General features: G+C 42.9%; 5 protein-coding genes, 1 long non-coding RNA gene and 2 pseudogenes across 19 annotated transcripts; 3 read left to right on the plus strand and 5 right to left on the minus strand.

Annotated features, from left to right (window-relative positions):
- Positions 1–95464: 95464 nt before the first annotated feature.
- Positions 95465–503205, minus strand: TIAM1 (TIAM Rac1 associated GEF 1). 9 transcript variants are annotated; one of them, XM_057545314.1, is made up of 30 exons: positions 503063–503205; positions 405799–405851; positions 365787–365954; positions 256482–256559; positions 240261–240438; positions 229477–230453; positions 214150–214597; positions 208351–208523; positions 193342–193566; positions 191263–191448; positions 184760–184906; positions 182325–182399; positions 179690–179860; positions 173532–173636; positions 166180–166261; positions 160527–160613; positions 152101–152325; positions 138451–138554; positions 128762–128941; positions 127388–127456; positions 126951–127076; positions 121428–121536; positions 117750–117929; positions 117535–117653; positions 110975–111083; positions 107205–107263; positions 106186–106288; positions 103643–103730; positions 101508–101680; positions 95465–97923 (listed from the first exon to the last, which is right to left on the minus strand). In XM_057545314.1, the coding sequence occupies exons 6-30, from the start codon at positions 230440–230442 to the stop codon at positions 97454–97456; spliced, it is 4779 nt and encodes a 1592-aa protein (XP_057401297.1). In that variant the 5' UTR covers positions 230443–230453; positions 240261–240438; positions 256482–256559; positions 365787–365954; positions 405799–405851; positions 503063–503205; the 3' UTR covers positions 95465–97453. The 9 variants fall into 9 exon arrangements, with proteins under 9 accessions (XP_057401297.1, XP_057401299.1, XP_028022681.2 ...); XM_057545316.1 differs by lacking the exon at positions 405799–405851; XM_028166880.2 differs by lacking the exon at positions 256482–256559.
- Positions 439495–440362, plus strand: LOC103011649 (actin-related protein 2/3 complex subunit 3-like; annotated as a pseudogene).
- Positions 503206–517552: 14347 nt separating the features above from the next.
- LOC130708077 (small ubiquitin-related modifier 2-like) lies at positions 517553–518410 on the minus strand (annotated as a pseudogene).
- Positions 518300–615084, minus strand: LOC130708084 (uncharacterized). Of its 3 annotated transcripts, none has more exons than XM_057545024.1 (4): positions 614815–615084; positions 602898–603127; positions 592602–592712; positions 518300–518485 (listed from the first exon to the last, which is right to left on the minus strand). In XM_057545024.1, the coding sequence occupies exons 1-3, from the start codon at positions 615078–615080 to the stop codon at positions 592606–592608; spliced, it is 603 nt and encodes a 200-aa protein (XP_057401007.1). In that variant the 5' UTR covers positions 615081–615084; the 3' UTR covers positions 518300–518485; positions 592602–592605. The 3 variants fall into 3 exon arrangements, with proteins under 3 accessions (XP_057401007.1, XP_057401008.1, XP_057401009.1); XM_057545026.1 differs by lacking the exons at positions 518300–518485; positions 602898–603127 and adding exons at positions 527446–527547; positions 528053–528111; XM_057545025.1 differs by lacking the exon at positions 602898–603127.
- An 11-nt stretch (positions 615085–615095) lies between these two features.
- SOD1 (superoxide dismutase 1) lies at positions 615096–622749 on the plus strand. The gene is made up of 5 exons (XM_007183692.3): positions 615096–615269; positions 618398–618491; positions 620199–620268; positions 621095–621212; positions 622330–622749. Exons 1-5 carry the CDS (start codon positions 615198–615200, stop codon positions 622435–622437), a joined length of 462 nt encoding a protein of 153 aa, XP_007183754.1. The 5' UTR covers positions 615096–615197; the 3' UTR covers positions 622438–622749.
- Positions 622750–622854: 105 nt separating this feature from the next.
- On the minus strand, positions 622855–682727 carry SCAF4 (SR-related CTD associated factor 4). Of its 4 annotated transcripts, none has more exons than XM_057545022.1 (20): positions 682236–682727; positions 660509–660592; positions 659567–659611; positions 657878–658039; positions 656583–656718; positions 656117–656256; positions 655311–655481; positions 650722–650927; positions 650259–650367; positions 648287–648451; positions 647676–647761; positions 646810–647000; positions 645774–645874; positions 645210–645323; positions 644202–644358; positions 642204–642361; positions 640668–640833; positions 640492–640578; positions 640144–640335; positions 622855–626261 (listed from the first exon to the last, which is right to left on the minus strand). In XM_057545022.1, exons 1-20 carry the CDS (start codon positions 682263–682265, stop codon positions 625336–625338), a joined length of 3426 nt encoding a protein of 1141 aa, XP_057401005.1. In that variant the 5' UTR covers positions 682266–682727; the 3' UTR covers positions 622855–625335. The 4 variants fall into 4 exon arrangements, with proteins under 4 accessions (XP_057401005.1, XP_057401004.1, XP_057401006.1 ...); XM_057545021.1 differs by having other exon boundaries at positions 650722–650924; positions 655311–655487; XM_057545023.1 differs by having other exon boundaries at positions 640144–640269; positions 655311–655487.
- Positions 682728–808683: 125956 nt separating this feature from the next.
- On the plus strand, positions 808684–917786 carry HUNK (hormonally up-regulated Neu-associated kinase). Its single transcript, XM_028166940.2, has 11 exons — positions 808684–809570; positions 850941–851233; positions 863009–863064; positions 869255–869390; positions 882610–882737; positions 891247–891382; positions 896474–896636; positions 900510–900593; positions 905396–905443; positions 910805–910985; positions 914441–917786. The coding sequence occupies exons 1-11, from the start codon at positions 809310–809312 to the stop codon at positions 915097–915099; spliced, it is 2145 nt and encodes a 714-aa protein (XP_028022741.2). The 5' UTR covers positions 808684–809309; the 3' UTR covers positions 915100–917786.
- Positions 896905–902618, minus strand: LOC130708156 (uncharacterized). Its single transcript, XR_009008258.1, has 3 exons — positions 902425–902618; positions 900717–900983; positions 896905–897227 (listed from the first exon to the last, which is right to left on the minus strand). It is a non-coding gene; the product is annotated as an uncharacterized LOC130708156 (long non-coding RNA).
- Positions 917787–1023806: the final 106020 nt, after the last annotated feature.

A 1023806-nucleotide genomic window follows, 5' to 3' on the forward strand; every position in this document is an offset into this window, starting at 1 on the left:
GAGAGAAGCCGGCGCCACAAAGAAGAGCCCACGTGCCGCAGCAAAAGATCCCCAGGTGCCTCAACGAAGGTCCCGTGTGCTGCAACTAAGACCTGACGCAGCCAAAAAATAAAATAAAATAAATTTAAAATAAATAAAAATATACCAGTCCCTAGGAATAACTTTTTTTAAAAATGGCATGAAACTTTCATGCTTGCTGAACTGATTATTGACCCTGGACAGATGCATATGCCTGCCTATTATAATTTTCTCCCATTCTTCCCTTTGTCTCGAGTGCCCTTTCTTCTTCTTTCCACTAAGTCATCCATAATTTAAGTCCCCTGCCCTAAACATGAGCTCCCCTCTTAAGGATCTACATTTTATCTCAGCTTCAAGTGATGGCTTCCATCTTTAAATTCTTGTGTTCTTATTGGCCATTCCACATTTTCCAAACTGAGTCCTGCAGAAGTGTGCTATGGCAGTGCTTCTCAAACTTTGGCGTGTGTCAGGATCACCTGGAAGGCTTCTTAAACAGAGATTGCTGAGGCCCCCACCAGAATTTCTGAATCAGTAGGTCTGTGGTGCTACAGAATGTGCATCTCTAACAAGATTCAGGTGCTTTGTTTCTTTTTTTTTTAATTGAAGTATAGCTGATTTACAATGTGTTAATTTCTGCTATACAGCAAAGTGACTCAGTTATATGCGTATATACATTCTTTTTTTTTTTTATATTCTTCTCCATTATGGTTTATCCCAGGAGATTGGATATAGTTCCCTGTGCTATACAGTAGGATCTTGTTGTTTATCCATTCTAAATGTAATAAGATCCAGGTGATTTGGATGCTGCTGGTTTAGGGACCACACTTAGAGAACCACCATGGTTCCTATGGTTTTAAATTTTTTGTGTCCGTTGAATCTTCTGGGATGCTTGTGAAAAGGCTTGATTCCAGGACACACACCTTTGTGGTCTGATGCGGTAGGTCTGGGTCACGTCAGTCTTTTTTTTTTTTTAATCAAGACCAGGGTAATTCTGACTCAGCTGGTCCTCCTGTCTGCCCAAGAAGTTTTGTTCTGGAAAATGCAGCAGTCCTCATTTCTGAGGATAGCGGCGATCCCGTTTGGCCCTTGTCACTTAGCATCTTGTGGCCCTTACCTCTGAGTGTTTGGCCTATTGTTCTACTTAGAGTTAGTCTTTTGGGAAAAGTTTCTTTTTATTCTCAGTCTCTAGCACTGTTATTCCCATGGGGGAGAATACTCATATTTTGGATATCACCCAGTTAGAAAAAGATAATTCCTATGAATTATTAATTCCTATGAATTCCTTTGATGCACTGTAAAAGAAAGTATTGAATTGTGAGTGACAGTGGGTGGGAGGGCTCACGCTGGGCTTTGTGAAAAGGCCTCAGGCCATTTTGAATTCCCAGGATTGGCCTCTACTTTCCCCAATGTAGGTAACTGAAAGCCAAGCCTCATTTTCCTCTATTGCTTGAGGTGAGAACTGAATTGTCATATGCCTGTGTTTAAGGCACATTCTGATTTCTAAATTAAAACTAAGCCACTTTGTCCTGTACTTTCAGGTAGTTTCTCATGAATGATTAACTAGTGAATTCAAATGTCACTTTCATTTCAACTTCAAGAATAAAAAAGATTGAGGGCACAGATGAAGTGAGGAAGATGAATTTTTACTTCTGTCTTGACTGATTGCTTAATGTTTCAGCAATGACAATGTGTGTGGGATAAAAGGGAGCTTGGGGCGGTGTTGCATGCATTTTCCCAGTGACTGTATGTACATGGTATAGAGAGATTGCAGTGTGAAGTTCTCTCTATTGCACTGACCAGTCTGGAGAGGTACCCCCATTTCTTAACAGAGAAGCTAGGGGAAGAGGTTAGGAAGTGATCACCTTCAGAAGAAAAATCAGAATTTAAAAAATTGCATATTTAGTTCAAAACAGCGTTTTCCTAAACATATTTGATCACTATTAGCATTTCCCAGGACAGTGTTCCCCAGAACACCCAGTAGAAAATGTTTATATAAATAAATAAATAAATAAATAAATATAAATATATATATATATATATATATATATATATATTTCTGTGTCATAGTAATAGAAATATGCCAGAACTTTCAACCCCTTATTTTAATTATTTTAAAGGAATTATAGAATTATGCACATTCCCTGTTATAAAGGATGATTCTAGAATATTCTGATGCTCCTCTGGACTATCACAGTGTTTTAAAGTTCAAATCCAAAGTAGTTTTAAGAAACTCAGTTAAATAAATATTTATTAATTTTACCCAGAAAAAAAGTTTTTTTTTTTTAAAGAACTGGATTTTATTTTAAGTAAATTCTGAATTTTAAAGTGGAGAGAAGCTTACAGTGCAAACTGAGGGTCAGACAGATGAAGTGACCTGTGTAAATGGAAAATACCTGAATGTTCAATGATAGGAAATATTGGGGGGGGGAAATTGTACAGCTATACAAGGGAATATAACACAAATACTAGAAGAAAGGAAAATTAATGATACAGTGACTTGGAGGAGCGTCCCTTATGCACTGTTGAGTAAAAAAGAAGCGAGTTACAAAGTAATATGTGTTGTATGATATCGATATTGAAAACAAAACAGAAAGCAAAAAGATATGTGAATAAATATCTTTTGATATGTTTGAGCTTAAAAAAAAAACATGGAAGAGTATTCCAAAATGTTGGCACTGGATAGGAAGGGGCAGGAATGAGTTCTTTTCTCTGATTTTTCCTTAATGTCTCTGTGTTGTTTGCTTGGGGGCACTGACTCTATATTGCTTTTGTAGATAAATGGAAAATTCAATAAGATATTTCTTATCAAAAGCACTCAAAAGAGGAAGTCCTCAAAGTGTTCCAAAAATTTTTGTTAGAAAAAACTACTGGTCTTTTCCTCTCCTTTAAGTGAGCCGTAGTGACCTGTCAACTGTGAAAAAGAAGAGAACTTGGGAAGTTCTTGAGCGCACTTGCTTTGTCCTCAGGTACTGAACTCTCTTCCCTGTGATGCTGTTGAAATGATTAACCTGCATTAAGAAGGAGGGACTTTAAAGCAAAGGTGAACTTCACTGCTGCCTAAATTATATTTTTAAAAATTGGGGCTTCCCTGGTGGCGCAATGGTTGAGAATCTGCCTGCCAATGCAGGGGACATGGGTTCGAGCCCTGGTCCGGGAAGATCCCACATGCCGCGGAGCAACTGGGCCCGTGAGCCACAACTACTGAGCCTGCGCGTCTGGAGCCTGTGCTCCGCAACAAGAGAGGCCGCGATAGTGAGAGGCCCACGCACCGCGATGAAGAGTGGCCCCCGCTTGCCGCCACTAGAGAAAGCCCTCGCACAGAAACGAAGACCCAACACAGCCAAAAATAAATATTAAATAAATAAATGAAAATTGCTTGAAGGGTTCTGAATATTGAAATTAGAAATGTCCAATCAAAAGATCTCCTATTTTGTCAATTTCATCATGTAACCTATTCACAGTGAGAATTACTGTGAATCCCAGGAGGAACCCAAAGCAGCGCCCCGCATATTGTCCTTGGTCTCTAGAGGTTTATCATGAAGATGAAGGGAAAAGTCTAAATACATATAAAAATTAGAGAATGTAATGAGACAAAAAAATCTCTCTGTGCAGTGCCCACTTTCAGCGCTGTAGACATTCAAATAATGAACAAATAAATAAAGGCTGCCAGATTTCAATAAATGCTACAATGAACATTTTTGCATAACTAAAAATAAAATATAAAATAAAATAAAAATTCAAGTCTCTGCAAAATACCATGATTACTTCAAGGAAAATAATTCGTTTAAAAAAAACAGAATATAAAGGAATTGGAATTTTTTTTGTTGAAATTGTGCTAGAGGACAACATATGCCCTTTACCCTCCTCCTTGAATTAATTGTGATTATGAAAGTGGCTGCAAAGGTGTTTGAGCCTTTGATATTATTTAAATATTTTCTCAGTTTCTTCTTCTACGGGCTCTGAAGGGGGCCACTTTTATAAATCTACAAATGAGACTGCTGCTCCAAATATCTGTTAAAGAAATGTAATGATTTTTCCCTGGCAATGTTTGCATCTTCATTGGAGCTCTCAGAAATCAACTCAAGAGCTCTGTAGGCTTGCCTTCTTTTCTGGGCAGCCTTCCAGCCAGGGAAGGTATCGAAACATTTTGTGCTTAGCCCTTCGGACATTAGCGGTCTCCCTGCTGAGGCTACCTAGCACTAAACTGCTTCCTGAATCTTGTGACTACCTAGAGCACCATTATTATTTTTTCTTAATATTTATTGGAGTATAGTGATTTACAATGTTGTGTTAATTTCAGGTGTACAACAAACTGAATCAGTTATACATATACATATATCCACTCCTTTTTAGATTCTTTTCCCATTTAGGCCATTATAGAGTATTGAGTAGACTGCCCTGTGCTATACAGCAGGTTCTTACTAGTTTTCTATTTTATATATAGTAGTGTGTATATGTCAATCACAATCTCCCAATTTATCACGCCCCCCAACCCCCAGTAATCATAAATTTGTTTTCTACTCTGTAACTCTTTCTGTTTTGTAGATAAGTTCATTTTTACCCTTTTTTTTTTTAGATTCCACATATAAGCGATATCATATGATATTTGTCTTTGTCTGACTTACTTCACTCAGTATCACAATCTCTAGGTCCATCCATGTTGCTGCAGATGGCATTATTTCGTTCTTTTTTATGGCTGAGTAATAGTCCATTGTATATATGTACCACATCTTCTTTACCTATTCCTCCATTGATGGACATTTAGGTTGCTTCTATGTCATGGCTATTGTAAATAGTGTAGAGCACCATTATTATTAACAATAGGTACTCATACGGTCTTCTCCATTTGCAAAGTGCTTTATAATGCACTTATTACTTATTAGATGTTAATGCCTAATTACAGGACACCTTTGCCAAGCCTTAGAAGGGTTGTCTGGGTATGCTTGGCTCTGGGGTGGGGTGCCCAGCACCTTTCCTCCCTACTGGGCTGAATGAATGTGGCCTCACTGGTATCAGTTCATCAGCCCAGTATACCACCAGCCCCTTGTGTATCTGTGCCCTGAGGATAGGAACCTGGAGAGCAAACCAGGTAAATCCTGACCTGATCCTGGGCCGTATTCAATCCTTTGGTTCCAGGTTATCATTTCTGCTATGAAGATTGGGTACTTATTACTTTTCTCAGCAGCAAGGACCACCTCCTTCCTTCCCTTAGATCTGACAAACGTTTCTAGTTTCAGTCACTAGGAAATAATTCTCCTAGGAAAGACATATGGATAGTTTAAAGCATATTTTTAATAATATAGTGGAGGTACTTATCATACTGTAATGTACATTGTGTCAGTGAATATATGTCTTTTTTTAAATGGTGCCTTTTTTTCCTAAACAAAAACCATTTTTCTTGTCTTATTATCTATTGGCATGGCTTGTCAGAACTTCATAATCCAGCTGAGCAATTGAGTAAGCAAAATATTCCTCTAAGTTTCCAAAGCATTCTAAAGAAGTTTAGAAATACAGTCTGAGTTTCTGTTCGATTATGAAAGAGAAACAATTAGAAACTGGATGGCTTTACAGAAATTGAGATACAGACTCAAGGAACAAATGTATGGATACCAGGGGGGAAAGGGGTGGGGTGGGAGGAATTGGGAGACCAGGATTGACACATATACATTATTGATACTATGTATAAAATAGACAACTGATAGGAACATACTGTATAGCACAGGGAACTCTACCTAATGCACTGTGGCAACCTAAATGGGAAGGAAGTCCAAAAGGGAGGGGATATCTGTATGTGTATGGCTGATTCATTTTGTTGTACAATGGAGGCTAATACAACATTGTAAAGCAACCATACTCCAATAAAAATTAATTTTTTAAAAAAGAAGGAAACTGGATGGCTTTAGGTTTTGATGAACCCCAGGACTGTGAGGGTCCCTGATGGAGTCTGGGACCTCGTAGTCTAAGGCCGAAGTCAGAATATTGGCTGCACATAATGGTGTTATTGATTAGCCTTCCGTATCTGGACTGGTTAGGAACTGATGAAAGATATTGCTGCTCTGACCGTCTGTAATTGTCTCATGGTTAGTGAGGGATGCTCCAGTTCTGGATCTCTTCCCTGTGGAGTTGCCTGCACACCTCCCTTCACGCACTTCATTGTTGGGGTAAATGTGGACATTGAGGCCTTTCCTCCTTTTCCTGGGACCTAACCCTCTTGCTGTCCTCTACTGTCTTCCTATTCTTGCCCAAACGGCCACAGCCCAGTGGAACTGGAGTGTCTGCTGCATGTGGCTGTGAAAGGGATGGGAGGAGCTGACCTCAGTGTCTTTCTCATTGGTTTCAATTCTGGAAGAACTAGAACACACACAGAAGTGAAGTGAAGTGTTTTTTCTCTATAAGATGGGGTTGACCGTGGAACAGTTATGTGTTCCTAGCATTATATTTCATTATGCATTGTAATTGATTCCCTCTCTTGTGTAAGAGTGATATCTGCGTTTATTTTACAACTCCTTGTGAAAAGGGAGGCACATCCAAAAAAGGATATTAGTTTCACATCTGAAAACCATCCCTATTTTGAAGAAATTTTAAGATCTGAGGAAGCAGGACCTTGATTCTCATTAAGCGAGTTTATTTCAAGATGTTCTCCCACTCCCTTGATGCTAGGGAACAGGTATTTGACCAAAGCTAAGTCTACCATGTTCCTACCTTGGACTTTGACTCTGGGGCAGTGGTACAAAGAAGCAGGGAGGCATTCTCGAATTCGTCTTGGAGTGGTGGCAGTGGTTTCCACTATCTAGTGGCAGTGAGGTTAGCAGTGGTGCTGTAATAATGGGGCCAAAATAGGGTCCTACATAGAGTTCCATTGTCATGATTTTGCCTGTGGTTCTGGTCTCCATTTATTTTGCCCACTTTCTGTGCTTGATTGGTTAGCTTTGCCTGAACCCTGTGATTTACTCCACATCCGTTGGATAAATTGCTTTTTGCCTTCAGGTAATCAGAGTTGGTTTCCATTATATGGCACCTAAAACCCTGAACAGTGCTCTTGTTCTGGGGCCCAGGACATTGATGACAAAGGTTAGTAGAATCTATTTGGCCCAGTAGCTCTTTTTAATAATAAAAGAAAGTTTTCTTTGAATTTAGGAGTGAGTTTTTGTGTCAGCGAACATATATATTCTGAATTGTCTCTGCCGTACAGAGACCTTTAGCCACTGTGTTTCTATTATTTTAATGCTTTATGCTCTTAGTGGCTAACTGCACATTCCATACAAATGCTGATGGTACAAACTTCTTCTAAATTCTTCTTGAGGTAGGCTCTGCTAATTTCTTTTGTAGATAACACTGCTGCAATCGCCTGTGAATTCATGCTGTGATGAGAGAAATTCTATAAATATTCTTGGCTTCAGGAGGGAAAATAATAACTTCTAGGAGAGAGTTATCCAAAGAATATCTTCACCATTACCTAGGAGATGTATTCTTTGATTTGTCTTGTCCCCAAATGTTTACACAGATTCAACAGTTAAAAACCATTTGTGTTGTTTCCTTACAAATTTGCTGTTTGCTTCATGCATATTTACAGATGGATTATATTTCCTTGTCATTTTGGGGAACTATTTTCATAGTGCTAACTTCACATGACAGATTTCTCACTTAGTGAATGGATATTATTTTGGTCTATGTGACCCAAATTTCTGGATTGGTCTTTAGGGACAGGTAGCGTGTCTATTGTATCTCATTTATGTATGTTGAATTCTTTACGTACTGCATAGTGATGTGTGCATGCAAATGCTTATTTAAATTAATATTATCATATTAAAATGTATCAAAATATCCAGAATTATGTTATGAATTAACATACATATGCAGCATGAAGTGAAAAAGTAAACTTTCTGAATAAGTAAAACATTTATTCAACCACTGTTTATGATGGCATCTTACAAGGTACAAGGCCCTTTGAGGAGAGCAGAGGCTGATGTGGATTCTGCCCTTGAGGGATTATCTATTTAATGAAGGAAAGTCACAGTTTCACTGGGAAGTTTATACTCTAACGGTAATTGTGTGTTGGTAGTCAGCCACAAGTATGAACTCCTTCTTGGTTTACGTGTTCCTGACAAATCTTTGGAAGTAAGCATTTGGAGATGGAAAGTTCATATCCTTTAAAGGCTTTAGTCTCTAGTACAAAAGTCCCCGATATCTCTAAACTAATATTCTAAGGCCAACTTCTATTTTCGTAGTTATTCTTAATAGGATAAGAGTAAGATTTTGAAACTCTGAGGCCTGAAAGAGAATAAAAATAGAGAGGAGATCAGAGCAGTTTCGACCTGGAATGAAGCACAGATTAGCTGGCTCAATCCCTTTGGTTTACCAGGAGTCCAAAGAAGTTCAACTTTTAGATCATTTGTATGTGAGAAATGACTAAGGCAACTCCCTTGATCTTTTTTTTTCCTTCTTCCATCTCCTCTCCCCACCTTATTTGATTCTTCTGGAGTACCAAAGAGACCTCCTGGGAGTGTTTTCATTTTGAGAAGAAGACAGAGATGCCAGTGCTAATTTGGAGACATCTACCATAGTTTTAGGAAGTGAATGGGAACCCAGACTACCCCTTTGTACTGATGCAGCCTCCTTGTCTATGGTCTTATTAATGATTACAGAGCAGTGTTGACAAATTTGCTCTGCAAAGCATCAGAATAAATGTTCTAGGCTTTGTGCCCCCTTTGGTCTCTGCTGAGCTACTCTGCTCTGCCACTGTAGTGTGAAAACAGCTATAGACAATACAAATGAGTGTGGCATCGTTCCATTCAACTATGTTTATAGAAACTGAAACTTGAGTTTCATGTAATTTTCACATGTCATGAAATATTTTTCTTTTAATTCTTTTCAATCATTTGAAAACAAAAATCATGCTTAGCTCACAGGTTGTATCAGTTCAAAAACAGGCAGCACTCAGATTTGGCTGGTGGCCCACATTTTGCCTATCCCTGTTGTAGGAAATCCTTATGGAATGTTCCTTATATGCATCCTGATGAATCTAATCTAGTTAGATTTGGTGCTCAAAGAAAATCAGCATAAGGTGGACATAATTGCCTCAACCCTAGTTAGGATCCCAGAATCTTAGGAATTATTTTCCTTATCTCTCTATATTTTGAAATGATCAGATGGTGGCCCAGAGAGATAAAATAACTACTCAGTGTGACCTGGGCAACCTCTCAGTGTCAATTGTCAACCTCTCTCTTCTATGCTTATTCAGATACCCAGTTCTGCTGGACTGTGCCCCATATATATTTCTTTATTTTTAAAAAAATTCTTTATTTTCCTTTCTCCTCATCTTTGGGATTCTCCTTGGGTGATGTCTGGCAACACTTAGGGAAGGCAGATGCCTGTTTGTCTACTGACCTCCTCAATCATCAAGGAAGCTTCCCAGGGGAGAATTGTGGATGAAGCTCCATATAAAGAGGTGAGGTAGTTGTTGGGAGGGCTTCAAACTGCTGAGTCATTGCTGTGTCATGATTTACAAGTTGCCATTTCTGTTCCAAGGTGTGTGAGTTTACATACAATTTATAACATCAAATTCAGGGATACATTTGCCAATAGCTTTATACAGCGTGGATCAAAGTAAAGGACAGAAGCCTAGAGACTGAGAAGAAAAATGAGATTAACATTTCATCACGGCCCCAGATTTTAGCCATACATCAAAGATGTTTGTTCTGTTGGCTTGTTTTAAGAACATGCTTAAATGGGTTACTGTATGTAATTTATTTCTCAGAGTAAGGATTTTCAATGTTGATAAACTAGAGACATTATGAGAAAACCAATTTTTTTTTTTTTGGTATTCATCCTGAGATAAAAAATTCACAGGTAAATTTAAATGTGTAGGACAAATAGTTTCTCTTTTACTAGGACTCTTTGCTATCTCATTTTTGGTTGAGATTCCCAGGTAATAAGTCTCAACTATTCCCACATTCCAAAGTGAGAAACTGGGCCTCCTAATCAGGACTTGCAAAGGAGGTAGTCAAAATCCTGTTTTGTGACTCTTAGCTGGCCGCCTACCCCAGGCTATGAAAGAGATCATGGCATATGGGAGAAGAGCCTGGAGCTTGGAGAGATGATTTATTTGGGAAAAGTTGGGACTTTGAGTTTCACGTTTCACCCAAGTTTCATATTCCTCTCCCTTGATCTCTCACCTCCCAACATTAAAGGGATTCTTCTTTCTCAAGTCGAGAGACAGGGCTTCAAGGTGGTCACGTGCAGAGCCTGAGCTGTAAATCCTGTAGTTTATAACATATGCCTACAAAAAAGTCTCCAAGGGTGAGAGGCTGGCTGACCTAGCCTGTGGCAGCAGAGGACAGGGTTGTGTTTGGGAGGTGATGTGCTGTCTCTGATCATGGTCAGAAGTTCCTGTCACCTGGGGCCAGATGAAGGCCACCTGTGAAAGCACCAGCTTAGAGTTGTTTTAAATCCTGCCCCAAGGGCTTCTGGGGGAAGCAAGAAAGTGTCAACAAGAAGGGGTTGGAGATGCCACTAGATGCCAAGGCTGACAGAGGCATCCTAAACTATTAGCAAGAGGGTAAATTGACCCTCATCAAGGCAACTGCAGGTGAGAGATCCCCGACATGGACATGTTGTCTAAAGAACACACAAAGCATTCTACAACAGAATCAGCTTTAAACACCAGCTAGAACCAAAGCTAGATTACATCAGTGCCAATTAAGTGGTTTCTTTCCTCTTCTCCTTCCTTGGCTCCTGTCCTGGAGGGGTTAGAAGCCATAGCTGAGAGGGTGGGATATTCAAGGCTGAGACCCTTTCTCCCTTCACTTTTTTTTTTTAATTGAAGTATAGTTGATTTACCGTGTTGTGCCAGTTTCAGGTGTACAGCAAAGTGATTCAGTTATACATACAGTTGTATATATACAGTATATATATGTAATATATATTATATATATATTCTTTTTAAGGTTCTTTTCCATTACAGGTTATTACAAGGTATTAAATACAGTTCCCTGTGCTATACAGTAAGTCCTTGCTGTTTATCTATTTTATATATAGTAGTGTGTATCTCCCTTCCCTTTCAAATGAGCTTAAGTCCTAGCTCTTGCCTATCCACAACACACCCAGAGCTGTTGTTGCACAAACTTGTAAGAAAAACTTCCTAGGAAAAAACATAAATCCGTTAAAATAATGCTAGAAGAAAACACTTAAAATAAGCAAGTAAAAACTACTGACATGAATGCAACTTCTGATTTTATTGTTCTACTTTGCCTCACCAAAGTGTAAGAAAGATTTTCTGGGTGGTGAGGAACATTGAAGATAGTGCTAGGAAGGGTTTGGGTGAGAAGAAATCATGATGGGAAAATTCTAAATGTGAATATTTTAGTAATAAGGAGTGAAAAAAATTACTTAGAAGACCAAGTATGGGATTATGGCCATTGAAAAAAGAAAACAAATTCTACTCAAGGGAACGAGAAGCACCCTGGAGACAAATGAGGGAGTGGGTAGGCTAGGTAAACTTATTTCATGGTTAATTTTTTTTTTAGTTTATTTATTTTTGACTGTGTTGGGTATTCATTGCTGTGCGCGGGCTTTCTCTAGTTGCGGCGAGCGAGGGCTACTCTTCGTTGTGGTGTGCAGGCTTCTCATTGCAGTGGCTTCTCTTGTTGTGGAGCACGGGCTCTAGGCACGTGGGCTCAGTAGTTGTGGCTCGTGGGCTCTAGAGCACAGGCTCAGTAGTTGTGGCACATGGGCTTAGTTGCTCCATGGCATGTGGGATCTTCCTGGACCAGGGCTTGAACCTGTATTGGCAGGCGGATTCTTAACCACTGTGCCACCAGGGAAGCCCTCATGGTTAATTTTTAATTATTTGGATTCAAAATTTGACTTTTAAAAGGAGGAATAATATGCAATGTGTTAAAAATGAGGGGAAAAAACTTTAAAGTTGGTGGTGCAGGAGATTGAAACGGAGTTTCCTATACATTTTTAGTAATTTTTAGAATAAAAAACTGAGCATCTATAATGTGACCTCAGATAATGTTTGATTATAATGAATAAGCAAATCCAACCCAATATAAAAAATTTAGTTTATAATTAAAATTTAGCCTATAATTTCAATGGTCTTCTTTGCTATATGTTTCCTTGAACTCCTCAGAAGGAATAATACTAAGCAGTTGAATATTATCTCTTGATTTTCCTGAATATGAATTGTTTCTTTCAAGACCTGTTTGCATCTCCCTCAGTTAACTGGATTATTCTGAATTTTATAGAGCACACATCAATTACCTGTAACGTGGGTTGGCAAACTTCTTCTATAAGGGCCAGATAGTATGTGCTTTAGGCTTTGTGGGTCATTGGGTCTCTGCTGCAACTATTGAATTCTGCCTTGTACCCCAAAAGCAGCCACAGACACTATGTAAATGAACGAGCATTGCTGGGTACCATTTATACTTTATTTAAGCACACTAAACATACATTTCATGTAATTTTCATGTGTCATGAAATAGTTTCTTCTTTTGATATTTTTTCAACCATTTAAAAAGGTAAAAGCCGTTCTTAGTTTGCTGGTTGTACAAAAACAGGTAGCGGGCTGGATTTGGCCCATGTGCTGTCGTTTGCAGAGCTCCGACTTGGAAACAAAAAGGGAAAAAAAATGAGTGAGTTTTTGCCATGAAACTGCTTTAAAAATTATTTTTTTGTCCCTGAAGGTTCAAGAGAGAGAATTTTTTTACATGGCTACGATAGTAATAATAACAGCTAATACTTCTATAGCAGTTTCTACGTGCCTGATGCTTTTTGAAGTACTTACCTCTATTTACTCACTTCATATTTAACTCATTACCTTATTATAAGAACTATTAAATAATTTGCCCCAATTCTCAGTGTTAGTGAAAATCGTAGGGTCAAGATGCAAACCCAAATGGTCTCATTCCAGCATGGGTGCACTTAACTACAAAGCTAGTTTCTCACTTATGAGAGTCACATGCCCGGTGAAGCCTGCCATGTTGTTTTTGTGCTTGAGTGTTCTTCACCAGGTCTAGACAATTTAGCAGGGTGCTCTCATTTAGAACCTGTCTTCGAGGTGGTCTCGGAAGTCAGAGGGATGGAAAAATGCTGAGCAATCTTTTATTTCAAGTCAATACATATTTTTAAAAAATTCTTGAATAACATAATTTTAACAGGCAAACTGATCATCACAGGAAGGCTTCCAAAAAATTTTTTTAATGAGAGTGAAGAAAGAAAGCTTTATTGATTGATTAGTTGATTGATATTAAAGATAGGGCAGGCTTCAAGGTTTGTATGTGTATTATTTGAACTAACAATAAGAAATTCTGTTGAAGTGGGTCCACTGGGGACTTGGTGAGTCTGACTGTCCTTGGGGACAATCTAATTTGCAAGTCACTAAGTAATCAAAACAGGGACTATAGACCATAAGGAGAAAATTGGTCATCAAAGACCCCAAGTCTGTGAAAATCTTCTCAGATATGTGGCCAATTGTAATCAGTCTCTGAAACAAGTTACATCTTATGTATATGTGTGGGTGTCTGTTGGGGGAGGACCACACTTCATTTGTGTGGGGACAACAAGATGTACCCTACAAAAGGCTGTGTTCTGCTGAATTCTAGCTGTACCACTTTTGCATTGATTAACATTTGGCAAATTCCTTTCCCTCTCTAGCATACAATTACTTCTCTGAAAAAAAAATAAGGATGATAATATTACTAAATTAACAGGTTTTTTGGAAAGAGTAAATGCAATAATGTATGTGCATTGCAAACTATTAGAGAACCATACATATATTCATCTTTTTTAATAAAGCCAATGGAAGAAGACAAATTCAAGCTGTACATTTTGGTTTAAATGTAAAGGAACTCTATTGCTGCCTGCATCAGCAAATTAAGATAAGACATTTGCTTTTTTTTTTTTTTTTTCCAACAAGAGCTATTCTATTGTAGGCAGTTTCTGAGATATGTGAAAATACAGAGTTGGTGTCACTTTAGAAATATCTTAGGGGATAGATTTTTGAAAATATTTGTTTTACATTCCTTTTAATGAGAAACATTTTCCCAGTTTTGGTCTGAACTTTTTATGTTTTAAAAGAAACTCAACTAAAGTTTCTAACTCTAACTAAACAACTCTAACTAATACAACTCTAACTAAAGTTAGAAATGTGTGTGATGGCCTCTTAAGGGAGGAGGCATGCTATTTGATAAAAATCTCAACACTTTTGGTTGTTCGTAGCTAGGGTTAGCATTCAAGAATAAATTGATGTTTCATCCTTCTGTTTTGTGTCATTTAAAACTGCCAATGTTATTCTTTCCAAGGTTAACCTTTATTGTTTTTAGCCCACTCTGCTATCATCCAAAATTAAATTACTGGCTTTCTTCAAAATTATCTTATCTTTAATCAGATAAAATTTGCCTTCTTTGTGGTTTCAAGATGAATAGGGTGTACGTGGGCTTTGTGTTGATTGGAAGCGTAGCTGGCAGCAAGGATCTTGCTGGGTGATTTCTGTTACATGTAAACACATGCAGAACAGAAAGAGAAACATGATACACATCCGTATGTCTTAGCTAAGACTACCATAACAAAATACCAGAGGCTGGATGGTTTAAACACCAGAGAGATTTCTCGTAGTTCTGGAGGCTGTGAAGTCTAAGATCAAGGTGCCAGCCGATTTGGTTCCTGGTTAGGGCTCTCCTGATGGCTTGTAGATAGGTGCCTTCTCATTGTGTCTTCACGTGGGGGAAGGAGGGAGAGAGAGAGGGAGAGAGAGAGAGATGGGGAGAGATGGCGGGGTGGGGGAGAGAGAGGGGAGAAGGGGAGGAGAGGGGGAGAAGGGGGAAGGGAGAGAGAGGGGAGAAGGGGAGGAGAGGGGGAGAAGGGGGGAGGGGGAGAGAGGGGGAGAGAATGAGAGAGAGAGGGAGGGAGAGACAGGGAGAGAGAAAGAGAGAGGGAGAGGGAGAGAGAGAGAGAGGGAGAGAGGGAAAGAAGGAGGGAGAGAGAGAGAGAGAGGGAGGGAGAGAGAATGAGAGGGGGAGGGAGAGAGGGAGAGAGAATGAGAGGGAGAGAGAGGGAGGGAGATAGAGGGAGAGAGAGGCACTAATCCCATCATGGGGCCTCCACCCTCATTATCTAATTACTTCCAAAGTCCCAACCTCTTAATACCATCACATTGGGGGTTAGGGCTTCAACATACGCATTTTAGGGGGAGCATGAATCAGTCCATAGCAATGTAGAGACCGCTTCTCTGCAGCAAGTCCTCAAATGGGGTTGTTCTTGCTTGCTTTGGAGACAAAACATAATTAATTATTCCAAAGCTAGCCAAACAGTCACTACAAATTGAACTATTGTGGAGGAACTAAATAGAAATTCATCCATGACTTTTGAAAACAAGCAAAGTGGTCATAGGACTCCCCCTGGTACAAGGATGATTCGGGGAAGGAATTGCTTGTGAATGCTTGTAAAATCTCATTTCGATACATTTGAGAGAAATGGAAGTAGCTCTGTTACATTCCAATGATATTTAAATGGAACGTATTAGAGCACAGAGGTGGTGTTATTTACTTGATTTCGTTTATCTAAATAAAACAGGCATTCTGTTTCTATGTCCTGGTTTTGCTATTTCTTCCTTTTTTTCAATAGAAAAGGAAATCTTTTTCATCTCCTTTCCTCTGTACCATATTGAGGTACCTGCCTTGGAGATATTCTATCCCTGACCCCTAGTTCTGGCAATTTCCTCACTCTCATTCCTTTTCAACCTTCTTTACTCCTCTGGGTCTCTAATATAACAATACTGTAACAGTAGAAAGCACTAATTCTGAACCATCACAGTGTTTTCATTAAACAGATCAACTGCTATGTGGACAGGGACTTGTGAACACATCTGTTCTACAGGATTTTTCATTTAATATAATTTTCTGAAACCGCATCAGCAAAGTACTACTATGATAAACTGTCCCCGAAGACATGGATGTAGTTTTGCTAATCACAACTCTAAATTAAAATGCTATATAATCCTGGGATTCTACTTGTATTTATTTGCTGCCTTCTGTATATGAAGGTCAGCTCTGAGCTAGTGTTATGTAGTTGTGGATTTCATGTTTTTTCCTTGCCTAGTCCTGGAGCTGGGCCTTTGTGGAGTTGCTCGGATCCCTTGGATCATTTGGCACACAGCGGTAAGGCTTCCGGCCTTGGTTAGGAGGAAAATTTGTGGAAGAACATGCTTCTTTATGCCAAATTAACTATTAACTGCTTCTTCAAAAATTGTACCCACTTTAACCTCATTTGATAAAGTTATGATGGAGTTTATAAGATCCAAGAGCATGAATAATATTGCTCTATAGTTTACCATTGGTTGGCTTGATTGAAGAGGTTAACATTATTCCTTGAATAATACTCCTTATTTCTTTTCCAAAGTCTTAGAAAGGGCATCTGAGACCAAAGACACAATACAACTGTCTCTCTGACCCTGAATTTCAGATAAGTGAGATCCAAAAGGGATTGTGAGTATGGCAGCCCATACTGTGGACTATAATGCAGTTACCAAGGAGTGAGTTAGAGCTATGTGTCTTAATCTGTAGAGCTGTTAATGATGTATTAAGTGGATAAAAGCAAGTTATAAGTGACAATAATAATAATTATTATAGCCAGTCTTTATTGATAAGTTACTGTTGTTCAGTCATTGTGCTAAATGTTTTAATTACATCATCCCACTAAATTCTTCCAACAATATGGGGTAAACATTATTATTAATCTGACCTTTATATAAATGACATGAGGCATGGAGAAATTAGGTGAAGTTGCCTAAAATCACACAGATGATAAGGCCTCCAGAGTTCACCTGCATTATCGCCTCATACATATGCATGAAAACAATGATATGATACTAAAGATTTTATGAAAAGCAATGGTCTCACCTCTACCCCTTTCTAACCAGCAGTTCTACTCCCCAAAGAAAAGCCCTTGTAATCATTTTTGTTTTAGTTGTTTAACTTCACAACTCCAGATAATTATTTGATATAAAAAAAATTAGGTGCCCCTTATTGATTTATTTCATGATGATAAAGGATTAGTTCACTCATACCATGTGATTCCCTCCTTCCCTTCCTCTCATTGTTTTTTTTTTATGTTATTATCATTCTACTTCTGTTGGTCGTCGTTGTAACTTTCTTTTTTTAATGCTAAAGTTAATCTTTTTTTTTTTTTTTTTTTTGGCTGCATTGTGCCTTCATTGCCCAGTGCAGGCTTTCTCTAGTTGCAGCGAGCAGGTGCTACTCTTTGTTGTGGTGCACGGGCCTCTCATTGCATTGGCTTCTCTTGCTGTGGAGCACGGGCTCTATGCACGCGGGCTTCAGTAGTTGTGGAGTTGTGGTGAGTGGGCTCAGTAGTTGTGGCGCGTGGGCTCAGTAGTTGTGGCACATGGGCTTAGTTCCTCCACAGTATGTGGGATCTTCCCGGACCAGGGCTTGAACCCATGTGCCCTGTAGACAGATTCTATTGGCAGGCAGATTCTTAACAACTGCGCCACCAGGGAAGTCCCGTTGCAACTTTAAATAACAGTGTAGTGCTTTGTTTTTTTTCATTTCCTAAATTTTATCACAACTCCCTCCCTCTATATTCTCTATATTAACACCCCTAACTTTCCCCTTCTTGTTCCCTCCTCTCCTCTCTCACCATAGCCAGGATCTTTAACATTCATGTGGTTCTGCAAATATCATCAAGAGTTCTGCGGTTGTCTTGCAGTTGATGTGGAAAGTTGAAAACCGCTAGCTGGAGTTTACATAGCTGTGAGGGTGGGTTATTCTTGGATCATGTAGGAACTAGATTGCATTTCCTTCTCTTCAGGCCCAGTATCTCCAGCCTTGAGTGGAGGTAGGTGGGTGACCAAGGTACAGGGCCCAATGAATGCTGTTGTTCTGAGTAAAGACCATTCGTGAATCCCCTATTTTCAGCCCATTTCTCACTCCTGTTCCCTCTGAGCCCTGATCTGCAGTCTCCTGTATTCCAAAGAGCTGATCTTCTCCAATTTTCAATGCAGTCCTTCACGGACTTAGTGCTATTAAAAACTCTACTGAAATCTGTAAATATTTTATCTGCTTCTACTAATATTTTATTTGTTCACATTTTAATTACTTTAATGGATAAAAAAGTGTGGTTAAGACAGCTTAGATCATAGTCTCCCAGAGGGAAGTTCAGATGTCCTTTTTCCCTATGATTTATGAGCCCAGCGCGGCCTGTTTTAACACTTTGGAGAGTCAGTTCCTCGGGGTCCTTTCGATCTTTGAAGAAGCCTCCTAGGAGAGTTGACAACCACACGTCTAAGATTGCTGATCTTGGCAACCATTAAATTAAAAGCTAGAGTATTCCCTTAAGATAGCGACACGTCTCTTCAGAGCACTGCCAGGTGAAGGGAATCTGGCTCTGTATAGGAAGTCTGTGAAGTGAGAGCTTGGGAGTCACTAAGCATCAGTTCTGACCTTGGACCAGACTCCATTTAACCCATGTCATGCACTGGGAAGTGGGAGGATGTCACACCAGGAAGAGACTCCTCGGGTCTTTTGCCAGTTTAACTCTCAAAAATAGACAGGGTGTCTGAAACATTTCTGTAGGGCTCTGGGGAAGGAGGCTTGAGAGCTCAGCTGTCCTAAAGTGGACAGTTGTAGTCATGGGAAGGGATTTAATCTGGCCAGGGAGATGTTTCTCTTCCTGTTCCTCCACTCCTACTTGCAAATAATGCTCTATTATGATTCAGGGATGTTCGGTCATAATTTTCCTGATATCAGCTAGCCTTGAATAAACCTGACTGAATGAATTTACTTTCTATTTAGAAAGATTTTCCAAAAGTTTCCTAATATATAGGAACTCTTTCTTCCCTGCAGGGGAGAAACTGACAATGATTCTCTCCAAACAGACCTTTAGGGTATAATGGTGGTTTATCTACTAGTTTATTTATCTAGACAACATATAGAAACCTGTCACAAACAAACAAAACCAAACAAAGAAACACACAAACAACAGAGAGACTTGAAAACAGAGCACACGTGACATGCTGTGACCATGCAGAGCTCTGGTCTCCTGTGAGGAGTCTCAGCCCTGGGCGCAGCAGGGGAAGGACTCTTGCTGAGCTCATGGAGGAGGGCCAGCTGCCATCTTGGGGAGCTGGGAACCCTCCAGAAAGACAGACAAATATGCCAGGGCCGGTCCTCATTAGAAACCTCAGCTAAGGAGAGTTTATTACACCTCACAATCTGACCCTGTGCTCAGTTATTGCTTGAAATACACACCTGGAACATCCATCCATGGAACTTTCCAGAAGCGGCATTCATGCACCAACATATCTTCTTGTTTTCCCTCCCCATTTTCTCTCTTCTTAGGTCGCAGTCCTTCAGGGGTGTTTTGGAACATACTCTCCAGTCACTAAAAATCTAGTGACAGGAGGAGGGGAAAAAAAGCAAAAATCTCTTATCTTTTAATCTTAGGTTTTAGCATCATCTAATTAAAAGACCCCTGGCTTTTAAAAACCATTTCTCCCATGTTCAAGGTCTAAAGTCCTTTTCTTAGGCTCCTCAGAGTAGATAGCTGCCCTAATCTCAGTGAACACTCAAAGGAGAGCTTATGAGCTTTAACTCAAATTCAGTCCTCCTGATTCCACTTCTTAATAAGACCAGCCTGGCACTTCCCAAAGCAATAATATTCTGACCTGGCTGCATATCAAAATGACTTGTGGTATTAAAAAAAAAAAAAAAAAAAACAGAATATAACCGACACCCAGACCTACTGTATCAGAATCTCCAGCCTATGGGGCCCAGGAATCTGCATACTCTCAAACTCCCCAAATGATTCTGAAGTAGTTTTCCTAGGGAGGTGTGTGCAGGTCACTGTCTTAATATATATAAATCCCCAGTAGCAATCTGCTTATAAAGCCTTCCAAAACCTGGATACAATTTGATGAGCTTTTGAATTTTATTTACTCTAAGCATGAGGACTGGCTTCATAATTTGCAGCACCTAGTAGAAAATGAACATATGGGGCTCCTTGTTTAAAAAATTATTATGACTTTCAAGATGGGGACAGCAGAGCACCAAACAAGTACAGGGCCTGGTACTACTATGCAGGCGGTAAGCCTATGAACCCAGCCTTGCTCAGCATCTATCAGCTGGTGGTGATTATAGGGCACAGGAAGGCTGGGTTTAACAAGGTTTGATCAGTAGGGAATTTCGAAGGTAAAGATGATTTATCCATGGGTCCTTTCTCAGAAAATAGCTCCCTGCGTGAGACAGGAACGTGGTTGGCCAAATCAGGCTGCCATGTAGAGCTGGGTAGGTCTGCTCTGCGTAGGTTGAGAGAGCTTTAGTCTGTGTGATGTCACCCCCTTGTGTACGCAGTGCACGACCTGCACAACTACATGCAGTGAACCTGAGTAAAGATAAATGCCAATCGGAAACTTGTGGACCATAGCTGGGAAAAAATGCATGCACATCTCTGGTCAAGGTCTAGATTTATTGATTATTTAAATGAGTCCTTATTTATTTGCCACTGTACTAGATAATTAACTTAAGACTTCATTGAAAATGATTACTTCCCCTTTGAACTTGCTATTTTAAAATCTGACTAGATGTCTAACAGAAGCCTGGAAATTATGGGAATAGAGGCATTAAGATGGAGACAAGATCTCCAATTTCTTTAGGAAATTTTTGGAATCGAAGGAAGAGTCAGCCTAATGCTCAAGGTGTTTTGGAAAAGATTTCTCTGCGAATAATAACAATTAACCTTCACAGGATACTTTCAGGGTGTTTTTCTCAGACACCAGTTTATTTAATTTTATCTGTATACTACTTTGTCATTCTTTCCTTTTGGTAGATGAACAAATCGAGGCTCAAAGAGGTCAGAGTTTTTGTTTTTTTTAATTTTATTGAAGTATAGTTGATTTACAATATTGTGTTAATTTCTGCTGTACAGCAAAGTGACTCAGTTATACACATATTTTTTTTTATATCCTTTTCCATTATGGTTTATCAGAGGATATTGAACATAGTTCCCTGTGCTATACAGTAGGACCTTGTTGTTTATCCATCCTATGTATAATAGTTTGCATCTGCTAATCCTAAACTCCCAGTATTTCCCTCTCCTACCCCTTCTCCCCCTTGGCAACCACAAGATTATTCTCTGTGAGACTGTTTCTGTTTCATAGATATGTTCATTTGTGTCACGGTTTAGATTTCACATATAGGGGATACCACATGGTATCTGTCTTTATCTTTCTGACTTCCTTTGCTTAGTATGAGAATCTCTTGGTCCATCCATGTTGCTGAAAATGGCATTATTTCATTCTTTTTAATGGCTGAGTAATATTCCATTGTATATACCACATCTTTTTTATCCAGTCATCTGTTGATGGACATTTAGGTCATTTCCATGTCTTGGCTATTGTAAGTAGTGTTGCTATGAACATAGGGGTGGGTGTATCTTTTCAAATTATAGTTTTGTCTGGGTATATGTCCAGGAGTAAAGAGGTCAGAGTTTAAGCAGAGTTGGGATAGGACCTGAGACCCTCTGATACCAGATCCCACCTTTTTTCTCTTCAGAGATTCTAGGTTTCTCCTCAGCAGGGGCAGTTATCCAGTCCACCTTAAAACATCAGATGAATCATAAGGAAATAGGACAGGATCTCAGGAGAAAATTTCTTGCCATAAAAAGAGTTTCTTTAGATCCTATCCAGAATGGTAGATCTCAATTTTTGCCAACTAATTTATCCTTATTTATGAGCTTCCTGGCATAATCTCTCAGATTATATACAATTGTATCAGGGTCTTAGTCCATGTAGGCTGCTATAACAAAATACCATAGACCATGTGACTTAAACAACAGACACCTATTTCTACCAGTTCTGAAGGCTAGAAGTCCAAGATCAAGGTGCTGGCAGATATGGTGTCTAGTGAGAGCTGTTTTCCTGGTTTGCAGATGACCATCTTCTCATTGTGTGCTCACATGGCCTTTGCTCAGTGTATGTGTTCGAAGAGAGAGATTTCTCTGTCCTCTTCTGCTTTATAAGGGCATTATCCCATCATGAAGGCCCCACCCTCATGACCTCATCTAAACCTAATTACCTCCCAATCACCCCACCTTCAAATACATCATATCAAGAGTTAGGGCTTCAACATATGAATTTTGGAGGGATACAAAACATTCAGCCCATAACACTCAATTCATTCCTCTAATTCCAAAATTGCCTTATCTGCATCATTTTTGCTTACATTTACCAAGTCTTACTCTATACCAGATGTTTTTCTTAAGTACTTCATACACACGAGTCATTTACTCTCCATGACGATGCTATGAAGTATTGACCATTATTATCCCTTTTGTATGGATGAGAACACTGAGGCAAACAGATTAAGTGACTTGCCCAAAGTCATACAGCTTGTAAGGGGTTGGACCAAGATTGATACGGAGGCAGCTAAGTTTTTTGTTTTGTTTTGTTTTGTTTTTAATTTATTTATTCATTTATTTATTTTTGGCTGTGTTGGGTCTTCGTTTCCATGCGAGGGCTTTCTGTAGTTGCGGCGAGCGGGGGCCACTCTTCATCGTGGTGCGCGGGCCTCTCACTATCGCAGCCTCTCTTGTTGCGGAGCACAGGCTCCAGACGGGCAGGCTCAGTAGTTGTGGCTCACGGGCCCAGTTGCTCCGCAGCATGTGGGATCTTCCCAGACCAGGGCTCGAACCCGTGTCCCCTGCATCAGCAGGCAGATTCCCAACCACTGCGCCACCAGGGAAGCCCCAGCTAAGTTTTAAAAACATATATATTAAGGAAAAGAATCTAAAAAAGAGTGGATCTATGTATATGTATAACTGATTCACTTTGCTGTACACCTGAAACTAACACAACATTGTAAAGCAACTATACTCCAATAAAAGTTTTTTTAATTTAAAAAATAAATAAATAAAAGCATATATATTAATACTATTTCTGGAATCATAGCTGATAAAGACAGTCTTTTAGACAGTCTTTTTAGTTCAGATTTTAATTTTAAAGGACAGAAAGTGGTGATTTTCAACATTGGCTGCTCAGAATTATCTTGGTAGTTTAAAAAAATGCCTATGCTTGGGTCTTACCTCAGATTAAATCAGAATCTCTGGTGTCTTAACCCTCATTGTTTAAAGTATGGAATTTAAATAATTAGAATAGCTACTGGATTAATTGGAGGTCTGCACACCTGACATTTCATGTCCCGCCTCATCCCCTTTAATAGTACCTGGCCTGGTCATACAGTCATACGTAAGAAGAATATAAAAATCATCTGGAGGTACGTGCACTTCATTTCCTGGATCCTTCTAAGCTAGTGCATCTCTAACCTGAATATATATACATATACATACAGATCACCTGGGTATTTCATTAAAATTCAGATTCTGATTAAGGAGATGTGGGAGGGACCTGGGATTCTACATTGCCTAGATGATTCTAATACTGTTGGAATCCATAGCAAACTTCTAACCAATTTTTGCTTTTCTACTCCTAGTTCTTGATTTCTGTGTTCCATCAATTCTCCTTTTTCCCCCTTAGTTCGAATCCACACATTAACTTCCATTCTCCATCTATTCTGTTTCTTGTTGAATATGTTTAGATTTGCTATCCACACAATATTTTCATAGCACATACATTAGAGTATAATCCTCTGTTTCTAGCACTTCACCAGGCATATTAGTCACCTCAGCTTATGGGCATCTTGGATACTGTTTAACTCCCGGCCAAGCCTGCTTTCAATCAAACCTCTCTAGTATGGGAGAAGGATGGCCCAGCCATAGTAAATGAACATACAGATATACTTCTTCAGGCTGGTGATAAGATTTTTGTATCTTCATCAATGTTATCGACCCCGGCTGCACATTTGAAAATCAACTGAGGAGCTTTTAAAAATGACTGATGCCCAAGAACCACCACTAGAGAGTCTGAAACAACTGGTCTGAGGTGGGGGCCTGGGTGTTGGTTATTTTTAACAAGCTGTCCAGGCAATTCTACTGTACACTTAGGGTTGATAATCACTGATCTATGCAAAGGCTTATGAAATTACTGAATGTTTTGGCTTATTGACAATGTATCAGTCAGCTATTGCTGTGTAACAGACAACCACAAAAATCCCTCAATAATAAGCCTTGTCTATTCATGCATCTCTGAGGGAGACTGGGCAGCCCTGATGATTCCAACATGATTGGCTGGGCGTGGCTTCAGACCATGGGTTTGGCTTATCTTGGGTTCATGTGACTCTCATTCTTTTGGGACCAGCAGGCTACCTGGGGCATGTTCTTTTCATGGCAATGATAGGAGGAAAGTGAGTGGAAACATGTAATGTCTCTTAAGGCCTAGGCTCGGTACATCACACTTTCACTTCTTCCCATGTTCCACAAGCCAAGTAAGTCACAGGGCCAAGCCCAACATCAACAGGTCTACGATTTAATGGTACTTTTAGGCTGCTTTCCTTGGCCATGGCTCTCACTGGGGATATTTTGAGCAGAGGTACAACTGAGAATTACTATCTCATGCTACAATTCCCTCCCAGACTTAAAAGACTCCAGGAAGGTAATTATTATTTCCTCCATCTAGTGACCCTTGTAATTTAAAAATAATCCCCCATATCACCATCATTCTACAGCCATGTATTCACCCTCCTTTTTTAAAGGAACATTTATGTTAATTCTCTGTTGGTGTTGTGCAAAGCCATACTGAATCCTGAAGCAAAAGGAAAAAACAGTAACACTAATTCTGTTTTTATTTAACTTATGATATTTCGTTTATCATGAACTTTTTGTATTAATTTTCATTTTTTAAAGTATTGCATTAAAATGTTATTTATTTTGATTCTGGAGTTTTGGGCTCCCTCTTAGTTCTGGCCCTGCTCTTCCTAAATATATGTCTAGATGAATTGTGACCTTCAGGGATCTGGCCTTGATCCCTCCTCCAAAGGATGTCACTGGGTGTACCCAAGAGCTTTCTTTCTATCCCAGGTCTTTCCATAAACTGCTTTTTTAGAACAAAACTCTGAGGTCTTTTCATTTGCTGAGTCAATATGCCCATGTGATGCAGCCTCTATATCTGTGTTGAAATTAGACAGAATACCCTCCCTCATTCACTGCCAGGCTGACCTCCAGAAGTTCTGGTGTGAGCCTGCCCCTGTCTCCCAGCAGTGTTTGAACTCCAGGATCTGGAGAACTCAGCAGTCAGGTGAAAGACTTCTTCATATGTTCCCTCCACAGGGCACTGGGGCATATGGTAGGTACAAATTAAACACAGTAGCAACCTGGATATCTAATTATTCCCTGAGGCAAATATGTAAATCAAGCATGCTGATAACTCTGTGTTATGTACTTAAACACTTTACTATTAATTTTAGGAAATATACATGGAGAAAAAGGCATCATTTTAGTAACCCTTAGAAAGGTGACTCTGGGATAAATAAAGCCATGTGGTATAATGACACAACGTGGATTTCGGAGTCAGAAAGTCAAGAGTTTGTATCTTGGATCAATCAGATAGCAGATGTGTGACTTTGAGAAAATTTCTTAATCTCTCTGAATCTCAATTTAGTAAGGATAACGGTCTTTCTCTTTGAGGTAGAGGGATATATTTATAGCTCATGGCATATAACAGAGCTTAAGAAATGACAGGTAAGAGGTACCTGAGTTTCTGACCTAGAAAAAAATGTCATTGATTTAAGCATCAGAGCTTTTAAAACGTGTAACCCTTTATATAGAAATTCTTAAAAATTTACTGCACATTCAATTTCCTTCTTACCTAGAATAGGCTGAGTTGACTTTATCTCAATGCACCAAGGCCAGTAATAGGCACAGCTGTTCCTGGGCTCTGATGAAATGCAGAAGTGCCTCAGGACCTATTGATTCATGAAGGCCAGTTTGTCCTTGTGTACATCGTTTAAGATGTCAGTGTGCTTATCTGCTTTTTTTACGCTCTTTGGTTTTTTTCCATTGCTGTCACAAGTTTGCTGTCACTTGTCCTTGCTACCCTGCTTGCCTCTTTTTATTTGTGAGTCCTGACTTGTGGTAGGTTTATAAACCAGATGGCTAGCTTAATAAACATTGTGGGCACATAAAAAGTATTCCTAGTCTATGAGTAAGGACCAAGGGAATCCCGTGTGTGTAGTGAATGTACTTTGTGGCATCTATTTTACAATGAGTTTGCTTCTTGGCTAAGTCCTCAACAGACAAAGTTGTCAGGTATCTGGATTTTGGAGGAGTGAGGTGGATAACATTTTGTATTTTTTTGAATGAAGTGAAGGGCTTAAATATTTTCTCAGTGAGGAGAATGTTTGCTTCATGAGAGCTAGGACTCTATTTTGTGTGACTTGATGTCTTTCACAACACCCAGCATATTCAGTATTCATAATAGTTGCTAAATAAATAGTTGCTGCATTTAATTGGATTCCATATAATATCCTTGGTTAGAAAAAAGTAAATGCCCCCAAATCACATTAACAGAGGGTTAATTTTAAAAAACGTAAATGTTTGAAGGGGACTTGCTTCTCCTTCTGAAAAATTTTAAAATGGTTTAAGAGAAACTCTGTTTATGAAATGGCATTTAAGGATGCAGAGATGCCATCTCTTAGCCAAGGGGCTCAGTTTGCCACTGACTGTATTATTATTATTTTTTTTTTTTCAAACACAAGAGGCTGTTTATCCTAGGGACAAGGTGATTACCTCCCTAACCACTTACTTAGACCACCACTGCACTTTTTTTTTTTTTTTTTAATTTATTTATATTTTTTTTATTTTTGGCTGTGTTGGGTCTTCGTTTCTGTGCGAGGGCTTTCTCTAGTTGCGGCGAGCGGGGGCCACTCTTCATCGCGGTGCGCGGGCCTTTCACTGTCGCGGCCTCTCTTGTTGCGGAGCACAGGCTCCAGACGCGCAAGCTCAGTAGTTGTGGCTCACGGGCCCAGTTGCTCCGCGGCATGTGGGATCTTCCCAGACAAGGGCTCGAACCCGTGTCCCCTGCATTGGCAGGCAGACTCTTAACCACTGCGCCACCAGGGAAGCCCTACTGACTGTATTATTGATGTGGAAATGCCCCAGACCCAGGAAATTTTAAGAGACAGCAACAGGTAGCTCAAATATCCTGGCATTAAATTACCTCCTATCTGTATAGGTAAGGGTGAGTAAAAGTGAAGTGAGCTGTTGAGTTAGCTTGGAGTTCAGGTGAAGTTCTATGACTACGTATACATCTAGTATACTCTTACTCCTAGAAAAGATACATGGCTATGAATGTTCCCAAATGGAGACTACTTAAATGTCCACCAAAGGTGGAATGAATAATCATGCTATATTCATGCAATGGAATGCTATTTAGTTATGAATGTTGCCTATGACATGACTGACTTTCAAAATAAAATACTGAAGAATCACAGTAGCGGATATTCGTCATGCTTACATTTATAACAGACAGGCATATGGAACCCCTTTATATGTTCTAACCTAGAAGTTACTCAAGGCACATAGTAGGTACTAAAGAGTTACTGGCTTTCTGTAAGTCATTTTCAAGCTTTCTGGTCAACCTCCTACCTCCCTACATTAAAGAGTAATTTAGAGTTGACCATGCAGCTATCATAAAACACTGCCTACATTTTTTACTTGTATTTTTTAAAATAAATTTATTTATTTATTTTTGGTTGCATTGGGTCTTCATTGCTGCGTGCGGGTTTTCTCTAGTTGTGGTGAGGGGGCCCTACTCTTTGTTGCAGTGCACGGGCTTCTTATTGTGGTGGCTTCTCTTGTTGCAGAGCACGGGCTCTAGGTGTGCGGGCTTCAGTAGTTGTGGCACATGGGCTCAGTAGTTGTGGCTCGCGGGCTCTAGAGCACAGGCTCAGTAGTTGTGGCGGACAAGCCCAGTTGCTCCGCAGCATGTGGGATCTTCCCGGACCACAGCTCGAACCCATGTCCCCTGCATTGGCAGGCAGATTCCTAACCACTGCACCACCAGGGAAGCCTTTTATACAAATCAAAATTGTATAAAAAATACAAATAACACTTGTATTTTATCTTTGATATCTACTCAGAAGATATGGAAAATGTCCTTTAAATTAATTTTTCCAGCCTGTGGGTCATGAGCAACGTGATTACATTACAATCATTTTCTGCTCATTGCCATTAATTATTTTTCCTTTTTTGATAGCTGTCGTGGCTCTGTTGCTCTTTTTCCTCTCCAGGCAGTGGAGTTGTACTGAAATATATTTATTAGTTGTCACACATATATCTTGCAGGTTGCTTATTCCTGTTTCCACTTCCATTCTGATTAAATTCAACATGAACTTTGGCCTTGGGTATAAAGAGAAGAAAATTTAGCAGTGTTCCTTGAATTTATGAGACTGAGACATAATTTATTGTGATTAGAGATAGGACACCACTCTGGAGAGCAGGACTGATGAAAGAAGACCTTTGCCTCTGATGTTGGCAATCACATGGGATTCACAGCCAGGAGTTGGCCTGGCTTCCTCTAAAGAGGCTGCATAATGTTCCTTGGACTCTGGAGGTTCTACTAATGTAGCATCTGCTCTTGGAGCTTTGAGACAAGAAGAAGAGAATCTACATTGCTTATCATCAATCACCAGTCTAGTGACCAAACTAAATGCTGAACAGTTTGCTTCATTCAAACTGAACACAGTGAACAGCTTTTATTAAACCTGTTTTAGAGATAAGGAAGCAGAAGCTCAGGGACGCTAAATAGCATGGCCAAGACCACACAGCTGTAAGTAAAGAAGAACAGTGGGGATTGGAACCCACAACTGTGATTTCAAAGCACGAGTTATTTCTCTGCATATACCAAGAAGCCTAAAGAAGAGAAATGTGTTAATGAATTATAGTTTGGAAAAAGGGCAGTGGTCCATCTGGCGAAAATGTATCAGCAGTAAGGGGGATCTCACAGCCAACCAGCAAGGTTATGAGATTTTCTTCAGCGTGTCTCAGAAACTACAGTCAGGATGGAGAAAGCAGATGATCCAACTGCTCAAGATTTGGGGTCTGCATCATAGGTGTGGCTGAAGTTTGCAAGGTGAGAAATCTGAGACAGAAATGAGGACATGATGTGTGCACACTGAGTCCCAAGCTGTGTGCAGAAGGGAGCCGGGACAGACTGGAACAGTGGGGAAGGGTCTGCAGTCTGAAGAATGGTGACTTGATAGGAGTGGGGAGACAGGGAAAAGAATATCAGAAATACTCAAGGGAAGAAATAGATGATGTTGTTAAAGAGGCCAGTTTCAGAGTTGGGTATGGTTCAGACAGGGCCCAAAACAAATATTATTCCCCAACAAACTGCTCCACTCCTGTGGATCGGTCTAATGAGATAAGCTGCCATGGTTATCTGTACTTAAACAGGAGCCTCTTTCCAGACAAAGCAAAGGTATTTGAAAGATAAAGGAGGCTTTAGTGATAGAATGGCAGGCTCTATAAATAGATGCTAAGGATTGTGAAAGCTAGATTTCTGGGTTAGGACAGCCCTCAGTACTTCCTTCAAACCTTACTACACAAGCAAGGTCTGATCTGCACCAGCTCTGCCTGAAGCTCATCCCTTGAATGGGTTTCATAAAAGGGTAATAGTCCCCAGTTTGGGATACTCTTACACAGCCAACAGCTTCTGAGCACTCTTTCCTGCTTTTCTCTCCAACCTCACTCTGTGCTACCAACCTGGGCTCAGTCGGTTCCTAGACATGGCTTTCTTGCTGAAAGACTTCGCACTTGCCAAGAAGTCTCCTCTGTCTGGAAACCTCTTCCATCAACTTTTCAGGAGGCAGCTCCTTTTCATGGTTCAGGTCTCTGCCTAAACATCACCACCTTAAGAAACCATACCCAACCACCAACCTCAAACACATCCTGCACCGGCCAAGCTACAGGGCTTATCCCAGTGTGTAATTATTGTGTTTGTTACCTTCTGTTTCCCCTACAGGAAGGGAAGCCCCATGCAAACAGGGGTAATGCTGGTGCATCCTCAACGTCTAGCATGCTGCCTCAGTACAGAATCGGGACCAGGTAAATGATGTTTGACTAAACGAATGAGTGATCAAGAGGTAAGCATCTCAGAGGGGCAGCAGAGGGATGGAGGAGAAAAGGAAGTGGTTTCATCAGCTGCCATTTATTTCTTTCACAATGTACCTTTCAACTCTTCCCCGTTTGTCAATTCTAATCAAATTTCCCACTCTGAAAAACTTGTATGGAAAGAGACAGAGGAAATTTATGATTTTCTTTGGGGTCCTCTGCACCCCAAGGATGGTCCTTGGTCCTACACAGCCCACAGCCCAACTCTGGCAGTATGAATATGGTTATATGCTGAATTGCAGCCCCCCAAATTCATGAGTTGAAGCCCTAACACACAGTACCTCAGAATGTTACTATATTTGGAGACAGGGCCTTAAAAGAAGTATTCAAAAATTATGTTCACCGCAGCTGTTAAGGTGGGCCCTAATCCAATCTGCCTAGTGTCCTTATAAGAAGAGCAAATTTGGACACAGAGAGAGACATCAGGGATGTCCATGAACAGAGGAAAGACCACACGAGGACACAGTGAGAGGAGGGCTGCTGCAAACCAAAGGGAGAGAACTCAAAAGAAGCCAAATCTGCCGACACCTTGATCTTGGGCTTCCAGCCTCTAGTACAGTGCAAGAACCAATTTTTGCCATTTAAGCCACTCAGTCTGTGGAGTTTTGTTATGGCAGCCTGAGAAGACTAATACAAACATAAATATAATAGTCTCATCACATCATGAATAACTTTAATAGACTACAGCAAGTTGCACTGAGCTGACCTCATGGTACAGGGAAACACTGTGCTGGGTGGAAAATACACAGGCTGTGCAATCACATCCCAACTGCACCACTTGTCACCTCAGGACATTTGCCTAACCTCTCTCTGAGTCCATATCCTCTTCTACAAAATGGCACTAGTGGAAGGATTACATGGGATAAGGTTTATATTACTTGTCATAGATCTTCTTTTTTTTAATTGAGGGGGTGACATGCAATTTTATTTTTTTAATTTATTTTTATTTTATATTGGAGTATAGTTGATTTACAACATTGTGTTAGTTTCAGGTGTACAGCAAAGTGATTCAGTTACACGTATACATGTATCCATTTCTCAGGTTCTTTTGCCATATAGGTTATTACAGAGTATTGCATAGGGTTCCCTGTGCTATACAGTAGTTCCTTGTTGGTTATCTATGCTATATGTGGTAGTGTGTGAATGTTAATCCCAAGCTCCTATTTTATCCTTCCCCCCAACTTTTCCCCATTGGTAACTAAAAGTTTGTTTTTGAAGTCCATGAGTCTGTTTCTTTTTGTTTCTTTTTTTTTCTTTGGCTGCGTTGGGTCTTCATTGCTGTGCACAGGCTTTCTCTAGTCATGGAGAGTGGGAGCTACTCTTCGTTGCAGTATGTGGGCTTCTCCTTGCGGTGGCTTCCCTTGCCATGGAGCATGGGCTCTAGGCACGTGGGCTTCAGTAGTTGTGGCACGCAGGCTCAGTAGTTGTGGCTTGCGGGCTCTAGAGCACAGGCTCAGTAGTTGTGGCACACAGCTTAGTTGCTCTGCAGCATGTGGGATCTTCCTGGACCAGGGATCGAACCTGTGTCCCCTGCATTAGCAGGCAGATTCTTATCCACTGTGCCACTGGGGAAAGTCCCATGAGTCTGTTTCTGTTTTGTAAATAAGTTCATTTGTATCATTATTTTAGATTCCACATGTAAGTGATATATGATATTTGTCACTCTGACTTATGTCACTTAGTATGATAATCTCTTAGTCCATGCATCTTGCTGCAAATGGCATTATTTTATTCTTTTTATGGCTGAGTAATATTCCATTGTATATATATGTACCACATTCTCTTTATTCATTCATCAGTTGATGGACTTTGAAGTTGCTTCCATGTCTTGGCTATTGTAAATAGTGCTCCAATGAACATTTGGGGTGCATGTATCTTTTCAAATTATGGTTTTCTCTGGATATATGCCCAAGAATGGGATTGCTAGATCATATGGTAGTTCTATTTTTAGTTTCATAAGGAACCTCCATACTGTTCTCCATAGTGCTGTATCAATTTACATTCCCACCAACAGTGCAAGAGGGTTCCCTTTTCCCCACACCCTCTCCAGCATTTGTTGTTTGTAGATTTTTGATGAGGTCCATTCTAACAAGTGTGAGGGGATACTTCATTGTAGTTTTGATTTGCATTTCTCTAATAATTAGTGACATTGAGCATTTTTCATGTGCTTTTTGGCCCCCTGTATGTCTTCTTTGGAGAAATGTCTATTTAGATCTTCTGCCCATTTTTTGATTGGATTGTTTGTTTTTCTGATATTGAGCTGCATGAGCTGTTTGCATATTTTGGAGAGTAATCCCTTGTCAGTGGCTTCTATTGCAAATATTTTCTCACATTGTGTAGGTTGTCTTTTTGTTTTGTTTATGGTTTCCTTTGCTGTGCAAAAGCTTTTAAGCTTAACTAGGTCCCATTTGTATATTTTTGTTTTTATTATCATTACCCTAGGAGGTGGATCCAAAAAGATATTGCAGCAATTTATGTCAAAGAGTGTTCTGCCTATGTTTTCCTCTAAGAGTTTATAGCATCTGGTCTTACATTTAGGTCTTTAATCCATCTTGAGTTTATTTTTGTGTATGGTTTTAGAGAATGTTCTAATTACATTCTTTTACATGTGGCGCTCCAGTTTTTCCAGCATCACTTACTGAAGAGACTGTCTTTTCTCCATTGTATATTCTTGCCTCCTTTGTTGTAGATTAATTGACCACAGGTGTGTGGGTTTATTTCTGGGCTTTCTATCCTGTTCCATTAAGCTATATTTCTGTTTTTGTGCCAGTAGCATACTGGTTTTTTTTTGTTTTTTTTTTTGGTGTTGTTTGTTTTGGCCACACCACGCAGCTTGCAGGATCTTAATTCCCCAACCAGGGATTGAACCCAGGCCCTGTCAGTGACAGCACCAAGTCCTAATCGCTGGACCACCAGGGAATTCCCATTACCATACTGTTTTGATGACTCTAGCTTTGTACTATAGTCTTCAGCCAGGGAGCCTGATTCCTCCAGCAACATTTTTCTTTCTCATGATTGCTTTGGCTATTTGGGGGTCTTTTGTGTTTCCATACAAATTGTTCCTGATCTTAGAGGAAATGCTTTCAGCTTTTCACTGTTGAGTATGATGTTAGCTGTGGGTTTGTCATATATTGACTTTATTATGTTGAGGTAGGTTCCCTCTATGCCCACTTTCTGGAGAGCTTTTATCATAAATGGGTGTTGAATTTTTGACAAAACCTTTTTTCTGCATCAATTGAGATGATCATATGGTTTTTATTCTTCAATTTGTTAATGTGGTGTATCACACTGATTGATTTGCAGATATTGAAAAATCCTTGCATCCTGGGATAAATCCCACTTGACCATGGTGTGTGATCTTTTAATGTCTTGTTGGATTCAGTTTGCTAGTATTTTGTTGAGGGTTTTTGCATCTATGTTCATCAGTGATACTGGCCTGTAATTTTCTTTTTTTATGGTATCTTTGTCTGGTTTTGGTATCAGGGTGTTGGTGGCCTCATAGTGTTATGGTCAGAAAAGATGCTTGATATGATTTCAATTTCCTTAAATTTACCGAGGCTTGCTCTGTGGCCAAGCATGTACTCTCTCCTGGAGAATGTTCCTTGTGCACTTGAGAAGAATGTGTATTTTTCCTTGTGCACTTGAGAAGAATGTGTATTCTGCTTCTTTTGGAATGTTCTATAAATATCAATTAAATTCATCTGGTCTAATGTCATTTAAGGTCTGTGTTTCCTTATTGATTTTCTGTCTGGATGATCTGTCCATTGATGTAAATGGGGTGTTAAAGTCCCCCACTATTATTCTGTTACTGCTGATTTCTCCTTTTATGGCTGTTAGCGTTTGCCTTATATATTGAGGTGTTCCTATCCTGGGTGCATATATATTTACAATGTTATAATATCTTCTTTGGATTGATCCCTTGATCATTATGTAGTGTCCTTCTTTGTCTCTTGTAACAGTCTTTATTTTAAAATCTATTTTGTCTGATATTAGTATTGCTACACCAGCTTTCTTTGATTTCCATTTGCATGGAATATCTTTTTCCATACCCTCACTTTCAGTCTCTATGTGTCCCTAGATCTGAAGTGGGTCCTTTGTAGACAGCATATATATGGGTCTTGTTTCTGTATCCATTCAGCCAGTCTATATTTTTGGGTTGGAGCATTTAATCCATTTACATATAAGGTCATTATCAATATGTATGTTCTTATTGCCATTTTGTTAATTGTTTTGGATTTCTTTTTGTAGTTCTTTTTTCTTCCCTTCCTCTTTTGTTCTCTTCTCTTGTGATTTGATGACTGTCTTTAGTGTTGTGTTTGGATTGCTTTTTCTTTTTTGTGTGTGTATCTATTATAGATTTTCAGTTCGCAGTTACCATGAGGTTTTGATATAGCAGTCTGTATATGTACAATATTAAGTCGCTGGTCTCTTAATTTCAAATGTATTTCCAATATCCTGCATTTGTGCTCTCCTATTCTCATGATTGCTAGTTTTGATATCATTTTTTTTTTTGTGAATGATTTCCTACCTTTACTGTATGTTTGCCTTTACTGATGAACTTTCCCATTCATAATTTTCTTGTTTAGTTGTGGCCTTTTCTTTTCCACCTAGAGAAGTTCCTTTAGGATTTGTTGTAAAGCTGGTCTGGTGGTGCTAAATTCTCTTGGCTTTTGCTTGTCTGTAAAGCTTTTGAATTCTCCATCAAATCTGAATGAGAGCCTTGCTGGGTAGAGTACTCTTGGTTGTAGGTTCTTCCCTTTCATCATTTTAAACATATAGTGACACTCCCTTCTGGCCTGCAGGGTTTCTGCTCAAAAATCAGCTGATAACCTTATAGGGATTCCCTTTTATGTTATTTGTTGCTTTTCCCTTGTTGCTTTTAATATTTTTTTTGTCTTTAATTTTTGTCAATTTGATTAATATATGTCTCAGCATATACCTCCTTGGGTTTATCCTGTATGGGACTCTGCACTTCCTTGACTTGAGTCAGTGTTTCCTTTCTCATGTTAGGGAATTTTTCAGCTATTATCTCTTCAAATATTTTCTCAGGGCCTTTCTCTCTCTCTCTTCTCCTTCTGGGACCCCTATAATGTGAATGTTCATGCATTTAACATTGCCCACAGAGGTCTCTTAAATTGTCCTCATTTCCTTTCATTCTTTATTCTGTTCCATGGCATGATTTCCACCAATCTGTCTTCCAGCTCACTTATTCATTCTTCTGTCTCATTTATTCTATTAATTCCTTCTAGTGTATTTTTTCATTTCAGTTATTGTATTGTTTATATCTGTTTGTTTGTTCTTTAAATCTAGCTCTTTGTTAAACATATCTTGTATCTACTCGGTCTGTGCCTCCATTCTTTTTCCAAGATCTATCATTACTCTGGATCCTTTTTCAGGCAGATTGCCTATCTCCACTTTATTTAGCTGTGCTTCTGGAGTTTGAAACATATTTCTCTTCCATCTCATTTTGTCTTTCTGTGTTTGTGGTGTCCATTCTGCCAGCTGCAGGATCATATTCCCACTTGCTTCTGGTGCCTGCCTCCTGGTGGGTGAGGTTGGTCCTGGGGCTTGTGCAGGTTTCCTGGGGGGAGGGACTGATGCCTGCCCACTGGTGGGTGGAGCTGGGTCTTGTCCCTCTGGTGGGCAGGCCATGTCAAGGGTGTGTGTGGAGGCAGCTGTGGGCTCAGGATGACTTTAGGCGGCCTGTCTGCTGATGGGTGGTGCTGTGTTCTCACCCTGTTGGTTGTTTAGCCTGAGGTGTCCCAGCACCAGAGCCTATGGGCTGTTGGGTGGGGCCCAATCTTGGTACCAAAACTGTGACTTCCAGAAGAGCTCACACCAATGAATAGTCCCTGGGGCCTCTGCCACCAGTATCCTTGCCCCAACAGTGAGCCACATCTGACCCCCACCTCCCCAGGAGAGCCTCCAAGACCCTCAGGTAGGTCTGGCCCAGGCTCTTATGGAGTCACTGCTTTGTCCTGGGTCCCAGTGCAGGTGAAACTTTGTGTGCACTCTCCAAGAGTGGAGTCTTTGTTTCCCCCAGTCCTGTGACGCTTCTCCACTCAAGCCCCACTGGCCTTCAAAACCAAATACTCTGGGGGCTCCTCCTCCCAATGCCAGACCCTCAGGCTAGGGAGCCTGATATGGGGCTCAGAACTCTCACTCCTGTGGAAGAACCTCTGCCATATAATTACTTTCTAGTTTGTGGGTCACCCACCTAGTGAGCATGGGATTTGATTATATCACGAAAGCACCAAAGCACCCCTCCTACCATCTCGTTGTGGCTTCTTCTTTGTCTATGGATGTAGAATGTCTTTTTTGGTAGGTTCCAGTCTTTTTTTTTTTTTTTTTTTTTTTTTTAAAACAATGGTTGTTCTACAGTTAGTTGTTACTTTAGTGTTTTCGTGAGAGGAGGTGAACTCAAGTCCTTATACTCCTCTATCTTGTCTCTTCCCCACTTGTCATAGATCTTGAAGCTTGCTGCTCAACGAAAAGGTAAACTCTCTCCCCTCCTCTTCCCGTCCAACTCAGTTACACTGGAGCAGTAAGGCCTCTGTTCCAAAACACAAAACAGGTCAGTAAACACTGTTGAGTGAAATAAATTCACATAAGTCTCAGTGTGTGCATAAATGTGTCGGTGAGTGTCCCTAAGGATGGCACAGCAAGGCTGTTCTTTGGGCTGAGCCTACTCTTATGATTGGCACCCATTCTGATGACCAGGTTTCTGCTATAATAGTAGTTTGATTGTCTGAGTAACACTCCAGGACATGGGTGACCATGGTGGCAGGAATATTTGGCCAAGAAAGCCAGAATTTGATGGGGTGTGTTCACCAGTTTCCCAATTGCTGAATAGGACCAAAATCAGATTATAGACCATGTGAGGAGTCTACCTGAACTCTTGAGGAGAAGGGTCATTTGGGGCTCCCTGGTTTTCACCAGGTCTGTAAGAGACCTCCATCTAAAGATATTCATGTTTTCTGTGCAGATATCTCCTAAATGGTTACTTCTAGGGAAATGTGAAATTCTGAAGAAGAGACCCCATGAAGCCCCTTGGTTTGTGTCAAGCTGCCAGTTGTCAAGGTGGTCAGTTAAGACAACGAACCAAATTAAAAGTAACAACCAGACCCTTATTCACTTACTGCATAAGTAAAGCTAAGAGGTAAAGGAAAAGAATGGTGCTGGTTCCTCTTTGTTCCATTTTGCCCCTCAGGGGAGGGAAGAGGCTAAGTGCTAGGAGTTGAAAAGTAGAATCAGAGTGTGAAGTGGAGAAGATCCTTTTAGTCAAGCCCCCCCCCACCCCCAGTGAGGAAAGTCTTGGTGGAGGTGCCTGAAAAATGTCTCAGTTAAGTCTCCAGATAAGGAGACTCCCAACTGGAGGTGTCTGGGCTGGGAATGCAGATAAATATAGATATATGAATGAGCTTGGACGGTGGGATGGAGATGGAGGGAGGAGTCAGAGAGGCCTGAGTCCTTGACTGCAACTCCCTTCAGGGACCTCAGTGCACCGACTGTGCACTGAGGCTGGTGTGGACACAGCAGCCTCCCCTGTAGAACCTGCTAGGAAAAGCTTTGCAATTGCCTGTGGTCAGACTTGAAGGATCACAGGTAGGATTTTGGCCAGCATACACTGAGGAAAGAGGCAACAGGCATCCATACTAAAAACCACCCTCTCACCAAAAAAATATTAAACCATGCAGGCTACACAGGGACACTCCTATATAAAAATACCCCTCCAAGACCACAGTAGATAATTGTTTCTCCTAAACACATAGAGGAAGAGAAATATAAGTAAAATGAAGAAGCAGAGAAACCACCCCCAATTAAAATATCAAGAGAAGAAGTCCCCTGAAAGAACAATGAAACAGACTTCTTCAGTCTAATAGACACAGAGTTCAAAAAGTAGATAATAATAAAATTACAGAAGGAATTAAAAGCTATCAACAAAAATGCAGATAACTATACAAAGGAACTAGAAACTATAAGGAGGATCCTAGAAAAATGAGAAAACTCATTTGCAGGGACGAAAGCTGGACTAAATGCTATGAATAGCAGATGAATAATGCAGAAGAATGAATAAGTGATCTGGAAGATAGAATAATGGAAATCACCCAATTAGAACAGCATACAGAAACTAAAAAAAATAATAATAAAGAAAGAAATATAATAGAGCTTTGGGATAATACAAAGCATGCCAATCTATGCATAATAGGGTCCAAGAAGGAGAAGAAAGAGAAAAGGGGATTGAAAATGTATTTGAAGAAATTATGGCTGAAAACTTCCCAAACCTAAAGAAGGAAATAGATATCCAGGTACAGGAAGCACAGAGGGTCCCAAACAAGATAAACCCAAACCTAAACTAAGACGTTATAATTAAAATGGCAAAAGTTAAAGTGAGGATTCTAAAGGAAGCAAGAGAAAAAGAGTTAATTATAAGGGAACCCCATAAGGCTACCAGTTGATTTCTCCAAAGAAACACTGCAGGCCAGAAGGGAGTGGCAAGGTATATTCAAAGTCCTGAAAGGGAAGAATCTGCAACCTAGGATACTCTACACAGCAAGATTATCATTTATCATTTAATAGAAAGAGAGATAAAGAATTTCTCAGACAAGCAAAAACTAAAAGAATACAGCAATACTAAACCTATCCTAAAGGAATTATTGAAAGATCTCCTCTAAATAGAAAAGAAGTAAGAAGCTATAGGACAGAGAAAATCACAATTGGAAAGTAAATCATTTAAATAAACCAGTACACAGATTTTTAAAATAATAATAAAAAATTCTGTGAAAGTGATAATAACAATGAACAGCAAAATCATGAACATGAAGATGTAAAAGAGGACATCAAAATCATAAGATGTTGGGGAGGAGAGTAAGAAAATGTACACTTTTTTTTCTAGAATGTGTTTGAACCTATATGACTACCAATCTAAAGCAAATAGATACAGAAAGAGATTAACCTACTTGAAAAACAGGGCAACCACAAATCAAAAACATACAGTAGATTCACAAAAATCAAAAAGAAGATAACATAAGCATAATACAAAAGAAAATCATCAAACCACAAAGGGAAAAACAAAAAGAAAAAGAAAGGGACAAAGAAGAAATACAAAATCAATGGGAAAACAAAGTTTAAAATGACAATAAATATATATCTATCAATGGACTAAATGCTCCAATCAAAAGATACAGAATGGCAGATTGGATTAAAATATATATATATATATATATATATATATATATATATATATATATATATATATATATATACACAAGAGCCTACAATAAGCTGCCTACAAGAGACATACTTTAGGTCAAAGGACACACATAGATTGAAAGTGAGGGGATGAAAACATGACAAGAAAGCAGGGTTTGCAATACTCATATTGGACAAAACAGACTTTAAAACAAATGTTATAGAAAGATAAAGAAGAACACTATATAATAATAAAAAGAGCAATACAAGGAGAGGATTTTACACTCATCAACATATATGCACCCAATATAAGAGCACCCAAACACATAAAATGAATACTAACAGACCTAAAAGGAGAAATTGACAAGAATACAATAATAATAGATGACTTTAACACCCCACTCACATCAACACATAGATCTTTGAGACAGAAAATCAATGAGGCAACGGAGATCCTAAATGATACAATAGAACTGTTAGATTTAATTGATATTTTCAGGACATTACATCCAAAAAAAAAACCCAGAATACACATTCTTTTCAAGTGCACGTGAAACATTCCCTAGGATTGACCACATACTAGGGCACAAAACAAACCTCAACAAATTTAAGAATATACAAATTATTTCAAGCAAATCTTCTGACCACAACAGCATGAAACTAGAAATCAACCACAGAAAAAGAAAGAAGAAAACAATTACACAGAGACTAAACAACATGCTACTAAAAAAACAATGGGTCAAGGAGGAAATCAAAGAAGAAATATACAAATTCCTTGAGGCAAATGACAACGAAAACACAACCATACAAAATCTATGGGATGCAGCAAAAGCATTTATTGAAGTTCATAGCAATACAGGCCTTCTTTATGAAACAAGAAAAATCTCAAACAACCTAATCCACCACCTAAAACAGTTAGAAAAAGAAGAACAAACAAAACCTAAAGTCAGCAGAAGGAGGGAGACAATAAAGATTAGAGAGAAAATAGAGATTTTAAAAACAAAACTAGAAAAATCAATAAAACCAAGAGCTGATTGAAAGGGTAAACAAAACTGACAAACCTCTGGCCAGGCTCACCAGGAAGAAAAGAGAGAAGACCCAAATAAATGAAGTAAGAAATGAAAAAGGAGAAATCACAACTGATACCACAGAAATACAAAAAAACATAAGAGAAAACTATGAACAATTATATGCCAACAAATTTGACAACCTAGAAGAAAAGGACAACTTTCTGGAAACATACAGCCAACAAAAACTGAATCAAGAAGAAATAGATAACTTGAACAGGTCGATCACTAGAAGTGAAATAGAATCTGTAGTAAAAAAAAATTTTTTTTAACTCCCTACAAACAAAAGTCCAGGACCAGATGGCATCAAACGTGAATTCTACCAAACATACAAAGAAGAACTTATACCAAGCCTTCTCAAACTCATTCAAAAGATTGAAGAAGAAGGAACACTCCCAAAGACATTCTATGACGTCACCATCACCCTGATACCAAAACCAGACAAAGACACTACCAAAAAAGAAAATTACAGGGCACTATCTTTGATAAATATAGATGTAAAAATTATCAACAAAATATTAGCAAACCGAATCCAACAGCACATAAAAAAGGTCATATACAACAGGAGAACCTTCAAGATGGCGGAGAAGTAAGACGCAGAGATCACCTTCCTCCCCAGAAATACAACAAAAATACATCTACGTGTGGAACAACTCCTACAGAACACCTACTGACTTCCCAAAAGGTAAGAAACTCCCCACATAACTGGGTAGGGCAAAAAAAAGAGAAAAAACAGAGACAAAAGAATAGGGACGGGACCTGCACCTCTGGGAAGGAGCTATGAAGGAGGAAAAGTTTTGACACACTAGGAAGCCCATTCACTGGCAGAGACGGGGGGTGGGTGGCGGGGGGGGAAGCATTGGAGCCAGGGAGGAGAGCGCAGCAACAGGGGTGCAGAGGGCAAAGTGGACAGATTCCTGCACAGAGGATCAGAGCCAACCAGCACTCACCAGCCTCAGAGGCTTGTCTGCTCACCAGCCGGGGTGGGTGGGGACAGGGAGCTGAGGCTCGGGCTTTGGAGTTCGGATCCCAGGGAGAGGACTGGGGTTGGCTGCGTGAACACAGCCTGAAGGGGGCTAGTGCACCACAGCTGGCCGGGAGGGAGTCCGGGAAAGAGTCTGGACCTGCCTAAGAGTCAAGAGACCATTATTTCAGGGTGCACGAGGAGAGAGGATTCAGAGCACTGCCTAAATGAGCTTCAGAGACGGGCATGAGCCGCGGCTATCAGTGCAGACACCAGAGACTGGCATGAAACTCTAAGGGTGCAACTGCAGCCACCAAGAAGCCTGTGTGCAAGCACAGGTCACTATCCACACCTCCCCTCCCGGGAGCCTGTGCATCCCACCACTGCCACGGTCCTGTGATCCAGGGGCAACTTCCCCGGGAGAACACACAGCGCGCCTCAGGGTGTTGCAACATCACGCCGGTCTCTGCTGCTGCAGGCTCGGCCCACATTCCATACCCAACCCTCCCCCCAGCCTGAGTGATCCAGAACCCCCTAATCAGTGGCTCCTTTAACCCCCTCCTGTCTGGGTGAAGAACAGACGCCAGAGGGTAACCTACATGCAGAGGCAGGGCCAAATCCAAAGCTGAACCCCAGGAGCTGTGCAAACAAAGAAGAGAAAGGGAAAATTCTCTGTGCAGCCTCAGGAGCAGTGGATTAAATCTCCACAATCAACTTGATGTACCCGACCTCTGTAGAATACCTGAATAGACAATGAGTCATCCCAAAATGGAGGCAGTGGACATTGGGAACAACTGTAGACTTGGGGAATGCTGTATGCGACTGACTAGTTTCTGATTTTTATGTTTATCTTAGTATAGTTTTTAGCGCTTGTTATCATTGGTGGATTTGTTTACTGGTTTGGTTGCTGTCTTCCTTTCTTTTTTTATTACATTTGTAAAACTTTTTATTTTAATAATTTAAAATTTTTTTTTATTTTAATTATTTTATTTTATTTTGTTTTTTCTTTCTTTTTTTTCTCCCTTTTCTTCTGAGACGTGTGGCTGACAGCATCTTGGTGCTCCGGCCAGGTGTCAGGCCTGAGCCTCTGAGGTGGGAGACCCGAGTTGAGGACATGGACCACCAGAGACCTCCCGGCCCCATGTAATATCAATCAGCAAGAGCTCTCCCAGAGATCTCCTTCTCAACACTAAGACCCAGCTCCACTCAATGACCAGCAAGCTCCAGTGCTGGACACCCCATGCCAAACAACTAGGAAGACAGGAACAAAACCCCACCCATTAGCAGAGAGGCTGCCTAAAATCATAGTAAGTTCACAGACACCCCAAAACACACCACCAGACACGGTCCTGCCCACCAGAAAGACAAGATCCAGCCTCATCCACCAGAACACAGGCACCAGTCCCCTCCACCAGGAAGCCTACACAACCTATTGAACCAACCTTAGCCACTGGGGGCAGACACCAAAAACAACGGGAACTACGAGCCTGCAGCCTGCGAAAAGGAGACCTCAAACGCAGTAAGTTAAGCAAAATGAGAAGACAGAGAAATATGCAGCAGATGAAGGAGCAAGGTAAAAACCCACCAGACCAAACAAATGAAGAGGAAATAGGCAGTCTACACAAAAAAGAATTCAGAGTAATGATAGTAAAGATGATCTAAAATCTTGGAAATAGAATGGAGAAAATACAAGAAAATTTAAACAAGGACCTAGAAGAATGAAAGAGCAAATAAACAATGATGAACAACACAATAAATGAAATTTAAAATTCTCTAGAAGGAATCAATAGCAGAATAACTGAGGCGGAAGAACGGATACATGACCTGGAAGATAAAATAGGGGAAATAACTACTGCAGAGCAGAATAGGGAAAAAAGAAAGAAAAGAATTAAGGACGGTCTCAGGACCTCTGGGACAACATTAAATGCAACAACATTTGAATTATAAGGGTCCCAGAAGAAGAGAAAAAGAAAGGGACTGAGAAAATATTTGAAGAGATAATAGTTGAAAACTTCCCTAATATGGGAAAGGAAATAGTCAGTCAAGTCCAGGAAGCACAGAGAGTTCCATACAGGATAAATCCAAGGAGAAACACACCAAGACACATATTAATCAAACTATCAAAAATTAAATACAAAGAAAAAATATTAAAAGCAGCAAGGGAAAAGCAACAATTAACATACACAGGAATCCCCATAAGGTTAACAGCTGACCTTTCAGGAGAAACTCTGCAAGCCAGAAGGGAATGGCAGGACATAGTTAAAGTGATGAAAGGGAAAATCCTACAACCAAGATTACTCTACCCAGCAAGATCTCATTCAGATTCAATGGAGAAATTAAAACCTTTACAAACAAGCAAAAGCTAAGAGAATTCAGCACACCAAACCAGATTTACAACAAATGCTAAAGGAACTTCTCTAGGCAGGAAACACAAGAGAAGAAAAAGATCTACAATAACAAACCCAAAACAATTAAAAAGGTAATAGGAACATACATATCTATAATTACCTTAAATGTAAATGGATTAAATGCTCCCACCAAAAGACATAGACTGGCTGAATGGATACAAAAACAAGACCCATATATATGCTGTCTACAAGAGACCCACTTCAGACCTAGAGACACATACAGACTGAAAGTGAGGGGATAGAAAAAGATATTCCATGCAAATGGAAATCAAAAGAAAGCTGAAGTAGCAATTCTCATATCAGACAAAATAGACTTTAAAATAAAAACTATTACAAGAGAAAAAGGACACTACATAATGATCAAGAGATCAATCCAAGAAGATACAATTGTAAATATTTATGCATCCAACATAGGAGCAACTCAATACATAAGGCAAATGCTAACAACCATAAAAGGGGAAATCAACAGTAACACAATCATAGTAGGGGACTTTAATACCCCACTTTCACCAATGGACAGATCATCCAAAATGAAAATCAATAAGGAAACACAAGCTTTAAATGATACATTAAACAATATGGACTTATTTGACATTTATAGGACATTCCATCCAAAAACAACAGAATACACTTTCGTCTCAAGTGCTCATGGAACATTCTACAGGATAGATCATATTTTGGGTCACAAATCAAGCCTTGGTAAACTTAAGAAAATTGAAATTGTATCAAGTATCTTTTCCAACCACAACGCTATGAGACTTGATATCAATTACAGGAAAAAAAACTGTACAAAATACAAACACATGTAGGCTAAACAATACACTACTAAATAATCAAGAGATGACTGAAGAAATCAAAGAGGAAATCAAAAAATACCTAGAAACAAATGACAATGAAATACAATGACCCAAAACCTATGGGCTGCAGCAAAAGCAGTTTTAAGAGGGAAGTTTATAGCAATACAATCCTACCTCAAGAAACAAGACAAATCTCAAATAAACAACCTAACCTTACACCTAAAGCAATTAGAGGAAGAACAAAAAAAACCCAAAGTTGACAAAAGGAAAGAAATCATAAAAATCAGATAAGAAATAAATGAAAAAGAAATGAAACAATAGCAGAGATCAATAGAACTAAAAGCTGGTTCTTTGAGAAGATAAACAAAATTGATAAACCATTAGCCATACTCACTCATCAAGATAAAAAAAGGGACAAGACTCAAATCAACAGAATTAGAAATGAAAAAGGAGAAGTAACAACTGATACTGCATAAATACAAAGGGTCATGAGAGAATACTACAAGCAATTATATGCCAATAAAATGGACAACCTGGAAGAAATGGAAAAATTCTTAGAAAAGCACAACCTTCCGAGACTGAACCAGGAAGAAATAGAAAATATAAACAGACCGATCCCAAGCACTGAAATTGAAACTGTGATTAAAAATCTTCCAACAAACAAAAGCCCAGGACCAGATGGCTTCACAGGCAAATTCTATCAAACATTTAGAGAAGAGCTAACACCTATCCTTCTCAAACTTTTCCAAAATATAGCAGAGGGAGGAACACTCCCAAACTCATTCTACGAGGCCACATCACCTTGATACCAAAATCAGACAAAGATGTCACACAAAAAAAGAGAACTACGGGCCAATATCACTGATGAATATAGATGCAAAAATTCTCAACAAAATACTAGCAAACAGAATCCAACAGCACATTAAAAGGATCATACACCATGATCAAGTGGGGTTTATCCCAGGAATGCAAGGATTCTTCAATATATGCAAATCAATCAATGTGATACACCATATTAACAAATTGAAGGAGAAAAACAATATGATAATCTCAATAGATGCAGAAAAATCTTTTGACATAATTCAACACCCATTTAGGATAAAAACCCTCCAGAAAGTAGGCATAGAGAGAACTTCTCAACATAATAAAGGCCATATATGACAAACCCACAGCCAACATTGTTCTTAATGGTGAAACACTGAAACCATTTCCACTAAGATCAGGAACAAGACAAGGTTGCCCACTCTCACCACTATTATTCAACATAGTTTTGGAAGTTTTGGCCACAGCAATCAGAGAAGAAAAAGAAATAAGAGGAATCCAAATCAGAAAAGAAGAAGTAAAGCTGTCACTGTTTGCAGATGATGTGATCCTATACATAAAGAATCCTAAAGATGCTACCAGAAAACTACTAGAGCTAATCAATGAATTTGGAAAAGTAGCAGGATACAAAATTAACGCACAGAAATCTCTTGCATTCCTATACACTAATGATGAAAAATCTGAAAGCAAAATTAAGGAAACACTCTCATTTACCACTGCAACAAAAAGAATAAAATACCTAGGAATAAACCTACCTAAGGAGACAAAAGACCTGTATGCAGAAAACTATAACACACTGATGAAAGAAATTAAAGATGATACAAACAGATGGAGAGATATACCATGTTATTGGATTGGAAGAATCAACATTGTGAAAATGACTATACTACCCAAAGCAATCTACAGATTAAGTGCAATCCCTATCAAACTACCAATGACATTTTTCACAGAACTAGAATAAAAAAATTCACAATTTGTATGGAAACACAAAAGACCCCGAATAGCCAAAGCAATCTTGAGAACGAAAAATGGAGCTGGACGAATCCAGCTCCCCAGCTTCAGACTATACTACAAAGCTACAGTAATCAAGACAGTATGGTACTGGCACAAATACAGAAATATAGATCAATGGAACAGGATAGAAAGCCCAGAGATAAATCCACGCACCTATGGTCACCTTATCTTTGATAAAGAAGGCAAGAATATACAATGGAGAAAAGACATCCTCTTCAATAAGTGGTGCTGGGAAAACTGGACAGCTACATGTAAAAGAATGAAATTAGAACACTCCCTAACACCATACACAAAAATAAACTCAAAATGGATTAAAGACCTAAAGGTAAGGCCAGACACTATAAAACTCTTAGAGGAAAACATAGGGAGAACACTCTATGACATAAATCACAGCAAGATCCTTTCTGAGCCACCTCCTAGAGTAATGGAAATAAAAACAAAAATAAACAAATGGGACTTAATTAAACTTAAAATCTTTTGCACAGCAAAGGAAACCATCAACAAGATGAAAAGACAGCCCTCAAAGTGGGAGAAAATATTTGCAAACGAAGCAAGTGACAAAGGATTAATCTCCAAAATATACAAGCAGCTCATGCAGCTCAATATCAAAACAACAAACAACCCAATCCAAAAATGGGCAGAAGACCTAAACAGACATTTCTCCAAAGAAGATACACTATTTCCCAAGAAACACATGAAAAGATGTTCAACATCACCTATTATTAATGAGGTATCACCTCACACCAGTCAGAATGGCCATAATCAAAAAATCTATAAACAGTAACTGCTGGAGAGGGTGTGGAGAACAGGGAACCCTCTTGCACTATTGGTGGGAATGTAAATTGATACAGTCACTATGAAGAACAGTATGGAAGTCCCTTAAGAAACTAAAAATAGAACTACCAGCAGTCCCACTACTGGGCATATACCCTGAGAAAACCATAATTCAAAAAGAGTCATGTACCACAATGTTCATTGGAGCACCATTTACAATAGCCAGGATATGGAAGCAACCTAAGTGTCCATGAACAAATGAATGGATAAAGAAGATGTGGCACATATATACAATGGAATATTACTCAGCCGTAAAAAGAAATGAAATACAGTTATTTGTAGTGAGGTGGATGGACCTAGAGTCTGTCATTCAGAGTGAGGTAAGTCAGAAAGAGAAAAACAAATACTGTATGCTAACAAGTATATATGGAATCTAAAAAAAATAAAAATGGTTCTGAAGAACCTAGGGGCAGGACAGGAATAAAGACGCATACGTAGAGAATGGACTTGAGGACATGGGGAAGGGGAAGCATAAGCTGGGATGAAGTGAGAGAGTGGCATTGACATATATACTACCAAATGTAAAATAGGTAACTGTGGGAAGCAGCCGCATAGTACAGGGAGGTCAGCTCCCTGCTTTGTGACCACCTAGAGGGGAGGGATAGGGATGGTGGGAGGGAGACGCAAGAGCGAGGGGATATGGGGATATATGTATACATATAGCTGATTCACTTTGTTATACAGCAGAAACTAACACACCATTGTAAAGCAATTATACTCCAATAAAGAAAACAAAAAAAAAGATCATATACCTCACCAAGTTGGATTCATCCCAGGGTCTCAAGGATTGTTCACCATACACAAAATCAATTTGATACACCACATCAACAAAAGAAAAGACAATTACATGATCATCTCAATGATGCAGAAAAAACATTTGATAAAATTCACATCAATTTTATCAATCTGATAAAATTCAACATCCATTCATGATAAAAACCCTGTGTGTACAGAGGGAACATCTCAACATAATAAAAGCTATTTATAGAACCCATATCCAATATAATATTCAACCGTGAAAAGCTGAAAGACTTCCCGCTAAAATCTGGAACAAGGATGCCCACTCTCACCACTTCTCTTCAACATAGTATTGGAAGTCCTAGCTACAGCAATCAGATAAGAAAAAGAAATAAAATGTATTGAAATTGGCAGGGAAGAGGTAAAATTGTCATTATATGCAGATGACATGATATTATATATAGAAAACCCTAAAGATTCCCTAAAAACTACTAGAACTGATAAACAAATTCAGCAAGGTAGCAGGATACAAGATTAACATACAGAAATTGGTTGCATTTCTTTACACTAACAATGAAATATCAGAAAGGGAATATAAACAAAAACTCTTTTAAAAATTGCATCCAAAAAAAATAAAATACTTAGGAATAAACCTCACCAAGGAGCTGAAAGACTTATATGCTGAGAACTACAAAACATTAATAAAGGAAACTGAAGACAATTCAAAGAAATGGAAAGATATCCCATGCTCTTAGATTACAAGAAATAATATTGTTAAAATGGCCATACTACCCAAAGCAATTTATAGATTTAATGCAATCCCTATCAAATTACCCATGACATTTTTCATAGAACTAGAACAAATAATCCTAAAATTATAATGAACCCTTAAAAGACCCAGAATTGCCAAAGCAATCCTGAGGAAAAAGAACAAAGCAGGAGGCATAACCCTCCCAGACTTCGGGCAATACTACCAAGCTACAGTAATAAAAACAGCATAGTATTGGCACAAAAACAGACATATGGATCAATGGAACAGAATACAGAGCCCAGAAATAAACCCACACACCTATGGACAATTAACCTTCAACAAAAGAGGGAAGAATATACATGGGAAAAAGACAGTCTCTTCAGCAAGTGATGTTGGGAAAGTTAGATAGCCACATGTAAATCAATGAAGTTAGAACATACCCTCACACCATACACAAAAATAAACTCAAAATGGCTTAAAGACTTAAATATAAGACTCCATAAAACTCCTAGAAGAGAACATAGGCAAAATATTCTCTGACATAAATTGTACCAATGTTTTCTTAGGTCTGTCTCCTAAGGCAATAGAAATAAACAAATGGGACCTAATCAAACTTACAAGCTTTTGCACAGCAAAGGAAACCATAAACAAAATGAAAAGACAACATATGGAGTGGGAGAAAATATTTGCAAATGATGCAACTGACACGGGCTTAATTTCCAAAATATACAAACAGCTCATACAATTCAATAACAAAGAAACAAACAACCCAATCAAAGAATGAGCAGAAGACCTAAATATTTATATATTTCTCCACAGAAGACAAACAGGTGGCCAATAGGCACATGAAAAAAATGCTCATCATCACTAATTATTAGAGAAATGCAAATGAAAACTACAGCGAAGTACCACGTCACATCAGTCAGAATGGCCATCATTAAAAAGTCTACAAATAATAAATGCTGGAGAGGGTATGGAGAAAGCAGAACCCTCTTACACTGTCAGTGGGAATGTAAATTGATGGACCCACTATGGAAACCAGTATGGAGTTTCCTCAAAAAAACTAAAAATAGAATTGCCATATGATCTAGCAATCCCACTCCCGGCATATACCCCAAAAAACTATAATTCAAAAAGGTACATGCGGGACTTCCCTGGGGCACAGTGGTTAAGAATCTGCCTGCCGGGCTTCCCTGGTGGTGCAGTGGTTAAGAATCCGCCTGCCAATGCAGGGGACAAGGGTTCGACCCCTGGTCCGGGAAGATCCCACATGCCACGGAGCAACTCAGTCCGAGCACCACAGCTACTGAGCCTGAGCTCTAGAGCCCACAAGCCACAACTATTGAAGCCCGCACGCCTAGAGCCCGTGCTCTGCAACAACAGAAGCCACCACAATGAGAAGCCCTCGCACCTCAACAAAGAGTAGCCCCCACTCGCCACAAGTAGAGAAAGCCCCCATGCAGCAACGAAGACCCAACACAGCCAAAAATAAATAAACTTTAAAAAAAAAAAAAAGAATCTGCCTGCCAATGCACAGGACATGGGTCCGAGCTCTGGTCTGGGAAGGTCCCACATGCCATGGAGCAGCTAAGCCCATGCACCAAAACTACTGAGCGTGTGCTCTAGAGCCCGCGTGCCTAGAGCCCATGCTCTGCAACAAGAGAAGCCACCACAATGAGAAGCCCGCGCACCACAACAAAGAGTAGCCCCCGCTCGCCACAACTAGAGAAAGCCCGCGTGCAGCAATGTAGACCCAATGCAGCCAAAAATAATAAATAAATAAATAAATTTATAATAATAAAAAAAAGTAAATGCACTCCTATGTTTGTAGCAGCACTATTTACAATAGCCAAGACATGGAAACAACCTAAATGTCCATCAACAGATGAATGGATAAAGAAGTTGTGGTATATATATATATATATATATATATATATATATATATATACAAAATGGAATATTACTCAGCCTTTAAAAAGAATGAAATAATGCCATCTGCAGAAACATGGATGGACCTAGAGATTATCATACTAAGTGAAGTAATTTAGAAAGAGAAAGACAGATACCGTATAATATGACTTATATGTGGAATCTAAAATACGACACAAATGAACATGTCTATGAAAAAGAATCAGACTCACAGACATAGGGAACAGACTTGTGGTTGCCAAGGGGGATAGGGGGGCGGGGGAGGAATGGATTGGGAGTTTGGGGTTAGCAGATGCAAACTATTATACATAGGATGCATAAACAACAAGGTCCTGCTGTAGAGCACAGGGAACAATATTCAATATCCTCTGATAAACCATAATGGAAAAAGTATATATATATATATATAACTGGGTCACTTTGCTGTACAGCAGAAATTAACACAACATTTGTAAATCAACTATACTTCAATAAAAATTTTTTTAAAAAAAGAAATTTTGGTCTAGAGGGAAATAGGTTGCTTTGGTGGGGACTTGTAGTGTGTATAGACCTGTGTGGTTCCACTGTGAGATGTAACAAGAGGATGAAGCCAGGTAAGGTGGCCAGTGACCGCAAAACCCATTGATGTCACCCAGACCCTCCCTTCACCTGGGATGTGGCTTTACCACTATGCCCGCTTCTAAAGGTCAGTACCGGTATCATCTGTGCGTGTGTGTGTGTGTGTGATTGCAAAACATCTGATTAAATACATTGAACAAGGGAGCAAGCATACATAGTTTGTGGGACTCAACAAGTGTTAAAGTTGGTACTCAGTAATGGTATTTGTCTGCTCAGGCTGCCATAATAAAATATCATAGACTGGGTGGTTTAAACAACAGAAATTCATTTCTCACAATTTTGGAGGTCGGGAAGTCCAAGATCAAGGTGCTGGCAAGGTAGGTTTCATTTGGAGGCCCTCTTCTCTTGGCTTGTAGGTGGTCGTCTTTTTGCTGTGTTCTCACATGGCACAGAGAAAAAGAGACAGAGCTATGGTCTCTCTTCCTTTCTTATAAGGACACTAATCCTATCAAAATTAGGATCCCATCCTTATGACACACTTAACCTTAATTACCTCCTAAAGGCCCTATCTCCAAATACAGTTACATTGGGGGTTAGGGCTTCAACATATCAATGTGGCAGGGGACACAACTTAGTCCATACAATAATATTTATAATAGCTCCTCTTTCTCAAATCTCAAAATGATTTTTCATGTTTAACTTGAGCACTGCTAACACTAAAAATCTCCCTGCTCAGCTGGAGCTGAGCCAACCAAGAAACAATGGCAAGCTACTTTCAGAAATACCCTCACATGCTTGGGGTGATTATGCTGAGCCTGAGCCCCTGAAAACTTAGATCTTACCTACTCTAAAAAATGCTTCTTGGGCTTCCCTGGTGGCGCAGTGGTTGAGAATCTGCCTGCCAATGCAGGGGACACGGGTTCGAGCCCTGGTCTGGGAAGATCCCACATGTCGCGGAGCAACTAGGCCCGTGAGCCACAATTACTGAGCCTGCGCGTCTGGAGCCTGTGCTCCGCAACAAGAGAGGCCGCGATAGTGAGAGGCCCGCGCACCGCGATGAAGAGTGGCCCCACTTGCCGCAACTAGAGAAAGCCCTCGCACAGAAACGAAGACCCAACACAGCCATAAATAAATAAATAAACAAATAAATAATTTTTTTAAAAATGCTTCTTTTTGCAAAGGAAATACAATCTTTCCAGAGTTTTTATGGATTTTCTGGTGGGCTATATAACCACAAAACTACCCCTCACAGTGAGATTAAATTCTCACTCTACTTCATCAAGGATGCAAACCTTATTGAAAGTACAGTGACCATGCAGGGCTCGAACAAATGCCACATATTTCAACAGGTTCTCCCTTCACCCTGAAAGTAACTAATGCAGGGCTTGTAGCCACCATTGACCTTTTTTGCTCAAGGTAAGGTCTTGGTGAATCTGGAAAACTGCCAGGCCACTGCCCTTCTGTACTCAGGGCTTACGTCATCATTCCAAAAGCACTTACCTTAAAGGATCTGAGCGCTTCCATTTAATGAAATATTTACAAACATCAAGCTCTCCTGGTTCTTGAACCCAGCTCAATGCAGCAAAGCTTTATCTTCCTTGGGAGTTAGAACAGAGTCAGTGCCTAGGTGTTCCTTGACCATACAGCTTTGTCCACTTTCTGGAAAATGTATGTCCTTCTAGTGCTTAAAATGCCACAGTTTACTTCATTCTTCCTGAAAGGTGACTTAAACATCCATAAGGAGCTGTCAGGAGAGAGTAAACTAGTCCCATTTAGAAAAATAATAATGGATTTCGTAGGAGAAACTCAGGAATGAATGAATTAGGCTGAAAAAAAACAATAAAAATAGAAGACTCTAGCTTGGTGGGTAAAATTTCTCTATTTCTATGTCATTAACTATCATACTATGAATAATTTTACCTGTTAAATATAGATCACCTAGCTGGCGCTTTACTATACCCTACATAAAGAGGTGGTTTTTTCATAGGTGAGGACTTTGGTGTTGGAAATTCGTTAAATATTACCTAATGAAATTGTTCATTGATTCAAATTACTGAAATTATCAGAAAATCAAATAAAATATGTTCAAGTCCACTTTCTTAAAAACTTATAAAAGGTTACTAACAAAGTAATTTTTAAATTTCTATCAGTGTTTTTTCCAGATGCCATTCATCCTGAAATTAATGGAAAAAATCATCTTTCAGTCTACAAGTACAGGAATTACTTTCCACAGGTAATTTCATATTTCTAAATATCACTTCATTTTAATCTTTGGCAACCTATAAATTTGATGTCTGGAGTTCTTCCCTGATACTTCAACTGAGCCCACATTACCACTGGTAGGTGGTACAGGACTTACTTTTACATTTATAGCCTTAAGTTGTTGAAGGTTATTTGGCAGATGGAAAGAGAGAGAAAGAGTCTTTTAAATAACCCTGAGGGACTTCCCTGGTGGCACAGTGGATAAGACACTGTGCTCCCAATGCAGGGGGCCTGGGTTCGATCCCCGGTCAGGGAACTAGATCCCACATGCGTGCTGCAACTAAGAGTTCTCATGCCACAACAAATGAGCCCACATGCCACAACTAAGGAGCCCGCCTTCTGCAACTAAGACCTGGTGCAACCAAATTAATTAATTAAATATTTTTAAAATCCCTGGGACAAACTTAAATAACTAAGATCACCTTAAATCTTCAAGTTTACAAAATATGAAAATCCATAAGACATTAAAAAAAAAAACACAAAAATATGAATAAAATAAAATTAAATAAATAAATAATCCTGAGCATCTAAAGTGGACCAGGTATGAGCAGTCTTTACCCAAGTGTAATGAGTAAACCACTCAGATAAGCAGAAACATGATTTCACTCATTTCTCTTTAACTGAATCATCTAGGCTCTTGAGAGCTCATTTCTCTTCGGCAGTTGAAACACCTAATCTTGCCACTCAAAGTAAACTCCATCACTGCCATTTTTAAATGTAGCAATTTAAGATTTAAAGTCTGTCATCACAAGCCTTTTCCTCAGCCCCTTTCTCCCTGGCAGTGGTTTAGAATAGTGGGTGGTTTACATTGTGCCTGTGTCAGTTGGAAGAGGCAACTATAGACAGCATCCACAGCTGACTTCCTCCGACCCAACTCCAAGTCTCTAGGTCCATTAGCTCTGTCCTAGAATGCCCCTGCCCACCTTGGGTAGAGCCAGGGGGCAGACAAAAAAAGGCATTAGGCAACTCTCAGTGGCTTTTTCCTGCTCCACACACACAGGGAGCTCTAGACTCTGAGGCTCTCTCAGCTCATCCCCTGGGCACCACAGCTGGCTAGCTCAGATGCCACGTTGGACATTCTTGGGATATGAGAAAGAAAATACAGTGAATAAGGCTGGAGAGAGGCATCTCCAACACCTACCAGCATCCAAATCATATATACTTTCTCTCTGAATCTCCTCTTCACACCAGCTGGGTGAACTTTTATCTACTCCTTTTATTGAAATATAATTTACATATAGTACAACATAGAGTGTGTACAGTTTGATTAGTTTTAACATATGCATGCACCTGTGTAACGTGTATACTTGTCAACATATAGAATATTCTATCACCCAGAAATTCTTATGCCCTTCCCAGTCAATCCCCACCCCCAGGCAGGCACTCATGATTTCTATCATCAAAGATTAGTTTTGTGTGTTCTAGAATTTCATGGAACTGAAATCATGCAGTACATACTCTTTGGGGTCTGGCTTCATTTACTCAGCATCATGTTTTTGAGATTCATTCATGTTGTTTTGTGTGTCAGTAGTTTGTTCCATTTTATTGTATTTTATGAATATTGTGCCATTTGTTAATCCAGCTACCAAATGAACATTTGGGTTATTTTCAGGGTGGGTTTTTTGTTGTTGTTGTTATTACGAATAAAGCTGCTATGAACTTTCACATACAAGTCTTTTTTGGACATATATTTTCATTTCTCCTGGGGAAATATCCACCCGTAAAATTGCTGGGTCATGGGGTAGATGTATGCATCACTTAATTAGAAACTGCCAAATTAACTCAAAATTTTTTAATTAAAAATTAACCTGAAATGGATTAAATACTTAAATGTAAGACCTGAAATCATAAAACTCCTAGAAAAAAAGCTTCTTGACATCAGTCTTGGCAATGATTTATATGGTTATGACATTCAGAGTACAAGCAACAAAAGCAAAAATAAGCAAGTAGGACTACATCAAACTAAAAAGCTTCTACATAGCAAAAGAAACAATCAAAAAATGAAGCGGCAACCTACAGAATGGGAGAAAATATACAAACCACACATTTGATAAGATGTTAATATCCAAAATATGTCAGAAATACATACAACTCAATAGCAGAAAAATAAATAATCCAATTAGAAAATGGGCAAAGGACTTGGACAGACATTTTTCCAAAGAAAATATTCAAATGGCCAACAGGTATATGAAATGGTACTCAGCATCATTAATCAGGGAAATCAAAACCAGAATGAGATATCACCTCATACCTATTAGAATTGTTATTATCAAAAATATAAGAAATAACAAGTGCTGGGGAGGATGTGGAGAAAAGAGAACACTTGTGCACTGTTGGTGGGATTGTAAACTGGTATGGGCCACTATGGAAAACAGTACGGAGGGTCCTCAAAAAACTGAAAAATAGTAAATTTTTTTTATAGAAACACCATATGATCCATCATTTCCTCTTCTGGGTATATATCCAAAGGAAATGAAATCACTATCTCAGAGAGATAAATGCACCCTCACTTTATTGCAGCATTATTTACAATAGCCAATTGAAACAACCTAAGTGTCCATCAATGGATGAATGAATGAAGAAAATTTGATATACATATACAATGGAATATGACTCGGCCATAATAAAAGAAGGAAGTCTTGCCATTTGTGACACTATGGATGAACTTCAAGGGTATTATGCTAAGTGAAATAAGTCAGACAGAGGAAGACAAATAATGTATGATTTCACTCTTATGTGGAATCTAGAAAAACCAAACTCATAGAAACAGAAGAGACTGGTGGTTGCCGGGTGGTGGGGGGGGAAATGAGTGAAGGTGGTGGAAGATAAATTCTAGGTTTGTAAAGTTCAGCATGGCGACTATAGTTAACAACACAGCACTGTATATTTGAAAGTTGCTAAGAGAGTAGATTTAAAAGTTCTTATCACACACACAAAAAACTGTAACTATGTGAGGTGATAGATGTGTTAACATTATTATGGTAATCATTTTGCAATATAGACATATCAAATCATTACACTGTACATCTTAAACTTATACAAAGGTACGTGTCAATTATATCTCAGTGACGCTAGGAAGGGAAAGCAACTGCCAAACAATTTTCCAAGTACTTATCCATGTACTTATGCTTTTTGGAGGGAATACTGCTCTTGGTCATCTCACATCTCCCCCTTTTCTATTGTTTATGATATAAACTCTACGTTCTCTGTCCTCCAGGCAATGGCTACTTTAAAGCCTCACATACTTTTCTCTATTAAGATGTCTGGGCATTACAAACCTATAATGCTGTGGCTTTCAGACTATGGACTCTACCAATAATTTTTAAAGCCTGTGTTAGAACTAAAAGCCAAGAATTTGACTGTTCACATTGTGTTCTTTTGGGTCCCTCCTTTACTGACAGCTTACAGTTTGTGGATTAGTTTAAATGATAAAAGAACTTCATTGTCAAAAGGAGTAAAAAGAAGAAAAAACACACGGGATCATATTTTTAAAAGTTATCTAGTAATTTGGGGCATTCGACAATGCCCAATAAACCTGCCAAACTAGTTTATTCCAATGGTTTGATAACAGCCAATGGCCAGCAGAGGAGAAACAAGTTGACTTTGGCTAGGGACATTTTATTTACCACTCCTGTGGTATCTAAACAAGGACATAAGAGAATGAATTCATCTTTTACTTGAGAGCTATCAATATCAGTGTATTTCTATAGCCTGATGTTAGGAGAAGCCCTGAATATTGTTTATATATATGTATGTTGTGTATATATATATATATATATATATATATATATATACACACACACACACACATAAACATACATATATATATGTGTGTATATATATATATAGCCTCTGTCTATAAATTATAAGTTACAGAGCTATTAGGGTTTTATTTTATTAGGGTTTTATATGAACAACAAAATATTCTTTTAAAACATTTTGGTGGTCTATATACTAGTCAGATACAGAAGTTCCCAAAGATGTATGCCTTCCAATATTCATGCCCTTGTGCAGTGCTTGCCCCTTGAATCTATGCTAGGCCCAACTTGCTTAATAAGCACTAGAATACAGTGGTGGCGACACTATGCCAGTTCTGGGTCTAAGCTTTAAGAAGGCCTAGAACCTCTGCTTTTTGCTATTAGAAGCCCTGAGAATTCATGTAAGAAATACAGCTATCCTACTGGAAGATGATCCAGAGATGACACAAAGAGAGAGGGAGGCCATGGAGAAGAGCCCAGAAGTCTAGTTGACAGTGAGAACTGAGGCCCCAGATATATGACCAGAGTCAAGCCAGACAAGCTGAGCCACCAGACCAGTGAGTGAAGAAGCCATCTGGAATGGTCCAGCTCCAGCAGACATCACATGGAGAGAGGTGAGCTGTCCCCACTGTGTCCTTTCTAAATTCCTGACTCTCAGAACAGCAAGCAAATAAAATGGTTGCTATTTGAAGCCACCAAGCTTAGCAAGTGGTTAGCTATGTAGTGATAGATATGGTCTCATGGGGAGTTCCTAATAATCAGTTGACTGAGGAAGAAAACTTTTAGGCCTGATTTATAGATGGTTCTGCAGGATATGCTGGCATTACCCCAAAATAGACAACTGTAGCACTACAGTCCCACTCTGGAGTGGCCCTAAAGGGCAACAGTGAAGTAAAATCCTCCCAGTAGACAGAATTTCAAGCAAGTACAGATGGCCAGACAGAGAGATCTACATTGACTCACAGGCAGTAAGCTTATGGACAAAGACTTAGAAGGAACACATGATTAGGGGAAAAAAAGTAATGATAAAATAGGTCTTGGGAAGAGGTATATGGATTGAGCTCTCTGAATGGGCCCAGTGTGAAGATGTTTGGATTTTATGTGAATGTTCATTAAAGAGCCACCTGAACAGAGGAAGATAATCAGGGATACAAGATGACCTATTCTGTAGATGTCTATGTGGCTCTTTTCCAAGACACCCCAGCCCTTGCCCAAAAGCCTCTTTAACCAAATGGCCATGGTGACAGGGATGGAGATTATGCATGGGGTGAGTAACACTGGTCTGACCCAGCCACTGCTGACTGTTTAATCTGCCGGCAGCAGAGCCCAACACTGAATCTCTGATACAGAATCATTCCCTGGGACAACCATCCAGTCATCCAAAGGCATCATGGAAGGGGCAGTGCTCTGTTCTCACTGAAAGAGATACTTGCTCTACATACGAATTTGCCTTTTCTGCCCACAATGCTTCTGCCAAAAATCCATATTTATAGACCCAGAGAATGCCTCATTAATTATCATAGTAGGGCTTCCCTGGTGGTGCAGTGGTTGAGAATCTGCCTGCCAATGCAGGGGACACGGGTTCGAGCCCTGGTCTGGGAAGATCCCACATGCCGCGGAGCAACTAAGCCCGTGAGCCACAATTACTGAGCCTGCGCGTCTGGAGCCTGTGCTCTGCAACAAGAGAGGCCGCAATAGTGAGAGGCCCGCGCACCGCGATGAAGAGTGGCCCCCGCTCGCCGCAACTAGAGAAAGCCCTCGCAGAGAAAGGAAGACCCAACACAGCCATAAATAAATAAATAAATAAATAAATAAATAAATAAATAAATAAATAAGATGTCTTATTTAAAAAAAAAAAATTATCATAGTATTCCACAGAGCCTCGTTATCAACTTGGGAATTATATCACATCCAACAAAGTGTGACAAGAAGCTGATGTATATGGAAGTCACTAGTCACTCCTGATCCGCCACTGGTCTGGTAGAACAACTGAACGGCCTTTAGGTAACTCAGTTATGGCACCAGCTGGGGGAAAAGCTTGATGAGCGTGAAGTTATAACTGGCTGTATCATTGTTAAATAACTAACAACGAAAGCAAGTTTGGGTCATCCTGCCAGGCAAGAACCATGACCAGCCAGAATGGGCAGAGGAAGAAGGAAATTGTAAAAACGAGGTAGGCCCACCTGAGTAGTTATAGAAACAAGAACCGCAGTAATTTTGAGCATTGCTCTTCTTACTTCGGTATGAATATTTGTGCATATTATTAACCAATTATTTTTCTTTTCTTCCCCCTCTCCCGTCACCCTAATATCTATCATCAGACATTTCAATAGTTGGTTAGCCTTTTATCTCAGTATTTAAGTTACAGGATATCAAAGGACGAGCATGATGCAGCTTGAAAAGGAATAACATCACCTGGAGATGGATTAAGTGACCACTGAGACTTTGTATCTTTGGGGGGAAATAGGGGTAGCATGTTTTAGGTTGTTTGAGGGATCGTTGCATCATGTTAGAAAGTTAGTTAAATATGGGTTAAGAGGGTGTGTATTGATGCCAAGTTGATAAGGAGTGGAATGTGCTGCCTTTATACTATGTCAATTTATCTACCAGCTTTAAGAGAACCTGAATCCCCTCCCAGGAAATGTAAGATTTGGAAGACAAAGTGAACAGTATCCATTATTCTTTGAAGATCACCATAGTTAGATGCAATAAAGGATAGAGGCAGAAGTGCTGGCAGGTTCCAGCTTCTATCCTTGCTCTTCCCTCCTCTGTATCCAACTCTTCTTAACTGCCAGCCCTGATGACTGTGATGGTGAATGTTACGTGTCACCCCAGAGGGTGTTTTTTTTTGGATGTGATTAACATTTAAATCGGTGAACACTGGGTAAAGCAGATTGCCTTCTAGAATGTGGGTGGGCCTCATCCAAACAGTTGAAGGCCTGAACAGAACAAAAAGACTGGCCTTCTGCAGCAAGAGGCAGTTCTCCAGCAGACTGTCTTAGGACCGGGACTGCACTATCAGCTCTCCTGCGTCACAAGCCTGCTGGCACACACTTCCCAGTCTCCATAATCAGGTGACCCAATTCCCTATAATAAACCTTTCTATATATACACATATACATATATACGTATACATACATGTACATACGTAAATATTGTATATATTATATATGTATATATAATAAATCTATATATAAATACAAATATATATATATGTATTTACTCCTGCATTGGTTCTGTTTCTTTGGAGAACCCTGACTGATACACTGACCCACTGACCGACAGCCAGGTGCAGAGGTGACAGCCTTCCTTAGACTCCTCCACCAGGCCCCCTTCCCAGGCAACGTCCCTGCCGTCTCATATTCCTTGTGAGCCTTGCACTGGTCCACTTGTGCTAGCGCTTCAGAAGGCCTGGTTAATGATGTTTCTCTAATCCTCCAACTCCTCTTTTTAAACCCTTGCCTCTCCAGCTTCTTCCATAATTGTGTAAGGCCTTATTCCTATAATAAATCTTATTCCATAAAACATATAATGACTCTACTTTCCTTATTTTACCATGAATGATACAATATAATGCAAAAGAAAATGTGCTAACATTCTCAGCAGAGACAGAGAGGCATTAATACTGTTAAACAGTTCTCATTTCTTGTCTCATTTGCTCATTCATTCATTCCTTCATTCATTTAGGAAATCTTCAATACAGGCCAGGTGCTGTTCTATGAGAGCAGACTTGAAATACACAGAGGGCTGTGATGTGGAGCTCCTCAGGATCTAGAACTCTGGCTATCGAGGGAAAACTGCCAAGAGAAGCTTTCTGTTCAATACAGAGAACTTCCTGACAATTAAAGCTGCCTATAAATGGAACTGACTCTCCATTCTAAGGTAGTGAGGGTCTAGTTATCACAGAAACTAACTAGCAATTTACTTAGCCAGGGATGCTTCAGAAGATATTAGCACATCAATCAGCAGTGTTTACATTTTCACCAGATTTACTTTCAAATTTTATATTCTATGATTCCATTATAATATATTATATACCATTTGTAAGATTCTATATGCTGTCCATATTCTGAGGTGACTATGAGATATAATAGGATTACGATAGGCTCAGAATAATACCACGGGGGAAAAGAACTAGTGTTTATTGCATACTCTATATACTCAGGCAATTTTCATTGGTTATTTCATAATCCTCCAAAAACTCCAAGAGATAAGCTTTTTATCCCCACTGTGTGGATAAATACACTGAGATTCAGCAAGCTATAGTGACTTGCCAAACCTCTCAGTTCCCAAGCAGAAGAGATGATTGAAATCTGTCTGCCCCCAGAGTCCATGTTTTTTCTTTCATGCTATACAAGCTTCAGCATTAGTATGTGGAAATTAATAAGATTATCAATTATAAACAAAGGCATCATTTTCAGGTATATTCTTAATGAATGAAAATTTTTATATCTTAGAACACATATTATTCAATGTATTAAACTAGTAACACGGCATCATTTATTGAATGTTTTGTATGTTCTGATCACTCCAAAGTCCTTTACCCTCTTATTTAATCCTCACAGTAACCCTGCAGATGAAGTTATTATTTAGCCCCTTTTTACAGATGAGAACAATGAAAATCAGAGAGTCTGAGAAACGTGTCCAAAGTCAATCAGCTACCAGGAAGAGGCAAGGCTGGATTTCAAATTCTATTCTGATGTTGAAGGCCATTCTCCATGTTCTGGGTTCCCTGGGTTAATTTCTCCCATGGGTTGGAGCCAATGGGTAAATTTTGTTTACTGTATTTTCCAAGATGACTTGTTCCTCCTCCTACATGTTCCAAAATTATTTCCTTCACCCCCTAGATGCCTCCCTAAACAGCTCCTTATTTCTTTGCCAATTTCTACTTTCAGCCTCATTTAAATATTTGCAAGACTCACCCCATCAAGGCATTTCAATATGAGGAATTGGTTGAACAAATAAAAAGAAACCTTTTAGAATACTTAAATTGCAATGAATGACACAACTACAATTCAGTGCAATTTAGGTGTTCTAATACGTTTCTTTTACTTTGCCCAACCAAGCACTTATAACTAGATGATTTTGCTTCTAGGTATGATTCAAATCCACAGAAGATTTCGTTTTGCCTTTAAACTATAGCTGACGATTGCTATCTGAGATGTTTAAGACAACCAGGTATATAAATAGCTTCATCTACAGTTAAGGGGAAAATGATTGTATCTTTGTAGTACGGACCTTGGGATAGACACAGCCTAGTCTGCTATTCGCACCACTTACCAACATCAGCTCCAAAGCAGGAAAATAAAATGGAAGAGAACTGCTTTTCAGCTCATTACAGGGAAAGGAAAACTACATTAGTACATATGAGTCATATAAAAAGAGAAACATACACACAAACACACAGAGAAGGAAGCTAACATTTATTAAGGGCTCAATATATACCAAGAGCTTCACACATCTTACAAAATCCCTATGAAATATTATTTCCTATTCCTAATTTCCTAATTTCATATTATAAAGGAAAGAAGTCACTCCCCCCCAAAAAAAACAAACTCAACTTGATAAATCCTTCCACCTCAAAAGTCCAGGATTTTCTCAATAATACATTAACTCTGTGTACAAACTTCTCTTAGAAACTCGGAACTTGTTATACAAGATGTCATTTACCTTTTTGTGCTTCAGAATGAAAATAAAGTCATGAGTCAGAGTCATTGCAGCCTCTTCTGATCGTCCCTTTGCTCTAGTGTTTATTACCCAGTTTATAAGCACCCTCATGTTTAAGCCTTGACAAATTTGAAAGTGAATAGACAAAACTGTCCTCCCATTTGAAACATTAGAGAACTTCTAGCTGTCTCGAGATGATAGCTGTCATTGCTGGCAACCCAAAGCTCATCTCACTGATTTGGGGAACAATTCCTTGCCTTTTCTCCTCCCTCGGGATAGAGATCATCTAGGGCTGATGGTTTTGAAAAAGCCGTTTATCATTCAAGGTGCCCTTCCTTCCTCTGACCAAGGGGAGATAAACCAGGTTTATGGGGCCAGGTTTTCCCCATTCCTACCCAAGATTCAGATTTTGTGCAGAGAGATTCAAAGAGAGAAAACAACTGGAAAACAATTGGATTCATCCCAAAGATGCCCCACAGACACTACCCATCATTTCTCCAACTCTCTCCAGGTTCTTGTCCTGCTTATGGCTTATTTATTCATACTTTCCTTCAGTTCTATGGGCATCTCATATCCTTTCGATACATTTCTCTATTTCCCCTTTATTAGGTACAATGAGTTTCTGTCACCAGCAACCTAAGTCCCTGGAATGATAAACCATAATATGTCCAAGCCTTGACATATTATGTGGGGGCACAGTCACACATTTCTCATGTCACTGCTAACACTGGGCTCCACAGGTCCTTCTCTCCTGGATGTCTGTGACTCCTTTCACATGTGTTTGCAGGATGTGCTCTTCCCTTATCAATTTGCCATCATCAGCTAATCCCATCTAAAATGGTCATGACTCACAATATCTCAAATTGTATCATCTACTAGAAGAGATTTTAATTCAGTAGGAAACCCAAGAAAACTAGAAAATGTTGCAGACACAGAAAAGTGAGATTCTAACAGTGGGATCACACGTACACTAAGTAAAATAAAGTAAAATATCTACAGTAGATTGTTCTATAAAATTCTGTTCTAGCACAATCTATAACAATTACTGGGACTTCCCTGGTGGTCCAGTGGTAAAGAATCCACCTACCAAAACTAACACACCATTGTAAAGCAATTATACTCCAATAAAGATGTTAAAAAATAATAATAAATAAATAAAAATGAATCCACCTACCAATGCAGGGGACACGGGTTCCATCCCTGCTCGGGGAACTAAGATCCCACATGCCACAGGGCAACTAAGTCTGTGCGCCACAGCTACTGAGCTCACGCACCTCAATGAGACAGCCCAGGTGTCACAAACTACAGAACCCATGCACCCTGGAGCCTGTGTGCCACAACTAGAGAGAAGCCCATGCCGCAATGAAGAGCCCGTGCACCACAACGTAAGATCCCACGTGCCTCAGTGAAGATCTCACATACTGCAATTAAGACCCGACCCAGCCAAATTAATTAATTAATTAATTAATTTTTTAAAAAATAGTTTAAAAAAAATTACTGTTCTGTCATCTGAACAGTGTCATCCAGGACCTCTGCCCCAGAATATCTCCATGGTTTATGAAATCTCGCACTTAGGGAATCTCTCTGTGTAGATTCTTAATTAACCAGTTACTGAATATTTTACCTAAGACCACTTAAGAATCTCTCTGTGTAGATTCTTAATTAACCAGTTACTGAATATTGTACCTAAGACCATGACAATTTATACTCAGTCACTTCCACACTCAGATTTATTGGGGTTTAAATCAAATTTTTAAAAAGAAAAATCTAATATTAAAAATATATACATCATCTACCCTCTCACTACTAGGAGCAGGTGTTACTGCAGACTATTCAGAGAGTAAATTCCTGAGACCTGAGTCCATCTGCATTACCTCCTGCTGCTGTTTTTTGTCTTTGCTCGCTAATGGTGAAATCATAGTAAACTACCGCAATCCTCACCACCTCGCAGGGTTTTTTTTTTTCCCAAATAGTTGGTTTTTATTTGTTAAAAGATATCTTACATTCCAGAATATTCTTTTGCAATTGCCTTATCAACTCATGAATACAAATGAGGCCACATTTTTCCCCAGATGTTTCATTATTCAATTAATATCTGTCCATTTAATCTGCAGGTGAATAAAGGGCCAGAGACAGCTGTATTTCTTCAGGGGCTTCCAATTAAAAAGGATTAAGAGGGCTTCCCTGGTGGCGCAGTGGTTGAGAATCTGCCTGCCAATGCAGGGGACATGGGTTCGATCCCTGGTCTGGGGAGATCCCACATGCCGCGGAGCAACTGGGCACGTGAGCCACAATTACTGAGCCTGCACATCTGGAGCCTGTGCTCCGCAACAAGAGAGGCCCGCGTACCGCGATGAAGAGTGGCCCCTACTTGCCACAACTAGAGAGAAAGCCCTCTCAAAGAAACGAAGACCCAACACAGCCATAAATAAATAAATAAATAAAATGTAAAAAAAACAAAAGGATTAAGAGCATATCCATGTCCTAAGCTTCCCCGATTTCTCAGCATAATCATTTTTTTTACTCCATCTTAAGTACTTCAGCTCTAGAACTATCCTATAAATAGTCATATTTTCAGAAAGACTCAAATCAGACAAGAAGAATTGCACTTGCAGAGTCAGGTCAAAATAGCTTAGGATCAGGACCCGAAACACTACAGATTCTCACGTTTCTGCCTGTGAGCACACACATCCCCCTCTCTGCTCAGTTATACTTTTCCATCCTTTGAGCACAGGTCATTCCCTTCCTCTATGAAAGGTTCTGTGACCCACCGACCTCCTGATACATCCCCCCGCTGGGGTCCATTCATCCTCTGAAATTCCAGGAGTCTCTTGAGGGACTTAGCATAGCTGGCCATACACACTCTGACCTCTACGGGGCGCCCAAGTCTCCTCTCCTCCCATTTAGGCCCTGGTAAGGTCCAAGGATGTAAGATCCTTAACGTCTTACAGAAAAACCCAAATGAACTTTTTGGCCAACTCGTAATAAAGCACGGAGGCACAGCTGGGTCACAGAGCTGATTAGGGCACAGGAGGGAGATGTTTTGCTGGAGGAATAAAAATGAGGTGAATGGATTGCTTTTAAAATCCCGTGTTTGCGGGGGAGCTAGTAAGCGTCCTGTGCAATCTTGACCTGCCTCTAGTCTTTGTCCATATTTATAAGACACAGGGAGCTCTTGGGCATGTTCATTCCAGAGGCTCAGGGGGAAATCCTGTTTCCTTGCCTTTCCCGGCTCCTAGAAAGGTGGTCTGCATTTGTTGACTCATGGGCCCTTCCTCCATCTTCAAAGGCAGCAGAAAAGCATCATCAAACCTCTCTGACTCTGATATTCCTGCTTCCCTCTCATGAGGACGTTTGTGATTGCACTTAGGGGCCACCTGAGTAATCCGAGATAATCTTCCCATCACAGAGTCCTCAACGTAATCACATCTACAAAGCCGCTCATGCCATGTAAGGTTACCTAGTCACAGGTTTCAGGGATTCAGACGTAGATATTTCGGGAGACCATTATTCTACTTACCAGCCTCACCCCCCCGCACACACACACACACGCACACACACACACACACACACACGAGTGGCTACGTAGCCATGTCAGACATTTGTGAAGGACCCCAGTGCTGAGATGGAGGGTTTTTAGAGTATTTAGCATTTCCCCCACTCTAGAGGCAATGAGAGAGCAAAGGAAAGCCAGCACTACCCCCAGCTTCCAGGGAAGAATAGGAAGAGTGGATCTGTCTTCACTTCAGAGCAGCAGCTCTCAGCAATGGCCAGCCTCCTCATGGCCTCTTACACTAGGATTACACCTGCAAAGTTTATTGCCACCTGAAAGTGATGAATCAAATCATTATCTATATGTGATAGAAGTTTATGTGAACTCTTTTGTAAAGAAAATAATGACTCTCCCATTTAATCTTTTGGGCAAATATGAATGAATGTACATACAAGGGATTACTTAAAATTGAGTGCACTCATGTTTATTTTATTAAGATCAGCATCCTGAATCCCACTCAGAAAGCTACTGCCCCCATGATTCCTTAGGGCATTAGCCCCAAAGATGAAGAAGTATTGGGACTCCTCCCCAGAAAAACTACTCTCTATGATCTTGTTTGAAACAAAATAAAGGGATAGAGGAGAACAAAGGAGGCAAGAAGAACAGAGGAGAGGAGAGGCTAGGAGAGAAGAGAAAGATAATAGAGTAACGTTTCCTTGGCAGGGTGCCCTAGGAAACAAACGGGCAAAATTTGCAGCCTGTTTACTTGGGGAGTGCAATGCATTGGAAGCCAGAGTGAGGGGGAAAGGATAGTAGAGTAGAAAACATAGCAAATAGAAGGTGGACCCTTACCCATAAAGTATATTCTGCCCACTCTCATGGACTGTCTCCAGATGCTGCCTGGAAACTGGGACCCAAGAACCAAATGGGGGAGGGAAGGAGAACAATTCATCTGCAGGCTCATTCCTGTCTCCTGCCTCTTGTTGGTCCAAGTTCACCCAAGTTGTGTGACCTGGCCCCTCTGAGCAGCCACTAGGGAGCCAGTTCTCACACCCTAGTTATGGCCCTTCATCTCAGTTCTGAAGTGGTAGACTCAGAACAGAGTAGTGCCCTGTGAGTCTGGTCTTGGCCAGCTCCAAATCCAAAACGACTGACCCTCTGTCTCTAGCGCCACCTTTGCAGGACAGACTGGGGTAGGGGCTTGGAACCTCAAACCTTCCTGGCCTAACTCTTTAGTGACTGCATTCAGGGCCTCAGCAAACTATTTAAGACAACTCTTCCCCAGGAAAACTAGGCTGTACCTCCATCTTGTCCCTTCTTGGCCACAGGCCGTCTCTGCATCCCTTGAGCTCTGGACCTGCCCTGGCTCTTGCTTCCATGAGCACAATGGCAGTCACAAGAGCCATACTGCATAGCCGCGGCCGAGGTGAGCCAGGGGCTTCGAGGCCAGCTGGCAGCTACCCAGAGAGCCCTTACCACAGAGGAAGTTGTAGTCTGAGACATATTGAAAAGAAAAAATATAGATATAACACAAGGGAATCTGAAGCTTAGCAAATCAGAAAGACATGTAAAATCGGACTTGATACAAACTCTAAATACATGATAATTTTTACATAATACCAAATTATGATGTGGAGACTTGAGCACTTTGGGATTTCAGTGGAAGGAAAAATCCCTCAAGACCAAGGACTAGGAACGGCATCAGAAAAGAAACAGTTCTCAGGCTGAGCCATGAAGGAGAGATTATAATAATAACAACCAGCATTCTGATATCCCATGAATGCGCCAGGCGCCATCCTAGCCTCTTACTATAAAATATTCCATTTAATCTACCACTGTGTCCAGGGGAGATAATCATTGTTACCTTATTACACAAGTAAGGAAGCTGACACACAGTTAGTGAAGGGCATTCAAAGTAGCAGAAAGAGCCGAATCCTATGGGAGAGTAGAGGGATCATTAAGGAGAAAAGAAAAAGATTTTTTTAAGAGGTAGGTAACTCCCAGACCCAGGAGGGTGTTCAGAGCCAGGCTGTAGAGTTGGGCTGTTATTTGGTAGCTTTGAGGCGAGCAGGGAGAGGGTTATCCGCTGAGGAATGACATATGTACACGTTTCCACAAGATAATCCTGCAATGGTAATGAGAAGGGAGGCGGAGACAACAGAGAGACAGATTATGAGACTTCTGTAGTCCATGTGGAAGGGGCACTGGCGGGTTTGATAACTTGAACTTAGGCAGCAAGATGGTGGGAAGAGTAAACCACAGCCCTGAGTTTCTTCAGGGAACACAGCACAGACGGTGCTACTGAAGGGAACCTAATTCCTCGTTCACCCATCTGAGCTGTCTGTGCACACACAGGACCATGCAAAGCTCTCAGAATGGGACCCCACTCACCCAAACGCTGCAGACAAGTGTGAGGCTTTCCATCCACTGTGATGAAGGGGCTGATTCCCAGTGATGGAGGGTGCGTGAGAGATCAGGGTCAGCCCCACCTTGTTATCCACCTTCCTTTCTAGTCGCAGAGTAACATCGCTTGGCACTTCGATTTTTAAGGAGTGCCTAGAGCTTTCCAGGTGCTCTTGCTAATTACCACAGAACCCCTGGGAGCTGGGAGAACTAGCGAGGGTGATGATGCCAAAGTCAGTGCAGGTGGGCCAAGCACTAAGTGGCTGAATGAAAATAAAATGCACGTGACCTGCTCCCCAGCAATGTGGCCTTACATCCCCTGGTGTAAACACGTGAGCTGTGAATTACCTTTCATTCGGTGAAATGAGCAGTTCTCAGGAAATGGTGACCAGCCAGAGATGGGAGAAAATTAAATTTACTATAAATGAAACATGCAACTCTACATGCAGCAGATTTATGAGCTTTGTGTCCTTACAGGGACCTAAGTTTCCCTGGAGACACTGACGAGGTTATCATACATGGTTTCTCATTGTCTGCCTGTAAGGGATAGTATAAGGCAATTGTCTGTCTTTCAAAGCAATGGGTGATTGGATGAGGATCCTGAGAGCCATCTTGGGACCACAGAGGGACATGGGGCTGAGATCAACCAGCACAGAAAAGAGAGGAGCTGGGATGAGAGAGAACTAGGTCAAGCCCTGAGACAACCTTGCAGCCCCTGTATCCAGCTTATCTACCCTTGAGCTTTCCAGTTAAGTGAGGTAAACATGTCCTTTTTTCATTAGTTTGAGTTGATTAACTTTCTTTCACTTACAACTAACAAATTCTGGGCTCAAAACACCCTGGACCCCAAGAACATAGATGATAACTGATAAGTTTTCATGAGAACACTCTGAAAGCCAATATTCATTTGACTAATAATGCCTATCATTTTGTGGTTTTAAAATTAGACCAAGAAAAAGTGAGAGAACAAATCAAAACCTTCATTTTACTTGTGGTACAGTTTTCTATGACTTCACCCCAGTTCTGACTATTAAGGCACTGAGTTATCCCATCTTTCTGGCTCGAAGTCAGTGATTAAATTGGACTCCTATCAGCATCTCTAAACCCTTCTTCTGGCCTTCAGGGAAATGCTGTACAAAATAATTGATTTGTTGACATGAAAGAGAGCAGAATGTACTGAACATGAGGTTAACTAGGTAAGGACATTGCCTCATGTCCTGCTGGAAACAGTGGCCAATTCACATTCCTCTTCCCTGGAGGCAGCATCTGTAAAGGCTGCAGGCACAGGTATTAATGATATTTGAGATTTACATAGCACTTTATTGCTTATAAATGCTTTTTCATCTACTTTCTCATTCCATATCCCCAGTAGTAGGCTGGGACAGAATGATACCCTGCCTTGTTACAGATGAGGAAACTGAGGCTCAGAAAAGTCAAAAGACCAAACAGCTCTTGTTCCAAAACAGGACTCAGTCCATTAAAACACGACTGGTGAATCCGACAGTTGCCTTTTTTGCCTCAATAGGAGAACAGTGAAGCTTTGCCTCTACTCAGCTAGCTCCCAAGTGGATGGAAAAAGGCCTGGGTAGCCTTCCCCTTTTTTAATGCAGTTGACTACAGGTGTGGATGACAAGGGAAACAGGCTAGGGTATGATTCCAGAGCCGGGAAAGCCCTCTGTCCCCGACTCCCACCATCCCAGAAACTGGATCAAGAGAGCTTTTGATTTCATAATTAGAGATTAACTTTTGTAAAAACTGGGTAACTGGGTAACACCAGGCAGTAACTCGTGATGACCATGAAAGACCCTCACAGCCTCCTTCCCCCCCACCTCCACACAGACTCCCCTGCAGCCCCCTGCCTCACTCCTCCATTACCTCCTCCCACCTGCCCCCAGTTAAAACCTTCCTACGAGCAGATTTGCATGAGTGAGGAAGGGAATAGCAACTGCAGGACCCCGGGGATTTGAAGTGTCTGAGCTATGGGTGAGGGTTGGCGAAAAGAAGGAATGAGTCGGGTACCCCGTACTGCACGGGCCGCCATCTAGCCACTATCTTATTTAATGCTGACTCAGCTTCTTAATGGAAGGCACCCCTCCCTCACTTTGTAATTGAGGGAATCCAAGCCCTTAGATAAGGTAAAATAAATTACCCAAAGCCACACAACCAGGTTCAAAACCAGGTCTAACTGCAGAGCCCATGTTCAATCTGCTAGACCGTGGTGCCCCCAAACACACACCCAGCTCCCTCACCTCACCCCAGGAACTGGGGAAAGGGTCAAGAGAGTTCCCAAATATAAATGTCCCTTCTTCACATTTGCTTCCTCCAGTCAGAAACTCAGTGATCGATTTGTATCCATTTCCAATCGCCCCAAAGCCAGAATCTCTAAATTATGATCCTTCAAGAAATGAACTCCAGTCGGTCCTTTCTGTTTGGTTGGGAGCACTGTTAAATCTAACCCAATTCAAAGGAAAGGACAGAATACATTAAATGTTACACCAGAAAGCAGCATGAAAAGGGTTATCTCTGGAAGAAATTAGTGTGTTTCAGCAACATGCTTAGAGCTTTTGCATGTGCCTTGTCAGATGTACTTGCCTTTTTAATTGAAGCACCTGTGTTCAGTCGCTTCCTCCAAAGCCTCAGGCTTTCAAGTGGAGTCATAAATCTTACATGGGTAACATCCGTTAGATGGAGGTCAGCCCACGGGCACTGCAGAGCCTCCTAGGTAAGATGCCAAGAAAGAACACCATTTGCTTTCCAGACAGGTTTGTGAAGCCTGGCTTGAGGAGGAGAGGTTGACACTTTCAAGTTAATGAAGAATGTTGTGATAACCAATGTTCTGGAGCCGTCTGTAATGATGTCCCAAGTTCGAGTACAGCGCCATTGAATAACAGGGCTCTCTGAGTGGCACAGGAGGTCACAGAAGCACACTTAGAGATTGAAGAGCCGCAAAATGGCATTTCAGCCTCATCCTAGGGGTGAAACCGGCAAAGGGAAAGGGGCTCTGAGCTGAGGGGCAAGTAGGAGTAAGGGTGGAAGGGGAAGGATCTTTCCTAAAGGGCACTGGTGAAAAGCAAGAAAGAACTCAGCATTGCAGAAGCCACTTGCCCAGAGACCACTGAAAACTGATCTGCAGCTCATAATCTTGTTTATGTAGATTTTTTTTAATTTGCGCTGTAAAATATTTCCATCACACAGAATAGAATGGCACACTGAATACCTGGGGACCAATCACCGGGTTGATCAAATCCTAACCATCTTCCATGCTTGTTCCTCATCTTTTTTTAAGAGACAAGTCATCAGGTTGAAGCCCCCTCACCCTCTCCCTCCTTTCTCTCCTTCCCCAGAAATAACCAATATTCTGAACGGTGATGGTCATTCCCATGCATGCTTTCAACTGTTATTACATGTAAATATAGTATTGCTTTGTTTTCAAACTCTATTTACAGCATTGCCATTGCTATTTCCCTAAACTTTAGGTTTCTGAGATTTATCCACTTTTCACTGCTGTATTCTATTGGATAATAGACAAATATGTATTTATTCACTCATTTCTGGACAGTTAGATTGCTTTATTACTTTTTTTTTTTACAAATGATGTTGCAGTAAACATTCTTATACACTTATCTTTCCATGTGTCCATTGTGTAAAGTTTCTAGGGAATATTCCCAGAAGCAGGGCTGATATTTAGCATGTTTTTAGTAAGAAACATACACCCACTGGGTACAGGAAGCCTCCATTCTGATTGGAGAAGGTGCAAATCCTTATTGGTGGGTGCCTTGCCCTCTGGGATGTTAAGTATGTCAAATATCATCCATGTTTAGAAGTGGAATGGCTGAGTTGAGGAGTACAGAATCTTTAAATTTGCTAAATAGTGACAAATTTCTCTCAAGTTACTAGTGACAGAGTCCTACCGGTCATGACTGGTAACTCCCATTTTCCAGATCCTTGTCCACACGTGGTATTATCTGTCTTTATTTTCTGCTCAACTGATGGTGCAAAATATTATCTCACTGTGGAATTAATTTGCGTATCCCTCATTCCTAGTGAGGTTGAACATCCTTCATGTTGACTAGACATATAGCTATCACATTTTGTGAATCACCAATTTGAAATGTTGTCCATTTTTTGAGTTTTTCCTCTTATTGATTTGTAAATCACACATAATAATCCTTCATCAGATACATATAATATATATTATGTAGTATAATACATGTATTATAATCATATACAATATACTCTACATGTATAATTACTTTTTCCGTCTTGTTGCGTGGTTTTCAGCCTATAATACCCAAGCTCTTCTTCACCCCGGCCATGACTGTTCTTGCTCTCTGAAGGGGTATCAGCAAAACAGCCACCATGGGAGACCCAAAAGTGTGACCTCTGACCTCTGAAACACATTCCTGCAGCAGCCTCCTCTTGGATTATTTGTTTAGAATTTACTAATATGTTAAGCTTACCTTTCAACTTGATGGTGAATACTATGAGGGCAGGAACTGGGGCCCAGGACAGTGTTTTTCACAGAAAAGAATACCCCTCACTCTTGTTGATGGGTCATAAGTAGGAAGGAAGAAGCTGATCTCCTAAAAAGCATAGTTAAAAGTTGGCCGGAATAATCATTATTGTGGTGATAGCTGTCACTTATTAAACACAAACATACAAATTTAAATAATTTACTCTTCTCAACAATCCCACGAAGCAGATGTTCTTTCTATCCGATTTTTTGAGATGAGAAAATGATGACAAAAAGAATTTTTAAAGCTTGCCCACCTAGATTGTAAATGGAAGAATTGGCACTGAAATCCAGGAAGTTGGGCTCCAAAGGTCTGCTCTTGTTCATTCATTTTATTGGTTCACCTTCCTTTTTCCCACTCCTGTCCAAATAAAGTCTTAGAGTACTGGCAAAAGGGTTTCCAGAACTAAGAGAAAAATAAACACAGATATTGTAATTACTGCTGGCCTGGGACCCGTAACTTCTCACTCCAGCTTTGCTTCTTTATGGTTTTCTCCAAAGTCCCTGTTTCTGGCAGGGCAGCAAGCCTGGGGAAGCTGTAGGTTCTAGGCATTGCTGGCCTGGTGCTGTTATCCCTTGGGATTCAGAGAGGAAAGAATGATGAAATGTTTCTCATAGATAGATAGATAGATGACTGGTGATCGATAGATAGATATTAGATAGATATGCTATAATAAGTATATATTATATTGATTTTATATAAAGTTACCTTTTTTTAGTTGGTTTAAGTGTTAGGGCTCTTGAATTTTATGTAATATGGTACATTCAACCAGTAAGCTCTCAAGGGCAAGAATTGTGCCTTTCTTCTCTTTCATGTTCTACCTTAATAAGTGTTTCACAGATGAGTAAATGTACTTTGATTCATCTGAAGTAATTCACATACCTTGGTCTCCTTCAGAGCAGATTCAATTCCACTTTTGTACAGGGCCATTTGGTCAACATGGATTCTCCAATCCTACAGGCATAAGAGCATATAGGAGCAAGTAAAAAAAAAAAAAAAAACCAATTCCCTTCTTTCCTCTACCTTTTGAAGTTGTATTTTTTATTTTAATAGTTTTGTTGCTGCCCTATTTCAGGTGGGAGAGTCCTATATATAGTTTGCAATAAGATTATGAGGAAATATGTATAGAGCACTTCAGGATAAAAGGTTCTAAATAAATGTAAATTATTTTATGTGTTCACAGAAAAAAAATTGTAATTACTGATTGTTATCTCTTTACTGTAATGTGAGACAGTTGCTTGGTGTGATGGTTAAGTTTATGTATCAATCTCACTGGGCTAAGGGATGTCCAGATACAGCTGGTAAAACATTATTTCTGGGTGCAAGTGTGTTTCTAGAAGAGATTTGAATTGGTGAACTGAGTAAAGAAGATGGTCCTCCCCAATGTAGGTGGGCATAGTCTAATCCTCTGAGGGCCTGAATAGAACAAAAAGGCAAAGGAAGGGCAAATTCACCCTCTCTGCTTGAGCTGGACATCCGTCTTCTCCTGCCCTCAGACATCAGTGCTCCTGGTTCTCCGGTCTTTTGACTTGAACCAAATTATGCCACCAGCTTTACCGGGTCTCCAGCTTGAAAACAACATATTATGTGACTTCTCACCTTCCATAATTGTGTGGGAAATATATATATATTTATAATTATATAATATTATATATATATATATATATATATATATATATATAAAATTCCCATTAGTTCCATTTCTCTGAAGAACCCTAATACAATTGGGATAGTAAATCAGAGTCAGATCATGGTGCCTCAGAAATTAAGACAGTAGGAATCCTAAAATTGCATTTGAAAGATCTAGCAGATGACATAATTCCACATGTACATTTGTGACTGGGACAGCTGAAACCTGGCAGAGTAAGAGACTGGCTCAAGGTCACACAAGCAAAGGAAAATTCGGTTGAGACCCATCTGGTGGGCCGGCTCCTCTCACTGGTTTAAACAGCCTGTGTGGGAAGGAAAAGCAGGGATAATATTGACTACAACAGTGGAAGCTTGTCTCCCTCCTAAACCCTCGTCCCCAGGATATTTCAGGTCTTTAAAAACTATGGAGTCCAAGACACAAGGACCAAGTCCATTGAAGGTCTCACCAACCAAGTTGGGAATGCAGCACCTCTGCAGACAGGCAACATTTCTTTGGAGCTCTAGGTCACCTCACACTTAAATGATTAATTTTCCTCACGTCAAGGTAATTTAAAATAGAGGACATTTGTATTTGCGACACACCTTTCCCACCTCCCAACATACACGCACACACTGGTTCCCTTATTTCTTGCGCTCCAAAGTTCTTTTTATTTTAATATTTAATCAAATTTTTCTAATTGATAAAATCTGATTTTGATTGTTAAAACTCCCAACTGAAACCTTAAGTGGATACCTCTCTTGAATAACACAGGTGGAGATATGGAAGAGAAAAGAAGATAAAAACCGGGGTGAAAAAACTAAAAAAGAAATATTTTTTTCTAAAATAATTTATTCGTGATCAGTTTAAAAAAAAAAAGCCTAAATTTCCTGTGAATTGCTTAACAAAACAACTTCTGGAAAGCTAAACTCCAGGCAGAAAATGAGTTTTACCTATCAAATGTCAGAATCTCAGGCTTCCCTGATTTGACAATGGATTTTTCTAAACAACTCCCACCGTTGCCCTCTCTGGGGCCAGGATAGTGAAAAAAAGGAACACTGAACCTCAGCTACATGGCTGTTCAGCTGTTTACACACAAAAATGAAAGCTAGTAAAGGGGAAGGTTAAACGTCTTTGTCATTTGGTCCATTTACTCGGAGAGTTTGCCATGAGGCGGTACTGTACTCAGTAGGAAAGAGGTTCAGGCAATGGGATGAGAAGAAATATCACTCTCCTGCGATCACGTCTGATGCTGACTGATTAAAATAATGGGAGAGGGATTAAAAAAGGGTGGATGGAGGAAGGGAAGGAGGAAAGAAGAGACAAAGAGAGAGAGAGAGAATGAGAGTAAAAGGATAGTTTTTGGTCAGAGCAATATTCTTGAGTTTGCCGTGGACCATAAAAATATTCATAGTGAAAGAGCGACCTCTTCTGGTCACATGAAGGAAATTCAAGAACTTCTCTCTCAATGAAGTTCAAACTTCAAAGGTGGGTGAATTACTATTGATACATTGAAAAAGAACTGCATTCAAAGTTTAATAAATCTGCCATTGCGCACTAAAATAAACCCCATAAACTAGCAAATTCAACTCAGAGTCAGTGCCGGAGGATGACGTTTCAACAAATCCAGTGAGAAAGCAGACGTAGATATGACCTTGCTCACAACCCACCCTTCTTCAGAGTGATCTTCTCCCCCTGTTAAATTATGCAAAGCCAAGTCAAATTGATCCTCTTACGATAAAGGAACTTTTCCAAAATATAATTCAGGAGTAAAGACTACACTTACTGCTCCAAAGTAACAGAAGTGGCAGAATATCTGAGCTCTCCATGAGGTCACGATGGCTCACTTGGGCTCCATTTGGAGCCAGTTAGACTTACATTTGAAAGCTGGGTTATATAAATAGGTAACTTTGAGCCAAGGCTTAACAGTCTGTTTTCCCAACTGTAAAATGGGCAGAGTAACACACCTATCCAGGGTTTGTTCTGACGACTCCATGAGAGAGTTTGTGAAGCACTAGGCAGGTAGGAAAAGCTTGGCAAGGCTGGACCCCTTACTGGGAGGGTGGGTGTCACTGAGTACAATACAGCTATAATTAATTCAATTGTGCAGCCAACATTTGTGTATTAGCTCTTCTGTTTTTACATTTCGTCTTTTAAAACACTGAAGATAAACATTTCTTTTATTGTGGTAGAGTATAGAGCCCCATATGGAAGACAAGGAAGTCGATGTAGGACGTGGGAACTAAATAAGTAAATTGGTTATTTTTTCAAATTTCAAGAGATGGACTCAGTAATGGATTGGATGACAGAGACGTGACTAGCTCTCCAGCTTCATCAGTCCAATTGCAGGTGGTACCATCTACTGAGAGGAAACATAATGGAGGAAGACAAAGTGAGGGTGGAAATAATCAATTCAGTTTGAAGAATAGCCTGAGGGACTTGTAAGTCGATAGCTCAAAAAGTTTCCAGATTGTCAGGCTCAGTGAGTGCCACCAACCATCACCTGGGGTCCTTGTGTGTGGCCCCCAGGAGCTGTTCTAACTCACCATCACCAGCTGATTCTCATCTCCAATCCTTGTTCCTCAGAAGCCTGAGTCGTTGTCTCCCATCCATGAACAAGGCACCCCAGCTAAACCCCACTTAACCCAGTTACCGTGTTGTGGGAAACCCACGTCACCACTCGGGGCCTCAGTTCCTCACCTGTAAAGAAGTTAGAAAAGATGACCTCCAAGGGTCCTTCTTAGTCCACTCAGCTCTGGTTCCAAAGAGGAATACACGGCACTTCATTGATCTATCACCAGGGGGCACCAGATGTTACCAAGTCCAAGCTGGTACTGCTTGCCACACAACAGGCCAATAAATCGAGAGAGACGAGTTGCTGGGGCAAGGAATAGAGACTTTATTCGGAAAGCCAGCTAACCGAGAAGATGGTGGACTAGTGTCCCCAAGAACCGTCTTTTCCGAGTTAGAATTCAGACTCTTTTATACTAAACGGAGAGAAGGTAAAGTCCTGGTTCTGGTCAGCCTCCAGAGGACATGTGTTAATTTCTTATTTCCTGCAGCCACTCACAGGTGGATCTGGTCAGGGTGTTTGCTGTGAGCTAAACAAAGGTATTTTAGCTTAATGCTCATTACCTGGGAGGCAGGGCTCCCAGAGATGGGCCATTATGTATAATTAAAGCTTATAGGCAACTTCCCTTTCGTGATTAACTTGTAGCAAAAGCAAGCGAATACAAAGGTTAAAGTAAAAGGAACAGACCCAATATGGAGTTAGATTCGTTCTTCCCTATTACACGGAGAGCTGCCCTCACGCGGGGCTGCAGCGGAAGGGCCCTCATCCAGCCAGAGGACCCACAGGATGCTGAGGTAAAATGAGATTTGGAACACAATCCTTCCACACCCTGATTACTCAGTCAAAGCCATAGATGTGAAAAACATTGCTCAATAAACAGCACTAGCAGCCAACTTTCTATTATCTTTATATCTTTATCACTTTATTAAGGTGAAAAGTACTGTCCAGCTCTTCCCTGCCAGAGTTTGAGTCAGACATATGAATTTTCAAGGTAAATTAGATCCAGTAATTTTCAATCCACTTATATAACAGACAAGGAAAAAGGGACTAGGTTTCTTGTCTGTGGTTGACGTAGACCCGTAGCTCAAGGCTCTGCTGATACATCAGAATCACCAGGATGCTCTTAAATTTACTGATGATCAGATCCCAACCCAGAGCAGCAGCAACCCCTTCCGAGGCCACAGCTCTCCCTTCAGCTGAAAGGCGAACTTGGGACAGATTCCAGCTCCCTTGCTCTCCTCCCCCCACCTCACTCCCTCGACCTCACAGTCTCGTTGCTAAATCAAGTTCAGCTCCTCCCTGCGTCAATGGTGCAGAAGAAAAACTTGAGGCCATCTGGTAGGTCTCCAGCAGGGGGCAGTGGTGTACACGTGGGACTTTCAAAGCTGCTTTGGTAAAGAGCTTTTAACGTGGCGGTTAATGCGGATTTAGTCCTATTATCATCCTTATTAACCAGATAAACCCATAAAGGAAATACCATTGGAGGGTTTTAGAGGCCAGAACGTTCCGTCTGTTCTTTTTCAAAGAAGCAGGAACAGCGTCCTGATTCCTATAATTCTAGCATTGTTATTACCACCAATCAATGAATTTCTGGCTGGAATTTGCCAGTCTGTCCCTCTTAGTGGGAGTCTAATCCTGGTCATTAACACTTAACAGAGAAGCTGCTATGGTGCAAGTCACAATTTCTTTGAGCCTTCTTTTCTCACCTCTAATTTAGCAACAAAGATATCTGCCCAATTCATCTCACAGGATTTTGTGAGGGTCAGACCGAATAACATATAACAAGGGGCTTTGAAGTCTATAAAAGGGATGCAAATGCCAGATGAAACTACTTTAGAGGTGAAGGTCACTTCACAATTTTTCATTTACAATTAGCCAAAAACATAAACAATCCAAACATCCAAAATTATCAAATTTGAGAGCCTCATTTTTGCAAGTATTTGAGGGTGCATATGGTGTATCCACTCAAAAGAAATCTTTATAACCACTAAAAGGGACTGATATATACACACTACTATATATAAAATAGATAACTAATAAGGACCTACTGTATGGCACAGGCAAATCTATTCAATACTCTGTAATGACCTATACGGGAATAGAATCTAAAAAAGGGTGAATATATGTGTATGTATAATGGACTCACTTTGCTGTACAGCAGAAACTAATACAACATGGTAAATCAACTATACTCCAATTTTTAAAAAGTATATTAGAAGGAAGCTTAGTGACACTATTAACGATGCACGGTAAGTGAAAAAAAAAAATCAGACCACAGTATAATAAGGTCCAATATGACTCCCTTTAAATATGCATGTATTTATATCTGTATATTAGCTAGATATACATATACATATAAAAATGGCAGTGGGGAGATGGAAGGTGATACCCAAAATGGTAGCAATGGTTATGTCTGGGCAACTAGATCCATTGCATGTGCCTTCTTGTGTCATTTTTCAGACTAAAGAATAAGAAGTAGGCTAATGGGACAGCTAAGTGAGTTTCCCCCCATTTAAATTTATTATTAATTTATAGTAGTATAAATAAACTGCATAAATTTGAACTTACATTCATTTAGTACTTTTAAACATAAACACAAAAAAGAATGATGCAAGTGAATGTACTTCAATAAGTGCAAGAGATTTTATATTTCACACCCTTGAAAATCCTCATGTTGCATTTTGCTTCCCCATTCTTACTTCAGATATCGATCTCCTTTGCAGGAAGTGCTGGGGAAGGAAGAGAAAACGGCCTTCCGTGAATGAAGTGTCATATAGACTGCGTGTGTCAGGGGCATTTATTTCATGCATTCATTTTGCCAGATTGTGAGCTCCTTGGGGCAGGAATTATGCTTATCCATATTATGTCCCCAATCTCTTGTATATAATAGGTGCTCAATAAATGCTAGTTAGATGTATGGTTTTTCAAATTACCAAGGTAAATTAAATCCAATAATTTTCAATCCAATTACAAGATAACAAGAAAAGGATTAGGTTTCTTGCCTGTGGTTGATACAGACCTGTAGTTCGGGGCTCTACTGATGCACTAGAATCACCTGGGTGCTTCTAAATACACCAAAGTCAGTGCACGTAGCTCTATTCTTTTTAACTGCCGGTAAAATTCTTTAGCATGAATTGTTAATTTAACTTCTGTCTCTCTCTCTCTTTCTCTGTCTCTCTCTCTGTGTCATCTATCTATTTATTTGCTTCTACTATAAATCCTATAATACTTGTACATGCCTCTCTGCTTAAGTGATAATATTAAACATTTATTTTCTAAAGTAAAGGTTAATGTAAAGAAACAAATTAGAAATAGGTTAGGGTCAATTAACTTATGACAAAACAGCCGAGAATACACAATGGGGAAAGGACAGTCTCTTCAATTAATGATGTTGGGAAAACTGGACAGCCACATGCAAAACAGTAAAACTGGACCACTATATTGTACCATACACAAAAATTAACTCAAGGTGAATTAAAGACTTGAATGTTAGGTCTGAAACCATAAAAATCCTAGAAGAAAACACAGGAGACAATGATTTTTTTGGATTTGACACCAAAAGCAAAGGCTACAAAAGCAAAAATAAACAAGTGGGACCACATCAAAGTGAAAAGCTTCTTCACAGCAAAGGGTAACCATCAATAAAATGAAAAGACAGCCTATGGGATGGCAGAAAATATTTGCAAATTATATATCTGATATGCAGTTAATATCCACAATATGTAAAGAACTCATACAACTCAATAGCAAAAAAAAAAAATCTGATTAAAAAATGGGCAGAGGATCTGAATAGACATTTTTCCAAGGAAGACATACATACAGATGGCCAAGAGGTACATGAAAAGGTGCTCAACATCACTAATCATCAGGGAAATGCAAATCAAAACCACACTGATATATCCCCTCACACCTGTTAGAATGGCTATTATCAGAAAGACAAGAGAAAACAAGTGTTGGCAACGATGCGGATAAAAGGGAAACCTTGTGCACTCTCAGTAGTAATGTAAATTAGTACGACCACTATAGAAAACAAAAACAATATAGAGGTTCCTCAAGAAATTAAAAACAGAATTACCATGTGATCCAGCAATCCCCCTTCTGGGTATTTATCTGAAGGATAAATTTTTTTGGATTTGACACCAAAAGCAAAGGCTACAAAAGCAAAAATAAACAAGTGGGACCACATCAAAGTGAAAAGATAACTCGAAAACACATATGAACCCCCCATATTCATTATAGCATTATTTACAATAGCTAAGATATGGAAGCAACCTAAGTGTCCAACAATAGATGAATGGATAAAGAAGATGTGGTATATACATATACAATGAAATATTACTCAACTTTATAAAAAAGAATGAATTTTGCCATTTGCGCCAACATGGATAGACTTGGAGAGAATTATGCTAAGTCAGAAAGAGAAAGACAAATAGTGTATGACCTCACTTATATGTGGAATCTAAAAAGCAAACAAACAAACAAACTCATGGATCCCAGAAAACAGCTTGGTGGTTACCAGAGGAAGAGTGGCGAATTGAACGAAATGGGTGAAGGGGTTAAAAAGTACAAACTCCCATCTATAAAACAAATAAGTCATGGGGATGTCATGTACAGCATGGGGACTATAGTTAATAATAGTGTATTATATATTTGACAGCTGCTAAGAGAATAAATCTTAAAAGTTTTCATCTCACACACACACACAAATTGTAACTATGTGCAGTGGACGTTAACTGGACTTATTGTGGTGAGCATTTTACAGTATATACAAATTTGGAATCACTACGTTTTATATCTGAAACTAATATAATGCAGCATGTCAATTACATCTAATATTTAAGAGGTCCAAAAATACTGTATCTTGGAACCAAAGGAATTGAGTTGCTATCAACACAAATGGAAAAAATGTTTTTGTTGTTGTTGTTACCAGCATTTATTAAATATTTATGAGCCAAGCTCTTGCAAAAGAAAGAGAGAGACAGAGAGAAAGAGAGGGGAAGGAAGGAGGGAAGGAAGGAAGGGAGGGAGGGAGAGAGGGAGGGAAGGAGGGACCGAGAGACAGAGAGAGAAAGAAACAAAGAAAGGAAGGAAGGAAGAAGGAAAGAAAGGGAGGAGGAAGAAAGAGAGACAGAGAGAGAAAGAAAGAAAAAAGGAGAGAAAGAAAGAGGTTAGATATTATTACCTATAGAATTAGTCCATAATAGGAATATAATAGTTAATGTTGGGCTCACTCTTTTATTTTTGCAACTGGATTAATCTTGGGGTCGTAGGAGTCCAGTGAATGATACTTTTCAATTCTCTTTGCCTAAAGGTAACCTACCTGGGTTCAACATTTTTTGATCTGGCTTTGAGGGTCTTCCAATTCTGCATGTCTCCTCTGCTCTTTGGCTTTTAGGAAGTTCTCCCTGGGGATACAGGTGGGTCGTCCTTTTTTTTTTTTTTTTATAGTAAACACAGAAACAGAATCCCAAAAGTCAGATTCTGTGCTTCTTCATTTACTAATCTATCCCACCTTGCTATGGAGTTTAAATGACCGAACTGCTTGGCTCCAGACTTTTCTATCACCAATGTCCTCCCTCCTGGTGTATTTTTTCTAACTGTGGACACCTCAGAATTTAAAGGATTTCCTTTTGGCTACCAAATTGCACTTACTAATCAATGTACTTAATTTTATAAGTATTTATCACAGATAGGGAAATATATCCATCATTCTGATCAGCATGAGTGTACAAGGGTGATGGCACTGAGTTACTATGAGTCCAGTTCAAAGTGAAGAAACGTAATATGTGAGTTCATCTCAGATCCTTTTTGAAGGTTCATGTATCATTTCATTAAGCTTTTCCAAAGACTGAAAAAAAGCTCTGGGACTCTCTACTACTCATATAAAGCGAATAAAAGTGGGGATTTTACATAGCCTAGCATTTAAAAAAAATACACTGATGCACTGATCCCAACCCAGAGATTGTGATTCTCCTGGTCTGAGGTGAGTCCTGGCATCAGTATATTTTCTTTTTTTTTTTTGAATTTTTGAATTTTACTTTATTTTTTTATACAGCAGGTTCTTATTAGTTATCCACTTTATACATATTAGTGTATATCTGTCCATCCCAATCTCCCAGTATATTTTCAAAGCTGCCTGGGGTTGAGTACCACAGATGGCTAAGATTTCCTGATTACATTTCTCCTGTTGCCACCAGAAGATGTCCGCGTGCACGCTGAGCTATCATGTGCTTCCTCTCTGGAGGAAGGGCTGGCCTCTTCCAGGACTACAAGCCCGGAGACGCGGAGCAGCAGTGGGAGGCAGCCGGAAGGATGGGGGCGGAGCCTTCCACTCACCTGGTCCCCTCACTGTCTGTCTGTGCATCACTCCCTGCTGCTCCTTCGGAAAGACCCAGGGATTCTCCACGTGTCCCTCCTCTTCAGAGCTGCCACATCCCAAGCTCAGTTACCTGATATTAGCAGTGAGGATGCTGAGTCGGTATCACTGGAATGATTCCCCACTTTATTGCTGTCCCAAAAAGTAAACCAGCATTTTTTTTTATTTCAGTTGAAATTTCATTGAAGAAACAGGAAATAAAAATAACAAATATGGCAAGTTAAGAATCATGTATCACTTATAGGTGGAATTTTAAAAAATGATACAAATGAACTTATTTACAAAACAGAAATAGACTCAAAGACATAGAAGACAAATTTGTGGTTACCAAAGGTGATGGGCAGGGAGATAAATTAGGATTATGGGATTAACATATACACACTACTATATATAAAACAGGTAAACAACAAGGACCTACTGTATAGCACAGGGAACTCTACTCAATATCTTGAAATAACCTGTAATGGAAAAGAATCTGAAAAAGAATATATATATATATATATATATATATATATATATATATATATATATATATATATATAACTGAATCACTTTGCTGTACACCTGAAACTAACTAACACAACATTGTAAATTAACTATACTTCAATTTTTAAAATTGGGAAATGGAAAAAAAATCATGAAACTTCCATTTTAAACCCCAGTCAAGGTTCTGTTTTGACATTTTCGTAGATCCTAATCTTTCCTTTAGCCCGTCTGTGACTCCATCTGAAACAATCCTGGGGAATCTCCTCTAGCTCTTGTTCTGGGGAGCTAACCTTAACTGCACTTTATTTTTTTATTTTTTTCAAATTGTGTACCATGGTTCATTATATCAATTTTTAAAAACGTTTTATTAGAGTATTCTTGATTTACAATGTTGTGTTAGTTTCAGGTGTTGACTGCACTTTAAACAGGTCAAACTCTCCACACTTTATGCACCTGCCAGGACTGATGGAAACTCTAGGTCCTTTAGAACTGGGTTCCTAATGTGTAGTCTCCATCTAAGAAAGGATGGTGAAGAAGGTTCTTCAGAATCGGTTCCCTGTGTGGCTTTAGGATGACCTCTCTTGACCTTGGGGAGGTCACTCTCACCTTTCTCCAAAGTCCCCACGGCACTGATCCCTGAAAGCGCCAGCCTTTTGCTGGCGCTTGAAACCCTCTCCCAGGTTCTCCATTTGGTTGCTAGGATCGGCCGGGCACACATGCGGCTCAGCATCTGTACCCATCCCTTCCCACTACAGCATCAGCTCCATGAGGTTAAGGATTTGGTTGTGTGCTTCCTTGGCTCCTCCAGCACACAGAACAGTGCCTGGGCCTTCACACACAGAGCAGGTGCTCACAAGTGATCCAGCAATCCCACTCCCGGGCACATATCTGGAAAAGACAAAAACTCTAATTCAAAAAGACACATGCACCCCAGTGTTCATAGCAGCACTATTTACAGTAGTCAAGACATGGAAGCAACCTAAATGTCCATTGACAGAGGAATGGATAAAGAAGATGTGAGATATATATATATATGGCTGAGTAATATTCCATTATATATATATATATATATATATATATATATATATATAATGGAATATTACTCAGCTATAAAAAAGAATGAAATATCGCCATTTGCAGCAACATGGATGGATCTAGAGATTATCATACTAAGTGAAGTAAGTCAGGTAGAGAAAGACAAATGTTATATGATATCACTTATATGTGGAATCTAAAAAATAATACAAATGTATCTTTACAAAACAGAAACAGACTCACAGACTTAGGAAACAAACTATGGTTGCCAAAGGGGAAAGGGAGGAGGGAGGGATAAATTAGGAGTTTGGGATTAGCAGATCCACACTACTATAGATAAAATAGATAAACAACAAGGACCTACTATATAGCACAGGGAACTATATTCAATATCTTGTAATAACTATAATGGAAAATAATCTGAAAAAATATATATATATGTGAAACAAAATCACTTTGCTGTACTCCTGAAACTAACACAATATTTTAAATCCACTATACTTCAATTTCAAAAACATCAATACATATTTGTTGAATAAATGAATTACTTGTCTGAGGCAAGCAGTGGAGTCTGGTCCCATGAGTCACTTGTAGCCTTGATGGTGGGTGTCATCCCTTCACTTGGGCAGCCTAAGACCCATCAACCAATGGATAGACAAACTTGGAGTTATTCATGCAATAAAATCTAGCAACAAATGTACAGAATGTACTACTAGGACACACAGACGAATCTTACCAATTTCCGTTGAGTGAAGGAAACCAGCCAAAAGAGAGTGCACGCTATCTGCTCCCATTTATGTGAAGTTCAAAGGCAAGCAGAACTAATCAATTATGATGATCTTAGTAGTTAGTGTTTCTATAACAAAAGACCAGAGACTGGGTGGCTTAAACAATAGAAACTTATTTCTCACAGTTCTGGGGGCTAAGCCCAAGATCAAGGTGCCAGCAGATTCAGTGTCTGGTGAAGGCCCCCTTCCCTGTTTGCAGAATGCCACATTCTTGCTATGTCTTCACGTGGTGGAAATGATCTCTTCCATGTCATTTATAAGGGCACTAATCCCATTCATGAGGGCTCTGCCCTCATGACCTGATCATCTCCAGAGGCCCCACCTCCTAATACCATCCCAATGGGACTGGGACTTCAATATATGATTGGGGCTGGGGGGCAGGAGGACACAAACATTTAGTCCCCAGCAATGACAGAAGTCGTAATAGTGGTGACCCAAGGAAGAGGGTGGGTTTTGACTGGAAGAGATACAGGGAACTTTATGGGGTGCAGGATATGTTCTATATCTTGCTCTGAGTAGTGGTAACATGGGGTAAACATACAAAAATCAAAGGTATTCATTTATATTGTGCACTTTGTATATCTGGTCTACCTCAATTTTTTTAAAAATTATTTATTTATTTACTTTTGGCTGCATTGGGTCTTCGTTGGGTTGCGCGGGCTTCTCATTGCAGTGGCTTCTCTTGTTGCAGAGCACGGGCTCTAGGCTCGAGGGCTTTAGAAGTTGTGGCTCTCGGGCTCTAGAGCACAGGCTCAGTTGTGGCACACGGGCTTAGTTGCTCTCCGGCATGTGGGATCTTCCCAGACCAGGGCTCGAACCCATGTCCCCCGCATTGGCAGGCAGATTCTTAACCACTGTGCCACCAGGGAAGCCCTACCTCAATTTTAAAATTCACTTTTAAAAACATCCCTCTCCCTCTCAGAAACGCCCTGTAAGTTTGTGTCTCTTATCTAGTTCTCAGTTAATTAATAAAGCAGAACTGTTTGTCATTCTGAAGCCTAACAAAGGACCTGGCCTTTTCCAGCCTGACACAACAGCTTTCTTTCTACCTCCCTAAGGGAATTTTATTTTTATAATGTCAAGATTTCTCACACATAATGTCCACTAAGGTACAGTAGGGACATGTCCTTGAAGAAAGTCATTACCATTTATTTACTTATGCAAACAAGATCCAGGGCAGAGGGCACCCCCTCTTCAGCCCCACCACACAGTAGTGGCAGCCATGTGGTCCACTTCCAGGATTAGAGATATTGCTGGAGGGTGTAGGTCTTCAGAAGACAGCTCTCCATAAATAAAAACCAAACCAACTTCTTCAGGTTATTAAGAAAAATGAGCAGAAGAAAATAAGTCAATTGCAATTTTTAAAACAAATATCAATTAAAAAATAATAATTTCAAGAACCATCAACTGATTGAAGATTTTGAAAAAAAAATGATGGGGAAAGGAAGTATCAGTAAAACTATGGTAGGATTCCCAAATGTGTTTCTTATAAAAATTGAGTCAATGATGTGATCTTAACAGAGAAATTGCATGTGCCCTGGATAAGATTTAGTAAGAAAAAGAAGGGGAAAAAAAAAGAAAAATCGTTTGTGGAATTCTATGCATATTTGTGTTTTAGATTTCTTTATATATTTAGAGTCATCTGAGTAACATAAAAATCAAGCAGAAAACAAGATTTTAGTAAATTTTTCCTATACTAGCTAAGACAGCTTGTGCAATGGATTTTCATTCTTTTCTGATGTTAAAATCGGGGTGCATCAGACTCAGTCATCCAACTATGAATTATTGAGTACTATGGTAAGTGACATAGGACACATCCACTAATTGCTATTTTGATCAAAGCTTCCAAGTTTGTTTTAAAAATCATGTACATAAATTAAATGCACTTGCAAGGCAGCTTTTCCATTTCTTTTAAGTTCTATATAAAAACTTTCTTATTCTAATCATTTATATCACTGTTCAGTCTAGATTTACTTTTGCATATTTAATGGGGTGATGAATAATTTTACAAGTGAATACAAATCCCTAATAAGAATATTTTCCAGATGTTTCCCAACAAAGACCATTTTTCACTTGAAGGTTCCAAAGCAAACTTGGTAACATGTTATTATCTCAATGATAAATTGAGATGTCCATGAGGTTGACTGAGGTCCTGGGTAGGGGGTGGGAGGAAGTAGAAAGTGACCATTAATTGAGTCACATGATAAAGTAGGTATTGTTAACCCACATCTGAGGAGAGGAAACAGACTCAGAAGGGTTTGGTGCCTTGCCCAGGATCACACAGCTGGTAGACAAAATGTCAGGGTTCAGCACACAGGCATCCCATGCCAAAGCCCATCACTTTCCATCCATTCAGCTTCCCTGATGCCCAATGGACAGTGGAAAGTGAGAAAGTGTGGACTGCCCTCTAAAATAATCCCAATTTCTCAGGCAATAGTTTTCAATTTTTTCTCAGAAGCTCCCAGAAATACTTTTTTAAAACTATGTACCCTCTCTCGTTAACATCTAAATGCTTTCCATTATTAATTTAAATCATTTCAAAGGATGTCATTTCTGGCTATGGTAGATTGTTGCAGTAATGGTCCCTAATGAGTCACACCTCCCTGGATCCATGCCTTTAGGCAGTTCTTTCCCAACCTGCCTCTGGGTTTGGTGACGTGACTTGCTTTAGCCAATGGGACATAAGCAAACTTGAGTTAGGGAGAGGCTTAAAAATGGCATGTGCATTGGGGCTTGGTCCCCATGCTCTTTGGAACCCTGAGGCCACCATGTGTTATAGACTGAATGTTTGTGTTCCCCCCAGAATTTGTATGTTGAAGTCCTAACACCCAATGTGATGGTATTAGGAGGTGGGGCCTTTGAGAGGAGATAGGGTTTAGATTAGTTCATGAGGTTGGGACACTTATGAGGGGATTAGTGCCCTTAATAGAAGACAGATCTCTGTGTCTAGATAGAGATAGATACATAGATCTCTCTCCACACATGCTTGGAGGAAAGGCCATGTGAGGACACAGAGAGAAGGTAGCTGTCTACAAGCCAGGGCATGGGCTGTCATCAGGAATTCAATCTGCTGGGAACTTGATGTTGTATTTCCAGACTCCATAACTGTGAGAAGTGAATGTCTGTTGTTTAAGCCACCCAGTCTATGATGTTTGTTACAGCAGCCCTAGCTGAATAAGACACTATGTAAAGAAGCCTATGCTAGCCACTGGTGGAAGAGAGGCCACACAGAACAGAAACAAGCTATCTCATCTGAGGATCCCTAGACCCAGCAAGCTTCCAACTGACAGACATGAATGAGGCCATAGGATGTGAGACCATCCAGCCCCAGCTGAGCTGAGCCACCAGCTGACCTCAGAGTTCGACCAACCCAGTCAAGACCAGAACTGCCCGCTGACCCACAGAATCATGAACATCAGAAATATTTGTTGTATGAAGCCACTAAACTTTAGGGTGATTTGATTACATAGCAACTGATTCACTCATGTACTGTAAAATTTGATGTTTTAAAACAAAACTATTATGTCACTTTTAATGTATGTAACATAATCTAAATACTATGACAATTTATGCCCATCATCCATTTAAAATATATATTTAAAAACTCAAAAATTTCACATCATTTCTTTTTCCTTTGAATTCAGTTTTTGAATCCCCTATTACCTTAACATACTACTTTACGATAAAAATATCTACATAAGTTTATTTGTTAAAAGTTTTGGCATTTTCCATGACCATAAACCTCCAACTATTAAAAAATCACTTTTGGACTGAGTTAGGATTATAATTATTATTGGTACATAATTGATCAATATGAAAATATAAATTAAAAATTATTAAATGTAAAAGGTAAAATTTCACTGAAGATGATATCTTCATGGCACAGAAATGTTTGGGTTTTTTCCCCAAGTAGTTCATGTATCCATGAATGGCTCTTACTTTTAGCTAGATACAGATAGAGTTTGGCATCGATTGTGTTTCTACTTTTCATTTTTATAGACACAAGCACAGAGAAACCTTGTTGGGGAGTGAAAGGAGTTACATTACGGTGGTGCCCCTCGATTCCTTGACCTCTTGAATTATATATCAAAAATAAGAGATATCATCAACAATTATTTTGATTTCTCACCTGACAACTTAAGTCCTCTTTCAAAGTGACTGAAAGCAAATTTGAAACCACCTGACTTATAAAAGGATTAGCATCCTGGTCAGTAGTCATTTACTTTCTCAACATGCTATTTTTCTGTGTCTATTTGTTTGATGTCCCAGAGGTTTCCTCCCCCTATGTGTGATGTGGGAAAGATGAGAGGTGTCTTTCTTTTATAAAGTGGTAGAAATAAGACTGTGAAAGAGGAGGGAGAGAAGTTACACGTCCATCACAGGCACATTCCTACTAGGTGGATGAATTTTAGGAGAGAATATTTGGGTGTGGATTCTCCTTAAACTATTGGCTCCCTTGAACCCCCTGGAAAGTCACATTTTGGTTCAAGGAAATCAATGCTCTGTTGCATCTATTCATCTTTCTCTCTCTCGTGGTGAGAAACTCCCCGAGACTCGAATGGCTTATCGAAAATCATTGTCCTTTTCACTGTTCTACAAAAAGCTTTCTTTTCCCATAATGGCTTTGAATAAGACATCATGATTTGTTGCAAGTGAACAAAAATTTCATCCAATCACCCATGCCTACCTTGATTTTCCATTCATTCCCCACACTAAGTAATCCTATTCTTGGAGTTGTAACCACTTTCCCATCTGCTAGATTTTATTAATGAGTTGTTAGATTGTGGTCCACTTGAACCAGAGCTTGATCCTGTGGCATCTCTGTTTCAACAATTAAGTCTTATTTAAATCTAAAAAAAAAAAGGTCTATAAATACTTACTTCTTTCAAAATGTCATTTCCTTTATTAGTATATGCTGGGAAGAATGGATTGCCCAAGCATGTCTGTGATATAAAATTGATTTTATCTCTACTATAAAAGCTCAACTTTCATTTAAATCTGGAGGCAAAACAAGACGCAGCATGAATGGGGTGAAGGATATTTAAATTCCCTGGAGTTTAGAAAGGGAGAATGCTTTGATGTTCAACTCGAATCACCATAAATACCCTATAGACCAATGGCCGAACATTCCAGTACAACTGAATGTGGACTGGGAAGGAGGACGGAACAGAGAGGAGGCCCAGCTCACCAAGCATACCCAGCCCCAGAATCTAAATACAAGCTCAGGTGAAAAAGCTAGTTTCCCTCAGCAAAGCCACAGGCATTTCTTTGACAAAGTAAAGACACTAGATAGGAAATAGGATCTTGACCACTCACCAGAAGCCAAACAGGAGTATGGCAGCCTACAATTTAGAAATGTACATCAAAATCTTTAAAACGCATGTAAATGCACCCAAAGCTATTTCTATGACTGTACTCTAAGGACGTAACTGGACCCCTGCACAAAGAGTAGGCAACATGGATGCTCATGGAATTTTTTTATAATGATAAAAACTAGAATTCTTACTGTCCATCAGCAGGGAATTGGATATATAAATTATGGTAAATCACAGTCTATCCATTAACATGGATTACTATGGAGTTATGACTTAAGAGTGATATAGGTCTATGTATAATGTCATAGGAAAATGTCTACAATTTGTATCATAAAAGCTAAAAATCAGGTTAATAAAATAGTATGAATTAATAAAATAGTATGAACCCATTGTGTGTGTGTGTTTGCACACATGCATGTATTCAAGAAACCAGTTGGGAGGACACAAGCCAAAATGTTAACATCTTGATTGAAAGTGAAGGTGTAATAAATAACCAACCATTATTGTCTAAAGCTCAAGGTAATGATACCAGGCAGAAAACACCAGCACAGAGCAGAGCACAACAGAATACAGGACGTTCTAAGAGGAAGACACCAAAATCAGAAATGAAGGAGCTCTTGGGAACAAGCCCAGGAAACCCCAAATGGCTCTCAGAAAAAGAGATTAAGCCCTGAAGCCAAACAGGATAGAGCTGGGGCTCAGAAAGATGACAGCAACTCGGTTAGGGTCCCACTGGCTAAAAAACCCAACTTTGGTTTGGTCTGGGTGTGGAGCATATTGAAACAATAAGGAAAATAGGGGTTATGTTCTATAGTGTTTCCTGATTTTTAAAATATTAAGGATCCTGCATTTAGGTTTTTAAAAAAAAGTGTGTCATGCCTCCCCTATCTGAGAGTAATTGACTATACAGATAATGCGATGTGAATATGTGGATTATAATCCGAAATCACTGGACAACAGCAGAGGACCTACAGCCCAGCAGTTAGAAAGCACCAGCCCACAGTTAAGAGTCTGCTGTTAAAAGCAGTGATGTGAGGACTTGTCTATCCATCACTTTACACTGAGCACATGGTGGAGGTAGTGGCCATGGGTGATGGTGACATTGCCTTACTTCAACAGGGTAACTTATAGGCTAAAAGTTGCTTCATACTGTAGAAGCGGTGGAAGAGACCAGAATAAACCATTACAGATGAGTGATATTTAGTATATAAGGCGTTCTATTGATATTAGCGGGAGAGGGTTTTAACAGGGAGGACAGTATAAATAAAGTGATCCAGGGTTTTGTTCTGTTTCAGTCAATCGAAGCTGGTAACTTACCAACAGCATCCATACTCATGTGGGGTTTACAGAACTCTGCACATTCATGATTTGTGTTTTGAATATTCTTTGTTCTTCCTTCAAACATTGGCATCTTTTAGAGAAGGCTGTGGAGAAGGCAACACTGTAATTCTGATCTCATATGCTTTATAAATAAGTGGCTGAATATTTTGAGTATTTGTTTTTTATTTTTCTCCCTGTATTTTCATTTCTCCCTCTTCCCTACCTGCCCAATACTTACCTCTAAGAAGGGACTGTCATGGGGATTCCCTACTCCGGGAGAGGCTTGTAGCAAGATGAAAAGCAGAAATTGCCTGTAAGACTCGGGTAAAAATTGGGTATCAACAAAAAGTCTGAGAAAAAAGTAAGGGCTAGTCTACACTGCTCCCCACACTCTCATCCAACCCACCCACACACAGAAAGGCATATCCACTGCCTGGGGATGCAGGCAGGAGAGGGAGGTCTGAGGGGTGGAAGGGGCAAGATTGGGAAAGGAATCCTGGTAACATACCAGCAGGGGGACACAGCACGCAACGGACCTGGTTGCAGAGGGGAGAAACCTGAGCTGGGCAAAAGGAAACACTGGAGAGCACACCAGCCAACTTGACAGAGCCTGTGGACATAGACCAGGACAATGGTCGTGGCTAGAGCTCCCTCGGTCGATGAATGGACCCCAAGACTGGAGGGGGGACGCCACCCTTATTACCTCCAAATCTTGACAACCAGGGAGAGAAAGGTGAACCGAGGGCATGTTTTGCCTGCCTGGTGGGATGCGAACCCAAAAGAGAAATTAAGTTCAGGTAAAAAGGAATGGCTATTTCTGTATACTTGACTTCAAGCCCTCAATTTTTCCACACTGACAGATTCAGAAACTGGACAGGAAGGCAGCCCAAACTGCCTAATTCTCACTTATACCGAGTGCAAAGTGTTGGAATAATTTCATCAGGTGTCCTTCAGTTATCTCCCCAAAGAAATACAACGGGTACAGGAAGAAATCTTTTTGTATCTTAAAATGTATATATTGGTACAGCAGAGACTGAATATACTTTAAAAGGTATGTGCTCCAGATCACCGCTCAACATCAAAACGTTTAGAGACTGCCAAACCAACACTTCTCAAACTTGAACATGCATATGTATCACCTGGGTATCTTGTTAAAATGCGGGTTCCGCTTTAGTAGGTCTGGGTGCATTCCTAACAAGCTCCTAGGATCTGATGCTGATATTCTTCCAGGAACCGCTCACCTGTGGCCGTGAGAGGAACTCTTTTACTTTAGGGAAGGCAGGAAGAGAAAACCTGTTCACCTGGAGGGGAGGGGTGGGTGGGGTCAACTTTGATGGGGAAGGTTCGTAAGGGACTGGGCAGGAGTAAGATCTGGGGCTCTGAAAGGGAAAGGTGAGGCAGCCCAAAACCACATTTACTTCTTCTGTGAGGCTGTGGAAGACTCAGGCAGCAAGACCCCCAGGGACAGAATGTGGAGGCAGATCTTGCGTTCAAGAGCTCACCCCCCCCCCCAGGTCAGTCTAAGCTCTGCACTTCACCCCAATTCTTCCCCTGGCACCCCTCTCCCTGCTCGCACCAGGAGGGGGCAGGATACTGGAAAAGAGTGCTCAGCATGGGTACAGATCCGTATCTGTGCTATTTCGTATTCTCCATCATCAGCAGACCAAGATGTCGAGGAACTGTAATGTCTTTTGGTCGCTGTTGTTAAAACTTCAAGCTCTACTGACAAATACGTCACTCATATGTGGACTCTAATTTTTAAAAAATGATATAAATGAACTTATTTACAAAACAGAGACAGACTCAAAGATTCTGAAAACAAACTCATGGTTACCAAAGGGGAAACGTGGGGGGAGGAATAAATTAGGAGCTTGGGATTAACATACACACGCTACTATATAAAAAAATAGATAACCAACAAGGACCTACTGTATAGCACAGGAAACTCTACTCAGTATTCTGTAATAACCTATATGGGAAAAGAATCTTAAAAAGAATGAATATACGTATATGTACAACTGAATCACTTTGCTGTACACCTGAAACTAACACAACATTGTAAATCAACTATGCTCCAATAAAATTTAAAACAAAAAAAGCTTCAAGCTCTACCGATAGCAAACGATAAACACCATTATCATCTCATTTATATGTGGAATCTAAAAAACAAACAAAAAACCACAACTAAACCAAGCTCATGGATATAGAGAACTGACCGGTGGTTGCCTGAGGTGGGGCGGGGGTATGGGCAAAAAAGGTGAAGGACATCAAAAGGTACAAACTTCCTGTTACAAAATAAGTCATGGGGATGTAATACACAGCATGGGGGCTATAGCTCATAACACTATATTGCATATTTGAAAGTAGCTTCTTAGGAGAGTGGATCTTGAAGGTTCTCATCACAGAAAAATATTTTTTATAACTATGGATGATGATGGATGTTAACTAGACTTATTGTGGTGATAGTTTTGCAATATATACATTATGTTTAGTATCTGAAACTATCAGTTATATATCAATTATACCTCAATTAAAAAAATAAAAAAAACTTCAAGCTCCACCAAATCAGCTTTCCCTTGATGGTCATGATATTTGTCGAAAAGAAAGGCAGCCTTAGGTATCTTCTCCCACATATTCAACAGTTCATATCCATCCCTCCCACCCAAAAAGGCACAGGACTGTCCACTTTTCAGTATTTTTTATTGTCTGACAGGCATTTACAACGTTCCATTCATAGACCTAAAAACATAAAAATAGACCTTCTTTCAGCTTATAAAAGAAATATATAAGAACTTTTGACATAGACACATCATGACCTTATGTACAAGAGACAATGGCACCCTCTCCAAGCACCAGACTTTCCAGCATTTTCAGACAAACCCGTTGCACTGGGAGTGGTAAATGGGGCTATTAGAAGCCTCTGCTTCAGTTTTCCACCCAGACACAATCGAACTGGAGATGAAATGGAACAATGCAGTGATACGAAGGGTATAGAAATCATTCTAAAGCTCTTTAAGAAAATCAGAAGATATAGCAAAAATTTAATAGAATAAAACTCTCAAAAGATCAAGCTCAAAGCCCTGGAAACCCGAAAGGGGAGGGATACAGGGTGGGAAAGCAGGTAAAAGCAAGCAGGGGCACAAGAGCATGATGTTCTGAACTCTCTATTGTCTGGAAATATAAAGTCATAACTGATTTTTATAAAATATAATTCCTAAAGCTACTATAAAATTCAGGTCTTTAAAGTACCTACTGATGTGTCAAACATCAAATAGATATTTTCCCCAAAAAGAAAGTTTTCATATTATTTAAACCTTTCTTAGGAAGTGGACATCGTGAAACGGGAAAAAAAAAAGCTATAAACCTTTTCTAAAAAAAAAAAAAATTGAAAGTGCTTTAACTTGTTTTTGTTCTTCCTATTTGGAAATCTGTTTAGAACATTACTTTTTTTAGCATGTTTACCCTGTTTTGTTGGCATGAAGAAGGTGTTAAACCCAAGACATGTTTTTGAATAGGTGGTTTTGTTAAACGGTTTGGTTATGGACTGTCAGGGAAGGAGTAGGTAATCTATGGATGAAGATGCAACTAGAAAACCAATGATCACCATGGCAACCCCATGAGGAGTCGTCTCCCCTCCCCCGCCATGTGCAACAGACACACACATTGCCCATCCCGGTGTCATGTTTAATCCAACCAAGCTCCCATCTCAAATAGAGATTCAAACATTTAAATTAAAAAAACAAACAAACAAACAAAAAACAAAAAAAACAAAGCTGCTTCTTGGGAAAAAAGTTTCTCCTAAGCATCTTGTTGGCCTTTCATATATAAATATAAAATCACCACGCCTCACTCTCTCTGTAAAAGGTAAAATCCTCATTTTTTAAACTCAGAGTTACACTAACACTGTGTAAAAGTCTCATCTGTTTGTGCCCCCCGCATCTCAGGTAAAATACAAAAAATAGTGTTTTTTTTTTTTCAAGTGATAAATTTGGATCTCTTTCCAAGGAGTTTGGCATCTTTATAATTCTATGCAAAACTAGAACCTCCGAACACCGACATCGAGTAAGACCAGCGATAGACCTAAACAGAAGAGGAAAAGAAAAAAAGAAAAAAAAAAGGCTCATGGAAACATAAATCTCCACCCTCTCCTCACACATTCTTAAAATACACAGATATTCTCAGACGTTTAAGAGGGAAAGGAGTAAGAACACTGCAAGCTGTACAGTTGCTTTGTCTCCCCAACTAGGAGATGGCTCCTGGACTGATTTCAGATAGAATCTTTTATTATTTTTTCGTGTGCTACCCTTTAAACTAATCTGTTGTACATACTTCAACTCCTGGGGTAATTTGCTTTCCAGTGCTATAGAATTTTTTTTTTTTTAATTCTTTAGGCCCTGATTAATTGAGAATAAATAAAAGCCCTTGGTAATATAGAGAGATAGGACTCAAGCTGATTTGGGATTCTTGAACAATTCTTTCCGATGTTGTTAGAAACGATATAGTTGGGTGGCTACTTGGCTTCGGAACAAAGTCAGCTGCCAAAACCGTGTGTGCAAGAGTGCGACGTAAAGGGAGCATTCTCCCCCTCGAGAGTCCGGGAGGGGGGGTGGAGTAGGGGCGGGGCGGGAGACGTATCTACAAGGACTGTCTCTACCGGGGAATGTTGAGAGTCAGATCTCAGTGTTCAGCTTCCTGGAGGGGGCAAAGTCTTCACGCCTAACCCAGATAACCTCCTCGCTCGTGCTCTCCGGGCCTCCGTTGATGCCCGACAGGGCGGCTTGCTTCTTGAGCTGCGTCATGCGGGACGCGTGACTATGCAGGGGCTTCTGGCCTCCCTCCCGCTGACTGATGCAGGCGGCCTGAAGCCGCTCCCGCAGGTCTCTGTCCGCGGTGGCGCCCTTCGCGGACTCACAGAACTCATCATCGTCACTGAGGATGTCCGTCTCCTTGATGTCATCCTGCTCCTCGTACCGAGCAAGGTCAAACTGTTCCTCTACCCAGCGGTCAGTGTCCCCGCCACCGGGGGGCTGCTGGGACTCCTTCTCCGGGCTGCTGGCGGAGATGGCATCAGAGTCAATGGTAAACCTGTTTCGGGCCAGTCGCCGCCTCCTCCTCCCAAGAGACTTGCTTGGGGCGGACACTGCGCACACACACAAAAATATAAAAATAAAACGCCCACATGCTTTACGTGCGATGAAAATCCAGAAAGCAAATACAAGAAAAGGAAAGTAAAGACTACACGATATGCATTCAGGACCTGGATGTCGTTTGGGGCTTAAAGTCCGGATTTTACCAGTCTGTCTTGGGGTCGTTACCTTGCACAAGTGTGTGGACTTGGAGGATGTTACCGCCATCGATGTAAGGGCAAGGAGGGGGGGCAGCTGGGGGCAGCATATGGGTGGGTTGTAGGTTATGGGGGAAAGGGGATTCAACTCCCTCTGAAATAATCAGTTTCTCTACCCTGTGCACCTGGGAGACAGGGAGTGCAGCTTCTTGCTGCTGTCGAGTGCACAACTGATGTTGGGATTAATTAGTGCCCTCAGTTCCGACCATGGCCCATGTCACAGTGCTCTGGGAATCTCCCGGGGCTGTCCTAGAGTCATTTAGTTGGACTAAATCTCTAGTAAGGATGGAGCAGGCCTCTAGAGTTTCATTGTCTTTGCAGAAATCACCATGATATATCAAGCAGGGAAAAACACTGGTCCAAGTTATATTGCTTTCTAGAAAACTGAATGTAACATTTCTTGAGGATCTGCAGGTACCTTAAGGGCACAGCACTGTTTTTGGAGAAGCTACAGAAAGAGTGGGTCTCAGAGATATTAAGTCCTCTTTCTGACAAAGCCCCATGTGAACTTGAGGCTAAAGCAAATGTGAGCCTTAGCCCCTCCTGTCTCTGTTCTGTGTATCCCCAATTTCTCTTCTACAAAGCAATTAAACTACCAGTGCCGGAGTGGAAAGAGAAATAAATAATACAACACCCAAGCAGCTGATTAACAAAGTGCTAGATAAAGTGACTAAGAGTTAAGAAAAACAAATCTTTGAATTCATTCTTTCACCCTACTGCCCTCTAGGAAGCCAGTATTATTAAAAACAAACAAAAGACACCACCCAATCAAGCAAACAATCACACACACACAAACACACACACACAAGACACATGGAAACGTTGCCACTTCTCGCTCGATACTGAAATGTACCATGGGCTTTCCAGTGGAAGGGAGGAGCCTAGACACCACTTAGGAGCTACTTTCCTGAAATCTAAGCCTGAAAAACCATTAAACTGCTTCAGTGCTGCTAGAAGTAAGGTGACTATTCATAATTACCGCCAAGTGCAGCCTTGGCTTCAAATACAGCAGGTACAAGGTCAGTGAGCTGGACAGTGGTCTAAATTGGCTCCCGCTCTGACCATCCTCTGTCTCAGACCCCTGTGCTTCCATCATCATTCCTGAGTGTTCTATCACCTTAAAGCATGGAGTAAACAGACGCCACTCTCACTCAAGGAGGGGAATGAAAATCATTTCCAGGAAAAATGGAAAAAAGAAAGAATTAAAAAAAAACAAACAATACTACTACTACTATCACTCCACTGGAAAGAAGCAGAAATTACTGTTCAGTTTTATCTCAGTACCACCAGCGTGGAGCCTGGCTCTCTCCAATCACTCTATTAGAATTACCTCAATTCCAAATTGGGATATTGGAAATATTTGTCAATGATGTGCAGGTTTAAGTATTTAGGAGTAAAGTATGCTAATGTCTGTATTCTAGAAATGTGTCAAAAGTAAGACGAGTTGATGGATGACAGATGAATAAATATGTGACAATGAAAATATAAAAAATATTACAGACAGTAGGTATGAATGTATACAATTCTTTCATTTGTTCTATATGCCTGAAAATTTTCATAAGAAAACGTTGGAAAAACAAAAAAAATGTGTAGTTAGGTTACTGGCAGACATAAAGTGCTTTTAGACTAAGGGAGACTGGCTATTTGCCTTTACTGAGCAAAAAGAGAAATAAACTAGCTGGGTATTCATGACAATGCATAATGAAGCATAAGAATAACCCAGCCAGCCTTACGGGGTTCCAGGAGACAATCTTTGATTCGAGTATTTCCACTGTTCACTATTAAGACTGATTAGCTAGTGCTGTGCTGACCCACTCCAACACCATTTTTAAATCATCTAATTTGAAGATTCTGACGATAGTGAGGCGCTTCAAAAGCAGAGTGATAAAAGACTTTCCTTCAGCCAAAAATGAGCCATCAAGCAAAAACTCTTCCCATCAGCCAAAGCCAACAGGCTCTGACATCAAGGCTCTCTCTCTTGATATTCAAGATGATGGGGTAGGTTGTAGCAACTTTGTTTTCTTCCCAGAGGGATCTCAGCAGGAGAACTTCTGAGTGTCCTACAGACTAAAAATGCTTAGTTTCAAAGTGAATGCAGCTCTGACTTTAGGTTCATCGATTAACAACAGAAACCTGACCAATGACAGGTGGGGTTTCCTGAGGTTGGGACACATATTCCCAATCCTAATTAAATATATGTGGCAAGTAAAAGGAACAAATGAGACAATTCCAAGGTGAAATTCTCTGCTGTGAGCTCGAAAGGGATGAGAAAGCTTTTTATATGAGGACTCCTTGAGAAATTGTGGATAGGGAAGTATGCATGACACTGGTGAGCCCAGAAGAGTACTGGGGGTTCACCATACCAGGTTTTCAGTAAACACTTATCAACTGATTGGAGAATAGATATAAGATAACTAGCCCCTTAACATTAGTTAAATTAAAGTACTTAAAGACTATAATACACTCTGTCAGGGTTATGTCTATGAAAACCTTCAACCATTCACAGTACCATACCTGCCTCTTCAACACAATTGAGAACAGGCAGAAAATTCTTTAGAACAGAGATCAGAAGCCTTTCTGGCAAATGCAAAGGAAGCCTCTTTTATTGGAATCTTCCCTGAAAAATTCTGGACTGCCTCTTAAAGGAGTGATAAAAATTGTTAATGTCTTGATGTCATTAATACCTAAGAGTTATGAAACTATCTTTCTTCCTAGATAGACTTTAATGCCATTTATAGGTAGTAGTATTGATCTTTACTGCTTCAAGGTGGTAGAATAAGCCCTAAAAGAATATTTACCCTGGGACCACTTGAACTCCAGATTCCTCTTTTCTAATAGCAGCTAAAGGCTTCCCCAAATGAACACGGAAGCTAAAAATAGAGTTGCAGGCCCAAGGTGAGGGTAAAATCTGATGGGTCATCTGGTCTACCAAACATGGACTCCTTACTGAGAACAGGCATGGCTCTGTTTCTCAAGAAAAAAGCCACCATGTTCTCAGAATGGTGGGCTGTGACTTTGCTGAGACATCACACACTGCTTTTTGCTGGACAAAGCTGGCTGTCATGCAAAGCAGCAACTCTCATTCGGCAAGCGGGCTAAGACAGCCCCTCCAGAAAGAGAATGCACTCACTTCCCAGCTTGGCAAATGAGAGGGGAGCTCACCAGCCAGAAGGAGGAGGGCAGCGAAGGGAAAGCTTGAGGGAGGGCAAGAGGCTTAAACCAAGGGAGGGAGGCAAAGGCCGGGAACCTCACACCAGGGAAGAATGTACTCCAGCGTTAGCCCCCGCAAGGCCACGTCTTAAGTCTTTCTCAATGAGGACGTCAGTTCTACAGTGGAGTGGGGATGACAGGGATCTTGAACGTCTGAATCCCCACAGTACCTGCCCTGCTCATGGCTGGCCTGGCCCCTTTCAGCGCACACAATCGTTTTCCTCCAAAAGGGACATATTGCTGGGACGAGGGAAGGCTTTCGGTCTTCAGGAGCTGTCTTCTGTGCTTATCACGCAGGATGGAATGCACAGCCTTCAAGAAATCCTTTCTGCTCTCTGGGGAGCTATGAAAAGAAGATTTACACCTGTTAGGGAAACAGCACTTAACACATGATGGAACTTCTGATGTTATCAGGTGCAGCCAAACAAATATCCCTGAGGACCAAAGGTTAAAGACTGAGGCCACGACTCCAATTTCACTGCGAGCAGCAGTGTTTTCATCGCTGGAGATAAAGAACACGTATTCCTTTCCCTTTATGCTTTGTGATTCATCTCCTGCAGCCAATTTGGGACCGAGCAGCCCATAAATGAATAGATTGATGGAGAGATGGATTTTGCACCACAAAGTTGCCAGATTCTGCTCTTGGTACTTAAGGCAGAGCCTTTCATTCTAAAATGTTTTACAGACAAAGGAACCACAAGATTCTTGCTGCTCTGCAGCGCACTTGGAAACTGATGTCCCAACATCCTTAGTTTCCTCTGAGTTGGATATCATTGCCTGTTAAATATCAACACCTTCCAGGACACACTTCAACATGTAAATATTAAAGTTACATTGTTAAGAACTGGAAAATCTTCCCAACTTCCAATTTGTACGATAAAAAAAGTGCTTCTTAGGTCAGTTATTTTTCTTGTTAAGTTCTTCATAGTTTTACCCAAGCCAAGTTTTAGCTGGCATTCCTTATTAACAGTGAATATGGCATCTCTATGGGCGGGCTCACTGGACCCTGTGGATTTATCAACAAAGTCGCAAGCAGATGAGCCTAAAATAGACGGTAAAGATGGTGCTAAACCACATGTAGATTATCTGAAAAAAATTTCAATTCTAGTTCCAACAGCTTCCTGGGATCTGGATTTATTGATCCCTGTCACCCAACACCCAACAAAGAGGCAATGCAGAAACACAAAACATGGGCTTTGAAGTCAAACCCACTGAGTTTGAACTCAGTATTCATTTGCTATAAGGTTTTAGCAAAGTACCCTCTGTGAGCCTCGGCGCCCCATTTGTCAAATGGAATAACAGTACCTCAGTCTGACTAAGTGAAGTAATGCATGTCAGGTGTTCAGCATAGTTCATGCTTGGTAAATGTGCCTTCTTACTGTATCAGCAGCCACGTTACAAAACATTACTAACAACCATGAAATATTGATTCCGTTGACTTTTTATTGTGTGTGTGGGCAACCCATAGTATACTACCCACGGTGTGGGGTATTGGGTAAGTACTGAATAAACTACTAAGCACCTATGATAAAATTAAAGCATCATGGAGTACAGATCATACTTAAAGCCAAAGTATCAGAATGCTGGCTGTTGGCACCATCCAGCCTGGTGTCTTTAGGCCAAAAATAAGAGAGAGAGAGAGAATTGGCTGCACTTGAGAAACGTACAATTCTCAAATTCTTAATGACAGAGCCCAAAAAGGAGGAAGAAGAGGAGGAGGAGCGGGGAATGGTGAGAGGAGGGAAAGAAGAAGAAGAAGTAAGTGGAAGCCCACATCGTTAAGTTCAGCTTCCACTCCAGATCCGTAGGGGAACCTGAGTCACTTGAGCCAGCCTCCCTAGGTTGAAGTTTCCCTACACGATGAGGAATCCCAGCAAGACTGCACACACCCTCACCTGCTCCCAGGTGACTCTCCATCTGCTGCACCTCAGAGATGTTACAGTACAAATGATGCGCCCAAACACCAAAACAAAACATGACACAACCATGTCCTTCTAACCCACCAAATGTACATATAGGAAGAAAGCCCTCGTTTGAAGGTCGAATATATACGTGAAAATTCCGATTTCTTTTTAGAAAGATATTAACCAGGTTACTGTCTACATTCTGATAAAATTAGTTTAGTTCATCCAATTACTGTTACTTGATAAGTGTTAAATACTTTCTCAAGTGCACAAGAAAAAGGATGCAGCTTCTAGGGATGCACAAGCTGGTCTGCAGAAGCCAGAGGGGTTGGGGACACCAAGCACAGTTACATCCCTTCCCTCTGGGCGGCACCTCCCACACGTCACGGCTCCGGGCTCACCTGCAGCACAGGTGGAAGACCCTCTCCGGCCTCCCTTCAGACTCCGATTTTACGTGGACAATTTCACACACAGCATTTGCTTCTGTGTCTAGAGAAATTAAAACAAGGATGAATGAGAGTATGTTTCAAAGAGATTTATCTGCATTTTTACAAAAGCATTTCCCATGCTTTGGTGTAGGATTAAATAGAGCAGAGCCACATAAGACCAAAGAAACTTCATTCCTATCCTGTGATCTCAAGAGACAAGATGATTGAGAACTTAATGGGCGTGAAGAAAAAGAATGCCTGGAAAATTACCAGTTGCTAAAATCTCCTTCTGGATGGTCTAAAAGGACAATCAGTCAATCATATTGATGGAAAAACTGACCCTTTTAGCTGCACAGCCCTTTTGGCTGAACTATTTTAATTAAGTGATTAGTTGTTTTGGCAACAGTTGGACTAGACAGAGCCCAAGATTCCAGTGCTGATTTCATCAGGCCAGTGATATAAAGAGGCAGGCCCTTGCCATCTGCAGCACAGCCTTCCCCCTGAGCAACTGGGACTAGTGCCCTGGACAAGCTTGTCCTGGGAACGAATGGGGCTCGTCTTTCTCAGCCTGCCCACAGCAGCCAACCCGAAGGAAGCCAGAATGGTACACTGAGAAAGTGAGAAACAGTTATATTTAGAAATAACTTCTAAGTCTTTCAGTGCCTGAATATCACATTATTTTGCCACGTTATTCATTTATTAGTGTTTATGAAAGAAACAATTCACGGCAGACCTCAAGACTGCACATTGTAAAGTCTCTCATCCTTACCTAATGGTTCAAAACCCTAGTTACAAACCCTCATCGTGCCCACATTATTTAACCAACCAGGACCCATATGCAGAGAGTTTCACAGGTTTTCCCAAACGAAGACGAAATCTAGAAATTTCCATCTTCTGATTCTCATATCCACTGGAATTTATTTCATAACAAGAGATGTGTTGGCTAGTCTTTGTCAGTCCATTAAAATAAACTTTTATCTTGATTTTAAACTTGATTTGAATGAAAAACCGAGGGTGGGAACGGAATATCATCTTCACAAAGATGGCTTTGTTTTCCAAACTTAAATTCTTCATGTATTTAAGTCCTCAATGAAGGCAAAATTCCTGGCTGAGGAGCCTTTGCGGTTTGTTATAAGCATACGCTGTCCTATTTATAAACCAGGCACAAGGAAACATATGAACTAGATAATCCACAATCTAAGATTGCAAAGTAAGACAATGCTAGTGTTTAAGTGCCCAAACCTCAAAATATTATTATAGCTGTTTGTAGACCTGTGATTTACAGGGGCCTGAAAATTCATGTGTAAATCAATTTTACAAATCAAATCAAAGCTAAAAAGGCACGAGGGTCCTCTGGGCCAGAAGATTGGACAGAAACCTTCTTAAGGCAAATAATCATCCCCAATACATTTGCCAGATGTGGTTTCTGCATTTGAGTTTTCCTCCTGCAATGCAAAACAACTGAGAAGGAAGTGGCATCTAGTTTAACTTGGGTGGGTAACTGGAGGTTTCCCAAATACTGCAGAAGGTTCTTCCTCATGACACTGGACTAGGGAAGAGTTGGTTCTATAAGGATTAGAGCCAATTTTATGGCTCATGGAGGTGACAAGTGAAAACGGGGAGAAAATGAGTGACACCAACCGGACATGAAGAACTTAACGCTCATTCCAGATGCCAGAAACACAAAAGAGAAATACAGATCCACTGTGCACCTGCAGAGGTCCACTTCCACGGCCCCTCTTACAACCAGAAAGCTGTACCTGCTGTCCAAATGGGACGGGAATAGGTGTGCCCCAAGAGTTTCCACTTGACCCCAAAGCTGCTCCTTCTCAGGTGTGCCCGGGAGAACCATTGCTGATTGCTCCTCCCTAAAACAGCCTCAAATTAAGCCCTGGATGGGGCCTCCAAGTCATAGCAATATTGCTATTCTTAGTCAACACCGTTCTGACATTCACTTCTCTTCTCATGCGCTAAAGCATCAACTAATCATCTTAGCAAGTACATTCAACACTACCTAACAACTTGCCTCACAGCTACTTGGGTCACAGAAAAATAACTGACATTTCATGCTGATAAAAAGATAAAGATTTGTAATGCTTCAGGAAGAAAGAATGTATTCAATGGCTTTTTTTGTGCTTTGGGTGGTCTTTTTCGGTCTCCCAGTTAAAAGGCAAGTTGAGTTATTTACATGGGCTTTGTCTGCTCATGGTCACAAAGATTCTTCCCAGAAGTACAAGACTCATTGCTACTTCGATGTGAGTCACTGTAATATTATTAATATATATAACAGAATGAATAGAATTCCTTGGAACAATATTAAAGGCACTACCTCCATTCACTTAGTTCATTCATTTAATAAACAGCTGGGTAAATAAGAGGCAATGGAGAGACTGAGGGAAAGGAGACTTAAGCACAGAAGAAAAAAGATGGTAGGGTGGTTAGAACCAAGAGCGTGGATTCAGAAAAACAATTCATACATACACAGAAATATGTACCCAACATGTTTCAGAGTTTACCTGCACTTGCCAAAGCTCGAACCTGCAAAGCTTCGGTAGGAATCATGTGTCGAAATCGGAAGGGGTCCCAGTCCTCGTAAATTGAAAGTCTGTGAGATCCTACCTGCAGGAAGAGAAGGAACTAGGTGCATGAGAACTCTGTGCTGAGCCCGGACCAGACCCGCACACACTTTCTAAACCAGTGATGCTGCAGATATAGAGAACAGACTTGTGGTTGCCAAGGGGGAGGGGTATGGGGGAGGGAAGGACTGCGAATTTGGGGTTAGCAGATGTAAACTATTATATAGAGAATGGAGAAACAACAAGGTCCTATTGTAGAGCACAGGGAACTCTATTCAATATCCTGTGATAAACCATAATGGAATAGAATATAACAAAAGGAATGTCTACATGTGTGTAACTGAGTCACTTTGCTGTACAGCAGAGACTGGCACAATACTATAAATCAACTATACTTCAATAAAATAATAAAATTTTAAAAATATGTCATTAAAACTAAAACTTTTTTAAAAATTTAAAAAACAAATCAATTGTTTTAATTTTCAAAAAAAACCCCAACAAGAACAACAACAAAGCAGTGATGCTGGAACCCCGGGTCACTCCCCCATGTGCACTTTTATTCACCCAGCAGCAAGCCAGAGGCCATGTGTCAAATCTGCTGAGGGTGCGCAAATAAGCTTGCTAACCAAAGTCAGGCAAAAGAGAGGCAAAGGAAGAAAGAGAAAAGGGATCCCAAAACAAGCACAGAGGGGCAGGAGGAACAGGGAATGGATGAAAATGGTATTAGGAAGGTAGGTTCTGGCCATGGTAGGCCCAATAGCTATTTACTTTCATGCTCTAAACGTGAGTCTGCCTGCAGGAAGGCAGGATGGGCAATTTCCTTAAGTCCTCAGCAACACTTAAAAAAAATTATAAAACACTCATGCCTGACAAAGGTGCAGAATTACAATTACGCAGATGCAACTGAGAAACAGTAAGGGAGATACTTTGAAACTATGGGGTGAAATAAGAAGTCTTACAAGTTTCCTCTTCTGTTTGGAACCATCTTTATACACAAGGACCACAGCAGTTTTGAAGACTGGAAAAACATAAAACGAAGGCAGTTACGGCACATAAGGGGTTGGGTTTTCCCCTTCACTGCAATAACTCGTGGTAACAAACACTACCGTTATGAAGAGGACAGACAGTTCCCATGAATCAGCCCCCATTCCACCCTCCACTCACTCAGCGCATCTGAGAGACGCAAAAACCTGTTAAGACAAAAGTTTCCAGGTCCCAGATAAACAGAGAAAGCCTAAAGAGATGGAAATAAACCCTCCTGCCCCACTGGAAACTTCTGGGTAAAATATATTTTCACTATGGTATCAATTCAAGCTTAAAACTTCAGCTTATACACATTTAACAAAAATGTACTAGTTCAGCAGCTGAAGAAACAATACAAACATCAATAATAATAACGTTTAAGGTAATTTATATTTATGCAAATTAAGCTAATACTACACACACGCAGAGTGTTCCTAATTCAGGAAATGTAATTCATCTTTTTTGACCTCAATAAATAAAAATTAGTTTATGAAGTAGAATGCAATTCTAGTTTTTCCAAACAGGATGAATCACAATAAACTATTTAGAAGCAGGGAGTATGTAGTTTTATTCTTATATTCTTTGGGGGTGGGGGAAGATACAATGGAGTTATGCATAATCTTCCATAGAATTCCTTAAACAATGCCAAGCACGTTCAGCACTCAGCGATTCTGACTCCCCCTGGAGAGGAAAGAAGAATTGGTGTCCAGAACGACAAGAAGGGTGACCCCAGTCCATCCTTGGCTCCCTGCATCAGGGTCTCCATCTCCCTTCACACCCTGACCCCCAGGCAGAGCAGGGACCCCGTTAGTCACATGGCAGCTGGAGGGGGCACACCTGGTGTACCAGACACACAATTACAGGGAATTCTCAGGGACAGGCACCCCCCCCCCCCAGGCTCCCAGGCCCTCTGCAGACTAACCCAACGTGTCTGGTTCATTCTTTATCCTACTTAGTTAGGATGGGTCAGGCTCCCTTTGTGTAAGACCGCAGGAAAAGAAGGTTTTGGGTACAAAGAAGCAGACCCCAGCCACTGGGTCTGAGCTGTCACAGCACCTGACTTCATAAAAATCCCAGAGGACAGACTGAGAGGTTCCCACTGACCCCAGGAGGCCACACCACCCGAGGCGGCCCTCTGTCCTTACCATGAAGCCTTCAGAAATCAGCGTCCAGGACAGCAGGTCCCTTTCAAATGGAGGGAGCTCCACTGCAGGAGAGGGGGAGGTTGCCAGTGAACTTGGTCTCAGAAGACCCAGCACCTCACTGGGACCAGAGCTCAATAAGGTTGTTGCCGTGACTCTAAGAAGGCGACTGGTCTGCCTCGGTTTACCTGGACCATCTAGGATCACAGCGGTAGGGCCAGAGTGGCCCTCAGTCTGGGCTACAAGCATTTCCGCCTTGATCCCTCCCTGATCCGCAGCCGACTGTCACTCAGTTGACTCCAAGTGCTGCCCATCCCTTCAGACACGGCCTTGATGTCCAAACCTCCTGGCTGCCCTGACCAGCCTAAAACACTCTCTCGATATCCCCAAAGGTGAACATCTAACACCCTTTAAGGCCGAAACCTAAACAAACTATTTCTTTTCTTCTTTTAAAGGTGGTGATCGTCAGCCCTGAGTACAAACTAGCCGTCCTGGGAGTAAAACATCAAGGTGCTGGGTGGGCAGCCGGTCAACTTTGTTTTCGGAAGAAAGCAGCACTATTTCCTGAGATCAGAGCAACGGAAACAAGACAACCACGGTTTAACCCCAAAGCTGCCTGTTCAATGGTAATTAAGTTACTTCCCTCACAGCGACTCTTCCTTGTTTCAAAACACATTTCTAAGGCTCTGTTAGTTCTGCTTGCTACTTAAAAATCACACCGAAACTGCCAAACATGTCACCTTTTAAGGACTGGGAATCCATAAATAACCTCATTACGATGACGACAGCCTGCCTGGAGTCACACACACACATTGCCCCCCAAACCTCAAAACTGGCATTTTCCTGAACCCTTTCTATCACAGGTTGGCAAACTAGGGCCCGCCTGTTTCCGCACAACCCGCCAATACTAGTGCCCATTTGTTTACATGCTGTCTACGGCTGCGTCTGGCTACTTACGGCCTCTTGGTCTGTGAAGCCTAAAATATTTACTATGTGGCCTTTTATAGAATACGTTTGCCAACCTCCTACTTTGTCCCAGTCAAAGGATTTTCTTATTCTAAATCTGTTTATTTCTAACTATAGGAAATATGTAAAATTCAGGAGACAGGCATGAAAAATCCCCATGTTGAACTCTGGAATGGTTCATCAATAGCCCAGCATCAGAAAGAGGGAGAGAGATGGTTTGCATCATTTCCTTCAGAATCCTACATCCCATAAATGACCTACTCAGAAGCATCAGAAAGCTCCCAGACCTCTCCAAGAAGAAATTGCCGTATAAGAAATGCAACTGTTAATGATGGGAAAAACAAAACAAAGCAAAACAAATAGTATCCCTCCCCCTGCCAAAAATACCCACTACTATCAAAAACCACCAGTATGTCAAAATACCCCTCTGTATATCATATTTATTCACGTTTTTCCTTCACATTTATATGCTCCTTTATTATTTTTAATGAAATGGCATCAACAGCTACAGTGGCTCTGTGGAATCTTTAGGAATATCACTAAGGTTTTCAATGAAAGCTGAGTCATCTAATCAGGAAGTCCAATAAATCTTTGTATTAAATCCTCTGATTTTAATATCACTAGGATGTTCCATTTGGGAATGCACTGTTCACATCGTAAAAGAAAACAAGCGTTCAGTTAAAGAAGCAGTAAGCAGCAATACCCTCCCTCTTCTGCCCCCAGAAAGATAAGGTAAGGAAGGAGAACGGAAATACTAGACTTCCTTTATACTATGTTCCTGCCCATGCATCTTCTAGTGGGAGGCTAGGAAAAGACACAACCTAAAACAAAAGCATGAACACTGATCACTGATCATGACTGATCGTTTTATACCCAGGAATAACACTGCATGCCGTACAAGCATTTACACACAACAATGAGCCATATTTCCTGAATATGTACAGTGCCCAGTGGACTAACCCATAGTTTTTCTCACTCAAAAAGCATTTTACAACACAACCACATGAGATTTCTAATTGCAGCAACTGCATCCATCTGAACTGGCTTATTGGAAAATTAATCATTCACAAACATCACTACTTTCGCTGGTATTAGCCACGATGTGATTGAGAAGCACCTCGTAACTGATCAAGGCACCCAGTGATGCCACAACAGGTGAGGTGAGAATCATGCCCTGACTCCTGGCATCACACAGAGCCACACAGAGTTGGGAAGAGAATAAAAGGACTGGGGAGCTCAGAAACAGAGACAGTTTTTTGTCTTGATTTTTCACTTGATTTTTCCTTGGTTTATTATTAACTCATTACTTTGAAAAGATATTCAGAGCAGCAGCTTAAAAAAAATCTTTTCCTGCCCATATGTCTATACCTGGGGGAGACCTGAACAGTCATTCCCTCCCTCTTGGCCACATCCGTCATACTTAGCTGGAAGGTTTAATTTAGTATCTGTGACATGTTGGTGGCCATAGCAGGAAGACAATGCAGATAACTGTAATTAACTATATTTTAATAAATTGTGTCTTGGAAAAGAAATGTTAACTTACTGCGAAAAATAAGCCAGCCTCCCTCTTCCCCTCCAAACCTTCTCGTGACACATACCAAAAGCTGCCAATTCGGGCTCCTTTTTCCACTTTCCCAGCGAGGCCGGCGGGTTTGGCCAGATCACAGTGGTATGCAAAAGCAGGTCCCCCATGCTCAGATCTGCAACCTGCAATCCAGGGCAAAACTTACTGGGCGATGTTAAAAACACTCAGATATTCATGACATTTTAAAATTCGACAGGCTGGTGTCAATTCAACTTCAAGAAAATAATGTCTCTAAATAATGTCTCTCATTTGGTCAACATTTTTTCCCTTATCCTGTTTGCCTATCAGAATTTCAAGAATAAGGTGGCCAAAAGGTACAAATCGGGCCTCTGGAATTCACACGCAGTAAACCTGTCAAAATTGATGAACAAAATTGGAGAGGGTTTGTGTTCAAATGGAGAGTTATCTAAGGAGAACAAATGGCTGTCAACAACAAATTTCCAGCCCAGGAAACTGCGGACGTTGCCACCTGTGAGTTTAAATCCCTTTGGAGCCAGGGTCTTCTGGGAAGCAGTGGAATCAATTATATCTTCTTCTTCCGACTCATTTTAAGGAAGATTTCATTTCACTTTAGAGGAGGGAAAAGAAGCCAACTGAGGAGTTGGGAGATTGTTCTTTAAGCTCGTGCAAATGTGAGCTCTGGGATCTGTAGAAACCATGAGGTCTAGTGTTGCGTCCTCGAAGGTCAAATGCTAAACCATCTCAGAGGGACAGGTTCCTCTTCTCCTTGTAGAGACACGATGATCCTGAGATTCCACTGGTGTCTACACCTCACAATAGTCATGTGTGCCTTTTTCACTGGAGTCCTTGGCCCACTTCCAAGTCTATCAAAATCCCATCCTCCCACCCACTCAGCATCCTAATCACAGGCGAAAGGATCATCTGGTCTCTCAATGTGCTCCCTGTGCAAACGTGTCAGACCACAAGGCTTTGCAGAAATCAGAGTCCCCGGTCCATCCCACTGGGAAACACCGTAAACTGTTAGGAGGGTCTCCCTCTAGTACGCCTCCCCCACCAGCCTCTCACTTCTGCTCTGCGTCCACAGAAACCAAGCCCGAGAGGCCTTCTTCCTCAAAGCAGCAATTTGAATATTTGAAAACTTGATGTTGAGCTTCAAGGACAAATGGCTCTGGGTTTTTTTTGTTTTTTGTTTTTTTTTGCTGCTGCTTTTGATCTGACTGGGTTTCTAGATACAACAGCTGCCGAGCAGCCCTCCACGGAGCACGGTGCCACTTGACGCTGCCCTTCTCAAGCCACCAGGCCAGGCCACAGCGCTGGGGATGGGGCTGCAGCAGGACAGGGCACAGTGGTGTTGCTGCCACGGTGATGACTGGGGTCAGTATAATAATGAATAATTACTCTAATTATTATTGAGCAATATTGTTAGTAGTACCGTCCGTGGTTAAAAACATTGAGCGATTGTATTACTTTGTGCGTATTAAGGAACTAGTCAACCACACACCCAGGCGAGCATCCACTAAGGGAACTATATTGTCTCCACTACCCACGCCCCACACACCACAGCGGAGTGGTTATATACGTAAGTCAGATTCCTTGGTGCCATTCTGGTCCACAGCCTTAGAAGGGAATGTCTTTAAAAGTGATTAAATGCCATATGATCCAACAATCCCACTCCTGGGCATATATCCAGACAAAACTGTAATTGAAAAAGATACATGCAACCCTATGTTCATTGCAGTGTTATTTACTGATGTAATAGCCAGGACATAGAAACAACCTAAATGTCCATCAACAGATGAATGGATAAAGAAGATGTGGTACATATATACAATGGAGTACTACTCAGCCATAAAAAAGGAACAAAACAATGTCATTTGCAGTAGCATGGATGGAACTAGAGATTATCATACTAACTAAAATAAGTCAGAAAGAGAAAGACAAATACCATATGATACCACCTATATGTGGAATCTAAGATATGACACAAATTAACTTATCTATGAAACAGAAACAGACTCACAGACATGGAGAACAGACTTATAGTTGCCAAGGGGAGTGGGGGAATGGAGTGGGAGTTTGGGGTTAGCAGATGCAAATTAGGATATATAGGATGGATAAACAGCAAGGTCCTACTGTATAGCACAGGGAACTATATCCAATATCCTGTGATAAGCCATAATGGAAAAGAATATTTAAAAAGAATGTATGTGTATAACTGATTCCCTTTGCTGTATAGCAGAAATTAACACAACATTGTAAATCGACTATACTTCAATTTAAAAAAAGTGATTAAAGATCACTGGAGTAGATCATTGCCCAAACTCTACTTCCTCCCTCTATGTATCTGCACCTTCCACCATGTGATTTTCTAGTACTTCCCACTAGACTAGGCTAAGCCCCGAAGTCTTTGGGCTTGGCCATATGGGTTGGGCCGTGGACTTGGTATCAAAAGTTTCCACCAGCCCTCATAAGCTTCCGCCTTCCAGCCATGGAAAGGACATGCTCAAGACAATCACTGCTGCTTCAGCCTGGATCCTAGGACGAAGAGACAAGGCACACTCTGAGACCTAAGCTCTGAAGCTCAGCAAGACAAGCCAAAGCCCAGCTGACCCACACCCTGTGAGTGAAATACAAGTATTTGCTGTCGTGAACACTAAGATTTTTAGTTCTTTGTTACCTGGTAAAAACAGGCTGATACAGTCCCAATGCACATGGTTCCTCTCTCTTGACAAGTTTCCACGCTGTAAATGTAATAAGGGGGTCAGAGCTGCTCCCTCTGGCCAACAGCCTCTCCCCTGGCCTTCCACTGGTCCCCTTCCGAACAGCCTATCAAAACTCTGAGACTGAGTTCCGCTACAAGGCCTCTACCCCAGCGAGGACTGGGATGCCTTCCTGAGTCAGGTTTTCCGAGCCCTTCTTTTAAGGGGAAATGCCCTCCTTGGCCCTTTTCTTCCTCTGACCTAAGCAAAAGGGATGCTTGCTCTGTGTGGTCCAGCCCAACTCCCTAGAGTTTAACATGGGGTAGGGACTGAAGGTCCAGCTTCATCATAAACTGTTTCTTTGTCCTCTGTGGCTATCTGTCTTCAGGGACCTCCTGGGGACAGTTGGCTGGTGATAGCATCAGGTACTCTGTGTCCCTGGAATGTTACCATTTCAGTATCGACCTACCATTCTCAGGAGATACTGATAAATATTCCCATTCCTGTTTACCAACTGTTCACAGTACCAGTCTAGGTTTCTTTCTGGATATTGCCATTAAAAGGTTACTCGATCAGGAATCACCTTTGTGAAAATCAGGCCATAACTTGTAAATCTCTGCCTCTATAGGCTGTTTCCATGGCTGTTCCAATATACTGCTTGCTGTAAGTACTGTTGCAGAATTATAACTGATATTGGCACAGAGCATCCTATTTCCCCAGGACCATTCTCCCTGTGGTTTTATTTCCGTGGAATCAAGACCACTCTATCCTTTCCAGTTAGAAGACCATTCTCTTCTATCAAGAAAAAAAGAGATCAAGTAGATTTGAGTCATTTTCTTTGAATAATCAATTTGTCTTTGGCTATGATACCTTTGGCCCCTTTTAGGGGCCTATTTCTTTCTTATTCTTCCTGTAGTGCTAAGACATAATCTTTCAGTGCTCTCTCTGGCATCTTCTCCAAGCCTTCATTTTTCTGGTCTTCAGACATCCTAATACTGATATAGGACCTTCCTACCCTGTAATACTGGTATATGGTCAAATGTCCCTTCTTCCATCTTTTGCACATTTTTTTTTTTCCTAACAAAATGTCTGCTCACAAGAGACTGCTGTGTATAGCACTGTATCTCTTTGTTCCTTGCTAGAAAGATTTCTTACTTGGTTGACAGAATCTTATTTTAGAGGACAGGCAGTCTCACCAAAGCCTTTATCCCCTTTTGTAGTCTCTGACTTTTGAATCATATTCATCTTTTTTTCTCAAGTCTTTGCAATCTGCTATCCATATCACCTTCTAGTCTTTAGCATAATGGTCCTTTGCTCTCATTAAAATTCAGAAATCAATTCAGAATATAATGAAAAATATAATGAAATACACTGAAATTGTTCATTTCCAAGACCCAATAAAATTCACTCCTGTCAAAATGAAATAAACTAAAACAGGATGGAAGAAGCCTTATGATCTAAAATGTCTGCAGTATTATTCATAGTCATCAATAAATGAAGCCAAGAGAACTGCCTGACAATAGGAATTAAGTAAATCATTGTTCAATCACACAATAAATATTCTACAATAATTTCAAGGATTCTTTTGAATCATTTAAAATAACATGAAAATTAAAATAATTCTTTGTTCAATATAAAAAAATTCAAGGTACAAAATAACTTCCCAAATATTCAAGAATATATAAGGAACTATATTTAATATTCAAGTATATAATATACATAAGTTTTTAAAAATTAAAATGAACACCAAAACATCAAGAGGTTTTGCGTTTTGAGATCATAGATCATTTTTCTCCTTGCCTTTCCCTGAGGTTTGCCCTTTTCTTTAATAAACATAGTATGTTTTCCTTACTATAATAGTTTTACAAGAAAATGGGAACTAAATCAAGAGTAGCAGTGTCCATCCTTTCTACACTCTGAAAGATTAAATTATCTGCCCGGTAGACTGAGAACATTCTCATGCTCTGCTTGAAATATCATGTAGAAAAAATAAATTGTATTTCAGTGGAAAACTATGCACATCCTCCTGGGCTATCAGAGTCCAACCCTGTATCTATGTGCCTTTGAACTCCTTTGCCACTCTTTGTAAGGTGTAGGTAACAGATAAATGTATAAATTCTCTCCAGTCTGGTAGAGACTTCCTCGTGCTGTAGAGAAACCAATTTGTCTCCGTTCACAAATCATCCTGACATTTCTTCACTTCCTACATATACCTGTGCTATTTTGACTGTCTGGTTCCCTCACATCATCTGAGTAAAATAAATTCCTTCATATGTGTTCACTTGTACATCTCTATGAGATATCATCAATTTACCGTTTTCTGAAAAATCTTTTAATAGTCCAAAACCTTGTTTTGTTTCACTGAGGACATAAATGTGAATCCAGATAATAACCCTTTATACCTCTGAAGATAAGGCTGTTTTCAGGTCTAGACTAAACAACCAAGCCTTACCCCCATTCTCTCCCCCCCGCCCGCCCCACTGCCTTTCCCCCTTTCCAATCACAGCAAGAGAGTTTTTCTTCACAGTTCCCTCCCAGCTTGTCTCCTTTTTTGAGGCAGAAAGCAAAACGAGGACAATATTCCAATCAAATCATGAGGTACAGAGGCATTGATAATATCATTACATATCATATCTGTAATGATATATTGATTCATTTTAGTATTATCAGCATTTTTATTCACATAAGCTCTTCTCAATAACTCAGGCACAACTTAGAGTTCATGCTATGTTTTTCTCAAGTATATCTGTTCCTGTGACTATTTCTTCTAAGTAGATTTTCAGGCAGACTTAAAAAAAAAAGATTCATAGTCATTTGAAACTTTCATTCACTCAGCAAGTATTTACTGAGTACCTACTACATGCCGGTTATTATTCTAATCTCTGGGGATATAGCCTCCGCCTTCATTGGTGTTTAGAGAAACAGTCCAAGTTGCGTTCATGGAAATTCACTCTCACACTTAACACAGAACACAACCAGAGATCCCGAGGGTGAAGGGGTGGAATCAGGACATGTTTCCTATATTAAGAAATAATTCAACTGAGAAAGAAAATTCACAATGTAGCCTTGCGTAAAGGATAAAAGTTCCACCAACATGGGAATGTAAACTGGTGCAGCCACTATGGAAAACAGTACGGAGGTTCCTTAAAAAACTAAAAATAGAACTACCATATGATCCAGCAGTCCCACTCCTGGGCATATATCTGGAGAAAACTCTAAGTTGAAAAGATACATGCACCCCAATGTTCACTGCAGCACTATTTACAATAGCCAAGACATGGAAGTAACCTAAATATCCATTGACAGATGAATGGATAAAGAAGATGTGGTATATATACACAATGGAATATTACTTAGCCATAAAAAAAGAATGAAATAATGCTATTTGCAGCAACATGGATGGACCTAGAGGTTATCACAGTAAGTGAAGTAAGTCAGACAGAGAAAGACAAATATCGTATGGTATCACTTATATATAGAATCTAAAAAATGATACAAATGAACTGATTTACAGAACAGAAACAGACTCAGAGACATAGAAAACAAACTTATGGTTACCAGAGGGAAAGTAGGGGGGAGAGAGATAAATTAGGAGTTTGGGATTAGCAGATACAAACTACTCATATTTAAAATAGATAAAACGACAAGGTCTTCCTGTATAGCACAGGGAACTACATTCAATGTCCTGTAATAAACTACAATGGAAAAGAATCCGAAAAAGAAGCTGAATTACTTTGCTGTACACCAGAAACTAACACAACACTGTAAATTAATTATACTTTAATTTAAAAAAAGGTTTCACCAACAAAAACACTATCCTTGTAACTATTTTACTTACAAATAGCACCTTAAAAAGAAACAAACCAACCCAGCTCTGTGGATAGGTGTGCTGGCAAGAAGGGGGGGTCCTTACCTCTTTTTTCTCACCAGTCTGTTCAGCAATCAGCTGGTCAAACACAGCCCCAAATTCTTCATGGATTTTCTGCATTTCATTGATATGACTTGCAACCTTATTCATAGTCTTGATGGCCACTGGAAGAAAAGAGGTCATGAAATAAATGAAAAGGCTGTTTCAAGACTCTCATGGCGACACGAGCAAGGAGCAGATCTCAGGGGCCCGTGACTCACAATCCAGGTGGTAGTGTTCCTCGCTCTCCGCATCCGTCAGAGCGAAAAGCTCCTTCAGCAGAAGCGGGTACTTGAGGATCCTCTGGATGGGCTTGATGAGGTAAGACTCCAGAGTGGACGAGTGCTGCTGCTTCGGGTTCTGGGCATCCAGGAACGCCTTGAACGCTGCGTCCATCTTGGCTGGAAGAGTTTAAATACAGGTTGTCTGGGCAGGATGTCCAAATGACTCCCTTCTCACAATTTCACTAATTCCAAGGTGCCTTTTTACAGGATTGAGAGTACAGTGAGTTGTCAGAGGTGGGAAAGAGGGCTCAGAGGGACAACTGGAAGGGCCTGTCCATCAGATTTATTTGTTTATTTGAGGGGCGGCCCAGTGAGTTAAGGGATAGCAGAGTTTGTAAATCTTATACACATGGATTTTCAGGGGCTGCTGTTTATTGTCCTTGAATTAAGAATGTCTTCTTATTCTGATACTTTGACATCTGAGGCCTTACGGACCCTGGGGAAACTGCCCATCTCAGAGCTGGCCAATTCCTAGATAGTAAAGGACCCACCTGGAAGCATGCCTTTCACATGCAAGCCAACCAATCCAGAGCCACCTGCCTCCTTCCCTCTTCTATTAGGCTTTTATACTCTAGGCCACTATTTCCCCTGCCCTGATCACCCCAGAGCCAGGTACCAGACAACTCAGGACAGCCCCTCCACCCCAGAGCCTGCTGAGATTGTTCAAATTACCCAATCCTAAACCTGTTTACCCTGCCTCACCCATTCCTTCCTGCAGAAACCACAATAAAGGGTCCTGCCCATGTCTTCCCCCTCACTCATTCTGTCTCCTGGTGGGCTCTGGTGCTTCCCCTCATGGCCCTGCATGGCATAACACTCCCCCTTCTCTTGGGAACCATGAATAACAAACTATCTTTCTGATGGCAATTGTCTCCTGATCTGTTGGCCTCACCATATGTGAATAATATGAAAGCCTACGTTTTAAAACACTCCTTACGCCAGTTTTTCTAATCTTTCAAGCATTTCCTTGCTGGTAGAACCTCTTTTGAGAAAAGGCAGGAAAATAAAAAGCAGCAGCAGCGCCTTGCAGCTCTGGTAAGTGGAGCAAGGCTGATCCCCTGCAGTGAACGCCTTTTAAGATCTGTTCTATGTTAATTCAGTGCTACCAGCTATTAGGATTTATTTCAGAGGGAAACATACATCTGACCTAAGGTAACTCAGGCAGCACTTTCCTCACCAGCTGGGCTTTTATCTGTGTCCCAGCTGGGCTGAAAAGCAGTCCTGGGGAGTTGTGGGTCCCCAGACAATTACAAAAGGTACCTGCCAGTGGATAATTAGGAAGACACGACTTATGCCTTCCAGGTGCAAAGAAATGGCGGAGAGAGAGGCTGAAGTGAGGGCAAAGAATGGGAAGAAGAAAGGACAATATATCAAAGTGACTAACTGTAGGCATATATTTCTTAAGCTTCTGATAAAAATATATTTCCATCTCCAGTGATTAGGAATGTGAGCTAAGAACAGAAGATGTTGTAAAAGGACACCATGAAACTGTAAAATGATTCTTCTCACTATCTTTATTCAATTAAGATAAACAGCAATCATGTGGGGAAGGCCTGGTAAAGACTACAATCTTTTCATTTTGTTTAAGCCCCATTAAGAGGAATCAGACTCCATGGGTCCAGCCACCAAATCCTTGAAGAGAAAGAAGACTGGGAATGAGATGGCTGAGGAGGAGCCCATGGCCTCGGAAGTGAGCCCAGGTCCAGAGCTCATGCACGAGGAGGCTGCAGCTTCCGTGGACATCCCGAGTCTTGGTCCATGTCCACAAGGGGCCTAGGAATTCCCCTTAAAGTCCTCACGTCCAAAAACACGACCATGTGCGTTTAACCCATCAAGTGTATTTCACATCAGGGCAAAAGAGGGCATGGTTCTCAGCTCTCTGAGCGGTAAGGAGCGTCACTCCCATGCAACCTAGATGGGAATCTGTCAAGAATCATAGGCTTTTTGTCCTCAAAGAGTTCTCTTCATCCTCTTGGCACATTTGGCCATTAGAAAAATGTAAGTCACACCTAATGTTTTAAGGGATGGTTTTGAAGGATTTTCTAATATTTTTCAGGTGCAAAAAATAATGGCTTTGAATTTTAAAAATCTATAGGGGCAGAATTTAATCTAATCAAATGATTAAAAAGAACACAATGGCTTTAAGAACTCTCATGAGTATATAATTTTACCCTAGAGCAAAGTGCTCTAAAACTGTTATGTTAAAAACTCTCATAACATAGCATTCAGTTAAAGTTTAAAAAGATGCACACACACAGAACTATATGACCAATTCAGCATGTGTAAAACCACAGACTAGGCCATACAGCGGGACAATTTCCTTGTCCTACAGCAGGACAAGGAAATTCCCAGGTTCCCTTTAAATTTTTTGTGCTGAAGTAGAACTCTTTTGCCTAGACTATGACTATCATTAAGTATGTCATTATCTGGGGCAGGATCTTTTGTTGTCCAGAGACCCATGTTGTATTAATGTTTACTATAATACGTTTTGAATTAAATCAAGCTAGTTCTCTTTGGCAACAAACGTAAATATAAGTAACTTACAAATTCAGCAGCTGTTTACATGGCAGCCACAGTAAAGTGTTAAAGAAGAGCAGGCTGATTTCCAGAGATTCTTTGAAATCGAACTTTCTATTGGTTCTACTGTTTACCAAGGACATGTTTCTCTAATCCTTTAACCTATGAACAGCCACACGCAGAACTATGGAAGCGAAACAACTTTCTGGAGACTCTCAGAACACCCCATCGTCTTCCTAGAACACTTAGAAACACCAGCTTGCCAATCTAAAAATTCTCCTCTTTTCCATGCAAAATATAATTACAGCTGGAGTGATTTTTGTAAATAATTGAAACAATTTTAGTAGTGATGGTGGTGACCATTATCACACACCTGAGAACAAAAATAGGTGAGGGAAAAATGAAATGCCACAGAAAGGTGTATGAAGTGTGGTAGGTTATAACAAAATTAATGAAAAATAGAAATAAAGCAGGGGAATTCTAAACTCCCTACGTTTCTGCATAATTGCAAAATGACTCATCAATTCTGGCCCCAAAGAACTGAGTCAAAACGTTCACGGTAAGAAAATTGACAAAACTGTGAATTCAAGATATATTGCATTTCATTTCTCAGTACAGTCGGTCCCCCGTATCTACAGGTTCTATCCACAGGTTCTGCATTGTGAATTCAACTCACCAGGGACAGGATATATCTGGAAACAAAAATTCCAGAAAGTTCCAAAAAGCAAAACTTGAATTCGCTGCACTGACAGCTATTTACATGGCACTTATATTTTATTAGGTATTATAAGTAATCTAGAGATGATTTAAAGTATACAGGAGGATGTGCATAGGTTATAAGCACACGCTACGCATTTTATGGAACGGACTTGAGCATCCTCGAATTTCGGTATCCATGGCGGGGGGTAGGGTCCTGGAACCAATCCCCCCCAGATACCAAGGAACAACTGTACCCTTATTTGTGGCCTGTTGGAACATCTATCTGGCACAACAATGACTCTTAGATTTCTGTCCAGAAGCCCCCAACCACAGTTGGCCACATAGATGTGAACTGACAACGAACAGGCCCACCTGCTACCCAGTCCTCGCAGGCCTTACCTTTCACCAGGACTTTGGGGACCTTCGTGTGGCTGGCACAGAAGGCACTGTAGAGCTTGAAGCGGTCAGCATAATACAGAAAGGATCCCCCCAGAGAGAACAGCACTTTCTGGATTTAACGAGAAACAATGCAGTTAGCTTACGGTCCTCCTCATCTGGAAATATCAGCAGGATACAGCAGGGAGCTCGCATCTGCCTGACTCTCCCCACAAATCAGCATCACTCACACCTGTCACAGCCTGTCTCAGCTCACTGATGGCCTATCAGAAAGTGTGTGGGCTTACATATTTGTGTAATAGATGCTGGATTTGGCTTTCTCGGTAATTACAGTCAAGATGTCACTGGTTTTCCAGGCTTGTGTCTTTCAGTGACCTATCTGGGATGTTTGAATGTTAACGAGAAAGTAGATATGGCATTTTGGAAAAGACAGAAATCTCCTGAATTCTCTCATTAGTTCCTGTTGGGAGGTAGAAGTGACAAACCAAATAAAGGCAGGAAACGCATAAATCTCCCAAAATAGAAAACACATTTCCCTAATCACTAACTCCACCCTCTCCAATGCCATGCTCTCTTCTAGCAGAAATAGATAAGAACATAAGAAATAGACTCAACTACAGGAATTAGTACTGTCTCCCAGGCCATACCCTCTGCCCCAACAGGATCAAACCTAGGTGGAGGCTTTCCCTATTAGGAATTTAATATGCCTGAGGTGGGATACTTTTTATCCTACACATTGTATATAAATATATGTAACAGGCTTCAGAAAAGTATCTTCTATAAGGTTTCACAATGATCTAGTCTAGTTCAGAAAGAGGTATTGCTTATTTAAGTTTAGAATTTAAAACGTACGTTCAAAGCAAAAAAATAAGCTATACATACACATACATCCCTGTATCTCCTCCCTCTTGCGTCTCCCTCCCACCCTTCCTATCCCACCCCTCTAGGTGGTCACAAAGCACCGAGCTGATCTCCCTGTGCTATGCGGCTGCTTCCCACTAGCTATCGATTTTACATTTGGTAGTGTATATATGTCCATGCCACTCTCTCACTTCGTCCCGGCTTACCCTTCCCCCTCCCCGTGTCCTCAAGTCCATTCTCTACGTCTGCGTCTTTATTCCTGTCCTGCCCCTAGGTTCTTCAGAACCACTTTTTTTTTTAGACTCCATATATATGTGCTTTGGATTTGAGTGATAAATTGGGTTCCACAAAGTGTACTTTATTGAATGAACAATGCAGAGAAATCTGATAGACTATTAAAAAAAAAAAGGTTTATTATGAACCACACATAACTGGTAATTAGAGGCCTAAATTCTTTTCCTACATGTTGTACTTTTCCTCCTTTACTTTTCAAGCCCCATCCCTCCCCAAACCTCACCCCCTTGACTGAGCGGGTTTCGGGAGGGGCAGTCTGACTCTGTAGGTATAGTCATCCTTTGAGCCATATTCAACAATCAAATGAGAAAAACTATATAAGAAAAAGCTCTAATTGTAACGTCTTACTTTAGCCATATCAAGTCACTCATTTGTTTAACTTTATATTTACTAGGCACATACCATACAGCAAACACAGATAGAACATTAAGGTATTCATTTGTTTTTCCAGCCTTAAAAAATGATCTCAGAGCACAAAGTGTGCACAAACATGAGGGGTTTCTACACAAAGACTGCATTTCCCCCGTGTTTCTCTTCTGCAGAACTTCACAGAGCCTCTCATTGGCTGATGGACATTGCAAACTTCCAAGGGGAAATTTTATCAAAACTTATTTGACCTCAGAACCAATTTTTTTTTCCTAATACTGTCTTAGGCAACACAATTTGAATATTTTAACAAGTTTTTATATTTTTGGCAAATATATAATCAGGATTTAAATGAAGCAGCAATGGCGGAAACCAACAGCAACAGGTTTAAGAGTGAAAACTGACTGTCTCAGAAGCCAACTCAGAAGTGCCAGAGAACAGCCCCAGGGCCAAGAATACTGAACGTGCACCAGTTGTCACGTCTTACAGATGGAATGGAGAGGGTCAGATTAGGCACTAAATTAGTGAAATGAAGGTCGGGGAAGAAGGTTCCACTTAAATGGAAATTACAACAGTGACTGCTTAGAGTGAACTTGGTAAAAGGATCACGCACCAACCCCTCCCTAGAATAACTCTGCTCATAACACAGTTATGTTCATATCACAGTTCTGATAACTAAACTCTCCTGAAGTGATCAACTGACTCTAAACGCAAAGAACTGGACCCAGAAGAGCAAAAGCCTGCTACATGAATATAATGAATGTTAGATATTTTAGATTAAAACCAAATGTTTTCGGGTCTGTCCCCATTTTTATTATGTTCCACATTAAGCAACTTTTTGATTAACTGACAAACTACTGGCCCTTATCATGGTGTTCTAATATCCTATTACTTAATTTATCAATGAACCAAACTGTACTTCAAATGGATAGTATGACCAACTACCCTGAAGAGAAGAAAAATGAACTAACACAAGCAATTTCTGAACACACAAAAAATGAACTATATGCAGTAGTTACGGTTAAAGGGATATTATGCCTGCAACTTACTCTTAAATGGTTCAGGGAAAACAATTATATTCTGTATACAGAGACACACACACACATCCATAAAGGAAATAGGTAGGGAGAGAAAGGATAAAGCAAATGTGTTAACATTTGGAAGAAGGCTGGGAGAAGGCTATCTGGGAATTCTTTATACTATCCTTGCAATCTTTCTGTAAGTCTGAAATTACATCCAAATAAAAATAGAGAACTATACATGAATATACGTCCATATGCCTATGTGTATGAATGTGTGTGTGCATTCTAAATGACTCCTGTTGCAGAGAGGGACTGTAAAGAGATGACACAAAAAAATATATCAAAGGGGTAGTCTTCATCTCATCCTACAAACCTGTATACATACTAACATCACACAGCCAGGTTTCTGCAAGTGTTAGAAGAGAGTCAAAGTGTATGGGGGCCCCCACCTATATGGACAACTGAACCCAAGTTCAACACAAGTGCAAAAGCAATTCAGTGGAAAAGGATCGAAGGATAGTCATTTCAAAAAATAGTGCTAGAAACATTAAATATTCTTATGCAAAAAAATTGACTTTGATTCACACCAGATCAGAGACCTAAATATAAATCCCCAAATTATGAAACTTTTAGGAGAAACCATAGGAGAAAATCTTTACGACCCTGGTTTAGGCAAAGATTTCATAGATAAGACAGCAAAAGTACGACCCAAAAGAGAAAAAATTTGAAAACTTGGATTTCATTAAAAAATAAAAACTTCTCAGGGGAGGGATAAATTAGGAGGTTGGGATTAACATATACATACTACCATATATAAAATATATAACCAACAAGGACCTACTGTATAGCACAGGGAACTATACTCAATATTTTGTAATAACCTATAAGGGAAAAGACTCTGAAAAAGAATAGTCGTATACGTATGTATGTGTGTAACTGAATCACTCTGCTATACACCTGAAACTAACATAACATTGTAAATCAACTATACTCAATTTAAAAAAAAAGAAATCAACTTAAAAAAAAACAACTTCTGCTCTTTGGGAGATACTGTATGACAAGAAGAAAATATTTACAAATCATATATCGGTAAAGGGCTCATACACAAAATTTCCAAAGAACTCTCAAAACTCAATGATAAGAAAACAATCCAATATAATAAATGGGCAAATGATTTGAAAAGACACTTCACCAAAGAGGATATACTGAAAGCAAATTAGCACATAGAAAGATACTAATAGTCACGTCATTAGAGAAACTAAAATTAAAGCCACAATGAAGTGCCACCACCTCCCTGCTAAAATGGCTAAACTTAAAAAGAGTGACCCGACCTGGTTGTAAGAATGAGGAGGAGCAGCTGGTGGGACTGTACACTGGAACCGGTTTGGAAAATAGTTCCACTGTTTCTTAAAAAGTTAAACATACACTTACCATATGACCTAACCATTCCGTTCCTAGGTATTTACCCAAGAGAAATGGAAGCATATATTCATACTAAAACTTGTACATAAATGTTCACAGCAGCTTTATGTGTAATCACCAAAAACTGGAAAAAACCCAAATGCCCAAGAAAGGGGAAAGGATCACAAAGTGCGGTACATCCACACAATGGAATACTACTCAGCAATAAAAAAGTAACAATTACGGGTATATGTAACAACAGGGATGGAACTCAATATAACTACACAGTAAAAGATACCACATAAAAAAGCGTATATGCTATATGCTTCCATTTATATAAAATTCCAGAATGCAAACTAATCTGTAGTAACAGAAAGCAGACATAGTTGCCTGTGGCTAAGAGGCGGCCGTAAGAGGAAGGAGAGAGGAATCACAAAAGGGAAGGAAAAACAATTAGGGGTGATATTATGTTCATTATCCTGATTGAAGTGATGGTTTCACAGGTGTACACGTATGTCAAAATTCATCAAACTGTACACTTTAAATATATGTAGTGTACTGTATATCAATTATACCTCAATTAATCTGTTTTTTAAAAGTCCATGAGGGTGACATGTAAGCCAACACCATTGTGCATGAATCAATGAGCCTTTGTCAATCAGAAACACAGCACAGGAAATTTCTGTAATAAGGGAAAGCCAACCAAGGAGAAGGAGACAAGCTGTCAGCATCCTCACTGAGGTACTAGTCATAAATCCTCATTCAGGCTACAAGGACATGGCTTCCCTGGTGGTGTAGCGGTTAAGAATCCACCTGCCAATGCAGGGGACACGGGTTCGAGCCCTGGTCTGGGAAGATCCCACATACCACGGAGCAACTAAGCCCGTGCACCACAACTACTGAGCCTGCACACTAGAGCCCGGGAGCCACTACTGAGCCAGCACACCACAACTACTGAAGCCCGCGTGCCTAGAGCCTGTGCTCCACAACAAGAGAAGCCACTGCAATGAGAAGCCTGTGCACCGCAATGAAGAGTAGCCCCCGCTCGCCGCAACTAGAGAAAGCCCACGTGTAGCAACAAAGACCCAACGCAGCCAAAAATAAAATAAATTAAAAAAAAAAAAAAAAAAAAAAAGCCTACAAGGACACTGTGTGCTGGAAGATTGTCTTCCTCCTAGATAATTGATAAGCACTTCCATTAACCAGTTTCCCAGAACAAGATAAGTTAATTTGTTTATTGGAAAACCAAGAGTGCTAGTCTAATTTGCTAATAGCAAGTGCTAAAGGCCCCTACGTAAACAGAACAAAAGGTAGGTACATCTTCCAAAGTAGAAGTCAGCAGATACACCAGTTTAATGCAAGTCCATGGTACTGGTTCTACCTCAGCCAGAAAAGCAAGATGCGGTCCGTTCCTCTCTCAGACTCCCTTTAGGAAAGGACTCCACTGGCAGTTCAGTGAAGACTCAAGACCACGGCAACAATGCCTCCTGCGATGTGTTATTAGGAGATTCGACTTGACCTATAGGATAGCCCACCCTTGACATTAAGAGGCAGCTTTACACTATTTGAGGATGAGACTTACCTTAAATTGATCAACTTTCTCAAGCTTTTCCAGATCAGGTACCAATCTCACTCCATCTTCTAGAGTTTTAAGGAATTCTACTTGAAACTCTACCATTTCAGTTAAATTTCCAAAGAGCACATCAAGCTGGAAAATGCAAAAGAATTTCATCAACCCCATATTTCATTAGTGCGCAGAACCTTTATTTGCTTCTGATTTCAAAGTTTTTCTACCCACACTTATAATTATGGTAATGCTCCCACCACCAGAAGGTGGGGCAGCTCCCTCCTTCCTCTCCAAGTGCACACCAAGAGCTCTGCAGGCAATAATTTGACCTATTTATTACAATTACATGAATTCAAAATGCTCTCAGTACTGTGTGTACTCCCCAGTCCTTCCTCTTCACCAAGTCAAGCTATAGTGTGACCCTCACAAAGTTCAGACAATTGCCACCATACCTCATCTTGGGTGAGAAAAGTTTCTTTCTGAAGAGGTTTTAGGTATCTCTCCATGAGACAGTTTAAGTCCTAAGGGTTGAAAGAATATGGGATTAGCACTTCTAAAAGTCTATAAAGAATCTAAAGAAAAAAAAAATTATGTCCCAAATGCTAACATTTCAGTCTTTAGGTCACTGAGGTCCACTGAGGCAGAAGTGAGCCAACCTTTCCTCAAAATATTTCAGACTTTGCAGGCCATATGGTCTCTGTCGCAACTATTTAACTCTGCTGCTGTAGCAGGAAAGCGGCATAAATAATACATAAGTGAATGTGTGTGGCTGTGTTCCAATAAAACTTTATTTGTAAAAACAGGCAGAGAGCTGGATTTGGCCCAAGGACCATAACTTGCTGACCTCTGACTTTAGTTCCATGTGTGGAACTAAACATGGAACTAAACATAAGTAAATTATACAGTTGGAGTATATCATTATACAATTATCATAATTAGATGAATTATATAGTTATAGGAATATATTATAAATTATATAGTGTTGAAATAACTTTCTAGGCCCAAGATGGAGCCATTTCTGCCTGGGGTGTCGTGTCAGCAAACTTAAATTTAGATCATTTTTGTGTCCCTGTCAATACACCAGAACGTAGTATATCCACTCAGCCAATTTCCAAACGCCAGGCCAACTCTGGGCCTTCTCACCCCAACCAAGGTTGACTACGTGGCCCCAGCCAATCAAGTATTGTCTATTTGTCTCTTCCTTGTTCTTTATTCTTTACCCTATGACAGTTTTTTGCCTTCTGTCCCATTTTGCAGTTCTACAAAAGGAGATTGTCCACTTCATGAATACAATTTTAAATAAAGTTTTTATCGCTTTTAAATTGTCTTCTTTAATCACTTTTAAACAATAGTTGTATGTATTATAAATTATATAGGAACAAATGATACAGTTTCAGGAATATAACTAAATGTCAGAACAAATGATAACACAAAACAGTCCTGATATCCTGCGACCTAGACTCAAAGTAGATTGTGAAGATACTACTACTTGAATTTGTCAAAAACGAATTCAATTTTGGTATGAGCTCAACAACATATTTAGAAAGGTCAGAAGGTTCACTTAACATTCACCATCATCTCCTTTCTGAGTCAATCAATCAGTTATTTATATCAAGGAAGTGCTATAAGAATAGATATGCTTCCCTAAAACACAAAAGGAGATCGTAACATTCAGAATCAAGGCCAAATTCCATAGGAGAGACCAAGATACTCTTCAAGACCGTGATCTGGCTTTGCCGTTAGTCAACATCAGTATAAACACAGAGCCTGCATCCTTCCGAAGGGCGGGAGGAAGGATGCAGGAAGGAGGGCAGGAGAAGACGTACTTTCACATAGGTGCGCTCCGTCTCCAGGAGCTCACAGATGACCTTGCGCAGCTTATCGGCGTCCGTGAGCTGTCTCATGGTGGCCAGCTGAGGCCCGGCAGAGTCCTGGGGGGACGGGCTCGGGTCAGAGGGGTTCATCTCGTGCAGACTGCGGCAAAACGCGGCCACCTGTTCCGTGCTCTTCAGAGCACAGTTGAAAAGGCAAGACAGACGAAGTTATCCCTCACTACAGAGACTTGTCTGACATCTGTCCCTCCTAAAGATATTCTTCCTGGTTAATGAACTGCCACACATGAATCACATCTCTCGTTTCCCCAAATTGCTCCACACATCTGAGAGCTCGCTGAATGCTCAAAACAACCATAATAACAACTGCTGACATATACTGAGTGATCACTGCATGCCAGGCACTGGTCTGATTCATTTAATCCTCCCACTTGGTAAGTGAGGGCTATTATCATTCCTATTTTACAGTTGAGACAACAGAGGCCCAGAGAGGTTAAGTAACTCAACCAAGATTGCACAGCTCGGATCTGAACCAGGCAGCATAGCTCAAAGCCTGTGTTCTTAACCACTCTGCAAGAAGCTCTCCAATGAGGAGAGGAAGATACGGACAAGTGCATTTCACCCAAAATACAAGGGTAATTTATTATCAGACTCTCTGTTCAGTGCACTATACATATTTACTTTGCAAAGCTGGAAGATGATTTTATAAGCAAAGAGTCTTCTGTCTCTATTAAAAATTGACACGGAGGCAACTCTCTAGATAACAACAGATACATATATATATATATATATATATATATATATATATATATATATATATATATATACTTTTTTTTTAAGTTTCTGCCTCTCCAGCTTCTCCAAGGCAGAAAGATTCCACCACCACCAGCACCCACCACCTCCCCCCTCCTCCAACTAAAACTAAGGGGCATTGGCTCCTGAAAAAGACCTCAATAGGAGAGCTCAATCCCCACCCAATCTCTGTCCAAGATGATTCAGGTGGAAGTTTGGGAATCTAGAATTCTAAAATTCCAACTTTTCAAGTTATGCAAAACAGTTCTTCAAAGCAAGCGTTGAAGATGGACCACTGAAAATCCTGTGGAATCAGTAATCCCCCACCTTGGCTGCATGTAGGAATTACCTGGGGAGTTTTTAAACCTCCCAATGCCTAGTGCACCATCCAGATCAATTCGATCAGAATCTCTAGGATGGGATGTGCAAGTGTTAGTATTTTTTTAAAGCTCTCTATGGTATTACTCCAAAGGCTATTTTGTAGCACAACATCTAGTTTATTAGTTTATTAGTATTTGTTCTAATGTACCACTCTACAAATGTCTCATGCGTATCTCCTTGAAAGTAGTGGCTGCCTTCTTGGACTGCTCTTCCCTGTTTCTATTGTCCAATTCACCCCTAGGCACAAAGTATTTCCAATATAGACCTGTGCAGATAAAGAATTACTTTCAGGAGTGAGTAGGTGGGTATCCCACCTACTCACTCTTGAAAGTGAACATCCTGAGAAGACCATCCTTCCAAACACAGCTGTTGGTGCAAAGAGCTGAAGGTCAAGGCTGGCATTTTGTGGTAGGCAGAGGAACCAAACCAAGTATATCCCATGGGGGCAATTCTTAAACACAGAGGAAGGCAGCTAACATTAGCATGCCTTCTCCTCATTAGCAAATTGCCTTTCCCTCATTAGCAAATCGCCTTTCCCTCATTAGCATAGCCCAAAGGGAAGGAAGCCCGGAATCAAGACAGGACAAGGACACGGGAAATCAGAACTTAACAAGGATGCATTAGCAGCAATGTCATGACAGGAAAGAGCAGAGCCAGGACCCAAATCCACATAATTACTGATCCAATTTACTTATGGTTACACAGCTTATTTACTGCTAGCAAAGATCCTGCTCTTATATGCCGGGATGTATTAGTTACCTGTCAGTGGCACTGTTAAATGTTCCCTATGGAATCAGTGTGTCAGACACTGAATATCCCCACAAAGAACTCTCCCTTTGGTGACTGATGAAAAACTCACCAAAATGGGCTGAACTGTACAGCATGTGACTTACATCCCAATAAGGCTGTTAAAAAAGAAAAACTACGTTTTTTAATCACAGCCTGTTTCAGTAGAAATAAACTAAACAGTTTGATTTAGTTACGTTAGGGTTTTACAAACTCAATGTCATCATTAAATATAAACAGTTAAATATGGCTTTGTCCTAATAATTAAAAAGGAACAAGTAGGTCCATTTTAACAAAAATGTCCACACGCCTTTTAGATGATCTCATGATAACTGTAAAAGGCAACTGCATTATAACATAGACATCATGGAAGGGGGGTTGTGCCTCACCAAATGAAAATCCCATGGAAAGACAGTGGTAACAGCTGACAGCTTAAGTGCCCTGCCCTCCAGCTAATCCCAAACTCTCCTCTGTCACTTTGATTTGTCACTCGTCAAAACAACAAATGTATAACTGGCACCTTCGCTTACACAATGCTTTTCTAAATGTCCCAACAATAACCACAGCTGCCTGTCTTTACATGCAAATTAATAACATAGCTATTACTCATGATACCTAAATCCATCCCCGTATTCCCATCAGAGACACAGGAGACCTTTCTGCAGTTTTATCATTTAGACAAGTTGCCATGAGAACTCCAATGTCCTCACAGATTACACCAAGGATGTCCCACACTTTAAGAAAAGGCAAGTTATGACCTTGGGACTTTGATATATCAAAGGCAGGAAATTCAAAAGACATTTCCCTTTGTGCTCCCAATTTGCACCACGCTGACTTGTTGCCATTCTCAGCAATATCTAGCTCGAATAATGAAAGGCATGACATGGAGTTTCAGGGTTTTCGTTCCCTCCGTTTCACCATAAATACTCTGAGGTTTCCATTTTTAAGAGTGTGAGTAGGGTTCCTGACTTTGCCTATGTCAAGTCCACCACCTCTAAGGTTCAGTATTCTGAGTTTTAAGCAGGCCCATCGGGAAAGCTCAGGTTAGTGGGATGTGGGCCAGGGCTCTAGTGCTCTACACCTAGCCGTCTCCTACCCAACCTCACGTCTAACAGGCAGGTTCCCCACCTTCTTCCTGGCACACTTCTCCTGAGCCAAGTCCTGGGTTATATTAGGAAACACCTTTAGCATCCCAGGGGATACCTGAAAATATCCTTGAGTCCTCTTCTGAGAGTTCAGAGCTTTAGGCATCCCTTCCTTATAAGACAGAGTCTTCCTAAGCTAAGACAGATTTATCGGGGGGCGGGGGGGGGGGAAACGGTTTCTCCACTGGCAAGCCCGTTCTCTGATTCAAGTTATAAACTCTCAGGTTTATCAAGGAACTGGGTCAATATGGACATAACCTTTTTACTGTCAATTCCATGTTATCTAAATAAATAATAAATAAATTTAATAAAATAAACAAAAAAAGACACAGAATAACAAGTTATATTGTATATATTGTCAAGGGGTGTTATTTATAAGGCTCTTAATGAAATTTTTGCTTGGAAACAACTTCAAAGGATAGCATCAAGTTTGAGAATTTTGTGTTACTAAAATATTACCCCCCCAAAAATAAAACGCTAGTCGTCTTTAGAATACCTCTAACCTAGAGATTTTACATGTTGTGGCCCAGTTTTTAAGTCCCCCTGCCCCCATACTGTGGCCAAACTTATTTGCATCAAAACCTATTAGGACCTGGGGTGGAGGGGTGGGGGATGAACTGGGTGATTGGAATTGACATACATACACTATTGATACTATGTATAAAATCGATAACTAATGAGAACCTACTGTATAGGTCAGGGAACTCTACTCAGTGCTCTGTGGTGACCTAAATGGGAAGGAAATCCAAAAAAGAGGGGATATATGTATTCGTATAGCTGATTCACTTTGCTGTACAGTAGAAACTAGCACAATATTGTAAAGCAACCATGCTCCAATAAAAATTAATTTTAAAAAACCTATTAGGACCTTCTCCATGTAGCCTGGCCAGGATACAGGATGTAGAAGGAGTTGAGTGCAGTGCTTTCCTCACTCTATCCCTGAGTGACATGGCATCTTGGTCATTTACACATCAAGCACTGTAGCCCAGAAACAGAGCTGCCTTGAGAGGTCCTCAACATAACTCCTAAAAGCCAAGTTTCCTAGAACTGGTACAAGTAGCAAAGGATTGCTGGAAAGAAGAAGACAGACACAGTTTCTCCAAGTCCAAACCTCTCCCCGTTTGAGGACTGCCATCAGTCACCCTGGAAACGAAAAGCACTTATGGGCATTTCAGAGCTGCCAGTTAAAACTGTTAAAGGGTGGCAGAGCTGCTCTACTGTCAGGATGAAGAGTTACCCACCCAACGTTCAGAAATGAACATGACAATTGAAGGAGGAAACGGGCTAGTTTACTGAGGTCTGCATGAAGTTCAATGTTTATAATATCACTTTCTTCCTGTGGAAGATGAAAAGAAAGTACAAAAAGAGGGGGGTAGGCTTTCAAGTACACACTATCAACCCAAGCTACCCAGCTGTTAAAGCTCTTCCTGTTATGCAACCACCAAAGGCAATTTCTATCTCGGGATGAGTTCAGAGTTCTAAAACTGTCCTTTGAGTCTGACCGATTTAACACTTCCCACAGATTTAAAAGGGGCCAGAGTGGCCTGAAATCTTATAGCCTTTATTTAAGCTTTTTTGGGAAACAAACACCAAAGTAACATATTCCATAATTTCAGAGACCCTCATATACAATGATAACCCCTATAGTTCTCTGGCATCTTTTTGGTCTCCTTTTGAACAAACTTTGAAGAAGAAACATTCAATAAGGATAAGGGCTTACTTGAGTAAATCAGGTGTACTCACCGTCCAAGTTCAATTTCATTAAGTGACACGAAGTCTAATAGTCAATAGACTCTGATATTAATATTTAACTATTAAAAGGTTTAACTTGATTTTAAATTATTCCTCCCCCTTAACCCACTAAAAAATTTTCTTATTAAAGAGGCAACAATTACCGTAGGAATTGGCATACACAATATAGGTCAGTTGACATTAAATCATTAATACATTCCCTGGGCCAACACTTGTAAATCCACCTGCTTCTCAAGTAAGCAGAAATAGAGTCAAAAGCACTTAAAACTTTATAGGAGGCAAGTTGAACATCCTTCTTCCAGAAATGCTTGCTGAATACTTAGGCTACCTGATCGGAGGTGGAGATGGGGAGACTTATCACACATTTAACACAAACATGTTCAAAATCTCAACACCCAAAAGAAAGAGGGAAACATTCAAATGACATTTAATTTTAAAAATAATAATAACAACCCAACTTTCTGTCATTTAGAAATGAAAAAACAGATACGTGTAAAGATTCTTGGCAAACTCGACTTCACTCCAACTACTGATGACCCCCACTCCCATGTTAAAATGTATATTCTCTATCAACAAGGGGATCTAACGGGCAGAAGCCTGCAGTATGGGGACATGGGACAAGCATGTCACCATCATTTGAACTGGGAAACAAATCAGCTAGAAAGTCGTAACATAAACAAAGGCTAGCAAGATAGAATTCAAACAGTGCTCACCAGGTGAAGCGTCCGATATACAGAATCACCGGACTTGCCACTGTTTTCAATCCTGGGCTTGCGCTTTATTTTCCACAAAGCAGACATCATCGGGAATGTATTCTCATGATAATTCTACCTCCTGACACGTTCCACAAAGAAACAGAAGTTTCTTAAAATACTCGGAGAGCACCGAATGCCTTCTGGCTCCTGAGAGAGCATCCTCCCATCCACACAGCCCATGCCGGCTGTGCCGTGAAGACCTACGGCTGCATCTCTACAGAGCGAGGACAGAGAGAGTGCGACCCGACAGCAGCCCCCTCTGCCCGTCAGTGCCCTCTGGGAGGGTGTCAAAGGCCAACCGATAGACCAGAATTTATGCTTTGATTTCACCTGGCTAAACAGCAGAAGTTCCAGAAAGGGAGAGCCAAGAGGCAAGAAAACAATGCAAAAAAAAAAAAAAAAAAAAACGCCTCCCGGGATGTGAGCGTCTCTACCCTGCAGACTGAGATCAGCTGATTGGCCTGCATCCTGCACTGCACAGGAATATTAAACCCGCCCGGCTCAAACTTTGAAGACACCCCTCACAGAGTTGAGAGCAGACACTAAAAACCAAAACATTTTTTTAACAGTTCATATTTTCACAATGTCCCCCAAATGCTTTGTTACAAAACCAAACATTTCCAAGACAATAACAATTTGGACTGAAAAGAAAAAAGAAGGCTTTCCAATTGGAAATGCTCTGAAAATGATTCTCATACATTGGCTAAGTGGAAAACAAAATCACAGCTGCCAGGGGGTCTGGAATGCATGATAGGACTGCCCGGAGCTAATTAGCATTCATTTCCAGAGACAAGAGTTTTCAATTAGAAGCAGGGAAACAAGTGGGGGGGGGTGGTGAGGAGGTCCTTTGAGGTTGTCACCCACAGTCATAAGAGGAAGGAGGCGGCTTACAAAGAGAAAGGCCGCCAGACTGTCCCTGCGGTGTGAAAGTCCCACGCCCCAACCCCGTGGATGTGACAGTCCCGTGTCACCACCGGCTCAGCAACAAACTCACAATTACCTACTTGCTCAAACCCCGAAGACCACGTGCCGCAAAAACAGCCATCTAAAAGAAATTTGTAACAACACATAAAACTCCAACATGCATTCTCTTTATCCCGCCCACTGTTTCACAAAATGATTCATTTAGGAAGAGCAGCAAAAATATTAAACAAATAAACAAAATCGACAGCCCTCACGTATTCAGCCAGAATAAAAAATGATTTCCTGTTTTATTTCATTTATTCATTTGTTTGTTTATCTGTTTATCTAGTTTTTACATTGTACACCCAGCCTGGTGCATTCAAATTAAGGCTAAATCATCCTTCCACTTTTAGGCAGCTTACTTAAATATGAATGTTTGGTTTATCCTCAAGAAAAATGACACACTGAGATAGGAGCTGCACCAAAAAATATTGATCCTTAATCAAGAAACTTAAGATATACACTGGCTCTTACTTTAAATCATGAAAAAAGACACGAAGCTTAAGCATTAGAAAAATATTTAAGCGGCTAATGAGTATACAGTTGCCTCTTAAACAACTTGGGGGTTAGAGGTGCCGAATATCCTTGCAGTCAAAAATCCACGTATAACTTATACTCCCCCCTACCCTCATATACGTAGTTCTTCCGTATCCACGTGGTTCGTCCGCATCCACGGTTCCGTATCCGTAGATTCAACCCACTGCAGATCGGTAGTACTATTTACTATTGGAAGAAAATCCACATATAAGTGGACCCTCGCAATTCAACCGCGTGTTGTTCAAGGTTCAACTGTGTATCTAAACTGGCTTATACTATCACTAATTAATTACTTCCTTCCTTTTTTGAAACCTGGTATTTAATACCAGACCTTAACAATCTGGCCAGAAGGTCGTTTTAGCAAAGCAGTTAACAACAGAGAGCCTCGTTTTGTCATCTCAGAGCTGTGTGACCTTCAGTAAGTTGCTTAACCTCTCTGTTCCAATATTGTCATCTATAAAATAGGGGGAATAACAGTATCTATCTCTCAGTGGTATTGTGAGAATGAGATAGGTTAATATGGAACAGCACCCAATATATACAAGACACTAAGTATTAGCTCTCATTTATTGCTAATAATGAAATCATTCAAATAAATAAGATAAAATCTGAATCAAACCGACACCAGGAGTATTTTCAGGTACAGAATCACACAGTGCTCCCTACATCCAATCTATAAAAAAAGGACTGTGAACCTATGGTGTCAATGAGTCCACTTTATGATCTTCAAAAATAACTCAGATCATTACCCAAACTTGTCAATAACTTCCAAGAAATTCTCCTTTATGAGAGCCTACCATGCATTTCTACAGTGAAATCCAGGAACCGCATCGCCTGCTCCTATACTTGACCCTGGCTGTTGCAGGCACGTTTCAGAGTCTTGTTCTCAGGAGAAAGAGCCATGAAATCATAGAGGCACCTGGGATCAGTCAACAAAACCCTGGGGCCTCTTCCTTCCTCTCTGCTGCCAGAACTGAATATTATAGAGGACCCTGTTTGGGACTTCATGACTCACTATATTTAAAATGGCAACAATCTCTCAAAATCCACAAAGGGAGGGGAACACTGGGCTATTATAGTGAGGTAAAAATGATCCAAGTTAAAAAGTATTCAGAAATAAATGTCTTAGATACAGGAAAAATAACTGTACTCCCAGATCAAATTAGAAACTGAGAATTAACATTTTTAGTTTAATAATAGAACAATTTAATAAATAGCCTTCAAAATATCTTACCTCACACGGAAATATCTGTTTCTCTTGAGGGCCACTCACCCTCCCCCACCCTCCCCCAAAAAGTAGGTAAAAGGCCACAAAAATAAAAAGTAACTTTAAACAGCTTTTGTTTGTTTTTTTGCCTTTAAATGAAACATGCATGTTTCCGTTTACTGGCTTTTTAATTAATAACCAACAACATAAAGCCTTTCAGTCTGCAGATATTAAATTTATAAACATTAAAATTACTTTAAAATATTAAATTTTATACTGTGCTCAACTTAAGACACTGAGAATGATGATCCTATGATGGCAAAAGAGAAACATATGGATAAAAGCAATGCTGAAGATAGTCTAACATATGCACTCAAGAAAGTCCTACAAAGATATATAAAGACAAAAAGAGACAGAGAAGTATACACAGAGCAATGTAGGTTTTTGAAATAATCATTCGGATTTGAAGAGTATAGTTCCATTATCAATATCAGTTATATTTTTGACCCAGCCAATCATCCAATTACTGGACAAAGGCAAGAATCACCTGATATTGCAGATGAGAAAAACAAAGGTATAATTTAAAGTTACATGATTTGCTCAGGTTAAGTGGCTGGTCAATGTCAAGCAAAAGAATAGGAGACAGACAGGGGGACCAACATAAATATGTCAACAACATTCTGAAAACAAAAGACGAATAAATATGGACATAATCACATTTCACTGTTTTTACTGGGGAGGGGGTCTTTCAGATATAGGTAACAGAGTTTTCAAATTGTTATACTCTGGAGACCGTGATGAGAAGAGGTTACTGACACATAGAACTCTTTAGGAAGTGGAATAAAAGCATGAGGAATTATGGAAAACAAATTCACAGTTGCCCCAAAGAGTCAGGATAAGAGCTTTGTCACAGTGCTCAACCAGGTGACGATCACTGTATTTGGATTAACAAAAACATTGTTTCTTTCCCTTTAATGTAAAAGATGCTCACCTTTCACAAGAGCTAAACAGAGATAATGCAAAGGGAGTTTGTTATAGAAACCATGAGTAGCAAGAAAGTATAACTGACCCAATTGTACACATTTTAGATGCTGTTTCATCATACATATATGGAAGCATAAGAAGGAAACAGGATGAAATGAGACTTTAATTCATTAAGAGTGAGCTCTGCCCTATATTCTCACATATGGGTTTGTCCTCAAGGCTATAATTTGGATTTCATATCCTATCTAGTGACATCTCAGAAGTAAAAACACTTTGGTCCTGTGGAGGGGCCTTCTAACCACATACAGCTGCAGAGGTGACGTGTCAGCTGTGATTCTTTGGTGGTTCAAGACATGGGATGTGCAAATGGAAATCTCTCACCTTGCTGCTGTGATCAGTCTCATCTGAGGATTCCAAGTCTGGCCCCTCGGTCTCCTCCGGAGCAGTCTCAACGCTACTGCCCTGCTGGCTGCAGAGGCTGTGCCCTGCAAGATGAAGTCAGAAGAACACATGGGTCAGCACATATAGTCATTGCTATAAGCCATGCCAGTGCAAGGGAGTATGGGGTCAAGCTCATGACGTGCACATATATTGTCAGACACTCCAAGTATGTGCTCCATGATCTTGGTTCAATAAATGTTAGTTTTTGTTGTTTTTATTGTTACCACTATTATTATTATTTTATAACATAGTATATTTTTAATTATTTATAATACATATTTTATAATATACAATAATTGCTGTGGACTGAATATTTATGTCCCCCCTCAATTTCATACGCTGAAGCCCTAATCCCTAATGGGACTGTATGTGGAGATGAGGCTTTTGGGAGCTAAGTAGGTTGAGATGAGGTCTTGAGGATGGGCCTCCACCAGAGCTCCCCTCCCCTCATGCAAGGACACAGAGAAAATGCAGCTGTCTGCAAGCCAGAAGACAGCCCTCAGCAGGAACCCTGATCTTGAACTTCCCAGCCTCCAAAACTGTGAGAAATAAATTTATCTGTTGTTTAAGCCACCCAGTCTGTGGTATTCTGTCACAGCAGCCCCAGCTGACTAAGACAATAATTTACTATCCATCTATCTATGAAATCAAATTTAAATAAAATTAAATTATTTGATTGATTTATAATCAAATTAATTGCTGGATCAATTACTTCATTGCTAAAATAACTGAAAAACCCATTCTGAGAAGAACATTAAAAAAAATAATAACTTTCATATAGATTACCTGGCAAACTTCAAACATCTTATAACACCCACTCTTCCCACCATATTCTATGCAAAAGTGCAGGCAACTTTCTTTCCTATTTTACCAAGTCCCTACTACAGTGGTTGGCTATGGTAGCCCCCTGCACTGGGGAAGAGAACATTAAGATCTCTTTCCTCTGGGGGGATTCTCAAATTTAAAGAGCATCTGAACTGCCTGGGGGTTCATGTTATGCAGATTCAGATTCAATAGGTATATGGTTGGACCTACGATTCTGCATTTCTTACAAGCTCCAAGATGTTATCAATCAAGAGGTCCATGGACCACACTTGGAATAACAAGTCTCTAGTATATTTACAAACCTCTAGCTAGTCTGATAAGACAGTGGTTTGATGACCATTATCTTAGAATATGCCAGGCACTGGGTCAGGGACTACAGCACCATCACTCTAAGCCGATGAGAGAGAAGGGAAGAAGGAGGAGAAGAAGAGAAGGGAAGAAAGAGAAGAAAAGAGAAGAGAGAAGGAGCCACTTTCTGACTCCTTGGATGAAAGCGTCAGTCTGCAAAGAGGCTGCCTTATTCCAATGACACGGTTACAGTCACAAGCTGTTTAGCATGACTTTCTGATCAAATTCTAGGTTGCTTGGGAAACTAAGGAAAGAAGCCAATCCCTGAGCAAACCTCGCTCCAAGGCTGCGTCCTGTGGTCCCCTTCCCTTCCTCCGGAATGAAGCACCAATGAAGCGAATGCCTACCTTGTATGGTCTGTAAGTTTCTGTCTGAACCCCGCCGCCTCCCCGCACCTAGTCGAAAAGAAGTGCAAGAAAATCGTAGAGCCAGAACTCTACGATTTTCTTGCACTTCTTTTAATTACTTCCTCACTCAATAACATGGTGGGAGCCATCAAAGAAAGCTGCTCACTTAACTTGGTGGACATCAACAATGTCACACCATCACGACCAGAGGAAAAAAGAGTGACTGAATACTTTAAATGGGGGCAATGACCTAGATGCTGGGGCTAGAAAGAAGGGGAAGATCTGAACAGCGTTAAGCTCTGAGATGGCAGGAGCCATGCTCCCTCAGCGCTAAGCAGGGTGGCGAGGCTGTACACAAGGTCACCTTCACGCTGTAATCTGCATAATGGCGACCCCCAGATGGAACAGCCAAATACTGTGACCCTACATATCTCCACTGTATATCATAATGCCTGGGGTCTAGCGGTTGCTCACAAAATAGTGGAAAAAGGAATGAAAGGGTTTTCATTGTTAACAATATCGTGGGCCAGGTATCCTAAAAAGGAAGCAAAAAAACACTTAGAAATTCTAAGTATCAATAAAATAGAACAAAATTCTTTTTATATTTTTTTCATTATTATTATTTTTTTGGCCGCGCCGTGCAGCATGCGGATAGTTCCCTGACCAGGGATTGAACCCGTGCCCCCTACAGTGGAAGCAGAGAGTCTTAACCACTGGACCACCAGGGAAGTCTCCCCACATCCTTTTTAAACATAAAGCTGAGCTCCAAGAAATGCCCAGAGCCCAAAATGAAGAAGACAAAGGAAGCAGGAGGGGTGGGCCAGTCCCAAAGCCATGGCAGTGCTGAGTAATCCATCAGTCTCCAAACTCCAAACCCTAGAGAGGGAACCTGCTGGTGTCAGGAAGGGAAAACGTTTAGGAGGAAAACTGTACACATGGCAGGTACAAAGGGCACCAGACCCCTGGGCTCCTGGGTTCTAAGTACCTTGAGCGCTCCCCAGCCACTGTGACAATCAAACACGCACCCCTACAGAGCCCAACAGCAGAACCATCCCAGCTTGGGAACCGCAGCCCTGGAGCCTTTGGTGTCAACTGTGAAGCCGTGAGACAGAAAACAACTGTTGGGTCAGTACAAACTGGAGAGTCAGAATCGAATCTCCCACATTCATATGGTTCCTTTGATAAGGCTACACTTTTACCCCAAAAAGACTCAAAAAGATTTTTTTTCAAAAGTACTCACTGGCAAAAGAGAAAAAAAAAAAAGATGGAAAAAGGAAGCTGATTTAACTCTGCCTATACTCTGGGATGAGTGGGGATGGAGGAAGAAGGGTTCCTTCTTGGAGATGAAAACCACAGGCTGGCTGCACGGGTGTCTGAGATTCAAATTTACACTATGTCCTACATTCTGGAGACTCCGACGTCTTAGTCTGCTCGGGCTGCTGTAACTAGGACCGCAGACTGGATCGCTTAAACAACAGACATTTATTTCTCTCAGTTCTGGAGGCTGGAAGTCAAAGATCAAGGTGCCAGCAGACTCTTTCCTTGGTGAGGCCCTTTCCCTGGCTTGCAGACGGCCGCCACCTCACTGGGCACCCACGTGACCGCTCTCTGTGTGTGCAAGGAGAGAGGGGGTGAACCCTGGCCCCTCTTCCTCTTCTTACAAGGACCCTAATCCAGCTCGTAACTTCATCTAAACTTAATTACCTCCCTACGGCCCCCAACTCCTAATAACCCCTCACATCAGGGGTTAGGACTTCAATACAGGAATTCAGTCCGTGATCCTCAAGATGAAAAATTGTCATGAAGTTGTTCTAAATTTGTATTCCAAGGGCATCTGGCAGAAGCCAAAACAAGTCTGCTCTAGAGGGATTCATCCTTAATGACGGGATCATATTAATGGTCAGACATACGCTGGGTCAAACAAGAACCTATAATCCATTATTATAAACACAGGAGAACCAAGTCCCCACGAGGGAGAAGCAACAGCCTCAACAAGCAGCAGAATCAGACTCCCGAGGAATAATACCGCAATTATCAGATAGAGACTGTCAAAACGAGTACGCTTTAAAAAAAAGGGGGTGGGGGACAAGAAAAGAGAGACTTTCAAAAAAGACCAGGTAAATTAGTAAATTTTTTAGAAATGAGAACTATACTCACTGAAATTAAACACTCAATGGATAAGAATAAGAGTTGAAGAAAGAAGCTAGGATGGCCTATCTGAAGACATTATCTCACTACAGCACAGAAATTCTCAAATGCTCAAACTCTCAACACAGAATTGTATTTCAAGCTAAAATAGTATTCAAGAAGAAAAATATAATAAAAATCATTTGACAGAGTGAGAAAGTTTACTAATACAGAACCTCGCTGAAGAAAAAATTCTCTAAATGATGTACTTTGGGTGGGAAAATATATACACACACACACACACGTATAATCTAGTATACAAGGTTACCAGAGAGATAAATAGCTGATATTCACACAGGCAAGTTGTAGTGTATAAAACAACACTCCACACACATCCAAAAAGGCATTTGGAGGTACAAAATACAAGATGAAACTAAAGCAATGGTGGGTGATTGTATTTAAACCATTTCATGGTCCTTTTATGCTTCAAGTGCGAAGTAAAAAGAATTTGGTCCTTGTTTTGTTAGAAATCATGTTAAAATTTTAAGGGCAACCACTAAAAGAATAAAATTAGACTGTATAAGTTGAAAGGGGAAAGTGGAGTTTAGAAATTCAGCCAAAAGAGAGTACAGGAAAGGGCAGGAAGAACAAACAAGATCAAGACAGCAAAACACTATGATAGAAATGAGACAAAATACATGGATCTTCTAAATAAATGTAATGTAGACTAAACTCAATATTTAAACTTCATGTTTAGATAAAACCCAAAATAATGTCATACAAAGCCCCACCTATATGCTTATAGGCAAGAAATAGACCTAAACAAAAAGACACAGAAGATTGAAAGTATAGGGATGGAAAATATATTAGGCAAACGTAAAGAACGCTCTCCAAATGCCAGACAAAATAGATTTAGTCAGACTATAGAAGATGTAAACATCAAGAATTATTATGCTTGACCCATGAATTTTAAACCCTATTCACAAGGATTAGCAGTTTATGCAAACAGCCCACATATGAGGCCATAATACAAATCTCAACAAATGCCAAAGAATCTGAATTCAGACAGACCACACTGGCAGCATTATTTTTGGAACTAAATTTGTTATGAAAGAGCAAAAGGCTAGTAATACCAAAGACAGTTTTAGAGAAGAAAAACAAGACTGGGATACTTTCCCTACCAGATATCAAAATGTATTTAAAGTTACAATAATATAAGGCAGTGCAGAATTAGCAAGAAGACAGGCTAACAGAACAGAGAGTCCCAGAAACAGCCCCACCCGTGTATGGAAGTGTGATGTACAGCAGATGTGTCACTGCAGATCCAGGGAAAAAGAATGGAACATTTGATAATGTGGCTAGGACAGCAGATTACCCACATGGGAAAATAAAAAGCTGAACCCTAACTCACATCATTCACAAGAATCAGTACCAGGGAGGTATAAACCAGAAAGTGAACAGTCCAAACTATAAATCTTTCAGAAGGAAATACAGAAGAAAATGTCTGTTGCCCAGGGGAGAGAGAAGGATTTCTGAAACAAGATACAAAAAGCAGAAATCCTGTAAGATAGAAAATCAGATTTTACTAAAATTAAAAACTTTTCTTTGTCAAAAGGCACCATAAAGGCAATAAGATTTATTATAGACTGAGAAAAGTTATCTTCAACACATATAACTGGCAAAAAATATTAATATCTAGAATATAAAAGAAGTCCTATGAATCAGTAACTGTGGGTCTATCTGATTCTAAAGTATATATTCGTTTTTTACTGTTAGCTATGCTTCTGCCCTTAACTGAAGATAAAAATTAATAAAATAGGAGAGAAAGAGAAAAGGAAATGCAGTTGTGGTAGACAATTGGCAAAGATGGCAGTGATGATTCCTCCCATCCCTTTAAGCACGGATCTTTGTGTCAATGTCCCCACCCCATGAATTTGGGTTGGCCTTGTTTGTGACTTGTTTTGGCCAACAGAATGTGACGTAAGTGGTGATATATGAATTCTGAGCTAAGGCTTCAAGTGGCTTTGCAGGTTCTTGTCTGGTCCCCCAGGAACCCTGGACCCACCATACAATGAAACCTCCAAGCTAGCTTCTTGAGGATGAGAGACCTCAAGGAAGGAGGGGTCCAGCCAAACAATCACCAAATATGTGAGTAAGGCCATCTTAAACCAGCCCCAGTCAAGCCCAGATGATAAAGCCACAAGAGTGACTGAGGCAAGGAGAGCAGAACAACCGTCCAGCTGAGCCCGGCCCAAACTGCTGAGCACAGTGAGCAAATTAAATGGTTGTTTTGGGTGGTTTGTTACCTAGCAGTAGATAGCCAACACGTGGTTAGGGGGAACTTAGTCATCCAAGAGAGCCAGAGGGGCAGGAATTGACAGTGGTGCCCATCAAGAATGCTGAAGAGAAGACACTGGCATAGCAGGAACAGGGAATCCAAACCAGGAAAAAGTCCTGTTTTTGCTCCCACACTTCAAGGCCTTCTCTGAACACTTCCCAGCTGAAGAGGCTTATAGAACACCATTGTCGAGTTTCTATGCAACCCCATACACACACAGATTTGCGACTTCCTACTCTTCCTTTACCACAAGAGACCTTCCTCTAAGAGCAGACCCTGAAGGGATTATTCCCTTTGTCGTGGAGGTAGCTGTCCCCATTCAATTACCAGTACACATGCAGACATCTCCAGAAAGCTGAAGACAATGCTGAGAGCTGGTTGAGGAAGTAATCAGAGCAGGGAACTGCCTGTCCCACTTCACTCTATGCCCAGCACTTAGCACATCACCATCTGGCATAAAAGAGGCATCAGCAACACGTGGCAGCACAGAGAGGAAGCAGGGCCAAAACTAAAGAGACAAAGGATGAGCAGGGGTATACAGTGGAGAATTATTCAGCCATAAAAAGGAAGGAAAACTACTCTTTGCAAAAACATGGATGGACCCTGAGGGCATCATGCTAAGTGAAATAAGTCAGACAGAGAGAAGCAAATACTGTATGATCTCACTCATGCGTGGAATCTAAAACAAAACCAAACAAAAAAACCCTCACAGATACAGAAAACAGATTGGGGGCTGTCAGAGGTAGGGGGCTGGGGGGCAGGTGGGTGAAATAGGTCAAAAGGTATAAATTTACAGCTATAATACATAAGTCATGGGGATGTCATGTACAGCATGACGACTATAGTTAATAATACTATACTGTATATTTGAGAGTTGCTAAGAAAGTAGATCTCAAAAGTTCTCATCACAAGAAAAACAAATTGTAACTATGTATGGTGATGGGTGTTAACTAGGCATTGTGGTGATCCTTTTGCAATGTATACAAATATCAAATCATGATGTTGTACACCTGAAACTAATATAATGTTATTCTACCCCAATTAAAAAAAAAAAAAAAGATGAACAGCGGGTGGGCAGTCTCAGAGAATGAGGAGGCAGGCACAGGGCAGGGCTGAGGCCCAGCAGGACAGGACCCATAGGCTATCTCAAAAGCTGCCATAAATAACATTCATTGTTGTGAACAGGTGTGATCATTTCTCTGCTTCTTCAAATTATTTTCACATCATAATGTGATTGTTTTGTGACGGAGGAAACCTTTGCTGCTAGCACGTCCCACTCACCGTTAGCCGGATAGACAACAATGAGGTTAGGAGCAGTACAAACACATGAATGTAAGCTTACATTCTGATTTATCTTTGATTTACTTGGATGAGACGCATTCACTAAGGCTCCATTTAAGCCCATGAGGGTCTTAAATTTAATGGAGGAAGGAAAAAAATCTTTGCCTTATGAGATACATTAACAATGTAAGTTAAACTAGCAGATTCTCCCATTCAAACATTTCCAAAGAGTAACCAATCATAACTAATTATTGAGTGAAGAAAATGAGGGGAAGGGAGCAAGAAAAGGTTTAGACACGGCCAATAAAGACATTTAGCTGGAATCCAGTCATTAAGCAATGATTTTGCTTTTCAGCCATTTTACTGTCCTATAAGAATAAGAATTCCATAGACACTCATAACATATAAGATCAGCATAAACACTTGCCCCTCCCCCAAGCTAAGAAAACAAAACCAAAACAATTATAAAGGAAAAAAAAAACTGGGGAGAGCTAAATATACACTATTAAAAAAGAGAAAAAAAAGGAGAAACTACAATTTTAACTTGGGAGACAAATAATAACTTCTTTCCAACCTAATTTCACAAAACCCCAGTGTCTGTTTCTCTACAGAGAACATTTTTTTAATCCAAAAAAAACTGTAGATATAGTCCTTCCCAATCCTATCAGCTTGTTGTGAAACTCAAATAATATATAATCCACTAACGTTCTTTAAAATTATACAAATGGAGGCTCTTATCTCTGAAACGACATTTTTTTCCACACACAGGACTCAAAGGGTGTCATTCATCAAATCCAGCTGGAAATCAGGCCTAGGCGTTAGGGTTTCCCTAGCAGGGCCCACAGAAGCGGGCCATGTGCTGTGTGACAATAAGCATCGCACACAGTTTACAAAACGCACATGGCTCCAAATTTTATCGACAAACAACTAGAAGGCCATGTGCTACTGGTATCTGTGAGACTTCAGTGAATCTGGAGAATGGGACCATATCTGTTTGTAGGAAGGTAATTCTGTGCAGTTCCTCTTTCTCGGCTGCCCCTCCTGCCGTCTGGTTGTCTTCTGTTTGCAGAATGGAGCACCAGACAATCTGCATGGAACATCAGCCCCAAATAGAACCTTGCATTTCACAGGCACTGCAGGGAAGCAAGCACTGCCTGGCAAATCAAAGGCTGTTGAGTGCTTAACGACTCCTCCTCGCTCTGACCAAGATGCCTTGGCTCTCCTGGCTGTCACAGAAGCCTTTCCTGTTACAGCAAAGGGTGCTTAATCTACTTCCTGCAGGAGGGCTATCTGTGCTCACTGCGGCTTGCGATCTTTCACTCAGCATCAGACAGAGTAAGATCAAGGGGGCTGACTCTCCAAACCCAAGGCTGGCCCTAATTGTCTTTAACAGGTAGAGGCCAGTGCTAAAGTCAAATGAATGTGAGCCTTAAGGACAGAACTTAAAGTGAGAGAGACAAACAGACATTTTGAAGCCTTGGAAAGATACCATGGATGCCCCTTGAATTATGATTCTTATAACTTGCATAAAATTGGGGGCTTTTGTTTTTCTGAAACTTATTTTTAAAATAATTTTAGATCTAGATTTGCTTTCCTATATTGACGTTCATTGTAATAGTTCCCTAACTGGGGAGTGTAGGTATATACATTCTAATCAACCAGGCCAGTTCTTTCAACTGGAGACTTTGTCCCTGTGGGGACATTTAGCAATGTCTGAAGATTATTTTTGACACAACTTGGGGGGAGGGGGTTAAAAACGACTAGCTGAGAGTTGTTTGTAGGAATACTGCTAACGTGAAGGCACAGGACAGCCTCCCACAACAAAGAATTATCTGGCCCCAAATGTCAGTAGCACCAGATGAGATCAGTATTCAAAATAAATCACACAGGAACATTACAGAGGCTTTTTGGAAAGCTCACAGAAACAGAGTTTTGCAACTTCCTATGCCAGCTTCCCCTTCACTTCAGGCTCTTCCTAAAATAATAGCCACTGAAGGAACTAGCTTTTTGCCTGGTCCCCCTTCCCCCTTTCTCTTACCAGTCTGTACCTAAACAACTGTTGAAAAAAAAAAGAAAGAAAAAAGATGAAGAATAGCCCCAGGAAGATTTCAACAAGGACACGTGGATGGCCAATGGCCAAGAATGGAAACTGAGTCTTAGAGAGAATACTTAGGATGGAATCTATTCTCCAGTCCCTGGTTTTCCAAGCCAACAAGGCAATCCAGTCACCATGTGTCCCTCCTATACTGAGGAAGAGGAGGATAAAGAAGATCACCTACCAGGTTGTCATTACAAAAATCCCAATGAAGCAGACCACAGAATGTTATCCACAAACACCCCGGTAGATGGTCTGCATGGGACCATAAGATTCCAATCATCTTACCATTCCACCCAGATGAAAAAAAGAGGATCAATAATCAAGAATAGTCGGTGACCTAAGGGAGTAGCCTCCAATCTTAGCTGCACGTTAGAATCACCTAAGGATTTTTAAGCAATCATCCAACACGTGCAAACCCAGCCCAGACCTCAGACCAAGGGAATCATGATCTCTGAAAAGGGGCTCAGGGGTCTCAGCCTTCTAGACTGCAGAATCTACTGCTTTCTACCTGGGGAAGGAAACTACCTTAAGTATTCTTCATAAACTTAGTTATCAGACAATCCACCCGGTGCAGACTGAAGTGGAAGACAGGACAGTGAGGAGATCAAAACCGAGCAGCCTCTGGTTACAAGCTAGAGAACCTCCCCATCCCCACAAGAGACTGTGCTTTGAATGCATAACATTTGAGTACCTCTTAGAACATATTCTAAACACTTCACTTTCATCACTCAGTCATTCCTCACCACAACCTCATTTGACAGTGGTGTGGTAGGATCCCCATTTTATGCACAAGGACACGAGGCACAGAGAGATCAAGTGTAATCTGTTCAAAGTCATGAATCTAATAAACATAAAAATAGGACTCATTCCCAAGGAACCTGGTTCCAGAGCCCACTCTTAGGCACTAGGTAGTGATATTTCTACCTCGAGGAAACAAACCTCTCCATAAAAAAGGCTTCAGAAATAATCCAGCCCTGAAAGCTAATCACATATTTCAATCAGAATTCTCAGGGCAGGATCAAGGCCAAGTCTGCATACTTGGACTTGTAAAATGGGGCAATCCACAGGCCCAGCCTCCTACAGACGGGCACCAGCCAGGGTGCCTGTGGACACGGCCAGGCCCTCCATCAAGGCTGCCTTACATCCACTATGACCACCCTAAGATGGTCCCTGCATCAAACCTCAACTCCGTCACTCAGGAGGGCTTCTTATTTTTAGTTACTGCTATATTTAGATGAAGGCTATAGTCTAGCCTGCCCATTGTACACATTTTCTCAGTTGTTTTCTATTGTCACTGCAGCTGTCTGTGCGCACTGCTTTATAAACTCTGCCTCATTATGGAACCGTCTTTCAGGTTATTTTATCCTGTTTACTTGCCCCCTCTTTTATCTTGCACTGTTAAATAGGGACTAGGAAATGGCAGCAACCAGAAGGCAGACACGCTGAGACGCAGGTGGGGAGCCTGAGTGACTGCTTGCCTCTATGCCACTACCGAGAGCATTTGAGAATTCTTCTGGAACTTAGTAATGTTGAAACCAACTTAGAAACTGTCCAGAAAACCCACACTGTGACTTTGCTTTCATGCTGTATTCTTGAACCAACTTGATTACCTAACTTGACCAAGCGCACTTGGTTGTGAAGGATTTTTGATCCCTACAAGATATTAAAAGGTGAAGCAATTAAAAAACAAAGGACTACACTAAAATGTTAAGTATCAGGACAGAATCATGTCATAGTCATCATTATAACTTTCAACATCCAGATTAATGTCCGGCACAGAGCAAATACTTAAGAAATGTCAGTTCCAAGTTATGATCTGGAAACAAATAACTAAATCTTCTACGGATGATTCCAAAATAAAAGTTTTAATGTGGTTTAAACAACAGTAGGTTCAGTGGATGTAGCATGCAGATTACAAAGGTGTCTGGTCTGAAGGAGGATGTTAAGGTCAGCTGCTGACAGGATAGGGCTACATATAGAAAATATACTCAAATATTCCCAAAACAGACACCTATGTACAAACACATTTTTAAATTAAAAAAAATTTTTAATAAAAGGCCTTAAAACTTGGCAAACTGTGTGCACGTGCAAACGCACGCACACACACACAAATCTTTTTTCAAAAGAAAGAAATCTATCAAAACTATGATTGTGTTTAAAGGAACAAATCATGAGCAATTTCAATCACACTTTATATCAGGGGTCTGTAAAAGGCCAGATAGCAAATATTTTCAGCCTTGCAGACCATGAGTCCCAGTCATAACTACTCAACTCTGCCATTGCAATGGGAAAGCAGCCAGAGACAAAACATCAGTGAATGGGTGTGACTGTGTTCTAATAAAACTTTATTCACAAAAACAGGCCATAGTCTGGATTTGGCCAGTGGGTCTTAGTTTGCCAACACCTACTTTATATCCATAACCCACAGGAAGGGCTCAGACAGGAAAAAAAATCCAAAAAAGGTTGAGTACACACTGTTGTTTGTAGTATGTACATCCAGACCTTAGAAAGTCCTTTCAATAACCTAATCTAACACAACACGCCTTACTCAGTCATTTTACAGAAACCACTGTGAACGGAGTTTTACGGGATTGAGCCTGCCATCTTGTGGTCACATAAAAGAACAACCTTCATGGTATCCATTCCCTATCATTAAGGGTACACAGCTCCCTGTTTAGATAAAGACAAATACCATATGATATCACTTACATGTGGAATCTAAAATATGACACAAATGGACCTATCTGTGAAACAGAAACAAAATCAGGGACATACAGAACAGACTGGTGGTTGCCAAGGGGAAGGGAGGCAGGGGAGGAATGGAGTGGGAGTTTGGGGTTAGCAGATGTAAGCTATTATATATAGAATGGATAAACAACAAGGTTCTATATTCAGTATCCTGTGATAAACCATAAGAGGAAAGAATATGAAGAAGAATGTATATATATATATGTATAACTGAGTCACTTTGCTGTACAGCAGTAATTAACACAACATTGTAATTCAACTATACTTCAATAAAAAAATTAAAAAAAAATTTTTTTAAAGGGTACACAGCTCCCTGGGGTCCTTTTCTAAAGATGTGATTGGCGTGTGGGTACTGCAATGACAAAATGAGTCAGAAGTCAACAGTAACTAAGTGTGATTGATTCTCTCGAGCCTCAACTTGTCAAATTCTCCTAGGGGACCACCCAATAAAAGGATGAATTGTCACAAGGCTTCCGCTTGTGATTTATTCTTACCAAGCCAAGCTTCAGAAGGGACTTTGAAAAACAAGAATACTCAGAGTACCTACACTCAGAAGTGGAAAATGAAGACTTTTTTTAACCCGAGTTTTAAAGAGAAAATAAATCCCAAACCCTAGCTTATCAAATCAACCCCAACTTTAGAACCAGGTCATAGTGAGGTAAATGATAGCCGTATCTGTTCCCCTGTGGCCTTGCTCCCTGATTCTCCCGCTGAACAAGAATGGGCGCCTGTGTAGCAAGGTGAAGAAAACCTAAGTCTCGTACCAGGAAACAAACTCAGGAGAAAGACGCAAGCAAGTAGGAAGAGTAACACAGGAGCAGGGCCCATGTGAAAGATGTCTTTGCAGGGTCCTGGGGAGCTTGGTGGGGTGCCAGGAAGGCTTCCCAGGGCAGCTGTTCCTTTCTGAATGAGTATAAGGTTGCCAGAGGGAGCGGGAAGAAACGTGTAAACAGGAGAAGTGGCAGATGGGGCGGGGCAGGGCAGGGGGTTCCACCGATGGGCTCTTGTCCAGACTCTAGGTCACAAGGCCCCAAGAGAAAAGTTGACCAGACACCAGTTCTGGGCATATTTCCGCTCTGGGCATCTCATCCCACATCCTCCTCTTCCACAGAAGGCAACGCAGGGCTGGGTGATTTGGGGGATGGCGTCATGGAAGGCAGGGAGCCCCAGCATCTTAAGTGAGTCCTGGCACTTCTGTGTCTCCAACTCTCTGTCCACAGCCAAGAGACAGTGGCCCCTACCCGTTTATCTTTCTCCCAAATGACAAGCAACAGCAGCATGACAAAGCTTTCCATTGCAGCCAAACAGTAGTTCCACCAGCACAAAAGTTCCTGGCCCCTTTGAAATTTCGACAGGAAGCTCAGTAATCTGCTCATCTTACTCACACATCTTAGATGACCTGCCAGATGCAGGAAATCCACAGAAATACGCAAGCCGCATGGGCAGCCTCCGAGGGCCAGCCCGGTGCACAGCCATACCTGTGTTGCTGGTGAGAAAGGCGAGAGGGTTCTCGCTGAGGTCGGCGGGGCCGTCCAGCCGGAGAGGCGGGCTCCCCAGCAGCTCTGCTCCTCCCTCCAGCTCGGGGTAGGTCCTCACCAGGAGGCCCAGGGACAGCTGCGCGAGGAAATCTTTGAGCACAGAGGCATTCAGGGTGCCCGCGGCACGACTATTGATCTCAAGAATCTCATCTCCCGCTTTCAGGCCTGCCAACGCGAGATGGAAAATGTTTAATGTCACACACGCATAAAAGCAGCTGCAGCATCAAATCAGATCACAGCATCTTAGACGCCCTGTTTCGAAAGGGCACACCGAGCTCTCCTGTTATAGGTGTTGCTGCAAACAGGCTGTAGTGCGCAAAAGGGAATCATCGGGTGATCACGTGGGCTTTGGTTTGGGAGGGTTCTAGACTGGGATGTCACAGTATGCCTATCCTGTCCTGAATACACCAGCTAAACAAATTTATTCCTTCTTGAGTCTATGTGCTCTAAGCATCTGCCAATTGCTCCTCGCAAATGCTAATTCTGGCTATCGTCCTAGCATTTTGAGGGGAAAAGATGGAAAGGTTCTCTGACTGCAGCAACTTCTATGCCTTCTTATGCTACGGTGGACACGTATGCACAGTCAGCTAAAGTCTGTGAATCATTTCTACGGAACCAAAATGCAGGCATCGCCTCGGCTACAACCACTGAAGGTCATCTTATTCCAAACACACTGAGAGATGATAATTTACGGAACCAAATGCAATCATATTTTCCCCTCCCCCACCTTTTATTTGAAACTGCATCAGGACCTTGGGGTGAATGGCCTTTTGAAGGTCCCCCAAAGGTTCTGCTACTTTTGCAAAGCATGCTGGGGAGTTGCCGAAGCTTGGGACCCAGAGGAGCGGCTGTGAACCAGCCCAGCCTAGGAGAACAAGAACTTGGGACTGACCCGGGGCAGGTCCACCTGACATTAAAAGAACATTCCAGCAGTTTGAGAAAGGGAGAGATTAGGGAAGAACAGGAGAGGAAATAAGGTTTCCCTTCAGTTAAGAAGAAGAAAGGAGTCTGATTCTTATTTTCTAGACTAATGTGGAAAAACAAACTTGAAAAAGGGAGTGACTGAAGGGCAGAGACAAAGGATGAACTGCCAAACACAAAGCCACAGAGTCCCTCAGGCACCCGCAGTTCTCACTCTGATCCCACAGAAAAATAATTCCGCAGAGAAGTTCTCACTTCCCAACTTCACCGGGTCACACCTATCGGCCAGCTTTACTCAGGGTTCCAAAATACTTGAAATCAATTTTCTATCATAAAATACTCCAAGAAACATCGCAGGTGAGGAGGCAATGGGAGAGAAATGAGAAGGTTTTCCTCCACGTCAGAGGCAGAATTCTAGGAGACTAACCATTCCATTTTTTTAGGTGAAAGATTTTGGCATCACAGCATTTGAATTGAAAACACAAAATTTCCACATGTGAAAGGCAATTATTGGTTTTTAAGTGTTCTCCTGGAGACAATTCTTTTGGTTAGATATTAGAGGAGGTAAAATAAGGAGAAAAAGAAGAAACAACTTAACAACTAAAAACATCTGCAAGTTTTTTGTTTTTTTAAAAGAATTTATAGGTTTGCGGGAATTCCCTGGCGGTCCAGTGGTTAGGACTCTGGACTCTCACTGCCTAGGGCCCGGGTTCAATCCCTGGTCAGGGAACTAAGATCCCTCAAGCCACTCGGCCAAAAACTAAATAAATAAAAATAAAATAATTTATAAAAAAAGAATTTCTAGGTTGCTGTGACTGGTTGAATAACAATGTGTAGTGGGTTGAAGGGTGGACCCTAAAAAGATATGTCCATGTCCCAAAACCTGGGAATGTGAGCTTATTTGGAAACAGGATCTTTGCAGCTATAATTCAGTAAAAGATCTTGAGATAAAATCATGCTGGATTATCTGATGGGTCCTAAACCCACTGAAAAGTGTCCTTGTAACAGACACACAAAAGAGAGACAGAGAGAAGAGGAGAAAGTTATGTGAAGACGGAGGATGAGATTGGAGCACTGCTGCCACACCTGGAGCCTCCAGATGAAAGAAGAAGCAAGAAAGGATTCTCCCCTAGAGCCTCCCAGGGACCACAGCCCTGCACACACCTTGGTTTCAGACTCTGTCCTCTAGAACTGTGGGAGAATACAGTTCTGGTTTTTTTTTTTTTTTTAACATCTTTATTGGAGTATAATTGCTTTGCAATGGTGTGTTAGTTTCTGCTTTATAACAAAGTGAATCAGCTATATGTATACATATATCCCCATATCCCCTCCCTCTTGCACCTCCCTCCCACCCTCCCTATCCCACCCCTCTAGGTGGTCACAAAGCACCAAGCTGATCTCCCTGTGCTATGCGGCTGCTTCCCGCTAGCAATCTATTTTACATTTGGTAGTGTATATATGTCCATGCCACTCTTTCACTTTATCCCAGCTTACCCTTCCCCCTCCCTGTGTCCTCAAGTCCATTCTCTACGTCTGCATCTTTACGCCTGTCCTGCCCCTAGGTTCTTCAGAGCCATTTTGTTTTTGTTTTTGTTCTTTTAGATTCCATATATATGTGTTAGCATATGGTATGTGTTTTTCTCTTTCTGACTTACTTCACTCTGTATGACAGACTCTAGGTCCATCTACCTCACTACAAATAACTTAATTTCCTTTCTTTTTATGGCTGAGTAATATATCATTGTATACATGTGCCACATCTTCTTTATCCATTCATCTGTCAATGGACACTTAGGTTGCTTCCATGTCCTGGCTATTGTAAATAAAGCTGCAATGAACATTGTGGTACATGACTCTTTTTGAATTATGGTTTTCTCAGGGCATATGCCCAGTAGTGAGATTGCTGGGTCGTAGGGTAGTTCTATTTTTAGTTTTTGAAGGAACCTCCATACTGTTCTCCATAGTGGCTGTATCAATTTACATTCCCACCAACAGTACAAGAGGGTTCCCTTTTCTCCACACCCTCTCCAACATTTACTGTCTGTAGATTTTTTGATGGCCATTCTGACTGGTGTGAGGTGATACCTCATTGTAGTTTTGATTTGCATTTCTCTAATGATTAGTGATGTTGAGCATCCTTTCATGTGTTTGTTGGCAATCTGTATATCTTCTCTGGAGAAATGTCTATTTAGGTCTTCTGCTCATTTTTGGATTGGGTTGTTTTTTTTTTTTTTTTTTTTGATATTGATCTGCATGAGCTGCTTGTATATTTTGGAGATTAATCCTTTGTCAGTTGCTTCATTTGCAAATATTTTCTCCCATTCTGAGGGTTGTCTTTTGGTCGTTTATGGTTTCCTTTGCTGTGCAAAAGCTTTTAAGTTTCATTAAGTCCCATTTGTTTATTTTTGTTTTTATTTCCATTTCTCTAGGAGGTGGATCAAAAAGGATCCTGCTGTGATGTATGTCATAGAGTGTTCTGCCTATGTTTTCCTCTAAGAGTTTTATAGTGTCTGGCCTTACATTTAGGTCTTTAATCCATTTTGAGTTTATTTTTGTGTATGGTGTTAGGGAGTGTTCTAATTTCATTCTTTGACATGTAGCTGTCCAGTTTTCCCAGCACCACTTATTGAAGAGGCTGTCTTTTCTCCATTGTATATACTTGCCTCCTTTATCAAAGATAAGGTGACCATATGTGCATGGGTTTATCTCTGGGCTTTCTATCCTGTTCCATTGATCTATATTTCTGTTTTTGTGCCAGTACCATACTGTCTTGTTTACTGTAGCTTTGTAGTAGAGTCTGAAGTCTGGGAGCCTGATTCCTCCAGCTCCGTTTTTCTTTCTCAAGATTGCTTTGGCCATTCGGGGTCTTTTGTGTTTCCATACAAATTGTGAAATTTTTTGTTCTAGTTCTGTGAAAAATGCCAGTGGTAGTTTGATAGGGATTGCACTGAATCTGTAGTTTGCTTTGGGTAGTATAGTCATTTTCACAATGTTGATTCTTCCAATCCAAGAACATGGTATATCTCTCCATCTGTTTGTATCATCTTTCATTTCTTTCATCAGTGTCTTATAGTTTTCTGCATACAGATCTTTTGTCTCCTTAGGTAGGTTTATTCCTAGGTATTTTATTCTTCTTGTTGCAGTGGTAAATGGGAATATTTCCTTAATTTCCCTTTCAGATTTTTCATCATTAGTGTATAGGAATGCAAGAGATTTCTGTGCATTAATTTTATATCCTGCTACTTTACCAAATTCATTGATTAGCTCTAGTAGTTTTCTGGTAGCATCTTTAGGATTCTCTATGTATAGTATCATGTCATCTGCAAACAGTGACAGCTTTACTTCTTCTTTTCCGATTTGGATTCCTTTTATTTCTTTTTCTTCTCTGATTGCTGTGGCTAAAACTTCCAAAACTACGTTGAATAACAGTGGTGAGAGTGGATAACCTTGTCTTCTTCCTGATCTTAGAGGAAATGGTTTCAGTTTTTCACCATTGAGAATGATGCTGGCTGTGGGTTTGTCATGTACGGCCTTTATTATGTAAGTTCCCTCTATGCCTACTTTCTGGAGAGTTTTTATCCTAAATGGGTGTTGAATTTTGTCAAAAGCTTTGTCTGAATCTACTGAGATGATCATATGGTTTTTCTCCTTCAATTTGTTAATATGGTGTATCACATTGACTGATTTGCGTATATTGAAGAATCCCTGCATTCCTGGGATAAACCCCACTTGATCATGGTGTATGATCCTTTTAATGTGCTGTTGGATTCTGTTTGCTAGTATTTTGTTGAGGATTTTTGCATCTATGTTCATCAATGATATTGGCCTGTAGTTTTCTTTCTTTGTGACATCTTTGTCTGGTTTTGGTGTCAGGGTGATGGTGGCCTCGTAGAATGAGTTGGGGTGTGTTCCTCCCTCTGTTATATTTTGGAAGAGTTTGAGAAGGATAGGTGTTAGCTCTTCTCTAAATGTTTGATAGAATTCGCCTATGAAGCCATCTGGTCCTGGGCTTTTGTTTGTTGGAAGATTTTTAATCACAGTCTCAATTTCAGTGCTTATGATTGGTCTGTTTATATATTCTATTTCTTCCTGGTTCAGTCTTGGAAGGTTGTGCTTTTCTAAGAATGTGTCCATTTCTTCCAGGTTGTCCATTTTACTGGCATATAGTTGCTTATAGCAGTCTCTCATGATCCTTTGTATTTCTGCAGTGTCAGTTGTTACTTCTTTTTCATTTCTAATTCTATTGATTTGAGTCTTCTCCCTTTTTTTCTTGATGAGTCTGGCTAATGGATTATCAATTTTGTTTATCTTCTCAAAGAACCAGCTTTTAGTTTTATCCAGTTCTGTTTCTTAAGCCACCCAATTTGTGACAGTTTGTTATGGCAACCCTAGGAAACTAATACAGGGCCTACCTGAGTGCGCTAGTCTCAGTTTTAATAAGTGAGAGCAGGGGGCCCAGCAGTGGTGGGCAATGAAGTACCTTGTCAGGGTCCTTCTGTCACAACCCCACTGTGTAACAGCTCTGTGCCTGTGGGCATGTTACTGAATCTCTCCCAGCCTCAGTTTCCTCATATGTAAAGAGGGGCATGGATTGAATGAGATTCAACAAAATAATCCACATAAAACTCTTTGCACAGCACTTGGCATGTGGAAGATATTCAAGACATTAACTCTCATTATTAATATTTGGTAGAACAAAGAGGAAAACTTTTTTTGGAATTTTTGAGCCTACTCAAAAATGATCCCCACCACCCACGGTAGAAGTTGTGAAGCATCTAATCTATCTGTCTAGAAAAATACAGCACAGAGCTTTCTCTGTGTCCTGTGGAGCCATCTGGAAGACACTTAGATGACAGCAAAGAAGATGCCTGATCCCAACCTCAGATGATTCCAAGAGCAGAACAATGGGCCAAACAGGCCCAAGATGAACAGAGATAAGTGTAAACACAGTTTGGCTCCAAAAGTCAGTTCTACAAGTACAGCCAACATGAGATCCAACACAGAGCAAGAGGTAGGCAAGAGAAAGCAGGAATATGGGAATTACCCATCAGCCCATCACAGGCCAAAAGCCCACGATGGCTAAGAAAAATAAATAAAGTGTAGGTTCAATTAATGCAAACAGAATATTCAGATCTAATTAGGCTGCGTGCCACCAGATGCCCCTTGGTTGCACCACATTCTGGTCATTTTAAGAAACACTAAAATCTGGACCATCCTCTAGCAGAACTAGCATCTGGATAGTGTCCAGAGGGCAATGACCAGAGGTGTATTCTACATTCTAATGAATTGTTGAAAGATCTGGAAGTGTCAAATGTGGAAAAGACTTAGCAGTTGTAACATGAAGCACATCATCAACACCAATGGCTGGCTATAAACGAGGAAGCAAAGAGTGAACGGAAGCTGAAGGAGAAGGATGTTTTATAATCAGAGACGTCCACAAAGAGGCCGTATGGTCCACAGGGAGCTCTCCTTATCGGGAAGTCTTCACATAGCGGTTATGTTTAACATCAAATACCTCAAATACCTCTCTCGACACAGCCCTCTGCAGGCCAGATACTGGGAATAGTTTGCCACCCAGGTGGACAAGTGGGCATCACTCTTGCATCTGCAGAGAACAGTGCTATATGGGCAAGGGAGTTGCAGCAGACGACTGTTTGTTTTTATCTAACACCAGTGTTCCTGGATTCAAAGGACTAAAACAGGATGTGACTAAAACCAGGGCAGCGTATTTCCCCACCCCCGCACGCCAACAGGCACACTCGTGCTGAAAGAGATAAAAATCAGATTGGGGTTTAAAGGGGAATAAGCCCCGTCACCTCTGCTCTTAGCTGAGATATGCTTTGAATGCGTCAAACTCTGGCCTCCGGCCTGCCTTTGGCCTCGAAAACATGGAAGGAAAATGAAGGAAAATCCTTGTCCATGGCCGTTAGCAGTAGATAAATTACTTGAACTTTGTTTCCGATTGGGCACACCTTTGCCATCTCTGTGCAGAGCCAAGTCTGTGGGTAGCACTTCTCCGGTGCTGACAGCACAGGGCAAAGTAAGCTGCACAGGGAGTTTGTAAGCCATGAACACCCAGAACTAAGCTGCCCCAGAACATGGGAGGAGGTGGGAAAGGTAGGCAGGCATTCCATCCTCTCCCAGCTGCTCCACCGTCCTCTAGCAGAACAGATACAGGTATCACATCCAAGTGTAACTGACCAAGACATGTTGGACTTTTATATTCAATGGGCATTATTTTGCCACTGCCTGGATGAAGCTAAAAATTCCATAGCAAGAAGAATGAAATGAAGGTGGATTTTAAGCCCTACCTACCTGCCCAATGCATTTACAGTGAGTATGGTGACTTGAGAACGTTCCCCCCAAAAGTCATGTCCACCCAGAACGTGACGTTATTTGGAAATAGGGTCTTTGCAGATGTAATTAAGTCAGGATGAAGTCATACCAGAGTAGGGTGGGTCCTAAATCCAATGCCTGGTGTTCTTATAAGAAGGCCATGTAAAGACAGAGAGACACACAGGAAAGAGGGCCATGTGAGGACAGAGGCAGAAATTAGAGTGATGCAGCTACAAGCCAAGGATGCCATGGGTTACTAGCAGCCAGCAGAATCTAGAAAGAACCGTGAAACAGATTCTTCCTGCAGAGGCTCCAGAAGGAAACAACCCTGCCAATACCTTGATTTCAAACTTCTGGCCTCCTGATGAGAAAACATCAGGAGGCCAGAAGTTTGAAGGGCCTCTGTGTGAGAATACATTCTATTGTTCTGAATCACTCAGTTTGTGGTAATTTGCTACTGCAGCCCTAGGAAACTAACATAGGAAGCAAAAAATCTAGGTTGAAATGATTCTCTCAGAGTAGAAAAAGTATGGAGAGCTGGGGTTCCACAAGTAGCCTAGACAGACAACACTATGAGCCCTTGTAGGGCTGCAGGCAGGGTGTAGCAGAGAAGAGCTCTCTAAGGAGGGCAGGAAGTCAGGATCCTGAACCCCTAGGTTCTCAACTTCTACAAAGATTCCTCTATGAATGGCAGCAACAGAACATGAAGGAGCTTTGCAAGCTCAGGCAAAGGCCAATGTCAGCTTCAACCAGTGCAGACCAAAGCACAGAGGGGTCTTCCCGAATAATTTGCTTCAAGAAGATCCCTGGGACCTCCATTCCATCCCAGATGGTAGGGAAGGACAACCACTTCTGATTAGAAGGGAACTTCCCATCAACCCCATGGAGATGGGCTCAAAATCAGATTTAAAATCCAAGAAGGCAACATTCCTTGCACAATTGAGCTGATGGAAATAATACTCGTATTCCCTGGAAGAGTTTTCGATGAGACAACATTTAAATACTCTTCAGGGGTGAACCTTTGGGCATATCCTTCTCATGCACCAACTAGAGAAACCCAAAAGGGAAATGAAGACAGACAAGTCAAGACAAGACACTTAGTAACTTACCTTTCTTGGAAGCTAAGCCAGTTTCCTTTACACTATTCACGTAGAGCCTTCGAACACCATCTTCTTCCACAGAAGAAAGTGAAAAGCCTAGGAAACAGAGACAGCCAGGTAAGGCTCACACCCTCTGAGTGTTGAGAGAACAATAAGAAGAATCTGCTGTGAACTAGCTATGTTCACTGCTTGGGGTTATAGTTTTTCCTTGTTCATATTGTTCCACAAAGCAGAAAAATGTATGTTTAGATCACTCTAAAAGAAGTCACTGTAAAAATTAATATTACCAGGTACATCTATCTTCATACAACCTACCTATCAACTCAAATGGAAGAAAATGATTTTGTTTTACTCTGCTTGCTAATAAATGCCATAGTTTTGCTTTTTTTTTCACAGTTCCCTCCATGGCACAAAACAGAAACAATCAGCTTATCTCATCTGGGTCCCCTTGACTTTTTTCAGCAAATCTATGTCCTAGGACATGTCAACAGAACAACTGTATGATGTGTGTTCATCCATATATATTGCTGTGTGGACACTGCTTTAATTAGTAAAATTCTGCAAACAGGGAGAAGTAGCAACAAACTTTAGAAATCCTTCTTCATATTGAAACTGATGGACTGCACATTTTCCTAGTGTTTGATCATAAGATTATCTTATACCTGTCTAGGCTTCCAGAGCTCAAAGCCCATTAGTTAATTAATCTTGGGTTTTGCTACATCCTTCGGAAAATAAGGCAGAACAAGGCCCTGAGGTTCTAAGTGCTCCCAATCCTATGGCTACAAGCCTTGGTCACCTCTGTTTCTAGACAGTCTCATGTAAAACTCTTTCTGATCAATCAATGCAATGTCCACAACCAACACCGACTTTCCCTCAGGATAAAATACTTTGGTAGATAATCTTAAAAGGGCAATGGAAATTAATACAATTGTAAAGATATAACATGAATGATTTCAGCTCTGGGAGAAAAATAAGGCTTAGACAAAGGAAAAAACAGTGGTTTCAAAAAATAAGCAGGCAACTAACAACAAAATAGAATAATTAATTAAAAGACTGGGGCCCAGGGATTTACTGAGACTTCTCAGTTCATGTCATAATGAACACATGTTTTTTTTGTATCATTCACAGGACCAGGAAATAGATACCCACACGTAGGCAAAACTGCCAAATGCCATCACCCACTAGGGTAGCGAAACTCCCTCGGATAGGGAACTATACGCGCCCACCCCCTGAGGACTTTCCAAAGCCTTTATTTTATTCTCTTATTTTAAATTCCATTCTTACAGCAACTTCTAACTTTCAGATTACTCTTCAAGAAGTCCCACTGAAATAAAAATAATTTTAGACACGAGCCACTTAAATGACATTAGCCTTAACACAGGCGTATTTATCTGCATCGCAGCAGAGATTTTCTTTTTCTTTTATCTGTTAGAATAGATACAGAATCAAGGACTACATCAGGGAGAGGATGAATAGAATTCATTAAAATACAGGCATTTCCTTTCAAAAATGCTACCATTTTATAAAGTTCTGAGACCAAATTTTTTAATTATATTTTTAATTCAAATTTTATTCTATTAAAAATAAAATGAACACATTGTCAGGAGAGGTGATGTGTTGAGAGCCTACTACAAGTCACCTTAAACCAAAGTCAGTGGAGATGGGTATTCATTTGTTGCCTTCCTTCCTTACCACTAAGGATGTCAAGAGTCCCAAAGAGCAGCCTGCCTTTCAAGATGCCAATTATCTGCACACTGGAGGGAAGGTGGGGATTATCACCATCTCCTACAGTAACAAATATGTACTCATTTGTATTATTTTTTAGATTCCATATGTGATATCATATAGTATTCGTCTTTCTCTGACTTATTTTGCTAAGCTGTGAAATAATATTCTCTAGGCACATCCAGATTGCTACAAATGGCAACATTCCATTCTTTTCTCTGGCTGAATAATATTCCACTGTATCCATGTCCAGGCTACTGTAAATAGTGCTGCTATGAACTTTGGGGTGCATGCATCTTTTTGAATTAAGAGTTTTAGTTTTTTCCGGATATATATCCAGGAGCGGGAGTGCTGGATCATATGGTAGTTCTATTTTTAGTTTCTTTAAGGAACCTCTATACTGTTTTCCATAGAGGCTGCACTAATTTACGTTCCCACCAACAGTGTAGAAAGGTTCCCTTTTCTCCACATCCTCGCCAAAATTTGTTATTTGTAGACTTTTTGATGGCAGCCGCTCAAGTCAGCATATTTTTTTCTTTTAAATAGGATAGCAGCAATGTAATTCCCAGCAGACCAATGTAATACGGTCCAAAATGACTGCCACCAGAAGACAGAGGGAGTTATTCAATATAAACCCAATATATCCACCCATCAGAAGGCTTAAGAGTTACAAAGACCAGGAGGCACCATGAATGGCATATGATCTTGAGAATGAAGGAAGTGATTAAAACTAAGTGAAGAAACGAAGAAGACAGACTCATATGTTGAATAACCAGAAGTTTCCTCATACTGAAATTCATGACCAAAGATAAATCAGGACAACAAAGTAAACAAAATAGAAGTACTCAAAACCAGAGTCCAGGATACAGTGAAAGAGAGAAAGTGAGAAAAGTGCAGACATCTCTGACATAGAGGGGACACAAGACCAAAAGTCTAATAGTCTAACCAGTCCCCAGAGAAGAAGGAATACTCAGTTGCTGAAATGATGCATTCATCCACTTCAAGGCAGCCTAGGGGATCATGCTTAGTCTATTACAAAACTATTTGAACTAACTTCAACAACAAGTCTGAGAGAGTCCTGAGGGCTGAGGTAGAGGGAGGGGCAAGAGAGAGAAATTAGGCAAGTGTTAAATCTTTCCATTTGTTTAGTCAGTGGAATTATTAAGTCATAATTTCCTCCCTAAAGCATTCTACAATAGAAAGCAGCATCTGGTTTATAGTTAGATCTTGTATGTGTGCTGATGTGTGCTAGTAACTTACATATACTGAAATTGATGTATAGCAGGAAGCTGCACTTAGGTGCTAATGTCAGAGAGAGGTGGGCTGAATTTAGAATCCTTGGTAGAGTCTGAGGTCAGAGACAACCAGGTCTTCTTAGGACTCGGGGACTCTTTAGCTACTTGTGGGAACGCCTTCTGCCAACATCGAACTGGGCACTGAGAATAAATGATTTTACCTAAGGTTATTAGCCATGCGTGGCGGCTTTCCAAGGTGAAGTCCAGGAACCACTACAGATAGGCTGCAACTGACAGCGATGTAAGGACAGAAAGCAAGACTACAGCACTGCGAACCTCAGCATCTGACACTGCCACAACCTCTAAGCAAGGGATTTTGTAGTTTACAAAAGCAGGGGTGCTCCATGACAGATCGGAAATGAAAACAAACCCCCCCAAACCCCTGCTTCTTTATGTCAGGTCATGTGAGAAGCACGGCCAACAGTACCCTCTGGGTTGATGTCTGATGCCCTGTAACAGCTTCAGCATGGAAATGTAAACAGGTTCTGTGAGTACTTCAGCCACTTTAATAAAAAAAAAAAAGGATAAAAAATATAGCGGTTCTATGCCCAGTTTCTATTTCTGAGTCCCAAAACCAATCCATCTTTTTTTTTCTTTGGCTGCGCTGCACGGCACATGCGACCTTAATTCCCCAACCAGGGATGGAACCCGCGCCCCCTGCGGTGGAAGGGCAGAGTCTTAACCACTGGACCGCCAGGGAAGTCCCCAAAAGCAGTCCACCTTAGCATTTGATTCCAAGAGCTCTGAAATTCAGCCCTGTCTTGCTTCTTGCTACATTTTCCCCTTACTCAAGAGAAATTAACTAAACCAAAGACAAAAGAGGAACGGATATGGTACATTTCAGTTTGGAGGACCCAGATGCTTATTTGTAGCACTGCTACCAATTACTGCTTTAATTACTGAGGTCATGCTTCCGCTGCATAATAAGCCTTCAGACACATTTATCCCTTGCCATCAAAAATGTCCTCTGGCTTCATGCTGTCTTTAGTTTTAAGGTCAAGAAGTAAACAGCGTGAGGGTGTAACTGCAAGTGGCCAGGGGTTGGAAATTAGGTTCTCTTCATTAGGCCAAAGCACTCCAGTGAGTGCTCTGAGAGGTGAACTCGATGCCTGCGGGAGAGGCTTCGGCAGGGATACTGAAGATGCTGCTGCCCAGTAAAGGGTTTGAAGACTTTCAAATGTTAAAAAGCCTAATAAGTTAATTCAGAGAGAAATACGCAGTAAGCGAGTATATGCAGTGACCTTTATATCTTTCCACCAGGTCTTCTAGTTTTCCTTTTTTCCAGTACATAGTAGGACTACACTCTTCTGCCCACCTACCCATCCCCCCCTCCAGTTACTTGCTTTGACAAGTCAATTGGGAGTGAGCCAGCACCCAAATCACCACCTTCCCTCTTTCCCCTTTGCCAGGAGACAGACAATGTCCCAGGTGGCAGGTGCTGCAGGCCTGGGTCCTAGAGTGAGGACAACATACAGAAAGGGTCCCAGGCAACCCACAGAGGATGCATGGTGAACAGGAGAAAGAATTTCTTTTTTTGGTGACTGTCATTTCCTCAGCTAACCTCGCCCTCCTGACTGATCTAGCCCTGACACAGCATATGGGTTTCCCTATGTATTTCACTCAAGCACCAACTTCACTACTATCCAAGTCATAAAGTGTAATGCTAAGAAGACTAGTCTTAAATCTGTGGAAAGGATTACATACTTAACTACACCAGAATGTAGACAATAGGAAAGCCTTAACAGAGCAAGCCTTACTGCTGTTCTTTGAAAGGCCTACTTATCAGTTTGGCTCCTGGCTGGCATCTGGGAACTTGGATTCTGGGAGGGTTCCCAACACCCTAATGTAGCTCATTGTGTCTAAAATCTGTACAAACAACGTGGTTTGTGCTGAACACCTGCTTTCCTCCTGGGGGGCTGGAATTTTGGTATATGCTGGGCAGAGGGTGCCTACATGACCAGCCTCTCAATAAAAATCCTGGGCACTGAGTCACTAACAAACTTCCTACCAGACAACAGTTCACACGCATTGTCACAGCTTGTTGCTGGGGGAATTATGGACTTCTGTGTGACTGGGGAGGACTCTGGAAGCTGGTACCTGGTTTCTTCGCTCTTCACCCCATGTGCCTCTCCCTTTTACTGATGCTATTTTGTATAGTTTTGCTGTAATAAACCGTGGTCATGAATAAGCTGAGTCCAGTGGGTCCTCTTAGTGAACCAAAAAACCCAGGGGTGGTCTTGGGGACCCTGACTCCCACCAAAATAAGTTCCTTTAACATCATTTGTGAGGGAAAGGAGAATTAATACATATATTTGGGGGATAGAGGTACGAAAGGATAATTTCTTCATTACTAGGGTATATCATAAAATAAAATAATCTCCTCCCAGTGGATTCATTTCTTTTTTATTACAGGCGAACCCCGATGATTAAAGTTACAAAATTTAAAGCTGAAACCTTCATCATACCCAGGGTAAATATCTTTTTCCCCTTATTTTGGCTGCTCGGCAGAGCACAGAAGCCAGATGGGCTATCTGTTTTAAATAGGCCCCAAAGGCATTTTATTGAATTGTAAATAAGTGCATGTTTACACAGGAATTGTTTCAACGTGAAGAACACCAAAGATCAAAGAAAAAGAAACATACCATAATTATCACCGGCTGTATCTGACTTCTCAATCTGGATGTTCTGAGTGACTTTTGGACAAATTTCAATTTCTTTGTACAGCTGAAAATGACAAAGAGAAGCCTAATTAAGACTTCATTAAAAATAACTTAGGAATAGTCATCAATTTGTAAATCTATTTTTTCAGAATTTGAAATCAAATTCTCATCACATCCCAGTATTTTTCTTGAACTGACCCCATTAAGACTCAAACTGGAAACTTAAAACTCACATTCCCAGATTTAGCTCCAGTTCCATTTTCTAAATAAATTCCTTGACATCACTCTGTATGTCTTTTCCCACCCTATATCTATCGCACACCTGAAAAATAATGCTAAAGTAATCGAAAATCTTCAGTACTGGGGAAAAAAATTATTAACATCAAGAAGAGGTTATAAAGATCTTGATATGGGATCCATAGGAATAGGAGAAATCTCTGTGCTTCCATTCTCTTCTGTTCATATACCATTTTGGCTCAAAAAGTGCACAATAGTACAAATACGCAGAGAAAAATTATAGCATTAAAACAGACGACAGATTATATAAATGATAATATTCTCTTTTAGCCATTAGATTATACCAAATTACTGAAAACACTGAAGTACATAAATCAATCACCTCTCTCAGAAACCCAAGAAAACATGGAAAAAAAAATAAGAGTAACTGGCAGTTCACAGAGAAACTTCATTTCAATTAATTTAATTTATACTAGATGTCTGGACCTAGCATCATCATGGACGGTAACTTACGAAGGTTTTACCATGTGTTCTTGCCCCTTACATGCTCTCTATGAGACAAATGTGATCCCCATTTTACAAATGAAGAGAAAAAGGCTACAGAGAAAGTACTTTCCTAAGGTCAAAAGACCAGCCTGGGCAGAGCTGGGATTGGAACCCAGGTCTCACCGGCTCCAGCACTGAAGTTCTCCCCATTACACTATAATGCCTCCCAGACTGTTTCCTGGAGGGACTCAGGGGTACCACACCTTACTTCTTCAGTAAGTAAGCCAAAGGCCACTTCCAAAATTTGATAGAAATTCCAAAACAAATTAACGTGTCAAAGGCTCATATAGAACTTAAAATTTGTCATTTAATTTCAAAATGAAAATCTATTTTGAGCCAAAGTCAATAACAGAAAACTGTCCTTTAGCACTAAAGACAAGTCTCCGTGATTATTTAAACTTGCCCTCATCTTAGTCATTTGTCCAGAAATAATTTTGTTCAGACAAGTATGAAAAAAATGCAGGGTTCTTTCTCTTCACTTTCTTAGGGCAGTTGACAGGTGGGAGAGGAGAGCACAATGCTTAGGATTCAGGAGTCTGGAAGACAGGCTGCTGTAATACTAGAAAGCCAAGGGGTGGGGCAGGGGCTGGGATCACTGACCCAACGGCCTGGATCCTCTAGAACACCCTAACTTAATGCAGCTTCCACCAAATGCATGACTTAATGTTGAGGGCATAATTTCATGTGGTTTTCTTTCTATACTTCAGAAAAAGTTTCAAACCAATGCATTCTGAAGTTAGAAGAAATCAGTTCTATTAGATCTACTGATCTTTAGTTCAGAAAATTACAGTCACCAAAACTATACATACCAAATCTAATCAATTTTATGATTAATTTGTAATGTCATGGAATGCTCAATAAAATGTTATGAAATGTATTCACTTCGACGTATTTTGAAGCTTAGTTTAATTTTTTCCATTTCCTTGAGAGCCAAACTCTCCCCCTAGGTGGCAGTATATCACCGTTTGTTCTAATCATCTGGAAAATTCCAAATGGTTTTCCATAGATCCCATGGGAATTTAGCTTTGTAAATAAGCTTTCCTATTCTTTTATAATATTACCTCCTCTCTTCTTTGTAACTGGTGTGAAAGTCTTTGTGTTTTTTACCAGTTTCAGACAATAACTTAGTATAATATAGACAGGGCCCTTGGCCACGGTCCTTAGGCTGGCTGGACCAAAATTGGGTTTGGTAAAAAGCTCTAAAACATGTAAAATTTCAAGAAGGAGCTGCACGTTAAAATATATTTTCGATGCAATCATAATATCTGAAACCAGAAATTTTGAAATTTTGTAGTTTTAAATGTATCTTTAGCAAAGAAGTATCACACACATTCCATTTATTTATTAAATTTATTTGTTTATTTATTTATTTATGGCTGTGTTGGGTCTTCATTGCTGCACGCAGGCTTTCTCTAGTTGCCGCAAGCGGGGGCTACTCTTTGCTGCGGTGTGCGGGCTTCTCATTGCGGTGGCTTCCCCTGTTGTGGAGCACGGGCTCTAGGCGCGTGGGCTTCAGTAGTTGTGGCTCGCGGGCTCTAGAGCACAGGTGCAGTAGTTGTGGTGCACAGGCTTAGTTGTTCTGTGGCATGTGGGATCTTCCCGGACCGGGGCTCGAACCCGTGTCCCCCTGCATTGGCAGGTGGATTCTTAACCACTGCGCCACCAGGGAAGCCCCCTTTTATTTTTATTAAATCAGTGATGCTGCATGTTTCCCCTCTTTTCAAAAACCAGATTAAACACCACCAGACGTTAAGAAACAATCTGATTACCCTGGCACTTGAATTATCACGGAATCACATTCATTTCTTACCAGGTCTCCTTGGCGTGCCTCGTCCAAGTGACCATCACCCATGGCCTGAACAACAGCTCACTAGCCTCCTGCCTGCTCTCCCAGCTCTTTCCCTAAGGCCCTAAGGTTCATGGGCCACACAGTAGCCGCAGTGAGCCTATTAAGACAGGAGTCAAATAATGCCTTTCCTCTCTTGGGCTTTCCCTTCTCACTTGGGCCCTACAAGCCCTCCTGACCCCTCTGCTGCATCCTCCCTCCTTGTGCATCCAAACCCCTCCCCCACCCCACCTTCCCTCTCCCCACCACTCCCTCACTTACCCTTCTCAAACATGAGTAAACCACCTCTACCATCAACCCCCTCCCCTTGCCAGGCCTTACCCAGCTTTGTTTCCTGAGCCTAGAACACTTTCCTCCAAAATACCTCTATGACTCACTTTCTCACCTCAGTCACCACGCTGTTCAAACATCACATCTAAAGGAGCAGCACGATCGCTTTTAGATGTCTATCTTTCTCTGTCTGTTTGTCCTAACTTTTTCTTTCCCCGCTCTTAACATCCCGGGAAATATTACACATTTACTTGTTTTTGTTAAAAATATTTACATGTTTTTATATCTGTCTCCACAAACTTGAATGTATTTTCCAAGAAGAGTAGAGATTTTCCTGTGTATCTCAGTGCCTAGAACAGCTAGCACGGTGCCTGGCACACAAGAAACGCTAAATAAATATTTGCTGGAAGAATGAATCAATCGATCAATCAGTGTTTCTGCAAACTCTTTACGCCCACCTGTCACTTTAAGAAAAACAGATTTAGGGGCTTCCCTGGTGGCGCAGTGGTTGGGAATCTGCCTGCCAATGCAGGGGACATGGGTTCGAGCCCTGGTCTGGGAGGATCCCACATGCCGCGGAGCAACTAGACCCGTGAGCCACAACTACTGAGCCTGCGCGACTGGAGCCTGTGCTCCGCAACAAGAGAGGCCACGATGGTGAGAGGCCCGCGCACCGCGATGAAGAGTGGCCCCCGCTTGCCACAGCTGGAGAAAGCCCTCGCACAGAAGCGAAGACCCAACACAGCCAAAAATAAATAAATAAATAAATTAATTAATTTAAAAAAAAAAAAAAAAAAGAAAAACAGATTTAATATGGGTTTTCAAAAAACCCAGGGCCTCCATATTCATTAGCATTCTACAGATTGGACCCAATAACCAACTAATCATGAAAAAGTAGCCAAACGGGTATCACTTATATTAGCAAAGCAGATAAGTAGAGAAGTAGAAAACTAACTATTCATGGTCTTTCATGAGCAAAAGAATCCCCAGCCCCACCAAATAAATGCACTAGACTCTCCAAAAAGATCTTTAAGATGTAGTACACACTTTCGCTAATAACTATTGACCTTACTACTCAAGAATACTTGACAAAACAGTAGCAGAGAATGAAATGTTTTGGGACAGTCGTCTGTGAATGAGTCATTTTTCAGGACAGGACTTCAAACACCTGTGAGCTTCGCTAGTCCAGCAAAAATAAAATGGAGGTGGGTTATGGAAACCAATTAGCCATTGGTGGCCTGATACTTGTTCAGTAAGGGACAATAAATCAACTATCTGTAAAATCTCAAAAAGCATCCAAGAACACTGTGTGTTCAGAAACCCCCTGCCCTGGAATGACATTTCATACCAACTTAATGGTCGAAAGCACGGATTGGAAACCATGGACGTATGGATAGAATTCAAGGGGTCTGTGAACTGGGATGGTGAAAAAGCCTGAAATTTTTATATTCACTAACCTGTAACTGAAACTTAGCATTTCCTTCAATTATAAATGAACGGAGGCAACAAACACGGCAATATGAGCAATGCCTGTGACCTTGTCAGAAACAGAAATCACAGTTATTTTTATACCACATTCTAGTTGCTGCCAGTATCTCAAAATACCAGTTATGCGCATCACCACTCCAAAACAGTGGCAGGTGTTAGACCTACGCTGGGTCTTGTTATTTAACGAGCTAATAAGTAAGCACGTATATTATCTATAATTTAAAAAATATTTTTGATAACTATTTCAACACAATTAGGCCATAGGTAATCCTATGTATTCTATATGTTTCATGCAATTGAAAACATTATTCTGATATGGGACTTAGGGGCTTTTACCAGGCTGCCAAAGATATCCTAAGAACAAAAAAGTTTAAAATCTTGGTAAAAACAAGAGGTGCCCGTGAGTAATACTCACTCACAATCTGAACAGTAAAGTGAGTAAGACTATGGCATTTACTTCCTCAGGAATCTCAGAGTTGGAGACTTTCTGTAACAGGGCAAGAAAGAATACCATAATCTCTCCGTATTTTAGATTCTTTTTTTAAATAATTGTAATTATAATATGCATATAGCAGTGTAGATACAGAGTAAGTGTGGTACACCTTAGTCTCCTATACTGGATGAGACCGCACAATGGCCAAGACTTAAGAATAATAAGGGAGTCAATATAATTTCAAAAGGTATGTCTTAAGCATGTACTGTGTGTAAGATACGAAGGACATGGAAGTTGCTTAGGCGTGATCCCTGTCATTTAGGACAGAGAAGATTCATTAACTCTGAAATGCAAAATATACGATCTAATAGCTGTTCCAGTGTTACCAGCAAAGCACTTTCCTTTCTTAAGTAAGAAAAAGGGTTTTCTCTCCTCTACTCACAGAGCACAAAGTCAGGGCTTTCCCCATGCCAGAGAAAAAAATAAATCAGCCACTGTTAAAAGCACCCTCCTCCTGTGTGTTAAACTTAGTGATTTAAGTGATGGTTGAAAATGGTCATTTCGTTCTTCTATTTCGTGACATGATAAGAGTATAATAAAAGCACACCCTCTCTTATATTTCATTATAAACACTTAGAGGGACATGAGGGAAGTTTTTAAGATGATAGAAATGTTCTAAATCAGGGGTCCCCAACCCCTGGGCCACGGAACAGGAGTGGTCCACGGCCTGTTAGGAACCGGGCCGCACAGAAGGAGGTGAGCGGCGGGTGAGCGAGCAAAGCTTCATCTGTATTTGGAGCCGCTCCCCATCACTCGCATGACCGCCTGAGCTCTGCCTCCTGTCAGGTCAGCGGTGGCATTAGATCCTCATAGGAGCTCGAACCCTACTGTGAACTGCATATGTGAGGGATCTAGGATGCACACTCCTTATGAGAATCTAATGCCTGATGATCTGAGGTGGAGCTGAGGCAGTGATGCTAGCGCTGGGGAGTGGCTGCAAATACAGATGATCATTAGCAGAGAGGTTTGACTGCACAGAGACCATAATAAATCAACTGCTTGCAGACTCATATCAACACCCTATCGGTGAGTGGAAAGTGACAATTAAGCTGCATCTTATGGAGTAGACTAGACATAAGCAACACACTTCAGGTGTCACTGTCTCCCATCACCCCCAGATGGGACCATCTAGTTGCAGGAAAATAAGCTCAGGGCTCCCACTGATGCTGTATTATGGTGAGTTGTATAATTACTTCATTATATACTACAATGTAAGAATAATAAAGTGCACAATAAATGTAATGCGCTTGAATCATCCTGAAACCATCCCCCACCCCCCGGTCTGTGGAAAAACTGTCTTCCATGAAACAATTGTCCCTGGTGCCAAAAAGGTTGGGGACCGCAGTTCTAAATTATGACTGTAGTGCTGGAAACACAACTGTCTGTATACATTTGCCAAAACTCATCGAACTGTGTGCTCAAAATTGATGTTTTATTGTGGAGAAAGTAAACCTCAAAAAAAATTGATTAGAAACAAAATTCCCTACTAAACATACTAAATTTTAAATCACGCTTCCCCTTTTCAAAAAAGAGACTATACGGGTTTCAATTTTCAGTTCTGTTTTCTGTGGTGAAAGGCTGTCTGAAGTCATACTGTTATCATTCACAGATCCATGGCAAGAAGCTCGGTGGCCCCCAGAGGAATGACTAAGTGCAGAGAAAGAAGAACAAACTCCAAGTGAAGGGGCCTGGCTCCCAAAATGTTTCTTTCCTGGAACTGAAAAATGTACCCTTTGGCTAACAAAAAAGGAACTTGTCATTATTTTACCATGTTACCATGACAACCATTTACTGAGCATCTACTATGTGAACCATTATCTCTAATCTTTGCAAAATCCTAGAAAGTATTATCACCTCATTTTTTTTTTTGCCAAGACCACATAATTAGTAAGCAACAGAGTCAATATAAAAATCCAGATCCAGTTCAGGACCCAAGTCCCATCATGAAACTCAAACCCACGTAAGTGTGCCCAAGAATCTATATAATAAATACAATTCCAAAAGGCCAGGACACATAATTAGATGGCAGCTTTTTCACCCAACAGGATTTCACCCACCAATTTCAACATGCAGGGAGAAGTCATACAAAATCGGAGTTAGTACTTTTTATCTGACAACAGCCAGCTCACCTTTGAGTCACCCATTTAAAACATAAGACTGTCAAAGCTACAAGGAAAGCTAGGCATAATAACTAAAATTCTATCTGAGAGTCAGTTCTGGATTTCAATTTTTCATGATAGCACAGCATCATTCCCTGCATAAACTAAGGTGGCATTTTCACTCTGCAAAAATATTGTGATACGTAAGGCCATCTCCACAAACTTAAGAGCGCTGAATGAGGCTCATTTATTTTAGAATTTGTTCCACTCCACCAACCACAATTAGCATGAGCACACATATAATTTAAAAATAGTCTCCTACAGCATGTACTTGGACAATAGACATAAACATTACCAGCTCATAAATGTCCTCCTCGGGCTTTGGCACGTAGTGTTGCATTTTGTTTTCTATTAGAAATTTCAGGCGCAGGTAATGAGCAGAATGATCCAGTCTATGTGCCTGGGACCAAAACAAAAAAAAAAGAGGAGAAGAGAAAATGTCTTTCCAATAGTAAATAGACGTAATTAGATTTCCACTGATACATTGTCATCTATTCCTGAGAATAATGGTGATTTGTTACTGAAGGGAGGTATAAAATTTCTATACTTCTTACAAGGTTTACACCCAAAACCCAAACTTTAATTTTCATTGAATATATTAATAATATCCCATGGGTGTCTTATGATCAATGGAAACAAAAAAGTCACATCCTCACTTCTGCCTATCTGATCCATTACGCTCTTTAACACTGGGTTTGCAAGAAAACCTATCAGACCCAAAAGGCCTTTAAACATAATTTCCAACATACATAGGTGATTAGAGAAGAAAAGTGACAAGAAAGGCAAGGAAGGATTTACAGTGACAGAAGAAAGCTGTGCCCAGGCAAACTTATTTTTTTAACCACATGGGGACACTGGGACAGTTGTTCACAGTTCATTTGCAAGTGAGTCGGTGTATAGACAAGGCATTTGGATTTCAGTCTTATTTATATACACCCCGAGTGAGACTCCCTCCGGGGGCAGCGAAGACAGGCATGTGTCCAACTTTGGAAACACAATGAATGACTTGCCCAAAGAAAACAATTCTAAAGCAGTTAAGGATTGAAATTTCCAGGCCTTCTCCACTGGTCAGGATGGGTCAAATGATTTTTTTCTATCTAGGAAGTCATTCGTGAATTAACTTTGTGGAAAAGGCAACAGTGGAAACATGGTTTTATAACTAACATCCTCAATTCACATTCAAGAAGATGCAGAGGAAAAAAGAAAAAAATGCTCTTCAAAAGTTACATGGCAAGATGAAAACGTATTGCTAGAGAGAAAATGTTTCCATCAAGTCTTTTTTTAAAGCATCCTTATCTTTTAGAGATTTATCCTGAAGTACTAGTAGATAAAGATACGATGTCTGGAATCTGCTTCCAAAATCATTCAGAGCAGGGGGTGGGAGTGAGTTAGTAAATGGATGAAACATAATTTGATATTATAGAACCTTGGTGATGGTGACACAGAAGTTTATTACATTATTCCCTACTCTTTGTAAATTTGAAGTTTTTCATAAACATAAAATCTCTTCACACCAAAAGCTCAACTGATGAGAATTATTTCAAAATAAGTGAAGTTAATTTTTCACTGGTTTAATGCTCTTTCTGTTTACCTTCTTCCCCCCGGCCCCAAATTTTAAAGCCAAACTAAGAACATTCTAATAATTATTCCAATAATAGTCATTCAATTACACCTAACAAATTCTGAAGTGTGCCAGATACTGTGTGAGGCAGTCTTCAGGAGTGTGGGAAGGGGCTTGCAGAACATGGAAGTTGGGGAGAGTGGTGACTTTGCCTCGTAATTAAACACACATCCAAGACAGGGATCCTGCATTAGAGAAAAGCACAGTTATGGAAAGTAGAAGTGAGTTTGTTCTAAACGCCTAGCAGAATGATAAAGAAGTTTTCTATAGTGATTCTTGGGAACCTCCAACGTGTATCCTATTCTGAGTAACGTGATAGTCTGAAGCCCACCATCCGAACACAGGCACCATTGAGGCAGCACCTTCCTTGCACCTGGCTTTCGGGTTTTCATTATCGGTACTGAAAACCAAATGCTCAGTGTATGTCAGACCCAGATCATTGATGTCAAATACCCAGGGTGGATGGGTAAGCCAGGGAAGCAAAAGTAGGGAAGTTTCAAAGTGTGCTACCTACTGCTTGTCAAAGGCCGCCGAGACAAACAACAAAATAATAATACTTAGGGTGCTACGATAAGCAAGAAAAGTTTCCCTCACAGAGATAAAAGCTGCAAATGCTTCCCACCGATCTAGATCCCCACTGAAATCTTTAATTAGAAGCAAAATATTTTGGTTCACCATCTGTTTCCAACTGAGGTGGGAGGGAAAGAGAAATGAAACTTCATGGGGTCTTGGTCAACAGGAACAAATCCACCTGGAAACCTTATCGTCATCATTAATCAACACTTTGTAGACACTCCCAATGGGGCTGCCACTTAGACAGTCTTCTGGAAACCAGACCCAAATAGCCACCTCACCTAAGAAGCTTCGGGCTCCTGAAACCTCAGTAAGAAAGAGAGATGTTTGGTGCCACGGGCAGGCACCAAACGTCTTAAGGTGGTCCTGATGGAGACATCATCCCTTAAATGCTCCATGCTGAAAACATTTATACAGATGCACAGAGAACGCCAAACAACGGCCGACACCTTGAAGTGTTAAACAAAGCAAAGAGAACAGAGCAACAGGAATAAGGGTGGTTCTGGCCGTCTGTCCTCCCCTCCACCACTGTATTTTTCAAACTTCCTTAAGTTACAATGTCTTGATAACTTTGAAAAATAAAAATGAGCACATGTAACAAACATAAAAATTATAATGATCTTATTTGTAACCCAAGAGCCCGTGGTTTGGTCAGTAAATAGTTACCTTAAAAATGGGACTTTGGATCAATATACCCATGTGTCTTATCATTTTGGTAAATGTTTCTCAATTATGAGCCCCCATTAGTCATGGCTGGTCTAACATAAAGGGAAAATCCTAATGAATTAACTAAATCAGATCATCAGAACTCTCAAGAATTTCATGCTCCTCCAATATTTACAAGTCAGTATCAAGGCAGGTTGAACAACTTACCACGTTCACAATACATCTATGTGCAAGAAAAATTCCAAATATTAATGAATATTTTTAGGTAGTAATTCTAAAGATTCGGCCTGCTTTACACTTGTAAAATGTTCAATTACAACGCAAGAGAAATTCAGCTGGGAAAACAACTTAAATGGTCCAAATTTGTTTTCCAATGTTCATTTACTTAAGTTACATAGAAAGCATTTGATTCATTTTGAGACAATGCAATCCCAAATCATACCATAAGACAAATGTTATTTGTTTAGTTGGCATGTTTTTAAAATTTTTCATCTTCCTATGACTCCTTCAAAGGATGAAATAACAAAACATAATGTAGGTCTTTTCAATAAATAGTTTGAGTCCATTAAAACAGAGAATAACATGATCTTGAAATCCACCAATGTTTTTCTCTTCCATTTCTCCTCATATTCTTCCATTTCAATCAAACTTCTTCAGGAAACATAAACGCATGCAGCTAGGATATACAGAGATCCACGCATGCGCGCACACACACACGTGCATACACACACACACAAAGTGCTACTGCAGAATTTCCAAAATACTTATCCTCCCCTTCAAGGTGATTTTTATTGTTTTTAATGCCCATGGTTATTAGAATATCCAAAGCCACAGGTCTACAGAGTGAAGCCATGAAATAAATGCCCATGGTCACATGTGAATAATAACAATGAGTATGAATAAATGAATTTCTTTGCAATTATTTTAGTAACTGCAATGATCAGAATATGTCCACAACCCATAGGGCAACACGGTTACCTGCTATATTTAGCAACAATCACTTTCATAACACTCATAACATGAATTGCACATGAAATGTAGATCTTGAAACAGTTACTATACCAGAACTTGACTGGTGCTCGGATGGCAGATGACAAACTGATGTGAAATGATGTGGATCAGACAGAATAGGAAAGAGAATGGCTGAATGCAAGAGACAGAAGAAAAAGATTGATTATTAAATATTAGAGAAAGCACCCATCACCAACGTTGAGAATGACAATAAAGAAATAAAAGACAGACATTCTGACAATCACCGTTGTTTTCAGTCCCTCCTCCAAGAGAAAAAAAAAAATTACTCAACATTAATCAGATCATTAATAACATGTGGCACTGTTTTCCCCATTATCTCTTTCCCTCTGAAGAATAAAATCGGCTCCACTAATTACAATAAAGTGTTTTCCAAAGAAGCAGCAAGCTTTAGAAGGTACCTGGCTCCAAGCACACTATATAATTTATCCTACACAGGTGCTTTTCTGGAGACCATCAATTTCTTAAAGTGCACACAAAATTTTTCTGTTTTTAAACTCAAGAGATGTAAGCTTGTTCCACACCTTATTTTTTTTTTTGTCTTTATTTCTATGTTTTGGGGAAAGAAACCTGAGGATTCAGGAAAAACTGGGTGGGATGACCTTTTCTTGTTAAAGAAAGGGATGTGTGTCGTAATGATGCCATTAAAACCCTGTCAAGTGACAGAAATAAACCCTTTATAGGGGAACTGGTCTAACTCATTATCTAAAGATGGTCTCTAAGTTGCCACGACAGTATTATTCCTCCCTGATTCCCTTAGTTTCTATCAAAGCAAAAGCTTGAAAAGTACCTAAAATCACTATTTTCCCCACTCACTATTCAATTTTCCACCAATCAATGTTTATTGCTAAACTCTGACCTACCCTCTGATACCTGCTGGAGTCTAAAGCCAATGTACACAGGAGGCTCCAAAGCAATGCAACTCCTTGGAAGGACCCTCCAGAGTTTGGCTTATACAAAAAGCCCGGAGTCCTACTTCTGACACCTTCAGCTGCAGTTCTGTGAATACTTCCCACAGCTCTGCAGAATATTAATGGGTCTCTAAAGAATCGTGCTAATCTATAAATAAAAGAATGCAGAAATCCTCAATAGACCAATTTTGTTAAGTAATTAAAATGAAAAATGTGAACAGAAATACCATTATCTTTAAAAAGCTAGAATGCGGGTACATGAAGGAGTCAAAGCATGCAAGAGTGCGTCATTTATTTTTAACACCCATGTGGGAGCTGATTGTAGCTTTGTCCTGAAACAAATGGTCCTTCTACTTTTCCTCCACAGAAGACGATCCAACAGGCTTATCTGAGCCAGAGTGTTCCATTTCTCCTTCATATGAAGCCATATTTTTCCTTTATCAAAGCCCTAGCGATTTATTTTTTTAAGAACAAAAATTGCCGATTGCAGAATTATAGAACTGAGGTAGTGAAAGTTATTCCACATTTATAAACCACTGTGTTGAATGAGGAGGTCCAAAAATATCACTGTATTCATCCAGCTTCTTCTAGGATAAAATGATGACAGAAAAGGTTTCCACTTTCCCATTAGTGGCCTCAGAGAAGACCATTTCACTCCCCTAAGAATATATTCTAGATTCTTCCACCCCTTACGGACCATCCTTCCTGACGACTGACAGTTCTTGTGACCATCCACTTGGCACAAAGGGATACATCTAAGTTTGGAGCAGCCAGATATGGATTCAAAACCTCCTTTGCAAGTGATGATGACTGTGATGTGAACTCAGGCAAGGAACTAAGGCTCTCTGAGCCTTGCTTTCTCCATCTGTACAATGGGGACGTATCGTTCTTGCTCAGACTTGATATGACTACTAAATAAGACTATTAATGCTATTAATTATGTAAAAGAAAAACAGGCATGTTAGGAAAGCTCCTTTCTTTCCTCTTTCCCTTCCCTCACTCAAGGCAATCCAATTCATCCAGCTGTCCTTCAGGGAGAAAAAAAAACAACAACAAGAAACAGGGATTACCTTGAAAAAGATCAAGAAGTTTCTACAGCGTAAGGTAAAAACAGAGGAAGTGAGCTCAATCATTTGTCTCTAAAAAACAAAAGAGGCTAATTGTATGCTCATAGGAAGAGGAATTTCTCATCATGGAGGTCAAATTTATATTTATTATTTCAGTTTTCCCCAACCCTAAAGATGCCCGTGTATGAGTTACTGTCAAAAGAGCAGGTTACAAATAGTGCACATAATATGATGCCAAAATGTTCACTGAGGTGATTTCTGAATTGTAAGTAAGGGTGCCTTAATTTTCTGCTTTGTTCTTTACCTGAATTCTCTAAAACTTGTGCAATGAGCATGTAATATGCGTATCGCAAATCTATCAAGTACACATGTTGAAAGAAGCTACTTAAAAGAATCCCTCTCCTCCCAGCGCTGAAGAATTCACTTCCATTTATTATGCATATTATCACAAAGAAATCCAAAGCTGCTCTGAAATGAAATGGAGATGTTCTTTAAAGTGCCCTCCCCTGCCCTGCTTCTGAGTGTTCATGGATTCCTCCACTGCATTCTGTTCTTCTCAAGAAAACAACCCCAAGTAGCCTCATACCTTGCAGATCAGCTCCAGGGCGTCCCGGGCCGTGTCCCCTGGCCGGACGACTGTCAGGACTGGCTTATTATTTGGCAGACAGAACCAGGACGGAGTGAAATACTCGTGGACCCAAATGTCACAGTCAGGGTTGTGCTGGTGGACGCTGGGTAAGACCATTTCTTTCTCCCTCTACGATAAGAAATAAAGTTAGCAGAGCAGCAAGTTAGTCTCTCAAGATCTTAGATCCCCAGATGGCACACAGGAATTATCCACTCCAGTGAAAAGGGCCCAGGGCAGAAGTGGTGGTAGTGGTGAAGGATAGAGGAGCTCCTCCGAGAAAAGAAGAAATTATAGAGAAGGGAGCTTTCCGGAGGTAGGCAAGATGTCTCAGAAAAGAGACAGACCTCACACCTGACCCACGGCATCCACGGGTGGGCATTGCATGATTGAGTGGGTTTCAAAATTGGAAGAAAGAAAGAAATGCAAAAAAAAAGAAAGAAAGAAAGAAATGGGTTATCCATTCGGTTCGGCTTTATTGCTATGATTTCTTCCACAAACCCATTTAAATTCAGAGCTGAGATTCCTCCAGCAAAGCCTATCTACCATGTGAGCTATATGTTTCAAAGGCAACCACGAGGCTCCAAAGAAATTTTTAAAGAAAACATGATGTTCTAGCATTACCTATTGATAAGCAGCCCCATTTTTGTGCTCACATTTGACATCTGGTGTAACTCTGGGAGAGAGACAGCCTCAATTCCCAGATGAGGCTCAGAGAACTTCAAAGATGAGCTCTCTGGCCTTCTTAGGCTGTTGCCATCACTCCATCCTCTACATCAGGGAGTAGCACCAAGTTTCTAAGGGTGGGAGGAGCCGTGTCCTACGTATACACTCCAGCAGCTGGGTTATATCTAAGCCAGCTAAACAGCTAAAGCTAAAAACACTCCATAGATGGATGAAATATTAGGAGCCTCATCTCTCTGAAATAAGCAGAGAAATCATTCCATTAGATTTTAGCAATGTAAAAATAATACTGATGCTCAAAATGTGGTTTACATCCAGGCCACGGATTGGTAAATACGTATCTACAGATTACTGAAAATTTGGTGCTATCAGCAAATTATAAGAAACAAGTTTCCAAACGAAGGCTGAGAAGTAGTAACATAACAACTTCCATACGTAAAAAGAACAGATCCCAGAATGGGGAAAATATTTTTGTAAAGGCTACTAAACTAAATTCAATTGAGAAGGCAATTTCAGCTCTGCCTTTGAATGGTGTGGCTTTCATAGATAAACTGAACCCCAGGGAAGGAACCGTCAGAACGCAATCAACTTGCCCAAATCCCATTAACTATAATTGGACTCTTCCCAGTCTGTCCCCACATGCCACCTTAAATAACTGCCCTTAGCACTACATCAGCCCAAGTTTTGCATCTAACCTGCTCTTTGAGAACAAGGCATTCCAGCCAAGGAGGAGGATAAAGGGGTATCTTGGAAAAACACAAAAGCGACACAGAAATCCAATGGAACAACTTTTGCAGCTTCCAGGATCTGTGTGCCTGGGGAAGATTAAAAGTGCACTAATAATGGTATGCAAGATGAATTAGCTAACTTCAGAAATGACTACATGAACATCAAAAACATCTATGCTTGGACTGCACATAAGAACAGCAATTTAAGTTCATCAGAAACAGATGCTCAAAGAGAGTGCTATGGATGGGTATTTCCAAGGACAGCAGCCTTTATATCCACGATGACATAATCCAGCAGTAGTTTAGGTATCAAAGGGAGAAAAGGCCTGTCCACGGCCACTCTTATCCCCCCTCCCCCCAAGAGCCAGAACTCCCCTACTACACTCTGATTTTGGAGGCTCAGCTCCATCTAGAACGAGGGGCAAGCCACTGCTTGGCTGCATGGCAACCGAGAGCTGAACTCTTGTCAAACTGATTCTGAGTCCAGGAACCAGAGGATCATACCAAGCCCACATTATCAACACCAGAATCCCCCCACTGCCCCTAGCAAAGAGGCCACTTGTATCATCATTAGGGTCTTTAAAACGAGGAATGTCCATTTATTTAGAGGCTGAAAAAAAGTGGCCTAGAAAAAAAAAAATCAATATTCTTTATGGGCTTTCAATCAGAGCAGTTTGAAAGACCCTTTTAAATCCAAGCACAAGGTTGAATCAAGTCTGGGGATCTTTAATCGAATGCTTGTCTTGGGAGGCAAATGCATTTTTCTTTTAAAGAACAAACTATCAGAACAGTTCTTTGAAATTAATTGAAGCAAAAAAGCAGCATGTGTGGGTAGAGAGGGAGGGCAGTAAGAACTCACCTCTTGAGAAGAAAGCTGTATATGAGAGGAATTAACAATGGCATAGAATATTCTGCTACCCAGTACCCCAATTTCCTCTTATATTCTAGATGGAAACTTCAACATTCAAATGATAATTATTGAAAATGTTATGTCAGCAGGAGAATATTCTTACTGTTATCAAGTTTTCCGTCTCTTCTCAACCTGTTACATAATTTTAAAGGACCGATCATTTCAGTTTTTAATACTGAGTGTACTTAATTTTAGGATCCCAAGAAACCACTGCATTGTGTAATGTTGATGTATTTGTGGTACTTTTAGAAAAGGAACATGTGTTTATTTTTACCTTGCCATCTGGAACAGTGTCATCAAATATTCCCTCTAAAGATTTCTTTACAGCCTCAGTTCCCTCACCGAACACCTGCATACACAAAAGTATCATCTTAAAAAGAAATCTGGGCAAAAGGGCAAATGAAGCATGAGAAGGGGGATGGAAAACAGGCCTGACTATTAGAAAACATTACAGAAGTTTCAGATACTCTTACATCAAATCCTGAAGTAGGTAAAATAATTTACTAGCCAAAAGACAATGCAAAACATCCCTCTATCTATAACAGATCACTTCCCACGTCTTGGACAATTTTTTAAAATTGGCTTTAGATCTGGATAATTCATCTAAATTTAAAGAAAATAAACTTGCAAATGCAATGAACCAGATTCATTCACAGTGAAGAATTTCAGCTACAGCATCACATACCTAATCAGAAACTTATCAATAATAATTAGTTTACTTTTTACCTCAGAACCTGAGAACATATGTTTATAATTATATTACCATAACACCAAGGAAAAGTTTCTTATTTAAAAAATAGAAACTTGTCTATCCTTTGAAATTTAATGAATGCTGCTAACTTAAAGATATGACTAAAATCACATCAGGGTACCAATGCCACTAGGTAGTCAAAACCTAAACACATGGGAAAATTTCATATATTTGCTCTCAACTGATTGTGTACGGTCGGTATAATATACACGGTTAAGAAAAAGTCTTTGCCACAATGCAAATGAGATATTTAGAAACATACAATTTTTATCCATTTCAAAGTACTAAATTAACACGTAACTTTCTATTGGTATACTTACGGCTAAGTAAGAGGTTTTTTTAAACTCTTACTGTAAGAGAGAATAACAAGAATTGTTTGTAAGACATTACATGGTCCTTTGATTGAAAGAAAAAGTTAAAACATTCTCTTGGATTCATTTAAATTCAGGCATATGTTTCAGCAGCAACGGATTGTAACATAAGTGGGCACCCATAAAGTAGAAGCACACAGATGAACTAAGGCTTTTAATAGAAGAGAAATTCAACCCAAACTTCCAGCTGCGAACCCTGACATATATTTACAGTGTTGGTCTGAGTCACCTGCACTGCCAAATGATGCACACAAAATGACACCACCACCTCCTGAAACAAGGGGGGAAATGCTGATTGTTAATGCCACCCTTTTGCAGGTTTAATCAAGAGCCATCAAGTCTCTTGTGCGATTTTTCCGATGAAATATCGACTTTCCTCCAAACAGTTTCTTCTTCGGATTTACACAGAAGCAAAACCCCAGGTAGCAAACTTGACGATGCTCTACTCTCCCCAAAGACCAGAGAACAAACTGCATGACTGTTCAGCCTCTTTGCATTGGCTCATCGGGTCCCCTGCAAGTTCCACCAAGGGTCCAGACACTCCAGGTGGAAACAATGAGTGTGGTGGTCCGCTAAGGACGTAGTACATCAGCTTTCACGATTAATTTATTTTTTAAATGTCAGTTCTTAAGTAAACGAATGGCTGAACTGGTCGAACAAATAATGAGATCTTTTTTACTGAGTCAGTCAATGGACTTCTCACTTTGCCTACAGGCTCAGAGTGAATAGGTCAAATTGGCCATCCTAGTCATGACCTCAAAATGCTCAGTGCCTCTACAGCTCATGGATGGGACATTCTCCTTCTCCTGAAAGACAAATCTCTATGTTCTTCCAGTCCTGAAAATCTGAAGCAGCTCTGGAACCGCTTGTTTTTCAAAGGCAAAGAAGGCAGATGACAATGACAATGGAAAGAGAGTTTCCCAGAAGTAGCTCCAGCAGGAAAGTGGGCTTAGCTAGTAAAAAAGTCAAAGCAACGAGGCCAGAGCATTTGGTTATCAGAGGCCCAAAGAGGCAGCACCCTCAGTGGTGCCACTCACGATGCACTGAGGTAGGTCCCCTTCGAGCCCTGGTACCTGGGTAGTAGAAGGGAGTCACAGCGGTGAGTGAGCGCTCTCGGATTCCTGGCTCCTGATGTAAGTCGGCAGAAGAACTGCCCATTTAATGTCAACCCCCAAAAGTCAAGGGCAAAGAAACAATCAGATTTCCCTGGAGGCTGCCTTTGATCCAGCGCCAGAGGCAGCTTAAAAGACTGCTCAGGTGCCCACTTGGCTTCATCAATGAAGCCCTGCTTTTCTTCTGAAAACTCAGCAAGAAGTACACTTTCAGTACGTCTGTAATTACCCAGGGTTTGGAAAGGTTGCAGGTGGGAGACTGGAGCTTGGTGATAGACTAATAGCAGAGTTCAATGTTATGGGTATACGTTATCTATTTAAAGCATCTAGCACAACTAACTTCTTTGCGTCAGCTAGTTGATGTGATGTTAACACTCGGTATCAATCAAGGAACGACGCACACACATGCACACCCCAAAGTGAGATGTCCGTGGAAGCAATCTACGCTTGCTTTCTCATCCACCCTGGAACCTACCTGATTGATGCTTGGGCGTCCCTGCTTCTTTTTGGAGGTAGTGTCCAGACCCCAAAGAGAAGAAAACCTGCTCCTTCTCTTGCTGGCAGATCTGGACATGGCCTGAGTACGTCTTCTGACTCCAGTTTCACCAGTGCGAGCGGCCACCTGAGGAACGGCAAGAGGGGACATCAACAAGAGATGTGTCAAGACCACTCACCTGTTCCCCAAGCCCCCCTCTAAGTCCCACCCTCCAAAAGCTCCTTCCCCTTCATGCCAGCCAACCCTGACCCCACCATCCAAAGCATTTCATCCATGACTTACACATATAGGGACTCTGAGGGCCCTTCCTAGATTCAAAATATAAACGCAAGGTTGGCAAACTCAATCACTGACTGAAAACATCAGTAAAAATACGTAAAATAGTAATAGAATGTATGCTAGGTTTCCAAGAATTAGATATCCTTCTGGTCACATTCCTGAACTCCAGCATCAAGTTAAACTAACCAAACTTTCTTGAGATTCTCTCCAAATGGTACAGAGTTGTTTCTTCACGCTAACAAAAAATGATGGCTGAGTGTCAGCAAAAATAGTGAAGACAGCACATTTTGGTTCCTGTGATTCCATATTGAATCTAAATTTACCAATCTCTTCTATTTAGTTTTCTCAGAATTACATAAAATCACTTTCCTTATTAGGCAAGTGATAGCTGTCCCCCAATATCAATGTCCCTTCTGCCTTAGTCAGAGAAACCCCAAATACAGCTGATCATCTGGCTGCCCGAAGTGGACTTATTTTCCTTGTAGCAGGGCATGGGCTTGTGATGAAGTTCTGGTCAAGCGGAAGCAGAAGGGTTACACTAAGTCCCCTATATATGCACCTTCAAGTTGCAAACTTTCAAAGATGCGAATGTGCATCTAGTTCCAGCGAGGAACCAGAACCTGAGCCATCAACATCAGGTGTGAGTAAAATTGCAGCCCTCCGTCTCCTATTGCTGACGATCCTTCAGCTCTACCGTCTCCCACCTCCTCTCCCTCCTCCAGTCAGTAACTCTTCTTGCCTGTTCACTCGATGCCAGCCCCTGTATGCCAGCTGTTGCACTGTACTACTATACTTTTCAAGGTACTGTACTGTAAGATTAAAAATGTTTTATTTTTTGTGTTTCTTTTTTATGTATTATTTGTGTGAAAAGTATTATAGGGGCTTCCCTGGTGGCACAGTGGTTGAGAGTCTGCCTGCCAATGCAGGGGACACGGGTTCGAGCCCTGGTCTGGGAGGATCCCACATGCCGCGGAGCAACTGGGCCCATGAGCCACAACTACTGAGCCTGCGTGTCTGGAGCCTGTGCTCCGCAACAAGAGAGGCTGCGACAGTGAGAGGCCCGTGCACCGCGATGAAGTGGCCCCCGCTTGCCACAACTAGAGAAAGCCCTCACACAGAAACGAAGACCCAACACAGCCAAAGATAAATAAATAGATAAATAAAAAATTTAAAAAGTATTATAAACCTATTACTGTACAGTGCTATACAGCCAATCGTATTAGTTGGGTACCTAGGCTAACTTTGTTGGACTTCGAACAAATTGAACTTACGAATGCACTCTTGGGACAGAAGTCGTTTGTACGTAGGGGACTTACTCTATTTGTAATTTCCAGAAATGGTCCTTGAAGGGAGGGGGTTTTCCATTATCCTTCACTTTCCTCCTTCCCCAAAACATGAAAACCACCACTATTAATGTTTTGCTTACATCCTTCCAGACTTTATTTCCAAGCAAATATCTATATAATCTTTTTACAAAAAATGGGAATGTACTAAACGTATTTGGCAATTCTGTCATTTTCACTTAAAATATGGTATGCATCTTTTTATTAAAACAAATTTTAACTTCGGAAAAAAAAATTGTATTTTTTTTAAAAAGAAAGCTAAAAACTCTGTTGAGATATTTGCAAGGTGCCAGCAACCCAGACGAATAGCTCAGTATTGCAGAAGGGAACATGCCAAATCTAAATCTGCCACTGTGATCGCCACTCAGGCATATGCAGGATGTCTATGTGGACGCCATACAGTCTGCCCAGGCAATCCTTCAGGCTTGAACTTTATACTACAGGTTGTAAGCAAAGTCCCAGGAACTTGAGGGCACTTCTGCTAGGAGGTCTCAATAGGCCACCCACGGGCTCTCCTTTCAAAAGAGGGAGCGTCAGGAGGTACAGCGATTGGACTAGAAACTTCCCCGCCTGCTCTTTGTCGCTGGAGGTGTATATCTTGGAACCTACTTGTCATAAATTCCCACACGGTCAACTCCCAATGTGATGGCTGCCAGCTGGCAGCATTCTCAGGGATGAATACTGTTGGCTAACACAGGGGACCCCCCAGCAGTCAGCACGTTGGTTACAAGGCACACCCTTCTGGGGTTTTCAGTATTGACAGGGTAAACACCCTGGAAGCCCCATGGGTAGATTGGCAAAGACCCCCATGTCTATCAAAAACAGGAATCAAAACAGTTTCTCTACGAGGGTATTAGGAAAGTTTTGGTCCCAAACAAAAAAGAAGAGGAGGGAGCTGAGAGGTCTTGTATTTTCTCAGCCTAGCACATAAGAAAACCCAGATCAGGGTATGTGAAAATGTGGTACTCAAGACAATGGTGGGAAAGCGCTCCCAGAAAGAGTTCTAACCCACTATTACACTCAAGGTGTTGTAGGGAACAAAATCAACAAAGGGCACATGTTTATGTTAAATATGTAAACATTTTCTCTTCTCCATTTTCATCACTTTCTAAGCTAAAGTTAAACAAAGGTTGTAAAAGGAATAAATGATAATGTGCTGACATACATAGATGCTCACGTAACTATGTCAATATCAGTTAAGCTTATCATCACAAAATGATGCTAAGAACGTGATAAGTATAAATGGTATTAAAGCTAAAAATTCTAGAAAAAAAATATACATGTGGTCTCATATTTATAAATAGACACATATACACATACATGTAGGCAGATACACACACATACCCAAACACACACACATTTGTCCCTCAGTATCCATGGGGAATTGGTTCCAGGACCCCCGAAGATACCAAAATCCTCCCATGCTCAAGTCCCTTATATAAAATGGCATAGCACTTACATATAACCTACATAACAATCTCCTGTGTACTTTAAATCATCTCTAGATTACTTATAATACCTAATACTATGTAAATCTATGTCAATAGTTGTAAGGACAATGTAAATGTTATGTAAATAGTTGGGCAAATTCAAGTTTTGCTTTTTGGAACTTTTTGTAGTTTATTTTTTTTGAATATTTTCAATCCATGGTTGGTTGAATCCCCAGATGCAGAACCCGTGGAAACAAAGCGTTGACTCTGTGTGTGTGTGTGTGTGTGTGTGTGTGTGTGTGTGTGTGTCATAGCACACATCAATATCTGAACTTCTTGTGTTTGCCTGATTGTTTACCTCTTTATTATCATCTCTCCCACAAGAATTATAGGCTCCAACAGGACAAGAACTCTGGAGTCATTCGCTGCTATAACCCTAATCAGACAGTAACTGACATATGCCAGGCACTCACATTTATTTGTTGACTGAATGAATAAATAAACAAACACTGAAAAGCGGAAGCAGAGATTCTACATACCACAGTCACAACAATTAAACAGTAACTCTTTCGTGTATAATTTTAGAAAAACACAGTCCAGAAGAGAAATGCAAACAACCATAAATACTCTCAGTTACCAGCTGACCAGTTTCGTTTAGTCTGTTTAACAAATGGACTGTTTTATTTAAGGTTCTTATAGTAACTACTCTAAACTGTTGGGGGCCTTGTAAACTGCAAAAGTTACTGCTGCTCCCAAGACAATAATGACTCAAAATGAGCAAAGGGATTTAGAAGAAAAGGGAAAAAAAAGCTGGCAAAAGAACTGCTGGACAAGAGCTGGAGAGTTTCTCAATGATCTTGGCCCAGACAATGCCTCTCTTTGTGGCCGGAACCTGATTACTCTATCATTCTGCTCATCTGTGCAAACAAGAACAATGATAACCTTCTTTCAAAGAGTACAGCGGGGACCCTTCAGTTAATTACTGAAAATCACTGAGCATGATGGGAAGCCCTCCTGGTGAATGGTACTTAAAGTGTAGCTCAAATCTCCTCCTCTAGCCCTGTTGCCCTCACACCTCCTCCTCCCATGCTCCCCACTTAATAGAAGAAAAAAAAAGTCTGGACAAAGGCTAAATTGAAGAATGTTTCAACCCCAAGGAGAAAAAAATTCTCTGGGGTCAAATGACAAGGAGAGAAGGAAAAAATAAGCATCCAATAAATCAGACAGTAAAAATTCCCTGCCCAGGATCTTCTATAGGAGATAGAGCAACAAACAGGAAGAGATACCCAACAGGCTTGCTTAACTTGTTCTGTTGTCTGATTGAAACATCTCATGGAAAAGAGAAGTTTGCAAGGACATATGCACACCCAGAATCATGTCACTGCTGCAGCTAGCAAAAAAAAAAAAAAAAAAAAAAAAGAACAAAGGAACAGAGAGTGGCACATATGGAATTAAATATTCTCCTTCAAAATCACTGACCAAATAAACCTAAAAGAGTTACTAACCCTCCCACCCGCATCATCTGCTGGTCAGATTTTAATAGCCTGCCCATCAAAAGAAAAGTACATGCAAATCACAGATACTGAGATAGAGGAAATTAGAAGGTCTGGAGATAAATTATGGAAGGGTAATTCAGTGGCTTCTACTTCCCCGTCTCTGAGAGGTTAGCTCCAATGGCTTTGAAGAAAGTAATAAAGGCATAGAAGTTTTAGGTAGACAGCAGAATTATTTTCTCCAAAGTCTATCTACCAAGCCCAGGAGGAGGAAAGAGCCTTTTGGATAGCTTGGGATTTAGTATTAATACTGATGCGACATCATGGGTATCATAAGCTTCCTTAATAAAAATGCTCCCTCAATTTACGACATTCTCACAGGGTGGTAAACAAGAATTTTTATCCCAATATTTTTGCAGAACAGGCAAACTGAGATTTCGGATAAGTAACAAAGTGGTGTCCAGGTCTCACAGAAACAGACCGAGAGCCACAAACTGAAAACTGTTTGCCAGATTTATTCATCACAGCACTTTGGTCCACCCCTACTAAAAAACAGGACTTAATAGCTATATGGGGAGGTGGTAGCCACGGAGACCAAGAGCTGAGCTGTAATTAGTAGAACAAATCAGGATGCCAGTTTTAATAACTCCAGAAATTTGTTTGAAGACTTCTTTAAAAATGTAAATCTACCCTAATTATCTGAATGATGACGCTAATCTATTTATAAAGAATACAAACGGCTCTGACTGAATTACAGCTCCGAATTCAATTGAAGGGTACAGCTGACACGGCAAGCCAAGAGCTGCACAGCTAAGGTTCTTCAAGGCGGTTTCTGGAACCTAGGTCTTAACATTTAATTTCACAGCAAATGTGCTAAGGTGCAGTACATTTTAAGTGGGTGTTGATTTGGATGGGCTAAAACCACATTACTCGCAGAGCAATTTTTGAGAAGAAAGGGGCCCAAAGTACATAAAGCTGTTCGCAATTTAGCAAGTACATGAAATTACAGATTGCAAACATACAACTACACAACCTGCCGCTCTGGAGGTCAGATGAAAATTCTCTTCCCCAAGCAACTACATATGTTGGGCTGATAAACACAGGAAGTCATGGCCTTCTTCAAATGCATCAGGTATTTATGGTCACCAAAACCATGGTAAAAAATAAAGTGAAAAGGAAGATTTCCAAAGAGATCTATGTTCAATATATGGTGTACGTGTTTTCACGTGGGCAAGTGAGAGAGAGAAAAAACACATTTATGTATGAGAGAACAAGCTTTCCACTTACCATTTCCATGAGGTAAATATAAAAAATATGTATTGGGGGCTTCCCTGGTGGCGCAGTGGTTGAGAGTCTGCCTGCCAGTGCAGGGGACACGGGTTCGAGCCCTGGTCTGGGAAGATCCCACATGCCGCAGAGCAGCTGGGCCCGTGAGCCACAACTGCTGAGCCTGCGCGTCTGGAGCCTGTGCTCCGCAACAAGAGAGGCCGTGATTGTGAGAGGCCCGCGCACCGCGATGAAGAGTGGCCCCCGCTTGCCGCAACTGGAGAAAGCCCTCGCACAGAAACGAAGACCCAACACAGCCATAAATAAATAAATAAATGAAATTTAAAAAAATATATATGTATTGGGGTTAAAAACATGACACTGCCTAAAAATGACATGAGTTATCCACAAGCACCACATGCAAAGATCTCTTAAGGTAATCCCTTTCATATTTTCTTTGCACAATAATTAAGGGCCCATCAAGAGAGGCTTAAGTAATAAATGTCAGAATAGATTCAAGTGAAGATTTGCATCCATGACCGAGGGAGGACATATCAGAAATCCACACAGAGCAGTAAACTAGAAAACTACTTCAGAGACTCTTGTCAAGTCGGGCTCAGGATTAATAGTCAAGATGAATATTTTTCAAAAATACATTAGCTTCTACTCACCAGCGCATGAAAAGATGATACAGAAAAGATTCCAAGGCGGCCCATTGCCACTTTCGTTGGACGGCTTGCAAAGGCAAGTAGTCTTTTAGGGTTGGGCAGCTCCCCACCTTGGAGGCTGGCTAAATAACAGCGGTAGCGAAACAGGTCCATTTGGAACTGTTCAAGATTCTGCTCCCAAACAAAGATCTACAGTGGTGAAAATATGGGAAAAGAGTGGGGAGAAAAAGGGAAAACAAATGTTAATTTTATCCCACACAAATGTTACAAATTTCTGTTATAAAGGTATTAATTTTAGTCCAAAGGGGTAAATAGCAGGTACCCTAAATTTCTTAGGTAATAGGTCAAGTATTATTGTTTCCACAGCTTACATGCTTTTCTGCAAAGATCTATAGCCACAAATTCAGTATGATAAATAGAAGAGATATCCTGAGTTGCTCTCTTCCCTCCCATCATAGATTTCACATTTGCGGCCATGATAGGTCCATTAGCTCCAGGCTCTGGACCGCAAACCCAAGGCAGAAGACGTGAAAAAATGGAGGATTTCCAGCACTGGAGAATTATATGACTTACCAAGAGGTGGTTTTTCATAGGAAGACAGAGAAGAAGAAAAGCGAGGTGATTTCAAAATCAGAGGCAAATAGGCCAAGAGCTTTTGGGAAGAGGTGGGTGGTAGAGAGTACAGGGTGGGACAGTGGAAAACTAGATGGTGTAGACCCAGACTCTGGAATACATAGTTCCAACCAGAGGATATATCCAAGATATTTCCACATTTTTCAAAATGGCAAAATAATACCTACCTCCTGAGGCTGATGTGATGGTTGAATAAGATAATGCAAGAATAAGAGTGGGACCAGGGTCTGGCATATAGTGAAGGCTCAGAGATGTTAGCTATGATGTGGATATTGATTAATGGTTGATATCTACCTTTTTACTTCAACTTAAAATACAGTGTTAGTGTAAACACATATCCATAGCACTATTCACAACAGTCAAATAATGGAAACAGCCCAAACGTCTATCAACAGATGAATGCGTAAACAAATTGTGGTGTATACATACAATGGAATAATATTCAGCCATAAAAGGAATGAAGTATATACATACTGAAATGTGGATCAATCTCCAAAACATTATGCTAACTGAAAGATGTGAGACACAAAAGGTCACATATTATGCAAGTGCATTTGTATGAAACATCCGAAATTGGTAAATTCATAGAGGCAGAATGCCGGGGCAGAGGGGAACAACAGCTTAAAAGGTATGGGGTTTCCTTTTGAGGTAGATGACAATGTTTTGGAACTAGACAGATGTTGTGGTTACCCAACATTGTAAATGTACTAAATGCCACTGAACTGTATGCTTTAAAGTGGTTAATTTTGTGTTATGTGAATTTTACCTCTGTTTAAAAAAAATACAGTACCGGGTAATAAAGGGAAAGAATAGACAGAGAGAAATATGGAAGATCACATGCTGGTCAATTATTTAAATAGTATTTATTCACATAATTATTTCCCAACATATTAGGCAAAGTTTCCAAGTGTTACTAGGTGGCTATCACTGACTTTAAAACGACTAAATGGAAGGCAAAAATGTCCTCTCTTATCTCACGAAATCTTTTCTTTTCAGCATGAAATATACTTGTGCACATATACAGCAATTATACATATATTTTTAAAACACACTCTACCTTTCCCCTAAATTTAGAAGTCTAAATTTATTGAGGAGTCAGGAACGAATCCCCATCACAGCTAAGCACCAAGTTAACCTGATAACGCGGGGAATGAAATTGCAGACTTTCCAGTTACACAGATCCCCAAGAACAGCAAGCCATTGGTGGGAGCAGGTGGGCTCTGCTATTAGATTTCTGTCTTTCATTCAATTTAATATTGTTCCCTTTAGTTCATAACAATCAACTGTGAACAACAGGTGAGGAAAACTGACAGTCACAATAAAGAATTTAGCAGTCAGGATGACAGGCTGACAGTGAGATAACCGATAATGTTTCTCGATTCCAAGGCAGCAGAAAAACTTTCAAGACCTAAGGATTATGCCCACGTCTAAACACGGAAGAACAATTACCTGATCTAATATAGTTTTCTTCTTCTTTGAATCAGTGACTGAAGACAGCTGCATTTCGCCCATTTTCTTCATCTTTTCGTCCATATCTATCTTCTGTTCCAGTTTTTTGATTTCCGACTTCAGCAGTTGGAGCGTGTCTTCTTTGTGATGGTGTCTTGCGACAGCGGCTGCACAGGCAGAATGGATGGCAGTGATCCAGTTCTCCAGCTCCGTCTGGCTGGTGGTCTGTGATGGGGGAGGTGGGGGCCAAGAAGAAACAGCCACCTCTCAGGTTATCATAGACAAACCAGTGCATTTCCAGACAAGCCATGGCTGGGAGTCAAGGAGGCAGGTCTAGACACCCCATGAGGAAGGCTAACCTTTCTGAACTCCTCCTTCAGAGAACACCTAAAAGAAGTTAGTCTTAGGTCAGACACCAACCCCCCCACCCAACCCCCAGCCCCCAACAGCTGATGGGAATGAGGCCACCATGTCTGCTCACCCAATGTACTTACTGAACTCACTTGTTGCAGTGGACCGAACATTTGTGTCCCCGCCCCCCCCCCCAATTCAAACATTGAAATCATAACCCCCAGTGTGATGGTATTAGGAGGTGGGGCCTTTGGGAGGTAATTAGGTCATGAGGGTGGAGCCTTCATACAGGGGATTAGTGCCCTTCTAAGAAAGAGGCCAAAGAGCTAGCTAGCTCCCTTCTACCATGTGAGGACACAACAAGACAGCCATCTATGAATCACAGAATGGGCCTGACCAGAACCCAACCATGCTTCCACCCTGATCTCAGACTTCCAGCCTCCAGAATGTTTCTAAGCCACCCAGTCTATGGTAGTTTGCACTAAAATACTTGTATATGTGATAATCCTATATAGACAGCTTAGTTTCCAGTTAAGTGGGTTGCTATGAAGCACAGGTCAGTTTCCAGAGAGGACTGGTCAGTTCCATGGTGAGAGTGAGGCCGAGGGATATTATTGGCCAAGGAAGATGCAACAAACCTTCCCCCAGTGAAGCACAGTGACTCCAATCCACTGGTCCCCTGCCAGGACCAAGCAGCCATGACAAAACTAGGGCTGGGAAGGTAGTTCAAGGAGTGAGAAGCAATACCGTCTTAGGGAAGTGTCTAGGCATAGCAACCACTCAGCAGGATCCCAGCCACTAAGAATGACCAGGTCAAAGGGGATTTAAAGACAATGCTGGGTAACACCCACCAATGGGCAGGTAACCTCAAAGTGGGCTTGCTGTGACTCACAGTGTTCTGAAAGGCAGAAGTTGGGGGGATAGCTCATGTGTAACAATGTGCCAATGATTAATTCTTTAGGAACTCAATCAATGAGTATCGCCTCAAACCTAGAGAAGTTCAGTAAATGCTCAGAAGTTAGCTCATCTGAACAAAGGGTCTATTTGGCTACTTCAATATTAAAGTAGCTGACGGCATCATTTTTCATGCACAAAACACTGTTACTTTTTTTTTCCCCCTCTGATGCATCTTCTTAGTTTCCTGACTCATTTGAGCCATGGTTTGCAAACAAAATTCTATTAACAGGACCCCACCCACATGACTGAAATTTAAGTGAAGGCACCACCGCAGGTGTCTATATTATTTCTGAATCTCATCATATTCCACAAAAGAAACTGCATCAAATGTTACAAATGGTGTCTGCCAGCAGAGACACCACACACTGGACAAACCTAGACAATCTGGCAGTTGTTAGGTTTACAACAAAATATTTGCCTGTATCTAAAGAAGACTTCAATAGCTAGACATTCTCCTAAAGAAACAGCAGAAGTACCACCTGATAAAGCAAATGGAATCATTTTGTGAGGACTGAGTGGGAAAAGAAGAAGAGATAAAGACATTGGAAGTCAAAGGTAAACACTTGTAGGTAGAGAAAGTTAGGAAAAAATGCAATGTGTGTATATGAGATTCATCTTTTTTTTTTTTTTCACTACACACCTAGGACTTAATCATCTTATAATTGGAAGCTTATAACTGACTACCTTTATCCATTTCACCCCCCATTCCCCCCTTTAATTCTTTGAGAGTTAAAAACTCCACTTCGGAATTCTTAATATTTAATTTCCTCTTGGAAAGTAACTATGTTACATTTTGTCTTTGTGCATCACTTTAAAGTTATTCAAGAAAAACACAGAGTTTAAGATCCCCCAACATATAAACACCATGCTTCCTCCTGCCTGGTGCAACTAAAACGTTTGCTGTCTCTCCGTGCCTCGGCATCAGTGGGTATTTTGCCAGATGGGGTTATTCACCGCCCCCTTCCCCCCACTTTCTAAAATTTATTAGAGAAGGAATCAGTTCAGATGGGAAAACAATCAAGTAAGGATTCTTTTCTGAAAGAAAAACTTCCAAGAAGAAAATACCAAGTGCTGGTGAAGATATGGGGCAACCAGAGTTCTTATGAGCTGCTGGAGAGCAAACTGGTATAACTGGTTTGGAGAACTATTTGGTACTACCTCCTAAAGTGGAATCTATGCACACCTTGTGACCCCCGAAATGCGCTCGTGGGTATATTCTCAACAGAAATGCATTCCTGTGCTCACCAAAATATATATCCCAAAATGTTCACAGCAGTACAACTTGCAATGGACAAAACTAGAAACTATCCTAACACCTGTCTACAGGAGAATGAATGAATAATGTGTATAATCACACAGGGCCATACTACACAGCAACGAGAATGAAAGACCAGTAACTACCCACTACAATATGGATAAATCTCACACACATGACATTGAGGAAAAGAAGCCAGACACGGAAGAGTATAGACTATAAGACTCTATTTATATAAAGTACAAACACAGGCAAAAGTAACGTACACAGTTAGAAGTGAGAAGAGTTGTTTGATGGGAATTGTGGGGAGAGGGGTAGCATCTGGAAGGAAGCACAGGGAGGTCTCTGGGGTGCCGGCCACATTCTGCTTCTTGATCTGGGCGCTGGTTATGTGAGTGGTATATGTCACGGGTATGCCCAGCTTGTGAAACATCATCAAGATGTGTACTTTTCTGTGTATATGTTATCCTTTAATAGAAAGTTTTAAAAAGCTCCTTCCAAGCTATAGTACCCTAATATTTAAGCATAATTTTTCTATAACTATCTTAAAAAAAGATTACCCTTCAGAGTCTATTTTTCAGGAAAAATTGTCACTGCAAGGTTGTAGTGGACGTTCCCAACAGCATGACCTTTTCCAGCATCACTTCTTTGTCCTCTAAAGTGCCTGGCAGCATCTGATAAACAGCTAGTCCCCTGAGCCAAAATATGCTTTTCCCCTTTGTATGCACAGCTCCATGGAAACAAGGAGCTTTTAGATGTGAAGGGAGCTGGTGTTTTCACCCATGTGAAAAGGATACTGGGGGGTGTTTCAGATGGAATCCATGCAGAGGTAGCATGTCACTAATGAGGAGAGGATGTGTCTCCAATAAAAACAGCTGGTCCATCAGTGCTCAGTGAGAGGTCAGTATCTATTCCCCCAAGACGATCCTCACTCAGCTCTGCCTTCCCTCCCCTCCCCCACCCCCTCCCCAGGGGAAGAAAAGTAAATACCTACAACCCTGACATAATATCTGAGGAACAGTTAGAAAGAGCTTAAAACTCCTGATACAAACTCTGCTAAATACAAGTTACAAACTTAACATTTTCCATAAATATATTCATCTAGAAGGGGTCCAGGGGACGATTTTACAGATGAAGAAACTAAAGCCCGGTAAAATTAGAGATGACACAGTCATTTATTATAAACCCTGATCTCTGTCAATCCTATTCTTTAAAAAAAATTTTTTTTAATATGCTACGCACACCACTCCAGAGCCCCGCCCCCCCCAGCTCTCACCAATTGCTCTAAAAGCCTAGCTGTGGGGGTTTTTTTAGTGTTGCCCACTCCTTTTGAGCTCTCCCTAGGGACACAGAGGGATGGACTTCTCCTGCTCCCTGTGAAGTTAGGTGTGGCTATGTCACCTGGCTGGGGCCAATGAATCTGAGTAGAAGCACCATGTGTTACTAGTAAACAAAAGCCTGATTCACCCTATTCTTGCCCCTTTGCGTACAGTCCTGGAATTGTGGGGCAAGATGGAGCTTCTGTCAGCCTGCGTCCCTAAGCGTCTAGGATGAGAAGAGCTTCATAGCCAATGTCCTACAGACACATGGCCGGAATGAAAAGGTATGTTAAGCCATGGAGATGTGAGGGTTGTTCCTTACTGCAGCATAATCTAACCCATCCTGACTGATACACTAGCAAAGCAAGAGTTCCATTTCAAAATAAGTGATGTTTTTTTAAATAAGAGTCTGTATAATACAGTTATCCTCCAAGAGGAGCCACAAGCTGATAGGTTCTGCAGAACAACAGCTTTTTGGTCTCTTCACTTAATGTAAAGAGAGTTCCTTCTTCCTTCCGCCTGTGAGATTCTCCTCAAACTCAGCCAAGGGCAACACACCCCATTCTCATGTCAGAGAGTTTATGTTTGCCTCCCACTTAAGAGGTGGAAATGAAGGCAACTGATACCAGTTGATGAAGCTAAACATCCTTTGAAAGGTGTAGCTATCCTGGAATTTATTTATTTAAGAGAAAGGAAGATGGTGGTTGCCAGTGGTTAGAGGAAGAGGAAAATGGGGAGTTCGATGGGTACAGAGTTTCAGTTCTACAAGATGGAAAGAGCTCTGGAGATGGATGGTGGTGATGGGCGCACAACAACGTGAATGCACTTAATGCTGCTGAACTGTGCACTTGGACACAGTTAAGATGGTATGTTATGTATATTTTAGCACAACTTAAAAATTTTTAAATAAGATAACATAAAAAGAAGGGGAAAAAAACATACCAAGTCTCATAACCTAGAGAAAGATATTTAGAAAAGTATGACCACAACGTTATGAAAAATTTAGCCATCAGCCTTTTAACCATTAAGCACGCTCAAGCCTCCAACCGCTTTTAAAACCTGTCAGAGGCTGAAGGCAGTTCCATTAGAGAGAATTTTTGCTCCTACTGTCCTGCCTAAATAAAACAGCGGTCTCTGCCATTCTCTACCATTAGGACAAATCAATTTCTAAGAAGGACAATTCACTAAATGAGCTTTTCAGCAGAGTCTGTCCTTTGGCAGCGGCATACACGGGCTACGTGTGACTGAGAGGGTGGACAAAGACTGCGCTGACTGCTGTCAACAGCAGGTTAAGTAGAAACAACTCTTCAAACAGTTCCTAGCCGTTTGCAGGCTTAACACTTCTGAGCTGATCACAGCAGACCACTAACTTGATACAGTGTTCTCCAGTGTGGTCACACCAGGATTTAAACTCTGACATGCTAGAAAAAGCTTTTCAAAGCTGCCAACCTTGCATCACCTTCTCGAACCAGGCAAGTTTAATTACGGATACCAGGTCCACTCCAGCGCCCTCCATCAGAATCCAGTGGTCAAAAAGGCAGGAAGGAGAGACCACCAAGTGGTACCCTCTCAACTTCTTCCACATGCATCACTTTCCACTAAACAAACAGCAGGAGACAGGTAGAGAGAGTGAATTGTGTGCTGCTTCCTTTTTGCCTGCTGGGGATGCTATAAATACTGTATAAAGTTCAGTGAAGGGAATAAGCAAAGTTCTTGCTGACAGAGGAACATAATCAGCAAAAAGTGCATTTTGCCTAAGAGCCCCTTTGAGCGCACAGTTAAGATGAAGCACAGGGCTTCATTATGTATTTAAATAGATCCAGCTTCAATTATCCAACTGAATGGAGGATACTTCGTGATTCCAGATAATCAATGGTTTACGTGAGTGGCAGGAAAAGGGAAATTCATTTTAAACAAGAGAGGTACTAGAGAACATATGCCAGATCTAGGAAAGTAAAATGTCAGATAATTTGAGTTTATAGAAGCACAAGAATAATTGTAAAGTAGGTTGAACTTCTTTTTTCCACTTTAAAAGAACAAAAAGGAGAAGGAATAAAGTTATGCATTAATTTTAAGAGGCTAGGTGGGAATGAAGTTCCTGTGTGAGTTCCCGAAAAGTCTTTTTTCTCATTGGTCCTCTGCTTAACACATTTTAGAGTTTTATTTATACAAGACTTAATTAAACCATCAGTGTTAATACCTATAAAGAGAATGACAGATATGACCCCATAATTGTAATCTGGGGCTCCTCTCATCCACTGGAGAAAGTCATGTAACTGGGCACCACTCCCACCCTTACCTCCCAACCTCTCACCCACCCAAGGTGAACTCTTTCAAGAATAAGAGAGGCTCCAGACTCCAGGAAGCCAGACACAAAAAAAGAAGGAACTGTTTACTGCAAACAAAGGAGTACAGGGAAACCTGACCCACTGAGTGGCCATGGCAAAGCTGAGTAGCCCCCAGAAAAGGCCAACAAATATTATCAACTGGACCCGCTCCACAAAAGGCCTCCCAATCTGTTCATGCTGTCATAGCCCCCAGCAGATGACAATGTGCACTGATGAGATCCAAGCACTTCTTTGGTATCTCATACTTAAATGTGGTCAGACAACTAAGGATCACCAGACATGTGATGAAAGCCTCCAGCATAAAAGGCAGACACCAAAGCACATGGATGAGTTAACACGGTGACTGTTATGCATGAGGCCTAGAGAGAGACAAGATTGAAGCAGGAGGATACAGGGCCAGGGGAGGGCAGGCTCCAGGGGAAAAAAACAGTTCTGATCAACTATTTAATGAATTGGAGATTTAGAAAATATTGTGAAGTAACCAGAAATAAGCAAATTAAGCAGAAAAAAAAAAAAAAGATAATCATTAACTACGGGCAAAAAACAAAATGTTGTTCAAGAAAGGAAATAAAATGATAGTACACTATTTGGCTCAGCAGCTAATGCTATTTATACGGTCATACAGCACGGTGACATCAAAACAGCGTAACAGGGACTACTGATTTAACCCCAGATTTTCATGTAACCATACAGAAGATGAGGAAAGGAGAATGTGTATATAATACAGCTAGATATTCATCTATCATAACAGAACATCAGTAGTTCATGTCTAAGGTCAGTTAAGAAATAGTATTGAGACAGGCTGGGACCTGGGACCCTTTGCTGCAGTACTTGCACCTGGACAAACATCTCCACCAGCAATAGAATACAAAGTAACTAGAAGGGACTAAAAATAACTGCATACAAGTGCACTTGGAGCAAATTATGAACAATACGATACAAAAAGACCACAAACCCAGCTGCCACTTTTGAGGTGTCAGGAGCAAAAGCAGGGTACTGTGCACGATCCCTGCACATAGCACCGCCAAAGGGGTGGGCAAACCACCCCTCCTGCCCGACCCCCCAATCCATCCCCACCCTCACCCCATTTAAGGGTCAAGCTTGCCCCCCTTCAGAGAGTGAGCAAGGGAAACTGTTTCTTGTTTCTCTCCCTCATGTTGCAGCTCAAGTCCCAGTAAAGCCTTGCCAGAACTTCTCATCTGGCCTCTTACCAATTTCTATTGATTAAGGAGTCCAAGAATCCTGGTCAGTAACAGTATAAGCATACTGATGAGAAATGAGAGTAAATGCAAGAAAAAGCAAACAAACAAAACAAAACAACAAAAAACACAACCAGTTAAAATAGTGGAGTACAGTTGCTTAAGGGAGTGAGGATTGGAAGAGAGGGTAAGGAAGCATGGGAAGAGAATTTCACTTTAATTCTTTTAAGGTTAATTGAATTATTTAAAACTATGTGTTCAAAACAGAAACAGACTCACAGACATAGAAAACAAACTCATGGTTATCAAAGGAGAAAGGCAGCAGGGGGCAGGGGGATAAATTAGGAGTTTGGGATTAGCAGATACAAACTATTACATATAAATTAGATGCACAACCAGGTTCTACTGTGTAGCACAGGCAACTATATTCGACATCTTGTAATAAACTATAATGGAAAAGAATCTGAAAAAGAATATATATATATATATAACTGAATCACTTTGCCGTACACCTGAAACAAATACAACATTGTAACTCAACTATACTTCCATTACATACATAAATAAATAAATGAAGCTATCTGTTCATACTGACTTCATTACAAATTTAAAATATTGTAAAAAGGAAGAGGAATACTGTTAGTAACATTATTTGGATGATACCTAACAGTATACAAATTACATGTTAAAATCTAACTCAGCCACAATTATATCTCTGCACTGTACTTTTAACATATGTGGAGAAACCTCTGAACACACTAATAGTAGGGCATGCACTGCGAACAATTACCAGCCCTGTGCATCATTTTGCACTTCAACATCCATACTCTCCCACAATACTCTCCTTAGCGCAGGGCCAATTGGCACCTCATCCTTTGAAAAGGCCCCCCTCTGGTACCGGGAATGGGCAGAGTCCAGGAGGGACCCCATTCACTTTCTCTCCTTCAGGGAGCTCTCTGATCCTCTATCCCAAATGGGGCATTAATAAGATGCCCTAAGGAGCTCTTGAACTTGAGTCTATGGCTCGTGGGTCATATCTGCTATTTCATTCACCAGATGGCATGAGACTGAGCCACCAGAATGGTGCTGACAAGATGATCTGGGTTGAGTCCAATTCTTTACAGAGATTAAAAAATTTGGCCTGGAGTTCCACACATGCCATCGGTGACCCTTCTTCACGACTAACTTATGCCAAAACCAAAGGTAAATATTTCTAAAGTGGCTGGTGAGAGGCAGGGAAATGATCTACAGTGATGAGAAAACAGGACTTCAGCTAGAGACCAAGTCAACACTTAACAAAGAGAATACAGACCAAACATTGTCATATCTGTAGATAACTCTAAGTTAGGAGGGATATAAACATCAGGGAAGATCAAATTAAGATCCTAGATGATATCATTAGAAGGACGAAAACCACAAAGATAAAATTTCAAAGAGGTAAATCTAAGTTCTGCATTTGGACTTTTCAAAAAATCTATTAAAATAAGATGGAGAAGACCTTGATGCTGAGGGTTTGATAGACCACAAGCTGGGTACGAGTCAACCGTTTGTTGTGGTTTCTAATAAATTAAGGAATTGACACTAGCATCATGGAGGAAATGAGAGGAACAGGAACCGAAATGCAGGCGGCACAGGGCGGAACCTGGCAGGGTGTCAGGTTCTGGAACACGATTACAAGGGAGAACCTCAAGGAGAGGAACTGAATCATAGGGAGACTGGCTCGGAAACCTCAAGCAGGGAGACCTAAACAGGAGACATGGCGGAGGGAAATGAGAGCTGTTTTCAAGTATTTAGAAGGTTATGAGAAAGAATAAGCAGGAAAGGCTTACTTTAAACTCTGGGGGAGAATATATGGAAGCAAAGGGAAATGGCAAAAGCCACCGGAAAGAACGTATTATCTCAACATGGCGAAGAACTTTCTAGAACTTGGAGCCAACTAACAAAGTAGATGGTTAAAGAGCTGGGAGCTTCCCAGGAATGGAAGCTGTCCAGCTGTCCAGGCTGACCAGCCGTCGGGGGGCCTTGCAGAGATGGTGCCTACTTACGAGGGAGGCTGGATGTTAATCTACTCAAGTCCAAGATACTAAATCCTTTCTAAAGTCTTTTCTACCAAGTCCACTTGATGCTCCTTGTGAAAGAGGATTTCCAGATTTTTTCCTAATCTGGCTGCCCTTGTCCAGGGCATATGCCAATGACCTTCATCGAGTCTGAAACAAAGAACCAGATGTGGCACTTGAAGATAATTCCCCAGAGCATGATAAAACTCAAAGCCTTAGACTTATCACAGAGAAGCCACACTCAACTTCTGTAAAGATACTTGGGGAACCAGTCTCTTTTTTCTTATAATTAAAATGCTAACTATAACATGTATTGAGCATTTGCTATCAGACACCTGACCTGCATTATCACATCCAATCCCCAACTCAACATAAAGATATAAATACTATTCTTTTTTTAAAAGGGTCTTTTTAAAATATGCATGCTATAAAAATTAGGAGTTTGGGATCAGCAAAAAAAAAAAAAAAAAATATATATATATATATATATATATATATATATATATATATATATATATATATGCATGCTGTAGCCTCATACAAGTGACATTCTTAATGATAAGAAACATTCTATGGAAAGGCAATGACCCCTCAGAGATAATATTTTCTACACTTCTTTAGATATATAATTGCATATGATTTTCTACGCAATCAGGCATCATTCTTACTCTGCCTGCTAACTATGTTCCCAAGGCATTTAATATAGGAATTTAAAACTAATATTAGGATACGTTACCATAGAAGTCACTGAGCTTTTTGGAATTGTATGTAACCTCCTCCCATAATGGATGAAGAGAGGGCTGAGAGGAAACGGTACTTTGTAGGTGATGGGTGCTATATTTCTGGCTTCCAGTTGGAGGGAAGAACGCTAATTAAAATAGTTTAAATGCAGGAGCTATAGCCTCCCTTTGCAGATAGGGTAGCACTTCTTCTATATAAGCTGCTCTAACATTCATGCCCATTCCCACCCCCATCCGGCACACAAAACCCCTTTTCTACTTCTGCTGGTAACATGAAATCTCCTTTCCATGGGCGAATCTGAATAACAGCATCAGATCAGAAGCATATGAGCTCTGGAAACGATGTGTGCACTGAACTGAGCCCTGGGGCTGGAATAACCTACAAATTATTTCCATAATCGTGCTTGATCTCCCTCGCTTTAGCCTCACCCCCTACACACACAGGTTCCTTTCAAATTCAGCCCCTCCAAAGTCATGTGGATTGCAATAAGTAGAAGGTAGAAAACGCCCCATGGATCCCAAAGAGCAGTAATTTCCTCTGAAAAGGTTCATTTTGTGCTCTATCCCACGTAAGTAGCATAACAATTTCACCAACACAAGAGGACACAGAGGTTTTCATGAATAAGGTCCTATGTTGCCACAAAAGAACTGTATTCAATGTGACCTCATCGGTATTCAGATTCTATTAGCAATTTTATGGCCAGGAAAGTCCTTTCAAAAGGAGTTCACGTCATGGGTGTGTAGGTAAAAAAGAGAGTATCCTGAAATCAATGAGATTATCATCTAACCTGTATAATGAGGCAAGAATGGCCAAAATCAAGTTACAGTTTTGAAATATTCCCAATGAGTGGCTTAATTCTAAGAATGAGAAAAAGTCACTTTTTACTGTAATCACTGATTCTTGCCCATGTTCTTCTTAGGGTAAGTAGTGATAGTAATGGGATAAATAATATACTTAGACAATAAGGGGCTTTGGCGAAAGAGAGGCTTGGTTTGAATCCAGCCCCAACACTCAGTAACTGTGACTTGACATCCAATCATTAGCCTTTGTAAGCCTTAGCTTCACAAAAGGGGGTACACAATCCACATCAATTGGTCAAAATATGGATACACAATCCAACTCACTGATTTCTGGAAGAATTAAGTGGATTCACATTGTAAAACACTTTCAAGGCAGTGGTATACAATAAGGGCGCAGTAAAAGATAACTGCTGATATCATAATAATGTTATTGTTAGAGTAGTTAGGCATTTCCTCATTTGCAAGATATCCCATTAATTACTAAAAAGCTATGCTAGATTTGGAAACACAATGGTTTATAAGTTATATAGAAGAATATTTTCAGGAAACAGAGCATGTAGATTTTTTAAATAGGATACACAAAGCACTACCCATTAGGGAGTGCTTGAGAAAGGTAGACTTGAGAAATGAGACTACATTAAAATTTAAAAGTTTTGGTATAACAAAGAATACCTTTAGGAGAGTAGAAGGCTAGTCACCTAGTGGAAAAGGATATCTGCAACGCATATAATCAACAAAGAGATGATATACAAAATATGTAAAAAACTGCTATGAATCATCAAGAGAAGAAAGACAACTAAATGGAAAAATAGGCAGGAGACTGAAATAAAAACTTCACAAAAGATGATATTGAAATGGTCATTAAACCCATAAAAACGTGCTCAACTTCACACTAATAGTTTTAAAAACAAGATCTGACAATAACACGTGTGGACAAGGATGAGGAAGAACTGGAATTCTCCTAGGCTGCTGATGGGAGCATAAATTATTTCAATAATTTTGGAAACTGACAGTAGCTAGCAGACTTGAATGTGTGCATATATCCCATGACCCAGCAATGCCAGTCCTAGGTATGTACCAAAAGAAATGTGGACAAATGTATCCTGAACATAGAGAGAAGAATGAATACTCATAGCAATACTGCTCAGGATCCCTACAAACTGGGGTCAACTCAAATGTACATATGGAAAGGTTGCCATACATCCCAGTTAGCCTAGGACTATTGAAACTTATGCCTATTATCCTGGAGTAATTGTCAATAGTGCTGCTATAACTCTTAAAATTGTCTAGTCTCTAAAGTGTCCTCATGAGTCCATCAGAACAAGGGGAGAATAAGAAGCTCAAAAAGATGATCCTCCATAAAAGCAATAACAACACTGGCAAAAATTGTCAAGATGGACTTTTTCAGAACTCTGGAAATTAAGTCTTGTGACTTAATTGAGGTGCATTTATTGAAAAAAAAAAAAAAAGGCTGAATCTCAGTAACAATATTAAGTATAAGGGTATCTTAATGCACTATTCCCATCATCATCTCTCTATCTCCACATTCATGTGAAAACCAGCAGTCTGACAGCCACTGAAGGGGGCAGAATGGGTTTGGAGCTCCCCCAAAACACCATTCTCAGAAAAGTCATTATCTGACCTGTTTAATACTGCATAAGAAATCCCCATTCACAGGGCTTGTAGCTATTTGACTTGACTCAGAACTCATTCGTGTACACAACCCTTTACTCCAGGCCTGTTTGTAAAAAGCAATCAGTGACAACTGTTTAATATCACAGTTGCCTAAGGTTGTGGTAACAGTTGGGGCAAAAAAGAGTTGACTGAGAAACTTTAGGAAAAGCTGGGGAGTAAGATATCCATAGTCCTCAGAATTTAGAAGGTCACATACATGCACAGAACTGTACACATACTCAGAAAACCCTGAGAAGGCCCTGTGCTCACCCCTCAGGCTGATCTTGAGGCTCTGTGCAAGCAGAGGTGAAGACTACGGCAGAGCTATAAACTAACTGCCTAAGTGTTGAAGAGGTACATACAGAGGTCCTTGGGAAAGAGTAAGAGATTTATTACTTCTGGGCACTTAAGGTAATCTCTCCAATCATTAGAGAATATCAGTAGTGAAATAAAAATTATTCTCTTTTAAAAAGAACCAAATACAAATTCTAAAGTTAAAATGTAGAATAACTGAAGTGAAGAATTCAACAGAGGGGCTCAAGAGCAGATTTGAACTGGCAAAAAAAAAAAAAGAATCAGTGAAATGAAGTAGGTCAACTGAGACTATCCAGTCTAAGGGAACAAAACAAAAAGAGAATACAGAAAGATGAACAGAGTCTCAGAGATCTATGAGACACAATCAAGCATACTAATTTAAACATAACAGGTGTCCCAGAAGGAGAAGAGAGAAGAGACATGAGCAGGAAGACTATGTGAAAAAATAACAGCTGAAAACTTTCCAAATGTGATTCAAACACGTATATACATCAGTACATCCAAGAAACTCAATGAATTCCAGGTATAATAAACTGAAAGAAATCAATATTTAAACATATCATAATCAAACTGTTTAAAGACAAATATAAAATCCCCAAAGTAGCAAGAACAAAGCAACTTATCTATAAAAGGGATCCTCTTAAGATTAACAGGTGATTTCTCATTAGAATCTATGAGGGCCAGATGGCAATACAGTGATATTTTCAAAGTACTGAAATAAGACTGTCAATCAAGAATTCTATATCCAGCAAAACTATCTTCAAAAATGAAGGAGAAATGAAGACATTCCCAGATGAACAAAAGTGTTCTGGCTTAGACAATATAATACACGTTCACTCTATTCAACCAGTAAGCTGCATGTATTCATGTAAGGTTGTAGGGTGCTAGAAACTTCTGTTTCTTGTCCTGGGTGGTGGTTACTTTGTGACACTTCATTGAGCAATAAATTTATGTTTGTGCACTCTTCCTTATGTATGTTTTACATCACAGATCGAAAGAAAGAAAAAATACATGCTTTTTGACTGTTCACAAACAAAATTACTACTTTATATTTCTTACTTTAATTGCCCAAATGGAAATAACTATAGGGGACAAACCCAGAAACATGGTGAAATAACCTATTACTCTCTGCCATGCCTTTATTCCAACTCTCTCTGTGGCATGGAATATCCTCACTGTCAATTTCACTCAGTTCATCCCCACTCTTCCTTTAACATTCACTGTCAAGTTTTACCACATCATAAAGATCAATTCATTCCAATGTCTGTCTCCCATATTATATGTGAACATTTTTAAGTGTAGAAACTGTATCAAAATATCTTCTTGGTATTCTCAATATCACTGTACATAGCACATAGGAAGCATGGAATAAAGTCTTGAGGAATTCCTGTATTATGGGAATAAATGAAGAAAGCCCAACTAACTAACACCACAAAAAGGGTATCACAACTGACCAAACTCAAAGGATTCCCTATAGAAGCAAATGTTAACCCTGAAGTGATAAGCAGGTTAGTATTTTTTAATACAATTAACCGTCAAACTTCAAAAACTTTCAGTACAAAGTTCTGAAAAGATGAGGAAGAGAAACTGGTTGGGTATAGCTAGTCATTTCTGGGATGTCATGATTTTACTTTATGAGTAATATTAGAAGAGAACATATTATGATGAAAAATTTTGACAGTGCAAATCATGTCTAAATTAAGGAATTCATGATCCTTTCTCTAAAGTGCTACACAAATGATATCGAGACTACAGTGAAAAATCCTTCAACCCACACCCCTCCTCGGGCGTCACTGTGGAGGCCTCTGGATGAGTTCAATCATTCCTGGAACTCAGTATAGACATTTATTTTCTCATTCATCGTTTTTGTTCCTATAATGTGCAAAAGATAGAACCCACCACTCAAAGGAAAACAGGCTGAGGTACATGGGCAGGAGACGGAGGTATCTGGTAAGAGATTTGAAATGCTCTGCAAAGGAGGAGCCCAACAAACCTGAAAAAGGAAGGCATCACCCAGGGAATTGCTGAGGCAGAAGACGAAGTCCTTCTTGGGGTGCTCAGGCACGGCCTGCACGATGCTGTTCTCCACCCAGACGGCATGCTTGGGGATGCTATTGTGGTCTATCCCAGACCTGCCATCGCTCTCGTAGAAAAAGAGCGTGCATCCTGAGGAGACAGAATGGGGGTCCGTGTGAGTATCTGGTGCTCATGCAACAAAAAAGTCTGTAGTGGAAACTGTTGCTTGTGCCCTGTTACCAGGAAAGGGCTGGAAATGAGCGTGAAACCTAGGAAGTAAAGAGAATGGGGCCATGCTTGTACTAAGTCTTGGATGGGCTTGGACAGAGACTTTTTTTTTTTTTTTAGTTGATTTACAATGTTGTGTTAAGACTCTTAAATCACAGTTTCGTCATTCATGCCCTCAAGTTCTTTAAGATCTTACTTCCTGTTTTAGAATGTGACAGATATCCTCACAGGCATACGGGGGTCTGGTGGCTCCTCTGGCCAGTGGTGGCTGTAAATTCAGCTCCTCAGGCCTGAACAGCAAGCACCGCTGAGTGAGGACCGGCACCAGTTCTGTCCCACTGGAGTCCCTCCCAATACGTCTCACAGGATATGCAACCAGGGAACACAATTTACTGGGTTTTTTGACTACGCCCTTGGAGAAAACAAAATATAACACTGGCTTTAGGTGCTTTCAGGATAAGAAAAGAAATGACAGACTTTTAGTCTCAGATCTTTTCTTCAAAATGTTTTTCTAGAGATCAGCCATGTCCTTGTCCCTCCTGGAAGAGGAAATGCACGCACACGTATGAAGGCCTGGGGGAGGCCAGAGGCCTGGTCCACACTTAATTATACTGTGAAACTAAATGAGACAGGAGCAATAAAAACCTTTCCTACATTTGTGGCAAGGTGGGTTCAATAGATACCCTCCGTCATGGCCTACACGTGAGGCACACTTTATTAGTAATTACTCACTGAGCACTTGCTCTCAAGTCATCATTTCAGGGGAAACCTGGGCCCAGCTTTCTGACTCTTTAACTTCAACATAAGCCACTTGGTCCGTCTTCAACATCTTCCTTACCACAAGCAAGGGCCACCGTTTATGTGAATCACAAAGACTTCCAAGTACAATCTACTCCCCTGCAATATGAACTTCTGTAAAGCAAATTTGTAACTGACAGCGTAGAACGATGGGGATCAATGGAAAAGTCACATGAGTGCAAAGGCGATTTCTCCTAGCCCGTAATATTTCACAGGAGCATGTAACAGCTGCTGGATGCAGTGTCCCCCAGCACAGCCGCACGCAGCACGCTGGCACGAGAGGCCCACTCGTTTCACAGTGTTTGCCTTGGTACAGCCTGACGGTGAGCTCTGCCTAAAAGTCTACTGCACGGTGTTCCTGAATTTCATGGTTTTATAACTACTGTCCTTGTCTCCATAATTCAGGAGTTTCGATTCTTCCTCTAATCCATTCAAGTTATATTCACTTTTTTTTCTTAAGGTTGTACGTTTTCTGTGATATTTCTTGTTAGAAATTAGGAATGTTATGAGTGTAATTTTAGTAGGGTTTTGTTTTCTATTTTTTTAAGTTTTGGAGTAGTAGGTTGCTTACATATAATTTAATTATATACTTACGGAGTGTTCGGCCCCAACCCTATTTTTCTTATAATTCCTGTTATTTTGAAGATCTCAAGTTTTTACAGGAACATAGAGGTCACACTCGGAATCATCTATACCTCCTCTTTCCATGTCTTAAGCTAACATAGATTCAGAGACACAAAAAGAAAAGAAATGGAAAGGGGAGGCCCTTTTCCTCCAAATCCGAGGTTCCTGAGGTGGGGCAATCTTGCTGAATGAGGAACATTTGGTGAAGTCTGGAGACATTTTTGGTTGTCACAGCTTGGGGGTGGGGAACAGAAGGAGGTGAGTAGCGGACAGAGATGCTGCTAAACATCCTACAAGGCCCAGGACAGGCTTCATGACAAAGAATTATCCAGAAAATGCCAATAGGCCTTCGGTTGAGAAACCCTGCTCTAAATAATCCTTAGGACTAATATTACGCTAATGATGAACAGATCCTTAACAGAAGAAGAGCAACACAGCTTTACCACAGTTTGAGAACAGAGACTGGAGCCTATAGATAATGGATACGGGGCCTCCACACACTGAACATCTTATGTCTTCCCAAATTGCTGTTTTCATAATTTTTCAACTTTGGTTTACAATCGCCCGTGACGGTGGGTGGTTAAAAATCAGCTTGTACTCAATTATCCACATGTTCCAATTTTAAGACTAACGAGAAGCAGCAAATCTGGGAACCACGTGGTCCCTGGTAACAGGTCCATTTACCTTCATCTTCACTTGAACATAATCTGTATGCTTTTCAGTTGTGGATGGAGACGCTCCAGAGATTAATTCTAAATAAAACCTTTTTTTGTAAAATGAATTATTCTCTCAAAAGTGAAAGAATCTTTGGAGAATTTTCTAGCCTATGGTTCCCAGGTACTCTGCTTTTTATTCCTCCATATCCAAGCCCAAGTCAGCAGCAAGCCCTGCCTTTGAGGGGCAAGGACAAGCCCCGAGTTTGTCAATATATAATGGGACCTGTCAGGAGCAAGAAGCAAAGGACTCGGCGGCTCTGTGCTCTGGGCCTGGATCCTGACAGATTGTGTCACTCAGATCTGGGTCACCAAGAAAGTGAAGCCTCCCTCCTCTAATGGGTGTGTGGGCTGAGCACCCACACCTTGCCTTCCTTGATCATTTATTCTCTAAAGGAAGAGCAGAAACAAAACACCCCCGCTTCCAGTCCCAAGTAAAAAGTCACCTAATTATTTTTATTCTACGTCACTAACAGTGTTATTCTCATATTTAGTGTAAGAATCACCTGGGAAGCCTGTTTAAACCACAGATTCCGGGCCTGTCATGGGCTGAATTATATCCCCCCAAGTTCCTATGCCGAAGTCCTAACCCAGGGCCTCCGAATATGGCTGTATTTGGAGATAAGGTCTTTACAGAGGTAATTAAAATTAAACGAGGTCATAAGGGTGGGCCCTAATCCAATATGACTGCTGTCCTTATAAGAAGAGGGGATTTGGACATAGACAGGTACAGAGGGAGGACGTGAAGATACTAGAAGAAGATGGCCATTTGCAAGCCCAGGAGCGAGGCCTCAGAAAACACCAAACCTGATGACACCTTGATCTGAGACTTCTAGGCTCCAGGACTTTGAGAAAATAAAGTTCTTTTGTTTAAGCCACTCAGTCTGTGGTACTTTGTTATAGCAGCTCTAGTACAGGAACTAATACAGCGCCCCACCTCCAAACTGTGAGATTCGGCAGGTATGGATATAACCCAGGAAGCATCTCAGGTGACCGTGACTGCAGGTGGTCTTCTAATCATGTTGTTAAAAACTCAGCATCAGTTAACAAAATGAACAATAAGATGGGCTGCTAAAGGGAACAGAGGTTGCAGCGTCCAGTGGTGTGTGGACATTTAGGGGAGGAGCAGAGAGCAGGGCCCCTCAGACATGACCTGGTAGTGCCTCTAAATTAAGCCAAGGCAGGTCCCGCGTGAGAAAGAACAGTAGCAGTTCTCCAAAATGCTCCCACAGAACGAACATCTGTGTTTCACAAGCAGAACGATGACATCAAATACACTTTTCCCAATTCACAATGGAAAACTAAAAGCAAAGTGTGCTGTGCGTATGTGTAAACGGATAGAATGTGCTCAAATTCAATGTTCCTATTTCACATGTGTGTTCAAAATTTCATATACACTTTATATAGACTATATTATGGTATTTGATTTAGCATAGAAAATAAAATTTAAAGTTTAATATCAGCAATTCCTGTGATTTTCCACAGAAGATACTATGGCTGCCAGAATTCCACATCTATTCAAACTTTGAAACCACTAAGGTAGACTTTCCGAATGAGAAAAGGACATGAGAAAGAACCTGACTCTTCCTAAGACATCCTTGGAAGTGGAGCAACAAGATGAAATAACCCAGCAAGTCTTGAAAACTAGACATGAAGAGAAAGACAGCATCCCACCCTAAACATGCAGCAACATTAGACACACAGGCCCTTGGCAGTAGGGAAAGCTGCCCTGCACCGGCTGTCAAGAGGAAAGACTCCTCTATGGGACAGCTGGTTGTTCCCCAAAACACACAACCCCCTTTCTTCTGCAGTAATAGAAACCCCAGTGCTCAGCTGGGCCCATCCCTGCCTCCCTTGCAGCTAGGCTGGACTCATTTCTGGCCAATGCGAAGGAAGCAGAAGAGATGCAGGCAACTTCCAGGTTGTACCCTCAGCGCAGAGGGATACACCCTCCACTTCCCCCATTTTTCCGCTGGAACCTGGACCCGCTGGTGAGCTATCCTAATCATTCAGACTAACACAATGCTCTAGGGACAGTCAAGCAACGACAAAGGAATTCTGGCTTCTGGATGACTTAAGAGCAAAGAGTCAGCCCATCACTCTTAGACGCTCCACCTCTGCTAGGTGGAAGGGAAATAAAGTTCTGTCTTGCTTGAGGCACTGTCACTGTGGGTCTCAGTGACATGCAGCAAGACCTACAGTCTAATTAACATGCTCCCTTTCTGTTTCACCAGGTACTGAAGCAACAGCTGGCAGCATTAGTAATGGGGCCCACCCAAACCCTGCTTGTCCCTGGGGGGTTTGCACCACTGCACAAGAGCTCTAGGCTGTTCCACGCCTCTAGGATTGGTTGTTCCACACCAGCCTCAGTTGGTGAAATCCGGTATCAGATGGAGTCACGGGTGCACCACACGAGCTGAGCCCAGGCTTCTTCCTCCTGGACCCATCCTTCATGCTTGTTAACCTGTCTAACCTATCCTGCCATGTACTAACCCTGCTTCAAATCCAGCTTGTGTCAAAGATTCTAAGCGGTCTTGAGAAGTGTTTTTCTTTTTAAGACACAGAGCTCACAAATGTGTTACAATTTCTACACTACCAAGAGATATGCAGACGTGCAAAAATGCATATACATACTTCTAAAGTGTGTGTAAAGCGATAATGAATAGCAAGACGTAAAAGTATTATGCTTACTAATGAAAAGAAAGACAATGGTATATAGATATACCATTGTATATAGATATATATACATGTATATAGATATATATCTATATATATACACACACACTCAAATAGTCAAAGTCTGACCATAAAACAGTGACTTTTTCACAAACATAGATGGCTCAGACATTCCATTAAGCACTGGGTTGAACCCTATGAAATTAGCAATATTCCACCATTTTTTTACCCCCAAAATGACAATTTCATAAGATTCAAACCAGTGATTTTTCCCTCCAAAACAGTCACTTCGGGAGGCACATGTTTTGGAATGATTCCAAAAAAATATTCTTTTGGAACTCAAGCCTCTCAAACTGTCAGGAGAACCAGCTGTATATATGAGAAAACTAGACGAGAGGCTTCAATAGCTTAACTGTGAAACAGTAAAGAAAATCAAACATTGGTGGAAAAGGGAAATGGGGAGTGACTAATCAAGGGACATAAAGTTTCAGCTCGATAAAATGATGATGTTCCAGGTGTGCTGTACAACCACGTGCCTTAGTCAACGATACCGTAACGTACACCTAAAACGACGCTAAGAAGGTAGATCTCACGTTAAGTATTCTTACCACCACGACATAAGTTTTGAAATTAGCATGAGATAGAAATCCCATGTAACTGAAGAACATCATTTGCACAGGTGCACCACGGAGCCCAGGCCGTACCCAGCGCTGCAGGAAGGACGCTCCCTCCCTCACCTTTCAGGGACACCCAGTAGTGCTTCCACTTCCTCCGGGTGGCCGACTCCACCTTCTTGTTCTTCTTGTGTACCAGGAAGTTCTTGACTGCCAGGGCTCCGGCCTTACGCACTGTGCCCTGCGCGGCCGTGAGCAGGATGTCCGACTGGCCCGGGGAGCTCAGGGTACCGCTGCTCTGCTCGTCGCTGTGCGCCGAGCCGGCCTCCTCCAGGCTCTCGCTGTTGGTGGTACTCATCTCCAGCTCCCGTCGGAAATTCTCGTACACCCCCTGGCGGGCTGCATCCCCGGTGGAGCTGCTGCCGCTGTCGCTGCCCACAAAGGCGCGGCCGGTGGGGGGTGAGTAGCTGGAGTTGGTGGCATTGGATCGCCTGGACAGGAGGTCCGTGTCGGTGGCGGCCCCTTCGATCCCACTGTCGGCAAACTCGCTACCCTCGCCCGCATTAACATCCTTGGGAGCCAAAAGGGAGAAAAAAAGAAGACATGCATCATGCAGAGAAGTAACCCAGGGGCTCCTGTCGGTCCAGCCAGGGGCTGTGTAGCTGCAGGCAACCCCCACAGGGCACCGCTGCTCCCAACCTCTCCTGGACCAATCACTCCTCAACCCCCTGACCCGCACACACCCAACTTGCCTGCAGGGCAGCTCAGGAAAACCATGAAGCTGCCCCGGTATGAATGCCAACAATTTGGAATGTTCAAGAAACATTTTTTAAAAAGCAAGCAAGATTTCAAAAAACGTATCGATTATCTGACTTAGATAATTAGGTAATTGGCAAATCAGCTATTGAGATGCTCCCACTGCCCTGCTGAGAGCTCAGCGCCCTCACCTTCATCAGCCTGCCTGGAGCTCCAGGAAATTCTGCTGGCTGATTAGTTATCCCAGAGGTAGGGGGTTCCAAGGGATAATGAAGTCTTTACTGATAACTTTCTTTTTTTTTTTTTTTAACAAAGGGCCTACTTAGGAGTCTATACTATTGTCTGGTGACTAAAAAGATAACTAGTGTACCACCTCGCCCACTCACCCAGCCAGGACCCACAGCCCAGGAGCAGGGAAGAGTCCTCAGGCTCCAATCACCTTTGCTTCTCGAAAACAAGCAGCTTCTCGCTCCACATTGAGCTAAAAAAGTCTGTGGGGCTCACAGCTCCAATGCAGGCTCTCCAATTACCTTGCCCTTTCAGAGCTGGGACGCTAGGAGCCCGAAGCAAGCTACTCACCGCCCCTGGGCCAAGTGACAGCTTGGGGCACTGCCAAGATGTGGCGGGTATCAATTCCCAGTTTAAAAACATTTGGAACTTCCAAAGCACTGCCCCTGCTCGCATGTTGAACATTTCCGGGACAGGCAGATCTGTTCTTAAATCAGAATCTTAATTGCTCTGAAGTGCTAAAGGCATTTCCATAAACAATAATTAAATAATGGTAGTCATCAAGGGAGGATAATGACGGCAGTATTGGACAGCACAGCTCGACAGTCTCATGGATAAGAAATTAGACTGGTTTTTCTCAAAGGGAGAGAATCGGAATGTGAGTCTGACATAGGAAGAGATGGCAAAGTAATATGTGGTTTGGGGGCTTAACCACTTGTGAAGCCTTTAGTCTCATAAATAGTTAATTATGGTTTGGAAATGTAAAAACGAACGGGCTATTCCGATTGCCATATAAATCAATGCTTTGCGTTCAAATCTCTGATGAGAGGCAACGGCGGGGTGGACAGAAGGAGCCAAGCCACATAATAATATCATCCTGAACGAGGCCCAAACAGGTGTTGTGCCCATGTCTCCGCACATCTCACCTGGTCAATTCTAAGTTAGGTCCCTCAGAGTTCACTTGTGTCATGAATAGGTCCTAAGTGAGCAACTTAAAATGGGCATAGCCAGACATGAAAACAAGCAAAGGAGACACAGAAAGACAAATACTGTATGACTGACTTCTATGTGGAATGTGAAAATGTAAAACTCACAGAACCAGAGGGTAGAATGGTGGTTGCCAGAGGCTGAGGGCCCAGGGAAATGGGGAGACATTGGTTAAGGTTACAAACTTTTGGTTATTATAATAAGTTCTGGGGATCTGATATACAGCCTGATGACTCTAGTTAATGATACCATGTTGTAGCCTTGAAATTTGCTAGGAAAGTAGATCGTAAGTGTTCTCACCACGAGAGAGAGAGAGAGAGAGAGAGAGAGAGAGAGATAAAGGAAGGAAGGAAGGGACAGAGGAAGGGGTAATTATGTGAGTGATGGATATGTTAATTAACTTGATTTTGGTAATCATTTCACACAATATACATATATTAAATCATCACATTGTACACCTTCAAAAAACACAAAAACACACAACAAGGAGTACAGTGTGCAAAGGGTAGAAATTTGACAGTGGAAAAACCTGGCAAATACCACCTCGGCCAAGAGCTCAAGGTTAACTGGGTGTGTGGTATATGGGAACCCTTTCTACTATCTTTGCAATGTTTATGTAATTCTAAAGCTGTTCTAAAATAAAAAGTTTATTTTAAAAAAAGAAAAGAAAAAACAAGGAGGAGGTAAGAAGGGACATAGTAGCAGGAAGTGGTTAAGTGAGTTTCTAAGGACCAATGACATTTGCAATGGAGTTTAGGTCCCTGGGATGTAGAGGGACTCAAGAGTGTCAAAGAAACCATGGATGCAGCTCAGACGCAGACCCTGTGACTGTTGGTTCTGTCACTTTGCCATCTGCTGTCCTGCCTGTTACCTGCCACCAATGGTCATCAAGGACCCAGATCTGGTAGGTCAAAGTCCTCTATACAAACAGGAGAGTGCTGTTACCAACGCACATTTCTCTCTGGCAAGGACATTTACCATACATACCCCTTTTGATCTAATAAGTAAATTTGGCCATCACTGATTATTCAAGATAACCGTGGGTGGTGGGAGATGCGGAGTTTGTGTGATTCTCACCAACATCTGGATTCATTTTCACATGCCTCAGTCCTTCTCTGGAAGAAGTGACAAAATCAGCTATCAACTCGCCTCAAAAATGAAAAAAGATGAGTTGCCCCTCTGTAAGACAGGTAAAGATCAGCTACACAGGTATCCTCTCTAGGTCATAAGAGAAAGACTTCAGAACAGAAAGGAGAAATTAATTCCAGGCATCTTGTAATTCCTAGAGCTCTGGAACAGGAAGGAACCTTGCAAAACCATCCCCCTGGTGAATGCATGGAGATGCTGAGGCTCAGAAAGCCACAAGTCTGGCAGGTGGTAGATTGGAGGTTGGAGCCCATGCCTCCAACGACCTTTTCCACTCTGACAAGATGGCCCCATGGCTCAGCCGCAGGGAGCACCTGACTGGATCCTGTCTCAATAGTCAACTCCATGCCTTCCCCTCTGTTTTTCAACAGTGCCCCTTCTAGGTTTTCCCAGCACAGCTGAGTGACTGTGCATCTATATGCCTTGACTTTCCCGGCAAAGAGCTCAGACTCAAAAGTGGACGGAAGGAGAAAGAGGAGATGACAAAGAAGATGAGGGAAACAGAGGCAGAGACTGGACAGGCATGTCTCTTAACAGTCTACTACATCCCCACAAACCATGAACTCCTACAGAATGCCTTGATGTCTCTACTGAAACTAAGAGTTAAGGTCTCAATAGACACTCACCTCTTTGTCAGACTTGAACACGTGCTCGTGCCAACTGACACTGCGACCTTGCCATGGCCCAGGCTGCGTGCATTCAACTCTGGGACGACCATTAAACCGAGCAAAGGAGTGATTACCCCAGGTAAGAGGCCTGCTGGCCCCAGCTGAGCTGGCACACTTTGGGAGTGTAACCCGTGGAGAATGCTCCCGATCTGTGATCCAAGCCAGCGCCACCTTGTCTCCACGGCGGTTAAGCAGGCTAAGTGGTGCACAGCCTCCCACTGACATGTGACCCGGCCTGTCCAGAAACAGACGGTGGCTGCCCAGCTCCGGCCTCTATTTGGCCATGAAGCTTGGGTTGTGCCAAATACCCAGAAACCCTTGCTCCAGCATCGTGGGAAATGACGTCCACCCAGCCAGAGGCATTACTCAACACCTGAATGGTCAACGGGACTCCACACCCCCTACACCTTGAGTGTGGGAGACACTCATCTACAGCAGGGCTCCAGATGCCTAAGTGCCACACGAGAATCACACGTTTATAGGTCTCAGAATCTCTAGAACAAACCAAAGACAGGTACACTGATGTAGAGGCACTAGGTTCACACACTGAAAGACCGCTCCAAGGCTGCATCCTAAATGCCCATCCTTCTCAAATGGCAAGATGCATACCACTGTGATACAGTTTCCAATAGCTCAGAAGAAAGACAGCATCATTGCGATGCAAACATTCCCCGTGCATCTTTCCGAAGGGCTCCTCCTCCTACCGACCTCCATCTCAAGGACACTTCACACCTGAGAAACCGGATTCTCCCCACACTTAAAAGCCCCTGTCAACCACCCCATTCTTCCAACAGCAAGAAATCCAGATGGTCAACCCCAGGGAAAATTCCCACGGGAGCCCAGCAGTCTTCACTGCAAATGCAAGGTATGTTCCTTCTTATCTAGTTAGACGTCTTAGCATACGATCAGTCCTAGAACATTTAACCAAATACCGAAATTTAAAGCAAATGTCAGAGGAGATCAAGGGAAATGGTAAGACCCTAGCTAGACAGAGAAATAACTCCCAACATGGTGCATGATTCAGCCAAAGATTTCCTAAAAATAGCTCAAAATAAACTCCCCATGTTAGAACCACTCCACTGAAGAGGCTTCCAATTATAAACAACATTCATGGAATACAGAGGCTCTTAAATCCTGTTCTCCCTGGACAAGTCCTCCCAAGCCAGATTCTTCGAGCACTCACCGATTTCCATTCCATTGGCAGTTTCCCAGCACGAATGCATGCACTTTCCCATTGGACGCACAAGTGGCCAGCTGTTGCCCAAAACGTTCGACAGCTGCCAGGCAAGAGTTTTCTTTGTCATTTTAGCCAGGCAGCAAATGCTTAAATGAGCTCTGGTACTAAAGTGGAGGCAGCAAGAGGTCAATTCAAAGCCTGTTTTCACTGCCTTGAAAACTGGAGGGTCACCCTGCATGAACATAGGCTAAAGACACATTGTGGCAAAGGCTCAAGTTGTTTCCACCGGGGAATTCAGAAAGTCTCTGAGGGACCGGTTTGCTGTGCTAAAGATGTGTGAACACAGTTTTGAAGAGCTAATTAGCCACAAAGTTCAAGGGCCCTGGGACAAGTCAGGGCCCAGGAGGATCAACTGGCAACTTGTAGTTACAAGTCGAATGCAATTAGAAACTGTTATGTTGGTCACTTTGTTTAATTTTCCTGATGAATCCAGCTTTGCTTCAATACACCTGTACAGAGACGGTAAATACAGCAGAGAAGAGTTCACAGAATTCCAATGGGGGGAGGAGATTTTTTTTTTTTTTTTTGGCCATGCCACGAGGCATGCGGGATCTTAATTCCCCAACCAGGGATAGAACCCGCGCCCCCTGCAGTGGAAGTATGGATTCTTAACCACTGGGCCACCAGGAAAGTCCCTGGGGGAGGAGATTTTGACCTGCAGAAGCCTTGAATTAGAACAATTTCTGCCTCATTAAATTCTAAAATATTCCCCCTCTTATCATCATCTTATCATCTTCCTCTTATCCCCCAAATCTAAGGACTCCCTTCCGCCACACATGCACACACATAAGCGCTGTCTTTGGTTTCCAACATTCTCTCCTTGGTACGCTCAGTAGTATACTATACTATACTCTTAGTATACCCTCCCTTGGTAATCTCAATACAGCAAATGTCATGTCTGGGCAAGTTATTTTGAACCAATCCATGCCTCAGTTTCCTCACCTGTATAATGGGAATAGCAACAATATTTACTTTGTAAGACACTTTGTAAGATATGAGATTGAGGTAACACAAGTTTCTAGAATGGTGCCCAGCACACAGTACCTGCACAAGAGTGTTAACTCTTAATTACTGACATGTCCATCCTCAGCCTTACTTAACATCTCAGCCCAAGGAGAGAAGACACTGCCTGACCTCACTTACTAGCTTCCTGCACTAACATGAAAGAATGGGTGTTGCTGAGGAACTTGGGAAAAACAAGGTCTCATGGGAAAAATACACAGGCCCACCAAGGCTGGTGCGAGCCAATGTAATCTCCCTGAATTATTTTCACATTCGCAAAACTGCACAATAAACTAAGAAAATGATGTTTCCTATGCTGTAACTGCTAGGCTCTGCTACTAATAATTGCCATTCTTGATTTACAGAAATATTGCAGTATCCATTTGCCATCACTGTAAGGTTTTTTTCTTTCCTCTCTCTACACAGATAGCCAGTGCCATTTTGAATTTTTGATTCTGAAGTTTGTAAATTGTACCTCTTGGCCTGCCACTCTTAGCCTCTTTACATGTGTCCCAGCTCCCTTTGAGACATTTCTAAAACCCTGTTTCTATTTCCTTCTTCTCTCTTTCCTAAGGCAAAATCTCCATGCCCTTTAAAGTTTCCAGCACTCAGTCCCATCCTCTCTAATGATTCACAACGGAGTGACTCAAAATTTCTCTCAATTACAACTGCTGAAGTTCTTACTGCTGCCCAAAAGGGTCTCAGAAGTAAGTTGGCAAATGCTTGAAATGTTGCTTCAGATAACTCCAGATTGGAGACAGCTCTATGTCTAAGTCAATGAATCACCTCTCTCCTTTCATCTGTTTTTCTATGTGCATGTCTCAAACCCTGTCGTCACCCTTCCCCTCCTCACCACCTCAGGATATGTCACATGCCTAGTCCCTTTTCTTCTTTTCCTAGTGCCACATCCCTGGTTCAGCCACAGACTCTCTGTTCTAACTACCTTCCTCCCATCAATCCATCCTGCGTGCCATGGCTGGGTAAGTCTCCCAGGAGCAAGGTGAGGGCTCCCGAGGCTGTCCATCCAGGCCCTCCACCAACGTCCAGCCTTAGCACTGGACCTTTAGATGCACCCAGCCACCAGTGAAACCGAAGAACTCATGCCGGTGTATGCTCCCAACTTTTCTTGCTTCCAGGAATTCCAGGAATGCTGATCCTTCAAGGTTCAGCTCAAAGTCCCTCTTCCCACGGCTGGAAGCCTTCTCTTTCCCTCCTCCAATCCGCGTGAAGCTTCTCTGCACCATCCCTTCCCCCACCCCCCGCCCCACCCCCCAACTCTGCTCCAGCCGCATTGGCCTCTTTGCTCTTCCTCAAAGGCGCAGGGCACACTCCCACCTTCCAAATCAATGGCCAATTCCCATCTCCCTTCCAAATCCCTACCCAAGTCTGCCCATCCCGAGGGGCGGGGCCCATCCCGAGGGGCGGGGCCCATCCCGAGGGGCGGGGCCCAACCCAACCACCTGATCCGGAATTGCCCCGCATTCCCCACTGCCCGCTCTTCCTCACCTTGCTCTCTTTTTCCCATAGCATGTCATGTACTTGTTATGCTAACTCTTTGCTGCAGACACACCTCCACTTCACCCCAGCTAGCTTCGTGAGCTCAGGGATCTCTTTGATGCATCCCAAGCACCAAGAATAGTGCCTGGCATGGCGTAGGCACTTCCAAAAAAAAAACACACAAACACTGTTGAACAACTTAACTGCTGTTCATCTTCCAACCTCCTCTCCAAACAAGAAAAGCGTTTCTCATGGAACACATTTTAGTTTGATTTAAAGGTCTAGGCATTTCCAGGCTCAACGCACGCTCAACTCCAGTGGAAGTCACAAATGAGCCCCAACTGGAAAGCTTGACTTCGACATCTTCCAGCCATCCGGGTTTATTACGTCTTTTATGGAGACAACCAGAGCTCATTTACACGTTTTTTCTTTCATCTTTTTAAAAGGAGAGAAAGTGAGAAAGACATATTGGTCTGTTTTATGGCCCAAACTAGATATTCTGTCAACAGTAAGTTCAAAGCACACTGGGCCCCAACACAGAGAGAAAAGCTGGTGGGCGTTTCCTAAGTTCTGCCCTGTGGATCCGTGGAGACGCTCCCAGGGCTGCACAGCAGGCTGTCTGGGAGGGCTCCAAGCTCCCGGTCCCGGCCCTTTGTCCTCCTCAGTTATGCTGGGAAACCAGCAATTACACGTTACAGTGGGACACGACTTGCACTGAGGGACACAGAGGCTCCTCTCCTCACGGACTAAACTAAGGATGTGATTTTCAAAGGCTTGGACCTCCCCAACCTGTATTAGCATAAATAAACAGCTCTCCAAGTGAGGACCAGGGGTCCATAAATAATTTCCGGGGGTCCCTAAGGTCCTCCCCTTTACCAACTATCTGTTCGAAGCCAGGTTTTTCTCATATAGTCCAACCAAAACAGCATGTCACAAGAGAGTGAATGCAGAAGCAGATATGAGACTCTAGTGTCTTCTGATAAGCCAGAAACTGTAGAGATTTGCAAAAATACAAAACAATGCCCTTCTTCTGGCTTTTTTTTTTTAATTTTAGAAAATAAAATTTTAAAAATAAAGTTATTTATGTGAACATGTAATGGTTTATTGCTGCTATTTTAAGATGAATTAACAAGTATTTTTTTACATTTCTGTTTCAATTTCTAATGTGATAAATATTTATAGATATAACCCACACGAACAGAAGCCCTTTGGAGTCTGTAACACTTTTTAAGAGTATAAAGGAGTCTGAGAACTGCGGATATAAGCCATCTCTCAGCTACCTACTCACCCTCCCACTCCTCAAAAGAAGATCTTGGCAAAGAAGAGGGATATTCTTGTTGAAATGGACGGGCTGTTTTTCAAAATAAATATCTCATTGCTTAACTTACATGGCAGAAAAAGAAAAATCAAAAGGAAGGTAAAAAAGAAGCATCAAACAGGAGCAGTGAAAGAAGAGAGGTTTTTTTTTTAAGTGGAATTTATATGAAAATATTTTGTTTCACGAAGAATTAACCTAAGGTTCTTCAAATGTATGATACCAAGGGGGAAAGGAGTGGGGTGGGAGGAATTGGGAGATTGGGATTGATACATATACACTATTGATACTACGTATAAAATAGACAACTGAGGGGAACACACTGTATAAAACAGGGAACTCCACTTAATGCACTGTGGTGTCCTAAACAGGAGGGAAATCCAAAAGGGAGGGGATGTCATGTATATGTATGGCTGATTCATTCTGCTGTGCAGTAGAAGCTAACACAACATTGTAAAGCAACTATACTCCAATAAAAATTAATTAAAAAAAAGAATTAACCTGAGGTTCTTAACCAGAAGCTTCTCGATGGACATTGGAGGACCCATGGATCCCCTGAAATGATATGCAAAAGGGTGGTCTCTGTGTGGATCCCAAAAGATCCAAATTTTTCATCTGATTCGCAAAGGAATCTGTGACCAAAGGTTAGGAATCTCTTGGATGCTGATGTCAGTTCTCAGCTCAGGGAACATATTTATCCCTGAACCATTTAAACTAAGTGTAAAACAAAATAAAATTTTAAAAATCAACACAACTTTATAGGAACTCAAGATCTTCTTCTGATCATGCTGCACCCTTTATCTTGCTGAAATCACCAATCCTATTAACTTGCTTATCCAAGCAAGAAAGTCATCAGGGATAGAGCCTTCTAAAGTCATCTTTGGCATTTCTCCAAAAAAGACATACAGATGGCCAACAGGCACATGAAAAGATGCTCAACATCGCTAAATATTAGAGAAATGCAAATCAAAACTGCGATGAGGTACCACCTCACACCAGTCAGAATGACCATCATTAAAAGGTCTACAAGTAACGAATGCTGGAGAGGGTGTGGCGAAAAGGGAACGCTAATACACAGTTGGTGGGAATGTAAGTTGGTGCAGCCACTGTGGAAAACAGTATGAAAGTTCCTCAAAAAACTAAAAATAGAGCTACCATATGATCCAGCAATCCCACTCCTGGGCATATATATGGAGACAAAACTGTAATTCAAAAAGATACATGCACCCCTATGTTCATAGCAGCACTATTCACAATAGCCAAGATATGGAAACAACCTAAATGTCCATCGACAGATGAATGGATAAAGAAGATGTGGTACATATCTACAATGGAATACTACTCAGCCATAAAAGAATAATAATAATGCCATTTGCAGCAACATAGATGGAACTAGAGATTATCATACTAAGTGAAGTAAGTCAGACAAAGACAATATCATACGATATCACTTATATGTGGAATCTAAAATATGACACAAATGAACTTACCTACGAAACAGAAATAGACTCAGATGTAGAGAACAGACTTGTTGCCAAGGGGAAGGTGGGGGGAAGGTGGGGGGAAGGTGGGGGGAAGGTGGGGGGGAGATGGAGTGGGAGCTTGGGCTTAGCAGATGCAAATTATAATTTGCATATAGAATGAATAAACAACAAGGTCCTACTGTATAGCACAGGGAACTATATTCGATATCCTGTGATAAACCGTAATGGAAAAGAACATGAAAAAGAATATATATATATATGTATAACTGAATCAGTTTGCTGTACAGCAGCAGAAGTTAACACAACATTGTAAATCAACTATACTTCAATTAAAAAAATACAAATAAAAAATAAAGTCGCCTTTGGTCATCTCTCTGAGGGACCATGGTTTTGGGCCACGGTAGTGGACAGTTACTCTTTTCTTTTCAGCCCACCACCCTGTTTGGCTTCTGTACCAGAATTGGAGGTTTTGATGTTAAAATCTGAGGGCACGTGAGCTGAAACCTGTTTGAACATGGGGAGCCAGTGTGGTGTGGGTTTGCTTCTGAAGAAAGGACCCTGGTCTGTGGGTCAGAAGACCTGGACTTTAATCCAGTCGTGAGACCCTGTCACCTAATCTCCTTAGGTTGACTTCCTCCCCTGAAAAGTGATGGGTGAGTTGGCAACTCGCAATCAGGCTGAAATGAACCCCCGCAGAGGTGCTCAGGGGCCAGGAGCTCTGTCTTCTGTCGATCCCACTCCATACACCACGGCGTGAAGAGGGTGTCAGAAACCGGACCAGCACACAAACCTAATCACCAGCGCCACATCCCCGCGAGGAGCTCTGAGGGGGCCCCCCCTGCTCCCTCCCAAGGTGGCGGCCCCCTGAGACATCCTCAGCACAGCTGCTCACATTCTTTCATCTCCCAAGTGGATGAATGAAGCCCTCCTCAGGAGTTATGCAGGGCCGCTCCAAGCCAAAGCTTCCCTTTCAAACACAGAACCTGGTTCAAAGACACTCCATCGAATGGCAGTTTCCTCTCTCCACCTCACCCGCTGATAGTCTTAGAAACACAGGAGAGCTGAACTCTACACAATTAAACCAAACTTTACCATCATAACTAATAACCATCATTTACGGAGCATCTAATACATGCAAGATATCGTGCCAGGAGTTTTACATTCATTCCCGTGTGGAACCCTCATTCAAGAGGCACTGAGATCCTTCTAGGTTACACAGCCAACAGGTAACGGGGTTCCAACTTACAAGCTCAGACCTGCTGGACTCCAGAACCTCTTCTTTGCCTGACACCAGGCTGCCCTTTCCTCTGTCCGTCACCCATGGGAACACTGAGAGTAAAAGTTCAGGCCAAAATACCAATGAGGCATTCATTGAATCAAGGGGCAAGCTACTTGGGATTTTACAGAAGTCAGTACAAATAAACTCTGCTTTCAGGACTCTGGGTAAATCCTCCCAACAAATGAGTAGCAGACTGACTCACAAGATAAAACTTTTATGCAGGAGGTACACGACACATACTCAAGTATGCTGAATTGGACAAATATAATTTCTCAGCACTTACTGTGTGGCAGACACATTTTTTGATCATTTTCAAATAAAAAGATGTTGTTCATGTTAGTTCAGATAAAACATATTGTCTCTCAGGCTCAGAGGCCATGACCTTGGCCAAATGCCTGCCAGGAGCTCTTTTCTGGGGAGTAAAACTGCTGACAGGCCTATTACAGATTCAATCACATCACCAGGGCAGATGAGGAGGCTTTAATATCTACGATCCAAACTTGCTGGACAGGGCCCCTGGGTCAGAAACTTTTACCAACAAAAAAAAAAAAGAAAAAAAAGAATTCTTTTCAAGGAAGCCTCCACACCCACTGCCTCTTAAAATACTGTTTGGAACATAGTGGGTTCTCAAGAAATTGCGCTGGACGAACACGCCAAACTTAGACTAGGAAGTGTGGGTGGAGGGATAGTGTTGTGCATAATTCTGGGGTTTGTTTCAAGTCATTAAAGATCCTCACTCAACACGCAAAGTCGATACAAAAATAAGACTTCCGTTCACTTTATACACTCTGCAAAAGCCTTCCATGCATGGAATCCCACTTGGTTCTCCTAATGGCCCTGTCAGAGGCTGGTGTCCCTCACCCTGGTCAGAGAAGGAGCCAGTGATGGAGTGACTTGCCCAAGGTCACCGTTTAGTAAGGAGTGAGCCGGGATGCAAACGTACTTCTTAGGATTCCTAGTCCGTTGCACTTTGCGTTACATTAAGCTACCACAGTGCTTTATGAGACACCACATTGAGATGATCTCACTTTCATATATTAACAATTCTAGAAGGTGACAAGCCAAAGAACGGAAATGTCGTACAACAATTACACATGAGAGCTTTCAGTGATACCAGCTCTGCCCCTCTTCTGGGGGTGGCCATGACTCAAAGGCTCACAGCCCCACCTGTGGGGATTGGGGGGAAGCAGAGGTCCAACTGTCCCCCAGTGTTGCAGACCTGGAGATAGGGAGCCAGAATACCACCTGGCACCCCGTCAAATCTTACACAGAATGTGCGCTAACTTAGCATTGTTCCAGGTAAAAGTGACAGTCACAGGTGAGGTTCCTTTTAACTGCTGAGGGCCAGGAGACCATTTCTTCCAATCAGCTCTGCAATGCCAATCTGGCGATGTCTACAGGACAGAGCCTGCAGTGCCTTTCAGGTGACCCTTTAATAGGGCACCTATCTCACCTGCGTCCCAACCTGTCAAATTGCCAGTGTAGGAAGAGCCCGGCCAGGGTAGGCAGAGGGACCACAGTGGGGTAATTCAGTCGTTTCTATCATTATAATCTCGTTTCAGAAGAGAGATGGATAAAAATTCAAGGAGTGCATCTAGATGCAACATTCACACTCACCTTCTCAAACCTCAGAATCAGCCTTTTTAATAATTTTGCTTCTAACACAAAGTTTGATATAAACACAAAACTACCTTGAGTCCTCCACTCATACAACACTAATAATAATGAAAATTACAACAAATTACAGATTGTCCCTTATGGGTAGCTTCTAAAGTACCAAGCGCTGGCCTTCACATTCCATTTTCTCAGAAACTTTATTATTATTCCCATTTGACAGATGAAGAAATTAAGGCTTCCAGAGACTTAAAAATTGTGCCCAAAGTTACTCAGGTAAGAAGAGGTGGAGCCAGGATACCTGGCTTGGACACCATCAGCAAAACTTGTCCTTCAGTGGATGAATGGGGGGCGGTGGGGGGAGTGTTATATACATACAGTGGAATATTATTCAGCCTTAAAAAGGAAGGAGCTTCTGACACACGCTACAACGTGTGAACCTTGAGGATATCAACCTAAGTGAAATAAGTCTGTCACAAAAAGACAAATACTACATGATTCCACTATTGCAAGGTCTCTAGAGCCAAATTCACTGAGGCAGAAAGTAGAACGGTGGTTGCCAGGGGCCGGGGAAAGGGGGAAACAGAGAACTATTGTTTAATGGGGACAGAATTTCAGTTCTACAAGATGAAAAGAGTTCTGAAGATGAAGGGTACACAACAGTGTGAATGTACTTAATACCCCTCAACCATACACTTAAAAATGTCAAGACGGTAAATGTTATGTGTACTTTTACCACAATTTAAAATATTTTTTAAAAAAGAAGAGGAAAAGGTCAAACACAGACTCCTTTAACCTATATCAACCCAGAGGAATATATAGTAAATTTCAATTATTCTAATACAGAAATCTACAGTGGTTAAAAAAAAAAAAAAAAAAAAAAACAACAACTGTATCCCCAGATGACTTGTATACGGGGATTTAAAATTCCAAAATAAAATTAGAAACCTGAGATTTTGAATACTTAAAAACAAAACAAAACAAAACAAAAAAACTTGCTCTGGGGCAGGAACACAGACAATCTAGTGCCAATTTCCTTTGCCCTCCTCCCCAGGTTCCCCACCATCTGCCCATTATATTTAGACACCCTCCCCAAGACAACTGAGCCTCAAAATAACCCTCGAAATAACTTTGACTTGCACCGAAGCAAGACCAAAAGGTGAGCACCATCGGGCTGCTGGCCAGGTCAGAGCACACCTGCTGTTTTCCAGCTGACCTCAGTGGTATTCGCTGGTCACCCTGGTGGCCAATACACCTTTCAAGGCAAATGGGCCCAATCTGGATTCCGGATCTGAAGTACCACCTGCAAACTACCAACCCATCCTCAACACAAGCCAGGACTCCCAGAACTCCACTACAGGGAACTGCAGGACCAGAAAAGGACGGAGGCATGCAGGATTACTTGACACGTTATTATCTCCACGTTAATTATCATTACTAATTAAGGTAACGGGTCTTCCTTTCGTAAGTAAGACATGTTTTAAATCTTTGAAAAATGTTTTCACACCCACTCTTTCATGCCCTGGACCCCAAAGCAGGTGAGTCGAGCATCTTTACCCCACTGATTCAGAAGAGCAATTAGAAGTCAGGGTTTGCCCGAGGTCAGAAACTAGTTGGCTGCAGCGTAAAACTGGAAGCCACCCATGTTATTCCTTCCGCAACACCTCCCTCCAGAGAGAGGGCTGGCCAGCCTTGCAAGGAACAGGAAATGGAAATGGCTCCTGGTAAGGCAGTCAGCCTGCCAACCTCTGAGAGAAGCTGACAAATGACCAGAGCCCGCCCTGAATCAGAAACATCTCCTCCAACGAGCGGCCGACTAACCTCTTCCCACCTGCGGCACTGAAGAAAGAAGTTCCCAGAGTCCACACCCCACCATCCCCATCTGTCCACGGATAGAACCACGTTAGGAAGGAAGTTCAGAAGAAGGGAGATGCTGTTGAAGACCTGAATTGGAGAGGCAGCTTCCCAACGTGAACTTATCAGCTTTATTCCCACTCTCATCACATCCCCGACACACATCTACGCTTACTCCTTAATCCCCACCCCCTCACCACAGAACTGCAAGAGGGGCGAAGCAGAAGAGCGCTGAATCTCCAGAGAAACGGCATCGGCTGCAGCACCCGCCAGGGGAACATGGTAAAACCCGGCTAAAAGATGGGAATCGTGTAAGAGCAAAATCATGCACTGAAAGTCATGCATCATTTCCAAAATATTGAAACAGATTCCAGTCACTTTACCTGAGTTGTTTTTGCTCTTCTGCCTTGCATGCTGTTGTTGTGGCTCATTTGTGGGTTGGTGGCACCTTCGGAAAGACAGTGAGATTTCCTACAGGGAAGTGTGTTATAATTACTGTACGGAAGAGCCTCTTCGGCAGCAGCCGGTGGCATCTTATGGTTCGCGAGATCAGGAATATCAGACACCAAATTCCGACAGTAGCCTGCAAATTTGCTCCTCCGCCCCCCGTCTGCCGTCACCCCGGAGGTTTTCTGAGGAGCGTACAAGTCCCCCAGTGAATTGGCACGTTGACAGGTACTGAGCTGCCGCGGACTCGCCGGGGCTTCCATCCCCCGAGTCTCCTCGCAGTCTTTCTCTTCGGCAGAACCCAAGATCTCTTCGTTGCTTGTTAAATGTTCTTGGCTCAGATCAGAGAGTGAGAATTCCAGGCTGTCCTCCCGCCAGATGTCTGCAGATTTGGAGCGTTTCTTCTTAAAGCTCGCCGTCTCCGTGAAAGTGGGCCCATTGGATATATAGGGATGCTGCCTCCTGCCTCCCTCCGCCAAGTACGTAGCGTCATGCCCGTAAAGCCTGCTCTCCTCCGAGTCTGGCATGCTCTGCACAGAGGCTGCTGCGAGGACGATGCTGCTGCCTCCGCTGGGACTGACGGAAGAATCCGTGTAAGACACGGGTCTCAAGCCCACATCCACTCGGTCCACCCAGATGGGGCTCCCGAAGTCCTCCAGGGTGCCTTCTTGGGAGAAGGGCTCCAAGCCATTTTCGGCCAGGGACTGGGGGATACTGGGAGTGCTGCTGGATCGGGGGGTCACTTCGGAGGTCCTGTGGATCACCTTCCCCGAGGAGGCGTGCCTGGTCCGCCGCGCCTTGTGCGACAGGCGCAGGGAGCGCGACGTGTGTTTGCGCCCCAGGCTCGCATGCTTTTCTCCATAAAACTCATGCACTACATTTTGACTTTCTGCGTTTCCCATGGTTTTATGGTCTGTAGCAAAGAAAGAAAAAAAGGAGGGAATCATTGAGTCATCCAATGGGTATAGGCAGTTAACAGGAGGAGTTCAGCACACAGGGAGGGCAGCCAGCTTGGCAGATAACAGCGCACCTATATGCACCTGGCAGGTACTTGGACTCTTACGTGGTAGCAGTTGAGAACTAACATCATGTACTGAGATTACTCCTGTGGAGATATGAAATAAGAACATAAATAAGATCATTCGAGAATTACACTTGTCTCTGCCCGGAGGGTAGCTGCCCACCGGGCACGGCACAGGGTTGCTTTCATAGAGCTGGCAACCGTCGTCTTCTTCTACTTAAACTCTACAGGTGTATATTTAAAGCTCTCTGCCTATCCATAAACTAAAAACTCTAAAAAGTACAAAGCAAGGTGTCTGCCAAACGAGTAACTGTTTGAAATTACACATTGCAAAAAACCAAGCAAAACTCATAGGTGCATTGGATAACCTCCCTCTCTCCCAATCGTTTTCTGTTTCATTCTGACTCCATCTACACTTCAAAATCAATCAAAAATGGAAAAGCTCAAGATGTAAGTCCAATCAACTCTTCCTAATAAATCAAAGTCAAGAAGGAAAAGGGTTTTTACCTTAATTCCACAGCATTCTGAAAACCCTGATTGGGAGGTTCGGGTACGGGGTGTGAAGTGGGATAGGGAGAGGGAGATGGGCAAAATGAAATAGGAACCCCACTCCCTGCTTAGCAGCAAACTAATGTGTTTACTTCTGGGAGCAAATCCAACCTGAGAACATTAATCTGGTACAGAGTGCCCTGCAAACAGAAATTCACATGATGAAATCACTAAATATCATTCAGCCTTTTGGGGCTACCCAGGTTAATTCAACTCCTTCCTTAACATTTTTCTAGTCTCTCTCATTGGTCTGAGGACTGTTACCCAGAGTGGAAAATAGAAAAAGAAAAATCCTCAAAGTTTGACAAGTGTGACTCTATTTATAGCCTTATTCTCCTTGCTCAGCAATGAGGTTTCTCTAGACCAGTTAAGTTGTATACACTTAAGATACACACACGGAAATGGCCAGAAAGGAAAGAAGAAAAATAGAGTAGCCGGGCACTTCCCTGAGCTGATTCTTTCAATCATCTACATAGTCGTTCATTCAGAAAATATATCCTGAGCACCTACCACATTCTAGAAGCCAGAGATACAGCAGACAACAAAAGACACACATTTCCCACGCTCATGAAACTTACATTCTAGCCAGGGAAGGGATACAATAAACAAAAAAGGGAAAGGTACCAGAGGAAAGAAAACAGGAACAAATTTATTGTAACCATTACAGTTTGCAACACCCTGAAACATAATATACATTCACATTGATCCAGAACCACTCTATAATCCCACTGTTCAGTCTCAAAGGTTGCTTAAACTCCTATAAGCACATCTTTACTGAAATAAAATTTGTGGCAACAGGAAGGGAAAAACCTCCATTGAATGTTCCGATGAGTTCAGAAGTAATTCATACAGACACCAGATGTGGAGCTATTCCCATACTGGAATATTCCCTACCAGGTTACACATCATATGATTCTGAGAGTGACGTTTCCAAGAAAGAGAATCTTCCTTTTACTAGTAGCAAGCACACTTGAAAGCAATAAGTTCACACCTCCCTGGCTGACATCTTTAAGAAGCCAAGAAAACACACAGAAACTCAACTTGGTGTAGGGAAAATGAAAAGATGCACTGTCCATGCATAACTTGTGTTATCTACATTCCTTAGAATATCATGTACTACATTTTTGCAAGTAAAATAAATAAGCATCTAAAGTAATGCTAAAGGCCATGACCAATTTCTCAGGGTTCTTGATTTTTTTTTTTAAGTGTACATTAAGATACCTGGATGTGTCTATGTATCTATATGTTTTGCCAATAAGTAATTAAAAGCTTAGAACAGGCGTTAGCCACAGTCCCATTTTAAGAATCACATAGATTTAAAGTTAAAAGAAGGAAAGAATGATGGTGACAGAAACTGAGGTATAGAAAGGCAAAACTGTCACCTCAAATGTGCTAGGAGGTACCCTCCTCTACTGTATACATCAAAAGTTTGCAAATATAAATTCACAGGCATATTCTCAACAACAAATTTCTGGTTAGGCTTGTTTCTGCCAACAGAAAACCAATCAAGTTAAAAGCCTCAGGAGAGGTTTCCTAAAGGAAATGGCCCCAACCTTCAAGAATTACAGCACTCCCTGCATTGCTCTGACGGGTCTGTTATATTAATAGCATTTTTAGTAGCAAGATTCTTTTCAGCCAGCCAAGGTAGGAAAGAAGCCATTTTTATCTTTAGAACTAGAGTTTAGAGATGAATGCCAAATCTCTTAAATCCTACCGAGAAGAAATTCTCAGGGGATGATCTAAGCAGAGTCAGCAGGAAGTCTGAAGCAACTCAACTTAGCAGAAAAATGTTTCTAGGGACTGCTGAAACACCCCTTCATTTAAAAGCTCTTCCCAAAAGGTCAGTGAGAACCACGAAGGCCCATGTGGGGGACCCTGAAATAACATAAGCATGAAAAATTTAAATTGCTTATTGCATACAACAGACACAATCTCCTCTTTCAGGGACAACCCCCGTCCCACGGGCAACCCCCAGAACACTGGTGAATTGAAAATCCTAACCCTTTTCACACACAAATGTAAAATGCCAGCTACTTTCAGCATCTTCATTTCTCCCTGCTCTCTCTTACTTAACCCTTATCATTTATTTTTATTACAAACAAAAAACTTGGTTTATATTTTACATTTGCATAGGCTTTGTTTGTTCCTGTGAGTCTGGAAGCAACTTTGGGCAGAAAGTGGCTTTCACTTTTTTTGTAGCCTCTAGAGAGACTACAAGTGTTCTACGCGTGATGAGTCAATAAATGTTCATGCATTTTAGTAACAAAAGCAAAAAGTAGTGATCAGTACTTTACCAACATAATCATCACACAGTCACTAGGTAAGAGGGGAAAGATTAAGGGGGAGGAGAACAGGCTGAAATGCAAAAACTGGGCTAGAAATAGAAAAGCAGAGCGTCAGAATAAAGGTACTCGATTGCAAGCTGGAAAATGTTACCATTTTTTAACTCATTACACTAGTTATTTCCTTATGTAGAATGTTAGTGGCCCCAAACAGCTTGCACTTTCTGGGGGTAGTTAGTGGGAGGGATATTAAGCAGGAAGTAGTACGCAAGACTGTAACATAGGGAACAGTTCTCCGAATTCAAACCTCAAGTCTTACACTTTCTTTCCAATGGTCTAAGATCTGGCTACCTGGCCTGCCCCAGGGCCTTTGCTCATGCTCTTTCCTCTGCCTGAAACCTTCCAGTTTTCAGGAATCTACATCTGGCTCACTCTTTCCAGCTTGTTCCGATCTTGACTCAAATATCACCTTCTCAGAAAGGCCTTTCCTGGCATCCCTATCAAAATGACAACCCTCAGAACTCAACATTTCTTATCCCCCTTCTTTGATTTTTTTCCCCCTCCTTAGCATTTATCATAATTGTAACAAAAAATGTGTTTCACTTACTTACCTTTTTTTTTTTGGAGTATATTTGCTTTACAATGTTGTGTTAGTTTCTGCTGTACAACAAAGTGAGTCAGCTATATGTTTTATATATATATCCCCTCCCTCTTGAGCCTCCCTCCCACCCACCCCCATCCCACCCTTCTAGGTCATCAAAGAGCACCAAGCTGAGCTCCCTGTGCTATACAGCAGCTTCCCACTAGCTATCTATTTTACACATGGTAGTGTATATATGTCAATGCTACTCTCCCAGTTCGTCAAACCCTCCCCTTCCCCTTCTGTGTCCACAAGTCCATTCTCTTCATCTGCGTGTGGTACATATATACAATGGAATATTACTCAGCCATAAAAAAGAATGAAATTGGGTGACTTGCAGTGATGCGGATGAACCTAGAGTCTGTCATACAGAGTGAAGTAAGTCAGAAAGAGGAAAAACAAATATTGTATATTAACACATATATATGGAATCTAGAAAAATGATACTGATGAACCTATCTGCAGGGCAGGAAAAGAGATACTTATCTTCTTTATTCTCTATCCTTCCCCACTAGAAACTAAGCCTCAGGCGTAGGACTGAAAGTTAGCTTGTCTTGTTTATTGCTGTATCCGCAGTGCCTAGAACACTGCCTGAAAGACAGTAGGTGCTCAGTGGAAAAATACTGAATGAATGAATGAATGACAAAATAAACTTGAATCTAGAATGTAAACATTCAAATTCATACAACTACAACAGAAAATAGATGAGAATGTTAGCACAATGTGAACTAGAGAAAACACACATTGGCCTTAAATATGCCAGCTCTTCTACATCAGAGTGCCTAGACAACACACCGGTTTCCAGTCTGTGTGCTGTTCTCTGGGTCCCTTCCACCTGCAGACCAGTACAGGTCCCTCACTCCAGGCCACTGGGTTTGGGATCACCCTGATCCATGAACTGAGTTGAGGGCTTCAGCTTGCCCTGCTTTACTGTACTCCCCAAACTTCAATTACCTGAGCAGCGAATTAAGGTCTTGCTCCTGTCTCATTTCACTTAATCCCCACATTCTTCCTCTTTTGGAGCTATTCCCTCAGAGGTTTAGTTAGGAAAGGGGTTCAGAATCAAGAGGATACCTCTCCTCGTTGTCAGGGTAGACAGTGCAGAACTGCTCAGCCTGAGATGATCCAGAGAAAATGGGGGCAAAGGAGACATACTGACATGATGGGGAGGGGTCATCTGAAAGTAGAAGATGTCAGAAAATCAAAAGATTCTCAGGGCCAGAGACCAAGGACACTAGAGGGAGTGTGACTTTCCCATTCTTCCCAACACCATGATCTTTCTCTTCAAGTGAGGAGTTAAACTTTTCAAGTAATCATAGAAACTTCTTTTAAATCCCATCAAATTAAATACTACTCTATAGCCGATTATGTTAGGTGTGTACCTAGGCTAACTTTGTTGGACTTACAAACAAACTGGACTTACGAATGTGCTCTCAGAACGGAACTCGTTCATATGTAGGGGGCTTACTGTACTCAGTGAAATAGTTAAAAGGTATCTTAAGGAACTTTATCAATAAGTACAGGCAGCACTATGTACAATAGCCAAGACATAGAAGCAGCCTAAATGTCCATTCACAGATGAATGGATAAAGAAGTTGTACCTTTATTTATCTATCTATCTATACACACAAACACACACATACAATATGGAATATTACTCAGCCATAAAAAAGAATGAAATAATGCCACTTGCAGCAACATGAATGGACCTAGAGATTACCATATCATACTAAGTGAAGTAAATCAGACAGAGAAAGACAAATATCATATGATATCGCTTACATGTGGAATCTGAAAAAAAAGACACAAATGAACTTATTTACAAAATAGAAATAGACCCACAGACATAGAAAACAAACTTACAGTTACCAAAAGGGAAAGGGGGGAGGGATAAATTAGGAGTTTTGGATTAACATATACATGCTACTGTATATAAAATAGATAACCAACAAGGACCTACTGTAAAGCACAAGGAACTATACTCAGTATTTTGTCATAACCTATAAAAGAAAAGAATGTGAAAAAGAATAGATATATATATGTATGTATAACTGAATCACTGTGCTGTACACCCAAAACTAACACAACATTGTAAATCAACTATACTTCAATTTAAAAAAAAGAAAAAAAAAAAAGGTACAGTCATTAGAATGGTTCATACATACATCTGGTAGGTGGTCCTTTCTCAGGGACAGCTTTTATAAACTTATTAGCCTACTAAGCCTTATGTGAGAAAATGATATAGAAGTATTCACACACTGAAAAAAATGTCACATTCCTGGCTTTGGTAGTTTACTGCAATTATGTAAGATGCAACCATTAGGGGAAACTAGGTTAAGGGTATACTTATTGTGTACGATTTCTATAATTATTTCAAAATAAAAAGTTAAAGCCTTAACTAACTGGAATATTCTGGTTAAATGAAATTTTTGTTTAAAAGTGAGGATTCTTCAACATGAAATGTTTTTGAATCCTCTTTTTCAACAAATTAGGCAATAAAAAATAAGCATGTATTGAGCATTATCTAGTATAATATTATCAAGAAATACAAAGTAAACACAAAACAATGGTCTATAGTGAGATTAAATAGAGAAGTAGAGTTGATTAACTAGGGATTGGGCTTCCGTCTCTAACACAGTAGTGAACAAAACTGAAATGCTAATATGGGTGCCAGCCAAGATGAAGTAAGACACCACGGCTGATCTTTCTCCCAATGATAAATATTAAAAACTCTGGACCAAAGGAAAAACCAACTACCCGAGGAATTCCAAAGAGTAAGCAAAAGCAGGTGGATTGGGGATGGGAGTCAAAACCGGAAGAAGCCACTCTAACAAGAGTGAGCTTCCCATATTTTTGTTTTTATTACTTTACTCTTCCAGCCTTGCATAGAGGGTGAGCACACAGTCCAGCTGTGGCACAGGCAGCAAAAACTCCTGAGACACACCCTGTCATTCTAGCCAAAGAAACTAAGAATAATGATCCCTGCAAGTCAAAGAGTGAGAGGGATCTCAGAGAAAAAAAGAGCTGGAGGAAACAAATCATCTAATGCTACGTAGATCTACACAAGTCCCAGGCTCACCCCTCAAATGCACATACCTGGGACTGACCCAAAGCAAGACAGCAAAGGCTTTGAGAACTGAATTATGATATAAACCACAGCCCACCTCCCAGTCTAGCTCCCAAGTGGCACCTGTGTGGAATAAATCTACAGCCTCAGAGCAAAGGCTTTGAAAACTGAACTGACATGAGAGCCACCACCCATAGGAGGTCAGACAGAACTTGCCATCTGAACCTAGCCAGGTTGATTACCTGCTAAAAAAGCAAAGAAGAAAATTCAACATTCTCTAGATGATTTTCACAGGACCTAGATTCTCCCAACATAATACTCAAAATGTCCACAATGCATTCCAAAGAACCAGGAAAATCTAACCAGTTCTCAGGGGAAAGGACAGTCAATAGATGCCAACCCCAAGGTGACCCAGAGGTTGGAATTTTCAAACTTTTAAAGCAACTTGTATAACTGTGTTCTCTGAGTTCTCTGAGTAAAGGTAAACACTCTTGAAATAAATGAAAAATGTAATTGCTTGCAACATCTATGCAAGATCACTGTGAACATCAGTTATTATACATGAGTGGAGAAGTAGAACACAAATTAAAAAGAAAGGTAAAACCTGTATGATCCAAGATATAACATGTAAGCTGAATTTTTCGATCATGCCAATGTGAGGTTTTCTTAGTACTGAATGAGAAAACATTCCAGTTAATAGAAAGCCACCCATGGTCAAAGTCTCTGGGCAGAGAGAACAAAGAAAAATACTCCTGTACTAGTTTTAGTCAGAGGGAAAAATGGGAGAGAAAGAAGAAGACACAAGGGAAACGAGAAATAACCTCATCACCTTGAGATCTAAGGAGGTTATAATAATATTTTTATGGTTTAGGATGTCTAATTCCCTAGATGAGACCAGAAGTTCAAGCAGTACTCCAAACAGACAGCAGAATGCCCCACCCTTTAGCTGAAGAACAGGAATGTTCCACCTGATCAAAGCCCAGCCTTGTGGGTCAGCCTGCCAGGGCTTGCCCTGTTCAGGGGTAGATAATCAAAAAGATAATTCTACTATTAGGGTCAAACATCTCTGGAGCAAAACTCTTCTTATTCTCAGCAAGTCAAAACTTACATTTGAGATTCACATACAAGATATTGGCTTTGAGGAGATTAGAAATTTATGAATGTTAACAATATTTTACTTTCTCTCTCTCCCTCTCCCCGCCACCACACACACAGGAAGACGGAGGGGGAGGGAGAGGAAAAAAGAGAGAGAGAGAGAGAGAGAGACAGAAAGAATATATAGACGTATAAAATATTTTTAAGTTACTATCCTAGATAGAGTGATTATGGGCAATTTTAATTTTCAAAATTATACTTTGTTTATTGTATTTTCCAGAGTTACTACACTGAACCTGCAATTCATTTTAAGGAAAGAAAAAAAATAAATAAATGCTTTAAGTCCCTAGGTTTCTTGGATAATTGAAGAGAGTAAGGATGGGGACACCGCACTGACAGCTACAATAAAACAGCACCAAACCCAAACTTAAAACAGATGGCTCCAGAAAATTACCTAAGATAAAGAAAATACTATGGAGCTGGAATTTAATCACTCTTTCTCTATGCTCCAATGGCACTTTGCTCGACCTCCTCACATTGTGTCTGTGGCATGGTTATTTGTACGCTGACACACTTGTCTTGCTTTGTATGTAGACCCCTCGCATTTTATTATAATCTCCCAATGGCAGGGACCATGCCTTACTTGTTATTACACTGGCCATTTAAATAAATTAAAGTTTTCGTACAGCTCTTCTCAATGGGAACGCTCATCACTCAGATTGCCTATAATAAGGGTATTTCAAAAATATAAAATATTGGGCTTCCCTGGTGGCGCAGTGGTTAAGAATCCGCCTGCCAATGCAGGGGACACGAGTTCGAGCCCTGGTCTGGGAAGATCCCACATGCCGCAGAGCAACTGGGCCCGCAAGCCACAATTACTGAGCCTGCGCGTCCGGAGCCTGTGCTCCGCAACAAGAGAGGCCGCGACAGTGAGAGGCCCGCGCACCGCGATGAAGAGTGGCCCCCGCTCGCCACAACTAGAGAAAGCCCTAGCACAGAAACAAAGACCCAACACATCCATAAATAAATAAATAAAATAAAATAAAAATATATATATATATATAAAATATTAGAGCCCATTAGTGGGCGCAAGATGACCCAACTTATGTTCAAGTCAAAAGTTAACTATTAAAGCAAGGTTTCTCTTGCTGGTAAGGGCTTTATGAAATCCAAGCATAAGGCGTCTAATGAGGTATATAAATTATGATTATTAATAATAAAATTTTTCACCCCTTCCCGAGGTATTTAAAAACTTATTAAAATAAACGTAATGATTACCCTTCTATGACTTGAAAACAGACCTCCAAAATTGCAAGAGAAAGGATGAAATGTATTTATTTCAAAGTTAAATTTGAAGCAAAAATCACAGGACAACAGATTGCAAATTTAAAATTAGATTCTAGTGGGAGGGCTTGGTTTCAAGCCTGTTTTTTTCCTACTGGAGGCTGAGCCTGAAGACAGGATAGGGGGGTAGGGGGGAAAGAGCTAAGATTAAACTGAGACAAAGTTCTCAAAGTTTTTGCTAAATCTTTACAAACCCATGAAAAGCGTTTTGCCAAGTCACACACAAATACCCCTAACACAGGAGACTAAACAGGAAAGTTCTGCAACAAATAAAAGATGATCTTTGATTTAGAAAGATTATTATTTTGACTGTATTTATTTTGCTTTTTAAAAGATTATCCAAACTAGAAACAAAATATATCATTGTTTTGAAGTAAGATTTTGAAGCTGGGATTGCCTTTTTTCAAACATAATCCCATCTAAAGATGGCAAAGCTCAGGAATAAATTTAAAAGATCCTGAGGGCAATTCACTGGGGGAAAAAGACAGGTACCTGCTTTTTCTTTTTTCTTTTTTTTTTTTAGTTTTAATGCTAATACTTTTGACTTGTTAGATGGGTGTAACCTTAATCCAAAAAAGTGACTCCAAATTCTTTTTTTCCACAAGCTACATACAACACAGCAATGCCAATTCTGCTAAAATGTATCTGTCTCACCACCTCTGGGGCGTCATCATTAATTCATGGGGATATACACAGGCTCAAATACACATACACAAACTTACCTTACAAGGCAACAGTGGTTCCCAGCCCAACTTGCCCCAAGAGCACTGTGGCATTTAGATATTGAGATTGGAAATGACGTCAGGATGAACAATGACTGAGGCTGGGAAACGTATCAGCACTGGCCCCACGGGGTGGCCATCACAGTCTCACCTGAGTCTATGAGAACGTCCCCAAAACCTGGAGAGGACAGAAGAAGAGAAAGCAAATGGTTAGCCAGAACACAGGAAACAGGAATTTTCCATCGAGCCCATTTACGTAAAGTCTCCAACATCCATTCTGTGTGAAATACCATCCCCCCCAAATTGAACAATGCCACATTTAGCTACAGGTATAAAATAACAGGCATAATCAGATAAATCAATAAGCACAAGCATATTTACATTCACGGTAATAAACAGCCTGACAAACTCAGTTATTTTATCATTTTAACCGTTAATCTCTAAAGATGAAGGTATCGCATAACAGAAACAGGTTACTGGGAAATGGTGTCCACGGTTCCCTCTTAATGTTTAAAAAGTCTCAACAGAGATGAATGAAAGGAAACAAGGGCATCTCAGTTTTTCTCCAAGCAGAGCTATATTTACCAGAGAAGTTGAAGAAAATGCTAAAACACAGTTAAACAAAAGACCAAATTCAGTACATAGACCTTCTCATCATATACATGTTTTCAAAATAAGCTCCACAAACAAGCAGTATTAATGGTCTTTTTTTTCTAAAGCCTGCCTTCTGAGGTGAGACTGCAGATACTAAGACAGGAGAAAGCCTCGAGGGCTTCCTTGGGGTGGCTTCCCTCATTCCTCTCCTACTGACCATTCCTCTGTGGGGCTGCCCACAGTTGGTACCTATTGCTGGTGGCTTCATCAAGGTGGGAACCCGAGGACTTCCCTGGTGGCGCAGTGGTTAAGAATCCGCCTGCCAATGCAGGGGACACGGGTTCGAGCCCTGGACCGGGAAGATCCCACATGCCGCGGAGCAACTAAGCCCACGCACCACAGCTACTGAGCCTGCGCTCTAGAGCCCGCAAGCCACAACTACTGAGCCCGCGTGCCACAACTACTGAGCCCGCGTGCCACAACTACTGAAGTCCGTGCGCCTAGAGCCTGTGCTCTGCAACAAGAGAAGCCACTGCAATGAGAAGCCCGCGCACCGCAACAAAGATCAGCCCCGCTCGCCGCAACTAGAGAAAGTCCACGGTCAGCAAGGAAGACCCAACGCAGCCAAAAAGAAAGAAAGAAATAAAGGTGGGAACCCGAGATGACAAACAGTTTGCACAGGACCACGGAGAAAACTGCCTCCTGGTGTAGAAGGCAGCCACACCAAGACAGTAAATAAATAAATATATACATCCGTAGAGAACAGCACAGTAAGTGAAGTTACAGTTCTATCTTGGAAAACGTGCTATTTCACCGTGAACTTGGTGACTCACGCTTGCCAGGAGAGGGGCAAGAGTTCTCAGCAATACCCCATTCTGACCCTACAATCCATGTCCTTTCCGTAATTCTCCCACTGCTGTCCTGTTCCCTCTCTTTTCCCAGGCATCCTCCTTAAGCTGTTCTCTGCAAAGTTTCACATTTTCAAAGCGGTTCCTGAATTGCTTAGGAACTGGCAGAAATTAATAAGCAACAGCCCATTTATATTGAAATGGACTCATTACAGTGCCAGCTGCCAATAATTTGCAAGGCTGGTTTCTTGCTGGCAAACCGGGCCTGCAGGCGGCTGTCCTCCACCTGCACAACGGAGGCTGATAACGCATTTTTTTATACTTAAAAAAAAAAGTACATATTCTACTACCAGAATTAAAATGCTTCTCTATTATAGTCTTCTAACCCCTGAGCAGAAAAACTACATGGGGAAGAAAGTGAAAGTTACCAGGCATGATTTATAAAACATGCAGGAAAACAAAACTCAGTTTATTTGGTATAATTTTTTTTTTCTGATTTTGGTGGGAAAAAAATTTTTACCTGTGAGCCTGGCTGTGGAACTGACCCCTGATACAGATGGATGAAGAGACACATAGCTGTTCTTTGCAATCAGCAAATATCCTAAGGTTGCAATGTGTCATCAAGCACTCAGTGTGTATCGAGTGCTCACAGTGGGTTAACTCCTCCATGGCCTTGTGAACGTACACCATGGCAACCCAAGGACCACCAGGACTCCAGGTTTTCTTTAAGAGCTGCAAAGAATTCAACTTCAACGGGAGGCAGCTAAGCACCAAACTCGGTGTTGGGAGTTCAAGCCTAGAGTCCCACTACAGGCATCAGGTCAAAACACAGCCTTGCCACTTACTTACAAGGTGATTTGAGGCAAACTCTAAATATCAATTTATCCCTCTACAAATGGGGATAAGAGTTCCTAAGCCATTCTGTTGATACAAGCATTAAATGAGATCATCTATGTTACATAATTAGCTTAGTGCCTACCCCTTGGTCAGTTCTCAATAAATATCAGCGATTATTTCCACTATTATTCGACATTTGTAAACGATAAGGAGGATGCTACAGAAGGACCACTATTATGGGGGCTTCCTTAAAACATGGTACCTAACTCGCTGAAACTGGTCTATCTTCTACGTTGAAACTGGTCGCCTTAAATGTGTTGTGAGACAATAGGGAAATTCATTAATCCAGCTGGAAGATGTGATTGACTCCATTAGCCACAGCTCACGCACACACACAAACCACACTGACAAAATCTGGCAGGACCAGGAGGATGGTCTGCACTACATTAAGATGACCCCTAGTGAAGTGAACAATAAATGTGCCGAGTTTTACAGTCTCACTCAGATTCATCTCAACCCGTATAATCAATTTCTGTGTCAGGTGTCAAATAACCAGTTTTCACAGGGAAGTGTGTGAGCTGGAGGAGGGGAAGGAATTACCAAAACGAATCCCAGTCTTCAAATACCTCAAAAATAGACAAGGTTCAGAAGTCCCATCACTCCAACCCGACAGTCTCATGCGAGATGAAAATATGACAACTGTCAGAAATACGGTGCCCATGGCAGTTAATCCATGGCTTTTCCTACAACGTCTGCCTCACCAGAACTTTCTTTTTCACCTTTAGAAAACAGTCATAAGAGGCATCCTGTCACTTTTAAGTGTTTGCAAGTTCCAGGAATCAAAGTGTATAGAGAAAAGGATATTGTACTTGCCCTCAAAATACCTAAGTTCGTATACCAGGCTCTATTACTTACTAACTTATGTGACCTTGGGTAAGTAAACTACCCATTCTGAAACTTAGCAGGAAAAATAACGATGTGTAATATTATCTACTTTACTTAACACCTACCTGAAAAGGTTGTTATAAGACAGAAATTAGAGAATCAAAACAAAACACTATAAAGGACTAAAAAAGTATGTTAATTCTTATGCTGTTCATCATGATTTAGTGCCCAAAAGTGTTTCATACTACTGAGTTAATGAGAATCAGAAAGTTTCCCCCTTACCCTGAACCTTAAAGTGGGCTGGGAGTAGTAGTGTTAGATCTAAATCCTGAACAAGTCAGAAATCCTTAATATTTCTTATATGCAATAACCACCGGCAGAATTTAGATTTTAGTATTCATATTTAGTCCAAAAATCAGCCTTGGGTGAACAGACAGATGGATGAATCTAGGACACTGGAAATTTTTTAATGGTTCAGAAATTAATGTTAAAGAAAATTCATCAGTCATTTTCTTTACTTGTGATTTTAACCATTATTATATTCAATAAAGGACTCAGGGGACTTTCCTGGTGGCAGAGCGGTTGGGAATCCGCCTGCCAATGCAGGGGAAACGGGTTCAATCCCTGGTCTGGGAAGATTCCACATGCTGCTGAGCAACTAAGTCCGTGCATCACAACTACTGAAGCCCATGCGTCCTAGAGCCTGCGTGCCACAACTACTGAGCCTACGTGCCACAACTACTGAAGCCCACATGCTGCAACTACTGAAGCCCGCACACCTAGAGCCCATGCTCTGCAACAAGAGAAGCCACTGCAACGAGAAGCCCGTGCACCACAACAAAGAGTAGCCCCTGTTCACCACAACTAGCGAAAGCCAGCGCGCAGCAATGAAGACCCAATGCAGCCAAAAAAAAAGAAAAAAAAGGACTCAGGAGTGACTTCCAAAGACACATTATCTAAAATAGAATAGGAGAAATTATTACTGGAAAAATAAAAGGAATCCAAAGGTTAAGACAAAGTGAAGGGGGGCAGAAGCAAGGTAACAATGCAGACCCTATCAATCTACCCAGCTGGCTCAGTTTGACAGCAAGCTTTTGTAACAGCCAACTCAGATAGAGAAAACAGGGCAGTTGTAAAATTCACAACGTCCTAATCAATTGCTCAGAAGAAGGACAAATGTTCTGGGTACTAAGATCAGACAGGAATTTCCACCAGTGGTCCTTTGAGGCCACTGTGATACAACGAGCCACGTTTTTTGAACCACATCCTTTCACATGAGCTCAGTGACAAGTTTCATATGGCTGATTCTTGTCTTCCTAATTGATTAAAGAAAAAAAATCACAGTTCAGGGACAGGAGGTCTGAAGAGGTATGACCCTGCTGAGTGGTAGAGAGGCTGCTTACCCTCCAGGAAGATCTCTTTAAATACTTGCTTGCTCTCCAGAGAGTGTTGGGCTGAGGGGTGGTAAGCACGAGTGAGATGGAGCTCTCTGGCTCGATGCCCACGGGTAGCTGGGTTGTGCTACCAGACGGCCATACCTCACCTGGCATAAAGGGACAGTTCCATCAGGGGTGAGCTTGTCCGGCTTGTGTAAAAACTGAGACTGTGACACGGACTCCTGCACAGAGGAGAGGTACCCACCTTCTCTCTCAGGTAAACCACGTGACCACTGAGGGCCCTGGAGCAGGACCAGCATTCTCCATGAAAGATGATCCCTCAGCACAGATGAATGAGCTAGACAGGGCTTCCAAATTCCTATTCCCTAAAGCATGGATGAAATGGTTTTAGCCCAACCATGTTTTTCAAGGCAAGTAAAAACAGACACCCAAATCAGCCAAACAAAATTCCTGAAAGTTCCCCTATCCAAAGACTGCCCTGATTTTGAGCAATGCGACTTCTTAGCATATCCAAATGCATCCCAAGGTAACTAAGTGAGGAAACGTTCATAGAATCGATATTCTTAAGCTAGCTAAGTTAAGTCAAGAAATTTCTACTAAATTGATAATTTCAACTTTAGAACAGTGACTCTTTGGCAATACTTAACCAACGGGTTCAGCTGGAACAGACATGACTGTATTTCATAGGAGTCAAGTCAGTGCATTTCAAAGTGAAGTAATATATTCTTCCCCCAACTCAGGGAGATCTACCATTTAGGGAATGCTTACTATCTGACTGGCATCATGTAAGTGGCTTTAGACCAAAATACTACTCTTTAGTTTCCCCAGGTTCTTGGTGTTTATTGTCTTGCAACTATACTTGGACACTGACAAATGCCAATGCATACAACTCAACTCCAGCATTGCATCATTCACTACGAAGTGTTTGGAAACCACCAGTCCCAAAGGGCAGTGTTACAGAGCTGGCCATCAAATCTCCCAAACACCCCCCGCCGCTTGGCTCTAAAAAGGGCTCAAAGGAGGCCCCAGCTTAGTGAAATGGATTTAATGGGGTTTTTTTCAGGACAGACCACGAGAATCATGTAATTTTTCAAAATTCTAAGAAGCATCACTCCTACTCAGAAGCCATGAAGCTACTGAACTCTTGAGAATTCCACCCACCATTCCAAGCATAGTGACCATACGATGTGAGAGTTCAGCTCTGGGCTCCCGGATCAATTTCAAGTCTGAGTCACATCGAAAACGCACGCCCATGGCATTGTAAGAGAGAATGGAACAACTGATCTCAAAAGAAAATGGAAATGGAGCTGACTGCAATTAACTTCTGATGCTGAAGTCTGTTGTGGCTTAAGTTAACAGAGTTCCTAGTGAGGGAACTAGGGTATCCAGGTGTCCACAGAGGACAGTGGGAGGGGATGATACTCTGCTGCAGCTGCTTCCATAACTCCTGTGAAACACAAGAGAGTGTATAATCTTTCAACTGCACTTCAGAATAATCTTCTCGAAAATATAACAATGCCTTAGTTTAGAAGAGATTTCAAAACACGATCGCATTACCCAACAGCATCTCTTCCAGACTCGAGTCACCCAGGTGTCCTCCCTTCAGCAGACCTGCTTCCCACCCCCACATCAGCTGCAGGAGCCTCACTGGGCTCAGGAAGAGCCTCATTTCCTGAGACACCACACGGACTGGCTGGGGGCAGCTCCTCTTTCACCGTCAAAGACTGAAGCTCAAGGAAAGGAATTTGGTTCTCATTTCCTCTGGCTATCCAAGGCTGAGGCCGAACCTGGAAGGCAGACAGGGGAGTCTCCATTCTAAAGGACACGGCCTTGGCCTTGTGGGAGCCCTGGAGAGGAAGTGTACCAGAAAAGAAGGGATGCTCAGACCCGCAGCTGCTGCCCGCCTCTAAGACTTGCTCCGGGCTCGCCCATGTGACCCGAAAGTATGAAATTGCAGCTTGCAACTTCCATGATGGTCTCCAGCCCCTGCAACCTGGTCTTTCCCTTCACCTGTTCTCTCATCATGCAGCCAAGAAGGAAGTCCTTCAGCCCAAAATACAGTCAGGATGTCAAGGAGTCCTTTTCCTTCACTGGCAAGCAGAGCAGGACTTGGTCATCCTGGCAATTTCATTCCTTCGCCACCACACGAGGCAGAGCTCCCTGGCCCGGAGCTGCCTTTCCCACTCAGAAAGGGAGGGTCACTCTGTGAGTCAGACAAGAGCTCCCTGGAGTGAGGCCATGCATGCAGGTGGCCGGTGTGGCAACTCTTGCCTGCCAGCAAGGAGGGCTGGGACTGCCTTTGTCATAGAGGATGACAGAGGAGATATCACAAGTCCCTCTGGAAGGGCCACCAGGCTGGGGTGCACTGAATCCACACTGTTGGTCCTTTATGCTCTGAGGCTAAAGGGCCCATCAGAAGGAATCACTCCCCCTGGACACCTGGTACGTCCTCCTTGGTTCTGTTCCCACCACTGTGGTACTTGTGTTGGTGGAAGGTATGTACAAGATGGCAAACTTCTCTAGGAGAAAATGGTTTAAGAGAGAACTGGGTAATCCAGATACCAAGGATGAAGAGGAAGGAAGAAAAGCTAGAAATGTTGTTAAGAAATACAGGTTGAAAAAAAAAAAAAAAAAAAGAAATACAGGTTGCATTGCATGTACCAAAAATTTGAAAAGTTGACCATACATCCATTTGAAAACTTATTACATATCTTCATTGTGTCAATTTAAATTAAATCTTAATCATGTCACAATATACATAAATCAAACCATCATGCTCTATGCCTTACACTTATACAGTGATGTTTGTCAGTTATTTCTCAGTAAAACGGGAAAAAAATCTTAAATTGAAATAGTACGCTATATAGGAATGTATTAGATAGTGAAAAACAAACGACCATTATTTTTTTAAAATATAGATTACTGAACCAATCATTAAGAAAAGCTAGAAATGTTAAGTTTCTACCTACATGTGAATATCTGATTAGCAAGTTGATTTAATAACCACAAGTCAATGAGCAAATATGACAGGTGGAAAACACAGCTGCCCAACTTAAAAAGTGAAGCTGTAATGGGGCCCCATGTAACACCATTGCTAGGGGGACATTAATCTTGATATGTGTTTAGGTGAGAAGATAGGATTTTAATCAAATTTCAGTGCAGCAAAGAATCTTCAAAGTCAAATAAAATAATTTTTACAAAAATTTTAAAGGAATTCCAAGGATTTTCAAAATAGGAGTGATTCTTTACCTGCAAGTCTTCATCTTTTCAAAGAAAAAGACTAAGGCTCAGTCATAAGACAGAGTGACAAAACACTATTTCCCAAGTCAATCCCTGGGTACTTAGCCTAAAATGCTCCTTCACTCTCTCCTCATTTTAAAATGGAAAAACCTTTTAAAATGACTTAAATTTCGCACTTGCAAATCAATTCAAATTGTTTTGAAGTTATATATTTAAGACTACAAGCTCTAACAGGTAAAAGACAATTCCTTATTTCATTGACTCTAAGAAACAGATTTTTCATGTTGAAGGTCTCTGAAGTTGAATATACTATCTCACAATCACAACGGTGTGATAGAAATCGGCACCATTTTCTTTCTTGCTTGGTGGTACATAAAAGAGGGGTGTGTCTTACAATGGTTAGCATGTTATGAAAGAGGGGATATAAAAATAGATTTTTAAACAGTTATGACTATCTAAAAACTGCTTGTGAATTATTTGGGTAAAGCAGAGTGTCGACATAAGAACTTTACTGATTGTTACCAATTCAGTTCAACTCAAACAATATTTATTGAGCACCTACTTTATGTCTGCGATGAGGAAATAGACCGTTTCCTTACGGTGCCCGCAGCCTAAGAAAATGATGGACACTTATCCACTCTGAGACAGGGCTGTAAAAGCTAATCTAGCCTTATTAATAGGGAATGATGGGGGGACAGGGAGGGATAAGTTGGGAATTTGGGATGAACAGATATACATTACTATATATAAAATAAACAACAAGGATCTACTGTATAGTACAGGGAAATATATTCACTATCTTGTAATAACCAATAATGGGAAAGAATCTGAAAAAAATTATACATATATGTATAACTGAATCACTTCGCTATATACCTGAAACACTGTAAATCAACTATACTTCAATTAAAAACTTAATTAATTTTTTAAAAATAGTGGATGATGGGAAAAAACAGACTAATTCTGCCAGGGGAAACTATCAGTCAAATCTGGTCCTGAAGGGTTCATCAGATTTGGCTTGGCTTGTGAGTATGGGAGGAAATGAACAGGGATAAGAGAGAGTTTGTAAAAAAGAAGGGCAGAGCATTCCAGGAAAAGAGCAAAGGCTCTGAGGAATGAAAGCATCAGTCCAACGTTGTAGAGAAGTAAGTGCATGGAAAAGAGCTGGAAGTGATGAGGTCTTTAAAGAGATGGGGTGGGGTTACAGATGCTACACAGGGAAATTAGACATGATTATGTGCGATGGAGTCTGTGACGGGATTTGATTAGGGGAGTTACATGATCGAACATTTTCTCCCCCCAATCCCTCCACATCCCCTGGGGTAACGTGAAAGAGAAGGTGGAGGCTTGTTGCAACCAACCCATCAGGCAGTGCCTGGAGGAGATAAGGTGGCCTTCACTTGGACAGTGAGAGCCTTGGGGTAATAAGCCTCTCCTGTGTCCCACTGTTCCGTCACTCTGTTCTATGAGTGAGCAGGTAGAGTCACCAGAACTTGGTGTCCACACATACACCTGTGAGAAATAAGGAGGAAAGGAGAAAAAGAAGGGAGAGACACCTCTGGCATTTCCAGTTTGGTAACCGACAGAACAGAAGGTGATAATAACACCTTCCACTGTGATGTCAAATGGTGCATCCAATTCAAAAGTCTTATGCCTGAGAGGCCAAAATTCACTGGCAGCAATCCTACTGGAAATTTGGTGTCCATTCCACTCAAGGCCTCAGCACAAAGGAAGGAAGGAAGGAAGGAAAGAAGGTAGAAAAGAAGGAAGGAAGGAAGGAAGAATACCCTCCCAAAATGCTTAGATCAGGAAGGATATCAAAATGGAGATGCAAATATTGGCCAACTGTATAATCAAAGAACTTAACAGCAAAACAAAACAACAACAACAAAAACCACACATCTGATAACCTGTGAGAGGCCACAAGTTAAAAACACTATCTCAACTACACTTTTATTGACTAAGTCAAGACCTGTAATAATAAATGGATTAAATAGCATTGACAATTTAACACAAAAATAAAAGCTTGATGCCTCAGGTTTGGTGCCACAAAGTTAAAATGTAAATCAGCTTTGAGTTCAGCTCCCAAAACTCCCTAGGGCCACAGGAACACCCACTATGCCCCTTACTCACACCTTGGGATGGGGGTAATAAATAAGATCACTGACCGCAAGGCTGATGTTCCAAAGCTGTACCAACCACCACAGTGGAATGCACCTGCAGTGTATAAATAAGTGTGCCTGAGCACCACTTCAAAGAAAGGTAGCAGTTAAGGACAATCACTTCACCTTTCTGTGAGCGGGTGAAATGAGAAGTTGACAGCTGTGCAACACCAGGCAGATTTCAGGCAATGCTCTGAGTTAGTTATGCTCTGCTAGTGACCATGATAGGGACGGTAGGAGTGGGGCACATGGCAATGGGGACAGAGAGATGGCAGGAAAGACATGCACTAACTATGGGGCCACAAGGAACTCGATCTAACCTTCCTGACCGTCCATTCTCTTTAAAATTAAGAGGATGGGGACTTCCCTGGTGGCGCAATGGTTAAGAATCCACCTGCCAATGCAGGGGACACGGGTTTGATCCCTGGTCAGGGAAGATCCACATGCCATGGAGCAACTGGGCCCGTGCGTCACAACTACTGAGCCCGTGCGCCACAACTACTGAAGCCCGCACACCTAGAGCCCGTGCTCCACAACAAGAGAAGCCACCGCAATGAGAAGCCTGCACACCACAACGAAGAGTAGCCCCCGCTCGCCGCAACTAGAGAAAGCCCATGTGCAGCAATGAAGACTCAACACAGCCAAAAATAAATAAATAAAATAAATGTATTAAAAATAAATAAATAAAATAAATGTATTAAAAATAAATAAATAAAATAAAGAGGATGGTCCGGAAATTTCTATGGTCCCTATACTTGAAAAGAACTCCACATTTTTTTAACTTGCTTAAGTCAAAACCTGTAAGTATTATAATGGAAACCACCATGAGAGTCTCTCTGCTGGGCATTCTTTTTACAGTAAACAGGTGATGCGATTAAGGCAAAAAGTGCCACTGAGATTAACCCCAGAAATGCAAGATGGAAAACCAATTCTTACTTTAAAGACTGGTACAAGATCTTTTTGGTTAAATAACAACTAACATTCATCCTAGCCAAGTAACAAATTGGGAGAAAAATAAAAAGCAGCCAAAGTCATTGCACACTGGATTTTTAAAAGCAGAAGGGAAAAAAAAAAAAATCAAACAAAGCACATACGCCCCTCCCTAAAGTCATAAGCGGATAATCAACCTCTTCAACACAAAGACAGTTCCTGGGAGGTTATGGGAACATTTCTGAAACAGTAGTACATCAAAATGCCGGAGCAGAAAAACCGATACACACAGTCACAAAGCAAATCTGTTCCTTGTATGATAGCAACTAGCTTTAAAAGCTTGACATTCATTGCCAAGTAATATCCTTGAGGCCACACACAAGGCGAGCGAAAGACACCAGACCCTGCCTTCTAAGAATTAATGAGGACACTCCTGTCCAGGGCACCAGTGTGCAAATGGTTTTATGGGAATCCCCATTCAATAAAATCGTTCCAAGCATGCTCACCCAAAACAGAATGAGTGTGTGCTGTCACTTATTTAATCAATGTATAAATTACATGTATGGGCTACTGTTCAAATAAATTATGTACATTTTCAATTTCTGTATATGTTTATAATGTGCATAATGTATTTGAACTGAACAGAAATACACAGAAATTTAAATGCATAACAGGGAGAGAAATACAAATTCTGAAATTTCCTTCCCACACCCTAATGAAATCATCTTGCACATATATCCAATATTAAAGACCACTGTTCTAGGACAGAGAAAACCAGTCTGGAAACTAAGAAAAAATAAGGAAAGACAGTTAATGGAAAACTCATAGGAATGCCTCTTTAACTTTACCTACATCTCGGGCTTACTGTGAAGCAACATAACATCACTGTCAAAATCTCCCAGAATCTTCAAGAGGGGAATATCACCATTCAGAAGACCAGGTCGGTAGACACATGCTGAAAACCTTAGGCTGCTCTGAAATTATCTGCTGACAGCACTAGCTCTAGAGGGGCCATTAAATTGTGTTTTTGCAATCAAGGCAGTAATCAATAACCCTTCACCAGTCGTTAATAAAACCATGCCATATGCAGAAAAAGAAAATGATATAAAGAGGAAGGACTCTTTGCAACTTCCTCATCCCCAACCACTGGAAGACAATACAATGACTGGCCAAGAAGCAGTAAGCAAAAACACATTTCCAACCATTGCTGCATTGTTCAGTGTGGGTAATCTCAGACACAGCCAGGATAAGTAGCCAAGAAATTTCAGTTACATAGTCTGGAAGAATAAAGGCTAACAGTAACACAAAGAGAAAAATCATTTAACAAAAGATTTTTGAAAACAATTTTGATCCTCATAGGTGGGAAAAAACGGTTTCCTCTTCTGGAAGAAATCCTCTCTCTCTTTCTCTCTCTCTCCCCCACCCCCCAACTCCCCTCTCTCTCCAGCTTCCAATCCAGGTGACAAAAGGACCTCTCACTAGGGGCCTCCCATCAGCATCCGACCCTGCTAATCTGCCCCCACTCCAAAAAAAAATGCTCCCTCCCCTTGGATTCCATCCATGCCCTTATACTTCTCAACTGCATCTCTCACCCTAACTGTATTTTCTGCCACAGCCTTCTACCTAGCTCTCCAGATGGAGTACTTTTCTCTTTAACAAACTTACTTACTTCCTTCTACACCGTCATCTACCTAAATCTCGGTCTTCAGCACAAATCCCTCTTTCTAAGCTCCTCTGGACACCTCCATATGGCTACCCCACTGATTGCTCAAATTTGACACACCATTCAGGCTCAAAACTTTCCACACTTATGATCCCTCCCAGAAGGCAGCCAGATTTATAAATGCAACAGGGAGTCTGGATGCAGTCAGAGCTAGTCTTCATCTGCCATTCAATGTCCCCGTGACCTTGAGTGAGTCACTTACCATCCCTAGGGACCACTTTCTCCATCTGCAAAATAGGAAATCCCCCTTGTAGATTTGTGCTGGAGATGAAGTGAGGCAGCGTGTGTGAAGACATCCTTCATTGGTATTTAGTTAGGGTTTCATCAATGTTCATTTCTTTCTTTCCATATTCTCCTTCTTCCCCTTTTCTTTCTCCAAGGTCCCTAAAGTATCTTCTATATCTACCCTGTCCCCCATTCTTAATCCTTTTAATGCAAGTCTTCTTGCCTTTAATCCCCATCACTAATATCTATCTTTTCTGCCCAAACCACTCTACGTGTACATCACTGCAAAATCAAACTAACGCACACTCAAGATGCATTCAGTGTCCTTCAAGAATGCCGCCACGTCAACCCCTGCACTGCTAGATGATGTACAAACACCCCTGGCACACCCAGCAGAGACAAGAGCCACAGGACTAAAGGAACAACTTTCAGAAGAGTCAGTTTTACTCAAAGATTTACTCAGAAGGTTAAGGAGAGCAGGGGTGTTGGTGCAGACTGATAATGGAATAAAATTTTAAACGTATGTGATTTTCTAAGATGAAATACCCATCTTCCCCCCAAAATAAAATGGCACATGGAGTGGTTAGAGACTAATTCCCTTTTTATGGAGTGTTTTATTGAAAACTTTTACAAAGCTCTGTTCTTCCAAGATATTCTTCATCACTTTTCTCTTCTGAATCCCCGCAGTTATCAGTTATTTGAATACCTGTCTTAATCCGTCTCCTCTTGTAGGATCACAAGTTCCATGAGAGAAGGGACCACAGCTCATTACTTTTTATCACATGGTTCCATGGCACATGGCCCCTGTATTAGTCAAGGTTCTCCAGAGAAACTAAACCAACAGGATATGGAAGCATCGATGGACGGACGGATGGATGGATAAGTATTTTAAGGCATTGGCTCATGAGATTGTAAGGTCTGGCAAATCCACAATCTGCAGGGCAAACCAGCAGACTGGAGACCCAGGGAAGAGTTGATGTTGCTGTCTTGAGTTCAAAGTCATCTGGAGTAGAATCACTTCCTTCTAGAGGACCTTAGTCTACTTTTAAGGCCTTCAAGTGATTGAATGAGGCCCATTTACATTATGGGGGGATAATCTGCTTTACTCAATGTCTGATTTAAATGCTAAATCACATCTAAAAAATACAGGGAGGGAGGGAGGGAGGGAGGAAGGAAGGACGGACTACCATATGATCCAGCAATCCCACTCCTGGGCATATAGCCGAAGAAAACCATGATTCGAAAAGATACCGTCACCCCAGTGTTCACTGCAGCACTGTTTACAATAACCAAGACATGGAAGCAACCTAAGTGTCCATTGACAGAGGAGTGGATAAAGAAGATGTTGTACATATATACAATGGAATATTACTCAACCATAAAAAAGAATAAAATAATGCCATTTGCAGCAACATGGATGCAACTAGAGACTGTGAGACTGAGTGACGTTAAGTCAGAGAAAGACAAATATCATATGATACCACTTATATGCGGAATCTAAAAAAAAAAAAGGTACAAATGAACTTATTTACAAAACAGAAATAGAGCCACAGATGTAGAAAACAAAACTATGGTTACCGGAGGCAAAGCGGGAGAGGGATAAATTGGGAGATTGGGATTGACATATACACACTACTATACCTAAAATAGATAATTAATAAGGACCTACTGTATAGCACACACAGGGAACTCAACTCTACTCGGTACTCTGTAATGGCTTATATGGGAAAAGAATCTAAAAAAGAGTGAATACATGTATATGTGTAACTAATTCACTTTGCTGTACAGCAGAAAGTAAATCAACCATACTCCAATAAAAATTATATATAAAAAAAAAAAGCACAAGAAGAGTGCCTGACATACGAAAAACAAAACAAAACAGGAAAACCCCACAGCCACCTCTAGACTAGCATTTAACCAAATTACTGGGCACCACAGCCTAGTCAAGTTAACATATAATATTAACCATCCCATGTCCCAGCAGACTTTTTGTCCAGTACCTAGTAATGGCATCAGTATCAGCCAAAGGAACAAAGAGAATAAAATGTATTCCCATACAGAATGTTTACAACTGAATAGCCAGCAGGTGTTCCAGACTGACTACCAGCCCACAAGCCCACCTGACTTGAGCTCTGAAGAAAGCTCTACTGGGGGTGTCCCTGGTCACCCCAGGCTTCAGGGCATGAAGGGGTCACTGAGAGAGTGGCCTGACTTTCATGATGTCATCTTTGCCATATATTTCTAGACAAAAGCATCCCTCCAAGCTTAAGTCTCCTAGTAGCCAACATCATCCAGAGTTGTGGCTCTCTTTTACTTCAACATGAAGAACAGCATCAAAATATATTTGCAGATGGGAAAACACAGGTGCGCCAACCCCCCCCCACTTAATCTGCTCCCCCCCCTCACACACATGAACAAATTATGCATCCTACGTACATAAGCTTCCCTGTGACGACATTTCTGCTCTAGCTTTGGATCTGAAACCACCACCCTCTCCCACCTCGGAGCCAAGATTTCAAGCACACAGCAGGGCGTGGGTAGGGGTGTCCCCAGCAAGTCCTCAATTCCGATGCAGCTGGGCTTAAAATTGACCTTGAAATTGACCCCCAGCAGGGGGGGTGGGGCGGGGTGTCAGGGTGTCAGAGTGATTGCTCACCACCTCCTACACTCTGCTCGTGACTAATGCATCACGCTGGGGAAGCAGTTCCTCCCAGCTAGTTGGAATCAACAAGCCCACATTTAAACCAAACCACCCCTCGGAAGACTTGGGTATCATCAGCACAGCCCTCCCAAGCCCTAAGTGTACCCCTTTCTGAAAATATTCACCTTGACAGAAAACAAGCAGAGAGATTTGGCTTAGGAGTTCTAATTCTGCTTCTCTCCGGGGCAGGGAACTTGAATTTTCAAGGACCGAACCAAAGAACACGCCCAGGAGGGAGGCCATAGGTATTCCTCTTGGAGCACCAGGAAAACTTGTTAACTTGGGACAAATCATTTCATTTCCCTATGGCTGCAGATACTTCCTCAGTACAATTCAGCACTTAGTAAGCACTTTCAAAATGTAGACTAAGGAGCCCAAAGTCGGGTGTGGTATGTAACAGGGAGAAAAAAGGTACTGTGTACATCATCAGGGTAGGGATTTGTTTTTCCAGTAGTGATTTTCCATTCAAAATAGCATCCAGGAGAAGAAGGAGGGGGCCTAATCAAGTGTATTCACTAAATAAAGCTCGGGGATCAAAATAACATCAGCCTTCTGGTTCTGCCGACGCCTCACTCACACAAGCACAGGAAAGCGCGGCCCAAACTAATGTTGGCACCAGGGTGCCGGCTCTAAAGCCACCTGTTTTGTTCTGTTTCTCTCACTCCATCCCCACACTCACAGGAACAGGCTGCCATCTGTGCTGTACCAGCTCGGCGTGGTTCTCCATAAAGGTAAATAAGATCCTGACGTTTTTCATCTAAAAAAAAAAAAAAAATCCCTTCAATTTTGGCTTCCAGACCTCAATCTCGATTCAACTCAACCCAATTCAATTTCAATGTGTGCTGAGAATCTTCTCTGTGGCTGGCTCAGTCCAAGATTCCATGGGGATGCTAAGATAGTGGAAGGCTCAAGGCACCTTAAAGAGTCTTAAGGATCTCGGGGGTGGGGAGGTAAGATGAGACAAGGACCCAAAAAACGCAGTAAAAGACCTAAGAGCAATCAGGTTGTCTACGATGAGCTCAGAGTGCTATGAAAAATGAATACTAAAATTTAGCATTTTAGTATTTTAATGAAAATTTTAATGCTAAAGCACGCTGATGCCGCTACTACTACTTACAATGAAAAAATATGCTCTGAAGAGGGCAAAGGTAAAAACATACATTTGATTACAAGAATATGCACAATAGGACAAGATGGCAGTTTAATTTGACTGTGATTTTTTTAAGCGATGTGTTATGATTACTTAGGGAAAAAATATGATCATTTTGGCACCATTTAACCTATAATCAGAATATTGAAAATCCTTAGAAAAGGAAACATTTCTAATAATGGGGATTAATAATGGGTATTGGAAAATAATTTTGCTATAAAATCATGGTATAGAGGAGAATATTCATTCTAAAACACACACACACACACACACACACACACACACACACACACACACACACACTCCAAAGGCTTTAATAAATAAGAACAGGTCATTTCAAATTTTAGGCTATTTAATTTTGAAATGGATGATTTTTTTCATCCTAAAAGTTACAGAGGATTTCCCCAAAAGAGCCCCATATCAAGAGCCACCATTTTAAGACAGGTAAAAATGATGAAATATGAAATTTTAAAACTCTTGTGCATAAAGTATCTAGATAATAAAGAATACTTAGGGGTTGAAACTCATGTCTCTACTATTTCAAACACTGATTCAAGAAGAAACGAAGTATGTCTGCTTGTCAGGGAGAGCTCTGGGTCACTTTAGTTCTAATTTGAGGATGGACTAGATTTTTTTTTTAATTTTTTAAAATGCATTTTTCTTCCAGTTTTATCAAGATACAATTGACATAGAGCACCGTGTAAGTTCCAGGTGTACAGCAAAATGATTTGACTTACATACATCACGAAATGATCACAGTAAGTTTAGTGACCATCCATCATCTCGTATAGGTACAAAATTAAAGAAATAGAAAAAATGTTTCCTTGTGATGAGAACTCTGAGCATTTACCCTCTTAACAACTTTCCTATATAATGTGCAGCAGAGATAATTATATACATCATGGAGTACATTACTTCCTTAGTACTTATCTTATAACTGGAAATTTGTACCTTTTGATTCCTTCAAGGATGGACTAGATTCTTGATCAGATTCTTGATCAAAGGCACATCCATAAAAGCTCCTCTCCTAAAACTGTGGGTACTGCCTTTTCAGGGCTATTCTAGAGGAACACTAGGAATACGTGCGCTCTCTGTGCTGTCACTGTGCTATGTGTTAAAAGAATGGAACCAGGGGTGAGTGAATCAAGAAAATAAATTAAAATCTCACATCATAAAAAGTCAGGGGATATACTTGAAGATATTATTCCGAGTGAAACAGGACAAATATTGTACTATTCCACTTATATGAGGTACCTAGAATAGTCATTGAGAGAGAAAGTAGCATGGTGGTTGCCAGGGGTTGGGGGAAAGGGGGAGTCAGTGTTTAATGGGTATAGAGTTTCAGGTTGGGAAGAAACAAAAGTTCTGGAGATGGATGGTGGCAATGGTTGCAAAACAATGTGAATATACTTAATGCCATTGAACTGTACACCTAAAAATGGTAAATTTTATGTTACGTATATAATACCACAATTTAAAAAGTAGAGGGTTTATTAAGAACTAACGTTTTCAGAGTGCTTCAAAATTTGCAAAGCATTTCTATATACATTAGATCATTTAATGATCACAGCAACTTGGAGGAGAGGCATATGTATAAACTCTCCCATTTGTTTCTTTCTAAGTGACATGTCTATTGTTGAGTGGGTGGAAGAGTGTACTCATACATGTACTCAATTCTCAACCCCACACTCTCTTCCAACATTTGTACACATTCTGGAGATATACAGGGAATGTTTATAGATACTTTAAGAAACATGCATTCTGTGGTCAGAGTTGGGAATTCCAACTCTTGCAGTCAAGAAATGGATTTCACTTTATTTAACCCAGTGTTTCCCAAACTTTCTTAATTGTGCAACTTTATTTTGCAGAATATCTGTGAACAACCTGTGAGAAAGTGAGTATTTGATGGCTTACTACTGTACGAACTCATCTAATGAAAGGTACTCATTTATATAGATTCAGCCTCCTTGCAGAAGAAAGAGCCAAGTAATCAAGCTGTTTAATTAACTGGCAACTCCAAGTATCAATATCATGACCAGCACTATCCTTATCTGGTAATCTTCCCTCTCCAATTTTCTAGATCTTCACTCATCCAGATCTTTCCATCAACCATAAAAGTACAACACAGACCATGAGAAAGATAATAATGACTAACCTGGCATCATCCTTGGCTCTTAGAATTCTTACTCATTGGACATGGATCAAATCAGATCCATTAACAGGACAGAAAGCCCAGAGATAAACCCACGCACATATGGTCACCTTATCTTTGATAAAGGAGGCAAGCATATACAGTGGAGAGAAGACAGCCTCTTCAATAAGTGGTGCTGGGAAAACTGGACAGCTACATGTAAAAGTATGAAATTAGAACACTCCCTAACACCATACACAAAAATAAACTCAAAATGGATTAAAGACCTAAATGTAAGGCCAGACACTATCAAACTCTTAGAGGAAAACATAGGCAGAACACTCTATGACATAAATCACAGCAAGATCCTTTTTGACCCAGCTCCTAGAGGAATGGAAATAAAAACAAAACAAAAAAAACAAATGGGACCTAATGAAACTTAAAAGCTTTTGCACAGCAAAGGAAACCATAAACAAGACCAAAAGACAACCCTCAGAATGGGAGAAAATATTTGCAAATGAAGCAACTGACAAAGGATTAATCTCCAAAATTTACAAGCAGCTCATGCAGCTCAATAACAAAAAAACAAACAACCCAATCCAAAAATGGGCAGAAGACCTAAACAGACATTTCTCCAAAGAAGATACACAGATTGCCAACAAACACATGAAAGGATGCTCAACATCACTAATCATTAGAGAAATGCAAATCAAAACTACAATGAGATATCATCTCACACCAGTCAGAATGGCCATCATCAAAAAATCTACAGACAATAAATGCTGGAGAGGGTGTGGAGAAAAGGGAACACTCTTGCACTGTTGGTGGGAATGTAAATTGATACAGCCACTATGGAGAACAGTATGGAGGTTCCTTAAAAAACTAAAAATAGAACTACCATATGACCCAGCAATCCCACTACTGGGCATATACCCTGAGAAAACCATAATTCAAAAAGAGTCATGTACCAAAATGTTCATTGCAGTTCTATTTACAATAGCCAGGGCATGGAAGCAACCTAAGTGTCCACTGACAGATGAATGGATAAAGAAGATGTGGCACATATATACAATGGAATATTACTCAGCCATAAAAAGAAACGAAATTGAGTTATTTGTAGTGAGGTGGATGGAGTTAGAGTCTGTCATACAGAGTGAAGTAACTCAGAAAAAGAAAAACAAATACAGTATGCTAACATATATATGGAATCTAAGGGAAAAAAAAACAACAAGGTGATGAAGAACCTAGTGGTAAGACGGTAATAAAGACACAGACCTACTAGAGAATGGACTTGAGGATATGGGGAGGGGGAAGGGTAAGCTGTGACAAAGTGAGAGAGTGGCGTGGACATATATACACTACCAAACGTAAAATAGATAGCTAGTGGGAAGCAGCCACATAGCACAGGGAGATCAGCTCGGTGCTTTGTGACCACCTAGAGGGGTGGGATAGGGAGGGAGGGAGGGAGATGCAAGGCGGAAGAGATATGGGAACATATGTATATGTATAACTGATTCACTTTGTTATAAAGCAGAAACTAACACACCATTGCAAAGCAATTATACTCCAATAAAGATGTTTAAAAAAACCAAAAAACAAAAACAAATCAGATCTATTTAGGGTTCAGGTATATGTGTGTGAGGGGTGGTGTGTATATGCATACATATCTATGTGTATATGTGATTACTGGAATACAAGCTTTAAAAAAATAAAAAGCATAATGGTATACATGCCCCCAAAACCTTTTTTATAAATTCCGGTATAAATGAGTCAGAGAAAGAAACAAATATTTTACTCTGTATTAAACAAACGTATCAGAGGAAGGAAGTGCAGGGTGAAAAGGAATACAGGTTTTACAGGTGATTTTATACAGCAACAATACTTCAATTTGGAGTTTAATGTATCACATTAATGGCTTCTTCCCACTCATTAACACAAAAACATCAACAGCCACGAAATGAAATTTCTAATCATAGGTTTGTTGTTTTTATATTGTGTTTTTAACACAGTGTATCCCCAAACCTTTAAGACATAGCAATGAACTGTTCAAAATTAACCTGTAATATGTTATGCATATTTAATTCTCAGAAGGACCTCGATATCTCCCTCTGGGATGTAATCAAAACTAAATCTTCTCCATGCCTTTCAGAATGAAGGAAAACACAGCCCCGGCTTTCCAGGAGTAAACCTGGCCATGTGACTACCCCACCACCCTCCCCCACTTCCATAATATTTCTGAGAATGCAGTTAACTGCTGACATTGGCCCAGGCTTCAGTGGAGCAAACACTAAGCCTGCCGACTGTTAGTTCTTGTTGAGGCTTGTGCTGTTTGTTTGTTACGTATGTTCAATTTCTAATGGGAGTTTGTCAGCTTCTTTTGTTTGAACTTGACACAATGGGAAAAGCCCTTAAGGGTTAATTAATTAATCTCAAAATGACATCTGAAACAGACAATGAACAGGGCTTGAGCAACTGTGAAAGACACCCAACAGCATCAGCCAAAATAAGGGCTGTTCCCAGACCAGAGTCATCTCAAACTCAGCTGTATTTCATTATGTCACTAGCCATCAAGTGGCCAGGACTAAGAGATTAGTGCCCAGAGAATGGATGGTGGAGCCAGACAGAATTGGGTGGAAATTTTGCTTCTGCTACTTAATACCCAAATCACGGGGAACGTTACTTCACATCACAAAGACTCAGTTTCCTCACTGGTAGAATGGGAATAATATGGGTAAATAGGACAATCCACTGGAAATCACCCAGGCCACTGTCTGAGCCATGGAAGTAATCAATAAATGATATCCTGGAAGACAGACTTCAGACTATACTACAAAGCTACAGTAATCAAAACAGCGTGGTACTGGCATAAAAACAGAAATATGGATCAATGGAATAGAGAGCCCAGAAATAAACCCACAATCTACAGTCAATTAATCTTCAACAAAGGAGGCAAGAATATACAATGGAGAAAAGACAGTCTCTTTGGCAAGTGGTGTTGGGAAAGCTGGACAGCCACATGTAAATCAATGAAGTTAGAACACTCCCTCACACCATACACAAAAATAAACTCAAAATGGCTTAAAGACTTAAACATAAAACATGACACCATAAATTATACCCTGGGGGGGGGCGGGAAATATGCAATCTTTCATTACATCTAAATATTAATTAGTAACCATAATCTCCAGGCTCTTGCACCACAATTAGAAGCTTTCCCCAAAAAGCAAGAAAAATAAAATCAGTGAAATCAGTGCCTGAATTTATGAAATCTTTTTCCTTACTGATTACAGTGAAAACAAAACACATGAAGCCTTCACATGGAGTAGGAAGGCACGGCACATAACAATAGTCACTAGGGGTATCTGGTATCCATCTTCAATGATGAAGCATAAAGATGAGAAGTGACAACCCAAAAGACCATCGCCTTGTAAAATAATACACCCATTCTTTCGCTCTTGTATGCCTTTGCAAGCTTTTTGAAAAGATTATTGCTCTCCAAATTAAAGTCACAGCAAATGCATCTTCTAAATATAAGTAATCATGTTGATTAAAGATAACCAGAGACAAAAATTTCAATATATTGGAAAGAATATTGCCAATGGCAAAACATTATTTATTTTTTGCCCCAGAACTTGTCAGGAATGCACAAAGCAAATCAGACTTACTAAATATAAATAAACTAAAAATAAAGTATAGATATACTATTTAGATTTAAAAGGTCACAGTTTTGAGGGATAAATACCTGCTATCTCATGGTAGGAGGTGCCAATAATAAAATGTGTTGGCTGCTAAATTGACTCAGAAAAGCCAGCACCAAAAATATGACTCATATGTTTGAGTAGAAACCCCCATTTATGGATGGAAGAGACAGAAAGGTCAGATCTGAATTGTAAATTTTAGAGCAGAGTTCCTCTACAGAGTGTGATTATATGACGTGATCACTTTTTGTTATCAAGCGTAAACAACAGCTATTACATCTGAGACACAGTGCTTAGTGCTTAAGGTTGGGAAGAGGTTGAGGTGTCCCATCAACTCTGACCCCATAAGCCCAGGCCTGGAGACGGGAGGCCTGTTCCTACAGGGCCTCAAGAGCTAGATTAATAGAGTGGAATTTAAAACTATACAATAAAAACCCTGGGTTCCATTTCTTATTCTTCTCTAGACTCTTATTATACAACCCTTATAACTATGGAATACAGACAAGGGCATTAAATCAGGACACAGTTAGAACTGAGAAGCATGAAGAGGAAGCTCAGATAGGAATTATCCTCTAGGTAAGTTCATCAAAGTATGCCAGACATATGCAGTTGATCTGCCCCTGCTATCCAGGTGGGATATTAGACTCAGAGAATAAAAAACAGTGTTATTCAACATATAGTTGAGATGTCAAATATCTTGCAAAACTCTCCCTCAGTACTATCCACAGTCAATTTTAAGTAACTTCTGGATTATAGAGTGGCATGGCACTGCCTTCCCAGTTCTTAGCATCAAAATGATTTATAATTGTTAAAACAAAAAAGACCTTTAAAAAAACACTCTTTGGGGAAGAATGACTAAGATAAAGCCAAAAGCAAATGATATAGTGAATACGTATGAAACTCTATCCCAAGGTATGGCTCACCAAAAGCAATAAAATGTAAGACACTTGCTTGGTGGGGTTCCTGAGAGTTTCGGCCTCTATCTGGCTGTGAAAGCTACAGATACGTTCGTATACTCTATTTACTCCTAAAACAAGGAAAAGGTCCTTTTTTCAATTTCCTCAGAAACTCCAAGCCAACCTAAAGGTTTCCTAAGTTGGTACCAGAGGTATGAAAAATAATAAACAGCAACCACAGAAAGAATAGCAGCCTGTGGAGTGAAGAAAACAGAGAGGACGGGAAAAAAGAAAGGAAATCTTGGAAGCTTAGGGTCCAAAAGGAATCAGGTATATACCGATTAAATCCCAATCTTAAGTTTCAAATGCTCTTTGTTTCTGGGAAGCCATCAAGAGAAACTATTTTTAAGAAATCTAGCCTACCAGCCTCAAAACTGGGGGTCCAGTTCAATTCAGTCGAACAGTTACCATGTGTTACAGGTAAGAGTGATGTGCTAAAATGAGAATACGGGAAAGATTTTTTTTTAACGTGGGTGTGGTTACTGAAAATTCAAGACAACAAAAAGATTTTTTCCAGCCCTAGTAAATGTTAATAACAGACTGGAATATTATATCCTTGACATGTTTTGAATTTCAAAATTTACCCAACCCCTGTCTCAGATAAACTATCTTTCATCACACTGGTGTGTGTGTGTGTGTGTGTGTGTGTGTGTGTGTGTTTGTGTGTGTGTGTGTGTGTGTGTGAGAGAGAGAGAGAGAGAGGGAGAGAGAGAGAGAGAAGGGGGCAGAGAAGACATATTTATAAAGTAAATATTATAAATTTTATTTTTTTAAATTATTTACTTTTAAACGTAGTTTTCTTTTTCACTATTAATGTTTCTTCTAACAGACTGATCAGTTGTTGAGAAGGGTTATTTATTTATTTATTTATTTATTTATTTAATTTTTAATTTTTTTGGCCACGTGGCATGCCGGATCTTAGTTCCCGGACCAGGGATCCAACCCAGGCCCCGTGCATTGGGAGCACGGAGTCTTAACCACTGGACCGCCAGGGAAGTCCCAACAGTATACATTTTATATTTTTTTCTTAACCAGTATGTGCCACTGAACGTGTTCACTACGATCATCGTTTCACTAAAATCTTGCTTTAAAAAAAAAAATCTCTCTATAAACAATTTTTAAAAATTAAATTTGGGGCCAAGAATTTTAGTTGATGATGTTGAGAGTGGCAAATCTGAGTAAGTCATATAGAAAAGTAAGTGGTAATGAATGAGCGTTTGGGGCACAGGATTGGGCAGCATGGATGAGGACGGGAAAGACGAGGAAAGGGGACGAAGGAGAGATGAGCACAGACAATTACAAAAAAAAAAAAAAAGTGGTTCTCACCTTTTCCCCTCCCTTCCAGAACCACGGGGTACAGTTAAAAAGTAATCCTCGCAGGTTCCTCTGTGAGCCGCCCTTCCTCCCACCCCAACTCTCCTTGAGAAGATGCCCTTTTATCACCTTGCAAATCTTTTTTTTCTCCACAACCCAGATGTGGAGAAGAAAAGTGATGACAACAGTTTCAAACTTCGGGTTTTTAACATGACTGAACTTCTCCTAAGTCTTTTAATAATTTGTATCAGAATGTGCCTGGAGGCACAGAAGCTCCCCTTCCACACCAGTTACAAATTCTAAACAGGCTTCGTTGGGGTTTTTTTCAGTTGAGGAACAAAACCAATTCTCCCCTAAAACCTTCATTTTTTTTTTTTAACATCTTTATTGGAGTATAATTGCTTTACAATGGTGTGTTAGTTTCTGCTGCATAACAAAGTGAATCAGCTATACATACACATATATCCCCACATCTCCTCCCTCTTGCGTCTCCCTCCCACCCTCCCTATCCCACCCCTCTAGGTGGTCACAAAGCACCGAGCTGATCTCCCTGTGCTATGCGGCTGCTTCCCACTAGCTATCGGTTTTACATTTGGTAGTGTATATATGTCCATGCCACTCTCTCACTTTGTCCCAGCTTACCCTTCCCCCTCCCCGTGTCCTCAAGTCCATTCTCTAGTAGGTCTGCGGCTTTATTCCCATCCTGCCCATAGGTTCTTCATGACCTTTTTTTTTTGATTCCATATATATGTGTTAGCATACTGTATGTGTTTTTCTCTTTCTGACTTACTTCACTCTGTATGACAGTCTCTAGGTCCATCCACCTCACTACAAATAACTCAATTTCGTTTCTTTTTATGGCTGAGTAATATTCCATTGTATATATGTGCCACATCTTCTTTATCCATTCATCTCTTGATGGACACTTAGGTTGCTTCCATGTCCTGGCTATTGTAAATAGAGCTGCAATGAACATTGTGGTACATGACTCTTTTTGAATTATGGTTTTCTCAGGGTATATGCCCAGTAGTGGGATTGCTGGGTCGTATGGTAGTTCTATTTTTAGTTTTTTAAGGAACCTCCATACTGTTCTCCATAGTGGCTGTATCAATTTACATTCCCACCAACAGTGCAAGAGGGTTCACTTTTCTCCACACCCTCTCCAGCATTTATTGTTTGTAGATTTTTTGATGATGGCCATTCTGACCGGTGTGAGATGATATCTCATTGTAGTTTTGATTTGCATTTCTCTAATGATTAGTGATGTTGAGCATCCTTTCATGTGTTTGTTGGCAACCTTAAAATCTTCATTAATATGTCTATAGTATATTGACCCCGAGATAATCTGAAATATACTTTCTTTTAAATTCTATTGAAGTATAGTTGATTTACATTGTTGCATTAATTTCTGCTGTAAGCAGAGTGACTCAGTTATACATATATACATATACATTCTTTTTCATATTCTTTTCCATTATGGTTTACCACAGAATATTGAATGTAGTTCCCTGTGCTATACAGCAGGACCTTGTTATTTATCCATCCTCTACATAATAGTTTGCATCTGCTAACCCCAAACTCCCAATCCATCCTTAACCCTAACCCCATTGGCAATCACAAGTCTATTCTCTATGTCTGTGAGTCTTTCTGTTTTGTAGATAAGTTCATTTGTACCCTTTTTTTAGATTCCATATATAAGCGGTATCATATGATACATGTCTTTCTCTTTCTGACTTACTACAATTAGTATGATAATCTCTAGGTCCATCCACATTGCTGCAAATGGCATTATTTCATTCTTTTTTTTTTTTTTTAAATATTTATTTATTTATTTTTGGCTGTGTTGGGTCTTCGTTTCTGTGCGAGGGCTTTCTCTCCTTGCGGCAAGCGGGGGCCACTCTTCATCGCGGTGCGCGGGCCTCTCACTAACGCGGCCTCTCTTTTTGCGGAGCACAGGCTCCAGACGTGCAGGCTCAGTAGTTGTGGCTCACGGGCCTAGTTGCTCCGCGGCATGTGGGATCTTCCCAGACCAGGGCTCGAACCCGTGTCCCCTGCATTGGCAGGCAGATTCTCAACCACTGCGCCACCAGGGAAGCCCCTATTTCATTCTTTTTAATGACTAATATTCCATTGTATATCTATGTGTATATATATATATATTACCACATCTTCTTTATCCACTCATCTGTCGATGGGCATTTAGATCATTTCCATGTCTTGGCTATTGTGAATAGTGCTGCTATGAACATAGGGGTGCATGTATCTTTTTGAATTATAGTTTTGTCTGGGTATATGCCCAGGAATGGGATTGCTAGATCATCTGGCAACTCTATTTTTAGGTTTTTGAGGAACCTCCCTACTGTTCTCCATAGTGGCTGTACCAATTTACATTCCCACCAACAGTGTAGGAGGGTTCCCTTTTCTCCACACCCTCTCCAGAAGTATGCATTTTTTTAAAAAAACATGAGTTTTTAAAAAACTACAGTGGGGAGGGTATCCACTCACGGGAGTGGCCTGGCACAGGCGTGTCAGAGCCCAAGCAGGATAGGGGTGGCGTCCAGGGTTAATCAGAGTCCTGCCAGAGTGAGGAATGGTGGACAGAAGAGCACAGAGGAGCCCTCCTGAAGGGACCCCCACAGGTCCAATCAGGGAAGACCTGACTTATCAAAATAAATACTACCACTAACAGAGTATAACCATTGACGAAAATAGGAAACTGCGAGTCTATATAGATATAAATAAGTAAACTCAAAGTTTGTTGAGAAATAGGGGATCGACACCATTTCAAAATATCTCTCTATAAAACGTTTACTAATTACAAAGGGGAAAAGAATAACTTCCTAGCAGGGAAGGCTGCCATCTTAACCAAGAGACCAAGGTGAGTGACTGTCATTAGAAATGGGGTGGGTCCACATTGGGAGTTCCCAGGGAAGGCACAGTGGGAAGGACACACCATCACCATTTAGTGTGTCTGCCAATGATGTGGAATGTGGATCTGATCTCGAGAAAGCCTCAAGCAAAGCCGAACTGACGGACATGCAACAAAGTAACTGGCCTGGGCTCTTCAACAGAGTCAAAGTCATGAGCACCAAGATGGGGGAGCTGCTCCTGACGGAAGGCATCTGAAGACACGTGACAACTCAAGGCAACACATGCTGGAACTGGAAACATCTGTTACTTGAAATGGCGCTCAGGACAAATGACAAGAGTGGAAGAGGGTGTGATGAGGAGCCGATGGTACTGTATCAGCTCATTTCATGATTTTGAGCCCTGTAGGGTGGCCGTGTAGTAGAGTGCCCTTGCTTATAGGAAAAAAACACTCATGCCTGGGGGTAAAAGCAATTTACTCCCAAATCACTGAGAGACAACAACATTCTTCATAGGATAGTGCCAACTTTTCCCAAAGTTTGTGACAATTTCAAATTAAAAACAAAAGTTGAAGGCTGATTGTTTATTTATTCTAAGTTACATACACAGGTACAGAACGGTTGTGGATCACTTGTACAAGGAGACATAATTTAGCAAGTGATTTGCTACATTAAATATGAGAATGAATGAAAGGATGTATAAAATTCGCTAGCTTCATCTTAGGAAAAAATCAAACAAAATCCCTTTAGCCACACGTGTTCATGTGCCCTTCTGTCCTCACCAGAATATCTGAACCCTCAGTCAGCAGGCTGGTGTAAACTCAGGGCCCTGGCTCTGTCTTTTCATGCCAAGCCACTCCTACAACTGTTGTTATCACTCTGAGTACACGTTAAGTGCATGGTACACTCAGGAACATCTCCCGCCAGCCAGAACACTGCCAGGAACTAAGGAACCAGACCAAAATAACTGCCGAGTGTTCTGCTTTCAAAGTCCACATTGCCACAGACTCGGAAAGCAACGGTATTAGTCCCAGATCCTCCCCAGACAGCTCTGTGATGCAACCACACTGAGCCTCGGTTTTGTCATCTGGAAAATGGGAAGCTGGCATGATAATCTCTAATGCTGATCAATTCCACCAGCATTTAACAAAGGCCTCCCCAGCCCCGGCCCTGTCCTCGAGGAGCTCCAGTCTAGCAGAGACAGGGGCGTGCGAATAGATGGAATGTGTAATGATCTCATTTCTGAGCACAGATTTGATTCTGTTCAGGAAAGAGACAGCATGAGAAGAGGGGGAAGTTATGGGAAGATGTTGAGTCTCCACTGAACTTTCAGCATAGAAATAAGGGGCTCCCCCAAGTAGAATAAAGGGCTGGGGAGGGAAATTCACCCATGGGAGTCTAGCTACTTCAGATAGTCAGCACTACACAATGGGTTGCTCTGGCGCCCCCTAGCTGTGTGACCTTGGGCAAGTTATGTAACCTCCGCATTTCCTTTCCCATTTGTAAAAGGGAGAGGATAACATTACCCAGCCCGTCCTTGAGATGGTTAAATGCTTTAATGTATTCCACATGCACCTATATAGGTAACATTTAATCTATACTTAATTATTAAATTATTAATATGTGATATGTAATAGTATATATTAATAACATAATATTTAACTATTTTAAATGTTTGAGAATTTGATCTACATTTAATATATTCTAAATGCCTTGGTCTCTGGGAAGGTTTAATGCTTCAATATATTCTACAAAAGACCCTGGCACATAGTAAATACTCAATTAACATTCATTGATATTTATTACGATTGTATGGTTTATGAGGATTATAGCTCGGTGTGGCTCAGAAAGAGGATGCAGTGTGTGTGTGACGAGCGTGGGGTTGCTGCAATTTGTGCAACCAGCCAGGACCAGATTAGCTAGCTTCCAAAGGCTGTAGACCACGAGACGAGGAGTCTGAACTTGACTCTGTCAGTAGTGGGAGTCTCTCTGTTCTAAGTCCTCATTTAGAACCTATTGATTCTCGATTTAACACACTGAGTTATCTGGTGTTTACAGCCAACAGTAAACCAAAGGCAGAGAGTTCAAGGGACCAGTGGCTGATGGGGAGGAGGAAGAAGGGACAGAATACCACACACCAGATGTGACAGGAGGAAATGAAGCAACCATGAGAAGAACAGTGCAATTAGCTCTATGGCCTCACCTTTCTGGGCCTTCCAACCTCAATAACGTCTACTTGACCAAAATCTCAGCTTGAGAGAAAAAGAAAAAACGGACTACAGATTAAATTATGCTCCACATACTCTGTTGAAGATGACTGAGAAAGTATGAAATGTTTTAGATGCTTCCAAAATTATTATTAAAGATGAAAAGCTTTGGAATTTATGGGGGAAAACATCTCTTAGGCGGAAAAAAATCACATGGCTGGAATTCCACACTCCTGGATAGGAAAATCTGGCTGGGGTCCTCCTGAAAGTCAAGGGAGCTGCTGCTCAAACGAGGAAACTCGACGACGTGGCCTTCTAACCCTGAAACTCAGGGCAAGGTGAGGTACAAAGACAGACATCAGGGAATCTCTGAAGTTTTAGCACAGATTCACAGAGGAACCATCTGAAAAACCCAAATCTGATTATAACTAGAATGCATCATGCATGACCAGACATTAATTCTGGATCTTTAAGCAGGTTATAAATACATCATCAGGCAAAAAAGCAAAGTTCCCAGTGCAGCACTTAAAAAAAAAAAAAAATTCCCTTCTTCCCCATTCGTGGGAAGCTCATGAACACCTAAGGTAAAAATAAATCCGGAATTCAGATCAAATAACTAGCTACCAAGTCAATCCCCTGTCAAGGTCTTCCTAATAGACACACCTCACCTTCAGAAACCCTTAAGATTAAGTTTATAACATGAAATTGTGACGTTAAATTTATTCCTTTTTCACCTGGGAAGTGAGGAAATGTAGCTTCCCAGCCCAGTCAAACCGATGAGGGGGCCACGTGCCAGTGTCACGGCCAATGGAATACAAACTCATATAATGTTGGCCACTTCCAGAATCTACCCCTTATACCTCCCCTGAGACCCTCCGGGTGGTGCCTCTTCTCTTCCCTACACATCAAATGCAGAGAAGCCAGAAGCCAAGCAGGTGGAGCAGCTTTGGGTCCCTGAATGACCCTGCGAAGAAAGAGAACCCGCAACAGATTGACAAGGGCAATCGTAAACCTCCGAGTATACGAAGCCACTGAAATTTGGGGTTGTATATTAAAGGGGTCAGCCTATCTAGACGAAAAACTGCCTTGGGTTAAAGAACTTTGGTGAGAATCTTCTGGGTGGTCACAAAGCTACCAGCTCCAAAAAAATTCTTGGAAATTTACCATCATGGAAGTTAACTTAATTTCACAGACTTACAACTGAGACATACTGGATTCCTGAAAACCCAGCCTTACCAGCTACCTTTGAGAAGTAGAAGTTAACCACTCCCACGTGGAAACTCCTAGCGACTGTGTTGTCTCCTAACAATTTAGCGACACCAAAACGACAACGCCAACTAAGATGATCTCATGATCACAGCCAGCAACCCTAAAGGAAGGGTTACCCAACAACGTGGGATGTGAGAAGGAAGGAGGACGATATTCATTGAAAGAAAACCTATTAAAGGCAGTATGGCAAAATGTTTATTTCTATAGCACAGTGTAATCTGTGTTTTTATACACTGACATGTAGCTCGGTGACTGGCATAGCATGATCCCTGTGACAAAGGACTGCATCTCAACCTTTCTTTAGAGAAAGGAGAGTCAACATGTCTTCACAAGTCAGCAACACCTGCATCGGCTTGGCAGGACTCACAATATGTAAATAATGAACCGCCATACGCTGGTGCTGGAACCAAGGAGGAAAACCTGGATTCCCTTGCCCAGTGTCTTCACTGTCAGGAAATGTTTTCCGACACTGCTTTGTTGATGCACAGAGAGGAACAGGGTCAAAAATTGCTCACTCTGGGGAATTAATATCCTCCAAAGGGAGACAGGAGGCCCTGAATTGAGCTGCCAGTTTTCTAAAAAGGGGAAGGACCCCACCTAGGGAACAGCTGATATTACTAAGAAAGTGTTTTCTCTTTAATGACACCACCCAGTGAAAGATAGAAGCTTTAAATATTGAAGTGAAATCACTCCAAAAATGTCCACCAAGATTCCCAGTAACTTGGGATACAGATTTTGGCCCAAACAGCCATGGGAGGTGGTTTATCATTATGTTTGAGTCAACTTAGTAATTTCTTAAAAGACTCATCCTCCCACACCTGGGTCTATGGACAAATTCAGGACGGGTCCATTTCCTCCGTGTTGGAGTGTATCAGCGCACAACGGGCAGTTCTTGGACTGGGGAGACAGGGGCGGGGGGTGGGGGTGGTGGATGGGACACCCTATTTTTGACTCAGCAGTCTAATTATCTCTGTCTACCTCTTCACAGGGAAAGAAAGGATTGAACAGTGACTGAGAAATTAGCCTCGAGGGCCAGGAAGACTATGGGGTGAGTCTCTCAACATCACTGAACTTCAATTTATCATCTGTAAATGGTAAGAAATCAGTTCTAGTGACTGTTCCTAGTAACACCGTACCACCACCATCCCACCCCCAAGTGACCAATGACGATTAAATGTAATAATATGCAAAAGCACATACTTGACTTGGAACGTAAAAGATGGATCAATAAAAGTTATTATTATTAGCACCTATCACTCAGCATGTAATGTCAGAGCCCTTGCAAACAGTAGGAAAACTGAGAAATAAAGAGATTTCAGGGGTTCTAAGAAGACCCCCCTTGTTCACAAAATACATTCCCTACCCAGCTGAATAATAACCAAAAAATCCACTGTTAGATGTTGATTTTTAATTATTTCTCAAGAAACACATACCTTTCAGAGAAGTAAACTTGCGCCTTATCAGTATGAAGCATTCACTGAATCCACAGATAATAAGAGGTCCCTTTTACAAACAACAAACTGAAGCTCAGAGAGGTCAATGATGTTGCCCAAATTCTTAAAAGTAGCTGAGTGGGAATTCCAACGTTGGACCATTGGACGATAGATAGATGGCCTTTTCCTATAGAATTCTGCCAGATACTAGTAACTGCATTCCTTCCTAGGGGAAGGTTTTTATAGCTAGAGAGAGTGAAAGGAAGAAAAGAGAATATGAAAACATTATGTAGATGGAAGGAATGAACGGGGCAGGGCATGTAACAGAAAGGAGTGTCAGGAAGCATTTTAATGAAGGTAGGGCTGCCCGACGAGAGATAGCTCAGCAACCTTCTCAAACTCACATCACACACAACCTTTAAATTATAGCAGCTACTGGAGCAAAAAATAATATTTATATGCATAGAGTACATCCTATATATTATAAGCTACAACGAGCTTTAACTTAAATCTTCTCGCAATACACTAAGAGTGGTAGAGAAGCAAGATTTTCATGCATAAATTATCTCTTCTAAGAATTTGACAACTTCCCTGGTGGTGCAGTGGTTAACAATCCGCCTGCCAATGCAGGGTACAAAGGTTCAAGCCCTGGTCCCGGAAGATCCCACATGTCAGGGAGCAACTAAGCCCGTGCGCCACAACTACTGAGCCTGCGCTCCAGAGCCTACGAGCCACAACTACTGAGCCTGCGTGCCACAACTACTGAAGCCCGCGCGCCTAGAGCCCGTGCTCCGCAACAAGAGACGCCACCGCAATGAGAAGCCTGCACACCGCAACGAAGAGTAGCCCCTGCTCGCCACATCTAGAGAAAGCCCGCACGCAACGAAGACCCAACACAGCCAAAATTAAATAATAAATAAATAAATTTATAAGAATTTGAATACATTGATTTGGGGGAAATATTTGCTTTGAGTATTGTTGATAACTCTGGAAATTCAATAAACTCCTTTCCTTAAAGATTGACACAGTACCTACAAAAAGTACTTCTGAGGGGGAAAAACACCAGGAAAGTCACTTAACTCTCTTTGAGAATTTTTTTTTTTTTTACCACATTTACTTTAATAACAGATCCTGGCACTTGAGTTTTAATGATATTCTGAGTCTTTGTGGAGACTCCCATCTGGGTTCCAAAAATCAACATTTGCAACATTCGTAAGTGAACAGAATGTTGGTTCACAATCCAAAGAGAGGAAAGAGAGATTGTTCTTTTAATGTCATTTATGACGTGCGGGGGCAAAATAATTTATACCAAAAAAATTAGGAGTTAAATAGAGTACATTTTTAAAAAATTGATTAGGCAGATGCTTTTAAAACAAGAACATTACCAGAGTGCTCATCTCCTTGGTAAATGCAGCCCAAATGGACGGATTCTGAGAAGTTCTAAAGGAAGTATAAAATGCCATTCCCCAGGCTTCCCTGGTGGCGCAGTGGTTAAGAATCTGCCTACCAATGCAGGGCACACGGGTTCGAGCCCTGGTCCGGGAAGGTTCCACATGCCGCGGAGCAACTAAGCCCGTGCATCACGACTACTGAGCCTGCGCTCTAGAGCCCGCGAGCCACAACTACTGAGCCTGCGTGCTGCAACTACTGAAGCCCGCGCGCCTAGAGCCTGTGCCTCGTAACAGAGAAGCCACCGCAATGAGAAGCCCGCGCACCGCAACAAACAGTAGCCCCCGCTCGCCGCAACTAGAGAAAGCCCGCGCGCAGCAATGAAGACCCAACACAGCCGTAAATAAATAAATAAATTTATTTTTAAAAAATGCAATTCCCTTACGGTATACAAACAATTCCACCACTACTAGGAATACTGATTAATGCTTATTGAGGATTTATGCTATGCATTCTACATGTGTAAAACTCATAATCTTCCCAATAATCCTGGGAGAAGGAAATTATCATTATCAGGATCATTTTACAGATGAGGAAACTGAGTCTAGGAACATTAAGTCTCTTATCTAAAAGTGCTCAAGTGGTGGCCTGGTGGGGATCACACTGATCTTTACTTAGCTGGAGAGGAGGAAAAAAAGACTGAATATAAAGAAAAATCAGAAGAGCCTTCAAAAGTAGGATTTAAGCTTATTTTCACAACTGTGGATAAGTGATGACTTGGGATAGGCTGTCAAGACATTAAAATGTTAGTGGAACCAGTGGACTCTTGGACCTTTTTTATAAGGAAGAAAAAGGGCCAACACAGTCAAAACAGATCATGAAAAGAAAGCATGAATTTCTTTAAACTGCTCCCACTGCCCTAAATATATACAGTAAAACAAGCAGAGCAGACATCAGGCTTCTCAAACTGGGGCCTATATTTTTCATCTCAACTCAATATATAGACGTATAGCCTGGTTTCTTTTCTATTATGTTCCATTACATTGTTTTGGTAATGTTGGCCCCAAACCACTAACATTATTTAATAAACCCCAAAAGGGTCTCAACCCTCAGTTAAAAATCACTGCCCAGATGGAAATTACAAGTCTCCACATGAAGCTATTTGTATTTCTTTTAAACATTCATGCTTTTAAAGGGCAGGGGTCACATAGCCTTGCTCACTTTAGCAATTCTGCATAGGTCTTGGGAGTTGACGCTAAAACAAAGGTTCTCAGCATAGGATCCCTGGAGAACTTTCAAAGGCCTTTGAACCTTCTGGAATTGGAGACAAAATTATGTGCATAGGCATATCTGCATTTGTAAAAAGAGCACTTCCATGGCTTTTACCAGCTTTTCAAATGAGTGGAACCCACAGAAGTTTTGTGTATGAATGTATTTATCTCATGAGGGTCACCAAACCTGGCAACAAAACCACATAAAGCTTCCCCTATACATAAATAAAATTAACATGCCAGGAGAGCAGGTCATCCCAACCAAGATGGCCATGAAATTATGTCACAAAAGAAAGAGTAGCAATAGAGCAGAATATATATAGCATTCATTCATTTATTCTACAAACTGAGTGCCTACCAAGGAAGATTGACCATATTAAGATTCTGGGTGCTAAATTAGGAGACGGGGTTAAACTAGAGGGTCCCTGATGCCCTTTGTGGTGTCCTAGCGCTACGACACTAGGATTCTGAAATCTGCAGAACTGAAGACTGTCACCTACCTACATTTCCTGTCCAACAGAGAACTGACAGAATGTTAAGCTAATTACTTTCAAAATCATTGCTTCATCACTGCTTATTCCTAATTAAACAGCCAAAATATTTCAAGAAAAGGTTTGCACTGATTTAGACAATCGTGAAGTGCAGCCACCCTCGGATGAAAAGGGGTGTCCGCATTTCACAAAGGGGAGCATTTTATGGGGAGTAAACACCTGAATGTCTATTAAGACAAAAACGTGGGACTTCCCTGGTGGCTCAGTGGTTAAGAATCCACCTGCCAATGCAGGGGACACGGGTTCGAGCCCTGGTCTGGGAAGATCCCACATGCTGCGGAGCAAGTAAGTCCGTGCGCCACAACTAGTGAGTCTGCGCTCTAGAGCCCGTGAGCCACAACTACTGAGCCCGTGAGCCACAACTACTGAGCCCGTGAGCCACAAGTACTGAGCCCACGTGCCACAACTACTGAAGCCCGCGCGCCTAGAGCCCATGCTCCGCAACAAGAGAAACCACCGCAATGAGAAGCCCGCACACCGCAACGAAGAGTAGCCCCCCTCACCGCAACTAGAGAAAGCCTGCATGCAGCAACGAAGACCCAATGCAGCCAAAAATAAATAAATTTATTTAAAAAAACACACACACACAAACGTGGCCTTCTCCTCGCCCTATGGTTGGGGCAGAATCAGCCCTCTCACTGAAAATGAATCAAGACTCTAAGTGGTTCGCTTTTATCAGATCAAAGGTGATAAAATAATTGTGTTTTGGAACTATGATAGCATTCAGCCTGATGGAACATGTGTGCCACGTCCCCAGGCCTGAGGTTTCCTTCCCTGGGGAAGATCCACGTACAATAAAGCAAAGAAAACTCCCTGGCTTCGCTGACCACTTGGACTGCTGGGGGGGTTTGGGAGGGGGGTGGGCAGGGTCACTCACCCAGTTTGGGAAAATGACCCCCGCATGCCTAGCTCAAGCCTCTCTCTTCCCCCTCTCTTTGGGATCTCCCAGGCCCACGGAGAACCCAAGGTCTGACCTGCTCTGGATCATGTGGCAGGTGAGTTTAGAAGGTAATTTTAGTAGGGGGGCCACCTACTATTGTCCAGGGCTAGGTCTGCATAGGTGGGCAAGTCCATCTAACTCTTCCAGGTAAGGATTTCAAGAATCTTACTGTTGCCCTACTTCTAAGCCACAACCTCCAGTCCCACATCTATCAGTAACGAAGCTGACCTTTTGGTCTCCACCTGCTGACTCCTCTGTCTTTCCCAGTTGGTTCAGAACTTGGGCAGGGAGAAGAGCTTCTCAAATCCCACTGGCTCGATCCTCTCCACATTCTGGATTTCAAGTGGGTTGACAGCACTTGAAAGACTGTGCTTGAACAACCCATAGAATGGGAAAAAAATATCTGTAAATCATGTACCTGATAAGGGACAACCCAAATGTCCATCAATTGATGGATGGATAAACAAAATGTGGTATATCCATATACTGACATATTATTCATCAATAAAAAGGAATGAAATTAGGCTACATACTACAACAGGGGCAAACATTATGCTAAATGAGAGAAGCCAGTTACAAAAGACCACATATTATATGATTCCATTTGTTTAAAATATTCAGGATAGAAAAATCTATAGAAAAAAAAATAGAGTAAATTAATGATTTCTTAGAGCTGGAGTGTGGGGGTAAGGGTGGGGAGTGACAATGGGTACATGGGTTTTGGGGGATGGGGGTAATTTAAACACTCTAAAAATTGTGTTGATTATTGCACAATTCTGTGAATATATTAAAAATCAATGAATTAAAAAGAAAAAAAAAAAGACTGTGCTTGATTCAGCTGTTACTTTGTAATTTTAGGACAGACTACCTGTGCCAACTTAATCAGACAACTATATTACATATTCCTATTCTTAAGCAGCTCCCACCCAGCAGAGAAACTAAAACAAGTAACCACTGACCCAGCTCAAGAGAGGATTTCAGAAAAAAGGTATCTTTCTTTAGGTTAATGCCCAGTCACAGAACTAATGGAAGGGCTGCAGGGTGGAGTTAAATAACAATTTGGGCGGTTACAGCTCCCAGGTCTTTGCAGAGAGAGTATTTCATTCTATAATTCAAAGTGAATTTCCAGAATAACAAGTATTCAAGTGTGAATATTTTGATACACCCCCTAAGGCTTTAAGTTCAGGATAAATTATCAGTGGTTAATAGGTGGTCAAGAGACTCAACTCTACAGATATGGAATAACTACCCAAGAACTCAAAACAAATGTTCTAAGTAGATCTTCTATTCCCAACTCTGATTAGCAAGACCTGCCAATTTCATCATGGTACAACCAAGAAAATTTAATACTTGGGAAATAAATCTTTGGGGCTCTGAGACTAGAAGAAAAAAGTTCTGTAGATAAATCTTCTTGACATTATTTTATCATTATCTTGACAATGTTATTAGACAGAAGAAATCTGATTCAGCCTGGATTCTCCTTCAAAACGTTCCCTTTGTGTCTTGACATTACAAGCTGGCCTCCGTGGTTGAACCAAACTTTTTGTGTCTCTACGGCTTCAGTTTCAACTAACGTGGCTTTGTATTGTGTAGGTGGGGTTTTTTTCTGGAGCTCTAATTTCTGCTGCTCTACATGCTAAATGCCCAGATGGCAACATAAGTAAATCATCTTTAGGAAAGGTGAATTGATAAACAATAATAATAATGCACATTCAAAATTAGCTCAATTGGTATACAAGTATCTGTTTGAGTCCCTGTTTTCAATTCTTCGGGGCACATACCTAGGAGTGGAATCGCTGAGTCATATGGTAATTTTATGCTTAACAATTTGAGGAACCATCAAACTCTTTTCCACAGTAGCTGCACCATTTTGCATTTTCAACAGCAATGTACAAGGGTTCCAATTTCTCCACATGTTCATCAACACTTGATATTTTCCTTTTTTTATTATAGCTATTCCAGTGGGTGGGCAGTGATCTCATTGTGGTTTTGATATGCATTTCCCTAATGACTAATGACGCTGAGCATCTTTTCATGTGCTTATTGGTCATATATGTATCTTCTTTGGGGAAATGTCTATTTGTCCATTTTTTAAATTGGGTTGTTTTGTTGTTGTTGTTCTCATTGAGTTCTATGACCAATGTTCATAGCTACACTATTCACAATAGCCAAAAGGTGGAAACATACACGTCCACTGGCAGATGAACGGATAAACAAAATGTAGTATGTATATGTAATGAAATACTATTCAGTCAATGAAAAGAAATGAATTTCTGATACATGCTACGACAGGAATAAACCTTGAAAGCATTATGCTAAGTAAAATAGACCAGTCACAAAAGAACAAGTATTCCACTTATGTGAAGAATTGCCTATCTGGAATAAGCAAATTTGTAGAGACAGAATGTAAAATAGAAGTTGGAAGTGGGGATGTTATTGCTTAATGGGTACAGAGTTTCTGTTTGGGATGACGAAAAGCTCTGGAGAAAGACAGTAGTAAAGGTTGCATAACGTCATGAATATACTTAATTTGGCTGAATTGTTCATTTAAAAATGTTTAAAATGGTAAATCTTTTGTTATATGTATTTTACCACAAAAAAATCAGCTCAATTTTGTTCACTGTATGCTTCCAAATATAATTTGTCAAAAAAAAAATTCACAACATAAAAGAAGGGCAAAGATGGTTGAGTCAGGGGGCCCTGAGGCAGTTGAGAAGAGGAAACAGCATTCAGGTTAGGTGGTATCAAGCTCACAACACTTCCAGCTCTACGCTGATTCATGTGCTATGGTGGGTGAATCCTTCAACCTCTCAAAGCCTCCTTAGTTACAGGATCAAAAAGGGGTTGGGGGGGGTGGGGATTGACCCCAGATGGTTACTGTAGGGATACAGGAAGTCACCTGCCTGAAAAGCCCAATGCAGGGACAGACCTAAGGGGACACTCAGTAAGTTTAGTCGGCCTTCACCTCCCCCTTCCTAAGACTGCAGTCTTCTCCACATGATTTGAGCCCAATCTAGACACTGCCCTCTCCATGCTCTTCTGTGTTTTTGAAATATTTCATGACAGAATTTTAAAACCAAGTAAAAATTGCTCCTTATATAACACACTGATGTAACCAAATTGATGGAATTAAGTGTAGGAAAACATTAACCCTCCCTGACATCTTTCAAAATCCAACTCAGCAGAGAAGGAAAAAAGAAGTCTAGAAGGAAATATGCTACATGTTAATAGTGGGTACCACTGGAAGCAGGCCAAGGGGTAGTTTTGATTGTTCTCTTTTTGCTTGTCTATATATTCCGACTTTTCTATAATGAAGGTGCATGATCATTTTAAAATATTATACACAAAAGAGAAAGAAAAGGCTAGCTTGGAGTTCAACTTCTCTCAAATCTTCCTTGCTTCCTCTTCCCCTCCCCGACCAGAGCCCATCACTCACACTCATGTATTCCATCTGCCTCATCACGATGCAGAGGGCAGTTCTAGCTCACACTTACTGGAGGTGTGCCAGTGCTGGGCACGCCTCTAAGTCCTGACACATGTTAATCCATTGACTATTTGCGATAACTTGATGAGGTGGGTACCATTGTCCCCCATCTTACAGGGGAAGGAACTGAAGCCCCGAGATGACTGTAATTTGCCCACAGTCACTCCAGTGATCTGTGACAGAGCTGGTTCCCCACCCAGACAGTATAGCTCCTGAATCCACACTCGTAGCCTCCACACCCTGCCCTCTCCTAGATGTACTTCTATTGCTGTCACTGCCTTTCCTTTGTCACTACACAATGACATTCCTGTCACCTCTGCCACACTGAGACAGGAGCTGCCCCCGATGAATCTCCACCTGCAATATCCATCCCACACTAGGTTCTCTAGTCCAGCTACTGAACTGGTCACTGTTCAATTGTACGTCCCCAACCAAATGAATTTTTTAAATTACTTGTATATGACACGTACGCCTCTATTTCTATTTCCATGACGGTGGTAAGCAGTCACTGATAATTAGAGCAAAGTGTGGCTCATTGGTCCTCCCACACAGCTCAGGCACGAGCCCCTCAGCCAGGAAGCAGTTAGCCAAATTTTTCTTCAGGAAACAGGAATTCGCTGGTGAAGTTCATGGGAAATTACTAGGTGTACTTCTGACCTTCACAGCCAAAGTTAAGAAACACAGACTAGTCATACAGAAGCCATGAAAAGTGGTGCTATTGACACATTAGGAGAGGAAACAGAAAACAAGGGCCGGATAATCATGTCAATCAATCATTTCACGATGTCCACCTACTGCAGTTAATGGAGCTCCACAGGCAGGAAACTGAGAGAACTGGCTTAGAAATGGTTAAATCCAACAAAGGTTTAGTAGGAGAAAAAAAGAGAAATCTTTTAAAAACCCCAATGTCACTCATTTGACTCCAGCCTAAGAGCAGAGAAATGATGACAACCACAATAAAGCTGACAGTTTGGGGGGGACCGACCATAACTCAGACACGGGAGAAATATATTAATCTTCTTAACAGTTCTAGAAGGAAAATACTTACCCACAATTTATAAATGAAGACTCCAAAACACAGAGAGTTTAAGTGACTTATCCAAGGTCACACAGCTAATAAGTGGTAGAACTATGATTTTTATTCTGTCTGCTGCTCTTAGCCTTTTTTTCTGTCTCTACCTTTTGGATAGCTACCTCAGAATTCTAGGATTCCATCTACAGGGCTCTTGACATGGCCATGAGCAAACATTAGCTATCCAACTTGAAAGTCTGACGTTCATGCAGAAGGCAAAGATGTTTGCTTGTTTTGGTTTCCAAACAACCAAGTGGATTTCTAAGTCATTTCTTTGCAGAAATTATTTATGTATTTAAGGAACATTCCAGTAATGTCCTCACCAACTAGAGCTCCCAGAGCACAAGGAAATCCCACCACATAAGAACAGATGATCTTTCCTTTACTGTTCCACCAAGGTAAACAAACACAGCAACACTACAACAATTAAGGAAAGAACACAAGTATTTTTGACAGTTCAACAGTACTCGTTGACAGCCATGGAAACACACGTTCTGAGGGTGTGCTTTTGGAATTGACCCAGAAGGGCCTTCATCTAAAATAATACACACGTTTATCTTTTACCTGTGGAAATATGGATATCTTTCTACCTTTTAGGTCATAAAGATGGAAAGAAACCAGGAATCAGTGGGCTGGAGGTGTCACATGGAGGAGACATTCAAAGAACCCATACTTCTCAACATTTGTCCATTATATTGTTTATTTCCACATGCAACTCTAAATAAGGCAATATTACATTATAAAATCAATAACATACTTTATATTGGCATTTGGGAATTTTTAAAAATAGAGCTGAAGACTCTGTTTAAAATAAAGAAGTCCAATATATCCAGACAAAACTCTAATCCAAAAAGATACATGCACCCCTATGTTCATAGCAGCACTATTTACAGTAGCCAAGACATGGAAACAACCTAAATGTCCACTGACAGAGGAATGGATAAAGAAGATGTGGTACATATACACAACAGAATATTACTCAGCCATAAAAAGAACGAAATAATGCCATTTGCAGCAACATAGATGGAACTAGAGATTATCATACTAAATGAAGTCAGAAAGAGAAAGACAAATACCATATGATATCACTTATATGTGGGATGTAAAATATGACACAAATGAACCTATCTATAAAACAGAAACAGACTCACAGACATAGAGAAGAGACTGGTGGTTGCCAAGGGGGAGGGGGTTGGGAGGCTGGGGTGAGCAGATGTAAGCTGTTATATATGGAATGGAGAAACAACAAGGGCCTACTGTACAGCACAGAGAACTATATTCAGTATCCTGTGAAAAACTATAATGGAAAAGAATATTTTTAAAAAACGAATGCATGTGTGTGTGTGTATATATATATATATATATATATAACTGAATGACTTTGCTGTACAGCAGAAATTAATACAACATTGTAAACTGACTATATTTCAATTTTAAAACATCAAAATAAAATAAAATAAAATATAGAAGCCCATCTCTCTGCAAACTGTGTATCTCACACCATTCCCGTGTGCTGCCAAAGTTTGCCTTTCACAACAGCCATGCAGCGTCCCCTTGTGGAATGACCCCTGGCTCTGACTGCAGAAGGACTGCGGCCGTGCATATAAACACTCTGATCCTGGCAAGGGCCAGATCCTTCACTTCCCTCCCACAGGTTAGCAGTTGAATTCTCCATTCATCAATGACATGACCATAACATCTTCCCATTTGTATTTTTTTGTTCTGTTCCCTTTTTTAAACCAATGCCCTCATTTATCAGGAATGAACTCAAGCAGCTTCTTCTGGAGAAAGACATGGCTCTCTCCTGCCTTTCTGTTGACCCAACTCACTTGGGAAACTTTCTGGAGAAACAGGGTTAAGGTGAGGGAGACGTCCCAGGTCCCTACATGAGAATTATCCATTACCAACTTGGAAGGCAGCTGACGTTGAAAAAGGAACTCCCTACCTATCGGAATACCAAACCAAAAAGATGGAAAGAGAATCAAACAACCTTATCAGTCAACTCTACCATGCTTCAGTCCACACTATAAGATCCCAGACAATCCATAATAAGCCATAAGGACCCACGAACTAGGAAAACAAGAAGTCCTCTGAAATGATAGAACTGAAAAACTAGGGCCAGTCCCTATAGCCCTCTCCCTGTTGATGTGCATGATAATACACTACCCACCAGGTAATACTTGCCAAGGATTTAAGACGCTAGATGAAAGGCATTCGTGAAATGCAAAATCCCTCTTATTGTGTTGGGCCCAGAGGCTGTCCCTCTAAGTTCTTTGCAGTGGTGATTAAAGCCATCCCCTTCCATCCCTTCCCCACCTTCCATTGATGTGAGGTTTAATTAATGTGCACTTGGGGTTTAAGATCCCTAGATGAAAAGGGGACCAGATGTGAAAGTTATTATTATTCTGTTCAAAGTACACTGGTAAACTAACATCTGTGGACAAGTTTACCACATGCCACTTAAAATGGGCTAACGAGGGTCAGATACCAAAATATTTAGGAAGGGATTTTTGAAAGGCTCGGATATCCTCCAGCTATGTTCAGGCCATCATGAGAAGGTAACACGTATGACAAATGGTTCACTTTTCTTAGAACCAAAACATGATCAGACTGAACCAAAATGGGGTGTGTGGAGTGGAAAAGAGATTCGAACCTGATTACAGACAAGAAAGGGGCTCTCAGAGCAAAAGAAGAGGAGGATTTTTCTGTTCTGAAGGTAAATGAAACATCTGACTGCAGAGAACCCTAAATGATCTTGGAGCATTTCTCGAGCACTCTTGAACTCCTTATGGAACTCATCAGCTACCTACCCTGGCATGATGGAAATCCTTTTCCTCATCAGCTATAAAGAAAGAGATTTGCACCTAGAGAAGTCAAAAACAAACAAACAAACAAACAAAAAACTTACTAATAGAGACCCAATAGCACCAGTGGGATCAGGGCTGCGTGAGCCATAACAAAGTCAAATCACTGCTCAGACATGAGGATTACTGGCCACAGGGGTGAGAAGCAGAAGGTTGCCTGGCTTACTCTCAACACTGCAGGTAGAAGGATCCTATTAAAACCTCAGTCAGATCATGTCTCCCACCCACCATCCTCCAAAGGCCTCCCTCCTACTGCCCCCTCCCCTGACCACACTCACCTCCTGGAGTCTCCCCCTTGCTCTCTCCAGTCAGGTCCCAGTGGCCTCCAACATGCCAGGCCCAACCTCAGCCCCTCTACCTGGATCACTCCCCATCTGTTAACAGAAGATCTCACTCCCTTAACCCCTTGCCATCTTTGTTTCGAAGTCACCCATGCAATCCCCTAACCCCTTTATTTAAAAGTTCAAACTCCCAGCACTTCCTAGCTCCCTTCCTAGCTCCCTGGTTCTCCACCGCAGTGATCACCTTCCAACACACTCCACGTTTTAACTACTTCATCACTGCCTATCTTCCGCCCCCAGAATGTCTACACACGCGTGCAGAGATTTGTCTGCGTCTTGCTCACTCGGGTACCCTCACAACGTGGAAGTGCGCATGGCCCTGAGTGAAGGGCTCCATAAATATTTGTTGAAGACATGAAAGATGACTTCAAACAAGTAAAAGGCAACCTGCAAGGAGAAACGCTGATGTAAACTTCCGGAAAAACCTTTGAACTCACTCAGTTCCATGTTAATGTGCCCTGTGCACATAGCAACCCCTGGCAGAAAGGTAACAGGATCAAGGCAGGATTGGGCCATTTCCGGTCCCCAGACTACAGCACTTTCAAATACTATCAAGCCCAGCTCCTCCCTCACCATGCCCCACGCAGGGAAGACTGGCTCACATGGAATCGACCCAAGGAATCAGTTCATCAAAAACTGCATCCTTAAGGACTTCCCTGGTGGCGCAGTGGTTAAGAATCCGCCTGCTAATGCAGGGGACACGGGTTCGAGCCTGGTCTGGGAAGATCCCACATGCTGTGGAGCAACTAAGCCCATGAGCCACAACTACAGAACTTGCGCTCTAGAGCCCATGAGCCACAACTACTGAGCCCCTGTGCCACAACTACTGAGCCCACACTCCACAACAAGAGAAGCCACCGCAATGAGCCCGCGCACCGCAACGAAGAGTAGCCCCCACTTGCTGCAACTAGAGAAAGCCCACGCGCAGCAACGAAGACCCAACGCAGCCATAATAAATAAATAAATAAATAAATAAATAAATAAATAAATAAATAAATAAAATTAAAAAGAAAAAATCCTGTGCTCTGCCTATTCATCCTTGCCCCCCGCCCCCGCTAGTTTTGCCTTTTTCCAGCATGTCATATGGTTGGAGTCATGCAGCATGTAACTTTCTTAGATTATCTTCTTTCACTTGGTAACATGAATTTAAGTTTCCTCCATGTCTTTTCATGACTTGAAAGATAGTTTTTAGCCTTGAATAATATTCCATTGTCTGGATGTTCCACAGTTTATTTATGCATTCACCTACTGAAGGACATCTTGGTTGCTTCCAAGTTCTGGCAACTATGAATAAAGCTGCTATAGACATCCATGTGCAGGGTTTTTGTGTGGATGCTTGTACGTTTTTAATAGCATCTTAGAGAAAAATGTAAAGCACAACCTTAGTGAGTTGAAGACAAAATAGGCTTCACACTCTCGAAGAAAGTCCCTCTTTCTAAGAATAATTTTGAGAAGTTAAATTTGTCAAAGAAGTCTGGTTTTAGTTTTATACACACATGAATTCATTTCCAACACTATGGTTTTTTCAAGCACTTCAAATGGATTATAAACTCTGAAACATCATACAGGTTTTGAATATTTTCTTTTGTCCCTATTAATAACGTCTCTCTGTGGGGCTTCCTTGTCAATTCCATTACACTTAGTCCATTTTCCCCAACTGGTACCACCAGCTCCTGAGTTCTGTTGCGGGATCCACCATACCTGAAATATCCATCCATGCCTGAATTCCATGAGCCTCTCACTAAGTAAGGCACACAGTAGGTGCTAAAAACAATTGCTAACTGGTAAATGCATCTGAATATTCCACCAAGTATTCAACCAAGATTATGACAAATTTCCAGACAAAGATTCATAGAAGTCCCTGGACACAGGTATAGAAACAAATTAGAAAAGTAAGCATGCATTCAATCAACTATGTCAAAATTCACATACTATTAAGCAAAAACCAGAGAAAGGTGGGCATCTCAAGTCAGAGAGATCCATCTCTTTAGAAAAGAGGAGCTTACCACCTCCAAACACAGACTGCAGGCCCTAAGGCCCTCATGGCTCAAAGGCCTACCAGCCACAGCACCTCTCAGGGGAAACGTGAGCAAAGATGGTATCCAAGAGCCCAAACGTGTAGGACATGAAACACCAGTAGAAACCACTTCTCAACGATTCCTAAAGTCAAAATTCAGTCTCAATTTCTAAAATCAAAATGAATTCCCACGCAACCATACTACTCAGGACCGAAATCCTCGACCGTACCACACCAGCTCTAAAAACTCAAATCGAATCACAAGGCAGTTCAGAAGGCCTTCCATTTTATAAATGTAGACATTTACAAAATGTCTACTCAAGGCTGACATTCTGCAGACAAATTTCCCACATCCTGTATCTACCACATTCAAAGTATTCCTGGGCTTTCACACCCACTCCCATTTGTGAGTTAAAAAAAGGACCAGAGAGGAGGCCAGGTGGATAAACTGACAGGGGTCACCTGAACTAATGCCCCCACTTGCAGGATTTCAATCTGATTTCAAATTGTAGAGATAAGAGGCAGGCAATCCAAGTTTAAATGCCAACTTGATGTGTTCTTGAAAAGATGGAAATATTTAATATTCAGATCTGCTTTTTGCTTTCTTTTAAACCATAAAGTCCCAATGAAAAAGTAATCCATGTATAATGTATCTGATTACTTGGAGAAAGCAAGTATGCACTCCTATGTTCCCTTTATCTAGCAACAAAATGGTGTGTTTCCCCATTTTGGTTAATTTCTCCACTGCTGAAAATTACTTCCAGATCCAATCTCTTCTTTAGTTTCTATTTCCATCCTATATGAAACCCCCTACTCCTGGAATAAAAAAGGAAAGAAAGAAAGAAAGAAAGAAAGGAAGGAAGGAAGGAAGGACGGACGGACGGAAGGAAGGAAGGAAGGAAGGGGGAGAGAGAGAGAGAGAGAGAGAGAGACAGAAAGAAAGAAAGGAAAGAAGGAAAGAAAGAAAGGAAGGAAGGAAGGAAGGAAGGAAGGAAGGAAGGAAGGAAGGAAGAAAGAAAGAAAGAAAGAAAGAAAGAAAGAAAGAAAGAAAAGAAATCACAACCAGAAGATAACACAATATTTTAAATACAACACCAAAAACATAAAATCCAGCTGCAGCATCCAGGTCTAAAACAACATGTTTAAATAAACAACGCAGTAATATCAAGCTAAAAGTTGAGTCTTGATACATAATACCCCTATTACAGGTTTACCATATAGAGAGAAACTTCTGTATGTCACAAGGACCCCAAGGATATAATTTCCTGACCCAAGCAACTGGCTCACCAAATGTCCAAGGGTTAGGAAGAGCTCAAGTCAAGAAAACTTGGGTCTCTTCACTTCTAGCCCAGTGTTCTTCTCATATTTTATTGAATAAACACTAGCAAATAATGATAATCATTTTGTTTCACCACAAATGACTGAGTTTATTTACCTCCCTCACCTAAGTTTTTAAAAAAAATAAAAATGACCATTCGCCAAAAGAGAAAACTCACTGTGCCCTAGCAGGAGATAATTTCTAGCAGTATCAACACTGACAGTGGAACCACCACCAAGGAACTGAGTAATAAAACTCCCATGTTCATATTCATGCTATTTATATGATAATTAAAATCACCCTCCAAGGATCTAAAAAGTCAGTAGGTTAGATCTTTTCATGACTGAATGGTCCATCAGGCATCCACACAAACTAGGTTCCTCTAAATATTGAAAAGAGTGGAGCAGAAACTAAGCGCCCATATTGGTTGTTTGCTGCTGACTCTTAGACAGAAGCACTGAAGATGTACTGACTGTCCCAGCAACACAGGAAAATCAGAATTGGGAAGAACCACAGAGGCCTGGGGGAGTTGGGCGTGCAAACTGCCCACGTGTCTACCTGGACTTAACTGTGCACCGCTGTGTCACCCTTATGGCTCTCTGCCTCACTTTCCTCACCTGTAAAGCTGGAATGATAATAGTTCATTGGGTCATTGGGAAGATTAAATGTGTTAGTCCATGTTAAGCATTTAAAACTGTGCCAGGCAGAGAGCAAATACTTAAAAAACAAGAGAAATTAGTAATGATATTATTATTAATGATTTTCCCAATCATTTCACCATTGAATGACAAATGTCCTGACCCTTCAAATGTACCAAAACTCTAGATGATATCTCTCTTAGTTGGCCCCCTACTAACTTCCCCATGGAATTATCTTTTCTCGCCTTCTACACTATAAGCTCCTTGAGGGCATGTGAGCTGCGCTCACACCTCACTGAATCACCCGAGGACACCTCCAAGGACAGTACCCAGAGCCACCCAATGAGTGACTTGTGGAATGAAAGAATAAATAAACTAACCCCCCTCCCCCCTCGCAATCAGTATGAAGCCTAGTAACTAGATGTCAATCTGTTAACTTGAATACATTATCTCAATTTGGTTTGTAAATGCATTAGAGAAATAAATAGCAACAGTGATTACCCAGAGGCTGGACTAGGAAAAGCTTTCAATCAACCCTTGCGGCTTTTGCCTTTTCCACTTGGATGGAACTCCATGCTTGGTTTGCATGCAGGCAATTGCAGTTACCTCCAGTGTCCCTTCTAAAGCTAAAACCACACACTATTTGATTGTCACAGACTGTCAGCCCTTGATTTTTCTTCCAGGCGTGATTCTGCTCCCTCATGCCCTCCCTGTCTGGGGGTTCTTCATTACCACGCTTCCCATTTCTATCAAAGCCTTCGGTCCCCATTACACAGATTGATGCTGTTGGACCAGCAAAGGGGCCCACTGATAACACGGTCCCCACCGCTCTATCTCAACTCTCCTGGGATTTCAGACACTTTCACCTGCACCTCCAGCAAAGATAACCCAGGCCTCTGGAATGAATTTTTTTTCTAGCTCTGAAAGTAATTATCCGCAGTCCCATCTCTCTCTTCCCCACCCCAGTCCATTCACATTCTCATAATAAAACCGAACTCCACGGAGCATCAATTAGGAGCAGAGGGAAAAGCCTGTGCTTTGCGCTGACTGGCTTCTTCCCAAGCTAAACACACTTATGTAAACCTGACTCCATTGCAGCCCAGCCCGCACACGTACCAGGGCACCCAGCTCTTCCGGAGCTAAGCTTTTGTTTACCCACTGTCAAGTGGGTATTTCCCAGTCAGCCTCTCCTCCCATGGAGACTGGCGGCAACCACCCCTACCCCCTACCCAGGCAACCAAATGTGACATCAAAGGAGCCCCCGGAGTGGCCATCTGTCCCTGCCATGCCAATGTTTATGCAATGTGGGCAGGAGAGGGACAGGACGACCAAAGAATCCAGGGCATCCTGCTGCATCATACCCAAGGCAAGGACACCTCAGGCTGCATGTGCTACAGAGTAAGTGACAACAAAGTCCTCAGTCTGGCCGGAGAGGTTCTTCTTAAAAAGAAGGCTGAAACTATTTAACTTTCCTGAGGGTGTGCAAGGAATGGGCTTGATATGTTTCACCTGTGGGTAGGCATCTAAAAATAAAATCAGCTCCCTAATTTTGCAGTAATTTTGTAATATTTTTCAAATATTACACAACTCACCCCCAAAAAGTCCTAGCTAAACGTGGTATTTCGGGCAATCCTGCCTTTACCAAATTCATGAACGGTGAAGTGCTAAGAGGAATTGGCTAAGGTAGAAAAGGTAGAGATCAGAAACAAACCCAGGAGTCTCAGAATTCTAGAATCCTCACCTAAACACCTCTGTCTATATCTAGAATGGCAGGTCAAGATGTATGAGAGTGGTCATGGATATATAAGTCAGATAAAACCCAGTTCAAATCCAGGGGAACCGCATGGGTGTGAATTTGGTGAAGTCACGTGGGTTCCATAAGCTGGACTTGGGAAGGACAGCACGTCCGAGGTGGTGGTGAGGTTCGATCACAGACTCTGTTGACAGCACCGAGCAGAATCCCAGGCACACAGTAGGTGCTCAAGTACGTGGTCTCTTCTCCTGGGCATCTTCAGTTCTAGCCCAGCCCTCTTTCCAGGACCTCACGATGGGGGCACGCCCAGTTGGCCAAAGAGGAGAGGTCCCTGTGGACGGTGAGGCTGGCCACCAGCTCAAATTCAACACACAAAACTCTACCGAGGGACATCACGGTTATTTTTCAAATGGGGGGAAAAAAAGACACTTGACATGCTTCACCTACTATTTTCATAAAGTTTGTCAAACCACATCCCAAGAAGTGGAAGAGAATCCACATTATTCATCACATAAATCTGCTTAAATTCCCTCAGGGGGAAGACGGCTAGCCACCGTGCTTGAAGCCAAGAGATGATCCATCCACCCTGTGATTCAGCTTGAACAGCTGCAGCGTGAAGACGCGCACACGGGCTTACCCAAAAATGGTCTAACAATTTTTAGATTTGCCGCCTCGCTTATTTCATTTTTTCAATTTTTGTCCCTTGACCTCATGATTTCCCTTCATTCATAGAACCCGGAAACAACCGTGGCATTTCTTTGGACAGCTTGGACCGGGTTTTGATTAATCCCCAAAGAATCAAATCACCAAACGCTTACTGTGTGGTTCTGGGCACCATCGCAGCACTCAAGGATTTACAGTCGGGTTGGGAGGAGAGAAGATAGAAAAGGCAATATCTGACAAATAATACTGGTTCGAGGGGGAAAAAATGACTCTGGGCTGCAACAGGCTGGAAAGGCAGCAAGGAGGAGGTGGGCTTGCGCTGACTCTGAAAGACAGCTGGGGGAAAGTCACTCCAGGAGGAGACCCAGTGGACACCTGCCCAGAGACAGGACTCAGTAAGGCTGTTTGGGGACAGTGCAAAGGTCAGCCGGGTCGTTCAGCCACTCATCAAGCAAGCATTTACAAAACACCCCATGGCAGTCATTATAATCCACGATGAGGCAAATAAACAGAAAAGGATGAGTAGTCCTGCCTTGGAGAGACACACGGAAGCGTTCTGGTTAAGAGCACAGCCCCTGGAGTCAGGCGACCGGGATTCAAATCCCAGCTCCACCCGCTTCTAACGCTGTTACTTGGAACGAGTTACTTAAGCCACAGATGAGAATTCCTGTTTTAAGTTACTTATTAGAAGCATTTCCAGAGAAAACCAGTTTGGGGAGTAGGAGAAGGAAGCCACAGGGGTTCTTTGGAGACAGGACAGGGGAAACCTCAGAGTTGTCCTGAAATACCTGTGCCCTCCTGACGGTCAGCCCTAGCTAAGGACTGCCCCAGGGGTACAAGGATTCCAGTCAAAGGGGAATCAAACCCTGAGGCCAGCTGGCCAACAAAGAGAAGGGGTTGCTGTCTGGTGGGGTGAAAGCATGTGGGGGAAGCTTATATGCACGAAAGATAACATGGATCTGAAAGGATGGGGACAGAGCACAGATGGCATGTGCTCAAGGGGTTAATCGTTTTTATCATTATTGTATTATTATCCTTTATATTATTTTTACCCCTTAAAAAAACCCCAATAACCCAATTATGACAATAGAACGAGAGGTCTCCAGGCTGCCATGTGCAGACAGAGAAAGGCGTGGCTAAACCTGCCAGTCTGGATTCAGGCGGCCAGGAGAACAGGTAAGACAGGAAGAACAGGTCACCAAGACCCGCAAAGCAGGCCTTCAATGCTGGTGGGAAACTACAAACTACAGGGATTAGAATGCAAAAGCGTGCAGCCGTCACAGAAGGAAGTTAAAAACAGAACTACCATATGATCCAGCAATCCCACATCTGGGTATTTACCCAAAAGAAATAAAAGCAGGATCTCAAAAAGATATTAGCACTGTTCATTGCTGCATTATTCACAGTAGCCAAAATGGGGAAACCACCTAAATGTCCATCGATGGAGGAATGAGGGGAAAAAAAGGCAGTATACATGTGTGCACACGTGAGCACATGCACATGCGTGCACGCACACACTCCAGAATATTATTCAGCCTTCAAAAAGAAGGAAATCCTGCCATATGTGACAGCATGGATGAACCCTAAGAACATTATGCTGTGTGAAATAAGCCAGTCACAGAAAGACAAATGTTGCGTGATTCCACTTATATGAGGTATCTAAAATAGTCAAACTCATGAAAGCAAAGGACAGAATGGTGGTTGCCAGGGGCTGGAGGGAGGGGGAAGGGGGAGGTGCTAATCAACAGGTATTAAATTTCAGTTACGCCAGATGGGTAGGTTCTAGAGACTCGCTGTAAGATACTGTACCTATTGCTAATACTGTATTGTACATTTAAAAATCTGATCAGACGGTAGATCGCATGTTGGGTTCTTAATACAGTTTAAAAAAACAATTTTTTTTTTAAATTGCAGGGCTCACGCCTCAGGAAGCATCTGTGATTTACCCTCTCCCATCAAATCGGTAGTCACATCTTTTGTTCAAATCCTGGATCAACTAGCATAGGACCAAAATCTGATACATGGTAAGCAATACAGCATAATGTACCTACTAACAAGGCTTGAGTGGCTTTGTTCATGGGAGGAAGGCAAACTTGAAAAGAGTAAGTACAACTCTGTGTAGTTATAAAGCCCCTTTTGGTCTAAATCATCCTCTCCCAGTGAAGTAGAGGGGGGCTGCTCAGGGCACACGTCACGGTCCCCACGTGGCAGAAGGAACTGAAGAGCACAAGTCCCTTTTTGCTGGGTTTGCCTAGAAGAGCCTCATGCCACACACAGGAAGTAGGAAAGGGGTCTCTGGAGCAGATTTCTTTTCTCCGAGTGCCCGCACATCGCGTTCCTTTACCATTGGATCCTTCCAGCGGGAAGCCCCTTGCCTCTCATGCAATGATGACGTCCCATCTGAGCACAGCAGTGACGCCCACGTGAAATATTCCACTGTAACCACACCCACTTCCCAGTTTAGATGAAGTTTAGATGGAGGCTCACCCTCTCTGTTAAAAGTAACATGATCTCATGTCCAACAGCCCAGAAAAAGCCCGTTCCGATACCAAGCTTCCCCTGCTGCTGTCCAAATCGATTCCTTTTTCCCCTTTTCTGGTGTCATGAGGGCAGGCAAAGGAAAAGCCAGGAAAACAAAGGTAGGAAGGTTACCCTGGAAAGCCTCTAAAATAATAGAATCTGAGAATCAACGGGAGTCTTCTTCCTCATGACTCAAGGCGTAAGGAATCAGTGCACAGGGGTGAAGGGTCACAAGGGGCAGACCCACCGAGCTCACGGTGGCCCTGACTTGGGGTGCACCCCTACCCCCTCCTCATCAAGCCCGAAAGACTGGCCTGTCCATGCGAATGACCCAAGAAGAAAGGGACCCCGCATCAGAAGGTTCCCGGGAAATCAGTTTCAAAGCCTCAGATTCTGACTGGGTAGAATCAGAACCCCTCTTCCCACCGAAACAACAACCACAAATAATGAACCTCCTATTGTCCCGGAACAGGAGGATTCGGGCAGGATCGTAAGACAAGAAGGTCTTCAAAAGCTTGACTCTTCACGTCCCAGCCTTCAGCAAACACCCCACTTACCCCATCCCCAAACAGAAGAGGCTTCTCGAGATCTCCAAACGTGCCATCCGCAGGGGCAGCTCACATTCTAGGTGAGAGGCTAGGATACAGAGCATCACACCCCATGGTACCAACCCTCCTCCTCCTCCTGGCCTTCGGGTCTAGAAAGGTGGGCCTCAGTCCACCGGGGTTCTACCTACAAGAGCAGACACAGGTAAAGAATGGGTTTTGTGCTCATTTTTTATATTCCTCTAGAGGTTGCAAGCTCCTCCTCTGAAACCTTAATGAGATAATACAGGAAAAGTACCTCATATGTTGTAGACACTAAATAAATCAGTTATTTAGTATTCATATTTTAATAGTCAAAGCATTTACCAGGCCCTTATTCCACTAAGGCTTTGTAGAAAGCACTTTGGCCGTGCTTATTTTTGCCCACCCAAATCTCACAATTTATGAAAGTCAGAATTCTCAAACACTATAAAGCGTATGATTCCAAGGTATCACATGAGGCTCTATGATCTAGTCCAAGATCTCACAAATCCATCCCGAACCATTAAAAAATACAGCTTTCCAAAAGTGATGACCTCTCCCCCAAAAGTTTTACCAATGAACGCCATGCTCATACTTTGTGTTCAAGCAAGAGAATCAAAATAAACCGGGGGAAGCGATGCTGTAAAACACTAAGGAAGATTATGGGCCCTCTTGTTCTCCATCCTCATAAAAACACCAGCTAAAACAAACAGCAGCTCCGGTGCTGTTAGTCAGTGCTCGGGGTCACAGCGGACAGGCCAGACCAAGGGTAGTTAGTTAATCAATCTGCTGTCTTGGAAAGTAACTCCATGGCAGAGGCCAATTCACTCCACAAAATGTAAACCAAGACTCACTCCTTGGGCAGAACAGCAAATGATGTTGGCACCATACCATAAAGCCTTTTCCCAGATCACAATCCCTTCCTGTGCCCTGTTCAGCACTTTGCAACACTGGATGCCTAAATAAATCTTAACTAATTATGCCATATATTCCCCAGGATCTTTTTAGTGGAGAAACCCCACGGAGCAAACAGCTAAAGTTTGGTGACTTCAATAATGCTATAATCCTTTGTGCAGGAATATTAACCAGCCGACCTCCTCTGCCCTGTGTTCTTCCTTTCCCTTCTTGGTTATGAGACCAGCCGTAGCATCCAACAATCCACACTTCCCCCCAAAGCACAGAGGAACTGCAAGCTTAGGAAAAATATTCTAGGAAAATGCAGCGGCAATACAAAATCGATACGGTGATCACCAGCCCCGTCTACCTCCCAGTTAAATTCTGGAGTAACTAAACACACTTTGCCTTTAAAGAAGCAACCCCACTAACTTACAAACCAGTTTCTGCCAAGTTTTGAGCTTTGTACCCGTTTCATTTGTACCCTAAAGACAGCAAAAAAAAAAAAAAAAAAAAAAAAAGGAAGGAAGAAAGGAAAGGGAGGGAGGGACGGAGGAAATAAGAACAGAGAAGTGAGACCCTCAAGGAGGTGAGATGAACTGAAGGAAAAAATAACAATGATCCCAGGAAGATAAGATTAAAAGTGGAGGGGAAAAAATATACAGCCAGTTTACCACCAATCAACTAGGATAAGATGAAAATACTGAAAACACGGAAAGTGCCCCTGGTAATTCCATCTCCCCATAATGAAGAAAAAACAAATGATAGAAGCGTTATTGTTTTATTCTGTTGAAATAACCTTGAAGGAAGGCACTGAGCGAACTACGGTATTGGAAAAGGGTAGGAGAGGAAAATACTCAATGTACTACAATTTAATAAGTGTCTACTTTGTGCCAAACCACGAGACAGGTACCTTACATGAAAACTCATAGAGAAATCTCACAGCAGCACCCCCAAAGCAGTTTTCATTATTTCCATCTCACAGTAGGGGAAATGCAGGCTCAGAGAGGTTAGGTAATTTTCCCGGGGCCACTCAGCTAAACGTGACAGAGCAGGAATTCAAACCCAGCTCCTCTGACTCCGAAGTTCTTGTTCTTATACTGCCACATACTCAGAAAGATTTTCTGAGAAAACCAAAATGCCAAGGCTCATGCATTAAATATGAACCAAAATGAAACATTCTTCCTCAGTCATTACAGCAAATTTGCTGTGCCTCAGTACAAAGTTAACCTGTACTGTTAAGCGGGTTGAAAGCACCTCCAATTCACATTAAATTACCAGTAAGTCTTGTGTAAGTTCTAGTTAGATGTTTCTAAAACAATTTCGCAGGGTGTGTCCCAGTGAATATACAAAACCCACCTTACAACAATTTGATCCAACGTGTGTAATACTCAAGAATACAAGGTATGTTTTCATAAAACTAAAAAACATTATGTCAAAAACACATAAAGATAAATATATAATGTCTTCTTCCATACAACTAGTAGACTCAGTTACTTAGTTTTAAAGGATCTTAAAATCTTTTTTGACAGAGTTCCACAAGGCAGAATTTTTTAAATGCATGTAAATTTAAAAGAAGTAGTGTTTGTTTATGCTTCATTTAAAATACAAACAAAACCAAAGTTGGGTCTTTCAAAAGACCAATAAAACTGATAATACTTTAGCAAGGCTGATCAAGAAGAAAAGAGAAAAAAGGCACAAATAACCAATGCCAAAAATGAAAAAGGAAACATTTCTACAGATGCTATAGTCTTTAAAAATATTATGAAAGAATATTATGTGTAACTTTATACCAATAAATTTTTAAATGAAATGGGAAAATTCCCATTTAAAAAAACAAAAACAAAACTAGCTACTAAACCAAGATCGTCTTAACGGTCCTATTTCTGTTGAACAAATTGAACCGGCAATAAATTAAAAAAAAAAAAAAATTCAAATAGCCAGAGCCAAACCAGGTTATTTATGGGAGAGGTAAAGGAACCATAAGAAAAAAAATTGATACAGAAGTTGTAACACCTGCAAGGTCATATAGTAGAATTAACCTAATTTCAAATGTCTGCGTGATGATGTCCCCCAGCAGTCCCACATGACAGTGTCTAGAAACCTTTATGAATAATATATTCCCTTTTCTCCAGCGGAGGATTACTGTTCCATAAAACTCCACCAACAAGGGTCTATTAGTCAGTTTAACCAGAACTATCACCAGATCCATTCTGGTTGTCTTTGCTGTTGAGTGAGTTGCTAAAGGTTCCTTGGGAGGCAGGAGGAATCAACAGCAAGTTCATATCTACCTGCATGTTCTTCTTGAGCCCATAGCAAGCTGGAAAGCAGGGGTCCAGCAGCTTTGACAGCCTGGCCCGTGCAACCTGTTGTTCTTCCCTGGGACATATCTAGACTGGTTGAAAAGTAATTTCATTTTACTTCTGTATCATAAACTTCAGGGAAGCTGAAGGGTGAAAGCAAACTGTGTAAAACTGTGGCCACAGCTGTCCCCTGAGCCCCGAAGTTCAAGTGGAAGGTGGGCTGGGAAAGCCAGGTTCTTCCGTTCTGGTATTAGAAGAATGACAGAATCAGCTACTAACATCCACCTAATCGCACCCACCCCAGAACTGGGAGAAACATTTGTAAAATAAAATTTGGTTTTCTACAAATATAGTGAGATCCACACATTTATTCACCTTCTTTTCTGGCCCTAAAAGTAAGACAATTCTCTAAAAATTCTTACAAAGCATTAGCTTACAAAACACACACACACACACACACACACACAGCTCCCACAGCTCTGTACTAACCTGCTGATCAGATATGAAATAGATGACACAGATAATAGTTAACCCTAAAGCCTCCATCTAACTCCCTCTGCAGTGAGTAAACACCACACATGTCAAAGGAAAGCTCCTGAGGGCCTCGAAATAAAACCTAAAGAATGTTTGCACTTGGCCAAGTTCATCGTTTGCTGAGACATATGAAGTGTCTCTTGCAATCATCCCAATCCCAGTACCACCCTCCACCCAAACTTCCTCTCCCCTTCCCAACCGAAATTGACTTAGGCAATCAATCTAAAGATAAACCAGCTGCCACAGAAAAACTAACATTTCAAAAAAAAAAAAAAAAAAAGATCCACATAAACAGATAACACCTCAATAGCCAGGGAAGCCTTGAAGCTGAACTCACTTAAATCAGACACAAAATTAACGAGAAACCGAGACTTCCGATGGATGCCTCACTCCAGAACTCCCATCCAGGAGCCTGCTGCGTGCCACAGCTTCAGATATTCCTTTGGAAGTTTCTGTCACTTAAATCCCAAGACTTTCACGGGATTCATTTTCAAAGACACTGAGCTGTAATTACTGAACACGCAGCAGGACCTGCGGGGACAGGGCGCATCTTTGGTGGGTAACATGATCCCACAGTCTCCTTCCCGATCCCGGACTCGGTGCGCGGTCCCTGGTTACAGAAGGCAAGTGAAGCGCTTTCGAAGCCCGAACCCCTTTTCCCTGACGCTAAAACTTACATGGGTGGCGTCGCTGGACAGCCCCAGGGCAGCGTGGAGTCGCGGCTCGCCAGCCCCGGGCGGGGGGCTCGGGGCGCACAGGTCCCCGCGCGGCAGCTGTAGAACCCGGGGCTCTCATCACGCCTCTCCTAGCCCAGAGCCACCCTCCGAGGCTGGCCCACACCACCCAACACAAAGAAATTTGCCGGTGAAAAGAAAGGGTTTTTAAATTCAAGCTCACCACTGCTCAGCAAGGCGAACTCGCTGCTCCCGTCTTGCCTCCCATCTCTCAAACTTCCAGCAACAGAAATGAGGAAGCAGCAGCCGTCCCCCGGCTTCTGGCAGTGGGAGTGGGCGTAACTTGTGAAGTTTCGTGCTATGATGAATCTGGTCATTTGGGTGTGTTGGAGAGGGTTTGTGGCTCCTCCCCGCCCACCGTCACCTCTCTCCTCTCCGCCTCCTCCAGTTTAATTCTCCCCTTTGGAACTGGCAACGCCGCAAACTCCCCTGCGCTCAGCTCCTCCCATCCTTCGGGGAAATTAATTCCTAACAGGTTTTAACCATTTTACAGATGAACCTGGTCGCCCTGCAGAAAGCCTAAGTTCTTGTCAAATTATTTTTCGATAGCACATGGCAAGAAAGCAGTGCCCCTTACCGGATTTAAGAGGCTATAAATCTTCAATAACTGCTCCGCACCCCCTCTTCCCCGGCAGGAATGTGGGCGCTTCAGCAAGTGGAGACCTAATTCCTGAACATCTAATTTAAAACAGTGGAGGACAGGGAAAAAAGAAAACAAACAAACAAAAACAAAAACCAAAAAACGCCTTTCAGGGCTTCCCTGGTGGCGCAGTGGTTGAGAATCCACCTGCCGGTGCGGGGCACACAGGTTCGAGCCCTGGTCGGGGAAGATCCCACACCCTGCGAAGCAACTAAGCCCGTGCGCCGCAACTACTGAGCCTGCGCTCTAGAGCCGACGAGCCACAACTACTGAGCCCACGTGCCACAACTACTGAAGCTCACATGCCTAGAGCCCGTGCTCCACAACAAGAGAAGCCACCACAATGCAAAGCCTGCGCACCGCAAAGAGTAGCCCCCGCTCGCCGCAACTAGAGAAAGCCCGCATGCAGCAACGATGACCCAATGCAGCCAGAAACAATAAATAAAATAATAAAATAAATAAATTTATTTTTAAAAAACACCTTTCAGCTGGCTATCTTTCCTTTAAAGCTTATTACAAAATATTTCAGATATACAAAAATATATTTGAAAATAATATAATGAACCATGCAACATAAAAAATTTAAATTACCAATCTTGTTGAAGCCATCTGTAAACACCTCCCTGAAATGCATCCCCCTTTTCCTCCTCTTTGAAATATAACTGCTATAAATTTGATTTCCCATGAGCAATTTTTATATCAGTTTCTAAAAATTCTAAAGGACACATGCTAACAAAGTGCACCCGAAAGCAATCCAATGAGTATCCTTCGGCTGGGCTTGCTCTTTATTTCCCAAACAGAAGTTAAATTAAGTAAAACTTAAAAGGACTACACATTAAATGAAGCCTCAGGTGGCTGGTTAAAGAGAATGAAAGAAATCACAGTATAAGAAAATAGGATATCTGGAATGACAAGCAAGAGGCCTATCTGAAAGAGTTGAAGCATTCATGGATGAAATTGATAGATTAATACAGCACTATCACTTTACAAGGTTAATAGCTGTGTCAAAAGCCAAGGATACTGACCCGCATTGCAAGGGGCTTTTTTCAAACAAACAGCCTACAGAAATAGAAACACAGCATTCATCCTTAAAGAAGTCCTAATTGCTCAAGGGCCTGCCAGAGTTATTACAGGCTGGGAGCAATACTCAGAAAAGGGAACCTTCAAGATAATCATGATAAAAATCAAAATGGTAAAAACCACGATCCGTTCAAAATTGAATAAGAAGTAGATGCCTAGTTCATCTTTATATTCCCAGTACCTTGCAGAGAAGCTAGCATACGTAGAAATTTAATAACTATTTGATAAATGAATGAAGCAAACAAACAAAAGAATGCTCATGAAGACTTCTGAAGGAGCAGAATGAAAAAAGAAGAGAGTGTTTGGATAGAGCAGTGGTCCTTAACAGGAGGTGACTTTGCCCCCAGGGAATATGTAGCAATATCTGGAGACATTCTTGGTTGTCACGACTTGGGGGTGCTATTAGCATCTAATCGGTAAAAGTCAGGGATGCTGCTAGCCATCTTAAAAAGCACAGGAAAGCCTCCTACAGCAAAGAGTTATGTAGCCTAAGATGCCAAAGCTGCTAGTGAGAAACTCTCACATAGAGGTTTCACTATCAACTGTCGATTAATTGACTTATTCCATCTATGACCATCAACATTATAAAGAGACTCTCCTGGGACTTACGAAAATACAGCATAGCATTTCTCCTTCATTTCCACTGTGCAGCATTTGATGGCTGAGGACCATCTATTGTAGGCTCAGAAGAAACTGGGCACTGGGGTCAGAATCAGTAAAGCAGTTTACTGGCTTGGGGCACAGCCTCAGGTCCATGCAGCTCACTAAGCCAACAACTTGTGTTGAATTTGGATGATGATAATCAAGAAGGGGTTGGGAGGAAGAGGATGGAAAGCCAGAGTATCAGCTTTAGAATCACTGCATGGTTGGGGAAGGAGGCATGGTGTGCAAAGTGAAAGAGATGTGAAAGATACACAGGGTCAGGCTTATCCCGGACACACCAGTCATTTCTCTATTGACAGTCATTAGCAGGAGACACTCCATTGAGAACAGGCAGGACATTTAATCTCATTACAGCTTATCGAAAAGCAAGTTACAAATCACTTACAGGAAAAAGAATGCAAGCATCACAAAGTTTACCGGTCAGGGTGAAGGACTTACAAAGTGGAGACATCTTTTCTACAGGTTTTTCTGGTCTCATCATTACCTAAGAAGTATTTCTTTTAACTGGAAGGCCATTTTTTTTTTTTCTTTCTTGAATAAGGAAGCGTTTTGCTGTTGCCGGGGTGAGGGGGGTGGGGGGGGGGGGTGGCCAGGCAGGGGCAGTGGGTTTTTTCATCTTGAATCCCCCTTGAAACCTAACAGATGGTAGGTTCTCAATAAATGCATGTGGGATTAAACCGAAGGAGTACCCCACTTTATTGCTCACCTCTCAGGCCAGGAAATAAAGAGTCCCCTATACTTGCTTCTGGGGGAATCCACAGGGCACCCTGAGTTCAAGAGTCTGAGTGACCTGTGAGCGCATATAAAACCTGCTGGTTTCATTCAGTGGCTGACAGATTGCCAAAGACCTGACACAGGTGAAAGCCCATCAAGATCAGAACCCAAGAGGTCCCCAAGCAGCGGCCACCAGCCTCACAGTGGGACGTCTCTGTGCACCAAAGCGCTTACTCCTATAACAGAAGGAAGAGTGCCAAGCTGTGGGTCCCCTCCAAACACCACTTGACAAATTGGCGTTAAGGAAGACACTTGAGCCCTCCTTAAGTTACCAGCTTCTTAACCTGAGGTTTCTGATGCCACTCATTTTGCTTTTAAAAAGTCATATGAATTTAGGAAAAGAAAAAGCGACCGCAGTTATGAGCCGGACCAAAAGAAATGAACTTAGGCATGAACGTACAGTATTTCTGGTCCAGAGAAATGCAACCAGTAGAGGGCGCACAACTGACTTTTGTTTTTAACAATTACCCACCATCAGGATAAACCTGGGGACGATGTTAAGTGAAACAAGTTACAAAAATAATCACGCACTACCACATATGGGAAAAAAAAAAAAAAAGATTAAAAGCTAGCCTCCTCATTTTATAGGTCTGATTTCAGGTCTTCAAAATATATACTGTTTTCCAAATTTAAACGGCACCATAATAGCATAATTCAACATTTAAGTAGATAAGATAGGCCCCGAACACAGCATGTTTAATTTAAAACTAAAATGTTTTTCTTTTCTTCCTAGGAATGAGCAAAATTAAACTTGCTCCATAATTTATAATGCTCTATTTTACTTTTATTATTTTTAGTTTCATGTTGGGTAAGAAGTTTTTCATATGCTAATGTCCACTGTAAATGTTTTCAAAAGCCTTTACTAAGTGATGGTGCTAGACCAACACCACCATGTCACTAGTCCAAAAATTTGGAATATATTTCCAAAATGTTTATTTTCACTTATATTAAAAGTCATCCAGCATTATTCTTCCTATTTCTGTAGACTCTCAAATTTCCACAATCTGATTCAATCCGCTTAGTATTTCACTATTGAAAGGCTTAGAATTATTTGCAGATATAAAGTTTGTGTCTCCTTCCTTTTGAAAAATATAAATTAAAATGTTTAAAAAAGAAAAAAATAATTTTGAAAAAAACTACAAGCCACGACGCCCTTATATGGTATTTATACTGTAAATGGATATTACACAAGGGCTAGCTCAACAGACATAATTAATTATAATTACTTACTCACTCAATTAATACCTGTTGGGAAACAACATTTGGTATGTGGGGAAGAAAGCCACAAAGGGTTAAACTTCTCTCCTTCCCTTTGTCAGTTGAATTTACACTAAGAAACAAAAAAATTCCAGAGAGTTTATCTTCCCCAAAGACTTTTACTCAGTCTTTAACTTGCTTAGATCTACAATTGCATTGTAGATCTCACTGCATACAGCTATTGCATTAGATCTACAATAGCTGGCTTTTAAAATTCCTTTTAAATTGTGCTCTCAACAACACAAATGCCTTCCTTAAACAAGAAGCTTCTGGATTATCTGTTCAAGGGTCTTCAAAACCAACTTGCTCAGGAATCAAGGCAGCTTAACCCAAAAGCATTACAATCAGCTGAACTGACAAGGTCTGCAAAGTTGTTACCAGTGCCTGCAATGGAGCTTCCCACCACCTTCCCCAGCTTGCATATGGAGCTAGGAAGGAGGGTTCCCAGGAACAAGGTAAGCAGTGCTCACACCAACCTGCCATCACCTGTGTCACCTTGTATCAGCAACAAAGCTGGGGAGAAAGTGCGTTCTCCTCCTCAAGTTAGGTGACGCCCAGAAGGGGTGTTAATTAACACAGTCAAATGAGCTGAATCCAAATAAAAAGACCATTCCCCAGCATAATTACAGATCCAAACACAGATCCCGTTAATCCTATGATGTCACTATGGAAATTGAGAAGCTTATTCATGAATACATTTTGCAGCTGGCTGACAGCTGATTGCCAAAATCAATTTTTTATATTTGAAACTGATTGAAAGTCTAAATATGGATCCATCCCACCCACTCCCGGGCTTGGTGATCTGAGGGTCCGCTCAGGAAACTGACATGTTTGAAAACCCCTGATTCAGCCCTGGGTGAGGCCTTCCTTCTCTCTGAGAGAAAACCAAGGTTCGTCCTTTCAGGCAATGTCTTGATATGCAAAGCCCTCATTAAATCTGATTTGATACAAGAACGTTTTACAACTTTAAACTCTGCACCCACCAAACTTAGAGACTCTTAACATAGTTTTCTCTGTCTGAAAACCGAATGCCTAACCAATAAGCAGAAATATTCCTGAGAAATACAACGTCTGCCAAAAAGAGGCCAAGTAAACTCTAATAGTTTGCTTTTAGAGGCCACCTCCAGAATACACTGCAGTGACTTGAGTGTGTGGCAAGTTCCCTAAAATCTGGAGGCTTCACTTTCCTCAACAATTTAAATGATGGTGTTCAAATTAATCTTCTCTGGCTTCCTAGCTCTATCTTCCAATTATTATGTTTCCATGATTTTAAAATTCCCATTGGCTTTCGCTGCCCCAAATTACATTTCTTTACAGAAGAACTTTTATCTCACATGCCAAGGTCAACAGTTTCAGGACTCAATGGTGGCCCACATACCTATAACTGAACCCACGCTTGTAACTGGAAGGGTGAAGGGGAGAGGGGAGGAAGTGCAACCAGAGGATAAAGGTAACAAAGAAGACAGAGGAAAAAGTCCGTGAACTCTTAGCCCCTACTAGCAATCGCCCATATGGGGCCAGATGCTGTCCTACCCACACACACAGTGAAGCTGTTGGTTCCAAGGGCCCTGTGTGCCTTGCACAAGAGGTACATGTGGTTGCTGGGGGTGAGAGCATCTGGGTTTTCACTGGTGTGGGATCTTTCAGGCACCTCTCTGCTTGGCCACAATAAACACTAATAATTACCATTGGCACTAAGAGTCGGATCACGCTGAATAACGAATGGACAAAGATAAGAAGTTCTAATTTTCAGAACTGCCTTCTTTCCAAAGAACATGTAGCCAGGATAACCTTACCATTCAGTACACTGTAGAGCCTCTTGGAGAAGCCGGGTCAGGGAGCATTCCCACTGGGGAGGCCTCATCTGGTCCAGGTGAGAAACTTAAAGCAAGCCATCCAGCTTCCCCTTCAGTAAAATGGGAAGTTGAAATCGATGCCTTTTGACAATGGGCTGCATAGGTTAACAGGCTCTGTATGGGCACATGCCTAATATTTTCCCTAAACAGTAAAGGGCACTACACAGGCAAAGTCAGTTTTCAATCAGGAAATAAGCAAAGCCTGTATCTCAAGCTATGATAGTGTTTAGAATGTTTTTGATGTTTTTATGTTGATATTACTACAATATTTTGGTAATGGATAAAGTATAGTTGAGACACTAGTTACATGTCAGATAAGAGAGCGGTGGCCCTTCCAAGACCCCAGAGCCACAGAGAGACCTCTTGAGCCCTCCCTATCGAGTCCCTATTGTGGAGAAGCATCAAGTCCCCTCAAGAGTGTCACTTAACAGTGAGCCACGTCAGCCCTTGGCGCTCACCAGGGACAGCTAATAAAATAGTATTTGGTTTTGTTTTTCATGAGTGAGAATACTTTTTACTTTTATTTTATATTAAAATACATCAGTAATTGTCATTTCACGTTTTCTGGACCAGAACATATCCAGGTGAAGCTGGGTGGGAAGGACACACCAAGCACTTGGGTACAATGGTGAAGTGAAAAGGACCGCACCCACAGATGCATTTCTAACACCTGACACCTGACAGAGTTCTCTGCTAGTGACAGGGACATAATCAATTAAAATTAGGGGACTTCTAATGCTGGGAACAGGCTAATGGGAATCCACTTGTCTTGCTTTCCCTTCCAAGCACACAGGCATGAGATTTTACGGTCTCTAGGAGCACAAGGTGCCATTTTCCCCAAACAAAGATCCAACTGCAAAGGTTATTTTCAGTCAGGAAATACAACAAGCCTATATCTCAAAATATTAAATGGCCTGAGGTAAGGCAATAGACACATGGAGGGTCACAGACCCATATACATAAGCGCAGAAAGGGGGGAGGGGATCTTACAAATCACTCATTCATCTGAGGTCAGAGGGTTAAGTGACCCCTGTCAGGTTCACAGAATAAAATGATGGCAGATTCAGCCTAGAAGCCAGATCTACTGAAACAAACCTGCTGTACATTCCACCAACTCAATTATTACCTCCTTTTTAAAAAAATTCCATAAAATAAACATTAAAGACAGTATATGCATATATAATTCTGTCCCAACAGTACAAAAGGCATATATAAATTAAAAATGATATACATTGATCCCATCTGAAACTAATAGCAAACCATAATAACTGGATGCATGAGAAATTCCTTGGCTTAATCCCAAGCAAGCAAACAAGAGGATCAGAGACCTGGGATGGAAGGATACAGTCAAGCTAGGATGGCTGAAGGCAGGCTGATTCACCAGCAGACAGCATCCTCCCAAATGCCTGTGGTAAGCTTGGCAAGACTGTGGGGGAAGCCTGGCAGAGACATGGGACACGTTCATATACGCCCAAGGGGTCATGGGGGCGCCATGGTCAAAGACAAGGACTCCCCCAATTAGGGAAGTCCTACTCTTAGAGTCCCGAGAAGTTAAAATATATCTCTATAGATGCTGCAAAACAGCATCATTTCTCACTTGTACATGAATGTTCACTGCAGAATTATTCACAATAGGTAAAAAGTGAAAACAAACCGGGTGTCCATCAGCAGGTGAATGGATAAACAGAATGTGGTCGGATCCACATAGTGGAATATTACTCAGCCATTAAAAGGATGGAGTTTTGATTCATGCTACAATACAGACAAACCTTGAAAATATTATGCTAAGTGACAAGGTCAGACACAAAAGGACAACTAGTGCATGATCCCACTTATATGAAATATCTAGAATAGGCAAATTCACGGAGAGAAAGAGGAGATTAGAGGTTACCAGACGCTGAGGGGCAGGGGAAATGGAGAGTTATTGCTTAGTGGTTACAGTGTTTCTTGGGGTGATGAAAAAGTTTGGGACGTAGAGAGCGGTGATTGCTGTACGACATTGTGAATGTAATTACTGTCACTGAATTATACACATAAAAATGGTTAAAATGGCAAATTTTATGCTATATATTTTTTACCACAATTTTTTTAATGATTCAAAAAATACATATCATTTTCAACCTACTGGTTCAGGTACAGGTAGCTTTTCAAAATACTGCTGTTAAAAACAAAAGTAATCGAAACTTTAAGCACATTAACCAAGCTTTAAAAGGTGCCTTTCTCCTTGTCACATCACCAAGATCTTAATCCTACACCTAAAAGAGCAAATTTTTCTCGGATTGTAAGTGATAAAATGGGATTGTCTAATCTATAAAATTAAATCTCTTATAAGCATGAAGACAAAACGAGGCACACCTTTGCACATCGAGAGCTTTCCCAGGTGCCAGGTGTCACACCTGTACGGAATGTCATGGATCCACTTCCAGCAACCCATCCCAATCCCAAATGTCAAAGCAGAACATGAAGACAGAGAGGGTGGGATCTAAGTCCAGAACCGAAAGAGGAGGAAATAAATCAAATTCAAATTACCAACTGAAAGTACTAAATGACATACATTTTAACACACCACATTTTACACATTTATCCCATTTAACAGACCTAGACTGGCCAGGAATTCCTTTTCTGGTCACAAGCCTATCACCTAAATTTTTGTAAAGCCTCAGTCCCTCATCTGTAAAATGGGTTATAATAGTATTTCGCTCGTGAGGCTATGCAAGGCTGTCACTGACATTTCCTGAGTACTTTGTGAAAACCATAGGGCTGGGGTCTGCTCATCTATTTTTGTACCTGGTCCTCATGCCAACTCAACAAAGTGCTATGACTGGACCCATTTTACAGATAAAGAGACTGAGACACAGAGGTTAAGTGAGCTGCCCTGCCCGAAGCTACTCAACAAGTAGGAGGCAGGTCTGAAAGTCTAACTTGGTCTCGCTTAGGCTGGAACCCCACCTCTCCAGATCTCATTGCTACAGCTGGCCTGTAGCCTTGTCATCACTGACCTGGGCAGCCTCACATGCATTGCATTTGTTTGTATTATTCTTATCACCTTTAGTGTTCAGACTCTGGGCTCACAGAGTCACAGAGCTGAGTCTGATTCCTGAAGCCTGCACTTACTCACGGGGTACCTCATCTCCCTCCCAAGGCCAAATGTAGCGGGAAAGGAACATATTTCAGGGTTTGTCATGAAGCTCCTAGAAGGTAATCATCACCCTGTCTGAGAAAGATGACCGAACAAAGTATCTAAGATGAGCAAGTTAAACTGGGCAATAGTCAAAGAATATGCATAATACACATGTAGAAAATTTCTAAATACATTCAAAGGGGACTTTCGCATAAGCAAGATCTCCTGCAAGAGGCAAGTTCAAGGTCTGGGTTGAGATAATGAACCATCGGGTGGGTATTTTATACTAACCTATGTGCAATGTTGGTTCACAGCCAAAAGAAATACATCATGAGCAGAATCTTGCTTGAGCTCAACCAGCTCGCACTCTCCCAGACTTCCCGGTAAAGCACAGCAGGTGATTCACAGGATGACACACTGCTCTTGACGTAGGTACCAAGAGTTACGCGTGCCTACTGGTCGGTATAGACGAGGCTCACGCAAGCAGGCTGACTGCTGCTTCACTAGATCACCTGAAACACCACAGCTCAGTCTTCCACTCCCAGCTTCGTGGCTTCTGAGAAAAGGAATTTCTAAGCATCGGGTCACAAGGGTGCCAACCCGCCAAGCTTGAGAATCCTTGCAGGGGGCTGGCTCGGCTTCAACGCATTCACACAACTTGCTCAGGCTTGGGCTTATGACTCAGACTCCTCACTCCTCCCAAAGCCCTGTATCCTGACAGCCTTTGTTGGTTTTTCTGGTCACAGGTGAACTCAGCCCATTAAAGAACAGCTGTAATCCCGTGCACACATAACTTTCCGTTGGCAAAAATTAGTCAGGTCGGCTGGGTGTGAGGTCAGCAGCCTCCTGAAGGAAGACCCCCTACCCCCCCACCAAATATCAAATATAGCTGTTAATGAACTGCCCATTTCCAGTCTCAGAGACACTACTAGCACAGACATGAAGCCTACTGACTCAGTGGACTTCAATAACCAAAAACAGTATTCTTGGCCTTTGGCATCAGCATGGGATTTTGTTTTCATAAGGCCACGGTGCCAGCTCCTGCTATTTGCTCCCATGGGGCCCAGCATTTGTTCTAAATATACATGGACCACAGATCTGAGCTCTTTATTCAAGGTACCTTCTCTGTGAGGTCCTCCCAGCCACTCCCCCAACTGCCTTCCCCCACCTCTCTCCCCCGACACATCTCCTTTCCCACTTCCCTGCTTTATTTTCTCCTCCTTTATACACACACTAAATCTTTTCTTATTTTCCCATTTTCTTATTTATTGTTTCTCTCCCCACCCCCTAGAATGTAAGTTCCACAAGAGCAGGGACTTTTATCTATTTTTCTCTCAACTCTATCTCAAGTACCTAGAAGAGGGCTTGGTACATGGTGGACCCTCAACAAATATCTGTGGACTGAAACTGAATACACCCTCGTGAGGATAACCAAGCATGATCAAGACCACCCAGGCCTGAGATCTCTCCTTAAACCACACAGCAAAGTTCTCTGCCGCTTGCCTTTAGAATCCCACATAGCAAGAAGGGAAATAGTGAACAAGGGGAGAAGTATACATCTATTCCACCAATACACAAATAGCTGGGCTTTGCAACTTGTAACCCTCACTAAGAATTTTCAAGACACCGCGTGCTGAATCTCCAAAATACATAGGGTTGTTAACAAAAAGGGGGAAAGATACCAATAATGCCTCCATATAGTCAACCTCAAGGATCCCACCCTCAATTCACTGGCTCCCATCCTCCCGGACCACTCCCTCTCAGACCCGAACCCAAATACCCCTCCACCTTTTGCTGGCCCTCACAGCCTTGCTTCCTCACGGTCCTCCATGGTCCATCATTAAATTCTCTTTCTTACTTCCTTGCCCCTCTATTACTTGGTCACATCTGTTTGGCAAATATGCCAACGTGGTGAAATCCAACAAAGTGCCTGGTTTGCACCTGCACCCAGACAGTTGACTCTGGCTGAGGGGGAAAAAAAAACAAAAAAACAACCCACTTGTCTTTCTTTAAACCCATGACCACTAATATCAGGTGCCTTTAAATGAAATCAGCCATCTCCCACCAAAGTTCCCAGTCCATTCACACCCACTCATGAATGCACCCCAATGTTCACTGCAGCACTATTTACAATAGCCAGGACATGGAAGTAACCTAAATGTCCGTTGACAGAGGAGTGGATAAAGAAGATGTGGTACATATAAACAATGGAATATTACTCACCCATAAAAAAGAATGAAATAATACCATTTGCAGCAACATGGATGGACCTAGAGACAGTCATACTGAGTGAAGTCAGGTAGAGAAAGACAAATATCATATGATATCATTTACGTGTGGAATCTAAAAAAAAAATGGTACAAATGAACTTATATACAAAGCAGAAATAGACTCACAGACATAGAAAACAAATGTATGGTTACCAAAGGGGAAAGGTGGGAGGAGGGATAAATTGGGAGATTGGGATTGACATATACACACTACTATATATAAAATAGATAACCAATAAGGACCTACTGCATAGTACAGGGAACGCTACTCAATACTCTGTAATGGCCTATATGGGAAAACAATCTAAAAAAAGAGTGGATATATGTATATGTATAGCTGATTCACTTTGCTGTACAGCAGAAACTAACACAACATTGTAAATCAACTATACTCCAATAAAAATAAAAAAATTAAAAAAAACCAAAGTTCCCAGTCCATTCACACCCACTCATGAAGTTCCCATCTACTCTTCTCTTCCCAGACGCCCGATCATTTCTCCCCATCTTGCTTCTCAGCTGATGATTTTTCATCCTACTTCTCCGACAAAATTGAAGCAATCACATAGGACCACCACCACTTCCTAGACTGTCTATCTATATTTACCAACAAGCATCTATCTGCACCCACTCTACCCTGCTGCCTGGGATCTTAGATAACCATCCACATCCTACCTCAAACCAATCCCTCCACCTGTGACCAGACCCTCTGCATCCCCCTCCCTCCACTCAAGGACAATGCTCTAGCAATTTCCCTCTCTCTCCTCTACACCATCAAATTCCCTCACTCTACTGGAGCAATTTCATAGGTATGAAAATATGATTTTTTTTGCCTCTAAATCTAAATCACTTCTCAACACCTCCACTGCTGCCCCTATAGTCTGAGCCGCATCCTCTCCCTGCTGGACCACAGCACAGCCTCCTACAAGTCCCCTTGTTTCTACACATGCCCATCTGCAGTCCATTCTCATCCCAGGAGCCAGAGGGACCCTTTTAATGTGAAAATGAGGCCATATCCCTCACCTGCTCAACCCAGGGGTAAAACCCAAACTCCCAGGAGGGGCCTACAAAGCCTGTCACCTCTTGCCCGGGCCTCATCATTACCTCTCTGACCTCGTCTTCTGCTCCTTCTCCCTTTGCTCACGCTCCTTTAGTCTCTTTGATGTTCCTTGAACTTTCCAGACATGATCCATCTTTCTGGAACATTCCAGATATGCAGTTGGCTAATTCCTTTACATTCTTTAAGTCTTCATTCAAGTGGTACCTTCTTATTATTGTACCCTAACTGGGTACACTTCCCCACCACAGACTGCCCTTCTCCCCAAAGCAGATCTGCTTTCCTTAACACATTATATCATTTAAGTTTAATTAATTAAAATGAAGAATTATTAATGATAGCTAACACAATGAACAAACTACTGTTTACTACTTAATGGTAATTCCCAAAGACAGAGATCTTTGTCTCTTTTGTTCACTGAAGTATTTCAACTACCCAGGACAGTGCCTGGCACACAGTAGGACCAAAAAGACCATTTGTTGGGTGAATAAATAGTATTTCTTTTTTACAACACTAGTTGGTAGAAGGGAGGGACAAAAATATGAAAAATAGAGGAAGAGAAGTTAAGAGACACAGAGAATACAGCAAAAAGGTGCAATATGCCGGAAAAAAGAGGAAAGGGCAAAAGAGATACAGGCTGGAAATGTCCCAAAAAACACAAATTCAAGATTCATAAATGCAAAGATCCAAGAAGTCCTACAAACCCCAAACAGAAGAAATAAAAAGATATTTACACCTTGACATGTCACAGAACCGGAAAAGCCAAAGATAGAGAGAAAAATGGTACAAGCAGTAAGAAGAAGACTAATGCCTGCAAAGCATCCACTGGGTGGCCAGCTGACTTCTCCACAGAACAACAGAAGCCAGAGGATGGTGAACGGGTCCTTCTAAGTGTTCAAAGAGAAGAACTGCCAACTGAGAATTCCATATTGCAGAAATAAAGGCCATTTAAGACAGTAATAAAATCGTAATGTCTTAGGACGTTTAAAATAATAATATAAAAGAAAAATGACATGCCATAACAGTATCCTATAAACCAGCTGGGGGCAAAGAGAGTTAAATTACTCTAATATCCCAGTATTATCTGGGAAGGATAAAAATACCATTTATGTAAGATTTTGTAATCTCAGGTACCTATGGGTAATCTTGGGTCAAAAAGAGGTTTTATTTAAATAGGTCAGACATAAAAGGCAAATAACTAATAATTCTGATTGCCTTCAGGATAAAAATGTATTTATTTAATTTAAAAATAAATAAGAATGAAAGACAAGCCACACTGGGAGACAATCTTTGCAATTCATACAGTCAACAAAAGGATATTTTCCAGAATATGTTAAAACACATACACACACACACACACACACACACACAATATATCAATAAGAAAAAGACCAACTACCAAATAGAAAAATGACAAGTGATTTGAACAGGCAGGCCATAAAAGAGGATAGTCCAAATGGCCAATAAACCTATGAGCAGGAGATTAGCCTTATTGATTATCAGGAAAATGTAAATTAAACCCAGGAAATCCACTGATTACTAGAACAGCTAGAATTAAAGTGAGTGATAATGCCAGGGGTCCCTGAGGACCTGAAACACCAGGAACTCCTTTACACTCTTGGGGAGCATGGAACTGGGTCAACCACCTTTTCTCTATTAAAGATGAAGAATCAGCAATTCCACTCCTAGTGATAAACCCCAAGAAATGCATGCACGTGTGCACTGGGAAAGATGTCCCCAAAAGTTCTTTGCAGCGTTATTCACAGTAGCCAAATGCTAGAACTAACCCAAATTTCACTAGCACTAGAATGGCTACATCAGTTACAGTCTATTCATACAGTGAAACTGTGTACTAATGAAAACAGACAATCAGACCTACACATAACAGAAATGAATCTCATTTTTAAAAAGTGAGGAAATGAAGCGAGACCTAAAATAGTAAATGAAGAATGACTCCACTCATATAAGGTTCAAAAACAAGCGAAACTAAACTACAGTGCTCAGAGAGACATACTTGAGTAATAAGACTGTGAAGAAAAGCAAAAACAGGATTCCATAAAAGTCTAGCCCAGTTGTTATCTTTAGGAGGTGGGAGGAGATTGTGATTGAGGATGGAGGGGAGGTCTTCTGGAGGGCTGACAAGGTCCCATTTCTTGAGCTGGTGATGACCACACCCCCATTAGGCTGTACATTCAAGTGTACTATTCTAGATGTGCGGCAGATTTCACAATTTAAAAAGAGTTAATAAAATCCACATGAAAACTAACTATCTTGGAGAAAAATATTTCTCACCAAATAGTAACCCTCTCCCCAAATAAGAAAGCCTCTTACTTTTAGGCTATAGATATAAAATCCTGTATAAATAGCAGTGCTCCATAAAAATCTCTGAAAAGTTTAATGAGTAAGACAGTTAATGACACATAAGATGACATACTTGTTCTAAAGGGGATACTCAGTGCATCAAGGCATTCTCCTCCAACCATTAAACTAATAGGAGGTCATATGGTTACAGACTCTGGTGAGTCTTCTTTAAGGAATATTGTCACAAAAATAATTGATTAGATGATTGATAGATAGATATGGCATATATATTTATGTACATATATACCCCCACACACACATATATACATACATGTTTATGTATATGGCCAGCATAAGAATATACCTCTTGCATGTAAGAGTGGACTTAGCACCCTCACCCTCTTCCCCACTTCTTCTCTGGAGTCCCTGGACAGCATGAGCTATGGACCCAAGGCTTACAACCCAGGGGCACCAGAAGGGAAGTGAGAAAGGTGCGGTGGTCATCCCCACACTGAGCCCAAAGATTCAAGCCATCCACCCAACAGTGTTTGCCTTTGTCCTCCTGATGAATCATGGATCCATTGACCATGAATATGCTATATTTTTATTTTTAAAGAAAGGTCTATCTATCACCTCTTGGGGCAATGAGCACTCGATCTTTCCTACCTGCACAGTGAGGCAGTTAATTTCTTTAATTTCTGATTAGTATCCAGCCTAGAAACAGGAACATCAAGTTCTCTGATGTCTGTTTTGCCTAGGTGTGGTGATGGGAACCATTCCTTTCCTCCTTTATTTGTTACTATTTTTCTCTGCACACGTCACACCTCCACACTTTCTCCTTCCACCATCCCCAGACACAAAGATGAGCACATGATCCAGGCTGGGATAATCATTAAGCCTCAAGCCCCTGGACACAGTGATTGGTCCAAAGGTGGGTTAACTATATATATTAGCCAATCAGAGAACTTCCTTGGGAATAATTTTTTAAACTGAGGAAGTCAGCCTAGAGCTGCTGGCAGCCATGTCTCTGCTGCATTCAAACTAAACTGAGAAAAATCTAATCTGACTCAGGGAAAAACAGGGATGAAAGACAGAAAGAGAGGCCTGATGTGCTGACTTCCCTAGATCCAACTGTTCCCTAAGTCCAGCTTTATCCTGCTCCTTATAGGGTCCAATATGTTCCCATTTTGACGTTAAACCAGCTTGGGTTTCTAAACCTTGCAACACAAAGGTCTAACTAATAGCGTTGGGATTTCATTTTTCTTTTTCTTTTTCTTTTTTTTATGGTTTTATTGTTGATGTTGCTATTTTACTGGAGTAAGAAGCAAAGATCTGCCCCTGCGATCCCCAGCACACCTCTATACAACATGTTTATGAAAAAATATTTTGTGAGTACCTAAGCTTTCTCTTTTTTTCTTTTTTAACTTTTTATTTTATATTGGAGTACAGTTGACTAACAATGTTGTGTTAGTTTCAGGTGTACAGCAAAGTGATTCAGTTATACATATACATGTATCTATTCTTTTCCAAATTCTTTTCCCATTTAGGTTGTTATATAATTGAGCAGAGTTCCCTGTGCTGTACAGTAGGTCCTTGTTGGTTATCCATTCTAAATGTAGCAGTGTGTACCTATCAATCTCAAACTCCCTAACTGTCCCTCCCCCCAACCCTTCCCCCTGGTAACCATCAGCTCATTCTCTAAGTCTGTGCATCTGTTCCCGTTTTGTAAATAAGTTCGCTTATAAGCGGAATCTAAGCTTTCTCTTTTTATTTCTTTTAAAACTGTACCCTATGTGTGCATTTTCTCCCTAATTTTGTATTTATTTATTTATTTAATCTTTGTTTTTTCTTTTCCAAATGTTGAATGACCACATGGCGAATATCTCAGATTTTTCTCTCTTCTGTAAGAATGGTGATCAGCCCCAAATTAGGAAGTGAAAATGGAGCAGTGGCTAAAGATGCTTCTGCAATATCCGGATTATGATCGTAAGCTCTTCCAAAAGAAACGTCTCTAGTTTTGAGGAAACTCCATGCTTGGGGCAACCAAAGGAAGTGCCTCTGCAACCACATGTAATGGAACGACAGAAAGAAAAAGAAAAAGCCTCTTCCTGTATATTTTCTGAAGCATTTTGCTTAAAAAGAGATCAGTGGTCTTCAATTTCAAGGAAGAAACACTGTGAGGAAAAGCACAGAGCAAAATCGCTCCTTGACAACAGGGGAGAACATTCAGGGCCGCAGGAGTCATTTGCATTGACTTCATACATCTCTCCATTATCTTGATAATAAAGCACATAATTTCAGCATTTTATAAGAAGGTAAAAATGCATTCCTCGTTGCACCAGCCAATTGCTTTCTTAAGTAATTCCATGGTGAGCCTCACAGAACGCCCAGTTCCTAGAGTCGATTAGAGGCCCCAGTACTGCATTGTTTTACATTTCTATGGGCCACAAAAAATTTAAAAGTATCCCAGGTGGAGTAAATTTGTTAAGCAAAGAGCCATGTAAAAGTGAAACTGCTTGTAGAGAGCTCTCTCAGAGCTTAATGAACAGGACTCCATTTCTCAACCTAAAATTATGATCAAATGAGAAGCCCTTCAGAGTTTTCTGCTGAATATCCACTCTGTGGGCCTTGCAACCAGCAACTGGAGTCGAGTACTGGCGAGCAGAGGAATCTATGTTTGAGAGTGGAATAGTGGAACTGGGAAAATGCTAGAACATCAGCCATGGATGGAGAGTAAAACACAGCTCAACATACAGGAACGGTTGGTAAGAGTTCTGTATTCTCTGTAAACAAATCTTGGAGCAGCTGATGCCATGGTGGCCAAAAACCATGGCTGGATGGATCATGGATGGATGGATGGATGGATAAACTAAGAAGAGAATGGTGACAGTTACAACTAAATGGGCGTGTGCTGATGGAGGGGAGAATAAGGAAGACAAGCAGACCACATCAAAATTGTGCAATGGCATAGGCCAGAGTGGGCAGATTTTTTTCTGTGAAGAACAGATAGTAGGGAATTCCCTGGCAGTCCAGCGGTTAGGACTCCTAGCTTTCACTGCCGAGGGTGCAGGTTTGATCCCTGGTCGGGGAACTAAGATCCCACAAGCTGCGTGGCACGGCCAAAAAATAAATAAATAAAAAATAAAAAAGAGCAGATAGAAAATGTTTTAGGCTTTAGGCTTTATGCGTATCATGGGCTTAATTGGGTCTCCCAAAATTCCTATGTTCTAACCCCTAGTACCTCAGAATATGACAGAATATGACTGTATTTGCAGATAGGGTCTTTAAAGAAGTAAGTAAGTTAAAATTAGTTCATATGGGTGGGCCCTAATCCAATAGGATTGGTGTCATTATAAGAAGAGGAGATTAGGACACAAACAATTACAAAGAGAAAACCATGTGAAGACACAGGGAGAAAACAGCCACCTGCAAGCCAAGCAGAGAGGCCTCAGAAAGAACCCTGCCAACACCTTGACCTCACACTTCTAACCTCCAGAACTGTGAGAAAATAAATTTATATTGTTCAAGCCACCCCGTGGGCAGTACTCTGTTATGGCAGCCACGTGGGCAATACAGTCTCTACAGTGACTACTTAATTCGGCCACTGTAATGTAAACGCAACCATAGACAATACGGAAACAGTACAGCTTTGTTCCAATAGAGCTTTCTTTCATTTTGGACACTGAAATTTGAATTTCATATAATTTTCATGTTACAATTTATTATTCTTCTTTTGATTTGTTTCCCCCAACCATAGCACAGGGAGATCAGCTCGGTGCTTTGTGACCACCTAGAGGGGTGGGATGGGGAGGGTGGGAGGGAGGGAGATGCAAGAGGGAAGACATATGGGAACATATGTATATGTATAACTGATTCACTTTGTTATAAAGCAGAAACTAACACACCATTGTAAAGCAATTATACTTCAATAAAGATGTTTAAAAAAAAATGTAAAATGTAAGGGGCTTATAAAAACAGGAAACAAGCAGAATTTTGTCTTCAGACTGTAGTTTGAGGATTTGGGATCCAATCTCCAAACACTCAGGGCAGTGACCAGGAGAGAAGATCTCTCCAGTAGATCCCACACAGTGGGCATGTCTATACTCTGTCCTCTGATACACTTCTTCTGCCTTTATCACACACGGTTCTCCATGGATGTGATTACGTGTCTGTTTCACGCACTGGCTGTAAGTACCTTATGGGCAAGGTCTATGTCTCACATAATCCTTTATCTCAAGCATGTCTCATAGTACCTGGAACATAACAGGTGCTTGATACATATCCCCTGAATCGAATCATACTCCTCGGCACCACAGGATCCTGCTGTCCAAGTGTGATGTGAGGGGCAATCCAGGAATAGCCACCCCAGCTACCAGGCCTCCCACTGTCTGATATCACAGCCATAAATATTATTCCCTTGGGATGCTTGACAAAGGACATAGAAAGTAAACTGCACACATCCTGAAGCTGGATTTTGCCCTTTGTCCAAAGCAACTCTGGTTTGTCACACTAAATAAGACAGGAAGCCAGTTACCTTATTCTTGCCATGGCCCCATAGATGTTACTTAACATATGCAGGTCCCAAATGAATGGAAATATGCCCCTCCATTAGCAGAGGATGAAAAACATGTTGCCCTTGACTCCTGAGTTTGGGGATCAATGTGCAATGGACCCACTGCAGCACCTTCCCTTCCTCTCTCATCCGTCGATCCAGACCATCCCTCAGGAGAAAGTTCAATGTCATCTTCACGATGAGCACTTTGAAGCTGGACCCTATGCACAGGCTTCCTCTACGGTATCTGTATATCTCCCCGGAAGACGGAAGCTATTAAAAAGATGATGCTTAGAGACGATTTTAAATACTTCATTGGATTGGTGTTGGCAGATGCAAACTATTACATTTACAATGGATAAACAACAAGGTCCTACTGTATAGCACAGGGAACTATATTCAATATCCTGTGATAAACTCTAATGGAAAAGAATATAAAAAAAGAATGTGTATATGTATATAACTGAATCACTTTGCTGTACAGCAGAGATTGGCACAATATTGTAAATCAACTATACTTCAATAAAAAATTTAAAATTTTTAAAAAATTAAATACTTCATTGGAAATTTTTAGAAGAAGTGTGCTAGGGATCAAACCTGTGTACAAAAAGAATACAAAGAACCACAGGAGAATCTGTGTGGAAATGACTCAGGACTATTCAGATTTGAATAGATCCTAAAGTCTGGCTCCAGAGCCAGAACTGTAATGCAAGGCAGGAAGGCAGGTAGACAGGTAAGCAAGAAAGAAGAAAAGAGGAGAAGGAGGGAGAAAAGGAGAGATGGGTGGAGGGAAAGAGACCCCAAACTGTATAACTCAAGCTGGTTCAGCATCCACTCCCCACCCACCTTGCCCCTTATAAAGAGACTCAACAGTATTGGGGGTTATAAATACCAGGAACAGCAAAGAGGGCACAAAGAACTTAAAGAGTGTGAGATCACTTTTCTATTTCTAGGTCTGTCAGCAACTGCTAGATTTAAAATCAAGTTGCACTAAGACTTAGTTTCCTAGTCAACAGAATGGAACTAGATGTACCAGGCAGACAGATCAGGATAACATAATACATTTTTTTTTAAATTCACTAGCTACCCATTTTAAATGGTTTTGTATTCTTTTTCTTTGTGGAGAAATCTCCATAGCAACGAAACCTGAATACCTTGGTATTCAAACCAAGCTTACCCGCCCAGTGAATTTGGCAAGAATGGTTTCTTCTTACTAAAGGCACAACGCAATTAAGGGTAGCTAGAAAATTTGACCGACCTCGTGCATCCTTCCTGGAGCTAGGAATAGACAACCAAGAGACATCCTCTTGTTTCTCAACCAAGGTGGCAACATTCCGTTTCTTCACGGTTTAGTAACGAAATCATTCATCATGATTGCTGCTGTAGGTCAGCTCACTGTTCACATTATTTACACACCTGTCCTTGTGTGTTAGTATATTCTGCGTCCTCATGGGCCATTATATGATAATATTTTACTTTAAATGACATCTTACTTCGAATCATATTATCAGTACAACTTTATCGGTCATTTGTCTTCTCTGAACTGCTTCATGGACCACAAATGAAGGCCTAAAGAACAAAACGGACGCTAAGTTCCAAGGATTCAATGTGCTGAACCCCAAAAATAGGCCACCTATAAATAAGGCCACAGGAAGCTTATCTCAGTAATACTAGACACTTCATGCAAAGATTCATATTAAAAGAATTAATTTTGAAATGCTTTCTCTGAATTCAAACTTAGTTATATGCATTATGTTCAAGGAACCTGAACCAACCTGCTGGTAAGTTGACAAAAGAAATCCACCAATTATTTTAACTTCATGAAAGATTTTAAGGGAAAACATTTAAGACTGATATTAATAACTCCTTACTTAGTATCTTCGGCTCCATTTTTAAAAGGCCTTTAATATTTCAAAATAATTAGTTTTAAGCTTTCCAAATAACCTTTCCTAAAAATCCAAGTGAATCGTTTCTGCAATTTATTACTGTTTGTAGTTCAACAAATTATTCACTTGAGCTGAGCCATACACATACCATTTTTAATTAGAGTGTCACAGTGTGCCTTGATTTCAAATCCAAAATATTCTAATCCAAAGTGATTCTGTAGGCTTCCTATTTGCTGCCAGGAGTTTGAAAAAGTAAAAATAGGAACCAAGTTTTCACATCATGAGGCAGCACAGAGCATTTCAGGAAAGCATACAGGCTTCAAATAGATCCATGAAAGCCAGCTATAGGCTGATAAGGTCTTAGATCTGATCATCCCCACTACACTCTTACTTGTAAAGAAAAAAGGACATTAGGCAGACATTGGATAGTATCCTATTACCAGGAGAAAAACCCTGTAAAGCATGAACTTGTAGTCTAAACTCTCCAGTAGCAGGAGAAAAATAAGGCAAAACTGCTAAAATACAAGTATCTCGACTCCTCTATACTATCAAACTGAAGATACTGAATTCACAAGCAAATTTTGAACAAAGCCACAGGGATTGATTCAATCAGCAAAATCCAGAAAATAGGAAACTTGATAGGTCAAAGACTTAAGTCATTTTAATAAAGTAAAGGAAAAAAAAGAGAAAGAGAATAGCAGGGAGCTTATTGATTATATGACACTTAAGACATGTATCCATCAGTGGCAATATATGGGTATAATTTGGATCATGATTCAAAAAGCCATTAAAAAATTATCAGACAGGGGAATAAATCTGAAAACTGACTAGATATTTGATATTATTAACCAGTTACGGTCAGTATGGTTTATATATCTTTTTTGCAACATATACTGATATATTTACAGATGAGATGATACAGTGTCTGGGATTTGCATCAAAATAATCCAGGGCTTCCCTGGTGGCGCAGTGGTTGAGAATCTGCCTGCTAATGCAGGAGACACGGGTTCGAGCCCTGGTCTGGGAGGATCCCACATGCCGCGGAGCGGCTGGGCCCGTGAGCCACAGCTGCTGAGCCTGCGCGTCTGGAGCCTGTGCCCCGCAACGGGAGGGGCCGCGATAGTGAAAGGCCCGCGCACCGCGATGAAGAGCGGTCCCCGCACCGCGATGAAGAGTGGCCCCCACTTGCCGCAACTAGAGAAAGCCCTCGCACGAACCGAAGACCCAGCACAGCCAAAAATAAATAAATAAATAAATAAATAAAATTAAAAAAAAAAAAAAAAAAAATCCAGGATGTGTGTGTGTGTGTGTGTGTATATGTGTGTGTGTTTGTGTGTATGTGTGTGTGTGTTTGTGTGTGGGGATTTTAGATGAAAGCAGATTGGCCATAAATTGCTAATCCTTGAAGCTGGGCAACAGAAGAGTTTGTATGGGGTTCAATATATTATTCTCTTGAGAATGTTCGAAATTGTCAATAAAGAATTGTATGTACAAGAAATACTGTGGTCTGAACGCCCAGAAAATGCCTCTGGGTGGCCTGAGGGTGTGTGTGGCCTACAGGCATATTTTGTTTGGACTGTGGGACTGTTTTTAAAAAATGTTTTTTCCTTTTTGATCCAACATTTAAAAATGAGAAGAAGACTTCAGGATTTCCAACTTCTCTTAAAAAACAGAAAGATCTGGCAACACTGGACCACAGCAACAAGCCCTGGGGTATAGCCTGCCTGCCGCCCCCCTGTCTCCCTGGCACTCACTGACTGACACAGACTCCCTGGTCTGTGATCATTTGAGTTTGGCCCCCAGGTACAGGGCTCTTCAGAGCACTAACACAGCGCCAACACGAGGGCCAGAGTCTCACAGCCCAAACCACCAGAGCTTTGTTTCCTGACCAGTAACCAAAAGTCCCTGACAATAACTTCAAGACAAGTACTTGGAGAGTTTTAGTTTATATTACACAAAGCAGTGATTGGAAACATATGGACAGTCAAGACGGGACAAAAGAAAACTCCGGAGTTCTTTGGTTGATTTGGCTTGGGTGTCCTGGCCAGCTCTGCCAACTTGCCTTATCATTCAGGACACAGGACTGGCTGCTGTCTTGCCCCCCAGGCCCCCAGAATGCAATGGCAGAAAGGAGATGAAAGCTCATTTAGCTCCTTACCTTCCCCCTCATTTTGCAGCTGAGGGTCCAGCCAACGGAGGTTGAGTCATTCACCCAACCATCTTCCAAAGGGTCGTCAGAGGGAAAGGACAGGGGATGAAAATGTAATGTGAGACACACTCCAGAGTTACTGGATGACAATTTGTTCCTGCATGTTTTTAGTCCCTTCAAAATATTTTTCCAGTGTGATACAGAATGGATAAACAACAAAGTCCTACTGTATCGCACAGGGAACTGTATTCAATATCCTGTGATAAACCACAATGGAAAAGAATAGGAAAAAGAATGTGTACATATGTATAACTGAATCACTTTGTTGTACAGCAGAAATTAACACAACATTGTAAATCAACTATACTTCAATAAAAATTTGAAAAGTAAGAAATAAAATATTTTTCCAATGTGACTATGACACAAGTGCAATGTTTCCCTAGGAAAAAAAAAATAGACTTTGAATCTTGAATAGAAGCAAAGGTTGAACCACTTGGGTTCTGGCATGCCTGTTTAACCAACCTACATGGAATAACTGTTCACAAGATCTCCTAGCACCTGACCGACATTCCTCACTTGTATAGTTAGTTGCCTTCCCATCAGGCAACAAAACAAATAAGGTAGGTCCTTCTAACTCCTCAGGTTCTGTGAAGATTCAGATCCCAGGTTTTCTGTAACAGGCTCTCAGATTCATTCACTCCTTGGGCCCAGCTTCACCAAGCTGAGCCAAAGGCAGTTTCCAGGGTCATAGGGTGACTGTCATATTTTCAGATCCAGCCCTCTGTGACCTTGGGTTCTTCCCAAAGTGAGCTTCCCAGTTAACAATAGACTATTCTTGAAATTTGATTAATTCGACTGCAGACATCAAAAGAAAAAAAAATCACAACAACCTGGGGCGTTAACGTACATGAGCTATGACTGTGGTGGACAAATAATCCTCCCGGCTGTCCAATGGGTAGCCCTCATCATCCTCTAGTAATACGTCGTGTGCTGGCATACTTTGTTCACTTTCTCATAACCTCCAGCATACCTGAAGGTAACAACTCTTTTTTTCCCATTGAAAATGTAGGAAAACATCACCTGGTTATGCCATCCAAGATCTAAAGGCACCAAAGCAATCACTGGCTGGGGATTCTTAGCATCTCAGCACCTGGACTTGAGGAAATCCTTCAGGACCAACTGTCAATGGTTCTATTACATTAGTCTGATAAATGCACAGGTTGCAACTCATCCTTTGCTCACCACCGCTGTAAGAGGAAAAAAAGGTTTTAACTGAATCCCTATATGAAACATGGAGGCTTTGGGGATTTAAGGGAGCATCTGTGGCCATCCTCTGCTTGGCCAGAACTTGAGAACCACTGAGAGCTGTGGGAGAACAGCCATGGAAATCAGTCTGGCAAGAGGGCAAAAGTCTAAACTGGGACAGTAGCCACAGAGATGAAGAGAAGGGATGGAGGGAAGAAGGAAAGAGAAGGGGAGGAGAAGGGCTTGAGAAACTAGGTAGCTAGAGACACCACAAACCAAGACGACATAAAGACAGAACCAACCTTTACTTTATTCATATAATAAATATTTCTTGAGCATCTAATGTGTGACATGCACCGTGCAAAACACTGAGGATACAATAGGGAGCAGAATAGAATAAGGAGGGAACAGAGAAAGAGAAGCAAGATGGTGTCAGGATTTTTTCTTTTTCTTTTTTTGAAAGGGAGAAATAGAGATGAGAACGTCGGCTCATTTGGAGAGACGTTACATTTGAGGTGAAGTCTAACGGGCACGGATACCTTGGGCTAATGCACAGAAATGATCAGCTTTAGACGTTCACTACGTAAATATACTTACTACTCCCCTACCTTCTAAAGTAAAAACCCCTCCTTTGGTCCTACAAGCCCCTCTGGTTATTGCCCACCCCTTGCCCCCTGAAAACTACAGTCACAGAAGCAAAAGCTCCCCAGATGCTTTTTCTCTTCTCACTCATGCTTCACCCTAAGCCAAGGTCACCAGACACCACCTGCTGACAGTGGACACTGAAAACTCTTCGCCCTCCTCGATAGCTGTAGAGCACCTGAAACCAACAGCCATGCGCTTCTTCAGGAAAGCCTCTTCATGGTAATTCTGTAGCAATTACAGAAAATTCTGTGTTAGCTTCAGGCTCAATCTGATCAGTGCTCGGCACGGCGAAGAATACCAACACTGGGGAGAATCAATTCTTCCCAAATTACACAGCTAGGCTCAATGGGCACAAATCATACACCAGGCGCTGGTAAGAAGATGGGGATGAATGCCGAGTAGACTGTCAGAAATGTCCACGACAGTGTCTTAAGTTTTCTCTCCAAAGCTGTGACAATTTCTTCTCAAACTTCTCTTAGCTTCCTCTGTACACCGAGGGATACAGAATATTCTCTAAGCATACATCCAGATGCCCATTGGAGCCCTCTCCTCCTCCCACATTGATGGCATCTGGGGAACTTTTATAACCTCACACATACACTCCATTCCACACCCCAGAAGCAAAGAATCTGATACAGCCTCTCAGTTGACCGGAATTCAGAGAGGAAGGAAGGGATGGACAAGAATGGGGGTTGGGGAGGGACGCTCTGTATCTTCAGACTCCCTAGGTCATCCTGATACAGAGTTCTGCGCGTCCCACCATCACGCTACCTCTGGTAAGAAGCCCATCCTGTCAAAGCACTGCTGGGCAGGAAGGAAAACACCAAGTCCTCAACAAGGAGAAAAATTTTCCACAGTAACAGGGGACAATATTTGATTCCTAGAATGTATTTATTCAACTTCTAAGAGCAAAACTACGACTGAACAACTGATAATTTTGGAATATATTTGTAAAAGAAAAACAAATACTCATTATTCCTCTGACCATTAAATTATTTTAAATATATTTAGGCTCCCCTCCCTCCCAAAAAAAGACTAAAACTCTATTTCCAAACATTAAAAACTGCAGTTTGGCCTAGATTTAAGTGGTAAGGAGAAGCAGGAAGAAATTTAGCAAGAAATGCCAGAGAAGGGGCGTAATTTCTGCTCTTTAGAAAATCATGATCTATACTTTATAACCAAGCGTGATAGATGTTTCAGTTTTAGACCTTGAACCAGAATTCTCTATGTTTTCAACACAAGCAATGTGCCCACTTCTGAACTCTTAATTTGAGCTCTTTATTCTTTATACTCTTTACTATTAAATAACATCCTCAGAAACATCCAGTTTGGGGTTGAATTTAACCAGCATTTCAGATAAATAAAATACCAAAAACTCTATGTTTAATAGAAAAAGTGATTTCAAATTACCACCAACATAATAAAAGTCACTAAAATAGCATAATCATCTATGTCCAGGTAATTGAAGTGACTGTGTGAAAAAATGTATAACATTTGTGTATGTATAGGTACATATCTCAATATATTATACACGTGTATGTTCAAATAATAAAGGAAAAGAAAGAATAGAAAAAAAGATCACAGTATGAGCATGATTTATACTGATGTGTAAATAGGCAATTATTTCCGCTTCCTCACATTTTTCTGCTTTTTCAAACTTTCCACCATAATCACTCATATATATAAAAGGAAAAATAAATAACTTTATCACATACATGAAGATTTATGTTTTTACAAAGTGCCTTTATCTCCTTGTCTCAAAAAAGCTGGAGGGCTTCCCTGGTGGCGCAGTGGTTGAGAATCTGCCTGCCAATGCAGGGGACACGGGTTCGAGCCCTGGTCTGGGAAGATCCCATATGCCGCGGAGCAACTGGGCCCGTGAACCACAATTACTGAGCCTGCGCGTCTGGAGCCTGTGCTCCGCAACAAGAGAGGCCACGATAATGAGAGGCCCGCGCAACGCGATGAAGAGTGGCCCCCACTTGCCACAACTAGAGAAAGCCCTCGCACAGAAACGAAGACCCAACACAGCCAAAAATGAATAAATAAATAAATAAATAAATAAATAAATAAACTGGCCACAGCCATCACGATGGAACTGAGATAAACCCTTTAAAAAAAAAAAAAAAAAAAGCTGGATACTAAATATCTCAAGTTTCACACACCCTTTGGCTCCAAATTAACCCATACAATAAAAAAAAGAAAAGAAAAGAAAAACTCAGCTTCATTTCTAAAGTAAATCTGTTTACTAAGACTAAAAAAGAAATGAGAGCCCTTTTGTATCAATATTGCTCTCTATATCCTTCAAGTGTCTTTCAGTTTTATAGCTGAATGTTAATTACCTGTCTCATAAATTGGAATGCCACATCCTTCCCTTTGTTTTTTTTTTAATATAAAATTATTTATTTATTTATTTATTTTTGGCTGCATTGGGTCTTCGTTGCTGTGCGCGGGCTTTCTCTGGTTGCAGCAAGTAGGGGCTACTCTTTGTTGCGGTGCGCGGGCTTCTCATTGTGGTGGCTTCTCTTGTTGAGAAGCACAGGCTCTAGGCCCCGCGGGCTCAGTAGTTGTGCCGCATGGGCTCAGTAGTTACGCCGCACGGGCTATTTGCTCCGTGGCATGTGGGATCTTCCTGGACCAGGGCTTGAACCCATGTCCCCTGCATTGGCAGGTAGATTCTTAACCACTGCGCCACCAGGGAAGTCCCCTCTTTCTTTTTTAAGCTGTCTTGTTCTCTATTTCCTTAACTGTGCTTCCTCCGTAGAGCTAAAACACGCAGCATGCAGGGGCATGCACACTCACGCGTGCCTGCCGACACACGCACATGTGCTCACGCACCAGTCCTCATATATGCATCTAAGTCTCTGACCATAAGAGCGATCACCAAGAAAATGATTCTCCTTAAACCACCAATGCTGGTGTAGCCCAGTAGCCCATGGTATGCAGGGGAACCAAGCCTCCTGCGGCACCCTCTCTATTTCACTTTTTCACGGGAAAGGCCGTACAGTGTTGAAAGCAAACTCCTGATTACGCACAATGATGAAGGCAAACACTGGAGCAGATGCGTGTTTGGCACAAGATCTCCCTAATTGCGTTTTACTTAGGCTACCGTCAAAATTAGTTAGTGTTCCCCCAAACACACATGCAGCAGGAGGAGGACACGATGACTGGAGGGATTTCTGGGTGATGGAGAGGCTGGCTGAAATGTAAAACAGGCCTCAAATAATGCAGGAAGAACATTTTCCATATTCGCAACCCTGAGAGTCGTTCACATAAAAAACAACATAGGTCCAAGTATGTGTCTCACACAGCTACCATCTACATATTACATTTCCATGTGGCCCAATTATACTGCCTAAATGCTGACTAATACCATGATCAAATGGCATTAAAAGTACAGAGGAAATCTAGAACACCACCCATAGCTATAATATCCTGGATGCATGGTAATACAGCCCCATCTAGAAAGCACAAAATTATAGGCCACTCCTTACTCTGTTTCTAAGAGTTAGAAAATTTTTTCTTAGATGGATTTTAAAGATGCCTCTCTGCAATACCCCTCTGCTGGAGAAACCAGACTAAATCTCTATCATTTCTGTATGCTAACCTTTCAAATAGCAGAAGGAAGTGGTCTTCTCTCTTTTTACTGTTTCCACCGCCAAGGTTTCCTATTACTAATTTTGGTTCTGCTCCTCTGACTACTCCACATGTCTCAAAGTGACATGTATACACTGATGTGTATAAAATTGATGACTAATAACAACCTGCAGTATAAAAAAACAAACAAACAAAACAACTAATACTAAACTTTCACTGGGTTATTTGTATGGAAATATGTTAATATAAATGTTTCAGACATTACATGAAATTTCTAAAAATCTTATATGTTCTGGTATAGTGTTATAAGTCATAATTCTAGTTATTACTTTAAAATGTATATCTCAGAAATAACTAAATTTCCTTCTCAATTGCATTATTATGAACTTTCATCAAATCTTTAACCGCAGACATTTTTAAGTCTTTTGTCATTTACAGACAGTTCGGGGTGTACTCTGATGCTTTTGCAAATATGTTCCTATAAAAGGGTTTCATCTTCAAGGAATTCATGGAAAAGACCCTGACAAGTACAGGTTTCTGGTAACTGACTGTACTGCTGAACTGAATGAATAAGCATTTTCAGAACTCTAATGAAAAACTGATAACTCATAAAAGTGCTAACAAAAGATCAAGATGAAAAAAAAATTAATTACATGGGACTGAGTGAACTGATGAGGATGATTATAATTTTTGTGACTTTCTGTTTGAATTAAAAAAAAAAAAAGAAAATGGTAATAGGAACAAACATATTGATAATTACCTTAAATGTGAATGGATTAAATGCTCCAACTAAAAGACACAGGCTTGCTGAATGGATACAAATACAAGACCCATATATATACTGTCTAGAAGAGACCCATTTCAGACCTAGGGACACATACAGACTGAAAGTGAGGGGATAGAAAAAGATATTCCATGCAAATGGAAATCAAAAGAAAGCTGGAGTAGCAATACGCATATCAGACAAAATAGACTTTAAAATAAAGAATGTTACAAGAGACAAGGAAGGACACTACATAATGATCAATGGATCAATCCAAGAAGAAGACATAACAATTATAAATAGATATGTACCCAACATAGAGCACCTCAATACATAAGGCAAATGCTAACAGTTATAAAAGAGGAAATCGACAGTAACACAATAATAGTGGGGGACTTTAACACCTCACTTACACCAATGGACAGATCATCCAGACAGAAAATTAATAAGGAAACACAAGCTTTAAATGACACAGTAGACAAGATAGATTTAATTGATACTTATAGGACATTCCATCCGAAAACAGCAGATTACACTTTCTTCTCAAGTGCACACGGAACATTCTCCAGGATAGATCACATCTTGGGTCACAAATCAAGCCTCAGTAAATTTAAGAAAACTGTAATCACATCAAGCATCTTTTCTGACCACAACGCTATGAGATTAGAAAATCAATCACAGGGGAAAAAAATGTAAAAAACACAAACACATGGAGGCTAAACAATATGTAACTAAATAACCAAGAGATCACTGAAGAAATCAAAGAGGAAATCAAAAAATACCTAGAAACAAATGACAATGAAAACACGATGACCCAAAACCTATGGGATATAGCAAAAGCAGTTCTAAGAGGGAAGTTTATAGCGACACAATCCTACCTCAAGAAACAAGAAAAATCTCAAATAAACAATCTAACCTTACACCTAAAGGAGCTAGAGAAAGAAGAACAAACAAAACCCAAAGTTAGTAGAAGGAAAGAAATCATAAATATCAGAGCAGAAATAAATGAAATAGGAACAAAGAAAACAATAGCAAAGATCAGTAAAACTAAAAGATGGTTCTTTGAGAAGATAAACAAAACTGATAAACCTTCAGCCAGACTCACCAAGAAATAAGAGGAAGAGGACTCAAATCAATAAAATTAGAAATGAAAAAAGGAGAAGTTACAACAGACACCGCAGAAATATAAACCATCATAAGAGACTACTACAAGCAACTCTATGCCAATAAAATGGACAACCTGGAAGAAATGGACAAATTCTTAGAAAGGTCTAACCTTCTAAGACTGAACCAGGAAGAAATAGAAACCATGAACAGACCAATCACAGTAATGAAATTGAAACTGTGATTTAAAATCTTCCAACAAACAAAAGTCCAGGACCAGATGGCTTCATAGGTGAATTCTATCAAACACTTAGAGAAGAGCTAACACTTATCCTTCTCAAACTCTTCCAAAAAATTGCAGAGGAAGGAACACTCCCAAACTCATTCTAAGAGGCCATCATCACCCTGATACCAAAACCAGACAAAGATACTACAAAAAAACAAAATTACAGACCAATATCACTGATGAATATAGATGCAAAAGTCCTCAACAAAATACTAGCAAACAGACTCCAACATCACATTGAAAGGATCACACACCATGATCAAGTGGAATTTATCCCAGGAAGACAAGCATTCTTCAATATACGCAAATCAATCAATGTGATACACCATATTAACAAATTGAAGAATAAAAACCATATGATCATCTCAAGAGATGCAGAAAAGGCTTTTGACAAAATTCAACACCAGTTTATGATAAAAACTCTCCAGAAAGTGAGTACAGAGGGGACCTACCTCAACATAATAAAGGCCATATACAACAAACCCACAGCGAACATCATCCTCAGTGGTGAAAAGCTGAAAGCATTTCCTCTAAGATCAGGAACAAGACAAGGATGTCCACTTTCACTACTTTTATTCAACATAGTTTCAGAAGTCCTAGCAATGGCAGTTAGAGAAGAAAGAGAAATAAAAGGAATCCAAATTGGAAAGGAAGAAGTAAAACTGTCACTGTTTGCAGATGACATGATACTATATGTAGAAAATCCTGAAGATGCTACCAGAAAACTACTAGAGCTCATCAACGAATTCAGTAAAGTTGCAGGATACAAAATTAATACACAGAAATCTCTTGCAATTCTATAACTAACAATGAAAGATCAGAAAGTGAAATTAAGAAAACAATCCCATTTACCAACACATCAAAAAGAATATAATACCTAGGAATAAACCTACCTAGGGAAACAAAAGACCTGTACTCTGAAAACTATAAGACACTGATGAAAGAAACTGAAGATGACAGAAATAGATGGAAAGATATTACACATTCTTGGATTGGAAGAATCAGTATTGTCAAAATGACTATATTACCCAAAGCAATCTACAGATTCAATCCTATCAAATTACCAATGGCATGTTTTACAGAACTAGAACAAAAAGTCTTAAAATTTGTATGGAGACACAAAAGACCCCAAATAGCCACAGCAATCTTGAGGGAAAAAACAGAACTGGAGGAATCAGGCTCCCTGACTTCAGACTATACTACAAAGCTACAGTAATCAAGACAATATGGTACTGGCACAAAAACAGAAATATAGATCAATGGAACAGGATAAAAAGCCCAGACATGAACCCATGAACCGATGGTCAACTAATCTATGACAAAGGAGGCAAGGATATAAAATGGAGAAAAGACAGTCTCTCCAATAAGTGGTGCTGGGAAAACTGGACAGCTCCATGTAAAAGAATGAAATTAGAACGCTCCCTTACACCGTACACAAAAATAAACTCAAAATGGATTAAAGACCTAAATATAAGACAGGACACTATAAAACTCTGAGAGGAAAACATAGGAAGAACACTCTTTGACATAAATCACAGCAAGATCTTTTTTGACCCACCTCCTAATAATGGAAATAAAAACAAAAATAAACAAGTGGGACCTAATGAAACTGAAAAACTTTTGCACAGCAAAGGAAACTATAAACAAGATGAAAAGGCAACCCTCAGAATGGGAGAAAATATTTGCAAATGAATCACTGAACAAAGGATAACCTCCAAAATATATAAACAGCTCCTGCAGTTCAACATTAAAGAAACAAACAACCCAATCCAAAAATGGGCAGAAGATCTAAATAGACATTTCTCCAAAGAAGATATACAGCTGGCCAAGAGGCACATGAAAAGCTGCTCAACATCACTAATTATTAGAGAAATGCAAATCAAAACTACAATGAGGTATCATCTCACACCGGTTAGAATGGGAATCATCAGAAAATCTACAAACAACAAATGCTGGAGAGGGTGTAGATAAAAGAGAACCCTCTTGCACTGTTGGTGGGAATGTAAATTGATACAGCCACTATGGAGAACAGTATGGAGTTTCCAGAACTACCATATGACCCAGCAATCCCACTACTGGGCATATACCCAGAGAAAAACATAACTCAAAAAGACACGTGCACCCCAATGTTCATTGCAGCACTATTTACAATAGCCAGGTCATGGAAGCAACCTAAATGCCCATTGACAGACAAATGGATAAAGAAGATGTGGTACATATATACAATGGAATATTACTCAGCCATAAAAAGGAACGAAATTGGGTCATTTGCAGAGACGTGGGTGGACCTAGAGACTGTCATACAGAATGAAGTAAGTCAGAAAGAAAAACAAATATCGTATATTAACGCATACATGTGGAATCTAGGAAAATAGTATAGATGAACCAGTTTGCAAGGCAGAAACAGAGACACAGAGGTAGAGAACAAATATATGAACACCAAGGGGGGAAAGCATGGGGCGGGGGGTGGGAGGGTGGTGGTGGTGGTGTGATGAATTGGGAGATTGGGATTGACATATATACACTAATATGTATAAAATAGATAACTAATAAGAACCTGCAATTTAAAAATAAAATAAAATAAAATTCAAAAAAAGTAAATAAAAATAAAAACAGTAATATAAAGTGACATTTTTTCATTCAATAACTTAAAAAAAAAGTCAGTTTCACATGAAAAGATGCACACTCAGCATTAGCCATTAAGGGAGGAAAAATCAAAACCACAGTAAGATACCACTTCACACTCATGAGAATGCCTATCGTCAAAAAGATAGATAATCACAAATGTTAGCAAGGATGTAAAGAAGCCTCATATGTCACTGATGGAAATGGAAAATGGTGCAGCTCCTTCGGAAAATAGTCTGGTAGTTCCTAAAATAGTAAACCTAGAGTTACCGTATGACCCAGCAATTTCATTCCTAGGTAAATGATAACATATGTCCACAAAAAATCTTGTACGTGAATGTGTCATACCAGCATTACTTGCAATAGCCAAAGAGTGGAAATAACCCAAGTGTCCATCAACAGATGAATGGATAAATAAAATATATAAATCCATACAATGTGATATTATTTGGCAATAAAAAGAAATGAAGTGCTGATACGTGCCACAACACAGATGAAACTTGAAAACATTATGCTAAGTGAAAGAAGCCAGACACAAAAGACCATACATTGTACGATTCCACTTATACGAGATATCCAGAACAGGCAAATCTGGAGACAAATTAGGTTAATGGTTGCCTGGGGCTGGAGATGGGTGGGGAGGTTTGGGGGCAAATGAGGAGTGACTGGTAATGGTACAGAGCTTCTTTTGTTCTAAAAATGATTGTGGGGATGGCTGTCAAACTCTGTGAATATACTAAACACTATTGAAGTGTACACTTTAAATGGATGAATTGTATGGTATGTAAATTATAGCTCACTAAAGTTGTTTAAAAGAAAAAGTCCATTAGAAGGTAATCAATCCCATTACCAGTCACGATATAAAGAAAAGGAATGTACTTGGTACCATAGTTTTTCTAGTACATTAAAATGGTCAAAATTCTAAAGTTAACATACACAACTTTCATAAAGCAGGCTATACATTTAATTTAATACAACTTGCATTATACCAGATTGGGTAGGACCAGGGGCTTTGGAATCAGAATTAGTTTGAATCCCAACCCCACCACTCAAAAGCTGAATGACCTTTGATGCTCCACTTAACTTCTCCAAGCCACAGTTTACCTACATGTAAAGTAAGGAAAGAAACAGTACCTCTCCCACTGGATTATTATGAAAAATAAATGAAATAACTCATATAAACTGCTAAGCAAGGACCTGGCATAAAGCCGTACTCCAATACTAGCTTTATAAATCCACAAATACACACATACATAAAACTAACAACAAAACCAACAAGTTCTTATATGCAATGTACCAAGCCTTTTGAGAGGACACAGATAATGCAGTCTCCTTCTTCAATTATAATACCAAGCAGACCAATGAAACACTGAGAAGAGATTTGTGCAGGAGACATTTAAACTGGGTAAAGTGGAAATTCCTGAATCAGAGATTAAAACGGGGGAAGGAATGGAACAAAATGGTAAGCATCTCTCACATGCAATGCTTTTGTGAGCACATATGCAAACACCAGAGACCCACATGGCTAGAAGTCTCAGCATTCATCAGTGAATTATGTACCTGTATGCAGAGCCACAAGGAAACATGAAAACCACTGTCTAAAAGCACAGGTGACACAAAGCATGACTATGCAGGCTCACACCCATTTAGTACCAACCTAAGGGTAGGAGGAAATGAACAGCAAAGAGATTAATTATATATTTTGACAAAGTCACAATAGCAAATCAAATACATAAAATCTCCAATCTCAACATTTCTGACCACTAGCTATCAGGCTGCTCTGTATCTCATTAAAGACATAAAAAAATTAATTATCACAAAGCCTAACAACCTCCTGACAGCTCTTTGGTCTCTTTTTTCCCCAAACACAGAATAACTCCAATGACGCTGTTCTCCAAAAAAGTAGCCAGTGAGAGGAATGTAGTATACAGAATGACACAGACTTGAAGTATCTGTGCTCTTTCTTTTTATACTGTATAAAACAAAATCTTTAAAGACTGGCAGTCATTTGATGATATTTAAAATGAGATAATAAAAGTCAAGGTCTTTCCCTATCACTTCACTGGTTAATTCTGCCAAACATTTAAAGAATTAATGCCAACCCATCCCAAACCCTTCCAAAAACTTAAAGAGGAGGAAACACTTCCAAACTCATGAGACCAAAATTACCCTACCAAAGCCAGACAAGGACACTACAAGAAAAGAAAATTACAGGCCAATATCCCTGATGAAATAGATGTAAAAGTCATCAACAAAATACTAGCAAACCAAACTCAATAGTGCATTAAAAGAATCATAAAACATAATCAAGTAGGATTTATGCCTGGATATAAGGACAGTTCAACATAAGCATACATGTGATACACCACATTAACAGAATGAAGGGGAAAAAACATACAATCATCTCAATAGATGCAGGAAAAGCAGTTGACAAAATTCAACATCTTTTCATGATAAAAACTTTCAACAATTTAGGTATAGAAGGATATCTGACAAGCCCACAGCTACCATCATTCTCAATGGTGAAAAACTGAAAGCTTTTCCTCTAAGATAAGGAACAAGACACAGGTGCCCACTCTCAACACTTCTATTCAACATATTACTGGAAATTGCACCCAAAGCAATCAGGTCAGAAAAATAAATAAGAAGTATCCAAATCAGAAGGGAAGAAGTTAAATTGTCTCTGCAGATGAAATGATCTTGTATCAGAAAACCCTAAAGACTCCACCAAAAAAACTGTTAGAACTACACATACAAATATCAGTTGCGTTTCTATACACAAACAATACATATGCAAAAAAGAAATTAAGAAAACAATCCCATTTATAATAGCATCAAAAAGAATAAAATACTTAGGAATAAATTTAACCAGGGAGGTGAAAGATCTACACACTGAAAACTATAAAGCATTGATGAAAGAAACTGAAGAAACAAATAAATGGAAAGATATCCCATGTTCAAAAATTGGTAGAATTAATATTGTTAAAATGTCCCATAACTACTCAAAGTGACCTACAGATTCAGGGCAATCCCTTTCAAAATTCCAGAATTCCAAGCATTTTTTCACAGAAATAGGAAAAGAAAACTAAAATGCATATGGAACCACAAAGGATCCCAAATAACCAAAGCAATCTTACAAACAAAACTGGAGACATTACACTTCCTGATTTTAAAATATTTTACAAAGCTACAGTAATCAAAACAGTATGATATTTGCATTAAAAGCAGACATATAGGGGCTTCCCTGGTGGTGCAGTGGCTGAGAATCTGCCTGCCAATGCAGGGGACACGGGTTCGAGCCCTGGTCTGGGAGGATCCCACATGCCGTGGATCAACTAAGCCCGTGTGCCACAACTACTGAGCCTGCACGTCTGGAGCCTGTGCTCCACAACAAGAGAGGCCGCGATAGTGAGAGGCCCCCGCACGGCAATGAAGAGTGGTCCCCGCTCACCGCAACTAGAGAAAACCCTCGCACAGAAACGAAGACCCAATACAGTCAAAATTAAATTAATTAATTAATTAATTTTTAAAAAAAGCAGACATATAGGCCATTGGAACAAAATAGAGGGCCTAGAAATAAACCAATGCATATGTGGTCAATTAATTTATGACAAAGGAACAAAGAATATACAATGCCTCTTCAATAAATGGTTTGGGGAAAACTGGATATCCACATTCAGAAGAATGAAACTGAATCCTATCTCACACTATATATAAAAATCAACTCAAAATTGATTAACAACTTAAACATAAGACCTGAAACTACAAAACTCATAGAAGAAAACATAGGGAAAAAAACTTCTATACCTTGGTCTGGGCAATGATTTTTTTGGATCTGACACAGCTAAGATAAGAAAAAATAAATAAGTGGGACTACATCAAACTAAAAAGCTTCTTCATAGCAAAGGAAACCATCACCAGAGTGAAAAGATGACCTATGAAGTTTGAGAAAATATTTGCAAATCACTACCAGAGGTTAATATCCAAAATATATAAAAGAATATGTATATATCAAACAACTCAATACCAAAAAAAGAAGATAACTGAATTTCAAAATGAGCAAAGGCCCTGAATAGGTATTTCCCAAAAGAAGACATACATAGGGCCAACATGCATATGAAAAGGGGCTCATCATCACTCATCATCAGAGAAATGGAAATCAAAACCACCATGAGATATCACTTCACACCTGTTAGAATGGCTATTATCAAAAAGAAAAAAGATAACAAGTGTCAGCAAGGATGTAGGGAAAAGGGAACCCTTGCACACCAAGTGGGAATTTGTACAGCCATTAAGGAAAACATCGTGGAGATCCCTCAACAAATTAAAAATAGAATTACCAGACCTCCCTGGTGGCACAGTGGTTAAGAATCCACCTGCTAATGCAGCAGACACAGGTTCAAACCCTGGTCCAGGAAGATCCCACATGCCGCAGAGCAACTAAGCCTCTGTGCCACAACTACTGAGCCTGCACTCTAGAGCCCGTGAGCCACAACTACCAAGCCCTCGTGCCACAACTACTGAAGCCCACTCACCACAACTACTGAAGCCTGCATGCCACAACTACTGAAGCCCGTGCACCTAGAGCCTGAGCTCCACAACAAGAGGAGCCACCACAATAAGAAGCCCACATACCGCAACGAAGAGTAGCCCCTGCTCACCACAACTAGAGAAAGCCTGCATGCAGCAACAAAGACCCAATGCAGCCAAAAATAAAAAATAAATTAAAAAAAAAATAGAACTACCATATGATTCAGCAATCCCACTTCTGGGTATACATCCAAAAGAAATGAAATCTGGATCTTGAATAGATATGTACACTCCCATGTTCACTGCAGCATTATTCAAAATAGGCAAGATATGGAAATATGGAACAACCTAAGTGTCCAACAACAGATGAATGGATAAAGGAAATGAGGTTTTATATATATGTGAATATTATTCAGCCTTGAAAAAGAAGGCAATTTGTCCTTGAAAAGAAAGCAGTCCTGCTATTTGCAACAAATGGAGGAACCTGGAGGACATTATATGCTAAGTTAAATACACCAGACACAGAAAGACAAATACTGCATGAGATCACTTACGTGGAATGTACACGAGTCAAACTCATAAAAGAAGAGAGTAGAATGATGGTTGCCAGGGGCAGAGGGTGGGGAAAATGAGGAGGTGTTGGTCAAAGAGTACAAAGTTTCAGTTATACAGTATGAATAAGATCTGGATATCTAACACACAACAAGGTGACTATAGTTAATAATACTGTACTGTATTTCAATACCGTATTGAAATTTGCTAAGAGAGCAGATCTTAAGTATTCATACCACAAAAAAAGGTAACTATGTTAGGTGACGTGTGGTCATCATTCCACGATGTATATGTACATCATGTTGTACACCTTAAATATAAACAATGCTTATTGGTCAATTATACCTCAATAAATCTGGGGGAAAATAAAAAGTCAAGGTCTTTGTTATAAAAAGCACAGCAAATAAACTTAAATAAAGGCGTATGATTCAAAATAGTGCAAAATAGCGACCCATGTAACATTTTTAGTTTAAGAATTACACTTCTGTGTCTTCAATATGGACAAGTAATCATTTTCACCTTTGTGAACTATTATAGTGTACTGTAATGTCTGAACCATATTTCTCAGTATCATAAATATCTTTAAAAAGTATAAAACACAATCACCTTAATTATAAACTTAGAACACTTAGAATAAAATGTTTTATTTATTCCTAGCGTCTCAATCTAAACATACGGTGATTCTCTAAGTGCCATGGGCCACTGAGCAGTGTGAAGACTTTGCAGAATGATGTTTAGAGAAGACCTATTCTGTGCCTGACCCTGGGCTATATGTAACTCACCAGGAACTCAAAAAATTGGTAAGCGCATCCCGTCCCCACACCTCTTCACACACCCAGTTTTCTCACTCTGCCTTGCAAACAAGTTCCAAATGTGCTTTCACAGACTACCCCAACTGACCCCGGCCTTGCCCGTACTGCACCCCTTCCTAATTCCGGTTGTCCTTCCCACTGGCAGCTCCAGGTATGCCAAGGGAAACAGCAGTTCTTGTGTCCACATTTGGTTGCATGTATCATGTTGTTTGTATGTATCTACATCCTAAAGTTACACACCAACAAGCTGTGTCCATGTAAACAAGGAAGGCATGTGAATTACAAAAAGCAGAGCTCATTACATCATTTGGGGCCTCTGATTTCGTTAATTCCAGCTTAATTTGCTGATATTTTGCACTCTCCAGAATGAAAATCTGGAATGGAAAATGAAAAGATGTTTCCAAGGTTATGCCGCAAATCATCAGAAAGATCTGGGCCAGTGGACAGACAGGTTTCCTGATCTGACAGCTGCTCCTCTATCCGCTGGGACCTGCCGTTCAAAATTATCATCTGCAGTTGAACACCTAAGGAGCGATACAAATTGCTAGAATCTAAGTGGAACATGTGAAGACACTGGCTGGCAGATGGCATATTCTTGTAGCTCACTCTGGGCTGTGCATCCTGTTGTGTTCACAGATGTGTCCCGGGTGTCTAGCACAGCACTGGACACACAGGAATTCTGATTTGAATGAGTGGATCAAACACTTAGGATACTCAGGGAAATACGTAACATCCAAAGGGGCTTTGGAAATAAAAGTAATCAAAGAAACACATCATCAAATAAAAAAAGTGTCAAAGAGGGAAGGTGCCTCATTTTTTAATTAATTTTCTAACTTCCTTGAGTTATTCTAGATTTTATTTTATACTTCAGGACTGTCTGAGTTTGTTTTAAATATAAAAATCAGAGTCAAGAGAAGTCCATCTCGACTGCTCACTTGTGTAGTTGCCTGTGTTTCCTATGGCTCAATTTCTTTACCTGTAAAATGGGGATAATAATTTTATCTACATCACAGAGTTATTATAGGTTAAATAAATTGGAAACTGGTAAGCACTATATAAGTGTTACCTATCAATATAATTAAACACCCATTCATTCATGTATTAGAAAAAAGAGGGGCTTCCCTGGTGGCGCAGTGGGTAAGAATCCGCCTGCCAATGCAGGGGACACGGGTTCAAGCCCTGGTCCGGGAAGATCCCACATGCCGCGGAGCAACTAAGCCCGTGCGCCACAACTACTGAGCCTGCACTCTAGAGCCCGTGAGCCACAACTACTGAGCCCAACTGCCACAACTACTGAAGCCCGTGCGCCTAAAGCCCGTGCTCCGCAACAAGAGAAGCCACCCAACGAGAAGCCCGCGCATCACAACGAAGAGTAGCCCCCGCTCGCCGTAACTAGAGAGAGCCCGTGCACAGCAACCAAGATCCAACTCAGCCAAAAATAAATAAATAAATTAATTAAAAAAAAAAAAAAAGGAAAAAAGATAAGAGGATAGAAGGAAGGGCATAGGCTGGCTGCCAGCAGCATCTAGCTCTGTTTCCACTAAGCCAGGGTTCAGCAAATATGTTCTGCAAAGGGACAGATAGTAAATATTTTAGGCTTTCTGGGCCATACGATTTCTGTCACAGCTACTCAACTCTGCCACCACAGTGTGAAAGCAGCCAGAGGCAATATATGAATGAACGGGCATGGCCGCATTCCAATAAAACTTTATTCATGGACACTGAAATTGAATTTCATATAGTTTTCTTATATCACAAAGTGTTATTCTCCTTATGATTTTTTTCAACCACTTAAAAATATAAAACTCAGTCTTAGCTAAAGGCAGCGCTCCCCAACCTTTTTGGCACCAGGGACTGGTTTCGTGGAAGACAATTTTTCCACGGACCAGGGGTGGGGTGATGGTTTCGGGGTGATTCAAGGGCATTATATTTACTCACACTGTATCTCTATTATTATTACATCAGCTCCCCCTCAGATCATCAGGCATTAGATGCCAGAGGTTGGGGACCCCTGGCTTAAGGGACAAACAAAAGAGGCAGCGGACCAGATTTGGTCTTTGGGTCCTGAGGTGCTTTACCACTGTGCTAAGCACCAGGTATACACACTTTGCCCAACTGCATTTTATATTCATCTGAACTGGTCGGTTCGCTGGATGATCACAATCCCCTGCCTTGGACCCTGACATTTAATCTCTTATTTCTAACCTTCAGAGAGAGAGATTTGACCCAATATTTGATGAACTATCTAACCTACTTAATGAGAACAAGCTTCAATTTATCTATTTTAGCACTGGTGTTCCTCTTTATAAACCAATTCCTAAAGTTCACATTTATAACCATAAACGTCAGGCCTCCACTCTGAGTTTCAGCCTCTTCATTCTGCGCCCCACCATGCACTACGTCCAACATGACAAATTTATTTCATTACATTCAGTAGTCAGGGATATTTCTAGCAGTGGGGGGAGAAAAACAAAAACAAAAACCCTGGAACATATCTCTTTTCTGTACAAGCTTCCTCATCTTAAACAGACATCTGTTTAATCTTATCAGAAATTTTTTTTTAGAGAGCACAAAGACTTTGCAAAGCAAGAGTGAGAGAACACATAAGTGAGCACTCTGGTCTTGGGGGGAAGTCACACTACCCATCCTGAGTACCCACCTCTCTACATATGATATTAATGGACACCATATTTTCCATCTTGATTAAATAACTGGTGATGTAAAAACAAAGCATTACTTATATACACTCGAATCACCAGAACAGGACCTCAGGACTCCAACATTGTTCATTGCTCCACACGTCTCTAAAGTATTTTGAGATCTTCGCTAATAAACACTTCGTAAAACCTTTATATTATTACTACCAAAAATGACAAATGATTCATCAGTATGTATGAGAACTTCACTATCCTACCCTTTAGAAACACCCCTTCCAATTTAAACTTGACCTTGACTTTTACTATTCCTATGTATTGAAATGAGCTCATCTCATGAGAATGCCTTCAAAGCCAGAATTAAGCACATGGGAACATCTACACAATCACAGATGTTGTGAGCATTAAGAATACCATTAGGGAGATTCCAGGAGGTGAATCATTACATTAGTTCAAAAGGAAACGATGATCTCTAGGATCCAAGAGCAAGAGTCAGCTTTTAGGCAAAACTTCATTACTTCATTATGGTTCTTGAAGAGTGAAAAGACCCAAAAAAAACAAAACACAAAAACTTATATAAATGTATATTGCACTGTCTGATCAAGCCTAGAGCTTTCTTTTTTTTTTTTTAATTAATTAATTAATTTATTTATGGCTGTGTTGGGTCTTCGTTTCTGTGCGAGGGCTTTCTCTAGCTGTGGCAAGCAGGGGCCACTCTTCATTGCGGTGCGCGGGCCTCTCACTATCGCGGCCTCTCTCGTTGCGGAGCACAGGCTCCAGACGCGCAGGCTCAGTAATTGTGGCTCACAGGCTTAGTTGCTCCACGGCATGTGGGATCCTCCCAGACCAGGGCTCAAACCCGTGTCCCCTGCATTGGCAGGCAGATTCTCAACCACTGCGCCACCAGGGAAGCCCCAAGCCTAGAGCTTTCTAAATGAACCTATGCCAGAATACAACATCCACCTGATAAAAACAACAACCTTTGAACTGTATGCTGCTGAATTACAACGTATTGAAAAGTGGACGATTCTCACTCTACTTTCACTATGTTAAAAGTGATGGCTAACTTTTCTGAGATCAAAACCAAAGCTCAAAGATTCTTAGTAGCAGAAGACTCTGGGTCCCTTTTTCCAGAATCATCTCTAATAGCAGGGGAGAAGGGCCAGACCTGGGCACTCCCATCAGAGGGCCTCCTCTGCCCCTCCACCAGCCACGCTCTTCCCAGATGACAAGCAGATGCACATGCACACAGGCCAGCCCTACCCCTCTCCAGAACACACCCAGGTACCCTGGCCCTAGTGCAAAGCCCCTCCAAAGACTTTCTTGGTTCTGTCCTACCAAGTGTGGGGTTACAGACTGTGCACTCTTATGCCCCAGGGCAGCCATCTGTGGGGTTTGCAGAGGGCGCTTGTTCATGTAGGTTGTAGTGTCCACAGTCTAAGATGGAGCCGGGGCGGGGGGGGGGGGGGGGGGGATGAGGATGGGCCATGGGCTAGCGGCTGGCTACCACTCACCTCCAGGATCCCTTGTGGTATTTTTCAAGGAGTCTAAGCATTCTAAATCTGAATCCAGTTTAACAGGTCATTACGAAAGTTTATTTAAGGTAGGAGAATAAAACATCTTTTATTTTATAATTTATTAGCTTGATTTACAACTTTTTGTAAATTTATATATTTAGACATAGGTTATATAAGCCTTACTTTGTACTCTTGCCTCAGACCAGCTTTTCTACAAAGAGACAGTGGATATTTAAAACTAAATTGTTTTTAAAAGTTGCTAGGCATATACTCCCATTCCAGAAATCATGAAAAAAATCTTTTTAAGTTGAGTTATGGTTTGTTTGCCTTGTTAAAATGAATAATGAGGGAATTCCCTGGTGGTCCAGTGGTTAGGACTCTGTGCTTTCACTGCCAAAGGCACGGGTTCAATCCCTGGTCGGGGAACCAAGATCCCACATCCCACAAGCTGCAGGGCGTGGCCGAAAAAAAAAAAGAATAATGAGAATGGATAAAGAAGAGGTGGTGTGTGTGTGTGTGTGCATGCACACACACACACACACACACACACACAAACACAATGGAATATTACTCAGCCATAAAAAAGAATGAGATGATGTCATTTGCAACAACATGGACGGACCTAGAGACTGTCATACTAAGTGAAGTAAGTCAGAGAAAGACAAATACCACGTGATATCACTTATATGTGGAATCTAAAATATGACACAAATCTACAAAACAGAAACAGACTCACAGACGTAGAGAACAGATCTGTGGTTGGGAGTTGGGGGGTGTGGCTAGGGGGCGGGGATGGATTGGGAGTTTGGGATTAGCAGATGCAAACTATTTTATATATACATATATATGTATGTATGTTTATATGTATATATATATATATATAACTGAATCACTTTGCTGTCTAACAGAAACTAACACAACATTGCAAATCAACTATACTTCAATAAAATAAATTTTTTAAAAAATTCACAAGAAGCTTATGAATATTCTTTTAAAAAAAAAAAAGAATAATGAAAAGCAACAGGATGCCTGGGTCAACTTATGTCCACTTCTGGGGTTGCTCTTCAGGCACTGCTACTCCATGCGCCCCCATCCCCCCAGCTGCATCCTCCACCTCTCCGTCAGAAGACGTCCAGGAGATAACAAACGCTCCTACAACCCAAGCAGTCACATCAGGCATTATAAAATACACATGCCTCTGATCCCCCAGACTCCACATGAATGATTCCCCTCCACCGGCACTAAGGGTCACGGCTAAAATATATTTGGATTTTTTAAGGGAAGAATTTCAGTACCTCCTTGGAGGTCAGTTGTTCAAGGGACTTCTAAGTTAGCTATTTTGCAAAGCTGACAGTCTTTGTTTGAATGTTGATTACCATAAAACGTCACTTAAGAAGCAGTTTTCATGGAAACAGAACCAGCATTTAGAATGCCCCTAAATCTTTCCTGTATTTACTACTATTATAGGATATAATTACCATATGTCCTACATTTTCCAAGACAGCTCCAATTTCATGTGTTTTATTATATTAAATTAATAGACTTGTACTGAATTTTAAAATTTTTCTTTTTTTACATTTTTCAAATTTATACAATTGAGTACATATTTTTTCATAATCAGAAAAAATAAAACTTCCTTAAATATGTATATAATATAAATATACATATATATTATATCCACACAAAAATCTGCACACAAATGTTTATAGCATCTTTATTCATAATTGCCAAAACCTGGAAGCAACCAAGACATTCTTCGGTCTGTAACTGGATAAACAAACTAGGGTAGGCCATACAACAGAATATTACTCAGCACTAAAAAGAAATGAGCTATCAAACCACAAAAAGACATGGAAGAGCCTTAAATGCGTATTACTAAGTGAAAGAAGACAATCTGAAAAGGCTACATACTGCATGATTCCAATTACATGACATTCTGGAAAAGGCAAAACTGCAGAGATAATAAAAAGATCAGTGGTTGCCAGGGATTAGGGAAGAGGGAGGGATAATCAGGTGGAGCACAGATGATTTTCAGGGCAGTGAAACTCTTCTATAGGATACTATAATGCTGGATACAGATCATTATGCATTTGTCAAAACTCACAGAATGCACAACACAAAGAGTGAACCCTAATGTAACTATGGACTCTGGGTGATAATGACGTGTTGATACAGGTTCACAGATTCTAACAACTGACCCACTCTGTGGGCGGGGGCGGGGGGGTGGTTTGAAGATGAGAGGCTGGGGGTCGGGGCAGGGGGGAGGGGCAAGAGGTGTGCGGGAACTCTGTGTGCTTTCTGCTCAGTTTTGCTGTGAACCCAAAACAACTATAAAAAATAATTCTACTCATTTTTACACACACCACACACACACACACACACACACACACGGGCTAGTCAGAACACATGAGTTGATTCAGGGCTCACATTAATGATGACCCTGCAGCCAGCACTGGGCAACCATTCCCTCCAGGTCCTTGCTGGTAAGTCTTGGTTTCTTCTACAGTGTGGAGCGATCCTAGTGCATACCAACAAGCTACAGACCTTATTTCAAAACTAATAAGACTGAGCCGTCTGGAGACGGCCCTGCTTCTCAAGGGGCTGTTTCTAGTGAAGTAACAAATAGCCCAACACAGATCACCGCTCACCTCCAAAGCGAAGCCACCCGCTGGGGAGAGCGCCTCTGAGGTGATGTGACAGTCAGAAGGGCTTTCACAAGAGCAGCAGAGACAGGCCAGGGTTATCTAAACACAGCAAGTCACCCCATATGCCCAAGAGACAAAGAGGAGAACCTTCACTGTATTTTCTAGGACAGGAGAACTTATTGTCCAACCCAACTGAGAAAACAGATGTGATTACATTTCTCCACATAAATGAACTTACCTAGAGGATAAGAGGGTAGTAAAAGGTGCTAGACATGAGAATAAATATTGACTAACACATCTATCTTGGGGAGGGGACACATGTTCCTTTGGCTGTCAGCTGAAAAATTTTGTTATCTGCATTTGAGAGGTTACCAAAAGAGGTTACCAAAAGGATGCAGGACGCGTGGAATTCATTAACAGCTTTCTATGACAGGATGTCCTAATTAGGAAAACAACACGCCACATGACTACATCAGCAAGCCAGAAAAGAGGGCCTGGGCAGAGTTGGGGGAGCCTTATAAACTGAAAGAAATTAAGACAGTCTAGCCGAGTACAAATAGATGGATTATTCTCCCCGCTAGAGTTAAAATTCATCAGCAATATGCATTTTCCCCCTCAACGGCTGCAAAATTGATTGGGATACAGGCTAATAGAGGTCCCCAAGGTGCTAAACTAAATTAGAGGAAGTCCTATAATTACAGCTAGCAGTTAATTATTATATGATGGGAATTGTAATCAAAGTAACAGATACACTATTATTTTCCATCTTCTCTGCAAAACACATCTAACAAAGTCTCTTTAGAGGAGGAAAGCGGCCAGTTTTGGGGTTCAAGTATGTCGCTTCCTATCTCATGCAAATAAAACCCAAGCAAGAAGCTCCTGCAGGTGATTTGGGCTGTGGCCTCACTCCCTATTCTTCTGCCTTTCTACACAAGCTCTTACAGTTCTTCAACCCATGCCCAATTCCCTCTGCCTGAATGTTCTTTCCCAAGATTTCTACAAGGCTTGTTCCCTCCGTCCGTACAGATCTCAAGATGACACCTCCTCTGAGAAGTACTCCCAGCCACCCCTCCCCCGTCTAAAATAGATACCCCCATCCCTCAGTGCCTATCCTCTTTCATCTCACTTTCGCCACCTGAAACTTGTTTTCTACTGTCTCCCCCTGGAATGTCAGCTCCATGGAAGCAGAGATTCGGTTCATCTCATTTCCACTGTATCTGCTTCAGAGTTGGTCCTTAATAAGTCTGATTAAGCTAAGGGGGGAAAAGTAACCTCTTCTGTCCACTTCACCTAAGGGAACAACATTTTAGCAAGACCAATATGAAGACAAGGCACATAAGAGTCTACGTTGAATTCAGCTAAAGATCTGTGATGCTACATCGAAAAAGTAATGAATGGAAACTAAGATTGCTGAGGTATCTTTTATGCACTAAGCAGTGTGTTTGGCTCTGAAGAGATATTATCTCTTAAAAAAGGACTATCATGCTTTTTTATAAATGTCAGTTTAATATGACAAAAACTGAGGTAGGGAAGTTGGCTTGGCCAAAGCCACAGAGACAGGACCAAGTTCTTACACAGGTCTTTTTTTTTTTTTAACATCTTTATTGGAGTATAATTGCTTTACAATGGTGTGTTAGTTTCTGCTTTATAACAAAGTGAATCAGCTATACATATACATATATCCCCATATCTCCTCCCTCTTGCTTCTCCCTCCCACCCTCCCTATCCCACCCCTCTAGGTGGACACAAAGCACCAAGCTGATCTCCCTGTGCTATGCAGCTGCCTCCCACTAGCTATCTATTTTACATTTCATAGTATATATAAGTCCATGCCACTCTCTCACTTCGTCCCAGCTTACCTTTCCCCCTCCCCGTGTCCTCAAGTCCATTCTCTATGTCTGCATCTTTTTTCCTGTCCTGTCCCTAGGTTCTTCAGAACCATTTTTTTTAAAGATTCCGTATATATGTGTTAGCACACGGTATTTATTTTTCTCTTTCTGACTTACTTCACTCTGTATGACAGACTCTAGGTCCATCCACCTCACTACAAATAACTCAATTTCGTTTCTTTTTATGGCTGAGTAATATTCCATTGTATATATGTGCCACATTTTCTTTATCCATTCATCTGTCGATGGACACTTAGGTTGCTTCCATGTCCTGACTATTGTAAATAGAGCTGCAATGAACATTGTGGTACATGACTCTTTTTGAATTATGGTTTTCTCAGGGTATATGCCCAGTTGTGGGATTGCTGGGTCATATGGTAGTTCTACTTTTAGTTTTTTAAGGAAACTCCATACTGTTCTCCATAGTGGCTGTATCAATTTACATTCCCACCAACAGTGCAAGAGGGTTCCCTTTTCTCCACACCCTCTCCAGCATTTATTGCTTGTAGATTTTTTGATGATAGCCATTCTGACCGGTGTGAGGTGATACCTCATTGTAGTTTTGATTTGCATTTCTCTAATGATTAGTGATGTTGAGCATCCTTTCATGTGTTTGTTGGCAATCTGTATGTCTTCTTTGGAGAAATGTCTTTTTACGTCTTCTGCCCATTTTTGGATTGGGTTGTTTGTTTTTTTGATATTGAGCTGCATGAGCTGCTTGTATATTTTGGAGATTAATCCTTTGTCAATTGCTTCATTTGCAAATATTTTCTCCCATTCTGAAGGTTGTCTTTTCGTCTTGTTTATGGTTGCCTTTGCTGTGCAAAAGGTTTTAAGTTTCATTAGGTCCCATTTGTTCATTTTTGTTTTTATTTCCACTTCTGTACGAGGTGGGTCAAAAAGGATCTTGCTGTGATTTATGTCATAGAGTGTTCTGCCTATGTTTTCTTCTAAGAGTTTTTAGTGTCTGGCGTTACATTTAGGTCTTTAATCCATTTTGAGTTTATTTTTGTGTATGGTGTTAGGGAGTGTTCTAATTTCATTCTTTTACATGTAGCTGTCCAGTTTTCCCAGCACCACTTATTGAAGAGGCTGTCCATTCTCCATTGTATATTCTTGCCTTCTTTATCAAAGATAATGTGACCATGTGTGCGTGGGTTTATCTCTGGGCTTTCTATCCTGTTCCATTGATGTATATTTCTGTTTTTGTGCCAGTACCATACTGTCTTGATTACTGTAGCTTTGTAGTATAGTCTGAAGTCAGGGAGCCTGATTCCTCCAGCTCTGTTTTTCTTTCTCAAGATTGCTTTGGCTATTCGGGGTCTTTTGTGTTTCCATACAAATTGTGAAATTTTTTTATCTAGTTCTGTGAAAAATGCCATTGGTAGTTTGATAGGGATTGCATTGAATCTGTAGATTGCCTTGAGTAGTATAGTCATTTTCACAATGTTGATTCTTCCAATCCAAGAACATGGTATATCTCTCCATCTGTTTGTATCATCTTTAATTTCTTTCAGCAGTGTCTTACAGTTTTCTGCATACAGGTTTTTTGTCTCCTTAGGTAGATTTATTACTAAGTACCTTATTCTTTTTGTTGCACTGGTAAATGGGAGTTACTCAGGTCTTTTTGCACCAGAAAGCACTATTAAGAGGACGTGGAGAAAAGGGAAATCCTCATACACTGTTGATGGGAATGTAAATTGGTGCAACCACCATAGAAAACAGTATGGAGGTTTCTCAAAAAACTAAAAATAAAACTACCACATGACCCAGCAATTCCATTCCTGCGTATATGCCTGAAAAAAACAAAAACACTAATTCAAAAAGATACATGCACCCCAATGTTCAGAGCAGCATTACTTACAGTAGCCAAGATATGGAAGCAACCTAAGTGTCCATCAACAAATAAATGGACTAAGAAGATGTGGTACATATATACAATGGAATATTACTCAGCCCTAAAAAAGAATAAAATCTTGCCATTTGCAACAACATGGGTGGACTTGGAGGGTGTTATGGTAAGTAAAATAAATCAGACAAAGACAAATACTATATGATATCACTTATATGTGGAATCTAAAAAAATACAAACTAGCAAATATAACGAAAAAGAAACAGACACACAGATAGAGAGAACAAGTGGTTACCAGTGGGGAGAGGGAAGGGGGTGAGAGGCAATATAAGCGTAGGGAATTAGGAGGTACAAACTATTATGTATAAAATAAGCTACAAGGATGTACTGTACAACACAGGGAATATAGCTAACATTTTACAATAATTGTAAATGGAGTATAAACTTTAAAAATTGTGAATCAGTATAGTGTACACCTGTAACTTATGTAACATTGTATGTCAACCATACTTCAATAAAAAATAAAAATAATTTTTTAAAGCATTGTTAAGGGTCCATGCTTTCATTTGCTTTTTTGCTTCCTTTCTCTCTTCCCTTTTCCTCCCACTTTTTTTCTTTCTTTTGAAAAAAATAAGAAAAGTAGAGATCAATATATAAACATCTTTATACCTGCCACCTGAAATAAGCATATTACATTTCATCAGATTTGCTTCAGGTTGCCTTTTTTTTCAACCAGAAATTTAAAAATTGCCCAGAAAGTTCATTCTCATTTTCTCTAAAATGAACCAGAAATCATATCACCTATTCTCTTTGTCAAAATTTAGACAAGGAAAGGTTGGCAAGACATCTTGCCACTTGTAAAGCTATAGCTATGTATAAATTAAAAGCATTCCTTAGCATCAGTTTGGAATCATTATTCCTACTCTTCAGAACATCATGTTAACTGCCTGAGTACCTTAAACTCATACTATAGATCTCAACACGGTGTCTCTAAAGTATTACAGTCACATTGACCAAAGCAGCTCTTGGTTTCACAGAATGTCCAACATCCCCTGCCAGCAATGAGACGACAGGACCAAGACCTGATGAAACCTCGTTCAAGTTACAATTTATGACTGTCCTCCATGGCTGGATGCCAACACTTCACGTTCTAAATCTTTTGAGGGAAGTCTGACCCATCAAAGGCAGCTCTGTATAAAACAAAATCTCTCTCTACAGAAAGAAACTCTTTCATTCCACTCCAGAAGTCAGAATGTGAAGATGCCGGGGCTGCTTTCTGGCAGGGAAAGTGAAAGAAATGTAGAAAAAAGGACGGGAGAGGCAGATCAGAAGGGGCAGAGGCAACAGGTTTCAACACTGACAACTGACTGGGAACAAAGGGACAGCAGTCTTTTTCACTGCTAACTTATGGAGTAAATGCACCAGAAAGTTCCTGATAAATATCTAAGCAAGCTACAGCTTGCCTCTGTGCAGATATGCACAGACTCTGAGCCCCTCCCACTGCAGTGGAAGACCAGGCACCAATGTCCCGCCTTCCCTTCCACAACACACATCCCCCCCCCCCCACAATGAGGCAGAATTGGACCTAGGGTCACAGGAAGTGCCCAATCTTTGCAAGCAAATGTCAATCTTCAGGGCAAAGAAAATGTCTTTGTTCTTTAGAACCAGGGTTAAAATTGGGTTGAAATGACGGCATACATTCACTAATTTGAACCCACAAAGGAAGCACCTGTTTTCACGAAGGCCTAGAAATTTTTGAAACAATCTTACTTTTTATGCTGTCCTTCTGAATGAGTAACTATGGAGGAGGTGGGCCTGAGGGAGACCTGGCCGCTTTCCCACACAAGGGTAATGGTTTACGTTACAGACAGAAGTGTGCAGATTCTTTTAAATAAACCACCACATAATTTTAATCCACTAAAAAACGAAAACGAACGTAGCCCTGGGAAGGAGCCCACATCTTTTCTATTCTCCCTTACATCCAAAAACCTAAGCATGTGGCCAGACACATGGGTAAGTGGTGGAAGTGTCATCATCGCTAAATGCTTGCTGAGGCATCCTCAAAGCAACATGCATTGTTGCTGGGTCTGAAGATTACTTGGTGTTCCCTCAGTGAAGGAGAAAAATTATGCCAATTACAATAACCAGGGCCTTGACCATTTGGGGAAATTATTTAGTGTGACATGAAAATATGGAGCTGATCACTTGCCCTGTGTCACTGATGAAGAAAAAAGAAATGTAAACATTGGCATCTCTTGTCACCAAGCTCTGTCTCTTCTCCAACAATTAAAGACACTCTGCCAGAAACTACAAAGAACTAGCAAAGCCAAAGTTAATTCCACAAGATGGAATTGGTTGCTTTCCTCATTAATACTAACTACGTGTGATAAAAAGTACTTTTATTATCATAGACCTTTAACATTTTAGACATGACATTGATACGCCCACATATACGACTCGTCTATAAAGCGATGAAATTATTTTTTATACTGGCTTAGATTAAGTTCTGTCTGTAAAATTTCAACCAGCATATCCTTAGATTCTTTGTACCATTTCAAACTGCAGTGGCTTTAGGCTATATAACAATCTATAAATGCTAAACAAAGAATAAATTAAAGTTTAGGTCAACTAGATTAAATCATTGTATCCAATACATTATTGCTTCCAATCCCAAGGCAAAGAAAGGAAATTGCTTCCTTTGGCAGGCAGAATGACTTGTTTGGATCCACTGGGGGGAAGAAAATATTTCCTTCCATCTAAATCAGCCTGCCTCCAAAAGTTTCTATTTCTCATAACAAAGGTTGCAAAATATGAAAGTTTAAAAAATGTAGGATTTTATGTCTTGAGAATATGCTAAAGCCCAAGAGATGAGTAAACCATAGCAATTAAAAAGAGGTGTTATCTGAAATTGTCCAAACTTAAATTCAATATGACATTTAGGATTATTAAAACCCATTAAGATGTTTAACTTTGATTTCATAAAAGCAAAGTGAGTTACTCCCTGCACAAATAGGAATGTCTTTCCCTGGGTCATCAAAGACTAGATATCTGCTCATAAATGTCTCTCACAAATTTTATTTATTCCCTTAACTCAAATAAAGCTCATTTAACTTTTTCCTTGAAAAAGAGACCTTTTTCAAAGCATGTGGACATTTCATGGATTTTTAATGGCTCTTGATCATGTTCTTGCATACATATACATTCACATACCCTGGTTCTCAAAAGACAAATAAGTCTACCTGTCTGCTACATGGTCTTACTATTATAAGAATTAGAAAATTCTAACTTTTTATAGAATTGGAAAAAAGGTAAGGAAACCACTCTTTTTTGATTTATAAATTAGAGGAGTGACAGCATATACTAAAATATAAGCTCCAGGAGGGCAAGATCTTAGCGAATTTCACTCATATATCCTGAGTGCCTAAAAAGTTCCTTTCAAATAATATAATAATATATTTGATGATACAAAATTCAATGTAATTCAGTGTAAATATGACATAAAATTTGATGAAATAAAGTTCAATGAGACGATATATTAAATAATATATTATTCAATATGTTGTCTGATTAAATCCTCTGAACAACATTATAAGATGGATGCTTTTCTTACCCCATTTTACAGATAAAGAAACTGAGCTTCAAAGAACTAAGTTACCAAGGTGATACAGCTAGTTCGTGGGGAAATGAGACCTTCAGGTCTTTACCCACCTTTCTTCTTCTTCTTGCCATTCTGTCACTGTACCCTTGTCATCCAAAGACTTCAACACACAACAGAAGTTCTTGGCAATAAAACTGGAATCTCTGAACAATCAGTATGAATTTTTTTTAGGTCTAACTTAAGAACTCAAAAAGTAAACAAGTGCATATAGAAAGAAATTCAAATGCATTCATTTCATTCAAAGGCATGCATTAAAATATTTCTTAAATTAAATATTGACTGGTCAAGTATCCAACCACCCCTGGTTTTAATTAGTGTTAGTAACCAACTCTTCATTACCTACAGGCAAACTAGCACTTCTGTACCTTTTCCTCAGTCTACTGTCTAGACCTGAAATTCCAACTGGAAAAAGCTGGAGGCTGAGACAAGGCCAAAAAGGAATGGGCCCTACTTTCTTAACGTAACCGAGAGCCAAACAGGAACAATGGTGAATTGTTCCTTGATTGGGATATGGCGGCCATGCCAATCATTGTCTCCCACCAACTCCGCCTTCTAGAGAGCCTGCCTGGACCTGTCTGGGACCACCCGAAGCACGTATGACCCCTGCATCCCAGCAACAGCTGGGTAGACCAGAGATGGATACATGACTCCTTATAGGCCAAACAGACTCTCACTTAAAAATTTGGAATTGAGACACTGGGAGACCAAGACATTAAAGGAAAGCCTGTGTAGTACTGGACTAGAGCAACATTGTACCAAGTCAAAGCCATTTGGAGCAGTAAACCTGAGAAACCAGATCAAGCAAGGAAGCCAGTCTGCTAGTAGAGGCAAGAGAACAGCAGAGCCTCATAGAGAAAAGCAAAAACTACAGACTACATGGGCCTCTGAAAAATGTGAGACTGGCATCCCTTTCTGATTCTTCTACTACCTTCCTTGACTACCCATGGCATATTCTCATATCTCTTCAGTAACACCATGTTTATATGAGTTTATTTGAGAACGTCTTTCCATTTCATTATAACCAAATGATCCCCAAGACACATTATTTCACCTCCCTGTTACTACCCTATTAGAGAAGGTGATTGAAAACCTTATTCTCCTTAGGTCTCAAGGAAGACAAGGCACCACAGCCTTGAAGAAGTCACAATCACAGACCACTGCAACCTCCCTGAAAAGACCAACCCCAAAAGGCAGCCGTGAGTCAGAAGAATTTTAAATAATTTTCCCAGGTGTTAACAGTTAAGTATACAAGATGAATATACTTTTTCAAAAATCTTTATACTATAGGGAAAAAAACAAACAAGAACTTTCCACTGCTTTTTTGAAGAAGAAAATCAACCAGGCTCTCAAGCCATTTTAATGCTGTTCCAATAGAATCAAAGCCAGCCTGACTCATGATGGTCCCAAGTGACACAATAATCTATCAAGGATTAAGCCTTATGGGTTTCAAATATACATAACGTGCAAACAGATGCCTGGTTAAATATGTAAAGAAGTGAGGCTAGAATAAGGAACAGTCTGGAAATGGCTAGAGGCAGAAGAACAGAGAGCCCTTGTGCTCTAAGCTTGATCCTGGAAGGAAGAGAAACGTCAAAACGTGTATTAGACAGTCCCTACCCTCAAAGAATTCCTAGCCTAGCTGAGAAGACAGGCCCCCCGACAAACAGCTCAGATCCAGGGCAGGTAGTGACAGAGGCTAATTGGAAGTCTCAGCAAAGCGTGATGGGATCGCGGAGGCAGAAGCAATTAATCACATTCAGCCAGGCAGCCGACAGTTAGCCCAACCTCATCCAGGGCTGTCATTTGGAAAGTAAATCCACTCTAACAGTTATCATGAAATTGCATCCATGATCTTTGCATCCCATCAGTCTGTACCTTTTATCTGATTAATCAAAGTCTACCTCTCCTCTTCCAGGGATAACAACATCTGTTTATCATTCCCTCCAAGAGTTCTTAATATGACACAACGACCTTGAATTACCCTTTATCTCTAGAAAATATCCTCCCTCTGTAAGGCAACAAAAATGAAGATAATATCCCCCAAAGAGTTCAAGACCATAAATATAAATGACCAAATGGCTTGGTTTTTATTCCATAAATCGGCTGCTGGAATTCACATTCCATTCAACATTTAGGCAAACAGCGTTAAACTAAAAATCATGTGTCTGCAAAATATTTATTACAGCCTTAGTCAGAGGTTCTCCTGCATATCAAGAAACACTGATCATGAGGGAGGGAGACGCAAGAGGGAAGAGATATGGGGACATATGTATGTGTATAGCTGATTCACTTTGTTATAAAGCAGAAACTAACACACCATTGTAAAGCAATTATACTCCAATAAAGATGTTTTAAAAATAATAAATAAATAAAAAGATAAATAAAATCATCAAAGATTCAGTACAAAAAAAAAAGACGGTAAAATACCTCATTAATAATTTCTATATTGCTTACATGTTGAAATAATAATATTGATACTTTGGTTGTATTAGGTTAAATAAAACATATCAAAATGAAAACAAAACAAAAAAAAGAAACACTGATCGAATTATATACACTAACTCCCAACAACAATAACAACAAAAAACAAGTACATGTAAAAACTGGTGAAATGCCAGTATGATCTGTAGTTTTGTTAATTGTATTGTGCCAATACCAATTTCCTGGTTTTGATAATGCACTATAGTTAAGCAAGATGTCACCACTGGGTGATGGGTACATAGGACCACTCTGTATTATTTTTCAACTTCTTGTGAGTCTACAACTACATAGGTTAAAAAGAAAAGCCATTTATCACATTTATAGCTAGTTTTGCAGGGCTTTGCCCATCTAAGCAGTTCCCTTTTCCTCCTAGATTCTAATACTTTGCTTTAAGCCTCAAAACTTGCAGATACAATGCGGAGAACACACCACCCCAGTCCTGGGAGTGGCAGCCAGCAAGGGGCATTCCCACCGAGTTTACATTCTCTTCGAGGAGTCCAAGAAAGTTAACTTCCTCAGCCTAATCTCGCCATGGACCAGTTCCCTACTGAACTCCTCGCTTTGCTGTGCCACTAATACCCCGTCCCTAGCCCAGTGTCCCCAACACACACTCTCTCTCTCACACACACACACACACACACACAAAACAGAGGGACAATTAAAGATGATTCAGAAAAGCAAAACCAGCAGAATCTCTCACCCACAAAACTCACCTCCTCCCAAGACTTAACCTGAATGAACTTCAACCAGTTTGGCTCTAAAAGTCTAAAGAACTGGCTCCAATGGAATTCAACACACAAGAAGCAGTCTAAGAAACTGTCATCCTAAACTCTTCTCAAAGGTACCCAGACATGCAAGCCCCCCTGGAGATCAGCACCTTAGCAGTTATTTATGTAGTTCATTCTCCACCCCTAGCCCAGCTCAAAGTGTCAGGTAACACAAATTGAGCTCCCTGGCTTAAGACTTACACCATCTTTCAAGAAAATTTTATAGCCTCTGATATTGGCGTTCTTGAGCAGTTTCCAAGACAAAATCCAGGCATCTCTATAATCTATTAGATTTGGGAGAACTTTAGTACTGGGTCTGCAGCGCAATGATTAAGAACAAAGAATTGGATGATGGAGGAATCAAATCCCGGTAGCATCTCCCTGGGTGCGTATACCACCATTTACTACCCAAATAACTTCGGGCAGGTTACTTAAGTTTTCTGTGGCAGTTTCCATCTGGAAAACGGAGATAATGATAGGATTAGGATCCTGCCACACAAGATTCTCATGAGTATTTCAGTAAGTTAATACGTGTCAAGGGTTCAGAACAGTGTCTGCCATATAGCAAGCACCCTTACAGGGTTGTCTACTATTATAATTGTTGTGGTGGTTCCAATAACTTTTTATTGAGCGCCTAGGTCCCAAACTTTATGAATCTAAGATAAAAGAAAGTGCAGCTTTTATTCTGGAAGAATCGTATATTACCAAGTATGGGGACGTAGAAGGATGAGACCATGCGGGTGTCCCCAAGCCCAAAGAAACACCTTTCTTAGCTTCTAGACTGAGTATTGCACTCACAGAACCTGTGAGTCACAGATGGTGAAGGCCTAAGATTGAGAAATCTAAAGGTTTGGATAAACCTCAACAGGGCAGACTTGTGAAAGTCACAGTGGTATGTACCGCCCTGCCCCTCCCTTGTCTACCTTTCACCTTAAAATCAACAAATTCCCCCAAATAGTGCACAGTCTCTCACGAAGCCTGGGCCATCAGACAGGTTTTTCAAGTCCTGCAGATAATTCTATTAAAACATACCAGCCACCCCAATAACACTGAAACTACTGGCCACGCCATTCTTTTTCCTACTTGGCCCTCTTCCACAGAGGATATGTTCATGGTCACCCGCCACCGACATCCCTGGGATGGAGAGAGGGATTCCCAGTAAAGGAAGGCCTTATATGGGGCAGAGTTTTGACCCATACAGACAGGGTTCGCACGAAACAATTCTGAGAAGCAAGGATCTTCGTGGTTTCTGAAATGCTGCCAATCACACAAAAGAAGCCCGATGCATGATTTTCAAGCCAGTTTTGTAAAAAAAAAACGACTCCAAATCCCTAAGTGTGTGAAGCCAAAATTGTAAAGATGCTAAAATCCCTGGAGCTGTTTCATATTATTTATTATGATTCTTCTTGGCACCCCAAAAGTGGACTCACAGAGCTCTTTATTAATTTACACACCATCAATGGGGTTCACAGATGGTAAGACCCACACATGCAGAAGACCAAGAGCCTTGGCCAAAATCCCAACAATGTGTAAATAAATATAGCTCGGAAGGACCCAGAGTGTTATTCAGCCCCAAGCCCTGTTGCTACCACTGGTGCTGAGGCAGGACCAAACGGATACCCGGGGTAAAACTGAAAGTCAATGGCTCGAGCCACCAGGAAGCAGGCTCCAAGTCCAAGGTCAAGATTTTCAATACCGTCCTTCTCAGGTGAGTCACTTGACTCAAATTAATTCTCATAAGGGTTTATAAGGACTCGATGAGTGACAGATCCACCTAATGTGAACAGAGAAGGAATTAAGAGATCTTCTGAAAGCTGCACTTTTGCATTGAAAAGGCTCCTGGCAGTTTTGATGTATCTTCCCCTTATAGAAAGTAAATCCTAACTTAGGGCACAGACATCAGTTCTTTTAAAGACCTAGAGTTTCCACTGAAAGTGAGGATCATTTTAGTAGTGCTAACTGAGCAGATGAGAGCACTAAATAATTACTATCTTACAGTATGCCAAACTTTAACAAAATAATTATAATTTTTAGTAACTGTTAATTTAAAAATTTTTGATAAATCTTTTATGTAATCTTGAGGCTTAGATTTCATATTTTTTTTTAAAGCAAAGGCTTTTCTTCTTTTAACATTTTATTTATTTATTTATTTTAATTTTTGGCTGTGCCCAGTGTTAGTTGCGGCACGTGGGCTCTTCGTTGGAGCACACGGGCTTCTCTCTAGTTGTGGCATGGGCGTTCTCTCTCTCTAGTTGTGGCACACGGGCTCCAAGGTGCGTGGGCTCTGTAGTTGCGGCGTGCAGGCTTAGCTGCCCGGTGGCATGTGGGATCTTAGTTCCCCGACCTGGGATCGAACCCGCGTCCCCTGCATTGGAAGGCGGATTCTTTATCACTGGACCACCAGGGAAGTCCCCAGATTTCATATTTTAATGGTGATATTCAGCTGCAGTATTTGCTTCTACTGAAAACTGATTTTAACATTTGGTACTTAGCCAAAATGTGTATTAGGTGCATTTCCAAGATTATACAGAAAACTTGCAGCACGGTGAACCTAATTGAAGTACAAAGGAAATGTAACTGTGGGTCATGTGAAGGATGCAATTTTTCTGAATTCCCAATAAATAATCTTCAGCTCAGGAAAAAAAAAAAAAAAAGACCTAGAGTTTATTCCAGATCAATCCAGCACATTCAGGATATATTTTTTTTTTTAAGGAATTCCTTTATTTTTATTATTTATTTATTTATTCATTTTTATTTTTGGCTGTGTTGGGTCTTCATTTCTGTGCAAGGGCTTTCTCTAATTGCAGCAAGCGGGGGCCACTCTTCATCGCGGTGCGTGGGCCTCTCACTATCGTGGCCTCTCTTGTTGCGGAGCACAAGCTCCAGACGCACAGGCTCAGTAGTTGTGGCTCACGGGCCTAGTTGCTCCGCGGCATGTGGGATCTTCCCAGACCAGGGCTCGAACCCGTGTCCCCTGCATTGGCAGGCAGATTCTCAACCACTGCACCACCAGGGAAGCCCTCAGGATATTTTTGAAGCATACAGCTACACTGTTTATTATGTGTCTGACTGTTTAGCGTTTTTGTTTATATTTTAGTTATTTTTACATTTGTGTACAAATCTTATATCAAGTATCTGTTATAATCAAAAATAAAAAAAGAAGAAATGAGAGTTTGTCAATTGAAAATTCAGGCCCACTGACATCAAATGGTCATCCTGATATTGAGAAGACAAACCCAGACAGTGAAGGAAGGGAACCACCGAAGCCCTTGAATTATCTTCTTTTATAAAGAAAAGTTCAAATGAGGGACTCTCTTTACTGAGTCAGCTAAAAGGATTCAAAATTACAAAGAGCCAAAACTCAGTTTTGAAACGCTCTTCCTGTTTATAGTGAATAAATTCCCCAAATGCAGAGGAATTAGATTTTAATGAAAGTCTCTACTAGCATGTTCTTGCTCAATCGCATTTTGGCTAAACTAGCTTAACCCTTCCTAGAACTTAGAAATTCTGACACAGTGATCCACCTGATGGGGACCAAGTTACTGACTGCTCTTAAGATACAATCAGCTTTATTTTCCGTCTTATAATCATATCTTAGTTTAGTTCCATTTTGCGGACACTAATGGATTTCACTGTCTGTCTCTTCTACACTTAGGCCAGTGGCTCTCCAGGTGTGGTCCCCAGAACCACAGCAGCAGCAGCTCCTGGGAACTTGTTAAAAATGTAAATTTCTGAGGCCCCACTGGAAACCTACAGAATCAGAAACCCTAGGGGCGGGGCGAGCTTGTGTTTAACAAGGCTTCAGGGTGATTCTGATGCACGCTAAAGTTCCAGCACCACTGCCTCAGGCCATGGAAACCCCATCGTGTGTTACTCAAACATCCCCTAGGCTTCACCAGGGTGGTGGCCCTACAGATGTCTCAAACACATAGCTACTCCACCCACCCATGTCCGTCACCCTCCTTGCAAATGGCAGAAACTCAGACTTTCTCCTTTCTTAGGTCTCTCTGGAAGTCTCAGAATCGGGTTGCCTCTCACAGGCAACCTCCACTCCAGCTCCTGCTCCACATCTCTCTAGAATGACAGAGGTTCCATGGTCCACTGTCAATCTGCACTGACTTCGTGCTACTCAGATCCGAGCACAATGGTCCTCCACCCATGGGCCACCATCACACCCCACCCTGAGCCCCAAGGCCCTTGGGACACTGCTAACCCCCTCCTTCCTGCAATCACACCCCTGCCCCTCTTCTCCATCTCTCTGGGAACCTTGCTGCTGTCTCTGGGCCGTAGGAAACATCTAACCCCCACCAGGCCTCCCTCTTCAGTCGGGGAGCCCAGCTAGCGTCCTTTGGCTGAAAGCTATAAGCCTGGTCCCAGAAGCAAAGAGGGCCAACTAGTGGGGGGGTGAAGAGCTAAGAAGATTTTTTTTTTTAAGCAGGATTTACAAAGGCTGATGATTCCTATGAGAGAAATAGGAGATCCAAGTTTCCTCCAGCACTACACAAGTCAAAGAAATGAGGGGAACATCCTATCCTGGAAATTGACTGAAGCAGAGTCTTTAGGGGAGACAGAAGGCAGCACTGAGGTTGCAGCCGTGAATGTGCGTATGTAAGAGAGACAGAGAGAAAAAGAGAAACAGAGACAGAGACAGCAGTCATAGTGAGTTCCCCCTGTCACTGGCAGGCAGATAAGTTACCCGATGGTCTCCTGTGTCTGATGGTAACTTACACGAAAGCGTGAAAGCAGCAGGAGTGTAAAACATGAAGGTCATCTCATCACTGGGAGATGTTACAAAGATCCCCTGAAAAACTTTAAACCAGGGACAAAAACAAAAACCAGGTAAGTAGCTCACAAAATGACTGTGCCCTGGACACTTAGATGGAGCTGTCCTTCAGTCGAACCTCTCCCTGCCCCGGCAATATCAGTGCTGGCTCCCAATGTTAAAAGCTTCCCCCCCAGCACATAATTCCAAATATCCTCAAGAGGGAAACAGCATCCCACTGAAAACGAAACTCCTGAAATAATCCAAGAGCTAAGAGAAGAGGAACAAGGAGGAGCTGTGGGTTAAATTTAAAATAATAAAAAGCAGCAAATATTAAAAACTAGAGATTTTAAATAAAGGAGGACATCCTAAATTTCTCTGTCTAGATAAGGGTGGATAAAGAAAAAACATTAGCAAAGTTTCTATAAGAAACCAGGGAGGAAATCTTTCAAGCTTTGGGGCCCATTCATTCCGTCAACTCTGCCACATAAAGCGCAAAAGCAGCCGCTGAAATAAACAAATGGGCATGGCCATGTTCCAATAAATTTCATTTACAAAAACAGGTGACAGGTCAGATTTGGCCTGCAGCTTATGGTTTGCCAGCTCCTGGGTATCAATACGTATGTATGGAATGCAGAATTGGGCGGCATTAGAAAATATATTTCATCTGCTCTTTTCAAGAAAGAAGATGATAATCAATATAATAATATTCCTTCCTCAGATAGTCCTGTGTCTAGATGGGAAGATCTCCCCTCATACACTAATTTGTGTCACTCATCTGCACTTCTCATGGTAGACTACATGATTCTCCCTTGCATCAAGTCCCTGTCTTTGTGCCCCTGAGAAAGGGATATTATATAATGGATTATTATCCTGCTTCTTCAAAATAAGCAGATGAAATGTACTGTCTAGAGCTGGCTAGTCCCCTCATCACGTGTGCTTATACTTGACACCAGGTCCAGACCTCAGTTTCAGGGAAGGTGCAGGCAAAGAACATGCAAACAGACAAACAAGGCATCATCTCCCTCCACAGGGTTCCTGCCTCTAAATGAGATGGACACTGAATCCCAAAGTCATGAGCGTGACTTGGCTGGTCCCCCTGCAACACCAGCTGGGGTTACGTCACCTGCCCAAGTTCAACATCTGGAAATCCGCACAATGACCCTGGTGGATGGATGGGAGTGGTGCTCAGGGAGCATTCTTCCAAGTTCATGAGGACTGCAAACAAGACATTGGGCAGATGGCAAAGGCCTAAAGGAAGAGTTATGATTTGGTTCCTCACCCCTGCACTTCATCCCACATCAGCAATCTCTCCAGAGCAAAGCTCCCAGGAGCCCATAGGCTTGGCCACTCTGAAAGCACAAGAGAGAAAATTCCAGAGCCGCAGACAAAAAACTCTGACAAGCCTCAAAAATGGTCAGGATTCATTTGCTTTGTAACATTAGGACACACAATCTGAGAATACCAACGTACAGGCTCCCTTCCTCATATGGATTTCCTTAACAACCAGGGGAGCAGTTGAATGTCCATAAGAAACACATAAATCTACCGCATATGTACACGTTTGGCTCAGATGGTTTGCATCAGACTTAAAAGAGAAGTTGTCCTCTTTCTTCTCAAATCTAACAGTGAAGAATCCCAAAAGACATGAGAAGCTCTCAGAATGAATCAACCACAAACGGGAAACATTTCCTAACAGGACCAATTATAGATGGATGGAGGTGGGGGAAACAGCTCTCTTCCTATGAGTCTGGAGCGCAATCAATAAAATCATCCCAGGTCAGCCGAGGACCCTCCCCCGCCTCCTCCTTGCCTCTTGTCCAACTTGATGACTTCCAGAACTAGGATATAAAAAGTCTCTGCAGCAGGAAGGGATACCAACCGGAACAATATGAGCCTCTGAACGACAGGTGTCTGCGCAGTTGGACCTGGACCACAGAAAAGAGAAATTCTCTCTTCTGTTGCCACCGGTGCAGATGGATGGAATCTGAGGCTCATTTCCTCAGCAGGCAAAAACCCAGGGAAGAGGAACTGGGAAAGGTCACGTCCAAACAAATCTATCAACCAAACTAAGAGAGTCCCGGAATGTGCAGGCGGACATGCACTGCCCACGAGAGGAGAAAGCAAGCCCTGACTTGAAAGAGTCAACTTCTCTGAGGACCCTTCCTGCAAGTGGCCCGGAGAAAGCCCTACATGGTCAGCTGGTCAGACAGGTCCATGAAGGCAGGAAGCCACGAGAAAAGGTGTAGCCCCTGAGAGATGGGGAATGTTCTCTGTGATTCTTCCAGCAATGAGCGACTCCCTCCACCTGTAAAACTAACTCACATGACATTAGCACTTGATACAAAACACATGGGAGAGCCTCAGTTTTACAAGGTCTTCTTACCCTTCAGCCCCCAAAGAAAGAGAATCCCGTTCCATCTAAGATACCTTTATAATGTTCTTAACACAAGGCTGGGAATTTTTAGCAAAGTTAGCAAGAATTTATAGTAATATTCCAGTACTGATTATCTTATTAACAACATCAGGAATAATATTCGTGGCAGTCACCGAAGCACATGTTCCTCCCAGAGATGAAAACTAAGTCACCATTAAGCAAACCCGTTGAGTTAGTGAACAAATTACCTTCTGTAAGCATAGCCACTGAAGATATCCTCTCAAAGTCCACACACCCATGTGTAAAAACTGGAAGCATGTGCCCCTTCTCTCCCTCCGTTTTCTAATCCAGGAATCAAGGACGTGGGTTGATCAATTACTGATGCTAGAAACCAAAGCAACTAAAATGCACCACCTTGCCTGCTCCCGGGTTGCTTTTCTTGGTACCAAGACTCTTCTCTCCTCCATCATATGGTGCGATGATGGGATTGCCACTGCCTCTTCTGGGTATAACATTCTCAGCATCTCCTCCATTTTCTTGATATTGCTTTCCTTTCAAGGGCCCTGTGACTGCATTTTACTGCCTAAGGAAGGGAATTTGGTCCTTTAAGCTCCTGAGTGATTTGGAGAGAATATTGGCCTCTGTTTCTGGCCATGACCCAATAGGATGCTTTCTTCACATCGTCTCTTCCACCCATCTCTTCCGTGTCTGGCTCTCGGCTACCACCCAGGTAAAGCTCATCTCTCACCTAGCTCCTAACAGGCCTCCATCCAGACCTCCACCAGCCAACCGGCCTTCCCAATGGTACCCGAGGGATTTCTCTAAAAGACGGATGGTAGGTGTCATTCTCCCCTCCTGAATGACTCTCCGTGGGTTTTTATTTTCTGCTGGTACAATTCAAACTCCTTAGTGCTACCTTTAAAAAGGCCTCCACAACACAACTCCCACTGAACTTTCCCTTCTCCCTTCCACACAGGCCCTCACAAACCCTACCCACCAGCCCCACAGGACAAGTCCTCCTCCTCCTCCACTGAGCCCTGCTGCCCTGGTGCTGCTCCCCAAGCCCTGCACGCCCTCCCCACACCCTCACCCCCCAACACTTGCTCACCTTCTACTCACCCTGCAGGATCCACCTCAAGGGCTGTGCATCCCACAAAGTGATCTTTAGTCCCTGCTCAGGGCCTCTGCCCCACTGTGCTTACACTCTGACACGGATTAAGGCTTATGTTATAATTATTGATCATCACGTCTATCTTCTCTGGCAAATTATAAACTCCTTGATAGTGATCGTCCCCAGGAGCCCCAGCGCCAACTCTGCTGCTTCACACACAGTAAACAATCAACAGATACAAACCAAAATCGGAAATGAGTAAATGCAACTAAAACACTGGGAAAGAGTAAAGAGTCTAAATGCACCCTCTGCTTCACCTTGGAACCTGATCAGACCCACTGAAAACAGCTGCTTAGAGCAGTAAGGACTTTCATAGCTATCAGCCTGCCCCTGGGATTCATAAAGAGATGTTCTCATTCTATCTGAACCAAGGAGTACTAACCTTCTGTTGTTCTGCGAGGCCTAGATATTTTCCATTAAGCCAAGATAAACTCAGGGATTTATTTAATGCGCATCTCACCACCATCCCTCACTAATGAGGCAGTTAAATTCTACAAGCAGACTTAGCCTGAGAGGGTCTCGCGGCTGGAACTACAGGGATCTTCCGACACTATCAGAACTTGGGAGACTATTTTTGGGTCACCTGGTAGTGGCCTCTGAAGTGAGTCAAAGTAACATTAAATATGACCCAAGCAAAGACCCTGATCTGGAGCTGAATCGCCACAAGTCACAGGAATGAAACACATGGTCTCTAATAGGGATTCTGCCGTAATAGGCAAGATATTCTCCTGCTATCGGGAAGGCAGAGAACAGGAGCATGCATTCCAGAACCTTCGCAGACTGGTCACACCTACAGTCCCCATGGGCACCACAGACACTGCAAACTCTCTCAGCCGCATTCTAACTACACAGTCAGGGAGGCAGAGGATACACTCATGGTGGTTTTCAACAGGGTGACCTGGGATGACAGTCTCACTGAAAAGGAGACACGATGGAACCCACACCGGAAGGTGTGGCGGGCACCCCATGTGGTTACCAGGGGAAAAGGGCTCCAGGCAGAGAGAACAGCCAGGACGGGGGCTTTGAGGCAGGGGTCTGCCTGGTACATCTGAGCCACAGCCAGAGTGAAGGAAGCAAGGGAAGAAAGGTGGAGGGGAGGGAGTAGCTCCTGCCGGACCCTGAAACCACTGTATACACTTTGGTTTTGAGGCTGACGGGCAGGGAGGGTGTCTGAAAAGCACAGGAAGGTTCTGAGCAGTGTGTCTGACCTAAAAGGTGTCCCCTGGCTACTGTCTGGGGACAGATGGCGGAAGGGAAAGGCAAGAGCCGAGGGGCCAAGTCTGGAAAAGGCGCCACAGAATCCACGCATGGACCACACAGCTGCCATCTTGAGTTAGGGTCGACGCACCTGCTACCAACATGGATTTAAGAACATCCAGGGGTGTCCCCCGAAGCACCACGGCAGCCCTGACAAAGGAGAGCTCGTGACTCTGGATGAAAGGGAGATTTCTGCAGCCCTTCAGGCCCTCTCCACGGCAGCTCTCAGCAGAAAGGCGAGCAATGAACTCAGTCCAGCTTTAAACACGGGGAGTTAGAGAGGTCACTCCAAATGAAAAGGAAACCAAGACCGACCTTGTTGTGGGAGCTCCCCTGGAAACATGGAGAACGCGCACACCGCCAGGGAAGAAAGGCAGCCGGCCAGCACCGACGGCTCAGGACTCCGCACGGTACTCGGTCTCAAAGAGCAGCCCTTCAGAGCGAGCTGTGTGGCGAGGCCTCTTAGCACTGGCCCTTCTTTTCCTGCAGCCAAACAAAAGAAAGGGGGGTCAGTGTTACACACTCAGGTGGCTTTGAAGCCCAGCTGTGTCCCAGGCCACCCGTCCCTCCACTGAGTCACAGCCGAAGGTGCAAGCAACGCGCTCTCTGCGTCCCTCCTTCGGTCTCCCCCAGACACGGCTGATACCCCACAGCTTCCCAGCCAGGAACTCTCACCCTGAAACCAGCTCAGCGCTGGCCACGTCCAAGGCCTTGGGCAAGTCACTAAACACCTCTGGCCTCCCCTTCCTCCTCTCTACGATGAGAATTCAGGGAGATCATTCACGAATGCACCCCTTACCTGGATGGTACTCAGGCATGGGGAATTATTCTTGGGATCATTATTGCATGTGCCCATGAATGCATGAGAAATTTATTTCTTGGAAGCGATGTAAAATAACGAAAAGATTCACTGGTACCAGTAAGCAAGAGACGCATCATCATTAAACAACAAAGTGATAAAAACAGGGTGGTGACACATTTTGTATAGTGAGGGGCCATCTTAAACATGTATTTAAAGTAAAGAAGACCCACCTCGGGGCTTCCCTGGTGGCGCAGTGGTTGAGAATCTGCCTGCCAATGCAGGGGACATGGGTTCGAGCCCTGGTCTGGGAAGATCCCACATGCCGCGGAGCAGCTGGGCCCGTGAACCACAATTGCTGAGCCTGCGCGTCTGGAGCCTGTGCTCCGCAACAAGAGAGGCCGCGACAGTGAGAGGCCCGCGCACCGCGATGAAGAGTGGACCCCACTTGCCGCAACTAGAGAAATCCCTCGCACAGAAACGAAGACCCAACACAGCCATAAATAAATAAATAAATAAATAAATTTAAAAAAAAAAAAAAAAGAAGACCCACCTCGAGCAAAATGCCACCTTCCCCAAGAACTTGACCCTTCGTGAACAGATAAACCTCATCAGTACTTGCAAGGGAACTGCTAAGATGAGCACATTTAGACACTGATATGACAGCACTTAAAATACTCCTTCTGGACACGAAGTCAGCAGTAAAATACGTTAGACGCATTTAAAGTTCACACCCTTGGATCCAGTAAATCTGCATCTCGAATTTTTAATCTAGAGATATAATAAAAGATGCAAAGATTTATACATAAGCCCCACAACTAAGAAAATCAAAAAGTGGAAAACTAAATGTTGAACCAGAAGAAACAAGTCTGCTACATCCTTATGAAAAACTACTATGCAATTTTTAAAAGGGTGACTTTAGGAAAAATATCTATCAGGAAAGTTTGAGCTCCCTGAAAAAGTGGTAAATGGATTAGACTGGATTAGAAGCATACACTTGACTTTGTCACATAATAATACATCATAGTACAGAAAACAGGCTTTGAAAGGAAAAAAACTCCTTGGGGCCAAAAGCATGGTCCAGGCCAGTGAGATCAGCCACTCTGCCTATGGACAGACCCAGGGGCCAGAGCCTCCCACTTTCCCGACACCCGCTCTGGACGCTCCAAAAATCTCAAGGAATTGAGTGTGAAAAACAACTATTTCAAGAAGGCTTATTAAGGGATATTTGTGAAAGAATTTTCCAGCATCCTGTATGCAAGTCAACTTGAAGCCTCTGAAGATAAATGAATTCAACATAGGTTCTCAGCAAAGGATGCAAGATTGTCCAAAATGTTGCACCAATTTAGAATTGAAGTGACCACCTGATTTGTTTTGTTGTTGTTACTGTTATTGGTGACGGTGGTTTTAGCCAAATCTGTTCTTCTCAAATCTTTTCTCAACAACATAGCATTGCCTTCAGAACTCAAACTTCTATGTAGTTAGTTAAATGGTGTCCCTGAAAATTCACCTCCACCTGGTTCTGTCCACGTAACTCCATAAAGTGATCTTATTTGGAAACAGGGTAGGGTCTTTGCAGATGTAATGAAGTTAAGATGAGGTCACACTGGATTAGAATGAGCCCTAAAGCCAACGACTGGTGGCATTAAAAGAAGAGGAGACACACAGAGAATAAGGTCATGTGAAGACAGAGGCAGAAATTGGTTGGTGCAGCTACAAGTCGAGGGATGCTAGAGACTGCCGGAAGCCACCAGAAGCCAAGAAGAGGCAAGGAAGGATTCGTTCCTAGAGCCTTCAGAAGAAGCATGACTCTGCCAACACCTAGATTTTGGACTTCTGGACTCCAGAAATATGAGAGAATGAAATTCTGTTGTAAGCCACCAAGTTGGTGGTGATTTGTTAAGACAGCCCTAGTACACTAATACGGTGTACAAGCAGAAGTCCCAAAGACAAGAGAAGATAAACACACAAAGAAGGATTGTTATGGACTGAATGTTTGTGTCCCCCCAAAATTCATATGTTGAAGCCCTAATCCCCAATGTGATGTTATCTGGAGGTGGGCCTTTTGGGGAGGTGATTAGGTCATAAGAGTGGAGTTCTCATGAATGGGATTAGTGCCCTTCTAAGAAGAGACATGAGAGAATCTCTCTCTCTGCTGTCAGAGGACACAACAGAAGATGTCCCTCTACAAGCCAGGAAGATGACTCTCACCCGTGCCTTGATCTTGGACTTCCCAGTCTTCAGAATCGTGAGAAATAAATGTGTGTCGTTTAAGCCACCCAGTCTATGACGCTATTGTTATAGCTGCTCAAGCTAACTAAGACAAGATTACCAGAAGGAAAGTGTGCTAAAGACACACATTACTTTACAGCTCCATCTCAGACCGGGTGTAGGGAGTGGGAGACAGTTAGGAAGAAAAGCTGAAAGACGTAAATAACGTTAAGAGTTTATTAGCAGTTATCTTGTTTCTCAGACCAGTGGTTCCTAAGCATCTGTGTGCATAAGCATTACCCGGCAAGAGCATTAGAATGCAGACTCCTGAGCCCTCCCATCCCAGACCCTGATGCAATCGATGGTATGTTTTTAACAAGTACCTTCATGTTCTGACAAAGCTGGATTCCTGCTCACACTTAGAAAGACTCTGCTGGGGATTCAACAGGTACATATAACAGAAACATCCTCTTTGGAGATGCCCATCTACGTACCTCTCCAGCCTGGTCTCTCAGGTCCCTCTCCAGCAACCCCAGAGCACATGACCCCTTCAGGCCTGAGCTCACACCATCCATGACTGCTGCCAGGAATGTCCTGAACCTCCTTTGCACCCACCTTTGCCTGGCTACTCCTGCACTCATCAGCACAGGCCTGACTGCCTCCAAGAAATCTCCCTGACCATGAACTGACCACTCACTCATTCATTCACCATCTCTCGAGAGCCTACGAAGAACCAATGTTCTTGGTACCCAGAAAGATGAGCTCCACAGAATTGATATTCTTGTAGGTAAAGACACAATAAACACACACGTAGTGGCTAGGAGCTGGACTCTGGAGCCAGACTGCCTGGCCTCGAATCCCGGGACAAGCTCTACCCACCACAGTTGCCAGGATTCAGTGAGTTGATACTTGTAAGAGTGCAATAAAAGATCATTACTACTCAATAAACAAGATTATTTCAGATTCCCATACATACAATAATAAGCAGAGGACCATGATAGAGTAACCTAGTACTCCACCATGGGGTGGACATCATGCGGTATGGGAGGATTATTTAGGGTAGACTTTTTTTATTTTAAAGATTTATTTTTTTGATGTGGACCATTTTTAAAGTCTTTATTGAATTTGTCACAATATTGCTTCTGGTTTTCTTATGTTTTGGTTTTTTGGCCATGAGGCATGTGAGATCTTAGCTCCGTGACCAGGGATCGAATCCACACCCCCTGCATTGGAAGGCGAAGTCTTAACCACTGGACCACCAGGAAGTCCCTAGGGTGGACCTTGAAGGAGCTGTGTCATGAGGCTTGGCCAGTCTCAGGGATCCGACACTTTAGTTTCCAGGTGACAAAATCTCAGATGTCAGAGAGCTGTTATCCAGCATCTCTGCATGCAGCATGGCCCTTGGCAAGGACTTATCTATTCTCATCATAAAGATTTGAGCGAGACAGTCCTTCAAGCAGCTCTTAGAGCAGGGGGGCTGACGGACAGAGGCACAGCAAGAGAAGAAGGACAAGGCAGACACTCCTGATGGCTGTGACCAACCGTGACCAGCCTCAGGTACATCTGATGCCATCCTTTGGGAACCCACAGAAATTCTAAAAGATGCTACAGGTGAATAAGAGTTCCACAGGCCCAGGTAAAAGCAAGGTTGACAACGTTAATTACCAATGCCAATGCAACTGCATGGAATCCACATGCTGGGGAGGCCTGCTGACAATATGAACTCTACGTCTGCAACCATGGGCTACTTCCCTGATTACCGTGTAGGGTACTCCAGGGTGGGGATGCATCTATCTTTGAATGCACACAAACTAGAGCTAGCGGCATATAATAAATGTAGTGCTGGATGAATAAAGGAACGAATCTACAAATGGTCCTGGGTAATAATACATCCAAGCATAACACTATATCTACCTGAAACTAATATAATATTGTAAATCAACTTTATTTCGGTTAAAACACATACACCATGATGGTTAGATTGCCTGGAAATGGTAATGGCTGGATCTTGCATGCCACAACTTTTGATCATCTTGTAGGATCCTAGATATCAAGGTAAGTGATGTTTGATGAAATAGGCCCTAAAGCTATGATGGACTGGTCCATGATCTCACATCTACTTACCAGGCATGACAGGTACTATCCACAAATGGCAGCTCATAGCATCCATTTCCACCTATAAGTTTAGGTCGAGAAAAACTTGATACCCTGCAGCTGCTGGCACCATTTCCTTCCTGCCTGTCTCCCAACTTCTTATGTTTCTATGTCCCAGTGAATCTAAAAGAACTGCCTGATCATTTATTGCTTTAAAAAGTTCTGACGCCTTCAGCACTGACACTTCGAAGGAACCAGCTCCCTCCAGAAGACTGTGGTGCCCTCTAGAAAAGCCTCTAGGGGATATGCCACCTCCACTCCCACTCATGGTGAGTCATAATTAGGAGGGGAATGCTGAGGGTACCCAGAATTAAAGGATGCAAATCTGAGATCTGTAGGATAAAGCTTCTGACCTTTGCTTTAAGATACTTCACAACCCTCCCTGCCTCCATCCTGTAGCTGGTCCCCATGCTGTGGCCACAAGAGGCTCCTTGATGCCCCATCCCTGATGAACACACTGAGTATCTTTACACTTTTGCTCTTGACCTCTGTTCAGAAGTTCCTTCCCCTCCGCACACATGGTGGCTTCCTAAGACATTTTATTCGTCTGTCAAAATCCCAATCAGGCATCATCACTGCTCCTTAAAGATTCCCTTGAATGCTTCGGGGAGATCCACCCATGTTCCAGTACCCACGGTCCAGACTCTGGGACACCCATCAGCATGGGCTGTCTGTCCTATGACAGGGTGAGCTCCTCAAGGACACGAACAGGGTCTCACTTTTTACCACATCATCATCGCCAACAGAGTCACTTAATAGACACTGTTCGGAGGGATGCCCCAGGGTGAGATCTGTGGACAGCAAGCATCCTGAAGATGTGGCCAGTAAGTCAGAGCTCCCCTCACCTCTGCCCATGATACACTTTCAAAGCACACAAAGTTTCTCCATTACAGAAATCAGCACTTTGTGATTAATATCTAGGTAGAAATTCACTTAATGTCCATCTTCCCCACAAGACAGAGAGCTCTTTAGAGCCAAGGGGATGTGTCTGGTATTTACTGCTCTATCTCTCGGCCCCAGCCCTACATCTGGCTCTTGGCATTAGGAGCAATCAAATGGTGATAAACGAACCCCTCACGTGTGAGATCAGTTGACACCTTGGAAAGTTAGACACGAACCTTGCAAACATTATGCTGAGTTAAAGAAGCCAGTCACAAAAGGCCACAAATTTATGATCCCATTTATATGAAACATCCAGAATAGGCAAGTCCATAAAGACAGAAAGTAGATTAGTGATTGTCTAGGGTGGAGTGAGGGGGAGGTCTGGAGGGAAATTGGTAGTGACTGTTGATGGGTATAAGGTCTCTTCTGAAATTGACTGTGGTGATCATTGCACAATCCTGCGAATATGCTAAAAATCACTGGCTTGTCCACTTTACATGGTGAATCACATGGTATATGAATTATATCTCAATAAAGCTGTTCAAAAAAAAGTTATACAAGTTCTGCTGTTCAGGATACTCAAAGATTAAGTCAGCTCAAGAAGGGTAAATGGTATCATCAGGAGAAACCATGGAACTCTTTAGAAGACATATAATTTTTTAATAGACACAGATTTTATTTTATTTAGTATCCTATAACTAGAACTTAAGAGAATGCTTGAAAGCATCTGAATTTCTTATTTTTTTTTATAAATTTATTTATTTAGTTTATTTATTTTTGGCTGTGTTGGGTCTTCGTTGTTGCGCGCGGGCTTTCTCTAGTTGCGGTGAGTGGGGGCTATTCTTCATTGCAGTGTGCGGGCTTCTCATTGCGGTGGCTTCTCTCGTTGTGGAGCACGGCTCTAGGCACGCGGGCTTCAGTAGTTGCGGCACGTGGGCTCAGTAGTTGTGGCTCGTGGGCTCTAGAGCACAGGCTCAGTAGTTGTGGCGCACGGGCTTAGTTGCTCCGCGGCATGTGGGATCTTCCCGGACCAGGGATCGAACCTGTGTCCCCTGCCTTGGCAGGCGGATTCTCAACCACTGTGCCACCAGGGAAGCCCTGAATTTCTTATTTTTAAAGTACTGGAAACTGAGGTGCAGAAGTTCAGTGATGTGTCCAAGGTCTTACATCCAGTCTGTAGTAGCTTAAGGTCCAAATTCAATCACAGTAGCATCATTTACAACAGTCAAAAGATGGAAGCCACCCAAGTATCCATGGACAGGTGACTAGTTAAACAAAATGTGATACATATATTCAAGAGGATATAATTCAGCCTTAGAAAGGAAGGAATGCCTGCCACATGCTACAACATGAATGAAACTTGAGACATTATGCTAAGCAAAAGAAGCCAGACACGAAAGAACAAATACTGTATGATTCCACTTATATGAGGGACCTAGGATAATTGAATCCATAGAAATAGAAAGTAGAATGGTGGTTGCCAGGGGCTGGGGGAGGAAAGAATAGGGAACTGTGGTTTAATGGGTACAGTTTCAGTTTTGCAAGATAGAAAGAGTTCTACACACTGATTACACAACAATGTGAATGTACTCACTACTGACCTGTACACTTCGAAATGGTTAAAATGATGAATTTCGTGTTACGTGTATTTTATCACAATTTACAGTAATTTTTTTCAAAAAAGAGAGAGAGATCCAACCTCAAGTGTCCTAACTCTTATCCTAACCACACTCTGCAGTGTGGCCCTCCCAGACCCAGCAGAATGCTCACATAAAAAGGAGAAGTACGTCCTGCTCTGTCAGACTTCACTGATAGAGAAATGAGAGTCAGTTTCTCCAAGGGACTGCTTCCAAGGAATTTCAAGAATTTTAACAAATCTCAGCAGCACTGATCAGTACACAGATCAATAAAATAGAGGCCACTCCACAGGTCTGAGTGTTCCCACAACAAAGTCCTGCCAGAAGGTAAGTGGGTGGCTGCAAAAGGTAGCCAGTGATGGGGTCGGAGCAGGTCAGACAGCTTTCTCCAGGACAGAGCTTCTCAGACTGAACTGAGCATAGAATCAACCAGGGATCTTGTGAAAATGCAGGCTCTGGTTTGCCTGGGTGAGGCCTGAGAATCTGTATTTCTAACAGGCTCCCAGATGATGCAGGTGCAATGCTGGTCCCAGGAACCACTCTTTGCCACTTCTGAGTGGCCAGGGTAGAGATGAAACTCCACAACACATTCCTCTCCCCAAATGAGAAGCTATCTTCATGGGCTGGAAGCTCCACGGAATCATTCCATCTTGAATGGAACTAAGCACACCATCACAAGCCAATACATTTCAGCTACTTTTAGCTTGAGCTAGAAAACATACATATTCAAATTCTATGGTTTATGAAAATGTAAGTTCGATTTATATTAAAACTGGGTCAGGAGTTGACTTCTTGATTCTGGGGGGCCGGGAGTTGGGGGAACCAACTGTGGTCCATTCTTTAAAGGGAATATTAAATATGACTTAAAACTCAGAAGTTGGTGGAATTTGGTCTAATATCTGATTCACAAACTTGTTCAAGTCCCTTGGCAAAACATACTGGCAAAAGCCACAACACAGACAAAGCCCAAACATTCTGCTCTACATAGAGTCATAGACAACACGGTTTTTTAACCTTGGTCTTCATGAAGTTTTGGTTTTCATGCCAGTTCCTCGTAGAAATTAACAAGGAAGGAAAGTCATCCGCATAGTAACAAGAGGTTTGTAAGGGCTGGAGCCTGCAATCAACAGGACAGGTGTTACAGAGGAAAAGACAAGAGCCAAGAGAAAAGTGAAAATGACAGATAATGTTTTTAGGGTTAGAGGTCACCAATTAAAATTAAAAGTATTAGGGAGGGGAAAAAAAACTTTTTAAAAAGAGAAAGCAAATAATTGGCTCCTTGCCATCAAAAACTATCCCAAAATACTCTACAGAAAATGAGATGTGACCACAGAGAACTTTACAACTTTACACCAAATGAGCTTCTAACTTTCAGGGCAGTCGCTAATACCCGTTCCTATATCCATGTCAACTAATTAGCCCTCTCATTTTATTGCTGTGACAATTACTATGTCCCCAAAATAAGAGAGGATGGTTTACCTATTACTCACAAGATCTATTCAGTGATTCTCTCAAGATTCAAAGCATGTAACTTCCACCTGTCTTTACTTGGTCCCAAGTTGATTTAATTAAAAAAACAAACAAACAAAACTTCACCTAAAGGACACGAATAAACAACTCAAATAAAAACCTCAAGATGTTACAGGAGAAAGAATACAGTGCTCAGTATTAGCCACTGTGCAGTAAGAGAAGATTTTTCATGCTCTCTCCTGGTGGCGCCACTGGTACAATCTTTTTGTGTAAATTGGCAACACGTAAGACTCTTTACAATGTTTAGATTCTTTGACCTAATAAATTCCTCTTCTGAGGATCTATCCTCAAGAAATGATCCAAAATTTAGAAAAAGCACCAGATGGAAATAAAGATATCCCCTGCAGTATTTAGTCACAATAGAATACGAATGAGACATGAACACCGGGGGTTTTGTACTGTCATTGTAGCTAAACAGGAACTACATTTCCCAGAATCCCCTCTCCTGGGCAGTACTGGTTCAGGATAGGCCATGAGGGGAGTTCACCCAGGATTTGAAAGCACAAGTGGAGAAGCAGGTGGGGTCAGGGTGGTGAGCTCCTTATGGTGCGGCAATGGGGACAGTCCCTCCAGCTCCTGAGCCAGACACATGTGCAGCTCCAAGGGCAGGGGCAGGGCGTCTTCTGCAAGTCACCCTGAGTCATCATCCAGGTGGGAGGTCATGAGAGACTTGGGCTTCCATGTGTCCTGGTTCTTCCCGCTCCACCTGCGGCTGTTCTTCCTGACACGTCCAGCCAAACGCAGAGACAGCAGCCTTCCACAGACTTCTTGCAGCTCTCACAAGTGCACGGGGTCAACTTCCCATGAGAAATCCCTCTTCCACACCCCTCACTATGATGGTTAACTTTGTGTGCCTACATGACTAGGCTAAGGGATGCCTAGACAGTTAGTAAAACATTATTTCTGGGTGTGTCTGCAAGGGTGTTTCTGGATGAGATTAGCGTTTAAATCAGTAGACTGAGTAAAAACTGATCACCCTCACTAATGTGGGTGGGCATCGTCCAATTCCCTGAGTAGAACAAAATGGTGAAGGAAGGGTGAATTTGCTCTCTCTGGCCTAGGACATTCACCTCTCCTGCCCTCAGACATTGGCACTCCTGGTTCTCAGGCCTTCATGCTGGGACCAGGACTTAACACCATCACCTCCCCTAGTTCTTAGGCCTTCAGATTCTGATTCAATTACACAACTGGTTTTCTTGGGTCTCCAGCTTGCAGACAGCAGGCAGATCATGAGACTTCTCAGCAATCATAATTGCATGAACCAATTCCTGTAATAAATCTCAACATCTCATAGAGAGAGAGAGAGAGAGAGAGAGAGAGGTAGACTCTATTGGTTTGTTCTGTTTCTCTGGAGAACCCTGACTAATATACTCACCAAACCCTAACTGATACATAAACAATGCATGCAAATGAGATTCAAGTAAACTTCAGTACAGCACTCCACAGAATGTTAAACACTTGTTAAAACAGATATTTACAAAGTATTTAAGGACATTTGCAACACAACCATTTTTCCCATTAAATGAGGAGAAATGTCAAGCTAGAAATTAAATTTATTTATTATACATACTATAAATAATAAACACAAGACAAAGAGAAAAAAAGACTCCATCAAAGTACAACTGAAAGGTAAACAGTTCAATCTAGGTGGAACTAGAAATTAGCTTTTGTTTCTTTCTTCTGGTATTTTGTAATTTTTAAATTTTCTATAAGTTTTCTCTATTTTTTAATAAATTTTATTTATTTATTTATTTATTTTTGGCTGCGTTGGGTCTGTTGCTGCGCGCGGGCTTTCTCTAGTTGCAGCGAGTGGGAGCTACTCTTCGTTGCAGTGTGTGGGCTTCTCATTGGGGTGGCTTCTCTTGTTGCAGAGCATGGGCTCTAGGTGTGCAGGCTTCAGTAGTTGCAGCATGCAGGCTCAGTTGCGGCATGCAGGCCCTAGAGCACATGGGCTTCAGTAGTTGCAGCGCATGGGCTCAGTAGTTGTGGCTCGCAGGCTCTAAAGCTTAGGCTCAGTAGTTGCGGCACACAGGCTTAGTTGCTCCGCGGCATGTGGGATCTTCCCGGACCAGGGCTCAAACCCGTGTCCCCTGCATTGGCAGGCAATTCTTAACCACTGAGCCACCAGGGAAGTCCCTCTATTTTTTTTTTAGAATTAAAATTATTTAAGACTATGTGGAGAAGCTAAAGACCCAAAATAGCCAAAGTCATATTGAATGAGAAGAACAAAGTTGGAGGATTGACACTACCCAATTTCAAGACTTTCTACAAAGTTATGGTAATCAAGACAGTGTGGTATTGGCAAAAGAATACACAAATAGATCAATGGAACAACATAGAGAGCCGAGAAACAGATCTGAATAAATAGAGTGAACTGATCTTTGACAAAGGAGAAAAGGAAATACAACAGAGAAAATATAGTCTTTTCAACAAATGGTGCTGGAACAACTGGACATCCACATGTAAAAAGAAGAATCTAGAAACAGACCTTATGCCCTTTACAAAAGTCAACTCAAAATGGATCACAGACCTAAATGTAAAATGTAAAACTATAAAACTAAAACGTGAAACCATAGAAGATACCATAGAAGAAAACCTAGATGACCTTGGTTCTGGCAATGACTTTTTAGATACAACACCAGAAGCATGATCCATGAAAGAAATAACTGATAACCTGGGTTTCATTAAAATTAAAAACTTCTCCTCTGCAAAAGACAATCACAAGAGAATGAGAAGGCAAGTCACAAACTGGAAGAAAACATTTGCAAAAGACACTTCTGATAAACGACTGTTATCTAAAATATACAAACAACACTTAAAACTCAACAATAAGAGCACAAACAACCCAATTAAAAAATGGGCCAAAGACACCTCACCAAAGAAGATACACGGATGGAAAATCAGGGTATGAAGAGACGCTCCACATCAGATGTGATCAGAGAAATGCAAACCAAAACAACAGTGAGATACCACTACACACCTATTTGAATGGCCAAAATCCAGAACACTGACAGCACCAAATGCTGACAAGCATGTGGAGCAACAGCAACTCTCATTCATTGCTGGTGGGAATGCAAAGTGGTACAGCCGCTTCGGGAGACAATTTGGTGGTTTCTTACAAAATTAAACATACTCTTACCATACAATCCATTAACCGCATTCCTTGGTATTTACCCAAAGGAGTTAAAAACTTACATCCACACAAAAACCTGCACATAGATATCAATAGCACTTTTATTCATAACTGCCAAAACTTAGAAACAACCAAGATGTCTTTCAGCAGGGGAATGGACAAACTGTGGTACATCCAGACAATGGAATATTATTTGATTCTATAAAGAAATGAGTTGGACTTTCCTGGTGGTGCAGTGGTTAAGAATCCACCTGCCAATGCAGGGGACATGGGTTCGATTCCTGGTTTGGGAAGACCCACATGCTGTGTAACAACTAAGCCCGTGCACCACAACTACTGAGCCTGTGCTCTAGAGCCTGTGCTCCACAACAAGAGAAGCCACCACGATGAGAAGCCCGCGCATCACATTGAGAAGTAGTCCCGGCTCGCTGCAACTAGAGAAAGCCCGTGCGCAGCCAAAAAAAATAATAAAATAAAATAAAAACAGAAAGAAAAGAAATGAGCTATCCAGCCACGAAAAGACATGGAGGAACCTTAAATGCTATCACTAAATCAAAGAAGCCAATCTGAGAAGGCTATATACCATATGGTTCCAAATATACAACATTCTGGAAAAGGCAAAACTATGGAGATAGTAAAAGAATCACTGGTTGCCAGGAGCTTGGGGGAGGGAGGCAGGATAATTAGAGGATTTTTAGGGCAGTGAAACTATTCTGTATGATAATTACAATGGTAAATACATGTCATTATAAATTTGTCCAAACCCGTAAAATGTACAAGACCAAGAGTGAACCCTAATATAAACTACATAATGATATATCAGTGTAGGTTCACCAATTGTAACATATGTACCACTCTGGTTGTGAACGTAGATGAAGGGGGAGGGTATGCATGTGTGGAGGCAAGGGGTACATGGGAAATCTCTGTACCCTCTGTTCAATATTTCTATAAACCTAAAACTACTGTAAAAAAATAGTCTATTAAATTTTTTAATTCTTTAAGATTGTAAATAGTAAAAATTAAGTTCTGAATTCTTTACATTTTTCCTCCTTTAATCTCAGCTTAGGTTTTGAATACATCACAAAAACTTCTTTTCTAATTTAGAAAACACTCTGGTTTTTTGTGTACATCCAACAAAATTGCAAACCTGATATTATTTCACTTCATTGCTAAAAACCATTCAGTTATTTTCCAGAAGAGCCAAACTTCTCAGCAGGATCTGGCTACCGATCTCGCCAACTTAGTTCATCTTATGACCCTGATATAAGAATAATAGTAATAAGAACAACATAATGACAATAATAATTGTGATCCCCAGAGGCAACCAAGTCCTTTGACTGCTCTGTACATTGCCCCCCCATTTATTTATTTATTTATTTATTTATTTATTTATTTATTTATTTACTTTTGGCTGCGTTGGGTCTTCGTTTCTGCGTGTGGGCTTTTCTCTAGTTGCGGCGAGCGGGGGCTACTCTTCCTCGTGGTGCATGGGCTTCTCACTGAGGTGGCTTCTCTTGCTGAAGAGCACGGGCTCTAGGTGTGCAGGCTTCAGCAGTTGTGACACATGGGCTCAGTAGCTGTGGCTCGTGGGCTCTACAGCACAGGCTCAGTAGTTGTGGCGCACGGGCTTAGTTGCTCCGCGGCATGTGTGATCTTCCCAGACCAGGGCTTGAACCCATGTCCCCTGCATTGGCAGGCGGATTCTTAACCACTGGGCCACCAGGGAAGTCCGATTGTTCTGTACTTTTGCATATGGTTCTCTTGACTTGAAATACTCTCCTTCTCGCTCTTATTTGTCTGAAGAACAACCACTCACCAATTAAGACTTAACTTGAACTTCATTCATCTGAAGACCTACCTGACTCTCCAAAGGCATCAACTACATCTATCCAATTACTCCCTGATAAACTCAACATGTGTTCAGCAGCTACAACCAGACTGTGTTGAGTCTCTCTCCAGCTGGAGGGCTTGTGAAAATTCACCTTGCTGGGCCACAGCCCCAGAGTGTCCGATTCAGTAGGTCTGGGGGAGGGTCCAGGAATGCAGATTTCTAACAATTTCCCAGATGACGCTGATGCTGCTGGGCTGGGGACCACGTGTGATAAAGGCTGAGCTAGGATTATGAGACCCTTAAACGTGGGGACTATGTTTTATTCATTCTTGCATCTCACAGGCCCAAGAACAGTGCCTGGCGCTTAGCAGGTGTTCAGAATTAGTTCGAAATATCTTTACTTATTTTACTTTTTTAAATAAAGAAAATCCTGATACAGAGAACACACTAGGGGTTACCAGTGGAGACAGGGAAGTGGAAAGGGGCAATATAGGGGTAAGAGAGTAACGGGAACAAACTATCAAGCATTAAATAAGCTACCAGGATATATTGTACAACATGGGGAATATAGTCAATATTTTATAATAACTATAAGTGGAGTATAAGCTTTAAAAATTGTGAATCGCTATATTGTACACCTGTAACTTATATAAATAATAACATACATCAACTATACTTCAATAAAAATATATAAATACAATCCTTTTGCCCACACATGGCTAACCTCACTAACATGCAGTATAACATGATGTGCACTTACATGGAATCTGATGACTATTTTCTTGTTTACACCTTTGTAAAATCTGGAAACCTTAATAAGTATGGGGTAAAAATGTCAAAAATCCAAGATTTTTTTTTCCGCACACTCTTTGTGAAAAGCTCTCCATGTTTTACATAACGATTGTAATTTCTCTGTTGCTCCAGGCAACTGGAAATAAAGCCAGAAACAGGAGGAGATGGACAGAGAATACTTGGCTGCTCTTCTGCTCCCACCTTCTCAGCGATCAAAGCCTAAACCATTTTCCCAAAGCCTAGACCATTTTCCCTTCAGTGTCGTTAATTCTGCCCCTCGTCTTCTACCCGCACAATGATAGGGTGGATTGGCAACGCTAAACCCAGGAGCAGCACCTGGGTCGTCTGACCTTCAAGGCTTATACATTACCTTCCTGGTAACAATGATCATCACCTTCCCAGACACACCATCCAGCCAGTTTGTGAGAAAGTTATAGGAATCCAGACAAGAGAAGAAGCAATTCCACATGTCAAGGCTGGGAAGATGTCCCAACATGCATGATTTGGGAGGGGAAGGCACAGGGAGAAAGATTCTCCAGGGAAACAATGGAAGCAAACACACAAGAGGTGTTAAAATACACAGCATGTCCCAGCAACGGCAAGAGCCCTACGACTGAAACATAACATGTGATGGAGATAGACCTGGAAGAGACTCTGGGGTCTTGAACACCACATCATAAAGATGGGTCTGTAATGTGTATGCAGTAACTCCTGTCAAAGGGGAGTGACAATGATCAGACCTACATGTTGGGGAACAACTCTGGTGGCTGAATGAATGATAAGGAGGCACTGGGGGAGATGTGCTCTGCGTTACTGATACTCAGAGCGATGCCAAGCGAACCTGCAAAGGAAACATGAAACAAACATCAATTTATATATAGGTATGTCTTGATCCAAGAGGGAAGTAAAGGTCTTTTATATTCTCTTTCCATTCTATCACTCACCTCATTTCAAAAATGACTTAAGGCAGGTAAATAAGTAACTGAAGCAATAAGTACCAGAGAAATTGAAAGCCAGACCTCTTCAGAGCAAGGGAGACAGGTAAGTGTTCGGAGATTTGATTCTGACTTTTAAAAGATAAGAAAGCCTTCACTAGGGTGAGTAGTGCCGTTTATAGTTACTGGTATCATGAGGGCCTCTGTAGAAGAGCTCAATTTACCATGCTCTTTAAAAGCCAAAATCTTCCGAAATGCACTTTAATCCCAAATTAACAACATTCGGGTGATTAGACTGAGCAAACCAGGTAGAAGGAGAATGAAGACAAACACATCGGTTATGTCATTGATGATGACAACCTCTGAAAACAGGTCAAGTAATTTGATATCTATTTCAACTGCAATTATGTTTTACAGTCCATACTTTAAGTCCGAAGAGATGACAATCACTACCAAATTTTGGAAACTCAAGGCTTTCTTTAAGAACAATTTCTCAAAACATACGAAGAAGAGGCAGCAAATTAAAAAAAAAAAAAAAAGGAATTGATCCCCTGAGGGCTGAGAAGAGGGATTTTAATTATGCTTTAAGATGAGGATGATAATTGGCTTATATACTGATCTACTGTAACTCCAATCTCATACACAGAAACAACTTAATTATCAAAGATTGTCAGAGAACATGCTACTCCACATATGTGAATTTACTGTGTAACTGAAGCTTAATATTTTTAAATGGTCAAAATTTTTTTTTAATTTCTTAAAATCTATTTTGAAAGAGAAAGAAAACATTGTTAAATATATTACACAACTTCTACATCTAGCCAAGATGAAATAACAGGGACTAGATCTATACACCCAACTGAAACAATTTTTCTTAATTAAAATATAGTTGGTTTACAATGTCGTGTTAGTTTCAGGTGTACAGCACAGTGATTCAGTTATACATATATTTTTTTCAGATTCTTTTCCCTTATAGGTTATTACAAAATACTGAGTATAGTTCCCCGTGCTATAAAGTAGGTCCTTGTTGGTTATCTATTTTATATATAGTAGTGTGTATATGTTCATCCCAACCTCCTAATTTATCACTCCCCCCTGTGTTTCTGCTTTGATAACCATAAATCTGTTTTCTATGTCTGTTAAGTCTATTTCTGTCTTGTAAATAAGTTCATTTGTATCTTTTTTTTTTTAGATTCCACATATAAGCAATATCATATGATATTTGCCTTTGCGTGGGTTACTTCACTTAGTATGATAATCTCTAGGTCCATCCATGTTGCTGCAAATGGCATTATTTCATTCTTTTTTATGGCTGAGTAATATTCCATTATATATATATATATATATATATATATATATATATATATATATATATATATATATATATATATATATACCACATCTTCTTTATCCATTCATCTGTCGATGGACACTTAGGTTACTTCCATGTCTTGGCTATTATAAATGTGCTGCTATGAACGCTGGGGTGCATGTATCTTTTCGAATGATAGTTTTCTCCAGATAAACGCCCAGGAGTGGGATTGCAGAATCATATGAGAACTCTATTTTACCAATTTTTTAAAATGAACAAAATATATGAAACAATGGTTCTCAGACCTTGGACAGCAGGAGCACAGGACACTGACCCCTAACAGACTGGAAATAAAGGAGGCGAATGCTATGACTCCCAGGAGGGGGAACCCAGGAGGAGCCCCGAGGTCTCCCAGAGTGGAGGAGAGGAGCTGAAATAGATTACATGCCAACCTGCCATTTGAAACGACCATGGCAAAGAGATTACTGAACGCAGAACCATTCATTTTCTTGATGACAAATGGTCATCTATTATTATGTTGTGAAGATTGCGAAGACCACGGCTAGGAGCCGGAAAGATTTCTTCTCAACACTTCTGAAGTCTTTAAATTCAGGCGTTCTCTTATAAGGACTTTGGATTTCCTCTCTTCCTAACAGATTGTTACCACCCCTTCCATTCTTCTGATTCCCAAACTCCACAGCACGTGGGGAGAGGAAGAGGCAAGCTCTGTCCCAGACTCACAGTGACCTTCCAGAATGAAGCCAACAGCACTGGTATGGGGCCTGCTGTGGCATCTGGGTTAACAGCTTGACCTCTCGGGTTGAACAGCTTGACCTCTCGGGTTGTCTGCATTCTTCTGGGGAGTAGAGTTCGCCAGATAAGTGACCTCTGGCCTGTCACACAGTAGGCACACAATGAATAACTGCTCAATTCATTAACTAGTGAATGAATAATGTATTATGGTTAAAAGTCTCAGGCAGCATGTATCTACCTTCTTTTCCAATTTCCTAATCTATTCATGTTTAGATCAACCTAAACAGACCAGTTAGACGTCCTTCGGTACCAAGCAGATTAATCCTTCGCTTCCTCACTAAGAGTGATCCCCAAGGTTCACATCAAGAACTTTTGGGCCCACTGCCTATATTGAACCTATTTGTAGAGGAACAATGGAATCCACATTCCACAGCGGCAATTTCAGATTTCAAATGATCTCAACGTCTAAAAGCAACATCAAACTTCATTCAAGTTGGCCTTTGAAATCCTCTTAGTCCTAGAGTTTAAAGCAACAAGGTAACACAAGGTTTAAAAAGACTTCTTTTTTGGACCTAGGAATGTAAAGTTAAAGCTATGTGCCTCTAAGGCCACAGAATGCCTTGTTGAGCAATGTAAACAAAATTGTAATTAACTCATGGAAAATGATCCATCTAACTGTTGTATAAAAAAGGACCAGTGGGAAAAAAGCCCTGAGTCACACACTTCTGCCACCAGCAGCATTATAATGACTTTTATAATGCACTTTATTAAAAAGCATAGTAATAACTTTCATTCACACAGCAATTTACAGATTACGGGATGGAACTGACCAGCAACTCCCATTCACAGTTCAGGAAGCAATTTTATGGTATAAATGAATTTATGTACAAAACAGAAATGGAGTCACAGATGTCGAAAACAAACTTATGATTTACCAGGGGGGAAGGGGGGACAGGGAGAGATAAATTGTGAGTTTGGGATTAACATATAAACACTACTATATATATAATAGATAACTAATAAGGACCTCCTCTATAGCACAGGGAACTCTACTCAGTACTCTGTAATGACCTATATGGAAGAAGAATCTAAAAAAAGAATGGATATATGTATATGTATAACTGATTCACTTTGCTGTAGAACAGAAACTAATACATTATAAATCAACTATACTCCAATAAAAATTCTTTTAAAAAAAAAGGAAGCTATTTAAAAACTAGTCTGGTGTTTCTCAGCCCTTCTTTACCTCATAAACTCCTACGCTGCCATCAAGATCCTTCTCACATGCCACCTCCTCAGTGAAGCCTTCCTTCATATCTATTCTGCCTGCTGTTGTGCCACAGAACTCTATTCCCATCCCTACATCAGAACCTACACTCCACTATGGTGGAAGGTATCCATTTACTGGCCTCTGATGTGTCTAGAACCATCTCTGGCAGATAGCAGCCACTTGATAAATGACCTTTGTCTCAAATGATGAATTAATTTCTTTTATTTTTTTAAAAAAATATTTATTTATTTATTTATTTGGCTGCGCCAGGTCTCAGTTGTGGCTCACCGGCTCCTTAGTTGCGGCACACGGGCTCCTTAGTTGTGGCATGCGAACTCTTAGTTGCGGCATGCATGTGGGATCTAGTTCCCTGACCAGGGATCAAACCCAGGCCCCCTGCACTGGGAGCACGGAGTCTTATCCGCTGTGCCACCAGGGAAGTCCCCTTCATTTCTTTTAAACATAGAAACTTCATCACTTGTAGCTAACTCTAAAATATTTACATTTTTCTCATCTCAATAGAAACCTGTCTTCACTAAAGAAAATTTGGAAAATACATCAAAGTATAAAGAAAACTTTCCTTCACTGTTGAAACTCTAAGCCTTCTAGTCAATTTTTAGTGTAAATATAGCCAAGTTAAGATCATATCATATATACAGTTATTTATCTAATTTATTTTACATAACATGTCCTAAAAATGTCCTCATGTCATTTAAAAAATATTCAAATTAGGTTACATGGATATGCCATCATTTAACCATGTCTTTGGTTTTGGACAGGTAGATTGCTTCCAATAGCTTGGAATAGACATTACGTGGATAGATCTTTGTCCAAATCTCAGGTTGCTTTGTTAATAAAAGATCAACCTTTTGAAAGTGAAGATGCAGACACTTATGAACAGATAAGCTACCCTCATCAGCTACTCTTTACTAACCCCCTTAAGCACCAGACAACAAAAGGGTCCAAGGAGTAACCATGTTACCAAACCACACATACATATTTTGTGTTCTTCTCCAGGAGTTGACACTCTTATGTTGTGTTTCTCAAACAGGGCACTGAAGGGAACTAATAGATCTTTGCACAGATCTACCTTAAGCTTATGTGTTAAGCTGTAAATGCTTTCTCTCCTTTTCTTCCAGATATCCTATTCTCTCTCCCAAGTCCTCGTCTATGTCCTACTTCTTACTCCTGATTCACTGTTCAGAGACCCTCCAAAGATCAAATCAGGGTTTCATAACCCTGGCACTATTGGCGTTGAAGCTGGGTCATTCTTTGTCATGAGGGGTGGAGGGGTTTAGCACATTGTAAGATGTTTAGCAGTATCCCTTGCCTCCACCCACTAGATGCCAGCAGCAAACCCCAGAGTTGTGACAACAAAAAATAACACCAAACAATGCCAAATGTCTTTTGGAAGACAACTTCATCTCCCATTGAGAACTACTAACCTAAATTAATCATTTAGTTATTTGATAATAAAGGCAGGTTTATGGTCAACCAGAGTTGAGAATTAAGTTTCAACTAATATGCTAGCTATGATCAATTGGACATCAATTCACCTGATGTCATATCCACAGAACAATACTACAGCAGTTAGCGATGTCTGCCACGGACTGGGAAAGGGTAGTTTGCCATTTCCATTAACTCAACAGAGGCAACTGGACCGGAGGACGGAGTTGGCACAATGTTGAAGACTAGACTTGGCTGCAAAGAGACCCAATACCATCTTCCCTTGACTCCATAAGCGTAACAGAAACCTTAAGAGCATTCTATTCTTTCAAATGCATCTGACTGGTAACATTCTATGAAATGATCCCTAAAAGAATTTATAGTTGGCCAGTCATTAATATTTTTAAGCTTCCTATACTATCTGAGCACACCGTACGCCATCAAAGGCTGGTAAGAAATAGAGCTGACTTTACCCACAGCCTCAGAAAGCTGGCAGTACTGAATGCTAACCCAGAAACCATAATTTTCATGAAAGGAAATGGAACCACTTGCTTCTATACCATGTAATCTATGTGTAAAAAGAAAGAGAGAGAGGGCTCTCTCCAAAAACCACTGGTTGTCCAAGAATATAATGGCTAATGCAGAACTAACCAGACTGAGAAGGAACAAAACAATGGATTACTTCTGCTTCTGATTATCAGCAAGGTCTTGATTACTCACAATGTAATCTCACACGACTGCTGAACCTCTGTGTACCTCAGCCTCAGTTTCCCACATCTGGTAAAACAACCGCCTCATGTTAGGATGAGGAAACAAGATAATAGCAAAGGCCATGTACAGTAAGTATTCTACCTTGATATTGTTTGGTATCAGTATTATATTCAATCTAGAAAGTATCCACTAGCCTCTGTCATATCTGCCCGTAGCTTAGCAACTGATGGTGTTGAGAAATTAGAAGCCCAAAAAAAGTCTCATTCAAAGCCTCTGTATTCACAATCTAGTTTCTCTTTACAACTGCAATTTGCTCAAACCATATCTCATGCAGATCCAAATGTTTCTTCTCACTCCACCAACTTGGTGGAGTTAAGGAAAATTGATCGTTACGCTACCCCCGTGTCTGCTTTTAGCATAATTCCTGACATAAAATAAACCCAAATCCTTGGTCTTTGTAAAAATCACAGCACAAATGACCAAGTCAGCAGCAGAGACTGTCAGAGTTTTCGTGGTCCCAGATCAGTGATTCTAATTGGAAGAGATTAGAAAAGCCCTTATGTCTTCAATGGGTTTAAAGAGACAAATAAAAGAGACAAACCATCCACTGTAGTTAACTGCTAAGGGAAACAAGCATATTTCCCGTGCTCCCCATTCTGGTCCTCAGCACCCCATTATGTAATGAGGCACCAGAAGGTAATATCCTGGTGTGTTCCTAAAGCAGAAGAGTTGCAGCAAGATGATCGTGGGGCCACTGGGAAGAAGAGATGGTAACACTGACCCTTTAATCAGCTGGTCTGAACAGGTCAACATGTATTTCCAAACCTAGAATATGGGCAGAAAAATGTATTATGATTGTTCAACTTTCCTTTCCACTTTGGAAGGACTTGCTTGCATGTTTTCCACATCAAAAGTCCCAGCACAATAGAATCATGGCATATCAGGACTGGAAAATATTTGGCAATAATTATGTACAGCATTTCTTAAAGCATGGTCCAAGTATCCCCCTACATCAGAATTACATGTGATACTTGTTTAAAATGCAGATTCATGGGTTGGTGTTCCATAAATTCATTCCCTTTTCCTCTGGCCTACATTGCCCAGCCTCCTTTGAAGAGAAATGCGACCATATGACTTGATTCTAGCCAATGGAATGTGAGTGGAAGAGATGTGTCCTCCCTCATACAAGCCTTCAGGCTCTTTCCCCTTCCATGACTTGACTCACAGGAATATGGCGACCATGGAAGGCACATGCTGGAGATGGCAGAGCCATGATATGGAAGGAGCCTAGGTCCTAGCTAATACACAGGGTCCCACCTTAGACATAACAAGTAACAGTCTAGAATCTTGTTAAAGAAAAAAATTATTCTGACACTTGCTACAACAGCAAGGAAGACTTTATTCAAGACTATTGTAATAAGAGTACTGCAATAGAGGAGAGAGATCAGCTCAATTCTGGCACAACAAGTTCAAGTGGGGATTTATAGCCAAGGAGCAGGGTGAGAGGGTCACAGTGGATGTAAAATTACTAAAAGGAAACGTCAAGAGTTAGGGGGATTCTTTCTAAACTTGCCTAACAGGATTCTTGCTAAAGACAGGCCAAGGATTTAGACACCAAAGGAGGGGATGAGGAACTTGATCAGATATCAAGAGTGGTCAGATATCAAGGGTAGGGAATAACTAAGCAGGGTTCTTTGCTAAGACTGGGCTGGGCAGGCCAAAGACAGAACCAGAGGCCAAGGATGAGGCCTAGTTGAAAAGAGGGCCCAGAGGAGCCTGACTAAACTTTGGTCAAGGAGAGAGACTTTTTTCAAGGTAGGGCCTTGGAATTCTCCACTTTAACAACCTCATTAAGATTTAGGAAGGAAAATAAGCCAGAGGAGAGGTACCCTACACCAGACCATACAGGCAAATACTGAAAAGAGCCAGGCCTAGAAGTCTCCAGGGATTGGTCAGGTTTGATCCAGTGTTTCAATGAACTAATAACCAAATACCAAGTTCAAATGTATCTCCATACATATATGTTATCCAGGATTGAAAGCAACTTTTAAAGACCTTGGAGCAATTTAAGCAGAAAGCATCCCTGCCTAAAAAATAGAAAACATGGACTCTCATCTTTCATTTCACAGCTCTAACTCTGAAAAACAAAGGAAAGGAAGGATGGGAAGGAATGGGTTACCAAAAAGCCCAATGTGGGGCATGGCCAAGCCTGTCAGATTCCCCAACTGCCTGTAGTCATTGGGAATAATTAGACACTCTAGTTAGTAATGGGCAAGAAATAATGAACAGACATTTCAGGGCCAGCTCCCCAGACATTATAAAACTATGGGGAGAGAGGGAGGCAACTTTCTCCCACAAGACAATTACCTTAGAGATGCAGAGATGCCCCTATGGCCCAAAACACTTTTTAGAATTGGGTTCAGAGTCTATTGATCCTTAAACAAAGGACCTGGTTATTTGGAAAATGGTTTTAAAAAAATAATCATGCAAGGCGTGAGTGAAATTGCAGCTTGCCCTCCGTCTCCTATTGCTGACGATCCTTCAGCTCTACCACCTCCCACCTCCTCTCCCTCCTCCAGTCAATAACCCCTCTTGCCTGTGCACTCGATGCCAGCCCCTGTATGTCAGCTGTTGTACTATACTACTGTACTTTTCAAGGTACTGTACAGTAAGATTACAAATGTTTTCTTTAAAAAATAATAATAATCATGCAGAGTTGAGTTAATATTCCTTCAGTGCTCTCTCCTGCTTTTAGCCTTTCTTGCCTGGCCTTACAAATCTACTTGTTGAAGCCCTACTTGATCATCAAGCCCTATTTAAATGCCCTCTTGTAAGCAATCTCACTCATCCCACCACCACCGGTGGAATAAAATTCCCAGATCTGGGACTTCCCTGGTGGTCCAGTGGCTAAGACTCCACACTCCCAATGCAGGGGGCCCAGGTTCGATCCCTGGTCAGGGAACTAGATCCCACATGCCGCAACGGCAACAAAGATCCCGCATGCCGCAACTAAAGATCCCACACGCCACAACTAAAGATCCCACATGCCACAACGGCAACAAAGATCCTGCATGCTGCAACTAAGACCCAGCACAGCCAAATGAATAAATAAAAAAAAATTTTTTTTTTAAATCCCCAGACCTGAGACACCTGTGGTCCAAGTTGTGAATCTCTTTCAGCTTTTTAAGTACCATTTCTGACATGCTTATCTGGGACAAAAAGAATTATCTTTTATAGACATGGTTTCTATGACCCTTGAATTATTATGGTCTTCCAAGTCTTCAATCTCAAGCAGACTAACAGTATCCCTACCCTTCTTGCAAATCCCTAAAAACTGGGATTTGGAATTCACTGTAGGCAACGTAAATCTGACCACTTATGTAACATAGAACATCAGACAGAGCTGGCCCCCATGCAAGTCACTTAGAGCATATTTCATAAGAGCGGGATTTCATAGAGTGCAGCCTCCCTACAGCCAAAGAGAAGCCACAGTCTGTAAACTGTTCATCCCTGGACCCTCCTCGGTCTCAAATTAAAATCGCTGGGAGGATAGAAATTGATGAGATTTCATTAAATGAAAAATTTCGTGAAAATCAATTCTAACCTCTTTAGCTCCCAGCGGCAAGACTTGTGTTTATACGAACAGCACTGAAGATAAGCTCTCCCAGGGAAATGACAACAGCAGTTATCAAACAGTTTTCATACACTCTCGAAGTAGAGGCTACACTTTAGAATTTGCACTGGCTTTCCTGTCACTGAAAAGCATGGCGCTGAGTCAGCCAGCTCAGAAAAACAGTGACTGAGGAATACAGCTTCCTGACTTACAAATAATAAATTAATAAAGGCAGGTTTCTGCTAAATTCCTTATTGCATTAAATTTCAAAGGAGGAGTAGAAGTATCTACAATGCCACAATGGTTTTAAAGCATAAGGGATTCGACTAATGAATTTCATGCTTATGCTCTGGGAATTTGCAAGGAAAAAATTCAGAAGAGATGGCTAATTGCTGCAATATTAATTTCATATTTACATTCCCCAAAGGCACTGAAGTGAAATTTGTCAGCTTGAGGAAAAAGAGGCTGGACTATTTATCTATTTATCAGGACCTCGGATAAATAATGATCTAATATCTGAATTAACTGGAGTCTGCCATTAAATATGTAACAATTAAAAAAAAAAATTAGGGCTTCCCTGGTGGCGCAGTGGTTGAGAATCTGCCTGCTAATGCAGGGGACACGGGTTCGAGCCCTGGTCTGGGAAGATCCCACATGCCGCGGAGCGGCTGGGCCCGTGAGCCACAATTGCTGAGCCTGCGCGTCTGGAGCCTGTGCCCCGCGACGGGAGGGGCCGCGATAGAGAAAGGCCCGCGCACCGCGATGAAGAGCGGTCCCCGCACCGCGATGAAGAGTGGCCCCCGCTTGCCGCAACTGGAGAAAGCCCTCGCACGAACCGAAGACCCAACACAGCCAAAAATAAAATAAATAAATAAATAAAATCAAGTAAAACTTTAAAAAAAAAAAAAAATTATGTCAGCAACACTTTCTAAGAATAAGAGGATGCAAACGCAACTACTGCTTCTGCTGTAGACAATTTTATGGTCAGTAAGTAGATAACGTTTCCGTGGGAAATGTCACCTGGCATATGGGATGCAACACCAAATGTCACAGGCTAATGTGAGAAATGGTCTATGGTGATGAGTGAATCTTAACTTTGAGCAAAACACTTAATCCAGGGCCTTAGTTTCTTAATCTGTAACATGAAAGATTTGAATTCATCTTATCACTATGCCCCTGATGGCTTTAACATTCTGTAATGCCATGACAAGCTTTACTCTGCTGTAGTGCAAGTGTCATCTAGAATGTTCTTTAACCACAGTTCTTTTATATTACATTTTGGTTTTGCTGAAGGAGAGGCAGTGCTCGCTTCAAAATACTCCTTCACGTAAGATCAAATTTTGTGGAAAATAATCTGACAAATCAAGGAGATGTTAAGCTTCCCCTTGCCATTCTGGAAGTTGTCTATATTTGCAGTTAAAAGAAACTCAGACCCTTAGCAACTGCCTAGAATTCTGGCTATTGTCACAAACACTTCCCCACCACAGACTACCTGGCAAAGATCTCAGACGCTCAAACTCCTGGCAACATCCAAAAGCCTGTTCTCTTCATAGGAGATCTAGGATAGCCCAAATGCTTGTAAAATCCAAGAATTAACTTAAGACTACCATTCATTGCCTCCTGAGTTGGAATATATCCAATGAATTTATCAGTTAGCCCTCCCTGATACAGGGAAATGAATACAGTCACAGGGAAGAGGGAAACGAAGGGGAGATTGGGGTTGTGTTAGTTGCATTTCTGGTTTGGGTTTTGGGGAGTGTGGTTTGGGGGCATGGGGTGTTGTTTAAACTGAATCTGCCTTTAGCCGAAATTTCTGCAGCTGAAAAGTATAAGCAACCTCTTGTGCTGTTATCTACTGAAGACCAGTATGTGAATTCTGGCTATACCACGCCTCGTGACCCAGACTCCCATTCCAAGGGCAGAGGCAACATGCACCATTCCTTCTGTCCTGTGCTACGATTCACTGACGCTCACTTTTGGAGAGCTCACTGGGCCTCCAATGGAGGCTTACACACTGGTTTTCATGGTGCACAAGGACTGCACGATCAAGGGCAAGTTTCTGGGTATCACTGAGTGAAGACCAGGGAACGATGAGGTATGAATGAGAAAGATGCAGAGAAGGTAAAGGAAACAGAAAAGAAATACAGAGCATCTCCAACATACCAATGGGAGGTAGTCATTCACCACAATCAGGCCATGAGACACAGAAGACTTCCCATTACAATGATAGGCCCCAAGGCGGCAGCCCGGGCACCCTCAGCTAGTCCACAAGGCCTTTTCAATCCAAATGCAATCGGTGTGCTGCACGTCTTCAATGAGAACAAATGCTAAAAACAGAAAACTTGCCAATCTTGCTGTAAAATTAAAGCAAAACAGTTAAGTTCAAAAGGAAGCAATTTATTCAGCATAAAAGCTCATGCTTAAAGAAAAGCAGATTTAGGGACTTCCCTGGTGGCGCAGTGGATAAGACTCCGCACTCCCAATGCAGGGAGCCCGGGTTCAGGGAACTAGATCCCACATGCATGCCACAACTAAGAGTTCGCATGCCACAACTAAGGAGCCTGCCTGCTGCAACTAAGGGGCCCGTGAGCCGCAACTAAGGGGCCCGCCTGCCACAACTAAGACCCAGCGCAACCAAACAAACAAATAAAGAAATTTTTTTAAAAAAAAGAAAGAAAAGTAGATTTAATCAGAAGAAAACAGGGTGGCTGGAGACATTCTTGGAAATTCTGGAGTGGGCTTGAGACCAGTGGTCTTGCTTATTATTAAGAATTTCATGTTAAAACTAAAGATACCAATACTACCTTGAACCTTACGAACCACAATTATTCGGGCTATTTTGGATTCTAAATAGGATAAGAGTAAGAAAGAAAAGCAAGGGGAATAGAAGAAAGAAGAGAAAACGATTGAAAAACGGCAGAGAAAATGGAGAAAGTAGAGAAAGGGGGAAGAATTTTTCCTCACTAAAGTCACTGAAAAATAATTGGAAAAGGAGGAAGAATGTAAGAAGGAGCTCTCTGCGTTAAAAATTGAGCTGTGAGTTCAGAGATAAAGGATGAAGGAAACCAAATGGAAGTAAAAAGACTGTGGCTCAGATGCTTCCCTGCAGCGTCTATAGGAACAGTAGCTGGATGACTGCTGACCTGAGAAATATGGAGATGGGCAGTGACCCAGGATGAGTGCTTGTGCTAGTCAGGGCTCTCTAGAGACACAGGAAGAAGAAAAAAAAAAATATATATATATATATATAGAGAGAGAGAGAGAGAGAAAGAGAGATTCTTTATGAGGAATTGGTTCACACAATTACAAAAGCTGACAAATGCAAGCTCTGCAGTTGGCAAGCTGAAGACCCAAGAGAGCTGAGGGTATAGTTCCCTTCCAAGGCCAAAGGCAGGAAAAAAGACTAATGTCCCAGCTTGATGGTGAAGTCAGGCAGGAGGAATTCTCCCTGTTTGGGGAGAGGGTCAGATTTTTGGTCTATTTAGGTCTTTAGCTGATTGGACCCATGTTACGTGGAGCAATCTGCTTTACTCAGTCGATTTAAAAACATCCTCAGAGAAACACTCAGAAAAACATTTGAACCAAATATCTGGGCACCAGGTAGCCCAGTCAAGTTGATATGTAAGATTAAGCAACACAACACTCAGGCATAACCGGCCCCAACACACGAGAAACACTGGTCACTCTTAAGACATCTACACTGGCCAAGATTCAAGGACAGAATCTAAGTGAGAAGTACAAAGTGGAGAAGCCCCAAACCAGGGGCCAGCTATGGAGGTGTTTTGCAAACACTCACTCTCAACTCCACCTGTGACCTCAGGCTACAACTTCCCTGTGGCTCAGGAATCCACATTCAGAACCGTGACAGCTACCAGAGGCACAGACAACCTCTACAAGACAGGCTGGCAGATACCTAAATTCTGGCATGAGTCCTTTGGGTCAGAGTCCAGCTCTACACAGTTAAGTCTCCTGACTTTCACTCCTGAAGAGCCCTGTGATCAAGGTACTTGATCTCTCCCAGCCTCAGTCTCCCCATCTACAAGAGCACATCCATCAACAGTATCCACCTATTCAGACTGTTCCGAGAGTCAATGAAGCAATGGACGTTAAGGACTTAGTCCAATGCCGGACACAGTAGGTGCTTGAAAAAAATAGTAGCTGTTGTTTTGTTTTCCTTTTTAATAACTGCTAGTTCCCTCCACAAAGTTTCCACAGAAAAATACCAGCTACTTCCACAGAGAACACTTCCTGGCAGGTGTCACAACAAAAGTCCCTTTTCTTTCTTGGGTAGGACTGTGTTTGGCATCGGGGCAATCTGCTATATAAAGCAGCACCAGGAGAGTTCCCTGCCAATTGACCAAGACTAAGCAAAAAATGCCCACACCTTGGCATAATTGGATTAGGCAGAAAAGCAAATATCTGGCAGGCTGTAAAAAAGAAGGAAAGTGCACGGGGCCTGGGGACTCTCGCTGGTCAACCAGTCTGGTATCAGGCAGCAACCACACGCCCGGCCTCTTCCCTCCGTGAAGAATCTACGGGATGGTGGAAGGAGCTACCCGTGGAGGATGCAGCTATAGAAGGCAGGACGCCCTGGCCCATGGGGAGCACAGCTGCCCCTTCGCCCACTGGCTGTTATTAGACAGAGGCAGGACTCAACTCCCTCCCTCCCAGAATATAAAGCCAACTCTATATCCCACCAAAAGAACTGGAATCCTCCCAAACCAGCTCCTTTCAAAGGGGCCCCTCCCACCTTCCCCATCACAAGCAACAGAGCCTCTCTCCTATTCCAGAGAAGCAAGTCCAAGATACTTCTCCAACATGTTTCCTTGGTCCTATATAACCACAGCTTCTACCTCTAGTTCTGCTGTTAAGAAGGGCTGCTTTTTCTCACGGGTGCCCTGCTTCCCACCCAGATCTAAGTTTCCTCAAGGCAGAACCAATGCATCTTGCTTCCCAGGATGTACGAAAGTGCAGAGCACACAGCATGCAACCAAAAGACCCAGCAAAGAGCAGTGTTGACCCACAGAGGGGCCAAGAGGGAGACGATCACCTTTCCCTCTTGGAGAGTCCATCAAAACAGTCCTTGTGGGCCTCAGACATCACTAAAGAGCACCGAATCCATCCAGAAGCCAATTAAGCTAAGAAGCCAAACTGAGAATTTAAGAGGGAAAAAAGTTCACACAAGATGGATAGGGCTGAGGCCCCACAAGCTAAGACATGCCTTGTCATCTGTGTTATACCATGGGGTGATCTGTAGCTCCGAGGTGAACATAAATCAGGCCTCAAGCAGCAGGCACAGCCAGTCAGCTGGGCCACAGGCGTCCTGGCGCTGCCCATCCATCACGCCTGCTGATATCTGGGGTTCCCAACCCCAGGCAGAGCCAGCCAAAGGGACAGGCGGGCTGGGTGATTCAGACTGCCAAACAGACCGCATGCTTGATTTAATAGATCATATTTTTCTCATGCATTTTTAAATTCAGATAATTCACCCGACATTGCTTTAATAAAAAATATATATGTTCTGTGAAGAGGGAACTTGGCCAAGTCTATACATGGTTGAGTAATCCAACTCAAGTGACCTTGATGATTAAAACACGAAGCCAGGGTGGAAAGCACCAGGCGTTAAGTGGGGCTCAGAGAAAGGAGTGATCAAGGGGGCTCGGGGCTGGGGGGCAGGGGGTGAGGTGGAATCTGCTGCAAAAGAATGGAAGAGGGGTGCTGACGACATTCCTGGAGGGACAGACACGCTCTGAACCAACAGGATGAAAACAAAATAGCGAAGCAACCTGCTAATTGGGAAAAGGTTGGACAATTAGGCTAACATCAGACTCTAGAGGAGATGCAATACCAGAGTGTGTGTGTGTGTGTGTGTGTGTGTGTGTGTGTGTGTGTGTGACAGAGACAGAGAGAGATAGAGATGCAAGTCAGTGTTTAGGAAGATAGATTTCAAGGACACTTCAAAGAAAATGGGAGAGGACTTAAAAAGTGAAAGGTGAAACATGAAATAAGGTGAAATAAGTGAAATGAAAATAACAAAGAAAAAGAGGTGTCAATGTTAACACTCACACTGAAAATCTGGTGGCTGGAAGACTAGTGATAACACTAAACAGATACCAGGAAGTTGGAAGAGGGAAAATGGTGAGTTCTGGTTTCAAGGTGAATTTCCCAGATCAGTAAGCCATGCTATGGAGGGCACACCCTCAGATGACTCAAGCATCCTCATCTTTGCACAAGCCCCTCTCCTTGAATGTGGGCGGGACCTGTGACTTGACTTTGACCAATGGAATACAGCAAAGGTGATGAGATGTCACTCCACTGATGACATTTCATTATGTAAGAGTCCACCTTAGCAGGCTGGGCCTTTGAAAAGCAAACTGCCAGGCTGTGAACTGCCTGTGGACGGGGCCGTGTGGCACGAACTGCGGGTGGCCCCTGGGAGCTGAGTGACCTCCAGCTGACAGTCAGTAGAAATCCAGGCCTCTCCAGCCCACAGCTGAAAGGAAATGAATTCTGGTACCACATGAATGAGCATGGAGGCAGTTTCTTCCCTAGACCAGCCTCCAGATGAGAATGCAGCCTGGCCAACACCTTGATTATAGCCTTGTAAGACCCACTCAAGGGCACCCAGACTCCTGACTCACAGGACTGTGAGATCATAAGCATGTGGGGTTTTTTTGTTTTTAATAAATTTATTTATTTATTTATTTTTGGCTGCATTGGGTCTTTGTTGCTGCGCGCGGGCTTTTCTCTAGTTGCGGAGAGCTGGGGCTACTCTTTGTTGTGGTGCACGGGCTTCTCATTGCAGTGGCGTCTCTTGCTGTGGAGCATGGGCTTTAGGCACGCGGGCACCAGTAGTTGTGCCTCGCGGGCTCTAGAGCGCAGGCTCAGTAGTTGTGGCGCGTGGGCTTAGTTGCTCTGCGGCATGTGGAACCTTCCTGGACCAGGGCTTGAACCCGTGTCCCCTGCATTGGCAGGTGGATTCCTAACCACTGCGCCACCAGGGAAGTCCACGTGCGTTGTTTTAAGACCCTAAGTTTGTGGTTATTTGTTGTGAATCCCCCAGAAACTGGAGTGACTGGGCTGAAGCTCAGTAGAGAGGTCACGTGTGGACGTGTGTCCATCACTCGCATCACCGCCTGGACCATATCGTCCCCCCACCCTCCCTGGTCTGTGGAAAAACTGTCTTCCACAAAACTGGTCCCTGGTGCCAAAGAGGTTGGGGACCGCTGCTGTAGATAAAAGCATAGCAGGGCTTCCCTGGTGGCGCAGTGGTTGAGAGTCTGCCTGCCAATGCAGGGGACACGGGTTCGAGCCCTGGCCTGGGAAGATCCCACATGCCGCGGAGCAACTGGGCCCGTGAGCCACAACTACTGAGCCTGCGCGTCTGGAGCCTGTGCTCTGCAACAAGAGAGGCCGCGATAGTGAGAGGCCCGCGCACCGCGATGAAGAGTGGCCCCCACTCGCCGCAACTAGAGAAAGCCCTCGCACAGAAACGAAGACCCAACACAGCCAAAAATAAACAAATAAATAAATAAATTTATTAAAAAAAAAAAAAAAAGCATAGCAGGGCACAAGGTCACTGGGGTGCCATTTTAAAAACATTGCTCAGGACCCTCCTGATGAGAAAGGGCGTTTGGACGAACACTGAAAGCAAGTATGGATATCGGATATCAAGGAAGAACGCGCGGGAAGAGATAATAAGCCAGTGCCAAGCCTTTGAGGAGGGTGCATCCCGGTGTGTGTGAGCAAGGAGGCCGGTGGGCCAGGTCTTTCAGTCTCTGTAGGCCAGTTAATTCTCCACCACCCCCTGCTTCGGGCTGATTCCTTTTTAACTCATGGAAATGTCTTCATTCTACTACTGCTCTTTCATCTGATGACTTTTTCTAGGTTCCACCTTTTCTTATATTTCTTGACATTCCCCACTGAAGTTCTCTCTTGTCCTCATGAGTGAGATTTTGGACTATGATTTTGTTGATCCTCTTTGCCACTTCCTGTCTGACTCTGCTTGTCTGAGTCTTCCTGTCTGACATCTGAGCTGCAGATGAAGCTTCGCTCGCTGGTCCGCCACTCACCTCCTGCTGTGCGGCCCCGTTCCTAACAGGCCCCAGTACCGGTCCATGGCCCGAGTGTTGGGGAGTCCTGATCTATAGCATTTATCTCATACCATTCTACAAGATTTAGTATTTGTTACATTTATTGTTTTTCTGTCTCCCCTACTAGAATGCAAGCTCCACAAAGACAGATTATCGTCTGTATTTTTTGCTGATACATTCCTAGGGTTTAGAACAAGGCATAGCTCATAACAGGTGCTCAGAGACATGACAACTAAATGCAACATCTCATTCGAACTAGATCCTTTCACTTATAAGGACATGATGAGAACAATAGGCAAAATTTGACTGGGGATTGGGGTGGAGGAAAAGAAAATTCTTTGGGGCTATACTCCCAATTTTCTGTGACTGCTTAAAAAATTTTTTTGCATCATTAAAAATTAAAGAAAGAAAATAAAACTCTGACATGCTGGTAATAACCAAAAAAGACCTAAAAAGATACTCATCACTTTATTATAGATATTTATGTATTTCTGGAAAAGGCAATGAAATCAATGGGAGGGGAAAGAGAGAAGGACAGGAACTTTCATTTTTATTGTGCATGGTTTTTACAAAGAGCATATATTACTTACATAATATTTAAATTATAAAATATATGTGGAAAAAAATAAGTTGGTCCCACAGACCATTTCTGGGAGGGAGCAGAAAGACACAGGGATGGTCAGGGAGGAAGACCCTCGTGTTTCTTTCCCAGGGGGCACCACAACTCCCCAGGGACACTGCAGGCTCTCTGCTGGCATGCGGATCGGGGGGGGCGGGCAGGGGACACTGGAAAGGCAGCCTCCCTGCCCACCTGGTGAGGACAAGCTTCCTCCAGCTCGAGTTCCACATGTGCCTGTCACCCAGGGCAAAGGGACCTTGCCAGGAAAACTGGAGAGCATTGGCTAGGCTCGGAAGAGCCTCTTTAAGGTAAGACTTACAAATTAACAAATGTCTCACACTATTTATATTTTTTGTCATTGCAAAGAAGTTTATAATTTACCGAAATTGATCAGCTTTCCATTTCTTTTTAACTTTTTACTATGGAAAGTTGTGTGAGGACATAATCCCCATGGACCCATAATCCAATTCAACTATTCAATCCTGTTTCAACACACACACACACACACACACACACACAGACACACACACACACACACACAGAGTTGGTCCATTCAAATCAACATCTAAACAAAATCCACACACTGCATTTGGTTGATTGAACTCCTTAGTTCCTTTATCAGAGGTTCCCCTTTCCTCCTCTTCTTATTTCCTTTGCATTGTTTGTCTCACGCAGTTTCCCCATTTTCATTAAATGTCTCCTCAAAGCACTCCTCTGTCCCTCCCTTTCTCGGACTCCCCTAATTTCTTCCCTGATCATCCTTTTTGAAAACTTTTTGTTAGCAAGTCCTCTGGCAAGCCTAGGACAGGGACACTTAATGTTCAGGCTCCAGCAAGGAGCTCACGGGAGAGGTAAGAGCCCCCTCCGAGAACTCTGCCAATCACAGCATTAACCGCACAGAAAACAAAAGTGTAAGAAAATTCCCCAGAAACACCCATACAGTCATGGCTCTGCTGGTAACCACAACTTAGGTGAAGCCCTGTCCCTCCTTGGGCCTTAGTTTCTTCAGTGGGAATGGACAAAATGATAATGATGACGTTGACATTCATTGGACATTTATTGCCTAAAGATCCTTCAAGATTTCTTCCAGCCAAGACTGTGATCTTTGGTATCAAACTCACACAATGCATTAGCAAAGGACGACATCCTCCTTGGTTGGGTGAGGGAAAACAGATCGGGAGTGGAGGAGAATATTTCATAAATGACAAAGGGAAAAACTAGGGACAATGGTGACAAAGAAACTGTAACCACGAATGTAGGTTACAAAACAAAACTTCAGTCATCAACATAATCCAAATTTGAACAACATGCTATTGTTTCAAAGTACTTTCTTACACATTAGCAAATTTGATCCACGCTAACGGATAAATGATAAAGGATGGTGTAAAAGGTTAATGGTAGAGTCTTGGGTATGACAGCGTATCACTAGACCAGTGGTTCTCAACCAGGGCAACTTTACTCCACTTCCCCGGGGCCATCTGGCAATGTCTGGAGGCACTTCGGTTGTCACAGGTGGGGCAGGGTACTGGCATCTAGTGGGCAGAGGCCCAGGTTGCTGCTAAACATCCCACAAAGCTCAGGACAGCCCGCACCACAGGGAAGTATCCAGCCCAAAGCGTCGGCAGCTCTGAGGGAGAGAGACTCTGATCGGGGTGAATCTCCTTGTTACCCAAGTGAAACTGTGCTGGGGGCCCGGTGGAGAGAGGAGGGGCTACTAAGGTCTAAAACCACGGTTAGATAGACACCCTGCACCCTACCTGAGCCTCCACGCTGCAGACCATGCCAACACACGAGATTTGATAAGGAGACTGTCTTGGTTTGGTTTGGTTTGGTCACCAAGATAGATCAGAACACATATTTCTGAATCTCAATTATTCCCTCAATGTAGTCACCTTGGAAAACTATTTTTAAGACACTATCCAACTGAAGAACTCACCCTGTGTGGCAGACTTGTCTCTAAATGAGAGCCGTGGCAGCCCCTGATTGAGGTCATGGGCCACTGGTGACCTTGGGAAGGACGGGCGATGAACACAGCAGGTGATGAGGGGGTGGGGAGAGTGTGTGTGGAGGGGCTGCTACTTCATATTCAGTTCTCAGGGAGGCTTGTCTGGGAAGGCGACATTTGAATTTTACCGAAAAAAAAATTAAAACAAGAAAAAGAATTTTTTAAAAAAATTTTACTGAAAGATCAAAGCCATCCAAAAAGAGAAATATTGGCCATTGACGGAAGATATTCCAAAGAATATACCCCAGACTCTAAAAGCTATTTCCAGAAAAGAGGCCCCAAATTTCTGAACAGCAGTGGTCTTCTTCAAATAAGTATACTGCGCAGTGCTGCCTCCCCAGCCTGCCACCCCCAGTACAACTCTTTCACAAGATAAGCTCTGGTGTGACTGTCTTGACCTCAACCCCTTTACAGAGCTACCTTCCCCCAGCAGGCTGGGGCTCAGGAACCCAGCACCAGGTGTGGTGAACGGCACTCCTCCCATCACCAGCACCACCAGCACCCGCATCACCATCACCACCAGCAGCACCACCATCACCCCCATCACCACCAGCACCATCAGCACCACCACCAGCACCCCCATCACCACCACCACCACCACCAGCACCCCCATCACCACCACCACCACCACCAGCACTCCCATCACCACCATCACCAGCACCACCAGCACCCGCATCACCATCACCATCACCAGCACCACCATCACCCCCATCACCACCAGCACCATCAGCACCACCACCACCACCACCACCAGCACCACCAGCACCACCAGCACCCCCATCACCACCAGCACCACCACCACCACCACCACCAGCACTCCCATCACCACCACCACCATCACCACCAGCACCCCCATCACCACCAGCACCACCACCACCCGCATCACCAGCACCCCCATCACCACCAGCACCATCAGCACCACCACCACCACCACCACCACCAGCACCACCACTGCTCTGAGAAGAAGCCTGGATATGGCAGGTCCTGGGCAAGGAATGCTTGAACCAAAGGAGTAGCGAATAAAAGCTCAGGTCTGCCTGGAATGTTCTCTCCTTATCTGAGTCCTTGTGTGTTCTTGTCTCCCAATGCTCGGGGAGCCAAATGCCCGGGCCATAGGGAAACTGAGGCTCAGACTCCAAGCCTGGGACTCCAATCCCTTTCCCTCTTTCTCCTGATGGTGCTTCTTCTTGGATTCATCAACTCTGGCCATCTCAGCAATAAGATCCTCGGGGCCAGATGAGGGGATGGGTCTAGAAAATAAGCCAAGGAGGCTTCTCAGCCTGTTTGAAGCATAAGGCCCAGGCTTACCTGACACCTGGGCAAAAAAGGTCCTCTACTTGGTCTACATCAACTCCCCAGGAAACTACCCTGTGGCCTGAGCTAAAGCCACAGCCTATATTACGGAGTTTCTCTTCTCCTCCCTTCCCTAATCAACAGGGCAGTAGTAGGTGTCTGGTAAAGCATTAGAGGACCCTCTGTCCTAGCCCTTCCTCTAGGAAGTATCTCTCTCTATCACAAAGAAACAAAAAACAAAAAAAAAACACAAGGCAGGTAGCAAGATGCTACAATCTGTGTACAGATTCAGAAGTGCTACTGTAGGAACTAATTCAGACATCACCACGTCCTAAGAGGTCCCCTGCCCACCCAAGCTTAAGCTTCATACTTCAAAGAAAGATTGTGAATTACACATTATGATACCAATTATTTCCGAATGCATTATGAAACAGGAGCTTTGCTAAGCAATTTTATTGTTTTAACTCTTTCCTTCTATCATTTTTAATAATTACACTCTGGTTTTTAGTACATTAAGATGCAATTAAGAAAAAAAAAGTCCTGTATATTTTAACTCTATTTCAACTTTTTTTTTTTACACGAAAAATTCCAAAGACATCCATAATAATGTAGCATACAATATAGACAAAAGACAAAAGGAATAGTTTAGATAAAATTAGCTGAGTTCCATTTAGGAGACAAAAATGCAAGTCTACTTATTTTGAAAACCCTTAGCATGAGACATTCATTGAAAGGATGGAGAATTCTTCATCATACAAAGGCAAAACAAACCACACAGGAGCACACTGGTGGAAGAGAAAGCTTTATACTATCTAAGGAAGAGGGTATAGCAAGTCAGGACTCAAATGCTGAATCTGATTACTAACAGTCAATTATCTGCCTAGTAAAATGTCACCATTATTAAATGTGAACCCACCCATGTTGAATTATATTTCCAGGCAAGTAGAAGGATGATGTCATCTAATGGGTAGAAAAATGAACAAAGAAAAACAAAATTATCTTAATGATTTAAGGCACAATTTGTGAGCCACAGAATTTCACATTCACAGGTACTAAGGCTGAGTGGCATTTCAGTGATGAGAAAATATTTTTGTTTGCTCCATATGCTAAAGCCTTATTCATCTTCTGCTTACCTTCCAGCCCAGAGGTCAGCAAACTTTCTTTTTGTAAATGGCCAAATAGTAAATATTTCAGGCTTTGTTCAGGCCATTGCTCAACTCTGCTATTGTAGCACTAAAGCAACCACCGACAATACGTAAAAAAACAGGTGTAGCTGTGTTCCAATAAAACTTTATTTATAAAAACAGAACCGTGGGCTGTAATTCGCCTACCCCCGTTCTAGCCCACAGCGTGCTAGGAAGGAGGGGTGAGGCCGAGCACACTTAGCACACTCTTGTAAGAAACGGCAGGAATAAGCAAAGAGAGCTGGTAGATCTGAAACTACCCACCAAGACATGGAGCATAGCCCTTCATACCCAAGAGTATTCTTCTAAGACGAAAATCAAGTCTAGATACGTGAGGTAGGAATTAGCTCTCAGCAACCTTTGTTCTCAAGCCACATGTGTTTCTCCCTCACAGAAACAGCTTCTACTTTACCATGTGGCTGGTCTTCTGAACTGGGTGACACCCAGAATATGTCACCTGATGAAAGTTACACTATCATGTATGAAATATTCTTGCCCCCAAATTTGAACCTAAATCTGATCAAGACTTTAGTTTATAGGACATTTTGGGGACAATGAAACACATTAGGACTCCCCTGGTGGTGCAGTGGTTAAGAATCCGCCTGCCAATGCAGGGGACATGGGTTCGATCCCTGGTCCCGGAAGATCCCACATGCCGCAGAGCAGCTAAGCCCGTGCGCCACAACTACTAAGCTCACGCCCCACAACTACTGAAGCCCGCGCGCTCTAGGGCCCGTGTGCCACAACTACTGAGCCCGCGCACCTAAAGCCCATGCTCCACAACAAGAGGAGCCACTGCAATGAGAAGCCCGCGCACGGCAACGAAGACCCAATGCAGCCAAAAATAAATAAAACTTTTTTTAAAACCTTTATTATAAAAAAAAAAACCCACGTTAAATGACAACACCAGAATGTTGGCAACAAAATCTACATTGTGGGGAAACACACAGATCCCGATCCAAGAGATTCAAAATATCCAAAAGATCCAGCTTCTTGACCAAATATATCACAAGACAGAACAAGAGGACTTCCCTGGTGGTCCAGCGGTTAAGACTTCGCGCTCCCAATGCAGGGGGCACGGGTTCAATCCCTGGTCAGGGAAGATCTCGCATGCCCTGTGGCACAGCCAAAACTAAATTTAAGATTTTTTTAAATAAATAAGTTAAAAAATATGCCATTTTTTAAAATTTTTAGAATTTTTTTTAATTAAAAAAAAAAAAGAACAAGAGAGGGACAGGAAACCTGTGTATTAAAAGAGACTTAGGGGCTTCCCTGGTGGCTCAGTGGTTAAGAATCCACCTGCCAATGCAGGGGACACGGGTTCAAGTCCTGGTCCGGGAAGATCTCACATGCCACGGAGCAACTAAGCCCGTGCGCCACAACTACTGAGCCTGAGCTCTAGAGCCCGTGAGCCACAATTACTGCGTCCACGTGCCACAACTACTGAAGCCCATGCGCCTAGAGCCCGTGCTCTGCAACAAGAGAAGCCACCGCAATGAGAAGTCCGCGCACCGCAACAAAGAGTAGCCCCCGCCCGCTGCAACTAGAGAAAGCCCACGTGCAGCAAAGAAGACCCAATGCAGCCAAAAGTAAAAATAAAATAAAATAAACAAAGTTATGAAATAAATAAAAGAGACTTAAGAGACATAGCAACCAAATGCAATGTGTGGACTTGGTTTAAATCCTTTGATTACCCTGAGGTATTTTTAACTAACTGTGAAAAAATATTTCTTAGACAATCAGAAATCAGAACATGAATATTCAGTGATATTAAGAAATGAATTATTGTTCATTTTTTATGTGTGATAATAGTATTCTGTTGATGTTTTAACAAAATGAATCCTTACCTTTTCAGAGTCATATTGAAATATTTACAAGTAAATCTGATTTTCTTTTTAAATCCTCATCCTAAAATTCTTTCTTCAAGAAAATAACTTTGGTTGTTTTGATCCTGTAGAAGTCACTCCTTTTCAAATATACCCATGAATGAGGTGAAAGAATAGGGGGTGAAACTCAACAAACACCAAGGACAGATTTAGGGCTAAATGATAAACAGGTAAATTAAAAAGTTAATGTATTTATATACCCTTGATGGACCTAAAAGGTCCTTCAGAGCATACATACCATGTGGAGGTCAGGCTTCTGATAATGTTAACATCTGGAAAATAGCCATCAACCTGAAAATTAAAAAAAAAAAAGACTTCTAAGTGGTAAACAGCTTTCACAAATCCCATGCACTTTACTTCATGAAAGGAAAAGAAGCACATCATTTATAAACTTGTATCAAACAAGGCATCAGCAAGAGCTAAAAGAGGAAAGAAACAAAGGACTTAGAATTAGACGCAGAAGAACAGGGCAACCCAAGAGTTTATGAAATAAAGACACGGTCCACAGAGAGAAGACCTCCAAGACATCACCCTTATGCATCTTCCCAGAGTGGGAAACACAGGTTCAACCAGGCTCAGAGTCCTGTTAAAGAAAGCAAGAAGGGCAATAAAGACACAGCTTAGGGGCTTCTCTGGTGGTGCAGTGGTTAAGAATCCGCCTGCCAATGCAGGGGACACGGGTTCGAGTCCTGGTCCGAGAAGATCCCACATGCCTCAGAGCAACTAGGCCCGTGAGCCACACAACTACTGAGCCCACGTGCCACAACTATTGAAGCCCGTGTGCCACGACCACTGAAGCCCGCGTGCCTAGAGCCTGTGCTCCACTAGAAGCCACTGCAATGAGAAGCCCGCTCACCGCAACTAGAGAAAGCCTGTGTGCGGTAATGAAGACCCAACACAGCCAAAAATAAATATAAAATAAGTAAATGAATTTTAAAAAAAAGAAAAGACACAGCTTAAAATTATCTTCATTAAGATGGCTACAATTTAAGAAGCTAAATTACTCAATTAAAGGAAGAACAGGTTTTGAGGAAAGGCAGAATTGAGATCAGTGAGTATAAGTGAAGGCAGATTTTGAGCTTGAAACGGAGGCAGAGCTCGACAATGAGAACCAGCCCCCAAGGGAGTGAATGGGGTCCTCATTTGCTGCCCTGAGGTACTAGACCCCTCACAGTGAGCTCCACATCACTCTCGACATTGGGTGAGGTTGGATCAGAGGTCCTTGAGGATCCTGAACAATTCCAAGGTTTTCTGGTGGGTAAAGTTAAAGAAAAAATTATTCCGATGCTTATTAAAATGGTAAGAAAGACTTTTTTTTAGGGCTATTGCAAAATAGGAGATGGGGCTCAACTCTGAATACAGCAAAGACACCTGAGGATTTACAGCAATCAGCGTGAGGCAGTCAGTGGACAGAAAATTACTCAGAGGAGACAGCAGGGTAGGGAGATTCTTATTAAACAAACAAGCAATGGGATTTTTGCTGAAGGTAGCCTAGGGTGATCAGATATCGAGGGTGATCACATATCAAGAGTGGGTGATTCTCTCTGAACTGACTTAGCAGGATTCTTGCTAAAACCGGGCTAGGCAGGCCAAAGACAGGACAGGGGCCAAGGTCCAGATCTAGACGAAACAGGACTCAGAGGAACCTGACTAAAGTCTGCTTAAGGAGAGAGTCTTTGTAATGTTAACTCCACCTTACAAATAGAAATGTCTAGAGGTGGTGTCCAAAGTCACAGAGCAAGTATGAGCTGCTGCCAGCAACAGATCCCAGACTCCCAGATCCAAACTTGGTGACGTCAGTTACCCCCCGCTGCCTCGTAAAACCTTGCACTGCATTAACACTTTTTAATTCCTCAAGTGCTTCCCGACATAATTTCTCTGTTTCCAAAATCCAGAAATGCTCATTTCTAAACATCAAGCTATCATAAGATAGGGGGAAACTACCTTTGAACACAATGCCACATGAGAGATTTATATACAATCCCCTGTAATACTCAAGCAGACTGGTTCATCATCATGAGGTATAATGAAGCCTTTTAAAGTGACCTTATAATAACAGGCATACAAATAAAATAGAAAAAAAAGTAAAAGACTGGATTTAAAAGCATCTGAAAAGAACAGGAAGTTTCCAATCACTAACAGGATTACAAAACTTCCATAGCACAAGCTAAGCAATTTCCCATGATGCCCAATCCCCAGGGAGAGCATTTACAGATGACAGAGGTGCTTCCTGCGCTCTTAAAAGTACCATCTACAGGATAAAAGTTATTTAAGAATCTAAAGGGCGATGTACTAAATATTCTCTGGTTGCCCTTTAGATTACTTCTCATCTTCTTCCACTGGGACCTGTGCCCTGGGAGGCTGACCTCTATGACCTTCCTCAAGCAGGCTCCCTTGCCCTCTGGCCCCTTAGGTACCAGTAGAAGCCAGGAGAGTAGGAGGAGGGGAAGGAAGGAAGGAGCAAGCATCCCCCTGCTTCCTCCCTGCAGGGTCACCTGGGGGTCTCTCCATCACAGGTCACAGTTTCTCTCAGGTGATCCTCTCCCTCTATCCTTACTTCTAGGGGTTAGAGGCTGCCATAGACTATATCCCCTCAAAATTCATACGTTGAAACCTAATCCCCAATGTGATGGTAATAGGAGGTGAGGCCTTTGGGAGTTGATTAGGTCATGAGGGTGGAGAACTCATAAGTGGGATTAGCGCCCTTATGAAAGAGACCCCAGAGAGCTCCCTCCCCACTTCTGTCATGTGACAGTCATCTATAAACCAAGAAGCAGGCCCTCACCAGACACCGAATCCTCCAGTGCCTTGATCTTGGACTTCCCAGCCTCCAGAACTATGAGAAATTTACAGCATTTATTCTATTATAACAGTCTGAATGGACTAAGTCAGAGGGGCTTCCTCCTATCGCCCCAGTGTACCTCACTCCCCCTTTCTGTTTCTCAACCCCATGACACACCTTTATTAAACTTTCTTCTGTCACCTCTTGGTGCCACATACTTTCCTGCCCAGCTTCTGACTGACAGCAATGGAAAAAGAACAGGGGCAGAGAATCAAAATTTTAATTTTCCATATTTACCCTCAATTGGTGGTGGTTGGTAGGGGACCCAATTTTTAAGCTAGATTTCCTGGTATGTGTATGGGGAACGAGATGTGTTCAAGGAGGCCCTGAGGGTAAGGCTTCCCATGAAAATCCAGGATTGATATACGGAACTTTGTATACATGTGCATTTTTCTGAAAAGAGAAATCCAGAAAAAAAAAGGTCAAAAATTTAATTGTATTCTCAAAAGTTAACCCAGAAATGGAGAGCCAGCACTGCAAGAGCAACACAGCACAGGGGACTTCCCTGGTGGCGCAGTGGATAAGAATCTGCCTGCCAATGCAGGGAACACGGGTTCGAGCCCTGGTCCGGGAAGATCCCACATGCCACGGAGCAACTAAGCCCGTGCACCACAGCTACTGAGCCCGCGCTCTAGAGCACGCGAGCCACAACTACTGAGCCCACGTGCCACAACTACTGAAGCCTGCGTGCCTAAAGCCCATGCTCCGCAACAAGAGAAGCCACCGCAATGAGAAGCCCGCGCACCGCAATGAAGAGTAGCCCCCGCTCGCTGCAACTAGAGAAAGCCCGCGCGCAGCAAGGGAGACCCAACGCGGCCAAAAATAAATGAATAAATTTAAAAAAAAAAGAGAAACATAGCCGAAACAGTCACCGTGTGCCCAGGAGAAGAAAAATGACCAGGCTGACAGTGGGGACCCCATGCCAGCTGCAGGAGCGGGAACACAGCCTCCTGCCCTCTCTGAGGGGCTGGGCTGCAGGAGGAACCACGGCCTCCGCTCGGCCCACCACCACCCGCCCCCAGGAGGCAGCTGCGATGGTATGTTCCCGCAAAACACTCATGGCTCATCACTCACGGCTCCCTCTCAACAGTCAAGTGACATTTCGAAAGCTCATCGGCTCAGCAGGTGCTCGGATGCACAAGCAATAGCAAAAACAGTTCCGGGCTAAGGAGAATCTCATCCTGTTGTTCTGAAAAGCTTGGAGCATGGAGGCAAGAGAGAGTGTGGAAGGCAGCAAAGCAGGAGGAGGGAAAGCAGCAGACTAGCAGAGCTGACCAAACAGGAAATGCCCCAGAGCTGCTGGCGGGGGCCCCATCTGGAGGCAGGGGTGATCCCCACTGCGGAGTCAGCCCTTACCTTACAGACACGTGTGTACGTGGCCTGAGCCCAGCTCCGCCCCTCACCTGCTGTGTGACCGAGAATATGTGGATCACTCTCTGTGGGCTACATACAGTTTCCCCCTTTACCATTCAGTACGAACTTCATAGGATCGTTGTGTGGGTCAATGAGAAAATGCCTCTAAGACCCAGTAAATGCCTTCCCAGGTATGTTTTAGGATTCACGTCAGAGCTCTTCTCTACTTCCTTCGCTGTGGGGTGATCTCAGGTACAAACAGAAGCCTACAAAAGACTGATAAAATCAACCTTCCCTGGTGGCGCAGTGGTTAAGAATCCGCCTGCCAGTGCAGGGGACACGGGTTCGGGCCCTGGTCCGGGAAGATCCCACATGCCACGGAGCAACTAAGCCCGTGCACCACAGCTACTGAGCCTGCGCTCTAGGGCCCACGAGCCACAATTGCTGAAGCCTGCGTGCGTATAGCCCGTGCTCTGCAACGAGAAGCCACCGCAATGAGAAGCCCGCGCACCGCAAAGAAGATCCAATGCAGCCGAAAATAAATAAATAAAACAAATAAATTTAAAAAAAAAAATCAACCTCCAGTTCCACACCAGGATGGATGCCAAAAGGGAGCGACGAACCACCGGGGCAAGGGCACCCGAGAGGAACCAGAACCTCCATCCCATACAGAGCCTGTATACGTCCGTCCCCTGTGCCACTGTCCCTTTCCCGGCTATACCAGGGGCCTTAGCTCAGAGGCAGAGCCCGGAGCCAGATGGCCTTAGCTGACACTTGGCCCTGTCACGTACTGCCTGGGTGGCCTTGGGCAAGTTAGATTACCCCACTGACTCAGTTTCCTCATCTATAAATCAGGTACAGTCATAATCATAGTACCTATCCTTTTGTGAGGATTTTAAAAATTCATGTCAACTTCTTAGACTAGTGTCTGGCATACAGTAATAACTCAATAAATGCCGGCCGTGGCACTGCCCTGCACATTTCAGCTAGTCGCCAAGGCCCATCTCATAAGGAGGCAGCTGTGCTCTGAAGAGAGCCACACACTGGCACCACCAGCCCACAAGCCACGTACCACATACATCCTTGATTCTGAGATGTGTTTTGTATTTTAGCGTTCCTAAAATTACAATATACGTGCACATGTCACACAGCGGATTTTCTCATCTGTAAAATGGAGATAATAACAGCATCCAGCTCATGATTCATATATGCAAAATGCTTTGAACAGGGCGTGGCATCAGAAATTGTCCTCTGTGGGCATTACCCTCAGCATTATATTAATGATCTGACCTGCTGTAGGCCTTCCCACCCCAAGGGAACGTGAAAATTCTCCCTCGTTCCTCACTTGATCTGAGGATCACTTGATCCCTGGTACCTGAAGGTGCTGAGAGTGGGGCCCTAGTAAATTCCCAAAGAATGTGCGGAATTTCAGGTAGTTGCTAGATTTTTACCATCCCATCAGCTTCCTAGAACTGGTTACTTACAGGGAGTTGTTTAGAAGTTGCTGAGTTTGGTTCTGGGTTTATTGAGGTTCCTTTTTTTTGCGCCTTGAGTAATGTGCAGCTCACACTGTGGGTTTCCTGGTGACCCCTGGAAAACAACTGGCCTCCCAGTTGTTTAGTTAATCTGAAAGGGCCCCGTGGAAGACGGAGCTTTCGCAGAGGCACGAGAACCAATGGGAAGTGGAGAGATGGCAGCAGGAAGGGCATCCCAGTACAGCTGAAGATCAATGAATGAGCCCAAAATTGAGGCAAGTAAATCAATGGCCTCCACTGCCCATAAAACTGTACTGTTTTCCCTTCCTCTTGCTTCATCATCTTCCCCGCTGCTTAGGAGGCAAGAGGAAGGACAAACAAACAAGGGTACATGCCGTGGAAGGCAAACCCCTAAGATCACAGATGCTGGGGCAGATGACCTGGATTCAGATGGTCCCCAACCATTCGCCGTGTGACCTTGGACCAGTCCACCAACTACTCTGTGCCTCAGTTTCCTCATCTGTAAGATGAGGATGGAAGTAGCTAAGAGGAGAATGAAGTTTACACGAATTAAGAGCACACACGAAGCTCCTGGAAACATGCCAGGCACACAACAAGAGCCTGCAGAGCGCCAGCCACTATCACGCTACGGTACCTGTGCCCCAGGAGCCCTGCGAGGGGAAACGTGGTTCAGTGAAGCTGGGGTACTGGGGCGGGGCGGGGGGGGGGGGTCTTTGCTACTTCCCAGCACCAGTGACATGGGAAGATGACTGGAGACAAATGGAACAGGATGCCAATGGCAGCCACTCCACGTACAAACTGTTACCGGTGTTCTCTGGGCCTCAGCTTCCTCACCAGACACGTGGGGTTTAGCTTCCTCACCTCTCAGGGCTGTCATGAGAAATGAGGGGGGCTTCCCTGGTGGCGCAGTGGTTGAGAATCTGCCTGCCAATGCAGGGCACATGGGTTCGAGCCCTGATCCCGGAAGATCCCACATGCCACGGAGCGACTAGGCCCGTGAGCCACAACTACTGAGCCTGCGCGTCTGGAGCCTGTGCTCCGCAACAAGAGAGGCCGCGACAGTGAGAGGCCCGCGCACCGCGATGAAGAGTGGCCCCCACTTGCCGCAACTAGAGAAAGCCCTCGCACAGAAACGAAGACCCAACACAGCCAAAAATAAAAATAAATTAATTAATTAATTAAAAAAAAAAAGAGACAGCAGGGAACTTGTTCTTAAAAAAAGAAATGAGAACACACTATGTAGGCATCACATAAATGGTACTTCTTGTCATCTCTCCCCCCTCCCTGGAGTGTAAAGAAGGCAGAAAAAGCCAAAACGCTACGGTCAGCATGGCTACTGAGGTTTTCCTACCAAAAAAGCAAGACAGCAGCCCACTTTTCCCAGGCCCGCTCAGGATGCCCATCTTCCAGCACTAAGATGTCAGCCATTTTCCACCAAAGGCCCAGAGATCAGGATTCAGGGTTAGTAAAACCCTGCAGAAAAGGGGGGAAAGCCTAGTTGGAAGTCCTCCTCAGCAAAGACCTCTCACCAAAGGTTACAGGGGCTAATTGACAGCTACATCAGGACACGGAGCCTGAATCATTAGCAAGAAGGGCTAGGGAAGGTCGCTTTTCTATAAACATCTGAAGGATAGAGTGTAGATAAATGTCAAAAACAATGCCAAAAACGACTGCATACTACTTGCTTACACAGCTTTTTCCTTCTTCAGACAAATGATAAAACGCTTCTGCATATAAATCATCTTCAATTAAGACATTTCTGTTGGAAAGCACTTTTGGCAGGACGAACGAAATATTTGCCACTGTTCTCCAACTTGGAGCTTTCAAGGTTGGCACGGCGATTTATTTTTGTTGATTAAACAAAATACAAATGGAAAGGGCCTAAAAATTGATTTGCCAATTAAACTCAATGATTCTTAACAATGAAATGTGCTTTATTAGCTTTGCCAGCGTTATAAAAATGCCTCCTAGCTTTCCTGCTGCTTTCAGGATTTACACCATTGATACGTGTGCTGACAGAAAGATTAAGTAAGGACGGGATGATGCAAAATGTGTCTTCTGTTTTGCTGGAACGGAAGGAGGGGAAACGATTAAGGGCTTGGGCCATTTCAGAGAGAACGTCTGCCCAGCATTCGTAATTCTTGAAAAAATGATTTGGGTTGACTAAGGGGACCGTTGTCACTCATTTTGTGTGTACTTGTTCTTTGGCAAATTACAGATTCACTAATAGAGGCCAATTTGCTGGGATGAAAACAATCACAATTAAGCAAATTCTTCATTTTCTCTTTTCACTTTTCAAAGGGATGAGTGTCCAGATAGGCAGCCAACCAAATGATGGGTGTCAGATGCTTCTGCAAAATGGACCAATGTACAGAGGGGCCCAGAAGCCTACTTTGGTCCAGTGCAAAATTTTTCTGAATTGCAACCATGAAATCCAGACCACAACTGCAATAAATTCACATACAACAGCCATAAACCCAAGCCAGCAGAATGCTGATGCTTCCTGGTGGTCAGAGCATGGATGTAGCAGGCTGCTATGCATTTTTAAACTTGATTGTACATAATTGTTCATCACTGACCCATTCTCCAACCCTCCTGGGCTGGAACATGTTGCTAGGCAACCAATTTTGCTCTATATACTTTCTGAAAGCTAGTGAGGCAACAACAAAGTGTCAACTAAGTGAATACTAACCATTAGAGACAGGTTCAAATAAAAAAAGGATGCCCAGTTTCCTTAAAGCACATCCATCTCATGTTCTTTCCTTATGCAGACACATATTTCCCACGTCTTACAACTCAGCAAATAAGCTCTCTTAGGTTGAATTGGATGGAACTGCCCTTTTGGTAGCTCAATTTGGCAATTCATGCAGTTCAACCTAATAACTTGAAAGAAATTCACACAGACTGTAAAACAGAGGAAACATAATCCTCTGCTAGTATAATCACAGTTGTGCTTTGTATCAGTAACATATCATTTATCTAGTCCACACATTTCTGGAAATTGTTTTTATAAAAGACAGTTGGGGGAGGCAGCCTGCATCATTTTGCAAATGCCTGAATAAGCAGTCACATTTCTTTTTCCATTTTAGGCTATTACACACTGATCTATTTCTTGTACAATAATCCACACATTCCCTGCCTTTTCAAGTGCTTGGAGCCACAGGGAATGGGACTCAATTTATTTTTCCTAATTCGAGATCAGGAACACCAGAGGATGCCCTAAAGATGAAGACAGAGGACATGAACTGCCACGTACAGGAAAGAAGTTCATTTAAGGGGAAAGAGGTGGGAAGGCAGGATGGCTGGTATCAGAGAACAAGATGCTGGTCTGGGAAAGCCAGTGAAATCGAGTGACTCTCCATGTCCAAGGCAGCTGAGAGCACCACAGTCAAGGAGAACTGGGAAAACATAATGGCCCCAAGTCAGCTCGCAGAATACCTCCAGGAAGTTTTAGAATCTCTGTTGGAAGTCCTGAAAAATGACCAGCTTGGGCCATGCATACGAGTAGATGATCAACCTCATTAAGAAATAATTGGTAGGGACTTCCCTGGCGGTCCAGTGGGTTAAGACTCTGCGCTTCCAATGCAGGGGACATGGGTTCAGTCCCTGGTCAGGGAAATAAGATCCCACGTGTCATGTGGCGCAGCAAAGAAAAAAAAAAAAATTGGTAAAAATAATAATAAGGTGAAGGGAGAATTCACAGTGAAGTTTAAGTTTAAATTTCTGCCCATACTGAGCAAGTTTGAATATGTCTGCCATTATGATTTTCTAGCAACCAACATTAATTGTATCTAAAATTACTAAGTTACAACTTATAAACTAGACACATGTAAACTTTACATTGGGTAAATGGCAAACTATCTTAAGAAGACAATAGAAAGGTTATTGCCCATACCCAGATGAGCCCTATTAAAATATAGCCAGGCTTTCTGTTTAGTCTGGATTTGCTTTATTACATGCTTATAATTAAAAAGAAAAAAATAAACAATACAGAAACATATAAATTTAATAGGTGGAAAGTTTTCTCTTCAAGTCATTACTACCCTCATTTTCACTCCCCAGAGGTTAGCGCCCATTTGTTTACTTACTTTTAGCAAAAGTGGCATCCTAGGCATATCCCAGCATCTTGCTTTTTTCCCTCAACATTACAACATAGAAGCTAGTTTTAAGTAGAGTCCTCTGGAGTATTCAATTCACCAGACCATTTGTCCACAGTTTCAAAATAAAGCTTCTCATATAGTAAGAGTCACCCTTCCTCTCTGAGTTGACAACAATTTAAAGACCAGGGCTTCCCTGGTGGCGCAGTGGTTGAGAATCTGCCTGCCAATGCAGGGGACACGGGTTCGAGCCCTGGTCTGGGAAGATCCCACATGCCGCAGAGCAGCTGGGCCCGTGAGCCACAACTACTGAGCCTGCGCGTCTGGAGCCTGTGCTCTGTGACAAGAGAGGCCGCGATAGTGAGAGGCCCATGCAATGCGATGAAGAGCGGCCCCCACTTGCCACAACTAGAGAAAGCCCTCGCACAGAAACGAAGACCCAACACAGCCATAAATAAATAAATAAATTAATAAATAAATAAATAAATTTAAAAAAAAAAAAAATAAAGACCAACAAGGAACAGAGCCAACATTTTATAATAACTATAAATGGAATATAACCTTTAAAAATTGGGAATCATTATGTTGTATACCTGAAACTTACGTAACACTGTACATCAACTACACCTCAGTAAAAAAGAAATAAATAACAATAAAGACCGTCAAAAGCAGTATCAGTTATTCAATGATTCATCTCCCAAAAGCTCCAAGACACACTTCTAGAAGCCCGGGAATAAGGAAAGACATTTTTTTCAAATCGGTAGATCTTTCCCAGGAAGTTCAGCCCAACACAAACGGGGCTCCCAAGACGCAGCTGGTTGCCACCACAAATGGCTGCCTTGAGTTGGAGTCTCAAAGGAGAGACATCTCACAAAAAAAGAGAAAGAGAGAGAAATGAAATCCAGAAACATCGAAGACTGATATCAAGAGGCAACTGCTGGGCTTCCCTGGTGGCGCAGTGGTTGAGAATCCGCCTGCCGATGCAGGGGACACGGGTTCGAGCCCTGGTCTGGGAAGATCCCACATGCCTCGGAGCAGCTGGGCCCGTGAGCCACCACTACTGAGCCTGCGCGTCTGGAGTCTGTGCTCCACAACAAGAGAGGCCGCGATAGTGAGAGGCCAGCGCACTGCGATGAAGAGTGGCCCCCGCTTGCCGCAACTAGAGAAAGCCCTCACACAGAAACGAAAACCCAACACAGCCATAAATAAATAAATAAAAATTTAAAATAAAAAAAAAAAAAAAAAAAAAGAGGCAACTGCTAAATTAAATTCTGAAGCCCAGTGCTACAAACTGGGAGAATGTTATTTCAACAGGGACATTTTGAACCCCCTGCAAAGGAAATTTGGAGCCTGCTGGGAACCAGCAACTATTAAGACAAGGAACAACAAAAACACTTTCATGAGCGTTAGGACTGCCACAGAAAAGCAGAGACTGACAGAACTGTGGTGTGTGCTACATGAATTCCACATTGCCCCAACTCGAGAATTACCAAGTCATATTTCAGGTTGTATTTTCTTTACTTAAGGGAGACAGCTGCAGACTTAAATTCTGAAGCTGACAGTCTTAACCTCAGCTCTACAAACAGACTTTAAGAAAGTCAGTTCCTCTCTCTAGATGTCAGTTTTCTTGTCTATAAAATGAGAAGACTTAACTAAGGGAACTCTAAAATCTTTAATATGACTTATTCCTATAATTCTGTTTGGTTAAACTATGTTTGTGGACGGACTGATGGATGGCTGGATGAACGGATGGATGGCTGGATAGATGGAAGAACGATGGAGGGACGGATGGATGGATAGGTGGGTGGTTGGATGGATGGATGCTAGATGGATAGATGGATGGATGGATAGTTGGATGGATAATAGATGGATAGATGGGTGGATGGATGGATAATAGATGGATGATGAATGGATGAATGGATAATGGAAGATGGATGGATGAATAAATGAATAGATGGAGGGATGGACAGGTGGATGGATAATAGATGGATAGATGGATGGATGGATAGGTGGGTGGATGGATGGATAGGTGGGTGGATGGATGGATGGATAGGTGGATGGATGGATAATAGATGGATGATGAATGGATGGATGGATGGATAATGGAAGATGGATGGATGGATGAATGAATAGATGGAGGGATGGACAGGTGGATGGATAATAGATGGATAGATGGATGGATGGATAGATGGATGGATGATCGATGGATGATGAATGGATAGATGGATGGATAATGGAAGATGGATGGATGGATGAATGGATGGATGGGTGGATGACAGATGGATGAATGAATGGACGGATGATGGATGGATGAATGATGGATGATGAATGGATAGATGATGGACGGATGGGAAGCAGTGGTCTACTGAGTGGGATTGTACAGGCTCATGACCAATTGTTAAAAAGTTTTAAAATACTGTGGGCCAATCGACATCATGTTGGTAGCTTGGAATCAGCCATGATGGGAATATTTACATCATGGAAATCGGCAAACACTACAAATCAGGCCCTCTTATTCACCCCTGAAGTCACTTTACCAAAACATCACTGATGGAATAGAAGGAAGAAGGAAAAGGAGGGGAGAATGGAGACGAAGCGGCAGTATCTATGTGTAAACAGTCCTCCAAGTGGGCTATCCCCCCATTATCTCCATGTGGATACACTTACTTTATTCTTTGCCTGAAACACCGTTACTCAGCTTTGCCTGAATAACCGGAACTTGCCCAAAGCTCAGCTCAAGCATCACCTCTTTTAGGAAAGCCATCCCTGAGGTCTGCCCTTAGTCTGTGTGAGATACCCCCTGCACCCGGCATGCTCCCACCGCATGCTGTAATGACCTCCCTCTGCCCTCTCAGGCAACACCTACAATACAGAGTGGCCACTGTCCGTTTAGCCAGCCCCACTAAGCTCTCAGCTAATTCAGGACAGCACCTACGCATTCTAGCTTCTGGTGCTCAATGCTCAGCACAAACCCAGGCACACAGTCACCACCCAATAAGTACACTTTGAAATAAAGCAACAGTTTTAACTGCAAGGCAGAGCAAAAGTGTTTACTGGTTAAAAGGTTTTAGCCTCAAAGAGCTGCACTTATTCTATCCCAGTCATAATTGCGTAATTGGAGATTTTTCAAGAGTTTAAGCTTTTCAAGTCCACTTTCCCCTAGATTGTGGTTTTCCATTAAATCAGTTAACCTACATTTATCACAAAACAGTGCAGTGTGTCACTGACCCACTTTGTTTCATTTCTTTGCTACTCAATGACATCCACATGTCACTATGAATTGCATTTTTAAATAAAGAATTAAATATATTTGCCCTGGATTTACCCAAGCGAGCTCTGAGAGTATTGGGATTCACCCTCGGGTTCCATTGCCTAATCTATTAAAGTGGCTTCGAGCAACTACTTAAGCTTTCTCATCCTTAGCTATCCAATCCATTAAGTGAAGACAGAAGACTAAAAATAACACAGACCAGAAGCTACCACACTGCCCTGTGCCAGAGTAAAGGCAGGCTCACCAACCCTGACCTCAACAATGCCCAGTATTACTGTGAGTGGAACTACACACAGCTGTCACCATTGGAAAAAAAGAAAATGTCTTCATCTGCTTGGGCTGCCATAACAAAACACCACAGGCTGGGTGACCTAAACAACAGAAATGTATTGTCTCACAGTTCTGGAGGCTGAAAGTCCAAGATCAAGGTGCCGGTAGGGTTGGCTTCTGGGGAGATCTTTCTTCCTTGGCTTATAGTTGGCCACCTTCTCACTGTGTCCTCACATGGCCTTTCCTCTGTGTACACACAGAGAGAGAAGGAGCTCTGGTGTCTCTTCCCCTTCTTATAAGGATGTTATCCTATTGGATTAGGGACCCACACTTTTGATCTCATTTAACCTTAATTATCTTCTTAAAGGCCCTATATCCAAATGCAGTCACGGGGGGGGGGGGGGGGGAGGGGGGGAGGGGGGGAGGGTATAGAGTTTCAACATATGAATTTGGTGAGGGGAACCACAATTCAGTCCATAACGGAAAACTACTGAGCACCTACTGGGTACTAACACCTACTATTCTTCACAAAGGAAAGAATCTTTCTCCACTCTCCTGGAAGGAAAAAACTAGACCTCTGTTCTGGGTTGAATTATGTCCCCCACCCAAATTCATATGTCAAAGTCCTAACCCACAAAAACGTCATAATGTGATCTTATTTGGAAATAGGGTCACTGCAGATGTTATTAGTTAATATAAGGTCATACTGGAGTAGGGTGGCCCCCAATCCAATATGACTAGTGTCTTCATAAAAAGGGGAAATTTGGACATAGATGGGCTCACTGGGAGAACACCATGTGAAGATGAAGGCAGAGATCAGGGTGACAATGCCACAAGCCAAGGAACTCCAATGATTGCTAGCAAACTGCCAAAAGCTGGGGAAAAAAGCATGGAACAGATTCTCCCTCACAGCATTCAGGGGGAAACTTGACCTTGGACTTTCAGCCTCCAGAACTATGAGACAATAAGTTTCTGTTGTTTAAGTGGCCCAGTTTGAGATACTTTGTTGTGGCAGCCCTAGGAAACTAATACAAGCTCTCTTTCAACATGCCCTAACTCACTCCTCCCAGGAAAGAAGAGGACTTCCCTAGTTGGCGGATTGGGAGAAGATACTGAACACATGATGCCTGGTGCCTTCTGGATTCTCTCTTTTGGAGCCAATCACCTTCCGGACTTACCTTTTCCTTCTCTGCCCTGTTCCTGGGGTTGACCAGCCCTACAAGTGGGGAAGGGAGGTGAGCAAGCCCATTTGTCCCTCACCTCTAAGCCTGTTTTCCAACCAGCTTTTTATGTAATAATGCTGATCTTCTGACCCCCGTCTGTCTGAATTCTCTGTTAGATTCATCAACTGGCTCTAAACTCTGGGGTGAGAAGGGGGGCAATAATTATCACCCTTCAAACCTTCACAGTGCCCTTCACATAGCTCCATCACTGAATTCTCACGACACTCCAACACTCTCACATACAAGGGAAGCAGCTGAGACTCATGAAGATTTTGTATCTTGACCATAGTCCCAGGACTACTGGGTGGGGAGCCAGGAGTTCAACCCACATCTTCTGACAGCAAATCCTACATTCTTTCAATGAGAATCACTGTTCTGACTTATTACAGCAAGTCAAGTATTCAACAAGAAGACGAAAAAAGGTAAAAGTCTTTGTTAAAGATCTTAAGAAGAGTAGAAGAGAAAAATCCAGTTAGTTACCATAAAGAGCTAATAAAGGTGATTAGGCCTGGGCTCTTACAAGCCAGATAGTACTTAGACACCTACTAAACTACCCACGAGGAACAGCTTTTCCATGCTGGGGGAAAACTCTGAAAATGTTAAGCTTATTAGTAAGACTGGTTCAAGTACAGTCCTACTTAAGTATCAAGCCAGAACTACTTGGACACAGGCAATGTCTGTTGGCCTGTAGACTCCAATAAGCTGCCACTATTAAAAAAAAATAAAATAACACACTTAGAAAAGAGTTAACACCTATTGTTCTGAAACTATTCCAAAAAATTGCAGAGCAAGGAATACTCCCAAACTCATTCTATGAAGGCACCATCACCCTGATACCAAAACCAGACAAAGATACCACAAAAGAAGAAAATTACAGACCAATATTGCAGATGAACATAGATGCAAGAATCCTCAACAAAATACTAGCAAATGAAATCCAACAATATATTAAAAGGATCATACACCATGATCAAGTGGGATTTATCCCAGGGACGCAAGGATTTTTCAATATCCGCAAATCAATCAGTGTGATACACCACATTAACAAACTGAAGAACAAATACCATATGATCATCTCAATAGATGCAGAAAAAGCTTTTGACAAAATTCAACACTGATTTATGATAAAAAAAAAAAAGAAAAACTCTCCAGAAAGTGGGCATAGAGGGAACATACCTCAACATAATAAAGGTCATATATGACAAACCTACAGCTAACATCATAGTTAACGGTGAAAAGCTGAAAGAATTTCCTCTAAGATCAGGAACAAGACAAGGATGTCCACTCTCACCACTTTTATTCAACATAGTTTTGGAAGTCCTAGCAATGGCAATTAGAGAAGAAAAAGAAATAAAAGGAATCCAAATTGGAAAAGAAGAAGTAAAACCGTCACTGCTTGCAGATGACATGATACTATACGTAGATAATCCTAAAGATGCTACCAGAAAACTACTAGAGTCATCAACAAATTCAGTAAAGTTGCAGGATACAAAATTAATACACAGAAATCTCTTGCAATTCTATAACTAACAATGAAAGATCAGAAAGAGAAATTAAGAAAACAATCCCATTTACCACCCCATCAAAAAGAATAAAATACCTAGGAATAAACCTACCTAAGGAGACAAAAGACGTGTACTCTGAAAACTATAAGACGCTGATGAAAGAAACCGAAGATGACACAAATAGATGGAAAGATATTACACATTCTTGGACTGGAAGAATCAATATTGTCAAAATGACTATACTACCCAAGGCAATCTACAGATTCAATGCAATCTCTATTAAATTACCAATGACATTTTTCACAGAACTAGAACAAAAAAAATTTTAATTTGTATGCAAACACAAAAGACCCCGAAGAGCCAAAGCAATCTTGAGAAAGAAAAGTGGAGCTGGAGGAATCAGGCTCCCTGACTTCAGACTATGCCACAAAGCTACACTAATCAAAACAGCATGGTACTGGCACAAAAACTGACTTATAGATAAATGGAACAGGATAGAAAGCCCAGAAATAAACTCACATACCTATGGTCAATTAATCTATGACAAAGGAGGCAAGAATATACAATGGAGAAAAGACAGCCTCTTCAATAAGTGGTGCTGGGAAAACTGGACAGCTACATGTAAAAGAATGAAGTTAGAACATTCTCTAACACCGTACACAAAAGAAACTCAAAATGGATTAAAGACCTAAATGTAAGACTGGACACTTGAAAATTCTTAGAGGAAAGCACAGGCAGAATACTCTTTGACATAAATCACAGCAATATCTTTCTGCAACCAACTCCTAGAGCAATGAAAATAAAAATAAAAATAAACAAATGGGATCTAATTAAACTTAAAAGTTTTTGCAGAGCAAAGGAAACCATAAACAAAACAAAAAGACAACCCTCAGAATGGGAGAAAATATTTGCAAATGAAGCAACCGACAAGGGGTTCATCTCCAAAATGTACAAACAGCTCATGCAACTCAATATCAAAAAAACAACCCAATCAAAAAAATAGGCAGAAGATCTAAATACACATTTCTCCAAAGAAGACATACAGATAGCCAAAAAGCACATGAAAGAAAAGATGCTCAACATCACTAATTATTAGAGAAATGCAAATCAAAACTACAATGAGGTATCACCTCACACCAGTCAGAATGGCCATCATCAAAATGTCTACAAACAATAAATGCTGGAGAGGGTGTGGAGAAAAGGGAACCTTCCTACCCTATTGGTGGGAATGTAAATTGGTACAATCACTATGGAGAACACCTTAAATAACTAAAAACAGAACTACCATATGATCCAGCAATCCCACTCCTGGGCATATATCTAGAGAAAACCATAATTCAAAAAGAGACATGTACCCCAATGTTCACTGCAGCACTATTTACAATAGCCAAGGCACGGAAGCAACCTAAATGTCCATCGACAGATGAATGGATAGATAAAGAAGGTGTGGTACATATATAGAATGGAATATTACTCAGCCATAAATAAGAATGAAATAATGCCATCTGTAGCAACATGGATGGACCTAAAGATTATCATACTAAGTGAAGTAAGTCAGACAGAGAAGACAAATATCATATGATATCACTTATATGTGGAATCTAAAAAAATGATACAAATGAACTTATTTACAAAGCAGAAATAGACTCACAGACATAGAGAACAAACTTATGGTTACCGAATGGGAAAGGAGGGTGAGGGATTAATTAGGAGTTTGGGATTAACATATACACACTATTATATAAAAAACAGATAATCAACAAGGACCTACTGTATAACAAAGGGAACTCTACTCAATATCCTGTAACAACTTAATGGGAAAAGGATCTCAGAAAAAATGGATAGATGTATATTTATAACTGAGTCACTTTGCTGTACCCCTGAAACTAACACAACATTGTAAATCAACTATACTCCTAAAATAAGTTAATTAATTAATTTAATTAAATAGTGGGAACTGGGCTTCCCTGGTGGCGCAGTGGTTGAGAATCTGCCTGCTAATGCAGGAGGCACGGGTTCGAGCCCTGGTCTGGGAAGATCCCACATGCCACGGAGCAGCTGGGCCCGTGAGCCACAGCTGCTGAGCCTGCGCGTCTGGAGCCTGTGCCCCGCAACGGGAGGGGCCGCGATAGTGAAAGGCCCGCGCACCGCGATGAAGAGCGGTCCCCGCACCGCGATGAAGAGTGGCCCCCACTTGCCGCAACTAGAGAAAGCCCTCGCACGAACCGAAGACCCAGCACAGCCAAAAATAAATAAATAAATAAATAAATAAATAATAAATAAAATTAAAAAAAAAAAAAAAAAAAAATAGTGGGAACTCACAACTTTCCACTATAGACCCATTTTTTTTTAATTCTTTGAGTTTTTATTTCTAGTGCCATCTGTCACATTCCCCTTAATAGTTTTTTTTTAAATTTTGATGATTGGTGCATATTTAGGTATACATAAAACTTTTTCAGATTCTTTTCCATTTTAGGTTATTACAATATATTGAATATAGTTCCCTATACTACACAGTAGGTCCTTGTTGTTTATCTATTTTATATATAGTAGTGTGTATCTGATAATCCCAAACTCCTAATTTACACCTCCCCCTCCTTTCCCCTTTGGGAATCATAAGTTTGTTTTCTATGTCTGTGAGTCTATTTCTGCTTTGTAAATAAGTTCATTTGTATCATTTTTTTAGATTCTACATAAGTGATACCATATGATATTTGTCTTTCTCTGTCTGACTTACTTCACTTAGTATGATAATCTCTAGGTCCACCCATGTTGCTGCAAATGGCATTATTTCATTCTTTTTCGTGGCTGAGTAATATTCCACTATATATATATATGTACCACATCTCTTTTATCCATTCATCTGTCGGTGGACATTTAAGTTGCTTCCATGCACTATAGAGCCATTTTTTTCTCTTCGTCTCTTCTTTCCTCGTACCTGCCAATTGTTTAGACTTGCTGGTGGTGGCTAGTATCATTGTACATCGGGGTTAAAGAGGGGGAGTACTCTGAAATGAATAGCTTCTTAAGAAACCATCCTATGTCCAAACTATAGAACAGAAGTACACTTTTGCTTGTAACTCACTAACTGACCTGACAGAGGCAATGGAATGATCTAGACACACTAAAAATAAAATTTAATCTAGATCTGTACAAACTTCTATTAGAAACATACGTTAAAATACAATCAACAACACAAGAACAGGTGGGAAAGACAGGAACAAATGTGACTCCGTGTCATCTAGAAAACGGAAAGCTCAAGGAGACGACTGTGTCATGTGGCTGTGAAAGAAAAAGGAAAAAACCACATGCCGTAAAAGCTAGGAAGGGATCTACAAAAATGAAGGATCGTGATCAAAGCACAGCTGGAATAATGGGATCAGCTACAGGAAACCCAACTCATTTCAAAGAGGTCTTTGACAGTTTGGAGAACAACCCAGAAAAGGAAGCAGCAAGAATCCTGTGTGGGGCTTCCCTGGTGGCACAGTGGTTAAGAATCCACCTGCCAAGGCAGGAGACACGGGTTCGAACCCTGGTCCAGGAAGACCCCACATGCTGCGGAGCAACTAAGCCCGTGTGCCAAAACTACTGAGCCTGCGCTCTAGAGCCCACGAGCCACAACTACTGAGCCCACGTGCCACAACTACTGAAGCCCATGCACCTATAGCCCGTGCTCCACAACAAGAGAAGCCACTGCAAAAAGAAGCCCACGCACCGCAATGAAGAGTAGCCCCCGCTCGCCGCAACTAGAGAAAGCCCGCTTGTAGCAACGAAGACCCAACGCAGCCATAAATAAATAAATAAATTTATTAAAAAAAGAATCCTGTGTGGTCTAAAAACAAAGCCCAAGGAATGAGAGCTATAGGAAATGGCGAAGTTTAACCTGGAAAGAGAGATAAAGGGAAGACACAGCCACAATCTTCAGATACTTGAGGGCTCTCGGGCCAATTGGTGAAGGCACCGGAAGAGGGGATTTCAGCTCAATATAAATTAAAATTAGAGATGCCCCCCAAAAATGGAAAGAGGCTGCTTTGTGATAGAATTTTGATCTCCAGTAGTATTCAGGGGAAAAGACAGAGGCCCATAGGTCACAGATGTTATAAAAGGGGTTCCTGTATTAAGACAAAAGTGAGTTTGGATGACCACCAATGTTCCTCTCAGCTCAACAATAAAATCCAACCCAATGCTGGAGAGGGTGTGGAGAAAAGGGAACACTCTTGCACTGTTGGTGGGAATGTAAATTGATACAGCCACTATGGAGAACAGTATGGAGGTTCCTTAAAAAACTAAAAATAGAACTACCATACGACCCAGCAATCCCACTACTGGGCATATACCCTGAGAAAACCATAATTCAAAAAGAGTCATGTACCAAAATGTTCATTGCAGCTCTATTTACAATAGCCAGGACATGGAAGCAACCTAAGTGTCCATCATCGGATGAATGGATAAAGAAGATGTGGCACATATATACAATGGAATGTTACTCGGCCATAAAAAGAAACGAAACGGAGGTATTTGTAATGAGGTGGATGGAGTTAGAGTCTGTCATACAGAGTGAAGTAAGTCAGAAAGAGAAAAACAAATACAGTATGCTAACACATATATATGGAATCTAAGGAAAAAAAAGGTCATGAAGAACCTAGTGGCAAGATGGGAATAAAGACACAGACCTACTAAAGAATGGACTTGAGGATATGGGGAGGGGGAGGGGTGAGATGTGACAGGGTGAGAGAGTGGCATGGACATATATACACTACCAAATGTAAAATAGATAGCTAGTGGGAAGCAGCCGCATAGCACAGGGAGATCAGCTCGGTGCTTTGTGACCGCCTGGGGGGGTGGGATGGGGAGGGTGGGAGGGAGGGAGATGCGGGAGGGAGGAGATATGGGAACGTGTGTATATTTGTAGCTGATTCACTTTGTTATAAAGCAGAAACTAACACACCATTGTAAAGCAATTATACTTCAATAAAGATGTTTTTAAAAAAAAAAAAAAAATCCAACCCAGACCCCAAGGTGATGTTGATACCTCTAACCTGAGCCCTAAGCTCTTTGTTTGGGGGACTTCTTGCTAATCACGCACCTTGACTTGCACGCACACCTAAAGATCCAAACTTCTAGTCACCTGGGATGCACCTGGCATGAGAAAATCAAGAAAGGGATTCTTTTTTAGTTCCCTAGGCTGTAGCAATCTGCTTTGTTTCTGTCTGGTAATGGCTTTGCTGGCAGGTGGGAGGAAAGAGCACAGGGCGGGAGCACATAAGCGCAGCAGAAGGGTGAAGCGATGTGCAAGCTGACATTCGGGGACACACCCACCTGCCAGCCTGTGTGCATCTGGCCAAGTTCATTTCAGGCTTGCCAGTCCTTAACCAAACCAGAAGCAGCCCCAGGCAAGGCCACCCTAATGCGGAAAACATCGTGGGAGACCTTGGCAGTGACCCAGAGCAAGGTAAAGACTGTACCAACCATTAAATTATAATAATAATGGATACCATTTATCAAGCTCCTACTGTGTCAGGTTCTGTGCATATATAATCTATAATCATCACTGTCAAACCGGTAGAGAAGCTGTCGTACCAATATTAAAATGACGGTACAAAAGCGCAGAGGCTAAGTGGCCTGCCCAAAGCCATGCCGATAGTTAATAAAGATACGAACCCAGATGTATCTGGCTCCGAGGCCATGGTCCTGGCCTCACACCACATCATGCTGCCTTTCTCATGCTGACTCCTGCCATTAAGTCCTCAGACTCACATTTAGAAAGGAGGCATCTTCTAAACATAAATGAAGATAAGGAGCGGGAGCTCCCTGGCGGTCCAGTGGTTAGGACTCAACTCTTTCCCTGCCATGGCCTGGGTTCAATCCCTGGGCTGGGGAACTAAGATCCCGCAAGCCGCGCAGCACAGTCAAAAAATAAAAAGAAGATAAGCAGACCACAAGCAGTCAGTAAAGCAAATGGTGCCTCGGACCCCACCACCCTGGGGGCAAACACCACCCCTCTCCTCTGTTTAATGAAGTCTGAGGTCTTGAAAAGGCACACACACAACTACACCACATGCTTCCGCCCGAAAGAGTCAGTGTGTAAATGGCAGAGTGGGTTTCATGCCAAGGAGCGGGAGCTGGTTTATTTCAGTCTCAGTGTTAAGACAGCCAGCACCAGGTTGAGGCTGAGAAATGCTCCTTCTAATTAAAACTTTATTTTCAAACACATGTCACACTTGCAACATGGTGAGACTCATTTCTTGCTTTGTGGATGTCTCAGAGTAGAAGCAGCTGCTCTGTGACAGCCTCTTCCATTCATTCTAGGACAACCAGAGGATCCCCAGGGGCAAAGATTCGTGGTGACACCCAGGACAGTGGCAGAGTGGGCGCTTCCAGCACTCAAGAGGGCAGCAAAATCAAGAATGGAGAGAGGCAGTTGTAAATCTAGTCAATACTGCAAGAGTCTGCACATCCTGTCGAGGAGCAGCCCGACAAATCTGCATGGAGAACTAGACACAGTGTCCCTTGTCCCCAGCAGGTTGGAAAGTGGAGTCCAGCCCGGGCACTCCCAAGCAGAAGCGGGGCAGCCTTGGAAAACGGGAGGGAACCAGGGTGTCACAGACCCCTGATCATTGTTGAAAAAGGAGTCAGAAAACCCATTAAGCACACCGCCTATCACTCTCCACGGCCCCATGTACTCCAGCAGGACGCTGCTGGAGTGGGGACTGCGTCTGCTTTAGTTCCTGCTCCACCTAACGGCACACACCCAACAGGTATGAACCCGATACATCAAGACTTCAATACCCGCTTATTGAATTAACACCGTGGAGCAGACATTTTGGGTGGCCTCCAAACCCAGCTGCCTCTGAACAAGGACCTTCCTTGAAGAGCGGCTCTTCTTAACCAATGTGAAAATCAGGGAGACGAACAGAAAGAAAGAATTTGTGGAGATCTGGAGGAGCGGAATTCCGTGAGTTTCAAATCCTTCATCCACCACATCCTACATGGGTAAACCCACTCAAGGCCCAGCTATCAATCAGGCCCCAAAGCCCACAGCACTGTGTGTCCTGAAATTTCATATTCCCACTCACCCCTGTAGGTTGGGGACCCTACAGGCCGTGGAGGACCCTGACCCCAGCCGTGTCATCCTCACGATCCGAGGCCTTCCCAGGTACAGCCAGGTCACGAGCTAGAAAATGATACTCCATTCTTTTACCATGTATGGCGGCCCAGGAACAGAGCCTGCAGGTAACACCGTTTCCACAAGACAGAGAAAAGACCACAAGTGGTCAGGTGGGTTGTATGCCATGAAAGTCTCCCTTGGGATAATAAAGCCACAGAGGAACAGTGAGTTAAGAGCAAGTCTAGGGCACCAAGCCTCCTTCCCACCCCTCCCTCTGTAGCCCACGCATATTCCCACTGGTCCCAGGAAAGCAGCCCCAGGTGTTTCTCAGACCGGTCCATTCTTATCCTCACATCACCTACGGTAGAGACCATGCAGGGATTCAGATACCAAGAGGCTGGTTGTTGAGTGAACATTTTATAAGTCATGGAGGCATTTTCTAGGAGCCTGTAAAATTCAGATGGCAATCTCAAGACAAAGAAGTGGAAGTGTTTAATATCACTGTTGCCTGAGAGTGTGGAAATAGGAGGCAGAGAGAAGCCAAAAGGCTAACTCTGGAACTACAAGTCAAAATTTAGAGATGCGAAGAAAAAAGGGAACGCTTGTGCACTGTATGTGGGAATGTAAATTGGTGCAGCCACTATGGAGAACAGTATGGAGGTTTCTCAAAAAACTAAAAACAGAAATACCATATGACCCAGCAATTCTGCTCCTGGGCATATATCCGAAAAAAACAAAACACTAATTTAAAAAGATATATGCACCCCAATGCTCACAGCAGCATTATTTACAATTGCCAAGATATGGAAGCAACCTAAGTGTCCATCAACAGATGAATGGATAAAGAGGTGTTATATATACAATGGAATACTACTTGGTCATAAAAAAAGAACAAAATTTTGCCATTTGCAGCGACAGGGATGGACTTGGAGGGCATTATGCTAAGTGAAATAAATCAGATGGAGAAAGACAAATACTGTATATCACTTATATGTGGAATCTACAAAATACAACAAACCAGTGAATGAAACAAAAGAGAAACAGACTCACAGATATAGAGAACAAACTACCGGTTACCAGTGGGGAGTGGGGGGCACTACAGGGGTGGGGAAGGAGGAGGTACAAACTACTGGGTGTAAGATAGGCTGAAGGATGTATTGTACAACACAAGGAATACAGCCAACATTTTGTGATAACTGTAAGTGGAAAGTAACCCTTAAAAATTGTAATAAAACTCCCCACTGCTCCCTGGAGGCCAGCTGTGCTACCATCATCCTGCCACTAAGTCAAAGGAGAACCACAGGTGGGTGAAATGACATCCTTCAGGGTCAGGATAACAGGGGCCACGGGAGCAGCCCCAGTGAGATTTACTGAGCGCTTCATTTACGTTTGACACATACTCTGTGTCCTGACTGCTGCTCTGGGCTCAGCGGTGTGTGTGAACCATTCAGCGTTCCATTCGACTGCTCGTCGTGATTGAGCTCAGCAGTCTTGCCAGGCTCACAGTGGAGAAGGGAATGGGCTGGGCCGCCCTTCCTCGTGGGGAGCCCCAAGACCATTAGAGCCCAGCGGTGTTTGTTTGTTTGTTTTTAATCGAACTACAGTTGATTTACAATGTTGTACCAATCTCTGCTGGAGCCCAGTGGTCTTTGATTTGGAGGCGTCTTGGAGAAGCAGCACTTTGTGCGAAGCTGCCTTGCCCACAGCCCACAGGGACGGAATGGGAGTCACGTCACTACTCGGACATCTTCCTGCTGTGTGGCCCCTTTGCCCGATGATTCACTGGGGCCACAGGCATCTTGATCTGGAGGCAAGAAAGGACAGGAAGTGGCCCTGGCTGTGACACGGTGACACAGCCAGGGGCGGGTCTTTCCTTCGATTCTAGGACAGCTGGATCCTGCAGCTTCAAACCAAATGCATGACAGGTATTCAAAGACTGGGAAAGGAGGTGGGCGAAGCTTGTGCCCAACCTTCATGGGTGCTGGCTGCCCATCAGTTTTGTTCCAGGTGGCCATGTACAGCCCCAAGCGATAAATCCTGAGTAGTCAGCCCAGTGGTTCTCAACCCAAGGCGACTTTGACAATGTGTGGAACTGGGGGAGGGGTGCTAGAGCCTCTAGTGGGCAGAGCCTTGCGAGGCATGGGACAGCCCCTCACAACAAAGATGCATCGAGCCTGAAGGTCAATAGTGCCAAGGTTAAGAAACCCTGCTCTAGGGCTTCCCTGGTAGCGCAGTGGTTGAGAATCTGCCTGCCAATGCAGGGGACACGGGTTCGAGCCCTGGTCTGGGAAGATCCCACGTGCCGCGGAGCAACTGGGCCCGTGAGCCACAATTACTGAGCCTGCGCGTCTGGAGCCTATGCTCCGCAACAAGAGAGGCCGCGACAGTGAGAGGCCCGCGCACCGCGATGAAGAGTGGCCCCCACTTGCCGCAACTAGAGAAAGCCCTCGCACAGAAACGAAGACTCAACACAGTCATAAATAAATAAATAAATACATAAAAGAATGTGAATTTCTTTTAAAAAAAAAAAAAAAAAAAGAAACCCTGCTCTAAGCTACCCAGGACATCCTGTTTTCCTTTGCCAGAAGCTAGGGTTTTCAGCCCTACTTCACAGTCCCAGGGGTCGGGGGTTGCGGGTTTGGTCACCGAGATACAAGAGAACATCAGCCAAGAGACATTAACGCTGGCAGCAGCCTGAGCACTGCACGGAGATCGTCACAATGAGTCCTCAAACAACCCTCATCCCCTTTCACAGATGAGGAAACTGAGGCACACAGAGGTCACACACTGCTTAGAGGAGGACTGGGATCCAATCGGTCCGACCCCAGACACTGTATTAACTGGGGGAAAGTATAAAATTATATCTATATTCTGTGTGATCCTCTTTATGTGCTGACCAAAAAAAAAAAAGCAAAAAGGGAAGGAAAGAAAGAAAAGGAGGAAAGAGCGAGGCAGGACATAGAGATGTATGAGGAAAAAGATCGAAACGTTAACAGCAGCTGTTTATAAGTGATGGGATTTGGGCCACTTTTGTTTTCTTCTCTGTACCTTCCTGTATTTCTACATTCTCTCCAACAAAAATGCCTTTTATGGGCAGAAAAGAAACAATAAACAAAACAAAAATTCCCACCAAGACAGTCAAGACGGTCATCAGCACCAGGTACATATCCACCTATAAGGTAATAATAACTGTGCTGATGGAAGAGGGCAGACTCCACTTGGCAGACGTGAGGGGACACCCTGGGTCACTCGGGCCCATCGCAGCCTCGACGGTAACCGGCACTGGGAAGTCATCCCCCAGAGGCTGCGCCTGCAGCACACCTGCAAGGGATCCGCTCCTGAGTAAAGACGCCGCCCTGAGTCCCAGACAGCTTGTCGGCTCCTCATGCATCTCACGGCAGAAAGTGCCCAGGGAGGGAGAGCCGCGGGCGGCCAGGTCACATCCCTCACCATGCTGTCTCCATGCTCAAAGACGGCTTCTAGAAAAATAAGGTTTCCAGACCATTAAAATTTCCTTTCAACAGTTTAATTAACCGGTAGGAGTGAGAGAAAAAGCAGACTTTCTGTACCCAGAGCCTAATGTGAAAGTCTGTTTTAGGAAAAAAAAGGGAAAGAATTCTAAGGGATACGGAAAAGTTTGCTTTTCCTATTTTTTCCCATAGAATTTGTATCTGCATTCTTTTTTTTAATATGATTTTTTTTAATTTTATTTATTTATTTTATTTATTTGTTTTTGGCTGCGTTGGGTCTTCCTTGCTGCGTGCGTGCTTTCTCTAGTTGTGGCGAGCGGGGGATACTCTTTGTTGCGGTGCGTGGGCTTCTCATTGCAGTGGCTTCTCTTGCTGCGGAGCACGGGCTCTAGGCACGCGGGCATCCGTAGTTGTGGCTCACGGGCTCTAGAGTGCAGGCTCAGTAGTTGTGGCGCACGGGCTTCGTTGCTCCGCGGCGTGTGGTAACTTCCCGGACCAGGGCTTGAACCCTTGTCCCCTGCATTGGCAGGCGGATTCTTAACCACTGCGCCACCAGGGAAGCCCGTATCTGCATTATTTTAAAGTCTCTTTCCACCATTAAAAAAAAAAAACTCTACACAATGTACGGATGCTCATTATCTACTGCATCTTTTTTGTTATCCTTCCTGTTAATTAAAAAATAGCTGGGGACTTCCGTGGTGGCGCAGTGGTTAAGAATCCGCCTGCCGGGGCTTCCCTGGTGGCGCAGTGGTTAAGAATCCTCCTGCCAATGCAGGGGACACGGGTTCGAGCCCTGGTCTGGGAAGATCCCACATGCCGCAGAGCAACTAAGCCTGTGCGCTACAACTACTGAGCTTGCACTCTAGAGCCTGCGAGCCACAACTACTGAGCCCACGTGCTGCAACTACTGAAGCCCGTGCGCCTAGAGCCCATGCTCCGCAACAAGAAAAGCCACCGCAATGAGAAGCCCGCTCGCCGCAACTAGAGAAAGCCCGCTTGCAGCAACGAAGACCCAACACAGCCGAAAGAGAGAAAGGAAGGAAGGAAGGCAGGAAGAAAGAAAGAAAGAAAATAATAAATTTAAAAAAAAAAAAAAAAAAAAGAATCTGCCTGCCAATGCAGGGGACACGGGTTCGAGCCCTGGTCCAGGAAGATCCCACATGCCATGGAGCAACTAAGCCCGTGTGCCACAACTACTGAGCCTGCTTGCTGCAACTACTGAAGCCCGTGCGCCTAGAGCCCGTGCTCCGCAACAAGAGAAGCCGCCGCAATGAGAAGCCCGCACACTGCAAGGAAGAGTAGCCCCCGCTCGCCGCAACTAGAGAAAGCCCGCGCGCAGCAACGAAGATCCAACGCAGCCAAAATCTAATTAATTAATTAATTTTAAAAAATAATAATAATAAGCAATCTGTAGTCGCCATCCTAAGAGTCACAGCTGGGTGCCTCCCTCCTTACCAACAGAACACTGACTGTTCAAGGTCACCATTCTCCGACCACAGTGGACTGGAGAATGACCTCCCCCAGCCTGAGTCAGGCCTGACATGAACCCATCAGGAGCATCCTACTCCTCCGTGCCTGTGATTGGGTTAGAGCCTGACACGTGACCAGGCTCTAGCCAACAGAACAAGAAGAGATGTCAGCTGGGCAGCTCTGGGAAGAGTTTGCATCCCCTATGGAAAAAAAAAGCAAGCAGGAGGAAACGCCTATCATTTTTTACCAAGTACTATTACAGGTACTTGCAGTGTTGCACCTCCAGATGCCATCCTCGCCACTGTATAGAAATAAGCCGAGGATCAAGCAAATACACTGAGGATAGCGGAGCGGGAAAATGGAACCACAGAACTCAGTTCTGATGGCAGCACTGCATTGTTGAATTAACCTCGGAATCATCACGTGAGACAGTAACCCCCATGTTGTTTTAAGATACTTTCAGTTGGGTCTTTTGTTTCTAGCAGTCAAAACATCCTCACTGATAGAACCCTATACCAAGGCTCACTACTAAGAGTTTGAGATCCCACCGCCTCAATGCTGAACGAGAATGTGTCAGATGGTGGGGTCCAGATCCCCAGAAAGGCAGTGAGAGGACAGGTGACTAGAACCTTTATAATGACTTCCTGTCAGTTACCAATCTGCTTCCCAACTCTGCCTCCTCTGCACCCTGACTGTAGCTCACTCCAACGGAAGGTTACACAGCTGATATCCTTTAAAACATATTCAAGAGGTAGAAGATGGGTGCTCTAGGGCCACATGAAAAGAGCAATGAAAGCGAGGATGTGAAAGAACGTATGCATTCATCTCTTCTGCTTTAGCAATTCATAGACTACCAGCTGTTAAAAGGTTTCTCCAAATTTAGACTTTAAATAAACTGACTCATGAATCTGTAAGACTTGGGGAAAGGAAAACTTACAAGGCAATCTTTTTAGGAATGGAGGCTGGTGAGAGGCATAAGCAGTATATAATAGTCAGTTCTTTAATCATCTTGTTAAAGATATGAATTTCATGTAAGGCTTTCTATCCTCAGAAAACAGGCATATAACAAATGATAACACCATCTGACTAGATAGAAGATCTCTCTTCTATCTGCCTGCGGTTTATTCTTTAAGAACTATTTTTCCTGAGACTACCTGGGCATTAAAAATAATTGATTTTAAATGTATATATATGAAATGTTAAGTGAAAAAAATCCATGTATCACATTACATATATACTGATTCCAAAAAAAGAGCACATGTGCTCAGTGGGAAGACAAGAAGTGAATTTGGGGAGATAAAGATCCTTAAAGTGTATTTTAATGAAGTTGCCTTTTTAATGAAGTTAAGTAGATAGCTAATATGTGTACATTTTTTAAATGAAGTTGTTTACGTTGTTAATGAATATGTGAACATCCCCAGACATCTGCGACTGTAACTTACCAAAACCACTCAGTGACCTTCTTCCTTTCATTAAGCTCAATCCTGCAAATATCTGAGAGCCAACTACACACCAGGTGCAGTGTAGGTGTATGGAGAATTCAAACAGGTTTAGATATAGTTCTTTCTCGAACATGGGAAGTGAGGGAGAGTGGGAAGGAGGATGAATTTAAACTTTTAAGAATGTGTAATCTGATCAGGAGAGAGGAGTATGAGAGGGGTAAATGCACAAACACAGGGCACACAAACAACCAATGATTAAAAAGAGATATGAAATAATAGAAAGCTTTAAAAGAGGAAAAGATCTTGAGTTGAGAATTTTAAGAAAGGCTTCATGAGAGAGGTGTCACTGGAAATGGCTAAGGATGAAGAATTTGGTAGACAGGCATTTTCAGAGAGTTGGAACAGCTTAAGCAAAAGCAAAGAAACAGAAAACTCCAAGAACTCTGGGAACAGTGCTTAGTATCAAGTTGGGCTGGAATGCAGGATAGGTACAGGCAAACCATGAGTTAACAAACAAAAAACAGACAGAGAGACCTGGTGGGACCTGATGCCAGGCTGAGGCACCTCCCTTGGTCTGACAGGCAAGGGAAGGTTAGGTGAAGTGTGATTTGGCAGTGACACTCTGGAGCTGCGCTTTAGAAAAACGAATCCAGCCGCCGTGGGTGGTAAGGTGTGGTGCTGGAGAAGCGTCGAGTGGAGACCTCTGTGCTAACTCGGGGCACAGCGCGGTGTATAGCCCCAGGGCTGGCAGCGTGGCTGGCACAGAGTGGACAGCTCCACAAATACCCGTTAAACTGAATTAGACTCCTTGTCTGAAGGGATCGGATGGATCTCATTTTTTCTGCACTTCTGCCAGGCTCCTAATGCACATTATGCACTAGATGCAAAGTGTCCCTAGGAGGCTCCTCTTGCCTCCGTCTTCCACTACAAATGATCCAGTCCAAGAAGCAGCGAGATGAAGCCCCAAGAATCAACAGGAACACTCTGCCTTCTCGTTCCCGATAAAGAATACTCTTTGTCCTAGAGCAAACATGAGAAAGGTACAGTTGTCCCTCGGCATCCACGGGAGGACTGGTTCTAGGACCCGCTACAGATACCAGAATCCGCAACGCTCAAGTACCTTGTGTAAAATGGCGTGGTACAGTTAGCCCACCGTATCCGCTGTTCCATGTCTGCGTATTCAACCAACTGCAGATCGAATTGGTTGAATCAGCACATTCAACCTCCATAACCTGTGGATACGGAGGGCTGACTGTATAGAAGATCAGCAAAAACTACAGGAAAGGCCAGAGTGGGGAAGAGCTTCAGGCCCAAGAAAGAACACCTCACGGGCTCAATATGAAATAACATGCTTTATCCTTCTACACTCCTACAAATGAAAAGTCACACTAGATTGGTCCTAAAAATTAACAAAAACATATACCCACATAATCAACATAAAATCAGACTTGGAGAAAAGTGCACTTATAATGTGATTAAAGGTTCTCTGAGTATATGAAAAGATGTCTGTGTTCTTAGGGAGGACACAGTGAAGTACTTCTAAAGCAAAGGGACATGATGCTTCCAATGTACTCTCAAATGGATCGGGGGAAAGAAAAGTTTGTGTGTGTGTGTGTGTATAAATGTGTGTTTAAGTGTACATATGTATATATGGATAAATGTGTGCAGGTGTAAATGTGTGTAGATATATATTTATATACATGGAGAGAGAATTATAAAAGCAAATGGCGCAAAATGCAGATAACTGGTGAATTTGGGTGAAGGGTCTATGAAAAGTTTTTTACACAATTCTTGCAACTTTTCTGTAAGTTTGAAGAAATATCAAAACAAATAGTTGTGAGAATGAGAAAGTTATATATTGGTAAGATCTTTAAAATCCACTGTTGGGGCTTCCCGGGTGGCGCAGTGGTTGAGAATCTGCCTGCTAATGCAGGGGACACGGGTTCGAGCCCTGGTCTGGGAGGATCCCACATGCCGCGGAGCAACTAGGCCCGTGAGCCACAATTACTGAGCCTGCGCGTCTGGAGCCTGTGCTCCGCAACGAGAGGCCACGATAGTGAGAGGCCCGCGCACCGCGATGAAGAGTGGCCCCCGCTTGCCGCAACTAGAGGAAGCCCTCGCACAGAAACGAAGACCCAACACAGCCAAAATAAATAAATAAATAAATAATTAATTAAGATCCACTGTTAAGTGATAAAATGAATAGATCCAGAATAGGATGTATGGAATGCTACCATTTGTGTAAAAGGCAGAGAGGAAAAGAGGGAGGGAGGAGATAAATATATAGATATATAGACACAGACAGATACAGAAATACACACATACGTGTAGTTATTGCTATATACCGGTAATGACATGTAAGAAACTGGAAACATTAGTAGCTTCTCTGTAGGGGGAATAGGGTAGTTGAGGGACAGAGGTAGAAGGGAAGTTTTCATTATAAACTCTCCTACATATTTTTAATTTTGAACTATGTGACTATATTATTACCTATTCAAATACGTAAATAAACAAAATACGATTGCCTTGAAAAAGATGTTAAAGGAAAATAACAGTAAAAGCATATGGTTTGGGGTAGCTCAGACCAGAGAAACATAGAAAATGGAATTAAAGCCACCTGGCAGGGTCCTACCCAGATGTGACCCCATGGGTCGCTGTGCTTGGAGAGCTGCCTGTTTAGAAAGGACTTGTTCCAGACCAGCAGAGCTGGGGGCTTGGAAAATATGTGCTATCAAGTTGCAGCCTAAATTGGACAGAAATTTCCCCTAAAATAAACTATGTAATTTACTTCCAACAGACAATTCCCCATAGCCGTGTTCTCCACAATGATATCGCTCATTCTAAGACGTAATCGTCTGGCGCACGGTCCATCTGTCCTGCATCTGACAGCCACAGCCTGCAAAGCCCTGGTGAACAGCTCTGGGAGCTGGTGCTGGTGGAAACCGATTCCTCAGCAGGATAGGACCAAACAGAAACACCATCCAACTGCCTTGGAGCAGACACCCACCCTTGGAGGTAACGCCTACAAGCCATTCATAGGTTGTGTCACTGAAGGAAAGACATTCTTGAACCTATGCAATATTTTTAAGACTTTCCAAGATGCTCATATAGGATTCCAGTATCCAGCAATTCAGAATGGGGAAATGGAGCTTCTCACCTGTCTAGACTCACCCTCTGTTAAACTTCATGGGGGGTTTCCCTGGTGGCGCAGTGGTTGAGAATCTGCCTGCCAATGCAGGGGACACGGGTTCGAGCCCTGGTCTGGGAAGATCCCACATGCTGCGGAGCAACTGGGCCCGTGAGCCACAATTACTGAGCCTGCGCGTCTGGAGCCTGTGCTCCGCAACAAGAGAGGCCGCGATAGTGAGAGGCCCGCGCACCGCGATGAAGAGTGGCCCCCGCTTGCCGCAACTAGAGAAAGCCCTCGCACAGAAACGAAGACCCAACACAGCCAAAAATTAATTAATTAATTAATTAATTAAAATTAAAAAAAAAAAACAAAAAACTTCATGGGGACGGGGCAAGTTCTCAGACAACAATAGGAAGATAAGACGATACCATGTCTGGGGAAGCCAGAGTGAGAAGGTAGCTTCCAGAAGTCATCTGACTTTCTGGCTGTCAGAACACCAGGCAGGGGACCCTGAGGCACCTCTTTGTCCCTTAAGGAAACCCATGGCTGCTGTCAGATCTCAGATCTCAGCTCCATCACTCAGTCTCTAGTGCTTTGGGGGAGTACTTGGCTGGGCACATCTGTGTGTGTGTTTATGCCTGAAACTGCCACATGAACTGTAATGAGAAATTTAACTGATATTTGCATCTGAACAGGGGTAGGGGGAGAGTAAGAAAGCAGGACATGAGTTGAGTAAAAGAGGATCCTTCTCCCCCAGAACTTGAAGATAATGGACTGAGGAACTCCCAGTCTAGTGGAGGGAAACAAACGTCAATTACAAACATCTTAAGGATGCACTCATCCCATCAGCCTGGAACGCTAGCTACTCCAGCATCCTAAGAAGGCATGTCCACGTGTGGGTGATGTCCATTAACAAAGATGGGCACGTTGTTAATCAACTATGCTCCAATATAAAATAAAAATTAAAAAAAAAAAAGGCAGCGGCAGAAAGGAAAGGCACACAGCACATGGAAAGAGCACCTAGTTATTAGAAACCTGGATTCCAACCCAGCTGTCCCTGAAGGGCTGTATGTGATTGGGCCAGTTACTTATCTTCTGAGACTCAGTTTCCTCATCTATAAAATGGAAAAAACAACACCTACCTTCAGAACTGTCCTAATAATGAAATTTAATTAGCAGTTAAAATTGAAAGTGCCATCGGGGTTGAAACCCGGGCGCCTCCAAGATGCCGGACAAACATTACTGAGCACCTGCTGCATGCCAAGCACTGTGACAGCAGTGAATAAGGCCAACAAATCCCTATTCTTAAGGAGTTTACATTCTAATGGGGAGACCGACAATAAACATGCTTACCACTCTTCCCTCATGGACCCTGACACGAAACTCATTGGAAACATGGCACTGTTGCCTATCAGAAGTCAGTTCAAAGGACCTGCCCCTAGAGACAAAAGATACAGATATTGTGGATGACGCTATCTATTACTTCAAGGCCAATGTCTTCTTCAAAAACTATGAAATTAAGAATGAAGCTGATAGGACCTTGATATATATAACTCTCTACATTTCTGAGTGTCTAAAGAAACTCCAAAAGTGCAATTCTAAAAGCCAAGGCGAGAAAGAAATGTATACACTGGGAATCACTAATTTTCCCATTCCCGGAGAGCCTGGTTTTCCACTTAATGCAATTTACGCCAAACCTGCAAACAAACAGGAAGATGAAGTGATGAGGGCCTACTTACAACAGCTGAGGCAAGAGACTGGACTGAGACTTTGTGAGAAAGTTTTTGACCCTCAGAATGATAAACCCAGCAAGTGGTGGACTTGCTTTGTGAAGAGACAATTCATGAACAAGAGTCTTTCAGGACCTGGACAGTAAAGGGAGCCTTGGGCAGACACTGTCTCCACAGCTGTGGGCAGCATTTACAGCAAGATGTACACAGTTCTTTGCCTTTATTTCGTAAAGTTTTATACAGAGGAGAGAAGAGAGCGTGTCTTTACTTGAAGAGCTCTTTATCAAGAATTTGGGGCTGTGGGGTGGGGAAGAATGAGTTGTTGACGGGTGATTTGAAATTTCTGCAGTATTAAGCTGGTGCTTAATGAGTAATAATATAGAAATTTTCTAACATTTCATGTCAGGAGAAAAAAAAAAAATTGAAAGTGCCTAACACAGAGACTGCCATGTAGCAGACCCTTGGCCAACAAAGCTTTCCTCCCTCATCTGCTTACATCGGACTCAATAAATAAAGCCTCGGTTATGGGTTGAACGTGCCGAAAAGGTATGTTGCAGGCTGAGGCTGGATGACGCGCCTACAAGCCGAGAAGACGAAAGATTGTCGGCAACCACCGGAAGCTGGGCAGAGGCATGGAACAGACTGTCCCAAAGAGCCTCCAGGGAGAACCAACCCTGCTGACACCTCGACTTCGGAATTCTAGCCTCCAGACTATGAGGGAATAAATGTTGCCTTAAGTCACCTAGTTTTGGTACTTTTTTGCGGCAGCCCTAGGAAACTAATACATCCTGCTCCCGCTCTCCCTCTTTGAAGGAAAAATGAAATTCCTGACATGCCTGAGGAAATAGGATACTTTCACAAATATAAATAATAAATAAATCCCAGGAAAGGCGATCTTCAGCGACAAGCCTTTGCAGAAGAAGGAGAAATATGAGAAATACACAGGTGCCTTATTGGTCTCTTTTCTCTTTTGCCTCCTCTTCCTCCCTGCCCCCTTTCTACTGGGAGCATCCACTATTTGGGGTTCTTCATTCTTCCCAGAGGGATGAAGACACAGCTAAAAAACGACCTTCTAATATAGTGCAGAAGGTCAGGACCATGAACCCCACCACTGCAGAGGCAGGTTCACACCCCACACACTTTCCACCTTCCCAGAGATGCTGAAACATGCCCCCCACCCCCACCCAGTAAGACTGGTGACCACTTCTTATTGCAAGGAGCAGAGGTGCCTGGATTTTTTTTGATGTTACAACCTGCTGGCAGCCAACCATAGGTCAACTGGGATGGAAAGAAGACAAAGAAGGGTCAAACCAAAGCAGAAAATCACTTTCTAGATGTCTATGTAGCTAGAAGGAATAGAAGTGATGCTTGGGTCTGACTTTACCCAACCCAAGTTAGCCAAGCCCAACCCCTTCCTTTGGTCTTCCACGTCTACCTGTGCCATGGTCTGAATGTTTGTGTTCCCTCAAACTTCATATGTTGAAATCCTAATGCCTAAGGTGATGGCATTAGGACGTGGGGCCTTTGAGAGGTGTTTAGATCAGAAGGGTGGAGTCCTCAGGAATGGGATTAGTGCCCTTATAAAAGAGACCCCACAGAGCTCCCTCCGCCCTTCCACCATGACAGGACACAGCGAGACGTTGGTAGTCTGCAACCCGGAAGAGGGCCCTCACAGGAACCCGACCCTGCTGGCACCCTGAACCTAGACTTCCAACCTCCAGAACTATGAGAAATAAGAAATCAATGTCTGTTTTTGGTTTTGGTTTTGTTTAATTTTTTTTTTAATTTGTTTATTTTTATTTTTTGGCTGTGTTGGGTCTTCGTTGCTGTACACGGGCTTTCTCTACTTGTGGCAAGCGGGGGCTACTCTTCATTGCGGTGCGCGGACTTCTCATTGCAGTGGCTTCTCTTGTTGCGGAGCATGGGCTCTAGAGCGCGCAGGCTTCAGTAGTTGCGGCACAGGGGCTCAGTAGTGGTGGCTCGTGGGCTCTAGAACGCAGGCTCGGTAGTTGTGGCACACGGGCTTAGTTGCTCTGCGGCATGTGGGATCTTCCCGGACCAGGGCTCGAACCTATGTCCCCTGCATTGGCAGGCGGATTCTCAACCACCGCACCATCATGGAAGTCCCAAATTTCTGCTGTTTTGAAGCCACTCAGTCTCTGGTTATTTCATTATAGCAGCCCAAATGGACTAAGACAAACTGCTATTCTATCAACACCAATGGTATTCTCGCTGGAATCCACAAAATCCATTAAATGGTTTGAACCAGTAACAAAGAAGCCATTTGTTTGGATATGTGGGTCCAACAGGCTGCATGTGTGGTTATCAGCTATCTGATAAGACTCAACCAGAGTGAGACAAGAGTGGTCACGGCTTTGGCCATCGTTTTTATTCTCCTCCCTTCCCGGTTCCACCAGATTTTCCAGCTTTCACCTAGCTATTTTGGGGGCTTGGGGAAATTTCCAGTGTCAAGGAATGTAATTACAGAATTAACGACTCAATAGAGCTGGTTCTAATAAGGTCACCAAACCAGTCCACCAGGTGACATGTCTTAGAGAACAGTGAAGAGAGAAATACCAGACAGGACACTCTGGGATCCACAACCCCTGCCAGGAAGCAATAAGAAGGCATTGATTTCTTCCTCGGCCACCATCACCAGCAACACCTGAATCCGGGGCAGCACCAAGAAGTAGGGCAGAAGACAGAACTAGGGGTAGGATTCTCGCTAGAGAAAAGAGGAAACTGTGACGCTGAGATAATGGATCAGGTGAGAGGAGTTTCTGCTCAATTCAGGAAGCTGCCTTATGATGGTTTTCGCCCAGATCATCTGTCTTCGGTTTCCTGGTTCACCCTGGAGTGCACCCTCTGATGCATTTCCTAGTTTCCCTTTACGCTCGGCTCTTAATTATTCAAGAACTGCTAATCCAGGTGACAGAAATCTCCAACTTCGGCTGCCTGCCATTTCTCTGCTAGGGAGCATCTCCATTTGAGGGAGGGCAAAGGAAATTTAAGGAAAGGCAATCAGTCAAGCAAGGAATCCTCACAAGGAAACCTCATAGCGGAGTTAGGATGATGAATTTGCCTTGGCAGGAACCAATTCAAAATGGAAAACAAAAAAAAAAAAAGGAAACTAAGAGGCAAAGAAAGATCTCAGAGAGGAAATCCCATGAATCTTATAGTCAGAATATTTCATTGCTGGAGATCACCTGGGCTCTCTACTTGCTTTTATAGATAAGAAGACTGGCACTGAGAGTGACCCCAAATCACGAAAACGGTTGCTGTTAACACACCGGTCAGGCCCTCTGTCCCCATCAGGGCACTCTGCACACTGCTCCACCCGCCACGTGAACACGCAGGGATAGGGCACTCTGCACACTGCTCCACCCGCCACGTGAACACGCAGGGATAGGGCACTCTGCACACTGCTCCACCCGCCACGTGAACACGCAGGGATAGGGCACTCTGCACACTGCTCCACCCGCCACGTGAACACGCAGGGATAGGGCACTCTGCACACTGCTCCACCCGCCACGTGAACACGCAGGGATAGGGCACTCTGCACACTGCTCCACCCGCCACGTGAACACGCAGGGATAGGGCACTCTGCACACTGCTCCACCCGCCACGTGAACACGCAGGTACAGCAGGAGGCCTGCTAACGACTCAGGACCAAACCCATGCAAGGTGAGTCTAAAAGACAAAATGAACATCAAAAGAGGCTTTGCTAGCTGCGGTCCACTGTGAGTGCAAGAGTTGGGTCCTGATTATGTGCATTCAGGGAGGGAAGCAATGAGATCAATTACACTGCAAAGTCTAACACTCAGCTCTGAAAGATGGGACAGACCCAATTCCCACCTTCGGCCCAGAGAGACAGCCCCTGTTGCCAGTGTTCACACCTTAAAGGCCTGCCCTCACCCCATCAGCCAGCACCAAGTCTGTTCTGATGAGTCTGAGTAGAGTAAACATACCCTCTGGATGAGCAACTCCACACATCACCCTAAAAGGACCAATCCCAGGCTCTGTGTAAGACACCAAGATTCACTGAGCATGAAGCAAATGTGAAAGGTGACCCAGGGGTCTCTGTGTGGAAGGACTTCTAGCTTAGTCCTTTCTGTATTATTTGAATTTTAGGTATAAGCCTCTTCCTTGTTCCCCACCCCGAGTTTCTAGGCTGTCTCTCCACCTCAGTGGCCTCAGGGCTGAGGACATTGCCAGTACAGACTGGGACATTCTAGCCCAGATGGTGTACAACTTTGGGGAGAGCTTACTCCAGCCCACTCCGTGATAGAACTTATCTGGGCCAAATTGCTAGAGAGCTGATGTTTTCTCAACCATCAAATGTGAGGGCCAAACTATGGCCCCTTCCAACTCTAAAATTCTCAGGATGATTCAATACACTAAATACTCTAGGTATTCCAATGGAGGAGTTGGGATCAGCCCATCCACTTTCCCAGAGCAGATCTCTAATTAATGCGTATCAGGTATCATTTGCAAATGGATAAAAGATTCACTGTCTCCTCTCTTGACCTGGGCCCAATCCAACAGCAAACAAGAGCCTGAATCTTCCAAAGGAAGCGTGACTTCTTTCCAGGTGAGGTATCAGCAAGCTGATGTTGTTGGTCTGTTGCCTGTCTTGACTTGCTATGGGAGTTACAGGTCCCTGCTTGCCTACAAAGGCACTACAGGGCAACCTGGAACTTCAATGAACAGCCCTGTTAGGGGAACTGATCAGCCTGAGATTAGTTGCATTTGCAGGCAAAAGAGGGGCTTGATTTAATCTTCACGGAGATGCAAGGGCACGTCCAGAAGAGTGAGCAAGTCAGCTGACAGCAAAGAATCCACTCCTTTGGGGTAACTCACTCTCCTTTTATACTTTCCAAGGATGGGATGCCACTTTATCAAAGAGAAAGTGTATCTGATGGTGCAAGTTCTCTACCAGAAGCCACCCTGCGAACAAGTCCCATCCCTCCAAGTTCAAAAATGCTGGTTTAAGAAATGAAAGCAATATGGGTGGCTAGGACCTACAGCGTTCCTTCCTCTGTTAGTTTTGAGAAGATGGCAACATGAAAACTTTCAAAGTGAGGAAACATCCTACTTCCTAGTTAGCTCAAAGCAGTGGACCTAAGGCTAGTTCTCTGTGTGAGGGTCTCTGGGTGCAAAAAGGGACTGATGAGTTCCGCAGCGGAGTGGAAATGCAGGAACCCAGTTTGGCTTTCCTATGCTCAGATCCTGAGTCATCCTTTCTGATGTTAAATTGGCCTGCCTTTTTCACAGGGTACTACACTTGCTAATAACTGCTCTTTAGTCTATAAAGGAAATTTTTAGAGGAACCTACCTCTTCTCCCCAGAAGCTCAGAACTTGACTACTGTGGTCTGCTCAGCACAAGAGATATTCCTTTCCTGACACTGATACAGCGTGACAGGAATGATTCCTCTTTTTTTTTTTTTTTTTTTTTGGCCATGCTGCACGGCTTATGGGATCCTAGTTCCTTGACCCTAATCCTAACCCTAATCCTAACCCTAGTTCCCCGACCAGGGATCGAACCCAGGCCCCCCAGCAGTGAAAGCACTGCCTTTCCAGTGAGAGTCCTAACCACTGGACCACCAGGGAATGCCCAGGAATGATTCCTCTTAAAGAAACTATCAAGTACCTTCGAAAAAATTGTATTCGTCTCTGACAGGCCTGTACTGGAGACCTCAGAGGGACCAAAAATACAAAGATATTGTCCCTGCCATAAAGGGACCTAGGACACAGAAGGACTGCATTCGCCTAGAGCAGTATCCATGGTGCGTGCGTAGCTCAGAACAAACCAGGTTCAATCACAACTCACCCACTGCCCAGCTGGGTGACCTCAAGGCCAAGCAAGCTACTTAACCACTCAGGTTCCTTGTCCGTAAACTAGAGATCATGAATCCACCTCACAGGGCTGACATAAGGATTCGATGATATAATTCACGCGAAAAGCTTAGCTATATACAGGAGTTACTATTATCAGCAATGAATAATTAGAATCCAAGAAGACCAAGAAGTATAAATGTTAAAGATAAAGGGCCAAGGAAATTTTTTTTAGGGTGCCAAATGTTTCATTTATTTTTAAAATTTTTATTGCAGTATAGTTGATTTACAACGTTTTATTAGTTTCAGGTATACGGCAAAGTGAATCAGTTATACGTATACATATATATCCACTCTTTTTTTAGATTCTATTCCCATATAGGCCATTACAGAGTATTGAGTAGAGTTCCCTGTGCTATACAGTAGGTCCTTACTAGTTATCTATTTTATATGTAACACTGTGTATATGTCAATCCCAATCTCCCAATTTATCCTTCCCCCCTCTTCACCCCTGGTAACCATAAGTTTGTTTTCTACATCTGTGAAGAAAATTTTAAAACTAGGAGATGTGGCAACTGGATCAGAGCGAAGGAAGACTGAGAAAAAGTTAACTGTGTTCTTAGCCCAAATTAATTGGTGCCATTAAAAAGACTGGAAATTCTTGACCGCAAGAGGACTCCTTCCAACTTGCACCCTGGAGCCAGCAGCATCAGGAGAGCGCCCACTGAGTGTAGACATTGCAGAGAATTGTGAAGAAAAAAAAAAATCAGTGAATCAGTGTTACCTTGGTAGATGCTCCAAACCTCTGAAGTCTTTTGAGCTAGAAAGATCTTTAGAGGTTACTATGCCAGCTTCCTTCCAAAGCTGATGCCCACAATAGGAAACAATTGATTTGTTCAAGATCCCACAGCTAGCTGAAGACAGAGCTCTGCTTACGACCACAAGCACTGATAACTACACAGATGCTTTTCCCCCCCGCCGTCCAACTTTTCCTCACCACAGGCATTCGCCAGCTCCTCTGGCTGGCTCCCCATTCATTTCTCCCTTCCTTTCCTCTGTAACGCTCTCCAAACCCACTCAGTCTCTTTCACACACACAGCAGATGCACAGAAACGTGGGGTGGGTTTTTTTTTGCATCCTTCCATATCATTGTGTGTTTGTGTGTGTGTGTGGTAAACTATACAGAACATTAAATATATCATCTGAACCATTTTTAAGTGTACAGCTCAGCGGTATTATGTTTACCTTGCGGTGTGACCATCACCACCATCCATCTCCACAACTCTTTGCATCTTGTGAAACTGAAACTCTGTACCCATTAAACGATAACTCCCCATCCCCCTCCTCCCAGCCCCTGGCCACCACCCCTCTACTTTCTGTCTCCATGGATGTGAGTCCTCTCAGTACCTCACACAAGTGGGATCATACAGTATTCCTCTTTTTGTGGTTGACTTATCTCACTTAGCATAATGTCCTCAAGGTTCATCCATGTGTCAGAATTTCCTTCCTTTTTTTTTTTTTTTTTTATTTATTTATTTATTTATTTATTTATTTATTTATTGGCTGTATTGGGTCTTCGTTTCTGTGCGAGGGCTTTCTCTAGTTGCGGCAAGTGGGGGCCACTCTTCATCGCGGTGCGCGGGCCTCTCACTATCGCGGCCTCTTCTGTTGCGGAGCACAGGCTCCAGACGCGCAGGCTCAGTAGTTGTGGCTCACGGGCGTAGCTGCTCCGCGGCATGTGGGATCTTCCCAGACCAGGGCTCGAACCCGTGTCCCCTGCATTGGCAGGCAGATTCTCAACCACTGCGCCACCAGAGAAGCCCCCTTCCTTTTTAAAGCTGAGTAATGTCCCATTGCACATATATACCACAGTCTGTTTATCCATTCATCCATCAATGGACACAAGTTGCTTCGACTTTTTTGGCCATTGTGAATTATGCTGCTGTGAACATGGGTGTACAAATAAATACCTCTTCAAGTCCCTGCTTTCAATTCTTTTGGATATATACCCAGAAGGGGAACTGCTGGATCATATGGTAATTCTATTTTTAATTTTGGGGGGAGATATGTGTATCTTTTTAAAATCATTTCACACTTCTCCCTAACTATAATTAATAGAAAAGCCAGTTTTCCTTTTTATTCAACTAATATTTAAAAACACCAGCTCTACGCTAGGTCTTGGGCTAGATAGGAAGGTACAATCAATCATGAGCTAAAGTCATGGTCCCTCATCTTGTTGGGGTTTACAATCCAGTGGGACAGACAGACAGGAATCAGATCACGGACAAATATCTGTTTCATCTGCATAGTGAGTGCCATGCAGGATCTTAGGAGAGTGTGTACCTCCCCCCGGAAAGGCACAAAACAGAAATGTCCAGATAGAAGTGTGTTGTCATCAGAGGCTTGACAAAGCAGAGAATAATGACTGAAAAGACTTAGCAGGGAAGGGCAGGATGGGGGAGTTGGGGGAGAGACAATCAAAAGAATGACTCCGAGGGACTTCCCTGGTGGTCCAGTGGTTAAGACTCCACGCTTCTACTGCAGGGGCACAGGTTTGATCCCTGGTCGGAAAACTAAGATTCCGCATGCCACATGGTGCGGCCAAATTAAAAAAAATAATAATAATAAAAAAAAATTTTTAAAAAAAGACTGAGCTCAAACGAAGAGGGAAGAAACAGACAATAATAAAATTGATGCAGGAAGCAGTGCCTCTAACATCAATCACAACATAAAGCATTTTAGAGTGGCAACACAATGGCAGTAGTGGGGGTGTACTGTGGGTTCAGTCGTGTCCCCAAAATCTGTCCCCCAGATATATGCTGAAGTCCTAACCCAGGAACTCTATTTGGAAATAGAGTCTTTGCAGATGAGTAAATTAAGATGAGGTCACACTGGATTGGGGTGGGCCCTATTCCGATGGCTGGTATCTCGATAAGAAGAGAGAAATTTGGGGAAAGAGACAGACCCAGGGGAAGGACGGGTGAGGATGGAGGCAGAGTCTGGAATGATGCAGCTACAAGCAGAGGAACTCTAAGAATTGCTGAGAGCAACCAGGAGCTAGGAAGAAGCAAGGACGGATTCTTTCCTAGGGCCTCCAGAGGGACCGTGCCTCGGCTAACACCTTGATCTCAGACTTCTAGCCTCCTGAACTGCTAGAATAAGTCTACATGCTGTTTTACGCCACCCAGTTTGAAGGATTTTGTTACTGCAGCCCCAGGAAACTAATACAGGATGGAATGCGGAAAAAGCCCCAGACTGGGATTCTTGTGTATCTTTTTTTGGGGTGTGGAGGGGAGAGAAAGAAAAATAAAGAACTAGACTTTCAGGACTTCCCTGGTGGTCCAGTGGTTAAGCATCCACCTTCCAATGCAGGGGACCAGGGTTCGATCCCTGGTCAGGGAACTAAGATCCCACATGCCGCGGGGTAGCTAAGCCTGCACACCGCAACTAGAGAGAAGCCCCCATGCCACAACGAAGATCCTGCATGCTGAGCATCCCGCGTGCCGCAACTAAAACTCCCAACGCAGCCAAATAAATAAGAACTAGACTTTCATCTCGAAATTCCTAACCAAATAACCACTTCTGATCCAGGCCTGTTGACCTGAATCTCAGTTTCCGAATCTGTTGGGTGCCTGGGTTTCAATATCCCCAGGTGTGCTTTTCCAACTGCCCCAGCAGGGGTAGTTCCAGATTGTTCCTACAGGAGGGCAACAGGGACACTACTGGCATTTGGGGTATGACACACTGCAGAACAGTTAGCAAACTGGGCTAAAGGCTAGTAACTCACCCTGCCCCCTCCAACATAATAAACACACGTACTTCTAGTGGAATCAGAGGCAGAGTTCAGACCCGACCCCAAGATTGATCTTCCCAAGATTTATGTTTGAATACACTGCGCGGATATTTGATGGAGAAGGGGGGGGGGGATGGAGAGCACCCCGCACAATGATTCCTCAGGACCGCCACCAAAGCTTGCCCGCTGAGACAGGGGTCCCGCAGGGAGACTCCCCCACTTGCACATGAGGCAGCCCCCTCCCCGGCATGTACCATGGAGGACGGAATGGGACCCCCAGCCCAGAGGAGCAAAGCCGGTTCTCCCAGAGTCATGCAAAGCCCCCAGGGCCACGTGAGCGCACAGTCGCCGGCCTAACACAGGCACCACCTCCGACCCGCCCGCCCCGCCCCACCGGCACCCGAGCGCTCCAGCGCCGTCACCGCGCCTCCTCTGCCGCTGTCAACACAAACACCCACACCCAGGAAGGAAGCAAAAATAACCTGCGCATCATAGCAATGCCTCATCGCCTTCCACAGGGAAGCTGTGCCTCTCCTATTCCCCTGGAGGACCTGAGAGGGGAGGGGAGGGGGGAGGGGGAGGGGAGGGAGGAGGGGGAGGGGAGGGAGGAGGGGGAGGGGAGGAGGAGGAGGAGGGGAGGAGGAGGGGAGGGGAGGAGGAGGGGTGGAGGAGGAGGAGGGGAGGAGGAGGGGGAGGGGAGGGGGAGGGGAGGGAGGAGGGGGAGGGGAGGGGGAGGGGAGGGGAGGGGGAGGGGAGGGGGAGGGGAGGGGGAGGGGAGGGGAGGGGAGGGGAGGGGTGAGGACGTGAGCGCCAGACCCACCCCTAGTGCTTGGCGCTGTCAGAGGAAGATCATCTTTAAAAGGGATAAACGTCAGATGCTCTTCCCTTGCGTCAGATGCTCTTCCCTTGCGGTGAAGGCGGCACTGCGTGTCCCTCTCCCTTAGGCGGCCGCACTACCTAGGCTGACAGCTCTTGCTACCAGCAAGCCAGTTCCCATGTGCTTCTAAAGCCCGCGTACTTGGAGGATGAGTCAGCCGCTGAATTCGGCCTCCAGGGCCCTCCCCAGGCCACAGGAGGCATGTTTCTTTCTTTCAGGCAGGTATATTAGTGCCCAGGCTGGAAAGAAGTGAAAAGTTGCCCTTCTATATAACCCCAGACCAGAACCAACATCTTACGAGGACGGTCATTAAAGGACCTCCTAATCTGAAAGGTGAAATCCTGGTGCTATGGGTTCAACTGTGTCCCCCAAAAAGATATGCTGAAGTCCTAAGCCTAGCCCCTGTGAATGTGACTGTATTTGTCAGCTAGGGCTGTCATAACAAAGTACCAGAGACTGGGTGGCTTAAATAACAGAAATTTATTTTCTCACAGTTCTGCAAGCGGAAGTCTGAGATCAAGGTGTCAGCAGGGCTGGGTTTTCCTGAGTTCTCTCTCCTCGGCTTGTAGATGGCCACCTTCTCACTGTGTCCTCACGTGGTCTCCCTCTGTGGTCATGCATCCCTCATGCGTGTGTGTCCAAATTTCCTTTTCTCACAAGGACACTAGTCAGATCAGATTAGGGCCCACCATAAGGGCTCATTTTAACTGAATTACCTCTTCAAAGACCCCATCTCTAAATACGGCCACTTCTCACATTCTGTATCACTGCGTGTTAAGGCTTCAATATGTGAAGGTGAGGGACACACACATCCCATTCAGCCCACAACAGTGACCTCATCTGGAAATCATTTACATTTTACAGTTGGGTCATTGCAGCTGTAATCAGTTAAGATGAGGATACACTGGAGTAGACTGGGCCCCTAATCTAATATGACTGGTGTCCTTCCAACAGACGCAAAGATTGGAGTGATGGGCCAACAAGCCAAGGGACACCAAGGATTGTCGGCAACCTTGAATCTAGGAGAGAAGAATGTAACGGATTATCCCCTAGAGCCTTCAGAAGGAACAAGGCCCTGCCTTGGACCTGGACTTTGGACTTGCAGCCTCCAGAACTGTGACAGAATAAATCTGAGTTAAGTCACCCCGTTTGTGGTACTTTGTTAGGGCAACCCTAGGTACTAAGCTTAGGAACCCCAGCTTGAGCAGGTTGCTGGCACTGAAGGTTTGGACCTCTGAAGCCACTTAGCAATAAATAGAAAGCCTCAGGGAATTTCCTAGAGGTCCAGTGGTTAGGACTCCGCTCTTTCATTGCTGAGGGCATGGGTTCAATCCCTGGTTGGGGAACTAAGATCCTGCAAGCCGCATAGCATGCCCCCCCCCAAAAAAATAGAAAGCTTCAGTCAAAATTATTAGCTTTATAAATCAACTATACTTCAATTTAAAGAATTATTAGCTTTAAATAAAATTCAAAAATTTATTTACAATGCAGCAGAGTGATTATCAGCACTGTCTCTATAGCCAGAATATCTACACTTAGATCCCTGCTCTGTCACCAGCCACTTGACCTTGGCCAAGTCGTGCCCTTGGAGCCTCAGTTTTCCTCATCTGTAAAAAGGGGATGATGATGATGATGATGATAATGATAATAATAATATCATCTAGTTCATACTATTATGAAAATCAAATGAAGTAATATTTATAAAGCACTATATGCCTGGTACAGAGTTGAAGCTATTAAAAGTTTTGATCAATCCTAACAAAGAGTTATGTCACCAAAGCATGCTTCGCTCAGTTGTGTGTGACATCCCTAAAACTCTTGGATCAGGCTTCCCTGACCCTGGACTGATCACGTGCAAAGTCAAAATTCACCAAAGTTCCAGGAAAGAGAAGAGCAAAAAGGAAAAATTTAACACTAAAAAAAATATTTCAAAAGTCTTAAAACCTCAAGCTTACATCTGGTTGCTAAGGCAAGGAGAAAATATTTTTAAGAAAATCTAATTTGAGAATCCATGTGGAATTGACGGGCAGCTGGAACTGACTGGCAGAAATAGGCAAGAGACACCATCCTGGCAGGTGGAGACAAAGGAGGGCTGTGAGTTAGGGTCCAATGGTAAACCTAGCCCACAGGTACGTAACACAAAAAATGTCTTACACAACACCTACCTTTATCAGGCGGGATGCACCAAAATTTTTTATTCTACTGCAATTTTTTAATGTTATCACAACAGCCTTGAATGAACCAACAAATGCCTTATAACCCACAGTTGGGAAACCAAAGAAATGACCCTCTGAAAGACTCTTCCTGCTCTTCTTTTCCCAAAATATGTAACGTCAGGGACTAAATTCTGAGGAAAACTCCCAGCGCCTCTTTTCTTTTCAAGGTCTAAGATAATCACAGAGAAAACATGAATGTTCTAGAACAAACTACATAAAATTGGACATTAAAGACTACGCAGGGTTTTGAGAGGGCTGACAGCTCTGTGCGAAAAAGTCAGTAAAGTTAACGTTTACTCTATTTCAACACTATTCTTATCTTCCTGGAAATCAATTTATTTTAATAAACATTTATACACATGTGCCATATATACGTTCCATACATATACATGCACCGTGCACCAGGCACTACTGTAAGCTCGTCACACATACTAGCTCATTTAATCTTCACAATGACCCTGTGAGATAGAGGAACTGTATTATTATGCCCATTTTACAGATGAGGAAACTAAGACCCTGAGAAGTCACTTAACTTTGGGCAAAGTAGCTTCTCAGGGTCTTGGAGCTGGGATTCAAGCCCAAGCAACCTAGTTCCGTGCTCTTCCCCACTAGAACATGCAGCTTAGATTGATCTCTTAGTCAGTTTTCTCACTATTTCAGATGCCCATGTTCATCATTAAGCAGATTTCCTTTTGAGCTTCAATGCTACCATCTTGTAAAATGCAAACTTGTTTTAATCATTTTTAACTGAGACATAATTGAACAGAACAGCATTATATTAGTTTCAGGTGTGCAACATATTAATTCAATGTATGTGTATACTGCAAATGATCCCCACAGTAAGTCTAGCTAACATCCATCACCACAGAGCAAACTCTGAATCACTGCCACACAGCCGCCAAGAGGCTAGGTAACCCACAAACTCTCACCCTCTCAGTAGTAGTCATGCCTTCTATGTTCTTTTGCAGTGGAATCAGACTGTCAAAATAAGCTCCTCAGAAACCAGAACACACCTTTATTGAAAAAGTGACATTCTGAATTTGTTTTAAAGGAGTCTCTTATACAGGAATCATGCCTGCCAGTTGCTATCTTTACATCAAACCAGATCTGCTTGTAAAAACAATGTTCCACGAAATTGAATTATTTGTAGTGAGGTGGATGGACCTAGAGTCTGTCATACAGAGTGGAGCAAGTCAGAAAGAGAAAGACAAATACCGTATGCTAACCCATATATATGGAATCATAAAAGAAAAAAAAAAAGGTCATGAAGAACCTAGGGGCAAGACTGGAATAAAGACGCAGACCTACTAGAAAATGGACTTGAGGACATGGGGAGGGGGAAGGGTAAGCTGGGACAAAGTGAGAGAGTGGCATGGACATATCTACACTACCAAATGTAAAATCGATAGCTAGTGGGAAGCAGCCGCATAGCACAGGGAGATCAGCTCGGTGCTTTGTGACCACCTAGAGGGGTGGGATAGGGAGGGTGGGAGGGAGGGAGACGCAAGAGGAAGGAGATATGGGGATATATGTATATGTATAGCTGATTCACTTTGTTATAAAGCAGAAACTAACACACCATTGTAAGGCAATTATACTCCAATAAAAATGTTAAAAAATAAAAATAAAAAAATAGTCACTCATCCCTTAAAAAAAAAAAAAAGTACCAGCACATTCCCCCAAAGAATTGCAACAGAGGGACATTACTGGGGTGGGGGGCAGGGCGGGGGGAAATGCCCTTGTATCTCAAAAGCTGCTCTGACGGCCCCCTTCTCCCACCCCATCCCCAATTCCTTCCACCTCATGATCTAAGAGTTGAAATTAAGAACAGACTTACCACTGTAGAATCAAACATGTTTGCCCCAAAACATAATGCAAACCCAGGACTAAAGAAGGTAAAAACTATTTTCAACTGAAAAGGCAATTATCCAACCAAACTGGTTGAACAAGAGAATTTGCAGATTCCAGGTTCTTGCTTCTAGGGTTCTAAAGGTGACCTACCAATGTACAGGGTCAGGAATGCAGCGGCCAAAAATGTTAAGTTACAAGGTAGGAAGAAAGTAAAAAATTCAATCTTGATACAACCACAGTCCTCAAATCCTCCAGGATTTGAACTGCAGAGCCCATGCCTGTAGGTCTCGGTGTGGTCCCCGACTGTGCAGCTGAACTGCCCTCTCTCTGCAAAAAACAGGTCTCCTGGAGCCTGAAGCTGGGGGGGACCATAGGACAAAGCCAACTTTGTTCAAGTGGAAAGCCTGTGATCCCCGTCGGGAGAGATGGAAAGCAAGATACAGCCACATTATTTCTTGCTTCCAACCCTCAGTATTTCTATCACATATGTACATGCAGCTTCCCAATCCATTCTGAGATTCTGTCACAGAAGTGCGTGGGAGGGCCTCACCTGGTTTGGCAACTCTTTGCCAACGGGCACTCTTAGCTTTCCATAGATGTGACAGCACTTTTACAGAAACCCAAGATTCCTGTGCCCTCGACCAAATGACTCTCCAAGGGGTCTACACTGGCTCTACAGACACAGTAGAGTTTGTCCTCTGCCTCTGCCCCTTTCTTCACTCTCCACCCACAGGCCGCCCCTCCAAAATCATGACCTGCCATTCCATTCGCTACCCCGCCACAGACACCTCATTTCCCTGGAATGCCTCCAGCTTCTTTTGTCCATCTATGAAAATCCAATCCATCCTTTGAAGGCTAGCTGGAACCCAGCAGCATCACTATCGAAATTCTTGCCCTCCACCCCAGACCCGCTAAATCAGAAAATCTGGGCCAGCAATTCGTGCTTTAACAAGCCCTCTTGTTAAATCAGGTTCTGGTGCCCACTCAAGCTTGGCGCCCAGTGCTATAGCCATAATCAGTACTTTATTCTACCTCTACCCACTTAGATTAGGCACTCCATCTTGTAAGCCCCTCAGAGCCTGGCACCCAATAAACACATGCTTGTTGAATTAACCTAAGAAACCTCTTCTAGAACCAGAAAAGGCAGCGTGAAATCAGCAAGTTTACAGGCTACTACTACACCTCCACCCACCACATACATTCAGGCACATAATGATAGCAACACCCGCTCCCTACAGCATGAAACTGGAATTGGTCAGCATTTCTGGGCAGCAGGTGATTTAAGAAAAAAAATGCAGAGCTCCCAGTCATGGCCATGGTTCAAGGTAAGATTCCTTGGGCAGGTGAAAACATACTCAGGAATGTTGGAAAAGACATGGGTTTGTGTCTCACAGGGGGTCTTCACCGGCTCCAATGGAACCATCCCCATGGGTTCCCAAAGGAAGGGAATTACCTATGTGTGATTAACCCTCAATAATTGGCGTAACGTCCTCTTGCCTCATCAGAGCTATTGATCCCCAGTCCCAACCCTGCAAAACTCAACATGCTGTTGGTGCCCGCACAACTAAGTCCATCCAGGATTTAAAAAAAGAAGAAAAGACGGACAAAATGATATTAGAATAAAACAATGAGAATCAGGACAGTGTAGCAAAAACTTCTTAGAAATATAATAAACTAGTAGGTACTGGGCTCCTGTCTTTCGCCAGGCACTGTGCCAGGGGCTTAAATACTCACAGTGTGTGGGTGAAAGCCATAACTGCTCCCTGCTCCACCACGTGATTTCAGGAGATCTGTGTAAGGAACTTTAAGACAATCCCAATCACATAAAACCACTGGTGGAGAATACTATATTTTTGCTTGCTGTGGAAGGCTAAAAAATGTCCCCCAAGATATTCCCAAACCGTAATCCCCAAAACCTGTAAATATTACCTTACATGGCAAAACATATAATTAAGTTGAGGATCTTAACCAAAATGCAGTCACGGGTATCCTACTAAAATGGAGGCAGAGGGAGATTTCATAGATATGAGAGGAGAAGATACACAGAGGCAAACACGGGAGTGACGTGGCCATAAGCCAAGGAACGCAGGCAGTCATCTGAAGCTGGAACAGGCAGGGTACAGATTCTCCCCTACAGTCTTGGAGGAAGTGTGCCCCTGTCGACAATCTTGATTTCAAGCCAGTGAGACTTATTTTGGACTTCTGGCTTCCAGAACTAGGAGGGAAATTAGCGCTCTTTTAAACCACCAAATTTGTGGCTTAGGAAACTAATACATTCATTAATCAGTTCACTTATTTTTCCCAACAACAATGCATGCTGGCCAGTATTATCCCCATGTTATGGATGAGGAAACTCGGGCTCGGTGGTGTGGGACAGTCACAGGGATGGGACAAAGCCAAGTGCAAACTCCATCTGTCTGATCTTCCCAGCATGCCTTGCAGTGAATCGACATGCGGGTTCCCTGGTCCTCAGGGACAGCCTGGGAAAGTCACCCTCAGAACATTGCCTCTATGAAAAATGCCAAATAAAAGACAAAAGGAAGTTTAGAACACCACCACGGGAGAGAAGGATGTGCTGATCCCATAAACACTATTTTCTATTTAGAAATCAAAGCAATGCCATTAACCCATTCATGGAAGGGTCCAAGTTATGAGGTCATACATGTCACAGACAGGCTGTTCCCAACTCTCCGGGCATCAGGATCTAAAAAAAAGTTATAACTGGTCCTAAGACTCTTTTCACTCCAAAATAAACCCCAGAGCCTTCTATTTGGAATCCAGAAGAGTATTCACAATGTGAATGGCCCTGTAGCATTACTGACAGATAGCTGCTAACATCCCAATGATCTTGGGTTTCCTAAGGAGAAGAGTTTGGGGTGGTAAAAATTATCACTAAATACAGCACCAACCAGATGGGTCTGCACTTTGCTGCAACTCTAATCTAAACCTGCTGATGAAGATAGTTGGTGGTAAACACAGAATATTTCAAACATAGTTTTGTGTAAGCCATGATTACATTCTGAAAAGAAAAAAGAGAAACAAGTGCCAAGGTAGACACTTGGAAGGATAAGCACTAACAATAATACTCTTAAATAATAACAATAATATTGTAAAATACTAACAATAAGCACATGAAAAGATGCTCAACATCACTAATCATTAGGGAAATGCACATCAAAACTACAATGAGGACGAAGTGAGTGGCATGGGCATATATACACTACCAAATGTAAAGTAGATAACTAGTGGGAAGCAGCCACATAGCACAGGGAGATCAGCTCGGTGCTTTGTGACCACCTAGAGGGGTGGGATAGGGAGGGTGGGAGGGAGATGCAAGAGGAAGGAGATATGGGGTTATATGTATACGTATAGCTGATTCACTTTGTTACAAAGCAGAAACTAACACACCATTGTAAAGCAATTACACTCTAATAAAGATGTTAAAAAAGATAAAATAAAATAAAAGAATATATGTGGGATCTAACAAGCAAACAAACAAAAAAAACTACAATGAGATATCAGTTCATACGCATTAGGATGGCCATTATCAAAACAGAAAATAACACATAATGGTGAGGAACAGTGGAGAAATCAGAAGCCTTGTGAATTGCTGGTGGGAATGCAAATTAGTGCAGCTGCTGTGGAAAATAGTACGGCAGTTCCTCAAAAAATTAAACATAGAGGGCTTCCCTGGTGGCGCAGTAGTTAAGAGTCCACCTGCCGATGCAGGGGACACAGGTTCGAGCCCTGGTCTGCGAGGATCCCACATGCCTCGGAGTAACTGAGCCTGTGAGCCACAACTACTGAGCCCACATGCCACAACTGCTGAGGCCCGTGCGCCTAGAGCCCGTGCTCTGCAACAAGAGAAGCCACCAAAATGAGAAGCCCGCGCACCGCAACGAAGAGTAGCCCTCGCTCACCGCAACTAGAGAAAGCCCGCGTGCAGCAACGAAGACCCAACGCAGCCAAAAATAAATAAATAAATAAATTTATTTTTAAAAAAAATTAAACAGAATTATCATGAATGATTCAGCAATTCACTTACGGGTATCCACTCAAAAGAACTGAAAGCAGGGACTCAGACAGATATTTGTACACCCATGTTTATACCAGCATTATTCACATTAGTCAAGATGTGGAAACAAAGTATCTATCATCAGATAAACGGATAAACAAAATGTGCTATGCACATACAATGGAATATTATTTAGCCTTGAAGGAAGGAAATCATGACACATGCTATGACCCAGATGAAAACTTGAGGACATTATGCTAAGTGAAATCAGCCAATCACGAAAGGACAAATACTATATGACTCCACTTATATGAAGTATCTAGAACAGTCAAGCTCGTAGACACAGGAAGTGAAATGGTAGCTGCCAGAGGAGGAGGAATGTGGAGTTATCGTTTAATGGGTATGGAGCTTCAGTTTGGGAAGATGAAAAAGTTCTGGAGATGGATGGTGGTGATGGTTGTACTACAATGTGAATGTATTTAATGTCACTGAAAACACTTGAAAATGGTTAAAATGGTAAATTTTATGTTTTATATAATACCACATTAAAAAAAAAAAAAAGAAGGAAAGAAACCAACACTAGCAATAGCTGTTTAAGAACTATGAGTTTAGGGACATCCCTGGTGGCGCAGTGGTTAAGACTCTGCACTCCCAAGGCAGGGAGCCCAGGGTTCGATCCCTGGTCAGGGAACTAGAGCCCACATGCATGCTGCAACTAACAGTTCGCATGCCACAACTATGGAGCCCTTGAGCCGCAACTAAGGAGCCCTTGAGCCACAACTCAGGAGCCCACCCAGCACAACCAAATAGAAAATTTTTTAAAAAAGAATGAGTTTAATGTATAACTGAATCACTTTGCTGTACACCTGAAACACTGTAAATCAGAGATACTTCAATTTCAAAAAAGAAAAAGAATGATGAGTTTATGGATGAGGCTTTATTTTTCCTTTCTTTTGAGTTTTAAATTTTCACTCATGAAATTTGTCTTTAAAAAAGGTATCAGTGGTATTAAATATCAGAAGAGAAAATCGTGACCATCCTAGGGCAGGCGAACTCATTTAGGACCCACTGCTTCAGGGATTCATGGAATTCCCGTGATAATGACCTTTCCCACTTCTGAAATATGAATTATCACAAAGTGAAAACCCAATTCCCTCTCCGTGTTTATGAAAGCCATTCCTTTCAGACAGCTGAAGCAACAAAGCCAGCCAAAAGCACTTCCCAGCCGTCCAATTGGAGATTTATGTTGCATATAAACATAAAGAAACATTATGTAACATAGGCTGTGGGGCAGGAGAAAGAACTCTGGTCTTGGAATCAGAAGCTGAATTCGAGACCTGCTTCGCCCACCAACTCCCCACACTGGACCAATTAAAAACCCCCCAGGCTTCTGCCACCTTTTCCATGGGTGAAGCAACACCTGCTTCATAATGAGACAATAAATCCTGGAAAGGACCCACACCTTACTAATGTCAGGGGTTTACACACAGCATGAGTGAAAGAACACAGCCCACCACAGAGCAGGTGCTTAATAAACGATGCATGCTTGCTTCCTCTCCTTCCCTAAGTACATGAACTCACACATCAAGTGGCTTTATGCTTGCTTATTATTCCTGAACTTCTTAAGAAGGGATAGATTGCTAGATTTACTCTTAATTACCTCAGCTTTGCCACCTTCTCTGAAAATAAAATCCTCATCCTAAAATTCTTAATGAGGTTGGCTTTCTATTTTATGGTCAGATAACAAGAAATAACAGAAAGTTGGCAAAATACGAAGCTGGAAGTCCTAGTTTCAATTACCCACCCGCAGCCCCCTCCCCCAAAAAAAAAAAAACAGTTTCTACAGTTTTTTATAAAGTTCATATTCTGGAATTTCAGAAAACAGAAGGCTCCAGTACTCACTTCTGTGTGACCTTGGGCAAATTACTTAACCTCTCTGAGCCTTGGTTTTCACATCACAAAGGATGATGTGAAACACACATATGCAACTGAGCCTCTAAGAAGTAAAGGTGAGCAAAAACTCCAGTTGTTAAGAAATAATCATGTCCCTACCATGAAATTACTGAACACACTTATGTTCTAGGGAAGCCATTGTTTCTGAGCCTCGGGCTCAGTAGTGAGTGAAATGGACCACCAGTCCTCTAAAAGGATGCTCTAGCACAAATGGTCTGCAACATTTCAAAGACCCATTTTTTCAACTGACGCAGTCCTTTGCGCACAGTTTTATCCAAATGCGATCATTGGCAGTAACATATCAAAAGTTGAAAATAGTGATAACTAGGAAGTTTATTTCACTTCAACCAATTTAAATAGCAAATTAAGGGAATTCCCTGGCAGTCCAGTGGTTAGGACTTTGAGCTTTCACTACCAAGGGCATGGGTTCAATCCCTGGTTGGGGAACTAAGATCCTGCAAGCTGTGTGGCGCAGCCAAAAAAAATAAAAATTAAAAAAAAATGACAATTTTGTTTCCCCATTCCAGTAACTATACTACCCAGGAGCTCAACGTGACATGCTTTTAAGCTACAACCACAGAATCTATTGTTTAAATTTAGGAGGTCACTATAATTCTTCATCCATCTGTAAAACAAATTTTTAAATTTTAGCACATTCTCAATCATTCTCAGTGGACCATCACCATTCAGGGCTTTAAACAGCTTTGTCCTGGCACCCAACACCATGTTTTTAAACAGCAGTAACTCCACTGCAAAATAAGATTTCTCTTTTCAAATTTTCGCACCTTACCAAAGGTACCAACAAAGAGAAGTAAGTCAAATAAAACATCTAAGTTATATTTATTTTCTCTCTACAATGTTATCAAACAACAGAGTTACAGCACTAAGACATAAAAAGGGTGCCCCAAAACTTTATTAGGTGCAATTTTCACTAAATATAGTTGATGAACTGAATAGTTAAATGCTTTTGCAAAAAAAGTCCCAAATAGTGCAATTAAGACAGTTCTGCAGGAACACAATGCATTTCTATAAGCAGCAGAAACCCCTTCTCAACTGAGGACAAGTCATATGAACCACTCAGGTAAGACTCTTTTAAGGAAGATGTCTAGACCTTGAAAAAGCGGAAAAAGACCATTATTTCAGAGGATGGTGCAATGAAATAACAGGACTCCAGGACAACCCTGCACACAGTCTGTAGAGCTTCTAGGCTAACTGTGTGACTGTGGGCAAATCTCTGAACCTGTCTGCTCATCAATAAAATGGAGATAATAATACATACCCAGCTTCACCTCCAAGCATCCTAACTCCCATTGCTCAGGTGAAACAAACTCAGGGTCAAATTCCATGGCTAGTCAGTGTCAGAGCCAGGACTCAAAAGTCGATTCTGTCTAACTCCAAAGCCCAGTGCTCTCCCCTTGCTACATGGCAACAAGCAACAAGATCTCCCTTCATTTGCTGGTGACGGTTTTGATCCTGAGAGCTCTGAAACAGGAAAATGGAAGATCCAATAGGAAATGAGGAAATATAATCGGAGTTTATTCTCTGCCAAGATTAACAAGCAAATGAGCTAAAGTGTATTGAGTCCACACTCTGCCCAAGTGTTTTATATTCCATCTGTTCATGTAATGCCCCTTCAGGTAATTCATGAGAGCAAAAACTTACACAACACTTAATGTCCGCCTTGCACTATCCTAGGATTTTAGCATATCTGGGAGGAGCCATTTACTCCTCCCAACAATCCTATTTTACAGATGAGCCAACTGAGGCAGAGTCAAGTGACCAGCAGCAAATCACACAGCTCACAGCGATGGGGCAGATTCAAACGCAGGCAACTTGGTCCCAGAGCCGTGCTTTTAACCCCTACACCAGGGACATTTATTATCTCCCATCTTCCATGTGAAGATACAATTTGAGGGGGTGAGACGTAAAATTGCTCACCCAAGTGAACCTAGTCAGCTTGGCCTCATCACCTGGTAACTGCAAACCTGGTCTACCTGACCTCATCACCTGATAACTCTGAAGCTGGTTTAGCAGACCTCACCACCGAGGAGCTTTGAGTCTGGTTTACCTGGCTTCATCACCTGGTGACTGTGAACCTGGTCTACGTGGCTTCGTCACCTGGTGACTGCGAACCTGGTCTACGTGGCCTCGTCACCTGGTAACTGTGAACCTGGTCTACGTGGCTTCGTCACCTGGTGACTGCGAACCTGGTCTATGTGGCCTCATCACCTGGTAACTGTGAACCTGGTCTATGTGGCTTCATCACCTGGTAACTGTGAACCTGGTCTATGTGGCTTCATCACCTGGTAACTGCGAACCTGGTCTATGTGGCCTCATCACCTGGTGACTGTGAACCTGGTCTATGTGGTTTTATCACCTGGTAACTGTGAACCTGGTCTATGTGGCCTCATCACCTGGTAACTGTGAACCTGGTCTATGTGGTTTCATCACCTGGTAACTGTGAACCTGGTCTATGTGGCCTCACCACCTGATAACTGTGAACCTGGTCTATGTGGCTTCATCACCTGGTGACTGTGAACCTGGTCTACGTGGCCTCACCACCTGGTAACTGTGAACCTGGTCTATGTGGCTTCACCACCTGGTGACTGTGAACCTGGTCTATGTGGCCTCATCACCTGGTGACTGTGAACCTGGTCTACGTGGCTTCATCACCTGGTAACTGCGAACCTGGTCTATGTGGCCTCATCACCTGGTGACTGTGACCCTGGTCTACGTGGCCTCATCACCTGGTAACTGCGAACCTGGTTTATGTGGCCTCATCACCTGGTAACTGCGAACCTGGTCTATGTGGCCTCATCACCTGGTAATTGTGACCCTGGTCTACGTGGCCTCACCACCTGGTAACTGTGAACCTGGTCTATGTGGCTTCATCACCTGGTGACTGTGAACCTGGTCTATGTGGTTTCATCACCTGGTAACTGTGAACCTGGTCTATGTGGTTTCATCACCTGGTAACTGTGAACCTGGTCTATGTAGCCTCATCACCTGGTGACTGTGAACCTGGTCTACGTGGCTTCATCACCTGGTGACTGTGAACCTGGTCTACGTGGCTTCATCACCTGGTGACTGTGAACCTGGTCTGCGTGGCCTCATCACCTGGTGACTGTGAACCTGGTCTACATGGCCTCATCACCTGGTGACTGTGAACCTGGTCTATGTGGTTTCATCACCTGGTAACTGTGAACCTGGTCTATGTGGCTTCATCACCTGGTAACTGTGAACCTGGTCTATGTAGCCTCATCACCTGGTGACTGTGAACCTGGTCTACGTGGCTTCATCACCTGGTGACTGTGAACCTGGTCTACGTGGCTTCATCACCTGGTGACTGTGAACCTGGTCTACGTGGCCTCATCACCTGGTGACTGTGAACCTGGTCTATGTGGCCTCATCACCTGGTGACTGTGAACCTGGTCTATGTGGCCTCATCACCTGGTGACTGTGAACCTGGTCTATGTGGCCTCATCACCTGGTGACTGTGAACCTGGTCTACGTGGCTTCATCACTTGGTGACTGCGAACCTGGTCTACGTGGCCTCATCACCTGGTGACTGTGAACCTGGTCTATGTGGCCTCATCACCTGGTAATTGTGACCCTGGTCTACGTGGCCTCATCACCTGGTAAATGTGAACCTGGTCTATGTGGCTTCATCACCTGGTGACTGTGAACCTGGTCTATATGGCCTCATCACCTGGTAATTGTGCCCCTGGTCTACGTGGTCTCATCACCTGGTAAATGTGAACCTGGTCTACGTGGCTTCATCACCTGGTAACTATGAACCTGGTCTACGTGGCTTCATCACCTGGTAACTGTGAACCTGGTCTATGTGGCCTCATCACCTGGTAACTGAACCTGGTCTACGTGGCTTCATCACCTGGTGACTGTGAACCTGGTCTATGTGGCTTCATCACCTGGTAACTGTGAACCTGGTCTATGTGGTTTCATCACCTGGTGACTGTGAACCTGGTCTACGTGGCCTCACCACCTGGTGACTGTGAACCTGGTCTACGTGGCCTCACCACCTGGTAACTGTGAACCTGGTCTATGTGGCTTCACCACCTGGTGACTGTGAACCTAGTCTACGTGGCCTCATCACCTGGTGACTGTGAACCTGGTCTATGTGGCTTCATCACCTGGTGACTGTGAACCTGGTCTACGTGGCCTCATCACCTGGTAACTGTGAACCTGGTCTACGTGGCCTCATCACCTGGTAACTGTGAACCTGGTCTACGTGGCCTCATCACCTGGTGACTGTGAACCTGGTCTACGTGGCCTCATCACCTGGTGACTGCGAACCTGGTCTACGTGGCCTCATCACCTGGTAACTGTGAACCTGGTCTACGTGGCTTCATCACCTGGTGACTGCGAACCTGGTCTACGTGGCCTCGTCACCTGGTAACTGTGAACCTGGTCTATGTGGCCTCATCACCTGGTAACTATGAACCTGGTCTATGTGGTTTCATCACCTGGTGACTGTGAACCTGGTCTACGTGGCCTCACCACCTGGTAACTGTGAACCTGGTCTATGTGGCTTCACCACCTGGTGACTGTGAACCTAGTCTACGTGGCCTCATCACCTGGTGACTGTGAACCTGGTCTATGTGGCCTCATCACCTGGTGACTGTGAACCTGGTCTATGTGGCCTCATCACCTGGTAACTGTGAACCTGGTCTACGTGGCTTCATCAGCTGGTGACTGCGAACCTGGTCTATGTGGATTTATCACCTGGTAACTGTGAACCTGGTCTATGTGGCCTCATCACCTGGTAACTGTGAACCTGGTCTATGTGGCCTCATCACCTGGTAACTGTGAACCTGGTCTACGTGGCTTCATCACCTGGTGACTGTGAACCTGGTCTATGTGGCTTCATCACCTGGTAACTGTGAACCTGGTCTATGTGGTTTCATAACCTGGTAACTGTGAACCTGGTCTATGTGGCCTCACCACCTGATAACTGTGAACCTGGTCTATGTGGCTTCACCACCTGGTGACTGTGAACCTGGTCTATGTGGCCTCATCACCTGGTGACTGTGAACCTGGTCTATGTGGCTTCATCCCCTGGTAACTGTGAACCTGGTCTATGTAGCCTCATCACCTGGTAACTGTGAACCTGGTCTACGTGGCTTCATCACCTGGTGACTGCGAACCTGGTCTACGTGGCCTCGTCACCTGGTGACGGTGAACCTGGTCTAGGTGGCCTCATCACCTGGTAACTGCGAACCTGGTCTATGTGGCTTCATCATCTGGTGACTGTGAACCTGGTCTATGTGGCTTCATCACCTGGTGACGGTGAACCTGGTCTACGTGGCTTCATCACCTGGTAACTGCGAACCTGGTCTACGTGGCTTCATCACCTGGTAACTGTGAACCTGGTCTACGTGGCTTCATCACCTGGTAACTGTGAACCTGGGCTATGTGGCCTCATCACCTGGTAATTGTGACCCTGGTCTATGTGGCTTCATCACCTGGTGACTGTGAACCTGATCTATGTGGCCTCATCACCTGGTGACTGTGAACCTGGTCTATGTGGCTTCATCACCTGGTGACTGTGAACCTGGTCTATGTGGCTTCATCACCTGGTAACTGTGAACCTGTTCTACGTGGCTTCATCACCTGGTGACTGTGAACCTGGTCTACGTGGCCTCATCACCTGGTGACTGTGAAACTGGTCTATGTGGCCTCATCACCTGGTGACTGTGAACCTGGTCTACGTGGCCTCATCACCTGGTGACTGTGAAACTGGTCTATGTGGCCTCATCACCTGGTGACTGTGAACCTGGTCTATGTGGCCTCATCACCTGGTGACTGTGAACCTGGTCTACGTGGCCTCATCACCTGGTGACTGTGAACCTGGTCTACGTGGCCTCATCACCTGGTAACTGTGAACCTGGTCTACGTGGCCTCATCACCTGGTAATTGTGACCCTGGTCTACGTGGCCTCATCACCTGGTAAATGTGAACCTGGTCTATGTGGCCTCATCACCTGGTGACTGTGAACCTGGTCTACGTGGCCTCATCACCTGGTGACTGTGAACCTGGTCTACGTGGCCTCATCACCTGGTGACTGTGAACCTGGTCTACGTGGCCTCATCACCTGGTGACTGTGAACCTGGTCTACGTGGCCTCATCAGCTGGTGACTGCGAACCTGGTCTACGTGGCCTCAGCACCTGGTGACTGTGAACCTGGTCTACGTGGCCTCATCACCTGGTAATTGTGACCCTGGTCTACGTGGCCTCATCACCTGGTAAATGTGAACCTGGTCTATGTGGCCTCATCACCTGGTGACTGTGAACCTGGTCTACGTGGCCTCATCACCTGGTGACTGTGAACCTGGTCTACGTGGCCTCATCACCTGGTGACTGTGAACTTGGTCTATGTGGCCTCATCACCTGGTGACTGCGAACCTGGTCTATGTGGCCTCATCACCTGGTGACTGTGAACCTGGTCTATGTGGCCTCATCACCTGGTGACTGTGAACCTGGTCTACGTGGCTTCATCAGCTGGTGACTGCGAACCTGGTCTATGTGGCTTTATCACCTGGTAACTGTGAACCTGGTCTATGTGGCCTCATCACCTGGTGACTGTGAACCTGGTCTACGTGGCTTCATCAGCTGGTGACTGCGAACCTGGTCTATGTGGCTTTATCACCTGGTAACTGTGAACCTGGTCTACGTGGCCTCATCACCTGGTGACTGCGAACCTGGTCTATGTGGCTTCATCACCTGGTGACTGTGAACCTGGTCTATGTGGCCTCATCACCTGGTGACTGTGAACCTGGTCTATGTGGCCTCATCACCTGGTAACTGTGAACCTGGTCTACGTGGCTTCATCAGCTGGTGACTGCGAACCTGGTCTATGTGGATTTATCACCTGGTAACTGTGAACCTGGTCTATGTGGCCTCATCACCTGGTAACTGTGAACCTGGTCTATGTGGTTTCATCACCTGGTAACTGTGAACCTGGTCTATGTGGCCTCACCACCTGATAACTGTGAACCTGGTCTATGTGGCTTCACCACCTGGTGACTGTGAACCTGGTCTATGTGGCCTCATCACCTGGTGACTGTGAACCTGGTCTATGTGGCTTCATCCCCTGGTAACTGTGAACCTGGTCTATGTAGCCTCATCACCTGGTAACTGTGAACCTGTTCTACGTGGCTTCATCACCTGGTGACTGTGAACCTGGTCTACGTGGCCTCATCACCTGGTGACTGTGAAACTGGTCTATGTGGCCTCATCACCTGGTAACTGCGAACCTGGTCTATGTGGCTTCATCACCTGGTAACTGTGAACCTAGTCTATGTGGCCTCATCACCTGGTGACTGCGAACCTGGTCTACGTGGCCTCGTCACCTGGTGACGGTGAACCTGGTCTACGTGGCCTCATCACCTGGTAACTGCGAACCTGGTCTATGTGGCTTCATCATCTGGTGACTGTGAACCTGGTCTATGTGGCTTCATCACCTGGTAACTGTGAACCTGGTCTATGTGGCTTCATCACCTGGTAATTGCGAACCTGGTCTATGTGGCTTCATCACCTGGTAACTGCGAACCTGGTCTACGTGGCTTCATCACCTGGTAACTGTGAACCTGGTCTACGTGGCTTCATCACCTGGTAACTGTGAACCTGGTCTATGTGGCCTCATCACCTGGTAATTGTGACCCTGGTCTATGTGGCTTCATCACCTGGTAACTGTGAACCTGGTCTACGTGGCTTCATCACCTGGTAACTGTGAACCTGGTCTATGTGGCCTCATCACCTGGTAACTGTGAACCTGGTCTATGTGGCCTCACCACCTGGTAACTGCGAACCTGGTCTATGTGGCTTCATCACCTGGTGACTGTGAACCTGGTCTATGTGGCTTCATCACCTGGTGACTGCGAACCTGGTCTATGTGGCTTCATCACCTGGTAACTGCGAACCTGGTCTACGTGGCTTCATCACCTGGTAACTGTGAACCTGGTCTACGTGGCTTCATCACCTGGTAACTGTGAACCTGGTTTACGTGGCCTCATCACCTGGTAACTGTGAACCTGGTCTATGTGGCTTCATCACCTGGTGACTGTGAACCTGGTCTATGTGGCCTCATCACCTGGTGACTGCGAACCTGGTCTATGTGGCCTCATCACCTGGTAACGGTGAATCTGGTCTATGTGGCTTCATCACCTGGTAACTGTGAACCTGGTCTACGTGGCTTCATCACCTGGTAACTGCGAACCTGGTCTACGTGGCCTCATCACCTGGTAACTGTGACCCTGGTCTACGTGGCTTCATCACCTGGTAACTGTGAACCTGGTTTATGTGGCCTCATCACCTGGTAACTGCGAACCTGGTCTATGTGGCCTCATCACCTGGTAATTGTGACCCTGGTCTACGTGGCTTCATCACCTGGTAAATGTGAACCTGGTCTATGTGGCTTCATCACCTGGTGACTGTGAACCTGGTCTATATGGCCTCATCACATGGAAATTGTGACCCTGGTCTACGTGGCCTCATCACCTGGTAAATGTGAACCTGGTCTACGTGGCTTCATCACCGGGTAACTGTGAACCTGGTCTACGTGGCTTCATCACCGGGTAACTGTGAACCTGGTCTACGTGGCTTCATCACCTGGTAACTGTGAACCTGGTCTATGTGGCCTCATCACCGGGTAACTGTGAACCTGGTCTACGTGGCTTCATCACCTGGTGACTGTGAACCTGGTCTACGTGGCTTCATCACCTGGTAACTGCGAACCTGGTCTATGTGGCCTCATCACCTGGTAACTGTGACCCTGGTCTACGTGGCTTCATCACCTGGTAACTGTGAACCTGGTTTATGTGGCCTCATCACCTGGTAACTGCGAACCTGGTCTATGTGGCCTCATCACCTGGTAATTGTGACCCTGGTCTACGTGGCTTCATCACCTGGTAAATGTGACACTGGTCTATGTGGCTTCATCACCTGGTGACTGTGAACCTGGTCTATATGGCCTCATCACCTGGTAATTGTGACCCTAGTCTACGTGGCCTCATCACCTGGTAAATGTGAACCTGGTCTACGTGGCTTCATCACCTGGTAACTGTGAACCTGGTTTATGTGGCCTCATCACCTGGTAACTGCGAACCTGGTCTATGTGGCCTCATCACCTGGTAATTGTGACCCTGGTCTACGTGGCTTCATCACCTGGTAAATGTGACACTGGTCTATGTGGCTTCATCACCTGGTGACTGTGAACCTGGTCTATATGGCCTCATCACCTGGTAATTGTGACCCTGGTCTACGTGGCCTCATCACCTGGTAAATGTGAACCTGGTCTACGTGGCTTCATCACCTGGTAACTGTGAACCTGGTCTATGTGGCCTCATCACCTGGTAACTGTGAACCTGGTCTACGTGGCCTCGTCACCTGGTAACTGTGAACCTGGTCTACGTGGCTTCATCACCTGGTAACTGTGAACCTGGTCTACGTGGCTTCATCACCTGGTAACTGTGAACCTGGTCTACGTGGCCTCACCACCTGGTAACTGTGAACCTGGTCTATGTGGCTTCATCATCTGGTGACTGTGAACCTGGTCTATGTGGTTTCATCACCTGGTGACTGTGAACCTGGTCTATGTGGCTTCATCACCTGGTAACCGTGAACCTGGTCTATGTGGACTCATCACCTGGTAACTGTGAACCTGGTCTATGTGGTTTCATCACCTGGTAACTGTGAACCTGGTCTACGTGGCTTCATCACCTGGTAACTGTGAACCTGGTCTATGTGGCTTCATCACCTGGTGACTGTGAACCTGGTCTACGTGGTCTCATCACCTGGTCACTGTGAACCTGGTCTATGTTGCTTCATCACCTGGTAACTGCGAACCTGGTCTATGTGGCTTCATCACCTGATAACTGTGAACCTGGTCTACGTGGCCTCATCACTTGGTCACTGCAAACCTGGTCTACCTGACCTCATGACCTGGGCACTTACCACCGTGCTGTGCTTTTAGGCCTGGCTGGCAGAGCTGACGCCCATGCAGCACCACTGGGCCTGAAGGCGGGTGCGTTACCAAACAGAATCAGAAGTGCGTTCTCTCAGCAGCAGACTGAGAAGGGGGAAGGATGGGAAGAAAGTAGAAGCAGTGGAGAGCAGGCAGCACAACCAAATGAGGTCAAAGGCCCAGTCACCTGTTTTGACTGACTCTGTTGAATGCATCCTGCATTGCGGAAACTTCTGGAAACTTCTAGACCAGCTTACGTGTAACTATTTTGTCTGTGGTCAGGGGCTCTATGAGCTGAGTTCATTTAGCAAATTAATGACCTTCTAAACCTTTTAAGTCAATCTAAATAGAGAAAGAACTGTTCACTAGATCACCTGGAGAGGAAGTCCCCCAGGAAGGTCCCATGACTCCCCTTCCTTCTAAGACAATATGACGGTGCTTCTCAACTTTCACACAGACCTCGAGGCCCATATGAGGGCATCCTTCTGGTGAGTTTGGGGTCACATAGATCTTTATGTACTTTCCCTTCATAGCATCTCTGTGGGAATCTCAAAAGCTTGTGGTTTCCGTGTTTCTTGATCTTGATCTTCTGTCAAACTTTTAAGAACTTCCAAAGATGTCCAGGCCACCCACTCGGGACGAGACATCTAAGAAGCAGGCTCCAGCACAGAGAATCCATCTGACACACGCCTGCTCACGTGCGTCACCCCGGCAACAGCTGGACCTAGAAGCTCCCCAAAGCAATACAGACACCCCCCACCAAATTCCTCATACCTCCTGCCTCCGTTAACCCAGCAGCCTGGGTCTCCTGGCCTCGCCTTGAACTGAGACTCATCACACCCACTGGCAAGCATTCGTGCTGACACAGGCATTTTCTAGAAAGCAAGTTTCGGTAGAGACAGGATGGGGGAAACCCAAGTTATTAGAGTCTTCGGGCAGGTTACCTGCCTCTCAACTTTGCAGGAACCTGTGCCATACTTACAATGCCTCGTGGAAAGTTCTAAAAATAAAAGGTCTTGATGACGCTTGGCAGAGGCAATTTAAAGCTACACTTTATGATTTAAATAACAAACAGTTACTGAGTACCCACTAAGGTCAAGACAAAGATGAATAACACATTCAAAGAGCATGCAGTGTACACACTGCTATATTTAAAACAGATAACCAACAAGGACCTACTGTAGAGCACAGGGAACTCCGCTCAGTACTCTGTAATAACCTAAATGGGAAAAGCATTTGAAAAAGAATAGATACATGTATATGTATAACTGAATCATCTGGCTGTACCCCTGAAACTAACACCGCACTGTTAATCAACTATACTCTGGTATAAAATAAAAATTAAAAAAATAAAATAAAAAAATAAAAGCAAAGAGCATGCAGCTCTAGGAAGCAAAAAGCAGGCATTGTTGCCAGTTCCCCCTTTGCCCAGATGGATCTCAGAGCTAACTTTCCCGACTGTAGCCATTTACTCCTGGGCAAGTGTTGACCCTCCCAGAGGGAAGGGAAAGGGCTAAAATCACTCAGGTCAGCCAACTATCCCCACCATGCCCCACCCTGCCACTTATCACAAAACCTGAAGGTCTAGAAAGGATCTCAGAGGTCACCAAGTCCAACCCAAAACTGCAACCTCCGCCACGGCTCCCATCTCCCAGCCTCCACCCTCCTAAGCTCCTAGTGGTCAACAGTCTCCCAATGCTAAGCCCATCACAATCCTTCAGAAAGAAATTCTCCCCCACAAACAGAAACAGAGTGGAAGCTCCGTGTCTGTTCATCCCAACAGTGTGGTGGGCTGTTGTTAATACACGCATGACAGGGTTAATGTATCTGAGATGGGAAGCCTCCAACAGGGATGATTCTAAGCTTCCCAGCACAGAAGGGGGTGGATGAGACCTCAGTATTTAAACACCAACAGTCATTCATTCACAGAAAGAACTAGATTACTAGGGAGAGTAGGGACTGAAGGGGGATGAAGGGAGTGATGATCAATAAAGATATTTCTTCCAGAGTAGGCAGGAATACCAATGCACTAAGGATATCGACTTGTATTTAAAATATTTCTCCAGGGCTTCCCTGGTGGCGCAGTGGTTAAGAATCTGCCTGCCAATGCAGGGGACACGGGTTCGAGCCCTGGTCAGGGAAGATCCCACATGCCGCGGAGCAGCTAAGCCCGTGTGCCACAACTGCTGAGCCTGTGCTCTAGAGCCCACGGGTCACAACTACTGAGCCCGCGTGCTACAACTACTGAAGCCCGCACGCCTAGAGCCCGTGCTCCGCAACAAGAGAAGCCACTCAACGAGAAGCCCGTGCACCGCAACGAAGAGTAGCCCCCGCTCACCGCAACTAGAGAAAGCCCGCACGCAGCCAATGAAGACCCAATGCAGCCAAAAGTAAATAAATAAAATAAATTTATTAAAAAATAATAATAATAAATAAAATATTTCTCCAGGGACTTCCCTGGCAGTCCAGTGGTTAAGACACCACACTTCCACTGCGGGGGGTACAGGTTTGATCCCTGGTCAGGGAATTAAGATCCCACATGCCTCACAGTGTGGCCAAATAAATAAGTAAAATCTACTTAACATACATGTCTTGTAAGATAGATAGATAGATAAATAAATAAATAAATAAAATATTTCTCCAGATAAAAATCCACTTATATTCATTATGTCCTTTTAGGAAACAGGAAGAAATTATGGAAATTAAATCCCTCTTTAACCCTTCAGCCAGGTATTTATTGAGTCCAGTCTCGGTGGAAAGTGGAGTCTTGAACTCTATCCTCAAAGAGTCCTCAGCCCCATTGGATTAGGGAGAGAAAGTGAATGCAGATAAAACAATTAAGAAACAATAATCACTGTAATTATGGTCTGGTTTGAGTTCCAAGGGTAAAATTTCAGACACTGGAGGAGTGTGGTCCAGTCACCAGCTCTTTAATACTTTGACTAAAGCCAGAATCAAGCAGAGGAAGCTGCCAGCAAAACATTCTCTTCTTTATCTCGAAGAATATCTTCTCTATCAGCAAATGGATTTCCTTTCAGGCAGTTTAAGACCTTGTGGGTCAGGGTTACCTGCCCAGTTCAGGCCAGAAGGAAATAAAGGAAACAAATTAGGTCACCCATCCAACAATGCTCCTCTCCCCAAAATAGTTCCTCTCAAATGCAGAGAGCGATAGACATTGCAAAGCTGCTATACAGACGTGTTTATAAACTTGAAGCCTACAACCTCCAACTTACTCACCTTTCCTCCTTCAGTTCCACGGAAAGCCTCTCTCAGGCCCCTTTCTTCTCAGGCGAGCGTCCACAAGAGCCAGTGCAAGATGTTCTCAGGGGGAAGAGTCGACCCTCTGTGGCCCCTGTCAGTTTCCCTCACCTCCATCAAGGACGTCACATCATTTACTGGTCACCATCTTTGCTTAAGTAAGGACCTATCATTGCTTATGTAACCCCCCTGCAAACATTTATTTACTCTCACATGTCGGAAGGCAAGAAGACAATATGGCATCGATACAACCACATCAGGAAACTCAAATGTGAACCTCTGTCCTGCATCAGCTCCGCTGTGCCTGACGTCACCATTTTTCTCCCAGTTCTTATCTAGTGTCAATGCCATCTCCCAGGGCAACCTCATCTGGTAGGGTCTCCTCTGAACTCATATTGAAAAGGTTCTGAGTATGATCTATACTGAGTTCAGGGATAGTTAATATTTATGCAGCTGAAGTTCACTCCCAAGCAAAGGTCTCTATCTACATCTCTGTCTGGGGCCATTTTACAGATAAGGAAGTTGAGGCTGAGAAATGAAGCAACTTGGCCAAGATCGCCCAGAGACCTGAACAGACATCTAACTCCCCAAATCGCTGCTCTTCACCCTCGAGGTAATCCTGTTTCCCATCCTAAGAGTGTAGTTTTTCAAACTGGCAAACAGAAGCTGGCTCAGAGCACTAAAGCATTATGCATGTGATTATGAAGCTCCTAGGAAGCGGCAGGGCCATGAAAGCGGGAGATCTGTAAACCTATAAACTGTCGGGTACCCCAGGGACCGACGGCAGGATCCCTCCTGGCGGACACACACCCAGAAGCAGGGCACCTTCTGAGCCACACTGAGTGGGCAGCTGCTCCCACCAGCTGGTCAGCCACGCTTCCAGTTCCTAGAACCAACCTCCAAGATCCTGGACCCCTGGCCACCCTCGGGGTCCAGAGCCAAAGCAAATGTAAGCAGACGGGCAAATGATTTTAGAGGAACACACCTCTTATCAGTTTACCTTTAAGGCTGAGCCTTATAAACACAGCAGGACTGGCCCTACTCCTGAGTAATAAATGTAGGGGTAAAAAAAATAAACGATTACTACTGACTATCAAGAGCAAGAAACAGAACTTAACAGTTCTGGCTCCAAGTCAATCACAGCGCCACTGACTTACACCCCACAGAGCACACTACCATGGCTAATTTCTCTCCAGATGGCAGCTTGTACTTTTCCAGGCAGAATCTCATCTCCCCAAGCCCTGCCTCACCTTTTCTACAGCTCTTTGTGTTCTCCCAACGTCCTCTGTGTGCAGAGGGCTTTGCAACACCTCCAAATTCACTGCCACCTCCAGATTTAATTAGCAGACTGTTTACTCCCCCTTCACTGTTTGGAATATCTTAAGTAAAACCAGGCCTCCATTGAGCCCATGGGTACTCCACCCTGGGCCTCCTTCCAATCGGCTCCCTGGTGCAACAGTGTTTGCCCAGCTCCAACCCTGGGGTCTGGCTCTTGTCCAAGGCAAGTCTGTGCTGTGAGCCAGCCACTGGGTACCACGTGAGGGCCTTCCAGCCCTGGGGCTGCCTCAGTGAGGGGAGGCTGTGCAGGAGGAAGGGGAGAGGTAGTCAAATAAAAATAAATAAATAAATGAAGTGACACTCGGTTAAGGCAAGCCTTTATTGGTTTTAAAAAAAAAAAAAAAAAGGTGCAGACAGGCCAGCTGAACACGCATTTTTTTAGGACTTCTCCATGTGACCTATACCTTAGAAGAAAAAAAAGCAGGGAGAGAGATGGTGAAAAGAATGGAGAGAGAGGGTTCAGAAGGGGAAAGAGGGCAGATAAGAAGCAAAATGAATGATCTGCTTTTTCTTTTAATGAACCAGAAACTATAGCCATTAACAAACACAAACTGAACATGTTATTTTATGTTCAACAGTACAGGAGTTAAAAATATAAAACAAGATCTCTCCTTGCAAGGATTTTGGCATCCATCAGGAGAAACAAATCAGCAACCAACAGCAAGGGAAATAAACATGAAACCAACAGCAAGCCATGCAAATAGGCATTAAGTTCATTCTTCTACATGCAGTTTAATGATGCAAGGACTAACGAATTATTCTGGCCATGGAGCAGGAGTGGAGATGGCAGAGAAACATCCCTCTAAAACAACTACAGCCAAGCACAATCTTGGATGCCTCACCCGAACAGCCCAACACCGATGGACCATTATGGATACGACAAAGCAATGCGTGAGATCTCATCTTGATACACTGCACCTCCGCTCCTTCACTATGCTACTGCTTTTACACTCATGATTAATTTCTCTTAAACTATTTTAGGATTTGATGACTACTCTTACTTCTTTATTCTTAAGCTTTTAAAAGGAAGTCAAGCAATTAAATATGCAATGCTATTATTATCCACAATAGGTGCTGGTATCCTGTCTACCTGATCATCTAAATTTGCCTAAATTAATTTTGCTGCAGAGAAAATTCCTCTGTCCTTCCAGGGAGCTGGTTATGAAAATTCACTGCTTATAAGTCGCTCTCCCTTCCATTTGTCATCTTCCCCACAGCCTGGCTTCAAACACACTTTGGAGAGCCCATCAGAACTAAGAGATTCCTGAAATAAGAGAGACTTCACCCACTCTAGCAGATGATCCTAGGAAGATAAGAAAACAGCCGTGGTGACCGGGGCTATCCAATAAAAAACATCTTAAATGTTCCAGAAGCTACATTTTTAAAAAGTGAAAAGGTTAAATTAATAACCTATTTTATTCAACCCAGTATATCACCAATATTATTTTAACATATAATAAATTATTATATAATAAATCAATATAAAAATTATTCATGAGATATCTTACATTCTTCTCTTTTCTACTCAGTTTTTGAAATCTGGGCTGCAGTTTATGCTTACAGCACAAACTAATTCAGACCACCCATATGTCTTTTTTTTTTTTTTTATTCAAGTATAGTTAACTTACAATGTTGTGTTCATTTCTTCTGCACAGCAAAGTGACTCAGTTATACATATATATATACATTCTTTTTCATATTCTTTTTCATTATGGTTTGTCACAGAATACTGAATGTAGTTCCCTGTGCTATACAATAGGACCTTGTTGCTTATCCATCCTCTATATAATAGTTTGCATCTGCTAATCTCAAACTCCCATTCCTTCCCTCCCCTACCCCCCTCTCCCTTGGCAACCACAAGTCTATTCTCTGTATCTGTTGTTTTGTAGATATGTTGATTTGTATTGTACTTTAGATTCCACATATAAGTGATATCATACGGTATTTGTCTTTTTCTGAGTTACTCCGCTTAGTATGATAATCTCTAGGTCCATCTTCCATCTATGTTGTTGCAAATGGCATTATTTCATTCTTTTTTATATATATGTACACATCTTCTTCATCCATTCATCTGTCAGTGGACATTTAGGTTGTTTCCATATCTTGGCTATTGTGAATAGTGCTGCTATGAACATAGGGGTGCATGTAACTTTTCGAATTATAGTTTTATCTGAGTATATGCCCAGGAGTGGGATTGCTAGATCATATGGCGACTCTATTTTCAGTTTTTTGAGGAACTCCATACTATTTTCCATTGTGGCTGCTACAATTTACATTCCCAACAACACTGTAGGAGGGTTCCCTTTTCTCCACACCCTCTCCATCATGTGTTATCTGTAGACTTTTTAATGATGTCCCTACTGACCGATGTGAGGTGGTACCTCATTGTAGTTTTGATCTGCATTTCTCTAGCAATTATCGATGTTGAGCATCTTTTCCTGTGCCTGTTGGCCACCTGTGTGTCTTCTTTGGAGAAATCAGACCACCCATATTTCAAGGGCAGTAGTCCCACGTGGCTAGTGTCCACCACAGTGGGCAGCACAGCTACAGATGCTCTATGTGTGGCCAGGAGGCAATGAGGTTAGATAAAGAGTTTCTGAAGTATGAAGGATTCCCAATCTCTCTCTTTTTTAAAAAAATATTTATTTGGCACGCTGGGTCTTAGTTGGGGCACGCAGGATCTCATTTGTGGCATGGGGGATCTTTAGTTGTGGCATGCGGGCTCCAGTTCCCTGAACAGGGATCGAACCCGGGTCCCCTGCATTGGGAACACGGAGTCTTAATCGCTGGACCACCGGGGAAGGCCCAAGGATTCCTGATCTCTTAAGTGTCTAATCACAGGATATGCTGAACTTTTCTTTCACTCAGCGCCCCCCGACCCCAAAGGGGCAAACACAGCCTTCGTTCTGTCAGAAATAGCCACCTAGGATCAGGAGAACCTCGCCAGGGTCCTGAGTTTCAGATCCAAAAACCTAATAATCCTCAATAGAACAGAAAACACAAGATATTTATTGAGCACCTCCTAGGTACAAGAAACCACAGTAGGGGCTGAAACAAAACGTTTCCGAACTCACTATTAACTTCTAAGCCCAACAGGCGGGCCAGGAGGTTTTTTCTTTTGTGGATCATCAGGCCTTATTAAAAAGTCGTTAACTCTCAGTGCCTGCGTTGAGAAAGCAAGCATCTTTAACTACAGGAAACTGAGCCCCCTGAGTTAATAGCCTGCCCTGTTCTAAGTTCCAGGACAAACCAAAGCAACCAAAATCAGCACTTAAGAATCTTAATTTCTGCCTGCCCATCACTGAGTCTTCACTGTCCAAAGAATCCTAAAAAAACAATCACTGCCAGGGTATTTGCACTGCTTGACAGTTCTTCTCAGGGTCCTTCTTGCTCTAAGTTGATGCAGGAAGTTCTTCTTGACCCAATTTTTTTTTATATCACCTAAAAACTGAAGCATATTTAAATTAGCTCTGATTCCTTAAAATTCATGAAAGGTATGGACACCAAGCTTTACAGAGCTTTGTGGAAAGATGGCCCTATTTGAGGCCCTGTGGGGTTGGGAATGAGCTTGTCCCGCCATCGAAAAACCCGGGTCCCCACTCGCCCCAGCCCGTGCAGTGACGGCCGCGGTGCAGTGTGTCACCCAGGCCAGCATCACAGCATCCAAGTATCCGCATGGCCTGTTCCTCAACAGAATGCTGCTGCACAAACAAGTAGGGAGTGGGACTTCCCTGGCGGTCCAGTGGTTAGGACTCCGAGCTTTCACTGCCGAGGGCCCAGGTTCGACCCCTGGTCAGGGAACTAAGAGCCCACAACCTGCATGGTGTGGCCAAACATAAACAAATAAATAAATAAAAATAAAAGTAAAAAAGACCCGGGTCTCTCAGATCCCACAGGAGCTTCGGGATGGCGGCAAGTCTCTGTAATTGTTAAGTCAGCCCGCAGGCTGCTTCTCCACCCAGATCTTTCCTCCTTCCCATCACCATGATCTCACATAGAGCTTAGAGGCTCCCCACACCTCCCGTGGGCACAGAAAAGCCCCCAGACAAGGGTTTTCAGCTGACATCAGAGTCTGAAGTACAGCCCAGGCACGATCCACTGTGTGACACTTGGGAAGACAGTCAATTCATTACTCATTCTTTTCCTAAGAAAGCACCAAACTGAAGGCCTACGAGGTCCCATGCTAGGAATGGGGTTGACCGAGGTCTAGAATGGGCATGCGCTCAAGAACTTCAGGGCCTCAACAGATTAATTGAAGACAGTGCATTATTATGCCAGCCGAGAAGGTCCCAAAAGGCTTCCTAGAGCTGATGGTGCCTGCTTTGAGCCTTAAAAAGTAAGCCAGAAGAGACCAGAAGGAGAGAAATCCAGCTCAGCCAAGAGTTTCTTGAGCTCTTACCAGGGGCCAGGCCCTCTGGAAACATCTATAGGAATTAACTCATCTATTCCTCACAACAGCCCTATGAGGTAGGTACTATTATCATCCCCATTTGACAGATGAGAAAACTGAGGCATGGAGCAAGAAAATAAATTGTTCGAGGTCATTCTGTTAGTAAGTGGCCAAGCAGACAGGACAAACCCAGCCGTCCGGCTCTGGGTTACTGCCCTTCCCTCTACGGCCCAGTGCCGGCACACACAGGAGCAAGTTGTGTTTGTGAATTTCTCAGCAAAGGCTGCAACCTGGATCACCTTGGAGGCCACGAAAGTATCGATAATTTAAGTGCAAGAACCCTTCCATGAAGGGTGCCGTGAGGACAGTGGTGGACCGCTGGAGCCCAGAAGAGCCATCTACGTGCATCAAATTCAGTATCAGCCAGTGCCCTTCAATCCAGACACAGCCACCCTGCTGGCAGCTGCCAATGTGTGTCCACCTCAGGGTTGAAGGGGCAAGGCTGGGGTGAGCAAGATGTGAGGCAGAAGGGACGGCACGGGGGACAGACACCAGGCCAAGAAGCTTGGACTTCATCTGGTAAACAATGGGGACTCTGATGGAGGGACATGATCACACACATTTTAGAGGGACAGCTGAGTCCACGGGGAAAATGCGCCGAGGTGTAAAGATGAGTCGGTGGGGAGGCGGACGCACGGTTCAGGAGAGAGGGGGAGGCGAGTGTATTAGTGTGCTACAGCTTCCAAAACAAAGTACCGCAAACTGGGTGGCTGAAAACGATGGAAGTTTACTGTCGGTTCTGAGGTTAAACGTCCAGAATGAAGGTGTCGGCAGGGCTGCACTCCCTCCAGAGGCTCTAGGAAAGGATCCTTCTCTGTCTCTTCCAGCTTCTCTTCCAGCTTCTGGCGGCTCCCGGCAGCCCACAGCTTGTCGGGACATCACTCTGATTCCTGCTTCCACCGCCACACCCTTCTCCCGTGTGTCTGTGTCTCTGAGTCTGAAACCAGGGGAGTTAGGGCCCACACTACGCTTCCCCCACCATGACCTCCTCTTAACTAATTACATCCGCAACGAAAAGACCTTGTTTCCAAATAAGGACACATTCTGAGGTTCCAGGGGACACGAGTTTGGGAGGGAGGGGGACCATATTCAACCCAATATGTAGGGGCCTGAACAATGGCAGGGGTAGCAGGACTGAGTGGGGAGACGTAGGGAAGATATACAGCAAGATGTCGTAGAGTGAGGATGAGGTGCTATCTCTTGGAAAGTGCAAAATTTATAATATACACCTTTATTTACCTAAACACATAAATCTGCAAGGATTCACAAGAAACCAAGAAAAGTATATAGTTAGCTGAGGGTGTAGAAAGAAGGGAGTAAACAGGGACAGAGTGAGAGCGAGACTTCTTCGCGTACACTTTACTTTATTCTATGGTGTTAGAAACCGCCAGGATTGACGTTGCTGTTAGAGGCGTGCTGCCAGGAAGGGGCACAAGGGAGGCTCTGGGGTCTCAGCATGTTCTGATTCTGGATCTGAATGCTGGCTACATGAATTTATAAAAATTCATCAAGATAGACACTTAAAATAATACACACTTTTCTACACACATGTTACATTTCAATTTTGATATTTTTTTAAAATAAGCATTTACAGATACAAATGTTGGTAAACAGCTTCCTATCTGCTAAATGGAGCTGACATCACCCTGTCTACAGCAAAGCTCTCCTGGCTTGATGATGTCGATAATTCTAGGGGGGATGACACAGAAAGCTGTTGCCATGCAAATCTAATGTCACGGAATTTCACGGAACAAAGTCTACATAACGTGCTTTAAAAATCATCTTTTTTCCCCAAAAGAAATGTGAAGACAATAATGTTTTCATTAGTGCTTTCTTTGTTTCAAAAGAGATTTGGCCCCCATCCTCAAAGGATGAAATTTTAGCTGCAAGCAAGAAGGGTAGGGGAGATGGGGGCCCCTGAAAATATTTTTATGCTTTTCTCACTGAAACAAAACACCAAAAATGGATTTTCCACGAGAAGTGGCGGGAGGAGGGGCAGCTGCCTGAGCTTGGGAGCTGCACACATGGTCCCTGCCAGCTCCAGCCACCTACCAGGCCCTGCGTAATGGAAACACCAGATTTAAACAGGTGTCATAACAGTGAAAGGGCCCTGTAAACGGGAAACGCAGAAGGCCTGGAGGAGCCAGACAGCTGGTGCGGGAGTGAGGGTTACAGCCCTGAGTGGTCCCCAGGCTCCTGGAGTCTGCCGTCCTTCGCCTCACACACACTTAAACATCCATCTGCCTTCACAAGCACACACACATCACCTATACAAAATCTCTGCACAGGAAATCTCTGCCATTCCTAAGTGGTCTTGCCCAAATAAACTACCTCTGACAGAGTGCTCTGAGCTATTGGATTGCGTTAAATGAGAGGAAAAATGAGAGTGGGTTAGGGATTCCACAATGAACAGTCTGCTTGGTAGGTCAGGTCACGTGGACACCCCGGGCTACTCTGAGGAGGGGTATGGAATCAGCCTATCCCAGCCCCCACAACCGCCCAGGTGCTGTCACCGGCTGCTGGACGTGGATTTTGTGGATCCACGAAATCCACATTGCATGGCCTTGCTCGTGTCTATCTCTCTCTGCTTCCCCACTTTCTCATCCATCAAATGGAATGGCAATACCCACCTTGCAAGGATTTCTTTTCTTTTTTTTATATTGGAGTATAGTTGATTGACAATGTTGCGTTAGTTTCAGGTGTACAGCACAGTGATTCAGTTATCCATATACACATATCTATTCTTCTTGAAATTCTTTTCCCGTTTAGGTTATTACAGAATACTGAGTAGAGGGAATTCCCTGGCGGTTCAGTGGCTGGGACTCTGCACTTCTACTGCACGGAGCACGGGTTCGTTCCTTGGTCGGGGAACTAGGATCCCACGTGCCACGCAGTGTAGCAAAAAAAAAAAAAATATGTAGAATATTGAGTAGCGTTCCCTGTGCTATACAGTACGTCCTTGTTAGTAAGGATTTCTTAATGGTGATGTGTGAAGTAGCAAAAAGGCCCAGAACAAAAGAAAAGATCTATCAAAGGTAGCCAGTCTAACGGTCATCGTCCTAAACACCATTTATAAAACTATTACTCGGGGCTTCCCTGGTGGTGCAGTGGTTGAGAATCCGCCTGCCAATGCAGGGGACACGGGTTCGGGCCCTGGTCTGGGAAGATCCCACATGCCACGGAGCAACTGGGCCCATGAGCCACAACTACTGAGCCTGCGCGTCTGGAGCCTGTGCTCCGCAACGGGAGAGGCCGCGATAGTGAGAGGCCCGCACACCACGATGAAGAGTGGCCCCCGCTCGCCACAACTAGAGAAAGCCCTCGCACAGAAATGAAGACCCAACACAACCAAAAATAAATAAATAAATAAATAAATTTATAAAAAAAAAAAAAAAAAAAAACTATTACTCATTTACCTGTAAAAAAGTGACTCCTCATTCTTTGCCCAGAAGAAAGTATAAGATAAAGGGCAGCATTTGCTCTGCAAGTCTCATTAATTCCCCAAAAAAGTTCAATAAGAAAAGTGTAGAAGGGGCTGCAATAAGACACTGAAAATGAAAAGAGGTGGGACGATGGGGATAAAACTGAATTCTCTCCCCGTCCTAGTCTGCCAGGGCTGCCATAACAAAGCACCACAGACTATGTGGCTTAAACAACAGAAATGTGTCTTCTCGCAGCTCTGGAGGCTGGGAAGTCTGAGATCAAGGTGCTGGCAGGTTGGTTTCTCCTGAGGCCTCTCTCCTCATCTTGTAGATGGCCGCCTGCTCGCTGTGGGCTCACCTGGTCCCTCCTCTGTGTTCAGGCATCTCTGGTGTCTGTGAGAGCGTCCAGATTTCCTCTTTTTATAAGGACACCAGTCAGATTGGATTAGGGCCACCCTAATGATCTCATTTTACCTTACTTCTTTATAGGCTCTATTTCCAAATGCAGTTACATTCTGAGGTACTTTGGGGTCAGGGCGTCAGTATATGAATTTGAGGGCATAAAATTAAGCCCATAACACTTCTTTATACCATAATTTGAAATGCTGAATTGGGTGTTCACAGAACTAAAGAACCCATGTGATGGAAACAACTCAAGTGCCCATAAACAGACGACTGGCTTAAGAAGATATGGTGTGTACATATATATACATATATATGTGCAGGCGTGTGTATGTGTGTATAATGGAATACTACTAAGCCATAAAAAAATATGAAATATTGCCATTTGCAGCAACATGCATGGATCTAAGAGAATATTATACTTAGTGAAGTCAGACAGAGAAAGACAAATATTATATGACATCACTTAAATGTGGAATCTAAAAAATAATACAAATTAATCTATATACAAAATAGAAACAGACTCAGACCAAGAAAACAAACTTATGGTTACCAAGGGGAAAGGGAGGGGAGGAGGGATAAACTAGGAGTATGGGATTAACAGATACAAGCTACTATACACAAAATAGACAAACAGCAAGGACCTACTGCATAGCACAGGGAACTACATTCAGTATCTTGTAATAACCTATAATGGAAAATAATCTGAAATATATATATATAAAACTGAGTCGGGGCTTCCCTGGTGGCGCAGTGGTTGAGAATCTGCCTGCCAATGCAGGGGACACGGGTTCGAGCCCTGGTCTGGGAAGATCCCACATGCCACGGAGCAACTAGGCCCGTGAGCCACAACAACTGAGCCTGCGCGTCTGGAGCCTGTGCTCCGCAACAAGAGAGGCCGCGACAGTGAGAGGCCCGCGCACCGCGATGAAGAGTGGCCTCCGCTCGCTGCAACTAGAGAAAGCCCTCGCACAGAAACGAAGACCCAACACAGCCAAAAATAAATTAATTAATTAATTAATTAATTAATTAAAAAAAAAAAACTGAGTCACTTTGCTGTACACCTGGAACTAACACAGCATTGTAAGTTAACTATACGTCAATAAAAAGGCAAAACGAATTGAAAAAAGAAAAGTCTTCATGCTTTTAGTTAAATTGACATCTCCCTACTAAAATATATTACAGAATCTGAAAGAAGAAGAAGAGGAGGAGGAGGAAGAAGAAGAAGGAGAAGAAGAAGAAGGAGAAGGACAAGGGGGAGAAGGAGAAGGAGGAGAAGAAGAAGAAGAAAGATGAGGGGGAGGGGGAGGAGGAGGAGAAGGAGAAGAAGAAAAAGAAGAAGGAGAAGGAGGAGAAGGAGGAGGAGGGGGAGGGGAGGAGGAGAAGGAGAAGAAGAAAAAGAAGAAGAAGGAGAAGGAGGAGAAGGAGGAGGAGGAGGGGGAGGGGAGGAGGAGAAGAAGGAGAAGGAGAAGGAGGAGAAGGAGAAGAAGAAAAAGAAGGAAAAGGAGGAAGAGGAGGAGGAGGGGAAGGGGAGGAGGAGGAGGAGGGGAAGGGGAGGAGGAGGAGAAGGAGAAGGGGGAGGAGGAGGAGAAGAAGAAGGAGAAGGAGGAGAAGGAGGAGGAGAAGAAGGGGGAGGAGAAGGAGAAGAAGAAGAAGAAGAAGAAGGAGAATCCATGTGATACAAGGGACAGATGAAGGAGCAGAGAAGTTTTGCTTGGAAAGAGCTTCTGGAGTGAGATGGGGGGAGGCAAGACAGCCAACCACAAACGGTTATGGGGCAGGGTTGGCTTTGTGCCCCAACAGGACACAGTTGGCATCAACGGGAGGAAGTTTCAGGGAGACAGACCTCCATTCCCTGCAGGGAACAACTTTCTAACAATTCACTGGCTCAACCAAGGACCAGGCTGCCCAGCATCAGCCTCTTCAGACTGCCTTTTGTACCTTCCTTTGGTGTTAACAAAGGCCAGCCTACACATATCTCGTGTCAACCCTACAACGTGGGAGCAGGCACCGCTTGGCATCCCTCCACAAAGGGACAATGGAAGGGCCAGCCTCAGAAAGGGCAAGTGACTCAGCTAATCCAAGTCAGAGCCAGGGCTGGAACCCAGACCCTCTGCTTCTCGATCTTCTGTTCTCCTCTCAGCTCCATAATGACAACTGCAGCAAAGGCTCACGTGACATTCCTCAGCCAGGGTGTCACAGAAAAGATTCTGGAGTTGGGAGGACCTTATCAATCCCTCCAACTCTAAGATCCCAATCTAGAGGCAATCACGGTAGAAGGGCAGGGAATGGTGGGGAAAGACTCCTGAGGGATGATTCTCAACAGTGATGGTCAGCCTCCTTAAAACCAGCCACAACTCAACTATATGACATTCTGGAAAAGGCAAGGCTATGGAGATGGCAAAAAGATCAGTGGTTGCCAGGGGCTGGGGGGAAAGAGAGATGAACAGGCAGAGCACAGAGGATTTTTAAGGCACTGAAACTACGATATGACACTATAATGGTAGTTACATGTCACTATACATTAATCCAAACACACAGAATGTGCACCAACCAACCGCGAGCCCTAATGTAAACTATGGATTCTAGGTAATGATGTGTCAGTGTAGATTCGTTGATTGTAACCAATGCAGCACTCTGGTGAGGGCCGTTGATCATGGGGGAGGCCGTGCATGTGTGGAGACAGGGGATATACGGAAACTCTCTGAACTTCTGGCTCCATTTTGTTATGAACTAAAACTGCTCTATAAACCAAACTCTATTAACAAAAAAACAAACAAAAACAAAAACTAGCCACAACAGGTCACCTACAACCATTTCACCAGCCTGGGCATCAGAACTCTTAATGTTGCATCCCATTCACTTTTTAAACTTTGGGTTCATAAACCCAAAGACATGGACGTTGGAAGCTAGAAAGGCTCTCAGAACAATTCTGCTTCAGCCTCATTCTCTCACAGATGAGGAATCCAAAGAAAGTTCTTCCTTGTTTTATTTATTTTGCCCCAGAGAATGTAAAGGATTTAAGAGATAAGCCAATAACAGTGTTTTCTAAAAGCTTGAAACAATGTTCAAAATCATAAACACAAAAAGTTCAGTCTACCTGAAAAGCAGAGAGAGAGAGAGAGATTCTTTATTATTATGTTAACAGTAACAAAATAAAATTAAATAATTAAGACCCAGTGCAGATTAGGCATGGTGACATCAATATACGCATACATATGAACTGATCAAGACTTTTTTTTTTTTTTGATCAAAACGTTTTAAAGCAGTTTTGAAACAGGAGGGAAGGGGGCAGGGCACAACCTCTGAAAGAATGACATAGCCCGAGGACATGACATAAACTGATTAGAACCAAATGGGTCCAAGATGGCGGACAAGTTGACTTCCACTAGACCTTGAGCCTCAGTACATGCTCATTGTAACACATCAGCAAGCTAAATGACACACCCACAGGCGCCATGACAGTTCCAAGGCCAACCATAAGGATCAAAAAGTGGGCGGTGGCCCAATTCCTGGAAATTCCCACCCCTTCCCGAAATAGCTGGAATCCTTCTCCCACTCATTGGCCTATGAAATTACCCACCCCTATAAAAACTGACAACCCCACACCCTGGTGCCTTTCTCACCTTCTGAGATGGCCCGCGCTCTGTCTGTGGAGTGTGCTTCTCTCTAAATAAATCCACTTCTTACCCATCACTTTGTCTCTCACTGAATTTTTTCTGCAATGGGACATCAAGAACCTGAGCTTCATTAAGTCCTGAAACCAGGTGTGTGATCTCACTTGGAAGACCGTGGGTTTTGGCCCGGTTCGAATCCCAGCCACGTGGGTTCGAGTCCCGGCCGTGTGGGTTCAAGTGCCAATCAGGGTTTTGGCCGGGTTTGAATCCCGGCCACGTGGGGTTTGAGTCCCAGTCTGAGTTTTGGCCGGGTTCGAGTCCTGGCTGCGTGGGTTCAAGTCCCGATCTGAGGTGCACAGTTTCAGTTTGGTAATTCAAATCAAGAGCCATTTTTTAAATGTCATATTTAATACAAATACCACATCCTGAGAATTTAGCCTGAGAAAAACAAGTTTAAAAAAAAAGGAGAAAAGCAAAGTATACATCAAGAACTTCAAAGGAATCTTAAGATAGTGATTAAAAAAAGAAACAACAAAATTCAATTACAGGAGGATGGTTATATAAGTGACCAGCTCACTGGAACATGTGACCATCATAAACAACAAGTATGGACATAACCTGGCTACTTTTATATTTTCTTAATTGATAAAAGTTTAATATCAACTTACTTTATAAAAATCAAAAGAAAATGTCTTGAAACAGATACCATACAATTATTATGTGGTCTCCCTACTGACCTGAAACTACAGAAGGCATTTAAGGAAGGGATGCTATGTCAAAAACAAAGACTAGGGCTTCCCTGGTGGCGCAGTGGTTGAGAATCTGCCTGCCAATGCAGGGGACACGGGTTCGAGCCCTGGTCTGGGAAGATCCCACATGCTGCGGAGCAACTAGGCCCGTGAGCCACAACTACTGAGCCTGCGCGTCTGGAGCCTGTGCTCCGCAACAAGAGAGGCCGCGATAGTGAGAGGCCCGCGCACCGCGATGAAGAGTGGCCCCCACTTGACACAACTAGAGAAAGCCCTCGCACAGAAACAAACACCCAACACAGCCCAAAATAAATAAATAAATAAATAAAAATTAATTAAAAAACAAAGACTAACCCAAGGGATATATGCTACTTTACAAATCTGATTTGCAGAAAAACTAGTTGGTTTGCCTAGTTTTGTTGTGGTTATTGGTTTTGTTTTTTGTTTGTATTTTGCTGATTTCTTTCTTTTTATTTACCAATCTGCAGATACGCTGATGCCCTAGTAAACTTCAGTGGCAACCAGTGAAGCTTGTTATGTTTTACATTATTATGAAATTTTACATATCTGATATGATTCAATGAATTGTAATTACTGTTCTTTTTTCTGAAGTCTTGATTTTTCCCATTAGTTTTTTTTTTAATTTTATTGAAGTACAGTTGATTTACAATGTTGTGTTTAATTTCTACTGTACAGCAAAGTAACTCTCTTATATATTCTTTTTCATATTCTTTTCCATTATGGTTTATCACAGGATACTGAGTACAGTTCCCTGTGCTATACAGTAGGACCCTGTTGTCTGGCCGAGTTTTAAAACTAATCACAAAATCCATTTTCTTAATGGTCCAGACATTTTGCCAATTCTTTCAACTCAACAGAACTTCCAGCAACAAATGTCATCATCGGTTTATCCCCACTAGGAGTTTGCACCTGCGTGTAAGCACAGTTCTTTTTACATTTGTCCACGTGGCTACTTTATAGGAGTTGATGATGCAATGTCCCATGAAAAGAAACAAAATACAAAGCTGTATCTATGCAAGAGTTACAAATATGTAAAAAGGGCAGGAAAAGATAAGAAAGAACAGAGAAAAACCAAAAGCAACGTGTTCCCATAGCAGCAATGTCAGAGAATGGCTCCTTTTAAATGTACTTGATTGTTCTTACAACAAACATACAGCAAATAAAAATACATTTTAAAGAGTAAGCTGATCTGTGCAGCACAAATTTCCTTTAGAAGCTCCTGCTGCCCCCGACTAGCAAAGAGTTTGGCAATGCCAAAGCAGAGGCCTGAACCCTTATCTGATTTCAACCAGCAATTTGAGATTTCACTTTCTCTAGAGCCAGTGGCCTTCATCCCTCCCTCTGTGGTCACATGCAATTAATGCTCTGCTCTCAACACTGCACCCACCCCATGCTACAAGTCATCCATCAAGGGACCACCCTCCATGAAGATCCCCTTTACCATCTGGTCCCTCTGCATATCGTGGGATACTTTCACCTCCCAGCCACAGTGCATTCTCCTGCAGGCACAGGACTCCACCTCCTGCTATTTCTACCAGCCCCCATCCCTCACTTCCACCCTCAGGCTCTTCCATTATTTTCTGCACAGAGAATTTCAGTATCCAGGTATAAATTCCTCCCCCATCCACCTGCAGGCTAGGTCCTGGGCTGCTTAGCCCCGAGCCCCCATGACCCTTAACAAAGTCCAGGTGTGGAATAGCTCACCTCAGAATTAAAGACATATTGGTGCAATGCTCTCGGACTTTTTCTTTGTTTTCTGGTTCCTGTTTATCTGCTGGTTCTAAATTGTGTGCCTGGCTGCTTGCTCACTGCTGTGGACTGAATATTTATATCCTCAAAAAATTAAAAGGTGAAGCCCTAATCCCCAATGTGATGAGGGGGCAATTGGGGGAGGTAATCAGATTTAGATCAGGTCAAGATGGTGGAGCCCCCATGATGAAATATAACGTCCTTATAAAAAGAAGATAAGAGAAGAATTCTATGTGTGTGCATGCAACAAGAAAAGGCCATGTGGGGCTTCCCTGGTGGCGCAGTGGTTGAGAATCTGCCTGCTAATGCAGGAGACACGGGTTCGAGCCCTGGTCTGGGAAGATCCCACATGCCGCGGAGGGGCTGGGCCCGTGAGCCACAGCTGCTGAGCCTGCGCGTCTGGAGCCTGTGCCCCGCAACGGGAGGGGCCGCGATAGTGAAAGGCCCGCGCACCGCGATGAAGAGCGGTCCCCGCACCGCGATGAAGAGTGGCCCCCACTTGCCGCAACTAGAGAAAGCCCTCGCACGAACCGAAGACCCAGCACAGCCAAAAATAAATAAATAAATTAATTAAATAAATAAATTTAAAAAAAAAAAAAAAAAAAAAAAAGAAAAGAAAAGGCCATGTGAAGCCACAACCAGGAAGAGGGCTCTCCCCAAGAACCTGACCATTCAGGTACCCCGATCTCAGGACTTCCAGCCTCCAAAACTGTGAGAAGTAAATGTCTGCTGTTTAATTCACCCAGCCTATGCTGTTTCATTACAGCAACTCGAACTAAGACACCCACCCACCCATCTTCCCCCTCAGAATGCATGCTGCCTAGTTTTCACTCTTGCTATAGCATCAGCTTTATCCTGGCTGAAGACTGCTCACCAGCAACTAAGACACCTTCTTGCCAGTGGGTCCTTGCCAGTGGGTCCTTAGGGAATATGCCTGTCCCTAGTCTCTCCTGCGTACAGCCTTTACCACCTTAGGCTTCTCATCCCTTAGCTGCCACCTTGCAGAGCCCACCGTCTTGGCAAAGACCAGAGCACCATGCATATATCCTGACTGCTGATGTTTTAAGTTGGGGGCAAGTGTATGCTAACCGGTATCGAGCTCCTCCACAGGGGCGTCATGGGCAAAACCAAGATCAATTTGGCTGAGACCCTGCCCTCAAAAAGTCTGCAGTCTAGGGTCAAGCCCATTCTCATGTCCCCTCTGTGGATCCCAGAATCCACAAATCTTCCCAGGAAAACTGGGTAACTGTTCTGTCTTTGGGGCTTCTCTTCAATGTCTATTGCGAGTGTATGATGACCTCTAATCCGCAATACCATAGTAATTGCTTGCCATTTGGTGCCTGAAGATTTAGTGAGATTTCCAGCTGGGCCTCTCCACTTGGTTTCTTTGGGCTAATTGTGAACCTTCCAAGCCACGATTTTTCTTGCCCATAGAGTGCGCTTAGTAGGACCTTTCTTGAAGTGATTGTGAAATCCAAATGACAAACTTTTGAGAAGACTTACCAGGAGAAAAAAAAAAAAAAAGTTTGCAGCCTAGGAAAAGTGTTCACAGAGACACAGACAGACTATGATAACACACCTAAAAGAGCCATTAGGGAATTCCCTGATGGTCCAGTGGTTGGTTAGGACTCAGCACTTTCACTGCAGGGGTCCGAGTTCGATCCCTGGGCAGGGAATTAAGATCCTGCAAGCCATGTGGCACAGCCATAAATAAATAAATAAATAAATAAATAAATAAATAAATAAATAAATAAATAAATAATAAAATAAAAGAGCCATTAAACACTAGAACATCAAGGAAACTGCATAAGGATGTCTGATTTCAACCAGACCTGGAAGAAGGGCAAGCAAAAATGGGAGCAGTCCAGATCTAGACACAATGCATGCAAAAAAATGAGAATAGGATACATCCCAGGGCAAACGGGACTCCTGTTTCACTGGCTCTAAGTATTTGAGAAAGGAGTCCTGAGAGATAAAATGGGAAAGCAGGGCTGGGACCAAAGGACTAGACAGAGTCTTTGAAAGCTTAAAACACAGGGTGACATATCAGAGCTAAGCTTTAGGAAAGTCACATTTCTCAGCAGTAAGTACACACCCATATGACACGTTCTTAAGTGATTTTAACAGGCAGTCTAATGGAGTGGTTGGACATACTTGTGGGTTAAACTGTGTCCGCCAAAAAGATATGTTTAAGCCCTAACCTGTAGTAACTATGACTATGACCTTATTTGGAAATTGGGTCTTTGCAGACATAGTCAAGTTAAGATGAGGTCATATAGGATTAGGATGGGCCCTACATCCAATAATTGGTATCTTAATAGGAGAGAGGAAGAGATTTAGAAACAGACACACAGCCACAAGAGAAGACGGCCATGTGAAGAAGGAGGCTGAGATTGGAGTGATGTCACAAGCCCAGGAATGCCAACGGCCAGCAGAAGCTGAAAAAGGGCAAGAAAAGATTCTACCCTGGAACCTTTGGAGAGAACATGGCCTTGCCAACATCTTGATTTTGAACATCCAGCACTATGAGAGAATAAATGTCTATTGTCTTAGGTTATCCAGTTTGAGGCACCTTTTACTAGCAGCCCCAGCACAAGCATGAATTAAGCTTGACTTGAAAATCATCAGTGCTTTAGGACCTTCAGAGAAGATGGGCTAGTTCATGAACAAGGAAGCAATCCTAGAGAAAAACTGAGGTCATGAGGCACAACTGTGATTGGAACTGTGGATGTAAGACTACTGTCTAAGGGGAAAGGAGTATAAAGAAAGGGATGCAGTCAACCCTCGAAGGTCAACAACTTTCTGATGACCGAGGGTCTGGGTTCAATCCTATCCTGATAGGATCAGTCAACAATGGGGCTAATCCTTCCATTGATATTTAATCACTGGGATTCTTGGCTGCTCCCATGGGCTTTCTCATCTTTGTTCTTTCCAGGGCTGGAATCCACAGTCTTTATTCTTCCCGAAATCCTAACTTTTGAGAAGACACTTCCGTTATTAATCCCCATGTGTAAGTGGATTACAAAAAAAAAAAATGGGGAGATTTTCTACTACTTGCCACCTACCCAAAGATGAATGTGTATTTAACTAATGCAATTTTTCTGATTATACTAGTAACCCCTACTGATTGTAAAGTCTTTCAGTTAGAGAAAATTATGCCTAAGAAAATAAGATTTGCACTTACCTGCAACACTAAAAGACATTCGTTGTTGCTATTTGGCTATATTTACTATTGGTATCTGATGTATTTAAGAGAAATACTTTATAATTAAAGAAAAAAAAACTTTGAAGATGAGTTATTTGGGAATAATCATCCAGACAGACAAAGAAAGTGTAAGGAAAAAACCCACAGAACGTCTGAGAAAAATGGAGAAGGGTGAGCCCAGGTAATCAAAGGCCATTAGCCATTTTAACACTGCTAGAGGTCAGAGAGATTTTATTCAAACTAAAGGAGGAAATTCAAAAACATGACTCTCACAGCATCCTTAAGTTAGCTGTAATACTCAGGGTATTAAACTATCAAACTTGACTCATGTCCTAATTAAGCTGTCCATTTCAGAATTCCACCAAATAACTTTTCCATGATGGAAACCTTAATATTTAAGGTTTTTTCCTTTTTTTCCCAAATTATGGTTTTCTAGCAACCATAACACAGCAACCAAGACCATACCTTATGCCCTTGGTACCAGTCTCCCCAAAGAGCTGTATGTATAGACCTGCACGTATAACCCTTGGCTGTCTTAGCTGTGGCTGGGCCCCAGAATGTTGGAGGAGCTGGGTCCATATGCTGTAATAAAGTCCAGACGTTATACATGGCCAACTGCTAGTTGCCAGCAGGCCTATAAATTCACTTTTCCTAACTTAGATGGAATTCAGAACTGCTGCATCACGGGCTAAAAAGACACAAATTACTGCAATTAAAATTCAGAGGCTATCTGTGAGGAATAATTTTAGCCCTTCTCACTCAAATAAGCTACATTAACTAGTCCTGGTTTAAAGAATAGGCCGTTCCCTTGGACCTCTAAAGACTCCGAGGTCCTCAACTAATCTGCAACACCTACCAAAAAAGTCCATCTGCTTTTGACCCTATTTCCTCCAAGAAAGAGAAGGTCATTTGGGTTCTCTTACTTGAACTGAGCTGAAATCATGCCACAGGTTCCCACAAACCTTTTTCTTTAAGGTAATTTAAATGCTTTGATACAACTGGTGAGCAGTCACTGGACCACAGTTGCAGGCATTCAAGGCATTCGATCCCCAAATTAAAGCAATTAACTGTCAGGGAAGGGAAGGAAAAAATAAGGGAAAAAACCACAGGATTCATTTTCTCAATCAATTTTAAAACAACTAGATTGTTAAACTGTTTAAGTTAAGTGAAAACCATAGTTATGAGGCTTTAATTTTTTAAATGACAATGAAATGTTAAAGTTCCAGTGGCATAACTGTAGAATTGAAGTAATGTCTAATCAGAGGTTTCAAGGTGAGATAATTATTCCAACATTCATAAGACTTTTTCTAAAACCTCACAGTAGCTCTTGCGCTGCACTTGAAACATTTTTTCTAAAAATATTTTTCATGCTCCACAAACTGCTTAAGAAGAGGAACATTATAATTATCAGCCTGCAAATATTTTTCCCTCCCATAACAGGGACCAGAGCAGAATTCAAGGAACAGTTATTAGCAACATCCGGAAGCCTTTAAATAGCTGAACTTAGTCAAGCACTGAGAAGCCCAAAATGCCTGAAATTATTATCCAATTTTTTAGAACTCTGTCTGAAAAAAGAAAGACACTTTATTAATTTAATTCCAGCTAAAATAATAACCAAAGTGTTTAAAATAACCAAAATAATCTGATGCCTCAAGATAGCTAGCTTCCAAATATCTACAAAACATAAGTTCCTTTCCTATGTAAAGAAACTTAAATAGGCGGATCTCTAACAGTATTTGTGTCTTTTGAATGCAGGGTTTCCCAACCTCAGCACCACTGACTATGGACCAGATAATTCTTCGCCTGGGGGACTGCCCCATGCATTGCTGGATGTTAGCAACATACCTGGCCTGTACCAGCTAGATGCCAGGTATCTCCTTGCTTCTAGGCAGATGCTAGGTACTTCTCTAGTAGAACAACCAAAAATATCTCCAGACATTTCCAAATGTTGCCTGGTGAGCAAAATTGGCCCCAGTTAAGAACCCCTGTCCTAACATAACACAATAAAAAATATTTCAACCAACAAAAAAAATTCATCACCCAAAAGTTGATACCCAAAGACAGCTCCCTTTCAAGTTACCTTGGAAATATACCCTTCCGCAGCTGTGGTAAATAAAGTAAATAACTCAGTCATTCACAGTTTTTAAAGTAAACAAAGTATTGCTCTTTTTTTTTTAACGTGAAATCAGAGATTTAAAATATAATGTCTCCAGTGCTTCTTTTCTCAATCTATAACTTAAGTCATGCCAGTATAACTATAGAAAATATGAAACTAGTATAGCCTGGCTATGGAGTGCAAAGTTGACAGTTATTGACAGTCATAACTAAGCAAACATCTTTACTGATCTCCAGCTTTTCAAAAGCAAACAGTATGTAAAGGATTCCATCAGAAAAGTGAAATGATTATCTACAGAATGAAGAAAATGTTTGCAAATCATATATCTGACGAGGAACTTATATCTAGAATACGCAAAGAATCCTCACAATTTAATAGAGACAGAAACCAAATTTTAAAATGAACAAAGGGTCTGAACAGACATTTCTCCAAAGAAAATATACAATTAGCCAATGAGCACATGAAAAGATGCTCAACATTATTATGTACCAGGGAAATGCAAATCAAAACCGAAAGGAGATAGCTCCTATCACCCACTAGGATGACTACAGACAAAAAAACAGGTAATAATAAATGCAAGGATATGGAGAAATTGGAATCTTCATTCACTGCTAGTGGGAATGTAAGATGGTACAGTCACTTTGGAAAACAATCTAGCAGTTCCTCAGAAGTTTAAACATAGAATTACCATATGACCCAGCAATTCCACGCCTAGGTATATACCAAAAAGAATTTAAAACAAGTATTCAAACAAATATTTGTACACTAATGTGTACAGCAGCAACTATTCACAATAGTCAACAGGTGGAAATAACCCAAATGCCCATCAACTGATGAATGAATATAAATAAAATGTGGTATATCCATACAATGAAATATTGTCCATCAATAAAAAGTAATGAAGTACTGACATGTCACAACATGGAAGACCCTTGAAAACATTATGCTGATAGAAGATAGTCACAAAAGACCACATATTATATGATTCCATTTATATGTAATGTCCAGAGTAGGCAAATCTACAGAGACGGAAAATAGATTAGTGGTTACTGGAGGCTGGCGGGATGGGTACGGAAGGGAAGCAAGTGATAACGGATGTGGGTTTCTTTTGGAGTTGATGAAAATGTTCTAAAATTGATTGCAGTGATGGCTGCTAAACTCTGTAAATATACCAAAACCCACTGAATTGTACACTTTAAAGAACTGAATTGCATAGTATGTAAATCATATCTTAATAAAGCCATTATCAAAACAAAAAATAGACAAGGCACAGAAGACTTCGTCATGCTTATCGTGCTTATAGAACACAATCGCACCAAATCTGACATCTGACAGAAGATGTAGGTATAACAGGAAGGGAAGGGGAGAGGAAAGATAGATCAGGATACTGATATTCTCATTTTACAAAGGGGAAGGAGGTAAGAGTCCCTGTCATTGGTTGATGGAACTAAGTTAGTCTATATAAGTAACAAAGATTGAACTATAAATATAATCATCAAAAATCTGGAGAATAAAGAAAATAAGAAGCAATAAGTAAGCTAAATTATCATTCGTCATAACAGGAAGTCAGTAAATAAAAGTGGCATAAACAGATTATCTAGTGATATAAAGACAACCTGTAGAACTAAAAACAAAAATGAACAAAAGTGATTATTTCTGGAGAGTACAGGAGTGGGCGGAATAAAAACAAAATGGGGACAGAACATGTTTTTCATGACAAGCTCATCTATTCTATTAGTTTGTTAATACCACGTGGAATCATTACTTTGCACGTCGTTTTCAGAAACAAATCAAACTTGGCATTTCTTGAGTTGAAGAATCCACGTGAAGTAAGAATATACTTGACGTCAGGAAAAATACTGAAGTGGGTCATCATCACTGAGTGAAACTGTGATTTCAATATTACAGCAAAATTGACTCAAGTGTCATAGCCAAGGACTGCATCCCTAGTTAGGCAGTCTGGAAATGTATGTTAGATCCTTAAGAGAACAAGAAATTCGTACAGAGCCCCTACCCTCTCTGTGGCAGTTAAGAGCGTCATAAGGTCAAAGCTTCACCATGGCAAGAATATTCAAAACTCCTAACAACTTTTGGATCCAAAGACGTTTTCAGTGAAAGAAAGCACATAGGGCATTCTCAGGACACAGCAGGATTTCCCAACTGGGAAAGTATACTACACGGTTACTTAAACATAATCAGGTTTACAATTCTGACGCTTGGAACTCAAGATTCCAGGCAGCCAAACTGGGGCACTTTTGAGAATGTCAGATGGTAGAATTAGTCATGAAGCCAGGCAACAGGCATGACCAGGAGTGACCAGCTTCATGCCTGTTGCCTAGCTTCATGACTAATATAATTCGTAATGCCAAGTTTGATTTGCTTCTGAAAACGACGTGCAAAGTAATGATTCCACGTGGTATTAACAAACTAATAGAATAGATGAGCTTGTCATGAAAAACATGTTCTGTCCCTATTTTGTTTTTATTCCGTCCACTCCTGTACTCTCCAGGGTACCCCAGAGATCTAGGGGCCTTACAGGCATGGAAAGGGACTCCATGGTTATCAGAACCCAGGGGGCTACAGCACGATAAAGAACTTGCCCCCACGTTCCCACTCTCCATGGATATCCTTGTGTGTGTGAGGAGATCAAGGTGCACATTTTGGGGAATTGGTGGTCCAGGGTTAGGACTCCACACTTTCACTGCCGAGGGCCCGGGTTCAATCCCTGGTCATGGAACTAAGATCGCACTAGCCATGCCAAGCAGCCAAAAAAAAAAAAAAAGAACATTTTGCAAAAGAGACCAAAACTAACACATTAGCTCAGTAGTTGGGTCAGGCTCCTGTTAAGTCCAGAAAAACCAAAATGCACATCTGAATGTCATGGCGAGAATAAACCACAGTTCTGAACCTCTAAAACACTGCCCCCAAATCAAGTGGGAACGAGCTAATGAGTTCCTGACTCTCCTAGATGTTGCTGCTCAAAATCTTCTTTTGCCCAGAATGCGGCCAAGCGCTCTCTGCCCTGCGCAGGAGATGCGGTTGGGTCATAAGAGATCTTGTCCCCAGGATCTGAGAAACCCTGGGATGGTCAGGCTTTGGGCTGGAATCTCTCCCGCAAAGACCCAGGGGGCCACCAACGTGGCTGGGGGAAAGGGGAGGCAAAGCAGACCCCCTCCTGAGGGCCCCTCAGATTCAACCTGCAGACCTGAGGCCCACCTTCCCTTCTGAAAAGCAAGCATTGGGTGGAAAACCCCATCCACTCCATTTCTGTGGTCCTGACAGCTCCACAGGGAGGACTCCCAAACCCAGGACTCCCCCTCACCTCCCCTCCCCCAGAGTTGACCTGGTGACTTTCCAGGGCTCATTATCCCCTCCGCAGAGGGCAGAGGAAGCCAGGAGCAGGAACTAGAATGGATCTGTGTTTACGAGGTGAGCATGTCCTGGCCCAGGAGGAGGGCGGTTAGGCAGGCAGAAGAGCAGCCACTGCGAAGGCAGGGTATCCTGTCTCCTCCACGGCCACAGAGAACTGTGTTTGGGGTTTTTAAGGACAAGCAACTGAATCTCCTTCGCCTCATCCCCCATCCACTCCCTGCCCATCCCAAGCCAAGCTTGGTCCCAGGTCCACTGTCTCCCAATCACGTAACTCCTCACACACCTGTACGCTCACCTATATACTCATCCTTTGGTCTTTAATAAAATCCTTCTGTAGAAGCTGGAATTAAATAATGCAGGGGGGTATTGTTTTGTTTTGTTTTTTAACCAAAGACACTTTCCTCCTCCCTTTCATTTCTCCTCCTTCATGAATTCAAAGTGGCCCGAGCCAGAATACACGCACTATTTTCTTGCTTGGCTCCAAAATGCTACATCCAAGTCTCTCTTTATGGAAAGAAACTCTGCGACAGCACCAAGGCTCAAAGGGCCTTGGTCCATTCGGAAACTGAGGATGCGCTCAACTGAAAGCACCTTCCCTCCCACGTGGCTCCTCACTGAATCATCACTCTCCATTCAGCATCCTTTGGATGCACACAATTGATTGGCTCTTATATTGTGCCAGGTGGGTATTTTTTGCCGCTATTTCAGTGAACTGAGACCCCACTTGCAGCCAAATGCAAGGCTCTGAGCTCAGCCTCGGCCCAACGAGGGAAGAATCTCTCTCCACCTAGCAAGAGCTCCAAGGTCTTCTAGAAGAATCTCACACGAGTCCAGGAGGAATCGCTCCATATCCACGGTCTAGGCCTTTATGAATGTCTTAATGAGGTCCCTGGAGACCACAGGAACAGTGAAAGTCTCAAGCTAGAGGGGTGTGGAGGGTGGGAGAAGGGGATGGAAGGGGAAAACCCACCTAACTATTAATATTCTGTACCTTTTACACGAGAGCATTGTTTTATTTTCCAAAAACTCTGTTCCTGGCTGAGTATTGCTTTATTTTTTGAGTGCCTCCTTTATTTAATTAAAAAAAAGAAATTTAAATAAGTGATGTAGTCTACAATGACAATAGTTTTTTTTAAACACAGGAATTATTATATAAAACTAAATATTTAGAGATGAAATGACCTGAAGTTTAGAATTGTGAAAAACAGAAGAATTTGGCTGGGGGCCTTGCAAATCTGTTTCTTCTGGTCCCATAGTTGAGGGGGGGGGGGAAGAAGGGGGACATGGAAACATACACTCTACCCATTTGCTTAATTTAGAAAGGAAAATGAATATGTATATATGCATATATGTATACACACACACACATCCCCAGTGAAACACTGTTTTAGATACAGGAGTCCAAATGACTGGACACAGTGAAAATAAGGCTCTTTCTCATCCACAAGCCTGCACCTAGGGATTCAGGAATTCCACAGGACCCTCTGTACACTGCCCACAGGAACCAAATTCTCTCTCTGCCTTCTCACCCTCAAGCCACCTGTACTCTCAGGCAGAAGCTCCCTGCCATCACTGGCTTCTAGGCAAGGCTTGGACGTGATTCCCACGCTCTTACCTGCATTCCTCATTTGGGAAAGCATAGGCTTGAACTTCGCATCTATTAAAGTGCTGTCTCACAATACGCGTCTCCTTCGGGCAGTAAGTAACCTCCTCGCATCGCGGAAAGGAAAGGAGAGGTGTTACCACGCGCACCTAGCAGGCCCTCTGCAAAGCTTTGGGGAGGAATTCCCGCCCAGGCGTTCCAGAATGCCCGGGGTACCGACCCGCTCGCCAGAACTCCAGGAATTTGGTGGGGAGCATGGGGGAGACAGGCCAGCACCAAGTCTTCTTTCTGGTCTTAGACGGGGAGGAGAAGAGTGGGGAGCTGGGAGAGACAACCGCAGGGGGAAAGGAGAGGAAGTCTTTGTCCTAGCTCTTTGGATGCGCACTAGAGTGCAGTTTAAATTGTCGGCTAATGAGATTTCCTGACCACGTGCTCCCTTTTAAGTCCAGGCCCCCAACTGATTTGATCCCCAGGCAGCAGCAGGGGGCAAAGCTGCCTTCAAGCATCCCTAAGGGCCAGAGAATTCCCAGAACAAGTGCAGGAAGGATCAGAATCATTTCTGCGACTGGAATTTTAAATAAATAGGTTGTCACATTTCTCCACTGGCATCTAGCAATAATGCTACTGACCCGGTAGCTCGTATGAGGCAGCCTCCAATTGGGGTGACTGAGGCAGGCCCAGGGGAGCAGAGGGCATGGGGAACATTCCCTGTGGGCTTCTCTCCCACTGGACAAACTGCAAGTCCCTCGCCTACTTTTTGTTTTTGTTTGCTTGCTTGTTTTGGTCGGTAAAGGCCCCTGGGATCTACGTTCAGTGAGGTGTTACTGGACCCAACTCAATAATTTGCTCCAACAGGCAAAAGGGTGTTGGAACAGGAAGCATTTTTTTCAATATCTTATTCTGTAGCCAAGCCTGAGATGGTCTTTTTCAAACTATTTATTCATCTGATTGTAGGTTACGGAGGGGCTTTTCTTGTTTTCGTTTTTCCTGTCTGAAACTGGCTTCTCTCTTTGCCTGAAGGAAATCAGCAGTGCTGATGGAGCAAAGGAAAAACAAGTCAAAACACATTGACAGCATTTTGAAGGTATTCAGTGAAATCAATTCTCCTACTTTCCCTAGTTAGACGACAACCTCCGCCTAAGGTATATTTCTCTTCTATTCAAAGATAATTACCTAGGAACTTCGGTGTTCACCACTCCAAGACAACCTCCCTGGCGGAGGTTTTTACGGTGGGGTACAAAAGAGCATATTCTAGAAACCAGCGATTTACCAAACTTCTGCTACAAGACACAGCTCAAATTTCACTTCTACCAGGAAGTACTCCCTCCCGGCCTCCAGGTATCTCTTTGTTCAAACCTCCCTCCATCCGGGTATTATTCACTTTGCACAGCGGCCATTGGTTCAGCGCAACCACTTCCCACCTGGACTTGGTTTCCTCCTCCAAACCCAGGCCTGGGTCTCAGCAGAGCCTTAAGAAAGAAGGAAGGAAGAAGAAACTAAAACCTAATGGAAATTCAAATACAAAAGAAAGGAGCTGTAAGCGATTAGATAAGTAGAGTGAAACCTAAGAGCAAGTACAACACGCCCTGTTTGAAGCTGAAAACAACAATCCTTCATGCTTTTTAAAATAAAATAGGAGTTGGGAGAACGGAAAACTGCAGAAAGGGGAAGAGACGCGGGGCCATCCTCTGCAATAGATTCCCTCTAACACGGAAACGTTATTCCAGTGTTTCGTACGTAGCAGTCACTGCGCCAGTTGATTAATATTGTCGTTTAACTCCCACTCCCACAAATGGGAATACTCATCATCCCCACTTTACAGACCCGGAAACTGAGACGCAGGGCGATTAAGTAGCTCGGTCTGGAACAGATCACCCAGCTCGTGATTGACGCTGAGTAGGCACTGGAAGCCGGGTTTTTGACCTCAGCGCCCAAGCTCTCCACTTCTGTTACAGCTCAAACAAAGTGGACGCCAAGTCAGCACGCGTGGGTAACCCGATCCGCTCTGACTGAAGAATGCCCCACAGCTGCTCCGCGGGGCTGAGTGGGTACCACTGAAACGGGCACGGATTGGCCAGCGTCCCCAAGGGCTCGCGCGCGTCCTTCAAGACTTGCCAACACGCAGGAAAAGGCAGACTCGGAATCCACCTGGACTGGCTCGGGGACGAACCCAGAGGATGCCACTGGAAGGGAGGTGAACGTGGCTCAGTCAGCGCCCCGACGGCCGCCAATGCGAGAGGGCCTCTGGGTGTAGGGAGCCTGGGAGCGCCGTGCGCAGCGGGGACTGGGCACGAAGGCGCCGTCTGGGCGTCTATTCCCCGCAGCATCTCTCCAGGAGGCCCGGGGAGGGGGCGTCACCTGACAGCATGCACCAACTTCTCCCAGCTCGGAGGGGGGCTCGCGGCTGCAGCCGGGGGAGCGCAGTACGCAGCTCTCGCCCAATGGCGAGGTCTGTAAACAAAAGCGGGCCCCACGCGGGTCTCCAGCTGGGCGATGAGCGGAGCGGTGCGGCGCAGCAGCATCCGAGCGGCCGAGCCTGCAAGAGAGCTAGGCGGGACCGCGATCCGGCGCGGGGACCCGACGCACAGCCCCCAGGATCCCGCGCCCGGACGAGTCATTGTCTGCGCCCGCGCAGGAGACCGCTTTAAATGTCCCCTCCCAGGTCTGCGGCGGGTCCCCGGCCCTGTGTGCCAACCCCCAGGCTCTCCGCCCCGTGAGTCGGGTCCCGAGCGTGGCACGGATAGCCAAGGTGACCGCCCAGTCAGCGTCGCCGAAAACCCAGGCCTGGAGGTGCCCAAGTCAGGGACGGAGACACACACAGAGAGACACACGCAAGCACACGCACGCCCTCCCCGAAGTTGATAAAAATCAGCCGACAAATACAAAGTGCCGCCGCCGCCGCAGGTCAACGCTGACCTCCTGCTGCCGGGAAGACCGAATGCCAACGCCTGGACACTGTCACTTCCATTCGGCGCCAGGCACCTCACCTGGGCGCCACTGGCTCGTCTCCCTCCTTACTGCTCCCTCGAGCGAAGGATGTCTCCCCTTGCCTCCCCTCGCTAGCTCCCCACCTCCCAAGTGTGGGAACGCGAAAACAATACGAGTAAAGCCCAATCGGGGGGAGCTAGGACCCGCCGGGAGCCCCAATGTGCCGGAGACTGGGGTCAGGACGTGCCCGTCACGGGCAGAGAGGCTCCGGGCGTCCTCACCGCCGACCCTCGGGGCGGCTCTAGCCAGCCGGCCGGCGCTCCCCAGGCTCGCGGTACTCACCCGCGACGTTCGTCCCGGATCTCCGCCAGGGGGCCAGGGACAATGCGGGGCCGCGGGGCTCCGGGGGCTGCGGACACAGAGGCGTTCGCGGCGCTGCAGAGCTGCGCGCCCGACGGCGGCGGCGCTGCTCTGCCCGGCCTCGCTTCGGCCCCTTAGCCGTCTGCCAATGGGAGCTGTCAGGGTGCCTCCGCCAGCCGCCTCGGGGGCGGGTCCGTGGAAGCCCGTGGGAAACCGAGTTCCGATTGGGCCGCCTGACAATCGCTCCGCCTCCGGACAGCCAATCAGAGACGGCGGACACAGGAGCGGGGCGTTCGGAGTTGGGCTGAAGAGTGACAACAGGCGCACGCTGGGTACCCGGGCTGTATCCCCGCCCGCGGCGCGCGGCCGGAGAGGTTCCCCCACCACGCACGCCGGGATTGCCTTCCCACTAGGCTCCGGCGGCGCGGCCTGGAGAGAGCGGGGGAAGGCAGCGGAGGCGCGGCGGCTGGGGAACAGCGAGGAAGCCCCTAACAAAGCAGCTCTGGGAGGGCAGAGCGGCCTCCGCCTCCTCCCGCAATAGGTCCGCGAAGCTGCCTGTCACTGTGCATAGGTGGAGGTGGCCAATGACGTAGAGAGAAGGAGCTCGAGTTGGCGCGCGCGCGCGCGCGCGGCTTGGTATCAGTGGGATTGGTCCGAGGTAAAGGATTTTCCTGCCACCTAAGGCGGAGAGGAAAGAAGAACGGCACGGGGGGAGGGGAAGAGCCAAAAAACGTTGTACCTGCGACACGTGGTCTGGCTTGGGAGGCGTGTGCCTGACTCTAGGGGGAGACAGGAACTTTTGGACGAGAAGAAAAAACCCTAATGTAATCCCTTCCTGTGGATGCTGGGAGGTGTTAGACGCTAACCAAGCTCCAGGTAGGGCACGGTGGCCTTAACAGAATCCTGGAGAGTCCAGGACTCACCGGGTTGACTCACCTTGCCCAGCAAGTACACTTGAAATCACAGGCTCACATTCACCTCCTGAGCAGTATGCGACTCGGGCTAAGTTCACGCAGACCTACCTCCTGGTCTCTTCTGTAAAATCCGGAAACGATGTTTGCCATTTACCTTTGGCGAGATTGTGAGGAAGAGGAAACCCGGACTCCGGCAGTAGAGACGCTAACGAAATCTCTTCCCCACACCCGCCAATGCTCCCTCCTCACCTTAAGAGCTTTGGACACCACCATTAAGAACAAAGGCTGGGGTGAATATTCACTACAACCTGATTCAGTGGACCCAGTCGCCCTGAGGGAGTGGGGAGGCCTGTGCCCCTGGGGTTAGCTGGCTGAAAACAAAAAGAATCCGCAAAAAGAAATGCCTGTGTCCTAGAGCATAAAACTAAACTGGAACACTGAAAGTCATCCTTGACTTCTCTTCCCTCCTCCTTCTCCCATCTTTTCTAGCCTCCTCCTAAATCCATGCCCTCTTCCCGATCCTCTCTCCCCCAACCACATCAAAGGTCTCCCATCTCCTTCCACCCTGGGCCTTGCCTCCTGAAATCTACTCTCCACACTTTCCACTTTGCAAAATCATCCTTCTAAACAGAAAAATCTCATTTTGCTCTCTCACTTCTGGGTCTCTTCCTTTTGCCCAGAGCCCACCCCACTCCCCACCCGACCCTCATACTTTCCCTTCACTTGACTAATTCCCACCCATTCTCCAGATCCTAGCTTAACAGCCAGTGCATCCATGCAGCGGACTTTTGCTGAACTCCAACTTGCAGCATACAGTCTTGTAGACACTGGAAACCTGCCGAATCCATTTAAGGTCATGCAACCATATCTCCTACCCCCAGTGCTTCCACCAACCCCTGTATTAAAGGAGGCTGAAATTGCCAGTTAATTATGGTCTCCTCCACCAGCACAGCACTTCACTGGATCCAGATTCTTAGCTATCTTGCTCTCTGCTGTATCCCAGTGCCTAGCACCGTACTTAGCACATTTGGGGCTCTCAAAAATACTTAATGAATTATAGAGGAGCAAAAAAAGAGGCAAGAGCTCTAAAGATCCGAAAGGTTTCTAAAACATCAGTTTGAGAAGAATGGTTAGGATAGTAGATCTCAGAGTGGTATGTCCACCAAGTCCCATAATGGGTATTGCAAGAATGTTGAGTGACGTTTGAGAGATTTTCCAAAAGACACACTTTCAAAGAAAGACCTCATCTCAGCCAAGACCTTGCCCGAACTTCTCAATGGAGAGTCATTCCTTTGTGAAGCTTTTCATCCCAGGAGAAAGAGCAATTTCTTAACCTATTACAAGCCACCATCTTGGAAGGGGAATATATATGAGAAACACACACACACACACACACACGCCAACACCAAGACTATTGCATGTCAGAGAAAGCAATCTTTGTTTTATTATGCCTCTGATACTTGGGTTTCTCGTACAGCAGCTGAAATTATATTTAAATAATATAATGAGTATCTGTCACTTGTAACTCCCCTCCCCCCCAAAATTATTTCTTCTCTGCCTCACTGAGGTCTACTGCCATCATGGCCCTCCTGTTAAGGAGGTAACATGGCAAGACAGCTTCAGATGAGTCCTCAGAATGGTCATCTGCTTGCCTTGGGCATAGCTCTTTTGGCTCCTAAGAAATCGGAAAAGCGGTGGAGAGGAAGAACCCTGGAGTTACACTGGCTGGTTTGAATCCAAGCTCCACCGCTTTCCAGCTCCAGAGCCTTGTGCAAGTTATTTAATCTTTCATAAGCCTCGATTTTTCATTCTGTAAAACAGCAGTAACACCACCTAATCCACAAGGATGTTGAAGGGATTAAAAAGAAGTCAAGCACAGCACACAGTATGCACTCATACAAGAAGTTAGCTATTGGGCTTAGCTAAGTTAACTAAACTCTCTGACCCACAGTTCCCTCATTTTTAAAATTGGATAATAACATTTCATTAAGTGGTTGAAAACCATGAAGGAGACAGTAGAAGAGAAATGCTTAGCCCTGCCCATAAAGGGGAGATGGATACATAGGAAACCACCATTTGGGGCTTTTTGTCAATTGTTCTCTCCCTCAGCCCCACCTACATCAACACATTAGGACTACTGCCTCTCGGAATCTGCTCAGGGCTGACTATGGGAGGGTTTGTTCCCACAATAATGGTGTCACCACTGAAGTTAATGAAATTAGGCTGACCTAACCTTTGGGTACATTTCTTGCCCTTGAAATCTAAAAAGCTACTACAGGTATCTGTACTGTTTCTTGTCTCTGCTCAGCACAGAATGCTGCTGCTTCACACCGTGGCGAAGAGAACGGGGCGTTTTGATTAAAACACAGACAAATGCCATCTGGTGTCCCATCTCCTGAGGGCACCATTGACATCTCAAAAGAACATAGCATTGGCAATAAAAAAAAAAAAAGTGGAGTTTTAAGGGTAGAATTAAGGGTTTAGGATAAAAGAACCCAAAGAAGTTATATTTCTAGTTCTTGGCCCTAATTTCAACTACAAGTCAACATTTTCTTCCCCATCACTTCCTGAAAGCCTCACTAAATACAGTCATAGCTAAGTCACAGAAAATGGCCTTTCTCACTATCTCCCCATATCTAAACCACAGAGATAAGCCCACACCCTCTCTCCTCTCTAGTCAGCCCTGCGCAGCCTCTGTTTCTACCTCCACCTTCCATTCGAACACATGCTCCCAGAGGGCAGGGCTGTGGTCTTTTTCATTTCCTGCTGTAATCCTGCTGTGGTGTCTAGAACTGAGCCTGGCACAAAGTAATTGCTCAGTAAATATTTACAGAATGAATGAATTAGCCTCTTGTGTTCCCTAAAACGAGGAGTTTGGCACTTATTTTCTTTTCTGTCATTTATTTGTGGATGACCTCTTTTTAAAAGGACGTGAGGCACCTTATTAAAAACACACATACCTCAGGACTTCCCCGGTGGTCCGGTGGTTAAGACTCTGTGCTTCCACTGCAGGAGGCACGGGTTTGATCCCTGGTTGGGAAACTAGGATCCTACATGCCACGTGGCGTGGCAAAAAAAAAATTTTTTTTAAAGATATATTTGTCACAAAAGCACTTACTGGTTGAGTTATCATTTACTTGGGAACCCACCAAGAGAGAGGTGAGTGGTTTTCCAAAGCAGCTATTGTGAGTTTGCGCTGACTCATCCTCAATCTCTTGCCAAGAACCCCCTTCACCTGATAGATTGCCTCAAAGATTAGTAGACAGTTTGAGTTAAAATCTAGAACAAGAAAGTTCTAGTTAGTCATATTTTACTGGCAAGGACCTCTGTTTTGTATCTTCTGAGCTTTTCTCTATCCAATCAGCCAGGTCACGAATGAATACCAAGACCCTGACAATAGGTTCAGAGAAAGTGGAATCTCTGTCTTCTGGTAAGCCATTCTTGGGATGGTTTTCTTTTGAGAGTCACTCCTCTAGAGCTATGAGAAACAGCTGGAAGATGGCTTTAAAACCTAACCTAGGGACTTCCCTGATAGTGCAGTGGTTAAGAATCCGCCTGCCAATGCAGGGGACACAGGTTCGAGCCCTGGTCCGGGAAGATCCCACATGCCATGGAGCAACTAAGCCTGTGTGCCACAACTACTGAGCCCGCATGCCACAACTACTGAAGCCCGCGTGCCTAGAGCCCGTGCTCCGCAACAAGAGAAGCCACCGCAATGAGAAGCCAGTGCACTGCAATGAAGAGTAATGCCGTCTCACCACAACTAAAGAAAGCCCGCACGCAGCAACAAAAACCCAACGCAGCCAAAAATAAATAAGTTAATTAAATAAATTTATTTTTTAAAAAAGGGGAGGGGAGGAAAGAAGGAAGGGAGGGAGGGAAGGAAGAAAACAAAAAGGGGCACAAATTGGGACTTCCCTGGCAGTCCAGTGGTTAAGACTCCGCGCTTCCAGTGCAGGGGGCATGGGTTCGATCCCTGGTCAGGGAACTAAGATCCCACATGCCAGACAGCATGGCCAAAAAATATAAATAAATAAATAAATAAATAATTTTAAAATACACATTGACTCCAAAAAAAATATAACACACACACACACACACAGAAAAAGAGGCACAAATCAATAGGCCAGCGTTTCCATCTGGCCCCTAAGCTGACCCCCCCTCTGCTCCTTCCACCATATTGTTTCCTCCCTCCTTCCCCAGTACCCAGGACCAGCTTCACACAGGCATATGACCTGTGCACCCCCACAGGCTCCTGCACTCAGAAGGGCCCCATACTTGGTTTATTGCTCTGCCAATGCTGCCTTTAAAAATCCTAACTTTTTTTTTTTTTTTTTGGCACGTTGGGTCTTCGTTGCTGCACACAGGCTTTCTCTAGTTACAGCAAGCGGGGGCTACTCTTCGTTGCGGTGCACGGGCTTCTCATTGCGGTGGATTCTCTTGTTGCTCTAGGCCCGTGAGCTTCAGCTGCTGTGGCACGAAGGCTCAGTTGTTGTGGCTCACAGGCTTCAGTAGTTGTGGCACGCGGGCTTCAGTAGTTGTGGCTCACGGGCTCCAGAGCGCAGTCTCAGTAGTTGTGGTGCACGGGTCTAGTTGCTCCACGGCGTGTGGGATCCTCCTGGACCAGGGCTCGAACCCATGTCCCCTGCATTGGCAAGCGAAAAATCCTAATTTTTGAACCACAAGCCTGCAATTTCCCTTTTGCTCTGGGCCCTACAAATTAAGTAGCCTGTCCCTTCTACACTTCTGCCACTCCGGGGTGTCTCACCCTTTGTCCTCCTTGACCCCCAGTTTGTACCTTTCCCACAGCAGGCACTCAGTATAACTAAATTAAGGGGTTGAACATAAATGTAAAGTAGCATTTGTCCTTTATACACCAGAATGGAAGGAGCACAGCCAGGTGTTATGTAGAGAGATGCCCTTGAGAGCTTTTATTTTTATTTATTTATTTATTTTTTTGGAAAATTGAGTTATTTGGGTTTTTTTTGGGTTTTTTTTGTTTTTCTTTTTGTTTTTTTATTTTATTTTATTTTATTTATTTATTTATTTTTGGCTGTGTTGGGTCTTCGTTTCTGTGCGAGGGCTTTCTCTAGTTGCGGCAAGTGGGGGCCACTCTTCATCACGGTGCGCGGGCCTCTCACTGTCGCGGCCTCTCTTGTTGCGGAGCACAGGCTCCAGACGTGCAGGCTCAGTAATTGTGGCTCACGGGCCTAGTTGCTCCGCGGCATGTGGGATCTTCCCGGACCAGGGCTTGAACCCGTGTCCCCTGCATTGGCAGGCAGATTCTCAACCACTGCGCCACCAGGGAAGCCCCCTTGAGAGCTTTTAGATGAGGTGCAGCAATGAACACAGCTTACAAGGGGACACACTTGGATCTTCTCACTAGGGAATTCCAAGAAGGTGAGCCAGGACAGCCCAGGGGCCACGAAAACCCCAGAGGAGGATACACACTCCCGTCCTGTGAGGGTTCATTTTATGTGTCAACTTGATGAGGGCATGGGGGCAGGGGGGGGGGATGTCCAAACATTTGGTCTAGGTGTGTCTGTGAGGGTGTTTCTGGAGGAGGTTAACATTTGAATCAGTAGACTGAGTAAAGCAGATTGCCCTTGTTAATGCGAGGGGGCCTCACTCAGTCAGTCGGAGGCCTGAATAGAACCAGAAGGCTGAGCCCCCTGTGAGTACGAGAGAATTCCTCCTGCCTGATGATGTGAACTGAGACATGAGTCCTTTTTTCTTTTCTGGCCACACCACGCAGCTTGCGGGATCTTAGTTCCCCAACCAGGGATCGAACCTATACCCTCCACAGTGAAATCACAGAGTCCTAACCACTGGATCACCAGGGAATTCCCTGACACATGGGTCTTTTCCTGCCTTCAGACTCAAACTGAAACACCAGTTCTTCTTGGGTCCCAGCCTGCAGGCCTTCAGACTGAAACTGACACCACCAGCTCTCCTGGGTCTCCAGCTTGCCAATTACAGATATTGGGACTTCTCAGCTTCCATAATCACATGAGCCAGTTTCTTATAATAAATCTCTTCATATATCTATATTGATCTATATAAATATAGATATCTCCTATTGGTTTGTTTCTTTGGAGAACCCTAATACCCATTCCAGTAGTGTTCCTTACAACCATTCACCCATTCAGTGTTCATCTATAGCCTGGCTACTCAAAGTGAGGTCCATGGACCAGCAGTAACATCACCGCCCAGTGTCAGAAAGGCAGGGTCTTGGGGAGGCCTTATCCCAGACACACTGAATCTGAATCTACAGCACAATAAATGCTTCAGGTGATTCATCTGCACATAGTGTTGGGAAACACATCAGCCCTCTTGGAAAATGCAAAGTCACCTGGGAGGAATGACAATATTAAAAACAACTTCTTAGTAAAGAGTTTGTTTAACCAAGGCTCTCTTCCCTAAGGACAGATGTTGGGAGTGGGGTGAAAGAGTGTTCAGAAGAGGACTTGGGAAGGCAGGACACTTTCCCAGTCATGACAAGCCTTCAGTTACAGAGAAAAGGCCAAGGGAGCCTCAGTATGCAAACTAGCAGGCCAGACCAAGACAAAGAAAGTCAAGGTCAGAGAGGCCAGGCCAGGCAAATCAGGCCGCATCACAGCCAAGGAACCTAGCACTGCCTCCCCCTTGTAACGTGCTTGGTTGCATTTTATTTTCTGTTTTCACTGAAATGGCAGTTTGTGGAGAAACTCTCCCACTTGGCTGCGAACAGGCTCCGAGCGACAGCAGCACTCTGCAGAATTGGCAGGGACGGAGCTGCGGAATGTTTCAGAAACTTCAGGGCAAGGGGACAAACAAACAACCGGGGTGGGGGGGGGAACCCTCCTCAAAATGAGGAGAAAGAGTTGAGAATCAAAAACAGTTACCAGGGGCTTCCCTGGTGGCGCAGTGGTTGAGAATCTGCCTGCCAATGCAGGGGACACGGGTTCGAGCCCTGGTCCGGGAAGATCCCACATGCCGCGGAGCAGCTGGGCCCGTGAGCCACAATTACTGAGCCTGTGCGTCTGGAGCCTGTGCTCCGCAACAAGAGAGGCCACGATAGTGAGAGGCCCGCGCACCGCGATGAAGAGTGGCCCCCGCTCGCCACAACTAGAGAAAGCCCTAGCACAGAAACGAAGACCCAACACAGCCATAAATAAAAATAATAAAATAAATAATAAATAAAAATTAAAAAAAAAAAACAATTACCAGGACAGAAACAGAATCATGGACATAGAGAACAGACTGGTGGTTGCCAAGAGGGAGGGGGATGAGGGAGGGATGGAGTGGGAGGCTGGAGTTAGCAGATGTAAGCTTTTATATAGAGAACGGATAAACAGCAAGGTCCTACTGTGTAGCACAGGGAACTGTATTCAATACCCTGTGATAAACCATAATGGAAAAGACTATTTTAAAAAAATGTATATATATGTATAACTGAGTCACTTTGCTGTACAGCAGAAATTAACACACCACTGTAAATCAACTATACGCCAATTAAATAAATAAATAAATAAAACAATGACCAGGAATGCATCCACAGGTCTCCAAGTGAAAACCAATCTGATTTTATTTTTTCCACTTCCACCTGCCCCAGCCTGATCTTTAATTCATCTACATGGGAAAGAACAAAAGCTCATCTTAAAACAAACTGTAACTACCGTATGGTGGTGGGTCTCTGGATGATTTACCAGATCGTAGCCTATTGGATTCTCTCTTCACTTAGTTCACAGGTGCTGCTGGCCCAGTGAGGGTGAGGGTGAGGGTGAGGGTGAGGGTGAGGGTGAGGGCCGGGCAGAGCCTTTTCCACTCTTTCCCACGCCTCCAGCACCTGGGCAACATACAGTAAACAGAACATGCCAGAGCACATGTCTGCAGCTCTGCCTGCCTCAGACCACACATTTATTCTCCATTCTACAGAAGCGTCCTCCTCCCTAGTCTCACAGGAGTGTACGGAGAAGCTTGCAACGTGGCCACGCAGCCTCGGCACAACAGTCACTAGGCTTCAAGGGTAGGCACACCAGTGCAGGGGGGCCCCAGAAGTCAACCTCTCCTCTTGGAATAAAGACACACACACACACACACACACACACACACACTGCCTAGAGAGGCAGTAGTTAAAGGCAAAAAGGCTAGTGGTTAAAAGCAAAGATTCTGCCCTAAGCCAAATCTTGCCTCTGTTCCTTCCCAGCTGTGTGACCTTGGACAAGTTACTTAGTGTCTCTGGGCTTAATTGCCCTTGTATTAGTCATCTTGGGCTGCCATAACAGAATACTGTAGACTGGGTAACTTAAACATTTACTTTAATTTAAAATAAATTAAAGACGGACTTCCCTGGCGGTCCAGTGGTTAAGACTTCACCTTCCAGCGCAGGGGGTGTGGGTTCAATCCTTGGTCAGTGAGCTAAGGTCCCATATGCCTCGTGGCCAAAAAAAGAAAACATAAAATAGAAGCAATATTGTAACAAATTCAATAAAGACTTTAAAAATTGTACACATCAAAAATATCTTTAAAAAAAATTAAAGAAATTAATTTTCCTTACAGTTCTGGAGCCTAGAAGTTCAACATCAAGGTGCCGTCAGGGTTGGTTTCTGGTGAGACCTCTCTTGCTGGCTTGCAGATAGCTGCCTTCTCACTGTGACCTCACGTGGCCATTCCTCTGTGTGCACACTGAGAGAGAGCTCTGATGTCTCTTCCTCTTCTTATGAGGACACCAGCCCTATCGGACTGGGCCCCCACCTTTATGACCTCATTTAACCTAAATTATCGGGACTTCCCTGGCAGTCCATGGTTAATACTCCATGCTTGCAATGCAGGGGGCCCGGGTTCGATCCCTGGTCGGGAACTAAGATCCCACATGCTGCAACTAAGCACGTGTGCCGCAACTACTGAGTCCACGTGCCGTAACTAGAGAAGCCCACACGCAGCAATGAAGACCCAGCGCAGCCAAAATAAATAAATTAATTAGTTAATTAATTTAAAAAATAACCTTAATTATCTCCCATAAGGCCTTATCTCCAAATAGTCACATTGGGGGTTAGGGCTTCAACATATGAATTGGGGCAGGGGCGCTGTGGACAGACACAGTTCAGTCCATCACAGCCCTCATCCTTAAAATGAGGCTCAGGATATTGTCCCTCTCACAGGGATGTTATGAGATGAGGTGATACAGGAAAAACTTAGAACAGTACTCAGCCCATGCTGGGGACACTATGGATCCCGGACTGATTGACAAAAGGCTAGACTCTTTTTTGACAAGCTCACTAGGCATCTCTCCCTGGATACCCCAAAAGCCACATGAGCTTAACATGAGCATCATCTCATCGTGTCTACTTCACACCTACCCCAAACAACCACAAACAAGTCCCACTAACCTCTTCTGTTTCCCAGGTCAATTTCTGGCCTTACCATCTAAGGAAGCAGAGCCCAGGCTGGAAAAATGGGAGGCAGCTTGGACTGACCCTACCCCTTCCTCCTCTACTTCCACCTTCTACCCCTCTGTCACACACTCTCTGTTAACTATAGAACAGAGGCCTGGCACTTTTTCACCTGGCACTGAAGTCCCATTCTGCCTTCCTGATTTCCCACAATATTCCTAACATAGACATGGGGTGACCCAGGGCTCCCCGAACAGCACCTTTTCTCTCCTTGGTCCTCTGCCTGGTCTACCTCTTTCCGTCCAAGTTCTCCTCTGTCTGGTGGGCTCCTGCTCACTGTTCAAGGCCAGGCTGGCCGATCACCTCCTTCGAGGGGCTCTCTTCTTCCTCATGGTTACCAATCACCTACGATGTGTGAGGCATTACATTATGCAGTTTCCTTTATTTATTTATTTATGGCTGCGTTGGGTCTTTGTTGCTGCGCGTGGACTTTCTCTAGTTGCGGCGAGCGGGGGCTACTCTTTGTTGCGGTGCGTGGGCTTCTCATTGCAGTGGCTTCTCTTGTTGCAGAGCATAGGCTCTAGGCATGCGGGCTTCAGTAGTTGTGGCATGCGGGCTCAGTAGTTGTGGCTCACAGGCTCTAGAGCGCAGGCTCGGTAGTTGTGGCGCACGGGCTTGGTTGCTCTGCAGCATGTGGGATCTTCCCAGACCAGGGCTCGAACCCATGTCCCCTGCACTGGCAGGTGAATTCTTAACCTCTGTGCCACCAGGGAAGTCCCATTATGCAGTTTCTAATTCAATTTTTCATTTTATATTTACACCAACTTTCCAAAATATGTTCTATAGTTTCCATTTAAACCATAAAGAGACTGAGTAATTTGCCAAGGTCAGAGGGCCACTGCCTCATCCCCCCAGGCTGGATCTCCAGCTGCTTTCCTAGCCCTGGATTGCCCGGCCTCCCAAACAGAACCTGTCACTCCATCTTCAGAGCTGGTGCAGGCAGCCCACGGGTATGACGCTTATCACATTGTATTCCAGGGAAGAGAGGACAGCTGTACCTGCTCCTAGAGGGGACAGCTCCTTCATAATCACGTTCCCATGGCCCAGTCCAGTGTCTGCCCAGAGGCAGAAGACTAGTCAGTTTTGGAGGAATCCAACGTGGGATACAGTGTCTGCAGGAATCCCGAATGGAAGACCTCATGTCCCATCCTGACCTACCGTCCCATCTTCTCAGAGAGTCTGTTGGTCCATTTAGTGTAGCCAGGGATGGTCATCATTACCATACTTTTTGGTGGAGGTAAGGAATGCACACTGATTAGAGACAAGCCCTGATTTAACCAGCATTTAAAACTGCCTGCTCTGTGCTGTGTAACATCCGGGGCTGAAGACAGGGAGAAATGCAAAGGCGGAGAAGCCACAGCTTCCCCAGACTTCCGAGGCGCACAGGGAAAGAGGCAAAGTGGTCAAGCAAGAAATGAATACTGCCGGCCAGTGTGGAAGGGCGGTGCTGAGCCTCTGGCAGGAGCCAGCATCGGGCTTCCACGCTGGGATCCGAGAGTTTCTGTCTGGGCTGCTGCTAAGTCACAACTGTGATGTCTCCAATGGGGTCCGAGAGTCTCGCTTTATAAGTACGTACTGTATTCATTTGCTCAGGCTGCCCTAACAAGGCACTGCAGACTGGCTGGCTTACACAACAGAAATGGATTCTCTCGCTGTTCTGGAGGCTGGAAGTCTGAGATCAAGGTGTGGGCAGGGCTGAGACCTCTCTTTTTGGCTCGCAAGTGGCTGCCCTCTCACTGTGTCCCCACATGGTCTTTCCTCCACGTGCAAGCATCCCTGGTGTTCCCCGCTGTCCTAATCTCCTCTTCTTATAAAGACACCAGTCAGGGGGCTTCCCTGGTGGCGCAGTGGTTGAGAATCTGCCTGCCAATGCAGGGGACACGGGTTCGAGCCCTTGTCTGGGAAGATCCCACATGCTGCGGAGCAACTGGGCCCGTGAGCCACAACTACTGAGCCTGCGCGTATGGAGCCTGTGCTCCGCAACAAGAGAGGCCGCGACAGTGAGAGGCCCGCGCACCGCGATGAAGAGTGGCCCCCGCTCGCCACAACTAGAGAAAGCCCTCGCACAGAAACGAAGACCCAACACAGCCATAAATAAAATAAATAAATAAAATTAAAAAAAAAAAAAAAAGACACCAGTCATATGGGATTAGGCCCCAGGCTAAGGACTCCCTTTTAGGGTAATCACCTCTTTAAAGGCCCTGTCTCCAAATACAGTCCCATTCTGAGGTACTGAGGGTTAGGACTTCAACACAGGAAGTTGGCGGGGGCGGGGGGGGGCACAATTCAGTCCATAGCAAGTATCAGCTCCCCACTACTTCTTTCTTTTTTTTTTGGCCACACCTCGCGACATATGGGATCTTAGTTCCCTGACTAGGGATCAAACCTGTGCCCCTTGCACTGGAAGCGCGGAATCTTAACCACTGGACCGCCAGGGCAGTCCCGCCACCACCTCTTCTAACTGTGAAGAATAAACGCACAACAGCTGAGGATTTGTAATCGGCATCAATACCCTTTCCCCATCGTGTTTGGGTCAGTTTTCTTATCTGAGTAACTCTTTGTTGGATTGAATTGAATTCTTTGGTTGGTTACAAGGGTCACTGAAGAGGTATCTTCTCTCCTCAGAAGGCTTTATTCTCTTCCTTTTGAAAAGGAGGGGGAAAATGTGTTATGGAGACGTCTAAGTGTTTTCTTTTAAAAAGCCTGAGAGTGAAGGACAATAATGATTGTGGAGCTTTAGAATCAAAAAAGTGTAGGAGCCCCAGGGAGGGTGGGGGGAGCACCACATCCAGGGCAGGAGGCAGAGACACCCCAGCTTGGGAAAAGCACCCTTTTCTCACAGTGTTCTGAATATTCTGAATTATTGCATGTCTGTGACTCAGCTCTGTCTATAGGTGCCTTTCAATAGCTGTATTATTCATTCCTCTCAGCATTTACATTTTTTTTTCTTTTTTTCCTTCTAAAACAAGTGTTGCTTTTATCGGCTCAAAACTTGTGGTATGTAGGAAGCAACATCCCAGGCTCTTGGAATCCTTGTTATTGCAAATGATTTTCTTTGATTGATCAAACCCCAGTGTTCTAACATATAAATTGGTAACTGAAAAACATTATAAATTGCAGCTACCCAGGCTTTTTTCCCCATGAATTCATTTATCACACCTATATTATCTGGGGACAGCTGATGGAAATATAAAAGGCTCACAACTATTTTTCCCCTATTCGCTACTCCAAGATAATTCCTGATTGGAAATAAAGAGCTTGGACATTGTTGCAAGTCATTTCTAACAGCCAGCTAATAAAGGACAAAATAATCCCTCCTGGTCAAAAAAAAAAGTGTTTCATGTAATAAACACTAGTTTTTATCCCAAAGAAAAAATGTGTACAAAACAGGACTAACTGGTACTTTGCAGAAGTGGGTCACATGGAAAAAAATATCTGAGCATAAAACAGCTCTGTACCTTGATGGTATCAATATTATTTTAAAAACTAAAGAAGTTTCATAAGTGAATTTTGTTTCTACTTGACTGACCTTCTACATTACTTTCCTATTGCTGCCATAACAAATTACTACAAACTTAGTGAAACAACACAAATGTACTATCTGGAGGTCAGAAGTCTGAAATGGGACTCACGGGGCTAAAATCAGGGTGTGGGCAGGGCTGCATTCCTTTCTCGAGACTCCCGGGGAGAATCTGTTTTCTTCCCTTTTCCAGACTGCTGAGGCTGGCCATATTCCTTGGCTCATGGGTCCCTTCCACCTCTGGCCAATGGCATCGTTCTCATGCTGCGTCACTCTGACACTGCGTCTGTGCTGCCTCCTGCACAGGCTTTTAAGGACCCTTGTGATTATATTGTGCCCACCTGGATAATCCAGGATACTCTCCCCATTTCAAAGTCAGCTGACCAGCAGCCTCATTCCATGTGCAATCTTAGCTCCTCCTTGCCACATAACATAACTTAGTCACAAATTCTAGGGATTAGATAATGGACATCTTTGGAGGCCTTTATTCTTCCTACTACACCCACTTCATGGGAAATAATGAAAATAAGGTGCATTTCAGGAGCCGTGCGTGGTTTGTTTTTTTTTTTTTTTAAACAAGAAGTTTATTTAAACAGCAAGACGCTTGACTTGAAGGGAAAAGTATCTAGGATTCATTTCTTTTAGAGTAATTTATCCCTACTTAAAGAAAGATTGCCCTACATGTAACAGCTACGTACAAAAAAGTTATAAAATTGTCCTTGGTTTTACAATGATAAATGAAGAACATTAAAATTCTCCAATCGAACAAGGTATGCAAGAATTTTTATGTTGTTCTTTTTTTGTTAAACAGTGAGAGCAAAATAACTTACTGGAATATAAAGATAAGAGCTGAATGAGCATGCCACTAATGGAGAAAAGGGGGTATCTTCACAGAACCAGTATTTTTCCCCATTCCGTCTCCATTTGATGTCGATCAAAACATACCATTGGCCGTTTAGTTAAAAAAAAAAAAAGCAATATGCTTGTGCACATACACCAGTTACTTTAGGTACAATAAAGGAATGGGGAAGGGGAAAATGAAAGAATAGAGAAACTATACTGTAGTAGTCAGGATGTGGTGGAACCAAATTGCGGTTTTCTAATTGAGAATGTCTTCTTGGTCCGGAGGAACAGAATTCTGGACTAAAGTAGCAGGTTCCCTTTTGAGCAGACACCTCCTGTGTGCTGCTGGAACACATCAATTGCATCTTCATCCTCCATTTCCAACTGTGCAGGTGTGTTTGTTTCATTGATTGGCTGCCCATCAAATCTGAATCTGATCTGCCTCATTGACAAACCCGGTCGTTCACAATAGGCTTTCATTCGTTTACTAAGTGGTGTATGCCTCTTAATCTTCAACTGCACCACGGACATCCTGCCCCGCCACCTTCAAATTAATACGATCGTTGTTCTCAGTCTTGACTCCTTCCTTGGGCTTTTCGTCAGATGCTGGCGACAGGGATTGCAAACTCACTCAGGTTTGACACTTGAAGGGAGAGGCAGTTTGTTTGTTGAACAGGCATTCCAGAAGGCTCCTCTGCAGATCAAAACCACAGTGAGATATCACCTCACACCTGTCAGAATGGCTATTATCGAAAAGACAACAGTTAACGAATGTTGACAAAGATGTGGAGAAAAGGGACCCCTTGTGCACTGTTGGCTGGAATGTAAATTAGTGCAGCCACTGTGGAAAACAGTATGGAGGTTCCTCAAAAAATTAAAAATAGAACTACTGTATGATCCAGCAATTCCTCCTCTGTGTATTTATCTGAAGAAAATGAAGACACTAACTCAAAAAATATATGCACCCCCATGTTCATTGCAGCATTATTTACAATAGCCAAGACATGGAAACAACTTAAGTGTCCATGGATGGATGAATGGATAAAGAAAATATGGTATAGATATACAATGGAATATTATTCAGCCATTAAAAAAGAATGAAACCTTGCCATTTGGGACAACATGGACGGACCTTGAGGGCATTATGCTAAGTGAAATAAGTCAGAGAAAGACAAATACCGTATAATCTCATCTACATGTAGAATCTAAAACAAAACAAAACACAAACAAAAAACCAAGCTCACAGATATAGAGAACTGAGAACTGATTGATGGTTGACAGGGATGGGGAGTGGGAGGTATCAGTGCAATGGGTAAAGGGGGTCAAAAGGTTCAAACTTGCAGTTATAAAAAAGATAAGTCCTGGGGGTGTAATGTAGAGCATGATGACTATAGTTAATAATACCGTATTGTATATTTGAAAATTGCTAAGAGGGTGGATTTTAAAGTTCTCATCATAAGGAAAAAAATGTTTTGTAACTATGAGTGCTGATGGATGTTTACTGGACTTGTTGCAATCATTTCACAATATATACAAATGTCAAATCATTATGTTGTATACTCTAAACAAGTATAATGTTATACGTCGATTATATCCCCCCCCACAAAAAAAAAAGATTATGCTGGTCTAAAAAAAAAAGAGCTTCCTGCATGGCTCTTACACGTTTCCTTTGTTAGGCCCTGTGTTTTGAATAGGTGTGTGTAAAGGAGGCTCTGTTCAAATTAGATCTCTTGAAGAAAAATCTCTGAGGAAAATGTCTTCATCGAAAATTGCTACTATCCGAGCCCTGGTCTGGGAAGATCCCACATGCCGCGGAGCAACTAGGCCCGTGAGCCACAACTACTGAGCCTGCGCGTCTGGAGCCTGTGCTCCGCAACAAGAGAGGCCGCGATAGTGAGAGGCCCGCGCACCGCGATGAAGAGTGGCCCCCGCTTGCCGCAGCTAGAGAAAGCCCTCGCACAGAAACGAAGACCCAACACAGCCATAAATAAATAAATAAAAGAAAGAAATCATGTTCTCATGTGAAAAATTTGAAAAAAAAAAAATTGCTACTATCTTAGGTTGGTCTTGCTCATTAAAATACACTTACTTGGGACATTGAAAAGAGAGAGAGGGGAGCTAAGGGTCACAGGTCATGTTCCGGGGGGCAGGAGCAGAGTTGGAGCTTAGCCTGCAGGGAGAGCCCTCGGCATCGACGGCGTGTGGGGAGGAGACAGGCTGCACGGGATGGAGGGAGAGGTCTCCCTGCCATGTGGTCTCAGCGAAGGCCTCAGCCCACCCCGTGGGGAGCTCAGAGCGGGGCTGGCCCTTCAGGACAAAGTGCGGTGGGATTGGGGGTTCACTGGATGCCAGCTGCCCTGAGAAAGGGGTGTATCTTGTGGAGGCAACTTTCTGGAGTGAAACCAGTTTCCAAAGAAGGCTCATAGCCGCGAGCTGTCAGTGGACAACCTTCCCAGCAACTGGAGGAGAGAATTCTCCCGTGCTGAACGGGAATTCAGAGTCTACATGAGCTTCTGCTCTCCTGGGCAAGCCACTAACCTCTCAGTGAAGGGGACCACCACCTGTCTGGCCCGGAAAGACCCCCGAGGCCTGTCTGTCCTTCTGCACCTGCTCCGTCTCTGCCCTGGGCTTCTGTGATCTTATCTCTCAAATAAGGGACTTCTTTTGATGTTGAAAAGTGACAACCCTCTCACTGAATCAAGCCCGTAAATCTGGTTTAGTTTGGCGCTCAGTGTTTTAAAATTTTAAGACTTTGTTGCCAATATGCAAACAATTGAGAGACTTCCCCAGAATTCAGGTTTCTGGATTTTTTTTTTTAGAAAGCAGATCTGGCCACACTCAGCCTAAACCCCTTCAAGGCCACAGTCGTCGGACATGTCACAAGCCCACCAATGTGTCAAGATCTTCACCAGGCCTCCAGCCCCTGGGAACACATGCTAGATTTTGAAAAATATTCAGTTATTTAAACGTGGCTTCTAAGTTAATGCTCTTTTGTTTTTAACGTCAACAAATCAGCTAACCTTTTATGAAACCCCAAATGAACAAATCTCTCAATTACACATACTTTGCTAAGTAGTGAATATGATTTTTTTTTTTTTTTTTTTTTTGGCTGCGTTGGGTCTTCGTTGCTGTGCACGGTTTTTCTCTAGTTGCGGCGAGCGGGGGCTATTCTTCGTTGCAGTGCACGGGCTTCTCATTGCAGTGGCTTCTCTTGTTGCAGAGCACGGGCTCTAGGCACGTGGGCTTCAGTAGTTGTGGCACGCGGGCTCAGTAGCTGTGGCTCGCGGGCTCTAGAGTGCAGGCTCAGTAGTTGTGGCGCACGGGCTTAGTTGCTCTGCGGCATGTGGGATCTTCCTGGAGCAGGGCTTGAACCCATGTCCCCTGCATTGGCAGGCAGATTCTTAACAACTGCGCCACCAGGGAAGGTCCGAGAATATGAATTTGAAAGTGAGGAGGAAAGAAATCAAGCCCAATGAAGCATACTCCGTCCAGAACAATCCCCCAGCAAATGGTATCAGTGGATATGAGTAACACTTTGATTTTAAAGAAACCAATGTCAGTGACATTTGTGACATGTTACGGAGTAATTGCATGTTTGTTATGGATCAAAACCCTTAGTGTGAAGCAAGAGTAAGAAATGACATTAAAAATTATTCTTTTGCTAGAGAGCACTCTATCTGCAAAGCCAAGCTACTCAAGGTAAGTGGCAAGTAGGAGTTTTGACGTGTTCCCTGGTGATTTGTGTTGACATGTGACTTATTCTACATCTTAGAGTCATTTTGACTCAGCACATGAGCCACCGTTGGTGCAAAGCCTTCAGCATTACTTGTCTCCACTGTGAGGAGGCCTACCATGAAAACGGTATCGCTGGTAGATGGGAGGGATTGTAAAGAGGCTCTTGGTGGCCTTCACTCTTTCCTCCTTGTTAATGGAACACAGATTTTGCTCAGGTGGAATGCGTCCAACCCTGGCACATCCCTAGGGGACGGATCCTGATTGAGCTAAACATGGCAAGGATATCACATTCCATTTTGATGGACGGTTACATTTCCAGCTTCTCTTGCAGCTATACCGGCCAAGTGTCCTAGTCTCTTCACTGACACTTTAGGAAACCTGCTGGGGTGCTTCTGAAAAAGATAATTTGTTTCCTGGTAAAAAGGGACAAATGTAAGAAGAGGGCTTGCTCGTGGCTCTCTTCCCCTTACTTCCGGAGCTGTGGCAGCCACCTTACAACCATGAGGTGACGACCATTACACGAATGAAAAACCAACCAGGGTGAAATGAAAAATAGAGTCTGAATACTGGATGACACGGATGATCACCTGAGCCATCCCTGTAAATGCCTACTTCCAGCCTTTTTGCTGAGACAGAGGTATATTATCTAGTTCATTAAGTTTATATTTTTATACATTTTAAATTATTTATTTAGATTTTCTATCATGAGCAGCTAAGAATATTCCTAACTGATGAAGAATTTTGGAGAGCAAAATGCATTTAATGTCACAAAAGGTAAGATAATGCCCTATAACTTAGAAAAACACTTTGCCTGTGTTAACAATGAACTTTGTTCTATTATGGGCACCTTTTCAACCCAAATCCTATTGTGCACATACTTCTTGGTTTCTCTGAAGTGTATCAGAGTCTCTGGACTTAATGCTTACCTATGTACCACGTTGAGGACTTCCTTCCCTTCATTTTTTTTTTTTAAAGAACTGCTTTATTTATTTTATTTTTGGCTGCATCAGGTCTTAGTTGCGGAATCATTGCAGTGCTCGGGCTTCTCTCTAGTTGAGGCGCGTGAGCTTAGTTTCTCCGCGGCATGTGGGATCTTAGTTCTCCGACCAGGGATCGAACCCACGTCCCCTGCATTGGAAGGTGGATTCTTAACCACTGGACCACCAGGGAAGTCCCCTTCCCTTCATTTTTAACTTAACGATTGGACAGGGCACTATTCTGGAATTTCTTATAACACGGTAGAGCAGAGAGCACAGTCCCTGATGCCAGAACACAGACCAAGGCTTCATCATTTGTTGTTTCTCATAATCCACGTCTCCCTTTTATTCCCTGTCTTTCCATCCTTTCTTCACCTCCCCCTTAACTCCATCATCAGTTTCTAACACCCCCTGAACCTGCTTCCCTGAAGGTCACCAAGGCCCTTCTAGTCAAATCCCAGGGTCCTTTTTTAAATTTACCTCTATTTTTAAAAAATTTATTTATTTATTTTCGGCTGCGTTGGGTCTTTGTTGCTGCGCGTGGGCTTTCTCTAGTTGCGGCGAGCGGGGGCTACTCTTCGCTGCGGTTCGCGAGCTTCTCATTGCAGTGGCTTCTCTTGTTGTGGAGCACGAGCTCTAGGTGTGTGGGCTCCAGTAGTTGTGGCATGCGGGCTCAGTAGTTGTGGCTCACGGGCTCTAGAGTGCAGGCTCAGTAGTTGTGGCGCACAGGCTTAGTTGCTCCGCAGCATGTGGGATCTTCCCGGACCAGGGCTCGAACCCGTGTCCCCTGCATTGGCAGGTGGCCTCCCAACCACTGAGCCACCAGGGAAGTCCCCCAGTGTCTTAATTCCTCTCCACTCCAGGGTCTAGTTCAGTGCTCACTGTGGGGTCCACTGAAACCCAGCCTCTTGCCTGGCTCCTTCCCCAGAGCCTCACGGCCTCAGAGAGCTAATCAATGCTGAGGGCTTTGGGCATCTCCTCTTCATTAGAAGTGACCAAAAAGCAGTGGACAGACACCTCTCCCTGGCTGGGTGGCCTTGTGTGAGTCATTTAACTTCTCTCAGCTTTAACCGATTAGCCTGTGAACAGCTGCTCCACGTATCCATAAGAGGCATGTTTTGGGGCGCCTGCTCAGTCCACACCCACTCTTCCGAGACCCGCTCCCACCCATGGCCTGGTCAACCATGTGTGTGCTACATGACCCCGATGAACAGATTACTGGACTAGTGGGGGATGCCCAAAGACAGCTGATACATTGGCTGCTCAGTGACCAAATGTGTTCTTTTTTTCTCAAAAACCCAAGCAAAGAGCCCCAGAGAATGGTGGGCATGGGAACTAAAAGGTGCCGACGCCAGGCCGCCACCTCTCCCAGACAGCACAGTGAAGACCAATCAGATACAGGCAGCTGCCGAGGGAAGCAGGAGCACCGAGCAGACAGACAGACTCGAGGACGGGAGGCCATCTCTCCCCGGAGCACCGCATGGCTGGTCTCATCTTAGAGCTCCAGGGCTTCCAGAGTCCCCTGGGTTCAGCTAGCTGTTCTTTGGTTCCAGGAGATGCCCTCGACTCCTTTGAGCCCACCGCCTTTTCATCTGTACTAACTCCTGTGTCTCTCTGATCCTTTCAACTAAAAAGCCTTGACCAGCACAGAGTCTCACAGAAGCGTGATGAAGATAGGTAGCTAGGATACCTGACTTCAGATCAACAGAAGATCTGTCTCCCTTGTGAAACCTCTTCAGTGTTCTATGGGCTCCCAAAAGAGCCCATAAAGTACTTTCTGAGTGGTCATTATGGGTTCAGCCTCGATGGGTTGGGCTTAGGAAAGTGGAGAAAAGGCGGGGATTAGAGCCACACAAAGGCCCTGAGGCAGATGTAAGCAAAGTGTGGGGGAGGGGAGGAGTCATGGGACAGACTGAGAAGGGAGCGTCACCTGAGTTGTCATTTTGGACACACATTCCCTCTTCTAGTACTAGAAACCCTCTTTTTTTTTTTTTAATAAATTTATTTTATTTATTTATTTTTGGCTGCATTGGGTCTTCATTGCTGCGTGCAGGCTTTCTCTAGTTGCGGTGAGCAGGGGCTACTCTTTGTTGCTTGCGTGGGCTTCTCATTGAGGTGGGTTCTAGGTGTACGGGCTCAGTAGTTGTGGCGCACAGGCTTAGTTGCTCCGCGGCATGTGGGATCTTCCTGGACCAGGGCTTGAACCCGTGTCCCCTGCATTGGCAGGAGGATTCTTAACCACTGTGCCACGGATCACAGAGAAGGAGGGGGCAAGGAGTCCAGATGACATAATTTGGACTCCTGAATCCAGCTATACCTGAAGCCATTCCCAACCCTTATACTGCTCAGTTATAAGGAACCAATATATCTCCTTTTCTTTCCTTACAGTGGTTTGATTTAAATTTATATTACTTGCCAAAACAACAACAACAAAAACAAACAAACAAAAAAACACCTTGACAACAATGGAAGTTAAGGGAGAGAGATGGAAACAGGGCTGGACAGGAAGGGTGGTCTTTGATGACTCTGAAAGCCTGCAGGGAAGATTGCCTTGTTATGGTAAGTGGGTCCTTCCTGGTTGTCAGTGAGAGATGCTGTAACCCGCCTTCAGTTCTGATGCTTCCCTTGATGTGCTGAGGGGCACTGCACTGATCCTTTCCTTTAACTGTAAGAAGGTGCTAACAACATTTCATTTCAGATCATTAATGTAATACGTTTAGACAAAAGAGGCTATTAGTCTCGGAAAGGACTGCTTTAAAGACCATCGAAATGTGTCCTCTTTCTGCTTTCTTCTGTGTTCTGTGCTCCTCTCCCTGAATTCCCAGATACAAACTAGAGAATGCAGCAGCGCCTGGAGCAGAGCGGTAACAGCCGGTATTATTTTGACAGCACAGTGCAGGGCTGACCACCCTCCAGCGTGTGCACTTTGCTACAGTACGTGGTACATCCCTTCGCAAGCGCAAAGAGAGCTAAGGAAACGTTAGAGGGCTTTATTCCAGGGATCTTTAAATCTAGGCTGGAGAAAAGATCATATGCCCACGGGTAGAAGACAGAGGGTAAAGGGAAGGCATAAGGAGTAGGATGGAAGAGGCAGAAAGTAGGGAAGCAGGAGGAGATACGGGAGGAGGGAGCCAGCATAGGTGGGAAGAGGAAGCTAAGAAGAGTACAGAGAGGAAGGAGAGGAAAGACCAGGAAATGTTTAGGCCAAGACCCAGCTCCTCCTCTGGGTCCTCCGTAGGCAGGGACAGCTACGTCATTTGTAGGGCCCAGTGCAAAACCCAGGTGCGGAGCTGTAAGCAGATAGGGTAGGGGGTCCCCAGAGAAAGAGAACCAGGCATGGCTTTCTTGACAGAAGAGAAGCTATTTCGTGATGTAAGTCTGGCCACAGTGCTTGCCCTTGAACAGGTCTCAGTAATCAAGGATCTTAAGAGAAGTGAGGGTATGCAGGAATGAAGGGAAAGCTGTCAAGAAACAACAGTTCAGCAATAAAACAGAGTCCTAGTTCCTCCTCAAGAGAGATATGTATAACAATCTGATGCACATCTTTGCGATCTGCAGGAACTAAGGTCCCCACCCAGGTGGAGGAAGGAATGATGATGTTGACCCTCGTGACTTCTATCAATTAAAGCTTGGACTCTGTCAACCTTTGCCCCAATTCTATGCTGAATTCTCCTCTGCTCAAGCCCATTCATGAATGTGCATGTACCCTTAGCTTAAAACTTCCCCAATTTTGCTATTTGGGGAGACACTGATCCCCAGTGTTCTCCTTACTTGCTGCAAGTAATAATAAATCCTTCCTTCTCCAGATCTTTGACTTGGTTGTGTCTATTGGCTTAACACCCACCAAGAGGTGAACCCAGTTTTCGGGTAACAGAGCCCCTTGTTCAGAACTTACTAAGAATTTCAAGATGGTGACCGCAGAACATTAAAGGAATCTTGGGCCCCGTGACTGCACTTGCCATGAAGCTGGCACTGTCTGTGGGGCAAGATGAACTAGATGAGAATTTTCACAGCGTGTTCTGTAAGCCTCAGATGTTCCAGGAACAAGAGATTCCTTCATCTCCTAACTGGGAAGCAGAGCACAGCCCCATTCTTAAAGATCTCCCCCTGCCACACACACGCACATGAACACCTCCAAGAAACCCTGGGAAAAAGAAACTTCTGTGACTTCATTTAAACCAGTGTTTCTCAACTGACCCGTGGTGTGACCACGGAAACATTGTCCCCCTAATACTCCGTGTTAACATCCCACAGAACCCATTTTGCAAAATGCTTGAAGATCTTGAGGTTCCTCGAGATCACCCATAGCAGCCCTTCCTACCCTGAGATTCGAGGCTCAAGAACCCGCTCTGCTTGGCCTTGGGGTGACAGCAACTTCCTTGCACCAGATTGGATGGTGGGGGGAGGGGTGAAGGACGGGGATGGGAGTAGCCCCCAGAGTTTACTGTGGCTGCAAAACCTGTGGGAGGTTTTCCAAGATGAGACATCGACTCCCCTAAACTCCCCTTCACGCAAGCACAAAAAAGCCTTTGTTTTATTCTAAATGTATTCAAAATGTTCCCTCTATTTTAATGCCTAATCTCCCCAGAAATTTTTCAAAGGGAACTTTGATACCACATGTAGGACAGGGACTCCTTGGCTATGGTAAATAAATACAAAGTTTGTAGAAGACTTGCAATCACAGATCATTTTATCCAAAGTGTATCATTGTATTTAGGGAGAAGTCATGCCCAGAACTCCCTGTATTCCAGTTCCTGTGATCAGGAACCCAGGAATTCCTCAAATTTAAAACATTATCCTTGACAAAGATTAGTTAAATTTCAACGTTGTTGAGAAGAACAAGGTTTAATGCAGAAAATAACCCAGGTATTGGTTTTTTTTGTTGTTTGTTTGTTGTTATTGCTGTTGTTGTTTGTTTCTCCATACACAGTAAAGACTGAGGGTTTTGAGCAGAAGCTCAAGGCTGGATCTCATCTGTTCCTCACACCCTTTGTTGCAGTAGACAAGTCACTAAATCATCTTCTCTGTGCCTTTGTTTTGTCATCTGTAAAATGGGAATAATAGCGGTAGTAAAGATTCTTCTAGCAGTACGATAACATGTGAGAAAGCCCTCTAAAATCTAACTGCAGCAGGCTTTGCTAAAGCACCTCTTACTTTCCAATTACAAATGTAAAGAGCCAAATCTCCACAGTGAGGCATGGACAGATGGACAGATTTTTAAATCAGAAGAAAAAAAAAAAGGGTTATCACAATACTTAGCAAGAATTCCCCCCTCAGTGGTCATTTTGCTTGGAGGTTCAAACTATAACCAAATGCGATGAAATATGCGTACTTTGGAGATTCTTAAGCTCCCTTTACATGAATCCTTCTGAAATATACCAAATGGTTCTTAGCGAGGAATCAGTTCAGCAGGGACTCTAGGAGAGCGCTGGTGCCGCCTGCCGGCTTGGAGTGGTATGACAAGTGTGCTCTACAGAGACAAAGGGAGGTAGTCTGGAAGCCCTAAATGGGGAATGTGAGAAACCTGGGCTGGAGCAAAATATTCTGACCTGGAGCCTCGCTGTTCAAATTGTGGTCCCCTGGCCAGCAGCACGGGCATCACCGGGAGCTTGATGGAAATGTAAAATCAGACTGCATTTTAATAAGATCCTCCACCACACACATAGAAAACAAACTTATAGTTACCAAAGGGGAAGGGGGAGGGGTACATTAGGAATTTGGGATTAACATATACACGATACTATATGTAAAACAGATAACCAACAAGGACCTACTGTATAGCACAGGAAACTATACTCAGTATTTTGTAATAACCTATAAGGGAAAAGAATCTGAAAAAAATAGATATATATGTATGTATAACTGAATTACTTTGCTGTACACCTGAAACTAACACAATGTTGTAAATCAACTATAATTCAATTTTAAAAAAACCAAAAAAAACCCAGGGGCTTCCCTGGTGGCACAGTGGTTAAGAATCCGCCTGCCAATGCAGGAGACACTGGTTCGAGCCCTGGTCCAGGAAGATCCCACATGCTGCGGAGCAACTAAGCCCGTGCGCCACTACTGAGCCTGCGCTCTAGAGCCTGCGAGCCACAACTACTGAGCCTGCGTGCCTAGAGCCCGTGCTCTGCAACAAGAGAAGCCACCTCAATGAGGAGCCCGCACAAGGAAGAGCAGCCCCCGCTCGCCACAACTAGAGAAAGCCCGCACACAGCAACAAAGACCCAACGCAGCCAAAAATAAATAAATAAAAAAAATAGGGCTTCCCTGGTGGCGCAGTGGTTGGGGGTCTGCCTGCTAGTGCAGGGGATGCGGGTTCGAGACCTGGTCTGGGAGGATCCCGCATGCCGCGGAGCAACTGGGCCCGTGAGCCACAACTACTGAGCCTGCGCGTCTGGAGCCTGTGCTCCGCAACAGGAGAGGCCACGATAGTGAGAGGCCCGCGCACCGCGATGAAGAGTGGCCCCCGCTTGCCGCAACTAGGGAGGGCCGTAGCGCAGAAACGAAGACCCAACATAGCAATCAATCAATCAATCAATCAATAAAAAATCTTAAAAAAAAAAAAGATAATTTGTTAAAAAAATAAAATAAAATAAAAAAATAAATTTATCAAAAAAAAAAAAAGAAAGAAATGAAGGATGTATCCACCCCTCAACAAATAAAGTATTACATTAAAAAGAAAAAGATCTGGACTTCCCTGGTGGTCCAGTGGCTAAGACTCCATGCTCCCAATGCAGGGGGGCCCGGGTTTGATCCCTGGTCAGGGAACTAGATCCCGCATGGATACCACAACTAAGAGTCCACAAGCTGCAACTAAAAAAGATACTGCATGCCGCAACTAAAGACCCTGTGTGCCGCAACTAAGACCTGGCGTGGAAGGAAGGAAGGAAGAAAGAAAGAAAGAAAGAAAGAAAGAAAGAAAAAGAAAGAAAGAAAGAAGGAAAAGAAAAATCTTCCAAGCAATTTATATGTGCATTGGAGTTCAAGAAACATGTTCTGGAGGATTTAATCTAGTGACTAAAGGTCAAAGGGGAATTCTAAAAGTAGGAAGCTACTTTAAATAAATTTATTTTAAAAACCCAGGTAGGGGCTTCCCTGGTGGTACAGTGGTTGAGAATCTGCCTGCCAATGCGGGGGACACGGGTTTGGGCCCTGGTCTGGGGGGATCCCACATGCCGTGGAGCGACTAGGCCCGTGAGCCACATTTGCTGAGCCTGCGCGTCTGGAGCCTGTGCTCCGCAACAAGAGAGGCCACGATAGTGAGAGGCCCACGCACCGCGATGAAGAGTGGCCCCCACTTGCCGCAACTAGAGAAAGCCCTCGCACAGAAACGAAGACCCAACACAGCCATAAATAAATAAATAAATAAATAAATAAATAAAATAAATTAAAAAAAAAAAAAAAACCCAGGTAGGGATAGCAACTCACAGAAAGCTTAGCACTTCTGCTCTATTTAGTTCAAGTCCTTTGTCACATCAACCAGTAAACTGAGTGCTTTGCCCCACAACTCTGCTTTTCTTAATTTCATTTTCATCATATTTCCTACTTATTCTTTTGAAGGCTTTTTTTTCCTTCCACAGAATTATTTCTACAATTTTATAATAAAATTACCCAGGAAAACAGGATTCCTTCCCATTACGGAAAATTTGTTTTACTATCTTATTTTCTGAATTACTGTCTTAGAGTTCCTTGGTTGCAAGCAACAGAAATGAATTCTGGGAAATATAAGCAAAAAACAAAATGTATTGGGTGGATATGGTGGTAGCTTATAGAATCAAAGAAAAAGCTGAGCAATGAGGTCTTAGAAAGGACAGGAAGCTGGCGCTTCCAGGGCCACACCTTTAGGACACACCCATGCCAAGTGTTTTCAGCCCTGTCTGTGTTGCTGATCAGTATGCAAATTCTCAGGACATAGAATCTGTTTGGCCTCGCTTGGTTCATGCCTGGCCCTTGGAGAAGGAAGGGCAGGGCATCTCAGTTTCAAGACTCATTGAAAGTGTATCTAATGAGGAAGGCTGGGTTCAACGGCTGTTACAGTCAACATCCACCCTGATTGGTCGAGCATGGTAGTACCCATGTCACTCCAGTTTTTATATATTTTGACCATTACCCCTGGAGAGAGTGGGTCCCCAAGGAAAACTGAGGTGATTTAGCTGAAAAAGAAGGAAAGGATAATGGGCAGGCAAAATCAATAGATATTCTCTATACACATCTCTATTGTGAAATAAACATGCACCCACCAAGGTACCGATTGAAGAAGATATTGATAAAGTATTTACTCTAAAACCCATGTATCTGTATCTATTATTCCAAGAGGTATCCAAGAGGTTAAAGTGGGGGGGGGATATTTTTAACCCTTTACGCACACAACTGGAGCATTCAGTGAAATCTTGATGATCTTTGGCTTTTCAAGGCAAATCTACCTTCTACAACATCATCAGATTAAAACAGAAGTTAAACAGTGGAAAGGGCTCCTACCTGCCAAGACTTCTGGCATGCATCACCCCTCTAACATTCTAATGTATTCACGGGAAATGTTATACAAATGGTGGGGGTCTTTTTTTCTTTTTAAAGAAGAGAGAATAAAAATGACTGTGTAGCTATGAAAAATACACTCTGGTACCAGAGCCCCATCACAGTTCTTTCAGAAAACATCTTGGGGGAATAAATAGCTGCAGTCTCATAGCAACATTCAGTTCGACAATGCTCAGAGCTGAAAGACGTTCTTGGGTTAGAAATTTGCCTGCAAAAGGATGCCATCCAGAGTTACCTTTAACTGTGGATAACAGAGTCAGTCCACAGCCAGGGGAAATGGGTCTCAATCAGGTAGTCCTTCTGCTTCCTTGGAATTTTGCAAGAACTGACCGATGTCCTCATAAAGCTAAATGAATGAAACTGTATGTCATAGAGAGGACTCCGTGACATACCCAGTAACCTGACAAAGGCTTCTTAGCGGGAAGAAAACGTTTTCTTTTACGTTCTATGCACTGGTCACACTTTACAAATAGCTTAGAATAATAATAATAATAATAACAGCAGAAAGGAAAAAATGATGCAACCCCCTCCCCACAGATGTATCTCCACAAGCAGTGCTGTTACATTCATTAAGTCTATCTGAAGTCTTATTTCTCTTCTTTAAAATTATTCCATGAGGTTAAATAATCTATTTTTGTACTGTTGGAGGGATCTGGCATCCATGGCCCAAGTAATTAGTAAATGCACATTTCTTTGATCCTCCTGTTTCATTTTTAAAATCCAAGTGGTTTTTGCATTCTATGCCACCATCTATCCTTGTATATTTTAATAAGAAACCAATGTTTTCCAAACTAGTGAATATAACAAAAAGGAAACAGACTCATAGATATGGAGAACAAACTAGTGGTTACCAGTGGGGAGAGGGAAGGGGGAGGGGCAAGGTAGAGGGAGGGGATTGAGAGATACAAACTACTATGTATAAAATAGATAAGCAACAAAGATATACAGTACAATACAGGGCATACAGCCAATATTTTATGATAACTATAAATGGAACATAACCTTTAAAACTAGTGAATTACTATGTTGTACACCTAAAACTTCCATAATATTGTCATACATCAACTATAACTCATTAAAAATAAATAATAAAAATTACGATAGCGTATGATATTACTTGTATGTGGAATCTAAAAATGATACAAATGAACTTATTTACAAAACAAAAATAGACTCACAGACATAGAAAACAGACTTCTGGTTACCAAAGGTAAACCAACTATACTTCAATAAATTTTTTAATTTAAACAGTAAAAATAAATGAATAAATAGTAAAACAATAAAAATAATTTTAAGTACCAAAAAAAAAAAAAAGAAAGAAAGAAAGAAACTAATGTTTTCCGGAAAACTCTGGAGGCACGTTGGCCCTCCAGGAAGTGGGGGCAGGCACAGGCCATGGTCACCTGGCTGAGATGGTCCAGTTTGGAGCAAAGGGACTAGGTTTCCAGCCCTGGAGCCATCATCCAGAAACAAGGTCAAGACCAGGCCAGGAACTTAATTTTACTGCACCTCAGTTTCCCCATTTGGGCAGTTAGGTGGTTTGTGTACACTCTCTAATGCAGCTGAAAAGCCTACCGTTCTGGTCATCTTCACTGTGGACTCCAAGAGTAGAACAGGGAATCCAAAAAAGTGGCCAGAAAGCCACTCAGGAACCTACCATTGAAACTTTCTTTTACAACCCCCATCTCTGGTCCACAGCCTTTGAGGAGCAGGTCCAAGGAACTGAGGTATTGAACTGGAAGCCATAAGTGTAAGAAAAAAAAGGATCCGAGAGTCTATCCTTTAAATACCAAATCCTTGATTGGGCCGCTGTCCATCATCTGTTCTCTCTTTATCTGGAGCGAGCAGCCGTGGTCGGCACCGAGGCACCATCCACAGCGCCTGTCCTCCTCTGACGGGCATTGTCATCACTGAATGATGAGATGGGGGCTTATCGGGAGCTTGGAGGGATAAATGCGATCTTGGGCGACTGAATTAAGATTGGAAAATATCTTGACAGGCTGGAATAATGGATAAAATCTAACGTTTGAAATGTAATCAGGATAAATGGAAAATCTGGCTCACGGGTTCAGAATACCAAGTGCACAGAAATCGCTGATCTTGTGAAAAAAAGGCCTAGATGTTCAGTTTACTACATATCTCAGTCTGTGCCAGCAGGCTCAGCAAGATGACTCGACATCACCATCACCACCTCCCCAACCAAAGCAAACATGGCGTGGAATTTGCTGAATAAAACTAACCCAAGCAAGAGAAGGAAAACGTGCTCTATCCTCCCATCAGGTCATGTCTGTGTCATTAGGAGTGATAGGAAGGAAAACAGACAAGCCCCAGAGAGAAAGACAGACTCCAGCCTGATGAGACGTGGCCTTGCCAGGCAGGAAGACCAGGAAAGAATCCAGAATTTAACCAGGGCTTAAAAAGATGAGGAACGTTAATGCAAAATCCCAACCACCCAAAGCAGGTGATAAAATAAAAAGAGGAGGTTGAGAAAGAATCACATAAGAATGTAAAAGAGTTGATGGAATGAAAATGCCAGATGGCAAGACAATAAGATACCTGGAGATAAAAGGAAAAGCAACCAAGCAGAAAAGGAAGTTCTATAAAGCAGGAATGGAGGCTGTGAGTCAAATTGGGGTGGGGTGAGAATTGGGGAGGGGAGTGATCGAGACCCAGAAGACGGATGTAATCCAGTTACACCAAGGGCATGGGCTCAAGGGTCCCTTGTTTTGATGACCATAAAAAGGGTTCAGTGAATTCTTCCGAAGTTTGAGATTGGCTCAGAATACGTGCAGCCCAGATCCCTGTCTCAGCAAAAGCCTCTGTCTGATGTGCAATATTATTGTCCTTAAGCAGGTAGCCCAATTTTTCTGGGATGATAAAACTACTCCTTTCTGCCTAAGTTTTTTTTTAAAAAATCACTCACTATTTACTAAAGTATAACCTACTTGCAAGACACATGCACATATCTAAATGTAGGGCTTGAAGAATTTTCACAAACTGAGCACAGAACTTTCATCAAGAAACAGAACAGAAGCAGAACAGAAGCCCCGTCACATTCCATTCTCATTACTACCTCTCCCCCAGGGCAACCTCTGTCCTAACTTCTGCTGATAGATTTGTTTTGCACCTGATATAAATGGAATCATGCAGTAAATTCTCTCATGAGAGTCATCCGTACTGTATGTGGTTGTAGATCATTCACCTCATTGCTGGGTAGTATTCCACTGGGTGAACACAGCACACATTACACATTCAGTGTTGATGGACATTTGTGGAGTTTCCAGTTGAGGGCTGTTATGAATAATACTGCACTGAACTTCCGGTTCATGGCTTTTGGCGGGCATATGCATGCATTACTGCTATGTCATAACAAGGGGTAGAATTACTGGGTCACATACACACCCTATAACAATATGATATCACTTATATGTGGAATCTAAAATATGACACAGATGAACTTATCTATGAAACAAAAACAGACTCAGAGAGAGAAAAGACTTGTGGTTACCAAGGGGGAGGGATGGATTGGGAGTTTGGGATTAGCAGATTCAAACTATATATTATATACAGAATGGGTAAACAACAAGGTCCTACTGTATAGCACCGGGAACTATATTCCATACCCTGTGATAAACCAGAATAGAAAGAATATGAAAAATAATGTATATATATGTATAACTGAATCACTTTGCTGTACAGCAGAAATTAACACAACATTGTAAATCAACTATACTTCAATAAAATAAATTTTTAAGAATTTTTTTTAAAAATTAAAAAGGATATCTGAAAACTTCCACTGTCACTCTGGAGAACTGTGTGCAGATCTGGGCAGGATATTTATGAAATAGGCATTCTGAGAAGTTCATCTGAAGAGTAAGCTGCAGGTGACACCCTTAGTGAGACTGTAATAACCATGTCCCGTGAGAGCCACTGAGGAAGTGGGCATTTGGAGATGGAGAAGACACACCCAGGGGGAAGCTGACTTCAGATGTGAGAAGGGCTATAATGTTAGAAGAGCTTCTGGTTGAACCAGGTAGATTGAGCATATGCATTTATCTTTCTTTTTCTCAAAGACCCAATTAAAATGAAAGGGGGGGATTGATTAAGTTGATAACCAATTGGTCTCTTTTTAAAAAAAATAAATTTATTTATTTTTCTATTTTTGGCTGCATTGGGTCTTCGTTGCTGTGCGCAGGCTTTCTCTAGTTGTGGCGAGCGGGGGCTACTCTTCGTTGAGGTGCGTGGGCTTCTCATTGCGGTGGCTTCTCTTGTTGCGGAGCTCCGGCTCTAGGTGCGCGGGCTTCAGTAGTTGTGGCACGTGGGCTTCAGTAGTTGTGGCTCGCGGGCTCTAGAGTGCAGGCTCAGTAGTTGTGGCGCACAGGCTTAGTTGCTCCGAGGCATGTGGGATCTTCCCGGACCAGGGCTCGAACCCGTGTCCCCTGCATTGGCAGGTGGATTCTTAACCGCTGAGCCACCAGGGAAGTCCCACAATTGGTCCAGTGACCAATTTTAGTGACCAAGTTTAGAACTCTAAACTTTCACTGCTGAGGGTGCAGGTTCGATCCCCGGTCAGGGAACTAAGATCCCACCAGACGCAAGGTGTGGCCAAAAATTTTTTTTTAATTTTTAAAAAAACTTTGATGTTTTTAGATTTTTGACAGTTGTATAAGTACCTAGGGAGGTTTTGCTTCTTAAGTCAGAAAATCAAGTCTAGTAGTTTTATACTAGACATGGTCCAAAGGTTAAAGACAATGAGAGATGAGAGAATAGGCAACAGCAGACAAGGTGTATAACAAAATATTTTAAAATGGTAGGTGGATGAAGAAGCTGTGAGAGCTGAGGGGATGCCTGCAGAGGGGAAAGCCAAGGAGAAACCAGCACTGTATTCTACAGAACCTGGAAACGTTTCAGGAGGTCAGGCACAGGAAGAAGAGAAGTAGGAGTGAGACGTGATAGGACAGAAAGAGGGAAAGAAACACTATGGAAAGAGAAGATAAGGAGCAGAGAGACCCTCATGTCCCGGCCCCATTCTACACGAAGGGGTTGGGTGGCCACCAACTCTGCCCAGAGGAGAGTAGAAGCGTGAGGCAAAACTGCAGTAGAGAAGCCCTAGGTCAGAGATGCTAGGGGATAAATGGGGTGGTGGCGGCACCACACTGAAAACAGAGTCTCTCAGTGGAAGCTCACATACCGGATGGTGAGACTCCCAGCCTCCATCCTCCTGCTCAAGCTCTAGGCAAGAACTTGATGAGGTTTTCTGGAGACACAAAAATGCCCCAGAGGAAAAACCCTGTAGATACCAACATTTGGTGCTCTCAATGAACAAACAAAATGACAGGTTCCCTGGCTCTTATTGGTTAAGATATACTCGGTTGCAGGTAAGAGAACCCAGTCAACAGTAACTTAAATAAATATAGTCTTGTTTCTCTAATATAACAACAACAAAACTGGAAGTAGGCGGAAGTTGGCATTAGTTCAGCCAGTTAGCAATGTCAGCGAGTTTTTTTTCTTTTTTACTTTTGTGGTTTTCAATCTTCTTGGTCTTTGGACCCCTTTAGACTCTTAAAAATGACTGAGGGTCTCTGGAACCCTTTAGACTCTTAAAAATGATTGAGGGCACTAAAGTGCTTTTGTTCATATGAGTTATACCTACTGATATTTGCTTTATTAGAAATTAAGATTGAGGGACTTCCTGGTGGCACAGTGGTTAAGAATCCGTCTGCCAGTGCAGGGGACACAGGTTCAATCCCTGGTCCGGGAAGATCCCACATGCCGTGGAGCAACTAAGCCCACAAGCCACAACTACTGAAGCCCGCTCACCTAGAGCCTGTGCTCCGCAACAAGAGAAGCCATCGCAATGAGAAGCCTGAGCACCGCAATGAAGAGTAGCCCCCGCTCGCCACAACTAGAGAAAGCCCGCGCGCAACGAAGACCCAACACAGCCAAAAATAAATAAATAAATAAAATACAAATTTTTTAAATGCTTTAAAAAAAAGAAATTAAGATAGAAAAAATTCAAAAACCCAAGAATACACAATCATGCATTCATTGGCTGTCAGAATGAAAATGACATCACATGTCAGCCAGCCTCTGGAAAACTCCACTGTACACTCATGAGAGAACAAGGACAAAGGAAATAATGTCTTGGTATTAATATTAACACAGTTTGACCCCTGAAAGTTCCTCAGACAACATATCTCAGACAACATTTTGAGAACTACCACCTTGTGTCTTCTGAACCAGCTTCAGGCGTCACATTTAAACTCAGAGCAGGAAGAAGGGAAGAGGTGGGCAAGCCAGCCATATTGTCTTCTTGTCAAGAAAGGAAAAGCTTTCCCAGGAGCTCTTAGCTGACTTCCCTTCACAGCTCCCTGGCCAGAACTATCACAGGATCACAACTAGCTGTTGTCAAAGATGAAAGCAAAGACCAAAACCAAACAGAAGTTTGTTTTGAAGTTTTTGAAGGAAACAGAGACAATTCAGAGAATAGAATAGCAAAAATTTTAAACCCATAATTCATTTCCTCAGAGAAGTACAAGGACCATATCTCATCCCCAGAACAAGAACAATATACTGTTAAAATATTTTATAGCTGAAATAAAAATTTAACCAATGGGTGGGGAGATAAAACTGAGGAAATCACACACACACACACACACACACACACACACACACACAAGACACAGCAAGTAAAATAGAAGAGATAAGATTTTAAAATTTAGAAGATAAGTACATGAGGTGTAACCATCCACATCATATATAAATTGTAGAAAAGAAGAAGTGAGAAAACAGAGAGAAAATTATCATGGAAATAAAAAGAAAATGCTCCAGAATTGAGAGATATGAGTTTCCCAATTCCTGTGTGCCCAGCAAGAAGAGGGAAAAACCCTCAAGATATGTCATTATGGCATTTTAGAATGCTGCAGACAAAGCAAGCTCCCAAAGGAAGAGAGAGAGGGAGAGAGAGACAGAGACAGAGACAGAGAGAGAGAGAGATTTTGAGAGAGAAGTCAATATAAAAAAAGAAAATTGAGAATCACTTTGTATAGTTTGACTACGTATAGATTGCTGTTTTGAAAATAATTTTCCTTCATATTTTTGAAGGTATTGCTTCATTGTCTTCTAGCTTCTGGCATTGCATCCTGATCCTCTCTTTTTTTCTTTTTTGTACGTGACCCCTTTCTCTCTCTCAAAAATCTCTCTCTCTCTCCATATATATATATATATATACACACATATATGTATGTATATATCTCCTATTGGTTCTTTTTGGTTCTGTTTCTCTGGTTGCCATGTAACAAACTGGGTAGGGGATTTCTATTATGACAAGAAAGAAGAGAAGGACAGATACTGGGGGACTATTATGAAAAAGAAGTACTTATAAACTCCAAGAAGAGCAAAAAGGTGTACAAGAAAGGAAACGTAGCCATGGTATTCTACTTGGCTCACCAATGACTGATATTTCATTTAATCATAATAAGTAAACTCTGAAATATTGGTTTAACCAAAAATCATCATATAACTTACAGGAGGGTGAGAGGAAGTAAATGAGGGACAACAGATGGCTTCCAGGTGCTGAATGACCTTGTATATTAGGACCCTGCTATAGACCAAATGTTTGTGTCCCCTCCACAAAATTCATATGTTGAAATCCTAACCCCCAATGTGATGGTATTAGGAGGTGGGGATTTGGGGGAGGTGATTAGGTCATGAGGGTGGAGCCCTCATGAATAAGATTAGAGCCCTTATAGAAGAGACCCAGAGAGCTCCCCTGTCCCTCTTGCCATAGTGAGCTGTCTATGAACCAGGAAGTGGGTCCTCATCAGACACTGAATCTGCTGATGCCTTGATCTTGGACTTCCCAGCTTCCAGAATTTTGAGAGATACATTTCTGTTGTTTGTAAGCCACCCAGTGTGTGCTATTTTGTTATAGCAGCCCTAAGGGTCTAAGATAGACTCAATAGACAAGTTCCAAAGTGCTGAATAAAGAAGTAGCTGTATTGCAGCATTTATTGGTGAAATGATACATCTTGGTGCCAGTGGTGGGAGAAAGGGGAGGGATAGGGTATGGGAGTCTAGGTGAAACAAGATGGTTTATGAGTTGATCATGATTGAAACTGGGTGAGGGATACATGTGGCTTATTATAATGTTCTCCTTACTTTTGAATGTTTGAAAATTTTTATAATAAAATTTGCAAAAATAATAAAATAGTAATGAAGTAGCACTTAATACTGCTTATTAAGTGTCTACCAGAAGAAAGAGCTAAAAGCTTAGAAAGAAATGCTCAGGAACGGGAAAGAATGGAACAGGGAACTGCTGTCTGTGGTATAAACTTTTCTGTAAACAAAATATGTAGTTGTTTTTTTTAAAATAAATTTATTTGTTTATTTATTTTTTGGCTGCGTTGGGTCTTCGTGTGGGCTTTCCCTAGTTGCTGAGAGCGGGGGCTACTCTTTGTCGTGGTGCGTGGACTTCCCATTGCGGTGGCTTCTCTTTGATGCAGAGCATGGGCTCTGGGCACGTGGGCTGCAGTTGTTGCGGCATGCGGGCTCAGTAGTTGTGGCTCGCTGGCTCTAGAGCGCAGGCTCAGTAGTTGTGGCACATGAGCCCAGTTGCTCCGCGGCATGTGGGATCTTCCCAGACCAGGGCTCAAACCCGTGTCCCCTGCATTGGCAGGCGGATTCTCAACCACTGCACTACCAAGGAAGTCCCAAAATACGTAGTTTTTTAAATTATTATTAAAAAATAGTGATGAGGGGAATTCCCTGGCAGTCCAGTGGTTAGGACTTTGCACTTTCACTGCTGAGGGCGTGGGTTCAATCCCCCTGGTCTGAGAACTAATCTCCCACAAGCTGCTCAGCCAAAAATAAATAAATAAATAAAACTAAGCAAAGAATAAGAAGTGGATTAAAAAAAAAAGAAAGAAAGAATAGTGATGAGACTAGAATAACACTGGATGAAAAATATGGAAATCAGACTTTGCCTCGCTATAACAAAGCACTTTCTCACAATGAAAATTGTCCAGAATTATATGGACTGTCTCATAAGATGATTTAAGAAAGACAAGGGACTTCCCTGGTGGCGCAGTGGTTAAGAATCCACCTGCCGGGCTTCCCTGGTGGTGCGGTGGTTGAGAGTCTGCCTGCCAATGCGGGGGACACGGGTTCGAGCCCTGGTCTGGGAGGATCCCACATGCCGCGGAGCAGCTGGGCCCGTGAGCCACAATTGCTGAGCCTGCGCGTCTGGAGCCTGTGCTCCGCAGCGGGAGGGGCCGCGGTGGTGAGGGGCCCGCGCATCACGATGAGGAGTGGCCCCCGCTTGCCGCAGCTGGAGAAGGCCCTCGCACAGAGACGAGGACCCAACACAGCCATAAATAAATAAATAAATAAATTAAAAAAAAAAAAGAAAAGAAAAAAAAAAAAAAGAATCCACCTGCCAATGCAGGGGACACAGGTTCGAGCCCTGGTCCAGGAAGATCCCACATGCCTCGGAGTAACTAAGCCTGTGTGCCACAACTACTGAGCCCGTGCACTACAACTACTGAAGCCCGTGCGCCACAACTACTGAGCCCGTGCACCACAACTACTGAAGCCCGCACACCTAGAGCCCAAGTACTGCAACAAAGAGTAGTCCCCGCTCACCACAACTAGAGAAAGCCCGTGCACAGCAACGAAGACCCAATGCAGCCAAAAAAAAAAAAAAAAAGACAACAGGATCACATGTAAATGATGTTGTCAAAGGTGGTCCTGTGCTGAAGGGAAGTTAGGGGAGGTGACTTCTAAGCAGGGTGGCCAGGTTTAGCAAATAAAAATAGAGGACACCAGTTACATTTGAATTTCAGATAAACAGTAGTTTTTAGTGTATGTCCCACAGTAAGGACGTTATACACTGGGACATAGTTATATTAAGAAGTTTATTTACCATTTATCTGAAATTCAAATTTCACTGTTTGTCTTGCATTTTATCTGGCAACCCTATTTTTAAGACCCCTAACTATTCTAATATGTTATTTTTATATGAGGTGGGGAGGGCTTATCCATGTTCAAATGTGTAAATTCAAAAGAAATTTTAGCATTCCTCTCTTGCTAAACCTAACTGATAGTGGGCCCGTGAGCCCACTTAATGAGGCCAATGAGTGATTAAGATGAAGGACAGGGCAGGTTGGGTAAAATGGCAGCTTGAAGCATAGGGTTCTATCCTCAAAACTCAAAGAGAACTTGAGATTGGGAATTCAGACATCCATCACTGAGTATAATCTGTATTGAGTCCATAATCGTTTATCTTACTTTTTTTTCCTGTTTAATGCAAAGGTAATGCAGAGTTGAAAATAGAAAAACTGGAATTCACGGGAGAATCCCTATGGGCAGGGGTTGTCCTAGGAAGCATGAGAACATGAGGAAAGAGGCTCTGTCGACACTCACGTTCTCCCTGCCCACACTCAGGAATGGAGTGAATTGTATTCAAGTTATGTGTCTTAGGAGCTTTGACTCAGCCAGAGTGAGTCAGAGAGGCCTCCCTGTAGGAGTCAGCATCGAAGATGAATCTGTAGGAGGGTTTCCCACTTGAAGAGGGGAAGAGGAAAGAGCTGGAGGAAAAACGGAGTTACAGACTGGCGGGTATTGAGACCTTGAGAAGATGTTATAATTACAGCACCGGATGAGGGGGATGGAGAAGTGGGGCATGAGTTTGGAGAGGGTGGGATCTTAGGGGCCTTCAAAGAGATTTGGGTTTAGTCCTGTAGGCCCTGGGCTGCTGTTTATAAAGAGGTACATGAAGATGATGCTATCTACCAATCCATTCTCTTTTCAGCTGTTTTCCCAAGGGTGGTCATTTACTCTCAAAAACATGAACACAAAGAACTGGAGGGTGCTAGAGCACCCTCAAAGAAGAATCCCTCAGAATCCAAATCAACCCATGGAATCACTCTTTATGATGAGGAAATGGCCTCAGAGAGAAGTCACAGAACTGGTCAGTGATGGAGTTGGGATCAGAGCCAGAGCTCTTGACTCCTTTTCCAAATTGCCTCCTCAAATAGGGAGGCAGGTTGTACAAATGGGGAGGGGCACATATTCCTTGTTGCATTCCAAGAAGATACATAGTCTAGGGTGTACCAATCTCTATAAAATGCAATGGCAATGGGACCTTCTGGAGTTGAGCAGTGGCCCTGTTCAAGCCATCCCCCAGGCATAATTGTAAGAGCACGGTTTTGAGAGACTGACCCAGGTGGGTGCTGTGGCTGTGACTGTGAAAACATTGGTTTATCCATATGCAGCCTGGTGGCCCATGGGGAGCCCAACCCCCAGATCCTGGGCTCATTAACTCTGCTCCCGGGACTTCATGCCACTAATGAAAGCTCTGAGGGAGAGTCCCATGCCCGTCAGAGGGTTTGTGTGGTTAACGAGCCATCAAGTTTGCCAAAGCATTATCTCCCTGTGGCCCTGCCACCATTTTCCACTCTGTGGCCAACTCCTTTTCCCACTTCTCAACTCAGCCTTGTGGAAACTGAATACAGCAGTCAGCTCCAGGAGCCTCAGGGTTGCCATGGGTTACGTGACTTCAAAACTGAAGATGGAACCAAAACAGGCCCTTAAATATCAGCCCTCAAGTGGGAAGCTAAAAGGAGTGCTCCAGCACCTTAAAAGAAATCAGGTGACGTCATGACAAGGAAAGGATACCGCTGCAGCCATGAGCTGGACGGCTGCTTCCTGGAGCCTCGATGTGTCAACAGCTGCTAAAAATATCCTCTCTACATGGCGCCTGCAAGTCATGGCAAATACTCAGGGACATGAGAGTGAAACGGTAGACCTGTGCTAGCCAACCCGGTCCCTGCTGGCCACGCATGGTCACAAGCACTTGAAATGGGGCTTGTCTGAATCAAGATGGGCTGTAAGGAAATCGGCTATAATGGGTGGGTAGGGGAATAAATGTTGATACCTCACTTCATATATCAAACTTAACTCCTGAAAGATGAAAAAATTAAAAGCAAGGGCAAATATAGAAAACCTAGGTGACCTTCAGATGGCCCCCGAGTGTCTAAGAACATGAACGACAGAAGAAATCAACAAGAAAATGAGACCTTTTAAAAAAAAATTAAAAGCTTTAGCTGTTTTTTGACAAATATTAATTTAAAAAAGGAAAAGAAATTATATTTATGCCAGATACTCTGCTAGGTACTTTCACAAACATTATTTTTTGAAAAATGTATTTTTTTTTAGATATAATTGGGAATTCCCTGGCGGTCCAGTGCTTAGGACTCGGTGACTCCATGCTTTCACTGCTGGGGGCCTGGGTTCGACCCCCGGTGGGGAAACTAAGATCCCGCAAGCTGCGCGGTGTGGCAAAAAAAAAAAGAAAAGAAAAAGATATAATTGACACATAATATTGTGCAGATTTAAGGTAAACAAAGTGTTTATTTGACACATTTATATACTGCAATATTATTACCATCATATGTTAGCTAACACCTCTATCTTGTCACATAATTATTTTGTTTTTGTGCTGGGAATAATTAAGATCCACTCTCTTAGCAACTTGGAAGCTTATAATACAGTATTGTTGGCTCTGATCACTCTGCTGTAGATTAGCTCTTCAGGACTTATTTATCTACTAGTTGCAAGTCTGTGAAAAGCGTTAGCTTTTAAAAAATCATAGATATAAATAAAATTTAAAACCACATAAAAATGGGAAGTTATTTTCCATAAAGATTACATATAATGGGGCTTCCCTGGTGGCGCAGTGGTTGAGAATCTGCCTGCCAATGCGGGGGACACGGGTTCGAGCCCTGGTCTGGGAAGATCCCACATGCCACGGAGCAACTAGGCCCGTGAGCCACAACTACTGAGCCAGCGCGTCTGGAGCCTGTGCTCTGCAACAACAGAGGCCACGATAATGAGAGGCCCACGCACCGCGATGAAGAGTGGCCCCCACTCGCCGCAACTAGAGAAAGCCCTCGCACAGAAACGAAGACCCAACACAGCCAAAAATAAATAAATAAATAAATAAATAAATAATTCCCATTAAAAAAAAAAAGATTACATATAATGTACACCAAAAATTGATAATATGCTAATACCCCAATAATAGAATGAGCAATTCTCAGAAGAAATACAGATGGCTAATAAACATTAAAGTGTTCATTCTCACTAGTAATCAAAGGAAAGCAAATTAAAACCACCATTAAAAATTTTTAAATTAAATTACATTAAGGCAGGCTTCCCTGGTGGCGCAGTGGTTAAGAATCCGCCTGCCAAGGCAGGGGACATGGGTTCGAGCCCTGGTCTGGGAAGATCCCACACGCCGTGAAGCATCTAAGCCTGTATGCCACAACTACTGAGGCCGAGTGCCACAACTACTGAAGCCCGTGCGCCTAGAGCCCATGCTCCGCAACAAGAGAAGCCACTGCAATGAGAAGCCCGCACACTGCAACGAAGAGTAGCCCCCACTCGCCGCAAGTAGAGAAAGCCCGTGCACAGCAACAAAGACCTAACTCAGCCAAAAATAAATAAATAAATGTATTAAAGAAATAAATTACATTAAGGCAAATTTTAAAAACTGTTTACTACAATTCAACAAAGTTTTGTTTTTTGATGGTAATCATTCATAGCTGATGGGAATACAAACATGGAAAATTTTTCTGGAAAGCAGCTTGCAAAATACATCGAGTCTAAAAGATTCTAAGAATGTTCCACTCTTTGACCTGGGAATTCCACTTCTATGGAAATTAACAGACCAATTTATGTGCAAGGATGTCCATATGTTCACCACCCATCATGGCAAAATAACTGAAGCAGCTCAAAATATGCAAATACACTATGGTACAATCATGGAAAAAAAAAAAAAAAAGGATGTACTGTAAGCATGAAATACACCCTGGATTTCAAAGATAGTATGAATAAAGAATGTAAAATGTCACATTAATATTTTTAGATTGATTTCATACAGTAGTCAATATATTGTGTTAAATATTGGGTTGCATAAAATATATTATTATATATTGAGTTAAATAAATTGGGTTTAATAAAAGATATTAAAATTAATCTCACCAGTCTCTATTTACATTTTTTTGTTATTGTTGTTGTTTGTGTTTTTGTTTGTTTGTTTGGTCACGCTGTGCAGCTTGTGGGATCTTAGTTCCCTGACCAGGGATTGCACCCGGGCCCTGGTAGTGAAAGCACCGAGTCTTAACCACTGGACGACCAGGGAATTCCCTCTTTTTACATTTTTAATGTGTCTACTAGAAAAATTAAAATGATTATACATGTATGTTTTGATTCATGCTCACATGTGTGGGTTGCATTACATTTCTATTGGATAGTACTGCTTCAGGGCAGTGGGTAAATCCTTCCAGAGACTTGTCCTCACTGCCTCTCCACCCCAGTTTTTCCCTCCCACTCGTATCTTTCCCTTTCTCTTTCCTTTTCTACATTTTATACTCTTTCAACAAGGGACTACATTTTATACTTTTTCAACAAGCTTACTTCTACTATTAGATGGGAAGAATAATAGCTAACATTTTTTAAAAGGCTCAATAAATGCTGAGCACATTACCTTCATATGTCATATAATGCCCCCCCCAAATATGCTATAAGGTAGGTATCATTACTGGCACAGAGAGGTTAAGCTACATGTCTAAGGTCACACAGCTAGTAAGTAGAGAAACGATTCAAACCCCAGGTAGCCTATATTCCAAGCCCTTCTGTTCTACGTTGCATGAGAGAAATGGGAAATTGGGAAATCTGAATAGAAAGCTCTTTGGAACAATTGATTGTGTTTCCCCATTTGCACTGCCAGCTAGCCCTGGGGGAGATGTTGCTCAAGCTTAAAAGCTTGGTCAGCTTCTACCATGCATCCATCAGTGCTATGGACAACACTGTGTCTTCCCAAAATTTGTATTTGAAGCCCTAACTCCCAATGTGGTGGCATCTGGAGGTGGGGCCTTTGGGAATTGATTAGATTTAGATGAGGTCATGAGAGGGTGGGACCCCATGATGGGATTAGTGTCCTTATAAGAGATACAGGAGAGCTTGTTCTCTCTCTCCCCCATGTGAGCATGCAGCAAGAAGGCAGCTGTCTGCAAGCCAGGAAGAGGGCCCTCACCAAGAATCAAAACAGGATTCCAGCCTCCAGAACTGTGAGAAAATAAGTTTCTGTTGCTAAAGCCCCCCCATCTATGTATTTTGTTATGGCAGCCCTAGAAGACTAAGATGATTGGACTCCTGAGTTGAGTCACTGTACCTGAGATAGCACATCTTGTGAACTTCTTCTTCATTAGGAGCCTATTGAAGAGGCTTTTAGCCTTGGAAGATGTGAACAAGCAGGGAAGAATCAATAAAAGAGGATGTAGAGATTTCCAGTGGAAGAAGACAAAGGAATGACCTAGCTGGGAGGGGACAGGAATGCCGGGCTGAAAACTAGTGAATATAGGGAGTTCCCTGGCGGTCCAGTGGTTAGGACTTGGCATTTTTCACTGCCGTGGCCCCGGGTTCAATCCCTGGTTGGGGAACTAAGATCCCGCAAGCCGCACAGTGCGGCCAAAAAAGTAAATAAATAAATACTGAATAAAAACTGTTGAACAGAAGGAGGTTAGAGCCACATTGCATATGATAAAAGACCTTCAGGTTTTAAGGAAAATATGTAAAGTGAGTGAACAATAAAACAACCAATATAGGGATGGTTGCAAATTGGATTTGTGGAAAGAAAATTTACCTGTTGACATGGCAGGTCTACCACATCCAAGTGTCTGAAGCTGTGGACCCGAACCATGGTGCCTCCACCAGTGGCAAAGCTGGCTGGTTGGTGATTATTAGGAAAAATATTTAAGTACCAAATGTGGCAAAGGATTCATTTTTTATACGTTTTATGGTGGATTGCAATGTTATCCCAATAATGCGTCCCCTCTCCCCACTTGTGCTCTCAGTGTGCTTTAGAGTGAAGAAGAAAGTGTGGGATTAATATTAGTGCCATAGAACATCACTGGAGCTCCCTCATCTGTGCCACAGCCTGTGAACTGGGACCCCAAAGGGAGCACGCTGTTCATGGGAACACATCTGTCCTTAGTTTCTTGGCAGAAATAAAATTTGAGAATAAATGGTTTAAAGGATGACAAAAGAGGATCAAGGAGCATCAAGGGGATCATGGCAGGTCCAGTGATGGTTAGCTGGCCACTAAAGGAGAGAAGTTGATATGCAAAGGGATTTTACTTTAGGGGTTTTGGTATCACAGTGCAATAATGTGGATAGAGTGCCTTGAACCCAGGTAGATTGGAGTTAGATCTCAGAGCCAGCACTTAGAAGCTTATGGCCCAGGGAAGTCTGCGTGAAGTTTTTTCCACATCAACAACCAACTCACTGGCATCAACTGTGCAACCAACAATTCAATTTAATGCTGATACTGTCCGCCTGGAGTTAAAGGGCTGATACCATTTACCTGCGAGCTAAAGGGCTCAGCCCACAGGACTGCCCTCACTTTAGACCCAGCTGCAAATGGGGAGTCCAGGCTACCCACACTTCTGCCTGGCCAACTACAAACTTCGGGTTCCCATGGCCCCCCGCTCCAGATTTGGTAATTTGCTAGATTGACTCACAGAACTCAGGAAAACACTTTACTTATGTTTGCTGGTTTATTGTAAAGGATGCAAGTGAACAGCCAGATGAAGAGGTACTAAGTCAAGAAGGGTCCAAGTGCAGGACGTGTGGAGCTGGAGCGTGTTACCCTCCTGACATGTGGATGCAATCTGGAAGTTCTCCAGATCTTGTGGTTCAAGAGTTTTTATTTTATTATTTTCCTTTATTTTATTTTACTTTGGCCGCGCCGCGCGGCATGTGGGATCTTTAGTTCCCCAACTAAAGATCGAACCCATGCCCCCTGCAGTGGAAGCGCAGAGACTTAACCACTGGACCGCCAGGGAAGTCCCTCAAGAGTTTTTAACAGAGCTCTTCTCTCCCTGGAGAATGGGCGGCTAAAAATTTTACATGATTGGTCTTTCTGGTGACTGCCTTCTCGAAGCTATCTAGAGGCCACAATGGGTCAGTCATTCGAATAAAAAAGAAACTCATATCACTTAGGAAATTCCAAGGGTTTTTGAAGTTCTGTGCCAAGAATGGGGATAAAGACCATATACAATATTTATTATCACACCACGGCTGGGACGTCTCAGTGGCTGGGGCCAGAATCATCTGGAGACTCATCACTCTCATGCCTAGTGTTGATACTGTCTGGGGGACCTCAGCTGGGGCTCTCAGTGGGATACCTCTGTGAGGCCTCTTCATGTGTTTGGGCTTCCTTACAGCATGGCAAGTCCCAAGGGCAAATATCCCAAGAGAGGGAGCCAGGAGGAAACTGTATTGCCTTTTAGAGACATGGAAGTCACATAGTGTCTCTTCTGCCCTTGCCGAGATTCAAGTTCACCTCTTGATGGTAAGAGGGTTAAAGTCTCATCGTAAGAAGAGCATGTGGAATGGGAGACATTATTGAGGTCATCTTTGGAAAACTCTGCCACAACACTTAATTCAAATAGAAGGTAACTCATACGATATGATCCAGCAATCCCACTCTTGGGTATATATCGGAACAAACCTATAATTCAAAGAAATATATGCACCCCTATGTTCATAGCAGCATTATTCACAATAACCAAGACATGAAAACAACCTAAATGCCCATCAACAGATGAATGGTTAAAGAAGATACGGTACATATCTACAATGGAATACTACTCAGCCATAAAAGAATGAAACAATGCCATCTGCAGCAACATGGATGGACCTAGAGATTATCATACTAAGTGAAGTAGGTCAGAAAGAGAAAGACAAATACCATAGGATATCACTTACATGAGGAATCTAGAATATACTCAAATGAACTTATCTATAGAACAGAAACAGATTCATAGACATAGAGAACAGACTTGTGGTTCCCAAGGGGGAGGGGAGGTGGAGGAGGGGTGGAGTGGGAGTTTGGGGTTAGTAGATGAAAACTATTTTTTTTAATTAATTAATTAATTTTTGGCTGCATTGGGTCTTTGTTGCTGGGTGCGGGCTTTCTCTCGTTGCAGCGAGCGGGGCTACTCTTTGCTGCGGTGCACGGTCTTCTCATTACCATGGCTTTTCTTTGTTGTGGAGCATGGGCTCTAGGTGCACAGGCATCAGTAGTTGTGGCACGCGGGCTCAGTAGTTGTGGCGTGCAGGCTTCAGCAGTTGTGGCTCAAGGGCTCTAGAGCGCAGGCTCAGTAGTTGTGGTGCACGGGCTTAGTTGCTCTGCCGCATGTGGGATCTTCCTGGACCAGGGCTCAAACCCACGTCCCCTGCATTGGCAGGAGGATTCTTAACCACTGCGCTATCAGGGAAGTCCCCAAACTGTTATATATAGAATGGATAAACTGTAGAGGGCACAGAACTATATTCAATATCCTGTGGTAAACCATAATGGAAAAAAATATGAAAAACAATGTGTATATATATGTATAACTGAATCACTTTGCTGTACAGCAGAAATTAACACACCATCGTAAGTCAACTATACTTCAATAAAATAAATTTTTTAAAAAATAGAAGGTTACTCAGACTCAGAGGTTCAATGACTCTCTGGTGTACTGAGAAATATATTTGGCCTTTGTCCATAGTTCCTGGCTCAGATTTCATAAATCCCTGGAGTGGCTGCTCACCAGAAAGACTAAGTGATTGGAGGGCTAGGACTTCCAGCCTCACCCACCATCCTGCAGGCAGTGAAGGGGGGCCGGAGATTGAGTGCAATCACAGGCCAGTGACTTCATCAATCAAGTCTACATAATTAAACTTGGATAAAAACTCTGGACATCGACGCTGGGGAAAGCATGCAGGGTGGTGCCCATCTCTGTCTACTGGGAGGGTGGTGCACCCGGACTCCATGGGGACAGAAGTCCCTGTGCTCAGGACCCACCCAGACCTCGCCCTGCGCACCTCTTCATCTGGTTGTTCATTTGTATCCTTTATAATAAAATGGTAACTGTCAACATAGCACTTTCCCGAGGTCGCTGAATCATTCTAATTAATTATCAAACCTGTGGGCACTGTGGGAAGCATTGAATTTGTAACTGGCTCAACAGAAGTGCAGGTGGGTTTATGGCTGGTGTCTGATGAAGTGGGGACACTCTTGTGAAGGACTTTGCTCTTAACTTGTGGCGTCCGCACTCACCCCAGGTAGTTAGTGTCAGAACTGAATTGTATTTTAGGACACCACTTGGTATGGGAGGATTGGTGCTGGAACATGTCAGCTAAGGCCCCAGACATCGTAGACAAGCAGTCCGCAGGCCGCTCTTTCCAAATCCTGACCCAGAGAATCTGCAAGCATAATAAAGTGGCTGTGGTTTTATGTCACTTACTTTGGGTTGGTTTATTTCACAGTCATAGATAAATGGACCCATGTGGTCTACCTTGAGAGTTGTAAGGACCAGAAATAACATAAGGAAATCGCCTCATTTGGGGCCTGACATAAAGCAAATGTCAGAAATGGTAACTCTTTATTTTTTTTAAGATTTATTTATTATTAATTTATTTTATTTATTTTTGGCTGTGTCAGGTCTTAGTTGAGGCCCGTGGGATCTTCGCTGAGGCACGCAGAATCTTCGTTGAGGCACGCGGGATCTTTTGTTGCGGCACGAGGGCTTCTCTCTAGTTCCGGCGTGAGGGCTTCTCTCTAGTTGTGGCGTGCAGGCTCCAGGGTGCGTGGGCTCTGTAGTTGTGGCTCAAGGGCTTAGCTGCCCCGAGGCATGTGGGAACTTAGTTCCCTGACCAGGGATCGAACCCACGTCCCCGGCATTGGAAGGTGGATTCTTTACCACTGGACCACCAGGAAGTCCCGGTAACTCATCATAATTTAAAAAGTGAGAGGATTGTGGGAATTCCCTGGCGGTCCAGTGGTTGGGACTTGGCGCTCTCACTGTCAGGGTCCCAGGTTTGATCCCTCGTCAGGAAACTAAGATCCTGCGGCCAATAAATAAATAAACAAACAAATAAATAAATAGTGAGAGGATTGTAACCAACTAGCTGTATTTTGCCCCATCAGTCTTTACTCCTCTCCCCACTGTCCGCCGCACTTGCAGGAAATCTCAGAGTCAACCCCGTGTAGCAAAGATCCAATCACTCTCTTCCAGCTGGAGGTCATGAGGATGTTTCAGGTGCCCGTGTAGGGTCTAGAGCCAGCACCCTTTCGCAAGGCAAGCCCTTTTGCCAGCCTTTTTCATCTTTTGCCTTTTGGAAGCCGAGGTCCACTTTGATCTGGGGTTGACCCTAAGACTATTCTGCAGGCGCTCTGTGTACCCAGGCTCATCAGAGTCCTGCAAAGTTTGGGCGGGGGCTGGGGGGGCGGTGGGGAGCAGGTGAGGAATTTGCTCAGCCTCTGTTGGGAACGTGAATGGCTTATCTGTGAGCTCCCTCTCCCCTCTGTGTGCCACAGCCAGTGGAATCCCGCCGTGGAATCCTGCCATGGACTCACTTCATTCCTCTCTGTGTTCTGACTTGCCAAGGAGGCAGAACAAAGGTTCTCCACCCACTCTTTGGGGCTATTAGGTAGACAAGGCCCCACCCACTCACTCTATTGCGTGTCTCCTGCCAAGCAGCTCTCCCTCCCTCCCTCCCTCTGACGTTTTTTCTCTTTAAGTTGAATTGTGAAACAGATGCAGTAACAAGGACCTGGATTCCAAGATCAAACAAACCAAAGCAAAGTTCGTAACCATGGAAATGAACCTTTGCATTAGATGATCACTGCCTTCAGATGAATAAAGCCCAGGAGCTTCCTCTGATGTTCATGCTCACAGCCATTGTGGGAAAGTTATCTAGTGTGCCTTATGGCTAGGCAAGTTATGTTAGGGCTGGACTCGGCAGAGGAAAAGCCAGGCACCGCCCCATGTTCTACGATGCACGCTGAAATGCTGAAAGGTATTCTGGACTGGGAATATTGTGCTGCTACACAGTTCAAGTCAATACACTTTCATGTGTGCCCACCAGGGGTCAGCACTTAGTAAGCACTTGCCGTGAGCCATGCACAGTGCTGAACATCTGCACTAAATAATTTTTTTCCTCAAAACAACCACATGGGGTAAATATTCTTATGGTTCCCATTCTATGGATGAGCAAATAGAGGCTTAGGGGGGTTAATATCCAGGGCCACAGAGCCAAAACAAGGCAAAGCTGGGATTTGCACCCAGTCTGTCCAATATGAAAGTCTAGCCACCCAATTACCAGCCTGTACCATATCCTCTGCTATAAATGCCAGGCACTGGCCCTGCTGCCCAGGGTACACAGAAAATAAAACCCATTACACTCCATGGACCTTTACTGAGACCCTATTCCATATGATGGACTGTGTCAGGTGCTATGGAGAATAAAAACTAACTAAGACACAAGAAGATAGCTCATTACATAGTAAAGAAAGGAACAGCAAATCTTTCTTCTCTTTAGATTATTGTATAAAATGTAATGATAATGGGGAGGGGGAAGGGTAAGTTGGGACGAAGTGAGAGAGTGGCATGGACATATATACACTACCAAATGTAAAATAGATAGCTAGTGGGAAGCAGCCGCATAGCACAGGGAGATCAGCTCGGTGCTTTGTGACCACCTAGAGGGGTGGGATAGGGAGGGTGGGAGGGAGGGAGACGCAAGAGGAAGGAGATATGGGGATATATGTATATGTATAGCTGATTCACTTTGTTATAAAGCAGAAACTAACACAACATTGTAAAGCAATTATACTCCAATAAAGATGTTTAAAAAGAAAAAGGAATGATAAATCCCCACGCTCGCCTTCACGGACCTCTCAGGTGGTCAGCTACTAGCATTCGGAACGTCCCCTTAGCATGAAAGTCCACGCCAAAGGACTGCTGAAGGTCAAATTGTGTCCCACAGAAGGCTATGCTGGATCCTGACAAGCATGGAGGGAAGACGATGTGGAGAGACACAGAGAGAAGACGGCCATCTACAAGCGGAGGACAGAGCCAAGGAGCAGCTGCTCCCTCACGGCCCTCAGGAGGAACCAACACTGCTGACATCTTGATTTTGGACTTCTAGCCTCCAGAACTATAGGACAATAAATTTCTGCTGTTTAAGCCACACAATTTATGGTGCTTTGTTATGGTGGCTCTAGCAAATCAACACAGATTTTGGCACGGGTGCCTGTGAATGTGACGTTATTTGGAAATGCAGTCTTTGCCTGTGTAATTCAAATATAAATTAAGGGAATTCCCTGGTGGTCCAGTGATTAGGACTCGTTGCTTTCACTGCCAGGGGCCCAGGTCAGGGAAATAAGATTCCACAAGCTGCAGGCCAAAAAAAAAAAAAAGATGTAAATTAAGATGAGGTCATAATAGAGTGGGGTTGATCCTTAATCCAATATGACTGATGTCCTCATGAGAAGAATAGAAGAAACACAGAGATGGAAACACATAGTAGGAAGACAGTACGGGGCAGTGGGGGCAGAGATTGGAATTAGGTAGCTAAAAGCCTAGGAACGCCAAGGATTTCTGGCAACTACCATAAGCTACAAGAGAGACGTGGAACAGAGTTTCCTTTGAGCCTCCAAGAAGGAATCAACTCTGTCAAACGACACCTTGATTTTGGACTTCTGGCCTCCAGAACTGCAAGAGAATAAATGTTTGTTGTTTGAATCCACCTAGTTTGTGGTACTTTGTTATGGCAGCCCAGTTCACCATGGTTCCTGGTTTTGTGAAAAGAAAGTAATCTTTCCTTAACCTTGTGTTTCCTTCTTCCCGTGTCTCTTCGAGGACCTCCTAACCGCTCACCCAAGCTTTGGTCTTTCCAGCCCTGCTTTGAAGACCTCCCCATCCTTGTCTGCTAAGAGAGTCCCCTCCTGCTCTAGGGCTGCATCTCCTCCGAGTCATTCACACGTACCTCTCTCTGCCTCCCCAGGCCCTGGAAATGCACTCGGCTCTCTGCTCTCGTTGGTTCTCCCTGCACCCCTCTTGATTAATTATACGCAGCAAAAAGATTGACTCTGCCCAAGGGAGGGATGGAGAGGGAGTGGAAGCTGGAGACGTGGGATGAGACCAGACGTTGAGCAGGAAGCAAGTCTCATATGATCTGCTAAGGAGTTTCAGCCTCATAAAAGGGGATGCAGAGCTCCTGAAGGCTTTGAAGCAGGAGAGTTCCTTTGTTTTCACATACTTATTGAATGCTTGCTGTATGCTAGGTACTGTGCTAGATGCAGGAGAAATGTACCAGGCAGGAATGCTTTCCTTCAAGTGACAAAACACCTGACTGGCAGTGACTTAAACCACAAGTACATGTATTGTTCATCTAACAAGGACACTGGTGTCTTCAAGGACCCAGGTTTTTTCAACTGTTCTCATGTTTGTTGCCTCGTGGTCTTGAATGGTGACACCACTGACCAAGACAGGTGTTATGGGCTGAATTGTGTCCCCTCAACATTCATAGGTTGGAGTTCTAACCCCTAGTACCTCAGAATGTGACTGTATATGGAGAAGGAGCCTTTAAAGAGATGATTAAGGTTAAGATGAGGTCATATGTGTGGGCCCTGATCCAACATGACTCGTGTCCTTATAAGAAGAGGAGATTAGGACACAGAGACACACTGAGAAACACCAGGGATGCACGTATACAAAAGAAAGAGCATGTGAGGACACAGCAAGGAGGCCATCTACAAGCCAAGGAGAGAGACTTCAGAAGAAACCAAACCTGCCGACACCTTGATCTTGGACTTTAGCCTCCAGAACTGTGAGAAAATAAGTTTCTGTAGTTGAAGGCACCGAGTCTGTGGCAGCCCCAGCAAACTAATACAATATGGGATACAGGGGAAGAACAGGCTGGGGGTGGGCAGGAGGGAGGAGAGTCAGGTCTCCACACACTGATTCAAGCTGTTCACTCACACCGGGATGCTCTCCTGTCCCCCACCAGCCAGGCTCAGCCAAGTCCCCTCGGGCCCCCCAATCACACCGTATTCTCTTAGAGACCTCAGTCTCCCTGGGACTCGTATTTTAGGGCAGAAGGTTCCCCCCACCCCCCCTAGACCATGAACTGCTTGTTTGGTTTTGAACATTTCACATGGTTGTTTGAAGGGAGAAAGATTTGCTGTTCCTTTTTTTACTACATGATGAATTATCTTCTTGTGTTGTCATCCTTTTTCATTCACCAGGGCACCTGCACATAACACCTCATACAGAATAGAGCCTCAGTAAGGTCTCTGGAGTTTAACAGAATAAAGTGTGAAATGGGGAACCTAGTAAAGTGCAGAAGATATTGTAGGGTCACCAACGGCTCTGTGATAAAATAGAAGGTCAGCCTCTGAGGGAATCCTGAGAGAGCTGGGGTGGCCCACGCTCCTTACCCCTCTGTGCAGGGCATTTATCAGGAGAGTAGGCAAGGGGTGTGCGTGTGTGTGTGTGTGTGTGTGTGTGCCCGCGCGTGTGTGTGTGGGCAATGAGGCTGTCAGCGGGGATGTGGGTGGACAGATGGCCGGCCTGGGGTGGAGGCTGATTTCTCTCCCCCTCCTTCAGGGCCCTTGCAGGTTTCCAGGTATGAGACCGGCTACAATAGGCTGAGAAACACTACGATTTTTTTTTTTAACGACACCAAGTTTAAGCAGTGGGCCTTGAGGAGAAGAAGAAAAATTGGGATTTCAATGCTTATGAGTAAGACGAGAGACGCAGAGATTAGCTAACACCATGGATGATACCTGGATTTAAGAAGGTGTTAAAGGAAAAATTACTCCGATGAGGAGCCACAGGGGAGAGAGATGGCGTTCAACTCCAAGTACAACAAGGACAAAGGGCGGATTTATAGCCAAGGAGCAGGGTGACCAGGCCAGTGCGTGGAAAATTACTGAGAGGAAGCATCAGGGTAGAGGGATCCTTGTTAAACTGACCTAACAGCGTTCTTGCTAAAGGCAGGGCAAGGACTTACACGGGAAAGTTTGGAGATGAGGAGCGTGATCAGATATCAAGGGTGAGGGATTCTCTTTAAAGTGACTTAGTAGAAGCGAAGTAAGTCAGAAAGAGAAAGACAAATACCATATGATATCACTTATATGTGGAATCGAAAATATGGCATAAATGAACTTATCTATGAAACAAAAGCAGACACACATAGACATAGAGAACAGACTGGTGGTTGCCAAGGGGGAGGGATGGAGTGGAAGGCTGGGGTCAACAGATGTAAGCTATATATAGAATGGACAAACAACAAGGTCCTACTGTGCAGCACAGGGAACTATATTCAATATCCTGTGATAAACCATAATGGAAACAAATATTAAAAAAAGAATATATATATGTATGTGTATATATATATGTGTGTGTTTATATATATATAAAACCAAATCACTTTGCTGTACAGCAGAAATTAACACAACATTGTAAATCAACTATACTTCAATTAAACAAATAAATAAAGTTACTTAGTAGGATTCTTGCTAAAACTGAGGGGCTGGGGGGGCCCAAGGTGAATGCCTAGTCGAGAAGAGAGTATCTTGTCAACACAGCCCCACTGAGAAGCACATAAAACACAGGGCGGGAACTGGAGGTCTAAATATGGGTAGAATGCAAATATAAACAGTGTTGTGTAATATCTGTAACTATGTATAATATTTTATACATTATTTATAGATGAAGTTTTATATATACTGTAATATTTGTAACAATTATTTTTCTTTTCTCTAAGTAGATTTGATAGAGGAGAGCTCAGCAGAAACCACATTTAAAATTTCAATCTCTTATTTCCTGAGAAGTTAACATTTTGATGAATACTGATGAAATCTCATGATACCACATCCATGATTTAGACAGTTTCGGCTTAAAATTTTCTGAAAGATTATACAACTATGGTTGTGAAATCAGTCTCATTAATCTTTGATAAACTGTGGCGAAAGAAAGAAGCACTAAAAGGTCAGATTTGGGCAAAGTTTGTCCCAGTTATCCATACAGTCTGGTTCCATTCCTAGAACACTCAATAGTTCAACAATGTGACTTAGGAATACATAGAAAATTGCTGGAACTATGAAGAAAACAGGGGAGTAAATTCCACTAAAGCCAGAAAAGTGGTTCCCCAAGGGGAAGGAGGGGATTCCTCTTGGGAGAGACACATATTGGGTTTCTGGGATTCTCCTGACATTCAGCTTACTGATTGTGGGTAGTTCCAGGAATTTTCGATTTGTAGTTATTTATCAATTAGTACATATTTATATTTTATGCCCTTTTCTGTATGTGTATTATACCACACACTTATTTATTTATTTATTTATTTATTTATTTATGGCTGTGTTGAGTCTTCGTTTCTGTGCGAGGGCTTTCTCCAGTTGCAGCAAGAGGGGACCACTCTTCATCACGGTGCGCGGGCCTCTCACCATCGCAGCCTCTCTTGTTGCGGAGCACAGGCTCCAGACGCGCAGGCTCAGTAATTGTGGCTCACGGGCCCAATTGCTCCGTGGCATGTGGGATCTTCCCAGACCAGGGCTCGAACCCGTGTCCCCTGCATTGGCAGGCAGACTCTCAACCACTGCGCCACCAGGGAAGCCCTATACCACACACTTAAAAGTTTAAAAAAAGTTTATCTTAATTTTCAAGAAAGGAAAAATTAAAGAGGAGGCTTTCAGAAATTACACACCAAAATAATTCTTGAAAAAAAATTCTAGAACAAGTAACTGAGGACGTGGAAAGAAAGTGGTTCTTTTAGAACAAGTTCAGCCCAAAACATCTGAATTTTGTCTTTGTATGGAGTTACTAGACTAGTGGGTCGTAGATTGTAGAAAGCATTCTACAAGATCTTTCATGATACCCTTGTGGACCACACAGAAATGTGGGCTGGACCAAAGAAAGCTTATCTGGAGGATGCTGAGGTTGCCTTGCTGTGGATGCAAATGTTTTGATACTTTCCGGGTAGAGAGGTGAGTTCTATGCAGTGTTATGCCACTAAATGCTTAACAACTGGCTTTCTGAGGGAAAAAGTCCTGATTTGTAGTGTTTGCCAATTTCTGTGGTGTAAATACTCCCACTGTGACTTATTTCAAGTCTGTGTTTGACAACCGACTTGCAAAATTTTTGAAAATGTTGCTGGCCAATCTAAGCTGGCTTCACTACACTGCTGGGTCTATGTCTTCTCTTTTGGATCTAGACAGGTTTGATTAAGATGTAGAAAGCAAAATTACGGTTACTGGGGGGTGGGGAGGTGGGGGGAGGGATAAATTGGGAGACTGGGATTGAAATATACACACTACTATATATAAAATAGATAACTAATAAGGACCTACTACTGTATAGCACAGGGAACTCTTCTCAGTACTCTGTAATGATCTCTAAGAGAAAAGAATCTAAAAAAGAGTGGATATTGGTATATGTATAACTGATATACTTTGCTGTACAGCAGAAAGTAATGCAATATTGTAAATCAACTATACTCTAAAAAAAAAAGAAGAGTCCAATGCAAATGACTCTCTGGAATTGCAAAACCTAGTCATAAAGGCTGTGGAATTTCTGCTCTGATGCTGGAACACTCTCTGGGAACACCTTCTGGGAGCCCTGAGCTGCTATGTAAGAAGTTTGACCACTTGAGAGCGCCATGCTGGAAAGGCCACGTGTAGAATCCCCCAGCTGAATCCAGCCTCCCAGCCATCCCCACTGACATGCCAGATATGTGAGGGAAGCTGTTTTGGACTCTTTGCACAGACTCAGCTACCAAGTGACCCCCATCAGTATCACCCAGCTGAGCCCTACCCAAATGCCTGACTTCCAAAGTCATGAGATTTAATAAAATGCTTGCTTTAAGCCACTAAGTTTTGGGGTAGTTGTTCTGCAGCAATAGATCATTGAAATACTTCCCACACCCATTTCCACGCCTTTCTCGACTTGAGGCTGGACAGTAGGACACTAATTCCAAGCCTCCCTTGCATCTAAGTGGCTACGTGAGAGTTTTGGTCAAGGAGATGTAGGCAGAAACCCCTGAAGAGGTTTTCACTTCTTGAATTAAAAAGGCAAACGCTTAAGAGGAGAAGCCTTTGTGCCATGCCTCATTCTTCCCAGCGGGAATGCGGATATGATGGTTTGAGATTCTGCAGCTATCCTGTGTCAGGAGGACAAAGCTGGACTGTAAAGAGAGTGGGAAAGGAAGAGAGAAGGGCAGAAGTCCTTCATCTGCCTCTGGATCTTTCATTACATGGAAAAAGGAAAATCTTACTTGCTTAAGCCATTGTTTGTGGGGATTTTTGTTATTCACAGCTGGAAGCAATTCCAATGGACATACTTTAAAGAAGCCAATTTGTAGCATGCTGAATGATTAAAACCAAAGAAGCTTAATCAGAGCTGGTTTCATGACTGTGTGATCTGTGTAGTCTTGCAGGGTCTGACACTCAGAAGGGCCCACACTTTGTTTAATGCTCTCTTGTCTCTGTCTTGAAATTCTGAATTTTTGAACAAGAGGCCCTGTATTTTCATTTTGCACTGGACCCCACAAATTACGTAGCCAGTCCTGGTTTTAATGAGTCAGTATGACCCTAAATGAAATTTGTGAATGATCTGTCCTCAAACTTGGCCACGTAGACGAGAACATAGAAGACATTATCAAAGTTGTAAATAGCACAACATTTGATAGATTATCAATTACTTAGATGACAGATTTAATATTTAAAAGGAAATCTAAACTGTCACAAAGCCCAAATCAGGAAGATGACATTTATCAAGAGATAAATGAGAGATAAATGAGAAGCCTGTATTCAGAATTTCTTTTTTAAATCCACAGGTCAGAGCTGTATATCTGGAAGGAACTCTGCTATAGGGACAGGAATCAGGGCTTTGCCACTGCTGCTACTGTGTGTCTTAAGTGAATCACCACGTCTTTGAATCATGATATCTTTATTTGCATGGTAAGGGGTTTAGCTGGGTAACACCGGATTAATCTAATTATTGGGCTTGGTAATCTTTTGCCATATAGTGATATTTAGTAACAGCATTTCATCTGGGAAGGAGCCATGTACACATCTCCCTTAAGCCAGGTGAGTGGGTGAGGATTGGTACCCACTGGCCTCGCACACAGCGTATACCACCCACATACATGTATATATTTATATAATAAATATAAATATTATATGTGTGTTTAATAGTTATAAATGAAATTATCATATATATAGTTATGGATCATTTGATTTTCATCCCATTTTATTGTAGTCACCCAGAATAGACCACATTATCCAATAAGGGTTTGTAAATAATAAACTTCCAATGAGAAAAACTGATGATGTAACATTTTATGAACATTTCCCAAAACAATAAAACAGAATCCAGGTGTCCCAGGCCTGAACCACTGTTATCAAAACAGAACTTGCCTCTTCGTCATACTGCAAGGATTAAATGAGGAGATCCAAGCAAAGTGCCCAGTGAGTTTTTACAATATATTTATTCTTCACCTAGTCATAGCCAAAACTACAAGCTAAACTCCTCTTTGGCACCAAAGATATGAAATTCCAAGGAAACCAAATCAGTTAGAGCTAGATGTTGATGCTGCCCATCTTTGAGGGGAAAAAACATGAAGAAGCCAAAGTGGGAGAGAAGGAAAAGAGCTGCAAACTTTGTTTCCATTTCACCTTAATCTACAGCTGAGGACAAAATGGAATTTTCCCCAAATCAATGAGTCAGCAATCAACTAGGTCACCAAGACAACTGTGAGGTGGTGGTGCCACCTGCTGGTCACAATGCAACAATTCTGTGACAATTGAAGCTGGATTTCTTGGAGGGGCGGTAAGGAGGAAATTAATGATTAATGTTTTCTTTGTATTCTTGTACAACCGATCTTTTCCAGAACTTGTGTGCTCAGCAGGTAGTATTAACAGTGTTCGAAACTGTAACACACAAGGCAAATTCTGAAGCCCACAAATGCCTGATTTTGCACTTACCCATGTGATAACTAGGGAAAATACAGAAACCTTGTTTGCATAAGACAGTGTGGTTGAAAGAAAATGGAGTTAGTCACCTGAGTTCAAGCCAATTCCAGTTCATTGGCTTGCTGGGTGCTGTCAGGTGAATGACTTAACTGCTCTTAGCTTTCCTCTGATATAAAAACTGAACTATTAATAGGGTCTCTGAATGGGGTCTGGCTGGACCCCAGGGTGATGGCGTGTCTTGATAACTTTACAAAGGAAGAAACAGTTTCCAGACCCTCAACTTCCATTTACTGTCTTTTCCAAGGTTGCTCTGCCTGGCAACTAGAGTGGACGCAGCGTCAAGCTGGTTTTCAGTCTCCCTCCCTCTTTACAATCAATCTTCTCCCACTTTACAGAGGAAGCATCCCTGTCACCCACCCTCAGTCTCACTACAGTGCCCCGTCCTTAGGCACATTTTTGGTGTCCCGGGGCACCAAACAAAAGGGAAATGGCAGTTATCTCTGTGGACGCAAGAGAGATGACTGATGACTGAGTCACGAGTCCTGATGAATCAGGTCGTTTCTCATGCATTGTTAAACAAAATTTTGTTAAACAAAATTACAGGAGGACCTAATTGAATTGCCCATTAATACAGCATTAAAATTAAATTTGATGAAAGATGACTAAATGATTTCTGGCATATTATGCTGAAGAAATTTAAAGAATTGAAAGACATGGCTGTAACAAAACTCCTTCCAGACCATCTTCTGATTTATGCGAAGCCGGTTTCTCTGAGCATATATCTTTTTTTTAAAAAAAGTACTAGAGGGAATTTCCTGGCAGTCCAGTGGTTAGGACACTGTGCTTTCACCGTTGTGGGCCCAGGTTCAATCCCTGGTCGGGGAACTAAGATCCTGCAAGCCGGGCCGCACAGCCAAAAAATGAATGAATGAATGAATGAATAAATAAATAAATAAACAAAATTAAAAAAATAAAAAGATTAGATAATTATAGATTTACAGGAGGTTGCAAAGCTAATACAGAGGTCCGACATACCCTTCAACCAGCTTCCCCCAATGGTTAATCTTCTGTAGCTGCAGTACAATATCAAAGCCAGGAAACTGACACTGGTGCAGTGTGTGTGAATAGCTTACTTATACCATTTTATCACATGTGTAGATTCACAGAACCACCACTATAGTCAAAGTATAGAACTATGCCATCACCACAAAAATCTTCCTGGTGCTGCTTCTTTATTCTCACATCCACCCCTCCCCCCCACCATCGCTAACCCCTGGCAACCACTAATTTGTTCTCCGTCTCTGAATATTGCCCTTTCAAGAGTGTTATATAAATGGCATTATACAGTATCTGACTTTTTGAGATTGGCTTTTTTTAGTCATAATGCCCTTGAAATTCATCCAAGTTGTTCCATGAATCAATTTTTTTTATTGCTGAGTAGTTTTCCACAGTAGTTTTCTATATGAAAAGTGGGGATAGAATTGATGCCAAAGCCTGATTCATTCTAGCAGTAAGTAATTTTTGTTACCAACAAGATAAACTCAGTGTCACCAAAAAATCATCCATCTCATTAAGATACATATTTTTAATAAAGTTACTTTTTATGTTTTATAATTGTCAGTATCTTTGTTGTTTTAATTGATTGTATACTACTGATCATTGCAATTGTACAGTAATACAAATTAAAGAAAATTTAAACCTTACAGCCTTATGATCATAGGAAATTGAAAATATTTAAATTTATGCAATTTTGTTGGAGAGAAATGATGGCTGATCAACAAAAGCTCTTCAAACATATATTTGGGTAGAACTCCATAGGGGATGTGGAACAGAAACACAAGTTGAAGGAGGAAAGGAATGATGCAAAATTTCTGACTGTTAAAAGGGTTTGTTCACTAGTTTGTAAATGGATCATGATGGGTATTAAGGTTCCACAATATGCATTTAAAAGTGATCTGAGATTTAAAAAAAAAAAAGTGATCTGAGAGATTTTATTTGTTTGCGGTAAGAACACTTATCATGAGATCGACCCTCTTAACAAACTTTTATGTGTACAACACAGAACAGTTAACCATAAGCACAATGTTGCAGGGCAGGCAGATCTCCAGAATGTATTCATCTTGCATAAGTGGAACTTGATAACTGAAAAAGTGATGTACGAGTTTTATTTGAAAATGTCAATACCTACAGTATCGGCGTAATTACGCCCTTTGCAACAACTTAAACTTAGCATGGAAAATGATTTTTTAAATGTTAAAACTAAAAAGCATATGGGGGAACGCCACTTTTTGAAAATTCTTCCGTGACATATGTGGTGTTCATTCACTACCATTCTTAAGTGATTTTGGCAAAGCGATTTTGAAAATTTATGAGGTAATGAAATGAATGTAACATGAACAGGGTGTCCCTCTTACATAACAGTGTTCCCATAAATGTTCATTGGTATCCTGTTAAGAAATCAATCCACACTAGTCAGGATAATTTCAGTGAGAGTAACCAAAACCTGACTCACACTGGATTAAGCAGAAAAGAGAATTTATTGGCCTAAAACTAAAAGGGTGGGATGGCTGGATCCATATGCTTAGCTGGTAACAGGAATCCATGTCTCTCTAGGTGTTCTGGCTCTACTTTCTTCCCTGATGGTTTCGCTTAGGGGCAGGTTTTCCTCATGGTGGCAAGATGGCTGCAGGTAGCCCTGGACTCCCATCCTCCCAATTAAGCAACCCTGGTGGGAAGAAAACTTCTCTTTCCCAATAGGTCCAGTGAAATGACAGGAACTGAGTTTTACTGGCCTGGCTTGGATCATGTGCCCATCCCTGAGCCAATGACTGTGGCCATAGAAATGGAATGCCTTGATTGGCTAGGTCTGGGTCATGTGCCCATCTCTGAACCTGGGGAATGGGTCAGCCCCACTCAATCCACAGGCAGGGAGAGTGAAGGAGTTGAGGAAGATCAGAATTCTACCAGAAGAGAGAATGGACAAGAGAGGAGCCAGAATGATAGAAGGCTGTTGTATCACCTGTCAGCCAGCAGGAATTCACTGAGTTGTAGGGGTTACAGAAATATAAAAGTCATAGATCTTGTTCATTATTAATGGATGTGCTTTGAACTTACTAATACCAGTAAAATGCTTAGAATAGTGTCTAGTACAAAGCAAGTACAGGTTAACTAGTGTCCTAGGTCAGGTTCCTCAGCAGCAGAGCCTGAGAGGGATTCTTGTTCTAGGATTTACTGGGGGTGTGGCTCTCGGGGGAAGGGGATGAGGGAAGCAGGATGGAGTAGGAAGATAGTGGACTAAGCAAAGGTGTGGTTGTAGCTGGAGACTAACTTCACGTTGATCCCACAGGAAGCTCTGGCACGAGTGGTACCACGGAGCTGGTTCCGCTTAGAGCAGGGGGGCTGGCCTTGTGTCCGCCTGTTCAGGGGGTCACCAGCTGTGGGCTGCGGGGGTGGGCTGAGGGAGCATAGCCTCCCATGCCCTGTGCTCCTGTGCCTGGAGGGCACTTCTCTGGAGAAGGGGTAGCTGTGAACCGTGATCACCACTCACAGCATGACTGACCTAGTCAAGGGAATCCGGGCAGGAGATCAGCAGCATCTGTACAGTTCCCGTCTTTATTTTTACTGAGGGCACAGAAATAAAGATAAATAATGACGAGGTCCTGTATTCCATATAGGAAGTTCATTTCCACTTGGGCAAAACGAAAGGAGAAATAGTTCTCCCACGGAGCACTCCTGACCATCAAGGCAGAGTGGCCTCAGAGGGAGAGAGGTCAGCAGGCCAGTTAGAGGACCCGGAGAAGGTTCTGGGAAAAAAAAAAATGGAACTTGAGCTGTCACTCTAAGGGTAGGGAAAGCTCTGGATGATAGAGAAGAGAGAAAAAAAGATGGGTGATGGGGTCAGTGCTTTCCCGCAGTTTATACTTAATTGGTGGAACTCTGACAGGAGATGGACGGGGGCCAGGGGCGTCCATGCATATGAGAGACTCCAGGGAGTAGAAAGGAGGGTCTCCAGATAGGCAGAGAGGATCATGTAACACAGTCACCCTCAACTTCCTGACAGTGATCCTCTGAGCGGCACATTTGTTAGCACTGTGTCACAGGTGAAGATGTTGAGGCACAGAGAGGTTAAGCTATTGCCCAAAGTTGCACAGCTGGTAAAGTAGTGGAGCCCAGGCCATCTGGCTCTAAAGTTGGCACTCTGATCCTCCATGCTGTACTGCCCACCTTGACGATGGCAGGGGAACTAGAAGAGCATGGCCCAGGCTTGGTGGCCACTGAGTTTTGGGCAGAGGGCGTCAGGGTGAGCTGGAAGGCACAGCCCCACCTGGGAGGGGCAGAGGCACTGCCAAAATCTCAGCTCAGGCTTCTGCAGCCCTGCTCCAGCCTGTGGGATGAAACGCCAGTTGGGCAACTGGGTTGGCATAGTGAGGACCTGAGCGGAGGAGAGGGAGGAGGGAAGGCTGGGAAGACAGGGCTTGGGAAGAAGGAAAAGCCAGGGGCCAGGAATGCAAGAGAACAAAGGGCTTCAGGGGAATGGTCAATCTGGGGACCACAGAGGGAAGCCAGGGGTCCAAGGTAGAGGCCCCACCTGGGAGCCGGGGCGCTGGAGCAAGGCAGGGCCCACTCTGGGGCAGCTCCTGCCCCGAAGACAGGACTTGGCTGCACATCCACTTTGGAAGCATCTGGGGAGGTTTTGTTTTAATTTTTTATGTGTATGTGGTAAAATATCCATTTTATAAAATTTACCATTTTAACAAATTTTTTAAAAAATTTATTTATTTGGCTGTGTCGGGTCTTAGTTGTGGTGCATGGGCTTCTCTCTAGTTGTGGCACACAGGCTTTCTAGTTGTGGCACGTGGGCTCTCTAGTTGTGGCACATGCGGGCTCTAGAGCACACAGGCTTCTTAGTTGCCCCGTGGCATGTGGGATCATAGTTCCCCGACCAGGGATCGAACCCGCGTCCCCTGCATTGGAAGGTGGATTCCTAACCACTGGCCCAACAGGGAAGTTCCTTTTTTTTTTTTTTTATTTTAACAATTTTTAAATGTACAATTTAATGGCATTAAGTACATTCATCTTGTTGTACAACCATCACCACCACCCATCTCTAGAACTTTTCATCATCCTAAACTGAAACTCTATACTCATTAAATGATAACTCCCTGATCACCGGTCCCCTCAGTCCCCAGTAATCTCTGTTTTACTTTCTGTGTCTATGAATTTGCTCATTCTAGGTACCATGTATAAGTGGCCTCAGACAGTTTTTGTCCCTTTGTGACTGGCTCATTTCACTTAGCATAATGCCTTCAAGGCTCATCAATGTTGTAGCATGTAGTGTAAATACCCACATTAAGCTTTTGATTGTTGAGGGATCAACTTTAAAAGATGTCATTTTGAATAAGCACATTGCCCGCTGTGTGACACAGCTATTAGCTAAACAACCAGATAAGGAACTAGGCCTCCCCATCCATGCAGGTCCCCTTTGAGAAAGCCCTGGACAACCTAGGTAACTGACTGCTTCGGTGACCTGCCTCCACGTTCCCAGGCCCTGATTCCTGCTCTAATGCTTCAAATTAATGAACAAGGGACTTGCCTGGTGGCACAGTGGTTAAGAATCCGCCTGCCAATTCAGGGGACACGGGTTCGAGCCCTGGTCCAGGGGGATCCCACATGCTGCGGAGCAACTAAGCCTGTGCGCCACAACTACTGAGCCTGTGCCCTGGAGCCCACGAGCTGCAACTACTGAGCCCACATGCCACAACTACTGAAGCCCTCATGCCTAGAGACCGTGCTCCGCAACAAAGAGAAGCCACTGCAATGATAAGCCCACACACCACAACGAAGAGTAGCCCCCTCACCACAACTAGAGAAAGCCCGTGCGCAGCAACGAAGACCCAACGCAGCCAAAAATAAATAAATAAATAAATAAATAGATTTATTAAAAAAAAAAAAATTAACCAACAATGAGTGAACCTGCAAAACCCTAGACACCTCATCCTCAGACCCCAATAAAGGCAGAGCCCCAGGTCTGCGCTCATGCTCTCTCGCTCTCTCTCAACCCACGAGCTCGCTGCATGGGCGTTGGTGTGCCGTGAACCCTCCAGGATCTGTGAGTAATAAAGTCTGGCTTTGGTCCCAGTGGGGAAGTGTCTGTGGGGCGAGCGCCTGCATGCATTCCTAGCCCAGAGCATTACCATCAGTAGGCTGGGACCGACACAACACAGCATGTATCAAGATTTTATTCCTTTTTAAGGTTGACTAATATTCCATTGTATCGATATATCACCTGTTTTTCTATCCATTCATCTGCTGATTCATCTGCTGATGGACATATGGGTTGTTCCTACCTTCAGCTATTGTGAATAACGTTGCTATGAACACTGGGGTACAAGTATCCGTTTGAGCCCTTGCTTTCAATTCCTTTGGGTACACACCCAGGAGTGGAATTGTCCCCAGTGAATTTAAGGTTCTTGCCTCCTCACGAAAGAATTCGGAGATGAAGTGATAAGTCAGAAGTAGATTTATTTAGAGCCAAACACACTCCACAGACAGAGTGTGGGCCATCTCAGAAGGCGAGATGGCCCCCGAAATATGGCATGGTTAGCTGCTTTTCTTTTTTTTTAAATATTTATTTATTTGGCTGTGCCAGGTCTTAGTTGCATCACACAGGATCTTCGTCGCTGCGTGTGGGATCTTTAGCTGCAGCATGCAGTATCTTTTAGTTGTGGCATGCAGTATCTTTTAGTTGTGGCATGCATGCAGGATCTACTTCCCTGACCAGGGATTGAACCCGGGCCCCTTACATTGGGAGCATGGAGTCTTAACTGCTGGACCACCAGGGAAGTCCTGGTGTGGTTAGGTTTTATGGCCTGGGTAATTTCATAGGCTAATGAGCGGGAGGATTATTCCAACTATTTTGGGGAAGGGGTGGAGATTTCCAAGAATTGGGCCACCACCCGCTTTTTGGCCTTTTATGGTTAGCCTCAGCACTGTCGTGGCGCTGGTGGGTATGTCATTTAGCTAATGTACTAAAATGAGCATATAATGAGGCTCAAGGTCCACTGGAAGTCAAGTCTTCCACCATCTTGGACCTAGATGGTTCTAACTCGTTTTTGTCATGTCCTATGGCTATGTCATTCTTTTAAAGGTTGTGCCCTGCCCCTTCCCCTTGTGTGTCAGAACTGCTGGATCATATGGTAATTCTGTGTTAAACTGTTTTCCACAGGAGCTGCTCCATTATACACCTGCATCAGCAATGCGCAAGGGTTCCAGTTTCTCCACACCCTCAAGGACACTCGCTGTTCCCCGTGGGGAGGTTTTTGAGCTCTCCGGGCCACGCGCACTTCAAGGAGGTGGTGAATTCCTTGCTTAGTTACTCTCTCTCTTTCCCCATCCGATTTTTCCCTCTCCCCTTCTCCTGAGAGCCTCCCCTCATGAAGGTTGCATGAGTGATTTTGGTGTGTAGGCGGAATAAAGCACGACCACAGCTCTTGTTAGTGACACTGGCCCCCAAGGCACAAGTCCACCCCCTACCCCTCACAAACCTATCTCTTCAAGGACACTGACACTGGGAGATTAACACCTTCTCAGGAAATACTGGTGTTTCTTGGTTAGTAAGCGCAGGTGACAACCCACTTTAACCAGATTTGTTGGGGGAAGGAGGGATGCTTCCTAAGACACTAATTGTAGGGGCTTGAAGCATGTGATACAATTACAAGGCTGTGTGGGTTATTCTCCAACTGCCCCTCTAGACCCATCCCCATTCTCTGCCCTTCTCAGCCCCTGTCTGTGCCCTGGGGGCTGACCCTGGTGGATGTATTATTTGAGTTTCCGTCCCCTCTGGCTTCCTGTGGGCTTGGCCAATGAGAGGTATCAAGAAGAGACCAGAGGGAACTCCCTGGCAGTCCAGGGCTTAGGACTCGGTGCTTCCACTACCAGGGCCCAAGTTCGATCCCTGGTCAGGGAACTAAGATCCCGTACGTAAGCCAGGTAGTGCGGCCAAAAAGAGAAAAAAAAAAGAGAGATCAGAGAGCGGGAGGAGATAGAGGCCAGGGTATTTCTTCCCTGTACTTCCTGCCCGCCCCCCCAGCCCCACTTCCTGCAGCAGGTCTGGCTTCTCCTCTCTGGCTCCAACTCTCACAAGGCTCAGTAACACTGTTTCTTTCCCTTGCCTCTACTATTGTTACTGGTCTCTAAGGTTCCTCCACCCCTCTTTGCATCCAATAACCCTGCAGCTACTGGGGAGACCAATGCTTTGTTAACTTCTTTCCAGAATTCCATGTATCTTCAGTTACCTGCTGGGACTCCGACTAGACAGACATCCAGAATTATGACCACGTAAGAAAGCTCTGCCCCTGCGCAAGGGCAGGAAAGGGTCACAGAATGGTGGTATCATTTCTCTGCCTTTTACTACTCATTAATATGCTGTAATATTGTTGATGCCAATAACTTCTGGGAGGGAAAATGGATCCCTGTGGATCTGAGAGGGGGCCCGACTCTGCATGTGCCTACTCCATGCATTCATTCTTCTCTCCATCTGCCAGCACAACACGAGATGGATTCAGAGGAAGATGGTGAGTATGGAGGGGAAATACATTAACATGAGATAAATTCCTCTGATGTTAGGACAAAGGTGGAATCAACCTTTTATTTGTTGCTGAGAGTTCCTGGCTTGGTGTGAAATACTTGTGATCTAGAAAGTTTGGCCAGGCTGATCCCACCATGATATCACAGCAAGCTAAGGAAGTTAAATAAATATATTTAAAGTTAGTAATATATTAAATAAATAAACAAATTTGATTTGTTTAATGCCCATCTGCTCCACATTCTGCTCAGCTGTTGTTGGTAATTTATAAATAGACAATACAGTTCTCCCTACATTTTCCATTCTTCAAAGGATCAAATTTGTTTAAGAGGGTTGATTATGGGGTTTCTCAGCAGCCCCTTCACCCCCTCCCCGGAAGGCTCCATGCAGGATGGCCTCAGGACCCCTCCTCGGGAGGCGCTCCCTGGCCTGTCTGGCAGAAGCTCCTTCCCTGGGGCTTTCTGACTCTGCAGCCCAGAAACTTCAGCTTCTGTAAGGAGGTGTCAGCAAACATCGCATCCTTTGGTTCTGTTGAGAATTCTCCTGGGGCCTTCTTCCAATGCCACTTCTGCTCCCACTTCTAAAGGTACAACTATTGTCCATGCAGAGTTCCAAGGACTATGTCTTGATGACTCTAAGGGAAAGGAATTTTTTCCTCCATCTTTTAGATTCCAGTTTTGTATGTCAAAAAGGAATTATTGCTCTTGATGACAAAGACAACGGAATGAAGTCAATGAAGGGATTAATTGGGATTTTGTTCATTCAGTGGATTTCCTTCGAGGCACTGTGATGGTTAATTTCATGTGTCAGCTTGGCTGTGGTACCAGTTGTTTGGTCAACCACCAGTCTAGATGTTGCTGTGAAAGTATTTTTTTTTAGATGTGATTAATATTTAAATCAGTAGACTTTGAGTAAAATACATTACCCTGCACAAGTGGATGACCCTCAATCAACCAGTTGAAGAGCTTAAGAGAAAAGACCGAGGTCCCCAGAAGAGGAAGGAATTCTGCCTCCAACCTGATTTCAGACTCAAGGCTGCAGCATTAACTCTTCCCTGGGTCTTTAGCCTGCCAGCCTGCCCTGCGTATTTAGGACTTGCCAGCTCCCATAATCAAATGAGCCGATTTCTGGCCGAAAGTTACATGAAGAGATGCTCAACATCGCTAATTATTAGAGAAATGCAAATCAAAACTACAATAAGGTATCACCTCACACTAGTCAGAATAACCATCATCAAAAAGTCTACAAACAACAAATGCTGGAGAGGTTGTGGACATAAGGGAACCCTCCTACACTGCTGGTGGGAATGTAAATTGGTACAGCCACTACGGAGAACAGTATGGAGGTTTCTTAAAAAACTAAAAACAGAGAGGGGGCCTTCAAGATGGCAGAGAGTAAGACGTGGAGATCACCTTCCTCCCCACAAACACATCTACATGTGGAACAACTCCTACCGAACACCTACTGAACGCTGGCAGAAGACCTCAGACTTCCCCAAAGGCAAGAAACTCCCCACGTACCTGGGTAAGGCAAAAGAAAAAAGAAAAAACAGAGACAAAAGAATAGGGACGGGACCTGCACCTCTGGGAGGGAGCTGTGAAGGAGGAAACGTTTCCACACACTAGGAAGCACCTTCACTGGTGGAGACGGGGGGTGGGTGGGGGGAAGATTCAGAGCCACGAAGGAGAGCGCAGCAACAGGGGTGCAGAGGGCAAAGCGGAGAGATTCCCGCACAGAGGATCGGTGCTGACCAGCACTCACCGGCCTGAGAGGCTTGTCTGCTCACCTGCCCGGGTCGGTAGGAGCTGGGAGCTGAGGCTCGGGCTTCGGAGGTCTGACCCCAGGGAGAGGACTGGGGTTGGCTGCGTGAATACAAGGGGCCAGTGCACCACAGCTAGCCGGGAGGGAGTCCAGGAAAAAGTCTGGACCTGCCTAAGAGGCAAGAGACCATTGTTTTGGGGTGCGTGAGGAGAGGGGATTCCTTCCCCATGTGCCCACAGAAGGCAGAGCACCACCTAAACGAGCTCCAAAGACGGGCACGAGCCGCGGCTATCAGCGCAGACCCCAGAGACAGGCATCAAATGCTAAGGCTGCTGCTGCAGCCACCAAGAAGCCTGTGTGCAAGCACAGGTCACTATCCACACCGCGCCTCCCGGGAGCCTGTGCAGCCCGCCACTGCCAGGGTCCCGTGATCCAGGGACAACTTCCCCGTGAGAACACACGGCGCACCTCAGGCTGGTGCAACATCATGCTGCCCTCTGCTGCCGCAGACTCGCCCCTAATCCATACCTCTCCCTCCCCCCGGCCTGAGTGAGCCAGAGCCCCCAAAGCAGCCGTTGCTTTAACCCCCTCCTGTCTGGGCGGGGAACAGATGCCTGAGGGTGACCGACATGCAGAGACGGGACCAAAACCACAGCTGAACCCCGGGAGCTGTGCGAACAAAGAAGAGAAAGGGAAATCTCTCCCAGCAGCCTCAGGAGCAGCAGGTTAAACCTCCACAATCAACTTGATGTACCCTGCGTCTGTGGAATACCTGAATAGACAACGAATCATCCCAAAATTGAGGCAGTGGACTTTGGGAGCAACTGTAGACTTGGGGTTTGCTATCTGTGACTGATTTGTTTCTGATTTTTCTGTTTATCTTAGTATAGTTTTTAGTGCTTGTTATCACTGGTGGATTTGTTTATTGGTTTGGTTGCTCTCTTCTTTTTATTATTATTATTATTTTCTTAAATTTTAATAATTAAAAACATTTTTTTAATGTTTATTTCTTTCTTTTTTTCGCCCTTTTCTTCTGAGCCATGTGGCTGACAGGGCCTTGGTGCTCCAGCCTGGTGTCAGGTCTGAGCCTCTGAGGTGGGAGAGCCGAGCTCAGGACATTGGACCACCAGAGACCTCCCAGCCCCATGTAATATCAATCAGCAAGAGCTCTCCCAGAGATCTCCGTCTCAATGCTAAGACCCAGCTCCACCCAACAGTCAGCAAGCTCCAGTGCTGGACGCCTCATGCCAATCAACTAGCAAGACAGGAAGACAACCCCACCCATTAGCAGAGAGGCTGCCTAAAATCATAATAAGGCCACAGACACCCCAAAACACACCACTGGATGCGGCCCTGCTCACCAGAAAGACAAGATCCAGCCCCACCCACCAGAACACAGGCACCAGTCCCCTCCACCAGAAACCCTACACAGCCACTGAACCAACCTCACCCACTGGGGGCAGATACAAAAAACAACTGGAACTATGAACCTGCAGCCTGCAAAAAGAGGATCCCAAATGCAGTAAGTTAAACAAAATGAGAAGACAGAGAAATATACAGCAGATGAAGGAGCAAGGTAAAAACCCAACAGACCAAACAAATGAAGAGAAAATAGGCAGTCTACCTGAAAAAGAATTCAGAGTAATGGTAGTAAAGATGATCCAAAATCTTGGAAATAGAATGGAGACAATGCAAGAAACGTTTAACAAGGACCTAGAAGAATTAAAGAGCAAACAAACAATGATGAACACCACAATAAATGAAATTAAAAATTTTCTAGAAGGAATCAATAGCAGAATAACTGAGGCAGAAGATGGATAAGTGACCTGGAAGATAAAATAGTGGAAATAACTACTGCAGAGCAGAATAAAGAAAAAAGAATGAAAAAAATTGAGGACAGTCTCAGAGTCTCTGGACAATTAAACGCACCAACATTCGAATTATAGGGGTCCCAGAAGAAGAAGTGAAAAAGAAAGGGTCTGAGAAAATATTTGAAGAGATTATAGTTGAAAACTTCCCTAACATGGGAAAGGAAATAGTCAATCAAGTCCAGGAAGTGCAGAGAGTCCCATACAGGATTAATCCAAGGAGAAACATGCCAAGACGTATATTAATCAAACTATCAAAAATTAAATACAAAGAAAAAATATTAAAAGCAGCAAGGGAAAAGCAACAAATAACATACAAGAGAATCGCCATAAGGTTAACAGCTGATCTTTCAGCAGAAACTCTGCAAGCCAGAAGGGAGTGGCAGGACATATTTAAAGTGATGAAAGGGAATAACCTACAACCAAGATTACTCTACCCAGCAAGGATCTCATTCAGATTCGATGGAGAAATTAAAACCTTTACAGACAAGCAAAAGCTAAGAGAATTCAGCACCTCCAAACCAGCTTTACAACAAATGCTAAAGGAATTTCACTAGGCAGGAAACACAAGAGAAGGAAAAGACCCACAAAAACAAACCCAAAACAATTAATAAAATGGTAATAGGAACATACATATGGATAATTACCTTAAATGTAAATGGATTAAATGCTCCAACTAAAAGACACAGATTGGCTGAATGGATACAAAAACAACACCCATATATATGCTGTCTACAAGAGACCCACTTCAGACCTAGGGACACATACAGACTGAAAGTGACGGGATGGAAAAAGATATCCCATGCAAATGGGAATCAAAAGAAAGCTGGAGTAGCAATTCTCATATCAGACAAAATAGACTTTAAAATAAAGACTATTACAAGAGACAAAGAAGGACACTACATAATGATCAAGGGATCAATCCAAGAAGAAGATATAACAATTGTAAATATTTATGCACCCAACATAGGAGCACCTCAACACATAAGGCAAATGTTAACAGCCATAAAAGGGGAAATTGACAGTAACACAATCATAGTAGGGGATTTTAACATCCCACTTTCACCAATGGACAGATCATCCAAAATGAAAATAAATAAGGAAACACAAGCTTTAAATGACACATTAGATAAGATGGACTTGATATTTATAGGACATTCCATCAAAAACAACAGAATACACCTTCTCAAGTGCTCATGGAACATTCTCCAGGATAGATCATATCTTGGGTCACAAATCAAGCCTTGGTAAGTTTAAGAAAATTGAAATCGTATCAAGTATCTTTTCCGACCATAACGCTATGAGACTAGATATCAATTACAGGAAACAAACTGTAAAAAACACAAACACATGGAGGCTAAACAATACGCTACTAAATAACCAAGAGATCACTGAAGAAATCAAAGAGGAAATCAAAAAATACCTAGATATAAATGACAATGAAAACACTACGACCCAAAACCTATGGGATGCAGCAAAAGCAGTTCTAAGAGGGAAGTTTATAGCAGTACAATCCTACCTCAAGAACCAAGACAAATCTCAAATAAACAACCTAACCTTACATCTGAAGCAATTAGAGAAAGAAGAACAAAAAAAACCCAAAGTTACCAGAAGGAAAGAAATCATAAAGATCAGATCAGAAATAAATGAAAAAGAAATGAAGGAAACAATAGCAAAGATCAATAAAACTAAACGCTGGTTCTTTGAGAAGATAAACAAAATTGATAAAGCATTAGCCAGACTCATCAAGAAAAAAAGGGAGAAGACTCAAATCAACAGAAATAGAAATGAAAAAGGAGAAGTAACAACTGACACAGCAGAAATACAAAGGATCATGAGAGATTACTACAAGCAACTCTATGCCAATAAAATGGACAACCTGGAAGAAATGGACAAATTCTTAGAAAAGCACAACCTTCCGAGACTGAACCAGGAAGAAACAGAAAATATAAACAGACCGATCACAAGTACTGAAATCGAAAAATCAGTGATTAAAAATTAAAAATCTTTAATGATTAAAAATCTTCCAACAAACAAAAGCCCAGGACCAGATGGCTTCACAGGCAAATTCTATCAGACATTTAGAGAAGAGCTAACACCTATCCTTCTCAAAATCTTCCAAGATATAGCAGAGGGAGGAACACTCCCAAACTCATTCTATGAGGCCACCATCACCCTGATACCAAAACCAGACAAAGATGTCACAAAAAAAGAAAACTACAGGCTAATATCACTGATGAACACAGATGCAAAAATCCTTAACAAAATACTAGAGAACAGAATCCAACAGCACCTTAAAAGGATCATACACCATGATCAAGTGGCATTTATCCCAGGAATGCAAGGATTCTTCAATATACGCAAATCAATCAATGTGATACACCATATTAACAAACTGAAGGATAAAAACCATATGATAATCTCAATAGATGCTGAAAAAGCTTCTGACGAAATTCAACACCCATTTATGATAAAAACTCTCCAGAAAGTAGGCATAGAGGGAACCTAACTCAACATAATAAAGGCCATATATGACAAACCCATAGCCAACATCATTCTCAATGGTGAAAAACTGAAACCATTTCCTCTAAGATCAGGAACAAGACAAGGTGGCCCACTCTCACCACTATTATTCAACATAGTTTTGGAAGTTTTAGCCACAGCAATCAGAGAAGAAAAAGAAATAAAAGGAATCCAAATCGGAAAAGAAGAAGTAAAGGTGTCACTGTTTGCAGATGAAATGATACTATACATAGAGAATCCTAAAGATGCTACCAGAAAACTACTAGAGCTAATCAGTGAATTTGGTAAAGTAGCAGGATATAAAATTAATGCACAGAAATCTCTTGCATTCCTATATGTAATGATGAAAAATCTGAAAGAGAAATTAAGGAAACACTCCCATTTACCATTGCAACAAAAAGAATAAAATAGCTAGGAATAAGCCTACCTAAGGAAACAAAAGACCTGTATGCAGAAAACTATAAGACACTGGTGAAAGAAATGAAAGATGATACAAACAGATGGAGAGATATACTATGTTCTTGGATTGGAAGAATCAACATTGTGAAAATGATTATACTACCCAAAGCAATCTACAGATTCAATGCAATCCCTATCAAACTACCAATGGCATTTTTCACAGAACTAGAACAAAAACTTTCACAATTTGTATGGAAACACAAAAGACCCCGAATAGCCAAAGCAATCTTGAGAAAGAAAAACAGAGCTGGAGGAATCAGGCTCCCTGACTTCAGACTATACTACAAAGCTACAGTAATCAAGACAGTATGGTACTGGCACAAATACAGAAATATAGATCAATGGAACAGGATAGAAAGCCCAGAGATAAACCCACGCACACATGGTCATGTTATCTTTGATAAAGAAGGCAAGAATATACAATGGAGAAAGGACAGCCTCTTCAATAAGTGGTGCTGGGAAAACTGGACAGCTACATGTAAAAGAATGAAATTAGAACACTTCCTAACACCATACACAGAAATAAACTCAAAATGGATTAAAGACCTAAATGTAACACCAGACACTAAAAAACTCTTAGAAGAAAACATAGGCAGAACACTCTATGACATAAATCACAGCAAGATCCTTTTTGACCCACCTCATACAGAAATGGAAATAACAACAAAAATGAACAAATGGGACCTAATGAAACTTAAAACCTTTTGCACAGCAAAGGAAACTATAAACAAGACGAAAAGACAGCCTTCAGACTGGGAGAAAATATTTGCAAACGAAGCAATTGACAAAGGATTAATCTACAAAATATACAAGCAGCTCATGCAGCTCAATATCAAAAAAACAAACAACCCAATCCAAAAATGGGCAGAAGACGTAAAAAGACATTTCTCCAAAGAAGACATACAGATTGCCAACAAACACATGAAAGGATGCTCAACATGACTAATCATTAGAGAAATGCAAATCAAAACTACAATGAGGTATCACCTCACACTGGTCAGATTGGCCATCATCAAAAAATCTACAGGGAAGCAGCTGCATAGCAAAGGGAGATCAGCTCTGTGCTTTGTGACCACCTAGAGGGGTGGGATAGGGAGGGTGGGAGGGAGGGAGATGCAAGAGGGAAGAGATATGGGGACATATGTATATGTATAACTGATTCACTTTGTTATAAAGCAGAAACTAACACACCCACTGTAAAGCAATTATACTCCAAAAAAGATGTTAAAAAAATAAATAAATAAAATGTCTTTTAGCATTAAAAAAAAATCTACAAACAATAAATGCTGGAGAGGGTGTGGAGAAAAGGGAACTCTCTTGCACTGTTGGTGGGAATGTAAATTGATACAGCCACTATGGAGGACAGTATGAAGTTTCCTTAAAAAACTAAAAATAGAACTACCATACGACCCAGCAATCCCACTACTGGGCATATACCCTGAGAAAACCATAATTCAAAAAGAGTCATGTACCACAATATTAATTGCAGGTCTATTTACAATAGCCAGGACATGGAAGCAATCTAAGTGTCCTTCGACAGATGAATGGATAAAGAAGATGTGGCACATATATACAGTGGAATATTACTCAGCCATAAAAAGAAATGAAATTGAGTTATTTGTAGTGAGGTGCATGGACCTAGAGTCTGTCATACAGAGTGAAGTAAGTCAGAAAGAGAAAAACAAATTCCGTATGCTAACACATATATATGGAATCTAAAAAAAAAACAAAACAGGTTTTGATGAACCTAGGGGCAGGACAGGAATAAAGATGCAGACGTAGAGAATGGACTTGAGGACACGGGGAGGGGGAAGGGTACGCTGGGACGAAGTGAGAGAGTGGCATGGACATATATACACTATCAAATGTAAAATAGCTAGCTAGTGGGAAGCAGCTACATAGTACAGGGAGATCAGCTTGGTGCTTTGTGACCACCTAGAGGGGTGGGATAGGGAGAGTGGGAGGGAGATGCAAGAGGGAGGGGATGTGGGGATATATGTATAGATAGAGCTGATTCACTTTGTTATACAGCAGAAAGTAACACAACATTGTAAAGCAATTATACTCCAATAAAGATGTTAAAAACAAAGAAACTAGAGTTACCATATGATCCTGCAATCCCACTTCTGGTCATATGTCTGGAGAAAACCATAATTCAAAAAGATACATGCAGTCCAGTGTTCATTGTGACACTATTTACAATAGACAAGACATGGAAGCAACCTAAATATCCACTGACAGATGAATGGATAAAGAAGATGTGGTATATATACACAATGGAATATTACTCTGCCATAAAAAAGAATGAAATAATGTCATTTGGAGCAACATGGATGGACCTAGAGAGTATTGTACTAAATGAAGTAAGCCAGACAGAGAAAGACAAATATCATATGATATCACTTATATGTGAAATCTAAAAGAAAAAGGACTTATTTCAAAACAGAAAGAGACTCGCAGACACTGAAAACAAACTTATGATTACCAAAGGGGAAAGGGGGACAGAGGGAGGGATAAAATAGGAGGTTGGGATTAACATATACACATTACTATACATAAAATAGATAACCGGGACTTCCCTGGTGGTCCAGTGGTTAAGACTCCGTTCTCCCAATGCAGGGGGCCCGGGTTTGATCCCTGGTTAGGGAACTAGATCCTGCATGCTGCAACTAAAGATCCCCATGCCGCAACTACAAAAAGATCCCGCATGCCACAGAGAAGATCCCACGTGCTGCAACTAAGACCCAGCGCAGCCAAATAAATAAACAAATATTTTAAAAAATCGATAACCAACAAGCACCTAGTGTATAACTGTATAGCACAGGGAACTGTACTCAGTATTTTGTAATAACCTATAAGGGAAAAGAATCTGAAAAATATATATCTATATGAATCAACTGTGCTATACACCTGAAACTAACACGATATCGTAAATCAACTATACTTCAATTAAAAAATAATAAACAGAAAAAGTTAAATAAATGTTTAAAAATAACCCCCCAAATAAGCCAATTTCTTAAAGTCAGTCTGTCTTACGTATATCACACACACACACACACACACACACACAGACACACACACACACATAAATACCTACATACCTCATATATACACACATCCTATTGGTTCTATGTCTCTGGAGAACTCTGGCTGATACAGCCATTTTGCAGGATAAAAACAGCAGTCTGCTTTCTCAGGAACTTAGTTTTAAGGGCTATATAAAAGTCTGGAATTTAGTATTGCCAAGATTACTCTCATGCATCTTAAGTTCTCAATTAGGGACCATCTTTACACAGTATGTTAATGAGGGATATATTGGCTGTCCAAAACAGTCCTTTGCCCTGACCCCAGAGATGAGCAAATTGCTGTTTCTGTGTCTTTGTTTTCAACTGAGCATCAGTTAAAGTAATTGCTTGGGTATTCAGGGCCTTATTATAGAAAAAAGAAATATATATTTAAAATAGTAGAATCACATTCACAAGGTGAGATCCTCACACCATGAGAGTTACCTAGAAACTGAGATCTTGTGAAGGAATATTTGATTCAAATCTCCAATCTTCCTCCTACTCTAGGCCATAAACTTATTGATGGGAATAGCAGGCAAAAATCTTCATGATGTAAATTCATATTCTCTCTGTCTCTGTCTCTCTTTCTCTCCTTGCCCCTGTCCCCAATATGCATATATAATTGATTTCATGTGAGTTATATGTAAATGTATGTTGGATGTGACTTTACATTAAGAGCTATGGTCTGGGCTGTTGTCAGATTTACTGAACAAATTTCCTGAGACTACGGTGCACTATTAAAGTGGCCTGATTTTGCATTATAAGCCCTCTTTTTAACTGTCTCCAAAGGAGTCATCAATAATTTCAGTTTGGATAGAAATGTGAAAGAGACCTCTCCAATCTTGACACAAAAATGCCAGCATAGGTAGACCCATGGAAAGTCTGTCTTAAAAACTGCAGACTGGACTCTTACAACCATCAGTCTAAATTCAAATGCTTCCAAAGAATAAAGAAAATGAAACAGTTGACCTCCTGGTGAACAGAAGGCCCATCACCTCATATACTACTGAAAAATCACAAATGGAATCTACTTTTAGCATATAAACAATGTTTATAGAGATGAAAAAGTAATTATGCTTATACTAAAAAATAATATCCTTAATGTTTATTTATTTTCATAACACTGGCAAAAGAGATTGGCCATGATTCCTAGTAGGCATTTAGTTTTTCTGGTATGTACATCTCACGTGAGACATAAAATACACAGACGATACATGGATTCACTGGGAAGACACAGCTTCATTCTCCTTATCTTCTCTCATTTGCGTCTAAAGAAAATTTCAAGTGTAGTTCTGTGCATACCAAGAGATCGGAAAATTCTGATAAATGTCCTGTTATTTTTCTTCTCAGACCTCTTTGTATGAAGCTAAGTTTTCTTTTGTTTTCTTTTTTCTTTTAGTAGTTCTGGAGTTATCATCAGAGGTCTAATTTAACTCTGGTAACGTTTTTATACTAATATGAAACTGTGGTAGCCAGCTTCTAGGATGGACCCTATGATCCTTGCCTCCTGCTGTCCACACCCTTGTGTTGTCCCCTCCTACCCTGGGCCAACCTATGTGATCAACAGAATACTGTGAACATGGTGGTATGTGGCTTCCAAGGCTGGATCATAAAATATACTGCTGCTCTGCTTCGCTCTCCTGGATCACTGGCTCTGAGGGAAGCCAGCCGCCACGTTGTGAGGACACTCGAGCAGCCCCGGGTAGAGGCCCATGTGCAGAGGTCCTGAGGCTGTCCCGCCTTGCAGCCGAGTGAGAGAGTCACCATGCAAGCACACCCTGTAGCTCCGGTCGAGGCCCGGCCTAAGAGGGACCTTAAAGCCAGAACTGCCTCACCAAGCCACTCTGGAAATCTTGAGCCACAGAAATCATGAGAGATAATAAACGACTGTTGCTGTTTTAAGCCATGACATATGAGGTGACTTGTTAGCACTGGGAATGAAAAAATGTGGCCTGCCAACAAAGGATGCCGCAGCTGTCAAGCCACTACAGTAGCCCCAGCAGTGAGCCCTGAGACGATTCAGGATGGAGACAAACGTGCTGCCCGCCGCCAAGCCCTCAGCCACTGTAGCTCCCCCCAGCGGCGCACCTCCGAGGGGACTCGGGATGGGAAAGCACAGGATACTGGTCCTAGAGAGCTGAGGTGCATATCTAAGGAATGATTCCAATGAGCACAGACTCTTGCATTTTCCCGTACATAGAAAAGTGCTCAGTGCTTTAACTTGAGATGTCTGGTTTTCTTTAATTAACAGTAATCTTTTGATGTTCCCACTACCTGGTCTTTGTTGCAGAAACCCCTGTATATCTTGGCTCCTCCCTCACCTCTTCGGACCAGTCCCTCAGAGCTATCCAAGAAGCTGCCTCCCGGGCTTGAAGTCCTGAGAAAGACTGCCAAATAAAACATAATTCTCAACTTTGGGCTTGTGTTGTTTTTTTTTTCAGTTGACAGCAGCAGTACATAAGTAATACAGAGACTTTTATTTTTTCATTTCATTTCATTTCGTTTCATTTCATTTTAATTTATTGCCCCACCAGGCGGCATGAGGAATCTTAGTTCCCCAACCAGGGATCTAACCCGTGCCCCATGCGTTGGGAGAACAGAGTCTTAACCAGTGGACCACCAGGGAAGTCCCCAAGGTTTTACTTTAAAAATCAGTTATATGGTGGCAAAACGAAACTAATCATGCATGATATCCATTTCTGTGGTTTATAATTGCTGTACTTCTTGCACTTTTATTCTTTGGTTGTCTCAGCGCCTGGATACATTTCCGGATATTGAAAACTAAGTACAATTACAAAAATATGTTTCAGTCCAAGATCTGAATCTGGAAATTATAAACATCTGTAGTCTTCGTAGATGATTGGTTTATTAGGAAAGGATGTAACTCAGGAACAGCCAGAGTGTAAGGGGTGGAGGGGCAGAGAGCTGGCAGTGGGAAGGTGCGGGTGGGACACGTGGGTTCCTGTGGATGTACTGCTGAGTGAGGTAGGAAGCCACTAAGGCTGCAGGGCAGAAAAGAGATGCTGTAAATTTAAAAACTGAAAATTAAGTGTCAGTGAGGATGTGGGGACTCAGAGACTCCTGTGCACAGCTGCGGGTGTATAACCAAGTTCATTCAGTCCGGAGGCGAGTGCCTCAGAACACTGAGGAGTTAAGTGTGCGGGTGCCCCATCACATATCAAGTTCATTTTGTACAGCGGCACAGAGGAATATGCATGAGAAGTTACATCCTGGTAGCAAAGTGAATTAGAGTCTTCCGGAGAAGCAGAACCAGTGAGACGTATATGTGTGTTTACAGTAAGAAACTGGCTCACGTGATTATGGAGGCTGACAAGTCTCAAGGTCTGCACTGAGCAAGCTGGGGACCCAGGAGAGCGGATGAGGAAGGTCTAGCCTAAGACCCGGGAGACAAGATGGTGGAGCAGAAGGGCAGGAGCCCCCCCCCCCCACGAAAACATCAAAATCACGACTAACTGCTGAACAACCACGGACCAAAAAGTCACTGGAACCTACCAGAAAAGATATCCTATATCCAAAGACAAAGAAGAAGCCACAGTGAGACGGTAGGAGGGGCACAATCACGATAAAATCAAATACCATACCCGCCAGGTGGGTGACCCACAAACTGGAAAATAATTACACTGCAGAGGTTTTCCCACAGGAGTGAAAGTCCTTATCCCCATGTCAGCCTTCCCAGCCTGGGGTCTGGCATCGGGAGGAGGAGCCCCCAGAGCATTCGGCTTTGAAAGCCAGCCGGGCTTGACTGCAGGAATTCCGCAGGACTGGGGGAAACAGAGACTCCACTCTTGGAGGGTGCACACAAGGTCTCGTGTGCACCAGGGCCCAGGGGAAAAAGCAGTGGTCTCCTAAGAGCCTGGGCCAGACCTACGTGCTGGTATTAGGGGTCTCCTGTGGAGGCAGAGGGTGGCTGTGGCTCAGCATGGGGACAAAAGCCTAAGACCCAGGAGAGCCGGTGTTGTATGTTGCAGGTGAGGGCAGGAGAAGACCGACGCCCCAGCTCAAGCACTCAGGGGGAAGTTCCCCCTTATTCAGCCGTTTTGTTCTGTTCAGGTCTTCAACTGACTGGATGATGCCCACCCACACTAGGGAGGGCGATCTCCTTTACTCAGTTTACCAATTCGAATGTTAATCTCATCCAAAACACCCCACAGACAAACCCAGAATTATGTTTGACTAAATGTCTGGGCACCTTCTGGCCCAGTCAGATTGACAGATAAAATTAACCCTCTGGGCTTCCCTGGTGGCGCAATGGTTAAGAATCCGCCTGCCAATGCAGGGGACACGGGTTCGAGCCCTGGTCCGGGAAGATCCCACATGCCGCGGAGCAACTAAGCCCGTGCGCCACAACTACTGAGCCTGCGCTCTAGAGCCCGCGAGCCACAACTACTGAGCCCATGTGCCACAACTACTGAAGCCCGCGTGCCTAGAGCCCGTGCTCTGCAACAAGAGAAGCCACCGCAATGAGAAGCCCACACACCGCAACGAAGAGTAGCCCCCGCTCGCCACAACTAGAGAAAGCCCACACGCAGCAACAAGGACCCAACGCAGCCAAAAATAAATAAAATAAATAAATTTAAAATATATATATAAATATTTAAAAAAAATTAACCCTCACACAAAGTACTGGCAGTAACCTTGGTGCCCAACCCAAGGGGATTTATAATTGAAGTGTAGTAGACAAAAGTTTAAAGTGTAGTGCTCACCAGTTAAAAGTAATAAAACTGTTTCATATCACAACATGGATAAAACAGAAAATTATGAGTTAACAAGGTAAAAAACAAAACAAAAATACAGCTGCCCCTTTGTACCTGCAGGAGATTGGTTTCAGGACCCTCAGCAGATACTAAAATCCAAGGATGCTCAAATCCCTTATACAAAATGGCGTAGTATTTGCATATAACCTATCCACACCCTCCCGTATACTTTAAATCGTCTTTAGATTACTTATAATACTTAATACAATGTAAACACTATGTAAATAGTTGTAAGTACAATGTAAATGCTAGTTGCTGCCACACAGCAAATTCAAGTTTTGATTTTTGGAATTTTTGTAATTTTCTTTTTTTTTGGAATATTTTTGGTCTATGGTTATTTGAATCCACAGATGCAGAACCTGAGGCTATAGAGGTCTGACTATAATCCTATTTTTATTTGCAACCCTAGAATGAGACCTAAAAAAATCTGCTCCCCCAAACCATGAACTCATTATGATATTCAACCAAAAGAGAAAGTTCCTCCCCAAGAAGAATGCGTTTGTCACCACTGGAGGTAGCTATTGCTCCAACTCCTTACTCTGAAAAATGATCATTGAAGGGAAATAACTGAATAATTATCTTGCCTTCACTTTAGGAACTATATTTCAGGGTGACCAAATAGGCCTGAATGATGAGAAAGGGCTCTGTTTTACAGAAGGATACTGTAACCGAAAGTGGGGTCCAGCTGCTCGCTGCTCAAAAGCCAATAAAGAGGCAAAGTTGGTGGAAAGGAAAGTTTGCTTTATTTTGGATGTCAGCAATGGGGGTGGGGCGGACTCCTGTCCAAAGGCCGACTCCCCCCACAAATGACAATCGGGGGCAAGAGCTTTCACAGACGGAGGGAGAGGGCTCCCTGCAGAAACAGCACAGGCAGCTCTAACAGTCATCTTGAAATTGGTCATCGGTGGTCTGACCAGCGTCATCTTGATTGTTTTAAGTACAGTTAATCTTCAGTTCCAGGGTCGGTTTGTTCCCATTTCCCTGAGGCCAATTCTTGGAATTGTGGCAGCTTACATCATGGCTACAGTCTGGTCATCATGTAGTTAACTTCTCCCGCCTGGCGGGGGTTTCAGTATCTATAAGACAGCTCACAGGATACTGCTCAGAATATCATCTATAGCCCTTGAGAAGGAACTAATGGTCCTTGACTATGCTTAATGACTAAATTATTATTATTTAGTCTTGTTGGACTGTTTTCCTTTGTTTCTGCATTTTCTCACTTCTCTGATTAAACGTATTCTTTGGCTAAAGTTCTTTCACAGACAAAAGGCAGGTTGAGGACACGGGGTGGGGCAAGGACCATAGGGTCCTGTTCTGTTTCAATACCAGCTAATTAATGTGGAAAAATCATAGTATAAAATCACCATTTTGCAAACTCTGATAAAATAATTGATTCAGGCAACATTAATCAATAGATGAGAATACCTTTGGGTGAAAGACTGATGGGGGACAGAGTGTCAAGTGTCATGACAGGGGATACTTGCTGGTTGAAAGAGGGAAACGCAATTCTTCCATGAGGGATCTGGCTCTCATCACCAGAACTCACCAAATCTTAGCATCATTAGTAATGGGGCAACCGGATATTTTGAGCATCCTGGTGTGTTGAAATACAAAGCACAAGACACTGCACTGAAGTATTCTTACTTCAGTATTTAATATTTTTGTTAATATTTTGTTTAACATTTTTGTTAAGTCTGAGCAGGATTTTAGGTCTAAATTCCAGGTGACAGGAAGTAAAGGAGACAGGTTAAATGACCCCATGAGGGAGCAACCAACCAAATCTAAAATGTGGGACATTTTGCAGGAAAACTGATTTGGCTTTCTCAATAAGACACCGGCATTTAACGCAGGAAAAGCAGGGAATTGTCCTACATGAACTCAAACAAACCAACTGTAATAAAGTGGTTTTTTAAGGACAACTGGGAAAATTCGAACATGTGCTGTGTGCAAAATGGTATTAGGGAATTAATTTTCTGATGTGTGACAAAGGAATTATGGTTCTGAAAGGCACTGTCCTCTTTATTTAGGGTTGAGACGCTATGATGTTTGTGATTTACTTTAAAATGCTTCAGGAAATTATATAGAACAAAATAGGAAGCAAAAAAGGGGCAAAATGATCATTGTTGAATCTAAGGGATGGGTTCATTCAGTCATTCTCTGTACTTTTCTGAATATTTGAAAAACTTCATATACAAAAGTTAAAAGGGGTCTGTGGGGCTCCTGGGAAGAAGAAATTCAGAGGTTTTAGGAATCATTTAACATTTGAAAACTCACATCCAAACAGAAATTGATGGGTATAATTCCTACTGATATACTTATCTTTGCATTAAGCCTGTTTCAGAAAGACTGTTCACTCAGTCCAGGAAGACAACATAACTAACAGTTGTTTGAGAGAAATTCAGGGTCATGAAAGCAAACTGGCCAGGCCCTTGGTGCTCAAGAGTGCATCAGACCAGGGACCAGAAGCCTTGGGTTCTAACCCTGGGGCTGCCAAGTGTTATTTCCTCTCACTTGAGCCTGAGTGTTCTTGCTCCAAAACGGGAGCATCTATTCAACTCCACGAACGTTTCTTAACCATGTGCAGTGTTCCAGCACTGGGTTAGGTGCTGCTGGAATGAAGAAAGATCCTATGGAGCTTCTCATTCAGTAGGAAAGACAGAGAGGAAAGGTCAAGCTAGGGAGTTCTCTGGTGGTCTAGTGGTTAGGATTTGGCGCTTTCACTGCCGTGGCCCGGGTTCAGTCCCTGGTCGGGGAATTGAAATCCCGCAGGCCATACGGTGCGGCCAAAATTTTAAAAAACAAAAGGCCAAGCCAGCTAGGCGCCGATCAGACCATGAAGGCGGACAATCAAAGCACAGCAAAGATTACTCAGAATTCAAGCAGATACTACTGGTATTTTGTTATAGCAGCCCAAACAGACTAAGACAGGTGCATAAAATAAAATACATAGGATTGCAAAGGAAACATTGTTGAAACTCTACTTCCAAAATGTACTTCAAATTTGTGATATGTAATATACTTGCTCTTTTGTTAATGCGTTAAATAACAAGCTCTAGTGATGAACTAATTAACTGCTCTGATTTCAAGGGAGTGATGGGTATAAATAATATTCTGCATCAGATGCAATGTGATATGAAATGTCTGGAGTCTCCATGGGTTACATGGCCACTGGTACTGCTTTGGTTTGTTGTCTCATTCATAATTGAAGAGGATGCTCAATTTCAGTTGGAGGTTGGTGAGAATAATGACCTAATTTCTCTCCCAGCTGAGTTTAAGACCCCCTGAATTCTATCCAAGGACCCCTTGAGGACACCAGTTAAGAACTGAGGGACTTCCCTGGCAATCCAGTGGCTAAGACTCCTCTCTTCCAGGGCTTGCATTGCAGGGGGTGTGGGTTCGATCCCTGGTTGGGGAACTAAGATCCCACATGCCCCGTAGCCAAAAACAAAAACAAAAAAAACCTCATGAGTGTGAAGCTATCTTACTTACCCTGAAAATAGGTATAGCACGAATGGCTGTAACTTTAGGATCTTGCTGAGTTCAGGGGAGACTCATTTTCTTTGAAAGGTCCAAGTTTATTAACTGATTCTTTTGGGTGAGTTAGTTTGGGAGCAGGAGATTCACCTAGGCTCCCAGTATCTCCCTACAGTTGAGTTATTAATTGTACAGAGGGAAAAATACCTTTATAGTGGGGAACTATCCCAGACATCATAATGTAAATGACCACCGCAAGTGTCCAACGTTTAAAAATATTAGTAGTAGGACACACTGAGATCACGTCACTCCAGACGCAAAATATGTAACCAGAATAAACTCAGGTAAATAATCAGATAAACCCAAATCGAGGGACCCTGTACACTATTATGTACCTCTTCTCTTCAAAAATGTCCATGTCATGACAAAGAAAGGCTGAGGAACTGTTCCAGATTATAGGAGATTAAAGAAGTTGACAATGAAATGTCTTGCTTAACCCGTGACTGAAGCCCAGCTTGAAAACAAAGGTTTATAAAGGATATTATTGGGACAACTGGTAAAATCCAAACATGGAAAATATATTACACAATAATATTGTATTAATATTAATTTCTTGAATTTGACGATTTTCCTGAGATTATGTAAGAGAATGTCTTTGTTCTTAGGAGATATACCCTGTATTATTTAGGGGCGAAGGGGACATGTTAGACTTAATGGTTCAGCAGAAATAAGTCTCTTTATATATTAGATAGATAAATAGGTACAAATATCGGGTGCATATATACACATATATACATATATATCTATACACAAATATATACATATATTTCTATACACATGTATATACATAAATATATACATATATGGAGGGAGAAAGAGAGAGAGGGTTCATGAGCAAATGAGACAAAAATCTAACAACTGGTGAATCTGGATGAAAGGTATAAAGAAGTTCACTGTCCTATTATTGCAACTTTTTTGTGGGTTTGACTTTTTTCCAAAATACAAAGTTAAAAGCCCACCGTCCAGAGTCAGCTGTTACAAACACTTCAGCTACTTTTTAAAAAAATTTATTTATTTTATTTATTATTTATTTTTGGCTGCATTGGGTCTTCGTTGCTGCACGTGGGCTTTCTCTAGTTGTGGCGAGCAGGGGCTACTCTTCACTGCGGTGCGTGAGCTTCTCATTGCAGTGGCTTCTCTTGTTACAGAGCACGGGCCCTAGGCGAGCGGGCTTCAGTAGTTGCGGCACGCAGGCTCAGTAGTTGTGGCTCGCGGGCTCCAGAGCGCAGGCTCAGTAGTTGTGGCGCACGGGCTTAGTTGCTCCACGGCATGTGGGATCTTCCCGGACCAGGGTTTGAACCCGTGTCCCCTGCATTGGCAGGTGGATTCTTAACCACTGCACCACCAGGGAAGCCCCTCAGCTACTTCTATCTCTGATCAACACCAGAGTCTCTGCTAATTAGCTAATGCACGGTAGAAATTAGTTTTCATCGTGTAGTCATGGCGCTCAGATGTGGGGATTAGCTGGGCTTACTGTGCAGGCCCCCCAGGTTTGAGCAGGGGATAAGAATCCAGCCAGTCCTGTGGCCTGAACTTCTCTGAATGGCACCCGGGGTTTAGGATTCTGAACCACCCACATGTGCAGGTGTTCACTGGAGGCGTCTGTTCCTGCGTCCCGAGACCTGACACCGGAACTGTATCACTGCATCCGCCCTGAGTGAACCTTTCAGAGAGGGAGGGTTTGGAGGCTGAGGCCCTACAGCCCGGACTACATGGAGCTCCAGAAGAGGCATCTAAGGGTTGCTGGGTTGGCTTGCTCATGAGTACATGTGGCAGAATTCAGTCTGAGATGTGGTTTTTTCAAGACCTTCTCTTCCTCCTCATTATTATTATTTTATAGCTTTACTGATATACATATACCTCCCATTTTTAGTCGAGAGGTCCATGAATTTTGTAAATACACAGTCCTGCGACTGCTATATTTGTTTTAGAACTCTTTCATCACCCCTAGAAGTTCCCTCCTGCCTCGTTGCTCTCATCACCGCCCCCCTCTGGACCACAAAGTACTACTGATCTGCTTTCTGTCCCTATGGCTTTGCCTTTTCCAGAATTTCCTCTGAATGGAGTCATCTCAGGATGTAAACTTCTGTGTCTGGCTTCTTTCACTCAGCGTAATGGTTTTGAGATTCACCTCCTGTGCTGTGTGCTGTGGTTTCGATTCAGATTTCCCTAATGATTAGTGATGTCAGGCATCTTTTCACGTGCTCATTGGCCATTTTTATAACTTCTTTGGAGAAACGTCTCTTCAAGTCCTTTGCTCATTTTTTAAGTGCATTGTTTTTAGATGTTGTTGTTGAGTTGCAGGAGTTCTTCATATATTCTGTATATTAATCCCATATAAGATAGATAAATTGCAAATATTTTCTCCCATTCCATAGGTTGCCTTTTCACTCAGTTGATAGTATCCTTTGGTACACAAAAGTTTTAAATTTGGATGTAGTCTTGAGTCTTTTAAAATCTGAAACATTTCCCAGGCCTTTCTTTACCTTTCATGACATTGACATTTTTGGAGAGTACAGGCCCTTATTTTATAGAATGTCCTCAGCTTGGGTCTATATAATTGTCTCCTCATGATTTTGTTCAGCTTGTGCATTTTTGGCAGGAACACAATATCTGTGATGTTGTGGTCTTTTCAGTGCCTCCATCAGGAGGCATGTCACCAGTTTGTCCTGTCATTGGAGATGTTGATTTAAATCTCTTAACTAAGGTGGTGTTCTCTGGTAAGTATGTAACTGATAAGCAATCTGGGGGGACAGCTTTAAGATCGTGTGCATGTTATAAGTATCCTTTTCCCCAACAAAATGTAACCCAGTAGTTTTAGCATCCATTATGATTCGAGCCTGAATCAATGATTATAGCGATGATTTGCTATGATGGGTGAAAAACGGTGACTTGATTTTCTACTTGTATTAGTCCCTCTACATTTATTATGGCATTTTAGTTGGCATTTTACTTTCCCTTATAATGAAAGAAGAGCTTTCTTCACTCTTCCTGTTTATTTGTTCTTCGATATCATTCTGATTCACAGATTCTTTTTTACTCAAGGTGTTATTACATCTATAATCATTTTGGTGAACTTTGTTTTTTGTTTGTTTGTTTTTTGCATGTAACCATATATCTGGATATCACTCTGTATCAGTTCATAGAGTTCTTCCTTGTTGGTTTTTATAGCAATGTGCTACTTCATTGTGTGGACATGCTATAATTTATTCAAACAATTTCTTACATGTGGACATTTAGGTTGTTTTGAATATTCTGAATTACAAATTATGCTGTAATAAATAACCATCACGATTTTTTTTGTGTTGTTAGAGGTAATTGAGGGTAGTACCCAGAAGTGCTATTTCTAGGTCAAAGGGTAAATACTCTGTAATTTTCTTAGCTATTGCTCAATTCCCCTCAGCAGAGGTTGGACCATTTTGTAGTGTCCACTTCCAGCCTCGCCACAGAGTGGTTTGTCAAGATATTGAGTTTCTGCTCTTCTGATGAATGACAGGTGCATTGTCACTTAGGTTTGTCTCATTGTGTGCAGAGAGGTTGCATCCTTCCACCAAATAAGTGGCTCCTAAGACCTTATTTTAGAGAAATGGCTTCCATTCGGGCTCCAGGTGCTTATTCTTTGGCCCCAGCCCCTCTCTCCTCCCTGTCTAGACAGATGAGGTCGGTCAGATTGTAGGAATGGGATCCTCACTACTATCATCATCATCGTCAAACGTGCCCAAACGTGAGAGGGCACTCAGTCCACTGGCACCAAGTGGGCGCATTTACGTGCAGCTGCACAACTTGCACAGCCCTCCCTCTCACTCCCATCTCAACCTCCACAGCAACCTCCTCCAGAGGGTACAGATAACCCTCCCTGCTGAGTGCTGAGGCAAAGGGGTTCGGAGAGACGAAGCATCTCACCCAGCCAGTGAGAGGAGAGTCCAGTCCACAGACCATGAGCATAGCATCCTAGTCCGTGCCTGCAAAGTTAGGGAACTGTCCCCAAGACTACTCTCACTTCTGACACCAGAGGCCAGCCCAAGGTCCCCACAACCACCGCCAAGTTCAGTGACTCACTAGAAGGACCCTCAGAACTCGCTGAAAGCTATTATACTCACAGTTACGCTTTATTACAGCAAAAAGATACAGATGAAAACCAGCCAAGAGAAGAGACAAATAGGGTGGAGCCGGGAGAGGTTCCTACTCAGCGTCCGGGTAAACAAATGTAACTGATCAGAAAGCTATGGGGCCTTCCGGGGACAGACCCCTCCCCCTATGCCCTCTGCTTTAGCTCCTCTCTGAAGCGCCTAGATAACAGTATCTGATGCACATTTCCTGAGTTGTTTTACAGATGCTAAAACCACCACCAAATGGAAAAAGTGAACTACATGATGACCATGATCACATAGCCCCTAGACCTACTGGCGCCTAAGGATTGATAATGTTACCACCACTCACCATCAACCAATCAGAGAACAGTGCATGAGCTGATCACACACCCTGGGACTCCCCTCCCTCACTTTGCCTTTAAAAACACCTCCCTGGGCTTCCCTGGTTGTGCAGTGGGTGGGAATCTGCCTGCCAATGCCGGGGACACGGGTTCGATCCCTGGCCAGGGAAGATTCCCACATGCCGCGGAGCAACTAAGCCCGTGTGCCACAACTACTGAGCCTGCGCTCTAGAGCCCGTGCTCTGCAACAAGAGAAGCCACGACAATGAGAAGCCTGCGCACCACTCGCTGCAACTAGAGAAAGCCCGCGCACAGAACAAAGACCCAACACAGCCAAAAATAAAAACAAATACATAAATAAATTTATTAAAAAAAAACACACCCCCGAGTGCAAGTGTTGTGAGCATTAGCTGCACTGAACTCTTTGTCTGGTGCCTTACAGTAAACGCTGCACTCTCCTTCACCACAACCTGGTGTCAGTAGATTGGCTTTACTGCCCGTGGGCAAGTGGACCTACATTTGGTTCCGTAACACAAAGGCACTCTTATCAGGCAGGAGAGCCTAAGGGCTTAGAGATCACCTCTGGGGAGCTGAGGGCACAGAGCAGAGCTCTCTTTGGGCAAGGGTAAATTCTTTATTACACAATGCCCTTTCCTTGTGATACATTCATACAAGTGAGGGTACCTGCTCATGACCTTGGAGGAAGAGTCCAGCCCCTGCGCCCACGTAACTGGCACGAAGAAGAACCCCACGTGGCTAAACAGCAGGATTGGGAAATGGACAGCAACAGCCAGTCTGCAAGAAAAGTACAGGAGACTCTGGTTATTGAGAATTCACATCCAGTGCTTTTCTCTACTCATCAAATACGGAAGAAAAACATCAGTTTGACCCCACTAGGCTCTTGCGTCAGGCCCAGCTGGCCTCAGTATCATTTCTGATTTGATTGCATCCAGAACCCATAGGTGGTGCCAATTTTCAGTTTGGGCAACAAACAATTTTAAAAGGAAAAAAAAAAAAGGGAATCTGAAAGATTAACAAACCTCTTTCTTCTATCGAGTTACATTTCCCAGTTGAGGTAATGTTACAAAGAAGATTGCCTTGCAATTTGTACAAAAGGGGTAAGTTCACATCTTTATTCACTGTGGGCCTGTTGTTGACACTTGCAAAAATCTTCCAACTGCAAATCAGACAAAGGTCAATTGAGAGGAGGCCACCGAGCCTTACTATTTAGGGATGGGGGAGGGGAGAGGAAAGGAAGACAAATTCAGACCTGAGGGAGCAGGGGATTGGGGGTGGGGTGGCGAGGGGGGCTGGGAGGGAGGAGAAAAAGCTTTTTGGTTCACCTCACAGGCTTTCCCCACACACTGGGCTATCCTGAAGGAGGAGGACAGAGCTTGTTTTCTCTTGAGGGTCCTCCAGCCCACGCAGTGGCCTTCTCAGGATTTCCATTCTCCTCCAGCCTTCCTTGGATAGGATGCCGGGGCCACAGACAGATGTTTTCTTTCTTTTTTCCTTTTTATTTTTTATTTGGCCACGCCTTGTGGCTTACAGGATCTCAGTTCCCTGATCAGGGACTGAACCCAGGCCACGGCAGTGAAAGCCCGGCAACCTAACCACTAGGCCATCAGGGAACTCCCTCAATTATATTCTTTGTCTGGGGCTTCAGCTGACATTCCCAGATGGGGGTCTGTTACAGTCTTCCAAATCTGGAGGTCTGTGGATTCATCCCAGGCACCTGATCTGTTCAACCATCAATTTCATGGCTGACTCTTTCTCTGTGTCCTCAGTGTGAATGTGACTCAGTCAAAATATGACTTCCCGTCACATGGGCCATTCTGGCCGCCCTAAAGGGGATTTCCCAGCATCTTGGGCTTCCACAACTCCAGTTACTTTCCTTCTTTCTCCAGTTTTAAGCATCTGGGAATCTTAGCCAAGCCTAAAATCAGAGGTCCTCATCTATCACCTCAATTAATGAACAAATATTATATACCCGGCTGGTTTCTATGTAAAATGTTTCTAGCACCAGTTCCATTCCATTGTGTGAGGGGAGGGTGTTGGTGGCAATTCAACTCTATTCTGACACTGCCTACTCAGAGATGGCATCATATCCCACAGGTTAAGGGCTCAGTCTCACACGCCTACCCCCTTCCCCAGCTTCAGAAACCAGTCATAAGGCCAGTTCATCACCTGTGCTTCTGACCAACCAGCTACAGTGTCGACTGGAGGTTCCAACAACCCCCCTCCTTGGGTTTGATTAATTTATTAGAGCAGCTCACAGAACTCAGAGAAGCATTTAATTCACTAGATTACTGGTGTATTATAAAAGGGTATGAACAGCCAGATGGAAGAGATTCGTAAGGCAAGGTATGGGGAAGGGGTGTGGAGTTTCCATGCCCTCTCCAGGCATACCATTCTCCCCCCATCTCCAAGTGTTCACCAGCTCAGAAGCTCTCCAAACCCTATCTTTTGGGGGTTTTCTGGAAACTTCATTTCATAGGCATCATTGACTAAGTCATTGGCCATCGGTGACTGATTCAACCTCCAGCCCCTCTCCCCTCCCTGAGGGGGAGGGGGTGGGACCAAAAGGTTCAGCCTCTAATCACGTGGTCAGTTCTTCTGGCAACCAACTCCCACCCTTAGGGGGATCCAAAAGTCATCTCATTAACATAAAAAAGAACCTTCATCCTAGTCACTTAGGAAATTGCAAGGATTTTAGGAGCTCTGTGTCAGAAATGGACGAGGACCAAGTATATATTTAATTACATTACCATACCATGACCCAAATATCCTTTCTTTAGGAAGATGCAGAATTGGGGATCATAAGCATCCCGCATTTTGTTTTGACACAAATTGATTTATTTATCAAATATTTATTGAGGGTTTACTCTGTGCCCAGCGCTATGCTGGCACTGGAGGCTTAATGATGAGAGGACAGGCAAGGTCAAAGTTGAAGAAAGGCACCGCTCTGAGATGGCTTTCAGTTATTTTTCATTATGAAGGGAAACACTTTCTGAGAACTGAAAACTTTATCTCAGTCTTGTCAAAAAATAAACTGAGGTACATTAAATGTTTTAAGAGTTTGAGCGAAAATTAATTTGAGTCGGGCGGCATCCAATCTAGGAAATGGAAAGGGGCTCTGAGGAGCTGTACAAAGTGAAAGACTTTTATAGGCAGAAGGGAGCAGAAACAAGGACGTTACACTAGGCAAAAAAGCCAGGTGGTTATAGCAGCTTACTTTCAAGTCTGTCAGGCAGATTACCTAACTAGTGCTAGGAGTCCAGCGATTCTAGGAATCAGGTGATTCCTGATTGACCGGTTCAAGATTCCATTTCTAGGAGAGCAGAAACTGTAATTAAGTTGTCTTGGTTTGGTGACATGGGGCTTAACATAAGCGACTCCATTTGGGGCCTGTTGTCTTGTTTTTAATGGTCTCAACCAGAGGTGAATCTTACATCTTATAAAATTTATCTTAGTAGTATTTTTAATAGTTAAGCATTTTTAAAATATATAATAAAATATTTCTGGAAAAGATTACAGTACCCGAGCATGGTAAATTCAAATGGCCCAGAAGGGATCACAGGTAAGTCAACCGCTCCTTCCCCCAGAGCTGGTAGGGGAAGTTTAGGCTTCGGGCCTGCAGGGAGACCTCCTAGCCAGCTCTCCTTTCTTCTCAGGCTTATTCTAGATCCTTGGACCCGAGGGCTCTGGCATGCTGGGCAGAGGGGGGGTGGCGGCAGGGGTGAGACAAGTCCCCAATCCTCAAGAAAGGCCTTGGGTTCACATATCCAACCAGCTGTTTGGGGTAGGGATGGAAGTTACTCATTCTCAAATGCTTATGGATGCCAGACACTGATGCAGACATTCGGTTGGGCTACATCACCTTCTTGCAGGTGAAGAGCTGGGAAGGGGTGGCTGGATGAGTGCCTGGTGTGAGAACCAGGGCAAAAAACCTCCCCCCACCCCACTATTGTTTTTCTTTTTTTTTTTTTTATAAATTTATTTATTTTTGGCCGCGTTGGGTCTTTGTTGCTGTGCACGGATTTTCTCTAGTTGCAGCGAGCGGGGGCTACTCTTCGTTGCGGTGTGTAGACTTCTCACTGCCGTGGCTTCTCTTGTTGCGGAGCACGGGCTCTAGGCGCGCGGGCTTCAGTAGTTGTGGCACACGGGCTCAGTAGTTGTGGCTCGTGGGCTCTAGAGCGCAGGCTCAGTAGTTGTGGTGCACGGGCTTAGTTGCTCCGTGGCATGTGGGATCTTCCCGGACCAGAGCTTGAACCCGTGTCCCCTGCATCGGCAGGCGGATTCTTAACCACTGCGCCACCAGGGAAGCCCCACCCCACTATTCTTAACTGCATACTAAACAGCTTCACGTGGGCGGGGGGTAGTGCAAATCTTTTCTTCCTTAGTCACCTACAATGCAAGGGATTTGTAGCCACCACTGATGCCTCTGCATGAACAAAGGATCCCTGAAGGACGTTATACTCTACTTTCCTTCAACAAAAACTGACCTTGCAACACAGGAATCCCAGTGAATTACGAATTTTTCATCTTTAAGCAGTGCTGTGCGCTGCCAGTTCTAGACAAGGAGCCATTTCTGATTTCTAGAAGACTTCTTGCAGCCAGTGGGTTGGAGATGGGGCCTGGCTGTAAAGGACTGAGAGTAGAATTCAGTTACAGGGCCCGCTGTCCTGGGGTTGCCTCTTGTGTTGGAAATTACCTGCTGTGAAATGACGTTAAAAACAACCGCTCTTCACTCTTCACTGTTCCTCCCTTCCCTCCTTCCATTTATTTTTAATTGCGGTAAAATATATACAACATAAATTTTACATTTTTAAATTTAAATTGAAAATTTTTAAATTGTGGTAAAATACACGTAACATAAAATCTACCATCTCAGCCATTTTTAAGTGTACAGTTCAGTGGCATTAAGTACATTCACATTATTGTGTATCCACCACCACCATCCATCTCCAGAACTCTTTCCATCTCACAAAACTGAGACTGTGTACCCACATTAAACAACTTCTCATTCCCTCCTCCCTCCAGTCCCTGGCAACTACCACTCTACTTTCCGTGTCTACGAGTTTGACTATCAAGATACTTCATATAAGTGAAATCAAGCCGTATTTGTCCTTTTGTGTCTCACTCAAAAGCATAGCGTAATGTCCTCAAGGTTCACATGTTGTAGCCTGTGTCAGAATTTCTTTCCTTTTTAGGCTGAATAATATTCCATTGTATTGATAGACCACATTTTGTTTATCTATTGATCTGTCCATGGACATTTGGGTTGTGCCCACATCTTTGCTATTGTGAATTATGCTACTATGAACATGGGTGTACAGATACCTGATCATGTCCTGCTTTCAGTTCTTTTGGGTGTGTACCCAGAAGTGGAGTTACCCTCCTCACTTTTCTTAATTACAAACTAAATGACTCTATGCTGGGAAGAGAAAGTCAGGATGAATGTGCAGTCTGTTGGATGTTTACCACCAGTTTGATAACCCAGCTGAAGCTTTCTCATTTAAAAAAAAGAGAAAAAGGGATTTCACCTTCTCACAGATTTGTATAAACTCCCACCCACTGACATACTTTCAAACATATCTCATTTCTGATATAACTGTCCTCTCTCTCTCCCTCTCTCTCGCCAGAAATTACACCCACCACAGATACCATACTCTTATTAGGTACTTTCCCTACTCACATCAGAGCTGTATCATAGAAAGTTAGCCCTGAGAAGCAAATACCCCTTCACTGTAGGTATGGACTTCCACACAATCTCTTGTCTTAGATTTACGTAAAAGATCAAGTTCCATTTAAGAGAAAGAAGAAAAGATGGTGACCAAAAATGCCTGAAATGGATTAAATAAAAAATAGATCAGCTGCTCAAGAGGGAATAGGAAACAACTAGCAATTCACAGACTTAGAAGGTCAATAAACACAAGGAAGTGTGCTCATTTGCATGAATAATCAAATAAATGGACATTTAAAATGAGATCTTATTTTTCACCTCTCAGACTGGCAGATAAAGAGACCGGTATTATGGAAGTTTGATGAGGCTGTAGGGAAACAAACACTGAGGGTGGGGATGGAAATAACTGCAACCTTTTTGAAGCACAATTTGGCAAAAACAAACCTATGGCTCAGCATTTACGCTTTCAGGAATTTGTATTTCAGAGGCATTTCACAAATCCATAAGAATACCCATACAAGTCCATAAGAAAACATGCAGCCTCTGTTCTAATAGCAAATAAATGAAAACTTCCACGTGTCCATCCAAAGATAAGTTCAAGTCCTAACAATTAGCACCTGTGAATGTGACCTTATTTGGAAATAGGATCTTTCTAGATATAACTAGTTAAGATGAGGTCATACTGGATTAGGGTGGACCCTAAAACAATGACTGGTGTCCTTATAAGAAGAGGAGAGGACACACACACATACACACAGGGAAGAAGGCCATGTGCCCATGGAGGCAGAGGTTGGAGTGATATAGCCACGAGCCAAGGAATGCCTGGAGCTTCCAGAAGCTGGAGGAGGCAAGGAAGACTTCTTCCTTAGAGCCTCTGGAGGGATCAGAACTCTGTTGACACCCTGATTTTGGACATCTGTCCTCCAGAACTGCAGGAGAATACACTTCTGTTATTTTAACCTATCCAGTGAGTTATAATTTGTTATGGCAGCCCTAGGAAAGTAATACAGTAGGGGTTGGCTCAATAAATACTGATACATACACATGACTAGGGATGGGTGTGAGACCCTCAATCTATTCCTTATTATGCTTTGGATTTTGAACTATGTGAATATAGTTCCTTTTATAAAAATAAAATTTAAACAATTAATAAAATATCATTCTACTTCTTTCCCTATAACCTAGTTGTTTGGGTTTTACTTATTGCACTTTAAAGTTACAGTAATGGAGGACAATTATATTGATTTTTTTCATAAAGTTTTGAATTGGAAAGATCTAAGAGATTGCCTAGTGTGGTAGGCAGAATAATGGCCCCCAAAGACGTCCACATCCTAATCTCCAGAACCTGTGAATATATTAGGTTATATGGCAAAGAGGAATTAAGGTCACAGATGGAATTTAGGTTGCTAATCAGCTGACCTTAAAATAAAGAGGTGGGACTTCCCTAGTGGTGCAGTGGTTGAGAATGTGCCTGCCAATGCAGGGGACACGGGTTCAAGCCCTGGTCCGGGAAGATCCCACATGCTGCGGAGCAATTTACCCCGTGCGCCACAATTACAGAACCTGTGCTCCAGAGCCCGCGAGCCACAACTACTGAGCCCATGAGCCACAACTACTGAAGCCCGCATGCCTAGAGCCTTTGCTCCGCAACAAGAGAAGCCATTGCAATGAGAAGCCCGTGCACCGCAACAAAGAGTAGCCCCCGCTCACCACAACTAGAGAAAGACTGCGCGCAGCAATGAAGACCCAACACAGACAAAAATAAATAAATAAATAAATAAATTTATTTATTTTAAAAAATAAAATTAAAAAAAAAGAGATAATTCTGGCTGAGCTGGATCAATGTAATCACAAGGGTGACCTCAATGTAACCACAAGGATCCTTACAAGTGGGAGAAGGAGGCAGAAAAGTCGGCGTCAGAGTGATGTAATGTGAGAAAGACTCAACTGGCCATTGCTGACTATGGCCTTGAAGATGGAGGGAGTGGCCATAAGCCAAAGAATGCAGGCAGCCTCTAGATACTGGAAAAGGCAAAGAAATGGAGTCACCCCAAGAGACTCCAGAAGGGAACACGGATCTGCTAATACCATGGTTTTAGCCCAGTGAGACCCCCATCTGACTTCTGACCTCCACAAACGCAAGAGAATAAATCTGTGTTGTTTTAAAACACTAAGTCTGTGGTAATGTGTTATAGCAGTAACAGGAAACTCATACATCTTGTCAACCCCTCGTTTTGTAGAAGAAACTGAGATACAAGAACGCCAGAGAAAAGAATCAATACTCTACCCCAGGTGTCTTGGTTAATAAGGGTGTTTTCACTATGAAATGTGTACAAGAATAATTAGAGGATAAACTACCTTTCACCTCGTACACATTTTGTCAAAATCAAACTTTCCTGGAACATTTAAAAAATGATTTGCTCTTTGAAAAATTCAGCACATTAACATTTCTGGAACATTTCTCATCTTAAAAGCAAAAATAAACAGTAGGGACATTCCACACTCACTCTCAAACCAACTTATTAAGAACCACTTTTTTAGGACTTGCCTACGGTTCGCCATAGTTTACCATCCTGATTGTAATTCCTCTGCTATTCCCCAAAAAACTCATTTTCCTGGTAAAATAACTGGCTCTCAACAAAACCAAACTGAACAACTTTTCCACCCAGCTGAACTGGTTTGACTTGCCTTCCTGGTAAAACTGGACTAAATTTCTCACTTCAAACCAATGCAGAGTTTTTATTCCAATGCAAATGAAGAGCTTTATGAGAAGAAAAACATACCATGCTGGTTCACACACAACGAATTGCATATGTAACAGGATTGCTATAAATTTAAATAACTGTTCATTGTCAAGAGTAATAAAAAGGTCACTTCTAGAATTAATGTGATTCTGAACCCTGTTATATAAGGCTTTAAAAGGTTAACTCAAAGCACGTTTGTAAGAAAACTGGTAAGGGCAAAAATAGTCTTGATCAAGTGGCATATGAAAGAAAATTATTGTTATTTTGAGTAACAGTAAACCAAACATACCCTAGAGACCTTAGGTATTTAGTGTGTGTTTTGTTTGAATCAAGACACATGGGAGTCTTACAATGTTTAGTTACTTTAATCATGCTTAACATGTAAAATTAGAATAACCAAGTAAGAACAATGATGTCATTTTAGACTTTAAAACAAATTTCATGGTGTGGGTCAAAGACTGCCGGCCTGGAATCCACCCTGGTTCGAGTTGGGGTTTTGCCATTTCTAGGCTGTGATCACCTCCCCAAAGTCTTAATTCTCAGTTTGTAAAATGGGGATATGCCTGGCCTCCTAACAGGTGCTTGTGAGCACAAAGTGGAATAGGAAGTGTGAAAGCAATTCATGGACTTGACTCGTGTCTTGTGTAGGAGGGAGGAGGGAGGAGTCGACAGGAGGTGATAAGGCCTTGGGCACAGATACCCCTACAGTGTAAAACACCGGCCCTCTCTGGCAAAGAAAAAGTAGAGACCTATGACAATACAAGCAGTTTCTAGTTCAAGTTCATAATCCAGTCAGTTCTTTGCACTGGAAATTGCCCTGCTGCTGGTACTAGCCTGACCTTGCCAGTGACCAACGGGCACCTTAATCTACTGCCCTGAACTTTCTGTGGTTTCCTCCTCAGGATGATTTTCTCTCCTTACTTTGTGTACCAGTTAGGATGCTTTAACAGGCAAGTGAAGAAAACCCTTCTCAAAATGGCTTAACCAATCAAGGGGTGCGTTATCTTGCAGAAGAGATCCAGAGAGAGGATGCTTCCAGTTAGTTAACTAATGGGCTGGAAAATGCTATCTTTCGGCTTGACCATCCTCAGCTTGTTTTTACTCACATCATGTTTGCAGGATGGTTGCCCTAGGACATCCAGGAGAAAAAGCCAGACCAATTCTTTTTGTAAATCTTTTTTAAAGAAAGAGAACGTTTCCCAGAAGCCTCCAAATGACTGCCCCCCAACATCTCACTGACCTGAATTGAGTGGGTGTCAGGCTTACCCTTCTACTCCTCACTGACATGCAGAATGGGGTGACCCTGGCTGGTTTAGACAGCCAGCATTTTCTCCAGTCACACAGGTGAGGTTAGACACTGGAACAAAATCAGGGTTCTGCCAGTGTGGAAGCAAGGGAACAGGGCAGTTGGGCAGGCACTCAACAGTGCCTGCTGGAATTGGAAAATAATCTTTATAGTTCACTTCAACTCTGTCTACGGCAATGGCATAGAAGTTGAAAGGGAAGGTCCATTATTACCTTTCTTATCTTAGATATTGAAAAGACATCACAAACTGTGTCCAAAATGAATCTACTGATCTTTTCCAAAGAAAACCTGCTCCATCTACAATCTTCCCAACCATCCTAATTAATAACAACCTCATTCATTGAGTCAAAACCCTGGAATCAGCCTGGACTCCTCTCCTCTTGCACCCAATATTCTAACCATCAGCAAATCCTATTTGTGTTGCCTTCAAATTACATCCAACTTGGGACTTCCCTGGCGGTCCAGTGGTTAAGACTCCATGCTTCCACTGCAGGGGGTGCGGATTCAATCCCTGATTGAGGAACTAAGTTCCTACATGCTGCGTGATGTGGACAAAAAAAAAAAAAAATCCAACTTGGGGCCCAGGAAACAAAGTGTGGCAGGGAGTTGGGGGAGAGGCTCTGCATAAAACCCAGCCACGCTCTGGTACCAAAGACGAGGGGGCATCTGGAGGAGCACCCTTGGCCTAGAACGGGGTCCCCATGATGGGAAGCTGCAGGAGTGACACTTCTCCAGGTGGCTCTGTGGACTACGGATGGGAACAAGAAGCCAGAGCAGAAGAGGAAGGACAAGGCCATATGGGGCCTGCAGCTGACATTCTGGTTTGTGGGCACTTGTGAGCTGCTACTTGGGGCATGCCCAGAAATAACTAAGGACACCGGGGGATGAAGAAAAGGGCTAATTTCCAATAGAGCTGGGGAGGCTTGTGCCAGGAGGAAATGCAAACTGCCTTTATTTTGCGCCTACAGGCTAGTCAGGCGCTTTGGTGCTCTAGGCGGTTAACTCCAAATGTATATACAGGAAGTCCCCTACATACGAACGAGTTCTCTTCTGAGAGCACGTTTCTAAGTCCAGTTTGTTCGTAAGTCCAACAAACCTAGGTTGTTAGCCTAGGTACCCAACTAACACAATTGGCTATATAGTACTGTACTGTAATAGGTTTATAATACTTTTCACAGAAATAATACATAAAAAAACACACACACACACAAAAAGAAAACATTTTTAACCTTACAGTACAGTACCTTGAAAAGTACAGCAGTACAGTACAACAGCTGGCATCCAGGGGCTGGCATCGAGTGAACAGGCAAGAAGAGTTACTGACTGGAGGAGGGCGAGGAGGTGGAGATGGTAGAGCTGAAGGATCCTCAGCAATAGGAGACAGAGGGCTGCAATTTTACTCACACCTGACGTTGATGGAACGCATGTTCGCCTCTTTGAAAGTTCGCAACTTGGTTCGTATGTAGAGGACTTACTGTAATGGGGATAATGTTTTGAAAATATTAAACCACTGTGTTTTGTTTCCCTCTTAAATCACATTCCCTGGCAGTCTTCCATCTCCAAGTCTGAGCCACCAATCTCTTTGTCCCAGGAAAGCAGAGCTTGTTTACTCCTAGAACAAGGAAGTAATTGCTTTGAGTTCCAAAGATGACCTTCTTGAGGCTGTAGCATGGGGTAAACAGGCATCCTGGTCTGCCTACGGCAGTTGCGACTACTCTTGTGGTCCTGGCATTATTATTATTATTAATCCATTTAAGCATCAAAGGTATCCCTTTCTGGACAATAAATTACAGTCATCCCCACCTTAGAAGATAATAGTTTGAAAATCTTTTGTTGAGAGGAAAGGATTTCCTAAGTCCCTTTAGCATCCATTAACAAATCAAGTATCAAGTTTTGCGAAAAGATGATAGGATTTTACTTGAGACCAGGGGTAGCAAGAAATCAGGGTGGAAGGTAGACCAGCGGTTCTTAAAGTGTGGTTAGCACCAGCAGCATCTCCTGGGAACGTGTTAGAAATGCACATTCTCAGGCCCCATCTCAGACCTGCTGAATCAGAAACTCTGGGGATGGGGTTGAGTCATCTGTGCTTTAATAAGCCCTCCAAGGGGTTCTGATGCAGCAAAAGTTTGAGATCCCCTGAGGTGGAGAAACTAAAACACTTTTCCTTCAACATTATGGGAAGGGAGGGAAAAGGAGAGAGCTGTAGAGGAAGCAAGTGGTGTGAGCCACTTGGGTCCTCACTTCCTCTCTCCCTGTGAGTGCTGAGGTAGAAACACCCAGATGAAGTGGAAGATCTTGAGAACTTTAGGAATGCCGGTGGCATTCATACAACAGTGGGTGGAGGAGGAACAAAGTTTTAGGCGAGGGTCCATGGGGACACATTTCAACATGGCGCCAGGGCAGGGCAGTGGGTGTAGAGGCAGCTGTCAGGATAGAAAAGTTGGAGCAGTAAAATGTGGCCTGTGCCTAGCACCTAGAGCCCCTGACGTTCCTGTGGGCCCCCTTGTTGGGATATGAAAAGGCCGAGTTGACTGGGGACCAGCAGAAGACTGGGGGCAATGCAAAAGAAGTGGGGATTTGGTGACAAGATGGCCGTGGTCGGAACCACAGATGATAGTGGTAGGACGAGTCACGCCACAGCTGTCACCGGTCCAGAAGCAGAATGGAACAGCTGCTGTGCAGCAGAAACCAACGGGGATCCTGATGACAACACACAGATAGGCAGTGCCCTCCTCTATTGCTGCCTGACTTCTGCCAACTAGATGCCCGGAGTCCATTCTGGGGTGCAACAGCAGGAAAGGGAGGAAACTCGGCATTTACACATGAGAGAGAAAACTGTCCACTTCCACTATCTGAGGAGGGCAGTCTGGAGAAGAACAGAGGGGCTTGGTAAAATCAACAACCTCCTGTGGAAAGTGTCTAGCATTCATGATAAAATAACCGAGCAATTTTCTTGTAGACTTTGATGAGATTAAGAGCTCCCGTGGGCTGTTAGATTTACTGGCACTGTCTTGTTATGAATCACCTGAATTGCTGACCATCAGGCTGGTGCTGAACAGATAGTGTTTCACCCGACAGGCCCGTCTTGAAGCTAATGTTAACAAAATTATCTAGTAACCTTTACTTCTACCAAAAGTTTCTACCAAAAGGAAATATCTGAACTGGTTTTATTGGATGCCTTGTTCCCCTGCAGCAAGTTTAAAATAAAATTTTATGTGTGCTCATAACGAATTCATATCTGAGAAAGTTGCTTTCACATTTAAAAGAGATTGATTTAACCTAAAGCAGTGGGTTTCAAAGTGTGGTCCTTGGGCCAGCAGCATTAGTATTACCTGAGAACTCGTTAAAATTCAAATTCTCCAGCTACACCTCAGGTCTAATGAATCAGAAACATGGGGAGGAAGCAGACTTCTGGCTATGGTCAAGTGAAATGGTTAGCAAATCCTCTCCCCAGAAAGCAACTGTAAAGCTAAAAAAATTGACAAGAACAACATTTAAGTGCTCTGGAAATTGACCAAAGACGTACGACAATCTGAGAAGTGTTTATGCCTGAAAACTGCTGAACTTTGGATAAGAATAGTGGCTATCCGAGGCATGCTTGCCTAGTACTGCTTCCATCTCCTCCAGCCCAGTGGGAGTGGAGGTCCTGCCAGGGCTGGCCAGGCCGTGAGGACTGGCAGTTATGGTGCTGTGATTAAAGGGGCCTCAGTGGATCGGGTGTAGCGGGTGATGCTCACATCCAGAGACGTTGTTAATGGAAGTGATGACAGCCTTGCCTTTCAAGAAATATTACAGAAAGTCCTTCAGACTGAAGGGAAGTGACACCAGATTGCAATGTGAACACACGGGAAGAAATGAAAAGCACTGGAAATGGTAAATATGTGGGTTAATATAAAAGACTCTATAAATATATTTTTCTTATTTCTTCTCCTGATTTCTTTAAAAGACATAAGATTGTGTAAAGCAATGATCATAACACTCTGTTGTTGGGTTTATACTACATATAAATGTAATACATATAACTGTAATAATATAAAGGTGAGGGGAGAGAATGGAGGTATACTGGAGCCAAGTTTCTATATTTTACCAGAATTAAATTAGTATTAATCACAACTGGATTTTGGTAAGTTAAGGTGTTGCAATCTATAGAGCAACCACTAATAAAATAAATTTTAAAATAGTAAGAAAATTAACAGAGGAAATTAAATGATATTCTAAAAAAAATTTCTAACACAAAGGAAAGCAGTAAAAGAGGAACAGAGAAACAAAGAAGAGACATATAGGAAACAAACAGCAAAACGGCAAAAGCAAATCCAAACATATTATTAATTACATTAAATTTGAATGGTCTACAATCCAATCAAAGAGCAGGGATATTCATATTGGACAAAAAGGGCAAGAGTCAACTATGTGTTGTCTGCAAGAGAACACCTTAGATTCTGAAACATAAATAGGTTGAAAGGAAAAAGAAGGAAAAAGATATGCCATGAAAACAGAAACCATAAGAGAGTTGGAGTAGCTATATGGATATCAGCTAAAATAGATGTTAAGACAAAGAAATATTACTAGAGACAGAGATGTTCCAAAATGATAAAAGAGTCACTATATCAGGAATGTATAACAATTATAAATATATATGCATCTACTACTAGAACCTCAAAAACATGAAAGAAAATGGAGAAAATTAAATGGAAATGTAGACACAAATAATAAATGTGGAGAGGGTGTGGAGAAAGGGAACCCTCCTACACTGTTGGTGGGAATGTAAATTGATACAGCCACTATGGAGAATTGGCATGGAACTTCCTTAAAAACCTAAAAATAGAGTTACCATATGGTCCAGCAATCCCACTCCTGGGCATATATCCAGAGAAAACTCTAATTCAAAAAAGATACATGCACCCCAATGTACATAGCAGTACTATTTACAACAGCCAAGACATGGAAGCAACCTAAATGCTCATTGACAGATGAATGGTAAAGAAGATGTGGTATGTATATATACATAATGGAATACTACTCAGCCATAAAAAATTGAAATAATGCCATTTGCAGCAACATGGATGGACCTAGAGATTATTATACTAAGTGAAGTCAGACAGAGAAAGACAAATATCATATGAATCACTTATATGTGGAATCTAAAAAATGATACAAATGAACTTATTTATAAAACAGAAACAGATTCACAGTCATAGAAAACAAACTTATGGTTTTACCAAAGGGGAAAGGGCCAGGGTTGGGGGGCGCAGGGATAAGTTAGGACTTTGGGATTAGCACATACAAACTACTATATATAAAATAGGTAAACAACGAGGTCCTACTGTACAGCACGGAGAACTGTATTTAATATCTTGTAATAAACTATAATGGAAAAGAATCTGAATCACTTTGTTGTACACCAGAAACACAACATTGTAAGTCAACTATACTTCAGTCATTAAAAAAAGGAAATGTGGACAATACAATAATAGTAGTTGGAGATTTCAATATCCTACTCTCAATTAGTTATAGAAAAACCAGACAGAAAATCAGCAAAGGTACGGAGGACTTAAAAAACACTATCAACCTACGCAACCTAATGGTATATGTAGACTATTTCACCAAACAACTGCATAATCACATTCATTTCAAGAGCAGGTGGAACATTCTCCAGAATAGATCAAGCGCTAGGCCATAAAATAAATCTTAATATATTTAAAAGGAGTGAAATCATACAGAGTCTATTCTTTTAATTCACCGTGGAATTAAATTAGAAATCAACAACATGGGACTTCCCTGGTGGTCCAGTGGTTAAGACTCTGCCCTTCCAGTGCTTGCACTGCAGGGGGTGTGGGTTAGATCCCTGGTCAGGGAACTAAGATCCCACATGCCGTGTGGCATGGCCAAAAAAACCCAAAACAACAACAACAAAAAACACAACAGAAGGAAATTTGGGATATCCTAATATTTGGAAGTTAAGCACTATACTTTAATGCATGAGTGAAAAAAGAAATCATGAGAGCAATTAGAGAATATTTCAAATTATATTAAAATGAAAATGTGACATATCATGTTATGGGTATAGCTAATGCAATGTTTAGAGGGAAATTTATAGTTTTAAATACCCATACTAGAAAAGAAGAAAGATTTCAAATCAATAAACAATGCTGGGCTTCCCTGGTGGCACAGTGGTTGGGAGTCTGCCTGCCAATGCAGGGGACGCGGGTTCGAGCCCTGGTCTAGGAAGATCCCACATGCCGCGGAGCAACTAGGCCCGTGAGCCACAACTACTGAGCCTGCGCGTCTGGAGCCTGTGCTCCGCAACAAGAGAGGCCGCGATAGTGAGAGGCCCGCGCACCGCGATGAAGAGTGGCCCCCACTCGCCGCAACTGGAGAAAGCCCTCGCACAGAAACAAAGACCCAACACAGCCATAAATAAATAAAATTAAAAAAAAAAAAAAAAAGAAATTGAAAATTGTTTTAAAAAAAAAAAAAACAATAAACAATGCTTCCACCTTAAGAAACTAGACAAAAGAAAAGCAAAATAAACCCAAGGCAAGCAGAAGGAAAGACATAATAAAGATTATATTGGAAATCAGTGAAATAGAAAACAGAAGAACAATAAAGAAAATCAATGAAACCAAAAGTTGGTTCTTTGAGGGGAATTCCCTGGAGGTCCAGTGGTTAGGACTCCACCTGAGTTTGATCCCTCGTTGGGGAACTAAGATCCCACAAGCCATAAGGTGTGGCCAAAAAACTAAAACAGAAACAAAAGTTGGTTCTTTGAAAAACATTAACAGAACTGATGACTATTTAGTTAGATTGAGCAAGAAAATAAGAGTAACAAAGAAATAGCCAAAATCAGTAATGAAGGCAGGGATACTACTACCAACCCTATAGAAATTTAAAATTTATAAGAAAATATTATGACCAACTCTATATCAACAAATTACACAATTTAGATGAAGTGGACAAATTCTTTAGAAGACATACATTACCAAAACTGAATCAAGAAGAAATAGAAAATCTAAAATGAATTCTAGTAAGAAACTGAATTAGTAATGAACAATCTTCCCACAAAGAAAAGCCTGAGTATGGATGGCTTCTCAACTCATTCAATGACACCAGTATTATCCTGATATCAAATAAAGACATCACAAGAAAATAACATTACAGATATTAACAAATCAAATTCACAACACATACAAAGGATTATATACTCCGTTCAAATGGGATTTATTACAGGAATGCATGGTTGATTAAACACCTGAAACTCTATCAATGTAATACACTAGATAAATAGAACAAAGGACAAAAACCACATGATCATCTTAATAGATGCAGAAACATCATTTGACAACAGCTAACATCCTTCACGTAAACAAACTAGGAATAGATGGGAATTTCCTCAACCTGGATAAAGGGCATCTACGAAAAACCTACAGCAAATATCACACTTAATGGTAAGAGACTGAATGCTTCCCCTAACTATTGAGAACAACCCAAATATCTCAACTCTCACCACTTCTGGTCAACATTGCACTGGAGGTTCCAGCCAGTGTTATAAGGCCAAAAATGGGAATAGACTTGCATAGACATTTCATCAAAGAAGATATATAAATAGCTAATAAGCACATGAAAAGATGCTCAACATCATTAGTCATTAGGGAAATGCAAAATAAAAGTACAATAAAATACCACTACATACTCACTGGAATGGCTATAATAAAAAAGATAAACAATAGCAAGTGTTGGCAAGGATGTGGAGAAAGTGGAACCTTTCTATTGCTGATGGGAATATAAAATAATGTAACCACTGAAATATCATTTGGCAGGTTTTAAAAAATTGAACAAAAGTTAAAAAGCAAACTAAAGAGAAATGAAGCTGTATGTCCACACAGATGTGTATACCAATGTTCTTGGCAGCATTATTCATAATATTCAAAACCTGTAAATAATCTTGCATTAGTCTGCTAGAGCTTCTGTAACAAAGTGGCTTAAATAACAGAAATTGAATTGTCTCAGTTCTAGAGACTAGAAGTCTGAGATCAAGGTGTCAGCAAGGTTGGTTCCCTCTGAGGCTGTGAGAGAGAATCTGTCCCATGCCTCTCCCCCAGCTTCTTGGGGTTTGCTGGCAATGTTTGGCTTTCCTTGGCTTGTAGAAGCATCACCCTGATCTCTGCCTTCATCTTCACATAGTGTTCTCCTTGTCTGCCTATCTGTGTCCAAATTTCCTTTTTATAAGGATACTAATCATATTGCATAAGGGGTCTACCCTACTCCAGTATGATCTCATGTTAACTAATTTCATTTCCAAAATCCTGTTTCCAAACAAGGTCACATTTCGAGGTGGTTAGGACTTCAACATATGAATTTTGGAGGGGACACAATTCAACAACACAAACATCCACCAACCTGTGACTGGAAAAACAATTTATGGTATATTCGGCAATGGCATACTCTTTTAGACATACGGAACAAACCACCAAAATATGCTACAACATAGATTAAGCTCTAAAATATTATGCTAAGAAGCCAGATGCAAAATCATACACTACATACTGTATGATTCCATTTATAAGAAATGTCCAGATAAAGCAAACTTATAGAGAAAAAAGCAGATCAGTGGTTGACTAGGGCTTGGAGTGGGAGAATGGCTTAAGCAAAAACCAGATGAGGAAATCTCCTATGCTGATGGAAATGTTCTAAAACTGCATTTTGGTAATGGTTGCCAATTACATAAATTTACTAAAAATATCGCTGAAGTGTATACTTACAATGGGTGAATTTTTTTTTTCTAAACAGTGGTTTTTTGTTTGTTTGTTTTAAATTTATTTATTTATTTTTGGCTGTGTTGGGTCTTCGTTTCTGTGCGAGGGCTTTCTCTAGTTGTGGCAAGCGGGGCCACTCTTCATCGTGGTGCGCAGGCCTCTCACTATCGCGGCCTCTCTTGTTGCGGAGCACGGGCTCCAGATGCGCAGGCTCAGTAGTTGTGGCTCACGGGCCTAGTTGCTCCGTGGCATGTGGAATCTTCCCAGGCCAGGGCTCGAACCCGTGTCCCCTGCATTGGCAGGCAGATTCTCAACCACTGCGCCACCAGGGAAGCCCTGGGTGAATTTTTTATAGTACATAAACTATATATTAATAAAGTGCTTTTTTTCTTTTTAAAGAAAAAACTTATGGGGTTGGGGACCAGCAACCTGAGTTTTAACAAGCCTTCCAGCTGATTCTAAGGTATATTAATGTTTGAGAATCACTGCTCTAAAGAGACTGTTTAAACCAGACGAACTTGAGAATATGTCATTGATGCCTAAGTCTCACCAGTTTCCTACCCAGAGTGGTAGAGAATCGTGAAGACAATTATATCCCCTAAAGCGAATGAGTAACTACATTTTCCTTACAAATCTGAATAGCATGTGTGTTGAGTTTGATACAGAGCCTACACTTAGGGGTGACCCTGAGGTTCGCATCTGTGTCCAAAAGGACACTTCCAGCTCAGCCCTTCGAGGTTCCTCAGGCACCCAGATGCACCCTGACCTTACCCATGAACACAATCAAGCTGCTTCCTGCAAAAACTCCTTTTGTGGCTTCTCATCTCGTCAGTTAGAAATTGTTTCGACCTCATGTTACAGAAACCTGGTTATGCTTGTTTAATCAAATGCAAGTTTATTTTCTTCATGGGATGGAAAGTGCCAAGGTAAGCAGCCCATTTCCAGTGAAAACCATTGTTGGTTTCTTATGTATCTTAGAGCAATGTAATATGCATTTACTGTTTAAATATATGCAATTTGAAGATGTGAATATAATTGGGCCCAAGCACACTGTTTTCAAAAATCTCCCAGGTGGTTCTGAGGTGCAGCCAGTGTGGACAAGCACTGTACCTAACCCAGGTGCCTTTGCTTTACAGTTGAGTTCTAGAGAGAATTACCCAAGATGATACAGTGGGCCAGAGTGGGCCTGAGCCCAGGCTGCAACTGCTAAACAGAGAGCGTATGACAGGTTATAGCCAAGATTATTAAATATACAGCTAACTCTCAATTATAGTTTGCAAATTTCTAATCCCAGACTGTTCACTCCTGTTTACTAACAATATAAACTAATTTTTATACTTTTCCCTCTCCAACTTCCAAAAATGCCTCAGATACTTTGTGATTCTGGGATATAATCTTCTCACACTGTTTACTGGTAATAGCTTCCAGTTTTTGGAATTTACTAACATTAAATATATGCAGGTAGGACTAGCTAATACTGCCTTTAACTGTTTTTAATTTGCTTCCTAGTTATTTTGTTTTTATTTTTTGGCTGCACTGCGCAGCATGTAGGATCTTAGTTCCCTTACCAGGCATTGAACCTGCACTCCCTGCGTTGGAAGCGTGCAGTCTTAACCACTGGACCACCAAGGAAGTCCCTGCTTCTTAGTTATTAGCGCATTTATTTCTTAGCATTTAAAAAAGCCTCTCTTGGGACTTCCCTGGTGGCGCAGTGGTTAAGAATCCGCCTGCCAATGCAGGGGACATGGGTTCGATCCCTGGTCTGGGAAGATCCCACATGCCGCGAAGCACCTAAGCCCGTGCGCCACAACTACTGAGCCCGCGTGCTGCTACTGAAGCCTGCGCGCCTGGAGTCTGTGCTCCGCAACAAGGAAGCCACCGCAGTGAGAAGCCACGCACCGCAACGAAGAGTAGCCCCTGCTCACTGCAACTAGAGAAAGCCCGCGCGCAGCAACGAAGACCCAACGCAGCCAAAAATAAAAATAAAAAATAAATAATAAATAAATAAATAAATATTTTAAAAAGCTTCTCTCTTTGTACTTTGCTTCTTTTGTATTTTCCCTAGTTCTGACATTTTCCTACAATTCATATAAAAACATATTTTTCATCAGCAAAGGTCTTGGTGATAATCCCTTTGTGATGTGTGATGTGAAGGAAATTAAAAAACTACTTATTTACTGAGCATGAGGAAGGTGTAAAGGGGGTATCACCTTGGGATTACAGGAGAAAAAAATGATTTGGGGAAAGAGAGAGATGAGATAAAGGAGAAAGGGGAAGAGTGAGTCCTAAGAAAGGAAGGAGAGGAAGAGGAAAAGGATGGAAACGCCAGACCGAATTTCTGGTCTACCTTCTTGCTTACCTCTTAACCACAGAGGTCCCCAAACACTGATTTTCAACCACAGGAATGCCAGAATGACACACGGTAAGCTGCTTAGTCATCTGCACAGGCTGTCTTAGGAGCAAACAAATACTGTTCAAGATCACGTATTTATATTCCTTAACCTTGTTCTAGAAGGAGGGGTAAGATTCTGGGTGGAAGCACTTTCTTGGCTCCACACTCCCTCAGGGGAAATGTGGCCTGAGGAGGAACAGGACAGGGCCCTCTAAAGTGTGGGACTCCCTTGCCCAGGTGTGAGGGCGGGAGTAGGAATAAACCCCAGGGGTCCTCTAATCCTGCATGACACAAGCCCTGGCACTGACCCAGGCTTTGTCTACATATCTCAAAAGAGGAGGGACTCAGGATCCCAGGGCCACTCTGTACATGGGCTGCTTTGTTGGCGAGTGAACTGAAATCTGATTCCAACTTCCTGGAACTTTGAGGCCAAAGAGAAACTTTGGCCTTGGGCAAAGACTCTGTGGCTGGGATTTGCACATTTATGCAACTGCCTGGCACAAGTCAGCTATCTGGGAAATGCTAGTAAGTACAACAAGCACAATTACAAATATGTATACTTTCAAGAGGATGATAAAAAAATGTGGATTGTGTATCTCTGACAGAGGATGCCTTTGAGTCCAAGGGTGTAATTAAGTAAATAAGTAACGGACAGCCAAGACGTGGCTGAATCAGCTTCTGCTTTGTTTCACTCTGGCCTTGAACTAGGTGTCAGTGTTTCGTCATCCTTAGAACTAAATCCTCCCTACCGAGCATTAGAGGGAAACGCAGATTGCGTTGGAGTTCACGGGGAGATGGGGAGGATTTCAATCCCACAAAACAAAAACAGAAATCCCCAGCAGCCAGAGCTCTTCTCCCTTAGGTGTGTCCCTTATTGGCCCCTGTCTGGATCTCCTTGACTCCATGTTTCTTTTCGGGATGCTTTCTCTATCTCCTCTTTTGAGTCAAGTAGGTCCAGCTCTTGCCCTCAACTTGCATACTTCACTGGGCATGAAAAACACCTGCAAGTCAGAGTTTCTCAAAGTGCCAGCATCAGCGCTACCTGGGCATAAGGTAGGAATATAAGTTCCAGGTTTCCACCCCACACTCGCTGAGTCAGAAACGTAGCAACCTGCAGTTTAACGAGTTTTCTGGGTAAGTTCAAAGCATGCTTCCAGGTTAAATTAACCTCACCTCTGAAAACAGTTCACTCATCCTTGTTATTCAGGCAGCCCCGTAGGGAGGGAAGATGAAAACCCTTCTCTTGATGTTCCCCTCCAGCCCCCTGGTTTATCAAACTGTTCTGCCAACAAAAGTATGTGTGTGTGTTGGCGGGGGGAGGGGAATTCTCATTCTAAGCCAAACTGTGGCAGACAAATGAACATCCATCATAAAAAAATGTTTTGAGAGAACATTAGTAAAAGTTTAATTTGCACTCCCCAAAGGTACCCACCCATGGTCTCTTGTACATCTTTCTAGATTTCTGAGCACACAAGTAAATATGTTTATACTTTTAAATAAAAACCCACAGAAGTAGTTTGTACTGTTTGCTCATTTCATGTTTTTGAAGTCTTTTCCTTGAAGGATAAGAAATACTCTGAGGTACGGAGGTATCATAAATTATTCACCCCTTCTACCCTTTTCCTTGACATTTGGGGCAGCAGTCAGACAAAACACAGAGGTATGGAGAAATCAATCAGTTGACATTCTTTGGTATTTTCACGTTTGTGGCCTTGCCAAACAGGAAATATTCGAAAAGAATACACAATTCTGATAACCAAGTAACTCTATACGTTCAGGACTACGAAAATTGCAGGGAAGAAAAGGTGGGACCAGGGACTGAGATGCGTCGACTTTACATACCCTCCGAAACCCAAAACACAAGACAATTAAAAAGTAAAAGCTATCAAAAGCACCCAGCTTGACAGTCCCAACTTCTAAAGAAACAAATGCGACAATATTATGACCAAAGTCAGTTATAACTAACTACATTTCCAGACAAAGGGACTTCAGATCTTCAAGGCGTGCCGCGTATACCTCATTTTCCTTATTTTGTGTACTGCAATCCACGGACTACACCCTTTGGAGGAGAAGAACTCTTTTTCTCCACCGTTCCAGGTTTCTGGGCGTTTTACGGGCGCCGGGCGGAGGGAGCCGACGGCGCGAAAGGCAAGGCGCCACAAGCGGCCCTTTGGCCCCGCCCCCGGTGGTTCCCGGCCACTCGCGTCCCGTGGGGAGCGGGCTGAGAGCGCGGGCGGCGATTGGTTCCAGGCCAGGGTGGGCGGGGCGCGGCGGCCCGGCATATAAAGGTGCCGCGGCTCGGCGCGGCGCTGTGTCCTCTGTTTGCGTCGGCGTTTTGTGTGTTGTTTCTCGCTTCTTGTGTGGCCTTCGCAGTGGACCGGAGCGCGTCCCCGCGAGTCATGGTGACGAAGGCAGTGTGCGTGCTGAAGGGCGACGGCCTGGTGCAGGGTACCATCCACTTCGAGCAAAAGGCAAGGACCGGCGGGGGGAGACCGGCGGCGAGGCCGTGCCCGCACACCTGTGCCCGGGAGCGGCCGGCGGGCCCTCGGGCCGCCCTCGCCACGCCCCTGGCGCGTGGGTCGGCGGGTCGGCGGGTCGGCGTACCCCGGGTCCTCGGCCGTGCGGCGCGCGACCGCGGAGTGCTGAGTCACCGGGCGAGCCGGCAGCGGTGGTGCGTGGCGAGGCCTGGGCGGGAGTGCAGGGAGGGAACACCCGGCGGCCCTGTGGGTGCCGACCACCGCGAGTTTCGGAGGGAGGAGAGGAAGCGTGGGAGGAAAGCCGGTTGCCCCGGCGCCTCCTCGGCGTCCGTAGGCCCGGGCGGAGACCTGAGGTGCTTGAGGACGCTGTGGCCCTTCTTGCGGGCTCAGTTTTTGGGTCCTGAGATACCGCGGATGCTGAGTTGCGCAGTCTGAGGCCTGGCCGGTCCTTGAGACCCGGGGGCGGCGGATGCGGCTGGGCCGTCTGGGTCTCGTAGCATCCGTATCCCTTTGGGACTTCCTTTCCAGCTTGAGCTCTCTAGTTCAGGGGGTCTGCAGACTGCGGCCCGCGGGCCTAATCTGTCCCGAGGCGGTGTTTGTACAGCCCTCGAGCTGAGTGGCTTTTATATATTTATGCTTTTATATGTTTGTGTTTAAAAGGTCGTGAAAACAAGAGTAGGCGATAGTGATCCTTTACAGAAAAGTTTGCTGACCCCTGCTCTAGGTCAGGGTCATCCTTTAAGGGCAAAGAGGACGGCCCTGGTCAGAGCTCCAAAAGCCAGAGATCATCTAACAGCCTCCCTTGTTGGGGGCTTTCCAGAGGAGCGACTTTTAACTCTGGGTGCACAGCAGACTCATTTGGGGAGCTTTTTAAAATACAGATACCAGGGCTCAACTCCGGATCAATTACATCAAAACCTGATGGGGTGCAGTCTGAGTGTTGCTCTTTTTAAAGCTTCTTAACAGTGCACGGAGGATTGAGAATTCCTGTTGGTAGAGGGTAGTGGATGAGGTTTGGAAGTCCAACGGTAGGAGACCTAGAGTATTTCCATTGCATGGAATTGTCACTTCTGTTCATGGAGCATTCGTTTAAACAAATTCCCTGTAAAGTGACTTTGAAATTTCTCTACCGGTGGACCTGTTACTGAGATGGTAGCGGATAAACCTCTGAACAAATCTTGTAAAATAAAGTGTACAGACGTACTCACTGATAATACTGCAAAACACAGGTGTTGTGAGGAAGGTGCTTGTGATAAGACTGTCCCCCCAAATCTTAGTGAGGTTACCAGTGGGTGGAAAATTGTTTATGTTGGCTTGTTAATCATGAGGGAGTATTTAAGATACGAATGAGATTTAGTCGTTAAAGTGGTTTATGGAAATGTGAGAGGGCATGCACAGTAATCTAGGTAAATGTCCCATCTGTGAGATTTAAACGAGAGAGAGTTTATATTTGAGCTTAATTTCTTCCTTTAGGTGGTTTCCAGATTTTCTGGAAAAGCCAGACATTTGACTGAATTTTGCTGTTTTCATTTGCGAGACTTTGTTTTGTCCATCCTCTTTCCTCTCCACTAGAGAACCTAAGAAGCCTCTGAGGGATTCTTTCCCTGTGGCCATTGAGAAAACGGCTCCTGGTGTTGCATTCGGAAGTTAAACTGGTTTTTCCGCCTTCCCTGAGCAGCTTCTATGGCTCCCTTCTTTTAAGTTCCAAACTTCATTTTGGTGGTGCCCTTTGTACCTGATAAAGACCCTTGGATATGCAGGTGTATTAAGTTGACAGTAAACTGTATTTCTTGGCCTATTGAGTGTTTAAAATTTTGGATTAGTTTCCAGTTTTCAAAAATCGGACATTTTCACCTGTAAGTCCAGATTCTTAGCTTCTCTTGAAAAATCTGGAGATCTGCCCATACTGAGCCTTCATTAGTCCAGGGCAACGCTGTGCTGGACCAGTTTACATTCCTCCTGCTTCCCTGACCTGTTTTACTCATTTGACAATAGCCTGGTCCCTGCAGGGCTGTACCCAGGCAGCTTACTGTTGAACTTCTTGTGCTCTATGCATTACCAATTAAGTGGAGGCTTGGAAGAACCTGCCGTGTTTGTCTGTCTGTGCTCTTGATAACGTGGCGTGTTTTGGGGAATAACTTTCACATTTGGGGTTTTCCAAAATTGAAGGTTGTACGTAGAAGAATCATAGTGTATCTATTCTCAAAAAGAAACACAAGAGGCAACGGTTGCCAGGCTACTTCCGTTGAGCAGTGGTATCTAGCCAGTGGAAAGTCCGATCTTCAAGGCTAACACCTCTTGTAACTGTTGGCCTTGGCTTTTTAAAAAACAAAGACACCGTCATGTATTGCTCTATGGTGTGGATGCTGTGTCTATTTCATTTTACTTCCTAAGATCTCTTTGTAGCTGTAGAAATAACTTCTTTGATTTCAATATGTAGCATGCGGTACCATTATCCATCACCACTGCCTGAATTGCAGTGTGTTTTTTTTCACCTGCTCTAGTGTTTTGTTGTCCTTTCTTTTTGGTCTCAGTAGTGGAAAGGTTATCTAGGTTTCAATGCCTGAAAAGACTTGAGAAAGCAGTACTTCTGGTTGGACTAGGGTCAGTCCCCCAGGGGCAGTGAGGCAAGATATCTTCTGGCTGTAAATCAAAAATATCCGTGCTGGAAACTGATAAACACCCCTCTGGTGGAGAGTGGGGAACAGGGATCCTAGGGTAGCAAGTTGGATATTTTTATTCTTTTTAAGGCAAATTTATATGATTGCTAACATAGAAGAGTGCATGAAGAAAGTAGGGTGCTAAAAAGTGTATGATGTGCTAACATTTGGGTTCAAAAGTTTGATTTGTACACATACACTCACTATGCGCAAGTACGACCTATTTGAAGTATTTACATAATAAACAAGAACTTATTCATATTACGTATGAATAGAGTAGTTTAGCAGCTTGCTGGAGGTTCACTGCTAGAAAGTGGCAGACCTGGGATTTGGACACAGATTTTTCGACTCCTGAGTCCATGTTCTTTTCACTTTCCTGTGAGTGGTAAAGATAATTCAACTGTTTTCTTTGTTCAGAAGTATTTGCTGTCTCAAACTTCTTGCACTTTTCTTTGAATAAAGGAAGATGGGACGGTCGTGGTATCGGGATCCATTACAGGATTGACTGAAGGCTGTCATGGATTCCATGTCCATCAATTTGGAGATAATACACAAGGTGGGTGTTGTGCTGGTTTAGTGACTGACAGTTATTTCACCTAGTAAGATAAACTGAGTAGTTACCCCCAAACATTAAAAACTTGCGACAGTTTTTTTAAAAGTCAAGTTAATATGACTACTAAAGTCAATCTCAGGGATAAAAATCGCTTTTGACTCTTCCCTGTGGAATGGAAGGAGAAGAAGTTGATGTTTTGTATCGTGATTATGGGTTGATTATGTAAGAGTCTCAGGTGTGTTTTAAGAAAACAATAGAAAACAACACAGCTTCTTTCTGACCTTCCCCTTTATTCCCAGGTGTTGGTGAGCTGGGGCTTGAGGGCGGGTGTGGCAAGCAGGGTGCATTTATCTGCATAACCCCGCGAGGTAGCTCTTTGCCTCTAGCCTAAGGGCCTTATCGGGGAGGGGCAAGGTACAAACTGATGAGGCGGTGTAAACTGTTTGCGCTTTGGATTGTGCTTCATTTTCTCAAGTTGGGTTTAGAAGCAAGTCAGCAAAAGCTTATGGGTTAAATTGCCGTATTTGAGTAAACTTAGTGTTTAGACTTTTTATGATGAGAACTTAATTCATTTTGCTGGAACGTGTGTGTGTGTTTATTTTATTGGAGTGTAATTGCTTTACAGTGTTGTGTTGGTTTCTGCTGTACAATGAAGTGAATCAGCTATATGTATATATAATATCCCCTCCGTCTTAGAACTTGTTTTTAATGTTCCATAATTTGGTTTCTGTAAATAGTGATTTAATGATCAGATTTGATCCATTTCAATAATTATAAAGTCCCGGGACTTCCCTGGTGGTCCAGTGGGTGAGACTCCATGCTCCCAATGCAGAGGGCCCGGGTTGGATCCCTGGTAGGGGAACTAGATCCCGCATGCATGCTGCAACGAAGAGTCTACATGCCGCAACGAAGACCCGGTGCAGCCAAAATAAATTATTAATCTAAAAAAAATTCCTCAAGTCGTTTTTTTTTGGTTTTACTGCTTCTGCTTTGGGAGGTGATTGCTCTGTGGCTTCGACTTACTGTGCTACTTTCCGTAACCTGCATGTCTTCTCCCTGGGTAGAGGATGGATAAAAGCTGTAAACGGGAAACTTTCTATCAGCTGTTGAATGAAGAACCATGTCATGAAAGAGTCGCCTGCATTGTTGTGGTTGTGTTCTATGTGAATGCTGTTCCCTGGTGCACTGGAGTGCCATTTTTACAGAATACAGTCTGAATGCCCCCGAGTTGTGCCGGGCAGCAGCCCTTGGATTAAGGTGCCGTTTTATATTCTGCATGCACAAAGTAAAGGCCATAAACAGGAGAGCTGCCTGGTAGTATGTTGCTGGGGAGATAAGTTTTTTGTAGTTGAGGTGTGCTGTTGTCGTATGAAGTAGGATCATAATCATGGGATTTTAATAGAAGAACCAGACCATTGAAGATCAGGTCTTGGCCTTCTCATTTTACAGGGCAGTGAAGAAACCAAAGCCCAGAGAAGGGTATTAATTTAACTTTACCAGTGTTACACAGTAGTAGTTAGAATTTGTCTTTACTCCCTGCCCATTTTGTTTAACGTGTTGCTGTCTGTTTTTATTAGCCTAGAAGTCACAGTGTGGGTGAGTACTTTCTCCATTTGAGGTTTTTAGCAATGACCAGTTTCTTTTTAGAACTTATTTTGGAATTTTGATTCATAATTTAGCTACTTTTTTTTGTTTTTGTTTTGTAAACAGGCTGTACCAGTGCAGGTCCTCACTTTAATCCTCTATCCAAAAAACACGGTGGGCCAGAGGATGAAGAGAGGTGAGTGACCTTAACTCTTTTTGAAATAATAGCGACGGCTTTGAGGGAGCAGTATGGGTATACGACTTGCAAACTGCATGCTAAGATAATTGCACCTCTGCTCTTGAGTTTCTTGCCCCCATGTAACCCCTTGCCCCCAAGTGCTGGAATGGCTTACTCCTTGGGCTAAGGAATTGACAAATAGGGACACTTAAAACGATTTGGTTTTGTAGCATTTATTGAATATAGAGCTCATACAAGTGTCAAAGGGAACTAATACAGGAAATGTCATGAATAACAGTACTGTCAACCACTAGCAAAATAAACCATTGTGAAACACTGGAAGGTTTGTAGATAAAAATTTGATATTGAAAATTCAGTGAGACTCCCATTTGTATATGTTTGTTTTCTGAGAGCCTTTCAGGAAAATATTAAATTTAAGGACAAGGATTAATTTATTTTTATATCAGAGGCCCTAGGGGCATAGCTCTCTTAGCCATGCCAGGAATTAACAGGCATAACTCAGTAACTTAGAGTTTACCCTTTGGTCCTTTACCTCTTGAGATTAGAGGTGCACCCCATCCCACCACTCTTCCCAGAGCATTGCTGTATAGATTTGAAGCCTGTGTTTGAAGAGCTGTGTGTCTAGAACATCTAGTTACTTGTTTTTAAACTTACATGTTTTCAAGGTTTTGTCAGTCTGGAAAAGTGGGTTCTATTTGGTATAGACTATATCCACCTCTTAGCCCACCCTTATATATCTGACTCAGTCCATTTTTAATTTAGCTCATGAACGAAAGTTAAATAGAAACCAGTCCTAATCCCTCTAACGCTTTTTCAATGTTAGGCATGTTGGAGACCTGGGCAATGTGAAGGCTGACAAAAATGGTGTGGCCGAAGTGTGTATTGAAGATTGTATAATCTCACTCTCCGGAGACCATTCCATCATTGGCCGCACAATGGTGGTAAGTGTTCATATAATAATAATATGCATAAAATTTCTTCTAACACATGGTCATGTATGTTTTCATGATTTCATGATTATTAGTCCTGGTTTCTAAGGATCCATATAAATTGTACTTTTAGTTCAGATTAGGAAAAGCAATTATTTTATTGGATGATTACAGTGAAGATGAATTAATGATCTAGGTCAGTTAAGAACACTGTTTTGCTAAGATGCGGTAATAAAGTAGATTACATTTGATCATATTAATTAGATCTGTGTTACAGAAACAGGAGTGGTCTTTATCTAGTTTTTAAGTGGCCAGACTTCCTTGCCACTACTGGGTTTCCCCCTTGTAGTTATTAACTAGAGCATCTTAAGTCTGAAATCGGATGGACCTCAATACTAATATTCATTCATGTCGGCAGGTATCATCACTTGCTTAATATGTGGGAAGCAGTTGCCCCAAGTTACGTAGAGCTGCATCTGGTTCATACAGAACACCAGCTAGGATAGGCTCCCTTTTGCCTGCCCCAGAGGACAGTTAACATTCAGTAGACACCTCCTTTTAGTTGACCCTTTTATTCTTAGAATTTTCTTCACCTGTAGTTGTGAAGCAGAAAAATCACGTATCAGTGTTTGATGAGCAAAATTTAAAATACTGCTGCTTGAATACGTCAAGATATTTTTAGGATTACCTCTTATTTATGGCATGATTTATGGCATTTTAGGCATGATTTTGATGTTCTTTTTTGTTATTCACTTTTTTTCCCCCCCAAAGCAATTTATACAATAAAAGAATGACTACTGTAACTAAGATTACTAGAATTTCTCATGTTGGATTCAGCATGTGGCAGCCGTGTAACCTAATTGTATGGGTTTTTTGTATTTCATTTAGAGATAGCACTGCTTACCTAGTGTTTAAGGGTAACTATTTCTTTGCATCATCAAGAAAAAGCTTTGAGTAGTAGTTTCTACTTTTTACTACTAAATATTAGCATACTTTCCTCCTAGTAAAATTATTTTAACATGTTATTTTCTAATATTAAATGGTTCTTAAAAGTCTTTTGGGTATTGTTGAGAAGAGATGGTAATTGCTTGATAGCCCTAAGTTAATGTGTTCTTAAAATTTTTTAAAGGTCCATGAAAAACCAGATGACTTGGGCAGAGGTGGAAATGAAGAAAGTACAAAGACAGGAAACGCTGGAAGTCGTTTGGCCTGTGGTGTAATTGGGATCGCCCAATAAACATTCCCTAGGAGGTGGTCTTGAGTCCTAGTAACTCATATGTTATCTTGCTAGTTGTAGAAATTTAACTAGATAAACATTAAACACCGTAACCTTAAAAGTGTATTTTGTGACTTTTAATTGCTTTAAGTACCTGTAATGAGAACTGATTTATGATCACTTGAAGATTTGTATAAGGCTCATACTCAAAGTGTCTGTTTCAATTTCAATGGTCTCTGTATTTTGCCAAACTTAGTCACATATGGATATTATTTGTCTGAATTTCTTCAGTTCTCACTCAAGCCTGCAATAAACATTCTCTGTGGCACTGTATTTTGAGCCTATTAAAGTATCTAAATTGAAATTCTAAATTAGCTCTGATACTCCTACACAGAGTTTGAACGGAACAGATTTAGTAATATGTTGACAGGTATTAACTATTTCATAGAGCTCTTTTTTGAAAGTGTTTGTTTTAAATGAGATCAAAATGTTTAAAATTTTAGCAACTGGTACATTTAGCTAAGACTAAGCTGAACTTTAATCTCAGACAAATAGGCTATCCTTTGTTAGCTTTAGGGAAATTAAAGTGGTACCCTTATTTTAAAAAGTAGATGTTATGGTTGAAGAGAGCCCCTTGATAACTCAGTGAAATTGTGAATGGCAAGTTAGAGCCTCAGGTAGCTGAGAAGACTTACCTACCTGTCAAATAGCGCATACTCCATTTTTGTAGAACCGTGAACTTTTTATAATAAAAGTAGAGGTTGGCACAATCTGCTTTCAGATAAACTCCTTAAAGAAATCATTATGCCACTGTAAGGTGGAAGCAAAGAAATGTTTGATTGTGGGTTCTGACTGTTTGTTTAAATACAAGAACTGACACACGCAGTTAGTGAATTCAAGTCTTTCTCTTAATGGAAGTATGTACCTGTAAGAGAATGCTTTTAAGTGAAGTGTTAATCTAACTCAGGTTTGACTGTGGGTTATAGTTGTTTATTAATTGAAAATTATGGAATATTACTTCTGATAGAGAAGCCAGATAAGCAACAGTTTTGGTTGGTCATAAATTATATGATGGACTTTATCAAGCGAAGATCACTTAGGAGAGGAAAAGCTAATTTAGAGTAAGAATTTGTCGTGTTTGTTTTCAAAGTTTGAAGTTGGTGATAACAGAATGCTCACAATAATGGTTACAACTACCATCAGGTAGGGGATTTAAAAACAAACACTAACAGATTTCATAATGTACAGTTTTGTTACATAAATGGGATAAGACTCAAATACAGGACTTGCTTGTGTCCTTTAAAGCCTCAAGTGTAATTACTACCACTTGGTACTTTTGGGGTTTTGTCATGTGCAAATAGGGTGACCTTAATACTTTCAATTGGGAATACAGGGCTGCGAGTCCTTGAAATCTGAACACTAATCAATCAGGTGTATATTTATTTCCAAAAGCAGTTTCAGCTGGGACTTTTAAACTTCTCAGTGGGCCAACATAAAACTGAGGATAAATTTTATAACTCAAGTCTGCATATATGAAACTGGATTTTCTCTTACTTTCCAAAGGCAGGGACTCAAGAACATTGCCCTAAATAAATACATTTTCCCCCATCAAAACAAAGGTCTTGCTGCAGAAAACTCAAAACCAAAGTAATAAAGCAGCTTCGCCTGGGGATGAGGGTAAAGAAAAAAAATCTGTTCCGCACACTGAAACTAGGACAGTTTAAAAATAATATGATTTAAGAAGAAAAAAAGCTTCAAGGCCGTAAATACTTGGATTATGTTAACGGTCTTTTCCTTGGCACTAGGTAAGCAGCTTTATGTAACTGCTTTTCTGTACTATTTCAGGTATAGGTTTGATTTGGCTTTGGATGTCTTCATGTAATAGCTCTTGGATAACCTACAACTATTTTTCCTAGTTAACCCAACAATTTTAAGGAAAAGAGAGAAAGTACTTTGTAAGTGGCAAAAAGTTCAGTTTACCTCTGCCCAGCAGGGGACTTTAAAAAATGGTAAAGAAAGGCAACAGGCAAGGCTTGTAGAAACAATAGGTTGCATTTAAGTCCTTAAACAGATAAGACAAAAAGCTTTTAGGTTGCAAATACTAACCTTGATGTTTCTTTCACCTTTTTGAAAAATGTAATGGGATGGTTAAGAAAAACACCCAACCTTCTAAATAAGTAATACCCAGGCAATCAGATAATTTATAGTACAACGGGTAATGCTGGGGTCCAGTTTTTCCCCCCAGCGAAAAAATTTTTTTACAATTATTTAGGGCAACATTTACCACAAAGCCAATGGCAAAAAAAGACCTTGACTGAATTCCAAAACAAGCTTTTCAGTTAACATTAAAACCATTAACCTTTGCCTTATGATTGAAATGCTAAAAATAAAAAATATTACAAATGAAGTGTTTGAGAATAACTACATAAAGATGTCTATTTCCATCAAATATACAAGTCTAATTTAGACTCCAACACAGTATTAACAGCTCAAACTTTGATGGTGAACAATCCTTTTCCACCTTAATGCAGTGTAGGAAGAATAGCACACATTAAAGTTTGTTACGAAAATAGAGTTTATTAAAAACATCCCTATTGTTTTTGAGGAGCTTTCACCGTTACCTTGTCTTAAATTAAAAAAAAAAAATAGAGAGCACTTCTAATTACGATTTGTAAACTTTTTAAAGTCAAAACTTTTAAAAAGTTACAGCAAAAAGGGTAATATTTATTCATATTTTCAGTATTTTTTGTTATTTTGTGGCTATTTTTAAATAGAAGGGAAGCAATCAAATTGCTTACAATTCCCCACCAACTACTGCGGGGCTGTGATATAGCAGGAGCAAGTATAATACAGCATCTGTACACTTCAAGCTCTACACTCCAGGAAGTGTCACTGTCACATGTGGACAAATTCCAGTCTCTAACGAGGAGCCTCGGCTGCTGAGCCAGAATCCTTTTCAGGTTCAACGGATGAGGTAGCCTCGGCAGGTAACTCTTCAGAAGGTTTTACAACTGCAGACTCACACTCCCCCTTATCAAGTTCTGAAACAGTGTCTACGTTTCCCACTTGACTAATGGGAGGTTCAGCGGTTTTGTTACCGCCTGCCCTGTCTGTCACCTCAGGCTTCTCCTTGCCTCGGTTTTCCTCCTTCTCTCTACGAGACTCTCTATCTCTAGAATCTCTCTCTCTGTCCCGATGCCCACTAGAGCGTCTATTCCTCTCTTCCAAGTCTCTGTGCCTGTCCCGGTCAGGGCTCCTTCTTCCCCACTCTCTCCTTTCACGATTACTATTCTCTCTATCATCATTACGGTTCCCATACCGTTCCCGGTCATTTTCCACCCTATTTCCAAAAGATCTTCTTCCAAACCTTTCTTGGTCTCTACCTGAAGTGAACTGCTGCCTGTTATCGTTTCTAAACGGCTGCGGCTGCGTCGGCGGCTGCGGCTGCGATGGCTGCGTCGGCGGCTGTTGCTGCGGCTGCGGTGCCGGCGGCGGCTGCTGCGGCGGCGGCTGCCTTCCGTCTCTGTCCTCGGGACCCCCTGGGCCTGGCCCTGGGCCCCCGAGCCCTGGCACTCCACCGGGCCGGACAAAGGGGCCATGGGGAGGAAAGGGACCTTTCATTCCATGAGGCGGCGGCATCCCAAAGCCCCCGGGGCCTGGTGGCGGACCTCTATGCATCATATGCGGAGGCATGGGACGAGGCGGCATCAGAGGAAAGCGTGGCAGGTGAGGTGGAGGCATTCCTGGCGGGCGCTGGAGTGGGATCAGGCCGGGTCGGGCACCAAGAAGACCAGTGGATGGGGCTTGGAGCCCAATTACAGGGCCAGGTGCAACTCCTTGAGTACCTGCAAGGCAATAAAAATTAAAGTGTAAATAAAATAACATAGAAGACAGCATATTCTGTTTTCAATTATTTCCTGTGGAGCTTGAAGCAAAATGAAATTCAACCCCAAACCTTCAAATCTCATACTGTTTGCCTGTCTACCTAGCAGAAAAATGTGAGGGCCCAGTAACAACCCAGGGCAAGCAGTCCTGGAGCTACATACTATGTATACACATCTACCTAATATAGGTACAGGTCAAAATAAGCTGCAAAAAAGAAATTGTTACATAGCAAATTTTGGAAAGAGTATGTCAGACTCTCCTTGTATAGCCTTGACTAATAGCTGTTTACCACTCGATACTTAAGAAACACATGTGCGCTGAGATAAAAGAACTGAACTAATGAGATAAAGAACTGAACTATTTGACCCAACTGAAGGTTATTTCAGGTGTACTCTTAGAAGAAAACTTCTTACTCTAAGTCTTAATTTGACTTTTTACTAGGAAAAAATGGGATCAATGACCCAGAATATCCAGTGAAGAGGGAGGTTTCTTTGATTCTGTATCATTAAAATGCTTTGTGCAGTTATTATGCAGTAAGCATTACTTTAATGTTTATAAAGATCCATACACAAACGTAGAGTTTATTTTTACAAGTCCCTCTTCAAAGCACGGCATAACGTGTAAACTGCTATGCCGAAATGACTGCTGAACAATGCTGAGTGCTCAGCCAGTCACCTTCTATTCACTTTCCCAAAGGTGGCAAAACTGATAAAGTTAGTGCTGCTGCTGAAAGTGACAATGACTTACTTTATTTCCCATTTCCAGGAGGGTTTGCTTATGCTTTAAGAGTCAAGCAAATTCAACCCATCATTTATAATAACATGGAAAAGGAGGATCTGTGTGGTTCACAACTTAAGTAACAGGTATCATGGTCTCTCTCAATTTATTTCTCTGCAAATATAAACATCACAAGGCAAATACTATGACCAACAAGAGTTATTCTAATAAAGGAAAATGTTCCAGATATTGTCAGACTGTGCCATTTACCCATGTACTGCAGAAATGCCTTTGACCAAGTTGTGGGTTATGACCATCAACTGGCAATGGTGAGAAAAATGCTTGCGTGACACTGACAGAAAACCCACCAGAGAGCAAACCCAATACTTCTTCATCTTTTTGTCCCCAGCATCATATTATTTTATGTTTACAGTTTCAATCACTTCCACTCACTTCAGCAAACATTTAACAAGTCCTATTTGCTCCTAGATTTTCTGCATAAACAATTAATACTAATATGATAGACAAGAATTTCTACTTCAGTTTTTGTTCCTCAGGACATATGGTCCAATACTATTCTGTCAGACTTAGGCACTAAATAGAGTAGACGGGAAAATGTATGTGTATCAGTTTATAACTCTTAACATGAAGACTCACCGCTTTGGTACTTAAAGAGAGTACTTTCTTTTAAATGCTTCAAGAGAAATACATTCAGTGAAAAGGATCTCACAGAGGAGCAACCTTGGACACATGCCTCAGAAATGGGGAAAATAATATCTGCCTCTTGTTGAAATTAAATGGGATAAAGTACATAAGCATGAGCTCAGAGCTTGGCACACAGTTAAGTGCTGAAATTATTATTCTACACATCTATTTTGACAGATGATAAGTATCCTAACACTAAATATTTCACTTTGCAAAAACACAACAGTTTTCTTTTCTGATCATTGAGATCTTACTGGCCTCTCCTGGTCCCCCAATATCCACCACTGTTTAGAGTCAAGCACTCTGGTAACTGGGAAAAAATTATGCTTCCATATGTCAGGCCTAAAGTTGAGAAATGCTAATTACCATAGTGAAAAGCCAGAAATGATGAATTGGATGAACAAGGCAAAGACCCCACAGACTCTTTACACTCTCCTTAGGAAATCCCAGACAATGAACATATTACAGAGCTTATACTATTATCTCAGACTGATATAAAATTCATGGCAAACTAACATTCTTCATATCATTTAGTGAACATATATTGAGTACATACCATACAGGGGACAACAAGGCACCTAAGATATGTCCTTGCTCCCACTTTTTAAAGAAATCTTAGAGCCGCAACATTTGTGGACTTTAACTCAAAACAAGCAACATAAAATGTGCGCACCCATGTACAGCCTCCTTCAATAGAGTCATCATATAGAGAAGCACTTCAACAAATCAAACTTTACTTTCCCACCAGCTTTACTCAAGGATGAAAACGGTAAATGTTTACTGTTAAAGACTTGCTGTGGCACATTCCAGTGCCTAACTATATGCTCAAGGGGCCAAAAGCAAGTTTTTCAATAACACTAGAAAAATGGGGGAGGGGTTCAAAGCATCTTCTTGTAACAAAAGAATTAAGTTCAGATGAACCTTTAAGAGGAAACAGACCTTTGCAGGACAATGGAAAGGTCCTATTCCTGATTTCCCCATAATGATGGCTTCCTCAGCTACCAATCTGACAGCTGCCAAAGGAAGCAAGGCCAACCACAATCTTGTACAGAAGAGAGCAAATGGGCAATGATTCTTTATAAAATATAAACCGATCTCTATCAGCACATCTCTAAGTTTTTTTATAACATGCATCTGAGGGTACATACAGGTTGATTTAACAGGGTTAACTTTTACAGTACCCATATATTTAAAACTCCTACAAAGCACATTTTTTATAAAGAGAAAAACAGCCTAATTCATCTATTCCATATATGTGGATATTTATATTTGGGATTTACTTAAAATATTATTCACTCAAATTCTTTCCCTCTTTTGTAAATAAGCTCATTTCCTTTTAACCCTTTACGGACCAACAAAGTTTACAGATTCCCCCAACAGAATTCCCATGGCTCCAAATTTTGGCCTTCAGACCACAGAAGTGGTAGAATTAGATATTTTTTTCTCATCTGTTGTTTTGCAGTGAACAAAAAAGTACTGCTTTTATAATAAGTTATATTTAATTAAAAAATATATCAGGTGGCATAAGCTCTTGGTAGGCATAAGAGCTGAATTTCATTTTTATTTTTATTAGGAAAGCTGTCATGATGCATATACCAATGGAATACACAGTGAGTTACCCAAGTCTAAAGGACATTCAAAGCAATTATTCATTTTATTTGGAAGTATGACGTGAAATACCTGACAAGTCTTCTAGAGTTACAAACTTAAAAAAATTCATTTACTCATACATATGTTGAACATCTAAGCTTTACATTATTAACACATTTAACGTGCTGGGGATATAAAGATTAAAAATAATAATAATCTTTTCCTTCAAACAGGACATAACCTAGTAGAAACAGACAAATGTCAACTGCTATAGGAGGTGGCACACACTATTATGGTGACAAAGGTGGAACTGACAAAGTCAGTGTGTGTGAACCTGAGCAGGAGTCCCGGCGAATGTCTGAATTGGGTCCCAAAGGAAAGGGAGAACATTCAAGGCCAATGTAAGGAAGGACATTACTGGTTAAAGAGAACAGCGGCTTCTGGAAAAGCCTATTATTATTAGCAAAGTGAAGCAGTAAAGTGTGTTGTTCTGAGAATTGCAACAGAATGTCTTTTGATGAAAATCAAGGAGAGAAAAGCTGAGGTTTATTATTGAAGCAGCTAGAAAGAATCTGTATGAATACAGATTGCTACCAATTACGAAAGAAAAAAATGAGGTTTGTGAGGCTGAACAGTTAGGCCAGGGCAATCCAGGTCTTATATGCCATGAAAAGGAACCTGGACTTTGATCTAGAGTGGTGGGAAAACCATGGAGGAATTTTTAGCAGGGATGATCCTCATGTGCATTTCTGAAAGACCCCTCCAGCAAATAGTATACAGGAAAGCAAGGAGGCAGAGGACACTGAAGAGTAGTTAGGCTCTTATTCCAAGAATCTAGGGAAGAGAGGTGAGAGACAACTGAACGAGGTGCAAGAGACGAAGAACAGGTTTCAGCCCTTTAGTAGGCAGGACCGGCAGAATATAAGAGATGGAGGAACATAGCTCTCTGCTTCGAATGAGTGGGTGGATGAAGGCATCAACTCAATGCAGGAATTTGGAAAGAGAAGCAATTTTTGGAGACAGACAACAAATTTCACATGTTAATACTGAGAGTTGGAGGGGCCTAGGCTACACCTGGTAGAAATGTGCTGAAGTGATTGATTAAATGTACAGAGCTCAGAAGAGCCATGGTGTTAACTTATCCAGAACATGGATGAAACAAAAAAGGGAAGAGTTCAGACCTGGGGAAACTCACACTATAGATAGAAGACTCCACATTTCCTATACAGCAAGATTTTAAGGCAGACGAAAAAAGTGACAGCCCCAAATGTCTCTATTTAAATTCAAGAAGTGTAAGAAATACACTGCAGTTTAAATAACCAAGGCTATTTCCTATGATGAATCAAAAAAATCCACTTTCACAATTAAAAAGTAAAAATCAAGATTAAAGGGGAGGTGCCAGTGCTTTCTACAGCAAAGACGTTGGTAATTATGGGAAATAAAGAACAGGTATGTTAATTAAAGGGGTGGTGAAGGAAGGGAAGGCTGATATCATGACTGGAGACCAGTGTGGGCCATGACATGTCAGGAGAATGTTAGTTGAACACTTTCATGGAGGATGTAAATTTAAGTTGGATCTTTCAAAAAAAAAAAGCAAGGATTTGCTATGTGAGAAACGAAAGGGAGAGCAGGAGGAAGGGCAGAGAGAACACCTGAAAAGGCAAATCAGTAGAAAAGGCGGTTCTTCTACCTCTTCTCCGCCCATCATCTTGTCTTCCATTCTACCACAGCCAACGCCTCTAGAAGTCCTGGACCTTTCATTACAAGTAACTTTATCACTTCCGAATTCTCATTTTCAAGTACCCCACTCTCTGACCCTCTTTCCCAGAACAACCTTCAATCCCACTAGGATCACGTCCCCAATGCCCTTCACGTCTTTACTTTCCTCCTTACCTGTCTCGGAGTCCATGGTTCTCCCTTACCATGTTGCCTGGAAAAACCTCAACACTGGTTTTAAATGCAACTCTTCTACCTAACCTGCACCTGAATATGGCTGGGCACCACCTCCAACATGCTGACTGGTCTCATTTTATTTATAACTACAACCACAAATGCTCCCTTAATCCTGGCCAGCAATTCTAATTTCCCTACTCAATTCACATTCTTATGTTTCTAGATATCTATTTCACATGTTCCTGTTTCTCCTTAATCCTATCTATTCTTAGCTGGTTTTATATAGCTTCTGGGAGGTAAAATTCACATAGCCTACAATTCACCCACATAAAGGGTGTAATTCAATGTTTTTTAAATATATTTAGAGTTGGGCAACCATCGAAATAAATTTTAGAACATTTTCATCACCTCAAAAGAAACCCTGTATCCATTAACCATCATTTCCTGTTTCCCCCCAACTCCACCCCAACCCCCAGGCAACCATACATTTTATTTTCTGTCTCTATGGACTTGCCTATTCTGGACATTTCATAAATGTGGAATCATACAATATGTGACCCTTTGTGACTGGCTTCTTTCACTTAGCGTATCTTTGCAAGGCCCATCCGTATTGTAGCATGTATAAGTACTTCATTTCTTTTCATTATCAAGTATTGTTAAATGGAAATACCACATTTTATTTATCCTAGTTGGTATATTTTAAAAAAAGAGGCATTTAGAAAGGCTTTGTTAATCCACCTACCTACCACCAAATCTACCGATTTACCTGCACCTGTATCCGTACTACTCTGTGAACATCTGTGCCCCACGTTCAAACTCTGAATCCATACCCTCACCTACGTAACAGTATCAACCTAGCAAATATCTCCTCTTTCTTGCAACAAAAATTTCCCCTCTACTGGGTTTTCCAATAATGAACATGCTAGAGTTTTTAGAAATAAACACGGAAGAACTGCCCTCACCTTATATCTCCCTTCAGCTCACCCCCGTTTTACTGTTCCCCTATATAGCACATCTTCTCAGAGAGATGTCCAAAATCATTGTATCCATTTCTTGTATCTCTCATTCTCTCCTGACCCTAATCTATATATACTTACATAGGCTTTCGAACCCGTCACTCCAATAAAACCACATTTCTCAAGGTCATCCAGAAGCCTTCATTTTGATAAATCCCGTTAGCAAGTCTCAGCACTCTTCTTTGGCCCAAAAATGGCATCTGATAGTTGATCTCTCCCTCCTTCCTAGGAACTTTCTTTACTGGGCTTCCAGAATACCTTCCTCTACTTTTGTTTCCTAGCCCTCTAGCTGCACCTTCTCAGTATCCTTTGCTGGATGGAACAGTAGAGGACAGTGGTTAAAAAAGCACAGGTGTTGGAATAAGGGTACCTTGAATTCTAGGTGCTGCCACATGGAGCTGTGACCTTGGGCAGGTCACTTCATCTCTTTATGCCTCTGATTCCCCATCTACAAAGTGGGGATAGCTGTGTTCACTTCAAATAACTGTAAGGCTTAACTGATTGATATATATACAAACTCCTTGGAAGAGTTCCCATCATGTCTTAGTCCTCCGTATCATATTTTCAACTGCTAAATGCTGACGTTTTCCTGGGCTCACCCCTCTCACTACATTCCCTCCCTAGGTAATCTCACAGACTCCGGTGACTGTAAATTATTATTTATATTTGCTGATTACACCAGAATTTACATCTTTAGACTTTATTTACCAGTTGTTTAGCTGTCACCTGCACCTGAATGTCAAAGTTAAAACATCCGACATTTAACTTGACATCCTCATCCTAAACCCACTCCTCTTTGAGATTTGCCCATCTGAAGAATGGCAATTACACTCAACTAAATTGCTCAGGTCAAAACCATAGTCGTTCTTGACTCTGTTCTCTCACATATATAATAAGGCCATTCTGAAGGCTGTATCTTCAAAATAAGTTCAGACTCCAAATGCTTGTTACCTCTGCTGTGTCATCCTAGTGCAAGCTGTTAGCACTCTAATCTACTCCAATGGCATCCCAACCAGTCTCCTCTTTCCACCCTTACCAACTCCTATAGTTTGCTTTCTACAGAACAGCCATCCTTAATCCTTTGAAAACTGGAAACCAGATTTAAAGTGTTTAAATCTGTACTTGCTGTTGTACACTCTGACTGGCCCCTGACGACCAGCTCTGAACTCATCACCTGCGGCTCTTCCTTGTGATCACACTGCTCAACCCTAACAGCCCACTGTAGTCCCTCCGACAAGCCAAGTTTGTTCTCAGTCCAAGCTCCCCTTCTGTTCTCCTCTCTAAACGAGATGTTTTCCCTGTGTCTATATGGCTCTTTCCTCTATTATTTCTCTGTATTACCTCCTTAGAAGCCTTCCTTGGCCATCCTATTTAAGAGTACATCTCACATGACATTCCTCCAATCCTGTTCTCTGCTTTACTCTCTTCATAGGGATAGCTTCATGTGAAATTATTACTTACTAAGTCCCCACTAGAATGTAAGCTCCAGGAAGACAGGCCTTGTCTTGTCATTCAGGGATCTCTAGTACCCAGAAGGGTGCCTGGCACACAGTAGGTACTGGAATAAACACATGTTGAACGTATGAATCAATGAATGGTGGTGGCGTAAGGGATGACTAAACTCATCAACAAGATACCTCTCAGGGGGCAAAAGCATTGGCTACAAGGTCCAGGTCTCTCCCCCAGGGCGGTGAGTCTCTTTCCATTGTAAACCTATGAATATCTGAAATTTTGAGAAAAGCTGCAACGTTCTTTCACAACCTCCTTTTCCGCTCCTAGTCGCAGTTCCACCTTTTCTTGATTCCAAACGAATGAAGGTCACTGTGGCATTGTGCATGGACCTAACTCAAAATTTGTTCATACAAGGAAAAAGATATACCAGCCACTCTTATCTCATCTCTCCCACCAATGCCCTGAGAGCCCCAAGGCATATATATATATATATATATATATATATATATATATATATATATATATATATATATATATATATGTATGTATTTGTTTAATCATTAAAAGTGTTTTTTTTTTAAACTACAAACCTTCAGAAAATTTAAATAACAGTACAACCCATACATGTATTTCCTTCACCTAGATTCACCAGTTAACAACATTTAGGCCCTAATTATTTTGAAAAGACTCCCAGGTGTTTCTTATAGGAGGCACTGTTGGGAGAAGGGGAGAATGGAAAAATGCGGAGCTAGTTTTCAAAGAATGAGAGAGAGCACATTTTAGATTGCATTATACATTACTATACCAAAAATAAATCGTTCTTAGAATGGTAGCAAGAGATTGCTAAAAGAAATTTGAGTTTTCAATAACATATAGCGCAGGCAGACTAAGATGTGTATCTATTTTTAGCATGGGGTACATTACGTTTTGATAAAATCTAATACATGAAAACCATAATTTCAAATGAAGAATCAGAGACCATGTCTCTTTAAAATGACGCCTTGGATTTTCTGCAAAATAACGTACAATAAGGTTTGGTCAATTTCCCTATAGCTCATTTATAGTCGTTTTTTTTAGAATTTGTTTGCATATGAATTGCTATTTTATTGTAACTGGCAAAGTATAACAGCTGTGACTTAGAGTTAAGAGTTGTACTATTAGAGTCAAGAAGTTTGGGATATACTGGTAATCCATCACTGAATGAGATCATCCATAGGAAATTTTATTTTCAATGTTAGCTGGAAAAAATCTTACCTGAAATTCTTCACAGCATTATCTTTGTCTACCAAAAGCAATCTAGAGCCCAGAGTTTCTGCCCCTCCCACCTTCCTCAGGCCCAAAGAGATGTCAGAGATTTAAACTTAAGAGACTCTTTAGGCTGGAGTTCTGCAGCCTAGGAAGTGCAGAGAGAGATGGAGACAATGTGATAAGCAGCTTTCAAGTTTTCGTGCAAGACCTTCTCCATGTTTTGTTTGAAGTGCTTCGCCTTCTGAGAAAATATAGTGTGTATTCATGCATAAATTGATATCCAAGGTAAATATCTGCTGTGGATCGATCACTATTAAAACATTCATTGAACAATGTTATATACAAAGTTGAAGGCACTGTGATGAGTATTTGGGAAACATAGTGGAATAATATAATGCAATATTTAGAGTACCAATTCAAATATTTTAAAGTTTTCAAAGAACACTTTTATAGGATAAACAAACATCTGGTAGACCCCTCTGGGTTATAATTTAATATAACCAATATTATAACAAAGTCTACAATAAGGAAGAATATTAAAATGCAAAAAGTGTTTAAAAAATTAGGTGTTATCATTAAAAAAAACTTTTGAGAATTTTCTTCAGGTTTCCTTTGAATGTTATTCACACTAGTAGTCTGGTGCTCTAATGTTCTAATTTATAGTGTTAAAAATTACTAATTATAAAAGTATCAAAATTCTAGGCAGAAAAATCTAAAGCTAAGTGAAATCACAAGTCAAATATCAATTTTAAAGTACAGTTGACCCTTGAATAACACAGGTTTGAACTGTATGGACCCACTTATACACAGATTTTTTTTTTCCAGTAAATATATACTACACGATCCGTAGTTGGTTGAATCTGCAGATGTGGGACCTCGGATATGGAGGGCCAACTATAAAGTTATGTATGGAGTTTTGACTGCATGGGAGTTGGCGGCCCTCATCACCACGTTGTTCAAGAGTCAAATGGAATTACAGAACTTGATAGTAAAATTATTCATCTTCAAGGCAGTCTTAAGGATCATAGATAGCTACTGCATAAAAGCAAACACGCCTGTTTAATTCACAAACCAATTCTGTCTACATAATTCTTGAAGTGTCCAAATTTTGGAACATCAAATGCCTATCAAGGCCAGGCAAGGATGTATGAAAATCAAGCACGAAGTATACATCATACTACTGCCTAGCAAGTCAGCCTGTAGGCTACCAATCTGTGACTTTTGCTTTAAATATTTGGTAACAAATATTATCAATAAGAAGCAATCTTACACATACCCAATTCTTACTTATAAATTTTACCATCATCTATAGCAGTGTGACAAAACTGGAGAGAATCTCTGTATAATAATAATTAAGGAGTAAATATATCTGGCAAGAGAAGAGACTTTAATTTTCCACAATAGGAATGAATCCGATTTAGCTTACTTTTTCCTTGAAAAGATATTATGGATATGCTGGTACCACAACAGAGATATGTAACACAAACAAACATTTTTTTGTGTATTTTTTTATTGTTTGGAACACCAAAGTAACCCAAATTTCACATTTACAATGAAATTTTAAATAAAAATATGCTGTACATTGTATTAGAGATACATGTTATACAAAAGTTTGGAAAAGTAAACACATACACTTATACAGTAAAGAGAATGTACTGAATTGCTATCACCTTTAATATTCCTTCTCTCCTAAATGGTCAACAACTGTAAACTGTTTCCTTTAGCTTTTATGAAATGACCACTGCTCTAGCTATTTTGAAGTGTGTGTGAGGTACTAAGAACAGATTCCTTTAAAATCAAGTGATAATGAGTTATTATTGTGCATCGAATAGTTTTATGTTTTCAGATTATCAGTTACTAAAATAATCAAAATCTCTAAAAGATGGAGGTAGTTCTCTACAAATCTGGTAGCAAGGGCTACTTCAGCCCAATTCCAGAAACAGGTAGTCAGCACTCCCAAACTAACATCCACACTTAAGTCTGATCATTCAGAAAGTTCTTAACACCAAGCCATCCTTAAAGCACCCCACCACCTCCTTCATAACCAGGGCCTACAACAGAATTTTGGAAGATCTGTTTGTTGAAATGTTTTTTTGGCCCCTCTACTTTAAAAATATTATTGCCACATTTCAGAAATTAGGATCCAAGAGCTCAGTTAAGTCTCAAGGATACATTTAGCTTCCACTGTAAGAAAACAATTTGAGTATCATTAATAGGAAGAATACAGATACCATATTGTGCTATTTAAATGAAATGCCACTATGACTAACACACATTTTCTCAGTAAGCCAACTGATGGAACTTTAATACATGTGAACTTATCTCTTGGTCTAATATATCATGAAATATCTGAGGCAACCATGCCAAGATACATACTTCCTTAAAAAGGCTGCTTCCTCTGCTGACAATTAGAACAGTTTAAAATAAATCACAAGTAAGTAATATAATTTTAGAATTTCCAGTACTCTTCTCTAGGTATGCTAAATATCATCTATGACATTCCTTACCTGTAATAAGCACCCACCATTCACTGAGTGCCTACTCTGTGGCAGGCCCCATGTCAGTTGTTTATATATGTTAGCCCAACTGAATGATCACAACACCCTGGTGTGATATTTCATTCCTTTTCTCACAGTTGAAGAAACAAGTTTAGTATCACCTTCTAGGCTTAAAGTTTTCTGTATAGTGTAACATTGCTTTTTATTATCATAAGAGAAAACATTAGAGCACCAAGAGAAAACTTGAAAGCATCTCAGTTCTAGTATTCTGTTACTTGGTTAACATCAACAATATTCAACCTATTTACTGATCCTTTAGTGCTACAATATTGCATGTAATTACTATATTCCTTTATCAAAATGATGGAATTTTGATTAGCCTTTCGGTTAAATCCTCCTTTATTTGCATATTCACTAAAAAGTCTCATTTCTATAAAAGGTCAAATTCATGGGATATTCTTTTCAAGATTTCTTATTGAAGGAAAATGGAAGGCTCTCTTTCTCATGATTCAACTAAACTACTGCAGTTTAGTTAAAAGTGCCTATTTTAACAAAACAGTTTTCATTTTTATGTTATGTCATATTTTAACCTTTCCAGATCTGGAACAGCCTTCAATTTCTGTATTTTGCTTTAAAAGTTACAAAGATCATCATCAGAGGTGAAGTATAAACAATCCTACACTGAAAACCATCCATCCATCCGCTTACATAATAATGTTCCTCTCTCATGGAGCTTCCATTCTTGGGGGTGGGAGGAGATGGACATCCAAACAGGTATGTTAGATAATGATAAATGCTAAGAAATTTAATTATTTTTCTAGCAGTGACTAGCTTACTAAGTTTATTTTTCATGCTCACCAACTTTTGATTTGTGTTTTATTTTGTTTCACATGTTGGCCGAGAGTTTAAATTATACATTTCAGTAGTGATAAGAAATAAAGGGCAGAGTTTCCAAGACCTAAATGTTAAATAAAAGGCAGGTAATTTATTCTTTTTTTTTTTGGGCTGCACCGTGTGGCTTGTGGGATCTGTTTCCTGACCAGGGACTGAACCCGGGCCACAGCAGTGAAAGCCCAGAATCCTAACCACTAGGCCACCAGGGAACTCCCTGGGTTATTTATTCTTAAAGGTTGTTCGAAAGTAGCGGTTATTAAAGTCTTGGAGATGAAATCTTTTCATTCATTCAGTGAATTTACTAAGACCAGAAAAAAACCACAAATGCATGAAATTCTGTAAACAGTCTCAGATGGCCTAATACCCATGGATACCAGAGTAGGAAACTTCATTTCAAAGAGAATTCACAATCAGGGGCATGCGTGTGGGGTAGAGGAAAGAGGTTGATCAGAAAATTCTACCCAACTTAGATTCTGTGATTCTTGTGTAACCATCTTATTACAAATATGGGGGGGGGGGAGAAGCATAACAAAACTGAGATCCAAAGATATTAAGGTTTCCTGGCTACTAGTTCACTGTTCCCACTGTTCCTTCTACTATGACTTCCATTAGGGCATAGACCTCTTAAGCAACTTTCCTATTAAACAAATCATTTTCCATCATTATGAGGACTACTGCTACATTACTTGTGACAAATTTTAACCCTAAATCCTCTTTTACCATTACCCAGTCTGTGTACTAAAAGAAATAAAAATCAAGTTTATTATCAGCCTAAACTCAGTCTTGGAGAGGGCAGAAGACAGCATGCCATTTAAAAACAAATTGATTTTTATTATAAATGTAGTACATGCAACAAAGTGAAAATTTCCAACAGTACTGAAAGCTGTAGGTGAAAAGTAAAAGTCCTACATCACAAACCAATGTCCCACAGTCCTACATCCCAGAAGTAACCAATACGCTCTTTCCTTAAAAAAACCAAGATTATGAAAGCGAACATTTGCACACACATACCTCTGAAAAATACAATGGGCTCACAGGACTAGAATATTCTAACTCTAAGGATGAATTAACTACCCATTAGGAGAATCAAGTGTTAATTATATTTGGCAATACCACTTCAAATACAACAATTTATTAATTGTTATAGGATGGTCACTATAACAAGTATATGACATATTCACTTATAATTCAAGCAAGCAAGGGTAAGGCCTCTTAAAGATGTAAACAATCTAAACCACACTTCCATGGATCACAGAAGTAGAGTTGTGGGTAAAGAATACAACAGATGAACTCTTGCAGGAGAAAAGTGAGGGGTCAGTGGAAAAAGCATTACCTCAGGCTGTGCAACTGTCACTCAGGTAACAAAGCCATTTTATTGCAATGTATCAAAGATAATTTCTTTGCTAGCCCACAGAGAATGCTACCAAAGTCCAGGGATTTTAAATGTATAAAAATTAATCCAGACAGGAAAAAACCCCACATTGTTAAAGAAATGCTCTCTCTTATAAAGCTGCGATGTCTGGGGTTTTGTTAATCATGGACTATGTACCAACTCCTTTTTATAGAGATTAGTTTAATCACTTTGTTATACCAAATTAAGATGTGCAAATCCAAACTTTTATTCAAGACAGACAAACAAACATGATTTCATTTTTGAGGCTGTCTCTTGAGCATATTCTTGGTAAAGACTAAAGTACACATATTTAAGAGAAAGATCTTCCTCAAAGAAAAATAGCCTCAGAGAACATTTTACCAAAATCAGCATTGTTTATATAAAAAGCCTAACTTGGGCAGGGGAAAGAAAACTAATGATAAAAAACTTAACTTACCAAGAAGTGAAACAGGCTGGGTTACAGGAGGGGTGGGCAGATTCGTGGGTGCAGCAGGTGGCACAGCAGAACCATACATTTTCACACTGTCACCAGACTCGGCGTTTCCTCTAGCCCCAGACACCACTGTTGGAATGGGATTTCCAATAGATAAGTCTTTTGTAGTGTCTTCATTTATACCAGCGATAGTAGCTAAGGAATATAATTACATCAACATGTGAAGCTGAATAAATAATTATCTCCTGGTCAACATTCTTTTGCCATACTATAGGTCCTATTACTGGTCCATTCTCCCTCCTACTCTCAATTCCAAGAGGACAAGTGAACACAAAGGAAAATCATGCTTACAGTTTGGGATGTTTATTGGTGGAGTGTGAGGAGGAGGAATGGATACTGGTGGAGTTATAGGAGGTGGGGGTCCAGGAGGAAGAAAACCTAGAATAAGAAAAATAATGTCAACTGAAGTTGTGTCACTTTATTTCAGGCTCTAAAAAAAGAATGTCTTCTCAAATAACTTAGTGTACCTGGTGGTAAATGCATTGGGTTGAATCCTGGGCGCAAAAATGGTGGAGGAGGTGGAGGAGGAGGAACACCAGGACCAAAGCCTGGAGGGGGGATTCCCAAAGGAGGCGTGAAGGTGGGTGGCTGGAGAGCACCAACCACAGGAGGTCCCGGCTGATGTGGTGGGACCTAGAGAGAAAGAACGGAAAATGAAGCCACATACCTAGCCGCCCTACCACCCACATAGTGTGTGTAGAGACAAAGAAAATACCTTGTTGAAAAAAGAAAAAAGAAATCTCTAAATTGTGCTTATTATGTGAATACACTTATTAGATAACAGGTGGTAATCTGCACCTACCCCTAAACAATAGAAACCACATAGTTTCCCCTTTTTCTATTTGGCTGCACCGCGCGGCATGCGGGATCTTAGTTCCCCGACCAGGGATCAAACCTGTGCCCCCTACAGTGGAAGCACAGAGTCTTAACCACTGGACCATCAAGGAATTCCCAAAAATCACATATTTACTCTCTACTTTATGACAGCAAATTCACACTGTAATTCACCAGCACCTATATTGGTGTTCTGCTAGAATATTAATATATTAAAAAATGTCTCATGGTTAGGTCAATAAGTTTGAGAAATACAACTTTAAAAAAAGCTACCTGGTAATCTGCACAGTGATTAAGATCACAGGTCCTTAGGGTCAAAGTGCCTGGCCCCCCTTTCAAGTCGTTTTGTGACCCTGAGCAAGCTACTTACATTACACTCCCTAGACCTCAGTTTACTCATCTGTAAAATGGAGAAGTGCCAACCTCACATAATTATGGGGATTAAAGAGTCAATAAATATTAAGTGCTAGTGCCTGGCACTTTAATAAATACCCAACATATGTTAGCTATTGTTAAAAAAAAAAAAAAAAGAATAATCAATCTTAAGAAATTAGTCAGGTTTCTTTAAATGAGTGCTGACATTCATTGAATCTTATTTAGAACCTGCACTGGAAGGGCATATCCAAAAGGTCAGCTAAAGAGTGCCAATTTGGGAACTCCATTTATAAAATATCACAGCTAAGTATGTATCAAAGCATGTAATTTTCTCCTAACACTAAGAAAAATAAAGAAGCTAGGCAACCCAGTTTTGTGATAGCTCAGATTTATCTGATTCAGTTTTAATGTGAGAAATTGAGGAAAGAAGGTACTGAAAGAAAAGAAAAATCTAATGGATCATACATAAAAGTATGGGTCAAGTATTTATAATTTTTACCAAAACATTACTTACTTAGCTCTTAACATGTAACAGGAAAATCACATCTCAAGTCAAAAAGGTTATGAGGTAAGACACTGAATAATCTCGACAGATATAAGGCAATATGAAATTTACTCTGGTTTTTAAAAGCATTTATAAATAATAGGTCTGACATACCAACACACAAAAAATTAATATGTACATCTATGCACTCATGTCTTTGACTATGAATCTAGACATACATCTATAGTAAGATTTAGAAAGGTATCTTTCAGACACTTAAAAGTTTAAACAATGCCCCAAATAGTCTTACCTGTGGAGGTGGTACTGTTATAGGTGCAGGAACAGGAATAGGAGGGACAGGCACAGGTAAAGGCTTAGGTATGGGTGATACTGGTTCTGTGTGTGAGGTTTCTGCCCCTCCATTTTGAGCAACTTCATTTTCATGCTTTTTGGGAATTCCCTTCCAATCTATGAGAGTTAAAGAAATTTAACAAAAGCTTACATTTCAGCTTATAACTTTAAACACAGAAATGATTTTTAAAATGCTGATATTAAAATCAGAAAGCAGGACTTCCCTGGTGGCGCAGTGGTTAGGAATCCACCTGCCAATGCAGGGGACACGGGTTTGAGCCCTGGTCTGGGAAGATCCCACGTGCCACGGAGCAACTAAGCCCGTGCGCCACAACTACTGAAGCCCGAGTGCCTAGAGCCCGTGCTCTGCAACAAGAGAAGCCACTGCAATGAGAAGCCCGTGCACCACAACGAAGAGCAGCCCCCGCTCGCCAGAACTAGAGAAAAGCCCGCGCTCAGCAACGAAGACCCAACGCAGCCAAAAATAAATTAAAAAAACAATAAACCCCAAAAAACCAGAGAGCATTCTTATTATTAAAGAAATGCCTATGCTAATCTCATAAACATTAATTATTTAAATTAACAATAGCAAACATGCAAAAAGAATGCTTACTTATGTGCGTTCTAAGCTATATATATATTTATTTAATTCTCATAACCATCTATAAGTACCATCTATAAGGAGGTCCTACTATTATTATTCCCATTTCTCAAGAGGTGAAAACAAAAGACAATTTGCCCAAAGTCACATGCCTAGTAGTGGCAGAGATGGGATTCAACCCAGGCATATTTGGCTCTAAAGTCTCTGTTCTTAACCACAAAAGTGTACTGTTTGGATTAAAGACCCTGGGAGGGAGAAGCAGGATTCTTTTTACCCTGGACCAAAGTCTCCCAGAATGCCTGGCACATAGTAGGTCCTCAATACCTGTCTGCCTGAACAGAAGCCTAGCCCGATCCTTAAGCGAAGGCATTACGCACCAAGGAGGGAGGAGGTGGTGTATGGGGAAAGTCCAGCACTGTTTCACTGCCTTCTGGCTTCTCAAATCATCCCTCCTGATTGAAGTTCTTTAATGCTTTAAGTATTTACTGTACTTTGCCATGCCACCCTGTGCTCCTCTCGTCCTGCTATCTGTCAGTCTTCAGGTCATGCCCCCACAAGCTGCCATTTTTCCCAATGCAATTCCACTATCAACCTGGCATTTTTAATATTCAGCCTACAAATAACTGCACCTCCTTGTCTTACACGTTTACTTTTTTTTTTTTTTTTATTTTATTTATGGCTGTGTTGGGTCTTCGTTTCTGTGCGAGGGCCCTCTCCAGTTGTGGCAAGTGGGGGCCACTCCTCATCGCGGTGCGCGGGCCTCTCACCATCGCGGCCCCTCCCGCTGCGGAGCACAGGCTCCAGACGCGCAGGCTCAGTGATTGTGGCTCACGGGCCCAGCCGCTCCGCGGCATGTGGGATCCTCCCAGACCAGGGCTCGAACCCGTGTCCCCCGCATTGGCAGGCAGATTCTCAACCACTGCGCCACCAGGGAAGCCCCTTACACGTTTACTTTTGATGGCTTCTCTGGACATTTAAACATTTTCAAAGAAATTACTATGAAGCAGTGGATTTTACTAACAATGTTCAGTTTGAGACTCATTTGATCTGTTAGGTTTTTACAGTGAAAAATTCTACCTAAGATCCACTTAATACTATAATTAATCATTAAGCCCACAATCAGTAATTATTTGTGTCTGCATCTCTCCCACTAAATGCAAGTTGCATAAGGGCAAGGACCACATTTGTCTTATTCACTGTTGTTTCCTCAGTTTATTATAATGGAGAGACTGGCACCCACATGGTGGGTATTTGAAAAATCTCAAAAATCAGATCCTAAGGCAAAGAATAAACATTTGTCACAGCACTACCAAGGAAACAGACAAATTTTTTTAAAAAAATTAAATACTGCTTTACCTGGATTAAGTGTATCACTGTCCAACATTCCTCCTTCACAAAAACTCTCCAGTTCTTCAGGCTTGACTTTGTCCCACGGAATATAAGTAACACCAAGTTCTACATCCCAATACTGCTTATAATCTGCCTTTATTCCTTTGTTTAAGGCCCAGGCAATCTATTTCACCATTTGTTAAAATATAAAAAGAAAGGAAGGGAGAAGAATGTCATAAACTGAGAGTTAACTGTTCTCCACGATTCTAATCGCTCAGACTTGGTCAGCAAGGGAGCAATCTGGCCTGGCTATCCCTGGATCTCACTCAAAACTTTATTCGGTGCTAGGAAACTGGTTACCCTACCATCTCACTTTGTTTCTCCTAGGATGGAAATCTGACTGGCAATCACTTCCTTACTCTTCCAACCATCCACCACCCACCAAACCCAGGCAGCATAAAACTTAAGAGAATAGGAAAAAGTTTATCAGGGACAGGCTGAAGTTCCCTGTACAACTCAGCATAAGAAAGTGGGGAGCACTTTTAAAAGTCTTGGGTACCTCGGAATTACTCAACATCAGACAAAATCCTTTTGCGGTGCAATCCAAGGGTAGAACATGGTATTATAACATTAAGGAAACACTGACTCTGGCCCCTCAGAGTAAGAATACCCATGTACCTATATCTTTTCCTCTATCTTCAGTGAGTATTTTTCATAGTTCTAAGATGAGATGGCAAACTTTAAAATTAAAATGTGAAAAATACAAAATTTTCTGTATGACAAAATATTTTACAAAATGACATTACATTTAAAGCGTCAAGTAAATACCTTGATGAACTTACCTACCTTTAAAAAAAAAGACAAAAATTCTACCATGCACCTAACATTTAAAATTTTAACTCTTAGGAGATAACCTCTTTAAAAAAAGATGCATTTGTAATGCCCCAGTGTCCAAAATTACAGTTTTTAAAAAAAATCACATAATATTATATATTAAGTTTTACAAGAAATGAATTATAAACTATAAAACAGTACCTTTATGGATTTCTGGTTCACTTTATAGTTTCCTCGGCTCAGTTTCTGCAGGGCACGGTAAGCATCTTGCCTATGAACCATAACAATATAGGCACAACCTCTGGGAGGAATCATCTGCTCCAAAAGATTTTAATATTATAAAATATAGTAACAACAAAATAAAAAAGCAACAAGATATAATACTAAGTAATCAGTTCCAACAAGCCCAACTCAAACCCCCTGCACCCTCCAGAGCCAGAGTTCTATAACTGGAGATTAAATGAATTTGTTAAATTGGTGGTTCCAGTTTGGTCTCAACTTCCCATTATCGACAAATCTACAGTTCCCCAAGCTTTGTTATATAAAGACTTTTTTAGAAAACCTTTTTAGAAAAAGGTTTTAGATTAAACTTGGTGATCCAAGAAATAGCAGTTAAATGCTAAACGTGAACTCAGAACACCTGAACACTAGCCACATCTTCTACAAACCTGGGCAAATTTTAACTTAGGTTTCAAGTCCTTAATTTCATAAAATAACATTAATCACACCTATCTACTGTCATTAAGTAATTTAATAAATACTCACATTAATTGATTCAATTGGACCAAACTCTTCTAAGAGACTGGCAACATCCTGCTGAGTAGTCCTTTTGTCCAGCTGTCCCACCCAGAGTGTAGTACTACAAACTTAAAATAAAATTATAATCATAAAAATATACACATTCGAAAATGAATAGCACTGTACTTTACATGAAAAAAATCATTAAAGAAGATATGCATGAGTTACATTATGATACCACAAGTTTAAGTAGAAAACCCCATATACATTTTAAAAATTCTACAAAATTGTGGTAGTACTTCCAGAAATGGAACCAGGATAGTGAAAGGTACACCTATGAGTTGGTAAAAAAACTGGTCTTTTTGAAGACACATCTGAAGATTTCATCTATGTAAACTAGAGCCAGAGAAGCAGTATTTTGCCCAAGATCGCCCTTGGCAAGTGAACACAAGAGCTAAGACTTGATCCCAACTATCTTGATCACCAACCAATTTAGTGCTTTTGTTCACAGCATGTAGCTGTTCCTTTCCAACTGTCGAATGTGTATGATTTTTGTTTCATGTTGTGTCCTCGGTAATAAGCCTTGCAGAGTCAGAAGTTTTATACATGCCCTAGTTATACTATAAATTAAGATTTCATTAATAGCTACAGAGTTATATCAAGAATATGTCTAGCACATCTTATTAAACATATTCTAAACACATCATGAAATTCAGGAGATAATGTAAGCTAATACATTCTGTAAATCATAAATCTTTATAAAAGAGGGCACTAGTTATTCTAGGGGGAAAAAAACCCCCACCTTTCCACCATGTGTAGGAGAACTAGTTAATGACTCTATTTCATACATTCGATTCAAGACACACTTCCTCATCGTTAGTTTGGTTCACTCCTCATTGCTGCTTTACAGCTGGCTTAATGTACAAAAGCAAATCCAAGGGTATATGCCAAACCACAAACGAGTAAGACCTGATAAAGTGGTATTTTGCTAATGGTTATAAAATATTTTAAACTCATGACATGAAAAAAAATGCAGGAAATTTGAATATAAATGTTCACTTACCACTAGCAGTTTCTGGTTTGATTTGAGGAAGGCCTTTTTGTCGGCGCTCTCTTTCTTTTTCCCGATCCCTTCTTTCTTGGGATCGAGATCTAGGAGAATGTCGGCGTCTATCTCTGGACCGAGATCGAGAACGTCGATGACGAGACCTTCGAGTTCTAGAACCAGATCGAGATCGTCTCCTTTTTGGTGACCTAATATTTTCAGAACAAGGGAGAATGGATTAACACATGGGATAAAAAAGAAAACGTAAGCCATGTGTTAATCTGAAAAAGAAAAAATACAACTAGGTAATTTAATGTTTGGGTACGTAAGAATTTGACAGCAGGGAATTCATTTTAAAGATTTTTAAGATGCTCAAAGTTAGAAAGCACATATATATTATAAATGAGATAAATAAGGATGCTAACTTATAAAAGTACCTCTCTCATCTCTGATACCTCTGGTACTATATTAAATGACATCTTTATAGTGAAGAAGCTAATGTCATCACCAAGATATACTGACTACTAGTCTCTATCTTCTCAGTAAAGTCTTTTCTGTAGGAATTAAAACATGTAATCTGATTACAGTATTACTTATTCTCTTTCCACTTTTTTGGGTTGATAAATTGGTAAAGGAACTCTGAATACATAAATCTTACGATTCCATGTATATCTGTAAGTAGGCATTAAAGCAACTCAAAGGGGGAAAATGTGGGTTAAGATGACTTAGTTTTTTAAAATTAATACTTCTCCTACCCCCAATCCACACATGCATACAAACATACCAAGTGTTATTAGTCCTGGGCATCTGAAAACAATCCAACTTGATTTTAAATTCTGTCTCCTAAGACATACAGATTTGGATTAACATTTTCTATAAACTACCTGGATGCTGATCTAGATCTTGACTTTCTGTTATCGGACATGTGCCGTTTAACCTCTTGAATACAAGGTTGTTCTACTTCCATTTCCTTTAAAAAGAAAAACAAAACATAAAACCCATCATTAAAAGAGAAAGTGGAAATTATAAATAGAAAAAAACGGGACAAAAGTCTAAAAAATGCTAAATTACAAATCTCTTGCCCTGAAAGTTCTCTTTTGGTTACTTGAGACCAAATTACTAGTTTAATAATGACTGGCCACGAGTGGGAACACTTTAATACGGTTTACAAGATTAGAAGAAATACTGATCTGCTTCTGGAAATTATTTTGTAAAAGTTACATACTGTGTTTACCAACCATCACCTAAAGCAGTGAATTGGGCACTGTTTAAACATTCTATACTTTATCTCAATCCTCACAAACTGTATGGAAATTTGTAGTATTATGTCCACTTTCCAAATGAAAAACTTAGGTCACAGAGAGGGAAAATTTGTGCCCAAAGTAATAGTCTTTCTTCATATTCAAAATGGAAGATAACAAGCCAACAGGCAGCAATCCACTTATAAATCAAGGGAACCATAAAGATCATCAACAATCTGAGAATGAAGTTTTACCTGATGGGCCTTTTGTGTAAGTGGTTCACCTGGTGCCTGAAAGGAAGTCTGGAAAGGCTGCTGCACGGGTGGAGCTGGAGGAATCACGGACTGCGCCATGGGAGGAAACGGAGGTGTAGGAAGAAGGCCAAATCCTGGCATCTGTCCATTAGGAGGAAGTGGAACCTTTTGTTTTTTAAAAAAATTGTATGAGCAGACTTTAAGTAATTAAAAAAAAAAACCTTAGTTACTTTATATAAAACCAAAATATCTTCAATAAATTTTGATCAAGGAAAACCTGACACGCAACCATGACTGACAATTCCTATTGGTACAATCTTTATCCAAAGAATTGTTATATATCCAAGAATACAGGTTAAAAATCCTACAACTCATTTTAAAATTATGACTACATGATCTGGTTTTGTAATTTAAAAACATAACTTCATTTATATGAGGAAGCAATGTGACGGACTGAACTTAAACTCAGAGGTACTCTCTATCGCAAACTCTCTTCAACTTTAAAGGCAATTAAGCTTTGGGGGGAGGAAAAGTGGCTAGAAGCACTGACTTTCAGGTTTATTTTAAACATTTTACTCCATGGGGAGTTTTCAACCAACATGCCTAGGGTTTGAGAACCAGTAATACATAATACTTAGGGTTCGATATTTAGGGTTTCAAATATCATAATAATGAGAGTATTATGCCACAGTGTAACAATTTTCTACATGTGACATTCCAACGCTAATAGAATTAAAAGTATAATTGTAATGTCATTATAGTATCACAAAATATCTTTCTAAATTATTAACTTTCAGTAATTGTTAAACATTAGGAAATAAGTTTATAGGTTTTCTTTGTATTTTAAACAGGCTTACAAAATATTTTTCAAACTTCATTCATCAGCAAGTCATTAAAATCACAATATCAATTTCATATGACCAAATACAGGCACATGTCAGATTCGATTCCAGGCCACTGTAATAAAGCGAATATCGCAATAAAGCAAGTCACATGAATTTTTTGGTTTTCCAGAGCATATAAAAGTTATGTTTACACTATACTGTAGTTTATTAAGTGTGCAATAGCATTATGTCTAAAAAAACCAACATATATACTTTAATTAAAAAACACTTTATTGCTAAAAAATGCTAACAATCATCTGACAACACATTGTTGCCACAAACCTTCAATTTGTAAAAAATGCAGGATCTGTGAAGAACAATAAAACAATGTATGCCTGTAAATAGAATGGACTGAACATGATACAGACAAGAAAATGAATATATTCTAAAGAGATTTCTTAGAACACTTTCTAAAGTAAGTCTATAAAGTAGTATTTCCCAAAGGCTGGTTGTACAACAGAATCGCCACACAACTAAAAATAAATAAATAAATATTCTCTAGATTGACTGTAGCACCAGAAGCCCAGGATTTGTATTTTTTCCTCCTTAACCCCATAATTTAGATGCATGGTCAAGTTTAGAAAACTCTGAATTAGAGGATTTATTAAAATAAACCCAACGAACAAACCTTTATTAACTTCCTTCAATTCTCCAGTATACTGTGCTCCTTTTACTGCAGATTTCAAACTATATTCCTGAATGTTGAAGAGCTGAAAGCCCTCTAAAGCACTGAATCACACAACATTAAAAAAGAAAAAAGGAAAAAAAAAAAAAAAAAAGGTTTCTCACAAGGGAAAGAGCTGTATAACTAAACAGGCCAGTTCCCTGAAATAGAACCACAATCTCTCTCTAAACTATTTAAACAAAAATGCCTATTAAATTATTAGCATGTAATGTTTAGCATCTTTGTTTTAATTAAAGCAAAAAGCAACTCAAATCAGTTACGTGCTCAACAGCTTTTACTGCAGCTATAGTACTATTTAGCCATGCACATAGCTAAGTAACAGCGGTCTGGGAAGTGCAACCCATATGCTCTAATGAATAGATCTTCAGTTATTAAAACTCAGCTATAAGAAAAATGCCTCTACCTGATGGTGCACTGGATCCTGCTGTATTGCCATCATTCGAGGTTGAAACTGATCCATGTTTTGGTGCTGGGTATATGCTGGTTGCTGCATGCCATCTCCAGGAAATCCACTAAAAAAGATGAGTAGTCTTTTTACCCATTCGAAAACACATGAATCTTAGCCACATTTATACTACAGAAACTTAAAGAATGCTGTTCAGGAGTTATTAATAATCAACATTTTACTGAATCATATATTTGCCTATATTAACTTAAATACAGCATTTTTCCCAAAAGTCATTTTTTATTGTAAATCTAACAGGATCTCCTCTCCATTCAGAAGAAAACCCCAAATACCACAACTTAAAAAAAGAATTTTAAACGACTATATGAAAAATGATTTCGTTATTAAGTGTTACTTGCATTATGCCTTATAATGACTACCAAATCTCTATCTGCTGAGGAATCCAACGAAAGCAACTCACAAGGGTGCCTGTGGAGGAGAAGCAGTGGTCGCAGCAACAGAAGGTACAGCAGCAGCAGGTGCAGAGGGCGCAACAGCAGCAGCAGGTGCCGTGGTGGCGGTGGTGGCGGTGGCGGCGGCGGCGGCGGCGGCAGCAGCAGCATCTTCTTTCTTTGCTTCTTCCACAGCTTCCGGCTCATCATCGTAATCAAATCTATCAAGTAGCTTCTGGAATAGGTATGTATGTCAATATTCCATTTTAAAATTCAGACTGTGATTCACTGAACAAAAAACTTTATAAAAACAGATATTCACCACCATCTATAATCCCACAATGCTGTCATGTACAATTTCACCTTCCCACATGCCTCTTAGGACCCTAATTCATACACAATTTTTACACAAATGCCATTTTGAAAAGACACTTTAAAAAATTCTGTTTTTCTTCTCCAATTCTAAGTACAGTGTTTTCTTTTTGACTATTTTCTATATGATTTTATAACTAATTTAGTGATAGAAAGATTTTACTCAAACATTTATTTTCCTAGACTAAAAACTTTTGGAACTTTGCACACGTGAAAATGGGTACACGTTTTCAGTCGGCTTTGTAAAATGTACAAAAAGAAAGACCATCTTATCCAATCATTATAAATGCCTATAGAAAAATGTCCATATGCTGCTTGATCGAGAATATGAAGAAGAAAAAAGAGAATGGCACAGACAGGGCTGCAAAGTCTACCTGTGCACTTGCTTCTTTCTTAAAACTTCACAGCTCACCTTAGATTACCAGAAACTTTCATTAAAAAAAAACAAAAACAAAAAAATCAAAAAAACCAATCAGTGCACTTCACAGGATCACATGTCTAGAAAGAAGAGCCATTTAAAATATGGTTACATTTATTAGAAAAGAAGGAATGAAAGTAACACAACCACTACTGTGTTTTGGTAGATTATACACAATATTTCATCATCAAAAGAAGCATGCAATGTAGATATAGTTTCTTCTTCTTACAGACAAGGAAGGAGACTAAGGCTCGGGTAATTAAGAAACATAACCGAGACTGTACAGTTAATACATGTACAATTAGGCTGTGGACAATGGTCTTTTCTACCTCAAAGCCCTCAGTCTCTGGCATCCAACAAGGCAGTCATTTCTCTCAGGCTGTGCCCTTCCTGCTCATCGATTTCCAACCTCAAATTCCTAAATTTGTGTTGTTCTGTGATAGTTCTGCCTGGAAATTCTGGTTCTACTTTACTGGACAACAGATTTCTAAATTAGGAAAGGAAGTCCCCTTCTTGGACAACACTTCTGTTTCTTTCTTCATAATTCTAGGCCACGTTACTAAAAGTTCTTATTATAACCAAGCGATCTAACATGGCCCAGGCACCTTGCTGCTTTACGCACATTAGCTTACTTAACCCTCATGGCAATAAAAAAATATAGGTACTACCATAGCTCTTTTACATTGGTACACAATGAATACTGTAACTCAACATCAAGACAGAGTCAATGACAGGAGCCAAAATTAAAACTTGGGTCTAAACTGTCTACAAAAAACCCCACAAAGTCTATGATCTTTGCAGTTTATCGCATATAGACACGTTCCTTAAAGTTTTACGATTTATACCTATTGCTTTGGGAGAAGATTTGAAGCAATTAAAAAATTAAACTGAGATCTCTACTATCTAAAAAGACATTTCTGTTGCTTTTTAGGAAACTGAAGATCTATGAAGCAGCCAAAATAGAAAAACTGTTCCCAGTCAGCTGTTTGACTAGCTTAAAATAGACCTTTATAGTCAAAGGAAAAGCACAGAATTCCTTTTTCTAAACTTAATGTAACTAACAAACGTTGGCCAACCCACTTAAGATAAAACACTAGAGGATTAGTTGCAATTCAAATTAACAACAAAATAAGCATGTCAGTAGCACTGCTATTACTCAACATTTCTTTTTTGGAAGTCCTAGCCACCAGAACAGTAAGAAAAGAAGAAGAAACAGGCCTAGATGTTGAATGGGAAAAGTCAAATTTAGTAGCCTAGAAAATCTAAGAGAACAACTAGAAAACTAAGCTTCTAATACCATGATAATTTACAACAGAAAATAAAAATCAGTAGTTCTCCTGTATGGCATCATTAACTAAACAAAAGTGTTATGAAACACTAAACATGAAAAATGAGTAAACATCTGAGAATAAATGACACAAGAAATGTATAAGACATATTAAAAATCTAATACATTGAGATTCTGTATAAGAAATTATCAGTACTTCTTAAATTAACCTATAAATTCATAAAAATTTATGCTAAAGTTCATCTGGTAAAGTATCCTGTGATGATCAATTATATGTGTCAACTTGGCCAGGTTATGGTGCCCAGTTGTTTGGTCAAAGATTAATAAAGATGTTGTTGTGAAGGTATTTTAAAAATGTGATTAACAGGGAATTCCCTGGCGGTCCAATGGTTGGGACCCTGCACTTTCACTGCCATGGGCCCAGGTTCAATCCCTGGTCGGGGATCCCCGCAAGCCACATGTGCGTGGCCAAAAACAAACAAACAAAACAAAACAAAGAAAACACTGGGAATTCCCTGGCAGTCCAGTGGTTAGGACTCCGTGTCCTCAGGGCCCAGGTTCGATCCCTGGTTGGGTACTAAGGTCCCATAAGCTGCATGGTGCAGCAAGGGAAAAGAAACTGACTAACATTTAAATTAGTAGACTATGAATAAAGAAATACACTCCATAATGTGGGTGTGCCTCAACCAATCAAAGGCCTTAAGAGCAAGGACTTAGGTTTAGGTTTCCCAAAGAAGGCATTCTCAAGACAGCAACATGAAAACCTTGCCTTGCAGAATTCAGACTCATGACTGCAGCATTAACTCTTACCTGAATTTCCAGCCTGCCACTCCGACCTACAAATTTCAAATTTGCCAGCCTCAACAACTGTGTGAGCCAATTCCTTAAAGAAAATCCCTCCCTTTCTCCCCTTTGTGTGTCTGTGTGTATAACTGGTTCTGCTTCTCTGGAGAAGCCTAACACATATGCCCAAGAATAGCCAAAGAATGCCTGAAAAAGAGTAAGGGCAGAGAACACATCTAGAAATGAAATACAAGTTGCAAGTGTTTAAACTGTTATGTTGCAGAAATAAACAAAGATATTAGTGGGACAGAACAGTGTCCAGTGACAGACACAGAAACAAATGGGAATTAAACGTATGACAAAAATTGTGAGACTTGGCTATTTCCAAAACATAAAGATTTAACTATCTTGAACCACATTCTAAAATAGGTTCTCGATAGATTGAGACAAACATGAAAAGCAAAAATATAAAACTACTAGAAGAAAGAGAATTTTTAATACAAGTTCAGAGAGTTTTCCTAATCACAACACAACACAGAAGACTAAAAAACAAAACCACAATACATAACAATTTATGTTCACATATGGATGGGAACATACACAAATCTGTTCAAAGCAGAGTGGAACTGATTTCCCTTTTTACTTTAGAACTTTCTGTATTATTTGCATTTTTTTTCCCTAAAAGCATGTATTTCTTTTGTACTCAAAAATTTTATCCAGCCTTCTTTTAATAAGTAGTCATTCATAAATCACTAAGATAGAATAACAAGCAGTAATTACCATATGGATTCTTAATTTGGACTACCAGCAATAAAGTTATTGTATCTTAGAATGTTAGAAAGAATCAAAAATTTTAGAGATGATTAAACTAAAAGATACTTCGTTCTAGGATTTTCAAACTTTTGTGGTTTTTGCACTGCAACTTGTAAAATGAGATGAAATTGTATATAGTCATAAATCCAGTAAATAGACATGACATAAACAGACAAGAGTGGAGTTGTCTGGGCTAACATTTCAACAGGAAGCTCTAAGCTGTGCATATTCAGCACACCTATATCCTTAGTGGCAGCTCCTTAAACATAACGAAGGCCCAACAGAGAAGTTGGGAAGACACTCAACCAAACCAAACCCTCATATTATAGATACGGTAACTAATGTTTTTAACAGCAGAAAAGAGAAAGCAACTTAAATGTCTATCAATAGGGGAATGGTTAAATTGTGATGTGTCCATGTAATGGAATACTCCTAATAAGCACTCAGTAAATGTGTAGATTTACATCTATTTACCTTAACAACAACAAAGAGACAAGAGGATTAAGATCAAAACAAGCAAGTTAGAAACAGTGTGTATGTATATATATGTGTATATATATACTAAAAACACACACATATTTTTATATATGCACACACATATATAATGACTAAAAAAGAAAAGCATATATCCAGGAAATCAATTCTGAAAAGATATACAGCAAAATGTTACAGTAGTTACCTTCACGTATGGGGGTTAATGGTGAATGTTCCCCTGTTTACTTTCCTTTACACTGTTTACTTTTCCTTTATATTGAAAATGTGCAATGAGTATATATTAGATTTTTAACCAGGAATAATAATCAATGTTTTGATGTCGAGGGGGAAAATCCCTCAAATCACAAAACAACAAAATGAACAAGCCAGAGAAGCTAGAGAAGGGGTAACTTCCACATTCCAAGTTGAGTGATGTAAACAATGGGGTGGGTTATGTGAGAGAAGCATACCTTGTCAAATGCAGTTTTTTGTTCAGGTTGGGGGAAAGCAGCTTTTTGTTCAGGTGGTTGTGTAGGAGCTGTCTTTAACTGAGCTGTGATAGCCTGAACCTGAGCCATCACAGCATTGTCAATGGCGGGAGACTGTGGTTTTGGAGGCTGTTGAAAAGTCTGAAGGATCTGCTGAAGCTTAAAGAATGGGAAGACTGATAAACCACATAATAAAGTATAATCACAGTATCAAAAGTTAATTTACTAAAAAAAAACCTTAATGGTGACTCAAAATAGCATAGGCACAGAGTAAACTGGAAAGGAACCAACCTTTTAATAACGGTTAAGTTTATTGTGAATGAATGTTATCAGGGATATAAGATGTGTCACTTAAGTTTAAAAATGTATGCTGATACCCCAACAGTAGAAAATGATGGTCAGAGAAAAGAGAAAATACACTGAATTGTGAACAAGGTAAATATGTTTTCTAAAAAAGTGTAAAAAAAATCATCTCCACCAATCCAAATAATTTTGAAATCAACTGGAAATGCTAGAACTGTGAGCAACAATACCACCGCTCAGCAGTTCCGCAGTTCTCTCCAAAGGGGTACTGCTATTTCTCAGTGTGCTGTTCCCTTGTTTTTCACCTTTCCCACATTTCCCCTATTATCCCTATGTAGTATCCCTTCCCTTCCTAGTAAAGGCCTTTCTAGTTGAAAAGTAGAAATATTTCCGCCCCACAATGTGCTCATTAACTAGGAATGAAAAATAAGAACTGACAACAGTACCTAACTGCAAACAATTTAATCTTTGGATAGGCAGTTTACCTGTTGACCTTGAGTTGTCTGAAACAGTTGGGCCACAGCAGCAAAAGCATCAGAGCTGGGCAACTGTGGTACAGTTGGTATGGAGTTTGTAGTGGCTTGTGAGGGTTCAGAAGAAACTTTAACAGGAGGTGGAGGTGAACCTAATAAAGAAAAGATCATTAAGCCCTCAGTAAACTTTAACTCATAAATATTCCTTTTAATCTCCATTAAGCTTCTTTACTAAAATAATACTCCATTTAGTTTAACATACAGTAAAAAATACAGATTATGGTAATACAGCCTATACTGTAACAAGCACTGAATACTTTTATTAGAAATAAGAATTATGGGAAGAAAACTATACCTTCCAAGATGTAAACTCAAGTTTCCTTCTTATAGAAAACTTCCATCACTATAAATAGACTCCAAACACTTCATGCACAAAAAATTATACCATTTTCTAAGCTCACAGATACACCTGCCATACCTTCATTATTAGTAACATTTTCTGTTACTGGGGCGGCATTACTGGTTCCTGCTGCCATGTCCAAAAGCGGTTGAATAATTTCAATTTTGAATACTCCATTTTTTTGCCAAAGGTTCAGCACACGAACTATTTTACTCTGTTATGTGTGAGAAAACATGAATATACGATAAATATTTGCATAAATAATTTATTATACCTCTTACAAAAAGAGGATGAAAAAAAAAAACACCCCAGGCTAATATTTCCATGCTATATCTGTTTCATAAACAGAAAAAAAATCTATCATCAGAATTACAACCTGGTTAAATTACACTAACTGACCTTTCTTCAGTAGTGCAATCTAGAGTAAGAAACAGAGGGGGGAAAGAAAGAGAAAAGAAATATAACCTAGAGAATCAAAAGAAATGCATTATAATACTTAAAAATGTATCTGAAGTTTCCATTATATTTTACTTATGATTACAAAGAAACAAAAAAACAACCAGTTATCTTAGAGAAGTGAAGAATTTTCCAGGATGACTATAACAGTTAAAATATTTAAGACAATTGTTGGCCTGTAATTGTTAGGTAAATTGTTTTGTGGACTAGTAAACATGAAGGAGATCCAGAGAAAACGTGTTATTCATGGTTGTAACGCTTATTTCTACTCAAGGAATGATCTTCTTTTCTCTTGTATACTTTCCCCCACAAGAGCATTCCTTCAAGAATATAAATACAGAATTCATAACACTCAAATTTATATGCCGTTTATTGTAGTCTCCAGTCTTCATTATTCTGAGTTTACCAGTGCATTTCTCCCACCTATTGGAATGTAGTTTTCTGTCTATAATGTTTTTCTATCTTTTTATAGTACATAGTAAAACCAGCTATAAATGTGAGGAATTAAATACTGTAGTCTGATTGCTAATGAATACCATTTACGCTCTAGCAGCTCTATATGCTGGGGAAAGCCATCAATTATTGGTCCCTTCCTTTTGGAATACGCAACAATCTGAGATAAGCATTGCTCTCCTCTACTTGCAGAATTTCTTTACCATTCAACCACAAGAAATCTTTCCAACAATGTCTTCTTAAAGCAAGATTGTGTTCCTTTTATATTTCAACAATACAACATTCCTGAAAGACTTCCTAAGAAAATAGATATGACTACTATAGAAAAAACTGGGTTTTGTTTCAAGTTTATGATTATCTTTCTAGTAATACAGTAGGCTTTAAATATCTAATATACATTTAAATAGATTTAAGTAGAAACAAAAACAAGAATACAAACTTAATTTAAAAATTATAAACTATACCTTATCTTCAGATGGACAAAGATACAAATATTGGAATGTGGCAGTTATGTTTTTAGAGAATCTTGGCCCAAAAACATCTTTATCAGTTCCAAACTGATGACGAGACTGTCTCACAATTGAGTCGATTACATATAATCCCGGAACCTTGTATTCTGGTTTACACTACAAAGATTAAAGATGTAAATTCAATACAGGAAAAGCAAATCACAATTTGACACCCATTAATCTCACTTTTATGAAACTATGTATCCAAGAATTACTTCTACTTAGAAACTACTTGAATGTTTAGTTCTCACTGGCTAGCTTGTCAAATTTCCCACGGGTCTGTACAGAACTGCCATTCTCTTGATACTTCAGACCCCCAATATTTTACTTTTCTCTGATCCCTCTGTCTCCCCACGCACAACTTCCCCAAATCAACATTACTTTACCAATCCCTAAGCCACCTCCATACAAATCCACTTATTATGGATAAATCTCTGCTGTAATTCATCCTGCTCAAAAAAATAATTTTTACCTTTTAAAATTATCAAGGAGATCATTTTAACAACATATCAATTTCAATTCTATTAAAGTACAGTACCAGAGAAACAAAAACTAAAAGGAGAGGTCATTTTTCGCCTTTCAAATTGACAAGGTAAAATGAATAGACAGACACCTGCACACATTTCTGGTGGTACAACCTTTATGAAAGATGATTTAGCAATAAAAGTAAAGCCCTTATTTGATCCATCAAGTCTATTTCTAGAAATTTATCCTAAGGAAAACAATTAAGATGCCTCTGAATTTTTTCCACAAGGCTAGCCACTGAAGTGAAATGTCTAGTAATAGGGAATTGGCTCAGTAAATCGTGAAAAACAATCATATGTTAGAATACTTTGTAGATGTTTATAATAAACTCCGTGGGAAAAGCAGGTTATCCATCAGCCTATGTCTCCATTTTCCTTTTATAAATGTACATGTACATACTAAAACATGAGTAAATATTCATCATAACTGGGGTGGTGGCATATAGGTAATTTTATTTTTTTTTCCGTTTTATTTACTGGTACTTTGACTTGCTACTATAAAAACCTCTATTGACTATACTTTTTGGTCTGGTGGAGCTCTAACTCCTACCTCTCAGCCAGTATTAAGTGGCCATGGACCAGAGACACTTCCACACACATGTATTAGTGTGTACTACATGGCACAGCTCCAGGTTGGGGGAGAAGACAAGGATGTCTAAGTAAGCCTCTGTTCTCAGTCTTTTACTGAGAAAGACGTGTGCTAATCACACCATGTAACTGTAGAAGTGAAAAACTGTTTAATTATGATGGGAGCAGGGGCAAGCTGGAAAAACTCTACGAAGTGATTTCATTTGAAGTACTCCAAGAGGAGTTACATGTCAAGAGAGTGGAGAGGGCAAAGGGGAGAGGAGGCACATCAGGCTCAAGGAGGAGTCCTGTTCAGCAGAGAAGAGACTGTTGTTGACTCCTACCTCAGAGTAAGTGCTCAATCAACAGTACTGCTATAAATTTTTGTTTTGTTAGGAAAAAACAAAAAAAACCTCTAGTGATTAAAAAGAACTTCTAGTGACAACTTTTCTGTAGAGTGGCTTCAGAAGCAATTATCCAAATTACAATTTACAAAGTAAATTACAAATACTAATCACAACTAAAATGAGGTAATAAATAAATGGATAATTACCTTTTTGATGAACTTCTCTACTATTTGAACTACATGCTTATAAAGCTGAAAAGAATGAAAAGAAAATCATTATCCAGTTTACATACTGATACATTTCCTGTAATTAGAAAATACTTAAAAATCTTGAAATTTGCACAATTTGAATTAATTCCCAAGATAATACTGAAAAAAACATGGGAAATAATCCATAGTCAACCCGTAGTCAACAACTGAAAAAATCTTAACAAATCATAAAGAAACTACAAACTAAAACAGAAAACTACAAAAATTCCCCCAAACACAAGGTCCTTTTCTTAGATTTTTAATCAGTAAATCTTCATAAAGTAGTTTATCAAGGAACTTTATGAGAGGGATAAGAACAGTGGAACTGGAACTAAATAATGCAGTTTTTAAAGAGACTCATTTATTTAAGGTGTGACTGGGTAAGACATTTAATTTCATGAAGTCCAAGGTTTTTAAATAAAAATGAAGCTAATACTCCACTGATTTATGATAAGAATTAAATGAAAACAAAACAAAACAAAAACCCTCTGCCATTCTACTCTCTACTTCAATGAGTTCAACTTTTTTTAGCACCACACACAAAAAAGGCAATTATGTGAGGTGATGGACGTGTCAATTGGCTTAATTGAGGTAATCATTTCACAATGTACACGTGTATCAAATCGTGTTCTGTTACATGATATTACTGAATCTGTCCATTATACCTCAGTAAAGCTAAAAAATATAAAGGGGAAATACTAACAACAAAACAGGTTTTGAAATAATACGTTACAATGTAGATGCACCATACTGTATTATTATGTACTTTCAGCAAAACCTGGTTAGTGTTCTTCGATTCAGGCCTGAACTAATTCACAAGATGAATTCTCACATTTAACAATAACATTTTCAAAATTTCAAAAACATTTTCCAAATTAAATATATTTCTTTTACTCTTACCTTAATAGCTTTAATAGCAGCTTTCGTGATGAGAATCATCTTGGCTCGAGAGATGGGAGGTTTCATATCCATAAGTGAAAAGAGCTTAAAAAACAGAAAAAGAGGAAAAAAATGGTTTAATTACAAGTAAAATTAGAGGTTAATCCTTCAGTTCTACAAATATATTTGTAATATATTAACTAAAAGAATAATAAACTTTTGGAACTAAGTTTAATAATTCGTCTAGCAAAGAAAAACAAGAGCTTTCCTACATACTGGCATCACCACTTCGAAAATACAATGGGAAAAAATCATATTAAAAGTAGCAAAAAAGGGGGAAAAAGGTAAAATATTTATAAAATCTGTAACAGAAAAAATTACAAAACTTTACTGGAGAACTCAAAAATGATTTGAATGGAAACAAACACACCATGTTCCTGTACTGAAAACAGCAATACTGTGACTCAATATTTAATATTTCATTCCAAACCTCATTGAGATTTTGGAGAACTTCAAATAATTCTAACGTTCATTTGGAGAAACACATGTATTACATCAGGCAAGAAATTTAACATGCCATTATAAAGCTTGAATTCACAATTTCTTGATTTAGTCAGGAATAAAAATGACACCATATTTAACAAATCTCACTACAGTAAATCCAACAATCAGGTGCTCACAGGAGACTTAACCACACATGCATACTCCTTCCCCCTAAAGTTTAAATCCAACCAAGATATAATGACAGCCCATAGAGGGTTACAAAGATAAAAGACATTAAGCTTATATCTAGTTTCTTAAATTCTTGTTTTTGTTTTGTTTTAATCATAGACACACACATACTCTTCTAAAAATACATCTTGAAGTAAGTTTCAGGGCTTCCTGAGCATTATCAACCTTATATGAACCATGTTTCCATTTCTTTCTAATTAATGTTGGTATTTCAAGTATGGAACCCCTAAGACATAGACCATCTTTACTAGACCACTACTAAGAGGCTACCCTAAAGAACAAAAGTCTCCTTTCCCAGAATAAATAGCTCTACCTGGCAACATACCTTAAATTCCCTGGCAACAGAATTTTCACAGCTTTTCAAAACTACAGACACAATGGACTACAGACAACGGTAACAGTAATTTTTAGAAAAAGTATGCAATGAAAGATATAATCAATATAAGAACCAGGGCTGGGCTTCCCTGGTGGCACAGTGGTTGAGAATCTGCCTGCCAATGCAGGGGACACGGGTTCGAGCCCTGGTCTGGGAAGATCCCACATGCCGTGGAGCAACTAGGCCCGTGAGCCACAACTACTGAGCCTGCGCGTCTGGAGCCTGTGCTCCGCAACAAGAGAGGCCGCGATAATGAGACGCCTGCGCACCGCGATGAAGAGTGGCCCCCGCTTGCCACAACCAGAGAAAGCCCTCGCACGGAAACGAAGACCCAACACAGCCAAAAATAAATAAATAAATAAATAAAAATTAAAAAAAAAAAAAAAAAAAAAAAAAGGAGGCTGCAAGCCTAGGTCATATCTGTGGAAAAAAAAAAAAAAAAAAAAAAAAAAAGAACCAGGGCTTCCCTGGTGGCGCAGTGGTTGAGAATCTGCCTGCCAATGCAGGGGACATGGGTTCGAGCCCCGGTCTGGGAGGATCCCACATGCCGCGGAGCAGCTGGGCCCGTGAGCCACAATTGCTGAGCCTGCGCGTCTGGAGCCTGTGCTCCGTGACGGGAGAGGCCGCGGTAGTGAGGGGCCCGCGCACCGCGATGAAGAGTGGTCCCCGCTTGCCACAACTGGAGAGAGCCCTCGCACAGAAACGAAGACCCAACACAGCCATAAATAAATAAATTAATTAATAAAAAATATATATATATAAGAACCAGATACATACTCTGCCTAAGCAGAGAAAGGTAGAATTTTTCCATAAATAATACTAAGATACAGAAAATGGGAAAAACACAAAGATATTAACAGAGAAATTCATTTTTTAAAAAGGGATTAAGTAAATAAGGTCATTCTTTATCATTTTATTTACCAACATAATTAAAATTCTCCTTGAGAATAAAGGCTCACTAACTGAAAAACAATTAGAAGGGAGATGGTAATCTTTGAAACTATAAAAACCAATGAGAAAATACGAAATGATTTAAAATATTTCAACTTCAACACAAACTGAAAAATATCAACACTGCATGAAATATACAGCACACATTTTATAAAAGGGCATGATCTGCCCATTTCTAAGTTATAAAAGTTATTAAGACAGTTGTTTATTACCGTGGTCCTATTTCCTTCTCTGGACCTTAAAGCAGAGAAAGGGGATACAAAAAAGTTTACACATGGATCTTAAGAATAAGCAACAGTGGGACTCCCCTGGTGGCACAGTGGTTAAGAATCCGCCTGACAGTGCAGGGGACATGGGTTCAATCCCTGGTCTGGGAAGATCCCACATGCCGCAGAGCAGCTAATAAGCCCGTGCACCACAACTACTGAGCCTGCGAGCCACAACTACTGAGCCCACGTGCCACAACTACTGAAGCCCACGCGCCTAGAGCCTGTGCTCCACAACAAGAGAAGCCACCGCAGTGAGAAGCCCGAGCACCACAACGAAGAGTAGCCCCCGCTCGCCGCAACAAGAAAAAGCCCATGTGCAGCAACAAAGACCCAACACAGCCAAAAAAAAAAAAAGAATAAGCAACAGTGAGAACTACTTCTCTGGCCATTAAAAGCTTAGAGAATCATATTTCAATGAAGCCTAAGCTAGAGCTAATATTCATTTAATGTCCCAAATAGCACTTCTTGATTATTTCCGCAGTAGGGAACTCCCCATATTAAACAAAACAAAACAGACTGAGCACAGAAGACAGACCACTGTTATCTTCTGATGAAACGCTCCACAGTCTATACTTAAATCATAATTTACTTAAAAAAATTAAAATACAGGCTACAGGCAATAGAACAGCAAGAGAGCATTCAAGTGCTACCATCTAAGAGACAGAGGAAGGGTGTTTATTCCACTAAAGAAGGCACAACTCAGGAAAAGAGGAGGGAACCAACACTGAGTGCTTATGTATAAGGAAGAATTACCTTTGGTGGTACATTATCTTATTTAATCATATTAACAATTAACATAGACTGTTACACCTATTTTGAGATGATGCCCAGGGAATGGGTCTGGCCTAGAATTTGTTGATTTTAAAGCTTACAATCCTTAATAGCATAGTCATCTCCTTATACAATGCTGCTTATTGACTAAATACATGCAGAGACCATTAACTATGATGGGGAATACAGACAAAATATCAAGTAGGCATCTGTGCCTGTCTATACGTATATTGTATTGATTCAGGGATAACGATGAGACATACTGAATTTAATTTGGCATGCCTACTGAATATTCAGGTAGAGATTTCAGCAGACTGGAAAATGCATCTTGAACAAAGAAGAGGTCCTGCTAGAAATTGAAAGGTCACAGAATCAAAGCCATGAGGATGAGTAAGACGAGAACAAAGATGATATAATTAACTAGGGTATACCAAGTATTTCAATGTGGTACAGAGAAGGGGGTTGCACAAAGGAACACCAGGAAAATAACAGAAATTAAAGGTATTTGGCAAGGTCAAATACTATAAATTAGTTTTTGTGTATGGAACGACTAGTATATCATCTGCAACAGGGCAAGTGCTCAATAAACATCACTAGGTGCAGTGTTCTCCCTGTTATTACAGGTCTGCATTCAGAATTAATGTAACCTGTCAAAGAAAACAAATGTGTCAAAGCAGCCAGAGAAAACCATGCAATTCTGTTATATAAAATAATAGCAGCAGTAGGACCCAAAAGGTACAAAACCTCCTTAGAAAGCCTTAGTAAGAAAAAAATACTTGTCAGCAACAGATATGAGTTTGTCTTTTTGCTGTCACCAGCTAAATAACTATTAGAAAATACTAAATATGAACACTGTTCTGCTGGGTGCCTGATTTACAAAGTATTCTAAAAATTATGAAGAATCACGCACAATGATCCCTTATATCAATAAAGAACAGTTTCAAAAGAAGATAAGGAAGGAGCATATTTGGCCCATGACACCTGTAGAATTCATAGTGTTTGGGGGTTAGTCAAAGTAACATGATACTCTGCTATTTATTAACAGTATAAACTTTGACAAGTTTAGTTAACCTTTTCTAAATTTCAAGGATTTCTGAAATCTGAAAAAAAGGATTAGTAGTACTCATTTCACCTCATAAGACTGTTAGGATTAAATGAGATAATGTATATAAATCTCTTAGCCTAGTACCTGACATATAAATGGCTCAGTAAATAGAGGTATATAACGCCCTGGGAATCTTGACACACACCTCGAGTTTAATTCTTTGTTATGGCTTACCATAATACCTTTTTTGTATTACATCTACTATTCAAGTGCTAACTGAATTTAGAGAAATTTTCTCTATACTGAAAATACAGTAGTATCAAAGAGTTTTAATGCTGTATAGCACCTTAGTATGTAATCCAGTACTCATACCAAATTCAGAACTGCTTTCACAATACACCTGGCAGGTCCCATATTAGTCCACAGGCTTAATAACTCATAACTAACCTGCCCCAATGGTTACAGCAGTCTTCTTTGTACTGACCCCAAATCTCCCTTCTGATAACCTTCCCTCCCTCTCCTGTTCTAGTTTTGCCTCTGGAGCACAGAACAACAGTGATCTTTCTCATGTGATAAAATAAATATAACTAAGCATGTTTCCCCTTCTCTTATCTTCTTCAACTATTAGCCAAATGATACGATTTCTAGATCCGACTATCCTGGCTAATTCCTTTTAAGTATGATAAACCAAAATAAACAGGGCTCAGATATATTCCTGTAGAATCTAGTGGATTGTCTTTTGTATTAGTTTCCTATTCCTGCAGTAACACATTAGCTTAAAACAACACTTCCAGAAGTCAGAATCTTTAGACTTCCCTGGTGGCATGGTGTTTAAGCATCTGGCCTGCCAATGCAGGGGACATGGGTTCGAGCCTTGGTCCGGGAAGATCCCACATGCCGTGGAGCAACTAAGCCTGTGTGCCAAAACTACTGAAGCCTGCATGCCTAGAGCCCGTGCTCTGCCACAAGAGAAACCACCGCAATGAGAAGCCCGTGCACCGCAAGGAAGAGTAGCCCCCGCTCGCCGCAACTAGAGAAAGCCTGCGCGGAGCAACAAAGACCCAACACAGCCAAAAATAAATAAATAAATAAATAAATAAATTTAAAAATAAATAAAACTGTACCTTGTTTAAAAAAAAGAATCTCACTAGTCTGAAACCAAGGTGTTGGCAGGGCTGCCTTCGTTCTGGGCGCTCTAGGTCAAAATCTATTTCTTGCCTTTTCTAGCCAAAGGGTGCCTAAATTCCTTTGGCTCATAGCTGCTTCTTCCATCTTCAAAGCTGGCAGCATAGCATCTTCTCTCTTCCCTAACCTCTGCTTCCACTGTCAGAGCACTTTCTCTGCCTGACTTTCCTGCCTCTCTCAAGGAAGGACCCTTGGGGTTACACTGGGTTCATCCAGATAATGCAGGATAATTATCTCAACGCAAACCCTTAATCACATCTGCAAAGTCTCTTCTGCCAGGTAAGGAAACATATTCACAGGTTCTAGGATTCAGAACATGGACATCCTGGGGTAGGGAAGATCATTTATTATTTTTTAAAAATAGTGCTTAATTCATTATTAACTCACATTTATAATCAACTGAAACCCTCAGACTGTTTTCACTGGAATCTTTATCAAAACTAGATCTTCATGTTGACTTTATGTTGGTTTCTGACAGTCCTTTCAATCTACTTAGGTAGTCTGGAAATGATTTTCTGTTTTCAATGTAGCAGCTATTCCAATCAGTTTGTAAATTTCATGAACCTACTTTATATGGCATTCCTCCAACACCATGGTTTTTTAAAAACTAAAAAGAACAGGACCTACTTGTAGGATGACCTTATCTGATATTCCTTGGGCCCTGCCAGCCAGCTAAAATTCACTTAACAATACTCTCATCCTATCTATGTATTTTTAAAATTTATTCATGATGAAATCATGACAAATATCTTTCTGAAATATTTGGTTTAGAGTCATCACTAGACAAACAAACTTTACAAAAGAAAAATGTTTAATTTGGCCTGTGAGAATCTGTTCTGGCTCCTAGTGACTAGATATCTCTAGATAGAATCTCTTTCAATGGGATACTTACTCCTACCATCCACCCCCCCTTAAACTTTTAAGTATTTGCTTTCCTTAACTTTCTTTTATAATGAATTATACTGATTATATCTAGTGTTCCTTCCTTTGCTATTATGACCTCCAAGATGACAAATTCTGGCTTAAGCTCCTGGTATTAATCAATTACAAAGTTCAATTTAAGGAAAAAATCTGAATGCTTCCAAAAAGAAATGCATACACTCACAGTAACAGGCTGGTACTCAAATCTCCCTTCTGACAGATGAAGATATCAAAGTGTTCAAGTCTACAGTCTTCTCTCATCTTTCGTTCATTTGACTCATCAAATCTGATACACTGGCTTCAACCAAATCAAGAGTTAAAGCCAACATAACTTAAATGTTTGCTTGTAAAATATATTTTATAAAAGTACACATTAAATTTAACAGAACAAAACTTAGTGGAAAAATCTTTTAAAATCATCATCTCCGCAGAGATGCTTTTTTGTCCATCTAATTATAGCCTGAAGATAGCTCCGTAAAATACTTACTGCTAGAACAATTAGGTAAGGGATAGTTTACAGTCCCTTCTTACCTGGCATTTCATTTTATGCCTTTACCAAAGCTAATACTTTCTTAATACTGGGCATTTAATGTGATGGGGGGGAACAGGTGTGTGGGTGTGTGGGTGTGTGTGGGTGTGTGTGAGAGAGAGAGAGAGAGAGAGAGAGAGAGAGAGAGAGAGAGAGAGAGAGAGGGAGAGAGGGAGAGAGAGATGGGACACGCAGGGAAAGGGGAGCTGCAAGCCAAGCACATGCTAGACAAGTATCATTATGCCACTCTACCTGAAAGCAGAATATTGCATATGAGTTAATCAATAGCACATACAAACAGTAAGAGATAAAATAAAACTGAAAACTGCACAGAGGAGAGTAACTCAATTAACAAAGAGAACCCCAAACTAATTAATAAATATAGAAAAAAAAAAGTTCAGTCTTATCAATAGTCAAAAAGGTATAAATTAAGACAATGAGATACAGTTCTTCAATTATCTAACTGGCATGAGTGTAGATTAGCATGAAGCAAAGAACTAAAAAAGTCTATATCTTTTAAACCAACAATTCCACTTTTAGAAATCTACAATAATCAGATGTTCCCAAATTTCCCAAGATGACTTTTAAAATTAGAAAATAATTCATGTTATTAAAAAGATCTGGTAACCATATATAAAGTTTCCAAACACAAGTGGAAGGGAAAAAAATACTGAAATACTCTAAAATATTAATGGTATTTGGTAGAATACTTTCTTATTTTCTAGCTTAAATTTACCTAATTCACATTAATTTTATTTTTTTGTTTTTATAAACTTTACTTTTAAAGTTTTTTTTATTTTGTTGTGATTTCTCATTCTTTTTTAAAAAATATTTATTTAATTTATTTATTTTCTTTATTTTTTTTGGCTGCTTCGGGTCTTAGTTGCAGCACTTGGGATCTTCGTTGTGGTGCGCAGGCTGAGTTGCCCCACAGCATGTGGGATACTAGTTCCCCGACCGGGGGTCGAACTCGTGTCCCCTGCATTGGAAGGCGGATTCTTTACCACTGGACCACCAGGGAAGTCCCAAAATTTGCATTAATTTTAAAATGAAAAAATTAAAATTCATGGATTAACAATGAAAAACTTTGTGTCTGAGACACAAAAATGCATTTCTCCAACTTGACTGTAAATAAATATACAGAATCATCATTATCAGGTACAACTTGTCCGTGGAGTAAATCGTGTCTTTGAAGTTAAACAGTTATGTTTAAATCAATGCCTTGTAAACCTTTAATACAACTTTTCAAAATTGCTAAAACAAAATTTTAAAAATAAAAATAAAATTTGCCATTTTAAATCTTTATAACTGAAGCCTTTGTGCATATAAAACCCAAATCTGAAAAATTTCTTTCTTTCTTTTTTTTTTTTTAATTATTCATTTATTTATTTATTCTCTTTTGACTGTGTTGGGTCTTCGTTTCTGTGTGAGGGCTTTCTTCAGCTGTGGCAAGTGGGGGCCACTCCTCATCGCGGTGCGCGGGCCTCTCACTATCGCAGCCTCTCCTGTTGCGGAGCACAGGCTCCAGATGCGCAGGCTCAGTAATTGTGGCTCACGGGCCTAGTTGCTCCGCGGCATGTGGGATCTTCCCAGACCAGGGCTCGAACCCGCGTCCCCTGCATTGGCAGGCAGACTCTCAACCACTGCGCCACCAGGGAAGCCCTGAAAAATTTCTTAAATATATTTTTGACATCTGTGCATTAAAGAAAGCATCCCTTTTAATTACTGATATATGATTTACTCCCATGTAAACTGTATTTACTTTCCAGAGAGTCAAATCCTTTGAAACGCAAATAATTAACCAATTTTCCACTTGCTTAGAGGAATGTCTGGAGACAAGACAGGTCTGGCATTAATACAAAATATACCTAACAACAGAGCAAATTTACATGGCTCTTTAAAACAGAGATGAGAAAAAGAAACTGTACTGTTCTCCTGCTCCTACAGAGCGGGGTCTTTAGACTTAAACACTACAAAATAGTTCTATTTATTTCTCCATAAAATTCACTTTTCAGACTTCTGAAGCTTCCAAACCAGATATTTTCACAAACAACAAAGCTGCAAATAATATTCTCAAGTTTAAAGAGTTTAAAAATTTTTTCATACTTCGGTCTACATTTCTTTACCTTACTACACTTTCCCACAAACACATAAACTTTTCTCCTGGTTCCAGAATTTAGAGAAATGCTTTACAAAATACACACATATAAGTTCAAATATATACTGTTAATATTAAATATGAAACCACTTTCAAGTTAACTACTTACATTTCTACATGCTTTACAAAAATAGAATATAGTAATATAGCAAACAGGAGTTTAAACTTCATCACTTTTTAATTATATCACCAGCCCCTAATTCTATTACCATTTGCTGCTGGCAGGACTAATTTTCTAAGTAGTTAATTTCTGAAAACTCACTTGCAACCTTGCTTCAAAGTATGCCCTAATTTATTCTTCACCTAAGACTAACTCCCTTACAATTTCCAAGGGTCTACCCTTCACTCAAACTTTTTACTTTAGAACCAAGGCTGCCTCCCCCGAATCATGGCTTTTAACTCCTTCAGCTCCACTTACTACAACACGTCATTTTTTATTCCTTACCTCCATTTTGATTCACTGAACTGCAATCAATCCTCACCTCCTTCCTTTTCACTTGTTCGAGAAATAGGTCAGGATGTGATTTTAGGAAATGCCAAATATTTTAACCATGCCATTACTCTACTTTACTAACACAGATGCCAGGTTTCAAAATCACTTTTACTATGCCTCACTAAACTTTGTGTCCAACCAAAGTTGGCCATAAAACATTTTTTTTAATAGTAATCTTTTATTTATTTATATTTTTATTTTTGGCTGTGTTGGGTCTTCGTTTCTGTGCGAGGGCTTTCTCTAGTTGTGGCAAGCAGGGGCCACTCTTCATCACGGTGCGCGGGCCTCTTCACTATCGCGGCCTCTTTTGTTGCGGAGCACAGGCTCCAGACGCGCAGGCTCAGTAGTTGTGGCTCACGGGCCTAGTTGCTCCGCGGCACGTGGGATCTTCCCAGACCAGGGTTCGAACCCGTGTCCCCTGCATTAGCAGGCAGATTCTCAACCACTGCGCCACCAGGGAAGCCCCCATAAAACATTTTTATGAATTAAATAGTTCCTTCCAGATGTCAATCAAAGAAATAAAAATTTGTTCCAGGATATAAAATCATCTGATTAGAAGAAAAAAAATTATCTCATATATTATATATTTTATCTATACCTATTTTTCTCCCCACAAAGTTGTAATGACTAGATCTATACAAAAGCATGGGATTAAAACTGAAAATGTTAACATTTATAAAATCCCTAATTTAAAATTTTAATTGTGAGTATAAATTAGTAAATGAAACATAAACACCTAAAAGCATATCTTAAGTTTTAAACATTGACTGTATCTATTGCATTACTGTGGATGACTTAAAAACTCCCAAACTTCATCATTCTTAAACTTTGGCGAATCCTTCCACAAATATACATTACAGTGCCTTGCTACCTTGCTTCAAATATACAAAAGTTGTTTAGAGAGCCCTCTCCCTTCATAAACAATACAGTAGACAAAGATCAGCTGCTCAAAAAACTTCAGAGTAGCCATGTGGGGCTGTGGACTGGGCTCAGGCAGCCTCTTACAGCACTCTGGTCAAATCACACCACCCCTCCAGTTTCCTTACCTCTAAAATGGAAGGAAGGTAAAGGCATATATAAAACACCTAACCGGTATGCTGGCATCTGGTTGGTATTTAATGAGCAAATGCAGGATTCATTTCCTGTCCTTCCCTTGAACTGGCTCCACTGGATTACTTCTTAAAATAGCATGTAAAAACTAAAGATATCCTTTGAACAAACTTAGGATTCAGGATCAACAAAATAACTTCCAGAGCCACTCAGTAGCTAAGAGATATTGTTTTCAACCTGATAGAAAATCAGATCAAGCAACAAAACAATGAAAATGGTGTTAAAACCTGACTTTTTGGTGTTTTTCTTTAAACAGCTTTGAGATATAATTAATATACCATAAAACTTACCCCTTTAAAGTGTACAGTTCAGTAGTTTTTGCTATATTCAGAGTTATACAACCATCAACGCTATTTAATTTCAGAATATTTCATTACACCCCAAAGAAATTCCATACCCATTAGCAGTCACTCCCCATTCCTCCCCCATACCAACACCAATAATCTACTTTCTATCTCTATGGATTTGCCCATTTTGGATTATTTCATATATTTAAAAAACCCCTAACTTTATAAAATATGCTCTTATATTTACTCAGAAATGGTTAAGGCCTTTATAAAGATTTGAACGTATCTCTGAATCCCAAATGTGGCTGTCCTTTCTAAAGTGATATATCATCCAGCAACTCTTAATTACAGTAAACTAGATAATATATGACCATTAAAGTTTAAAAGAGTATTTTGTTTCCTAAAAGCTTAAAAGCAATATTACCATAAATTTCCTTATTATAGGTTTCCTTTAAGCAGGGTATTATAATTCTACATCAGCTAAAACTAAGCTCTGACAAAAGGAGGAATAAAGTGGCATACTCATGGTAAAGTGCATAAAGATATTTAGGGGATACTGCAGAAAAAGATTTACAGACTATAGGGTTAGTCAACTATTGCTCTCCAGAGTAATAACACACCTAGAGAGGGGCAGTGGGAAAAGTCCACCCAGGGGAAGGCAAAAAGTGGGTGAATTGTCTATAAAGACTCTAAATAAAATAATAAAACTGTCTGAGAATTGTTTTATTTATCACCAAATACTAGCAATTCTAAATAATATCAGGGATAAAATATTCCTTCCCCTAAAACATTTTGTTGACTGAGATTCTTGTTTTAAACTATTGCTGTGGTAACTGATAAGTTTTTAATACATAAGCATCAAATCTGTACATTTTTATTATGTATCCTTTAATAAGCAATCTATTCTATGCGGAATTTCATTAGGAAACCTTCCAGTTATATGATCAGTGCATAGAACATGCAGATTCGCTACACCTGTTCATTTGGAGAATGACTACAAAGAGGTTCAGGACAGCCTGCACTCTCCTCAGGGTCAGTTTACATCTCCAATTCTGTAGTTCCTATGTATATGTATTCATTATGTTTAAATGGTACGTTTAAAGTATGATAGCTGTTTGCAATTCTTCTTTCCTGATATATCTTTTTTTCTGGTGTAAATACTTAAAAAACAGCCAGAATTAGTCTTGAACAAAGAAACACAAAGCTTGATGATCCATGAACAAAAATTACGGAGAATGCCATTACACATAATTTCAAAGATGTTCACCAATCTTAATAGAGACTTACATTGAAACTCTGGGTGAAAATATTTTAGTGAAATTTTTTTGACTGAGAGGACATTTGTAAGTCACTAGAATCGATGCCAAAAAAAGACATGGACAGTATTGTGATTTCTAGAATTTACTGTGAAGTGAGCTTTTTCTAAATTTCTGCTAAAGGAAACCTTATGTTTAAGACGTCCCAACTACTGTATATGTGCTGCTTCACATACAACCTTTAGTAATTAGAATTAATGAGAAATGTTTTTTCAGTCACTTACAGGTGAAGATAAAATTGCTAAATCTGACTATAACTGTCTACTGAACTCAAATATTGTGAAAATCAACTGACAATCATTGACAAATATGCAGAAGTTAAGGCTTAAAAAGAAACAGGAATATTATTATTCATTACTGTGACAGAGCAGGATGTAGATAAAATTTTCTACTTTTATCAAAAAAGTATTAATGAAATTTAAAAATATTAATCAATTACTTCTCTTTGTTGTAGTATTTATTTGTAACCGGCATGAAGTTCAAATTTCTTTCCTGGCCAATTTCATGATTATTTCTGAGAATAGTTTTGTTGTAGAAGAGGAATGTGTTAAAAGAAAAAAAAAAGAAGAAAGAAAAAGAAAGTTCTGCTCTGGATGTCAAATATGCTAGGTACACTACTGCTCTACGATCTCTTCCAAGTGACCCACATGGATTTACACCAAAAATCACAATTATCCAAACACCAATTATAACTTTCAAGGGGTACTTGGATGGCCCTCCACTTTTCACTGAGCCCTGCTATCTCCCAACCGCCCCCCAATCCAAAACTTGGCTTCTAATTTTTTTTTTTTTAAAACATCTTTATTGGAGTATAATTGCTTTACAATGGTTAGTTTCTGCTTTATAACAAAGTGAATCAGCTATACATATACATATATCCCCATATCTCCACCTTCTTGCTTCTCCCTCCCACCTTCCCCATCCCACCCCTCTAGGTGGTCACAAAGCACTGAGCTGATCTTCCTGTGCTATGCGGCTGCTTCCCACTAGCTATCTATTTTACATCTGGTAGTGTGTATATGTCCTTGCCACTCTCTCACTTCGTCCCAGCTTACCCTTCCCCCTCCCCGTGTCCTCAAGCCCATTCTCTACGTCTGTATCTTTATTCCTGTCCTGCCCCTAGGCTCTTCATAACCTTTTTTTTTTTTAGACTCCATATATATGCGTTAGCATACGGTATTTATTTTTCTCTTTCTGACTTACTTCACTCTATATGACAGACTCTAGGTCCATCCACCTCACTACAAATAACTCAGTTTCATTTCTTTTTATGGCTGAGTAATATTCCATTGTGTATATGTGCCACATCTTCTTTATCCATTCATCTGTCGATGGACACTTAGGTTGCTTCCATGTCCTGGATATTGTAAACAGAGCTGCAATGAACATTGTGGTACATGACTCTTTTTGAATTATGGTTTTCTCAGGGTATATGCCCAGTAGTGGGGTTGCTGGGTCGTATAGTTCTATTTTTAGTTTTTTAAGGAAGCTCCATACTGTTCTCCATAGTGGCTTGGCTTCTAATTCTTAACTCCAGAGTTTCACTGGATTTCTTGTTGAATTCACTACTAACCTGTACAATGCTTCGTCAGTATTATCAAAGTTTCTATGTATTTATCCATGAATTCACAAGCACCAATAAAGAGCTCTAACTATAACACAATAAAAAGTAATCGACAAACCATGCAAATATTGAAAAGGATCAAGGTGACTGCAGCATAATAAATTACAATACTGTTTGAGCAATCTTCTAGTTCTCAAAAAAAAATCATGACAGTACATTTTAATTACACTTACTATTAACACAGAAATGTAGACATGTCTCTTCAAGATTAAGCTCTCAACAGATCTTGGTAAGGCCTAATACAAATTTAACTATTACCAACTCTACCAGAATTTCAACTGTTAATAGCTAAGCTGCTTATCCTATATACTACCTGATAAGATAGCGTAGCTTGTTTTAGGCTTATTAAATTTGCATGCTGTTGCTCTGAAGTATGCTAAAAAAAAAAAAAAAGATTCCACATATTATCTCAACAAATGTTATCAATAACACTAAAAGTTCATCATTTATGTAACAACCTTTTTCCTATCATGTTATCAAGGTGTATCTGAAATGAATTTTAAATGCAGACAGACAGCTATAGAAAAGTTACCTGTCATACAACTCAGTATCAAAAAAACCAAACCCAAACCAAAAATGGGCAGAAGACTTAAATAGACATTTTTCCAAAGACACACAGATGGCTAACAGGCACACGAAAAGATGCTCAACATCGCTAATTACTAAAGAAATGCAAATCAAAATGACAATGAGGTATCACCTCACATGGGTCGGAATGGCCATCATCAAAGTCTACAAATAATAAATGCTGGAGAGGGTATGGGGAAAAGGGAATCCTCCTACACTGTTGGTGGGAATGTAAATTGGTGCAGCCACTATGGAAAACAGTTCCGAAGTTCCCTAAAAAACTAAATTAGAACTACCACATAATTCAGCAATTCTATTCCGGGGTGTATATCCAGAAAAAACAAAAATTCTAATTCGAAAAGATACATGCACCCCAGCGTTCGACACCAGCACTATCTACAACAGCCAAGACGCGGAAGCAACTTAAGTGCCCATCAACAGATGCATGGATAAAGAAAATGTGGTATATATACACAACTGAATATTACTCAGCCATAAAAACTTACATATTACCATTTGCAGCAACGTGGATGAACCTAGAGAATGTTTAGTGAAATAAGTCAGAGAAAGACAAGTACCATATGATATCACTTATATATGGAATCTAAAAAATAATACAATGGGGGGCTTCCCTGGTGGCACAGTGGTTGAGAATCTGCCTGCTAATGCAGGGGACACGGGTTCAAGCCCTGGTCTGGGAAGATCCCACATGCCGCGGAGCAACTAGGCCCGTGAGCCACAACTACTGAGCCTGCGCGTCTGGAGCCTGTGCTCCGCAACAAGAGAGGCCCGTGCACCGTGATGAAGAGTGGCCCCAGCTTGCCACAACTAAAGAAAGCCCTCGCACAGAAACGAAGACCCAACACAGCCAAAAATAAATAAATTAATTTAAAAAAAATACAATGAATCTATGTACAAAACAGGAACAGACTCCCAGACACAGAAAACAAGCTTATGGTTACCAAAATGGGGGGGGGGGGCGTATGGGATTAACAGATACAAATTACTATATATAAAATAGATAAGCAACAAGGATTTACTGTATAGCACAGAGATACCCAATATCTTGTAATAATATAATAACATATAATGGAATATAATCTGCAAAAAAACCGGAATTACGCTGCACACCTGAAACACAATATTGTTAATCGACTATGCCTCAAAAAAAAAGTTTCCTGTAATGATTAAGTGAATTATATTCACTTGGGCTCCATGTCAGAGGAGAGCAACCTACAATTTGTACCTGGGAAACAAAAAAACACTCCCACAAAAACATACACAAACAGGGACTTCCCTGGTGGCACAGTGGTTAAGATTCTGCCTGCTAATGCAGGGAACACGGGTTCGAGCCCTGGTGCAGGAAGATCCCACATGCCACAGAGCACCTAAGCCCGTGTGCCACAACTACTGAAGCCCGCGCGCCTAGAGCCCGTGTTCCACAACGAGAAGCCCGTGCACAGCAACAAACACCCAACGCAGCCAAAAACAAAACAAAAAAACCCCACAAAACAAACAAAACATACACATACAAAAACCAACTACCATTTTGTCAACTTTTTATTAGGTACTTTTATCTCCTGAATTCTGTTTCACAAGATTTACAAGCCAACTTTTCCATTACTCCAATTTTTCTCTGAATCAGTTCCTTATCGTTATGTCCACACATTTTTCTGAAACAAAATACTAAACAAAATGAGAGACTAGGGAGAGGAATATTTTCAACAAGAACATCAGTGATAAATCCTGCTACAGAAAGCTCTTAAGAGCCAGCTTTATTCCACTCACCATAAAGCCAGACCTCTACTGTTGTCAGAGATTAGCAATTCTCTGAGTCAAGAAAGAGCAGAGGAACAAAACTATAACTTTTAATATCCCAACTCCTGTGATTAACATCATGACATTGTCAAATGAGTCAAGAGAAACCTCCAATTTTACTTCTGTTGCCCTGGTCCTCTACATCTCTTCCACACAGTAAGAACCGTGTTTCAAATCTTTGTCCACTCCTTTAGATAGACCTCTCAAAGAAGAAAGGAATGATCAAAAAGCAACCAGACTGACATTACAGGTTAAAAAAAAATGCTTAACATACAATACTCATCATATGACCTAAATTCTAGAAGACAATCATGCCTAGTAATCAACAGGTAAAATATACAATAGTTCATACAGAACAATTTCCAGTGGGAATAGGAAGAGTGGCAAGCTCCCCAATGAGATGTGGAACTCAATTCTTCCTTTAGAGTAACATGATTCAAGACTGACAGCCCAAGTGAATAAGAGCAGCAATGTCAATTCATGTATTAAAATTACTCATAAAGTTTAATTTGTCTGATTTTAAAGATAAACACAAATATAAAAACACTCATATTTTCTTCCTGCACTTCAAAGTAGCATTATATGCATACCACCTTGATACGGTAGTTCTCACAGAGTAATTCCAGGATCCTGGGGGTTGGGGGCGGCGGTGTGGGGAAGAGGGTGTCTGAGTTCCTTTCAGTGGTCTGTGAGGTAAAAACTGTTTTCATATCAATACTAAGACATTTCTTGCCCTTTTCATTCATTTTCTCACAAGTATACAGCAGTTTTCCAGAGGCTACCTGATGGAAGAGACTGAATGAAAAAGTAGATACAAGAATTCAAGTTTCATTAAATGTAAGTTTAAATGAGATTTGCAAAAATATAAAACCATGTCACTCTTCTCACTAATTTTTTTTGTTTTGGAAATGTTATTTTTCATTAGAAATGTTATTTATGTTAACATGTAATAGGTACATTATTTTTAATAAATGTGTTTCTTGGCTTAAATTTCTGATATGGTAAATATCAAGATATAACCCACAGATACAAAAGCTCTCTGTGGTCCTCAGCTTTTAAGAGTTTAAAGGAGCCAAACTCCAAAGTTTGAGAACAGCTGTCCTAGAGAAACTCTTCCACAAAGAGACATGTTTCAGAAAGTTCATTGCAATGTTTGTCAGTAACAAATGAGAAACAAATGTTCATCAACTGGGGAACCAGATAAATAAAATACGGTCTATTCAAATAACAGCATACTACACAGCAGTTAGAAAGAACTAAATCTTAATATACAGTATTAATAATGTTTAAGCAAAAAAACACTGCAGAATATGTTCAATATACTACTCATGTGTATCAAAATACAGAATATTATATTGTTTAAGGACCACAGAGACTGATATTATACTAAATTCATTTATTGATTGCTTCTGACGCGGGGGGGGGGATAGAGGGGATGGGAGGAAAGAAGGACTTTATAATACTTTATTTTAAAATTAAAAACACATAAAATAATAACAACTCTCGATGCTTGTTATATTCTCTGCACTTTTTTTGTACTTTAAACAACTTAAAATCACGGATGCTGCCAAAAAAGAAAAAAAGTGAGGGAGAGGGAAGAGCTATTCTTTTGGATTTAGAGAAGACTGATTAAAGGCTAAAAATGCAATCTACGGATTTAAAAAATCCTATCTATAACCTTTATCCATTCAACAAACTTATGAACTACCAAACCCTTCGTATTAAGGAGTGTATATAAACATAGTAGAACACAATTAAGTATCACTGATTTTTTTTTACTCATCTTTCCATCTTTTACAACACTTAACACGGTGTCTTGCCATAAAAGTCCTGTCAAAATGTCTTTAATAACCTTGTCTTTTTTATCTTCCTTCCTCTCTTATCACAGATATACTGACCTCTTTTACCTGTGCCTCAGATCTGTCCCCTTCCTCTCATCCACAATTTTGCTCTAAGTTAACTAATCCCTCTAGCTGCTTTAAACTATGCTTTTTTTTTGCACATCCCCTCCCTCAACATGCTTTAACTTCTATGCCCATCTAATAGAGACCAGGGCTTGAACACCACTTACTTAGGTTAAGACTTTATATATACACTATATAAACACACCAAAGGGCTAGCACCAGTGCCTACTGCACTGTTAATTATTCTTCCTTCCCTTCATCCTTGAAGCAACTTTTCCCTGGGAATACCTCACAACCAAAATTCTAAAACAACAACAACAAAAACAAACAAAAAACCCCAACTACTTTACATTTGCTACCTCTTATTTCCTTATCTCTCCCATCACCATTCAACTTTAAACTACAGATTCCGTTACCCTCAAAAAATTTTGTGGCCTTTTTCTTACTTAAGTCTTAACCTGTGACCACTCCCCTGGTATTATATAAAATATTATCTTCAGGCAGCAATTAAGAGGGGACCATCTGTATTCAAATCTCAGCTCTACCATTAACTAGTAGTATGCCCTTGAGAATTATTCAACTTCTTTGAAAATCAGTTTCCTCACCTATAAATGGATGTCTACGCAAGGTTGTAGGAGTATTAACTTAGATATGTATATATAAAGTGACGGACATGCTATATAGATCCTTATTAAATATTAATTCCTTTGTCTCCCCCTCTCAATTTTCTCCAGGGTACATCTGAGAGTAACTCCCTGATGTCTCCTTCTAACTCTTGCTTCCAAGTTTGAGTCTTACATGAGCAACTGCCTGCCAAAAATTTCTACATGACTGTTCCACTCAAACTGTTCAAAATCGAGCATATTTTCCCCTCCACTAAATATACTTTTGATGACTGCCTGTCGTGTTAACAGCATCCCCCCTATCCCAGCACTCAGAATGTGTGGGCAAAAGGTGCTTCTAAACCTACCAGATGTCAAGTCCATGGATTCTTCTGGTCCACATCCTTCCCCTCCTCTCTACTCCCTCTACAGACATGCCAAGTTCAGATTCTACTTGCTTCTCCTACCTCAGTCTCCAACCCACCAAATTTCTCCAAACCTCTGCCTTCTACAATATATACTACAAATCAAGCAGTATTTTGATTATCACTCCACTACTTAAAACCTTCAATTTATCCACGGCCGGGACAAAAAAAATGGAATTCAAACACATTAGAGATGTGAAACTTGTCAGACCCAAAATTATTGATACCTTAATGATTCTTACTTTCCAGTAGTCTCAGGAGTCAAACTACTGTTCCTTATTTCTCACCACTGTAGCCTCTGAATTACTTTTCCTACACCTTCGGAAATCCTGAGACTGACAACTTTCTTCTCCGCCCAAGTCTAAACCCCCTCGGCCATCCCACAGTACTCTACAAGGGCCCCAAAGGAAGCCATTCTATCCCATATTAAAACTACTTGCCTAAGTTTTGTGTCCTCTATTAGTTTAGGCTCCTATGGGACAGAGATCCTCAGTAGTAGTGCCATCGTATTAAGGACACAGCTTTACAGCTAAGCAGGTTCTCAGAAGTTTGTAAAATGAAGATTTGGGAGATTTGAAGTTACAGATTTGAACGAATCAATAACATTTTATGAATGGGGGGAATTAACTGAGAAGCACTACAATCAGGCAGGCACAAGGAGATGGATTTTAAAGTCAGACTATTTTGTCCAGAAAAAAGTGTTTGGGGAAGAAAGTCTGGCAGAAGAGAGTTGGAATTGGTAACATACACCTAACATAATGCAATTTGCAGTGATAAAGGCTAGGAATGGAAATAGAAATTATTTAAAAAGGAAAATGATCAATGATAAGAAAATTCTCACTTTGTACATTTTAAAAGGTTAAAATACCATTTTCCTTTTTCAAGGAGTATCATTCCTAATTTTGGTTTTCAAAGTAAAAACTACTGATGACATTTTTCCAAAATTAACATAAGACACTGCTTAATAATGTGCTTAATGTGAACTTCCATAATGTCTCAATCAGAATTAAATGTCTCAATCAGAATTAAATTCTTCTGATCTTAAGAATACACTAAAAACCCTCCTCTTTGTTCGTTAAAACCATTCAGAAAGTTTTTATCTTGAGAAAGAAATGTACTTATCTTCTAAAAAATAAATTCTCATTCATTCAACAAGTATTTGCCAACCATGTGCTATGCTGGGGGGGAGGAAGCAAAGAACAGAAACTCCCTGCCCTCATGAAGCCAACATTCCAGTGCATTTTGCCTTAAGGAAACAAAGTCAACTTCCAACCCTGAAATCTTTGGGGCACTATCACAAATTCTCTAGCCATCAAAAATCAGAAAATACTATTTCGTCATTTTGAAAATAATCAATACTGAACTTTACAAGACACTGCCCAACTTCTGCAGTTAAGACATGTTATGTATCCATCAGTTGAAGACAAATCCTTTCTAGGATAATTGATAAAGCAATAAACGGTGCTAACTGCAGTGTTAGTGGAGGGTACGATATTATAGCACTGCAAAGTGAAAGTTACTGCACCCTAATTCTGTCACAAGTGAAACTACAAAAATCTCACTGTGAGATGCAGCAAGTTTTTAACGCTATCCCAAGACTTCTAGCACTACACTACTACATCTGACTTCTTCAGTGCTGGGTTTATCTTCAGTATTTGGAAAAGGAAGATAATCCAACTCAACACATGACAATTGTTTCCATTCTGTAACTACATTTTAAATCATCAATGGTCAAGACCTCTCCCTTAAAATCGATTCTGAAAAATAGAAATGTGTGGGCTCTACGCTTCAAAAACAGTACCTGGAATGTTTGGAGATACAACCAGAGAGCTTTAGGGCGGCAGGCAGCTTTGTTCCCGGTTTTGGGAGGTTTTCACATGTAAATGTTCCCAAAGAAGGGAGCCGAGGATTAACTACCGCGAGAAGGGTGCGAGGGTGGGGGACTGGAGGCCAAAGCCAGCATTCTAGCGGTCTAAGGCGGAGCGAATACTCTTCTCTCCCATTCAACTTTTTAGGTGTCACGTTGGGGCCACAGAGCCCATAAGAGAGTTGGGTTCACGACTCGGTAGGATAAGGAGCCCCGTTTATTAAGCCCATTTCCCAAGTGTAGGAATCCCGGGGGAGGGGGATGAACACCCTCTCCAACTCCTCCCCGACCCGGGATCAGAGTCCAGCCGCTGTCGCGCCGCGGCCCAAGCAACAGGAGAGCCGAGGCCGCCGCTCCGTCAGCCCTGCGACCAGCAGATGCTCCGGCTCCCCCCGCCCCCTACGCCCGCCCGCGCTTCTTTCTTAGCCCCTTGCGGGCTCCCGGTACCGCGAAGCCAATAACGAGGCTGGGAGCAGAGAGCGAGAGCGCCCGGACCTGAAAGGGAGCGAAGTTAGAGGCACCGGCGCCGACGCGGGCTGGAGGAGGCCGGAAGGGGGCGAGAGGGGCAGCCCGAGGTCGCCGCCCGGGAGTGGGAGGTGGGGGAGGGGTGTGGGGTCGGCTCCCGCGGCCGCCGCGACCTCCCCGGGCCACAGGCCGCTCCGCGCAGGCCCCGCCGCCCCGGAACCGGGGCAGGAAGCGTCCCCACCCCGACCTAAGCTTTAAACCTCCGGCGGCAGGAGAAACGACGCCCCGACTCCCCGGCAGGCCCGGCACCCTCCTGTTCCAAGCACCCCTCACCTCTTGGTTGAAGGCGTTGACGGCGTCCATGTTCGCGCTGCGGCGGCGGCTGCTCCGGGCCCGCCGGTCACATAGACCTCGCGCCGCGGCGGAGCGGGGCCGGGGAACCGGCCGGGCCTGAGCGGCCGGAGGAGACGATGAGCTGCGGAGCTGCAGGCCGGGCAGGAAGAGGCTGCGGCCGAGGCGGCGGGGCGGGCGGCCGAGGCAGAGGCAGAGGCGGCGGGGTGGCGGGCCCCGTCTCAGTCCCGTTCGGAGAATGAGGAAAAAGAGGCGGCGGCGGCCCTGGGCTCCAACATGTCCGTTTGGTGGTGGCGGCTGCGCTCTGCGTCTCGCTGACACGGCCCCCCGCGCCCTCACGCACTGGCCCACACTGGCCCGACCGGCAAGCGGGCGGGCCTCTCTCTCCCCCTCGCCAGCGGGATGGCGGCAGCTGCCCGAGTCCACGCCGCGCAGGGCACCCTGGGACGGCTCGGGCCTCCCAGCTCTTCCTGTGCCCGGCTCCAGCCCCGCCCCGCCCCGCCCCGCCCACGCTGGCCCCGCCCCGCCCCGCGCGTGCGCGCGCGCCGCCCGCCCAGCTGCTAGCGCGTGACGCTGGGCCACTGAGCGCTTTCCCGCCCGCTGCGGCCGCGGGCCGAGAAGTCTGGCTAGCCCAGAGATTGGGACCCTGAGAGGGGCGCCGGAGAGCGCGGGATCCCAGGGCCAGGAGTCTGGCACGGAGAGGGCCAGTGCACACGCGCGCCCCTGCCCGACACGGCGCTCCCCGGTGCGTTTTTGTGTGCCATTCTGCCCAGGCAGGCCCTGCACCCGTCAGGGCTGGCGGGGTCGGAGCCACTTGCCCTCCGCTGCCTGGAACAAAGGGCTCAGGATTTGACCTCAGCCCCCTGGGCGTGTATTTGCGGGCTCCCGTGCAGGCTCTGCCGATGCAGTCCTGTGTCTGCCCTAATCGTGAGGGTTAAATCTGCCTGAGCTGAAGCCCCGAGAAGGACATGCAGGCACTGGATATCCACGCAGGCCTAAAGGAACCCCTGTGCAGCCTTGTGCCGCGAGAGGAGTGGATTCGCTAAACACTAATATCGATTCCCCAAACCACGTTGTTTCCTTTTAGGTGGAAAGACTGTTCTGATTTACTTCCCTTGCAACCTACTGCCTGCGGGGCACTGTGCTGGGTTCTGGGAATATGGAAATTAAAAGATAATTTTCTTTCCCGCAGGCAGCTCGATTTAGTGGGAGAGGACAGGCAAATGAGCGGGTAATAACTAAAGCATGGTAAGTGTTAGGGCAGAGACTCTGCGGAACAAAGGACAAAGATATTCATCTGACTGGAAGTCCAGGAAAGCTTTTTAGAGGAAGTGGCACCCGATCTATGTCTGGAAGAAGCAGCAAGAGAGGTTGGAGAAGGCACTGTGGCCTGACTGAGCTTGACGAGTACTGTGGCATTACCCAAGGAGGCCTAGCTGGAGCTCAGGGAGTAAGGAGGAGGACTGAGACCAGGTCCTGAAGAGCCTCTGTGTCCTTCCAAGGAGTTTGGATTTTGTCCCCAAGGCAGTGGCAAGCCATTGAAAGCTTTTAAGAGGAGAGTGGTGTCATGCAATATGCTCTTTCACGACTAATGTGTAGAGTAGCAAGAGTGGGGTCAGGGAAAGAATAGCCCTAGCCCTCAGCCCAGGAGATGCTGAGAGCTTAAGGCAATGGAGTAGAGGAGAAACAAGGTCAGATACTTAAGAAGGGGAATGGATGGGTTGGGACAGAACAACTATGAGGTTAAGGAAGAGGGAAGTATCAAGGAGCATGCTCTAGGTATTGGCTTGAGGAAGGACATGGGTGGTGGGTTTATAAGTTAGGGACTATATGGGTAGGAAGGAATGGGTTTGAGTGAAGGCACAGTAATGGTTTAACACTTGTAGATCGTTTACCATGTGCCAGGGTCTATCTGACATGCTATTCTGTGTTATTTCGTTTAATCTTAACGGGCTTCTGTATGACGTGGCTATCGGTAATGCCCCTGTTTTACAGTTGAGGAAGTGAGACCCAATTCAGTTAACTAACATGCCCAAGGCCAGATGATCTCCTTCTGGGGCCTGTGGAGTTTGAGCTGCCCCTGGCGCAAATAAGTGAAGGTGTCTAAGAGGCAGTTGGGTAAACACATGTGGAGTCAGGAGAGATGGCTGAGAGGAGGTGGAAATCTGGGAGTCAGTAGTGCAAAGCATGCTGGGAGGAGCTGAAACTGACAAGGGACACGAGACTGGAAACTCAACTATGTGAGGGGTAAGAAGCTAGAGTGAGAAGAGGCGGAGAAAGAGCATGAGAGAATTGGTCAGCCTGGTCCGGTGCTGAAGGTAGAAGTCAGCAAGGTAAAGGTTAGAAAGTACCTGCTAGCAACTGGGACCTCAGGAGGAACGTTGGCAGGAGTGGAGAGGGCCGAAGCCAAACTGGTGTGCCCTCAAGAAGGGAATGCAGGGACTTCCCTGGTGGCGCAGTGGATAAGACTCCGCACTCCCAATGCAGGGAGCCCAGATTCGATCCCTGGTCAGGGAACTAGATCCCACATGCATGCCACAACTAAGAGTTCTCATGCCACAACTAAGGAGCCCTGGAGCCGCAACTGAGGAGCCCCCTTGCCACAATTAAGACCCAGTGCAGGGACTTCCCTGGTGGCGCAGTGGTTAAGAACCCGCCTGCCAATGCAGGGGACACGGGTTTGATCCCTAGTCTGGGAAGATCCCACATGCCACAGAGCAACTAAGCCTGTGTGCCACAACTACTGAGCCCTCGTGCCACAACTACTGAAGTCTGCATGCCTAGAGCCTGTGCTCTGCAACAAGAGAAGCCACCGCAATGAGAAGCACACCCACTGCAACAAAGAGTAGCCCCCGCTCTCTGCAACTAGAGAAAGCCTGCATGCGGCAACAAAGAACCAACGCGGCCAAAAAAAAAAAGACCCAGTGCAACCAAATAAGTAAATAAATATTTAAAAAAAAGAAAAAGAAGGGCAGGCAGCAGGAGATATTTTACAGCCTTGACTGTGAAGGCAAGTTTGTGAGGGCCCCAGGGAAAAGCTGCAGGATGAAGGAAGAGTGTACTTGTTTCTCTTAGGATGTGAGATGTGTACTCTTAATTATTTGTTGAAGGAACAAAAAGTATTCTTTGGGGGCCCATCTATCATCTACTTCATTTCTCTCCCTTTTTATCTCTCAGCTGAACTACGATTATATTTTTTTAAGCCCATTTTGCTTCTCTCAGAGTAGTCATACATAGGACCACCAACATTGCATTAGAAAATATAGTTCTTGGGGACTTCCCTGGCGGTCCAGTGGTTAAGACTCCGCGCTTCCACTGTAGGGGGCACGGGTTTGATCCTGAGTGCTATGTGGTGTGGCCAATAAAAAAGAAAATATAGTTTTTAGTAGATCTACCCCTTGGCTTTTCTGGATCTCCATTGTCTACCAAATCCTGTCCAAGACCCCCATACCATGTTGCCAGCCTACTGCCAGGGCACAACCCAAGTTTTGTCATTTCCTGGACACGTCTGGGAATTGACACAGCTTGCCTTTTTGCTCTCATGTAAAATCTCTCCCTTCTCCTCCATGTAGGCAGGCCCATTTAGCATCAGGTTGATATTCAGACATTACCTCCTTTCAATCATTAATCACTTTTCAGGCACCTACTTTGTGTCAGGCACTGTGCTGAAAAGCTTCCCCACTCTCCTCCTAGTGAGACTCAACGTCTCCCACCATATGCTTCCATGACCCGGCTATAGCACATCTTACCTTGTCTTGTTATTATCCGAAAAAGTCTGCTGTGCCCTTGCCCTTCCCCTCCCTCTTTCTGTGAACAGTGGCAGATCTTAAAAATGGGACCACAAAGCCTAATGGAATTCCTTCTCCCCCAGCTCATATCTGCAATCTTGTTTCCTCCTGTGAGTCAGGGAAATGGATTTGCCTAAGGAAGTTTGAAGTCTTGAGCTGGGGGGATGGTGGTGAGTTCAGCTTCAGACATTTTGCATTTGGGACTCAATGCATGATAGCTACTGAGCTCTGTAATGGCTGCTGAACTGAGGGAATGATGGCCAGAAGGAGAACATTTCCTGTGCACCATTCTACTGAGATTTGAACGTACAAGGAACAAGATTTGACATCTAATATTTTAGATGTTGTGTTTGAGGTAGATAATTTAGATTTAGGGGGTTCTTTTCTATTTAGAGTTGTTTGGTTTCTATGTTATAGTGTTTGGGAGGTCTTTTAAACAAGTTGTTTGGGGAATATGTGTTGTCGACAAGGCTTTGGGTGCCTTGGCAGCATTTTCTACCATTTTTCTTTTCAGAAGATAGAGGCAGCACCTCTATCTGCTTTGGGACGTCTGGCAACCACTTGCAGAACTACTGCTGGGCTTCCATCTCTGTCTCTCCAGGCACACAAGTCAAATCGTACAATAGGAAATTAGGGGCTAATAACAAAAACTCATGAGATCTGTCCTTTGTGAGCACACCTTGAAGCGGTAGGAATGCAGCCTATTAAAAAGATGGCTGGAGGATCACAAATGCATGTGACAAGAATCAGCAAGACATTTTATCCACTTGCAAACTTGCCTTCTCTCAAAGAACATAGATTTAAACAGATTCTTGTATTCATAATGTGGGTGTGGAAATAGTTCTGAAAAGCCATTCCAAACAAACTTGTTTTCAAAAAGAGTAGATGAAATCAATATTCAGAGGAAAGAAAAGATGGCATTCAGAAAGTAGTATTCTGGTTAATTCTGTGCCCTTCACATGTCAACTCATTCTCTTGAAAGGCATGCTGGCTACAGTCTGCAGGTGTGGAGAATACAGAAAGAAAGCATCTCACTCCTGAAGAGCCCAGAAGAACATTCATAGATAAGAATTCAAGAGAAAACAGATTCTTTCTAATGCGTTACCCCATATACTTTCTGGAGCAAGTATAAACTAATGATACTGTATAAGATTCTTCCTTTCTTCTTGGTCTGCTTTCCTTCTCTGGCCAGCTTCCTCCCCTTCCTGATATTTCACCTGACACCTCTGTGACCCCTGTCCCTCCCCACTTAGAGATCTGAAATCTCTCCTGGTTTACAACCGCATTTCCAACTACCCACTAGAAAATTCCACGTGGACGTCCGTCCCCCTCTGTCCCCAAGGGACCCACCTGATTCCTTTTTGTGTCAATCTCTATCTCCATGCTCTTTATGTTGTTAGTGCCAAAATAGTGGAACAAACTATGAGGAAAACAGGAAGTGGAAGAAGGAAGAGCTCAATGTCAGTTGGGGTGATGGGATTTTAGGGAATTTTCACTTTCTTCTTAATTTTTCAGCACTTTCTAGACTCCGTACAGAAGGCATGTATTACCTTTGTAATCATAAAGAGTAAGCTCCTTACAAAAAGAAATCATCCAGATAAGTGTGTAGCAACCCCAAAGTGTTTTGGATAGACAATCTTAGTTATGATAGTAAACATATGAGCATATGAGTAATGTATTAGTGTTCTCCAGAGAAACAGACCATTAGAATAAATATATATATGTATATATTAAAATATATATTCTCATATATATACCATTAATATATATATATTTTTCTCCATATATATTTTATATAGAGTTGATCCTTGAAAAATACAGGTTTGAACTATGTGGGTCCCCTTATATGCAGATTTTTTTCAGTAAATATATAGTTAGCCCTACATATCCTCAGGTTCTGCATTCACAAATTCAACGAAATGTGGATAGCAAACTTAATACATGATCTACAGTTGGTAGAATCCGTGGATGCAGAACCGGTGAATACAGAGGGCAGACTATGGGACTTGAGCATCCCTAGGTATTGGTATCCACAACAGGTCCTGGAACTAATCCCCCTCAGACACCAAGGGATGACTGTATATGGAGATACATATATACATAAAATCTGCCATCTGCAAGCTAGAGTATCAAGAAAGCTGGTGGGGAACTTCCCTGGTGGCGCAGTGGTTAAGAATCCGCCTGCCAATGCAGGGGACACGGGTTCAAACCCTGGTCCGGGAAGATCCCCCATGCCATGGAGCAACTAAGCCCGTGTGCCACAACTACTGAGCCTGCGTGCCACAACTTCTGAAGCCCGCGTGCCTAGAGCCCGTGCTCCGCAACAAGAGAAGGCACCACAATGAGAAGCCCGTGCACCGCAATGAAGAGTAGCCCCTGCTCGCCGCAACTAGAGAAAGCCCGCGTGCAACAACGAAGACCCAACACAGCCAAAAATAAATAAATTTGTAAAAAAAAAAAAAAAAAAAAAAAAACACAAAACTTAAGGCCCTTAAAAACACAAAATACTATTTTTTTTTAAAAAAAGGAAAGGAAACTGGTGGGCAGTCCTAGGCCACGGCCTGAAAACCAGTGCAAGGGCAGGAGAAGATGCGATGTCCCAGCTCTTGCAGTGAGGCCGGGAAAAAAAAGAGCTAATTCCTCCATTTTCCACCTCTTCTATTCAGACGCTCAGTGGATTGGCTGATGCCCACCTGCATTGGAGAGGGCATTCTATTTTTGTGGTTCCATCAGTTCAGACGCTAATCTCATCCAAAACACCCTCACAGACACACCCAGAAATAACTTATCTCGGTATTTGGTGGCCCAGGCCAGATGACACAGAAAATTAACCATCAAAAGTAACTGCTAAAGGAAAACAGTTTCTCTTAACCATATTCTGTCTTACTTAAGAATAGGGATCTAAGATTCTTTTTCCAAAATTGAAATATTAAAATTGTCTTGACTGAAGTGAAATGTCACCTCTCAGGACTAAACTACCCGAATCTAACATTTGCCCTTTTATTCATTCATTCACAAAATAAAGGCAAACACCTACTATGGACACTGCACTGGGTATTTAGGATATTGCAGTAAGCAAAAACAGATACGTTCCAGGACTACTCTGGTGGTGCAGTGGTTAAGAATCCGCCTGCCAATGCAGGGGACACGGGTTCAATCCCTGGTCTGGGAGGATCCCCCATGCCTCGGAGCAACTAAGCCCGTGCGCCACAACTACTGAGCCTGCTCTGTAGAGCCTGCGTGCCACAACTACTGAGCCTGCAAGCTACAACTACTGAGCCCGTGTGCCACAACTACTGAAGCCTGCGCGCCTAGAGCCCGTGTTCTGCAACAAGAGAAGCCACCACAATGAGAAGCCTGTGCACCGCAACGAAGCGTAGCCCCCGCTCGCCGTGACTAGAGAAAGCCTGTGCACAAACAGATAGATTCCTTCCTCATGGACTACTTCCCCAGAGTCTAATACCTGGCCCTGATGTTGAGCATTTTTTCATATGCATATTGGCCATTTATACATGATCATGTCTTGCGGGAAGACAGTTTTATGTTTTTCTAGCCACTCTGTATGTCTTTTATTTATTTTTCTTGTTTGCACTTAGTCCTCCAGTACAATTTTATTTTATTTTATTTTTCATCTTTATTGGAGTATAATTGCTTTACAATGTTGTGTTAGTTTCTGCTGTACAAAAAAGTGAAACAGCTATATGTACACATATATCCCCATATCCCCTCCCTCTTGAACCTTCCTCCCACCCTCCCTATCCCACCCCTCTAGGCAATTTTAAATGAAAGAAGGGAAGGGTGGACATCTTTATCCTGTGTCTTATCTCAGGGGTAAACATTCTTTCACCATTACATTGTTAGCTGTAGGTTTTTCATAGGTGCCCTGTAACAGGTTGAGGAAGTTCCTTTCTATTAGTTTCTTGAGAGTTTTTAAAAAATCTTTTAAATCATGAGTGGGTGTTATATTTTGTCAGATGCTGTTTCCATGTCTACTGAGAGGCTCGTATGGTTTTTCTATTTTATTCTGTTTTAATGGTGAATTACATTGATTGGTTTTTGAATGTTAAACCAACCTGGCATTCCTGAACACATACCACTGGTCACGGGGTATTACCCTTTTTTATACATTGCTGGATTCAGTCTGTAAATATTCTGTCAAGAATATTAACTTCTATGTTTATGAGTGATATTGGTTTGTAGTTTCTTTTTCTTGTAATGGTTTTGGTGTCCGAATAGTCTGTCCTCATCCAATGCGTTGAGAAGTAGTTCCTTCCTTCTCTATTTTCTGAAAGAGTTTGTATAGAATTGCTATTATTTCTTCCTTAAGATTTTGTTAGAATTCACCAGTGAAACCATCTGGGCCTAAAGTCTTCTTTATGGGAAGGTTTTATATTAATGATTCAATTTAAAAAATTGATATAGGGCTCTTTGGGAGCTCTATTTTTTTGAGCCAGTTTTGATAATTTGTATTTTTTGAGAAATTTGTCTATTTAAAGGTTGGTGATCTATTGGCATAAAGTTTTTCATAATATTCTCTTATTATCCTTTTTATGTCTGTGGTGATATTGCCTCTTTCAGTCCTGATGTTGGTCATTTGAATGTTCTTTTTAGAATTTTCTTGTTCAGTGTAGTTTGAGGTTTACTTATCTTGTTGATCTTTTTGAAGAAAGAGCTTCTTTGGTTTTACTGATTAGCTCTATTGTTTGTGTACTTTCTGGTTCATTGATTTTCACTCTTATCTTTATTATTTTCTTTATTCTGCTAGCTTTGTATTTAATTTGCTCTTCTAGCTTCTTAAAGTGGGAGCTTAGATCACTGATTTGAAACATTTTTTTTTTGTAGTATAAGCATTTAAAACTTTCAGTTTCCCTCTAGGGAATTACCTGGTGGTCCAGTGGTTAAGACACTGTGCTTCCACTGAAGGGGGCATGGGTTTGATCCCTGGTCCCGGAACTAAGATCCTCCATGCCGCACAGCGTGGCCGGAAAAGAAAAAGGAAATTTCCCTCTCAAAATTTTGATGTGTTGAAAAAAAATTTTTTTTGATGTGTTGTGTTTCCATTTCTGTTTAAAGTGTTTGTAATTTCCCTTGTGATTTCTTCTTTTATCCATGAGTTATTTAGAAATGTATTATTTACATATAATACATTTGGGAATACAATACAAAATATTTGGGAATTTTTCAAATATCTTTCTGGTATTGGTTTATAATTTAATTTCATTGTGGTCAGAGGTCATACTTTGTGTAATTTCAGTCCTTTTAAATTTATTGAGACTGAAATCTATTTTGTCTGATATTGATATAGCCACTCTAGCTTTCTTCTAAAAAAATTTTTTTTAATACCATGCAATTTCTTTTTTTTTAATTAATTTATTTTATTTTATTTATTTTTGGCTGTGTTGGGTCTTCATTGCAGTGCGCGGGCTTCTCATTGCAGTGGCTTCTCTTGTTACAGAGCACGGGCTCTAGGTGTGCGGGCTTCAGTAGTTGTGGTGCACGGGCTCAGTAGTTGTGGTGTGTGGGCTCTAGAGCGCAGGCTAAGTAGTTGTAGCGCACGGGCTTTGTTGCTCCGTGGCATGTGGGATCTTCCCGGACCAGGGCGCTAACCCATGTCCCCTGCATTGGCAGGCAGATTCTTAACCACTGCGCCACCAGGGAATCCCTAGCTTTCTTATAATCAGTATTTTCATGATATATATTTTTCACGGTTTTACTTTTAACCTATCTGTGTTCTCTCCAACCCTTGTGCTCAGTTGTCCTATATTTTACTCCTACATATGTCCACAACACATTAGTATTGTTTTTGCTTTAGACAGTCATTTTTCTTTTCTTTTCTTTTCTTTTTTTTTCTTTTTTTTTTTTTTTCTGGCTGTGCCGCGTGGTCTGCGGGATCTTAGTTCCCTGACCAAGGATCAAACCCGGGCCACGGCTGTTAAAGTGCTGAGTCCTAACCACTGGACCACAAGGGAATTCCCAGTCTTTTTTCTTTTAAGGACATTTAAAAAACAAGATAATCCTTTTTATATTTTCCCACATATTTAACATTTCCAGTGCTCTTCATTCATTATATAGATCCAAGTTTCCATCTGGTATTGATTTCTTTCTTCCTGAAAAAGTTCCTTTAATATTTCTTTTAGTGCATGTTTACTATCACTGAAAATCTCTCTGCTTTTGTTTACCTGAAAAAGCCTATATTTCATTTTTATTTTGGATATTTTCAGTGGGTATGGAATACTACATTTACAGGATTTCCCCCCAGCATTGTATGTGTGTTATCTCATTGTTTTCTTCTTTGCATAGTTTCTCATGAGAAGTCTTTGATAATTCTTATATTTGTTCCCCTGTCAGTAATTTGTCTTTTGTCCATTTTCTGAAAATTGTTGTTTCCTATAAATTTTCCAGTTTTCAAATATTTTTTTACAGCAGAAGCGTAGATCTGAACCTTGTTACTACCTCGTCACTAGAAGCTGAAGTCTCCAGAAGCTTTTGATTATTATGTAGTAAAATGTATTAATTTTTTCTTTTATATTTAAATCCTTTTTGTATTCTGGCTAAGAAATCTTTGCCTGTCCCGAGGTCATGAAAATATCTGCCTTGTTTTCTTCTAGAAGCTTTATAGTTTTAAAGCTCGTATTAGGCCTATGGTTCACCTCAAATTAATTTTTGTGTATGTGTGAGATAGGATTCAAGTTTCATTTTTTAAGAAATTGTTCCATCCCCATTTATTGAAAAGCCTTCTCCCCCGCCCCCCCAATGAATTGCATTGGCATTTTTGTGAAAAAATGGCTGCATATGTGTGGGTGTATTTATGACCTAACTTATTATTCTATTCCTTCGGTCACTAATAACACACTGTATTGATTACTATAGTTTACGGTTAAAGTTTTGAAATCAGTAAGTCCTCCAATTTTGTTGTTCTTCAAGATTATCCTGGATATGCTAGTTCTTTTGCATTTCCTTATATATTTTAGCTAAAGCTTGTCAATTTTGGAGAAAAAACAAATTCTATTGGTATTTTGATTGAGATATCTGATTCTCAGGTAATACTGATGGCCATGAATCTCAAGTGGCCCCATTGTGAAATCCAGCAGGCATAGTACATTTCCTTATATAAAAAAAAGGAACTTTTTTACACAGTTCTCCTTACCTCTTATTTACCAGAACTGAGCTATATGCTCATCCCTAAACAAATGAAAAGAAGAATGAGATTCCCTATTTAAAACCCATCCAGATTCATTTTTTAGAGCTAGAATATGGGTGACTTTCTTCATACCAAGAGATCTTTGCTTACTATCCGTACAAATAAATTCTGTTAACAAAGAACAAGTGGGAGGAAGGGCCCTAAAGTATGGCTGTTGAGTGGACAGCAAAGATTGACTGCCATCTAAACAAAAGACGCTCCATGTGTGAGTGTGTGTTGTGTGACTGTACATGCATGCAGAAAATATGGAAGGATATAAACCCAGTTGTTGGCACATGCTACCTCACAGTTGGGAAAGGAGCCCTAATGTGGATATGTGGATGAAGGCAGGAGAGGATGAAAGCAAAAAAAAAAAAAATGTGTCTGAAAAATACATAGATCACATGTATGCATTTATTTAAAATTCTGTACATTTGTGAGTACATAAATCAATCAGAAGATTAAAAAAGCGATTCTAAACCCATCCAAAACAAAGGTCATTTCTGGGGGCAAAATATTAGCAGCATGGCTGAGCACTTGCATTCAAGCAAAAGATAAATAAATGAGGGATGAGTGAATGAACAATATCTGTAAGCAGCCACAATAAATGTTCCATCTAAACAGACAAATAAAAACAAGTCTGTAAGCAGCCAAAATAGATGTCTTATTGTCCACATATTAAGATCATATATGCCACCAACTGGACAATCACTCAGCCCTCACTCCTACTACAATTATCCAACAATTCTAACACCTTGAGTCTTTGATTTTTAAGTCCAAGCACATTAAAGGTAGCAAAATAGGGAAGGAGGCTGCTAGGGATAGGCAAACTGACAGCAATGTGGAGTGGCTGCTGACAGGCTGACAGTGAGGAAGGAGACAGAAAAATCTGTAGAAAGCAGACACAAGAACTCATCAAGGCAAAGCTGTCAGGGCCATTCTTTTTAAAGGAAACTGGTTCTAGTCACCTCCATAACCCCCAGTGACATCCGTTTTACAGCAAGTCACAACAAGGCTGCTGTAATGTCACACCCCAGTTAACAAGGAAACTGAGGGTGTGTGTGCCACATTCTTTAAGAAAGCGAGACAGCATATGATAGAATGGAGGACGACAGCTATGCCTTTTTTGAGAAGGGAACTCAGTTCACTCTGTGACTTTCAAGGCACAGCCTTCAGTTCTCTACTGGATGCACCAGCTGGAGTCTGCAGCCATCTCCAGGCTAACGCTTTTAAAATATTTCCTGCCTCATTTTCAATTAAGGTGCCACATAAGTGGACAATTTGTTATCAGTTACAAAAGTGATGGTGAGGCAAGTCCACGTGTGAACATTTTCAAGGGAAATGTCTGAGAAAGTGTTTCTTAAACTCTTAAACATCCCTCCCCACTTTGAGATGATAAAAGTGGTCAGGTTGCAAAGAGAGAGGAATTGGTGTAAGGAGATTGGTAATGAGAAAGTGGCTGTCTTTCTCCAGCTTCCAACCCACATAATTGGGAAGTGAGATGAGGGGTGGAGGAATACGACACTCCCATTCGGCAAACTTTTGGTTTGGTCATCACCTTTTCATAAATGAAGTTTTGGGACTTCCCTGGTGGCGCAGTGGTTAAGAATCCGCCTGCGGGCTTCCCTGGTGGCGCAGTGGTTGAGAGTCTGCCTGCCAATGCGGGGGACACGGGTTCGAGCCCTGGTCTGGGAAGATCCCACGTGCCGCGGAGCGGCTGGGCCCGTGAGCCACAGTTACTGAGCCTGCGCGTCTGGAGCCTGTGCTCCGCAACAAGAGAGGCCGCGATGGTGAGAGGCCCGCGCACCGCGATGAAGAGTGGCCCCCGCTCGCCGCAACTAGAGAAAGCCCTTGCACAGAAATGAAGACCCAACACAGCCATAAATAAATTTAAAAAAAAAAATAAACTTTAAGAATCTGCCTGCCAATGCAGGGGACACGGGTTCGAGTCCTGGTCCGGGAAGATCCCACATGCTGAGGAGCAAATAAGCCCATTCACCACAACTACTGAACCTGCTCCGTGAGCTCTGAGAAGCCCGTGCACGGCAACGAAGAGTAGCCCCCATTCTCCACAACTAGAGAAAGCCTGCGTGCAGCAATGAAGACCCAACGCAGCCAATAAATAGATAAATAATTTAAAAAATAAAAACACTTGGAGTTTTTTTAAACAAGAATATGTTACAATAAATAAATAAATAAATAAATAAATAAAGTTTTACTGAGACACAACCATGCTGACTGGGTTACGTATTGTCTATATTGTCCATATATTGTGTTTCAAGCTACAACACAGAACTGAGTAGTTATGACACAGATCTGGAGCCCACAAAGCCTAAAATATACTACCCAGCTCTCTTCAAGCAAAGTTTGCTGACTTCTAATCTCATGCTTCATGAGGAAGACTTCAGGGGTCACTGGGAGAGTTTTGAAATGTGTTCTATGGAGGGTGGGAGACAGGTATAAACCACGTCTAAGGCAACTAATGTAGCCCATGGGCTGGGGGTCTGACTCCTAAGGAATCTAGAGGGTAAGATCTTTCCTGGTGGCAGAACCAGGGTTGTGACGCCTGGATCCAGGGTGGGTAGGGGAAGTGACTCTGAGTGTTTCCTGAGGACCACCCAGGATTGAGTGGGAGACGGAAAGCAGTGACGTGGTTCATTTTGGGTCTTATTGGGTAGGCTACCTGGAGACCTTGACAGAAAGAGGCTAGAGTTGACCAGGTATTGCATGCCCAGAGATTAAAGAAGGAATTGCAAGAGACCACACAGAATAGGTACATCCTTCGTGGTCAAAGGAAGAGGGGAAGAAAAGGATCCAGAAAAAACCTCTAAAGAACCCACCAAAACACCCGTGAGAGAGATCCGGCACTAACCATCTGTCAGCCCTGAGACTCAACATGAAGCCACCAGCCAAACGAGAGCTGGTCTAGACCCCTTCTCTCCTCCTTCCCCACTCCTGCTTCACCCTGGTGGCACCAAACGAACAACTGGCAAGTTGGGGAGGACATGAGCAGGGGGAGAGGAGGAGCAGAAGCTTCCAGCCAAAAAGTCAAGGAAGAGTGAGGATTTAATGCTGTCAAGTTGAGTTTTCTGACCTTCTAACTAGTACATTGAAACTGTGACTTAATGTGACTCATTTATTACCTAGAAATGAGTAGAAAAGCTCTAGGGCCTCCTAGGGTTTCATCTAGGCTCATGAGAAGACTAATTTCACTGAGGAGAGGTTGAAGGGGTGAGGGGAAACACAGAACTAAGGTTTTGTTTGTGGCACGATTCATGCTTGTTCAACGTATCGGATATGATAACTAATATTTATGGGGCATTCACATGTGCCAGACGCCATGCCAGGCACTTCTCATGCGTGAGCACATTTAATCCTCCCACCAAGTCTCTACTGTTAAGCCAGCTTTATGGGTAGGGAACCAAGACAAAGGAAAGATAAGCCGTGGTCCACAGTCTCACAATTAGTAAGTGGTAGAGATGAGATTCAACCTCAGGCAGCCTAAAGCCAGCCCGAGCTCCCAATCACTATGTCATGCTGCCTGGTAGCATAGCAACCCAAGAGCTGGTTCTCTAAAGGTTTGTTATTTGCTGAGAGGTTTGTTTGTTATTTGCTAGAACCATAGGGTCATCTGTTTGGTTCTCCTATCAGAGCCTGCCACAGACTCTATTGTATCCCAAATGGCCAGAAACATGTCAGGCCTCATTGGTTTAGCTGGATCACAAGTGCTAAATGGCAGAGTTGCTGATACTACAGCCTGGACCAGCTCTGGACCTTCTTCCTCTCCAAACTGAGGGTTGAGTCACCCATGGAGTCAGTTGGCACGCCCAATGTATTATACCATCTAAAGTCCACACACATGGCACCCGATTCCCAGTGATAGGGCTTGCAAGGTACAACAGCGTACTCTTGGGGAGAGAGCCCTACCTGTCCTCCATGATTGGACCCCTTCCCCCACCTCTTCCTCAAATCCACTACCCCAAATCTGGTGTAGTTTTATGAGACTTAGCTTCCACGCTTTGATGTGAATTGTCTAACCCAGTCATCCTGGGTGTCTGCTACTTCAGCTCCCTAGATTCTGTCAACTTGATGTCCTTTGGACAATTGAGGTTCCTGCAGACCAAACTGTGGCACAGTACCAGAGAAGTAACATAATACTGAAGTAAGATAGTAAAGGTGTACTATCGTCCTTGCCAGGTAAAACAACAAACAAACAAACAAACAAACAAACACCTGCTTCTGGTGTTCTTTGTGTGTTGGGATAGAGAAAACACGCTTTTGGCAAATTCATAGATGCATACCAAGTGCCAGGGTCTCTGTATTTTTGCTTTTGTCAAATGAAGCCTGCTGGAACAGCAGATGTAACTGATTAAGATTATAATAATCTATTGTTACTCTCCAAGACCAATCTGGTTTTCTTCACTGGCCAAACTAGAAAGTTAAATGGGAATGTGGTAGCAATCATCACCTCTGGATCTTCCAGGTCTTTTAATCTCTGAAATTCTCCTAGGGATGTGATATTACTTATGATGTGCTATTTTATGTAGGGAGAGCTCCATCACTTTGCACTTGGCCATTCCTATCATAATGACCCTTATTTCATGGACTAGAGAGCCAAAGTGGAGAATTACTCTGTTGTATGTATCGGTTCCTATACCTTTGTAAGCTGAGGAAATAAATACAGATTTGGGGGCTCTTTGAGCCTAATGAAGACAAACTTAAGTCAAAACTCAATTTATTACCTTACTCCCCATAAATCTTCTCTCTGACTGGTAGAAAACAGTGGTATTCTGCTTCCATAGGAATTAGCATTAGTAACAGACCCAATTTCTAACAATGCTCTGAAGATCTAGGTATTTTCCCTTCTCTAGTACACATTTATTCTGATTAATGATGGTAACTGTTTTGGAGGAAGATCAGAATGAGGATTTTCAATACATATTTGTGATCATATTGTAGCGTTCTTCATCAAGAGTTCCTGACCTTTCCTTCATTCAAGAGGCTCTGGGTTTGTAAACTAATTCAGGTCTAGCATTTGAGAATCTCTATTGAAGTGTCTCAGACCATGCCTCTGTTTATGGGCTCCTTATGATTTTGGTCCTAGAAATTCCACGGTCAATTAACCATGGTGAAAGATCCCTTCCAGGCAGACCATTCAGATTCTATTCTGACCCTGCTTCCTTGGGTCACTTGCTACTGATTCATCTCTGGGGATGGCTGAGGGAAGGAGAGGTGTCCAGTTGACCAAGTCTAGGTCATTTGCCCACACCCTAACTACAAAAGCTCCTGGGGACTGACAAATCTGTTTTTCAGTTTCAATCATAGGTAATCAGAGTTTGCTTTCCACCAGAATTTATAATCTGGGAAAATAAATCCAGATTCTTATCCCAAACATAAGAAGGAGGTTCAGAGGCTACTCAGCCAAAAACAATGACAAATGCCTCCCCTGATCCACTTCATCCCTTTGCTGTCTAACAACTATGAAGTTTAGAAGATTAATCCCAACTCCAAAGGTAGTGCATGCTTTATCCAAGACAAGTGTAATAATGTAATCCCGCTTGCTAGTGATTTGTTCAGAAATGCAGATATTAGCCACTTAGCACAGGGTGTTCCTCTGACCTCAAAGGTTGGTCCAAGAATAGGCATCTGACACATTTAGTCCAGTGAGATGCAAGATGACGTGTTCTGGGGGATTCTGGGGAAAAGTTTCTCATGTTCCAGAGACTGACAGAAAGGAAGACAATAGCATCTTCTGTATGTGATGCCTGCAACCATCTTGATACCAGCCTGAGAATGAAGCTGCCATAGGATGGTGAGCAGAACCAACAGAATCCTAGAAAAACTGAACTGGATCTGCTGGGTTAAACCAACCCTGACGCCTGCTCTACTTCTGGACTTAGAATTATGAAAGCCAATACATTTCCTTATTGTTGAAGCCAGTTTATGCTGGGAATTCTGTTATTCATGATTGAGAGTATCCTAATTGATTCAATATAAAATCTTCTGCATTTATAGCTCCTAATAGCATCCTCCAGAACTGGTATTCCTTTATAATAATCACTACTGTCCTGCAAGATGGGAGTGGCTAGAATCTGGACTAAGATGGCAATATAACATGTGTGAATATTGACATGAAAGGAAATAAATATTGATTAAAGAATGATTGAGGGACTTCCCTGGTGGCACAGAGGTTAAGAATCTGCCTGCCAATGCAGGGGACACAGGTTCGATCCCTGGTCCAGGAAGATCCCACATGCTGGGGAGCAACTAGGCCCGTGGGCCACGACTACTGAGCCTGCGTACCACAACTACTGAAGCCCTCATGCCTAGAGCCCATGCTCCATGACAAAGAGAAGCCACCACAATGAGAAACCCGCGTACCACCCGCTCGCCACAACTAGAGAAAGTCTGCTCTATGCAACAAAGACCCAACGCAGCCAAAAATAAATAAATAAATAAATAAATTTATTACAAAAAAGAAAGATTGAAATGTATAGTTTTATAATGAAAGAAATACACTTTAATTACCAAAAATTTTATGTTGACAACTCAATTCCAAGTAATACAAATAAATGGGCACTATTAAGCATTTAGAAAACACTTATACAAGTAAAATAATAAACCTACTTATGCCTCACTGTACCATGTCCCTCACATTGAGCTACTTTACTATTATGAAGCCTTGGGCAGAGTCCAGGGAATTGGTTTTTAATACGATCTTAGGCAGGTGAATTTGATTCTCTGAATCTTAGATTTCTAGTATGCAAAACAATTGTTGTTAGCGTCAAATTAATTCATATATGTGAAAAATCATTTTAGAGCCCAGGGCAGTGACGAGGCAGGTTTTATTTATTTTTTTATTTAAAAACTTTTTTATTAGAAGTTGTCAGCTAAATTCTAACTTATTTTTCATATATAGAAGCATTTATATTTCTTTTTTTAAATTTTTTTAAAATTTTATTTTATTTTTGGCTGCGTTGGGTCTTCCTTGCTGCGTGTGGGCTTTCTCTAGTTGCGGCGAGCAGGGGCTGCTACTCTTCGCTGCGGTGCGTGGGCTTCTCATTGCGGTGTTTTCTCCCGTTGCAGAGCACTGGCTCTAGGCACGCGGGCTTCAGTAGTTGTGGCTCGTGGGCTCTAGAGCGCAGGCTCAGTAGTTGTGGCACACGGGCTTAGTTGCTCCACGGCATGTGGGATCTTCCCGGACCAGGGCTTGAACCCGTGTCCCCTGCACTGGCAGGCGGATTCTTAACCACTGCACCACCAGGGAAGTCCAAGAGGCAGGTTTTATGTTTGAATTCTGCAAGGCTGAGATGGTCACACTGATCATTCATGAATTTTGGTTCTAGTATAAATGCTACATTTCCTATTTCGGTTGTTGATTTTCACATCCGAAAAAGTAACAGATCTATTGGTGTTTATCTCCCAGTGCTTCACAACTGAGTATTGATATTAACTAACATATTGTGGAAGCGAACAGAAGTAATGAACCCCTTTCCAATGCATAATCACGTTTGAGAGATGCAGGGACTCTGTGCAGTTGAAAGGGAGGGCAGCATTATGATCACAGCTTTCTGAGGTACTTAGAGAGGAGTGCATACCAGCTAGTTACATGGTCTAGCTAGTTAGTTGTGGAAGGAGAATTTTAATTTAGTCTTCCGATAATATTTCTATGAGAGTCTCTCCTAATTTGACTTTCTTGTCTTCCCATCATTACTAGCTTTTTGATGATGGGCAAGTGACAGCCTCTTCATGTCTTAGTTTCCTTATCTGTAAGATGGGGATAATAATGGTTTACGATAGGGTTGTTTTGGGAACTAAATGAGCTAATATTTATAAAGCATTTGGACTAGAGCCTGGAACTTAGTAAGCACTGTGTAAGCATTTGTTAAGTAATAAATAAACATGCTTTTTTTCTTCCCTGTTACTTGCCATCATCACCACCATTAATTGTCACCTTCAAGATTCTCTCCTCAAATACTAGTGTCATTTTGATCTGGTTTGTCTTTGCCTACTATGCATGAAAGAATGTTTTATGTAAAAGCCCGTTATTTGTTACTCTTTGAACAGTGTTTTAGATTGAGGTAGGCATACTATGGGCCAAATCTGGCCCACTGCTTGTTTTTAGAAATAAAGTTTTATTGGAACACAGCTATGCCCATTCATTTGCATATCGCCTATGGCTGCTTTCATCAGTGGCAGAGTCATGTAGTTATAGCAGAGAAGCTATGGCCCGAAAAGCTTAAAACATTTATTATCTGACCCTTTACACAAAACGTTTGCTGACTCCTCTATTTAGATACATCTTTTTTAGAGAAATACTTGGGTTTTAAGGTCTTTAAGAGAGAGGAAATCTCACACTTTTTAGATCAAAAAAGGTAAATATTTCCTTCTTGTTTCTATTGGATTATGAATATAAAACTGTTCACCCACCTTACCTATATCACAAATAAGGGACAGTTATTATTACATCAAGTGCAGATTGTCATTGCCTACCCAATGCCTGCCAAGAAGTTGTGGATTTGGCTCTTCTGTATTTAAGGAGGCTCATTTTCCTCCTCAAAACGTGTCTTATGATCCTTTAGATCAAAGGAGTGATTCATGTCCCCCTGAGATCAGATCAAAGCGGTATGGGGGCCTAGGTCTTGTGCTGTCCCCACCCCCTACCTCACATACACTTCTTGAAACAGAGCAGTTCCCAAGTTTGATCCCGTGTTATAACAGCTAGCTTTCCACTCTTTCGAGATTGCCTGTCACCCTCTTAATCTCAGGTATTCGTCTTCTACATCTGTGCTTATAAGAGATTCAAGGAGAAGAATTGGGATGGATCAGATAAAATTCATTATGACTTCTCCCTTGGGAAAATAGTTTAGGGCCCACGACATATGTTTCCTGCATAAACAGATCCAGTTTATGTGCCTGGAGTGGGGTTATACCGTTGTGCATTTTTAAGGTCCTGATGTTTTACGTTTTAAAATGATCTATTAGTGGCTGCGTGAGAGTTATCTCACATCTGGTTCTTTCAGTGGAATTGCTTTTCATGGATCATTTTTGGCAATTTGTCTTTAAAGCTTCTTAAAATTATCCCAGTATTCTCCTGTAATACCTGCCACTCTAAGAATCTGTCTCCCCTAGACATAACTCCTATCATTCTATAATGCAAGGACATCGCTTCATAAATCTTTAATGTATGTTACTATTCAGATTGACAGATTCTGTACTTATTATCTATGACATTTTCATTGACTTCTCTCACAAAGTGACATTATTGCCATCCCAGTCTGGGTAAGATTTAATACCTGATCTTCCTTCCATCTATTTATCAAAATCATTCATAACTCCCTCTTTTTTTTCCCCTCCCCCTACGCAAAGTATAAATGCAAAGATTTTTCTTTTTATCCTATTTCCTTGGATATTTTTCTCTAATTATTACTTTGGTAAAGAAATATTATCACCTAAAGGACAGCAGCTGTCCCAGTTCTTGTCTGCATTCTGATTTATTGAGATAGTTTATGGGCTTTTTATACAAAATTCCTAAGGAAGTGTCCAAATATATTGCTAATGACAAAGGACCCTTGTTTCATTACGTCCTTATAAACATTATTTATAATATCCTTATTAGAAAAATTATAAATTGTTTCTAAGTTGCTTCTACCTAGAATTGACTACTTATGAAAATTTAAAACTTTAAAGCCTATTTATTAAAAATATTATAATATATATTTAATATCTTTGAAAGCATTGATCTTCAATTTTCAGGACAAATCGATAAACTTGAAATACTAATTTATTTCTTAATCCAAAGGCAGTGGAGACACAGATCTGAATAGACATAGATCTGAACAGTGTCCCTGCCCTCATGGAGATTGCAATTTTAGGTGAGAGTCCGACAAGTTAAAAAAAAATATAACGTGGGAAGTGCTAAGGGAACTACCGTTGTGGGTGTATTGTATGGGTTTTACTGGAGCCCATGTGATGGTGTCATTAGGGAGGACTTCCTGGAAGAGGTGAGCTAGGTCTTAAAGGAAGCACAGGATATCCCTGGGTTGGGAAAGTTCTTCCAGGATGAAGGAACAGGTTGTACAAAGTAAAGTAATTCTGTTTGGATATTATCCAGCAGGTCCATGTGAACATAGAGTTGAGATTATCTAACTATGCTTATAAACATACGTGCTAAGGGAAAAACTAGACTAAACCATAAGGTTAACAGGCTCTCTCTGGGAAATGCAACAAGGTCTAGAGACAGGTTGGGGGTATGGGAAAGGTGTCAAGGACCTTTGACATAAGAAATGACTATAGCTGCAGACAAAAGAAGTTTTGAGTTGGGAACTATATTCAGTATCTTGTAATAACCTATAACGGAAAAGAATCTGAAAAAGAATATATGTGTGTGTGTGTGTATATATATATATGTATAACTGAATCACTTTGCTGTACACCGGAAACTAACACAACATTGTAAATCAATTATACTTTAATTTAAAAAAAGGTTTTTTTTTAATTAAAAAAAAAACGTTTTTGTTTTTGTTTTTTAAGGCAACAGCATTCTTCCCTAGTTGGCTATGCCTCAATAGGGATTGCCTTTCCCTGGGGAAAAGTGCAGAAGTTTTGAGCAATGAATTATAATTATGTGGGTAATTCTGTGTTTTTCTTTTGTTCCCCCCATATCCCCACCCTCTTTTTCTTTGTTTGTTTGTTTCTTTTTGTTTTGTAATTCTTTAAAATAACACTTTATAGTCCCTATCTAGGGTCCTAACAGGGCAATCATATTTTTTTTCTGATTTTGTTTTATTGTTCTTATTGAGTAAGATGCAGTGCACAGGTCTATAGTGTGAAGGGAGCAAGCTGAGGGGAACACTGTTTCCTTTCTCTGGGCTAAGTCTAACTTTAGGAGGCAGCAAAACTGATACTTAATAAAAACAGATGTTTCTAAGCAGATTGTGTGTATGTTAGAACATTTTCCCTCCTCCTGGCCTCAGCAATATCAGAAAACTGGAGTGAGCAAATTGATGCTTTGATGATTTTTTTTTTATATCTAAAACACACACTTGGCAGGTTGGTTTCTGGTCTCACCCCTGGAACCAGGGTACTGCCTTAAAGACACTATACTGTGGTGATTTTGAGCAAAGACCCTGGAGCCGGGCTGCCTGGGTTCAAATCCTGGTACTACCCTTGCTAAATCCATAAGCTGGGGTGCGTTGCTCAGCTTGGTTATCTGTGAAATAGGAGTAATATTAATAGTGCCAACCTCATGAGAACTCTGACGATTAAATGATTGACATAGACAGGTGCCTGGGAGAGTGCCTGGTGCACCCTTGAGCGTTGGCCAGCATCATCTGTCAAACAGCGTCTAGGGTTATATGCCGTGGCACCAAGAACGTTTGTCCTCAGCACCCTCTCTCTTCTTTCCGTCTTAGTCACCATGCAGTGTCCCCCCTTCTTCACCCCAGTTTGCTCCTGGGGCCCCAACTTGTTCAGAGAGACAGTGGCCTAGCCAGTGTCAGTCATTGGTAGCAACGAGGTGTATTGTGTTTTAACTGAGGCTCCCTGGCATCGAGGAAGAACATGATTAAGAATAAGAAAACCTGGGGTCTATTCCTCCATCACTGCTTACCGGCCCTGTGTCTTTAGGGAAATCTAAAAATGCCATGTCCCTCAGGTTCCTCATCCTCAAAGCTGGGATGACAATCCTTGTCCTCATCTCTCCTGGACACTGTGAGGGTTGCAGGAGATAGTGCATATGGAACTCTTTATAAACTGTAAAATGTAAACAGTTATAGACGATTGGTTCCATTGACCCAAAGAAAAGACTTGTCAATGAATAGTATTCGCTTTGCCTGGTCTTGATGTATTTAGTACCTGCAGAACAATGTTGAATAGGAATCTTGTCTTATCTCTGACTTTTATGGGAAGGATTTATGATATTTGACCCATAAAACGGAACTTGCTTAGGTTACCAATACACTTTATCAGGTTTAAGACATTTCTTCTCCTGGTTTGCTATCTCAAATGGGTGGTGAATTTTAGCAAATGCCTCTAAAACATCTGTTAATATATATGGTTTTTCTACTTTCATCTCTTTGATAGATTCCTTTTTTTAAAATAAATTTATTTATTTATTATTTTTGGCTGCATTGCATCTTTGTTGCTGCACACAGCCTTTCTCTAGTTGCGGCGAGCAGGGGCTACTCTTCGTTGTGGTGCGCGGGCTTCTCATTGCAGTGGCTTCTCTTGTTGCAGAGCACGGACTCTAGGCGCGTGGGCTTCAGTAGTTGTGGCACGTGGGCTCAGTAGTCATGGCATACGGGCTTAGTTGCTCCGTGGCATGTGGGATCTTCCCGGACCAGGGATCGAATCCGTGTCCCCTGCATTGGCAGGCAGATTCTTAACCACTGCACCACCAGGGAAGTCCCTCTTTGATAGATTCTTAATACTGAAACACCTTTACATTCCTAGAATAACCCTTTTTTATGATTCCTTTAATACACTGCTGGATGTGGAATTTTGTATTTTTGTCTTAAGTGAGGTGTATATATATATATATATATATATGTGTGTGTGTGTGTACTTCTACCATATGTATACACCATATATATACCATCTACACATATATGTGGAGAGTGAGGGTGTATCCAAGTATGGAATCTATAAAATGATTAGATAAGCTTCCTGTCTTTTCCAGGCTCTGAAAACAGTTTATATAGAATTATCTCTTCTCTAAAGATCTGGTAGAATCTACCTGAAAAGCCCTCTGAATTGATGCCTATTTTAGTAGATCTTTGAATAGCGCTTCACTTTCTTCTATGGTTGAGATTCTATTCAAGTTTCCTGCCTTTCCTTGGATGAATCTTTATAGTGAATATTTCCCTAGGAAGTTACTCACTTCATCTACAGATTTTCTAAAAGCTTGCCACAAAGGTAACATTCTTACAATTTTTGACTTAATATTTTGCCTTTTTTCTTTCTTTTGACAGGTATGCCAAAGGTTTGTTTTTCCATTAATTCCTTCAAAGAACAAGTTAATCGATTCTATTGTCTTTTTAAATTTTTATTAATTTCTACTTTGATCTTCCCTGGTTCCTTTCTTCAACTTTCTTCAGATTTATTTTCTATCTCTCTTCTCCCCATCTCCCCCCGGCTTCTTGAGTTGAAAACTTGGTTGATTCATTTATTTTCAACCTTTCTGGTTTTCTATCAGTACTATATGTGTTTAAGGCTTTATATTTTTCCTCTGAATGCTGCCTTATCAACTTTGATACATATGTAGTGCTCCTGTGATTCTTTTTTTCTAAATTTTATTTATTTATTTTTTATACAGCAGGTTCTTATTAGTTACCTAGTTTATACATATTAGTGTATACATGTCAATCCCAATCTCCCAATTCATCCCACCACCATCACCCAACCCTGCTTTCCCCCCTTGGTGTCCATACATTTGTTCTCTACATCTGTGTCTCTATTTCTGCCTTGCAAACCACTTCATCTGTACCATTTTTCTAGATTCCACATATATGAGTTAATATACAATATTTGTTTTTTCTCTTTCTGACTTACTTCACTCTGTAAGTGCTCTTGTGATTCTAAATAGCTTGTAGTTTCCAGTTTTATTCCCTTTAAAACCTAGGACTTAGCTGAATGTTGTAAAATATCCAAGAGGATAGATATTTTGTTGGTTATCTTTCTGTTATTATTTTCTAATTTATTCCATTATAGCTCATGAATATGTACTGTCAGAGTTTTCCTTTTGGGATTTTGTGTTATGATTTCTTTTGTGACCTAATACACTTGGAGAATGCCTCACGAAATTTTGAAAAGATTGTGTAATCTCTGTTGGGTAAAAAGTTATTTCTCTCCAGATATCTGTTAAATGATAATTGTTAATTGTATTAGGTGGGACTTCTCAAGCCTTATTCACTTCTGTAATAATCAGCCAACTTCTGAGAGGTGTGTTTAAAGTCACCCATTACAGGACTTCCCTGGTGGCGCAGTGGTTAAGAATCCGCCTGCCAATGCAGGGGACATGGGTTCTAGCCCTGGTCTGGGAAGGTCCCACATGCCGTGGAGCAACTAAGCCCGTGCGCCACAACTACTGAGCCTGTGTGCCTAGAGCCTGTGCTCTGCAATAAGAGAAGCCACTGCAAGCCCATGCACCACAACAAAGAGTAGCCCCCACTTGCCGGAACTAGCAAAAGCCCTCACACAGCAACAAAGACCCAATGCAGCCAAAAGATAAATAAAGAAATAAATTTATTTAAAAAAAAAAGAAAGGCTTAAAAAACAATAAAATAAAGTCACCCATTATAAGAATTTGTCAGTGTCTTCTCACATTTCTATCAGGATTTGCTTTATATATTTTGAGGCTAAGATTTTTAGGTTCATAAAGGTTTGTGACATATTTGGTAGGTGATAATTTTCTACCTGGCATGCCTTTAATATGTACCCTGGCATGCCTTTTTCTATCTCTTTCCACATCTTTATATTTGACTTTCCTGTGTTATTTTCATTAGGTGTTATAATTACTGATATGTTTGCCCTTCTTTCTGGTAGCGACATAGGTGACCAGTTGACCACCAAAAATTCATGCTCTCCCCTCCCCAGCGTGGAAGGTGACTGCCCAGTCAAGAGCTACATCCAGGTACAGTCACGTGATTAGTTCTCAGCAATGGAATGTGAGTGGCAGTGATGGGAATCACTGAGGACTTAATTATTTTCTCTGCTTAGATCTGATGCTCGTTAATTGGAGATGATTTTGTGGACAAGTGGAGGAGGCAGATGGGGAGGAAGGAGCTCTGTTTGTGTATTAATTCTGAACCCTCAAAAAACCAGGGGACCAGAGGTATCTAAGTCCTTGATATAGTCTAAATGGTTGTGTCTCCCTAAAATTTATATGTTGAAATCCTAATCCTCAAGGTGATGGCTTTAGGAGGTAGGGCCTTTGGGAGGTGATTAGGTCATGGAATTAGTGTCCTTATAAAAGAGACCCTAGAGAGATCCCTCCCCTCCTCTGCTGTGTGAGGGCATAGCCAGAATACAGCCATCTATGAACCAAGGAGCGGGTTCTCACCAGACACGGAATCTGCCAACACCTTGATCTTGCACCTTCCAACCTCTAGAAGTATGAGAAGTAAATTTCTGTTGTTTTTAAGCCTCAGTCTATGGTATTTTGTTATAGCAGATTGAATGGACTAAGACAGTCACGTTGGTAATGACTTGCTTGATGTTTGTCCTCTCTGTAAATTCCCTGAGCCTCAGGGCTTCCCTACCTGCTTCACCATAGTCTCCCTAGAGCTCAGCTTATGATAGAAACTTCATTAATATTTATTGGGTGAATGAATGAAGTGCTGACCATCTTCTCTTTCACATTTACTTCCTGGGGACTCGACTGATTCTTTTGATAAGTGAATCTCTGCTTACACCAGGCCAACATCTTTCTCAATATGAAACCAAGCCAACGAATGAGGGAGTGAGACCATAAAAAAAGAAGCCTCCCCTGTGTCTTTAAGTCATGTGTTATGCAAAGAGTGGCTAGAAAGGCTGTAAATTGAGATTAATGAAAAGAAGCTGTAAATAGCAATAATAACAAAGACCTGCATTGTGTCAGGCACTGATCTGGGTGCTTTTTATACATTCCTTCACTTACCTACCACTCACCTACCACATAGGTGTTATTCTTTCTATTTTACAGATGAGTCAACTGAGGCCTAGGTGTGGTAAGTGAGTAGCAAAGCTGGGATTCAAATCCACATCGTGCTACCTTCAAGCTTGAGTTTCCTTCTTCTATAGCTCATGAAAAAAATTCAGCAGCCTGAGCTTCAAGGCTCAGCTGCTTGATTTTAGGAAGTCATTTAATTTCTCTGAGCCTCAGTCTCCTCAGCTGTAGAATGGGGATAATGATGATACCGATTTTCAGTTTCTCTTGGGATTACTGTGAAGACTAAATGAGGGGATGTTTATGATGACCGTGTTTGCAAACTACTAAACTCTGCAAATGTTGGTTATTTTATGGTCTACTGGAGAAGCTTACATCAGACTTTGAAATTTCCAAGTTTGAGTGTAAGCTTTTTCACAGGCAACCTGTCAATTATTCAGAGCAGAAATAATGCTCCCAGTCCCCTGAGAGACCATTCTTCTATTTTCTTCTATTTTAAGTATTCAACTTTCTCTGCAGCGCCTTTTGTAGGTAGGCAAGCCTTAACCAAGTTTCTGTTCCTCAAATCAGTTTCTTAATTTGCACTGGGGAGAAGTGTTGCATAAGCTTATTTTATTGTTGTCCAGCCTTTCATAAATCTTTTCCTAGGGTTATCAAAAGAGGCCTTGGTTGGTTGTCACGTGCCTGGGATGGAGCTGAGCCCTGACACTCAGCAGGCTTGTGACCCTCGGTGAGCTACTTCAAGCTTCCCATCTGTAAAGCAATGGGTGGGGCTCTTTCCCTAAGGGCCCCTTGCTGTACAGCTTAAGAATGATTGCAAAGGGTCTTAAGCAAAACTGAACGTCTGCTGTAAAATCTGCACCTCAGCAACATGGTCCACAGTGGAATCTATATTTAGTTGTGTTGGAATCATTTTCCCTTCTCTTTTAGCTTTAGAACTTCCTACCTCCAACTATTTGTTTATTACAGCTGTGCCCCCTTTTTGCTCTACTGATGCGGGTGAGATGCAAATATGCCTTGTGCAACTTTTGCTGGGGCTCCTGGGCCGGAAATTGACACATAAGTGATAGAACTGTTGTAGAAGTACATCTTGGGGCTGGCAGGCTTTGGGGGCAAGAAGTGTGAATCAACACACAAGAAAAATGAGGCAAATAGCTGGAAAAGGAGGAAAGAAGATTTGAATCTAGGAAGAGGGCTAAGAAATGGGTTAGTTTCAGAGATCTCTGGCTCTGGGACTCAAAAGAGGGCTCTGCTGACTTGAGTATGGCCAAGTTAGGGCTACATTTAAAAAAAAAAATCAGATCATCACACTCCCCTGCATAAAACTCTTCAATGGGTTACCACCTTACTTAAAAATAAAAGAATCTGTCCTTATATTGGCTGACAAAATCTCCATGGTCTAAGCTTTGCTGTTTCTTCTTCTCATATTCTGCCACTCTTTTCCTTGCTCCCTTGGGCCAGCAACACTGGTTTCTCAGAGTTCCTTAGCAGGGTCCTGCCTCAGGGCCTTTGCACTTGCTATTGGAACACCCTCTTCCTTTATCCAAGTGGTCATGTCACCTTCTCAGAGGCCTTCCCTGACCACCCAAACTGAAGGAGCCAGCCTCACTCTAGGCTTTCTTTGTCTCCCTGCTCAAATTTATTTTTCTTTGTGGCACTTACCGCCACTTGACCTTATATTGGGTTGGCCAAAAAGTTCTTTTGGTTTTTAAGTAAAAATAGAAGACACATTTTTCATTTTCATCAAGAACTTTATTGAACAATGTATTCACCCTTCCATCTTCCCAAAACTTTTAATCTTTTTGAGCAAAGAACTGTTCCAGGTGCCTTTTACAGTCTTCCAGGGAATTGAAATTTTTTCCATTAAGAGAATTTTGTAAAGACCGAAATAAATGGAAATCCAAAGGTGCAATGTCTGGTGAATACAGTGGATGAATCAGAACTTCCCCAACAAGCTGAAACAGTTTTTGCTTGGCCATCAAAGAAACATGTGGTCTTGTGTTATCCTGAAGGAAGATTATGGGTTTTCTGTTGACTAATTCCAGATCCCTTCCAATACCACCATATACACAACATCACCTTCTTTGGATGAAGACCGGCCTTTGGTGTGGTTGATGGTGGTTCATTTCTCTTGCCCCATGATCTCTTCGATGCCACATTATTACACAGTATCCAGCTTTCATCGCCTGTCACAATTTGTTTTAAAAATGTTTTTGTTACATTTAAGTAGAGAATAGCATGAGGAAATACAGTCAAGAAGATTTTCTACGCTTAACTTATGTGGAACCTAAACATCAAAGCGATTAACATAATCAAGCTGGTGCAAATGATTTTCAGTGCTTGATCTGGATATTTGTAGTATGTCGGCTATCTCCCACATGGTATAACGTTGATTGTTCTCAATTCCTGTCTCGATTAGATCGCTATCAACTTCAACTGGTCTACCCGATTGTGGAGCGTCGTCCAGCGAGAAATCTCCAGCACGAAACTTCGCAAACCACTTTTGACACATTCAATCAGTCACAGCACCTTCTCCATACACTGTGCAAATATTTTTTTGCGTTTCAGTTGTATTTTTCCTTTCTTGAAATAATAAAGCATCATATGCTGAAAATGTTGCTTTTTTTCTTTCATCTTCAATATTAAAATGGCCTATCACCAATTTTGGTAAGTTTTTTTTAAATGCATGCTGATATGACAGCTGTCACAATACAATGTAACAAAATTGTTTCAAAAGAAGTTAAAGACAGCTAAGCGCTACTAGAGCCACCTTACGGAAAAAAGTGAACGAACCTTTTGGCCCACCCAGTATTATAAATGGGGCTATTTGATGTCTGTCCTCCTTCACTGGTATGTGAGCACCTTAAGGACTAGGAGAATTGTGGGGTTCTCCATAGTGCCCCCGGCACAGGGTTCAGTGCCAGACGCATTTGTAGAGTAAATGAATGAATGAGCAAATGAATGAAGGAAGAGATGGATGGGGGAAGGGATGCTAGGCTTACCAGAACAGTAAGCTTTGGGTCCTGCTTCTGGTTCCTCAGATTCCCCTCGGTCATCTTTTTTTTTTTTTTTTTTTCCCTCGGTCATCTTAATCTTTGGCCTCTTATTTCCATGTATGTCTAAGTTCTACTCTCTCCTCTGGTTTTTTTTGCTTACCCACAGTGCCAGTGAGAAATTTCCTTGTCCCATCCTGGTTCCATGGCCCCTCACTGGTCAGGTGGTGGCCTTGAGGAGGAAACGGAGCACTGCAGGCAGGACACGGGGGCAGATTTTCTCCAGCAGACAGGATGCTGTAGGTAAGGCTGGCTGTGCCCAGTCACCAGTGGGTGCTCAGGGGCCTCAATATATCAGAGGCTAAGCATTACCTGATAGGCTCTTCAACAGTCCAACTGCCCCAGGTCTAGGTCAAGGCCATGAGAACAGTGGGACAGGCAGCCAGGGCCAGTGGAAAGGACATGGTTCCAGAGCCCAGAGGCCTCAGGTCAGACCCTGGTCCTCGCTTAATTACTACAAAGCTTATAAAGGTATGACCCTCATGGATCAGCTACAATATGTTGTTGCCTTCAAAATAAGACAGTCTCAATAACCAAAAATCATTTCAAAATATCTCAGATTTATTTCATCTATCTCTTGAACTCGAGGAAACCCATAATCACTGTAGCTCTGAAAATCCCCCTTTCCTCTCTCCCATTCACTGCAAATGCACAACACAGATGCTGTTCTCAAGACACCCCACCTAAAATACTCCCCTGGTCCCTGCTCCCTCCCCTGCTTGCCTCTGTGTTTTTTTTCTCCCCTCCCCAATTCTCTGTCTCAAAAGACTTGCCTTGGAGGGAAGAGGAAGGAGAGAAATGGAACTCTTCCTTAGTGAGTACAGGTATGGGGTCTAGTCAAAGCCCTAGTTTCCTCACCTGCCAAATAGGAATAATAGCAAAATCCACTTCCCGGGAGTGTGGAAGGATCACCCCAGCTAATGCACAGGGAGCAGGGGTCTCCATCAGAGCAGAGAAAACAGTTGGTTTTCTGTGGATTTTCCTTCCTCTCTGCTGAGGTTGCCCCCAGGACACATAGGAGCAGAAAGAAATACCTCTGACCCAGATGAAAGAATGGCCTGGAGACTTAAGAAGATCTTGAGGGGGAATTCTCTGGTCCAGTGGTTAGGACTCCACGATTTCACTGTTGAGTGCCAGGGTTCAGTCCCTGGTCAGGGAACTAAGATCTTGCAAGCCGAGATCTTGAGGGATGTGAGGGCAAAGGTGTGGAGGGAGCAGAGTCTCTAGACCGGAGCAGGGGAGGTGGGGAGCATGAAAGATCCACCTCTTTAGATTCCCACGTTCCCCCAAACGCTGGACAAACACTTGAGGCTGAGGATCTTTCAGTGAGAAGAGGCGGGCAGAGCAGAAAGGGCGCACTCTCCCCTGACCAAGGACGAGTCGAACTGAGGGAATTTCCCTCTGAGCTGGGTGACTAGACACAGCCACGCATGTGCCGCAAAGGCTGTAATTTGCCCTCGGTCTTGTAATCAATGCTTGTTGCCAGGAAAGGGCGTGGCACTGGCCTACAACACACTTCTGTGACCTTCCTGGGAAGTCACCCCTGGGCTGACATCACAGGTGTCCCTGCTCCAAGGCTGTTGTCTGTGGCCTTGAGGAGGGAGATGGGAGAAGCAGGTCTTTCAGCTTGTGCAGAAATGGAGTGGAAGCTGCGTTGAGCGTCCCACCTGGGTGCCAAGCAGGGGGCCTGCGGGGTAGAGAGAACAGGTTCTTCTCTCTTCAAAGTGCAGCAGGGAGGGAGGGACGGGGCTCCTCGTGGTTTGTTTGCCAAGAGCCCTGTCTGCCAAATGAAAGCAGTTGGCTCATTCTTCCTGCCTCTCCTTCTCCTACCCCTCTTCTCTCACCGTCAGGATGAACCATAACATATTTGCCTGGTCTTTTATATATACATATACATATAACAAATAAAGTTTTGCAAAGTGAATGGAAGTCCCATTGATCCTTCCCCAGTCCCTGCATCCTCTCCTTCTTCTAAGATAATCTGTGCTATAAATTTGCCAAGTATCCTTCTGGCCCATTACAAATATATATCGTATACCTTTAAATGTATTTTCCACGAAAAAATATGACATTATTTTATATGTTTGTAAAACACATGATACTACATTGGATGTTCATTTAGAAACTTACTTTCACTTGATACTAAATTTTTGATAGCCAAACACACACACACACACACACACAGAGTGAGAGAGAGAGAGAGAGAGGGAGAGAGGTATATATAATGTCTTTCTATTGCTGTCTAGAATTCTATCCTATGGACATATCACATTTTATTTATCTATTCCTTTACTGATGTTCCGACGTTTAGATTGTTCCTGGGGATTTTTCGACATACAAACACTGCTCCAGTGAGCCTCCTGGTCCAGCCCTCCTCGTGCATGTGATAAGACGGTCCTGCAATCACATTTCTTGGTCCTCATTTTTGCTCTGCAGTGGTTCACAAGTTAGAGGCTCACTGCTGCTCCAAAAGCACCCCAATTAGACTGTGTCAGAACACCTATGTGTCTCAGTGGTCTGTATTTGGACCCCTAATGATTTATAAGAATTGCTTTGCAACACATTTTATTTCCTGATGAGAAGAGGGCATTGTTACAATTCTTTCAGTCACCTACTGCTGGGGGTCAGCCCTTCTTTCAACGCAGCTGACCCTGCCACAAGGCAGGAGGCAGCCAGAGGGATATGTTTTGGTCTTGTCAGTCTTGGGTTAAGCAAGATTCAATGGCTGATGAAGATGAGACCATGGCTTTCCTGTGGGGGGCTGAGCAGGCCTGGCCGGGGAGGTGTGACCTATCAGGAAACCTGCCTACCTCTCCAGGGACTGTCCCATTTAGTTGTGCAGGAGACCAAGGAAACCAATTGTTTTGGAAAAGTCCTGTTGGTACAAACCTAATTTGTTTAAAATTTAGTGAGATTCCAGCTGTAGCCTGGAAGCACTATTTGGGCCAATCATGTTCCATACCACTTCTACCCTAATGTGCACATCTGTTTTTACCACTAAACACTGACATCTAGATTTATAGGTGCCAAGAGCCCTTTGCTATTAATTAGTTGTTATGCCACATAGCAATTCTCCAGGGCAGGTAATGATGCCCGATTTAGAGATGAGGAGAATGAGATTTGACGATGCAAAGTACCTTGCCTGGGGCCAGATGCTTTTAACAGAGCCAGAGAAATATATTTGAACTTCTAGTTTTTAACTAGTTGTTTTTCTGCAAGCCTTGCAGACTGTTAGGTCCATTCTGAGAGTCATGAATTTATTGGTGGATACCGACTCATACACACACAGAAAACTATAGGTGTTCTGCCCTCAAAGAAGCCTGCTCCTTGCTAGGTCCACACATCTCTGCAGGGATGCGTCTATTGACATCCTCTGCTCTCATATCCATTTTACCAGGGGCTTCTCCCCCTGCCCACCCTTGTCACTGCCAAACAAATCTTCCTAAACACAGTTTTGTGTGGTCAGTCTTATGCCCCAAATTCTCCAGGGTAAGTAATGTGAAGGAAAGGAACTTGTACATCCAACTGGGGGACAGTGAGTCCATTTGATCTTTTCAGAAAGCAATTTGGGATCATCTAGAAAAGCTGGAGGTATACTGCCATCCAGAAGCTCTTGCACACGTACAACAGGAAATAGGCATAAGAATGCCCTTGGCAGCATTGTTGTTAGAACAAACAAACAAAAAAAGGAATCAACCCAGATGTTCACTAAGCAGAGAATGGATGGAAGAGTGTTGGCTATGTTCATTCAATGGACCACGTCACGAAAGAACAGCGAAGATAAATGAACTTGAGCTAATGCATCACTGTGGGTGGATCTCTGCAACATAAAGTTGAACGAAAAAAGAAAGTCACAGAAAAATAAGTACAGTATGGTTGCGTTGATATAATGTTTAGGAATCAACAGACTAAACAATATATATAGGGGAACATGCAAATGTAGTTAAACTCCCAAGATAAAAGAGGGAATGATAATTGTCCAGATCAGACTGGGGGTTCCCTTTGATGGGGAGGGAAGGAGAGAGACTGGGGAGGGGTTTGTGAGGGTTTCTGCTGCATTGGTGGTGTTTAATTTCTTAAGCTCAGTCCATAAGGATTTGTTTTATTCTTTAAATCTTGCATCTACTCTACACACACACACACCCTACATACATATACACATATTCTTTATTTTATATGAAATATTTAGTAATAGAAAAATATATAAATAAACTGTCTCTACTCTATGAGTCTATGAGACTATCGTTTCCATAACACCTACATTTCTCTGTCCAACTCAAAGGCCCTCACAGTCTGGCCCCTCCAGTCTTGTCACATTAGCCTACAATAATATCACCTTATGCCAGGAACAATCTTAAGTGCTTTCTATTGTTTTACTACAGTTGATCCTAACAACAACTCTACAAGACAGATACCATGATTGATCAGTTTCTGTGTGAGGAACTTGAGTCCCAGAGAGATGAAGTAACGTGCTCAAGTTCATGTGGCTAGTAGACGGCAGCGGTAGTACCTGAACATTTATGGTCTGATATAAGAGTTTCAATGTCGTTGATTCCCACCTTCCCCCACCCCCCCACCCCAGCTTTCCCCTCCTTGTTGCTTATGCCTATCTTCTCACTATTTCACGCACGTTCCCACCTTTCCCACCCATGCCTTCATGTGTCCAGTCCTCTGATCAGAATGGTCTTTCCCAAGAATATGTCATGGAACACCAGGACCATGAAATCCTAGGTTTAAAAAACAAAAGGGAGTGGCATGGTCAAATAAATGGAGAAAACTTTGAAGAGGAAAGCCCACTCTCAGAGAATTACAATGGTTATCAGTTATTAGACAGTCTAAGAGGTCCTGGAATAAAGAAACCTGATTAACTTCGCTCAGCCCAGCAATTCCCAAACTTTTTAAACCCCAGAACTTTTTTTCCCCCAGTAACAATATTTGCTATTCCATTGGACCAGTGCTCCAAGGAACTCACTTTGGGAAATATAGATGTACACTGATCTAAGCATCCCTCCTCTTTTCCAGTTTTTATTTATTCCCTTCTCCTCTGAAACCCTACAATCCTTCTGCCTTGTATTAGGAACGTTAGCTCTGATTTATATACTGATACATATCAATCCAGTTTGCTTTAAGATTTCTCTTGTGGGTTAGCCTTTTATTCCTCAGTGGAGTGTTAAATTCCTTGTGGGCAGGAACTTCATTTTGGGTTACTTTTCTGCTTCTCTAGGCCACCAGCTGTGACTACAGTGCTAGGCACTTGGTAACTTCTCAAATTATGGAGAAATCAGTCAGCGATTAGAGTGATCTTGGAAGAATATCAAATGTTTACAGCCAAAAAAAAAAAAAAATCACTTAAAATTCGGTACTTCCCTAGTGGTCCAGTGGTTACGACTCCAAGCTTCCACTGCAGGGGGCACGGGTTCAATCCCTGGTCAGGGAGCTAGGATCTCGCAAGCCTCGCTGCTCGGCAAAAAACAAACAAACAAACAAAAAAGAGGTGGATTTAAAAAATGATTTGAAACATCAATTTAAAAATTAAAAAAAATATTTACAGCAGGAATTGGGCATTAAATCTTTGTGTTCAGAGGTCTCTGGATACATCCAAATCTTCTGAGAGATGCTACAGAGAACACAGCAAACGACTGTTTATCAAACTGGGATCTGGGGGTGAGGGGATTGTGGCAGTGTTCCTTAATGATGGGTCTACTGGATTACACATGGTTCAAGTCTGTATTGTGTGGGCCTTTCCTGAATATTTCAGGATGTTTAGCATCTCTGGTTCTCAAACGTCAGTAACCACCCTAAGTCATTTTACGAATTAAAAATGTTCTCATGCATTTCCAAATGTCCCCCTATGGGGTGGGAATGCTCCAGCTGATACTTAAATAGCCCCACTCTGGGGTTAAGATGGGTCCTAGGACTAGGGACAGCTATGAGCCTGGGGAAATAAGCCAGTCAGCCCTAAGAGTAAGAAGATGGAGTGTGTAGAGGGAGGCCTGAGAAGTATACAATATTTGTTGCTGTTGGTAAAAGTTTATGCAGTGGTTCCTCCGTTCTTCCAACCATCTTTCCTTTTTTTTCCTTCCCACCTCTCAATTTCATTCTGTTTTCTTTTTCCCGTTACCACTATCCTAGCTGAGGGCCTTGTGATTTCTTTGATGGGCGGTTTTAAGGGCTGCCTAAATGGCTATTCTTTATCCTGCCCTTTCCTGCCTCTGAATGCCCTACACACATCTTCCGAAGCCTCTGTTAAAGCTCAGACCTGATCATGCATGTCACTGTCTAGTTGATGAGCATTCTGGGGTCCCCACTGACAACTCAGTGAAGGCCAAACCTGGCTGGTGCTGAAGACCCTCAATCAACCCAGCTGGGGTACTCGTCCAACTTTATGTCCCAGCCCAAGAGTCTAAGATTCTCTCGGTTTCAGGGTATTCCTTCTGTCTGGCATACCCTTCACCACTTGTTTCTGCAACCTGCAACATCATCAAGGACCAATTCATATCCTTCCCTTTACACATCTACACCCTTTAGGTGCCACTCTACCCATGTATTGATAAAGCATACTGGTAAATATGACAAGGTTTCTCAAAAATTTTTTGAAATAGTCGATGACTGATTTCATGTGGCAGTCCTACGCAGCAGATATTCCAAAGGTTTCGGAGTTTTTCATTCCTCTTTTAGCCATGAAATTGCTACTTTTATACGAGAACCATACCTGGATTTGGGTAATTGGCAGTGGAAAAAAATTAGTCTCAAACATAAAGCTCTTTGTTTCCCTCAGTCAACATTGCTTTCTTGAAAAATAAAGTATCGGGTTTTATAACATGGAGCTATTATTAGCTATGACAAATTAAATTGTTCTAAAAATTGTTAATGTTCATCATGTAGGATTTCTTTTTTTCTTTATTTTTTTTATAGCAGGTTCTTATTAGTCATCAATTTTATACACATCAGTGTATACATCATGTAGGATTTCTATCCCAAGAACATTTTACAAAAATTAAAGAGAACTTATTCAATAGTTGCAGACAGTTCAGCTGAAAAATTGTAGTTAATGGATACGCCCAGTCTGAACAGCAGAGGGCTCTCGTGTCCATCACACACAAAAAAACCTGCTTTTTTTAAAAAAGAGAATAAGCACAGGTGTGCATACCCTCTGACGTCATCTGTGTGTCTCAACAGGTATAAGTTTTGACAGGTATAATTCCTGTCCTTATGGCCACCATTGCCCAGGCCTTCTAATTCCCAGTGTGATTAACAGGAGCAAAATGTGACAGAGACAGCCTGTGGCGAAGTGTTTAGGCAACTCTAACAGGAGACACAGACGCAAAGTATTAATATTAACCAGTAAAATTGTAGAAGTAGTAACTCCGTCACGAGGTGGCTGTGAGGTTACTGGGCTCAGGCACACAGAAGGTGCTCCATGAGCTGAAAGATGCTGCGCACATGCATTCTTTGTTACCTACATGCATCGGCTACGCATTCTTTGTTACCTACATGCATCGGCTACGCATTCTTTGTTACCTACATGCACCGGCTACGCATTCTTTATTACCTACATGCATCGGCTACGCATTCTTTGTTACCTACATGCATCGGCTACGCATTCTTTATTACCTACATGCATCGGCTACTCGGCTGCTTCTCCGGGCCTGACCTCTCGCGAGAATTTCAGGCCCGCATCTCCAATGTCCTGCTTGGTATTCCTCCCCAATGTCAAAGAGGCATTTCAAAATTAATGAGGCTAAAACAAATTCTGAATCTGCTTCCTTCTCCACTTCCAAAAGAAGAATAACCAGTTACTCCAACCACGGTCTTCCCCATTTCCATAAGTGGCACCCGTATCCTCTGAGCTGCTCAGGCCAAAAATCAAATCCTTGAGTCTATTCTTTTTCCTCTTCCACTAATCCCCAAAAAGGTCCTGTCCACTCTCCTGAGACACATCCCGACTCTGCCCTCCTCTTTTCACCCTCTGTCTTCCAGCCTAGCAGATCCGCCGTGATTGCTGGCCTGGATTTCTGCCAAGAACCTTCCTCTTGGTTCCCCTGCTGCCTCACTTGTCCTTTTTAACCAATTCGTGAAACCCAGCCAGTGTTCTTTAAAAACAATCACATCGTGCCACTCCCTTAAGCCACCACCACCCACCTAGGCTTCCCCATAGCACTTAAAACAAAAACCAAGATCCTTTCCCTAGCTTAGAAAGTCCCACCCGGTCACGGCCTTCCTACTTTTGCAGACTCTTCTCCCTACATATTCCTTCTCATACTCCATGCCACACCTTCTTTCCGTGGACGCTGCACATGCGGGCTCCCCATCTTCTCATGGTGGCTCCTTTGATGCATCCGATTTTCAGCTTAAATGTCATCTGCTCAGGGAAGTCCTTCTCATCTCCCAATCTAAAGTTCTCACAACTTTTCACCCTTTTCACCAGGCACTCTTTTCCACCCTACCTGAATGCTCTAAGAAATACTGACCACCAACTGATGTTACCTGCACATCACATCATGTCCCTAATAAAGCATCTACTTTTAAATCCCATCCATTGACACAAATCCATTAATCATATCAGACCAACAGTCATGTCCTGTTTCGTAATGGACATGTCATCCACAACCCCTCAGTATTGTCACTCCACTCAGAGATGCAATGATTTCGGAATCCAGGGGTAAAAATCCACGTAAAATGACTACAAATGTGTTATCCATAGAAACTGAAAGAGACTGGCAGTGACATCACCGATGTCGAATCAGACTTCTTACTTTAGAGATGTCCCTGGTATATTTCATGTATTCATCCCTTTAGTTATTATTAGCAAACATTCACTGAGCACCTACACTATCCCAAATCCTGAGGAAATCATGATACGAAGTAAAATCAACCCACCAGGGCTATTTTATCATCTTCTCCACCCTCCCAACCCCATCCCCTTTCCCTTTTGTTAAAACATAGTAGGTGAATACATAAACCTTGCTAAGCCTATTCCTAAATACATGTTTTGGTTATTGGGGACGCTGCTACAATTACTAGGCAGTTGAAACGATCATGGTAATGATTTCCAGTGACAACTTTAACCAATACGTGGTCTTGGGAAGCCCTGTACCAGCTTTTTAAGGATGGAATCCATGATAGTACTAGAAAAATAAACCAAGGTCATACATGCCAAGAGCAGTCTCTTGGAAAATTCACAAGAAAATAAGCCTCATGCTTGGAACCCTCCCGTTTTCTGACACCCTGTTTCTTTTTTTTCTTTTTTCTTTTTTTAAACATCTTTATTGGAGTATAATTGCTTTACAATGGTGTGTTAGTTTCTGCTTTATAACAAAGTGAATCAGCTATACATATACATATATCCCCATATCTCCTCCCTCTTGCGTCTCCCTCCCATCCTCCCTATCCCACCCCTCTAGGTGGTCACAAAGCACTGAGCTGATCTCCCTGTGCTATGCGGCTGCTTCCCACCAGCTATCTATTTTACATTTGGTAGTATATATAAGTCCATGACACTCTCTCACTTTGTCCCAGCTTACCCTTCCCCCTCCCCGTGTCCTCAAGTTCATTCTCTACGTCTGTGTCTTTATTCCTGTCCTGCCCCTAGGTTCTTCAGAACCTTTTCTTTTCTTTTTAGATTCCATATATATGTGTTAGCATACGGTATTTATTTTTCTCTTTCTGACTTGTCTCTAGGTCCATCCACCTCATTACAAATAACTCAATTTCGCTTCTTTTTATGGCTGAGTAATAGTCCATTGTGTATATGTGCCACATCTTCTTTATCCATTCATCTGTTGATGGACACTTAGGTTGCTTCCATGTCCTGGCGATTGTAAATAGAGCTGCAATGAACATTGTGGTACATGACTCTTTTTGAATTATGGTTTTCTCAGGGTATATGCCCAGTAGTGGGATTGCTTGACACCCTGTTTCTGACTCAAATGCATGTGCCTTCTGACTGCCAGAGTCAAGCCCCTCCAACTACAGCAGCCCCCTCCCCTCAAATCTATTCTTCAGGCGCTTCTCCTCCAATGCCACCCCTCCCTTCCCACCTTCAATGAAAACTCCCAAGTATTTGGAGTAATATTTGATTAAGGTACTTCACACACATGTGTGAATGACTGATGGCCTTCACTAACCAGCTTATACTTTTCCTTTTTTTAAAAAAATTTTATTTATTTATTTATGGCTGTGTTGGGTCTTCGTTTCTGCGTGAGGGCTTTCTCTAGTTGCGGCAAGTGGGGGCCACTCTTCATCGCGGTGCGCGGGCCTCTCACTATCGCGGCCTCTCTTGTGGAGCACAGGCTCCAGATGCTCAGGCTCAGTAACTGTGGCTCACGGGCCCAGTTGCTCCGCGGCACGTGGGATCTTCCTGGTCCAGGGCTCGAACCCGTGTCCCCTGCATTGGCAGGCAGATTCTCAACCACTGCGCCACCAGGGAAACCCTATACTTTTCCTTTGAGAGAGAATCTTAACGAAACTTTAATTAGGAACAAACTACTAGGAAATTTCATTTAATTAATATTTTAGAGCAGGGTGTTACAGGCCTCTCGGTTTCTTGCTTAGGTTTCTTCACGTGTGAGTAGGGATCATAAAAGTACCTGCCCCATAAGGCTGTTGTGATGATTACATTAATGAATGTATATAAAGCATTTGCAATAGAGCCAGGCACGGAGAAATGTTACATATGGATTAGATATTACTGCCATCATCACCACCAGCATCACCACCAGCATCATCACCAGCAGCAGCCACAGAATATTTCCTCCATCATTAGAAGGTCTTAGGGCAGAATTTGGCTCATTTCTCCTTACCCTCCCCCTTTTCCCTCAGTAAGTTCAATCTCAGATGAGTTTGCTTCATAGTAACGTCACCAGAGGGCAGACTATGGAAGGAAAATGTGATCCAAGTTAATACATGTAAGAATTTTACTCGGTTTTTGAATTTTGAAGCTGCCTGTGTGTAAATACCTCCAGACTGTTGCCCAAACCAGGCTTTATAGATCTACTAAGCCTTTCTATTTTTTTTTCCTATTTCTCTGTCACAGTGAGTTTCTCTTGTTGAGTGAAATACATATGGTTTTGAATATTTGAACCCAATGTTTCTTCTTTGCTCTAAATTCTGAAATGTTTTGCAAAATGTGGGAAGATGGAGCTTGATATGTCAATTGCATTTTTTTTCCTGCCAAAAAGCTGTTTTGATTTTAGGCTTCATTCACAGGCAGAAGATGTCCAGAGTAAGAGGGTTTACATTTCTGAGTCTGCACACATGTGACACATGGCCACCCTTGCCTCATTCTTTTGCCCTCGGAAGGCACTGTTGATAGATTTAGGTGCTCTTCCTTGCTGAGTTCAAAGGCAGGTTAGATGCCTTCTCACCATAGCACTTCGGTCAACTTCCAGCAATCAATGGCACTTGAGAGAAAACCAATTTGGCATCCTTGAGATGTTCTCCTTCACACTTCCATCACTCCCCATTTAGAGTATAGTGTTTGGTCCTCTATTTTTTTTTGGCCTCGCTGCGAGGCTTGTGGGATCTTAGTTCCCCAACCAGGGATTGAACCCAACCTGGCAGTGAAAGCGCCAAGTCCTAACCACTGGACCGCCAGGGAATTCCCTGGGCCTCTATTTTAAAAAGCATATTTGATGCTTAATTGGGCAGTTCCACTCTCGGAGAATTTTGGATATCTGAAGGACTTTTTTTGCTGTTGTTTATTTTTTTTTCTATGTTATCCGTATCTCCAGTTTGTGTGTGTGTGTGTGTGTGTGTGTGTGTGTGTGGTGCAATATACATTACACAGAATTTACTATCTTAAACATTTCTAAGTGTACAGTTCAGTAGCATTAAGGACACTGACTGTATCGTGCAACCATCACCACTATCCATTTCCAGAACTTTTTCATCTTCTCAAACTGAAGTTCTGTACCCATTAAACATTAATCCCTCAGTTTACTCCCACAGTCCCTTATAATCACCATTCTACTTTCTATGAATTTGCCTACTTTAGATACCTCATGTAAGTGGAATCATACAGTGTTTGTCATTTTGTGAATGGCTTATTTCCCGTACCATAATTTCTTCAAGGTTCACCCATGCTGTAGCATGTAGCAGAATTTCATTCCTTTTTAAAAGCTGAATAGATACATATCCATTGCAGGTATATACCACATTTTGTTTATCTGTTCATCCGTTGGTGGACACTTGGATTGTTTCCACTTTTTGATGTTGTGAATGACGCTGCTATGAAAGTGGCTGTGCAAGTATCTGTTTGTGACTCTACTTTCAATTATTTTGGATATATGTTCAGAAGCATAATTGCTGGATCATACGGTAATTCTATGTTTAATTTTTTTTAAGGAACTGCCATGGTGCTTTCCATAGCAGCTGCACTGTTCTACCGTCTCACCAGCAATGCACAAGTGTTCCAATTTCTCCACATCTTTGTGGGACCTTTTTGTAGTCACAATGACTAAGGACATACCTGGCACTTAGTAGGTAGGTGCCTGTATTGCTAATACCCCTGCAATGAGTGAGGTTTTCCCTCACAATGAAGAATTGTCCCCCAGACTGCATTATTTTTTAATATCTTGTTGGCCATTCATGTAGGTGAAAAATTTGTTGATAGTGATCTAATCCTAGACCTGAATTCCACTTTATATGCAACACAAGTTATTTTTTACACACTTTTAATATGCAATGAATCCCATTTGGGTAACCATGTAAATTGAAGCAACACTGCATTCTCTTTTGTGAGAGCATTACCAAGAGTTGCTCACCGTTTCTGAAAATCCCATCACCGATGGCAACACTCTCATGGGATTTGAGTTGCCAATGCAACACACCCATTTTTGTCTGCAGTATTAACTGTCCTGTTCCTGGAGTTTTACATGAAAGGCAAACATCTGAATACTCACTGATGTCTTCTACTGTAGTCAAGCATGAGCATTTACATACTTGTGGGTTGGCCATGCTATCTGTGGATTTCATTTCAGGACTGTAAAATAGATGAGTTGAATATTTAATATAAAGATAGTCCACTACTATAGGCAAAGTGTTGCTTTTCTTATCTCTGTTGCAGAGGGGGTTGCAATGAACTAAATGTGCCACCCCAAAATTCATATGTTGAAACTTAACCCTCTTATGATGGCATTAGGAGGTGGGTCCTTTGAGAGGTGATTAGGTCATGAAGGTGGAGCCCCCATGATGGGATTAGTGCTCTTATGAAAGGGACCCCACAGAGCTCTCTCACCCTTTAGGCCGTGTGAGCTTACAGTGGGAAGATGGCCGCCTAGGAAGCAGGTTCTCACCAGCCACTGCATCAGTTGGCACTTTGATCTTGAACTTCCCACCCTCTAGAACTGTGAGAAATCAATTTCTGTCATTTATAAGCCACTCAGTCTATGGTATTTCGTTATAGCAGCCTGAATGGGCTAAGACACAGGCATTACATGCTGGCCTTCTAGTAAGCTGAGCTTGGGTGAGGTGTGTATGTGTGAATGTGTGTGCTTAGTTTTTTGTTTCGTTTTTCTAATAGTGGCAAATGATTTAGGCTAACCCACTTCCATTCTTTCCAAGTCCATACATTGTCAAAAGTGCAGATTTTTGAGAACAACGTCACCTGGGAGAGGTGTCACTCTGATTTAGATGCGAGGTAAGATTCTCTGATGTACATGAGATTGAAGGCACCAATGGGCCCTCATTTCTGCCAGTCTCTGACTAACTGTGAATTCTGGGTCTTCAAATAACTTTTTTCTTTTTATTGGGGTATAATTGCTTTACAGTGTTGTGTTAGTTTCTGCTGTACAATGAAGTGAATCAGCTATATGTATACATATATCCCCTCCCTCTTGGACCTCCCTCCCACCTGCCATCCCATCCATCTAGGTCACCACAGAGCACCGAGCTGAGCTCCCTGTGCTATACAGCAGGTTCCCACTAGCTATCTGTTTTACACGTGGCTGTGCACATAAAATAACTTTTAATTTTATGGCATCTTAAAAGAGATTTAGAAATGACATGATATGAATAACTCTACCTCATCTGGCAAAATTGATTAATTCAACAGATGTTGACTGGCCTCTATTTTGTGCTGGGCCTTGTTTCAGGTACGGAGGATAAGGTGGAGAACAAAATGAGTCCCTTTTGGAGAACAAAATGAGTCCCAAAAAGGTGGTGGCCTAGTGGTTAGGATTCCGGGCTTTCACTGCTGTGGCCTGGGTTCAATCCCTGGTCAGGGAACTGAGACCCCGCAAGCCACGCAGCAAAAAAAAAAAAAAAAAAAAAGTATCAAAAGTCTGGAACCTGCATTCCTTTTTGATACAGCGATCTCCTAACTATTTATCCAAAGGAAGCTACCAGGCAAATGCAAAGTGTGCATTGTTTATCAGATGAAAGTAAAAACCAGGAAAAAGCTTAACTGTTAAACAAGAGGACTGATTGAGTTATCATACATTTATATAACGGAGAACTAGACAGCCATTAAATTTAAATTTGCATTTATTAAAAGGGAAGAACAAAACGGACATATATTTAGTAAAAAGTTGATTATAGACTGTATGTGTATTATCCACTTCAAAAATTTTATATATTTATATGCATATATTTTTGTTTTTTAAAAGTCTTGGAAGGATTTGCACCAGTGGTGAGGGAAGAGGAAATTTAAATTTCATCAAATTTCTGTTTTCTTTTCTCTTTACAAACATTTTTTACAACAATCAGGTATTAAGTATGTAATTTCAAAATGAATATACTTTCCACAAACATCTGAAATAAACAAAATTCGCCTATATACTTGCTATATTTGATTACTAGGGCTGTCATAAAAATGTACCACAGACTGGTAGCTTAAACAATAGAAATTAATTTTCTCACAGTCCTACAGGCTAGAAGTCTGAGATCAAGGCATCAGTAAGATTTCTTCTGAGTCTCTTCTCCTTGGCTTGTAGATGGCCGTCTTCTCCCTGAGTCTTTACACAGTCCTGCCTCTGTATGTGTCTGTGTCCTAATCTCCTTTTCCTACAAAGACACCAGTCATATTGAATTCGGGTCACTCTAATGACCTGATTTGAACGTAATTACCTCTTTAAAGACCTTATCTCAAAATATAGTCACATTCTGAGGTACTAGGGTCAGGCCTTCAACGTATGAATTTGGGGGAACAAAATTTAGCTCATAACAGTTGCCTTCTAAATAAAATAAGGAAGTCTAGTTTTCACATGAAACACTTTCGGCAATAAAAACATAATTACAGCATGAAGCTATAATGATGCTGATAATTATTTTATAGCAGACTAAAAGTTATGTTACACATTTAGACATAGATTTCCAAAATGTCACTGGTGATATGAAGAAGATCCAAATTCATGCCCACAAAGCAGCTTCCCTTCCTAAGTGGATTCATGAGTTGTAGTATTTGAATTGAGTCATGCTTTCTTCCTTTGAGGCCAGCAGTCAATCAACCCACATTTACTGGACACCCACAGGGTGTGGCACATTTTACTAGGTGTGGGGCTGAATTAAAAATAAATAGAAGCTCAACTCATGCCCTGAAGGAGCTTTTAATTTCTGGGGGACACAGAACATTCCCACTGAACATAAACACACTCATAATGAAACATTTCGTGTGGGGTTTAGAGACCAGCAGCCTAATTTATTTTGTGGAGAGTGACATATTTTGTAATTAAGGGACCACAAAACAACAGGTTAAGCCAGGACTAGCCTGTAGCCTCTTGACTCCACGCCCAGTACTTTTCCCATCAGATCAGCCGTCCACTGACCCCAACGAGCGCCACGAACTGCAGTGCTAAGTTGTGCACTAAATGCCTCGGAAGTTTTAAGCAAATGGAAAAAAATCAGATCCTGGTATCAGGAAGAGCATTTCAAATGCATCTTGGAGGAGGGAGGAATCAGGGAGGAAAGGAGCAAGGAGAGCAGTTTTATGGCTGGTTATTCTCTTCGTCTAAGAGTTGGCTGTGTTGAGTAGCACAGAAAGTAAGGAGCTTCTTTCAGGCCAAGGGAGGGAGGTTGGCAAGGCGGGGGAGGGGGGTGAAGAGGGTGAGGGGGGTGTGAGAGGAAGGAGAGATGCTCCCCTGGGGGAGTGTGGGTAGGGTTGGGTAAAGTCACTGAGAGTGAGCCTGGCAGAAGCTGAGTTTGTCAGAACGCCCATCACGTTCCATAGCTTGTTTCACTGCCAATTATTTCTTGGTATGGTTAGAAGAGATTTAAAGTTTTCTCCTGGGGACACTGAAAAGTCCATAGGTATTATTCCATAAAGTCCAGGGCAATTGCATGGATTCATTTTTAAGGACAAGTGTGTGAGTATGTGTGTGAATGAGTGTGTGTATGCGAGGGAGAGTGTGTGAGGAGTGAGTGCGTGTGCATGGGTATGTGAGTGAATAGTGCATGTGAGTGTGTGTCAGTGTACGTGAGTGTGTGAGAGAGTGTACATGAGTGTGCATATGAAAGAGAGTGTGGGTTGGTGGGAATATGTGTGTGAGCGTGACCACATGAGTGTGTGCGAATGTGTGTGAGAGTGTGTGTTTGTATGTGAGAGTGAGTGTATGTGTCTGCACGTTGGCCCTAGAGGTCACTGTTTTTGTTTCCTGTTGCTGCTGCAACAAGATGACGCATATTTAGTGGCTTGAAGCAACACAGATTTATTATCTTATATTTCTGAAGGTCAGGGGTCTAAAATGGGTCTCACTGGGTTAAAATCAAGGTGTCAGTGGAGCTGCATTCCTTCTGGAGACTCTAGGGGAGAATTTGTTCCTTGCCTTTTCCAGGCTCCAGAGGCTGCCCATGTTTCTTGGTTTGTGGCCCTTCTTCCATCTCCAAAGCCAGCAATGGCAGAGTCCTTCTCACATCGAGTATTCTGACCTATTCTTCTGCCCCTGCTTCCACTTTTAAGGATCCTGGTGATTACATTGGGCCCACCTGGTAATTCAGTGTAATTTACCTAAGGTCAGCTGATTAGCAATCTTAATTCTATCTGCAACTCAATTCCTTCTTGCCATGTAACCTAACATATTCATGGGTTCCAGGGATTAAGAGGGGGCATTATTTAGCCTACCACAGTCACTATCATAATCACTAGAAGAGCCTTCACAAAGCAGAAATGCCTCTTTCTCCTTTCTTCAAATGTTGACCTGCCTTGGAGGGGCAGCAGGCAGTGGCCTGGAGAAGCCGGTGTACTTAGCAAAAGTGATTCAGCTCCACCTCTATTGAGATCCACTGGATGAAATGTTATCCTGAAGTAGTGTCTGTCTTTTCCCAAATAGCTCTTCAGGACTTTTGTGATGACCTCTCTAAACCCTTCATTTTTATTCATGAGAAGACGAAAAGCCAGGCTGTCTCCAAGGTTTCCCAGCTGTTGGGGCAGAGTTGGATCTCTAAGAAGATCCTCAGAACTCCATCCACTTCCCTTCCTACTGTTATGCTCATCAGTGTTCCAAGATTATTGCCCTGCCTTTTTTAACCAAAAGGGATGGTGTTTAATTCTCTTGACTAACAAAGTATATCTGTCTGTGTGTATGTGTCTTAAAAGCAATTACAATAATTGGACAAGATGCTTACATGGGTTTGCTGCATTTGCTGCCTGAGGCACCTAATGAGATGAGGAGGTGAAAGTCTACATAAACGTGCCTGGCGTTCAATCTGGAGTACCATGGCATGAAGAAGATGCAGGCAAATTGGCAGAGGTTCCAGAAGAGATCAGCTAAAATGATGAAAAGAGAGAAGATTGAAGCAGCTAAGCAGGGAATGCTTCACTAAGCAGTCAGCCGGCTGGAAGAAAGCCGGCTCCAAGACGTCTATGAGTATTTTCAAGCTATGATAAAGAGGGGACATAATTACTTTAGCATTTTGGTAGATCTAAGAATATGCACTGTGTGTAGACACAAAGGAAAAGAAAAAACTACTTGTGCCAACATGCAGTTGATCTCCGCTTGTAGGCATTCTTTTTTTTTTCACTTTGGCTGATTGTTAGGTTGACCAGTTGTCCTGGTTTTTCTGGGCCTGAGGATTTTCCTGGGATGTAAGACTGTCAGTGCTAAAACTGGTACTGTCCAAGGCAAACCAAAAGTTTGCCTCACAACTGACTGCACTGCTTGTCTCATTGCATGTGAGGGTCATGATCTAGGCCTAACCTGTCCACTTGGAGACACTGGGATACCAGAGGTAACCAGAAATCCTGTTTGTGTGAGGATTCCAAATCTCCTTGGAGAAATGGGACAGACATCCCTGGGACTAATGGTAGAGCCTCAGAATACCTGTTTGAGATATTTGGTTCAAATCAGGGAGGCAAAGCCTGCCCACCTTGTCTGCGATCAGTAGGTACCTGGGTATTTCAAGAAGGTGGAGAAAATGGTTTGAGATTGCCTGGGTTGTCCTGTGGTTCCTGGTCAGGTGTAGTGACCAATACGTTTGATGTAGTATTTGATGGTGTCCCTCAAATCAACTCTAGTCTAATCAGAAAGATTGAGGCTACTTTTTGGGGCCCTGGAAATTTATAACCACCGAGGAAGGAGAGTGTCAGTGTTGAGGGCCCTGCAGAAGCAGTGGGACAAGTGTTGGGGCTCTGGCTCTGGTATCAGGAGGATGGCTAATCACTGTTCAGTAGCCAAAACTGCAGCCATCAAGCCAGGCTGTCAGATAAAGGAAAAACAAATACAAAAACATCAAATGAGAAAGAATGTGAGGTTCCCCCCAAACGGGAAGACATTTAGTGGAAACTTAGAAACACAGTAATAAGACCTTGTGAGCCTTCCTTCAAACCAAATACAATCTCTGTTTTTACCCAAGTTGTTAGAGTCTAAAAGTCCTGTTTTACTCACAGACTTAGAGAACGAACTTATGGTTACCAGGCGGGAAGGGTTGGGGGGAGGCATAGATCGGGAGTTTGGGATTGTACATGTACACACTGCTATATTTAAAATAGGTAACCAACAAGGACCTACTCTATAGCACAGGGAAGTCTGCTCGATATTCTGTAACAACCTAAATGGAAAAAGAATTTGAAAAAGAATAGATACATGTATATGTATAACTGAATCACTTTACTGTACACCTGAAACGAATACAACATTGTTAATCAACTACACTTCAATATAAAATAAAAATTTTTAAAGGAATGCAAAAAAAAAAAAAAAAAAAAAAAGCCTGCTTTTCCAGAACAGAGAGACTGGGCCCTGCCGCCCTGGAGTTGGATGAACCCCTGTTTCCAGGGGTTATGCCATTAGGCAAAGGTACATAACAGAGGCAAGAATCAGGATCCAGACAGGTTGCTGAAATGTGAAAACAGAAAGAAGGGAGAAGAATTTAGTTCAAAGTAGCCTCGTCATAAATAGCAGAACTGAGGTGTGGGTCAGGTTATGAAGGAATATTTAATTACCCTTCTTGCATATTCGGAATCAGTCAGTATTCTTAGTTGTATGCAAGACAAAATGACTGGCTGATATAAATAGAAAAGGAATTTCCTACAAGAATAATAGGTATTTCATGGAAGCTTCTGGAGGGCTGAAGAACTAGGCTTGGAACTAGAAAGCAAAGGGAAAATAATGTCTACAACTACACCACAGAGAGGACAGTGACGCCACAGCCTGCCCCGGATGCCTTGGCTTCCATTGCTGACCCAAGAACTCCATGCCCCTAATCACCATCCCTCTGCCATTTTTGCAACTACCGTGCCGCCGCCTCAATCCTCCTGCCACTGTAACACACACAAACACAGAATTCTCTGCCATTCTGGCTTCGTATCAGCACGTATTCCTCATCTGCTGTCCATGTAGATGTGTCTGATGCAAGGAATCTGGGTCCAAGGAGGCTGGGGAAGAAAACATCTGCCATTTCCAGCATCTATCAGGGGTGGTTGCCTTTGTATTCCTTGGAGACTGTGTGGGGAATGAGAAGCTGGGCAGTCAATTGTCCTTTAACGTGTACCACTTTGGCAGCCCAATAACATATACTCTTAACCCTATACTTATACTTCCCACCGAACAACCATCATTCAAGCCACTGAAAATATGCTCTCACCTCCTAAATATAGGTGACTCAAATTCTCATTGCTTCTGAGTGCAGCTTGGAGTTCAGGATCTCTGGGCCATGACCATTTCTCATCTGTTCCATAATGATTTCATTTTGATATTTTGTAATCTCTGGGAAAATTTGTAAGGGTAATAACCATCACCTGATATAAAATAGTGGGAGAAAGGAGAAGAAAGTTAAAATACCAACATATATATTTTAGTGAGGAAGAAAATTAAGGTGCTCATTTCTGTATTTGGTCAAGAGGATTAAGTTGATAAATATATCTCCCTTCCACTACCACCATGTTTCTTTTGAACTTAGACAGCATCTCACCTGGTCAGGGTTCTGTACCTGATGAGATGATACAAACTTTCATTCTAAGAGTTCTGAAATCTTGGTGGTCTTGCTTGAAGTGGGTTTCTATAGCCCTTGATTGGTTTTTACCATTGGGCACAGTAATATTAAGAGATAGCCCAATGATCCATGGGTTCCATCCATCTCCAATTGCCTTCAGTTTGTAGCAGCAGCCCTGTTTCCCTGTTGATAGTCAAGAGCAATCAGATGCAACCAGCAACACATCTTTTTTTTTGGTCTGTTTGCAAAGCTATTTCTGGGTGAAAATGTACAATGTAGGATAAGTGAATTATTAATGCAGCAGCCCTTTAACCTTTTTTTCCCTGTAATGTGTGTTCCTTAGACAGACGCAATTTGATGGTGGATGGTGATGCTGACCAAAGAATGGCAGGTGCAGAAAACAAGTCCAAATCCAGAATGTGTTTATATTCAAATGCCAGTTTATATCCAAATGCTGATGCCTCATGATAGAAGGGATTGAATTCAGTCCATCTGCCACCAGGTAGCAGGCTGGTCCATCCAGGGAAGACAATATTAGGGGATAAAGGATGGTTCACGCCATTTGCAAGGTGGACCTCAGTGCTGGAGGGAGGGAGGTTAGCCTCAGTGAAATCTGTGTCTTCGAGTCCATCAGTATGTTCCACTCCCACCTCCATGGTCTCTTTGCTCATGAGTCCATTGAACCGCCACTGGGGTGGCTGGGGAGGAGACTGACCAATAGCTACAGGAGGGGGCATCTTGTCCATTGGTGTATTGAGTACCTTTCCCACTGTGGAGTGAGAGTCTTTTAGTGAGTTTGCACTTCAGGCACTCTCCTAGAAGCCCATCCACATACCTTCTCAAACCCTGTTACTAGTTCTCCAATATTGTTCCTTCCAAGTTCATGACCAACCATTCAAACATTAGCTGCAGCCCACAGCCCAAGAACCCTAAGCCATCTTAGAAGAACACATATTTCACGAAGCCAAGGATATCATCTGTTTTATTTGCCATGGCTTCACATTAATAAATGAATGCCTAAATGAATGGTTGCTTTTTAAATCTTAAACTAATATTGTAATCATTTTCCATTATCAATAAAAAGCAATCCGTTTTAATGGCTAGGTAAGGTTTCATCCAATGAATGTAATATTACGTTTCTAATGAGCTGGGGTCTCAGAGAGAGCCTGTTGGATAATGAGAAGACCCACGTCACTCCCTGAATCTTCTGCAGTCTTCCCAATCTGTCTGAAAGTACGGTATTCTCTATTTATCTCTTTCCATAAGTTTTGATTGTCCCAGAAACCAATGTGATCTGAAATCTGAAGAAGCAAATGTTAATTACATGCAATGGATCAGGGCACTGAAAACTCATTCTTCTGTGGTAGGAGCAGGAATTCAATCAACAATTTTTTTTGTTTGTTTGCTTACTTGTTTTTGACACTCACTAGGCCCTAAGAAGCACAGCACAGATACAAATACATTAACAACATGTTGGGTTCAAAATCTTCACCTGTGTTATCTCGTGAGTTTTCAGAATAACCCCATGAAGTGTTATCAGCAAGGTAGAGAGAAGGTGAAGAACTTGTCCCAGGTTTCACACCGCTGATGTAACACTAGGATCATACAAGGCAGTCGGAATCTCTGATGTCATTCTAGATGTGGTCTCAAATGACTTTTAAAAAATTTTTTTATTGGATTATAGTTGATTTACAATGTTGTGTTAGTTTCAGCTTCAGATGATTTTAACCAGACGCATTCTTGGCAAAGGAGGACATGAATAAAGAACATCAGGAAGTAGGTGGATATTTTGCTCTTAAAATGGTGGCAGGATGTGTACCCCCTGCTGGGAATCACAGCAACCTCTAGCTATTTAGAAGGGATTGAAAGACTTTAAATGATTTCTTTGGGAGAAGAACTCCTTGGCAAACTGGAAATTGGAGAAGTTCTGCCTGACTCCTTTCTCTCTCTCGGGCCTCAGTTGACCTTGGCTCCTTATCTTATCAGGAGAGAGGAAAGTCTCATGACAAACCTTCACCTGACTCCCCAGCTTAATGGACACTCTCCATTGCCTCCAAAACACATGATAACAGGTACCCATGGTAAGTTGAATCGCAGAGCTAATTGACCACTCTCTCACCCACTTGCGGATTTAGCTGCTGTGTTTACCAAGTCAGGTGTTAGCTCCCAAATATCTGTATGCTGGTTGTACTTATTACTATAACTAATAAATTAAATATTATGTGAACTTTTAAAAAAAAAAAAACAAATTGAACACCAACAACATACCAGGCTTTGTTCTTCAGGCTTGGAATAAATCGATGAACAAAGAGACAAGGATTTCTTTTTTCATGTAACTTATCTTCTATGCAAAAAAATAATCTACCTCATAGAGTTGTGTCTATGTGAGCTATGTTAAATGCTTCTGTGAGACTCAACACATGTAAGTTGCTCAAAATTTTTGCTTAATTTGGTGTGGTTAAGACAACTGTAAAAAGATTTGAAAAAATATTGCAAAGATCTAGAAGGATTCCACACACAGAGCACTTCACAAGTGTCTTTAAGTTCTTGTTCTATTTTAAAGTAGTCAAAACTAGAAACACATGGATGTGATTTATACAAGAAAAACAACGAAGACATACAATCAGCAAACCTATACCCAAGAAAGGCTTTGGTCATTCCTCAAGAGGTAGGTGAAGCAATGGACATTTATGTGTTTTAAGTTACAAGGAAGTGTTTAAGATAAGTATGTATCTTTTTATTTTTTTAAATGGATTTTCACTGTAAGTGGTCCTTTTGATTGGCAACCAACAACTAGTCCCCAGCTGAGTCTTATGAAAGGGTTTCTACTCTGTTTTTCAAGGACCAGTTGAATCAGAATCATCAGGGGAGCTGCAGTCCAGAGTCAGAAGTTCTGAGGACGGGCTGGAGGAACCTGCATTTAAACAACCCCAGTTGGAACCAACTGAGAAGAGTTGGCCTCTCAGGGCTCTTCTACTAATCAGGGCAAAATCCGTAGTTCCTTCTTGGTCTGGACCTTCAATCTTGAGGATCGGAGCTCAAGACATCACTTGGTGGGAAGGTTCCATCCTGCCTTTACAGGTGAAACCATTGAGAGGGGTCTTATTTTGTATTGTGTCATAGCAGAGACCTGGTATTTAAAGAAATGAAGTCAACGTGCAAGCCTTGGTGCCCAAATTAGGTATACCAAGGAGCTTAAGAAAGAACACTTGACTTGAGCAGTTGGGACAAACTCAGCATGTGAATCAGTAGGTTATATTACTAGACAGCATACAGTGTAATTAATAGCAAAATCACATGCTACCGATCCTGTAGGGTGGTGAGAGTCTCAGGGTGACCAGCCAGGACTAAGGGGGTTTCCTGGGACATGGGACTTGGAATGTTAAAACTGAGACAGTCCTGGACAAAACAGGACAGTTGGTCACTACAGAGAAGGACTGATTTTAGAGCAAGCCTAGCTGGGGGAGGCTTTGTGGTGGAGGGAAACAACTGAGTGGCCATCAGAGTCTAGAAGAACGTATAGCAGCCAAGAGCTAGGAAAGAAGAGGGAGAATTCTAATTCGAATGCATGAGCGGCTTCACAGATCCCCCAGGTCTATCAGTTTAGATCCAGGTATTTTAAACCCAGTGTGTTTTTAGTGATTGCTTGGCATATTGCTACAAGAAGTGTGACAGAGCTAAGTGGTTCTGCAAGCTCGAGTGGTAACAATTCACATGTGCGCCCACCTCTGAGAACAGGCTGATTAGCTCACGTTGCAGAAGCCTCGGAGAGCATGCAGCACAGCCTGAAACCCAGGTATCATTAGCCAGTGAGCGCCACCTTTAAAAATTTACGTTTCTGCCCTTCCATCCTTATTTGTTCTCGATTCCTTTGAAATAGCTGAATTCCTGCAGATTTCAGCATGAGCCTCTCAGTGGAATAGAAGAGGCCACAGGTGCCTGACTTGTGTGTGAAAGGGGTTATATACAAACAGCCCAGGGCCCAGGCTGCGTTACTGGTGGGCTACAGGGCCAATTTCTTCTTCTTTTATTGTTACATTAAAAAAAATTTATTGGAGTATAGTTGATTTACAATGTTGTGTTAGTTTCAGGTGTACAGCAAAGTGCATCAGTTATACATATACATATATCCACTCTTTTTTTAGATTCTTCTCCCATATAGACTATTACAGAGTATTGAGTAGAGTTCCCTGTGTTATACAGTAGGTTTTTATTATTATCTATTTTATATATAGTAGTGTGTATTACGTCGATCCCAATCTCCCAATTTATCCCTCCCCCCTCTTCCCCTGATAAACATGTTTGTTTTCTACATCTGTGACTCTACTTCTGTTTTGTAAATAAGTTCATTTGTCCCCTTTTTTTAGATTCCACATAAGTGATATCATATGATATTTGTCTTTCTGTGCCTGACTTACCGCGGGGCCAGTTTCTAATTGTGCTGTTGGATTCCTGTTGGAGAGCTCTTGCGTTGCTCCCCCCCTGCCTCTCCTCTGGTTGGCCTATTCACAGATATCCTTTACATCTCTCATATATGGTTTATATACCATACATGTAATATCATAGACCACATGACATTCTAGCAATAGGTGACATATGTCTTGTAAGGAGAGATGGAGCTGATGTGACAGTACAGTTTAAACACTGAAGAACAGCCCACGCTCTCCCCTGAGCTCAGGCCGATCGCTAATGCCTCTGGGATGGGGCAGAAATGGGAAAGGCTTCAGCACAGATGTGCCCCCCGACCCCTCTCCAGAGCTGCTGCTAAAGGGGCGGGGGGAGGCGAGGCCCCACTTCCTGAGCTTGCTTCCTATTCCCGGGCAGCTTAAAGCTGAGCCAAGCAAAACAGCGCTGCCCAGAAGCATGTAAGTATGTAGATGTGTTTGTGTTGTGTGTGTGTATGTGTGAGTGTGTATGTTGTCTGAATGTGTTTAAGTGTGTATGTTGCATGTGTGTATATATGCACGGGGTGTATGTATATGTATATATTTGTGAGTTTGTATGCTGTGTATATGTGTGTATATATACATGTGTATGAATATATGTACATGATTGTGTAGGTACGTATGTGTTTGGGGAATGGGTGCATATTTGTGTATGTTGTGTGTGTGTATGTATGTTGTGTGGGTATGTTGTGTGTGTGTGTATGTGTATGTTGTGTGGGTATGTTGTGTGTGTGTGTGTATGCTGTGTGTGTTGTGTGTGTGTGTGTATGTTGTGCGTGTGTGTGCATGCCAGTATGCACATAGCCTTCTTGAAAGATCCCCGAGAGTTGATGGTTATACTCTGGACCTCGGGTGGTGAACAAGCTGGCCAGCCCCCAAATGTGAGTGCAGAGACATCCCCCTGCTCCTTTTTTGGTGAGAGGGTGGGTGACAGCGCTGGGCAGGGGAGGAAAGGAGGGGGTGATCAGGAGCAGAGCCCAGGCTGGGGCGGGGCCTGTATCCAGGCCTGGGTTTGCCTCTTGTCATTGCCTCTCTGCTGGTCACAGTGCGAGGCAGAGGGGATCATAGCCGGGTTTCACCACTAACAATAACCCGTCTTAGACATCCTGCCAATCTGTGGAACTTCTGGAAGCAGTTCACTCAGCCATTGTTGCTAAGCAGTAGAAGATGAATTGTGCTTTGAGGTCCCACACTTGGCTAGGATTTTGTGAATAAAAAAGCACAGGTGTTGGCGAGTCAACCCTGGCTGGGTCACGCTCACATGAATGATCCTGCCCAGTTCCAGAGCTTGTTTGGATAATTCCATTCTTGGCTAGCCCACCAGACAGGGTGAACAGAGTGAAGAGTCAGCAAACCTGATTTTCTTTAGACTTTACGGAGCCCAGAAGTCAAGGCTACTCTTGCAGGATTGCTGTTAACGAGTCTTGAAAAATCAATATGGCGGTAGGATGTACACTAGCCATTTACTACTTGACAGTGGAGGAAGGGATGGAGTCTTACTAAACAGAGCAAAGGTTTAAAAACCTAGAGAGATGGGCTGGTAGGTTAGAGAAGCCAGGAACATGGGCGTCACTCACTGTCATGAGCCCCCAAGTCTGAATACCAAGACTCCTTGGGATTACAGATTCTTGGGGTTTCTCTCCTAGCATCTTGAACAAGTGCAACGAGTTTCTTTGCCTGTGTGTGTGTTTTTCCCCCAGCAGTGGCACCCACATAGGTTATTGCACAACTGGCCAGTCATCCAACGTGGCCTTAAGAAAAGGAAGCGATGTGTAAATAGGGGTTGGGAGCTATTTAAAGGTGACATCCTCCTCCTCCCTCATATTAGGTCTTTAAACAGCCACATCCAACACCTGAATGGCCCATGACCGTGTCTGCACGATCACATCTCTGAAGCCACTTCTTCAGATGAGAAAGTGCCTGCCACCTCCAGATGGGGCTTCAGACAAGTTGGTCCCTGGCCACTGGTTTTCCTGTGCTGTAGATGTGGTGGGTTCTCTTGATCTTCAAGGAGACACCTTAGTGCTGATAACCATCTGACTATCTTCTTTTCTTCTCTCTGCCCTTCATTTCTTTCTTTCACCATTTTTTAAAACTTTTTTTGTTTTTAAAAAATTTTTAATTTTTAATATAATTTTTAAAAGTTCTGTTCCATTTACAGTTATATCTTTCACCAGCATTGAGAGAAAATCTGAGTGCCTTTTTAAAAAAATTATGTTTTACTCTTATTACAGTTACCCAAATCCATTCTATATTTCTCCAACACATTTTAATGGTAGGAACTTCACATTTTGGTCTTCCTTATAAGCATACTTACTTATAGATCAGAGCTGCCAATAGAATTTTCTGCAATGATGGAAATATTCTATAACTGCCCTCTCCAATACAGTAGCCACTACAGGTGGCTCTTGAGCACTCAAAGGTGATTAGAGGGACTGAGAAATGGCATTGTCACTTTTAGTTCATTTCAACTAATGTCAGTTTAAATAGCGGCATGTGGCTAGTGGCTTCAGTATTGAACCCTGCCGTGGTAGACCATGGGTGTATCTCCTCCCCCTCTACACCCTCCAAATCTCAATTCAGTGGAGTTTTTCCCCTTAGGTGATCCAGGCACACTTCATCACCCCCCTCCAGGCTCCTTGACACCACAGGAAGTAAGCAAACACTCAGCTTACTTGCCCTGCAATTTCTCTGCAAGCTCTCAGACTCCTTCACAGGGCAAGTTGGAAGGTAGGTTGGGAAAGGCTTATTGAAATGTCAGTAATACTGGCGAGAAAATTTCGGTTCTTCGCCAAGAATTTTCTTTGTTGACACAACAGGTTTATCTGCATATGTGTAGAAGGAGACAATGGCCAGCTCTGAAATGAAGTTCCGGAATCCCAGGTGCGTTATATTTCTATGCCAGTTTCATGTACATTTAAACTAATGTAAGTTATTAGAGAGACTTATGCATGCTTGAAGGTGCAATATTACAAAAGTTTTAGGCGAAAGCCTGTGGGAATTACAATTACATAATGAGAGAAGAATTTGAAGAGTCCTGGGTTTGCACGGAGGAAAGCAGCTCAGGCTGGGTTTAAGCTTCCGACTGAGGCACCATCTCTCCTGGACAGAATAATTTAAAACTGTAATCGGGTGATATTGGCAAAGACCTGTGAGGGAGGTGACTGGGAAGCGTCCATTTACACAAACAGGCTCCTGGCAAAAGAAAGGCACAAGGACTTTTCAGGGTGGAAAAAACAAAATGCATACTTTTTGGTAAAAGTCAAATGCAATTATTAAGCCCCAAAAAGAGAAAGTGGCTAGAAAGGCGATACAGCTCAGACAATGCTATACACATGCAAAAGCTCTAAGGACCCAAGAGAGCTCATCAGTGTCAGGAAAACAAGATAGATGGGGATTGCCTGAGACTGGGTGTCAGACAGTGACCACATGGAAACAATTCCCAGGTCTGGGGAGGAGTCCTTGGTTAAAATAGGGGGAGGTACAGCCCCTGCATTATTCTGCCACCCAGCTGTTTTAGTCAGCTTGGGCTGCCATACCAGAATACTATAGACTAGATGGCTTACATGACAGAAATGAACTTTTCTCATAGTTCTGGAGGCGGGATGCTGGCCAATTCAGTTGCTGGTGAGAGCTGTTTTCCTGGCTGGTAGGTGGCTGATTTCTTGCTGTGTCCTCTCATGGCAGGGTCGGGTGAGGGAAGGAGAGAGAGAAGGGAGGGAGTGGGGTGGGGGTGTGGGGAGACAGAGGGAGGGAAAGAGGGAGGAGGGAGACAGACAGAGAGAGAGAGAGAGAGAGAGAGAAGCACTCCGTTGTCTCTTCTTCTAAGGGCACTAATCTCATCATGAGGGTCTCACCCTCATGACCTCATCTAACCCTAATCACCTCCCAAAAGCCCCATCTCCAAATACCATTACATTGGAAGTTAGGGCTTCAACCTGTGAATTTGGAGGGGAAGACAAACATTAAGTACATAACATCAGCCAGTCAACAGATATTTATTAAGCACCTACTATGTGCTATAGTTGTGCTGATGAGTAAAACACTGCCTCTGCCTCAAGGAACTCAGGGCAAACAATAGACAAACTGTTAGGAGTGCACAGAGGATGGGGGACAAACTCTACCTGGGAGAAGATATCATGGGAAAGTGACGTTTGAGCCAGTCTTGAAGGATGAGGGAGGCACAGAGGGGGTGATCCCAGACAGAGGTGACAGAAGTGCCAAGTCAGGGAGGTGGTCAAGGCACAGTGTGTGCTGAGGTCTGTGTTGATGTGTTGGGTTATGCTACTGGGGATGGTGACGTGGACCAGGAGAGGTGAGCAGGAGATGACATCAGTGGGCTTGGAGGAAGGGCTAGGTGTGCCACACTAAGGACTCTGAACCTGATCCCAAAGGAAACAGGGAGCCTGAGAGCTGTAGAAGGGTTTCATTTAATTTATTTATTTATTTGACCACACTGCACAGCTTGTGGGATCTTAGTTCCCTGACCAAGGATTGAACCCCGGCTCCTGGCAGTGAGAGTACAGAGTCCTAAACACTGGACCGCCAGGGAATTCCCTATAGAAGGGTTTTAAACAGGAGAACGTACAGGTCTATGTGTAGTAGGAAGCTAATGGGCATTGTATTAGTTTGTTGCCATAACAAAATATCACAGACTGTGTGGCTGAAACAACAGACATTTATTTTCTCATAGTCCTGGAGGCTCCAAGTCTGAGATCAAGGTATTGGCAGGGTTGGTTTCTTCTGAGGCCTCTCCCCTTGGCTGGTAGATGGCCACCTTCTTCTCCCTCTGTCTTCACACGACCTTCTCTCCATGTGTGCATGTCTGTGTCCAGATTCCCTCCTCTTATAAGAAAACCAGTCATCCTGGATTAGGGTCCCCCTAAAGACTTTATTTTAACTTATATACTCTTTAAAGACCTTATCTCCAAATATGGTTACATTCTGAGGTACTGGGGGTTAGGGCTTCTACATGTGAATTTCTGGGGGGACACAACTAAGTCCATAGCAGGCATACGGGTAAGAAAGATTGGTAGGTAGTGAAATGAACCACTTATAAAGCTCTTTTGTACAAGTCCACTTGGTGGATGATGGTGAAGGCCTGACTGGGGGCCGTGGCGGGGATGGAGAGGAGGTGGTGGATGGGGAAGGTATTCGTGAGGTAGGTTCAATAGCAATGACGGGGGAAGGGAGAGGTAGGTCATAATCCTGGGCCATTTCTCCAGTGGACCTTTTGAGAAGAGGCTGATGGCTGAAACCAAGGCAGGGAATTTAGTAGAAGGGACAAGTTTGTAGCCCTTAACTCAGAATTCCTACCTAGTGTCAAACAAATGAGTGTAACCTCGTAAGTTTAGTATGTAACAGAGACGCTGATTGCAAAGTGATGAGATCCAGTTCTCAGTATAGCACCCCGGATTTTTTGCTTCGCTAGGAGTTGGACACTTTTTGGTGTCTTATCCCAGAACTCTTCATCCTGCTAATAAATTCTGCTTCTCCATATGTCCAGGATCTTGAGCACGTACCTTGACCAGGTCTAAACAAATGGACCAATATGTTTCCTAATATCCCAAAGAAGTGGTGGTGACAGGTCTGATTTTTGGGAACAGAGTTACCTAGAAAAATCACTGGAGGGACCTAGATGCTGTGAGAGTGCTCCTTTGTTTCCTCTTAAAACCTCATTGTTTCTTTCTTTCTTTTTTTTTTTTTTTGGCCACACCGTGCGGCATGCGGGATCTTAGTTCCCCGACCAGGGATCGAACCCAGGCCCTTGGCAGTGAGAACTTGGAGTCCTAACCACTGGACCACCAGGGAATTCCCTCATTATTTCTATTTTGTGCATTCTCAGCATTGTAAGGTCAATCTGTATGACATTACTTACATTATAGACTTGTTTTTGACTCAATGCCGGAGGCAACCGGACGGGGCAGATCTCTGATTTCACTGAAAAATAGCTTCCAAGCCTGAGTAACTTCTAAAACGAAACTTCTAAAGCCTCCCCCTCGAGTCCTCAGCCCAGAATTGGACTCTTCTGCTTTTCTTCTTCCATGCTCCTTCATGCTGCTGGCTCACTGCCACGGCAATTTTCCTCTAAAATACTTCCCAGCACCTTGAGCATGGCAACGCCAAGCACCAGGTAAGAGGGGAGAAGGCAGTGGAGACGAGAATGGTAGAGTGCCTGCTTCCAGGAGCGTACAGTCTCACGAGGGGATAAGACAAGTACAGGATGTTAAAATGGGACTCTTGTCTCAGTTTTGACCGAGGCCCCAAGTCAGTAGGCGGAAGAGCAGTCACATTCCAAGGTGAGGTGTGTGGTTTCCCAGGCAGGACTGCAAAGGAGGTCGTTGGAAACAAGCTTCAAGGCCTCCAGCTGATACCTATAGCTGCAGCCTATACAAAACATCCAAGAGGCTGAGAGAGGGGCTGGAGAGTAGTGGAGGGCTGCTTTGAAGAGAAATAGGCAGTGTGCAATACGCTTTACCCGTCCATGGAGTGGGGGTGGGGTGCTACCTTCTTTCCTCGGTCTGTGAGGATAGCTTCAAGTGATGCCTTTTGGAGATGTCGTTCAGTGCCCCAGGAACTCAGGTAACTCAGGGACCAGAGTCGGATTCGGGCCTGTGGATGCCCACAGGCAGGGGGCTGGCTGAGGCCACGGAGAAGAAGGCTGTGTGTCGGCACGTCCGATGACCACAGGCCAAGGATGCAAGCTCAGTGCAGAGCAGGGGTGAGCCACGTGAGAGAGAGCCCTGTGAGGTTGTCATGGAGAATTCTAAGGGCAGAGGAAGCGAGAGGTATTGCTAGGTGACCAGGGACCAAGGGAGGGCTCTTAGGTGACCAGCTAGGTGGGATGCTTCTGCCTGAGTCAAGGGCATGACAGGTGGAAAATATCCCCAGTTTCCAGGGGAGGGGGGAGCAGGAGGGATGCTCAGAGAAAGAGTTGGCTTCACACACCAGCTTTGGCTGATGGATATTTACCTTTGCCCCTCTTGATTCTGACCATGGAGAGGTCAGAAAATGCAGACAAGGTGAGGCAAGGAGAGAAGAAACCAACCACAAGCTTCCAGGCGCCAGCCGGAAGGAGACCTCAACTGACCTAGGGAGGAGTTTTAACTTGAAAATGGAGATTTGACTATTATATGGGTTGGACGTTGGGAACGCCAGCGGGAACGTGAGCAGGAAGCCACGGGGCCTACCTGAGATTTCATCTGGGAGCAGGGGACGAGCCAGCCCCTGTGGCGCTGCTCTGTGAACAGGTCAGACAAGCCCTTTCGGGGAAAGAAAACATCACTCCTGATTGTACCTGGTGAGTCCCTCTCATTGGAGTACTAGTTACATGCACGCATGACGATGATCTAAGACAGAATGACACACATGTCCCTCGCTCTCTCGGCACATACCCGCTGGACACCTGTTACGTGCCAGACTCAGAGCTGGCTCTAGGGACCAACAGAGAACAGAACCAAGCAAGGCCCTCAGCCTCCCCAAAGCTGACAGGCTAGTGGGGAGACACTGGACCCCCCCCACCCCAGACAAACTGACACGCAGCATATTTTGAGAATTTAACGAGGGAAGCGTCACACAGGGTGGCATGGGAAGGGGGAATGGCTTTGGGAATTCCCTGGCAGTCCAGTGGTTAGGATTCCGGGCTTTCACTGCTGAGGGCGCGGTTTCAATCCCTGGTCAGGGAACTAAGATTCCGCCAAAAAAAAAAAAAAATGGAAAAGAGGAATGGCTTCACGGAAAAGAGATGACTGGGGTTCAGTCCTGCAGAAACTGACAGCCCTGGCTGGGCAGCAGTGGGCGGGCAGGCTCTCCAGACAGAACGAAGAAGTGTTCCACACATGAGGGGAGAAGAGCAGTCTGGGTCCAAGAGGGCACAGAGTGTGCAAAAGACCAAATGAGCATGATTCCATTCATACGAAACAGAATGGAATAGGCAGATCTATATAGAGAGAAAGTTGATTACTGGTTGCCCAGGGTTGGGGGACAGGGCTTCTTTTTGGGATGATAAAGTTTTCTAAAATTAGACTGAGATGATGGTTAGCTTAAATATACTAAATGTCCTAACACCATTGAATTGTACACTTTAAATGGGTGAATTGCATGGTATATTAATCATATCTCAAAAAACCATTAAAAAGTCACAGCACAATAAATATAGAATGATACAATCTATAGAAAATTCAGAACCTGATGACACTAAACAGTATGCCATTTAGAAATAAGTGGCAGGGAATTCCCTGGGGGTCCAGTGGTTAGGACTCCCCACTTTCACTGCCGAGGTCCCGGGTTCAATCCCTGGTTGGGGAACTAAGATCCCGCAAGCTGCGTGGTGCGGCCCCCAAAATAAATTAATTAATTAAAAAAAAAATCTAAGTCCCAACTACATTATTAAAAAAAAAAAAAAAAAAAAAAAAAGGGGGCTTCCCTGGTGGTGCAGTGGTTGAGAATCTGCCTGCCAATGCAGGGGACACGGGTTCGAGCCCTGGTTTGGGAAGATCCCACATGCCGCAGAGCAACTAGGCCCGTGAGCCACAACTACTGAGCCTGCGCGTCTGGAGCCTGTGCTCCGCAACAAGAGAGGCCGCGATAGTGAGAGGCCCGCGCACCGCGATGAAGAGTGGCCCCCACTTGCTGCAACTAGAGAAAGCCCTCGCACAGAAATGAAGACCCAACACAACCAAAAAAAATAAATAAAAATAAGCCTACACCTTTAAAAAAAAAAAAAAGGAATAGGTGGCAAAACTGTAAAGAAATCAAGGGAATGCTTCTGCAGATGTCAGGGGAGTGTCAGCTCTTGGAGTCAGGAGAATAGCTGAGGGGGGCGGGGAGTGGGGAGCAGAGAGATGAGTGGCCATCTAACAAACTCCACATATCCGTCGAGTCTTACCGTGAGCGGTGGTTTCACAGGTGTGGTCCTTACAAGAACAATTTGTACATCTCTTATGAACACTCTCGAATGTATGACCTGTTTCAAAACAAAGAAAGAAAAAAGGGGAGAGAGGGAGGCCAAAGAAAGCCGGACCGAAACGCACTTGAGGACTCAGTGTGCAGGGTCCAGAGCGCCAGGTGAGATGTCTGCACCTAATGGAAACACCGGGCAGCCAGTGAAGGTGTCTGAGCAGGCGAGGGGATGACAGCGGTGGGTTAGGAAGGGGTCCAGGCTCTGTAGGCAGGATGGATGAGAGCAGGGAGGGGCTTGAGATGCGGAGCCTTGGAGGAGTGAGAGCAAGGTCTGAGCTGGCGCAGTGGGGCAGTGGAGGGGCGGTGCCGTGGGAAGGGTGTGAGGACCACCACCACGTGGAGACCAGAGGATGAAAGATACCTGGGAGGATGGGCGGCGGCGCAGCCCGTGGGCAGAGATAGTGGGGGAGAAGGGGCTGGAAGAAAGAGAAGATGAGCAGTTTAACTTTGCACGTGCACATAGGAGTATAAGAAAATACTTTATTACAAAACGAGGCATCTCAGGAGACTGCAACTATAACTCTTGGCACGTTGTAGGTTCCTGGGTAATTATGGGGTCTTTCTGAGTTCTGAGGGCTTGGTTCCTCGGGGAACATGCCCCTCTTTGTGGTTCCGTCCTGCGCGGTATCGTGGTCTGAGCTGCAGCCCTGGTTCCCACAACTTCCCCAGATGCAGAACTTCTCGGGGATGGGGGGCAGGGGTGCGGGGGGAGAGGGGGGAGGTGGAGGCATGAGGGGGGGTGTAGCCTGGGCCTTGGAGGTACAGATTTGAGAGGATGCTTTCTTGCTCTCCAGCTCCAAAAATTCTCCCTGAGCTCTCATACGTTCCAACTTCCTGTCGCCCTGGGAACCTTACCTGGCGTGGCGTGTGAGAGGAGCAGTGGTGAAGGTCCCCAGGAGGAAGAGACTCCTGGGCCAGGGCGTGAAAGATGAATGGGTGGGGGAAGCAGGTGTGCAGGTGAGTGACAGGGTCAGCAGAGCCGCAAGCATGACAGCTGAGTCCCAAAGGTAGGCAAAGGCCAGATTGTTTAAACAGGTTGGACTTGATCCTTTTCCATAAGGCTGACTGAAACGATTGAAGGCTTTGAAGCAGGGCAGTGATAGGACTGGTTTCTACCTGTGTCTAATGAGCATTTACTATATGTCAGGAGTCGTGCAGATTTTTCATATACGTTGTCTCATTTAATCTTTTCAGTGGTTCTGTGGAGGTATGTATGATTCATCCATCCATCCATCCAACCATTTTTTTAAAACTGAAGACAGCTTCGGGCCAGTCACTCTATTCACGCTCTATGGACAGATGTGGAAACTGAAGTGTCCTCACTCCTGGAAGGTCAAAACAATTTCTAAAGGCTGAAACTAGAAAGAGGTTTGGCTGGGATTCAAACCCAGGAAATCAGACTCTTCCACTGGGCCAGAGACATTGGTCAGTTGAGCCCTCCTCTCAGGGTGGGGCTGAGGTCCTGGGTGGCTCCTAAAGGCAGCAGGGTCAGCTGGGGTCTTGAAGTATGAACTGATCCTGAGTAAGAGGAAGGGGTCGGTGAAGCCACTACAGGTGAGGTGAACAGGATGAAAGGCACACGTGTAGATGAACTTGGCAGACCTGGTTACCTGCCATTTCTCTGATTTTTTTTTTTTTTTTGAGAGGGTGAGGAGGCAGCAATGTGCCCAGCTCTTAGGGATGAATTGTGATTGGTTTTAAGCCAATCATGGCTAAGCTAATCCTGTTTGTTATGTACTCACTTTTGCTGTAGCCAGTGAGGGGTCATGTGACCAACTTGCTTAGTGAGACAAAGGGGAAGTCTGTTGAAGGCTTGTGAAAAGTATTTTGATGCCCTTGATGGAAGGCAGGAACATCAGCCCTGTCTTTCTGGCTGCCTCACTGTATCCTGACTTTGAAGGCAGCCATGAATCCAGGAGCTGTGGCAGCCATCTTGTGACCATGAAGCAACAGACACAAAGACAAAAAGCCAACAAATGGAGGGTGGCAGAGTAGAAAGTGCTGGGTTCTTAATGAGCTAAACTTATGCAAGGCCTTCCCTCTGGACTTCTTAATATGTGAAAAAAGTAGGAGTTTACATTTTTTCGTTACCCCTAGGAGTTTACATTTTTTCGTTACCTCTAGCTGGCTATGTGCTAATTGCTATAATAAGCACAGTGAGGAGAAAAAAGGAGGGAGAGGGGAACTTATTTGGAGTGTAGGGTGTTGTGTTGGGCACCAGTGGGAATGTTGCTTTGTTTTCTAATTTTTTTATGTGTTGTAAATTTTGAAGACAGAGTCATATTTTCTTTTCTGTTTCTTCCCTTCCTGCAGGTACTTTCCTACCCCCTGCCCACTTTCCTTTAGCCCACATTAAGCCCACGTGCTTCATAACTATTGTTTTGGAATAAAGAAATTTCTCCTTTGTTGATTCTCATTTTACCTTTGTCAAGCTATCAAAAATATTCCAGGTCAGAGGGCAGAGACCTAAACTCTTTCATTGTGCTCCCGAGGCCTTTTACAGATGCTTTGCTTATCATTTTGTTTAGTGCCCAGAGGGAGTCCGGTAATTTAGAAACTTAAAGAAAAAAACCTCAAGCAGGAGAAGTCATAAAAGAATTTGGAGGGGGGAGGAGGGCAGTTGTTAAAATAAAATGAGAAAGACAATGGAAGAAAGCTAAAGAAAAGATGAAAGAGAGAAGCTTTTGTAGCACTATGGCTTTTCAAGGCCCTCACCAGTTATTCTCAGCAAGGACTCCATGACCCCTCCCCCACTCAACACACACTTTCTGCCTAAATCCCAGCAGTGGACTGATGTCTCTTCTATCAATGAAGACATATTCGTTTCTTTTTATACTAAGTAATATTCCACTGTATATATGTGCCACATTTTCTTTATGCATTCATCTGTCGGTGGAAACTTAGGTTGCTTCCATGTCCTGGCTATTGTAAACAGAGCTGCAATGAACATTGTGGTACATGACTCTTTTTGAACTATGGTTTTCTCAGGATATATGCCTAGTAGTGGGATTGCTGGGTCGTATGGTAGTTCTATTTTTAGTTTTTTAAGGAACCTCCATACTGTTCTCCATAGTGGCTGTATCAATTTACATTCCCACCAACAGTGCAAGAGGGTTCCCTTTTCTCCACACCCTCTCCAGCATTTATTGTTTGTAGATTTTTTGATGATGGCCATTCTGACTGGTGTGAGGTGATACCTCATTGTAGTTTTGATTTGCATTTCTCTAATGATTAGTGATGTTGAGCATCCTTTCATGTGTTTGTTGGCAATCTGTATATCTTCTTTGGAGAAATGTCTATTTAGGTCCTTTGGCAGGCGGATTCTTAAGCACTGTGCCACAAGGGAAGTCCCTGAACTGTTTTTTAAGTGGGCAAAAAATTTGAAAAGATACTTCACCCAAAAAGATGGCAAATAAACACATGAAAAAATGCTCATATCATTAGTCATTAGGGAAATCCAAATTAAAACTACACTGAGATATTACTACATACTTATTACAATGGCTAAAATTAAGAAGACTGGCCAAACTAAGTACTGATGAGCTGTATATTAAACTCTCATATACTGCTGGTGGGAATATAAAATGGTACAAACACTTTGGAACAGTTTGGCGGTTTCTTACCTACCGGCCTTCCCACTCTTGGTATTTACCCCAGAGAAATGTAAGCAGATGGAGGGCGGAGTAAAGATGGCGGGCTAGGAGGACGTGGAGTTCGTGTCTCCGCACAACTAGGGCACCTACCAGGCACCAGTGGGGGACCACGGACACCTAAGGACACGGGAGGAACCCCCAGCGACCGGGTAGGACGTGGGGTGTGGGGGGAGTGAAGGGGGAGGAGAAGTGGAGGTGGGACGGGACTGGTGTCCCTGAGGGGCGGCTGGGGGAGGGGAAGGGATCCCACGCTGGAAGGGGGAAACTGGGGGACCACTGGGAGGGCAGAGGATCCAAAGGGAGGGTGGTCAGGTTTCCGCTGCCCACTTGGGCCCCTGGGAGCCTGCTGAGATCCCAGGCCTGATCCTCTGCCCACCGAGGCCCCCTCCAGCCGAGTGGGTCCTGAGGGAGTGGGAGGGAGGGAAGGGGGAGCAAAAGCAAAGGCTGGACCTCTGGGACCGGCACCCCTGAGGGGCGGCTGGGGGAGGGGAGGACGTCCTACACCCAGCGGGACCCACCCATGGTTAGGGGTCCAGCAGGGACGGGGGAGACCCTGGGGGAGATGGTGGGGGAGGGGCACAGAGGAACAGAAGGGAACGGGGCCAGCGCTTTCCCTGTCCACTCAGGCACTGGGGAGCCTGCTGGGCTCTCGGGCCTAATCCTCTGCCCTTGGAGCCTCCCTCCCGCAGTGCAGAGCCCAAGCCCCACCCCTACACCCCCACCCGGGGCCCCACCTCTACACTCGGAGACCCCCTCTGAGACCCCCTCCAAACGCACTGGGCCTAAACCCCACCCACACACCCTCACCCAGGGCCCTACCTCCAAACTCTGGAACCCCACACTCCAGAGGCCCCCCTTTGGACATCCTGTCCCTCCCCCTCTGCGCAGGTCCTAAGCATGCTTGAATGTCGTCCAGCCTAGGCCCCATGCTCAAGGCCTTTTCTGGTTGTGTGGATCCTGAGCCTAGGCCCCGCCCCACCCTAAAACCTGCCCCTGCCTAAGTTCCACCCCCACCTAAACTCCGCCCCCATAGCCAAGGCTTTTTTTTCTCCTTTTAGATTCAGGTCTGTTTTGCCTTGTTGATTCATTGTTGTTGATTCATTTATATTTTTATATTTTCTAATAAATCTTTTATTTTTCTAATTTTATTTTATTCTTTAACTTTGTTATTGTTCTCTCCTTTTGTCTTGTTCCCCACCCCACCCCCTTTTATTTTTCTTTCTTCTTTCTGTGTGGCTTTATTTTACCTTGCTGCAGTTCTTTCAATTATATTTTTATTTTTCCTAATATATTTTTTATCTTTCTAATTTTATTTTGTTTTTTACTCTTTGTTATTGTACTGCTCCTTTTTTTCTTTCTTTCTTTCTTTTTTTTTTTTTTGCCATGCCATGCGGCTTGCAGGATCTTGGTTCTCAGGCTGGAGGTCAGGCCCGAGCTCCTGTGGTGGGAGCTCTGAGTCCAAACCGCTGGACTAACAGAGAACCTCAGACCCCAGGGAATATTAATCGGAGTGAGGCCACCCGGAGGTCCACATCTCAGCACCAAGATGCAGCTCTGTCCAACTGCCTGCCAACTCCAGTGCTGGACAACTCAGGCCAAACAAACAGTAAGACAGGAATACAGCGCCCCCCCACCACCGCCCACACACAAAAAGAAACGACAAAAAAATATGTTACAGATGAAGGAGCAAGGTAAAAACCTACAAGACCAAATAAATGAAGACGAAATAGGCAAACTACCTGAAAAATAATTCAGAGTAATGATAGTAAAGATGATCCAAAATCTCAGAAACAGAATGGAGAAAATACAAGAAACATTTAACAAGGATCTAGAAGAACTAAAGAGCAAACAGTGATGAACAACACAATAACTGAAATTAAAAATACTCTAGAAGGAACTTCTCTAAGTGGGAAACACAAGAGAAGAAAAAGACCCACAAAAACAAACCCAGGGGGCTTCCCTGGTGGCGCAGTGGTTGAGAATCTGCCTGCTAATGCAGGGGACATGGGTTCGAGCCCTGGTCTGGGAGGATCCCACATGCCGTGGAGCAACTAGGCCTGTGAGCCACAACTACTGAGCCTGCGCATCTAGAGCCTGTGCTCTGCAACAAGAGAGGCCGCGATAGTGAGAGGTCCGTACACCACGATGAGGAGTGGCCGCCGCTTGCCGCAACTAGAGAAAGCCCTCGCACAGAAATGAAGACCCAACACAGCCAAAAATAAAAATTAATTAATCAATTAATTTTAAAAAAAAGTAAGAAACGTTCAATTGGTGTCTTTAAAAAAAAAAAAACCCAAACCAATTAAGAAAATGGTAATAGGAACATACATATTGATAATCACCTTGAATGTAAATGGATTAAATGCCCCAACCAAAAGACACAGACTGGCTGAATGGATACAAAAGCAAGACCCATATATATGCTGTCTACAAGCAACCCACTTCAGACCTAGGGACACATACAGACTGAAAGTGAGGGGACTGAAAAAGATATTCCATGCAAATGGAAATCACAAGAAAGCTGGAGTAGCAATACTCATATCAGGTAAAATAGATTTTAAAATAAACACTGTCACAAGAGATAAGGAAGGACACTACATAATGATCAAAGGATCAATCCAAGAAGAAAACATAACAATTATAAATATTTATGCACCCAGCATAGGAGCACATCTGTACATAAGGCGAATGCTAACAGTGATAAAAGGAGAAATTGGCAATAACACAATAATAGTGGGGGACTTTAACATCCCACTTGCACCAATAGACAGATTATCCAGACAGAAAATAAATAAGGAAAAACAAGCTTTAAATGACACAATAGACCAGATAGACTTAATTGATATTTTTAGGACATTCCACCCGAAAGCGGAAGAATACACTTTCTTCTCAAGTGCACATGGGACGTTCTCCAGAATAGATCACATTCTGGGTCACAAATCAAACCTTGGGAAATTTAAGAAAATTGAAATCTTATCAAGCATCTTTTCTGACCACAATGCTATGAGATTAGAAATCAATTACAGGAAAAAAACAGTAAAAAACACAAATACATGGAGGCTAAACAGTGTGCTGCTAAATAACCAAGAGATCACTGAAGAAATCAAAGAGGAAATCAAAAAATACCTAGAAATAATGACAATGAAAACACAATGATCCAAAACCTACGGGACGCAGAAAAAGCAGTTCTAAGAGAGAAGATCATAGCAATTCAAGCTCACCTCAAGAAACAAGAAAAACCTCAAATAAATGATGTAACCTTAAATCTAAAGCAACTAGAAAAAGAAGAACAAAGAAAACTAAAATTAGTAGAAGGAAAGAAATCATCAAGATCAGAGCAGAAATAAATGAAATAGAAACAAAGAAAACAATAACAAAGATCAATAAAACTAAAAGCTGGGGGCTTCCCTGGTGGCGCAGTGGTTGAGAATCTGCCTGCCAATGCAGGGGACACGGGTTCAAGCCCTGGTCTGGGAAGATCCCACATGCCGTGGAGCAACTGGGCCCGTGGGCCACAATTACTGAGCCTGCGCATCTGGAGTCTGTGCTCCGCAACAAGAGAGGCCGCGATAATGAGAGGCCCGCGCACCACGATGAAGATTGGCCCCCACTTGCCGCAACTAGAGAAAGCCCTCGCACAGAAACGAAGACCCAACACAGCCATAAATTAAATAAATAAATAAATAAATAAAACTAAAAGCTGGTTCTCTGAGAAGATAAACAAAATTGATAAACCTTTAGCCAGACTCATCAAGAAAAAAAGGGAGAGGACTCAAATCAATAACATTAGAAATGAAAAAGGAGAGATTACAACTGACACTGCAGAAATACAAAAGATCATGAGACTTATACAAGCAACTATATGCCAATAAAAAGGACAACCTGGAAGAAACGGACAAATTCTTGGAAAAGTACAATCTTCCAAGACTGAACCAGGAAGAATTAGAAAATGTAAACAGACCAATCACAGGTAATGAAATTGAAACTGTAATTAAAAATCTTCCAACAAACGGAAGCCCAGGACCAGATGGCTTCACAGACGAATTCTATCAAACATTTAGAACAGAGTTAACACCTATCCTTTTTAAACTCTTCCAAAAAATTGTGGAGCAAGGAACACTCCCAAACTCGTTCTACAAGGCCACCATCACCCTGATTCCAAAACTAGACAAAGATATCACAAAAAAAGAAAATTATAGACCAATATCACTGATGAACATAGATACAAAAATCCTCAACAAAATACTAGCAAATAGAATCCAACAATACATTAAAAGGATCATACACCATGATCAAGTGGGATTTATCCCAGGGATGCAAGGAGTCTTCAATATACACCAGTCAATCAATGTGATACACCATATTAACAAATTGAAGAATAAAAACCATATGATCATCTCAATAGATGCAGAAAACGCTTTTGATGAAATTCAACACCCATTTATGATAAAAACTCTCCAGAAAGTGGGCGTAGAGGGAACCTACCTCAACATAATAAAGGCCATATATGACAAACCCACAGCAAACATCATTCTCAATGGTGAAAAACAAAGCATTTCCTCTAAGATCAGGAATAAGACAAGGGTGTCCACTCTCGCCACTATTATTCAACATAGTTTTGGAAGTCCTAGCCACGGCAATCAGAGAAGAAAAAGAAATGAAAGGAATCCAAATTGGAAAAGAAGAAGTAAAACTGTCACTGTTTGCTGATGACATGATACTATACATAGAAAATCCTAAAGATGCCATCAGAAAGCTACTAGAACTAATCAATGAATTTGGTAAGGTTGCAGGATACAAAATTAATGCACAGAAATCTTTTGCATTCCTATACACTAACAATGAAAGACCAGGAAGAGAAAATAAGGCAACAATCCCCTTTACCATCACAACAAAAAGAATAGAATACCTAGGAATAAACCTACCTAAGGAGACAAAAGACCTGTACTCAGAAAACTATAAAACACTGATGAAAGAAATCAAAGATAACATAAACAGATGGAGAGATATACCATGCTCCTGGACTGGAAGAATCAATACTGTGAAAATGACTATACTACCCAAAGCAATCTACAGGTTCAATGCAATCCCTATCAAATTACCAGTTGCAATGAACTGATTCACTTTGTTATAAAGCAGAAACTAACACACCTTTGTAAAGCAATTATACTCCAATAAAGATGTTAAAAAATAAATAAATAAAATACAACAACAAAAAAATTACCAGTGGCATTTCCCACAGAACTAGAACCAGAAATTTTACAATTTGTATGGAAACACAAAGGATCCTGAATAGCCAAAGCAATCTTGAGAAAGAAAAATGGAGCCGGAGGAATCAGGCTCCCTGACTTCAGACTATACTACAAAGCTACAGTAATCAAGACAGTATGGTACTGGCACAAAAACAGAAATATAGATCAATGGAACAAGACAGAAAGCCCAGAGATAAACCCATGCACATATGGTCACCTTATCTTTGACAAAGGAGGCAAGAATATACAATGGAGAAAAGACAGCTTTTTCAATAAGTGGTGCTGGGAAAAATGGACAGCTACATGTAAAAGAAAGAAATTAGAACACACCCTGACACCACACACAAAAAATAAACTCAAAATGGATTAAAGACCTAAATGTAAGGCCAGACACTATAAAACTCTTAGTGGAAAACATAGGCAGAACACTCTATGACATAAATCACAGCCAGATCCTTTTTGACCCACCTCCTAGAATAAGGGAAATAAAAACAAAAATAAACAAATGGGACCTAATGAATCTTAAAAGCTTTTGCACAGCAAAGGAAACCATAAACAAGACGAAAAGACAACCTTCAGAATGGGAGAAAATATTTTCAAATGAAGCAACTGACAAAGGATTAATCTCCAAAATATACAAGCAGCTCATGCAGCTCAATATCAAAAAAACAAACAACCCAATCAAAAATGGGTGGAAGACCTAAATAGACATTTCTCCAAAGAAGACATACAGATAGCCAACAAATGCATGAAAAGATGCTCAACATCACTAATTAGAGAAATGCAAATCAAAACTACAATGAGATATCACCTCACACCAGTCAGAATGGCCATCATCAAAAAATCTACAGACAGTAAATGCTGGAGAAGGTGTGGAGAAAAGGGAACCCTCTTGCAGAGTTGGTGGGAATGTAAATTGATACAGCCACTATGGAGAACAGTATGGAGGTTCCTTCAAAAACTAAAAATAGAACTAACATATGACCCAGCAATCTCACTACTAGGCATATACCCTGAGAAAACCATAATTCAAAAAGAGTCATGTACCACAATGTTCATTGCAGCTTTATTTACAATAGTCAGGACATGGAAACAACCTAAATGTCCATCAACAGATGATTGGGTAAAGAAGATGTGACACATATATAAAATGGAATATTACTCAGCCATAAAAAGAATGAAATTGAGTTATTTGTAGTGAGGTGGATGGACCTAGAATCTGTCATACGGAGTGAAGTAAGTCAGAAAGAGAAAAACACATACTGTATGCTAATGCATATATATGGAATTTTAAAAAGCAGTACTGATGAACCTAGTGGCAGGGCAGGAATAAAGACGCAGGTGTAGAGAACGGACTTGAGGGCACGGCGGGGTGGGGGGGAAGAGGAAGCTGGGATGTAGTGAGAGAGTAGCATTGATGTATATACACTACCAAATGTAAAATGGATGGCTAGTGGGAAGCTGCTGCATAGCACAGGGAGATCAGCTCAGTGCTTTGTGATGACCTAGAGGGATGGGGTAGGTAGGTTGGGAGGGAGGGATGCTCAAGAGGGAGGGGATATGGGGATAGATGTATGGATATAGCTGATTCACTTTGTTGTACAGCAGAAACTAACACAACATTGTAAAGCATTTATGCTCCAATAAAGATGTGGAAAAAAAAAGAAATGCAAGCAGATGTCCATACAAAGATTTAAACATGAATATTCATATGAGCTGTATGTGTAGTTGCCCAAAACTGGAAACAAGTTTTGATTGTGGAAATAATTGAAATGTCCATGAACAGATGAATGGATAAAAGTGTGGTATACAGCTAGAGAAAAGCCCGTGCACAGCAATGAAGACCCAACGCAGCCAAAAAAAAAAAAAAAAGTGGTATAACCATACAGTGGAATACTACTGCCCAATAAAAAGAAAGGAAGTATAATTGATACATGCAACAACATGGGTGAATCGCTAATTATGTGAGTGATGGAAGCCAGACAGGAAAAGTACATACTGTATGGTTCTAATTTTTATAAAATTCTGAAAAAGCAAATTTATCTATAGTGACAGAAAGCTACTTAATAGTTTGAATAGGGTGGGTAGGAATGAGAGGGCGGGATTACAAAGAGGCAGAAGGAAACTTTTGGAGGTGGTGGATATGTTGATTATCCATTACTGATTGTGGTGATGGTTTCATGCATGTATACATATGTCAACGCTTTCCAAATTTCACACTTTAAATACATGTAGTATACTGTATTCAATTATAACTCAATAAATTCTATCTTTAGGAAATAATCATAGATACCACAAAAATGTATTTATAAGGATGTTCATTGCAGAAATATTTACAGTAGCATAAAAATTCAGAGGCAGATTAAATGTACCATAATAGAAGTAGGTAAATTGTTGCTCTACATAATAAAAATAAGTATAACACATTTATATAATATGAGATTTGTGATGGATTTTTACTGACCTGGGGAAAGGCACACAATGTTAACAAAGAAAAGCAGGATATAAAACCTTGAAGTATAATCACAATTTAAATATCCTCTCCCACTCACACCCACTTATAGATAAAATTCCTGAAGGAGAAGCACTAAAATTGTCTCTGGGTATCAATATTATGGATGATTTTTTCTTTCCTGTTTATTCTTTTACCCCCATATTTTCCTAACTTTTTACAATAACCACAATTAATTTTTTACCCCAAAAAGAATACCTTTTTAAAAGACAGTTACCCAGATTGGTGAAAATACTGATTCATTAATCATCAGCTACTAGATGTCTGCTCTTGCATGGTACTGGTCTCCTGCTTGTTCATATGTCCACACATTTGTCTGTTGTATGTTTAGTTTTGGTCACAACTCTTTGTTCCCTCCCTGGAGGTGGAGTATATTGACAGACTCAGCCCTGCGGCTTGCTGTAGCTAGTGGAATGTGAGCAGACATGACTGAGGCCACTTCAGAGCAGAAGCTTTAGATGCAATTGTGTGCTTTGGCTTGGCCACTGGTGCTCCTCTGCAAGAGAACAGCATGATGCATGGGGCTGTTTCTCCATTCTGGGTCCCAGAGTGAGAAGACATGTGAAGCAAACCTGAAGTCATCCTGCCTGAACTGCAGCCCTCCTATAACAGGAGTGAGAAATAAAGGTTTGATGCTGGAAGCCTCTGAAAGTTGGGGGATTGTTTGTTATCCAGCAAAAGCTGACCACTTCATATTGTCTATATAGATTGTAAGCTCTCAGACAGCAGGGACCAAAGTATAGCATAGCATAGCAGTGTGTGTACCACAAAATCTAGAATCCAAATCAAGAGTCTCTGATGCCTTAAACTCCACATGATGGGGTAGAGATATGTGGATGAGGGGTAAGGGCTTAGGCGGGGTGTAGCAATACTTAAAGATGCCTCTAAAAGGGAGAAGGAAAAAGAAAATTTAAGAGAGAAAGAAACGAAAATTTTGGAAATGGGGTAGTGGGATGACAGAATGAAGTGAGATTGTAGAGATGGAAAGAAGTGGGTGAAGATGAAGAGGAAAGGGAGATGCATATAATCAAAAAGTGGTCAAGAAATTCTTTCCATCTCGGCCACCACAGGTATTCTTTCTCTTCTTAAAAATGGTGCTGGGATCATTTCCTCCTCAAATGCACCTTTCACCTCATTTTCTCAGCCAGAAAGTGGAAGATGCTCCAATGTAGGTTTTGATGAAAGTGTCTGCTGTCCTAGCAGCTCAGGGTACCACGGGACCTATGTTTCTTTTCTCTCCAAATGAGAGCTTCCTTTTAGGTTCTCTTGTGTACAGTGATTTTTCTGGGTACTTGCCTCTGAATTTTCCTTTTCTCTTAACCTGCAGGTCTCCAGTTCAGGTCTACTCTGTGTACTTAACTTCTCCCAGGAAGATATCACATCTTCATCTTCATACATGGCACCTGCCCGCCTTTCTTGGAGGACAGGATTATTTGACGTTGAGCGCCCAAGAAACTTCACTGAACATTGAGATGTAGGTGGCAAGCATTTAAATTCGTATTTAATAACTAGCTCATCTTTTTTTAATACCTAACGACTTTTTTTTCCAAAAGAAAAAAAAACCTAATTATGCACAAAAGAAATTCACTGGGAATTAAATTGAAAAAAAAGGTAAAGATGTTAACAATCCTTTAAAAAAATAATTCAAATTAGAAACACTAATTATAGGAACTCCTTTATATAACATGAAACCTCAGTTCTCTGCGTGGGGAAGAGGGATGGCTATAAAGCAGACTCGAAGAAAACAAAGTTTCTGATTTATGGGGGAATTTGTGTGAATGAGGAATAAAATTTCCCTTGAGGAAGTACTGCCCCATTCTGCTGATAATCTGTATGATTTTTTTCTGGGGAGACCAAAGGATATAGAAGGACCAACATTTAATTCTGGAATCAGGATCTAAGGGTTCACCATCTTAGACTTACAAAACCAGGAAGGAAGGAAGCCAGAATATTTCAGTGGTCCCTCTGGTCAGATCAGGATCACGCGGTGAGTGAGTGATAAAGTTGGGGTTTCTATCTGGGTATGACTCACCCAAAGCTTTTGCTCTTCTCACTTCTCCCTAAGGACAGGCGAGGATCACGATCAGGATCTGAGGGCTGTGTCTTCTGAGTCTTTATCAAGGTTTTATTTGCCAATCATCAGACCACAGAGTAACGCCAAGGTGTTAAATGGTGTTTTTCAAACTCTGGGTTGTGTCCCGTTATTGGGTCATGAAATCAAATTTTAGAGCATCTCACCATGTAGTTTTGAAAAACAGAACAGAATACAAAATAACAGACTGCACTGGATGCATGCAGAAAGAGTGTTGTGGGCTGAACTGTGTCCCTCCAAAATGCATGTGTTGAAGTCCTAACCCCCAGCACTTCAGAAAGTGACTATATTCAGAGACAGAGTTTATTATTATTTTTTTTTGGCCGCGCAGCATGCAGGATCATAGCTCCCTGACCAGGGATGGAACCCATGCCCCAGGCAGTAGAAGCATAGGGTCTTAACCACTGGACCACCAGGGAAGTCCTGGAGATAGTCTTTAAAGTGGTAATTAAGTTAACACGCGGCCATTAGAGTGTGTCCTAATCCAATATTTGGGTATACTTAGAAGAAGGAGATTAGGACACAGACATACAGAGGGACGATCATGTGAGGACCCAGCAAGAAGGCAGCCATATACAAGCTGGGAGAGAGGCCTCAGAAGAAACCAACTCTGTCAACATCTTGATCTTAACTTCTAGGCTCCAGAACTGTGGAGAAAATAAATTTCTGTTGTTTAAACCAGCCAGTCTGTGGAACTTTGTTATGGCAGACCTAACAAATTAATACAAGGGTTAAGAATTATTTTGTGGAATTTTAATTTCAATCACCCTCCCCCCACACACACAGTCACACCCTTTTTTTTTTTTTTTAACATCTTTCTTGGAGTATAATTGCTTTACAATGGTGTGTTAGTTTCTGCTTTATAACAAAGTGAATCAGTTATACATATACATATGTTCCCATATCTCTTCCCTCTTGCATCTCCCTCCCTCCCACCCTCCCTATCCCACCCCTCTAGGTGGTCACAAAGCACCAAGCTGATCTCCCTGTGCTATGCGGCTGCTTCCCACTAGCTATCTATTTTAAGTTTGGCAGTGTATATATGTCCATGCCACTCTCTCACTTTGTCCCAGCTTCCCCTTCCCCTTCCCCATATCCTCAAGTCCATTCTCTAGTAGGTCTGTGTCTTTATTCCCGTCTTGCCATTAGGTTCTTCATGACCTTTTTTTTTTTTTTCCCCTTAGATTCCATATATATGTGTCAGCATACTGTATTTGTTTTTCTCTTTCTGACTTACTTCACTCTGTATGACAGACTCTAACTCCATCCACCTCATTACAAATACCTCCGTTTCATTTCTTTTTATGGCTGAGTAATATTCCATTGTATATATGTGCCACATCTTCTTTATCCATTCATCTGTCGATGGACACTTAGGTTGCTTCCATGTCCTGGCTATTGTAAATAGAGCTGCAATGAACATTTTGGTACATGACTCTTTTTGAATTATGGTTTTCCCAGGGTATATGCCCAGTAGTGGGATTGCTGGGTCATATGGTAGTTCTATTTTTAGTTTTTGAAGGAACCTCCATACTGTTCTCCATAGTGGCTGTATCAATTTACATTCCCACCAACAGTGCAAGAGGGTTCCCTTTTCTCCACACCCTCTCCAGCACTTATTGTTTCTAGATTTTTTGATGATGGCCATTCTGACCGGTGTGAGGTGATACCTCACTGTAGTTTTGATTTGCATTTCTCTAATGATTAATGATGTTGCACATTCTTTCATGTGTTTGTTGGCACACTCTTAATATAGATTTATAGCCTAAAATTATTGAAGAACGCTGAGTTAGAATGAGGCAACATTTCCATAATCAGGGAGTCAGCCATGGAGACCATCTGCGGCCATCCAGGGGAGGGCTGTGACGATAGGGCACAGACCCAGTGCCCAAGCAAGCAAAGGCTGCCTGGGTCCTCACGAGCAAGAAAGAGAAGTCCTTGGCTTCGCAGAGGGAAATCTCCTAACCCTACCTGAAATTTTACCATGGCAAAAGAATGTGTGTTAGAACAAAGCAGTGCTCTCTAAGTGCAAATTATTTACATTGATTTTTTTTTTTGTCCTTAATGGAGCAACTCATCACCCTGTGAGCTCAGCCATTTGGAATTAACCCAGAAGCCTTGAAGAAAGCTGGACACTTTATTAGTCAGTAAGCTTCAATCTCACAAAATCCGTGCCAGAAGTTTACCAGCTGTGTTCACAGGAAAGCTCCTCTGGTTCTCATTCCAGCTCTCCCTTCTTATTTTAGACCTTAATAGTTGAAAAAGAAGTGTTATTTTAACGTTAAAACATTAAAAAGGCACTGCATTTGTTGGCCAAAATCAAGAGTGGATCTTCTCCTTTGATTCAAGTCTAATTCTTGGTGATGACGTCAATCAATATTTCAGGACACCTAGGATCCTCAAAGAGTCATTTTGCTTTCCCCTTATTTTCTATTCAAAAAATATAATACATCTTTTAGATATAATCAAGCAGACTTCTGTTCTGTTGGTGAGATGATTTATGTTTGCACGGGTCTGAGCAGACCAGGACCGTCCTACTTACAGAGGACCCTACAACTGCTCAGGAGGAGGAGAAAGTGTGGGACCTTTCACAGCCTCTCTCAGGGCAAATGTGACTGACAGCAACAACGTCCAATCACATCTCCATTGCCTGATTGGGGCAGACCTAATGGACCCGCCCCTTTCAGTTCTTTGGAACAGATCTCTTGCAAAAGGTTTGCAAGCATCCGTGTATTTAATTTGTTGCAATGTTGTGAAATTTACAACTCTGAAGGAGATAACGCCCAGCTTTGATTTCTTGAATACAACACTTATGGATATTGTTTTTTTTTTCTCCCAGAAGGAAGGAGTAAAATTATAAATGGAAAGGATGAGTAGTACCAGGTTTTTAAAAGGGATTTTGACCAGAGATCTCCCAGAACAATCAACCAGAATTCTAGCATTCTAGTCCCACTACTCTAATTAGAAATATTTCACACAAAGCTAGCAGTCTGGCTCCCTAGTTTACAGCAGACTGGAAGCAGCAAATAGGAAAGGCAAGTGTGATGACAAGCACAAAAATGACAGCTAACAGAATAATAAGAATAGCGACAATCAAAATATTAGAGGTAGACTTAAGAATTTGGACGCCATCTCCTCGGCACATTTGGTGAAGGAACATCCCACCCAGCATAACTTAATAGCCCCTAGCTGTGTTTCAGACCAGAATGACACCACGGAGTAATCACGAAGACAAACTATGATTCCGTGCACTAATGATGAACATTCTCTCTTTGACCAAACTTCAGTCGGGCTCCTCTGAGCCTTCCTCTCAGCTGGGCCTCCACCTTGACCCCTCTCCCTTCAGGGTTTGCATAGCCTAGCTGTAGCAGGGATCCTGCTAAGTCAGTTTAAAGAGAATCTCTCTACTCGATATCTTGATATCACTCTTGATATGTGATAAAATTCTTCATCCCCCACCCTTGATATCTGATCACCTTGGCTACCTTCAGCAAGAACCCCTTACTCCTGATGTCTCCTTTTATAATTTCCCATCCACTGGCTCCCTTACCCTGGCCCTTGCCTGTAACTTGCCCCCTTACCCTGGCCCTTGCCTATAAGTTCCAACCCATCTTTGCATTCTGAGTTGAGCCCAGTGTCTCTCCCTTGCTGTGACAGTGTTGACACCTATTGCAATAACCCTAAATAAAGTCTTCCTTACTGTTTTAACAAGTGTCAGAATGATTTGTTCTTTAACAGTCATCAAGAAGACAAGCCTTTCAGAGCAGCTTGGATGTAGATGCTTCAGCTGTTTGCTTTCCTGCTCCCAGGAAGTTTAGGCACTACCTCCTGCCCACTTTACTCTGGGGAGCCCAAAACCTGAGAGAAGGAGCTAAAATGATTATTATTTTGGTGGGTTTATACCAAAGGCAGGGGTGTGTAAGTTGCTTCCTTTCCCAGCTGAACCCCAGCCCACATCTGCTTGGCAAGTGTCTCACCCTTGTGTGGGGTTGTATCCCCAGAGTAAGGGATGCCTTTTTCTAATCTTTACAGGGCCCCCTGTAAACTGTGTACCTGTTGGGCTCATCTACCTGGAGGGTTACATTGAAACACTCGTCAGAGGTGTGGTTTGGAAAAGTAGTCTGAACACAGGTGTGGGATGGGTAACAAGGCAAAAGATAATTTTGTCCAATACATTCAGTAGCAAATCAGCTGTAACAGAAAGAAAAACAAATACAGTTGACCCTTGAACAACATGAGTTTGAACTGAGCGGGTCCACTTACACAGGGATTTTTTTTCAGTAGTAAATACTACAGTACTACATGATCCACTGGTTGGTTGAAACTGCGGAGGCTGAACCGTGGATATGGAGAACGACGTATATAAAGGGTTTACTATAAATGGAGGGTGGCTCTCCTAACCCCCATGTTGTTCAAGTTTCAACTGTCTCTGCAGGTTGAGTCTCTACTTGAGAGGCCAGTGGTTCTCCAACCTCATTGTGCACCAGAATCATGGGGGAGCAGCTTTCCAGGCCACACCCACCAGCAATTGGATTCAGTAGCACTGGGCTGGGGGCCTGGGAATCTGTGTTTTAAATAAATGCTTATGTGATTCGGATCCTTGAGGCTCACACAAGTCTGCCCAAGGAAAGAATTGCTTTCATAGGCAGATTTTGGTTGTCCAAGGCAAAGTCTGCATAAAGTCTGGAAGAGGAGATGTGAACAGTGATGGAGCTGTATCGTTCTGTGTAATCAAATAGCAGGAATCTGGAAATTGCTGGAAGCCTGTAAGGGAGGAGCTTCTAGAAAGATGGAGAAGGCTTCTCTCATGAGAGGAGGGGCCCAGCGACTTGGTAAGAGCCAGGGCCTGAGGAGGAGATGGGCCGAGCAAAGTTCCCAGTGGTGAGAATAAGCAAGGAACATTCTGGAACACTGTTGTCAAATATTTAATTTTAAATTGCTTACTATTACGGGTTATAATCCCTTTCTATTGCCCTTGAACCCTCAGCAATTCTGTTATGAAAACCGGTTTTGTGCCACTAGTCATTTGTGGATAAAGAAGAGGCCCAGCCCAAGGGCCAGCATGGAAAGGGGGCCAAGAGCTTCAGTTACAAAAAGGAAGCAGCACAAAATCCACTTTCCGTCTCTGTGAAGTTTCCTATTTTAGGTACCTCATATGAGTGGAATCATAAAATATTTGTCCATAGCAAACCCCAACTCAGAAGGGATGGGCCGCAAATCCTTCCCCCAAAGGTCCTAAAGCCTTGGTGTCCTACCTTTTTTGAGCAAATACCTTTATCAGTAAAGAAAAATTGTAAGCACGCCCCTCCGATATATATGTATATTTATTTTTGTCAATAATATACATGTGCTACTATACTAATATATTATCAACATTACAAAACACATATAAAAATCGAGGTTAGTAAAAGGAAGAGATGGGAAATTAATACAAGAGTTCTAATAATTTACTCTCTCCTGTCTCCCTGCGACCATGGGCTAGGTTGAGTGGCCACTAGAGCACATGGGCTCCACATCGGAAGGCCTGACTGAAAGGAAGATGGCATTTAAGTAGGGGAAGGACAGACCCTGCTGCTCTGCGGATAAGGCCTATTTAGTTGGCAGTCAGTTGGGTTACTCAGCCACCCGAGTTACAGGAGAACGGTAAGGAAGGAAACAAGAATCTATGCTCAGGTAGAAGGAAGGTGCTTTATGTGCTTCTCAGACTGTGGTCAGTAAATCCTCTCTCAGAGAAAAGCCATGGGAAAAGATACCTTCGTTATAACCAGCTGTGGTCACTAATTAAAAGGGGGAGGGAAAACCCAACTGCCTCAGGGCAGTGACCTTGAAACAGTCAATTGTTGGTTGCTGAGCAGGTGTTCCAGGGCTCTTGTTCAGGAATCTTTGGGTTCTCACAGAGCCAAGAGCAGGATGAATGTGACTCCCTTCACCAGGGCTCTGGGCCCCAGCTCTTTTTCTGTGTGTGTGTGAAGGTAAGCTTTCTATTTTTCTTTAAAAAAAATTTTTTTATTGCAGTGTCGTTGATTTACAATGTTGTGTTAGTTTCAGGTGTACAGCAAAGTGAATCAGTTGTATATATACATATAGCCACTCTTTTAAAGATTCTTTGCCCGTATAGTGGGCCCCAGCTCTTGCTTCTTCAATTTAATTTAATTTTTAAAAATTGCGGTAAAATATATAAAACATAAAATTTGCCATTTTAACCACTTTAAGGTGGCATTAAATACATTCACCAAGTTGTGCAACCATAACTGCTATCTGGTTCCAAAACTTTTTCAGCACCCCACACAGAAACTTGGTACCCATTTGTTGGAGGAGGTCATTGAGAGGATGTGACCACCATTTGAACCATAAGCTAGACCTGGGCAATCAGAGGCACCTCACCTCCTCCCCTGTCCTTGGAAGGTACGTTCTGCCCACTGTTCTCAACATGGGAACTACTTTGAAGGACGCAGCCTTGAAAGAGCAATGTGTTGTTGGGACCATCTGGACGGTTTATATGTGACTGAACCCTGTTAAGTCTCTCTATAAACTTTTAAGATTCTGGCAGATGGGTGCAGAGATCTACTCATCTTGTAGTGGCCCAAGAAAAACCTCTTGCTTATTAAAACCGCCACCTACTGATCTGGAATGATCTGCCTCTTCCTTGGTTTCTCCCTGCCCTCTGTGTACAGGGGCCAGTTTTACCTGGGAAGCTCATGAGATTTTGAACCAGTACCATTAAGCAATAACTTTCCATTCTGTCCTCCCAACGGCCCTCATTCACCTCTAAGAGTGGAATTGCTGGGTTATATGGTAATTCTATGCTTAGATTTTGGAGGAACTACTAAACTGTTTTCCATGGTGGGCACACCAGTTTACATTTTCAACATCGATGTCTGGAGCTTCCAATTTCTCCACGTTCTGTTGTTAATTTCTGTTTTTGTTTTTGTTTTTATAGTCATCCTATTAAGTGTGAAGTGGTATCTCATTGTGGTTTTCATTTGCATTTCCCTTGTGACTAATGATGCTGAGCATCTTTTTCTGTGCTTATTGGCCATTTGTGTATCTTCTTTGGAGAAATGTCTATTCAAATCTTTTGTTCATTGTAAAATTGGGCTGTTTGTTTTGTTGTTGAGTTGTAGGAGCTCTTTATATATTCTGGATATAAAATCCTTATCAGATATAGGATTGACAATTATTTTCTCTCATTCTGTAGGTCATCTTTTTGTCTTTTGATGGAAAAAATGTTTTCATTTTAATCAAGTCCAGTTTATCTATGTTTTCTTTTGTGGGTTGTGCTTTCGTGTTATATCTAAGAATCTGAGAATTGCCAAATTGAAGGTTATGAAGGGTTGCCTCTATGTTTTCTTTTAAGACTTCTATGGTTTTAATTATTATATTTAGGTCATTGATTCCTTTTGAGTTAATTTTTGTATATAGTATAAAGTACGTGTCCAACTTTATTCTTTTGCATATGAAAATCCAGTTGTCTCAGCACCATTGGTTGAAGAGACTGTTCTTTTCCCACTGAATGGTCTTGAACCCTGGTCAAGAGTCAGTTGATCCATGTATGTATGGGTTTATTTCTGGACTCTCAATTCTATTCTGTCTATCCTTATGCCAATACTACACTTTGGAGATTACTTTCTCTTTGTAGTAAGTTTTGAAATTGAGAAGTGTTGAGTTCTCTGACTTTGTTGTTTTTCAAGATTGCTTTGGCTATTCAGAGCTCCCCCCAACCCTCACCAATTCCATAGGAATTTGAGAATTGCCTTTCTCATTTTTAGAAAGAAAAAGTTGTTGGAATTTTGATAGGGATTGTGTTGAATTTGTAGATCACTTTGGGTCCAGCTCTGGCTTTTTTCTGGAATTATGAGGACTATTGAGAAGCTTCTCACCAGATTTCAGAAGGTTTAACCTTGGAAATTCTTAGCCAGGAGGTTCAGCAACTTCCCAGCACTCTGTCTATGGTGAGTTGGTGAGTTTGGAACAGTGAAGCCAGTCAGAACATTCAGTGCCTGTCTTTCCTCCCAGTACTTGCTAAGTACATCACTCAAAACACCAACACATCTCTCTCTTGCATTTGTTCCAGCCTGGAGACCACACTTTAGAACCCACTGTCTTAGTGGGTTGATGAATCAGCACCCAACTGAGGAACTGAAATTGGACCAGCTGGGTGTTCTGAGGGTAATTGAGAAGCAGACATTGAACTAACTCTTAGCTTTCCAGTAACTCTTCCCCTTTTATGAATGTATTTTAGTACTTTTGTACTTAAATATATTTTGCAACCTATATACATATTGGTTAGGAATGCATTCAGTTGCATGTAACAAAAGATTTACTTTTCTCATACAATAAGAAGTCCTAACGTAGGTGGTTCCTGGCATTAGTTCAGGCATTCAAAGATTGCAGGGCTGGCATCTTGGCAGTTCTTTTTGCCTTTCACTCACAATCTCAAGACGGCTTCACCACTCCAAATATCACATTTACATTCATAACAGGAAAGGGTGGGAGGGGCACCTCAGAGCTTATATCAAGGAGACAGAAGCTTTTCTAGAAGCCCACAGAAGTCTTCCTATTATATTTTGTTAGCTAGAATTGTGTCCCATGGCTGTCTGTAGTTGCAAGAGATCTGGGAATTTAGGGAGCAGGATTGCCATGACTGGCTTCAATCTTGATCCATTGCTCAGAGCTGGGTACATTACCTTCCTAAGCAAAACTGGGATTCTGTGGGCGAATAAGAAGGAGTAGGATATCAGTACAGTGTATACTAGTACATGCAAATACATATTTGTAGTTATTTTATTATGTTTCCTTAATATTTTCTACCTCGTGTGAGCTTGTTCTCATCCCTGATATTCTAATACCAGAAGTCATCTCATCCCCTTTATTTCTCTGTTGGGCCTACACAGTGGTTTGATACATTGTGATTACACAGTAAATAAGGGGTGATCTCACCAACAGACAAGCTGGAAGTTGCCCTCTTTAAGAGACTATGCACAAGAGAGGGCTGGAAGGTGTTGTTCCTTTTCTATTGATGAAAGTCTGATAAGGTGAGTGTAGGGAAGGCAGGATGTGCTCATCTTGTCAGACTGTAAGCAAATTCAAGCAGAGTTACAGGCTCTGTGTCTTTAAGGCCCTGAGTTCACACTATCCATGGTAGGCTTCCTAATTATATGTTAAAAACACTTTCTTTTCTTGCCCTTTAGGGGAAAAAAGCAATGTTTCAAAAAAAAGCATCTCATCAATGATTCAATCAAAGAAATATCGTAATGAGAAGACAAATAGGAAAAAATTCCCAACATTGTATTTGGGTAGATTTTGATAGTTAATTAAGATTTCCAAATGTGAATGTAAATTAAGAGGCTAAATACTTGAAAGTCAAAAATTTCCCATATTTGAAGTTAATGTCAATGAATTGATCACATTCGCTGAATGTAGCTAGTAAAAAGTGTTAATTTATGGCTAAGTAATTAAACAGGGAGACAGATGGAGAATCAAATGAGTTTTCCTCACATCCAAATTTGCATACTGTTTCTGACGGTGCACACTCTCACTGCTCTATATGGTGCCCTCCAGTATTGGAAGCACGTGGACAGCTATTCATGTCAGTTTTGCTCATGCATCCCCAAAGAAAGAAAAGGGACTTAGATAAAATACAGAGCTCAGTTATGTTCTCTCCTGTTTCTCACTCATTCATCCCTTTTGCTTCCATTTCTTGATGGGGAGAACAAGCAACTGAGAAATAATGAAATTCTCTCTATTCTCCATTGTGTAATGGAAAATGCACTGGTTTAGGAATCAGAAGACTAACTTATTCTAGCTTTTTCAGTAACTAGCTATGTGACACTGGGCAACTCTCTTCTCTCTAGTCCCCAGTTGCCTCATTAGCCATTAGAGCTTGCTATTGACTAGAATATCTCTAGACAGTAGGGCATCGTGGAGGAAGCAAGGGTTCTTCTTTTGTTCTTGGGTCAACCACATACCAGCTGAGCCATCTTGGACAAGTTACCTTGACCACTGTGTGCTACATCCAATGCTTGGTAGAGAGGACCTAGGAGTCTATGTCCCTGGGATGGCATGAAGAAATACAACTCTGTGACCTAGACTTGAGCTGTCAGACACCGCTCCTCCCCCACAGACACTAACGCAGAGCTGTGCAAAGGAGGGAAGCAATTCCTTTATCATTGTTTGCAGAGATTCACTTTTAACCTTTCACTGGATTTTTAACCTCTCACGGATAGCGAAGACCCAATGACCAGGTGTCAGTTAGTTTTACAGTCCATTTCATTTTCATTTTTGTGTTGTAGCCAGTTGTTTGGGATTACAAAAGTACTGAAGTCTTTTTTTTTAAAGTTCTAGAAGATGTCCATGGTGGATATCACTCTCTGGAAACCAGGTTGCCTTATTTTCCTCAAAGTACCTTGATTTACTTCTTAATGTCTTAATGTGATAGCAAATCAATATGCTCTGCCCTTCCCTACCCAAGAGGTAAGAACCGGGTCCAAACTGGGTAACTTGGATTCTCCTCTAACTTAAATCTTATGCAAAATGAATTAAGAATGGGTACTGTGCATTCTTCCTTTGTCTCTCCGGTTCTGCTCCCCAGCCATCTACGCGGCTCAGTATCTTGGAAAGTTGATCCTTACAGAGTCCATCAGTGGACTTCCTTGACCTCTGGATTCCATTTGTGTTTGGCCGTTGGAAGGCAGTGGCGGGAGGCCAGAAGGCAGAAGAAGGGTGAACCTGGGGGCTTTTTTCATCTTCTTTCCTACCTGCCAGGCACTGTGGGCTGGCTCTTTCCCTTTACTATTGCCTCAGCTTCATGTATCCGCCCTAGAAATTAATAATTTTTTTCCGGTTTAATATCACCGCAAGTGGCAGTCCTGATCATTACTCTTTAAAAACTAGTATCAGTGTGAATTGAGAACTGGAAGCTCTGCAATTGTGTGTGTGTGTATCTTTAAACATCAGAATTAATTTATAACCTCTTTCTTTTCTTGGCAAACATTTTTCAATCAAAGCATTATTGTATTTAAGGTTGTCTATTTCCTCATTCATAGTTTTTAATCATTAAAAAAATTAGATACAATTAACATATCATAAAATTCACCCTTTTAAAGTGTACAATTCAGTGGCTTTAGGTTTATTTACAAAATTGTGCAATCATCTCCACTATCTAATTTCAGAACATTTTTATCATTCCAACAAGAAATCCCATACCCATTAAGCACTCATTCCCCATTCCTCACTGACAACCACTGATTTACTTTCTGTCTCTATGTATTTGCCTATTTTGGATATTTCATATAAATAGAATTATGGATTATGTGGTCCTTTGTGACTGGCTTCTTTCACATAGCATAATACTTTCAACATTCATCCAGGTTGTAGCATGTTTTAGTATTCCTTTTTATGGCCAAAAAAATATTCCATTGTATGAATATACTACATTTTGTTTATCCATTCATCAGTTGATGGACATTTTGGTTATTTCTACTTTTTGGTTATTATGAATAATAGTGCTATGAGTATTCATGCACACGTTTTTATTCAAACGTCTGTTTTCAGTTCTTTTGGGTGGATACCAAGAAGAGGAATTACTAGATCATATGGTAATTCTGTGCTTGTTTTTGAGGAATTATCAAACTGTTTTCCAAAGTGGCACTACCATTTTACAATCCCATCAGCTATGTATGAGGATTCCAATTTCTCCACATCCTCACCAACACTTGTTATTGTCTGTCTTTTTGATTGTAGTCATCCTGGTGGGTGTATCTCATTGTGGTTTTGATTTGCATTTCTCGAATGACTAATACTGTTGAACATCTTTTTATGTAGTTATTCTCCATTTTTATGTTTTCTTTGGAGAAATATCTACTCAGATCATTTGCTCACTTTTTAATTGGGTTGTCTTTTTATTGTTGAGTTGTAACTTTTTTACATTGTCGGTGCAAGCCACTTATCAGATGTATGAATTACAAATATTTTCTCCCATTCTGTGGATTGTCTTTTCACATTCTTTTTTTTTTTTAATTTATTTATTTATTATATTTATTTTTGGCTGTGTTGGGTCTTCGTTTCTGTGCGAGGGCTTTCTCTAGTTGTGGCGAGCGGGGGCCACTCTTCATCGCGGTGCGCGGGCCTGTCAGTGTCGCGGCCTCTCCCGTTGCGGAGCACAGGCTCCAGACGCGCAGGCTCAGTAGCTGTAGCTCACGGGCTTAGTTGCTCCGCGGCATGTGGGATCTTCCCAGACGAGGGCTCGAACCCGTGTCCCCTGCATTGGCAGGCAGATTCTTAACCACTGTGCCACCAGGGAAGCCCTTTCCACATTCTTGATGGTGTTCTTTGAGGCATAAAAGTTTTTAATTTTGATGAAGTCCAATTTATCTGTTTTTTCTTGAGTTGCTTGTGCTTTTAGTGTCATATTTAAGACACCAAAATCCTAGGAAATATTTTATATTGCAATATTTCCTCTCTCCCATGAAATTCTGAGGAACTATATTAGATATTCTAACTTTATCCTACAAGTCTCTTTTTAAAAAATATTTATTTATTTATTTAATTATTTATTTACTTTGACTGCACCAGGTCTCAGTTGAGGCAAGCGGGATCTTCACTGCAGCATGTGGGATCTTTCTTAGTTGTGGCATGTCAACTTCTTAGTTGTGGCATGCAGACTTCTTAGTTGCGGCATGCATGCGGGATCTAGTTCCCCAGCCAGGAATCAAACCTGGGCCCCCTGCATTGGTAGTGTGGAGTCTTACCCCCTGGACCACCAGGGAAGTCCCCATCCTACAAGTCTCTTAACCACTCTTCCATCTGTTTTTCTTTCTTTCTTTCATTTCTTTTTCCAGTTTTACTGAGACATAATTGACATACATCACTGTGTAAGTTTAAGGCATACAGCATGATGGGTTACATGATTTACATATATTGTGTAAATATTTACATATATCAATATTTAAATATTTACAAATATTTATATATATTGATTTACATAGTTTGTGAAATGATTACCACAATATATTTAACTAACATCTATCTTCTCATATGGATACAATAAAAAGAAAAAAAAATGAAGAAAAAAAGGCAAAAAATTCTCTTTTTGATGAGAACTCTTAGGATTTACTCTCTTAACGTCTTTCCTATATAACATACAGCAGTGTTAGCTATAGTCTTCATGTTGTACGTTACATCCCTAGTATTTCCTTATGTTATAACTGAAGTTTGTACATTTTGACCACCTTCCTCTAATTCCCCCTTCCCCCACCCTCTGCCTCTGGTAGCCACAAGTCTGATCCCTTTTTCTATGTGTTTGATTCTTTAATTTTAGATTTCATGTATAAGTGAGATCATACAGTATTTGTCTTTCTCTGTCTGACTTATTTCACTCAGCATAATGCCTTCATTGCTCATCCATGTTACCTCAAATGATACGATTTCCTCATTTTCATGGCCAAATAATATTCTGTTATACATGTATATGTATAATTTCTTTACCCAATTTCTTTATCCATTCATCCATTGATGGACACTTAGGTTATTTCCATGTCTTGGCTACTGTAAATAATGCTGTGAACATGGGGGTGCAGACATCTTTTGGAGTTAGTGTTTTCATTTCCTTTGGATATATTCCCAGAAGTGGAGTTGCTGGATCATGTGGTAGTTCTATCTTTAATTTTTTGAGAATCCTCCATACTGTGTCCCATAGTGCCTATACTACCTTTTTTGTTTGTTTGTTTGTTTTCCTGTATTTCATTCTGAGTAATTTCACCATATCTATTTTCCATTGCATCAATTCTCTTTTTAGCTCTGTCTAAACTGCTGCTTTTCTGTTTATTGACATTTAATGTCATTTAATATATTTTGCATTTCTGGAATTTCTATTTGCTTTTTGTTTTTTTTTCAAATCTCCTTGTTCTCGTTTATAGTTATCTGTTCACTTTTTAGGGTTTCATATCCCCTATTTAAGTCTTTACTTATTTTAGACATATTTAATTTGTATTGTTTTCCAGATTCTTGATTTTTAAAATCTTAAAGTTTTAGGGTTTCTAATCCTCTTATAAATCCTCTCTAATCCTCTGCAGCCATAAATAAATAAATAAATAAACAAAACAAAAAACCCATAAAACCCCCTATATTTTAGGCAGCATATCTAGGAGTTTTTTGAGGGGTGTTTATTTTATCTTAGCCTGTCATATTGCCAGCACAGCTTGCCCCCTCCCATTATTTTGCAATATTTGTCTTATGGTCCCTGTGGATTGTGTGTGTGTGTTTACATACATACATATATATGTATATATAATATATAATGTAATATATTTGTAAGTTCGCCTTTAGCAAGACTTCTATATTGTGACAGTCTAGTGTGGCTTTCTTTTTTTTTTTAATTATATATTTATTTATTCATGACTGCATTGGGTCTTCATTGCTGCACGTGGGCTTTCTCTAGTTGCGGTGAGCGGGGGCTACTCTTCGTTGTGGTGCGCGGGCTTCTCATTGCAGTGGCTTCTCTTGTTGTGGAGCACGGTCTCTAGGTGTGCGGGCTTCAGTAGTTGTGGCACGTGGGCTTCAGTAGTTGTGGCTCGCGGGCTTTAGAGCGCAGGCTCAGTAGTTGCGGCGCATGGGCTTAGTTGCTCCGCGGCATGTGGGATCTTCCCAGACCAGGGCTCTAACCTGCTTCCCCTGCATTGGCAGGCAGATTCTTAACCACTGTGTAGTGTGGCTTTCTTTGCAGAGAATCTGAGAGATCATCTTGTATTTTCTTCTCCCCTGTTTTTTTTCCCCTGGTCTAGGACCAATTTTTATATTAATTTCCAATTTGATGTTTCCTAGACTCTACAATTAGTAAAATTATAATCTCAGATACATGAAGCAATGGCTTAAAGTTTTAATTTTCTTTTATTTTTTACCCAGAGCCCAAGCAGAAAACAGACAAGCTTTCTTCCCTAACTACTGGCTGTGCTGATGGATGAATTTTTCTGGTCCACTCTTTTGCTGAGGTTGCAGCTATTTGACAAGTAAACTCCATGTGGGGTTTTTCACTCTTCCTTCTTCATCTCACCCTGGGCCTCAGCTCCTTTCCCCACATGAACATTGAAACTCAAGTCCTTTGGTCATTTGGACCATACTCCACCCACCTGCCCTTGTATCTGCAGTGTCAGCTCACACAGCAGTTTTCAGTTCTCTCTTCTACATGGCCCTGGGATTTCTTCTTTCTTTCTTGCGAGCTCAACTATAACATTTAAAAAGGTTTTTAAAAACTATATTTTAGGGACTTCCCTGGTGGCACAGTGGTTAAGAATCTGCCTGCCAATGCAGGGTACACGGGTTTGATCCCTGGTCTGGGAAGATCCCACATGCCGTGGAGCAACGAAGCCCGTGCGCCACAACTACTGAGCCTGTGTTCTAGAGCCTTGAGCCACAACTACTGAGCCTGTGCTCTAGAGCCTGTGAGCCACAACTACTGAGCCCGCGTGCCACAACTACTGAAGCCCTCACGCCTAGAGCCCACACTCCACAGCAAGAGAAGCCACCCAATGAGAAGCCCGTGCACCGCAAGTAAGAGTAGCCTCCGCTCGCTGCAACTAGAGAAAGCCCACACGCAGCAACGAAGACCCAATGCAGCCATAAATAAATAAATAAATAAATAAATAAACAAAACAAAAAACCCATAAAACCCCTATATTTTAGGCAGCATATCTAGGAGTTTTTTGAGGGGTGTTTATTTTATCTTAGCCTGTCATATTGCCAACACAGCTTGCCCCCTCCCATTATTGTTTTTAAAAAGTCTTGCTGAGAGAGCACTGTTACTGGAATAATATGAGCATTAGGCTCCTATGTCTAGCAGGCTACCCTTATGGGAAGAGAGAGAAAGAGAGAGATTTAGTAAGGAAAGGAAATCTTGTTACATTGAAAGTATCATTTTGAGCCAGTTCTCTAAACTTATCAGTTTTTTTAGAGACTTCCCTAACATTCAGTCTGAACACAAGGGGTTGAATGATTGTTTTAGGACTAATTACCCAGTGTGTGAATTATTAGATCTTTTTTATTTGTTTTTTTCCCTTCTATTTATTAGCATCTCTTCTGTTGGCTGGATCATGGAAAAGATGTCATAGGAAACCCTTAACAAAGCTATTTAATAACAGTCATTAGCATCTCTGATAGAACTGTGATTGGAAAGACGTAGAAATAATTGGCTGAAATAAAATTGGAATTTTTACCATCTCTGCTCCTGTCCTCTTAGTCTGTATATAGGAATCTGACAACTAATTCTCAAACTTCCTATAAGACCATACTGTTACTATGGAAATTTTAAACTCTACTCTATGGACCTATATAAAGTTCCCCAGAGAGTCTTCAAAGAATTCTGTAGGAAATAATCTATCTGTTTATTCAACAAATACTCACTGAGTGCTGGTCAGATGTCTGGCACTGGCTTGAGTATGGTCTTTGGGGAGATAGAACTGCCAAGTTCCTGGCCCCCACTCTTTCAACCAGAGCAATTCTGCTGGTATCAGTTTAATAGTTGGTGTTCTGCATAAGGGGGGTTCTGCTGCTTAAAGAAAGTTTGAAATCGTCTCTGATATAGTACCCTTGTTTAAAAGAAGTTTCTATTAAGCAAAGCTATTTGGGGCCATAGCCTTATAGTTGTATGTGTAAATAAATTATTCATCCAGCACAGTGATAAGCACATAGTGGGCACTGTGTGTTATTCAGGGTAGGTTATATGAAGCTGCTATAACAAATGACCCCCAAATCTCAGTGGCTTACAACACAAAAGATTTATTTCTTGCTTATATATATATTTAATTAAATTTTTATTGGGTATAGTTGATTTACAATGTTGTGTTAGTTTCAGGTGTACAGCAAAGCGAATCATTTATACATATACATATATCTACTCTTTTTTTAGATTCTTTTCCCATATAGGCCATTGCAGAGTATTGAGTAGAGTTCTCTGTGTTATATAGTAGGCTCTTATTAGTTATCTATTTTATATATAGTGGTGTGTATATGTCAGTCCCTCAGTTTATCCCTCCTCCCTTTCACCCTTGGTAACCATAAGTTTGTTTTCTACATTTGTGACTCTATTTCTGTTTTGTAAATAAGTTCATTTGTACCATTTTTTTAGATTCCACATATGCACAATATCATATGATATTTGTCTTTGTCTGTCTGACTTACCTCCCTCAGGATGACAATTGCTAGGTCCATTATTTCTTGCTTATATTGTATGTCCGTTGCACATCTTTTGTGGCTCTGTTTACATATACTCCTACTTTGGGACTTAAGCTGACAGAGCAGCCTCAAGCTAAAACATTGCCGGCTCATGGCAGGGGTACAAACAGAACATGGCAAAACTTACATTGCTTCTTACAGCTTCTGCTTGGAAATGACACGTCACTGCTACAGACTTTTCACTGGCTAAAACAAGCTATATGGCTTCACCTGATGTCACTGGCACAGGGAAATATAATCTTTCCATAGGGAGGGGCAGCAAATATTTGAGAACGATCATGCAAAGTGCTATAGTATTCAGTAAATATTTGTCAATTAAACAACTCCATACAATAAATAATCACGTACAATGCATTCTCAAATCCCAACCCTATAAGCCATTCTCTCTGAGTAGAAGTCCACAATTGTGTGCTTTTTTTGAATTATGAGAAAAGCTGAAATGAGGTTAAAATAATCTGGAGATTTTTATTACTACAACTAAGTAAGAACTTCCCTCCATCATTGGGTAAAGAAACCACAATATTCATTCCCTCAACCCCACATCTATTGTGTCTTTTCAAAATATATTCTATAATATTAGAAGGAAAAACGTCTGGAACTTCTAAAGATTTAGAAGAAATTCACATCAGCAGCAAGCCGGGCTGTAAATCCCAAGGAACTGAGGAGCTTAGTTCCACAGCCAGATTGTATAAGACAGGGCTTAAAAAGTAATCTGGAGCTATCCTGTGTAAAACTAATTGTCTGCCAAGAGGGAGCCTCAAAGGGGATTGCAGAGAATGAAGTAATGAAATGGATTCCAGACTACCATGAGGATTTTCTTGATTCAAACAAGACCAACTTACCGAATCATGCTCTGTGTGAATCTATGATCTCCCTCTTTCTGCAAAAAAATGAAGGAAAGCACATAGATATTCTTGCTGGAGCTGGAATACATAGAGAAAAGATGCTTCTCTGTGCAAAAAGATACATAAAGGGAAGCTATGACTGGACTCTGCAGTGCAAATGGCAGAAATTAGATTCAAACTACTTTTAGAGAAAGGGAATAATTCTGGTTCTCAAAGCTGAAAAGCCCAGAGATGGATTTGGCTTTAGGTATGGCTGAATCCAGAGTCTCATGTCATATTGTGTCATCTCTGTCTCTTGTCTCTCCTTGTTTCTGTTTGGCTTTACTCTACAGGCTGGGTTACCCCCATCCAGGTTGTCCTCACCAGGGCCTTGACCTGTGCATCCCACACCTGCCTTGGCTGAGCGTTCAAACATCTCTGGAGCTACGGAGCTACCTGCAGCCGAATCAGGTCTTTAGCCTGCTGCTTGCCTGTGTCTGTCCTTCCTTTGCAGCTGATCTGGGCCTCTTTGCGAACACCCACTGAGGTGCTCTAGCTCTCACGCTCTGCCATTTGCTGCTGGTTTCCAGCCGTCTGTCTCTTCTCCTTCTGCAGGGCCTCAGCGTGACTTAGCATAACTCAGCCGATGCTGCTGTCTCTGCAGGCTTTGCCCCCAGGTTCTTCATATGCCTGCGTCACTGCCCCTGCCACAGCACGCCCTACCACCAGGAGACTTTCCCAGGCCACCACCAGTGAGATCTTTAGCAACTGAACTGCTGCTTTGTGACGTACCAACCCAGACAGCGTCCTTTTTGCCCACCACGTGGTGGATGAGGTAGTCACAAATCCCCATCTTTCTGCCTGTATTGTCTGACCTCCCTTGGCATCACTTGAACTTCCTCCCAGAAGCAGACATTGAAACGGGCTTAAGCAGGCAAGATTTTTATTAGGGCAGATGCCTGTGAGAAAATGGGGAAGGCGGCCAGGAAAATTCAGGGGAGCCAGAAGACCTCAAGAGAAGAAGGGAGGGAGGGTTGGGTGGAAAGGTCCCAGACCGACAAGCAGTTTAAGGAAGATTCTGCAAGGATGTCAGGTAGTTCTTGAGCCCACCTGGGGGTTGCCCATCTCCCAGGCAGGACCAGCTACATCATATGTAGGGCCCGGTGTGAAATAAACATGCAGGACCTCTTGTTAACAAATTTTTAACAGCAGAGTGTTCAACCAAGTACGGGGCCCTTATGAGTGGAAGGTTCTGTGTGAGTGCGTGGGTCTTGTGCCGGTGAAGCCAGCCCTGATCCCAGGCTGCCTTAGTATCCCCACTGTGCTCAATCACTGCCTGGGAGTAGCTCATGGGAAAATGGGTGGCCTCAGTGCCACACAGCGATAGATTTCAGAGCCCAGGGGGTGGGGCCCTTTTTGTGTGTGTGTGGTTTTTTAATTTTTGTCTCTTAAGAAGGTTGAGGATGAACGTGTTATCCTCTATTTCCAGCTAATACTTTAAAATGGAACTTTAATCCTGATGCAATTTATTTGTATGAATGGTGTGAAGTGGGGATTTAAGTTTTGCCCTTAGTTGATAACCACGTGTCCCATCATTATTTATTGAATGGCTGATCTTTTCTGATTTAAATGCCCATTGTGTCAAATATTAAATTTGCATCTATACGTGGGTGACAGGAAGTGATAATGGAGTTGTTTTCGTCTTATTTTAGCTGGGTTCTCAAGAGATGCCATGTCCCACTTTCCAAGTGGGAGGACCAGGAAGGGTTGGCAGAAGGGTTTTAAGACTCTTAGTTTCTCAAAAATACAGGGTGCACAAAAGAACTAAGACGGAAGCTAGAGGAGGATTTTCCTTAGAGAGGGTGGTTGACGAATTCGGGGTCTCTTCACCCCAAAAGGGAGGTAGGGGTGCTTGCCCTTCTTCCTAAGTCTAGGGAAAGGGGATCCCGTGGGACCACCCAGAGAGCTTGCTGTGCGTGTCCCACAGCTGGGGTGATGCGGTAGGCTGGTGTTTGACTCATTCCGGAAAAACCTTAAGCTCAAGGATCTGCAGCTGCTCTGTGTGGCAAGGGCAGGTGGCCACCCTGCCCCGTTCCTCCTCCTTCCCCTCCCAGGGCTGCCCTCAGCATCTCCACCCTCCTGGGCATCACAGAAGCCAACTTCCCAAACAGCGCCAACTTGGCTCCTTGCCCTCTGGATTCCCGCTGGGTCTGGGCATCGGGAGGCCCCAGCAGAGGGGAGAGTGGACAGGGGCACACAGATGGGAGCATGTACCCCCCCAGCCGCCTCCCCGCTGGGCACGGTTTGTGGAAGGGCTGCCGTTCACAGCTCCACACCCCTGCTGCCTCTCGCTCCTCCAGGCCCAGGGGTGAGAGGTGCTCCTGCTTTCCCGAGCTCGGAAGGCTTCCCTTCTCTGCTGGCTTCCCTCAACGTTGCCCGCACCTTTATGGCTTGTCCTCCCTTCATTGAATCAGCTTGCATTTCCCTTCCGAGCGGCCCATCTGTTTCCCATGGGGAGGAACCTCGATACAATGGCTTTTTATCTTTTTGGAAGAAGATCTTTATTCATTTCTTTTTCCTAATTCAAACTTTTTTATGCTTAGTGCAGAAAACTTGGAAATTAGATATGCATTGGAGAAAAGTTGGAGGGCTTAGCCGGACTGTTCTGTTTTCTCTGTTCTACCCCAATTCCTGGGTGATCTCATCCAGGCCCAGAGCTTCAATCCATCTCTATGCTATGGATCCCCAAATTTGTATCCTCACCCATTCTTCTCCTCTGAGTTCCAGGTTTGTGTGTCCAAAAACCTATTTACTATGTCCACCTGGTGTCTGCCGGAGCTCCTGATCTCCCCCCGCACCCAGCCCCCTACGCGACCCTCCACCTGACGCTCGCTCCTCATGAGGCTGGGCTGTCTTAGCCATGGCCCGCACCCACCCAGCTGCCTGAGCCCCAGATTTGGAGCCACTGAGGACTGTTTTCTCATTACTCCCCTCTCCTCCTTTCCTTCACCCCCTACACTGAATCCATCATCAAGTCCTGCTGTCCAACTTCCAAAATAGACGTCAAATCTGTGCCCCTCTCTCCACATTGTGGCCATGCCACTTGCCCAAGACAGCTTTGTCACTTGTCTGCACAGTAGCTTTTATAGGGTCTTCTTGCTTCCGTCTTCTTCCAAGAAGTCAGAGTTGTGTTACTAAAGTGCAAATCAACAGTCGTCACCCTCACGCGTCCCAGGATGAAGTCCAAACTCCTTACAGCGGAGCCACTGGATACAGTGGGGCAGTTTGTGTCCTGCTCTGGGCTCCTGGCCACCATGTCCAAGGGCTGATATATGGCCTGAGCCTGGGTCTGTGTCCTGCCGCAGGGAGAACCTCTGCTCCGAGGAGAGGGTGCTTTTCTCCAATCTGTGCGTGGGTTCCCTGACTGCTGGGCGCTATGGCCTGGCTTCTGCTCACCGTCAGCATCACCTCTCACTGCTCTGCCCCTTGTTTCCAGGGCTGCAGTCACAGCGGATTCCCTCCCTCTGTGAACACGCGCGTCCCCAGATCTGTGCAGTAGCAGTTGTGGGTCTCTGCTTCTTGACCGTCCTTCATTCTCAGTCTTTGGGTCTCTGTCCAAATATTGCTTCCTCAGAGAGGTCTTCCCTGACCACTGGAGGAAAGTGACTGCCCCAGTCAATTCACACACTTACCTAGTGATTCCATAAGTATTTAACGAGTGCCTGCTAAGTGCCAGGCATTGTTCCATGTGTTGGAACAGTGACTCAGATGAGAATTCCTGCCCACATGGAGGTTACGTTCCAGTGGTGAGAATCAAAGATCAGATGAAATGGTACATTTTTTGTGTTAACTTGGCTAGGTCATGGTACCCAGTGTTTGGTCAAACGCCAGTCTGGATGTTGCTGTGAAGATATTTTTTGGATGTAATTAACATTTCAGTCAGTAGACTCTGAATAAAGAGGATTGTCCTCTGCTGTGTCAGTGGGCCTTGATCAGTCCAGTTGACAGCCTTAAGAGACAAGACTGAGAGGTCTCCCGAGGAAGAAGGAATTCTGCTTCCTGCCTGCCTTAAGACTAGAGACTCCAACTTCTCTTTCATGGGTCTCCAGCCTGCAGGCCTGCCTTGCGGATATAAGACTTGCCAAGCTCCCAATCACGTGAGCTAATTCCTTAAAATCACCCTCTCTCTCTTTCTATGTATATCTCCTATTGGTTCTGTTTCTCTGGAGAACACCGATTAATATGATAGACAAGATAAAGAAGTAAAATAGATTACATATACAGCAGATAGTAATAAAAAACAATAAAAAAACAATGGAGAAAAACCCATAATCTTATTTATTATTCTTCACTGTCTCATGCTGTTCTGGTGATCTTTGCTGTGTAACAAAGCACCCCAAACTTAGTGGCATTAAACAGCAATTATTTTATTGCACTAACACATTCTGAGGGTGAGGAATTTGGAAAGGGCACCATGGGGATGAATATTCTCTACTCCATGATGACTTGGTCTCAGCTGGCAAGACTCGAGGTGGAAAGAGCAGAGGCTGCAGGAACCATATCTTAGGGGGCTCCTTCACTGACCTGCCTGGGGCCTAGGCTGGGCTGGCTGAGGGATGGGCTCCACTGAGCCTGTTGACCCCAGTACCTCCACATGCCTTGCCTGTGAGTTGGGTGTCTCAGAGCACAGTGCCTGGGTTCAGGGTGGGAGCATCCAAGGAGAGTGTTTGGGCAATGAGCATTCTGAGAACTCCAGGTGGAAGAGGCTTGGTTAACTGGGTGGTTAGTGGGGTGGGGTAAGGGAATGTGTGAAGGTGGTCAAAGGCTACAATCTTCCAGTTATAAGATGAATGAGTTCTGAGCCCCTAATGTACAGCATGGTGACTATAGTTAACAATACTGTATTGCATACTTGAAAGTTGCTAAGAGGGTACACCTTAAATGTTCTTACCACAGACACACACACACACACAGAGCACACAAAAGGTAACTATGTGAGAGAATAGATGTGCTAACTAACCTTATTGTGGTAATCATTTCACCATATATGCATATATGAAATCATCACGTTGTACACCTTAAATTTATACCATGTTATATGTCAAATATATCTCAATAAAACTGAAGAAAAAATTAAGGTGATGTTTTCAAACCATCTCACACATTCAGCACCTAACACAGTTCCTAGCACACAGAAGATAATCAACAAGCATTTATTAATTGCATAAACAGAAAAGCCCAAGCCAAACAAAAGAAATATCACACTTATTCTACTACCTAGAAATAATCACTATTAAAATAACGCTTCTGCTAATTTTTTTCAATGCAGGGACTGTATACACATATGTCCTTTTTACTCAACCATCACTTCTACAAGTACCCTTAACATTATAATATTTTCCACTTAATACTAAAACTTTCCCATGTCCATAAATATTCTTCTGCACCACAATATGGCTGTGTAGTTGCACATTTTCAGAGGTACTGGACTTTATGTATTTGATCTTGTAGTATTAGGCAATTGGATGTTTCCCGTATTTTGTTGGAAGTAAATACTGCAATAAACATATTTGTGTGTATGTCTTTACACATTTTTGTTAATAATTCTTTTAAGGATAAATTCCTAGAAGTAAAATTGTGGGTCAAAAGGTATATACACTTTCAAGATCTTTCACATATATTCATTCATTATGATTTTCTCATTTCTGAGAAACCGAAACTGAACAGTGAACAAAATCTTTCTTGCATGTTTTAAATTAGATTTATTTTCTTTAGAACAATAAAGCATACTTTTTTTTTTTTGGTCTATTCTAAATGTTGTTCTTTATGGCTTTTGCTTTTTTGATTTCAATAAAATCAGTAGTGCTTCTGAAAAGAAATATTAGGAGGCTTTCTAAAAATATCCATCTTTGCAAAAATGTTCAGATTTGAAAATGAAATGTGTCCCTAGTAATTGAATCCCCCTGCAAACCAATTCATCTTAGTTCTATGTAGCAAAGAAAATTGCAGGGTGAGAGGCGTGACTATAGCACATTACTTGTGCTACATGACTTGCAAACTTGCTTGAACAAAAACCTGGAGCCTAGATGTACACAAAGAGAAGATTTTAGTTTTTAGTTTTATGATAGTGATATGACATTTCATCTTTTAGAAACGATTGTTCTGTGAGTTTTAATCCTCTTAGCGACCATCTTGTCTCTTTCATTTTGGCACACCTTTAGTTAATTAATGATGGGTGTTATACTGATGCATAATCTAACTTTTATAGTCTCACTAAAGTTGCAGAGTAAAGAAACAGGCTATCATATCACATAATGCAGCTGTAGCTAAGCTTGTATTGTAAGTTGTGCATGCTTAAATGTTGCACATTGTATAAACCAGTTGGTTTCATGGTATCTCATATTTAGGTTAGCCAGTGTGATGGCCAACTACCTCAACCTTATCAGGAAGATGGCCTGTAAAACATACATTTATCTGTTTGTGTCTCTATCTCCCGTAGAGCAAATGCTATCAGTGGAATAAAATACTAAAGCTTCTAATTTTTAGATTAAAAATAAAGTGATTTATAGTAATTTTCTCCCCCCCACTTTAATTGAAATATAATCAGCATATAACATTGTATTAGTTTACACTGTACAACATAATGTTTTGATAATTGTATATATTGTTAAATGATTACCACGTTAAATTTATTCAATATCCATTACCTCATACAGTTACAATTTTTTAATCTTACAATGAGAATTTTTAAGATCTACTCTTTTAGCAATTTTCAAATATACAGTACAGTACTGCAGTCATGATTACAGCCTCATAACTTATTTATCTGGTAAGTGGGATTTTGTACTTTTTGACCACCTTCACCCCTCCCTTCTACAACTCTGGCAACTACCAATTTAGTCTCTGTTTCTATGAATTTGGTTTCTGTAGATTCCACATAGGTGAGATCATACAGTATTTTCTTTCTCTGACTTATTTCCCTTACTATAATGTCTTCAAGGTCCATCCATGTTGTCCCAAATGGCAGGATTTCCTTCTTTTTATGACTGATTAATATTCCATTGTATATATACACACATTTTCTTTATCTATGCACCTGTTGATGGACACCTAGATTGCTTCCATGTCTTGGCTATTGTAAGTAATGCTGCAACGAACATGGGGTGCAGATATCTCTTCAAGATAGTCTTTTTGTTTCCTTCAGACATATACTCAGAAGTGGAATTGCTGGGGTTATACAGTAGTTCTATTTTTATTTTGAGGAATCTCCATACTGTTTTCCAAGGTGGCTGCACCAATTTACATTCTTACTACCAGTGCACAAGGGTTCCCGTTTCCCTCAAGCCTTGCCAACACTTGCTATCTCTTGTCTTTTTGATGATAGCCATTCTAACAGGCGTGAGGTGATACCTCACTGTGGTTTTGATTTGCATTTTCCTGAAGATTAGTGATGTTGAATATCTTTTCATGTACCTGTTGTTCTTGTATCTGTCTTCTATGAAAAACATCTATTCAGTTCCCCTGCCCATTTTAAAATCAGATTGTTTGTATTTTTGCTATTCAGTTGTATGAGTTCTGTATATATTTTGGATATTAACCTCTTATCTGATGTATCATTTGCAAATATTTTCTCCCATTCTGTAGATGTCTTTTCATTTTGTTGATGACTTCCTTTGCTGTACAGAAGCTTTTTAGTTTTAGTTTGATGTAGTCCCACTTTTTATTTTGCTTTTGTTGCCTTTGTTTTTGATGTCAAATCCAAAAAATAAATTGCCAAGATTGATGTTAAAGTTGTTATTGCCTATGTTTTCTTCTAGGAGTTTTATGATTTCAGGTCTTATGTTCAAGTCTTTAATCCATTTTGAGTTGATTGTTGTCTATGGTGTAAGATAGGGGTCCAGTTTCATTCTTTTGCATGTGCTGTCCAGTTTTCCAAACACCATTTATTAAAGCCATTATCCTTTCCCTAGTGTATATTCTCCTTTGTCATAAATTGATTGACCATACATGCATGGGTTTACTTCTGGGCTCTCTATTCTGTTCCACTGATCAATGTGTCTGTTTTTATGCCAATATTGTACTGCTTTGATTACTATAGCTTTGTAATATAGTTTGAAATTAGGGAGTGTGACGCCTCCAGCTTTGTTCTTCTTTCTCAAGATTGCTTTAGCTATTCAAGGTCTTTGTGGTTACATACAAATTTTAGGATTGTTTTTCCATTTCTGTAAAAAATGCCATGGAATTCTGATAGGAATTGCATTGAATCTATAGATTGCTTTGGGTAGTATGGGCATTTTAACAATATTAATTCTTCCAATCCACAAGCATGGAATATCTTTCCATTTATTCGTGTTTTCTTTAATTTCCTTCAGCAAAGTCTTATAGTTTTCAATGTACAAATCTTTCACTTCTTGGTTAAATTTATACCTTGGTATTTTATTCTTTTTGGTGCAGTTGAAAATGGGATTTTTTCTTAATTTCTCTTGCTGATTTTTCATTGTTAGTGTATAGAAGTGCAATTGATTTTTATATATTAATTTTGTATCCTGCAATTTTATTGAATTTATTAGTTCTAACAGTTTTTAAAAAAATTTTTTTTTTATTTTTGGCTGTGTTGGGTCTTCGTTTCTGTGCGAGGGCTTTCTCTAGTTGCGGCAAGTGGGGGCCACTCTTCATCGCGGTGCGCGGGCCTCTCACTATCGCAGTCTCTCTTGTTGCGGAGCACAGGCTCCAGACGTGCAGGCTCAGTAGTTGTGGCTCACGGGCCTAGTTGCTCTGTGGCATGTGGGATCTTCCCGGACCAGGGCTCGAACCCGTGTCCCCTGCATTGGCAGGCAGATTCTCAACCACTGCACCACCAGGGAAGCCCCTCTAACAGTTTTTTAAGGGAGTCTTTAGTGTTTTATATATATAGGTTCATGCCATCTGCAAATAGAAACAGTTTTACTTCTGCCTTTTTGATTTGGATGCTTTTTATTTCTTTTTCTTGCTTATTGCTCTGGCTAGGACTTCCAGTACTATGTTTAATAAAAGTGGTGAGAGTGGGGATCTTTGTTCCTTGTTCCTAATCTTAGAGGAAAAGTTTTCAGCTTTTCACCATTGAGTATGACGGTATCTGTGGGCTTATCATATATGGCCTTTATTATGTTAGTATGCTCTTTTTTTTTTTAATTTAATTAATTTATTTATTTATTTTATTTTTTGGCTGTGTTGGGTCTTCGTTTCTGTGAGAGCTTTCTCTAGTTGCAGCAAGTGGGGGCCACTCTTCATCGTGGTGCGCGGGCCTCTCACTATCGTGGCCTCTCTTCTTGCAGAGCACAGGCTCCAGACGCGCAGGCTCAGTAGTTGTGGCTCACGGGCCTAGTTGCTCCGCGGCATGTGGGATTTTCCCAGACCAGAGCTCGAACCCGTGTCCCCTGCATTAGCAGGCAGATTCTCAACCACTGCACCACCTGGGAAGCCCAGTATGCTCTTTCTATACCCAGATTGTTGAGAGTTTTTATCATGAATGGATGTTGAATTTTGTCAAATGCTTTTTCTGCATCCATTGAGAGGAATTATAGTAATTTTCTTTGGCAATGTTATAGTAGCAGCAGATTACTATCCTGTAGCAGGGTTTATCTGCAATGACATTGTCACTATTACTGATGTTAGCTTCTAATGAACAGTACTGAGATCTTTGTTAACAGCGGTTTCCTACTATATCTTTCTAAGTTCTTGCTCATTTAACATATCCTCTTCCTATGTCAATTAAGTGACCTCCAGAATCATGAGGAATTCTTTGAAATTAGTTTGAATCTTGGTCCAGCCACAGCTTTACATCCTTGAGTATATGATGATGGGCTCAAACCTTGCTTCCTCATTAGGGATACTGGCACTTTCTCCCAGTTGCTTCTCTGGGCTCTGGGAAGAAGATGAACATTTGCACCTGAAGGGGGAACACATTGAGTTTAAAAAGATAACATAACTAACCATTTAAGATCTTTTCTTAAAAAAATTTAATAAACAAATTTTTACAGATGTGAAATTAGCTCATATAAGTTCATTTGACAGATTCAGTCCACCTTTTGTTTTCACTGGACCCAGAAAATTTTTGTTATACCAAGGTATTTGTACTTTGTATTAGCTAGGATTTGGGGGCCTTAAATTATTCAAGAATCATGCATTTGTAACAGGAGTCCCAGTTGTGTAAGGTCAACAGGGTTCCAGAGATGTCTCAGCCCTGAAAGATAACACTGGACACTTAAGACTGTCTGTATTATTTTCTGCCATTTTTCTGAGGTCCAGAAGATTCTTGATAAAGGAGTTTACCCCTGTTGTTGGTGGTCTGTATCCATCACTCAGAATGTCATGAGACGTTGCAACTTAGGGGAAAAGTTGTCAGTTTTTTACCATTGAGTATGAGGGTGAAGAATTCCTGCCACCTGTGAAGAATTCCAGATATTTCCATAGTCCCCACACAAAGTCTCAGGTCCACATCAGAGTTGTCTGATTCTATTTAGAGTTTGCAGAAATTGTGAAAAATATCCCCAAGATATTTTTATTCTTAATTAAAATCCTAGGAAGAGGAGTGGCCAAGATGGCGCAGTAGGAAGACCCTGAGCTCATCTCCTCCCATGGCCACACCAAGGTTACGACTATTTACAGAGCAACTATTGATGAATAAAACCAGAAGATTAGCAGAAGAGATCTCTAACCAAAGACATAAAGAAGAAACCACAATAAGACAAGTAGGAGGGGCGGAAATGTGGTTTAGTCAAGATCCATACCCCCCCAAAGGTGACCCACAACAGAAGGATAATTACAACTGCAGAAGTTCTCCCCAAGGAGTGAGGGGTCTAAGCCCCACATCAGGTTCCACAGTCCAGGGGTCCTGCACCTGGAAGATAAGCCCCCAGAACACTGAGCTTTGAAGGCCAGTGGGGTTTATTTTCACGAGACCTGGGGGCTGTGGGAAATAGAGACTCCACTCTTAAAGGGCGCACACAAAATCTCACGTGCTCTGAGATCCAGGGCAGAAGCAGTAATTTGAAAGGAGCCTGGGTCAGCCCCACCTGCTGATCCTGGAGAATCTCCTGGAGAGGCAGGAGGCAACTGCAGCTCACCCTGGGGACATAGACACTGGCAGCATCTATTCTGGGAAGCTAGTTCTACCACATGGACACTGATGTCGGCAAGCACCACTTTGGAATCCTCCCTCTAGCTTACTGGCACCAAAACCTGGCCCCATACACCAGCCTTTCTGCACTAGTACTGGGAGGCCTCAGGCCAAGATACTAGCTGGGCAGAGACATAGCCCCACCCACCAGCAGGCCTGCTGTCCTAAGCCCCCCTGAGCCCACAACTGCCCTGGGATCCTGCCCTGTCCACCAGAGACCTCAGGACCTGGCTCCACCCACCAGTGAGCTGGCACCAGCCCTGGGATCCCCTGGGCCTCAGCCCTGTCCAGCAGGCCGATACCAGCACTGAGACACTTTAGACCCCTCAGCCAGCTGCCCCAGGATCCAACCCCACTCACCAACAGGCCAACACCATATTTGGGACATCCCAGACCCCACAGCCAGCTGTTTTCAGGAACTGGGCCCACCCACCAGTAGTCCTACACTAGATCTGGGATCCCTGGCCTCACACCACATACCCCAGAATCCAGTTCTGCCCACCATTGGGCCAGCACTAGCCCTGGGAATCCTAGGACCACACAACCCACAGCCACATGACCTGGCCCCAGAAACCAGCCTCTGCACAAGGCAGGACCTGGCAATCAACCAGACTGGGAGCCAGTCATGCCTACCAGACCACCCACAGTAGTCAGCCTGCCACAACAGAAAGACCCACATAGCTCACATAGGGGGCACTCCTAGAGTATATGGCTTTGGTGACCAGAGGGTAGAGCACTGTTGAGATGCATAGAATGTCTCCTACAAAAGAGGAGAACACCACTTCTCCAGGGTTGGGAAACATCACCAACCTACCAGATACATAGAAATTAAAAAGATCAAATTAAGTAAAAAGAGATGCCAGAGGAACATGTTCTAAACAAAGAAACAAGATAAAACCCCAGAAGAAGAACTAAGTGAAGTGGAGTAAGCAGTCTACCTGATAAAGACTTCAAGGTAATGATCATAAAGATGTTCAAAGAATTTGGGAGAAGAATGAATGAACAGAGTGAGAAGTTGGAAGCTTTTAACAAAGAGTTGGAAAATATAAAGAAGAACCAAACAGAGATGAAGAATACAATAACTGAAATGAAAACTACACAGGAAGGAATCAACAGTATAATAGATGATACAGAGGAACGGATCAGCAAGCTGAAAAACAGAGTAGTGGAAATCACTGATGCTGAACAGAAAAAAATTAAAAAAGAATAAAAAGAAATGAGGACAGTTTAAGAGACCTTTGGGACAATATCAAGCACACTAACATTCACATTATAGGGGTCCCAGAAGGAGAGGAAAGAGGGGGGTGGGCAGAGAACATTTTTGGAGATATAATAGCTGAAAACTTCCCTAACCTGGGAAAGGAAAAGACCTCCAGGTCCAGAAAGCACAGAGAGTCCCAAACAGGATGAACCCAAAGAGGAACACACCAAAGCACATTGTAATTAAAATGGCAAAAATTAAAGAGACAATATTAAGAGCAGCAAGGGGAAAGCAACAAGTTACATACAAGGGAACTCCCATAAAGCTATGGCTGACTTTTCAGCAGAAACTTTGGAGGCGAGAAGGGAGTGGCACAATATATTTAAAGTGAGGAAAGGCAAAAAGAATACTCTACCTGGCAAGGCTTTCATTCAGATTTGAAGGAGCGATCAAAAGCTTTACGGACAAGCAAAAGCTAAGAGAGTTCAGCACCACAAAACCAGCTTTACAAGAAATGTTAGAGGGACTTCTCTATGCATAAAAGAAAGGGCCACGACTAGAAACATGAAAATTACAAGGCAAATATACAGTAAAGATAGTAAATCATGAACGCCCAAAGCTAGTAGGGAAGGTTAAAGACAAAAGTAGTAAAAATCATCTATATCCACAAGAAGTAGTTAATGGATTCACAAAACAAAGAGATGTAAAATATGATGTCAAAAACAGTAAACATGGGCGGGGGGTGAATAAAATGCAGGACTGTTACAATGAGTCTGAACTTAAGAGATCAGCAACTTGAAATACATAGATGATAGATAGATAGAGGTATATATTGCTATGTACAGTGTGGGGAATATAGTCGATAGCTATGTTAATATCTTTGTATGGTGACATATCATAACTAAACTTATCACGGTGATCATTTTGATATGTACAGAAATATCAAATCACTATGTTGTATAACAGGGACCAACATAGTGTTGTGGGTCAGTTTTACTTCAAAAACAAGCAAACAAACTCATAGAAAAAGCGATCAGATTTTTTATTACCAGAGGTGGGGGGTAGGGGTAGAAGGAATTGGATGAAGGTGGTCAAAAGGTACAAACTTCCAGTTATAAGATAAATAAGCACAAGGGATGTAATACACAACATGGTAAATATAATTAACACTGCCGTATGTTATACATGAAAGTTGTTAAGAGAGTAAATGCTGAGTTCTCATCACAAGGAAAAATATTTTATATTTCTTTAATTTTATATGTATATGAGATGACGGATGTTCACTAAACTTACTGTTATCATCATTGTATGATGTACGTTAAGTCACATCACTATGTTGTACACTTTAAACTTATACAGTGCTCTATGTTGATTATATCTTAACAAAACGGGAAGAAAAAAAATCCCAGGAAGTCCAGAAACTCATCGATAGCATAAGTAAATTGAAATAGAAATACTTCACTATCTCAGCTCATCAATGACATCTTACATTTCTTTTTTCCTGAGTATTAAATGGAAAAAAAAAAAAAAGCCCAGTGGTTTCTCTTAGAATATTTTCATCGAGTTGTTGTTTTCACCTTGGTGCCTGGGTTTTTTCTTCCTTGGCAGTCTTCAGCATTCTCTTGGAAGTGAAGGCACACCAAAAGTCAGTTGCCAAAGCTTTATTTTTATGCCTGTTTTCTTTTGCACAGTGTAATGTATCACCAAAAAAGCTATAATTTTGACTTTAATTAAGGTGGACCTCATTGAAATCTTTTATTACATTTTTGGTTCAAGTCTGGACTCTGAGTTTGGTATTGTGCATTTAGATTTGTTTGTATAAGCTTAAATGTGCATATTCTTTATTGATTCTCTTTTGAGATTGGTTTGTATTTTAAGTTTTATGCTTTTGACCTAAAAGTAGCATTTCGCTTTCACCTTTCTTTTACTTTTGAAAAAAATTTATTTTATTGAAGTATAGTTGATTTACAGTGTTGTGTTAATTTCTACTGTACAGTGATTCTGTTGTAGATATATATACATTCTTTTTCATATTCTTTTCCATTATGGTTTATCACAAGATATTGAATATAGTTCCCTGTGCTATATAGTAGGACCTTGTTGTTTATCCATTCTACATATATTAGTTTGCATTGGCTAATCCCAAACTCCCAATCCATCCTTCCCCCACCCGCCCCACCCCTTGGCAACAACAAGCCTGTTCTCTACGTCTGTGAGTCTATTTCTCTTTCGTAGATAAGTTCTTTTGTGTCATATATTAGATTTCACATATAAGTGATATCATATGGTATTTGTTTTTCTCTTTCTGACCTACTTCACTTAGTATAATAATCTCTAAGTCCATCCATGTTGCTGCAAATTGCATTATTTCATTTTTTATGGCTGAGTATTATTCCATTGTGTATATATATGCACACACCACATCTTCTTTATCCATTCATCTGTTATCCATTCAAATGTCATCTGACATTTAGGTTGCTTCCATGTCTTGGCTATTGTAAATAGTGCTGCAATTAACATTGGAGTGAATGTATCTTTTCAAATTATAGTTTTCTCCATATATATTGCATTTCTTTTACTTTTCATGTCCATCTTGACACCGGAGGACTCACTTTTCTTTACTATTGTAGTCTCACCTTCCTGTTAAGGGCTAGCACCTTCTTCTTGCTTGGGCATGGTGCAGAGGTCTTGGTCCAACCTCCCCTCCTGGCCAAGAGGGCAATAGTTAGGATTAAGTCACAATATAACACAGCCGGTAAAGTGCTGGTCTGAATAAGGGAACAATGCAACCATATGCTGCAGGACCTAGCCAATATGTGCTGGCAGAAGTGGAAAAAAACCAGAAGGAACTGAATTCTCAGATGCTGGATGAAGGGGTGTGGAATATAAAGTTGGATAAAGGAGAGCCTATCAGTTTGGGAGTGCTCTCCTGGCATATAGGATCTAACAAGCTGGGCAATATATATTTTTTAATCTGACACCAAAAGCAAAAATAGATAAGTGGGATTGCATCAAAATGAAAATCTTCACAGCAAAATAAACAACCAACAAAATGAAAAGGCAACCTACAGAATAGGAGAAAATATTTGCAAACCACACATCTGATAAGGGGTTAATATCCAAAATATATAAGAAACTCATGTAACAATAGCAAAAAAACAGATAACCATATTGATAAATGGGCAAAGGACCTGAATAGACATTTCTCAAAAGAAGATACACAGATGGCCAACAGGTACATAAAAAGGTGCTCAACTTCACTAATCATCAGGGAAGTGTACATCAAAACCACAATGAGAAGAGACCTTCAAGATGGCAGAGGAGTAATACGTGGAGATCACCTTCCTCCCCACAAATACAGCAGAAATACATCTACATGTGGAACAACCCCTACAGAACACCTACTGAACGCTGGCAGAAGACCTAAGACCTCCCAAAAGGCAAGAAACTCCCCACGTACCTGGGTAGGGCAAAAGAAAAAAGAAAAAACAGAGACAAAAGAATAGGGATGGGACCTGCACCAGTGGGAGGGAGCTGTGAAGGAGGAAAGGTTTCCACACACTAGGAAGCCCCTTCGTGGGCAGAGACTGCGGGTGGAAGAGGGGGGAAGCTTTGGAGCCACAGAGGAGAGCACAGCCACAGGGGTGCAGAGGGCAAAGCAGAGAGATTCCTGCACAGAGGATTGGTGCCGACCAGCACTTACCAGCCCGAGAGGCTTGTCTGCTCACCCGCCGGGGTGAGCGGGGGCTGGGAGCTGAGGCTCAGGCTTTGGTTGGATCCCAGGGAGAGGACTGGGGTTGGTGACATGAACACAGCCTGAAGGGGGCTAGTGTGCCACAGCTAGCCGGGAGGGAGACCGGGAAAAATTCTGGACCTGCCTAAGAGGCAAGAGACCATTGTTTCTGGGTGCACGAGGAGAGGGGATTCAGAGCACCGCCTAAATGAGCTCCAGAGACGGGCGTGAGCCACGGCTATCAGCGCGGACCCCAGAGACAGGCATGAGACGCTAAGGCTGCCGCTGCCACCACCAAGAAGCCTGTGTGCGAGCACAGGTCACTCTCCACACCGCCCCTCCTGGGAGCCTGTGCAGCCCGCCACTGCCAGGGTCCCGTGATCCAGGGACAACTTTCCTGGGAGAACACACGGCGCACCTCAGGCTGCTGCAACATCATGCCGGCCTCGGCCGCTGCAGGCTCACCCCGCATCCGTACCCCTCCCTCCCCCCAGCCTGAGTGAGCCAGAGCCCCCGAATCAGCTGCTCCTTTAACCCTGTCCTGTCTGGGCGGGGAACAGACACCCTCAGGCAACCTACATGCAGAGGTTCAATCTAAAGCTGAACCCCAAGAGCTGTGCGAACAAAGAAGAGAAAGGGAAATCTCTCCCAGCAGCCTCAGGAGCAGCAGATTAAATCTCCACAATCAACTTGATGCACCACATCTGTGGAATACCTGAATAGACAACGAATTATCCCAAATTGAGAGAGTGGACTTTGAGAGCAACTGTAGACTTGGGGTTTGCTTTCTGCATCTAATTTGTTTCTGGTTTTATGTTTATCTTAGATTAGTATTTACAGTTTATTATCATTGGTAGATTTGTTTATTGTTTTGGTTGCTCTCTTCCTCTTCTTTGTTTTTATATATATAGATATATACGTATTTTTCCTTTTTCTCTTTTTGTTAGTGTGTATGTGTATGCTTCTTTGTGTGATTTTGTCTGTATAGCTTTGCTTTTGCCATTTGTCCTAGGGTCCTGTCTGTCCGTTTTTTGTTTTTTGTTTTTTAGTATAATTTTTAGCACTTGTTATCATTGGTGGATTTGTGTTTTGGTTTGGTTGCTCTCTTCTTTCTTTCTTTTTTTTTTTAAATTACTTTTTAATTTTTTATAATTATTTTTTACTTTAATAACTTTATTTTATTTTGTTTGTTTGTTTGTTTGTTTCTTTCTTTCTCCCTTTTCTTCTGAGCCATGTGGCTGACATGGTCTTGGTGCTCCGGCCTGGTGTCCGGCCTGAGCCTTTGAGGTGGGAGAGCCGAGTTCAGGACATTGGTCCACCAGAGACCTCCCGGCTCCACATAATATCAAACAGTGAAAGCTCTCCCAGAGATCTCCATCTCAACGCTAAGACCCAGCTCCACTCAATGACCAGCAATCTACAGTGCTGGACACCCTATGCCAAACAACTAGCAAGACAGGAACACTACCCCACCCATTATCAGAGAGGCTGCCTAAAATCATAATAAGGTCACAGACACCCCAAAACACACTGCTGGACGCAGTCCTGCCCACCAGAAAGACAAGATCCAGCCTCATCTACCAGAACTAGTCCCTAGTCCCTTCCACCAGGAAGCCTACACAACCCACTGAACCAACCTTAGCCACTGGGGGCAGACACCAAAACAACAGGAACTACGACCCTGCAACCTGTGAGAAGGAGACCCCAAACACAGTAAGTTAAGCAAAATGAAAAGACAGAGAAACACACAGCAGATGGAGGAGCAAGGTAAAAACCCACCAGACCTAACAAATGAAGAGGAAATAGGCAGTCTACCTGAAAAACAATTCAGAGTAATGAGAGTAAAGTTGATCCCAAATCTTGGAAATACAATGGAGAAAATAAAAGAAACGTTTAAAAAGGACCTAGAAGAACTAAAGAGTAAACAAACAATGATGAACAACACAATAAAGGAAATTAAAAATTCTCTAGAAGGAATCAATAGCAGAATAACTGAGGCAGAAGGATGGATAAATGAGCTGGAAGATAAAATAGTGGAAATAACTACTGCAGAGCAGAATAAAGAAAAAACAATGAAAAGAATTGAGGACAGTCTCAGAGACCTCTGGGACAACATTAAATGCACCAACATTCGAATTATAGGGGTCCCAGAATAAGAAGAGAAAAAGAAAGGGTCTGAGAAAATATTTGAAGAGATTATAGTTGAAAACTTCCCTAATATGGGAAAGGAAATAGTTAATCAAGTCCAGGAAGTGCAGAGAGTCCCATACAGGATAAATCCAAGGAGAAACATACCAAGACACATATTAATCAAACTATCAAAAATTAAATACAAAGAAAAAATATTAAAAGCAGCAAGGGAAAAACAACAAATAACATACAAGGGAATCGCCATAAGGTTAAACAGCTGATCTTTCAGCAGAAACTCTGCAAGCCAGAAGGGAGTGGCAGGACATATTTAAAGAGATGAAAGGGGAAAACCTACAACCAAGATTACTCTACCCAGCAAGGATCTCATTCAGATTTGATGGAGAAATTAAAACCTTCACAGACAGGCAGAAGCTAAGAGAATTCAGCACCATGAAACCAGCTTTACAACAAAGGCTAAAGGAGCTTCTCTAGGCAGGAAACACAAGAGAAGGAAAAGACCTACAATAACAAGCCCAAAACAATTAAGAAAATGGTAATAGGAACATACATATGGATAATTACCATAAATGTAAATGGATTAAATGCTCCAACCAAAAGACATAGACTGGCTGAATGTATACAAAAATAAGACCCGTATATATGCTGTCTACAAGAGACCCACTTCAGACCTAGGGACACATACAGACTAAAAGTGAGGGCATGGAAAAAGATATCCCATGCAAATGGAAATCAAAAGAAAGCTGGAGTAGCAATTCTCATATCAGACAAAATAGACTTTAGAATAAAGACTATTAAAAGAGACAAAGAAGGACACTACATAATAATCAAGAGATCAATCTAAGAAGAAGATATAACAATTGTAAATATTTATGCACCCAACATAGGAGCACCTCAATACATAAGGCAAATGCTAACAGCCATAAAAGGGGAAATTGACAGTAACACAATCATAGTAGGGGACTTTAACACCCCCCTTTCACCAATGGACAGATCGTCCAAAATGAAAATAAATAAGGAAACACAAGCTTTAAATGATACATTAAACAAGATGGACTTAATTGATATTTATAGGACATTCCACCCAAAAACAACAGAATACACTTTCTTCTCAAGTCCTCATGGAACATTCTCCAGGATAGATCATATCTTGGGTCAGAAATCAAGCCTTGGGAAATATAAAAAGCCTTGAAATCGTACCAAGTATCTTTTCTGACCACAATGCTATGAGGCTAGGTATCAATTACAGGAAGAAATCTGTAAAAAATACAAACGCATGGAGGCTAAACAATACACTACTTAATAACCAAGAGGTCACTGAAGAAATCAAAGAGGAAATCAAAAAATACCTAGAAACAAATGACAGTGAAAACCTGACGACCCAAAACCTATGGGATGCAGCAAAAGCAGTTCTAAGAGGGAAGTTTATAGCAATATAATCCTACCTCAAGGAAAAAGAAACATCTCAAATAAACAACCTAACCTTACACCTAAAGCAATTAGAGAAGGAAGAACAAAAAAACCCCAAAGTTACCAGAAGGAAAGAAATCATAAAGATCAGATCAGAAATAAATGAAAAAGAAATGAAGGAAACAATAGCAAAGATCAATAAAACTAAAAGCTGGCTCTTTGAGAAGATAAACAAAATTGATAAACCATTAGCCAGACTCATCAAGAAAAAAAGGGAGAAGACTCAAATCAGTAGAATTAGAAACATAAAAGGAGAAGTAACAACTGACACTGCAGAAATACAAAGGATCATGAGAGATTACTACAAGCAACTATATGCCAATAAAATGGACAGCCTGGAAGAAATGGACAAATTCTTAGAAAAGCACAACCTGCTGAGACTGAACCAGGAAGAAGTAGAAAATATAAACAGACCAATCACAAGCACTGAAATTGAAACTGTGATTAAAAATCTTCCAACAAACAAAAGCTCAGGACCAGAGGGCTTCACAGGCGAATTCTATCAAACATTTAGAGAAGAGCTAACACCTATCCTTCTCAAACTCTTCCAAAATATAGCAGAGGGAGGAACACTCCCAAACTCATTCTATGAGGCCACCATCACCCTGATACCAAAACCAGACAAAGATGTCACACAAAAAAGAAAACTACAGGCCAATATCACTGATGAACATAGATGCAAAAATCCTCAGCAAAATACTAGCAAACAGAATCCAACAATACATTAAAAGGATCATACACCATGATCAAGTGGGGTTTATCCCAGGAATGCAAGGATTATTCAATATACGCAAATCAATCAATGTGATACACCATATTAACAAACTGAAGGAGAAAAACCATATGATAATCTCAATAGATGCAGAAAAAGCTTTTGACAAAATTCAACACCCATTTATGATAAAAACCCTCCAGAAAGTAGGCACAGAGGGACCCTACCTCATCATAATAAAGGCCATATATGACAAACCCACAGCCAACATCATTCTCAATGGTGAAAAACTGAAACCATTTCCTCTAAGATCAGGAACAAGACAAGGTTGCCCACTCTCACCACTATTATTCAACATAGTTTTGGAAGTCCTAGACATGGCAATCAGAGAAGAAAAAGAAATAAAAGGAATCCAAATTGGAAAAGAAGAACTAAAGCTGTCACTGTTTGTAGATGACATGATACTATACATAGAGAATCCTAAAGATACTATCAGAAAACTACTAGAGCTAATCAATGAATTTGGTAAAGTATCAGGGTACAGAATTAATGCACAGAAATCTCTTGCATTCCTATACACTAATGATGAAAAATCTGAAAGAGAAATTAAGGAAACATTCCCATTTACCACTGCAACAAAAAGAATAAAATACCTTGGAATAAACCTACCTATGGGGACAAAAGACCTGTATGCAGAAAACTATAAGACACTGATGAAAGAAATTAAAGAGGATACAAACAGATGGAGAGATATACCATGTTCTTGGATTGGAAGAATCAACACTGTGAAAATGACTATACTACCCAAAGCAATCTATAGATTCAATGCAATCCCTATCAAACTACCAATGGCATTTTTCACAGAACTAGAACAAGAAATTTCACAATTTGTATGGAAACACAAAAGACCCCGAATGGCCAAAGCAATCTTGAGAAAGAAAAACGGAGCTGGAGGAATCAGTCTCCTGGACTTCAGACTATACTACAAAGCTACAGTAATCAAGACAGTATGGTACTGGCACCAAAACAGAAATATAAATCAGTGGAACAGGATAGAGAGCCCAGAGATAAACCCACACACATATGGTCATCTTTTCTTTGATAAAGGAGGCAAGAATATACAATGGAGAAAAGACAGCCTCTTCAATAAGTGGTGCTGGGAAAACTGGACAGCCACACGTAAAAGAAGGAAATTAGAACACTCCCTAACACCATACACAAAAATAAACTCAAAATGGGTTAAAGACCTAAATGTAAGGCCAGACACTATAAAAGTCTTAGAGGAAAACATAAGCAGAACACTCTATGACATAAATCACAGGAAGATCCTTTTTGACCCACCTCCTAGAGTAAGGGAAATAAAAACAAAAATAAACAAATGGGATCTAATGAAACTTAAAAGCTTTTGCACATCAAAGGAAACCATAAACAAGATGAAAAGACAACCTTCAGAATGGGAGAAAATATTTGCAAACGAAGCAACTGACAAAGGATTAATCTCCAAAATATGCAAGCAGCTCATGCAGCTCAATATCAAAAAAACAAACAACCCAATCCAAAAATAGGCAGAAGACTGAAATAGACATTTCTCCAAAGAAGATATACAGATTGTCAACAAACACATGAAAGAATGCTCAACATCACTAATCATTAGAGAAATGCAAATCAAAAGTACAGTGAGGTATCACCTCACAGCAGTCAGAATGGCCATCATCAAAAAATCTACAAACAATAAATGCTGGAGAGGGTGTGGAGAAAAGGGAACACTCTTGCACTGTTGGTAGGAATGTAAATTGATACAGCCACTATGGAGAACAGTATGGAGGTTCCTTAAAAATCTAAAAATAGAACTACTATATGACCCAGCAATCCCACTACTGGGCATATACCCTGAGAAAACCATAATTCAAAAAGTCATGTACCACAATGTTCATTGCAGCTCTATTTACAATAGGAAGGACATGGAAGCAACTTAAGTGTCCATCAACAGATGAATGGATAAAGAAGATGTGGCACATATATACAGTGGAATATTACTCAGCCATAAAAAGAAACCAAACTGAGTTATTTGTAGTGAGGTAGATGGACCTAGAGTCTGTCATGCAGAGTGAAGTAAGTCAGAAAGAGAAAAACAAATACTGTATGCTAACACATATATAAGGAATCTAAAAAAAAAAAATGCTCTGAAGAACCTAGGGACAGAACAGGAATAAAGACACAGATGTAGAGAAAGGACTTGAGGACATGGGGAGGGGGAAGGGTAAGCTGGGAAGAAGTAAGAGAGTGGCATGGACACATATACACTACCAAACGTAAAATTGATAGCTAGTGGGAAGCAGCCGCATAGCACAGGGAGATCAGCTCGGTGCTTTGTGTACACCTAGAGGGGTGGGATAGGGAGGGTGGGAGGAGGATGCAAGAGGGAGGAGATATGGGGATATATGTATATGTATAGCTGATTCACTTTGTTATACAGCAGAAACTAACACACAATTGTAAAGCAATTATGCTCCAATAAAGATGTTAAAAAACAAAACAAAACACCACAATGGCTTGGTAGAATGGCTTTTATCATAAAGACAAAAGATAAGAAATGCTGGAGAGGGTGTGGAGAAAAGGAACCCTCTTGCACTGTTGGTGGGAATGTAAATTAATGCAGCCACTATGGAGAACAGTATGGGGGTTCCTGAAAAAATTTAAACTAGAACTACCATATGATCCAGCACTTTCACTTGTGAATGCATATCTAAGGGAAATGAAATAAGTATCTTGAAGAGATATCTGTACTCCTATGTTCATTGCAGCAGTATTCACGATAGCCAAGATATGGAAACAACTTAAATGTCTGTCCATGGATGAATAATAAAGAAAATGTGGTGTATAGATATAATGGAGTATTATTCAGCCAGGAACAAGAAGGAAATACGGCCATTTGTGACAACATGGATGAACCTGAAAGACATTATGCCAAGTGCAAGAAGCCAGACGCAGAAAGACAAATACTGCACGCTGTCAATTATATGTGGAATCTAAAATTGTCAAACTCATAGAAACGGAGAGTAGATGGGACTTCCCTGGCAGTCTAGTGGTTAAGACTCCGTGCTTCCACTGCAGGGGCTGCAGGTTCAATCCCTGTTCGGGGAACTGAGATCCCATATGTCACGAGGCATGGCCAAAAATTTAAAAAATAAATAAAATGAAGAAATGGAGAGTAGAATGGGGCTGGGAGAAGGGGATATGAGGAGATGTTGGTCAAGGGGTACAAAGTTTCAGTTACACAGATAAATAAGTTCTGGAGACCTAATGTACAACAATGTGACTATAGTTAACAATATTCTATTGCATGGTTGAAACTTGCTAAAAGGGTAGATCTTAAGTGTTCTCAAACCACGCAGATAAAAAAAGGCAACTATGTGTGAGGTGGATATGTTAATGGATATGTTAACTGACTTGATTGTGGTGAATATTTTGCAATGTGTACATACACTATATCAAACCATCCAGTTGTATCTCTTAAATATACAAAATGTTTCATTGTCCATTAAAACTCAATAAAATTCTCGAAAACAAAATTATTGAGGCTTCTGCCTTGCCTTCTCTCACAGACTACTGCACTGGGGGGAAGCCAACTGCCTTGTCATGAGGACAGTCAAACCATTTGGAGAAGTCCACGTGGCAAGGAACTGAGGCCTCCTGAGAACAACCAGAATGAACTTTCCCATCCATGCCTCTTGGAACTGGATCATCCAGCCCAAGTCCAGCCTTCTGGGATGGAGCATGGGCAGGGCCTGATGGCCCAAGCAAGCGATATAAGCAGGTAGCTCAGACCTCCATAACCTGCACCCGCAGCTCTCCATCAGCTCACACTTATGGCCACGTTTGGAAGGGCATCCCTGATGATACACTGATGGAGGAGGAAAAAGCACAAGCTTGGTTCTTGGTTGGTGTGTGAGGGTACTAGGCAAAAATACACAGTGACACTACGGCTGCCCCCAGGATCGGCCTTAAAGACGAGAACGAGGCGAATTCCTTCTAAGGGTGGCTTCAGTGGTGTACCTGGTCATCCACTGGTCTAGATGGAGAATATATGTCATCCATCTACTATCTCTACACACAGACTCATCAGCAGTGACAAATGGCTTGGTCAGTTGATCAGAGGTCTGGGAGGAGAAACATGGGAAGATCATCGTTAAAGGAGGTCTGAGGTAGGGGCATGTGGATGGACCTATGACAGTAGGCACAAAGCATGAAGATGTCTCTACCCATGTCAATACTCCCCAGAGAGCCTCCACCTTGAAAGGAAGAGGCTCTGACTGACTACATCTTTTCAACCGTTCACTTTCTATTTTATTTTAAATTCATTGATTTCTAGTGTATGCCCCAGACGCTTTCCATTTTGACTTAAGACAACAGTGACCAAAATAGCTTCTATTTTCGTGGCACATTCATGCATATTTGCCTCATTTTTTCCAGGGGACATTCCTGGGAACTAGGAATGACAGAAAGGAGTTATTCCCTTTACAGTTGGAGAAAACTGATGTCAGAGATAATAAGTGCCCTGCGGAGGGTCACTAAGCCAGCAGGTGAGGGAGTTTCCTGTTTCCAGACTGGTGTTCTGTCTGTGGCTCCTTGGGCTGTGGAGGGAAAGCAGAGCTGAGTCAACCAGCAGGGGGCGCCTGATTCTTGTTGTCTGGGTCTGGCCACTGACCGTCCAGTGCAGGCTTCTGCCATCAGCCTGCGTGAGTGCCTGACGTGTGACTGGTGAGTGGGCTCAGTTCCAGAATGCCCTTCCACTCACTGACCCTCCGCCTACGGGTCACATTTTAGAGTTGCCCCACTGTGTGTGCTCACTCTCCAGGTGCCACTGCAGACCTGATGATGCCGCGTGGTTCTGCCCAGTCCCTAGCAGGAAAGGGACAGACGTTCGCACCTGCAAACGGAGGCCACGTATTCCAAGCCTTAGTGCTGATAATAACCTTTCCCTTCCTGCCATACTACAAATGTGGAGCTTGTTATGGAGGTTTATCTTTGCGGCATGAATATTGATTTTTTTTTTTTTCGATTCTTTCTTTTTGACGTGAGCTTTCTCTAACAGAACTCAGTTTTGCTGTGCTTCTTTTTTCTGCTTTCTCATTTATTATGGTCCCCTCTTCGGCAACGGGAGAACCTGTGAATGACAAATTCATTTAATCGCGACAGATTTGTATTGAGTATTTCCTGTGTGCCTGGCACCACGCGTAGAGCACTGAGCAAGAAATCCCAGCCCTCGTGGAGCCTGCATTCTAGGGAGGGAGACAGATAGTAAACAAAATAAATAAGGAAAATATATGATTCGTCACATGGTGTTAAGTGCCAGGAAGAAAAACCAAGCAGAGAAGGGGAAGGGGGGTAGGGGAAGAGGTAGCATGGGGGACGTCTGTGCTGTAAATGATGAGGTCAGACACAGGCTCACAGAGGGGGTGACCTCTGAGCCAAGACCCAAAGACGGTGAGGGGGCCGGCTCTGCAGATACTTGGGAGAAAGCTATTCCAGGGAATAGATAACTTAAAGGGCCCACGGCAGGAGAAGTGTGGCTTCACTGGAATGAATAGGGAGAGACAGGTCAGAGAAGTAAAGGGAGGGGGAAGGGGTGTGGGTCAGGGAGGGGGAAGGGCCACGTAGTTCACGGGGATGCTCTTGGTGTTGACAGGCAAGGAGAAACAGTCCAGAGGAGTATGTGCGATGATCACCTCCTGTAAAATACTTTGACTTCCAACCCTTCTCAATAGCCTCTCTCTGGAATTTGGAGGAAGGGACCAAACCTTAGACGTGGAATCCTAAAGCCCAGGCTCCCGTGTGGCTGTGAGGTAGGGGATACATTTTTCTTACTGAAATAGCCATGACATCTGGCTCTTGGGGCCTGATGGAGGTACAACCATGATAAGACTCGCGCTCTCCTGGGGGCAGCCATCAGGATCTTGTTGGAAGAATGCACCTTTCTCTTCCTGACATCAGCTCAGTGCTGCTGGGAAGCAGTCGCAGGAGGGCAGGTTTGGTACCACCATCCAGACTCCACGCACGGGCATATCAGGAGTTGAGATGGGGTTCCACGGGTGTTGCTGAGCTCCTACAATATGCCGGGCATGCGCAGGGGTTGGGATACAGCCAACGTCCTGGCTGCATGGACCTTAAAGTCTAGAGGGAGAGAGAGACACGCATAAACAAACTAATGTGCACCCTTCTGTCAGCTACTGACCAAATGGCACAAGGAAATATGGAGTAGAGTTTGGGGGTAGAGGATGGCAATGAGGGGACCTGGGGAGGTCTCCCTGCTCTCTGATCCAGAGCACAGAACCCTGAGTGAAGGGAGGGACAGACCACACGAAGATCTAGGAGAAGTGTGTTGTTGGCAGAGGGAAGAGCAAGGGTAAGAGTTCTGAGGTGGGAAAGAGCTGGGTGGCTTGCAGTAGGGGCAGGAGGGAGGTACAGCTAATGAGTCTCGGGAGGCCAGATGCTGAAGAGGGAAGCAGGGGCTGCACCAGGATAAGGCACGTGGGCATCTTTTCTGTGGTGGGGGATCTGTTGGACAGTTTGGGGAAGGGAAGTGGTGTTGTGATAGGATTCCCATTTTTAGGGCATGGTTTGGGCTTTGGTATGGAAGCAAGGGATACCAATTAGGAGGAGAGAGAGGATGGTAGCTTGAAGAAGGTGACGATGGTGAGAGTGGCCAGCCATGGTCACATGTGGGTGTGTTGTGAAAGTAGAACCCATAGCATTTGCTGAGGGACTGGATATGAGGCTCAGGAAGGAGAGGAAGCAAAGGATGATTCTTAGATTTGGGGGTGAGTTGGAGTGAAACCCTAGAATAGGAGTGGAGCAGGGTGTGTGTGTGTGTGTGTGTGTGTGTGTGTGTGTGTATGTGTGTGTTGAGCCCAGTTTAAATCTGAGATCCTTTCAGACAGCCTGGTGGAGAAGAAGAGGGTTTGGTCTTCCAGGACTCTGGATTCAGGGAAGTGATCCAACCTGGAGAAAATGCATTGGCTTCCTCAGTAATAAGGGCAGTTGTGTTTGTGGAATTCTGGGGCCTCCTTGAGTGACTTCTCCCCATGCTGTGATGATCACAGTATTGATTGAAGGAGTGAGAGCTAAAATTCACCACGTGTTTCTAAGTGCCAGGTACTAGGCTGAATGCTTTGTGTGCATCATCTCATTTAACCCTCACGCTTCCTTAATATCCCACTTTTACAGATGGAGGAGACTGAGGCACAGGCAGGTGGTGAGTCACGATTCATTTTCAGAGAAGGACATCACTGCGGGGTGTTGCACACTTCCTGCTCTCCAGTGCTGGCCTAGGCTGCCTCCACACCCCAGTCTGTGACTGAGGGACCCCACCTTCCTCAGCCTTTGCATTGTGCACATTCAACAGCTGAGTGCTGTGAAAAGATAACGGTGCACATGAACTCTGGGGACATGTGTTCAAGTCCTGCCTCTGTGATTTACTGGAAGCTTTGTTTGGGGAGAGTTAACATATAGGGTTCAGAGAATGTCTTCCAGGCAAAGTTTCTTCATGCCTCTATTTGCTTTGCTCTCCGTTCCTTCTCCAGTCACCAGCCAGCTTTTGCCATCCTAACCCCCTCCAGACAACTTTCATTTCCTGGCTGTGCCAGCCTGATTACTTCTAATTGTCTTTGACTGCTTCCAGCTGGGTCTCCTAGCTGGCGTTCTCTGGGAGCACATAGACAGTCTCCCAGCCATATGGAAGGAGGGGATGGAGAAGGAGACGGGAAGGAGGCAGCTGGTACGAGTCAACTGAGAAAGCTTTTCACGGCTTTCCAGCCCACTGTAATTGGTAATGTTTTTTAAAGGGTTAAAGCATCCAAAATAGAGAATGGCCCATCTTTGACAAGACAAACAATTATATTTGTTGACTGCCCATGGGCAACCAAAAATATAACTGCAAACGCTTTTAGAAAGTTATTAGAAGTGTCTTCCCCCAGGACGGAGGGGATCTTGCTGTCTGGAGCAACAAAGCTCCACTCATTTGAGAATCCGTGAACGATTGTTTTCTTTTTTTTTCTAAATTTATTTTTTGGCTGCATTGGGTCTTCATTGCTGTGCATGGGCTGTCTCTAGTTGTGGCGAGTGGGGGCTACCTTTCATTGTGGTGCGTGGACTTATTGCAGCGGCTTCTCTTGTTGAGGAGCATGGGCTCTAGGTGCGCAGGCTTAAGTAGTTGTGGTGCATGGGCTCAGTAATTGCAGCGTGTGGACTTTAGGGCAAGCAGGCTTCCGTAGTTGTGGCTCACAGGCTCTACAGCGCAGGCTCAGTAGTTGTGGCACATGGGCTTAGTTGCTCCGTGGCATGTAGGATCTTCCTGGACCAGGGAACGAACCTGTGACCTCTGCATTGGCAGGCAGATTCTTAACTACTGCACCACCAGGGAAGTCCCACGATTGCTTTCATTTATGCAAATATATACTGAATGAGGACTGTGTCTCAGGGCACTGTGCTAGGTGCTCTAGGGCAAATAGAATCTCTTGTTCTCAAAGAGTCTAAAAGAGAAGAAAGACATTCACAGGAAGTAATACAGGACTTAAGAAGAATGAGTGGTATAGAGTAAGAGAGAAGGAGGAGTGATCAGCCTCTTGCAGCTCACTATTGTTAAACTACAGAGCCCACATGCTCTGGAACCCACACGCCACAACTACAGAACCCACACGCCACAACTACAGAGCCCACACGCCCTGGAGCCTGTGCACCACAACTAGAGAAGAGAAAACCTGCACACCACAACTAGAGAGAAGCCCACGCATCACAACGAAGAGCCAGCGCTGCAACGAAAGATCCCGCATGCCTCGACAAAGATCCTGCATGCCGCAACTAAAAGACCCTACGCAGCCAAAAAAAAAAAAAGGTGCAGAGCTGAGGAAGCCCCATCCCGGATAAAGACAGCTGAAATGTAGTGCTCAGGGACATCCCACAGGAAGAGAAGACATATAGTTTGGAATAATTAGTAGAGAATCTTCAATGACAGACTATGACTTTCAACAAGATGTTTTCTACGTGTCTATCTAACATGAGGGCAGTCCATTGTTTTGTGTACTAATTTGTCCTACATAAAGGAATTTCTGGGCTTATTCCTTATTAAACAAGGCCATTTCAGAGAACAGGACCTATAGTTCAAAAACCAGTGACTAAGCCCAGGAAGGGTAGGATTTGGACTTCTCTTTGGCATCCATCCCAGCTGATGGAATTAGCAGTGAACTTGAATCAGACCCAGGCATCAGGCTTGAAAAAGAATTAATGGACCTGGATTTTCTCTCTTCTTCACCCCTTTCCTGACCTCCACCCCAAGAGGATAATAAAAAGGAAAGAAAATCTCTATTTCATTGTAAATATCTTCCACCATGTTTGTGCCTGAATTGGCTAGCTTTTTTTTTTTTTTAGGCCATAAAGATAATTTGATGAACTGTCTCTGACATTTGCCTTACTCTATAATAAAGTAATTTCTAAATTTTCATACAGAGCTAATTATCCTAAAATTTAAAGAAATTCATACTCTATTAACACATAGGCTACTAACTGGGGAAACTCTAAAACCTTTTCAGAAAGAAGATGCAGAATGGTTTTGATCCCAAAGTGAGCTCCATATTCCTCGTCCATCAGATCTTTGTTGAACATTCACTCAGTGCGGGTCATATAGCCCCCTTCTCCCACCAGGTTACTGTCCTAAAATTTGATTATTGAATCGGAGACATTATAGCGATTGGATTGGCCTTGTGGAAATTATGGGGGTGGGGTGGTATTAATGAAGTCCCTTAAGCACAGCAAGAAAAACATTTGAAAGTGTATTTTTAATATTGAGAAGAGGGAACAATGAGGAGACTGATGGAAAACAACCCCAGTCATAACACGTGAGTAGTCGATCATAGCATATTTAAAATTAGATCTACTTAAAACAGGCGTTTCTCTGGGTCACTTTTCACATGGGTCAGAAAGCCCCCAAGACACTGGATTAACGACTGCTGTGCACCCCCTCCTCTTCCCGCCCCGCCCCGATCTCAGAGCACTGACATGGATCATGCCATAATTGTTTACCGAGGAGTCAGTAGTGAAAGGAACTTGAGGACAGAACCCTGCCTTTGAACTCTGGTGCTGTAATATCAGGGGTTAAGTATGCTTGAAACGCTTGTGCCTTTTATCTGGCTGCTCAACAGGTAGCATTTTGTAAATGCCTCCCCCTTCCTCTACCCGCCCCCCCCCCCACCTCCCTGCCACGAGATTCCTCATTTTTGGTTTGAGAAGACGTTGGGGATCCTAGAGAAGATCAGAGTCGTCAGGGCAGCTGCACTTGTTTACGAGGGATGAGCAGTGTCAGGGCGCGCACAGAACAAAAGCCTCCAGGAGCAGGGAGCGCTGGTCCATCGCATCCTGCAATCAACGGCATCATTTCAACGGAAAGCAGAGAAGGTGTAAACGTACGAGCAGAGGCAGCAAATGCCCTGGTTCCTACGTTGCTGCTGCTACTAGTATTGTTGCAGCTGCTCCTCCTCCAACAGAGCGTTCCCGTCTGGTGTGAGCCCGGGCAGACACCCCACCACCTCTCCATCCTTCCTTCCACCCATCCATGTATTCATCCATCCAGGGTCCAGAGGGTCCTACTATGTGCCACGCCCGGGGCTGGACACCGGGCACCTAACCCACAGTCCACCGAGTTCGAGAGAGCCTCCCTCCCTTCCTCCTGCCCCGGGTGGGTGCGGCTGGTAGTGGGGGGGATTTCTTCGCCGAAAGGTCCAGAAAGCCCGAGCTCCGAATCCGGGCGAGAGGCGCAGCCGGAGGCGGCCCGACTTGGGCGGCCCGGGAGCGCACGTCTCCGAGGCAGCGCGAGGTCCCCCTGTCCGGCGCTCAGGTGGCTCCGCCGCCCACTCCGCGGCTCCCCTCCCAGGGCCCTCCCCTCTCCGGCGAGGGTCGAGTTTGGCTGTTGCGCGCGGGGAAGGAGGGGCTACGAGGGATTTGAAAGTGTACAGGCTGCGGAGTGGAGCTCGCATCTGTTCCCGCCGCCCGCGACCGGATTAAATTTCTGCAAATTCAAACTGAATGGGGCTTTCTTCTGCTGCCTTCCAGAGGGCGCCTGCAGCCCGCCGCGCGCTGCTCTCGGGCGGGAGCGGCCGCCCAGCGCGCAGCTAGGAGCCAGCGAGCCGGACCCGAGCCCGTGCGGGCCAGCCGGCGGCGGCTAGGGCGGAGGCTGCCGAGGCGCCCGGGCTCCGGGACCAGGCACCCCGGCTCCGGGACCGGGCACCGGACCGCGACCCCCCTCCGCGCCTCCGCAGCCGGCTCGCTCGCCGCGTACCCGAGCGGGGCGCCTGTCACTAGCCGCCCGGACGGGACCCCGGGCGGGGTCTCGGGGTCCCGAAAGGGGCCCGGGCGACCCTCCGAAGAACTTCTTGTGGGCGGGTCCCCGGTACCCTGTGGCCCGGGCGACCGCTATTGTCTACGCTCGGCGCTCGTCGGCGGCCCGGGGCGCGGGAGCCGCGGGCCGGGCGGGGCCGGGCCCGGGGTGGCGGCGGGAGGAGCCGGGGGAGTCGCGTGGGCCGGACTAGGAGGAGGAGCCGCGACCGCGGGAGCCGAGCCGGAGCGGCGCGGGCAGCGGGCAAGCGCGATGCCGGCGGCGGCGGGGGACGGGCTCCTGGGCGAGCCGGCGGCGCCCGGGGGCGGCGGCGGCGCCGAGGACGCGGCCAGGCCGGCGGCGGCCTGCGAGGGAAGTTTCCTGCCGGCGTGGGTGAGCGGCGTGCCCCGCGAGCGGCTCCGCGACTTCCAGCACCACAAGCGCGTGGGCAACTACCTCATCGGCAGCAGGAAGCTGGGCGAGGGCTCCTTCGCCAAGGTGCGCGAGGGGCTGCACGTGCTAACCGGAGAGAAGGTGAGCCGCCCGGGGCGCCGGCCCCTGGCCTTCGGGTTGGGGGATCGGGGCGGCGGGGACCCTGCGGAGAGCCCTGCGCTGCGAGTCTGGCTGCGGAGCCCCGGACGGGCGCCTCCCGCTCCGTCTGCTTTTCCTCTCGGGTTGAAAGCGGGGTCCAGCCAGACGCGCGCGCAGACCCTCGCAGCCGGGATACCGGCCTTTCCCGAGGGGCGATCTGGGGTCACTTTCCCCAGGGGGCGACTGGTTTCCCCGCGAAGCCGCCCGCAGCCTTTTTTGCTCCTCGAAGGGCGCCGCCTGGCGGACACCGGCGCGGGGGTGGGGTGGGCTGGGGGCTGTGGGACTCTGCTCTCCCGGCCGGTAGGGGCGGCAGATCAGTGGAGAGGCTGGAACCAGGAATGGAGTGAGTGGGCCCTTACGCTGAGGGTGGGAGAGCTGATTAGCCAGCCCTTGGGGGAACTTAGAGTCTGATCCGCACCCTGGGCTCTGGGTAGGAGGTGGGGGAAGGACGAGAGCCCAGGGACGTACCCACTTGTGCGCTGCGGCAGCTAGGGAAAGTTTTGCGTGCTCACAGGAGGGTTTTCACACGCCGCCCCTCCCTCCACCCACCCTTCCCAGCCCTGCATCCCCATATCACCCCCTCCCCACCCTCAAGCATTCCACCCCCTCCTTCCCTCCTCACTCCAGCCGCTGGGGTGGGAGCTGCAGTAAGGATCCCGCTCTGGCATATGCAGAACTACACACCGCTCTCCCTAGATTTCAGAGGTTGGGAGATGCCTTCTTATCTTTCTAGAAGAGGGGAAAGCAAAGGAAGAACCCCAGACACCTGCAAGGGCACCCCTTCCAGCCTTGTGAGAGGTTAGCAGGGTGTGAACCCTTGCCAGGCAAGCCTCAGCTAGACCTAAGTTGTAACTTAGATCTGTGAGAAGAAACCCATAATATGCATATGACTTACTTTTGAGGTGAGGCTCCAGCCGGGAGGCTGCCCCAGCCTGGGAGTTACCCTAAGCTTGGAGCTACTTCAGGCTGGGGTTGCCCCAAGCTCATGATCATCTGAGACTCAAGGCTCCCCCCAGGCTGGGGCTTGCTCGGCACAGGTGGGGTAGTAGCCCCTTTTTGTGGCCCATTCACAAGGGAGGCATCAGCAGTGTGGGTGGGACCGGGAAGCTCCAGGCTTCCTACCTGCCCTTCCACCCTCTGCCCTGGGATCCTCTGTCCAGCCTGGGAGTTCCTGGGAATGCACTGCTGTGCGACCTCTGATTACTGGGCGAGCTGTCCTGCCCCCCAGTCCCCAGCGTCACCTGGCTTTAATCTCCCTCCTCGGTTCCCCAGTGTGTCCTGGAGCCCCTTGCATTTGAGTGCAGGTCTCCATCACCCTTGTCACTTGTCCTTTTCCTACAGCCGCTCTGGGTGGGGTGCCCTTTGTTTTGGGTAAGTGGGGTTACAGTGAGCAGTTCTAAAAGTGCCTCTTGCTTGAATTTCCATGCAAAATGGGAGTGTTCAGGATGAACTCACTGAATTGGGTAACTCTTCAAAGAAGAATAAGAATAAGAAAAAACAAAAACAAAAACAAAAAACTCCAAACCTCCTTCTAGTCCAAAGGGAGCGCGGCACCGTTTACTCCTGGGTTCGCAGTGGGCTGGGAACTTAACACATCCCGTCATGGCGCGGGGATGCCTGAGGCCCCAGCTTGCTAACTACAGTGCACTCACTTCTCCGTGCCCGGCACGCGGGCGTAGAACTTTATTTTCATTCGAAATGTATAGGATTCAGTCTAGTTGTGTATGTTTCCTCTTGAAACTTAACAAAAAGAGACGAGGCGTTATGCGGGCAGCAGAATGGGCAACGTTAGGAGTACGCTCGCTTCCCCTGCCCTGCCGCTCAGCTGCTTCGGGCTGCCTTCCACTTTCCGGTCCCTGCTGCGGGTCCGGCTCCTCACCGCTGCATTTTTGCGCCTTAGCATCAGGCTGTTAGTTTTGGCTGAACTGCCCGAGGATGCACTCAGAGCTCAGTCCCTAGCCGGATGCTTGGGTTCTGGAGCTCTGTGCTGGGCCCGAAGGCACCCTGGAATGTGGGGAATTCCTGCCCGGATGGGGTCCAGTGAAGATTCCCCCTTACCCTTAGGTGCTCACGCCCGTTTATGTCATCTTGTCTTTCTTAAATGATGCATCTCACTTCCTCTCCACAAGGGGAGGAACAATTAATTGGATGTAAAATTATTGTGCTGGACTAATTGATTGGATCTAGTTAAGGAGGGTGGTTGTTAGGGTGGAGCCGGAGGTTGAGAGATTTTTCTGATGTGCTCTACTTCAGCCCTGAGAATCAGCGCTCAGGGAATGCAGACATCGTGAGAAATCTGGATTTTAGTTCACTTAATGGCCAGCTTGCAAGAAACAATGGGTGTCATTCATAGCTTTTTATCACCTTAATGCTTAACTAAAAGATTTGGTTTTTGGCAGATCGTAGAGATTAAAATGTTTGTGCGTGTGTGTGTGTGTGTGTGTGTGTGTGTGTGTGTGTATACGTGATTCTGCCTGGGAAGTATTGCTGAGTTCATGAGTCCCCAGCCCGACTCATGTGCTGGATAATGTCTTACTAAGACCAAAACAAAGGTGAAGTCAACCTCACACTATTTGCAGCCTCCAGGTCTCTTTATAAGGTGACCTATTAAGAGGGTTTTCGCCCAGAAAGGGGTTACTCCTGTGAGCCAAGCAAGGGGACACCTCGAGGTGACAGGACCCAGAGGAAGGGAAATTAAGTGTCCCCAGAGTGGGTGATATGAGTGTTCCAGAAGGGCCTCTCCCCTCAATAATTCCCCCTTTGGGGAGGTGCATACTTTCTGGAGAAAGCACTTCACTTTTCTCCATTCCTTTTTTTTTGGAAAGGACACAGACCACCGCGGGAGGGGAATTAAGTCATGAAGGCTGTCCTAAGAAATAGATGTATCCGCCCCACGCCATCCCCTGAGTGGAAGGATCCAGCGCAGCCTGTCCTGAGGAATCAGTTCATGAAAAATCTGCAAAGGGGGATGGAGTAAAGGGAAGAAGGGGAGGTGCCCCACGCCTGCAGTTGCAGTCTCAAACTGTGCACATTGTGTTGGGTGATTTATGCCAACATCCAGAGTATTGCTGGCTTAGGGTGCGTGTGTGTGTGTGTGTGTGTGTGTGTGTGTTGTGTTGTGTTTTGACGTGGCGCACGTTTCCAAAAAGCTTTTCCTACGTGGCTCGCTGAGAATTACTGTCTGAGTCCGTTTGACAAAAGGAGCCGCTTTTTCCTGACTTTCATTCAGGCTTCAATCCTATCTTATCAAGAGGCTCCTTTTCCCACCACTGCCTGCAGGACAGTATTTTTTTTTTTTTTTTGGCCAGCCTCTCTCCAAAGTTGTTTGAAAGTCATTTGAATCCAGTTGGCCCTTTTACCGCTTGAAAAGAAAGGATGGCTTTGGGCAAGACCTAATTTTGTCCTCCTGTAGCTTTGAGTTGCTGCCATCCTCCGTTAACGCGGCTTTGAAAATAAATCATTCACTCGATCATGTGAAACTCTTAACCGGCACGTTCTCAGTCTGTCTTTGACTAAGTTGATGATTAGACAAGGAAAAATGATCACAAAATCAGACTTTGAAAAAAAAGGATTCTCAGTGGCTTTGAGACAAAGAGCAAAGTTGCTGTGCAGGAGCATTAAGTGATAACTTTGAAATACGCAGGAAGAGGTGTGCTTGCGGCCTCTGTATTGGTCCCCAATGCCTATGAAATGCATAGTCTCTGGCACGTGATAGGTTATTCATTTTAAAAATGAAAGAATATAGTTGCAGAGGCTTAGAGAGAAGAGCAGAGGGCTATCTCAGGTATAGAGCAGGTTCCACAGGCAGGCAAAGCTGCAAAAAGGGGAAAATAGTTGAGGCCACAATTACTTTTTGTGATTAAGTCTCTCTGAGAGACAAAGTTAGGTACAGAAAGTGATTGGTTTAGATGTTTAACTACCTTGTTCTATCCCTTGGTTAAAAAAAAAAGCCTGTTTATCACTTTCACTGGAACTATTTTGGGGCTAAAAATAAGGGTTGCCTGCTTAGTAAGCTGCCAATAATTATGCTTCAAGCATGACAGCGCCAGATACCTGGAGTGAAGGAGTTACTAAAAATACAATTTACTATGTTTTTTTGGAGCAGGAAACATGACTAATTTTAGAGGTGGCCTTTCGGCAGATCTGTTTTTAGCAAGTATTTCGGAAACAAACAGGTGCTAAATCCTGTATTTTTTTTTTTAAGTGCTAGAAATTTAGGGGTAATAGCTCTGAGGCTCAAGAAATGCCTAGGGAACTGGAAATTCCCTATTAGTTCCCAGCAGGGATTTCTTGGCATGCGAAAGGCATTGGGCAAAAGCACCTGCTCAGTGTGTTACTTGTGATAAGGCAGTGCCTATAATTTCCGAGATTGCATGCTGCAATTCACAGGCACAATCTTTTTGAACTTCCTGCCCTGCCTCATCTTTTTGAAGTCCTTGGGAATGATGGAAATTGGCACTTAGGGCTCGCTTCTCAGTGTTCATTGATACGCAGGTCCCATGGACTTCAAAGGGCGCTTTGAGTCAGCACAACAGCGCTGAACAGTGCCCACGAAGAGGAGCACAGCCTGACATTTTCTCTGCAGGTGTGGAGTAACCGGCACAGGCCGGGCCCAACGACAGCGGTCTGCACGCTGGTGGCCGTTCCAGGGCCGCGTGGCAATCATCCATCCCAGGGGGTTAACTTTTCCGGGAGGTGTGGGGAGTGGCAACCGTGTCTGCCCAGAGAGAGCAGCAGACTGGGTGTCCTCTGTGGGAAGGTGGTTTGGACACCAAGTATCGTTTACCTTGAGAGGTACGCCCCATCTCGATTATTCATGGTAACCCGGCGACCTGCTCTCTTGGCTAATTGAAACCCGTAGATAATCCCCAAGCCTTACTTTTAGCAAACTGGTGAAACCTCTTCCTCCGCTCAGCCTGGGCCCTGGCCACTTTCAAGTGCTGACCTGAATTGAATTTCATGCTCTCTGATGAAATGGTGCTGGCTGGTAGGATGACCAGCAGGGAAGGGGTGAACCACGGGACCTGAATGGTACCCGAGGAGGCAGATACTTCTACAAAGGTAGACAGAGCTATTGCCTCTCCTGTCTCCTGAACACCAGCTCAGCGGTATAGTGCTTTGTGGCATATTCAGGGTCTTGCATGTATTTTCTCATTAGTTGCTAGAAGCAACCCTGGGCAGGTGAGAACCAACTCGCTGGTGTCCTTACCTTTTTTGACTACGTGGAGGTATGCCCTGGGTAGATTTTTCCTCTGACCTTCTCTTCTCTATTGCTAGGGCTTCCCTAACAAATGACCACGAACTGGGTGGCTTAAAACAACAGAAATTTATTCTCTTGGACTTCTGGAAGCCAGAAGTCCAAAATCAAGGTGTTGGCAGAACCTCTGAAAGCTCTAGGGGAGGATCTTTCCACGCCTCTTGCAGCTTCTGGTGTTTGCTGACCATCCCTGGCATCCCTTGGCTTGTGGATGCAACACCCCAATCTCTGCCTCTGCCTTCATATGGACTTCTTTCCCCTGTGTGTCTTCTCTGTCTCCAAATCTCCCTCTCCTTATAAGGAAGGAGGGGAATGTGGTCTTAGGGTGTATACTCGGGACCAACACCTGTGAGGGGAGGAGAGGCGAGGGGAGGGACAAGGCAGCATTGGGCAGAGGCAGAAGTTGGGCCCCGATGCAGTCCCAGCTGAAGCCCCCCCACCCATGCCATGCTGCACTCTGGAGGTGAGACGTCCAAGCTGGGGTTCTGTATCTTTATATCTACTGAGGTGTCCAGGTTGGGGCGAGGGGACCGAGCCTTCGTAACTTCGGACCCTGGACCCGTCATTGGGTGAGGGCTGCCCTGGGAAGGAGGCGTGGCTTTGGACACTTGCTGAGGGTAGTTCCTGGGGCGAGCTCGCAGCAGAGGTCAGCAGCTGGGGAGGAAGTTCTTAGTCCAGAAGGGGAAGTGGGGCAGCGCGGCCAGGTGTCCTCTGCTTACTGGGAGAGACAGGCCAGAGTCCAGGGTCTTGGTCTGAGTCCAGGCCGGATCCATAAGCAGAGTGGGCAGCTTCCCGCCCTACCTTGCCCACCTAGTTATGGTGCTTCTCCACCTGCAGTGAGGGGACAGCCAGAGCCTGCTTCCTAACAGTGACCATCCTGGGAATATTCCGGCCTCACGTTTCCTTCCACTTAGGATGCTCAGGGCTCACTGTTGGGTTTGTGGGTACCTTTGGGGTACTTTCATGTGTTCTATGTGTTTTCTCTTGAGGACTTTATGGCCACAGAGTTGGGCTAACTTGTCGACCAGCGTGTCTAATCAGAGACAGTGGGAGGGATCCTGCCTCCCCCATCACTCCTGAGTTGTGGGAAATTGGATTGTCGTCAAACAGAGTCATGATTCGGGACGTTCGGGTGACAGGAAGGATTGCTCGGGTGGGAGCCATCTCTTAACACCCTCTTACCACCTCTACCTCCAGCGAACCGGCTCTTCCCTACCCAGCTATGCAGTTTCTAATTACTGGATTCTTTCTGGTTTTTAATCACGGGTGTGTGTGTTTTAAGATTCGTTTGGCTAAAGTTTGGAATAGGAAATACAGACACGTGGTCTTAAGTGGAAAGGTTTCAAGAGGGGATGCAGTGAAAGGTAATTCTGCCTTTACCTGTGCGCCTCAGTGATGGGTTCCTCTCCCCAGAGGCAACCCCACTTCTAGTTTCCTGTGTATCCTTCCAAACATACTCTGTCTGCATACAAGTGTACATACATTTGATACTCCATATGCATGCATTTGTAAAGGTATAGATATAGGGAAATATATTTTTACACTATACATGCTGTTCAGTATCTTGCTTTTTTCACTTAACAATATATCTTGAACATCCTTCCCCCAAATTACTACAGAATTGCCTTATTCTTTTTAATTACTGCATAGTATTCATCATATGGAGGTACCATGTTTACTTAGTCATTCCTCGATGAGTATGTCAATGGACATTACTTAAGGAATTAAGCACAATTAAAGAATGGACATTTAGGTTGTATACAATTTTTTCTTATTCCCCAATAGTGCAGCAGTAAACATCTGTGCCTTTGTGTCATCTTGTAAATGTTTCAAGTATATCTGAGGGATAAATTCCTAGTCTTAGGCGAAAGGGTATGACTGTTTTTTTCTGTTTGTTTTTTTGGCCACACTGTGCAGCCTGTGGGATCTTAGTTCCCCAACCAGGGATCGAACCTGGGCCCCTGCAGTGAAAGCTCCGAGTCCTAACCACTGGACTACCGGGGAATTCCCAAGGGTATGACTTTTAACTGTTGACGAATATTGCCAAATTGCCTGCCAAAGAGGTTGTCCTAGTTTATACTTCCATCAACCTGGTATATGAGTTTCTTTCCACATCTTCATCAATATAAGGTACTCTCAAACTTTCTGATCTTTGCCTATCTAGTGGATTAAACATGGTATCTTTTTTATGTGTAGTTTGTCATATTTGTAAGTGAATTGAACATATTTCATATGTCCAAAAACAATTTGGATTTCATTTCTGTTAATTGTTCATGTCCATTCTCCATCTTCTCTTGGGTTTTTGGTCTTTTTCTTATTGATTTATAGGCACTTTTTATATTTTAAGGCAATCAATCCTCTTTCAGTGATATATTTTGAAGCCTCCTCCACCTTGCTTGCTCCCTGTTTATTCTTTGTCTTTGTTTCTTGGTCATCCTCACCATTGCAGAGGTTATTTCCCTGGATTCTACTAACTAGCGAGGGGGCCATAAGGAGCTTTGCGGTTCCATGGACCCCTACAAATTGTATGCGTATAATTATATTTCTGGGGCAAGGATCCATGACTTCATCAGATTCTACAAGGCCTTATTTACCCCCAAAATGTTAAGAGCCACTGCTTTGTTGCCCATCCGTGTCAGCAATGCTGTCTGAATGGAGGTTTGTATGTTGGGATCAGGATTTGGATCACCTTGGCGTGTTAGCACCTGTGCTAATTGGGCTGAAGTTGCAGATTACACTCGGGCTAGGCAGGTGATTCTATGACTGTGACCTTGGCTTGGCATGCCTAATTTCTGCCTTCCTGTCCCCCACCATGCCTGGGTCACAGGGAAAGGGCATGATAGAATGTAGACAGAGTTTTGGAAGACCTTGACTCTTGCTAGGACATGTTTGAATCATGTCCCATTATTTCTTCATGGGAAAGGTGATAGATACAGTTTATGGTGGGTGGTTGAGAAGAAAGAGAAAGAGGGAGTATCAAGGGAAATGAAAACCTTTTAAGGAGCAATAGCTGCCTCTTAACTTGGACATAAAATGCACTGAGTCAAGTGTAAGCACGTGTGTAAAAATATTCCTGGGACCCTTTGGGGCTATTTTGTCCACCCACGAAGCCCTCTGGTGGGTGGTACTGGTGGAGTGAACAACTGGGCCTGTTTGGAGTCCTGGAGATCAGCATGGCCTCGCTCTCAAGACCCTCTCTATTGCTCCTGTCCCCTGTCACTCTCTGCCCCCTCACCCTGCTTTGTCTTTCCTCAAAGTGCTTCTTACCACCTGTATTAGTTTGCTAGAGCTGCTGTAACAAAGTACCATACACTGGGCGGCTTAAACAGCAGAGACTTATTGCCACACAGTTTTGGAGGCCAGAGCCCAAAATCAAGGTGTTGGCAGGGTTGGTTCCTCCTGAGGGCTGTGAGGGCAGGATCTGCTCTAGGTCCCTCTCCTTGGTTTGGGGATAGCTTTCTTCTCTCTGGGTATTTTCACATTGTTTTCCTCTGTGTGTGTCTGTCTCTGTGTCCACATTTCCCCTTTTTATGAGGACATCAGTCATACTAGGGTCCATCCTAATGACCTCACTTGATGACTTCTGTCAAGATAATTATTGCCGAATAAGGTGAAATTCTGAGGTACTGGGGGTTAGTCTGAATGTTTGTGTCCCCTCAAAGTTCATAAGTTAAAACCTAATCCCCAGTGTGACAGTATTAGGAGGTAGGGCCTTTTGGAGGTGATTAGGCCATGAGGACAGAGCCCTTATGAATGGGATTCGTGGCCTTAAAAAAGAGACCCTAGAAAGCTCTTTTGCCTGTTCGCCATGTGAGGATATAGCAAGAAGATGGCTGTCTAGGAACCAGGAAGAGAGATCTCACCAGACGCCACATCTGCCTTGATCTTGGACTTCCCAGCCTCCAGAACTGTGAGAAATAAATGTCTGTTATTTATAAGCTATTTGGCCTATGGTATTTGTTATAGCAGCCTGAACAGACTAAGAAAGGACTTAAACAGATGAATTTTGTGGGGGACTCCATTCAATTCATACCATCACCTGACCCCATGGTATATATTTCTGTGTTCATATGTTCATTATTTTTCTCCCCATTAGACCGTAAGCCCCATGAGGAAGGGATCACTGCTTTGTTCTTGGTGGCTAGAATAGAATCTGGTACAGAGACGGTGCTCAGTAAATATTTTTTGAATGGATCAAAGAATGCTTTGATCTCCCCAGGCCATGAGGACGGTTGGCCGGAATGGTTTTGTTTTGTTTTGTTTTTTGTTCTTTTCTTGGTCGCGCCACGGAGCTTGAGGGTTCTTAGTTCCCCGACCAGGGATCGAATCCGGGCTCCATCAGTGAAAGCATGGAGTCCTAACCACCAGACCACCAGGGAGTTCCCTGGCCGGGAATGGTTTGACAGCCCTGTCTCTCTCACTTCCTTGCAGCTCCTGGGTGCGCCTGTGTGAGCAGTGAGTAGATTGGACAGCTTGTTCAGCGGGCGCTCTTTGGGAAAAATCCCAGACCCAGGACAGCTGTGCCTTCTGCAGGGACTTGTTAAAGAAGTCACCTAGGTATCAGAGGGACCAGCCAGAGACAGAAAGATATTCTGCAATGTCATGGGACTGTTAATGGACCCTCAGCTCTTTCCTGAGAAAATGTACCAACACTGCAGCAGATGGGCGACGTTGCTATTTGCAAACACACATTTCTTTGGATGTTGCCCATGGAGATATATGGAGCTTTGGATTCTGTCTCTTTAACTACAAATTTTTTTTTAAGTTTATCAGTCTCTTAGCCAAATTGCTGCCAAAACATTTAGCAAACCTGCTTGCTTCTCTTGCCTGTTCTCTGAGCTATTTGATTCGTTCTCATCCCTTTCCTTGCATTATCTCTGTCATTTTTTTTTTTTGAAGTATAGTTGACTTACAATGTTATGTTAGTTTCTGCTGTATAGCAGAGTGATTCAGTTTTATATATATGTGTGTGTGTATATATATATGTATATATATTCTTTTTTTATATTCTTTTCCATTATGGTTTATCATAGGATATTGAATACAGTTCCCTGTGCTACACAGTAGAACCTTGCTGTTTATCCATCCTATATATAAAAGCTTACATCTGCTCACCCCAGCCTCCCACTCCATCCCTCCCCCAACCCCCTCCCCCTTGGCAACCATCAGTCTGTTCTCTTTGTCCATGATTCTGTTTCTGTTTCATAGATAGGTTCATTTGTGTCATACTTGTGATTCTACATATAAGCGATATCATATGGTGTTTGTCTTTCTCTTTCTGACTTACTTCACTTAGTATGATAGTCTCTAGTTGTATCCATGTTGCTGCAAAGGGCATTATTTCATTCTTTTTTATGGCTGAGTAGTATTCCATTATATATATGTACCACATCTTCTTCTTTTTTTTTCGGCTGTGCTTCGCGGCTTGCAGGATCTTAGTTCCCTGACCAGGGATTGAACCCGGGGCCACAGCAGTGAAAAGGCCAAGTCCTAACCACTGGACTGCCAGGGAGTGCCGTGTACCACATCTTCTGTATCCATTCATCTGTCGATGGACATTCAGATTGTTTCCCTGTCTTGGCTATTGTGAATAGTGCTGCTATGAACGTAGGGGTGCATGTATCTTTTTGAATTATAGTTCTGTCTGGATATATGCCCAGGAGTGGGATTGCTGGATCATATGGTAGCTCTATTTTTAGTTTTCCGAGGAACCTCCATACTGTTCTCCATAGTGGCTGCACCAATTTACATTCCCACCAGCAGTGTAGGAGGGTTCCCTTTTCTCCACACCCTCTCCAGCAAGTGTTATTTGTGGACTTTTTCATTATGGCCGTTCTGACTGGTGTGAGGTGGTGCCTCATGTAGTGTTGATTTGCATTTCTCTAATAGCTAGAGATGTTGTATCTCTGTCCTTTTTACCTCCTATTGAGTTTCTGTTGTCTTACATCCTGCCCCATGGCTTTTTGGTAAGGTGTCTGGCCATCCCTCTGACTCTGTTCAGATACTCTTGTGCCACGAATCTCCTCTCTTGGTCACGACTTGCTCTTTGCCAGAGCTCTGTGCACAGGGCGCAGGAAGGGTGAACAGCAGTGACGGACGCTCCCTGGGCACAGAGCATGGTGCTGACGGACAAAGCAAGCGGAAAATGCAGCAGCCGCCCACGAGGAGGCTTGCTCTCTCTGTTTCGGATGATGGGATGAAGTTCCGAATCCCAGTGATTCTCTTGTCTACCTGGAGCAGAGCAGGGTTTCCGTGACCTTCTGAATCACCAAAAACCTACAGGAGAGGATTGTGTGCTTGCCCTTTGCTTTGACCACGAGGATGTAATACTGATAACAGTAGTAATAATTAACATTTATGGATCGCATACCATCTGCTAGGCCATGTCCTAGATGCTTTGCTGCAGAATAGATTTTATTCCTTACAGAGGCTTTTGTAGTAGGCAGTGTTGTCCCAATTTTGTAGCTTAGGTTGACCAGCCATCCGGGGTGCCCAAGAGTCTCTAAAAGTCCTGCATTTGGGGAAACTCCTAAGGTAACAGCAAAACCAGATGAACCCAAGAAGACATCTCATCAGTATTTGGAATCCTACTGAGGGTTTTCAAATGAAAGTATTAAAGAGGAGTTAATCAGGTCATGAATAAGCGATGAACGAACCAAAGCCCAAAGCCCAAAGCCCTGGGCGTAACTGAGATGCTTGCTGTGGATGATGACCTCCACTTGTGGTCCTGGGTGGTGAGGGGGGCTTTTCCCACCCCTGGGCTCCAATATGCTAGGTTCACTGTGCACTCCAAGTCCCCCGGGTGGGCAGAGGTCCTGGTCTGCCATCTTTTACAAGTTCACAATGAGATGAAGAGCTTGAGTCTGCTGTGTGTGTGTGTGTGTGTATTATTAAATAAAAATCATAATACCGAGCTAAATATAAACACACATAACTCTTTTTTCAAAGATTTTTTTGATGTGGACCATTTTGAAAGTCTTTATTGAATTTGTTACAATATTGCTTCTGTTTTATGTTTTGTTTTTTTGGTCATGAGGCATGTGGGATCTTAGCTCCTCGACCAGGGATCGAGCCCACACCCCCCGCATTGGAAGGTGAAGTCTTAACCACTGGACCACCAAGGAAGTCCCCACACATAATTTTTTGGTAGCAGATTTTCTTAATGAAGGAAGCGATGGGGACTAGGAGTTACCTTGAGTAGCTCTGATTAGCGTTCAGTCTTAGTTTTAATACCTTTCTTTTGCCCTGGAGGGAGAAAAATCTGAATGAGGGGAGAGAGGATTTTGAATAAAGGTGAAGCTGCAAATGCACCTCTTATGTGGCTCACTGAACAGTCCCTGAGAGTCTCCTTGTTAGACCACCCTCCTTCAAGAATGAACACAGATTATTTATTAAAAACAAAGCAGAACACCCAGTACCTTTTCCTGGCTTATTTATGCAGACGGTTGGAGCTAGACTAGCTTTTCTAAGCCTTTGCTCTGTCCCCATCTGGGCTAAGAAGGGACGCTGGAGCCAAACGGAAGGAAGTGCCCAAGTGAAAATGAAGCTGCAAGGAAAATGAGTGTAAAGTCTGGGATCAGAATATTCTAGCATGTTACCTGAGCCCTACTTTAGTGAAACCAAATGCATAAGTGTTATCACTTACGTAATCTGGTCTTTGGGTGGAATTACTGTGGCTTTGATGTAGAAGTCGAGGTTTTTAAGTGTATTCTTTATTCCAGGTTAAAAATTTAATTAGAGAAACTAGTTGATGACTCAGTTCTCAGTTGAACATTTACATTTATAATACTAATAAAAAACTTGTTTTGAAAACACTTCTTCAGGTTTGTAAAGTGTCAGTCCCACGGGATGACATTTTATTCTATTAAAAACTAACATTTGTGAGCAGTGGTTGTAATTTCAAGCCCGACTTGATGTAATGAAACTTGAATTTCCCTCTGGAGGGAAGGTGCTTTATGGCTATGGTACTCCCACCCAATTCAGTACCCTGAGATGCTTCTTCCTAGATCAAAACTGAGCTTTTTGTCATAGAAGCCATTAAATTAAAGCACCTGAGAGCACACAGAGTAACAAATGGTTTCTTTCCAATAATCAGACTTGGAATAATGTGCTACAGATTACAGCAGGGCATATTTATTTAAAATATATATGTAAATCATCTAGTATAAATCCATGTTCTTCCTATGATCAGCTATAAATATTTTTAAAATAATTTTTTAAAGTATTTTGGACCAAGTACTTCGTGTTTTAGAAGTTTTTCAGCTAGTCTAGTCACTGGCACATTCTAGAATATTTGTGGTTTTTAATTAATCAAAATAAATCCTAGGCTAATATTTGTCAATTGCCATGTATTTTGTTCTTGCATAGCCACTTACATATACTATTTTCATTATTAACGCTACCACTTGCTACCACACTTGACATGTTTCATTATATACTCCCCTTCTGTTTTAGATACCTTAAAAAAAATTATCCTTTTTTAATCTGATTAATGAAACATAATTTTCCCCCCTGGTTCCTTGTGGAAAATAAACACAAACACGAAGAAGAAAGTAAAAATCACCTGTAATTATACAACCCAGCAATAATCACTGGGTTTAGTTGTTTGGGCTGGTTACATGTGATCCAGATATATATATATATTTACACACACACATATGTGAGTGTGTATATACTTTACAAAAGCATATTTTGATAATTAGTAGGGTTTATCATAATTTGTGTACTTGATTGAAAATGTGTTTCCTCTTATTAACAACTGTTAATGATTTTTCCCCATTTTTCTCCTGTTCGTCTTGTTGATTTCCACAAACTCTTTACATATTAAGGATATTAGCTTTTTCATCTGTTATGTTGCAGATATTTTCTCCCAATTGATATTTGTCTTTTGATTCATTTTATGGTTCCTTTTTTGGGGAGGGAGTACATAAAATTTTATATTTTGTATAGTGAAACCAATTAGTCTTTTTCCTTTAGTTTTCTCTTATTTTTTATGCTTAAGTAAACTAGAGAGTTTGTTGTTGATTTTGCTTTATAAATTATCAGTGAGTCTTGCCAGTGTTTCATTGTCATCTGCAGAAAAATCTTTGTGTTGGGTAGGGATTTTTGACTGAATTTTCTAGCCTGTTGCATGATTTAACTTAATGGGGTCATGTACTAAAGCACAGGCTTAGGAGCTGAAAGCCTTGGGTTCCAGTGGCCTTTCTGCTGCTACCTAGTATCTGTGTGATCTTGTGCAAGGTATTTAAATCTTCTAAACTTCAGTTTTTGTATTTGTAAAATAATGATAATAATATCTCACGGGAATTCAATAGAAATTTGATTAAATATATATGTGTGTGTATAAAATACACATGTATGTAAAAAAAATATATATATACTGTGTATTTGGTGTGTATGTATGTGTATATATGTGTAAAGCACATAGTTAGCCTGAAAATGTATTCAATATTGTGTTAGTGAACAAATGGCAGTTGGTTATCTTCTTCTGTTATATTTTCACATTTATATTTAACCCTTAAAGATTTGTGTTAATTAGGCTCTTTCAGATAGCAAGTTAACAGACGCCCACTCGTTCATCATGGAAGATGGAGTTTATTTTAAGGATAAAGGGAAGGTGAGGAAGAAAGACTAGGGCTACATCTCTCACCTCTGCAGTCAGCACCTCCCTGAGGCCTGGAAGGTCTGCAGGACTCCCCAGGGCCCTGGATGTCTGCATTCCAAACATTGCGCTTCCCTTCCCTGCCTCTGCCTGGAGCTTCCCAGGCTCCTAGGGAATATTCCTCCGTCCAGCCCATCCTCTCTGCCTTTTGGCTTCTCTGCCTCCTGGTTTTCCCTTTCTACTCTTTCTAAGTATTATTTGGTTCCCTGACATTTTTTCAATTGGTGACATAGTGCTTGGAAGGTCTGATCATTGAATCCATACTGCCCTGACCTTCTTGTCACCTTTTTGGCACTGAGCATCCTTTAACAGTAGAAAATCATTTTAACAGTAGAAGAAAGAGTCACTTTATAGGTGATTCCCCATGAGTTACCAGATTGGTATGGTTTAGAAAAATATATTAGACAACTTAGTTCTCCATGTTTTTGATTTGGTAGCCAACTCTTTCCTTAACACTCAGTAAAACATTTTACTGTCTTTAGGGGTTCTGATTTCTTCTACATTTGTGGTTTTGGGGATATGGCACTACATTTGTTAACTGGCCCTTTGCTAGAAGTTCCCATTATTTCCAGTGTGATCTAAGATCTCCTTAGAGTCCAGGATTGGATTGAGAATGTTTTATTGGATTATTATTGCCAAAATATCTGTGTTTCCATTTCCTATAGTGCCTCCCAAACTTACCCCCCCTTCAAAGGCAACTTTATTCTTGTACTTTTTCATCTACATTTGACCGCCAGTCGTCCTATGATGTGAGAATAGAATATTGATTGTTTCCTGTTGCCTGTGGGACAGGAATGCTTCTTGAATTAGAGCTAATTTTGGAGTTTAAAGCACTCAATGTCAACTTTTGAAGATAGCCTGTTTAAGATCACTTTGTTACACAAGGGAAGGTCATCCAAGGCTGAGGGGAAGGGAAAGGAAGAAAGAGAAGGGAAAAGAGAAAAGAGCTGATGACTTCTTCTCCCTCTTCTGAATCATTCCCTCTACACTCATGGAGAACTCTTTCCATTTTCATATTGTCCTTTTTAAAGATTTATTTCTTAATCTAAAGCCATTTGCTAGGTGTACTGTGAAGTCAGAATGTTCATGGCTGGAGAAGTTTCCCGGTTGTGAATGGTTTTTAAAGAAAACATTACCTTTTCTTGGCCGTTGGAGATGATCATGTGTTTTTTCATTCAAACATTTATTGATTTATTTCATTATGCACAGCTGCTGGCAACTTGTATGGGCTTTTGAACAAATGAGAAAAGGCATGTATGTCTAGACAGACTGGTTAGAAAAAGGTGTTGCCCTGGGCAGACTGTTTAGAAAAAGGAGTCTCCTTTGCTAGACCAGTTGGAAAAAGATGCCCCCCACGAGTGGCTACAGCGCCTTGGTACCTGGCACCTCCAGGGCACACGGATTGGCAAGTCAAGTGGAGTCTGGGTTTCTGTCCCAAACGGCCCCTCCAATGGGTGTTTGTGTGTGTGTGTGTGTGTGTGTGTGTGTGTAAGGCACCAAACGCACTGTGAATAGGCAGAAGAATCAGATCTGCCCTCAGGAAACCCGGGTTCTAGAATCAGAACCAAGCCATGAACCACAAACACAGAGCTCATGGTATTACAGTGAAAATGTTTCCTCAAACCCTACTGTATAGCACAGGGAACTATATTCAATATCTTGTGATAAACCATAATGGAAAAAAATATGAAAAAGAATATATATATATATATAACTGAATCACTTTTCTGGACAGCAGAAATTAACACAACTTTGTAAATCAACTATACTTCAATAAAATTTAAAAAAAAAATGTCCTCAGAGAGTGACAGATGAAGAGTCCTAGGGTCTTAGGGAAGCTCCAGTAAAATTCTGCAGAATCAGTCCTGGTTCCTCTCTGGAAACATCCACTGTGTTGCTTTGCTCAGTAAGAGAAAGACAAGCAAGATGAAGCATCTGGGTGAGAAATAAATTCAGTTGTGTTTGTGTTACTCACTGTCCGGGAGACATAAGACATACTCCGGCATGTGTAACGTTAAGATCTTGGGGAAATGCCCTTCACCGGAGCCTCAAGGCCTGTGACCCGACCCATCTCCTGAGTCATCATTCAAGCCGATGGAGAGGCCCAGGGCTCAAGACTTCCTGTGTGTTAAGAGCTGCAGCAGCTGTTCAGCTGGGGTCCCATAGACCCTGCTCTACGAGTCTGAACAGAAAAATTCCCCCAAAGCACTGATTGCGCCTCAGGCCCCTCGGCACCATACCTCCCTTGGATGGCTAAATAGTGTGACCGCTTAATAAAGGGTCAGCGACAATTACATGCAAGTGGAGAGAATGAGAAGCAAGAATCTTTGAACAGAGTTGGCTTTTTAATTTTATTTATTTATGGCTGTGTTGGGTCTTCGTTTCTGTGCGAGGGCTTTCTCTAATTGCAGCAAGTGGGGGCCACTCTCAGAGTTGGCTTTTGTTGTTGTTTTTTCTGGGAAAGGAACGTGATAGTTTTGGGTTTCTCCGTGTATGATCTGAGAGGCTCATCCATCTCAGTGTGACAGAGGAAAATTTCAACATTAGGAGAGTAACTTTTGATTTATCACACACAGCTGGTGGGCCATGCCTCACTGGTGCCCGGGCATCAGTGACCTTTTCAATATAGTTGCTCAGTGCGGCTTCTGCCCCTGAAAGGGTGTGTGAACTGGTGCTTGGTGTTTGTAATGGTTGTGAGCCACTGTCATCCTGAACATCCTCACCTAGAGACCCAAGTCTTGCATCTCTTGGGGTTTTTGTTATGGGCTGAATTGTGTCCCCCAACGCCCACCCCATGCCCCAAATCCCATGTTGGAGTCCTAACCACCAGGACCTCAGAATGTGGCTGTCTTTGGAGACAGGGACTTTAAAGAGGTAATTACAGTAAAACGAGGTTGTATGGGTGGGCTCTGATCCAGTAGGACTGGTGTCTTCCTAAGAAGAGGGGATCTGAGAAGCTCTGCCCTGTGTTCTCACCTCTCTGCCTTCTGTGGAAGCCTGCCCATCTGTGGGGCTCCCAGCTCAAGTCTGGGTCCGGTATTTCTCAGCCTTGATGTTCACCCACGTGCCCCTTGGTGAATCCCCACCTGGCAGAACCATTTTATGGTTCGTGGTTACTATCAGGACCAGCTTTGTATTTTGGGGTTTTATTAGGGCCAAAGTAAGTGTATTGAATATGCGTTTTGCCAGCTCTCTTTTCTTCCAGACTCTGGAGGCCTCTCCTCTGTCTCTGGGTCACCCCTTGGAGAGGCCCAGCCTTGAACTTTGCTGTGGATTGGGGTGGGACAGGGCAGGGGCGGGGTGGAGGCTGATTAACGTCGGCCCAGCCCTGAGGGAAGTAAGGAGTTCGGGAAGTTTAGGGGAAAGGCAGTTTCTGCTGATACTCAAAGAGATGGATTTGAAAGTAAAGACTTTGATATCCGCCAAGCATCCAATCAGTATGCTTAAATAGTTTGCTGGGAGCCTCTTGGGGACTACCGTTTGTGAACTTTCTCTCCTTTATGGCTCAGTGTTACAAACATTGATGATGGATGTTACGGGGGAAACAGTTTCAGTGATTATAAGTTATCACCGTCTTCCACTGTTCTGATAGGTATATGAGTATAATGGGGGGAAAGCTGAATCCCGTACTTAGTGCTACAGAGGAAATGGCTTTAGGGCTGGCGGTGATTTCCCGATGAGCTAACCCTCCTCAGATCTTCTGTTTCCACATTCTGTATCCGTTTCCTGGGCCCGCCGAAACAAAGTACCACGAACAAGGTGGCCTAAAACAACAGAAATTCATTGTCTGACAGTTCTGGAGACGAGAAGGTCCGAAATCAATGTGTCATCAGGGCGAGGCTGCCTGTGAAACCCGTAGGGGAGTTTTTCCTTGCCCCTCTTCCAACTTCTGGTTTGCCAGCAAGCTTTGTGTTTCTTGGCTTGTAGCCGCATTACTCCATCTCTCCCTCTGTTTTCACAAGGCGTTCTCCCTGTGTCCCTTCTCTTCCCATGGGGACACGAGCCACCTTGGATAAGGGACCCTTCCTACTCCTGTAGGACCTCCTCTCGCCTTAACTAATTACATCTGCAATGACCCTGTTCCCGAAGAAGGCCCCACTCCGAGGTCCTCAGAGTTAGGATTTCAGTGTATCTTTTTGAGGGGACACAGTTCCACCCCAAACACATCTGTCTCCTGCGCCAACCATCTGTGCCCCCCGATCGCCTCTTTTTGCCTTCCCTCAGAGGCTTGGTGTTCTCTCCTCCAGCTGCCTCAGCCCCTCCCGGGTTCTTTGCAGCTCCTGTGAGTTCCACTTCCGTGTTGCATTTTGATTTTATCACCCACTGACCAGTCTCTTGGCTGCATTCAGGTTTAGTCCTTGTTCATCCTCCCCATCCTCAGTTCCTCAGGGCCAGAAACCATCCTAACCATCTAGAAACCAACTCTATGCCACAGCCCTGCTTAAAACGAAAACAAAAACAAAGCCCTCAGTTGGTTGGTTTTCTTATTACCTACAGAGCAGATTCCAAATTCCATCCCCTGCGTCCAGGGTTCTCAGTGTTCAGTCCCCGAGCTGTGTTCTGGTTTCTCTCACATCAGCGTTTGTGTTCACCCAGGCCAGCTGGGTTCTCTGTCCTTGGAGTGTCCTTTTCGGGGGCCTGTGGCATGCCTCTGCTCCCTGCTGGTGCCACCCGCAGGCCCACCCTTCCAGCCCCGTTGAGATGCCCCTTCTTCCACGGAGCCTGCCCTGATCTGCCCGACCCGAAGCAGTTTCTCCTGCTTCTGTGTCTTCCTGCCCCTGTCACCTCTTGCACTCCATGTGACATCTTGGTCACGAGGGAGCATGTGTTAGCTTCCTCATCAATTCGTAGGATTGTTTAGGTAGAACCAGGTTTTAGTCATTCAAGATAAATACTCTTCTGTGCCTCTTCTGATGTTTCGCACATGGTGGGACTTGGCATCTCGGGAGAACCAAGGTCTTCCTGGGGAGGCTCTGGCTGCACTTCTGAGGCTTTGTCACCGTGCAAGGGTTTCCTTCGGACAACATGACTGCCGAGCCCTGGGCGGGACCTCAAGTAATCAGTACTCTGGAAGAAAGCTTTTATCCAAAGTCAGCTGCTGGTTTATTGTGGTTTATTTTTAACTTCCTGATGGACCGGATGTGGAGTGGTTGGAAAGGATTTTTCCAGAGGTTTCAGGATGAGCTGGGTGCCAGTAACCCTAGTGTCCCAGATTCGATTCCTGGGACTGCCTAACAAAGAACCACAACCTGGGTGGCTTAGAACAACAGAAACTATTTCCTCACAGTCCTGGAGGCCAGAGGTCCAAAATGAAGGTGTCGACAGGGCCAGGCTCCTTCTGAAGGCTCTAGAAAGCATCTGTCCAGGCCTCACCTCTAGCTCTGGTAGTTCCTTGGCTTGTGGCAGCATAACTCTGACCTTCACATGGCCTTCTCCCCATGTGCGACTGTGTCCAAATTTCCCCTTTTTATAAAGATGCCAGTCACTGGATTAGGGCCTACCCTAGTGACCTCATCTTAACTAATTACATCTGCAGTGACCTTATTTCAAAGAAGGTCACATTCTGAGGAACTGGGGGCTAGGACTTCAACTTGAATGTTTTGGGGCACACTTGAACCCATAACACCCTGTAGAGCCTGGGGTGTGTCTGCTAGGTTGACTTGGGTGAGGCACTGCAGTTTGCCAGGGCAGAGGGAGGCTCCCTCAGAGGGGAAGGAGGTGAAGAGAAGGAGCTGACCATCCCCATCCCCCCCGTTCCCCTCTAGTCCCTGGGAAATAACTCTGGTCCATACACCTGGCTGTGGAGTCACTGTGAGCCCTTCTCCCACGGGGAAGCCTCAGGCTGGTGGCAAGAGTGACCCACCGGGCTTGGAATGCATTCAGAGGCCAGCAGGAATTGGTAGGCCCTCTTGGAGAGAGCTTTCGAGGTCTCAGAGTTAAGGTCCCAGCATCAGTCACATCTGTGTTTAGCTAATGTTTAAACTTGTAACTTGCCCTTTTCTGTTTATACTGTCCCACCTGTACTATTTCTTTTTTTTTTTTTTTTAATTAATTAATTAATTTTTTTTGGCTGTGTTGGGTCTTCGTTTCTGTGCTAGGGCTTTCTCTAGTTGCGGCGAGTGGGGGCCACTCTTCATCGCGGTGCGCGGGCCTCTCACTATCGCGGCCTCTCTTGTTGCGGGAGCACAGGCTCCAGACGCGCAGGCTCAGTAGTTGTGGCTCACGGGCCTAGTTGCTCCGCGGCATGTGGGATCTTCCCAGACCAGGGCTCGAACCCGTGTCCTCTGCATTAGCAGGCAGACTCTCAACCACTGCGCCACCAGGGAAGCCCCCTGTACTATTTCTTTCTCTGTTCACCAAGTGCTGCGCCTCAGTGTGATTGAACTACTTCCTGTTTGCTAAGACAGATAGTGTAGGATGTCTCATTAAGCAGTGGGAAGATGTAGAGATTTGGGAATTAGGCTTTTAAAGTGACTAATGTGGAGAGTAAAATAAGTTGTTTTTGTTTTTCTTGGTTACATCGAATTACCTGATTTAGCTGTTTACAATAATCAAATAATCCACTGGGTAGTCCAGTTCAGGCTCCAGCTCAGATCCAGTGGCCCCTCTACATGGTAAGAAGAGCTCAGCTGTGGGTTGAGAGTCAAATTCAGGCTGTACCAGTTCCCAGCTGGGTGACCTGTGAGCAAGTTTCTTAATCTGTATAAACCAAGAGTTTCCCCTCTGGTAAAAAGGGGAAAAAGGGACTTCCCTGGTGGTCCATTGGTTAAGAGTCTGCGCTTCCATTGCAGGGGGCACGGGTTCCATCCCCGGTTTGGGGAACTAAGATCCTGCATGCCATGCGGCGTGGCCAAAAAAAAAAAAAAGGGCAAATAGTAGGATCTATGGGAGTTACATGAGACAATGCATGTAAAACGTCTTGCAGAGTCTTGCTTGGCAAGTACTTAATAAATAGGACTAGTCCCAATTTGAGCTTTATATGGCTTGGTGACTGTGGTCTATGCGTGTACTTTTTAATTTGTTTTCACACTATGCAGTTGACAAAGAAATGGCAATTGCCCAAATAGCTCATTAATTTTATGCTTATAGACCGCTAAACTAGACAATTTAGATCACTAAATGGATCCCTAGCCAGTTGGAATATTTACATAGCTTCAGTTATTCAGACAGTTGCCTACATTGATTGATTGATCGATTTATCTGGACCACAGAGACACAATCCTAATTACAACATGAATTTTTAATACTATTCGCACTATGAATCTTTTCTTTATGTAATGATAAAAATGTGTTGAATATAATGAGATTATCACTACGGATCCACTTTAAAAACTATGATGATCAAAGTATTTTTTTTTTCCTTTTTGAAGGGGGAGAGGTGGAGTTTGCAACCAGTAAATCTTGTCTCCTATGAAAGACACTATTAAAATCTTTCCATCCTGATTTTGACATAACAAAGCTCCATTAATTTTGATGGAAGAAATAGATAACTGGTACTTGGCCCAAATTCACAGTATGGGACCCAGTAGTGTAGGAAATCATAAACTGGGTAATAACTCCCATCACAGGTATACCTCCACCAAAACTTAAAAAAAAAAAAATCTCAGAATTTAAAATGTATTTTCATAGTTAGTGATCCCTTTCTTTTAAGTGGGAAACATCCTTTTGAAGTCTGTGATAGTCTGTTCTCTTGAAATGATTCTTTTTTTTTTTTTTTTTTTTTGGACAGGCCATGAGAATAATTCCTTTTATTTATTTACTTATTTATTTTTTTTTTTTATTTTTGGCTGTGTTGGGTCTTCGTTTCTGTGCGAGGGCTTTCTCTAGTTGCGGCAAGTGGGGGCCACTCTTCATCGCCGTGCGCGGGCCTCTCACTGTCGCGGCCCCTCCCGTTGCGGAGCACAGGCTCCAGACGCGCAGGCTCAGTAGTTGTGGCTCACGGGCCCAGCCGCTCCGCGGCATGTGGGATCTTCCCAGACCAGGGCTCGAACCCGTGTCCCCTGCATTAGCAGGCAGATTCTCAACCACTGCGCCACCAGGGAAGCCCGAAATGATTCTTTTATTAGACTTGACTATATAAATATTTATGTTGCTGTGTGTGTATATTTCATGTTGTTTCATCAGTTACTTTTTTGCCATCAGAATAACACAAAATGTTTCCCAGGTACTGACGATAAGGTTGAGTTGAGAAATAATTTTAATTCTTGACCAAACAGATTAGTTTATTCTTGCCACAAAAATTACCTTTGCAGGGCTTCCCTGGTGGCGCAGTGGTTAAAGAGTCTGCCTGCCAATGCAGGGGACACGGGTTCGAGCCCTGGTCTGGGAGGATCCCACATGCCGCGGAGCAGCTGGGCCCGTGAGCCACAGCTACTGAGCCTGCGCTTCTGGAGCCTGTGCTCCGCAGCAAGAGAGGCCGCGACAGAGAGAGGCCCGCGCACCGCGATGAAGAGTGGCCCCCGCTCGCCGCAGCTGGAGAGGGCCCTCGCACAGAAACGAAGACCCAACACAGCCAAAAATAAATAAATTAATTAAAGAAACGTTTAAAAAAAATACTTTAAAAAAATTACCTTTGCAGCAGACCATTGACTAAATGATGAATAAAAAGTGTATATTTTAAAAGAATTCTGAACATTGGTGTCCTGGTAGAGTTGGAATAATTACATTCCAGTCAGGGAATTGCCACTTTGTCTGTGTCACCCTGGGCAAATCCCCAAACTCCCATTAAATACAATTTATCCTCTCCCATCAGTGGAAATAAAACTAAACTCCTAATACTTTCTTAAATGGTCACATTTTCAGAGGGACTGTGCTATGAAAAGTGCATTTTCACAAGATGAGAAAGGTTTTAGAGAAAATAAGAGAAACGTTTGAAGTTGTCTTTCTAAAACATCAGATTGTATCTAATGGGATGAACAATATTGATTAAAAATGGTTTCCCCTTTTTTTTGATAGCTGATTTAGACTATGTGACTCTTAAGTCTTGATACCATTTAAGAAAAGGAAATGGTATTAACAGAAAAGTAGTCTGTTGGGGATGGGTGTGAATTTCTCATCTGACACTTGTAGTTACTACCAGAGTTTTAAAGACTTCTTTAAGGAGGATGGAGCCAAAAACCAATTCTGTTCCTTCCTAGAACCATCACAAGACCACCCCCCCCTTTCCTGTAAGCTAAGCAATTAGTCACAGCCCTCTGTCCAACATTCACATTATGACTATTTACCACAAAGGACTGGATTTTTATGCACACATATTGAAATCCTGGCAGGTTTTTGACCTGGACTTGCTTCAGGAAATCTTCTTTTGGAGTCCACCCTTGCAGCCCCTTTCTGTCTCTGTTTATTTTTTGCTAAACTTTAAATGGACGAATGGTATAGAGTAGAAAGCATATTTATCTGGTGTTTCCTAAACTTTGTGCGTCGCTAAAAGCAGCTGAAAAAAAGAAAAGAAAACCATGGTGACAAATGCATATAAGACAGTGACCTCTTTTTTCAAAGATACGCAGGAAGTACAATAAATGTCCAAAATTAAGATGCAAAAGATATGTTTATTTGTAGAAAAGTTAATAACTTAAACTAATAAGTATATTGAAATGCATAAGCAGGGAAAACAGGTGACAGATAAAAAGAAACTCAAAGCAATGTGATTGTTGGAATTGAGTTTACTCAGGTCACATTGTTGGTGAGTCCCCTTCTCCTTTACATTTGTTGCTTCCTTTCTTCTAAAATTTGTGAGAGGTTTTCCTGGGTGTTACAGATTGAGTTGTCTCCCTGCCACATTCCTGTGTTGAAGTCCTAACCCCCAGTAGCTGAGAATATGACTGTATTTGGAGATAGGGTCCTTGTATTTATTTTTAATTTTTAATTTTTTTTATTTTTTGAAACTTTTTGATTTTTTTAATTGAAGTATAGTTGACTTACAATGTTGTGCTAATTTCTGCTGTACAGCAAAGTGACTCAGTTATATACATATATACATTTTTTTAAAATATTCTTTTCTATTATGGCTTACCTCGGGAGATTGGATATAGTTCCCTGTGCTATACAGTAGAAACTTGTTGTTTATCCATTCTAAATGTAATAGTTTGCATCTCCTAACCCCAACCTCCCAATCCATCCCTCTCCCTTCCCCCCTCCTCCTTGGCAACTACAAGTCTGTTCTCTATGACTGTGAGTCTTTTTGTTTTGCAGATAGGTTCATTTGTGTCATATTTTCGATTCCACATATAAGTGATATATGATATTTGTATTTGTCTGTCTGACTTACTTCCCTTAGTATGATAATCTCTAGGTCCATCCATGTTGCTGCAAATGATATTATTTCATTCTTTTTAATGGCTGAGTAGTATTCCATTGTGTATATGTACCACATCTTCTTTATCCATTCATCTGTCGATGGACATTTAGGTTGTTTCCATGTCTTGGCTATTGTGAATAGTGCTGCTATGAACATAGGGGTGCATGTTTGGAGACAGGGTCTTTAAAAGGTGATTAAGTTTAAATGAGGTCACTGGGGTGGGCCTTAACTTAATTTTAAAATGGGGCAGGACCCTATCTTCCTTGTCCTCCTCCATGTCCTCAGCCTGCCTTTTGTCTGTGGAAAAACTTTAGCCAAAGAATAAGTTTAATCAGAGAAGTGAGAAAATGCAGAAACAGAAGAAAAGCAGTCAAACAGAACAAAACAATAATAGTTTAGTCAGTAAGTAAAGTCAAGGACCATTAGTTCCTTCTCAAGGGCTATAGATACTATTCTGAGCTGTATCCTGTGAGCTGTCTGGTAGATACTGAAACCCCCGCCAGGTGGAAGAAGTTAACTACATGATGACCAGACTGTAGCCATGACACAGGCTGCCAGAATTCCAAGAATTGGCCTCAAGGAAATGGGAACAAACCGACCCTGGAACTGAAGATTAACTGTACTAAAACAATCAAGATGACGCTGGTCAGACCACCGATGACCAATTTCAAGATGACTGTCAGAGCTGCCTGTGCTGTTTCTGCAGGGAGCCCCCTTCCCTCACCTATAAAAGCTCTTGCCCTGATTGTCAGCGGGGGGAGTTGGCCTTTGGATAGGAGTCCGCCCTCCTTCCAGGTTGCCAGCCTCCAAAATAAAGCACACTTTCCTTTCCACCAACCTGGCCTTTTTATTGGCTTTTGAGCGGCGAGCAGCTGGACCCCACTTCCGGTTACAATATGACTGGTGTCTTTAAAAGAAGAGGAGGTTAGGACACAGGCATGTACAGAGGGAGGACCACGTGAAGACTCAGGTAGAAGACAGCCATCCACAAGCCAAGGAGAGAGGCCTCACAAGAAACCAACCCTGTTGACACCTTGATCTCGGATTTCTAGCCTCTAGGACTGTGAGAAAATAAATTTCTGTTGTTGAAGGCGCCCGATCTGATGTCATTTGTTATGGCAGCCCTTGCAAATGAATACACTGGGAGACGTTAATTAAAATGATTGAAAGAACAATCTGTATTAAAAAGAAAAAAGAATCAAGTACTGGAGCTTTCTGGTTTCGCCCAGGCCCTCTCCACGCAGCCCGCACGCACCCTGTGCACAAGTGCCTGCGAACGCGCACACACTGCCTGCCGAGCCCCTTTGTTATCTGCTTGTGAATTCCTGGCCTTTCCTAAAAGCCATTATCTGCTGTCAGTGGAAGCGGAGCTTTCAGGATTCCCAGCAAGTGGAAGAGAGGCCGGGAGGATTTATGGTGTCATTGCAGGAACACAAATTCTCCTTTCACACAGACTGACACCATAAATGGATGCGTATAAATCAGAGCAAGAGTGGAAAAAAGACCTAGTTTCCCCTTTCTGAAGAGCACAGGCACTGGGGCTAGCCCTGATGTTTAACGCGTGATTTACGCGGAGAGGAAGGAAGCTTTGTGTGCATGCGGCGCGGGGAGGCCATTGCAGACGCTGATTGAGGACCTCGTGTGAAAGGGCAGCAGCCGTCCCGGGCGCTGGAGACGCGAGGGCTGATAAGGATTCCTGTGCTCCGTGGGTGCACAACTATTATTTTGACTTTCCTTTTCTGGAACCACTGCATTTCTCCCTCCCCCGGGCCTTTGCCCTCTCTCATTTTCTGGGGGCTGGTGAACTCTTTTCCACCTTGAGCAGTACGTCCCTCTTCTTGAAGGCTTCCACGAGACACCCCCCTGTCCCCCTGCAGTCTACCCTTCCTTCCTTCCTTCCTCCCTTCCTCCCTCCCTCTTTTCTTTCCTTCCTCCCATCCTTCCTTCCTCCCTCCCTTCCTTCCCCCCATCCTTCCTTCCTTTTTTCCTCCCTTCCTTCCTTTCTTCCTTTTTTCCTCCCTCCCTTCTTTCCTTCCTTCCCTCCTCTCTTCCTTCCTTCCTCCCTCCCTCCCTCCCTTCTTTTCTCCCTCCCTTCCCTCCATCCTTTCTTTCCTTTCCTTTCCTTCCCTTCCTTCCTTCCTTCCTTCCTCCCTTCCTCTCTTCTTTTTTTCCTTCCTTCCCCTCCCCATTAGCACGGTGTGATTAGAGCAGTAATATCCTTATCCCACTGTGTTGTCACCATTGTTTGCTCAGTTTTAACTCAACTAATGAACAGTCACTATGTGCCGAGCACTTTATGCGGCGTATCCTGGCCACCACCATCACCCGCAGTTTACCGATCAACAATCTGAGGTTTACTGAAGTTAAGTTTCTTGCCTGGGATTTCTCAGTTCTGGAGCTTGACCTTGGTTTGGCTCCAAAAGGTGTGATTTTATTCTCACTACAAATCTGTGTGATTGGCGTTCTCCTACACAATGTGCAGATGAAGACCAAGGAGCATGTCTTCATTCCTTTCTTCATTCACCAGGCTTTTTTGTTGAGTTCTCTGTCTCAGGCAGACAGCGTGCTGGGTCCTGTGCTCAGAGGGTGAGTGACTTGGTCAAAGTCATGGAACCAGGACTGCCTGTCTAACCCTGGCCACGCTGCACGTCTGCCTGTGGAACACTGGAAGTGTGCCTGGTCTGAACTGAGATGTGTCGTGAGTGTAAAATCCACATCACACGTCAGAGACTTAGTATGAAAAAAGCGTAAAACAGCTAGTTAAGAATTATTCACAATATGGAAACAAATTAAATGTCTGTTGGATGGGTGGACAAAGAAAGTGTGGCATATATATAATAGGATATTATGTAATCATGAGAAAGAAGAAAATCCTGCCATTTGTGACAATATGGATAAACTTGGAGCACATTATGCTAAGTAAAATAAACCAAACACAGAAAAACAAATATTGCATGATCTCACTTTTATGGAATCTTGAAAAATCAAACCCATGGAAACAAAGAGTAGAAAGGTGATTACCAAAGGAGGGCGGGTCACAGGGAGCTATTGCTTAAAGAATAAGGAGCTTCGGTTTTGCAAGATGAAAAGAGTTCTGGAGATGGGTGGTGGTGACCGTTGCACAATAGGAATGTACTTGATACCACTGAATGGTATACTTAATATGCTTGATTTAAACTACAATGAGGTATCACCTCACACCGGTCAGAATGGCCATCATCAAAAAATCTACAAACAATAAATGCTGGAAAGGGTATGGAGAAAAGGGAACCCTCTTGCACTGTTGGTGGGAATGTAAATTGATACAGCCACTATGGAGAACAGTATGGAGGTTCCTTAAAAAACTAAAAATAGAACTACCATACGACCCAGCAATCCCACTACTGGGCATATACCCTGAGAAAACCATAATTCAAAAAGAGTCATGTACCACAATGTTCATTGCAGCTCTATTTACAATATCCAGGACATGGAAGCAACCTAAGTGTCCATCGACAGATGAATGGATAAAGAAGATGTGGCACATATATACAATGGAATATTACTCAGCCATAAAAAGAAACGAAACTGAGTTATTTGTAGTGAGGTGGATGGACCTAGAGTCTGTCATACAGAGTGAAGTTAGAAAGAGAAAAACAAATACTGTATGCTAACACATATATATGGAATCTAAAAAAAAAAAAAAAAAAAAAAGAGGTTCTGAAGAAACTAAGGGCAGGACAGGAATAAAGACACAGACATAGAGAATGGACTTGAGGACACGGGGAGGGGGAAGGGTAAGCTGGGACGAAGTGAGAAAGTGGCATGGACATATATACACTACCAAATGTAAAATAGATAGCTAGTGGGAAGCAGCCGCATAGCATAGGCAGATCAGCTCGGTGCTTTGTGTCCACCTAGAGGGGTGGGCTGGGAGGGTGGGAGGGAGATGCAAGAGGGAGGGGATATGGGGATATATGTATATGTATAGCTGATTCACTTTGTTATACAGCAGAAACTAACACAACACTGTAAAGCAATTATACTCCAATAAAGATGTTTAAAAAATAAAAAAAATAACGCTTGATTTTATATTAGGTGTCTTTTATCAAAATAAAAATAAATAATAAAGAACAAACAAAAACTTCATGACTATATGTCTCACTATGACTATTATGTGAAACCATTTAAAGAATGAAAACGTCATTTGGCTGACAGCAGTCGGGCTTAATGAAAGTTGATAGAATGTAAGCTAGTCAAAATTTTGCTCAAAAAAAAATATGCAGAGGGGGAGGTAAGGGGGCGTGGTGGCTTGTGCCAGATCATGAAGGATTTTTAATTTCTCCTCAAGGGATCGAGTTTCTTTTAAAAGTTTCTGAGCACAGAAGATGATCATAACCATCCTTAGAAAGAAACCTCTGATGCCTCAGTGTGTAGAGAAGGAAGAAGGTGGAGACCTGAGGGAGCCCCGGGGAGCCCTTAGGAGGCTGGGCCAGCAGCAATGGGGTTGGCGAGGAAGGAAACTTCCAGAAAAGACTTGGTGACTGGTTGCTATGGAAATTGGGGGCTGGGGGGAGAGGAGGAGGGAGTCAAGTGCTCAACCAATAGGTGGGGATGATGATGGCCTCAGTGAGGGGAGCACAGAGAGCGATTCACTCAGAAGAGGAGCATGGCGGGTATGATCTTGGAGAGGCTGTGATGGGAGGGTTGGATGCCGGCTGTCCGTCTGGGGCGTCCCGCGGGCAGCCGGGAGTTGCTGTTCTCAGCCAGTTGACAGTGATGGCTGGCGAGGGGTAGTCAAGCCTAACCATCCCATTATCTTTTGGATTCCACTGATCGATTTGCTTCTAGATGATGTAATTTGTGGCTTCCTCCATATTGGCCCCGAGTTACATTCTGGGTCATTAAAAAGTAGGGCGGAATTAGAAGAGAATTGGAGCAAGAAGAGGCTGCTGGGGGCATCGGAGTTGAAGAGTATTTGAGACAAATGGACGTTCAGTTTTTTAACCAATATATTTATCCATGTAATGTATTTGGTGCTTTCGGAGCCAGGCGCTGTGGGGAATACCAAGATGAATTACCCATGGTCTCAAAAAACTTGTAATCTGTTACTGAGCTGAGGCTTTTTGACCCTTTTCCAAAACCAAGGAGAAATGATTCTAGCATTACCTGTTTTAATTCATCATTTAATCCTCATCTCCCCTTAGGATTCCTGAGCTTTGGTGAATTCCAACTGGGCAGGGAATTGGGGGTTGCTTTTATCCTTGTGGATAGTAAATACATTCTGACGACAAATGGGGCATGCATATTCTAAGTAGGCGGGCTTTTGATAAGAATTCCATCAACTGCACAACTACTGCCCTTTGTGGGCAGCCTGGCTGGTCTACATAGCTCTCTCAAAGTTCTGTGCTTTGCATTTTTCCTCCTTGCAGGAACCAGTTTCTGGTTTCCCACCCATAGGATGTTTCTAGGGTGTCAGGACGTGATTTGCTTTCTGAATCGGAGCTGGAGTCAGGGCGCAGAGAACCCCGGTGATGGTGGCTTCAGAACTTCCCAGGGTGGGTGTGGGAGGGTCTCCCAGCCCTGCATTGCGAGCTGGATTCTGCTCACATCTGCCCAGCACTGGGTTCTGTTCTCATCACCAAGATCAGCCCTAATGAGCTCTGTTGTTTAAACTGGGGAAAGAAACTTTTCCCCCTCATTTCCACAAAGACGGCCGGCGGGGAGCCAAGGGTCAGAGCTGTTGCGCTCCGTGACATAAATAGCAGCAATTAATGGGTCCTCATAAAAGACAGCGATTTGTGTGTGCTGTCCAGCATCATTTCTCTGTGAATTGGGGCTACCCTGAAATTAATTATAAAGCCAGCAGAGGATATTTTCTGCTTTCGGTTAAATAAGTATCCTCCGCACAGGCACACTCTCTACTCCAATGCATTTACACGTATACTGTTTCTACGGGAAGAAGGCGTGAAACCAATTTATTTTCAAATCTTCCCACTGGGTCACGCCAATCACCACAGGTTTCAGCCCTTTTACACCGAATTCAGGCTTGGGCTAGAGCCTCAGAGTCCTCAGTCCCTTGCTGTTTTCTTCATGGCTTTTGGGATGTCCCCTCCAGTTCACCCCTGCTCAACTCACTTCAGCCAGTATGGTCACCTAGATATTATTGTTGTAATGAGATCTACAGAGCAAGCCATCCTATCATCACTGATAACTTTCATGAAGAGTCTGTATTAGTCCACTCAGGCTGCCCTAACAAAATACCACAGCTAGGTAGCTTAAACAACAAATTTATTGTCTCACAGTTCTGGAGGCTGGAAGTCCAAGATCAAGGTGTCAGCAGGTTAGATTTCTCTTGAGGCCTCTCTCCTCGGCTTCCAGATGGCCATCTTCTTGCTGTGTCCTCGCATGGCTTTTTCTGTCTGTGAGTGGATCCCTGGTGTCTCTTCCTCTTCTTACAAGGACACCAGTCTTATTGGATCAGGACCCCACCCATATGTCCTCATTTAACCTTAATTACCTCTGTAAAGAGCCATCTCCAAGTAGTCACATTGAGGGTTAGGTCTTTTAACATATGAATTTGAGGGGAGACACAATTTGGCCCTTAACAGGTTCTGATATAGTTAATAGAATCTTTTTCTTCCAACTGCGCTTGCATTCATTCATTCATTCAAGAAATATTTATTGAGTGTTGTCTATGAGCCAGAGACTATTCTGGATGCTGAAAACATGACAGCAAAGGAGACAAAGAACTGTTTCTTCCCTTTGAGAGCTGCCATGGGTCAGGCAGATTCCACACTCAGTCAATGAGTTCTACAGGATTTAAGAGGTGATGAGCCCTATGGGGACAAATAGACTGGAGTGAGGGGATGGTGAGTGCCAGGTGGGTGTGGCTGTAAATAGGTGGGTCACGGGAGCCGCTCTGAGCGGTGACATCTCGGCAAGTCTCGGAGGTGAGGGAGAGCGTGTGTGGCCAGTGCGGGAATACACCTGTCACATTCGTGGAACTACAGGAAGGCCCGCAAGTAAGCAGAGGGAATGAGAGGAGGTGGGAGGGAGATGGGTGTCCAGGCACTGTCAGTACTTTGGCTCTTTCTCTGGGAGAAATGGGGATTCTGGGTGCTTTTGGGTGGTCCTTGCTTTGGGGGAACTTTGCTGCCCCTCTAGATTAGCTGTTCTAGAGAAGGTGACAGATGGTTCAGACACGTTTAGGAGGGAGAAAGGGTACATGGCAGGGACACAGGCCAGAATAAGATGTTGGGGTAGGAGGGACTTAGCGGGCACGAGGGGGAAGAATGAGGCTGCTTCTGTGGTGGACACCAGGTCCCCAGACGGCACATTTCACCGCTGGTCATGGGTGTCCTCTCCAGCACCCCTTGTCCTTGGTGACTTCTTTCAGCTCTCAGCCAGACCCTCAGGAAGTGAGAAACTGCTTTCTGCAGCAGGATGGCTGGGCAGGTCCAGTCCACACGTGGTGAGCAGGGGACCACAATCCACCGCCTTTAGCTTAGCAGGGATTCTGAATTTCTCTGTCTGCTCTGGCTCACCCAGAGAGGGTCACCAAGGATACCGTTTGTTCCATGTCATCTCATCTATTCTCTAGCGTGGGCATTTAGTGTACATCGTCTGGCTTCTATCCGGGAATCCACAAAGCTGACATGTAAGTGGGAAGGACTGGAGCCATCCATCCATCTTCCCTCTCCCCCGCCCTCCCTTTCTCCCTTCCTCTCTCCTTAACCTGCACGATTGTTGGCTGTGTCATCGGTCCAGTACATGTTTCTTGAGCTTCTTCTCTGTTCCTGACACTGCTAGGCACAGGTCGTGGAAGGGTGAGCACTGTTTGAAGTGACAACGGGGATTGGGGTTCTGGAAGAGTATTCTACGAAAAGGATGAGGCTTGAAGAAGGGTGAGAAGGATCCAGCAGGGCTGATCCCAAAATCTGGGAGAATTTTATGCTGTGAAGGAGGAATGTCCTATTGGAGCCCAGTGGAAAACCAGAATAGAGTAAGGGGATTATGAGTGTTGCCACGGGGGCGGGGGTGGAGGGCGTGGGTGCAGCTCTAATTAGGCTGGTTAGGGAAGCCTCTGACAAGGTGACATCTCTCAAAAGGGGAAGGGTGTGTTTCCGCATCACAATCACGCTCGAGCTGAAACCACGTCCACAGGTGGCGTCACATTTTATAATTTTAATGGTTGAAGGGAAGGCTTTTGGTCTGCCTGTGTTGTAGCTTAGGAAGGGGAGGGCTCGAGTGGCCAGCTTACCCAAGGCAGGCATAGAGACGACCCCCAGCTCACCATCCTGACTGGCTGTAGCCTTTCTTTTGTTCTTTTTTTGTTCTTTCTCTCACGTACTTGCCCTAAATTAGCCAAGCACAGTGTGGAAGCCAGGAACACAAAAGTGAGGAGGCTGGGCAAGTCCTGCCTTCCTGGAAATGACAGTGGAGGGTGTCCCACACCGTGAAGAGTGTGTGTGATGGGTGTGACAGCTGGGGAATTGCAGGGTGGCCCGAGCCAGTCTGGGGTGGAGAAGCAAACTGTAATCTGAGGTCGGAGAGGGGAGTGGGAGTTGGGAGTTGGCCTGACGGAGAGAGCCCTGTGTGGGAGGGAATTCCAGACAGGGGTGGGCGGGGGTGGGAGGCATCTGGGCGGGAGAGGATGGTGGTGCAGCAAGCAGCGGATGGAATGGGGGAAGAGAGGGGGTGGGGAGGTCTTAGGAGGTGGAGGTGACAGGCCCTGGTGATTAATTAGGTGGGGGACTAGGGGTGCGCTGGGTGGAGAAGGATGCACAGTTGGGGTGCAAGGACACCTGTGGAGGGAGGTGCTTCAGGCTGAGCTGAGGAGCCCCAGGGAGGACCAGGGGGAAGTGATGGGTTTGGGGAGCCAGTGGACCATCCAAATGGGAGGCGTCCACGGGGCCGTCAGAGCTCGGGGAAGAGGCATAAGCAGGATGTAGGTGTTGGGACTGGTCAGCATATGGACGGTCGTAGGGGTCCTGGAAGTGGAGGAGATGGACTGTACCTCCCTAATGTGAGGAAGGATGGGGCCTGGGGCAGAACCTTGGGAAGACGGGGCTGGGAGGAAAAGCAGGAGACAAGGAGGGAGGGTGGCCTCGTGGACTGGGTAGTCGGGAGGCACCGGGGACCCTGACGAGGGCTGCAGGGAGTGACGGGGATGGAAGCTGAGCGTCAGGGGCTTCCTGGCTTCTCCTCCTGCACAAAACATGCAAATCCTAACAGTGGACACTTATCGAGGGCTTCCAGACATGTCCCTGGTGCTCCCCATCCTTCCTGGGTTTCCTCATTTATATCCCCAGCATCCCCACGAGGTAGGCACTATTATCCCCGCTCCGTTTTTTATAACAGCGAGGAAACTAAGGTCCAAGCTACCAGGTGGCAGAGGTAGGCTTTGAAGTCAAGGCACCCAACCTTGGAATCTGCATGTCTGGCTGCTGTGCCGTTCCACCCTCTGAACTGCCGGGGTGTGGAAAACTCGGGGAGGGCAGGAAAGGAACTATCAGATCTGACCCCAGTCCTTGGAGAATGGACGCTAGCCCTTGGTTCTTACAGTTACACTCTTCTGCATAGTAGAATTGTGCGATGCTCAGGTGGTCCATTAGTCTGCTCGGTGGCCATAACAAAAGACCACAGACTGGATGGCTTAAGTGACAGACGTTTATTTTCTCACAGTTGTGGAGGCAGGAAGTCCAAGATCAAGGTGCCAGTAGGGTTACTTCCTAGGGAGGCTTCTCTCCTTGGTTTGTAGATGGCCGTCCTCTTGCTGTGTCCTCACATGGCCTTTCCTCTGTGCATGTGTGGAGAGAGAGATCTCTGGTATCTCTTCCTTTTCTTATATGGACACCAATCCTATTAGATTAGGTCCCCACCCTTATGACTCATTTAACCTTTTTACCTCCTAAAAGCCCTATCTCCAAATATAGTTATATTAGGGGTTAAGGCTTCAACACGTGAATCTGGGGGCGGGGTGTGTGTGGGGAGACAGTTCAGCCCATGACAGATGGTCATCTTAAATCACTATAAAAAATCTGAATTATGGCCACAAATGGGCCTGAAGATCCATATCTCTCTCATAGTGTACACTTGGCATGTAGAACAGTGTCAAGTATATTTTAGGTGGTTAATAAATGTTTGCTGAAGAAGAAAAGATTCACTTGAGTTTAACATACAGTATTTATTAAGAAACCAAGATGTTCTGGAAAGGAAGCTCTTTTTGGCTAATTTCCATGTAAAAAGAAAATCCTGCTGATGAGAGCCTCCTATTCTCCGTGCATTCTGATTATTTAAAACATCATGGTATAAAATTGCTTTAATTAAAGAAAGGCTGAACTTACACAGCATACATTGTATAATGGGTAAAACATATATGTATATTTCTGTGATATTAGAGAGTAGTTTCTTTGATCAGTGTTTCCCTCCCTCTCCGTTGTATGGAAGATCCATCCATTTTGCATCTGCCTTTTCATTTTGGAGATTGGATATGTGAACAATCCTCGACATGTTTCAGAGGAATGAGTTTTAAAGGCAGTGAAGGGTGATCCAGGATGAAGGGATGAATTTTAAATCCTGTTAACTCTGATCCTACGTAGACAGTCTCAACTAAGTCAATATTTAAAGAAGATGAGAGACTAGACTGATATTAAACCTCCTCCTTGGGATTTAAAAGCAACTCTATTCCAGAGAGTTCGAAACACTGAAATGAGGTTCAGGCTTCTTTTTCTTCTTTTAAATATGCTAAAGCGACAGGTCAAGGAAATGCACATTTTTTTCTTGGCTGAACTAAGCTTGAATGCTTTTCACCCTCTACAGGTTGCCTCAGTGAAAGTAAAATGATAATGATAATAAGAATGTCAATATAAGGAGCTCTTACTATGTGCCAGACGTTGTACTGAGCGCTTTACGTACGTCATCTTAGGTACCAGTTGGTTTGTCGGAGTGGGTGCCGTGATTGCAGCCCCGTGCTTTTGTGGACCCCGCATTCTAAGTACAATTCTATGTTGGAATTTTTCTCCTAATACGTCACAGGGGCCATTAAGCATGAATGCCTTTCTGCAGCTGGCGCCTCTCCTGGAGAATTGGGATTCACGCGCTTCGGTCCCTCCTCCTTCCCGTGTGGGAGGGAGCGGTGCTTCCCATCCCTGCAGAGCAGACTCTGCCACCTCTTCCTTTCCTTCCTCAGGATCCTTCCTTGCAGTCACCCCTTCTTTCCTGTATCTTCTATTTCACCACCCCATAGCTGCCCTCTCCTCATCTTAGATCTACTCACTTTTTTTTTTTTTTCCTTGGCCTTGGAGGATTTCCTTTTCTTTCGTATGAGCTTAGTTATTTAAAAATTTGCTGATATTATCCATCATTGATAGGTATTTTTTTGGCGGGAGCCTGGGGGGTGGGGTGGGGTGGGAGTTGCCATATTGTGAGAAGTGCAACTTGTTTTCTTTGGTGGCGTTGGGTCTTCGTTGCTGTGCGTGGGCTTTCTCCAGTTGCGGCGAGCCGGGGCTACTCTTCCTTGCTGTGCTCCGGCTTCTCACTGCGGTGGCTTCTCTTGTTGTGGAGCACGGGCTCTAGGCGTGTAGGCTTCAGTAGTTGTGGCACGTGGGCTCAGTAGCTGTGGGTCACGGGCTCTAGAGCACAGGCTCAGTAGTTGCGGTACATGGGCTTAGTTGCTCTGCGGCATGTGGGATCTTCCCGGACCAGGGCTCGAACCCGTGTCCCCTGCATTGGCAGGCGGATTCTTAACCACTGCGCCACCAGGGAAGTCACAGAAGTGCAACTTCTTAATAAGAAGTTGATGAGTGATCAGTTTCAGCTGTGGTATACTGGCGCTGTGTTAATCTCTCTCTACTAAGTTCCTAGCACCTTAAGACTTCGCTACTTACTCGGAAATATGGGGGCAACCTTTGAAAACGGCTTCCTCTGTAAAATTTCAGGAGGCTTTGCAACTTGGATCCGTCGAAGAGTTGGAGTCTTCGTTTTATTGACCTTTCACAGCAAAAGTTCCTGTCCCAATGTGCTCAGGATGCAACTCAGAAACTCCCCTGACACCCTCCCCTCCCCTCCCTCCTACCCTCGAGGACCAGCTTGGGAGTTCCAGTGTGGTCCTGGGACTTGGGGCCTCAGTCAGTCTGTGCAGATTTTTTTTTTTTTTTTTTTTTTTTTTTTAATTAATTAATTTATTTATTTTTGTCTGTATTGGGTCTTCGGTTCGTGCGAGGGCTTTCTCCAGTTGCGGCAAGCGGGGGCCACTCTTCATCGCGGTGCGGGGACCGCTCTTCATCGCGGTGCGCGGGCCTTTCTCCATCGCGGCCCCTCCCGTTGCGGGGCACAGGCTCCAGACGCGCAGGCTCAGCAATTGTGGCTCACGGGCCCAGCTGCTCCGTGGCATGTGGGATCTTCCCAGACCAGGGCTCGAACCCGTGTCCCCTGCATTAGCAGGCAGATTCTCAACCACTGCGCCACCAGGGAAGCCCGAGTCTGTGCAGATTTAATTTCACTCTTTAAAACTGTCCTGACTAAAGCAGTTTATCTTTTCAGCTAGAGACCCATCATCACACTGGGCTCCCCCCAGGTAGAATTCGTGCCTGTAAATCTCTGATTACCGTCAAATTAAATTAGATGCCTCCCTTTGCCGATCATTGATCATTGCCTTTTCCTTAACTTCCAATTCAGTTTTTCCCTTTTCGGTTGTTACAGATGAAGTTGATTAAATGGTTTTGTGTAATCAAGAACGGATTCCATTTTCAGTATTATCAATGCAGAGCTTATAAGTTTAAGGTCGCTTACAAGTAAGGGTGTTTAAAAATAGAGAGGGGGCTTTATAGAAAACCTTCTCCAGGTGAGGCTGCCTAAGGGTTCAGGGTTTTCACGGAGGGACCCTCAGAATCAGTAGACCTTGGGAACCAAGATGTCAAATGATGGTGGAACAGACACCTGGTGTGTTAGTTTCCTGCTGTAATGCATTGTCACAAACTTGGTGGCTTAAAACAACAGAAATTCATTCTCTCACAGTTCTGGAGGCCAGAAGTCCAAAATCGATTTCACTGGGCCAAAATCAAGGTGTCGACGGGGCTATGCTCCCTCTGATGGCTCTAGGAGGGGATCTGTCCTTGGCCTCTCCCAGCTTCTGGTGGCTGCATTATTCCTTGGCTTGTGGCTCATCCCCGCCATCTCCGCCCCGTTCGCCACTTCTCTGTGTATTTGTGTGAAATCTCCCACTGCCTCTATTTTATAAGGACACTTGTGATGACATTTAGGGCCCACCCAGATAATCTCGATTAATCTCAACATCCTTCACTTTTTCCAAATAAGGTCACTTTCACATGGTCCACAGATGGGGCCTTAATGTCTTTGGGTGGCCATTATATAACCTACTCCAGGCAATTAAAGAGCTAAATAAAGTATCCTAATAATAATTGTGTGCTCTGTTAAGAAAGGCAGATCGTTTTACTGCTGGGTTTTCAGACTGCTGTTTATTCAGAGTACATTTAAGAATTTCACAGCCAAAGGGTGTAATTTTTAAAACATTGCAACATAGACTCGAGCAAAGACAGAATCTAATTGTACTTTCCAGCATTCCTCTTTCTCTCCACCTCCACAAGATGATGGATATATATTTATATGTATAAATATGTATTTTATATATATATATATATGTATAGGTATGTGTTATACATATATACACAAATGAGTACAGTTTTGAAAGTTTTTAGTTTCATATATACTGGACTCGTAGGCCAAACTACAGCCCACTTCTGTGGGCTGACAGCACCAGCCTCTCATGGCCCTGGGACAGTACAGGCCCCCAGCTTGTCTGGTCCAATGGCTGATTGTCCCCTGTTAGTCACATCTTTGGTTTAAGGGCCTGAGAATCTCCATTAATATGGGTGAAGGTGGTCCAGAGATACACACTTCTGGTTATGAGTCCTGAGGATGTAAGGTACAGCCTGGTGACTGCAGTTCACAATACTGTATATTTGAAAGTTGCTAATACTGAAGACCTTAATAGTTCCCATCACACACACACACACATTTGTAACTATGGTGATGGATGTTAACTAAACTTATTGTGATGACCATTTCCCAATATATACATATACCAAATCCTTATGTTGTACACCTAAAATTAATACAGTGTTATAGGTCAATTATATCACAATTAAAAAAAATAAAAATTAAAAAAAGACTGTTCCCCAGAAGAGAGAATAGATTAAGCTGTTACAGCTATTTTTGCTTCAGTGGTTAGAAAAAAAAAGTTCACTGATTTGCTCAGTTAGTGACCTGTTGGTCACTCACTGTTTATAAAGTGCTGTGTGCGGTGAGGGGGGAGCGGTCCCTGCTTTAAGGGAGGGGTGGGAGCTTTAAATGGTATCGCAGGCAGTGGGTGTGGTGGGAGCGTAAGGAAGGAGGGTTGAAGAGACTTCCTGGAAGGGAGGTGGGCCTGGAGTTAGCATCTGCAGGACCAGGCAGATTTGAAGGGGTGAAGTGGGCTTGTGAGTGCAAGCTTGGAGAGTAGCAGAACGTGTGGTCTGGGCGGTGAGGAGACCTGCCCTGGGGAACTGGGAGTCAGGGCTGGTCAGTGGCGGGGCTGATGGGGAGGGAGCTTCAGGGCTGGGCTGAGGCTGTGGACCTTGCTCTGTGGGCAGCAGGGAGCCGCCGAAGAGCTTTAAGCAAGACATCAGAGTTCCAGACCCACTGATTTCGAGGATGAATTCGAGGGGCCAGGATGAGCATCAAGGAAAAGAGGTAGCATGCTGACGTCATAGCCCAGGCTAGTGGTGGATAGACTTTTATTTTATTTTATTACAAACTTCTGTGAAGAGAATAACGTTTGAGCCCCTTGCTGCAAACATGTATCTATCTATCTATCTATCTATCTATCTATCTATCTATCTATCTATCTCTCTATCATCTATCAATCATTTGCTGATTGATCTATATCACACCTCTGCACATTGAGTGCATTATGAAGCCGTTAAAAAATATAATTACAAAAAAGGAAACAAATAGAAATGGAAGGTCCACTGTTTTTGTCCTGCAGCCCAGTGGCTTGGTAGCCTTGTATGAGAACGTCCCTGGGGTTGCTGGAGTCTCACGTAGAGACAATGCGTCTGGGCGCTGCGAAGCAAGGTCCTAAATGAACCTGACCTGGCATGGGAACAGAGAGGAAGGAAAAGTGAGGAAGGCAGTTAGCAGAAGGTATCGACGTGATGTCACTGGCTGGTCACATTAGAGAGGAGCGAAGACATAAGTAAGAAAAGAAGAGGGCCAAACGGTGGTGTGTTTTAAGGCCAGGTGAGTGGATTGGTGACAGCCATTGAAGGAAGGGAGAGTGGGGAAGGGTGCAGACTTGGGCAGAAGGGACAATCTTCCCTTCCCCTCCCTCACGCCATCGTTACTTCCATTCTCCTGTCCCTCCCTCCCCCCTTCCCTCCCTTGATACAAAGCTGGAGGGTCCACACATGTGACATGTTGATTGTGGGGAAGTGACCCAGGAGGAGCATTCAGTGGGCAGCTGAGATACCTCTCTGGAGCAGCAATAGGTTGGGCCTGACTTGGGGCCAAGAGATAACCTGCACAGTGATTCACAGGGAACGAGGTAACCATTGGACAGAGGTGGCCTGGCCTGAGGTCCTGGTACAGGGCAGAGAAAGGGTGGGGAGGAACTGGGCATTGCATCCCCCAGCTCCCTAAACACGCCCTAGAACTGAAGATGGGGCAGATTCGGCCGTTTCAGAAATGGAATCATGGGGGGACCCAACCTGGAGGGATGGTGGCGAGGCCGGAGAGGGAGCGGGGAGGGGCCCTTTGCTGGAGGAGAACTTGGTGTTTCACCCTGCGGAGAACCAAGTTTAATACTGACTCTTCACGGAGGCTTCTGGACCACCATTTGAGTTTGCTTGAGTAAATTTCATTCTCTTCCTTCATAAATGAATCTTTTGATCTTCGCTGATGTTACATCTTTCTTTTCTCCCTTGATGCCACTTCAGATAAAGTTCTTCTCCTGGTGCAGACGAGTAGCTATGTATTTTCCTAGGGTTTTGTGAATAGTCAGGGAATAAACTTTGCCTGCAGTGTCTGACAACAGCCGTATTCTTGGTGTCTCCTTAGGTGGCCATAAAAGTCATCGACAAGAAGAGAGCCAAAAAAGACACCTATGTCACCAAAAACCTTCGGCGAGAGGGGCAGATCCAGCAGATGATCCGCCACCCTAACATTACCCAGCTCCTTGATATCTTAGAGACAGAAAACAGCTACTACCTGGTTATGGAGCTGTGTCCTGGGGGCAACCTGATGCACAAGATATATGAGAAGAAGCGGCTGGAGGAACCCGAAGCCCGCAGATACATCAGGCAGCTCATCTCTGCGGTGGAGCACCTGCACCGGGCCGGGGTGGTCCACAGGTAAGGGCCACGCCATGATGCTGATCGCCAACTCTGTGCTGAATGGACGGCACTGTGCTTCAGCGTGCTCCAAGCAAGGTTGATTCCTTGCAGCATGTTTTACAATTCTTCTGCAGTTTTGTTTCATGGACTTGTTTTGTGTGTTGGGTTAATGCTAACATGGGGTTAAAAGAATAATGTCTGAAGCCAGATTTGCCTGGGTTCGCATCCTGGCTCTCTCCTTTAATTGTTGTGTGCCCCTGGGCTAGTTAGTTAACCTCTCTGAACCTCAGTTTCTTCTTCTGTAAAATGGGAATATTCATGATACTTATCTCGTGGTTGGTATAAGGGGAAATGAGTTAATATACAGAAAGAGGGACTTCCCCGGTGGTCCAGTGGTTAAAACTCCACGCTCCCAGTGGAGGCCGGTTCGATCCCTGGTTGGGGAACTAGATCCCGCATGCCGCATGGCATGGCCAAAAAAAAATTAAAGAAAAACTATATGTATACGGAAAGAGCTTGGAACAGCGTTTGGTACATAGTAAGGGGCATGTTTAGTGTTGGCGGCTCTTATTATTATTATTTGCAAAGTAATGAGAACAGTTGCTCAGGTGCCTGAAAGAAGCATCAATGTTAAGATGGCATGAGATTGTTTTTCTGCAAGTGATGGTTCTTTCATTGTATTTGCTTTACATATGGTAGTTGCTAAATAGCTGTTTCATTCAGTGGAATTGAATCACCACGTGAAGTGTGAACTTGCCCTTGAAAGTGAGGCGTGTTCTCCATAAGCCAAACCAACCTTGCAAATAATTATGAAAATCAAACTTTTTTTTTTTTAAACAGCCTGTTCCTTCCTGAGGAGGAGCTTTGCAAGCAAACTGAGCAGAAACAGGATTCTTAGTAGTGTTGCTGTTGGTGGTGGGTGCTGACTTTTAGTGCTAGACTAAATAAGGTCAATACGATACAATAAAATAAAAAAATGAAAGTGCCCTCTTTTCCTCCCAAGAAAGTGTTGACTTCACCAATAAATGCATAGTTCTTCCTTCATGGAGTTATAATTCATAATTACTCTGGGTTGTTGAGAAAAATTAGGGCTCATGTTTGATTCTCATTTACAAAAGCAAGATCAAGGAATTATATATATATGCACACACATATGTTTAAAATTTTTTGTATTGAGATACAACTCACATACCATAAAAGTCACCATTTTAAAGTGTACAATTCAGTCATTTTCAGTATATTTACAGAGTTGTGCAACTATCACCACTGTCTAATTTTAGAATATTTCCATCACCCCAAACAAGAAACCCTGTACCCATTGGCAGTCACCCCCCATTCCCAGCCCTCCCAGCAGCCCCTGGTAATAACCACTAATCTGCTTTCTGTCTCTATGAACTTGCCTATTCTGGAACTTTCGTATAAATGGAAACAATATATGGTCTTTTATGAGTGGCTTCTTTCACTTAACTTTACCAATGGGATTGGCACCGGGGAAATGCTCTACCTTGTGTGCCTGAATCTGGGACACTGTGGGGAGGTCCTGGGCTCGGGCGGGGGGACACTGGGAGGAGGTCCCGGGCTCAGGGGCAGAGGGGTGGCACTGGGGGGAAGGAGCCAGGCCCCATTCAGGAACATCATTTTCTCACTAAGGTAAGAAAACCTCTCCTTGTACATATTTTTAGTCACACACATTGTCACAAAATCACGATTCATTAGAACTCTTTGAGTTTCGATCAGCAAGGAAGGGAACATTCAGAAATTTTAAGTGAATAACACTATTTTTGGCTCTTTCCAACAATACCCTTGTGTAACCTGCCGTGTCAGAGCTCTGCCGTTATTAGGAAAATGATGGTCGTAAGTGCTCCTGGTTCTGTCTTTGGTGATGAAGATGACAAAGGCAGAAACCTGACGAGTGAATCAGCTTGGGTTACCCACTCGGCTGGTCACGGCGGCAAACAGAAACCGGGGAAGAGCTTTCCAAGAGACTCGAGGTGTTATTACAAGGGTTTCGTGCTGTCAAAAATCAGATGTGCACCGAGCTTGGAGCTTTGAGGACAGCAAAGGGAAAGCCAGCAAAGGCTGTGCATCGCTCGCTGGTCCCTCCCCCAGGAAATTCTCAACAACCCTTTTCAAGTAATTTTAACAAAATCCAATCCCTCTCAGTGCAATTACTGTCAGAATGTCAAAGGAATGAATTTAATAATGTTTTGATAGCAAAGACGGTGCGCTTTTTCTCTCTCTGATCTCCAGCGTTCTACTTCTTCCCCCCCTCCCTGGAAATATATTCATCACCCAATAGTGGCAAAGGCTCAGATCTTTTAAAGTTAGGGAAGATTGGAAATACAGGTGTTGTTTCGGAGGAGTTCTTTATTTTCTTCTCTAGAAATCATGTTAAATGAGTGTCACCTATGCACACATAGGCATAGGTGATTAGGTGGTTGAGACAGCACAGGAAAACGTTTGTTTAGAATATATTCATGGGTGGCTGTATCTGGAATGTCTTGATTTTCTAAGGTTCTATACGTCTCATTTTTAGCAGCCGTAATCTGGCTGGTATCCTATATGCTGTAGCCTTTTTCAGTGGTGGAGAATCTTCTCCTTTATGCTACGGAGGTGGAGTGAATTTCATAAATTATTTTGAGGTTAGATTTTTCAAATGAGTAAGAGAGTTTCGATAGCATTTCAGAGATGTCCCGGAGTCCCTAGCGGGAAGAGTTCTGAGCAAACAGATTGGATCATCCAAAAGGATTTAGGATGAATTTTGGTGGCTACGTTACATGATTTAAAGGGCTTTTGGTTATGTGTTAGAGGATGCTTTAAAAAGCACAGTTCCTGATGAGGCTGGTACTATATCGTCATGTCATCATCAACTTAATGCCTAGCGGAGCCCTCATTTCCTGTGAAATTAAATCTAAATATTTAATTATCTCCCCAGAACTATTTAAATATCATTTAAAGGAAGCAAATCTTGGAACTATTACAAGTGGAAGGGAAAAAAGGAAACTAAACGTCTGTAAAGCAGATTTCCTTAGCTGGCAGAGAACTTCATTTAAAACTGGACCTGCCGTAGCTTCTGTGTCTTCTACAACAGGGCTGTTGTTCACTTTTGCAAAGTTAGAATATGGTCTTAACTTCTTCATTACACCATTTGAGGATTGCCTGAGATACTTCCGGTTTAAAATCTAATGAGGGTTTTTTTCTTTTTTTCATTTTCTCTTCCGGGCTCACCCAGCAGGGCGCCATAGTCTGATGATTTTCCTATTGTACAAAGAGCGTTGACGCTTCACATCCATCATGAAGAATACTGATTCTGCCAAGAGGCTACTTTGAGATTCCTCTGTTCATTCAAAATAACAAAGTCCAATCAAACTGTACAGGCAAAACATACCTGGGTAACTCAGTACCGCCGTCCCCTAAGCAGGAAGAGACAAGCCATAGGGGCCCGAGGACTGGGAGAGAGACACAGACGATCAAAGTGAACGGTAGCCTGTGTGTCAACACGGCTGCGCCCAGAGCCGTGTCTTTTATTCACTCATCAGTATTGGGGAAGGACCTTCTGCACTTGGGAGGACTGTGGGGCAAGAGAGGGAACTCTTCTTTGTTCTCATGGGCCTGACAAGAAGCAAGCCCCTCCTGTACTGGTGGGGGGTTTTAAGAAGTTGTTTTAACTTTTAAGTTTCCTTGGAGAGGGGAAAGAGGGCAAGGCAGACGAGAAGGGAGTGACTTCTGCTCACATCGGGGGCTGTTGGAGAGACCAGGGCCTGAGCACACATCTGGAGGTGCTGGTTATACAGATCAGAGGTTTTTTGTTTAATTGAGTTTGAAAAAATGTGACAACTTTGTGGACTGGGGTGCACGGTGGTCGGCCATGGGGATTTTAAAGCCAGACCGCCTGCGTCCACGTGCGGGGTCTACCACTTAAAAGCTGAACTGTTGCTGGAATTCCCTGGTGGCGCAGTGGTTGAGAATCCGCCTGCCAATGCAGGGGACACGGGTTCGAGCCCTGGTCCAGGAAGATCCCACATGCCATGGAGCAACTAAGCTCATGCACCACAACTACTGAGCCTGTGCTCTAGAGCCCGTGAGCCACAACTACTGAATCCACGTGCCACAACTACTGAAGCCCGCGAACCACAACTACTGAAGCCCGCGTGCCTAGAGCCCGTGCTCCACAACAAGAGAAGCCACCGCAATGAGAAGACTGCGCACCACAGTGAAGAGTAGCCCCCGCTCGCTGCAACTAGAGAAAGCCCGCGCACAGCAATGAAGACCCAACGCAGCCAAAAGTAATAAATAAATTAAATAAATAAATTTATGAGGAAAAAAAAAAAAGCTGCACTGGGCAAATCACTTAGGCTTTTATGCCTCGCTTTCCAGAGCTACGCAACAGGGATAAGGGATTATCCACTTCATGTTGTTGTTGTGAGGATTAAATGACTCAGTTCATGTAAAGTGCTTAACACCGAGACCCTTAGGAAGTACTTAGTACGTGTTTGCCGTAACGACTACTGAGTCCACCTCACTCATTTTATCCACAGAGGCTGAGTTCTGTGTGCTCAAGGCCTCACAGCTGTTCTCTGCTCGTACTGCCCTTGCAATCTTTGGATGAATCGTATTCATCCTTCGGGTCCCAGCTAGGAAGCTCACGTCCTCCAGGATGCCCTCCAGGCTAGGACCCCCGGTCATAGATTCCCCGGCACCTTCTACTTTGATTTCCAAACACTTTTCACAAGATAACTGGCTTGTTTGCTATCTGTCTTCTGCATAGGCCACCATATAGCCCAGCGTCCAGCCCAGTACTCACACAGAGAGACTTTGTTGGACAAATGAAGGGAAACTGAACGGATACAGTTAGTGTCAGAGTTAGCACTGGGATGGAAGCTTTTGGTCACCCATTCGTGTTCTTTCTGGAATATTCCATATTCTCCCTGGAGTTTTAAGGGAGTTTCTTCATTGACTTCGTACCAATTTGTTTATTTTTCAGGTCACAATTTGTAGAGTGGCATCTTTTTAGTGAATGACCAGCTCTTTCATTTTATAAACAGAATTTGTTTCCGGAGCATTGTAGGAACTCAATAAAGGTTTCATTTTGAATAAATAAATTAGGTACATGCTTAACAAATTGTTCTTATGTTTTACCAAATTGCCCATCTTGTAAATAAATCAAAGATTAAAAAATCATTTGGTTTTAATACAGTGCTTTTGAAGATAAAACCTAATCAAAAACAAAAACAAAAACAGAAAAACCTCTTGTTCGCGGCAAAATGCTTATTGCCTTGGGGAGTTATGTGCTTTTCTTGAATGCTTTATTCTTAGCTTATTACTGAAATCCATCTTGTGGCCATCTCCACAGGTACAGCTTTTGCCCCTAGACCTAATCCTCTGTGGGCTTGGTCCAGGCTCCCCACCTCCTGCCCGGGCCCCTTCTCTCTGACCTTTCCTTCGAGGGCTCATGCCCCCCAGTACTGTTTGCTTATCACCAAGTGAACCACTTAAGTCTTTCCTGGAGTCTCCCCCTTCACTTTGTCTTAGAACCTTTAACTTCATATCCTCCCCTGGCCACACCAGCCTCTCACCTCTTACCTGTTAGTGGCTGCTCAGCTGGGAGTGGCCCATTTTCTCATTTCCGCCGTGAATGGCCCTGCCAGGTGGCCCTTCTCATGACGCCATTTTCCAAAGAAGAATCAGAAGCTCAGAGAGTTTAAGTAACTTGCCCAGGGCGGCTCAGCGGGTCAGTTAGAGAGACCCAGCCTCCAGAGCCTGTCTCCTTCCCTCCCCAGGCTGCCGTGTTGGTCCAGGCCTTGATCAGCCCCTCCGCCCTGGGCCTTCCCCAGCTCTCCCCCATGTCTCCCTCTGTCCTCTTCTCCCTTCCCTGGAAGCCTGGCAGCCTTCATTTTATGCCCCTCCGTTCCTCACTTTCATCTTGGGTCTCAGCCCTGAGTGGCCCCTGGAGGCTCTCAAGTTTAGGCCCGGGGTTTGTTAGAGGCCTGACCTTCGACCTTCACTGCATGGCCAGGTGAGGCCCAGGGGAGAAACTCTTCCTGCATTCCCATCCCAGTATTCTGGAAGCGTGTGCGTGCAGGTGCACACAGACACACGTACACACGAACATGTGTGCTTGCACACACACGTGGGTGTGCGTGCAACACATATTCGCACACATGCAGTCTCGTACAAGTACCCGTACACAGATGTGTGCTTTCCCCGTAAGCGTGCACACACACCTTCCCACTCGGGCCTCTGCTCTGCAGCGTGCCGGTAGCCACTGCTCCTCCCCTCCCCCATGGCGCCCCAGGACCCTGTGTTTGCTATGGCAACAGGGTCCTCCCCTCCACCCCTCAGTCTGGGAGGGCAGAGTTCCTGGTGGCCAGTCTCCAAATCTTAGAGATTATCACCTTTAAAGAAATGCAAGGAACCTCTGGGTGCGTGGGTGGGTGGGGAGGGGGAGGGGTGCTTGGTAGCCTGTGGGTGAACCTTTAATTATTAGTTGCAGCCTGTTCGAGCTTGTTCTTTTGAAATAACCTAGAACAAAGGGCTGGTGATTAGGGCTCTCCCCTTGGGCCTTCTCTCAATCTCTGGAAAGATGCCTACCCACCCCCACTCCCCACCCCCAAACACCGTAGGGAACAGGACCCAATGTTTGGTCTGCCGAGGGCCGCCATGTTGAGTCCCACTGGGCATTTTTCCTGGAACTGCCCAGTTACTAGAGATGGGTCCAGAAGCCTCTGAGCCTGCACTCTGGGCCTGGCTGCCTCATGCTTTGCCAAAGGCGACTTCGTTGGCTACTTTCCTTTGTTCCTAAGACACGCCATTGCCACTCCTGTCCCCCAGCACTGTCCTAGTCAGTGGGCCCTCCACACGTGCCCCATCCCCTTTCTTGCTTGTCCTGACTCCTCTTGGAAGCCCCTTTGGCCAAGGAAAAGCTATTTCCTCTCCATCCAGGGACCATTTTCTTTCCTTCCCTTTGGCTTTCAGTTACAAGTTCACACCACCTCAAGTTTGCCAGCCACAGAGAGGAACTTCTCACACTGCAGGACGGGAGGAAGAGCCCTCCACTTCTCTCTCGTCTCCTCAAAGTGGTTAATCCGATCAAGGACCGTACATGGGAAATTGAGCATTGCCCCATCATCAAGTGCAAACCAGTCAGCTGTCAGAACCTTCCTTCCCATCTGACAGATCTGACACTTAACACAGACAAATATTTTGCTTTCGGGATGGAGCTAAAAACCATGCGTTTCACATGGACCACGGGGAGGTTTTCTGGATTATAGAGGCCTGCCAGTATATGTGTGTGTGTGGGGGGGGGGTGGGTGGGTGTGTGTATTGTATACTTAAGGTACATTGTGATACACTAACACTAAAGCCTTGTGAATAAATTCATCCTTCTTCTATTACTCATGTAGTTATCTTTCAGTTTCTGGCCTTTTGGGTCATATGTTGAGTAGCTGGGCAGAGGGTCTGAGTGGCCCACTGTGCTGAATGGATTCGTAATTAACTTCAGACGGTAAGGATACTCCGCAGTGAACATCCTGAATGAGGTGCTTGGTGGTGGCCGTAGCATTCCTAGTACTGATCTCTTAGGAAGGGGGAAAATATCCAAGAGCTACTTAAAAAATTAATAGATTTTATTTTTAAAAGCAGTTTTAGGTTTACAGAAAAATTGTGCAGAACTGCAGAGTTCCCACCTCCCTTCTACATTGTTTTCCCTATTATTAGTATCTTATGATAGTGTAGGACATTGGTTACAATTGGTGAACCAATATTGATACATTATTATTAAATAACATCCACAGTTTACATTAGGGTTCATTAGGGTACATAGTACATTAGGATACTCTTTGTGTTACACATTCTATGGGTTTTGACAAATGCATGATGTCATGTAGCTACCATTATAGTATACAGAATAATTTTACCACCCTAAAAAAATGTGTTCCACCTATTCATTCTAGCCCTCCTCCTGCAACCTCTGGCAACCAGTGATTTTTTTTCACTGTCTATAGTTTTGTCTTTTCCAGAATTTGGAATCATACAGTATGTAGTCTGTTCAGACTACTTTCATTTAAAAACATGCATTTAGGGTTCCTCCATGACTTTCATGACTTGATAACTCATTTCTTCTTAGGGCTGAATAATATTCCATTGTCTGAGATGTCCCCCAATTTTTTTATCCATTCACCTACTGAAGGATATCTTGGTTGCTTCCAAGTTTTGACAATTACGAATGAAGCTGCTGTAAACATTCGTGTCCATAAGTTTTCAATGCGTTTGGGTAAATACCTTGGCTAAAATGACTTTTTAAAATATGATTTTAGACCCTTTTTTCCTAAAGAGTCAGAAGGAAAGTCTTCTTCTCCTCTTTCTAGATAAATCTCCAAAGACAAAGCAGGAGGTGGAAATAAAGCCAAAAGAGGTTGAATGTTCCCTTCATTTGGGTAGATTAAGTACACTGATCTGGTCAGAGACTGATGTAGCTACCTTACCATTAACTAGCTGTGGAGGCAGTTAGATTGTTATCACTGAAATCTTTTAGAAACTTAACAGAAGGGTATGGGTAAACAACCCATTAACCAGGTTTGTTCTGAGCATTTTTCCTAGGGGTTGGGGTGGGTGGCTATGGGATGCAAAGGGTGAAAATAAAAACTGATTTCATTTTTCTCATTTTGCCTAAGAATTACATTTTAATGCTTTCTCCCCTGGTTTTATGACCTTTTCCCGATTTTAAAAGTGGGCTTTTTTTTTTTCCTTCTACATTTTTCTCTTAGTTTTAGCCTTCTATTTATATCATTCTTCTAATCACTGTGGTTTGTTCTCTGGGCTTTTGTGGCCCCAGAATTATCCAGCTTAGTCTTATTATTCTTGACAATTGCATTCTTTTACCTCACCTCTTTAAGCTGTTTTCCTTTATAGTATTTGTTCTGAACCAAATTTCTCCTTTAATGCCTTAGTGTGGCTTCCATGCTTCCCAGGGAAAGAGGTTTAATTTTGCTGGAAACAAACTGTGGCTCTCCTTTAGATTAAAATAATGCTGCTGCTTTATAATCAGTTTTCACAGAATCACAGTTTGGGCTATTGCTGGCACACTGTTTTTCTGAGTCTGTGCAAGTGGCTGGGAATTACCGTATATGCTTGAATATAAGGGTGTTGTCTTCTGTCCCCATCCTCTTCAGGAAAGAGGAAGTGTCTTACAGAGTGCTTGCAAAGTCTCTGATAGTATGGGGGTACAATCTCAATTACTTTATTTTCAACAACAAAGGACCAGTTAACCTTGGCCTGACTCACTGATGACTTTGGGAACTCTAGAAGTCGCCTGAGGAAACCAATAGAAAGGGAGGCATTTTGCACGGCTTTAATAATAACTTCTAAAGAGATATGACTCACAATTGTGATAGTTTGTGAGACCACTCTAAAATCGCTTCACTCAGCAGATAATTTATAGAGATTTTAAATGGGCTCTTGTTATTTAAATGACTTGGGATAATATTTCCAGCAAGCACATCGCAGACAGATTCGAAAAGTGCTTTATCTCAAATATCCAATCAACTTAAAGATCATCTTACACTGGAAACAGCGGGAGATCATTCTGTCATCCTGCTCCTGCCTGCCACAAGTTTGAATGAAACTGTGTCATAAAATGTGAGGGTGTGGGAACAATATTTCTACAATTAATTATGTTAAGGTGATAGTATATGCTCTTAAGTAAGATGGTGCAGCTTCATAGGTAAACAGTATAAATAGTCATTTGATAATTTCATTGCATTTCTAAAAATTATATATTTGTGTTTTCCAAAAACCCTTCTGAGGGGCAGGGTCCTCCCACTGGGAAAGTAAGGAGGATCATCTTGTATTGGGGGTCGCCCTGCATTTGGACATATGTGACATCTTTTAAAGCCTGGCACAGTTTTTCAAAGTGTATCGTTTCATTTGAATTGAAGTGCAGGTATACAGTTCTTCCCATTGGTGGGTGCATGTGGATTGGAGACTATCGATTTACCTTCCCCAGCTGCCAGGTTCAACGCAATCTCCTTTATTCAAGTGTCCAGCCTTAAGGCTACCGGCCACCTTCCAATTTTGAAATCCACTGGTCACTGTTCAGAGCCCACCTTTTTCTGCGCTTGACTCCTTAACGCTTCTCGTCTTGACATGCTGCCCTTTTGTCATCCTGTGCCAATACTTCCCCGACTCTTTCTTCCCAGCCAGCTCTGAATGTTGGTGTTCCCACCAGCATGTCGTCCTTGGTCTTTTCACCCTCATTCTCTACCCTCTCCCCTGGGCATCTCATGTCCTTTCCAGGCTCAGCTTCTACCCATACTGAGGTTGAAAACTGGTAGTCTGTAGGCTGGATCTTGCCTGCAAGGTTGGCCCACGCACTGTGATTGTTATTGTTGTTTTAAATGTGAATTTGTTGCCAACATTTAAAAAACTGGGATGGAATCTAGATTTCTGGCTTCTCTTGGGAAACAGGATGAGCTGGCAGTGCTGGGACCAAGCTGTGAGCCACTGGCCCCGTTAAATGGGACACTTTTGCTCTTCTGGCTACCACGGTCCTAGCAACTGCTGCTTCCCTTGCCTCTGCACTTTGAAGAAGTGCTATCAGTTGCCATTTCTGTTTATCATGACCACACTATTCTAGTCCTAACAATAGAGATAAGAGGACAAAAATAATTCTATTGGCCATGTCTCTATGCAGAAGTGGGAAAATAAAAGCTGGACCAAGAATGCTGTGTTTCAAAACAATGGAAGAAATCATTTTGTGTGTGTATAGAAGGGAAGAATATTCTTACATATTTAATGTTCATGGTGTGTCTGAATTGACAGGCTGCAACCTAAGATGCTCATAGTCGTTGACATAGATGGCTTATACTTTTGCCCGTGTTTTTTCCTTCTGAAATCCCAAACGATCTCTTTGGTAATGTAGATTCATTGGTATTTGCTGAGTATGGAATTGTGCAAAGGTACTGGGGCATAGTGGTAAGCAAGGCAGATATGTTTCTTGCCTTCAAGGGGCTTACAGTCAGCTTGTACAGATACCACAGGCCCCTCACACTCAGCATGACCCTGGGTGCATTTCTCCCTCCCACCTTCTGAATCATCTCAGTGTTCATGATCAAAGTCACCCATCTGATTAGCAATCTTCATTCCATCTGCAAACTTAATTTCCTTTTACATAAAGGAAATTTCCGTTAACATATCCTTGGGCATAATACCAAGGATTAGGACCCTGACATCTTTGGGGTCTATTTTTCTGCCCACCATAATAGCTGCTTGCTAAATAGATTAATTTATTATCACTTGCCAACTTGTGGATTGGGCTCCAAGCATGGAGGTTGTAAGACCGATAATTATGTTAGCGTTCCATTTTTTTTTTTTTTAAAAACTGTCTCCCTGAATCTTCCTTACTCTGGCTGGTTTTGCTCACCGTCTCACAAACATGTGGTCACATTTGTATTTCCCTGACTGTTCGAACAGTGCCTGCCTTGAATGATGCTTCCACTGTCTCCTGGTCTTATTAACTTCCAAGTTTCAGCTTTGGTCCCATTTCTTTTGGAAACTGATTTGTTCTGCCCTTCTTGCTCCCCATCTTATCTGAAATCCTTTAGCTTTTTCAGTCTGCAGCAATTACTTATATCATGTTTTATGAATATTTACTTATTGATTGTGTGAGTTTTGGCAGAAAGCCTTATGGGTTGGTTCAAAGTGGCTCTAAAACAGTTTGTTTCCCTTGAGAAGCAAAATGTTATTCCACCATTTCAAGTGCTTATCTGAAATGTTGTATGGTTTTGTTTATTTCAGAGACTTGAAGATAGAAAACTTGCTGCTAGATGAAGACAATAATATCAAGCTGATTGGTATGACTTTTTTTTTAAAGCAAGATTATCCTCTAAGTGCTGTGTTATCAATTCTCAGTTATTTGTTTCTGACTTTGAAAATTATCATGGTCTTTTTCTAATCCCCAGACAATACATCTAGTTCGCCTCCTTTTACTTGCAACATTTAACAATGGTTTGGAAAAAGAAAATTAATTTTAATAATTTAGACATAAAACATGTTCTTAGGATTCTTCAAACTTCTGCTTCTCTGTTAATTCAGATGGAGCTGAACTTTTATAGGGGTTCTTTTTATCTGAATTCACCAGAAAGCTTCTTAAAAATAGTGGAAAATAGTTTGGTTCAGAAATGCTGCCCTTAGCTTGGCCATGCCTTATTTTACTTTTCAGTGAATGTAGAGGCACTGAAATCAGGGGGAATGTGACCTACCTTCTCATTTTACTATCTTTAGCCAAGCCCTGAAGTACACTGATGGTCGTGCAAAGAGAAATCCCCACAGAGGGATCCTTTAGAGGTCTGTCCCAATCAGAAGGAGGTTCCAGGATGGAGTGAATCATAATTGGTTCACAAGTCAGGGTCCAGAAGAGAATTCACTCCATGGCTTATTCTCTAGAAGAATTCCGCTTTTGTTTGCCTGTTTTGTTGCTCTTGGCAAAACCTCAGGGCATCATTTTTCCACCCAGATGTTAGCGTCATCTTTTATTCCTTTCTTTCTTTTCCCACCTCAAGTGCAAGTCATTTCTTCCACCTCAATGGCTTGAAAAAACTTCATATTAGAAGAAAAGAGAAGGATCAATAGAACTTTGTGAATTTTACCTTTTGTACCCAAGAAGGAAATTTTGTTTGTCAAATACTGAAAACCATCTCAAGACTTTCTAAAACGTATCATTCAAGTGACCAATTATATTCTTTGGAAGCCCAGTTGGCTTCCAACCCAGTAACAGGCAAGAGGCTGCAAGGGACTCCAGACCCCTTGGCTGAGTGATTAGGCACCACTGACAGGTGTTGATAAATACACCCATTATTAGGAGATTAACAATTAAGAGGAAACCAGTTTTTTTCCCCCAAAGATTTTATAGGAGGTATTGTTAAAAGATTCCTGGATGATTCAAAGAATTTTTTTTTAATCAAATTGTTTTACTATTGCATCTGAGTTGTCCTGAGGGCCAAATGCAGCAGCACTAAACAAGGCAGACATTGAAATGCCTGCAGGATGTCTTTCTGGTCCTGGTTTCCGGGATCTGCGGCATTAAACAAAGGCATGTCCTGGTGAGGGGGGTGGTGAGGAATGGAGGAAAGGAGATTGTTTTTTAGGTTCCCTGGCAGGGTGACCTGGAACTTGTCTTTGGAAAGTGTGTAGGTGACAGTCACAAAGTTGCCCTAAAGCTGCAGAGATTATAAGAGAACAGGCTGTGTGAAGGCTGGATGTCCATGACCTTACGAGTTAGAATAATCCACTTCCCCTGCGCACCGTCTATACTGAGGCTGGTAATTCCAGCAAAGTGCAGGCCACCGGCAGGGGGTCTCCCTACCCACCCAGCATCCCCTACACTGTTTCTTCCCTTCACTTTGCCTCACTGTCTGCCCCTGTGCTTGCCTTCCCTTCTCTCTCTTCAAATGATAGCCCTAGACGACCATTTGTGAGAGTATACAGTGTTGAAAAGCACAGATCTTTTCATTGCTGAGAAGATCCTCGAAGAACCAATCTCTGTCAACAGCAGATGCATTTAATAAGTAGCTCACAGATTGGCCACATAATAAACCCTCTTAGAGGAGACCTGTACAAATAAGATGAAGACAGGATGGACCTAAATTAGAGCCCACAGTTTGCCTTGGGATGAGTGGTGGACCCTTTGGATAGCAGGGACCATTTTACTCAGTCATCATCTCCCAGCTTGGCAACCGCTGAATTGGTACCCACGCAGGGATTTCAGCTCATCCAGACAAAATGGGCCATGTCAGAAACCAGGTGTCAGAAACTGGAATTCCCAAAATTGCTCAAAAGGAGGCTCTGATAATTAGATGTCCCTTTGTTAGAACTTTTCACTTGGCGCCTAATTCTCTCATGATCAGATAAAACCAAAGAGTGCTAACGCACGTCCTAATGGAAGGAGACATTATGCCATCCCAGAGGGCAGCTGGGAATTGCGTTTTGTTTAGCAGAATCTGCGTTTCCTCATTTTTTTCATAAAGAGGAGGCCGAAGGAGGGGAGGGAAGATGCTGGAGGCAAGGAAGGCCCATGGTCTTGTGGGTTTTCTTGCCCCTGGGTTGGGCAATTTGGATCAAATGTCTCTACAACTGTCCTTTTGCAACTTCAAAGTCCTTTGAACCTTTTCTTCAAAGGAATTACCTAGTTGTTTATTCAAAGGTTGATTATAGCTATTACCATTTTCTCTTAATAGTTTCTCTTTGAAATAATCTGATTTAAATAAATTTACTTAAGCCATGTTTCAAGTTAACTAGAATTAGCTGGAATGAGATTTGATTTAATCAGGATCCCCCCCCCCCCCCCCCCCGCACCCCCTTTAAAAAAAAAAAAGCAGTTTGATGTTTTTAGTTTAGTATAATCTTAAAATGTATCAGCCACAACTTAAAACGATTTTGCACTTCAGTTTTCCAAAACAGCGTTCATTTGGATGTCTTTTGAAATTCATTGCGTAGCTCCCAGAAAATTGAGTGATAATTGGCTTATGTGTTTACCAAATCTAATTGAGGCAGACCCATGTGACATTACTGGGAGGCGAACTTCTCCCTAGTTTCACAATTCTAATTATAGGCATATGTGTACAATTTTAATAATTACAGTTATGAATGTAAAACATATTAGCTATTTCTCTACAATATATTTTATTTTTTTTTTATTTACTCTCTCAATCTCTGACTTTTTTTTTTTTTTTTTTTTTTTTTAGAAGGGAGAATTTTTTTTTTTTTTTATAACTACTTTATTTATTTATTTCTTTATTTTTGGCTGTGTTGGGTCTTCGGTTCGTGCGAGGGCTTTCTCTAGTTACGGCAAGTGGGGGCCACTCTTCATCGCGGTGCAGGGACCGCTCTTCATCGCGGTGCGCGGGCCTTTCACTATCGCGGCCCCTCCCGTTGCGGGGCACAGGCTCCAGACGCGCAGGCTCAGTAGTTGTGGCTCACGGGCCCAGCTGCTCCGTGGCATGTGGGATCTTCCCAGACCAGGGCTCGAACCCGTGTCCCCTGCATTAGCAGGCAGATTCTCAACCACTGCGCCACCAGGGAAGCCCCTCTACAATATATTTTAAATTAAACCCTTTCGGCTAGGTCAACATAAGTCACTTAAAATGTAGATTTTATCTTCTCCATTCCCCAGATCCTCTGCTTATTTATCTTCTTGAAACTTAAGACAAGGCAAGAGGCTGTGTGCACAAGCTTGCCTGGGAGCAAAGGGGGGTGATCTGGTCTCTTATCTCCCCTCCCCTGCCCTCTTTTAAGATCAAGCACTTTGGGCTTCCCTGGTGGCGCAGTGGTTGGGAGTCTGCCTGCTAATGCAGGGGACACGGGTTCGAGCCCTGGTCTGGGAAGATCCCACATGCCACGGAGCAGCTGGGCCCGTGAGCCACAATTGCTGAGCCTGCGCGTCTGGAGCCTGTGCCCCGCGACGGGAGGGGCCGCGATAGAGAAAGGCCCGCGCACCGCGATGAAGAGCGGTCCCCGCACCGCGATGAAGAGTGGCCCCCGCTTGCCGCAACTGGAGAAAGCCCTCGCACGAACCGAAGACCCAACACAGCCAAAAATAAATAAATAAATAAATAAATAAATAAATAAGAAAATCCTTTAAAAAAAAAAAAAAAGATCAAGCACTTTGTTGTAGACCCCAAGTCAGGAGGTGAGGGAGTAATTGAAGGAGTTCATGGAACCCCACGGAGATTCGAAAGGGAGGCTTTTAGTTTAGGGGCTCTTAGGAGACTGGGCCTCTAACATGACTGTTAAAGAAATTTTTTTGAAATGTTGGCCCAGTTAATCTGATGTGTATTCCATGGTGCTACCTCTCCATCTTACCATGGTGGGTGTTCTTTACACATTGTTTGTTTCCTTAAATTTCCTTTGGGAGTTTTAAGCGGCTGTTCAGTTTAAAGCTCAGTATGATTTTTCTACTTATGATCCCCCCACTTCTCCCACTTCAGTGATACCACAGGGTGGGACCCGAGAGCAGGGCCCTCAGGTCCTTCTGAACAGAGGTCTCCTCCTAATCCAAGAGAGCCGTGGAGCCCCTGAAGGGCCTTCTTGGGCAGGTTATGTGCGGTCTGCTAGTGCAGGCTGGGCCGATGGGAAAAGAAATCGGGGCCTTTTGTCCCCCTATTTGTCAGGGTGGGAGCGCAAGAGTAGAGAGCAGAGGAAGAGAGGAGGAGGGAGATTAAGAGAAAGGAATAAAATCATATTTTAAAAAACTCCCCCAAACAAAAGAAGAGTCAAGTATGTGAACAGGCAGCATTCCTGGTTGGTTTGCTCACCCCGATTTTGGTTCTGATTCTTCATTCCAGTCTTGAGCTGAAGAGTTTGGGTGATCTTCAGAGCCTTGATGTGTTTTCAGAGCTCTGCTTGGATGGGGTTCTATTTATTTATTTTTTAAAATTTTATTTATTTTTAAATTTATTTTTGGCTGCTTTGGGTCTTCGTTGCTGCACGCGGGCTTTTTCTAGTTGCGGCGAGCAGGGGCTACTCTTCGTTGCCATGGGTGGGCCTCTCATCGTGGTGGCTTCTCTTGTTGCGGAGCACGGGCTCTAGGCATGCAGGCTTCACTTCAGTAGTTGTGGCATGTGGGCTCAGTAGTTGTGGCTCGCGGGCTCTAGAGCGCAGGCTCAGTAGTTGTGGCGCACGGGCTTAGTTGCTCCGCGGCATGTGGGATCTTCCCGGACCAGGGCTCGAACCCGTGTGCCTGGCATTGGCAGGCGGATTCCTAACCACTGAGCCACCAGGGAAGTCCTGGGGTTCTATTCAGAAGCGCTCTTTCCTTATACAGATTACACCAGCGACTGTGGGGAGAATTTTTGGTGGTGCATCTTGACCTGTGGTGTGTGAGTAACTTCGTGGGCTCGCAGCGCTGACCCACCCTATGTCTCTCCTTTCCTGAGCTTTTCTACAGCTTTCACAAGAGCCGTAGCTCTGCAGGTGGAGACGTGTTAGCCTCAAGGAGAAAACAGTCAACGAAATTAGATGTATATCTTGCCAGTTGAGAAAGTGCAAGGGTTTTGTTCCCGATGTGGAGCCTGTCTCTGACCACAGCCCCTTTCTGACTGAGCCCTGGGGGCTGAGCCTTCTGTTTGGGGACCAAAACCATAATATTTACATTGAAGTTCAAAGGAGGAGCCATGCTCTTAATTCTGCAATCAACAAAGATTGAGGAAAGATATCAGATGAAGACCTAACACTAACAGCCCTCTAATGACCTGTCAGTTGCAGGACCTGTAAGGTCAAAAGTAAACACAGCACAAAAGGCACAATGGACCCAGTATGGCTTTAGATGCACTGGGCGCTTCTTTCTTCCTCCCCCCTGCCTTAATCATCCAGGAACAAAGCAATGCTAGGACGTCATTTAGTCTAGTTCTCATTGCTATCTTTCCGGCGTTATTTTTCCGGCCAACACTCAGCCTTGTCTAAATCGTTGGGTGTATTTTTCCCCCCTCTTCAAATCACCATATGTTGCCTCATGCATTGGGAGCATTTTTAAGAGACTTGCATAAAATGAAAGCATTCAGCCAAAAAAGTCAGCCCTAACTAGTGGGATCGCATGTCACCTGGGGTGACACCAACACCAGCCAGAGAAAATCAATCTTCCTTCGGCTTTTTCCCACTTGGCCACTTGGAAGCCAGGAGGCTGACTCCAAGGACTTCTGCCCGTTTTCTCCTTCTGCCTTAGTCCTAGAAAGCAAGCCTGTCTTTTTTCTGGATGACTCATTTCCAAGATTTGATGAAAATATGTTTTGGTTCAACATACTTTTTAGCTCTCGCTGGATTTGACTGTGAGGCCTGATAGAAAATGTTTCCAGTTCAGCAAGGGAACTTTTGTCTTGAGACCCATATCCAGAGGTTACGGTTCACAGCTGCTGGGTTTCCTTTTGGATGTGAAATGATGTGTTAGCCCGAGAGAATGTTTCCTTTCCTGCTGCTTCCCCCAACCCTCCCCCCTTTTTCATTTCCATGGTTTTCTAATTCAGGACTGGTTTTGTCCTCCCCTCTTTGCAGACTTTGGCTTGAGCAACTGTGCCGGGATCCTGGGCCACTCCGACCCGTTCAGCACACAGTGTGGCAGCCCCGCGTACGCTGCGCCCGAACTCCTCGCCAGGAAGAAATACGGCCCCAAAATCGATGTCTGGTCCATGTGAGTTATTGAGCTTCTAAGACTGAATGCTCCCTCCTGCTGTCTCCGCTGTCCCCTTCTTATGAAATAACCTTTGAGTATTTGATGAGCATGAATTATAATGATAGGCTCTGGGATATATATGCAGTGATTCTTTGGGGTCCTGACTTCCACCTCTGTTCTTTCTGTCTTTTCTCCACCAACTGCCCAAAAGACTTTTATTAAAATTCATTAACGTGCTGGAAGGGAGGAAAACAGAGCCGTGCCCTCGCCGAGATCATGTTCTGGTTTCACGAGTCACTCATGTCCTTGCCCTGCTTGGAGTCTCCCAAAGCTTTCCGTCAGCATCAGCATAAATCCCAGCCTTGGGGCCTGGCCCCAGACCTCGTGGGTCTGCCCACGTCTCCTGCCTCTGCACCTATCACCCCACCCTCTGCTCACGGCTCTTCACACATGTTGGCTTCTGTTTTGTCTTCCCCACCTCTGGGCTTTGCACTCGCTATTTCTTTTCTTTTATTGAAGTATAGTTGGCGTATAATATCATATTAGTTTCAGGTGTACAACATAGTGGTTCGACATTTATGTATATTACAAATTGATCAACACAATAAGTCTAGCAACCATCTGTCACGGTACAAAGTTATTGCCATATTATTGACTATATTCCCTATGCTGTAGATTACATCTCAGTAACTTATTTATTTTATAACTGGAAGTTTGTGCCTCTTAATCCCCTTCACCTATTTTGCTCAACCCCCCCCCATCCCCCTCCCCTCTGGCCAGCACTTGCTGTTGCTTTTGCCTGGAATGCCATTTCCCAGCTCTTTGAATGGCCCGTCCACTCCCACATTCCACTGTTAATCCAGTGTCACCACTGCAGAGTCCATCTCTTGTTCCAGGGATGCCTCAGCGCCTGGCACAGAGCCTGGGCTGGAGAGGGATGGAGGGAGGGAGGGAGGGAGGAAGGAAGGAAGGAGGAAAAGGAGAGAAGGGAGGGAGGGAGGAAAAGAGGGAGGGAGGGACAGGCACTTCATCCAGGTGAACAGAAGCTAGGGGGTCAGGGGCTAAAGCTGGCAGAGGAAGCAGACAAAGGAATGTGAGGCAGTGAGGGGATTTCAGGAAGTTCTGGTTGGAGATTATTCAGAGAAACCAGAGACGAGACTGAGATTCTGAGGGCACCAGAATTCCCTGAACTTTCCCAGAAAGGGCCAGCTCTCCCTGGAACCGCCGCTCTGCTTGTTCAGCCAGCGGGTGAGACCAGTGAGTGGGGGATCAGCTTCCATTGCTGAGGGCTCGGAGTTAACTGTCCCCTTTGCTCCTCAGGACAACCTGTGAGGCCGGCTCTTACCCTCTTTCACACAGACAGGAGGGCAGCTCTGTGGTTAGTGTGGCCCAGAGCCCCCCAGCCTGTAGGTGTGGGAGCTGCGCTTGGCACTCAGGGCTCCTCACGCCTCAGCCTGAGCTCCCGGTTCCTTCCCTCTCTCCAGAGGATGTGTGAAGGCTGCAGGTGGAGAGCGTGCCGTGTGCTGCTGACTTGCTGGGGGCCACTGGGGTAGGGGGGAGTGGCGGAAGGAAGCAGAGGCAGAGGATCCCTTCTCTCTGAGGTGCGCTGGGTGGTGTGACTGGCAGTGCTAATCACAGACTCTTTTTATACTGTGCCCAGGCGGGCCTCAGAATCCTTCTCAACACAGCCCTCCAGGCAGCCAACACCAGTGGGTCAGAGGCAATACACAGGTGAAATCCATTCTTGGTGTCATAAGTGTCTGGCACGTAATCTGCCCTTAATAAGTATTTATTTATTAATGGGTGAATATGAAAGTTTGAGTCTATAGTCATTCTCTCTCCTTAACAGTTAGGGAACGTATTTAGGCTAAATGGAAAGCTTTGAGAGGGATGATTTGTGTACCAAAAAAACCCAAAAATAAATGTGGAGAATGCGGAGTCTGAAAGACCAGGGGTTCAGGGGTGTCACGTAACTGTGGTGACAGGCAGTGGGGTGGGCGACATAGTGATCAGAGCGAAAGAGAGGTTGGAGAAGAGGTGACAGTTTGCTCTTGAGGTCCTGCTCTCGAGGGGACTGGACAATACAGTGTCATCCCTGGTTGTCATGGTGATGAAGCTCAGCCTGTGTGAGAGGGACCCTTTCTGGCCCATGACTAACAAAGCGGGCATCTCCACAAAGTCTAGAACTGCTGGTAGAAGGAAGGAAGGAAGGAGCCAGTGGATTGTCAGAGCTGTAGGAGAGCGCCTGGCCTTATAACCAGCCTGGGGTCACTCGTCCCCTTGTGCTAACACTAAGATGGGGACAAATCATTTATCCTGTGTGGGGAAATATAAAGGAAAATGAAAAGCACAGGCTGCAAAAGGCAGCACCATCCGAGGGTCAGTATTAAGCTCGGACTTTGTTCTTACCTCTTCTTCCAAGTCCCTTTACGCGGGAAAGGAATCCACATTTAGTGACCACAGATGCTCCATTTCTTAGTTTTGGGGCCCCATGATTAAAATAAAGGGACTTGGGACTTCCCTGGGGGCACAGTGGTTAAGAATCCACCTGCCAATGCAGGGGACACGGGTTCGAGCCCTGGTCCGGGAAGATCCCACATTCCACAGAGTAACTAAGCCCGTGCGCCACAACTGCTGAGCCTGAGCTCTAGAGCCCGCGAGCCCCAACTGCTGAGCCTGTGTGCCACAACTACTGAAGCCCGCGCGCCTAGAGCCCGTGCTCCGCAACAAGAAAAGCCACCGCAATGAGAAGCCTGTGCACCACAACGAAGAGTAGCCCCTGCTCGCCGCAACTAGAGAAAGCCCGCACGCAGCAACGAAGACCCAACGCAACCAAAGATAAATTAAACAATAAATAAATAAAATAAAATAAAGGGACTTGGTCCATTGCCACCTGCTGTGTCGCCATCCATCCAGTGACTCTACCCAGAAGTAATGGTGGCCTCGGAGGAGGGCAGGTGAAGGGGAAGCTGCAGGAGGAATGGAGATGACCCGAGACCAGGATGCCCGGACTCTCGCCTCCCGCCCCCACCCTGGCTGCTGGCCTGGTGAGGCTGTGTCTGGGGCAGCTGGACACTTTGCTAACCTCCACTTAATCGCATTTTTTTCAAGAAGATGATGTGCAGCTGAAAGTCTCCTGAAAGCTCTAATCGGGCCATATTCTTAGTCATGATACCATCAAGTAATGTATGTGAAAGCCTTTGATAAACGGTTATACACTTTACAGACACTGGGCTTCAGCTGATCACGGCAAAGCTCTGGAGGCCCGTGTGGGATGCGTCCAGGTAAACCAGAAACCGCAGCCCCCCGAGTCCCTGTTCCGGTGCCCTGAGGTGGGGAGTTGAGGTGGAGTAAATTCTTACCCTTGCTCAGCCACAAAGGGTCATGTTTTATTCCTTCTTAGAAACGAGGTTTCCCCAGAGCAGCTCTGTGTTAGCTGACTCTCTGGAACATTCCCTAGGGGAAGAGACCACATGACCCACACCTAATTCACAGGGATGGTATAAACTCGGCCCTTTTTAGAAGCTGTTGATAAAGCTTAAAAAACAAAAGGAAGCTATGTGAGCCCTATATTGGCTTACTAGAGATTTGTTCATTCGGCAGATATTTGTGGAGTCAGGCCCTGTGCCGAGTTCCGAGTGCACAATGGTCCGTCCTGCTCCTGTCATGATCGCTGTTAACCCTCACATACCTCCCACCGAGTGACGAGCAGCGTTCCAAGGGCTCTGTGGGTTTTAGCTCATCTCGTCTGCCTCACAGCGCTTCAAGGGAATGCTCTGTTGTCCCACTTTACAGATGAGGACACTGAGGCATGAAGAGCTGAAGGCACTTGCCCAGATAACACACACAGCTGGTGTGCGATCAAGCCAAGATGGACTGAGGTGGTTTGACTCTGGAGTCTGCCTTTAATTGTCACCCTCTACTGCTTCTACTATGTTGTACTTACTCTTGTAGGGTTTACAAACTAGTGGGGCAGACGGACAATTTTTTAAAAAGCTGTAAACTCAGTGCGGTAATGGCTGTGGAAGAAGTGGGCGGGATGCAGGGCACAAGGATGGGGGTGGCCTCTTGAGAAGACCTCAAGGCCAAATCCTAAGGATGAGAAGAATCAGCTATGGGAAGAAGAAGGTGTGGGAGAAGGCTGTAGGCAGACAGAACAGGATGTGTGAAGGCTGTAGAGTGGGAAGAGGTGGGAAGGGGTTTGAATTTTGCCCTAAAGGTAGTGAGAGACTATTGGACAATTATAAGCAGGTGGGTAACAAAAAGTTATGGATTGAATTGTGTCCCTCCAGAAAAAGGTATGTGGAGTCCTAAACCCCAGGACCTCAGAATATGACCTTACTTAGAGATCAGGTCTTTAATGAGCTAAATGAGGTCATTAGGATGGGCTGTAGTCCAATATGATTGTGTCCTCACATAAAGGGGAAATTTGGACACAGAGAGAAGACTATGTGACAATGAAAGCAGGGATCAGGGTGATGCATCTAGAAGCCAAGGAACCCCAGATGGCCAGCAAACCACTAGAGGCTCGGGGAGCAGCAAGGAACAGATGCTCATTCACTGCCCTCAGGAGACACCAACACTGTCAACACCTTCATCACAGACTCTGAGCCTCCAGAATTGTGAGATTTCCTTTGTTTAAGCTCTGCAATCTCAGGAAAGGTGAAAGGTGAGTAAAAACTCACCACTCCAGATCCCAAGAGCCATTCTCCTTCCCCGTGAATCAAGTGCACTAATTGACAAGTGAAACGGACTAGCTGAAGTCTTGGTCACCCCTCACAGCCCCCCAGCAGAGGTCACCAAAAGGTCAGACCATATACCGAAGTCTCAGTCCTTGCTGTTCCCCATACATTATTGGCTGCATGAAAACCAGAAACAAAAGAAAACCACCAACATGTAGAATTTCATTCACATAATGGTGGGAGAGTCCCTGGAGCAAGAGAGGACAAGCCTTGGTGCAGAAGCACTTTTCAAGAGGCCTCTGTGTCACCTTTTCTCATGTCTTTTTGGGCAAAGCAGAGTGCATGGCCAATCCCAGAGTCAAGAGGAGAGATAGATTCCACCCCCTGATGGGGGAGTAGCAAGGAGTTTGTGGCCTTTGTTTTTTTTTTTTGTTTGTTTGTTTTGCAATTGAACATACTTATCTACTCCTATGGACAAGTGTGTTCCCCCCAGAGTTCATATTTTGTAGCCCTAACCCCCAGTGTGATGGTATCTGGAGGTGGGGCCTTTGGGAGGTCATGAGGGTGGAGCCTTCATGATGGCATTGGTGTTCTTTTAAGAAGAGCTTGCTCACTCCCTGACATGTGAGGACACGGGGAGAAGGTGGCCGTCTACAAGCCAGGAAAAGAGACCTCCCCAGAACCTGGCCACGCTGGCACCCTGATCCAGACTTCCAGCCTCCAGAACTGTGAGAAAATAAATTTCTGGTGGTTAAACTACCCTGTCGCTGGTATTTTGTTATGGCAGCCCAAGCTGACCAAGATACCTGCTTATAGGTGACCTAGAAGTCTCACCTGAAAACAAATAGAGCATGTCAGGAAGCACGGTGCTGAGAACAAATGAGGCTGCCCAGCTGGGTTAAATTCAAGAAGGCATCAGAGGAGCCTTTAATCTGCTCCTGAGGGATGACGTGGAGTTTGCCAGATGGAGAAAAGGAGGGGAAACTTTCCAGGCAGAGGGAACAGCCTATGCAAAGGCGGGTAGTTGTGAAAAGTCTGATTCCTCTTGCTCTTAATCTTGGAGAAAACAAAACTTCAGAACCTTCTTAAGAGATTACTTTTCCACTGCTTTGGGGTGTTGTGTCTGAGATACTGGTTAGGTTTCTGTTTGGTGCCCACGACTTTGCTGGCGGCAGTGGAAATGGAAAACCCAAAGAGAATTTAATTTTAAAGGCTGTTTAAAAAGAGAGTGAAAGTGGGACCAATTTTCTTCCTGGGTCAGACACCAGTATCATAAAACATTCCTTTTATTGTTCTGAAACAATAAAATGAAGAGTTCGCTTCCAAAATCAAAGCAAACTCCCGTCTCCAGAGGTTTTTTTTGGACCTTGACAGATGGATGGGGCCTTTCTTCAAGACTTCTGACACTGACTCAGGAAGAAAACCAGCTTGTCATTCAAGGAAAGCTTGGGAAAGAAAGCTCTTCCCCACAAATGGAGCCCCCAGGATCCTCCTCCTCTAGTGAATCAGGAATTAACAATGGAAATGGAAAAAGGTGTGTACCATCTTGGGGAATTCCCGTTATTTTCAATGGTCGTTGTTTTTGTATTTGAACTGTATATGAATACCTTTAAAATCATTCACTTCTTTCCTTTAACCCCTATGAATGAAATATCTATATCTCTATCTCCAGTGAATTTTGAAACTTCAGACACAAAAATTAAATATTCATTCCGGTGCAGTGAACTTTTTTTTATTGCAACTGACTTTTCCTCAGAGTGGCATATATGCTAATTTAAAAAAACCCTTTAATGCAGATGTACTTTTTAAATGAGAAGAATCCAAATTAACTTAATTTTCAAAATATTACAATGCTCTTGGGAGAACTTCGGTGAATCTCTAAGGGTAGGGAAAACGGAAATTGAGAGTTCTAGCCCCAAAACGTTGAGAATGCGACATTTTTTCACCAAAGCTGCTCTCTGCTCTCGTGGGGGCATCTGAAGTGAGGGAAGCATTTGTGTGAAGACCTGGTACTTAGTGGAGTGTCCTGCATAATACACCCAGACCACCTTCCCAGGCTCACTGAGTCTGTTTTCACTTTGTGGGAAATCTCTGTTCCAGTGCTGTCCCTTTGGGTAGACAAGTTGGCCGAGGGGTACCATCTTGTTCCCAGCCCTACTATCCCCATATAGACCTAAGCATTCAGGAGGGAGAGCGGGAGAATTTGTTCCAGTCCTCAGACTCTGTTTTGTAAAAGTACTACCAGAAACAATCAGCTACTTCCAGGGCTCAAATCTGGAAGGATAGCATTTTCTCTTCATTCAGGCCCCCTTAAAATGAAAGATGGCAGGAGAAGCAGTCAGAAAGAGGAGCCTGATGGCTTCTTTTGGGTAGTTTAGAGCTTTTGACTTTTCAAAGAGAAGGTTTCTTTAGTTTCTGAGCTTTTTCAGTTATAAAATACAAGACTTTTTTGTTTTTGTAGCCAGCATGTGCATTTACAATAGAAGAGGAAAAGGAAGAAAGGAAAAGTCGGGGTGGGGGGGGGAGAAGACTTAAGATCCACAAGAAAATAATTTCTTGCTGAACACAAACCATTTAATGGAGCAGTTGTGAACTTTGAGATTTACCAAATGGATGGATCTGTTCCCGCTCTATTTTTAAGACCTTAAATCAGAAGTTTGATACTGAAAGATGGAAGGCTATTGCTTTTAGGCGGAGAGTTATTTTTAATTTTTCCAAGGCAGTTTCTTTCTTGAAGAATCATACAGAAGCAAGGTGTGTCAGCTGAAGGTTCTCTCAGCTTCACTCTGGTATAAACTGGGCTGCCCACCGGCCCTGTGAGAACCGGTATCCACACCCTCCCCTGACACCGTAGCTCTGCCAATTGCTTTGTCCCTTGTGTCTTGTTAAAGTTGCTGGCTGACTTCTCCAGGGAGCTGTGACTCTATGTCTTTCCTTTCAGAGATGCCAGGTGATACCCCAACTTTTCCTCCAGGGAATATTTCTGTGTTTCGGATTAATATCAGGACCACAATTTGGCTCCTGATTTAATCCCAAAGATTCCACATTTACATTTCCCGGGGCCCCTTCCTCTCTTCTTCCAGCTGCCCTTCAGAGGCACTTTTTCCTTCTTTCTTGACATCAGAGTATTCCACCTGGCCAGTCTCTCTGGATTTGCTTCCATCCTTATTTCTTTCTGCTTGGAAAACCCTGAATGGTATTTGCTTGTTGCCCTCCTTTATCCCAGCATCTCATTACTTTCTTTCTTTAAAACTATCTGTGGTTCTTGGGGGCCCCATGTCTGCCATGGAGAAGCAAGAAAGCCCATGGGCCATGTTTCAAAAGACACATCAGGAAATTCTGAACATGTTTTGAAACTCCTACTAATTCTATGGGATTACAGAGGTTTATAAACCACATTCCACATTTTTCCCTTGGTATTCTCACATCCTTCTGAAATGTCAAAGGGACTGGATTTCTCTTTATCCAGATATTAAATGTGTATGAAAACTCTAGGGGAGGGGAATTAAGATGCTCAATCTGGTTTCCCTTTTCATATCTCCTGCGGCTGTAGGACTATTAATGTACGTTTCCATTATCATTTGGCAATAGGTACAAATATAATGGTAGCTTTTTATCTCTCGTTTTTAAAAGTTTTGTGATGAAATGACAGGTCACATTTATCAAGCAGTAAATTTATGCCAGGCACAGCATTCAGCACTTTCTGTGGCTTAGTTCATTTGACCCTCATACAGCCTGAGAGGTAGGTACTATTATTATCCACACTTTAAAGATGAGAGACGCTGGATGAGAGAGCTGGGTCTTCTTTACAGATTTGTGACTGTTTTTTGTTGATGATAAACTCCTCCAAGAGAAATGGAAACCTGGAGTGAGTTTGGTAAAATAATCAGGTAGAATTACTATAAAAACCACTTGCTCGATCCTGGTCTGACCACAGAGTTCACGGACACCATTTTTAAGACAAGCATCTGCTACCTTTATCTGTGGTCACCACAAGATCATAGAGAGGGGCAGTGACTGGAGGAGATTTTTTTTTTTTTTTTTTGGCTGCTTTGGGTCTTTGTTGCTGCACGCGGGCTTTCTCTAGTTGTGGTGAGCGGGGCTACTCTTTGTTGTGGTGCGCGGGCTTCTCATTGCGGTGGCATCTTTTGTTGCGGAACACGGGCTCTAGGCGCGCGGGCTTCAGTAGTTGTGGCACGTGGGCTCAGTAGTTGTGGCTCGCGGGCTTAGTTGCTCCGCAGCATGTGGGATCTTCCCGGACCAGGGCTCGAACCCGTGTCCCCTGCATTGGCAGACGGATTCTTAACCACTGCGCCACCAGGGAAGCCCTGGAGGAGATTTCTGTCATCTTTTGCAGCCAGGGGTGACAAGGAGACAAGCAGTTTGATGTCTTAAGAACTCCTTGAAGGAAGAAAGTTCATAAAGCTTTTAGAGTCAGTTCTCTGACCCCATATTACACTCACCAATCTTCTTCAGTTGGATCCCCGTCCCATTACCGTAACATGCTACCTTATGTAGCATTCTGCACTCTTTCAGGCACCCCGCCTGTCACAGGATGCTCTGTGTCCCTAAAGATAAAGGGAAATAGAAAAGGTCATAGGGCGATATTCATCAAACTTCAGTATCGTTCACTCTTCTTTTTTTTTTTTTTCTAATTTTTTTTGAACTCCCTGTCTTCCTGGGTTTTTTTTGGTTTGTTATTTATTTATTTATTTATTTATTTATTTATTTATTTATTTATGGCTGTGTTGGGTCTTCGTTTCTGTGCGAGGCCTTTCTCTAGTTGCAGCAAGCGGGGGCCACTCTTCATCGCGGTGCGCGGGCCTCTCACTGTCGCGGCCTCTCTTGTTGCGGAGCACAGGCTCCAGACGCGCAGGCTCAGTAATTGTGGCTCACGGGCCTAGTTGCTCCGCGGCATGTGGGATCCTCCCAGACCAGGGCTCGAACCCGTGTCCCCTGCATTGGCAGGCAGACTCTCAACCACTGCGCCACCAGGGAAGCCCTCGTTCACTCTTCTTATAAAGGAAGAACATTCTTGGTAACCCCTCGTGTTGACTTGTGATTTTTATTTAAGTTTTACTTATTGTGCATGCCTGTAAAATTAAACTCCTTTTATTTAGGGTCCTGTAGAAATGAAAAACCAAAACTCATTTACAAGTTAAATCTAACCAAGACTAAAAGAACCCCCAAATATTCAAATTAGCAACATTCACTAAATGCCAAGGCTACTGTGGGTGGGAGCTGAATTGCTGTATGCAGTCTGAGTGTGGTTCTCACCGGTGGGCACAGGCTTTTTGAGCTGCTCAGTCCTGGCTTGGGATCACTGCACTCGCTCACCACTTTTCACTCTTTGAGTGGCTTTTAACCTTGAGTGTGCACGGGAAGCACATGGGGGGTGGGTCCCCACCCCCCGAGTTTCTAACTCAGTAGGTCTGGCGCGGGGCCCAAGAATCTGCATTTCTAACAAGTTCCCAGGTGATGCTTCGGCTGCTGGTCTGAGGACCACACTTTGGGAACCACCACACTCTCCAGATCATCAGGAGACTTTCTTTCCCGCAGATATAAGCATAGAGACATCACTGACAAATTAAGTCCACCTCTGCTCCTTTCTCATTGGCCTATGATAATAAAGGTGGTATATTTTAGCACACACCTTAAGAAAGGTGTGTGTTGGTAAACACAAATGCAAAAGCAGGCACTGCAGTCAAGTGTGTACAGTGGAGGTGACTGGGTTATATGGCGGCCGTCCCATGTCCCTGGTTGGGCTTTGTCAAATGTTTTAGTATTGTCACCACAAGAAAAGCAAAAGTAGGACTGCTGAGCCCCTGAAGTTGTGTCCCTGGGCCTCAGTTTGGGAATCACTGTATGGGTTGGGTACCATAAAACACCTGCGGGAAAAATGATATTGTTTAAGTACCAGGCTGTTCAGCTGTTTAGCTGTGAGTGTCAGAGCCAGGATTAAGGCACGCAGAGGTGAGCAGGGACAGGATTGACTGGTCGTGTCCCACAGCCAATGGGTAGAAGTTGTAGACTTTGGCTTAGTATTTGAAGCCCCTCCCCATGCATTGCCCTGAATGGCCTGAGCTGACTTAGGGAGGTTGGAAGCTGTTTGACTCTGAGGTTCTTCAGGGGTCTCCAACAACAACCTCGTGGAGTGTCCCATGGGGTTTCCATCCATAAGAGCCATGTGTCCAAGACCCCTTTGAATGCAAAAATGATACAATTTGGAGGCCCTCTTAGTTTTCCCTCTCATCAGTCTCCAAGCATCCTCCAAGCAAAGATGGTTGGCTCTGCCTCAAACAGACCCACAATGCAGCACTGCATCCCAGTTTCTCAAACAGGCTACATCCCCTAACACCCCTTCCCTCTGCCCCCAAACTGGCTCTCCTCCCAGCTTCCTGTCTTCTATCACGATCACCACTATCATCCGGCTTTCCACGTTTGCATCTTGCTTCCCCTTCAAACGTCTCTATTGCTAATTTGCCTTTCTCTTTCCACTGCATGCCATCCCTCCCGTTCAGACTTTAATAACAACATGACACAGTCTCCTGCGCCCCATTCTGAGCCCTCATCCACTTAATGCCAGGTGACTACTCCCCAAATTATCTGGCCATAGAAGGTTTATTCACCCAACATCTATTCTTGTCCTGGGAAACGTGTTCCACTTAGCACACACAGGAAAACGCTGCTCTAAACGGCTCTGCATGTGCTTTGTTCATTCTTGTCTCCATTTCTTGGTCTACACAGTTTATCCTCATATCCAGCCGGCCAAGACAGATAAGCTCACACACATATACTTACCCCTGAGAGGCCTCCCATCTTCAAGTACTTATTATAGTCCTTTGTCTCCCTTAACTGAACTCCTCTGGGGTCAAGAGCAGCAGAGTTCAGCATTTTCTTATCCCCTCTGCACTCACTATTTGAAAGAACTGTGCTTATTTATTTGTTGACTTGCTGGTTGTCAGCCTTCACCCAATTCTAAGTCCAAGATGACAGCTCCTTGTCTGGTTCCCCACCCGCCCCAGAGCCAGCATCTATTCCACTGCCTGGGGCAGAGAGCCGACCTGCAAGCATTTGTGGAATGAATGTTGATGTATCAGTCTCCCTAACTCGACTGCGAGTTACAGAACAGGAACTGGGTCTCGGCATATGCCTGCAATTCGAGAATGATCTCTAGCTGGAGCCTGTGGGCTCTGTACCTGTCCTTCTCCGGAGCGCTGTGATTCAGAGGCACCTTGGTGGAATTGGGCCCCAAGGGTCTTCATTTCAGTCAGTCTCATTGGATTTGTTTGGACTGGAGATCCTGTTGCCTCTTTTAAAAACATTCCCTTGGGCGCTTTTGAACACTTCAGACCTCTTGGCAGGCAAGGCGTTTCATCCCCATCAGGAAATCTCATCAAAATGATACTAGGTTTGCACATCAGAAGAATAAAAATCCTCCAAGAGATGTTGCTGCTCTCTGGTTTGGCTTTGGATATAAGTATAGTTAAGCCCATTCGAAAGGTATTCTGACCACATCTGAGATATTGGGCCAGAGCTGGGTGGCAGAATCTCACAATAAACAATAATATAGAAAATAAGAGTGGGAAAGAGACTTCCTTTCCCCTCCCCACCCCCAAAGGAATTTCTCCAGTGACAGGCCAAAACAGAACTCAAGGGAAGAGCGAAACACCAGTGTGGGGTATGAGACTTTTGTCTCAAAAGGGCTGAGTGGTAACCAGGCTTGCTGGCTATGCCGTGACTTGCGCTCCTGTGCAGGGTCTTGCTATGTATTTTTTGGTCCGACCTCCTCCCGGCTCCACCTTGTAAACTGTACTTGGAAAACCACATCATGGCAGACCTACTTTTATTCGAGGTTCCCATTTACATGAGGTTCCCCAGGTATTTTTCACATCATTTGGTCTGGACTTCCTTCCACAAGGAAGGGACATAGTTTCCCCTCCTTACTGGGATAGCTCTTGAAGCTCTTTATTTATTTATTTTTAATTAATTAATTAATTTTTAATTTAATTTTATGTTGGAGTATAGTTGATTTACAATATTGTGTTAGTTTCAGGTATACAGCAAAGTGATTCAGTTATACATAGACATATATCCATTCTTTTTCTGATTCTTTTCCCATAATAGGTTATTACAGAATATTGAGTAGAGTTCCCTGTGCTATACAGTAGGTCCTTGTTGTTTATCACTTTTATATATAGTAGTGTGTATCTGTTAACCCCAAACTCCTAATTTATCCCCCCCTTCCCCTTTTGGTAACCGTAAGTCTCTATGTCTGTGAATCTGTTTCTGTTTTGTAAATAAGTTCATTTGTATCATCTTGAAGCTCTTTAAACTCTTCTTATTGCCTGTCCACATCGTCAGAGTTGTGCTTTCACCCACGTCTTTCACATTTGCTGTTTCAGAGCAGAGCTGAGTGTTCTAGAAAATGACCAAGAAGGAGCACTGAGGTGGACATGAAAGTGGCAGGACTGCAGCTTCCCCAAGCCCACGCCCTCTTTGCCATCCTCTCCCCGGGGTCTTCTGGTCTCATGCTCTGGTGTCTCTCTTTTCAGAGGTGTGAACATGTATGCTATGCTGACCGGGACCCTGCCTTTCACGGTGGAGCCTTTTAGCCTGAGGGCTTTGTACCAGAAGATGGTGGACAAGGAAATGAACCCCCTTCCCACCCAGCTCTCCACAGGTAACGCACCTGCCACTCCGATTCAGGGCCCAGGGCTGCATTCTAACCACCGGAAGCAGTGTTTGTTTTGCAGCACTGGAGTTAGGACGACCCTCTGCTTGTACTCGGTCTCTTCCTAGTATTAAAGCTAAGTCACAAAAAATGGTTGGGTTTCCCATCTCTAAGGAGGCACTCTCCTCAATCCTTTCTTTTTCCGTTGTAATTCTGAACCCCTAACTTCCTCCTTCTGCACAAAATACACATATCAAAAGGATCATATAGTCTCCCTTGGAAAAATACTTTCAGGCTGGTGTGTTTTAAAACTCACCATAGTATCATGTTGACTTTGAAAAGAATGTTGATCATCACATTTCTATTGTGTCTTCCTTAGTCAAGTCACTGTAAAGAAATATTAGTTTCATTCAACTTTGGTCTGGGATTTGTTTAGCAATGTGAGTTTTTGAGCCTGTTCAGGAGCTTTTAAATATATATAGGTTTGGTTACTTGATTAGACTGAATCATCAGGTGTGTTTGGAAAGTACACTCAACTTTACCTGGTTCACGTTTCAGTAAACAGTTCGTATTAAGGTTTGGTTTCAGATACAGCAGATTAGTACAGTTTGTTCTTTGGTTTGTTTCACAATTCACTTCAAGTTCCTGGCCTTGACAGTCATTTAATTGGCTCCTTAGAATAAACTCAGCTTCACTAAGATAAGGCATGTGGCCAAAAAAGAAAAAAGGAGTAATTATTTAATTCCAATGTATGAAACATGGTTAAAATATAGCATTTTTGTTTGACTACTATCAGGTATTTTTTTCTTGAGTTTATAAAGCATCCATGAGCCTGACCCGGAATTTAATGCTTGCCAAATGGCACCCAAGCTGAAATGCATTCTTATAGGTAATTATCTAATTCGGTTCATACTTTCATCTCTGCTGGGGAGGTTCGAATCTCTGGAGGCTGAAAGCAAAGCAGGCATTATGTACTTGGAAAGATGAGTTACACAGTTCTGTCATTGTAAAAGAAATAGTCCTGCACCAAGAGCCTTAACTCCTGGAGTTAGAAAACGTGAAAAATGTTGATTGAATTGTTATATTTATGTTTTAGAGCTTTCTGAAATGTTGAAAGTGCTGCAATGAAAGCACATTCATTCATTCATTCCATATTTCACATTCATTCACTTATTCCATGAATATGTCCTGGGCATCAACTCTGTGCTAGGAATGCTGTAGGCACCAGGAGGATAAAACAGTCTCTATCCATATAGAGCATACATATCAGCAGGGGAGGCAAAAAAATAACCTATAAACAAACACGTGTGATGTTTAATAGTTTAAGTGCTCTAAAGAAAATAAGATAAACCAGGATAAGGGGATAGAGAATAAAGATAGGTTTTTGTTGTTGTTCTTGTTGTTTTTAAACCAATTACAATTTTTAAACACCTTTTTGTTGTGGTGTAATTGTGGATTCACATGCAGCTGTGAGAAATCATACAGCGAGATATGTTTACCCTTCACCCAGTTTCCCCCATTGGTAGGATCTTAAGTAACTGTAGTTTAATATCACCACCAGGACCTTGTTAGAATCCACTGAGCTTATTGAGATATGCCTGCACTTGTGTGTGTTGGTGTGTATTTAGTTCTATGCAGTTTCATCACACGTGCAGAGTCATGTGACAGTTACACAGTCAAGATAGGGAACAGTCCCATGACCAGGATTCCTCGTCCTACCCTTCTGTAGCTACAGCCACCTCCCTGCCTCCTAATTAACCCCTGGCCACCACTAACCTGTTCTCCAACTCTACCATGTGTCCTTTCAAAAATGCTGTATATTTATATATATCACTTTTTGTCACTCAGCATAATTCCTTTGGGATCCGTCTAAGTTGTTGCACGTATCAATCCTTTGTACCTTTTTCCTGCTGAGTAGTAGTCCATGGTATAGATATACCATAGTGTAAATATTCACCCATTGAAGGACATTGGGTTGTTTCCAGTCTCCAGCTACTATGAATAAATCTGCTGTCAACATTCATATACAGGTTTTTGTGTGAACATGTTTTGATATCTCTGAGATGAATGCCTAGGAGTGAAATCGCTGGGTTGTATAGTAAGCACATATTTGGTTTGTAAGGAACTGTTACACTCCTGTTCTGAGTGGCTGTACCACTTGGCATTCTCTCTAGCAATGTGTGAGTGATCCAGTTTCTCTGCATCCTTGCCAGCATCTGATACTCTCACTACCTTTTATTTTAGCCATTCTGATAGGGGTCTAATGATACCTCATTGTGGTAACAAAAAAGATTTAATGTTTATAAATAAATTCAATTTTTCAAGGTAATCTCTTTAAGGGTTTTATAGTCATAAGTACTGCCATCTTTCAGAGTGATTCTGAAGTTCCTCTTATGATTCAGAGCCTGTTTTGTCCTAAGTGGCCCAATACAAAGAACAATAGGAGGTTGTTTGTATCCTCATGCCTGGAAAAAGCAGACAATGTTCACTTTGAATCCCAGTGAAACCCTAAAGAGCTGGAGCTGCTTCTCACTGTATTAGTCAGGATAGCCCAGGTTATGCTGCAGTAACAAACAGCCCCCAGATCTCGGTGGCATAAGACAACAAAGATTCTCTTTTTTTTTTTTTTGGTCACGCCATGTGGCATGCGGGATCTTAGCTCCCCGACCAGGGATTGAGCCCATGCCCCCTGCATTGGAAGCACAGAGTCCTAACCACTGGACCACCAGGGAATTCAACAAAGATTCATTTCTCATTCCTGCTTTATGTCTATGGAGAGTTGGATCAAAGGTCAAAGCGTTCTGCTCATTCTAGTTAGTCAGGGTCCCAGACCAATGGGGCAGCCACCATCTCAAATGTATCTGATCCGTGCAGAGGGACAGAGAAATCTAGAAGGTCTCATGTCAGCAGTGAAATCTTCCACCAACATTCCACTCATAACTCCTAACTTTCTAAAACATGTCACATGGCTTCACCCAGCTAAAGGAACTGAGGAAGTGCAACCCTACCATATATCTGGAAGGCAGAAAGCCAGAAATATCCGTTGACCAAACAGCATTATTAGTGTGAGCCACAGGCTGTAGGAGGAGGAGCGGGGGTGGGGGGTGGGCAGTGGTCCCTGCCATCGTCACTGAGGAGGGTCGGGCAGCAGGGCAAGGAAAGGTAGAGTAAGAGCACGAGGAAATCAGTCTCATTACTTCTGAACCAAACTTGTTTTTACCCCCAATACTATTATCTGGCCTTAGTAGGCTAGGCTCTAAGTGTCTTCTGATTGTGACAATTAAATTTACCCTTAAAGAAGTAAAAGTTGCACCCCTGAAAATGTTAACAAAAAAAAAAAAAGTCCAAAGGAAATTCCACAGAAGAAAAATTAGAAATGTTCCAAGCAATGTCAGCATCCCTGGAGTCGGGGTCCAACCTCACGTAGCTCCTGCGCTGAGCAGACAGTTCTGACTTTGGCCTTAAGCTCTGTGTGTGCTTGTTAAAGATCTTCACATTCCTACAGGATGTTGTGGTCTTGACTGGTGAGGCATGAACAAGCATGAAGTGCATTTCTATATCTGATTTTACAATTAAGGAATTTGGACATTGCCCTCCCCCTTTTATTCTTTTACCGTTGGGATGTGTGTATATCTACTCATCTTGGGCTTTAACCCTTTGTGCCAGGTACCAAACATAGCGTTGGCACATAGTAGTTGCTCAGGGAATCTAAGTCTCTGGCACTTGTGTTAAAGTGTGTGGCCTGGGAAGGCAGCCCATAGATTCATTTGACTGCTCAGATATGGGATCTGGCTCGATGCGGTAGGGCCCAGAGCTGTGCCCCAGCTGCTGAGGAAGCTCAGGTCATCTTGTTTACAGAGGGAATGACTTCAGTTTTGGGGATCAGCCACTGCCCTTCCATCAGCCCCCTGCTTCTCCAACCCTTTGTTCTTTGCACCCCGAGTTTACCACTTCTCCCTTCTACCGTGCCTGGCCCACCTTCATTTGTGATACTGTATAATACTGCCTTGTTTACATCCCAGAATACTAGCTTACAGTAACAAGAGTAGCTGCCATTTACTGAATGGCCATCGGTAAGTGCTTTTCATAGTATCTCCTGTTCTCAAAACAACTCTGTAAGGTAAGTTCTATTATTCCCAATTTATTAAGGAGGAAACTGAGTCTCGGTGAGGTCATATAGCTTCTCTGGTTTTTAATTTGCATCTGCTTGACCCCCAAACCTGAACTTCCCTACTATACTGGGTTGCTTCCCTATCTTTCTTTATGTTATTCAGTATAAGATGCCTCCGCTCCCCTCCCCACCCCAGATTTGGTGGTTTTATCTGTTGTCCTCATGTTTTGAGTGATATCAAAATTGAAACGTCCAAATTGAGGATATGCCATTTTATTGTGTCTCACTAACACATCTTTATTAATTTGATGATTCTATCATTCATCCTTTTTTTGAGAATATTTATTTGGTTGCGCTGGGTCTCAGTTGCGGCAGGTGGGCTCCTTAGTTGCATCTCACTAGCTCTTTTGTTGTGGCACGTGGGCTCCTTAGTTGCAGCATGTGAACTCTTAGGCGTGGCATGCATGTGGGATCTAGTTCCCTGACCAGGGATCAAACCCGGGCCCCCTGCATTGGGAGCATGGAGTCTTAACCACTGTGCCACCAGGGTAGTCCCCTATCATTCATGCTTGTAATGCTCTTTCCACGTCTGTTGTATAATAGCACTCTTTTTTAAGACTAAGTTGGAATAATTTTTGCCAAATTTGAGCTGAAAAAGAGCACAGTGTTATTGCCCTTGTGAGTGCGTTCTGCACGCTTTTGAAGATTGCCTCTCTTTTCCACCACGTAGTCTGAAAGCTTAAGCTGTTGGGATCTTGCCAATTCTGGCTTCTAGAGAGTTTCTCTTTCTGCTTGTTGGTGCTTGTACATCACAGAGTTGTGAATGCCTTTCATGGCTTTCACGTTTACCTTTTCATCACTACAGCTCAATGATGGCACTTAGAATACATTCCAGACACTCAGTTCAGATCTAGAGGGTTTTGCACCATGAAGTCACTGAAGTGATGCTGAAGGTGGGGTGTTAGCATTTGTGAGGGTTGAGCCAATGCCAGTTAAGATTTCTGAGATGGCCAACAGGCACATGAAAAGATGCTCAACATCGCTAATTATTAGAGAAATGCAAATCAAAACTACAATGACATATCACCTCACACTGGTCAGAATGGCCACCATCAAAAAGCCTACAAATAATAAATGCTGGAGAGGGTGTGGAGAAAAAGGAACCCTCCTACATTGTTGGTGGGAATGTAAATTGGTGCCGCCACTATGGAAAACAGTATGGAGTTTTCTTAAAAAACTAAAATAGAATTACCATATGATCCAGCAATCCCACTCCTGGGCATATATCTGGAGAAAACTCTAGTTCGAAAAGATATGTGCACCCCACTGTTTACAGCAGCACTATTTACAATAGCCAAGACACAGAAGCACCCTAAATGTCCAGCAACAGATGAATGGATAAAGAAGATGTAGTATATATGTACAATGGAATATTACTCAGCCATAAAAAAGAATGAAATAATGCCATTTGCAGCAACTTGGATGGACCTAGAGATTGTCATACTAAGTGAAGTTAGTCAGACAGAGAAAGACAAATATATGATATCACTTATATATGGAATCTAAGAAAAATGATTTAAATGAACTTATTTACAAAACAGAAATAGACTCACAGGCAGAGGAAACAAACTTACGGTTACCAAAGGAGAAGGGCAGTGGTGGGGGGAGATAAATTTGGAATTTGGGATTAACAGATACATAGTACTATATATAAAATAGATAAACAACAAGGCCCTACTGTATAGCACAGGGAATTATATTCAGTACCTTGTATATAACCTATAATGAAAAAGAGCCTGGAAAAAAGTATATTTTTATATATATGTGTGTGTGTGTGTGTATATATATATATATATATATATATACACACACACACACACATATATATGAAAAAAAAGATTTCTGAGAAGCCTCGACTGTCAAATAATTGTTGTTGCTGCTTTCTCCTGGGAGGTGATGAGGAAGGAGCTTCAGGTGTGGGAGACTCCAGCTGGCGTCCCATGGGCTGCACTGGAGCAAAAAGTTTGATGGCTTCATCTGTCTCCTGTGGCTCTTTCCCTAGGCACAGGGTCAGGAGCTCACACAAGCCAGTCCAGACTTTGGAAAGCTGCAGCTCGTGGAGGTAACAGGTTTTGCACCGGAAGAGTGTGTACCTTCTGTGACATGGAGCACAGAGAGGGAGCGCGCCCTGTGCGGGCCATCCCTACGCTTGAGCCCGCGTGGAGACCCCAAGTGCTAGCTTAGAAGACGGGCTGGGACGCATGGCTGTGCCCCCCATGGCTTTCCAGGACAGTGGAGAATATTTTAATCCCTTTTGCTCATGAGTCAGAGGGATAGGCAAGACCCTAACACAAACTTCAAAGAGCTCTAAGGATGTTTTCAAAGTCCTTTTTGGATAGGAAGGCAATATTTGTGATGTCCACAGAAAGAAAATTCACCAGTAGAGATCTGAACTAAAATTACTCGTGCTCATCAGCAATTTGTGAAGGCGCAGAGCTCTTGTTCTGAAAATAGAACAAAAACACGCATCCAGTCTGTTCTTAGCTCTTCTGGTTAATCATACTCTGAGAAAGCCTGGGTTGCTGTTCAGGTCCCTTGAGGGTAAGCAACAGAGATGTCTGTAAGCGGAACATCGTTTACTGAATAGCCTCCCCGTTTCAACTCATTAAGCTCACATCTTTTTTTCTTTGACCAATAGATGCCCCTGATAAAGCAAATATAAATGACCTTACAATATAGGGGAGGTGAGAGAAGGGAGATAGATAGAGGTTCCAACAAGAGGAACCCCTCTTTTGGAGCCCCACTTGCTTTTCAGAGCATTGAAGAACATTTTAGAAAAGTTTTATTTGGAGACGCAGCTATTAACCTTAGAATAGTAAATGTATCTCATTGACTGTTCTGGCATCTACGCATATATTTTTACCCACAACGTTCTCAAAGGGAAATGACCTTCTGGTAACCTCATCAACTGTGTGGGAACCCACCTGGAGAGGTTACCTGGGGTCCTGAACTAGCAAAGGTTATTTCTTTTGGGTTGATTCTGGCATCAGAGTTAGCTCCTTTTTTGATGGCTTCATTTTTACCCCGTGAAAAATGGTTGACAGTAACACCCATCATTCTGTAAAGGACAGTTTTTGAAATGACAACTAAAGCCTGTGAGAAAGTGAGAATTTTTATGACTTATCACTGAAAAGTTATATTATCTTAGAAAACTGAAAAATAGCTTTGGAGAGAAGATAGAAAAGTTTGGTGACCAAGCAAATTAAGATTATTTTCCGGAATCTATTGCTTGGTATATTGGAAATTGGATATCATGTAGAAAGCTACATAAAAGAGTATTTTTTTCTCTTGCAAGGAGAATATCACAATGCTTCATAAAATGAGTATAAATAAGAAAATATCCTGGGGCTTCCCTGGTGGCGCAGCGGTTAAGAATCTGCCTGCCAATGCAGGGGACACGGGTTCGAGCCCTGGTCTGGGAAGATCCCACATGCCGCGGAGCAACTAAGCCCGTGAGCCACAACTACTGAGCCTGCGCGTCTGGAGCCTGTGCTCCGCAACGGGAGAGGCCGCGACAGTGAGAGGCCCGCGCACCGCGATGAAGAGTGGCCCCCGCTTGCCACAACTGGAGAAAGCCCTCGCACAGAAACGAAGACCCAAAACAGCCAAAAATAAATAAATAAATAAATTTTAAAAAGAAAAAAAAAAAAAGAAATGTTAGAAAATTAAAAAAAAAAAAAAAAAAATCCTGGTCCCAAAACTCAAGCAAGACAGACCATCTTCATTTTGAAGGAATCCCTGGCATTCCTTGTCCATATGAGGACCTGCATATTCTCCTGCTGAACAATTTTGGAGCCTGTGACCTTCATGTGCATTATAAACGTATTTTCCCATGTTGTGTAGTTGTCTCCATTGTTATAATCTTAAAGGATGCATGTATAGCACAGGGAACTATACTCAGTATTTGGTAATAACCTATAAAGAGAAAAGAATCTGAAAAGAATTTGTATATATATAATATATAAATATATAATTATATTATATATATAATAATATATATATATATTCCTCAAAACCTACCTTGAGATCAAGCACTGTCTTTTTACTTTCTTTCATCCCTCTTTGGCTCACCTTTAGCAGTGGACCAGAGAAGAAACCACAGCGGTGGACCATAAGATAAGAGCACAGGTGGTTTGGGGAAGTACAGGATGTGGGGAGACCCGCGCTGGTTCGTGCTCTACCGTGTTCCAGGTGCACCTCTTGGACAGTATCTTAAACTCTTGACTTATGACACCCAGAGATCCAGAAAATAGATCAGCAGTAGCTCAGGAGGTGTGGTGGGTCCCCTGCCCTGGGTCTTCCTTCAGCCTGTAACACATGCGTGTTCTCTGCTGAATGCCTTTACAGGAGCCGTGAACTTCCTGCGTTCTCTCCTGGAACCAGATCCTGTGAAGAGGCCCAATATCCAGCAAGCACTGGCGAATCGCTGGCTTAATGAGAATTACATGGGCAAAGTGCCATGCAATGTCACCTATCCCAACAGGTAATCAAGTGCACACAGAAGGACTCCTCCTTGGGCAAGATGGGGCCTGTCTTACGAGCCCCTGAATAGTTCTGGACAGGAAACTACACGTGATTCGAGGAAAGGCCACGCCTTCTCTTGGCTGCCCTTCCCCACTCCGCACACAAGAGGGAGGGTAGGCGGGGCCGGCCCGTGTGGCTGTGCAGAGCGCGCCCTGCAGGGGGCGCCCGGCGGAGGGCGTGCGGGCGCTGAAATCAGGCCACACTCCCCTTATCAAACCTGCTCCTGAGGGCCTGCGTTTTTCCAGAGCAGCACCTCTTTCTAGTTCACAGCAAGGGACCGTGTAGACTAGCTATGACCTGAGTGAGTGTGTGTGTGTGTATGTTTGTGTTTGAGTGTGTCTGTGAGTGTGTCTGTTTGTGTTTGAGTGTGTGTGTGTGTGTGTGTGTGTTCCACTCAAGAGCTCTCCTGTCGGCATCGGCCGGAATCCAGTGGAATCGCCTCTCTCCCTTTTCAAACCATCCCCCCGGGCTCCTCTTCTGCCACTTCTTTGCTCTGATGTTTGTTTCAGCCCGAAGTCCCCTGCCCTGAAATGTTGGGGGCAGAAAGAAAAGTCAAGAATAGGAGTCCTTTGCTTCAGGCCGTGTCTCCCTGTGCCACTTCCGTGAGGAGGAGTTTTTAGGGAAGGCTTACAGGCAGGAGTCCACAGGAGTCCTCGGGTATCACTGAGGGACACCTCATGATGGCCCACATGTCCCCATGCGTGGGTATCGAGTACAGATTTGAAAACAAGTACAGGAAAACATTTCCTTGTACTTTTCCCTACTCATTTGACATATTGTTAACTAGCCCGAGTGGGGGAATGAGGACCCTCCCCCTTGGTGACTTTAGAGCCAACGTGAGGACCTGTGGGTCCAATACCCCCCAGGACTGGGACCTACCTTGAGTACTTCTTCCTTCAGACCTAGAGTGGCCTGCACATTCTAGATCTGAAGCTCAGATGAAGACAAGAGAGCCACGGATGAAGCGGGACAAGTAGAGCACTGACAGGGCAGGGAAGAGGTGTCCTCTGTGGTCATATCTTCAAAATGCCCAGGAAGGTCTGGAAACATCCACCAAGACTTAATGAAAGTTGCAGCACTGACTTCTCCAAATGATATGGGCAGGCAGAGCTCCGTCTTGGGGAGGAAGGTCTAGAAGAACTTCAGGGGGTGTGGGTGGACAGTGCTGGGACCCGCCTCCTGGCTACTGGGCCACATTTGCACTCGCCATGGCCATAGATAGCTGTCATCTACAATTCTAGCGTTTGACTTGTGGGAGGTAATGTAAACAAAGTCTAGGTTCCTTAGGTTACCAAGGGAACCTGGAAATAGACTGCTGGTTTCCAGTGCTGGCTCGATTTGGGCTAGTACCTGAAATAGACACCGGGAATATTAGCCCAGTGTGAGACGGAAAGCAAAGCCGAGGGGCCGTGCCTCATCACCAGGGCTCACGCTGCCTGGCACGCCCAGGTGTGCTCTCTGTAAAGGAGGAGGCGCTGGTGGCAGCCAAATGAGTCATTAACATAATGTAATCATGGTCTAAATGAGCAGAATCAATCCACTCAATGCAGCAGCTGTTAAAGGAAGTGAAGCCGCTGTTAAAAATACAGTCCCCCCCCCGCCCCCCGCTTGCTGACCACATCTTCATTCACAAAGATTCAGGCCCAGGCATCTCATTTTGTAGCTTATAAACAGGCTTTTGTAGATTAAAACTTAAATTCTAGTAACCTATACTGGCTTTGCCAGATTGGTCATTTTTGCATTTGGACTTGGTCAAAAGCAATAAAGGCTGCACATAATCTAGTTGGGTAGATTGTAAAAATGGTTAAGAGCTTGTATATTAAGGAAAACAGCAGCTCAGTATCTTCTGTTTAGGTAAGATTCGTTACTCATTTTATACTCGAGGCAAATCAATGTCCAGTTTTTAAGTAATGAAACCAGAAATCTCAACTATTGGGAAAGACACGTGTTATTTACAGTCTTTATTATGAAAAATATATGATGCAAAAAAAAAAGTGCTTTTGATGATTATTTTTCTGGTTTTACCAGCACACAGATGAAGGGAGTAAGAACATGTGACCAGGGAAAGGAATATTTTCTTTATAAAGTCTATTTTATAGCTTCCCGACATTCATAGCCCCAGATTTAATTATTTTAGATGTTGTCAATGTTTTACGTCTGGGAAAGAGAGAAAAAAAAGGTCCTGTGTTTTATATCACTCTTCTGTAAAGCCTTCTGTTAATTTATTTGGGCCTCCAAGTTGATATCCCCAAGACGCAAGAGGAAAATGTCTTTAAATGTAAACTCTTTATGATAAATGTTCATGCCAGTCAGTCACAGATGTTTGCTGTGTGCCAGGCTCCCCTCCCTGTTCTGGGAGCAGACATTTTTTTTAGAGCCGACCTTGGCTACCTCCTTCCTGCCCTGCCTGGGCCTGGACACTCTCCCACACCTCCAGTTAGCTCTGGAGATGAGTGGGAGGGAAAGCAGGTCATTGGTTCACAGGACAGAATTAGACCAAAGTGGAATAAAATTGGATTTAATGCAAATTTACTCAAAATTATACCTAGTGTTCTGGAACATTTTTTACCATTGTCTATATCATCAAAACTTGGAGGGATACGTTTGTTCTCTACATCTGTGTCTCAATTTCTGCCCTGCAAACCAGTTCATCTGTACTATTTTTCTAGTTTCCACATATATGCGTTAATATACGATATTTGTTATCCTCTTTCTGACTTACTTCACTCTGTATGACAGTCTCTAGATTCATCCACGTCTCTACAAATGACCCAATTTCGTTTCTTTTTATGGCTGAGTAATATTCCATTGTATATATGTGCCACATCTTCTTTATCCACCAAGGGGGGAAAGCGGCGGGGGGGAGGGGTTGGTGGTGGGATGAACTGGGAGATTGGGATTGACATATATACACTAATATGTATAAAGTGGATAACTAATAAGAACCTGCTGTATAAAAAAATAAATAAAATAAAAAAAGAAAGAAACTTGGAGAGATAACACAGGTTCAACAACTGATACAGGAGAGCACTAAATACATGCATTGCTTATTGAAAATGTTTAAAATATTACTCTCAGTCAAGAGCCAGTCCACAGTCTACGTTTGGCAGAGTTCACCTGTTTTGGAAGACAGCGGGTACAAAGGGCAGAGACCGGGTGTCTCCCCCTGCTCACTTTCCTCCTCTCTCCTCCACCCCCAGCCCCACCCCAGTGGCCCCCCACACCCAGGGCACCCTCCCTTCCAGGGCCTGCTCCTGGTAGGGGGCGGGGCCATCCGTGTGTAGCTGTGGGTGATTGGCCAGGGGTGGGGGGGAGGGTCACAAAAATCATGATCTGATTGGCTGGGAGGTGAGGCCATGAGGCTGTGGTCTGATTGGCCAATGTCAGGGCAGTGATCTCATTGGCCAGGAGTGAGGTCAAGCGGCAGTGGTGTCATTGACCTAGGGCAGGGCTGCTGGCACGTGGTTGTTACCAGATAGTTTCAAACAGTTGTGCTTTCTGTGTTAAGTGTTTGTGGCAATCTTCACGTAATTGTATCCTTTTTAAACAAACGTTATTATTTTTAACCATTAATCACACCAACCATACTGCAACCTGCTTTCTAGAATTTGTGATTTTGTAGCCAACAGGAGTAAGGAAGGCAGATTTTGTGGTTTTTTGGGCACCTTTTCTTTGGACGGCACTTAGCCAAATAGAGGGAGAGCTGACCTAGGTTACAATGGTCAACAGACCTAGGTCTGCCCTTGCTGCCCCTACTAACGGGCCTGTGAACTTGGCAAGTCGGTTTCCTCTTCTGCACCATTATGGGGTTATACTGTGTGGTTTTTCCTAGTGTTATGGTTCTGAGGTTCCACCAGAAATGTCTTCAGACTCTTTGGCGGTGGTTACAGAGCTCTCTAGCCAGATGTGCTCGCCTTCCGCTCACAGAGTACTGTATTTGCATCTGTCTTAAGGACTGTAGCACGTTCTCTCTGATGACACACCTCCACTACCAACACACATACTCTCTATGCCCCTCAGTCTGTTTTTGTGTTCCCCATAGCTGCCACTTCTTGCCTATGTGTCCCTGTGCAAGTTACTTCCCTGTTGTGGGCCTCAGTTTCTCCATCTGTAAAATGGGGATAGTAACGGTACCTACTCATAAGACTGTCATGAAGAATAAATGAATTTATTTTCTCTCTTCCCCACTGGAATGTAAACTCCATGAGGTAGGGACTTGTTGAATGAACGAAATGAGTGAATGAGTGGTTAAATGAATGCCTGGCATTCATTTCTTTGGCATTTTATCCCAAGGAGTTTATCTTCATAATACTCCTGTGTAGAAGCTTTAATCTGTCCTCTGAGAGCACTTTACTTTACAGCTGAGCCCCAAATCCCCTATTTGTGAACTTGTGAACTCACATTGTTCCTTTAAACACTCTCTGGGCTGGCTCCTGAATACCCTCCTTTCCCAACTCAGCTTCCACCCAACCTAAGTGTGGGCTCCACCCCATCCCCAATAAATACATTTTAAGGAAAAAATGTCAAATTGTAAAGAAATTTGGGACAATTGGGGAAATTTGAATATATTCTAGATATCAGAGAATATTAAGAGATTACTAAAATTTTGTTGGCTGTGTTGCTGGTATTGTGGTTCTACAGGAGATGTCCTTGGTTTTTAAAGATACACGTCGAGGTGTTTAGGAAAAAAGATGTCATGATGTTTGTGATTTAAAATACTTTAGGAAAGAAAGGAAGGGAGGGAGAGATGGAGTAAGGAAGGAAGAAAGAAAGCAAGGCAAAGTGTTAACAATTGGTTCAACCAGGAATTGGGTACACACATAGGCTATTAGACTATTCCCTTTACTTTTCTGTATATGTAACTTTTCATAATAAAAAGTCAAGTGAATGAATGAGTGTATGCATGGACTGATTGTCCATGAGGGGGCCTGTGTGTGTGCTGGGGGGGGCGGTTTCTGTGCTGTCATGTTTGTGACCATCGCTAAGGAGGCCCTGGAGCCTCTCAGCGATGGTGGAGAGGTGACTGGCTCTGTGTCCCTCTGCCCCGCAGGATTTCCCTGGAAGACCTGAGTCCGAGTGTGGTGCTGCACATGACGGAGAAGCTGGGCTACAAGAACAGCGACGTGATCAACACTGTGCTCTCCAACCGCGCCTGCCACATCCTTGCCATCTACTTCCTCTTAAACAAGAAGCTCGAGCGCTATTTGTCAGGGGTGAGTGGAGCCCCGCGGTGGTTTTCTCTGCTCTCTGTGGAAGAATGAGCTCTGACATTTGAAATGTTTCCCAGTTACTGACACTTGATCTGAGCTGTTAATTGAAACTAATGTGAGGCTGAGTTTCCTGAAGGTGGGATAAAATAGTAGCAAAGCCTGCTTCTCAGGGAGCGCTTTTTATCTGAGGTGTTTTAAAAATATTCTCCCACAGAGTTAAGCTCTGGGCAGGCTCGTGAGAGATTCAAGCCTCTTTTCCTTTCAGCTTCTTGTTGCCTTTTTGGCTCTGTTTCTCTTGGCTCCTTGGGGTCCCCACTTAGATGCACTGGGGCTTGTGTAATCATAAAAGTTGGGGAGCAGAGCCCCTCAAGCATTCACCTCTAAAGCGTGGTAGATGAGAAAGCCACTATTTACATTTACTTCTCTAGAAAACAAAAGTGAAACCTTGGCCCCTTCACTCAGTCTGGGCATCAGATAGTCCAGGTGTCGCGTGTGTTGAAGATGAAGGAGGTAGAGCTGGGAGCCTGTGTTGGGCCATGGTACCCTCATGCTTCGGTCACCTTCATCCTTCTGCCTCATGAAGTTCATACGTGCCTGAGTGAGGGAATTTACATGCTTCAGTATCTAGTTTTGACAAAATCAACTCTTTCCAAATGGACAATGGTTAAAAAAGAATTCTGCAAAGAAAACTGGATCACGGGCAGTATGGATTCTGCATATCACTCCTTCTGTTTCTCCTACTCAGAACGGTGAGGACTGACCAGATCTAACAGGAAGTCAGCCAGAGAAATTTGGAACTGTCAGGAAGCCCATCTGAAATTTGATTTCATACCCATTCCTGAAGGATGATCTTCACCTTGCCTATATGGCGCCTTGAGATCAGGTCGTATGGGGTCATCACTGTTAGGAAGACATTTAGAATCCAGAACGTAAAGAGGAACTTCTAGAGTTTTGCGGTGCTATTTAAAGTCATGTGATAGCCCAATATCCCACAAAATTCCACTAAACAATAGGCTTACAAACCTTTTATGAGGTTTCTACATTAAAGCTAAAGATGAAAATTCACCGATAGTTGGGGAAATGATATTCTCCCTGATGAGGGAGAAAATGACCAAAATGATGCCCAGAAGACAGCATGATCAGAATGTGTCTCTTATTAACAAATGGATTTGGGAGACATCTAGAAAACATTGCTGAATAGATGAAGAAGCTTGACGGGAGATTTGTTAAGCAATGGAACAAAAGTATAGATGTTTCTAAGCTGATTCAGCTTAGGGTATTTCCTAGATTTGGCTTCAACAGGAAATTATCCACAGAACAACTTTTTTTCCTGGTGAGCCACCAAAGGAATGATGTACATGAGAAGAAACATTATAGTAAAAGACATTTAAAAAAAAGAGCAATGTTTTATGGGGAAAAAAAAAACGTGCTCCAGAAACAGTGATGGGACGAAACTTCGGAAGGGAACAGATATGCAGCTGGATTTCAGAGCCAGTGTCATGGTCACAGGAAAGCTACTGCAGGAGAGAAGTGGAGTTCAGAAAGACGAGACCTTTGATACATAGTATGTTATTTATATCATTTTATTATGTGATAGGAGGGATTAAGAAATTCTCTCACACCAGAGAACAGAGGTCCTCTGTTCACCTATGACGATGAGCTTAAAAGACATGTTAGACTTGAAGCCATTTCTCATTTCTCTTTTATAAGAAGACCATATGTCCTATATTTCTTTCTTATCTTATCCTTTTAAATTCCTATTTTATTGCCTATTTTATAATGTACATATGTTAGTACAGTACATGCTTATAATTTATAAATAAATGCACACATATTGTAGATGCCTGCTAACAACTTTTTTCACTCATATGGGCTCAAGGTCACACCATTTAGGAACCACCATGCTAGGGACAAGTAGTTCTCAAGTAAAAGGAACAGAGGAGGGTCACACGCTGATTTTCTTTTTGAAATGATGAATGTTGTTCAAAAATTAGTTTTGAAAAATGTTTCCATGAAACTGACTGTAAAGTTTATGATTTCACATATTTAAAGGATGACATTTCTACTTTCCTGAGTAAGCTAGCAGATTCAAACATTCTTCTTTTGGCAGAACCAGTTTTCTGGATACTGATCAATAAGATAGAGGGGCTTTTGTTTTTAAAATAGTTTCTTTCCTTATTTAAATTATATTTTTAATTTTTGTCTGTGTTGGGTCTTCGTTGCTACACACGGGCTTTCTCTAGTGGCGGCGAGTGGGGGCTACTCTTCGTTGCGGTGTGAGGGCTTCTCTTATTGCGAAACACGGGCTGTAGGCATGCGGGCTTTAGTAGTTGTGGCTCGCAGGCTCTAGAGCGCAGGCTCAGTAGTTGTGGCGCATGGGCTTAGTTGCTCTGTGGCATGTGGGATCTTCCCAGACCAGGGCTCAAACCCGCGTCCCCTGCATTGGCAGGCGGATTCCTAACCACTGCGCCACCAGGGAAGCCCTAGTTTCTTTCTTATGTCTGCCTCCACATCTACATATGCAAACTTTGGTTACTCACACTCTTAATCATGCGGCTCATCCCAAGTAAGAGACATTTGTATGAAGCTCTCAGGGCATGTCTTGCCTTCTCTGGATGTCTTGCCATCTGCTGTGTTTGCCCAGCATCAGGGTTACAAATGGTGCAGTGTTGCAAAGCTCTGTGGTTTTGTCTACTGAGAAGTTCCCTGGAAACTCAACTAACTTAGTTCTAACTGGAGAAGGTTCTTTCTTATTTTATTGTCTGTTTCACCCTTAAACCTTAAATCATAGGACATAGGTGGTGTGAGAACCAGTGTCTAGGTGGGTGGCTGCTTTTAAGAATGAATTATTCCCCACAGACAGCCATAGCTGGTCCACTCAGTAATTTCCACACAAGGCTAATTTAATTGCACCTATGCACTGTTCCAGTTTTGACTATCATTAACCAATTACTAACAGCCGTGTATAATTTTGAAAGCAAAACTAGTGAACTAAAAAGTAAAATATTGTAAGTTAATCATTTGTCATTTCTCCCCTTATCCCTTGATTCTTGTTTCCTCTTTCTAAAACCTAGAAGCGTGGATTTTAATTTGGAGAGCCTGTAAAGGCATTCTGTGAATATTTATTGGCTGAAAAATTAATCAGTCATTTAATTTCACCTGTCGCCAGAGAGGACTGCACCTAAATAGTGCCCCTAGATCATCTTAGGTGTGGTTATCTGTCTTCTTCTTTAAGCTGTATTATGAATTGCTGTGACATTTATTGGGGAAGGGGGCAGAAACTAGGGCTTTTTTTTTTTTTAATTGAAGTATAGTTGATGTACAGTGTTGTGTTAGTTTCAGGTGTACAGCAAAGTGATTCAGTTATACCTATATATATATATTCTTTTTCAGATTATTTTCCATTATAGGTTATTACAAGATATTAAATCTAGCTCCCTGTGCTGTACAGTAGGTCCTTGTTATTTTTCCATTTTAGGGCTGTTTTTAAATAAGCAACATCTGTATCCCATTCAGTAATTCATTAAAATAAGGTATTCTCCCCAGCTCACATACTTGGTCTCTGCTTTCATGTCTTAGAGTGGTCTTCATCGCACAGATGAAAGGACTGAGGCCCAGCAAGGAGCAGTGATGTGCCCAGGGTCACCTGGCCCTTTCCTGGCAGAGCCAAGAACAGAAATAGGTCACCTGATTCTGAGTCCCGGGCTCTTCCCACACTCCATCCTTGGATGAGGCTTTGCACTGCAATTAAGTGCCTTGCCAACCACTTTCTGCCCTTTCTCAGCCAAGCACTGGTTTAAAAATTAATGAATGCTTAATGGACATTTCTATTTCCTGTGAGTTAAGCCAGGCTTTTTTTCTCTTCTCCTCTGGTAGAAATCCGACATCCAGGACAGCGTCTGTTACAAGACCCAGCTCTACCAGATAGAAAAGTGCAGGCCCACCAAGGAGCCCTATGAGGTGAGTGGCCCCCAGAGCAAACCCCAGGATCTCTTAGGAAGAGTGGATTTCCATTCTGGGGGGAAGCGGGGAAAGGAAACCAATTATTGTGGGACACAGAAGTAGCCAAAGACAAATACTTACTTGACTGAGCCTTTGAGAAATGGTTTACAGCGGGGCCGCCATCGTTCAGTCTCTAGACTATGGTTCTCAGCTATGGCCATGTAGTGGAATCCGTGAGGAGCATTGTAACATCTGGATGCCCAGGCCGTACCTCAGACTGATTCCATCGATCCATTCTTGATCCCCAACGAGGTCGGGGGTCAGTATTTTTTAAAGCTCCCTGAATGGTTCCCAGTGGAATCAAGGTTGGAATCCGCTGTCAGATCTCCAAAAGGTAAAAACGAGGTGCTGAAAAATATAAGTGTGTGTAACACTTGGCATCAGGAGAACAAAGTACAGTGAGGAACGGGAAAAAGTATCTGGAGCAAGCCTTTCCAGTCAGCTGTCCCTGGTGACTTGATGCTACCTAGAATGTACCTGAGCGATTCTTTGATTTCAGAGTAAAAACTGGTATCATATTGTCCCAAATTTGGACCCCAAATACATGCTTGTTAAGAGACTGTGCCTGGGAACTCGAGATCCAAGGCCTGGAGCACAGGGTAAGGGTCCCCCCACCAGGACTCCTCATTCGCTGTTTTGTCCAGTGGGACTCCCCTGTCTTCTCAGTGGTTTTCCATGGAATGTGGAACGAGCTGGGCTATGCTCCATGGCGGCAGCAGAAAGCAAGTGGGACACGGCCCAGGCCAACCCAGTGACGCGGGTGACGGGATTGCTGAGCTGCCGGGCACCGCGTGTAAATGCAGCCGCCCCTGAGCATCGAGGCTGGGGTAGCGGGGCGTGGCCGTAGGAGGAGGGCGAGGCTGGTCAATCTCGACAGCCTGGGGGATGGCACAATTTAAGGAGGCAGAGAAAAGGAGACGCCGATGACAGAGAAGCTAGCGAAGATAACGGGGCAGCCGGAGACCCAGGAGGGAAGGATGTCAGGGAGGACATGGGAAAGGTCAAGTATAAGGCAGCCAGTGGTGACAGCTGGGCAGTTTCTCGTCCTGGAGGAGGTGGAGAAGGCAGAAAGGAGATTGCGTGGATGTGGGGGAGCGAGGACCGTGAGCATAGATCTCTCCGTCGATGCCGCTGGCAGTGAAGAGGGGCTGGGGAGCAGGTGGGCCGGGAGGCGGAGGAAGGAACTCCAGCGATGGGTGGGGAAGGGCATGCATTCAGAGCAGCCAGGGTGGGCCCTAGCCTTGACCCCAGGCTGCAGGCCTCCTTCCTCTGAGACTGGCTGTGAGGCAACCAGCATGATGAGGACGGAGATGAGATTTTGGAGGGGCGGGGGGGGTGGCGCGCACTGGGGCTGGGCGGGAAGCACACGCACGGCTTCTAGGGCTGGGAGCGAGAGAGCAGAGACGGTGTAGGGCCAGACTCCCCTGAGCTCCACACCCCTCCGGCCAGTTGCTTACTGAAACTTCTGTTGCGTGAATGAAGGCGTCTCAAATCCAGCACACCTGGAACCAACCCCACCTCTCCTCCCCCATCTCCCCCCACCCCTGGCCCCTATTTTCTGTCTCCAAATGGCAGCCCCACCCTCAGTACAGGGCAGAAACCTGGAAGACCTTTGTATTCCTTTCCCTCACCCCGAGAGCCAGTCTGTTGCCAAGTTCTGCTGGTTTGACTCCTGAAGCTCTCCAACCCCTCCACTCTCCATCCGCCCCATCCTAGCCACCATCACCTCTTGCGTGGACCTCAGCGGCAGCCTCCTTCCTAACTGGTCCCGCTCCTTCCCCGTGACTACCTGGCGATCTGTCCACACGCTGGCCAGAGCGAGCGATTCACACTCAAGTCAGACCATGTCACTTCCCCGCTTGAAACCTTCAAAGGCTTCCTTAACCTGGAAGGCAAACTCTGTGACGTGGCCACCACATCCCGGATTGAACTGCCTTTGCCAGCTCCTCCAGCCTTGTCTCCCGGGCCCCGCACACAGCCCTGCTTCTTGCTTTGTGCTCAGTCCCATGGGCCTTGAGACTCTGTGCTCTCTTGGCTGCCACGGCTGGGCACACCCTGTTCTCTCTTCCAGAATGTTCTCCCCAGCCCTCTCTGCTGAGTTAATGTGTATCTTCAGATCCCACGGCAGGGTCATGTCCTCGTGGACCCCTGCCGTTCTCTGACCTCTGCCACTGGGTTGCATCCCTCCAGTAAACACTGTCACACACATTCTGCTTCCTGGGGCTTGTCCCATTGGCAGGGTTCTGTCTGTTCAGGGATTATTTGATTATCATCTCTTCCCCACTCTGGACTGTGAGTTCCTTAAGAGCAGGGACGGTGTCACTTTTGCTCCTCACCGTGTCCCTAGAGCCTACACAATGCCTGGCACCCAGTAGAGGCTCAATAAATATTTGCTAAATGAACAAATGAAATAATCAAGTGGACCTTGGCCCAAGTCTCAGAAAATAGAATTGGGCCAGCACCTGGGGAAGGTCGAACATTCCAGGTGGGACACCTAGAAAGTAGGGGACCACCTGCACCATAGCGTGCAAGTGGAATTATCATCACCTGATGGCCATGCCCTGCGGCAGGGAGGGACCTCTTACAGTCACTTGCAGGGAGGTTGGGTACCTCGGCTGGGGTCCAGGGGATACTGAATTCACTGGTAGGCCCCCCTGCCTCTTGGTTTGACTGTTTAGGGCCTCAGGTAATAACAGAAACTTAGACGTACCACATGCCCCTATGTGTGTGCCCTAGGCAGCCTCTAAGCCACCTGGCTGACGCCCATGTCCTTGGTTGCCCTCGTACCCGACCCTGCTTTTGTGTTAAGTGTCAGAACCGCGATGGGAAAGGGGCCTCTTTTTTTCATCCAGATTATTATTCTCAGCTGATTACTTCATTTGGCCTGGAAAACACATAGTAAGCATTTTAAAACATTTGTCGAAATATTTAATGGTTAGGGTTTCAATAGGAACACTAATGGGAAGACAGCATTTCAGTTTTCTGTGATCCATTTGTTTTCTCCAAACTGCAGCGTTACTTGGGCTAATTAAATTACAGGCTCTGACTAGATGATGCAACTCCTCTCTGTTGGAACCTAGAAAGTGAAATGGGGCCAGTTAGAAAAAGTGGTGAGAAAGTCTGAAAGAAGCCAGATTTTCCAGGTAAATCCCACTCAGAGCCTGTGTGGGGCTCTTCCCAGTTGCCATCAGCTGGTCCAGGAGCAGAAGCGGCCAAGTGGCAGGGGAGGGAGGTGTTGTGAGCCGGAGCCGTGGAATGAAGTTCAGGGTTGTACACAAGCTGGCTGGGGAGCGGCTCCGGGGCCATGTCCGGGCATTGAGGGCAAGTGATGGTCTCTTTCTTCTTCTCGATCCTGGTTCTTTTTCTCCAAGGAGACAGAGGAGCTGAATTAAGTGGAAAAAACTTCCCTCTTGGGACTACAGTGCCGTCATTTTATGACGTTACCACTTTCTCCCCCTCTTCTTCCTGTAACAGGCAGAGATTATGTCTGGAAAAGTGGGACACTTGTCTCACCTTAGGCATGTGCCCCAGAGACTCCGTTTCCTAAGAGGCCCTGGGGGACCATGGGGGTGGTGGCAGAGCAGTCATCATCTCTAAACTGGCTTATTAAAGCTGTAGAGAGCCAGGAGCCAAGTTTGTTTAGTCTTGAAGAATAATGCTAATTTGTAGCAAAATGTAAGTTAGAATTAGCAGGGCTTCTCTGTAGTGTCAAAGTAACATTGCAGTTTTGGAAGAAAAGTTATGCAGGGGTGGCGGAGGGACTGTATTATACACAATACAAGAAGTGTATTGTCACCCAGTTCTGGAGGCCAGAAGTCCAAGTTCGAGGTGTCTGCAGGCTTGGTTCCCTCGGAGGGCCGTGAGGGAGAATCTTTCATGCCTCCTAGCTTCTGGTGGCTGCTGGCAATCTTTGGCATTCTTTGGCTTGTAGAAGCATCACCCCGATCTCTGCCTTCATCTTCACATGGCGTTCTCTGTGTGTGTGTGACCAATTTCCCCCTTTCTATTAGAATACCAGTCACATTGCACTAGAATGCACCCTGATGACCTCATCTTAACTTGCTTACCTCTGTCAAGGTAACACCAACACTCCTTCTTCTCAAAGGCAAAGGAGAGCAAACTTTCACACTCCCCCCTCCCCCAAGCTTCACAGAGGATGTGACGGGCCTGTCCTGACCCTGTCCTCAAGTAAGGCCACATTCTGAGGTCTGGGGGTTAGGAGTCCAACATATGAATTTGGGGGGAATAAAATTAAACCCATAACGGAGACTCTAAGTTTAAAGGTAAAATATTACAATGATTTTTCTTTGTGTCATTTTAAAATCTGTACAAAGTTTTAAAATCAAGTATGGAATCAGGTCAAGCTGAATTGTTAGAAATCAGAACAGTGGTTACCTTTGGGGACGGGGAGAGGATGCTGGGAACGAGGGACTTCCAGGTGCCAGCTGGGTTCTGTGTGTTGATCAGGGTGCCATTTCGATGTGTTTTCGCTGTTTAAGGAAACGTACTGAACTCCTTACTCATCATCGGAGCACCTCTGTGTTATGTGTCCCAGACTTCAATAAAAATCTTACCTAGAAAATCTATCCAGGGCAGGCATTAGAATATCTGCTGCCTGCTTCCGCGACAGTTTGGTTTCTTGTCTATAAACTTTGAAAGGGAGACTCCTCAACCGGAGCTGCAAGTGGGAGGGGGTAGAGTTTAGGAAATAAACAGCAAGTGCAGCTTCTTGAATTGTTGAAAAATGCTGCTTTTTACAGGCCTCCCTGGGCACCTGGACAAGAGACCTGGAATTTCATGCTGTGCAGGTAAGAACTTGGGGGTTTATGATGGATTAGTCAGAGTTCTCCAGAGAAACAGAACCAATGGGTGTGTGTGTGTGGGTGTGTGTGTGTGTGTGTGTGTGTGTGTGTGTGTGTGTGTGTGTGTGTGTGTGTGTGATGCTTGGACACCCAGGGAAGGGCTGATGTTTCAGCTTCATCCCTATGTCTTCTGGAGGCAGAATCCCTTCTTCCTCAGGACACCTCAGTCTTTTTCTCTTAAGGCCTTTAACTGATTGCACGAGGCCCACCCAGACTGTAGAGGCTAATCTGCTTTACTCAAAGCCTACCAATTTAAACGGCAGTCATATCTACCATATACCTTCACCGCAGCATCTAGACTGGTGTTTGACTAGACACGGGGTACCCTGGCCTAGCCAATTTGACACATGAAAGTAACCCTCACATGTGACCCTAAAGGTTGGCAGACCTCTGCCCAGGGCTCTGGACGCTGCACACCTCCATCCTGTCCTAAATTCCAACATGCAGAATCCTGTTGTAACTGTCACATATGACCCTGAAGGTTGGCAGATCTCTGCGCAGGGCTCTGGACCCTGCCCGCCTCCATCCTGTCCTGAATTCCACCGTGCAGAATCCTGTTGTAAGTGGATTTGTCAGAATCCCTCAGATCAGATCAGTGCTGTCTATGTGTAGTTGACCATTTTTTTACTGTCTTGCTAAAACTACACGCTTGGCTATGCGTTTCTGTTTCTACCTGTAAAGAAGTGGGGTTTACAACAGTCCAGGGCTTCCCGGCTCAGTGGCCTAATTTATCAACCAAGCCCTCTTTTTTCTCAACTCAGTTGCTTGTTTCCTATGGCAAAATCAGGCCTCTGTGGCTTTCCCTTATGAGATGGGCAGCAAGGAACCAAAATCAACCAGCAGACAACACCTGGGCCCCTGGGCCATCCCAGGTGTCCACAATCCGCACCTGGTTCTGATGTTCCAAACAGCCAGGTGAGGTTGTCTCATCATCAAGGGGACCCCAGGCTCCAGAAAGCCCACGCTGAGTGGACTTGAAGGCTCCTCAAAGAGGACAGCTTTAGCTCGCCTCCAGTCCCCTGGCCCCTCCTCTGTGCCATCACTGACACTCTGTGGTCAGTTCTGCACTGCACAAGGGGCAGGTGGCCCCGCTGGGCAGCACTTCCTCCTGCAGCCCCGGGGGTGCGGGGCTGAGGGGGTGGCCCCAGGAGGCGTGGCCGCATCTGTCCTAGTTGAATGAATGCCTTTGCCTTTCAGACAGTGAAGCAGGCGAGATGTGGGGTTCATTTTTATAACCGAAGAGCTTAGGAAGGACCCACCCTTTTGGTTACAGATGGGGAGGCCCGTCCCTCAAGGGGAAGTGACTTGCTGAAGGTCACCTGGCCGTACCTTCAGGAGCAAAACGGGAAAGGCAGGGGGAGGGCTGCGGCTCTTTGGAGCCAGGAGCCTGGAGTCGCAGGGAAGAGTCTAAGGGGACCCGCACCCCGGAGCTCAGATCTCAGAAGCTGAGCACTGGCTCCCCGCTACCCCCCGGCCCGGCTGCCGAGCCTGCAGACGCCTCCCCCCCGCAGCCCAGTGGATCCTCGCTCACTGGTTTCTCCCTCTCCTCCATCAAACAATCCACGACATCCAAAGAGTCTTGGGTAGGTAATCCTTTAAGGGGTCACATTTTCAAAGTGTCCAGCTTTGTAAATGTCCACGCACATGTGTGGTGGTTGGAACGTGGTTGAAAGAAAACAAGAAGCTGTTTTGTGTGGGGCTTGCTTGCGGTCTCCTCTTGGATCTGCCTTGGGGGTGCGGACTGAACATGAGGGGGCAGAGAAGACCCCTGAAGCTTCAGCTCCATCGCCCACCCTTAGGCGCATGCGGGGGAGGGGTGCACCGCCCTCCCGTGAGAATCACAGGGAAACCAAAGAGGCCTGAAGGAGCCAGCATTGCTGGGTGGGGTGCGCAGGAATGGGTGCAGGCATGTCAGAGGGGGAACGTAATTAGTCCTTCTGGAGATCTGTTTCTGTTACATAAGGCAATTCAGCGTCCTGCTTCCTGGGAAATCTCTTTTGGAGAAAATAGGCCATGCAAATGAACAGGTAGAATTGGATGATCAGTTGCATTTGTAACCTGTGTTTGGAAGGCATGAGGATGGCTGCTTGTAAACAAACTCGTTTCCTGGGGGCTGGTGACCCTTCCACCGGGACTGACTGACCCAGGGGATTGTCCCGCACAGGGAGCGGGCCAGTGATGAACTCTTGGTATCTCCCAAGAAACCGGTCACTGTGAAGTCACCCAGTCTTTTTGGCTGGAGAAAGGTGCTCTGGGGGTTATGAAGGAAGCACCATGGTTCAGGATCCTGGGATTAAGTTCAACAGGGGGGCCTGAGCAAGCTTTCCCGCAATCTTTAGTCCTAAATCCGTGTCCCCTTTCTTCTGCCCCCATCGCAGGCTTTCTGCTCATTGCCAAATACCCCTTTGTCGGTTGTTGGAGAGATTCCTAGAGCCAACCTTGGTCTCTTCCTACAGAAAACTCTCATACCTTGTATGCCTCTTGGTTCATGAGCTCTGTCTGGGTGGTGATACTGGCCCCCCGAAAATTTGCATCTTGGTCCTTTAGCTTTGAGAACCCACGGAGAGTTAGAAAAGGGCTGAGCTGGACCCAGGAAGCTGTCGGCAGGAAGCCCTCTGAGTGCAGGGAATGCAGGGAAGCCCAAAGGAAGGTGTGCTCATCATTCTTAAAAAAATCCTTAAAAACAGGCCGGGGACGGGGGTAGGGGGGGACTGAAGTTTTGCTTTTTCTTCCAAATACTGTTTTACAATGTATCACAAAAGCGTGTTTGATTTCTTTTTTCCTGTTTAAGGTGTTATCAGGTAGAACTTATGAGTTTTCTCGTAAAATCAGAGATAGAACAGAGCAAAAGGATGGAATTCTGCCAGACTTTTCGGGACAGGCCCTTTGATGCTTGGTGGGGGGGCTGGGGAGCGTGAAAGCTCACTCTCCTTTGCCGTAGAGACGGGGGCCTGTTGGTGTTTGATAGAAACGGGGAGAGGGGGGCAGCGGAGAATTGTGCTTGGCCTTGACCTGGAGCGGATGCCCCCTTCCCCCTCCGTAGTGTCCTGCCCACGGCCTCCTCTGTAGCATTCCAGATGCCGACCCGGAGCCCTGGGACTACAGTGGGGTCCCTGCTCCTGGCCAGTCGCTGTGCCCAGCCTTCCTCTATGGCACTGGAAACGCCTGGCCCTGCCCCATGCTTCCGGAGGGCACTGTGGAGTCAAGCGTTAAGAACACCGACTTTCAGGGAGGGCTGTGAAAAACTGAGTTGCCATCCGGCTCCTGGATGAATTCTTTCTTTTTTTTTTTTTATTGAAGTATAGTTGATTTACAATGTTGTGCCAGTCTCTGCTGTACAGCAAAGTGACTCAGTTATGCACATGTAGACATTCTTTTTTTATATTCTTTTCCATTATGGTTTATCACAGGATATTGAATATACTTTTGTGTGCTCTACAGTAGGACCATGTTGTTTATCCATTCTAAATGTAATAGTTTGCATCTACCAACCCCAAACTCCCAGTCCATCCCTCTCCCTCCCCCACCCCCCTGCCTTGGCAACCACCAGTCTGATCTCTATGTCTGTGAGTCTGTTTCTGTTTCGTAGATAGGTTCATTTGTGTCATATTTTAGATTCCACATATAAGTGATATCATACGGTATTTGTCTTTCTCTTTCTGACTTCTTCACTTAGTATGATAATCTCTAGTTGCATCCATGTTGCTGCAAATGGCATGATTTCGTTCTTTTTTATGGCTCAGTAGTATTCCATTGCATATACGTATCACATCTTCTTTATCCATTCCTCTGTCAGATATTTAGGTTGTTTCCATGTTTTGGCTATTGTGACTAGTGCTGCTGTGAACATAGGAGTGCATGGATCTTTTTGAATTATAGTTTTGTCCGGGTATGTTCTGGGGGAATTCTTTACCCACCACAGTCCCCTCTGCAAGAGGGGATAACAGTATTTGCCTCGTCCTGGGTCGTGCTCTTAGAGTAGCGTCTTGCATTCCAAGCATCCTCAGTAAAGGTGCCAGTGGCTGTCCAGAAGCTGGGGAGGCTGTTTGCAGAAGTTTCACCTCTGCTTTCATCCCACTTCGCCCCTCCTCGGGTGACGAGCCACCTCAGCCAAGGCGTAGGCCCCAGGGAGCTATTGTCCTCATGGTGACACTCAAGGCTGGGCTGGGCGTCACCACTTTCCATCTCTTCCCAGTCGTTCTTTCCCACTCAAAACCTGGACATAATGAACCCCGGTTCGTAAAGGCTCTGAAAATCCTCATTAGAAAGGGCCACCTGAGTGCAAGGGGATGTTTCCTCGAGAAGCTTTTCAACAACATCAATGAAAAATAGATGAGCTCTCTTGAATTGCAAATGCTCTTAAGGTTTAAGGCAAAAAATGTGAAAATCGGTCTCTTCCGCCACCCCCCCCCTCCCTTGTGGTGAGGTCCGGATTCAGTTGCCTCTGTTTAACAGTAAACATCAAACATAATCTTCTTTAGGGCCAGAAAAAAGCTTCCTTTTAGCAACATCACCCTTCCCAGAAGCTTGAACCCAATTAATTTAAATTCAGTTCCATTTCCACTGGCTTTTTTGTTTTTGCTTTTTAATATTTCAATAACTATTTATTAAGCTTTCTCTCTGTGCCTGCCTTCATGCCTGAGGCTGTGGGGTGGAAGATATATAAAACAGTCAAATTCACTCCTAGCAGAGGGATTATAATTGAGTTAAATAAAGGCAAGACTGACAGCACAAGTGGCTGAATCGTGCCAATTTAAGTACACAAGTAAGAGCCCACGTGCCCAGTGGGGGTAAAGGGGTCAGAAACTCACCTAGACTGGCTCAGGGCTCCGTGGGCTGGTCGTCCACCTCCTCGGCTTGACTGAACACACAAGCACCGAGGAAACAGTTACGTTTCCTTTGCAGAATTGCCTTTGCAAAACCACTACCGTGGGCAGAATCTTAGGGCTCTGCTATAAATAAGACAGCAGGTTTCCGGGAGTCCTCATCTGCTTTGCCTCAGTTTGTTCAGCTTGTTCTAGAATAATGGACCGCTCAGGGATGATCTTTCCCTTGTTGGAACACGTCAAAACGGCATAGGGCAGGGAGCTGGGGACCACCGGAGCCTGCTGTGGCCCAGGGGGAGGGAGGGAGGTTCCCTGGAGCAGCTGCTGGGCCTCAGCGCTTCCATTGTTCAACATGTAGCTGAGAGCCTAGCGTTTTGGAAAACTGGGGTTTCTTAACTCTACTTCGATAACTCTTCAAAGAGGGACCCCATTGTGTATTCTTGTGTGCGTCTGAGTACCTATGTTTGCTTCTGATTGGAAGGATAAAAAGCCCAAAGAACAAGAAAAAAGAGGGGATTTTCTTCACCGGCCATTTTCCAAGAAGTTGGATAAGAACCTGCCGTCGCACAAGCAGCCCTCGGCCTTGCTCATCACGCAGACCCAGAGCACCAGGGCCCTGCTGAGGGACCGGAAGGCCGCCAAGCCTGGCCTCCCCGACAAAGGTGGGTCAGCTCGGGGGGCTCTCCAGGCCGTTTGTGTTCAGCTGCGGGGCCGCCGTGTACCCCATGCTGCTGGCTGTGTAGGCCCCTGGGACAGACACGACTCTCGTGCCCATGGGGAAGCAGGATCAATGCGTGCCAGGCAACCTGAGAATAAGCAAGTCCAGACTGCCTGGTGCTGTCTACCGGTGTGGGTAGGATTTGAGAAAGCAGAGGTGCGGTGCACGGGATTGTGGGAGCAGAGATCAGGGGGTAAGGTATTACAGGCGTAGAGATTTTGGTGCAGAAAAAGAGATCAGGGTGAAGGAGCAGAGATTGGGAGGAACGGTTTTGCAGGAGCAGATGTCAGGGCGTGTGGTACTGTGAGAACAGATATCAGGGTGCGTGGCATTGCGGGAGCAGAGCTTGGGGTGCATGGTATCATGGAACCAGGAACGGGTGTTCAGTACTTGGAGGGGCAGAGATCGTGGTGCGGGAGCGGTGATGGGGGCGTGCTCTTGTGGGAGCCTTCACCAGAGAAGTGCACCCCGAGAGGCAGTGATGTGGGCCTTGGGGTGGAGGTAGGGTGCTCAAACCCAGCTCTGTAGTTGGTTGTGGCCCAAGTTCCTTACCCGCTGAGGATCTTAATTGGTTCCCTTACTTGTGAGGAAATCTACCCGTCAGAGCTACTGGGTGGATCGAATGAGACACATGTGTGGGCTACTCTGCCTCATTCATCATCCAGCACATGAGATAACTGGTCCATACGGGTCTCCTTCCTCTGGGGCCAGCATCCAGCGATGCAGGAGGGGGGCTTAACACACTGAGAGCCGGGAGGCGGGCATAGGGAGCTGGGGAGCATCCTGAAGCCAACTGTGGGGTAGAGGAGAGGTTCTCCTTACGGAGGGCAGATGGGAGAGATTGTGGAGTCCAGTCTTTGATCTCTTTGTTTTAAATAAGAAGAGACTGAGGTTCCAGGAGGGCCCTGGCTGTCTGAGATCAACCAGTGGTTCCCTGGGGAAGCAGGAAAGTATCAGAGAGATTCAAACAGCACCAAGCAGCACGGTCCATTTGACTCTGAGACCGGTTCTCACCCAGAGAGGAACAATTCCATTTAGTTCAGTTTCACTCTGCAGGTTTCAGGAAGGCAGGGACCCCACTGGAGGGACTGTGCTTGTCCCTCCTTGGGGGATCCTCCTTTCTGGCTTGGGAACAGGCAGCAAATCCTGTTAGGACCCTTGGCAGTGGCGTCCTATGGATTCCCCAAGGAAAGTCTAGGTCAGGGCTGCATATTTGGGGGTAACTTTGCAGCCCCAGAGGTGGAGTGCATTCCTTGATACTTTCCTGGACCAACTGTCCTCTGTTTCTTTGCATTTTTCCTTCCTCCTGGGATTTGAGAACCTGTTGCTGAGAAACACCCCGGAGCCCATATAATTGCTAGCACTGACCACTCACTGTGCGGTCGGCACTGTTTCAACTCTTACCTCAACCCAGTGAAATCATTCTCACCCCCATTTCTAGAGACGAGGAAATAGCCCAGAAAGTTGTCCAAAGTCAGAGAGCTGGTGAGTGACAGCATCCAGATTTCCAACCAGGCAGCCTGGCTCTAGAGCTTTCTCTTCCTGACCAGTGTAGCCGACTGCCTCCCGGGAAGGACGGGATGAAGAGGAGCTGGCAGTCATGCTCAAGGGTCGGGGCTGGTGACTGTGCCCTTCTTGCGGGGGACACTGCAGTGTCTGGCTCTGTGCCCCGGGGCTGACTGTGAGCGAGGGATCAGTAGGGCGAGTGTGGGGGGCGTCCTCCCAGGATCTGCACCTCTGGGGAAGTGAAGGAAGCAGGACGGCACGGAGGGAGAAGCCGGGCTACAAGTTGGGAGCACGCAGCCATCTCAGGGAGGGACGGGGACCTCACGTGCCAGCTGGAACACTGGAGACGTTAGCCATCGATGAAATTTTCCTCCTCTCTGCCGGTGAATCTCAGGCATCTGTGCTGGCCCGAGGAGGAGGTTTATTTCAGGATCTGTGTATTTATTTATGTAAGGCAAAGGATTCCCAGTGCCCTGGGATGTCCCCGAAATCTCTGCTGGGGGCAGCAGCTTGCTCCTGCCTCCGGGCCCCGACGGGGCCTATGAAATATGATGGTAGGAAAAGGCAGCTAAGATAGGGCCTGTTCCATAGGAACTTGGCTTTACTTCCCTCACCTCCAAACTCGTGGAGGTTTTCCCTTTCTTTTCTGGCAGAGTCTGCAAACCTGGATTCTAGTCTGTGCCAACTTGAGATGGAAACCCTGGGGGTCGGCTGGTTGCCTTAAATATACAGAGGAAGAGTGTTTCACCCCTGTTCAGAATTAGGTGAGGCTCGGGTGAGACAAAAAACCATGAGGGAGCCTTAAAAAGCAAGGGGATTCTGACCCGTGCTACGCTGACACGGAGGAACCTTGAGGACATTGTGCCCAGTGAAACAAGCCGTTCACAAAAGGACACATATTGTGGATTCCACTTACACAAGGGACCTAGAGTAGTCAGATTCATAGGCCGGTTGCCCCTGGCAACCACTGTTAGATTTGCAAGGTGAAGAGTTCTATTTCACAGCAGTGTGAATGTACTGAACATTACTGAACTGTACACTTAAAAGTGGTTAAGTAATAAATAAACACTTTAAAATTCATGTTATGTAATTTTTTTTTTTTTTAAACTTTGGGTTTATTTATTTATTTATTTATTTTTGGCCGTGTTAGGTCTTCGTTTCTGTGCGAGGGCTTTCTCTAGTTGCGGCAAGTGGGGGCCACTCTTCATCGTGGTGCGCGGGCCTCTCATTATCGCGGCCTCTCTTGTTGCGGAGCACAGGCTGCAGACGCGCAGGCTCCAGAAGCGCAGGCTCAGTAGTTGTGGCTCACGGGCCCAATTGCTCCGCGGCATGTGGGATCTTCCCGGACCAGGGCTCGAACCCGTGTCCCCTGCATCGGCAGGCAGATTCTCAACCACTGCGCCACCAGGGAAGCCCCCATGTTATGTAATTTTTACCATATTTTTTTTTTTTAAAAGTCACAAGGGAAACCCTCCTTCCAGCTTTGATTATCTGAGGACCAGATTTGCAAGTCCTCAGAGAGCTGGTATCCATGTGCTTCCCCAGTTTTGTGGTGGTTCTGTTGAGCCATGGACCTTTGTATTCAAAGGCTCTTCGGCAGGGTCCAGGGTTTTAAGCAACCGAAAGGAGAACAGATGTTAAGCTGGCACCGCGAGGCAAATCAGAATCCAGGAGGCCTCCCATCACCAGCCTTCTGTGCCCTCCATTCTGGGAAGACCGTCTGATTCCCCATGGGGAGAGTGGGATGCTGCGGCCATTCACTTCTTGGTTCCATCTGACCTCCCTGGATAGCGCACTGTCTCAGTGAAGCTGGAGGTCAGAGCAGGCGGGAGTGGGCCATTGGCACTGTTTGCGTGGCCGTCTTCATGTTTCCTTTGCTTTCTTGGTGTGCAGATTCCTTCGGCTGCCGCAATATTTTTCGCAAAACCTCGGACTCCAATTGTGTGGCTTCCTCCTCCATGGAGTTCATCCCCGTGCCACCCCCCAGGACACCCAGGATTGTCAAGAAACCAGAGCCCCCTCAGCAGGGGCCTGGGAGCGCTGGCATCCCTGCCAAGGAAGACCCCCTGATGCTGGATATGGTGCGCTCCTTTGAGTCTGTGGATCGTGATGACCAGACGGAACTGCTGTCCCCGTCCCATCACTATAGGATTCTGAGCTCCCCTGGGGGCCTGGCTCGAGGGAATCCCGGTGAGCGGACGCTCTCTCCCGTCCTGCTACCTGGAAGCCCGTCACCTCTCCAAACTCCTTTGCACCCCACTCTGGTCTCCTTTGCCCACGAAGATAAGAACAGCCCCCCCAAAGAGGAGGGCATGTGTCCCCCAGCCCCGGGGCCCGGCAACAGCACCACACAGCCCCTGGGGAGCCCGAACTGTGTGAAGAGCCGAGGCAGGTTCCCCATGATGGGCATCGGACAGATGTTGAGGAAGCGGCATCAGAGCCTGCAGCCCTCCGCAGACAGGCCCCTGGAGGCCAGCATGCCCCCGCTGCAGCCCCTGGCCCCCGTGAGCCTCTCCTTCGACATGGCTGACGGGGTCAAAGGCCAGTGTTAACCTGGGCCAGCGGCGGGGTTCTTGGCATTTCTAAGGAAGGCATTGGAGCCGCTCCCTACATCCGTCAGGGCATGAAGACTCAAAGGCCTCTCACAGAGCATCCTTCACGGTCTCACCTCCTCCTGACATGCGATGTCCCCACAGCTGAAACCCACAGACCCAGAGCCTGTACAGCCCAGTCCCGAGTAGGGCCCCCTGGAGATGCTGGGATCCCCCAGGAGGGTTGGCTGTCTGTGCGTCCAGCTCCAATCACGCACGGCCTCCTTCCTCCCACCCACTCACCAGCCCTCCACCCACCTCCCTCAACTGCGCTGGGGGTGAGAACCCAGCATCGGGCTCTGGGCCACTCAGATTACAGACCCTTCCGAGCTGTTTCTCCACTTCGTGCTCTGTGTGTGCCTCTCAACGGATTGTTCTCTTTTCAGCAGTCAGATGGCGGTGTCACAAACTGGTTCACCCAGGCACGGTTTCCCCTCTCTTCATAGAGGTGGATCCCTGCAGGGGTGGCAAGAGTTGGCGACCTGGAGCACCCAGTCCCATGAACCCCTGGGGAGGACAGGCAGGAACCTCCGAAAGCAGCACCGCCCCCTCTGAGCAAAAAGGGGCATCTGGTCAAAGACTGATCCGAACAGTGGGGGCGCCAATGAAAGGAAAGGGCCGATGGGGACACTCATTTGCCAAGCGGGGTCTTGACAGATTTCTTTTCTCTTTTGGTTGAAACTTGCTAATGGTGGAATTATCTTCTCCGAAGATGATTTTTCTTTATGTGATGTCATTAAACCGAAACAACATAATTTTTAAAAACCTGGATGGAGAGATGAGAATTAATTTCACCAAACTCCTGTTCTCACGGGAGGATAAGCGTGGAGGGCCTCAAAGCTCACCCAGGTGATGTTTTGAGTGGCTGGTGGCCCACGCTGGCCTGCAGGAGGGGCGAGATCACAGCCGGCCATGTGTTCTTCCCCTCGGATCAACAGAGCCCTGATCCTGCTGGAAAGTGTAACACATAGTTACAGGTGGTTATTCGGAAAGAGAGAAGAGAATTAAGGTTGGATATGGATGTACTCGGAAGGCACCGTTAGCTCTGTGCAATGCGGTTTTCAAGCTGCCAAGGAAACAGGCATGATTTAGAACTCAGCCAGTTTGCCGTGGGCTGTGAGAGGCTCGTCTGGAGGGCATCACGTTCAAAATACAGTACCGTATCTTCTTTGAGGACAGCAGCATTCCTCACACAGGCTTTGAGTCCATGTTCTGTTTTCACACCTTTTGCCAAGGATGGAACCAAAGATGCATCTCTGGGTCTGTGTCTGTGCCGTCCCTCTGTACGTGTTTTGTGGACCCCAGCGTTGTCTGACCGTGTGTAGCTTGGAGCCCACCGGGGGCTGTCTCCCCCGGGGCCTGGGACCTGGCACTTGGCGGGGACCACTTGGTGGTGAGCAGAACTGGCAAAAGAAGAAGACTCAGCACAGGTTGGATAGAGGTCAGTTCGGAGACAGGTTACACTACAGCCTGGAGTCTTCGGTGTTGGCTGGTGCAGGTGCGGCCAGAAACCACTAATGCGGCCACCCCAGGGCTAGTCCTCCTAGCCCACTGATTCCGAAGAAAGGCCACGGCCTTTGAGCATTTGCAAAGCCTGCCTTCCCTTCCACCGGCAGCCAGCCTGTGCCGGAGAGTAGCGGGGATGGTCCTTCGTTTCTTCTCATTCAGCACTGGTGACCTCCTTCTGCCCCAAACGTCTCTGACTGAGCAAGGAGAGAGCGGATACTTGGCTGTCCCCAGAAGCCACTGCCGTGCCCAGTCTTGGCCGACCTTGACAAGACCTGGGGCTGCTGCTTCCCCCTGGATGGGATCACCCAAGCCCTAGGGCTAGGGAGCAAGTCAGGCTCCCCGCTGTTGGTGGCACTCCTTTGGATGGCTCCAGACCGGGTTGTGGAACTTTCCGTTGAAAATAGAGCTCTTTAAGCCGAGAGAAGAAAAGCATCTGAAAAAGTCCCTCTCTCCATTTGACATGAAGTGTTTGGTTTTTGATCGCTGAAGAAGCCTTTTTGAAGATGGTTTCCAGCTGCAAGTGCCGGCTCTGCAGGCTTGCAGGCTGCGTGCCTGTGAACTTGGTCTAGCTCTTTATGTCTCTCTCTTGTGTTTTACTTGCCTCGAGAACATGAGCATTTCTGTGTCGCTGTTAGCTTGCTGGGACGTGCTCCCCGATCCTCGTATGCTTCCAGAACGGCTGCAGGCTCTCCTACGACTGACCAACTGCATCGCCACTGGCAACTTGAACTGTGAACTCAGGTTTATTCCAAACCCAGTGAGAGGTGAGGGGGGAGTGAGGAAGGGGGGAAACTGTATTTTGTGTGTGTGAGCACCTGACAAATCTATGGAATCGAGTGAGAGAAGAAATGTTAATTCTTTATTATTTTATTATATTTATATGGAGACCTTGATTATCCCTTTGGTAAGTACAAAGCGTGTTGTCTCTTTGACCCATGACTGTCTCTCAGTAGTCTGCACCTGTGAGCTGAGTCAGCCTATAGTTACTGCCGGAAGTGACAGCTATCATCGTGTGACATCCGGGAGGAAAAGTCGGCTTTCATCGTACCATCTGGTCATAAGTAAGGACTGTATTTATGTCACCATTATTAAATATATGTACTTTTATAACGACTGTGAAATACACTTTTCCCTCACTATGACTGCTTCATTTATTGGCTGATACATCTTAAAACTAAGAGCACGTTGCAAAATAGTGGTATCGTCTCCTACGTAAAGTTCTTGGCCCAGGAACTGACAGGATACAAGAGGGGATCGAGGTGTGGGTATTTGAGGGCATTTTTGGCTTCGTTTCACTTGCCACGGGGTGTCTGCCAACGTCTATCTGCCTGACGTACGGCAAATGGCAGTTCAAGACGAATCAGCATTTTTCTTTTTCTTTGCGGGGGGTGTGGTCAGGATCTTCCTTGTAGACTCTGAAAATGGCACATGAAGAATGCCATCTGTGAACATTACCTCTAGCTTTTGTCCTTGTTTGAGGGTTGGGGGAAGAGGAGTGATGAGTAGAATGGAAGCGGGGTCCAGACGGGGTGTTTGGATTGGCCCAGTTCTGACTTCATTCATAACTGTTCACAAAACATTTCTCATATCTACAGACTTGCTGAAGCCCTGTGTCCCCCTACAATGTGGCTCCTCTGTACGGTGTGACATGGTAGAAAGTGAGAGGCCCGCAGTTCCCGCTACGCAAAGCTCGCCCTGAAGTTTGATGGGGTGGGGATGGGGGAGGCAAGAAGGTGTATCTAGTTTTGATGATGATATTTTCTTTTAGGAATCAGAACAATTTAGAACAGAAGGGACCTGAGATCATGGGGTCCAACCCAAGCTTTCTTGAAGAAGAGAAAACTGGGGCGCCAAATGGTTTAAGGACTCTCCAGGGTCCCTGAGTGAGCTGGTCCCTGAGTGGGTCTGGGGGGGCAGGGCACCTTCCTCAAAGAACACAGAGAAATCAGAGAGCATGGCCGCCGTGGGCAGAGGGGAGAGTCAACAGCAGATCGAGCCGTCCTTACAGCACGTATCTTTGGGGTTTCCACGTGGGCCAGGTCTTTGCTGTTTGAAGTCATTCTCAAAATTGTGCAGTTTCTTGAGATTCTGAGCATCACACGCTTTCCGTCTACCATCAACTCTTTTTTTTTTTTAAACTCTTTATTTTATATTGGAGTACAGTTGATTAACGATGTTGTGTTTCAGGTGTACAGCAAAGTGATTCAGTTATACATATACCTGTATCTGTTGTTTTTCAAATTCTTTTCCCATTTAGGTTGTTACATAATATTGAGCAGAGTTCCCTGTGCTATACAGGAGGTCCTCATTAGTTATCTATTTTAAATATAGCACTGTGTACATGTCAATCCCAAACTCCCTAACTATCCCTCTCCCCTCCCTTTCCCCCCGGTAACCATAAGTTCATTCTCTAAATCTGTGAGTCTGTTTCTGTTTTGTAAATAAGTTCATTTGTGTCATTTTATTTTAGATTCCACATATAAGTGATATGATACCATACTTCTCTTTCTCTTACTTCACTCAGTATGACAACTCTTGAAGCTGGACAAAGACTCTTTCTTTCTCAACAGATCTTCCAAGTAAGCAGCCATCCTGGCTGGCCTTGTTATCTATGTTAGCTGTTAAAAGGCTGCTGGGTTTTACTAGATTAAGTCAATAAAATACTTTCTATATAGCCATGTCATAACGTGAGACCAATTCAGAAAGAATGTGAGACTGATATTTTTAGGGGGTCTGGAAGCCTCTCGATTATTGTATTTGTTTTCTTTGTAAGACCCTCTAAGTGTTACAGGCACAGTTAGAATAATTCAGAGCAGTACTGGGAGCTGGTTCAATTTAATGTCATCACTTTTCAATGAAAAGAGCATATTTCCTGAGTAGTAAATGAGTGTACTATTTGTGGCAGATTTTTTTTTTTTTTTTGGTCAAGGGTGCTTTTCAGACACCTGGTTCCAAAGACAAATGGAGTCTGTATTTGCACTTCGTTTCTGTGGACCTGTTTTCAGGACACACAGTTACCTCTGAGAGCTGATGCCTGTGGCACCAAGGGCCTGGGGGTGGGAAAGGGTGGGGAGCAACTCGGCCTTTGCAATTCCCTTCTACGTGTATATCCACGTTTGAGCTGGTGTGCGGATAAGGAGGTCTTTGGGGGCATGAGCTCTGGGAGCGTAGAGTAGACTGATGTGCAGCAAACTCAGGGACTAACCAGTGACACATCACAGAGTGGACGGTGCCAGGATGCTGCATTATTTACAGGTGAAAAAAATAAATGGCTCCAATTTAAGGGCCTGAGTTAGTTACACAACATATTCCTTGTTCAGAAGATGGCCCATAGCCGTTTTTTTTTTAAATTTATTTACTTTATATATTTATTTTTGGCTGCATTGGGTCTTCATTGCTGCGCGCGGGCTTCTCATTGCGGTGGCTTCTCCTGCTGCGGAGCACGGGATCTAGGCACGCGGGCTTCCGTAGTTGTGGCTTGTGGGCTCAGTAGTTGTGGCTTGCGGGCTCCAGAGCACAGGCTCAGTAGTTGCGGCGCACGGGCTTAGTTGCTTCATGGCATGTGGGATCTTCCCGGACCAGGGCTCGAACCCGTGTCCCCTGCATTGGCAGGCGGATTCTTAACCACTGTGTCACCAGGGAAGTCCCCCCATAGCTATTTCGAAGAGAAAGTCTTTGGCTGATATTATATATAAACCCTCAGGAATAAGAAAATTTATTTTTTCTAGGCCTTGTTACTACAGCCAGCGAACAAAAGGCAGAGTGCAAGCCTGTGTCAGGAATAAGGCTTCTTGTCCAAGGTTAGGTAGTGAATTCACGGCAGGTCTGAAATGAGCTTGCCTTCTGTGATCCTTCACCAGCGTTCGGCTCTTCTCTGACAACCAGTGTGTTAGATAGATCAGCCTTTGCTATGATAAATTAAACCCCAGATCTCTGTGATGTGTGCAATAAAGCTTTATTTCTTACTTACACAAACGTTTATGCACTTTGGCTGACTCCAGAGTAGCTGTCCTCTATGTGGTGAGTCAGGGATCCAGGCTGCTTCCAGCTTCCAGTTCTGTCCACTCACAATGAAGCTTCTCTGGCTGCTACAGCCAAGGAAGGGCGAGCTGGAGGGCTTCCGCTGGCCCTTGAGAGCTTCGTGAGAGCTGGAGCTAGTCCTGTGGCCCTGCCTGTGAGCAAGAGGCTGAGAAATGTGTGGGACCGTATGGATATTTTGGGTGCAGCGAATGTTTCTGCCACAGGGGAAGTGCAGATACCTCTCCCTTAAAGGTTCCCTAAAGTGGGATTGGCCTTTCCCGTTGCTACACAATTGTGGCGCCTCTTCATGTGTCAGGGCTATTTGTTCTAAATAAAGGGATAAGCATTGTTAATTATAGATACTTCCTTTAATTTAAGAAGAGCGTTATAAGCTGAATTGTATACCCTCAAAAATTCGTATATTGAAGGCCTAACCCCCAGTACCTCAGAATGTGGCTGTGTTTGGATATAGGGCCTTTAAAGAGGTGAGTTTAAAAAAGGCCACCGTTAGGGTGGGCCCTAATTCAATCTGACTGGTGTCCTTGTAAGAAGAGGAAATTTGGATACACAGAGGGGACACCAGACAGAGGAAAGACCATGTGAAAACACAATGAGAAGGCAGCATCTGCCAGCCAAGGAGAGAGGCCTCAGGAGAAACCCAACATGCTGACACCTGGATCTTGGACTTCTGGCCTCCAGAACTGTGAGGAAATAAATGTCTGTTGTTTAAGCCGCATGGTCTGTGGTATTTTGTTATGGCAGCCCCAGCAGACTAACACGGTGGGGAGGCCAAATAGAAATATTTATATATTCTACAAATCCTACAGATTTTGCCCCATATGTTGAATCTCATTTACCCTTTTCTTGCAACTAAATTACTCCCAGAAAGTTGTCCCTTTTTTGGAGTGAAATTCCACCTTTTCCAAGTGTCCCCGATATGCTAGACCCATGTGCCAGTTGTTTTCAAGTATATTTCTTCCTTCAATCCAGAGACCCACAGACTTTTCTGTAAACGGCCAGATAGCAAATACCTTACGCTTAGCGGATTGTCATGCAGTCTGTGGTATATTCTTCTTTGTGTTTTGTTTTTGTTTTTCTACAACCCTTTAAAAATGTCTGGTGGGCAGACAAAAACAGGCCACAGAGATTTTGGCCCTCAGGCCTCCCACTTTAATCCTCACAAGAACCCTGGGGAGTGGTCACATTGTCTCTATTTTACAGGTAAGTTGAGGTAGCTTTGCCCAGTTCACACAACCAGCACTAATGCGGTCACAGGCCACAGATGTTCAAAATGTCCCACCACCCGAAAAGAAGAGAAAGAGAGCTCCTTCCTGTATTGCTTTTGGTAGATTTCCACCGCTGGTTCCATCCACGGGCGCGGCGATACTTCAGGAGAACGTCCTGGTCACCAGTCTGCCGCTGCCACAATTTGTCCCCATTCTCGGATTCATCCTGCTTCATCCACGCAGAACAGAGCGTGGCCCTGGTGTTCAAATCACATTCCATTCAAGCCGTTTCCCATTCTCTTTGTGAATGGCCTCTCCAAAATGAGCTCTTGCTTGCACATAAAAAGAGAGAGCTTAGCCAACATTTGAGGGAAAATGTCTAAATCTAGAGCAGATGTGTAGCTGCGTGATGTCTTGTAGATGAATCATGACCATTACTCGAACCTGAATGACACGGTGTTGCCACCGGCTGGACCAGCGTCCCCTCCACTGAAAGAGGAATTGTGCCATCTGAGTCAGAGAGCCCATTCAGAGCCCTTCCCACCATGGCCACTTCAATTACGCGAGCCATTCTCACTTTCAGAGCCTTTGGGCCCAAGTCACAGAATCACAAGGACCTTGAGGTCACCTAGTTCCTGGGCTTAGTCCCCCCCAGGAGCTTGGGGCAGTCCACAAAGAGCAACAGGAAACATGGGTTCTCAAGATAAGCACGAAGCAGCTTCTTGGAGCAGAGCTTTTATAACTCACTGCTAATTAAAACAATTTTTTTTTTTTTTTTTTTACTTAAAACTAACATATGTCATGTATTCAGATGCAAAATTAGTGTGAATATTGTGAATCCACCCCTGATTGTCCTCTCTGCTTTGGATATTTCAGGGGATAATTTTAAGAGGCAGAGTCAGGGTCAACCTCCCTCATTTACAGATGATGCTTTTGAGGCCAGAATGGAGAAATAAGGCACGAGGAACTCAAACTTGTCATTGGCAACATCTGCCTCCATGGTCCGTTCTCTTCCCACCACCCTGCGTGAAGAGCCCAGAATTAAGGGAGGGGCTGGGGATGCTTAGGAGTGTCACGATGTCTGGGGTCTACTCGTTCCCTCTTGCAAATTTTGGGCCACAGAGAGGGTGGATAATAGAAAGAAGGAAATTGATTTGTGAGGAGTATTTGAAGGAAGAGGGTATGTGTAACTGCTCTCTCCACCTTCCCAAGCATGGTTTGTCTTGCCCTTCTCTGGGTACTCCTGGTCCTCCATGAGTACATCCAACACAGGGATGAATTGGTGGGTGGATAGTAGATGGATGGGTGGGTAGACGAATGAGTAGATGATGAATGGATGGGTAGGTGGTGGATGGATGGGTGGGTGGATGGGTGAGTGGCTGATGAATGGATGGGTGGGTAGTGGATAGATGGGTGGGTGGTGGATAGATGGGTGGGTGGTGGATAGATGCGTGGGTGGATGGTAGATGGATGGGTGGGTGGATGGGTGAGTGGCTGATGAATGGTTGGGCGGGCGGTGGATAGATGGGTGGGTGGTGGATAGATGCGTGGGTGGATGGTAGATGGATGGGTGGGTGGATGGGTGAGTGGCTGATGGATGGATGGGTGGGTGGTGGATAGATGCGTGGGTGGGTGGTAGATGGATGGGTGGGTGGATGGGTGAGTGGCTGATGGATGGATGGGTGGGTGGTGGATAGATGCGTGGGTGGGTGGTAGATGGATGGGTGGGTGGATGGGTGAGTGGCTGATGAATGGATGGGTGGGTGGTGGATAGATGGGTGGGTGGTGGATAGATGCGTGGGTGGATGGTAGATGGATGGGTGGGTGGATGGGTGAGTGGCTGATGGATGGATGGGTGGATGGTGGATGGATGGGTGGGTGGTCGAACTGATGCATGAATAGTATTAAGAGTAAATGTGGAGAGGAGTTAGATGACTTCAATTACTGGATGGCTGAAGGGCACTTCAGGGAAAGGAAAATACTGCTCTAACCCAGAGTATAAGCCCGCAGATATATCATAAACGTTCAAGCAGAGGGCCTGGGAAATAAATAGGGCTCTCAGTTTGGGTACCAACATCCTTCACAGAAGACGGCCAGAGTACTGCCTCCTCCTAATATTGGTCCATTCGCCATCCTGGAAACAAGTAATCATGGGCCTTGGTTGTGTGGTGAAGCCATTGTCCCCATTTCTTAAAGGCATGTATGTCCACTTGACTGTTTTACTTTGGCGACTGTATAGAGATTGGGCAAGAAGGTGATGCGATTATGAGAGAAGCTGGGACAGTTACCTGGCCTCCTCCTCCCCCCACATGGTTGCTTACTAGCCTAGTTTACTGAGGCCCAAACTCTTCTCTGTATCCTAATACTGACTCTGAAATGCTCCTTCTTATTTACTTTCATATCTTGTCATCCCAATCTTTCAGCTCTGTTGCACACAAATCATCTAAAAGCATGCATTTTTACAAGGGAGATAGAATGTCTCACCCCAGCTGACCTGGTCTCTTCCCCTCTGCTATGGGCTGAATTGTGTCCTCCCACAATTCATATATTGAAGCCCTAATTTCCAGTATCTCAGGATATGAATATATTTGGAAATAGGGCTTTTAAAGAGGTAATTAAGTTAAAATGAGGTTGCTGTTAGGGTGGGCCCTAATCCAATGTGACTGATGTCCTTATAAGAAGAGGAAATTTGATCACACAGAGAAACACCAGGGATACATAAGCACAGAGGAATGACCATGTGAGGACACGGGGAGAAGGCGGCCATCTGCAAGCCATGGAGAGAGAGGCCTCAGGAGAAACCAACCTGCCAGCCCCTTGATCTTGGACTTCCAGCCTCCAGAGCTATGAGAAAATAAATTTCTGTTGCTTAAGCTGCCCAGTCTGTGGTATTTGTTATGGTAACCCTTGCAAACTAATACACCCACATATTCCGGGTGTGGAAATAATGAAGACTACCCAGTGAGAACAGACAGAGGCTATTTCTCAGAGCTCGCTGTAGCAAGGGAATCAGAACCATCTCAACAGCAGGCAGGGGAGTGGGAAAGCTTCGTAGTGGGATCAAGGGAAGGCTTCAGGTGTGCCCCGATTGGAGGCGGTTGTCATGGAGAAGCTGGAGACAGACTAACTAGAAGCAGGGCATCCTACGTGATTGGCTAGGGGAACACAGCTGGCTTCTTCTGGTTGGTTTGGAGTTGGAAGCAGAGACAAAACTAGGGAAATAGGCAATCACTGACCAATTCCTGACCTGCTGGGCTGATTGTTGCAGAGGGTGTAGTTTGGTTTTTCAGGCTGGTTACATCAGAGGTTGAAACTCAAGAGTTCCTCTGAGAGCTTTATAGCGTCTCACTCCTGGGCATATACCCAGAGAAAACCATAATTCAAAAAGACACATGCACCCCAGTGTTCGTTGCAGTACTATTTACAGTAGCCAGGACATGGAAGCAACCTAAGTGTCCATCGACAGAGGAATGGATAAAGAAGATGCGGCACATATATACAATGGAATATTACTCAGCCATAAAAAGGAATGAAATTTGGTCATTTGTAGGAACGTGGATGGACCTAGAGACTGTCATACAGAGTGAAGTAAGTCAGAAAGAGAAAAACAAATATTGTGTATTAACACATATATGTGGAATCTAAAAAAAAATGATATGGATGATCTTATTTGCAAAGCAGAAATAGAGACACAGACGTAGAGAACAAATGTATGGATACCAAGGGGGAAGGAGGGGTGGAATGAACTGGGAGTTGGGGATTGACATATATACACTACAGATACTATGTATAAAACAGATAACTAATGAGAACCTACTGTATAGCACAGGGAATTCTACTCGTTGCTCTGCAGTGACCTAAATGGGAAGGAAATCCAAAAAAGAGGGGATATATGTATACGTAGAGCTGATTCACTTTGCTGTACAGTAGAAACTAACACAACACTGTAAAGCAACTATACTCCAATAAAATTTTTTAAAAAAATAAAGGATTGAATTCAAAAAAGAAAAAAGGAAAAAGAAAATCAGAGTTCCATTTTCCATTTGTACAATATATCCTGTATCTCACTGGTCTTCTCATTCCATTTATCTGGCTGTGTTAGTCTCTGAGGACTGCTGTAAGAAATTACCACAAGCTTGGTGGCTTAAAACAACAGAAATGTATTCCCTCACAGTGCTCGAGAAGAGAGTTTGAAATCACGGTGTCAGCAGGGCTGTGCTCTCTCTGAAGGTTCTAGGGGAGGACGCTTCCTTGCCTCTTCCAGCTCCAGGTGGTTCTTGGCAATCCTTGGCATCCTTGGGCTATAGACTCATGACTCCAATGTCTGCCTCCATCGTCACTTGTTCTTCCCTGTGTGTCTCTACATGGCCTTCTTACAAAGACACCAGTCATTGGGTTGGGGCCCTCTCTAACGCGGTATTAACTCATTTTTAATTATATCTGCAGTACTCCTATTTCTAAATCAGGTCACATTCTAAGGCTCCAGGTGGACGTGAATTTTAGGGGAGACACTATACAACATACTATACTGGTTAAGGACTCTCTTCTGCTGTCACCAGGGCCAGAGGCCTGGCAAGTCTGGACCTGACACAGGGCCTTGGGCACCACGGGGGAGTCAACTCTGTGAAGTCTCAAGATGCTCAGAACTGAATATGTTAGGAAGTGATGCTTTGGGTGGGAACTTTGGGATGCTCAGAGGCGGGGAGGAGAGGAAACCACAACCGACCATGTGGAGTGATTGGCAGGTCCACCCCAAGGAAGGCAGACACTGGGGCCAGGTTGATGATCTGGTCACCTCCTGACATAGACTTTCACAAAGAGAGAGACAACCTTGGTGGGGGATGGGGATGCTGAATTGTGAGAATGCTGCGTCCAGGGGTTTCTGAAGTCTTGATTCTCCACAAAATCCATGGATCAACATACTGTTTGTCCTAAAACTCTATCTTCACATCAGAATATTCTCTGGAGTTTCAGGCATGTTTATCAAGCCCCAGAGAAGGACCACATTCAACTCAGTGTATCCCAAACAAATTATCTCATTCTGCAGACCATATTCTCCTGGTCTCCCTCTTGCAGTGAAGGGCACCACAGACGCCTCCTTGCCTGAGCCCCATCCCAAGCATCATCCTGGACCACACTCTCCCCTCACCTCCACTTCTAGTCTATTCACAAATCCTGTTAGTTCCACCCTCCAAAGACGAAGGGCTACCAAGGGCTAGTATGAACTCCACATGGAAGTATGAAATCCACTCTCCTCTCATGCCAGTTAGCATGGGGCAGTGGAAGATACATGAAATCCAGAACCATCTGCAAAATAAGAATTTGGGGTAATAAGGTAAATGAGGATTAAATAGTTAATATATGCAAGACACTTAGAAGAGTCTGATACAAAGCAAGTGCTATAGGTGTGTAAGCTATCTTGTGGCAGTTTGCTGTGCTGTTGTACAGAGTACCAGAGTCGAGGGGCCTGCGTCCTCAGCCTCGAACCGCATTAAGGAGCTATGGACAAGTTGCCCCACTCTCTAGGGAGAGATTCCTCACTGAAATAAAACAAAAACAGTTGAGTTCAGCCCCTTGAGAAACTGAACTCGTGTTCTAGCATTGCTGCCATTTTTCAGAATGCTTTTGTGGAATTCTGTTTTAGTATTTCTCTTGGAGTTCAAAGTATTCTTTTTTTTAATTGACTTTTTATTTTGGAAAAATGTTAGATTTACAGAAAAATTACAAAGATAGTACAGAGAGTTTCCCTTCCTGGATATTCCTTACCCAGTTTACCCCATTGTTAACCTCTTACTTTATTAGAGTATATTTGTCACAACTAAGAAACTGACATTGTTGCATTACTATTAACTAATCTCCAGACTTTATTTGGGTCTCATCAGTTTTCCCATTAATAGGACAATTTCTGTCCCAGGATCCAATCCAGGACACCACATTGCATTTAACTGTCATGACTCCCCAGTCTCCTCTGGCCTGTGGCAGTTTCTCGATCTTTTGTTGTTTTTCATCACCTTGCGGGTCTCAAGGAATACTGGCCAGGTGTCCTGTAGAATGTCTCCTAATCTGGGTTTTTCTATTGGTTTCCTCATGATTAGACTAGAGTATGGGTCTTTGTAAGCAATTCCATGGAGGAGAAGTACCCTTCTCAACGCATTGTATTAGGGCGTACCTGGGAGCCACATGGCAACACAATGATATGAACCTCAATCATTTGGTTAAGGTAGAGTTGCCAGGTTTCTCCGTTGTCAAGTTCCTGTTTTTCCCTTTCTCTAGTTTTTGGAAGCCAGTGACTAAGTGAGAAGAGGGGAAACCAAGCTCCACCTCCAGGAAGAGGGAGTATTACATACATTATTTGAAATTCTTCTTTAAGAAAGATATGTCTCTTTTTGCCCATTTGTTTGTTTATTCAGTCACTTATTAATATCAGTATGGACTCGTGGTTTATAAATTTATACTTTAGGTTATAATCCAATATACATTATTTATTTTGTTGCCCAAATTGTTCCAGTTTTGGGCATTGGGAACCCTTTCAGGTTGGTTTCTGCATCCCTTTGACATGCTTCCTCCCTTCTGTTTTTTTAACACTCCCTTACTTTCTGGCATTCTAAGATGCTCCAGGCTCATCTTGTATTAATACTTTCCCTGCCTCTGTCCTAGAGGCAGCCATTTTTCCAAGGAGCCCTGATTCATTATGTTCTTTTGAATGCCACCAACAGTGCCAAGTCCAATTCCTTTGTGAGTGGATTTAAAAAATATTTTAATAACCAAACATCATTTGGAATCTTATCTGGTGACATAGATTGGTAATCAAGTGAGTTAAATAATCTCTTTCATCAAAAACTATGTGACAGAAAGTAAGTGGTGAACCAAAGCAATGGCATGGTTGAGAAGCAAATCACAGCCAGTCTTTTTTTAAAAAGTATTTAACATTTCTCAATGACTTCTGTGTTTATGCATTAAAAAAATCTGATCAACTCTCGGCTTTTGTGGGATGAATTAAGCATGAACAATGTCACTGATGCAAAAGAAACAAATGAACACTTCCTTCCCTTTTGCTTTTGAAAGGGGTGTTTTTCTTAAGTCTTAAGGATGTTGAAGTTTTCCACCATAAATGTTGAAACTTAGCTTCTGGATCATAATAGAAACACCACGTTCCATGATTAGTTACTATTTTTCTCAAAAACATGTGTGCTTGTTCACTTCTTCAAACCCCCCTTGAAAAATCAGAGCAAATGCCAAGGCTTTTTAGCTTTAAGTTCATGAATTAAAATTCTTGGCAAGTTTTCACAGAAATCTCTCTAGTGTTCAAGTCCTCTTCCATCTGACTGTAACACTTCAGCCATCATGCTCACAATTAATTGTCCAGCGTGCCGATCTTTCAGCATTTCCACTGCTCTTTTGAGTGAGAAGGCAACTCCCCGTTCTCCATCGCTGAACCAGCTCCTTCCTTTCTCAAGCCTTCCGTGACAATCAAGAGCTCTCTTCTTTGCCATATGTTCTTGGCTTTTTCTCCCAATGCTTTCTTTTGAAAAAAAAGTCAGATGTCTAGCTTGCCCATTGTTTTATTTTATACAAAATTGGAGACTCTTTGCTCTTAAAACTGCCATCACTTTTACTCAAGCATGAAGCAACATGCACATCCTCTTCAACACCCTGGCGCAGACCTGTCTGCTTGGTGTGGGAAATCCTGCAGCCGTCAGGCAAAGGCAGGTTACAGCAAGTCCCTTTTAAGATCAGTCTTTGACTTCCACAAGTCTCACGGGCCACCCCTTTGGATACACAGAAATCTACTGCAGTGGATGGACAGATATTCGTGGTGCAAAGAGTCAAAAATGTTTGTCTTGTGTACGATGATTAATTTTACCTGTCAACTTGTCTGGCCATGGAGTGCCCAGATTCAACATTATTTTGGGTGTGTCTGTGAGGCGGTTTCCAGAAGAGAGTCACATTTGAATGGGTGGACTCAGTAAAGCAGATGGTCCTCCACAAGGTGGGTGGGCATCAACCAATCCATTGAGGGCCTGAATAGAACAAAAGGTTGAGGAAAGAGAGATTCTCCCCTTTTATTCCTGCCTCACTGCTGGAGCTGGGACATCTCATCTCATCTCTGGCCTTTGAAGTGGGGTTTATACTAGATGCTCCCCTGGTTCTCATGTCTTTGGACTTGGACTAAATTATATCACCAGCTTTCCTGGGTCTCCAGCTTGCAGAGGGCAGACTGTGGGATTTCTCAGTCCCCAATTCCTCATGATAAATCTCTCTCTCTCTCTCCCCATATGTGTGTGTGTCTGTGTGTGTGTGTGTCTGTGTGTGTGTGTCTCTCTCTCCCCACATATATGTGTGTGTGTTGTGTGTGTTTGTGTGTGTGTGTACACCTCTATAGGTATATATGTTCTATTGTTTCTCTTTCTCTGGAGAACCCCGACTAATACACTCTCCTTAGAAGGACCACATGTCATCTGGCTAGGAACCACTGCCAGAAGTTCCCCACCAAGCTATCTTCTGTAGAGCCTCATATGCCACAGCGAGCCCCTCCAGTACTGCCCTACCTTGACCCAACACTATTCCAACTTGGATCTCTTCCTCTCATCCCAACATATCCAAACTTTTTGAAGATGTTCTCACATTTGCTGCTTCCATTTCTTCACTCTGTTCCATCCACCAGGCACCACTGCCTTCTGGCATCTTCTCCCACTGTGTCATTGATATTGCTCTCCAGCATCATTAGGAACTTCCTCATTGCCAAATATAATGAGTATTTTTCATTTATTTCACTGGACTGTCTCTGTTATGGACTGAATTGTGTCCCCCTGCCAAATTCATGCATTGATGCCCTAACCCCAATGTGACTATATTTGGAGATAGGACCTTAAGGTGGTAATTAAGGATAAACGGGGTCATAAGGGTGGACCCTAATAGGATAGAACTGGGGGAACTTATAAGAAGAGGAAGACACATCAGGGATGCACAAACACAGAGGAAAGAGCATGTAAGGACACAGTGAGAAGACTGCCATCTATACAAGCCATGGAGAGAGGCCTCAGGAGAAACCAACCTTGCTGACACCTTGATCTTGGACTTCCAGCAGTATTTTGTTACAGCAGCCCTAGCTGACTCATACACTTTTTTTCCTAGAAACTCTCTACTCTCCCAGTTCCATGATTCTCCTCTCATCTCTTTGACTCTTCCTTCTTTGTCTCCCTCTGGATTTCCTCTCCCCTCACTGCTTTCTAAATGCTGGTGTCCCCACCTCCCATCCCCAGCCACCTCACTCACTGTCATTGTTTCAGCTCCTCCCTCCAAGCCAAAGTTGTTAACATCTATATCTCCCTGAACTTCAGACATGAACGTTCAGTCTCTGGTTGGAAATCTCAGCAATCTCATAGGCACCTCAAAGTCAACATGTGCAAAGCCAGACTTACCAGCGTCCCCTCTGAATCTGCTCTCTTTCCTCCATTCTGTTTTCTTCTGCCCTGAGGCCCCCAGGCCAGAATCCTGGCTCTTGTGCTTGATTCCTCTCCTTCAGCTCCCACGTTCAACCAGCCTCAGGATCTTGCTTCTTCCACCCCTTCATTGAAGCCACTTCCTTTCAATAGCCTTTACACCAGTCTTTGTCATCTTGGGTCAAGCCTATTGCAACAACCACCTAAGTGGTCTCCTGAAATCCACCCTTCATCCACTTGGTCACTGATCTTCCTAATATTAAACTCTGACCATGTCACTCCCCTACTTACAGACCTTCATTGGCTCCCTAATAGCCACAGGCTACAACTCCCACTGCTTAGCAAGAACACAGGGCTCTGTGCAGCCTGGTCCCTGCTTATCTTCCAAGCTCAACTCTCACCATTCCTTGTCTGTAACTGTGCTTTAGCCATGCTCAGCTGCTTGTATTCCAACACACATATCTGCTGTCTTCTCTGCTGGGTCCCTCTCTCCCACTTTTCCTGCCCATTTTGTAAGACTACGTCCAATGTTCTCTTATCAAGGATATATCATTGTCCCCACTCCTACCATCCTGGAGTGGGTCATCATATGCCTGTATTAGTTTCCTATTGCTGCTATAACAAATCACCACAAACTTAACGGCTTAAATAATACAAATATATTCTCTTACACCTCTAGAGGTCAGAAGTCTGAAATGAGTCTTATGGGGCTAAAATCAAGGTGTTGTCAGGACTGGTTTCTTCTGGAGGTGCTGTTTTCCTGCCTTTTCAGCTTCTAGCAGCTGCCTGTGGCCACTTCAAAGTTATATCACTCTTATCTCTGCTTCCTTCATCATACCTCTTTTTTCTGACTCTGACCCTCCCTTCCATTTGGTAAGGACCTCTGTGATTAGATAGGGCCCACCTAGATAATCCAGGGCACTGCCCCCGTCCCCAACATGGTAACATCTTTATATCCTTAAGTTAATCACATCTGCAAAGTTCTTTTTGCCATAAAAAGTAATACTTATAGGTTCTGGGGATTAGGATGTGGATATTTGGTGGGGGGCATTATTCAGTCAACCAAAACGCCCCTCTCTGATTCTCCCATAACTATTGATGCATATCCTGATCGCTTCACTTATTACGTTAGTTTTTAGTTGTCTATTTCTGCATCCATCTTGCCCCTTTTACCCCCAACTGCTCTCCAGGCTTCGGAATCATATCTTTCTCATCTTGTATTCCCAGTAACAGCTGTGCCTGGAGCATAGTGGGTGCTTAGCAAACATTTGTTGAATAATGAAATGAATAGAGATCTCATCCTGGTTTTAAGATCTGACCTTTGACTGGACTTGACGTATGCTGAGATTGCCCAAGAATTTAGTAGTTCAGAGAGCAAAGAGCATGGCAAGTTGTTGCCCCCCTTGTACCTAGCGCCTCTCCGCCCACCAAGCCAGGAGAAGCAACATGCACCACGTTCAGGGAGTTGGAGGTCAGGAGTGCACAGGCAGAGCAGCCCTGCAGAATTTGGATGGGGAAGGCTCCCTGAGGGTCCTTTCTCCACACACAGGGTGGGGTTTGAGGTTTGGAGATATTAGTATTGCCAGTTTTTCATGCTGCCAAACCACACAGAGTTGAAGCTCGTGATCCCATTTGGACCCAGCAACCACCCTCCCCATTGTAGTGTGTGGGCTGTGAATTCCCTTGATTCTGGGCCAAGTCACAAGCTGTGGCTTTGGGGCCACCATCCAATCCTCCCATGGTGGGAACCTGGCACCCTGATCTGTGGCTGTGGCCATGCACCCACTGACCTGGGAAATGCAAGGCTGTATAATGGCTGTTTAGCAAGGTTACCACAGGGCCACATGTCCTGCCTTTAGCCTCCCAGTGTGGCTGGCATCTTGGGTCCTGAAGGTCATCAGGTCCTGTGGTCCTTGCTCTGGGCTGTGGCAAGGTAGAATTGGGGGAGGGGTCTTCCAGGTGGGTATTAGTGTTATGAGTCAGTTTTTTGGTGAGCAATTCACCAGACTGGAAAATAACAAGGTAAAAGGGCTGGAGGGACACAGAAGACAAATTTGTGTCTTTGAGGTACACAGGGGAAAACAGCCATTCCAGATTTGGGTCTGGGAAGGAGAGTTTAACAACAGCTGATCCAAAGGCAGAGCCTACCCTTCGGTGGCCTGATATGGGCTTGTCAGGAAAGTAGCTGGCTTGGAAGATGAAATGAAGGCCAGTGTGTTAGTTTCCAAGGGCTCCCGTGACAAAGTATCACAGGCTGGGAGGCTTAAACAACAGAAAAATATAGTCTTACAATTCTGGAGGCTACAAGTCTGAGATCACGGTGTCAGCAGGTTTAGTTTCTTTTGAGGGCTCTGAGGGAGAATCTGCTCCAGGCCTCTCTCCTAGCTTTTGGTGTTCTCGGGCTCTCCTTGACTTGTAAGTGACTGTCTTCTCCCTGCATCTTCACATCATCTTCCCTCTGTGCATGTCTGTCTCTATATCCAAATTTCCCCTTTTTCTAAGGACACCAGTCATTTTGGATTAGGGCCCATCCTAATGACCTCATCTTAACTTATTTGTCTCTATTTAGACCCAATCTCCAAATAAGGTCACATTCTGAGGTACTGGGGATTAGGACTCCAACTTATCTTTTTTGGGGGGGATACAATTTAACCTATAACAGCCAGTCAGCTAGGAAATGAGAATTTTTGCTCAAAATGATGTTTCTTCTCAAGAAGAACTTTCTCTGCAGTTTGTAGGGTGGGTTACAATGGGAGAAGGGGTTAGAAAGGGACGGGGAGTCTGGTGAAAGACACCAGAGCCCCCAGGTTGTGATTGAACTTCGTAGAAAAGCTTCCTGATCATCAATGACAAGGCCACTAGTCTGTTTGTGACAATAACATTCTTTCCTATTCAGAATAGAGCATCCCATCTTTAGCCTGGGCGGGGACTGATGCCTTTGTTGTCTTTTCAGCAATTGCTCTTCTGGTTTTCATCTCACCATTCATTATAGGGATGGTTATTATAATTCCTTCAATAAAAATTTATTTGTGTTTATAAATATAGACTTATAAATCTATAAATATTTGTCTATGAATAACTTTTTGTGAGTCTTTGGGGATCTAAAAATGAGACTTTTTTTTGGCCCTTGAATATCAAGAGACTCATGTTTCTATATTTGACTAGAAAATAGCAGAGGGTTTTTTAAAAGTGAGGGATTTTTTCCCCTAATTGTAATAATACAGTTGCATTTTAGCAAATCTTGAAGGTTAGGAAAAAAGGAAAAACCGTTTACCCCAAATCCCATGCCTAGAAACATTTGTAATTCTTTCCCATGCATTTATAAATACAGTTTTACCCTTTATAGGGTTTGTTCATTTTACTATTATTTTTTAACTTTTTATTTAGGAATAATTTTAGGTTCATACAAGTTGCAAAACGAGTATGGAGAGTTCCCATGTACCCTCCCACAGTTTTACCCAGTGATTATTTTAATTTTTGGCTGCACTATGCAGCTTGCAGGATCTTAGTTCCCCAAACAAGGATTGACCCGGGGCCATGGCAGTGAAGGTGCCAAGTCCTCACCACTGGGCCACCAGGGAACTCCCTTATTTTTTTAAATTGTGGTAAAATATACAAAACATAAATTTTAAGTGTCCCATTCATTGTCAATAAGTACATTCACATTGTTGCGCAACCGTTACTACCATCCATCTCTAGAACATTTTCATCTTGCAAAACTAAAACACCTGACCCATTAAACAAGAATGCCCCATCATCCTTCCCCCAAGCCCCTGACCACCTCCATTCTACTTTCTGTCTGAATTTGACTATGCTAGGCATCTCATATAAGTGGAAGCATACAGTATTTGTCCTTTCAAGACTGGCTTATTTCACTTAGCATAAAGGCTTCAAGGTGCATCCGTGTTATAGCATGTCTCAGAATTTCCTTCCTTTCTGAGGCTGAATAATAATCCATTGTATGACTATACAATGTATACTACGTATAATACATTTTCTTTATCTATTCATTCGTTGATGGATACTTGAGTTGCTTTCACCTCTTGGCTATTGTGAATGATGCTGCCATTAACCTGGGTGTACAAATATCTCTTCAAGATCCGGCTGTCACTTTTTTGGGGTCTATACCCAGAAGTGGAATTGCTGGATCACGTGGTAATTCTATGTTTAGTTCTTTGAGGAACTGCCATAGTGTTTGCCACAGTGGCTGCACCATTTTACATTCCCACCAGTGAAGCACAAGTGTTCTAATTTCTCCACATCCTTGACAACACTTGCTATATTCTGTCTTTTTGATAATAACCATCCTAATGGCTGTGCCTAGTGATAATATCTTCTATAACCATAGTGCGATTGTCAACATATATAATTTTTTAAACCTTATTTTTCTTTTTAATTGCATATGCAATCTTTGTGGCCACCAGCTTTATTTACTTAACAAAATACAGACACATAACAAAAGCATTTGGCCCTGTCACTAAAACCTCTCCATAAATACCATTTTATTTGGCAGCCTCCTACTCCACTGCGGGGCTATGGCCTCCCTGCCATGAGTGGACTTGTAAAGAGAAGGGAGGGTAGTGTTTACTCTTCCCAGGCTGCGAGGCCAGCAGGTCACTGGGTCTCCTGTGTCCTGGGTGACTCCCTGAACCTGATGACCTGGAGTGGGGACACCGAGTGGGAGAAAGAGACTTGGTGAGTGATGGCTCCTTTTCAGCTTATTGGTGCACTAAGCCACCAGACTTAGAAATATCGCGATAGCAGGTCCATAGGGAACCTTCATTTCTAACACGTGTTCTTGAGGCTCAGAAGGGAAAACAAAAGTTTGGGGTTTGCTTCAGTCTGGATGAGCGCCAAGCTAGCAATGGCTGATTGCAGCCAGTAGCGACTGTTTGGCCTGGACATCGAATCCATGGCCCTTGGACCTCAGGACCTCAGCAGCTGCCCTGGCTGTCCCCACTGGATAAAACACCCCTCAGCTGTCCAGGGCCCTTACAACTGTTCCCCTGAGTCCATAATTACAGAGCCCTCCTGGCTTAGTTTCCTGTAGCTGCCATAACAAAGTACCACAAACAGAGTGCCTTAGAACAGCAAAAATTTATTCTCCTACAGTTCTGGAGGCCAGAAGTCTGAAATCAAGGTGTCTCAAGCAAAAGCTCGCTGGTCTTGGGCAAATTACTTAAACTCTCTGCACCTCAATTTTCTCATCTGTAAAATGGGAGGATATTAGCACCAGGGGACACTCTTGATGTCCAGGTGTCCAGGAATCCCTTTTACCCATTCTACACGTGCATCCCCCAGCTTCCATGTGCTTTGCTCCTATATGCTTGCACCTGTGTCCTTCAGATGCCTGCCACTGGATCTGCTTCACCTGCAAGGGCATGGAGTGGAAGTGCCAGGGAGTTGACATCCCTGGGGATGGCCGGTAGCCCAGCACTGGCTTGTGCTCCTTGGAGATGAGGCAAAGAGCAATGACCTCCCCGTGGTGGGAGCAGGGCTTGCAGTATATACACTTGTGGCTTTCCAGGAAGGGTAATGAGGGCATGGGGACCTCTAGGTAGGGTAAGGGCCTTGTCTTGGTTTTCCCTGGACTTGCCCAGTTTTCATACAAAGTCTATTGTATTAGTCTACTCAGGCTGCCATAACAAAGCACCACAGAGTGGGTGGCTTGAACAATAGGCGTGTATTTTCTCACAGTTCTGGAGGCTGGAAAGTCCAAGATCAAGGTGCTGTCAGGGTTGGTTTCTGGTGAGACCTCTCTTGCTGGTTTGTAGATGGCTGATTTCTAGCTGTGTCCTCACATGGCCTTTTCTCTGTGCAAGTGCAGAGAGAGAATCACTGGAGTCTCTTCTTCTTATAATGGCACCAGGCCTATAGGATTGGGGCCCCACCCTTATGACCTCATTTAACCTTATTTACCTCCTATAGGGCCTATCTCCAAATACAGCCACATGGGAGTTAGGGCTTCAACATAAGAATTTGTGGGGGTGGGTGGGGAACACAAGTCAGTCTATAGCTTCCTCCACAAAGGCTGGTCACCACTACATTAGCAAGACACACAAGCCTAAAAGACAGCCTACTGACTCTGGCCTCCACTTGATGCTTCTGTGCTTACATGGATGATGTGGGACCCTTGCCTTGGCTGCCACAGATGCACCTGGCACTGCTGCTGAGGGGATGGGGTTTTCCAGGGCCCCCTGTGTATTTCCCCCAGCCTGACCTTTCTTTTTGGCAGCTGACTGCAGCGTCAGAGAGTCTGAGCCAGGAGTATGAGTGGCAGGGACATACCAGGCATTGCCCCCTTTCAGCATGATGGGTGGGGAGGTTCCCAGAGGAGTTCATGTTGGCAAAGGGCAGGGAAACTGTGGATGAAAGGCAGCCTCTCAGATATCCTCATCTGCTGCCTGGAATAGGCATGCGGGTCTGGCGCCCAGCCTGTCGCCATCCGTGTGATGCCAAACAGCTCCTGGGCGGACACAGACAGGAATTTCAAGGCAAGGCCTGTGTCAGTGGTCCTCCCTGACAGCCAGAAACCCCAGCTTGATAGTTTCAAAGGCTTGGGGCAAAACATACCACCGTAGTGAGTTAGACCAGTTTATAAAAGAAGCTCCAAATAAGAGGGTTTGCCAGCATTTCTGTTTCATGTCATCCTGCTATTTGATTTAACTGTTTGGGTGAACTTTCTTGATGGTCACGATGGTGGTGGCCAGGGAAACGTTATCAAATCTTCTTGCATTAATTCTGGAAGATGGTTCTTAATGATCCCAATGCAAGCGTTCCCATCTCTTCATCTCATTTGGAATGATTGCAGAACTTTCCAAGGGATCTGCCGGATTCCGTGCAGAAGGTGGCCCTCACTCATCCTGTATCCCTGACATTTTGCAGAGCTGTAACTTTTGGAGGTAGGCTATGGACAGACCAATTCACAGGTGAAAGAAATGCCTTATGGCGTTTCTGCAATGCTGGAAGTTTCAGGTTCAGTTCTGAACTTTCCTCTTTCCTGATGGAATAGGAGGAAACTGAGAAGGGAAGGAGATAGGAAATGGCATTTGGTGTATGGAATAGAAATCTGTCCTTCTACAGGAGAAGGGGGGAGGGGACACGCGGACATTCCATCTTGTAAATGTCTGTTCACAGGTGATGCTAGGTGGTTTCAGTTTCATTTCATTTCAGTTTCATTTCAGAGGGGAACCCAGCCAGAAAGCTCTTTGCTGAACTTCCAAATCTCAATTTTCTCTGGGCAGGGAAGAAAGAAGATCTGCTAATGAAGAAGATACCCAGGTTTCGACAGCTTATTACTTCTATTGCTCAGAATCCAGTGCACATGTGAACAGGCAAGACTGAGTCAGGGCATAGATGGGAGTCTTTTAGAAGGAAGAGAGAGAAGGGTCTGAGTAACACAGAGGTGGGATAACTTCCTCTTGCAAAACTCAGTGCTGGTTATAGGCTCTGATTTCTCCAAAGGAAATCTCCACATGACCAATGGCAAAGAAAAAAATGACTCATCTCTCAAGACTGCCATGAGTTATGATTTCAATAAACCCTGGATACCACGCTTTTATTAAATCCCCAACTACCTGCCACTTTTGTCGGTATAATGGTAGTATTTCACAGTCATTAAAAAAAACCCTCCAAAATCAGAATCATGTCCATCTTGAGGCAGACCTAGGGAGTTATAAGCTTAAAGGTCTCCTTACTTGGAAAGAGTGGAGACCACTTCTCTCAGTTGTTGAAAACCCTCCTAAGGAATTGTATTGTTGCTTTTAATTCCTATTTCTGGAGTTCCTAATGAGGTTGAACATCTTATATTTATTTGTCATTTATATTTTTCCCAGAGCGTTTGGCCCACATCTCTTTCCTTAACTCTCTCTCTCGGAGCCATTTCAGAATTACCGGGGATTATTAAGGAGAAGGGTGTATTATTAAGGAGTAGGGGATGATGTTGGGGGAGAGGAAGAAAGGATGAGAAGAGGAAGATTCTCAAACCCAATCCCCCGCCCCAGTAGCAAATCACCTCCCACTCCTCAGGGCTACATTCCCTCCAATTTATTCCCATTTTTTCCTCCAAGGCCAAGTCCAGTCTCTTAGGGAAGATCTCTCTTCTAAGATAATTTATTTTTCCAAGGCCCTTCTTTCTCAATCGTTCCACTTGGAGAGAGGAAAACTTTAGTCCTGGATCCTGACCTCCTCTCGGGTAGAATGCCTCTGAGGACAAAATCATAGATGGTCCTGGTGATCCTCTCTCATTTAAAAAGTAAAATACTAGTATTTTAATTGGCATGAAGCAAAAGAAATACCCAAATCCTGGATTCATGACTTTTCCTTCCCAAAAGGGAATCAGTAAGGCAGAGGGTTGTCTGATTTCAACATTTGCATGAAAATTCAGGCTCCTCCCCAGGATGCGAGGGAGCAGATGCTGCCCCTGGAGCCTCAGAGAGCCCTGCCTATGCCTTCCTCTCTCCTTCCTTAAAGGTCTGTGACATGCTGGGCCCACCCCTGAGTTGTATGTCCTTTATAATAGTTTGTAACATTTAATCCTTGCTGTCGTGTAGGAAATCACCTTGATCTAGCGGTAGCCTCCAAAGAGACCACCCTGAAAACAATTCCAGTGGTCCCTGAACAGACAGCACACAGACCAAACTAAGACGCTTGAATCTCATGGTTTCTTAAGTGAACTTAAAACACACAGCAAGAAGCAAAGGGGCTGGGATGGGGTAGTTACCACAGTTAGCATAGCGGGCAACCCACGTGAATCCCTGGGTTACATGGCATACACACACCCTGTCTGTACAGCTGCATCAACCTTCTGCAGTGATGGTTTGGTGCCAAGGTTGAGAGGGGTCAGCAGGCAGAAGGTTCCTGGGGTCAACGTACACTTGTTCTGCTGGAGAGATGCGGGGGCAGTTATGCCCAGTCATAGCTGGAGTTTGCCGACTAGCTTACTGAACAGCTGTGGGTTTTATCAGCATTCCTTGGGCAGAGCACATGGGGATTCAGAATGGGACATACTGAGTGCCACAGATGGGTGGCCAATCCAGAGATGACAAAACAATCAGCTTAGGGGTGGCATGACCCATACATTATGACTTGGTCTTTCCATCCCTTTCTATCTGTAAGCAGTACTCTTGCTAGTCCATCCATTTTTTAAAAAATCATACAACATCACTTACAGGTTACTAATTTATTATCTATACTTGACATTTCTTACGAATTCTGCTTATGTCTTACAAGCTACTTGCTTATTCATTCTTTGTACTTCACCTTATTTCATCCAACTCATCTCATTTCCTATCCTCCATCACAGAATTGAATATCCTCAGATAATATGACAGATTCATGTTATACCTGCTCGTGACCTGCACTTTAGATGACAAAATCCCAAGATTACCTTTTAAAAAAGTGAATCAGATTTGTCTTATACTTAAGGCATGTAGCCATCACCTACATGGAAGGTTTCAGGGAGCTGCATCAACCTTATTCTGACCAACCCCCATCCCATCACTGGCAGACCCCAGGGACGCAGGACTTATCTAGATTAGGGTTTGGAGATGACATCTGACCTAGAAAAGGTCTGTCTGTCCAGATTGATGAGGTCCAGTGAAGAAAGGCAAATGCGATGCATGGCAGGATTCCTTTGAGGGAGAAAGAAGTCTCATCTTTTGTGTGGAAAGAATTCAACCTTGCCCAAAGAGAGGCTGGCCTTTGTCCTCAGCTTCTAGGAGGGGACGTCCAAGCCCTTGGGACGTCACGTTTGATGGGAGTGTCTTTGTTTGCCTGGAGATTTTGAGCCACATCAACAATGTGACTTAGGGTGGGTGCTTTGGGTTACGTGGTATCAGCTGACATCTGGAGGAGCTAGAGACTGAGGTCAACCACGTTGCGGCCTGACCAGGTTTAAACGATGGAGTGCCAATAAAGGCTCTGGACTCCAAGGCTTGGTGAGCTTTCCTGGTTGGCAGGGCCCTGTGTGGATTGTGACACCCCTGTGCTGGGAGAGTGATGCTGGCCTGACTCTACTGGGAGAGAACAACTGGAACTCTGCACTTGGATCTTGCTTGGCCTCCACCCTGTGCTTCTCTTCCCTAGGCTGATTTTAATCTGTATCCTTTTACTGTAATAAACTGTAACCATGAGTAGAAAGCTTTCAGTAAGTTCTGTGAGCCCTTCTAATGAATCATCAAACCTCAGGGTGGGGGACTGTGCCCCCCTGAACTTGGCAGTTGGTGCCAGAGGCAAGGGCTATGTGTGCACAGCTCCCGGGCTTCACATCTTCCCAAGCAAAGACCAGCAGTAGAGGGAGGAGAAAGGATGGAAGCTTCATTTTTCCCTTGTGACTAATTGTGCATCTTGCCTCATCTATCTTCCCCTTCCCTTCCTTCCACTGGTCCTGCACTGGCCCCCACTGGGACCAGATCTCCAGTTATCAATGAAGAAGTGGAAATGATTGCAGAGCACTTATCTTCATGGATTTCTGAGCATTTCATACATGAATCCAGCTAAGCCTTTCCTACATTACAGGGTGAATTAGAAAAGCAGGCTCAGATTAGCATCTTTTATTTGCTCTTAGGTGCAGAATAAGTTCATTATTTGGCCCAAATGGAAGAGCAAGCCTCTCATTGCTTCCATGCAGTCATCACCTGTGGGAGACAGGGTTTCTGCGCCCTCTCTGAGCCAGGACCAGCCTGTCTTTAGATATATCTCATTCAGTGTCCCAAAGCAGGACTGCCCAGGCTTCATTTGAGCTGAGGTGCTTTTACCTCTGACAACCAAGCATAGACATGAATTAAAGAGGAGCAAAGCCAACCCTTCAATTGAAATGTCAAGTTCAACCATATGAATTTTCCTTTTTTGTAGGCCAATTTTACATCAGCTTAATACCTACAAGTTCACCAACAGGTAAAGCACTGGTTCACAATTTGACTGCACATTACACTGGGGAGCTTTAAAAACAAAACGAAACAAGAACAACGCCCTGGCCATACCCTAGACCAATTAAATTGGAATCTCCAGGGTTGGAACCCAAATGTCAAGACTTTGTTTCAAAACTCCCCAGGCGATTTCAATGGGCAGCTGAGGCCAAGAATTTCTAAAACAAATTAATATGTGTAGTTTCCATGAAATCATCAGTAGACCTTCCTCATTGGAAACAGTCGTTTAACACGTTTGCTGAGAGCTCACCATGAGTCAGGCACTGATTCGACCCTAGGACAGCAGGGAGCCCCTGCCTTGACTCATGGCAACTCTGCTTCCATCGCTCTGCACACCTGTACCTAGGGTTATGCCAGCAGTCCTTCTTCAGGTGTTCTCTAGGCTGGGTTGTTTCTTCCAGTGGGCTCACCTGTAGGCACCTCTTAGGGCTCTTTTCAATGACTTGGAAGGCTACACTTTTCCTATGGCCTCCTCCAGGAATAACAATCTTCTCTGTCCTCTGGGGCCATGTTTCTCAAAATATGGTCCAGGGACCACCTGCCTCAGAACCACAAAGCGATGTTTGTTTAAATGAAGGTTCTGGAGTCAATATTTTAAACAAGCCCCCCTTCCCAACCAAGATGATTTTAATGCACCTAGAGTTTGAGAACCAGCTGACGGACTTGACCTGGTGGCCTGGCCACAAGGTCTGTGTCTTACTTCTTCCAGCCACGCTGGCCACCCTCGCCACTGACCAGAGGCCACACGGGGTGGGCTGGCCTCCCAGGCCACAGCCCTTGGAGTTTCATCTCTGGGGTTTGCCCTGACTCTCACATCTTAGTAAGATGCTGGGGCCCTGAAGTACCTCATACCTCCCCTCAGCTTAAGGGAGAGGTCTGTGTTCATGTATTATTTATCTGTTATCTATCTGTCTGTCTATCTATATATCTATCCATCAATCATTTATCACCTATCTATCTATCTATCTCCATGATCTATCCATCCCTTTCTTTCCTCCCCTTTTCCCTTCCTTCCTTCTTCCTGTCATTGAACCCACTATGTGCCAGGCACTGTTCTAATCACGTAAGATGTATAAATGAACAACACAGTGTAAAATCACTACTATTATGGAGCTTGCATTCTGGTGGGGGAAGAAAGACCATGTTTTCTGGGGCAGCAATGACTTCAGGGCACAGACTTGTTGGGAAGATACCCTCCCTAGGAGTGAAATATAATTTTCTTTGGACTTTCTTTTCCCTTTGTAAAAATCTTTTCCCTTCCTCTACAAACTTTTGCTTCTACAAAACAAAAAACATTCTTGCTTTACATGTGAGAAGTTGGAGCTCTATTTCCACCCACTACAGAGAGAGTACACACCAGGGCTGTTTCTTAAATGAGTGTGGATTGTCAGTTTGGGGGGAGAAAACAGAATTGCGGGGTGGGGGGCTTTGCTGGCCAATTCAACATCAGGTGATGAGTGGAAAAGAGCTAGAAGCCTGAAAACATCGCATCATTTTCATCACAGTGATCGTTCACACCAGACTCCATGGAGCCAGTCTGAATCCCGGTGGCTCATTTCCTCTTTTTTTTTTTTTTTAATAAATTTATTTATTTATATTTTTATTTTTGGCTGCGTTGGGTCTTCGTTGCTGCGCACGGGTTTTCCTAGCTGTGGCAAGCAGGGGCTACTCTTTTTTTTTTTTTTTAACATCTTTATTGGAGTATAATTGCTTTACAATGGTGTGTTAGTTTCTGCTTTATAACAAAGTGAATCAGTTATACATATACATATGTTCCCATATCTCTTCCCTCTTGCATCTCCCTCCCTCCCACTCATTTCCTCTTTATCTGCTGGGTCTGGATCCTGGTAGGAAACAGGTATTCTCAAGCTGGGTAATTGAGGGATGTTTCCTAAAAGGACTATTTACAAAGGTGTGGGCTGATTTAGAGAAAGAACAGGAATGGTGAATTACCCTGGGGCATAACATCAGCGGGAGCCGTTACCTCCCCTTGCCTGGAGGGGAGGGACCACGAGCGGTTACGTCCGGGTGAAGAGGACAGTGGAGCGGCGAGGACCGCCAACAGAGCAGCGACATTTGCTAGATGGACGCAGCCAACTGGGAGCCTCTCAGCGGAAAGGGACCCTGGAGAATAAACAGCTGAAGCGCACGCTCCGCCCCTCCATCTCCCTCCACTGCTGCCTCCCACTGGCGGACCCCAGGTGGAGGGAGGCTGGCGATGCAGTAAATGCAGGCCAGCCCCGCAGGGCGCAGGGCACAGAGCCGAGCTGGGAAGGACAGAGGCAAACGAAAAGCATCGGGCATGCCCGCCTGTCACGGCATATTCCAGAGAACCATACTCCCAGGGGAAGGGTTTGCAAGCCCAGGCCTCCATGCCCTCCCTCTGCGCCTTCACCCCACAGGCAAACCAGCTGCACAACCAAAACTCTTGTAGCTACAGAGAACCTTCCCCTGCTCGTCCCTTGTCTGGTCAGCCAGAGCTATGCCTGGGCTGAGAGAAGGCTATGAAACAGCGTGAGGTTCTTGTGAATCGTTAATTCAGATTACCCGTTTCTCCCCACCCTGCTGTGTTGCCTGTAGTTCCAGCTTTGTGGGGTGTGCGTGTGCACACGTGTGTGCCTGTGTGTGCTTGTGTGTGTCCTTGGTCCACAGTCCCTGAGTGAGAGCCACAAACGTCTCACTAAGGGGTCCTTCCAGAGCTCAGTGCCAAGTGTAGCCAAAGCCTTGCTTTCCTTTCTCCTCCTAAGGTGTAAAAGTAAGACCTTCACCCATTGGACCCTACAATCATTGGGGTTCTCAATCTGGTGTTTGGGGAACTCAGGTTGTCTGAAGAGGGGAGCTGCTAGTTGGTTGAACAGAGAACTCAGTGAGAGGAAAAGTTAAGGAATGTTTCCCAGGACCTAAAACACAAAGTCTCCACTCTGACCTCAGACTCTCGAATTTCCTTCTTAGAGGCCCCGTGTTGCTTTTTAAATCCCTGAGAAGACAGCGTGACATCATGAACACCACAGTAAAAATGAGTTTATCAGGTTCCTGCCTTCCAGGGGGCAGGGTTTGCAGCAGGAGAGCTGGGGACCAGCCTGGGAGAGGAGGTTGGGAGGTTGAAAGATACTCAGGGGGTTCTCCGATATTCTAGGCTTTCACCCAATCCCAGCAGCGGTCCCTGAAATTCTAAATTAAAGCACGAAATCCTCAGAGGGCCCAGGCACCCCTGGGGACCTTCTCTAGAAAGAATGTGAATTCGCCTGCATTTCCGCCTCCGCATGGGGTAGAGTGGGAACTCCGGCACCCTCTCCCTCCCAGGCCTCCTCCTCTCCTGGGGGGATCCTGGAGCTTAGCTGGGAAAATGACAATCTCAGAAATCACCTTCGCCAGCCAAAGTGTTCCTGGCACTAAACGTGAGGGCTTCGCACGTGGAAGAGATAGCCCCTCTGTACCCCACTTGTGAGCCAAACCGCTGCTGGTTGAGCGGTGGGAAGGGACGGAGGCAACAGACAGAAACAGGGCTTTCGGGAGAAGTTCTGTTTGTATTGTACAGGCCAGGTTTGCACTTTCTGGAAGGGCCAGTGTGGTAGCTTGACAATCAACTACACAGTGAAATCAGGGGAAAGAGACGGCAAGGGCAGTTTTCCTGGAAGTGAAACAGACAAACGAAACAAGCCACCATACAAGGCGGTGGGGAGACCCGGCCAGACCTGGCATCCTCAGGCCCCCAGAGGATTCTGTCCACTGCCTGGCTTTGGGCCTTGGGGCTGGCTCAGCACGAGCCAGCCACGCCACCTACTGACCTACTGCAACAGCCCCCAGGTCACTGTCCTACCTGGCTGGAGGTCCCACAGGCTTGGGACAGTCGCCCCAGTTTGTTCTTCTGGACCCTCTTTGTCTCAAAGGCTATGTGAGGGGAGTTTCTTACAGGCTGTGCTTTGTCAGTTGAGAGATCTTTTCTCTGAGAAATGAAGGAAAGGACCTGAGTTGCCACCATCCACCTCAGTGGCTATCCCACCCCATGGACCAGAAGCCTGGCTACCACGACTCACCTCACCTTGATGCTACAGAACATGACCTTGAGGTGAAGAGACCCCAGTCACCCTGGCCTCTTTATCAAAGAATAACCTTGGAAATGGCATTTTTTCATTCTTTTTTACAGCTGAGTAATATTCCATACATATAGAGATTGTCATACTTAGTGAAGTAAGTCAGACAGGGAAAGACAAATATCATATGGTATCGCTTATATGTGGAATCTAAAAAAATGGTACAAATGAACTTATTTACAAACAAAGGTAGAATCACAGATGTAGAAAAGAAACTTATGGTTACCAGGGAGAAAAGGTAGGGGGAGAGATAAATTGGGAGATTGGGATTGACATATACACACTGCTGTATATAAAATAGATAACTAATAAGGACTTACTGTATAGCACAGGGAACGCTGCTCAATACTCTGTAATGGTCTATATAGGAAAAGAATCTAAAAAGAGTGGGTATATGTATATGTATAACTGATCCACTTTGTTGTACACCTGAAACTAACACAACATTGTAAATCAACTATACTCCAATAAAAATTAAAAAAAAAAAAAAAAGAGGAATAACCTTGCCCCTGTCGCTGTGTGATTCTGCTGGCCTGTTGAGGAGCCGAAGACTAATTGTGAAGTATGAACATGGTCTCCCTACTGACAGCGAACTGCTCATGCAGGTTTGTTCGTTAATCAGTGAAGATGATCTGGGGTCTAGTGCCTTAAGATTCCACCCTTTAAGAATATGACTCAGCCATAAAAAGGATGACATATTGCCATTTGCAGCATCATGGATGGACCTACAGATTATCATACTAAGTGAAGTAAGTCAGACAGACAAAGACAAATATCATATGATATCAGTTGTATGTGGAATCTAAAAAATGGTACAAATGAACTTATTTACAAAACAGAAACAGACGCACAGACATAGAAACAAACTTATGGTTATCAAAGGGGAAGGTAGGGGAGAGGGATAAATTAAGAGTATGGGATTGACAGATACACACTACTGTATATAAAATAGATAAGCAACAAGAATTTACTGTTTAGCACAGGGAACTATATTCAACATCTTGTAATAAAGTATAGTGGAAAAGAATTGGGAAAAAAGAATATCTATATCTATATATCTGAATTACTTTGCTGTATACTTGAAACTAACACAGTATAGTAAATCAACTATACTTCGAAAAAAAAAAAAAAGATTCCACTCTTTAAAAAAATTTTTGTTTTCAAACATTTCTTTCATCTTGATTGAAAAGAATCAAGAGGAAGCCTCCCTAGCTGGTTGTCTACAGAGCGCAGTTTCTCAGAGTCGGCTCTATTGAGTCCTGACCACATCATTCTTTGTTATGGGGGACCATCCTGTGCATTGTAGGGTGTTTACCAGCATCCCTGGCCTCTCCTCACTAGATGCCAGTAGCAGCCCTCCCCTTGGCCAGTCATGGCAACCAAAAATGTCTCCAGACATTGCCAAGCATCTCCTGGCGCCGGGAGTGGGGGTGGAGGAGCAAAATCATCCCCAACTGAGGACCATGGCTGTAGAATGATTTTATTCAAAGAGCAGACATGGGTTGCGCATGTCTGTGATAACTCATTAAACATCTTACCTGTATCAGCAACTGGAAGGGTAAAGCTATGACTAAGACATCATCCCTGTTCTCTGGAAGCTTGCCACGTGGAACTGGAGATGTCTCACAAATGACTGGAGGTAAGAGAGAAGGTGAGCGCCTCAAGATAGAAGAGCGCCCCTCACCTGCCTCACTTTTGATCAGGGAGGAAATAACCTTCCCCAAAAGTCCCCAGCAGATCCCTCCTTATGTCTCATTGGCCAGTATTAGGTCACATGCTCACTCCTAGGCCAATCACTGGCCAAGGGGAAGGTGATTGAAAGACAGGCTGGGCCAATCGTGACTCATCCTCTAGGGTGGGCGTTCTTACATGCCCACCGCCCCCACCACTCACCCCAGAAAACTTTTTGTTTTTTAATCGAGGAAGTAAATGGACAGAATGCTGATGATTCAGCCAGCTGTGTCTGCCACACCATGTCCCAGGATTGGGTCCTCCTGACCTTCTTTTATTCTTTTATTACCACCCACAGAATATACTCTGCTCGTTGCGGTCACAGACACTGCTTTTTATTTTATTTTTTTGGCTTTGCTTTTTATAAGAAAGCTAAGTTTGGGCTGCCTTTAGATAATGTCACGGTAGAGTTAAGTGCCTCGTGTCAAGAACAGACATTGAAAAAGAGTTGAGTTGGTTCTGCCTCAGAATGTGAGCAGTTTATTGTGGTTGCTAACAGTTGATTCATCCTCTGGCCGAAAGGGTTTGGCAAAACCCAGTGGCCACCATCTACTTTATTAATGAACTCACAACCAGGCCACATAAAGAAACCACTGGCTATGCTTGTAATGCATGGATGCTTGCATTGAAGAACTGTCAGATATTGCCCGGTGTCTGGTTGGTTGTGTGTCAGTCTTTCCTGCCCACACTTGGTGTATGTCTGGGCATGTACCATGACAGCTGCCACTTACTGCACACTTACTATCTGTCCCTTTATGTACATCATTTCATTTAACCCTCACAGCACTCCTGGGAGGCAGCTATCATGATCACTGATTTACTCATGAGAGAAATAGTAGCTTCCTGAGGTCACCCAGCCAGGACCGGTGCCCACTCAGTCTGCCTAATGCTTGTCTGCATGTCAGACCATCTCTCCAGAGGCCGAGCAGGCTTGTGAAGAGAAATGATGGGCCCTCTGTTCCAGTAAGGGGCAGAGAGAAGAAAGTAGCCACGGAAGGAAGATTCTGGGAGCTGTTAGACCCACCTTGGAGGCTGTGACACATAAGAATTGTTGTGCCCTTTTGGGCCACCGAGCCTGCCCTTCTTCAAACATCCCCCTGCATTGCCTGATGGTTTTCATCTTTTCAACCTCCCACACCCAACAGTGTAGGAGGGTTCCCTTTTCTCCACACCCTCTCCAGCACTTATTGTTTGTAGAATTTTTGATGATGGACATTCTGACCGGTGTGAGGTGATACCTCATTGAAGTTTTGGTTTGCATTGCTCTAATAATTAGCAATTTTGAGCATCTTTTCATGTGCTTTTTGGCCATCTGTATGTCTTCTTTGGAGAAATGTCTACGGTAAGTCCTACATACGAATGAGTTCCATTCTGAGAGCGTGTCTGTAAGTCCAATTTGTTTGTAAGTCCAACAAAGTTAGCCTAGGTACCCAACTAACACAATCGGCTATATAGTACTGTACTGTAATAGGTTTATAATACTTTTCACAGAAATAATACATAAAAAACAAACACAAAAAATAAAGAAAACATTTTAAGTGTTACAGTACAGTACCTTGAAAAGTACAGTAGTACAGTACAACAGCTGGCATACAGGGGCTGGCATCGAGTGAACAGGCAAGAAGAGTTACTGACTGGAGGAGGGAGAGGAGGTGGGAGACGGTAGAGCTGAAGGATCGTCAGCAATAGGAGACGGAGGGCTGCAATTTCACTCACTCCTGACGTTGATGGCTCAGGTTCTGGTTCCTTGCTGGAACCAGATGCACATTTGCATCTTTGAAAGTTCGAAAATTGAAGGCTCGTATGTAGGGGACTTGCTGTATTTAGATCTTCTGCCCATTTTTTAATTGGGTTGTTTGTTTTTTCGATATTGAGCCACCTGAGCTGTTTGTATATTTTGGAGATGAATCCCTTGTTGGTCGCTTCATTTGCAAAGAGAGTGATGCTTTTAAATGCATGAGTCTCCAGCTCTCCCTGGAGTTTCCATCCCAGCAGGGGTAAATCGCTAGGAACATCCCATCCCAGCTCACACGTGTTCCCTCTGCACGTTATGTTTCTTTATAGCATTTACATTGTCATTTCTTTTATTTATATTTGGCCCCCTCCACCCCAACCCCACACCTGGAATACGCACCCCATGAGAGCAAAGCCCCTCTCTATTTTGTTCACTGCCGGATTCTCAGCACCTGGAGCAGAGCCTCGCTCATAGGAGGCACTCAATCGATGGGAGCTTATTTACTGAACGAAAGAAGGAATGAGTAGGGAATGATAATAATTTGTCCTCCGGGATCTCCCAAATATTAGAAAGCCACCTCTGAGAGGCAGGGCAGAGCACCAGCGCAGGAAAGGTGTGAAGAAGTCTGGGGTCCCCAGGATCAGGGCTTTGGAGGAAACGATCAGATCATCTGGGTGATAGTAACCAAGAGACAAGCAGAGGACCAAGGCTGCAGCAGGAGGGCTGCCCTAGAAAACATCCCTTCACACCGGCTTCCTCGGGCCAATAGCAAACCATGCAGAGCGCTCCCACCATCCAGAGGAGCACTGGCACTCAGCAGCCCCGCCAGCCATACGCATGCACGCGCACACACACGTGCACACACACGCACGCACACACACACGCACGCACACACGCACACACACACACATGCACGCACACACAGGGGCCTCCCTCAGGGGGTCTCATCTGATCTGTACTCCGTGAATTTGTCAACTGTCTACTGCATCCTGCTGGGTGGAGGGGTGAAGTTGACCCGCAGAGCTTTGTCCAAGGCTGGTCAGTACCTCTTTAGATGCAGGGGAGGAAGGGGTGTGTGTGAGAGTGTGTGAGTGAGTGTGTGCATGTGTGTGAGCTTGAGAGTGTGCATGTGTGTGAGTAAACGAGTGTGTCTGAGAGTGTGAGCGTGTGCATGAGGGAATATGAGAGAGTGCATGTAAGAGTGTGTGAGTGTGTGAGCTTGAGCGTGCACACGTGTGTAAAAGTGGCTGAGTGTCTGGGAGTGTGACTGTGTACCTGTGAGTGAGCATGAGAGTGTGCATGTACCTGTAAGTAAGAACGTGTGTGTGTATGTGACTGTGGGATATGCACATGTATGCACATGTGCATGTATTTGAGTGATATGTACGTGGGTGTGTGAGAGTGTGTATGTGTGTGAGTGCTCACACACACACACACACAGAGCTCTCCATTCACATGGAGAAGTCCAGCAGATGAAGGAAGGGCTATCAGCTTACCTCCCTCTGACTGGCTAGTCATGGACTTTGGTCTACCCAGGATTCCCCTGGGGATGGAGACATTGTTCCACGGGGCAGCCTGAAGGGACCTTCTGCCAATGTTCAAAGGACACTATTAGGGACAAGCCTTTCAGATCTTAAAATGAACTCCTGGGAGTGTCTGGCCTCATCTGGGAGCACTTCAAGCCCCTCACAGAATGACTGGTAAATGCCAACTCCATCCTGAGAGGCCCCCAGACCCATTTCATGCAGCAGGAGACAGAAGGGGTGAGACACAGGGACCTCCACTGTGGGAGGGGGGCAAAGACAAAGACACCCTGGGTGGAAGCCAGTCACGTGGACGGGGGCCACTATAAGGTCAGATGCTCTCTGGTATCTTCCGTGGTGCCTAGGACACACGTGTGACCCATGTCACTGTTTGGACACCCACACATGTGGCTCAATCAGAACATGGCTGGGACCAGGGTGGTTTTGTCCTCACCCGTCCCTGTGCTGCAGACACTTGGGTTGAACTTCACATACTTTCCCCTGAATGATGGTTCATGTTCACACATGAACTTGCTTCCTAGCCCACCCCCCATTAGTCCAGCTGGAGGTTTCAGTGCCCCACCCCATCCCTGAGTTCAGACACTCAGGATTATGGTCCTCACCCTTCACCCTAACTCTTTGTACTGCACACAGGTACCACAACTGGGCCTTTCTCTGTGTGATCACCACTCCTTCTCTGCATGCTTTTCCCTTGAGAAGCATATGCTCATGCACATCTTTAGTTCTGGGTTTCAAGTTTCCACTGAAACCCAAATACCACATAATTCAAGGTGTTTATTTGCCAGGCTGAGAGATAGACAGGATGGCTGTGGGTCACCTTGCTCATGTTTCCAGGATGCTGTAAAACATGGTCTAGGAATTTGTCCACGTAAAATGTAAGATTTATAGATGCTGAGGCACCCTCCTATTTTCTTGATTTAGAATTTCTGGACATAGTTTGGGTGTGTGTGTGTGTGTGTGAGAGAGTCTGCAAAGGGAATTCCCCACTTTAATTCTGTGGGAACACAGTGATCGTAAAGCAGCACGTACATGGTAGTAACACAACACCCAAGCATATCCTATTCAAACTGCAGAAAATCAAAGACAGAGAGAAAATCTTGAAAGAAGCTGGGGGAGGGAGGGGAAACACCTATAGAGGAACAAGGATAAGAATTACATTGGGGCTTTTCTGGTGATGCAGTCGTTGAGAATCTGCCTGCCAATGCAGGGGACACAGGTTTGAGCCCTGGTCTGGGAAGATCCCACATGCCGCGGAGCAACTGGGACCGTGAGCCACAACTACTGAGCCTGTGTGTCTGGAGCCTGTGCTCCGCAACAACAGAGGCCATGATAGTGAGAGGCCCGTGCACCGCGATGAAGAGTGGCCCCCGCTCGCCACATCTAGAGAAAGCCCTCGCACAGAAATGAAGACCCAACACAGCAACAATAAATAAATAAATAAATAAATTTATAAAGTTCCTACCAAAATTCAAAAAAAAAAAAAAAGAATTACATTGGATTTCTGTTCAGAAACCATGCAAGCAAAAAGATAGTGGAATGAAATATTTATAGTGTTGAAAGAAAAAACCCACCAACCTAGAATTTTGTACTCTGCAAAATTATCCTTCGAAAGTGAAGAGGAAACAGAGTCTCTCAGACAAACACAAAATCAAGAGAATTTGAGTTTTGAATCAAATAGATCTGCCTTGCAAGAATTAAAAGAACTTCTTCAGAGGGAAGGAAAATGATATAGGTTAGAAACCCAGATCCACATGAAAAAGGAAAAGAATTAGAGATGAAATAAATGAAGGTAAAATAAAATATATTTTTAAAACTTCTTGTTTGATCTAACAGATAACAGTTTGTCCAAAATTATAATAGCAACGATGTATTGTGTGATTATAGCTTATGGATAAGTGATATGAATGACAGTAGTGTTATAAGAGATGGAAAAGAGGAATTGGAAATACTGTGTTACTAAGGTGCTTGTACTACACATAAAGTGGTATGATGTTATTTGAAAGTGGACCTGGATTAGTTGTAAATGCATATTGCAACTCAAGGGCAACTGCTAAATATCTTTTTAAAAGAAGTATAATTGATATGCTAAAAGAGGGGATAAAATGGTATCATGTAAAATGCTCAGCTAAAACCAGAGAAGGCCAAAAAGAGTGGAAGACCAAAAAAGTAGTAAAAGACAATGAACAGAAAACAGTAACAAATATATGAGTCCAAATATGGCAATGATCATTTTAAAATCAAAGGTCTAATTACATGAATTGAATGACAGACACCATCAGTGTGAATCAGAAAACAACACCCAACTCTACGTTGTCTACAACAAACCTACTTTAAAGACATAATTAGATGAAAAGTAAAGGGATGAAGGAAGATATACCATGCTAACACTAATTGAAAGAAAGTGAAAGTAGCTATATAAATATCAGACAAAGTGGACCTCAGAACAAGGAAGTCATCAGTGGTTTCCAGCAGTTCCAGAGGAGAAAGGGAGGGATGAATAGGTGGGGGACAGTGGATTTTTAGGGCTGTGACACTATTATGTATGATACATGACATTACCCATTTGTCAAAACTTATAAAACTGTACAGAACAAAGAGTGAGCCCTCAGGTAAGTGATAGACTTTAGTCAATAATAATGCATCAGTTTGGTTCACTAGTCACAAATGCACCACACTAATACAAGATATTAATAGTAAGAGACATTTTGCAGGGAGACAAAGGCATATATGTAAAATCTCTGTACTTTCTGCTCAATTTTTCTTTGACCCTAAATCTGCTCTTTAAAAATAGTCTGATTAAAAATTAAAAAAAGAAACAATGTTCACTGTGGGCACTTGGCCCTCTCCTCCCCTCACTACAAGACCTGGTCAGAGCCTCGGCTCTCTCCATCCATACAGCCCCTGCAGCCTGAGCCCTGACACCCCTCAGGACCCCCAGACTGGCCTCTGCTGACAATTCTCTTGTTTCCTTCTCAGGTAGACGGACTGGGGATAAAAGGCTCATGGCGGAGTTCCAGGGGATGGACAAGGGAGCTCTGAGCCTGGTCTACCAAAGAGATACTAGGAGAGTGAGATGTGCTTTAATGAAATAAAAGGGGGCAATTCAGCCAGAAGAAGGACCCGCTCCCTCCCCAGAGGCCCACTTCTGAAGAGGTCTCAGTGGATTAGAGACCCTCCGAAGGCCACCTTGGGAGGCATGGGCTGAAGATGGAGGAAGAGCTTGAAGGAAGAACTCCGGTCACTGTGTCACTCCTGGAGCTGAGTCACCCCCTCCTAGGAATCCTCGGATTGAACAAAACTGGTTCCACAGAAAATCCTTGAAATTATGAGACCTTGCCTGTTCCAAACGATTTCTCCTGAGTTGTTAGGATTGGAATCTTTGTCTCTTAGTTAATGCCTTCGGGGATACCTTTCAGTCTGGTGCCCCTGCCTGCCTGTCCACAGTGACCACACACGAAGAAGAGAGGGAGCCACAGAGAAGGGAGATGCCCAGGGCCTTTGAGGGCAAGACCAGGCTTCCCTGCAGCAGAAGGAAACTTTAAATCAGGAGAATGGGTCTCACTTGGGGACAGAGCCCCACCAATCTGCCCCAATGTGCTCTTGTATATGAAAAAAGACATAGCCTGGCCCTGCTTTGACCCCCTAGGTTGGCTGTAGGGCCAGGTGGGACCTAGAGTGGCTGAGCTCCAGGCTGCGACCAGCCCTTTCCACCTCCTCCAGGGCCTGTATAAGTGAGGTGACTTTCTGTTTCAGAGCAGTTAGGGAGCGCTGTTTCCTAGAACCTGGCTGGCCCCTCCCCCTCCCCCAGCCCAACTTATCTACCCTGGTTACAGAGCAATTGTTTACCTTGGAGACGGAACACTCTGCAGGGTTCTGAGCCGTTAGCTGAGGCCAACAGGACACTGGCTCTCAGAGGCAGAGCTGTGGAGCCCTCACAGCCATGGAGAGCCTGCTGCCTGCCTCTGGATCCACTTTCCAGTTGATCCTGGAGCATCTGCGGGGTGCTCTTGTGGTGGTTTCTGAAAGTTTGACAAACGTGCCAGGTCTCCCTGCCTTTCCCTGGGAGATCCTGGTATGTGCTGTGATGCTAGTTGTGATAGTAAAGAGGCAGCACACTTTTAGAAGTGTGACGTTGCTGGGCAAAAGGAGTTCTGCCCATGATGAAGCCTGTAGTGAGAATGAGAATGTTGGACCAAGGCACAAGCTGATGAAGTCCTCAGGTCCCCTGGGGTGGAGGCCAGTCCTCCCATGTTACAAACCCTGTGCTTATTGGCAATGAATACAACGCTGAGCAAGTCCTCATTTCGGGGAAATGATGACTTTCTGGAAAAGGCACGGGAGAGTCAGCCTCCTCAACTTTCCCAAGTCACTGATGGAAAACCCATCTTAAAAGCATCAATGAATGGTGGAGAACAACCTCGGAAGAAAATGGATGATTTGAATAAGACCACTCGTTTTCCAGAAGGTTCAGAACTGCTCGCCCAAGAAATTGCCAGGTGGAAGCAGAGAGTCCAGAAAATGAAGGAGAAAGAAAGACTGGAACAGTCAAAGCCACAAACAGAGCACATCCTGAATGGTAAAATCAGCCAACTGACATCAATGTCTGAGCACATGCTGAAGACCATCCCCTTACCTGACCTCCTTGGAGGTCATGTGGATGATGGGAACTCGAAAGTCCCACAAAAGAAGGAAGCAGAAAACAGCCCTCAATCCATCCATTGGTCAGAAGCTGATCTGAAGGGTGTCATTGGCGATGCTGACTTCGATGTGTCCTTTGGAGTCCTAAAGAAATAGCCTGACCACTGTGGGAAGAAAAGCAAATGAATGAAGAGCTTCCAGGACAAATATCAAGTCTTGAAGTGGAAGAAGCATCTCTGCGGTACAAGAATTCACAGCTGGAAAGGGAGATTCAGCAGCTGAAGCTGCAGCTTCAAATTCTGCCTGAAATGTTTGAAGATCATTTAACACAACTGCAGAAAAAATTTCTTGAGGAGGAACTGCACTGCTTAGAAATGGAGAAGAAACTTCCCAGCGTGTGTAAAAACGTGAAATCCACAACTGAGGATCATGACCTCTATAAGAAGATGGTGGAAGACATGGGCAAAGAATTGAAGAGAACCAATTCCTACCATCGAAAGGAGATCTGCGTCCGTGAGAAAAGAGCTCAAGCACGTGGGATGGCAGCTGTGCCAACTGAGAGAAAGCTCAGGGAGCTAAGGAAAGAAAATGGGCACAACAGGAAGATGCTGGCCAAGGTCGAGCCAAGTTCCAGCCTTTCCCAAGGGGCCCTGGTGCTCCACTCACAGCCCACAGGGGCCCCAAAGTCATCAGGCTTCCCAGGAAGCAGGAGAGAGTCACGCTTTAAGGGCTCAGGGATCTGAGGTCACCTGCAGGGTTGACTCAGTTTCCCCAGCTGCTGAGTTCTGAATACTCACAACCGCAGCACAACATCTGCATATGTTTTCTCTTTAAAGTTATTTTGATTTATTTCTTTTTAGTATAGCTACTGTTGTTTAACCGATGCCACAATTATTCAAGTAGATGTAACATTATTGTTTTAGGATGGTATTTTTAAATAAAGATTTATTTAATATGTCTTATGAATTTTTATTCTTAATATATTCTTAATATAATCCTTATGAATACATTATTTTCACACCATCTGACCCTCTAGAATTAGATAAGATAAGCACTGTTGTAGTATTTTGACTTAAATAAAAGGTCTATTATTACTCTGACCATCACTGAAGTTTAACATGGGTACAGACACTTAAAACAATAAAGACCGTTTTTGTATGCCATGAGCTGTTATTAGAAGTCTGTACAAGCAACATTTACCTGAATAAATGTTGATTAATTTTTTAAAAACAATTGGAAAAACTCCTAAACAACAACACTCCATTCATACTTAACAATATTTTTATTAGATTAGTCCTAAATTCATAGGTTAATTTAGGGGAGTTAAAATTTTGCGACCATTTTTTTCTTATTTTGTAATTTTTAAACCTTTTCCGTTTTGTTTCAGATATTGTTTGTTCTTTAGATGGTTCTAAATTGTATACAGTTATAATAAAAGTTTTCCCTTGATGGCAAACACACACACATACACACACACAACCACAGTGCAGATACAAGGCACTTTTAGTTTGTATGTCAGTAACAGAGAATGGTATAAAAATAGAGTCGCAAAAATTTTTTTTAAATGTTTAAAGAAAAAAGAAAGATAATACATGCTCACATTATTTTGTATATACATAGAAAAGGAGAGTTGCCTGATTTATCAGACAGGATTCCAGCAAGAAACACTTCATCCCAAATGGTGCAGATAGAGAGAGTGTGATGATGGCTCAGCTGCGGAGGGAGGAGGGAAGGACCAAGGATGGAGGACTCCCAGGTGCTAACAAGAGGGGACACTGTTCCCACCCCTGGGCCTGGGGGGAGGGGAAGGAAGTGGTGTCTTCTGGGCCCCATGAGGACCTGTCAAGGGCCCGGGGAAAACTGTTCTCGCCCTCTTCCCTCCCGTGCTCGCATTTACTGCTGTAGCAGCAGCAGCTGTCCAGAGGGCCTGGGTGGCGCAGGCAGGGACTCAGCGTCCCGGCACAGAGCAGGCCAGAAAAGGGCACAGATGATTTGCAGAATGACCTGCAGACCTGAGTCTATTCAATCGAAAGTCTGTGTGTATTTTATTGCAGTTATTCCCACTCATTTATTGAATAAACATCTATTGAGCTTCTACGATGCCTTTAGCACAGTTCTAGGTGCTCAGGATGCAGCGACGAAAAAACCACGCGATGAGACCCGCAGACCCGCAGGGCTAACTAACATTCCAACGAGAGGCAAGGTCAGATAATAGAAAGGAAGCAGAAGGGGTGATGTGGAAAAGGAGGAGGAGGAGGAGAAGATGACAAGATCACGGGCTTGAAGCTGCAGCTGGGCTGGGTCCCTCCACCTTCTGCAGGGACCTTTGGGCTGTGGCGTCCGCAGCACCTGACCCACCACAGAGCCTTCCGGGGCCGCAGCTTCAGAGCCCAGCACGCAGCCTGTTGGCTCTGGGGCTGAGGCTGCTTTCCTTCTTCCCCGCTGGGGGCTAGAGCTCCAGCCTGGTGCAGAGAGGCTGTGCTCCTGTCAGCTGGCAGCAGTAGCCAGAGTGGAAGCATGACACCAGCTTCACCTTTGGGAGTCCCTTGTCATTCTTGCCGTATGTGATCCCTCCCATCTTGAGGGTGTTATTTTGTGACTGGACCCGGCCTCCTCATTGCCTGACTCAGCATAGCATGGCGGTTAAGAGACTGACTCTTGGTACCATCACGTGACAGCTGTGTGTCCTTGGCCAAGTCTCTTAACCTCTCTGGGCCTCAGCTTCTCATCTGTAAAATAAGAATGCTAACAAATAGTACCTATGGTTGGCGTGAGGTCACATGAGAACACCAGTAAAGTGCGTAGAACGATGCTTGGCACGCAGCAGAACCTATGTACCTATTCGCCAGCGACAGCAGCAACGGCAATTTTCCCCTGGACCAAGTGGAGCTCCGGGGTGGTGGGCTGAGCCAGGCCTGGAAATCAAACAGGCCATCCGTGGTGAGGCAGGTGAGCGGGGATCCAGCGGTGGTTGGGGATGCAGGAGGTGCAGCCAGACTGGTGTGGGCTGGCTGAGCAGAGCGTGATGGTAGTGGGTACGCTGAGTGCTCAGGGTGCTTGGAGGGCAGGTCTACAAGAGAGTAAGGTGGCCGCAGGGAAGCAGCTGTGCGGCCCCAGGCCACCATGATCCGCTGAGCCTTGGGACCCCGGCTCTTCCACTAATCTTCCCTCAGGCCCTCAAGGGTAGGGCAGGGCTGAGCCTGTAGGCTAAATCCATCTATGGGGCAGAGCTGGGCTGGGCATCACGCGGGTCACCTGTAGAGGGGGGTACTTCCAGCGCATTGTGAATGAAGTTTATTCTCTAATGACCATCATGGGGGGCGGGGGGGGCCAGGAAGGGTAAGCCTGAGACACTCACAGGTGGGCAGACACTTGGCATGACTGCGAAGCTGGTGGGTTCTCTTTTCTGAGCTCTTGAGTAGCTCTTTTCCTTTGTCCCTGTGTGCCTTCCCTGCTGCCCTCTGGCTGGCTTCTAACCATCATCCGTCTAAGCCTGACCTTTCCCCACTGGGCCTATTTAAAAATCTCACTTTCTTCTCTTTCTTCCACTCAAACGGCCCCATTCCTGAATGCTCATCAGCTGGGCACCAGATGAAGCTTACCCAATGGATGCATTCTCTACCACTAGTGTCTGACGACCCCCCCCCCCGCCCCCCGCCAAGAACACTTGTATTTTTCAAAATGCTGCCGAGTAGCCGAAGGGCTGGGATTTGAGGAGGTGTCAGGCATCGTTTCTTTCTGATCCCAATACCTCCTGCTCATTTTCTCTCCCCATCTTTCCTTTCTCTCCCGCCCTCCCACCCCTCCTCTCTCCCCATTGGAGGGGTTTCTGCCCCCTAAAGGTGTGCAGCAAGAGGGAAGCGAGGAAGAAAGTGGTGGATTCAGAGCACTTCTTTTAAAAAATCGTACTGCCCTTTCATTTCTACCTCTTCCATCAGTAACGTTTTTTTCCAAGCCTTTGAGATTTCTTTTGTTTTGCTTTGAATGTCTGAGCTTTTCTGGTCTTCTCTAAAGTTTTTAAAAAGAAAATGTTAATTGCTCTCTAAGGGACATACATGAAAGTGTACCTTACACGCATAAACATCAGAAATGTACAATCCAATGAACGATCACAAATGGACACACGAATGTAACCGCACCCCAGGTCAAAAAAGGGGTCCTGGGCTTCCCTGGTGGCGCAGTGGTTGAGAATCTGCCTGCTAATGCAGGGGACACGGGTTCGAGCCCTGGTCTGGGAAGATCCCACATGCCACGGAGCAGCTGGGCCCGTGAGCCACAACTACTGAGCCTGCGCGTCTGGAGCCTGTGCCCCGCAACGGGAGGGGCCGCGATAGTGAGAGGCCCGCGCACCGCGATGAAGAGCGGTCCCTGCACCGCGATGAAGAGTGGCCCCCACTTGCCGTAACTGGAGAAAGCCCTCGCACGAACCGAAGACCCAACACAGCCAAAAATAAAGAAATAAATAAGTAAAGTAGCTATAAAATTAAAAAAAAAAAAAAAAAGGGGGTCCTTAGCAGGATCTTCAAGTTTCCACCCGATGCCCACGTCCTTCCCTCTACTCTGAATTCTACCACCATAGGTTAGTGTTTAAACATTTTATATTTGTCTTCTTTTAAGGTGGGTTTCTTTCCCTCCGCATTTTGTTTTTGCTTGTAGCTGTGCTGCCTTCATTTCATTGTTACTTAGTGCCATTGTATGAAGATACAATTTCTTTATCCGTTCTCTTGTTAATGGACTTCTGGGTGGTTTCATTTTTGAGTGATTACTAATAATGAGGCTATGAACATTCTTGTTCATGTCTTTGGGTAAACATAGTATATATAGGTACAACTTTAGTAAATGCTGCCAACGTTTTCCAGAACCTGTGCAGTTTTACCTTCTACTTAGCAGTGTATTAAGAGTTCCACTTGCTCTGTATCTTTTTTTTTTTTTTTTTAATTATTTATTTTTGGCTGTGTTGGGTCTTCGTTTCTGTGCGAGGGCTTTCTCCAGTTGCGGCGAGCGGGGGCCACTCTTCATCGCCGAGCGCGGGCCTCTCACTGTTGCGGCCTCTCCCGTTGCGGAGCACAGGCTCCAGACGCGCAGGCTCAGTAGTTGTGGCTCACGGGCCCAGTTGCTCCGCGGCATGTGGGATCTTCCCGGACCGGGGCACGAACCCGTGTCCCCTGCATTGGCAGGCGGATTCCTAACCACTGCGCCACCAGGGAAGCCCTGCTCTGTATCTTTGCCACCAAATGGTTTGCTTCATCGCTTTAGCTTTTCTGATGGGTGTGTATGGTTTTTCTTTTGGCTTTAATCTGCGTTTCTCTGATGGCTAATGAGACTGAGCACCTTTTCATTTATTTTCACTTATTTTATTTTTTGATCTAATTGAAAATCTTCTGGCTGTGGCCTCAGCAGGATCTGATCCATGGCAGACCCGTGGCAGGGAATTTCAGATCTAAACTCATTTCCAAAATGTCTTGGGCATCTGCATTCATTTCCCAGGGTTGCCATAACAAATTACCACAAACTTGTTTTTTTATTGATTTTATTTTCACTGCTCATTAGGATAGGTTCTTCTATGAGGTTTTTCCTTTCCACTTTCTTAATAGTGTCTTTTGATGAACAGAGGTTCTCCGTTTTGGTGAAATACAGTAAATCAATATTTTCCACTATGGTTATTGTTTTACGTGTCTTGAAGAAACCTTTGGTGACTCCAAAGTCATGAAGACATTTCCCTGTTGTATTTCTAGAATTGTTATTGTTTCGCTGTTCACATTTAAACCTATAACTGATCTGAAATTGATTTCTATGTATGGTGTGAGGAGGCTGATAAGAGAAATATTTTTCCCAGCAGACAGCCAATTGACCCAGAATCGTTTATTGAAAAGCCCCCACTTCCCTTCCGTTCTGCAGTACAAATCTTTTGTTATAAATCAAAAACCAAAGTGTTCCTTTGTATGTAGTTCTGTTCCTGGGTGCTTTATTCTGTTCCATTGGTCTATTTTTCTGTCTTTTTGCCGATAACACACTATTTTAATGACTAGCTTGGTAATAAGTCTTGCTTTCCAGGGAGGGTAAGCGTTCTAGCTTTCTTGTCGGATTGTTTTGGCTGTTCCTGAACTTTTGGACTTTCACACACATTTTATATTCAGCTTATCAATTTTCACAAATATCTGCCTAGATTTTGATTGTGGTTGCATTTCATCTACCTTTGTGACTGCATTAATCCATTTGGAGAGAACTGATACCTTTACATTCCTGAACCTTCCTAACTTAATATATACCTTCGTTTATCAAACCTTTACTTTTTCTTAATAATATTTTACTTTTTGTGTGTAGAGGTCCTGCATATCTTTTGTTATAAATTTATTCCTAGGTATTTAACATGGTTGATCCTATTATAAATGGTAGAGTTTAAATCTTTTATTTTCTAATTATTTGTTGATTATTGATTTTTTTTTCATACTGACCTTGTATTCAATAAAATCTAAATTAACTTCCAAAAATATTCTTATCAGTTAGCATCAGTATTTGTTTCCTAGGGCTGCCGTAACATGACCACAAACTTGGTGGCTTAAAACAATGCAGATTTATTCTCTCACAGTTCTGGAGGCCAGAAGTCCAAATACAAGGTGTCAGTGGGGCTCTGCTCCCTCTGAAATGTCTAGGGGAGAATCCTTCCTTGCCTCTTCCAGCTTCTGACAGCCCCAGGTGTTCTTTGGTTTGTGGCAACATAATTGCAATCTCTGCCTCCATTTTCATACATCTTCTCTCTATGTGTCTGAAAGCTCCCTCGCCAGGAATTCCCTGGTGGTCCAGCGGTTACGACTCTGTGCTTTCACTGCCAAAGACCTGGGTTCAATCCCTGGTCGAGGAACTGAGATTTAGGGCCCATCCTGAATCCAGGATGATCTTATGTCAAGATCCCTAACTTGATAACATCTGCAAAGATCCTATTTCCAAATAAGTCACATTCATAGACACTGGGGGTTAGGACTTGGGCTTATCTTTGGGGGGGGGGATACAATTCAATCCACTACAGCATCCAAGCAAATGCATATGTTTAATCCTTTCTCCACCCGAGTGAGTTTCCACACTTGGCTTTTTTTCACTTTGCAGTGTGTCTTGAAGATTGTTTCCTATCAGTCCTTCAAGAGTAGCCTCGTTCTCTCGAAGGCTGCGTAGTTCTCCACTGTGGGGAAATACCACCACTTATGGGACCCGCCCATTATTGCAGGGTGTTTGGGGGAAAGCAGAGCCTTAGAGCGCACTCAATCCCGTTCTAGCAGGTGACCCTCCCTGGTCAGGTGGTTTCCGTCCCTGGCCTCAGGCGCCTCCTCTATAGGATGGACGTTGGAGAGATGGTCTCAGCCTGCCCTCCAGCTGCCAGGCATCGAGGTCTGATACTCCCCAGTGCTTCCCCCTGTGCAATCTCCATTCGGGGTCTGGGGGTCCCTGCTTCCTTCCCCGGGCGCAGATTGACGGTGGTTTGCACACGCGGGAGGGAAGTGCAGGAAGAGGCGTAGGGTTCTGACTTAGGCGGAGGGAACTTCCTGAGTGAGGTCCGTCCGTTGTGTCCAAACCAGGGGCCTGGCGTGTTGGATGGAGTAATATTGCCAGCTAGATGACCTTTGCCTGCGGCCCTGCTCCCACTCAGAAGCACGAGCAGGACTGTCCCCACGCTCTGTAGGGTCTGGGCCACTTGTCAATTTCTTGCCCTTGTTTTATAATCCTCTTGGCGACTTCCATGCCTTATTAAGGTTTGGGTTTCTGAAATAAAAACCAGATGCTTGATGTCTCAGGGCCGTGAATGCTTTCCTAAAACTCCTTCTGAGCTGCTTGTCTCAGAGAGTACACAGCTGCTGCAAGCAGTGTAGCTGCCCGTGGCTCCGAGGTGCTCAAGAGCCTGCTGCAAAAATCATGTGTCATAATATTATTCCTTAGCATGGGTTAATTATAGTAATTTTTCTCAGCTTGCAGCAGTTAGAAGATCCTCTGTGACAGGCAAGGATCCGGGTTCCTGGGATCCAGGTGCATCTTGTGTTTATGTTCCCATTTCCCTCAGCTCATCCAACCTCGGTGAGCCTTTAGGTCACCTTGGTCTGAGTTTGTGCAGAGGCCTGTCACACGCTGTAAGGCAGTGTGCCCTCACCCACTGGCACAGCTAGTGCATTCCAGAGCTTTAATAGCGCAGCAACACGTGTCTAAAATGTCTTCCCCCATCTATCCTTTTCACCAGAAATGGTTCCTGTTTATTTGTAAGAGCAAAGTCTTCAGATATCTAAACCGACAGTTGAGGCTCGGGGGTCGACATGGCAGAGTGAGGGTAGAGGGCTTGGGATTAGGAGAGATGGGTCTTCTGGCTCTGGCTCTACCATGAAAATCCTTGATCTTGGGCTCTTCCCATTACGGACGCCGAATGTTCAAGCATCAGTTTACCCATTTATGTGTTCAACCACGTGCTGAGGCTACAGAGAGGAATCAGGCACGACCCAAGCTCTCAAGGGGCTTACAATCTAAGATGGGAGACAAACATGAAAATCAGGGCTTGAAGGCATTTTAAGGGGTTTGATGGAAGTATGTAGGGTTGACCATGAGGACGCAGTGGAGGAAAAGCTCAAATCTCCCCATGATGTCAAGATGCGTTAAGACTGGGTGGCACCAAATGTTGAACCATAAGTCGGCATTTACCTCACTGGGCAGGAGGACAGGGCATTTGTGGAGGCAGCGGAAGGGGGAAAAGCCTGGTGTGCCTGGGGAAATACAAGTGGCCCAGCGTGGCTAGAGCATAGGCAGCAAACAAGGCAGGGCCAAGTCGGGGAGGACCTTGTGTGCTCTGCAGGGAGCTCAGGCTTTACCCCCAGGGCCCGGGTTCTCAACAGAGGCCATTTCCCAGTATCTGAAGACAGTTTTGATTGTCACCACCAGGGAGGTAAGGATGTTACTAGCAACTGCTGGGTAGAGGTTAGGGATAAGCTGATCATCCTGAATGCACAGGACAGCACCTCCCCACCCCCCCCCCCCACCAAAGAATATCCAGTCCCAAGTATCGATAATGCCAAAGTTGAGAAACCCTACTCTTAGGTTAATGGGGAGCTGTTGGAGAGTTTAGAGCTGGAGAGTGGTGCGCCCAGCTTCCTTCTTAGGAAGATGGCTGGAGGAACGCCGTGGGAAGCAGATCTGAGGAAGGAATCCTGGAGAAAGAAAGATTGTTTCGGGAAAGAGATGTGATGTCTTAAGCTAGGAGTTGACAAACTATGGCCCATGGTCCAAATCTGGCTTGCCATCTGTTTTTGTGTGGCCCAGGAGCTAAGAATGGATTTTACATTTTTAAATGGTTGAGAAAAATCAAAAGATGAATAATATGTTGTCACATGTAAAAATTATATAAAATGCAAACTTCAGTGTCCAAGAGTAGCTCTGTTGGGACACAGCACATTTATTTATTTCCTGATTATCTAGGACTGCCTTTGAGCTACAAGGAGAGAGTTGAGTAGTTGTGACAGAGACCACACAGCCCACAAAGCCTAAAATGTTTACTATTTGGCCTCTTATAGAAAAAGTTTATCAACTCCTGACTTAAACCAAGGCAATAAGGTGGAGATGGCAGAAAGATACAGGCCCAGTAACGATGTAAAAGGAATAGAATTAATGGGCTTGGCCACTGATTGAATATGGGGTCAGGAAAAGAGATTATTTTCTAGCTTGGGAGCTTTGGTAAGAGGGAAAAAGGATCCAGGTTTCAGGGGAAGATAATAAATTGGGTTTTGGATATATTGAGTTTTATCTGAGTGACATAAGAATAGCTGTGAGACATCTAGGTTGAACACACACGACTGGGGCTTAAGAAAGATGTAGAGGCTGGACATGAAGATTCACAAATCTTCACCCTTCGGAGGATGGAGGAAGTCAGGACAGCAGGTGAAATGGCCTAAGACAACGGATTTCCCCCTTTAATGGGTCACAGCACTCTTGGGGGATCTACTAAAAGCTTTAGCCTCCCTGCCAGAAAAAGAACACACTCAAAAATCTTCATAGCATTTCTGGTTCCAGAATCACAATGAAGTCCCGGACTCAAGATTAAGAACCTGTGGTCTGGAACAAACTTAAGGGCAACAAGAGGGTCAAGCATAGCCTTTAGGGGGCACATCAACATTCACAGTGTGGGGAAAGAAAAAGGAGCCTGCGAAGGAGGCTGGTCTGAGAGATGGGAAGAGACCCAAGATGCTCTAAGAACTAAGCCAAGGAAGAGAATATCCCAAGAAGGACAGATTGAAGGATCAAAGTGTTCTGTGCTGTAGAGAAGTTCAGCCACATGGTTGAAGAAAATCTATCAGGGATTTGGTGGCAGTGGTCATGGGTGAGCTTTGGCTGGACCTCTCGGGAAAGTGGAGACTGGGTGAGGGCTGGAGGTGGGGAAGGGCAGACAGTAGGTACAGGCTCTTCTGTCAGAGGTTGGGTGTGAGAAAAGAAGAAAGCCACAGCAATAGTTTTGTTTGGCTACAAGGAGCCGAGGGACATTTAGTGCGTGTTGCTTGTATAGTCTTAATCTGAGATGACTTGAGTTTTACAGTATTTTGGCAATGAACCAGAAGACAAGGAGAGTTTGAAAATTACAGAAGAGAGCAGAGGAAGCTGAGGAGCAAGATTCTGGTCCCCGGGGGAGATGGTGCAGACGGGTGGGGTGGGGAGGTCAAGAGATCTCGTGGCTGACCCTCCAGGTCTCCACGCTCCTCTCCACCCACCAGACAACACCTCCCTGCTCACCACAGCTAGAGTGACTTCAGCTGAATGTCTGTAGCCTCCCTTAGTCCTTCCTGAAAGTCTGTGAGAAACATTGATCTGGGTGGAAAAGTTTTTGGAACTCGTATCCAACATACTTAGCCTAACTTGAATCTCAACAAAAAAGTCTGGAGCCTAAGCAATATGTGAGCTCAAATGTACTGATGCCATTAGCTGCTTTTAAGGGAATGATAAGTAGATGTTGATATTTTAAGGATAGTTATCTTGTTGAGTGCATAAATAAAAGTAGTCAGTTTAAGACGTTTGAACTGATCAAATACACACTATGTCAAATCAGAGGTGCAAATTAGTAGTAAAATATATAACGAATCTTCCTTTCACAGTATTGCTGAGTTTAAGAATTTCTATATACGGAAATATAAATCATATTAGTAATCAACCAGTGTACATTTCCAGAGAACTTGCTAAAATATTCCTGTAAATGCTGAGTGTGGGAGATTGTTTCTTTGGTGGCCTCCAGTGAAGACAGGTCCCTCCCAGTGTTCCCTTCCCCTGAATCTGGGTTGGCCTGGACCTTCTTTAAAGAATAAAGTGTGTCAGGAGTGATGCTGAGCCAGTTCTGTGTCTATACTTTTTAAAGGTCCAATAAGCTTCAGCTTTTGTGCTCTGGGGAAGCCAGCTGCCATGGAAGAAGTCCAATCACCCAGAGATGAATATGCCAGGAGGAAGCCCAAACTAACTGTGTAAAGAAGCCGCATGGAGAATAGTTGACAGGCCCCCACCCTCAATAGTGATAGCCAAGGCCCCAGACACATGAACCAAGCAGAACCATGTCAGCCAGCCCCAGCTGCTCAAGCTACCAAGTTGGTACCATGTGGAGCAGAGATAAGCTCTCCCCACCAAACTATCCAATTTGCAACATCTTGACCACATAATAAAATGGTGGCTCTTTTAAACCACTAAATTTTGGGTGTATTATTTTGCAGCAAAAGCCAATAGAAACATGGAGCTTTCTGGTACAGTTAAGATACACAGAATGGGAGGAATACATGCACATTAAACGTTTGCAAAGGATCAGATCAGTTGGTTGGCCTTGGGTGGCGAGGAGAGGGATAAAGTTAGATCCTTCACTTCAACCTAGACAAAAATTAATTCCAAATAGTATTTGTACAACACTGCTGTAAGATGTTATAGGACATGTTGGTAAGATTCTATTGTTACTGAACCAAACTTGGGTCCGCTTACCTGCATGCAGTAAAGCCAATCTACTGACACTGGGTTGTGCTGAAGGAAAGTGCAGCATTTATTGCTGGGTGCCAAGCAAGGAGTCTAGGCAGCTAGTGCTTAGAAGGCCCGAACTCCCTGATGGCTTTCAGGGAAAGGTTTTTAAAGACAGGGTGAGGGAGGGGGGTTGTGGGGTGTGTGATCAGCTCATGGACATTCTTCTGATTGGTTGGTGGTGAGGTCATCAGGAGTCAACATTATCAACCTTCTGATTCCAACTGGTCTGGGGTCTACATGCTTGTGAGCAGCATGCCATTAACTTCTTCCTTCTGGTGGGGGCTTCACTATCTGCAAAGCAGCTCAAAGGACATGGCTCAGAATATTATCTATAGTCCTTGAGGAGGAGCTAAAGGTCCTTGACTTTGTTTAATGGCTAAACTATTATTATTTTGTCTTGCTTGACTGTTTTCCTTTCCTTCTGCATTTTCTCAGTTCTCTGATTAAATTTACTCTTTGGAACTCGGGAAAGGCCTAGGAGGCTACAGTTTTTCTACAGACCAGAGGCAGGTGGAGGACATGGTGGGTAGGTTGGGGTGAGGGTTGGCTCTGTTCCAGGAAAGCCCTATAAGGTCCTGCTTGGTTACAGTATGTTTATGAGCTTTTGGTCTACTTTGTCAGGGTGTGTGTGTGGGAAGGGAGCAGAGGCAAAAATAATCTATGTTCCTTGTATAAAAGTCCTAAAGGCCAGAGAAACAGAAAAGGAGAAAATAAAATTATCCACAATCTCATCACACAGAGATATCCACTGCTGGCATTTTTGTTTATGTTTTTCTAGAGGATTTTCTACGCATGCTAATAATCATATTGTATAATTGTTATAATCTATTTTGTTTTACTCTACTCTTTATCATGAACGTATGTTCATGTCTGTCAATAATGTTAGTATTAGGGCCACATAATATTACATCGATGGATGTCGAACAAGTATCTGGTTGCTGGACATTGAGGCTGGTTGCAATTTTTCAATTCCACGGTGAATGCTTCAGTGAACACTGGTATAGCTAGATCTTTGGGCACATATATAACATTTCTTAGAATAAGTTCTGAAAAGTGGAATTGCTAAGTAAATAAGTTTGCATTAATGAAGCCTTTTCAATATGTAATTTCAAATTATTGCAAAGAAAGAGATGAAAATGGTCCACCCTTCCCAGTAGTACCAGAGAATAAGTTTCCTTGCATATATGTTCTCCCAAACCATAGCTGATATCACCATTGTTAGTTTTCAAAAAAGGCACTACTTTTTGAAAATTGCTACTAGTATTTGACTAAAGTGCACATACATTCCAACTGCAAATAAGCCAAACACCAAGGTGGAGTTGAGGGTGTGGGAAAGAGCCAGCTCGTGAATATTTTAGGCTTTGTGGTACGAGGGTCAAACTCGAGGACGTTATGGAGGTACTTACAGAATCATCGAAAAATATAAAAATGGTACTTAGCTTGTGGATATACCAAACATGAGGTGGGCTGGATTTGGCCCTTGGGCCAGAGTTTGCTGACTGCTGCACTAAACTGTCGCCCCCTCACCCCGAGCCTGAGGCACTTCCTCTGAACGTTTTTTCAGAAGTTGGGGAGGTGAGTCCACATTGGGTAACTCTCAGGGTGGAATTTTCCACAAAAGTCCCCTGTGGAAGAATTTACTAGAATCCTAGGTTACCATCATTTTCTGTGGTCTATTAAAATACGCCAACCATGGCTCCAGTATCTGGGTGGCCATGGCTACAGTCGTGTAAGTGTGCACTCAACCAGCTAGCAGAGCTCGTGCCATGAACCCACTGCTATGAGATGGGGCTCGTTCTCACTGTGTAATTTATAATATGAACGTGGGTTTATTTTTCTGGTCATAGAAGTATTATATACTTGTTTTAAAAAGTACAAAAAATTGTTAATATACTCACCTATCAGAGATAACCTCTATTAATATTTTGGTTACTTTCCTTGTAGCTGTGTGCGTGTGCATCTGTGTGTGTGAGAGAGAGAGAGAAACGGAGAGACAGAGAGATAAAGAGAGGGGTAGAGAGAGCAATAGAGACAGAGACAGAGAGAGGAATGGGGGAGAGAGAGACAGAAAGAAAGAGAAAGAGAGATTGAGAGGGGAAGAGAGACAGAGATAGAGAGACAGAGACAAAGAGAGAAATGAGGGAGAAGAGAGAGACACTCCAAAACTGGGATTATATTTGTGTATAGTTTTCTAGTGGTATAGTCTTAGTCATTTAGCATTGAGCTATGGGTGTCATTGGTTAATTGATACAGCATCACATGGATGTGTCTTTTTCAAATGAATTCCCAGCTGATGGACACTTAGGCTTTTCCCAATTTTCCAATGTTATAAATAATGCTGCATGAAATGTCTTTAAATGTAAATCTTCATCCATGTCTTTATGTCTTTTATTATTTCCTTAGGATAGATTCCAAAAGTAGGAATTGCCTTTCAAAGAGTGGGCATGTATTTAATATCTTTTATACTTATTGCCACTTGCTTTTCCAGAAAAGTTGCACAATTTATAGCAATGTACTAATGTGATTAGAATCACATACTTAGAATAACAGAATTTTCCAAATTTTTGCTAATTTTGATAAGTAAAATACAATTTTTTGTTGGCTTAAATATTTATCTTTTTCCAGCTGTTTTTACCATCTTCCTATGTACGTTATCCATTTGTATTTGTTTTATGAAATATATTTGCATTTCTTACCCATTTTGCTAATTTTTCCATTTTTTAATTGTTTTGTAAGAATTCTTTAAATATTAACAACATTAACTCTATTGTATATATTGCAAATATTTTGTGACTTGCCCTTTAATTTTTCTAGGGTGTCTTTTTGCTGTGGAGAAGCTTTGTATCTCTACGTATTCATATCTAACAAGCTTTCTTTGTGACTCCTTCCCTTGCTTTTATGTTTGGGAAATTCATCTGTGGGATCATCCTCTAACCCGCTGCACCTTTGAAGTTTTTTTTTTGATGGCTCCTTGTTTTATATTTAATTCTTTAAGCCATCTGGAATTAATTTTAGTCTAGGTTAAAGTGAAGGATCTAACTTCATCCTCCTCCCCCCTCCCCAAAGCTAACCATCTGATCTGGCTTTATGGACTAATCCTTTCCAAGCATTTAATGCATGACTTTCTCCCCCCACCCCTGTAGTCTTGGGGGTGGAGGAGCGGGAAGGGGAAGGGAGAAGGGAGAGAAAGAGATGGAGATTCTCTGAGCTACCCTCCAAAGCTGCCCAATAAGACCTGGAGTGGAGGTGGGGAGCTTTTCTCCCCAGCAGCCTGTGACCCTCTGCAATGCACTGAAAGTTCCTGTGCACAGAGCAGCAATCCTCAGCAAGGAGTAACAGAGGCCATCTCCAACCCTGGCCCCAAATCGGAGCGCTCTGACACAACTCTGGTGCTGAAGTTATCAGCCCAAGTCTGGGGGGTGGTATCTCCACCTCAGGCACTCACGTGGGCACAGCGTGCTTTGTTGAAGCATCGCACGGACTGTCCAGGTGAAGATCTCCCTCCAGGCTCCTCTCCCACGTGTGTGTATACGTGTCCCATTACTCAGGGATTTTCAGAGATTCCTCTGTCTGGTCATCTGTCTCCTGGAGACCACATCCTTGGCCACACCTTTAGCTAGTCCTGAGCTCCGCTTGCTGGTTTCTGCTCTGCCGTGTTATTTGTCTACATATTTACCAGGTGGACAATGCGGGGTGTCAACCAGGACATTGGTCACCTTCCCTGCCCTCTAGGAACTCACAGTCTGAATAGCATGTGACCAAGAAATGTTTCACTACTACCTGATCCAGAGGATGACTGGCTGGGGGCTTCCTGCTTGGGACTGTGACCTTAAATCACCACTAAACCTACCGACATTTACTCAACCAGTGTTTCCAAAGTGCCTCTAATGTACCTGGACACTAGGCATTGGAGGAAAGCAGTGCAGATGCATTTTAAGTAAATATATTCATATTCATATAGGTACAAACACCATTATAATTACAAATACATTTGTTTATATTTTGAGTACATATAAACATGATACAGTTGACCCTTGAACAACATGAGGGTCAGGGTCACAGCCGAAATTCCACATATAACTTTTGACTCCCCCCAAACTTAACTACTAAAGGCCTTCTGCTGAATGGAAGCCTTACCAATAACATAGTCAATTAACACATAATTTGTACATTATATACATTATATAATGTATTCTTACAATAAAGTAAGCTAGAGAAAAGAAAATGTTGTTCAGAAAATCATAAGAGAATGGATATCTAATAAGGACCTACTGTATAGCACAGGGAACTCTACTCAATACTCTGTAATGGCCTATATGGGAAAAGAATCTAAAACGGAGTGGATATATGTACATGTGTGACTGATTCACTTTGCTGTACACCTGAAACTAACACAACATTGTAAATCAACTATACTCTAATAAAAATTTTTTTAAAAAGTGAAAAAAAAGAGAAAATCATAAGGAAGAGAAAATACATTTACAATCATGTACTGTATTTATCTATGTTGTAAATTTACATCATCTGGGGCTTCCCTGGTGGCGCAGTGGTTGAGAATCGGCCTGCTAATGCAGGGGACACGGGTTCGAGCCCTGGTCTGGGAAGATCCCACATGCCACGGAGCAGCTGGGCCCGTGAGCCACAACTACTGAGCCTGCGCGTCTGGAGCCTGTGCCCCGCAACGGGAGGGGCCGCGATAGTGAAGGGCCCGTGCACCGCGATGAAGAGCGGTCCCTGCACCGCGTTGAAGAGTGGCCCCCACTTACTGCAACTAGAGAAAGCCCTCGCACGAACCGAAGACCCAACACAGCCATAAATAAATAAATAAATAAATAAAGTAGCTATAAAATTAAAAAAAAAAAAGTTGTAAAAAAACAATTTACATCATCTGCTTATAAGATGAATTGTCTATCAGTACCACAACAGTATTATCTTACATGATACAAAACAATGTAGATGTCATATGTATTACTAACACTAGACATCGAAAATGAAAAGATAATGTGAAAAAGAAATTCATATTTATTTACAAGTATAATGATTCCTGCATTGATAACGAAGAAGCAGCAATATAATTGTTTTATGCTTGCCTAATGTAATCATTACAATTGCTTCACGGTAGCCAAGCCAAGGCACTAATGAATGAATCATTATAAAATTTTCATGGCACGCAGTGTTACAGTCATCTTCATAATATAATATTGGAAACATTGTTACATTTTTTAAAAACCACTTACCTGTGATGATAGGCTGATATGCAGTTTCTCCAATTACCAGGGAGAGAGGCATACGGTGCAGTAATGTAATTCTTTGAAAGCAAAGTTGTGAAACGGTAAGAAAACTAACACATTATTAATTTTATATCCAATATCACTCACTTTATGCCTATGTAAGGGTAGATTCATATTTATATTTTATGCATATATTTTATTATATATACATATATATACATATATTTTATTCATGACATTCTTAACTTTTTCTTCCTTTTTTCGCTATTTCTAGGCTATGCAGTTCATCTGAGAGTTTTTTCTTTTTTCTTTTTTTTTAAAATTTATTTATTTATTTATATATATATATTTTTAATTTTTTTGGTTGTGTTGGGTCTTCGTTTCTGTGCGAGGGCTTTCTCTAGTTGCAGCAAACGGGGGCCACTCTTCATCGCGGTGTGCGGGCCTCTCATTATCGCGGCCTCTCTTGTTGCGAAGCACAGGCTCCAGACGCGCAGGCTCAATAATTGTGGCTCACGGGCCTAGTTGCTCCGCGGCATGTGGGATCCTCCCAGACCAGGGCTCGAACTCGTGTCCCCTGCATTGGCAGGCGGACTCTCAACCACTGCACCACCAGGGAAGCCCCTGAGAGTTTTTTCAATTGACATAAATCTCAAAAATTTTTTCCAATATATCAATTGAAAAAAATCCGCATATAAGTGGACCCACACTGTTCAAACCCGTGTTGTTCAAGGGTCAGCTGCAGCTCGTGAAGTCTTTCCCGGCTAGCTTCCCACTACCGTGGCTGGAATAACGAGACACTGGATCAGTATCACCCCCAGGAAACGGCAGCCCTGGGAGCCAACCCTGAGGCAACCTGTTCAGGTCCTGCCTCAGTTTCCCCTCTCATGTTCATGGCCCTTGATCATGATGGGTTGGTGCATCACCACCCATCATTTTCCCCCCTTTCGCCCCATCCCCAAACGTATCCATCTCCATGCACCTCGTCTTGGCCTTTTCTCATCCTAACTGTAAGGATCCATCTGGGTTACTTCTCTTTCCTTTCAATTCCCTTGCTTCCTGCTTGCATCCGCCAGCATATCTGCCTGTGCCCATGCCCAGATGGCTCCTACTCTTTCTACAGCTACATTTGCAAAATGATGACCTTTGTATAGGATGGTTTTGGCCCTCAGCCCAGAAGGGTGCAAGCATAGTACGAGTAAAATTGGGTGTGGTGGCTTTTATCCTAAAGCTCGATCAACGTGTGCAGACGACATGCCAGGTGAGAGAGGTCACATGTGCAAAGATTTGCACACTAGTATCATAATAAGCCTTGAAGGATTTTGTTTTTATTTCTCCCTTATTTTCCTCCCTCCCACAATATAAATATTATTGACATTCCTAATGGATGATTTTTTTTTTTAACCAAAGAAAGACCTTTGTCTTCGGCAGACAATCTTTCTGCAAGAATATCTGAGGAAAGTTTGGGTGCTTCTACTGCGAGGTTTGACGTCTGCATTTCCAAGGTCACGTGGAAAGTGGTTTGTGGTCGGTTCATATGTCTCTAAAGTGTGCGCGGGGGAAACAGATGTAAAGCACATTTTAAAAAGCATGTTCTTTTTTAGGTAGACCCAGATCCCTTTGTTCAGGGAGTGTCAATCTGCCTACCTGCCTACCTCTTCCTCCCCTGATGCAGCCCCGTGAGCACAGCTCACAGAGCCCACCTAAAAAGAATAATAATAACAACAGTAACATTGTGACATCAGCTGCCATTCCAGTCCCTGGGTGCCAGGCACTTTGCTTGGTACTTTATGTGGATCGTTCCATTTAACCTTCACAGCAGCTCACTGAAGCAGGAACTCTTTTTGTCATACCCATTTACAGATTGGGAAACAGAGGCTCAGAGAAATTAAGAAATTAGTTCAAAGCCACATAGCTAGTCGGTGGCAGAGCTGGGGTTTGAACCAGGCTTCCTGGCTCCAGAGTCCCCATTCCTGAGCCTCTAACACTAAGGCTTAGTTCACAGGGCTGCGGTAGAGCAGCCCCATGCATGCCTGGCCCCTACCAAGGGCACTGAATTGTAGCAGTGGTGGTGGCTGGTGCTGGGATTTGTGACTTACTGTACGGCTGTCCCCCAGGCCATGTCCCATTGGGGTCCTGGTGCCTCCCCCTCAAGGCTGGAGTCACTTGATGTCCACCTGTGGACTCGGGCCCTGTTTTCAAGAGCAAGGCTGAGTTGTGGGCAGGCCCTCCAGAAGGACAAAGCCTTCAGTTTTTCACCTTTGAGTTAATCTGACATGGGCCCCCCTCCCCTCTTTTTGCTTGTCTCTGTCCTTCCAGTTGGGTGCCACCTTGGGCCCCGTTCTCCACCTCCCACCATGTCACCACCTGGGGCAGGGGCTTCCAGGACTTGGGGCCGCACGCTTGCCAGCCCGGGCACTGAAGTGCTGCTTCCTGTGGACTTAGCCCCCTGCTGCCAGCACTTCCGTGCATCGTCTTGGTGACTGGGCCTGGGTCTGGCTGATTTGTCTGGAAGCATCACCTGCCTACAGGCCTGCATAAGCAGAGCTGAGGCCATCGGCTTCGAGGGTAATTGGGAACCTAAATTTCCCCTTGGTCCTCTGTAACTTTGGCAGAGAAAGGGGGACCACAGTGTAAAGCGAAAGAGAGAGAAAGCATGGCCAGAGAGAGAAGCTGGGGTGGGAGAAGGGTGGGAGAAGGCTCCTGGGGAAGGTGGCTTTGAGCAGGTGAGAGGGTGGGCGCTGCCATGTCAATGGCTCCCGTGTGGCCTTGGGTGGGGCTGGAGGGAACCACTGGCTGTGCTCCGTGCCTTCGTTGGGGTGCTCTGCACATCATCTTGGTTCCCTCCCAGTTGCCAGGAAACACTTGGGTTGCATCCGGCATCACCGCAGCCCCTGAGTCCAGAAGCAGCCTCTGCAGCTGTAACAGGCACCTGTCACACCTCCCCAGCCGAGGGGGCCCGTCTGAGCCAGGGCCGTTCCCACCTGGTTCACCAGTCAGCACCAGCACTAGGGCTCAGAAGCTCACCAGGTATTCCTGTGCATCGTGAGCGGTGATTTGCAAAACAGGGCCTGCACTGTGAATAGGCACGTTCAGTTTAGTCCCGTGTCCACAGCGAACTGTGCCTGCAAACAGAATCTCCAGGGGAGCTTGTTAAAAAGGTTGATTCCTGGGCCGACCCCAGGTACCCAGAAGCTTGATCAAATCCAGCCCTTACTCTGTGCCAAGAACTACCCTATGCCCTTTACACATGTTAATTCACCTAGATTTCACAGCCCTGTGAGGTGAATGCTGCTATTATTGTTCCCATCTTACACATGACGAAACTGGCACAGAGAAGGTGGGTAACTTGCCCAGTCACGCAGCTCATAAGTGGCAGAGCCATACCCAGCTCTGAACCCAGATTGCATAGCTCCAGAACCCTCTGTCCGGTCAGTTTGAGAATGTGCTGTCTCAAACAGAGAAGCCTTTCCACTCTCAGGACTGGCTTTTCAATCTGCTGGGCTGATTAGTGGTCAAGTCATAAGATTAAAGAAAACCGCATTGATCTATATAATTCATATTAATCCAACAATCGCACTCCTTTCACCCACAGGAGTTGAAAAGTTATGTCTATACAAAAACTTGCACATGGATGTTTATAGCAGCTTCATTCATAATTGCCAAAACTTGGAAACAACCAAGATGTCCCTCAGTAGGTGAATGAATAAATAAACTGTGGTACATCAGACAATGGAATATTATTCAGCACTAGAGAGAAGTGAGCTATCAAGCCATGAAAAGACATGAAGGAAACTTAAATGAGTGTTACTAAGTGAAAGAAGCCAATCTGAAAAGGCTATGTACTGTAAGATTCCAACTGTATGACATTGTGAAAGAGGCAAAACTATAGAGACAGTAAAAAGATCAGTGGTTACTGGAGGTTGGAAGGGAAGGAGCGAAGAGTAGGCAGAGCACAGGATTCTTAGAGCAATGAAACTACTCTGTGTGATACTATAGTGGTGGATACATGTCCTACATTTGTCCAAATGGGCTTTGAGTGATAATCATTTGTCAGTGTAGGTTCATCGATTGTAACAAATGTACCACAGTGCTGGGGCATGTTGATAATGGGAGATGCTGTGTATTCATGGGGGGGGGGGAGTATATGGGGGGAGTATACGGGAAATCTCTGTACCTTCCACTCAATTTTGCGGTCAACATAAAACTGCTCTAAAAAATTCAGTTTATTTTAAAAAATAATCACAGTATGTGGTTCTTGGTTCTTGGTTGATCAGTCATCTCACTGTCCTCTAAATGAGATGGAATTATCGTTCCAAACTCTGTAACAAGGTTCTGAACCTATTTGGGAGTCATTTACCATTTTGAGAATCTGATGAAAGTATGGATTCTCTCCTCATAAAAAGGCACTTACACACAAACACACATGCACATTTTATATGTAGTAGCAGGGATCCCCAGGAAACCTACGAACCCCATGTTAAGAACCCCAACCTAGAAAAACACGTTAATCTTCCCCTCAGCCCTGCCCCAACCCGCTCCTACCTTTATGCTTGTCTCTTTTAAAATTCTTGGTAAGAAAGAAAGAATATTTAGGAAAATTATTTGGTTGGAGGCAAAGTAATTAAGGCACAGTTTTACTTTTCCTTGATACTTATAAGCATTCATCTCAATTAAAGTGCTCATGATGAGACCAGAGCTTGGGGCTGCCAGGAGACAGGATGAGACAGGAATTATGAAAGGTCACTGCTCACTGAACCCGGGCTGCTTAGTACTGAAGCGACCCTCTGCCTTGAGTAGCTTAAAGAGATTCTCTCCAGCAGCAGATGTGGGGTGTTTCTGTTTTTTTTTTTTTTCTTTGAAGTCAGCTTTTGCCATAAACTGTGGAGTTATATTACTGTGTGTTATTCAACAAATGTTCTTTTCCTCCAGTTCTACCTTGGGTAAGTATAAATCAATTAAGAAATACACTGTGATGGTTAGTTTTATATGTCAACTTGGCCAGGCTATAGTGCCCAGTTATTTAATCAAACACTAGTCTAGGTGTTTCTGGGAAGGTATTTGTAGAAGCAGTTAACATTTACATAAGTTGACTTTAAGTAAGGGGCATTACCCTCAATAAGGTGGACGAGCCCCATCCAGTGAGTTGAAAGGCCTTAGGAGCAAAGAACTGAGGTTTCCCGGGTAAGAAGAAACTCTGCCTCGAGACTGTAGCCTCAAATCTTACCAGAATATCCAACCTCCCAGCCCGACCTATAAATTTGGGACTTGGCCTCACAACTGCATGAGCCTATTTTTCAAAATAAATCCCTTAGATGGATAGATGGATGGATGGATAGATCCATTGATCAATTGATATCAATTGATAGATATAGATCTAGATCTATCTCCCTATCAATCTATCGAGCCATCCATCTTTCACCTAATCTATCCATCCATCCATTTGCCTGTATCTCCTATTTGTTCTATTCCTCTGGAGAACCCTGACTGATGCACGACCCCAAAACCCAGCGATTCATGTGGATGACAATTGCTCCCTAACAAATGAAAGACCTATATGTTATCAAATGCCACCTGCTTATCCACACGGCAGGCTCAGAGCTCCTGGCCCCTGGGAGGAGAGACGTGAGCTCAGAATGGTCAGCTGGGAGGCAGGCAGTCACCTCGGTGCTCCTGCAGCTTTCCTGTGCAGTGGTGTCACTGAGGCCAGTGTGGGAGGTGAGGGGGGAGGTGGGGTTTGTTTAAAATGCAAACTCTCAGAGTCCCATCTCCCAAAGTTCTAAATCTATGCGTCTGGGATCAGACCTCTGCATTTTAACAGTCCCTCAGATTGATTCTACCACAGGTGAGCCTTTGAGAAACAGAGCTTACAGGATAGGCTCCAAGCCCCAGACCAGATTGAAGCCTGCTCTCCACCCCCAAGACTTCCCCGTCAGTCCTTCAAGTTCCAAAGCTGGGAACAGGGGGTCCAGTTTTTACCCTCTGGGTCTCTTTACAAGATTAGTGGCCTGGCTGTGCCTGTTGACACCCAAAGGCTTAATACCAGGGAAGGCAGATGCCAGGCACTGTGGTTTCCATGGTGTAGCAGTTAAGCTTACGGACTCTTAGACGAGACTGCCTAGGATTCAGATCCCAACTTGGTCTCTTACAGTCTCTACAGATTCTTCTCCTTCTCCCTCTTCTTCTGCTTCTCCTTCTTCTTCTCCCTCTCCCCCTCCCCCTCCTCTTTCTTCTTCTTTTTAACTGACTATTTTTATAACTGCATGTCACACGATTTCTCTTCCCCTGCAGTTGTGATACTGGCATACAGTGGACTTGCTGAACTTGCCAATCCAATAGCACTTCTGGTTTTCCCGCCACAATCCAAAGCTTAAGCAGTAAAATATGAATGTTTTGGTCTTGATACCCTGGTGGTTTCACAGTTGGATACTGATCTACAGCCTCATTTTATGTTGCAAACCTTACTGCGTAAGGCAGAAAGGAAGCCAGGACTCACACCAGGCACGAGCCCTACAACAATCACCAGCCTGGGGCCTTCCCTTCCCCTGACCTGCCGCTCCGGGTGCCTGTGGCGGAGCTTTGTCCCTCCTCCAGCCGACGGGCTGGCCCATCCCTGCCCAACCTCAGGATGTGTGTTCTCAGCAGATGATGGGAATGTTGTTGGCCTGCATTTGCAAGTGATGAATGGGGCTGACCTAACGTTGCCCTGGAGCTGAATTAAAGTCTTTCCTGGGAGGAGAGCAGTCAGGAGGCAGGGTGGGTTTCTGGGGCAGAAGGAGGAGGAGGATGGGGGTGGGGTGGTCATAAAACAAGAAGATAAGGAGGCACAGTGTTTGTTCAGGTGATGCAGCTCTCCTGGCCCTCGGATGGTACTGAGGCCCCTCATCCTTCCAGCACTTGCTTTCTCCCGGCACTCCTTACCTCTGGCCTCTCCTAGAAATGGGCTGGGAAAACATCTGGAAAAACAGTACTGGGCTGTGCTGGCCAGTGAAGGAGGCCTTGTGGAGTCTGTTTAGTTTTTAGGTTCTGATTTTATCTTGTTTATAAAATCCATCTGCAGAGAGGAGGGAAAGGCGAGTGGGTGCTGGGGAACAAATAACTTCAGGCTGCTATGAGATTGGGTGTGTTTCTGGCAGACGTGGCAACTCTCCTGGGTCTGGGGCTTGCTTTGCCCATCGCACTGCTCCCAACATCTCCTCGGGTCAGCCTGTCGGCTTATCTGAGAGCAACCCACAGGAAGCCTTTATTCGAAGAAGAAGCTGGAACTCAAGGCTTAAACTCCAGTGTTGGGATCACTACCAAGTTCATCGTCCAGTTCGTCCACTCCCATCAACTGAGGAGACCTCGGGTGTATCTAACCTGGGCTGGGCTCGTCTCGGAAGACCTGGTCCAGATAGCTGCCACCTGCTAGTGTGTGAGTTCATTAACCTCTCTAAGTCTCAGTTTTCTCATCTGGAAAGTAGAGGTGATGCCTTAAGGATTGCTTGTGAGAGCCTGGCATATAGTGAGGGCTCAAAAGATGCTAGCTGATGGCATTATTTGTGCCTCTGAACAAGTGCTCATTTCCTTTCCTGGCATCACTCTCTCAACCTTACAGGGTTGCTGGAGAATTGATTGTGACAAAAGCTGTGAACACACCTTGCAAATATGATTTGAATTCCACTCTAACGCAAGGATTACGATTATTACCTGCTTAACCCACACCATGCTGCTGTTCATCTTTGCCTCTCTATCTGGAATGCCCTCCCCCTCCCCCATTTTCTGCTTAACGGATCCCTACTCAACTAAATGTCATTCCCTCCAAGAAGCTCTCTTCTGCCTCCTCAGGTTTTTGACCATTTCCCTCACTGAATACAAAGAGTTGTAGTTACAGGTTTACAACATGACTCCACCACTAGAATCTAAGCTCTTCTGAGGGCAGGAACAAAGTCTTTACTTTTGTAAATCCTAAGGTCTAGCAGAATACTTTTCACAGAGTAAGGAACAGTGAATAAATGGATGATTGGATAGACAGATGGATGGATAAATGGACAGATAAATAGGTAGATGGATGGATGGGTGGATAGATGGAGGGATGGAGGGATGGACGGAAAAGTGGTTGAATGGATGGAAAATTTGGTAGACATGCCTCAAGAACTACCAACAGTTGATATCTCTCTCAGCTGTCTCAGAATATTGTGCTAAAATTATTCCCTTGTCTTCAGCTAACATTAATCAGTGATCTGTACAATAAGCTTAGGAGGACTGATGGACTTTTAGCGAAAGGTTAGTTCACTCAACTTCTCACCTAAAATATGGTCCTGGGAGATTCCAGCCTGCATTTGCTCCCCCTCAGGGGAGTCTGCCTACAGCAGGTTGGATACCTGTCCCAGTTGGGAGTTATGGTATCTGCCCCATTTTTTAAAAATTAATTAATTAATTAATTAATTTTTGGCTGCTTTGGGTTTTCGTTGCTATGTGCAGGCTTTCTCTAGTTGCAGTGAGCGGGGTCTACTCTTCATTGCGGTCCGCGGGCTTCTCATTGCGGTGGCTTCTCTTGTTGCAGAGCACAGGCTCCAGACGCACGGGCTTCAGTAGTTGTGGCCCACGGGCTTAGCTGCTCCACAGCATGTGAGATCTTCCTGGACCAGGGCTCAAACCCGTGTCCCCTGCATTGGCAGGTGGATTCTAAACCACTGCGCCGCCAGGGAAGTCCCTCTGCCCCATTTTTAAAACTCCCATGGAAGATCTACCATGGAAAACCTGACCAAACACATCATGGTCTTAGGGATCAGAACGGGTTTCTCAGCATCCTTTATGAATCTCTCAGGCGGTGGAAGAAAATTACCCCCTCTTGCTGAGACAGAACATGGTATTTAACAACGATTGCTGGATTGGAAACCAGGACCTCTGCTCTTGGCCTGGTTCTGCCACTAATTTGCTCTGGGATTTGGGGCCAGTCACTTCACCTCACTAGACCTCAGCCTCTTTGGGAAAACAATGGGGACTTTGTGAATGTCAAGGTCCCGTTCAGCTCTACAGGCTGTGATTTTACATTCAGCAGGGCCAACAGGCTCCGGAGGGAGACACAATGCCTGGACCAGGCCCTCAACCTGGTCCTTCACGACTTTGGGGGCCCTATCAGCCCTCCTGGCCTGCCCACGGCCTGCCCGAGGACGCCCCCAGTGGGGAAGACACAACCAAGGTGGATACCGTTTAGCACAGTGGTTACTAGCACAGAGCTCAGCTCCACCGTCTATAGCGCTGCAGCCTCGGGCAAGTTTCTTAATCCATCTGGGCCTCACTTTCCTCGTGTGTGAGATGGGCTCATGGAAGGATCCCCCCGAACTCCCAAAGCAGGTAGAGGATGAAATACGCAACACACGTGAAGTGCCTCACACAGAGTGAGGGCTGGAGGGATGCGAGCTGATATCATGGAGTCTCTGGGAGATGGTGGTGGAAGCCACGGCTCCTGGCCTTCCATCCCGGGTCCTCCCTGAGGGCTCAACCCCAGGATGCTGAGGTCCGTGGATTCTGGTTTCTAAAGGTGCATTCGCCTACGCACTGCTGGCATGAAATTGGGCCGAGGACGGAGCCCTACTGACTTGAATGAAACCCTTGTCTGGATAAAGGGAACCCAGTTCTGAAAGCCGGTCATTAGGAGGTGGCGGAGCAGGGCTTCTGGCTGCCCAGGCGCCTCTTTCTCTATTTCTTCCTTCTGCCCTTGTAGCCCTGTAGATGCTTTTATCTGAACAGAGGGGCTCTGACCACTGACCGGGAGATGGCCGCCCTCTCCCTGCCTGGTGATCATTCAAAAGTGCAGCAGAGCTAGAGCCTCCTGGGCCCAGGAGGTTGCCCCACACCTGATCATTTCAAGAATAGCTTTGTCTCCCAGCAGCAACCTTTCAGCTGCCAGGCCCCTGCATGCACCCGAGTAACAGGGCAGCAAAGTGGGCCATCGCCCACAGAGAAGGTAACAAATGTGACTGTCCCTGGCAGGCCAGAAAAGGAGCCCTGAGTTGGAACTGCAGTCTGTTCGGGTACCACACGCTGGGGGCTGAGACAATACACATGTGCTGTCCTGCAGGTCTGGAGGCTGGGAGGCTGAGGTCAAGGTGTCAGAAGGGTTGCTGCCTCCGGAGGGCTGTGAGTGAGAAGTTGTTCCAGGCCTCTCCTTTAACTTCTGGTGCTTTCCAGGCACTCTTCACTGTTCCTTGGCTTGGAGATGCATAAACCCCATCTCTGCCTTCATCTTGACATGGCCTTCTCGCCGTGTGCGTGTCTGCATCATAATTTCCCCCTTTTATAAAGACACAGTCATTGGATTAGGGGCCACTTCACTGCAGTGTGAGCTCATCGTAACTAATTACATCTGCAATGACCCTGTGTCCAAATGTTGGTCACATTCTGAGGTACTGGGGGTTAGGACTTCAACATGTGAATTTTGGGGGGACAGAAACAATTTAACCCATAACAGCTGGTTTTTCCATAGGGAGAGGGCAGTATTGGGTCCACATATGCCTGTGTTTCAAAGCTCGTGGGAGACCATCACGGAGTGCTTCCTAGGCCTCTGTGTAGAAAGGAGCTTGGAGGTCCAGATGATCTAGGCTCTGCTGATGGGTCACCTCTCTGCCACCCACGCTGGTGACTGTCCATTCTGAGTGTGAGTACCTCTAGCAAGGGGGACTTACTCCTACCTTCCCCCTCCTCGGGCCGCTCTTAAATAGAGCTCAAATCTTTCTCAGTAGCTCCATCCAATTTATCCCTTGTCTACAGCTAACATTAATCAGTGATCACTACAATAAACACAGGAGGACTGATGGACTTTTAGCTATTGTCACTGTAACCCAGACCAAGCCGAGTGCGGCACCAGGCCCTGTGGGTGGGAAAGGTGCCCCGGGCTGGCACTGGAAGATCCCGAAGGGATCCTGTCTTTGTGATCCACTCCAAGACCTTGATGGATGAACTTGGACCAGTCATCTGACCTTGACAAAATGGGACATTGTAAGTAGTCAATCAAATAAGACATGTGAGGGAGGAGGGGCCCATAGTGGACTCTCAGAGGAGTGAGGTGAGCAGGGGCAGAGCCTGGGAGGGAGGGCTCACAGGCTCCCACCACCCAGCTGGGTGACCATGGGGAGGTTACTCACCCACTCTGGGCTCCCGAGTCCTGGGTGTAGGCATAACAGCACCTGCCCGAGGGGCTCTTGAGGATGATGCATGGTGTGGCCAGCACTGGAAGGGGTGTGGGCAGGAAGTAGGAGGCCCAAGTTGGCGTCCTCTCCCAGACGCTGGACACCCTGACCGGGGCCAAGTCACCAGATCCGCTTGTCTCCCTCTTTCCTCCTCAAAGTGGAGTTGATGAGAGCTGGGTCTGAATCGAGCAAACACTTGTGATGTGATCTGAAAATGAGAAAATGCTATTCAATGCCTTATTATCTCATTGGATTCCACACCTCGGGAGGTGAAAGTCCTTCTCCACGCTTTGTGGGTTGGCTCCCCAGCCCACTGTATCCCCACTGAAGAAGGCGGAAGGGCAGGCGGAGGTCAAGAGTCATGAGGGAAGGAAGGGAAGGCAGTCAGGCAAGTCCCTTGCATTCTGCTCTCCCAGCCTGAGCCCCCAGGATGAGCTCATTCACCCAGCTCACTGGTCTCTGCGGGGCTCTGTCCTGCTCTGGCTCCGCACGCTCCAAGCTCAGAGAGCCCTGGACCAGAGCCTTCCCCCAGGCTCTCCATCCTCTCCCCATCCGCCTCCATGGGGAAACTGCCTCCCGACGGCTGCTTCCCGCTTGGCCGGCCGTGAATGCACCACCATGTAACGCTTGAGCTGAAAGACCAGTTTCTCACTTGAGATCTCTGCAGCTGGGCAGAGTTGGGCCAAAAAAAAATTTTTTTGTTTTAAATCAGTATTAACTTTGCAACTTTCTTACAGTAAATTTGCTTTAAACTAAGATATTAAATCATTTACAAGGTCCCTCCAGAAATGATATACTATCTATTCTTCCATGGAAGGCAAGCAGTTTGAAAGACTTTTTTTAAAGAAAGGATGAAAGAACAATATAATATACCAGAAGAGAAGGCTAAAAAACATATTTTTCTAGAAAAACAAGAGATATTCTCGTTATAGTGTCTGGCTAATGGACATCAAAACCTTTTCAGGAAAATCTATGGTGATGAAGAGCCGTCCCTTCGTTTGAGAGCTGTTATCTCTGGGAGGAGGGTGGTTCACAGAGAGCGGAGATGGCTGGGGCCATCAAGTCTGCCCCACCAACTCTTGCATTTTTCCTGAAGAAGAGACTGCGGTCCAAGTGGTAACTGATGTACGTTTATTGAGCACCTCCTATCTCCCAGGTCTTTTACCTGAATTAACTCGGTTCTCTAATAGTTCTGCATGGAGACATTAGTATCCCCACTCTAGAGAGACAGAAGCCGAGACGTTGAGCACAACACAGACACTGTAGGCTCCCCGGGCCTTGCCCCTTCTGTACCAGCAATGCACGCATCACAGACAGAGCTTAGGGCGGCCTTTCTCCCAAGCTTGTGCTCCGGTGCTCCAGGAGGCTTGGGCCAAGCCTGCCTCCATCTGGAAGGCAACAAGAGCTTGGGTGTGAGCCAGTGGTGGGAGCATGAAAGAAAAGGCAAAGAGGGGGCTGACAGGAGGGCCGGGGTCAGCCTCTGGGAGTGCCTCCCCAACCCTTGCTGTGATCACAGGAGAGAGGCTGGAGGACAATCTTTGTGAGGGCTCCCTGAGAGGCCGGCAAGGCCCCAGGGAAGCATCGGGCTCCATGGACCAAAGGCGTCATGCCCCTCAGGTGTCAACCCTCTTTGAAACTCTGTGGCTTCCCAAGGGTGATGGTCACTCTCCTGGGCTGTATTTCGGCCTCCACCATCTCCTTGGGAGACAGCATTATAATTTGATCACGTTCTCTCTCTCCCACGGACTGTGGCCTCTTCACAGTGCCCCACAAATGTTGACCTAATAAGGGACCCCTGCCCCCATCCACCCCACCCCAGTAAAGGAGGAAGGAAAAGGCCCCGAATCTATTGCAAAAGGAGGTGCCTGGACAGAATGCACAGCAGAAACCGGCAAACTACCTTGAACGTTTCAGCCGTGGGGCAGGAAGCAGCAGCCCCAGTGCCCCGCCTGGCCCCGGTGAGGACGCTGCCCTTCTTCAGGGCACTGGGCAGGTCACTTCCCCTCTTCGGGGTTCGCCCTCTCGTCTTTAACAAGGGCTGAGCACCTCCAGCACTTTCAGGGTAGCCAAGAAAACCAAGCGGACAGATGCCTGAAGATCAAATATTTTAGAATCTACAGCATTCTTACAAATATACGGCCTTGTCAACGGTACCTAGTTATTTGGAGATGGGACCAGGCATATGGACTGACTGTTCTATATTTTTTAAAAATTAAATAATTAATTTACACTCTGCCTTGTTCCAGAAAGTGTTACAACTGGGCGGCTAAAAATTTCCATTAACTTCTTTTCTGTATCCCCAGAGTAACTCATTTTTATTGTAGAAAATTTAGAAAACACAGATTTTAAAAATGTTAACCATCATCTGCCCCCATCCTGATACTCACTGTATCCATTTTAGTATTTATTCTTCTGGGCTTTTATTCTGTGCATGCATCAAGACACTTTAAAATATTTACTTAACGAAAACAGGATCTTACTAGATGATTGTTTTTGAACTTGTTTTGAACTTTCTCATAAATTGGGAATATCTAACCATGTCAATAAATAGAAATTTGCAATTATAATTTTTAGTGGCTCCTAGTATTCCATTATAAGACTGTGCATACATTTGAAACAAATCATTGATTGTTTTCTCTACTGTTTTTTCTAGGTTTTCATTACTATAAGTATTAATAGTAGATTAAATATCTTTATGCAGAGTGTGGATCAAGATCTAAAGATAAGAAGCATGGTTCCCTTGGCCTGGTGGAGGGCCCTGTGGATGGGAGTTGAACTAAGTATTTTTGAGAGACACTCTTCCCAAAAGAACCACATAGAGCAATGAGGTACTGCAGCAAGGGTGCTAACCTTCCAGAAGGACCAACCAGTGTCTTCATTCCCAAGCAAGTTGGCCACCACTCACTACTGAGAGGTGGTAAAATATATTGCTTCTGCTATACTAGTGAGAAATTTCTAGCCAAATCTTTTTTTTTCCAGACAAAGAGTTTTAGAATGTAATTTGTCTATAATTTGACAAATTTGTAGATTTTTTTCATCTTGTAGCAGTTTTTATTTTTTATTTTTATATTTTTTTATCTTTTGATTCCCTTGCTGGCTCCTGGCTCAGCCCTCTCCCACCACAGAACACTCTAGCGATGACCATCACCTTTATACTGCTAAGGATGAGTCTGATAGCCGTCTCCTTCCCTGATGTCCCAAGGACTAAGGTCCATCTCCTGCATGGATCTTTTAACATATTTTCTCTTGGCTTGAGGGAGGTGTCTGATGATTCTCTCATAAGAAATACAGCCTCTCAAAAAAAAAAAAAAGATCTAAAGATAAATGAAATAGTGAAAAGAAATCATGGTTTCTCCCACTGCATTCCCTTGTCTGGTTCAGATTAGAAAATAAAAATAGTAAAATCATAAAAAAGGTTCAGCAAGATTCTGGTTTATCTAAGATGATACTCTTCTGGTCCTTTTTTGAATATCAAATATATGTCTTTTCTTTTTTATTTTTATTGAAGTAAAGTTGATGTATAATATTATATAAGTTACAGGTGTACAATATAGTGATTCACAATTTTTAAAGGTTATACTCCTTTTACAGTTATTATAAAATACTGGTTGTGTTCCCCATGTTGTACAATATATCCTTGTAGCTTATTTTATATGTAATAGTTTGTACCTCTTTACCGCCTACCCCTATATTGCCCCTCCCCACTTCCCTCTCTCCTACCCCTACAGTTCTTTTATTTTAAAAGTAAAAGCTTTCTTTGCTCTGCTGATGCCTAAGCATGTGCTTAACTTTCTCTCTTTGTGCTTTTACACCAGCAGTTCTTAGAATGACTTCCCCAAAGGAGATGAATCTTTGCAAGACTGTGAAGACTTAATACCTAATTGTCTTCCAGAAACATGTTACCAGTTTATATTTTTTGGAGGTGAACCTATTTCTCCACACCTTCTTTGCTAATCTTTTAGGCCAAAAGTGGCTTTGTTTTTGTGTGCATTCTATTGACTAAGGAGGTTGAATGCTTTTTTTCATATCGGCTGTATGCACTTATTGTAAGAATGGTTAGTTCTTATTTTATACTGAACTATTTGCCTCTTTCTTTTGTCTGTCAGTATAGCTTTGTATTTTAAGATCTTAAATCCTATGTATGTCACATGTGTCCTAGCTATTTTCCCAGATGTAATTTGCCTTTCATGTTTCTTCGTTTTTTAGATTTATGAGACTAAAATATTTTTTTATAATCATTTATCCCAGGATGTTACTTTATTAATATTTCCTTTGGTGTTATGCTTAGAATGCTTTTCCTACTACAAGTTTACATAAAATTTTACTTCTTTTTCCTTCTGGTACCTTTACATTTTTTAAAAAAATATATAAACCATGTGCAAGTTATTACCATGGATGTTATGAGGAGGAAATCCAGCTTGATTTTTTCCAAATGGTTAGCCAGTTATTCCAAAATGATATATTGACTGGTTCATTCTTCCCCACTTAATTGGAATTCCATCTTTATCATATCTGATTATTTCTTATAAGTAGAGCTCTTTCTTTACTTTTCATTCTGTTCCTTATCTGTTTGTTCCTAAGATAGTATCATTCTGTTTATATTTTTGTCACTTAAAAAAATATGTTTTAATATCCGGTAAAATCAATGCTCCTCCTTTTTTTAAAAAAAAAAAATCTCGACCGGTTTCACACATTCTGCCAGTTGAACTTTAAAATCACTGTCAAGTTCCAAAAATAATTTCATTGGGATAGAGACTGGAATTCTAATGAATGTATTAGTTAGTTTGGGATGAATAAATGTGTTTACGATGTTAAGCTTTCCCAATTCTATTTTTTCTAGTAAGTTTTAAAAAACTTATTCAGTAAAGTTTGTAGTTTTCTGACTTCAGATCCTATATACCACTTGTTTCCTCAGTATTTTATATTTTTGTTGCTACTGTGAGCAACCTTTCTCTCTCTCTCTCTCTCTTCCTTCATGTTTTCTTAACAACCACACAATGTTGTTAGTCGGGTCTCCATGAAGGCAGGGGCTCAGGGCCCGCAGGCCATCTGAGATCATCTTTTCCCTCATTAATGTCAAAGCTGAGAGCTCTGGTGGAAGGTTCTTCATGGACTTAAATTTGTTGGAAGCTTCTGGGAATTCATAGAACACTCTTTCAGAATCTCTCACTACCCCTAGATGTGATAAAGCAAAACACAGCTCTCCTGGACATTTTCATTTGCTCCTCTCTCCAGGCAGTGTGCACTCAATTTTCTCTTCAGATGCTTCTGAAAGGGAAATCCAGACACCCCAACCTCACTCTGGGATGTCCAGACTGAGGGGTCCTTGATGGTCTGTTTCACCCTTCCGTGCATCTGTCACTCCTAGAACAGTGATGGGCACAAAATTAGGACTCGTAACATGAATAGTTGACTTGGACCACTTGGAAACCAGACTATATTCAATGGTCCTCAAGTCTGGCTGAATATTAGAATAATCTAGGGAATTTTAAACACTACTGATGCCTAAGTCCTAGCCTTGGAAAGACTGGTTCAACATCAGGGATTGGGCATCAGTATATTTTAACCCCCTCCCTCCTACCCCTGCCCCAGGGGACTCTAATGTACAGCCAGGGCTTAAAACCACTGCTTTAAATTCTGCCCAAATTATTCATCAAATTCTCATTTACAAGCAGCAGAAACAAACTATGGATAATTTATGCAAAAAAAGGAATTTATTTAGACAATATTTAAATTAATATCTTTGGCCTTTGGGTAGGCCAAAGAACAGTACATACCCAGGGGCAGATCTGGATTTTGAGGGGCTGTTCTTTAACAAAAAATCATGAACAGAAAATTAGGCACAAAAGTAAATATTTAGAATGAGAGAAGATAAATCACAAAAATTAAATATTTAAAAAGCTGATAATACCATAAACATCACAAAATCTAGAATACTACATAATAGTTTAATTATTTGCCTGACACACTTCACATTGTATTTTTCCCTTTCATTTTTGGGTTATGTAAGAATAGGGTTATAAAATGTAATTTATAATATTTTCTATAGAGAGAACAGATAATTCAGTCTTTTAGCATGGTTGATCCAAATTTCTCTTCTAAGCAACTTTTAAAATATAGAAGAGTTTTAGATTTACAGAAAATGTGAGGATACTGAAAAGAGTTCCTGTATAACCCTCATCCATTTTTCTCTATCATCTATTTGTTATGAATGAATCAATACTGAAACATCATTATTAAATAACTCCACACTTTATTTGAATTTCATTAGTTCTTCCCTAAGCTCTCTTTTCTGTTCCAGGATAACACATCACATTCGTTTAGTCACCATGTCTCCTTAGGCTCCTCTGGGCTATGATAGTTTCTTAGACTCTCCTTCTTTTTGGTAACCTGGACAGTTTTGAGTTTTATAGGTATTTTGTAGAATGTCCCTCAATTTGGGTTTGTCTGTTTTTCTCATGGTTTGATAGAGATTCTAGGTTTGAGAGAGGAAGACCACACAGACAAAGGACCACTTTCATCCCATCTCAGCCACCTGGCTGAGATCCAAATTTGTTTCATATTTTTTATAATTTAGAAAAGTTTCTTTCAGCTTCATACTCATTATTGGCAACGTCGTGTAAAGTTGTTGGATTGTTGTCAGATTTGGGAAAACCTCTATCAAGTTTCTTTTGTGATCCTGAAGGTTTAGAAGGATTTCCCACAGACGAGCTTCTGGCTTTGTGCATTTGTATCGTATTTCTCCTCTGCTCTCCACATAGTTCAGGACCTGGCACTAAGGACGTATCCTTTTGCAATACAAATTCTGGCCCTGCACCTTCCTGACCAGAGGCTGGGTGAATTGTCACAGTGAGAGTTTGAAATGCTCCTGGCAGCCATTCTGACCTCAGGATGGATAGCAAAGACGATGGAAACAATCATGAACCACATAAACGTGTCACCCTAAGCCCAGACTAACTGTACCCTAACTCAGCTTCCCCCTCATTAGCTTGTTCCCCCAAAATGCTGCAGCCACACCAACACCACGTAGTCCAAAAGGAAGTGTGACAAAGGGTTAGTTGGAGAGGAAAGAGTCTTAACCAATTTCACTTAAAATATCTGGCTTCTGCAGATTTTACAAATATGTGTCAACACGTTGCTGGAACCCGCTTCCAGGCTTTGGAAGAAGCTCATTCAACTGAGGAGGCCTGAAGGTAAAGAGTCATTGGATTCGCTGTTAATCTGGCTTTGCAAATGCCTCAGTGGGCACTGCTGACCCCGTTGGCCATGGACCCCAAATGCAGCAGTTTGAACCACTAGCCTCACTGTCTCTGAAAATGAGATGAGAAGGTTCTCCCCTGTGCTTGCTCTCAGATGTCACCTCCTTCCAAGTCACACTTTGGGCAGGTGTTTTTGATTGGCTGAGCCTAGATCATATGACTTCGCCCCAGCTGTGGGGAAGGCTGGGGATGTATCTGTTAACTTGAGCTTATAGAGGCGGGGATAAGCTCTTCTGGTGTGGGATCCCCCAAACTAAAGAGGAAGTTTCATCACTTGTATTTGCATAAAGAAACATAAAATGATACAAACGTAGTTACCTCTGGGGGAAGGGTGTATACAGGAAGATGAGGAGCACGACTTCTCAATGTGTACATTTGCATGTCATTTTGAGTTTTAAAACACTTGCGTATATTATCTAGTCAAAAATTAAAATTTTTAAAGGGTAATATAATCATATTACCAAATGTCACAAATCTAGATAACTTCTTTCTTTAATCAACATTCTCAGCAAGGATTAAAAACACAACTCTACAAAGTGCACCACATTTAAATCTGTGTGGTTTAATGTCACCAAATCCATCAGTCTGATCTGTTACCTCCTTTCTTTGCCTATTTTGGATTCCCTCCAAATAACTCATTTTCACAAAACCATCATGAATTGGCAGTGATTACCCTCACTAGGGAGGGGGAGAATTGTGTGGATTTCCCATACAGTGCAGTATAATATGACTTGGTTTCTTGTTAGCATATTTCAGAAGAGTTTCTCACACACAAAGAAACCCTATCAGAATCAAATACCACACTGGGTGCCGAGATAGAATGAAACAGTGAAATGATTCTGAAGACTTGCTTATTGCCCAGAGATGAATCTTTAGGGCTTATGAAATTGGGGGGTGGGGAAATCACCATTCAAGGAGAAAAGTGGAAGTTTCCAGAAAGTGCCCTCTAAGGCAACCTTTGTCCATCAGATCAGGATTCCTCTTGGAGAAGAGAAAGCCCTTGATGGGGAGTAGCCCTGGAAGGAGAGGACACAGCCAAGGTGATATTCAGAATTAGCAGCTTGTATGGGACGAACCTGACCAATCAGAATGTACTCCAGCCATTACTTCAGTACCAGGTGTACAGCTGATTTCCTCAGCCTTTCCCCTAATCATTCACACCAGCAGTTTCCTTCTCTTGGTCACCAGGGATTCTAGAGCTTCTCCAAAGCTCAGAAACCCATGGGTATTCAGGAAGAGGAGGTAGAGAGACAACTAGATCCTAACTACTACCTTTCATGGAGCAGTCAGATGTCACCATCACATAATCTATGCAGACCCTGGACAAATAAGAGAATGCATACCTTACACTCAGTGGGCGTTCAATAAATGTTTGACTTAGGGTGGAACATAAGCTCCTTTTGAGTGAGCTTTATGGTGATATCCCTGGAACTGAATCCATTGACAGGTACATAGGAGGTGTTCAATAAATATTAAGGATAAGTTGATTAAGTGAACGTGTTGGCTACAGACTCTGCCAAAGTCTTTCTATAAGGATCCTCCATCTGATTTTTAGAAATGCTTCATGGTTGGTAATCCCATTCCAGTCCAACATGACCTAGTCTAAGAAATGGTGGAGAAGCTTGGTTTTGGATTGTCTCTTCACCTGGCAGAACAGGCATGGGAACAGACTCTACTATTCATGAGCTTGTGAAGAATCTTCTTCAGGAAGCTTGTATTCACCTGGGATCACTGCTGCTTCCCACCCCAAGGAGAAGGGACGTTTGCCCTCTTTGGATGCCATTTGGAGCCTATCATCTACTCCCATACCCAGGCCCCATGCCTGTCCATCAGCACAATTAGAGTGTCAGTTATTCTGCATATAATTATCTGCTCTACAACCAGGTCAAGCTATAGAGAGATGGAAAATTTCAGGTGTCCAGATTAGTCATCACAACCAACGTGATTTGGTTGGATTTTTTTTTTTTAAGTTTTTCAGTTGGACCACTACAGTCCTAGATTTTTTAATGACAGACCCACCCAAGCACCATAGGATATAAGCACCCAATAAGAACAAGATCCTGGTATCTCAGCCCTGGGTATGACTCCCTTATTCATGTCTGCTCATCTTCCCTATCCAGACTTTGGGGCTTTATTTTCTGTGATAACTCTGAGGTTGCCCCTTGGATACAAGGACAGTTAAGTTTCTGTCTGATGCTCTGCCACAGATTTGATCTTTTGATCTGCCCTGGGCATAGGGCCACTAATCAAGAATGACCCTTGTGTGCAGTACAGGATTTACCTTGCCCAAAGAAAAGTTTGGCCTTTGCCTCAGCTCCTGAAGTAGCTTCTAAGCCCTTGGAATGCCCTGCCTGATAAGAGTGCCTTTGTTTATCTGGAGGCCTTGGGCCATGACAGAAAGTCTATGCTAACAGAGTGCTTTATGGTGGGGGAACTTGGACCACATGGTATCAACTTGACTTTTGGAGAAGCTGGAGACAAAGGTCCACCATGCAGATCACCAACCATGTCTACATGACTGAGCCCCAATTAAAACTCTGGACACCAAGGCTTGAGCTCCCCTGCTTAATAATACTCCATGCATGTTGCTGCACATCATATTATATAATGGAGAAGTAGTGGTCTTGGGACAACTTGCATCTGGTGACTCCTGGACCCTGCCCTATACTCTCTTCCCTTGGCTGATTTTAATCAGAATCCTTTTATCAATACTTTAATGAACTGTAGCCATGAGTATAATGACTTTTCTGAGCTCTGTGAGCCCTTCTAACAAATTATTGAACCCAAAGGTGGTCTTTTTTAAAAAATTTATTTTATTGAAGTATAGATTTACAATGTTGTGTTAATGCTGAAGGTGGTCTTGTAAGTAGACAGGGTAGGGAGGGTCCCTGGAGGAAGAGAACCAGGCATGGCTTTCTTGACATGAGAGAAGCCATTTTTGGCCTAAGCCATTTTGTGATCTAAGCCTGGCCACAATGCTTGTCCTTGAACAGGTCTCAGTAATTAATAATCTTAAGGGATTGGGATTGACATATATACACTAATATGTATAAAATGGATAACTAATAAGAACCTGCTGTATAAAAAAATAAATAAAATAAAATAAAAAATAATAATCTTAAGGGAACAAAACATGCAGAAATAAACAATTGTCATCAGGCAAGATAATTAACAATAGCAAAGATAATAAATCAGTTGTAAAGACTCTCAGTTCTGTTTCAGTGGTAAAGATTAGCCTGAAGCTCAACCACCACATCAACTGGAAACTAAGGGAGGATGATGACGACCTTTTCTGACCCTCGTGACTTCCATCAACTAAAGCTTGGACTCTGTCAACAGCCCAAGCCCCTTCATGAATATGCAGTGTACCCTTAGCTTAAAACTTCCCCAATTTTGCTGTTTGGGGAGATACTGTTTTGGGAAAGATCCCTGATGTTTTCCTTACTTGCTGCAAGTAATAAATCCTTCCTTCTCCTGATCTTTGACTTGGTTGTTTCTTTTAGCTCAACACCCACCAAGAGGTGAACCTAGTTTTCGGGTAACAGTCTTGGCTCAAACTTGCAATTTGTGTCAGAATGAAAGTGGTCTTGAAGACCCCCAACTTATCTGTGACAAAAGGGATGGTGGTCCTGAAATTTGCAACCCTAAAAGTGGAACTCCACCTGGCCAAATTCCCATGAGAAGTAATCAGTATCTTCATCTTAGACCTTGGAGACATTCTAGTCTTACTCATGTCCAGGTTGACAGGTCTCTTCTCAGTCATGCCAGGCTGCTCACAGCAGCCTCTTTCCACCTCTTTTGACCTCCTAGTTGCCCTTTGCAGCCTTCACTGCTTCATCCCCAAGCCAGGGTAAGCCATCCTTCTTTCTGCTTATCCTCTTGTAGAAAAGTCTCCCTTTTCCATTTCACTGCTTTCTCTTACCAGGCACAAACCCAGGCTCATACCTATCCAAACAAGATCCTTCTTCTGACAGTCAATTCCTGAACCATCCAAATTCACTGTATCTTCTGGGCTAGCATATGCATACCATACCAGCTTGCTGAAAATAATTTCCAATATACAGACACCAGAGATCCAGTTAAAATAACCTGGAAAAGTCAGTATTTACAACAAAGATATATGTGGAGATCTTGATGTGAATGCAGAAAAGCAGGAGGTCCCTGAATTGAACAGAAAGAAATGACATGAGAATTGGAAAGGACAGTTCTGTATCTTGTATAAGGCAAACCCATCAAAATCGAGAAAGAAAATTAGATTTCCTATTCTATTTTTTCAATAATGATCCAATTAATACTTGAGCTAAATGCCATCTATAGTAGTATCATAGGGCTTCCCTGGTGGCACAGTGGTTAAGAATCCGCCTGCCAATGCAGGGGATACGGGTTCGAGCCCTGGTCTGGGAAGATCCCACATGCCATGGAGCAACTAAGCCCGTGAGCCACAACTACTGAGCCCGCATGCCACAACTACTGAAGCCCGCGTGCCTGGAGCCCGTGCTCCGCAGCAAGAGAAGCCGCCGCAATGAGAAGCCCACGCACCGCAATGAAGAGTAGCCCCTGCTCGCCACAACTAGAGAAAGCCTGAGCGGCAACGAAGACCCAACACAGCCAAAAATAAATAAATTAAATAAATAAATTAAAAAAAAAAATAGTATCATGTTTCTTTAAATCTCAGATTAAATGTTGGAGAAGTGCAGTAAAAGCACAATAATTTGGATCAATCGGCAAAGAATTCAATATGAGTTAATGAAAGTTAGAATTACAGAATATAATGGAAGAAACACATATTACTTCTAAGCACCTACACAGATAATTTTTTTTTAATTTAATTAATTAATTTATTAATTTATAGCTGTGTTGGGTCTTCGTTTCTGTGCGAGGGCTTTCTCTAGTTGCGGCAAGTGGGGACCACTCTTCATCGCGGTGCGCGGGCCTCTCACTATCGCGGCCTCTCTTGTTGCGGAGCACAGGCTCCAGACGCGCAGGCTCAGTAGTTGTGGCTCACGGGCTTAGTTGCTCCGCGGCATGTGGGATCTTCCCAGACCAGGGCTCGAACCCGTGTCCCCTGCATTGGCAGGCAGATTCTCAACCACTGCGCCACCAGGGAAGCCCCCTGATATTTTTTTAAATGGTAACCAAGTAGCAGTCTTATGGGTCGATTGTAATAAGTAGACAATTTTCATATGCCATTTCACATTATTTTAATACAAACTGGTGTTACTCAAGTGCTTTAATAACATGGAAAGGAGTTTCCATTCTTAATCAGGTTAAATATTTTTCTTCCAAGGCATGTAAGTTGTTTGGTAAACTCTGTAAAATAGTAATTCTTATCCCTCATGAAGATAAAATTGAGGAAAGAGGAGGAATGGGAAAGAGACCTAAATTAATAAAGAATTACTTGATTTGAATGAGTTGGCCTATTATAGATCTACAATATCAAGAGATGGCTTGCTTTCCACACATCAAAGTAGATACATACTGAGAAATGTATGGTCCAAAAAGTACTATTAATTCTTCATTTCATTTATTTATGCATTTTTATTTTCATGCACTAATTCATTTAGCAAACATTTCTTCAACACTTTTCTCATTTCAGGCCTCATGTTCGGTTTTGATTGGTGTTTGTTTCCTAGATGTGCAAAACACTGTTTCTGCCTGTAAGGAGTTTGCAGGTTTCAAATGACTACAGTGTGATAAATGGCTGTCTGGTGTGTTCTCGGAGAGTGCAGGGTAGGGGATACTCTCCTTCTTCCTAAGCATGGTGCTACTTATTTCCCAGGCTTCTTTGTGGTCACATGTGGCCATATGACTCAGTTCTTGCAATGGAGTGTTGACAGAAGTCATGCTGTCTACAGCTGGGTCTAGGCCTTGAGAGATGGGCATGCCTCCTGCAGTCTTTCTTTCTCTTGGGACTGGGGCAGAGTGGTCCAGCTTTGGCCACAGATGAGGACAATATCCTTGGGTCTAAAGGATAATGGAGCAATGACTTGACAACTTGGAAAAAATTGAATCCCTGCCCACAAGCCTGGCACCCCTAGATGAACAGATGGAACAGAACTGCCCACAAACCTGGCACACTCACTTTGGAACTGTTACTTGAGGGAGAAAAAAAACCTAAACATTTAAAACCACTTTGTGATGGGGTCTTTTTCTTTATTTTTATTATGAAAAATATCAAACTTATAGCAAAGTTTAAAAAATTGTACAGTGGACAGCCATATGCCCACAGCTTGAATCTACCATTAACGTTTTACTACACTTTAAAAAAAATTACAAACCTATCCATCTTTTCACCCAACTATCCATCCATCAGACTTTCTCACTTTTTTGGACACAATTCAAAGTATATTGCAGGTATCTGTATACTTTTCCTTAGTACACTGAAGACTGAGTTCACCTGAAGGACAAAGCAGAGATGGGCCTTCCAGGCAAAAGAAACATCATATACAAGGGCAATGAAACACTGCATACAAGTGGGAGGTTGTAGCATTTTGAGAATTGCTATTGTCTCCATCTGCCTACAGCTTAGGGTAATGATGTGAGGGCAGCCGAAGATGAGCATTAAAAGTTGACCAGGGGGCTTCCCTGGTGGCGCAGTGGTTGAGAATCTGCCTGCCAATGCAGGGGACACGGGTTTGAGCCCTGGTCTGGGAAGATCCCACATGCCGCGGAGCAACTGGGCCAGTGAGCCACAACTACTGAGCCTGCGCGTCTGGAGCCTGTGCTCCGCAACAAGAGAGGCCCGCGCACTGCGATGAAGAGTGGCCCCCGCTCGCCGCAACTAGAGAAAGCCCTCGCACAGAAACGAAGACCCAACACAGCCAAAAATGAACAAATAAATAAATAAATTTATTAAAAAAAAAAAAAGTTGACCAGGGTTCCAGTGCTTTGCTAAGTGCATTGGACTTGGTCCTCTAGAGAGTGGGGAGCCATCAAAAGGCTTTAAACAGGGAACTGACATAATTAGATTTGAATTTTAGAATGCACTTTAGAATATCGGTGGTGATGTAGAAAATTATATGGGAAAGAAACAGGAACTAAAAAACCAATTACGAAACAGGTGAAATAGTCCAGAGGCTTGAGGACCCAAACTAGGGCAGTCAGTGTGAAGACCAAGACCACAAATTGGGGAAACAGATCAGAGAGTCCCAATTCTGATTATTCCCACTTCCTGGACAAACTTCCATCTCCTCTGTATGTGCTCCGGTTAAGGAAATCTCCTCTATTAATTTTGTGATAGGGACTGCCATTGTCTTCTACAATAACTTTTATTCCCTTCCATAGGAATAGAAGTTTCAGCTTGGTTAATCCAGCTCAAAAGATGATGTTTCCCACCCTCCCTTGCAGCTAAATATGACCAAATGTATGGTCAGATTCAGGCCACTGGGATGTGAGCGGGAACAGAGTGTGCAACTTCTGGGGTGTTCCTGTAAAAGAAAAGACGCCCGTGCTCCCTTCTTTCCTTGTCTCTTTCTCATGGGCTGGAATGTGGAGGTGACGGAGAGCTACCCCTGACAATTTGTTCAAGAAGAAGACTCTATGGATGGGAAAGCAAGGAGGTGGAAAGGTCCTGGGTCCACACACAGTTGAGCTTTGACCCTGCACTACTTTTCTGGACTGTTTCATGAGACAGAAGTAAATCTTTATCTCACTTGAGCCACTGTATTTGGGGGAATATTATTACTGGAATCCAGTGTGTAACAATGAGATAGTCCAGAGTAGCTAAAGAGACGGATTCTCCCCGTGTAAGTTTTAATCTTGATGACTCCTTAAGTGCAAAATACGGTTATGAGAATTGGTGGCAAGGGAGTTCCCTGGCGGTCCAGTGGTTAGGACTTGGCACTTTCACTGCCGTGGGCCTGGGTTCAATCCCTGCTCGGGGAACTAAGATCCTGAAAGCCATGTGGCACGGCCAAAAGAAAAAGGAGAGAGAATTGGTTCAAAGAATACAATCATACAATCCTTGGAGTTAGAAAGACTGGGGTCTGAATACAAGCATGCCATTGGCTAGGTGGCCTCAAAACAGCTATTTAACTTCTCTGGAACTTGCTTTATTGTCGTTACCTAATTGTTTTCTTCGGTAGAAGGGGGAGAAATGGTCATGTTACTGTGAAAAGTAGTAAGTCTCTTTTCACTTGTCTTGTAAAACGTCTGTGCCCAGTGCCCGGCACGTGGCGGGCCTCCCACGTGATGCTTATTGTCATTATGAATAACTGGGGGGGAAGAATGCAGAGACAGTGCCAACACTTGCTTTTCTCGCTGGCCCGCACCATACCTGCTTTCTGATTTTTTTAAAGACTTCGTTTTTTAAAGAGAAGTTTTAGGTTTACAACAAAATTGAGAAGGCGGTACAGAGATTTTCAATACACCCCTACTTCCACATAGGCATAGCCTCCTGCATTATGATATCAGTCATCAAAAAAAAATTTTTTTTTTTAACCAGGGATGAACATAGGTTGACACATCATAATCACCCAAAGTCTGTAGTTTACTTTAGGGTTAACTCTTGGTATTGTACATTCTATGGTTTAGACAAATGTATAATGTCATGTAGCCATCATTATAATATCATACAAAGCATTTTCACTGCCCTAAAAATCATCGGTGCTTTGTCTAGTCACTCCCTGTTCCCCCACACCAAGGGCCACTACTGATCTTTTTAAATTTTCTCCATAATTTTGCCTTTACTAAATGTCATATAGCTGAAATCATACAGTACGTATTTCAGATTGGTTTCTCCAATATGACCTCATCTTAACTAATTTCATCTGCGATGACCCTATTTCCGAACAAGGTCAAATTCTGAGGTCAACACATCTTTTGGGTGGGGGAACGGGTAGGGGTGGAGACAGAGGGAGAGGTTCAGTTTAACTCGCAACACCTGGGATGAGGAGGCACTTGAATTAGAAAAGCCTGGGCCCCTAAGCTGAGCTACGGGAGCTTCCTTCCTTCCTCCCTCCCTCCCTCCTTCTTTCCTCCCTTTCCCTCCCCTCCCACATCTTCTCTTGCTTCTTCCCCTCCCTCTCTCCTGTCCCCTCTGTTCCTTCTTCCTGTTCCCCTCCCCCCACCCCTCCCCTCCTCCATCTGTCCATCTGTCCATCTCCTTAAGAGGCCCCAGTGAGATGCACAGATCAGGAATGTCAGGCTGCCCTCAATGGCAGCAGCCCGAAGCAGCTCCCAGACAGCTCCCAAGCCCTAGGGGAGGCTCATCTGCATGTCCTTCTGCTTTGCAAACCTTGTCTCTGCTGCCACTTTTAGCAGTGGCTTAACTCACAGGGACACTGCCCCGGCCCTCACGCTGTCATCCCAGACCTGCAGGCGGTGTCGCGCTCTCCCTCCCTGCTGTCACGGGACACCCGCTGCCCCGCTGACAGCCAGCCCGCTTTCCTGACATTGTGAGGCATCTGCCTGGACAGCCCAGGAGAGTGCTGCAGTTTCCATGGAAACCTGAGTGCCTGTGGGGACTCTAATGGGACTCTGACCACTGGAAAGGCCCTGAACGAGATGCCAAGGGTTTAGGGACAGCGGTCAGCCAGCTTCCCTCTCTGGCGAAGAATTACAAAACCCGGCTACCTGCTTGAAGTGAGGATGAGGGGCTATGTAAGAAGGACAAATGCAAACTAGCCTTTAAATGGATTATCTTGCCAGTTGCACGAGGCTTTTGTTTGGCTATCCGTGGGGGCTTGGGGTTATACCTGAAGGAAGAGAGGGATGGAGAAAGACACGAAGGAGAGGAAGGTGCCTCGTTCCTCTGTAGAGAGAGAGGTGCAGGAAAGAAGCAGGAGGCTCGGTTTTGATGAGAGGCATGTTGAATCTTGCAGCCCCAGCAGTACCACCCGGGGTCCAGGAGATGCGGTGGAGGAGGGGGGGTCCCATCTCAAGTTCTCTCTTCCCCTCAGTTTTTCCCGGGATCATGGTGCAGCTCAGGACCTCTGAAAGCTTAGCTGTGCTGAATGGAGGACTTTGGGACCAGACAACATGTGGCCAATGGGCCAGTTCACCAAGAGCATCTCCCTTCTGGATCTGCTACGCTAGTGAGTGGCTATGCAGCCCTTGGAGGTGCCAAAGAGAGGTCCCAAGGCTGAAGACGATGAGTGAAGTCTTTTAACTTTGAGAAATATTCACAATTGTAGTTATTAGCTATAGCATCCTATTCAGAGATTTTTGACAACATACAATTTTTGTTTACTGACTCATAGGGGTGTATATCATTTACTGTTTACTGAGCATGGTTCCCCAGGATCTACCCTCCCTTCCTCTTGGTAGGTACAGAACTGCCCAGCTGGACTACATTTCCCACCTTCCCCTGCAGCCAGCCATGCCCACGTGACTAAGTTCCAGAAAATGGGATGCTGTGGAAGTGAGAAGTGCCCTCCCAGGGTCCTGCCCTTCAGGGAAGCTGCTTGCCCTCCAAACCTCTTACCCGGCCTGGAAGGCAGACTTAGGGATAGTGAACCAGGTCCAATGAGGGTGAAACCACACGGAGTAGTAGAGCAGCAAGAAGGGAGGAACCTGGATCCCTGGCAGACCCAGTGGATCAGAACTGCTGCACTCTCCACCCCTTGGGCTGCCCTGGATAGCTCGAACCTCAAATGAGAGGGAAATGAGCCTTCTCTCTTGTCTAAGTTGCTCCTACTTTCATCTCTGTTAAAGCAGCTGAACAAATACATCCTAACTGCATCAATAAACCATTTGCTTTTCATCATGCACACTCATTGGTGTTCGGAAAACACGAGAGTTAAACTTGAACCTACTCTTTCCTGTTGAAACGTCTGCTCACACATCACCTGTTTTTGCCTGTTAATCAACACAATCCACCACTTTCACCCAAAGGGCTTCTTATCTCAGGAAGTTGGCCCAGAACCCTTTAGAAAATATTCAGGTTCTCAAAGATCCAATGGAAAGGTCAAATCAGATGGTTCCACTCCAGAGAGGGAACCTTGGTTTTAGGAGTTGTAGGAAACCCCAGGGGACCCCATGACCTTATATTCCAGATCTTGATGACAATTTTAATTTAAAAGATTCTGGGCCAGTTCACATAAATGTATTTGTAAGTGTGTGTGCTGTGGGTTTTGTGAAGAAATGTGGTCATAATCCCTTCGGGCCCCTCAGCTGAATGTCATCCTTTTATGCTATTTTGCCTTCTCACCCTCTGACTGGCAACCTCAGAGGGTATGAACTCAGAAGACTGAGCCAGTCACCCTGACCTGCTCTCCTCTCTGATTTACTTTTTCTATTCTGACTTGAACTGAACTGTACTTATCTGTAGAGAAGTGCTTTTTTTTTTTTTTTTTTAAGAAATTAAGCTCCTTTAGAGATTAAAGTTTGGCTCCCTCAGCTTCCTTACAAACTCACAGTATTAAAACTGGGTCATAGAAAAATAGTTGTTCCATTTTCGAACCAGATAATAGCTTCGGGCAGTGCCAGATTCTCCTCCTCTGGGCCTGCCTTCTTCATGGGCCTCTTTGCAACCTCCCCTCCTCCCTGGGCCAAGGGCACTCACCCTTGTCACTTACCAGCTGATGCTGCACTGTCCCCTTTTCCTTGTCATCACTAATTGATGCTATTGGCCTTCAGGGGGCCCTCTCTGCTCCCCATTCCCTTTCACACACCTCCCTCTTCCCCCCAGGATGCATTTCTATCAGGGGCAAGGACACTTTACTGGGTCATGGTGCTAAGAGTAGAATTTTTGGTCTGTCCTCAAGGGTTTAATGCTCTGAGACTGTCGTAGATGGTGTTATTATTCAAAAATATGTGCTGGCCCTTCCTGAAGGAGATGATACTCTGCTGTCCCCCTCCCAACGCCCAGCATCAGGCTTGACCATGTGACTTGCTCTCGCTAACAAAGTCATGTGACATGCATCCTGTCCAGGCAAAAGCTTTAAGAACCAGACCATGGTTTGCTGTGTGTTTTTTCCCTCTTCCACAAGCTGGACAATGGGCCAGAAAAAGGCTGCTTCATCAGCCCAGATCCCAAAGAAGATGACATGAAGCTGGATGTAGTCTACCCATGATGGACATGTAACTTATGCAAGAAATAATCTTCTGTGGCTGTAAGTCATTGTGGGTTGGGGACTGTTGTTACCGCAGCACACTTAGCCTTTTCTGAGTGTTCCAGAACATATGTGGAAATGGGCTTAGACCTCTTTCTGTGAAGCTGTGGTTGGGCTTGGACTGGGCATGCCAGTACACTGCTTCATCAGGAGAGGATGTTGTGGAGAGATTAAATCTACCTCTGCTCGAGGCCTTAGAAAGAACTTTTTTTTCCCCTTGTTCAAGACTTGTTCTGACCTTGATGTCATCTGTTCCCATACATGCCCTCATTTTCATCCCTGGTCCATCTCAAGGCAGGACATAACCTCTCTTCCTGAGCCCCAGCAAGAGACCATTACACAAAAAGAACTAGAGAGTGATGTTGATTTTACTGAAGATTTCATAGGGAGGATAGAGAGGTTTTCATCACACATTTTAATGCTAACTGCCTGTTCGTGCTCTACGTGATACAGTGTACTCTGGAGCCAAAACTGCTGAGTTAAAATACTGGCTCTTCCACTTACTGTGTGACCTTGGGCAAGTTACTTAAATTCTATGAATTTTCTCTTCTGTAAACTGTGGACAAAACATTCCCGTGTACTAGGGTTTGTGAAATAAAGTTCATATTTTATGGCAAGACAAGAACAATTTAAACATAAGTTCTTCTCTGCCCTTTGGCCTCCTCTCTCTCCCCTACTGTGCATTGTGTCTCTGTCTTATGCATTGACCAGACCGCCCCCATTGGCAGAAATACCTGCTCAACCAGAAACAGCAACATTCTCCTCGCATCAAAAAGACAACTCCTTAAAAGATAACATTCCTTCTTGATCTCGTAAGGGGTCACGACAGTGCTTAGATCTGGATTGTATAAACTGTCAATTATACGTCATTGAATGTACAGCCCTCCATCTCAAAAAAACTTTGGAAGCTCTGAGAACTGTTCTGCCTGTTAGAAGTCAAAACACAGTTATCTGAGTTGCTCTTCCCGGGTTACAATCCTCAAATTTGGCTCGAATAAAATTTTCCACTTCTTTCATAGATTGACTATCGATTAATTTTCATCGACAAGTTGCTATTATCGGTCTCTGAAAAGTATGAAAGTTTGACTTGACCTGACCTCTTCCTGTTGACAGCCTGTTCATCCTTCACCTGTTTTTTCCTGGTAACCTGAGATATCTATGTAAAATGAGCCTGGGAGGGAATACAATGCGTGACACAATAAATACACAACAATGTTAGTTATTACTAGTGTTACTTAAGTCTTCATCAATATGCTTGCTTTCCTGAGTCACTTCCTCCCACCTTGTCTTTCCTTCGACCTTCCCCTGCAGAACACCCAGCCTCGTGGGCTCCAGTCTCCTCCCTGCTAGACTTCAACTCTTCCACCCTAATTGATTCCCTTGTGTATTTGGGATCCTGGCCTTTGTGCTTGCTTGCTCTCACTCTCTCTCTCTCTTCCTCTCATTTCCCATTTTCTCCTCCCGCCCCCCACCCTTCTGTCAGCTGTTCCACCTTGGAGAAATGACTTGCAGGAACAGCCTGGAACTTAATACTGAGGCTCTTGAGGGATTACACCCCACAGCCCTAGGCACCAAGGATGGAAGCTGGACCCCCTCAAAACCCCCAACCTCCCAAGCTGGGTCTTCTCACCTCGTCTGCCATTGCAGGCAGTCAGACGAGGACCACTCTGCAGAGGGAAGGATGCTGGCAATTTGTCCCCAGTATCAGTGAGCTTCAGTTAAGGTACTATCCAGACCTAGAGTGTTTGCATTTCAAAGATTATCTCTACTTGAAGAAAACTCCCCTTAAAGGCATTCCAGGACAATGGAAATTTCCAGTTAAATCAGGCCAACCAAAAGTGGCTGTATTCGAGCATCCAGAGCCAGGCTCCGGTGGGGCAGATGACAATGAGATGATGATGAGAACAGGCCCAGAAATGTCTTGTCTGATCACATTGTGTGAAATGAGCATGTTTGCTTTTTTTAGTAGCTATGTCACAGTTCTGGCTCATTTAGTCTTGTGTTCCATTAAGACCCTCAGATTTTCCTCATGGGTCCCTTAGGTTCCGCTGAAATTTAGTCTTTAGTGGCTCCAAGACCGTGTGCCTGGTGGTTCAGAGCGTGGGTGTGGGGTGAGCAGACATCCTTTCCAATCCGAGTTTTACTGTGGGAACAAGTTATGCTGAGGCTCACTTTCTTCATCTGTAAAATGATAATGATGATAATCATCACTATCCTCACCCCCGCCTCACAGACTTTTTAGGGTTCAACAGGGTAAAGTACGTGGAGTGTTTGGTCCAGGGCCTGGGACACAGTAAATTCCTGCTGCTGCTGCTGCTGTTGCTGTTGTTACTGTTACTATTACTGCAGGTCATCTGGCCCTCCAGGCCCCCCTTACAGCTCTTAAAAAATGATCTCTGACTCTCTGAGCTTGTTTTTATTGGAATCTTTCTGGGAAATAGTATCATGAAGCCAAGTATTCACTCTTGCTTGTCCTCAGCATCTTGCTTATTAACCAGTGTTGGTGACAGATGGCGGGGCCCCAGTTAGTTTATACACGCTGCCCTACACGGCCCTGTGGGGTTGGCATTACCATTCCCATTTCATGGATGGAAAAGAGGCTCAGGGAGGTTGAGACACTTTCTTGATGTCACGCAGCTGGAAAGCAGCAGAACCAAGGTATGAACCATATTTCTTTTTTTTTAGCAACCACTTTTTTGTAGCACTATCTATGCTCCTGGCACTGTTTTAACTGCTTTACAAGTACTACCTCATTTCATCCTAACAGTTCTATGAAGTAGGTACCAGTACTGCCTCCGTTGTGTGGATGAGGAAACTGAGGCACGTAGAGGCTAAGTCACTTGCCTGAGTTCATAGGTGTGAGTAGCAGAGATGGAACTCAGACCCAGGCAACCTGGTCCCAGCCGCGTCATGAAGATGTCCTTTCCCATACGCCTCACTGCCTCTCTTGAGGTTCTGGTTTTCTCAGCGGGCAAATTGGCTGCCTTCCTGGTACATTCATGGCCCCCCCTTCCCTCACCTCCTCAGCCACTCAGAGGAGATGTACAGATGCACTCTGTGTGCATCTCACCAGGACCACAGAGGACAACCAAGCCCCTCTACCCTTCCCTCCTCCTCGCAAGCCCATGGGCTTGGGTAGCACACTGGTAAAGACAGAGGCAGCTGGTGGTTGGGTAGGCTGCCAGTGTGGACAGCTCGTCTGCAAGTTCCCCAAGAGAACCAACTTGTCAGAGCTGTCCCAGGTCCTGGACCAGAGCCAGAGCCCAGTGGCCTGTCTCCCTGCCAATCCCACCGCAGGGAGGTCCATCCTTAGCAGGATTCCCTAGGACATCATTTGACAGCATGCAAATAAACAAACAAACAAACAAGAATTCTTAGAAAGACAACCTGCCCTGCCAAGCACTGTAAAATCCAACTCCTATAGGCCTGGATCCTGTAGGTAGATGCATACCATCTCTGCCTAAAGAAATTCCCTGAGCATCTGCCAGAACTCACCAGCAGGGAAAGGGGGTGCTTACTCCATTTTTTTTTACCAATTTGAGTTATTAGGAAGTGTCTCATTCTGAGTCAAATCTACTCCCTTAAAAATTCCTCCCATTCTCCTAGTGCATCTTCTGGAGTAACAAGATCTAGACTGCTTCCTCCTCCACATGACAACCCTTTAATATTTAAAAGCAGCTGTTCTTTTTTTTAATCTCCAGTTCCCTGGGCTAAATATAACCAATTCTTCCATCCAGTATTCCTGCAGGATGGTTCCAAATTCCTCACTAATCGGAATGCCTTGATTGGAGTGCTCTCAAATCGTCAATGCCCCCTTAAAATGAGGCCCAGGAACCGAACTCACCGTTAGAATTGGAGCAAGCAGCAGGCACCCCTGGGATTGGACATCCCTAACTCTGGTCTGGTCTTCCACATGTGGGCTGCATGCACTTTCCTTAGGAGCTGGGTTGCCCTGTGGTTTACTTTGATCTTGACTTTGCACATAAGTTACTGCCAGTTATGTTTTCCCCACCTTCCAAACTTGGACAAGAGAATTTTATAACCTAAATGCATGCTTTTGTATTAATTGCTATTTAAAGTCATCTGAATCCCTTCAAACCAAAATTGTAGTCAAATTCAACATGTTCCCTTATCAAAGAATACTATCTTACACTTTGCATTCACATCATCTTCAAAACTGAAAAAAAAACTTTCTTAATACAGTTGTCCAAGAAAAATACTGAAAAGACATTCTGCCAGAGGCAAAAAAAAAAAAAACCAGTGGGAGGACTTCCCTGCCAATCCAGTGGTTAAGATGCTGTGCTTCAAATGCAGGGGGCGCGGGTTCGATCCCTGGTCAGGGAACTAAAATCCCACATGCCACGCAACACAGCCAAAAAAAAAAAAAAGCACTGGGTTACCCATTAAAGAGAATTCTCCAGAAGAATGTCAATTGAAGAGACATCCTGTCACTATCAAGTCAACAAATTTTAAGCAGATGGCTTGGAAATTAGTTAGAAAAAGGATGACATGATCATCGTCACTCAAACAGCTGGTTAACTCAACCAGCTATAAATGCACTGAGTAAGGTTCTGTCTCATCCACCACAAAGATATCACAATAGACTGTCAAAGACTTAATGGAAATCAAATCTTGTGAAGGAGAAGCCTCTTGAATTAAAAAACAAAACAAAAACAAAAACGAATGAGGTTGTTTTGTTTTTTAAGAGTGCATACTGATTCCTAGTGATCACATTTTAAAATGTCCACAAATCATCTGTTTCATATTCAAATCCAGTGGGATTCCAAAGGCCACATTGATTGGTTTGGAGGTTGGCATGTGACCCAAGCCTGACGAATCAGAGTCAATGGAGAAACCTTTGCTGGAGCTATTTAGAACTATTTATTCCTCTTTTCACTGAACTATCCTCCTGCTCAGCTTGGAAGATATAAACCTGGGGTGTCTTCATCATCACATGAACAGAACCTACCTGAGAAAAAAGTCAACACGGAGGCAAGCAGGGAAACAGGATAGGCAGCTACTAACTCATGATATTTTTTGACACCTTGATTTAGATGTGTCTGAAAAACAGAAACGCACTTGGACTTCTCAGTTACAGGAGCCAATAATTCCTTCATTTTTGCTAAGCCCCTAACTTTCTTTTATTTTTGTTGTTGTTTTGCTTGTTGGTTTTTGTTTTTCCACTCTTTTTTTTTTCACTGAAGTATAGTTGCTATACAATATTATATGTTACAGTTGTACAATATAGTGATTCACAGTTTTAAAGGTTATACTTCACTTATTGTAAAATATTGGATATATTCCCTGTGTTGTACAATAGATTCTTATAGCTTATTTTATACCTAATAGTTTGTACCTCTTAATTCCCTGCCCCTAAATTGCCCCTCTCCCATTCTCTCTCCCCACTGGTAACCACTAGTTTGTTTTTTATATTTGTGAGTCTGCTTCTTTTTTGTTATATTCACTAGTTTGTAGTTTGTTGTATTTTTTAGAGCCCACATATAAGTGAGATCATACAGTATTTGTCTTTCTCTGTCTGACTTATTTCACTTAGCATAATGCACTCCAAGTCCGTCCATGTTGCTGCAACTGGCAAAATTTCACTCTTTTATATGGCTGAGTAGTATTTCTTTGTGTATATGTTATCTATTCATCTGTTGTTGGACACTTAGGTTGCTTCCTTATCTTGTAAGCCCCTAACTTTTTGAAATTTATGTCTATCTCATTTTTTCAGCTCCCTCAACCCCAACTAATATATGCATTTAAGTCTATAAATGTCCCTCTAAGTATGGCTTTAGCTGCATTCTTACAGGTTTTAATATGTCACAACTTACTTAGCATTCAGTTCAAAATATTTTTTAATATCCATCGTGATTTCTTATTGGACCCATAGGTTATTTAGAAGTGTGTTAATATTCAAACATTTGGGGCTTTTCTGGGAATCTTTTGTCATTATTTCTGGGTCCCACCAGTCTGTAAATATATACACAGGCTCTCATTTCCTATAAAATTTTCTTCAACAAGTATTTTGAGGTCTCCATATAGACATCTTTCTTACATGGGCTCACAGGTAAGTTCTCCCCCTTCAGGTGCCACCCCATTTCCACCATTTCCTGAGGCAAATTTGCAATGTAATATGTTATCTGCTGATTTTGTCTCATGGAAGCAGGGGCCTGGAGCCCTCTAGATGTAAAGTTATGCTTCATTCAAGTAGTGGGGGGGGGGGGGGGAAGAATGTCCTGTAGTAGACATATTTAGTTTGCCTACCCAACATCACTTCCTTGCAGGAAGTATGCCTCCAGTCTTCCATGTAGTTCTAGTGGGTTTGTCAATCATTGTAAAGTCCCTCCTGCCACACTTCCCTCTGTAGAAATGGACATGTGACTCAGGATGGTCAATCAGAGTCTTCCTTAGGAATTTTCTATAGTACTATCAACAGCTACCCCAGTCTTCTTCAACTGCAAGGTTATGAGTACAGCGCTTCCAGGGGCTATGTTCATAGCCCCATGGAAAAGGCCTGCAGACAGAATAAATTCAAGCTGAGACAAGTAGAGCTGAGAAATGGAACAAAAGATAGAAAAGAATCCTGCTAACATCATTTTAACACTTAGATCTATTGAAAGCTAGAACCTCCCCTATACTTTCCATTTTTATAAACCCACAGATTTCCTTTAGCTTGTTGTAATTTGGGTAGTGGTGCTGTCACATAAAACCAAAAAAGCCCTATATTGCTTATAGTGGGTTGAATGGTGACGTCCCAAAAGGCATGTTTATATCCTAATCCTCAGAACCTGTGCATGTGACCTTATTTGGAGAAAAGGCCTTTGCAGATATAATTAAATTAAGAATGTCAAGATGAGATCATCATGAATTACATGGGTTGGTCCCCAATTCAATGGTTAGTATCTTTATAAGAGACATACCAGAGAGAGGAGAAGATGGCCACATGAAGATGAAGACAGTGATTGAAGCAGTGCAGGCACAAGCCTAGGAATGCTGGCGGCCACCAGAAGCTGGAACAGGCAATAGAATCTCCCCTAGAGCTTCTGGGTGGAATGCAGCTCTGGCAACACCTTGATTTTGGACTTCTGGCCTCCAAAACTGTGAGAATAAATTTCTGTTAAGTCATCCAATTTTTTTCCACTTTTGTATCAACTCAGAGAGGTAGCCAAGGAGAGTTATTTGGGCCCTGATGTCTTATAATGCTTCAGACAACAGGGACTGAGCCAACAGATGCCATGCTATATTCCAGATTGTTCATTCCCTCTGACCAACAAAGTCTTTTCAATGGCTTAGTCTGGGCGTACCTGCCTCATTCTTCACTGAGAATGAGTTGTCTCCCAGGACTCTCCTTAAAAATAGGTTTCTGGTAAATCTGTCCTCCCTTCCCCCTACTTTACATAGGGAAGTGTTAATAGTTCAAGCATTAGAGTTGGCTAGAACAAGATTTTTATTCCCTATTTCTATGAGCCCATGGACAAATTGCTTTACATTTCAGAGCTCCAATTCCCTCAGTTGCAAAAAGGAGATCTCTAACTCACTGGGTATTATAAAGATTAGAGAGTACATGCAAAGCATAGAGCAAGTGACCTGGCCCATGGTCCATAGTCCATTTACTCAGTAAATATAAACTATGTGTATCAGTCGGTTTGGACCGCTGCAAGAAAAATATCCAAGGCTAAGGGGCTTAATGACAGAAACTTATTTCTCATGGTTCTGGAGGCTGGAAGTCTGAGATCGGGGTGCCAGCATGGTCAGGTTTTTGCTGAGGGCTCTCTTCCTGGCTTGCAGACAGCTGCCTTCTGCTGTGTGCTCATATGGCAGAGAGAATGAGAGTCCTCTGACCTCTTCTTACAACAGCGCTAATCCCTTGATGAGGGCTCTACCTTTATGACCCAAAGGCCCCATTTCCTAATACCATCACATTGGGGTTTAGGGCTTCAACATATGAATTGGGGGAGAGGAAGACACAAACATTCTGTCTGTAGAACTATGGCATGTTGCTAGATTTATTTGAAACCCAGCTTAGGACTTTGTACAGATATTGAGCAGCAATATACTCAGAGATGGTACACCCAATGTTATGGAGGCAATTCATAATTTGCCAGGGCTGGTTTAGGAATAGGCATGTGACCCAGTTTTGGCCAATGAGATGAGAAGAGTAAGTCTGCTATGGGTGGTTTGGGAAAGATTTCTTCCTTTATCAAAATTGGCACACAAAAATGTATCCACTCACACTTTGTGCTTTTTGACACTGTGATGTAAAACTACAGTGTGTAGAGTGCTGGCAGCCATCTTGTGGCCAAAAGACAAAAGCCCAGAAAAATCTCAGTGAGCAGGCATAGCGCCATGATGTCAACAAGCTGTTGAGTTTACCGACTCTGTACATGCCAACCTCCAACCTCTTGATATGTGAGAAAATAAAACCCTGATTGTCTAAACCACTTGTAGTTGAAAACCTCCTTAATGTTACCCAAGGATTTTGCATATTGGTATAGTTGTTCTTGCTAGTGACACACTACTTTTAGGCTTAACAGGCAACACCTTAAAGCAGTTCTATGACAGCTATTACTATCTATGACTCTCTCCTCAATGCTAAAACCAAATAGTTTCATCCTCAGTGCTCTGTCTTCTATTGAAACATGTTCCCATCACTTGGGGGGAAAAAAACCTTTCTCCACCAAAATCAATGACCCTATAAATCTCAACACATGGTGATCAACGTATGCAGTGGAAATATTTCTCCCATTAAAATCTAATCATAGCATGTACTTCATCTGGGGACTGAGTGTGCAGGACAGCAACTTTCTAAAACTATGTGCCGAATTAGACACGGTTAGGAGCTGTGCTGTCTGAATACTGAATTTTATTTGACGGTGAGCTTTGTCTTGTTCCTTTTCTCTCTTCCCTACATTCGTTCTCTTGAACAGAGGCCAGATTCTTCCCTCCTCCCCTAAGCAACGGACAGGCCTCCCTGAAAGGGGCTCAAGAGTTCAGGCTGCTGGGTGACTGATGTGACTAATTTAAGGGAGGCTGAGGGGAAGCCCCTGCTCTTCTGCGCGTAAATCCTCTCCACTCTTCCTGATACAGGCACCACCGGGTCATTCGCCTGCCTTCTAGGAAAGCCCAAGAGAATGCCTTCTAATAGACTAAGAGTTAACCCTTAACTGCCACGTTTAGTATTAAGAGGGTCTGGATGCTACGGGACCAAGTCTCATCTCTTCTGCCTCATCTTTTTCCCCTTCCATCATCATCTCCTTCTCACCTTCCCCCTCCCCATCCCCATCCTATTCCTTAGACTACTGCCATGGCCTCCCAACTGGTGTCCATCTTTCTCCTTTTGTCTTCTACAGGCCATTTATGCATTTAAAGCACAGAAAGCCTTTAAAACCAGAGATTACCCGAAATAATCTTGTCACCCTCTTGCTCAAAATGCTCCAGTGCTTCCTCTCTTGCTTGGGATAAAATTCAAAGTCCTCACTACAGTGCACGTGGCCCTGGCCAGCTCTCCTTCCAGCCCCCTTTCGCCATCTTGCTCCTCCCCTAGCCCCACATCTGTGGTAGAGTGTCAGGAGACCAGCAGGGCACACTTCTGCTCTCCTGTGGAGGAAGGGGGCCAGGAGACAAAAGAGGGAGGCGATGCTGATTCCCAGGCTCAGGGACACTCTGCAGGAATGCTTGGGTTTCTCGGGTGAAAGCTGAAGCAGAGAGGGACTTCCTTTGTGGTGCAGTGGTTAAGAATCCGCCTGCCAATGCAGGGGACACAGGTTCGAGCCCTGGTCCGGGAAGATCCCACATGCTGTGGAGCAACTAAGCCTGTGAGCCACAGCTACTGAGCCTGAGTGCCACAACTACTGAAGCCCGCACGCCTAGAGCCTCTGCTCTACAACAAGAGAAGCCACCGCAATGAGAAGCCCGCGCACCGCCACAAAGAGTAGCCCCTGTTGGCTGCAACTAGAGGAAGCCCGTGTGCAGCAACGAAGACCCAACGCAGCCAAAAATAAATAAATTAATTAATTTTAAAAAATAAAATAAAACACACACACACACACAAAAGCTGAAACAGAGAAAGTTGGAAACTAGGAAATCCGAGCCAAGTATTGGGTCACAGTTACCCTTCAAGTCCCGACTGAAGTCAAATGCCTACGAGAGAAACCTGGATCAAGGGCAAGACAAGAACATTCTTCCATCCTGGGATCCGGAATGGGTGTGAAGGAGGACATGTGTTATGGAGAGAGAATGCAGGAGATAGAAAATCCACAAGTGCTCCTGCAGGATTCTGTGAAATGCTATGTATGGCTCCTTGATGCTATGGCTCCTGAAGCTCCAGAGCCCAAGCTAAGCTCCTGTGACACCACGCTGTGCTGCCACCAGCTGTCACAGGGGCACTCCATCCTGGCCCTTCCCCTCATTGCTCTTGGCCTTGGCCCCTGTGCCAGAGTACACACTTCTTTGCCATGATCCCTATCGATGCAAGCAAAGACCAACTCTAGCACAGAATGTCAGGTGGTCATGGCACTTTTTGGTTTGATGGAAACACCGAAATGACTTCTCTGAACAAATTTGGCTGTAAGGTAAGTAACAACTATTTCCCATGAACAAAAGTACAACTAAAAGTCAACATCACACTAGGTCCTTTTAATTTCAGAAGGTGTTTATTTTCCCTCCAAGGCCAAGCAGTATTTTTTTTTATTTTGTTTTATTATGTACACATGAGGAAAAATAAGAAACTAGAGGTAACCTGAGGTTTCTGTAAGCGCCAGGGCTTTCTCCCATCTAAAAGGTGGATTGTATTCCTAGCTGGACTTATTCTGTTCTCTGAGTGTGAAATGAGAACCTTGGGAGATTATTGTCCATTTGAGGGTAAACCAGTATTCAGCTGGGTCTGCTGGAACGGGCAGACTCACTGTTTATTCATGGATGATACTGGAGCTGCCCTGCCCCTTGGATAAGAAATGCCATGCGCCCTAACTCACTCTCATCTCCAATGCATGTGTATGTTGGACTGGGCTCCTGGGCCCCATCCCATCCCAACTTTGTCCAAGTAAGATGTGTCTTGCCTTGTGTCATGTACACCTTTGCCTCTTCAATAATTTCTGACTGTGTACAGGGATGTTTGACACTTTGACTTGTACAGAGGAGACTATAATTTTGGAAGGTCATATGTGGTTTAGTCATTTTTCCCCTTATGTTTGAATATTATATTACACTCATCACATCTCAGACGATCACCTTAAATAATTTCCCATTACTTTGGCAATACTTTCCAGATCTTTTGGATATAAGCAGTGGAATTTGTTTTTCTCAAGTGAAATTTTACACAGATCTGCAATTTATAAGACAGATAAAAGTACAACTTAAACTAAGCTCTTCACCGAGTAGAGACTGGGACCTTGACCAATTCAAACCTTGCTGACAACTCTGCTAGGGCAAGAACTGAATATATGTAGACATGGGCACCCTGAGTTGAGTGTGGTGGCTTCCGTGTTTAAATGATTAGAAGGGCCAGCGGGCAAGGAGGAAGGGGGGTTGAGAGAAAGGCCAATGCATTTCCTGCTGCAGGGTCCCTTCCCCACCCTGTGCTGAGGGACCCCCGGCACCCAAGACACCAAAGAGCCTTCACAAAGCCACAGCCACCCTTCCAGGCTTTGTCACCCTGTGGTGAGACGGAGGGGCCCAGACACATCTGGTTCTGATGACTGAACCCGTCCATGTGGGAGTGGGTTGAGTTTCTCATAACAGCTGCAGCCCCCCTTTCCTCCTTCTCCTCCTCCTCCTCCTCTTCTGCTTTTCCTTCTCTTCCCAAGAGGAAGGGAAGCAGGTCTGTTCTCCACAGGAGACGTGCTCGCAAAAATGTTCGCCATCAAATGAAAACATGACCATCCCCTTGTTCAGGAGACTAGGAACCAGTCGCAGTGTAGTTGAGATTCTGTTGAAACACAGTATTTCCTTCCCCACTTGGCCAGAGCCAATTATCATTTTGGAATCCATGGCTGTCTCTAAGAAAGAGAAGATGTGTCACCAGGCAAGGGTTTGGCCACACGTTCATGGTGGGGTCTCTACAGCGTGGGATAAGCTCTCTGTGTCTGTGTCTTCTCAGCTGTAAAGCTGGGAACAGAGTTGGGCTCAACATTCTAGAATTTCTGGGACTTCCCTGGCAGTCCAGTGGTTAGGACTCCACGCTTCCACTGCAGTGGGGCACGGATTCGATCCCTGATCAGGAAACTAAGATCCCGCATGCTGCGAGGTGTGGCCAGTAACAACAACAAAAAATTCTAGGACTTCCCTGGCAGTCCAGTGGTTAAGACTCCACAATTCCACTGCAGGGAGTGCAGGTTCAATCCCTGATTGGGGAACTAAGATCCCACATGCTACAAGGTGTGGCCAAAAAAAAAAAAAAAATTTCTGGAATTTCTGATAAAAGAGCACAAGCCTCAGGCTGCAAATTCTATTCTCCTTAAGGCATTTGACTTTAACACTGTCAGAGAATGAGCTTACCTTCATGGAGCTGCAAGACTAAGAGGAACAGAGGCTGCTACAAGTCCAAACCCCTGCACATCAGGTGTGATGGTCACCCTTATGTGTCCACTTGGCTGGGCTGTAGCACCAGTGATTTAATCACATTCTAATCTAGGTGTTGCTCTGAAGACATTTTATAGATGTGGTCAACAGCTACAATCAGCTGACTTTAAGTAAGGAACTTAATGTGGGTGGGCCTCATCTAATCAGTCGAAGGCCTTAAGAGCAAAAGCTGAGATTTCCCAAAGAAGAAGAAATTCTTCCTCAAGACTGTAACACAGCACCCCTGCCTGAGTTTCCAGCCTCGTGACCTTCCCTACGGATTGCAGACTTGCTGACCGTCATAGCTGTGTGAGCCAATCCCTTAAAATAAATCTCTTTACGTCAGGTAAGTGGCCCTAGATCACGTCATTCCTAAGAAACAAAGACTGGAGCCCAGATCTCCTTGGACTCATAATTCACTCCTGTTCTTTCCATCAGGACACACAGCTCTTCAATTTTCTCCACTACAACCTAAACCCTTATTTTAAAATGAACCTCCCTTTCTGAAAGAATTTACGGATTGTTCCAGCTGAGCAGTATTTTTCACTGTGGCCCTAGAAACAAAGACCTCTTATGTTACAACCCAATACATACACATGCACACAGACACGATTAGCAAGGAACAAAACAAAAAATCCCCGAAATGATACTTTTCAGATGCCATCCCATTTTTATTTTATTTTACTTCATTTAAAAAATGTCATATCCGAAAAGGGAACCCTCCTACACTGTTGGTAGGGATATAAATTGGTACAACCACTATGGAGAACAATATGGAGGTTCCTTAAAAAACTAAAAATAGAACTACCATATGATCCAGCAATCCCACTCTTAGGCACATATCTGGAGAAAACCATACTCTGAAAGGATTATTGCATCCCAAAGTTCATCGCAGCACTGTTTACAATAGCCAAGACATGGAAGCAACCTAAATATCCACTGACAGAGGAATGGATAAAGAAGATGTGGTACACATATACAGTGGAATGTTACTCAGACATTAAAAAAAAAAAAACACCAAAATAATGCCATTTGCAGTAACATGGATGGACCTAGAAATTATCATACTAAGTGAAGTAAGTCAGACAGAGATAGACAAATATCATATGCTATCACTCATATGTGGAAACTAATTTTTAAAAAATGATACAAATGAACTTATTCACAAAACAGAAGCAGATTTACAGACATAGAAAACAAACTTAAGGTTACCAAACGGGAAACGTGTGGAGGGAGGGATAAATCAAGAGGTTGGGATGAACATACACACACTACTATAGGACAGATAACCAACAAGAACCTACTGTATAGCACAGGGAACTCTACACAGTATCCTGTGATAGCCCAGATGGGAAAAGAATCTAAAAAAGAGTGAATATATGTGAATGATAACCGAATCACTTTGCTGTACACCTGAAACTAACACAACATTGTAAATCAACTATACTCCAATAAAATAAAATAAAATGTCATATCCATTCAGTTGCTTATGTGAACCAAAATTGCCCTTTGTGGTGGATGCGTCTGGCGCCCATAACTCACCTCCTTGCGTCACCTCTGAGTTCAGTCTCAGCTGTGGAGGAAGGCTGTGTGTGAGCCCAGGCTCACCTCACTCTGCCACCTCACTCCAGGCTCGCTGGACGCAGCTTCCCTCCTTGAACCCCCAGGGGCTTGTGGTGGTCCCATCGTCTCCCACTCAAGTACAGGCTGGAAGGGTGGGGGGGTGAACACACCCTGGGGACGGTCCTCAGCCAGTGGGGAGAGAAGGTGGCAGATGGGAAGCAGAACGTTTGGAGAGGCATTCTGTATGCAGCTCAGGAGGGTCCCTCCCCTAGAGGGTTGGCCCCCCGCCTTGGTAATGCACCTGACCTTAGCTCTTTCCCTGCCTCACTCGCCCTGCTCCTCACACTGGCTCCTGGGGTCACCTCCCAAATCAATGACCTGCCCCAAGTCCAAGCCTCAGACGCTACTTTCAAGAAACTCCAAACCAAGACCCACCATCCCTCTCCTTGCAGGAACCGTCTTCGTACCCACTTCAGACGGTCACCCAGTATTTGCTGGTGTCTCCAGGGATGAAAGGGGTTCTCGTTGCCTCAGCTAAGTCTTCCCATTGCTGAACAAGACAAGGGAACAGAAGTGAGCCGGCTGTACCCAGGGCTTAACATGGGTTGAAGACTGTACTAGTGTATTCTTTCACTCTCCTTGTTAAAAAGTAGTTTCTTTTTTAAAAGTTAAAAACGGGCAAATTAACTTTTATTACAGCTGTTTTTGGATATTTATGTACCGTACAATTCACCCATTTATTTTTTTAATAAATTTATTTATATTTTGTTTATTTATTTTTGGCTGTGTTGGGTCTTCATTGCTGCGTGCGGGCTTTCTCTAGTTGCAGCTAGTGGGGGCTACTCTTCGTTGCGGTGCGCGGGCTTCTCACTGCAGTGGCTTCTCTTGTTGTGGAGCATGGGCTCTAGGCACACCGGCTTCAGTAGTTGTGGCACCCGGGCTCAGTAGTTGTGGCTCACGGGCTTAGCTGCTCTGCGGCATGTGGGATCTTCCCAGAGCAGGGATCAAACCCATGTCCCCTGCATTGCAGGCAGATTCTTAACCACTGTGCCACCAGGGAAGTCCCAATTCACCCTTTTAAAGTGCACAACCTGGGAATTCCCTGTCAGTCCAGTGTTTAGGACTCAGCGGGGTTCGATCCCTTGTTGGGGAGCTGGGATCCCACAAGCCGCATGGCGTGACCAAAAATAAGAAAATTAAAAAATAAAGTGTACAGGGCTTCCCTGGTGGCGCAGTGGTTGAGAATCTGCCTGCCAATGCAGGGGACACGGGTTCGAGCCCTGGTCTGGGAAGATCCCACATGCCGCGGAGCAACTAGGCCCGTGAGCCACAATTGCTGAGCCTGCGCGTCTGGAGCCTGTGCTCCGCAACAAGAGAGGCCACGATAGTGAGAGGCCCCGCGCACCGCGATGAAGAGTGGCCCCCACTTGCCGCAACTAGAGAAAGCCCTCGCACAGAAACGAAGACCCAACACAGCCATAAATAAATAAATAAATAAATAAATAAATAAATAAATAAAATAAAGTGTACAACTCAGCAGTTTTTCATATATTCACAGAGTTGTGCAAACATCACCCCAATTAATTTTAGAACATTTCCATCACCCACGCAAAAATTACTCCCCATTTCCCTCCGGTCAGCCAGCCCTAGACAATCACTAATCTACTTTGTGTCTGTATGAATTTGTCTGTTCTGGACATTTCGCATAAATGGATTCATACAATATGTGGCCTTTCGTGACTGGTTTCTTTCACTGAGCATTATGTTTTCAAGGTTCATCCATGTTGCAGCAGGAGTCAGTGTTTCATTCCTCTTTATTACTGAATAATATTTCATTGTATGGATATGCCACGTCTTATTTATCCATTTCTCATTCATGGACATTTTGGTTATTTCAAAAAGTAGTTTCTTATGTTGAACTAAAATTCTGTTGTACTAATACTGCCTTAGAATTCCATCTTAGCTTTGACCTTTGAGGTGAACCCATGCCAAACTTCCTCCTTCTGCAGCGAGAACCCCTCTAATGTGTGCAGGCTCTTCCCCACGCTAACCGCCCACAGTTGTCGCTGTGGTGGATGGTCTAGAGCCCGCCCTTCTCTCCATACCGACCATAGGCCTCTGACAAATTCCAGTTTACCATGGCCCTCCTAAAAGTGGGATAGTCAGCGTCGAATATCACAGCAAGCACTTACCCTTTTAACCATTTATATACAGTTAATGATAAAATAACAAGTTGAATGGGAGTCATACTAACAGACTCTATCCAAAAGAAGACATCTAATTTTTTATTATTATTATTAATATGCTCTGAGAAAACCGAGTTAGGGCCCACGTACCACAGTGACATTCCTCTGGGTGAGTAGGAGTGCCCAGCAGCAATAAGAACGCCGTTCACTCAGGAAGCCTTTGTGAAGTGGCTTCATAATGTTCTTTTCTCAGCTGTGTAAATGTGATCACGTAATTACTTTCAGCTAAGGAAGGAGTCTGGCAGGGATAGGCCTGCTGCACAGGTGTCCAAGCAAATGAAGGGGATAGAGGGGAGGGGAGGGGTGAAGAGGGCCCCATGACTCCCTTGTACTCCTCTGCACTGATCGTTCTAGCTGCATCATCTTTGCTTCAGGAGTTTGTCTTCCCCAGTCAAAAAAGGGCTCCCATCTCCAACATGTCCTTTGTATCTCACAGAGGGCCTTCCACAGCCCCTATGAACCAAGTTGTGTGCTCGGTAAATACTTTCGGAGAATGATAGATAAATGGGAGATGGATGGCTAGGTGGATGGTTGATGGATGGATGGATGGCTAGACGGATGAATGATGGAGGGATGGATGATGGATAGAATGGATGGATGGATGGATAGATGGATGGATGATGGATGGATGATGGATGGATGGATGGCTAGACGGATGAATGACGGATGGATGGATGATGGGTGGATGATGGAAGGATGGATGGATGAATGGCTAGACAGATGAATGATGGAGGGATGGATGATGGATAGAATGGATGGATGGATGGCTAGATGGATGGATGATGGCTGGATGATGGATGGATGTGAAACTGCACAACTCAGATTGGGACTTGAACCCACTGTCTTTTAATTAAGATCTCACACTTGGCCTCAGGACTTAATGAAGCTCAGGTTCTTTATGTCTCGTTGCAGAGAGAATCCAGTGAGAGACAAAGTGATAGGTAAGAAGTGGATTTATTTAGAGAGATACACATTCCATAGACAGAATGCGATCCATCTCAAAAGGCAAATGTGGCCATGGGAGAAGCACACTCCACAGACAGAGTGTGGGCCGTCTCAGAAAGGGAGAGGCCCCAAAATATGGGGTAGTTAGTTTTTATGGGCTAGGTAATTTCATAAGCTAATAAGTGGGAGGATTATTCCAAATATTTTGGGGAAGGGGCGGGGATCTCCAGGAATTTGGCCACCAGCCTCTTTTGGCTTCGGAACTGTCATGGCACCTGTGGGTGTGTTGTTTAGCATATGCTATTGTATTACAATGAGCGTATAATGAGGCTCAAGGTCAACTGTAAGTCAAATCTTCTGCCATCTTGGACCTAGTGGGTTCTAGCCAGTTTATGTCATATCCTCAATGGTTATGTCATTCTTTTAAAGGTTGTGGCCTGCCCCCTTCCTCCTGTTTCAGATGGATGATAGATAATGGATGGATGGGCAGGTGGATGGATGGATGTGTGGGTGGATGAAGGGAGGAAGGGGAGAAGGAGGGATAAAAACACACAACCACAAACAGAATCATCACCTCAGAGGCTGATCAAAAGCTTGTACTGGGAAGCAGCTGGTCTAGTTCTGAGTGAGGCCAGTGTCTGGAGGCTCACCCTACCTCTTCCAATTGGTCAAGGAAGGTACTTTTTCCATATACCTGTATCTGTGTCAGACCTCCCAGTAGCCTGGGGAAAACTGGGTTGCTTATCTTAATAATTCACATAATGTACATGGAGGGCTTTGTAACTATAAATCTCCATTTGAATGTGCATTGTGTGGGGCAGTGACACTATTATTTCCTTAGTATGTTTGGGGACAGGGAGCTGGCAAGTACTGTCTCTGCCCAATCGAAATAGCTACAGCCTGCCCTGATCCCTCTCCTCAGGGCTCTGTGGAAGCTGAGGCAGAAAACTGAGGGTTAAAGAATGTCAGAGGGATATAAGAGGCTTAAAGAGGGGGATCACCTTACCCAACAACTTCTTTGTACAAATGAGGAATCTGAGGACAAGAGAGGAATGGTGACTTCTCCAAGGTCACACAGTAGTTAATAATTGGTCCAGAATTCGGACCCAGGTCACACGGTTCCTGCTTTCTTTCCCCCAGGCTTCCTCTCTAACATCCTTGCTGGGTCATTTCATAAAGAACAGCATTCATCTCAAAGGCAATGCCATTAACCTTTAATGACAACTTCCTAGCAACCCCTGCAGAGTAGAGATGAGTGCTACAAATTCTCTTCTGTTCCTTTTTTTTGAGTCTGTTGACTTAATGGTAGGATGTCTGGGCTCCTTTCAAATTTATTTCTTCCAGAGTGTCCTCTAGCTCCCGGTTTGGCCCGGTGGCAATGAGTCTGAGATTTGCTGGTGAGAATGGGAGACTTGGAGAACCTTTGAGAAGCAAGTGACGTTTCTGATGATGTACCACCTCATCACAAGGCTTGGTGGGCTTAAAAAAGCTCTTTCAAATCACTCTGATTATTTCCCCTGGTAGAGATCTGGCCCAAAATATCCAACAGACCATTCCCAGTGTACTTTTCAAAGCTTAGATGCTGCTAGGATAGTAATCTTCTTGGGAAATGCACCTGCTAGTTCATAAGAGTTGGCAATTTCCTGTTTTAGCAGATAAAACAGCCCCTGTTTATTGGGGTAGAGAATAAGTGTTCATCAAAATTATACCCTATACTCGGCACTGACACTAATACTTTTTGCTCCAAGAATTCTTCAAACTAGAGATGCACCTCATTTCTGCCTCTGGTGGAAAGCAAGCATGTGGATTTGGGAGTCAAAAGACTTGGTTCCCAACTGTGTGATGTTGAGTGAGTCACCTAACCTCTTTGAGGTTTTGTTCTTCATCTGTGAGGCAACAATGATAATAATAACAGCTGTGTCACAGGCTGATATTATAAGTAGAAAAAGAATCATTGAAATAAAAAAATACTGCTAAAGAACAAATTATTCAATGACACTTGTGAAAGCATGGTAAGGAAGATTATTCAAGGGGGGCCATGGCAATAGGTGTAGGACCACTGCAGTGGGGAGAAATTGGACTCATCTCTGAATACCACCTGGGTCAATGGGATTTCAGAGCCAAGGAGCAGGGTGGGGGTCAGTGGATGGAAAATGACGAAGAGGAAACAGGAAGGGTAAGAGGGGATTCTTGCTAAACTGACCAAACCTGATCCTTGCAGAAGGCAGGCCAGGGTGATCAGACATCACCTGGGGGGTAGTGGGGGATGAGGATCAAATATCAAAGGTGGGGATTCTGGTTAAAATGACTTAGCAGGATTCTTGCTAAAATTGGACAATGCAGAGACGAACACGAAAGTTCAAAAGTCAAAGCCTAGTTGAAGAATTCGAAAGAACATGAGTAGAGTTTAGTAGAGGAGAGAATCTTTGTCCATATGTGACAGGAGAGAAAAGGGCAGGGCACAACCATTAAAAGAATGACACAGCCATTAAGAAGAACAGGATATGACAAAAACCGGTTAGAACCAATTAGCCCCAAGATGGCAGAAGATTTGACTTCCAGTAGACCTTGAGCTTCATTATATTCTCATTGTAATATATTAGCATGCTAAATGACACACCACAGGCACCATAACACTTCCCAGGCTGACCGTAAAATGCCAAAAAGTGGGTAGTGGCCCAATTCCTGGAAATCCCCACCCCTTCCCCACAATAGTTGGAATAATCCTCCCACTTGTTAGCCTATGAAATTACCCAGCC

Source organism: Balaenoptera acutorostrata, chromosome 4 (assembly GCF_949987535.1).
Source record: "Balaenoptera acutorostrata chromosome 4, mBalAcu1.1, whole genome shotgun sequence".
Classification (NCBI taxonomy): Eukaryota; Metazoa; Chordata; class Mammalia; order Artiodactyla; family Balaenopteridae; genus Balaenoptera; species Balaenoptera acutorostrata.

Coding starts and splice junctions, on each gene's coding strand:
- TIAM1 (XM_057545316.1), bottom strand. CDS start 230,442: ATGGGAAACGCAGAAAGTCAAAATGTAGTGCATGAGTTTTATGGAGAA. Junction 208,524..214,149: donor CTACTGGGTGTCCCTGAAAG/GTGAGGGAGGGA, acceptor CTGTCTCCTCAG/GATGCACGCTCTTTTTCTAC. Junction 193,567..208,350: donor GTGATGCCTTCCTTTTTCAG/GTTTGTTGGGCT, acceptor CCCCCATCACAG/ACCACCAGCCAGACGGAGCT.
- LOC130708084 (XM_057545024.1), bottom strand. CDS start 615,080: ATGCCGGGCCGCCGCGCCCCGCCCACCCTGGCCTGGAACCAATCGCCG. Junction 603,128..614,814: donor CACAAAATAAGGAAAATGAG/GTATACGCGGCA, acceptor TCCCCATTACAG/TAAGTCCTCTACATACGAAC. Junction 592,713..602,897: donor GTACTGCTGTACTTTTCAAG/GTACTGTACTGT, acceptor CTTTTCTTGCAG/ACTGGCTGTTGCTGTCCATT.
- SOD1 (XM_007183692.3), top strand. CDS start 615,198: ATGGTGACGAAGGCAGTGTGCGTGCTGAAGGGCGACGGCCTGGTGCAG. Junction 618,492..620,198: donor ATTTGGAGATAATACACAAG/GTGGGTGTTGTG, acceptor TTTTGTAAACAG/GCTGTACCAGTGCAGGTCCT. Junction 621,213..622,329: donor TCATTGGCCGCACAATGGTG/GTAAGTGTTCAT, acceptor AATTTTTTAAAG/GTCCATGAAAAACCAGATGA.
- SCAF4 (XM_057545020.1), bottom strand. CDS start 682,265: ATGGACGCCGTCAACGCCTTCAACCAAGAG. Junction 648,452..650,258: donor AGGATCCAGTGCACCATCAG/GTAGAGGCATTT, acceptor AAAAAACAAAAG/GTTCCACTTCCTCCTAATGG. Junction 644,359..645,209: donor TGAACCAGAAATCCATAAAG/GTACTGTTTTAT, acceptor ATGGTGAAATAG/ATTGCCTGGGCCTTAAACAA.
- HUNK (XM_028166940.2), top strand. CDS start 809,310: ATGCCGGCGGCGGCGGGGGACGGGCTCCTGGGCGAGCCGGCGGCGCCC. Junction 809,571..850,940: donor ACGTGCTAACCGGAGAGAAG/GTGAGCCGCCCG, acceptor GTGTCTCCTTAG/GTGGCCATAAAAGTCATCGA. Junction 900,594..905,395: donor CCACCAAGGAGCCCTATGAG/GTGAGTGGCCCC, acceptor TGCTTTTTACAG/GCCTCCCTGGGCACCTGGAC.